Consider the following 1,138,947-nt stretch of genomic DNA (forward strand, 5'->3'; position numbering starts at 1 on the left):
TAATGGATGCACAGACCACTATTTCTAACAAAAATAAACATGAGTAATTATCAAAGTCTATTTTTCCATATAAATTGTAATTTAGAGTAGGTATACATAGATATCTACTTGTGATGCCATATTTGTGTTTTGAAAAGATTTCAACGATGTTGTGTGCAATTTTTGCAACATTTTGTTGAACTTTATTGAAATTTCATCAGTTTTACTGTAATTTTTAGTAAATTTTATGGTGGTTTTACAATTTTTATCATCTATCATTTCATTTTTTTACAAAATTTCATTCCTTGTTGACCTACAAACTTATGGATATTTTGGCGTTTTTAAGAAATTTGTTGGAATTTTGGGTATCTTTGAGGATTGTAGAATATCATTGGGGAATTTTTAAAACAAATGTGAATTTTTCAATTTTGACAATTTTAAATTTTTAGGATATTTTTTGAAAAATTTTAATTTTTGGCAATTTTTTAAAGAAATTTTAGTTTTTGGCAAGTTTGATATAGTGTGATTTAGAAGACCTATGGAAGATAGATGTAGATGATAATAGCTATGATGGGGTGAAGATTAGAATGATTCCTTAGGTGGGGAATAATTGTTGAATACCTGGATAGCTCAGAAGGGTTGTATGTATTATTTCAACTGATCCACTATACACATTAGTTTATGAGATACCATACATTACATTACATAATAAATAAAAACTTGAATTTACTTATTAATTTATTGTGTACATATTGGAGCTGAAAACAGTACTCTCTAACAGCGGGTAACTACTGTACCCGTACTGTAAATTCTTGCTACTCCCCAGTAGCTGGTATCCAGTTGAAAAAGTATCACACCAGTTCACATTGTAACTGGTAGCATGTTGTATGCATAGCGGGTGTACTGGCACGACGACGTCATCATTGCCAACAATCGCTGTCAGATGTCAATCACACATACAAACGACAGGTATCAAAGCGTAACTCCTCCCACTTACACATTATCAAATTTTGGGGTGCGTATGCAGACTAAGTGCAAAAACAATCAGGTTGTGCTCGCTATACGAATCAACTTGATACATCCACTAGCGGGCTTAGCCAGTATTTCAATCAGATACCGATAAGTGGGTAGTGTAACCATTTTCAGCTCTGGTACATATATTAAAACATCATTAACATACAGTGTTATAGGCTGCATATTTTTCAATGTAGGTACTTAGCATGCAAATGAATGAACTTAGTCAAATAAATCATCTATCCATTCTGTGATGGATAGATCAGCAAAATTGAGGTACTTAATAAACAAGTATTGATGCTTTATCCTCCTAATCATCAGGTAGGTAGGATGGGTAAATTAAATACCTACAAATAACTCTACACACGATGATATTATGTCTTTTCCTAGTATTTACATTCATAGATTTTGACACCTTGGTACAAGTATGTATAAGGAAAACTTATGCTTAATTAATTATTAAATGAGTCTAGAAAAGTAGCAAAAAATAAAAATTGCAATCTTGGGCACGGGGTTGTTTTTTTAAAAAATTGAAAAATTCAAACTTCCATTTTTTTTATTATCTTGAAAATTACAATGGCCAATATACCTAGCCTCTATTGATTAGGATATTAGTTTAGAAAATAAAATAAAATAAATGAAAATAACATTACAGCTACACCCCATTGAGTGCAACTGATTAAAGGAGCAGTAATAGATATTAAATAATATTAATTATCTAAATCCAAAACATGTTTTCGTTTGAGCCTCCTTCAGGAAGTACTATTATCTAGCAGCTGGATTGCGTTGATATTGACGTGTTTTTCTAGTCTTCTTTGGTAGCTGGAGCTGAATTTCTTGACAATAGACCCGTTCGCGTACGAGTGTTGTGTGAATATAGTGGGTGTCTGAGCATTGTTTTTCTTATGCAAAAGTTGTCCTGGTGAACCCGGTGAACCGTCACAACAAAAGAAAAAAACCCTTCGACTACAAAATATTAGTTGAATTCACGCTGTACCCGTACGCTTATTAAAACTGAATATCTCACCATGAACCGGTCTATTTCATTAAACTTCATTAAAGCAGAAAGTACTTGAAATATGTGCTTGTTGTAATCCCCAGACAATGACGAATCTAAAAACAGCTTATTTAGATCTCAACTGCCATTTCCATAAAAATTGTCGCGCGCAACTTTGATTGGAAAAGTTATAAAAAAATTGAAAAAAAAGTTTTTTGCTCGTCAGTTGGCAACACTTGGTGCTATCATCACCAAAAAGCGTTGAGTATGGTCATTTTTATTCTTCTTTCAAGCAAATGTGGTATCAATGTTGTAACTTTCACTGGTTCTGAGAAATCGTTACTGCACAATCTTAGGAAGCGCGCAAACTTAGGCACATTTACCCTAAGCACCACCATAAGCGGTGGAGGCATGCTGCACTATGTCAAGTTTGCAAAGAATTTTAACTTTTGGCAAAATTCTCAATTTTTGGCAACATTTTTAAATTTTGGCTGCCATTTAAAAATAAATGAAAGAAAAAATTTTTGTTGAAAAATTTATGAAAATGAGCATTTTTGCAAAATTTGAAAACATTGGTTAATATTTAACAATTTCTAAATTTTACAGATTTTCAAAATTGAAATTTTTTAGGGGAAAGGGGGAGGGGGTTCTTTCCATCACTCTTATTTTTCAGTTAGTCTCAAAATCCTGCTTCTCCAAGTATAATTGACAAACTCACTGAAATTTGCCAATAATGAAATGAAATGAAATGAATTTATTATTATTACTTTCTGATATAGTACATCAACACAAGTACTGACGAGCCATCTATGCCCAGAGGCGAGGAGCCGGATTATTATTACTATACGCATATTCCAATTGAAATAACAATCAAATTTAAAAATAAATGAATAAAAAAATAAAAGGTAAAGTGGGGTAATTCCGATGTCAAAATTCAAAATTTTAGAAATTTCTCATTTTTTGGGTTCCCTGTACATTTTTGGGCAAAAATGATAAAACAACTTTATTCCTATGTTCTTCAGCTACACTTTGACTATATTGAAGAGTGATTTGTGCGGAGGCTTCATACTGTATGTAATCGAAAAAACATGTTGGAAGGTCGAGTTATTGGAATTGGGGTAATTCCGATAACGAGTTTTATAAGGAAATTAATTCTCCTGGGGTAATTTCAAGCCAGTTATGTTGAAATATACTATTTATTGTATACTGAGGTTTTTATTTCCTATAAATTGAATCATTAGAACACAAATTACAAAATTTTTACAGATATGCATTTTTGAGGCATAATTTTTGAAAACTAAACAAACTAGAGAAAAAATCCCCCTTTTGATGTTTTTCTTCGATAATTTTGACCCCCCCTCCAAAAAAAATACTACATCAAAAACATTGTAGGGCAATTTTGGTAGGGCTATCGGAATTACCCCATGGCATGAAAAATGATTGACATGTTTAACAATTCAATACTACCAAAAAAAATAATTTAAAAGCAAAATCAAAAGAGGTACTGACACTTCAACACATATCCATCAAATTTCAGCTTCTAAACAGAATTTTTCAACAAGTTTTGATCGATAAAAACGAGTTTCACAAATGCACTATTTTTTGCGGAGAAGGTTTTGAGCATTCAGATTTTGAACACCGCACAGACTTGACAAAATGGAGCAGATGGACCATCTGATCATTAATGGGTGTAGGTTAGCACTAAAACTACCTACTTTCTTCATCAGTTGTGCCTAAATGTGTTTTGCAACAAAGCTAGGGCTTGCTATCGGAATTACCCCACTTTACCTAATAGATAAATAAATAAATACATGAAAAAATGGCATAAGTAATAAAAAAAAGCAAACAAAAAAAAAACAAAAAAGACAATCGTACATAAGAATTTCCCCATCCCCTCCAACTAGAAAACCGCTTAACATGAAATATGTATAAGAAGAGAAAGTTTTGAACAATGAACACACAAGTGATTATTCGAGATATTTTGCAGCAAAAAAAAAAAACAACAACAACAAAAAAAACATAACAAGTACACAGTAAATGAGAAAATGTGAGCACATAACACCTAGACACGCACCATGACACCTACCAGGCACCGACCTTCCAGTGAAGTTGATCAGGGGGGGGGGGCAAATAATAATACATAATAATAAAAAAATGAAATGAAACGATTGACCAATTGAGAAACTTTCAAAATTAAAGTCATCATGACCCCCTCTCCACTCTCCTCAGCATTCGGCATAGCTTCAGAAACATTTGGTTGCAGTTTGTGAATCATTCGATGAAATTCCCTACTGAGGTTTGAATAGATTTCAGCCCTTCTCCATCTTTCACTATTTTGTGTCAAATTAATATTTAAAGGACCTTGAAAATAGGAAAAATTGACTCACGTCTTTCAATCTACCTATCGATACCTTCCTAATGTATCACACTTTGAAGTGAAAATTGCTATTCCTTCGAATACCCCCGCCCTAAATAGAAAAAAAAAAAGAATCATTAAAACCGAACTTATTTTCACATCAGTTTTGCTCCATACAACGATGAAGAATGTCAAAAATATATGAAAACATCGATCAACGTCGTGAGAGTTCAATCAGATAGCTAAAGAAGAAAAAAAATCTATAAATATTTAGGCACATTGTGCCCACGGATACGTGGCTCAGTTCCATTAAATGGCATCTTGGGGTAAAGTTATAAAAAACTCGTATAACTCGAGATTATTTAATACGCCCTGCGACGATGAGAAGAGCCGCGAGCCCTGCACGCATCGATGATAAAAATTAGCCAACAATGACGACGACGACGAAGAAGAAGAAGAAGAAGAAAGTTCAAAAAAGCTCACACCTACTGATAAATTTACCGGTATAAAAATAACACTCGACTGTCTCGTTTTTATAGTTGAAAGTTTTTTTTTTTTTATGCCTGTGACAGGTTTCGTTGGTGGAATTACAAAAGGAAAAAAGCGAAAAAATGATAATGCTGAGCCGTAAAAAATTCATTAAAAGATGAGAAATGTTAGGTGCTTTGCAGATTAGTATACTAGAGTTATTACGTTTGAAATGAGAAAACGAATAAAGAAATTCGTCCCGTCTCACATTTTAAACGTTAAAAACAAAAAAAAAGTATATATCAAACGACATTAATTATTTAAAAAGTCAAAACCGGGTACCGGGTACCGGGTTTTCTTACCGTGAGAATGATACTCGTTGTAGTCGTATTAGGTATTCTGAATTCGGCGCTCACTTCGGGCAACACTGGCTGTGTATTTGTCGACCTTTAAAGCTGAAAATGCGGATTGGATTTATACATAGGTACTTCAGTGCGAGTAATACAGTCTGGGAGTCGGTGCTCCTTTTCAGTCGTTCAGTATTTTCCTATTTTCACGCAAGTTGAAAATTTTCGAGTTTTAAATTACGAGTATGTTTTGGGTATTAAGGAGAAGTATATTTTCGGACAAGGCGGCCGCATTTTTCAATGCGTTGAATAATAACAATAATAATAATTATAGTAATAATAATAGCAATGGCAATTCAACATCTGCCGGTAAGATTTTTTTTTCTATCAATTTAAAGGTTATTAATCGTAGATTATTCTCTTGAGTTTACGTAGATTGATCACGATGCGTATGATTAATCGTGAAAAGATTATACCTAAAAAATTCTCGTTTGAGAATTACGATCGTAGTTTTTATATAATGATTTATCATCAGTGATTTAAGCATTTTTTCGAGGTTAATTGGGAAATAAGGAAGTTGATACCTTGATTTTGAATTATGCCGGTTTTATTTTAGGTGGAAAATTAAATCCAAGGTATTTTTAATTAATAATTGAATGAATTCGTTTTTGAATTTTTTTTGTTTTTTTTTCTTTAATTATTAATTTGACATGTTCCTAAATTTTGAGTTTGATTTGCTTAGATGAAAATTATCAGAAATGTCATCGTTGAATTTTTCCTTTCGAAGGAAAATTCAATTTCATTTTTATTCTCATTTTTCATCAACTTAAATTTTTAAATATTTATTCAACGTTAGAGTAATTTATGGTCCTTGCAGTGGACTCACTTTGAAAGATTGGGAGAAAATTTCAGATAGCCAAGAATTTAGTTTCAAAATTCTTTAGTTTTATTTGAGAGATTAAGGTTTCAAATTTTTTGAAAATTTTCACATTGAAAAATTATGAAATTAAAAAAAAAAACTGCTTTTAGGTACTGATTCAATATTCCTGAAGAAGTTTTCATGCTTAATGAAGTATAAAAGTGTGAATTTAAATTTTTAGCGAAAATTATGCTTTTTAGAAAACCTATTTTTGCACATAGAGCCTTTTACTGCTATTTTTCTACTTCAATGAACATGAAAATAATGAAAACGTTGCATGTACAAATAATTATTATTAAAATGAAAATATTTTACATCATTGTGAAAAAATTTGAAAGCACAACTGCGAATGAGGTTAAATTATAATTGCTGGGAAACGCTCATCTTAATGGGGAATTTCTCAAAAATTATGTGTTTTCCATAATCATTTTCATAAAAACTAAAGGTACCTAACACGAAAGACTTGTAGGTACATATTTTTACCCAAGTTTGAAAAAAAGAGCGAAGTTGAAAAATGAGCTTGGATCATTATGTTGATTATAATTCAAACTTTTAATCCTAGTTTCGAGCTGGAAAATTCATGTAATCGAGTTCCAAGGTCCTCTTTTTATTAGTAATTTGGAAAAAATGCTTTTAGGGTCCGACAATTTTCAAAAAAATATACAAAATGCCAAAAAACTAAATTTTGCAACTGAAATTCTCATAATTTTCTATTCATGTCATGTCCAATCTACACAGAACCATATTTTGAGGACCACTACTTCCAAAATCAGTAGAAAGGAATTAATTTTTGGGGAAGAAATGGGCGAGTTTTTGTACAAACTTATTCACTAATTTACCAGCTTGAATTGTGAACAAATATATTTTTTTGCTCAGTGTCGAAAATAAGCATCAAAAAGTGATTGCAACAAAATTTGAGTTGCCTAATTGCAATTGTCAAAATTCTTAATTTTGTTTTGCTGTTTTTTTTTGTTTTTTTTTTGTTTTTTTTTTAAATTTGAGCAACAAAAATATCGTGTAAGTCCATAATTTTACTGCGTTTATCAAAATCAAACGAAAATTATGTTTAAAAAAATTCAATGTCCCAATTTGTTCCCTTACTTTTTTTTTTTTTTTTGAAAACTTGGACTTCTCACAAGAAAAAATGTTTACATCGAGATATGCAAAGATAAAATTTTGCCAAAGTTTCTGATTTTAAAAATTTAGGTTCAAAGAAAATTTGACTAATAAATCTAAAATTTGAATGTTTTTGAATTTTCAATGAGCAAAATTGCAAAAATGTTTAGGTAAAAAGGCCAATTTTTACAAATTATGAGATAAAATTTAGTGAACCACATCTTGATAAAAGTAGGTGTTAAGAAAAACATTTTATTTAAAAAAATTCTGAATTTTTATTAAAAGTTGATTTTTGAAAATTTGGAGGAAAAATTCAGGCGACTTTTCTGACATTATATCAGACTTTTAAAAACTTGGAAGAAAATAAGGGAGATGACGTCAGACATTTAATATTAACGCTGACTTTTGGAAACTTGAAAGAAATGAAAGTCTTTTAAAATTTGGAGAAAAAAATACTGTTGATTTTCTGATGACAACACCGCAGATGGAGAAAGAAATCAATGAATTGCCAAAATTGTACCTATTGAATTTCCAATAAAGTTTTTTTGATATTTTTAAAGAATTTTTTCCCAATTTGGAATCCTGAAAACTTATTTAATTTAAGCTAAAAAAAACATATCCATGATTTGAAACTTTCCTTGGAGAGGAGACTTTATTACCATTTTTTTTTGTGTTGAATTCAAATATGTTGATAAATAAATCACTGCCCAAAAAAAAGTTGGCCTTACTTACAAAATGGCGGCCATTTTGATTGACAGGTCAGCCGAAATCGCATATTTTGCGTTTCAACATATAGGACTTGCACGAAATTTTTCAAACCTTACAAAGGTAGATCGAAAGATCATGCAAAAATTTATCACCTGTCAAAATTTCAAGTGCTAAAGTGCGTTTTTCGATTTTTGGTGAATTTTTGAAAACCGAATTTAGGCCAAAAATGAGGGGAAAAATCAAAATTTTACCAAATTGACCAAGAAAGCTGAAATTTGGGATATATCCTATTTTTGACAAGCCAAGTCGATTGGAAACTGTTCCAAACCGTTTTGAGCAGTTCTGGAGCCTCCAGCAGATTTTTGAAACTCGAAATTCCCACAAAATCTTATCAAATTGGAGTTGTAAAGCTAAACTTTATTCGAAAAACTAATTTCATTACACTACGAAGTACTACAGGTGAATTTAAAGTCATTTTGGATCCTCCAGTGACTTTTTGAAAACTCCTAAAGCCTCCAGCAGATTTTTGAAACTTTAAATTTTCACAAAATTTCATCAAATGGAGAAGAAAAGCTGAAATTTACTCTACACTCCAATTTTAACACCCTCTGAAAACGACTTCTGGTGGATTTCAAGTCATTTTAGAGCCTCCAACGACTTTTTTGAAAATTACTGGAGCCTCCAGTAGATTTTTGAAACTTGAAATTTCCCCAAAATTTCATCAAATTAAGATGGAGAGTCGAAATTCACTCTGCAAACTAATTTCAATACGCTACGAAGTTGACTGCTGGTGAATTTCAAGTCGTTTTGGCACCTCCAGCAACTTTTTGAAAGGTTGTATGACGTTTTTTTGGAAAATTGAAATTTCCTAAAAGTAGTTGGAAGCTTCAAAACCCTTTGAAACCACCGTGTAGTCTGCGAAGTAAATTTCAGCTTGCCAACTCCATTTGATAAATTAATGTTGGGGAAATTTCAAGTTTCAAAAATCTACTGGAGGCTCCAGTAATTTTCAAAAAAGTCGCTGGAGGCCCTAAAATGACTTGAACCCACCTGAAGTCGTCTTCAGAGGGTGTTAAAATTGGAGTGTAGAGTAAATTTCAGCTTTCCGTCTCCATTTGATGAAATTTTGTGAAAATTTAAAGTTTCAAAAATCTGCTAGAGGCTTCAGGAATTTTCAAAAAGTCGCTGGAGGATCCAAAACGACTTGAAATTTACCTGCAGTACTTCGTAGCGTATTGAAATTAGTTTTTCGAATAAATTTTACCTTTACAACTCCAATTTGATGAAATTTTGTGGGAATTTCGAGTTTCAAAAATCTGCTGGAGGCTCCAGAACTGCTCAAAAAGGGTTGAAACCGTTTCCGATTGATTTGACATATCGAAAATAGGGTATATCCCAAATTTCAGCTTTCTTGGTCAATTTGGTAAAATTTTGATTTTTCCCCTCATTTTTGGCCTAAATTCGGTTTTCAAAAATTCACCAAAAATCGAAAAACGCACTTTAGCACTTGAAATTTTGACAGGTGATAAATTTTTGCATGATCTTTCGATCTACCTTTGTAAGGTTTGAAAAATTTCGTGCAAGTCCTATATGTTGAAACGCAAAATATGCGATTTCGGCTGACCTGTCAATCAAAATGGCCGCCATTCTGTAAGTAAGGTCATTTTTTTAGGCAAGTTTGCTTTAAAATATTCCTTAGGATGTCCCCTTCAAGAAAAAAGTTGTCCCGGTGGATCGGCGAGGGGGGGGGGGGTGCAATTACTCCTATTGTCACATGCCGGACTAATATCAAAAATAGAAATTAGAAAGTCTCAAAGATGATTTGTCACTATAAAAGCTCAACTTTTCATTAACAATAGATGCCAAAGTTGAGAGCAATTCTCTGAAAATTTGAAAAAATTACAATTCAAGCACTTTTTTAAACTCTTTTTAACGATCTAATTCTCAAAATAATATCTCAGCATCTCGTGAATGTAGCGAAAGTAGTGAAATAGTGAAAATTTGGAAAATATAATTTTTCAATTTTAAATACGTTTGGACCACTTTCCTTTTTAGTAAGAACTTGACTTGTGAATTTTCAAAATCTTTCGCCCTCGCTTTGCTCGCAGGCATCATTTTGTTTTACCAATTTTTTATTCGAAAAATGAGATAGGTATTGTTTTTGTTTCAATGACGAAAAATTGGGGGAGGGGAAAGTGTGTGTTTTTTTGCGTTTCAAAGGTCATAGGATCACGATTAGTACATTATGGTTTAATATTATTTGTGACTTATTTTTTTGTAAATGAGGAACCAATCTCTGTGAGCAAATCGTTTGTAAACAAATTGTAGGTAATGATTTTTACAGAAATGTAGACTTTTGAAAATTTTTGAGTCATTGGTCGTCGAATAATTGAGCAAAAATTCGGTTTTCTCACACTAATTTTGTTGGTTTTTTTTTTCTTTTAGATTACTGCAGGTACTACTACTTATTTGCTTTGAAAATAAGTCTTTTAACTTGACTTTCAGAAATATCAAAAATTGCCAAAATACTTGATTTTTTTCACGAAAATAACGTTGTTTTACTTCTCAAATCCCACATTTTCCAAAGCTTCTGCCTCGTTTCGCCGCGGTCAATTTTCTTTCCTATTCCAGAATTTAAAAAACATTGTTCCAATTCAAAAAATGTCCGAGATCAAAAAAATGAACTTTTCTCAGCAAAAATAATCTCGAATAATTTTTTGAATCATGAATATTCCAGAGGTTGTGCTCTCGCTTCCCTCAAGCCAATGGTTTTCTTTTCAAAAACGATTCGAAAATTATTGTTTGAATTTTGAAAATATCAAAGACTAGCAAAATGGACTTCTCGCATAAAAATAGTGCTATTCAAGTTTTTCATTGGTTGATGAATTTTCAAAAACTTTCTCCTTCGTTTCACTTGAGCCAATTTCTTTATCTTGTTCTAATCTAAAATCTACGCAAAAAATTACTGCTCAAATTTGAAACGTGCCAAGACCAAAAAAATCAACTTCTGGTATCAAAACTGATATTGCATGCGTTATTAATTTCTTGAATTTGTTTAAATTTTGGAAAGCTGTTGCTCTCGTCTCGTTCAATGTTCGTGATTGTTCTGAAATATTGAAGAATGTCACATCGAAGTTCGAAAGTAACGTTCTCTGAATGAAGCAAAACATTTGTATTGGGGGGGGGGGGGGGGGTTTACAAAATATTTTGAAATGTTTTTTAAATGCTCACAAAAAAGTTTTTACATCCAGAAAAAATTGGGAAGAAACAGGATGAGTTGAAGTGGAAGGTTTCGGTTTATTTTCAAATGAGAAAGCTGAGAGATTTTCACGATTTCTGTCACCCCCCCCTCCCTTTCGAAAAGTTCGTTTCTATTTTTTTTCTTTTTATATCGCACCTCGGGAGTTATAAGGTCACATCTCAAAAAAGTGAAATTTTACAGGAGAGTGATTTTCTTTTTTTTTAAAACTTGATTCATTATTTTCATCAACTTATAATCAATTGTGAGGAATGAATAGCATGTCATTTTGCAGATTGGGTATCCTACCTTCATTTAGCATAAGAATATTTTGAAAAATAAAATCTTAAAGAGGAAATATTTCAATGTTTGGAAAACATTTTGAGTTATAACCTTTCATAAAAAGTGATCTGGAGGCGAAAAAAAGCGTCCAAAAAAATTTTAATGATAACAAAATTGTAGAGAATTAAATTTCCAATCGACATAATGTCGTTAGTTTTTTTCTAGAGTGCTTAGTTTTTGAGTTTTTCCCAAAAAACTAAAATTTTAATATATGTGCAAATTAATTTTTCTGAAAAATGTTCTATTTTAAAAATTTTTTGTTTTGGAACAAACCTACAAAAAATACACTCCTTTTGATTATTTTACATCTTAAAAACGTTCAACACTATCGAAACTGGTTTCTGACACTTTGTATGTGCAAATTTTACTCAAAGAAAGAGGAGTTTTTTGAGATGTGACCTTATAACTCCAAACAACTTGCAATGTTGTAGAAATTTTGAGTTAGGCCCTTTGCATTTTTTACATGATCTAAGCAGCATACCCGACTCAACGGGTTATTTTTGGTTGCAGGGGGTCATGCAAACCCCAAAAATGCAAAAACATCAAAATCGATTTTTTTTGAGATGTGACCTTATAACTCCCGAGGTGCGATATGTACCTAACTTATTCCTTTTCTCCTCATTCACTATTTTAATTGGACAGAAAAAATTCAATTCCTATAAAAATATCCGAAATCGTTTCATTAACCGGTTTCTAAAATTTCGAATACTTTCACTTATACCCTCTTATGAAACGAATGAATGGTAAAACTCGAGCAGTCGAGCTAGAAAAAAAAAACATTTATCAAAAAATATATATATTGTATAAGCCGACAACGCGACGAGAGAAGCAGGTATAATAAATACCTATATAATTCTTATAAATAGTATAGCTCGAAAAGGTATTGGAAAGTGGCCTATATTTCTTGGCTACTTTTTGAAATTCCATACAAAATGCCTCCATTATCGGATAGGCTTTTGAAAAGGTGTAACCTCATCGCGATGGAGAAAAAAACTAACCGATGTATAGGTATAAAAATTCCATCGCGAAATAGATTTTTCACTGTATGGTTGATGGTGTTATTAATGTGTATAAAGGGGTTGGAGCGCTCGAGCCTGTATATGCTTTATACTCGTATATGTGAGGATAAAAATTCCTGGTGGAAATTGAAATTCTCATAGGTGCGATTCACGCAGTACAGATTATTAAAGCTAAATTATGTAATTTCTCGTATCAGCTCGTCGTGAAAAAAAAAAAAAAATCCGACGCTTTCTTATATCCTCAATATCCTAGGGCTGCTTATAAAATGACATTTCTTTTGCAAAATTGAATCCTTATCGACTCGCTATCAAATTACGACGACGTCAATCGACGCGGCAAAAATAAAGAAAACGAAGGGGAAAAAAACTCGACAGATGAGCATTGGCTGCTGTGCTTGTATGCTGTATATATAAACGACTAGTCGACTAATGTTTGATTAAATTCGAAATTGTTTTTGCCATATACATTGTGTCGTATACTCATAATGGTGGAAAACAATGCCGAGGCTATATTTTTCGTCGCCGATGTCATAATAGAGGTTTAGAATAGAACGAATATTTTCATTTTCGATTCGAAGATGTCATTCATTTTTGAAAAGTCTTTTGATAAAATTGTTCCAAATGCGGGTAATCCTCCGGTGTTATATTTCCTTTATAGTATACCGACCAAATACTGTATATATATTTTCACCCACTTAGCAAATGTCATTTTTAGATGTCAGCTGGGTTTTTTTTTCTTTCATTTTTTCGAACGAGAAAATATTAATTTTAGAATGGTCCGTTTTATGGTACCATGAAAAAAACACAATCGATTCTTACTCTTAGGCGTTGCTCGGCTCGCAACAATCATTTTTAGAAAATGACAGTGGTATAATATGGAGAAAGAGAAGAAAAAAAGCAAATGGAATATAGCGAAAAGAAAAGACCGAATTTTCTACCTCGCTAATTTTTTTTTCACGATGGTAATTACTCGAAAGTTAAATTAAACGCAAAAGTAGCCGAATTTTAATGCCTCGAGAGATTCGACTTATTTGTCCGAAGTAAATTACTTATGTATTTTCATTTTGAAAATAAATAAAAAAAGGGGGAAATATTTTTTGCACGACGAAAAAGGGCTTCATCACGACAAGCATTTTTTCATTCATAAAATGTGAATGAACGACAAACAATGATGAGGTTTCACGCCAGATGAAGCCCGACAAAAAAGTATTTTTGAACGACTACAATTTAAAAACGAAATAAGCAGTATTCACGACAAAATAATTTCATACACGACAGAACATTATCAGTTCGATTATGGTTAAATTAACGACTTTACAGTTATAATTTTGTACAAATTTTGACAAATAATCAACAGAGGGTTTCTTTCAACAAAATTTGAGTGAAATTGTAACTCAGTAGAAGAGAACCAAACTGGCGTAAGCGAAGCGAGGACAAAAGCTTGGGAAACAATGAGAATTTTGAGGATAGATCGGTGATTTTGTCGGCAAATGAACGATAATTTAATACATGATTGTAAAAAATTTGAATTTTTGAAAACTGAAACTGAAATATTGTTGGAATTTTTATATTTTCCAAACTTTCTGGAATTTCTCACAATTTCTCAAGTTTTTCCTACTTTTGCGGAACCGGAGGGGTGCTCATTGTCACCCCTTAGCCCCCTTTCGCTTCGTCCCTGAGGTCAAAAGAGGAAGAGGGGTCGCTCATCAAAACTCACAAAACATTACTTCTAAAAACAGCAATTTTTTACATACCTACTTCGTTTTTTAGGTATCATTTTAATATTTTTTAAACGTTTATTTATGTCGGTAAAATATATCTTTTTGACAGAAAAACTTTGTCGTGCATGGCCTTATATGGCAGTTTCGAAATTATCCCCTTAGGTCGAAAGAGGAGAGGGGTCGCCCAACGAAGTCAACGAAAGCTTTACTTTTATAAACACTAAACAGAAATTTTTCTAATAGATACTTCGTTTCTTTGTATATTTTTCAATGTAATTTTTATATTTTTCAAAAACTAATTTCTGTCGGTGAAATGCCTGTTTTTGATAGAAAAATTGTGTCGTGCATTGCCTTATATAGCAGTTGAAAGTAATAAAATGTCGTGAATTTTTTAATTCGTCGTTTGATACATTATTTTGTCGTTGAAGTACCTTTTATGTCGGGGTAAGCTCTTTATTGTCGGGAATTTCCAATTTAGTCGTGGTAATGATTTTTCTGGCGTGAAAGTGCCTATGCTTGTCGTGCTGACGCCCTTTTTTGTCGTGGTATTAAATCACACCCTAAAAAAAGCCACGTTATATACGATGAGACTTTTAAATTATGCAACTAATTCCCATTCCTGCGTAGCTTAGTTGTATATATATAAGCTCCTCGTAGATTTTCACTTTTGCCTTTTTGCGAATATAATTTTTATGATTTCGTTGTTGGTTGTTGAGAAAAAAATTTAATTTATCAAGTGGAAAAGTTGAACGTTTGTCACAGACAAAAGTCGCAGTATTTGTTACGACGACGACGACGACGACGACGACGACGAAAGCTCCTTGTTATAAAATTTTAACGCAGTCGAATACCGTTAATTAACGTCATCGGACTGGATATTTTTTTGGCCAATGAGCGTGTCTTCGGAGAGAAGGTTTTCTTTTTTAGCCGAATTTCTTTTTTTTTTTTTGGGTGATGTTGGAAAGAAAACTAGACTAGCGTAATTTTTCATTCAATTTAGATGAATTGGAATTTATTGTTTTTTGCAATTTTTTTTAGTAACTAGAATTTGAAGCGAAAGAAGGCTTTTGATGGCGAAAAATGTGCGAAGATAAGGTGGAAAAAATAATTATTTTTTTTTCGTTGAAAATTTAACCTGTGTTGGAAAATTTTGTCAAAAGAAAAATTGTAGAAAGCTGTATCAAACTGGACTTGAAGATGCAATTTGATATATTTGCTTACCTATTTTTTTTTTTTTTTAAGTAAATGTTGTAAGATCAGATGTGTACATACTTCGAGAATTTTTTATGGGGGGGGGGCTCACATTTTGAAGTCACACCAAGATCTGGTGTGAAAATTACATTCCATTAAATTCCAGTTGGCTTAGGTAGATATAATAGTGTCTAAATCTAAAATTTCAGTCTAGTTCAATTGTAGAAGAGGGAGTTCTGCGCCAGGAGCTGATGAGAAAATTTCAGTTAGGGTCAATTGTGGAGGATGAGGGAGTTCTGTAGCCAAGGCCACCTTGAAAATTTTTGTTTCTGTTCATCAAACTAAAGTTTAGCTTAATGATGGAGGTAGGAAGTTCTGCGCCAGGAGCTGTTGTGAAAATTTCAGTTCATTAAATTTCATCGTCCAATTCAATTATGGAAGAGAGAGTTCTGCGTCAGGAGCCACGTTGAAAATTTTAACCCAGTAAATCAAAGTTGAGCTTGATGATGGAAGTGGACAGTTCTGCAGCTTTAAAATTTCAATCAAAATTTTGAACAATATCTTCACAGCTGCTCCTGGTGCAGAATTCCTTTGGCCACAATTTAACTGAATTTAAATTCGGTGAACTGAGATGTTCAAAGTGGCTCCTGGCGCAGAACTCTTCACATCCATCATTGAGCTGAACTTGAGATTCAATGATCTGAAATTTTCAAAAGTGCTCCTGGCGCAGAACTCTCCACTTCCATCATTGATTCAAACTTCGATTTGATGGACTGGAATATTCGCAGCAGCTCCTGGCTATGAATCCCTTCCTCTAGCATTGAACTGATAAACTATAATTAATCAATTTAAAAAAATTTCTCTCATTTGAAGCTTTTTTTGCCAAATTATTTTCAATTTTGGTAAGTATGAAAAAAAAATGCTAAAATCAATGAAAAATATCAAAAAATGAAAAAATTGCAGTAAAAGTAGGTAGGACATTATTTTGGCAAAAATCGCATAAAACATTGTTGATACCTCTTTCAAACACGAAAAAAATCATAATTTCATAAAGCTCAAGTAAACGCGTTAAGTGCTGAAAATTGTTAAACATTGGTGATATTTTTGTAAAAATTTACGAAATTTTCATTGAAAAAGATATGAAAACCATGTTAAAATTATATCAAAACGCCAAAAACAGCAATAAAATCATTGAAAATTGATAAAAATCGAAAACTTGGCAGCAAAATCAGGTAAAATTTTGGAAAAATTGTACGAAACAAACTTTAAATATCTCAAAAACAATTGAATAAAAAATCAGAATCTCAGAAATTCAAGAGAAAATGATGACATTTCAGTGTAATTTGACAAAAATATTGTTAAAGTTTTGTAAAAATTCGGAGAAAAGCTTTATCGCTGAAAAGAGAAAATGCATCAACCCATCAAAATTTTGGCGTAGGGCGAAAATTGCTGGAAAAGTGTACCAAATATTCGTGAAACTTTGGTGAAATTTGGGTTTTTTCGAATTTTTATTCATCGAGCCATCCAAAAAAGGTCGACTTTGAATCTCTACACTTACCCACTCCAAATTTGGTCAAAAAGGTTCTGTATTTTTCCAAAATTTATACACGAAGTGATCAATTTTTCTAAAATTGTGAGAAGTTACATTCTTTAACAAAATTTTAAAAAACATAATTTTCAGTGAAAATTGCCAAAAGAACTTTCACTTTTTGTCAAAATTGGTAAAAAGGCACCGTTCTTTTTTGCCAAAAGTTATTTAAAAGATCATATATTTTTTGTCAAAATTGCCAAAAAGCCTAATTTTTTACCAAAATTATTATCAGAAAGTTCGAAATTTTCCTTAAAAAACCAAGGAGTTCCTGTTTTCTGAATCATACAAAAAGGATTGATTTTTGGCTTGCAGCTGTGTGAAAATTTTTTGAATTGTCAAAAAAATCCCGTCTTTTCTCAATATTAGGTATATCCAACAAAGATCCTGTTTTTTTTTTTTTTTTTTTTTTTTTTTTTAAATAAAAATTTTAAAAACCTCTTTTTTTGTCTAAGTATATTATGCATGTACATAGATGTAAAAAACCACCTTATGTGCTCTGATTGTACATTAAGCTAACGGTGTTTTTTTATAACTATCTAAACGGATACATAAATTTGAAAAACCACCTTATCTGCTCTGATTGTACATTTAGCTAACGTTGTTTTTCAAAACAGCCAAAATAAACATATAAATTTGTAAAACCGCCTTATGTACTCAATTTTTACATTCAGCTAACGTTGTTTTTTAAAACCATGCAAACAGATACATAAATTTGAAAAACCACCTTATCTGCTCTGATTGCACATTCAGCTAACGTTGATTTTAAAACAATCCAAACCAATACATTAACTTTAAAAACCACTTTATGTGCTCTGATTGTACATTTAGCTAACATTGTTTTTCAGAACAGCTAAAATAAACATATAAATTTAAAAAACCACCTTATGTACTTGATTTTTACATTTAGCTAACGTTGTTTTTTAAAACCATGCAAACGGATACATAAATTTGAAAAACCACCTTATCTGCTCTGATTGAACATTAAGCTAACGTTGTTTTTCAAAACAGCCAAAATAAATATATAAATTTGTAAAACCGCCTTATGTGCTCTGATTGTACATTAAGCTAACGGTGTTTTTTTAAAACTATCTAAACGGATACATAAATTTGAAAAACCACCTTATCTGCTCTGATTGTACATTTAGCTAACGTTGTTTTTCAAAACAGCCAAAATAAATATATAAATTTGTAAAACCGCCTTATGTACTTGATTTTTACATTCAGCTAACGTTGTTTTTTTAAAACCATGCAAACGGATACATAAATTTGAAAAACCACCTTATCTGCTCTGATTGCACATTCAGCTAACGTTGATTTTAAAACAATCCAAACCAATACACTAACTTTAAAAACAACTTTATGTGCTCTGATTGTACATTTAGCTAACGTTGTTTTTTAGAACAGCCAAAATAAACATATAAATTTGAAAAACCACCTTATGTACCTGATTTATACATTCAGCTAATGAAAAACCACCTTATCTGCTCTGATTGAACATTCAGCTAACGTTGTGTTTCCAAACAATCCAAATCAATACATCAACTTGAAAAACTACCTTATGTGCTCTGATTGTACATTTAGCTACCTAACGTTGTATTTTAGAACAGCCAAAATGTACACATAAATTTGAAACACCGCCCTATGTACTCTGATTGTATATTTAGCCAACGTTGTTTTCAAAACAATCCAAATGGATACATAGATTTGAAAAACCACATCATCTGCTCTGATTGTACATTTAGCTAACGTCGTTTTTTAAAACAATCCAAATGGATGCATAAATCTGAAAAACCACCTTATCTGCTTTAATTGTACATTTAGCTAACGTTGTTTTTAGAGAAATATTTCCATCTAGAAAATTTCCTTTAAAAAAAAATTAAACCACAAATAAACACGCATAAATAAATGAAAAACCACCGTATGAGGTATGATTCTTGATCTACTTAACATTGTTTTTCAGAACTATCAAAATGAATACATAAATTCTAAAAACCGCTTTATGTGCTCTGCTTATACATTCAGCTAACGTTGTTTTTTAGAACAGTCAAAATGAATAAGTACATTTTGAAAAACCACTTTATCTGCTCCGATTGTACATTCAGCTAAAGTGGTTTTTCAAAAAAATATCCAAACGGGTACATAAACTTGAAAAACCACCTTATGTGATCTGATTGTACATTTACCTTACATTGTTTTTCAGAACAGCCAAAATGAACACATGAATTTGAAAAACCACCTTATGTACTCTGTAGATACATTAAGCTAACGTTGTTTTTTAAAACCACCCAAACCGATAAATAAATTTGAAAAACCACCTTATGTGCTCTGCTTATACATTTAGCTAACGTTGTTTTTTCAAAACAATCAAAATGAATACATAAATTTAAAAAACCAGCTTATGTGCTATGCTTGTACATTTAGCTAACGCTGTTTTTCAAAACAATTCAAATAATTGATACATAGGTACCTAGAAAAGTTTCCATGTTTTATCAAAATTGCCAAAAAGGTCATGATGTTTGCCAAAATTGCTGAAAAAGGGACAATCTTTCTACGAAAATTGTCACGAAATCAAATTTTTACAAGGAAAGTCAATGTAGTGTCATTCTTCTATTTTCAGCCAAAATTGTCAAAATATCATAATTTTTGCAAAAAAAAATTTAAAATCATATCTTTTGCCAACATTTTTGAAAAGTTCAAAAGTTCTACGTTTTATCAAAATTGCAAAATGAAAGAGGTCTCGTTTTTTTGTCATGGGTATTTATTAGGAGTTCCACTTCTTGCTCAAATTGTCAAAAAGTTCATTTTTACCAATTATTTGTTCAAAAATTCTCAAAACTACAATTTCTTTCAAAATTGATCAAAAATGGGAATTTTCATTAAAAATTGCCAAACGAGTACTGTTTTTTGCCAAAATGGCCGAAAATGGCGAAAAAGTCGGTTTTTTTCAAAATTGTCAAAAGTCCTTTTTTTTTTTTTTTAGCAAAAATCTAAAAAGTAGGTAGGTAAATAAGTAGCTACACGAGTTGGTCTTGTTTTTTCCCTAAAAATTCTTAATTAAAAGTGTGATTTTTTCCTAAAATTATCGTTGGTTCTAACTTTCTAGGCTGTCATGAAATGCCTGTTTTCTGTCTTTACCAACAAATTTGCCAAGATTGCCAAGAAATCTCACTTTTTAGTCGAAATTATTTTTTTAATTAATCAAGCTTTGTACCAGCATAATCATTACTCTTGTTCTCATTCTGGCAGATTTTTTCTTCCCTCCTCATTTTTTTCTAGATTTTTTAAAAGAAATAATTATTAATTTGATCCCAAAAAGTTCTGACTTGAATTTCAAACCTTGTTCTCCTCAAACTGACATATTTGAAAAAGTTTCTTATGAGAAGGCCTGCTTTTGTCCTGTTGTAGTTTATTGTTGTACGTGTTTTTCAGATGCCTGTTGATAAGATCTGACTACTCCTTCCCTTTCTATGCTATTTTATGTGTGGTGGATATTTTTGAAAGATCTGGAAATTTGGCAAAACTAGTTCGGGAGATCAGCAAAATCAAGTATTTTTGAAAAGTCTGATCTGTCATTGAACCCCCTCCCCTCTCCCAACTACCTCAACCACATCAAAGTCTCATCACAAAATACATTAGGTATAATTTTTTACAAATTGATTTTCTTGAACTTCGGAAATCTAGTACAAAATATCACTTAGATATATTGCTGCTTGTTACGATGTTTATTTTTTGCTTAATGAGGCGCTATTCTGAAATTGTTGATGGTATTTAGTCAAGTTGCAAATTAGAATCGAGAATCGCGTGTTCGAGCATCGATGCTGGTATTATACATACCTATATAAGGTAGAGCAGGGCGTATGTCTGTGGTAAAACGAGAAAGAGAGAGAGGAAAAATCGAATTAATACCTGTCATGCTTTTTTCATAAGCTTTAGACGTTGAAGGATTTATTCGAAAACGTGACGAATTTTTTTTTTCGCCCGACATGACATATATTTTATGTATGTACGCGATGGGAAATTGTGTAAATTTATTTCGCTTCAAAGGCTGCTGCTTATGGTTGTTGGTTGGGCCTTTAGCCGACGATCCAGCTCACTCGGGGCGATTCGCATTGTGACCTTTAAAAAAATTCCATAATAGATAGTCTTTATGCATAGAATATGAAATGCTTTCTTTCTTATAGTACATCGCGTCGTGCTTATACTTACTCGTTATAGTCGACAGAAAGAAACAGCGAGTCACTTACGGCGTAAGAAGTCATCTATCATACGTTAAAGATAGGTTTTTAGGTGGTTCCATTAAACAAGTAATCTGTTCTTTTCATTCTACCGAATATGACGAGATGTCCAAAAACCAGCAACGAACACGTTACGGTTCGGGTTTTTGGCGTTTTTTTTAGATCGATAATTGCAATATTCTGCGACCAGTGGTTGGAAATGCTTTCAGGTAGCCTTTTATGGTTTTTATAAAAATCGATATCTACAATTCATCATCTTTGTTGAGCCACAGCTATCCAAGCTTTTTCCCAGGTCAGCTGAAGAATAGCTGCTACAACAACGTGAAACCGCACACAGTATAAGTCATTTAGAGCGTACAAAAAAAGGAAATCACTTTTTTCACCATTTCCCGTTCCATTTTTATCGCGCTAGCTTTCATTTACACAAAACAAAAAAAAGAAGGTAGCGATAAAAATAGAATGGTTTGAAATGGCCTGGGACGAATGAAAGAACTGTGCGTGTGTAAAGTTCGGGATTTTTCCATTTTCTTTTTTGGAAGAATTATTTTTTTTTTACGTAGTCACGTGTCGAGGCGCTGAATTTCAATTGTAATGCGCTCTGTCATTTCGGCCGATTGTGTTTTGTTCGCGGGTAGTTTATTGTTTGAATTTATTTTTAAAAGTTTTAATGAGAAATTTATACCGATTGGTTGCGAAAGTGTATCTAATTTGGAGTAGAATGTGGAACGAGTTGGGAGGATTTGGAGTTTTGTGATTTGTAATTTGAATTTGGGTGTGTGAGAGGGCTGGATGTTGAGGATTTTGGAGGAATAAGATCGTCAAATTTCAACTTGTGATTTAAACTCGTAATTTATTAGGTCTTATTTTAAAATGTGAAATCATAATTGCATTATCTGTTTTAAAAAATATAATGCTACATTTTTATTTGTTATGCATTTTCTAAAATACCTTTCAAACGCTGAATAACGCTCGAATAAAAATTTACGAAGAGATTAGGAACTGTTTTTGTAACATAACTCATTAATTACTCTATTTTCTTCGCAAGGAAACATCTACTACCTACAAATCACCATGAATAGGCAACCCATTTCACATTACTCAACAGAAATCACAGCTTAACGACTATGAAGGAGCTTAAGCATTGATAATTGAATTTTTAATCAATGTTTAGCTAACGTATATGTACATAAATCTAAAGATAGCTGTTGATGTTTCAATCTTGCTAAGTACGTACTTATTTCAGCGAAGTGGTTTCAAAACTTTTTTAATGACTGTACTCAATAGGTATGAACTTTCTCTGTTCGATTCTAGAATCTATACCAAATAATGTGGCAGCTAAAAAAATGTCCCTTAAATTTTTTTCCACGTCTTATTTTTGGAAAAAGGGAGGTTCGAAATTGAAAAAAAAAGCAACAAAATTACTTGCAAATTCGAAGTCATTTTTCGAGATTTCTATAAAACATCCCAAGAAAAGGTAAAATTGGCACTAAAATCACCAAAATTCGCTGGAAAATTTACCGGAAAAAATGCCGAAATCGTGCGAAAGTTGCTCAAAAACTTTATTATTAGCAGCAAAATATGATTAAGATCTGATAAATTGCACTAGATATGGTGAAAAATCGAGGAAAAAAGCTTCAAATGACGGAGACACTTCTCAAAGTTGAAAAAAATTGATTATTTACTGTTCACCAGTTGAATTATGGAGGGATGGGTTCTGCGCCAGGAGCTGATGGGAAAACTTCAGCTCATTAAAGTTCAGTCAAGTTCAATTATAGAAGAGGGAGCTCTGCGCCAGGAGCCGCAGTGAAAATTTCTACATATCAAATTTTAGTTTTTGGCAATTGTAGAAGAAGAGGTCTGCACTAGGGACCATTTTGGAAATGATAGTCATTTACCTAAATCAATGAGTTCTGCTGAATGAATGAAGTAGGAAGTTCTGCGCCAGGAGCAGCGTTAAAATTCCAACACTTTATACAGTAAAAATCGCTTAATGTTATAACGTTTGTCCCAGCCCATTTTAATAACATTAAGCGACTTATAACACAAACCGATTGAACAAATAAGTGATTTTTTTTCAAAAATTTTTATATGGCCAATTTTTCACTAAATATGTAGTCATTGAACTGAAATTTTGCAAAAATTGCAAGAAAAAGTGTTGAAAATAGGTTGAAACTTCAAAAAGTTATGAAAAAAGTATCAAAAAATGATGTCAATCAGAAAAAAATCTGAAATTTCAAAAAAACTGGGCAAAAACTGGGTGAAAAAGTGTTAAAAACATTTTAAAATTACATAAAAATGCGAAAAACGCTCAAAAATCACTTAAAAATTATAACATTATCCGATGCTCTAATTACAATAACCGATGGAATTTCAATGTAATGAGATATAAAAGATCGGGACCGGACGATTTTAATAACATGAAGCGATTTATAACATTAACCGTTATAATAATAAGCGATTTTTACTGTAAGTACTAAAGTGCAGTTTGATGATGGAGGAGAGAGTTCTGCGCAACAGAAAGACAAAGCGACGATGAAAATACGACAAAAAGACAAAAAGATGACAAAAAGATAGAAAAAAGATTAAACCACAACAAAAAGATGAGAAGATGACAAAAAGATCAAAACGTGACAAAAAGATAACAAAAAGATGAAAAGACGACAAAAAGAAGAAAAGACAACAAAATGATGAAAAGATGACAGAAAGACAAAAAGACAACAAAAAAATGACAAAAGGACAACAAAAAGTCAAAATGACAAAAAGATGGCAAAAAGATGAAAAGATGAACAGATGGCAAAAATATGAAAAAAATACAAAAAGATGGCAGAAAGATAGAAAGATGAAAACACGACAAAAAGACAAAAAGACAACCAAAAGATGAACAGATGACAAAAAGACTAAAAGACGAAAAGCTGGCAGAAAGATAAAAAGATGACAAAATGACGAAGAGACGACAAAAAGATAAAAAGATGAAAAAAAGATCAAACCGCAACAAAAAGATGACAAGATGACAAAAAGAAGAAAAGACAACAAAATGATAAAAAGATGACAAAAAGACAAAAAGACAACAAAAAAATGCAAAAGGACAACAAAAAGTCAAAACGACAAAAAGATGACAAAACGATGGCAAAAAGATGAAAAGATGAACAGATGGCAAAAAGATGAAAAAAATACAAAAAGATGGCAGAAAGATGAAAAGATGACAAAAAGACGAAAATATGACCAAAAGATGAACAGATGACAAAAAGACTAAAAGACGAAAAGATGGCAGAAAGATAAAAAGATGACAAAAAGACAAAGAAACGACAAAAAGATAAAAAGATGAAAAAAAGATCAAACCGCAACAAAAAGATGACAAGATGACAAAAAGATCAAAATGTGACAAAATGATAACAAAAAGATGAATAGATGACAAAAATAAGAAAAGACAACAAAAGGATGAAAGACGACTAAAAGACAAAAAGATGACAAAAAGACAAAAACCCCACAAAAAAAAACGACAAAAAGATGACAAGAAAATGAAAAGACAATAAAAAGGAAAAGATGACAAAAAGATGAAAAAACAACAAAAAGACAAGAAAATGACAAAAAAGATGAAAAAAATACAAAAAGATGGCAGAAAGATGAAAAAAAGACGACAAAAAGATGGACAGATGACAAAAAGACAAAAAGACGACAGAAAGATGACAGAATGATGAAAAGATGATGAAAACACGAAAAGATGGTGAAAAGTTGAAAAGATGACAAAAAGATGAACAGATTAAAAAAAGATGAGAAGATGACAAAAAGACAACAAAAAGACAAAAAGTCGACAAAAAGAAGAAAAGACTACAAAAAGATGAAAAGACAACAAAAAGACGACAACAAGACTGAAAAGACGACAAAAAGACAAAAAGAAGAAAAGACGACAGAAAGATGAAAGGATGACAAAAACACAAAAAGACGGGGAAAAGTTGAAAAGATCACAAAAAGATGAACAGATTAAAAAAAATGAGATGACAAAAAGACAACAAAAAGACAAAAAGTCGACAAAAAGAAGAAAAGACTACAAAAAGACAAAAAGGTGACAAAAAGACAAAAAGACGGCAAAAAGATAAAAATATGACAAAAAATATGAAAAAACAAAAAAACGAAAAGACAAGCATTCACTTCCATTCAGCATTCAGTTCAGTATTCAGTCCAGTATTCTGTCCAGTTCAGTATTCATTTCAGGTTCCAATAAAAGATGTTTGGGACCAGGAGCTGTTTTGAAAATTCCACCACATTATATTAATGTTCAGCTTGATGATGGAGGTCGGAGTTCTGCGCCAGGAGCCACAACACAATGAACATTTCAATTCATCACATTTTGCTTCTGGTAAACTGTCGAGGTAGGGTACTTTCAGTAAGAGAACATTCCATTGAAATTCTTTTCAATCATGATGGATGGAGGAATTCTGCACCATGAGCTGCAGGGAAATTATGTCACTTCATGCAACTTGTGAGATAGGTAGGCGCATTACCATGGAGGCTTCTGCACCAAGGGCAGCTGGGAAAATTCCAGTTCATGGAATGCACCTTCAGTTTAATATGGTGATAGCTACTGTTGCAGCAGCAGAAGCTGTGTGTTGAGCCTTTCAGTTCACAAAAATGCATATTATCGGGTTCATAATAGCAGTGGGGGCTTATGCGCCAGGAGTCGTGATGAGAATTTTAGCATTCAAACTGTAAGTTCTTCAAACGATGGAAGAAGGGGTTCAGCGTTAGGAGCTGCTGTTAGAATTTCAGTCCATTGAATTAGAACGTTGACACATTTCTTCACTGCTGCTCCTGGCGCAGAACTTCCTTCCTCAAAAATGACCTGAACTGAAATCCAATAACCTGAATTTTTCAAATTGGCTCCTGGCGCAGAACTCTGTGCTTTCATCATTGAGCTAAACTTGAGATTCAATTAACTCACATTTTCAAAGTGGCTCCTGGCGCAGAACTTCCCACTTCCATCATCAAGCTGAACTTTGATATAGTGGGCTATAAAATTTTCAGCGCAGCTCCTGGCGCAGAACTTCCCTCTTCCATCATCAAGCCAAACTTTAATTTAATGAACAGAAACAGCCCTCCAGAATTCAACTGCTTTGAAATGTAGTGAACTGAAATTTTCACTGCAGCTCTTGGCGCAGAATTCCTTCCCCCAACATTGAACTGATAAACTATAAATTGACCAAGTTTGAAAAATGTTTTCTGTCATTTGAATCTTTTATTGTCAAATTGTTCTCAATTACTGAAGAAATTTATCAACTTCAGTTCATTTTTCTCTGTTTATGTCAACTTTCAAGCAATTTTTGAACAATTTTGCCACTTTTTTCGTTCAATTTCACGGTAACCTTCGGCGATTTTACGAATAACAAAATTTTGTAACAATTGTTTTGAAACGTTGTATAAATTTCTTTTAAACATAAATTAAAACATCATTCATTAAATGATCAAAAGCTGCATTTTGTTAGTATAATTTCCATAAAATAAATTAATTAGTCCAGCCAATTCTGACCACATGAAGCTACATGGTGTGTGTTCTAAAGATGTTTAACAACATTATTGAGCTATGTAAATATTTTCACCATTATAAGAGGAAGAAATGAGGAACGTTACAAAATGATTGAAATTCTGGTGCGCTAAATCATTGTTTTATATTATATTGTTCTGGTATCACGTTGATTGATACACTCTGGCTTATTGAACGTTGTAAAAGGGTATGTGGTATCGGTTTAATGAAATAGTTTTCGTCGTATAAGAATGTTCGATACTGGGTATTATAGCTTTGCAAGTTTTCCAACATGATGGTTTGTATAGTATAGATACGTAGAAGCGGCGTGCAGCGTATCATAATATCGTGATAGTTGAACGAGATTACCTCCTCTATAACAGTCTCATCAGCGCAATGTACCAGTATAAAAGGTCTAACCTAGGTCAACATGCTTTGAATCGTTCAATCAGTCCGGCGATTCTACAATAAGAGCAGATACGTTATATTAGCAGGTTTAGGTATAGGTACGTCGAGCATCTGAAGAGGATCGCCATTGCCAACTCCACAATGAAACGGAAAAAGCTTTAATTAAATTCGTTATAGCGGAGATTTTCACGTTGATAATGGAATTAATTAAAGCGAAGAATTTTTTTTCTCGGTTATTTACGTTTTTCATTTCTGAGAAACAGCCACCACCCTCACATCCCGAGCCCTCGAAGCTTAGAAAGTTTTTCAATTTGTTAATGGCGAAAGCGAACATTGCCTGGGTTACCTAGGTAGTAGGTACTTGTTCATAGATGATGCAATATGACTCGTCGACCATCCGGTATCGTATTTCGCTACTCTTTAATTCGAGGTAATGCAATATACGAGTGGAATTCTTGGAGCAGTTATACGAGTATATGCACCCGAGTTTAATTAAAATTATTCAAACCTGTACGGCGAGTGCACGATTTATCAGCTGTTGAATGTTCGCAACGAGAGCTAAAAAATCACATTTCGTTATTCGAACGAAGTTGTAGAACATTTCGAGTGAAGACAAAAAACGACGAGATTTTGCTAATGCTTGAAAGCTATAATAGCAAGAAAGGGGATAGATCCTGTTGAAACCCTCGTTGTAAGGATTTGTTCGCAGCTGAAGTATCAAAATGGCGAGATGATGTTTTTTTCGCAGCTCTGTTTTACTGCTTCAACGCTTTTAAAGATGTCAACAGGGTGGATCGAAAGTTTCTTTATTTTATTTTTGAAGGTCAGAAGCGTGACGAAGTAATGTATTAGGTGGAGGGGAGGGGGTTAGACGGAAACCCAAAAATCAACTTTGATGAGATCATAAATTTTGGTTACGAGGGTTTCAAAATGTGCTCTTTCAATCTAGCTTGGTTTTGTTCAATAATCATAGAGTGTGAGTTCAAAAAGTTCCCTTGTAATCTCGAGTTCATCACTTGGATTCGATATAATATTTGCATCGATCAATCGGCCGGATTGAGATTTTTTCTCATCAATTATAGTCCGGCATATGACAATAGGAGTAATTGCACCCCCCCCCGCCGATCCTCCAGGACAACTTTATTTCTTAGAGGGGACATCGCAAGGAACATTTTAAAGCAAACTTGCCCAAAAAAAGTTGACCTTACTTACAAAATGGCGGCCATTTTGATTGACAGGTCAGCAGAAATCGCAGATTTTGCGTTTTAACATAGGACTTGCACAAACTTTTTCAAACTTTACAAAGGTAGATCGAGAGATCATGCAAAAATTTATCACCTGTCAAAATTTCAAGTGCTAAAGTGCGTTTTTTGATTTTTGGTGAATTTTCGAAAATCCAATTCAGGCCAAAAATGAGGGAAAAAATCAAAATTTTACCAAATTGACCAAGAAAGCTGAAATTTGGGATATACTCTATTTTCGACGTGCCAAATCGATTGAAAACGGTTTCAACCCGTTTTGAGCAGTTCTGGAGCCTCCAGGAGATTCTTGAAATTCGAAATTCCCACAAAATTCCATCAAATTGGAGTCGTAAAGCTGAAATTTATTCTAAAAACTAATTTCAATACGCTACGAAGTACTGCAGGTGAATTTCAAGTCGTTTTGGAGCCTCCAGCGACTTTTTGAAAAATCCTGAAGCCTCCAGCAGATGTTTGAAACTTTAAATTTTCACAAAATTTCATCAAAAGGTGATGGAGAGTCGAAATTCATTCTGCAAACTAATTTTAACACCCTCTGATAACAATTTCAGGTGGATTCAAGTCATTTTAGGGGCTCCAGCGACTATTTTGAGAATTACTGGAGCCTCTAAAATGACTTGAACCCACCTGAAATCGTTATCAGGGGGTGTTAAAATTACGACTCCAATTTGATTGAATTTTGTGGGAATTTCGAGTTTCAAAAATCTGCTGGAGGCTCCAGAACTGCTCAAAACGGGTTGAAACCGTTTCCAATTGATTTGGCATGTCGAAAATAGGGTATATCCCAAATTTCAGCTTTCTCGGTCAATTTGGTAAAATTTTGATTTTTTCCCTCATGTTTGGCCTAAATTCAAAATTCACCAAAAATCGAAAAACGCACTTTAGCACTTGAAATTTTGACAGATGATAAATTTTTGCATGATCTTTCGATCTACCTTTGTAAAGTTTGAAAAATTTCGTGCAAGTCCTATGTTGAAACGCAAAATCTGCGATTTCATCAGCTGACCGACCTGTCAATCAAAATGGCCGCCATTTTGTAAGTAAGGCCAACTTTTTTTGGGCAAGTTTGCTTTAAAATGTTCCTTGCGATGTCCCCTCTAAGAAAAAAGTTGTCCCGGAGGATCGGCGGGGGGGGTCAATTACTTCTATTGTCATATGCCGGACTATTATTGCTGCCATTCCGTGTGGTGAAATTTAAATTTTATGATAAATTTTATCTACGAGCATTTTTTTCACTCGACAAATTTTTAATGAGATTTTCGAATCTTCTTGTTACTTTCGTATTGATTATCATCTTTTCTGGCCTACATTATGCTAACGGGTTGATTTTTTTTCAGACTCGTCTTCTCTTATCTTCTGCTATATTTTTCTTTCAATACGTCCAATTTTTCATTTCGCATTTCGATTGGTATCTTGTTCCACAGACCTTGATACTTTGTAAGGTTTACTTCCTGCTTTTGAATTTTTCTCACATGTTATCCCTTATCACATCCACACCTCGGAAATAATTTCACGTCTTATCGTCTTATTTTTAATACAAAAAATCCAGTCACTGTCTCGAATACACGTCGGTTATAAATAACCTGTCTACGTTGGCGTATCTGTCTGAAAAATATATGCATACATTTTTACTCCTAGAAAAAAAATACCTAACAAGGAAAACTATTTTCAAACCCGCCAGCATAAAAAAAAAAAAAGACGAAACGAAACACTTACGTATATACGTAAATACGAGCTCGCGACCAGAGGAAATGTTATTAAACCCATTTGTAAGTAAAGCTGGCAGCGAGATTGAGAGAGAAAAAAAAACAGGAAAGAAGGTAAAAAAAAAATTTCGGATGTAAACGACAAGCCAGCAAACATTCAACCGTGACCGATTCGTTTATAGATCAATTATTCGTAACTTGGCCAGAATACGAAAAGTTTTCGAGTACCTTTACGCGTTTTTATTCCATATGAAAAAAGCTCCACGGCGAACGGAATTTTCGATGGCATTTTGCAGCAACTTATAGTCTTTCTTTTAGACACTTTAGTGGCTATAATTTTTAACCATGCCGGATTTTTTGTCCATGGGCGGTGTGGTGGTTTTGGATGCACGTTGAGGTTTGTTCGTAGAGAAGAGCAAAGGGCTGGCAGGATGGCTACAAAGGTCGAAGCTTTATTTCTTATAGGAATGTTTCACAGCGTTGTGGAAAAATTTACGATCCTATTATCATAAATTACCAGTAATTTAGAACGTAATATTGGGCGATATGCCTTATGGATGGAAATTTTTACGCTATTAACGAATGAAGAAATACCTTTCTATGTTTTTTTTATTGGTATCCTTTTCTTCATTCGCGTGCGCTGGTTTTTTTGAGAAACGATTTGAAAAACAAGTATTAATACCCACCCCAAGAGATTTGAGGTCATGTTTACGTTTGAACAATTTTATTGGAAACATAATATTATTAATAATCTATGAAAATTTCAAGAAAATTTTGTTCAGATTTTGAAATATTTTATAAATTTTTGACGATGAAGATTTATGTACATATAGGTCGCTTAACTTGTCAAAACTTCAGAAATTTTTGCGCCAATTTCGATGATTTTTAAGCCTAATTTATCTTGGATATTTTAAAAGAATTTCTTTCAATTTTGTTGATATTTTATCATTATTTTTTCACAATTTTTTTACTTCTTATTGATACTTGAATATTTTTGCAAAACTTTACCCAAGTTTTGAGACATTGCAACAAAGTCTATTCCAACTATTTTCACGATGTTTCAACAAATGAGGCAGTTTTTGCAAAATTTGAACACAATTTCTAAAAGTGAATCCTCAATAGAGGCGTGTGTCGAACGAGGGGGAGGGAGTTCTCGTATCTCATCGACCCCCCTCCCCCTCTAACAAAAAATGTAGGTGAAATTTTGAGAATGTTTGAGGTGAAATTGGGCGAGTTGGCAAAAATTGGCAAATTTGGGAAGGTTGGGAAGAAATTTTGCGAGCAGGGAATAAAATCGAGGAATTTCCAAAAACCATGTGTTTTTACTTCTTGAATTATAAATTTTCAGGTTTTTATAATCACTGTTCACTGATTGAATTACAGAAGAATGGCTTCTGCGCCTGGTTCAATGTTCAGGTATTTGAAATGTCAAAAAATTGAACTATTTCAAAACTTTTTGATGAATGAGCGAGATATTTTGGAAATTTTTTGCACGGAGAAAAATTTATGTAGTATAAAGTGCTATAGTTGTAGCAAATCACCTTCATTTGTGGCATCATATGTAGTTAAAAGAACTATACTTGTAGTTCCTGAAGTAGGGGAGATTGTTGTACCCCGGACCTGTTGTACCAGGGACCAAAAAAAAGTGACTTTTTCAAAAAATTCTGGAGGGGAGGGGAATGAGTTTTGAACAAATGTGAATATCTCGTTTTTTTTTGTAAAAGACCATTCTTTGATGCACCCTATTCACATTTTCAAAAATAATTAATGGGTGGAGTCCATTCCCAAAAAACGAAATATCGGTCCCTGGTACAACAATCTCCCCTACTATACTTGATAGTACTTTCAAATCATTTATAATTATTTACTATAATTATATCATTTTTTACTACAAGTATAGTACTTTCAATCGCTACACTTATAGTAAGTTTAACTATACTGTCACAAATGAAGGTAAATTGCTACAATCTGTGGTGCTTTGTACTACTTATTTTTCTCAGTGTGCTAAAACGTAAGAATTTTTGCAGTTTTTGGCCAAATAATAGGAAACGTTGACAATTTCAATATTAGAAAGAGCTTTTTGGCAACTTATGGCAAAAAGTGAGACTTTTGAGGAATTTTTTGTACAAAAAAAAAAAAAAAAAAAAACTATCAACGGAGAATTTTTGACAATTTGGAAATCTTTGTTCCAAAAATACGAAAAATCTAAATTTTAACAAATTTTAATAGAAAACTGAAATTTGGTATGAAGTCTTTTGTCGAGAACTCGAATCGATTGGAATCGATATCGAACTGTTTGAGCAGTTCTGGAGCATTCTGCAGGTTTAAATCAATTTTGAAAATTCGATTAATCGATTTTGACAATTCGTAGTTTATTTTGGAGGCTTAAATTGATTCGTCATTTCAAAAATAATCGATCTCATGGAATCGAAAATCGAAATAAGTCGATTTTTGGTCATGACCAATTTTTGAACATGTTGTTCATCTTGGAGGCTAAAATTGATTCATCATTTCGAAAATGATCGATTATATGGAATCGAAAATCGAAATAAATCGATTTTCCAAGTTCGATTAATCGATTTTCGGTCATGGCCAATTTTTGAACAGGTAGTATATTTTGGAGGCTTAAATTGATTCGTCATTTCTAAAATGATTGATCATATGAAATCGAAAATCGAAATAAATCTATTTTCGATGTTCGATTAATCGATTTTCGGTCATGGCTAATTTCTGAACAGATTGTTCATTTTGGAGGCTAAAATTGATTCTTTATTTCGAATATGATCGATTATATGGAATCGAAAATCGAAACGAATCGATTTTCGATGTTCGATTAAGATTAATCAATCTTCGGTCATGACGTCATGGCCAGTTTTTGAACAGGTTGTGTTCATTTTGGAGGCTGAAATTGATTCTTCATTTCGAAAATGATCGATCATATGGAATCGAAAATCGAAATAAATCGATTTTCGATATTCGATTAATCGATCTTCGGTCATGACCAATTTTTGAACTATAGTTGTTCATTTTGGAGGCTAAAATTGATACTTCATTTCGAAGATGATCGATCGTATATGGAATCGAAAATCGAAATAAATCGATTTTCGATATTCGATTAATCGATCTTCGGTCATGACCAATTTTTGAACTATAGTTGTTCATTTTGGAGGCTAAAATTGATACTTCATTTCGAAGATGATCGATCGTATATGGAATCGAAAATCGAAATAAATCGATTTTCGATGTTCGATTTCCGATTTAATGCTTAGGTATGATCGATTACAGTTACATTCGAAATTATAATTTTGTTTAATTGTTGATGTTTCGTTCTATCTTTGTTTTTGTGTGGAAAAAACTTCAACTCAAGTGAGTGTCCTCCATACCAAATTTAAAAAAAAATATTTGTCCCTCCCCAGTCCCCACACTTTGAAAAATGGTGGTTCTGAAGCTTCACCTCCCTATTATTCCGAGCAAAACATCCGAAATGTCCATTTCTTCAAACGTTAACGAGATGTACTTACTAACGAAAATCCTAGTCATTTTTTTCCCTCCCATAAAAGTAACTTTTTTCAGTTTCTAGAGCATTTTTTCGTGTTTGGACTCTAAACTAAATCACTTTCTAGCAGATAGATATGTAACCACACCATTCCGTCAAATTAGTCGATAAAAAGCTCCGTTAAAAGCGTATAAACCACGCCAATTAACACGTCGAACGGATTGCAGATTTCAAACTAATGGTAATCGTAATTTTGCGCCACGAAAGCCAAAATTACGTTAAACCGCAATACAGCCCAACTATACTCGCTCGTATACGAACAACACGCTTGAAACATATACCTACCTATCTATCCACTTGTAAAGTTGAACGAACGAGGAAATCACACATACCGATGTACGATATTTCGGAATCAAATAATCTACTTGGCTCGTTAAAGCGAGAACATCGACAAAACGAAATTTAATTTCAACTTAAAGTCGTTTCTTCTTTCCTCGTTGCTTTTTTTTTTCAACACGTCTCGCTCGTAACGGTAATTTTGAGTCGACGTTTATAAATAAAAGATAACTTTTTTTTCTCGCCCCGACACCTTTTCTCGTGAAAAACCGCATGTCACCGGTAACATCTGAGCGTTGCCAACGAAACACGACAGTCTCATTTGTCGGCTGAAATAATTCGCGCCACGCTTCTTCCCAGGCTGAGAAAACTTCGCCATGTTGCAGTTTCACACGTACCTATATAGGTACGAGTAGGTAAAGGTATATCGAGCGACGTTTTAATAACATTTCGTCAAACGAAAGATTTTTTTGCTCGCTCAAACAATACGATAGACGAATGAAAAAAATCGCTATTGTAGCACGAACGATACATACAACTTCGATAAGTGCACCCCCCATCGTGTCGGTGACCTGTCAAATATGTTGTGCTTTCATTTTCACGCTCTTTAACCCATAGCTAGGTGTACCTCTATACCTACAGAGGAAGTGACGTTGTTGTATGTATAGCGGAAAATCCATAATTGAAACGCGAAAATACACACAGATAGATACCGCGTCTACCTACCTTACCTTGGTATTACTGCTCATTCTTAATATCGCTATGTTTGAGAAGCGAAGAAAAAATCCTCTCGTAAGCGTTTTTTTTCTTCTTCTTCTTTTTCGCTTACTCTTCATTCTCGCTGTTGGCTCCGGTTTAAAACTTTTTTCTCACAATCGCGCGTATAAAATCCTCATCTATTTGTACGTTTATCCTAAAGTAACACCAACACTATATTCTCGAGTACTCGTTACTCTCGCAGCACCAACTAGAGCTTTCCAAGCTGGCCTCGTTCGAGCTCTAATGCGGTATTTTATTTTATTTTTTTCTTCCGCCTGATACCATACCGTGGCTTCTTATAAAACCTGCGAGAAAGAAAACCTTGATGGAGAAAAAATTTCCTCAAAGTAGGAACGCAGCTGAATTTTGTTGTTGGTTTTATTATTGTGAATGGGGTGAAAATATGCTCGCCTAAGCTGGTGGTTAGGGATTGCCTTCGCCGCAATCTAAAAACACCTAACGAAACTCGCACGCCTACGAAAATTCACGCACAGTAGATAAAATAACCACTCGATGACTCGAATATGAAATTACCTCGATTTTAAACACGCGACGTGAGAAGATGGTACGATGGAAGGGATTGGGGTCGGTTCGAAAATAACCCGAATATGCGCCAAAATCTCGTTTAATTTGAATTTAGGCAAACGTTAACATCGTCGCCAAAATCATCCTATCGAAATAATACCCGTCGTTTTAAATTTTCGCAATTTCCAAGCTTTAGTTTCCATTCGACTCGTTTTGATCGGGAATGGGATCAAAGTCAATTATACCGCAATATTCCTATGTGACTTGAAATTTTTTTTTTGCAAAAACGCGTATATTTTAGCCTCAAAAATAAACAACCTGTTCAAACATTGGTCATGCCCAAACATCGATTAATCGAACATTGAAAATCGATTTATTTCGATTTTCGATTCCATATGATCGATCATTGTCGAAAAGACAAATCAATTTAAGCCTCCCTCTTCCCCTCCAAAATAAATTTCCTGTTCGAAAATTGATCATGACCGAAAATCGATTAATCGAACATCGAAAATCGATTTATTTCGATTTTCGATTCCATATGATCGATCATTGTCGAAAAAACTAATCAATTTAAGCCTCCAAAATAAACTACCTGTTCGGAAATTGATTATGACCAAAAATCGATTAATCGAACATCGAAAATCGATTTATTTCGATTTTCGATTCCATAATATGATCGATAATTTTTGAAATGATGAATCAATTTTAGCCTCAAATATGAACAACCTGTTCAAAAATTGGTCATGACCGAAAAAATCGATTTCGATTTTCGATTCGATATGATCAATCATTGTCTAAAAGACGAATCAGTTGAAGCCTCCAAAATAAACTACCTGTTTCGAAAATTGATCATGACCAATAGTCGATTAATCGAACATCGAAAATCGATTTATTTCGATTTTCGATTCCATATGATCGATCATTGTCGAAAAAACTAATGAATTTAAGCCTCCAAAATAAACTACCTGTTCGAAAATTGATTATGACCAAAAATCGATTAATCGAACATTTCGATTTTCGATTCCATAATACGATCGATAATTCTTGAAATGATGAATAAATTTTAGCCTCCAATATGAACAACCTGTTCAAAAATTGGTCATGACCAAAAAAATCGATTTCGATTTTCGATTCGATATGATCGATCATTGTGGAAAAGACGAATCAATTTAAGCCTCCAAAATAAACTACCTGTTTCAAAAATTGATCATAACCGAAAATCGATTAATTTTGATTTTCGATTCCATAATATGATCGATAATTTTTGAAATGAAGAATCAATTAAATTCGTCATGACCAAAAAATCGATCAATCGAACATTGAAAATCGATTTATTTCGACTTTCGATTACATATGATCGATTATTTTCGAAATGATAAATCAAATTTTAGCCTCCGAAATAAACTATCTGCGTTCAAAAATTGGTCATGGCCGAAAATCGATTAATCGAATTCTGAAAATCGAATAATCCGAATTTTCAAAATTGATTTAAACCTTTAGGAGGCTCCAAAACTGCTCAAACAGGTCGAAATCGATTCCGGCTGATTCGTGAGGTATCGAAAAAAGGCTCCATACCAAATTTCAGTTTTCTGAGTAAGGAACAAAGATTTTCAAAAATTCACCAAAAATTGAAAAACGTCTGTTACGTATAAAATTCATTGAAAAAATACCGTTTTCGACTTGGGCAATAATTAGATCAATTAGCTTATGTAAGGGAATTTTTTTTTTGAAATTGCTGACGCAACAAAAAAAACTGGAGCTCGCATCGCGTGATTTAACGGTACATCAAAAATATGGAAGGGAAATTTTTGGCGAATTATTAAATTGCTATTATCCAGTCAAATAGTCGAGAAAGAAAAGACCAACGTTAGAAATTCACACCTCTGATTTGTTAAAAATCCGTCCATATCTCGTTTTCGAAGTATTATTATAGCTATGGTATATTCGAAGTGATTTTTTTTTGAAAAGTAGAAACAGATAATTTTTATTATGTTGCACCTGTGGTAAATTTTAATGAATCGATTTGAAAGTTTGTTGTGTTAAATGAGTTTTATTTAAAAGCTGTAAAGATATTTATCTGTAAATGGTGTCGGAAATATTGCGTTGTATTGGCTGTATTTTATTGGAAGAAAATCAATTTAAATTTTATTGTGTCATTTTGAATTGATTCGAGAATTTTTGATTGGGTTTTAAATAATCGGATTGAAGGAAGCAGTGACCTATTCTTCGAGGTTTGGATATTCAATTACAGTTCTAAGATTGAAGATTGGTTTTGATTAGAAGTTCCAAGGGGTCCAGACCCCCCTTACATGTCCTAAAATTTTCACGCGGAATGTATTTTTCAATCTTTTTGATTCAACTTTATCCGGTTCAAAAAGGTCTCTGCCAGTTCGCATGCCTCACATGTGACTAGAAAATTAGGAAAACTCTTTTTTGGGAGGAAAGGAGGGGGAGGGCACAAAAAAAGCTTTGTTAGCTAGAAATGTTTTTAGTTTCAAAAAAATACTTTAGTTTACCTTCATATTGTTTCGTTTGTAATAGTGAGATAAAGAAGATAAAGAAAGACGGACTATAATAATTTGTATAGGAGACAATGGCCTATGGTGATGATATTTAAAATTACTCCCAGGGAAAGGAGATTTTCCCTGGTTGTTGCTAGCTCGTGAGAATGAGTGTCTATCGTCTCTAAATGCACTATTCATCATTAAAAAGAGAGGTTTAAATAAAGAACACCTCTAGAATAATATGTACATTCTGTTCATTCTGATTTTTACATATTATACAAATTTATACTCAAAGAGTTATATTAATTAGTAGCTATTTAACGTACAAGGTACAACTAGGCAATTCATTATACACTAGTGTTAGAGAAATAGCTAAATTATGTCACTAAAGAGGCGTAAGGCCTGGTGTGTAAGAATATTTATATACTTACCCTATTGAAGGAGCGATAAATCATTCCTTGCGTCTGTGTAAGCTGATTAGGCTTACTGCACATGATTTTATGACGATCACGTCATAAAACCCAGAAAAGAATGGGCGGCAGTTATCTTATGATAATTACGGCAAAACACTGTACACTTTCACACCCCTACTGAACGGCTCACGAATACTAGGCCTTATTGGTGTGTACATATCCTACTCTGCACTTTTACCTGATATCGCTGTGTTACGTCCGGAATCGTTACACGCGAGTCGAAAATACCTTGTCCCACAACGACATAACGGGGGACAAGTTAATATCAATTATATTAACCCTCAAGGGGGTTACAACGGGGGAAGAATGTACGGCACAACCTAAATTAAATGGATTGAATGTCACTTGACTAGATCCTATCATCACGAATAATAAGAACTTGTCTATTAAGATGGAGATTTGACAACCGGCGACACCACACTGGACCTCTGGTCCTGTGCATAACGACGACGCGAGAAGGCTCTTAAGAAGATGTTACCACTTGGGAAGACTTGAACGAACTCATCTTTCTTTCTCATCCGATGATCCGTCACGGTGCTCGCTCGGATCATCGTGGGAGTTAACACGTAGACCTTGACCATAAAGAGGTGGATCTTATTTCTCCTCTTTCGAAAAGAATACATTAGAACCGGTATGGAGAAGCTTCTAGCAATTTCCCCCTACGCGGTTGGGCCATACCTGTACCTTACACGTTATTTTTTTTCTTATGAAAAAAATTCGATGAAAATTCTTTTATGGTCCTGAAATTGAAAATCAAGTAATTCCAGGTACCCCCTCAAATTTGATTTTTTTTTTGTAATGAATAAAAATTGTCTACTAAAAAGTCTCAATTTAGGTACTTTTATAATTTTTAAATGGCCCTCATTTTCCCGCGTTTGTCCTCCAAGCAATGTAGATCCTACTGTACAATGCACAGCGTCTTTCAATTCTTCTGTACGAGCTAGTCCTCCAAAGTTTGAAAAAGAATTCAAAAAATTCTATAAATGTGGAGAGGGGGAATCTTTGCAGGAAACCTTACATCACTCATTTATTTAATTCAATTCTTCAATTTTTTCCCATCGTACGTAGGTCAGGGCCTTGGACAGGGAGGAGACTTACAATTATTGGTAAGCGTGGGGGGGGGGTTATTTTAATAAGTACCCAACTAATTTTTATTTTTTTTTTTTAACTTCCAGAGGCATGACGAAGTGATTTCTCGTGAGGGGGGCGGGAGGTGAAATTTTTTAAAACTTTTTTCGTCAGATTTTCCGACATTTTTACCCCAGACCCTCCCTCCTCCCCTTCCAGTATTCTTTGTGTGGTTCAAACAAGTTTTGGAAAGGAGAGTTGGAACAATAAAAAATGTTGAATAATTTCAAATCTTCAAAAACCATGCTTTTATACTTGATAAAAAATTTGAATTTGTTCTACGAGTATTACAAAATCAAAAATTCGCAATTTTTATATTTTATTTTTCGTTTTTTGTTTTTTTTTTTTAGATTTTTGGTCTTTGAAAATCAAATTCAAAAAGAGAACAGAACACTTTCGATTTTGCTCGAGCCAAGGGAGTTTGAAAATTACAGAAAATTGACTATTTATGAGGCACAAAAAAATCATTTTCAGCATAAGAAGTTTCTACCCCAAAATTTTGTTCTGAAAAAAAGAAAGAAAGGTGGTAGGATGGGAGGGAGGAGGGAGTGTTACATGTAACCATCACTGACCACTTTTTTCCTCAATTTTTGTGATCAAATATAAATTCCCCAGTCATTGAATTGATCAAAACGTCATTAATCTATCAATTCCACTAAATTAGGAACTTCTCCCTCTTCTCCTCCAATGAAATTCAAATCACGAGATTTTCAGTGATTCACGATTAAAATACACAAACACATTTTTCAGCTTCGGTAATCCATTTCTCTCACCTCTTCGAACCTTGAACGAAAAATTGATCCCAATTCGCGAAGAGATCGGGGGAACCCTTTCTGACACGTGTTTTCTTAACTTACATTAATATAAATTTTTAGTCGAGTAGGTTCTCGAAATGGAATTTACTTTCGATCAAAATTCTATAACATCTCTCGCATTAAAATTCATATCCCCTGGAAACCGCAAGCTATAGTGATAGGCTACAATAGTGGTGTATCCTACTCGAAGCGAAGTTTACAGAAAATGGTTATTACATCAGAAACTCGCCACCTGTCCTATTGTAAATTTAGCAAACTGTATTGCTGTTATTCGTCTATCTACCTATAGCACGAGATTGCCATGTAGATAGGTACAGGAGAAGTAGTATCCCTTTTATTATTGATGACGTGGCATGCGAAACCATAATACAGGTAAATAATATTCCGATGGTTTCGCCTTCGTCGTAATAACCATTAGCCAATAATCTCGCAGGTACTTTGAAATTACAACCGAGATTGATGATTCGGATTAGTAGGGTTGTAGGACGACGACGACTATACGACTAAACGACGAGCAGACGATACAACAAGGTAACAGTTAGGTACCTCTCTACCTACAGCGGAGGCGGTATATCGATTCGTAGGATAAAATACCGTGCAATATGTACCATTAATTCCACTAGATTTGATTTTATTATGTATAAGCGTAGTATTATAAAATGATTCGTGCGTGATGCAAGCATGTGTATGTAATATACGCGACGAGACGAGATTTGTGTACGTAAAGGTTCCCCAGGCCCTGCTTCATGATATCGCAATCGCGTTCCAAAATAATATATAAAATATACTCTATCTACGTATAGACGAGTACATTTTTCAGACATCTACCACTACCCCCCCGGCCCCTCAACGGTTTCATTTGTACGTTTTTAAAATACGAATTGATTTTTTATTCCGTAAACGAGCAAATTGTATTCGCGAGCGAGTATGAAAAATTTTAGCAAACAGAGAAAGAGCACTTTTATAGTAAATATATAAGTTGGAATAAGCGATCACAATATCTTAAATTTTTATTCATTCGCCAAAGTAACTAAATGGCTCGAAGAAGAGAAAACGTGCAAGGTGGGAATTTCCACCAGCATCGGCATCGGCATTGGCAGCGTGAAACTTGCTGATAGATTTTATTCACTTCATTAAGAAAACTCAAACTCGGACGTGAAACTTTTTCCCTCCAGAATAAATTGAACAGATATTGAAATACTCGTATATTTCGTATATATATAAGTTAATATAAATGTTGCGTGCTCTGAAAAGATTTAATACCTCCCGAAGGAAATCGCGAGTTTTCCGCTCGTACATTTTTTCCATTTTACATTACCTACCTACCTAAGCGAACGTAGGTAATTTTTAATGAATACGCATTTCGAATTTTACGTATCGTAATATCGGAAAATTCAACGTAAAAAAAAATGATGTATTATTTTTCTTTTGTTTGTGTAAGTACGGATCTGTTTGTGTTTTTCTTTTTTGTGTGTGTGTGAGGGGGGTGGGAGCAGGAGGAGAAAAGAATTAATGAAAACGACCTACCATTTTGCTCTTTCGATTTTCATCGTGAACGCGAATTATCTGAAATCATCGTATATACGAGGGTAGAAGGCAGAGAGGGGAGAGAGAGAAAGAGAGAGAGGAAAATAATACGCTTTTGTTTCAATGAAATAATACATAAAACCAACGGTACATTTAGTCGAGCGTTAATTGACGACAAAAATGCTCGATTAATCACATTCGTCGTCGCTTTGTGGCAAACCAGCCGAGTGCTTTTTCACACTAGAATGAAATTAGTAAAAGAATACCAAACGACGCGTTTATTAAACGAATTTGATCGACGATTTACGTTCGAAATTTTATATCATTTGTCGGATTAAATTATATAATGATAGGTGCTTTAGACAAATTAAAACGTTGAAAAATTGTACACGAAGAATTACGTATTACCAGGGTAGGTTTAGCATCGAGTTTATTTTCGGGTAAAATTCGTGATTGTAAATTAACGGGTGAACATTTTTTTTAAAATTAATAAATTTCGTACTTAAAATTGAACCAAAATTTAATGGATCAGATTAAAAGTTTGATCATAATCGTCAAAAATGTCAAAATTTTAACAAGAATAGTATTTACTAATTTTAGATCGGTACTTGAATATTATCGAGATGACTAATGGATTTGTTATTTTTTTGTTTGTTTCAGGTGAGTAATTGATTGAATTTGTATCCTAAAAATTGACCATGAAAACGAGTAAGTCAGGTAAAATTTTCTTACTTAATTCGAGAGGAAATTTGTACCTAGGTATACTTTGAGCTATGAATAGGGCACCCTCCGAATATACAGTCAATTTTTAGCCTCCTAGATCAACTTGCAGGGGTGGAGTTTTGACACAAAATGTTTCAGGGTCAAAAAACACGAATCGACCAGATTTCTTCTTTTCAACTTGCTCTGAAACGTCATGATTTTGGAATATCTTGTACAACTTTTCATTTTCTTTCAATTTATTTCTTAGTTGGACTGTTTTTATTATTATCATCCCTGTAAAAGTGTGTTCGAAAAGTACTTTGAAGAGTCGTTTGAAAATGCGTCAGGAAATAGCCATTACAAACCACACGACTATTTATTAATTATCAAACATTCTCAGGTAAAATAAAACGTTATCAGAATAATAGGTATGCAAATTATCTAAATTGATATCTCAAGTCAATCAAGCAATCAACTGAGGTTGTCAGGCCCGGAGTTCTGGCTTGGCAGGAACTTGGACGGATGAATAGCGACCTGTAATAAAAATAATCGTTTTTGAGTACACACCTGTACTACTCATAGATCATGCAAGGCTCGTAAATAACTTGTAGATAACTTGTAAATATCTCAATCTCAATCATATCTAAAAGACCTCCGTCTCAGGCTGTGCAGTCTCAGCCACAGCCAACTGTGGGGATGCTTCGAATCCTAGTACCAATTCTACTGGCGGTTCGCCCATCAGTGTCAGTATAATGGAATGATCTTCAATGGCCAACTAGCACGCCGTTCAGCGACGCCCCAGGCACCAACACAGATTTATCTGAGAGGTCACATTATTGCCTGTATGGCTCGTCACACATACTGCACAGTGGTACCTCTATGAGTCCCCTGCAGGGTCCTGACTCACTGACAAGACGTACAATGCGTATATCACAAGGCAACCACTGTACTAATCACAATCACTGTCTCAATTAGAATCATATCTAGTTACATTGCATGCACAATGCACCATGGTATCATTCAAATAACTAAAGCAAAACATATTCTAACAAGTATTCATGTATCTTTGTACTCAGTAAGATAACTTTCGTCACTTACATAACATTTCAGTGTCGTATTTGTAATTGTCAATACAGCAACAGAGCAGGTATCTCTTGGCAACCAGGGAAAAATAGCAGCAACAAGCACAAACACTTTACTTCAACAAAGTCTTATAATGACTGAGATCTCTGTGCTCAGCCCAACTCTTTGCTGGTATATTTGTACTCAAATAAGTGGGAGAACTCTTGCCTCCGTCACCCATGGTTGCTAAGATAACCCCTCATAATAAACGCAACTCAATGCAGCTGCCAATAGTGCATCATGAAAACCTATATGCGTATCTGTGTATTGTAAAAATATATAGAAAACACACAGCCACTAATTGCTGTACAAGCTGACACCCCAGGAGGTATCAGAAACGCCAAACTCACCAAGACGACAAAAATGACTTCTTACATCCCTCCCCATTCCTTCTAGAAATTTGGAAAATTTTGAACATTGGGCTAACGTAATCCTCTCCTCCCTCCCCTCTCAAGAAATGGGCCCAAAAGGTTAGCTGGGATGAGAAAGAATTATCGCAAAAAAATTTTGGCTTTCTGTTCAATTGTTTTGGGAGTAAAGAGCTAAAATGTGATTTTTGTAAGTAAGTACATAAATAGATACCAACTTTCACCTCTTATATTTTCTTCAATGACTAACCTGTGGATTAGAGGGGAGAGCTTTCATTCATAACTATGTATCTACTTCTGAAAAAAATATTTGTCAATGTCTCAAAAGTTGTCGGGTTTCATGAAAGAAAAAAAATGTCTTCTACCGTGTTGGAAAAATAAGTTGTGTTGGGAAGCTCCCCCACCCCTCCCAACCATTTAAGTTCTCAAAATATTAAAAAATCTCAAAAATTGAATTTTTTACGGTTTTTTACCTTTTAATCCTTAAGTTTGGTCCATTTTCATTAGAAAAATTGTTAAATATTTTACACTCCTTTACATGATGAAAAAGTGAAACTTGTCCCCTTCCTCACAAAATGTAAAAATAGATACGTATTATTTTCATGAAAAAATTGTAATCCTTGGAATTAGTCGACTTCCATCAGAAAAGTACTATTTTAATGTTTTTGATTTGCCCCCTCCCCCTCCCCCTCACTACGATGAAAACGTGGCATTTGGTCCCTCCTAAAATTTTAAAAAATAATTTGATTTTTCAAGTTTTGTTGTACGAGTCTGAATGAATTGAACTAGCCAATATTATGGCTTAGAAGACCTATAGAGATAAAAAGAGGACTTTTTAAGCAGCCAAGACAGAAGTTGATGCTTTTTGGATTTACAACATTCGAAAATTAGCGTGTCCCCAAAAAAGAAGTGAAAAAACAGGCCTGTTTTACAAAGAAGTATTCTGGTCAGAGATGAAAAATTTTCAAATAATTTTGTACCTACAGACATCAATTTTACATTTTTTTTTGTTGTTATTTTTCAAGCTTGGGGCTTCATGCAACGAGACCAACATCATTTTAGAGGATCAAGGGAGGGGTTTTCTTGAAATTGTGCTTATTGATTCTCCTTTTTAAAATTTTTCCAAATTGGGGAGTGGTCCATACAAGAGAGTCAGCAATGTCAGCATTCTTTGGAGGTCCAACGAAGGTTTTTTCTTGAAAAGAGCGTTAAGTACATAGAACAATTTTGGCGTGAAAATGAAATATTTTCAAAAAAGTTTCCCTATTATTGATTTATTTTCATTTTTTGTGATTTTTTTCAACTTTGAAGGACTCCTTAATCAGGGGCCAATATGGTTTGAAGGGCTGAAGAATATTTTTTTTCTGTTTTTTTGTCATTTTTTGATGATGTTGCATCGCTTAAAAACTTCCAATAATTTTTGTGACCTGTTTTAGAAAAAATCATAATGCATTCTTTGGGGGAAAAACGAGTAATTGTACGGGGTAAAATACGTTTTCAAAATCGAAGAGCCAAAATCCAATTTTGACTATGGGGAGTGGAAGTTCTTTAAAAAATAAAAAAAATTACCTATTAAGTATGACTTTTTGCCCAATTTGCAAATTGAAGGGGCTACAAATGGTTTTCAATTTCCAAAAATTGCGAAGAAAAAAATGAATGCAGAAATGAATACTTACTACGTCAAAAAATGAACGAATTTTGTGATAATACTTTTTTTTTTATTCTAAAATTTAAAAAGTTTTTCAAACTCGAAAATTGTAAATTCAATGACATTTTTAGCAAATCGAAAATTATTGTTGACGAGCTACAAAAACTTCTTAAATTTTACAAATGGAGGAGGAAGGTGGGGAGATTTTTTTGCATGTTCGTCTACAAGCTCTACACATTGGTGAAATATTTCAAAAATGCAAAAATATTCATTTTTTAGGTGCCTGCTTTGGTTTAAAACGTCGGAAAATTGTTTTCAATATGTTTCACTCTTAAAAGTGTTGCACGAAAAATGGTATTTCTCGCCAATTCGATGACAAATTGCGGGAGAGGGAAATTTTTTTCAAATGTTCGTCCACACATTGGTAAAATATCTTAAAAATGCAAAAATTTTCATTTTTTAGGTTTTCGATGGTATTTTTACAATAAGTGCCAAACTTGTAATTTTTTTTCTCAAAAATGAAAAAAATGCCAGTCCAATTTTTTGATATGTCATTCTACATAAAAAGGACTAAAACTGAGAATTTTTTCAGAATTTTTACTCGCCAAGATCGTGGTTATATTTAAATTATAAGTTTTTAAATCGATTTTTTTAGGTTTTTGAAAGTGGCAACACCGATTTTGACATCATTCGTCGATTACCCTCTCAAAGTACGACAATCTGAGAAAAAAAGTTCAAAATTCTATACCACGTACAACCGGAGCAATTTGCGATTGAAATTTTCCATTTTCGGCCATTTTGAAAAACTTTAAAGCCCCACAGCTCCGTCAAAAAAATCGAAAAAATATCCGGTTTGCGTTATTCGCGATCGTTTGATGACCCTACCCACGATCTGATTTTGAAAAAAATCGAAGACCCCATAAAAGCCATATTTTTACCCCTCACTCCTAAAATAATCACGGTACTGTAGGTTATTTTTGTAATAAATTTTAGTCGATTTTTCCAGCACAGTTCTCAGTTCTGTTTGAAAAATCATCAAAAGCCGACAACCATCCTTAACCTAGTACAGACCCTTTACAATAATTTTCAAGTTTTTAATCCAAGTAAAACGTATACAAAAACTTCACCACTCAAAGTGCACATTTTATTCAATTCGACATCGACAAACAATTAATTATCTAACAATAAAATCTCCGATTCGACGTGCCATTTTGAAAAGCAAAAAAATAGAACTAAAAGAAACGAAAACGTCGAGAGAACCACATCCAAGCTCAAACCAAGTATACCTACGTCAAACTTTCACAAACAAAACTCGTCAAAGGAGAAACGTACCACACGTACAAAAGCACAGAGCAGATATTGCGTTAAAATACTCCAAAGAGCTGGCAAACAACTTTCGAGTGCAATAAAGACAATGTTGGAATAAAATACTCGCTTGCAAATTCTCGTACAACTTTATATAGTATAAGTAATCGTTAACATCGCTCAGATTCCTTTTATAGTAATTTTTTTTCCTCGTCTGCCAACTTACAAGTATATAGACTGGTAAATTGGTCAATTCAATAGTAGTAAATCCATTTTTCTCACGTACAATAATACCGATGAAGCTGTTTTACCACGTTTTTTGAAAATTTTATTCTCTATAAACAATTTGGAGTAAATTTTGCATCCGAGATGGGAAACTTTTACACGTCTAATTTGCCTTAGTGGTATTTCAAAGTCAAAAGTTTTAAATTATAGTTGAAAAATTATTCAAAATCCATCCAAATAGTTAAATTTACTTGTCTCGAAATGGAAAAATTGACATTTTTGTCGTCTCGAGTTTTTTTTGCTTCTTCTTTAAAATACGAGTAAGTATTTACCCGAACGGAGGTATTTTTCTTTTGAAAAAAATTCTCTAGCTTTAGCGGTGTATTAAAAATGGGGTGTTTTTGTTGCTCTTTTTACCCTCATATCCTTTCGAGATTAATGTAGTTGCGTTAAACGAGCATAATTACTTTCTCGTCGCAGCGTAGAATTTACCGCAGTGGAACGTGGTACGAAAGGTGGGGCAGAGAGGGGGGTTCGAATAAAAAGAGCAGCGAGCACGTAGGTGATGAATATTTTGAAATTCACAAAGGCACGTTCGGCCAGCGGTCATTTTCAAAGTAAATGTTTCTACGAGCTCTTTTATTATACGTATGATAAAGTATATATACGAGGACACGATTTCCTTTTTTCTCTTTCTTCCACCTCCTTTTTTTTCAAAACAATTTCTGCTGTTTTTTAAACGAGCAGAGACGCGTACAGGTATAATGCTTTATAGAGAGTATATAATTCGACCGGACGATGTGCAGAAAAGAGGCAATTGTATTCATTTTGGAAATCAATTGCGACCTTTTGTGGGGGGTTTTAATCCTAGACGGTTTATATTTTCGTTTTGCTCGATTGTACGTGTAATATAGGTATAGGCATGATGCTGAATAAAGAGAAGATGGAAAATTCATTGACGTAACGTGCCTCTCTCTCTAATCAACGTTTCGTGTTCGAAGAATACGAGCAGCGAAATCCGTATCCACCATTCCACGTGTCTTACATAGGTAATCCTGCATCCAATAAGCGAGATTACTCGGGTCGCACGATGTCTACCTCTATCTAAATAAGCAGCTTCGCTGTACAGTGTACGTCAGCTTGTTTACCCGACAATCTTAACATTATTCGCTTTAAATAGACTCGCAGATTTCAACTCGAGCCTAAGCGAGCTTCCTGCTCAGTATTTTAAAAATCATTTTTTTTCTTTTCTCGACGTAAGCTGGTGGCGTTGAAGAAGAAAAAAAACAGTGTATAGGGCACCCCTTTGTGGATGTATAAACAGTGGTAATGATCTCGAGAAATGACTTCCATAATTAATCATCGTTATACGCGAACATTTCCATTTTTTATATACAACCGTATACTTAGCTCTCTAAGTCGTTACTTTTGGCAGAAATTTTTTTCCTTCCGCTGACTCTGCTTTCTCTGCACAGTGCACACATTTTGCAGGAGGCAAACAAACGCCTAAACATTAAGTCTAAAAGTACATAGCTAGGTGCCTCTATGGTACATTAATGTTGTTGTGAAGTACGACGAACGAGCTGGCAGCATATACAGAGAAATTTACTGAAACGTGTTGAAAAAAATAGTTGATTGATTTTCCGCCTTATACCTACCCAACCGACGTCTTCAAAAACGAATCGAGTTTTCGTATTGTTCGCCAGTCTGCTGTTTTCCTTTTTGCTCTGCTATACACACAAAGGTTTATCTAACGGCAGATGCTTTCGTATAAATAGATTATATCTTATAGACGTTAACTGGCGAGCTCGGCGCTCGACGCTCATCGGCGTGGCGGTGCAAATGCGTTAAAATTCACGCACCGATGATATTTACGGCGTTTTGAATAGGCAACTTTATTATCATAGCCGTTGGTATAAGAAACCCTGCTGTATTTTGCCTACACGCCAATTTAGTATACGAACGAGTATAGTATACGGTACTGCCTTTCAAATCGAAACAGGGATCGGATCGATTTTGATTGCATGAGGTTTTAGTACATATATACGAGTAATATTATATTGTGGATGAGAGAAAGTTGTAAAATTGCATTAGTAATGAATGCTCGCCAAGTGGATATGGAATTTTAGCATATTAGTTTTATATTTTACAAGAAATATATCGCCAATATTGTACGCGCGGAACATTATTTTCCATTTATTCGTATGCGGGATATGGGATTGGTTTCGTTTTCTCGAGATTGCTTCTGTATAATGTAGAACGATTTCAAACTTTATAGGGGTCTCGTCTCCAATTTCGCCTTCGAGTTGTTTTATCGCAACGGTTTGTTTTTGATTTGGTTTACCTTATTTGGGGGTTCTGCGCAGATTTTTTTTTCATTAGTATTTTTCACTTTCAGATGTGGTCATCTTCGAAGTCTAATTGTGTACGAAATGGCTGAAACTAAATGGGAAATTTGTTTGAGGTGTTTTAGAGGCGATTAAAATTGGTTTCAAAAATTGTGGAATTTAGAAGTTGAGCTTTTTGTCTGATAGTGAAACTTGAATAAATTCTGTAAGAAATCTATAAGATCAGAGACAGGCTAAACAGAAGTATGAGAGAGGGGTTTCTCAATCTCCCATCCCCCACAGAAAAATGTTTGCAAAAAGTTGATGGTTCCCAGGGAGAAGATTGAGTGTGTTGGAAAAAATTGGGAAATTTGAGAAAAAATTGTGCAAGCAGGAAAAATCAAAGAATTACTAAAAACCGTGAGTTTTTACTCCTTTAATTACAAATTTTCAGGTTTTTAATTACTGTTCATTGGGTGAATTATGGAGGAATGGGTTCTGCGCCAGGAGCTGCTGTGAGACGTTCAGCTCATTGAATTTGAGCTCAGTACAATTATGGAGGAGAGAGTTCTGCGCCAGGGGCCTCTTAGAAAATTTCAGGCTATCAAATCATACTTAAGCTTGATAAGGGAAGTGGGAAGTTCTGCGCCAGGAGCTGCTGTGAAAATTTCATTTCCTTACTTTTCAGTTAAGTTCGATTGTGGAGAAAGTGGTTCTGCGCCAGAAACCACTTCTATTGCACTAACATGGAGTGACTTTCTCAAAATTCTCAGACATAGACACATCCATTTTGAAAAAAAAAAAAAAATTAAAAATTGTGAAAAAGTGGCGAAAAAATCGATTTTTACCAATTGGAGGTAGGTAATACCTCTTTATTTGTTGGATTCACTTTTTCGATGGTCCTGAAATCTTTCGTCTGTTTAAAAATAGAAAGGCTAGGAAGATACTGAAGGATCAAAAAAAAAAAAAAAAAATTAAACTGTCAATGAACTGTATACAACATTTACCTCAATCACCATTCCACTTTGTTCATTTTGAATTTGAAAGAACAAAGTAACGTTGAAATTTCTTTTTCAAAGCTATACATTTTAAGACAAGCTATTTGTACGAGCCAACCGGAAGAGTCGAGTTGGTATTTGAGCATTTTTGATGGGAATTTAATTTAACGCCGAGCGATTTTCAGTCCATTATTCGTCACACTAAACACGCCGTCGCATCGTCGGAGCAATTCATTACAATCAACGGAGCGAAAAATCCACCTTATTGGTATTCGTTTGTCTGGGCGGTGCTCGTCCTCGTACCTGCAGCTGTGTAAGCTTCGAATTTAAAACCCACAGCCCCCCGACTCGACTCCGACTGCATGCTGACAACGTGGTGTAATTTTAATGTACCTTTAGCGTGGAAATTGTTGCAATAGGACGAGGTAGCAATGCGGGTAATTAAATTTACTTGTAAGTTATCTAATGCTTTAGAATCGTCTGCGGAAAAACTCGACGCGACGACGGAGTGGAAAATTCGTGTAAAAAGCGCAAAGGTAGACTAATGGATGCGACGCGACCGAAGACTAAAACGTATTCAGCAGAATTAAAAGCCACCGTCCGGGTTCGAGTCCGGGTTCGAGCCCCGCGATCATTACCAGTAATTTGATTTGTTTCGGTTTAACCAGCGTTTTTGTCTTCGCGTAAAATGGCTTGTCATCGAGAATTTTCTTTAGGGCCTGTACAGGATGAAAGGAGAAGAATTACTTAAACGATTCGTTCATTTTAAAGAGTTTTTAAATTTGGGAAACTGTTCGACGCTGTGACATTTTTTTTTCTTTAATGAGAAACTTTTTTCTTCGACTGCGCCTGGAGGGCGTTCCTGCGTAATCTGTTTAAGGCTCATTTTCATATTTCAGCCGGATTTTATTTTCATTAAGCTCGACTTTCTTAAATTATTCGACCAGTTGCCATGACTCCTGATGATTGGACTGTGTATTTTAAGCTACCATCGTCGTAATTAGGTAGGGTATTAACATTTTCTTTTTGAAATTACTTTTCGTTTCTTTTATAAACCGAACCCATTTTTTGGATGAGTTGCTTGCTCGAAGATATCGAATGTTGGATTTTATCATCGAGTCGGGGAATTTTTTAATACTTATATAAGCTAGTCTGAACGCAGCGAGGGCGAAAGCTGTGAATGTCGGAAGAAGGCACTCTGCGCCAGGAGCTGCAGTGCAAATTTCAGCCCATAACATTTCGGTTTAGATAAATTATGGAATAGGCAGCTCTGCGCCAGGAGCCACTCAAAAATTTTTAGCTGATCAAATTCAAGTTCAGCTCAATGATGGAAGTGGAGAGTTGTGCGCCAGGAGTCATTTTGACAATTTCAGTTCATTGAATCTCAAGTTTAGCTCAATGATGGAAGTAGAGAGTTCTGCGCCAGGAGCTGCTTCAAAATTTCCAGCAGATAAAATCGGAGTTCAGCTCAATGATGGAAGCCAAGAGTTGTGCGCCAGGAGTCATTTTGACAATTTCAGTTGATTGAATCTCAAGTTTAACTCAATGATGGATGTAGAGAGTTCTGCGCCAGGAGCTGCTTCAAAATTTTCAGCAGATCAAATCGGAGCTCAGCTGAATGATGGGAGACAAGAGTTCTGCGCCAGGAGTCATTAAAAAAATTTCAGTTCATTGAATCTCAAGTTCAGCTCAATGATGGAAATTGAGAGTTCTGCGCCAGGAGTCACCTTGAAAATGTCACTGAATCTCAAGTTCAGTTCAATGATGGAAGCCAAGAGTTCTGCGCCAAGAGCCGATTTAAATTTCCGGCTGATCAAATCCAAGTTCAGCCCAATGATGGAAGTTGCGAGTTCTGCGCCAGGAGCCGCGTCCAAATTTCCAGCTGGTCAAATCAGAGTTCAGCTCAATGATGAATGTTGAGAGTTCTTGCGCCAGGAGCCACTTTGAAAATTTCAATTTACTGAATTTCAGCTCTGTTTAGTTGTGGCAGTGCTTATTATCAACATCATCATTTCCATCAATGATCTGAACTTTAATTTATCTAATGAACTGAAATTCTCACATCAGCCCCTGGCGCAGAACCCCCTCTTACAGGGTTTGAAAGAAACTTACATTAAGACATGAATTTTTATGGACTGAAACGCTCAACACAGCTGCTGTCAATGGCACCTTGGCTTTCATATTATTAAACTGAAGTTGAATTTCATGAACTGAAATTTTCTCTACGGCTCCTGGCGCAGAATTCCTCTTTCCATTATTATTAAAATAAATGAATTTCAAGTTGATGTTCCTACTGGAAGGAATTATCCCACCTTCACAATTGGCCAGAACTGAAATTTAACTGACTTAAATTTTCACCACACCGTGGCTCCTCGCGCAGAACTCTCACCTCCATCATCAAGCTGACCTTAATATAATGTAGTATTTTCCAAGGAGCTCCTGGCGCAGAACTCCCTTCTTCAAAATCGAACTTGACTCAATATTAAGCGATTGAAAACTACAAAAAGACAAAAACACAAAAAGATGAAACGAGAAAACAACGAAAAGACAAAACAACAAAAAGACAAAATGACAAAAAGACAAACAGACTGAATGACTAGACGAAATGACAAAAAGATGAAATGACAAAGTGACAAAACAACAAAAAGATGAAAAGACGGAGATGACAAAAAGACAAAAAGATGAAAAGACAAAACGACAAAAACACAAAAAGATGAAACGAGAAAACAACGAAATGATGAAAAGACAAAAAGATGAAATGATGAAAAGACAAAAAGGTGAAATGACAAAAAAACCAGACAACAAAAAGACAAACAGACTAAATGACTAGATGTAATAACAAAAAGATAAAATGACAAAATGATAAAATAACAAAATGACAAAAAGACAAAAAGATGAGACGACAAAAAGACGAAATGACAAAGTGTCAAATCAACAAAAAGATCAAAGATGAAAAGACGAGACAACAAAAACAAAAAGACAATAAGATGAAACGACAAAAAGATGAAAAGTCAAAATGATGAAAAGACAAACAGACTAAAAGACTAGACAAAACGACAAAAAAAAACACAAAAAAATGAAACGAGAAAACGACGAAACAATGAAAAGACAAAAAGATGAAATGACAAAAAGACAAACAGACTAAATGACTAGACAAAATGACAAAATGATGAAATAACAAAAAGATGAAATGACAAAACGACGAAAAGACAAAAAGATGAAAAGATGAACAGACTAAAACACTAGACGAAATGACAAAACGACAAAAACACAAAAAGACGAAACGAGAAAACAAGGAAAGACAAAATGACAAAAAGACAAAAGGATGAAACGACAAAATGACAGAAAGACGAGACAACAAAAAGATGAAAAAAGACAGAAAGACCAAAGACTGAAAGACTGGATTAAAGAATGAATACTACTTGTATGTAATAAAAACATGAAATAAAATGAAAATAAAATTTTGCAATTGTTCTATGTATTGCAAGGTTAAGGTTAGTACTGAAATTCAAAATCAAAAATTCTTTTTTTTTTAGCCTTTCGGCCTTTGAAAATCAAATTCAAAAAGAGAACCGATCATTTTCAATTTTGCCCGAGCGAAACAAAGATGAAAAGTACAGAAAATTTGCAATTTGTGAGGTTCAAATTTTTTTGACCACCCAGTGAAAATAGCTTTGAAAACGCCCTGCATCGAGTGTACTCAACAGACATCCTATACCTACGTATTCTTATAGTCTATGGAGGATATACAACTATGTGGTTTCGAGTAAACAATAAACACGAGCTTGTGTCGAAAGCAAAGCATCGTATATCGCCAAATCGAGCCTAGTCTAGACTAAACATTGTTCAAATGTTTGTTTTGTCATCGTTATAGAAATCTGCTGCCTGGCTATACACCAATACGATGTTATTTTAACTAATTATCCATTCTGCGATGTAAGATTTTTTTTATCGCTAGGTTAGTACCACTGTGTGGTGTGTACTTTTCGAAGTATTATTGTCGTTGTTCGTTGCTGTGTTTCGTAGACTACGATAATCTTGCTCCGCATAGTGATATCGTTTACTTGCGTTTTAAAGACCCTATTTAGTACCTAGTTGTTGATTTTTTATTTGCACGAAATACTATTTAATTGCTTTCGAGAAGTTTTTAATTGCTTGACAGTTGAAAACTTTATCCAATTGGGAGACATTTTTCGTAATGAGATTTTATAAGTTTTTTTCCCTTTGGAAAATCGTTCGGGTGAACCTTTTTTTTTTGTTTTTTTTTTTTTTTGAAAAAGATATTCTCAATTGATTTCTGAAACAGCTTGATCGGAAATCATCATTTCAGCTGGCTAAATTTATTTTTGGATTTTTGATAAATAATCTTGGGCATTTCGACTCTTCTCATTACTCTTACCTTCGTATTGATTTTCATTTTACGTTACACTCTGTTTCAAATGCTTTTGTGAAACGTTTCATTTTTTTTTCGAATCCTAAAAAAAATTCCATTATACGATTTGAATCAAATTTTGTGAAAAAGTTAAGCTTTTAAGAAAAAAATTCACTTACAGCAGTTGCGATGATTTTGAAGTTGGGCGGTTCGGTTATACAGACGTGTCTATTGTTCGTCGTGAAAAGTTACATGACAGAATGTAAATTTAAAGTTTTATTTCGTTGGTTTTTTTTTCGAACCCGTTATCTCCTTCAATTTCAAAACAGGCAGCATGCCGATAAAAAGAACTCGTGAAGGAGTGCAAAATAGACGACAGCGTGAGTAGGGTAAAATAAAGGTGAAGAATTTGACCTCAAAGAAACGAAAAAATGAAGCGGAATTTGAATCGATTGTTTTTCACTTTTTTTTTAATCTAAAAAATGGAAAAAAATTACGCGTTTGCGATTTTAGAAATTTTTCTTATATTAGGTATTTCGTGCGACTGTTACTGGTATTTGGGAAGCAGCCTCGGGAAAACCTTGAAGTTTCACGACACCTTGAATTTAGCGTCGAACGTTTATTTTGATGTTACAGGTTAGGTATACGAGTAGGTATAAAAACCTTGAAATATTTTCAACTGCGAGAAATTCCAAATTTCGAGTCATTTCACTTCGCTAACTCAATTTTTTCGTAATTTTCTTTGATGGTTCGAGTTTTCTTTCGTTGAGTTGGGTGAATCTATCTGCGAATAAATTTTTTTTTAACGGAGATAATCCTACTGAATTTTGGTGACGGCCTTGAATTTTACCCTCAACTTGAGGCAAGTTTTGAAACACCAGCCTATAATGTGGAAAATAAAGCTCGTCAAAAGTCGTTAAAGTCGTTTCGTTTCGTTTCCTTTGGTATCCAACAAATTCTCTAAATGTGTTTTTCATTTCAACTCCAACAAGTGAAATTTTTGAATTCACTTTCTCTGTTTTGAACGAAACCAAACTAATTTAAAAGAGCATGTCGTAAAGCCAAAGTAATCGAAATTTCATGTTCTGAAGTTCATTTCTGGATTTTTTCAGGATTTTTGAAAATTCGAAAAATTATAAATACTCGTAGCTGATTTAAAGATGGTTTTAAATATTTTTCATAACATTTTTTTTGAGCAAAGTGAACCAATATGAATAATTCAAACAATTCAACTCTCACTTGAACAGTTACCTACCAGTTTTAGGTCATTTTGAAGGTTGCTGCAATTTTTCAAATTTTCTTCAGAAACTTCAAATTATTCATCAAGGGTCTAAAATTAACTGAAGTTCCAACAACTTTGGTCGGTACTTATTGGGCACACTCTCGACCATTTCAGGTGGTTACCGCAACATTCCAGGAATGTGATTTCAAAAATGAATTTTTGGCCAATTTGTAAGTTTAAAAAAAGGGAGGAAAAATCAAATTCTCAAAAAAAGGTACGTAAGTCTCCATACGAACACCCAACTCGCCATTTTTGGCTCTTCCAGCGCGATTTGAAATTTCTCGATAAAATTAAAATTTCCTGGAGGCTCTTAGAAAAGGCCAATTTGTGATTGTTTTCGAATTGAGTGATCGTGTAAACACACCAAACGACATTTTGTCGAAAAAATCCGCTTGATTATGAACAAATTTTGAAAATTCGTTTTTTTTCACTTTTTTTGATTTTACAAAAGTTGGTCAAAAATTTATTTTTGAACTCACTGCCGAGAAGGTGATCATAAGCACCGATCAGAGTTCTTAGTTTCAGACCTCATTTTCACCCTTTTTAGATCAATTTGAAATTTTTGCTGGAGATTGAAAAATTACTGAAGGCTCCAGAATGGCGAAACAACTACTAGTTTGTTGATGTGCGAAAGTTGAATTGAAGGAATTTTGTTATTCAATTTGGAGGGGTTGCTTTTTATAAAGTTTTGGTTGCAAAATTTTCTATTCGTTTAGAAATTTTTATAAAGTATAATTTTTTCTTAGAATGCTCTGCCTCCTTGTAAAATTGCTAAACGATCTCATTTCTTGCTAAAATTGTCGCTTTTTTGTAAACAAAATTCCCAAAAATCTTTTTTCCCCTAGAAAATTTCCGAAAGTCTGTAAGGGGACAATATGCCTTCACTGGCTAGGCAGGGATATTCATCGTATCTCTCTTAGCGGGATTATAAATCTTTCATCTAAAGGAAGTACTGGAGAATCCAATCAATAGTTCGATTCTACAGTACTTTACTTAGATGAAAGTATACATTCGATGCACTTAGGTAAGGTGTTAAGTACGTGGGAACCACCCAAGAGGTGTTTTCACATCGTTCCATTAAGGGCAGATGTGAAAAGCTCACAAGTTCGTAAAGCTCAATTCCTTCTCGACTCGAGGCTAGAAGCCAAGTTGAGATGGAATTGATCTTCACTTGTCGATTCGCGCTTCGTCTGGTAGGTCTGACCGCGGAAAAGTAATAAGGCCACTCACTCCTACGTAAGAGTTGTGCTTGAGTCCCAGGTCCTCTGCCTTAACGTTCGTGTTTAAGGGAGAGTATTCGCGTTTAAACTTAAGTCTTCTAAATTCGCTACCCAACGCGGGCAATTTGATAGTTACACGTAGGTGGGTAAAAGCGATCCTACTTACGCCACTATTCGGTGGAATATATATTGGTTATACGCGTAGAGTTTTTTATATATTTTAGACTTAAGTATCGTGTTGTAATTTATTACTTAAATTATAATACACTGTTCGTGTTTATCGTGTGTTCTTATTTCGCGTGCAGTTCGAATTAATACAAGGTAAACTCGACTAAATCTGTTTAAATTTATACATATTGGTGTTGTAAGAGCTGAGCTAGCAGCGGGTAAGTACTATTTTAAAAGGTGATATATTACATCTCTTAGGGAGTTAGATTCATCCTGACCTATTAGGGAAATATTCTTATCCTCCCATCGTACGCAACGCCTCTACGTATCTATTTAACATTGGCGCCCAAACGTTCCTTTCTGTGAAAAGATTTACGACATTGACTGCTTGTTTAAAGTGACAGTTTACTCAAAACGTCATAGTAAACCTTTCCTGAAGGGTAGCACGTACTTTGCGAGACGTAATTCTATGCTAAAGGCTCGTAGGCCACACATTTAGCAAAGAATCGTAACTTTATTATTTAAAATAAAGGTACTTCGAAATTTTCAATAAAATTCGAAAATCCAAAAGTCTGATAATTTAAGAGTTTGAAGATTTGTTGGACTCGAAGAAATTTCGAAAACCCAATTAATTTCTGTGTATTTGAACTGAAAAGTACAAATATTCACGAAAATAATTATTCCAATACTCAGTGTATTTTTTATAAAGTGCTTTATTAACGTTTTTTGCTACTCGTTTTTTCTACCTACTCAAGGCTCTACTTAAAGTGAGTAACTTCAGATCAACATTTAGTTGAACTGAAAGGTAGAAAAGTTCCTCGAGAATCGAAAAGTGCGGACGACCTAGCAGAATCGATAATATTCACATAGAAAATACTCACGAGCATCCAGTTTTTCTTCTCAAAATAGCTCATTGTGAAGAAAAATTGTGACTAAATTAATCTAGTCATAAAAATCTATTGTGTAATTGAACTAACTGGGTACAATTATTCAATAAATTTATCCTCTCCTCTCTATCTAGTGGAAATTTTTTCGGAAAAATCTACCAGATAGCTTCCTATCAAAATTATTTCTTTCCTGTGCTTTTTACCTACGTCAAAATAGGTAACCTCCACCCTTTTTGCCAAAACGTAGTTTTATACACTGTTATTTTTGTTTTAATTTGTTATTTGATTCGTAATCTATTTGATTACTTAATCTCAATTCAAAATTTCTAAAAGGGATTTGCAAATTTTCAAAATTTCTAAAAGGGATTTGCAAATTTTCAAAATTTCTAAAAGGGATTTACAATTTTGAGTGTGCTGTATCGTGGACATTTTTTCTATGTTTCATTAAAATTAAAATTCGAAAAATAGGTTATTGTTAAAATATAGTTACGTATTCACATTAACCGCCACGCGCCCCTACCGCCACCCAGAATCGTGTAGTTTTTGTCAAACTACCTGCGACGTTGTACACAACAAACCACCCTCTCGAACAAGGGTGAAACGAACGTGTTTCTTAAGTGCTTGTTGACAGTCGCGAAGTACCCTGCAGAGTTGATAGACTAATTGATTCTTGAAAAACCTTAAAGGTCAATAAATCACTACAAAGATAGCACACGAAGTCTGCTCATTAATTTTTATATTTATTTAAATACAGACACGAGTCTGGAAACCTTTTTCTCACCCTTACGTGTAGTTATATGAATCAGGACGGTCCTGCTTTTAATACGAGAAGAAAAAAGGGAGAAAAGAAGGCGAGCAGCATTCTGGAATCTAAAAGTTTAACACCTACGAAGATTTTAATCTCGAATAAAATCGAAAAAAGTACAGAAAGTACTCCAGAACAAGGAAAAATGTCGGACATTGAAGATTATATGCCACACATTTCTCACGAGTCATTTTTTGAAAGCCAGGTTAGTGACAATCAAAATGCAAGTACTTGTCGAATGGCTACTCAAGAAGTATTCAACAAAGAAAATGATCCACTAAACTTAAGTTTTGAAAAGATAGTAGAAGAAGAACCTGAAAGGCTTCAACGACCTTTTCAACCTGGCGAGTACAAGGAAACATTAGACGATAAGACATACGAATGTTTTTATAAAACTTGGGAATGGCAGGACGACATGCAGAAGGAAATAAAATTGAATTATGAACTTCAAGATAAACGCATTCTAAGAAATGCAAGATTGGCAGGAGAGGCTAAAGGCCAAGCTGAAGCAGCTATAAAAAAAGCTGAGGCAGCCACAACCAAGACAAATAAAGTCATTCAAGACGTCAGTTTATGGTACGACGATATCGACCATAAATTGAAAAAGAGTGAGAAAATCGCCAAAGAAATTTCAGCGGATTTATGTTCTACGAAAACTAAAATCAGGGATTCTTTGAGAGTCAGAGATGAGGGATGCCAGAGGATGTTGGAAGAAATTAAAACAATCCAACAAAGAATGACAGCACCTACACCTGTTCGCGGCGATTTGCAATTTATACCTCAAAAGTATAAAATGATCGACCCAAATTGTGTCAAAAATTCGGGAATTTATTTCTCCGACGAAATGAGACACTTTCCTCACGAATTCTTAAAGGAATTTGAGGATTTCTTTGAAGGAGTGGGATGCTCTGAAGCTCAGAAAATTATGGCCTTCAGGGCTGTTATTTTGACAAAAAATAAAACACAGTTTAAAGAAACCATAAAAAATATGAGCACCTATCAGGAAGTCAGAGATCAATTTTTATCATTCTATTGGAATATTGAAGCGCAAAATGACGCTATGATAGAATGTAGGTACAATAATGTACACGTCGATGACATAAAAAGCATGGCGGTACATATGATAAGATGGGCGAGAACTTTGAGCTATCGCACATATCATTATGATTCTGAGGTCATTCGTGTTCTAACGAATAAAGCCCCATTAGAATACAGATCAATGATTACTCAACCAGGTCAAACTATCGATCAATTTATTGAAAAACTTAGAGTTTTATCAAAAATTGACGTAGATCCCAAAAATGAGGTACCCTACGTAATAGGAAAAAGGCCTCAGGTAACGGTTCAACAGCAGAAGCTGCCATGGACCCCAGCAGCTCAAAGTGCTCAAAACCCAACAAATACAAATAAAATTCGTGTACCTGTATATGCGAAAACTCCAGAAAAACCTTCAACTTCTACGAGCGAAGAAAGCTCAAAAACAGCTGAAATTAAAACTGAATCTGGAGTCCAAAAAGGGCCTAATGGTGAAATTATAAAGAAAAAATTTAAACCTAAGAGTCCTTCGACAGGTCAAGCTATACCAGTACACCACTTAGAATACGATCCAGAAACTGATCAATATTACGAGTTGAGTGACACTGAGGAAGAAATTCCACCCATGAATGTCCAAGCATTGGGAATTTTAACAGAAATTTTAAGCAACCCTAATGCTGACCCCTTAGACATGCAAATGCTTACAGGGGCACTTGTGAATTTGGCTAAAACAAATTCGCAGGCGGGAAACGGGAGCCATTAGAGGACAGCGGGGCATCTTCTAATGACTTTTGGGCCCCCAGTAATATGTTTGAAGATTACATATGGGCTGGAGATGGCATAGCGCATTTTTTAAAAAGGGGCCAAGTACAATTTCAAGAGCAAATACCTGGCTACTTAAGAGATCAATTGTGCTATGAGGATTTATTCGATAGATTAAAAAATGTGAATTTTCCGAAAAACAAGAGATTCATATTATCTTCAGGTCAAGTAGAAATTAACTACTCAAGAAAACCTTATAACGTACTTGAACAATTATTACGAAAAATAATTGCAATGCTTATAAATGAAAAAGAAGCAGAGTGCGTAATTTTACTCTTTCCTATAGTAAAGCCTAGAGCCATAGCAGAACAGGAAGTCACTATGGCTAGATATATCGCTTTTCGAGAAATTTACTCGAGAGTATGTAATGATACTAGGGTCTTTATTTGGAAAAAACCAGCTTACAGATACCTAGAAATGGAGACTTATCTCAACTCTCACGGTATAGAACGCTCAAGACCAAAAATGAGCGAATCAGGATTTGTGATGCCAAATGTGGATAAATTCCACTATGTAAAATCACTAAAGCGCTATTTTCCATTAATAGCGACGTATCACGAGTTATTTGTGCTTATGTCTGAAGAAATTTATAAATTTGAAGAAATTAGAGCACAACTTACAGCTGCAGACGGACGCAGGAGCATAACTGGACCCCTAAAGGACATTTATGATCCGGAAACAGCTCCATATATAGACCCAGGTCATAAAGAAACTGAGTTAGATCAAGAGGATGAACTTTCTGAAGAAATGAAAAAATTAAATCACGAGGAGAAAAATTCCTCAATGACTTTTCTTCAACCTGTAAGCGTATTAAAACGCAAACTTGAGAAAAAACCAGTTAATGTTGTAAAAAAGCAACGAGTTTCCTGGGCAAAGCAACTTAACCTGGTAAAATGTTTCGAAAAGGATGAACCTCTAAGAGCACTAGATGCGGTCGATAACGCATTAATTGACCCAGAGCAAATTTGCAGACATGTGGGGCCACAATTAGTGACCCAAACTGTGAACGACCCTACTTGCGTCATTCCAATACACATAGGCAAAAAGACCTTTGCTCTACAATTGGACTCAGGGGCCCTACCTAATGCAATTTCGAAAAAATTATTGACAACTTTGTTAAGGGAGTCACCTGAATCCATCAGATTTATTCCCCTCCGACGTACAGTCCAACTAAGGTTGGCTGACAATACAGTCATAAGGTCAATGAGCCATTTAGCTGTAATTCAACTTGAATTCGGCACTGAGCTCATTGGAGTGCCGTTTTATGTACTGGAATCGTCAGGAAGTACATTCATTATGGGGAGAATATCATTAGAATACATAAAAATTCTGATTGATATTCCAGAAAGAGTAGCCACCTGTAAGATGGACCCCAATAATGAGTACATAATTCCTTTTATGAATGCTGACGAAGCTCATGAAGCTTTTACCATATTCTCACTGACCCAAACCAGCAGGCAGGGTCATAGAATGGTTATAGATATGGCCAAGCACACAAAATTGGCTGATATCCATAAAGAAATCAAATTAGAAGAAGAAAAAGCTCGAAAACTTTTTCTTGAAAATTTGAATAAAGACCTATGTGATGCTGTGAAAAATAAATTAATCACACCAGAACAGGCTAAATTGGCAGAAGAAAAATTATGCCAATATAAAGACATCTTCAGCTTGAATCCGGGATGCTATAAGGGGGAAGAAGTGGACTTTAAGTTCAAATCTGGAAATGAACATTTAAAACCCTGGAGAGGTGAAAAGTTCAGACCAAGTAAAAAACTTTTACCTGGCATCAGAAAAGCTGTAGAAAAAATGCTTGCGCTCGATATAATTCGACCTTCTCACTCAACCTATATCAACACGCTCGCACCTGTTGTTAAAAAAAACGGGGATATTCGGCTCTGCTTGGATGCAGATGAATTAAATAAACACTTAGAAAATGTACTAACAGAGCCGGATACAATTGAAAGTATGATTTTTGATAATCCTGGGGATATCTTATTTTGTACTCTCGATTTTACTGCTGGATTTTTACAAAGATTATTGAATAAAAAATCCAGGCAATTTACTGCTTTTCAATTAGAGGGGCAAGTTTACGAGTTCACAAGACTACCTTATGGTACAAAAGTATCAAGTGGACTTTTCATACTTATGATCAATGCAATAATTGCAAATAAAAAGGGTCGTACCAAGTACGTAGACGATTTGAAAATTTCAGGAGAAACTTTTGAAGAGTGCTTGAACAACCTAATTGAAGTTTTTGAACTCATTCGTGAGAGTGGCTTAAAGCTCAACCCAACGAAAACTCAATTTTTCAGGAATCGAGCTGATCATCTCGGCTTTGTGCTCAGTGACAAATGCATTGAGAAACAAAGTGAAAAACTGAAAAAATTGGAAGAGTTTGAAAAGAAAAATACCAAAAGGGGTAAATTTTCTTTAAAAAAGAAAAATGACATTTTAGCCCTAGTTGGTCTGACGGGATTATATAGGAATTTTATTCCTGAATATTCCCAAATTGTGAAGCCCATTTATGAGCTCACAAAAGGTGAATCTCAAAATGTAGAGTGGGGAGAAGAGCAGCAAAAAGCTTTCGAAAAGCTCAAGGAATTATATAACAAGGATTTCAAATTGCAGCAACCCCCCCGAGAAGGAGACTTATATTTAGATACCCAAATATCGCACGATGCGATGAATGGAGTATTATTTTTCAGACGTGATGAAGAAAAACAAATCATCATGTTTGTCTCAAACGCTTTCAAAGAGCATCAGAAAGAATTCACATTATTTGATAAAGAAATAATGTGTCTCGTAAAAAGCATTTTAAAATTGCAAATGTGGCTACATGGAAGAACTGTTCATGTGAGGTCTAACTTATTGCCAATAGTCAATAGATTTAGAGAAATTTCGCAAACTCACAGAAAAGCAGCTCACTGGATTACAGTGCTCAACAGTTTCGACTTAGTATACGACATGATCCACTCAAATAAGTCACTTTACAAAATTAAAGCGCCTGAGCTGGAAATTAAAGCCTTAGAGCTTGACTGTTATGAAGCTGATATCGAAAGTTCGGACACTGACTTGGGAAATTCAGAAACTGATATTGAAAATGTTGGTTCTGATCTAGAACCCATTTCAGTAAATTTTATGCAAGAACATATTTCAGAATTGCATAGAAAATTAGAACAAATTGGTAAAATTCAAAGCTTTGATGTTACGTGTCAAAAAATTATGAGAATTTTAGAAGAAAAAGTTCCCATAAATAATAAGAAACAGCGCGACATTCAAAAATTGAAAATGATGAAATTTGAAATTCAAAATTCCAAAAACAATGAAAAAGTTCTACACAGAATTTTGGAGAATGGACTGAAAGTTCCATGCCTCCCGGACGAACTTTTTTATGACACCATAGATTATTTACACGATTCTTATGGTCATGTAGGGGCTGCGAAATTGGATATGATTTTTCGCAGAATTTACTACCATCAATGCTCATTGGCATACATCAAGGAAATTTGCAATACATGTATCGTATGTAAAGTCAATAAAAGCTATACGAATAGCAAAACAATAGAATATGCTCAAATTGAGGCATACGCTATTGGCGATGTACTCTCAGCGGACATTTATGGACCCCTACCTGCTTTAAAAAATCAACCAAAATACCTCTTGGTTGTGAAAGATATTTTTTCAAATAAAACCTGGTTGCGCACCCTATTTCAAATTAAAAAGAAAGAAGTGTGTCAACAAATGGCTACAATCATAGAGTACATAAGTAATAAAAATATTGAGATCAAAAAGGTCATAACAGATAATGGGTCACAATTTATCTCAGACTCATGGTATAATCTATTAGAAAACCATGGCATAAAAGTGGCGCACACAAATGTGTATAACCCACAATCATCGTCTGTGGAAAGGACAATGAGGTCAATTGGAGATAAAATTAGGGTCAAATTAAATAAAAATCACGATCCCTATAAAACTCATCTGGGATGGCACCTACTCATCACTGAGGTTGAATTGGAGTTGAATAACACTCCAACCTCCTTCGGCTTTAAACCTAATGAGGCATGGGGAATTAAAGATAAAATTTGTGAAACCCTACCTCAACAATCAATGAAATTTGATTTTAAATTTGAATTGACAAAAATTAGAAAAAAGATGTCTGAGAAAGAAATTCCCTCGACGACATTTTTAAAATGCATGGAAAATAAATTGGATCCAGAAAAGGACTTAATTTATGACACTGATGGATACGTCAGGGTGACAGCTGACGGGGCTTGTTCTAAAAATGGCGATATAAATGCCATAGCTGGAATTGGAATCTGTTTCGCTCCAGACTCCAAAATGAACATTTCTGAAAGAATTGTCAATAAGCATTATGCCACTTCTAACAACTTGGCAGAATTAACGGCGATCCATGTGGCACTTAGAGTGCTAAAAGAGAATAATATCAAAAAAGTAAAACTTCTGAGTGACAGCAATTATGCTGTGAAAGCTCTAAATTATAGCATATCAACATGGCAAACGAACAACTGGAAAAATGCTAAAAATAAACCAGTTCACCATGAAATGCTATTTAAGAAAATTCTAGAATTAAAAATGGAATTTGAAAGCGTAGAATTTATTCATGTTTACGCCAGAAAACATGAATACACGAATATAATTGCTGATAACCTTGCGAAAAAGGCTGTCTACACAGTCGAGCAAAAACAGCAATGTATAAGTGAAATGTCTGAAAGACAAGTAATTGAAAACTTCATAAGAGAGAAAAGGCGATTAAAAAGAATTGAAGAAGAATATGCTTTCAATAAATCGCACTTAGACCCCATCCTATTAAAACCAGGAGATTGGGTCCTTATGACAAATCATAAACAATCGAATGCGGAACGAAAAACTGCTTCAAAATTGTATGAAAAAAGGACAGGTCCTTTCGTAATAATTCAGAGAAATGGGCACAATTGTTACTTATTACAGCCTAAGGATGGAAGTACAATTAATAGGGTGGCCAACATACGCCAACTCACCCCATTCATTTCCAAAGAAAATTTGGAAAAACTGAAAAACGACACCTGTCTAAAATCAAAATTAGACTCTCGAACTTTAGAACAGAAAATTAAAGATTTTTTGACTGAATATGAGAAGGAACTTCAAAACGAAATTGATGAAGAATTTGATGAGTTTTCAACCCCAAATTTCGAGCCAATTTCAAAAAGCGATCTTAAAAACGCTTCAAATAATGTTTTGAAGGAGCTCAGTGCCAATGCGCGTGCACAACGTGCAGCGGAAAGGGAGGCTAAGAAAGCTGAAGGTAATCTGAAAACTTCAACTCCTGAAAACACTGAAAAAGCTCCAAAATTGGATCTCCCTGAACAGCCAGAAATTGCTGGGGCAGTCCAAGAAACCCCAACCCTAAAAAGAGGGAGGGGGAGACCCAGGAAAATAGACTTTGGTAAAGTCGAAAAAACTCCTGAAATAATTGAAAATAAAAAAGGTACTATTGATACCAATAAAATTCTAGAAGAAATTATTCAACTAGAACCCACTCAGGACGACAAAATTTTGGAAAAATTGGGCCCAACAGACCCAAAGAAAGTCCAAAATTTTGAAAATTCTAAAGACTTAAGTACAGGGGCACTACTTGAGGATTCCTCACTCATAAAAAGACCTAGAGGAAGACCCAAAAAGTGTACTCCCCGTGAGCCCACTGGTGAACCCACTAGTGAGCCCAATATCACTGTAAACTTGGCTGATTCGGAACCAAAAGATGAAAATGAAAATCTCTTTGGAGAATTACCAAGTCTCGAAACTGATGAGGAATTGAGCGACTCAACCTCAGAAAAATCAGTAATTAATCAAGCTATCACGAAATCTGATTTCAAAAAGTCAAATAATGACAAAGCCACTGCACCTCCAAAGCGTTCAAAACGCATATTGGAAAGAAAAATGCGCCTAGGGGAGGACCCCAAAGCCATTAAAAGGCCAAGATTGGAGTTAAAAAAACTGGACTATGGCTCGGACTGCGATGAAGATCCTTACTCACTATTCTTTGAGGCAGTTATGGAAGCCTACAACGAAGAATATCAAAGCCTAAATTCTATGACAGTTTTGGAAAATCAGGATACTGACCAAAATGCCATAGAAGTTGTAGCAAATCCATTTAGGACAACGGATGACGAAGATTCAGAAAGTTCAAATGACTCTGAATTTTATGAAAGAATAAATGAAACCATAGAATTGGTCAGAAACGCGACTGAAGAAAATTCACCTGATAGGAGCTCTGAAAGTTCAGTGGTCACTGTCATAGAAAATGATCAAAGCACAATCATTTTCTTTGAGACAGAGACAACTCAGGAGGATGCTAGAATAAGCTTTCAACCAACTAAAAGGTTGATACCAATTTTTGCTTCGGCAATATTCATTGTAATTTTATTTAGCGTATTCCATGCATTTTTAAATAAAAAATCTTATGATGAATAAAAATATATACTTGTCTACTTATTTCAACTTTTTCAGCACAATTCTCACTCTCTTTTCGAAAAAGACAGGAATGTAGAAAAAACGAAAAAGGGGAAAGAAGAGACAGGTATGAAAAGGAAAAATTCTAATTTGTTAAAAACAATAAAAACGCATTCGCTCCATAAAAATTATTAAAATTCTGAAACCTTTTCTCCGGTACTATTTTGGGAACTTTAGAAATAAAATTTACAAAAATTAGTGAAGGAAATGAGGAGCAGAAAATAAAAAAAAGGGGGGCGAATGAAAAATCAAAATTCAATTAGGATTTCGACTATTTCCAGGAAATGAAAAAACCATATAAAAATGGCCCATTTCCGATTCTTCGCAAATTACAACAAAAAATGATAAAATTACCCTTTTGTTGTGTTTTCGTTTTTTACTCCCTATAGAATTTTGGACAAAATTCACCAATAGGAACATCTCAAAAAACTCTAAAGTTTTCACTTTTTTGACCAAAAAGGCAAAAAGAGAAAATCAAAACTTGTTCTCAAAAATGAAGATAAAATTTTTTTTTTTGGGGAAGAATATTTTGACAAAACTTTTCTGATCAACTTTGAAATCATTTTTCAGAAAGAAAAATTTCAGAGTAACTTCTTAAGAATACTGAGGCTAAAAACTAAAAAATTTCAAATTCATAAGAATGGAACCTCAAAATTGAAAATTTTGAAAAAGTCTCTGGATTTTCAAATTTAGAAGAGTCAAAAAACTGAAATTTTATTCAGCTTCTCGAAACAAAATTTGAAAAACCCAACAGAATGCTGGTTATTGACGTAAAAATACCCATAGATACATTCTAAAAGAAAATAAGGTTTTCTGAAAAAATTCAAAAAATGGAAAAACTTTCAGAAAAAGCTAATCGAAATCAGCTTCCCAAAATATTTTTCCAATTCTTCAAATTGGTCCTAATTTATAAAAACAAGACATTTGCCTCAATCTTCAGACGAAAAACTGAAGAATTTGCCAAAAATTTGGCACAAGCATTCAGAGTTGTCCACCTAATTGAAAACTCAGACCTCTGAGACAAAAAGAGCTCACCTAAACATTGGCTCTAAGTTGTCAAAACAAAAATCCTGCCTCACTCTTGAACCAAAGATCAGAAAGCAAAGAAGAATATGCTAAAAAATACATCACCTTTGCCCACTTTTTTTTTGGAAATAAACAGAAACCGCTCTGAAGGGGGGACACCATATTTGCCCTCAATTTGCCCCAAAATCTGCCCTACAAAGAAACAATTTGCCTACGTTTGTTCCTTGGACAACTTCAGAAAAAATAGAAACTTCTAAAATTATTAAATAGAATTTTGAAAAGTCAAAACACTCTACATCACGTCTGCTCCATAAAAGACAAAATCTTCAATTTTTGAAAAAATTGCCAAATTTTGACAATGTAAAGAACTTTGAAAAAATTAAAATCAGAGTTAGTAAAGAATAATTGTCAAAAAAAAAAAAAAAAAATTGAATTGAAAATTCAGACTGGGTCAAAGGAAGTTTTTTCTCTCGTGAAAAGAAATTTAAAGGAAATTCATATTTTTTTTGAAAAAGAAAAATATGGAATACATTGGAATTGCTCGAAAAGTTCAAAAATTTTTCCAAACAATCCAACCAGCAGAGGGAAACTCAAAATTAAAACCTCTGTATAAGGAATGAAGAAAACTGCATCTAAAAAGCTGAAAAACTCATTCAAAAAATCACTTTTCTCACTTTTGGAAATTTTTCTCGAAAGGTCCAGAGAGTGGCTTTTTCAAGCAAAAAGGCCACCCTCTCGACACTTCGACGAAAAAACCAAAAACTCAAAACCTGAAAAGAGTTAAAGAATTTTTTTTTTTACAAATATTTATTGCATGTAAAAAAACACAGTAAATATGAATAGGGATGGAAAAAATTTCGTACCTCAAACCCCCAACCCTCCAGATCAAAAATGGATGAAATTAAAGCAATTGGTGAAAAATTGAAAATTTCAAAAATTTGAAGAATTTGGAAAATTTGACAAAAATAGGTATAGGCCAAAATTACGAAACCTAGGGAAAAATGGAAAATATCCAATCCCCACATACCCCCTACCCATAAAAAGTCAAAAAGTTGAAATTTGAAAATTTGAAATTTTTCAAAAAATAAAAATCTCCAAAAAAGGGCTAAAATGGACGGATATGGGTTAAAAATTAAAAACGATCGATCATGAAGTCGAAGAAATAAATCCTCTTCAAATTTCCTTCCCTCCCTCCAACCAAAAATGCACTTTAAAAGGGTCAAAAATCACTTTTTGCTTTCAAGCAAACCAAAAAATTGAATTTTCATGGGAAAAGAAATGTTTTGAAAATCTCCCCTGAAAATAATACCAATAGTCAATTATATTGGCATTGAAAAAAGACACCTGCCTAAGAGCAAAATAAGAGGAAGAAATAAAAGTAGATTTAAAATTATCAATTTATCTACTAGCCATCGGACGACAATGTTATCTGCAACGTCGCCGAGGCCGATAATTTCCTCGAATTTTGCAAGTTCTAAAAGCAGATATCGGAGATAAGGAAAAAGTTTAGCCAAAACCGGATGGGTTGAAACCTAATCACAATAAAATAAAATCATAATACCCCCGACTGACGCAATATTGAGTGATTTCTTGACAAACGATTGATGAATATAGTTAGAAAAGGTATTCTGTGCGTTTAACAAGCGAAATAAAGTATTTTGGAAGCGTAAAAAGTGCAATTCCTAACCAGCTAAAGTGTAATTTGAAGTGATTGGTGCCAGGAAGATTCTATTATTTCTACGTTACCGAAAAATCGTTCGATTGATAATTACTGTAAGTATTATTATCACTCATACATACCTATACCTGTTATGTACTATTTATTTTGCATTATATGTACCTATACGTGTATGTGGTAGTATAGATAGGGTAGTAGGATGAAAGAATCACAAGCCAGCCGGAAGTATTCGATCATCCTACTAAACCAAAATTGAGATTTACCATTCTCGGCATGAGGTAATTTTTCTGTTCATTAATACGAGCAGAAAAATTTACACCCATTCAGAACCCTCAAAAAATGTTTCAAAAACGGAATTGAGAAACACCCCAAAAATGGGAAATCATGGTTGGTTTACCCCCAACCATATCAAAACATTTCCCAAGTACTCTGCTAGAGTACAAAATTATGAAACGATTTCGATAAAATGACACAAAATCTAGTAGATTCGATCATTCAAAACAAACTGATTCAGAAAAGTCGTAAACTTTAGTATTTACGACACAAAAGTAATGTGGTCCCTGAAAAACTTCGAACAAATTCAAATCAGAACCAAATTTCAATCTTCATTTTTTGAAAATAATTAAAATTAGTAAAAAATCATCTAAAAGGCGATTGGCCAAAAACTAAATTTGAAAATTTAGGAAAATAACCTAAAAATCAGTTAAATCTGAATAAGTAGGTACTACCTACCAAACCAAAACTATCTTTCTAAGTAGAAAATTTTCTTAAAATAATTTTGCCTCGAAATTTTAGTATTAAATTACTCAAAAATAATCCTATTTTGAACCTAGGGTTAAAACAAAAACCCAAATAGGTACCTACCCAAATTTTGTCAAAATTTTGCAAAGAAATTCTCTCTATTTGACCCGAATACACAAAAATACCTAGTAGGTAAAATTTTGAAATGGAAAATGCAAAAATTTACAAACAAGTAGGTACCTACCTAAAACATGCATTTGGCTAATTTACCCAAATCTTGCATATTTTCGGATGAAATAAAAACTTAGAATTTCGTTAAAAATAATGGAAATCTATTCACACAATGAAATATTTTAAAAATCCAAAATAAAAATCATTTTCACCAAATAGGTACCTATCAAAATGAAGTCTGAAATATCTTGTCTCAAGATCATTACCTAAAACTAAAAAACATCGCGATTGTGATAAATTTTTACCAAAAAATTCAAATTTGGACAAAAATTCGATTAGGTAGGTATACCTATTCACATCACCAAAAATTCTTCTGTACTTTTCATCGATCTAAATGATAAAATTTCGTGAAATACTATTCAACAATATGAATTTTGGAAACAAAAATGATCCTAATTGGATAAAAATGTGGAAAAAACCAATAAGTAGGTACCTACTCATCATAGTAATTTGAATTTTGGCATTTTTAGAATCAAAAACTACTCTAAAACAGAATTTAAAATGAAACATTATCAAATTCTAATCAAATTCGAAAAATTAAAATGAATTTTTTTTCAAAATCAAAGAAATAGGTATACATACCTACCTATTTCTTAACTCAAAAACATAAATATTCGTAAAATGAATAAAATGGGACCACAAAGCTTTAAGTCAATAAAATTACAAGTCATAATGAACTGACTGACCTAATAATCTTTATTCCCCCCCACCCCTTCTTTGTTTTTTGTTCCCATAGATGTCGGAGGAAAATAAGAAGCCGGATTTGTGGAAGATACTTTTCCGGTATCCGCCATCGAAAGAAAAACCATCTGTAGTATCTGCGAAACTTCCAACGCGCTCGGTGAAAACTTTATTTGGCATATACTTAGGCTATGACATAATATGCCGCGCATTAAAGATATTCGAGGGTAGGCCAAAAGAGGAAAAGAAGGAATAAACGATTTTTTGTATGTATTCGATAATAATGTATATTTTGCATTTGTATTCATATTCACCATTTGTTTTCGGTGATATCGCACGATAACATGTACAATTGCATTTCCTAAGATAGCATTAAAAAATACGTTAAAAATGTAAAATGTGTCGCCTAACTTTATTTTTAACTTAAAAGGTTATTCACAAGTTCACACACAAACACTCAGCGTACAAAATAAAGCCTATAGGCTAAATGAATTCAGACAACGACCATATGGACAACGAATTTTGGTCCATACTTTAGTAAGGTATAAATCTGTCGAAGTAAAACACTGTCAAAGAATAAATCCTTCGACACCTCGAATATTCACACTTTGAAAATCGATAGGTACCAGACTTTCCAATACGAGAGTCTGGACCTTATAAAAATTAGCTCTTTGGGAAGGGAACTCAGGGAGTAAAAAACATATTCGGGATAAAAACTTGAAAATCGAAACTAAATTCAGTTGGTATTTTGGTTCGAAGGTGATAACTTCTAAAAAATTTTTTTCAATAGAAAGTATCGTGCAGTGTTAGTGATTTCAAAAAATCAAATATTATTGCTCCCAAAAGAATTTAATTCAGTTTGCATCGATAAATTTTTTTTTAATGATTAATTAATCGCGAAAATCAATTAAAAATTCACAACGCGGTAATTAAAATAAAATTTATTCGTACACCACCCACGGTGTGAATTGAACGTAACCGGTTCGGTAACAGAGTGAATACAGCTAAAACGCGAGTGATAAACACTATCAAAATTTTGTTATCATTATTCAAAAGTGAAGTTTTCATGTTCGAAAAATTACATTCTAATTCTGAAGAAAGTGACCAAAACAAATATAAATTATATTTGCATCGCTTAAATTTAGTTCTGAATAAAATAGATTATTCAAAAGAGTGGATGTTCGGATTACTTGAGGATTACAACAACACCGAAGTAAGTACAAGTGCATTTAGTTCACTAATTTTACCGGTTCGATCAAAAAATTGCCACTAGTTGCAAGGATCAAAATTGGATAATAATTTCAAACACGTTTAGAAAATCTCGAACATTAAGAATGAAAAGTGTTAAAAACACCACGAATTTTGGGGACAAAACACCAGAAATGGTACTAAATTTAAAATTCATACCCAAAACTGTTTCGGAAAAGTGCATGAAAAACACACAAAATTCTCCCATTAAAAGTACACAAATTTCTCTAAATGAAAATGAAATTCAACGTTTTGTAAAGATTCGCGAAAAGAAAGAATTACCTACAAATCGTTCAAGTGTTCCAAAATCCGAACAATAAATTCGCACCATTTCCATCGAAATTCTCAGTTTCAAAAGTCTACCAATTTTGAATACCGAAATCTTTTCATAACTATTACGATGAATTCCAACTAGTGCATTTTGGAGTAAATCACAAGCAGATATTTGTGAACAAAGTTGTGGATTCTAGCTAATAATCTTGAAACGCTCAAAAACCAAGAAAGTTGATCTTTTTTCAGAAAAAACTAGAAATTCGAACACTAAGTTCGTGGCAAACTTTTGGTATCGTATTAAAATAACCGAAAACCCTATTTTTTGGAATTTACCACTCAAATTTGAATACTAAAAAATTCCGATTATTGGTACCAAATTGGCTTATTTATTTTTTCTTCGAACCCCATTATCAAAAGTTGATTTTTTTATAAAAACTGTAGAAAATTGATTGATGATTCGAAAACAGTGTTATCAGAAAAAGCCATAAAAATGCAAATTTTGTGTCGTTCCGAATTCACCCCCATTTCACTGACAATTAAATAGAGTGAAAATTCTAAAAAATCGAATCAAATCTTGATCAGGTTAAAATTTTCCTTTAGAAAAAGTTGATTTACTCAAAAATCACACAGTTTGCCTCAAACGTTTATAAATTTTCAAAATTGTACCCCGACTAAGGTATTAATTTAAAAATCCATCACTCAAGTTTGGGCTAATATCTAGAATTTTTAATTCACAAAACAAACTAAAAGTTTGAAAAATTCTACTCGAGTTTACAACCCAAAAAACGCTATAAAAAACTCAAAGTAAAAATCTTTTTGGAACTTTCTTCGTAAATTAAAAATGATAAAATTGAAAACTTCAGCCCAGATCCAAAGCCTAGTATCAAAATTTTGAATACCCATAAAATTAATCATAAAAATAGAAAAGCTAATAATCAACTGAAAAATAACTCGATTCAGGATAAGCGGAAAAAATTGAATTCTTTTTAGTAATCAGCAAATTTGTCCCACAAGACCCAGTAAGCGGTATTTGAATCGAATAAACTATAAGTTTTACACAACTTTTAGTTGAAAAATGAATTCATTTTTGAAAAAGATGAAAAAATAATTATTTTTTCAATAAATAACCAATCATAGAAATTTTTGAAAATTTTATTTTTTCAGACGGAAATGAAGATATTATTGTGTGACGAGTGCACGGAACCGTTAGCTGATCCGGGGGAACACGCGCCGAAGGACGAAAATGGAGTAAAGGAAGCAGACCCCCCCTACGTTACGGTGTGCAAACACGCGTATCACTGGGGGTGCATCCACTACCTCCTAAAAACGACCACAACCCCATCGCGAATAATATGCCGTCATCCAATGTGCAATCGAAGCCTCACGAATTTCGACTTCGTCCAATTGGATTGTCCTACTAGGACACAGGTGGTAAACCAACCCCCCAACAACGAGCACATCAGGCAGATGAGATCGACGATAGGTCAGCTCCAAAAAGAGGTCGAGGTCTTGAAAGAATTGATTAAAAATCTACAAACCAAAAACGAAAAACAAGCTACGGAATTGAAAGAAAAAATCGATGCGAATGCCGTGCTTTCAAGCTCGCTGACCGATTTAGAGCGCCGATTCAATCTTCTAATGGAGCAGAAATTAAATCAGTACATTCAAACTGGACCATCGACCCCCTCCTCTTCGATCACATCAGGATCATACTCGAAAATTCCAGCTTTAATGGAATTAGGTACTTCGTACGTGGGACCGCCAGAGTATGATCTCACCAACGAACCCCAGCGTCAAATTCGATTCGACGCACCGGGTGTTGAACCTATGGATACGATGAGTTCGCAAATTTCGATTCCTCAAAAAATTGAGTACTCAACACCGTTGAATCAACTTTACCCCTCGCAGGAGTACTACAGAGACCGAAGTTCCTCCCTCCCTTCAGCGAACCGAGGAAGACGAGGAATCAACGAGCGAAGGGCATTCAGAATGCCGCGGGGTACGACGAAGCGAGGCCCGTCACCGAGAGCGCAATCTCCGCGCGAAAATGAGCCCGAAGAACCCGAGGAAAAGAAAAACCCATCGGCCGAACAGCCCCGGTACCATAAAAAATACCTGTCACGTTTTGGAAGATCATCGAACGAACTCGAGCCCTATTATCCAATGAACGCGTACCCGTTTTATTTCACCGCCGCGGGCAGACAAGACAAAGCTAAAAACATTCACATGGTACTTTTTATGAACCAAGCGATGATGATCGGGGACGGACATATTCATGCGATGGTACATTGCATGGTTGATGAAGAAAAATATGGCCAATATCTCGATAATACCATCTATCGGCGAGACCTCTTAGCGTCTGATCTCTTTCGATTACTCGATTCAATGATAATATTACCAAAAAAATTATTTATCTCGATCGGTAATTTTGATGTGGTCTGCAATACATCTTACGATGACTTCACCGATGAAATGACGAAGATCGCGGATCTCCTTAAAGAGAAAAAAGTGACGGAGCTGATTTTAGCACCATTAGTGCACACGCCCCAACACAATAACATCGCTTTTGACCACATCAAATTGGCACTGGAAACAGACTGGGGATTGTTAGCAGGTGCGAAGACGACGCGAGTAGACGAATTTTTCGAGCAACTGGATAAAATCCCACCGCCCAGAGATGAATTTGGTCCATATCACAACATCAAACGTTACGAAGAAATTTTGGACAAATTGGCCGAAAAATTCATCCCCCTTCCACTTTCTCTGCAAGAAAAAATCAAGAAAGGGAAAGTACTTCAGCCACCGAGTAAAGATCGACGACGCATTGAAATGCTCCGAAAGGGCCTAATTTCAAAAGACACCGAATCGAAGCCGACCATGTCAGTCCAACCAACCATCAAACAGGAAAAAATGGAAACTGACGATAAACCCTACACTCCGGATCAGTTGGCCGAATTAAAACGGATCGAAATAAGAAAGAAATTAATCGAACAGAAAACAGCTGAAAATGCCCAACTAGGCAAATCCGATGAGCACCCTGTAGGAGCTTCGACCAGCTCAGAATTGGCACCTGAAGTTGCGCAAAATACGTCACCGCAAATGCCAACTTTGACCCCTCGTACCGACTTGAATCCGGCTACGCTGAATATGTCATCGACCTCCGCTCAGGCTATTAACCTGCCAGAAGTGACGCTTACCGCTATTAACGGTCAACAGGTGATACCACCCCTCACCTTCGGGATGAACTGGCAAACGTTATTTGACCAACACGCGCATAGTTGGACCCAGGAAATGGAACACCAAACCAGCGCGACGACAAACGAGTCTGAACAGGCTCCAAAAACACCGAACGTGTCGCTCACTGAAGAGCCCATCGTCATCTCTAGTGACGAGGAGAAAAAAGAGGGCTAATGGCTCATATTTCAACGCTCTATCGACTCAAGGTAAATTGCACAGAGTTTTTTGAATTTTTTATATCGCGTAAAAAATACCCAAACATTTGAAATACTTTTTCAAAAAACTCGAAATCCGGAATAATACCATCCAAAAATTACCTAGATACTAATACGACTAAAAAACAAAAATCAAAATTAAAACTCGAACGAAAGTACCAAAGTCATCAGAAAAAACCCTAAAAATGTCGATATGAGTAAAAAATGACCCTCTCAAAAAATGTAAAAATCAATCACGTTATTTTTCCTTCAATTTTGTTATTTTTTAATTTCAAATCAGCTTCGAAAGCTTTTATTTATTTATTTATTTTTTTTTTCTGAGCTAAATTTCTCTGAAATAGAAAGGAAAAAGTCAAAACTTATAATTTTTCGTTTTTTAGATTTTCTGAAGTTTTGAATAATTTTATTTATTGTATAAAAAGTGATTGATTACAAAAAATTACCCCCTAAAATTTTTTTTTTAGAAAAATCAGGCTGATTTTTTAATGGAAAATGGTTTGAATTAAATTAAATAAAAACTCGAAATATTCGCGAATTTTCTACCTCTTGACTCAGTTTAAAAAGCACAATTTTGGCTTTAAAAGTGCTTAGGTGTCTTCAAAAAATAAAAAAAAAAAAATCGTCGTAAAAAAGACCACCCAGCTGGAAGATAACATCCACCTTCCCACAACCGGTACCGTTACGCTCACGACCTTCACCAGTAACCTAGTAACCGCCAAAACCACCTAAAAAACTGTGTCAACCTAAATTCCATTTTCCATTCATCGATCCGACCATTAAAACGACCCGTAGAGCAGAAAAAATGAACATCCAAAAATGTAAATAAAGTTAAGATGTAATTTATTGAATATTTATTGATAATTTTTTTTTTTCATTACAAAAAACTCTACGCATTAATTTACCTACACATATGTATAATTAGGTTATAAAATAGCACAAAATATTTTTTTTTTAAATTTTTTTTTACAAACATACAAAATTTGTACTCTAAAACTACGATACAATAATACATGTATGTAAAATTTTACAAACTTAAAATAAATTCAATTTATTTTTTGAATGTACAATTATTATTTTTTTTTTATTTTAACAAACTTACATTAACGTAAAATACGTTTACAGAATCAAAAAATTCATATTCAAAAAATTTTTTCCAAAAATTTACAAAAATTTCAACTTTTTCATAAATTTTTCTTTAATTTTTTTTATTTTTTAACAAAGATATAACATTCAGGGCACAGAAGGCCATGTTGACTCAGACCGTAGACGGATAACATTCCTTTCAAAAAATTTTTTAGCCATGGTTGTCTTCCTATGGAACAAAAATGGCATAAGTTTACTTAAATTTTATTTTTTTAAATTCTATTTTTAATTAATTTTTACAAAAAAATACAACCTGGAAAAGAAGTCCATGAGCTAAGAAAGGATCTGTGCACTATTAGTTAAGGAAATCTTCTTTGTCTTCTCCTGGAACAAAAAGAGTTAGGATTAGAATTTTCTAATTTTAAAGGTAAAATTAAAATTATCATTTTAACTATCATTTTTTCATATTTTTTTTTTATAGTAACTAATTTTAAACTACGTAATCGTAAATATTCTATAAAATTAAGCCAAATTTTTAGATTTAATCACCTCATTGTAAATATGAAAAATACCCCAACAGACTGGTTCAACTTTGGCTTCATCTTATTTTAAGTTTCACCCATCTTTCTCTGAACTGGTCCTAAACAAAAACAACATTTTTTATTTAATTATTTCATAATTTTAAATTTTTTTTAGAAATAAAAATTGTACAGATATTTTAAATCGATCATGTGTTTAAATTAGACTGATTTAATCCTAAGAAACAAAAATGCTCTTAAATTATACATTATTTAATAAAAATGTAAATATGTTTTTGTACTTATCTTTAGTTTTTGATAAACAAAATAATTCTCTTGTCATCGTTGTTGACCAAAATACACCTGTAAAAAAGAAAAAAAAAACTTGAAATTAATTATGAGAAATAAGACTGATTAGAAAATAATTTATCTTTAATTAACTATAAAACAACGTGAAACAAAATAAAGAAAGAAGAACAACGTTGCTTAAAATTAAGTTTGTTTAATTACTTTCCTATTTATTTTTTATAATTTTTTTTTTAATTTAACTTTTCTCAATTTTTTTAATTTTTTCAAATTATCTTTTTTTTATTTTTTTTTGTTTTTCATCGAATAGTGGTGGTAAGTAGTTTCGCTTTCAACCGAACTCCGTGTACAATAGAAAGGGATTACAATTTTTTCAAAAAACTTAGCCCTCTATCATAAAAATAAAATTCCAAAATTTCAATTTTTTTTGAAAAAATGAAAATTTTTTCCAATAGAAAAACAATTCATTTTTCCTCAACCTTTTTTTTTTTTTTTCATTTTTCAAACTTCCCTAAAAAACAATTCTTTTTTGGATTTTGAAGAAATGACAATTTTTCTAATAGAAAAATAACTCACTTTCTTCAAAGTTTTTCCAAATTTTTTAATTTTCTTTTCTTTTTTTTTCTTATCAATGATCAGTTTTGAACATTTCAAATGCTCAAATATTACATCAAACTTTGATAAAATTTTTTCCTTTAGAATTTTTTGAACTTTTTCTTTTTTCAAATTTTTTTTATTTTTTTTTAACTTTAAAAAACTCTACCCAAATCATTCAATGAATGATTTTCCAATAGAAAATCATCCATTTTTTCAAAATTTTTAGTAAAAACAATAGCTATACTCAAGCCAACCTTACCAGCAATTTTTCTTCAAAAATTCTTGGTCAGACTATCCAAAGACAACAAAGCCAAACAACCACGAACTTCTTGAGCTTTTTTCATCTTCTCCTGAAATCATAAAATTGAGGAAGGGTACCTTTTAGATTAACCCTCCCCCTCAAAAATTAAATCGTACTTAAATACTTACCATTTCGGCCATGACCCTGCTGCGGAGTGACCAGATCAAAGGTAGCTTCTGGATTGATTTATTGATATCTTGACTTCGGTCAAATATTGATGGTCAATTGTAGTTACTCTTTATCAGTAAGAGTCAACTCACCAGCACACTCAAAATCCACCTCACTTTTGGAATTATAATAAAAACCAAAGAGTTTCAAAATTTATTTTGGGATTACTATTCCCCGCATCACTCAAGCAAAGTACGGGGGGCAATAGGGTCACATCCAGTGAAGCACAATGTCACCTTTTTTCAAAAATTTCCGTGCTTTCCTCTACATTTCCTCAGGGGATACTTTAGAAGTAAACCCACGTTAGGGGCAAATGTAAGGGGACAATATGCCTTCACTGGCTAGGCAGGGATATTCATCGTATCTCTCTTAGCGGGATTATAAATCTTTCATCTAAAGGAAGTACTGGAGAATCCAATCAATAGTTCGATTCTACAGTACTTTACTTAGATGAAAGTATACATTCGATGCACTTAGGTAAGGTGTTAAGTACGTGGGAACCACCCAAGAGGTGTTTTCACATCGTTCCATTAAGGGCAGATGTGAAAAGCTCACAAGTTCGTAAAGCTCAATTCCTTCTCGACTCGAGGCTAGAAGCCAAGTTGAGATGGAATTGATCTTCACTTGTCGATTCGCGCTTCGTCTGGTAGGTCTGACCGCGGAAAAGTAATAAGGCCACTCACTCCTACGTAAGAGTTGTGCTTGAGTCCCAGGTCCTCTGCCTTAACGTTCGTGTTTAAGGGAGAGTATTCGCGTTTAAACTTAAGTCTTCTAAATTCGCTACCCAACGCGGGCAATTTGATAGTTACACGTAGGTGGGTAAAAGCGATCCTACTTACGCCACTATTCGGTGGAATATATATTGGTTATACGCGTAGAGTTTTTTATATATTTTAGACTTAAGTATCGTGTTGTAATTTATTACTTAAATTATAATACACTGTTCGTGTTTATCGTGTGTTCTTATTTCGCGTGCGGTTCGAATTAATACAAGGTAAACTCGAATAAATCTGTTTAAATTTATACATATTGGTGTTGTAAGAGCTGAGCTAGCAGCGGGTAAGTACTGTTTTAAAAGGTGATATATTACATCTCTTAGGGAGTTAGATTCATCCTGACCTATTAGGGAAATATTCTTATCCTCCCATCGTACGCAACGCCTCTACGTATCTATTTAACAAGTCTCGCTTTTTTTCCAATAAATTCTGAACATTCTCGTTTTTCAACCGTAAGATTGTGAAAAAACGGTATTTTTTTGCCAGTAATGAAATTGCCAAAAAGTCCTATTTGTCAGTTTAACTTTTCGACAATGTGTCAAAAATTTTCGCTTCTTCTAAAATTGGCAAAAATTTGACTTTCTGGTCAAGTTGCTAAAAATTGATTTTCTTTGAAGTCTTTTTCTCAAAAATGGTCCAAGTGTGTATTTTTTCCGAAACATTGTCGAAAATCCAAATTTTTAATAATTGAAAACATTTGCTGCTTTACTTAAAAATGCTAAAAAAATGTCAATTTTTTTTTAAACCTAAAAACTGCAAAAAAGTCTTTCTTTTTGAAAATACGTAATTTCAACGAAAAAATTCCGCAAAATTGCAGTCTAATTCTTGATTTGTCAGAAAAATTGCTACCTAATGATTTTCACCTTTTACTCAAAAATTGCCAAAATCCAAGAATCTCATTTTTTTCCGAAGAATGCTTCAAAAAAGTATCATTTTCTTGCCTGTAATTCTGAAGAAATTCTACTTTTGGCTGAAATTATGTTTCTTTTTGTCAAAAATTCTCCTTTACATGCTAATGGTTTTTTTCAAAAAATTCCAAAACGTTCCACTTTTTTCCTTAAATTGCCAGAAAGAAACTTCATTTTTTAAAAATTGTCAACGTTTTCCTTTATTTGGGCAAAAACTGTAAAGAATTCTCACTTTGACGCAAATAATTTCCAAAAAAAAGGTTTCCCTTTTTCATAAAAACTTATAAAACAGTTCAATTTTTTGAAATATTAAAAACCAGAATATACTTACTCGAATTTATTATTTTTTTTCTGGTTATTGATTTTTTCTATGCACAGTAAAATGTTTTACCCCCCCCCCCCCTCTGGTAACTTTTGTTGGTTACTGTTTGGTTACTTTTTCGAGAGCCTGTAATGAAAGAAAAATCTGTTTTTTACTTCTCAAAACGCATGTTTTCTCTTCTTTTTCTAAATTGAAATTTCTAAAAAAATATCATTCTACACTTCTGAAGTTTTAAAGTGAAAAAATAAACTTCTCGCATAAAAATTATCGTTTATTTATGCCTCTCGAAATACAAATTTTAAACAGCTTTCGTACTCACTTGGTCCTATTTTTTTGTTCAAATTTTAAAATTTTAAAAGCCAAAAAAAAATTTCTTGCATGAAACAACATCGTTTTTAATTCTCTCCAAATACAATTTTTCAAAAGTTTTCGCCCTCCCCTTGATTCGTTTCTTGTTTTAAAATTTGAAAAATCCACATTTGGGCTCCCAAAAATCCAAAACAGAAAATGAAATTTTCTCAATGCACATGAATATGGTATCAATCGGTAAAATTGATATTTTCCCCCTATATTAATTGACAGATTTTCAGTCGAACCCACTCCCCCTTCCCCTCTCAAAAATCTCAATATAGTTCTGTTATACTAAGAAGAAGAGATGTTGAGATAGGTACAATCTCAAGCATTACAATTATGCGAATGACGTACTCGCTCTGGTTGATGAGACCTAAACTTTTTGCAAGAAATAAAACCAGATTTAGGATTCAATATCAAGGAGGTTTTGAATTGCTTGTTCAAAGCAGATGCACTGATCACATTCGAATTTCCATTTGGAACATGCATAACATTAGACAATTATTGAAGTACGCTTTTGATTTTTCCTTGACTACCTAGTATAGGCAATGTACCTGTTCCTACTGCTAAAAGACCTGTATTATTTTCTAATGTGGTACGATTTTGTGGCAAATCGAATATTTTATAATTAATTAACGAATTACTACATTTCACGATGTGATGCGTTGCACCACTGTCTAAAATAAAATCTACGTTGTTTTTGAACATATTGACATTAATTTTACCTTTATTCGGACAATCTTTCTTTTCGTGCCCATCCATACTGATAACAACCATAGCACATTCGACCAGAATTTTTACAATCTTTTGCGTTATTGAAATATTCACCGCATTTTCGGCACCTTATATTCTGCTTTTCTTCTTTAGACATCTTAGATAATTGCTCACGTTGATGTTTCGAGTATTTTTCGGCGATCGACACCGCAGTAGCAGTTTTACCAGAATCAGTTTTTGAAAATTTAGACAGACCAGAACCTGCATCATTTCCTTCGAATTTTCGTTCTAAATTATTCGAATTATTTGATTTCTTAACATTTACGGCAATTTCGGAAAACTGCTTTTTAATTACATTTAGGTCTACTTGCAGAAGCGATGACATTGTAGAAAAAAACGGCGATTTTGGATCATCTCGACCCTTAATCTTATGTAAAAATAGAGTTTCCACATATTCGTCTGGAAAATTCACTCCCAGTTGATCGTAATCTTCCACCATTTTTTCAAAATCGCTAATGAAGTGTTCTACGTCAAAACCAGCTTTGTACTTCAATCTTACGGAGCGATCATGTAGCATTACATAATCTTGGGTTCTGCTCCCGCCAAACCACTCAATTAAAGACATCATTGTCTTGTACGCAGTTAAGATTGTAGAGATACGTTGGGAAATTGATTTACTTACTGATGCTCTGAGATATTGAAAAGCTTGCGCATCTAGCACAACTCATTTTGCGGGAGAAATGTTGATCGCTATCCGACAGTCACTTTCAAATTTCAATGAACGGAGTCAAATTTAATAGGTACTCGAAGATCGAGCTCGACCATACTTTTCAGGCATTAAAATTTCGGTGACCAGACAGCTTTTCGTGCTCCGCGATATTTCTAATTTGGAATGGCGGTGTCACATACAGTTTATCCATCACGAGTAATCTCAAATTTTTGTCATCTACGGCGCTGTTTTTTGAACCTGCTGCTGCTTGGTCACCTGCATTTTTTTCGGATTTCCCATATTTTTAGGAAACGATACTTCGAAAACAAAATTCAAACAAAATAGAACAAGAAAAAAATTCAAAATTATAATGGTTGATGTTATACTAAGACGAAGAGATGTTGAGATAGGTACTATCTCAACCATTACAATTATGCGAATGACGTCGCTCTGGTTGATGAGACCTATTGTTTATGGTTATTCCTGATAACCATGTATTTGTGAGTTGACGGCGCGAAGTAATGAAGAGTAGGAATCTACGTCAACAAGTTCGTCCCTAGAAATGGGATCAAATTATATTTGCCCCAGGCCCGCATTGGCTCTCGACGACCCCAGATCAAATCGTTCACTTACCAAAAAAAAAAACACGAATTAGTGGACCAGCTGGCTCGTCACACGTGTCACGAACTCATCGCCCAGGGTGAAATTTGACCTGAAAATTTGCAACAAAGCTCCAGCAAGCCATTATACGATAAAAATTAAGCCGCGTAAAGTTTATTTACAACGAACCGTTGATTATTACTTTTCGCAGGTCGAATACCTTGTTTAAGCTAGTAAAATCGAGCGTGTACTTTTTTTTCCCACCGAGTTAACCGCGCAAAACGAAAATTAGGCGTTAAAAAATGGCGCTTTTGGCGCGCCAAAGACCCTTCGTAATAAAGTATAAGTTAATTATTCGCCTTAAACGAGGGTAACTCTGTAATGACATTAGGATTACACGATGAACTACGAAACCTCGCGTGGCTCGGAGCGAAAAAAATCATTACAAAAAATACATAATTTTCAACACGTTTTGATTTTTACACCAATTTATACCAACGCGTTGTTTGGTAACATTTTTTATACTATGAGGGCAAAAGCTCGGTAACTAATTCGTTTGTATTTTTTTCACACCCCAGGTCTCGTGTTCTTTTCCAGGGCTTACCTCTTTATCTCTCTTTATGTCATCTGTGTTGGAAAAACGGATGCGAAAGGTACGAAGAAAAAAGGAAATCTAATCAAAAATACTGTCAATTATTTCGATACGTTTACGCCAACTATCGTGATTTTTCCCCCTCTGAAATTCCTTATCTCGTAACTGAATTTCTATTCGACTACGACGTTTCCAAGTTTACGAAAATTGCCTGCGGTACAGCGACAGGAAGAAACGTGATAGGGGTAGATCGTTTTTGATTTCAGAGCACACTTTGTTACATATTTGAAGTGGTAAAATTTTAAACGACGAGACGATCGAGTTTATAAATTAAAAACACGTGCATTTTTATGTGTCTGTCAGGTGTAAAAGGATAATGTGTATCGATGTACTAAAATATGGATAAAGTGTGACGAGTGAAACGAGAATATACGAGTAGGTACCAAGAACGCTGTACATCTATAGTCGTATCATACCGCAGCTTTATAAGCTTGCGAAGATTAAACTCAACTGGGTCTGGTTGTTCGGTGTTATAAAATTAATTAAATTTACTTTTATGGTATTTCGATGATGACTTTGAAGTATTTATAGCTTTTAATTTTGGTCGCTGTATAGCGGGGCCGTTGATACGTCTGAAAAACCGTTCACTTGTAAGAATATATCTACTACGTGGTATATGAGACGCTATAAAGGAATAAGGGTACCTAAAGGGGAGTCGGTATCGAGAGAAAATGAAAATAAAGACGACCTTGTTTTTCTTTTCAAATTATCTAGAGTATTGTTTCAGTGTTTAGAAAAGTGAATTATGTAGTTTGTACATCTGCTTGAATATATTTCTAAGCAACTTTTAAGTAGTTTAATTATACGAATATTGTATGAATCTGAAATTGCCTCTTATGTCCGATGTACGAATGAAAACATCCTACGTTTTTCTTCAAGCGAGAGAACTTTCTTTAAAAATCTATTTGAGGACGTAATAATGATATTATTTATTCGAGTTTTTAACGAATTCACTTCACACTTGACGTCTAATTAATTAAGTAAGTAATTCAAAATTTAAAAATGAATATACAGAGAAATTTTTCGTCACCTCCTAATGAGCTATTTTTTCGTCAAAAATTCTATTCGATTCTGCCTATGAGTGTGAAAGTGTCTCTGTAAGATTAGAAAAAGTTAAGCAAATTGTTAGGGAATTTTGAAATTTTGCCAATGAAATTAACTTTATGATTGATCACTCAATAGTAGGTACCTAATTCGAACAAATTCTTCGGTCATTCCATGTCAACTCAACCAACGTTTTTGAGTCATGTCTTTCGATTTCGCTCAAATTTTGTTTACAATATATACCCACCTAGAAAGTAAAAACCCCGCAATTAGTTTGGTCCCAGCCCCCTCAGGGGGCGGGTGGGGGGGGCTTCCATTATTTTCACATTGTCTTGAGGTACTCAAATTCAGCAGCCCATTCCTCCAAAACTATGATACTTTGATCAAAACTGATTTCACAGTTCAAAAGGGCATTGCATTTAAAACTTTTTAAGCATTTTGAAATTTTCAAAAGTTGAAAGTTAAACTTTCAAATTGAAAGTTAAAATTTCAAAATGGCGCTGCGAGTGGGAGCTACCTTTTAAAATTTTGAAAAAATTTCCATAGATGTACCTTTTGATGCTTTTTCGAAATATTTCAGTTTCGAGCTGGGATCTCTTGATGCAAGGCGAGCACCCCCACCCCTAATTTTGAGTGAAACTTTCGAAAGAAAATCAGAAGCATGTGATACATCAAATTGTATGTTTTTGGTGACGCTGAACACGAATATGACGTCAGATTTTTGATTGGACCCGTCCACGGCCCCCTACACCTCCCCAAAGGGGTTAACCCTTCAAAAAAATGGTAACATTCGCGTGACACATGAAATAGTATGTTTTCGATATTGCTGAACAAGAATATAGCCATGGTTATTTAAATCGAGCTTAACCATGGCCTCCAGAACCTACCCCAATAGGTAAAAGTCCAAAAAAATTGTTGGGGGCCGTGGATGAGGTCCAATCAAAAATCTGACGTCATATTCGTGTTCAGCGTTACCAAAAACATACTACTCCATGTGTCGCACGAACAAAACACTTTTTTGAACTTTTACCCCCTTTGGAGAGATGCTGGGGGCCGTGGATGGGGTCCTATCGAAAATCTGACGTCATATTCGCGTTCAGCGTTACCAAAAACATACAATTCGATGTATCACATGCCCCTGAAGTTCTTTCGAAAGTTTCGCCCAAAATTAGGGGTGGGGGTGCTCGCCTTGCATCAAGAGATCCCAGCTCGAAACTGAAATATTTCGAAAAAGCATCAAAAGGTACATCTATGGAAATTTTTTCAAAATTTTAAATGTTAGCTCCCACTCACAGCGTCATTTTGAAATTTTAACTTTCAATTTGAAAGTTCAACTTTCAACCTTTGAAAATTTCAAAATGCTTAAAAAGTTCTAAATGCAATGCCCTTTGGAACTGTGAAATCAGTTTTGATCAAAGTATCATAGTTTTGGAGGAATGGGCTGCTGAAGTTGAGTACCGGGTCATTCCATGTCAACTCAACCAAAAAAAGGCGATTTTGAAAGTCATGCCTTTCGATTGCGCTCAAATTTTTTTTACAATATCTACCCACCCAGTAAGTAAGAAAGCCGCAATCAGTTTGGTCCCAGCCCCCTCAGGGGGCGGGTGGGGGGGCTTCCATTATTTGCACATTGTCTCGAGGTACTCAACTTCAGCAGCCCATTTCTCCAAAACTATGATACTTTGATCAAAACTGATTTCACAGTTCGAAAGGGCATTGAATTTTAAACTTTTTAAGCATTTTGAAATTTTCAAAAGTTGAAAGTTGAACTTTCAATTTGAAAGTTCAAATTTCAAAATGGCACTGTAAGTAGTTGGGACTCGTAGACGGAGGGGGAGCACCCCCACCCCCAATTTCGGGTGAAACTTTCGAAAGAAAATCTGGGGCATGTGATGCATCGAATTGTATGTTTTCGGCAACGCTGAACACGAATATGACGTTAGATTTTTGATAGGACCCCATCCACGGCCCCCAGCACCTCCCCAAAGGGGGTAAAAGTTCAAAAAGTGTTTTGTTCGTGCGACACATAGAATAATATGTTTTTGGTGACGCTGAACACGAATATGACGTCAGATTTTTGATTGGACCTCATCCACGGCCCCCAACAATTTTTTTGGAATTTTACCTATTGGGGAGGTTCTGGGGGCCATGGGTGAGGTCGATTTAAAAAACTATGGCTATATTCGTGTTCAGCGATATCGAAAACATACTATTTCATGTGTCACACGAATGTTACTATTTTTTTTTGGGTTACCCCCTTTGGGAAGGTGCAGGGGGCCGTGGATGAGGTCCAATCAAAAATCTGACGTTATATTCGTGTTCAGCGTCACCGAAAACATATTATTCCATGTGTCGCACGAACAAAACACTTTTTTGAACTTTTACCCCCTTTTGGGAGGTACTGGGGGTCGTGAATGGGGTCCTATCAAAAATCTAACGTCATATTCGTGTTCAGCGTTGCCGAAAACATACAATTCGATATATCACATGCCCCAGATTTTCTTTCGAAAGTTTCACCCAAAATTGGGGTTGGGGGTGCTCCCCCTCCGTCCACGAGTCCCAACTCGAAACCGAAATATTTCAAAAAAGTATCAAAATGTACATCTATGGAAATTTTTTCAAAATTTTAAATGGTAGCTCCCACTTACAGTGCCATTTTGAAATTTGAACTCTCAAATTGAAAGTTCAACTTTCAACTTTTGAAAATTTCAAAATGCTTAAAAAGTTTAAAATTTAATGCCCTTTCGAACTGTGAAATCAGTTTTGATCAAAGTATCATAGTTTTGGAGAAATGGGCTGCTGAAGTTGAGTACCTAGAGACAATGTGAAAATAATGGAAGCCCTTCCACCCGCCCCCTGAGGGGGCTGGGACCAAACTGATTGCGGCTTTCTTACTTACTGGGTGGGTAGATATTGTAAAAAAAATTTGAGCAAAATCAAAGGACATGACCCAAAAACGTTGGTTGAGTTGACATGGAATGACCCTACCTCGAGACACTGTGAAAATAATGGAAACCCCCCCCCACCCACCCCTTGAGGGGGCTGGGACCAACATAATTACGGGGTTATTACTTACTCGGTTGGAATATATTGTAAAAAAAAATTGAGTGAAATCGAAAGACATTACTTCCAAAATCGTCTTTTCTTGGTTGAGTTGACATGGAATGACCCGTGATTTTTTGTAAAAAAAAACTTTGCTTTTCTACGCTCAAAAAGTGGCCTGAACAGTCCATCTGAACGATACCTTTTCAAACTTTGAGTTCAGATTTTAATCTCATAAGTATCCTTTTTCTTTAAAACACTGCAAAAAGATTCATTCCAAAGTTCAGCCAATCTTGCAAGAGGACTTTTGGGTAGTTCTTGGAAAAATGTGGAAATCTTTACCAATTTTGCTCAAAAGCAAGAATTCAAAAATTTTAGCAAAACGTAGCATTTTTTTGGAATTTTGTTTTTTTTTGCAACTTTACGCTGAAAAAATGAGGCTTTTTGGTCATTTTTGGAAATTCCTGCCAAAAAAGCTAGACTAAAATGCTAAAAAACAAAGATTCTTGTCAATTTTTGGCAAAAAGCAATATAATTTTAGCGAAAAGTAGGACTTTTTTTTGGCAATTATAGGCTGAAAATGTTACTTTTTTGCAAATTTTGTCGAAAACGTGAGCCTTTTTTCCAACTACATGGTGAGTTTAAAATTGGATTTTTGGCAGTTTTATTTCTTTTGCTGAAAATGCGAATCTTTTGGGTAACTAGATGTTACCATTGTATTAATATTATTTGGATTTTCCCAGCCAAGCTATTTTTAGTCAACTTGTCAAGGCCTGTGGCAAATATTGATTCGTTATCAACCCCAGACAGGAATGCAGACACCCTTATCTTAATACCTTCGTAATTTTGCGTGGTAAAAACCCATTTGATATCAACAGCTATCGCCCAATCTCTTTGACTTCCAACCTCTGCAAACTATTTGAAAGAATTATAAACAGGCGCCTCTTATGGATCCTTGAATCAACCAAAAAACTATCCCCATCTCAATGTTGTTTCCGCTCCTCTAGATCAACTTTTCATCAATTAGCCTTCATTAACTCTGAAATCAACAAATCTAGAAAGAATAAAACCCATTTCCTATCAGTTTTCTATGACATTAGTCATGCCTTCGATACTATTTGGAAGTTTAAAATTATTAAAACATTACACTCATGGAACATCCAAGGTAACCTATTGCACTTTATAGCCAACTTTTTAAAAGATAGACACTTCAGAGTTAAAATTTCAAGTGAAATCTCTGATGAATATTCTCTTGTCAATGGAGTTCCTCAGGGTGCTGTTTTGAGCCCAACTCTGTTCATTGTAGAAATTAATGACCTCACTGAAGCTATTCCCTCTCCAATCAAAAAAGCTTTATTTGCTGATGACCTCAACATTTCTTTATCTTGTAATGACATAGAACTTGGTGAATCTCTACTACAACAAGCCACAGACCAGCTGCTATCATGGTCACAACAAAATGGTTTGAAATTTTCTCAGTCTAAATCTGCTGCCCTGCATATTTGCAAACGAAATAAATGTGCCCATGAAATAAACATACACTTCAATAATACTCCAATTCCAACCCTTCCCTCTGTTAAATACTTGGGTATCATCTTTGACAATAACCTCTCCTGGTCCTCTCATATAGAAGAAATTAGATCCAAATGCTTCAAAAAAATGAATCTGCTCAAGAAACTTTCACACACTTCTTATGGTTCTGATCGTCATACCTTACTCAAACTATTCCGCACACTCATCAGACCAATTTTAGATTATGGATGTTCTGTCTATACTTATGCCCCTGATAGTCGCCTACGCAGGCTAAACACTATTCAAAATACAGCTGTCCGAATTTCCACTGGAGCCTTTAGAACTACCCCCACTGTAAGCCTTCTTAATGATGCTTCTGAATGCCCACTTGACATACGTAGACAATATATTTCCACATCAACATACTTGGGTATAAAATCAAACCCTGACTTCAACTTAAAGTTGGAATATATAATTCCTATACATTCGCTATCTGTAAAATTCCAATCTTTTCTCCAACAAATTGAAGAAAATATCATTAAAATACACCACTTGTTAGTGAACCCTATCCCACCTTGGCAATCTTTTAACCCTATTATTGACCTATCCTTGACAGAATTTAACAAAAATCACACCAACTCCATCATACTTAAAAGACATTTTCTTCTCCTTCTTGACAAGTACGAAGAATTCAGTCATATATATACTGATGGTTCAAAAACTCAACAATTCACTGGATGTGCAATCATTCATGGCGATGTATCTATCCCCATTGCTCTCCCCTCCCTTTGCACTATCCTTACTGCTGAACTATATGCAATTAAATCTGCAATTTCATATTCCCTTGATATAATGTCATAATTTTTACTGACTCTTTATCTGCTCTTTTATCAATAAAAAACTATAGGTCAAAATATTCACACCCTATATCACTTGAGATCATTGAAATCCTTCAACTCTTCCAAAATAACACACCCATACTATGTTGGGTACCTTCACACTCCCAGATTCAAGGAAATGAGCTAGCAGACAAAACAGCCAAACAGGCACACCTCCACCTCCCCCTTGCCAACATACCAATCCCTCTATCTGATTTGAAACTCCATTCCAAAAGACTAATGCACGAAGTATTTCAATCTTCATGGTCTCAAGTCCCAAGTTCAAATAAACTCAAAAGCATTAAAAACACCACATCTTTATGGAAAACTTCTGAGCAACATCAACGTAAATCTGAGGTTCTTCTCACGCGACTCAGGACTGGCCACTCCCTTCTCACTCACCAATTCATATTCCTGAAACAGCCTCCTCCGTTATGCCCAGAATGCAACAACATCCCCCTAAACATTGCTCATTTACTAATAGACTGCCCTTCCTACCAGAATGAACGCTCCAGACACCTAAGTTCTAATCAGCTACAGGTCCTCCTCTCTGACAACCCTTCTCGCACAGACGAAGTAATTAAATTTCTAATCTCAACAAAATTAGATAAAAAAATTTAAAATTGTATGTACATACTTATCTTTATTTCCTGTATAACCTAATTTTAAGCTTTTCACTCGTAAATATACGAGCCTCTAGCCGATAAGTTGCTGTATATGGCTCATTAAATGAAATAAATAAAATAAATAAAATTTATTAAAGAAATTGAAACTTCTTGGATTTTTTTTTCAAAGAAAAATCTTTTATTTATTTTTTGCAAAAATGCGAGAATTTTTTTGCAATTTTTGGCGAATAGCAAGACTGACAATTTCACAAAGAACTGAGAAGCAGGACTTTTTTGGGAATCATCAACAATAATAAAACACTTTTTTGGCTATTTCTGGCAAAAAAGCGAGATCTTTGAAAAAAAAGTGAGACATTTATATAGGTACTCAGGTTGCTATATTTTTTCACAATTGCTGACAAAAAAAAACAAAACATTTTCACAACTTTTGGATGAAAAAAAAATACTTTCCATTAATAATAAAGGATGAGATTTTTGGGCAATCTAAAGATAAAAGTGAAACTTTTTGAAATTATTTGCAAAATAAAAGCAAAATTTGAAAATTTTAGAAAAAAAGGACTTTTTTAGAATTATTGACAAGAAAGTAATACTTCTGGGAAGCATCTGGAAAAAATGTGAGATTTTTGGATTTGGATAATTTTTGAGTAAAAAGTGAAAGTTATTAGCAATTTTGATAATAGAAGCAAGAATTTTCCTTTTTCACTGTAAGTTTACATTTTCTAGAGAAATAGGTAAGTATTGCGAGAATTTGAAAAATGCAAAGATCAGAAAAATGATTTTCTATCGTCAAAAATGATGTTCTTCAAGAAGAATTGTCAGAGAGTGTAAACGAAACTCATGGTACTCTTTCCTCACGTCAATAAATAGCAACACTCCAGCAAGAGCTTTCTGGCATAAGATCCGAAAAATATCAGGAAAAGGAAATCGCCTCCAAATAAATGCCATGAAAACCAGCTGTGGAAAAATTGAGCATTAATCGGCAGAAATTGTTGAAATTCTAGCAAAAAGTTTTTCTGAGAACACTTCCACAAGTAAGCTCCCTCTGCAGTTCACCTCTCAACAGTGCATAGGCAATTATAACTTTGACACTGGCGTGTCACATGAAACCTACAATGCTCCTTTTACAATGCAAGAACTCAAAAGAGCAATAAAACACACAAAAAATTCAGCTCCAGGTCCTGACTTAGTACACATTCAAATGTTGAAAAACATGGACTATGAAAATCTGACACAAGTGCTGAAGTTATACAACAACATCTGGAAAACTCACTGCATTCCCAACTCTTGGAAGGAGGCCATTGTTGTACCTATCCCAAAGCCTGGAAAAACTCCTCAAGAGCCAAACAACTATCGTCCAATAGCTCTTACCAGTGTGCTGTGTAAAACAATGGAAAAAATGGTCACCCAACGTTTAATGAATTATTTAGAAGCCAATAACAAGGTAGACCCCAACCAAAGTGGTTTTTGTAAAAATCATTCAACCATTGATCAGCTCATCAAACTTCAGCAAGAAATACTTGATGGATTCACTCAAAAGCAGTACATAGTCTGTGTTTTCTTTGATTTTGAGAAGACATTCGATCGCATATCAAAAAAACCAATAATGAAAGCTTTACAGGCTTTGAATTTGAATGGAAATTTACCATTATTTGCAGAGGACTTTCTACAGAATAGAACTTTCAAAGTCAGGTTGAATGGTTATCTGTCTACTAGCCATGTTCAAGAAATAGGTACTCCACAAGGTGCTGTCATAAGCCCTCCTCTGTTCCTGGCAACATTATTTGATATACAAGCTCAAATCAAAAAACCAGTATGCTACTCCCTCTTTGCTGATGACCTAGCCATGTATATTCAGAGCTCATCTCTAGCCTACATCGAAAAAATTCTTCAAAAAACCATAAATGAGCTTGAAAAGTGGGCCAGTAGTAAAGGTTTGCAATTTTCTCCAGATAAAACAAAGCTGATAAATTTCCATCGGAAGCAGAACTCTCCTCCTCCCATCAACATCACATTATATGGTCAACAAATTCAAAATGTAACTACTCACAAGTTTCTTGGGCTGCACTTCGATCAACAGTTGACCTGGAAAATCCACCTTCAGCATACAAAGAAAAAAAGCACAATCTCATTGAATTTACTTAAAAAAATCAGTGGCACAAAGTGGGGAGCTGATCGAAAATCCATGCTACGTATTTATTCAAGTCATGTGCAATCCATCTTCGATTATGGAGCAATAATATACAGCACTGCTTCAAAGACTGATCTGAATAAACTGAACTCAGTGCAAAATCAAGCACTTCGACTCTGCTCTGGAGCTTTTTGTACCAGTCCAATAACTAAACTTTTTGAAGAGACTGGAATACTTCCATTATCACAAAAGAGAGATCAGCTTATGTTAAAGTGGTACCTGAAAGTGAAAAATTCTCCCAAACACCCAAATTTTTACAAAATGTTTCACTCTCCACTGGAAGAAAAGTACACTACTTATCGCCCCATTGGCTGTCGTTGCAGAGATCTTCTTGCTAGTTTATACATAGATCATGGTGACACAAATGCCATAAAATATCAAGTGCAGAAAATGAAGCTATGTTCTAACGTAAAAACTACAACATACAGAAAAAGTAGGAGAGAAGAAGTAGTACTAACTAGATTACGAATTGGACATTCTGCCTACACCCACTCTCCACTTTTCAAAGATAAGAAACTAGAACAATGTGACCCTTGTGGAGTGCCAATCACCATCATGCACTTGATAAATTGCTGTTCCAAATATGAGGAAGACAGAGAGCAGATTTTAAGGGGGCTTACTTATGAAGACATTCATACAGATGATGAAGATATTTGTCAAAAAATTTTCACCTTCTTAAGACATATTGAAATTTATGACCTTATTTAATGAAACTTTATTTATTCATTTATTTATTTATCTATTTATTATTTTCAATGTTATTGGTTTGTGAATTGTTCTTCTTTTTACTTTTGTTATCTTTTTCATTTATTATTTGTTTATTCGCCTACTTATTTAATTGGTATCTGATTGTCTATTGGTGGTTTATACATTTTGCTCTTTTGAGCCACTATATTATTATTATATGTAAAAAAATTTTGTGAACAAACTGTGGACGCTAAAAGGCCTAGATTCTAAGGCGTCCTTAAATAAAGATTTATTCATTCAATGATGTTCTTCGGTTTTTTGTGTTACAAAAAGCAAAAAATCTAATTTTTTTAGTTGAATCCGAAAACTAAAATCCAATTAGCGTCCAATTTTTGATCTCCCAAATTGATTATTAGTCAATTTTAGCAATTCTGGAGCCTTCTGAAATTTTTTGGAAAAAACTCTTAATTCAATTTTTTCTTAAACTGAATAAAATTGTGCAGGATTTGTAATTTTTTAAAATTCACTGCGGACCCGAAAATAGCTATTTTGATCCAACTTTGTCCAATTCAAAAATCGTTTCTTCAGTCAAGAAATCTTCCGCGAGAAAATTCACCACTGATAACGTTTATAATTATAACGCCCCCCTCCTCTCATTCCTTCACATCCTTCCACTTTTTTGTGTTGATGTATATGAAAGGTTGAAAGATTTCGAAAATTGGAATAATTGACCTCTCTGTAATAAGGAGGTGTGAAGAGAAGTACACTGGAGTTGACGACGATCAAATGCAACTGTGTCTGCCTGTTTGCAGCGCCATAAAATTAATTAAATTTAGTTTTACGGTATTTCCGCGATGACTTTGAAGTATTTATTGCTTTAATTTTGGCGACTTTTTGCGAGGCCATTGATACGTCTGAAATGTTTCACTAGTAAAATGTATATAATGCGTAAAAGTATAGCGAAAGAAAGAAACTACCGAGGAAACTTATGGAAAAAGTAAAAATAAACAGTGGCCTTGTTTCGTTCTTCCAACTCACCTTACGTACCTATTGTTTCAATATATTGTAGAGAGTATAGAAAAAGGAAGCAAATTATACAGGGTGCACAAAAGTGATGAGGAAGAAGAGGAGGAGAAGGAGGAGGAATTGTAAACTAGGTTGAGTAAAAACGTCAACGTTATATTCATGTTTGCTCGGCTCGGGCTCACACACACAATATAGAGAGAGTAGGTAAAAGAATGAGCCGGAGAAGATCGTAGAGCAGAAAATTTATCTTTTAACGTTCTCGCTTTTCGCATCTCTCTTACTTCTCTAATCTTGGCGTTTACGATTAAAATATATATGGATGCGGATGCGGTGGAGTGATATTAGAGAGAGTACATTGAAGAATATGCTAATTTTAAAGGGCTAAAATTAGGTACAAAGCTGAGTTTTTGACGACTACGTCTAATGATAACAGCTCGAGCTGCTTTTTCCTATTTGTGTTTTGCTTTAAAATTTTGAATATTCATGCGACAGCTTCATCGTTAATTCTTGGCCTTCTTTATTCTCGTAGACTGGCTCACAGTGCTCATCGCCACATCGCCGCCCCCACCCATTATACGGTGTACACGATGCTGTATTGTATTTATGCAGATTCCATATATTCGCGTATTCTTTTATCTAAAGTTATGGCGCCTTTGCATCATCGTCCGACCATCACGTCACTCGAAGCGTTACTCTTAATAGCCTAGCATGACGTTAAATTAATTGGGCTGTTTTTAGTAGAGAGGTATACCTATTCGTATAGGTATACGAGTAGGTAGTGTCGAAGATGGTCTCGAGCAGGTTTTCATTTCATATTTTAGCGGTAGCACGATCTCGCCGTTCGTCGTATACCTACGCGATACTGCAGGCTTAATTAAAAAATAATGTTCAGTCGTAAAAGTATAATACATTATAACAGCTCAAGTACAAGAACACGAACACAGTGTTATAAGGCTCTTTTAGTTTTACACAAAGTGCAGAACGTAGCATACCATACCTACCTGCCTTTCGGATGGACTGTTTTTAATGTTGGCTTCAATACCCATTTTACCTCCCTTCGGTGTAACTTTTCGGTTTAATAGTGATTTTTGTTTCGTTCGGACTCAGGTGTAAAAATGATAATAAAGCAAAAGTGCGATACCGTGGAACGATTTATTCACCATTTTCCTTTCTTTTATCGAGATAATGTTCGAAAATATTTTGTTCAACTTTCTAATTTTCGAGTGGTTCCTAAAAATGCAGCTAATGTTAAATTAGAATCGCCCGAAAAAAAAAATGTCTTCGAGAGACCTTTGGAAATTGGAATCGAAAATTCACTAGTGATATTAGCTGCTGTTTAAGCATAAATTGGAAAAAAACCAAAATCAAATTTTTTTTCGTGACATAAAATCATACAATACTTCCTCCATCTCGTAAATTTGACCTTCTGAATTGATTGGTACCATTTTTAGGCTGAAAAATCAAAATTTTAACATAAATGTGTTAAAAAGTTGGAATTTATAGTACCTACATACTTCATTTTTGACCGATTCATTCCCCCTTGATTTGAGCAGTTTCGGGTACACAGTGAATTTTTAAACACTACATATCCTACACAATCTCATTCAGGTTTTTTAAAAGTAGATTTCAGAATTTTTTTCAAAAATTCAGTGGAGACTCCAGAACTGCTAAAAATCACTTTCTAATAGATTTGAGAGATCAAAAATACCCAAGACACAAGGTACTGACCTGATCTTAGAATTCTGACTGAATTTGAAAACATTTCGATTTTTTCGACTTTTCAGACCAAATTTCTGATCGTACCTATTAATGAATTTCTAATATAGACCGGGCAAATAGCAGTTTTAAAAAGGAAAAAATTGGCACATCAATTTTTTCTTCGGGAATGTGTTCAGAAGGACCCCCTGAACTACCAAAAAAAACCCGACCCTCCTACCCCTGGAGCTAATTTTTTTAGGGGGCTAAAACCGGTTGCGATTCACGTTTTTTGCGTTTTACTCCGTAAATACATATTAGGTTTACGATAAAAACTACCATGACAAAAAATGTTCCCCTTCAAATTCTCGATAATTTGATACTACTCTGGATACCCATCCCTCAAGGGGGGTGCCTAAAAAAAGGGGTGGAAAGAGTAGGTGTTTCAAAAAAATGTAAGTCCAGTAAATTAATCAAAATTACCACTTAATATTATTCGTTTTCGCTCAATTTTTTTTTACAAAGTCTACACACCCAACTACTAATCAAACCACCATTGATTGGTCTTCAACCCTCCCCGGGGGTTGGTGGGGGGGGGGGGGGTGCTTGATTTTTCAAGTAACACACAACTGAATCATGTATTCGAAAAACGAATCTGGACGTGCGATATATCGAAGAGTATGTTTTCGAGGTCGCTGAATACGAATATGAACTTATTTTCTGGGTCTAACCCCTCAAAGCCCCTCTGTGTCCCCAAAAGGGGGGGGTCAAAATTTTGAAAAATCGCGAAAAGTCGAGTGATATATCGAATGGTATGTTTTCGAGGTCGCTGAGTACGAATATGAACTTATTTTTTTGGGCCAGCTCCTGGAGGCCCCTCTCTGCTCCAAAAAGAGGGTCAACATTTTGAAAAATCGCGATATAAGTCGAGTGATATATCGAATTTGTAGCCTACTCACTTGTTCTATTTTTAAATCATGAAACAAAAGTTTTAAGACTTCCTTCTGAAAAAAATTGAAGTATTTTTGGGAGAAAATGGCTTGTCTTTTCATATTATAACTAAAATTTTATGCTTTTTTAATTTATTATTTCTTCTTTGTCGTCTTCTTCTTCTTCTTCTTTTTTTTGCTGAAAACATGAATGTCTAAAAATTTTCTACCAAGTGATGATAAATTTCAGGGGGAGGGGGGAGACATCAAAGCATCTGAAAATTTTGATTTGAAAAAAAAATCGAAATGCTTTTTGAAGTAGTGAAAAAATAATATTGAACCCCTCCCCCTTCCATTCAAATAAAATTCGAGAAATTTTCTTGCTTTGCCTTTTTTTACTATTTTTTAATCATAAAACAAAAATTTGGGGCCTCCCCTTTCTGAAAAATATTGAGGTAGTTTTGAAAAAATGGCTCGTATTTTCATATTTTGAATTAAGATTTTTTCAATTTCCCACTTATTCTTCCCTTATTTTGAAAATTTCAATTTCTAAAAATTTTTACTCTAGTAATGATAAAATTAGGGAGGGAAAATCTAAACATTTTAAAATTTTGAATTGAAAAAAAAACAAAATGTTCTTTAAAGTAGGTAGTGAAAAAAATCGATTGTAATAATATTGAACATCTCCCCTTCCTTCAAAATAAAATATGGGAAATTGTCCTGCTTTTATTACCCTATTTTTTAACATCACTAATTGGTGGGAGTGGGAAGTGTAAAGAGTAAAATGAGTGATATATTGAAAATGAGTCCATGGTCTTGTTTTCAACGATCTTGAAAATATAATATTCGACAAAATATTACACGATTTCTGGCAACTTTTCAAAATTTTATCCTATTTAGGGGAGCGTAAGAGGGTTTTGAGGAATCGTTAGCAGAAAAACAGTTCATATTCGTACTCAACGACTTTAAAAACATACAATTCGATATGTCACTCAACTTTTCAAAAATTTTCAAAATTTTGGAATTTTGTGGGTCAGTCAGGAGCTTTGTGGGGTTGGGGGGCAAAAAATAATACCATATTCGTACTCAGCGACTTTGAAAACATATCAATCGATATATCACTCGACTTATCGCGATTTTTCAAAATTTTGACTCTCTTTTTGGGGCACAGGGGAGTTTCCGGGGGTTGGCCAAAAAAAAATAAGTTCATATTTGCACTCAGCGACCTCGATAACATACCATTCGATATATCACTCGACTTTTCGCGATTTTTCAAAATTTTGACACTCCTTTTGAGCCACATGGGAGGCTTCGAGGGGTTGGCCCAAAAAAATAAGTTCATATTCGTACTCAGCGACCTCGAAAACATACCATTCGATATATCACTCGACTTTTCGCGATTTTTCAAAATTTTGACCCCCCCTTTTGGGGACACAGAGGGGCTTTGAGGGGTTAGACCCAGAAAATAAGTTCATATTCGTATTCAGCGACCTCGAAAACATACTCTTCGATATATCGCACGTCCAGATTCGTTTTTCGAATACATGATTCAGTTGTGTGTTACTTGAAAAATCAAGCACCCCCCCCCCCCCACCAACCCCCGGGGAGGGTTGAAGACCAATCAATGGTGGTTTGATTAGTAGTTGGGTGTGTAGACTTTGTAAAAAAAATTGAGCGAAAACGAATAATATTAAGTGGTAATTTTGATTAATTTACTGGACTTACAATTTTTTGAAACACCTACTCTTTCCACCCCTTTTTTTAGGCACCCCCCCTTGAGGGATGGGTATCCAGAGTAGTATCAAATTATCGAGAATTTGAAGGGGAACATTTTTTGTCATGGTAGTTTTTATCGTAAACCTAATATGTATTTACGGAGTAAAACGCAAAAAACGTGAATCGCAACCGGTTTTAGCCCCCTAAAAAAATTAGCTCCAGGGGTAGGAGGGTCGGGTTTTTTTAGTAGTTCATGGGGTCCTTCTAAACACATTCCCGAAGAAAAAATTGATGTGCTAATTTTTTCCTTTTCGCCTTCGCTTTTTTACCTTATTTTCCCGCTCTATACTCAAAAAATGAACTCCAGTCTCCGAAATTTTATCTGGTAGAGTATTTTTGTACTCTCTTTTGATATAGCTTTGTCTGATCCGAGAATTTGTTGCTAACTCGAATACCTTCCTTGACAGAGCATGATTTTGAGCTCACGAGACGCCCATTTGAGGCGACTGTTGTGCAAAAAATTTCTGAAAACAGCGAAAACTCACAAAAGTTGACTATTTTTTGACTAAATAATATTGAGAAGTTGATCTGGTGGCAGCAGCTCATCCTATAGACTCGTTTAAAGGACTAGGCCCCTCAATAAGAAGGGAAATAGGTAGGTACCTATTACCTATCTCACAGAACACATAAATTTGCAAAATATTCTACCAGCAAATATTTCAAGTGCTGGAATATATTTTTCAATTTTTGGTGAATTTTTCAGGACTTGATGTTGAGTCTTCAAACTAAGAATCAGAATCAGGAATCTTGAAATCAAGATTTTAGAATTTTCAAAAGCCTTGCTTTTTGTCAAAAATTGTTAAAAATTTTCGTTTTTTTTAAATTGCCAAAAATTATTGTTCTTTTCCAACAAGTTTCAAACAGTCTCACTTTTTTGCCAAAAATTTTCAAAAAGCCCTTCCTTTCGTTAAAATTGTCAAAGTACGTATCACTTTTTGCCAAAAATTGCTGAAACATTTCGCTTTTTCATCAAAAAAATTAAAGTTGAAAACTGAAACTTTTCAATTCATAACCTTTTTGGGAGTTTATTGTGATTTTTTTCTGCATATTTCTCACACTCAGGTACCTTTAATCTGCTTTCCCCTCTCCCATAAAAACATTTCAGAAATGTTATTTTTCGTGTTTGGTAGAGCAAAACGCTACCTGGCTTCTCTATCGAATGCCTAAAAATTCTTCAATTTTTTTTTAAAGAGGTTCAAATGGACAAACGAAGGTAAATAAATTTTGTCTTTGAGAAAGGAAGAGGGAGGAGTGGGTTATCACACAAGTAAATGCGATTTTTATCCCTCATATCTAGAAATTTGGATGACTTTTCTTAGATTTAAATTCTGATAGAGAATTTTACTCGCTCCCCTTGTAAATTTACATTTCATCTGATAGAAAAAAATAGAGGCTTCATTTCAAAGTTTAATTAGACGATTGCTTGCAAATTGGAGAGTCAAATCAGACTTTACGACCGTCGTTAAAACCACTAATACTTCGAGTTCGAATTTTTTCCTCTCGATATTAGGGTAATTTGAATTTTTCCAATTAATTACTACACCAATCGAATCATTATGAGGAGCTGAAAAACGAATGCATTTACGTAAATTCGCTATTTATGCGAAATTTCGCTCGCCATTAATATTAAATCGCACGTATTATAACGTCGTAGTCACATTGAGAAAACGAAGAAAGATGCGGATTAATTAAAACCGTCGTCGCATAGGTTATAACGCTTCGTGATCGAATTAAATAAGATTAAGAGACTTCGCAGTCTGTAAAGTTTGAGCGAGCGGTATTAAACAAATATCTGAATGTTGAATTCAACGTGTTAATAATTCTTTGTAAGCTTTTATGCTCGTAGTTTTGTAAATTTTTGCATCGTATGGGATGTGACGAAAGGGGTTACGAAAAAGTGGCAAAAATAAGCTATATATAAGGTAGTTATTTAACCATTCAAAAATACCCGAGTTGGAAACGAACTGAATTAAGAACACACCTACCTTCGCCAACTTTCAATTCTCGAGTAAACTTTTTAATTACCTTTAATCTTTTTTTCCCCGGATCCATATCACGTATATTTACCAGGCGAGTCTAAATTACACGTTTGAAAAGCGTTCGCTCGCTGGAAACGTAAACGCCTTAAAAATCAAATTATTTGCAACTTTTCACCAACAGAACAGAATCCTCTCTCAACACTCGTAATTTACGGCGAACTAATTATGCAATTCTTGGAAGACGATGCGATGCTCTGTGCGCGAAACAGCGAAACTGTTCGCCATCGTCGCCGGTCTCTCGAACGATTAATCATCGGTATTGTTTCAAAATGAAATGTTAATAGTTTAACGTGGAATTTCGCTGACGAGGTTGGGGTGGTGGTGAAAATTTTCATAAGACGATGAATCATTAAAAACGTGCAGCACGAGGGCGACGTCGACGTTGATTAAAATCTTCGATATAGCCAAATGTGTAAATAATGCCAGATTCCTTTAGTAATCAATTAATTACAAGTTGAGACGGTTAAGATTTCGATTTTCTATATCCAGCGCCGTCGCCGCCGCCGCCTCCTCCTCGCCTCGTGCCTGAAAATCTCATCCCAGTAATAGGATTATCGCGGGTTATTAATTTCGCGTACTTTTTTTTTTGCACCATCTATTTTAAATATTGCCGATGCTCCAGTGCTTCGTCGAGCTTCGATGAAAATCGCTATTCGTGAAATGTATAATCCGCCCACGTTCGATATTTCCAAATGTATTTTTCCAAAAGAGTTTTTCTTGTTTTTTTACTCAGCCTTTTTTACGTTTTCGTTTTAATATATTCGATCGTACATTAATAGAATAATATTCGTTCGAGGTGTGAAGTTTTTGAAAAAAATTGCCATCATTTAAACAATCTTGCGGGGTAGTTTGCATTTTAAAATTATTAATAAGGTGTACCCTATTTTGCAAAGCTGGAATTTTTCCACCCCCCCCCCAGTTACTACCTCGGGTGAAAAATAATTCCCTATACTTTTATTGTTCCTTTTTTTGTAAAAAAAAAAGTGATGCCAACAGCCTTCCAGGTCTCAAGCTCAAAAAAATCGAAAAAATGAAAAAAGTTCAATTTGTGAAAACTTTTTGTTTCTGCTTCAGAACGCTTATAAATTATCCCCATTTCAAGAAAAAAGTTTCCCTGACCCTCCCAACCAAATTAGCTCCCTTGTAAGGAGCCTCTACAAAGTTGAAAAAATCACAAAAAATGAGAATAAATCGAAATCAGCGAAAATCTTTTGAAAATATCCCATTTCCGCATACATACCTAACCCCTTTTACAAAAAATACCATCAATGGGCCCCTCAAAGATGCTGGATCTCTTGTATGGAGCACCCCCCCCCCTATTTCAGAAAATTAAAAAAAAACAAATGATTGAAGTCTCTAAAAAAATTTTGAAAATTTTTCATTCATGGGCAAAATCTTTCTGAATAAGAACTTTTTCAAGAAAAACGTTCCCCCGGTCTCCCAAATAATGATGGTTCTCTATAAGACCCCCTCTCAAGTCGAAAAAAAATCAAGAAAAAAAAGAGAAATTTATAACCTGCAAAAATTTGAAAATGTTTCATTTCTGAGCAATGAGCAGAGTACTTTTAGATAACTACTTTTTCAAGAAAAATACCCTCTGGTCCTTCGAATAATGTTTGGTCTTCTTCTATAAAACCCCCGAAATCGAAAAATATCGAAAAAAATAAAAAATCGATTTCTGTAGGCACAAATTATTTGAAAATTTCTCATCTTTGAGCAGAATTAATACTTCTAATAGTCCGGCATATGACAATAGGAGTAATTGCAGCCCCCCCGTCGATCCTCCGGGACAAATTTTTTCTTAAAGGGGACATCCTAAGGAACATTTTAAAGGAAACTTGCCAAAAAAAAAGTTGGCCTTACTTACAAAATGGCGGCCATTTTGATTGACAGGTCAGCCGAAATCGCAGATTTTGCGTTTTAATATAGGACTTGAACGAATTTTTTCAAACTTTACAAAGGTAGATCGAAAGATCATACAAAAATTTATCACCTGTCAAAATTTCAAGTGCTAAAGTGCGTTTTTCGATTTTTGGTGAATTTTTGAAAATCGAATTTAGGCCAAATATGAGGGAAAAAATCAAAATTTTACCAAATTGACCAAGAAAGCTGAAATTTGGGATATACCCTATTTTCGACATGCCAAATCGATTGGAAACAGTTTCAACTCGTTTTGAGCAGTTCTGGAGCCTCCAGCAGATTTTTGAAACTCGAAATTCCCACAAAATCCCATCGAATTGGAGTTGTAGAGCTAAAATTTATTCTAAAAACTAATTTCAATACGCTACGAAGTACTGCAGGTGAATTTCAAGTCGTTTTGGATCCTCCAGTGACTTTTTGAAAATTTCTGAAGCCCTAGCAGATTTTTGAAACTTTAAATTTTCACAAAATTTCATCAAATGGAGATGGAAATCTGAAATTTACTCTACACTTCAATTTTAACACCCGCTGAAAACGACTTCTGGTGGATTTCAAGTCATTTTAGAGCATCCAACGACTTTTTTGAAAATTACTAGAGCCTCCCGTAGATTTTTGAAATTTGAAATTTCCCAAAAATATCATCAAACTAAGATAGAGAGTCGAAATTTATTCTGAAAACTAATTTCAATACGCTACGAAGTTCACTGCTGGTGAATTTCAAGTCGTTTTGGAGCCTCCAGCAACTTTTTGAAAGGTTGTACAGACGTTTTTTTGGAAAATTAAAATTTCCTAAAAGTAGCTGGAAGCTTCAAAACCATTTGAAACCACCATGATGTCTGCGAAGTAAATTTCAGCTTGCCAACTTCATTTGATAAATTAATGTTGGGGAAATTTCAAGTTTCAAAAATCTACTGGAGGCTCCAGTAATTTTCAAAAAAGTCGCTGGTGGCTCTAAAATGACTTGAACCCACCTGAAGTCACCTTCAGAGGGTGTTAAAATTGAAGTATAGAGTAAATTTCAGCTTTCCATCTCGCATTTTGATGAAATTTTGTAAAAATTCAAAGTTTCAAAAATCTGCTGGAGGCTCTAGTAATTTTCAAAATAGTCGCTGGAGTCTCTAAAATGACTTGAACCCAGCTGAAATCGTTATCAGAGGGTGTTAAAATTAGTTTGCAGAATGAATTTCGACTCTCCATCTCAGTTTGATGAAATTATGTGAAAATTTAAAGTTTCAAACATCTGCTGGAGGCTCCAGTAATTTTCAAAAAAGTCGCTGGTGGCTCTAAAATGACTTGAACCCACCTGAAGTCGTCTTCAGAGGTAAATTTCAGCTTTCCATCTCCATTTGATGAAATTTTGTAAAAATTTAAAGTTCCAAAAATCTGCTGGAGGCTTCAGAAATTTTCAAAAAGCCACTGAAGGCTCCAAAACGACTTGAAATTCACCTGCAGTACTTCGTAGCGTATTGAAATTAGTTTTTAGAATAAATTTTAGCTTTACAACTCCAATTTGATGGAATTTTGTGGGAATTTCGAGTTTCAAAAATCTGCTGGAGGCTCCAGAACTGCTCAAAACGAGTTGAAACCGTTTCCAATCGATTTGGCATGTCGAAAATAGGGTATATCCCAAACTTCAGCTTTCTTAGTCAATTTGGTAAAATTTTGATTTTTTCCCTCATATTTGGCCTAAATTCGATTTTCAAAAATTCACCAAAAATCGAAAAACGCACTTTAGCACTTGAAATTTTGACAGGTGATAAATTTTTGTATGATCTTTCGATCTACCTTTGTAAAGTTTGAAAAAATTCGTTCAAGTCTTATATTAAAACGCAAAATCTGCGATTTCGGCTGACCTGTCAATCAAAATGGCCGCCATTTTGTAAGTAAGGCCAACTTTTTTTTTGGCAAGTTTCCTTTAATATGTTCCTTAGGATGTCCCCTTTAAGAAAAAAGTTGTCCCGGAGGATCGGCGGGGGGGGGTGCAATTACTCCTATTGTCATATGCCGGACTATAAGTAATCTAAAATCGAGCTGGAGGTTTTGAAATAGCTTGAAATCGTGGAATTTAGATTCAAGGGGTTGATTTTAGACAAAATACAAACTATTCGTGAACATTTTTTTAAAAAAGCGTGATTTCTGGATAAGTAATTTTTGGAAAAAAGATAAAAATCAATTTTGAATTTGCCAAACATAAAGAATTTTTTGACAAAAATTTGCATATAGTAACTGTAGTTGACTTTAGTCAACCATATAGTATTTTTCCGTACGGGCAGATATCCCCACTCACTACTATGGCTATTGAAATCTCCAACAATGATAGCTGCCTTCGCTTCACTCCAGTTTGCAAGTTTTTGGAATGGGAAGATGTTTGCAGGAGGGTTATACACTGATGTTACTGTGCAGTGCTGCAATTTGATCGTGATAATTTCCACAGTGACTTCTCCGCTTGTCTCACATGGAGTGTACTTCAATTTCCTTCCGGGTGTGGATGGAGCTTCCATGTTTGTTGTGAGGGATTGCTGCCATGGACTTCATACCTTCTATCCACAGCAGTTTCTTCCCAGATGGGATGTGAGTCTCCTGGATGCAGATAACATCACATTTGGTCTCCTAACATATCTCAGCCAGGATCGTTGCCTTTGATTGGGTGAAACCCTCGATGTTGATGGTCACCACTGTCAGGGGTGGCCCTGAAAAGGTTTTTACCGACTTTGCCGGAAACGGAAAAGTAAGGTATTGTATTTGTCATGATGGTTGAGGAATTGGGTGGGGGGTGGGTTTTCTTGAGGTTTTGGAGTGTGCTGATCACGATAAGACATATGGCGCAAAACGAGATAAGTTCATATATATATATTTATATATATAGATAAATATTCTAGGGGGTAAACTCGTAACTTTTTTATAGATTAACCAGCAAACTCATAACGTTTTGACAAACTCGTAACCTTTTTAGGACGTGACTTTTCGATGAGGTGCCATATGAATCTACAAGGTGTGGGGAGTCTACTGGCAAAGTTTGAGCAGGGACGTGAGATTGCCGTTTATACACTTTCTCTTTTGACTCAATTTTCAAATGAGTGCATAGCCTAAGTATTATGTACAAGGACATGAGGAAAAGGTGTTTATTGCCAAGAATCATTTTTTACGTTCTTTTTGGTGATTTTGGTGGTTGAAGATGTCCTCTTTCACATGGCGTGGTCAAAAATCGTCTAAAATAAATTTTTGACTGCTCAATTTTAATTTAGAGTTGATTATACAGGTCCGAATTTTCGTGTTTTTCAGTCTAAACAGTGATTTTATGGGAAAAGTATGCATCCTAGGAAAAAAATGCAATGAAGGAAATTGTAGAGCATAAAATTTCCTTTCTGCTCAGAGCTGGTTATTTTTCTGTGGGATGCTTTGTTAAAAAGCTATTTGCGAAAAACAGAGACGTATGGGACTTTTAAAAAAAAGCTTTTCTGAAAAATTGATGTTTCGGCAATGAGATACCTCTCCACAGGTCACCCAAAAATCAAGTTAACGAATATAACGCGGCCTAACATCGAGTACTATCAGGCCTATGGGGTGACGCGTCGAGCGCATGCACAGCAACGAAGTTATAGGTGGGACGTGAGTTTGTATTTTATACAAAACGTTATGAGTTTACCTGTATGCGGCTATATAAATATATAAGTTTATATATCAATTTATGTATAAATTTGTGTCACGCTGAACTCAAAAGCTCCGAACTTTAAGTGGAAACTGATGATGGCAAAATATTGCTTTGATACTGAACTAGAGAAATTTTTAATTTGGTCGAAATCGATTCAGCCGTTTACGAGATATGAACGTTTAAGTGTGTTTCAACGTTATGGATAAGCAGAAATTTGTGTAAACCCTTATATCTCACAAACGGCTCACCCCCAACAAACAGATGGGGTGGTTAGGGTGTGTAGGTTGCAGATTGGTACGCCGAAGGTCGGGTGTTCGAATCCCGCGCGAGTCAAGAGGAGAAAATTTTTTGTTGATTTTTTTGTTAATTTTTTTGTTAATTTTATCCGTCCAAAATTTTTTTGCCATAAAAAATCAAAATTTTTCAAAAATTTCTAGTGTAATCTTTGTTTTAACAAAAAACATTAAGTTTTTGGTAAATAGCCAGTAAATTTTGATAATTTTTTTTTTTTTTTGTTAATAGTAATTTTTAGTAAATAAAATGATTAGTTATTTTTGGTGAATTACTCGTAATTAAAGTTGGTCGAAAATTTTGGTAAATTGCTTGGGTAATTTTTGGTAAATTGGTAAAAACCTTTGACAGTAAATTACTGGGGTAATTAAAATTCGGTAAAAAATTGGTAAATTAGTGAGGAAATGTCTCGTAAATCACTGAGGTGAATGTTGGTAAATTGCTGGGGTAATTTTTGGTAAAATGGAAAATTGGTAAATTAGTGGGTAATGTCTGGTAAATTACTGAGGTAAATGTTAGTAAATTGCTGGGGTAATTTTTGGTAAATTCGTAAATTTTGGTAAAGTCGTAAATTTTGGTAAATTAATAAATTTGGGTAAATTCGTAAATTTTGGTAAATTCGTAAATTTTGGTAAATCGGTAAATTTGGGTAAATCGGTAAATTTGGGTAAATCGGCAAATTTGGGTAAATAGGTAAATTTAGGTAAATTTTGGTAAATAGGTAAATTTTGGTAAATTGGTAAATTTTAGTAAATTGGTAAATTTTGGTAAATTGGTAAATTTTAGTAAATTGGTAAATTTTGGTAAATTGGTAAATTTTGGTAAAATGGTAAATTTTGGTAAATTGATAAATTTTGATAAATTCGTAAATTTTATTGAATTGGTAAATTTTGGTAAATTGGTAAATTTTGGTAAATTGGTAAATTTTGGTAAATTGGTAAATTTTGGTAAATTGGTAAATTTTGGTAAATTGGTGAATTTTGGTAAATTGGTAAATGTTGGTAAATTGGTAAATGTTGGTAAATTGGTAAATTTCAGTAAATAGCTAAATTTCAATTCTGGATAAAAATTAAGCCATTAAAAACCTCTAAATTTTGGTAAATCGGTAAATTTAGGTAAATTGGTAAATTTTGGTAAATAGGTAAATTTTGGTAAATAGGTAAATTTTGGTAAATCGGTAAATTTTGGTAAATCGGTAAATTTTGGTAAATTGGTAAATTTTGGTAAATTGGTAAATTGGTAAATTTTGGTAAATAGGTAAATTTCGGTAAATACGTAATTTTTGGTAAATAGGTAAATTTTGGTAAATACGTAATTTTCGGTAAATTGGTAAATTGGTAAATTTTGGTAAATTGGTAAATTTTGGTAAATAGCTAAATTTCGGTAAATTGGTAAATTTCGGTAATAATTTTGTTTTTTGTCAACAATTTTCCTGATATATTATTCCACTTGTAATATGACGGTTACGTCTTCATGAGTACGCTAATTATTATTTGAAAATCAATTTCATAAAAGTGTAATATGATGGCTACTTATGATTGACTATTTTATTTTGTCGATGTTTTCGACTTTTCGTATTCATTAAATCGGTAAATTTGGGTACTTCCGCGCATTTTGAAAAATTGGTAAAGTTTTAAGTAATGTCTGGTAAATTACTGAGATAAATGTTGGTAAATTACTGGTGTATATTTAGAGCAAAGTCGGTTGATCTTGCGAACTGCGCAAGATGTTTTTTTTTCAATGTCCAGGTTGTGGCAGGATCAGTACACGCAAGTCTAAATTCTCTATGAAATCTTCTTAGTTCATCCATAATCTCTTTATCCTATGTGCGCTCCAGGGGCACCAATGTGGAGGTTCCTGCCTAGCCCCCTCCCCAAAAAAAAAACTTCTGACTTTCAACACTCCAAATTTCCCTTTCGAGTCTCGATTTACTTACTGTCTTTAATCCAAAACTCGTGGTTTTCCAGACTCAATTTAAAGATCCCCGATTCCAAGATCTCGATTTGCAGGTTGCCTGCAGGTTTATGAATTATGACTCTCAACTTTCCGAGGGCAAAAGCTTTTGAAAATTCGCATCTTCTCTCGAGAAAAAAAACAAATAGCTTCCAAGCACTGTAGATATAGTCAGAAAAAATGACGATCTAGCCCGAGCGAAAGTTCTTTTTAAAAAAATCTCAATTTTGTGGACCACGTGGTCTAATTAGGAGCACATTAAAATGGACATTTTTTCACAAAAATACATAAATTATGGATACCTACCTAACTACACTGAAATATTGAAATATACGTTTACTCGACACACATAAAATTTACACATAATTTTTATCACATTTTAATCAAAAAAGGAATACACCGGATACGTATATTATCGCCGTATAAATTTAATTACAACTTGGTACGAAAAATGAAAAAAATTTTAAACCAGCAATTCAATTCGAAAAATAAGATAAGAAAATACACCCTGCAACTTTCTCTATATTCCAAAAAAAAGGAGGTATTTTCGTCGTTAACGACACGAAAAATAAAAAATATATCGCCAGCAACCCTTCGTTGTTAAAAAATTTCATTGATTCGAGCGCATGCGACTGTAATAAAGATAATTTTACGATGTATCTTTGGCGGTAAACGTTACTCGACCATAGGAGGGGGTGAAGGGAAAGTTGACGATAACGCCACAGTATTAAAAACAATGAATTATATTACAAGCGCCAAGAATAAGGCATAAAAAAAAAGAACGCGGCGTTCTTTTTTTTTTCATCAATCATCCAAAATATTTAAATTTTTTTCATTATTGCTGCGCTCGCGAAAACAAGGCGAATCTGAGAAATTTATTTTCGTAATCGATATATACCTACACTTAGTTCACCTACTACTAGTACTCGTAGATTCATTAGAAAGGCGCGTATTGCTGAAATTTGCATTTTTATTCAAATTATTCGGCGCGACAAGAAAAATATTTTCAATTTCGTATATAACTGCGTGTTCGGCATCGTCATTCGTCGTCGTCGAATAAAAAGTACTTATATATTCGATTCCGAGTGTATTGTCGCAGCTTGATAAAATTGAATTCTTCAACGTAGTAGCTATTCGTACAAATGTAGAAATGTAGGTACTCGTGTATGTATATTAACATTTGCAAATGCCCATCATGTTTCAATGAGTCTCGCAATAAGTGACGATTGAAACAAAAAAAGAAGATGATATAAAAACGAAATAACATTCGAAGATATGTTTCGATTAAAATCAAAACCGAGAAAAAAATCTTGCCCGAACTCGCGACGTTCTCGTATATATTTGTAGAATCGTAGGTGGAGTTTTTTCTGTGTTTTGGATTTTCGAAGAGTATAAGCATGTGTCGAAATAACACATCTAGCGTGGTTTTTCTATTTGAAAGGATTTGAAAACGGGTATAAAACTGCGTGAGGTTGACGGTTTCACGAATAAATTTTCAACAAATTGTGTATACAGTACGAATACACGTGTACAGTATGTTCAGCAAATTTTCATGCTACAGTTAATAACTAGAACAACACGAGATATCTAAAAATACTCGCGCATACGAGCGAAATTATTCCAAGATGGTGCTCGTTCACGAACCGTGAATATTTCATTTTTTTCAAAATTATTAATCGCTGGATAAATTTTGAATTTAAACTGACAAAATTTGTTTTTGAAATATGTACCTAAATTTATCGAACGGGTCTCAAAGAGTTTATTCATGTGGGCGTCGAATTGAATTTATATTCCACTCACTATAATAACAGCTACAGTGTTATTTCAAAAACTGAAGAGGCTTAAATTCCGCTGGAGGCTCCAGAGCAGTACGAAACCATCATCAATCGACTCGAGAGGTTGAAAATGGAGTACATAATTATACAAAATAAATTTCATTCATGCCAATTTGAAAAAATTATCAGGGGTCGTACTCGGTTTATTTTTAAGTACATATCTAACCAAAGTACTAAAGTTAATGTGTATTTTTTCCCAAGTTTTGAACTTTTTTGTAGACATGGATTTGTTTTTTGTGCGAGGATGATGGAGGGATGGGGGGGGGGGTCAATCTGAAATTTGCATGACGCTGACATTTTAAAATTCTAATCCGGAGTCTTGAAATTCAAGTCTTGAAAATTGATTTGCCTGCGAATCAGGAGGCTTAAATCTGGGAGTATAGAAACCAGGATTTTTGAAATCTAGAGTCTTGAAGGAGTCTGGAAAATCAAAAAAGTTGAAAATAAAAAGCTTTGAAGTTGGATTCTTGGAGTAAGAGTCTTAAAAATTGAGTGTTGAAAGCAAAACTGCAAAATTGGTATCGTCTTACTGAAGTAAAGAGTCTTGAAATCAAGTCTGGAAGTTTTGCTATTCTTCAAATCTGGAGTCTTGAAAATAGTTGGAATCTTGAAACTGCGAGTCTTGAAACTTGGGATCTTGAAAATCGGAGTCTTGACTTGGAAATATGGAGTCTGGAAAATGAGAATTTGGAACTCGAACTGGAAAATTGGGATACTTGAAACAAAGAAGTCTTGAAAATTAAAAGGAGCTGTGGCGTAGAAATTCAGTTTTGAAACTAAGAATAAGAATCAGGAGTCTTGAAATGAAGAGTATAATAGGGAGTTCTGAATTCGATTAGCAAATCAATAATTTTGAATCTGGAATCCGGAAATGGGGAGTCTTGAAAATCAGGAGTCCTGACATTGAGAGTCTTGGAATTGGAAGTTTTGAATTCAAGAGTCTTTTTTTTTTTTTTTTTTTTGGAGGGGTGTTTATAATTACAAGATTATTACACCCGTAAGGAGGGGGGGGGGTTAGATTTGGTTTGTGAGGTTGATGTTTTTTATTAGGGAGATGAATTTTTGAATTTATGAGGGTTCGTCAGGGATAGTAGGTGGGTTTTCTTTTATCTGTAGTGTAAGTCTGTTTTGTTTTAGTTGGGGACAGTTGAAAAGTATGTGTTGGGTGGATGTGGGTTCGTTTCTGCAAAATTGGCATGAGGGTTTTGGTTCTTTTTGGTATAAGTGATTATGAGTAATTTTTGTGTGGCCTATTCTTAGTCTAGTAATCAGGATTTCTTTTTTCTGTTCAGGTGGCCTAGATTTTTCCAGGGGAGGGTAGTTTTTTTATGTTGGAAGAGTTTGTTTGAAGTTTGTTGTGACCAAAAGTTCTGCCAGTTAGTAAATGTGTTGTGAGAGTCTTGAAAACCAAGAGTTTTGAGGATCAGGAGCCTCAGAAGTCGAGTCTTGAATTCGAGTCTCGAAATTGAGGCTTGAAAATGTGGAGTTCTGAAGAGTCTTCGAATTGAGGCTCTTGAAATCGAGAGGTTTGGAAATCAGGTGTCTTGACATTGAGAGTCTTGGAATTGGAAGTTTTGAACTCAAGAGTCTTGAAAATCAGGAGTTTTGGGGATCAGGAGCCTCAAAAGTTGAGTCTTGAACTCGATTCTCGAAATTGAGGCTTCAAAATGTGGAGTTCTGAAGAGTCTTCGAATTGCGGTTTTTGAAATCGGGAGTCTTGGAAATCAGGAGTCTTGACATAGATGGTCTTGGAATTATAGTTTTGAATTCAAGAGTCTTGAAAAGTGGACGTCTTGAAAATCAGGAGTCTTGGTGATCAGGAGCCTCAAGAGTTGAGTCTTGAATTCGAGTCTCAAAATTATTGAGGCTTGAAAATGTGGAATTTTGTAGTCTTCGAATTGACCCTCTTGAAATCAAGAGTCTTGAAAATCAGGAGTCTTGACATATGTATGTAGATGATCTTGGAATCATAGTTTTGAATTCAAGAGTCTCAAAGAATGGGCGGCTTGAAAATCAGGAGTTTTGGGGATCAGGAGCCTCAAGAGTTGAGGCTTGAAAATATGGAATTTTGAAGAGTCTTCGAATTGAGGCTCTTGAAATCGAGAGTCTATGAAATCAGGTGTCATGACATTGAGAGTCTTGGAATTAGAAGTTTCGAATTCAAGGGTCTTGAAAAATGGGCGTCTTGAAAATCAGGAGTTTTGGGAATTGAGAGCCTCAAAAGTTGAGTCTTGAATTTGAGTCTCGAAATTTAGGCTTGAAAATGTGGAGTTCTGAAGAGTCTTCGAATTGCGGTTTTTGAAATCGGGAGTCTTGGAAATCAGGAGTCTTGACATAGATGGTCTTGGAATTATAGTTTTGAATTCAAGAGTCTTGAAAAGTGGACGTCTTGAAAATCAGGAGTCTTGGTGATCAGGAGCCTTGAAAGTAGAGTCTTGATTTCGGGTCTTGAAATTGAGGTTTGAAAATGTGGAATTTTGAAGAGTCTTCGGATTGAGACTCTTGAAATCGAGAGTCTTGAAAATCAGGAGTCTTGACATATACATGTAGATGGTCTTGGAATTATAGTTTTGAATTCAAGTCGAGTCTTAAGAATGGGCGTCTTGAAAATCAGGAGTTTTGGGGATCAGGAGCCTCAAAAGTTGAGTCTTGAATTCGAGTCTCGAAATTATTGAGGCTTGAAAATGTGGAATTTTGTAGTCTTCGAATTGACCCTCTTGAAATCAAGAGTCTTCGAAATAATCAGAAGTCCTGATTTGACAATCTTGGAATTGGAAATTTTGAATTCAACGAGTCTTGAAAATCAAGAGTGTATTTTGATTATGGATGATCAGACCATTCTCTTTCCAAAAATTGTAACATCGTTACCTCAAAAGGTTCCTTTATTAGAAAATTTCCATATAAAATATTTTACCAGCAAACATTTTCAAATTAATTTTTTGATTTTTGGTGAATTTTTAAAAATACAATTTTGGTCCATTTCTTATGAAAAAAAAAAACATTTTTTTCAAATTGGCATAAAACGTCGAAATTTGGTTTATACCCCATTTTTTAACTTCCAAGTCGATTGATGATGTTTCCGAACCGTTCTGGAGCCTCCAGCAGATTTTCAGATTCTCCAATTGCATCTTGATGACATTTTCTATCGATTTAGTCACATATTATATCTTTTCGTATCATTTCAAATCCAAAATTTTCAACATTTTTCAACATTTTTTCAAAACTAATGGATAATTGCTGAAGAAGAAAATTCGCTGGAGGCTCCAGAACATTTCAAAACCGTCATTATTTGACTCGGATGGTCGAGAATATTGAGTACAAATCAAATTTCAGCCATTCGTGTCAATTTTATCAAATCTTGATTTTTTTTCTCGAGAAATAGTTCAAATTTTACTTTCCAAAAATTCATCAAAAATTAAAAATTGAATTTTAACACCTGAAACTTTTGCTGGCGGTGTATTTTAGGGTCTTTTCTCGATTCCCTTCTGTTTGATTTGATTCTAAACCCCTCTTAAAATACTTTAAAGTCGACAAATTAATTTTCAAGTGTGTAATTCAAGTTACTACATCGCGAGGCAAATTATTCGACACCTTCAACAAAACACCCATCACAGATATCAAAATAACTAATGATTTTTTTTTTCAATTTCTGTTCACAGGTAATAGCAAAATAAATAACATGAAAAATATCGGATACAATAAATTATCTTCGTACGACGACTACATATTAGACGAGCAAAATGGTAATATTGAAACTAGCGATGAGAAAAGTATCATAGGCAAATTCAACGCAGTTGTTGACTTGAACAATACGTCCGATTTCGAAGAAGAATTAACCGACGACTCAGATTACGGTGAGTTGAAAATCGCAGCTCGTAGACTATTTTGCACATTGCACGAGTGTTTTCGTTCCGGCCTGCGAATTTTTAGCTTATGCCATACCACCTGTTTCCAAATAGCCATAAAAAGTGTTCCTTGAAGCGTGATTTGTGCGAAAGAATGGCGCGTAGCTGGCTACCAGAGAGTATGATTTATTTGGGGAAAATATTGTAGAAAAATGTAATATGTACGATTGTTGAAAAAAAAAAAAAAAGGAAGACGATGAAAAATGGATTTTTACATTCTATATTTGAATTCGCCTTTGCTTTATTATTAGTTTCTAGTCCGAAGAACTGGCCATATTGTATTTTTTTTTCGCACATCTTATTACAAATATATTAAAAAGTTCAAACGAAGATTCCGATAAAATCGGTCCCATCGCTACGAGTATTTTTGCTACTCATTTTCAACTCGTGAAGGGTGAAAAAAAATACTTGTACTAAAAAGGAACGATAAATCAGCAGGGTTTTTTGTTTTAATGGCACATCGGCTATGGTACTACGTACGTATAACAAGAGGAGAGAATTTCATTATTTTTTGACCGCAAAGGTTTCATATTTGATGGATTCTTCGCTAATATAAATTTGTTTTCCGCATACCTAAGCTAATATTATAGTAAAACGCGACGTGTTCTATGTGGTCTGGTAAATGGGCGATCATTTATTTTAACCGGCTTTTGAATTTATCGAAGCATTTTCGTGAAATATTTCCTTTTGCTTACGCAGCCATTAAAGCTAAATGTAATTTACGATTCATATTTCCAAATTCATGTCGCGTATAGTGAAAATGTAATAAACAATAATTGTTTTTTTAGGTGTTACTTAGCTTTTTTCGACGTCGTTGAAATATACCTATTGAAACGTGTGTAGAGTGGAAGAGAGCGTTATAGGTATGATTAATAAACGCGTTTAAGTGTTTTTGCACATGATTAAATGGTGCAGAGGTGGAAATAAATCACCCGAAGGCTGAAATGTTAGGCCCTTGTTGAAGTGAATTATCGATAAATAAAATCTTCGAGTTACTTTTAGTCTTAAGACTATATTTTTAGAGAGGAAAATAGTGGGTGGGTTTGATGTGCTGTGCTTTGAAACAATATCGAGCAATTATTGAAAATAGAGACCAGAATTATTTCTTTTATAGCTTCTCTGGGAGACGAGCGTGAGTGTATTTTTATTGGTTGAAACTCGTCGATTTCTTTTTAATTTGGGCCCATTGCCAGAAATTAAAGCCGGATCTTTCATTAGCTTAATTTTTTTGCCAAAGTCGTTTTTAAAAATTTATTAACCTACGGATTTGTGTAGAAGATTTGTTGCTTTTATTTAGCACGATTTTTAAATTCTCTTTGTCGTATAATTCGCTTCTGGAAATAAACATGAGTGAATGTGATTCTGTCTGAATATGGTCATTTTTGTGGGTTTGACTCCTCAATACCCCTTTACCCCTCCCCCTTACCTCTTCCCCCCATTATGAATTTTTTTTTGAAAAATCACGAAAATCTAGTGTGATAATATGTCGATTGTCGATTTCTACTAATTCGGTGTTGCTGTGCTCGAATGTCTATTTTTTTTGTTTATTCGATTCTTCAGTACTTCTTCAGTCATCGTCTGTGCCTCATTTTGAATAAAAGTTTCAAAAAATGATAAAAAATTGCATACGTAATATGATGTGTCGATTCTCATGCACTAATTCGAGGTCGATGAATTCGAGAATTTGGTTACTTTTTGGATTTCACTCTTCAGTGTTCCTTCAGCTGCCCTTCCCTTCAATTTTGAAGAAAATTTGGAGAAATCGTAAAAATAATATTTGCCCTCAGTGAAAAAAAGTGGTGTCAGATTGCCCAAAATTTTCAAAAAAATTAAAAAATATAAATTTTTGATTATTTTCATTCTATGTGCTCCATCCAAGTATACGTATTCCCCATTTGAACCAAAAAGTCCCCCAAAAATTGTTTATCTTCTCTCGTGTCTAGGGGATTCAAATTTGCTAATTCGTTATAATATTATACCATTGTAAAATATTGATGCTTTCGTCTTTTGATGATTATTCAATATTTATGCTAAAATTTGAATAAAAGACAAAAAAAAATTCCAACATTTATTATTCTTTGAGAGTATCAAATAGCGATGTTTCAATAAATACTCGTAACTGGTAAATGAAGCAAGCAAAATGAAAGAAAATAAATTACGAATTAATTCACTTTATGTGAAAGATTTGTATAGAATTTGATCTGTTTACAATCGAATCTAATCATTTAAGAACGATTGTTTAAATAAATTGATTGATTTCTTGGTGAATCCTTCGCAAACGGAGAAATTGATCTGTTTACAATTGAATCGAATCATTTACAAACCACCAAAATTAATTGATTTCTTGGTGAACCATTCGCGGACGTTTTGATTAATTTTTAGTGAATCATTCACGAACGAATTTTTTTGATTGTTGCTGAATCCTTCGCGAACGAATTGAATAATTTTTGGTGAATCATTCGCGAACGAATTGATTCGTGTACACCAGGTACCTAAGTGACTCATTCGAACGAATTGAATAATTTTTTGTGAATCATCTGCGAACGAATTGATTTGTGTAAATGACTCGTTCGTGAATGAATCGACTCATTTATTCAATTTTTGGTGAATCATTCACGAACGAATTGAATAATTTATTCGCGAACAAATTGATTTGTATGAGTGACTCGTTCGCGAACGAATCGATTCATTTAATTATTTTTTGGTGAATCATTCGCGTACAAATCGAATAATTTATGGTGAATCATTCGCGAACAAATTGAATAATTTATGGGGAATCATCCGAGAACGAATTGATTTGTGTAAATGACTCGTTCGTTAATAAATCGAATCATTTATTCCATTATTGGTGAATCATTCACGAACGAATTGATTCGTATGCATGAGTGACTCGTTCTCGAATGAATCGATTCACTTATTCAATTTTTGTGAATCACTCACGAACGAATTGAATAATTTATTCGCAGACGAATTGATTTGTATGAGTTACTCGTTCGCGAACGAAACGATTCATTTAATTATTTTTTGGTTGATCATTCGAGAACAAACTAAATAATTTTTGGTGAATCATCCGTGAACGAATTGATTCCTTTAAATTACTCGTTCGTGAATGAATCGTTTCATATTCATTTATTTAATTTTAGGTGAATCATTGACGAACAAATTAAAGAATTTTTGGTGAATCATCCGAGAACGAATTGATTCATGTAAATGACTCGTTCGTGAATAAATCGATTCACTTATTTAATTTTTGTGAATCATTCACGAACGAATAGATTCGTATGAGTAACTCGTTCGCGAATGAATCGATTCACTTATTTATTTTTTAGTGAATCATTCACGAACGAATTGAATAATTTATTCGCAGACGAATTGATTTGTATGAGTGACTCGTTCGCGAACGAATCAATTCATTTGATTATTTTTTGGTGAGTCATTCGCGAACAAATTGAATAATTTTTGGTGAATCATCCGCGAACGAATTGATTCGTGTAAATGAGTCGTTCGTAAATAAATCGAATCATTTATATAATTTTTGGTGAATCATTCACGAACGAATTGATTCGTATGAGTGACTCGTTCTCGAATGAATCGATTCACTTATTTATTTTTTGGTGAATCATTCACGAACGAATTGAATAATTTATTCGCAGACGAATTGATTTGTATGAGTGACTCGTTTACGAATGAATCGATTCACTTATTTATTTTTTGGCGAATCGTGCAAGAACGAATTGATTCGTATGAGTGACTCGTTCGCAAACGAATCGATTCATTTGATAATTTTTCGGCGAGTCATTCGCGAACGAATTGAATAATTTTTGGTGAATCATCCGCGAACGAATTGATTCGTGTAAATGACTCGTTCGTGAATGAATCGCTTCATGTATTTATTTTTGGTGAACCATTCACGAACGAATTGATTCGTATGAGTGACTCGTTCGCGAATCAATCGATTCACTTATTTATTTTTCGGTCAATCATTCATGAACGAATTGAACAATTTATTCGCGAACGAATTAATTCGTGTAAATCACTCATTCGCGAATGAATCGATTCATTTATTCAATTTTTGGTGAATCATTCACAAACGAATTGATTTGTAAGGGTTACTCGTTCGCGAATGAATCGATTTATTCAATTATTTTTTGGTGAGTCATTCGCGATCAAATGGATCAATTTATTCGCCAACGAATAGATTTGAATGAGTGACTCGTTCGCGAATGAATTGATTCATTGATTTAATTTTTGGTGAATCATCCACGAACGAATTGATTCGTGTAAATGACTCGTTCGGGAATGAACCGATTCATTCATTCAATTTTTGGTTAATCATTCGCGAACGAATTGAATCATTTATTCGCGAACGAATTGAATCATTTATCAGTGAACGAATTGATTCGTATGAGTAACTCGTTCGCGAACGAATCGATTCAGTTAATTATTTTTTGGCGAGTCATTCGCGAACTAATTGAATAATTTTTGGTGAATCATTCACAAACGAATTGAATTATTTATTTGCGAACGAATTGATTCGTATGAGTGACTCGTTCGTGAATGAATAGATTCATTTTTTGTTTAATTATGGTGAATCATTCATGAACGAATTGAATCATTTATTCGCAAACAAATTGACTCGTATGTGTGACTCGTTCGCGAACGAATCGATTCATTTATTTAATTTTTGATGAATCATTCACGAACGAATTGAACAATTTACTTGAGAATGAGAACTAATTGATTCGTATGAGTGACTCGTTCTCGAACGAATCGATTCATTTATTTAATTTTTGATGAATCGTTCACGAATGAATTGATTTGTAAGAGTGACTCGTTCGCGAATGAATCGATTCTTTAAATTTAATCATTTTTTGGTGAGTCATTCGAGAACTAATTGAATAATTTTTGGTAAATCATCCGCGAACGTATTGATTTGTGTCAATGACTCGTTCGCGAATGAATCGTTTAATGTATTTAATTTTTGGTGAATCATTCGCGAACGAATTGATTAGTGTAAATGACTCGTTCGCGAATGAATCGATCCATTTAATTATTATTTTTTAGTGAGTCATTCGCGAACAAATTGAATAATTTTTGATGAATTATTCGCGAACGAATTGAACAATTTCTTCGCGAACGAATTGATTCGTGTAAATGGCTCGTTCGCGAATGAATCGATTCATTTACCTAATTTCTGGTGAATCATTCACGAACGAATTGAATTATTTATTCACGACTGTATTGATCTGTATGAGTGACTCGTTCGCGAACGAATCGATTCATTCAATCATTTTTTGGGAGCCATTCGCGAACAAATTGAATAATTTTTGGCGAATCATTCGCGAACGAATTGATCCGTATGAGACTCGTTCGCGAATGAATCGATTCATTTAATAATTAATTTTTGGTGAATCATTCAGTATTGATTCGAATAATTTATTCGCGAACAATTTGATTCGTATGAGTGACTCGTTCGCGAACGAATCGATTCATGAATTAGGGATTAATCAATTTGTTGGCGAGTGATTCGCAAAAAATAAATCTATTCGTGCGTGAATGGCTCTTTCAAGAAATTAATCAATTCGTTGACGAATTATTTCCTTAAATGAATCGATACTCTAGCGAACAATTCACTGAAAAATGAGTCGATTTATACGTAAAACGTGAAAAATTCGTTTGGAAACGGATCCGGTTGAAGCTTTGTAGGATTTATTAATTTTTTTCATCAAATGGAACCACTTTGAGAGGAAGGGTGGGAGGAGAAAAAAATCAAAAAAAAAATTAACACCAAGTACCTATACAATATATAATAATAAGAACCACTCCAACTCTACTTATTGATCTTATTTGAAAAAGAAGAGCTTTTGCTTATACCTGCGCTTGTATGTAGTTTGCACATATTCGGCTTAAATTCTACCTTTTGGTCTTAATTTAATGACGAATTTCACGTTGCATTATTTTCAGACGAATCTCTCACATGTAACGTTTGCGATAGATCATTTTACAATCGTAAAATGCTCGAGCAACACCAACAGAAGAAGCGTCACTTCGGGTATGTATACCTATTTTCTCATAGACCTACTCATTCAGGGTAAAATGTCCTTTTTGACATCGGGTTGTAATTTATCACACACAGGTGCTCCGCCTGCGACACGTTATTCCCATCGATAATGCAACTAGAACATCACAAAGAAGAATTCGATCACTGGTCCGATACGGAGACCAGTGCTTTGACTTGCCATCATCACCATCATCATTACTATCATCATCGTCATCACCACTCGAATCATCATTGTCACGAGGACGACGATGACGAAGATGATTACGATGACGAGGACTCGTACATAGAATCGGGCGAGGAAATGGAACGATTGCTGTAAATTACCATGTGGATGACGATATTACGATTTACATAGATTAGGTTTTAAATACTCTTCCCTCCCTCTTCTCTCTTTACCTACCTACGTTCTACGTTATATTTGTGTACTGAAATACTGAATTTTTTCTCACAATCGGATTGTAATTCGGTTTTTGTAAGTTTCGATTTCGAATCGTGTATATTTTTTTCGACGAGGATGCAAGAAGAAAAATATGGTATATTAGATGATACATATCACGAATAAATTTTGGAGTACTTCGTCTCGGAGTATTTATACAAAATAAGTTGTTGGAAAAGATATCAAGAAAAATATTACGTTATCTTAATTTCGACGTAGATAAAACTTACCCTTTATCTGTTTGATTTTGAAATTTACGAGGCAAAACTCGTTTAAAACTTTCGGTACTGGAAACAAGGTGGCGGAAGGCGAATTTCGCAGCCACGAAATCGGTACGCAATTTAATATAAGTGCCATTCTCGCGTCTCGTGTCGTCGTCGCATTGCCGCAATTAAAGCACCTCGCTCGGATGCGGCAAACGATTCTAATTTGTTTATCACCTTCTTTAACTATGTGTTTGTTGGAATCGAGGTTTAAATTTTGGATTAAAATTGTACCTACTTTCTGCCGAACTGAATGCTCTCACATCTTCGCAGGTACTTCTCTATGGCAAAATGGCAAAACGCCTTCTAAGTATTTTAAACCGCAATATGGTAAAAGGCACAGACTTCCTAACGAATTCCAACAACGACGCGAGGGCGAGGCGTATAGCTCGAATGCCATCAGTTTATATAAATGATAAATTGTGGCCGAAATTGTTCCAAATATTCATAACATTTACCTCGGCCGCGTTCGTATATACTTATTCTTGCTCAGTAAACAATCAAGCGTACTACGGTCGTGTCGAGCCCGAGACCAAATTTTAAATTAATAGCAAATCCGACTGGCTGAGAGAAAGAGAAGTTTCTCAAAATGATGCGATTAATTTGCTCAACTTTGCCGTTTACGTTTCGTCCTGCTCGCTGAAACAATATTCGGGTAATTTGCGGACGAGTACGAGAGAAAGAGAATCGGTTCGGGTCTCCATTGTTTCCGAATATTATACCTATAATCCTGCGTATATAGGCAAAGTTTTTCCTCCGTTTGTAGATATTTTATTGAAAGAAATGCCATCCAGGTATTCAATTTGCTATAGTTTCCTATACATTTATATACGCCGTACTTGTAACTATTGATCTGTGTAAAAGGTTCCGTGCCATTATACTTTGGAATAATTGTCGATTTTGTCGAAAAGTTTTCACCAAATTACAAATTGATACTTGGGAAATTTAGAATTGACCTGCGTGTTTATACAGGGTGTCCTCATGATCACAGAACGTGTTTTTTTTTTTCATGAAATCGGAAAGAGTGTTACGATAAATCAGAGGAAACGAAAAAACAATAAAAAATATTTATTTAAAGTCGTCAAAAAAATAAGCACGACTAAAAAATCAAAAGGACTTCAAGACCTTTTACATAAAATAACATCAATGATAGACGTACGTAAAGCGAATGACCGCGTCAAAACAATATTTACAATCGAAAGACGATTGAAAAAAATATAAAATTTAGGAACCGTTGGTGGCCAAATATTTCTAATAAAACGTAACGAACGAAAATAAAATTTCCCGAATAATAAACGAAATAAATTTACGAATATCTCAACACTCCCTGTTACGATAAATCAGAGGAAACGAAAAAACAATAAAAAATATTTATTTAAAGTCGTCAAAAAAATAAGCACGACTAAAAAATCAAAAGGACTTCAAGACCTTTTACATAAAATAACATCAATGATAGACGTACGTAAAGCGAATGACCGCGTCAAAACAATATTTACAATCGAAAGACGATTGAAAAAAATATAAAATTTAGGAACCGTTGGTGGCCAAATATTTCTAATAAAACGTAACGAACGAAAATAAAATTTCCCGAATAATAAACGAAATAAATTTACGAATATCTCAACACTCCCTGTTACGATAAATCAGAGGAAACGAAAAAACAATAAAAAATATTTATTTAAAGTCGTCAAAAAAATAAGCACGACTAAAAAATCAAAAGGACTTCAAGACCTTTTACATAAAATAACATCAATGATAGACGTACGTAAAGCGAATGACCGCGTCAAAACAATATTTACAATCGAAAGACGATTGAAAAAAATATAAAATTTAGGAACCGTTGGTGGCCAAATATTTCTAATAAAACGTAACGAACGAAAATAAAATTTCCCGAATAATAAACGAAATAAATTTACGAATATCTCAACAAAGAGAATGCTTTAAAAATTCATAATCAGAATTTCATGTTGGCTAAATTTATTTTTCGAATTTTGATGCATTTTTGAAAATTTAAAAATGCTGGAAAACCATCATTATTGAACTCAACCCCCCTCTCCCCTTGAAAAGGGTGGGGCGGTTTTTATTCAATGCTCCAAAATTTCAACAAAATGTCAAATATTGAGTGACACATTGTTTTATAGGGTATTGAGACAGAAATCACAATTTTTACACGTTGAAACTGAAAGCTAAAATCATACACTTGAGTGTCCTATTTTTGATCTTAAAAGTCATTTTTAGCAATTCTGAAGCCTCCAGAAAATGTTTGAAAAAAAAAACTCCAAAATCAATCAAGTTACAAACTAGATAGAGCGCAGCTGTAACAGTGTGCATGATCTATGTTATTAGGGAAGCACAACATAATTTCCAAAAAAAAACAATACAACTTTGGAAAAAGCACAACGCGATTTCGAAAAAAAACAACGCGATTTTGATTTTGAAAGAACAACAAGACATCAAAAAAAGCACGACGTGATTTTGAAAAAAGAGGACACAACACAATTTTGAAAAAGCACAACACAATTTTGAAAAAAAAGTACAACGCCATTTTGAAAAAAAGCACAACGCAGTTTCAAAAAAAATCACAACACGATTTAGAAAAAACGAGATTTGGATTTCAAAACCACAACGTGATAATGCGATTTAAAAAAAAACACTCAGGGTGCAATTTTGAAAAAAAAACAACATGATTTTGAAAATAAAGCACAACAGGATTCTGAAAAAAAGCAGTAGGTACGCTATTTTGAAAAAAAAGCACAACGTAATTTGGAAAAAAACAACGCATTGGATAAAAAACAACGTGAAATCGAAAAAAAGCACAACGCGATTTTTAAAAAAACACAACAGGATTTTGAATTGAAAGCACAACACAATTTCAAAAAAATAAGCACAACATAATTTTGAAAAAAAGCAACGCGATTTTGAATAAAAAACAACGCAAAATCGAAAAAAAGCACAACGCAATTCTGAAAAAAAAATCACAGCACAATTTTGGAAAAAAGCACAACACAATTTTGAAAAAGAAGCACAGCTAAATTTTGAAAAAAACGCGATTTGGATTTCGAAAACACAGCGCAATTCTGAAAAAATAAGCACAACACGATTTTGAAAAAAAAAGCACAGCGCAAATTGTGATTTGGATTTTGAAAGCACAACGCTATTTTGAAAAAAATTAGCACAACGTGATGTTGAAAAAAATCACAACGTGATTTTGAAAAAAAATCATAGCACAATTTTGAAAAAAAGCACGCGCGATTTTGAAAAAACGTGATTTGGATTTCAAAAGCACAACGAGATTTTGAAAAAAAGCACAACAGGATTTTGAAAAAAAAGCACAATGGGATTTTGAAAAAACGTGATTCGGATTTCAAAAGCACAACGGGATTTTGAAAAAAAAGCACAACGAGATTTTGAAAAAAAAGCACAATGGGATTTTGAAAAAAAGCACAACAAGATTTTGAATGAAAAGCACAATGCGATATCAAAAAAAAAGGAAAACGCAATTTCAAAAAAAAGCACAACGCGATTTTGAAAAAAGGCACAACACAATTTCAAAAAAAACAACACGATTTAGAAAAAAGCACAACACGATTTTGAAAAAAAAAAAGCACAGCCAAAAATGCAGAAAAAAAGTAGCCCATACCATAAATTGATAAAAAAAAAATTAGAATAATGGAGCAAAATAATTTTTCGAAAATTGTTTGAAAATTTATCAGAATAAAATTCACTAAAAATTGATGAAATAAAATTAAAATATGAGAGAAATTTTGCAAAAATGTTCAAAATGCTTACTTATGAAAAAAAATTGTGATTGGTTGCAAAAAATGGTTCCAATATCGAAATGAAATGAAACTCTGAAAAAATCACATCAAGTAGATATACCTACCAAATAAATACCGAAGAATTACGTATCGTTGAAATTACTTGAAAGTTACCAAAGATTGATGAAATTTCGGCGATGATAGTGCCATTAACTCCAAAATTGTGAAAAATCCTGACAGGATAAAATTTAATTTTTTCGTGATCAGATCGAAAAATTCTATAAAAATCACCCACCGGTACGTAATTTTGAAAAAAAAGTCGTCCAAAGTTGGAAATTTTACCATCCAAAAGTCATCAAGAGGTCCACCTTTTTAATTTTTTCAATTGAGCAGACAGCTTGGCTCAGTTGAATCCTCTAAAACTGATTTTGGATTTTGATTTCAATGACCTATAAGCTGAGCAGAATCTCAGATTATCTTTTGAAACCTGACCATTTTTTTGCAAAATAGGTCGAGTTTTGGGGGAGGGGAAGGGAGAGCGAATTGAGGCCCCACATCGGGGGGATATTGGAAGAGCCAACTCAAAAATTAAGTCGATATTCGTATTCAGCTTTTTCAAAAACGTTTGATTATAAAACTGGATTTTTTCAAAATTTTCAAATTATAGCTTCAAAATTCAGCGAGCTTTTGAAAATTGAGATTTCAAAAAAATGTCCACTTTTGAACTTTTGCATTTTTTGGAAAATATTTTCGAAACTACTCCTAATTTCTTTAAAACACAGCCAACACATTTTCTCTCAGTCACAGCAATTGTGAGTACTTGGACTTCAAAACAGGCAAATTTGATGAGGAACTTCAAGTGCTCAAAAATAAAATTCCGCCACAGCTGGCATAAGAGGGATGGGAGGAGGGGGGGGGGGGGTTAGTTATGACAATTTTCCTTTTTCCCCAATGCGAACCATACAAAATTTTTTGAACAAAATCAGAGCACTTACACCCAAAACACAACGAATTTTACATGGAATTGCCCTTTTGGATAACCAACATTCATATTATCTTTTGTGATTTTTTGGACACCAGGTATATAGAACTGAAATTTCAAAATTGAAAAGTGAAATAATAACCTAACTATGGATATTTTTAATAGAATTAATTTGAACGAATACTTACATATTTGACTCGTACATATCGCAAAAAATTGACCATTATCATCACAATAAAACATAATTATACCGTTCAAAAAAAACAGTTTTTAATTTTTATTTTATTTTAAATTATTTTCTTATTTTTGAATAAGTTAATTACACATTGTTAAATTCTGTCGTATTGTTGATTTTTTTGTATATTTTTTTCTTTTTTCTTTTTTTTTTGTAATAATTTTCATTATTCTCGATTGTAAGTATACGATTTTCCATCGTTCGATGTATCGAAAATTTTTTTTTTAATATTTACGTAAGTACACAAATATTATTACGAAATTCTTTAATTAAAAATTGAGAACAATTCTTCCCAAATGACTTCCACTCAACTGTTTAATTTTTTTTATAGATAATATAGTATACCTAAAAGAATTGCTTGATCGTGTATTCGTGTATCAATAATCAATATTTTTACGTATTTTTCTGTGTATAAGAAATAAGATTCCATCTCGTACTTTTGATTTCAGTTACCTTTCGTACATATGTGAGTATTACTTAAGTATGTACCTTACCTATTGTTGTATGTTTGTCTGCATACTTTTTAGTTACCCTATCTCCCTTTTCCCTCTCCTGTTCCTCTTTTCCAATTTGTAAGTTACTAATTTATTACGATTGATACCTACCTAGAGATACCTACATACCTACGTACGCTAATTTTACACATATCGGAATCGTGTTACTTACCTATACTGGTATTACTGGAACATATAAATTTATTTTTTAATATGGAAATGATGATACTCATTATTGATAGCATTTAACATCATCCTTTATTACTTGGTAGAGAATAGATTTATTTACTATGTTTTAAATTTAACAATCGCAAGCGACCCTTGGGCTGCTTCAACTTTTACGAATATATTTGATGTTCTCATTGAATTATTTTATTTATTGGCGTGTGCTCTTGTGCTTGATGATGTGAAGTCTGAAATTTCAGTTGAAGATTTGATGAGATACTGCTCGATTCTTGAATTTTGAAATTTTTCATCGTTTGAAGATAACATTTAACTTTACAAAGTTATACTGAAAGGAGTAAAAATAAAACTAATAGTTACTGAAGAAAAGCTTGGAAATATTTCCCCCCTTGTTCCACAACATTGTTCATAGAAGCATTTTTGTGGCGTTGGTAACGTGTCAAAGTAATTTAGTAGTCACTTCTTCAATCTTCAGAGACGATTCTGTAACAAAAAGGTAAGTAGATACACTTACTTTTAAATGAACTTACTTGAGTAATTTTGTGCAACAGTTGACTAAAAATGTGTTGAAATAATCTTCTCTCTTCAGACGAATTTACCATCCTGCAGAACACATTACGTCTTGCGAGTCTTTTAAATTTCAAATTTTTTAGTGAAGAAATTCAGATAAGTAACTAATTAATAAATTAGTATGTATAGGTAGGTACCTACCGTACCTGTTGATAAAATTGAAAATGTTAACTTTTCATTTCTTTAATTGGTGTTTACTGCACAATGAGAAATAGTCAAATATTTTCTTGGAACTGGTATCAATACTTAATATTATGATTTTTTTCTCATCGACGGATCATTAGCGACGAATATACAATTTTGATTACTTTATTATTTTTCGGTATGGTGATTAGTAGGTTAAGTACCTACATATGTTTACAGCAGCGAAGAACTACAAGAGTTTAATTAATAGGCAGATCATTAGTACAATAATGGTGAATATTATTTTTTCTTCGAATTTAGGGAAATATTTAAAAATTCGCTTCAATTCCTTAGAAACCTATTTTTAATTATATGTACCTACACATGCTCGGGAAGTGTTTTAACCATATTTAAGAAAACCTTAATTTCAAGTTGAAAGTCACTCAGAAAACTTTTAGCTCCGAACCTACCTCTGGAGGAGAGATATATTGGGTTCTCAAAGAAGGAACATTTTCGAAAAAATCTAGGATTTTTTGTTCTAGTTCTAAGCCAATCTGTTTTGGAAAAAATGACTTAGTTCTAAAAGAAGGTATTTGAGATTCTGGGTTGACCTAGGTCATTGACATCGAAATCTAAGACCACTTTTCGGAATCTTTTTTTTACAAATTTTAAAAATTTAATTTTTTTATGCATTTTGGAGGGGAAGGAGGGGGAAAATGTTGATTATAGGTATGCACTTTGATTTATAAAATTGACCAAAAATCTAACAATAAGTTTTAATGCCTGAAATAGCTAATGATATAAATTGCTTTTTCAATTTATGTTCATCCATCCAATTTGAAAACAAAATTTCTGCCAGTTGGAATACCTACCTTTCTTGCTGGGGAATAAAAAATATTATTTTTTCATCTCAGTGCATAAACTTTTCCACCTGGATAATGAGTGATTGGGTTTCACATATAAACAACACAATTATCTATGTTGATAAATGCAATCAAACGAGCTGCTCACCTTTTGAAAATAAATGTTTCAATTATCGATGAATTAGAGCACTATGTATGCGTTATGTATGAATCTGAACGTTATCTAAATTTTAATTGGTTGCGGTTTTGATTTGTAAACATTTCCAATAAAAAATATCAACCTACGGTTATAATTTAATTACCTAGGTAGTAGGTACCTATTAATCGTTCAATAACTACACAAGACACGTATCAGGTAGCTAATCTACGTAGGGTGCTTATGTTTTTTTTAAACTGTATTTCAAAGAAGTTTCGCTTCACCGAAAAAAAAAAAAAACATATACGAGTACTTACCTATTTTATTCTTGCTTGGTGTGTACTTCGCAAGAATATTATTATTTTGCCTTAGAAAAAGAATCGAAGCTAATTACGTACATAAGATTAAACATATATATTTTTAATACCATAAAAAAATTGGAAAAAAAACTTAGGTAATTAAAATAAAAAATAATCCAATTTGAAAGAATCTTTGAATAATATTCTGTAAGCTTCATCTGGATTGCTCAATCACTGTTCAGAGTATCCCAAACCCTTCAGTGTTTGGCTGCATTTTGTTTCTGCTCGGTGTTTTATTTGAATTTGTGTCAACTTGATATTCTCAAATTGTGTGTTTAAAATATCAATTTCAGTTGCATCTCTTTTCATATCGCGATCAAATGGGAATCCCAATGGTCTGCGGTCGTCTTCAGTCTATTACAAATATGAAGGGCAACATGATATTTCCATTGAAATAATTATACGTATAAAAAATATACTTAGCTCAGTGAGCCTTTAAGAAATGAGAACAGGTATGTAGATTAAACGACGACTTAGGGTAATCACATCTTTATCGTCATAAAAAAAACCATCTCAAACAGAAACTCACCTCATCTTTGTCATTTCTTGTGATAATTACAAACAAATCACATGGAAAACCTTCTGCTGTACCTTTACCGACGAGTAGGTGCTGAGGCCAGCCACATGTTCCATTGACCACCGAAGACTCTCCTGATTTACGTGTGATAAAGGTGGTTTGGCTGGCAGTAACTATTGAAAAAGAATCGCTCATTTAATTAAAATACTGATTCGCGAATCGATTGAAACTAATTCTGATCTTTGAGATAAAACTTGATAGAGACAGTTACTCACAATTGACTACGAACTTATCCATTTCCACAAATGTTCGTCGTTTTTCCTTGTATGCAATTTTGTACTTTGAATGTGGAGCTAGGAAAATTCTCACCGTGCCTAAGACATTTTCAGTGAAGTTATTTTCAACCTGAAAATTGAATTGAAAATGGTTTAGACTGAGGTCTTCGTAGAGCGTGTTTTCTGAGTAGAAAAGTTTTTAAATTTTCTATCAAAATAATGATATCTATGGGGTTTTGAAAACATGCAATTACCGACCTGAATCTTGTATTCGAATTCTTTATATTGTAAGTGAGTATGAACGGCGTAAACTTTTTTAAACTGAGAGAGTGACAGTTTTTGTGTGATATTAATCGCATCTTTCTCCCAAAAAGTTTCAAGAATTTGAGGTAGTATTTCTACTTTTGAAATATTAATACCTTCGAATCGTATCTATAAAAATATTCAAGTTTATAATGGGAGTTATTCGTTCTCAAATCTTATTGAAAATGCAGTCAAGTCTTACATCGTCGTCAGTGTATTGTTTCAGATTATTTTTCTTTCGATAAAATGAGTCATCCATGTGTTTGCACAGACGATAAAACGTTGGATTTCTTAGAGCTGTTTCTGCTTGCAAAATATTGTTCAATAATCCCTGTAAAGGAGGAAAACAAGTAGGTATTACATAAGTGCCACTTCGATCAATTCCAACTTTTCAACTTACTTATTATAACTTTTTTTTTGTTACTGAATAAGCAATTTTTACCTTTGACTTTTGATCTGTATTACCCAAATTAGAGATAAATGACTCCTCATATCTTCTACTTAGGTCTTCAAACAAATTTTCATCGCTTCCTGGTTTGAATTCCTGTTTTAAAACTCGCAATTTAAGTAAAAAGTTCATTTGATAGAGTCGTATAATTTCTACATGTTTAGGAATTAGGAAGTAGTAGTTATATATTATCTGATCAGGCTTGCTTACGCATATTTGATCAGTTTCCAACATTTTCTGGATCTTGATCTGACCCAGCTGTGGCAGCCTTTATGATAGCGGGTGTAGCGAGCAGCTAAAACCCAAAAGAAATTGGCTATACCCAGAAAAATATCACCTTCCAATTTTACGCAATAGTATGGAATAAAATTGATCTAATGCGACTGAAATTTTGATGAAAAGTTGACTCGCCATTGACACGAAGCCGCAAAAAAACAAAACCAAAATTCAATTCAGTTCAATTCAATCGGTATTGGTTTCGGTTTTCAAAAAATTACGACATTGGTGTCAGTACCTGTCAGTTTTGACTTTCAAAGATATTGGTTTCACTCAGGTCCCAATTGATTTTTCTATGCATCAATACAAAAAAAATTAGCTCATATGCCCATTTTCCCTTCCTCCTTTTTCGAAAATCCATCCTACTTAATTTCAAAATCCGTCCATATCGTCAACTATTAAATTGGTGGTTGCGAAAAAAGGTTCTCATGAAAATTGTTCCTTGAAACTTGCTGTACAACATACAACGTGAATTGTGATCATAAATTTTTGTTTGGAGGAACGTTGGAGCTTAAAAGCTCAAAAAAGACATTCCGAAAATCATCGAAATTAAGTAAGTAGTTTATTTATTCATTTTTTTAGAGATGCCTTGTTAAGTAGAATAACAAAAATATTTGGAATTAAATTTCCTTTCAAAAGGCCCGTATCACAAACAAATTCCTCACCTCCCCCTCGGTTCCATATAGGACCCACCTCCACACTTAGTCGTCTTCGTAGTCGCGCTCCTTTACAGGAGATAGCGTGTATGTCCATCTATATTATAGCCAGTATCTAGCGTATCTGATCGTTTCTTTCAGGGTCTTGCAGGGAGAGTTGGCTGGTGAGTTTGTTGTTAACAGCTCTGATCGTTTCCACCCTCTCATCGATCTTCCTTGGATTTTCCCCTGTACCGCTAGCATGAAAATACCGTTTTCTCGTATTTTATGAGCTATAATATACTTTAGCTTTCTAGTTTTGATATCTTCAACTACGACTTTCCGCTCCTCTCCTATTCTTGCTAATACTTCCTTGTTGGTAATGAAGTCCTTTAGTCCTTCCATGAGATCCATAGTAGGCTTCGATAGCACCACATCTCAAAAGCGGATACTTTATTCTCGCATGCTGCACTCATGATCCATGTTTCGCAGGAATACTTCAGAATGGTCCATACGTAGCATCGCATAATTCTCTTCCTCAGATCTATACTCATCGTTCGAGTTCCCAGCACATTGGCAAGGTTATTGAAAGCGGTTTTTGCCATCCCAATCCGTGATTTAATTTCTTTATGATCTCTGCCATAAACTTGAATTATCACAATTGGTTTTGGCTTGACCTCCAATCTCACGAGTAGTATCCTCTCTGATTTTGGAATTATGGCACTGATTTTATCGCTGATTCTGGTATGTACAGTAAAAGCTCGTTATAACGCTTTCGGATATAACGCTGATTTCGTTATAACGCTGATTCCTTCCGGTCCCTTGACATCCCCATTTAAACCAATGTAAAATTAATCGCGATATAACGCTCATGAGCGATTATAAATCGCGTTTTAACGCTCTAAAATTTAGGAAAAATCACATTTTTTTCATAATTTTAGCAACAAAAACCCATTTTTTTGCAAAAGAAAGCTTACTCATGTGTTAAAAAATCATCACTTTCTGAACTTTTTGGCCGCAACAACAGCTTTTTTTTGCAATTTCTGTAGTTTTGATTTTTGAAAATTCAAAAAAAAACTTTTATGGCAAAATTTTGCCAAAAAATCATTTATATTATTATAGCAGACCTCAAAATCAAAGTAAAATTTCAGATTTTTTCATTTCCACCTGGAACAGTTGTTCAAATTCAAAATAAAGTTCTCGTTTCCACTTCCTTTATAACGCTTTTTTTGCTTTAAAACGAGAATTCGCGGTATAACGCTAAATAACGAGCTTTTACTGTATTAATATACCCACACCTTGTTCGTGTGTGTCTTTCCCAGCGTAGATCATTTCATATTCTTTATCTACCCGGTTTCTACCATTCCCAGTCCATCGGGTCTCACTTATTCCTAACACGTCAATTTGCAACCTCCTGGCTTCTTTAATTACACTTTAGCAAGTTGTCCGATTTTATACAAAGTTCGTACATTCCAGGTTGCGATGTTGATGTTGTTCTACCTTGTTTTGACTCCGCGTATTCTTAGCACCCTATCCGGCTGCCTTGGCGGATGAGGATCAGCCTGACAGAGACTTAGGGCCATTGCGAAATTGATGTCTATATAATTCTAGGGAAATATAATGGTGTTGGTTTCCCATTGCCTTCCACCATGATTTTCTGTTGGGGTTTACTCCCTTAGCCGAATTTGCCAGTTTTTAGCACTTGGAGCAGCAAAAAAAAAAAAAAACAATCTTATTGGACGATTCTTTACTGTGCAGTCAAAAATGAATTTTTATTAGGGCTAATTTTGAAAATTATGCATAAGTGAAGAATGTTTCATGTTTGGATGCTTCTTACACGAAGGATAAAAGCTGTTCAGTCCTCCACAAGCCAGAAAATTAAAATTGAAAAAATTAAGCTTAAAAGCTTAGTTTTTGGAATACATATTTTCAAAATGAACGACACTGCTGTTTTTTTCCTAAAATTTGATTTCAGTCATTGAAATTGAGGCTGCAACCCCTGGTGCAGCGCTAGTGTGTTTGCATTGTTTTAGAATTGAAATAGGGGTATAGTTCCAAAAGTTGCCACCTCAATTAAATGCAAATTCAGGTGCCGCGCTAGTGTCGTTTAGTTGAAATAGGGGTATTAGTTCCAAATGTTGCAACCTCAATTGAAAAAATGTCATCTTCGAATTGAATGAAAACAAATAACTTTTGTCAAGGTTATTTTCAATTGTCCCTGAAATCAAATATTGGAAACTTGGGAAGAAGGGCGTGGCTCCTATGGAATCAGGGGGGAGGTGTGGAAATTGGTTGTGGTATGGATTTTTCGAAAGGAAATTCAATTCCGAACACTTTTTGTTATTTACTTTTTAATGTAGGTACCTATCTCTGTAAATTTCGACAGAAAACCAAAAAAACTGATTTTGAGAATGCTTTTTTTGAGCTATTAAGCTCAACGGTTTCTCCTAATGAAAATTGATGCTGGCCACGTTTGTAGAGGAGATTTCAAGAAACAACAATTTCCGTTCGAACATTTTTCTTGTACGACCAATAGGTGAAAAGATGAACAGATTTTCAAGTTGGCGGAGAAGGTCATATATACTCGGAAAACGGAGAAGGGGAAAAATGGGCATCTGGGATGAATTTCTTTTTACTCGAAAACAATCGCAATTTGACTTTCTCTGAACCACCAGTGTCCATCCAGAAATGTCAAATTACTCTGGAGGGGCTAAAACCTAAGTGCCTTTATTTTTAAAAAAAATTGGGTGTGGAAGGAATGAGTGCTCTGAATAGCTTTGTCGATGCTCTATTCTTTAACATAATTTTCACAGATTTTGACTGCATAGTTTGGGCTACGATTTCACCTGCCCTGAAAAATGTTTTTTTTTTGGTGGGGGGGAGGAGGGGTGCAGCTCTGACATCCGGACCAGATGCTCAACCTAGATCCAACTGTGCTCTATCCTTTCAAGGGGGTTGTCCCTCCTGTTTTGAAACTAGAAAGACCGGTAAAATCTATCTTCATAGGTAATTCGAAGAACTTGAAATGATTTGTACAATAATTATAAGAACCTACCAAATCTGTTATATTGAACTGAGACGGTTGAACTGCAGGTAATCCATTGCACAGCATTTCAAAATTGTATCTAAGCGTAAAACATAATCAAGATAATACTTACGTAAGTAATCGAAAATAAGATTTTCAACATTGCTTCAATACAAATGTACCAATAATGTAAGTATAAATTGTGAAAAAAGTTATATGGGGAAGCTCACCTAGCTAACAACTGTTGATGCTCGTAATAAAACGATTCCCCTCGACTTCGATTCATTTGGAAGAGTTCCTTCTGGAGGAATGGATTAACTTCATACCAATGACGATAGTGCCAATTCAGTTTTATATCTTTTGCGAAGTAGACATTCGGATCTCGATTGGTTGAGGTCTTAGCATCATTTATGGACACAAATATCTGCGAATAGGTGAAGGTAATGGCTAAGATTAAAATGAGGTTTGATCCAAGTTGTACCTACTAATAATAAGCTACGCGAGTAGGTAATCTTCCTCACCGCTTTTGGTTCTCCTGTTTTGCCCTTAAGAATTTTATAATTTCTGTTTTTAATATCGGCATTGATTTTATTCATATCGAAATACTTTTCTGGATAAATATTCAGGTGAGAAAGTAGTATTTTTACAGCAACTTTATCCACGTCTTTGCGATTAATTATACCAGTTACCATTGCGTAGCAGAGTAATTCGAGATTAACTTTGTCTTGCGCGTATTCGAAAAACTGTTGAATTCTCGACGGGTTACCACCTGTAAGTTTTCAAAAATGTTCAATACGTGCCTATTTAATCTGCTGCTTTAGCTGATATGAATATGAAATAAGAATTTTGAGGCAAGTTAACATACTGAAGACTTGTATAATCACAGGCTCGGCGTATTTTCGATGGGCTTGATTTAAGATTTCGAAACATGCTTCTTTGCCGAGTTGCGATGCTGGTTTAACGGCGTCTATGTAATCTTGTGGTACCTTCTCGTTTATTTCTTGGACCGAATCAGTTATATCGTTCGATTTAATACTTCTTGCATTGGTGTATGTTTCCGTTGTTACATCGATGGTTAGCTTATTTGGAGTATGGAAAACCTTAATAACGTCGAGGAGAAGTCCCCACAAATCCATTCTATAACAAAACGATACGTACTTAATTAATTACGGTAATGGTGTTGTCTTCAAACGCTCAACCAATATTTAAAACTAACGTAAGGAAAACAATCAAAGGGACCAAAATTTTCTCACCAAAAGTTCATAAGTTGTAGTGTATCATAAACTATGCTTCTTGGATTTTTTTTTTCATTTTTCAAATTGGTACCAACTACGAATGACAAGAATTTTGAAAATTAAACTCTTGAAAAAAGCTTAACTTGAATTTTTAAAATTCTTCGAAATTTTTTTGAAATTGGGTCCTACTCTCAATTACATAGATACGAGTAAGTGCGTTTAAAATGCTGGAAATAGTTTTCCTCCAAGTTTTAGCAGTTTCGAGCAATTAGACTCGAAGCATGGGTAGGCTATGAAAAGAAATTTCAACTGCTGAAGAACGCGAACTCCATCTAATCTGTCCTAAGATAGGTGGGGGGGGGGGGAGGTTGATGAAAAAATGATAGCGATTATCTATTTTTCCTTATAAATAAAGATGAACCAAAAACTGGGCTGATTTGACCTATAATACTCCTTTAAGTATAGCAAGTTTATCGCCAACAACAGCCAAATAAACACAAATACTGTTAATTTGAAACATTAAAGCATTCTGAATACGGAAGGGAAAATTTCGTGACAAAAATAATGAGAACCTGAAGAATTAAATTTCCGGGCCAAAAATTCGAAAAATTTTGCTTAAATTGAGAATTAGTTAAGTATGAGAAGGATATTACGAAAATTTTCTTAAATAGTTCCGTTTGACAATACGTATGTAGGTATCTGTCAATTGATTAAAAAAAATTAAGTTTCCTACAAATGTTCTAAAAAGAATAAGCAAAGCAGCAGTTGGCAGGTTTACACATATAAGCGAGTACCTACTTACTTACTTAATAATATTTAAATAATTAGTAATTCAATCAGTAGATCAACTTTCAAAATCAAAATACCAAGTGAACACCGTACAGCAACTCGCACGATACAATTAATGCGCCGCTGTTTTTACATTTAACTACCTCTCGTATCGAGACTGTTAATCTGAAAAAAATAGTCACTTTAATAAATTTCGTATGCATGATGCTATCTGAACAACGCAACATTATCAGAAAAAAAAATTATACATTTTCTAGTAATTATTATACAATGTGGTTTTTACATTTTGTTAATTTTATTCCATGTAGATAACTTAGTATATCTATCTATCTCTGTGCTTTTTAAACGGAACCACTTTTTTGGTATTTTTCAAGCATAAATTCCGTATTTGATACCTAACTCCTCTACGTAGGTAGGCCAGGTACTTTTCTAAACTACATATGTGGGTACTCGCGAATATCCCAGTGTTACCAACATGGATCTCCTTAATATTTCAAGTAGACACATAAAGCATGGTATTATATCATCACAGAATTTGAGAAGTATAAATAAATTTCAAGGGTCAACGGTTGCCTGCCAGCTTTATTTTCGGTAGCAAAATTATGTCGTATAAACTTGTGTTAAAATAAAAAAAGTCAGCAGATTTTGGCCAAATTCGGCATAGACCTTTATTTTGAGTTAAAAGTTACTCAGGAAAAAATATTAGCTCTGGAGGAGTCTCTGGAAGGGAAATATGGGCTCTCAAAGGGGAGAATTTTCGAGAAAATCGTGGTATTTTTGCTGCTGTCGCTATTCAACCTGTTTTTGGAAAAATGAAAGATTTGAGATTCTGTGTCGATCTTTGCTATTATTGTCAAAATCTAAGACCACTTTTAGAGTTCTACTGAGCGTTTGAACCGTTTTTTTTTTTTTCAAAAAACAGAAATATAATGATGATATCGTCCTATTTTTTGAGAAAACGGAAAAACTATGCATGGACCCCCAAAATACACCACTTCATTTTTTAATGAATTTTTAAAAATTCGAATTTGAGCTAAACTTATTAGAAAAAATGAAAATTGTAGCAAATTGACCGAGAAAGCTGAAATTTGGTTTATACCCTATTTTCGATCTCCCAAGTCGATTGGTGACGGTTTCGAACTGTTCTGGAGCCTCCAGGGGATTTTCGTTTTCTCCAGGTTTTTAAAAAACGCTGCAAATATAGGATTAAAATAAAATCTAGTGCCTGTTAACTTAAATTTAATACCCTCTATTTGCAACCCTTTCGTTCGATTTAGATACGCATTAGGTAATATAATCATTTTGTATCGGTTCAAATTCTAAATTTTATTCAGTGATTATTTTTGAAGAAAAAAATGCAAAATGGTCTTGTGCAAACGTGTGAACAAAAGAGAAACTGTACGATTTGTACCTCATTTTTGACCTCCAGGGTCAACTAGTGATAGTTTCGATCGAACTGTTCGGGAGCCTCCAGCAGATCTTCAGACTCTCCAATTTTCAAAAAAATCTCTCTAAAAAGGGTGAGATTGAAATTCAGCACCTATCATCTTGAAGTTATTATTTTATTGATTCATTCGAGCGATGTAGGATCATATTTTCAAAATCTTTTTGAGCTCCTTCAAATTCAAAATTTATTTTTGAAAAAATGGAAAAATCAACATCCTCTGGAGGGCCCAGAAAGGTTCAAAATCGTCACTAATGGATTCGGCCGCGGCAGGTCGAAAATAGGCTATAAACCAAATATCACTCATCGATAAGAATCGCATGCCAATTCCTTTTACCTCGCGAAAATAGACGGGAAAAACAATAACGTCAGGAAGGAAAAAATTAAAATTATAAAAAGGTGTGTACGAGTATTTATTCACTATAAATGGACAGAGGAGAGAAAAAATTATTGTAAAATAATGCACGGATGACACTTTGAGTACATCCTGTCTAATAATGCGAGTTTATTAGTCACGAAAATCGTAATTCGATATGGTTATAATTATTTATTTTATAAAAATTAGTTTTTTTTACTCGTGTCCTTGTATGTACTTAGACTTAAGACTTAACTAGGTAATTAAAAATACACACTGTGTATTATTTTTGACTTACGAAAAGATATGTAATTATGAAGTATTTGAACACTAAAATATAATCAAAGTAGTCAAAATACTTGAGTAAATTTCACCAATCGCAACCAGTTGTACACAAATCGATCACAATCACTCGACACTCGACTGAATTCGCACGAAAAAATTCGCTACTAGGTGATAACGAATTGTCATGTTCAACGGCGCCAAGCCGGTTTCCAGTTCTAGTCGTCGAAGTGCAGGGTAATAAAACGTAGTTAATAGACTTCCTCTCCCATCCTCCCTTTCCCCACATACGGTTGAGTAGAGGCAATTTCAATAAAATTTGCACATTTTTTCCATGCCGTTAGACGATATCTGGTTACCTGTAGGTAAATATGTAGGTATGCGTGAAGATTTTTCGGATTTTTTTTTCGTGTTCACGAGGGGACTTCATCCCCGCACCCCCACTCATCAAGCCTCGCCCAATTCCCTTCTTTCCCATGCAGGAAAACACCTAACTTGAGTTACCTTTTGTGACTCTGAAGATAAGGTATCCTCTTCTAAAGGCTGCCATGCCAGGGGGTGTCAAAGTTTTCAGTGAACATGAAATCATTTCAGCAGTGGATTACTCGATAACCGCGATACCTATCAAAATGGAACTTTTTCCGATAGTAAGAGGTTTTGAAAGGCATTTTGCTGATATCATAAGAATCAGTGTTGGCACTTTTTTCGTACGAAAAATTAGCTCGAAAAGTTTCAAAACGTAGTTTTCATATCGTTGCGACTCTCAAAAATTCTAAAAAAAAATATATTATGGACAACTTTTGATGCTGAACTGTGAACAACATAATTATTAAGAAATTAAGATGGCGTTATTTCGTGAAATCGATTTTAAAAAATTGAAAATTTACAAAAAATGCGATTTTTTGATTTAAAACATGAAAAAAAATTTTGACGGGTGAAGTTGACCCATTTGGCACCTATTTTTACATAGGTATCCGTTAAAAAAGTTGAAAACCCATTTTACTCAATGAAATAACTCATCACAAAAAATCAAAATTTGAAAAAATTCAATTTTCAATTCCAAACATTAAAAAAAGTTGAAATTTATTCAGTTGTCTTATTTTGACCTCTTTCTGACGTATTTCATGAGAAAGTTGATCAAAATCACACTCATAGCAAAAAAATTATTATTAGTTTTTTTTTAATTTTTTCGAGTTTTGATTTTCCTATCGACAAAAGTGAACGATTTTTTGGTCGAATTGGAATTGAATTGAAATCTTTTTCTAGCAATCTAATGGATATTTTGGAACGATTCGATCATTGCGAATCAATTTTCCAGAAAAGTGATTTGATTCAGTTCTGTAAGTAGATAAGTACAAATAAATTTGTATTAATCCCATGCACTTTAAAATACGAGTACCTAAGTTTATTGTGAGAGAAAAATCATACAAAAATTCATCTAAAAAAATAAAACCGTAGGTACAATTAGGTATTGTGAATAAATTAGTTTAGAATAAGTACGAGTACAAGTAAAATAATCTTGATAATTTTTCTCTCATTTTCTGCAACCTGATAGGCAAAAATGAAAATAAAATTAAGGAATGTTATTTCCACAAAGAAATTGAGAAAGGTGGACAGTCAGTTTTTTTAGTTTAGCCTATTATACATATGTACGTAGTTGATGAATGTACGTACCAGATTATTCGTTTTCATCTGGAACGCTCTGACTTTGATCGTCTTCAACTTTGGTTGAGGTATTGGGTTCTTCGTTTGGCAAAGTTTCCTGTAGAATTCGAAGGTTTAATTTTTCTCTTTAGTTTTCAGTATTGATGTACTAGGTAAGTATCGCATGAAGGAATATAAATTTTTTCCTGTATTTTTTCTCAAAGAAGTAGATACGTTTTTTGTGAAAGCTGTGTACCTGTGACGGTGACTGGTCTAGAGGAACGAACTCCTCTTTAATTACAGCTGCCCTTTCTTCCTCCTTAGGTCCATCGAAATCATCACTAATATTTTCTGCAGCCTTGAACACGGTATTTTTAAAGTCATTCAAAAAATCTTCAACAATCCCCATTGTGTGAGATGTGTTTTCAAAATTCCGTTTTCTGCCGGAAAAGGAAATTTAGAACAATACCTAATTAGTAGGGCAACCCAAAATATGCTCTCATTCAAGGTAAAATATTCAATATATACCTATTCGATTTTTTGAGGTGAAATATTCGACAAAAATATTTGATTAACCCTAAAATATTCGAAAATATTCGAAATCAAATTTGGTATCGTTTCACTCGCCTTCACAAGCACATTACAAAAATGGCTACATCATTGGGTTTTGTTTCCTAAATCACATGCACTATTCGCAATTTCGCAAAATGGAACAAAATTGTTGAATTAAAATTCTATTTTGATCGTCAAAAAAAGAAAAAAAATCGAAGCTTAATTTAAAATTCAATCTTCATCATCATTTCATCAATCATCAATATCATCATCATTAAAAAGAGCCATTTTTTTCGTCTTCAACATTCTGTGAAAATGACGTTTCCTGTGTTGTGATTCTCAAAATGCAAAAATTTCCAAAATATTCAAAAATATTCGATAAATTGCGAAATATGTGTTAATTTTAGACAAAAATATTCAAATAGGTAGCAATCAAATATGTGAAAATATTCATTTTAAGGCAAAATATTCGAAAATATTCGAAATGAAGTAAGTCTTAAATGAAAGGCAATTTTCTGAAACGTAAAATGATTTTGTTACATTTGTAATCGGAGTGCAACAAAAAAACATTCAAAAAAATATATTGGGTTGCCCTACTAATTAGGTATTCTAATGAAGTATTCGGGGCTGAGTTTACCAAAAAAATCAATCGATTCGTGAGAATCACGATGAAGAATCCTGTACAAAAGTTTTTAAATAGGTATGTCGGAACATTGATTTACTTTTCAATTTTTAAAAAAAAGGCATAATTTCGTGACATTTTTCAAAATTTTGTTCAAAATGAACGTTTTTAGTACTTGAATGAAAAAATTGATCGAAAAAAGTTCAATACTTTGCAAAATTTGTGAACATTTTCATTAAAATTATTGATTATATCGATGAAAGCAATTACAATTGTGTAGGTAATTGGTACTCGAAAAATTTCAAATTAAGAGCAAAATGAAACATTATCCAGCATTTAATAAAAATTGATTCGAGTCGAGTATTTGAAAGCAAAAGCAATAGAAGCTGTGATAAATAAGTATAGGTATAAGTTACTCACTTAATGAAATGGGGAGGAGGGTATAATGAACAAATGATAGTGATGATTCATTTTTTTCCTACAAAAATTTTACGAGCAAAATTACGAATGTGGGTTTTAAGGAAATAAAGAAATGATAAGTACTCGTAGGTACGAGCAGTTTGAAACATCAAAGCATTCTGGAGGCTGAACGAAAATTTCGTGACAAAAATGATAAGAACTAAAATAGTGGAAAATTAAATTTCTTGTTGTCTACAGGCCATAATTTTTTCCAGCATGGAAAAAATTGGTAAGGCTAACGTGAGACATTATAGAGTACGTCTTACTGCGGAGAAAATTCGAAACATTTTGAATAAATTAGAAATGAGTTCTGAGAACATTATGAAAATTTTCCTGAACACCTACCTACCTATGCATAGTTCCGTTTGATAGTATCTGGCATATGATAGTGTATATACTTTTTTTAAAAAAAGGTTAAAAAATTAAACTTAAATGACATCTTTATAGGCCTACCATAAAAATAATGGTTATTTGGTTGTCTTTCTTTCAAATGCCCCAACCTATCTTAAAAAAAGTAGAAAACATGAGGACAAGGATTCCATTCGATAGATTATTGTTATTGTTAGTAAATTTTTTGGCCACTTCTTACCGATTGCAACCGAGTTCATCTTCGTTCTTTGGACAGTCTGTTTTTCCATTGCATCTTTGGTGTCCGCGTATACGGGTACCATCGTTACATATATACCCTAACACGAGTACAAATTGTATAGAATCTACCATAAGTTATTTAAATAGGTACCTAGCTGACCTTAGTGAAAAATCTTTTCCATAACACAAAAGAAGATGCAGAATAACCAAACGTATGTACCTACATTATTTGTATTTTCAGTTCTTACGGAGTCCGTCGGAATCTCACGACTGCAACCCGTGAACAGACTACAATACAGTGAACGCGGCACGCTACCGTTAGGCGGCGTTTACACGGCGAAGTGGTTGGTACCTACGCGATGGATTTTAAAGACTATTTTAATGTACTTACGCATCTGTTCCAAGTGTAATTGGAGCATTAATATAGCGATCATTCGCGCGGATATTTATTCACATTATTTACACATCATTTTCAATAACATTTAAAGGGTTATTTAGAAAATATGGCTAATTTTGAATATTATTCTAGGAAGAGTAGGTGTCTATTTTGAACTGTTATAAGTGTATAACACATACATTAAACTTTAACACGCCACATCTTTTGACCTAGATCGACGACCCTATGTTTTTATGGCATTATTTTGTACAGAATTTTATCAGCTTTCCGATAATATAAAAAATTTTTAAATCCTCAAAACTCTTGATGGAGAAAATTGCGAATTTACGAGCTGAAACAGGTAGCTTACTTCAGGTCATTTTTTTGTCAACATAAGACTTTGACTCGCTCTAACTTTTGATCAAGATCGACAACCCATACATATTATGGCATCATTTTGTGCAGATTTTCATCAGCTTTCCAGTGGTATGAAATTTTTTGAAATCCTCATAATTTTTCGTCGAGTAAAGTGCATTTTTCCGAGACGAAAATGGCGATTTTGGGCTTTTTTGAACTTTGACGCTTCAGAACTTTTAAAATAGATCGGCGACCGCAACATTTCATGGCGTCATTTTGTCCAGAATTTTATCAGCTTTCCAATGATGTATAATTTTTGTAAATCCTCATAGGTTTTCATCGAGTAAATTGCATTTTTGCGAGATGAAAAAGTATAAAAATAGGCAAAATAGCATTTATTTTGAAAGAAAAATTGATAAAATTGATTTTTGAAAGTACTGCCCAGTAGAAATTTTTGAGCCCTACAACATGATGCCAAAATCAGAAAAATTCATTCGATAGTTCGAACGTGAATGCGATTTTGCCATTCCAGCGCTTTAAATTAACCCAAAAATTACAACTTTGATAGTGGTAGCTTGAATTGGTCACTTTTTTGTCAACCATAGACTTTGATTCGCCGTAGCTTTTAAACAAGATCGACGACCACATGTTTTTATGGCATCATTTTGTGCAGATTTTCATCAGCTTTCCAGTGGTATACAATTTTTTGAAATCCTCATAAGTTTTCATCGAGTAAAGTGCATTTTTCCGAGACGAAAATGGCGATTTTGAGCTATTTTGAACTTTGACCCCTCAGAACTTTTAAACCACATCGGGGACCTAAACATTTTATGGTGTCATATTGTGCAGGATTTTATGGGCTTTCTAATGATATGACATTTTTTGAAATCCTCATAGTTTTTCATCGAGTAAATTGCATTTTTGCGAGATGAAAAAGTATAAAAATGGGCAAAATAACATTTATTTTGGAAAAAAATGAATAAAATCAATTTTTGAAAGTACTGCCAAGTAGAAATTTTTGTGCCCAACAAAATAATATCAAAATCAGAAAAATTCATTCGATAGTTCGAACGTGAATGCAATTTTGCCATTCCAGCGCTTTAAATTATCCCAAAAATTGCATCATGAAAAATGGTAGCTCAAATTGGTCACTTTTTTGTCAACCATAGACTTTGATTCGCCATAACTTTTGACCTAGATCAACGACCCTATGTTTTTATGGCGTCATTTTGTGCAGATTTTCATCAGCTTTCCAGTGGTATACAATTTTTTGAAATCCTCATAAGTTTTCATCGAGTAAAGTGCATTTTTCCGAGACGAAAATGGCGATTTTAAGCTATTTTGAACTTTGACCCCTCAGAACTTTTAAACCACATCGGGGACCTAAACATTTTATGGTGTCATATTGTGCAGGATTTTATGGGCTTTCCAATGATATAAAATTTTTTGAAATCCTCATAGTTTTTCATCGAGTAAATTGCATTTTGGCGACATGAAAAAGTATAAAAATATGCAAAATAGCATTTATTTTGAGAAAAAAATGAAAAAAATCAATTTTTAAAAGTACTGCCCAGTAGAAATTTTTGAGCTCTACAAAATGATACCAAAAACAGACAAATTCAGTTGATAGTTCGAATGTGAATGCGATTTTTCTATTCCAGCGCTTTGATTTTTCCCAAAAATTACAACATAAAATTGGTAGCTTGAATTAGTCACTTTTTTGTCAACCATAGACTTTGATTCGCCGTAACTTTTGAAGCAGATTGACAACCCCATGATTTTATGACATCATTTTGTGCAGAATCTTATCAGCTTTCCAATGATATAAAATTTTTGCAAATCCTCGGAATTTTTCATCAAGAAATTTGCAATTTTTCAAGAAGAAAACTGTGATTATGGACCATTTTGAACTAATAGCCCATAATCACAGTTTTCTTCTCGAAAAATTTCAAGGATTTGCAAAAATTTGAATGTATTTTATTTAAAATTTCCAACAGAACAATAATAAGAATACATATAAGAAAATCTAGCTGTAAAAAAGCGAAAAATAACAAGACTTGTCAAAAGGAGAAATACGTAGCGCTTTGTTTGACCCCCCCCCCCTGCTGAGTGTCATTTCCAGTATAGATTCGCTCGCATTCTGCATTCAGTGCACAATGGATGAATGCACTATCATTAAACTTCTCAAACGAATTGATAATTTTTCATTGCGCAGTTCACATTTGAATAAAACAATTGGTATTTATTTCCAGTTCCTTTATTTTTTATTCCAAGAACTGAACTACATACATACACATACAACTACGAGTATCTATTATTTTGGACTCTTGATTAATGTATATTTTCATCGACTAGAAACGCATTTACCCAACAACACATAATTGTGTACTTTTATTCAAATATCAGGAAATGAATTATCCTTGCAAAAAATTCATGTTTCTCAATTTTCGTCAAACCTTGGTATCATTGTGTATTTCAACTAGATAGTCGAGGTACTTTCAAAATGAATTTCACCCAATTTTATTCAACTAACAAGAGAACCTCTTGAGGTGTCCGCCTCCGTTTTGAACGGAACCGTGATTTTTGGAAATAGCATGTTCTAAAACCCCCAAATCCAAATTTTCAACTGCCCAAGTTCATTTTTCGATTTTTGGCGAATTTTTGAAAAAATCCAAAATTGACTATTTTGGTGATTTAGGCTTTTTTTAAAAAAAGTACGTACTTGATCAGTAAAAATAAGTCCTAAAACTGATATTAACCCCCCAAATCCAAATTTTGTCATTTCCAGCCATTTTGGAGGCTCCAGCGCGATTTTTCAATTTCTCCAGAATTTTGAATTTGCTCCAGAAGGCGTGAATATGAAGTTGGGCAGCTAAAAATCGAGTTGTGTGATATACTCGATCTGTTTAACGAATTTATCCACATTTGAGTCGATTCTGGAGCGGACACCTCAAGAGTGGTTTTTTGACCAGTTTTTTTTCAAAATGAATACCTATTCAAAAATCAAAAATTTCCCATTTGCGTGAAAATTTTCGAAATTTGCGCAAATCGCAGTATTTCGTCATGAACTAACCCCACGAGAGCGAATTTCGCCATTTCCAGCCTTTCTTGTGCCTCCTTTTAATTTTGGATTATTTTTATTATGAAAAAAGCTGGTCCAAAACCACTTTTGAGGTGTCCCTTCCAAAATCGACTCAAATGTGGATAAACTTGATAAACAGATCGAGTATAACACACAACTCCATTTTTAGCTGCCCAACTTCATATTCACACCTTCTGGAGCAAATTGAAGATTCTGGAGAAATTGAAAAATAGCGCTGGAGGCTCCAGAATGGCTGGAAATGGCGAAATTTGGATTTGAGGTGTTAATATCAGTTTTAGGACTTATTTTGAACATTTTTACTGATCAAGTACGTACTTTAAAAAAAAAAGCCTAAATCACCAATATAGTCAATTTTGAATTTTAAAAAATTTGCCAAAAATCGAAAAATGAACTTGGGCAGCTGAAAATTTGGGTTTGGGGGTTTTAGAACATGCTCTTTCCAAACATCGCGGTCCCGTTCAAATTGGAGGCGTACACCTCAAGAGGTTCCCTTGTAAGTACTAATCAACTCTTCTATTGTATGCACATACTTCTGTTTATGGAGAAAAATGCGTACCTACACAAAATTTTTCCTCAATGAACTTTTAGCTTGTAAATTGCAATCTTCACCCAGAAGAATTTTGAGGATTTCGAAAAATTTGAAAAATTTGAAAAATTGAAGCCCTGGAATGGAAAAATTATATTTATAAACAAGCTACCCGACAAATTTTTCAGTTTTTGGTATCATTTTGTAGAGCTCAAAAATTTCTACTGGGCAGTACTTTTAAAAATTGATTTTTTTCATTTTTTTCTCAAAATAAATGCTATTTTGCATATTTTTATACTTTTTCATGTCGCCAAAATGCAATTTACTCGATGAAAAACTATGAGGATTTCAAAAAATTACATATCATTAGAAAGCTGATAAAATTCAGGACAAAATGACGCCATGAAATGTTGGGGTCGTCGATCTATTTTAAAAGTTCTGAGGGGTCAAAGTTCAAAAAATCCCAAAATCATAGTTTTTATCTCAAAAAATTGCTATTTACTAGATGAAAAATTGTGAGGATTTCAAAAAATTTTATACAACTGGAAAGCTAATAAAAATCTGCACAAAATGATGCCATAAAATGTATGGGTCGTCGATCTTGATCAAAAGTTATGGCGAATCGAAGTCTATGGCTGACAAAAAAGTGACCAAATCAAGCTATTTTTTCCCCAAAATAAATGCTATTTTACCTCTTTTCATGCTTTTTCATCTCACGAAAACGCAATTTACTCGATGAAAAACAATGAGGATTTCAAAAAATATTACATCATTGGAAAGCCCATAAAAATCTGCACAAAATGACACTATAAAATGTTTGGGTTGTCGATCTTGCTTAAAAGTTCTGAGGGGTCAAAGTTCAAAATAGCCCAAAAACACTGATATTATTTCGAAAAATTGCTATTTACTCGATGAAAAATTGTGAGGATTTCAAAAAATTTTACAGCACTGGAAAGCTGATGAAAATCTGCACAAAATGATGCCATAATATGTATGGGTTGTCGATCTCGATCAAAAGTTAGAGCGAGTCGAAGTCTGTGGTTGACAAAAAAGTGACCAATTCAAGCTACCAATACCATGATGCAATTTTTGGAAAGATTTAAAGCGCTGGAATGGCAAAATCGCATTCACGTTCGAACTATCGAATGAATTTTTTAGATTTTGGTATCATTGTGTGGGGCACAAAAATTTCTACTTGGCAGTACTTTCAAAAATTGATTTTATTCATTTTTTTCCAAAATAAATGTTATTTTGCCCATTTTTATACTTTTTCATCTCGCAAAAATGCAATTTACTCGATGAAAAACTATGAGGATTTCAAAAAATGTCATATCATTAGAAAGCCCATAAAATCCTGCACAATATGACACCATAAAATGTTTAGGTCCCCGATGTGGTTTAAAAGTTCTGAGGGGGCAAAGTTCAAAATAGCCCAAAATTGCCATTTTCGTCTCGGAAAAATGCACTTTACTCGACGAAAAATTTCGAGGATTTGCAAAAATTTTATACCACTGGAAAGCTGATAAGATTCTGCACAAAATGATGCTATAAAAAGTTTGGGTTGTCGATCTTGTTTAAAAGTTACGGCGAGTCGAAGTTTAATGTTGACAGAAAAGTGACCAATCAAGCTACCACTGTCAAGTTGTAATTTTTGGGATAATTTCAAGCGCTGGAATGGCAAAATCGCATTCACGTTCGAACTATCGAATGAATTTTTCTGATTTTGGTATTATTTTGTTGGGCTCAAAAATTTCTACTTGGCAGTACTTTCAAAAATTGATTTTATTCATTTTTTTCCAAAATAAATGCTATTTTGCCCATTTTTATACTTTTTCATCTCGCAAAAATGCAATTTACTCGATGAAAAACTATGAGGATTTCAAAAAATTTATATCATTGGAAAGCCCATAAAATCCTGCACAATATGACACCATAAAATGTTGGGCTTATCGATCTTGTTCAAAAGTTCTGAGGTGTCAAAGTTCAAAATAGTCCAAAATCGCCTTTTTCAACTCGAAAAATTGCTTTTTACTCGATGAAAAATTTCGAGGATTTCAAAAAATTTGATATCATTGGAAAGAGGATAAATTTCTGCACAAAATGACGCCATAAAAACATAGGGTCGTCGATCTAGGTCAAAAGTTATGGCGAATCAAAGTCTATGGTTGACAAAAAAGTGACCAATTCAAGCTACCACTATCAAAGTTGTAATTTTTGGGTCAATTTAAAGCGCTGGAATGGCAAAATCGCATTCACGTTCGAACTATCGAATGAATTTTTCTGATTTTGGCATCATGTTGTAGGGCACAAAAATTTCTACTGGGCAGTACTTTCAAAAATCAATTTTATCAATTTTTCTTTCAAAATAAATGCTATTTTGCCTATTTTTATACTTTTTCATCTCGCAAAAATGCAATTTACTCGATGAAAACCTATGAGGATTTACAAAAATTATACATCATTGGAAAGCTGATAAAATTCTGCACGAAATGATGCCATAAAAACATGGGGTCGTCGATCTTGTTTAAAAGCTACGGCGAATCAAAGTCTATGGTTGACAAAACAGTGACCCAAATCAAGCTACCTTTATCAGCTCGTTAAATCGTAAATTTCGCCATGAAGAATTTTGCGGACTTCCAAAAAATGTATACCATTGGAAAGAGGATAAAAATCTCTACAAAATGGTACCATAAAATGATGGGGTCCCCGATCTGGATAAAAAGATGTGGCGCGTTATATTTTAATGTATGAGTTATAAACTTATAACAGTTCAAAATAGACACTCACTCTTCCTAGAATAATAATCAAAATTAGCCATATTTTATTTTCTAAATAACCCTTTAAATGTTATTGAAAATGATTGGTAAATAATGTGAATAAATATCCGCGGGAATGATCGCTATATTAATGCTCCATTGCTTAATACACTTGGAACAGATGCGTAAGTACATTAAAATAGTCTTTAAAATCAAAATCTATCGCGTAGGTACCAACCACTTCGCCGTGTAAACGCCGCCTAACGGTAGCGTGCCGCGGTCACTGTTTTGTAGTCTTTTTAGAGGTTGCAGTCGTGAGATTCCGACGGACTCAGTTCTTACGTCATGTGAAAAAAAAAAATCATTTCAAGTATGCACCTAACGCATAATTATCTTTACGTTTCATCATACCTGGATCAATAAAAACGACAAAATTTCCGTCAATGGTCACAACTGTGTCAAAATGCATACAAAAAATCTGAAATCAACAAAAAACATTTTGAAATGATGAGTTTGATTCGCTTGACCATTCCGTGTCAATACAACCTAAAAATGCGGATTTTGAACGCATGTCTTTCGATTTTGTTCCATTTTTTAAATACATAGTTACCTACAATAATCCATCCACCCAACAAATAAAAATAAAAAAAAAATACCGTTAATTTGACTTCAGTTCACTTTGGTGGGAAGAGGGTGAAGAGGGTTATTCCTGTGACTGAGATTTCCCGAAGTAGGTAAATACTCATTTTTGGAGGTTTTTAACTCCGCCGCTACCAAACTAATTTCACAATCCGAAAGGGCATACAAATCTGATTCAATAACGTTTTAATAGTTTTCAGAAGTTAAAAGTTGACTTTCAAAACGACGTTATACCTATGTAAGTGCGAATTAAAATTCAGCATTATAGGTACGATAAAATTACCATAAGTGTAATTTTTAAAAAAATGAGGAGGTGGTAAGTATATCAAATGGCATGTTTTTGCAGACGCTGAACATGAATATGACCTTAGTTTTTAAATTGATCATCTACAGCCCCCTCCCTCTAATGTGGCTCTCGCGGTGACTAAACCGATAGATGCCGAAACTTCAGTCAAATTGACATGGAATGACTCAAAATCAAAAATAGCGAATGAGAGCCATAAACTTTCCTACCACTCGTAAATTTAGCTATTTTTTTCCAAGCTGGCGTGTATTTTTAAAATTAAAATCTATTTGGTCAACTTACCGAAAGAGCAATCATCATGAGGGCCACTGTACCGCTTCTCAATAAACAACCGCCACAAAAATACTTCAAGTTGAGCATTTTTAATTATACAGACACCGCACTAGTGCTAATGCAAATAAGCTCTACCGATTTACTGGAGTCTAATTTGCAACGTAGGTACTGATACGTCTGACACAAGTACAAATTATCAAGTTGATATAAAATGAGTTTCAATCCGTTATTATCTCGACTAGATACGAGTTTCATCGCATTTTATTTGAATTTCCAAAAAAATTTTAGAACATGGAGCTCCATTAATTTAAAGTACGAAAATTGAAATTATCAACTTTTATCGGACTACGTAATTTCCGCAACACAGCATGCGGCTAAATGAACCCACAGAATAATTTCATACTTCAGTAATATGAGCATGAGCAATCTGAAAAAAGTTCCATTTTTCCATTTTTTTTTTGTTTCGGTCACAAACCAATTTCTATCTTGACAACATTCAAATAACTATCAAATAACTGCTAAAAGTGCAAAAATCTCAAGATTGTTTTTTTTTTTAGTATAGGTTAATCTTATTACAAATGAAAAAAATTCCACCTAACGGTGATACCTATGTAATATTCGATTTCGAAAAAGTAAAAGGCATGTAAGTACGTTTTGAAAGATAAAATAAAATAAAGCGAACTTATCACATTTTGAAAATAAACGCTTCAATTATCATTAAATTAGAGCACAATGTCAGCGTTATGCATAAATTTGCACGTTATCTAACTTTTAGGAAATCATTTTGCGTTTTTGGTTTGATAACTGTTTCCAATTAGATATATGTAAATACCTACGAACTGTTTCAATTTTAATTACCTATTAATGGTTCAACAACTACCCAAGACACCTATTAGTTAATCTACGTACCCACCTAAAGTGTTTATGTTTCTTTTCAAAGCAATTACAATTACCTACATAAATATTTGAAGATGCTCGCCCTTGAACCTTTGAAAAACCCAAATACCTATTTTATTCCAACTTGGAGTGTACAGTGTACTTCGTAGGAACATTATTTTTTCATAGATAAAGAATCGAAGCTAATTTCGTACGATGAATTAAAGATGGGCGTATTTGTAACAATATAAAAAAATTGAATAAAATTTAGGAATGTCTACCATTTTCAACGAAGATTGCGAAAAAGTATCATTTTTTTGGCCAATAGGTAATTACCACAAATTCGTGCTTTTCCCCAGAAAACAGTCAGTCTTGCTTTTTGCTTAAAATTGTCAAAATTCTTGGTTTCTCGCAGAAAATTCTAAAAAGTATTTTTTCCAGAAATTGTCCAAAAGTCTCCCCTATTGCTGAAAATTCCAACTTTTTCGCAGTTGAAAAGTCTCGATTTTTCACGTAAAATTGCCATAGGTAGGTACCTAAATTGCAAAATAAAAATCTCACTTTTTCGAGAAAAAAAAATTGCGAAAAGATGTGCTTAATTTCTTATTTTCAAAACTACCAAAATTATCAAATTTTTGCTTTAAAATTCTTCTTCTTAAAAATTATCTGTAAGCCCTGCTTAGATAATTGCCAGAAATTGCCAATTTATCTTTTTTTACCAATACCCAATTCTCAAAAAGTTCGTCTTTTTGCTAAAATTATCAAAATCCCGCTGTTTTGAGCAGTTCTGGAGCCTCCAGTCGATTTTTGAGAGTTGCAATTTCCATAACATTTTTTACCCAATCAAGTTTGAAAGCTATAAATTTACTATTCGCCTTGATTTCAATAGGTACATAATACCGAGTAAACTGAAGATGATTTCAAGACGTTCTGAAGCCTCCAAATGTACCTATTTTGGAAACTTCAGATTTTTACAGTGCCATAAAAACGCAATAAACCCGGCTGGAGATTGTTTGAGACCTTATTGACCAATTAAATATTTGCTCGCCAAAATTGGTTGTTGCAGATCAGAACGAAATTTGTGAACTGGGTCGTTGGAACTGAAACGATGAAATTTAGTGCGTAGGTACCTATATTTTCGATCCTTCAAATTTATTAGGAACAGTTTTGAGCTGTTCTGGAGCCTCTAACAGATTTTCTTAGGTTGAGATTTCCACAAAATTTTACCCAATTATGTTAGAGAGTTGAGACTTATTTCATATTCTAATTTCAATATAATGCGATAAGATTACGTAAATATAAATTCTCGAAACTTAGGTAGGTACCTATTACATCATCGATTAGATCAGATAATACGAGTACTCGGTTACTTTATCAAACACCTATAGGTAATTGATGTGTGTATTACCTACCTGGAATAATAGTGTGTATACATAGAATTTGGTTAGAAAAATGCATTCATCGTCTCCTGGAAAAGGAGAAAAAGGTCATGAAATTTTCAAACACCTATTGGTAATTGCTGTATTACATGGAATAATAGAATGTGTACAGAGAATTTGGTTAGCAAAATGCGTTATTCATCGTTATCTAGGTAAGGAGAAAAAGTCGTAAAATTTTCAAACACCTACAATCGCTGTATTACATGGAATAATACATCGTATGTATATTTTGTACATACTCGTAGAATTTGGTTAGTAAAATTATTCATTCATCGTCTTCTAGAAAAGAAGAAAAAGTTATCAAATTTTCAAACACCTAATAATTGCTGTATTACATAGAATAATAGTACTCGTACGTACACATAGAATTTGGTTAGAAAAATGGATTCATCGTCTTCTAGAAAATGAGAAAAGATTATGAAATTTTCAAACACCTAACTTACTCGTATTGGAATTACCGCACGTGAATCTGGAAATCATTAACGATTCGTAAGAATTTTGTCATTTACGAAGTAAAATTCGGATCGTGAATCAAAAAAGAGTCGGTACCATCCAAGTACATACCTAATTACCTACCTATATAAGCATTGAGCATCGTCATATGTGAACATACGAGTATCGTGCATTGCAGAGTTATTCTACGCTTCAAAGCACCGATTTTCTACATCAAGTAAGTACCATCTTTTGCTACTTTTATTTTCAAATGAATCGTAATTGAGTTTAATTTACATAACCATAACTTATGCTTGATAATATTACATTTTGGTTTCATTCTGAATTTTATAAATCGTTCCTACCTATAGGGTTTCCTTTAAAACGAGCTTATTTTTTAAATATTTTGCCAGCAAAGCTGAGATTTTTTAGTCAAAGTATTTTCATTGATTTTTTTTCTTGGATGAAGATTGGAGGGGGCTTCTCAAAAGTAGTGTACCACCGAAGACACAAGGCCAATACTTATTTCTTAGAATTTTATTTAAAAAAACATACTTAAATTCTCGCCATTAAAAATGAATTCATCGTTACCTGGCTACAATATCTAATGCTTGTTCACAGAATGTCTGCCAACGTTCCAGATCAATTATTTGACGTAGTCTGCTTGTTACAAAAAGCAGCTCGACAAAATGTCCAAGTAAGTTTTCACTCTGCAATAATATGGCGAAATAGAAGAAAAGAAAAGAGATGGGTAAGTACCCTTTTATCTGCAATTTGAATTAAAAAATATCCTTCTCGTTTGGCAAACAGAAGCCAAAATTTGAACATCTGCAAGAACCGGAACCAGTCAAAGCACCACTAACCGGTCCAGTTAAATTGGCAAGAAAACGTTTAGAAATATCATGCGCAAGTTCCCACCCATTTGCACCAAAAAAAGAACCGGAAAACCCGCTCAGAGACCAGTACTTTGAGGCGGTGAAGTTTGCATCGAAGTTACGGAAAAGGGCACGTCTGGAAACATTCAACCCTCTTCATCAGAAATGCGCCTCATATTTGATCAACGTCTTCTACCGTATGTTGAGGAAATTCCTGACTGAAACTCGCATAGAGGACAGACAACCTAATAAATGCGTCTATTTGCAGGAATTCCGTTGCACAAATTAAAAGAAGCTGTCGAATACGCTCAAACGCAGGTGAATATTTCATTGTTGAATTATGCTCTTTCGGTAGCACTTCTCCATCGTGATGATGCCGTCAAAGCCAATATCCAACTGCCGTCTCATCTAACTACAGAGCCTGGAATGTACTTCGATATGCGAAGAGTTAAACATAATATGCCCAATCCAAAAGCAAACGGAATTATGTCTAGCGAAGTTCCGAAGGTAATTTTGCTGTTTTTTTTTTCATCTTTGTCGCCTGCAATTTGGCGGTTATCCACTTTTTTCAAAATTTATATACTTAGTAACTGTGTGAACTCGTTTAAGGATGGATACTGGTAAATGGTAAAAATTAAACTGTACCTCCGTTTTCAACTAAAAGGTTTGCGTTATTAATAAAAATATTAACCCTTTCGAGGTTCTTGTACTTCGAGTGAATCCGAATTGAAGATCTGGTGATTTCATCATGAGGCATCACTCCAAGGTTACAAAACAGAAAAAAAATTAAAAAAATTGTTCACGTCGCAAAAGAAGATGATAATATATTCGAAACTCTCATTGCTTCTAAGTACTTAATAATTGTTTTTTAGTGTTTTCATATCTTCCAAATTAGGTACAAAATTTCAGAACAATTTCTAAGCTTGCATTGCCTTTAAATTAAGAAATTTCTAGTTGATTTTCATAGTTTGCTTTGTTTTAAAACTTACAAAACTTTAAATCAATTTCCCGAATTCCGCATTGCTACGATTTCATATACTTAAATTTTCAGAATTCACATCGTATCTAAATTAACAAAATTTTAAATAACTATTCAGAATTTTGCATTGCTGCTGAGTTATGAAATTTTCAATCAATTTTTAGAATTCACATTACCTCTATACCTAATTACCAAACTTTGAATGATTTTTCAGAATTCTTATCGTATTCATAATAATTACAAAATTTCAAATCAATTTTCAAGTTCTAAGTATTTCATATCAGTTTTCAAGTTAGCATTACTTTAATCAATTTTTGGAATTCTCAGTGTCTCTTCTACTACTTATTTAGCATGATATGATAATAGAGAAGGTAAAAATATGGACCCCCTCTAGCTTTTTGGCTTTAAAGGGTAGAAAAAAATCATCAATTTTTTTTTCGAATATACCATTCGAAAGGCCAAAGACTCTACTATATTGTGTAAAAAAAAAATTGTTGAAAACTCACGGAGAAATTTGAAATTTAGAAAAATGACATAAAGTGGTAGAAATATGGACTCGGGTACAAATATGGACCCCTCAAAAAATGAATAAAAATTTCAGAAAATTGTACAAAAATTTATTTAAAGATGTTTTTGATGCTTTGGATTTGTCTTCTTTTCTCAGTATTCTAAAAACAATTGAATGAAAATTAGATGAAAAAAAAATTTAGGGGTCCATATTTATACCCATGCAAAAAATTGGCTATGTTGATGAAAAATGAAAAGATCATGGTCTCATTTTTAACACTTCGGACTTGTCTTCTTTGTTAATGATACTTTTCTCGACATTCTAAAAAATATTAAATCAAAATTAGGTAAAAAAATTTAAGCGTCCATATTTATACCCATGCAAAAAATCAGCTCAGTTTATGAAAAATGGAAAAAATTATGAAAATCAGTTGAAGTAAAGACAAATATGAAAATATGAAAAATTTGTAAAATTTTCCATTGGGAAGAAAATAATGCGCAAAAAAAAACAATTGCTGATGAGACACACTAAAGTATGCATGAATCCGAAATAAGTACTTGGATCATTGATACTACACTACTATAGTATAATTTTTAGTACTCAGCATGACCGTACCGCTAGTAGTTGTACACTAAACCATGGGGTGTCCACATTTGTACCTGGGTCCATAATTGTACCTTCTTCTCTAAAAATTGTATAAATTGTGTAAAAATTACTGATTTTAAAGTAAGTTATTTTTATATCATAAAAAGTACAAATTACTCATGTCAAGGTAATTTTTTACTTTACTTACAGTTATTGGTAGTTCATAACTCCTTTAAAAAAAATTAGAATGAGGTGGTTAGAGGGTTCAAAATTCGTGTTTTTTGCATCATCATCATGTACTCACACCAAAGCGTTTGCCTATCCAGTATTTCCTATAAAAATCTGTCACCTACCTACCTTACCAGGATTCGAACCTGGGTCCCTACAATTCCTATTCCTCCTACAAACACTAGCCACTCGGCTATCAGTACACTTTTGAGGGTTATGGCATTAAAAGAATATAATATTTGTTTAGTAAACACCCCGCCAAACCATTCCCACGTGAAATACTCTAGTGATGGGATATTATCGATATTTTGGGATATCGATACAATTTGACAAACGCTTTCTCAGTAAAATGAGTTGGCGGCACACGCCGCAACAAAGACGAGTTCCTTTCAGAATATCAGTGTCAGCTCGTTCATTCGTAGTTTTCCTCCGTTCGTTTTCGTTTATAATTCGTCGTTTTCGTTTTATTTTTGGGGGGGGGGGGCGGGGTGGGGTCACGAGCGTGACCCTGGATCGTCAAAATATCAAAGGTCTCATATTGATATACATTAGGGTGGGTCGAAAAAAAACGTCGGTCTCGGAATTTTCTGAAATTCACATATGTGGTTCCTTTTGAGTTGAAACCACCCCAAAAAAATTTTTTAGCCCCCCGGCACCATGGGGCTGAGCCACGTGGCCTCAAAGTGGGGCCATTTTAGCTAAAAATTCACGTTTTTCTGGTTTAAAGCTCCAAAATCGATTTTTAAAATTTACAGCTAGCACTCAATTTGTAGAGTTGGAGATGATGAATCTCCCTGTGGAGTTTGTTTTTTTGTTCGGTGGTCCCTTACATCTCCAACAAGTCATTGAAAGTACAAAAATAGCTGATTTTAAGGTGTCACAAAAATGTTTCCGCGAATTTATGCCCCAATGGTGTTTCATAGGAGAACATATCGATGTAGTAAGTTGTATAGGTACCTATGTAGTCAAGGGGTTAAATTCGGAATCATCAATATGCCCTCAGATTGCTGATAGGGTACATGATTCAAGTTTTATACAAGATTTTAGGATTTCATCAATTTGAAAATTTCATCAGATTCCTTCTACCTAATAACTTTTTTTTTATGTTTTCAAACAGTTTTTCTCTAGGATGCTTCGTTTCACCTCCAGATCGATTTTTATGCAAATTTTTCGAAGTTCATTTAAGAAAATTTTAGTTTTTTGTATAAAAAAATCAAAAACTATGCATCCTAAAACAAACTAATGACATTCTAACGATTCAAAATTTAATTCTCTACAATTTTGGTCAGGTGTAATTTTTTGTAGGGTATGCTTCGTTCACCTCCTGAAGCGATAAACTGATGCATTCGCAATTTTCCGGGATGCAAGCTGACTTTCATAAAACTTACACTTCTAAGCAAAATGCTTGTGCTTTGTCAATGAAGTGATCCATTGTGTCTGGAATTGTATCAAAACAAATTTGCCAGACCTACACTATCAATTGCGCGCACAGTAGTAAAGCTCTTTAATACAAGTATGGAAATAGATTATACTCTTAAGAAAGTCATAGGATTTTACGTAAGTTTTACGTACTGTGCAGTGCGCGAGCAAGCATCAAATCAGCTGTTCATGTACAACGTTGCACCCCATTGGTTGCTCCACCCACCTCCACCGCGTGACGACACCAACCTGCCATGCGCAGTACGTAACACATACATAAAATGCTATGACTTTCTTGAGAGCATAATCTATTTCCATACTTGTATTAAAGAGCTTTACACAGTAGATACTGTAGCAGTGTTACCACTGATACAGTAGCAAAAAGAAATATGGGCACTATAGTCTGGTCACCCTGTATTAAAAAAATTATGTAATATTATTGTTCTTGAAAAATAATATATGCTTTTTTAGAATTATTATGAAATTACTATACTTTGTTTCCTGAGATTGAGAAATCTTGAATTGAAGATAGGTATTTGAAAGAAAAATTATGTAAAAACGAAAAAAAAAAACAAAACTGAAACTGAAACCAAAATTTTTGTAAATAAGATCAAAACCGAAACCGAAAACCGAAATTTTGAATTTCAAAACCAAAACTAAACCGAAAACTGAAAAATCTCAAGGAAAAATTGGAGTGAAACTGTAATTGTAATTAAAATAATTAAGGTTAGCATCCCTGGCCAAAAGGTTGGCGAAACCGTATGGATTGTCAATAGGGATATGTACATACATATATCGGAAGTTTTTAACATTCATATAAAGACCATAAAACAGCTGATTTTTCATGAAAAGATGACGCAATCTCAACATTCCACCATCCTATTGATATGGCCCATGGCTACCATTAATAGCTGTAATAATCAATATTTTACTCTATTGGAGTCTGGAAATGGCCAAAAAGAGCAAAAAACACCTTTCAGAATTCATTTACAGATCTTTTGCATAATTTTCAAACATTTTTTTGATAATTGATATCAGATTTTTCATATTGATACATATCGCCTATTGGTACACTCACAGTAATACCTACACTCACATATCGATATATATATATCGATAATATCCCGCCACTAAAATACACAGCCAACGGACCAGGGGTGTAACAGGGTACAATGAGACAGCTGATTTGAAATGTGGAGATGGATTTGAACAACTGCTTCAATTAAAAATGAAAACATCTGAAATTTCACTTTGATTTTGAGGTCTGCTATGTAATATAATTACGTAAGTTTTACAAAACTGTTTTCTTGGGCCAACATTTTCAGAAAGCCTTGCTTTTTTGTTCTAAATTTTCCAAAAAGTAATCAGTTGCTTACCAAAATTATGAAAAATTTTACTTTTCAGTTTTCTTCTCAAGATTAAGGCAAAAAATCTAGAATTCTACTCTTTTGTAAAAACTGTAGATATCTGCATTTTTTGTGAGAATTGTAATCAAGCTTCTGTTGAAGTTTAATATCCAAAAATCTTGCCTTTTTTTGGCCAAAATCAAAAAAATTGCCAAAAAAGGTTTTTTTAAATGCAATACCGCAAAAATTGCAAAAAAAAAACTGTTGTTGTGGCCACAATTTTCAGAAACTCTTGGTTTTTTGTGGAAAATTGGATTTTTGTTGTCAAAATCATTTTAAAATATGATTTTTCGTGAATATTAGAGCGTTACAACAAGATTTATAATTGCTGATGAGCGTTATAATATTATTGTGATCAATTTTACATTGGTTTAAATGGGGTTGTCTATGTCTAGGGATCAGAGATGAAATCAGCATTATAACTGAAAGCGTTATAGTAAACGAGCTTTTACTGTAGGTACTCGAAAGTTTTTGGAATTCAGTTCCATTTCACATGTTTGTACTTCAATTGTAGGTATTTAGTTGTTATTTTGAATTTGTTTTCAAATAGGTACAGATTTTCTATATTTTAGTTTTTCTAATTTACTGGAGGAACCTTATGTCCTAATAAAAATCTGATGACAATAATCTGATAGAGAATAAAATTCTCTACGATTTTGTTTCAATGCAATTTTCCTAGGGTGCTCTGTTTTTGAGCTAAGTACATGTCTGCTAAGTTGCACCTGTTCAGATTTGCCCCAAATTGGGGTAAGTCCGAACAATTTGTATTCATTTCTACTGAGCAAAAGCTACTGAGACAATTGCGCTCGAATTTTCACCATAGGTTAAGAACCCTTATGGGAACATACAGAAAAAATTAATTGAGCCATATTGGTTCATTTGCAAGAGAGTATCCGTTGGTCAAATTGGCTACATATAAACCTTTGCTGAGGCCTTCTGTAGAGGCGGTGGGGTGGTGTTGGTGCACTTGCTAAGGGCTTCTCACTAGCTTTTCATAAGAAAGGGCAGACAATATTTACAACTTAGCAATACCCCTATTTTTTACAGACGTTTGTAGACATGACTGACGATTTCACCGCCACCAATCTTGATCCCGAAAACAAAGTAGCCTACTTCAGAGAAGACGTGGGATTAAATTTGCATCATCGTCACTGGCATGAAGTTTATCCTTATGAAGGAGAAGAATTCATTGTGAAAAAAGATCGCCGAGGGGAATTGTTCTATTACATGCACCAACAGATTCTAGCCAGGTAGATGATGTTTATTTTCATCTCAACATTATACACCATGAATTGAGAATTTTCATAGATTATTCATCTCACTCATATTCTTTATAGATATAACTTTGAAAGATTCAGCAACGGTTTACCTCGAGTCAAACCGTTTGAAAACTTCAGGGATCTCATAAAAGAAGGTTATTTCCCCAAATCCAGCGAATTCAGTTCCAGACCAGCAAATTCTAAGTGGGATGTATGTCAGACTTGAGAGCTATGTTATCTCTCCTTTTAGATAACACGACAACTCACCTATTTTTTTCTGTCGTTTCCCGTTGTAGGATCTTCATAGAGAATTCTTCTACACCAAGGTTTCTAGCATGGAGCGTTGGAGGGACAGACTATTCGATGCCATTGACAGAGGATACGCATACACCATAGATCCAGTAAGTACCTATACTTTTTCATCCAGCATTCTCTCCCATTTCAATAAAATTATCGGAGAATTCTTTTTTCAGCATACCAAAAAGGAGATTCTAAAGAAAATAGACGAAGAAACTGGAATCGATGAATTAGCAAACACTATTGAAGCTGTAGAAATTTCAAGTTGGAATCCTCGATACTATGGTAATTTGCACAACAGAGGGCATTTATTCTTTTCATATGTGCACGATCCGGATCACAGATTCCAGGTTAACATCTTGAATATACCTAAATATTTGTAGTTTTCCAAGAGCCATCATGCTCAGACTGCTACTGTATGCATAAGCAATGGCCATATTCTTGTTAGTGAACTTTTCATTTTACAGGAAGCGAGCGGTGTTATGTCTACTTCTGAGACTGCTATGAGGGATCCTATATTTTATCGTTGGCACGCATACATGGATGACATTTTTCAACATTATAAAAGAACACTTCCACCTTACACTATTGAACAGGTTGGCAGAAATTTATGTTGAAGTACATTCGGTATAATTTTTAAGTGTTGTATGTTTTGAAAGTTTGATCATATGCAGAATAATGTCACAAACATCCTGCTTGTAGGTACCTTACATTACAACAAACAATTTGAATTGAATTGAATAGAGAATAATTGAGGGAATCAAAGTTGTGAACAAATTGTCTGTTTTCATTGATCCAGAAAACTAAAATTTTATGAGGAAATTTGGAAATCTCTGGTTGGGATCTTGAATTCAGACGAATATCTGGAAACCCTCAAACATGATTGAGACTTCGGCAATTTTAGCAAAAAACAACACATGGAAAATTTTTTTAATAAAAATTACTATTTCAGTATAGTAACCGCATCCCATTCAAAAATACTAGTGATTTTTACTCAGCCAAAAAATATATTTTACCTAGAATTACTTAGGTAAAATTTTATTACCCGGTTGGCAAAACAGCATTTTTTAGACAGTGCATCTGAATAGGGATATGACCACATATCAGTCAGAATGTATTTTCTGACTGCCAAAACGGCAATATCTGACTGTGGTTCTGAGTGTGGATCTGACTAGTCAGATCCACACTCAGATCTCCACTCAGTCTTCTGACGAGTCAGCGCCATCTTGGAATATCAAAAAAATACTTGTTTCTGATTGGTTGATTGTAGTCAGACTGTAAATCTGACTGTCAAAACGGCAATTTCTGACTGCAGAAATGAGTAGTCAGATATCATCAGAAATGTGCCAATCGGGTACTCTCATAGTCGTCGTCGTGATTCCTTATCCTTTACAGGACATTGGAAATCGTATTTTTGTGGTACCCTATCAGGGTGAGACGTATGCCTATTGCCACTGCGATTATTCTAGGGAATCGACGTTGTTTCGAGCTTCCACTAGTAGTTTCCCATTGCTTTCTAGTGACATCTACACAAGCACCTTGGAGCTAGCCGGGTAGTTTAGAGACCCTGAGCTCCTCAGTGTTGACCTCTATAGACGCTCGAACCAGTTTCAGCTTTTTGATTCTGCCAACAGATGGCGTGCATTATCTGTTAGCTCGGCTAAACTGGTAGTCCCACGGTACTTGGCGTGTAATGTTGATAATTGCACGAAAGATTTTTTAATTACACGCACAAGCTTGCCTCTGTAGCTGCCCTCATAGAAAATCACTACTAGCGTCATTACTAAAAAAAAACACTAGTAACTTTTTCGGCAAGTAGCGTCACTACTACTGACAAACGTTACTAATGACTAGTAACGTTTGTCAATAGTAGTGACGCGCGCATATTTGCGCATTTTGCACTGAAAATCATGTCAAAAACATGTTAAAAGTAGCTATTTACTCGTAGACTGTCCTAGGACAACGGATTCTCCCCAAAAAAATGTTGAAAATCATAAAAAATTTTCTCACCGTAGGTGGGATTCGAACCTACAACCCCTTGCATCCTAATCATCTACCTTACCTACTAGGCCACTGTGGCAGTTGGAAGAAGTGGTGCTTAAAGCATTTATATGCGCTTTTCAGCACTCTGGAAGTCTGGACTTTGAAAAATTTCAAGTATGATGATTTTACAAAATTAAAACTGCGGATATATAGATGAGTTTTTGGTATGGTAATGCTTCTAGATATAAATTAAATGGATATTGAGTCATATCTACCTATAAAAACAAATAAGCTTTCCTTATTTGTAATTTTTTTGAAATTTATCCAAATTAAAAATGATGCAAAAAATTGATTTTCATGACTTAGGCATTTTAATTTTTTAGGAAGTTGTGATATTTTTAAAAATATAAATAGGACCCGAGCAAGCCAGGACAAAAGCTATTGACAATTGACAATTCTTCATTTTTTTCAGGACATAATTTTTGTATTTTCAAAAACAATCAATTTTGGCAAAAAAAATAGAAAATGTTAAATGATTATTTCCAGATGTTCTGCAAAAAATGACGTTTTTAGATTGAGGATTTCTGGTAATTTGACTGAAATGCATCTGAGGAACCTTTTTTTAAAAAAAAGATCAAGTAAAAAAACGTGATGTGAGAAAATGTCAATTTTCCTACTCTCTAATTTTGGTTAGAAAAAGGAAAAGGAAAATGATCTGGCCTGAGCAGAAAGTTTTGAAAATTCATAATTTAAAAAAACATGGTTTGTGTGGGCTTGGTCATTAGTAGCGTTGAACCATTCACTAGTAACGTCGAGTCAGTCGCTAGTAGCGCCAAACTGATCACTAGTAACGTCAAGGCAGTCGCTAGTAACGCCAAGCTTATCACTAGTAACGTTGAGTTGGTCGCTAGTAGTGTTCAGTTGGTCGCTAGTAGCGTTGAGTCGATCGCTAGTAGTGACGAGCTGGTCGCTAGTAGTGACGAGCTGGTCGCTAGTAGTGACGAGCTGGTCGCTAGTAGTGACGAGCTGGTCGCTAGTAGTGTCAAGTTGGTCACTAGTAGCGTCAGTACACACGCTAGTAACGTTTTCGAAAACGCTAGTAACTTTTTCGGAAACACTAGTAGTTTTTTGAAGTCACTAGTAGTGATTTTCTATGAGGGTGGGTTTGAACCGGGTACCTCGTGAACGGAGGTTCGCGGCTCTACCTACTACGCCACCGAGGGACTCACTCTCATAGTAAAATTTACTAATCTCGTATTAAAAATCACAATATTTTTGAATGGGATCCAGTTACTGTGTGAAATAGTAAAAATTATCCATAATTTTTTTTCTATGCACTTATACCTACCCTAATTGCCTTTTGATAACGCGATATGGTTTTTAGAGTAATTAAATTCCAAAATCAATTGTATAAGTGTTCTAATGGGATTTGGTGGCGTAGGTAATTGGGTAATTTGTTTGTTATGATTACCTCACCTCTCACCATATAATGGGCTAATCCATCACCAACCCATATATAGTCACTTAAGATGTCCTTAATTGGGGCTTTCTTAGCACTAGGAGTGGCCCCTGGGCTGCCTAGTGGTTGTTGTTTCCCAGACATGAGTCTTCATCGTCGCTCGTACTTACCTGTATAATTATTATGCAAAAATTATACCTACCTCTGGCTAATTTTTGTCAGAATAAAGTGAGACTGTTACTCAACTTTTTACTAATAAAGCAATTTTTCTTGCTATTTTTTTTTCAAATGAGAATTTTTGGAAATTACTGGCTAAACGTGAAATCTTGACAATTTTGATTAAAAAAAAAAAAAAAAACAGAGCTCTTTTTGGACAATTTTTGACAAAAAAGATCAATTGAAAAATTATTGGGAATAAAGTGAAACTTTTAAGAAATTTTTAGAAAAAATTGATTTTCTTTCAAAAAAATTTGACTTTTCTTAATAACTTTTCAGGTGAGAAGTGACTTGGAAATTTTCGAATTTTTGCAAAAGAGCACCCAGAACTCAAGCACCGATCAATGATACAAGTGTTGAGGCTCATTTCAGACCCTTCAAAAAAAAATCAAAACCCCATAACATTGGGATTTTGATTTTTTTTTTGTGGACATTTGATCAAATCTTAGAGAACCCTCATAAATTTTCATTTCTTGCATAATATGTACATATAATTCATATCACACATGACTTATATATCCACATATGTAGATACTTGATCTTCCACTGTGGCAATTAAGAGAACATTAATATTCCTAGCCTATAAGAACAAAATCTAAGTAATATTTTATAAGCCATTTTTTCATCGTCTTCAACTTATCGTAGTGGATTTCGTTTTGACTACAAATGAAATGAAATGCATGTTGAGGTACTGTAAATGAACGTAAGTACAGGTAACAATTAACATGGTAAAATGTTTACAGAGACAATTTAAAGGAATCGAAATCAAAGACGTAAAAATTCAATCTCAAGATCCCAAGCCAGACCATAATGATGAAGGCAATGTCCTCAGAACATACTGGGAAAAAGATGCAGTTGATATTACTCATGGTTTGCTCAACCAAGATGCGAATAAAACAAACGAACATGTTTACGCAGGTTTCACCCATTTACAACATAGAGAATTCGAATACAAAATCGAAGTAAGTGTTGCCTCCTTTTTTAAAAAATACATATGTATATCACATTCCCTCAGACAAGGATCATTCACCTACCACGACTCGGTTGTTTTATTTTATTTCCAGGTTGAAAACACCCTCCACCATGATGTAATTGGAACTGTGAGAATTTTCTTGGCTCCGCATGTAGATGAAACTGGATCTCCAAATACTTTCAATGGTCAACGAAGAATGTTCATTGAAATGGACAAGTTTACAGCCAAACGTAAGTATTTAGATCTTCAAAAATCAGGTCAACACTTTTTGCTGGAGAAATTTAAAAATTCTGAGGAAATTTAAAAAATAAAATCCCATCAAAGATCCCAGAATTACTCAAAATGAACAAATGCAAATTTCACATGTTTCCCATGAACAGGAGTTGATTTTCAATTGTTTGAATTTCTGAAAAAAGTAACATATTCCTACCTATCTACTAACTTTTTTCCCCCATAGTGCCTGCCAAAGAAATTACCAATGTGAAGCGTAAATCCGTCGAATCGTCGGTGACAATTCCATTTGAAAAGACTTTTATGACTTTATCTGATGTCCAACAACTGGTGAAAAATAATGATAAGCTTAACCAAGAATGGAGTACAGCACAGAACGGGTACTGTGGCTGTGGTTGGCCGCATTATTTGTTGATTGGAAAGGGAGTTCCTGGAAAAGGACTGGAGTGTGATTTGTTCGTAATGATAACGAATTACGAAGACGATCGAGTGAGTGTATAACATTTTGGAATTCTTATCTTATGAATAAAATTAAATTTAGAAAAAAATTCATGAAGTAGGTACAGAATTTGATTTAGTAGGTAATATTTTTTAAAAAAATTCTCGATCGAGTAAATGCTGGGTTTTTGATTTCGTGCCATAATAAAATGTACAATTTTTTGAACCCTAACGCAGGTTGATGAAAGCCCACTACATCAGAAATGTTGCGACAAGTCATCCCTCAGCTATTGTGGAGTACGTAACAAGAAGTACCCAGACAAGAAACCCATGGGATTCCCATTCGATCGTGCTATCCCCAATTTACACGCCACCATAAACGATTTCATGACTGAAAAACAAGAAGATTTTGAAAGACAGAAAACTGAAGATCCTGAAATGGAAATGCCTCGTCGATTATCTAACATGATAGTTGTTCCAGTTCGAGTTAAACATGAAGAGGGCAAACCTAAATGTGGCAAGACCTTGAGGAATGCCGGATTTAACGAAGAAACTTACGTGTAAACTGTTTTTTAAAACTGCTGTAGGAATGAGGATTCCTTAGCTGCGATCATTGTATATGTACCTACCTATTAATCTGTTACTTAATTTATTAGTTTGAATTACCTATACCTACCTACTGTAAAAAATTCGTTTCAATTTATGTACTTTAATTAAATATTTGCAACCATCTATCGTTAATTCACTACCTATATTTTAAGACGTTCTGAAGCCTTCGAAAGTACCTACTTACGTATTTTGGAAATTTCAGATTTTGACGTAGTGTCATATAAGAACCGTCCAAATACTTAATTGACTTCAAAACGTATAAACGCGACTGTAGCTTCTTATATTGATACAATTACTTATTAATCATTTCACACACCCATTTTCAAAAATCCTTTATGAACAGCATGTTGTTCAAAATCATTACTAAATGGCCGAAGAAGTAGGTATAGTTTAGTTTCATTCCGAACTGGCAGAAATTGATTTTACGTATACCCAGTTCGAACCCTTCAAATCCATTAGGAACGGGTTTGAACTGTTTAGAGATTTTTTGGAGCCTTCAGCTGGAATACTTATTCAATTTCGAAAAAGTGAAAGGCATGTCTGTTTTGAAAGATATCATCAAACGAATTGCGTTTTTGACTCGTGAATATTTCCAATTAAAAATACTTATCAACTGTTTCAATTTTAATTAGGCTACCTATTAATGGTTCAATAATTACTCAAGACACGTAGAATTAGTTAATCTACGTAGGTGTTTATTTTTTAAAAACTGCATTTCAAAGAAGTTTCGCTACGTTTGAAAGCAATTACATAAATACGTTAAAGATGCACGCCCTTGAACCTTTGAAAAAGAGCAAATACCTACCTACATTTTATTCTCACTTAGTGTGTAGGTACTTCGCAGAAATATTATTTTATTTTTTATTAGAAAAAGAATCAAACCTAATTTCGTACGATATGGATTAAAAATATATTCGTAATGATATAAGAAATTGAAAAAAACTTAGGTAATGAAAATGCACTTAGGTATTTACCTACCAATAAAAATAAAAAATAATCTAATACGAAAGAATCTTAGGAAAATAGTCTGTAAGCTTCATCTAAATTGCTCAATCACTGTTGACATGGATATCCCAAACCCTTTAGTGATTCGCTGCATTTTGTTTGTGCTAGGTGTTTTATTTTAATTTGGGTCAACGACATATTTGGCAATCGAGTGTCTAAAATATCGTTTTTAGTTGCACCATCTTCTTTCAAGATATCGCGATCGAATGGGAATCCCAGTGGTCTGCGGTCGTTGTCAGTCTATTACAAATATGAAGAGCAACATGATATTTCAATTGAATTAATTATACGTATAAAAAATATAGCTCAGTGAGCATTCAAGCAATGGGTAGGTATGTAGATTAAACGACGTAGGGTAATCACATCGTTATCGTCATCAAAACCCCATATCAAACAGAAACTCACCTCATCTTTTTCATTTTTTGTGATAATTACAAACAAATCACATGGAAAACCTTGTTCTGTACCTTTACCGACGAGTAAGTGCCGAGGCCAACCACATGTTCCATTGATCACCGTAGACTCTCCTGATTTACGTGTGATAACGGTGGTTTGGCTGCCAGTAACTAATGAAAAAGAATCACCCATTTAATTAAAATACTGATTCGCGAATCGATTGAAACTAATTCTGATCTTTAAGATAAAACTTGATAGAGACAGATACTCACAATTGAATACGAACTTATCCATTTCCACGAATGTTCGTCGTTTTTCCTCGTATGGAATTTTCTCCTCTGAATGTGGAGCTAGGAAAATTCTCACCGTGCCTGAGACATTCTCATTGTCAGTAAAGTTATTTTCAACCTGAAAATTGAATGAAAAATTGTTCAGATCAAAGTTTTTGTACAACGTGTTTACTGGATAGAAAAATTTTCAAATTTTTGATCAAAATAATGATATGGGATTTTGAAAATATGTAGGTATGCAATTACCTACCTCAATCTTGTATTCGAATTCTTCATGTTGTAAGTGGGTGTGAACGGCGTAAATTTTTTCAAATACAGAGGGTGCCATTTTTTGTGTGATATTAATCGCATCTTTTTCCCAAAAAGTTTCAAGAATTTGAGGTAGTATTTCTACTTTTGAAATATTAATACCTTCGAATCGTATCTGCAAAAATATTCGAGTTTATAATGGGAGTTATTTTTTCTCATATCGTATTGAAAATGCAGTCAAGTCTTACATCGTCGGTGTATTGGTTCAAATTTTTTTTCTTTTGATAAAACGAGTCATCCATATGTTTGCATCGACGATAAAACATTGGATCTCGTAGAGCTGTTTCTGCTTGCAAAATATTGTCCAATAATCCCTGTAAAGGAAGAAAACAAGTAGGTAATGTGCCACTTCGGTAAATCTCAACTTATTATAACTGTTTTTTTTTTTTTTTTTTTTTTTTTATAAGTAAGCAATTTTTACCTTCGACTTTTGATCTGTATTATCCAAATTAGAGATAAATGACATCTCATAACTTTTACTTAGGTCTGCGAACGAAGTTTCATTGCTTCCTTGTTCAAGTTTCTGTTTTAAAATTCACAATTTAAGTAACAAGTTCATTTGATGGAGTCGTATAACGACCATCATATAAACAGGTAAAACTATTTCTACGTGTTTAGGAAGTACCTAGTGGTTATTATATCTGATCAGGCTTGCTTTTACGCATATTTGATCAGTTGCCAACGTTTTCCAGATCTTGATCTGACCCAGCTGTGACAGCCTTTATAATAGCGGATGTAGCGAGCTGATATACCCAAAAAAATTGACGATGCCCAGAAAAATATCACCTTCCAATTTTACACAATTATATGGATTCAAATTGAACTAATGTGACTGAAATTTTGATGAAAAATCGACTCGCAATTGACACGAAGCCGCAAAAAAAATACCAAAACCAAATTTCAATTCAGTTCAATTCAATCGGCATTGGTTTGGTTTGGTGCATGTTTGATGATCACGCCCCGCCCCCCCCCCCACCGATTGACTTCAAACACATGGCATTCGTTTGTGCTACGTTTGTGCTGCTCCCCTTCCTGTGGTATCGAGGGGTTATTTGCGGAAAACCAAAAAAACTAATTTTGATGATTTTGAGAATGCTTTTTTTGAGCTTTTAAGCTCAAAGGTTTCTCCCAATTAAAATTGATATTGACCGAGTTATACAGAAGATTTCAAGAAACAATTTTGGTTTGAACATTTTTTTGTACCACCAAATAGGTGAAGAGATGAACGGATTTTCAAGTAGGGGGAGGGGGTTAGATGCTTGGAAAATAGAGAGCGAGAAAAATGGGCATCTGGGCTAAACTTTTTTGTACTCGAAAACAACCGCAATTTGACTTTCTTTGAACCACCAGTGCCCAGCCAGAAATTTCAAATTTCTCTGGAGGGGCAAAAACTTAGATGCCTTTATTTTTTAAAAAAATTGGGTATGGGAGGAATGAGTGCTCTGAACGGCTTTATCGATGCTTGAATGGCCACTAGGTAAGCAAGTGCTCCTAGAGTGCTTCAAGGGCCTTACAGTGACTCTGAGAGTTTGCATCCTCCCACCAAACATGAAAACGTGACTACCTGAACAAGATGTCAAAAACCAATATTGTCAACTGTAAATCAAATTATGCCCGAAGCCAAATTCAAAACATGAAATACTCAGGACATAATTTACCAGGATCTTAAGATAATCCTAAAATATACTACCTATAATATTTATCTATAATTTTAAATATGAAACTTATAAGACAAAAAACAATCTTTTCTTGTGGGTAGTTGATGAGAAGCCCTAAGCAAGTGCACCAACTGCCCACAAAAGTCCAAATAAACCTAGTGGTAATAACTATAGGGGACCTAACTTGTTAGGATTACCCCTAGGTGAAATCACTCCCCCTTCAAATTTCACCCTGAAACGGATTGGGGGCTCAGTCATGATTAGAACAGGTACGCGTGGAAACGAAACCTGGGAAGTGACAAACTGGGCCTTAGTCAACTGCCTAGGGGTTTGGGCCGCGGTGAACAATCGTCTCACCTCCCCCTCTCCCCTTTTCCTTTCCTGCTTAGACTTGGGGTGAAGCTGTAATTATATTTAGATACATATGTGTTTATTCTAGTAACCCTTAGTCTAAGATTGTTTTTTTCTTTAATAATTGTTTTTTTCTTTAATAATAAAATACCCCCACCGCATGGTGAGGATTGGGGGGAAAAACATCATTTTCCTTGAATTTTGACTGCATAGTTAGGGCTACCATTTTACTTGTCCTAACAACATTTTTTTGAGGGGGGGTTGCAGCACTGACATCCGGACCAAGTGCTCAACCTAGATCCAACAGTGCTCTATCCTTTCAAGAGGGTTGCCCCTCCTGTTTTGAAACTAGAAAGACCGATAAAATCTATCTTCATAGGTAATTCGATAAATAACAATTTACATAAGAACTTGAAATGATTTTTGTACGTATAAAAACTTACCAATTCGGTTATATTAAACTGAGATGATTCAACTGCAGATAATCCATTGCATAGTCTTTCGAAATTGTACCTGAACGTGATACATGAACAAGTTATAAGTAATTGAAAATAAGATTTTCAACATTGCTACAATACCATGTACCTATACCTACCTAAGTAAAAATCGTGAAAGAAGTAGGTAGGTAAGTAATAAAGGAAGAGCTCACCTTGCTAACAATTGTTGATGCTCGTAATAGAACAATTCTCCTCGACTTAGATTCATTGGGAAAAGTGGCTGCTCGAGTTCGAGGAATGGGTTAACTTCATACCAATGACGATAGTGCCAATTCAGTCCAATATCTTTTGCGAAGTAGACATCCGGATCTTGATTGGTTGAAGTTTCATTATCATTTATGTGCACAAATATCTGCGAATAGGCGAAGGTAATGGCTGAGATTAAAATGAGCTTTGATCTAAGTACCTATAGGTACTAATAAATATTTTGTAATAAGCTATACGCAAGTAGGTAATCTTCCTTACCGCGTTTGGTTTTCCTGTACCGTTCTTTAGAATTTCACCATTGCTATTTTCGACATCTTTTTTAATTTTATCCATATCGAAATACTTTTCTGGGTAGATTTCCAGGTGGGAAAGCAATATTTTTACAGCAACTTTCGCCTCGTCATCGCGATGACTTATGCCGCGTTATCATTGCGTAGTAGAGTAATTCGAGATTGACTTTTTCACGTGCGTAGTCAAAAAACTCCTGCGTTTTCGACGGGTTACCGTCTGTAAGTTTTAAAAAATTGTTAATAGGTAAGTACCTATTTAATCTACTTCTTTAGATATGAAATAAAGATTTTGAGACTTGCTATCTTACAGAAGAATTCTACAATCAAAGGTTGGGCGTATTTTCGATGGACTTGATTTAAGATTTCAAAACATTCTTTCTTGGTGAGGTTTAATGTCGGTGTAACGGCGTTTACGAAATCTTGCGGAATCGTCTTGTTTTTTGGGGGGGTTCCATCAGTTGTATCGTTCGATCTAGTTTCCGTTCTAGCATCAGATGGTTGCTCATTAGGAGTACTTGTTCCATTGGTGACCGTTCTCACCGTTCTATCGATGGTTGACTTATTTGGATTCTGGAAAATCTCAATAACGTATTGGAAAACTTCGTCGAAACCCATTCTATAGCAAAAAGATAGGTAATTAATTACGGTAATGGTGTTATCTTCAAAAGCTCAACCAATTTTTAAAACTAACGTAAGGAAAACAATCAAGGACACAGAGTTTCTCACAAATAGTTCATAAGTTGTAAATATCATAAACATGTATGCTTCTTGGATTTTCCCCCCATTTTTTAAAAATTAGTACTAACTTTGAAATTTCGTAAGAATTTTAAAAATGAGCTCTCAAATAAGCTCAACTTGACTTGAAAAATTCTTGAAAATTTTTTCGAAACTGGGTACCTACTCTCAATATTACACAATTACATAGATAGGTGCTTTTATTGAAATGCTAGAATCAGTTTTCCTCCGAGTTTTAGCAGTTTCGAGCAATCAGGTTCGAAGCTTGGGCAGGCTATGAAAAGAAATTTCAAATCAACAAATGTTAGGTAGTTTGAAGCATCGAAGCATTCTGAAAACTGAAGGAAAAATTTCGCAACAAAAATAATGAGAACCAAAATTGTGGAGAATTAGGTAAATTTCCAGGCCAAAAATTTGAAAAATTTTACTTTAATTGATAATGACTTATGAGAAGTGTTGTGTTACGTTACAGTTGTTAAGTACGTTATTACGTTATTGATTTTTTATTTAAATCTAAAATTTGAGTTTAATTCGTTCGGGTTTATTTTTATTTATTCAAGTTCATTGTCTTTGTTAGAACTCCTTAGCGGAACGTATTAAAATCGTATCTACCTATGATCATTGATCGTACCACTTCAGGTTCATTGAACCTGCTTCATCATTTTTGTTTTATTTACGAAAATAAATTCGTTTGTTAATTCGATGTTGCTATTGGAGTTTTGTTGAGTATTTTGCGTCGATATTGGAATAAGAAGAACGTTACGAAAATTTTCTTAAATATTTTCGTTTGGCAATAGGTAGGTAATTGTTTAAAAAAAAAAAAAATTTAATGCCTATACTATACGATTTAAAAAGAATAAGCAAAGCAGCAGTCGATAGGGCTACACATATAAACGAGTACTTACTTGATAATACGTATGTAAATAATTATAGCAAATTAATCAATAGATCGACTTTCAAAATCAGAATACCAAGTGAACACCGTTCAGCAGCTCGCACGATACAGTTAATGCGCCACAATTTTCACGTTTTCCTCTCGTATAAAAACTGCTACCTAATCTAAAAAATTAGTCACTTTAATAGATTTCGTATGCGGATGCTATCTGAACAACGTAACATTATCAGAAAAAAAAATATCAATAAAATATACATTTTCTCGTAATTATTTACAATACGGTTTTTACATTAGGTACCTATTGTTAATTCCATGTAGATACTTATTATTCGTATCTACCTATCTCTGTGCTTTTTAAACGGAACTAGTTTTTTGGTATTTTTCAAGCTTTAATTCATGTATTTTGATAACTCCTTGAATCATCAGAAAAATCGTACATAATTTCCTCAAAATCATACAATGTGGTTTTCACATTGTATGATTCGTACCGTGTATCAGGCCAATTTGATAATATGTTTTAGTGTGAAAAATTATTCGATCATTTTTATCTCGAAATTAAAGCTCGGAAGTGTGGAAAAAATATTGAAATGACAAAGCTGGGTTTTCTGAATTTCCCATTGTTGTATTCATCTTCCAGTAACTAACGTGAATTTGGGATTTACTGTCAAAGGACGTTTCATCGAAAAGTTTTTAAAAAGTTGATAAGTAGCAGATCAAAAATCAAAATTTGAAATGAGTATTTAAAAAATTATTATTTTGTAGAATTTATTTGAGAAATGAAAAAATTTTAAGGGTCAATACTTCATTAGTTGCATCCCACCTGCCAGATTTATTTTCTATAACAAAATTATGTCGTAAATAAGTAATTGTATAAACTTGTGTTAAAATCAAAAAAGTCGGCGGATTTTGGCCAAATTTAGCAAAGACCTTGATTTTGAGTTGAAACTTACTCAGGAAAAAATATTAGCTCTGGAAGGGTCTCTCAAAGGGAGGAATTTTCGAAAAAAATCGTGGTATTTTTGCTCCTGTCACCATCCAACCTGTTTTGGGAAAAATGAAAGATTTGAAAACAGAAATCTTATGATGATATCGTCAAATTTCTATTTTTTGAGAAAAATGGAAAAACTACGCATTCTGGAGAAAAATAAATCGTTTCTAGGTTGTTGGAAATTTAATTCTCTACAATTTTGGTGCATGTATTTTTCACGTAGAACGCTTTGTTTCGCCTCCAGATTGATTTGAAAATCGAAATAACGAAAAATGAAAAAATGAGCACGTTTTATCGCAACGCGAACGAATAAATCACTGTAAAAACCATTTTTTACGAAGTGAATGTTCACACAAAGCAATGCAAGAACCGTTTTTCAAGACCATGTTTAACTCAGATTTGCCGAAGAACAGAAGAACGTGATTAAACGCAAGCGCTCCTGAAAAACCGCGTATGAACTGGACTGATAACTTTAATCGCACCTCTCCCCCCCTCCCCATATCAGATAATTGGTTTGGATTCTTCAAGTTGGCAATACCTAATGGCTAAAAAAATTGCACCACTGCGTTTAAAATATTTCTGCAGTTTCAAGGTTAATAGCTTTCAATATTGTAGCCACATAATGCGAATATTTAAGAAGAATAAATTTTCAAACGCTCAGTAGGACTCTAAAAGTGGTCTTGGATTTTGACGAAAATAGCACAGATCGACGCGGAAGAATCTCAAATACGTACTTACATTTGGGTTGGAGACATTTTTCCCAAAACAGGTTGGGTAATGGGTAGGTATAGCGACAGCTAGGAGCGAAAAAAACACCGATTTCTACGAAAATGTCCCCTCTTTGAGAGCCCATTCATCATCTCCAAGGACAAGATTTTTTTACCAAGTATTTTTCAACTCAAAATGAAGGTCTTTGGTGAATTCAATCGAAATTCGTCGACTTTTTTTTTCGTTATGCGCCCTAACAAGGGAATGTACCTATTCCAACCGGTACAAAAAATTTTGAACTGAACGAATTAAATGGAATCCAAAGGAGAGGACCCCAAAATACACCACCAGGCAAAGTTTTATGCGCTGGAGTTCATTTTTTGATTTTTGATGAATTTTTAAAAATTCGGATTTGAGTCAAAAATACTTATTAGAAAAAATAAAAATTTTAGCGAATTGACCGAGACAGTTGAAATTTGGTTTATACCCTATTTTTGACCTCCCAAGTCGATTGGTGACGGTTTCGAACGGTTCTGGAGCCTCCAGGGGATTTTCGTTTTCTCCAATTTTCGAAAAATCTCTGTAAATAGGGTGAAAATTAAATTCAGCACCTATTAATCATGGTGTTACTATTTCATTGTTTCATTCAAGAAAGTTAGGCTCATATTTTCAAAATCGTACTGAGTTCCTTCAAATTCAAAATTCTCTTGATTTATTATTTTTGAAAAAATGAAAAAAAAATCAAAATCCCATGGAGGCTCCAGAATTGTTCGAAATTGTCACCAATCGACTCGGCCGCCGCAGGTCGAAAACAGGATATACCTAAACCAAATTTCAGCTTTGTAGGTTAATTTGCTAAAATTTTGATTTTTTGTAATTTTGGCCATAATTCAAATTTTTAAAAATTCACCAAAAATTGGAAAATGCATTTCAACCCCTGTAAATTTTGACTGGTGGTGTTGGAGCGATTTTTAAAAGTTTAACTACATTGGATTGTTCATGCACATAAAAAGTAGGAAAGCAATTTTCTTCTTTTCTTTAAAATCTCGCCAAGATTTTTCTGTTTGATTTGTAATAAGTAGGTAGAAAATAATCTAATTCTAATATGCATTTTAAGAATCTCAAAAGTCTCCTCTGGTTGAGTCGAATGATTAGAAAAAAATAAGCGAATGAAACTTCACACCAAACACAAGTATAGGTACATACTTACTTACCTCGTACTTCAGTAAATTATGATATGCTAAACTTATACCAAACGAAACGTTTTATTCATAAGCACCTATGCACTTGTTAACTGTAAAATGTAACAGAAGAACATGTGTATCGGTATTTAAAACCCATGCAGTGCATAGATGAATTAATAAATGTCAATCACTCATTGATAAGAATCACATGTCAATTGCCATTATTTGTATTGCAAATTCGAATCGTAAAAATATACGGAAAAAACAATAAATAACGTCATGAAAGAAAAAATAAAATTATGCTAAAAAGGTGTGTATTTATTTACGATATGGACAGAGGAGAGGAAAAATTAATGTAAAATGCACCGATGATAATTGGAGTGCATCCTGTCTATGTTTTATCAAGATAATGATGCGAGTTCATAAGTCACGAAAATCGAATATAATTTTCGATATGGATTCGATGATCCAATTATACAAAATAAATGTTTATACGATATTATCAAAATTGTTTTTTCCACTCCTGTATCCATGTAGATAGATAATTAAATACACACTACGTAATTATTGACGACTTACGAAAAGATAGATAATGAAGTATTTGAACACTCAAATAATCAAAGTAGTCACAATACTCGAGTAAATTTCACCAATCGCAACCAGTTGTTCACAAATCGATCACAATCACTCGACACTCGACTAAATTCGCTCGAAAAAATTCGCTACTAGGTGATAACGAGTTGTCACGTTGAACGGCGCCGAGCCGGTTTCCGGTTGTAGTCGTCGAAGTGCAGGGTCATAAAAATGTAGTTGATAGAATTCCTCTCCCACCCCCCTCACCCCTCACCCCGCCCATAAGGTTGAGTAGACAGAAGCTATTTCAATGTAGTTTGCAAATTTTTTCCACACCGTTGGACTATATCTGGTTACCTGTATGTTTGCATGTCTCGTTAATTGTTCGTAATTGAAAATCGTCGTGACTTGGGTCTGAAACGTCGTAGAAATTATACCTATGTACATGGCATTTATCACCTGAAATACCTACCTCGTTATCGTGATTAGATTTTGAAGAGAAGAGAAGAGATGAAGATTTTTCGAATGTTTTTTATTCATGTTCGCGGGGGGACTTCGTCCTTCTCCTTCTGCATCCCACCCACCCATTGAGCTTCGCCCAATTCCCTTCTTTCCCGTGCAGGAAAATACCTAAACTATAAGTTATTTTTTTTACTATAAAAATAAGGAAAATAGTGTAGGAAAGTTGAAACTTGCACAAGGCACTTCAGCGACACTTTCCCAATGTACCTACTGTAAAAATTTATACTGCCCAGGTCAATTTCGAGAAGCTACAGGTTGTCCTAAAAATCGAAAAACATGCTTAAAAACGAAAAAATTTACTTTTTTGACCCCAGAAAGAAGTCTAATAGGGGTCAGAAAGTTGAAAACAGCAAAAAGCACTTTAGGAACATCCTGCCATCGTACTGGAAAAAATGCGAACCCTTTCTAAAAGTAAAAAAAAAAAAAAAACGTAATTAACCCCAAAATCCACTTTTTTTGATCCCAAAGAGGGGTCAAATGGGGTCAGAAAGTTGAAACCTGCAAAAGTCACTCAAATGGTGCCCTACCATTAGTCCCATTGTATGCTGAAAAGGTGAGCCCCCTAGGTCGATTTTAGGGGTGGGAGGGGGTCAAAAATATAAGAGAAATGAAAGTTTTTCCATCTTAAATGAGGTGGGGATGACCTAGGAAGCTGAAATTTGGACATGTTGATCATATTGAGGGTATTACTCAATGGTACGATTTTGAACTGTTTTTATCTATATAGCGCCATATTACGCCCTTTCAAAAATATTACCTTTTTGTAATTTTCAACTATGGCCCTCCTCACTTTTAGGGGTCAATTTGAGCTCTCAAAAAACCCCCATTCCCCAAGTTTGACTTAATTTTATATACTTATTAGAACAGGTTCCAAGTTATAATATGTAAAAATCCCAATCCTTGGTGATCCTCTTGGTGATAACGTTGGTCATAATTATGGTGATGGTTCAATATGGCGATGAATTTAGTGATAATTTCGCTGATGGTTTATCTTGGTGATCATTTTGGTGATAATTCTGGTGATAATCTTGGTGATTATTCTGGTGATACTTATGGTGATCACCTCAGTGATAATTTTGAGGATAATTTTGGTGATCATCTCGGTGATTATTCTGGTGATACTTTTGGTGATCACCTCAGTGATAATTTTGAGGATAATTTTGGTGATCATCTTGGAGATAATTTGGGGGATATTTTCAGTGATAATTTGGATGATATTGGTGGTGATTATTTTTGGTGATGATTCTGGTGATACTGTTGGTGATCACATTGGTGATAGTTATGGTGATGGTTCAATCTTGGTGATAATATTGGTGATCATCTAGGTGATAATTTTGGTGATGCTCTCTGGTGATGATTTTGGGAACATTTTTTATGAAAACTCTGGTTATGATACTGGTGGTGATCATCTTCATGATGATTGTGGTGATATTCTGGGTGATCATGTTGGTGATAATGATGGTGATGGATCAATCTTGGTGATAATATTAGTGATCACCTTGGTGCTAATTTTGGTGATCATCTGCTGATGATGAATTTCATGATTATTTCCTTAATGGTTCATTCTTGGTGATAATACTATTGGTGATGTTTTTGGTGACATTTCTGGTGATAATATTGGTGGAGAACTGGAGATCATCCTGGTAATGATCCTGGTGATCCTCTCAGTGATGATTTTGAAGATAATTTTAGTGATCATCTTGATGTTGATTTTGATGATAATTTTGGGGATATTTTTAGTGATGATTCTGGTGATGATATTAGTGGTGATCATCTTGGTGATGCTTCTGGTGATACTCTTGGTCAGTGATGATTTTAGTGATCATTTTGGTGATCATCTGGTGACGAATTTCGTGATAATTTTGCTGATGGTTTAATCTTGGTGATCCTATTGGTGATGATTTTAATGATGATTTTGGTGACATTTATGGTGATAATATTGGTGGCGATCATCTTTGGTAATGATCTGGTGATCCTCTCAACGATGATTTTGAAGATAATTTTAGTGATCATCTTGATGTTGATTTTGATGATGATTTTGGGGATATTTTTAGTGATAATTCTGGTGATACTCTTGGTCAGTGATGATTTTAGTGATGATTTTGGTGATCATCTGGTGATGAATTTCGTGATAATTTTGCTGATGGTTTAATCTTGGTGATCCTATTGGTGATGATTTTAGTGATGATTTTGGTGACATTTATGGGGAGAATATTGGTGGTGATCATCTTGGTGATGAGTCTGGCGATCCTCTTGGTGATCACCTCAGTGATAATTTTGAGGATAATTCTGGTGATTATCTTGGTGATGATTCAATCTTGGTGATGATTCAATCTTGGTGATAATTTTGGTGATGCTTTGGGTGATCATCTGGTGATGAATTTCGTGATAGTTTCGCCGATGGTTTAATCTTGGTGATCAACTTGGTCACCTCAGTCATAATTTTGAGGATAATTTTGGTGATCATCTTGGTTATAATTTTAGTGATCCTCTCTGGTGATAATTTTGGAGATATTTTCAGTGATAATTCTGGTTGTAATATTGGTGATGATCATCTTGGTGATAATTCTGTGGTATGAGCTCAAAACGTCGAAAAATATCAAAATTTTTGACCTCGCGCCCGTTTTTTTCAAAATGAGGCCCACCGCAATAGCCATCATTTTTTTTTACAAAAATTTGGCCAAAATTGGGGCACCTGACCCTCATCCCCTCCCCCTCCCCCTCCCCCTCATTCCCAAAAAAGGGTCACACGGGATCAAAATCATTCTTAGGAACTTGCATTTCTCACTCATATGTATAATTCAAGAAGTCAATATGCACATAGAATTTTTTCATTTTTGGTCTCAATTTGTGGGGCCCATCTCTCCCGCCCCGCCCCCCACCCAACGCTTCCTGGTCTGAAATGCATTGTAATGAAGCATGTACACAATTACACATTTTGGATATGTATTTTGGGATTTTAAAGTAGAAACGAGGTGTTTCGAATACAATGCTGAAAAAAAAGTTTTCATCATTCTCATTGAAAGAAAATGTGGCTTTGGGGTACGGGTCAAAATAAACTTTTTGATCTGAAATTTTCAAGGTTGTATTTTTTGGGGATTATGAATCAATCTAGCTATTGGGATGAGTAAGAAATGCGAGCTTGAAGAATTCCTTAATAAAAACGAAAAATATACCATCTTAAGTTTTTTTTTTAGAACCGAAAATAAGGTATACATATAATGCGAAAACTTGTTTCGTCGCCAACTTAATGTAAATATAAAGCAAAAATCATTCCATGAAACGAGTTGAATTTCATCTTCAAAAACGATTCGTTCATTTAAACATATCACAAATGAGCCTACATAGCCTACGTTTATACTAAACAATTCTCCATTAGAGAATGGAATTGCCTCAGGTTGTAGGTAGGTAAGCTAATAGCGCAATGGTTGTTTTTTGAAACAGCTTCGTACCGCGTCCCAAAATGCAATACACTTAATGGCTTATGGTTATGGTTAACACCATTTATGACCATTCTAGATGAGCAAATTTTATTACTCTGTTATATAGAGACTTACCTACTCTTAGTCTAGGAGATATTATACCTACTCGTATGTACATATGAAAATTCATACCATCGCTCGAGTATTTTCTGCTGCATATAAAAGCACAGACAACACAACGTAAGTATAGATATTGAATGAATGAAAAGTATTCGCCGGTCTGATGAAATTTTAAAACATTTCGTCTGCAAAAGTTGAAAATAATATTTCAAAATGCATTAAAACTTTTAAGGCAAAGAACACGTGAAATGTTGGTATAAAGTTTTACTCAACCACTAATATCTTTCGAGTAATGAAATAACGAAAAATATGGTATTTAGAATTACTTTTCAATGAGAGATGATTAAAAAATACCTACTATCCGAAGAAAAACGCCAAGACATCTAAAACTTATCCTACGCAGCGAGTTATGCCAACGTATTAATTTTTGAACTAGACGAGGAACTATAAGTAAGTAGTTCAATTTATTATAAAAACGAATCACATCGAAGTCGTGCTGAAAGTTTGCTCTGCCCTACTGTACATTTTTCTCTTTCCCAACAAAACATACCGAAAAACGAGCCTATACCAACTACAGCATACAAAGTAAACAAGTGCAAAAATAAAGAGAACCCGGAGCAGCAAAAGGTAGATAGGCATTCGCAGATTTTTTCGATGTGAATTTTCATCGAAATACACACCTTGGAAGTTTATATACCTACCTACCTACCTACCTACCTACCTTCGATCTAAATTATACAGTAAATATAAAAATAAGTATTTGAAAAATTTATTTTCGGCAATTCCGTCAAACTCAAAGCTAATTTAACGCAGTTCATTCAAGATAAACACTTAATACCACCTTTTGCTTGAAAACGAAAATAACCCGCAGCTTAGCCGTTTTCAACGAGATGTTTTCCATTTACAATTCAACGCCGCCGCGTGCTGAAGGTGTTTATTTTGTGTTGCTTTAAAATGAATATTATTTTAAACTTTTAGCCAGCCTAACTGCAAAGGTGATGGAAATAGTAGGTATATTTTTTTAATTAATTATACACCTTATTGGAACATTTTTTTTTGTTTTTTTTTGTTATAGGAACGGCAGATTTCTGATGTTCAGTAACTGCTACAATCGAATGTAAATTTATAGCGAATTTGGGATACCTAATTCTATTCGAAAAGTTTTCCACCAACTCGTGGATTTCGATTCATGTCGCACACGCCTTGATTAACAAAAGTCAGCTTTCTAGCTTTACCTATGCATGTAATGTAATTGAAGCCGAATCGATTGAAATTTGATTTAAGTTGGAATGTGATTTGTAAAAAAATCCAATATTTTTGCATGTTGATTTTAGGACCCCTGATTTGAAATTTGAGGTCCCTAAAATCAAAATCGGACAAATTCACAGATATGTACATCGAGATTTGCATTTTTTTTTTTTTTAAATCAGCTTGATGGTTTTAATAGGCGTTGAATGAATAATTTCTTATAACTTTTAAGAGAGTCCAAAAATTTGTTTATTGGGGCATAAGTGGGCCCGTAGGTGACCAAATAGGTTTAAATACTTATACGAGTAGATTCTATGTTGAATCGAATTTTCTAAAAAAAAAAAATCCAAAAGTTTTTGAGCCGACCTTGATTTATTTTCCCAGATTTGATGCCCCTGAAATCACATGTCTTTCGCATTGTTTTTCCTGCATTATTTATACATTAGTTGAGAACAACTTTCGTCTAGAAAAATGATATGAAAATTCGCAGAAGTTTGTAGGGGTCCTAAAATTTGGTTTTTGGGGGCCAAGTCTCAGTCTCTTATGAATCAAATGGAATCAAATTAGTTTCAATTTTTTATTTCAATTTAAAACAGGTAAATTTAGAAGAAAAAAATTTTGCATGCTAATTTTAGGACCCCAACTACCGAATTTGATGCTCCTGGAATAAAAATTAATCCTTCGCTACATTTTTCCGGTAAAGTACTCGTTGAAAAATTTCCAGCCAAAAAAAACAGCTCTCTAGGAAATTCGAAGAACTTTGGAGGGGGTCTAAAAATTTTGTTTTTGAGGCATATCTTGGCCTCTTATAGACCAAATCGAACCAGATTGGTTAACATTTTCAATTTCAGTTTATAATACCTACAATTTAAAAAACAAAAAATAGTTTTCCAAAATTTTTTCAAGTACCTATGTTGATTTTAGGACCCCTGGTCTCAAATTTGAGGTCCTTTTCGTAGAACTTTTTCTTTTTTTAAAAGTAATTTGTAGGTATTAATCGCATGAACTTTAAAACAAGTTTATTGTGGGTGAAAAATCATACAAAAATGCAGCTAAAAATAAATAAAAACCGTACAATTATTATGCACGAATGAGTTTACAATAAGTAGGTAGATATAGGTTAAGCAAAAATAATCTTGATAATTTTTTCTCATTTTCTGCAACCTGATTGGTAAAAATATAAATTAAATTTAAAGAATATTATTAATTCCACAAAGAAACTGAGAAAGGTGGAGAGTAAGTTTTGTTAGCTCGTATTTAACGAATGCATCCACCTGATTATTCGTTGTCATCTTGAATGCTCTGACTTGAATCGTCTTCAGCTTCGGTTGAGTCGATGGGTTCTTCGGTTGACGAAGTTTCCTGTAGAATTTTGAGGTTTTAATTTTTCTTTTTGGTTTTTATAGTATAGAAGTAAGTATCGCAAAAGGGAATGTATAGGCTACATGTTTCCTTGTGTTTTTTTCTGAAAAAAGTAAGTTTTTTATAAAAGCTACATACCTCTGACGGTGACTGTCCTTCGCTTTCTGTCTCATTTTGTCCTTCTAAATAATCAGCCACATCTTCTGCAGCTTCAGATACGACATCTGCAACCTTAGACACGACATCTGCAACCTTGGTCACAGTATGTTTAACGTCGCTCACGATATCGAGAATTTTTTCACTAATCTCCTCCATTTTGTGAGATATGTTTTCAAAATTAAAATAAGTGCACCGTTTTCTGTCAGAAAACAAAAATTAAAACAATAAATTATTAGGTATTTCAACGAAGTATTCAGGGCTGCGCTCGCCAAAAATATCAAACAATTCATAAATTACGGTGCGGAATCCTCTGAAAAATTCGAGAAAATGTCAAAACAGTAATTGATTTTTCATTATTTTAAAACGAAGACAAAATTTTGTTCAAAATGAGCGTTTTTAGTACTTGAATGAGAAAATTGATCAATAAAAGTTTAATACTTTGCAACATGTGTGAACATTTTCATAAAAATTATTGATCAGCGATGAAAGCAATTAAAATTGTGTAGGTAATTGAAACTCAAAAAATTCAGAGCGAAAAGAAACATAATTCGGCATAAATTTAATAAAAATTATATCGTGTTGAGTATTCGAAAGCAAAAGCAATACAAGCTGTGATAAATAAATAGGTAAGGTACTCACTTAATGCAGGCAATTATTCACGAAAAAGATGGAACAATTTCTAAATTGATGATTGTGTAGGTACGTCAAGGGTGCTGTTGATGGACTATCGTATCTACTGAATCACGTTCGACAGTTCTGATGTGAGTTATTCGAAAAATTCGTTCATATTTTCAATCATAGGTGCTAAATGGATACCCAGGGTCATGGAAACAATCCCTGCCGTCTCTCACCATGATTTGGTCGGTATAGTTTTAAAAAAAAAGGTGGGTAAAATTTAGGTAGGTACCACTGGCAATGTGTAGAGGAAGGATGAACCTTTCGACACGATTTTTTATCGCAGTGGTGGAGGTAAAATTAGCAAAAGAAACTTTGAACCGTCCTAAAACTTCGGACTGATAAAAGGAGACGTAAAAAATTTGTCCACCAAATGTGTATTTTGATGAGTAGGTACTTTCTTCCAACGTATGAGTTAGATAAAAAAATTCTCTATACAACATGTCAGCTTTTTTTAAAACTCTTGAAATACCCTTTTTCTGAAAGAGCATGTCCAAAAACCCTCAAATTTGTGTGTTGATTTTTTTTTTCAGCAATTTTTGAATTTTTTCATTTTGGACTCACAAAACGTTTTGTAAGAATAGGTTTTCCACTGACATCTCGTCGACCATTTAGTCCGGCATATGACAATAGGAGTACTTGCAAGCCCCCCCCCCCGCCGATCATCCGGGCCAACTTTTTTCTTAAAGGGGACATCTTAAGCAAACATAGGACTTGCACGAACTTTTTCAAACTTTACAAAAGTAAATCGAAAGATCACGCAAAACTTTATCACCTGTCAAAATTTCAAGTGTTTAAATTCGTTTTTTGATTTTTGGTGAATTTTTGAAAATCCAATTTAGGCCAAAAATGAGGGAAAAAATCAAAATTTTACCAAATTGACCGAGAAAGCTGAAATTTGGGATATACCCTATTTTCGACATGCCAAATCGATTGGAAACGGTTTCAACCCGTTTTGAGCAGTTCTGGAGCCTCCAGCAGATTTTTGAAACTCGAAATTCCCTTAAAATTCCATCAAATTGGAGTTGTAAAACTGAAATTCATTCCGCGAACTAATTTCAATACGCTATGAAGTACTGCAGGTGAATTTCAAGTCTTTTTGGATCCTCCAGCGAGTTTTTAAAAATTCCTGAAGCCTCCAGCAGATTTTTGAAACTTTAAATTTTCACAAAATTTCATCAAAAAATGGAGATGGAATGCTAAAACTTACTCTACACTCCAATTTTAACACCCTCCGAAGACGACTTCAGGTGGGTTCAAGTCATTTTAGAGCCTCCAACGACTTTTTTGAAAATTACTGGAGCCTCCAGTAGATTTTTGAAACCTGAAATTTCCCCAAAATTTCATCAAACTAAGATGGAGAGTCGAAATTCATTCTGCAAACTAATTTCAATACGCTACGAAGTTGACTGCAGGGGGATTTCAAGTCGTTTTGGCGCCTCCAGCAACTTTTTAAAAGCTTGTATTATGACTTTTTTTTGGAAATTTGAAATTTCCTAAAAGTTGTTGGACGCTTCAAAACCATTTGAAACCACCATGTAGTGTGCGAAGTAAATTTCAGCTTTCCAACTCCGCTTGATAAATTAATGTTGCGGGAATTTCAAATTTCAAAAATCTACTGGAGATTCCAGTAATTTTTAAAAAAGTCGCTGGAGGCTCTAAAATGACTTGAACCCACCTGAAGTCGTCTTCGGAGGGTGTTAAAATTGGAGTGTAGAGTAAATTTCAGCTTTCCATCTCCATTTGATGAAATTTTGTGAAAATTTAAAATTTCAAAAATCTGCTGGAGGCTTCAGGAATTTTCAAAAAGTCGCTGGAGGCTCCAAAACGACTTGAAATTCACCTGCAGTACTTCATAGCGTATTGAAATTAGTTCGCGGAATGAATTTCAGCTTTTCAACTCCAATTTGATGGAATTTTGTGGGAATTTCGAGTTTCAAAAATCTGCTGGAGGCTCCAGAACTGCTCAAAACGGGTTGAAACAATTTCCAATCGATTTGGCATGTCGAAAATAGGGTATATCCCAAATTTCAGCTTTCTCGGTCAATTTGGTAAAATTTTGATTTTTTCCCTCATTTTTGGCCTAAATTGGATTTTCAAAAATTCACAAAAAATCGAAAAACGAATTTAAGCACTTGAAATTTTGACAGGTGATAAATTTTTGCGTGATCTTTCGATTTACTTTTGTAAAGTTTGAAAAAGTTCGTGCAAGTCCTATGTTAAAACGCAAAATCTGCGATTTCGGCTGACCTGTCAATCAAAATGGCCGCCATTTTGTAAGTAAGGCAAACTTTTTTTTGCCAAGTTTGCTTTAAAATGTTGCTTAATATGTCCCCTTTAAGAAAAAAGTTGGCCCGGAGGATCGGCGGGGGGGGGCTTGCAATTACTCCTATTGTCATAATATATGCCGGAATATATAATTATTTCTTCGGTAAAGTAAGCCGTTGAAAGCGTTCGAGCAAAAAAACAGCTCTCTAGCTCTAATAGATGTCGAACGGAAATTCGTGGAACTTTGGCGGGGGGTCTGAAAATTTGGTTTTTGGGGTATATCTTGGCTTAGGTAAGTATTTTTACAGACCAAATGGGGCCAAATCAATTTTTAAATTTTAAATTTCAATTTATTATGCAATTTAGAAAAAGAAAAACTTTCCTAAAATTTTTCTGCTGATATTAGGACCTCCGCTCCTAAATTTGAGACCCTTTCGTATTCGTAACACTTTTTCATCTCCGCCTTGATTACTCAGAAGATTAGATAATTATAGGTTTTCATAAAGTACTCTCCTCCCTCCCCCCGCAAAGGAGACCTCTGCTGAAAGATACCGTATCCACATACTAAAGTTTGTTGTGATTTGTGTTAAAGTTTTTTCAATATTTTCGAGGAGGAGGTCCAGAAATTCCAAGAATTTGGTTTTTGGGGCATATCTTGGTTCAAAATTTGGAGTTTGACGTTAAAATGCAGTTCATTTTTAAAAAATAACAATTTTTTCAACAAATTTTTATATCGATTTTAGGACCTCGTTTCCTGTTGGAGTCCTCAAAATCAGAATCCTCCCTGCTGTATTTTTTTATTTTATTTTTATTTTTTATTTTTTGTAAAGCACCAGTTGAGAAATGTTTCCGAAAAAAAATGAACGATTTTTTGATCGAAATGGAATTAAATTGAAATCGATTTCCACACAATCTTTCTAATGGATGTTTTGGAACGAGTTGGTCATTGCGAATCAATTTTCCAGAAAATTGATTTGATTCAGTTCAGTAGATAAGTAAATTGGTATTAATCCTATGCACTTTAAAATACGAGTAAGTTTATTATGGGTGAAAAATCATACAAAAATGCAGCTAAAAATAAATAAAAATCGTACAATTATTATGAATAAATCAGTTTAGAATAAGTAAGTATGAGTACAAGTATAAAATAATCTTGATAATTTTTCTCCCATTTTCTGCAACCTGATAGGTAAAAATGAAAATGAAATTAAGGAATGTTATTTCCACAAAGAAACTGAGAAAGATGGGAAGTCAGTTTTGTTGGTTAGGCCTATTAGTTAATTATTGTACGTAGCCCTACCTGATTATTCGCTTTCATCTTGATCGCTCTGATTTGAATCGTTTTCATGCAGCTTCGGTTGAGTCGGTGGGTTCTTCGTTTGGCGAAGTTTCCTGTAGAATTCGAAGGTTATACTTAATTTGTCTCTTTGGTTTTCGTAGTATAGATGTAGGTCAGTAACTAAGTATGGCAAAAAGGAATGTAAATTGTTTCCTCGTTTATTTTTTCTCAGAGAAGTAGATAAGTTTTTTTGTGAAAGCTGCGTACCTGTGATGGTGACTGTCCTAAAGTAACGAACTCTTTACATGTAGCTGCTCTTTCTTTCTCATTAGGTCCATCAAAAACATGAACAACTTTTTCTGCAGCTTCAGACACAGCATCTGCAGCCTTGGACACGGTATTTGCAACGTCACACCAAACGTTTTTTAAATCGTCTTCAATCCCCATTTTGTGAGATGTTTTTTCAAAATTAAAATTGGTAAATGTACCGTTTTCTATCGGAAATGAAAAATTAGAACAATAAATTAGTAGGTATGTATAGGTATTCTAATGAAGTATTCGGGGCTGTGTTTACCAAAAATATCAATTGATTCGTGAGAATCACGGTGAGGAATCCTGTACCTAGTTTTTAAAAACGTCGGAACATTGATTGATTTTTCAATTAAAAAAAAAAAAAAACAATACCAAAGTTCGTGAAATTTTTCAAAATTTTGTTCAAAATGAACGTTTTTAGTACTTGAATGAGAAAATTGTTCGAAAAAGGTTCAATACCTAAGTACTTTTCAACATTTGTGAGAATTTTCATAAAAATTATTGATTATATCGATGAAAGCAATTACAATCGTGTAGGTAATTGATACTCGAAAAAATTCAAATTAAGAGCAAAAAAAACATTATTCAGCATTTTAATAAAAATTGTTTCGTGTTAAGTATTCGAAAGCAAAAGAAAGAGAAGCTGTGATAAATAAGTATAGGTAAGGTACTCACTTAATGCAGGCAACAAATCACGAAAAAGATGGAATAATATTTCTAAATCGATGAATAAGTACGTCAGTACGTCAAAACTCTCTAGTTTACACTGACTTGACTTATCTTTTCACAAGAAAAATTGATCAGCGTTCCGTTTACAGAATAATGTACGTATATCTACTGAATCACGTTCGATAGTTCTGATGTGAGTTACTTATTCGAAGAATGCATTCATCTTTTTCATTCATGAGTGCTAAATGGGTACCCAGGGTCACAGAAACAATCCCTACCGTCTCCCACCAGGATTTGGTCTGTATAGCTAAAAAAAAAACCGCGGGTAAAATTTAGGTAGGTAGTATACTGGGCATGCGTAGAGCAAGGATGGACCTATCGACACGATTTTTTCAGAATTTTTTATCGCAGTGGTGGGGATAAAATTGAAAAAAAAAAAAACTTTGAACCACCGTAACTTCGGACTGACAAAAAAAGAGGAATATTCTTCAAATATAGAGTATGTTTGCACACAAAATTTGTTGAAAAAAAAAGTATTTCAAGAGATTTTTTGAAAAAAATGAGCCTGTTGTAGACAATTTTTCAAATTGTTCTTTTGTCAATTTTACCCTCACTACTGCGATAAAAAATTCTGAAAAAATTGTGTCGAAAGCTGCACCCTTCCTAACTTCCTATACACATTTCAGGTGGAACCTAGCTTAATTTCATCTCCAATACTCATGAATGCAGATTTTTCTTCGCATAGCTTTACCAGACAAGGAGAGTGAGGTAGGGGGCCTATTTTTGGCTCGAATTTTTTTTTAGAGTCATCCAACAATAATCTATTGTAATTTCTCAAATCTAAGAACAATGACATTTTTACCTATTTTACCAGGGAATATCCTTTTGGATTTAGGTTAAAATGCAATTTTTTTTAAAAATTTCCAACATTTTTCATTTGGGCTTGAAAAAATATCTCATGGAATTCTGGACTTGCATAATATTCTCAAACTGCAGGCGATTAAACTTCGAGATGATTTCTTCAATTTTAAATCAATTTCTTTTTTCTCAATTTTGGGTCAATTTTCTGTCAAATGAATGATTTTTTCGTTGAATTTGAATTGAATTTAAATCGATTTCTACACAACCTAATGGATATTTTGGAACGAGTAACCTGTCAATTTCGAATTAATTTCCACACATCTTTACCCCTTCCACCCCCCTCCCCCAAAAAACGGAATATTTTTCGACGATTTTATCGATTTTGAGCTCTTTTTTAAAATAGAATGTTGCTTTGATTCAGTTTAGAAATTAGTATACTTATTTTTCGCATAATCTATAAAAAATTGTTTATTGTGTAGGTAAAAAATTACAAAAAAATGAAGGTTTGAAAAAATGGTATGTACAATGTAGGTATTCTGATTGAATAAGTTTAATCTGGTATCAAGCATCCATGTCCAAGTAGAAATGTTCTCGATCATTTTCTCCATTTTATGCAACCTGATACGTGAAAATAAAAATAAAATTAAGCACCTAATGGTATTTTCCATTGAGAATTATTTGTCAGTGAACGTATTTGTTTCTATTCAATATATGTACCCACCTGATTATTTTTTGTCATCTTGAACGCTCTTCCCTGTGTCGTTTTGATCTTCGACTGGAGTATTAGGATCTGTGGATGACTGTTCTTGGGAAGTTAACACTCTAGTTGTAACTTTCACTTCTCTGTTATTTGGTGTTTTAAATGCATCGATAATTTTTGAGAAGAAATCGTCGAACCACATTTTGTGAGATGTTTATTCTAATTTAGAATGAATGTTCCGCTTTCTCTGTCGAAAAAGTAAAATTAGAACAATTAGTATCTATTTTAATGCAATATTCAGAGATGTGTAAATCTCTGAAAATATCAATCGATTCGTGAATCACGGTGTGGAATCGACTACAAAGATTAAGAAAACGTCAAAAAACTTGATTGATTTTTCAATTGAAAAAAAAAATAGTCGAATTTCGTAAACTTTTTTTTAAAATTTTGTTCACAAGGAGTGTTTTTAGTAGTTACGTAATTTAGAAAATTATTCAAAAATTTTTCATCAGGTATAATAATTATTGAAAAGTGTGATTATTATTCAGAAAATTCAAAGTGAGAGCAAAATGTAACATTATCCAGCATAAATTCATAAAAATTGTTTCGATGTTGATTATTTAAAAGCAAAGAAGCTGTGATAAATACGTAGGTATAGATAGGTTTAGGTACTCACGTGATGTAGGCAATTTATAATTTCTGAATTGATGATTAGTACGTACGTCAAAATTCTCTTGTTTATACTGACTTATAGATACAATATATTTAGAAAATTGAATCAGGCTACTGTTGATAATTATAAGTATACTAATTCACGTACCAATCTTAACGTGAGTTATTCGAAAAATGCATACGCGTATAAGTGTTTAACGTGATACCCAGTGTCAAGGAAACAATCCCCGCCGTGCCCCACCAGGACGAATTATACCACAAGGTATCTAAACCTATACCTAACTAATTTGTATTTTATATTCCTGGTTTGTAAACTCGTTTTCGTCTTTGGTATGCCGCCATCTCTATTCGTGCCATCGTGCCCACTGCATGCCCATGTTTTATAAGTAGTATTTTCATAAAAATGTGTATAAAACGACGAATAAAATAGACACACGAAAAAAATGAAGGAATAAAATTTTCATTGTTTACAATGAACAATAACGAGTTGAGTGTCGTCAATTTAATGTACCCCTCTCTGAAGAAATCGAAAAAATGTTTGAATAATTAATTTTTCAGTTGAAAAAAAAATCAATTGTGCAATTACTTACTTACATAAAAAGTTAGATTCAAAATGTCGACCTCATACGTAATAAGATTGAATTTTCAGTAGTCGAAGTTGATGACAACGCCTTCTGGAGCGATTTGAAATTACTATAGAGAAAAGCTAACCTTTGCTGGAGGCTCCAAATCGGCTGGAAAATGGCTGGCAATGGTTTCCGATTTTTATCTCCATGTTTGCTCTTTTTGTAGTCTGTTTCCATTATTTTCAAAATTTGCCAAAAATAGAAAAAAAAATCAACTTCCGGAAGCTAAAAAAATTCGATTCTGAGGTGTTGGTGACATGCTCTAGATTTGACGAGTTGTGAAGATTCCCTTGTAAGAGTATTTGAATATCATGTTTAACATGCAATGATTCCTTAAATTCGAAATGAAATTTATTTTAAGATGTCCTCTATAATACCTAGGTACTTTAAAAAATTAGTAGATGAGTATAAAATTAATTTATTATGAAAGGAAAGTTACAAGAAAGTGGATAGAATTATGTTTTCGTTAAAAATAAAAATACTTAGCATATACTTGTACATATTTGGAGCAAAGTGATGAGGTATTGATGTTCACTAAAATTTATTTCATTATCATGATCTTCGTCTTCTCCGACCAATTACCTACTGAAAGAATACAAATTAAATTAAAATTGACGAATGGTTTTGTTATTATTGATATAGGTACTAAGATATTTTGTGTATGATTAATGTAGGTACCTAAGTACATACATACCTATGTACCTATTAATTATTTACCTCATTATTTATTTTGATTTTTCTGAAACGTTCTGAGACTGCTATTTTCTTGAAGGTTGGCTCGAACCATCCGATTGATCATTTGATGGAGTCATCTGGAGTAGGTATTCAAAACTTGCGTTATAATTTGGTTTTGTTTTCAAGGTATTCCAAATAAAGTAAGTTAGTATTCCTCCAATATGTCAGCTAATACTTTTTATGTACATTTACAATCATCCAGAAGAAACGGTAGATTGATTCCTTGGAGTATTTTTTCCCAAAAGATGAAAATTTTTACTAAAGCTACCTACTTACCGGTGGTGGACGTTGTACTGGACCAACTGTCGTTGCAGTGATTTCTTGTATTTTTCGATCCGATGGCCCCTTGAAGAAAATGATGACATCGTCGACAATCTGAGATGCTAGAACATCCGTAAAATCGAGTCATTTGTTGGTAAACCTATTATGAAACTCATTTTTGCAAATAGAGCTCGATGAGAGAATGACGAATGGCACAGACCACAGTTTCAAAGTGCATTTTGTAATTTTGTACAAGAGTTAGGATTGTGTTCAAAGTTTTGAGGTAAGTAGAAAAACCGTGATGTTCGAGCGGGGTCAATTTAAATTAATACAAAATACTACAAATCGGCAACGAAAAATTTGTTGAACGAAATTGATCCCTTATAGTGGAGTGGCAAACAGCTGAAATACAGGAGAAAACGGCATTTGATGAAAGAAGCGTGAATTTTGGTATGATGAATTTTAGGGCCAAAATGAAGTTTTTAAGATCGGGAGCAATTCGGGATCCCCCTCCTTCGAGGGTAGTGGACCCTACAATTTTGAAATAATTCCTGTCGATCGAGTTATGGTCAGAAATCAATTATTATGGTGCCCGCTGTTAAGTATTGATTAGCACTTTCTATTTTCACCATTGAAGCTACCGTCCCCCTCTCCCCCTGGCGTGGGGCTCAGCCCTCTAAATTGTGGATCTGGAAGACGTTGAGACTCGGAAATGTAATTTTGTGAAAATATCCTTCGAAAAGTGTACAAATAATTTTGATTGTTCATTTTTTGGTTTCCTTCCCTCTCTGCCCCCTGTGGCACCTCAAAACTTGAAAAACGCGCAAAATTGCTGCTTTGATGCCAAAACATGGTGGAAATGGTGAGCTAAATGCCAATTCTTCTAGGAACTGATGAGAAACATATTAATTTGAAAGCAGTAAATAATGAAAAAAATCATGAATTCCCCCCCCTTTACGCTTCCCCATCAACCCCTAATTGCAAAAAATACTCTACTGGTAAAAATTCCACCAGAATTGAAATATTGTAGAGAGAAGATAGGTGGGAACTCAGTCCTCCAGGGGAGGATTCAGTTCCCTGATGTACCTGTCCGGGGTATGCTCGGCTAATTAATACCCTACACCTTCCCTCATACAGATTGTGTGTACCTATGTCACTATTCGTCTGACCAATAAACCAAAAGATGATAAATCACTTTTAACACTTTATTGAGCTTCTCTTAATGAACATACATTTACACACGACTAATAGGTAATAACTAGAGCTATAAATACACACGCGTCCGTGCATCATTACTCAAAAGGCTTGTTGTCCTAACGTCCGTCCAGAGGAGCGATTACTCTAAGCGACCTGAGACAACTGTGAAGCGGACTGGGCAGGCTGTTTTGGTCGTCCGCATCTCACGGAACTAATCCACTAGATAGCACTGCACCAGCAGTGTTACGGACGACTGAGGGCATAAATTCCCTGCTATAACGAGTACTTTGGGTCCTCATCTACCCTCTACAATATTAAGCCGGTTACCCCAGTTGGGTGAAAATCTGCTCTTACACAACATAAAAACGTGGGCAGGAGATTTAACACTTTATGCCAATGCTTTTTCTGCCCATTAATCGGCGCGTATTTTATTTACGTGTAAAAATCTGCCATTGATCAATATTCTGGAAAAATTTTTTGGCACCAGCGGGGATCGAACTCAAGTCCCCGGATCTGTGAGCAGAATTCTTGCTACCTACGCCACCAGAGCACTTGGTAGATGTGACTAAAGATTTATATACTAAGCTGAAACACACACGCAAAATACCACATTTACGTGCGTTTTTCAGCAAATATGCGAATAATAATACACTACGAAATATTTGCATAGCGTATTTTTGTGGCTGGTTTTTCCAACGTGCAAAAATACGCCACATAATTAGAAGCGTAGCGGCCTTACGCGATAAAAATGCGCTACAAAATATTCTTGTGGTGTGTTAATCAGCAGGAATTTTTTTCTGCTGTGCAGAAAATGTGACAACCTAAAAAGTCGCTTCAAATTACGCCCGTGAATTGAAGCGCGATTTTGAAAACTGTAAAATCTGCTGCATGGCAGCAGTTTAAAGTCGCGTTGAAGTATAAAACGCCAATTAAACTGCTCTTTACCACGTATTTATTGGCAGAAGGGCAGATTTTCACCCAACTGGGACTGTTCAATATTGATTGATGTGTTTCTCTAAAAGTGTCGGAGCTTCATCGCATACCTCCCACCCATTCAAGGGGGCAGACCCCTAAAATGTGGAGACAACGAAAACTCCACCTATGGAACTGAAATTCAGTAAATGTATACTTCTCTGGGCATGGGAATATATTTAATCATCCATTTCATCGATTACATTCCTCACCCCGCCCCCTCCTCTCTCCCTTTATATACCATTTTACAAAATTTCATCAAAAAGTAGCCCCTCCTGCTTTGTACCGCGCTCCATAGGAAGGTAACCGAAGTCGTCTTACACTCAATGGATAGAGAATTTCATCAGCTTGGCCCTAAAATTCATCATACCAAAATTCACGCTTCTTTCATCAAATGCCGTTTTCTCCTGTATTTCAGCTGTTTGCCACTCCACTAGATTAGACATTAATCAAATTATTAGTTCAATCGCCAATCGGTTGTGAATGATTCGATTCGATCGAAAATACATCTAATCAGATTACTTCGTTTCTAACCACTTTGGATTTTATTTTAAAAAATGGCTTTCTTCCAGATTTTTGCCCCCAGCACAGAGCAATTAGAATTTTCAACGTCGTTGCTGAGATGGAAAAAAATTGAAAAAAACTTCGGGTCGTTGCCCTTCGTGTAGTATCTCTACTTTTGTGCCAAGTTTCAAGTCAAATGGTTGAACATATCCTATATGTAAGATAAGTAACCTATAAAGCTCCTGAAAATTAAATTTGGGGAAAATCCCCCCTCCCCAACTGCTTAGTGTGAGCATATATCATTGAGTAGTGATGATAAATGGCATAAAAATCAAAATGCAAGTTGAAGGTCAAATTACGAAGCGTAAGTATCAAGTTGGAGTTTGTGAAAATAAAATTTCAGGCACTAAAATTGTTATTCCTGAGGTTTTTCAATTGAAATTTCGAGTTTAGTTGAAATTATTTTCAAGTTTTCTCATGTCAATATCTAGCACACTTTTAATTCAAAAATTTCAAGCTACTTACTTTTATTGCCCATGTTTGAAGATACGTGTTGTAGGAATCTTACGTACAATTAGCAAATTTCAAGTTCGAAGAGCTGAAAACAAAAAATTCATTCGCTTTTATCAACAGTTATACTTATCTCACAATAAATTGTGTAGCAAATTATGTAATATTGATGTGGAATATGGAAGGACTATGCTAGTAAAAAAATTATCATCATGTTGATAAGAAGTGGGCGCCAAAATTTACTCGGGTGGGTAGGTTGATTACCTATTTGCATTCATTAAGGAATTCTAGCGGTGGAAATTCCCTCAGCATCGTTATAAGTTATTATTAATGAATTGAACAAAAATTCAAAATGAGAGCAAAATATTGTTTAAAAAAAAAAAAAAAAAAAAATACCAAAAGCTAAAATATACTCACTTAGGCCTAAGTATCATGCAGGGAATTGATTACCTACTTCAAAAAATTCGGATTAGAACTTTTTAAAGTGCATGCATTCGATTCACGTCCGGTTTTTCTGAATTATTCGAGAACTGTAATGATTTTTTTTTAATCGAAGCAGAGACATGCTTTTTTTCAACATATCACACTCTCTCCATGTACTATGCTGTCAGGGTCATCTTAACGATCCCCACTACCCTCCTCACTAAAACGATTAGCGCCACGACCGACGCATACTTTGTGTATCTACTCTCTGCATATAAACTTGTCGTTTTAGTTTTTTGGTGTGCTGCCATCGTTTTACGCGGTTATTTTGTAAATATTAAGATGATAAAATTAAATAATTTACCGAATGAGTGAAAATATTAAGGAATAAAATTTTTATTGGTTGTTTTGAGGGCTTAAAATAGACAAAATTCATTCACATTGCCAATATGGTACCTACCTGACTTGGATAACAAGTTGTATATGTAGTGTGAGTATTGAGTGATTGATGATTTGATTATGCTTGCGAAGTTGTGCAAAATTAATCATCATGTTGTTAAGACTCGAGCGTCAAAATTTACTTGTGAGTTGGTAGACTTGGTAATCAATTATTTGCATTAATTTGTGAATTATGTTTTCAAATGGATGCTATTTTTTGTGTATTGTCCATGATTGAGAATTGTTAGTGAAAGTTATGAAATACAAAGTATTAGACTATTCGATGTAGGTAATGTAAGTTTTCTGCGACCAAATAGAGAGGGGTCAAATCAATCAAGTGCTTTATTCGTTCCAGGGTAGCTCTCCAAGTTTTTCAATTTGATGGGTAGTTTTTTTGAAATAATTTTTACCCCCTATAGGTAATTTGGATTGAAGTTACTTCATTCAAGAGCATAAATCAGAATGTCTACCGGCACGAAAAAGGCACGAAAGCACGAAAATAGCAGAAAAATTTCTTCACAAAGCACTAAAATTTCTAAAAAAAAAAAAAAAAAATTGGCGTTATATTATCAAAACTGTCTTTGTTTCCAATTTTTATTCAGAAAACTACATCCTTTAAATATGAAAAATTTAAGTTTTGAAAACCGATTCTCATACTAAAAATAATATTTTTCGACCAGTGTACCGTATATAAGCTGAAACATGAAGCGTCAAAAACTTGGAGAACGAATCTTAAAACAATATTTGCTGTTGTGTTAAGTAAAAATCATGCAAATTTTAGTAAAATAAAAGTAGCTCAAGCAAAGGGGTACTCACCTAATGTAGAAAATTGGTGTTTTGAAACGTAGTATAACTTCTGTAATGCACTATGAATGAGTAAACCAATACTACTATACTTAGTGTGCTTATATACTTAGTTTTTTTTATGAATGACAAAATTCCAATGAATTATTTTATGGACTCACGTGTGCATAGATAGTTACTGCAATTTCGAATTATTCGAAAGTTGTGTTCATTTTCCGGTTTTCGAAGAAGACGACGACGACGAAAGACTTTTTCCAACGAAATTCTAGGTACTTATAGGTACTCGGTAGTTTTGATAATGATAAAGTACCTGAACACTCGTATTATCTGATCGACAATTTGATAAGTTTTGAGAAATGAAAAATATTTGTATCGGTACATTAAGTAGATAGGTAGATGGATCGCGAAAAAAAATGTTGAAGGATATTTACGAAAGCCAGGGGAAACATTCACTTTTTGAGTTGAAAGTCACTAAGAAAAAATATCAGCTCCGGAGATGCCTCTGGAGATGTGATATGCATCCTTAAAGAGAGGGAATTTTCGAAAAATTGTGGTTTTTTGCAAAGCTCCCACTCAGTTCAACTTCCTCAACCTACTACATGCAATTTTATTGAATTTTTTCCAAAAATTGTCATATTATAGGGGAGGGGGGAGAGAGAGAGAGGTCTGAGGATCTCAACGAGAACTTCAGCAAATGCTCTCATTTTGAGCTGAAAGTCATCCGGAACAGATTTCATCTCCAGAAGTACCCTTGGAGGAGAGATGTGGGGTCTCAATTGAAAATTTACAATTCCCAAAATATGTTTAGAAGCTTCATGACTGCTTGCAACCATCTTCAATCGATTCGACATAAATTTATAAACATTTTTAACAGATCGAGGATAAACCCCAACTCAATTTTTTACAGGCCAAGCCAAATTGATTTCTACGTTTTTTGGAGATACGAGTATTTTAAAACTCTGGAGAAATAGAAAATCACACTGGAGTATCTAGAATGGCCAGAAATGGTGAAATTTAGTTGAGGGGATTTGATATTAGTGTCAGGACTAATTTCCATCGTGTTGACTGAGCAAGTAGATATTGTAGGATGGATTCCCCCTCCCCTCCCCAAAAAAAAAAAAATAATAAAAAGTCGGCGGACTTGTGGCAAAGTCAGCAAAAACCTATTTTTAGTTGAAAGTTACTCTGAAATGAGTATCGTGCCATTGAAAAACTGAGAATTCGCACTTCACCTAAAATATGTGTTGGAAAGAATAATTGAGTTGATTGAAAAATTCTTAACTGGGGCGATCGATTTGCCTTTTTTCTACAGTTCATCTCAACATTCATGTTCCAAATTTTGTCGCTGCAGTGTTACCAGGAGCTGAGAAATGAAATCTGTGACCTCACATTTGAATCATCCGCATATTTTTCATTTCTTTAGATAAGTATCGTAATTGTAAGTTACAACTTCTTGGAATAAAATTGATAGGTATCGTTTATAGATGCGTGTAATATATTTATTTAAATAAGCTAAATATAGAATAAATGCATCTCAAAAGAGAATTGATAGGTATATAGAAATAAAATTAGGTTATTTATGTAAGAGAAGAAATTAAAATACTCGAGTAAAATAAGCTTGAGTAAAATACAATAAATAGAAGTGCAAAAAAATGAAAGATTAAGATGTGCTTTTATGCCATTTTCAGTGGTTTTAATGCGTTCTTTACATGTTTATGCAGATGATTTTAGGTTGTGGTTGCTGGTGTGGCCCTTGTTGATGATATTGTTTTTGCTGTTGTGGCAGAGGGTACCATGATGGCGGACATGCTGGCACCTGTGGGGGACATGCTGACCACTGTGGCGGACATGGAGGTAGTGATTGTTGAGGTGGACACGGTGGCGGTACTGGAAGTGGACAAGGTGAACATTGTTTGGGTGAGTATTGTTGAGTTGACCATTGTTGAGATGGCCATTGTTGAGATGACCATTGTTGTGAGGGGTATTGAGCTGGAGGAAGTGGTTGAGGACATGCTGGCTCCTGTGGCGGACATGCCGGTCCCTGTGGTGGGCTAGTGGGCCACTGTGGCGGACATGCTGGCCCTTGTGGGGGACATGCTGGCCCTTGTGGGGGACATGCTGGCCCCTGTGGGGGACATGCCGGCCACTGTGGTGGACATTGTGGTTGTGATGATTGTGGTGGACAAGGTGGGCATTGTTGAGATGACCATTGTTGTGAAGGATATTGAGGCGGAGGACATGGATGAGTGGGCGGTTCAGGGCATGGATGAGTGGGTGGTTCAGGACACGGATGAGTAGGTGGCTTTTTTGGCTGGCATGACGGTGGTGGTGGTTGTTTCGGCTCTGGCACATGCTCCTCGGGTACGCATGATGGAGCTGGTTGCTGTTCAGGTGCTGGTTCATGCTTAGTTTCCTTTATCGGTGATTGCTTCACTGAGTGTACATGATCATCCTGCGGATGTAGTGTTGGTGGTTGTTTTGGAGCTGGTTTTTGCTCAGCTTCCTTGTGGGGTGATTGTTGTTTCGGCTCTGGTTTGTACATTATTTATGAGATGAAGCTTCAAATTCAAATCGAAGTTATGTTTTCTGTTCAAAAAATAAATAAATTCATAAGACAATTAGCGTTATTTCAATAAAACATCTATCCTATGAAGCTGCAAGACAAAAAATAGCCGAAAAATACGCGCAAAATAAATGTATACAAATATTTGAAAAATCCGAAAAGAGTCCCGAGCCCGATCAATGGCACTTGGAGAACTTTTTAAAAAAAAATCTACCCCCTAATGTCTCTAGAACGTAGGGAAGATACCCGGGCCAAAAAATTTTGAAATTAAAATGTCCCAAATTTTGAGTTGAAATGGGCTCTTTTTCAATTATTCTCAAATGTAGGTATCAAAAAATATCGAAAACGAAAAAAGAAATAAAGGTGGTTAATATCTCATTCTAAAGAGCATTAAATTCTGAATATTTCCCTCATTTACATCACCCCTCTAGGGTTTTCAGTTTTTGAGCTATTTTTAATCCAAATTTTGAATTTCGGTTACAAAATTTTTATTATAATAAATTATGTATAGGTATGTAAATGTATGCCTATTTTGAAAACAAATTGCCAAGAATACTTCAATAATTATTACTTATAAGTACTCGTATGTAGCATTTCTATAATTTTGAAAAATTTTCAAGTCTTTTGAATAGTATAACTTAAGGTTAGGTAACTTGAATGAGGTAATACTGATACAAGAAGGTTAGAATTTCATTTTTGAAAATCAAAGAACTTGTAAATAACCTTTTTAGGTTAGGAAATGAAATAAATGGTATAAAAAATTAAAAATGATTTCACATCCCATCAACGATGTGCAGGACCGTCGAGAGTTGATGCGAGCCTGCCCCATCTCGTTAGGTTTTTGAGAAGGGGTGGAGTCGCAACTGAAAATTTGTCCATTTTGGCAAACGATATAATATTTACCTATATGATTAGAATACTACTTATGTTTTTTCATCAGAAGATTTTATTTCTTGGATTTTGAAATTTTAGAATCTGAATGTTGCTCTTTTAGTCCATGAAGTTGAATTTTTTTTTAAAAAAAAGAACACACCCAGAAGAAGAGCTAATAAAGTTTTCAAAAATTCTTAGACCTATTTCGAGAGGCATAAAACGATGCCTTTCCTGCGAGGACTAGGATTTCATTTTTTGGCTTTGAAACATTAAAATTTGAATGATTTTTTTTCAAGTAACAATTTTGAAAAAGAAAAGAGAGCAGGTCCGGGTCAAAAAAAATTAAAATGAAACCAGAATACAATAATTATCAAGCATAAGGTTATTTGCAATAAAACTTTATTGCGATATAAGTACTTATTTAAAAGTAAAACTAGCAAAGGCTAAGGTACTCACTTAAAGTAGAATACTGGATGCTTTGAAGCGTAGGTATAGAACAACTTCTGCAATGCACAATGAATGAACCATTAACACCGCTAAGGGTTTTTAAACTCGTATATTTGTTGGTATCAGCTCACTTTTGATTCACGGCTCTTATTTTTCTTTATAAAAGTAAGTGACGAAATTCCAACTAATCGTTAACTGATAATTCATAGATTCACGTGAATGAAAACGACGAAGGCATTTTCCAGCCAAATTTCTGTGTACCTACATACAAGATACCTACTTAGTTGATGTGTTATATAATTAGAAGTGTTTGATAAAGTTAAAAGTACCTGACTATGCACTCGTATTATCTGTAAATGAATCGATAAGTTTTGGGAATTGAAATATGTGTACGTATCTGCAGGTATTGATACTACCAATCTAATCGTCCTACGTTGAAATTTGAATGCAAAGTAACTTTTATCTCTTTAATTTAATCGAGTGAAATTTCGGGGAAATTCCAACTCTCGAGAATCAGCCGAATTCTTCAGAACAGCTCGAAACAGTTCGAAATAACAGTTCTTATAATGGATTCGAAGGCTCGAAAATGGGTACGAACCACATTCCGTATTTCTAGATCGATGACATGGTTACTCGTAGTTGACCATTGCGAACCATTTTTCCAAAATAAATTTCTTCCATTTTGGAAATTAAGTACCTACACTTCTTCTGTGATTTAAGGTGGTAATTAATTTTGAATGATATGCTGTTCATGAGGGATTTTGGAAAATGGGTGTGAGATTTGATCAATTAGGTCACTTACGTGGTGAAGTCAATTTGGACGATTCTTATCACTTATGACACTTTGTCAAAATCTGATGTTTCCAAAATACATACTTTCGGAGGCTCCAGAACGTCTTGAAATCATCTCTGATCGGCTCAGCGTATTGGAATCAGTGCATAAAATAAAGTTTTAGCTTTCAAACTTGATCATGTGGAATTTTGTGGATATTTCAAATTTCAAAAATTGATTGGGGGCTCCAGAAATCCTCTATGTGTGTAGCTTTTCTAAAACTAATCTATCCGGATTTTACCATTTTCGACCATTCCGAAGCTTAAATAGAGATTTTTGATTTCTCCCGAATTTTAAAATTCCTTCAGAAAGAGTAGAAAAATGAATTAGGGATTCTGAAATACTCGAGTTGTGGCTTATTCTCTGGATCTATTTGAAGAGTACCTTCGCATTTTGGTGGATTTCCAAATCGAGCACGTATTTTGACCTGTATTTTTGTGAAGAAAAAAATCCAAAAATGCAAAATTTCCTGTTCTGGAGGAAATGCTTAAAATTTACACGAATGAATATTGAATAAATATTGTCCAAAAACACCCCCTCCCTTCGACTTAAATCCGAATTTAATAATTTTGACCTATTCTGAAATCTTCAGCGCGATTTTCGATTTCTTCAGAGTTTTAAAATCTCTCCAGAAGACGAAGAAATAAATTTGGGTGCGTAGGGTATTCTGGGGTAATAGGTGAAATGCCCCTGCCATCGGATTTTTGATATTTTAATGAAACATTGTTAGTCGGGGAGCCCAATTTTAAACCGTACAAAGGTAGATCGAAAGATCAGGCAAAAATTTATCACCCGTCAAAATATTCGAGTGCTAAAGTGCCTTTTTCGTTTTTTGGTGAATTTCTGAAAATCAAATTTAGGCCAAAAATGAGGGAAAACATCAAAATTTCACCAAATTGACCGAGAAAACTGAAATTTGGCTGATACCCTATTTTCGACATGCCAAATCGATTGAAAGCTGTTTCAAACCGTTTTGAGCAGTTCTGGAGCCTCCAGCAGATTTTTGAAACTCGAAATTCCCACAAAATTCCATCAAATTGGAGTTGTAAAGCTAAAATTTACTCTACACTCCAATTTTAACACCCTCTGAAGACGACTTCAGGTGGGTTCAAGTCATTTTAGAGCCTCCAGCGACTTTTTTGAAAATTACTGGAGCCTCCAGTACATTTTTGAAACTTGAAGTTTCCCCAACAATAATTTATCAAATGGAGTTGGCAAGCCAAAATTTACTTCGCAGACTACATAGTGGTTTCAAATGGTTTTGAAGCTTCCAGCTACTATTTGGGAATTTTAATTTTCCAAAAAACGCCATACGACCTTTCAAAAAGTCGCTGGAAGCTCCAAAACGACTTGAAATCCACCAGTAGTCAACTTCGTAGCGTATTGAAATTAGTTTGCAGAATGAATTTCGACTCTCCACCTCAGTTTGATGAAATTTTGGGGAAATTTCAAGTTTCAAAAATCTACTGGAGGCTCCACAAATTTTCAAAAAGTCGCTGGAGGCTCCAAAACGACTTTAAATTCACCTGCAGTACTTCGTAGCGTATTGAAATTAGTTTTTAGAATACATTTTAGCTTTACAACTCCAATTTGATGGAGAATTTTGTGAGAATTTCGAGTTTCAAAAATCTGCTGGAGGCTCCAGAACTGCTCAAAACGGGTTGAAACAGCTTTCAATCGATTTGGCATGTCGAAAATAGGGTATCAGCCAAATTTCAGTTTTCTTGGTCAATTTGGTAATAATTATTTTGATTTTTTCCCTCATTTTTGGCCTAAATTCGATTTTCAAAAATTCACCAAAAATCGAAAAACGCACTTTAGCACTTGAAATTTTGACAGGTGATAAATTTTTGCATGATCTTTCGATCTACTTTTGTACGGTTTAAAAAAATCCGTGCAAGTCTTACATTGGAACGCAAAATCTGCGATTTCGGCTGACCCGTCAATCAAAATGGGCGTCATTTTGTCCGTAGGACCACTTTTTTTGAGGACAAGGACTAAATATGTTCCTTAGGACTTCCCCTTTGAGAAAAAAGTGTCCCACAGGATCGACGGGGAGGGAGGGAGGGTGCAATATATCCTTATGCGGGCTCTCCGACTATGTTGGGTAATTTTTTTAAAACTGTTGCAGCTAAAAAAATCCACCCCCCGTCTCTCTCCTTTGCTCACACTGGCAAAAAAACACTTTTTTCGGGGGGAAGGAGCAATATTTTTTCAACGAGTTTTGAATAAACAATTTTGAATTCACCCAAAACATACGGAGGAGACACGAGTTTAAATAGGTACGTGAATTTTTTCAACATTTTTTGCCTCTCTCCTCCCCCGCAGCTTGGGAGTGAAGATATTGACAAAAGAAAATTTGAAACCACCATATTTGAGAACTCAATTCTGGTACCTACACAAAATTTTTTCAATTCAAAAATGTATCCGCATGATTACCTTGGTACTATTATTGGTATTTTTTTTTTAATTTTCTCAAGGTGGGTCATCTTCAAAAACACAATAAACACTCAAAAATGAGTTTTTTGTGTCACAGCACCATAAAAAATAAAAAAACGATAATGCCTGTGATGTAATTCTGAAATTTTGAATGCGGGTCTCAAAGGAAAATAGAAAACCAAAGGGAAGGCGTGCCTAGATTCTCGAGAGTTGAAATTTCCACGAAATTTCACCAGGTCAAATTAAAGAGATAAAACTTACTTTGTATTCTATTTTCACCGTAATACATACCATACGATTAGATTATTATCAATACCTATACTTAGATACGTATACGCATATTTTAATTCCCAAAACTTATCGATTCATCTACAGATAATACGAGTGCATAGTCAGGTACTTTTAACTTTATCAAACACCTCTAATTACATCACACATCGACTAAGTAGGTACTTACCTTGTAGGTACATAGAATTTGGCTGGAAAAATGCCTTCATCGTCATCATTCACGTGAATCTATGAATTATCAGGTAACGATTAGTTGGAATTTTGTCATTTACTTTTATAAAGAAAAATACGAGCCGTGATTCAAAGGTGGGCTGATACCACCAAGTATACGAGTATAAAAACCCTTAGCGGTTTTAATGGTTCATTCATTGTGCATTGCAGAAGTTGTTCAATACGCTACAAAGCATCCAGTTTTCTACTTCAAGTGAGTACTTTCGCCTTTGCTACTTTCATTTTCAAATAAGTATCCATATCGCAATGTTTCATTGCAACTTACCTTATGCTTGATAATTATTGTATTTTCGTTTCATTTTAAATTTTCTTACCCGTAAATTACTTAACAGTGTAAAATCACATTTGATTAATCTTTAAATTTCAAGGTTTACTAGTACCTACTTCAGACACTTTTGAAAAAATTTACAATCGTACCAATGTATTGATAATTTCATATTTTTGGGAGACCATTTCTTTAGCTTACTGAACGACTTTTTTCAAAATTGAAATTTTTTAATAATAATATCACAATTCCTCAAGCTTCAGAAGCCAAAAAATAAACTCACATGAAAATTATCGTTTTTATACCTCTCGACATGAAATACAAATTCTGGAGAGCTTTTGCTCTCGCTTCGTTTGGGCCTGCTCTCTTTTATTTTTCAAAAATGAAACTAAGCTTAGAAAAAAAATAATTTATAATTATTACAAAGTTTCAAAGACATAATTATTCACATGAAGATCATTGTTTTTATGCATCTCGAAATACGAATTTTTGAAAATCTTACCCTCTTATCACTCGTACCTGCTCTCTTTTCTTTTTCAAAATTGTCACTTGAAAAAAAAAATCATTCAAATTTCAATGTTTCAAAGCCAAAAAATTAACTCCCAGCCCTCGCATGAAAAGCATCATTTTTATGCCTCTCGAAATAGGTTTAAGAATTTTTGAAAGCTTTATTACCTCTCCTTCTGGGTGTGTTCTTTTTTTTTTCAAAGTTCAACTTCATGGACTAAAAGAGCAACATTCAGATTCTAAAATGTCAAAATCCAAGAAATAAAATCTTCTGATGAAAAAACTTAGGTAGTACCCTAATCATATAAATATTATATCGTTTGCCAAAATCGACAAATTTTCAGTTGCGACCCCACCCATTCTCAAAAACCTAACGAGATGGGGCAGGCTCGCATCTGTCAGCTCTCGACGGTTCTGCACATCGTTGATGGGATGTGAACTCATTTTTTATTTTTTATACCTACCATTTATTTCTGTTCCTAACCTAAAAAGGTTATTTACAAGTTCTTTGATTTGATCGGGCTCGAGACTCTTTTCCGATTTTTCAAAAATTTTTAAATTTATTTTGCGCGTATTTTTCGGGTACTTTTTGTCTTGTAGTTTTATAAGGTAGATGCTTTATGAAATAGCGCTAATTGTTTTATGAATTTATTTATTTTTTGAACAGAAAACATAAATTCAATTTGAATTTGAAGCTTCAACTCATAAATAATGTACAAACCAGAGCCGAAACAACAATCGCCCCACAAGGAAGCTGAGCAAAAACCAGCTCCAAAACCGCATGATGATCATGTACTGAAGACACAACAATCACCCCCGAAAGAATATGAGCATAAACCAACACCTAAACCAGAACCAGAACCACCAAAACAGCCATGTCAGCCAGATGAACCAGAGCCAGCCTGTCCCCCACAACAGCCTGCTTGTCCTCCACTGAAGCCAGCATGTCCACCACAGGAACCTGCATGTCCTCCACAGAAGCCAGCATGTCCCCAACCGTGGCCAGCATGTCCTCCACAGAAGCCAGCATGTGCCCCACAGGAGCCAGTATGTCCCCCTCAGTGGCCTGCATGTCCACCACAGGAGCCAGCATGTCCTCAACCACTTCCTCCGCACCAATATCCCTCACAACAATGGCCATCTCAACAATGGACACCTCAACAATATGCACCATGTCCCCCACAAGGGCCAGCATGTCCGCCACAGTGGCCAGCATGTCCACCACAGGAGCCAGCATGTCCTCAACCACTTCCTCCGCCCCAATATCCCTCACAACATTGGCCATCTCAGAAATGGTCATCTCAACAATGGGCACCCCAACAATGTTCACCGTGTCCTCCACAACAATCACTACCACCATGTCCCCCACAGGTGTCGGCATGTCCGCCATCATGGTACCCTCCACCACAACAGCAACAACATGGGCCATATCAACAACACGGATCACACCAGCAACCACAAGCTAAAACCATCTTCATAAATATGTGAAGAACGCATTTCATTTTTTTGAACTTCTAGGTATTTTTGTATTTTATCTGAGCTTTTTTTAGTCGAATATTTTAAACACATTAGTTCATTTCTTCTCTTACATAAATAACCTACTTTTATTTCTATATACCTTACTTATCAATTCTCTTTTGAGATGCATTTATTCTATATTAAGCTTATTTAAATAAAATATTACACGCATCCATAAACGATATCAATTTTATTCCAAAGTAGTTGTAACTTGAATCACAATTACGATATCTAAAGAAAATAAAAATATCCCAGGATAATCCAAAAGTAAGGTCCTAGATTTCATTTCTCAGCTCCTAATTTGCATCATTTTTACTAAATAAGTAAGTAGGTACATGTGGCAGGGTATTTTTTTCTTCTTTTTTTTTAAACATAAATTTCCAAAAGTTTCCAATTTTAAATTTGTAGTGAGAGAAAAATACACAGCATTCTCCCACTTAATTGGGAGAAAAATATTTTTATCCGTCACCCATACTTACTGGGAGAAATTTACACACGAAAAGTTCAGTCACCTTTAATGGGAGAAAATTTACCTATCACCTAACTGGGAGAAAAATTCTCAGTCTCTTTATTGGAAGAATATTTTTCTACCCCCTAAGCGACAGATTTGCGATCATTTTAGTGACCAATTATGACATCAGTGACCAAGCCGCGGCATTTTTAACATCCTACTTAGTGGTGGTGGCGCTGGTCCAATGATAATCAATTATTTCTCAAATATAGCCGATTATGCTCGAATATATCATCGTTTTTTAGGAGTTTTTAACGAATACCGACGAGCATAGTCGGGTATGTTGTAATCTTAGCGCAGGCTGCGCGAGATAGAGCCGCTAGAAGCGTACACCGCGTGCGCCACTTACTCCACTCGTTTCTCGCCTGATTTTCGTTGTAGGTAAGTTATAAAAGCTCTGATCTGAGACAAATAGGCAGGACTGCAGACATCGACACCGCCAAGTATAGTTCCAACTTTACTTCCATCTCCCTGTGATGGGCAGGAGCCCTCCCAGCAGAAGATACCAATAAATCCATCTCAAGTCTTAATGTTTCCAACTGTAGTTCCTACTATTTCCAGCTTTAGCTTCCTACGCTTTGTGTTATCTTGAACTTAGATGTTCGTGAAGAAAAAAATCCAAAAATCCAAAATTTCCTTTTCTGGGGGAAATGCTTAAAATTTACACAAATGTATAAATCTTGTCCAAAAACACCCGCTCCCCACAACTTGAATCCGAATTTCATAATTTTGACCAATTCTGAAATCTTCAGCATGATTTTCGATTTCTTCAGAGTTTTAAAATCTCTCCAGAAGACGTAGAAATAAATTTTGGTGCAAAGGGTACTCTGGGGTAAAATAGGTGAAATGCCCCTGCCATCGGTTTTTTGAAATTTTAATGAATCATTGTTAGCCGGGGAGCCCATTTTTAAACCGTACAAAGGTAGATCGAAAGATCAGGGAAAAATTTATCACCCGCCAAAATTTCAAGTGCTAAAGTGCGTTTTTCGTTTTTCAGTGAATTTCTGAAAATCAAATTTGTAGTGGGAGAAAATTACAGCTTTCTCTCCCACTTTAGTGGGAGAAGATGATTTTCTTCTGTCACTTAAACTGGGAGAAGCCTAATTTTATATTTTTCCATCACATACTTTTGTCGTATTTCTGTCTGCCTACGTGGGAGAAAATAATTCTATCTCCGTATAGAATAAATTTTCTCTGGTCTTTTAGGCGAATGAATATTTTTCTGTCCCCTTAACGACAAATATTCGACTATTTTAATGACCATTGATGACGTCGGTGACCAAATGAGACATTTTTCCCAACCTATTTAGTGGTGGTGGCGCCTACGACCAATCACAATCGCGAGATTATCGAATATCGACGATTATACACGATCCTAACTTCGTATTTCTGGTGGTGGCGCCAAGTTGACCTCCACTTCCGATATATTAACCAATAACAACTAAGTTTTTTACGATTTTCGCCGAATATACGCGAATATGACGTAATATGAGCGCCGGTCGCCTACATTAGCGCCGCTAGATGCGATATATGCGTGCGCCACTTACCCCATCCAGCTACTGCACGATTTTCGACTACCGAAGGTTATAAATACTCCAATCCGAGAAGAAAGACTTCAGTAATCGAATAAATTCCCTTGTTGTTATTCGTTACTCCTAACCAACATACAAGCGCCATAGCTTGGGTTAGTCTTCAATGAGTCGTTCTTCAAGAACTTATAGCAATCTACGTTATCAGTTGTTAGTTGGTAAGTACTACAACTTCCGATGTCGTCATCATTATCTACTTGGATTGATCTGCAGCTCAATCCAAGGGATAAATTAGATCCAGTACAGTTCGTGTTCAAGTTAAGTAGGCAATTCGATCATACGAAACCTACGATACTAAATGGATCAGACATCCACGACTCGGGCATTTTTGTCGCCATAGACGATTTTTGTCCTTAACACTGTTTCCATTGAGGATAAGTTATCGATTCTCGTCTTTCTCGGATCGGTTTCTGACAATTTAGTACAGAGTTAGGCACTTTAGGGCTTTTCTTTTCTTTTTTTTCCAAAATTTCCTTTATTCTGATAAGTTATTTTGATAAGTTTATTCTGATAAGTTTTATTCTGATAAGTTCTCCCTTTCCCAATAAAAATCCCTTTATTCTGATAAGTTATTCTGATAAGTACACAAATCAAAAAGGACAATTTTGTATCAAAATGTCCACAATTTTCTCTTGGCATAATTATAATATATATGTTATTTCACGAGTTCTTTTCTTATTTATCGACGATTGTCGAATCGTCGAATTATTATTCTCGGTAAATCATTCCATCTATGACAAAAGTACGTATTATTTCCACGAATAAAGTAAGTATTTCTACGGTATGAGTAAATATGGCATTTTGGCGTTTGAGACTACGCAGATTCGTACAATATACGAAGTATTTTATCGTGTCCCCACGACAAATATAAATAAATTTAAATATTCCGGTGGGAATTAGGAATAATTCCTCGTCCGCGATTCATAGGACCCTAAGATTATTGCACTGAGCTATCATCCGAATTGCAAGAGATATTCATTATATGCACACGACCACATCCATTAAAACCAGGAGAGTGCATAATAGGATATCCAGTACACTGAAGTGTATATGAGGTTATTAGTTACAATTAAGTTGTGTATCGTCAGCTCTCATATCCTCAAAGAAATCAGAAATTTTCCTACTGGAAAATTTCTGGGAAATTCCAAAAATCAAAAACCTCAAAACGAAAAAATTTTCTGAACTTCTTGTTTTATGGTAGTTTTTGATTGGGTTCCAGTTTTTTCTCCCACCACAAATTTAGGCCAAAAATGAGGGGAAAAATCAAAATATTACCAAATTGACCAAGAAAACTGAAATTTGGGATATACCCTATTTTCGACATGCCCAATTGATTGAAAACTGTTTCAAACCGTTTTGAGCAGTTCTGGAGCCTCCAGCAGATTTTTTAAACTCGAAATTTTCACAAAATTCCATCAAATTGGAGTTGTAAAGCTAAAATTTACTCTACACTCCAATTTTAACACCCTCTGAAGACGACTTCAGGTGGGTTCAAGTCATTTTAGAGCCTCCAGCGACTTTTTTGAAAATTATGGAGCCTCCAGTAGATTTTTGAAACTTGAAGTTTCCCCAAAATTAATTTATCAAATGCAGACTACATAGTGGTTTCAAATGGTTTTGAAGCTTCCAGGTACTTTTTTGGAAATTTTAATTTTCCAAGAAAAGCCATACGACCTTTCAAAAAGTCGCTGGAAGCTCCAAAACGACTTGAAATCCACCAGTAGTCAACTTCGTAGCGTATTGAAATTAGTGTGCAGAATGAATTTCGACTCTCCACCTCAGTTTGATGAAATTTTGGGGAAATTTCGGAGGCTCCAGTAATTTTCAAAAATGTCGCTGGAGGCCCTAAAATGACTCGAACCCACCTGAAGTCGTCTACAGAGGGTGTTAAAATTGGAGTGTAGAGTAAATTTCAGCTTTGCATCTCCATTTGATGAAATTTTGTGTGAAAATTTAACGTTTCAAAAATCTGCTGGAGGCTCCAGTAATTTTTAAAAAGTCGCTGGATGAGGCTCCAAAACGACTTTAAATTTACCTGCAGTACTTCGTAGCGTATTGAAATTAGTTTTTAGAATACATTTTAGCTGTACAACTCCAATTTGATGGAGAATTTTGTGAGAACTTCGAGTTTCATAAATCTGCTGGAGGCTCCAGAACTGCTCAAAACGGGTTGAAACAGCTTTCAATCGATTTGGCATGTCGAAAATAGGGTATCAGCCAAATTTCAGTTTTCTTGGTCAATTTGGTAATAATTATTTTGATTTTTTCCCTCATTTTTGGCCTAAATTCGATTTTCAAAAATTCACCAAAAATCGAAAAACGCACTTCAGTACTTGAAATTTGGACAGGTGATAAATTTTTGCATGATCTTTCGATCTACTTTTGTACGGTTTGAAAAAATCCGTCCAAGTCTTACATTGGAACGCAAAATCTGCGATTTCGGCTGACCCGTCAATCAAAATGGGCGTAATTTTGTCCGTAGGGCCACTTTTTTTGAGGACAAGGACTAAATATGTTCCTTAGGACTCTCCCTTTGAGAAAAAAGTGTCTCAGAGGATCAACCAAGAGGGAGGGAGGGTGCAATATATCCTTATGCGGGCTCTCCGACTATGTTGGGTAATTTTTTAAAAAATGTTGGAGTCAAAAAATCCCCTCGCCTCACTCTTTTGCCCACACTGGCAGAATAACACTTTTTTCGGCGGAGGAAGCAATAATTTTTCAACGAGTTTTGAATAAAAAAATTTGAATTCACCCAAAACATACGAAGGAGACACGAGTCTAACAATGTATCTCAGAACTCGATTCTGGTACCTACACAAAATTTTTTCCTTTCAAAAATGTATCTGCATGATTACCAAGGTACTATTATTGGTAAGTATTTTTTTTTTAATTCTCAAAGTGGGTCATCTTCAAAAACACAATAAACACTCAAAAATGAGTTTTTTGTGTCACAGCACCATAAAAAAAACGATAATGCAAGTGATATAATTCTGAAATTTTTTGCATGCGGGTCTCAAAGGAAAATAGAAAACCAAACTATTTCTTGAAATCCTAATTGTGGGGGGGGTGCCTATGGTTCGAAAAAATGGGTTTTCAAGATTCTTCACCGGGTCAAATTAAAGAGATAAAACGTACCTACTTTCTTTTCTATTTTCACCGTAATACATACCATACGATTAGATTATTATCAATACCTATACTTAGATACGTACGCATATTTTAATTCCCAAAACTTATCGATTCATTTATAGATAATACGAGTGCATACTCAGGTACATTCAACTTTATCAAACACTTCTAATTACATTACACATCGACTACCTATAAGTAGGTATCTTGTACACAGAAATTTGGCTGGAAAAATGCCTTCATCGTCTTCATTCACGTGAATCTATGAATTATCAGCTAACGATTAGTTGGAATTTTGTCATTTACTTTTATAAAGAAAAATACGAGCCATGATTCAAAAGTGAGCTGATACAACCAAGTATACGAGTATAAAAACCCTTAGCGGTTTTAATGGTTCATTCATTGTGCATTGCAGAAGTTGTTCAATACGCTACAAAGCATCCAGTTTTCTACTTCAAGTGAGTACTTTCGCCTTTGCTACTTTCATTTTCAAATAAGTATCCATATCGCAATGTTTCATTGCAACTTACCTTATGCTTGATAATTATTGTATTTTCGTTTTATTTTAAATTTTTTTACCCGTACCTAAATTACTTAACAGTGTAAAATCACAATTTGATTAACCTTTAAATTTCAAGGTTTACTACTTCCGACAGTTTTTGAAAAACTTACAATCATACCAATGTATTGATAATTTCATAATTTTGGAGACCATTTCTTTAGCTTACAAAACGACTTTTTTCAAAATTGAAATTTCTGATAAAAATATGTAGGTACTTATTACAATTTCTCAATCTTTCAAAAGCCAAAAATTAAACTCCTCACATGAAAATTATCGTTTATATACCTCTCTACACGAAATACAAATTTTTAGGAGCTTTTGCCCTCACTTCGTTTGGGCATGCTCTCTTTTCTTTTTCAAAGATGAAACTGAAAAAAAATCAAATTACAAAGTTTCAAAGCCAAAAAAATAAACTCTTCACATAAAGATCATTGTTTTTATGCATCTCGAATACAAATTTTTGAAAAATTTTCCGTCTTATCACTCGGGTCTGCTCTATTTTCTTTTTCAAAATGACACTTAAACAAAATCATTAAAATTTCAATGTTTCAAAGCCAAAAAATAAAATCATACCCCTCGCATGCCTCTCGAAATAGGTCTATGGATTTTTGAAAGCGTTTACCTCTTCTCCCGGGTCTGTTCTTTTTTTTCTTCAAAATTCAATACACAATTTATCATAATCAAAATTTTGTAACCGAAATTCAAAATTTGGATTAAAAATAACTCAAAAACTGGAAACCCTAGAGGGGTGATGCAAATGAGGGAAATATTCAGAATATAATGCTCTTTAGAATGAGATATTAACCACCTTTATTGCTTTTTTCGTTTTCGATATTTTTTGATACATTTGAGAATAATCAGAAAAGAGCCCATTTCAGCTCAAAATTTGGGACATTTAATTTCAAAATTTTTTGGCCCGCGTATCTTCCCTACTTTCTAGAGACATTATAAGGTGTAGATTTAAAAAAAAAAGGTTCTCCAAGTACCATTGATCGGGCTCGGGACGCTTTTTGGATTTTTCAAAGATTTGTAAACTTATTTTGCGCGTATTTTTCGGGTGTTTTTTATATTGTAGCTTTATAAGGTAGATCTTTTATTGAAATAGTGCTAATTGTTTTATGAATTTATTTATTTTTTGAACAGAAAAAAAAATTCAATTCGAATTTGAAGCTTCAACTCATAAATAATGTACAAACCAGAGCCGAAACAACAATCGCCCCACAAGGAAGCTGAGCAAAAACCAGCTCCAAAACCGCATGATGATCATGTACTGAAGACACGACAATCACCCCCGAAAGAATATGAGCATAAACCAACACCTAAACCAGAACCACCAAAACAGCCATGTCAGCCAGATGAACCAGAGCCAGCCTGTCCCCCACAAGAGCCAGCTTGTCCTCCACTGAAGCCAGCATGTCCCCAACCGTGGCCAGCATGTCCTCCACAGAAGCCAGCATGTGCCCCACAGGAGCCAGCATGTCCTCCACAGAAGCCAGCATGTCCCCCTCAGTGGCCTGCATGTCCACCACAGGAGCCAGCAAGTTCTCAACCACTTCCTCCGCACCAATATCCTTCACAACAATGGCCATCTCAACAATGGACACCCCAACAATATGCACCATGTCCCCCACAAGGGCCAGCATGTCCGCCACAGTGGCCAGCATGTCCACCACAGGAGCCAGCATGTCCTCAACCACTTCCTCCGCTCCAATATCCCTCTCAACATTGGCCATCTCAAAAATATTCATCTCAACAATGGGCACCCCAACAATGTTCACCGTGTCCTCCACAACAATCACTACCACCATGTCCACCACAGTGGGCAGCATGTACCCCACAGGTGCCAGCATGTCCGCCATCATGGTACTCTCCACCACAACAGCAACAACATGGGTCTTATCAACATCACGGATCACACCAGCAACCACAAGCTAAAACCATCTATATAAATATGTGAAGAACGCATTTCATTTCTTTGAACTTCTAGGTTTTTATTGTATTTCATCTAAGCTTTTTTTAGTCGAATATTTTAAAACACATTAGTTCATTTCTTCTCTTACATAAATAACCTAGGTACTTTTATTTCTATATACCTTACTTATCAATTCTCTTTAGAGATGCATTTATTCTATATTAAGCTTATTTAAATAAATATATTACACGCATCCATAAACGATATCAATTTTATTCCAAAGTAGTTGTAACTTGAATCACAATTACGATATCTAAAGAAAATAAAAATATCCCAGGATAATCCAAAAGTAAGGTCCTAGATTTCATTTCTCAGCTCCTAATTTGCATCATTTTTACTAAATAAGTAAGTAGGTACATGTGGTAGGGTATTTTTTTCTTCTTTTTTTTCAACATAAATTTCCAAAAGTTTCCAATTTTAAATTTGTAGTGAGAGAAAAATACACAGCATTCTCCCACTTAATTGTGAGAAAAATATTTTTATCCGTCACCCATACTTACTGGGAGAAATTTACACACGAAAAGTTCAGTCACCTTTAATGGGAGAAAATTTACCTGTCACCTAACTGGGAGAAAAATTCTCAGTCTCTTTATTGGAAGAATATTTTTCTACCCCCTAAGCGACAGATTTGCGATCATTTTAGTGACCAATTATGACATCAGTGACCAAGCCGCGGCATTTTCAACATCCTACTTAGTGGTGGTGGCGCTTGTCCAATGATAATCAATTATGTATTTCTCAAATATAGCCGATTACGCTCGAATATATCATCGTTTTTTTGGAGTTTTTAACGAATATCGACGAGTATAGTCGGGTATGTCGTAATCTTGGCACCGGCTGCGCGAGATAGCGCCGCTAGAAGCGTACACCGCGTGCGCCACTTACTCCACTCGTTTCTCGCCCGATTTTCGTTGTAGGTAAGTTATAAAAGCTCTGATCTGAGACAAATAGGCAGGACTGCAGACATCGACACCGCCAAGTATAGTTCCAACTTTACTTCCACCTCCCTGTGATGGGCAGGAGCCCTCCCAGCAGAAGATACCAATACATCCATCTCAAGTCTCAATGTTTCCAACTGTAGTTCCTACTATTTCCAGCTTTAGCTTCCTACTCTTTGTGTTATGTTGAACTTAGATGAATTTTGGCATCTGCAGCCTCAGACTTTGCCATTCTCTAGATCTATTTGAAGAGTACCTTCGCATTTTGGTGGATTTCCAAATTGAGTGCGTATTTTGACCTGCATTTTCGTGAAGAAAAAAATCCAAAAATCCAAAATTTCCTGTTCTGGGGGAAATGCTTAAAATTTACACGAATGTATGAATCTTGTCCAAAAACACCCCCTCCTCTCGACTTGAATCCGAATTTCATAATTTTGACCTATTCTGAAATCTTCAGTGCGATTTTTGATTTCTTCAGAGTTCTAAAATCTCTCCAGAAGACGTAGAAATAAATTTTGGTGCAAAGGGTATTCTGGGGTAAAATACGTGAAATGCCCCTGCCATCGGTTTTTTGAAATTTTAATGAATCATTGTTAGTCGGGGAGCCCATTTTTAAACCGTACAAAGGTAGATCGAAAGATCAGGCAAAAATTTATCACCCGTCAAAATTTCAAGTGCTAAAGTGCTTTTTTCGTTTTTTGGTGAATTTCTGAAAATCAAATTTAGGCCAAAAATGAGGGGAAAAATCAAAATATTACCAAATTGACCTAGAAAACTGAAATTTGGCTTATACCCTATTTTCAACATGCCAAATCGATTGAAAGCTGTTTCAAACCGTTTTGAGCAGTTCTGGAGCCTCCAGCAGATTTTTGAAATTCGAAATTCCCACAAAATTCCATCAAATTGGAGTTGTAAAGCTGAAATTTATTCTAAAAACTAATTTCAATACGCTACAACGTACTGCAGGTAAATTTAAAGTCGTTTTGGAGCCTCCAGCGACATTTTGAAAATTCCTGAAGCCTCCAGCAGATTTTTGAAACTCAAAATTCCCACAAAATTCCATCAAATTGGAGTTGTAAAGCTAAAATTTACTCTACACTCCAATTTTAACACCCTCTGAAGACGACTTCAGGTGGGTTCAAGTCATTTTAGAACCCCCAGCATACTTTTTGAAAATTACTGGAACCTCCAGCAGATTTTTGGAACTTTGAATTTTCACAAAATTTCACCAAATGGAGATGGAAAGCTAAAATTTACTATACACTCCAATTTTAACACCCTCTGAAGACGACTTCAGGTGAGTTCAAGTCATTTTAGAGCCTCCAGCGACTTTTTTGGAAATTACTGGAGCCTCCAGTACATTTTTGAAACTTGAAGTTTCCCCAACATTAATTTATCAAATGGAGTTGGCAAGCAAAAATTTACTTCGCAGACTACATAGTGGTTTCAAATGCATTTGAAGCTTCCAGCTACTTTTTGGAAATTTTAATTTTCCAAAAAACGCCATACGACCTTTCAAAGAGTCGCTGGAAGCTCCAAAACGACTTGAAATCCACCAGTAGTCAACTTCGTAGCGTATTGAAATTAGTTTGCAGAATGAATTTCGACTCTCCACCTCAGTTTGATGAAATTTTGGGGAAATTTCGAAGGCTCCAGTAATTTTCAAAAAAGACGCTGGAGGCCCTAAAATGACTTGAACCCACCTGAAGTCGTCTTCAGAGGGTGTTAAAATTGGAGTGTAGAGTAAATTTCAGCTTTCCATCTCCATTTGAAGAGTGATATTCCAAAACTCGCTTTGTCCATTTTTATCGAAGTTGGGTTTTCAGCAGTACCTGGTAGATGAAGTATTAACTCACATTCCTACATCATCAACCTACCAAAATGAGGTGTTTAACTCACCTAAATAGCAAATTCACTAAAAAATTTTAAAAAAATAATGTTCCAAAACGCGCTTTGTCCATTTTTATTGAAATTTTTTTCAGCAGTATTTAGTGGATGAAGTGTATACCTACACTCCTACACCATAAATCCACCCAAATAAACTGCTAAACTCGCCTAAAAAGCCAATTTACCCGTTTAAACGAAAACTGTTTTTCCTCTTTCCTGAAAAGTTGTGAAAATGGACAAAGCGAGTTTTGGAATATCACTCTTCATTTGATGAAATTTTGTATGAAATCTTAAAGTTTCAAAAATCTGCTGGAGGCTTCAGTAATTTTCAATAAAAGTCGCTGGAGGCCCTAGAATTACTTGAACACACCTGAAGTGGTCTTCAGAGGGTGTTAAAATTGGAGTGTAGAGTAAATTTCAGCTTTTCATCTCCATTTGATGAAATTTTGGGGAAATTTCAAGTTTCAAAAATCTACTGGAGGCTCCAGTAATTTTCAAAAAGTCGCTGGAGGCTCCAAAACGACTTTAAATTTACCTGCAGTACTTCGTAGCGTATTGAAATTAGTTTTCAGAATAAATTTTAGCTTTACAACTCCAATTTGATGAAGAATTTTGTGAAAATTTCGAGTTTCAAAAATCTGCTGGAGGCTCCAGAACTGCTCAAAACCGGTTGAAACAGCTTTTAATCGATTTGGCATGTCGAAAATAGGTTATTAGACAAATTTCAGTTTTCTTGGTCAATTTGGTAATATTTTGATTTTTTCCCTCATATTTAGTCTGAATTCGATTTTCAAAAATTCACCAAAAATCGAAAAACGCACTTTAGCACTTGAAATTTTGACTGGTGATAAATTTTTGCCTGGTCTTTCGATCTACTTTTGTACGGCTCAAAAAAATTCGTGCAAGTCTTACATTGGAACGCAAAATCTGCGATTTCGGCTGAACCGTCAATCAAAATGGGCGCCATTTTGGTAAGTAGGGCCACTTTTTTTTTAGGACAATAAGGGCTGGTACCTACACAAATTTTTTTCCTTTCAAAAATGTATCTGCATGATTACCTAGGTACTATTATTGGTATTTTTTTTTTAAATTTTCTCAAGGTGGGTCATCTTTAAAAACACAATAAACACTCAAAAATGAGTTTTTTGTGTCACAGCACCATAAAAAAAACGATAATGCCAGTGATATAATTCTGAAATTTTTTTCATGCGGGTCTCAAAGGAAAATAGAAAACCAAACCATTTCTTGAAATCCCAATTGTGGGGAGGGGGTGCCTATGGTTCAAAAAAATGGGGTTTCAAGATTCTCGAGAGTTGAAATTTCCACGAAATTTCACCGGGTCAAATTAAAGAGATAAAACGTACCTAACTTTCTTTTCTATTTTCACCGTAATACATACCATACGATTAGATTATTATCAATACCTGTACTTAGATACGTACGCATATTTTAATTCCCAAAACTTATCGATTCATCTATACAGATAATCGAGTGCATAGTCAGGTACTTTTAACTTTATCAAACACCCCTAATTACATCACACATCGACTAAGTAGGTACTTATCTTGTAGGTACATAGAATTTGGCTGGAAAAATGCCTCCATCGTCATCATTCACGTGAATCTATGAATTATCAGGTAACGATTAGTTGGAATTTTGTCATTTACTTTTATAAAGAAAAATACGAGCCGTGATTCAAAGGTGGGCTGATACCACCGAGTATACGAGTATAAAAACCCTTAGCGGTTTTAATGGTTCATTCATTGTGCATTGCAGAAGTTGTTCAATACGCTTCAAAGCATCCAGTTTTCTACTTCAAGTGAGTACCTTCGCCTTTGCTACTTTTATTTTCAAATAAGTATATCGCAATGTTTCATTGCAACTTACCTTATGCTTGATAATTATTGTATTTTCGTTTCATTTTAAATTTTCTTACCCGTAAATTACTTAACAGTGTAAAATCACATTTGATTAATCTTTAAATTTCAAGGTTTACTAGTACTTCAGACACTTTTGAAAAAATTTACAATCGTACCAATGTATTGATAATTTCATAGTTTTGGGAGACCATTTCTTTAGCTTACTGAACGACTTTTTTCAAAATTGAAATTTTTAATAATAATATCACAATTCCTCAAGCTTCAGAAGCCAAAAAATAAACTCACATAAAAATTATCGTTTTTATACCTCTCGACATGAAATACAAATTCTGGAGAGCTTTTGCTCTCGCTTCGTTTGGGCCTGCTCTCTTTTCTTTTTCAAAAATGAAACTAAGCTTAGAAAAAAAATAATTTATATTACAAAGTTTCAAAGCCATAAACTCTTCACATGAAGATCATTGTTTTTATGCATCTCGAAATACGAATTTTTGAAAATCTTACCCTCTTATCACTCGTACCTGCTTTGTTTTCTTTTTCAAAATTGTCACTTGAAAAAAAAATTATTCAAATTTCAATGTTTCAAAACCAAAAAATTAACTCCCAGCCCTCGCATGAAAAGCATCATTTTTATGCCTCTCGAAATAGGTTTAAGAATTTTTGAAAGCTTTATTACCTCTTCTTCTGGGTTCAACTTCATGGACTATAAGAGCATCATCCAGATTCTAAAATTTCAAAATCCAAGAAATAAAATCTTCTGATGAAAAAACTTAGGTAGTACCCTAATCATATAAATATACAAATTTTCAGTTGCGACCCCACCCATTCTCAAAAACCTAACGAGATGGGACAGGCTCGCATCAGCTCTCGACGGTCCTGCACATCGTTGATGGGATGTGAAATCATTTTTTATTTTTTGTACCATTTATTTTTGTTCCTAACCTAAAAAGGTTATTTACAAGTTCTTTGATTTGATCGGGCTCGAGACTCTTTTCCGATTTTTCAAAAATTTTTAAATTTATTTTGCGCGTATTTTTCGGGTACTTTTTGTCTTGTAGTTTTATAAGGTAGATGCTTTATGAAATAGCGCTAATTGTTTTATGAATTTATTTATTTTTTGAACAGAAAACATAAATTCAATTTGAATTTGAAGCTTCAACTCATAAATAATGTACAAACCAGAGCCGAAACAACAATCGCCCCACAAGGAAGCTGAGCAAAAACCAGCTCCAAAACCGCATGATGATCATGTACTGAAGACACAACAATCACCCCCGAAAGAATATGAGCATAAACCAACACCTAAACCAGAACCACCAAAACAGCCATGTCAGCCAGATGAACCAGAGCCAGCCTGTCCCCCACAACAGCCTGCTTGTCCTCCACTGAAGCCAGCATGTCCACCACAGGAACCTGCATGTCCTCCACAGAAGCCAGCATGTCCCCAACCGTGGCCAGCATGTCCTCCACAGAAGCCAGCATGTGCCCCACAGGAGCCAGCATGTCCTCCACAGAAGCCAGCATGTCCCCCACAGGAGCCAGTATGTCCCCCACAGTGGCCAGCATGTCCTCAACCACTTCCTCCGCACCAATATCCTTCACAACAATGGCCATCTCAACAATGGACACCCCAACAATATGCACCATGTCCCCCACAAGGGCCAGCATGTCCGCCACAGTGGCCAGCATGTCCACCACAGGAGCCAGCATGTCCTCAACCACTTCCTCCGCTCCAATATCCCTCTCAACATTGGCCATCTCAAAAATATTCATCTCAACAATGGGCACCCCAACAATGTTCACCGTGTCCTCCACAACAATCACTACCACCATGTCCACCACAGTGGGCAGCATGTACCCCACAGGTGCCAGCATGTCCGCCATCATGGTACTCTCCACCACAACAGCAACAACATGGGTCTTATCAACATCACGGATCACACCAGCAACCACAAGCTAAAACCATCTATATAAATATGTGAAGAACGCATTTCATTTCTTTGAACTTCTAGGTTTTTATTGTATTTCATCTAAGCTTTTTTTAGTCGAATATTTTAAAACACATTAGTTCATTTCTTCTCTTACATAAATAACCTACTTTTATTTCTGTATACCTTACCTATCAATTCTCTTTTGAGATGCATTTATTCTATATTAAGCTTATTTAAATAAATATATTACGCGCATCTATAAACGATATCAATTTTATTCCAAGAAGTTGTAACTTGAATCACAATTACGATATCTAAAGAAATGAGAAATATCCCAGGATGATCCAAAAGCAAGGTACTAGATTTCATTTCTCAGCTCCTAATTCGCATCATTTTTGGGTCATTCCATGTCAACTCAACCAACGTTTTAAGTCATGTCTTTCGATTCCGCTCAAATTTTTTTTACAATATATATGTACTCACCCAGTATGTAAGAACCCCGTAATTAGTTTGGTCCCATCCCCCTCAGGGGTCGGGTTGGGGGGGGCTTCCATTATTTTCACATTGTCTCGAGGTACTCAACTTCAGCAGCCCATTTCTCCAAAACTATGATACTTTGATCAAAACTGATTTCACAGTTCGAAAAGGCACTGCATTTAGACCTTTTAAACATTTTGAAATTTTCAAAAGTTGAAAGTTGAACTTTCAAATTGGAGGTTCAAATTTCAAAATGGCGCTGTAAGTGGGAGCTACCATTTAAAATTTTGAAAAAATTCCCATAGATCTACCTTTTTATGCTTTTTTGAAGTATTCAAGTTTCGAGATGGGATCTCTCGATGGAGGGGGAGCACCCCCACCCCCAATTTTGGGCGAAACTTTCGAAAGAAAATCTGGGGCGTGTGATATATCGAATTCTATGTTTTTGGTGACGTTAAACGCGAATATGACGTCAGATTTTTGATAGGACCCCATCCACAGCCCCCAGCACCTCCCCAAAGGGGGTAAAAATTCAAAAAAGCGTTTTGATCGTGTGACACATGGAATAGCATGTTTTTGGTGACGCTGAACACGAATATGACGTCAGATTTGTGACTGGACCCCATCCACGGCCCCAGCACCTCCCCAAAGGTGGTGACCCCCCCCCAAAATGGTTACATTCGTGTGACACATGAAACAGCATGTTTTCGATATCACTAAACACGAATATTGCCTTAGTTTTTCGAATCGACTTCACCCATGGCCCCTAGAACCCCCCCCCCCCCATAGGTGAAAGTCCAATAAAATTATAAAATTGTTGGGGGCCGTGAATGGGATCCAATCACAAATTTGACGTCATATTCGTGTTCAGCGTCACCAAAAACATACTATTCCATGTGTCACACAAACAAAACGCTTTTTTGAACTTTTAACCCCTTTGAGGAGGTGCTGGGGGCCGTCGATGGGGTTCTATCAAAAATCTGACGTCATATTCGTGTTCAGCGTCACCAAAAACATACTATTCCATGTGTCACACGAACAAAACGCTTTTTTGAACTTTTAACCCCTTTGGGGAGGTTCTGGGGGCCGTGGATGGGGTCCTATCAAAAATCTGACGTCATATTCGTGTTCAGCGTCACCAAAAACATAGAATTCGATATGTCACATGCCCCAGATTTTCTTTCGAAAGTTTTGCCCAAAATTGGGGGTGGGGGTGCTCCTCTTCCATTGAGAGATCCCATCTCTAAACTTAAATACTTCAAAAAAGCATCAAAAGGTAGATCTATGGAAATTTTTTCAAAATTTTAAATGGTAGCTCTCACTTACAGCGCCATTTCGAAATTTGAACCTTCAATTTGAAAGTTCAGTTTTCAACTTTTGAAAATTTCAAAATGCTTAAAAAGTTCTAAATGCAATGCCCTTTTGAACTGTGAAATCAGTTTTGATCAAAGTATCATAGTTTTGGAGGAATGGGCTGCTGAAGTTGAGTACCTCGAGACAATGTGAAAATAATGGAAGCCCCCCACCCGCCCCCTTAGGGGACTGGGACCAAACTAATTACGGGGTTCTTACTTACTGGGTGGGTGTATATTGTAAAAAAAAATTGAGCGAATTCGAAAGACATGACTCAAAAACGTTGGTTGAGTTGACATGGAACGACCCTTTTACTAAATAAGTAAGTACATGTGGTAGGGTATTTTTTTTAAACATAAATTTCCAAAAATTTTCAATTTTGAATTTTCAAAAATTTACTAAAAATCGAAAAATCCATTTGGGCAGCTAAAATTTTGGTTATTGGCGTTTCCTGCCATGTTCTTCCCAAAAAATTTTGGGGACTATTTGAAGAGGACTTCTCAAGTAGTTTCTTCGTGAAATGTTGATGATGTGATTACTGAATACTGATTATTATAATCATCGAAAACGAATAAGAATTTCTTAGTCAGGTACACTGCATTCATCTGAACACGTTTGTCAGAAAATTTAGATAGAAATCATTCTTGTCAGAGCGGAATCATTCATAAGAAATCACTTCGTTTGCAGTAATTAGGTAGTTACATAATCTTATTAGATAACCTTTCAGCGTAAAATTACGAGATAATGAGTTTTCTCTAATATGTTGGCGATCGGGTATGAATGATTAAGTCGTTGGTGGTCATTTCTTCTCTGCATCTTCATGGAAAGTCGTCTTCAATAGTACCAATTTTTTTTTCAAAAAAGTGGAAAATGAGGCTACTCCCAAACGTCCGAACTGGGTGCTTTAACTTGTCCCAAGGATGCATGTACCCTTCCAGGAGTACCTCCTTTTCGGTTTCGCTTCTGAATCTCCAAAAAAGTCAATTTTGAATTTTCAAAAATTTACCAAAAATGGAAAAATTAATTTATGCTGCCAGCTCATTTGCTATTCAAACTGATCACAAACTAAAATTTTTTATTCGAGCAAAGGGCAAAATGAAACTGACATCTCGTATATGTAGTACAAAGGTGGAAAAAAAAATCACCATCAGCATCATCATTATCGCCAGCTCTTTTACTTGGCATATTACACTCTATGAAGCATAAACGCGGTAGTGTTATAATTACTGTTCTACGTATATGACTCCTACATAGACCTTTTTAATTACCTAGTTACGTTGAATATTTCATTAAAACGAGAAATACCTACAAGTTTAATATTGTTCGCTCGAGTTGGTGTGTTTGTGTTTTAAAAATGAATTTCAATTAAATTGTTTGAAGTGGTTCAACGTAGTGTAGTGTTGAATGTATGACGTTGGCGCTAGCTCTAGCGAGATTTCTAATTGAATATGCACATAGCTAAAGCAAAGCCGACGAGTAGGTAGGTAGGTACTTATTTACTGCATGGTCTTGTTCTCGTCGTAAATATCGTACATGTCAACGAGCTTTTCGGCTTTTACGTAGTAGGTACATATTTTTCAACAATGAAATCATATCGCGGCAAAGGCAAAAGTCGACATTTACCCGGTGCAAATTCACGCTTTAATCAACACTCTGAAATGGTAATTTTTTCTTTACACGTCGCGATGGTGGATCTAATTCGAGGATTTGAATATTACAAAACACCTTTGGAGGGGTGATTGAGGTTTTTTCTCACTTTTTTTTAAGGCCAATAATGGGGGGGGGGGGGAGAAATATAAATTTTACCAAATTGGCCCAGCTATTTTCGACTTGCCAAGTCGATTGGAAGCGGCTTCAAACAGTTTTGAGCAGTTCTGGAGACTCCAGCAAATTTTTGAAACTTAAAAATGCGGTTGGAAAACCGAAATTCATTCTGCAAACTAATTTCAATACGCTAAGAAGTTGACTTCAGGAAGATTTCAAGTCGTTTTGAAGCCTCCAGTGACTTTTTGAAAATTCTTGAAGCCTCCAGTAGATTTTTGAAACTTCGAGTCTTTTCGGAGCCTCCAGTGACTTTTTGGAAATAACTGGAGCCTCCAGCAGATTTTTCAAAGCTTGAAATTTCCTTAACGTTTTACCAAACTGAGCTGGAAATCCAAATTCATTTCGCCCCCCCCCCCCATTTCAACACGCTATCAAGTTGACTCCAGGTGGATTTAAGTCATTTTGGAGCCTCCAGCGACTTTTTGAAAATTCCTGGAGTCTCCAGTAGATTTTTGAAACCTCAGATTTTCACAGAATTTTATGAAATGGAGATGGAAAGCCAAAATTTACTCTGCAAACCAGTTTCAGTACGATATGAATTATGAAGTCGACTGCAGGTGGTTTCAAGTCGTTTTAAATTGCTTCCAGCTACTTTTTTAAAATTCCCGTCTTCCAAAAAAAAAAAAAAAAAACGCCATAAAACCTGTTCAAATAATCTTAAGCCCAAAGTTCACGGTATCGCCTCCACTTGAGGTAGAAAGATCAAATTCAGTTTACATCCTATTTTTGAAATTATTTCTTAATACATTTCAGGCAGTTTCAACCCATTTTGGAGCTTCCAGCGGCTTTTTATAAGCATCAGTTTTCAAAAAAATGTCACGAAGTCTGTCATGTGCAGAGTGAATTTTGGCTTTTCGCTTATCTACTCTATTTTATGACATTTTTTTGGATATTTCAAGTTTCAAAAACTCACTGGAGGCTCCAGCAATTTCCAAAAAGCCGCTGGAAGCTCCAAAACGACTTGAAATCTACCAAAAGTCGACTTCATAGCATATTGAAATTAGTTTACAGAATGAATTTCAGCTTTACAACTGCATATTTGATGAAATTTGTGGAAATTTAAAGTATCAAAAATTTCCTGGAGGCTCCAAAACGACTTGAAATCCTCCTGCAGTCGACTTTCCAGCGTATTGAAATTATTTTTCAGAATAAATTTCGGATTTCATCCAGCTGTATTTGGTGACATTTTATGAAAATTTTAAATTTGAAAAATCTACTGGAGGCTCCAGAACTGCTCAAAACGGATTAAAACCACTTCCAATCAATTTAGCAGGTATAAAATAGGGTATATTTCAAATTTAAGCTTTCCATGTAAATTTGGGAAAATTTTGATTTTTCTTCACATTTTTAGCTAAAATTTGATTTTCAAAAATTCACCAAAAATCAAAAATTGCACTTTAGCGCTTCAAAATTTTGTTAAGTTTGCTGTAAAATGTTCCTTTGTATGTCCTCTTTAAGAAAATAAGTTGTCCCAGTGGTTTGCCGGGGGGGGGGGGGTGTGTGAGATTATTCCTATTTTTATATGCCGGACTCATAGTCTTTAGCTTTTTTGTGAATATTGGTCAACTTGAACCTTGAACAATACTTAGTGAATAAATTTCGAAAGTTCATAAATACGTATTTAATTATTGGTAAATAATGTTCGCAGAATACGAATCTTGAAAAAAATTGAAACGAATGTGTCACTGTAAAAATAAATCAAACTTATAACGTAGGTATGTAGATATTCATTTATGCAATGACAAATGAAGGAAGGTGTGCTCCTTATGCTGCAGATTTCAGAAACTTTTTTCAGCTTTCTTCGGTACATCCGGATTCCTTCAAGGTCTTGCCCAATTTGGGGTAGCCACCTTCATGCCTAATTCGAACTGGAACGACAATCTGGTTAGATAATCGAGGAGGCAGTTTCTTCGAAGGAGATTCGGAGGATTTGCGCTTGATTGTGGTAGTTACGCTGGCATGCACTGTGAAAAAAGTAAAGGGTTCAATATGTAGGTATACATAATTTCAAATACACTCTGTTAAATTTTGATGATTTTTTTTTTCGATTTTTCAGAGCATTTATGTACCCATAGTTCAACGATTAGAAAATCCTTTTCGAGCCCTTATTTGTACAGAATTTATTTGTTTTATCAATCCTTTGTCATGCTAATTTTAATTTTGATTTGAAGGATGGTTAAAAAGTGCACTTTTTTCATTCATAAGCCCAAGAAACAGTTTTAAAAATACCACGATAGAGGTATTTGATTTTGAAAGACTGAATAGATACTTACGTTGGGCAGTGAACTTGTCCAGTTCGATAAACATTCTTCGTTGACCGTTGAAATTCATTTGCATTCCACTTTCGTCTGCATGTGGAGCCAAGAAAATTCTCACCGTACCAGTCACATCTTTGCGGAGGGTATTTTTAACCTGGAAATTCGTATCATTATAGTACGATTAACGATCGAGTAAAGGTGAATTATGATGATTTTTCTAAAACTGGAAAATCAAAAAATTAGCTAGAAGCTCGAAATAGGCTCAAAAATACCACCAATCGATTCGGGATATCAAAAATAAAGCATTTTCCAAATTTCATTTTTCTTTCTCATTTTCATCAAAGGATGTTTTTCAAAGAAAATGTTCAAAAATTAGCCACAAATAAAAGAAAGAATGAGGTTTAACTCCTGTTTGGTTATGTTGCGAATTGAGGGGCTGAGTGTCAAACAAAGAATTCTCCCGAAAAATGAAAAATGAGTTAGGTATCGCATTGGATAGTTGACATAGTCAGCTATCCAACGAACCTACCTAAATTTTTCCAAACTAATATTTAGACATAGTTTTTGGCGTCCAAAGTAGGGGGTTGGAGTCAGATGTAGAATTCTCCGCATGGATTATTCTGGTTTGACGCCAACTTCATCATAAAAATGGGTTTCTATTACAATAACGGTACAAAATAGAGGTTCTCTGTACTGCAACGTGCTGTGTATACAATTTACAATAAAAATAACAACATTTTTTTGATAATTTTCGTCAATTTTTTTTACTTTTTGCGTACTGTTTTTTTGAAATAAAACACGAATTTGGTTCAATTTTTCAAAATTTTCATATCGTTGTAACGTGTTTCAATGTCTAAACAACATTTCTTGCAATTCTGTCAATTTTTTATTTCATTTAGGGGTCATTTTGAACGATTTTTTGCAAAGTTGGTGTCAGATGTAGAATTCTCCAAAATTAAAATGGCGATCTTGACTTCTGAGATGAAAAAAAAAAAAAAAAAAATATGCCAACTTTTTCGTGACCAGTAGTGCTATCTATATGCCCAGGTACTGACTTAATCCAGAATACTGCATCGGCGTGGGAAGTTTTTGCCATTTATCTCGAAAAAATGAAATATGGAGAATTCTTTGTTTGACACTCAGCCCCTCAATTGTTGATTCATTTACAGTATTACGAGGTGTACCTTTTTTTAAAATGCTGATTTTTTCATTTTTTCTGAAATTTACAAATTGGTTGGGAATTTACTTTTGACCTAATACTCCTGGAATTTCGAGTTGACCCCCTAACACGATTGAGAAGGTGCCCACTAAAGAATTTTTAATATTTAAAAATCGCTGGATGCTCAAGAATGGTCAAAACTAATCGTAGTAGTCTCTGATGCATGAAAGTTGAATTGAAGAACTCGTTCACATTGATTCATGAACTCGGCTCAAAAAATTTACATTTTACGAAAAAGTTTGAAAAGCACTCTTAAAACAGCTTTTTCAAATTTTCGAACATATTCTAAAAATCCAAAAATGATACGTATTTGGCACCTTAAGTTTTGGTTAGGAGGGGTTTAGTTGACTCCAGGTAGATTTAAGTCATTTTGGAGCCTCCAGCGACTTTTTGAAAATTCCTGGAGAGTAAATTTTTGAAACCTCAGATTTTCACAGAATTTTATGAAATGTAGATGGAAATCCGAAATTTACTCGCTGCAAACCAGTTTCAATACGATATGAATTAGGAAGTCGACTGCAGGTGGTTTCAAGTCGTTTTAAAGCTTCCAGCTACTTTTTGAAAATTCGGCCGTTTTCCAAAAAAAAAAAAAAAAAAAAAACAAAAAACGCCATAAAACCTGTTCAAAAAAATCTTCAGCCCAAAGTTCACAGTTTCGCCTCCATTTGAGGTAGAAAGATCAAATTCAGTTTACATCCCATTTTTGAAATTATTTCTTAATATATTTCAGGCAGTTTCAACCCATTTTGGAGCCTCCAGCAGCTTCTCTGAAACATCAGTTTTCAAAAAAATGCCACGTAGTCTGTCTGTCCAGAGTGAATTTCGGCTTTTCGCTTGTCTACTCTATTTTATGACATTTTGTGGAAATTTCAAGTTTCAAAAACTTACTGGAGGCTCCAGCAATTTCCAAAAAGCCGCTGGAAGCTCCAAAACGACTTGAAATCTACAAGAAGTCGACTTCATAGCATATTGTAATTAGTTTACAGAATGAATTTCAGCTTTGAAGTAGCATTTGATGAAATTTGTGGAAATTTCAAATTTCAAAAATTTGCTGGAGGCTCCAAGAATTTTCATAAATTGGCTGGAGGCTCCAAAACGACTTGAAATCCTCCTGCAGTCAACTTTCTAGCGTATTGAAATTAGTTTTCAGAGTAAATTTCGGCTTTCCAGGTGTATTTGATGACATTTTATGAAAATTTTAAGTTTAAAAAATCTACTGGAGGCTCCAGAACTGCTTAAAACGGGTTAAAACCACTTCCAATCGATTTAGCAGGTATAAAATAGGGTATATTTCAAATTTCAGCTTTCTATGTCAATTTGGGAAAATTTTGATTTTTCTTCGCATTTTTAGCTAAAATTTGATTTTCAAAAATTCATCAAAAAATGCACTTTAGCGCTTGAAATTGTTGTTACTTTTTAGACCAGTTTGCTTTAAAATGTTCCTTTGTATGTCCTCTTTAAGAAAATAAGTTGTCCCAGTGGTTTGCCGGGGGTGGGGGGGGTGTGAGATTATTCCTATTTTTATATGCCGGACTCATAGTCTTTTGCTTTTTGGTGAATATTGGTCAAATTGAACGTTGAAAAATACTTAAATGAATAAATTTCGAAAGTTTACAAATACGTATTTAATTATTGGTAAATAATGTTCGCAGAATATGAATCTTTAAAAAAAAAATTGAAACGAATTCGTTACTTTAAAAATAAATCAAACTTATAACGTAGGTATGTATGTAGATATTCATTTATGTAATGACAAATGAAGGAAGGTGTGCTCCTTATGCGGCAGATTTCAGAAACTTTTTGCAAGACTCTTCGGTATATCCGGATTCCCTCAAGGTCTTGCCCAATTTCGGGTAGCCACCTTCATGCCTGACTCGAACTGGAACGACAATCTGGTTAGATAATCGAGCAGGCGGTTTCTTCGAAGGATCGCTCTTGTTCTGTTTTTCAAAATCTTCTTGTTTTTCGGTCATGAAATCGTTTATGGTGGCGTTTACATTGGCGATATCTCGGTCGAATGGGAATCCCATGGGTTTCTTGTCTGGGTACTTCTTGTTACGTACTCCGCAATAGCTGAGGGATGACTTGTCGCAGCATTTCTGGTGTAGTGGACTTTCTTCGACCTGCGTTCGGATTCAAAAAAATAGACGTGTGAGATAAAGTCAAGAAAAATAAATGTTTGATGATGTTAGGTTGGGCGAGGAGGGGGAGATTGGATCTGATCAGGTCAGGAAATTGACCGTAAACCTTTTTTTTGGAAAATAGGTATGTCAAAGAACTGAAAAAATTGTAATAAGTTTTTGGTCAATTTCCTGATCTAATTTGATGCAATATTTTTCGCCTAAAAAGCTCTAGAAAATTATCAATTTTTTTGACTCAATATTGATAAAATTCTATAACCATTCGTGATTTTTTTACAGTTCAATTTTTTAAAAATTCTAATACAAACGTTTCAAAATGTTATGAAGTGATGAACTTTTAGTTTATTCGAATGTACTTATTATAAACTCACCTTATCGTCTTCGTAATCTGTTATCATTACGAACAAATCGCACAAGAGTCCGTCTCCAGTGGTTCCTTTACCAATCAACAAATGATGCGGCCAACCGCAGCCACAATACCCATTCACAGCTGTATTCAATTGTTGATTTAGTTTCGCATCATTGGCCAGGTTTTGGACGTCAGTTAAGGTCATGAAAGACTTTTCAAATGGAATTGTCACTGAAGATTCGGTGGATTTACGCTTGATTGTGGTAGTTACGCTGGCATCCACTGTGAAAAAAGAAAAGGGTTCAATATGTAGTACATAATTTCAAATACATTCTCCAGTTTGTTAAATTTTGTTGATTTTTTTTCGATTTTTCAGCGTAAGTAGTTCAACGATTAGAAAATCCTTTTCGAGCCCTTTTTATACAAATTTTTTTGTTTCATTAATCCTTTGTCATACTAAATTTCATTTTGATTGTTCTGGTTGTTTTCCAGCTGAGCTGAACAATGGTCAAAAAGTGCCTCTTTCTCATTCATAAACCCAAAAAAAAAGTTTTAAAAATATCACGATACAGGTATTTGATTTTCAAAGACTGAATACTTACGTTGGGCAGTAAACTTGTCCAGTTCGATGAACATTCTTCGTTGGCCGTTGAAATTCATTTGCATTCCACTTTCATCAACATGTGGAGCCAAGAAAATTCTCACCGTACCAGTCACATCTTTGCTGAGGGTATTTTTAACCTGGAAACTCGTATTGTTATAGTACCGATCGAGTAGAGGTGGATTTTTTTCTTCAAAATATTACATACTTTGATTTCGTATTCGAATTCTTTATGTTGCAAATGAGTGAAAACTGCATAAACATGTTCCTGTGTTTGATTCACGTCTTGATTGAGTATACCTTGAGTAACGTCAACTGCGTCTTTTTCCCAGTATGTTTTGAGAACGTTGCTCACATGGAAATGATGGTCTTCTTCATCATCGGTCTGATTTGCTGGCTTGGGTTCTTGGGGTAAAATTTGCACGCTCTTGATATTGATACCTTTGAATCGTCTCTGTAAATATTTCATAATTTTATTCATTTTTCGTACGTTTATTTAAGCTTATAATATGTACTATAGCTGGAATGTTGAGCAAATAACTGCGTTATAAGTTTCAAAGGTAGCTGGAAGCTTCAAAACGACTTAAAACCACCTGCAGTCTGTAGTAGAATTGAAATTATTTTTCAGAATAAATTCAGAATTTCCAACTGCATTTTTGATAAAATTTTGTGGAAATTTCAAGTTTCAAAAATTTACTGGAGACTCCAGGTATGTACTTTCAAAAAGTAGCTGGAGGCTCAAAAATGACTTGTATCCACCTGCAGTCAGTTAGATAACTTGTTTAAATTGGACTGCAGTGTAAATTTTGGATTTCCAGCTCTGTTTGGTAAAATTTTATGGAAATTTCGAGCATTGGAAAATCTGCTGGAGGCTCCAGTAATTTCCAAAAAGTAGCTGGAGGCTCCAAAACGACTTGAAATCTGCCCGAAGTCGACTTCATAGCGTATTGAAATTAGTTTACAGAATGAATTTTGGCTTTGCAACTGCATTTGATGAAATTTCGTGGGAATTTCCAAGTTTCAAAAATTTGCTGGAGACTCCAAGAATTTCAAAAAGTGGCTGGAGGCTCCAAAACGACTTGAAATCCTCCTGCAGTCGAGTTTCTAGCGTATTGAAATCAGTTTTCAGAATAAATTTCGGCTTTCCAGCTATAATTTGGTGAAATTTTTGGAAAATTTCAAGTTTCAAATATCTGCTGGAGGCTCCAGAACAACTGAAAACACTTTAAACCCATTTCCAATCGATTTTACATATCAAAAATATGATATAAATGTCGAATTTCAGCTTGCTAGGTCAGCTTGGTATAGTTTTGGTTTTTTCTCATTTTTTTTTTTTTTGCTTAAATTTGATTTTTTTAAATTTACCAAAAATCGAAAAATGCACTTTAGCCTCTTTTTATGGTGATTTATCCAAGACTGGAAAATCAAAAAATTACCTAGAGGCTCCAAATAGGCTCAAAAATACCACCAGTCGATTCGAGAGATCAAAAACAAAGCATTCACCTAACTTCATTTTTCTTTCTCATTATTCTCATCAAAGATGTTTTTCGTAGAAAATGTTCAAAAATTAGCCAAAAATAAAAGAAAGAATGGAGTTTAACTCCTGACTGGTTATTTGGTGAAGTGTTGATTCCTTTATAGTCCGGCATATGACAATAGGAGAAATTGCACCCCCCCCCCCCCCCCCGCCGATCCACCGGGACAACTGTTTTCTTAAAGGGGACATCCTAAGGAACATTTTAAAGCCAACTTGCCCAAAAAAAAGTTGGCCTTACTTACAAAATGGCGGCCATTTTGATTTTCGACATACCAAATCGATTGGAAACGGTTTCAACCCGTTTTGAGCAGTTCTGGAGCCTCCAGCAGATTTTTGAAACTCAAAATTCCCAAATTGGAGTTGTTGTAAAGCTGAAATTTATTCTAAAAACTAAATTCAATACGCTACGAAGTACTGCAGGTAAATTTCAAGTCGTTTTGGAGCCTCCAGTGGCTTTTTGAAAATTTCTGAAGCCTCCAACAGATTTTTGCAACTTTAAATTTTTACAAAATTTCATCAAATGGAGATGGAAAGCTGAAATTTACCTCTGAAGACGACTTCAGGTGGGTTCAAGTCATTTTAGAGCCTCCAGCGACTTTTTTGAAAATTACTGGAGCCTCCAGTAGATTTTTGAAACTTGAAATTTCCCCAAATTTTCATCAAACTGAGATGGAGAGTCGAAATTCATTCTGAAACCAATTTCAATACGCTAAGAAGTTGACTACTGATGGATTTCAAGTCGTTTTGGAGCGTCCAGCAACTTTTTGAAAGGTTGTATGATGTTTTTTGGAAAATTGAAATTTCCCAAAAACAGCTGGAAGCTTTAAAACCATTTGAAACCACCATGTAGTCTGCGAAGTAAATTTCAGCTCGCCAACTCCATTTGATAAATTAATGTTGGGGGAATTTCAAGTTTCAAAAATCTACTGGAGGCTCCAGGAATTTTTGAAAAAGTCGCTGGAGGCTCCAAAACGATTTGAAATTCACCTGCAGTACTTCGTAGCGTATTGAAATTAGTTTTTAGAATAAATTTCAGCTTTACAACTCCAATTTGATGAAATTTTGTGAAAATTTAAAGTTTCAAAACTCTACTGGAGGCTCTAGTAATTTTCAAGAAGTTGCTGGAGGCTCCAAAACGACTTGAAATTCACCTGCAGTACTTCGTAGCGTATTGAAATTAGTTTTTAGAATAAATTTCAGCTTTACAACTCCAATTTGATGGAATTTTGTGGGAATTTCGAGTTTCAAAAATCTGTTGGAGGCTCCAGCAGAACTGCTCAAAACGGGTTGAAACCGTTTCCAATCGATTTCGCATGTCGAAAATAGGGTATTAGCCAAATTTCAGCTTTCTCGGTCAATTTGGTAAAATTTTGATTTTTCCCTCATTTTTGGCCTAAATTGGATTTTCAAAAATTCACCAAAAATCGAAAAACGCACTTTGGCACTTGAAATTTTGACAGGTGATGAATTTTTGCATGATCTTTCGATCTACCTTTGTAAAGTTTGAAAAATTTCGTGCAAGTCCTATGTTGAAACGCGAAATCTGCGATTTCGGCTGACATGTCAATCAAAATGGCCGCCATTTTGTAAGTAAAGCCAACTTTTTTTTGGGCAAGTTTGCTTTATAATGTTCCTTAAGATGTCTTCTTTAAGAAAAAGGTTGTCCTGGAGGATCGGCGGGGAGGGGAAAGCAATTACTCCTATTGTCATATGCCGGACTATAACAGAATTTCGAAGAATGTATGTAGATTTTTTTCATTTTTTCTGAAATTTACAAATTGGTTGGAAATTTTCTTTTGGCCTCACACTCCTGGAATTTCGAGTTGATCTCCGAACACGATCGAGATGATGCCCACTAAAGTTATTTTTGGCCCTTGTATGTAGAACGATTTGAAATTTCTGAAGAAAATTTAGAAATCGCTGGAGGCTCCAGAATGGTCCAAAACTAAGTAGTTTTAAATTTTCACACAATCTCTAAAAATCCAAAAATGATATTTGGCACCTGAAATTTTGGTTAAGGGGGTTTTTGGACCTGCTCTTTCGATTTAGCTTGGTTTCGTTCAATTCGGAAAATGATGAGTTTAGAATCCTAAAACTGAAAATATATTTGTGCTAACCTGTTCCACGGTGTAAGATGGGAGTGTTCTCTTATAATGTTGGAAGAGATCATCGATGAATACGTGCCAACGATAAAATATAGGATCCCTGAGAGCAGTCTCCGAATGCGACATAACACTGCCATTTTCCTGTAACAAATGAAAAGTTCATTAACGAGAGTAGGTACATATGTATAATTATGGCCAATATGCTCGTTACAATCTGAACATAAAATTTCGTAATTTTTCACGGTTTTGTTTACCTGGAATCTGTGATCCGGATCGTGTACGTAAGAAAAGAATAAATGCCCTTTGTTATGCATATCCCCGTAATATTTATAATTCCAGCTTAAATGTTCTACAGCTTCGACAGAGTTTCCTAATTCATCGATTCCAGTTTCTTCGTCTATTTTCTTTTTATATTCCTCATTGGTTTCCTGAAGCAAAATAATAAGGAAAACTGATTCTCGAGTAGATAACTTTATTAAAACACGAGGAAGAATGGATGAAAAAGTTCACCTTATCTATTGCGTATGCGTATCCTCGGTCAATAGCATCGAAAATTCTGTCCCTCCAACGCTCCATGGTGGAAAGCTTGATGTAAAAGAATTCTCTGTGAAGATCCTGTGGTGAAAAATGACGGAGAAAAATAAGTCATCGTTTATTTTTTAAAAACAGACAGATGAGAAATAAGTCGTCTGACATGTGCACTTACTTGCAACATGGCGTTCATTGGTCTGGCACAAAATTGGCTCGATTTGGAAAGTTGGTCCATTTTAGGGAAATAGGCTTCTGTAATCGGTTCTCTAAAATCTGAATACGGTAAAGCTTTAGGCAAACCGTTGCTCAATCTTTCGAAATTGTATCTAAAATGAATACGAGAGAGATAGAGTTAATTAAGTAATTGATGAAAATGTCTGATGCATTGTTGGCTACATGTAATAAGTAATGTTGAGACAAAAACATCCAGTAGGTACCTGGCTACAATTTGTTGATGCATGTAATAAAACAATTCTCCTCGTCGATCTTTTTTCACAATGACTTCTTCAGCATTGAAAGGATAAACTTCGTGCCAGTGACGATGATGCAAATTTACTCCGATGTCTTCTCTGAAGTAGGCGATTTTGTGTTCGGGATCGAGATTAGTGGCGGTGAAATTGTCGTTTATGTTTACAAATCTCTGTAAAAATTAGATATTGCTGATTTAATGAAATGAATCAAAGCAAAGCAATCAGACTACAAGCTTGATTACAGAATAAATCGAACTTGCTCGGGCGATCATTTTTTTTTTTTGAAATGTGTAAAATTAGTGCAATTTTCTAAAATTCCTTCGCCTCGATCTTTTTGTTTTTTCTTAAAGGGGACATCCTAAGGAACATTTTAAAGCAAACTTGCCCAAAAAAAGTTGGCATTACTTACAAAATGGCGGCCATTTTGATTAACAGGTCAGCTGAAATCGCAGATTTTGCGTTTTAAAATAGGACTTGCACAAACTTTTTCAAACTTTACAAAGGTAGATCGAAAGATCATGCAAAAATTTATCATCTGTCAAAATTTCAAGTGCTAAAGTGCGTTTTTCGATTTTTGGTGAATTTTTGAAAATCGAATTCAGACTAAATATGAGGGAAAAAATCAAAATATTACCAAATTGACCAAGAAAACTGAAATTTGTCTAATAACCTATTTTCGACATGCCAAATCGATTAAAAGCTGTTTCAACCGGTTTTGCGCAGTTCTGGAGCCTCCAGCAGATTTTTGAAACTCGAAATTTTCACAAAATTCTTCATCAAATTGGAGTTGTAAAGCTAAAATTTATTCTGAAAACTAATTTCAATACGCTACGAAGTACTGCAGGTAAATTTAAAGTCGTTTTGGAGCCTCCAGCGACTTTTTGAAAATTACTGGAGCCTCCAGTAGATTTTTGAAACTTGAAATTTCCCCAAAATTTCATCAAATGGAGATGAAAAGCTGAAATTTACTATACACTCCAATTTTAACACCCTCTGAAGACGACTTCAGGTGGGTTCAAGTCATTTAAGAGCCTCCAGCGACTTCTTTGAATATTACTAGAGGCTCCAGTAGATTTTTGAAACTTGAATTTTCCCCAACATTAATTTATCAAATGGAGTTGGCAAGCTGAAATTTACTTCGCAGACTGCATGGTGGTTTCAAATGAGGAGGTGGATAGCAAAACGCAATAACTCCATTTTTGGTTTTTTTGGGAAATTAGGAAAAATTGTCTGGAGGGGAAGGGTGGGGGGTCGAGTTCCGAAATTGGTGTCAAATGAAAGGGGAAGGTGCCACAAATAAAATTTCCACTCAATTTCAAAATTTCGGTCACCTGGGTAAGCACAGTGAGGAAAAGAAAAAAAAGTTATTGCGTTTTGAACGCAAAATTTTTTTTTTGGTGTTTTTCAGCAAAAAAACGTATTTTTTATTTGAAAAAATTGATGTTTAATCGAGAATTTTCGATAAAAAACAATTAAAAAACTGGAATGTGAAATTCAAACAATTCCTGTGTGTGATATGGCATTCAGAGAGTGGCAACGAAAGCACCATTTTTTAAAGTAACTCCTACCCAACGATTTTCAGTACCCACCCGATGAAAAAAAAACAGTGTTACCACATCTGCGCAACTGAAATGTATAAAAAGTAGTGGAGTTATTTCGTTTTGCAAACAAAATCTCATTTTTCAATGCATTTAGCTCTAAAATCAGACTTGTTTTCCTCGATTGCGCTATGATATTCAACTGATGGACAAAATCTGACACCGGGAATGGATTCCCCGTTGAATTTTACATAAGGATAGATATCAAACTCAATTTTCGTAATTTTGGAGTTATTGCGTTTTGCTATCCACCTCCTCAAATGTTTTTGAAGCTTCCAGCTACTTTTTGGAAATTTTAATTTTCCAAAAAACGCCATACGACCTATCAAAAAGTCGCTGGAAGCTCCAAAACGACTTGAAATCCACCAGTAGTCAACTTCGTAGCGTATTGAAATTAGTTTGCTGAATGAATTTCGACTCTCCACCTCAGTTTGATGAAATTTTGGGAAAATTTCGAGTTTCAAAAATCTACTGGAGGCTCCAGTAATTTTCAAAAAGTCGCTGGAGGCTCCAAAACGACTTGAAATTTACCTGCAGTACTTCGTAGCGTATTGAAATTAGTTTTTAAAATGAATGTTAGCTCATACAACTCCAATTTGATGGAATTTTGTGGGAATTTCGGGTTTCAAAAATCTGCTGGAGGCTCCAGAACTGCTCAAAACGGGTTGAAACCGTTTCAAATCGATTTGTCATGTCGAAAATAGGGTATATCCCAAATTTCAACTTTCTTGGTCAATTTGATGAAATTTTGTGAAAATTTAAAGTTTCAAAAATCTTCTGGAGGCTCCAGTAATTTTCAAAAAAGCCGCTGGAGGTTCTTAAATGACTTGAATCCACCTGAAGTCGTCTTCAGAGGGTGTTAAAAATGGAGTGTAGAGTAAATTTCAGCTTTCCATCTCCCTTTGTTGAAATTTTGTGAAAATTTAAAGTTTCAAAAATCTGCTGGAGGCTCCAGTAATGTTCCAAAAAGTCGCTGGAGGCCCTAAAATGACTTGAACCCACCTGAAGTCGTCTTCAGAGGGTGTTAAAATTGGAGTGTACAGTAAATTTTAGCTTTACAACTCCAATTTGATGGAATTTTGTGGGAATTTCGAGTTTCAAAAATCTGCTGGAGGCTTCAGGAATTTTCAAAAAGTCGCTGGAGGCTCCAAAACGACTTGAAATTTATTTCCAATCGAGTTGGCATGTCGAAAATAGGGTATATTCCAAATTTCAGCTTTCTTCGTCAATTTGGTAAAATTTTGATTTTTCCCCTCATTTTTGGCCTAAATTCGATTTTAAAAAATTCACCAAAAATCGAAAAACGCACTTTAGCACTTGAAATTTTAACAGGTGATAAATTTTTGCGTAATCTTTCGATCTACTTTTGTAAAGTTTGAAAAATTTCATGCAAGTCCTATGTTGAAACGCAAAATCTGCGATTTCGGGCACCTGTCAATCAAAATGGCGGCCATTTTGTAAGTAAGGCCAACTTTTTTTTGGGCAAGTTTGCTTTAAAATGTTCCTTAGGATGTCCCCTTTAAGAAAAAAGTTGTCCTGGAAGATCGGGGGGGGGGGGTGCAATTACTCCTATTGTCATATGCCGGACTATAAGTATAATTTGTTCCCATTTCTAAGGATGAAACAGTATAGAGGTTTTTTGAGAGAAAGACAGGGGTGGGGGGGGGGGCTTGACTGGAAATGTTCAGGCTGATATAGGGAAAAAATACCAATTTTGCCAAATGATCATATTTACCTATATGAGTTGTGAAAATTTTCAATTTCTGTTTTGGATTTTTTGGGGCCCTATTCAGACCTTCAACATTTCTGCGGAAGGCGTGAAAATCAATTTGAGCTGCTAAAAATGAAGTTGTGGTTTATTGTCGACCTGTTTAAAGTCGAGTTTATCCACATTCGAGCTGATTTCCAGGTGAACACCTCGAGTGGTATTTTTTTACCAACATGAGGAAAAAATTCAAAAAATTAAAATTTTACTGTTCAAAGAAAAATTTTACGGATTTTAGGGCACGTTGATTCGATCCATCAATGTTTTATTGAAATTAGAAGATGTCAGTTCGAGTGTTTTATTTTTAAGCAAGAACCGGTATACATTTTTTAATTTTTTGTGATGGTGAAAAATTCTGAAAAATTTATTAGTGGTGTGAAAACTTTCTGAAAAAAGTAATGATTTTTTAATGCTCTCAAAGTAGATTTTAAATTCGTTTATGAGATAAGAAAAAATTGAAGAAATGCACATTCATTGCCAAAGGTCAATATCCGGGTCAAAGACCAAATCACCATGTATACTAAGTGCATATCTCGTACTAGAGCAGACTGCTTGGTTTTTAAACGGTTAAAATCATACATTGCCCTTGAAAAGTCACCCTATCAATCAATTAATCAATCAGGAACTCTAAACTGACTGATTGCCTAAATTATATTAAAAAAAAAAAAAAAACATCTCTCTATGCACGTTACCTACCATATCTGCCCAAATATATTTTCAAATCACTAGAGTTCATCTGAGTTCAAAATACATGTACATAATGGTAAACATATCGCTCACTTAATTAGTAACTCGAAATGTGTTTTTGAATCTCAGTATCTTAATTAGTTGTTTGGAATTACAATTTATTAATCAACTTCAAATCGTAAGAAACTCGATATATGTAGATGAAAAACATGATCAAAATTACCTTTGCCATTTGTCCTGCAGGTTTCACATCGGAAAGTTTCGGATTGTTCATATCCTGTTTAATTTTTCCTATATCGAAGTACATTCCAGGCTCCGTATTTAGATGAGACGGCAATTGGAGATTTTGTCCAACGGCATCATCACGATGGAGAAGTGCTACCGATAGAGCATAATTCAGTAGTGAAATATTCACCTGCGTTTGAGCGTATTTGAAAGCTTCTTCTAAATTTTCTGATGGAATTCCTGTAAATAGAGGTGTAATGTGTATGAGATAAGTCGGCGATTTTCTCGAGTTTCAGTTGAGAATTTTCTTATATGTAACATACGGTAGAAGATGTTGATCAAATACGAGGCACATTTCTGATGAAAAGTGTTGAATGTTTCCAAACGTGTCTCCTTTGGTAACTGCGATGCGAGCCTTACCGCTTCAAAGTACTGCTCTTTGAGCGGTTGTACTTTTTTGGCCGAAAATGGGTCGGAAACCGCGTATGATTTTGCTATACTTCTTGTTGCCAAGTCAACTCCTCCCTTTAGTGGTGGTTCGTCCAGATTTTTAAATTTTGGCTCCTGTTTTCGGGGTACCAAACGAGAAGATATTTTAGAATTTTAGTTGATATGTAGAAGGGTAAAAAAAAATGTACTTAGAGTCATTGTCTGCGTATTATTTAATGAATTTTTTGCCTCTTTTCTTCGAATGGAAACTTACTTCGATATGTTGAGGAGGTGGAGCTTGTAACAAGCTGACTACATTCAATAATTCTGCCTGAACTGTGGCAGCCATTCTGTAAACAAGAATTAGATGTAACAGTTGTTTTCCTTATAAAATTCTAACTAAGAGATATGGTGTAAGTTCGTGGAATTTATTCGAGATAAAGTAATTTTACATCGAATTCGACAAAAAAATGCAATTATTACGTAGCATTTGTATCTTAAATTGCACTATTTTTAGGAAGCCCTAATCAACTCTTTGAGACCCGAGAACAATCAGACGGACGAAAATTGAAAATTATTTAAAATTTTCTGATTTATTTTTCATGTTGGTATTAGAAAATTTTTGTATCCCTGCATCGAATATTTATTTTGGAAATCGGGGTCGAAAAAATGCCCATTTGAGCATTTTCTCAAATTCCAAAATGAAATTTTGGGTAAACCTCAATTTTTTTTAAAACCATTCCTGCCCTTTTAAGCAATGAAAATTTTCAATTTTGATCTGTCAGATTCTTCTCGGGTCTCAAAGGGTTAAAATAGTATATCGATTAACAGGAAAAGCGGAGGTAAATATAGCCTGCGTTTCAATTTTAATTTTTTTTTCGAATCAGGGACAATCTTTCTCTTCTGAAAATGTCAGGATAATGTTAAGAAATTATGCAATTTTCTCTGTAAAATTGCAAAATTTTGTGGAAATTTCAACTTTGAAAAATTTATTGAAGGCTCTAGAATTGTTTAAAATGGCTCGAAACTGTTTCCATATCAATTATAGGAGTAGAAAATAAAATTAATCCATAATTTTAATTTTCCAACATAATTTGGTCAAATTTGGATTTTTTTTCAAGAGTAAAAAAAAAGTAGAAAAACTCAAAATTTTTGGGGGCTGATTTAGAGGAATATTATAAAGAATAATCGAATTGAAATTTTCAAAAAATTCTCACCGATTTTTGGTTTATCTAAATTTTTTTTTTCAACATTGGAAGATACGTTGGAGAGGTTCTTGTAGAGGGTCCAACGATGCTTTGGGGATCAAAAAAACTTCCATCTTGAAAGGAAGGCTATTCAAAAGAATTCTGTTACAAAGACGGGGACGTTTTCGTTGTCATTTTTTGGATTTTTTTCAACTTCATTGATAGTAATGGAATTTGAGGGCCACTTTTTTAAATTTTGAGAAAAGTCAAGGAATGAAATAATTATTTGCTCATTAATCAAACAAAATAAGCAATAAAGTATTGAAAAAAAAATCGAATGACTTTTGGGGGCTGGGGCATAAAGAAACAAGATTTCAAAATAGAGAAAAAGGCCTCTCCCTAAAAGGTATGTAAATTTTAGTGTAACAGGTTGATTCATTTTGCTCGGTTTCAGTGACGAATTTTCTAATGAAGTTGAGCTTTTCAGTTCTTGCTCGAAATATCTTGAAAATGAAGCTCACTTGAAAAAAAAAAAACTAATCAAATGTATTGGCAAGAAAGTTTAAATTTATGAGTTCGGAAGCCTTATTAATTTTGACGAAAAATATTGACAAAAATTTCAAATTTTTCGTAACTGAAAATCGATTTTTTTGGAAAAGCATAAGAGTTTTATTTTTAAAAGAATAAAATGGGAGAATCAAAATCGTAGATCGTAACTTTCCACCTTTTCTTTACACTTGAATAAGTCAACTTGGCTAATTTTTGGAATTCTTCATCTAATTAGGAAGATAATCTAGGGCTTGGTTAAAATCGAATAAAATGAACGGTATTTGAAAAATGTTTACCGTATAGTTACAGTTAGCTATGTGAAAAAATCCGCGAGAAATAACTAATTCACTATCACAAGCAGAAAAATATGCTGGAAAAGTTAGCTAAAATAGGTACTTACTCGATATATGGTAGGTAAAAGGAAAACCAGGACGCGGATAAACTTTCAAAATGCAAATACAAATACTTCGGTGTGCATTTACAGTATGCGGTGTACTTTCGAGATAGTTTATCTTTATATAATATGGTAAATTCAAATCTGTATTGATAAGATTTCGTTTATGGGAGTGAAGGGTCGAAAAGAGTAGATTAAGATTACCTATCGGCTAGTTATTTGAAGTGTAGACAAACGACTGTGTGAGATTTTTATTTATATTTTCTTAATTAGAGACTGATTTGAATTTGTTTTCGGTTTTGTGCAGCGAAAAAAGGTTGATTTGGTTCGTTGGTAATCATTTCCGTTGGTTATCTTTCGATAAAGCCGTTTTTTTTCTCTCGATACTTTGTTATTTTTAAGAAGTAGGTAAACAGAGAGGTTACCGGTACCGGCAGAGTTATAGTTCGGTATACGTGACATATTTATGAAGCAATTGCACCTCCCCCCCACCCTCGGGCCATCCGTTTGGAGAAATTTTTTTAAAGAGATATTCTATAAGAAACATTTTACAGTACATATTGCCAAAGAAAAGAGTTAGCTTCACTAACAAAGTGGCAAATAAGTACTTTAATTGGCAAGTCACCTGAAATCGTGTATTATTTTTCTTTCTATAAGTTATGGGACTCATATAAAAATTTTTGAACCGAACAAAGCCAGATCAAAAAAAAAAAATCGCGTAAAAATCTTTTACGAACGATTCGTGATTGAATAAATTGATTGATTTCTTGGTGAATCATTCGCAAACAGATCAATTCATTCACGTAGCTAGTCTTCTGAGGCGTACCTACGTACACGTGTTTTTTTTATTAATGAATTGATGCAGTTTTCAAGTGAATGATTAATGAACGAATTGATTGTTTTCTAAGCGAATCATTCGCGAACGGAATAATTATTTTAGTGAATTATTCACGCACGAATTGATTAATTGTTGATCAATCATTCGCGAAAGAAATTATTCATTTGATCAATTTTTGGTGAATCGTTCACGAACGAATTAAATAATTTTTAGTGAATCATTCGCGAACGAACTGATTCATGTAGGTGACTCGTTCGTGAACGAATAGATTCATTCAATTAATTTTTGGTGAATCATTCGCGAACGAATTTACCCATTTGATTCATTTTCGGTGAATCGTTCACGAACGAATTAAATAATTTTTAGTGAATCTTTCGCGAATACTTTGATTCATATATGTGACTTGTTCGTGAACAAACCGATTCATTCGATCAATTTTTGGCGAATCATTCGAAAACGAATGTACTTATCCATTGATCAATTTTTGGTGAATCATTCACGAACGAAATAAATAATTTTTAGTGAATTATTCTCGAACGAATTGTTTTATATAGGTGACTTGTTCGTGAACGAATCGATTCATTTAATTATTTTGGTGAATCGTTCATGAACGAATTTATCCATTTGATTAATTTTTAGTGAATCGTTCACAAACAAATCAAATAATTTTTAGTGAATCATTCGCGAACGAATTGATTCATGTAGGTGAGAAGGTGACTTGGTCGTGAACGAATTGAATATTTTTGAGTGAATCATTCGCGAACGAATTGATTCATATAGGTGGCTTGTTCGTGAACGAATCGGTTAATCCAATTAATTTTTGGCGAATGATTCGCGAACGAATTTATCCATTTGATTCATTTTTGGTGAATCGTTCACGAACGAATTAAATAATTTTTAGTGAATCATTCGCGAACAAACTGATTCATGTAGGTGACTCGTTCGTGAACGAATCGATTCATTCAATTACTTTTGTGAATCGTTCACGAACGAATTTATCCATTTGATTCATTTTCGGTGAATCGTTCACGAACGAATTAAATAATTTTTAGTGAATCATTCGCGAAGGCATTGATTCATATAACCTATAGGTGACTTGATCGTGAACAAACCGATTCATTCGATTAATTTTTGGCGAATCATTCGAGAACGAATTTATCCATTTGATCAATTTTTGGTGAATCATTCACGAACGAAATAAATAATTTTTAGTGAATCATTCGCGAACGTATTGATTTATATAGGTGACTTGTTCGTGAACAAATCGATTCATTCAATTACTTTGGTGAATCGTTCACGAACGAATTTATCCATTTGATTAATTTTTAGTGAATCATTCACAAGCAAGTCGAATAATTTTTAGTGAATCATTCGCGAACGAATTGATTCATGTAGGTGAGAAGGTGGCTTGTTCGTGAACGAATCGATTCATTCAATCAATTTTTGCGAACGAATTGAATATTTTTTTGGTGAATCATTCGCGAACGAATTGATTCATATAGGTGGATTGTTCGTGAACGAATCGGTTAATCCAATTAATTTTTGGCGAATCATTCGAGAACGAATTTATCCATTTGATCAATTTTTGGTGAATCGTTCACGAACGAATTAAATAATGTTTAGTGAATCATTCGCGAACGAATTGATTCATGTAGGTGAGAAAGTGACTTGTTCGTGAACGAATCTCGATTCATTCAATCAATTTTTGCGAACGAATTGAATATTTTTTGGTGAATCATTCGCGAACGAATTGATTCATATAGGTGGCCTGTTCGTGAACGAATCGATTAACCCGATTAATTTTTGGCGAATCATTCGCGAGTGAATTTATCCATTTGATCAATTTTTATGAATCGTTCACGAACGAATCAAATAATTTTTAGGAATCATTCGCGAACGAATTGATTCATGTAGGTGAGAAGGTGACTTGTTCGTGAACGAATCGATTCATTCAATCAATTTTTGCGAACGAATTGAGTATTTTTTGGTGAATCATTCGCGAACGAATTGATTCATATAGGTGGCTTGTTCGTGAACGAATCGGTTAATCCAATTAATTTTTGGTGAATCATTCGAGAACGAATTTATCCATTTGATCAATTTTTGGTGAATCGTTCACGAACGAATTAAATAATGTTTAGTGAATCATTCGCGAACGAATTGATTCATGTAGGTGAGAAAGTGACTTGTTCGTGAACGAATCGATTCATTCAATCAATTTTTGTGTACGAATTCAATATTTTTCGGTGAATCATTCACGAACGAATTGATTCATATAGGTAGCTTGTTCGTAAACGAATCGATTAATTCGATTAATTTTTGGCGAATCATTCACGAACGAATTTATCCATTTGAATAATTTTTGGTAAATCGTTAACGAACGAATTGAATGATTTTAAGTGAATCATTCGCGAACGAATTGATTTATATGTAGGTGTAGGTATAGGTGACTTGTTTGTGAACGAAACGGTTCATTCAAATATTTTTTGGCAAATCATTCGCTAACGAATTGAATATTTTTTGGTAAACCATTTGCGAACGAATTTGTCTATTTGATTAATTTTCGGTGAATCGTTCACGAACGAATTAAATAATTTTTAGTGAATCATTCGCGAACGAATTGATTTATATACGTGACTTACTCGTGAACGAAGCGATTCATTCAATTATTTTTTGGTGAATCATTCGCGAACGAATTGATTCATTAATTAATGGATTAATCAATTGGTTGGCGAATGATTAGCTAAAAAGTAAAAATATCTCGCAGTTTTCATCTCATTCGTGATTGATAATGGTCGCTACGACGACCGAAACGCGTCTCATTTTAATGTATCTGTAATTTTAATTTTTCGTGAATAATAAAAGTGTTCGTGTTGTAAAAGGTGACTTTAATTGATTGAAAATTGAATATAGTCCTAGAAAAATATTCCAATTTAGCCTCCATCAATTTTTAAATTTTCTTTAGAAACTTCAAATCACTCCGGATAGATTCCAACAGTGCCAGTTCAAAAGTGAATTTTTTATCAATTTGTAAATTCTGGAAAAAGTGAAAGAAATCAAGTTTTCAAAGAATGTACCTACTTAAGTATATTTAACTAGTGGTTTTTTCGTCAAGGTATCGTCTGGTGAGTCTACACAATAATCCGACTCGAAAAATAACGATAATTTTATCTTTTTGGAGCCTCCAACGAGTTTTCACATTTTCACAGAAATTCCAAATCTCTCTCAAAGGGCTAAAGATGAACTTTAGCACCAAAAATTTTCGAAAATTAAATTCGCAAATCATCTTTTCAACTTCATTGAGTGAAACTTTGTGGAAATTTTAATTCAAACAAATCCCATTTGAAGGTCAGCCTTGTCTAAAAATTTGAAAAATGCTCCTTAGTTCCAGAAATTTTGGATGGTGATAAAGGTATTTTTGCATTTTCTTTCGGTTTAGCTTTGTCTGGTTTGAAAAAAATTTCTATCGGTTGGGTTTCTTCATTATAGTCAGCAAATAAATTGGATATCTTGATCGCGTTCTAGATTTTTCATGATTTATGGAAAGCTTGATGCTCGAATGTTTGAATAAAGGTAGTATAAATGAACGACGACAGTATAGAAAAATTTAATTATGGGTAGCACTTCAGTAAAATATAATTATGTAGCATATGAAAAATATAAATCAAAAAAATGAACTTTACACAGCATGTGAAATGGTAACCTAACTCAAACTTATAATCTTACTTAAATTTTTGCAGGTTGCTCAATAAAAAACAGATTACGCTGCAACTTTAAGAAACTTTTTGCAGGTTTCTTCTGTATATCCGGCTTCCTTCATGGTCTTGCCTAATTTAGGGTAGCCACCTTCATGTCTAACTCGAAGTGGAACCACAATCATATTCGATAATCGAGGAGGTAGTTTCTTTGAAGCATCATTCTTGTTCTGTTTTTCAAAATCTTCTTGTTTTTCGGTCATGAAATCGTTTATGGTGGCGTATACGTTGCTGATATCTCGGTCGAATGGGAATCCCATAGGTTTCCTGTCGGGGTATTTCTTGTTACGTACTCCGCAATAGCTGAGCGATGATTTATCGCAACATTTCTGGTGGAGTGGACTCTCATCAACCTGAGTTCGAATAAAAAGTGTCATCAAAAACAAATAATTTAAAAAAAAATTTATCTACAATAAATGACTATTAGGTACCTAATAATTTTTATCTATCGAAGAAATCAACATCTTTCATTGTGCTAAAATTTCTACAAATAAATATCAGGTTCCAGAATTTTGATGAATTTTTCAAAAATTGAATTTATAAATATTTGATTTGATTGATTCAAGTTAAAGATTACATCAATTTTTCATTTTTTTTTTTTTTGCAGGGGACAAAGTATTAAAATAATTGTGTGATCTTGCTTTTAAAACTTTACAAACTCACCCTATCATCATCATAATTCGTGATCATTACGAATAAATCGCACAGCATTCCTTTTCCAGTTGTTCCTTTGCCAACTAACAAATGGTGGGGCCAGCCACAGCCGCAGTACCCATTCGCAGCCTTATTCAATGCTTCGTTCTTTTCTTTATCGGTGACCAATTCTCTCACATCGTTTAGAGTCATGAATGACTTTTCGAATGGAATTGTCACCGAAGAGTCGACGGATTTACGCTTGATTGTTGTTGTCACATTTGAATCCACTGTAAAAAAAAATGTCAATTTTGAAGATGTCTCGTTTTGATTTCCCAAGTTTGGGATGCATGTACATTTCAACGTTCAATAGTTTTCAAACATCAGTCTACTTGTTTTCGAAAAAAAAAAAATGCAGGAAGTCGATCTGGGTAGATACTCACGTTGGGCAGTAAATTTGTCCAGTTCGATGAACATTCTTCTCTGACCGTTGAAAGTCATTGGTAGTCCGCTTTCATCAACATGAGGAGCCATGAAAATTCTCACAGTACCAGTCACATCGTTTGGGAGGGTATTCGTGACCTGGAAATTTGTATTGTGATGAAATTTTTTGTGAAAGAAGAAAAACATGCATTGTAATAATTTATTTTAAAAGTACTCAACACTTACTTTAATTTCGTATTCGAATTCCTTATGTTGCAAATGAGTGAAAACTGCGTAAACCTTTTCATTTGTTTTTTTCGTATCACCGTAAAGTATACCTTGAGAAACATCAACTGCGTCTTTTTCCCAGTATGTTTTGAGGACATTGCTCACATGAGGCGAACCATCGTCTTCGTCTCCGTTCTCATTCTGTGGCTTGGGTTCTTGGGGTAAAATTTGCACACTTTCGATTTTGATACCTTGGAAGTGTCTCTGTAAAAGTATCAACGTATTCAACGCGTTGTTTTCTCTCTATACATTTTTTTGACGATTTTTTAAAAAACGATTGATAGTGAAAAAAAATGTTGATAGGCAAGAGAGTTGAAATTTTATCATTTTTAGCAAAAAACATGAAAAATTAATTTTGAGTTGATGGTTGTCGTGCATGAATGATTCCAAAAATGGCAAGACTTTATTATTTCGATAGAAAATAAAATATGTGAGAGGAAATTGATGAATTTGATCCAGATACGATGATGATCAAATATTAAAGTTTTTTCTACATGGAATTTATCACATCGAGTAGGAAATAATCTAAAAAAAAAATAAATAAATAAAGTATTTACTTTGATTGATTTTCGATGAATTTTTAAAATTTTTCAGCCTCTAGGCCCCTACAAGGGAACCTCTTGAGGTGTCTGCCTCCGATTTGAACGAGGCCGCGATTTTTGGAAAGAGCATGTTCTAAAACCCCCAAAACCAAATTTTCAGCGACCCAAGTTCATTTTTCGATTTTTGGCGAATTTTTGAAAATCCAAAATTGACTATTTTGGTGATCTATGTTTTTTTTTAAAGTACGTACTTGATCAGTAAAAATGTTCAAAATAAGTCCTAAAACTGATATTAACCCCTCAAATCCAAATTTCGCTATTTCCAGTCATTCTGGAGCCTCCAGCGCTATTTTTCAATTTCTCCAGAATTTTTAATTTGCTCCAGAAGGCGCCAATATGAAGTTGAGCAGCTGAAAATCGAATCGTGTGTTACACTCGACCTGTTTAACGAGTTTATCTACATTTGAGTCGATTTTGGGAGGGACACCTCAAGAGTGGTTTTTTGACCAGCTTTTTCGTAGGCTAATAAGAAATCCAAAAAAATCAAAATTTTACCATTTGCGAGGAAATTTTTGAAATTTGCGCGAATCGCTGTATTTCGAACACAACAAACCCCCTAAGGCCGAATTCCGCCATTTCCAGCCATTCTGGAGCCTCCAGTGCGATTTTTCAATTTCTCCAGAATTTTCAATTTGCTCCAGAAGGCGTGAATATGAAGTTGGGCCTCTAAAAATCGAGTTGTGTGTTATACTCGACCTGTTTAACAAATTTATCCACATTTCAGCCGATTCTGGAGCGAATACCTCAAGAGTGGTTTTTTGACCAGCTTTTTTCATAATAAGAAATCCAAACAAATCAAAAATTTCCCGTTTGCGAGAAAATTTTCGAAATTTGCGCGAATTGCAGTATTTTGTCATGAACTAACCCTAATACGAGGGCGAATTTTGCCATTTCCAGCTATTCTGGAGGCTCCAGTGCGATTTTTCAATTTCTCCAGAATTTTCAATTTGCTCCATGAAGCTGTGAATATGAAGTTGGGCAGCTAAAAATCGAGTTGTGTGTTATACTCAAACTGTTTAACGAATTTATTCACATTTGAGCCGATTCTGGAGGTGACACCTCAAGAATGGGTTTTTGACCAGCTTTTTTCATGATAAAAATATCCAAAAATTAAAGAAAGGCCCGAGAAAGGCTGGAAATAGCGAAATTCGCTCTCGTGTGGTTAATTAATGACAAAATACAGCAATTCGCGCAAATTTCAAAAATTGTCTCTCAAACGAGGAATTTTTGGTTTTTGGATATTTTTATTTTGAAAAAAAGCTGGTCAAAAAACCACTCTTGAGGTGTCCGCTCCAGAATCGGCTCAAATGTGGATAAATTCGTTAAACAGGTCGAGCATAACGTACAACTCGATTTTTAGCTGCCCAACTTCATATTCACGCCTTCTGGAGCAAATTCAAAATTCTGGAGAAATTGAAAAATCGCTCTGGAGCCTCCAGAATAGCTGGAAATGGCGAAATTCGCCCTCGTGGGGTTAGTTCATGACAAAATACTGCGATTCGCGCACATTTCAAAAATTTCCTCGCAAACGGTAAAATTTTGATTTTTTTGGATTTCTTAGTAATGTACCTATGAAAAAAGCTGGTCAAAAAACCACTCTTGAGGTGTCCCTCCCAAAATCGACTCAAATGTGGATAAACTCATTAAACAGATCGAGTATAACACACGACTCGATTTTTAGCTGCCCAACTTCATATTCACGCCTTCTGGAGCAAATTAGAAATTCTGGAGAAATTTAAAAATAGCGCTGGAGGCTCCAGAATGGCTGGAAATGGCGAAATTTGGATGGGGGGGGGGGTAATATCAATTTTAGGACTTATTTTGAACATTGTTACTGATCAAGTACGTACTTTTTTAAAAAAAAAAAAAAAAGCATAAATCACCAAAATACTTGTAGTCAATTTTGGATTTTCAAAAAATCGAAAAATGAACTTGGGCAGCAGAAAATTTGGATTTGGTGGTTTTAGAACATGCTCTTTCCAAAAATCGCGGCCCCATTCAAATCGGAGGCGGACACCTCATGAGGTTCCCTTGTAAGATGAAGCAAAAATCAAAATTTCAACAAAAAAATACATACATAATATAAACAAATGGTTTGTTCAATTTTAAAGTTGTTTTTTTTTGTGAGTTTTGATCTATGCTTTTTCATTCATCACAAAAAAGTTGAGCTTTCTCATTGAAAGTTCAATTTTAAGATTTTCTAATTGTGAAAGGTTTGCTTCGAGTGTTAACCAGTCTTGAAAAATGAAACGTTCGAGTTTCACAACTTTCAATGCTCCATAAACGTATTAAAATGACTCTCTATAACTCTAAGTCTACTTCAGATTGAATTTCTTCCAACCTGTTCCACGGTGTAAGATGGAAGTGTTCTTTTATAGCGTTGAAAAATATCGTCGATGAATGTATGCCAACGATAAAATATAGGATCCCTCAGAGCAGTCTCCGAATGAGACATAACACTACCAGGTTCCTGTAAAAGAAAGGTTTATTATTAATGGAGTAGGTAATGGAAGTGTCTCTAATACCTATAGCCGCAGTCAAATAGCAGAAAAAAATAGGTGAACACAAACATTATTGCAATCAAAGGTTTTTTTGGTGAATATTGTCTAGGATGGTATGCTGAACAACATACTAAAAGTCCACGCCCCTACCCCACGAGCTAAACCCCCCCCCCCCCACAGTGGATAAAAGCCCCCCAAAATCAGTTTTTCGTCAAGAACTCCTGAAATATTGAATTTTGAGTAAAATGAGCTCAGTGATCATTTCATCTCCTCTCCAATACCTATCAAATGAGCTATCAACCAACTCCCTAGCCTCAAGGGGGTGGTGCTACGACCCCTCAAATTGGCGTGATTTTAATAATTTTACATTTTATGACTTGGGACTTGTAACCTGTTTTAATTGATAAAATGAAGTCAAACTTGGGGAATGGGATTCTTTTGGGAGCTAGAGTTGACCTCTGGAGTGGGGAGGGTCTAAGTTGAAAATTACAGAAAGGTCATTTTTTGGAGGGGCATAACATAACCCCTAATGGATGAAAAGGGTCCAAAATCATGCCATCGGACAGTACCCCATTTGTGATCAACATATCCAAATTTCAGCTTCCTAGGTCATCCCCACCCCATTTAAAGCGGAATTGAGGTGAAAATCTTCCTATTTTGCCCATATTTTCGGTTTTTTCCATCTTATAAGGAGTGGGGATGACCTAGGAAGCTGAAATTTGGATATGTTGATCACATATGGGGTACTGTCCGATGGCATGATTTTGGACCCTTTTCATCCATTTGGGGTTATGTTATGCCCCTCCAAAAAATGACCTTTCTGTAATTTTCAACTTAGACCCTCCCCACTCCAGAGGTCAACTCTAGCTCCCAAAAGAATCCCATTCCCCAAGTTTGACTTCATTTTATCAATTAAAACAGGTTACAAGTCCCAAGTCATAAAATGTAAAATTATTAAAATCACGCCAATTTGAGGGGTCGTAGCGCCACCCCCTTGAGGCTAGGGAGTTGGTTGATAGCTCATTTGATAGGTATTGGAGAGGAGATGAAATGATCACTGAGCTCATTTTACTCAAAATTCAATATCCCAGAAGTTCTTGACGAAAAACTGTTTTTGGGGGGCTTTGATCCACTGTGAGTGGGGTGGGGGGTAACTCGTGGGTTAGGTGCGGGGACGTTTAGTATGTTGTTCAGCATACCACCCTACACAATATTCACCAAAAAAACCTTTGATAGCAATAATGTTTGGGTCAAATTGCATTTGGATTGGGCTAATGGCTCTTGCAAGTTGATTTAAATATTTCTATTTTAAATTCTAACCTGGAATCTGTAATCCGGATCGTGTATATATGAAATGAACATATGCCCTTTGTTGTGCAGATCGCCGTAGTATCTATAATTCCAGCTTAAAATTTCTACAGCTTCGACAGAGTAAACTAATTCATTGATTCCAGTTTCTTCGTCTATTTTCTTTTTAAACTCCTCTTTGCTTTCCTAAAGCGAGGGAATGAGAAAAATACCCATATAATTATTCAAATTGTAGGTAAGTAGGTATTGAAATGAAAGAGAAATAAGAATTACCTTATCCATTACGTATGCGTATCCTCGATCAATAGTGTCGTAGATCCTGTCTCTCCAACGTTCCAAGCTGGAAACCTGAACGTAGAGGGTTTCTCTGTGAAGATCCTGTGTTAAAAAAAAAAATCATAATTGATCGGTTAAGGAAATTGACGAAATTGACGAAATTGACGATAAAGTTTTCTTTCGTGCTACATACGTTCAACGAGCAGTTTGCTGGTCTGGAAGAAAATACGTTCGATGTAGACATTTGATCCAATTTGGGGAAATAAGCTTCTATGACAGGTTCTCTAAAATCTGCATAAGGTGCAGCTCGAGGTAAACCGTTACTGAATCTTTCAAAATTATATCTACGAAAAAGCACGACAATTATTGAATAATGAGTTACTCGTATTTGGTGAACATTTCAATTTTTTTGTGATTTTATGGTCAGTAGAAAGATAAGATTGAAAACAGAATTAGGTACCTGGCTACAATTTGTTCGTGCATGTAGTAGAATAGTTCTCCTCTACGATCTTTTTTGATGATGTCTTCGTGACCCTTGAAGGGATAAACTTCGTGCCAGTGACGATGATGCAAATTTATTCCGATGTCTTCTCTGAAGTAAGCAACTTTGTGTTCGGGATCTAGATTGGTGCCGGTGAAATTGGCGTTTATGTTTACAAATCTCTGAATGAATAAAACAAACGTTCGGTTTTTATAGCGATGTGCGATGAAATATTCGATAAAAGGGGTCAGGGGTCATTGTGTGCCAATTCAGCTAAGTTTTGGGTACAGGTCTTTGAGCTTTGCTCAATTTTTTCGTAGGGTTATTACGTAAAACCTCAAATACTGTTTTTTAGAACTGGGCCAATTTTCCAAATCCGGCTAGGCAAGGGCTAGAGCGAAAAAATTCGATTTTTTTCTAAAAAACAAAAGTCTCCTCTTTGAAGATCCATATCCCCTCTAGGGGCACATTCTGGAGCTGAAATTTTTTTGAGCAACTTTCAACTCGGAATAAATTTTTCCACTGAATTTGATCAAAATCCTCCAACATTTTTTTTTTCGTGATCCACTATAATGATTAGGTATATTTTTGCCTTTGCATAGAAAAACTTTTTATCGTGCTTGGATTTTATCTAATTTCAAAGTCTGATGGAAAATTACATGCGGTGAATAGATCTTGAAAAATGGCACGAATATTTATGTAATCAGGAACTAGGTAAACCGATTGAATATAGCCAAATTATCAAAACATATTTCTGTTCGAGTTGCAATTAGCAGACTTTCGAATTTTGCAAATTATGTTATCAGTAAAGGTCATTGCAAACAGTTTGCTTAATTGGCTGCTTGCAGATATTTGAAACGATGTATGTACTATTTTAGTTTATACTTAGTCGATAGAGATTAAAATGTTGAACGAATCTATAAGTTGGAAATTTTGAAATAAATCAATAAATTTACCTTCGGAACTTCGCCTTCTTTTACATCGTTGAGTTTTGGATCGTTTATATCCTCGGTAACTTTACCCATATCGAAATACATTCCAGGCTCTGAACTTAGATGAGACGGAACTTGGAAATTTTCTCCGACTGCATCATTACGATGAAGAAGCGCTACCGTCACAGCATAATTTACCAACGACGGATTCGCTTTCGATTGAGCGTATTTAATAGCTTTTTTCAATTCTGATAATGGGATGCCTGCGAGAATGAACCAGTGCATTGGAATAAATCAGTTCACTGTTCAATGGGCTTGAAATAAAAATGTTTCCAACTTACTGTAGAAGAAGTCGATCAAATACGAGGCACATTTCTGATGAAAATCGTTGAATAGCTCCAAACGTGCCTGCTTCGGTATCTGAGATGCATAATTTACCGCTTCTCTGAACTGATCCTGAACGGACTTGGGTTTTTCCGGTTCCTCGTATGAGTCGTCGGATCTAAGAACATACGATTTTGCTAAACTTCTTTTGGCTAATTCAACTACACCGGATGGTGGTGCTTCGCTGGGTGGCGGTGGACTTTCGAATGTTGGCTCCTGTTTAAGAAATATATGAAGAGGTTTTTAAATTTATGTTAGTTGAGGAAAAATGGTCGGTAGGTAAGTATTTGGAGTTCAGAATATTCAAAATACTTATTCTGTTATCAAATTATAATCTATCCTTTTATGAAAACTTACTTCGATATCCTCTTCAATTTGAGCTTGTAACAAGCTAACTACGTCCAATAATTCATTTTGAACTTCCGTTGCCATTCTGTAAAATATCAAAAATTGGATACGTTTATTTTTGATCCTGCAATGCGTTCAAGTGCTGTACGACATTTCACAAGATGAAAAATGATAAAATGTGTACTGTGTAGAGGGATACGTGAGGATAAATAAAAACTAAGATAGGCACGTAGGCACGTAGTTTAGAGTACCTACACCTAATATAAGTATAAGCTAGCTAATTTGTACAGCATATGTAATAACAAAGATTACACGACCATGTATTGGCAATCGTTTATTCATCGATACTGTACAAATTGGCTAGCTTATATATTATTATGTGTAGGTACTCTAAACTACGTGCCTACGTGCCTATCTTAGTTTTTATTTATCCTCACGTATCCCTCTACAAATGCAAATTACATAGAATTCATTAGCAATTAGCCTTTTTTTGTCGAATTTGAGTAAAAATACAAATTTTCACCTCGTGTCTTTGATTGCACCATTTTTAAGTAGCCCTACTTGAGATACTACAAAATTAAGATAGGTAGGAGCAAGTAATTGGTCTCTTTTTCGTAATGGTAATCGGCACACACCTCGAATCTAATACAATAAGAATTAGAATATTGCAAAAAAAAAATATTTTGTAAAATTTCATCTGCCAATCAAATCTTTAAATCCATTGTTTTTTTTCAAAAATTGCAGGTGAAAAAATACCTAACCACTTTTTTGAAAAACAGTGATTCAATGGTTGCGGAGACAACAGAAGATTGAAAAGGCCAGCGATGAGGCAGGTCTGAAGGTCAGCAAAGAAAAACAAAAATAATGATAATCGATGGGGAGCATAAAAACAAACCTGAAATTTTGGAAATCGATGGCGTAGAGGTAGTGCAGGACTTTGCCTATCATAGTTCATTAATAACGAATCAGGGAGGCTCAACTGGAGTGATCATGAGAAGACTGGCCATATAGCAAAGGCGGAGGTGGGAAAGCTCAATGGGATCTGGAAAAGCCGGGACATCACAAAGGTCACAAAACTCAGAATTATAAGAACGCTAGTTTTCTCCATCTTCCTACAAGCATCAGAATGCTGGACAATACGCAAGCTGAGCTGAGGGACCAAAACGATCCCAAAACTGGAACCGATTAAATCCCGATTCAAATTCAATCCCAAAACCGAAGGCGAAATTGTTATTTTTCTTGATACCAAATCCAAAAAAAAAAACCGGAACTGATATAATTTTGAACCCGAAACAATCTCAGAACCAAAACAAAATTGTTTCAGTTTTGGGATTTCAATTTTTGCTTTTTTCCCGCAATTTTATTTTGATAATACAGTGGAACCTCGATAACTCGAAAACCTCTATTAGCCGAACCAACCTCCATTCGCCTTGAAATCTCTGTAACACTCAATGTTAACTTTACTCGGATAAGTCGAAATTGACTACACAAACCAGTCGTAACTCGAAGCTAAAATTTTGCCAAAAATAGTGAGAAAGCCTCTATAAGTTGTACGTTGTCGAGCGTTTACCTCTATAACTCAAATATTTTTCAATTCATACGTTTATCTTTTATGCACTACATATCTCAGTTGTAACTCCATAAGCTAAACTTTTACTGAAAATAGTGAGAAAGCCTCTATAACTTGTATGTTGTCTGGCGTTTACCTCTATAACTCGAATATTTCAACTCATACTTCTATCTTTTATGCACTTACATCTCTCTCAATTCATTCATTTTGTAAGACCTCTATAACTCGAATGCTCTGAAAATCTTACCTGCATAACTCGAAACTGATTATCTCAAAAACCTCTATAAGCCGAATGAATGACCATTCCCCTTGGATTTCGAGTTATCGAGGTTCCACTGTAGTACATTATGTGACAGGAGCGGAAAGTATGGGATTAATAAGTGCGAAGTTTAAGGAGCGAGGCGCAGCCGAATGACTTAAATCTCACAAGTTGATCGCGTTACTGTCCAATCCTGTCCCATATAATACTTGTAGCGGAAGAAATGATCACTTTTTCCACTATAGCCAGTAGAAAGTGAACGTTTTCACGTAATTATTTAAGGTATTTGTGACGTCAGACATGAAAAATAACTTTGCCCATTCAACCCTTCCATGATACCACGACATATTTGCTGCCGCCAATGAAATACACGCGACTCGTGCTGTGATGTCCCTACTTTTATGCCAAATATCCGTCATCCCTGCCGCTTTTACGTTGAACTTTCATCTATAAAAGCTACTGCACAAGCATTTTTTCTTCAGTTGTTAGTTCCAACAACTTATGCTAGCTGTTCCAGTTGTTGTATGCATTCCTCCAGTCCTCCTTACAATCTCAACTTACCCAGCTGCTTGGTGAAAGACCCAAGTAGTCTAGGCTATAAGTTTGAATTTATGCTGCGGATACGCTTTCAAGGATTCTTGGAGCCTATTCCATCCTTTGCAGACCAATATACCGAGTCACACTTTACGTGTTCTTATATCTCTACCGTTCTGTATTGTGGGATATAAATTATGAAGGATCATAAATTGAGGAACCATGGAATGTAACTAACACTAGGGCGTTGGGGTTAAAAGCTCGTCAGTAAACACAGCAATCCAGAGAACGTGTTCAATTATAATAAAAATAACTCGACGAATTAAGCAAAATCATATGCATTTAAAACATTAAACTAATTATGTACACCATTGGATTTTTCATGTCAAAACCTCCCATTTTTTAAACCCTTGGCGGGTCCATTAGTCAATTTGGGCTTAAAATTGGTTGAAATGGAAATCCTGAAGGCTGAAACCGAAACCATTTCAACTCGGAACCAACACAATTTTTCAATCAGAAAATGAATCCCGGCCGAAACCAAAATGAAAATGTAGAAGAACAAATCCCAAAACAAATCCAACCCCGAAATGAAAAAAGTTCAATCCCGAAACCGAAATCCAATCCCAAAATCATTTTGGTCCCATAGCTCTGTACTCAAAGCAGATCAAGACAAAACCGATGCAATTGAAATGTACTGCTTCAGACGCATGCTAAGGATGTCATGGATCCAGAAAAGAACAAACACGTCAATACTTGAACAATTGAGAGTAAAATGAGAGACTTAGTACAGTCACCAAGACACAGATATTACGGTATTTCGGACATATGGTGAGACAGGACAACCTGGAAAAACTGACAGTCCAAGGCCACATAGAAGGCAAGAGGCGGAGGTGAAGGTCACCCACCAGATACACAGACTTGATCAAGAAATCTGCCAAAATGTTGCTGGGAGAATGCACAAGAAAGGCCGAAGACAGAGATACTTAGCTGGAGGGAACTGGTTGCCAGAATTTCATAGTTGCAATGTCCGGACATGGGCAAGCGAGAAAGAAGAAAAGAAGAGATGAGATTCGTAAAGTGCTGAATTTTACGGTATAAACCCTGCAATTTTTACTACAAATGATTCACCCTTTCTCTCTTTCAAATTGAACCCCTCCCCTCACCCCCCGCATTCAAATGTTTTGTGATTTAGATGCCCCAAAATTTTGAAAATCAAAGAAAACTCCCAAAATGGGTCGTGTAAGCTCAAAATTATTCTTTGAGTTTCTTTTTTTCATATTTTTTTTTTGGTTTTCAAGTCGATGAAGTGAGTTTGATACTAAGATGTACATAAATTGCAGAAATATTAATTTTCAAGGTTTTCTGGACATTTGATTCCCCCCCCCCCCGATCTTGATTCCTTAGTCTGTCATATGGTTCTGATATCACAAAAGTGGTAGAGTGCTTCCTTCAAAGTTTTTTGTTTATAAAATTACCTTTTGAGGGCAGTAGAGTTCGAACCTTGTAAAGAATCACTCTTGACCCCCCCCCCTTCTCCCATCTGAGCTTCATGTATTTCATTTTTTCGCCCATTTGAATTTTCTTTTTGCAAAACGAACGTGAAAAATTTTTTATTATGAAATTTTTTAATTTCAAGGTCATGAATTTGTTTATGGACCACCCCCCCACCCCACAAATCAGAAAAAAGACTTGAATCCTGAAATGAGCACTTGAATAATTTCCTCAAATGGAATAGGAAAATTATTATTTATTTTGAATCAAAGATGGAAGAGATTTTCTCAGAGTGTTACCTGAATCAGATTAACGTTCTGAATTCAAAATCAAAATACAAAAACGTTTCATTAAAAATACTGAAAGTTTAAAGTTGAATTTTTTGCTTGTGTGGGAAGTTGTTTGGGGGGGGTGGTCCTCATTTGTACTAGTGATTTGTTTGCTCTACTCTGTCTTTGAATTGTTGGTTTCTATGGAAAAAAATTCATGAAAAGGCAGCCGCTGTCCCTCTTCATTAAAAATTAAGTTATATGTATAGGGAGCCTTTGAAATTGAAAATTCTCTTTTCCACTATTAAAAACCCCTTATATTTTGGAAAAATGAGGTTCTTTGCCTCGCCATGATTTTTTAATTAATTAGCAACAGCGAAACCGTTTTCCAGGTCAAAACTCGAGTGGTGGCGTTGCCAAAGGAGAGGTGAAGGGGGCCATTTCCTCCCCCTGCTAGCGAAACTTTGAAATAAAACATGCAAAAATGAACGTTTTTTTTTTGTTGTTGTTGTTGTTTGGACCCATTCATTCTCGCTTTGCTCGAGCACAGTAATTTTGCCTTCATTTTCATAAAATCACCACACATCATCACCTCCAATAATTCTGAAAAAATTTCCTCGATGGGTTTAAAATTAGAACGAGCTACTGTACTGTACCTACCTATGTAAAATTCAACGATTTTAAAGAAAGTTTCGAAAGTTTTGTTCACAACAATAATGAAATTCTGAATGCACAAAAAATACAACTTTTAAAATGAGCTTTTGTTGGAAAAACTGAAGAAATCATTCGCCACTTTGGCTTAAAGGGATCAAGGTTTCAAAAGAGTACAATCGATAAAGTGTTTTTTTTTTAAAAAAAAACTTCATAATAGGTACTTCTAAGCAAACCCCCCTTTCCTTTTTTCAAGAGAAACCCTTCCCTTACCTGCTGAAAAATGCTAATCCTTCTGCAAGGAGCTTTCAAAATTTAAAAAATATCAATAGAATACCATAAAATTAAAATTTTTCTCAAAATATTGAGAGCTGAGAGGAGAGGGATTTTGAAAAAGGGATTGTTATGGGGAATTTTGGGGCAAAAATGATAAATTTTCTCAAATTTCCGGGATTTTATTTTTGAATTTTCGAAGCTCTATTCAATTAAAGATCAACATAGGTAATTTTTAAAAAAGCTGGGAGACTAAAATAGTTTTTTTTTTTTTGTTTTTTTTTTGAGGACTGAAAATGGAATAAGTAAGAGTAGGTATCTTGTAAATATTTACGTAGAAAAAATTATCGTCGATTTTTGGCTTTTGGTAAAACCGGGCCTTGAAAAGGTTCTATTTCTATTCAGGTCTTTAAAAATGTGTCATTTTCTAGGCAAAAAAACTTTTTCCAATCTTACATTTTGAAAATGATGTAAAAATGTTCAGTCTAATTTAAAAAATTTGTGAATTTTTGAATTGAGTAGGTATAAATAACTTACCTATCTATGTGAATTCCATTCATGAAATTCAGACTTTCAGCAATATAAAAACTAGGTAAGAAATATCCACAGCTGTACTCTCGTTTTCTCTTTTTTCCTCTGAGACGAAAATCCGCAATTATACAACTCCCTCACTCTTCTCAGATAAATAATATAAAAAACTCGTCGAGAGGGGAAAAAAAAACACACCCAGTGAAATCCAGAAACCCGAATCTAAGTAAACCACACAGAATGACCCAATTACCCGAAATAAAAATTTCTGAATTTTTTGCAACCGCAATGAATAAAAAAAATACTCGATGTAGAAAAAAGTTAATTTAAATACCCCTCGAGTTACATCTTTTTACCGCTGTATAAAGTTATTATTTTAAATTTAACGAGTTTCGGAAGCATGTAAAATTAATTCGTTTGTTGTACGAGTAAATTGTAATTTGAGAAAAAAGGGGACCATCGCTGCGGGCAAGGTGATTATTTTTTGAGAAATGTTATACGAGTTACACTTAAGATTATGTACGATTCTACTCATACATCGAAAATAGCGCGAATTTACGTGTAAATTTTTCACATTCGAAGAGAGAGAAAGAGAAAAAACCCTCCTACCTGTACATATATCTTACAATAATGGCGGAAATATGCCATTCAAAATGACAATATCAATTTCTCATCGAGGAAATGCGTTTGCAAACGATATGCGAAAAAGTTTTACAGTATACGTGAAAAAATCCGCGAGAAATTATTTACAAGTATAGAGAAAAATGTGCTGGCAAAGCTAGCTGAAGTAGGTACTTACTCGATGTATGGTAGGTAATGGAAAACCAGGACGCGGATAAACTTTCAAAATGCAAATACGTATACACTTCGGTGTGCATTTACCGTATGTATGCGGTGTACTCTCGAGATACTCGTAGTTTATCTTTATATATGGTAAATTTAAATATGAATTGATAAGATTTCGTATATGGGGGTGAAGGGTCGATATAGGGTAGATTAAAATTATCGGTAAGTTTGATGTGTTGACAAACGATGGTGTGAATTTTTATTCATTTTTTTTCTTAATTACCTAGAGACTGATTTGAATAAGTTTTCTGCGAGGAAAAAATTCGATTCAGGTCGTTGGTAATCATTTCCGGCGGATCTTTTTTGATATGACCGATTTTTTGCTAATTTGATATTTTTATCGTAATAAATGCCAAGGTTACCGCAGTATCGACAGAATTGAGCTTACGAGAAATACATTTGCATATCTACCTACGAGATAAAATAAGAATTTGAACTCGTATATATACCTTTTTTCGTGATATGGTAAATAAACAAATGAAAGTTCGTGTTTTTATTCCTGTTGTCAAATCAAATAGTCGTTCTCGTTACTATAATACAAAATAAAGCATCTTCGTGGCACGTTGTTAACCTATCCGAGAAATAGAAACGAAAGTAATTACCTTTTTTATCTGAAAAGCTGTGTTTCTTCGAGATCGTAGTATTTTATTGAAAAAAAAAGGAAGAGAAAGCAAAGGCTTACTTTGTTCTTTAATTACTATCGGAATTGTACGTATAAATATTTTCAAAGACGAATCGAAATTGTTTCCTAAACTGGAAACTCATTTCCTATTAAATGTCCCTATCTCTGTACATACCTACTTTCAAGCTCCAAAAAAAAACCTCGGTGTAATTTTTCTCTCCCTTTTATTCGAGTTTTAAATTAAAGACCTCGAATGAAAGTTTTCAAAAGAAGCCAATTTATATACTTAGGTAGCTAAATTTTTACAAATGTTTTTAAAAATTCGTCTTTTTGAATTGTTCGTTTAAAGGTACATAGGTAGGTAGGTGTATTGGTTTGATGTTTTTCTCGAATCAACGTGAACGGAAACTGATTCAATTTTTTTATAAATGAAATCTCGAAACTAAAGGATTTCTTTTTTAAAACGTTCTTTTTTGCGTGGAAATATTTAATTTTCGTTCTTCGCGGTGGAGTTATTACAATTTAGAATTTCATTTTTGTGTATGCGGAGCACTGAAAACGTATACTTACTGTGACAGTTGGCAATATTGAACTGTCGAGTTGATCTGTTTTTAGCAGCGAGTTGTATTTTCTTTTGTCAATACTTACCCGATGGCTTTATAGTAGACGATATACTTTGACATGTAAATTCGTTATTCGAAAGTTCCATTTTTTTGGTAGAACTTTTCTGTTTTTTTTTCAACTTTCAACTCGAAAATCAGTTATTGTTTTTGGTTATTTTATGATTTATTATTTAAGTAGGTACCTAAATCTATCTCGGATTTGGAGAATAATCCATTGGATTGACAATGGATATGGTTATTGAAAATTCCCTAAAAATGAATCGAATATAATCAAAATTGAATGATAATTTGTAGAAAATACAGACAGCATTAATAAATATGAAGAGTGATATTCCAAAACTCGCTTTGTCCATTTTCATAACTTTTCAGGAGAGAGGAAAAACAGTTTCTCTTTGAACGGGTAAATTGGCTTTTTAGGCGAGTTTAGCACTTTATTTGGGTGGATTTATGATGTAGGAGTGTAGGTATACATTTCATCCACTAAATACTGCTGAAAAAAATGTCAATAAAAATGGACAAAGCGCGTTTTGGAACATTATTTTTTTTTAATTTTTAGTGAATTTGTTATGGAAAGGATTGCCCTACACGCTCGGCTAGTGATTCATATCAGTCTTTCTTAGGAAAAAGCCGCGAAATACGTACACTAGCTACGTGTACCTTTACAGTACACTTTTTATTCCCTTATACTGGAAGGCAGAGTACTGCACGGTTAAGTTAAAATAGCCGGATAACCGCCGGAGCTATCGGCTAATTTAACTACAGGTTACAAACTGCAGTTACTTTTGTCGGCGCGCGCAACCAGCGGTAAGTTAGGTTAATAACCATACGTTAACCGCATTCGGTTCTCTGGTGTCTCAACAATACATTTTGGTGACTCATCAAACAGATAAGACAGAATCGAACATTACATTTCCGATAAGAGCGCGGTATAATCGCAGGTAGTTTAGTCATTTTAACTACAAAATTATCCGCATAGGCTAACGCTAATATAACTGCTTTTGGATGAGTTATATTTGGTAGCTTACCGCACACGACACGCGACTAACGCAGATAACTTTTAACTATACCGTGCAGGACTCTGCTGGAAGGTATGGTAATGTGTTAACTGCTATATTAGATCTATGATCGTCTATATACACACACACACATAGACGATCATCATAATTATGTATTTTGTAGGGGAAACATGAACTAGATATTCGTGTAGCTGTAGTCGTGTAGCTGTAGCTCTGTAGCTGTAGCTCTGTAGCTGTAGCTCTGTAGCTGTAGCTCTGTAGCTGTAGCTCTGTAGGTAGCCGTAGCTCCGTAGCTGTAGCTAGCTCCGTAGCTGTAGCTAGCTCCGTAGCTGTAGCTAGCTCCGTAGCTGTAGCTAGCTCCGTAGCTGTAGCTAGCTCCGTAGCTGTAGCTAGCTCCGTAGCTGTAGCTAGCTCCGTAGCTGTAGCTAGCTCCGTAGCTGTAGCTAGCTCCGTAGCTGTAGCTAGCTCCGTAGCTGTAGCTTGCTCCGTAGCTGTAGCTAGCTCCGTAGCTGTAGCTAGCTCCGTAGCTGTAGCTAGCTCCGTAGCTGTAGCTAGCTCCGTAGCTGTAGCTAGCTCCGTAGCTGTAGCTAGCTCCGCAGCTGTAGCTAGCTCCGCAGCTGTAGCTAGCTCCGCAGCTGTAGCTAGCTCCGCAGCTGTAGCTAGCTCCGTAGCTGTGGCTAGCTCCGTAGCTGAAGCTCCGTAGCTGTAGCTCTGTAGCTGTAGCTCCGTAGCTGTAGCTGCAGCACCGTAGCCGTAGCTCTGTAGCTGTAGCTCTGTAGCAGTAGCCCTGTAGCTGTCGCTGTAGCTCCGTAGCTGTAGCTCCGTAGCTGTAGCTGCAGGACCGTAGTCGTAGCTCTGTAGCTGTAGCTGTAGCTCCGAGCTCCGTAGCTGTAGCTAGCTCCGTAGCTGTAGCTAGCTCCGTAGCTGTAGCTCCGTAGTCGTAGCTCTGTAGCTGTAGCTGTAGCTCTGTAGCTGTGGCTCTGTAGCTGTAGCTCTGTAGCTGTAGCTCTGTAGCTGTAGCTGTACCTCTGTAGCTGTAGCTGTAGCTCTGTAGCTGTAGCTCTGTAGCTGTAGCGCTGTAGCTGTAGCTCTGTAGCTGTAGCTGTAGCTCCGTAGCTGTAGCTAGCTCCGTAGCTGTAGCTGACTCCGTAGCCGTGGCTAGCTCCGTAGCTGTACCTGTAGCTCCGTAGCTGTAGCTCTGTAGCTGTAGCTGTACCTCTGTAGCTGTAGCTGTAGCTCTGTAGCTGTAGCTGTGGCTAGCTCCGTAGCTGTAGCTGTAGCTCTGTAGCTGTAGCTCTGTAGCTGTAGCTGTAGCTCTGTAGCTGTAGCTAGCTCCGTAGCCTTAGCTAGCTCCGTAGCCGTGGCTAGCTCCGTAGCCGTGGCTAGCTCCGTAGCCGTGGCTAGCTCCGTAGCCGTGGCCAGCTCCGTAGCCGTGGCTAGCTCCGTAGCTGTACCTGTAGCTCCGTAGCTGTAGCTCTGTACCTGTAGCTCCGTAGCTGTAGCTCCGTAGCTGTAGCTCCGTAGCTGTAGCTGCAGGACCGTAGTCGTAGCTCTGTAGCTGTAGCTGTAGCTGTAGCTCCGAGCTCCGTAGCTGTAGCTAGCTCTGTAGCTGTAGCGCTGTAGCTGTAGCTGTGGCTCTGTAGCTGTAGCTCCGTAGCTGTAGCTAGCTCCGTAGCTGTAGCTAGCTCCGTAGCTGTAGCTAGCTCCGTAGCTGTAGCTAGCTCCGTAGCTGTAGCTAGCTCCGTAGCTGTAGCTAGCTCCGTAGCTGTAGCTAGCTCCGTAGCTGTAGCGAGCTCCGTAGCTGTAGCTAGCTCCGTAGCTGTGGCTAGCTCCGTAGCTGTAGCTCCGTAGCTGTGACTAGCTCCGTAGCTGTAGCTCTGTAGCTGTAGCTCCGTGCTCCGTGCTCCGTAGCTGTAGCTGCAGCACCGTAGTCGTAGCTCTGTAGCTGTAGCTCTGTAGCTGTAGCTCCGAGCTCCGTAGCTGTAGCTAGCTCCGTAGCTGTAGCTAGCTCCGTGGCCTCAGCTAGCTCTGTAGCCGTGGCTAGCTCCGTAGCCGTGGCTAGCTCCGTAGCTGTACCTGTAGCTCCGTAGCTGTAGCTCTGTAGCTGTAGCTCTGTAGCTGTAGCAGTGTAGCTGTAGCTGCAGCACCGTAGTCGCAGCTCTGTAGCTGTAGCTCTGTAGCTGTAGCTCCGTAGCTGTAGCTAGCTCCGTAGCTGTAGCTAGCTCCGTAGCTGTAGCTAGCTCCGTAGCTGTGGCTAGCTCCGTAGCTGTAGCTGTCGCTCTGTAGCTGTAGCTCTGTAGCTGTAGCTCTGTAGCTGTACCTGTAGCTCCGTAGCTGTAGCTCTGTACCTGTAGCTCCGTAGCTGTAGCTCCGTAGCTGTAGCTAGCTCCGTAGCTGTAGCGAGCTCCGTAGCTGTAGCTAGCTCCGTAGCTGTAGCGAGCTCCGTAGCTGTAGCTAGCTCCGTAGCTGTAGCGAGCTCCGTAGCTGTAGCTAGCTCCGTAGCTGCAGCTAGCTCCGTAGCTGTAGCTAGCTCCGTAGCTGTGGCTAGCTCCGTAGCTGTAGCTCCGTAGCTGTGACTAGCTCCGTAGCTGTGACTAGCTCCGTAGCTGTAGCTCTGTAGCTGTAGCTCCGTGCTCCGTGCTCCGTAGCTGTAGCTGCAGCACCGTAGTCGTAGCTCTGTAGCTGTAGCTCCGAGCTCCGTAGCTGTAGCTAGCTCCGTAGCTGTAGCTAGCTCCGGAGCTGTAGCTAGCTCCGTGGCCTCAGCTAGCTCCGTGGCCTCAGCTAGCTCCGTAGCCGTGGCTAGCTCCGTAGCCGTGGCTAGCTCCGTAGCCGTGGCCAGCTCCGTAGCCGTGGCTAGCTCCGTAGCTGTACCTGTAGCTCCGTAGCTGTAGCTCTGTACCTGTAGCTCCGTAGCTGTAGCTCCGTAGCTGTAGCTCCGTAGCTGTAGCTGCAGGACCGTAGTCGTAGCTCTGTAGCTGTAGCTGTAGCTGTAGCTCCGAGCTCCGTAGCTGTAGCTAGCTCCGTAGCTGTGGCTAGCTCCGTAGCTGTAGCTGTCGCTCTGTAGCTGTAGCTCTGTAGCTGTAGCTCTGTAGCTGTAGCTCTGTAGCTGTAGCTGTGGCTAGCTCCGTAGCTGTAGCTGTAGCTCTGTAGCTGTAGCTGTAGCTCTGTAGCTGTAGCTAGCTCCGTAGCCTTAGCTAGCTCCGCAGCTGTAGCTAGCTCCGTAGCTGTAGCTAGCTCCGTAGCTGTGGCTAGCTCCGTAGCTGTAGCTGTAGCTCTGTAGCTGTAGCTCTGTAGCTGTAGCTCCGTTGCTGTAGCTGCAGGACCGTAGTCGTAGCTCTGTAGCTGTAGCTGTAGCTCCGAGCTCCGTAGCTGTAGCTAGCTCCGTAGCTGTAGCTAGCTCCGTAGCTGTAGCTAGCTCCGTAGCTGTAGCTCCGTAGTCGTAGCTCTGTAGCTGTAGCTGTAGCTCTGTAGCTGTGGCTCTGTAGCTGTAGCTCTGTAGCTGTAGCTCTGTAGCTGTAGCTGTACCTCTGTAGCTGTAGCTGTAGCTGTAGCTCTGTAGCTGTAGCTCTGTAGCTGTAGCGCTGTAGCTGTAGCTCTGTAGCTGTAGCTGTAGCTCCGTAGCTGTAGCTAGCTCCGTAGCTGTAGCTGACTCCGTAGCCGTGGCTAGCTCCGTAGCTGTACCTGTAGCTCCGTAGCTGTAGCTCTGTAGCTGTAGCTGTACCTCTGTAGCTGTAGCTCTAGCTCTGTAGCTGTAGCTGTGGCTAGCTCCGTAGCTGTAGCTGTAGCTCTGTAGCTGTAGCTCTGTAGCTGTAGCTGTAGCTCTGTAGCTGTAGCTAGCTCCGTAGCCTTAGCTAGCTCCGTAGCCGTGGCTAGCTCCGTAGCCGTGGCCAGCTCCGTAGCCGTGGCTAGCTCCGTAGCTGTACCTGTAGCTCCGTAGCTGTAGCTCTGTACCTGTAGCTCCGTAGCTGTAGCTCCGTAGCTGTAGCTCCGTAGCTGTAGCTGCAGGACCGTAGTCGTAGCTCTGTAGCTGTAGCTGTAGCTGTAGCTCCGAGCTCCGTAGCTGTAGCTAGCTCTGTAGCTGTAGCTCTGTAGCTGTAGCTGTGGCTCTGTAGCTGTAGCTCCGTAGCTGTAGCTAGCTCCGTAGCTGTAGCTAGCTCCGTAGCTGTAGCTAGCTCCGTAGCTGTAGCTAGCTCCGTAGCTGTAGCTAGCTCCGTAGCTGTAGCTAGCTCCGTAGCTGTAGCTAGCTCCGTAGCTGTAGCTAGCTCCGTAGCTGTAGCTAGCTCCGTAGCTGTAGCGAGCTCCGTAGCTGTAGCTAGCTCCGTAGCTGTGACTAGCTCCGTAGCTGTAGCTCTGTAGCTGTAGCTCCGTGCTCCGTGCTCCGTAGCTGTAGCTGTAGCTCTGTAGCTGTAGCTGTAGCTCTGTAGCTGTAGCTGTAGCTCTGTAGCTGTAGCGTTGTAGCTGTAGCTGTAGCTCCGTAGCTGTAGCTGTAGCTCCGTAGCTGTAGCTAGCTCCGTAGCTATAGCTAGCACCGTAGTTGTAGCTAGCTCCATAGCTGTAGCTTCGTAGCTGTAGCTCCGTAGCTGTAGCTGCAGCACCGTAGTCGTAGCTCTGTAGCTGTAGCTCTGGTAGCTCTGTAGCTGTAGCTCTCCTGTAGCTGTAGCGCTGTAGCTGTAGCTCTGTAGCTGTAGTTCTGTAGCTGTAGCTCTGCAGCTATAGCTGTAGCTCTGTAGCTGCAGCTCTGTAGCTGTAGCTCTGTAGCTGGTGCTCTGTAGCTGTAGCTGTAGCTCTGTAGCTGTAGCTCCGTAGCTGTAGCTCAGCTGTAGCTCTGTAGCTCTGTAGCTGTTGCTCTGTAGCTGTAGCTCCGTAGCTGTAGCTCTGTAGCCGTAGCTGCAGGAATTTTTTGAATAGGTTGCTGATGCATCGTTGGCTGTCTACTCTACTCCTTGGTATTGATCAGTGAAAATACGAAAAACTGTGTACATTTTGTTACATCAATAACAATCTACCAAGCGTTTGGCTATATTCCGAGTGTATGAGTTGCTGTTGTGTAATTTTTCGCGATATTTGCATGCCCTGGTATCCTACACAAGTATTCTGCATCGACTTATTCATAAATGACATGCTAGTACCTACTTCAGTTTCAAAAATTTGATCTTGATCCGTGATCCGGATCACCATTGATACCATCTTTTATTTTTTTCCCTCCCTTTTCACCCTTTTATTTGTTTTAAAATTTTTCATGTACCTAATTTAAAAAAGAGAAAAATCTAAAAAGATTTTATGGTTATTTTAATTAAATTAATGATTGAAAGATCGAAATGAGAAGTTTGATTTGCCAAAAGTAGCGAAATCAAAATGTGGAATGTGAAAAATGATTTGTTTTTGTTTCAAAGTGGAAAAAAATATTTTTTTTAATTTTCACATTCAATGACCCTAATGGTAATAAAAATTGTAAATGATCCGAAAATGATCCGATTTTGCGGATCACGGATCACTTTTTCAAATTTATGATTTATTTAATCCAGATTTGCACTGAGCACTAAAAGCATCGGTTTCTCATTTAATTATCTGCGAAGTCAGAATTTTATGTAAGTTTATGCAAAATGCATAGCCATTGGCTTATTCTTAATCACAATCATTAAAGAGTTCTTTATAATATAATTTTGAATACATTTCCTGTGAATTCTAAGCAGGTAGGTACCTAGTACCTACCTATGTGTTTATTATTTTAATTTTCACTGAATAAAGTTTGACTAGGTAATTGTTAGAAGCAAAATAATGGTGAATTCAGGTTGAATATTTTTTATTAAGTATTTGCTTGATTATTGATAATGATTCCAATAATAGGTACCTATTTAACATACTGGTAACTCAAACTTACATCTAGGTAGATATGTCTATGCGTGTATTTCGATCAAAATTAAACTTATTATATAGGTATTCAGAAGTAGGTCCATATTACCTAGATACATTGTTTGGCTAATTCTTCCTTATAATTAATCTTCGCCAAAGACTTGCCAAGTTTGGGTTCATCTTCTGTATGTACTACTTTAACTTGCACAACCTTCATGTTGGATAATGGAGGAGCTAATGGCTTATTCTTTTTTTCGTTATCTTCTTGTTTTTCGGTGATGAAATCGTTTATGGTGGCGTTTACATTGGGTATATCTCGATCGAATGGGAATCCCATAGGTTTCCTGTCCGGGTACTTCTTGTTACGAATACCACAATAGCTGAGTGATGATTTATCGCAACAAACCTCATCCAGTGGACTGTCACTGACCTGTATTTGAACGATGAAAGCTGATTAATATATCGAATTGGCATGCTTTTGATGAATTTTTTATTAATTCGAATGTTTAAACTCACCTTATCGTCTTCGTAATCTGTTATCATTACGAACAAATCGCACAAAAGTCCTCCAACAGTTCCTTTTCCGACTAACAAGTGATGAGGCCAGCCGCAGCCACAGTACCCGTTCGCAGATTCGGTCAATTTCTTGTCCGGTAATTGAGATTGAACAAATTTTTTCGCTGCTGATAAAGTCATGAAAGATCTTTCGAATGGGATTGTCACCGATGAATGGGTAGATTTACGTTTGATTATACTGGTTACGTTGGATTTCACTGAGTGAAAAACAGAATCAAATAGATTAATTGCTGGCATGGGTAATTAATGGTTTGATTCTCAAACGAAAAAAAAAAGAAAGGTAGCTGATCTGAATTATTCTTACATTCGACAGTAAACTTATCCATTTCAACGAACATTCTTCTTTGACCATTGAAAGTCATCTGAAGTCCACTTTCGTCTTGATGTGGAGCTAAGAAGATTCTCACTGTACCAGTCACATTGTGAGAACGAGTATTTGTAACCTAGAAATTAGCATCATAATTAAAAACTTCTGAATCAAGACGGAATCAATTTTAACATCAGATATTTTAAACTTTTAATTTCGAAAAACCAGCCAACGAGTCTCCGATTTTTTTCAAAGATCATCTCGAACTCTTCATTCCTAAAATAGGTACTACTTATGATCTTTAGAACTTACTTTAATTTCGTATTGGAAATTTTCATGTTGTAAATGAGTAAAAACTGCGTAAATTTGCTCCTTTGTTTTACTCGCGTCTTGGTTTAGCAAACCATGAGTGATATCAACTGCGTCCTTTTCCCAAAATGTCTTGAGGACATTGTTTACATTATTGTTCTCATTGTTTGGAAGTTTGGATTCTGCTGGTAAGATTTTGGTTTGTTCGATAGCGACACATTGGACTTGTTTCTGTGGATATAGTATTATAGGTATTATTATGGTTTTTTTTTTGGGGGGGGGGGGGTTATTTTAAGCAATTTTCGTTGAGGTTAAATTACTCACATTACTGCTGTCATTATTTGGTTGGAGGTCAGGTGAGATTTTTACGCTTTCGACGGTGATTCCTGTGAATTGTCTCTGTAAAAATTTTTTCATTTTTTATAATATTTATACGTACTTGAACATAAGTACAAGACTATATGGAAATGTTGACCAAAACGAAGTTCTCATTTTACATTTTGGCAAAAAACACAATTTTTTGACAATTTTGACAAAAATTTTTTTTGAGATTTTGGTAAAAAAATAATAAAATAGATCTTTCATCGTTTTTATTTTCAAAAAATAAAATTTTTCGCAGTTTTTCCAAAAAATGTAATTTTTTTAAAAAATAATTTTGAACAAAAAACTAATTTTTTTCAATTTTGACAAAAAAAAATAAATTGTAGTTGATATTAATTTTTAATGATCTAAAAATCATAAAATTTAGCCTCTAAAACATTTAAAAAAGAAAAAAAAAACGTTACTATGGTAGTATGTTATGTTTTTTCTAACCTCATCCACAGTATAAGGTAGAAGTGTTCTCTTATACTGTTGAAAGATATCGTCGATGAATACATGCCAGCGATAAAATATAGGATCCCTGAGAGCAGTCTCCGAATGCGACATAACACTGCCATTTTCCTGTAGAAGAAAAGTTCATTAAGCTGCAAATACAACTAAGTAACAACTTGATGAGATACCTGGCTACATGTACTCGTACGACTACGAGGTTAATCAACTTATTTACACCAAGTAGACATTTAGACAACTCGGTTTTACAACAAGATTGCTCTCATCGTTTAATGATAGTGAATTTTCACGAGAGTGTCACCGATGCACGTGCACATAGATACAACTCGGCTCTGGCTAAATTAATTAATTCTATCGACTATCTTACTCTTATGTACATCTTAGTTCTCACGACTTGGTTAAATTTTAATGTTTATACAAGTATTTACCCTGAATCTGTTATCCGGATCATGCACGTATGAAAAGAATAAATGCCCTTTGTTGTGCATATCGCCGTAATATTTGTAATTCCAGCTGAGTTTTTCTACAGCTTCGACAGTCAGGGGCGTAGCAAGCGGGGGGGGTTGGGGGGTACGGTACCCCCCCGGCAGGTTTGAAAAATTAAAAAGTTGGCATTTTTGAGTTTGCGAGGATGAAAATTCAAAAATGATAACTTTTCAATTAATCATTAGTTGAAAAGTTGGCATTTTTGACTCAGAGTTCGATATTACAATTAAGTTAATTTACCAACTGTTGAGACATTCTTGATTTGCCAACTGAGAACTTCAGAACTCACAATTGTCAACTTTATTTTCTACTTATTATCTAGTTGAAAAGTTGACAATTTGCAATTGTTAAAATTAAATTAAATTTGCCAACTACGAGTACATACAATCAATTTCAAATGTAATGTACCTATTTTGTAGGTACATTTTTGATTTGCCAACTGAGTACTTGAGAATTGGAAACTCAAAATTGCCAACTTTTCAAGGAAATTATTCATTTTGTTCGAAAATCGACAATTCTCATTTATTTTGTTTACTTAAAAATAAAACCAACAGAATCAACCTCCTTAAATTTAAATTTGATTCGGCTATTCTTATTCTAAATTTGCCAACTGATGCGATCATGATACAACACCTGAGGATTCAGTTGGCAAATTGACCAATAATGTTGCACCTACTTAGTTGACAAATTTATACTTGACTCATTTTTTCATTTGCTTAAGTATTTATTTTTCCAAATAATACAATTATTGTGATAGCTTTTTATGTGTTTTTCTTTTTCACAGTAAGTTTGCATTTTCTAGAAAAATATTGCAAGAATTTGAAAAATGCAAAGATCAGAAAAATGCTTTTCTATCGTCAAAAATGACGTTCTTCAGTTTTTTGTGTTACAAATTGTTAAAAGCTTTTGCCCTCGCTTCGCTCGGGCCATTTGCTTTCACTTTCTCAATTCTAAATTTCTACAAATATTAGGTAGGTAGGTAAGTCTCAAATTTGAAAAATATAAAGATTGGAAGATATCAGTTTTGACTTTGAAAAATGACGTTTTTCAGACTCTCAAGTTATGAAATTTTGCAAGCTTTTGCCCTCGCTTTGCTTGGGTCAATTCCATTTCGTTTTTTGTTTCAGCTCTTAAAATGAAATTACTTCCCAATTATACCTACATAAAAGTTTGAATAAAATTGCGTTAGGTAATTTTCGATTTTTTTGAATTTCTAGTAATGTTAAATGAAAACATTGGGTCAAATGCAAAAATTGGGAGTATTACCTCAAATCACAATTTCTAGCTCAAGCGAAAAAAGTACAAGCAAAGCTGTTTTATTCGAGCAAATTTTTAATCGATTTTGCAGTTGGCATTTTTAACATTTCAAAGTTGGCATTTTTTAGAATTTACCCCCCTTGTAAAATCACTTTGCTACGCCCCTGTCGACAGTGTTTCCTAATTCATTGATTCCAGTTACTGCGTCTATTTTTTTCAAGATCTCTTGATGGGTATTCTGAAATACCATACGAAGTAAAAGAAGATTTTTAAATTAATATATAGTCCGACATGTAGCAATGGAAATGATTGCACCACCCCCCTCCGATTCTCTAGGACATTTTTTTCTTCTTATAAGGGACGTCCTAAGGAACATTTTAAAGCAAATTATCCAAAAAAAAATTGGCCCTTTAACCAAAATAGCGGCCATTTTTGAGCCGAAATCGAACATTTTGCTTTCCAACATAGGATTCGTTCGAACTTTTTTGGAACTGGATGAATCCAGATTGACAGAGCATGCAAAAATTCATCATCAGCCAAAATTTCAAGGGCCATAAAGTTTGTTTTTCGATTTTTGGTGAATTTTTGAAAATCAAAATTAACCTAAGCCAAAAATGAGAAAAAAATCAAAACTTTACCAAATTGAAGTAGAAAGCTGAAATTTGGAATATACCCTATTTTCTACCTGCCAAATCGATTGGAAACCGTTTCAAATCGTTTTGAGCAGTTCTGGAGCCTCCAATGAATTTAGTAAACTTGAAATTTTCACAGAAATCCGAAATTCACGCTGCACTGCAACTTAAACACGCTATTAAGGTGCCTGCAGGCCGATTTCAAGTCGTTTTGGAGCCTCCAGTGACTATTTGAAAACTACTGGAGCCTCCAGCGGATTTTTTAAAATTGAAATTTCCTCAAAATTTTATCAAATGGAGTTGAAAAGCCGAAATTCATTCTGAAAACTGATTCCAATACGCTATTAAGTCGACTACAGGTGGGTTCAAGTCATTTTGGAGCCTCCAGCAACTTCATGAAAATACCCAGAGCCTGCAGTAAATTTTTGAAGCTCGAAATTTCTTCAAAATATCATCAATGGAGTTAGAAAGCCGAAATTCAAAGTATCAAAAATTTACTGGAGGCTCCAGTAATTTTTAAAAAATCTCTGGAGGCACCAAAATGACCTGAACCCACCACCAGTTGACTTAATAGTGTGTTGAGGTTGCAGTAGAGCGCGATTTCGGATTTCCAACTTCATTTGATAAGATTTTATAAAAGTTTTAAGTTTCAAAAATCTGCTGGAGGCTCCAGTAATTTCCAAACGATTGCTGGAAGCTCCAAAATGACTTGAACCTACCTGTAGTCGACTTCACAGCGTATTGAAATTAATATTTTGCAGAATGAATTTTGGATTTTCAACTGCAGTAAAAGGAAATTTCAATTTTCAAAAATCTGCTGGAGGCTCCAGTAATTTACCAAAAGATTGCTGGAAGCTCCAAAATGACTTGAACCTACCTGTGGTCGACTTCATAGCGTATTGGAATTAGTTTGTAGAATAAGATTTTATAAAATTTTTAAGTTTCAAAAATCTGCTGGAGCCTCCAGTAATTACCAAAAAGATTGCTGGAAGCTCCAAAATGACTTGAACCTACCTGTGGTCGACTTCATAGCGTATTGGAATTAGTTTGTAGAATGAATTTCGGATTTTCAACTGCGGTAAAAACAAATTTCAAGTTTCAAAAATCTGCTGGAGCCTCCAAAATGACCTGAACCCACCAGCAGTTGATTTAATAGTGTGTTGAGGTTGCAGTGGAGCGTAAATTTCGGGTTTCCAACTTCATTTGATAAGATTTTATAAAAGTTTTAAGTTTCAAAAATCTGCTGGAGGCTCCAGTAATTTCCAAACGATTGCTGGAAGCTCCAAAATGACTTGAACCTACCTGTAGTCGACTTCACAGCGTATTGAAATTAATATTTTGCAGAATGAATTTTGGATTTTCAACTGCAGTAAAAGGAAATTTCAATTTTCAAAAATCTGCTGGAGGCTCCAGTAATTTACCAAAAGATTGCTGGAAGCTCCAAAATGACTTGAACCTACCTGTGGTCGACTTCATAGCGTATTGGAATTAGTTTGTAGAATAAGATTTTATAAAATTTTTAAGTTTCAAAAATCTGCTGGAGCCTCCAGTAATTACCAAAAAGATTGCTGGAAGCTCCAAAATGACTTGAACCTACCTGTGGTCGACTTCATAGCGTATTGGAATTAGTTTGTAGAATGAATTTCGGATTTTCAACTGCGGTAAAAACAAATTTCAAGTTTCAAAAATCTGCTGGAGCCTCCAAAATGACCTGAACCCACCAGCAGTTGATTTAATAGTGTGTTGAGGTTGCAGTGGAGCGTAAATTTCGGGTTTCCAACTTCATTTGATAAGATTTTATAAAAGTTTTAAGTTTCAAAAATCTGCTGGAGGCTCCAGTAATTTCCACACGTTTGCTGGAAGCTCCAAAATGACTTGAACCCGCCTGTAGTCGACTTCATAGCGTATTGAAATTAGTTTGCGGAATGAATTTCGGATTTTCAACTGCAGTAAAAAGAAATTTCAAGTTTCAAAATCTGCTGGAGCCTCCAAAATGACCTGAACCCACCAGAAATTGACTTAATAGTGTATCGAGGTTGCAGTGGAGCGTGAATTTCAGATTTTCAACTTCCTTTGATTAGATTTTGTAAAAATTTTAAATTTCAAAAATTTGCTGGAGGCTCCAGAACTGTTCAATGCTGGTTGAAACCGCTCCCAATCGATTTAACAGGTCAAAAATAGAGAACATCTCAAATTTTCCCCTTTCAAGTAAATTTGGCAAAGTTTTGATTTTTTTTTCTCATTTGTGGCAAAAATTCATCAAAAATCGAAAAATGCAAACGCATTTTAGCACTTGAAATTTAAGTTGGTGATAAATTTTTGCATCGTCTTTAGATCTAGATTGGTTCAGTTCAAAAAACTTCGTGTTAGTGCTATGTTGGAAAGAAATACTTTTTTTTGTCAAGTTTTCTTTAAAATGATTCCTTAGGACATCCTCTATTAGGAAAAAAGTTATTCCAGGTGATCGGAGGGGGGGGGGTGCAATTATTCCAATCTTCATATTATGCCGGACAGCCGGACTACAATATGTTAATGGTTAATTTCAAAAATGTTACCGGATCTATGGTGTAAGCATATCCTCGGTCAATAGCATCGTAAATCCTGTCCCTCCAGCGTTCCATTGTCGAAAGCTTGATGTAAAAATTATCTCTGTGAAGGTCCTGACGAGAAAAATGAAACATTTTTAAAATGATTTTGATACTCAACAAAGATGGCAAGAGACCGAAGGGTTTTGAGTGGCGATAGGTAAAGTTGATTTAAAATTCGGAGATGTCCGAATTTTTAGGAAAGCAGGTATGTAGTATCTACCAGGTACCTCCTTACTTTTAAAATGGTATTCGCTGGCCTGGAACAAAACTGGTTCGATTTCGATAATTGGTCCATTTTGGGAAAATAGGCTTCTTCGACTGGATCCCTGAAGTCCGAGTATGCTTCAGCTCGACTTAAACCGCTACTGAATCTTTCAAAGTTATATCTGAAAAAAGCACCGAGCTTCAGCTAAGATTACTTATGGTAAGATAAGAGATTTTTCAACCACTCTTGTGATTTATAGAGGGGGAAATTTGACGATTACCTGGCTACAATTTGCTGATGCATGTAATAGAATAATTCTCCTCGTCGATCTTTATTAACAATCGATATATCAGCATCATAAGGATAAACTTCGTGCCAGTGTCGATGATGCAGATTGATCCCAATATCTTCTCTGAAATAAGCAACTCTGTGCTCGGGATCTAAATTGGTGCCGGTGAAATTCGGATTGATCTCTACGAAACACTGCGAAATTGAAATTTATTAAAGGTATGTACCAATTATTGGCTATTTGGTAAAATTAAATTCAAATCACGTATAAAAAAATTACCCTCTTCAATTCGCCAGACTTTTCTTCCGTTCGTTTCGATTTACCTAAATCTTCCTTAATCTTCGCCATGTCCAAATACATGCCAGGCTCTGTAGTTAGATGAGATGGAAGTTGTAAATTGAATTTGATCGAATCCTTTCGATGAAGAAGTGCTACCGATAGAGCGTAATTCATTAGAGAAATATTCACCCTCGTTTGAGCGTATTCGACGGCTTGTTTAAAATGATTCAACGGAACATCTGAAAACAAGTACCTATAGTGTGAGATCAATCAGTTGTGTTGTGAGTTTCTGAGGTAGGATTTTCTCAACATACTGTAGAAGACATTGATCAAGTGTGAGGCGCATTTCTGATGAAAACTGTTGAATACTTCTAAACGCGACTCTTTCGGTAGCAGAGATGCTAAACTGATCGCTTCCTCGAATTGAGTTTTTATAGGAGGAGCCTCGTCTTCTGTTTTGAATGAGTCTGCAACTACGTACGATTTGGCTATACTTTTTTTGGTTGTCGTTCGAAGTGTGCCAGGTGGCTGCGTTTCGCTGATTGGTTCCGGTTGCTGTTGAGTTACAAATGTCGGTTCCTATTTAGCAGAGAAGATTTGAATTACATATGTAGTAGTTTTAATGGAAGAAAAACGTATTTAAACTTTTCGAAATGTTCTCGAAACTCATTGTAACTTATTTTTTTCTACTTTGTTATATTATAGGTATTATGAGTGACCTATGTGAAAACTTACTGCGACATTTTCTGGAGCTGGAGTTTGCAGTAAGCTAACTATGTCCAGTAATTCTGTTTGATCTTGGGAAATTGTAGTCATCCTGTGAACAAAAATGTGTTTAAAATTTTAAACTATGGCCAAATTTTGCAAAAATTGTATAAAACATGGTTGAAAACCTGTTAAAATGACAGTCAAAGCTGAAACTTATAATGAAGTAACGTTGTTAAAAAGTGTTGAAATAGCACAAAAACATTTTAAAAATTATTCTAAATTACCCGGAAGTGATTAAATTTCAGAAAAAGTGCGAAAATTGCATAAAACATTTCTAAAACATGTTAAAAATTACATCAAAAACATCTAAAATGTCTCAAAAGTTGAGAAAAATAAATAAAAGTTTTTAAAACTTTGATAAAATTTAGTGAAAGGATTGACTTATATGACTTATTGTTTTTTGGTTTGAGGAGGGAGGGGGGTGCTGAGTCCAAAAATCAACTTGGTTTTTCAATCTAAGTCTCCCAGCACCTGCTCAAGGTACCCCAATTTGGTTTAGAAGATGAAAAAAATGAAAATTGAGTGTGATATATCGTTCGTTAAGTTTTTTAAGGTGTTGAGTTCGAATATACGAGTATGCTTAATTTTTTTTCTGAAGCTTCAAACTCCTGCTATTGATACGCCAATCTGATCTGAAGACGAAAAAAACGTGATAATGTCTTTATCACGTATCATGTGGTCGTCTGCTGCATCTGTACATATGCTCGACTAAAAATCAACCAGTTTCAGATCAGTCCAGAGCCTCCAGCATTGAATTTCCTCTTTTCTCCAGGAATTGAAAATTTCTTTGAAAACGTTATCTACTATGAACTTTAGCACAAAATTACGATGAATCGGTGCTCCTGAAGAGGAGATGAAGTCCTCAACAAAGAGGTATTTTTGAAAAAATTACGATTTTTGTCACCCCAGTTCCTCTTCTGCCTATTTTAGGACAAAATTGTGCAGTTTTAAAAGAAATTATTTGAGATTCCGCGTCAACCTATCTTTCTGGGGTTCTTCTACTGCGCGATTGAAAATTTATAAATGGCTTATTTTTGGGTGAATTCGTGTTTTGGGAATATTTTCTTCTCGATACGGGCATTGATTATGTCAGAATGCCAAAAAAATATCAGTTTTGAAACTGAGGGAATATTTTGGAATGCATCTACAGTGGTGCCAATTTTTCCCTTTTTTGTAAAATTCTCAAGTTGAAACTCGAAAAAAATTGGTAAGTTTTTGACTTACTCGAGAACCTTTCGAGGAATCCACTTTCGATAGCATTCCCTTTAATCAAAATTTTAGCAGCACAAATCAATTATTCAATTTTTGACAAATTTTTTGAAAATTCAGATCTCAGAATTTAATTTTGGAATTTTATGATTTTTTTTTAAAAAAAGTACCTTTGCTCGATTCGTTGCATATAACTTAGAAATATTCTGAATTTGTAAACACAAAAAAAAACTCATGACCGACTTTTCTTCAAATAAAAATCTTTTACGAACGAATTGATTCACTTTTTTTGAAATATTTGTACCACAATTGATCAGTGATTTGATTACAATCGAATTGAATCATTTACGAACGATTGGCGATTGAAAAAATTGATTGATTTCTTGGCGAATCATTCGCAAACAGATCAACTAATTTACGATTGATTCGGTTTCTGTGAAACTATTGTATGGGAATCGATCTGAACAAACTGATTGATTTCTAGGTGAATCATTCGCGAACGAGTTGATCAATAGTTACTGAATCATTCATGAACGAATTGATTCGTATAAGTGACTCGTACGCGAACGAATTGATTCGTATAAACGACATGTTCGCGAACGAATCGATTCATTTGCTCAATTTTTGATGAATCATTAGCGAACGAATTGATTCGTATAGGTGACTCGTTCGAGAACGAATCGATTCATTTGCTCAATTTTTGACGAATCATTCGCGAACGAATTGAATCATTTTTTGTGAATCATTCGCGAACGAATCGATTCATTTGCTCAATTTTTGATGAATCATTCGCGAACGAATTGATTCGTATAGGTGACTCGTTCGAGAACGAATCGATTCATTTGCTCAATTTTTGACGAATCATTCGCGAACGAATTGAATCATTTTTTGTGAATTATTCGCGAACGAATTGAATCATTTTTTGTGAATCATTCGCAAACGAATCGATTCATTTGCTCAATTTTTGACGAATCATTCGCGAACGAATCGATTCATTTGCTCAATTTTTGACGAATCATTCGCGAACGAATCGATTCATTTTCTCAATTTTCAATGAATCATTCGCGAACGAATTGAATCATTTTTGTGAATCATTTGCGAACGAATTGATTCATAAGTGACTCGCTCGCGAACGAATCGATTCATTTGCTCAATTTTTGACGAATCATTCGCGAACGAATTGAACCATTTTTCGTGAATCATTCGCGAACTAATCGATTCATTTGCTCAATTTTTGATGAATCATTCGAACGAATTGATTCGTACAAGTGACTCGTTTGCGAACGAATTGAATCATTTTTTATGAATCATTCGCAAACGAATTGAATCATTTTTGTGAATCATTCGCGAACGAATCGATTCATTTGCTCAATTTTTGATGAATCATTCGAACGAATTGATTCAATGATTCGCACAAGTGACTCGTTCGCGAACAAATCGATTCATTTGCTCAATTTTTGATGAATCATTCGAACGAATCGATTCAATGATTCGTACAAGTGACTCGTTCGCGAACAAATCGATTCATTTGCTCAATTTTTGATGAATCATTCGCGAACGAATCGATTCATTTGCTCCATTTTTGATGAATCATTCGCGAACGAATCGATTCATTTGCTCAATTTTTGATGAATCATTCGAACGAATTGATTCGTACAAGTGACTCGTTCGCGAACAAATCGATTCATTTGCTCAATTTTTGATGAATCATTCGCGAAAGAATTGATTCGTATAAGTGACTCGTTCGCGAACGAATCGATTCATTTGTCACATTGTACCTACCTAATGCTCCAAGGAAGCAACTTTAAACACATTTACTATTTGTCTAAATCAAAAAAATTTTCCTACAAACTAAAAAGTTCTGACTTTTCAGATTTTTTTTTCCAAAAATTATTCTTGTCAAAAAAAAATGTATGTGCGCCTGGAAATTGGTTCAAAAGTGGATAGATAAATCCTTTAAACAGGTCGAGGAAACGCTACAACTCGATTTTCAGCTGTCTGAATTGATTTTCTCGACTTGTGCAACAATTTTAAAACTTCGGAGAGTTTGAAAACTGAACTGGGAGCTCAAATGTCAAAAATAACTAAAAATGGAGAGGTTTCGTTCATGAAAGTTGATTATAAGTAGTTTCAGGACTGATTTCTACCCATTTTTACTGACTCAACTTTTTTCATTTCCCTTTTTGAACATCACTTCTCATTCTGTCAGTTTTTTCTCCTCAAAAAAATATTATTTTAAAAACCAAAATACAATTCAACTCAGAAAAAAGTTTTCATAAAAAAAAAAAAGGAAAAGCCGACGGTCAATTCCATTCAAAGGTATACAAGCCGCAAAATTCCAACACGACGCTATAAGCTATTTAAATCACCATAAATAATACGGACGAAAAAAAAAATAGAAAGGGACCATTAGGGCCTTTTTTCCACACAAGGTCACGTACAAAAGACGACGATAAATATACGTTTGCGAAATAAAGGTACGAGGATATAATTTTAACACCCTTTAAATCGCATAAAAGATTTCAAATAATGAGCTCTTCACTTCACACAAACCGAATGATAAAAAACCATTAGTATACAATATACATATAGGAGTAGAGTTTGAATTAAAATTACGTACAGTCACTCGTCGTCGCCTAGTCGTAGGTACAGTACCTAACTTAGCAATATTCAAAGCGACGATAATTATGGCAAATTCACTGACGGAGAACTTTACATTAGTATTAAATGGCGCGGCGTGTTTTCAGATTACCCTAATGAAATTCTTGCACGATAAACGAAAGCTGCCTTGCATACATAGATATCCAACACGTAGCCTATACTGTATTATGTAGGATATGTATTATGTAGTTAGATACTCGTAGTATAAGGTAGGTAAAGGTAAAGGTACGTATAGTACGTTACACGAATATAATATAATACAATGAGCTACAACAACAACCTGGCTGTCTTTATGGTTTCAAAGCTTTTTTTCCAAGAATATAGCAATTTATGAGTATTTTCCTTTATACACGTTAGTTTTATTGATGTAGGTAACTCTTTGAAAAACTCCCCCCCCCCTTTTGTACACATAAATACAGTACGAAATATTTTTCTCAGCGTACCAACGTGGGTAGGACGACGACTCGACGAGTATAAAAAAACAATCTTTATTCGCGTATTTTTAGACCAACTAAAAACAATAATGTCTTTGTATGTTGGTTCGGCATTGTATGCAACAATTTATCGGTTAATAATTTCTGCTAGCGTGTGGGTAGACTGCGAGTATTTTTATATTGAAAAAAAAACTCGATTAATTCAAATTAATATAGGAATGGAATCATTTTGAAAAAATGAGCGATTGTAGGTGGATGAGGGAGATTTAAAATTTGAAGGGTTGGAATTTCACGGTGAAGGCATCTTATGTACTTCTCGAATATCATTAAAAGATAAGAATCAGTTCTGAAACTTGACAAATATTTTGAAATTCAGTGGCCCAGTAGTTTTTTTATAGCCAATTTGAAAAAAAAACGAGAAAAATACTTAGCTACAGAGGACCTTGTGAGGTGTCAGTCACAAATTTTAATGGGACCACAGTTTTTTGTAAGATCATAGTCTGAAACACGCATTACCAAAATTTCAGCGGTCTAAATTGATTATTCGATTTTTGGTGAATTTTTGAAAATTCAAAATTGACCATTTTTGACTATTTTATGCTTTTTTAGAAAAAAATTTACACTCGCTCAATAAAAATGATACGAGTAGAAATTAGTCATAAAATTAATATCAACTCCCTCGAACGGAATTTCACCACTTCTGGCTATTTTGGAGCCTCCGGCGTGAGCTTTGATTTCTCCTCAATTTCAAAACTTCTCTGGAATGCGTGGAAATGAATTTGGGAAGCAAAATCTGAGTTAATCTTCGACCTGTTTGAAGGATTTATACACATTTGAGCATGTTTCCAGGCTGCCACCTTTCAGCATTTTTGTTTCCCCAAAAAACCAACATGAGGGTCCGCCCAGATATCGGCTCAAATGTGGATGAATCCGTTGAACAAAAGCGAAAATTTGTGTTTTGAGAAAATAAAAAAAATCAGGTTCATCTTTCATCACTAGCCCTTCTTTTGCAGGGCTCTCCTGAAAGCGTGAGCTCGGGGCATACTGCGCCCTTTGCCCCTCCCCTCAATCGATGGTCCTGCAAAAACCTTCATCAATAAAATATTGAGAGTTTGAAAATTTGAACTATTTTAATTTGGATAGGAAGCGGAGTGAGAGGAGGGGTAGAATGGTCTTCATTTACACTAGTGAAATTTTTTTGTAATTTTTTGCTTCTACTCCCTCTCATTACAGTTTTTAGTGTCTCTTGATTATAAATTGAATTGTGCCAAAAGAGCTAGCGAGATGAATGAATCGGCGTTGAGTAGGAGAAAATAAGAGCTTTCAAAAGCGACCTTGAAAATTTCAGGCCCATGCACAGGGTGTCCATAAATGATAAACCCGGTTTGGTCGAAAAATTCAAATTGGTTTTTATTGGCGCAATGTGTTCTACACCCTGAGAAGATAAAAACGTGGTATGATTTTTTTGAAACCGGTTTATTAATTTGCAACCAGCTGACAAAAAATACTCAACAATTGTAGATAGAGAAAAAAGCTTGAAACAAAAGTTGTAGAGCGTGGAAAATTACACAATTCTGTCTAATCACATTTTGAAACCGGTTCATTGGTTCAGATTCAGCAACCAGTTATCAGACATTACCTAAAAATTGGAGGTTGAGAAAAAAGCTTGAAACAAACGTTGTAGAGCGTGAAAAATCACACAATTCTGTTCAACCACATTTTGAAACCGGTTCATTGGTTAGCATTTAGCCACCAGTTTTTGACAATCACCTAAAAATTGGAGATAAAGAAAAAACCTTGAAACCAAAGTTGTAAAGCATAAAAAGTTGAACCATTTTTGCTGATCAGATTTTGAAACCGGTTCATTAATTTTCAACCAGTCATCAAAAATTACCTAGAAATATGAGATCTAGAAAAAAGCTGTGTACAAAAGTTGTAGAGCGTAAAAAATTACACAATTCTGTTCAATCGCATTTTGAAACCGGTTCATTGGTTCGAATTTAGCAACCGGTTTTAGACAATCATCTAAAAATTGGTGATAGAGAAAAAAACCTGAAGCAAAAGTTGTAGAGTATGAAGAATTGAACCACTTTCACTGATCAAATTTTGAAACTGGTTCATCAATTTGCAACCAGTTATCAGACATTACCTAAAAATTGGAGGTTGAGAAAAAAGCTTGAAACAAACGTCGTAGACCGTGAAAAATCACACAATTCTGTTCAACCACATTTTGAAACCGGTTCATTGGTTAGCATTTAGCCACCAGTTTTTAACAATCACCTAAAAATTGAAGATAAAGAAAAAAACTTGAAACCAAAGTTGTAAAGCATAAAAATGTGAACCATTTGTGACAGTAGGGGATGCGCCCACAGCTTCCACCTAAAGGGAAGATGTGTTCCTGCGGAGTGGCTGCACTGCTTAAGTAGTGCACTCTGTCGGTTTAGTTCGAGTATAGCCACTCCGCCATTAGAGACGTTACAAACGTTAAGTATTTTTTCACTGGTGTTCCGGTACGGATGCATTTCAGAGCTTCCACTTGCAATCGACATTGCAAGTGTCTTTTTATAATGATTAGTGTGTCTTTTTTGTATTTAATCGATTCGGTTTTATATCAGAGATGTGTACAAATAAAGCATAACACTTCATTTGCGGTCTATGATCATTTATGCGGTGTTTCGTCACCTTTGCTGTTCGATGTACTTTCGTAAGGTCATCAGTAGAGTTTGGGTTCCCTGGGCTTAATTATATGTCGAATAGACCTGGGCTTTCCCTCTGTAAACCAAGGATAGTCCCAGCTATCACATATTTGGCGCCCTAAACGTGGTAAACTGTACCCAGGGCTTTTCAAGTGCACTTTTTGTGTCACAAATTAGGGCAAAGTCACGAGGTATCGCGACCTCTAGCCTAACCTCTAGCCTAACCGCTATTACTGCTCTCGAGAGAGGCAAACTGTACCTAGTACAGGCGGAATCGTGTATTCCAACCTGAGTTTTTACTCATCAGAGTTCTTACCAACCCCAGAATTCCGGTCAAATTTGGTCAACCAGGCGACTACGGCGAAAATTGGTCAACCAGGTGACCACATCGTGTCAATCAGTCAACCAGGCGACTGCAACGTTCGTTAAAAAGGTACGTGAGAGTTTATTTCTCGAAAGAATCGCGAAAAAGTGCCGAAAAATCGCGTTATTAGAGCTTTCGTTCCAAGTTCGACAAGCTTTGGTTTGGAAAATCCGAGCACAGTTGAACAAGCTCGTACCAAAGTTCAAGGTCAAGCGTTGAAAGCTCGTTGCAAGCTTGTACCGTGCTACGTACCTAACAGAGACAATACAAAGCTTCGACATGCCGATGCGGTTACCGGAATATTTATCAGAGGAATTTTTGGATCACTTACCTGATCGAATGCGACGATTATTTGAGATGACGGCCGATCGAAATTCTCCGAATCCTGGAATTGACAATGCACGTAGATCCAGCTTTCCATTGGTCAGTCAGGATGCACGTGTTACCGAATTGAGACCTGAAACAAACAACAGAGATTACGATAGCGATGGTTTTCAAAATACTCACAATCAGCAGTTACGACGTTCGAGTAGAAATGCTGCAAAAAATGCTGATATTCAACGCCGGAATCAATTGGGAATTCAAGCCACGCCGAAAATCAAGCCTAAAATGAAGGATCGAAAATTATTGCGCAGATTGCACGAGAATATTTTAGATCAGAGAAGAGAATGGCGCAGTGCTGAAATAAAAATTGATTCGATCGAGTATCAAGAAGCACTCGAAGAAGGCGATTTATTTTTCCTGAATAATGATCAAGATGAGATCGACGCAAGCGGTGCTGATGAGGCGAAAGCTGGAAACGGTGCACAACCGTCAGGTGAAGAAATCCCTGAGGCGTCGATTTTACACCATGAACCTGACTATGAACTTGAAGGTGAACTTTCCCGGTCGGATAAGTACATGAAAAATATAGCAGAGTCCAAAATGGCTCAAATTTGCAATTTTGATCCGGTAAATTTCGATAAAAAAATTGAAATAAAAATTGAAAAAAGGCCAGAAGAATTGTTTCCGAAAACTTTTAACAGAGGAGGAATTAATTTTCCATAAATGGGCCTATTCATCTGCTGATAATCACGATAGCAACGATAAAGTTATTGCTCAACGAGTCATTGATTCTGAAAAAGCCATCTCAAAAACCAGAGAGGATGTAGGTAACCTATATCTTGAGCTGCGTGCTCAAATGGCGATTATGAAATCAGAGTTGAAAAGAGAAAAAGATAAAAAAATCGAAAATTTCAAATCAGAGATGAAAGCAATTTTTAAAGCTTACAAAGAAACCACCGATAGAGTACTCACATCTCACGTCCTCATTATGAATAAAATGAAGGAAAGAAATATGTACCAAGGTGGCCTATTATATCAGATGCAATTACAACATGTTGAGTTTATTGAGAATATGGAAGAAGAACGTGCTGCTTATTTTGAATGGAAAGAACACGTGGATGGATTTATTGAAAATCTCCATGAACCGGATGAACCACCCTACCAGCCCCCTGTTGTGCCACCGGTTGTGCACAACGTGAATAGTAATATCGTTGGTAACACTGCCAGTCGCAGCAGTGTGAATACCAGTAAAGGTGCGGATCTCTTCCGAGGTAGGAGAGACTCCAGTGATCGATCCAGATCCCCCGCCCCCTCCAGGGGCAACTCGAATTTGAACAATAATAACTTCGATAACAACAGACATCGCACTCCGAGTAACGGTAACCGAAATAGATCATCTTCAAGAGATTCTAGATCCCGTAGATCGCGCTTGCGAAGTAACACACCGCGACGCGACAGCCGAGGCAGCAGCGATCGACGCGAAAGCAGAGACAGCCGCGATAGGCGAGACGGTAACGGTAGCAGCAATCACAGTGATCGTCGTGATCGACGCGACAGCTACAATAGTCGCGATCGCGATAACAGAGATGATCGAAATAATCGTAGTAGCGGTGATCGAAGAAGTAGCGATTACAACAACAACAGTAATCGCAATTACAATGCCAACAACAACAATGGCAACAGAGATGATCGAAACAGTCGACGTAACGATGATCGAGAACCTGAAATTGATCCAAGATGGCTTCAGGCTGAGCGTGAGCAGCAAAACCACCCCCCAGAGCGTAGGCTGAATTATCGAATCCAGTTTGGCGGTACCAATACTAACATTAGGCCTGATAGATTGCGCGAATTTGGTGTTAGTTATTCAGAAGAAAATAAGTACCAAGTTTACAACTTCATTCACCGTTTCGAGAGACGTATGCAGCCATATCAGGTATCTCAAAGTCAATATTGCGATGCTCTGATGGTGCTTATCGATGATAAGCTGATACATATGGCACCCTGGAAAGATCTTCAGGAAAACAGCACTGATTATTATCAACTCAGAAAGGATTTCATTGATTGCGCTTGGAGTCCGCAAAGACAAAATGAGGCGAGAAATCACTTCAGGAATATGTCAGTGTGCAAAACGTCATCTACCACTCAGTGCTCTGAGTTGATGATTTGGTTGAAAGTGCTGAAAACCACCAACTCGCCATTCGAAGATATAATAATGATGATTTATTATAAATTAACATCCAGTCTCAGACCTCGCTTTACTGAGATTGAACTTCAAGATATCAATATTTTCGAAAAAAGGCTGAACGCAATGACTCGAGTGGAGGAGTTTGCTCAGAGACCAGCTGAACCTGAAAGACCTACTCAGGCTCGAAATACTCAACAGAGATCTGAAAACCGTCGATCCAGTTTCGGTGGCAACGATAGGCGCTCCAATTCGTTCAATTCTCGCAACAACAACAGTGAGAACAAAAATGAGCGCACAACTGACCAGCAGAAAAAATCGTACGACAAGTATAGAATTCAGCCCAAATCAGAGACGATGAAAAATGGTCAGAAAGAGAAAAAAGATGAGCATAGGTATAAAAAGCCTAACAAAGAAAACGCTCATCAAGTGAATTCAGTCGCTGGAAAAGAAGAAACCCAATCAGAGACTGAAGTTTCAGACGAACAGACCCCCCCTACATCACCAGAGGGGTCCATTGATTCAACAGGTATGCCGTCGGGAAAGGAGTAGCTGACGCGTGCAATTTAGCACAAGTGGAGAATTTCCATGAGCTACCGCAAGATGAATTTGAATTAATTGGAGACTCACTCGCTGTATTTTTAGCGAATGTAATACCACGACGAAGGCCTGAAATTTCTCAGCCCTACCTTAAAGAACAACTCAACATCTGTGACCTGTTAAAAGCTGCCAAAGCTGCCAACTTTACGAAGAAAAAAGCTATTGTATCGTTGGCTCAATACGAGCTGAACTACTCTGACATGAGTTCACAAGCTATGAAGAATTATGCGTCGCAAATATTAGAGATGTTAAAAAAGAAAGGCTTCACGAAGATTATTTTATTGTTTCCACTGGTTAAGCCAAAAGTTGCTGCAAGTAATCCAGTTTCGCTGGACAGATACTTTGCATACAGAAGAGCGCTGGAGTCACTTGAAGATGATATTGTGTCGTTTTGGTGGACACCTGCTGCTGTATTTTTGGACTTAAAAAGAGACCAGCAAAATCAAGCTATGCGTCAGTTCAGAGTGGATGAACATTACAACATGATACCAGTGATGCACAAATTCCATTTAAGCAAGAAAAATGGTAGATATTATCCAAGATTTGCACGCAAAACAGAGTTGATTCAGGAAATGGATAAAATGTACAACTATGATTGGCATAAGAAGACACCTCCTGAAATCATCACTGATCAAGATGGCGCTGAAACTCAGGAGAGTAGAGAAGTTGTAACAGAAGAAGATGGATTGCAATACGAAATTATCAGAAAAAAGACCTTGATAGAGAAGAAAAAAGCAGAGAATCCTAAAAATATTGAAAAAGAAGTCGCTGATGCTGTTAAAAAAATAGAGAAGCTCAAAAAATTCATCAAACCTCAGACACTCCACAAGCTACTCAACAAGATAGGAATCCCCTCCCCTCCCGGTGAGGAACGAAACTTATCAGAGACGCTAGAAACACCTGTAGGCCCTGCTGGGGCATCAGAGACGAGTAAAATTAATGTTAATCACGTCAATGGGGCAGCACATATCCCCGAAAACGTACAGAGTGCACAACCGACTCTCCAAAGTTCGTTGAACTCGCTCAGAACACCTGTTACGCCGAAACCACCGCTGCGCAGAGAAGAAATTGAAGCTCGAGTCAGAGAGCAGATTCTCAGAGAAAAAGATAAATTCGATACATGTGTAGTGCCACTAACTGTAAATGGCACCGCCTATCCGGCTCAACTCGACACAGGTGCCACTCCAAATGTAGTATCAGAGGAAACAGCCAACATTCTACTCAGAGATCACTATGACAATGTTGAGTACATCATGCTGAAAAGACCTATAGTGTGCAACTTGGCAGATGATTCAAAAGTAGAGTCATATCGTTATGTCATTGTGATAAAGCTCAAATTTAGTGATTGTGAGCTCAAAATCCCATTTTATATCTTGAAGGGATGTAATCAGATATTCATTATTGGCACAAAAACAATGAAAGTGCTTGGAATAAAACCTGATGTGGAAAACCAACAAGCTACCTGCTGCCCTCCAGGAGAGGAGAAAATAGAGACGTTGAAATTTATGTCAGAGCAGGAGTACAGAGAAAAAATTACACTCAGGCGAATCAGAGTAAAGAAAAAGAATGTTGAGCAAATTGATCGTATCTCAAAAAAAGCCAACACTGCGGAGAAGTACCAGGCAGATGAGCCTGAGGATGTAGACGATGGTCCAGAAATATTTTTGGAAACACTGCGAGCAGATTTGGAGCAAGCTGTTAATGAAGAAACCATTATGAAGAAACAGGCAAAAAAAGCTTTTGACATACTTAAAGAGTTTGCCTGTATATTCAGCAAGTACCCAGGAAAATGGGTAGGACCACCTATGAAGCTGAGATTTAAAGATCCTAAAAACATCAAGAGATTTCATGGTCCTAAGTACACTCCTTCGAATAAGCAGATGCCACTTGTGAGAGAAGCTCTCAGAGTGATGGTTGCAAAAAAGATTGTCGAACCTTCCAGTTCACCATACATCAATGCATTGGTTGTCAATATTAAGAAAAATGGCGACGTGAGATTATGCCTCAATCCAATGGAATTAAATCCAATACTCGAAAATGATTACAATGAGGCTGGATTGCTTGATAGAATTATAACGACAGATGGACGTGCCAAGATTTACTGCTGCCTGGATTTTGTGGCAGGATTTTGGCAGATGGTGTTACATGAAGCATGTAGAAAGTATTGTGCTTTCATTGTTGACGGAGAAGTCCACCAATTTATCAGAGTGCCATATGGATTGAAGGTGTCATCTGCATTGTTTGTGAAAATGATGAACACAATTATGCCAGCAAAAAAAGGCAGAACTAAGTACGTTGACGATGTGCTACTTAAAGCTGCAACTTTCGAAGAGATGATGGAACTACTTGTTGACACACTCAAGATTATCAGAGACAATGGACTTAGGCTTAATCCAAGGAAGTCAAAGTTTTTCAAGAGTAAAATAAACCATCTGGGATTCCAGCTCCAGCCTGGCAGAATATTGAAGCAGAATAAAAAACTCGAAAAGCTTGATCAATTCAAAGCCAAGCACACCAACAAGAAAGGTGAATTCAAACTCAAAAATGAAAAAGATGTTATGGCATTTTTGGGAATTGTTGGATTTTATAAGCGCTTCATAGCTGATTACCAGCAGTTAGCAGTGCCACTTTATGAAGTCACACGGAAAGAAAACTTCAAGTGGGGAGAAGAGCAGCAGAATGCATTAGAGAAGTTGGAAACTGAGTACCGGAAGAAGTTTGAGCTGGCATCTCCGATCGAGGGGCAAGATTTTCATCTTGAGACCAGTTTTACACATGATGCCATGAATGCGGTAGTTTACCAGAAAGGAGAAGATGGCACTGATCATGTGATCCTGTTTGTGAGCAATACATTCAAAGACCATCAGAAGAAGTACACCATAATAGAGAAAGAAATGTACTCGTTGGCGAATGCATTAAAAAAACTCGAAATGTGGCTACATGGTTACAAAGTGCACATCAGAAAAGACATTATGTCAATTGTGCACAGATTTAATACTTTAGCTCAAATACACCGCAAAGCAGCAGCATGGATTACTCATTTTAATTGCCATGATTTGGTTTATGATTTGCCAAAAAGAGTTGGTAAATGGTGGGAAATGCAGGCACCTGAGCTGACCTTATATGAAACGAACTGGACCAGAATGGTGCCACTTGGCGTTATTTACAAAGACCTAGTAAAAGAACAGTTGGTAGACTGTCTGAAGAGGCTGGACTTGTACCAAAACAGAGATGAAAATTGGTCCAAGGTCATACGAAGACTTCAAGCTGAAGAACTGGACATGACTTCAAAGCAGAGAAAAGCGAAGAGACAGCTTGAGAAAAAATATGTCATTTTGGAAGAAGAAGAAGGTGTCAGAGTACTTCATCGAATCAGAGAAGATGGCTCAAAAGTGCCATGTATGCCAGATGAGCTGTATAAAGATACCATAATGTACCTACATGAGGAATACGGCCATGTAGGAGCTGCCAAAATTGATGCAATTTTTCGACGCATGTACTATTTGCCGAATGTACCAAAATCTGCCAAATTGGCCACAAGCGAATGCCTCGATTGCAAACATAATAAGAACTTTGGGCAGAAGAAGAAGTTAGAGTATGCTCAAATTGAAGCTTATGGCATAGCAGATGTACTATCAGCTGACTTAATTGGACAAATTGCTAACAAGGCCAGTGATCCAAAATACATGTTAGTTGTGAAATGTGTATTCACTGCCAAAGTTTGGCTGAAAACCCTGATTGTGGCTACAAAAGAAGAGGTTTCAAAAGCTATGAAAGAAATCCTCGAAGAAATCAAGAAACTGGGGCACAAAGTGCGTAAAGTCATTACTGATAATGGTACTCAATTCGTGAGCGATGCTTGGAATGACCTACTCAAATCCTACGGTGTGAAAGTTGGTCACACTACCAAATATAATCCACAATCAAGCTTAGTGGAAAGAACAATGAGAATAATTGGCGATAGACTGAGAGTCAAGATAAATCAGTCAGCAGAGAACTTCGACTACACTCACCATGGCTGGCACAAATATGCCAAGCAAGTTGAAAATGAGATCAACAATACGCCAACGGAGTTTGGAGTGAAGCCAAATGAAGCTTGGGGAATCAGAGATGATTTAGCTCAGGATTTGCCAGTGCCAAGTATTGGCATAAATGCCAAATTCGAGTTAAGAAAATTACGAGAAGAGCAACGTGCCAACAATGTTCCATCAATAACATCAGAAGAGGCTCTAAAAATGAAAATGGACCCCAAAAAGCTCATTGTTGATAAGAAAGGATTTGTATGGGTAGCAGTAGACGGTGCTTGTTCTCAAAATGGCACTGACGAAGCTATCGCGGGTATCGGAATCAGTTGGACACCCAGTGGAGATTTCAACATTTCCGAACGAATCGTGCACCCTGATTATAAAAATTCCAACAATTTGGCTGAGATTATTGCGTTGATCAGAGCAATGGAAATCGCCTTAAAAAATGAAGTAGAGAAGCTCAAAGTATTTTCCGATTCCAACTACCTAGTCACTGCAGTAAACCACAATTCGAAGAGGTGGATTGAAAATAACTGGAAAAATTCGAACAAAAAACCAGTTCATCATAAAGCAGTTTTTCAGCAGGTCATTGAACTGTCCAAAAAATTCAAGGAGTTCGAATTAAGACATGTCAGAGCGAGAAAATATGACCATAATAATTTCGTAGCAGACAAGCTGGCCAGAAAGGCAGTCTATACTCAAGAAGTCATTGATGAAAATATAGACAATATGACTGACCAGCAGGCTTTGGTGAATTTTATTCGTGAGAAAAGAATGCAACAAAGAATCAACAACGAAGTTGCATTCAACAAGTTACATGGGCCCCCCACTATTTTTGAAAATGGTGAATTGGTCATGTTAACATCGCACCGCTTGTCATCATATGAAAAAGGCTTGTCCAAAAAGCTATTTCAAAAACGTTATGGCCCTTATACGGTAGAACAGCACGTTGGTAGCAATTGTTACATGGTCAAAAATGTGGCTGACCCTACGGACGAGCAAATTGTCAACACTCGCCAGATGACGTCATATCTTAACAAAAACCAGCTGGAGGAGTTGAAAAATGATTTGAAACAGAAATCCAAATTCGATAACAGAGACTTGGTGGAAAAAATCAGAGATTATTCAAAGCAGAAAACCATCGAGCAAACAGAGAAGTTGGAAGAGGAAAGCGACGATGGAGAGGAGGTCGATGACCCCAAGGATCCAGAATATTTGCCCAGAGGTTCGCGAAAACAACCTGAAAAAACCCTGGAAAAAATTCGCCAAACTTGCCAATCAGAGATGCCTAAAAAAGAGATATCCAGACACGATGCAGCATTCCGAGAAATAAAGAAGAGATTACGCAGAAAGCTCCCCCCCTCCAAAGAACGAAAGCTCGAAGATTGCCTCGAACAAACATTTCCTGATAAGAAAATGTACAGGGAGAGGAGAGAGGCGGCGCGGGAGAGGTACGAAACGCGTTCCAAAGCTAAGCAGGTACCTACCAATCTCGAAAGCTCAAACTTGCATACTCGAAATGCACCAGATGACCTTGGAAATCAGAGAAATAGAAAGCGCAAAAAGACATTGAATTTCGTACACCTCGAAATGTTAGAATGGAACGAACGTGCATATTTTGTGCAAGCTTTCAAGTTCTACGATATGAACAAACAGAGACAAGTCAAAAGCTGTGTTGCAGATAAAGAATAGATGCGTATCTGCTTTGAAAGCTCGTGAGTGAAAAATATATTCTTATCTTAGTTGTAAGTTATTTTTAAATTCGCTACAATAGAAAGCTTCGAGTGCGGAAATACCCGCCTTTGTTATAGAATAAGTTGTATTTTTATGTTATCTAGAATTAGGCAAAATTTTTCATGCTTTTACACAGAGGCGTAATATTATCTTAGTGAGATATTTTCGGCATACTTTGGAGGGAGTGGAAACCGGTTTTCTCCCACCTTCAGTCAACCAAAAGCTCAGCTTCGTCGAGCTTTCAAAGTATTCCATGCCACAGTTCGACTATGTGGCCCGTTCGTGTCCGGTTAAACTTTTGGCTTTTGTTTGCTGAGTATGTTCGCATAGTTGCAAGACGAATAACGTTGAGTAGGTTACTCGGTGAAGAACATTCTTACTCGTTTATTGATTCGCGGGTGAACTTTCGCGACCTCAATTGGAGTCTGACTCCAAATAGAGAAGTTGAAACCAGTAGTGCACAATCTTGGCACACAGATACTAATCCAGACTTTGATTTTCCATCCGATTATTGGAACGACGCTGCAAGTGAGTTCAGTAGTATTTGCGAGGCTAGACGCGATTTTTATTTAACCTCTAGTGAACAGTCTGAGTGTCAATACTCTGATGACGATTGGGAATCAGAGTGGTCGCAAATATCAGAGACGCACTACCAAAAGCAGTACACCCAAGAAACAGAGAAGTGCGAAGAAGAGGCAGAGCCTTTCAACGATTCCATTTTTTGGTACTGAAATTCGCGGATGGCTGAAGTACTCAGATTAAAATTTGAGTTTGTTCAGAGAAGTTACAAACCTAGTTTGGGAATTACTCCGCGCATTCGCCTTCTCGATATTGCTCGTTTTCGTCGGTTCCAGAATTTCATCTCAGAATAAAGAATGGAGATAAATCATACATTCGGCAAATATGGTATTGGATGCAAATCCGTAATGTGTCCAACCTGTCATCTTGAACCAGAGGAAGAAAGGAGTACGACTTATTATTTACTGCACGTGTGTGACCATATTGCAAAGCTTGAGTTCAAGAATCTCACCTCAATCCCTACCTTGTTGGATGTCCATGCTCCGACCAAATATGAAAGAGAGGAGGGAGAGATTTCTGAGATAGACGAATCAGAGATGGAAGAAAAAGTGACGCCGGAAATTGGACTAAAAATAGAGGCGGTAAGGTCACTCTCTGATGACGTCAAGAAAGAAGAACCAGCTATGGACAAGTCAAATCCAGCGCCGTGGCTCAGATTCATAAATTTCAGCCGATCAGTGATGACTATGAAGACTGAAAAAGTCTCACTGGAAGAAGAGAGGTTCGAAATATTCGCCGATGAACCTAGTAGAGAAGATGAAAAGAAGACGATTGAGAAATACGAAAAACGAGTAAGAGAGGTTATAAAAATAAAAAGTGAAGTTACTACCTCGAAAACCAGAAAGAAAATATACGTGGATTTAACTTGGTCATCAAGTGATGAAAAATCTACCATCGTTCAATATCAGAGAAGGTCAAAGAGAAAAACAGCAGCGAAGGCTCGCCAGAAAATAAAGCGACAGTTGTCAAAGGATGGTAAGGAGGACGCAATTCGCGAGGAGACAGAATCTATGTTCGGCGGAATGTTTGACTCAAGAAAAAACCCTCAGGCCAGGAAAATAAAAATCAATAAAAAATTCGAAGACGAAGATTTTGTGCCTTGAACGTGTGCGGAAAGGTTGTTATTTTTTTTTATTATTATTATTGGATCTGATTGTTATTTATTTACTATTTTTTTTGTTTTTTGCCTCTGTGTAAATTTTTTTAATTTTTGGTTAAAATACAGCTTAAGAAGCGACTGTGTTTAATTTATGACTAATCTATTTTCGACTAGGTAGTTGACTTAATTTTAGTTTAGTTGTAAATTTTATTTTTTGATCAGAGAAGTTGAAAGTCGTATGAGCGAGCTTGAGGATTTTTGAATGAGAGAATTTTGGTAAAAAATTGCCAAAAACAGAGTAATTCAAAAATATGTTCGAGCAATGGTCAAGGAAGGTGCGAGAAATTTTCCAGTCGCAGAAAAAACAGAGAAAATGCGGCGAAAAGTTCGTGGAAAAACTCAGTTCCGGCCAGCTGTCTGGGAAAATAGCATCATCCCAGCTGTCAGTGCGAATAGCGACGTAAACATTCCCAGCTGTGGGTGAGGATAGCGGCGTGTGGCTAGCTGTCTGTGACAGTAACGCGGCACCGATTACAGACTACACGAGAGCAGAGTTCGCGAAACCGGTTTTTTAAGCAGAAAAACATTCGCGATTCGAAAGCTGATAGACAAACGGAGTACTTACTGTAGCAGAGATGACTTAAAGCGGTTTCCGGCTCCAGTATCGTCGAGATTTCATCTTGATGAAAATATCAGCTTGCTGATAACAGAGAAAATAAGAAGTTAGTTCGTGTACGTAAAAAGAAGCAAAGTTAACACAAATTTAATGTACCTGTTGTCGGTGGCTAATACTGGAGCTTTTCTTGGAACTATCAATCATCTCTGTTAATGGTTTTCAACATCTCTGGTACTTTTGGGATTCGAGATTTTCCTGCCAATGGTGCTGAACGAAGAATGCGGTGAACGCCTGCGGACATACTGGAAAAGAAAGAAAAAATCAGCACCACAGTATTCATAGATATAGCTGGTAATTACTGCGGAGAAATCGCAACAATTGTCAATTTCGCAGTAAAAGGAAAAAGAAAACTCACTGGCTTACCTGAGGAAATAGATGGCTTCTCAGAGGATGGTCAGACGTTCCAGCATAGTGAAGAAAAATAAGAAAAAAACTCACTAGTTCTCCCGGGCGAAGCAACCGTCACCAATTATGATGAGGTTTTGCTGCTACGTAGAAAAAACAAAGGCAACTCGCCAGTTTCCATTTGGAGATGCTATCTTCTTCAGTCCAGCAGCTAGGGTATGAAAAAGAGACGGATTAACAAGGTTCAATACGCAAAATTGATGAAAAATTAGAGAAAACTTACGTACCGATACTGAAGCTGCTCCGGGAGTAAACATCATCTCCATCCGTTTACAGTGGGCCCGTTTCTACGCTGATTCGAACCGGAAGACTTCTAACAGAGAAAACAGACAATTCTTCATTAATTTTAACATCTAGAAGACGATTCGGAACGCGTAATTAATTAAAAGTTACCTGTTAATTACTCCAGATGAAGAATTCAGCTCCTCTCGTGTTGGTAAACACTTGTTATCGTCACCGGCGGAATATTTTAAGAGTTGCGCATTTTTTGGCTTTGTATCGAACTGGATAGTAGCAGCTCGACGCGTATCATTACGGTAATTCTCGCGTAATTACGGATTTCGACTTGTTCTTGAAATTTTGTACTTTCTCTGCTATTTATGTGAATATTTATGTGTTTGTGAATTTTTGTGACACTTAGCGACTAAGATGTGAATGTAAATAATTTATTTTGAGAAAATGTTCGCATCTAAGGTAATTTTAAGTCGCTGGTGCCGTGAAAAATTAGCAGAGACGTTTTAAAAATCAGCAGTTGGAGGCTGAAATTGGATTCCGATGGACCCAGCCAGTTTAACATCTGGAAGCTGCGGGTTCACATGAAGCGGGGCAGATGGGCCCTCCCGTCCGTTGTCCGTTGGCCAGTTTTTGGCTTCAATGTTCCAGCATCTCCGATGTCCACGCTGTTCAATGGAAGCGGGGCATATGTGACGGTAGGGGATGCGCCCACAGCTTCCACCTAAAGGGAAGATGTGTTCCTGCGGAGTGGCTGCACTGCTTAAGTAGTGCACTCTGTCGGTTTAGTTCGAGTATAGCCACTCCGCCATTAGAGACGTTACAAACGTTAAGTATTTTTTCACTGGTGTTCCAGTACGGATGCATTTCAGAGCTTCCACTTGCAATCGACATTGCAAGTGTCTTTTTATAATGATTAGTGTGTCTTTTTTGTATTTAATCGATTCGGTTTTATATCAGAGATGTGTACAAATAAAGCATAACACTTCATTTGCGGCCTATGATCATTTATGCGGTGTTTCGTCACCTTTGCTGTTCGATGTACTTTCGTAAGGTCATCAGTAGAGTTTGGGTTCCCTGGGCTTAATTATATGTCGAATAGACCTGGGCTTTCCCTCTGTAAACCAAGGATAGTCCCAGCTATCACACATTTTCGGTGATCAGATTTTGAAACTGGTTCATTAATTTGCAACCAGTTATCAAAAATTAATTGAAAATTGGATATTGAGAAAAAATATTAAAACAAAAGTTGCTGGGCATGAAAAATTACACGATTCTGTTCAATCACTTTTTGAAACCGGTTCATTGGTTCGCATTCAGTAACCAGTTTTTGACTATTGCCTAAAAATTGGAGATAGAGAAAAAAAACTTGAAACAAAAGTTGTGGAGTGTTAAAAATTGAACTATGTTTGCTGATTGGATTTTGAAACCGGTTCATTAATTCGCAACCAGTTATAAAAAATTACCTAAAAATTGGAGATCGAAAAGGAAGCTTGATACAAATGTTGTAGAGTGTGAAAAAAAACAATTCTGTCTAATCACATTTTGAAACTGGTTCATTTGTTCGCATTTAGCAACCAGTTTTTGACAATTGCCTAAAAATTGGAGATGGAGAAAAAAGTTTGAAACAAAAGTTGTAGAGTGTGAAAAATTGAACCATTTTTTCTGATTGGTTTCTGAAAATTGCTAATTAATTTTCTACCCGGTATCTTTTCGATGGCACTTGCTGCAAATTAATGAACTGGTTTCAAAATCTGATTTGCAAAAATAGTTCGGTTTTTCCCACTCTACAACTGATGTCTCAAACTTTTTTCTTTATAATGTTCAAACTTTCATCTCTATCTTCAATTTTTCGGTGATTGTCAAAAACATGGTTACTAAATGCGAATCGATGAACCGGTTTCAAAATGTGATTTCACAGAATTGCGTTATTTTTCACACTTTACAACTTTTGTCTCAAGCTTTTTTCACAATCTACAATGTTTGGGTAATTTTTGATAACTGGATGCGAATTAATGAACCGGTTTCAAAATCCAATCAGCAAAAATGGTTCAATTTTTCACACTCCACAACTTTTGTTTCAAGGTTTTTTTTCTATCTCCAATTTTTTTAGGTTATTGTCAAAAACTGGTTGCTAAATGCGAAATAATGAACCGGTTTCAAAATGTGATTGACCAGAATTGTGTAATTTTTTACGCTCTACAACTTTTGTCTCACGCTTTTTTCTCAATATCCAATTTTTAGGTAACTTTTGATAACTGGTTGCAAATTAATGAACCGGTTTCAAAATCTGATCAGCGAAAATAGTTCAACTTTTCACACTCCACAACTTTTGTTTCAAGTTGTTGTCTCTACATCTAATTTTCAGGCGATTGTCGAAAACTGGTTGCTAAATTTGAACCAGTGAACCGGTTTCAAAATGTTATTAGACAGAATTGTGTAATTTTTCACGCTCTACAACTTTTGTTTAAAGCTTTTTTCTCTATCTACAATGATTGGGTAATTTTGATAACTGGTTGCGAATTAATGAACCGGTTTCAAAAAATTCATACCATGTTTCTGTCTTCTCAGTGTGTAGAATACATTGCGCCAATAAAAACCAGTTTGAATATTTTGACCAAACCGGTTTTTAAATTTGTGGACACCCTGTGGATGGGCCTGAAATTTTCAAAGTCGCTTTTGAAAGCCCTTATTTGTCCCTACTCGCAACGCCGCTCCATTCATCTCGCCAGCTCTTTCCACTTAGAAATAAAAGCCACCGGGCACTACTTTTGTGTCATACTGTATATCACACAATTTTTTCAATTTTTGTGGAGATTTTCGGGAACCAATGGAAGGGAAAGGGGAGTGGTTGAATCGAAAAAATACTTGGATATTCGTATTCAGTGCTTTCGAAAGCACACAAAACGACATGTCACACGATATTTTACTCTTTTTTTTTCATTTCGTCCAAGATTTTGGGACTTTTGTACACCCTCCCCCCCTCCCTTCAACCGGTTTCGCAAAATCTCATCAGGAAATTTGGTCAAAGAAGTCGTTAGGTGAGAACATCTGGCTCATTTCTATGCACTCTGATTGTCAGTACCTCCCCTCCTGACTGACTCAATTTTTTTCAAAATGAGGTCTTGCTGCGATTTTGATTTTTTTTTTTCTGAAAAGTCAAGGTTATACTGATGCCTTTGTTACATATTTTTTTTATTCTAAATATGGCTCGTCCATGGTCTATTGAATGTATCTGTCTAATTACGCTATTAATTTTAACGATTCAATTTTTAATCACATTTTTTAATAGCCCTGTCGCTTTTTCTACCAATTTTTATATAAATTTCATCAACTCTCCTTATGTATATTACTCGTGATAAACCCAATTCCGAAAATTAACCTCATTAATGAAAGCTATTTAAACAACAATGTTGATAAGATTGTATCAAAAGTTGTGATAATAAGTTACAAATAACTGAAATTGGTAATAAATGCAGATACCTATCTGTTTGTTGTATGCATATAAAAATAGATCTCTCTATCCACCAATATATTGTGAAAAATAATAAAATGGTACAAATAAACGCGGCTTTTGTACACGATTAATCAATTGCATAATAACAAAACCATCGTTTGTTTTGTTCAACAAATCGTACTCGTACCTATACGAAATAACACTGATAAGTAGGATTCCAGTTAAAACCCATGTGTAATTATTTCTCGAGGTTAATTAAAAGAGAAAAAAATTAGCAAATTTTTCACGTTACATAATTTTGATAACAATTAAACTCGTAATTTGTACGTCTACGTCAACGTGTGTTACGAGAGTATAATAGCCTTTGAAAATAAAAATCAACTACACGATAGCTTGATAAGAGACATGATGGGATGAGATCAGATACGACTACGAGTATGAGCTGAGCACGTTGTTACGCTACATAGGCAGAGGCACAAGTTGAGCTTTTCTGGTTTTTTCTTCGTCGTCGTGTTGATACTTATTAATTCGAGTCGTCTGTGTGATTTGTATCGTGTATATTGGGCATCTTTGTGAAATCGTTGAATATTTTATTGTGGCAATAATAAGTGAAGATAATAATACTCGTTGTTATAAGTAGCCCAAGTCGTCGATGTGTTGTGTCTCGTTACCTATACCGACATAAATAGCTTGTAATATTATAGAATGATAATTTAACGAATAATAATTGTGTCGCGAGTGAAGTTTTTTATCAAAAATATTATTCGATGGATCCGTATAACGACGATGGTGAAGTTCTAACGTGGAAAAATGTCAGTGCTTGGACGAAGCGAACTATTAAAATGAAGACTGAAATTCAACTTTTGGATAATGGTAAAGAAAATATTGGTTTTTAATATCCTTATTTCTGTGTAATATGGTACTTGATGTGCCAATATCTGGCTTGTGTTTTGGACGGAATCTTTGATAATTTGGCATAAGTGTATTTGAAAATGAAAACATTATGGGCTAAATTATTACTGGTATTCGTGGAATTTTTGAGTAAAGTACCATAACCTGTGGTCATCTGCATTAAACTCTCGTTTCGTTCTGCTATGATTATGTTCAATGGCGGTGATATTTGAAGGAAATTATTGTTATCGTTTATTTTAACCGTTACATAACTATAATTTCTAGATGAGCTATTTTTATGCTCTCGATGTATGCTAAAAAAAAAAAAGTAAAATGAAATGAATGAGAACGTGTTTATCCTTTGGTAGCTACCTATTTTAATTCGATTGCACGTGTTTTTTTCATACCTATTTACTCGTATGTTTGTAGAAAAGGTAGAAAAGGTAGATAAGTGTAGGTATGATATATAAGAAACGTTTTGAGCATCAAAAAAACAACATATTATGCAACCTTGAAATAGGTTAAAATGTATAAAGGTCGTTGATCGATAATATTGCAATTTTTATTGACCTTTTATTTACCCTAAAAAAAAATATTCCATCGTTATGTCATAGCACGTTTTTATCTTTGCAAAATTGTTACATTTTAGTATTCGTTAGATTTGAATTAGATGTGTTTTTTGAAGGGCCAATTTATCTACACAACGAGTTCCTAAACCTATATTAAAATACGCAACAGGGTGTTCGTAAAGTATTAACCCATCTATGTAAAGCGAGCAGTTTTTTCAACGCATTAGATCGATAAGATGTTCAAAAAATCAGAACCAACGAGTGTTTTTTCTGTCTAGGAAATCTTTTGAAGTAGCACTGTTCGATTCGAACGAAACCAAGCTAGATTGAAACAGCATGTCCCAAACCTTCGTAACCAAAATTTCACGTCCTCGAGTTATTTTTTGGTAAAATTTCGAAAATGTAAATAAATTCAGAAAAAGTTATTTTAAGGGTACTTTTTAAACTTTTTATTGAATCATAAATTTTTTTCGAGCAAAGTAAACCAATGTAAGTGATTCTTTCAATTTAACTCCCACACATGAAGAACTATACTTAGTTTTTGGGTCATTTGGGAGCCTCCAGCAATTTTTCAATTTTCCCTAGAAACTTCAAATCACCCCGAACAGGCTAAAAATCAACTTTGGAATCAATCATTTAATGGTTGGTGTTTATTGGGCACCCTTTCAACCATTTTCTGTAGTTATTGTGAAAAATTGACAAAAAAATTGAAGCCCAACTCGAAAACAATTGAAATTTTACCTTTTTGGAGCCTAGGGAAGGAAGACCTTAAATACAACGCGTGGCTCGTCATTTTTCAATTTGGGGGGGGGGGGGGGGGGTGAGTCCGATTGAAAAAACGAGCAAATTTTCAAAATTGTCGTTTTTAGATTTATTTTTATCAATTTGGATCAAAATTTTAGAGGTTTTAAGGCCTCACAGGGAGGGTTGAGATTGTAAGTTTTAAAAATTAGTTTCAAAAAATAAATTTTTACGTAACGGTATGATTTTTTCAAATTATCATAATGTGACTTTTAAATTTTACGATTGTTATGAGTTATGACAATTTCAACTTTCAACCTAAAGGCCCAATTTTGAGATTCTTTAGGTAATTTTTATTTTACCTACCGATATTGAAATTTTGTAATTTTTTCTGAAAATTCCGCTACCTAAGTGAAAGTTTGGATGAGAGCTTTTCAAAATTTGACCGTTCTGGTGCGTGAAAATTATGAAGAATCCCCCTCCCCCCCCCCTCATTATCCATTTATTGGAGAGTCGAGACGAAAATCACGGTGATTATTTGGATGGCTCTTATTTTAAAAATGTATTTTTTCGTCCACACTCTGAAGTTGTTAGATTTTATGAGAAAATAATTTCCTGTTTTTTTTATGTTCTTTCTAGTCTCCAAGAAACAATATTTTCGAAGCTTCCTCCTCCCTTTAAAAAAAATTTTAAAAAATGAAAGAAATCGAATTTACTCTAAAAACGTCTATTTCAGCGTCGAAATTTTTCTAAATGATTCCCTTGTCGAGAAAAAACTGTCTCTTGGTACCCCAAGCTATTTTGGTTTCCTTGTATAAAGTGCCCAAAAAAATAAATGAAACATTAAAAAAAATCAAATGAATCAAAAATTGGCAACTTTCCTGGGAAAAAACATTTTCACTTCTGCGATAGAATCTTTATTTCCTACGTGCCCTTATAGCTATTTTGATCCCTGTTTATAAAGCCCTCGAAAATTGTAAAAAAAAAATTAAAAAATAAAATAAATCAAATTTGATATCTAAATTTTTAAAGAAAATTTTCATTTCTGCGTCAAGATTTCTCTGCATAACCCCATTTTTATGAGAAAAAAATGCACCTGTGCTCCTTGTTGTTTTGGTCTCTATTTTTAAAATGTCCCCAAAAATTAAAAAAATCAAATGAATCAGAGTTGATAAAATTTTTTGAAAATTTTCCATTTCTGTGTCAAGATTATATTTTTACGAAAGAAAAAAACCTTCCCTGGTCTCAGAACCTATTTTGGTTCCTTTATGTATGGAGCACGCACCACTCCCTCGTCTCTCTATCCCCCCCCCCAAACAAAATATTTATTTCAGAATATATCTTTAAAAAACCCTCTTTTCAACAAAAAAAAAAAAAAAAACTTTCCTCCGTCCCCAAAACTATTTTACTGTTCATCTTTTGTGGAGATCCCAAAAGTAGGAGAAAAAAAAGAAATCGAAGTTAGTAATGTTGTTGAGAATTTCCCATTTCTGGGGCAGGATTATTCAAATTAGCCTACTCACATTTTTAAGAAAAAACCTCCTCTGGTTCTCCAAGCTATTTTGCTCCTTTTTTGTAGAGCCCCTAAATATTTTTGTAAATTGTTTCCAAAAAAAAGGGAAAAAATTGAAGTCTGTACAAAATGTCTTCAAAAATTTCCCATACCTGTGTAAGAATCTTTCTAAATTATAACCTCGTTCTCAAGAAAATACCCAAATTTCTCTTGGCATTTCAATGTAATATTAGTCTTCGCCCCTTGAATGAAACCCCTCATAAAATTGGCAAAAATCACATTAAAAAAATTAAATCGAAGCCTCTGGAAACTTGAGAATTTTTTATTTCTGTGTCAAAATTCTTCTAAACGACCCTTTTTTCAAGAAAAAAAATCTTCCTCAGCCACCCAAATAATATTTATTCTCTCGTGTGCAGCCTCCATTCTCCTCTCCCCCCCCTTCTCACATTTGAAAAACCGTTCCAAATGTCCTTCTTTTTTTCTCGAAAAAACTTTTCTTCGTATGTATCTTGAATAATATCCGTTCTGCTACACCCCCACCCATTCCCCCTCATTGGAAAAATTGTCATTTTTGTTCGCAATTTTTCCAAATAAGCGGTTGGTTTCTTTGCATGGAGCCCCCAATGCTGTATTTTTAAAAAATTACCTGCAATTTGAAATTTAAAAATTTTTTAGAAAGTTTGCATTTCTGGTCAGAAATTTTTTTTAAGGGACCTCTTTTTTATAGAAAAAAGAAAAACTCTCTCGATTCTATTCCTCCAAGTAATTTAAAAAGGTGGAAGGGGTTTGACTAAAAGCAAAAAATAAGTTCGTAGACTTCAATTTCTTTATTTTTTGTTGAACTTTGAAAACACGTTAATGAGTGGCATTTTTTCTTGCATAGGGAGTGATAGGAAGGGGCGAAATTTGTTCGGTTCTAAGATTCGTTTTTGGTACCCAAAAGATCCCCTGCGAATATGTTCAAAATCCGAGCAAAAGACAGAGTCATCTATCATTTGTGGACGGGGGGGGGGGGTTACCCCTTTGAATATCAATTTTGAACATCTTTCGCTTTGAAAATCAACCTTATCTGACTTACATTTTAGGATTAGTAAAAATTGAACGAACATATGATACGAGTAGAAGTACATATATGGTATACTTACATTACTTGCTTATTTTCCACCACAACGATTTCTCAGGGGATCACCTTGATCTTAGCACAAAAGAAAAATTATCCGCCAAACTTGCTCGTACACTTCGAACTGAAATATCGCACGAAAAATGATCTCGTAGAAGTCACCCAGCTCCATACATAAATAATGGGCTGGAATCCTACGCGCGAATCGATGTGTAAATAATTTGTGGTTTACGACCACAAATTGTCATATACTTGACCTCCGCAATTGAAAGTTGTCGATAATGGTCATTGGTCACTGTCTTTTCATTTAACCGGTAACCAGCTATACCGCGATAATGCTTATCTATACTTATTGTGTTATTTATCTGTGTTTATTGTTTATCGAAGGGTTATGTTATGTAATTCGCACTCGCGATTTTTTATTTTCATCATGTGGAAAATTACCTAACTCGAACACTTGTTTTATAGAAGTTTAACTGCAGATAGCCTGTTTTCAAACAAATCACGACAATTATAGTTTTGCATATCTACCTAGAGACATAAAACACACTCTTCTCCTATAAACTTTTGATTTGGTCGTGTACTCTGCTTCTGAACCATAGACTAAGTACTTCTTTCAGTAATACAAATTGTGGCTGCCGCCTGAAAAAAATTGAAATCATTTTGGTACTAACAAGGGAACTACCTGAACCGGCAGAAACAAAAATGAACGAAACAAAGCTAGATCAAAAGGGGACCACCTCATGACCCCGAACCCAAAATTTCGAGTGCTGAAGTTGATTTCTCGATTTTTGGTGAATTTTTGAAAATTGAAAAATCCGAAAAAATATCAATTAATAGCAAAAATAGAAAATACATGTATTGATGAAAAATGGAACTTTCTCGGGAAGTGGTTTAGATGGCGTGGCGGCCCTAACTCTTTTACGACTATCGAAATTCGTAAGACCTCAGTTCCAGTAATTCTGGGGCCTCCAACGATTTTTTATCATTTCTCCAGAAACTTGAAATTGCCTTAGAACGGCTAAAAATCAACTTGAGCACAAAAAATTTTATTTGGAGCCTATGTGGGCTGCCTTTAACCATTTTTTGTGGTTGTCGCGAAAATAGGCGTCTGCCGTCTGCCGGTTCAGATGTGTATTTTTGCCCATTGACTTGTGCAATGAAAAAACGGCAACATTTGAAATAATGTTTAATATTCCATGTTTAAAGTTGATTTTTAGCCGTTCTACAGCAATTCCAAGTTTCTGGAGAAACGTAAAAAATCGCTGGAGGCTCCAGAATTGTCGAAATGGGGGTTTTACTTAGATCGGAACGTCAAAAATAGGTCGGATGAGCTCGATTTCGGATAGGTAGCATCGCAAAAGATGGTTTCGACCCCCGACCTTTTTATCCAAAGGTGAGCATACCGCAATAGCCATCATTTTTTACAAAAAATTGGCTGAGAACAGGATACCTGAAACTTCGCGAATTTTTATCCTACAAAAATTATTCTTACAGAGTATGACACAAAAGTAGTGTCCAGTGGCTTTTATTTCCAAGTGGAAAGAGTTGGCGAGATGAATGAAGCGGCGTTGAGTAGGGGAAAATAAGGGCTTTCAAAAGCGACCTTGGCAATTTCCGGCCCACGCACAGAGTGTTCACAAATTGAAAAACCGGTTTGGTTAAAAAATTCAAACGGGTTTTTACTGGCGCAATGTATTCTACACACTAGGGCGACAATAACGTGATATGAATTTTTTGAAACCGGTTCATTAATTTGCAACCAGTTAACAAAAAATACCCAAAAATTGTAGATGGAGAAAAAAGCTTGAAACAAAAGTTGTAGAGCGTGAAAAATTACACAATTCTATTCAATCACATTTTGCAACCAGTTCATTGGTTCGCATTCAGCAACCAGTTTTTGACAATCGCCTAAAAATTGAAGATAGAGAAAATAGCGTGAAACAAAAATTGTAGAGCGTGGAAAATTGAACAATTTTTGCAGATTGGAATTTGAAAATGGCTAATCAACTTGTAACCAGGTAACTTTTGATGGCTTTGCTGCGATTTAATGAACCGGTTTCGAAATCTGATCAGCAAAAACGGTTAAATTTTTCGCACTCTACAACTTTTCTTTCAAGCTTTTTTCTCTATATTCAATTTTTAGATGATTGTCAAAAACTGGTTGCTAAATGCGAATCAATGAACCGGTTTCAAAATGTGATTGAACACAATTGTGATCTGTCACGAGAAAATCAGCTTAGTATCCAAAAAATCGATATATTTTTTATGGTAGATATCGGTAGTACTTAGGGTGCTGAATCCGACTGTGGGGGTTGAAACGTTCGAGAACGATTCTCTTGACCCTAAATCTGAGGTCAAAAAAATTGAGCAACTACAGTAAAAGTTAAAAAAAAAATTTGATTTTCTTGAAATGTATGTTCTGGGGAGTCGAAATGCAAATTTTTGCAACAATCGGTCCACATTTGGAGGATTTGTGCCATATTTTGAAATTTGAGTAGATAAGGCTTGAATTCATACTCGGGTAGTTTTTGCAACAATATTGGCAAAAAAACCAAAAAAATCGAAAAAATTGATTTTGGGAAATTTCGATTATAGAACTTGGCAACCTTGAATGAGATGATTCTGAAAAAAAAATATCGGGTTATGTTGGCACTCATGGGTGCCAAAAGTGGTACAAGTTTCACGGACCTACAAATTTTAGATCGCCTGATACATAGACTCAAAACTTTAAAATGCCCTTCCTGTAAAATTTACGTTTTGGATATTAGGTTAGTTTTCTCGCGACAGATCACAATTGTGTAATTTTCCATGCCCCACAACTTTTGTTTCAAACTTTTGAAACTGGTTGCTAAATGCAAACCAATGAACCGGTTTCAAAATCTGATTAGCGAAAACAGTTCAATTTTTCACACTCTACAACCTATGATTCAAACTTTCTTCTTCATCTCCAACTTTTAGGTGATTGTCAAAAACTGGTTGCTAAATCCGAACCAATGAACCGGTTTCAAAATGTGATTAGATAGAATTGTGTAATTTTTCACGCTCCACAACTTTTGTTTCAAGCTTTTTTCTCCATCTACAATTTTGGGTATTTTTTTTGTCAGCTGGTTCCAAATTAATGAACCGGTTTCAAAAAATTTGTATCACGTTTTGTTACTTCTTCGATGATTCAGTAATTGATTTCGAACAACATGCTGTTCATGAAGGATTTTTGGAGATGGGTGTGAGATTTATCAATACTTGTAGGTATCATTATAAAAAGCTACAGTCGCGTTTATACGTTTATGAAGTCAATTATTTGGATGGTTCTCTTATGACTTATGACACTTCGTCAAAATCTGAAATTTCCAAAATAGGTATGTACTTTCGAAGGTTTCAGAACGTCTTGGAACAATATAGGTAGTGAATTAACGACGGATAGTTGCAAATATTTAATTAAATTACATGAATTGAAACGAATTTTCTACTGTAGGTAAAACTGTTTACACGTAAATTTCTTCGTTGAATCCGGCATCCTTCAAGGTCTTGCCACATGTAGGGGGGCCATCTTCGTGTTTAACTCGAACTGGAACAACTATCATGTTAGATAATCGAGGAGGCATTTCCATTCCAGGATCTTCCTTTTTCTGTCTTTCAAAATCTTCTTGTTTGTCAGTCATGAAATCGTTTATGGTGGCGTGTAAATTGGGGATAGTACGATCGAATGGGAATCCCATGGGTTTCTTGTCTGGGTACTTCTTGTTACGTACTCCGCAATAGCTGAGGGATGACTTGTCGCAACATTCCTGATGTAGTGGGCTTTCATCAACCTGCATTGGGGTTAAAAAAATTGTACATTTATTATGGGATAAAATCAAGAATTCAGCATCTGCTCGATCGAGAAAATTATCAATTTTTTAAAAAATATTACCTACTCGATCAAATTCATGTACCTACTTCGTGATTTTTTTTTTCATCTACTTTACACATAAAGTAAGAATTCCAAAATGTTACACACTCACTCGATCGTCTTCGTAATTCGTTATCATTACGAACAAATCACACTCGAGTCCTTTGCCAGGAACTCCTTTTCCAATCAACATATGATGCGGCCAACCGCAGCCACAGTACCCGTTCTGCGCTTTAATCCAGTCTTTGTCAAGTTTATTCTCATCATTTTTCACCAGTTGTTGGACATCAGATAAAGTCATGAAAGTCTTTTCGAATGGAATTGTCACCGACGATTCGACGGATTTACGCTTGATATTGGTAATTTCTTCGGCAGGCACTATGGATGGGGGGAAAAAAGTTAGTAAATACTAAATAGGTAGGTATGTGTCACTTCTTTCAGAAATTCAAACAGTTGAAAATTAATTTCTGTTCAATTTGAAATTTGCACAAATGACTTCGTGTCACGTCTGAAACGCTTCCTCCAAAATCTGAATTTGGGCATTTTGAGTAATTCTGAGATCATGTGGTGGGATTTTTAATTTCCTCGGAATTTTTAAATTTCACCAGCAAAAAGTGTTAACCTGATTTTTGAAGATCAGAAAACTTACGATTGGCTGTAAACTTGTCCATTTCAATGAACATTCTTCGTTGACCATTAAAAGTATCTTGAGATCCACTTTCATCTGCATGCGGAGCCAAGAAAATTCTCACAGTTCCAATCACATCGTGGTGGAGGGTGTTTTTAACCTTGAAATATGTATTACTTATAAGTAAATAAAACAACCGCGAGTCCTAGTATCGTAGGTGAATTTTTTAATATGCATAGCACAACATTGGTCGTTATCTGAAGAAAACAATTTTTCATTCTGGTGTTACTGTGATTTTCCTTAGATACGCTTTTCACAGTGATTTAGAATGACGTTTGTAAATATCTATTCATTTTGAGATTTTTTTGTGGTAACATAAAACTTCATTTTTGGCCACAAGTTTTGGTCAATTTTTTTGACCATTTTTCGATTACATTTTTCTGCAGTGATTTACCTACTGAGAATATTATGTTTAATTCAGTGTTGAATTTTCTTGTAGTGGTGTTGAATGAGTTTTTTCATGTCAACATGTTTCAGTGGTGATTTCAAATTCAATGTTTTAGTTTTGATTTCTATTGAATCATTTTTAGGAATTCCATTTTTTTTTTTTTAAATATCCTCATCATGTGTACCAAACCAACTGTTGTGATATATTTTTTTTAAAAGTAAGTAACACTTACTTCGATTTTGTATTCAAAATCTCTATGTTGTAAATGGGTAAAAACTGCGTAGACACGTTCATTTGTTTCATTCACATCTTGTTTGAGCAAACCTTGAGTAATATCAACCGCATCTTTTTCCCAGTATGTTCTGAGGACATTGCTCATATTACAATGATCCACTTCATCGTCATCATCATTGTCTGGCATGGGCTCTTGGTATCGAATTTTTACGTCGTTGATTTCGATACCTTTAAATTGTCTCTGTAAACATTTCACCAGGTTACTTATACGTTTATTTACAGTACCTCAACATGCATTTTTTTATTCAACAGAAAATCAACTATGATAAGGTGAAGGCGATGAAAAAATCGGCTTATAAAATATTAGATTTTGTCATTATAGGCTAGGAATATTAATGTTCTCTTAATTGCCAGAGTGGAAGATCAAAACAGTATAGATGTGGATAAGTAAGTCATACGTCATATAAATTTGTGCATATTAGGCAAGAAATAAAAAGTTATGAGGGTTCTTCGAAATTTGATCCAATGCCCACAAAAAAAATCAAAATCCCATAACAATGGGATTATAAATGCTACAATTTGAATATATTTGTAATTCTGGCCCTTTTCTACTCGTAGATGATAGGTATTTCCGAACCTAAGAAATTCGAAAATCTGATGCAGCCTTTCAAATAGGCTCAAAAATACTACTAAGCAATTTTAGAGGTCAAAAATGATTGGAGTAAGTAGGTACATTATTCGAAAATTGGCTAAAATCAAAAAACTAAATTCAATACCAAATTTCAACCATTCAACATCTTTCCTCCTTTTCCCCTCTCTGCAAAGCTCGTACCAAGATCCCAATTCATATACTTACTGGAAACAAAACTAAGACAGATCAAAAGAGTATATCCCATATTTCCCATAATCAAAAATTTTTGCTGTTCAAGTTCATTTTTGGATTTTTGCTGGCGAATTCTTGAGAACTTACAAAATCCAAAAAAGCTGTCTTGAAGGTGGTTTTTAACCTTTTTCCGCATCAAGTGCAAATTTTTCGATCAAAGTTTGTATACCAATGCGAATAATTTTATCAATTCAATTCTCGCCCACCCTGCTCCCAATTTTGAGCCATTCTGGAAGCTCAGCGATTCTTTTAATTTTTTTCAGAAATTTCAAATTGCTTTTGAAGGGTCTGAAATGAGCCTCAACACGTCTTGCATCTTTGATCGGTGCTTAGTTTCTGGTTCTGGGGTCTTTTTTTTTTTTTGTGGGTGTTTGTAACTTAGACACTTGATTATTACACCCGTCGTGTGAGATTTCATGTCGAGTTGGAAAGGTCAAGTTTTGTAATAGGTCTAACAATTTTTTACAAGTAATTTAGGAAGGGTCGTCTTGTACGAATATGGATCTTTCATCTATTTGTAGGGATTGTCATGGAGGGACAGTGAAATATGTAGTAAGTGTTGAACAGATAGAAGTTCTAACAGGCAGAACTGGCATGTGGGTTTTGAGGCCTTTTCATAGAGGTGATTGTGGGTGATTTTTGTGTGGCCAATTCTCAATCTGGTTATGATGATTTCTTCAAGTCTATTTGGTTGAGATAGGGTTTTCCAAGGCTGAGTAGTTTTTTTGTGGTGAAAGAGCTACTCTTTTGCCAAAATTCTAAACTTTCCGAGTCACAGGGGTCTGAAATGAGCATTGTAAAGATTGCACGTTTAGCCAGAAATTTCCAAATACTCTCACTCCTGAATTCAATATCCCAAACGGACATTTCCCCAAACACTAAATTCCCCGGTAGGAACCTTCTAAATTTTTTCGTAAAATTTTAGTTTTCTGGATCAATGAAAACGGACAAAAATTTCTTCACAACTTCGATTGCCTCAATTCTCTATTCGATTCAAATTGTTTGTTGTAATGTAAGGGACCTACTACAAGGTATATACCTAATAAATTAGATGAACTCATGTTTGTGACGTTATTCTGCATATCGCCAACCTTCAAAGCATACAACGCTTAAAATTACTCCGAATGCACTTCTTGAAACATAAATTTCTGCCAACCTGTTCAATGGTGTAAGGTGGAAGAGTTCTTTTATAGCGTTGAAAAATGTCATCTACGAATGCGTGCCAACGATAAAATAGAGGATCCCTCATAGCAGCCTCAGAAGCAGACATAACACCGCTCTCTTCCTGTAAATGAAAAGTTCACTAACAAGAATATGACCATTGGTTATGCATACAGTCGCAGTCTGAGCATGATGCCTCTTGCAAAACTACAAACATTTAGGTCTATTTTAGATGTTAACCTGGAATCTGTGATCCGGATCGTGCACATATGAAAATAATAAATGCCCTGTGTTGTGAAAATTACCGTAGTATCGATAATTCCAACTTAAACTTTCTGCAGCTTCAATAGTGTTTGCTAATTCATTGATTCCAGTTTCTTCGTCTATTTTCTTTATGATCTCCTTCTTGGTATGCTGGAAAAAGAATTCTCCGATAAGTTTATTGAATGGGAGGGAATACTGGATGAAAAAGTTAGGTACCTACTGGATCTATGGCATATGCGTATCCTCGATCAATAGCATCGAAAATCCTGTCCCTCCAACGATCCATGGTGGAAATTTTGATATAAAAATCTCCTCTGTGAAGATTCTGTAATGGAAAATGACAGAAATAAGTATAAGCCATGTGTTATCTAAAAAGAGAGATAGCATAATAGCTCTTGAGTCTGACATACATGCCACTTGCAATTTGCTGGTCTGGAACTAAATAAGGTGGATCTAGCCGTTTGGTTCAATTTGGGGAAATAAGCTTCCTTTATGGGTTCCCTGAAATTTTCAAACGGTTCAACTCGAGGTAAACCGTTGCTGAATCTATCAAAATTGTATCTATAAAGAATACGAGTGAGATAAATAATCTACGAAAATTCTCAATTCGTGGTGTATGATGTTAAGATGAAAATAAACATCATCCACCTGGCTACAGCCTGTTGGTGCATGTAATAGAACAATTCCCCTCGGCGATTTTTTTTCGCAATGAAATCGCCTGCCTCAAAAGGATAAACTTCATGCCAGTGACGATGATGCAAACTTAGTCCAATGTCTTCTCTGAAGTAGGCTACTTTGTTTTCGGGATCAAGATTGGTGGCGGTGAAATTGTTAGTCATGTCTACATATCTCTGTAAAAAATCAAATAATGGAAATGCTCGATATTGCTAAGTTGTAATTAAACTGTAAAATGAAGTAAAATAAATCACATCCCTCCCAAAAAAAAACTCTTCCAACAAAATCCTTTCAATGTTTTTAATAGATTTCTAAAATCAAAATTTATATAACAAAATCATTAAAGTAGCCAAAGACATAAGGTGCACCGGGGTAAGTCCGAATTGGTTTTTCATAATTTCAACTTTGACTGGCTGTTACTCTCCTACAAATGAACTAAAATTGCTCGAATTTATTATGTAGGTTCTCATAAGGATTATTCACTTATGGTAAAAATTTGATAGCGATTGACACAGTAGCTTTCGCTCAGTGGAATAAAATATAAAGTGTTCAGACTTACCCCAATTTGACGTAAGTCTGAACAGGCTCTACTTTGCGGACGTAAATTTCATGTGAACAAAACTGTAGAGAATTCAATTCTCTTTGAGATCACTATCATAAGATTTTCACTAGGACGTATGGTGTATGCGAAAAACTAAAAGATACAAAATCTGTATTTGAAAACAAATTCAAAACAACAACAAAGTACAATTATTAAACCAAAAACATGTGAAATTCAACTGAATTCCAAAAATTTTCATGTCATGGTGAAGAAGGGGCAGTACCCTCAAACCCAATTCAAAAATCGTTTCGGATCCACAGCTCTGGTCTAGTTACTATATACCTACTAGATAAATTTTGAAAAAAGAAGGGCCTGTTTTAGATTCTAGGATGTTTTGGTTGAAAAAATTAGTCATAATTACCTTTGGAACTTCGCTAGCCATAACTTGGTTTGCTTTTGGATTGGACATGTTATCTCTAACTTTTTCCATATCGGAGTACATTCCAGGCTCTGTAGTTAGATGAGACGGCAGTTGGATATTGGCTTCGACCGCATCATCACGATGGAGAAGTGCTACCGAAAGAGCATAATTCAACAATGAAATATTCACCTGCGTTTGAGCGTATTCGACAGCTTCTTTTAATTTGTGTAACGGAATTCCTGCAAATAGACGCATAAATAATGAGATTATAGTCTGCCCTCTATGTGAGTTTCAGTCAGGAATTTTTTCAACATACGGTAGAAGATGTTGATCAAATATGAGGCGCATTTCTGGTGAAAAGGATTGAATGTTTCCATACGTGCCCTTTTCCGTAACTTCGATGCGAACTTTACCGCCTCAAAGTACTGGTCTCTGAGCGGGTTTTCCGATTCTTTTGTGGCCGCAAATGGGTTGGAAATCGCGTATGATTTTTCTAAACGTCTTTTTTTATTTGGCCTGGTCAGTGGTGCTTCCACTGGTTCCGGTTCTTGCAAATTTTCAAATTGTGGCTTCTGTTTGCGCCAAACGAGAAGGATATTTTGTAATTCAAATTGCAGATAAAAGGGCAATCAAATGTATTTTGAATTCTAGACTATTTCTTTTATTACTGCAGAGTGAAAACTTACTTGGACATTTTGTCGAGCTACAGTTTGTAACAAGCAGACTACATCTAATAATTGATCTGGAACGTTGGCAGACATTCTGTGAACATGAATTAGATCTTAGCCAAGGTATCGATGAATTCATTTTTGATGGCGGACATTTATGGTTTTCTTACACAGGGAGTGTTAAGAAGGGGAAACATTTTTTCCTAAGATTCTTTTGTGGTATCCAAAAGATACCCTGCGAATATTTTCAAAATCCGAGCATAGGACAGATTCATCTCTCACGGTGGGGGGAGGGGTTACCCCTTAAATATCAATTTTGAACGTTTTTCGCTTTGAAAATATTAGTAAAAATTGAACGAACATAATATGATACAAGTAGAAGTACATGTTTTGGTACACACTACTTACCTACTTATTTTCCACCACAACGATTTCTCAGGGGATCACCTTGATCTTAGCACAAAAGAAAAATTATACGCCAGACTTGCTCGTATACTTACTTCAAACTGAAATATCGCACGAAAAATGATCTCGTGGAAGTCATCCGGTTCCATATAAATAATGGGCTGGAATCCTACGCGTGAATCGATGTGAAAAAAAATTGTGGTTTACGACCACAAAATGTCATTAGTATGCACTTGACCTTCGCAATTGAAAGTTTTTGATAATTGTCATTGATCACTGCATTTTCAGTTAACTGGTAACCGGCTATACCGCGATAATTCTTATCAATTTATCGTTTATCGAAGGGTTATGTTGAGTAATTCACATTCGCGAATTGTAATTTTCATGGTGTGAAATTACCTAACTCGAACACGTGTTTTAGCCTGTAGAAGTTTAAAATGGTGAAAAAACGTTGACTGCAGATGGAAATGCGAAATCGTCATCGGAATTTGGTCTTGAAAAAGACCATAAGTCTTATTCGGATTTGGCTTTTTTAATTTCAATGGGAATATTCTACTTGTACCTATTTTTATATTAACCCGCGCTAAATTGTATCCCAGCCTATTTTGTCTCTTTGTTTGAACCCCCCCCCCCCCCCATTCCAAATACATAATAATTTTAAGTTGGTAATGTTTTGAAAAATTTTCAGTTTCATCTCAGAATATTTTGAAATAATCCTCTTATCAAGAAAAAATCTCGCCTGGTTTCCCAAAATATTTTACTGTCCTTTTATAAAGCTCCCAAAATAGTAAAAAAAATTTTAAAATATACTCGTATATTAAAAAAATCTAAATTTGGTATGTAGTTTTTTTGTTGTACATTTCCCATTTCTGAGGTATAGTTTTTTTTTAATAGCCTAATACCATTTTCAAAAATGCCATACTTGACCTTCGCAAGTCGATAATGGTCATTGGTCACTGCCTTTCCAGTTAACCGGCAACCGGCTATACCCCGATAATGCTCATCTACTAATACTTATTATGTTATTTATCTGTGTTTATTGTTTATCGTAGGGTCATGTTATGTAATTCGCATTCGCGAATTGTTATTTTCATCATGTGGAAAATTACCTAACTCGAACACGTGTTTTATAAAATAAGTTTAAAAGGTTGAAAAAACTTTGGCTGTATAGATGGAAATGCGAAGTCGTCATCGAGATTTAGTCTTAAGAAAGACCATAAGTCTTATTGGGACGTGACTTTTTTTTACTCTAATGGGAATTTTCTACTTGTAGCAGATTTGTAGCTATACGAGAAAGGCATTAAGTATTGGCATAATACGTTCGCTTAATCCTTTAGCGGAAATCTTGCTGCTATCCTTATACTCTAACTCTAACTTTTGTATGTACTTACTGGTAGATAACTTGTATTTTATATACGCTGACAATTGAAAATTTTCTTTTTCTAATTTCAGTATGCGGAATTGCCAAGTCTGGTTCGTTGTTGGCCGTTATTAGTCCGAGGTAAATTACTATTGTACGCGGATTTTAATGCTGTTAGCTTATTGACGAAGTCGGTATTAATTTGTTCGTGTTCTTTGTTATAGCGGTGCTGGAAAAACTACGTTGTTGGCCATTTTGAATGGAAGATATAAAGGTATCTATACTTTTTTTTGGATTATTTTACTTCGATTTATTTAGGTTTTGTTGAGACTTAAATGTGTGGTGGGGGGGGGGGGTGTTGGAGGCGTAAGGAATTGTGAACGTATCGCGATGTTCACATTAGCGTGAAAATTGAGCAGAATTCTGTAAAAATGGTTCAAAATAGAGTTCGAATTTCCGGCGAGTAGTTCGAATACTTGAACAATGTGAAAATAGACAGAATTAAATAAAAATAGAAGCAAAATTTCATTTTGAATCGCTGTTTTTTACACACTTTTTATATGGAAAGTCCTCGATTGATGAGAGATGGAAAATAGCACAAACGTTACAAGAAGCCAAATCAAAAAAGAATTCAAAAACACATCACCAGCCAAAATTTCAGACGTTAAGGTTTATTTTCATTTTTAGAAATCGTATAAGACCAAAAATAATGGAAAAAATCAAAATTTCACCAAAATTATTTAGAAATCTAAAATTTGGTATTCTTTATGTTTGAGGCCTCGAATCGATTGGAATCGGTTTAAAACCGTTTTGAACAGTTTTGAAGCTCCAGCTGATTTTTCCAAGCTGAAATTTCCACAACGTTTTACTCAATAAAGCTTGAAAACCAAAATAAGATGGGGTTTCATTATTAATTGAAACATTTTCGAGAAATTTTGTATGCTCTTTTGATGCAGGTTTTTTCGGCTGAAAAATGAAGCCAGACAGACGGGTCATTGACCTTTAGAATCCAGAAAGGCAGATAGACGACCTTGAAAAACTCGTCAGACGGGTCAATGCCCTTGAAAGGTCAAATAGGTGGACAGGTAGATAGACAGATAAGTTTGAAAAATCAGACAGAAGGATTAATGATCTTCAGAGGCCATATAGACAAAAAAACAGATGACCTTGAAAACCAGACAGAGAGGTCGACGACCTTTAACAGAAGACGCAGCGGGTAGACGACCGTGAAAAGCTAGAAAGGCGGGTCAATGATCTTAAGTGATGGGTCATTCCATGACAACTCATCCAACGTTTTTGAGTCATGTCTTTCGATTTCACTCAAATTTTTTTTACAATATATACCCACCCAGTAAGTAAGAATCCTGCAATTATTTTGGTCCTAGCTCTCTCAGGGGGCGGGTGGGGGGGTTTCCATTATTTTCACATTGTCTCGAGCTACTCAATTTCAGCAGCCCATTCCTTCAAAACTATGATACTTTGATCAAAACTGATTTCACAGTTCGAAAGAGCATTGCATTTAAAACTTTTCAAGTGTTTTGAAATTTTCAAAAGTTGAAAGTTGAGCTTTCAAATTGAAAGTGCAAATTTCAAAATGGCGCTGTAAGTGTGAGCTACCATTTAAAATTTTGAAAAAATTTCCATAGATGTAGCTTTCGATGCTTTTTTGAAATATTCAAGTTTCGAGATGGGATCTCCCAATGGTGAGGGAGCATCCTCACCCCCAATTTTGGGCAAAACTTTCGAAAAAGAATCTGGGGCATGTGATATATCGAACTCTATATTGTTGATGACGCTGAACACGAATATGACGTCAGATTTTTATTAGGACCCCATCCACAGCCCCCAGCACCTCCCCAAAGGGTGTAATAAAAGTTCAAAAAAGTGTTTTGTACGTGTGACACATAGAGTAGTATGTTTTTGGTGACGCCGAACACGAATATGACGTCAAATTTTTGATTGGACCCGTCCACGGCCCCCAGCACCTCCCCAAAGGGGGGTAACTCCCAAAAACATGGTTACATTCGTGTGACACATGAAATAGTATGTTTTCGATATCGCTGAACACGAATATTGCCATAGTTTTTTAAATCGACCTCACCCATGGCCCCCAGAACCTCCCCCAATAGGTAAAAGTCCAAAAAAATTGTTGGGGGCCGTGAATGGGGTCCAATCAAAAATCTGACGTCATATTCGTGTTCAGCGTCACCAAAAACATACTATTCCATGTGTCAAATGAACAAAACACTTTTATGAACTTTTACCCCCTTTGGGGAGGTGCTGGGGCCCGTGGATGGGGTCCTATCAAAAATCTGATGTCATATTCGTTTTCAACGTCACCTAAAACATAGAATTTGATATATCACATGCCCCAGATTTTCTTTCGAAAGTTTAACCCAAAATTGGGGGTGGGGTGCTGCCCCTTTCCATTGTGAGATCTCATCTCGAAACTTGAATATTTCAAAAGAGCATCAAAAGGTACATCTATGGACATTTTTTCAAAATTTCAAATGGTAGCTCATACTTACAGCGCCATTTTGAAATTTGTACTTTCAATTTGAAAGTTCAACTTTCAACTTTTGAAAATTTCAAAATGCTTAAAAAGTTTTAAATGCAGTGCTGTTTCGAACTATGAAATCAGTTTTGATCAAAGTATCATAGTTTTGGAGGAATGGGCTTCTGAAGTTGAGTATAGGTACCTCGAGACGATGTGAAAATAATGGAAGTCCCGCCACTAGCCCTCTGAGGGGGCTGGGACCAAACTAATTGCGGGGCTCTTACTTACTCGATGGGTATATATTGTAAACAAAATTCGAGTGAAATCGAAAGACATGACTTTCAAAATCGCATTTTTTTAGTTGAGTTGACATGGGAATGACCATGACCAATGAGCCAGACAAAAATACATATGGCCTTGGGAAGCCAGACAAACGGGTCAATGGCCTTAAGATACCAGACGGAAACAGACGAACTTGAGAAATCAGACGGACAGGTCAATGACCTTGAAAAACCAGACAGTCAGATGATCTTGGACTTCAGACAGACGGGTCATATGACCTCATGTGCCGAGACAGGAACACAAACGCCCTTGCAAAGCCAGACAGATGGGTCAATGACCTTAAGGGATCAGACAGAAACATAGACGACCGTGAGAAGTCAGACAGACAGGTCATTGACCTTTAAAAGCCATCCTGGTCTGGATGAAGATTTGGTCCAGAAGATCAGAGGGTGTTAAAAACCTCTAAAAAGATGCAAAAAGACAAAAACAAATAAAAATTGATGAAAATGACCAAAAAAAATAATGAAATTTCTGTAAAAGTGAGAGAAAATTGCAAAAAAAAAGTTCTAAAAATATTATTGCAATCGATGTTGCTAAAAAATGGTGCAATTTCAATAAAATAGTGCAAAAATTGCATGAAAAAAAATTTATAAAAACACATCGAATGATGTAAAAACTTGAAAAAATCTCTAAAATCTAAAAAAGTTCCTTACCAAAAAACTATAAAATTTCAATAAAAATTGACAAAATGGTTTTTTTTTGAATTTTTACATAACCAATGAAAATCTACGAGAACATCTAAAATCTTGAAATTGCTATTGGTCAATTATTCGAGTTCAATATTCTTTTCAGTATTCTCAATACCTTCGCTTTTGAATCCAATAAGAAAAGATCAACGTACTCGTACACATTTGAAATCGCAACGTGGGAATTAATATAAAAGATGGAAACTGTATTTGATTTGTGTCGCTGTAAAAACCCCTTTTCAACCCCGTTGTGTCGGATTTGCCCCTCGCGGTCGTAAACGAAACCTGAAACTTTCTATTCGAACTTGTCACGTAAATAATTTTGAAATCCATCTATTAGTTAAACATAGCTATCGCGAGCGTTGTTTGGGACAACACTGGTTAAAAGTTTTAACCGCCTGATAGTACTAAAATACCTCGAGTATTATTGAATTCCATGTCAACGCGAGACGCGCTGCAAAACACTCGAAAACTCTCGCGGCATTAATTAACATCTTACAAGTTTCAACTTTGTGATTTCTCTTGTAAACGCGCTGATTTTCAAGTTAGCAGATACTAGAATGCGAATAAGGATGGGTGGATGAAAACAAACGAATTGCTATTTTCAATTATTTGAACTAAGTATACTCGTTTAGCTAATTTTGTACCATTTTGAAATTCTTCGCAGGAATATTAAAGGCTGAAATACGCTTGAATGGTCGGCTCGTTGATCCGAATTTGATGGCTGTGAATACCGGTTACGTGTGCCAGAAACATTGTGTTTTTGAAGAGATGCTGGTCGCTGAGCATTTAGAATTCATGGTGAGCGAAGCTGTTTAATATAATTTTAGGTTTTTTTAAATATTTTTTGATCTCTCGTACTTTGAGAATTGATCAATTTCAGCTTAAAAAATGTTTGGCTTGAGTGCGAATTTTGACTATATCCTTTTCCTTAAATCCTTATTGAAATATTGTGAAAAATCCTGCTTGAAGTTCTGCATTTTAGGCAACATTTGTAAAGCGTTCCGTTTTTTTCATTTTTGCTGTCAAATTTTGAAATTATCCATTTTGTATTTTTATCATTATGACTTTTTTTCATTTTTCTATTTATTTGGTTTTCTTTGAGATTGAAAACATTTCGACGTAAAAATTTTTAGCTCGAACTAATTTTGACCCCTCCCCTCCTCTATCCCCCCCTTACCCTTCCATTACACATTGAATCATGTTTTTAAACATTTATTCCACGAAAAATTATATTTTCTCAATTTTTAATCAAGCTACAAATATAAAATTTTCTATTCATTTTACTCTTTTGTCAGAGTTTTTATTTTTTTTACAGAGTTTTCTTTAAATATGAAAAAATGTTGCCTTGAATAAATTTTGATTCGCTCTCTCATTCGCATCCCCCAATTTCGGAATTTTTTTTTCAAATCTCGCTCTTTTCATGTTTTAAAACATTATTATCTTCTTTTTTTGGTTGGGGGGGAGGGGTATATGTAATTACATGATTGATTTTTTAATTTTAATTTTTTTCTAGTTGTCTTTGAGAAATGGAATGATTTTGATTGACTTGAAAAATTCTTAGTTTTTGAGTATTTTGAGTACGCATCTTTCCCTTTGGTGAAATTATTGAAAAGATTTCCTGTCAAAAGTTCTGTTTTTTGGCCAAGATCGCCAGAATTTTCTGTTTTTTTTTTTCAATTTTGTTGTGTCATATTTTGAAATTTTTTCCAGTATTTTGGTTCCTTTTCCAAAAAAAAAAAAAATGCTGTGCATTTCATAAAATTTTAACTCCCTCCCCCTCTCAAATTTTTTTGATTTTTTTCTTTTTTTTGTCAATATAAAAATTATAAAAAAATTATCTTGAGTACATTTTTGTTTTGACCCGACTAATCTCGCCCCCTATCCCTCCCTCCCTCCCTCCCTCCCTCCCTCCCTACCTCCCTCCCTTCCTTCCTTCCTTCCTTCCTTCCTTCCTTCCTTCCTTTCTGGATAAGAATTGAGACGTTTGAGATTTTTTTGATGAAAGTTCTGATTTTGTCCTATTATTGTACATACTGCCTTTTCTTATTGTCCTATTAGATCATCAGAAAAATGTTCACTATAATTTTTTCAAAATTTAAAATGATCTGATCTCTAATGTAAAAACTTTCAACATGAAAGTTCAATACCTATTTCAATCTTTTAAAATTTTAATCAATCAATTTGAATTTTCTGCTTATTTAATATTCTCTTCAAAATTCTGTAGGTACATTTTTTTTGACTTTATTCTAGTTTTTTTTTTAATGGAAAAATGATAAAAAAAATATTTTGAGTAAATTTTCACCTAATCTTCCCCTCCCCCTCCCCCCCCCATTAGAAATTGAGCAATTTGAAAACATTTTACGTATTATTAAAGTTTTATTTTAGTCCTTTTTCTAATCATACAAATAACTAGTTTCGAAATAAGATTCATCAAAATTACATCGCATAGAAATGCTTGAAAATTACGAGACTCATCCTCCCCTCCCTCCCTTGTAAGTTCGTACGAGACTATCGAAGGAGATTCGTTAAGAAAAATTGAGCAAAAAGTGGAGGACTAGACTTTTTTTGGTCTGAATTGATATTAGAATACCTAATATATTTTCACGAGTGCATGGAAAAGGCAAAAACCCTCTAAAAGTTTAAATATTCGATAAGATTTTGATATTTTTAAAGAAATAAATTTGGATGATATTAAAAATTTAATTTCTTTAATCTCCTTTTTTCCAAAAGCAGAGGGACTGGGTTCTCCCCCCCCCCTCCCTATAAAAATTTAACAAAGGGTCATTCCATATATCAATTCAACCAACGTTTTTGAGTCATGTCTTTCGATTTTGATCAATTTTTTTTTACAATATCTACCCACCCAGTAAGTAAGAAACCTGCAATCAGTTTGGTCCCAGCCCCCTCAGGGGGGCGGGTGGTTGGGGCTTCCAGTATTTTCACATTGTCTAGAGGTATACTCAACTTCAGCAGCGCATTCCTCCAAAACTATGATAACTACTTTGATCAAAACTGATTTCACAGTTCAAAAGGGTATCGAATTTTTACCTTTTTAAGCATTTTGAAATTTTCAAAATTTGAAAGTTGGACTTCCAAATTGAAAGTTTAAATTTCAAAATGGCGCTGTAAGTGGGAGCTACGATTTAAGATTCTGAAAAAATTTCCATAGATGCACCTTTTAATGCTTTTTCGAAATATTCAAGTTTCGAGATGGGATCTCTTAATGGAAGGGGAGCACCCCCACTCCCAATTTTGGGCAAACTTTCAAAAAAAAATCTGGGGCATGTGATATATCGAAATGTATGTTTTTGGTAACGCTAAACACGAATATGACGTTAGATTTTTGATTGGGCCCCATCCACGGCCCCCAGCACCTCCCCAAAGGGGGTAAAAGCTCTAAAAAGTGTCTTGTTCGTGTGACACATGGAATAGTATGTTTTTGGTGACGCTGAACACGAATATGACGTCAGATTTTTGATTGGACCCATCAACGGCCCCCAGCACCTCCCCAAGAGGGGTAACCTAAAAAAAATGATTTCAATCGTGTGACACATGAAATAGTATGTTTTCGATATCGCTGAACACGAATATAGCCTTAGATTTTTAAATTGACCTCACCCATTGCTCCAAAAACCTCCCCCAATTGGTCAAAATCCAAAAAATTTCTTGAGAGGCCGTGGATGGGGTCCAATCAAAAATCTGACGTCATATTCGTATTCAGCGTCACCAAAAACATGCTATTTGATGTGTCGCACGAAAAACCCCCTATTTTGAACTTTTACCCCATTTGGGGAGGTGCTGGGGGCTGTGGGTGGGGCCCAACCGAAAATCTAACATCATATTCGTGTTCAGCGTTACCAAAAACATACAATTCGATATATCACATGCCCCAGATTTATTATGAAAGTTTTGCCCAAAATTGGGGGTGGGGGTGCTCCCCTTCCATTAAGAGATCCAATCTCGAAACTTAAATATTTCGAAAAAGCATTAAAAGGTGCATCTATGGAGATTTTTTCAGAATCTTAAATGATAGCTCCCACTTACAGCGCCATTTTGAAATTCGAACTTTCAATTTGAAAGTCCAACTTTCAACTTTTGAAAATTTCAAAATGCTTAAGAAGGTCAAGATTCGATACCCTTTTGAACTGTGAAATCAGTTTTGATCAAAGTATCATAGTTTTGGAGGAATGCGTTGCGTGAAAATAATGGAACCCCCCCCCACCCCCCGAGGTGGCTGGGACCAAACTGATTGCAGGTTTCTTACTTACTAGGTGGGTAGATATTGTAAAAAAAAATTGAGCGAAATCGAAAGACATGACTTTCAAAATCGCACTTTTTTGGTCGAATTGACATATTTTTGTGGTCAGAATTCAGAATAATTCCCTTTTAAAGAAAACCTTATTCTCATCTCTTCTCAAAAAAATATTGATCCTTTTGTGCAGAATCCCCCCCTCTTTGAGCAAACTGAAAAAATAAAATTAGCCAACAAAAGTTGACCTTTTTCGTCGTAATAATTTTTCGTTGTTTCTTTTTCAACAAATGGCTCCTATTTATTTTTTTTTCAACTTTAGGGAGTTTTTGGCATGCCTGTTAAAAGGGTGGTGGGAGGAGGACTGAAATTTTCAAGAAGCTCGGTATAAAATACTCGAATAAGTGGGTGGTTGTGAAAAAATTTACCAAAAAAATGCTTTCAAGAGTTAATAAAAGCCACTCTATACCGATTACCTCGTTAAAATCTGATTAAAAGTGAAAATGAACTTTAGATTTGAAATCAGCGTACTCGAAAACCTAGAAATCGATATACATGATGATATATTATCACTTTTTAGGGGGTTCCACTCCTCTCCCCCTTCCCCCCTCCCAAGTGATTCAAGTATGTTGTAATTTGGGTTTAGAAATTTGAAATGGATTCCTTATTTTGAAGGGAAAATGTCCTCGGTTCTGGGTACGACTTATTTGAGAGAATACTGTAACATGAGATATGGGGGTGGGGGGTGGAGGGGGTACCAGTGAAAAAAATGATAAAAAACCATCATGCATATCGATTTCAAGTGTTTCGGGTACGCTGATTCCGAAACTGGCGTTATTTTTGCAAATTAAAGATTTCTTAGCTTGAAACCCCCACTATCTCATGATTTTTGCGAATTTCATTCATTAAGATGTTCGCTTTTATGTTTTCAGGCTCGATTAAAAATGGATAAAAACACATCGCGCGAAGAACGAGACCAAACGATGTTGAAAATCGTCGAGAACCTGAGCCTTTCGCACAGACTAGGTGTAAGAATATCGTCACTATCGGGCGGCCAGCGTAAAAGATTAGCTTTAGCAGTTCAAGTAATTGAAATCACTTAAGTAAATCGCAATTTTACCCCGTTTAAATAAGACTGGAACTCGATAAGGGTACCTCTGTATGCAAAAGGTACCAGTACCTAATCACTTGACTGGTATTTTTTTTTATCGTTGTTCGATACAGCTGCTGACCAAGCCGAAGATATTATTTTGCGACGAACCTACGACGGGATTGGATAGTTATAGCGCTACGAATGTCGTTAAATTGTTACGCTTTATGGCCGATCAAGGTAAAATGATTATTTGCTCGATTCATCAACCGACGTCGGATATTTTCGAAATGTTTGATTCGGTATCGCTGCTGGCTTCGGGTGGAAGTTTAGCGTATCATGGACGTGTATCCGATATATCCGATTATTTCTCGAGGTAGGTAATACTAAGTTATATGCAGTATGTAGTACATACTATAGATGCTTATAAACGTGCTCTATACCGTCGTCGATTTGTTGGGCGAATGGGAAAAAATGACGAGGACGGGTATATATTGGACGATTTCCCAAAGGTATTATTTTACGCGAAATTGAAAACGAGCGAGACTGCATATCGATATGAGAGAGGAATCTCCTTCCGTACGTACATATAAGTGCTACCCTTGCATACTTATTCCCATTTATGTATATTCGCCTCGTCCATTTTTCTCTTAGGTATTATGTGTAGGTAAAGGTATTGCATAAATGTAATGTATTTATATATTATAGCTTTCTTAATTGTTTCTGTTTAGCTTGGAATTGAAGTGCCCGAGTACGTTCGATTTGAGCGAATATATCGTTAGCCAAGTCACAATACGTCCAAAAAGTATTAAAGGTAGCGAATTCGATCGAGCAAAGGTTACCGGAATAGTTGAATATTTTCATAATTCAGAAGAACGCGATGTATTGGAAAACCTATTCTCACAGGCGAAGGCTAAATCCAAATTGATTAATGTAGGGTAACTTTTTACACCTACCTACTTTGTGTATTGAGACCTGATCTGTGACATTGTCAGAGGGATACTTACGATGACCTTTTTTTTTTTTCATTTTGCAGGATTTTCCTACGAAAAGAAGTAACATGTGAGTAATATTGGTGTAATTATACTATAAATTAAATAGGTACCTACTCGATTCGAGTGATTAGTCTGTCTACGGTTGTCGATGATGGTTTTTCTACATGTCAGGTATTAATTTACTGTTTCAGATCGAGAATTTCTTTTTTTGTCGAGTTTCCTTGGTTGCTATGGCGAACAGCTTTATTAATTCGCAGAGGATATAAAACCTGGACGTTGAGATTTCTTCTCTATTTAGTACGTATCGTTTAGTAGATGTCGTTATTCTGTCGTTTTTAATTGAATCGTCGTCGTAGATTTAATTTATAAGTAATGATGAGGATAATTGCACTTTTAAAATGGGTTGATTTTTTTTTTTTTACTCGGAGTGAAGTGTAAATTGATGAAATTTTAATGCACGAGTGGGTAATTTTCTCGAAATGGGGAATTGTTTGTGGTTATGTGATGGAAAGGAAGGAGTAGGAGGATTATCTTTAGGAAATATTGAAACGAATTTAATTTGATTTATTCTGTATCGAGCCTTTGAGGTCAAAAGTGATAATTTTATCAGCATTTAGACCCATAAAGGTGCAATATTGAAGTTAGCATCTGTGGATTCGAAAAAGGTACCACAAGTCGCTTTCTGTATCTCTGTGTTTTCAATGATTTGATATCATCTAGGTTTGATATTCATTATTTTTAAAAAATTCATAAACACAATGCTGAAAATTTATTGGGTTCCTTCATTTTTGTTAAACATAGAGGTCAGTAAATTGAATAAGCTTATTATGGAAAAATTGACATTATTAGGTATAGGTATTTTTTTTAAAAATAGAGGTTTGTAAAAATTTACTTATAAGCCTATGAAAAAATTGATATGCTGATTTTTTCCTAATACGTACCTATTTAGCGGGGCGCCAAACGTATTCATTGATTTTCAGTGTCACCATCGTAGCCCTTTGGATCAGGTTGAGGTGCCCAGACCGTGCCAAAAATACCGTCAGGGTCTATAGTAGCGACAGCAACATTGTCTGAAAAACATAAATAATTATGTAGTAGGTGTATAATACTTAGATACCTGCATGTTAATGATGTTTAACATTAACAATATGAGGTGACTAAAGTCAGAAGAATTGGCCGAATTACGAGTAGGTAGTTTTGATGTGTAATTTGGAATAGGTAAAAAATTATAAAATTTTCGAAAATTTACTTTGCCCCCCTTTTTAGGTTTAGAAAATTTTCGAAATAGGTCGAAGACATCAAAAGACACTTCTCCATCACAAACTTGATATTCATTCAAGAATTGATTTTTTTAGCTCGATTACATCAAGCTTTGGCTACGTTCAAAAATGCTAAAAAATGGATAAGGTAATTTTGAGAGAACGAAAATATGACCAAACAAAGGCTGAGATGGGTCAGATGGGTGCATGAGTAATTGAGTATCAAAAGGTACTTCTACGATGTTCAAAGTATACCACAATAAAATTTCAGCTTGATTGGTGTCTTATTCAAAGCTGCAGCTTTCCAAAAAAAAAGCAGCTTAACTGTATACTCAAAAAATATTGAAAAATCCATTCATTAAGAAAAGCTACAGCTTTGAAAGAAATTTATTTCACGTTGAATTTTTATTCGAATGCAATTGTTTTTTTATTGAAAAAATTTTTAATCTCGATTTTGAAAATTTTGAATGATTTAAAAAAATAATTTACAAAAATTCAATAAAAGGTCATTCCACGTCAATTGGACCAAGAAGTAGTAAGGGTGGGGTTCGACGATTTTTTTAAAATTTTTCCTGTGGTAAGACCTTCCGAAGGTATTACCAATGGCGCAAATTGCAGCCCTCTAGCCCATTTTTAAAGGCAGCCAGGGGGTGTCAAAGTTTTCAGTGAACCTAAAATATCATCCATTTCAGCAGTGGATTACTTGATAACCGCGATACCTACCAAAATGGAACATTTTCCCATAGTTAGAGGGTTTGAAAGGCTTTTTGGTGATATCATAAAAATCAGTGTTGCCACTTTTTTTCGTACAAAAAATTAGCTCAAAAAGTTTCAAAACGTAGTTTTCACATCATTCCGACTCTCAAAAATTCTGAAAAAAATATATTATGGACAACTTTTTATGCTGAACAACATATTAAGAAATTGGGATGGTAACATGTTGCAAAACTGATTTAAAAAAATTGAAAGTTTGCGGAAAAAAATGTGATTTTTGATTTAAAACATGAAAAAAAGTTTTGATAGGTGAAGTTGACCCATTTGACCCCTATTTTTACATATTTGAGGAGCTTGGAATCAAAACTCACTTTTGCCATCGGACAAAGTTTTGAGAAAATCGACAATAACTGATTTCGCGTAGTGCGTTGATGAAAAAAACGCCGCAAAGTGTGTCAAACTCTTGAGTAAGACTACTAAATAGGATTCCATGAGAAAATTTTTTTTTTCGAGTTGCCATATCGTTGCAATATGGCTATCAAGTTTGGCAAAAGTGAGTTTTGATTCCAAGGTGGGGTAATTTTACTTTCTTTTGCGAATATATCGAAAAATAAGCCTCCTAGAAAAAAACTAACGACATTATGTCGATTGGAAATTTAATTCTCTATAATTCTCCTCGATTTGATTTTTCCGTAGAATGCTTCGTTCAGTCTCCAGACAGCTTTAAAAGTTTTGAGCGCTGAATTTTTCCAAAAATTATACTTTCTTTTGCAAATATATCGAAAACTAAGCACTCTAGAAAAAAACTAACGACATTATGTCGATTGGAAATTTAATTTTCTACAATTTTCTTCGACTTCATTTTTCTGTAGAGTATTTTGTTCCGCCTCCAGAGAGCTTTAAAAGTTTTGAGAGCTCAATACATCCAATTTTTTACCTCCTCAGTTGCATTACTTCCAAATTCAAAACTACCATTTTCGGTATTTTCACTATCAGAAAATGCTTCCGAAGTTGCAACTGAATTATTTTGGCTTTGTAGACTTCCATGCGACCTTCAAAATCAGTTTTTTTTTATAGCTTGGAGTCAAAACTCACTTTTGCCAGTGGCAAAAGTGAGTTTTGACTCCAAGGGCACTTTTTAACACGAAATTGTGAAGAACTGGGGCCGAATTCGGAAAAATGGATTCTGTAGAGTGATAGAGAAACTGAAGAAGTATCAGAATCCGCAAAAAAACGCATATCGATTTTTGGTGGCAAAAGTGAGTTTTGATTCCAAGCTCCTCATTTGTTGAAAAAGTTGAAAACCCCCTTTCACTTGATGAAATGAACTCCTCACAAAAAAAATCAAAATTCAAAAAAAATCAATTTTCAATTTCAAACATCAAAAAAAGTTTAAATTTATTCAGTTGTCTTATTTTGACCTCTTTCTGACGAATTTCATGAAAAAGTTGATAAAAATTACACTCACAACAAAAAAATTAAAATTCGTTTCTTTTTTGGATCTTTTCAAATTTTGATTTTTTTGTGAGGAGTTCATTTCATCGAGTGAAAGGGTTTTTTCAACTTTTTCAACAGATACGTAACAATAGGGGTCAAATGGGTCAACTTCACCTATCAAAACTTTTTTTCATGTTTTAAATCAAAAAATTGCATGTTTTCGCAAACTTTCAATTTTTTTAAATCAGTTTTGCAACATGTTACCATCCCAATTTCTTAATATGTTGTTCAGCATGAAAAGTTGTCTATAATTTATTTTTTTCAGAATTTTTGAGAGTCGGAACGATGTGAAAACTACGTTTTGAAACTTTTTGAGCTAATTTTTTGTACGAAAAAAAGTGGCAACACTGATTTTTATGATATCACCAAAAAGCCTTTTAAAACCTCTAACTATGGGAAAATGTTCCATTTTGGTAGGTATCGCGGTTATCGAGTAATCCACCGCTGAAATGGATGATATTTTAGGTTCACTGAAAACTTTGACACCCCCTGGCTGCCTTTAAAAATGGGCTAGAGGTCTGCGATTTGCGTCATTGGTCATCCCTTCGGAAAGTCTTTCCACAGGAAAAATTTCAAAAAAATCCCCGAACCCACCTACCACTTCTCGGTCCAATTGACGTGGAATGACCCTAAAGAATATTGTACTTTTATATTTCATCATTTTTTTGATTTAAATTCCTTTTGAATGCTATACTTACCTAATTTTTTTTTTCAAGAAATCATTTTTCAACAAATTTAAGTAAATTGAAATTTTAGTTTTTTTTTATTTTTTATTTTTAAGAATTGTAATATTCTCAAGAACTACAAAATTTTACTAACCAAAATTTCTTTCAATTTTTGGCGAATTTTTGAGAATCAAATGCGGGCTAAAAAATGAGATGAAATCGAAATGTTACTAAACTATGTCAGGACTATTTTGACCAACAAAACTAGAAAATTTTCAAAATTGTGGATTTTTGTAATTTTAGGAAAAAATTAAGACTTTTTTGAAATCTTGACAAAAATTGAGACTTTTTAAAAAAAATTCTGTTAAAAATCAGAACTTTTGAAAAATTGAGACATTTTCGAATTATAGGTACTTACTGGAAAAAATTAGGACTTTTTCCAAATGTTGGCTAAAAAATCGTGACCTTTTTCAAATTTCTGATAAAAATTGTGACTTATTCATTAAAATTCTTTAAAAAAAAGTTTTTGAATCTCTCGCTTAAAAATCATATTTTCTTCAAAGTGTCAGACATTGAAACTTTTTTGAATTTTTGCAAAAAGATCCGAATTTCTTTCAAATTTTGGTAAAAATTAGCTTAGATTGCCCTATTTTTTTAAACTTCTGGAAAAAATCGGTTGATTTCAGAATTGAGCATTTTTGAATTTCTGTTTTAAAAATGAGGACTTTGATCCAATTCTGGCTCAAAAAATCGGGACTCTTTCAAATCTCTGACCAAAATCATGATGATATCAAAAATACCTCTTTCTTCATCACAAATTTGATGCTCTCCCTTGTTTCCTACTTATAAAATACCATTCCAATAATTGGTACTCAATGAGATTTTAATTTTAAAATGATGACGAATAATGCACTTCACCATTTGAAAATTTTCTTTACAGAATCATAACTCCAGCCTACTTTTTTTCGGAACTTCGATTCGTGCGATGAGGAGAGGTGTTTTGTAATTTTTCTCATCAGTTCATTTGGGCGTTGGATTTGAATAATTATGCGCTGGGAGATTTATTCGAGAATAGTTTCCTCAAAAACCGAGCTTCTTTTTCGGAGAATTTTTTTGGGATTGGGGGATAAGGTACGTCTTTTTTAAGCATAGTAAATTTGGTAATTTGAAAATTATAAAAGTTTCGCCAAGTACTTACATTTAACAGCATAAAGTTGTAATACTGAAATTAACAAATGAGCACAATTAAGAAATTTATTTTTCAGATCATGTTATCAATAATTATCAAAAACATTATTTTTATAAAAACGGTTACCCCTACTCACCTATAACCAATAACATAAAAAAATACGTTTTGATGGTCTGCATTTTTATAAAGAATTGTCAATTCGATTTTATCAAAATTATTACGATTTGAATAGGTAATGCCGCTTCTGATACGTTTTATCAACGCGTTAATCAATGCAACTAAACTAAACGTTGAACTGAATAGATACTGATTCCTTTTCTCGTTTTCTGATTCTTAATACCAACTTTCATTTGTGCGTCATAATCGTTTCAGAAAAACACATAGCTTGAAAAACAATGTCATAGTTTGCAGACATCTGGCAAGAATGAATTCGGCTTTAAGCGGGAACCTTGAAAAATATTTTTTTAGGGATCGCATAATCAACGGGAAAATACAAGTCCCATACGACATTTTGTAGTGCTTTTGTAAGCCACGCATCGAAAATCGTGCATCTGTACAAAATATGCACAATAAATCCAATACGCGAAGCGTGAAATCGAAGATTACAAAAACCCAACATTCGTAGCGTACCTACTTTATGCGTCAATACCTCCTGTATATTGTTGTGTTGATACACATCGCATCAACATGGTGTAGGAACAATTGTATCATGTGATACCTTCGTGAAAAAAATTCCTCGCGATTTTCATCGCTAAACACTTTTTATTGTAGACCATTACGAAAAGTTCACTTGAAATCATTATACGAACAAAATTCATTAGAATTGAACTCTAACAAGGGGCCCCCTGGACTCAGTTTTGACAATACGGTGCCTCAATTAGGCCACATCAGGGTGGCTCTTGTTTTCGAAGTTGGAATTTTCTTCCCTTCAAACCCCTAAAGTTGTGACCTCTGGCGAGAAAATAATTTCTTTTTTTTTTATTTTTTCAATTTTCGAAGAACTCGAGCTTCGGTGGGCCCTCAATTTTTAAAAATTAAAAAAAATATACAAATTCACTGTAAAATTTTAAAATTTTAAAATCTCAAATTCTATTATCTCTAAAAAGTGTCTTTTGAGTAAAATCAACTCCTACGACGATTTTAGCCGCCTTTTTTGAAAACCAAGCTTACCCCCCCCCCCCAATAGAATAACTGCAATTTTATTCATCATTCAGAGTCGTACCAAACGCTTCCTTATTGGAAGAGGAGGAGGAGGAGGAGGAGGGATCAGAGGACGAGCAATGCGATAAAAAAATCATTTTTTATACGTTTAAAAATTCTCACTCCTACTTTTAGAAATTCTTAAGTATTCTTCTTTTCGAAGTTTTGGAAGTTTTAACGATGTTTTCTTTTAGAAATTTCAATTTTCAAAAAGAAAGAATAAGCTGGCTCGATGGATGCGAGGGAGGGCTAAAAATTTCGAAAATTCATACTTTGGAGAAGTGAAAAAAACAATGTTCAACACGATGTTTTTTAAGCGAGACGTTTTTTGGAGGGCTTTGAAATTTCAGAATTAGAATAACTTCTTACTTTGAAATTTTCTAAGGCAATTGACTTTAAAAATTTTTGTTTCGAGAAAAAAAAAATGTTTTTTCATGAGAGGGTGAGGGCTGAAGTTTTCGGTAAATCGACTGAGCATGTTGAAATTAGGGTGCAAAGTAAATTTTAGCATTTGCTGGAGGCTCCAGAATCTGTTCAAAACGGTTCAAAACTACTTCCCGTCGATTCCAAGGGTGAAAATTAAAACTGAATCTTTTGCGAACGAGTTGAATTTTTTAGTGAATAATTCTTATTGAATTATTCGCGAACAAATTGAATAATTCTTGGCGAATCATTCTCGAACGAATTGAATAATTCTAAGCGAATCAATCGCGAACGAATTGAATAATTCTTAGTGAATCATTCGCGAACGAATTGATTTTTATAAGTGACTCGTTCGCGAACGAATCAATTATTTCACTCATTTTTTAGTGAAACATTCACAAATGAATTGAATGATTCTGAGTGAATCATTCGCGAACGAATTGATTTGTATAAGTGACTCGTTCGCGAATGAATCGATTCATTTACTCAATTTTTGGTGAAGCATTCGTGGACGAATTGAATAATTCTTGATGAATCATTCGCAAACAAATTGAATAATTTTTGGTGAATCATTCGCGAACGAATTGATTTTTGTAAGTGGCTCGTTCGCGAACAAATCGATTCATTTATTCAATTCTTGATGAATCATTCGCGAACGAATTGAATAATTATTCTTCGTGAATCATTCGCGAACGAATTGAATTGTATAAGTGACTCGTTCGCGAACGGATCAAATAATTCACCCATTTTTTAGTGAATCATTCACCAATGAATTGAATAATTCTAAGTGAATTGAGAAAGGTAGGATAATAGATATTCACACGAGTGGAATACACTACCAATCAAATTAGTAATACGACGAAAGATCGCGAATTGAACGAATGAAACACATTAAACGAATGTAAAAACTCTTTTAATCGGAAATAATTAGCATGTTTTAGCCGAAATTACCACATTTGCCGAATATCACTACGTTTAACTGAGCCATGTAGGCTACACCACGGTGCTTGAAGGAATGAATAGTGTTACAATGCATTATACACTACGTGCATAATACATAGGCCGAGGGGAAAAGGGGAGTTAAACCAGCAGTGTGGCCATATCCCTGCCCATTACATATGCCCCTCTGTCCTTATCCCCAGAACTCCGAAGAGAACTGGAGACAAGTACAGAAAAGACACATGACCGGACAAACACATGGACACACTGCCCTAACCACCTGCCCCTCTGTTCTTGAGCTTTAGTTCTAAGGCTCTTTCATTTTCGGAGATACAATTTATGTACGATTACCTAGTTTTCGGAAATTTTATCAATTTTTGCCCCACTTCGTTTGATTTTTCACCATCTGCGGAAACTCTGAATAATAAGACAACTCACCCAGTAAGCTAGTGTTTGAACAATTTGAAAATTGAACAATCACCAACCACCGAATAATATCTCATCAGAAGTTAACCACAAACCGAGAAAAACAACATGACATCAAAATTTTTCAAGCCCTACAAAATCTCCCAAGGTTGAAATTTTGGTCTTTTGAGGAAATTTTATAAACAGTCAAAAAGTCACGAGACTATCGCTCTTCCGTTTAGGGCACTTTAAACCTAGATTCATTGGCAAATGTACTAATTTTTTGGCGTAAAGTTTTTAACATTTACAAATTCACATAATTATAAGATGATAACAATACAAATTATGCATAATATAGAAAAATTGACAATAATCAAAAAATTCACATAGAAAAAGAAAAAATATAAATAGGAACATCATACAAATAGAACATTAGGCTACATAATTGTTCCCTATGTCCCTTATTACATAGGGTTGTAGATAAACATTTCACAATAAACGTGATAAATAAATAATAATTTTACAAAATTTACAAGTCAAATCCGAATTTTTTGTTTTTTACAATGTTTGTCGAAATTCTGTCACCGTTGACTTAACCATTTACTAACGTCGTAAACCATTTATCGTCGTAAACCTGAAGGAATGAATAGTGTTACAATGCATTATACACTACGTGCATAATACATAGGCCGAGGGGAAAAGGGGAGTTAAACCAGCAGTGTGGCCATATCCCTGCCCATTACAGAATAATTCGCGAACGAATTGATTTGTATATAGGTGACTCGTTTGTGAATGAATCGATTCATTTACTCAATTTTTTTTTAATCATTCACGAACGAATTGAATAATTCTTGGTCAATCATTCGCGAACAAATTGAATAATTCTTGGTGAATCATTCGCGAACGAATTGATTTTTCATTTTTATAAGTGACTCGTTCGCAAACAAGTCGATTAATTTACTCAATTTTTGATGAATAATTCGCGAACAAATCAATTCATTTACTCAATTTTTGTTGAATCATTCGCGAACGAAGAGAATAATTATATTGGTGAATCATTTGCGAAAGAATTGATTTCTTATAAGTGATTCGGTCGCGAACGAATAGATTCATTTACTCAATTTTTGGTGAATCATTCACGAACAAATTGAATAATTCATGTTGAATCATTCGCGAACGAATTGAATAATTCTTAGTGAATCATTCGCGAACGAATTGAATAATTCTTAGTGAATCATTCGCGAACGAATTGAATAATTCTTAGTGAATCATTCGCGAATTAATTGAATAATTCTTAGTGAATCATTCGCGAACGAATTGATTTTTACAAGTGACTCGTTCACGAACGAATCGATTCATTTACTCAATTCTTGATGAATCATTCGCGAACGAATTGATTTGTAGATTGACTCATTCGCGATCGAATCAATTAATTCACTCATTTTTTAGTGAATCATTCACAAATGAATTGAATAATTCTTAGTGAATCATTCGCGAACGAATTGATTTGTATAAGTGACTCGATCGCGAGCGGGTTGATTCATTTAATCAATTTTTGGTGAATCATTCGCGAACGAATTGAATCGTATAAGTGACTCGTTCGCGAACGAATCGATTAATTCGCTCATTTTTTAGTGAATCATTCATAAATGAATTGAATAATTCTGAGTGAATCATTCGCGAACGAATTGATTTTTTATAAGTGACTCGTTCGCGAACGAATCGATTCATTTACTCAATTTTTGGTGAATCCTTCACGAACAAATTGAATAATTCTTGTTGAATCATTCGCGAACAAATTTAATAATTCTTAGTGAATCATTCGCGAACGAATGGATTTTTACAAGTGACTCGTTCACGAACGAATCGATTCATTTACTCAAATTTTAGTGAATCATTCGCGAACGAATTTATTCGTATAATTGACTCATTCGCGATCGAATCAATTAATTCTCTCATTTTTTAGTGAATCATTCACAAATGAATTGAATAATTCTTGGTGAATCATTCGTGAACGAATTGGTTCGTATAAGTGACTCCTTCGCGAACGAAATAATTCATAAATTATTAGAGAATTGATCAATTCGTTTGACGAATGGGTCTTTCAAAAAATTGATCTCCTTCACTCTGCCACCTCTCGCGCCAATGATAGAGAAAATAATAAGTATTTACCTACGTAGATCATTTTAAATTAAAATTCATTTCGAACGCTTTTTACGATGGCAAATTTTAGTCCACCTGTAAAATATATTTCCAAAACAGCTAAAATTTCTGAAGCGTCACTATTTCAAGCTATAAAATGGTTAAAATATCACGAACATTAAATTCGAATCTCTGGCAAGATTTTTTCCTTACGAGAGAGAAACATTGTAGGTAATTAAATTATGGGTAAAAATAGAGTTAATTATGCAAAAACAACATTTGGGCAATCTACCTCTCTATACCTGTATCGAATTCATTAGGTAGGTAGTGTTTTTGGTTATCGCGATTTTAAAATTTTCGCTGATAAGATATCTACAACGTGCCCTTGATACGAGCTCGTAATACTCGTTGTATTTATTTATGCAATTATGTAAATAGGAAGAATATTTTCACAGTAGGCGGTGGTTTGTTAGATATTTTTTGATTTTCAGTGGGTTCTAAAATATTTTTAAATTTCTTCGTTTACTCGAGTATACTTAATTATTGAGATGAAAGTTGTAATAATTCCAATAATAACGCTTTGATGTAGGACTCACGTTACATATAGATTTCTTTTTAAAACCCAGCGAATAATTAATGCAAAAATGCAGCTCGACCTTCGGAGCTGGATGTTGAATTGAAATATTAGAGATGCAATTTTTATCTTATCTCTGTTATTTACACTTTTCACTTTCTTCCTGTCTGCTGATATTTTCATTTTTACTTTTTCAATTCGAGTAAACCATTCGTGAAATGAGAAAATTATACATATTTAAAAACAATTTCCAGCCATTTCTGACAAACTACCTACCTACATTTCATCAAAATAACGAAAATCAGATCTCTTCGCCTCTTTAAAGGTGGAAAAAAAATCCCGCCAAACAATTTAATTTTCAAAACTACTAAACTTCGTAGGTTGGCAACCGATTTTCTCCACAAAACGTACTACGTCATCAGAAAGATGAAATTTTTCACTCTTTCATCTTCACCGAAGAGGCAAAAAAAATTACCAATTTGCGGCTCGCGCGATGCGCAATTTTATGCAAAAATGTAAATTTTTTTCAAACCGTTTGCGAAATAATATCGTTAAATTCTCCATAAATTACTTTTTAATTCGCGCTTCGAATCATTTCAACGTTGGAACTAACCCTGCTCACTGCTCTGAAATCCCATCTCCCACGCTCTTTCATGTATACCGAAAATATATAATAACTTCGCTGTATAGGTAGAGGTACCTACACTACCATGTTGCCAGTTGTACTGGCTCCGTACATTGGTACCTACTATACAAAGTGTTGGCATAATTCAACAAATTAAAGTAATTCAACGATGAAATTATATAGTATATATACGAGAATAAAACCAACGACAACGAGACCTTTGTTTCGTGACCTGAAATTTTCCAACAAGTTCAAGTTTAATAATAGGTACCTACCAACGACAGAACTATACGAGTATACAGAAGCATTCGAATAAAAGCAAAAATTTAAACTGCGATGTGAAATATTTCTCTGGCGGTGTGGTTTTGCGCGATGAAACAATACCATCAAAAATAATATACATAGGTTCACGTCTTCTTGGTCTTAGGTTAGATATTTACTTATAATACCTGTATACCTACCTACATTGAGCGAGCATAATGAAAGCATTAAAAAGTTCTTAGTTTATGCAGGGTGGGTGATTAATTATTCGTACTTTAATGTATTTTTCTGCCAGTTAAATATGAATTTATCATTTCGCTCGTTTTACATTTGTCAGCGTCATTGCGATGCGGTAATTTTTCATCACTATGGTAATGTGCCATATTACGTACGAACCACCAACACGTCTCGAGCGATGAAAAAAAATACCGAGCTTTTATTTTATGTTTTTCTTTTTGAATTAGGTATGCTTGTAAAATCAAACATGTGAGGTTAACTTGTGTTTTTTTTTGTTTTTTTTTTGTAGATGGTTATGGGTTGTATAAGTTTCCCTTATGGTGTCGTGCAAATAGATCAGACCGGAGTGCAAAATATTCAAGGATTATTGAATTGTCTTATGATGGAGATTTTGTATTGTTCTCTGTACGGTATTATATTCACGTTTCCCGAAGAAATGCCTGTATTTATTCAAGAATGCGCGGATCGCTCGTATTCGCCTTTAAGCTATTATACGTCTAAAATGATTATTTTGGTACGTATGGCATATTTTATTCACCTTTATGGAAATCCAAGTTAAATGCTCGAGTATAACTAGATTGAAGAATGATAAGATTTTCAGCATAAATGCCAACTGGAATAATTGCGCCCCCCCCCCCGCCGATCAACTGAGAGAGCTTTTCTCTTAAAGGGAACATTCTCTAAGGAACATTTTAAAACAAACTTGCTAACAAAAGTTGACATTACTAACAAAATGGCGGCCATTTTGATTGACAGGTCAGTCGAATTTGCAGATTTTGCTTTCCAACATGGGACTCGCACGAAATTTTCGAACTGGACTAAGCTAGATCGAAAGAGCATGCAAAAATTCATCACCAGCCAAAATTTCAAGTGCTCAAGTGCATTTTTCGATTTTTGGTCAATTTTTGAAAATCAAATTTCAGTTAAAAATGAGGGGAAAAATCAAAATTTTACTAAATTGACCTAGATAACTGAAATTTGGGATATAACCTATTTTCGACCTGCCAAATCGATTGGAAACGGTTTCAAGCCGTTTTGAGCAGTTCTGGAGCCTCCAGTAGATTTTTGAAACTTGAAATTTTCTCAAAATTTCTTCAAATAAAGTTGAAAATCCAAAATTCACGCTGCAATTCAACTTGGAACATGCTATTAAGTCGACTACTGGTCAATTTAAGTCATTTTGGAGCCTCCAGTAGATTTTTGGAACTTGAAATTTCCACAAAATTTCATGAAATGCAGTTGGGAAGCCGAAATTTAATCCGTAAACTAATTTCAATACGCTATGAAGTCGACTGCAGGTAGATTTCAAGTCGTTTTAGAGGCTCCAGCGACTTTCTGGAAATAACTGGAGCCTCCAGTAGATTTTTCAATGGTCGAATTTTCGATAAAATTTTATCAAACAAAGCTGGGAAGTCAAAATTTTCTTTCCACTCTAACTTAAATACGCTATTAAGTCGACTGCTGGTGAGTTTGAGTCTTTTTGGAGCCTCCAGCAGATTTTTGGAACTTGAAATTTCCACAAAATTTCATGAAATGCAATTGGGAATCCGGAATTTATTTCGTAAACTAATTTCAATACGCTATGAAGTCGACTGCAAGTAGATTTCAAGTCGTTTTAGAGCCTCCAGTGACTTTCTGGAAATAACTGGAGCCTCCAGTAGATTTTTCAATGGTCGAATTTTCGATAAAATATCATCAAAGCTGGAAAGCCAAAATTTTCTTTCCACTCTAACTTGAATACGCTATTAAGTCGACTGCTGGTGAGTTTGAGTGTTTTTGGAGCCTCCAGCAGATTTTTGGAACTTGAAATTTCCACAAAATTTCATGAAATGCACTTGGGAAGCCGAAATTTATTCCGTGAACTAATTTAAATACGCTCTGAAGTCGACTGCAGGTATATTTCAAGTCGTTTTAGAGCCTCCAGCGACTTTCTGGAAATAACTGGAACCTCCAGTAGATTTTTCAATGGTCGAAATTTCCATAAGCTTTTATCAAACAAAGCTGGAAAGCCAAAATTTTCTTTCCACTCTAACTTAAATACGCTATTAAGTCGACTGCTGGTGCGTTTGAGTCTTTTTGGAGCCTCCAGTAGATTTTTGGAACTTGAAGTTACCACAAAATTTCATGAAATGCAGTTGGGATGCTGAAATTTATTCCGTAAACTAATTTCAATGCGCTATGAAGTCGACTGCAGGTAGATTTCAAGTCGTTTTAGAGCCTCCAGCGACTTATGGAAATAACTGGAGCCTCCAGTAGACTTTTCAATGGTCGAATTTTTGATAAAATTCCATCAAACAAAGCTGGAAAGCAAAAATTTTCTTTCCACTCTAACTTGAATACGCTATTAAGTCGACTGCTGGTGAGTTTGAGTCTTTTTGGAGCCTCCAGTAGATTTTTGGAGCTTGAAATTTCCACAAAATTTTATCAAATGCAGTTGGGAAGCCGAAATGTATTTCATAAACTAATTTCAATACGCTATGAAGTCAACTGCAGGTAGATTTCCAGGCGTTTTGGAGCCTCCAGTGACTTCCTGGAAATTACTGGAGCCTCCAGTGGAATTTTTAATGGTCGAAATTTCCATAAAATTTTACCAAACAAAGCTGGAAAGCCGAAATTGACTGTGTACTCCAACTTGAACACGCTGTTATGTCGAATTCTGGTGAGTTTAAGGTTTTGTTGGAGCCTCGAGTGACTTTTTGAGAATTCCTGAAGCCTTCAGTAGATTTTTGAAATATGATCAAATGGAGTTATAAAGCCGAAATCTACTCTGCAAACTAAGTTCAATACGCTATGAAGTCGACTGCAGGTGGATTTCAAGTAGTCATTTTGAAGCTTCCAGCTACTTTTTGGACCTTCATAGCTGATAAGGAACCTATTATTTTTTTTACAAAATCGTATTTCAGTCTGAAATATATATATTTTTGTCCATCGATTTCATACTTCTTTGAAAATTTGAAAAACTACCCTTCCGCCTGTTTTTGGGGTAGAAAGATGAAATTCAGTTTACACCCTGTTGTTGACATCAATTCTGAAGTCGGTTACAGGTAGTTGTAAATCTTGGCTTTGAAACTGCATTTTGATGAAATTTTGTGGAAATTTCAAGTTTCAAAAATTTCCTAAAAGTCTCTGGAGGCTCCAAAATGACTTGAAATCTACCTGCAGTCGACTTGATAGTGTTGTTTAGTTGGAGTGCCGCGTAAATTTCGAATTTCCAACCTTCTGTGATGAAACTTTAAGTTTCAAAAATCTTCTGGAGGCTCCAAAACTGCTCAAAACTGTTTGAAACCGTTTCCAATCGATTTGACAGGTCGAAAATAGGGTATATCTCAATTTTCAGCTATCTGGATCCATTTGATAAAGTTTTGATTTTTTTCTCATTAGGTACGTAGTTGGCTAAAATTTGACTTTCAAAAATTCACAAAAAATCGAAAAATGTACTTTGGAACTTGAAATTTTGGCTGGTGACGAATTTTGGCGTGTTCTTGTAGTTTTGGAAATTTCGGTAATTTTTTGGAAATTACTGGAGCTTCCAGTAAATTTTTCAAACGTGAAATTTCTGCAAAATTTCATTATACGGAGTTGGAAAGCCGAAATTCAATCTGCACCAGTACATGCTAAAGTTAATTCGAACAGATTTTATGGACTTTTTTGAAAAACATAAGCTTCCTAAAAGCTGCTGGAGGCTCCAAAACGGATTTAAACTGCCCGTAACTCATCTCGGAATTGGTGTCAAAAATATATGTATATCTATATGTAGAGTGTAAACTGAATTTCATCGTGAAATTTTGTGGAATTTTCAAGTTTCAAAAATTTACTGGAGGCTCTATGAATTTTTAAAAAGTCGCTGGAGGCTCCAAAATGACTTGAAACCACTTGCAGTCCATTTCACAGCGTATTAAAATTAGTTTTCAGAATGAATTTCGGCTTTCTAACTCCATTTGATGAAATTTTGTGGGAAATTCAAATTTCAAAAATCTGCCAGAGGCTCTGAGAATTTTCAAAAAGTTACTGGAGGCTCCAAAATCACTTGAACCCATCTGTAGTCGACTTGATAACGTATTGAAATCGAAGTGTAGAGTAAAATTTGGAATTTCAACTGTATTTGGTGAAATTTCTCGGAAATTTCGAGCATTGAAAAATCTGCTGGAGGCTCCAGTTATTTCCAAAAAGTCGCTGGAGGCTCCATAATGACTTCAACTCACCATCAGACGACTTCATAGGGTGTTTAAGTTGATGTGGAGCATCAATTTCGGATTTCCAGCTTTCATTTGATGACATTTTATGGAAATTTCAACTTTCAAAAATCTGCTGGAGGCTCCAGAACTGCTTAAAACGGTTTGAAACCGATTCTAATCAATTTGACAGGTCGTAAATAAGTTATAAATATCGGATTTCAGCTTTCTAAGTCAATTTGGTAAAATTTTGATTTTTCACAATTTTTGGCTTGCATTTTATTTTAAAAAATTCACCAAAAATCGAAAAATTCACTTTAGCTTTTGAAATTTTGGCTTGTGATAAATTTTGCTGCTCTTTCGATGTAGCTGTGTCCAGTTCAAAAAATGTCGAGCGAGTCCCAAGTTGGAAAGAAAAATCTGCAATTTCGGCTGACCTGTCAATCAAAATGGCCGCCATTTTATTAGTAAGGCCAACTTTTTTTTGGGCAAGTTTGCTTTAAAATGTTCCTTAGAATGTCCTCTTGAAGAAAAAAGTTGTCCCTAAGGATTGGGGTAGGGTTGCATTATTCCTATTGTCATATGCTGGAGTAATACGTAGATAAACTTACACTTGGATGGTTGTGTTGAATGGGCTAATGTTTGCATTTGAATCTATAATATCTGTTTACCTATACTTGTACTTATTTCGTTGTTTTTTTTTTTTTTATCTTTTTGACAGTCAATTAAGTCAGCTATTGAAGCTTTCATCTATACCAACTTTGTGTTTGGCGTTACCGGCTTGAATAAAAGCTTAACAGATTATCTGCTGTGTGCGAGACCAGTTATTTTGATATCATTGGTGTCATCTGCTTATGGTAATAACTGGTGATACTCAACATTACGCTTATGTAGTTCTAAAGTTCGTTGGATTTTATGATTTTAAAAAAAATCGACAAATCGACAATTTTTTTTTTTGGTCTTTAGTCCAAAAAAATTTGTACTGAAAGCCCCCACCTCCTCTGGTTGAAAAAAAAAATTTAAAAATGAAAAATCCAATTTCAAAAATTTACTGTTTTTGCATCACAATTCTTTGAAATGGTCTTCTTTTTCTGCCAGTTTTCAAGAGGAACCCCTCAAAAACAGTGTTGATCCTCTGCACAAAGGCCCATTTTTGATCAGATTTTTTTGAGAAGGGGGGCTCAACTTTTTCTTTTTTATCTTATGAGAGGAAGAGAAATCAGAACTATACTGAAAAATAAGTCTTTTTTGATAAAAATGGATTAAATCTGAAGATTTGCTATGTTTTTTATAATTTTTTTGAGAAAACACCAAGTTGCAATTTTTCATAGGTAATTCGAGGGTGAAGAGAAGTCGAATGTACTAAACAATGCAATTCTGATGAAATTAAACCAAATCCAAGAATGGGGAATTTTGCCTTTTTTTTATGAAAATGAATCGTGAAATTAGTTCGAACTCGTAAACATAATTGAAACATGGTATCATTTTTCATTTCAAAGTTTTGGCTTACCTACAGATATTTCGAAAAATATTTGGCTTTTTTCATATGATTGAGTATCTATCATTTAAAATATCAATATTTTTTATTTCCTTCCCCCCTCTCCTCGCAACATTACAAAATTATATTTTTAAGAGTAAAATAATATCGTCAACAATCGTCAATCAGCCATCATTTGGAGAGGAAAAAAAATTAAATTAATTTTCACTTTAATAATTTTAGATTTATTTTTAATTAAACATAAAGTATAATTATTTTCAAAATTTGAAATTTCTCTAATAATTATTAGAGAAAAATGATCAAAACGCAAATTAATGCATTGAAAATAAATGCAACGAATCTCCTCAATCGCAAGGAATAGACTACTTTTTGATGATAAATGTTGATAAAGTTGCCAATTTGCAGGCGCAAGAATAATCAAAAACACGGCGTTTTTTCAACGAAAATATTATCATTTGAAAATGTTTGTCGAATATATACGTTATTGAATGATTTTTTTCTGTATTCCTATTTCCTAATCGTGGTTTTGATGTTAGATTTTTCTAATTACATACTTACTCTTTCCTTTCGCGCTAATTCTTATTTATGCTCGTTTTTAGTCAATTTTAGCATCAACTCATTACTCGTGCAATTTGTTTACAGGTTTTTTATTATCTACTGCTTTCGAATCGATTACTACGTCGTCATTGTTTTCTGTACCATTTGAACTAGTCAACGGAGTCTTCGCTGGGCTTTTAATTAGATTAAAGTAAGCATTTTTATTACCTACCTATTTATAACTCAATAAAAATTAAATAGGCTCATATTAGAATATTAGATTAGTGTAACTTACAAGTATTTGCCATGTTCATCGAAGTTGATCGAATTGCATTTTAATTGATGAAATATTTTATAATTTTTCTGAACTAATAATGATTTTTTAATTGAATACAGATCATTACCATGGTACATTGGATGGTTGAAATACATTTCGTTCACGTATTACGCTTACGAAGCTTTATCAATCGAGCAATGGAACCGATACAGTTTCATTGGTGAGTTATTTTTATGAACTTGTAATTTTTTTCAAGTTGAAAAAATGGATTCCATCTCATTATTTTATTCATTTCTTGTTTCAGAATGTGATAAAGAAGATGCGACGTTATGTTACGATAATGGAGATCAGGTGCTAGCTTCCTTTGGATTTGACAAAGAGAATATTTATTTAGATTATTGCGGTTTGATTGTATTCATTTTAATATTCCACGTGTTAGGTTTTATTTTTTTACTTAGAAGAATCAAAATATCAGCCGCTTATTAATTTTTTCAATTTTTTAATTTATTTTTCTCTTCGTGATTTTAAATGTGTTTGAATTTTATATAGTTTGATGTGAAAATTGTATTTTTTTTTGTTTTATTTAATTAAGTTTAATTTATCAAAAAAGCGAAATGCGATTGTTCGATGTGCTTAAATAAATTCGTGTTTTATTTTCAATATTTTATTTTCAATTAATTGAATTCGTGAGAGATTGTCAGACTATACGTTGCCTTGATTCTAAACTTCGAGGATTTTTGAATTTTATCAAAATTTTGAATATGGGGAAAGAAGTGAAAAATCAACGATAAAAATTGAAAATTATGACAAGTAGTTGAAAATGACAACTAAAAACGAGCATGTATTGCATCGCTCTACTCCCAAGCGCAGTTTCCGAAACCGGATTCTCGATTCTCATCTCGCTCGTAGCAGATCAGTCTGTAGCAATGACGTCAGCGCTGAATGATCCTCCTTTGAGAGGATTCAATGCCAAAAATCCACTATCCAGGATATTTTATTTTTTTGCTATTTCAAAATTAATATAGAATTTTTATCTCTCTTTTTCCATACGCTCAGTGATTCAGAATTCGCTCATCAATTAAAAACGCCGGCAATTTACCTGCCTTGGAAGGCTAGAAAGTAAATGTTTCTTTTTATTTATGCGTTATACCTGTGCCTTGTAGGTATCTGGTGACTTTACTTGAGTCTGATCTGCCATAGTCGAGTTCGGGAACAATTCATTTTGTTATTTTCTCCAGAAATCAGAGATATTATAATAACCAAAATGAAAAAAATTCCCCCTGCACATCCTTCACTCGCCTGCTATCTCTCGTTTTCATCCTTCTTTTGTCCGTATGCTTGCTTGATGCTTGACCATACTCTCTGCCTCTTGCCACTTGCCAGGCTTGTAATGCTTCTAGCATTTTAGTTAGGTAGTATTAGTTTCCGTATATATTAGTGATGAACATTTCTAATGTAGGTATAGGTAGGTTACATAACTACATATTCGTGCAATAAAAATGATTAAACTCGATAGCTCGTTTTTTATGCTAATCATTCTCCCTTTTCAGGGTACTGGACTCGAAAATATCGGCTACGAAGGAGGGAAGGGAATCAGCCAAAAATGTACATATTCAAAAAAATGTTGCAAACTTGTAAAATTTGACACCCCCCCCCCCCCCCAAAAGAGGGAACTTATTAGTTATTAAGTACTTAATGAAAAAGATGTAATTTTTGATGTAAAGAAATTTTCTGAAAAAAAATTCAATAAATAAGCAATTTTTGTTGGAAAATAGAAATAAAAGTATGCTCGAGAGCAAAAAGAGAGAAAATTTTGGAAAAAAATTGTTACAGGTGATACGTATTACTCTGAAAATTTTCCAGCCAACTCAAATTCTGGAATAAGGGTTACATATTAATGATTGATGATGTCTTTGAAGAATGATAACCTAAAATGTGACATTGTGAGTGTGTTTTTTTGTTTTACAGAAATTTGAGAAGACGTAGGTATCATTACTACTCTGCTACAGAAATGAGCCATTCAAGTGCCTCCATTGTATTACCTACCAAAAGAAAAACTCCAATTCCGGATTGCCATTGTACCACTAACGACCAATGGGGGAAAACATCACAACTGTGGACAATCAAACGTTTCAAAGAATATCAGTGTAGAGTAAACGCAACATTCAACTCGTCAAAATTCATCAGCCTTACCCATCCCGATTATAAGTGGTACTTGAATATTGTGACTGAGGACCCGAATCTTGCAGTTGGAAATTATATCGGATTATTTTTGAATCTTGACAGAGACAATGCCTGCGAGGTACTGGTCAACATGTCAATATGTTTATTAGATGGCGAAGGAAATGAAGCATTTAGTCGTCAAACCCAAGTGCTTTTCACAACAGACAATAATCAGCATGGACATCCGTATTTTGTTTCAAAGAAGGAATTATTCGATCCAGATCCGAACAACGAATTACTCGTTGATGACACGTTGACAGTTTTCTGTGAATTGGAGTTTGCTCCAACCGGTGTCTGCAGAAACGAGACCCGGCTGCGGCATGGAATGGAAGTGACAATTTCTCACAATCTACTAAAAGGATTAGAACGTTTGTTGCATGATCAAACTTTCGTAGATGTGACATTTGTAGTGGATGGAAAGAATTTCGGTGCTCTCAAAGGTATCTTAGCAGCACGTAGCCCCGTTTTTGAGGCCATGTTCAAACACGATATGCAAGAAAATAGATCGAACCAAGTTAACATCTCCGACATCCGTTCCGAAGTATTTGAAGAATTTTTACACTTCATGTATACTGACAAAACTCCAAATCGCGAAATAGTGACAGAGTTATTCGTAGTTGCTGACAAATATCAAGTTGAAGGCCTACGAATACTCTGCGAAGAAATTATATTGAAAGAATTATCGGTAGAGAACGCGATCGATTTGTTATTTTTTGCTGATCTTCATAGGGCAGAACGATTGGTAACGCAAGTTGCATTTTATATCAAAACAAACCCTGCCGATATTATGTCAACCCAATCGTGGAAAAAAGCAATTTTGAAACGTCCTCATTTATTTGATCTCGTGAATGGAGTATGTGAAGTCAAACGCCCTATTGTATCATCAGAGCTTCAAGTTCCATCGTTAAGTGACACGCTCATCCAACGAAAAGGTAAAAATTGAATCACTCTGCAATAGATTACGTTACTTTTTAGTTTTTGTAATGTAAGTACATACATAAGTGTTCTTATTTTGTAACATTTCGCATTACAATTTGCTCGACTCGTATTGTTCAACCCATTCAATTAGGTAAATTCGCAACAAAAAAACATGTTTGGAACCAAAATTATGAAGCGTAAGTACCCTGATGAAAATCTATCTATCAATGAACGATACAGCTAAAAAAGATGAAATAAAACGATTTATTTCTGTCCTAGAACAGGCGAAAATAGATGACCTCCTTTCAACAATACATAAACGACGAGATCACACTTCCATTAAATTCTCCATTTCGGACAACACTTCGTTGGCAATCGAACCTGAAATAAAATAAAATATATAAACAAACGAACTTTAAAATCGAAAACATTTACGTTGAATATGAAACTTACTATTCTCAGGTACCGAATGTTGACTGCCAATCACACTGTCTGTGATTTTACAATTGGCTTGGATGGTAACATGATCACATACGATGCAATTACTCAAAGTACAGCTATAAAATACAAATGATCTCGTATTAGATATAACGCTAATCATCGAAACGATCCCTCAACATGAAGGTAGGTAATTGAAAAATTACTTGTCTTTGATGACGACATTATTCATAATAATACAGTCTGAAATCTTGACGTGATTTCCAATGATGGAATTTTGACCGATGCTCGACGATTTGACGAAGGTTCGAGAACCTAATTCAATTGATGGGTCGATAAAGCACGTATCTTTCTCAACTCCAGTCAGATTAGATTCCGGTTTAGGGAATATTTTCAGCGAGTCTTTTTCGATTATACTTTTCCAATGTTTGGTTACCTAAAAAAAGAGGAAGGAAAATATAAAAATATGTACACGAATAATGAACCATCGAATCTATTTCGTTTTAGATTAGTACTTTACCATTTGATTAGATTTGCAATAATCGCGTAGAGTGTTATTTCGTATCACCAAATTCTCATCGACGATGTAAGCGTAAGATCTAATATAATCGTTCATATAAACAGGGTATAAATCACCGTTATGATCGTTGTAACTCGACATTGATCTAGCCACGGTATCAAAGTCTCTACTTTTCGCCAACGAAAATATATCTATGGTAAATTAAATAGTAATTAGTACAAGAATGAAACAATTTACGATCAATATTACAACCCATTAGTACCTATATCTGCTTGTTCAGCAGAGAATTCCTGGATAGCAGTCGATTCCGAAGGCTCTTTGTTAACGTTTTGTAATTTATTGGCCTTGGATAGTTCTTTTTTCAATGTATTTGGGAGTAGTTCGCCTTTAATCGTGGATAAATTCCTGAAACGAGAAAAGAATATCGTCATAATACATATTATTAAGACCAAATTCACAATTATGATAAGATTAAAACGTACTTTTCCTGAGTTAAATATTTCACAACCCATTTCTTGACGACGAAGAAATGAGCATCGATGAGATTAGTGTGGATACGAATATCACCGTGTTTGAAAAGTAGTTTTTTCTTCAACGAAAGGACTTCTTCGTAATCAGAAGCTGAGGCTAGGAATACGAGTCGATTGGTGACCGGATCGATACCGATTAAATCCTTTTCTGGAATTTATTTTTATAACAGATTATTAGAATTCAACAAGTAGGTGACGAGTAGACAAAAAATGAATGTACCAGTTTTATTTTTCGATTTCGGACCCGGTGTGGTGAACTGAACGTCGTTGGATGGATGAAAATATAGAGCTGTCAGTGCGGCGTCATTTTTACGATGAAAATCCAGTACTTTTTTCACGTCGAATGTTGTTAGAAGATCACAAGAGACAACTATAAAATCAGACTGATATTTTTCCACGATTAGATAAATGATGCAAGAAATTCCATCCTGGAGTAGGATACGAAATAGATCTATATTTTCATTCCGAAGATGGTAAACTTACAGTGATATCGCGTGATATATAACGTAACGAGTCAGCAGTACCCCAGTCATCGCTGGAAGATATTTGTCGATAATTTATAGCGATAGAAAGATCGGTTTCTTCCAAGGCAGACTTGACTTCGCTTTCGGCTGTGTCTAGGACCACTAAAAACACCTCTGAAAACACAGTTTTTTTTTTTCAGTACGTAGAGAAATTTCGATGTGTTAGATGATTAGATGAGTAAAATGAGTGTTACCTCTAAAACCTGATTTTTCGAGTAATTTTAAAGGGTAATATACCATCGGTTTGTTTCCTATGGGTAATAAGCATTTCGGTTTTCTGCTGGTTAGCTCGGTGATTCTTGATCCTTTACCGGCAGCTAAGACAACTACTTGGAATTCGGACTTCATTTTTGCATATCGTTGATTGATTTGGACTATACTATCGTAGATTTTTGTTTAAAATTTATAAAAATTTCATTAAAAATACTTATCAAATAATTTTTTTGTTCTTCAAAAATTTTTTATCAAAAACTTTGGTATGTTTTCACAGACCAATTCTGTCAGAACGTCAGCTTCGAAAACCTGGGAATATTTTGGACAAAAATCGTTTTCCTTTTTTTTTTCAATTTTACGAAATGAAAAATGTTTTTTATTGCTTTTGTTTGTTGAATTACAGTATTAAATTTACAATAAAATTAATTAAAAGTAAAATTAACTCGAATTGGTTTGAAAAAACAATTTTGAACTTTTTTCTTCAAACTGCTGCCATTTTTGTTTTCGCCATCGCAGAGAAAAAAAATGGCGAAGCATCTGGCATTGTGATAAAAAGCGTAGGCGTTGTGTTGTTTGATTTTTCTCTTTCATGATGAGGTATAAACAAATATCAAGATGGCGGAAAATTTATATCTAATGAAGTTCGAAGTATGTAGTAAAAATTGCACTAATTATAAAGCTTAGTTCGACTCTGATAGTGGGCTATGTTATGTGAATCTCGACGAGCCATCTATAATTCAAAATTTCCATCCGAAGATAATGTAAAATATATCTCCCGAGCTGATGTTAAAACAGTAAGCAAACACTCTTTGACAGATAAAATAAGCTTGATATAATTCCGAACGCTGAGCTTAACTTCGGATCATTGCGACGAATAACTCATTTCAAAGTCCTATCCAATTTTCTCAACTTTCCTCGAAGGTAGAAGTTGAAATAGTTACATAATCGTTATCTTATATCCGAATATTTGTGTTATTGGGTTCGCCATTGTGATACGAATACCCAAAAATGAATATTTCGATACTCAATAAATCGTATCATTTTGCTAAAAATGCATATGCGTTGGATCGATATGTTAAAATGGTATTTTCCGAAGATATCTCTCAGCTTATTAGATTTAGTCTGTGTTTAGATTCGATATTGAGTGCATTTTTGCATTATCTTATCTATACATTATGGTGTTAATTAAGCAGAAGCGTTCCGAATTAATTTCAAGCTACATAATAAACTCGAATAGATTATATGCGTTTATTACTGTATTTTTTTCGTTTTCACAGACCCGAAAATGACACCTCGACGTTGAACAACGTTCAGTTAACTTACGAGCAGCTGAGTGATCCAACGGCCCCCAAAGTATCGAACAGCACGCCTAGTAATAAACTAGTTGCTGAGCAAGGTTTACCTTCGCTCAGCAATCTGAACGAGAAAAGCGAATTGCTGAATTTGAATTGCTCGCCGTTCTACTATAACATGAATAGCTTCAAAAACATGTTTCTAATCACCGAAGATACGCGTCATTTCCTCGCACCGCATCTGGGTTTGACGAATCCGGATAGCGAGTATTTTCAAAGGAAGCATACCCAGACGACTAGTACGTTGACTATGAACACGACCAGTATAAATAACAGCACTCCGGCGAACGTGAACAACGCTGAAAGTAACAATTCCATTAGCACCGCGACCGCTCAGCTGATACAGAATAATACCGCTCCTAATATAAGTCCGGCCAATAATAAGGTTAATATATCTCATACGCCTAAAGCTAGACCTCACACGTGTGAAGAATGTGGTAAAGCTTTCATGCTGAAACATCACCTTTTAACTCACATGCGAGTTCATACCGGAGAACGGCCTCATATTTGCCCCGAATGTGGGAAAACTTTCGCCTTGAAACATTGCCTGAGTACTCATTTATTATTGCATACTGCCGAGCGACCGTACAAATGTATGGAATGTAGTAAAACATTTACATTGAAACATCATCTGGTTAGTATTCGTTAATATTGTCGTAATATCTCCAATCTAGACTAGCGACGATTTCTAATAATTTTGACTGTTTTTTTCACGCAGGTGAGTCATGAACGTGTCCATACAAGAGATAGGCCTTTCGAATGCCCAGAATGCGGTAGAAGGTTCCCTCAAAAACGACACCTAACCACACATTTGAAATTTCATTCTGGCGAAAGACCATATTCGTGTCAAGTAAGCGCTCTTCGTCCTCTAATCTCTTCTTGACTCTACTTATTTGCAATATTCCTCGGGGTTAATGGTGGCTCAATTTGCGTAGATATGCGGAGAGAACTTCTCCAGAGAAGAGCACCTAGTGATGCATTCCCGTTTCCACGGTGGTCAAAGGCCTTACCAGTGTTCAGATTGTCCGGCCGGATTTCTACGTAAATTCGAACTGGTTAACCACGAAAGACAGCATGGTCGTAATCCCGAATCGTGTTCCACTTGCGGTAAAGAATTCTTACAGAAGCGTACTCTCCTCATGCACGCTAGAACTTGCGGTCTACGTAACGTTGTCAAAACTTCCACATCTCCAACTCAGCAATTTGATAACAACGCGACGCATTTGAATAAAACTTGTCGGTGAGTTATCGCGATGTGAGAATTACCTTTTAATTGGGGTCATTTCGAATCCGTGTGCTAATTTTGACCTTGAATCGTACGAAATTTTGATCGGATTTTGTTCGTTTAGGGATTCGATTAGTAGGCTTGAAATTTAAACGTTGATCTGAGGCTAGTTTCGGCGTTAGGGCTGTCTTCACAACGATTTATGGAAAATTTTCGAGAGTAAACTAGCGACGATTTTGCTTAATTGTAAAAAATTCAGTAAAAAATAGAACTATTAAATACACGAACCTCGAAATCAAAATACCGATAGTTGAATTTAGATTTGAATGATGAATGAACTTTTAGTGCAGGATTTTTAGGTTTGAACCGAAAAAAAATTTATGAGAATGGGAAATTTTGTGTATAGGCGAAGTAGTTTATTCTCGAACTTTTTTGAAATTCAAGCATATCTTGTACTCCGGGGGAAGGGGGGGGGTTTAAAGTCCTTGCTTTGGTTTTTTCAACCCTAATTTTTTCAAATTACCTAGACATTGAGAAAATATTCGAACCAAAGTTACTAAGAAGAAAGTTTTTTTTGTTATTAGATACCAATTTTTTTACCATTCTGGAGCCTCCAGCAATTTTTAAATTTTCTCTAAAAATTCCAAATCGCTCTAGAAGGGTGAAAAATGAACTTACGAGTCCAGACATTTGATCAATGTATTTATTGAGTACCCTCTTGACAGTTTTCGTTGGAAATTTGATTTTTTTTTTTACTTTTTCTGAGATTTACAAATTAGTCTAAAATTCAGTTTCTAAAGTGATAATCCTGGAATTTCGCAGTAAACACCGAAAATTATCGAAAAAGTATCCATTTAATGCTAATATTCATTTTTGACCCTTCCGAGATATTTCACTTTGGAAATTCAAAAATCGCTGGAGGCTCCAGTTTCGTTTCTTGTTAAGAAAAAAAATACTGAAAAATGTCGTTTTTTTGCAGAATTTCTCCTAAAATTAAGCCAAAGTATCGCTTTTTGTCAAAAATTGCCCAAGAGTCTCACCTTGTCACTTTAAAATTGGAGGAATGTCTTACTTTTTCGACAAAAATTGCAAAAATGTATCATTTTCTTGCTATAAATTTACCAAAAAGGTCCTGCTTTCTACTTTTTTTTTCTGTTTTTTTTTTTTTTTTTTTTTTTTTTTGAAAAAGTTTTGATTTTTGCCAAAAATTGAGAAAATCTCTCTCTCTCTAACCAGATTTTACTTTTTTACCCAAAACTCTTGCGTTTTTTTAGCAACAAAAATTGGTTTTTTGTTTTTTGCTACAAAATTTTTTCTATAGAAATTATCTAAAATTTTTGTTTTTTGCCAAAAAAAATTAAATAAAAAAATTCAACTTTTTTACATAAATTTCAAAAAAAAATATCATTTTCTTGCTTTAAGTCCTGCCTTTTTTTTCTGATTTTTTTTTTTTTTTTTTTTTTTTTTCATTCATTGACAAAGTTTTGATATTTTTGCCAAAAAATTGAGAAAATCTCTCTTTCTAACCAAATTTTACGTTTTTACCAAAAACTCTTGCGTTTCTTAGCAAAAAAAAAATTAAAACAAAAACAACAAAAATTGGTGTTTTTTTTTTGCTACAAAAAAATTGCTTATTTCCATTGAAATTACCTAAAATTTTTGTTTTTTGCCAAAAAAAATAAATAAAATAATTGAACAGATGTTTTACAAAAATTGCAAAAAAAAAAAAGTCATTGATTTTCTTGCTTTAAGTCCTACCTTTTTTCTGTTTTTTTTTTTTTTTTTTTTTTCATTCATTGACAAACTTTTGATATTTTTGCCAAAAATTGAGAAAATCTCTCTTTCCAACGAGATTTTACTTTTTTACCCAAAACAAAACACTTTTGTTGTTTTAGCAAAAAATAAATCAGAACAAAAACAACAAAAATTGGTCTTTTGTTTTTTGCTACAAAAAAATTGCTTTTTAGCGAAATTGCTGACATTTTTCATTGAAATTATCTAAAATTTCTGTTTTTTGCCAAAAAAAAGAAATAAAAAAAAATTGAACTTTTTTACAATTGCAAAAAAAAAGGTACCTACCATTTTCTTGCTTTTTTTTTCCATTGGCAAAGTTCTGATATTTTTACCAAAAATTGAGAAAAACTCTCTTTCTAACCAAATTTTACTTTTTTACCCAAAACTCTTGCGCTTTTTTACCAAAATCATTCATTTATTCAAAAAAAATGGTCTTTTTTTGCAACAAAAAATTGCTTTTTAGCGAAATAGCTAAAAAATTTTATAAAAATTATCTAAAATTTTTGTTTTTTACCAAAAAAAAATAAATAAAAAAAATGAACATTTTTACAACAATTGCAAAAAAATACCTACCATTTTCTTGATTTTTTTTCTGTTTGTTTTTTTTTTCTATTGACAAAGTTTTGATATTTTTACCAAAAATTGAGAAAATCTCTCTTTCTTACCAGATTTTACTTTTTTACCCAAAACTCTTGCGTTTTTTTTTTAGCAAAATCATTCATTTATTCAAAAAAAAAATGGTCTTTTGTTTTTTGCAACAAAAAATTGCTTTTTAGCGAAATTGCTAAAAAATTTCATAGAAATTTTCTAAAAGGTTTGTTTTTTGCCAAAAAAAATTAAATAAAAAAAATTGAACTTTTTTTCAAAAATTGCAAAAAAAAAGTATCTTTTTCTCGCTTTGAATTTACCAAAAAAGTCATAATTTCTGCTTGTAACTTTCAAAGTTTTTTTTTTTGCCAAAAATTGAGATCATCTAGAGACTTTCTAAGAATATTTCACTTCTTTCCTCAAAAATTACTCGAAACTTGAATTTTTTTGGCAAAAAAATTGAACAAAATTCTTTTATTTTTTGCAAAAAATTTCCAAAAAATCACTTCCTTTTCAGAAAAATTGCTAAAAAAAAACATTTTCTTAACTTTCGTTTTTTGGCAGAAAAATAAGTAAATAAATGAAAATATGTTGAACAAAATGCAAAAAAGCATCATTTTCGCCTTTTTACCAACAAATTGTCCAAGAGTCTGGTTTTTTTTTCAGCAATTGCCAAAAAGCAATTCCTTTTGCTAAAATTGTCCAAGTCCAGCTTTTTGCCAAAAATTGTCAGATTCTCGCTGCTTTTTTGCTAAATGACTGAAAAAGTGTTATTTTTTTGCTAAAAAATTTCCAAACATCTTGAATTTTTTCAAAAAATGCCCCAAAAGTGTTGCTTCTTTGTCAGAAATTTTACAAAAGTATAACTTTTTTCCCACTAATAAAAAAACTTTCTGAAAGGTCCTACTTTTGCTAAAATTGTCAAGAATCGTGGCTTTTTCAAAAATAATGAAAAATGTATGTTTTTTAGCGAAATAGATTAAATTTTTTTTACAGAAAATTTCAAAAAATTTCATTTTTTTTAAAACGGTGTCTGGAAAAATTATTTTTTGCCAATAATTTACCAAAAAAGACGTACGTTTTACTGAAATCGTTCAAGTCTTGCTTTTTATCAAATATTAGCAAAATCTATCTCTCAAAAATTTCACTTTTTCCCAAAAAAAAGTACCCTTTTTTCCAAAAATTGCATAAAAGTCTGTTTTTTTTGTGTCAAAAATTGCCAAATAACCCTTCTTTTTAGTAAATTCGTCAAAAGCTGGATTGTTTCTCAGAATTGTGTGGTTCTCAATTTTTCAAAAATGGCAAGAATTTTTTTTTTTTTTTTACCGAAATGGCTAAAAAATTTACTCAATTCTTTTTCAAAAAATTCCAAGAAGTCACATATTTTTCCAAAAATTATCCAAAAGTCTCGCTTTTTTCCTAAAATTGTCAAAAATCCTCTCTTTTTTAAAAATGATGGAAATTTTTGCTTTTTAGCAAATTAATTTGAAATTTTCGTGTTTTTTTTTCTGCAAAAAATTTCAAAAAAATCTCTTTTCTACAAATTGTTCAAAGCTTTTTTTGCCAGAAATTACGAAAATTCCCACTTTGTTGCCACAAATTAACCCTCATGATGAAATATAGACGGTTAGATTGGATTCGATTGACCCTGCACATTCTGCCAAACAGACATATTCTAATATTTTGTGAGTTTTCAGGCAATGCGGCGAATCATTCACAACACCGGAATGTCTAGCGTTACACCACCGGATCCACATCGGCGATCATAGTTTCCTCACTGATATCTGTAGTCTGGCAGCTACTTTAAAGCAAGCGGTACCTATCGGCGCTTTGAATCCGCCGGTTCCGGTATCGAAGAAAATCCACGAATGTAGCGATTGCGGGCGTAGTTTCACCCAGAAGCACGGTCTGTACCAGCATCGAGCTCGACATCCAAACGCTTCTTGTAAATTGAAACCGTACGCTTGCGAAAAATGTGGCAAATCGTTTTCGCAAAAGAACCATCTGTCTTTGCACGAACGCCAGCACATGAATCCTCCACCGAGCCAGTTACGTCGCCAACAAATGCAAGTTCGACAGCAGCAACAACAACAAGCAGCTCAACAGCAACAACAACAACAGCAACAGCAGCAACAACAACAACAGCAGCAACAGCAACAAGCTCCCCAGCAGCAGCTCCAAGCGCCCCCTCAGCCACCCCAGCCGCCAACCAATCAACCGGCTATAAATCATATAGGCACGATTACAGGTACGTCTTGTCGAAGGAGTAATTTAGAATTATCAGTTTATTAGCCACAGATACGTTACTGTAAATACGTTTGATTTTAGTATACGACGTTTCAGATTTGAAACCGGATCCGAGTTCGATTCTGAATCAGCAGCCTCCCCCGCAGACCGTTACGGCCAGCGAGACCCAACCGGAGCTATTGAGGCATTTGCATTTGGGTAGTCAAGAAATACAGCAGTCGACTCGTATCATGCAGCATATGCAACAACAGACCCAGCCCACCACTCAGATCGTTAACAATATGCATAAAATAGATCGATTCTAGTATGAAACTAGCTAAATTTTGTATTGGAATTAACCGCGAATCGTGCCAGCAGATAGATCGAATCGCTTCGAGTTCGAGCGAAGATCCTGCGAACCACGTAAAACAAAAAAATATAATTGAGAAATGCATGTTCGGAAGTGCATACCGCTTCTTCCTAAATAAATTATTTATATAAGTATTCAAACGTGCCAACTTGCCAAGTGATAATGTGTGAGTGTAAACTTACTACCTCTCGTGAGAGCGTTACGTATTTAATTATTGTATGTATAATTATTTAAACGAATGAAAATGAAAATGGAAAAAAAAAAGGAGTAACAACACAACTTAATAGTGAATTTCAAGTGTATTTACGGTTCGTTATGATTAAGGTTATTTATTTTTTTTCTCTTTTTTTCGTGTAAATAGGTCTACAATATTTTTGTATACCGAGTAGTTCTGTCGAAGGTTTAAAAACAAAACAAAAAAACAAAAAATTTGAATCACAAATCGCGCGCTTGCTGATGTCATTTTTGTGTACATTTTATACGTTTTTTGGACGATTTATTTTTACATTTATTTTTCTTGTTAGTGTACAGTTTTATATGAAAGAATTTAATTTAAAATAATTACGTACATATTTTAGTGCAATGTTTCTAAGCGAATCCTGTATTTTGAATACATTTTTTTTTCTTTGTTTTTTATTCGGTGGTTGAAGAATTATTGTTGATAATGATAATATTGTTGCGATGAAACGGATGAATGAATTTTTAAATGATAAGAAGGCTTGGGAAACGTTCTACGAGGAGTATTTGGAGCACGGCCTATTACTCATTTGAAGCATGGGTTTTATTTATCGCTATTTATGTGTTATCGAACAAATGCGCAAGTATTTCTTTTGTAGAATGGTTACCTGAATGTGTGAAAAGATAACGAAGCGATAGGATAATCAAAGAATGGGTTATCTTGTTATCTGTTCGTAGTGCTCGTAGGAATGAAAGCTTCAGACTTTTCAGAGGTGAACGATCTATTGTTATCTGGTGTTGATCGGTTATCATGTTCACAGCTTAGCTTACTGAAATTCTATTGATTGTGATGAACTGATGATTCACCTCCTCTGTACAATTCGAATAAGTTCCTCGATCTACTACGTCATCGTTGAGTTGACCAAATTCCTTCGGAAATAGTCCTTTGGACGTGATCTTTCTGTCTTTCACATTAAATGCTTTAGGAGTTTAGGTTACAGCTTTTTAGTCTTCCTTCATCACTACTTAACGTTAAAATAATCATTAAGTATTATAAATCGAGAAAAAATTCACTTCATCGAAAAGTATCTTTGTTTTGTTAGGTAGGTTCGTTCAGACTCTAGAAGAAATTGAATGTTTATCTACGTACGTTCATCGAACATCGCCTGTTTAAAAATGCGCTTTATTTATCGTCGAACTGAGGATTAAATGGAAAAGAAATTAAGGAAAATATAATATATTTAGAAATAACAACCACCTTATCACTTATCAAAATGGCAAAACAACTTGAAAGTTGGCAATTAAAGTAAGTAAAGCACTCGAGATAACGTGAAAGTTGAAACGAATCCAGTTTTGGTTTTTCCTTCGGCAACGTGATAATGAACTTCGAAAGTAATAAATTCAATTTATTGCTCGTCGTTTTGTAAATTAATCATAAAGTAAATATTTTTATCTCGAAGATGTGTCTGAATATTTTCAATTGACTAGATATTTGAGTATCTGCTTCATCGTGGTTTTGGTTTCCCTATTCCGCATTCAGTTAGGGATATGAACTCATCTGAAAAACGAAAAATAAATATTAAGAGTGATGGATTGAAATTTGAAACAGTCGTAATAGTGCAGTTTCATATTGTAAATTCTATTATAATCGCATTTAGATAGGTAAACTTAGGTGTTCAACATGTTCATAAGTCAATTTCAATTCTAAAAACACCAACAATCAAAAACACTGTAGGTAAATAAACAAATTTCAGGTACCTAGGTAAAGTTTGTCAAAATTTGTAAAAGAAAAAGTTTCAACGTTATTTGTTAAAATAACATTTAAAAAAAAATTAAAAAAAAATAAAGTTACTGAAAATTAACAAAACATGACAGAATTTCAGTGAAAATTAGCAAAAACTGCAAAAAAAATCTTTGAAATCTCTTCAAATTCAAACTAAAAGCATTAAAAGCACTGTGAAGTGTAAATAACCAAAAAGTGATGAAATTTCAGTTAACTTTTTTTTAGATTTTGGTAATTTAATTTAATTCAGTGATTTTAATGCATTTTTGACAATTTTTACATAATTTCAATCACTGTTTGCTGACTTTTTTCCTGATTCCATGATCCCAATGCTCTTTTTTTCGAGTCATTGTTTTTTCGACATTTTGATGTATTTTTAACGCTTTTTCATGCAGTTGGATGATTTCAAATGAAATTTTAGTCATTGTTTGTATGTAATTTTCAGTGATTTAATAATTTTTTCGAACGTTTTTCTTTAATATTTAGTATTTCGAAAAAGTTTTTACACTTATTCGTGCTTTTTGGCAAATAGAAAAATTTTATCACTTTTCAGTAATTTTTAATACGTTTTTTTACAATTTTTACATTCTTTTCAACACGTTTTCAAAATTTTTTCGTGTATTTTTGGCAAATTATAAACTGAAAATTATCACTTTTTCATCATTTTTAGCGTTTTATCACTTTTTGGTGTTTTATTTTTAATCATTTTATGTTATTTTAACTTGTGTTTACCATTTTTTATTTTTTATTTTTTTTGGATATTTAGATTAAAGCTTTGAAACTTTTTGGAAATTTTCAGTGTTTTTATCGCATTTTTAAGTGTTTTTACTGCGGGTCATTCCATGTCAACTCAACCAACGTTTTTGAGTCATGTCTTTCGATTTCACTCAGATTTTTTTTACAATATATACCCACCCAGTAAGTAAGAATCCTGCAATTATTTTGGTCCTAGCTCCCTCAGGGGGCGGGTGGGGGGCTTTCCATTATTTTCACATTGTCTCGAGGTACTCAACTTCAGCAGCCCATTCCTCCAAAACTCTGATACTTTGATCAAAACTGATTTCACAGTTAGAAAGGGCATCGCATTTAGAACTTTTTAAGCATTTTGAAATTTTCAAAAATTGAAAGTTCAAATTTCAAAATGGCGCTTTAAGTGGGAGCTATACCATTTAAAATTTTGAAAAAATTTCCATAGATGTGCCTTTTGATGCTTTTTTGAAATATTCAAGTTTCGAGATGGGATCTCTCAATGGAGAGGGAGCACCCCCACCCCAATTTTGGGTGAAACTTTTGAAAGAAAATCTGGGGCATGTGATATATCGAATTCTATGTTTTTGGTGACGCTGAACAAGAATATGACGTCAGATTTTTGATAGGACCCTATCCACGGCCCCCAGCACCTCCCCAAAGGGGGTAAAAGTGCAAAAAAGTGTTTTGTTTGTATGACACATGGAATAGTATGTTTTTGGTGACGCTGAACACGAATATGACGTCAGATTTTTGATTGGACTTGTCCACGGCCCCCAGCACCTTCCCAAAGGGGGGAGACGCCCAAAAAATGGTTACATTCATGTGACACATGAAGTAGTATGTTTTCGATATCGCTGAACACGAATATTTCCTTAGTTTTTCAAATCGACTTCACCCATGGCCCCCAGAACCTCCCCCAATAGAGGTAAAAGTCCAAAAAAAATCGTTGGGGGCCGTGGATGGGGTCCAATCACAAATCTGACGTCATATTCGTGTTCAGCGTCACCAAAAACATACTATTCCATGTGTCACACGAACAAAACACTTTTTCGAACTTTTACCCCCTTTGGGGAGGTGCTGAGGGCCGTGGATAGGGTCCTATCTAAAATCTGACGTCATATTCTTGTTCAGCGTCACCAAAAACATAGAATTCGATGTATCACATGCCCCAGATTTTCTTTCAAAAGATTCACTCAAAATTGGGGGTGGGGGTGCTCCCCCTCCATTGAAAGACCCCATCTCGAAACTGGAATATTTCGAAAAAGCATCTGAAGGTACATCTATGGCAATTTTTTCAAAATTTTAAACAGTAGCTCTCACTTACAGCGCTATTTTGAAATTTGAACTTTCAATTTAAAAGTTCAACTTTCAACTTTTGAAAATTTCAAAATGCTTAAAAAATTCTAAATGCAATGTCCTTTCTAACTGTGAAATCAGTTTTGATCAAAGTATCAGAGTTTTAGAGGAATGGACTGCTGAAGTTGAGTACCTCGAGACAATGTGAAAATAATGGAAGCCCCCCCACCCGCCCCCTGAGGAGGCTGGGACCGAACTAATTGCGGGATTCTTACTTACTGGGTTGGCATATATTGTAAAAAAAAAAATTGAGCGAAATCGAAAGACACGACTTTCAAAATCGCCTTTTTTTGATTGAGTTGACATGGAATGACCCTTCAATAGATTTTCAAAATTTTGAATGCATTCTTTCCAACTTTTACCGAACTTTCATCACTTTTTGGCAATCTTCAATGTTTTAATGTTTTTTTTCCAAATGTTTTCATTTAGATCAATCGGTGTGAGATATGACTTTTGAAAACTTGGGGAAAAAACTGTTTCCTTTCTCTCATTATAAATCAGACTTTTAGAAACTTGAAAAAATCTAGATTGATTCCCTTGAATTTATGTCAGACTTGGGGAAACGAATCGATGAATTACTAAAAATCATGCCTTTTAAACTTTCAAGAATGACTTTCTAATAAGTATAGGTACTTTGTTAGTTTTTTTTTTTTTTTTTTTTTTTTGAAATTTGGAATTTGGAATTTTAAACATCGAGTCAACTTGAGCAAAAAACTTTCCTAGGATAGGAAACTTTGTACCTATTCATTTTTCTAATGCATTTTGGACAACTCTATTCAAAAATACATATCAGCGCATCAAATTCATCAAATACCTTTTTTCATTTTAAGTTATTCGATTTTTGAAAAAAACAACACATGATGATTTTTGCATTTGTAGGTTTTTGTTTTTCTGAAGATTCGGGTATTTCTTAAAATTCGATTTAGCGTTCTAATATTTTTTCTCTGCTGTTCGACTTTTCGTGCCAGAACTTCAAAATCATTACTACAAGTACATATGATTTTTTTTCTACATGAGGAAAGCAATCTTCACGTGCCAAAGTACTTGTAATTTTATATGTGTAAATTGGTAGGTAATAAGTACACTGCACTCAGCTCAAGTAAGTACCTACAGTAAAGTTTATTGTACTTGTATAGTGTACCTATTTGTATCATCACTATCTTCAAGTTTACTTTGAATGTAATAAATTTATAACACCGAAACAAGATGTTTATAATACTCAAGTATGAATGGGATAATGTCGAAATCATGTTTTACACCGTTTAAAAGTTTCCTTTACGTTATAACGTGCATACCTACGTAAGAATATCTCGAGCCTCGATGCTGATGTTATGATACTAAAAGTGAGCTCAGCATTGGCCATAATTCAGTGGTTATATACTGTAGCATAAGAAAATATAGGTACTTCTCAAGTTCTCGTGCATTTTATGATTTATATATAAGATGAACATTATCATTTTTTTCATAATACTTTTTGAAGCTAGGTAAGTTATACTAATTCTTACAACGTTGGTTACTCGATTCAACTACGCAGCATCTCTCAGCATCGCAATGGAATATTATTTTTACAAATCTAAACATTCGAAAAGATCTGTTCGTGATAGTTAATCATTATAGTTTCATCCTTTACGAAACCTATTCATCTTTAATTCTTCTACATATATCAATCAAATCCAATTTGGAAATGAAAACTAGATCCTCAGTAGTAGAAGCTACAAAGATGTTTTTAGAAATATTCTGCGCATTTGGTAGTTTCGATGTCGCACTTGCTTTTACATTAGAAATTAGGTACTCATCACGAACGTCGACGTAGAGATGCTAAAAATTATAGGGTGGTACTTGGGGCAAAGAAAAATTCCAACTGCGTCATACCTACTGAGACTAGAGAGACTAGAAGAGTATGCATAATCGATACAAATGAAATGCGCATTTTATTAATATTATAATATTCCAAGTGCTCTGGAGAATGTATCTACGTAAAATGCACTAAAATTATATTTCAATTTACACCCTCTCCTAGGTCTCATATTAGGTAATTTCAACCTACAGTTACCTGCGCATTAAAGTACCAAAATTTTTTCAAAAAAGTAAAACAATGAGCAAAGTAAATAGGTAAACAAACAAAGTCACGCTTTCGTTTCCTATTTGATGTATTTTATTGAAAGAGGAAACCTCTCTCGGATAAAAAGCAAAAGCTGCGAGATCTTTACATAATCACAACAACAAAGAAGAATGAGATAAAAGCAACGTACGATATGAGAAATAAATATTATTTTTTAAAAAAAAGAAAAAAACTCAGGAGTAAAACGGTGAACGTTGACCTAATTATTATATCGACCAGTGCAGCGCTCTCGTGGCCATTTTACGTAACTCGATCAAAACAACTACGATGACTTTCTCAGAACAGCTGTGCGAAGTCTGATTGTTACGTAGAATACTGTTTTGTCTGTTTTAGTTTTGCGTGTTTCTGTTTTGTTCTGTACTGTTATTTTGTTATATACGATCGTGTGTATCTGGTGCATTATTTTTTTTAAAATCGCGAATTGAATCGATCTACGAGTTGAAGAATATTATTCAAATATCGGTAAGTGTTAAAAGAAAGCATTTGTTAGTACAGTCTTATCAGTTCGGTTTCAGTAAGTCGTAGTTTCTTTGTTCAGTTCACACAACTATTGCGATGCAAGTATATCTTCAGGTGAAAACGTGCTATATGAATGAGAATTCGATAGCTGGGAAATTCCGTACTATCTTTTATATCTTGCAGTAGTAAATTCGGTGGCTTTATCCCTATCTGTGTGATAATGAACTTGATTACGATGTTATTATGGTGCCAAAATACCATTCATTCGCAGAGTTATCATTATATTCGTATAAGGAAAAATATAACGCTTGATTTAGATAAAGTATTCGGATGTGCGCATATGCTGAGGTTTTTTTTGTTTACAAAAATCTTCTACGACACGATATGGTGTAACTGTTACGCTATTTTGATCATAGAGCTTTTCAGCTTTGAGCTTTCCAATAATCGAACACCGAACCGAATTTGAACTTTGAAGATACCAAGAGTATTCCTCTCATTCCTCTTGCCATCGTTTTGTTTTCATGCTATAAATCCTCTCGAATTGTACGTCATGAGTAATAAGTATGTTGATGTTTTGGAATAAGTAATGTAGAATGAAAAAAAAAAAGGTGTAAAGTGTAATATACTGCGACGCACGTGAACTTAGTTCCACTTGCCAAAATATTAAAATTTATGTAATTTTTCAATGAGCCAAAATATCTTACACTAATACGTGTTATTCCGATGAATAGTTTTCTTCGACGACGACGATGTTGGATTCAGTGGTTCTCTTTCTGTTTTCTGGTTGTTTGTAGGTAGTTGGTTTGGTCTTTATTCGTACGAGTATATATATCGAGTATTTATACAATAATACATAATTATTATTATTATTAAATTATTATTGCGAAATGGCGAAAAGCAGTATAATATTAATGCGTCGAGTTTCAATAAAACTTAATAGTTGTATATAGCTTAGCTATTTTTATTATAGTATACGATCAGGTACATACAACGAGTAGATATATGTACGTTATTGTACGTAAAAGTATCATTTTGGCAGCATTTAGAGCGCAAATTTATTAGCGAAATCGAACCCGTAAAAGTATAAAGAGCTTTTACGATTCAATTGCCACGATTCCTGCAAGTTATGGTATTTTTTTCCCCATGGCTTGTATGTAATATAATGGAATGGCAGAGGGTTTAATTATGTAAGTGATGGAGGAAAACTTGTTACATCGTGTTTGAACGTGTCTCCCTGTTTGGATGGATATTGGGTTTAGCAGCACATGGAGCTTTAATGATGGAAGGGAATGGATTTGGGACTTGGGTCCCTTTTTTTTATGAGGTTATATAAAAGAAGAAAAGTGTACTAAAGTGGGTGGATTTTGTGGGTATTATGCAAAGAGGAAGGAAAAGAGCAAAGTTGATGGGGGCATGATGTACTTACTCAATGGATCTGGAATCAATGTGTAATTCGTTGGTGGTTTGTTGAAAAATATGAGTTGGTTGAGCTAGCATTGAAGTTGGTATGAAGTTTTTTTTGAAAAATGATTCTGTCGAAAGAAGTATACTTGAGTATGCTGCGATGGATTGAGAAGTGTGTAAATTTGACTATACAAATTGTTACAAAGGCTACTAGTCCGGCATATGACAATAGGAGTAATTGCACCCCCCCCCCGCCGATCCTCCGGGACAACTTTTTTCTTGAAGGGGACATCCCAAGGAACATTTTAAAGCAAACTTGCCAAAAAAAAAGTTGGCCTTACTTACAAAATGGCGGCCATTTTGATTGACAGGTCAGCCAAAATCGCAGATTTTGCGTTCCAACATAGGACTTGCACGAACTTTTTCAAACTTTACAAAGGTAGATCGAAAGATCATGCAAACATTTATCACCTATCAAAATTTCAAGTGCTAAAGTGCGTTTTTCGATTTTTGGTGAATTTTTGAAAATCGAATTTAGACCAAAAATGAGGGAAAAAATCAAAATTTTACCAAATTGACTTAGAAAGCTAAAATTTGGAATATACCCTATTTTCGACATGCCAAATCGATTGGAAACGGTTTCAACCCGTTTTGAGCAGTTCTGGAGCCTCCAGCAGATTTTTGAAACTCGAAATTCCCACAAAATTCCATCAAATTGGAGTTGTAAAGCTGAAATTTATTCTAAAAACTAATTTCAATACGCTACGAAGTACTGCAGGTGAATTTCAGTTCGTTTTGGATCCTCCAGCGACTTTTTGAAAATTCCTGAAGCCTTTAGCAAATTTTTGAAACTTTAAATTTTCACAAAATTTCATCAAATGGAGATGGAAAGCTGAAATTTACTCTACACTCCAATTTTAACACACTCTGAAAACGACTTCTGGTGGATTTCAAGTCATTTTAGAGCCTCCAACAACTTTTTGGAAAATTACTGGAGGCCTCCAGTAGATCTTTGAAACTTTAAATTTTCACAAAATTTCATGAAATGGAGATGGTAAGCTGAAATTTACTCTACACTCCAATTTTAACACCCTCTGAAGACGACTACAGGTGGGTTCAAGTCATTTTAGGGCCTCCAGCGACTTTTTTGAAAATTACTGGAGCCTCCAGTAGATTTTTTAAGCTTGAAATTTCCCGCAACATTAATTTATCAAATGGAGTTGGCAAGCTGAAATTTACTTCGCAGACTACATGGTGGTTTCAAATGGTTTTGAAACTTCCAGCTACTTTTAGGAAATTTAAATTTTCCAAATAAAGTCATACAACCTTTCAAAAAGTTGCTGGAGGCTCCAAAACGACTTGAAATTCACCAGCAGTCAACTACCGTAGCGTATTGAAATTAGTTTGCAGAATGAATTTCGACTTTCCATCTTGGGTTGATAAAATTTTGGGGAAATTTCAAGTTTCAAAAATCTACTGGAGGCCTCCAGTAATTTTCCAAAAAGTTGTTGGAGGCTCTAAAATGACTTGAAATCCACCAGAAGTCGTTTTCAGAGTGTGTTAAAATTGGAGTGTAGAGTAAATTTCAGCTTTCCATCTCCATTTGATGAAATTTTGTGAAAATTTAAAGTTTCAAAAATTTGCTAAAGGCTTCAGGAATTTTCAAAAAGTCGCTGGAGGATCCAAAACGAACTGAAATTCACCTGCAGTACTTCGTAGCGTATTGAAATTAGTTTTTAGAATAAATTTCAGCTTTACAACTCCAATTTGATGGAATTTTGTGGGAATTTCGAGTTTCAAAAATCTGCTGGAGGCTCCAGAACTGCTCAAAACGGGTTGAAACCGTTTCCAATCGATTTGGCATGTCGAAAATAGGGTATATTCCAAATTTTAGCTTTCTAAGTCAATTTGGTAAAATTTTGATTTTTTCCCTCATTTTTGGTCTAAATTCGATTTTCAAAAATTCACCAAAAATCGAAAAACGCACTTTAGCACTTGAAATTTTGACAGGTGATAAATGTTTGCATGATCTTTCGATCTACCTTTGTAAAGTTTGAAAAAGTTCGTGCAAGTCCTATGTTGGAACGCAAAATCTGCGATTTTGGCTGACCTGTCAATCAAAATGGCCGCCATTTTGTAAGTAAGGCCAACTTTTTTTTTGGCAAGTTTGCTTTAAAATGTTCCTTAGGATGTCCCCTTTAAGAAAAAAGTTGTCCCGGAGGATCGGCGGGGGGGGTGCAATTACTCCTATTGTCATATGCCGGACTGTACTGTTTGACACGAAAATTCGATCAAATCAAATATTGGTTTTGACATTGACGGATCTGAGGGAAAAGGCCCACACAGCAAAACACCTCTAAGGGGCTAATTTCCAGTGGTGTGGTCAGGATTTTCTCAAGGAAGGGGCAATGCCATGAGCCCTCTCGTCCACTCTTGGCAGCCTCACTGCCTGTTTCGGTAAATTATGAATTATTATAATTTATACGATTATGAAAAAAAAACAGGTCTTTTCGAGACTTCAAAAACAGACTTTGTTGCCATTTTTGACACACAAAAAAAGTACTTGGGTAAGATTGATTGGTATTTTAATGAAAATCTGATCTCTTTTCAGACAATTTTGACTAAAAAGCAGATTTTTTGCCATTAAAAAGCAAGACTTTCTGGAAATTTTGACCAAAAAAAATGTTTTTTTTTGCAAGTTTATCAAATAAAACAAGACTTGGCAATTTTGACAGAATAAAAATCGTTTTTTTTTTTTGTCAGTTTTGACCAAAAATGTACACTTTTTCCAGTTTCTACAACAAAAAAAAAACAGATTTTTCACAAATTTTGACCAAAAAGGTAAACTTTATCGGCTCATATTTGATAAAAACTTGATTTTTCATTGCAATTTTACAAGTAAGGAAGGTATTTTGGGACAGAAAAGTCCCTTCGTAGAAATTTTTACCAAAAAAAGTTTGGAGGGGTCTTGCAATTTTAGCAACAAAATAAAGGCTATGAGATTTTGCAATTTTGATGAACACGTCGTGCATTTTTCAAAATTTCAACAAAATATAGTTTCTTTTACAAATTTTGCAAAAAAAAAAAGATTTTCTGCAATTTTGTGAAAAAGTAAAATTTTTCTTTTTTTTGCCATATAGGTGAGCTAGATTTCCTAGAAATTACCATAAAAACAAGTCTTTTTCTGGCAACTCTATTTTAGCAGAAAAAGTAAGCATTTTTTTAGTAGGAAAATTTTATGTTTTTTTTTGCCATTTTGACGTAAAAAGCAGATCTTTTGACAAGAAAAATTGAGTTCCGCCTTTCTGGAAATTTTGACCAAAGAGAAAGTGTTTTTCGCGATTGTGGCAAAAAATCATTCTTATTGGGGTTTTTATGCCTCGTATTTTGACACAAAAAAATGTTTAGGAAATTTTTATTCAAGAAATACTCATTTCTTTCAAGTTTCAATGTTTGAAAAAATGATCTTACAATTTTCCATAAAACTAGGATTCTTCACGATATTATGTTGACAAAAAAGGTTGGATTTTTTGAAACTTTGAAACCAAAAGCAGATTTTGCGTCTACAAAAAAATTATTTTCAGCAATTTTGGTAGCTTTTTTGGCAATTTCTACATTTTTTACACTTAATACAAAAACGTAGGTTTTATTTGCAATTTTGACAAAAAAATTTTTTTTGATAATCTTATAGTCGGGGAGCCCGCATAAGGATCTATTGCACCCCCACACCCCCCCCCCCCCCCCGGTTGATCCTCCGGGACAACTTTTTTCATAAAGGGAGAGTCCTAAGGAACATTTTTAGCCCTTGTCCTATAAAAAAAAGTGGCCCTACTTACAAAATGGCGGCAATTTTGATTGACTGGTCAGCCTAAATCGCAGATTTTGCGTTCCAACCGGGGACTTGCACGAAATTTTTTAAACTGTACAAAGGTAGATCAAAAGATCAGGCAAAAATTTATCATCTGTCAAAATTTCAAGTGTTAAAGTGCGTTTTTCGATTTTTGGTGAATTTTTGAAAATCAAATTTAGGCCAAAAATGAGGGAAAAAATCAAAATTTTACAAAATTGACCAAGAAAGTTGAAATTTGGGATATAACCTATTTTAGGAGTGCCAAACCGATTGGAAACTGTTTCGAACCGTTTTGAGCAGTTCTGGAGCCTGCAGCAGATTTTTGAAACTCGAAATTTTCACAAAATTTCAACAAACGGAGGTGGACTGGTGGAAAGCCGAAATTTACTCTGCACTCCAATTTTAACAACCTCTTAAGTCGACTTCAGATGGGTATAAGTCATTTTGGACCCTCCAGCGACTGATTGAAAATTACTGGAGCCTCCAGTACTTAGATTTTTGAGACTTGACATTTCCCAAAATTTCATCAAATGGAGATGAAAAGCCGAAATTCATTCTGCAAACTAATTTCAATACGACATGAAGTCGACTGCGTGGTGGTTTCAAATGGTTTTCAAGCTTCCTGCTACTTTTTGAATTTAAATTTTCCAAAAAAACGCCATACAACCTTTCAAAAAGTCGCTGGAGGCTCCAAAATGACGAAATCCACCAGCAGTCGATTTCGTAGCGTATTGACATTAGTTTACAAAACGAATTTCGGCTTTCTATCTCCATTTGATGAAATTTTGGGAAATTTCAAGTTTCAAAAATCTACTGGAGGACCCAGTAATTTTCAAAAATTAGCCGGAGGCTCCAAAACGACTTAAAATACACCTGCAGTCGACTTCGTAGTGTATTGATATTAGTTTGCAGAGTAAATTTCGGCATTCCAATTCCATTTCATAAAATGTTATTGGAATTTCAAGTTTCAAAAATCTGCTGCAGACTCCAGTGATTTTCAAAAAGTCGCTGGAGGCTCCAAAATGACTTAAACCCAGTTGAAGTCGTCTTGAGAGGGTGTTAAAATTGGAGTGCAGAGTAAATTTTGTCTTTCCATCTCCGTTTGATGAAATTTAGGGGAAATTTCAAGTTTCAAAAACCTACTGGAGGCTCCAGTAATTTTCAAAAAGTCGCTGGAGGCTCCAAAACGACTTGAAATCCACCTGCAGTCGACTTCGTAGCGTTTTTAAATTAGTTTGCGGAATGAATTTTGGCTTTCCATCTCCGTTCAAGTTTCGAAAATCTGCTGGAAGCTCCAGTAATTTCCAAAAGATTGTTGGAACCTCCAAAAGGACTTGAACCTACCTGTAGTCGACTTCATAGCGCATTGAAATTAGTTTGCGGAGTGAATTTCGGATTTTCAACTGCTGTAAAATGAAATTTCAAGTTTCAAAAATCTGCTGGAAGCTCCAAAATGACCTGAACCCAGCAGCAGTTGACTTGGTAGTGTGTTGAGGTTGCAGCAGAGCGTGATTTCGGCTTTCCATCTCCCTTTGATGAAATTTTGTGGGAACTTCGAGTTTCAAAAATCTGCTGGAAGCTCCAGAACTGCTCAAAACGGGTTGAAACCGTTTCCAATCGATTTGGCATGTCGAAAATAGGGTATATCCCAAATCTCAGCTTTTTTAGTCAATTTGGTAAAATTTTGATTTTTTTCCCTCATTTTTGGCCTAAATTTGATTTTCAAAAATTCACCAAAAATCGAAAAAGTCACTTCAGCACTTGAAATTTTGAGAGATGATAAATTTTTGCCTGATCTTTCGATCTACCTTTGTACGGTTTAAAAAATTTCGTGCAAGTCCCCCGTTGGAACCTAAAATCTGCGATTTCGGCTGACCTGTCAATCAAAATGGCCGCCATTTTGTAAGTAGGGTCACTTTTTTCTTAGGACAAGTTCTAGATATGTTCCTAAGGACTCCCCCTTTAAGAAAAAAGTTGTCCCGAAGGATCGACGGGGGGGGGGGTGGTGCAATAGATCCTTATGCGGGCCTTCCGACTATTTATAAAAAAAAAAAAAACTGATTTCCTGTTTTTAATTTTGACAAAAATGAATTTTTGCTAAAAATGGAACCAGATTTTCCGAAAATTTTGACCAAACCAAAAAGAAGGGTCTTCTCCAGTTTTTTATATTTTTTTGTTAATTTTCAGTGACTTTATCGTCTTTTTAAGTGTTTTTACATCATTTTGACAGGCTTTTGACCCTTTTTCATTGATTTTTAGGGAGTATTCGCATCATTTTAACGTGTTTTCAATGTTTTTTCATTCTGTTTTGCCAATTTATAACTATATTTCATCACTTTTGGTAGTTTTTCACTTTCAGGCCATTTTTAGTGGTTTTAATGCTTCTTTGAGCGTTTTAAAATCATTTCAATGAATATCGAACATTTTTTCGTACATTTTGCGAATATTTTATTGAACTTTTACGAATTTTGAGTAATTTTCAGCAACTGTGATCCATTTTTGACAGTTTTTTTCAACCCTGTTAAAAGCCTTTAGCTAGCTAGTTTTTAAATTTCTGCAGAAATTGCAAATCGCTGTAACTGGAAATGTAAAAAGGGCTCAAAACTGACTTCTTGTTGAAGGGTGGAGAATGAGCATCGGGCAATCTTTTTGTAGATATACTTCAAAGGGATCTAGTATCTAGTTTTCTTTGTTTCTACTTTAATATAAGTACTTACTCATACTTCTTTGTCTACATGAGTGTATCATGTCTACGTACATTGTTAGAAATAACCTCTATACACGAATAAAATTGATAACAATGATCTTTATTTTTCACGTTGGTATATTTTTAGTGCCTACGTACCTACGTAAGTACTTGTGTATATTTAATAATAAAAGATCAGAGTTTGCAAACGTGTACGCGTGTAGCGTGCATTATTAATATGATTTTTCGTACATTTGATGTAAAATTTAAACGAGGGTTTTCGAGTAACGGTTATCACTATACGTAAACGGCATCAGTTTGTTGTCGGTTAATTGGGGTCAATAATTCGTAAAGTAGATGAGCACCTTTCTGGTCAGTGTGTCAGAGTGTAATGGTACGATATACGAGTACATAATACACAAATATACAGAGTACGTATATCTCTACGTATATAAATGTATAGCCGTTGTACACGAGTTCCATTAGCGTGTACCAGTCCATTATACTTGTACATAATATATTTTAGAGCTACGCAGATAAATATTAAGCGGCTGCAAATTGATACTTTGAGAGGCGCAGTCGTGCTCGGTGATTTTTTTCTGCTTTCCAGGTCGATATCCCGCAACGTGATGCGAGAAATCGAACCACTAACCGAGGTAATTAGTTGATGGGAAATCTCTCCAGTCTCCTTCCATCTCCGTACTTTGTCTCCTCTTGGCTCTCTTGTTCCCTTATCTTCTGTTGTTCCGTCCTATACCTATACCTCTACATATCTGGCGTAATTCTCGACGCTCTGGTCGCTGATGAGAGTGATGAAATTGTTTGGAAAATATTTCATAACATAAGTCCGACTGTTTACTCGTCGTCAGCGCGGCGTCGGCGTCGGCCGCACAGCTCGAGAATGGTTGTTTGGAAAATAATAAAATCAATTGCGTAATAATTCAACGACCACGAGCATCGTTTTTTCAATATCTTTGAAGAGCCTTATTGAAAAATTTTATTAAAAGCCCAACTAGGTATACGAGGTACGAAGTGCGAGTATGAATGAACGTAGGCTCGTCCGTAATAATACACACAATAATGACGTAAATACCGAAAAGAATTGGTTATAAGCCGCACTTTCGCGAGAGAAAAACACGCCAAAGTGGAAAAAAATCGACGTTACTTTGACGTCATTAATGTACCTATGATTTGCACGATTCCGATTCGTTAATTCGATTTTCCCAAGTATGGAAAATTAGTTGAAAATATTAGGTATCTGTCTATATAGTTCGTATTCCTTCGTGTGCAATGTCGATTCGTATATATCTGAGTAATAATTCGTTCTCAATTGGGAGTAAAATGTATTAAAATTGATTCGTGTCGAAGCGGTTAGTTTCGTGAACGAATGAAAGAGATGATAATTTACCAGCTACATTTTTGTTGCAACGAAGCATTTCAGGTTGGTGAGGTATTCTTTTGAAGAAATTTACACTTTATAAAATTAATGAGTTCAATGAACCGTGTATAAATCATCGTTCGCGAGTGGTACATTGCCAAGTGGGCAATCGCACACCGTGTTTTCAGATGATTAATTTTGGTTTAAATACATTTCGAACGATTCGTTCTCGAGCTGCGATTCAGAACGACCCGATTTATTTTAAAAACTGATGAATTACATAAATGATAGTAATGTAAATTATCTGTCTCCTAGTTCTTTTCTTTTTTCATCAATAATGATTGATGAACTATTCCTTTGTCCCAGGCATGAAATTTGGTCACTTTTTTTAAAGATTTGTTGTGTTAAAAACTAAAAGAAAAAGTGCAAAATTTTAGGAATAATGACGACTGATTGGATAGAGCTGATACTTTCTAAACTGTACAAAAGTAGATCGAAAGATCAGGCAAAAATTTATCATCTGTCAGAATTTCAAGTGCTAAAGTGCCTTTTTCGATTTTTGGTGAATTTTTGAAAATCATATTTAGGCCAAAAATGAGGGAAAAAATCAAAATTTTACCGAATAGACCGAGAAAGCTTAAATTTGGGATATACCCTATTTTCGACACGCCAAATCGATTGGAAACTGTTTCAAACCGTTTTGAACAGTTCTGGAGCATCCAGCAGATTTTTGAAACTCGAAATTTCCCAAAATTTCATCAAATTGGAGATGAAAAGCCGAAATTCATTCGGCGAACTAATTTCAATACGTTACGAAGTCGACTGCTGGTGGATTTCAAGTCGTTTTGGAGCCTGCAGTGACTTTTTGAAAATTGCTGGAATCACCAGGTTTTTGAAACTTGAAATTCCCACAATATTTTATCAAATGGAGTTAGCAAGCTGAAATTTACTTCGCAAACTAATTTCAATACGATATGAAGTCGACTGCATGGTGGTTTCAAATGGTTTTGAAGCTTCCAGCTACTTTTTGGAATTTTCTGGAGCCTCCAGCAGATTTTTGAAACTTGAAATTTTTATAAAATCTTATCAAATGAAGTTGGAAATTCGAAATCACGCTCTACTGCAATCTCGATGCAGTATTAAGTCAACTGCTGGTGGGTTCTGGTCATTTTGAAGCCTCCAGCAGATTTTTGAAACTTGAAATTTCCTTTTACTGCAGTTGAAAATCCAATATTCATTCTGAAAACTAATTTCAATACGCCATGAAGTCGACGACTACAGGTAGGTTCAAGTCATGTTGGAGTTTCCAGCGATGTGTTGTAAATTACTGGAGCCTCCAGCAGATTTTTGAAACTTGAAATTTCCACAAAATTTCATCAAACGCGGTTGGAAATTCGAAATTTACGCTTCACTCCAACATAAACACTCTATGAAGTAGACTGCGGGTAGATTTCAAGTCGTTTTGGGGCCTCCAACGATTTTTTGCAAATTACTGGAGGCTCCAGTAAATTTTCGATACTTTGAATTTCGGCTTTCTAACTCCATTTGATGAAATTTTGGAAAATTTCGAGTTTCAAAAATCTGCTGGAGGCTCCAGTAATTATCAAAAAGTCACTGGAGGCTCCAAAACGACTCGAAATCCACCTGCAGTCGACTTCGTGGCGTATCGGAATTAATTTACAGAATGAATTTCGGCTTTCCATCTCCATTTGATGAAATTTTCCATTCGAGTCTCAAAAATCCGCTGGAGGCTCCAGTAATTTTAAAAAGTCGCTGTAGGCTGTATTGAATTTAGTTTGCAGAATGAATTTCGGCTTCCCAACTCCATTTGATGAAATTTTATGGGAATTTCGAGTTTCAAAAATCTACCGGCTCCAGTGATTTTCAAAAAGTCGCTGGAGGCTCCAAAACGACTTCAAATCTACCCGGAGTCGACTTCGTAGCGTATTAAAATTGGTTTGCAGAATGAATTTCGGCTTTCCATCACCGTTTGATGAAATTTCATGTTTCGAAAATCTGCTGGAGGCTCCAGTAATTTTCAAAAAGTCACTGGAGGCTCCAAAACGACTCGAAATCCACCTGCAGTCGACTTCGTGGCGTATCGAAATTAGTTTACAGAATGAATTTCGGCTTTCCATCTCCATTTGATGAAATTTTGGAAAATTTCGAGTCTCAAAAATCCGCTGGAGGCTCCAGTAATTTTAAAAAAGTTGCTGTAGGCTGTATTGAATTTAGTTTGCGGAATGAATTTCGGCTTTCCAACTCCATTTGATGAAATTTTATGGGAATTTCGAGTTACAAAAATTTTCTGGAGGCTCCAGAACTGCTCAAAACAGGTTGAAACAGTTTCCAATCGATTTGGCGTGTCGAAAATAGGGTAGGTATATTCTAAATTTCAGCTTTTTTGGTCAATTTGGTAAAATTTTGATTTTTTCCTCATTTTTGGCCTGAATATGATTTTCAAAAATCCACCAAAAATCGAAAGAGTCACTTTAGCACTTGAAATTTTGACAGATGATGAATTTTTGTCTGATCTTTCGATCTACCTTCGTACGGCTTAAAAAATTTCGTCCCATATTATGTTGGAACGCAAAATCTGCGATTTCGGCTGATCTGTCAATCAAAATGGCCGCCATTTTGTAAATAGGGCCACTTTTTTTGAGGACTTTGGCTAGAAATGTTCCTTAGGACTCCCCCGTTGAGAAAAAAGTTGTCACGGAGGATTAAGGGGGGGGGGAAGTTGCAATAGATCATTATGCGGGCTCCCCGACTATTAGTACGATTCAAAAGTTCGCGAACGATCTTATAATAACGAAAGTTACTGTGAAAATGCATAATTTAACGTAGAAAAAAATCATGATTCAACTCAGTCTCGAAGTTGGTTTTTATTTCGCAATTGTGATTCAGTCGTTCGCAAACGATTTCATGAAACTGAAAGTCTAGTCACTGAAAAAAAGTACTTTCCTGATGACTCGATTCAGTCCCCAGATCAGTTTCTATTTCTCTTGTGGATTCCTTCAAGTCGGTCGTGAACGATTTGCTCATAATATGATTCAGTCGTTCGTGAACGACTTGATTAAAACGAAAGGGGTCGAAGATAATTTGTATTAAGAATTGCAATAGACTAATACAAATCGTTCGTGACTCGATTCAATTTCCAAGTATGTTTTCTGTTCACAGTGTGATTGAGTCGTTCGCGAACGATTTCACCGAAAATTCAAGTTACTGGAAAGCATTTTTCTGATGACTCAACTTCCTGGATTGATTTACCGTTCTGATTGCTCGATTTGGTCTCTGAATTAGTTTTACTCTGCATTTTTTTGTTTTTTGTCTTTTCAAGTCAATTGGGAATGATTTGCTCAGTCATAATGTGATTCAATCGTTCGTGAATGGTCTAATGAAGATCGAAGTTGTTGAAGCAGATTCGAACGGTGTGTTCTGAAAGGCAAAAACGAATTACTCATTACCTATTCAATTCAATCTCTAAATTGTTTTTTTAATTATGTGAATCAGTCGTTCGCGAACGGTTTCATCAAAATGAAAATCAAGTAGCTGGAAATTGGAAAAATTCACTTTTCTTATGTCTCGATTCAGATTCCGAATGAATTTTCATTTTATTTTGTAATTTTTCTCGAGTCGGTCGCGAATGATTTGCTCATTGTATGATTCAGTCGTTCATTGAACGATTTCATAAAGTGGGAATGGTCGTGAAAATTTCTCTTGTGCTGGCGGAAATGAATCGTTTATTATTTGATTCACTTCAATTGTTCAATTATGAACTCAAGTTTGTTGTTTTCGTTCACTTTCTGATTCATTTGCTAGCGAACGATTTCATAAAATTTAAGTCGATTCACTTGAAGAATTTATTTTTGTGAGCGCTTGATTCGGATTTTGGATTTCAAATGAGTTCGTTTTGGTTTTTTGATTCCTTCAAGACGGTCGCGAACGATTTGCTCGTAGTACAATTCGGTCATTCATTTATTAAGGTCGATATTATTGAGGAGATTTGTCTTGTGACGGTGAAAAAGAGTCTTTTCTAGTTCTTGAAACTTGATTTGGATTTTTATCAGGGAAAATCGATTTTTTGATGGATTGATTCAGTTCCAAGTTTCGTCATTGTTTTTCTCAAGTCGGTCTTGAACGATTTGTATGCACTAAGATTCAATCATTCGTGAACGATTCAATAAAAATGAAAATTGTTGAGCAATTCATCTCGCGATGGCAAAATAACATCGTTTCAAATTTGATTCAGTCTCCCAATTTTGTTTTTCAGGTCGGTTGTGAACGATTATCTCAAAATATCATTCACTTGTTCTCGAATTTGAAAAAATATACCTGCTTTGGGTGCAATGTTTTTCACCTTGAAACATTTCACAGCATCGTGTCTCAATTTGAATACTTCTCATACGAAAATCGAGTCCCAAAAAAACCGAAAAATCTGCTCGTTTATCGAATTATTACTTCCTTACCACCTGCGTCTTGTGCAATACACGTGCTCCCGCTTCTGCAACGCCTACGCGATTATATTCTTACGAAGCTGCTATCTAAATACCGACGTTATCCACAAAAGAAATTCAATTTCAGCAAATCCCAAATCCCCATCCGTGAACATAGAGAGCAAATAAACGACGATTCGAGATTCGGTCTTGGGTCCTTTGAAAAAGAAAATGATTTTATCAAAGACGTGAATAGAAATAGTACACGAAAAAAATTTGTATTCGTAGCGTAAAAAAAGGATATAGAGAGGAACACGTGGTAAAATCTTTGTTGTTATATAAATATCGGCCACGGCTCGCGACACGGCGTGTTTCGCAGCTGTTCTCGATGCGGTTGTTGTGTACGACATGTATATTCGAGTACGTAGTGTAATATGTATGTATAAATGTGGTACAAAAACACCAACTCAAACCAAGACACAGCTGCAAAATATACTATGTAGACCTTAATGTACCATAGTCGAAGACTGTGGTATCCTCGTCATGATGACGAACAGTAGAACAGGTGTGTGTAGTTGTAAACACGACGACGAACGCGTGTTTCGATGGTAAAACCATGGCACAGATGATTTTACTTCTGCCTATGTCGTCATTGGTTTAGTTCTTTCTTTCTCCTTTGTGCCAGACAAAAGCTAGTGCCTCAGCTCAGTTGATGAAAGAGAAAGAGACCTTGAGGAAAGGCAGGGGAGAACCTCCTGCAAAGTACCAGTGTGATTGGATAAAAGAATGCATTTGTTTGAAAGACTGAAAGCAGAGATCTGAATTCGTAATCCACACTTTATAATGAAGGGTAACTTGCACAAAATCTGTATATTCCTCCATAATTTGCAAATTTTTCAAAGACGAGCTAAAAAATTGTAGAGGTTGAGAATATGAATTTTCTGCAATCAGACTCTATGCTCAAATCTACCCCCTCCCCATCTTCTTCCATAATGATTTCAGTATTGAAACTCGAGCTCTCATTGCCAAATCCTGAAAGCCACAGATGATCGATGGGATGAGGATGAAATGGGAGAGGAAAAGAATTTGAAACAAATAGAAAACTGCTCGAAACAAACTAACATATTTTTGAGCCACATCCAAGTTCCAAGTCCTTTACATCGAATGTTAACGCAGTTCCACTTTTTGTTTGTTTTTTTCAAGCTAAATTTTTAATAACTTGAACGAGCAAAGAGATGTCTGTAAACACTAATTTTGATTTGAAAAGTACGTCTCTGAAAGATATTCGTATTCTGAAATATTAATTGAGTACTTTTACTTATTCCTGTTACATCTCTCTCTCTTTGCCCGCCTCGCGTGCCTGGTTCAATTAATATACGCTCGAGAATCGCGAGCCGAGACCTCTCTTCGTCTCTTTATTTAGTAAGAATAACGTCAATGGTCGAGTCATTAACGATCCTATTAATTACCGTACGTATTTGTTTATCTGTTGCAGGAAAGAGCGATTCCAATGCGAAGTTAAAAGTATACTGTATACTTTGTACATGTTTCGGACAAAGTAAGTGACCACAGTGATATAATCCTCCATTACAATACGCATAGATAATTATAATAATATTTCAAATCAACGCACGAGGATAAGGAAGCAACCTAGACATGAAAATGATAAAATCTAGTCGAAGTCGTCATTATTCTCACGATACAAAGCGTCTAATCGTCAAATTGATGTCATTTTTGGATTCGGCGTATTTCAAAACCTTGAAATCGACACCAATGACGGATTTTTATCATTTTTGGCGTATCTCCCCCTCTCCCCTCCTCACCCATTTCATTTCCAAGGGGATGAAATTCAAAGTGAAAAGTCACGTGTTTGGAATTTCAAAAATTTTACTAGCCAATTTGAAGGTATTCGTTTGATCTTCGTGTTGAAATCATCGTACAATTTTTTCCGGGGGGAGGGTGGAAATGGGGGGGGGGTAAATCTTGAAACATGATGATATTTGGCCATGTGCATCGATTCCATGGTCATCTCCTAAGTTGATTTCACATCTGATGTTAATTATTGATCAATTGGTTTTTGATTTGGGAAGGGGCGAAGACCGGAAGGGAATGGTTATGAATGATGGTCCCGGGGGGAGGGGAGGGGGGTAAAATATAAAAATGCGATAATATATCGTCAATTCGTCATGTATGTCAATTCCATGGTCATTGTCTGCGTTGACGCGCTGACTTCAAATCTGAAATCCGATGTCAATCTTTTATCATATATTTTTGTGGAGGGGTGAGGGCTAGGGTGGTCAGTGGAGGGGTAAATTTTGAAAAATGATAACATATCGTCATGTATATCGATTTCATGGTCATCGTCGGCGCTAATTTCAAATCTTGCGTTATTTTTTGGTTTTGTGGTTATGGTTTAGTAGAGGGGGGAAGAATTGTGGTGAGCAGTGGAGGGGGTAAATCTCGAAAAATGATAACATATCATCTTGTATATTGATTTCATGGTTATCGCCAGCGCTGATTTCAAATTTGGTGGTTTTTTTTGGTTTTGTGGTTGTCGTTTGGTGGAGGGGGAGGGATGTGGGGAGCAGTGGAGGGGGTAAATCTCGAAAAATGATAACATATCGTCATGTATATCGATTTCATGGTTATCGCCGGCGCTGATTTCAGATCTGGCGTTATTTTTTGGTTTTATGGTTGTGGTTTGGTGGAGGGTGGGATGTGGGGAGCAGTGGAGAGGGTAAATCTCGAAAAATGATAATATATCGTCATGTATATCGATTTTATGGTTATCGCCAGCGCTGATTTCAAATCTGGCGTTATTTTTTGGTTTTGTGGTTGTGGTTTGGTGGAAGGGGGATGTGGGGAACAGTGAAGGGGGTAAATCTCGAAAAATGATACTATATCTTCATGTATATCGATTTCATGGTTATCTCCAGCGCTAATTTCAAATCTGGTATCATTTTTCAATTTTGAGTTGAATACTGGAAGTTAGCCACTTACAAACTTTACCCAAACTTGTTTTCATCTACATAATTCAAAACAGCAATTCATTTTTCACCTCTCCGTACGTATTTTAGGAACAGGTACATAATTTCACGAAGCAAAAAAATTCTTCATCTCGCATTTATATACAAACAAAATCGCACGTTGGAAATCGTTTCGCGAATTTTTTAAGCTCCAGTGCATTTTGAAATTTCAAAATGGAAACAATAAGCTCGCATGAGTGAAGTTTATTGCTTCTCGTCATCGCCATCGCCCATACCGCGGGTTAAATCCGAAACGTAAACTTGGAACGTAGTTTCATCGCAGACACTCGTGAACATTAAAATTTTACGCACAAATGTCTTCGAAAATGGCCGTAGTAAATTTTCCAACCGATAGGATTTCGAAACGATGCCCGAAACGGCGAGACGAAAAAAATTACGGTATAAATTTCCCATCTTTATGACACGATGGTTGTTGGTTTGGTACATACGTAGAAGGTTGGTATGAAAAAAAATACCAGACTAATGCTGCTATAGGCTGCGATCACAAAGACTTTAGTGTAAATTGCATCCTATACATTTATTCGAAGACGAGACAAACGCATTCTACGCATAATCCAGACACCACGAAAGTGTGTGTTTCGAGACTCGACATTGGCGAAAAGAAAAAATTACATAAATTCCGACAAATCGTCGCGTATTTCGAGTGAATCATAAAATAAGCCCAATAATTTTCAGTTTTAAAATTCTCGAATCGTGGCCGCAAAAATCTATTACGTTTAAATTGCCGATAAATAACGTCGTTATCTCGAATACGATATTATTCCCTTTTTTTTTTCTTTTATTATTTATTTTTTCGTTGGAAGGGAATAATATCGCGATTGCGTTATGTATTTGTGTATTTGTAATTTGTACCTATTCGACGTGTATAGAAGGGGAAAGACAGGGAGGAAGTGAAAGAGAAAAGAATCGAAGAGAATTTTTTCAATGGCACGTTATAACTGCGTCAATATAAGCGCCGCGATAATAAAGATGATTTAAATTACACGCGATAGCGGCTGAGACCGCGACTCGAGTATTTTTTTCCCTTTCCATCTCGTTTTTTTTTTTTTTACGAACCTGCATGCGTCTACTTTTTTTTCTCATCGGTGGTACCTCAGATTTTCAAATACTGTAGGTGGTTTTGGCTGCCACGATAGTCCCAAGTATTGAAAAATTTTCCCTGCAGGTGCCTACAATTTAAAATAAGTAAACACCCTGTGTTTACTCTTCACACACTCACACATATGTAAATATACATCGATAGAGAGTCATGCAATGTACGGTTTAATAATCACGTTTCTATAGTGGTTTCCGTGTTTGTTAAAAATATCAGCCATTTTTTTTCACACCGTATGTATAAGCATAAGCATTATCACTAAATAAATAGGTACACTTGAAAATACATCGTACATGAATGCAGATACGATAAAAACTTCGCGATACAACGAAAATACATACGACTTGTACGCATTTAGATAGCTAATACGAATAACGAAACATTTTGAAAAACAAACGTTTTACCAATTTTCGTCGAGCTGAAAGTGAACACGAGAATCTGAGAATATTCTTTGAGAAACCAACACCTGTTTCATGTTGTTAGTTATTAGATTTCGTGGTGATGTGGGAAGAGGGGAAGGGGGAAAGAATTTTTCCAAGTTGAAATAATCAGAAATTGTTCATCTTTTTGAAAATTGAAAGAGGCTAAGTTTGTAAAAATTCCTAAAAATTAAAGTTTCTGTCAATTTGAGATGAAAAAATGACGTGTAATCGGTCAAGTGGGTCACCAACAAGCACCAATATCGAGCACTTGTGCTAAAGTTAATTTAGATAAGTTTTATGGTGGTTTTTTTGGAAAAATGGAATTTCCGAAAAGTAGCTGGAGGCTCCAAACGTCTTGGAACTGCCTCCAAGTGGACTCAGAATGTTGAAATTGGAGGCAGAGTGAATTTCGGGTTTCCAATTTCATTTGGTAAAATTTTGATGAAAATTTCAAGTTTCAAAAATCTGCTGAAGGCTCCAGAACTGCTCAAAACGATTCAAAACCTTTTCTGATTGACTTCATTCAGCTTTTTAGGACAATTTGGTGGAATTATGATTTTTTTTTCAAATTTTTGACCCAAAATTCATCAAAAACCAAAAAATATTTTTCCATGCTCCTTTCATTTATAGCTTTGTCCGGTTCTATTTTTTTGGAAGTTGGATTTTGTCTTTTTTAGAAGCAGAATTTCCAGCGTTTTAGTTACTCGATTTCATATTTTGATTTTTTGGGGCATTTTTTTGAAAAAAAAAATTGTTTAAATAGCTCAAAAAATCCTTTATTCTCATTTTTGTTGCAAGGAGTCCCCAAAAACGCGTTGGAGGTTAGAATATGACCTAGAAATGATATTCCAAGAGTTGTCAAAATTTTGGGTAATTTTTTGCAGAGAAATGTTGGCTGGAAAAAAAACACTTTTTCTCAATTACGACAAAAGTGACCTTCAAAATTCAATAGTTGTTAAAATATGACCTAGAAAAATAATTTCTAGAATTGTTGCCACCCAATCGCATCATTTCTAGATTTTTGAAAAAAATTTTGAAATAAAAAATTGCCTCAAAACATGAATTTTTTCTCAACAATGTCGAATGAGGCCCTCAAAATGTATTAGTATAGGGTAGCTGCCCAATCGCAAATTTCTAGATTTTGAAAACATTTTTCGGAAAAATCCTGACTCGAAAAAAAGTTTCGCTTTTCTCACTCGTGTCGATGGCCTACTTACTTCCCTAACTCCACACGTTAACTTTCAACATTTCAAACCAATTTCATCGTAATAGACGAGTCACTCGTTTGCGATCACTGACTGATTCCGTTCACTAATCAATTCGATTCGGTTGAAAATACAATAAAGAACCCGTTCGCGGTGTAGAAAATTCGAATTAATTTAGCGATCGATCGTTGTTCTTTAGATCCGGATCGAGAAAAGTTAAAACTCATCCTTATCAGTTATATAATACGTAGTACTCGTATTCTACAATAACGATGTTCAACAAGTCTCAATCATGCAGAAGTAAACGATCTCGTCTAATTTTTTCGGTTCAATGTACTGAGAAATGATCATCGTTATGTTGAAACAATGTACTTATAAATCTATAGATACTCTGAAGACTTGAACGGGTTTTTGGTGGTTGTGGGGGGGGGGGGTAGAGTTGACGTGATACGAGACTTTACTTTGAAGGTACAATTTCAAGACGACACCTTAATGCAAAAAAAAAAACAAAAAATCAAAAATGCCAAAAGAAAACACCTTTTTTGAAACAACTGAAAAAAATTAAAGACCTACGAAAAAAGCTGAAATTTGAATTTTGAATTTTTGAAAACAACCGGCGCTCTATTTTAGTTTTCTGTGACCAAAAAAATAATAATAATGAATTCATTTGTGATGAAGGGCAAGCATTTGATGAATTCAGTTTTTAAAATGTCGATGCAGTCGATTTTCCAAAGCTGTAATTGGTTTTTTGAATGGTCACTTTTTGCGATGCCTGATTGCATAAAGTGACCTGACGACCTATCAAAATTACTTAAAATTTCACGAGAAATTCAAATATTTCAACCAAGATGTTTTCGGACGTTTTTGAAGAATTTGTACTCAAAATTTAGTCATGATTTTCGAAATTTTTGCAAAAAGTGTCATGTGACCTATCAAAATGGGTTAAAATTTCGTTAAAAAATCGAGAATAAGCATCACCGTCTTTTTCAGCAGTTTTGAAGAATTTGGGGCCCTCTTGGATATATTTTTCAGGGTTTTTTGAAAAAAAAGGTCTCACTTTTTTCCAAAAATTGTCCCAAAGTACAATTCTGTGTCGTAAATTGCAAAAAAAAAGTCCCGTTTCTTGCAGAAATTGTCTTCTCTCGCTTTTTGCCAAAAATTGACAAAAATTCTCAATTTTTAGTAAATTTGAAAAAAGTTGTCGGGTTTTTGCTTCAAATTTCAAAAAGTCTTACTTTTTTCCAAAAATTGTTCAAAAGTTACTTTGTTCCATGAATTGCAACAGGTCCTGTTTTTTTTTCAAAAATTGTCAAAATTTCGCTTTTTGCCAAAAATTGACAAAAATTCTTAATGTTCAGCAAAATTGTAAAAAATTGTCAGATTTTTGTTATAAAGGCCCTAGGCAGATAAGTATGGTTGAGCGGCCCCCGGGACCTTCAGAGATGAAACTTATGTGGTGTATAGGTACCCCCAAGATGAGTATTTTCCCCAAGTTTTGGACCTCAACTCTGAGTGGTTCTTGAGTAATTCATCAAAAATCGTTTTAAATTTTTTTCTCAGGATTGACTCGGCCGATTTTTTTCAAACTTGAACCAAAGTGTACGTATGCATAAGGGCTTTTCCCAAAAAAATCAACAGCCCCCTCCCCCCACTTTTCCCCTCCAAAATTTAGATTCAATTTTTTGAGGTCCCCCTTACCCCCCAAGGCCTTTTGGCACACTTTTCGAAAAATATTTTTTAGATGCAGTATTGATCCTAGAACAACATATAACTTACCCAAAATTGTACCTCGGGTGCGCCATAGTCAAATTCGACCAAAACCAACACCCCCTCACCAGTAATAAGGTTAATATGGTACCTACGCCATTGCTATTGAAGTAATTTCTGGAGTATTGTTTATAATGTTGTAATTTTTAAATGTAAATGATGTTTTTGAGAGTCGTTATTCACAAATTCCCATTTAGGGGCAGCGAAGCACCCCCTCCCCCAAATTTGGGCGAAACTTTCAGAAAGAAACCTGGGGCATGTGACATATCGAATTATATGTATGTTTTTGGTAACGCTGAACACGAATATGACGTCAGATTTGTGATTGGACCCCACCCACGGCCCCCAACACCTCCCCAAATGAGGTGAAAATTCAAAAAAAGGGGTTCGTTCGTGCGACACATGAAATAGTACGTTTTTGGCGACGCTGAAACCGAATATGACGTCAGATTTTTGATTGGACCCCAAATCAAATCTTGCTTTTTGCTGGAAAATTAGCAAAATTGCAAAAAATTGTCACATTTTCGCCACAAATTTCAAAAATTGTCCAAAAATTACGATTTTGTGTCATGAATCGCAAAAAAGACTTGTTTTTTGTAGAAATTACCATCTCTCGCTTTTTGTCACAAATTTCAGAAAGTTCAACTTTTTTACAAAAGCTGTCCAAAAGTTACACTTTTGTGTGATGAATTGCAAAAAGTCCGTATTTTTTGCAAAAATTGTCAAAGTCTCACTTTTTGCTGAAAAATTGACAAAAATTTTCAATGTTTTACAAAATTCCAAAAAATTGTCTGATTTTTTCTATAAATTTCAAAAATTCTCATTTTTTAAAAAAATTGTCCAAAGGTTACGATTTTGTGTCATGAATTGCAAAGCAGTCCTGTTTTTTGCTAAAATTGTCCGCACTCTCGCTTTTTATCAAAAATTGACAAAAAATTCTCAGTTCTTACAAGGGAACCTCTTGAGGTGTCCGCCTCCGATTTTAACGGGACCGCGATTTTTGGAAAGAGCATGTTCTAAAACCCTCAAAACCAAATTTTCAGCTGCAGTTCATTTTTCGATTTTTGGCGAATTTTTGAAAATCCAAAATTCACTATTTTGATGATTTATGTTTTTTTTAAAAAAGTACGTACTTGATCAGTAAAAATTTTCAAAATAAGTTCTAAAACTGATATTACCCCCCCCCCCCATCCAAATTTCGCCATTTCCAGCCATTCTGGAGCCTCCAGCGCGATTTTTCAATTTCTTCAGAATTTTTAATTTTCTCCAGAAGACATGAATATGAAGTTGGGTAACTGAAAATCGAGTGGTGTGTCATACTCGACCTGTTTAACGAATTTATCCACATTTGAGCCGATTCTGAAGAGGACACCTCAAAAGTGGTTTTTTGACCAGCTTTTTTTCAAAAAAAAAAAATATCCTAAGTACAAAAACCGATTTTTTGACATTCGCGCGAATCGCAGTATTTTGTCATGAACTAACCCCACGAGGGCGAATGTCGCCATTTCCAGCAATTCTGGAGCCTCCAGCGCGATTTTTCAATTTTTCCAGGGGCTCCAGAAAGGCTATAAAAATGGGGAAATTCACCCTCGTGGGCTTGATTAATGACGAAATACAGCGATTCGCGCATTTTTCAATAATTTTCTCGCAAACGAGAAATTTTTGATTTTTGGATATTTTTATTTTGAAAAAAAAAATTGGTCATAAAATCACTCTTGAGGTATCCCCTCCAGAATCGGTTCAAATGTGAATAAATTCGTTAAACAGGTCGAGTATAACACACAACTCGATTTTTATCTGCCCAACATCATATTCCGCCTTCTGGAACAAATTAAAAATTCTGAAGAAATTGAAAAATCACGCTGGAGGCTCCAGAATGGCTGAAAATGGCGAGATTCGTCCTTGTGGGGTTAGTTCATGACGAAATACAGCGATTTGCGCAAATTTCAAAAATTTTCTCGCAAACGGGAAATTTTTGATTTTTGGATATTTTTATTTTGAAAAAAAGCTGGTCAAAAAACCACTCTTGAGGTGTCCCCTCCAGAATCGGCTCAAATGTGAATAAATTCGTTAAACAGGTCGAGTATAACACACAACTCGATTTTTATCTGCCCAACATCATATTCACGCCTTCTGGAGCAAATTAAAAATTCTGGAAAAATTGAAAAATCGTGCTGGAGGCTCCAGAATGGCTGGCAATGGCGAAATTTGGATTTGGGGGGTTAATATCAATTTTAGGACTTATTTTGAACATTTTTACTGATCAAGTACGTACTTTTTAAAAAAAAAGCATAAATCATCAAAATATAGTCTTTTGGATTTTCAAAAATTCGCCAAAAATCGAAAAATGAACTTGGGCAGCTGAAAATTTGGATTTGGGGGTTTTAGAACATGCTCTTTCCAAAAATCGCGGACCCGTTCAAATCGGAGGCGGACAGCTCAAGAGGTTCCCTTGTTGGCAGAATTGAAAAAAATTGTCGGTTTTTGTTACAAAATTCAAAAAGTTTCACTTTTTTCCAAAAGCTGTCCAAAAGTTATTATTTTATGCCTTAAATTGCAAAAAAGTCCCTCTTTTAGTTTTTGCTAAAATCGTCTTGAGTCTCGCTTTTTTATCAAAACGTTTCAAAATACGAGTTGTTCAACTTTTAAAAATTGAATAAAATCAAAATAATTCATTTTTTGGGGATTTTTTATTCAAGTCGAAATGTTTTGAGTTCTGCTCTGCACATTTTGTCACCTTTTTGATTACGAAGTTACTTTTTTTGGAAAAAATTGAACAGGAGGCCTAAAATGGGTTATAAATGTTACTCATTTTGATAGATCGCATGGAAAATCACGATCCGATAATTGAATCAACCCTTTTTTTTTGTGTAGTTTTGAAGAATTAAGAGCCCAAAATTACATTACATAACTACTCAAAAAAAGTGTTGATAAAAATGTTTGATGTGAAATGAATAGAGGAAGTAATTTTCTAAAAAGATATAAAAGTAGAATTATCTCGTCTGTTTTTCGGTTCATTGCTCTGTTGAAATCAATTCACCTCGTAATGAGATACTGAAACACTATAGCTCGAGATTTCATTAAAATGCTAAGGAATTTGTAAGAGTGTGGGGGGAGGGGAGACGACTTTGCTTCTTTTCTTCGTACTTGATTGATGAATGCGAAGTTTGTCGTACGATTCGCGAAGGATTATATCATGTGGGTATACTAGATGGTAGCAGAGCGTGGTTCAAATGAAGTGAAAATTTACAAATGCTGGTATTGCGGGTTGGGGGGGGATCTTCGAAAAATAAAATAAAAATACATAACGTGTAGCAGAAAGCTTGACGACGATGAAGACGAGACTCTTCGAAGCGAAATTTCACACAAAGAACAATCACTGTTGAATCGGGTTTGTTTTCAATAAATAAATGTAAGTATATTCGATGCTACATACATAAGTCGAAGTATTATGTACTGTATAATCTATAGCAGGTTGGGTATTTGTACTGTATTTGAAAGAGAGGCGGTGTGGTTGGTCTTATCTAGCGTATATATGAATGTTATTGATGTATCGTATTTGTTTGTGGCGCTGTTTAAGAACTAAGGAAGGTATACGTATAATATACAGTACTTTATTACGTCGTCTCTCGTAGTCGTTTGTTTATGGCAATCTTTTTGTGTTGAGATCATTCCATTAATTCGACGTTTTTAGCTTCTCGATTACCACACATTCACACGTATAAACTATAAAGTATACACAAAGAGTGTGACCGAGTTCATTAACGCGCGCCAGTGCCAGTGCCAGTGCCAGTTGGTTCTCAAATAAGGTATTTTTTTAAGCCAGTTTATCGCGAATGCGTTGTTTTTTTCTTTTTGTGTTTCGCGAATACGTAAAATAATTGATTCGTATATGAACTGGCGCTCGACTCGGGCAAATTGCATGCGCTGCGTTGTTTTATTTTTCAATTAAGCGCGTATAGAAACAATATAGTTAATTTATGCTAGTATACGTGAAACAATGCGAGAAAATGTGTTTTCATTACAGATGTATTACAATGTCGACGATTACTCTATAGTTGACGCTGCCATTGGTGAATCGAATTCGAACGCAGCCGAAAACCGCCGTAAGGATTTTCTCTGCGTTAGTTGAAATCGCTCGCGTGTTAATCGAGCCTCCGCTCTTGCATTTTTTTTTCGCCCTCTTCTTCGCCGCCGCCGCGCCGCTGCTGCTGCTGACTGTGCCCAGGTAATTTTTCACTCTTTCGTTTTCTTATACTACATATACCTTAGTCAGCGTTAATTGATAACGTGTAGGTACCTTAGCCTATACGACGACGTTGATTTGCATTTTTATTACTCAATTACCTCGTCGTCGTCGTCGTCGTCGGGTCGCCGGACGTCGTTTTCACACGTAATCAACGTACATCTAGATTTTGTGCTCCGATTAACTTGAAACCTTTGACGTAAGCTGTAAGCTGAACGGGTCCAGCTGCGAGCTACCAGCATAGTCGATGATTTTTACGCTGCTGGTAGCTGCTGTGACCACTCTGTTTCTGTCTCTCTCTCTCTCTCCGGCTCGCGACTGTCTGTCCTCTTAATTAAAGCGTCAGTGGTGTGTGATTCGAACGTGTATTCAAATTTTTACGTGTGGGTGTCGGTCGTCGAATGGTCGATATTTCGATACCTACGATAAAAGCTCAACTGTGAACGAAGTTGTTGATGAAGGTTGGGGATGGTAGAATTGTGTTTTCGATGGGGAAAAAAAAGAAACGAAGTGTTGTGCAATTTTTGATACAGGGCTTAACGTGTCCTCTCCTCCCCCTCCACTGATTCCCCTGTCCTCGAGTCTTTTTTCCCTCGAAATCATTCTACGAGTAATTACCTATTGCAGCAGGGATGCGGTGAATTGAATGGCAGGAAATCTGAGGAGATTCCGTATGAAAACCAGTTTCTTACTCGTTCGGTGTTTCTTTCTTTCATGACAAAAAAAATGTACGTACTCGAATCGATTGCCCCCTCTTATAGAATTTTTTCAAGCTATCAACAACACCAGACATCCTGTGTGAAATTGGCACATCTGCTGCACACCCGCCAATTTACGATGGGCTACTGTAGTTGAAAGAATTTTAAAGATGATGTCAGAGCCGGTGGCAAGGAAACTAGGTGATTAAAAAATTTAATTTTTTTAAACATCGAGTACCTGCTCGTTAAAGAGAAAGCTGAATGAATGAGGAGTCAATTTTTTGATCCGAGAGAGAAGAAAATGAGTTTAAGGTTTCGACTATCTGAGCCAAAAAGAAGTAAAATATGAAGATGAGCATGATATGTTTTTTTTTTCAATTTTCCACAATCGGCAGCAGGCGGTGGGGGTATTTTATTAATAAAGAAAAAACAATCTTAGACTAAGGGTTAATAGAATAAAAAGTCCGGCATATGACAATAGGAGTAATTGCACCCCCCCTCCGCCGATCCTCCGGGACAACTTTTTTCTTAAAGGGGACATCCTAAGGAACATTTTAAAGCAAACTTTCCCAAAAAAAAGTTGGCGTTACTGACAAAATGGCAGCCATTTTGATTGACAGGTCAGCCAAAATCGCAGATTTTGCATTTCAACATAGGACTTGCACAACATTTTTCAACCGTTACAAGGGTAGATCGAAAGATCATGCAAGAATTTATCACCTGTCAAAATTTCAAGTGCCAAAGTGCGTTTTTCGATTTTTGGTGAATTTTTGAAAATCCATTTTAGGCCAAAAATGAGGGAAAAAATCAAAATTTTACCAAATTGACCAAGAAAGCTGAAATTTGGGATATACCTTATTTTCGACACGCCAAATCGATTGGAAACTGTTTCAACCTGTTTTGAGCAGTTCTGGAGCCTCCAGCAGATTTTTGAAACTCGAAATTCCCACAAAAATCCATAAAATTGGAGTTTAAAGCTGAAATTTTTTCTAAAAACTAATTTCAATACGCTACGAAGCACCGCAGGTGAATTTCAAGTTATTTTAGAGCCTCCAGCAGACTTTTGAAAATTTAAATTTTCACAAAGTTTCATCAAATGGAGATGGAAAGCTGAAATTTACTCCACATTCCAATTTTAACACCCTCTGAAGACGACTTCAGGTGGGTTCAAGTTATTTTAGAGCCTCAGCGACTTTTTTGAGAATTACTGGAGCCTCCAGTAGATTTTTGAAACTTGAAATTCCCGCAACATGAATTTATTAAATGGAGTTGGCAAGCTGAAATTTACTTCGCAGTCTACATGGTGGCTTCAAAATGGTTTTGAAGCTTCCATATACTTTTAGGAAATTTCAATTTTCCAAAAAAATGCCATACAACCTTTCAAAAAGTCGCTGGAGGCTCCAAACCGACTTGAAATCCACCAGCAGTCAACTTCGCAGCGTATTGAAATTAGTTTGCAGAATGAATTTCGACTCTCTATCTCAGTTTGATGAAATTTTGGGGAAATTTCAAGTTTCAAAAATCTACTGGAGGCTCCAGTAGTTTTCAAAAAAGTCACTGGAGGCTTTAAAATGACTTGAACCCACCTGAAGTCGTCTTCAGGGGTGTTAAACTTGGAATGTAGAGTGAATTTCAGCTTTACATCTCCATTTGATGAAATTTTGTGAAAATTTAATGTTTCAAAAATCTGCTGGAGGCTTCAGGAATTTTCAAAAAGTCGTTGGAGGCTCCAAAACGACTTGAAATTTACCTGCGGTACTTCGTAGCGTATTGAAATTAGTTTTTAGAATAAAGTTCAGCTTCATAACTCCAATTTTATGGAATTTTGTGGGAATTTCGAGTTTAAAAAATCTGCTGGAGGCTCCCGAACTGCTCAAAACGGGTTGAAACCGTTTCCAATCGATTTGGCATGTCGAAAATAGGGTACATATATCCCAAATTTCAGCTTTCTTGGTCAATTTGGTAAAATTTTGATTTTTTCCCTCATTTTTGGCCTAAAATGGATTTTCAAAAATTCACCAAAAATCGAAAAACGCACTTTGGCACTTGAAATTTTGACTGGTGATAAATTTTTGCATGATCTTTCGATCTACCTTTGTAAGGGTTGAAAAATGTTGTGCAAGTCCTATGTTGAAATGCAAAATCTGCGAATTTGGCTGACCTTCAATCAAAATGGCCGCCATTTTGTAAGTAAAACCAACTTTTTTTCGGGCAAGTTTGCTTTAAAATGTTCCTTAGGATGTCCCCTTTAAGAAAAAAGTTGTCCCGGAGGATCGGCGGGAGGGTGCAATTACTCCTATTGTCATATGCCGGACTAAAACATATGTGTCATTCCACAGGTAATGGACCCATTTGGTTGATATTGAGTTATAGGGGGGGGGGGGTGAAGTAGATCTCCGGAGCAATCATATGAGCTGGATAAAAGCCCAAAAAGTGCAAAAAAACTCAAAAAATCCATAATTAAAAATTTGAAAAGCTCAACTTTTGAGAAAATCACCTTCAAAGTTTTTTTTTCTGAAAAAAGCTGAAATTTCATGTAATCCCAAAACCTTTATACCTAAAATTAAAGATTATTGTTTCTGATGTCAAATATTACTACCCACCTGCAGTAGAGATTTTTTTTACTCAATCTTTTCATGTTTATGAGCATTTTAAGCCTGAATAACAATGATTAATAAATTAAAATTTTGCATAAAAATTCATTACTCTGTTGAAAAGAAAAAAAAATTATTCACATTTTCTATCGAAATTCAACTTGTAAAAGTGGAAATCTTAAAAAAAAAATTTTTAATTTCTTCCTGAGGTGTGATTTGAACCCCATATCTTCTGGTCAGCAATCCATTACCAATGCCACACTGCTAGGGACTGCAGCTAGCTAAAACGTGTTTTTGAATGGTATAAGATACGTACATGTTGCCACGGGTGACAAGGTGCAGTATAATTCAGAGGGTATTTTTTTGGAAGTCTTTGGAAATGAATTTACCGTGAAAAAACAAAATCTACCAAATGGACCCTTCTTAGAAAAACTTTAGTTCCATTTTTCTCCGCTTGGGGCGCACCTGTGGTCTTTATACTTTAACACGCAATAGTCAGATTCAGTCAGATATGTTCTTCATCAAAATCCATCAAAACCTCGATTATCAATTCTCTCGACTTTTTCACTAAAAACACGATTATCTCGATAAATAGAATCGACCAAATGGCCCATTACCTACGGAATGACACATATGTCTCTAAATACATATAATTATAGCTTCACCCCAAGTCTAAGCAGGGAGGGGGAGGTGAGACGGATTGTCCAAGCAACCCAAACCCCTAGGTGGTTGCCTAAGGACTAAGGTCCAGTTGTCACATCCCAGGTTTTGTTTATACGCATACCTGTTCCAATCACGACTGAGCCCCCAACCCTTCTCAGGGTGAAGTTTGAAGGGGGAGTGATTTTGCCTAGGGGTGATCCCAACAAGTTAGGTCCCCTAGTTGTTGCCACCAGGTTTATTTGGACTTTTGTGGGGCAGTTGGTGCACTTGCTTAGGGCTTCTCACCAACTGCCCACAAGAAAAGATTGTTTTCTATATTAGAAGTTTAGTATTTATAGGTAAGTACAGCGATAAATATTATAGTAAATTTTAGGATTATCTCAAGGCCCAGGTAAATTCAGTCCTGAGTATTTTGTTGGGCATAATAATAATATGTACTAACTAGTAGTAGGAAGAAAGAAAAAAGGTTTTTATTTACAGTTGACAATATTGGTTTTTGACATCTTGTTCAGGTAGTTACACTAACATGTTCGGTAGGGGGGGGGGGGGTGCAAACTCTCAGAGTCACTGTAAGGCCCTTGAAGCAATCCAGGAGCACTCGTTTAACTAATTTCCCATCAAGTTGGACCAAACCACTCCCTAATCTCAGTACTGCAATTTTAGTTATGTTCAGCTGTACGCATCTGGCTGCCAGAGCTTTCATTGTTTGTACAAAAGTCTTCTATCATCGGCTTGTCCTTGCCTCTTTCTTTGGTTACTGTATATAGAACGTAGTTCTCTTTGCTGTATATCTCCACCACATCTCCCACTTCGGCACCCCTTGACTTTAATGTGTCAACATTGCCGGAGGCTCGTCTGAATAAGAGTGCAATGCCACCTACAAGTAGGTACACTTTTACAGATTTAAAAAAAAAAAAATTGAAACCTTGTAAAAATGTTTTTAAAAATCATTGAAATCGAAGATAATTTACAATCTAAATTGAAGAATTCGACTTAAATTTGTTTTTAAGCAAACATGATGAGATATTCATCAAATTTTTAAATTAATCGTTAGGTAATTTTTAAAAATTCATCGCTAATAACTTCAAAGTTTTGTTTTTTTGCTTGTTAAAAAAATTCAAATAAAATTTCACATTTTTTACAAAAATTTGGCTAAGAACTTGCATGCAAATTTTGACCCCCCCCCCCCCCCCCATTGAAAAATAACATAAGTGCTCGAAAAATGACCTGCTAAAAGTCCTACCAAAGTCCTTCTTTTTCATTTTGAAATTTTGTTAGACACCCTGTAGTAATGCTTAGGTATATGAGAAACGTGACATAACACATGAGAATTTTGAGCAAAATCGGAGCACTTGAATCTAAAACCAGGCCGAGTTGACATGGACTAGCCCTTTATTAAAAATGAATAGAAAAAAGTGCTCGCGAAAGGCTCAACCTTTAGTCGTTTAAATTTCAAAAGCTCGCAGAGAAAATCTCTTCGTGTTTCTCGATACTCGTCGTTCCTTTGTGCGCAGCTATATCAGTAAAACTTCAAAGGAAACGAGCGTATCATCTTGAACTATTGAACCTGCATACCTATATCAAAGATGAGTAAAATTTTCTTCCAGCTTATTTACTACAAATTTTCTCACCGCGTCGGAACCGAAGCTGCTAACAAATGGTTTTGGAATTAAGTATACTTTGTACTCATCGTAGTACAGAGACACTTTGTTTGTTAGATGTTCACGCCTTTATGTACCTTATACTTAAACTCGTATAAATGTATACGCAATGTATCCATTTCAAGGCTAGGTATACTCTTCCACATTGCACTCGCCATCCTGAACCATCAGCATCGCAGGCAGAACATCGGGCATTTAAAGAGAGAGCAGGCTTTCAACACGTCAAATTACGAGGCTACTTTTAAGAAGCTCGAACACGAGATGCGTAAAATACCTACCCTAAGTAACAAACAAAAGAAACTCCTTAATCAGGCTTTCTCGTCCTTAACATACGTACTGCGTAGTTTTAAATCTTGCGTACAGTTACGTGTGGCGAAGAATTAACGATGAAAACATTCTGAAAATAAGAAAGGAAAAAAAAGGTACCTATTACAATAGGTTTTGAAAAGGCGTTGAATATTCATAACGTAAAGCTCCGGCGGCGCGGCATCATCCTCCCAAATGAATAATGCACCGTGAATTTACAAACTTGGGAGTTGGGATTCACGTTATATTGTACAGTGTTGTTTTCGATAAAAGGAAATGATTCAATAGAGCAAAAAGCCCGAGCCCCGGTGCTCTGGCGAAATTATGACGAACGCTTTGCTATGAATTTTTAAACGTCTTTCATCCTGAGCGCGCGAAATACTAGACGGAGACAGGAACACAGGGACAGAAATAGGTGGAATTTTGCAGCACGAACCGATATACCCAAGTCGAATACTTACTAGAAGAGCCGAAGAAGAGGAAAAAAAACACCATCGTGTAATACAACATTTTACCTCGTCAAATTTATGGATTTTTTTGTTACATTTGGCGTGTAGCTATTTGTTAGAAAAATGATACTTTTATACACCTTCGATAACGCCGCGTGTTGTTCGCTGCAGTTCGTCCTTAAGGTGGACGATTCGTGCTCTCCATCTCGAGTATCGCCGTTTCGGACCCTCGACTGAGGAATATTCTATTCAAAAATCCATCTAACGGAAGGACGTGGACATCGAGAGACGAAAATCGCGATAAAAATGTATCCCTAAACGATGTCATTATATTCGTACCCGCTCTTCGTCGACCGCAAACACTTTTATCTTTTTACGTGTATCTAACATAGGTAACGAAAATGTTATCGTATATAGAATACCTACCTCTACATTTTACACTTGTATGTACTAAAATGTTCAAAACTGAGCCTTGAACTAATCACGAAAGGCGAACCTAAACTACTCAAAATTACGTTTCTATTTCCTGTTTAAATAACACAACCATTACTCAAGTTACCTACTTAGCCTTGCCGAATGAACCGTATCGACCTGCACAACTCTAATGATTACCTCTCTTCAAAGAGTACGATGCTCCGAGAGAAGCTCATTCGCGATAATTAAACTGCACGATAACGAATTGGATTCGAGCGGAAACTCGACTAACTCATTTTGAAAAAGTTATCTGCGCGTTAAAATGTGTGTCATGATGGTGTTTTTTTTTCTTTTTTGGCGCAATTAGTCGAGTGTCGTCAAATATTGTTCCAATATGGCGAGAATAGGTACCTACTTCAACGTTCGAGTGTATTCGAAGTTTTAAACTTATTACTGCCCTTATATCCATCGTTAAGGTTTTTTTTTGTTTTTGGATCGTGATTCGTGACGCTAAAATTTGCCAAAATATCGCAACAGCTTAGCTATCTCTATTAGAATGTTGCGTGGCATTGTGTGATTTTATCATTGTCAATATTTGTCGCCCCATTAGCGATTAAAAATCTCACCACGGACATAATTCATATACCAAGAGTGTATGCTTAAATATATGCGTGGGATTTGCACATTGATTACGTTTATAAATTGATGGGTATGAATACGTAATCGGAAAAATATCGATCCATGTGGTGATAAATATCGGTTTGCGGTAAAGAAATTGTACAATTTACAAAAAACGCCATATTTCTTTCGAAAACGTGTTTTCATAAAAAAAACATACACACACAAACCAAACAAATAAACGATAAGTACTCAAAAACACAAAAACAAATGTTCAGACCGGGAGTATTTGTGTGATATGTCGAAATGTACCGAATATGTATAATTCAACTAAAAGTGAGTAATTTTCTATCAATTTACTCGATTTTAGTTGTTATAAAGTAATTATAGAGGTATAATTTACGTCGAAACTCCGTTTTTTGCCTACTCTGCTGCATAAATGGGAATAGAAAAAATTTTTGCACGTAGATGCACGGGAAATTCCAGTGGCTAGTAATACTTGAGATAGTGTATTTCAAGATGTCAATTGCCATTTTTGCCCCCGGATGCCCCGGCGACCACAACAGTCAATTATAGTGAAGAATCATGGTGAATTTTGTTTAAATGTTACAAATTTTTTCTTCCAGGGTCTTTGACGGCTCCCCAATAGAAAATTCTTCATTCCCAACCCTTCACCCCTTCTACACCCTCGAAAACGTACATTTTGACATATCACACGTCATTATGGTCAAATTTTGAATTTTTCACCGTTTTTACCCCCTTCATCCCCCACCATTCACCCCTATGAAAAAAATATTGTCAAATTCGTGATCTACACCCCCAAAAACATACAATTCGATATATCACACATCATTATGGTCAAATTTTGAATTTTTCACCCCCTTCATCCCCCAGCATTCACCCCTACGAAAAAAATATTTTCAAATTTGTGATCTACAACCTCGAAAACATACATTTCGACATATCACACATCAATACAGTAAGATTTTGAATTTTTACCCATTTTCACCCCCTCAGCCCCCACCATTGACCGCTACGAAAAAAATATTGCCAGATTCGTGATCTACACCCTCAGAAACATACAATTCGACATATCACACATTATTATTGTTAAATTTTGAATTTTTCGCCCCCCTCACCCCCCACTCTTACAAAAAAAATATTGTCAAATTTGTATTCTGCGGCCCCAAAAACATAAGGGAGGATATCATGGTACCATTGTTTTAGAGTTCATTGTAAGTTTTTGAATTATGGCCGTTTTGAGGGTGCTCACAACCCATTGTGATCATGGAATTTTGGGAATTTACAGCATTTTTTACTCAAAAGTTAGGGAATTTTGTGAAAGGTGACTTCAAACAGATTTTTTCATTTCTCATAATGAAAAAATTAACCTTCGCTTTGCTCGGGCAATTTTTTCGCTGGTTGGTTTTGTCATAAAATGCCAAATTTCCAGAGTCTTGTTTTTTGCAAAAATTGTTGAAGTCTTACATTTTATCCACTTATGAGTTATGAGTATCATTAATAAATCTCGCTCTTTAGCGCTATAAAATGTTTCACTTTTTTGATAAAAATGGTCAAGAAGCCCTGCCTTTTACTGAAATTATTGTGGAAGTCTCGTTTTCTGTCAAAAATAGCAAAGTCTCGCTTTTATAGCGTAAATTGTCAAGAATTATTTCTTCTTTTTTTTGGCAAAAAAGATGCTAAGAATTGTGCTGTTTTTTGCATCCAAAAACTCCCACTCTTTTCCAATAATAGTTCTAATGTGTCGTTTTTTCACCAGAAACTGCTAAAAAAAATTCTTTTGCTGAAATTTTCAAAAGTCTTGTACTCATTGCCAGAATTCGCAAAAATTGAGTCTAAAATTACCAAAAAAAAAATTGATTTTTTTGATTTTTTCAATCAAAAAGTTGCCAAATATTTTGTAGTTCAACTTTTTCGGCAGAAATTGGAAAAAGGAATTGCCAAAATGTCCTGCTTTTTGCTGAAATTGAACAAGTTTCTATCGAGTTTCATTTTTAGATTTTAATTAAAATCAAAAGGTTTTTTTTTGATAATTTTTTTTTGCATTAAAAATGTAACTATTGCCTATGTTTTGTCACTTTTGGTTACTTTTTTGAGCGTTTTAGGTTACTGAAGTCACTTTTTTTGGGATGAAATGTATGAGCCCTGGAATTTCAAAAAACTATTAATTAAAGAGTAATGTTGACATTAAAAAATATTTCTTTATGAAGGAGTACCTCAAGGCAGCAAAACTGGTCCGATATTATATGTAATTTAAACAGCCGATTTTCTTGTGATCCAGAGATCATCAACGCCACATTTGCCAATGACACAGCTCAGCTGGTAATACACAAAAATCATAAATCAGCAGTCCACAAACTACAGATAATGTCAATCAAAGTTGAAAAATGGGCAAAACGATGGAAGATTGAAATCAACGACTACAAATCAATAGTGGTTACATTCTCAAATCGCAAATATGGGTATCAACCAATCATCTTCAATGGCAGGATCATCCAACAGACAGATAAAGTCAAATACCTGGGTATGATCTTGGACTCAAAGCTATGCTGGAGTGAGCATGTAAAAAATAAAAGAAAGGAACTGGACCTACACATTAGAGACATGTATTGGTTAATCAGAAGAAATTCTAAATTGAGCTTTGAAAATGAAAAGCTCGTCTACTCATCAGTGTTACATCCAGTATGTACATTTGGCATGCAGCTCTGGGGATGCGCAAAACAGTCTAACCAGGATATAATCCAGAGACTCCTAAATAAAGTACTGCGCCTAATGGCGAATGCCCCATGGTACGTTAGAAATGAAACATTGCACACAGATTGGAATTTACCATTTATGTGGATGAAGTTATCAGTCACATGGCAAAAGCTCACATCCAGAGACTCCATCGGCATCCAAATGTCGAAGCCATCCAGCTCTTGGATACCACCACCAAAACAAGATGGTTAAATAGAGATAAACCTACCGACCTAGTCGCGTAATTAAAGATCAGAAGATGTTTGAGGGTTCAAATAAAAATTTTGAAAAGTTGTTGAAAAATGATGTTCTTCCATTGTGTCTATGCTTGAATGCGAATTATTAATACAATGTTTGTTCTTTTAACAGAACGCCTCCCTATTTAAAAATTATGATACCATCGATTGAGCTCAGCACGTTGCAATCTTGATTTTTGCAACCAACCCCCCCCCCCCCCCCCCAAAAAAAGGGCCACACTATTGAGCAATCATGCTTGAAAAAAAAGGGCTCAACGATATTTAGAGCTCATGATGTTCGAAAAAATTTGACCCACCCCCCTCCCCCACCTGATCGCGTGTGTAATTCATTTTTCAAGAATCTCGGAAATTGGAAAAATTGGTCTGGAAAACCTGAAAAAGTCAGGGAAAATCTAAATCATTTCCAGAAATGAGTGGACACCTTGTATTATGTACATATTAGAAAAAATGTTCTTTAGTTTCGAAAAAATTCAAAAAAAAAATCAACTTTTTTTCTGTTTTGGCGAAAGCATCTCTTTTTCAAAGGCATGTCGAACGGGAAGGATGGTGTCTCGCCCCCTTCCCCTTTACCTCCCCCCCCCCAATTGATAGAAAAGATAATTGTGATTTTTCGATAGCTTTTGCCCTCACCTTGTTCAGGGCCCAATCATATTTTTAAATATATTTAAGTATAATTTCCTAAAAACTGAAAATCCTGAAGCCTTGCATCATCAAATTCAAGAATGATGGTTTACTACGAGGATTCACGATAACGTTGCGCATTTGATTGATTCAGACTACAAGATCTACGATAATTATTGCTAACAGTATTATCTAATTTTATCGTTAAGTCACTTACAAGAGCCGTTAACGTGGTTACTTGTTCAGATAACAAATCTAGATGCACTTGCATTGATGACACGTCCTGTGAAAATGTAAATTTTTCAGAACTTTTTCCCTCGACAAAGCTAAATTGTAGGAACAAAATTTTTGGGCTAAACTGCATTTTTCGACCTTCGTTCGTGAATTTTTGAAAATCACATTTTCAGGCACAATAAAACAAATCCAATTTTACCAAATTAACTTAGAAAGCTGAAATTTAATATAATTATATTCTATTCAAGACCCGCCGAATTGATTTGAACCAATATCCAGCCATTTTGAGCACTTCTGAAGCCTCCAGCACATTTTTGGAACTCAAAATTTCCACTAAATTTGACAAAACGAAGATAGAACGATGAAATTCACACTTTACCCCAAATGTAACGTGCTTATAGTCGACTGGTAAAGGAGGGTTTGAACCGTCGTTTTGAAGACTTCAGCAGCATTTTGAAAATCATAAGTCCCCCCCCCCCAAAAAAAAAGTTATAGAATCGGCCGTGGTTTCAAGCCGTTTTGGAGTCTCCAATGACTTTCTCATCAGCGATGTGACACTTTGCACAAGAAGTTGTGCACTCGGAGTCGTAATACGTCTGATTTTAAAATAAAACAAAATGCATTTTGGAGAATGCTGGAGGGGGAAGGGGGTCGTGCTTGGTAATTTCATCGTGGCATCATCGTCAAAAAATATTATAATGTCCATTATTGACACGTGTTTAACTTTTGTTCCAAAAGAAATGTATTGGAGGAGGTATAGTACTTATTATCAACTTTTCCAAAGACGATTTTTTATTTATACGAGTTAGGGGTATTTTTATTTGAAGACAGTTTTTTGAAAACTCTAAACGATTACGCCTTCAATCATTTTAATATTGATGCTATACTTACTACTTAGCTATACTTTCTATACTATAATTACTCGAGTAACTTTCTATACTCATAACCGAAGTATAAAGCGGATCATGCCTGGCATTTGGTTCGGTTCCCACGTTGTATGGTATCAATGATAGTATTAGTTGTTGGCAATATATATAAGGGAGAAAAAAGCAAGTTTTTCTTTATTTTCCATATCGAAGAAAAGTACACTACGATCTGTTGTAAGTATTTAGTATAGAAAAACTATGATAGAACGAGTATAGAGTAGAGGGGATGGTGCTGGGAATTTCAACGCTTATCTTACCTTTCTTATTACGTCACAGTATCGATTACGAGTAATGAAAAAAATTACACGGATTTTTCTCTCGCAGCTCGATTTTATCGAGTTGGAAATTGTAAAAATACATCGCAACATCTCCGTTCGTGTACCTTTTTTTTTTTTTGCTCGTATTATTTTTTCGTACACCTCGCTCGTCGTGTCGTAAAAATGACTCGAATAAATTTATATCGTCGAACTAATTTGAGCAAAGAGTCGCGAAACCGTGTAATATAGGTACGAATACTCGTCGAGTCACCCTGTCTTAGTGAACTGGAAATATTCTAATTTTCCGCATTTCTCGCGAGTAAAACCAGGGTGAAGGGTTATTTCGCATATGGAAACAAAGAACCTGAACGGTTACGGTTTTGTGACCTTAAATGTGATTTAAATTCTATCAAGCGATGACTGTACTCGTGTGGCTTTTGTAGAACGAAGAAGAAAAAAAATCTCGGAAGGTGTTACACTGTTGCGAACACGAAGACGGATTTGACTCGTGCTTTAATTTTTGAAAAACACAGAAAGAAAATCTTTGAACGAGTTTTTCCGTAGTGGGTATTATTTGAATTTCTTTTAACGAGCCAGCAAAAGTCGAGACACGTGCAATACTATTACGATGTTTCGATAAGGCATATTTGTTTTTCATTTAGATTATCTTGACGAGTCGCTATCATGACGAGAAAAATGAAATAGATATTTACCGCGAATGAATATTGAAAAAAAAATCCTTCACCCGAAACCTTTAATGCGTCTTACACGTGCACTTCGATAATAAAATTTCAACCATGCTGCCTTATTTTTCTAATCCAATCAGTTTTTTTTTACCCCTATAACACGAATAACTCGAAGGGAAAATTTTTCAAGAGATTTTCTCAGTGTACTGCAGATGAACAGAAAGAGTGAAAATTGAAAAATGTGAAATGTCTTACGATGTCCAGAATAATTAGTTTGAAAAATCAAACATGGAATGTAACGAACTAGGGTAATACGTTGTTTTAAAAATGGTTACCGAAACGTTCATTCCGTACTATAGATAGCTGATATGAAATGTACATGGATGTGAAAATCCATCACACATGAGAGAGATATGTATTTCCAAAAAAAATATCAGCAGATTAGACCAACTGAGGAATACTTTATTGCCAAAGAGTATTATGGTCGGGTTTAGAGGGCAGATTCAGCGTCGGTTGGGATTTTGAAATTAACCGACAGAAAACTCTGGCCTGTGGGGTTCAAAACACCACTGACAGAAATTTTCAAATTTCTAGTTTACTCCTAACCCCTCTAAAAGGGGCAAAGTTGACATTTCTATTGAAAATTTTCAACTTGTGTTGAATAACGAATTTATAAGCAAACAAATTTTATATTTTTAAATTATTATCCGGAATAGATTTTACAATCAACAACAACGATCAACTCTCATTCCATTCCTTAAAACTAATTCCTAAACAGCAACTTGTATGCAGTTAATAATTTCTGAAAAATGTCTGCGTATAACAATCGGCCACTCTCATATTAAGATTCCACTCGAGAACAAGAAGTAACATTCAACTTTCAATTTTGTGATCTGGTCTTCTTTCATGGATTATGGCAGTTTGACTCGATGTAACCATGTAATGAAAACAATGTTTGCAAACAATTTTAGGATCTTTGCAGTCTTTGGCAACATGCCTAGGACACCTACAATTATAGCAGTCACGTTGAGGCTTCTTCTCTTGCTTATCACTGGAACAATGACACAGATCACAATTGGGTACCACTCAATTCTCAATCGCATCAATCACTCAGATCGCAATTGCCACACAGGTCTCCATTACATTCATCACTCAGATCTTGTTTACCACGCAGATCATCACCACACAGATCATGTTGGTCACTCAGATCATTTTTATCAGTAAACGAACAATTTAAACTATTCAAGAAATTCACATAAAAACCTTGAGGAGAAAGGTATGGGATGGGCCAAGCTCTAGTGCCGGCAGCCAGGCTTGTTGGACCAGACCAAAAAACCAGACCGATGACCACGACCATACCCAAAAATTCACACAAGACCAAGTGGACCGGATCAGACCTTAGACCTTTAAAAAAAATTCATGTAAATATTAACTGAACAGATGACCCTTTTCAGGAAAAATAACAGGAACAGACCGAGACTGAAGATTTTAAAAGCGGACCAATGACCACGGTTTGGACCTCAGTTATGTCCTACCAAGTTTCATTATCTAATTTCTTACAATTCAACTTATTTTCCAGCTGGGTGGCAAAATCTTTGGTGTCTGGGAACATGGCTATCAATTCCAATTGACTTTTTAGTTTTTAGATATGGACTTCTAGCAGTACATAAGTCAATGGTCTTGAACAGGGCTGTATATAATTTATGTTGGTAAATTACAGCGGTATTTTACCAAAAGTTTATTACCGTATTTTACCATAATTTACCAAAAAGCCAAATTGAACACTTTTTTTCCATCTTTCTTCCATAAATTTCCAAATTTCCATGGAAATTTATGATTTGAAAGTTACCAAAAATTTTCCCCATAAATTTCCAAAAAATTTCCATGGAAAATTTCCTATAATCTTTAATAACCCCTACACAGTATAGTCAGTAAGTTCCCGCAGTGAACCTATTACTCGGGAATGAATAACGCTATCTATCAGGGAAAAGTTGTATTAAATAGCTTGAAGTCTCCTCTATCCAAGGAAAAAAAAATTTTCAAAATTGGAGCATATTTAATAACATTTCTGATGATTTTACTAAGTGAAGTTTTTATTCCATGTCATCGTAATTTTTCATGTAAACAAGTTCCACAAAGTTTGAATGGCGCTCTGCTTTTGATTTTTGTGTCCGGCTTCGCAAAACTCATACAGAAACCATCAAGCTGGTTAGAAAAGCGAATGGAGATGAAAATTTGTCAGAGAGGACCGTGTATGGCTAGTACAATGAATTTCAAAAAAAAAATTGAAAAGTGAAGGTTGTGAAATCAAAAACAAAGACAATGCTCATTTCTTTTTTCAATTATAAAGGCATTATTCATGGTAAATTTGTTCCTGCGAATATGGCAGTGAATGGGGAATTCTATAATTACGATGTAAACTGTTTAATTCGTCGCATAGAACCGTAATTACTGGAATCGGGCAATTGGTTCTTACTGCGCGATAATGCGCCCTCTCTTGCACACCTTCGCGTATGTCAATATTTGGCTAAAAGGGAGGTCAACTTCATCAATCATCCGCTTTATTCGCCAAATCTGGCTCGGGGCAACTTTTTTTTATTCCCCAAGTTGAAATTAACTATGAAAGGCACCAGATTTTCCTCAATTTTGGATACCCAAGTTGGGATGACGATGCGTCAACTCGACAGCATCTCACATTTGTCGTTCCAGAGGGTAATTCAAAGTTTATTGGAACGATCTAGCGAGTGTATTTTGAAGAACGTGTATTATGTTGAATAATAAAAAAAAAATTTTGAGGATACCTCAATTAGTTCTCGAGTAATGGGTTCACTGCGGGAACTTACTGGCTATACTGTGTAAAACAGATGAAAATTTACTTCAGAGGCAGGTCAGAAGTACAGAACTTAGAAGTCAAACAACAAAATATAACTCTTCATACCCAAACTGGTAAAATACCATAAATACCGTAAAATACCGTATTTTACCGCCGTATTTTACCAACGAATAAATTACGGTAATTTAACAGCCCTGGTCTTGAACATAGTTCATCAGTTAGTCAAGGTTTGGCTTCTGGGCATGCCAATGCCAGAATCTGAAAAATGATGTCATACCGGGTGACAACGTTATACCTCCTGCACCACCATGTAACCATACCTGAGTGGTATAACGTCATAGCAGAGCTGGCGCATGCGCAGATTGCAACCCTCAACTTACTATGTTCAAGACAATAGCCGTATGTTAAGCTTATGGGCCGCTAGCAGTCCATATCTCAGGCCTGGACCCACCCACCAAGTTACCGAGAAAATGTCTGTGGGCTGCGACTTATGTGAGCTGATGAGGTAAAAACTGGACTGCTTAAAAAATTTCTGAATGAATTTCTATGCTCAGTGTCCTGCACTTTAAAAAATGGGAGAAAAAAATTTGGCCAATTAATTGAAGAACCCAAGAACAGGGCCGCTAAAATGGGATATCTCGGTGGGCCGCTAAATTTTCTGTGTTCTTGGGTCCGGCCCTGCATATCTAAAAAGTCGATGATCAATTCACGTTTCCATTCTTTCCATGATGAATCATAAGTATGATAGAAGAGTAGCGTACCAGTCCTTAGCATAACCAGTGTGATGACTGATTCTCCGATTAATTAAAAAAATTAAAAGTTCGAAAAAGTTCACTTTAAAAGTTTATTGTTGGAAATAAATTCACAACAGTATAAAAGATATTTGCGAACAAGTAGGTACAACTTGAAATCACAAACTTTGATAAAGTAACACTAGATACTAGTAATACATAAGTCAGCAAAGCAAGAGCTGAAGTTGAACTCGGAGAGAACTCCAAGTGAACTAATAATTTGGTGTGCTGAGAGCTGAGTATTTATTGGGAAAAGGTTGCATTGTGAATTATGGAATTTTACATTTGGAAGCCGCTGCACTTTTTAGGAAGTGGATTCCAAAGGAGACTGGTCGCTTGTTTTTAGGTATAGGAAGGTATAGGATGGATTTAAGAAGCCACTAACGTTTTTATAGAAATCAACGGATGTATACTTTTAACAAGCAGCTGATGGGATTTCTGTTCAGGTGACGGACAAAGCGCCTTCTACTTCGTTTTCCCGTGGTTTATGCCCCTTCTGAATTGTTAAATAACGATTTTATGAGCAAATGAATTTTATATTTTTAAATGAATAGATTTTACGATCAACAATACTGGTCGACTCTTATTCCATTTCTTAAAACTAATACCTACCTAAACATGCTAAGGTGCACTGGGGGAAGTCAGAATTTGGGGTAAGTTAGAAAACTTGCTCTAGCTCCTAGAGGTTTATATCTGGCGAAGTGCTACTACAGGTGACTTGAGGGTACTACCCCTACTTCATCATGGTGTAAAAATTTTCGCGATCCAGTTTCATTTTAGATGTCTTTGGTTCAATTGTATTTTGTTGCTTTGAATTTGTTTTCAAATACAGACTTTCTATCTCTTAGTTTTTCGCATATAGCGAACAAACCGTGCGTCCTAGTGAAAATCTGATGAAAGTAATCTCAAAGAGAATTAAATTCTCTGCAATTTTGTTACTATGCAATTTTTCTAGGACGCTCTGTTTGTGAGCTACGCCTCTGCAAAGTTTATCCTGTTCTGACTTCCCCCAATGTGGGGTAAATCAGAACAGTTTATATTTTATTCCACTGAGCGAAAGCTACTTTGTCAATGACGCTAAAATTTTCACCATAGGTTAAGAACCCTTATGGGAACCTACATAATAAATTTGATCCATATTGGTTCATTAGAAGGGGAGTAACAGCTGGTCAAAGTTGAAATTGCGAAAAAACATTCTGACTTGCCCCAGTGCACCTTATTACTTGTATGCAGTCAATAATTTCTGAAAAATGTCTGTGTAACACTTGGACAGTTTTCAAGCTTTTTTTTTTCATTTGTAGGGGTGCTAGACACTATTAAGGGCTATTTATGAAAATGTTTACCTTTAAAAATAATCAATGTTGGGTCGAATTTTTTTCCCTCCCAGCAGGCAGCAAAATACTTGAACTAAATGAAGCAAGATCGAAAGAGCATGCAAAAATATTCCACCACCCAAAGTTTCAGGCATTCGAGTGCTTTTTCGATTCTTGATGAATTTTTGAAAATAAAATTTGGATCAAAAAATGAGAAAAAAATCAAAATTTTACTAACCTGTAGTAGGAAGCTGAAATTTGGAATTTTTTAATAACCTAAGCATCTGTGCAAAATTGAACTCAAATGAGACATTTTTCTCAAATTTTGGTCGTTTTCTGATGATCCGTCAATTTTTGATATTTTTCAGTGATTTTCACAATCTATTTTACAATTTTTATGATACTTTCTGTGTGAATAATTCATTTCTGGCTCTTTATTAAACGTCGAGAATCGAGATGGTCAGAATTTTTACTTCGACCTTCGATCATTATTATTTTATATGTACTTATATCTGTTGATTGATCAATAATTTTATAACTAACTAATCCTCCTTAATTTTTCTTTGTTTCAGGTGAGTACTTCCCTTCCGAAAATGATAGAGTGTAATATGAACTCGCGTATGAGAATAAGTAAGTAATTTTATACTCCTTATGAGGAAAGTTCCGTGAGTCACTTCTACACCTGTAACCTTTTATTTTCAATAGCAAATCAAAAAAAAAATTAATTACGGAATTTGAAAATCAGCTGAAATAATTTGTCCATCAGGTTTGAATCGAGGTGATCTGATTTTCCAAATACGAATTTGGAAATGCAGTAGATCAAATTTTTGAGTTCACGAACGATTTCGATTTTTAATGAGTTTTTGAAAAATCAAACTTGGGGTCAAAAATGGAAAAAATCAAAATTTTACCAAATAGACCAAGAGAGCTGAAAGGTGTGGCATGCCTTGTGTTCGACCCTGCAAATCGATTGGAAACTATTTCGAACCATTTTGAGTGGTAGTTTTTGGAGCACCCTAGCAGAGTTTTGAAAATTGAATTCCACAACTATTTACCCAATTTAGTTGTTGAAATGAAATTTACTTCATACCCCATTTTTAATGTGCTGAGTTCATTTGAGGTAGTTTCTGGCTGTTCTGGAGCCTTCGATTGAAAAATTTTGCTAAATGCTCCAAATTGGTTGAAAATTGTCGACTGAGGTTTCTGAGATCAGTATTGGATGAAAAGAAAAACATTTTTCTGTTAGATGAGAAGTTTCGATTAGTGAAGCACATTTTGCCAGTAGTTCAACTTTTTTCTTCCAAAATGTCAACTCGAGTCGGATTCTGGACGGATTATTAATTGTTAAAATGATAAAATGAGATCGCAGAGTACACGATGTAGTTCAGAGTCGAGTCAGCGACTGGTTTTATGCTGGTTAAATGAGAACAGCGATACAGTGGTCTGGCCTGTCGCTGTTTCTTTCTTTCTTTTCTGGTCCACATAGGTATATTTACCTTTTTATTCATCTCTGGTACAAAGAAGAAGCCTCGTGGAGAGCGTAGAATCTCGTCTGCGTACATCTAGTGACGACTAACGCTTTGTCCATCTCCATATGTTATCCAGGCATCTCTCTCTCACTCTCTCTCTCTCGCTCGCACTCTCTGCCTATATCTACGCATCGCTCTCGTACTCGTACAATGGTTTACCATTTACCACTACACGGTCGTCGACAGAGGTCTATGAACGGTTCATTGTTCTTTCCTCTTTCGTATTAGTTCATTAGTAATTTACATGGGACGTGCGGAAGACGACGAACGTGTCTGAAATTTATGCGCCGCAGTCGCAGTCGCACTGAGCACATGTAGCGGGCTGTTGGCGGCTGTTTTTCTCGCGGTGTAGGTGAAGGTGAAACGATAAAAGTGCGTGGAAGTCGAGCACTTGTTGAGCGTGTAAGTTTTTTGGATCGCTGAGCACTTTTCAGTTTTCTCGCCGCAGCAACCGCCGACCGAATGAAAATGCTGCAGCGATGACATGAGGCTGCTGTTGTGTGCTGTTCGGTCTACAGTACGTGTTTTTCTGTCGCTTCGAGTGATTTGTGTGGTAGCGAGTGTAGGAAGTTCAAGGTCGATTCGTCGATGCTAATTTGGGCGTTTTTTTTGGGCGTTTTGGCGGTTTGGTTTGGGTTCGACGAGTCGAAGACGAAGCGAGGACTTGTTTAAATATTTTATTAGGCGTTGTGTCGAATTTCTTCGTAAAAGCGAAGAAGGAGAAGTTTTTCGTGAAATTGAAAATATCTCACTTGGTTGTTTCGAGAAAGGTGGTATCGTTTAGTCGAAGACTTGGTAAAATCCAGTGATCAAATTCTTCTTCGGGGAAGAAAGGGCACGTGCATTCGTGATAAAATTATTCATACGAAATTATTCAAAATTACGAGAAAATTGATCGCATTGAAATGGATACAAAATTTAGATATTATTTAAAATTTCCAATTAGATACCTAATATCTATGATTAAATTCGTTTGAAATATCAGAATAACTTCACAGTGGGCTGAAAACTTATGAAATTGAGTCAAAGTATTCTAAATAATGTGAAAATGATTGATGATTAAAGTCCTGCAAAATTCGTTCAAAATTATTTTCAGATTTTCAAATATTGTCTGAAAGGTTCCAAATTCTACAAAAAATTGTTGAAATTGAGTGAAAATTGCGTCAATGAAATGCTCGAAAATTTTTCAAAAATTGGCGGGAAAATGGTTTGAATGTCTATTCAAGTGGCTTAAATTTACCAATAAAATTGTTTTTGCTGCTTTGACCGCAACAGATTTGCTCATTCACATTAAATCAAATTTTCACTTCGAGGTGTGATTAATTTAGGATATAATTTTAGTAATTTTTTGGGGGGTTTCTGTATTTTTTTCTGACATTTCTCAAATTTTCCTCACGTTTTAATAAGTCTCGATACATTTTTAGACATTTCTTGTCAATTTTTTTTAATGTATTGCCAATTTTTCTTTCATTTAAGCAATTTTTATAATGTAGTTCTTGTAAGTTTTACTATATTTTATTAATTTTTTCCGTTTTTTATGTATTTTTTTGATATTTCAGTAAGTTTTGATATTTTTCAGTGTTTTTTTTTACAATTTTTTTTATTTTTTCGTTTTTTTGGAAATTTTTTCTTGATTTTGAACAATTTTTATGATAGTTTTCACAATTTCTTTTATCATTAAGAAAATCATCATCGATTTTTGTCATTTTTTTAAAGTTTTTTTTTACAATTTAAAGAATTTTTCGGTAGTTTCAGCAATTTTATTAATTTTTCTCCATTATTTTGTATATTTTTCGCTCATTTAAGTTGCTTTTGATATATTTTCAGTAATTTTTGTGGTTTTTGATCGTTTTTTTTTCATTGTGTGGCAAATTTTTCTTGCATTTTGAACTATTTTTATGAAAGTTTGTGGTAATTTTGACAGTTTATCGAGTTTTTTCTGCAATTTAATTGTATTTTTTACATTTTTTCAAGTGTTTCACGAGTTTAAGAAAATCAAACGAATTAAATTTAATCTGATTTGTTCAAAAACTCTTCATTTCAGCGTCAAAATGCATCTTAATTATTCTCTTTTCAATTACCCGCGCCCCCTTCTAGATCGCCGGTCTCACCAGTTGAAAAAATAATAAAAATAAAAATCGAAATTGAAAAAAAAATTTCATTTTCTGATTAGAATAAATAAATCAAGAAAACTCCTCCCACTCCCTCACTCCCAAACAATTCGGTCCCTTCGTATAGAGGCCCAAAATTTAAAAAAAAACAACAAAAAAAATTTTGGGGTCCAAGGAAATTTTTTTTGGAAAATAAAGTGACTTGTAAAAATTTTAAAATGTCAAATTTTCAAACTTTACTCACATTTTATGTTTCTCTCGATTTTTTCCTATTTTAAGGGCTCTTTACATTTGAGGCGACCAAAACAGCTTGAACGAAGGAGGTTTAGATTTTTTCAAATTGTGGGGGGGGGGGGACTCCTAGAACAATGTTTTTGAACTGAAAAGAGAAGTATTCCAACCAGGACAACATTTTTGAAGATTAGTAAGAAGAATTAGAAGAGGACCTCGAAATTCAACACCAGCAAAAGTTTCAGGTGCTGAAATTGATTTTTCGATTTTTGACAAATTTTAAAAACTTTACATTTTTCTGAAAAAAATCAAAATTTGAATTTAATTGACATAAAAGGCAGAAATTTGGTTTATACTTCATGTTTCGACCTCACAAGTCGATTGGTGATGATTTCGAACCGTTCTCTGAAGTCACCTGCGGATTTTTGTATTCTCCAGTTCTCGAAAAGAAAGGTTTTAAAGTGGAGTAAAAATGAAATTCAGCACAATCATATAAAAATAAACTTTGATTTACCATCTTCGAGACCTTTTAATTGATCAATTTCGGCACATGTTTTTAAATTCTTTTTGCAGCAGTTCAAATCAAAAATTTTCTCCAGCGATTATTTTTGACGAGAAAAAAGAAAAATTCATCGTAATCCGTTCGAAGCTCCAGAACAGTCCGAAACCATTTTCAATCGATTTGGGAGGTCAAAAATATTAGATATAAACCAAATTTCAGTTTTTTATGGCAATTTAATCAAATTTTCATTTTTTTCATATACTTGAGAATTGTGCCAAATTTAAATTTTTTTAAATTTACCAAAAACCAAAAAATAAATTTCAGTGCCTGAAATTTTTGATTGTGGTGTATTTCGGGGTCATCTTTCGAATCACGTTTGTCCAGTTCAAAAATTCTTCCCTGGTGAGGCGAAGATCAAAAAAATTGAAAATTATTCCCTCATAAAATCCGAGGACTTGAGCTAAAAAAAATTCAACTTCGAAATAGTCCGGCATATGACAGTAGGAGTAATTGTACCCCCCCCCCCCCACCCGCCGATCCTCCGGGACAACATTTTTCTTAAAGGGGACATCCTAAGGAACATTTTAATGCAAAGTTGCCAAAAAAAAAAGTTGGCCTTACTTACAAAATGGCGGCCATTGTGATTGACAGGTCAGCCGAAATAGCAGATTTTGCGTTTCAACATAGGACTTGCACGAAATTTTTCAAACTTTACAAAGGTAGATCGAAAGATCATGCAAAAATTTATCACCTGTCCAAATTTCAAGTGCTAAAGTGCGTTTTTCGATTTTTGGCGAATTTTTGAAAATCGAATTTAGGCCAAAAATGAGGAAAAAAAATCAAAATGTTACCAAATTGACCAAGAAAGCTGAAATTTGGGATATATCCTATTTTCGACATGCCAAATCGATTGGAAACGGTTTCAACCCGTTTTGAGCAGTTCTGGAGCCTCCAGCAGATTTTTGAAACTCGAAATTCCCACAAAATTCCATCAAATTGGAGTTGTAAAGCTAAAATTCATTCTAAAAACTAGTTTCAATACGCATACGAAGTACTGCAGATGAATTTCATCAAGTCGTTTTGGAGCCTCCAGCAACTTTTTGAAAATTCCTGAAGTCTCCAGCAGATTTTTGAAACTTTAAATTTTCACAAAATTTCATCAAATAGAGATGGAAAGCTGACATTTACTCTACACTCCAATTTTAACACCCTCTGAAAACGACTTCTGGTGGATTTCAAGTCATTTTAGAGCCTTCAACGACTTTTTTAAAATTACTGGAGCCTCCAGTAGATTTTTGAAACTTTAAATTTCCCCAAAATGTTATCAAACCAAGATGGAGAGTCGAAATTCATTCTGCACACTAATTTCAATACGCTACGAAGTTGACTGCTGGTGAATTTCAAGACTTTTTAGAGCCTCCAGCAACTTTTTGAAAGGTTGTATGACGTTTTTTTGGAAAATTGAAATTTCCTAAAAGTAGCTGGAAGCTTCAAAACCATTTGAAATCACCATGTAGTCTGCGAAGTAAATTTCAGCTTGCAAACTCCATTTGATAAATTAATGTTGGAGAAATTTCAAGTTTCAAAAATCTACTGGAGGCTCCAGTAATTTTCAAAAAAGTCGCTGGAGGCCCTAAAATGACTTGAACCCACCTGAAATCGTCTTCAGAGGGTGTTAAAATTGAAGTGTGGAGTAAATTTCAGCTTTCCATCTCCATTTGATGAAATTTTGTGAAAATTTAAAGTTCCAAAAATCTGCTAAAGGCTCCAGTAATTTTCAAAAAAAGTCGCTGGTGGCCCTAAAATTACTTGAACCCACCTAAAGTCGTCTTCTGAGGGTGTTAAAATTGGAGTGTAGAGTAAATTTCAGCTTTCCATCTCTATTTGATGAAATTTTGTGAAAATTTAAAAGATTCAAAAATCTGATGGAGGTTTCAGGAATTTTCAAAAAGTCGCTGGAGCCTCCAAAACGACTTGAAATTCACCTGCAGTACTTCGTAGCGTATTGAAATTAGTTTTTAGAATAAATTTTAGCTTTACAACTCCAATTTGATGGAATTTTGTGGGAATTTCGAGTTTCAAAAATCTGCTGGAGGCTCCAGAACTGCTCAAAACTGGTTGAAACCGTTTCCAGTCGATTTGGCATGTCGAAAATAGGGTATATCCCAAATTTCAGCTTTCTTGGTCATTTTGGTAAATTGATTTTTTCCCTCATTTTTGGCCTAAATTCGATTTTCAAAAATTCGCCAAAAATCGAAAAACGCACTTTAGCACTTGAAATTTGGACAGGTGATAAATTTTTGCATGATCTTTCAATCTACCTTTGTAAAGTTTGAAAAAGTTTTTGCAAGTCCTATGTTAAAACGCAAAATCTGCGATTTCGGCTGACTTATCAATCAAAATGGCCGCCATTCTGTAAGTAAGGCCAACTTTTTTTTTGGCAACTTTGCATTAAAATGTTCCTTAGGATGTCCCCTTTAAGAAAAATGTTGTTCTGAAGGATCGGCGGGGGGGGTGCAATTACGCCTATTGTCATATGCCGGACTAAAATACGAGCCTGGGCCACCTCAATAAATATTCAGATCTGAAAAAATTGGAAAAATTAGTCAAGAAAACTGAAAAAATACGAGGAAATTGATTTATGTCTGAAAAAAATGGGCACCCCTGTAATTTCCCAGTCCCACTTGTCTAAATCGAACACGAACGCAAACATTACAGAATCATTAAAGGAAAATTCCGCACGTAAATTTTAATTCATTCGTCGATCTAAACTCATCATCGAAACCTGAGGAAAAAGTAGTAAAACCACAATGTGAGGAAAACCTGATAAACGAGGATATTCCCCTACAATAAAACTGCAGTGTAAACACAAATCAATCCAAACAGGCCAGCCATGCGGTCTTCGAAGCATGTACACTAGTACTTGGTAGTGGGTAATAGCCTACTCGGTATGGTACGAGGAAAAAACCATTAGTCAACTAATAATGGTAAAAATATCCAGGGAATCTGTATAGGTAATAGGTACGTCTACGTACGAAGTAGATATGGCTATGACTAGATTTGCACTGTATACGTGAATCATTAAATAACGATGACAAGTTACAAGTTCATTGGAAACAATGAATGACCTTCTGATTCGTAATTTTCGCGTCCAACTCGAACTCGAAAACCGAGAAGTGAACAAATTTCACGCCAATTTCACCCTCAATTTAATCCTCTCTCGCAAGAAGTAACAAAATCGAAACATTATCGCAATTTGAGTCCATAGAGAGATATGAAAAGAACTCGTATAATACACACGAACTCGAACATTAAAGCTGATATATTTTTCGATTAAATTTCGTTATATATGTTGCTTTGTGTGTGTATGTGTGTGTTGTCGAGCTTCGTATTATTATTTTTTTTTCGAGCTGAAACGCAATACTTGTATTATAGGTAGTCGGTAAACTGGTATAATTATAATTAGGTACTAAGAAGCGTGTAAGATGAGTTAATTAATCGTCTTTTCCCATACGTTATCATCTGGTATACAAGCTTAATGAGACCAAAACAAAGGTATATAACTGCTTCTCGAATATATAGTTATCGCAGACAGAGACATTTTCACGGATCATTTGACGCGTTTTAATCGACCGGTCTGTATATCTATACTCGTAAAAGTACGAGAGGGAGATTCAATATGGTCGACAGTTTGGATATATTTCATTTTTGCATGACTTTGGTTCAGTTGTGGATAAAATTAGCCGCGTTAATTTGCAAATCTACGTTAAGTGTTTGCGAATATATTATAAGTTGCGCGAATCCGAAATGCATCTTCGCTAGGTACATTAGAGCGTTGAAATATTGCGGAGAATGCTCCGCATCGGTAGTTCGTGTCAATTGTAAACTCGCTGTGGCCAATTTTGACGTGGTTTGTTCGCCCGATAGTTCGATTCGTAAGTTTTGCGATCGTTTGGCACCAATTTTCAGAATTTTCAGGTTCGCTTATGCCAAGTTGTACGAAACTTTGTACTAATTGTTTCGGTAAGTTTGCTTTTCGATGCGGTGGGTGACATTGATGTGTATAGAAAGGGTATGGGTGGTAGAGGAGATTGTAGTGTGGATAAATAAGTTTGTTTGAAGTACGTACTTTTTTTTTTTTTTTGGTTTATTGAATCGAGTGATTATGATTTTATCGAGATTTGAATTTGATGAACGAAGTTGAAAATATTATTCGTGTATTTGTATTTCTAAGCACGTGTTTATTCGTCTTTATTATTCATATACTGTGTTTTTAGAGTAGGTAATGCATATATTAGGGAGATACCTATTGCGAGAGAGATAATTCCATAAATTCGAGTCTTTTAGTGTGCTAACGAAGACATTGGCTCAACAGAAGCTTCGTTTAATTATTGCTACTTAAGCAAATTTTCATGGCAGTGAACTCTCGTTTGACATACTAGGTCAAAGTAACATCATCAACGAAAATTCAGTAGGTGTAACGGTTCATAATGCTTATTCATTCAGTTCGAACGAAATTTCTATGTAAGTTTTCATCCTTTTTGTAATATTTTTCTCAGATATCATTCAAAATTCTGGGTCTGATTTATACGAAAGTTGGATGATTGAGAATGATGTGTTCTTGAACTCTCGTAATTAAAATTTCAGACACCCAAATTAATTTTTCATCGCTCGAGAAAAGCTTGAAAATTCATTTCTGTCTCGAAAAGGAAACTACGGTTAGCGGAAATGTTTTTCATTCTGTTATAATATTGAAAATATTACAGTTTTACTCTAAACTGAGACAAAAAAAGCAAAAATTGGTATAAATTTTACAAAAACTTTATAATATACTGTTTAAGTTCTGTGAAATATTGCACAAATGGCCCTAAATCAACAACAAAGAATTTTGTTAATGAAAATAAAGAATTAAAATTGAAAAATGCCACATCAGTGTTTTAAAGGTCACATTCTCTGAATTACACTACAAAAGTTGGAAAAGGTTTTGGGTGGGGGGGGGGAGCAAAAATTCTTTGAAAATGTTTTCTAAGATGATTGGTGTTGAAAAATTTTTTTCTTAAAGGGGACATCCTAAGGAACATTTTAAAGCCAACTTGACAAAAAAAGTTGCCCTTACTAACAAAATAGCAGTCATTTTGATTGACAGGTCAGCCGAAATCGCAAATTTTGCTTTCCAACATAGGACTCGCACAAAATTTTTCGAACAGGACAAAGCTAGATCGAAAGATCATGCAAAAATTCATCACCAGCTAAAATTTCAAGCGCTGTAGTGTATTTATCGATTTTTGGAGAATTTTTGAAAATCAAATTTAGGCCAAAAAAGAAGGAAAAAATCAAAACATCACCAAATTGACCTAGAAAGTTGAAATTTGGAATATACTCCATTTTCGACGAGCCAAAACAATTGAGGAGCGATATTCCAAAACGCCCCTTCGTGCATTTTTTTCGAATCGCGTTTTTAAAAATAAAAAGTGTTCCAAAACGCACTTTGTCCATTTTCATTGAATTTTTTTTAGCGGTATCTGGTGAATGAAGTGTATTTAAATAGCCAATTTACCAGACTAAATTTTTTTTTTTTTTGATGGACATAGGGCGTTTTGGAATATCGCTCCTCAATTAGAAACGGTTTCAAACTACTTCGGACAGTTCTAGAGCCTCCAGCAGAGTTTTGAAATTTGAAATTTTCACAAAATTTCGTCAAATAGAGTTATAAAGCCGAAATTCACTCTGAAAACCAAGTTTAATACGCTATGAAGTCGACTGTAGGTGAATTTCAAATCGTTTTGGACCCTACAGCAAATTTTTGAAAATTGAAATTTCCTCAAAATTTCCAAAATGAAGTTATAAAGCCGAAATTCAGCTTGGAAACTGCTAGAGCCTCAAGCAAATTTTCCAAACTTGAAGAAATTTTCTCAAAATTCATCGAATGAAGCTGGAAATCCGAAATTTACGCTGCACTCTAACTGAAACATGTTATCAAGTCGACTAAGTCATTTTGGAGCCTCCAGTGACTTTTTAAAAATTTTTTGGATCCTATGAAATGTCCACAAAATTCTATCTAATGGAGTTATAAAGCTGAAATAAGTAATTTTCCTAAAAAAAAATCAGTAATTTACATACCTAAAATTACCCATCAATTTACAAACATTACCTACAATAAGCCAAAAAATAACCTTTCATTCATCTTTAAATATCATATTAAACATACTTTTTTCTTAAAGGGGACATCCTAAGGAACATTTTACAGCAAACTTGCCCAAAAAAAAGTTGGCTTTACTTACAAAATGGCGTCAATTTTGATTGACAGGTCAGCCGAAATCGCAGATTTTGCGTTTCAACATAGGACCTGCACGAAATTTTTCAAACCTTACAAAAGGTAGATCGAAAGATCATGCAAAAATTTATCGCCTGTCAAAATTTTAAGTGCTGAAGAGCGTTTTTCGAATTTTGGCGAATTTTTGAAAATCCAATTCAGGCCAAAAATGAGGGAAAAAATCAAAATTTTACCAAATTGACCGAGAAAGCTGAAATTTGGGATATACCCTATTTTCGACATGCCAAATCGATTGGAAACGATTTCAACCCGTTTTGAGAAGTTCTGGAGCCTCCAGCCGATTTTTGAAACTCGAAATTCCCACAAAATTCCATCAAATTGGAGTTGTAAAGCTGAAATTTATTCTAAAAACTAATTTCAATACACTACGAAGTACTGCAGGTGAATTTCCAGTCATTTTGGAGCCTCCAGCGACTTTTTGAAAATTCCTGAAGCCTCCAACAGATTTTTGAAACTTTACATTTTTACAAAATTTCATTCAAAGTGGATGGAAAGCTGAAATTTACTCTACACACCAATTTTAACAACCTCTGAAAACGACTTCTGGTGGATTTCAAGTCGTTCTAGAGCCTCTAACGACTTTTTTGAAAATTACTGGAGTCTCCAGTAGATTTTTGAAAGTTGAAATTTCCCCAAAATTTCATCAAACTAAGATGGAAAGTCGAAATTCATTCTGCAAACTAATTTCAATACGGTACGAAGTTGACAGCTGGTGGATTTCAAGTCGTTTTGGAGCCTCCAGCGACTTTTTGAAAGGTTATATGGCGTTTTTTTGGAAAATTGAAATTTCCTAACAGTAGCTGGAAGCTTCAAAACCATTTGAAACCACCATGTAGTCTGCGAAGTAAATTTCAGCTTGCCAACTCAATTTGCTAAATTAATGTTGCGAGAATTTCAAGTTTCAAAAATCTACTGGAGGCTCCAGTAATTTTCAAAAAAGTTGCTGGAGGCTCTAAAATGACTTGAACCCACCTGAAATCGTCTTCAGAGGGTGTTAAAATTGGAGTGTAGAGTAAATTTCAGCTTTCCATACCCATTTGATGAAATTTTGTGAAAATTTAAAGTTTCAAAAATCTGCTGGAGGCTGCAGGAGTTTTCAAAAAGTCGCTGGAGGCTCCAAAACGACTTGAAATTCACCCGCAGTACTTCGTAGCGTATTGAAATTAGTTTTTAGAATAAATTTCAGCTTTACAACTCCAATTTGATGGAACTTTGTGTTTCAAAAATCTGCTGGAGGCTCCAGAACTGCTCAAAACGGGTTGAAACCGTTTCCAATCGATTTGACATGTCGAAAATAGGGTATATCCCAAATTTCAGCTTTCTTGGTCAATTTGGTAAAATTTTGATTTTTTCCCTCATTTTTGGCCTAAATTGGATTTTCAAAAATTCACCAAAAATCGAAAAACGCACTTAAGCACTTTACGTTTTGTCAGGTGATAAATTTTTGCATTGTAAGGTTTGAAAAATTTCGTGCAAGTCCTATGTTGAAACGCAAAATCTGCGATTTCGGCTGACCTGTCAATCAAAATGGCCGCCATTTTGTAAGTATGGCCAACTTTTTTTTGGGCAAGTTTGCTGTAAAATGTAAAATGTTCCTCAGGATGTACCCTTTAAGAAAAAAGTTGTCCCGGAGGATCGGCGGTGGGGGGGGGGTGCAATTACTCCTATTATCATATGCCGGACTAAAAAGTTGACAGAAATTTCACTAAAATCACCAGTGATTTACCAAAAAATTGTTTACCCACTCCAAGGATTTTCCTCAAACAAAGAATGGGTCTTCACGTGTATCTATTTCAATTTTTTGAATGGCAGTTTTCATCGTTTACATTTTTCGTGGATAGCCGCAGTTTCGAGCTTCATTACTGATTTTCTATTTTCTTCGATTCTCTTCAGAAACCTACAAAATTGATTTTTCCAGCGTTCAACTAGTCTTGAGACCTGACACGATGCTTCAAAATTCATCAGCTCCGTACAGTAAATCTTTAAATTCGTGGGTCTTTCTCCCCTCGCCTCACATTATTCCATCCACTTCTGAAATACGAGTATTTTCAAACTTCTATCAGACTGCCATGCCACGTGCAGCCGAAACTTTAGCTCATTTGCCAAAAAAGGGTTGTCAAAAAGTTGCCTTCGAAACAATATCTTTTCGCAACAAAGTCTCATTGAAAATTAACCGGACGTTAAAAGAACACACAACGAAATTCAAAAGGAATTTTCAAACAAAACCCTCGTCGGATTGAGAATAGAAAAACGTGCTGATAAAAATGGAAACATCGAACGAAACGACCACAATAATTATTTCTCCAGTGATAGTTCTCGTATACTTTGAAAACTTATCATTCGAACATGCAAAGAAGACAAAGAGTTGAAGAATAAGATGTAACAAAACAATAGAAAATCATCTTCTACCCTCCTGTATACGTGTCACCGTGTACAAAGTACAGCCATTATAATATCTCGTCTGCTTCCACCCTGATACCCTTTACACCCTGTCGACGTAATACTGAACAGACATTTCCGTGAATTCGATGGTACATTACAAATACTTTGGGAACTTGGAAAAGGGAAATAGCTGCGAAGAATATAAGAGAGAAAGCTACGTACGTATACTAAGGGCAGGGGTAATAATAAACGCGAAATACATATACAACGTTTCGTACTCTAACCAATGATTAGGTTCCTTTTGGGAGCCCCAGTCAGCGAACAACGTGCCCTGAGGGGTTTTCAAGTGTTGACGATGAGAGATGCTGGATGCTCGGTTCGCATCTCAGTTTACCTACCTCAGCCACGCTGAACCGGCAATGAAAAAACCCGATCCGATTCCCGGGTGAATAACATCGCATTCGCATCGCATCGGTTTAGTGTACCGTATACGGCGAAGCTCGTTCGTCTGCGAAGCGAAGAATATGGCAACAGAAGGTGGATGGCGAATGGCGAGGTGAGCCAGCCAGGTAGAATGAACGCAAGGTGTGTAACGGTGCGCGGTGACAAAGTCCGCCGCGGCGGTGGTGGTGATGGTGAACTTTTTGCAGACATTTGCGAGCAGAGCGTCAAAATGAAAGAAGGCAAAGCGAAGCGTGGCGAAGCAAAGCACCTGTAAAATACTCGTAAGTTGACATTTTCGCGACTGTTCTGTTTGTGTACGAGTACGAGAGTACGACAAGGGCGAGGACGAGTACACTGCCAGTGGTCGGGTGCACATTGGTGTAATTTGCGAAAATGGTAGCAGAGCTTGGTTTGCACATTGCGCTTCGCTTCGCCCTCGCTCAACCCTGCTGTCCTGCCTGCAGTGGTAGTAGCAATTCTTATGGTGGCGAACTGGCGATACGGTCAGTAACCTCGTCATTGGAGAGAAACGTTCGCTAAATCCGGCTCTTTAATTCGTACTAACGTTATTATTGCAAGTCGTCGTCGCTAGCATGTGTCGTAGTCGTGTGTTGCCTTGTTCAAACTGCGTGTACGAGTAAAATAACACGTATATCTCGATATGCACATTTCTATATTATTGTGTACCTTGACATATACTCGTAAAAAATCGAAATGAACGCGTGTAGGTGGTAAATGTGATGCACAAACACACAAACACGTGTACTGTATGATGTACCTACTGGTACGATGATGGCTTGGCTCTCTTGACGAGTTGTTTAGTGAGTTGGTGAGAGGCATAGACCCCTGATATGATTGCTAACGGGCTGACCAAGCTGTAAACAAAATTGTAACAGAAATGAGTCTTTGTGTGGCTTTTAGGAAACGAGGTAGAAAAACATTCACGCATTTAGCCTGAGAAGACCGACTTTTCTTGAAATAATGAATCTTTTACGAACGAATTGATTCACTTTTTTTTCAAACATTTATGCACAGCACTTGATGTGTTTACAATCCAATCGAATCATTTACGAACGATTGGCGATTAAATAAATTGATTGATTCTTGGTGAACCATTCACGAGCGGATCACTTACTCGTAATTTACGATTGATTCGGTTTTTGTGAAATTATTGTATAGGAATTGATCTGTTTTCAAGCAAAGTGAATCAAATCGAATCATTCGCAAACGAGTTGATCAATAGTTACTGAATCATTCGCGAACGAATCGGTTCTTGTAGGTGACTCGTTCGCGAACGAATCGATTCATTTACTCAATTTTTGGTGAATGATTCACAAACAAATTGAACTATTTTTACTTTTTTAGTGAATCATTCGCGAAAGTGAACCGTTCGCGAACGAATCGATTCATTTACTCAATTTTTGATGAATCATTCGCGAACGAATTGATTTGAATAACCCTCGAGAACTGACATCACTGAGGAAACCTCCGGGTGCTGACTTCACTGAGGAAACCTCCGGGTCCATGTCAGCACCCGGAGGTTTCCTCAGTGATGTCAGTACATTAATTTTACGTGCTGACATCACTGAGGAAACCTCCGGGTCAAACCCGGAGGTTTCCTCAGCGATGTCAGCATAAAAATAAGTCATCGCTTAAGGGATATGTGGCTCGTTCGCGACCGAATTGTTTCATTTTCTCAATTTTTGGTGAATCATTCACGAACAAATTGAATTATTTTTAGTGAATCATTCGCGAACGAATCGATTCATTAACTCAATTTTTGATGAATCATTCGCGAACGAATTGATTTGAATAAGTGGCTCGTTCGCGAACGAATTGTTTCATTTTCTCAATTTTTGGTGAATCATTCACAAGCAAATTGAACTATTTTTAGTGAATCATTCGCGAACGAATGGATTCGTAATAGTGACTCATTTGCAAACGAATCGATTCTTATAAGTGACTCGTTCGCGAACGAATCGATTCATTTACTCAATTTTTGATTAATCATTCACGAACGAATTGAATTATTTTTGGAGAATCATTCGCGAACGAGTTGATTTGTATAAGTGACTCGTTCGCGAATGAATCGATTCATTCACTCAATTTTTGGTGAATGATTCATAAGCAAATTGAACTATTTTCAGTGAATCATTCGCGAACGAATCGATTCTTATAAGTGACTCGTTCGCGAACGAATCGATTCATTTTCTCAATTTTTGATTAATCATTCGCGAACGAATTGAATTATTTTTAGTGAATCATTCGCGAATGAGTTGATTCGTATAAGTTACTCGTTCGCGAACGAATCGATTCATTTACTCAATTTTTGATGAATCGTTCGCGAACGAATCGATTCGTATTAGTGACTCGTTCGCGAACGAATTGTTTCATTCTCTCAATTTTTGGTGAATCATTCACGAACGAATTGAATTATTTTTGGTGAATCATTCGCGAACGAGTTGATTTGTATAAGTGACCCGTTCGCGAACGAATCGATTCATTTACTCAATTTTTGATGAATCATTCGCGAACGAATTGATTTGAATAAGTGGCTCGTTCGTGAACGAATCGATTCATTTACTCAATTTCTGATGAATCATTCGCGAACGAATCGATTCGTATAAATGACTCGTTCGCGAACGAATCGATTCATTTACTCAATTTTTGATGAATCATTCGCGAACGAATTGAATTATTTTTAGTGAATCATTCGCGAATGAGTTGATTCGTATAAGTGACTCGTTCGCGAACGAATCGATTCATTTACTCAATTTTTGTCGAATCATTCACGAACGAATTGATTCGTAAATTTGATTGATTCGTTGACGAATGGATCTTTCAAAAAATTGATCAATTCGTTCATGAATGATTCACCAAAAATTGAGGGCCGTATTCTTTGTAGGAATCGTGCATGCCTATAGTGAGCAGGAACCTTTGAACCGATTTTGATCACATTTAAAATATCACCCTTTGACTACTAGCAGGACATTTCGTCATCATCATCGTGTTTCAAAAGTTCAAAGCTTCCAAGTTTATCGAGCGACAAAATTTTTTTCGACATTTTTCACTGTAAAAAATGATTACTTTGATGAACGACTGAACCATTTTTTATGAAACTTAAAATCTCACAAGTCCATCAACATTCCTATAATGTCGGACTTTCACCATGATGCGAAAGTTCGCAGCTTTCGAGCATAATCGCCAACAGAGTTGAGCTTTTGGAAATTTCCATGGGGTAATTTTGCACAAAACGACACTTCGACAATAATTTTAATAAAATGCAAGACTTTCTTAGTCGTTTTTAGCAAAAAAACGAAACATTTCAGCAGATTTGCTAAACAGCGAGATTTTTTAATGATACTAAATTACTCATAACAACTCATAAGTTGACAAAATACAAGACTTCAACAATTTTTGCAAAAAGCAAGACTTTTTGAGAATTTGACAATTTTTTACAAAAGCGACCTGCGAAAAAATTGCCCGAGCAAAGCGAAGGTAAATTTTTTCTTTATGAGAAATGGAAAAATCTGTTTGAAGTACCCCTTCACAAAATTTCCTGACTTTCGAGTAGAAAATATGGAAAATTCCCAAATTCTCTGACTTTCCAGGTTTTCCAGGCTTGTGGACGCCCATATTATGCATTTGTGATCTTGCATTATTGGTTGAAATTATCTCTTCGCTGATGCCATGTATGTTATGCATTATCCCACCCATCCCCACCCCACCCCCTTGACTTTCAGCTTCAATTTGTCACATCTTTGTTTCATCTGCATCCCAATCATCTCTGCCATTATTTCCGTAATATCGATGCTCAAAATATACTCGTTATACGTAATATACGCAATATCTAAACAAAAACGCAATTTCCTCGCGCGTGTTTTTTTCAATTTCTTATTTTCTTTCTCTGTATTCAGGTGTGTTTATAGTGTTTGTGTTTACTGGCAACTCGTCGAACCGTAGTACACATACAAGTGTCTAGCGCGTCAACACGATTGCCCAGATAGAGAAAGAGAAAGAGAGAGACGCGAGATGAAGGAAGATGCAGCCATTATCTTATGGCGCCTGATTCTTGCTTCGCGCTGTTGTTACAGCTCGTCTCTTCCTATTCCTATTCCACCGCCGCCTTCTATATACGTACTCTTGGAGTATTGCTGGCCATTGCACCTTGTTGCTTTTGCTCGTTTCTCTCTGGGGTATCGTTGTACGAGTACTATACTCTCTCGTATACTCGTATACCGCATGCACACATTTTTCTATAGTGTCTGCTTCGCTGTGCTCTGCTCTGCTCTCGCCTCTCTCTTCATTCTTTGCGAACAAAGCGTCTGTAATATCTGTAACGAGGTTTTCACTTTTCTCCCTCTTGCTCTCGGTAACACGCTGGCTAGTACAGAACAGATGGAGTTTTCATCGCCATTTTCCGTTTCAGTTAATTCGCGCATATTTTGCTGACCTGTGTGGTCGTGTGTCTGCACAATGGGTTTCTTTTCTTTGTTCAGTTTTCATGGTGCTCTTTTTTCCCGCAGTTGCTGCACCAGTTTGTTGTTCTTTTGAGATGGGGGGGGGAGGGGGGGATTGTCGATCCCATGATAGAGTTTTTTTGGGGGGGGGATAGACGTTCTTTGAGCCATCAGATGTCATTATTAGCAAAAAATTACTCGAGATACAATTTTTGAGAGTAATAAGTGGAGTGGAATTCTAGAATAAGTTTTACTAAAAGAATCGAAAACGAAGTTGATAAGATAAGTGGGTCAAATTCCAATTTTATGAAGACTTAAAAAAAAGGCTCAAGATGTCAAAAAAAATCTTCTTTCTCACTAGCAGCTTAATTCAGTTTTTGCAAGAAGACAAATTCGAGAAATTTTTTTCCAAAATTGGTTTAAAAACCTTCTGCTTCTAAATGGTCAAAATTTAATAATTTTCACCATGAAAAAACGTCGTAATTTCACAAATGTGTGCCAATTTCTAGTGAAAGTTGTGTCATAATTTCAAAATTTCACCAAAATTCCAGAATTTGGTCAATATTTTAAAAATCTTCGAATAATTTTATTCACTCTCGACTTGTGCAAAAATTCAAAAACTCCGCAATTTCACCCCAAGAATAGTGTCATAATTCCAAAATTTCTGAAATTTCATACCAAAGTTGCGCCATAATTCCGAAAATAATGAAAATTTAGTCCCTGAATTGTACCACAGTCCACAACCTCAATATTCTGTAGTTTTGCCTCAAAGTTGAACTCTACAATTATTTTTATCATACAAAGGTGTCATAATTCCAGGAATGTGCGAAATTCGTGCCAAAATTGTACCATAACCTATAAAAAATTTCGCAGTTTTTACACCAGAATTATTCCAAAACTACAACATTTGTGCAATTTCGCCCCAAAACTCTGCAAAATGTTGCCCCAAATTGTGTAGTAATCTCAAAATTATGTCAAATTGAATTTTTTCATCTTGCTCTAAGATTATGTAAAATTTCTGAAATTTCCAGCACAAAATGGCGCCGGAAATCCCTCAAAAAATGTCCAAATTTACGACAAAAGTTTTTCTAAATCCTATAAAATTTTATGCACAGATTCACAACGTTTTGGAAATGTGCCTCAAAATGATTTTAAAATTTTTGCAATTTTTTAGTTTTAGCCATAAAATAAGGTCACAGTTCCAGAAATTCTCAAATTTTGTGCCTAAATTATGTTAATTATTGCTCCAAGATTATGTCAAATTTCTGCAATTTTCAGTACAAGATGCACAAATTTGGAGCCAAAATTATGTTGATGATGAAACATTGCAAATTATGATATGACCTAGAATCATGCCAGATTCACAACATTTTGAAATTGTGCCTCAAAATAATGTCAAATTGCATGTTTTAGGTTTAGCAAAAAAATGATTTCACAATCCTAAAAGTCCCCAAATTTCGTGCCAAAATTGCGTTAATCCCTAGAATTATGTCAGATTCACAACATTGCAAAAGTGTGCCTCAAAATGATGTCAAATTTCTGCAACTTTTTAGTTTTTATCTCAAAATAACTTGACTATCCCAAAAATGCCCACATTTTTTGCCTAAATTGTGTTAAATTTCAAAATTTTGCCCAAAATCATCCACAATTATGCGAGATTTGCGCCATCCTGCCATTTTGCTCCAATAAAGAGTATGTCAAATTTCTGTTATTTCCAGTTCAAAAATGGTGTCACAATCCTGAAAATGCGAAAAACTATGTTAATCCTAAAATGTTGCAAATTTTGATGAAGAATCATGCAAGATCTAATAGGTACATTTCTTGGATACTTAACGGTCAGCAAATCTATGAAAAACTTAATCAAAATGTAAAAAGATTTGGACTTTGAAGGTCAATTTGGAGGGACCTGGCTGAAGGTTTTCTTAAATGTCCAAAAACAAATTTGACCCTGGAAAGGGGTCAAATAGGGTTGGAAGGTTGAAACCTGCAAAAGGCACTTCGGGTACATCCTCCCATTGTACTGTGAAAATTTGAACCCTCTAGGTCAATTTGGAGGGGCTGTAGGCTTTCCCAAATGTTGGTCAAAAGTCGAAAAACACGTAAAATAGCCCAAAAATCCACTTTTTGACGCTGGCGAGGAGTCAAATGGAGTTAGAAGGTTGAAACCTGCAAAAGGCAATTCGGGTACATCCTCCCGTTGTACTGTGAAAATTTGAACCCTCCGGGTCAATTTGGAGGGTCTGTAGGCTTTCCTAAACGTCGGTCGAAAGTTGAAAAACACGTTGATTAGCCCAAAATTTCACTTTTTTGACCCTGATGGGGAGTCAAATGGGGTTGGAAGGTTGAAACATACAAAAGGCACTTCGGGTACAACGGTACATCCTCCCATTGTACTGTGCAAATTTGGACCCTCTAGGTCAATTTAGAGGGGCTGTAGGCCTTCCTAAACATCGAAAAACACTTAAAATAGCGTGAAACTCCACTTTTTTGACCCTGGAGAGAGGTCAAATAGGATTGGAAGGTTAAAACCTGCAATAGGTACTCATGGGGCACACTCCCATTGTATGCTGAAAATTTGGACCCCCTAGATCAATTTTAGGGGTGAGGGGGTCAAAAATGGGGGTAAAATAAGGTTGTTCCCACCTTAAATGGGGTGGGGATGACCTAGGAAACTGAAATTTGAATATGTTGATCACAATGGGGGTATTGACCAATGGTATGATTTTGGACCTTTTCCGTCCATTTGGGGCCATATTATGCCCCTCAAAAGAAATGACCTTTCTGTAATTTTCAACTTTGACCCTCCCCACTGCAGGGGTCAACTCTAGCTCCCAAAAGAACCCCATTCCCCAAGTTTGACCTTATTTTATTAGAACAGGTTCCAGCCTCCAGGTCATAATCTAGTTTGAGCTCAAAACGTCGAGAACTATCAAAATTTTTGACCCCCCCCCCCCCTGACCTTTTTATCCAAAGTCGAGCCTACCGCAATAGGCATCATTTTTTACAAAAATTTGGCTAATAACGAAGTAAAAACGTTGGTCAAAAAAGACAGAGTAGTCTTAATAATCCTAACGATAGCATTCTGTGTTATCCGGCCCGGAGGACCATATTGAAAATTGAATGAAATAAGCTTTCTCGAGATTACTGAACATGTAACCGCGGCAGGTTTTGATCAAATTTACTAGGATGAAAGAGTTTTCACATCTCTTTGATGAGGAAAAAAAAGACAAAAAGAAAAGAACACGTTTGCTGGATCAGCTGTTCTTTATAGAAAGAACAAAGCAACGATACAGTCTATTTTGATGGCATTACTTAATTTAACGAATTAAGCGCCGATGCCGATGCCAATGGCGGTGGCTTTGGCGGAACCATCGTGTACAGGTTAAGTACTCGTATACGTATGGGATTTGCTTTGATGTACATAGTACAAGAGAAGTGCGTGGCTGGACTGGCAAAATGTGGTATCTATAATGGATTTATTCTCGAGACAGCGACAGTGAAAAAAAATGAAAGGAAATAGCCTACCACGATGAGGAGGTATCTTTCAGTGTACATCCGTTCGTACACCATAGCTACGATATAGGAGAAAAATTGCCTTAAAATGGTTAACCTGTTGATTTTTTATCGCCTTGTGTGCGGCTTATAAGTGCACGTACTCGACGTATCCGTTCTGTTCGCAACGACGACGACAAAAATGAGATTTTACAATGTTTGACGATACCGCAGCGCTGACGCTGGTGCGAGAAAAATCGAGGGAAATGCTTTAAAGTGTTAATTAAAATGGTTTGTTTTTTTAATCGGAAAATGAATTGTACGAGTGGAGCTAGATTGCTGATGGAGGGAGGTGGTGGTACTGGTAGTGGTGTATTAATAAACGACAACGTGCTGGCGATGACGAAGGAAGGTTCGAATCGAATTTATAATTAGCGTTGCCGGGTGGCTGCTGTGGAGAGTGGAGCTGGGTTACTGTATGGAGACATGGAGAGGAATAAGCGACAAAGCGAGCGCAGGAGGAGGATGAGGAATCTCAGCGGAGGGTATTAAGAACAGTCGAGACGTAAGGTACGACTGTGTAATGATCGATACGTCGTTGCTGCTACGACTACGTCGACGTAATTAAAAATGCGACTGCGACCGACGACGACCAAACGTGGTCTTAGAATACGAGTATAGTATTAAATAATTACTCGTGGAAATTTTATAATATCGTATTCGTAATCGATACCGTATGTTTTTGTTTGATTTCAGCGACGACGTTACCCTGATCTGCGTGAAGAAAGGGCCCTCGGACGCCCAAATTTCATTCGCCCCGTCCCCCTTGGCCCCACAAACCGCCGAATGCATTACACTGTACACGGTGACGTGATAACCTGCGATGAGCCATGGTGAAAACGTTCCAGGCGTATTTGCCCAAATGTCATCGTATGTACTCGTGTATCCATTGCAGAGCACATCTCGCTAATCACGACGAGCTTATTTCAAAGGTAAGCTGTGAGCTTTGATACGATGAGTTACTACGTAGTACAAAGTTATCGTACGTGTGCTTAGTGCTGATATACTACTGTATATTTTGTAAGGTACACATACTCGTATATGTAGAGTTATGTATTATTATTATTTGTAGATACCTAACCTAACGTTCTGCAGCCTTGGAATTGGCTGCGTGGTAAACCTCCCGAGGGTCGTTTGCCTCGCGTCGCGCTGCGCCACGCCGCCGCGTGTATCTCGACTCTCGAGTACGTCGAACTTTTCATTTATCTGGGTTTTTCGCCCTCTGCGATATGGCCAATTAGACAAGCTCGCGATTTTTTACGCGAAGCGTGAAAAATTCGCGAAATAAAATGATACGTACGTACGTAGTAAGAGTATGTTGCAAATTAAGTATCGAATTGCATTATTATTTTGTAGATGCACAGGTCGATGTTACCTTGCTTATGGCAGTGTTAGGTTTGTGGTTGAAGGAGGTTCATTTTGTAAAAAAATATGTCTAATTGCCAACGTACATATTTTCCATTATAGTCCGGCATAAATGACAATAGGAGTAATTGCACCCCCCCCCCCGCAGATCCTCCGAGACAATTTTTTTCATAAAGGGAACATCCTAAGGAACATTTTGAAGCAAACTTGCCCAAAAAAAGTTGGCTTTACTTACAAAATACACTGAAAGAAAAAATTTGGTTTTTATATGAACAATTCACAAAAGTACAAGGAATGATTCCATTTTTTAGTAACCATTCCACTTTTTAGTAACCTTTCCATCATTTTGGTAATGATTAACATGCTATTTAGTAATGAATACTAAATACAAGGAAATTATGCCTATTCCATTGTGAAATTCGAATGGTTACAAAAAAAATGACTAATCATTACTAGTGTTTGAGAACCATTACCAAACCATAAAGCAATCTGTACAATTATTGCATGATCAGGTTCTTTTTTAAGGGTTTTCTTCAAGTTTGTCTTTCTTCAGTTTGAAGTTTGAACTGTTATATGTTTGAGTTGTGTATAAGCTTAATTAGTGACAGTGAGTTGATGAAGTTTTAAAATTTTGTATGTCTAAGTTTTGAAGATGGAAGTTTTCACCAAGGATTTAGCTGATAATGCGAATTTCAAAGCTCTATCTTTTTTTTTTGTAAGGATTGTGTGTGCCTTTAATTTTTAAGTGAAACTGTTGTCCATTTATTACACTTTTTTGGGACTAAAATTTGAAGATTGTTTTTGACTCAAAAACCCCTGAAAATTTGACTGCTATGTACCCCAAATTGCTAGTCTTTTCCTCTTAATACTTGTGTGGATATATGTGCTTAGGTATGCAATTAAGTACATATCTTTTTTTTTAGTGTGAAGCACTTTCAGTTTTAGAAACCCATGAAAAGCAGCATGTTTTTCTTTTTGCTGGAAATGTTTCACAAATGACCAATTTCTTTTTAAACAAAATATTTCACTGTGATCAAACACATCTCAAAAAATTTGAAAAATTATTGGCTACAGATACATATGTTTGGGTGGATAAATTCCTCGAAATTGATCAAAAAAAATTACCTCCCTGAAAGAGGATAGATAGCCATGTATGCTTAATTTAATACCAATTCCTAAACCTGCATCAGTGGTGTACTCCTGTAAATGAAGTTGACAAACATCCCTTACATCAGTATAGGTACCAGATATGCGGGGTAGGAGGAGATCAGCAAGAATCAAACTAAACATCCCAGAGAAAGTAGAGAAGAAAACAGGTTCCATCACTCTCCAGTTGGAGTGTAAGGGGGAGATAATGACTTTTCTGTGCAACTACAACATACTACCTAGGCGCCTACCCTTAGGAATGGTTAACAGACATCTTTGGAATGGTTACGTTACATGTGAAATAGTTACTTTTTTGAATAGTAATCATTACTTTTTTATGGGGTAATGTTTCTAAAACATTGATTCAACCATTCAATCCTATTTTGGTAACCATTCCAAAAATCTAGTCATGTCACAACTTTACTAAAATGTTTTGTAATGATTCCTATTTTTTTTAAAAACCATTCCAAATTTTTTCTTTCAGTGTAGCGGCCATTTTGATTGACAGGTCAGCCGAAATCGCGGATTTTGCGAAATTTTTCAAACCTTCCTAAGGTAGATCGAAAAATCATGTAAAAATTTATCACCTGCCAAAATTTCAAGTACTAAAGTGCGTTTTTCGATTTTTGGTGAATTTTTGAAAATCCAATTTAGGCCAAAAATGAGGGAAAAAATCAAAATTTTACCAAATTGACCGAGAAAGCTGAAATTTGGGATATACCCTATTTTCGACATGCCAAATCGATTGGAAACGATTTCAACCCGTTTTGAGCAGTTCTGGAGCCTCCAGCAGATTTTTGAAACTCGAAATTTTCACAAAATTCCATCAAATTGGAGTTGTAAAGCTGAAATTTATTCTAAAAACTAATTTCAATACGTTACGAAGTACTGCAGGTGAATTTCAAGTCGTTTTGGAGCCTCCAGCGACTTTTTGAAAATTCCTGAAACCTCCAGCAGATTTTTGAAACTTTAAATATTTTCACAAAATTTCATCAAATGGAGATGGAAAGCTGAAATTTACTCTACACTTCAATTTTAACACCCTCTGAGGAGTACTTAAGGTGGGTTGAAGTCATTTTAGAGCCTCCATCGACTTTTTGAAAATTACTGGAGCCTCCAGTAGATTTTTGAAACTTGAAATTTCCCCAAAATTTCATCAAACGGAGATGGAGAGTCGAAATTCATTCTGCAAACTAATTTCAATACGCTACGAAGTTGACTGCTGTTGGATTTCAAGTTGTTTTGGAGCCTCCAGCGACTTTTTGAAAGGTTGTATGGCGTTTTTTTGGAAAATTGAAATTTCCTAAAAGTAGCCGGAAACTTCAAAACAATTTGAAACCACCATGTAGTCTGCGAAGTAAATTTCAGCTTGCCAACTACATTTGATAAATTAATGTTGCGGGAATTTCAAGTTTCAAAAATCTACTGGAGGCTCCACTAATTTTCAAAAAAGTCGCTGAAGGCTCCAAAACGACTTGAAATCCACCAGCAGTCAACTTCATAGCGTATTAAAATTAGTTTGCAGAATGAATTTCGACTCACCATCTCAGTTTGATGGAATTTTGGATAATTTCGAGTTTCAAAAATTTGTTGGAGGCTCCAGAACTACTCAAAACGGGTTGAAACCGTCTCCAATCGATTTGGCTTGTCGAAAATAGGGTATATCCCAAATTTCAGCTTTCTTGGTCTATTCGGTAGAATTTTGATTTTTCCCCTCATTTTTGGCCTAAATTGGATTTTCAAAAATTCACCAAAAATCGAAAAACGCACTTTAGTACTTGAAATTTTGACAGGTGATAAATTTTTGCATGATCTTTCAATCTACCTTAGTAAGGTTTGAAAAAGTTCGTGCAAGTCCTATGTTGAAACGCAAAATCTGCGATCTCGGCTGACCTGTCAATTAAAATGGCCGCCATTTTGTAAGTAAGGCCAACTTTTTTTTGGACAAGTTTGCTTTAAAATGTTCCTTAGGATGTTCCCTTTAAGAATAAAGTTGCCCCGGTGATCGGCCGATGGGGGGGGGGGGTGCAATTACTCCTATTGTCATATGTCGGACTATTACTGATTGCTCTTGGGGGGAAAAATCTCCAATTTTGAGACTATTTTTTGAGCTCTATCCTTTACATACGAGTGCAGTCTAACACTCCTGTTCCTGTTTTCCATATTCGTGTACTGCTTATTTCTTGTGTGGTGTGCTTTTTTTTCAAATCATTTATAAAATGCTAATTTTCGCTCCAATTGGGAAAGTAGTCCAGGTTTTTTAAAAAAATATTTCCAAAAAATCCCATTTTTTGTCAAAATTGTCAAGAATTTCCAATTTTGTAAATTTTGTCAAAAAGTTCTCATTTTTTACAAAGTTGCTAAGATAAGTAGGTACCTTTTCTAGATTTTCAATTAAATCTTTCAAAAAAAATCAATTTTGGCCTTGGCTGTCTAAAATTTTTTTTTGTTTTTTATTTTTAAAAATTGTCGAATAAAAATGTTCTTGTGAGTGAAAATGCATGAAAATCTTGTTTTTTTTTTTTGCGTAAATTTCCAAAAAAAATACCCTTTTTTTGTCGAAATTGTCAAATAATAGGTCCTGTTGTTTTGCCTAAAATGCTCCGAAAAATCCTGTTTTCCCCTGAATTGAAAAATGCCGAAAAAGGTCTCGATTCTGAAAAATTTCCAATTGCTAAAAAATAAGAAATTTTGGATTTTCTGCCGAAACGTTCAAAAAACCTCGATTTTTACCTTGGCTGACTGAAAAATGATTTTTTTGCTCACCCCCCCCCCCCCTCCCCTCCTCCAATAAAAGTAATAATGTTTCGTGAAAAATGTCGAAACAAATGTATACACTGTTTTTTGTCAAAAAGTCCAGAAAATGTCTCTACTTCTAAAAATAGTCAAAATAATACATAAAAAAATCTATAATTTGTGTCAAAATTATCCTCATTTTTGTATAAAAAGTTGTTTTTTCCATAATTTCCCAATAGAAGTTCTATTTTCCGAAAATTTCTAAAAAGTTCCTCTTTTTGTGAAAATTGTCAAAAAGTTTCATTAAAATTGAAAATTTTTCATTTCTGATCTAAACTTTTTAGCATATTCTCTTCACAAAAAGCATCGCCTGGTTTTCTCAATAATGTTGAGTTTCTTTTTAAGAGTCTCACAAAGTCGAAAAAATCAAATAAAAAATTCAAGTTTTTGGAAAATTTTCTATTTCTGGTCAAAACGTTTCTAAACACTTCCCTTCTTCGAGAAAAAAATCTCCCTCGGTCCTTCAAACAATAGTATTGTTTCTCACACACGGGCCCCCAAAATGGAGAAAAACCAAAAGAATTAATGAATTTATTTCAATTAAATTTTTTTTGATTTTTCTCGAGCTACCTAATATGAAATGCTATTGTCTGGGAGACCGAGAGAGATTTCTCCTTGAAGAGAGGGGTTGGGAATGGGGATATTTAGAAAAGTTTTGACCAGAAACAGAAAATTTTTCAAAGACCTAAATTTTTTATATGAAGTAATAATAAATTGAAGTCAGCAACATTATTTTTCTAGTTTTCGATTTCTGCGTTAGAATTTCTCTAAATAACCCAGATGCAATTATTTTTGGAAATTTGGAGGGTCTTTCGCGATCTTGTTTTTTTTTGGGGGGGGGAGCAGTAAAAACTACTAAACCGTGTTTTCCTCGTGAATTAAACGAACCACATCAAATTTTTTTCAATTCTTGTAAAATTGGGGGAAAAATTGAAAATGAAATGACAAATTGATTGCTATTGAATTTAACACGCTGAATTGGAAAATATTGACTCATTTTTCGATCTGAAACCCCTTCAGTGGCGCGCCAAGGGGGTGAAGGGGGCCATCAACCCCCACGAACAAAAATTTAATATTTTTTCGGAAAATTTTCACTCTTGTTTCTCTCGAGCACAGAGTGTCTAACAAAATCTGAAAACTGAAAAAAGGGACCGAGGAAGGATATTTTCAAAATTGAAAATGTACTGATAACCCCCTCCCCCATTAATTTTCACAAAAGTACCAAAAAAAAAGCTTCAAAAATTTACTTATAAATTTTAAAATGAACAAAAAAATATCCAAGAAATTATATCGAATAATCGAAATAGGTAATCGATTGGTTTTCATTAAAAAAATATTTAATTATTTTGACGTTATAAAAAATGAAAAATTCTAAAAAATTGAGTTTTCATTTTTCGCTCAAAGTTGATTAAATGACACAATTATTTGAAAATTTGGAGAAAAGCACGACCCATAAGATAGGCAAAAAGACAAACTTTTCCTGACCTTCTGGATCGCAAGAACTGTTAGACACCTTGCAGCTGTAATTTTATCTACATTTTCATAAAATAATCACACCTCACGAAAGGTTTTTAGAAAATTACCTCTAAATGTAGATTTTTCGTGCTCAAAAAATCTGACCCCCCACCCCCTTTCAAAAATCCTGGCTACGTCACTAAATCCCAGTTTTGAAAAATGATGTGTAACCAAAGTCGTGGAGTTGAGATAGGTACGTAATGATATTTTTTTTGAATTTGATCTCTCAAAATCTTCATCGTAGCTTCCTCATTTTGAAAAAAAAATCAACAGGAAGGGCGGGGCGTATGTTGAGGGATCACCCCCCCCCCTCCAATACACATATGCACACTCAGCGACCTCGAATTATCATCAATCGATCTATCGTATCGTAGGTATTCGAACTACCCCATAAGAATCGACGAGATCAAATACGCGTATAAAAATCTCCCATTAATTCTACTATTGCGCGTAAAATAACATAAAATATAGCGAAACTTGGCGAAAACATCGTAAAAAATTACTCAATTTGCTATTTAGGAGATGTTTGTCGAGCATTCTCGATATTGGTGCGAAAACTTGTTCAAAAATGGGTAAAATTGATAGAAATTGATTTTAAAACTATACTTAAAATTTGTGAAAACTCGTAAAAATCAATGAAAAGTTATTGAAATTGCATAAAAACGTTGAAACAATAAAAATACGTACAAACATGTACAAAAAATTCAATATCTATTATTTTTTGAAATATGAAATTCTCGAATTCTTTCGAACTAATCAATTACTGGTTTTCACCCCCCCTCCCCCCTCCTCCTTAAAAATACTTTTTCTCGCGTTTTTTCAAATAGGAAACGCTGCAATTTCTATGATGATACGAGTGTTTGAGCAGAATTTCTAGGAATTTTTTTATTCCTAAAATTTGAATTCTTGACTGACACGACAATAGTAGCGAAAAAAGAACCGCGAGGCAAAATTTCAACCTCACAGTGCGAAAAACTGTTGGAATTTTCAATTTTATGACTATTTTGCGAGGCGTCCTATGGCACCACTTTGTACGAACTTCAACTTGCAGTACTAGGTACCTATACCTACATTTATGTACATTTTCATGGCTTAATTCGTAATATATTCGAGTTAGTTATTTAAGTTGGTATATTGCATGGGATTCTCTTTCGTAATTTTCAACTATTGTCGTCTTCGCGTCGGTATTCACGCGTTGTAATTATATTACATGCGACGATGTTTATACGAGTAAAGCTGGCGAAAATACTCGTATACGAGTATATTCGTATTCGTATAGGTATTATAGGTATTGCGATGTAAAGGAAGGGAAAAAAGACGACCTTGATCCGACTCGTGCGAGTTTATACATCGATTACATAACACTTGTGTAGTGTAGAGGTGTATTATGTACGCGTCTAGAACATTTGATTAGAATTAATTACGCGTTAAAAAATCCATTTCCTGGTTTCCCGGGGGGGTAATGAAGTTTTTATTTTTGGCTTGATTAGCGCCGCCGCGCTGTCACGCTGGCCATAGACAAAACAGTGCAGGAGGTAGGAATACCCAGTGATAAGATAATATGTACTTGCGATAGCTTCTGAACTTCGGTATGTGGTGGTGAGAAATTCGAAATGGATGAATTTGGGGAATGGTTAGAAAGGCGAAGGACCGAAAAATTATAAAACATTTCATCGAGAAAATGGTCCGCGAATAATGACGCAGGAGTGGGAAATTTTCAACAAAAAGAAATCGAATTATTCATTCCATTCTTTTTTGATTTTTTTTTATTTCTTACTGATTGTTGGAGTTCTATATGTATAAGGGGACAAAATTGCTTGGGAGATCAGAGGCAGTTTCTCTGGGAAAACGGATTATCCAGAAGAATTCTGACGTCAAAATGGGAAATTTCTGGCTACATTTCGATTGAATTTACTTATCCATTTGTTTAATTTTTGTTTTCAACTCGGTGAGAGGGCTGACTCGATTTTTTTTGAACTCAAAAATTAAAGTATCCCAACCGACGATAAAAGGGGATCGTTAGAGGACTCTAAAATACCCCCACGTGCCCAAATTTCAGGCGCCGAATTTCATTTTTAGATTTTTAAAAATTCGAATTTGGGCCAAGAAAATGGAAAAAACCAACATTTTATGAAATTGATGTGGAAAGCTGAAATTTGATTTTTACCCGGTTTTCGATGATCTTAGTTAATTGATGATGGTCTACAAACGGTTCTGGAGCCTCCAGCAGATTTTCAGATTCTCCAAAAAAAAACCTGGAGTCCTCAAAACGGTTTGAAATTATCACCAATAAACTCGGAAGACCACAAATGAGGCACCAACCAATTTTCAGCTTTCTACTCGTAGCTTATAGTCCGGCATAGGACAATAGGAGTAATTGACCCCCCCCCCCCGCCGATTCACCGCGACAACTTTTTTCTTTAAGGGAACATCCTAAGGAACATTTTAAAGCAAACTTGCCAAAACAAAATTGGGCTTACTTACAAAATGGCGACCATTTTGATTGACAGGTTAGCCAAAATCGCAGATTTTGCGTTTTAACATAGGACTTGCACGAACTTTTTCAAACTTTACAAAGGTAGATCGAAAGATCATGCAAAATTTATCACCTGTCAAAATTTCAAGTGCTAAAGTGCGTTCTTCGATTTTTGGTGAATTTTTGAAAATCGAATTTAGGCCAAAAATGAAGGAAAAAATCAAAATTTTACCGAATTGATCAAGAAAGCTGAAATTTGGTATATTCCCTATTTTAGACATGCCAAATCAATTGGAAACGGTTCCAACCCGTTTTGAGCAGTTCTGGAGCCTCCAGCAGATTTTTGAAACTCGAAATTCCCACAAAATTTCTACAAATTGGAGTTGTGAAGCTAAAATTTATTCTAAAAACTAATTTCAATACGCTACGAAGTACTGCAAGTGAATTTCAAGTCGTTTTGGAGCCTCCAGCGACTTTTTGAAAATTCCTGAAACCTCCAGCAGATTTTTGAAACTTTAAATTTTTACAAAATTTCATCAAAATGGAGATGGAAAGCTGAAATTTACTCTACACTCCAATTTTAACACCCACTGAAGACGACTTCAGGTAGGTTCAAGTAATTTTAGGGCCTCCAGTGACTATCTTTGAAAATTACTGGAGCCTCCAGCAGATTTTTGAAACTTTAAATTTTCACAAAATTTCATCAAATGGAGATGGATAGCTGAAATTTACTCTACCCTCCAATTTTAACACCCACTGAAGACGACTTCAGGTAGGTTCAAGTCATTTCAGGGCCTCCAGCGACTTTTTTGAAAATTACTGGAGCCTCCAGTAGATTTTTGAAACTTGAAATTTCCCCAACATCAATTTATCAAATGGAGTTGGCAAGCTGAAATTTACTTCGCCGACTACATGGTGGTTTCAAATGGTGTTGAAGCTTTCAGCTACTTTTAGGAAATTTCAATTTTTCAAAAAAACGTCATACAACCTTTCAAAAAGTCGCTGGAGGCCCCAAAACGACTTGAAATTTACCAGCAGTCAACTTCGTAGCGTATTGAAATTAGTTTGCAGAATGAATTTCGACTCTCCATCTTGGTTTGATAAAATTTTGGGGAAAATTCAAGTTTCAAAAATCTACTGGAGGCTCCAGTAATTTTCAAAAAAGTCGTTGGAGGCTTTAAAATGACTTGAAATCCACCAGAAGTCGTTTTCAGAGGGTGTTAAAGTTGGAGTGTAGAGTAAATTTCAGCTTTCCATCTCCATTTGATGAAATTTTATGAAAATTTAAAGTTTCAAAAATCTGCTGGAGGCTTCAGGAATTTTCAAAAAGTCGCTGGAGGATCCAAAACGACTTGAAATTCACCTGCAGTACTTCGTATCGTATTGAAATTAGTTTTTAGAATAAATTTCAGCTTTACAACTCCAATTTGATGGAAATTTCGAGTTTCAAAAATCTGTTGGAGGCTCCAGAACTGCTCAAAACGGGTTGGAACCGTTTCCAATCGATTTGCCCTGTCGAAAATAGGGCATATCCCAAATTTCAGCTTTCTTGGTCAATTTGGTAAAATTTTGATTTTTTTCCCTCATTTTTGGCCTAAATTGGATTTTCAAAAAAATTCACCAAAAATCGAAAAACGCACTTTAGTACTTGAAATTTTGCCAGGTGATAAATTTTGCATGATCTTTCGATCTACCTTTGTAAAGTTTGAAAAAGTTCGTGCAAGTCCTATGTTAAAACGCAAAATCTGCGATTTCGGCTGACCTGTCAATCAAAATGGCCGCCATTTTGTAAGTAAGGCCAACTTTTTTTTGGGCAAGTTTGCTTAAAAATGTTTCTTAGGATGTTCCCTTTAAGAAAAAAAGTTGTTACGGAGGATCGGCGTGGGGGATGCAATTACTCCTATTCTCATATGCCGGACTATGAGTTTGGTAAAATTTTAATTTTTTCCTACTTCTGGCTCAAATAATTTTCAGAAATTCTCCAAAAATCTTAAAATGAACTATACAGTTTTTCAAATTTTTGTTTGTGGTGTATTTTGAGGTGCTCTTTGGATTCCTCTTTGTTCGGTTCAAAAATTCATAAAATCAATCTGTCAGTAAGTAGGCAAGTCTATCGATTCGATGAGAATTGTTAACAAAATTTGCAGATATCACGAATTTTGTAATAATCATAAAGCAGAAAAGAAACGTTGCTTGATTATAAAATCGTAAAATACGATAAAATTACTCATCTTATTACTGCGGTGGTGTTGAATCCATTAAATTTCAAAAGAATATAAAATCGTGAAAAAATTTATCGTTAGTAAAGATTGAAGTGTAGAATTTCTTAAATTCATTATACGCTCGTGAATCGTATAAATAAAATTAATTGTCTGATTGAAAAAATCCTTTTTACTCGAAGCAGAAAAAAATTGTTAATTGACGTGAAAGAAATGCACTCGAGATGAATTTTAATTTTTTACTCAGAAGGTCGAGGTCGTGAAAATTACCAAAAAAAATTTTGCATTTAAATTTCTATAAAGTCGCAAAATTTGTAGGAAAAAAATTGCCCAAAAAATATGCAAAACAGTTATAATTCTAATGGCGACTAATAGAAGTTGATGAAAAACCGGATGAGAGCTAGTTAGTCGATGCAATAAAATGTACTGCTGCCTGCTCTATTTTTCGAATTCACATTCTATAAGAAAAAAAATTTCAAAAAGGCGTACTCTCGAAATAAGATTACAAAAGACTGTATAATGTACCTTTAATTAATTCTATTTTTCGTTTTTTTTTTATTTTTCAGTCGTTTCAAGGCAGCCAAGGAAGAGCGTATCTGTTCAATTCTGTGTAAGTATAAAAAAATATTCTGGTTTACTCTGGTTTATACGATTCTATTCAAATTTTACTCGAATTTTATCCTTTTTTTTCTTTCTCAATCGCAGCGTTAACGTAGGTTGTGGTCCGGCTGAAGAAAGAGTCCTGCTGACTGGTCTTCACGCTGTGGCAGACATATACTGCGAATGTTGCAAAACTACCCTCGGATGGAAATACGTAGGTTTTTTTCGATATTTTATTCTTTTAATATACCTATAGTATTTCATTATCGATAACGTTAAAAAATGCGAATATGGAGGCTTATAGGGAGGCCGTTTTTGTGACGATGAAGATCGAGCCTCGTCGATATGATTTAACGATCATTTTGACGCCTACGAAAGTTGCCATATTCGCAATTAAATTGGTGTACTGTGTGAGATGACCTCGACGAAATGAAAACGTGCACGAGATAATCGCCCTAGTGTATTATTTTCTTTAGACGAATTTCTTGCTCATGTACGAGTAAATGAGCACATAATGCTGTACGGTTTATTTTGCGTTCGAAATCAGCGTTTTTATGAGATGAATGGGGGGAGGGGGGAAGGTTAATGTAGATCATCAATTAAGATCGAATTTCTATTCGTTAGGTTAATGTGAAGTGCGATATTTCTCGACCCATATACGTACATTTATGTAGAAGAATTTAAGCTGATTTTTAATTCGTTTTAATGGATTTTTTGAAAGTTATTTCTGAATTTGAAAATAATTGTCTCTACGAAGTGATCTGATATTCCGATTAGTTTTGGGACAGGCTAACTTTTTATGTACTTTCCATTGGACCCATCGAATGAGAATTTTGATGGAAAATTCGGCCCTCAACTCGTTCAATGTGCTGCTATTAGTGCTCGTTTTCCCAATTGTAATACTATGTGCTTTGGCTTCCTGTAAAAGAGACCACTATATAAGCAGGAAAATAAACCTCCATTGTTTAAGCTCAGCGTACCTCTACCTACTCGTACGTTGATTATTATTATTTTTTTGAAATCTTACCATTATATTTATCACCACCTTGAACTCGGTGATAATTTTTCAACGTCCTTGAATGGTTTTGATTTTGACGTGCACAATGTACCTACCAGTCGACGCGACGTATGCATGTTTTCTTGACCCAGGCCAGGGTTTCTCATTATAATGGTAAATATTGGTCTAGATTCGAGGATTTTCGGCGTATTAAATCGACTTGCGGCCATTTCCGGCGCCTAAATACCGAAGTGCATTAATTAATACGCATCGTGGAAATTCAAGGTGTACAGATGTTTATTCGCGAATTGAATTGATTGACGAGTATTAGTATTGATGACGCTCAAATTGGGCTTTTCAATCTAAAGTTCGAATTTCAAAATGGCAGTGTAAATTAAATGCGAACTTTAATGTTTAAAATTACGTAAAAATTACCATCTTATTGTCTCAACTTTTGGTGTTGATTTGAAGTAAGGTATAGCTTTTTCAAAATTGAAATTATCAAGCGAGGAGGGGGGGATTTTTTCCTTAGAAATTTGAAGAGAAAAAATGTCCAAGTCGTGTGACGTATCAAATATCATGTTTTTAGAGATGGTGAACTCGAATGTGGTCTTGGTTTTTCGATCCGACCCCTCCCATGCCCCTTAGATGCCTTTTATCGGGGTCAAAATATAGAAATATTGGAAAAAATTTGATTTGTCTATCACACGACACGGATATTTTTTTCAAATTGTATCTAAATTTGGTAAAGAGGGAGCCTGTCCTCTGTCGAGAGTCTGTATTTTGAAAATTAAATTGTACGATTTTAAAATTGAGAAATTTTCCACCTCGAGTAGATTTTAATTCAACCTCTGCTTAGTCCTTGAAACACTCAAAAAAAATTCCTGCTGAAAGTTTTGTGCAGTTTTTTTTTTTTACAAAAATTGCCAAATAGTCATTTTTTAATCAAATGTTACTTGATATTTTAAATTCAGATTTTTCGTTCTTTGATGTCAATGTCAGGATGTTGAGTTACAACTTTTTTCGAGTTCTATTTCAAAATTTAAAAATTTTTATCGCATTTATTTTTGTTTTTAACTCTTAAGGTTATATTTACCAAGTTTTGAATCAAGAAATTTAATGTTTGTAAACTTGAATCCATAAATTTTGATTGGACTCTTTTCTCTCTCCCTTTTATCATGAAAAAACTTGAAAATAAGTTCCGCCATTGTTGCCAAAATTGCCAATTTTTTTCAATTTTTCATTCAAACAAATTCTTTTAATTTTTTTTTTAAGAAAAAAAGTTGGATTTGAACTTTTCCTTTTCCCTACCGCCTCCCAATTTTTTTTTCATTTTTTTCCATTTTTTGGATAAAATTTTGGAATTATTATTTTTTTATCCCCTTATTTCTTCAGAATCCCCCCCCCCCATTTTCTCGCATGCTTTGCCTCGCATTAATTTTTTTCGACCCCCCCCCCCCCTCCCTTCTTTCCATCTTTCACCTTTGAAACAATTTTTCCCAGAAGTTCCACTTTTTTCTCAAAGTTGCCAAGAAGTTGATTTTTCAAAAAAAAAAAAAAAAATCATTTTAAAAATATTTTTTAGTTGAATTTTGTAAATTTCCATTCATTTGCTTCTTTTTGTAGAAATAAATTTTTCATTTTTCTGTAGTTCTCTTTGGAAATTTTTCAAAAAAAAAACTTCTCATTTTACTAAATGAAATTCTGAACATTTGAAAAAAAACTTCACCGACAGTTCTGTTTTTTTTCCAAAATTTCCAAAAAGTGAGCTTTCTTCAAAATTAAAAACGGTAGTTTTTCATGTTTTTCAATCAAATTTTGAAACTTTTCATTGATATGGATCTTTTTGCAGAATGTTATTTTTCAATTTTTTTTCTTGTTCTTTTTGAATGTTTTTGACCTGAAAAATTTCCTATTTGAATGAATTCCAATTCTTCATCCTTCCCCCTTCTCCTCGCTCCTCCAGAAATTAAAACACTTTTCAAAAATTTCCATCAAAAGTTCCGGTTTTTTGTGATAATTGTGAATAAGTCTTGTTTTTTTTTTTGCCAAAATTGCAAAAAAAGTTAGATTTAATAAATTTTAATGTTTGTAAACTTGAATCCATAAATTTTGATTAGACAATTTTTTTAAAAAAAAGAATTCGACTCGACTTTCCCCTCCCCGATCTTTTTTTATTTTTCTCATTCTTTGAATGAAATTTTGAAATTATTTTTTCATTCCCTCACTCCCTTAGCACTTTTTTTTCATTTTTTTCTCGCAAGTTTTGGCTTGCATTAATTTTAATTCGATTCCCCTTCCCCTCATTTTTTCTCTTTTGAAACATTTGAAACAATTTTTCTCCTGAAAGTTTTACTTTTTTTCAAAGGAAGTGGATTTTTCATTTTTCGTAGTTCTCTTTAGGAATTTTTAAGGGAAAAAAAACTTTTGATTTGATCAAGTTCTGAACATTTGAAACAATTTTCCATCAGCAGTTCTATTTTTTGTCAAATCACCAAAAATCGAAGCTTTTTTCAAATTGGATAAAAAAATTTTTTTCATGTTTTTCAATCAAATTTTGAAACTTTCCATTCAACTATTATTGGTTCTTTTTGCGGAATTTTACTTTTTACTATTTTGTTTTCGTTATTTTAGAATGTTTTTGACTTGGAAAATGTTTGATTTACGAATAAATTCCAATTCTGCCTCCCCCTCCTCCTTCTTCCACAAATTAAAACTTTATTTAAAAATTCAGAAGTTCGAACTTTTAAAAATAATTTTATTTGGATGAAGAAAAATTTTCTCCTGATGAATTCTGACTCGACCCCTCCCGCCTCTTCATCCTCCCATCTTGAATGAATTTCAATGCCCCCTCCCCTCCCCTTCATCTAACTCGACTATCCAAAATTGGTAGGTAGTGATCGACTTGTCACATCTTATTTCAATAAACTCGACTTTTTTCAATTTTTTCAGTCGCTTTCAGAAGCTTTGTTGGATTAGACTTGAAAAATTTGTGGAATATTTTACTCATTGTCCTCGACAACTAATCAAATGAACGACACGTTCACGTTGTGTTCAATTTTTTTAGCATTTTCGTCGTTTTTAAGAGTGTTGATGAGAGAGAGGGGTGGATGGACGAATGGAAAAAATTAATCGATACTTAAGTGCATTCGGACTGGTAACAATCGATGTGAATTTCTGAATTTTGATCAAAAATGCGAGGGGAAGGGGGGGGGGGAATGAAAAACAAGTCAACGAAAATCTAATAATTACAATCAGAATTACGAAGCAGCCCTTTTCTCGCTAATTTAATTCGTTTTACGAAGTATTTCGAAATGATTTCCTTCACCTCGTAATTCGTCCTTAACTAGCGAAAAATTTCCAAGTTTATTCCGCAAACGTATAAATAGCTGCTTTTTTAATACCATAAAACTTTTTATAAAAAGATTTTCTTTGCAAAATACTCGTACCTTCGTTTCTGAGGTTATTCTGTCGTCCAACAACTTGGTTAAAGTTTACAACTCTATATCTACTATACATCTCAGTCTTAATTTACTGGACAAAATTTCACGGTAGGAAAAAAAATTTCTCATTTAATACTCGCCGGCGACGGAAATTTTTCCCCAGTGGAATTTCAAATTCGCGTAAACTTGGAAAAAAAATTTCCATCGGTGGCAATTTGTTATGTTTGCGTCGCCGCCTGAAGTTCTGCCGCCAACAAAAGTTTGCCCTTTTTGGTTTTTCTGTCGTTTTATTTTGATGGGATGGGCAGGGGTAGGGGCAGACAGCAGGCACGTCTCATCGTTAAAAATATCTTCGATAAACCGAGTCTCCTCTGGTATGGTACTGCTGCACAGCACCGCAATCATGCACATTTGCCAACCAGTAATAATGTTAGCCATAAAAAAATAATTCCTGTTCAACCAATGACCGAGTGTGAGTGTATTTTGCTGGAGCAACGACGCCGCACAGCCTTGATCCAATTATCATAAAACCGACGCCATGCGCCGCAGTCGACATTTTTTTTCTTTCGTTCTTTTTTTCTTTTTTTTTTTTTTTAAATACGGAAGCTCGTAAAATGCATGGTGCCTTGCTCGTAGTACTCGCGGGCAGGGTTGCAAATGTGACATATCACGTACATATAAGGGTTATTTTTACACGCAACCGAAAGATTGGGAAAAAATATGAAGTTTATGCGAATAAAAAAAAAACAAAGAGAACAAAAGTTAGAGGGGAGAGCCTTTTATGTACCATCTCGTATCGGTCGATGGGTCGCTATTTATCTAGTCGTAAACCAACGTACGTATATATTATCTAATCAAAATAAAGAGTACTACGAGCTAATTTTTGTCGCCATAATAATTACGACATTGTGACCGTACGGAAAACAATCACGGCGTAAATATGGTGTATAGATAAAAGAGATAATTTCGACGTAATTTTACTTACACCCCCCCCCCCCCCATCCCCTTGCATACTCTCATCATCATCAAATACGCACTGGTTGAGCTTCGATCTTCGTATCATTTTTTTTTTTTTTTTTTTTTTTTTAATGAATTTATTTGTGTCAAGTGCTGATAAGATGATAATCGAGTAATGAGTTAGACTTTGAACTTTCTTGTGCGTGTGTGATGAGTTATCTGATATTTTTTCTCGGTACTGTGTCCACAATTTGAATCATCCATTATTATACGATGACAGGTTGTGTCCACAAAGTGGACTAAAAGTGTTCGTATTTGTGTGAGTTGAAAAAAAATGGGTATTGTGTTTGCCTATTTGCGATATTAGAGGGAAAACTACTGACCTACGAGGAAACATTTTCAAGTTGGATTCTCCGATTTGAATGAAACCGAGCTATACTTAGATTGAAAGAGCATGTCCTAAAACTCCACTAATCAAATTTTTCCAAAAAAAAACTTTCAGTGGCCCTTTAAACTATATTGATTCCCTAGAAGAAAAAAAAACTCAAAGTTGAAAAAAAAATCCAAAAAAATGAAAATAAATCAAAATTAGGGGAAATGTTTTTGAAAATATCCATTTCCGCATTAGAATAATTTGTGCTACGTAATCCCCTTTTCAAACAAAAACCTCCTTTGAACTCCCAAATTATGTTGGCTCTCTCGTGTGGAGCTCCCAAATTTGGATAAAATAAAAAAAGATTTTTAAATTGATATTTCTAGAAATTTTTTGAAAATTCAATGGGCAAAATCTTTCTAAATAAGCACATTTTCAAGAAAAATCCTTCCTTGGCCCACAAATGCTGTTGGCTCCCTTGTATAAAGGCTCAAAAGTTGAGAAATATCAAAAAATATGTAAAATAATTGATGTCCTTAGGTAAAAATTATTCTACAATTTTTTATCTTCGAGCAGCAAGTCGATAATTTTGGTACCCCCCACAGTGGGCTGTGAGCACTGAGCACCCTCAAAACGCCTGTAATTCAAAAACTTACAATGAACCCTAAAGCAATACTACAATGATATGCTCCCTTATGTTTTTGGGGTCGCAGAATACGAATTTGAGAATATTTTTTTGTAGGGAATGGGGTGAGGGGGGTGAAAAATTCGAAATTTGACAATATTAATGTGTGATATGTCGAAATGTATGTTTTTTAGGGTGTAGATCACGAATATGACAATATTTTTTTCGTAGGGGTGAATGGTGGGGGGGGGGGTTGAAAGGGGTAAAACGGTGAAAAATTCAAAATTTGACTATAATGATGTGTGATATGTCGAAATGTATGTTTTCGAGGTTGTTGATCACGAATTTGACAATATTTCGTAGGGGTGAATAGTGGTGAATAGTGGGGGATGAAGGGGGTGAAGAATTCAAAATTTGACAATAATAATGTGTGATATGTCTAAATGTATGTTTTTGAGGGTGTAGATCACGAATCTGACAATATTTTTTTCGTAGGAATGAATAGTGGGGGGTGAAGGGGGTAAAAACGGTGAAAAATTCAAAATTTGACTATAACGATGTGTGATATGTCGAAATGTATGTTTTCGAAGGTGTAGAAGAGCTGAAGGGTGGGGAATGAAGAATTTTCTGTTGGGAAGCCGTTAAAGCCCTAGTAAGAGAAAATTTATAACATTTTAACGAAATTCACTAAGATTTTTCACTATAATTGACTGTGGAGGTCGCCGGGGCTCTTTGGGGCAAAAATGGCAATTAACATCTTGAAATACACTATCTTAAGTATTACCAGCCACTGAAATTTTTCGTGCATCTACGTGCAAAAATCTGTTCTGTTCCAATTTATGCAACAGAGTAGGCAAAAAACGAGATTTTAACATGAATTATACCTCTATAATTACTTTTTAAAAACTAAAATTCAGTAAAAAGGTGAAAAGTAATTAGGTACTTTCAGTTGAATTATTCATATGTACTTGGTACATTTCGACGTATCACACATCATTATAGTCAAATTTTGGATTTTTCACCGTTTTCACCCCCTTCGCCCCCCACCATTCACTCCTACGAAAAAAATATTGTCAGATTCGTGATCTACACCCTCAAAAACATACATTTCGACATATCACACATCAATATTGTCAAATTTTGACTTTTCACCCCCCCTTACCACCTCACCCCCCACCCCTACCAAAAAAATATTGTCAAATTCGTATTCTGCGACCCCAAAAACATAAGGGAGCATACCATTGCACTATTGTTTTAAGGTTCATTTTAAGTTTTTGAATTACAGGCGTTTTGAGGGTGCTCACAGCCCACTGTGCCCCCCCCCAACTAAAAAGAATCAATATTCATTATTTTTGTTCTAAAAGTCTTGCTTTTTGCCAAACTAGCTCATAAAGTTCTATTTTTAGCCAAATTTTTGTAAAAAATGATGGCTATTGAGGTAGGACCAACTTTGGATAAAAAAGTCGGGGGTCAAAAATTTTGATAGTTCTCGACGTTTTGAGCTCAAATTTGACGATTCCCGGTGGTGTGACAGATTTTATGCATAAGATATGGTAGGTTTATAAGTTTTAGCACAATGGTGATTTTTACATTTTATGACCTGGAACCTGTTCTAATTGATCAAATAAAGTCAAACTTGAGGAATGGGGTTCATTTGGGAGCTAGAGTGAACCCCTGCAGTGGGGAGGGTCAAAGTTGAAAATTACAGAAAAGTCATTTTTTGGAGGGGCATAATATGGCCCTAAATGGACAAAAGGGGTCCAAAATCATACCATTGGTCGGTACCTCCATTGTGATCAACATATTTAAATTTCAGCTTCCTAGGTCATCCCCACCCCATTCAAGGTGGGAAAACCCACATTTTACCCCTATTTTTGACCCCCTCACCCCTAAAACGGATCTAGGGGGTCCAAATTTTCAGCATACAGTAGGAGGGTGTCCCGTGAGTACTTATTGCAGGTTTCAACCTTCCACCCTTATTTGACCTCTCTCCAGGGTCAAAAAAGTGGATTTTTTGGTCCATTTTACATGTTTTTTGACATTTACGAAAGCCTACAGCCCCTCCAAATTGACCTAGAGGGTTCAAATTTTCACAGTACAATGGGAGGATGTACCCGAAGTGCCTTCTGCATGTTTCAAGCTTCCAAGCCCATTTGACTCCTCATCAGGGTCTAAAAAGTGAAATTTTGGGCTATTTTACGTGTTTTTCGACTTTCGACCGACGTTTAAGAAAGCCTACAGCCTCTCCAAATTGACCTAGAGGGTTCAAATTTTCACAGTACAATGGGAGGATGTACCCGAAGTGCCTTCTGCATGTTTCAAGCTTCCAAGCCCATTTGACTCCTCATCAGGGTCTAAAAAGTGAAATTTTGGGCTATTTTACGTGTTTTTCGACTTTCGACCGACGTTTAAGAAAGCCTACAGCCTCTCCAAATTGACCTAGAGGGTTCAAATTTTCACAGTACAATGGGAGGATGTACCTGAAGTGCCTTTTGCAGGTTTTAACCTTCCAACCCCATATGACTCCTCATCAGGGTCAAAAAAGTGAAATTTTGGGCTATTTTATGTGTTTTTTGACTTTTAATCGACAATTAGGAAAGCCTACAGCTCCTCCAAATTGACCTAGAGGGTTCAAAGTTTCACAGTACAATGGAAGGATGTACTTGAAGTACCTATTGCAGGTTTCAACCTTCCAACTCTATTTGACCCCATTCCAGGGTCAAAGGGTGCGAGTAGTTCAAGAACTCTCAATGTTTATGGCACAAAAAAATTTGCTCGTCAAAAACACAAAGTTACAATGGGGGGGGGGCGAGATGTCAAAAAGCGTCAATTTTTGGCAAAATAGTCAAAAGTGTCCATTGTTGGTAAACTTTTCAAAAAGGTCAATTTTTGCCAAAATTGAACTTTTCAAAAAGGTCAATTTTTGCCAAAATTATCAAACAGTCTTGTTCTTTCTAAGATTTCCCAAAAAAACCCACTGCTTTTGTCAAAATTGTCAGAAAATTCCTGTTTTTTGTAAAAATTTTGTGAGAGGGGGTCAATTTTTGATCGAGTTGACTAAAATTTGGAACGTATTTTCATAAAAATTCTCAGGAAGTAATTTTTCTGTGAAATAATCAAAATTGTAATTGATTATAAATTTTTGCTTCTTGGTCATCTAATGAAAATGATCCAAATCCAAAAATGAAAATTAAAAAAAAAATATTAAAAAATGTTCAATTTGAAAAAAATTGTTTGAGGAAGGGGACAAGTTTCACTTTTTTATTATGCAAGAGGAATGAAAATGGACCGTTAAGAATTAGAAGGTAAAAAAGCGTAGAAGTGGGTGCGCGGGAGAGGTGGTGGGAGGGAAGAAGAAGGCTTCCTGGCAAGACTAGAAAAATTGATATCTGTACATTTTTTTGAAAATTTTTCATTTCTATAGGCAGAGTACTTTTAAATAACCACATTTTAAAGAAAAGCCCTCCCTTCGTCCTCCAAATGATTTTGTAATCTCTCTCGATTCATTTGATCATTCCTGAAACTGCCACATGTTACCCCCAAATAGAATGCAATGAATTCTAATACATAAATAGGTACTTGTACTTGCAAACTGTTGTTACAAATCTCTGACTAATCTTTGACTTTATCTTAACTACAGGAACAAGCATTTGACGCGAGCCAGAAATACAAAGAAGGCAAATACATCATTGAATTGGCACACATGATCAAGGAAAATGGTTGGGATAGTCCTCCAAAGTAACTGGTAATCTTTGCCCACGTGATTGGAATTTGCCAAGTGCTCGCCTCTGCTGTCCTCATCCATCTTCTGTGACTTCTCCAATGGTTAATGCACCCTCGAGAGTAGCACGATGATCGTTAATTTGTGACCAGTCCCTCTGGATAACTGACACGAGCGTGGTATCTCCTCGCATCATGACCATTGCTGACATCGAAACCACCACTTTCATTACTTTGGGCGTAATGTGGATGGCGTTTAAACCGAGTTCAATATTTTTCCATCGTTATGTAAGCTGATAGTGAGCCTGGGCCCTCGTCCATTTTCTTTTTTTTTTTTCGCATTCCAATGCACCCTTTGTTTTTCTTTGTCAAATGATCCTAAAGGATCTGCCATGCCAACGTCTGTTGTTGGAGCAGACTACATCGAATGATTTGATCTTGCGTCCATTGTGAGACGAAAAAGTACAACAATTAGGCGATGCAGATATTCAAGATGGACTCGTGTCTTTCGGGCTAGCTCTCCATTCCTGCTATTGCTGTCGCCTCTGTCACCACCGCAGCATCTTCATCATTGGCATCATCATCCTTTACACTAGTACACCGAATGATACACGCTTGCGTTGATCCGAATCTAAGAGTAACAGTTGACCACGTGCTCATCGATGCTGCTGCTGCGGTTCCAATCAAATATATGTTGAGCATGCGGCTGAGCTGCGTTGCTTTGGCCGCAGAAATGCTCAGATCAATATGTGATCATCGTAACGGTACGCACCGTCATCACACAACACTGCCTTCATTTGCAAAATATATACAACATAAGTTCTAAGTCAACGCCATCCTTTGCCGAACCTTCCCCTACCGGAGGTTCGACATTATTGTACTTCTAAAGGGTGAACCGCCACTAAGCCAGAAGTATGTAGATTTTTGACCTTATGTATCTTCTATTACGATAGGCAATTTCCCACCAGATCTCTCCGTTTCACTAATAATTTTTCATGTAGTATCTTTTACCCTACCCTACCTACCACGCTTGGAACTTTCAGCTTGTTTGTTTTATTTTGTTTTTTTTTTCTTCTTCTTCTTCTTCTTCGATGTAATTTGTATTTTGTATTGCGATAAGACGTTGCAAAAATGTCAAAAATAAACTACGGGAAAAATTAGTTATTAGAGCATATAGAGGTAGACTTATATATTTGAATATCATTCGATGGAAATTTTTTCACGTTTATATTAATTCCCTCCTGGACCCATCTCCCCCACCTATGCGTTCCCCAGTCCCTCTTCCTTACCCTTTTTTTTTGAGCTATTTGATACTTCATGTGTTTGTCATCGCGTTGTAGTCAAATCAATGTAGGCAGATGAATCTTTGAAAAATCATTTTTTGGGGGTTGAAGCTTTCTGTTGTTTGAATATTTTATCTATGAGATGAATCATCTCTTGCAGTGTTACTATGATTTTGAAAATGTGCTCTCCCTGATATAGAAACTGGAGTGTTGAGACATTTCTATTCAAAAAAGTTGAATCAGTAATGATTTCTTACTAATTATAAAGGTTCACTGATTGGATTAGTGAATAACTAATCAGTAAATTACTATGGCCTAATTTAACAATTTAATTCAGACTACACCCCTATACCTAAAGAGTAAAGACACAAGAAGTCCAGCTTATTGGAATCGAGTTGTGACGAGATACATTTGATTCTATAAACTGGAGTGTTTTTAAATACTTTTTCAGTTTTTTAGTTGCATTTAGTCCATGTTGTAAGCAAGTTTGCTTATAACACTATTTGGCTTATAGTGTGGAATTTTCTCAGTTCTTTGAATCTAGATATTGGGAGATTTTACTGTAGTGATTCTGTTAATGATCTTGACTAATTGCAGGGATGCTGATGATATTTTCCCTCAAGATAACTGAGTACCTACTTAATTGATTGAAAAAATGAACTATCAGAATTTATCATTATCGGAATAAAAATAACTTGTGATCTTTTTTGCAAGAATTGCTGAGGTAAATGCAATAAAACAGACACTGCGCATGTCAAAACTGTGGGAGGAGCTTAATCCGAAAACACAACAACCTCCCTCCATCAAATTCCATCTATAACAATCGAGGAATGCAAAAGCCGTGAACTCAAGATATTTGATGTCCCACCAAATGAGCAGGAAGTCTTTATCGATAATAATGGCTATGCCAGAGTTAAGGCCGACGGCGCCTGTTCCAAAAATGGCTCACTCGAAGCCATCACTGGAATAGGAATTTGTTTTAAACTGGGTTCACCTGCTAACATATCAGATAGGATAGTAAGCATTGAATTCCATAATGGACAATAGTGATCCTTGCGGAAAAGATCTCAAGTTGTTAGTGTTGCAATATCTTGATAATTGTGATAATTTGAAACAATCAACTAACAATCGAAAATACAGTGCAAGGTGCCCGCATAGCACAAGCGATATTAAAGTTGATGGAAAAGACGAAATCTCTAATCCATCACTTGTTGACCCTCAAAATCGACTGTCGTCTCCCTTCATTTTTTGTCTCGACAAGGTCTCGACATTGGTGTCATGTTTTTGAGTCTGAAAAAAGCAAATTTTGATTGAAAAATGTGCGAAATGTGCCCAAAACTCTTTTTTTGATTCAAGTAAAATTATTCTCAAAAATATTTCACCCTAAAAAAATTATTTGAAAGAAAAAAGTTGCCCTGGGTAGGGATCCAACCTAGGTTGCCATTCACTTCTGTCACATTCTCTAACCACTAGACCATTGCTGCTGTTGAGTGGAGAGGCCTTAAAAGAATATTCAGTCCATCATATTCTGGACTTGGAAAATTTTTCTTATTGTATTGTCGACTCAGACATCGACAAATGAGTTGGCAACACTTCAAAATTTCTGAAAATATTTTATAGATCTTGTAATCAACATTAACTTCCTCATCAATATTAACCAGATGGTTGATGTTGATCACAAAATCTACAGAAGTATCTACTTGATGACGACATTTTGTAGATACCTTTGTAGACCGTATAATCGATATAAAAATTCAGGTTGTCTTGCCAATGCCAAAGTTGATGACAATTAGATCAACAAAAGTAACTACACAAGATTAAAATTTTGTAGATGCTTTTGTCGATCTTATAGTCGATATTGACTTTGGATTGACAAAACAACCCAAATTTCAATATTGATCATGGGTCTACAGAGGTATCCACAATATATCAAAATCTTGCACATGACTGTAGATACAAATGTAGACAGCAATGACAACTATCAGCATTTTCATCATACTTTTTGAAAATAGAGTACATTTTTAATCAATTATCTTAAATGTAGTTAAATTAACCCCTTTGTGGATAATGTTCCGACTTTTTTTAATCAACAATCATTTAAAATCATGTCAATGTTTTTGTCGAGGCCACTGACAATCTTGTCAGTGCTAGCGGGTGCTTACTATTATCACAGTTAATGTTTTCAATCGCTTAATGTTATTAAAATCATTTGGTCCCAATCTTTTATATCTAATTACGTAGAAATTCCATCAGTTAATTCAATCTGACTCTAACCCTGTTGACAAGAAATATGGGTTTTAGTCTCACTTTTCAGCTATTACGCCCACGATTTTTCAAATCAGCTCCCTTTTTTCAAATCCTCTGTTACTCTATTCTACCTGAAACTGGTTTTGTTGAAGTAGACCATGTTTTATTACTGCATCTGCACCGTGTTTATTCCATCTCACACTCCAGGGGGTCTTTCATAAAAGCAATTAAGCACTGTCCCTATTGACAAGAAGTGACCGAGTAACACCACACTTTTTGTCAATAGGGGTGTTTATGTGGTTATGCCGGGCATAAATGCACCAACAAATGCGGTCTCACTTCTACGCGTGTAACCACGTTTTTCTTGTCAATAGGGGAGCATCAGATAATGTTATCATTTTTAACTGATTTTAATGGGGTTTCTCGTGTTTTTATATAATTTTAAAATGTTTTAACACTTTTTCACAATGTTTTTGCGTAACTTTTCTGATTGACATCATTTTAAATACTTTATTCCAATTTTTTAACCAATTTCAAAACTTTATTTCATGGTTTTTATGTCATTTTAACATGTTTTCAACACGTTTTCTTCCAATTTTTGTTGAATTTTGCTAAAATTTGTGATTTTTTCCAACGTTTGTAGATTAGTCAAAATTGAACGCCGCAATTCTTATAAGTGGGACTCACTATCCAATAACAAAAAATTAAGAAAGTACAGAATACCTGTATCCTTACTCAACATTTTTGGAATACCATATCCAATAACTGTAGGTACCTGATTCTCTGAGAAGAAAATCTATACCCCATGCCCATACTTGGACTCAAAATCATCCAGGTTCAAAGCCCTGATATTACCAATTCAGTAGACCATTTTCACCGATTGGATCAATAATAATAATGATTACTGATTTAGTTGGGAAATATCACTAATTGAATGGGTAATAATCACAAATTTAATTGGTAATTTTCACTGATTGGATCAGTAATGATTGTTCATCAATTCAGTAATTCTCAATGATATGATCAGTGATATAAATAATTCAGTTAATAATCTTTACTGATCAGATCAGTAATGATCAAATATTCAGGCAATTATCAATTCCGTCGATGGAATTAGTAATATTGTGATGAAAATCACTCAAAGTAATCTAACATCTCTAACTCAAAATTTTTTTTTTTTGACTCTTGGCCAATTTTTTTCTATTCTTCAAAATTTCTGCTTGCTCTCTCGATGGAGGTAGATGACTCCGTGTCTGCACTCTTCAAAGCTCATTTTTTAAATTCATCTTCAAAATGATGGTAACACTGCAAATTATGTTCTCACTCCCATAATCAAATTTTTAGTTAACTTAAGCCTTCTGGATGTATTTTTTTTTGAATATATTTTCAGATTTTGACTTTAAGGTGTAAAAATAGTTCAGAACTATATTTCATTCCGTTTTAAATTTCTTACAACTTTGAAACAACTGTTTTTTTCTAACAGCTTTTAAATTTTTGATAAGTATGAGGTGATGAGGGATTTTTTGAAAGACTGTGATTGATTTGACCTGAGAAATTCTTAAAGATGATGCGAATTTGTATTGAACTCATTTTACTCTATAATCAACCCCAAAATGCCAATGCTCGAGTAACAGGGCAGAAGTAAGAAAAATCTTCCACATTTACAATCATCTCCCAAAAAATTTTCAGCTTCTGATTTTTATACTTATACATTTTGATACAAATTTGCCTACAACGAAAGCCAAAAAAAAAAAGAAAAAAAAGTGTAATTGTGTGTACTTAAAGTAGTAATATTTTTTTATACTGCTTATTATTATCATTTATTATTATTACGTTCGTAATGATTTTTTAAAAATATTTTTTCTATTTTCCTTTTTTTTATTTATTAAATTAATTAACTGTTATTTATGTAAAACGTCGTGTACCTTTTCATTTGTAAATATTTAATACCTACCTACCTAAGTACCTACCGAAGTAGTGTCGACGAAAGGTTTGAGAAACCGTCTGTAATGTTTTTCTTTCAATGCAAAGTAAAAAAAAAAAAATTACCTATATAATAATATTCTATTATAATACAAAATCGAAAACAAACAAAAAAAAAAGGAAACGGTAATGAATAAGTTTAACTTAAATTTAAGTATTCGTCGCTATAAGTGGTTATATGTGTGCTGTGATAAGTGTAGTTAAGTACCTATTTTGTAAAATAGTTTAATGCTTGGAGAACTTATAAGTGATCTTTGTTTCTTTTTCCTTTTTTTTTTTCTAGATTCGTTTGTATTTTACGTACCTAAATAAATTTTTTTCTCTTTTTCTAATTTTAACAACGTAAGTGGGGTTTTCAAGCATCGCATCGCGTCGCGCTTTTTCATTTCAAGTTTTACCGACTTTTGTGTTTTTTTTTTGTTTTGTTTTTACCTCACCACGTCGAAAATTTAATATACCTAGTTAGCTACGAGATTTTTTACTTTTTAGAATAGGTGCCTGCTACCATTTTTTTTCTTCTTTTACCCCCCTCAGCCGGTTATATTTTTTTTCTTATTTTTAGTTCCTATTATTTTTTTTTCCAGTATGATAGAACTGTGGTCTGTTTGTTGTTTGTGCTGGTAATTGAGTCGAGATGAAAGTTTGGGTTGTTGCGAGGAGATCGTTTGGGAGGTTTTTCACTTTGTCGTTTTGCCCGTTGTCTTTCATTTTACCTAACTAATTTTTCCTTCTCAAACCTTCTCCTCTTGTGTTTTTTTTTCGTCACTTTTCAACGAGTCTGTTGCAGATTTTCTGGTGTATTGAAATTTGAAGTGTTTGGGATTTTAATTCAAATAATTCACATTTTGATACCTAAGTACTAATAATGACAAATTTTTAAAATTTTGAGTGTTGTCCCTTCCCTGACAAATTAAAAATGAAACCCACATTTTGACCCAGTACCACGAATTTAGATTTTGATTAGCTTTGCTCCTCCTTCCCCTTCTCCTCTTTGAGGGGTTTGGCTTCAAATGATTTCAAAAATGAATTCAGCAACTTTAAAAATTCATATTCAATTGTTTTAAAATTTAAATGTAAGATTTCAATTTTGATTGGATTATGATGAAAGTAAACGAATGTAAGAAGGATAAAGATTGGTGCCCCAAAAAATCGAAATTCGTCATTTTGATTATTTTTGCACGTTTTGAACTATGGTTACTTGGAATATGACATTTTTCAGAAGAATAAAGGTGGGGAGGAGGGTTAAAAATTACTCAAAATTTGGAAAATCGGTGCTTCTGTAAATTTTACTAATTTATTCATCGTGTTGTCTTCTTCGGTCCTGAAAAAAAATGTAATAACAATAAACAGCCTTCAGAAAATAATATCGATTTTGTAGGGCCCAATGAGAGGGGCAGGGGCCTTCATGCGCCTTAAAATATTCTGAAATACTGAAAATTTGTCAAAGTATAAAATTTATGTTGATGACTTTGAATGAATCACGTTTGGATTGTGAAATTTTTGACACGATGGAAGATAGGGGGGGGGGGCTTGAATACTTTTGAAAATTTCGAAAATTTGTGCTTCGGTACTGTGGCCTCAAAAACCAAAAATGTATAGAAAGTGCCCATCAAAAAAGTTCTTTGACTTTACAGGGTCCCATGTGGCAACAGGAGGGGTTCTATGTGCCCCAAAATACTTGAAAACTGTGAACTTTTTTCATGAATTTTAATCATACTTGAAGTGTGAAGGTCTTGACAAAATAGATGGGGGAAGGGGGGGGGTTGAACGCCTCAGAAAATTAAATATTGAAGTCTCAGTAATTTTCACATTCATCATATCGACGTTTTGGCCCTAAAACCAATTTTGACTCTAAAAAGGCACCATTAAAGAGACATATGCCCCCAAATCAACTAAAACTGTACAAATCTGCCGAGTTATAGAGCTTTTTTGATGAGGGGAGGGGGGAGGGGGGTTGAATGCCTCAGAAAATTGAATATTGAAGTCTCAGTAATTTTCATATGCATGTTTTGTCATCGTATCGACTTTTTGGCCCTAAAACCAATTTTGACTCTAAAAAGGGCACCCACAAAAGAGACACATGCCCCCAAATCAACTAAAACTGTACAAATCTACCGAGTTATAGAGCTTTTTTGATGAATTTTAATCACTTTTTCAGCATGAACGTCTTGAAATAATGGGAGGGTGAAAGGGAAGGGGTGAATTGTCCGCAAAATTTTGAAAATCAGTGCCTCGGTGATTTTTACACATTTTGTCATTGCGTTCACTTCTCTCAAAAAGTAATTTTGACTTTGTGAGGTCCGATGAGAAAAATAAAGAGGCTCATATGCCCCACAATTTTCCAAAATATCGAAAACCGACTATTAGAAAAAAAGATTTCACTTTATAGAGTTTCCTGAAATTAGTGGAGGGGAGGGGGAGGGGGGTAAATGTGCATCAAAATTTGGAATTTGGTGGAAATTTCTCTATGTGAGGATTTCAACGAAGCGTTGACTTTTTCTACCCTAAAATTTGATATCACGAATGAGCGAATCTCTCAGACCAATTTTTTCCTCAAACATTAGGGGGAGGGGGGAGTGTTGTGGCCAAAAATTCTGAAAACTGCGATCATTTGCCCAACTAAGAAATCGTTTTGATTTAAGAATTGAAAAAGTATTCGAATTAGATGAATTTTTGGTGGTTTCCGAAAATTGTGGAACCCCCCCCCCCCTTCTGTAGTTCTCTTAGGGTAAAACTTATTCTGTGAGGTTAATTTTTCCAAGATTTCTCTAGTTTTTGAGATTTGAAAATGAATAAAAAAGTACTGCTTTTTCAAATTTTTGGCATTTTACCCTTCTCTTCCCCTCTCCTCTTCCTTGACACTCAAACTTCAAGTTTTCTGTCCGAAAATGAATCTGTTTTTCAAGTTTTTGGATTTTTCGGGGTTCACAACTCCCTCTCTTAGTTCATCTTTTATCCTGAAATTTTCGAGTCTCGTTCCCTCCTCACCTCACTTTACCATTTGCATTAAAAAATGCGTTTCATCTTACGGTTCGAATAAAAATTAGGTTACATTTTTTGATTGGCAGACTCGTTGTGGGTGTTTTTTTTGTCATGTCACGTCATTGATAAAAACCACAAGTCAATGTCTTTCCATAAAGCAGTTTCAAATTGCATTCTCCAGCGGCGAAGTCGTCCTTCGAACTGATTCGTGTGTATGCAATTCTTCCATGTACTCGAATGTAGACCTATCCTCAAACGAAAGAGAAATAGCGGTACCTAGAATTGTGAATAGTGATGGACGGATGTTGAAAAATTATTGTATATACTCGTATTTTTGACGAGCACCGAACATCGTTTTGACTCGAGCGTTGGCGGGAGGTCAGTTCAGTCAGTTGTTAATGAAATTAAAATAGCATTTATTCGTCGTCGTGTACTCGTGTATGTACTTGGGATTTGGGCTTAGGAGGGGGCTACGTCATCATCGATGGCGTTAACTATAGTGTAACAAAATCCCGTTATTTCTGGTACCGAGACTTAGGAGAAGAGATGGTTGAGTTGATTTGTGAGGAGTCGGCTGGTCTGCGACGACGACGAGGGAGTCTTACCTAGTATTCCAGCGAGTTGAAGGAAGAAGAGGAGAGAAGCTCGTATCATTGAATACGATTCGTAAAGCTGAGCTGGGTCTTCAAGGACGAAATTGTACACGAATGGCGGACTAGTTGCTGTAGTAAAATTTACGGTTAGGTTATGATTCTCCTAACTGAGAGAGAATTTCAATGTACATAAAAGGTGAAGGACCTCGTCTTTTTTAATTACCAGTACATTTTGCCAAAGTTGTAACGTATGAAAGAGAACCACGGTTTTATGACCTGTTGATGAACGAGCTGTTTATTATTATTTTTTTTTGTTAAATTTCCGTTCGAGTTGAAAATTTATTTCGTATATAAATTCGTATTATAGCAATATATAGGATACTTACCAATCACGTGTACTTATTGGTTGAAATGAAAAAAAATCGCAGCTTCCAGCTTTCCGCTGACTGGTGTACCTTAATTCTAGTCTATTTATAATTTTTTTTGCGTTTTTTTTTCTATTTGTTTATTTTCTCGATCCCTTTTTTTTTTAATCATCTATTATACTGTTCAATGTGTACCTGTGTACCTGGTCAATATTTATACAACGATATGTAGGCGCCTTTTACTCGTACCTATATTTGATGTGCAACACGAATCTAATAATTTTCTGATCTCGTAAAAATGTCCTATACTTATTACTATACGTACTCGTATTTCATAATGGTCTCTTTCCGCCTCTCTCTCTCTCTCTGTTTCTCTGTGTGTGTTTCTCTTGTCTCTCTCTGGGGAGAGACTTTCATAGTGTTCGAAAAACAACAACAACAACAACGACGACGACAATGATTCGTAAAAGCATTCGAGCAATAATTCAGATAAGAAGAAATTAATTTTCGAACCGTTATCTCGGATGTTGTAATCCATAACACACCGTTCATTTCATATACGCGTACAATAGTAATTTACTGTATAGATTTTAATGTTTATGTACGAGTAGTTCGAAAATAGTACTATACCTACCTATATTACTATATGTATGTACGATGATAAAATTCGTGTTTTTTCTTTTTATTATTGTTGACGTGTGTACTCTGTATATTATTCGTATGTATATGACGTTTGACAATACAACACCCACTGAAATGTAATTTGTTTTGTTTTTTTGTTGTTTTTTTTCTTTTTGTATTTTGTTGTGATCGGAGATTTATTTATTTAAGGTAAAGTGCCCAAATTCCACCCAGTGCCTAATTCCAACCACTTTCAATTTCTCGTCCGTTGATAACGCTACCTAGCGGGTGTTTGTGAAATTATGTTGCTAAAGTTATTAAATGATGACGTACAAAACACCAGCACCTGAAAGCCAAATGGAAAAAAATCATCGCCGAAAAACCACATCTCAAAATTGTTGGTTGCAAGGAAGCTCGGAGAAAAATACGGATGGAATTTTTTTAACGAAGTTTTTCGTCAAGTTTGATGAATATATCTTGAAAGTAGATAGTTTTCAACATATGTGCGGTATTCATTTGTAGGAACCACTCACGGAAGGCCCATTAATTTCACAATTTTCAAATCTCTGTGGGGGTCCTAATTCCAACCACCAGCAAGTACAACATGATAATTCATTTTCAAAAATTTTTAATACCTAGTAAATTAGTGGTAGGTAGGAGAAAAGAGCTGCCGTCATCATTGTTGAGTGAAATTAAGGCCTTTGAGGGGAAAAATATCGTCAGATACACCTCTTTTTACATAATGAATTTTTGAGTCTTTAAATTCAGGTATGATGGAGAATCTTGAAATTTTGTTTTTTACTGCCCTCAAATTTGCAAATCTCGGCATGTGACACTTTAATAATAAATGAAGATTTAATTACTTTTGTATTTTAATCAATAAACTTTGTATTTTTTGCAATTTACGCTACTTTTTTTCATAGTAAAAGTAGGTGGTTGGAATTAGGGACCCAAAAATGAAAATTTGCGATTTGACACTTTTCACTAAAGTTCATTTTTTTTTTTCCTGGGGATGGTTTTTCCACTAGGTGACAATGCCAAATGAATTTTGAATAGTTACTTTATCAAATGGTTACGCAACTTTTAAAAAAAATTCAAATTGAGATATCCGAAAATGCATTTAAAAAAAAGTGGTTGGAATTAGGGCACTTTACCCTCGAAGTGCTATTAGCCTAGTTTTTTGAGCAGTCACGATTCAAGTTCGAATAGAGTCCTTTGGGAATGGGAATTTCAATTCTATGATACACCTATTTGAAAATAGGTAGGTACTTATTGGATGGATTCATTTAGAGGAATTTCGAAGTAAAAGGTTTGGTAATGAATTATTTGGCGGACTGGGTTGGTTGTTGGGCCCTAGCGGATGCACCGACGCGACTGGCACCCTCAAAATGTTACCCCCTGCCCCTTAGAATCTTTTCTTACTGTTTTTTCACCGGTTCAGACACTTGAATGCAAGTTGCACAATGCACATGCATTTTTTTTTCAATTTTTTTTTATTCACTTTTGCGAAAATAAGTCGATCTGATATGAAAAAAACTGGAGTTTTTGTGGTGGGAGGGGGGGGGGAGTTGACTGAAAATTTTGTCGACTGACGTGAGAAAAAAAATACCAATTTACCGAATAAAATGACGAGTTTTTAAGATCTAATGATGATGATTTGCCAATTGAAATAAAATACTCACATTAAGACGTATGAGTTCATTAAGAAATTTGTTATTTTCATTTTTGAATTTATAGAAGTTTCAAACTGGATTTTTTTTCTAGTTTGAAGATAAGAATTAGTCCCAGCTAAGCAAGTACAAAAGTTTTCAAAAATTCTGGTTTCGAGAGGTAAAAACAATCTTTTAAAAAATTTGTTTATTTCTTTTAGAATTTGAATGATGAGTTTTTAAAAATTTTAATTTTGAAAGTGAAAATTAAACAGTCCCGAGTGAAACGAGATTATCCCCCACCCCCCCCCAAAAAACATGATTTTGTAACTGAAAAAGCTCGAAAAATTAACCAAAAAGTGATTGAAGAGTAATTGGAAAATACTTAATTTGAAAAGTAGCCAAAAAAGAGTGCAAAATGCGAGTAAAATATTTTAATACAGAAAAAAAATCACCAAGAAAAAAAAACAAAAAAAGTATTAAGTACTTTTGAAAGTGATTTTTTGACCAGCTTTTTTTCAAAATAAAAATATTCAAAAATAAAAAATTTCTCGTTTGCGAGAAAATTTTTGAAATTTGTGCAAATCGCAGTATTTTATCATGAACTAACCCCGCGAGGGCAAATTTCGCCATTTCTAGCCTTTCTTGGGCCTCCCTTTAATTTTTGGATATTTTTATTTTTGAAAAAAAGCTGGTCAAAAACCCACTCTTGAAGTGTTCGCTCCAGAATGGGGTCAAATGTGAATAAATTCGTTAAACAGGTCGAGTATAACACACAACTCGATTTTTAGCTGCCCAACTTCATATTCACGCCTTCTGGAGCAAATTAGAAATTCTGGAGAAATTTAAAAATAGCGCTGGAGGCTCCAGAATGGCTGGAAATGGCGGAACTCGACCTCAGGGGGTTTGTTGTGTTCGAAATACAGTGATTCGCGCAAATTTCGAAAATTTCCTCGCAAATGGTAAAATTTTGATTTTTTTGGATTTCATGAGAAAAGCTGGTCAAAAACCCACTCTTGAGGTGTTCGCTCCAGAATCGACTGAAATGTGGATAAATTCGTCAAACAGGCCGAGTATAACACCCAACTCGATTTTTAGCTGCCTAACTTCATATTCACGCCTTCTGGAGCAAATTCAAAATTCTGGAGAAATTGAAAAATCGCACTGGAGGCTCCAGAATGGCTGGAAATGGCGAAATTTGGATTTGGGGAGTTAATATCAGTTTTAGGACTTATTTTGGTCATTTTTACTGATCAAGTACCTACTTTTAAAAAAAAACATAAATCACCAAAATAGTTAATTTTGGATTTTCAAAAATTTGTCAAAAATCGAAAAATGAACTTGGGCAGCTGAAAATTTGGATTTGGGGGGTTTAGAACATGCTCTTTCCAAAAATCGCGGTCCCGTTCAAATCGAAGGCGGACACCTCAAGAGGTTCCCTTGTAAATAAAAATTCAAAATTTTCCAAAAAAGACTATTTTAGGAATTTTGTCAAAAAGCGAGGATTTTTTTTACAATTTTTGACTTGGAGCAGGATTTTGACATTTTTAGCAAAAAGAACTGAGTGAGAATTTTTGAAAAAAAGCGATACAAGTACTTTGGCAACGTGAATAAGCTGGGCTTTTAGGTAATTTTGAAGAAAAAAAAATTAAAGCAAGAATTTGATAATTTTTTAAAAAATTGTCAACTTTTGAAAATAAGAAATTGAGTAGGTGGATGTTTTTAAAAAGTGAAATTTTTTACATTGCAACTTACGGCAATTTTGCGTTAAAAATCGAGACCTTTTCAACTGCAGATAAGCTGAAATTTTCAGCAATAGGGAAGACTTTACGACAATTTTTGGGAAAAAATGGAACTTTTTAGAATTCTTCGCAAAAAATCTTTGACAATTTCAAGCAAAAAGCAAGATTGATTATTTTTGAGAAAAAGCACGAATTTTTGGCAATTATTGGCCAAAAAGTGGTACTTTTTCGCAATATTCGTTGAAAATGGGAGATATTTTTTGGTCATTGAAATTTTTTTAGGCAAAAAAGCGATATTTCTAGGTTATAATTTTCGGGAAGATGAATGGATAAGTCTTCTTGAATTTTTTTGCGAAAAAGTGACAATTTTTGAAAAAAAAAACGAGGCTATTTTGGAAAATGTTGACGAAAGATGAGATTTTTAGCTATTTTTGGCTGGAAAGAAGACTTTGACGATTTTGCTTCTCAGCCAGTTGACTTTCGCAAATTATTTACTTACTTGCTGATATTAATTTATTAGCATTTTTTTTCTCTTCAAAATGTACGAACTTAGTTGCTTACAAATTGTCCGAGCACGAGCCCTGAGCGAGAGCAAAAGTTTACAAAAATTTACGTTTAGAGAGAGTAAAAATACTATAAGTATTTTTGGTTCCAACATGGGACCCCTAGCGATCGCCAATCTACATAATAAACCAGTCCACCACTGTATATAGATGCCAATGTTTGTGAACAAATGGATTGGTTTGATATTGCTTCAATTTTTTTTTTTTTTTTTTTTTGAATTTTACCTAGGTAATTGAATGAATTGTACAATACCACATGAGCAAATTGTAATTCAAAATGTTACAAAGTAAGAACACTTACATATCTATATATCACAACAAGTAACCAGCCTATTACAGAATGATTGGAACTAGGTACTTAGAGGTACGAGTATACCTAGGTAGATTTCTAGGTATCTACCAATTTCATCTTTTTGTTGGAAGGAGATGTCGCTTGAAGCTCTGATGACACAACAGGGCGTTCGACATCACATACTTCATGCACAAGATCAAATAAATGAGGACGTGTCAAAATGGCATTTTTCCACGACTGGGTTGATGTGAGATTGGCAGGGCTTGTTTTGATATAAAATGCAACTCGCGTTAGCAATCGTTCCGCCCCATGAAGATCAGCAAAAAATAACAAATCGATCGCGTTCCTTGGCGATAATTCCTTCGATATAATTTCTTGGCAGACTACCCGGAGACCTTCGACTTGATATTTGTCAGCAACTACGAATAACTCTGTCACTGTTTCGCGATTTGGAGTTTTGTCAGCATACATGTACAGTAAAAATTCTTCAAATACTTCAGGACGGATGTCTGATATGTTAACTTCGTTCGATTTATTTTCTTGCATATTGTGTTTGAACATGGCCTCAAAAACGGGGCTACGCGATGCTAAAATACCTTTGAGAGCACCAGGCCCGTAGCCAGGATATTTTTCAGTCAGGGCAGATGGAATTGTAACCAGGGCATGAAAATTTACCAAAACTTATGAGTTGTGGGGGGGGGTCGCAAATTTTGTATTTGGTCAATAATTCAAGCAGTCATAGCTCTTGGAAATCAGTATTTCTAGAGGCATAAAAACAATGGTATTCGAATGATGATTTTTTTTTTTTAAAGTTAAAAATGAAAAGCTAATGGGCCTGAGCAAAGCGAAGGCAAAAGCTCTCGAAAATCACTATTTCGAGAGGTATAAAACAACGTATTTTTGAGTGATGAGTTAGTTATAAAAAAAATTATTATTTATTTATTTATTTTATTTTATTATTTTGCTTAAAAATTTCAAAATTTAAATGATGATTTTTTTGGAAAATTTGAAATCGAAAAAAGAAAAGCAAACGGACCCGAGCGAAGCGAGGGCAAATCCCGAAAATTAGTATTATGAAGGGTATGAAAACAATGTTTTCTTGTATGATATATGAAGAAGTTTAATTATTTTTGTTTCAAAATTTTTAAAAATCTGAATGATTATTTTTTTTTAAATTCTAAACTTGAAAAAGAAAAGCAAACAACCCTAAACGAAGCGAGGCTCAAAAGCAATCAAAAATTCAATCATGTTTTGAGAAATAAAAATAAAAAGTTAATTTATGGAGAGAGAAGTTTATTTTTCTGATTCAAACTTTGAACATTTCTTGAATTTGAACAATACGTAAGTTTTGTACGCGAGAAAATAAGATGCAAATAGCATGAGCGAAGCGAAGGCAAAAGCTATCAAAAATGTGTAATTCAAAATCTAAAAAAGTCGACAAATGAGCCCGTATCATGTCTACAAAATTTGTTCAAAATTCCAGAAAAAGGGGAAAAAATGAAAATTTGAAAAAAAGTAGGACTTTTGGATAAAATTGTTGAAAAATAGGACTTTAGTACCTAGGACTAAAAGGACATTTGAGAAAAAGTTGGACTGTTAGGCAACTTGAATATGCAATCATTTTGAATGCAAAATTGCAAAAAATGGAAAAATGATTTCAAAATTTGTTTGAAAGAGGAGAAATTTGCGAATTCGTCCAGCCAGGGCAAAGCGTTTTGCCAGCCAGGGCGCCGCCCTGGCTGCCCTTATGCTGGCTACGGGCTTGGAGAGCACCGAATTTCTTGCCATCCACCACAAATGTTACATCGACAAAAGTTTGATCACGCAACAAACGTTCTAATCCTGTTGATAGATTATCAGGTACTGTCACTTTCACTTCAGGCCCCTGCCGTGAGTGATTATCGTTGGCAACCATTTCAGTATATTTAAATTCACAGAAAACTGTTACTGTGTCTTCAACAAGGAGGAGTCTCTTCTTCGGAAATGGATAAATAATACCACCTTTTCAACAAAATACGGAAATCCATGTTGATTATTGCTTAATGTGAATTGCGCTTGGGTTCGTTGAATAAGTACTTCATGTCCTGCAGCATCTCGTATACACATTCTCATGTTGACGAATATATCATAGTCATAGATATTGTCTCTGTCAAGGTTCAAAAATAATCCGATAGAATCTACACCTTCATGATCTTGGATGTCAATAGTTAAGTATCATTTATATTCGGGATTTTTTGAGTTAACGAATTCTGACGATCTGAGCGGTTTGTTAACTTTACAGTGATATTCTTTAAAGCCTTTGATCGTCCACAATTGAGGCCACTAGAATCAAATCTCTACTTCTCCATTTTCGAACTTTTTGAGAAAAACGCAAAAAACCTCCCTATCATTTATCGTAACATAAAATACCGAGGTAATATGTCTAATATTTTTGTACCAACAAGAGGATAGTGACCCACATGTTTGTTTTACCCTACGCGTTGCCGTAAGAGTTCCTGGGCAGTTTGAAGTTAGGAGAAGTTAAGTTTTGTCTCCAACCGTACACTTTTTACATCATTTTAGGGCACTTAATCAAAAATTTTCCTAGTAATATGGTGCTAAAAGTTGAAGAAAGCTTGGAAAGTTTGAGAAATTAAAATAATATTGCATTTTTGACCATTCATTTGGAAATTGAAATTATTTTCCTTTTTTTTCAAAGTAAAAAAAAATAATTTTTGTTAATAAAAATGAAAGGTGTTTTTTGGGGGGAAGGGTCCTCACTTGATGAATTTATTCAATTTCAAGCCTAATTTCAAGGCATAACACTAGTGTTTCATTCGAAATCCGCCAGGTTCGTTTGAAAACTCGACTTCTCCATTAAAAAAGTAGAGTTTTGATTCTAACCCCTAACTTTACACGCTGTTTTACCATACTTCCTTGACCGAAATTCAAATGTTGACATTTTCATCAGATGCGGGACATGTTGTAGTATACCAAACCATGCTTAACTCATTTTCGAAAAAAAGTGGAGAAGTAGGCATTTGATTCTATAGGCCTCAATTGTGACGTTTTTCGCCATTCGCCGTTAGTGATACAATGCCAATCCGGAATTGAAGTTTTTTCCCCCTCATGTGTAGGTAATATAACGGAGGCGCTTGACTGGCTCATCTCTGTAGCGGAGTAGGTGTGAAGGTGTGATGATACGTATGTACTTCTGGAATATCTGTAGAACAAAACAAATCAAAAAACTGAATATTTAGTGTGATTCTGACTCACATTATTTTTTCATTGGTCGACGCATGTTTTCGATCAAGTTTTCATGTTTTTGATCAAGTTTTCATGTTTTTGATCAAGTTTTCATCAAAAAACACCAAAAAATAAAATAAAATTGATTTCTGATAAGAAATCTTGAATTCCCATCGGTCGACGCACGTTTTCAACGAATAAAGTTAGTTGGTTTTATCAATGAACCGGTCGACGTCACTCTCAACTCTAAAGCCAACGAGATTCTCAGGTTGATGAGGTAAAGGGTACCCCCCGATAAGATAGGCAAAATGCCCTTAACCTCAGATTTCGATGAAACTCACAGGGTATGTTTAGTACCCCCAAAAAATAATTTTGGGCCCATAGCCCGCTCCCCACCCCACCCTCCTCAGCCAGGGGGGCCAAAAAACGCGTTTTTCAGGGGAAAAATTCTGTATCAGCGCGTAATTAAGATAAATTGATTCTGTAAACGAATATAGTTAGAAGATACATGGGCGTACCTCCCTGAATTTTTTCAGAATTTTTCATCACACGGGGAGAGAAGGGGGGACAAAAGAAAACTTTAAATCGACATTACTCCGGAACGAAAAAACATACCAAAACGATTTTTTCGTCAAATATGTATCTTTAGGTCTACTTTCTATAGAAGTCATCACCCGGCCATTTGGAGTGGTGGGTCAAGCTCAAAAGCTCAAAAAACTCTCAAAAAACCACGTTTTTTGCGTTTTTCTCCAAAAATATGGACAAATGGCGGAAATCTAAGAGAACCAAGTTGTTCAGCGTGAAATTTTACCTCAGAATTGTGTAATTGAAAATTCATTTACACCGCATGATCGTAAAACTACATGCGCAGAAGTATTTGTGCTTACATCAAGATAGCTGAAAGGGTATTCCTGGGTAAAATAGGTGAAATGTCCCTGTCCTCGGATTTCTGAAATTTTGATGAAACATAGTTGGGTACCATTTAAAAAAATGTCGGAGGCAAAAATCCCCCCCCCCCCATCTCCCCTTGCTCATAATAGCGAAAAAAGGGCCTTTTTCGGGGAGAAAAAATCCATGCTTCAACGAGTTTTGACAAAAAAATCTGTATTCACTCAAATTATATGGAGGAGACAGTATAATAAAAGTACCTACATAGGTATTTGAGATTCTGCGCCAATCCATGCTATTGCCATCAAAATCCAAGGCCACTTTTGGGGTTCTACTGAGAAAATTGAAAAGTAAATCTTTTTTTTTTTTGGAGAGGGGGTATTAGTAGTTGGTGTTTTGAAAATATTTTCTTCGCAAAAGTTTCGCTATAATGACGAAAAAATATTGAAAGATAATATATTTCTGAAACTGAGGAAATATTTTGGAACGCAGTGATGACAATATTTTAGGTTTCAAAAAATTGATAAAGATTGGCAAAAATTCCTAAATTTTTGTTGATTTTTCAAAATTGACAAAAACAATTTAAAATAATGGCATAGAATGGACGCAGAATCTAAGATATATTCATTTAGGACTGGGTCGATCGTCATTTTTCTCAAAACAAATTGGGTACAGGGGCTACAGTGAAAAAACCGTGTTTTTTCGAAAATACTCCCACTTAAGGGCACATGTTTTCCCTTTAGGGGCACTTCTGGAGCCAGAATTTTTCTGTACAACTTTCAACTCAAAATGACAGTTTTTGCTAAAATTGGTAAAAATCCAGTTTTTTTTCTTTTTTTGGTGATTTACCCAATCTACTACATAGTACGTAGGTAGGTAATACCTATGTTTTCAATGTACTTGGTAACTCACATAAAAATTTAATCATCGACACCAAAAAGAAACCTTTCTGATAGTTTTGAATTAGATACCATGTACTTGAAAAGTAGGCTACTTGTAATTCAAGAAAACCTTGATTAAGAAGTTGCATGGCGTAAATAGCGCTATAATGAAGCATTTTTCACAAAAACTCTAATTTTTGGGCAACCCCTCTCCCCAATGTGGTCGTTGGGAGGGTCCAACTGCAAATCAAACTTCATATTCATGTTCAGCGAGTTCGGTTCATATGATGATGATACCCATATTGTCTGTCTACTTTCGCCCTAAAATTTGGAGAGGGGGTGCCTATGGCCAAAAAATTGGAGTTTAAGGGTATACTCTGCGGAGAGCATTCTAATTTGACAACCGGTCGAAATATGAAACCGATTTGTTCGTTATTTTCATCATTCGTTCGTAAGACTGCATGTAATCGATTGAACGAATTTAGTCGTGCTTATGTCCCGCGACCCGCTCCCATCTAAACTTCAGACGGGGATTTCTCCGTGAATTTTCAAAATTCTTCCAATTTTTTTCACCAATACTGATTCATCTATGAAATCGAGGGTATGTAGCCATATTTTCTAATTTTGCTTTTACAACAGGGATGTGAGCGTCTAAAGTACCTCCATCCAATTCCCTATTATAGCCATCAAATGTCCTGAATCAAAAGTATCTCGACATACCCTCGCTTTTGAAAGCAAACCCTAGAAAAATCCGTTCTATAGTTTTGGCACAATCCCCGCCCAAAGTTGACCATTTTTCATCAAAAAATTACATAGAATAGCCTTAAAGAAGTTAGTTGGTTTTCTTATTGTTTTTGGAGGCCAGCATCCAAAATTATGGATCGCTTTTTTTGGTGGTGCTGTGACAAAAAAACACAATTTTGAGTGTTTTTTGAGTTTTTGAAGATGGCCTACCTGGAGGGAAAATTTGAAAAAAAAGTACCAATTATAGTGCTCATGCAGATACATTTTTGAAAAAAAAATTGCATGTACTTAAATTAGGTTCGGAGATACGGCGGTTTCAAATTTTCTTTTGTCAATATATCTCCCCTGGGGGGCCCACAATTTTTGAAGAAAATTCAAGTTGCTAGAATCATATCTCCTTCAAGTATTTTGAGTGAATACAGATTTTTTTGTCAAGACTCGTTGAAGCATGGATTTTTTCTCCCCGAAAAAGGCCCTTTTTTCGCTATTATGAGCAAGGGGAGATGGGGGGGGGGGGATTTTTGCCTCCGACATTTTTTTAAATGGTACCCAACTATGTTTCATCAAAATTTCAGAAATCCGAGGACAGGGACATTTCACCTATTTTACCCAGGAATACCCTTTCAGCTATCTTGATGTAAGCACAAATACTTCTGCGCATGTAGTTTTACGATCATGCGGTGTAAATGAATTTTCAATTACACAATTCTGAGGTAAAATTTCACGCTGAACAACTTGGTTCTCTTAGATTTCCGCCATTTGTCCATATTTTTGGAGAAAAACGCAAAAAACGTGGTTTTTTGAGAGTTTTTTGAGCTTTTGAGCTTGACCCACCACTCCAAATGGCCGGGTGATGACTTCTATAGAAAGTAGACCTAAAGATACATATTTGACGAAAAAATCGTTATGTCGATTTAAAGTTTTCTTTTGTCCCCCCTTCTCTCCCCGTGTGATGAAAAATTCTGAAAAAATTCAGGGAGGTACGCCCATGTATCTTCTAACTATATTCGTTTACAGAATCAATTTATCTTAATTACGCGCTGATACAGAATTTTTCCCCTGAAAAACGCGTTTTTGGCCCCCCTGGCTGAGGGGGGTGGGGTGGGGAGCGGGCTATGGGCCCAAAATTATTTTTTGGGGGTACTAAACATACCCTGTGAGTTTCATCGAAATCTGAGGTTAAGGGCATTTTGCCTATCTTATCGGGGGGTACCCTTTCTAACTTCGACACACCTTCTTCTCATGAAGATGACCGAAAAAAAAATTAGCAGAACCGATGCCCTGTGCCAGGTACACTGTTACTACGGATTATCGTAGAACAAGAGTACATTCAGGACACTTTTTTCTCAGGCTAAATAAGGGTAAATACTGGGCAATATGTATGCTATAGAGTGAAGGATTCGTCGTCTCATAAGAGACCGTGTTATAATCGTGACATATACATTACTAGTCGAGTGACGAATTCGTCGCTCCATAAGACTAATGTGTATGATAGAGAAAAAAAAATTATTATTGAAAACGCTGCATAATCGCTAACTGGCTTACGCGTGATACATAGTAGGTACTGGAGTGACGAATTCGTCGCTCCATAAGACCAATGTGTATGAGAGAGAACATCAGTACAGTACATGTACCTAACCAGTCTACATGCAATACATAGTAATTATCATTTACAGGTACTAGAGTGACGGACGAATTTTTTTCTTCGTGCTTACCCTTCAAGGTTGCAACAGAAAAATAATGACTAACTTTTTGGGTCTTCAGCGTTCCCTTTTCAGGACGTTAAATTTTAATAAATATATGTACTTCGTCATTATATCACGCAATTTTATTTTCATAGAAAAAAATTTGGTACTGCAGATACAGTTTCATATTGTTGTACTCGTATTATTCTGCAGATCAAGATTGAGGAATATCAAGTTCCTCTTCACTTTCTTTCAGTCCCTGCTTTGCCGTGAGAACATTCACAAATATCGAAAGACATTCATTCCAACTCTCCCGAACGAAAATGTTGTACTTCTTCAAATCGGTGCCATCAGCTATTAGGTCGTGAATCTTATTTCTTTTTACTTTTGCCCATACCAGGGCATTGCAGAACACATTTCTTCGTTTTGATGGATCGGCTATTTTCTTCAACTGCTGGTTATTAGGAGAATCGATTTCTTCGTTTAAGTCTTGAATATCAGGGTCGGTACTATTCAAATCGCTAATAATATGCTCGCATATTTTTACCAGCTTTACTCTCACTCTCCTTTGCTGATCCCCAATTTGTTTGATCATTTTATCCTCCGCAGCGGTTATATTAACCTTCCAGTCGTGTATTTCGAAAAAAGTATCGATTTCGTTGCCTATGGTAACTGGATACTTGAATTTATTCAGTTCCTTTTGGACTGTTTTCTGTAATAATATAATAAGCAAACAAATTATACCCAAAGAAAAAAATAGGCTCAATTACGTTATAGTGGAGGGAAATTAGCATCATATTTCAAAAATAAAAACATTTTTGGCCACCCAAGCTTTTATGATGAAAAATTGTCAAGGGTGGTGCCCTGAATAATCCCTGAGAATTACCACCCCACAGACCTCTTGCTAAGGAATTTTAACTAGTCGTCACGAATTTCGAATGAGAAATGATTCTACCCTATTATATTTTCCTCTTACCCTTCAATCACATCTAAATTAGCTATATCACGTAATAGAAACGCCTAAAAATGGCCTACAATTCTCTTCGAAGACAAAATGCATGATCTTCACTTTCGAATGAAAAAATTTGAAGGAATTTTAACTCGTCGTCACGAATAGAATCAAATTTTTCCCTTTTCTTTTCAAACTGCGGTTTGACAAAATGAGAGAGAAATTATGGCTTACTTTAGCATCTTCAGCACCTTTAGCCCTTTCACGCTGCTGGCGAGCCTCTGCTTCCGCTTTTTCACGTTCGTAAATCAAGTCTCGTGCGATCAGGCGCTCATTCGATGTTGGATCGGTAATATTCAGCTTGACAAAATATTCTTCAACTCTCTGAAAGACATCAAACTGACTGAGCTTCACAGTGTTTCAAATTTTATGCTTTATTAGTAGGTATCCATTAATACTTACAGTATTTAGATCGACAGCCAGAGGGAAAGCATCATTTGGAAAGCACAGGCAGGATGCAAAAATAGTTAAACCTAAATAAATCATGGTGTCAACGAGTAAAAGTTGAGAGAAGTTATTTAAACGCAATAGTGATGATAGCTTAGGACGTATGCTCGATATGGAATTCGCTACAAGTAATACCGCTACTTAGGAAAGCATCTCATTTGAAGACGTAATCTATCAGATAATGTAGTATCAGATAAATTTCATCACTATTTTTCTTTTCTCATGATAGTGAAGCCTTTTCTAACGAAGTCATGTTAATTAACCCTTAAAGACCCAGGCTAATCCTGAGATGTTGTGTAAAAATGCTTTCAATTTCCTGAATTAGATCATCACAAGCATCACTTTAACCCACAGTTCACCCCCCCCTCCCCAGCCCCTTAAAGCCGTCTCGTAAAAGAGGTACCGATTTATTCAATTATTCTCAAAAACCGAGGAAGCAAGAACCCGAATGAGGTCAACCACGGAACTGAATGATAAATTATCATCAGATGCACTGAATAAGTGAAAGCATAATCCCAAAGAACACCTCGCCCCTTCTTGGGGGGTAAATTTTGAAAAAAGTTGGGATAAAATACAGGGACCCATGCTCCATTTTTGGATATGGTAGAGCTTTCACAAAATGAAATCATGAAAGGTGTGTGAAGGGTGGACCAGAGTGATTTTTTAAAAATTTGATACTCTTGTCAGTCTTGTCTCAATAAAAACCCGAAAAAAAGAGCATGAGTACACAGAGTACGGCAAATAGCGGGTTTAACCCTTAAAGACCCAGGCTAATCCTGAGATGTTGTGTGAAAATGCTTTCAATTTCCTGAATTAGATCATCACAAGCATCACTTTAACCCACAGTTTGCCCCCCAGCCCCTTAAAGCCGTCTCGTAAAAGCCGTACCGATTTATTTAATTTTCCTTGAAAACCGAGAAAGCAAAAACCCCAATGAGGTCAATCATGGAACTGAATGATATAGTATCATTAGGTGTACTGAATGAGTGAAAGCATATCCCCAAAGAACACCCCACCCCTTTTTGGGGGGCAAATTTTCAAAAAAGTTGGGATAAAAAAATTGGACCCATGCTCCATTTTTGGATAAACATATTGATGGTAGACCCTTCACAAAATGAAATCATGAAAGGTGTGAAAATGGTGGACCAGAGCGATTTTTTGAAAATTTGATTCACTTGTCTCGATAAAAACCCGAAAAAACAGAGCATGAATACGCAAAGTACATAATATGGGAAATATTATCAAGTAGGCTTGAAATGACAGAAACAAGAATTGAAAGGAACACAGATGCTTTTAACAGCACATAAGTTCAGATAATCTACAATCCACCCATCAAATCTGTTTATCACTCCGTGGATATTCTTTCTCGATATTTGTCACCAAATAGTTACATCCTACAAAGGTTAGCAGTACGATTGTTTTTCTGCAGAAATATCGAAATAGGTTTATCAACCACTTTGAAAAGCTTTACACAGTCAAATTGCAGCACTCCCTGGCATTTCATAATGTTCAAGCATTCATGAAGAAGTCACTATCCCTTCTCGATCATAGATAATGTAGTTCTACATCATGAAAATTGCACGAGCAGAAGTCGAGGTTTACAATCATGAGATTGTGTCTAGCTTATGACTACAGGATTCAGGGGATTTGAGATTCAGTAAAACGCTTTCAACTGTTGTTCAACCACAACTCTGAACTTTTGAATGTTTTGAGAAATTCCTGCTGAAGTTGATATTCTTTCTCGATATTTGTCAACAAATAGTTACATCCCGCAAAAGGTTAGTGGTACAATTGTTTTTCTGCAGAAGTATCGAAATAGGCTTATCTACCACTTTGAAAACCTTTACACTGTCAAATTGCAGCTGTCTCTGGCATTTCATAATGTTGAAGCATTCATGAAGAAGTCACTATCCCTCCCCGATCATTGATAGTGAAGTTGTACATCTTGAAAATTGCTTGAGCAGAATTCGTTGTTTCCAATCATAATATTTCATGATGTTGAACTACACCGAAGCCGTTTCATTGCCGCTAGACACAATCTCATGATTGTAAACCTCGACTTCTGCTCGTGCAATTTTCATGATGTAGAACTACATTATCTATGATCGAGAAGGGATAGTGACTTCTTCATGAATGCTTGAACATTATGAAATGCCAGGGAGTGCTGCAATTTGACTGTGTAAAGCTTTTCAAAGTGGTTGATAAACCTATTTCGATATTTCTGCAGAAAAACAATCGTACTGCTAACCTTTGTAGGATGTAACTATTTGGTGACAAATATCGAGAAAGAATATCCACGGAGTGATAAACAGATTTGATGGGTGGATTGTAGATTATCTGAACTTATGTGCTGTTAAAAGCATCTGTGTTCCTTTCAATTCTTGTTTCTGTCATTTCAAGCCTACTTGATAATATTTCCCATATTATGTACTTTGCGTATTCATGCTCTGTTTTTTCGGGTTTTTATCGAGACAAGTGAATCAAATTTTCAAAAAATCGCTCTGGTCCACCATTTTCACACCTTTCATGATTTCATTTTGTGAAGGGTCTACCATCAATATGTTTATCCAAAAATGGAGCATGGGTCCAATTTTTTTATCCCAACTTTTTTGAAAATTTGCCCCCCAAAAAGGGGTGGGGTGTTCTTTGGGGATATGCTTTCACTCATTCAGTACACCTAATGATACTATATCATTCAGTTCCATGATTGACCTCATTGGGGTTTTTGCTTTCTCGGTTTTCAAGGAAAATTAAATAAATCGGTACGGCTTTTACGAGACGGCTTTAAGGGGCTGGGGGGCAAACTGTGGGTTAAAGTGATGCTTGTGATGATCTAATTCAGGAAATTGAAAGCATTTTCACACAACATCTCAGGATTAGCCTGGGTCTTTAAGGGTTAAAAAGGAAAAAATTGGCACATAAATTTTTTTTTTCGGAAATGTGTTCAGATGAATCGCCTGAACTACCAAAAAAAATCCGCACCTTCTACCTCAGGAGCTAACTTTTTTAGGGGGCTAAAACCGGTTCCGATTCACGGTTTTTGCGATTTACTCCGAAAATATTAGGTTTACGATAAAAAGTACCATGACAAAAAATGTTCCCCTTCGAATTCTCGACAATTTGATACTACGCTGGATACCCATCCCTCAAAAGGAGTGTCTGAAAAAAGGGGTGAAAAGAGTAGGTGTTTCAAAAAGGTCAGTTCAATAAATTGATCAAAGTTGCCTCTTTATATCATTCGTTTTCGCTCAAATTTTTTTTACTTTTGGGACAGAGAACCAATGTGCTTTGGATTCTAAAAATTTGTGTTCAGCAATCTTGAAAACATACTATTCGATATACTCGTATTACACAATTTTCAGTGACTTTTCAAAATTTTATCCTATTTAGAAGGGCGTAAATGGGTTTTGAAGAACTGTGAGCAGAAAATGAGTTCATATTCGTATTCAGAGTCCTCGAAAACATACCATTCGATATATCACTTTACTTTTCATGATTTTTAGAAATTTGGCCCTTTTTTGGGGGCACATAGAGACATTATGGGGTAGGACCCAAAAAGTAAGTTCTTATTCGTACTCAGCGACCTCGAAAACATACCATTCGATATATCACTCGACTTTTCACGATTTTTCAAAATTTCAACCCCCTTTTTGGGCCATAGAGGGGCTTTGAGGAACTGGATCCAAAATACAAGTTGGTATTCGTATTCAGCCACCTCGAAAACATACTATTCGATATATCGCATGTCCAAATTAGCAAAAGAAGCACTTTTTCTCCCTAAATAACGAAAAAGTAATTTTGTAACTGAAAAAGCTCGACAAATTAACCAAAAAGTGATTGAAAAATGATTGGAAAGTATTTGAAAAAAAAGGGACAAAATGCGAGCGAAATATTATAATACAGAAAAGAATCACAAAAAAAAAACGGAATAAGTACATAAATTACGGATTGAAATGTTATTTAATTTTGAAGAGTTGAACTATTTCGAAACTTTTTGACAATTTTATGTCAGCAAAGTAAAAATTTGGACAATATCTGACGAAGAAGGCAATTTTTGGAAAAATAAAGCGGGACTGAAAATCGTAACAAAAGAAATGGTTTTCTGACAATTTCTGGTAAAAAAAGTTAGACCCTTTGGACAATTTATTGAAAAACAGGTAAAAACTCAAAATTTTATGAAAAACTGCTATTTTTAGTGTACAAAAGCGAGGTTTTTCTTTACAATTTTTGGCTAACAGCAGGATTTTGACAATTTTAGCCGGGAGAACTTTGTGAAAATTATCGGCAAAAAGAGATACTTTGGCAACGTGAGCTGGGCTTTTATGAGAATTCCAATGAAAGCAATAAAAAAACGGAATTTTTAGGTAATTTTCGAGAAGGTGAATGTTTTTTAATTTTTTTTTGCAAATAACTGAAAATTTTTGGCAAGAAACGACGCTATTTGGAAATGTTGAAGAAAAGTGAGATTTTTAGCCATTTTTGGCTGAAAAGCAGACTTTGGCATTCGCAAATTATTCGCTTACTGATATTATTAGAGGAGAAGGTACAATTATGGACTCAGGTACAAATATGAACCCCCCCCCCCCCATGGTTTAGTGTACAACTACTAGCGCTAAGGTCATGCTGAGTACTAAAAATTATATGTGACGCAACGGGACAAAATCGACCTTCGGACCTAAAAAATTATTTTTCACTTTTTGACGGATTTTTGGTACTCGGACATTCAAAAATCATTTAAAACCACCCAGAAGTCCCTATGATTTGCATAGCTCCAAATACATGGTAATCCAGTCAAAAGTGTGCTCATTTTTTTGATTTTTTTGATTTTTTTTTGATTTTTTCATTATTTCAACTTTTAAATCGATCTGGAGGCGAAACAAAGCGTTCTACGAGAAAAATACATCGATCAAAGTTGTAGAGAATTAAATTTCCAAAAACCTATAAGAGGTTTATTTTTCTCCTAAATGCATAGTTTTTCTGTTTTTCTCAAAAAACAAAAACCTCATGATGATTACCATAAAATTTCTGTTTTTTGAGAAAAACAGAAAAACTATGCATTTAGGAGAAAAATAAACCTCTTACAGGTTTTTGGAAATTTAATTCTCTACAACTTTGCTCGATGTATTTTTCTCGTAGAACGCTTTGTTTCGCCTCCAGATCGATTTCAAAATTGAAATGATGAAAAAATAAAATGAAAAATTGAAAAAATGAGCGCAATCACGACTGAGCCCCCTGTATCAATGTAAATAACCATTTTACCCAGTGATATTCACACAAAACAGGCAAGAAACGTTATCCAAGACTATGTTTAGCTCAGTTTAGCCGGAGAACCTGATTAGAACGCAAGCACTTCCGCTAAACGAGCAGAACTGGACTGAAAACTTTAACCCCCCATAACTCAAAAACTTGTTTTCGGCTCGAAGGTCGATTTTGTCGCGTTGCGTCACATATGTAGTAGTGTAGTATCGATGATCCAAGTACTTATTTCGGATCCATGCATACTTCGGTGTCTCTCATCAGCAATTGTTTTTTTTTGCGCATTATTTTCTTCCCAATGGAAAATTTTACAATTTTTTCATTCGGTAATTCATCAGCTTCAAATAAAGTTTGGAAAAAAAATTATTAACGAAGTAAGTAGCTTACAATGAGTACTTTCAAAATATACTTTCATATTTGTCTTTACTTCAACTGATTTTCATAATTTTTTTCATTTTTCATAAACTGAGCCGATTTTTTGCATGGGTTATGGACCCCCAAATTTTTTTTACCTAATTTTGATTCAATATTTTTTAGAATGTCGAGAAAAGTGTTATTAACAAAGAAGACAAGCCCAAAATGTCGAAAATGGAACCATGATTTTTTCATTTTCCATCAACTTGGCCAATTTTTTGCATGGGTATAAATATGGACCCCTAAATTTTTTTTCCATCTAATTTTGATTCAATGGTTTTTAGAATACCGAGAAAAGAAGACAAGCCCAAAGTATCAAAAAACATCTTCAAATAAATTTTTGTACAATTTTCTGAAATTTTTATTCATTTTTTGAGGGGGGGGGGGGGTCCATATTTGTACCACCACTTTATGTCACTTTTCTAAATTTCAAATTTCTCCGTGAGTTTTCAACAAAAAAAAATTTTTTACACAATATATGTACTAGAGTCTTTGGCCTTTTGAATGGTATTTTCGAAAAAAAATTTCGATAATTTTTTCTACCCTTTAAAGCCAAAAAGCTAGAAGGGGTCCATATTTGTACCTTCACCTATTTTTCTTCTCTTCAAAATGTACGCAAAAATTGAATTTTTGAAATGTCTTTTGAAAGTATACCTTTAGTAACTTAGTTACTTAAAAATTGACCGAGTACGAGCCCTGAGCGAGGTCAAAAGCTTCTTTCGAGAAGTAAAGTTTTTCAGGTGAAAAGTATGTTTTTGGGCTGAACATTTTTTTTAAAATTTGAATGATATAGCCTACTTAATTATTTTTTTAAAATTTGATTTGAAAAAAAAGCACAAAAGCACAAAAAGAGCGAGGGCAAAAGCTTTCAAAAATTCGTATTTTGAGAGATAAAAAAAAATGTTTTTTTATGATAATTTTTTGACTCCGTAATTCTAAAATTTGAATATATTGGGTAGGTAATTTAAAAAATTCAAAATTTGAAAGAAAAGAAATTTAAACGGGCCGGAGCGAAGCAAGGGCAAAAGTTTGCAAAAAATTACGTATATAGAGTGAGTGAAAACATTTTATTTTTGGTTACAACATGGGACCTGTAGGTGTTTCGGGGCCCCTGGCGATCGCCAATCTACATAATGAACCAGTTCGCCACTGTATAGATGTGAATGTTTGTAAACAAATGAATTGGTTTGATATTGCTTCAAAAATGTTTTTTTTTTTAAATTTTACCTAATTAAATGAACTGAACAGTACGAGTTGAGCAAATTGTATTTCAAAATGTTATAAAGTAAGAACACACTTATCTAGATTACAAAAAGTAACCAAGCTTATTACAGAATGATTCTACATAGGTAGAGGTACCAGTATACCTAGGTAAGGTAGATTGGTAGGTTTTTAGGTATCTACCAATTTCATCTTTTTGTTAGAAGGAGATGTCACTTGAAGCTCTGATGACACAACAGGGCGTTCCACATCACATACTCCATGTACAAGATCAAACAAATGAGGACGTGTCAAAATGGCATTTTTCCACGACTGGGTTGATGTAAGATTGGCAGGGTTTGTTTTGATAAAAAATGCAACCTTCGTTAGCAATCGTTCAGCCCCATGAAGATCAGCAAAAAATAACAAATCGAACGCGTTCTCTACCGATAATTCCTTCAATATAATTTCTTGGCAGAGTACCCGGAGACCTTCGACTTGATATTTGTCAGCAACTACGAATAACTCTGTCACTATTTCGCGATTTGGAGTTTTGTCAGTATACATGAAGAGTAAAAATTCTTCAAATACTTCAGGACGGATGTCTGAGATGTTAACTTGGTTTGATTTATTTTCTTGCATATTGTGTTTGAACATGGCCTCAAAAACAGGACTACGAGCTGCTAAAATACCTTTGAGAGCACCGAATTTCTTGCCATCCACTACAAATGTTACATCGACAAAAGTTTGATCACGCAACAAACGTTCTAATCCTGTTGATAGATTATCAGGAACTGTCACTTTCACTTCAGGCCCCTGCCGTGAGTGATTATCTTTGGCACCCGTTTCAGTATACTCAAATTCACAGAAAACTGTTACTGTGTCTTCAACAAGGAGGAGTTTGTGCTTCGGAAATGGATGGAATAATACCACCTTCGAAACAAAATACGGAAATCCATGTTGATTATTGCTTAATGTGAATTGCGCTTGGGTTTGTTGAACAAATACTTCATATCCTGCAGCATTTCGTATACACATTCTCATGTTGACGAATATATCATGGTCATAGGTATTGTCTCTGTCAAGATTCAAAAATAATCCGATAGAATCTGCAACCTCAAAATTTGAGTTGTCAGTCACAATAGTCAAGTACCATTTATATTCGGGATTTTTAGGGTTAACGAATTCTGACGATCTGAGCGGTTTGTTAACTTTACAGTGATATTCTTTAAAGCCTTTGATTGTCCACAATTGTGACGTTTTTCGCCATTCGCCGTTAGTGATACAATGCCAATCCGGAATTGAAGTTTTTTTCCCCTCATGTGTAGGTAATATAACGGAGGCGCTTGACTGGCTCATTTATGTAGCAGAGTAGGTGTAATGAAAATGATACTTCTCGAATTTCTGTAAAACAAAACAACAAAAAGCCACATATAACTGTTGGGGGATGGCTGAAAGGGAATTTCACTTGTAAAAAAGAACCATATAGGCGATCTGCAGTCTGCATAAAAATAATGAATGATGAAATGAATTATGTACTTAGCTAGTAAGTACATACATGAATAATTCATTTCATCATTTATTAGTTTTTCAAATTGACCTCACCCATGTCCATTGTCCCCCAGACCCTCCCCTCATGGGTAATGGTACAAAAAAATTGTTTCATTTTGTGTTGGGGGCCGTGGATGGGGTCCACGATCCAAAATCTGTCGTCATATTCGTGTTCAGCGTCACCAAAAACATACTATTTCATGTGTCGCAAGAACAAAACACTTTTTTTTTCGAATTTTTACCCCATTTTGGGAGGTGCTGATGCTGGGGGCCATGGATGGGGTGCAATCAAAATTCTAACGCCTTATTCGTGTTTAGCGTCACCAAAAACATACAATTCGATACATCACATGCCCCAGATTCTTTTGGAAAGTTCTGCCCAAAGGGGGCGGGGTGGAAGTGCTCCCTCTCCATTGAAAGATCCAATCTTAAAGATTGAATATTTTAAAAAAAGCATCAAAAAGTAAATCTGTGGAAATTTTTCCGGAATTTTAAATGGTAGCTCCAACATACCGCGTCATTTTGAATTTTGAACTTTCCATTTGAAAGTTTAACTTTTGAAAATTTCAAACTGCTGCAAATGTTCAAAACGCAATGCCCTTCCGAACCGTGAAATCAGTTTTGATCAGTGCATATCATACAAATAGCATCGGAGGTAACGCTCTGCTGAAGTTGAGTTTTCGTGATTTTTCGAAAATTTTCCCCCCTCCGTTTGGGGCACAGCGGGACACTGAAGAGTTGGGTCCAAAAAATAAGTTCATGTTCGTACTCAGCGACCTCAAAAATATACCATTCGAAATATCACCCGACTTTTTTCACGATTTTTTAAAATTTTTACCCTATTTTTGGAGCACAGAGGGGCTTTGAGGGGTCGGATCCAGAAAATAAGTTCATATTTGTATTCTGCGACCTTGAAAACATACCATTCGATGTATCACATGCCCCAGATTTGTTTTTGAAAGTTTTGCCCAAAATTTTGGGTGGGGGGAGGGGGAGCGGGTACTTGCCTTCCATTTGTACGAAATTTTTTGAACTGGACCAAGGTTTGTAGATTAAAAAAACATGCAAAAATTCATAACAAGTCAGAATTTCAACCGCTAAAGTGTATTTTTCGATTTTTGGCGAATTTTTGAAATTCAAATTTAGGTCAAAAATGAGGGGAAAATATCAAAATCTTACCAAATTGACCTAGAAAACTGAAATTTGGAATATGCCCCATTTTCGACCAGCCAAATCGATTGGAAACGGTTTCAAACCGTTTTGAGCAGTTCTGGAGCCTGCAGCAGATTTTTGAAACTTGAAATTTCCACAAAATTTTATCAATTGTAATAATGAATTTGGAAATCCGAAATTCACGCTGCACTCCAACTTAAACACGTTATTAAGTCGACTGCTTGTGTATTCAAGTTATTTCGGAGCCTCCAGCGACTTTTCGGAAATTACTGCAGCTTCGGCAGATTTTATAATGCTCGAAATTTTCAAAAAAAATTTCTAAACACAGCTAGAAATCCAAAATTTACTCTGCGTTGCAATTTCAACACGCTATCGAGTCGTCTGCAGGTATAGTTCAGTGGCAAAATGTATATTTTGGGCGATAAACGGCAAATTATGATAAAGCTTTGAAATTTGGTATGACGAACAAGGACACCAAAAGAAAATTTTTAAGCCCGGGAGGCAATCGCCAAGTCCCATAGGAGGGGAATTGGGGTGTGATTTGGGGGGAGGGTTCAACCCCTCATTTTTCCAAATGGGGCTAACGGGGCGATATTGGTGTTAATTCCATATGGTTGAACCCCGTTGAGTTCGAAAATACCATTACTTTCAAAATCTGAGGAAGAGGCATGCCACAAATTTGAGATTTTCTGAGTGAAGTTTTTGCATTTTTCTCAAAAATACCCCAAAATTACAGTTTTTCAACCCTAGACGACACGCTGACCTTCCATCGACATTTTTATGGTCATTTTCGGATTCTACAGGTCAATTACAATGCGAATCGACCATCAATACTTCCGCATACCTCTACCATAGGTATACAGAGGGGTCTAAAGGGTTAAAAATTGACATTTTTTCGGCATTTTCTCGCAAAAATCGGGGTTTTTGAACTGTGCACCCAATACAATTAGCGGGAGAAGGTTCTAATGTCGATTTTCGAATACTACAAAGCAAAATGCCATCGAATAAGACTCGGAGGCACTTTTTACATACCTCCTGGGAGGTAGTAGAGGGGGTCAAATTTGACCCTTATCTTGCTTATGTTGAATCAATTTTAGAAATGTAATCAACGTAAGTGTACATTTTCTTACTACCGAGGTAATGATGTAAGTACCAATGTTTTTTGTACCGTCGAACCTAAATTTGCAATCATTTTTTCAATTCCAAGGGGAGGGGGGTGAGACCATAATAGGGGAGTAGGCCTATTTTTCACAAAAAATCGACATGTATATCGAAATGTAGGTTTTCAAGGATGCTGATTTCAGAAATTCTATCGATTTTTCATTTGGGTTTAAGCCAAGGGGAGGATACTGCATTGGAGAAAAGAAAGCTTGTGCTACTTCTACAGTATCATCCCCTTAGCTTCAACCAAAATGAAAAACTGATATCATTTCTGAAATCAGCGTCCTTGAAAACCTACATTTTGATATACATGTCGATTTCTTGTGAAAAATAATGGTCGATTCGCATTGTAATTGACCTGTAGAATCCGAAAATGACCATAAAAATGTCGATGGAAGGTCAGCGTGTCGTCTAGGGTTGAAAAACTGTAATTTTGGGGTATTTTTGAGAAAAATGCAAAAACTTCACTCAGAAAATCTCAAATTTGTGGCATGCCTCTTTCTCAGATTTTGAAAGTAATGGTATTTTCGAACTCAACGGGGTTCAATCATATGGAATTGACACCAATATCGCCCCGTTAGCCCCATTTGGAAAAATGAGGGGTTGAACCCTCCCCCCAAATCACCCCAATTCCCCTCCTATGGGACTTGGCGATTGCCTCCCGTGCTTAAAAATTTTCTTTAGGTGTCCTTGTTCGTCATACCAAATTTCAAAGCTTTATCATAATTTGCCGCTTACTTACAGTTTGCCACTGAACCAGTAGAACTCAAGCCGTTTTGGAGTCTTCGGCAACTGTTTGGAAACTACTGGAGCCCACAATCCCTGTAGCTTTATTTTTAACAAACTTATGTTTAATACCCACATAAAGGGATCAATGAACTTTGGCCAATTATTGGTTACTATTTTGCGATCTCATCCTCTAAAACGTAAATTTAAAAGCATTTATTAGTTACATTGGAAACCAAATGAATGGCCGGAGGACCTGAATATAAGAGAGCGACGTTGATTGGCCATGGAGGGGGGGGGGTGATGACGACATATTAATCATCAAGCAAACAATAATCAAAAAACAAATTACGAGATTAGGCACTCACCAATATTGCAACGAAGGATATCAAATTCTTGAAGGAGCACCAGACAAAAGACTTGCGACTCGCCAGTAGGAATTTAACTAGAATGAATGAAAACCAGTAAAAAGAAAGGCAAGATCACGGTTGAGAATGTGCTAGTGAAACGAATGGGACAAGTGCAGGGAGGGTAGGGGAAGGTATAGAACGGAGCCTAAGGGATGAAGATTGAAGGGTGAAAGGTAGGTTTACTGTTGTGAAGTGAAAAGGCAGATTCGCGAGAGTGAAATAAAAAGATATTGGGCATAAACATCCACGTTAAAACGGACTATCTGTGCGAATACGAGTTGAAGTCCAGTCCTACTGGTTTTGCAAGCTCTTGCGTTTCAATCTAATCGCATTCTCCAGCTAAACTGAGATAAACATGGTCTTGAAAAACGATTCTTGCTTGCTTTGTGTGAACTGTGATACTGTGAACGTATTACATACCTGCGTAAAATAGTTATTTACGTTCCTTTGCGTTGCAGTGAAACAAAACCTTATCATTATCACGAATGTGCATATTTTTGCATTTTTTCATTATTTCAATTTTCAGATTAATCTGGATGTAAAACAAAAAGTCGTAGCAGTCTGCCGCTACGTAAGAGCCAAATTTTTGTGCTAGAAACATTGAGGGCTCTTGAACTACTCGCACCCTCGCTTCGCTCCTGTGCTTCGCTTGCATTTGGGGGGACGTTGTCCCCTCTACACCCCTATTGGGCTTCGCCCAAATCACTCCTTCCACAATTTCTTTCTTGTGTTAGCGGGGGGACTTTGTCCCCCCTGCACCCCCCTTGGGCTTCGCCTAATTACCTCCTGCTGCTGTCTTTTTTTCGTATTCTGCGCTTCGCTTGAACTACTCGCACCCTCGCTTCGCTCCTGTGCTTCGCCTGCATTTGGGGGGACGTTGTCCCTGCACCCCCATGGGCTTCGCCCAAATCACTCCTTCCGCGCTTTCTTTCTAGTGTTAGCGGGGGGACTTTGTCCCCCCTGCACCCCCCTTGGGCTTCGCCCAATTACCTCCTGCTGCTGTCTTTTTTTCGTGTTCTGCGCTTCACTTGAAGACGCCTTGAACTACTCGCACCCTCGCTTCGCTCCTGTGCTTCGCCTGCGTTTGGGGGGACGTTGTCCCCCCTACACCCCCTATGGGCTTCGCCCAAATCACTCCTTCCGCAATTTCTTTCTTATGTTAGCGGGGGGACTCTGTCCCCCCTGCACCCCCCTTGGGCTTCGCCCAACTCTGTCCTTCCGCTGTTTCTTTCCTATATTCGCGGGGGGACTCCGTCCCCCCTGCACCCCCCTCGGGCTTCGCCCAACTCTCTCTTCTTCCTATCTTCCTCCTTCAAAAAATGTGGTAACAAACCTGTCTTGACCCTGAAACAGGTCAAATGGGGGTGGAAGGTTGAAACTGGCAAAAGGCACTTCGGGTACATCCTCCAAATGTACTGTGAAAATTTGAGCCATCTAGGTCAATTTGGAGGGGCTATAGGCTTTCCTAAATGTCAAAAAAACACATTTGACCCTAGAAAGAGGTCAAATGGGGTTGGAAGGTTGAAACCTGCAAAAGGCACTTCCGATACATCCTCCCAATGTACTGTGAAAATTTGGACCCTCTGGGTCAATTTGGAGGGGCTGTAGGCTTGGCTAAAGGTCAACATTTTCAAAAAACACGTAAAATCGATGAAAAAATCCACTTTTTTGACCCTGGAGAGGAGTCAAATGGGGTTGGAAGGTTCAAACCTGCAAAAGGCACTTCGGGTACACCCTCCCAATGTACTGTGAAAATTTGGACCCTCTAGGTCAATTTGGAGGGGCTGTAGGTCTGGCTAAACGTCAAAAAACATGCAAAAATCCACTTTTTTGACCCTGGAGAGGGGTCAAATGGGGTTGGAAGGTTGAAACCTGCAAAAGGCACTTCCGATACATCCTCCCAATGTACTGTGAAACTTTGGACCCTCTAGGTCAATTTGGAGGGGCTGTAGGCTTGGCTAAAGGTCAAAATTTTCAAAAAACACGTAAAATCGATGAAAAAATCCACTTTTTTGACCCTGGAGAGAAGTCAAATGGGGTTGGAAGGTTCAAACCTGCAAAAGGCACTTCGGGTACACCCTCCCAATGTACTGTGAAAATTTGGACCCTCTAGGTCAATTTGGAGGGGCTGTAGGTCTGGCTAAACGTCAAAAAACACGCAAAAATCCACTTTTTTGACCCTGGAGAGGGGTCAAATGGGGTTGGAAGGTTGAATCCTGCAAAAAGCATTCAAGGGGCACCCTCTTATTGTATGCTGAGAATTTGGACCCCCTAGCTCAATTTTAGGGGTGAGGGGGTCAAAAATAGGGGTAAAATGTGGTTTTTCCCAACTAAAATGGAGTGGGGATGACCTAGGAAGCTGAAATTTGGATATGTTGATTACAATGGAGGTAGTGACCTATGGTATGATTTTGGACCCTTTTCGTTCATTTGGGGCCTTTTTATGCCCCTCCAAAAAAATGACCTTTCTGTAATTTTCAACTTTGACCCTTGAAACTTCGGGGGTCAATTCTAGGTCTTGAATGAACCCCATTTCCCAAGTTTGACCTTATTTGATCAATTAGAACAGGTTCCAGGTCATAAAATGTAAAAATTCAAGTTTCGGTGAAACTTATATCTATATAAATATATATCTATATATATATATAAAAACTGACACACCGGGAATCGTCTAGTTTGAGCTCAAAACGTCGAGAACTATCAAAATTTTTGACCCCCGACCTTTTTATCCAAAGTTGGGCCTACCGCAATAGCCATCATTTTTTACAAAAATTTGGCTAAAAACAAACTGAAAAATTTACTGTTCGCGAACGAGTGAACGAACCAAGCTGAAATTTGGTTCGCACTCTATTTTCGACCTCGCCAGTCGATTTTTTACGGTTTTGAGTAGTTCTGGGGCCTCTTACAGATTTTTGAATTCTTCAGTTTTCGAAAGAAAAAAAAATCGATAAAAACCGGAAAACCTGAAGATCTGCTAGATGCTCCTGAATAGCTCGAAACCACGACTGATCTACTCTAGAAGTAGAGGTCGAGAATAGAATGTAAACCAAGTTTCAATCTTTGACGTCGATTTGATCAAATTTTAATTTTTTTTCATACGGAATTGGCCAAATTTTAAATTTTAAAAATTCGATAAAATTTAAGAAATGAATTTCAGCGCCAGAAATTTATGTCAGTGGTGTTTTTTAGGATACTCTTTTAATTTTCTGGTTGTTCAATTTTGACATTTTCTTGCTAGACGGGATACCGCCTTCGTGAGGAGTTGAATCAAAAAAAAGAACGACCTCATTGTGAAGTTGAAGGGGCACTTAGAATTGGTTTTCACAAACCGAGTGAATATATTCGAATTTAACAGGGAACCTCTTGGACACTTTTTGCTTTTTTTTCACTACAGCATAGAGCTCGAATGGGTTATTTTTCACTTCTGTATCAAATTTCTGACAAATTTGATAACAGTGACGGAGAGGAAACTTTTTCAAAACCCACTTTTTTCGAAAAAAAAAACTGTAAATACCCTTTCAAATTTCGAGGAGTTGATTTTGCGTCGAAAATAGCTTTATTTTTGTGTTCTACGTCAAATTTCCAATCTAGTGATATATCAACTGTCCTTCTACCACCAAGGGGGTGGGACTAGGACCATTCAAAAAAGGGGGCTTTCCTGAAAACGTACATAAAGGCTATTAGTCCGGCATATGACAATAGGAGTAATTGCACCCCCCCCCCCGATCCACCGGGACAACTTTTTTCTTAAAGGGGACATCCTAAGGAACATTTTAAAGAAAACTTTCCAAAAAAAAGTTGGCCTTACTTACAAAATGGCGGCCATTTTGAATGACAGGTCAGCCGAAATCGCAGATTTTGCGTTTTAACATAGGACTTGCACGAACTTTTTCAAACTTTACAAAGGTACATAGATCGAAAGATCATGCAAAAATTTATCACCTGTCAAAATTTCAAGTGCTAGAGTGCGTTTTTCGATTTTTGGTGAATTTTTAAAAATCGAATTTAGGCCAAAAATGAGGGGAAAAAATCAAAATTTTAACAAATTGACCAAGAAAGCTGAAATTTGGGATATACCCTATTTTCGACATGCCAAATCGATTGGAAACGGTTTCAACCCGTTTTGAGCAGTTCTGGAGCCTCCAGCAGATTTTTGAAACTCGAAATTCCCACAAAATTCCATCAAATTTGAGTTGTAAAGCTAAAATTTATTCTAAAAACTAATTTCAATACGCTACGAAGTACTACAGGTGAATTTCAAGTCGATTTGGAGCCTCCAGCGACTTTTTGAAAATTCCGGATGCCTCCAGCAGTTTTTTGAAACTTTAAATTTTCACAAAATTTCATCAAATGGAGATGGAAAGTTGAAATTTACTCTATACTCCAATTTCAACACCCTCTGAAGACGACTTCAGGTGGGTTCAAGTCATTTTAGGGCCTCCAGTGACTTTTTTGAAAATTACTAGAGCCTCCAGTAGATTTTCGAAACTTGAAATTTCCCCAACATTAATTTATCAAATGGAGTTGGCAAGCTGGAATTTACTTCGCAGACTACATGGTGGTTTCAAATGGTTTTGAAGCTTCCAGCTACTTTTAGGAAATTTCAATTTTCCAAAAAAACGTCATACAACCTTTCAAAAAGTTGCTGGAGGCTCCAAAACGACTTGAAATTCGCCAGCAGTCAACTTCGTAGCGTATTGAATATAGTTTGCAGAATTCATTTCAACTCTCCATCTTGGAAGTATACGCTATCTCCTGTAAAGGAGCGCGACTACGACGACCACGACATGAAAAGGACTAAAACTGAGAATTTTTACAGAATTTTTACTCGTCGAGATCATGATTATATTTAAATTATAAGTTTTTAATTCGATTTTTTAAGGTTTTTGAAAGTGGCAACACTGATTTTGACATCATTGCTCGATTACCCTCTCAATGTACTTACTACAATTTGAAATAAAAAGTTCAGAATTCATAACAACCGGAACAATTTGCAACTGAAATTTTCCATTTTGGGCAATTTTGGAGAACTTTGAAGCCCCACAGCTCGGCCAAAAAAAAATCGAAAAAATGTCCGGTTTGCGTCATTCGTAATCGTTTGATGACCTCTACACGTGATCTGATTTTGAAAAAAAATCGAAGATCTCTCGTGCAAAAATCCGTCAATTTGGCATGGAATAACCTAATGTTTGTAAAAATTGTTTGCGAATAAAAAAAAAACAAAAAAAAACTCCCAATTTTTTAATATTATTATTCCACACCTACATCAATGACTATAACTAAGAATTTACTTAATTGAATGAATTAAACAACACAAGGTATAAGTTACAAAAAGTACCCTAGCCTATTACAGAACGATTCAAGTAGGTACGAGTACCTAGGTAGGTTTCTAGGTGTCTATCAATTTCATTTTTTTGTTGGACGGACATAGTGTTGAACATCTGAGGTCAATTGAACCTCTGATGATCCAATAGGACACTTAATATCACATACTCCATTCACAATCTCAAATAGATTAGGACGTGTCAAAATCGCATTTTTCCATGACTGGGTTGCCATAAGGTTGATAGGACTTATTTTGATATAAAATGCAACTTGCTTTAGCAATCGTTTTGCCCTATGAAGATCAGCAAATAATAACAAATCGATCGCATTTCCTGGCGATAATTCCTTCAATATAATTTCTTCACAGAGCACCTGTAGACCTTCAACTTGATATTTGTCAGCAACTACGAATAACTCTGTCACCAGTTTGCAATTTGGAGTTTTGTCAGTATACATGTACTGTAAAAATGCGTCGAATACTTCAGAACGGATGTCCGAGATGTTAACTTCGTTAGATCTATTTTCTTGCATATCGTGTATGAACATGGCCTCAAAAACGGGGCTACGCGATGCTAAAATACTTTTGTGAGCACCGAAATTCTTGCCATCTACTACAAATGTTACATCTACAAAAGTTTGATTATGCAACATACGTTCTAATCCTTTTAGTGCATTGTCAGAAATTGTCACGTTCACTTCAGGCCTCCGCCGTAAATAATCATCGTTGCCTTCCATTTTAGCAAACTTCAATTCACAGAAAACTGTTAGTTTGTCTTCAATGAGAAATTTGTTGTTCGGATCAGGATCGAATAATGCCTTCTTTGAAACAAAATTCGGATATCCGTGTCGATCATTGCCCACTGTGAATTTCGCTCGGGTTTGTTGACGACCAAGTGCTTCATTTCCTTCTACATCTCGTAAACACATCGTCATGTTGACGAATACTTCATTGTTATTGTCATTCACCCCCCTGTCAAGATTCAAAAATAATCCGAAATACTCTTCAGCTTCAACAATGGTCAAGTACCATTCATATTCGGGATCTGTATTGCTGAAGAAGCTTGATGACTTGAGCAATTTGTTAACTTCACAGTGATATTCTTTAAAATCTTTGATTGTCCACAAGAATGAGGTTTTTCGCCATATGCCGGAAGTGATACAAAACCAATCGGGAATTGAAGTTTTTGATTTGGTAGGTAATACAACGGAGGGGTTTGACTGGCTCATCTTTGTAGCAGAATAGGTGTGATGATTCTTGTCGAATTTCTGTAAAACAAAACAAAACAAACAAAAAAAACATTGTATTTTAGATTTTCATTGTTTAAATTTTTCGATTTTTTGTGAATTTTTGAAAATCGAATTTAAGCCAAAGGTGAGGCGAAAATATCAAAATTTTACCAAATTGACCTAGAAAGCTGAAATTTCACATTATTTGTTCAGATTGGTCTCTAAAACAATCCATCAAAAGTAGCACCACGCAACTTGGCGGCTACCCCCGCAAGAGGTCATTAACCTTTGCCGATTCAGGTTTTTCGGCTGTATCGCCGAAATGAAGGGTCCGAGAGGAAAAATGTTTGAACAAAAATTGTTCTACGCGAAATTTCCTATCAGCATGGCCAGTTCAGCTTTTCTCAAAAAATGGCGATTTCACTCTTATTAAGAAGGGGGGGGGGGGTTAAGTTGTCAATTTTATGAAAATTGTTTTAAAAAATGAAAATCGACAATTTAAAACATGAACTCGATTCACACTAGACTCGAAAATATTTTGACCAAAGTTGCACACCGCAACTTGTCTGCAACCCCCGCAAGAGGTCATTAACCTTTGTCAATCTACGTTATTCGGCTATATCGCCGAAATGAAGGGTGGTCGGAGGGAAAATAGATTGAACTAAAATTATTCTACGTCAAGAAAATCAAATTTAGGCCAAAAATGAGAAAAAAAATCAAAATTTTACCAAATTGAGATATGAAGCTGAAATTTGGATATAAGTACTCTATTTTCGACCTGCCAAATCGATTGGAAACCGATTTCAACCCGTTTTGAGCAGTTCTGGAGCCTCCAGCACATTTTTGAAACTTGCAATTTCTACACAATTTCATCAAGTGTAGTTGAAAAGCCGAAAGTTGATTCGGATAGATTTTGTGGTATTTTTTGAAAAACAGAAGTTTCTAAAAATCTGCTGGAGGTTCCAAAACGGATGAAACTGCCTGCGATTCACCTCAGAGTAAAATTTTATGGAAATTTTGAGCATTGAAAAATCTGCTAGAGGCTCTGGTAATTTCCAAAAAGTCGCTGGAGGCTCCAAAACGACTTGAAATCTACGAGTAATTAGTTTACAGAATGAATTTTAGCTTTCCAACTGCTTTTGATGAAATTTTTGTGCGAATTTCAAGTTTCAAAAATCTGCTGGAGGCTCCAGAACTGCTTAAAATGGTTTGAAATAGTTTCTAATCGATTTGACTGGTCTAAAATAGGATATATTCCAAATTTCATCCTTCTAAATCAATTTGGTAAACTTTTGATTTTTTTTCTCATGTTTGGACTGAATTTGATTTTCAGAAATTCACCAAAAATAGAAAAATACACTTTGGCACTTAAAATGTCGACTGCTGATGAATTTTTGCATGCTCTTTCGATCTAGCTTTGTCTTTTTTTTAAAATTTCGTTCGAGATTTATGTTGGAAAGCAAAATCTGCGATTTCGGCGGACTTATTAATTAAAATAGCCGCCATTTTGTTAGTAAAGTCACATCACAGTTTCTGAAATGAATTCTGAGAAGTAGAGTGAGGGTGAAGGTTGTGATACAGATGACATGGAGTCCATTTTTTCGCTCATATCAATTATATAATATGTACAATACACATCTATACTTTGAATTGAAAATTCGCGAACCCCCCCCCCCTCACCCTGAAGACTGAAATTGCAATTTCGCGAACAACTGCATTGAATTGGAATGTCACAAAATCTCTCCCGAATCAACTTTCAGCTTTCCAACTCCATTTGACGAAATTTTGTACCTAGAAATTGCAAACTATGGCACTTGCACTTCCTGATAACGATGGTCGTGTCGTTACATATGTAGTATGGGGCGAAAAATCGCTACTGCAAACTTGCCAAAAATTCCGGCTTTTGCCAGAATTATCAAAAAAAGTCTAATTTTTGCCAAAACTATAAAAAAATCCTAAAAGCACTTTTCTTAGTCATAATTATCGAAAAATACATTTTGATTTTTTTCTGACGTTATCAAAAAAGTCGTAATATTTTTTGTAAAAATGAACAAATAAAACCCTGTTGTAGGCCAAAATTTTATAAATTCCTATTTTTTGCCAGAGTTATCAAAAAATCTCAACTTTTTGTAAAAAGTGCCAAAACAGCACCTGTTTTTTTGGCAAAATGTTGAAAAAATCTTATCGCCAAAATAATTGTCCACTGAAAGAAATGATTTTCAAAACGCATTATTCAGTCCCAAAATTGATGCAATGGTTACTGCACAGTACAGTAATTTTCAAGTTACCTAATTTTGATGTAATGATTACATAGTTTAAATCAGAGAATGCATCATACAATGGAATGAGTACATCGCCAGGATGGATTTATTGCATCACTTTTAAAAATTCATTTTGATGTTCTCATTAAATTTCTTTGGGGACTCAGTCCTGCAGACATGGTATTCAAAACATAATTGGGTGGGTAATAATTACATCGTATAGTAAGCAATGATTACATTCCTTAAACATGACTGAGAACCATGTAGTGATTTACTGAATACAGTAAACGATGTACTGAGTACATCGCCATACTGCAATGAAATCATTTTTTTCAAACAGTGAAAAACCTATAAATACTTCGAGGGCCTGAATAAAATATTCTACTCGTGGCCATGTCGTTAAGTGTAGGTAGTTAGGAACGAGAGGTCGCAGGTTCGAATCCCAGTCAGGTAGGAAAATTTTCTTAGGGAAAATAGGTCTACAAAAATTCGTTGCAGTGAGAATTGTTTGGATGTGCGGAGAAACGTGAAATTGATATCACCTATCCCCACTTTTTAAATATTGTTGAATAAAAACGATGGAATGGTTACTGCACTTCTGTGTAATAGTTACTTCTCTAAATATGTACTGATTAATGCGTTTCATTCCTATACCAAAATTACCCCGTTTTAATGCACTGAATGCATCGTTTCAATGTAACTATTACTGTTTATTTCTTTCAGTGTCGAAAAAGTCTCATCTTCACCAAAATTGTACGGAAGTTTCTTTTTTAAGAAAATGTATAAAAAATCTAAACTTCTGTCAAAATTAATTTTTTTTGTATGTTAGTTATCAAAAAACCAGATTTTTGCTGAAATAAATAAAATTATTTAGTTGTAAAAAAAACTTCTGCTTTTAGGAAACATTTTCAAAACTCCTGCTTTTTGTCAAAGTTGTTTTCAAGTTCTACTTTTTTGACAAAATATTGTAGGCAAAGGACTTTTATTGACAAATTATTCAAAAAATTCTGATTTATGCCGAAATGGTCAGTAAAAATTTTGTTATCAGCAGAAATAGTCTGCATGTACAGCTTTTGAAAAAATTGTCAAAAAGAAAAAGTCCTAACGTTTGTCTGAATTTGTCTAAAAAGTGCTGCTTTTTCCATTTTTAAAATCAATCTTCGTAATTTTATATTTTTTCTCCTCGATTTTCTTTTGTATTCATTTGTTCTAGTTCTCTTAATGATACCTATTTATCACATCTATAGGTAAAATACACTATGTAGTATGTAATACCTACTTTTTTCAAATTATTTAGTATGGGTAAAGGATCTTCAAAAATGCTAAAAAATTGTTTTTTCTCTCTCTCATTGTCAAGCCAAATTCGGATTAAGGTAGTCAATTTTTTGTGGTTTGTAATTTCCATTGAGAAATAAAAATTGTATAATTCATCACTCGATTATTTTTGGAATCACTTTTTTTTCATTCACTTTCACGAGACGTGAACTTGATTTTTCTATAATCCTGTAAATTACCTCTTGATTTTGGGACAATAATCTGATTTTGAACCAATCCATGATCTAAAACGAATTTTCGATGACTTGTATGATACCTCTTGGATTGGAAAAAGGTTTTGTTAATATTTTTGAAAATTGAAATTGAAATTGAAATTTGTATTTTCTGAAATTACTGATTTTGAGTTAGATTTCTGAACAATTTTTGGATAATTTGCTCATTCTTGGTAACTATTTGTAAGTTTGGCTTGCGATATTTTCATTTTGAAGGATTTTGTTTCACCAGGCATTGTGGAAATGTGCTTAAATTGAAAAGAATGTGAGAATTGTAACCGAATTGCTTCGACCTCAATAATTTTAAATTTTAAATTTTTTTGGTAAGTTATTCTTTTATTCATAGAGCTCATGATTACAATCCTTGCTAACTACGGTTGTCCGGAATAGCTTCGACCATATGAAAAAACCCACAATGAAGGATAATCCTATTAGCCCACAGTCGATAGTAGGGAAGTATTTTGCCGACATCGAATACCAAAATGTGGCTAGTAGGATTGTAGATAGGGCCCTGGAACAGCTCCTCGACAACGCGGAGTTAGGTCATCCCTATACCCTATTATTCTACCAACATCTTTACCCACCCCCAATGCAGTACCTAGTACTTAGGGCCTGTAAGGAATGATTTTATAGACCAGCTGGGCCAGTGGCGGTGGCTGCCCTACTCCCATATAGAGAGTACCTGGCCGCTGCCCCAAGTTCACCCAAACACGTTAAAATACTACTAGACGAGAAAGAGAAGGAATTGAATGAGAAGCTCCAGAGGGGAAGCTGGGGGGGGGAGTTGGTAACAACTTGCAGCGGTGTCTTCACTCTGGAGGAGATAGAAGAAGATTTACTCCACTGTTTCCCCGAATATGCACTGGCACACTGTGTCAGTGCAGACTTCGAGATGTCTCAGGGTGTCGCTAAGCAGATTACTTGTAAATTTGGAGAAAGAGATGCCTTGAGGAAAAGGGGGGCAACGGTGTGGGATATAGAATATATCAATAAACAGGGCAAACTAAATGGCAAAAAAACAGAACTTCATCCTATATATGGTAACCAAAGACCGGTACCAGGATAAACCCTCCAAGAAAAATTTCCTTATAACACTAAAAAATCTAGTTGTCAAATGTAATGAGTTAGAGATCAAAAAGCTGGCTATACCCAGGTTGGGCTGCGGATGAGACCAACTGGGCGATCATCGAATTCTTCAAGAATACCTCAATAACAGTCTGAGTCTGTAGCCAATTGAGAAGATAGTGTAGCCAGTGCCAGATAGAGACCTGAATCCCGATTTTGACTATAGTTTAAGTTGTAAATAAATTTTTTCATTATCCTTAGTTTGTAAAAGGTGGTCGGTGCCGAAGAATTATAAATATACACCTTCCACCTCATATATAAATGTGTAAAAAATTCTGAAAAAAATCATGTTGCAAGGTCCACTGTTCCCCTACACATTCCACGTGGTATCAGAATTTTCTCCTCACTACTCATGGATACAGAATTTTTCTTGCAAAAAACGCGTTTTTTGGCTATACTGACCAAGGGGGCGGGTTGGGGGGGGGCGGAAATTCCGCTCGAAAATTTTTATTGGAGGTATCCAACAACAATCCATCACGATTTTCCAAATCTGGGAACAGGGCCATTTCACCTATCTTACCTGGGAATACCCTTTTCTGTTTTGTTTCAAATTTACTTACTTAATTGAATGAATTGAACAATACAAGTTGAGCAAATTGTAATTCGAAATGTTACAAAAAGTACCCTAGCCTATTACAGAATGATTCAACTCGGTACGAGTACCTAGATAGGTTTCGAGGTGTCTATCAATTTCATCTTTCCGTTGGACGGACATAAGGTTGAATATCAGATGTCACTTGAACATCACTGATGATTCAATAGGGCGCTTGATATCACATACTCCATGCACAATCTCAAATAAATGAGGACGTGTAAAAAGCGCATTTTTCCACGATTGGGTTGCCATAACATTGATAGGACTTGTTTTTATATAAAATGCAACTTTCGTTAGCAATCCTTCCGCTTTATGAAGATCTGCAAATAATAACAAATCGATCGCGTTCACTGCCGATAATTCCGTCAATATAATTTCTTCACAGACTACCCGTAGACTTTCGACTTGATATTTGTCAGCAACTACGAATAAGTCTGTCACCAGTTTGGAATTTGGAGTTTTGTCAGTATACATGAAGAGTAAAAATTCTTCAAATACTTCAGAACGGATGTCCGAGATGTTAACTTGGTTCAATCTATTTTCTTGCATATCGTGTTTGAACATGGCCTCAAAAACGGGGCTACGCGATGCTAAAATATTTTTGTGAGCGCCAAAGTTCTTGCCATCCACCACAAAAGTTACATCTACGAAAATTTGATTATGCAACAAACGTTCTAATCCTTTTAGTGCATTGTCAGACACTGTCACTTTCACTTCAGGCGCCCGCAGTGTAAAATAATTGTTGTTTTTCATGTTAGCAAACTTCAATTGACAGGAAACTGTTAATTTGTCTTGAAATAGTAATTTATTGTTCGTATCTGGATCGAATAATGCCTTCTTTGAAACAAAATTCGGAAATCCGTGTCGATCATTGTCTACAGTGAATTCCGCTTGGGTTTGACGAACAAGTGCTTCATTTCCTTCAGCATCTCGTATACACATTGTCATGTTGACGAATATTTCAACGTTATGGATAATCTCCTTCCTGTGAAGATTCAAAAATAATCCAAAATAATCTTCAGCTTCAACCATAGTCAAGTACCACTTATATTCGGGATCGCTGAAGAATTTTGACGACCTGAGCGATTTGGTAAGTTTCCAGTGATATTCTCGAAAACCTTTAATTGTCCAAAATTGTGACGTCGTTCGCCATGCTTCCGTAGTGATACAAAACCAATCGGGAATTGATGTTTTTGTTTTGGTAGGTAACACAATGGAGGCGTCTGACTGGCTCATCTCTGTTGCAGAGTAGGTGTAGGTGATGATACTTCTCGAATTTCTGTTAAACAAAACCAAAAAAAAAGGCATATTTCAGATTGAATTCTTTAAATTTTTTGATTTTTGGTGGATTTTTGAAAATTAAATTTAAGTCCAAAATGATGGGAAAAGATCAAAATTTTACTAAATTGACCCAGAATGTTGAAATTTGGCATTTAATACCTAATGATAATTTTTTCATCATCATTATATTTGTTTAATTGTTTCAGTACACTAATGTACATACAGAAACACTAAAAATAGCATTAAAATTAGTAAAAATTACAGTGGTTGCCAATCTACGAAATTCTGTTCCATTTTGTATTATTTTTGAACAATTTTTCGTGATGTCCAATGAAGCAGAGGGGTTTCAATAATTTCTCATGCCAATGGCGAATCGATCCTCATTTTCTTGCAAAAATTCAAATCCAACTTTTCATTCGATCCTGTTGAAGAATTTTTTAAAAATTCATTCGTTGAATTACGAGTACGTTGGTCCTCAATTCCTCATAGGTGCTTTCAAAGATCAATGGATGATACAGATTTCCTTGAAAATTTTTGGCCCCTCCTCCTCCTCTTCTCGAACTCGAAGGATTTAAATAAGTACCTATAATTTTATTTATAATCGATGAGATGAGTAAAATTTTGTATCGTGAGTATGTTGAAAAAAATCAATAAGTAGTATGGCAAGCGATTGTTATGAGCAAAAAAAAATATTTTTGTTTTTTCGCTATCTTTATCGACTTTAAGCTGATGAAATAATGAGAAAACCTCACTCAGCGAATAAGTTGGTTTTTTTTTCAGCTGTTGCGTGGTTACAGTTTGCGAACGAAGATGGGAAAAAAAGGCGAAATTGAAAGACGTGAGATGAAAACTTTAAACGGCAGGAAATGACCCATAATTTAATATTGCCAAAGTGGTCGTTAAAATACAGAAAAAAAATTACTCTTCGATATATTTTTAAAGTTTTCATGAAGCGGTTAAAATTATAAATCCTCCTCTGCGTTTCCGTTTATCATCACCCACATTAATTCCAATTTAGAGTAGGTAGGTACCCAATATTTCAAGAGAGGGCCAACGTGCGTCATAACACCATTAATTTTCAAACCGTAAGACTTTTCGAATTTTTTTATTTTTACAAGGGAGCCTTTTGAACTGGCACTCTTCGATTTGAACGAAAAAGCCAAGCTAGATCGAAAGAGAATGTCTTAAAACAAGTTCTGTAGTTCATTTTTTGATTTTTGGCGAATTTTTTAAAAATTTAAAAAATTCAAGAAAGTTTTTCAAGAGCGATCAAAATTTTTCAAAAATGAAATAGGTAGGTATCATTTTTTTCAGTACTACCTAAAGTGAACCAATGCGAATAATTCCAACTTTCACTTATCAACATCAACAACTACTAGTTTTAGGCACTTTTGGAGGCCTCCATTGATTTTTCAGTTTTTTCCATAGAGCTAGAATCACCCTGAAGGGCCTGAAAAAGCTAAAAATGAACATTAGAGCCGATTAACATTTATCGGTGCTCATTGGGCGTCCTCTCGACTGCTTCAAATGTTTACCGCGAAATTCCTGCACTAATTGCTGTTCAAAAGAAAATTTTCGATCAAAAATTTGTAAATTCCAAAAAAAATAGTGAAAGAAATCAAGTCTCGCAATTTGACCAATTTTGGAGCTTCCAGCGAGTTTTCGAATGTTTTCAGTGATTTTAAATCGTATGAAAAGAGACTAAAAAGAAACTTCTAAAATTTGTCATGTTTGAAAAATTTTTTCCTAAAAAAAAAACAAGCAAAAAACAAAAAGAAAACTCTCGATTTTCTTATATAATATTTATTATTATTCCGTACATCAAGGGCTATTAACAGATACCTAATTGAAAAAACAGATTTTTTGCATACAGCAATTGGAACGGGACCATCCGCATTTGAAATTCTCAAACTCCTTTGATTTTTTTTTTCGTTTCGAATTTACCTAATTGAATGAACTGAACAATACGAGTTGAGCTAATTGTAATTCAAAATGTTACAAAATAAGAACACTTATAGGTAGATATGTGCATTACAAAAAGTAACCTAGCCTATTGAAGAATGATTCATTCGCCTTTTCCGTTTTCGTTGATAATTTCTTCACAGAGTACCCGTAGACCTTCAACTTGATATTTGTCAGCAAGTACGAGTAGCTCAGTCACCATTTTATAATTTGGACTTTTGTCAGTATACATGAAGAGTAAAAATTCTTCAAATACTTCAGGACGGATGTCTGAGATGCTAACTTCGTTCGATCTATTTTCTTGTATATCGTGTTTGAACATTGCCTGAAAAACTGGGCTACGGGCTGCTAAAATAGCTTTGTGAGCACCGAAATTCTTGCCATCCACCACAAAAGTTACATCTACGAAAGTTTGATCACGCAACAAACGTTCTAATCCTTTTGGTAGATCGTCTGAAAGCGCCACTTTCACTCCATCCTGCAGTTGTGGTACATTCGTGTACTTATTCATTGGAACAAACTCGAGTTCACAGAAAACTGTTAATGTGTCATCAATGAGTAATTTGTTGTTCGGATCTGGAAAGTAATTTTTATATCATTAAAGGTGAAAATTACTCATGTCAAGGTAATTTTTACTAATGATGTTATCATATGTACATAGTTTCATAACTCAATTTTTAAAAACTAAAATGATGGGGTAAGAGAGGGTTCAATCTTATTTTTTTGCACCATCATCATGTACCCACTCCGAAGCATATACCTAGCTAATATTTCCAACGAAAAATCCATCACCTACCTACCTCAGGAAGATTTGAACCTAGGTCCCTACAATATTCCTATTCCTACCTAAATGCCCAAACCACTCGGCCATGAGTTCACATGGAGGGTTAGGGCATTAAAAGAATACATGTATTGTTTGGTAAACACTCCACCAAACCACTCCCACTTGAAATACACAGCTGTCAGACTGGGGGTATAGCAAGGTACATGAAACACAGCTGGCGGTGTTGGATTAGGACAGGGGTATAGCAGGGTACAATGAGCGGCAGATGTTATACAAGTCCCCTTTACCCTTTTTTAGGATTTAATGCATTAAAATAATGAACTAAAATTGCAATTACTCAGCAATTACCTATCCAAATTGATGTGTTAAGGAGGTTATCACTTTTAGTGCTTTGCATAATGACGAAATAAAGATCACTTTTACTATAAAAACACTATATTTATTACGAGAACTGCGACGGCCGTTTCGGTACGACACGTACCATCTTCAAGGCATGAGAACAGACTGATAAATTATTACATAATATTCGTTGAGAGCTTAAAAGTTACGCGTAGTGCTTAGGATTTAGGGAGGGGGGTAGGTACATTCGTTTGTGTAGGTGGAAAGCTGTGCAGTAGGTTACGTTGGATGCTGGTTGGAGCTTTTACTACTTCGTTGAGAACATTGTAATTGTTTTTGATATGTTTGAATACTTCAAAATCCTCAAGCGCATCCAGCCGTTTACCTTTATTTTCCACATGGAGGATTTTGAAGTTAAAGTTGGAGGAGTGGTTTTCGGAGAGTAGGTGGTCAGCAAATGTAACTCCTTTGATTTTGTTTTTAATTTACCTAATTCAATACACTGGACAATACGGGTTGAGCAAATTATAATTCGAAATGTTATAAAATAAGAACACTTATGTAGGTACCTACATTACAAAAAGTAGGCTAACCTAACCTATTACAGAATGATTCAAGTATAGTAGGTTTTTAATCTTTCAATTTTCACCTTTTCCGTTTTCGTTGGATGGATGTGTCACTTGAGGATGGAACTTGAAGCTCTGATGATACAATAGGACGCGGGACTTCACATACTCCATTCACAAGATCAAAAAAATGAGGACGTGTCAAAATGGCATTTTTCCACGATTGGGTTGACATAATATGGGTAGGTTTTATTTTTATATAAAATGCAACTTGCTTTAGCAATCCTTCTGCTTTATGAAGATCAGCAAAAAATAACAAATCGATCGCGTTCTCTACCGATAATTCCTTCAATATAATTTCTTGGCAGAGTACCCTTAGACCTTCGACTTGATATTTGTCAGCAACTAAGAATAACTCTGTCACCAGTTTGCAATTTGGAGTTTTGTCAGTGTACATGAACTGTAAAAATTCTTCGAATACTTCGGAACGGATGTCTGAGATGTTAACTTGGTTCGATCTATTTTCTTGCATATCGTGTTTGAACATGGCCTCAAAAACGGGGCTACATGCTGCTAAGATACTTTTGTGAGCACCGAAATTCTTGCCATCCACCACAAAAGTTACATCTACCAAAGTTTGATCATGCAACAAACGTTGTAATCTTTTTGGTAGATTGTCAGAAATTGTCACTTTCACTCTTTGCCGCTGTCGTGTGACATTCGCGATCACACCCGCTGGAGCAAACTTTAACTCACATGAAACTGTTAATGTGTCTTCAATGAGTAATTTGTTCTTCATATGTGGACTGAACAAATCCTTCTTTGAAACAAAACACGGATATCCGTGTTCTTTATTGTCTGCTGTGAACATCACTTGGGTTTGACGACCAAGAGCTTCATTCCCTTCAGCATCTAGTAAACACACAGTGATGTTGGCTAATATCTTACTCGTATTGTCATCATCATTGGCAAGATTCAAAAATAATCCAATACAATCTTCAGCATCAGCTTTAGTATTCTGGTTGTCAGTCACAATAGTCAAGTACCATCTATATTCGGGATCTGTAATGCTAACAAAGTTTGACGACTGCAGTAATCCGTTTACTTTACAGTGATATTCTTCAAAGCCTTTGATTGTCCACAATTGGGATGTTGTTCTCCATTGGCCAGCAGTGATACAATGAAAATCCGGAATTGGAGTTTTTGTTGTGGTAGGTAATACAACGAAGGTGCTTGAATGGCTCATTTCTGTAACAGAGTAGATAGGTGCAATAATGTACTCGCATCTCAAATTTCATGTAAAACGAAAAAAAAACACCATGCCACATTTCTTTAGACTTTCATTCTTTAACCACATTATGCATCTCAAGAGGGAGGAATTTCAGTACCCAGGACTCACTATGGGCTGAGGGCTACCAATGAGACCACTTTCCATACAAATTCCTGGAGGGGGAGGGGACACTTCCTGGGTTCCCTAGTTCGGAGTGTGTTCGGAACTCGGCGGTCGGAGCGTTGAAAATGCACTCACACCGAGTGGAGTACGTCACTAATGATAAGAATTTTTGCTAGCGCGTTCGTCATATTTTTCGAACGGCTTACGTGAGCTCAACTTCTGACGATGTGAATGTGTTCATCAGAAACTCTGTCTGTCTGACCACAATATCATGACTGTGCCTACAACATGAAAGAATTATACTAAATAAATGCACTAGGTATCGGTATCGCACTCTGCATCGAAGTGATATGATGAAAAAAATTAATTAGGTACCTACCTAATTACTTTCCTGGAAAATAGGTCGTAGCTTCGATTTCGATGGGTTGATTCACATACACACCATATAAAATGGTAATTTTGACTAAAAATACGAGTGTACTAGGTACGTTAAATCGTCTAATACGTTGAAAAATACAATATGAATGAAAACAACGATGATAACAAAAAACACAACTAACACAAGAGACGCGACTCACGCCACCTAATCTAAAAATAATTTCAACAAAGCGCCTTCTATCCATTCGAATAGTTATTAACTCGTTTCTCTTCATACAGGTGCGCTACAGCAGCCAAACATATTTTTCCCTTTTTTGGGGCGAATTTACATAGTAGGAATTCCAATGACTCAAAAGTCAAATGAATATCATTCTGACGTACTGTGTGCCCCCGGTCCCTCAAAGATATTTCGTAAAAGAATTTCAAGCACAAAAGTGTATTATTTTTTCGATTTTTGGTGAATTTTCGAAAATAAAATTTAGGCCAAAGATTAGGGAAGAAGTCAAAATTTTACCAAAACGACCTAGAAAGCTGAAATTTGGCATATACCCTATTTTCTATCAGTCAAATCGATAGGAAACGATTTCATACCGTTTTGAGCAGTTCTGGAGCCTCCAACAGATTTAACTTGAAATATCCACAAAATTTCACGAATTAATGAAGTCGAATACTGGTGAGTTTAGGTTTTTTTTTAGAGTCACTAGCGAGTTTTGGAAATTACTGGAGTCTCCAGCAGAAATGGATTGAAAATGCCTGCCGGTGCAATAAACCTCGGAATTAATGTTGAAAATGGGGGTGGAAGGGTAATTTTTCACGATTTCAAACAATTGTGAAATCGATGGACAAAAATAAGTTTCAGACTGGAATACATAGATTTTGAAAAAAATAACGGGTTCCTTATCGGCCACGAAGGTGCAAAAAATAGCTAGAAGTTTCAAAACAACTTGAAACCACCTGTAATCGACTTCGTAGTGCATTGAAATTAGTTGGCGGAGTAAATTTTGGCTTTCAACCACATTTTTGATGAAATTTTCACAAAATTTCAAGTTTCAAAAATCAACTGGAGGCTCCAAGAATTTTCATTTTGGAAATTTCAAGTTTCAAAAATCTGCTGGAGGCTCCAGGACTGCTCAAAACGGGTTGAAACCGTTTCTAATCGATTTGGCTGATTGAAAATAGGGTAGGTACCTTACCTATATGGCAAATTTCTGCTTCATAGAGCATGACCAAGAAAGCTGAAATTTGGAATATACCCTATACTATTTTCGACACGTCAAATCGATTGGAAACTGTTTCAAACCGTTTTGAGCAGTCTTGGAGCCTCCAGAAGGTTTTTGAAACTCGAAATTCCCACACAATTTTATCAAATGGAGTTGGAAAGCCGAAATTTACTCTGAAAACTAATTTCAATACGCTACGAAGTCAACTGCAGGTGGATTTTAAGTCGTTTTGGAGCTTCCAGCGACTTTTTAAAAATAACTGGAGCCTCCAGTAGATTTGTGAAACTTGAAATTTCCCAAAATTTTTACGAAATGGAGATAGAAAGCCTAAAATTCATTCTGCAAACTAATTTCAATACACTACGAAGTCAACTGCAGGTGGATTTTAAGTCGTTTTGGAGACTCCAGCGACTTTTTGAAAATTACTGGAGCCTCCGGTAAATTTTTGAAACTTTAAATTTCTTCAAAATGTCATCAAACGGAGATGGAAAGCCGAAATTTACTCTTCACTCCAATTTCAACACCTTGTGAAGACGACTTCTGGTGGGTTCAAGTCATTTTGGAGCCTCCAGTGCCTTTTAAAAAATTACTGGAGTCTCCGCCAGATTTTTGAAACTTGAAATTACCACAACATTTTATCAAATGGACTTAGCAAGCTGAAATTTACTTCACAGACGTCGACTACATGACGATTTCAAATGGTTTTGAAGCTTCCAGCTATACTTTTTAGAAATTTCAGTTTTCCAAAAACCGCCAAAAACGACTTGAAATTCACCAACTGTCGACTTCGTAGCGTATTGAAATTAGTTTGCAGAGTAAATTTCGGCTTTCCAACTCCATTTGGTGAAATTTTGTGGGAATTTCGAGGTTCAAAAATCTTCTGGAGACTCCAGAACAGCTCAAAACGGTTTGAAACCGTTTCCAATCGATTTGGCTGATTGAAAATATAGGATTTATGCCAAATTTCAGCTTTATAGATCAATTTGGTAAAATTTTGATTTTTTACCTCATTTTTGGCTCAAATTTGATTTTCAAAAATTCACCAAAAATCGAAAAATACACTTGAAAGTTTGGCTGGTCATGAATTTTTGCAAGCTCTTTCAATCTAGCTTTGTTCAGTTCAAAACATTTCGTGCGAATGAAAACTTTACGATTTCGAGTAACCTACCAATCAAAATGGCCGCCATTTTGTTAGTAGGACCAAATTTTGGTATGTTAGCATTGTTATATAATAGCATTTAGTTAGCATTAATGGTGGCACTTTACAGCTGTTATCATTCGGGATCCGGGGAAGAGCGGGCAAATAGGAACATCGTAAATTTAGTAACATACATATTGTGAAAAAATTGTGCTCTATGGGGAAAATTGTTTTTAAAAATTTTTCATACACTAAAATACAAAAATAATTTATTTAAAGTGATTTCCAGCTTGTTTTCTCAAATTCATTTGACGAACGACGGATGAGGAATTTCGAGACTCGAGTTGTTCGTACCCCACCCCAAAATAATATAATGCCAATTTCTTGCGTCGATGGCAGTCAAACTGTAAATTTTCTATAAAAATTATTGAAAGTATAGTCCAATTTTAGAAAGGCGCTTTTCTTTTTCCATTTCTAAGATTATGATAAAATCGTGATTACGAGCTTCCTATTCGCCATTTTCTATATGCCCCAAAATTACCTCTCTAGGCTCTCTACGTAAAAGTTGATTATGACGGTCATAAATTGATTTAAAGTAAAAACCAAAAGTTGATTACCTACGTAACGTACAACTACGTACCTACTATGATATGATCAGCATTAAATTTCACATCCAAAAAAACACCACGTCATGCGAATTGTGAGTTGATAATTAACTTAATTAGATTCACAGTCACGTCCACCATCGAAATCTCAGAATGAACTGCACTAGTGCACTGGATGATGATTCACAAAAAAATGAATTTCTATTTTTTATCACATTTTCACTGATTTACAATTTTTACTGGATGGAAGTCAAAGTTACCTACCAACTTTGAGTAGGCTCGGGCGAAAAAACGAAAAATTACAGAATTTACCGTGTAATTACTTATCAAAGATGTTAACTGTAACCATACCATAATTAACCACCAATACCGCCATTGATTGGTCTAGGTCTTCAATTCAGTCAATTCTTCATTTCTTCAACCCTCCACGTGGGCCAGTGGAGGGTGCTTGATTTTTCAAGATGTACCAGTATTCAGGTAGATAATAATACACAACTGAATCATGTATTTTGTTTTGAAAAAAGAATCTGGACATGCGATGTATCGAATAGTATGTTTTCGAGGTGGCTGAATACTAATATGAACTTATTTTCTGGGTCCCACCCCCCCAAAGCCCTTCTGTGCCCTAAAAAGAGGGCAAAAATTGTGTAAAGTCGAGTGATATGTCGAATGGTATAGCAGGTTTTGCGTTTCAACATAGGACTTGCACGAAATTTTTCAAACCTTACAAAGGTAGATCGAAAGATCATGCAAAAATTCATCACCTGCCGAAATTTCAAGTGCTTAAGTGCGTTTTTTGATTTTTGGTGAATTTTTGAAAATCCAATTATTTAAACCAAAATAAAATGAGGAAAAAAATCAAAATTTTACCAAATTGACCAAGAAAGCTGAAATTTGGGATATACCCAATTTTCGACATGCCAAATCGATTGAAAACAGTTTCAACCCGTTTTGAGCAGTTCTGGAACCTTCAGCAGATTTTTGAAACTCGAAATTCCCACAAAACTGCATCAAATTGGAGTTGTAAAGCTGAAATTAAACTAATTTCAATACGCTACGAAGTACTGCAGGTGAATTTCAAGTCGTTTTGGAGCTTCCAGCGACTTTTTGAAAATTCCTGAAGCCTCCAACAGATTTTTGAAACTTGAAATTCCCGCAACATTAATTTATCAAATGGAGTTTGCAAGCAGAAATTTACTTCGTAGACTACATGGTGGTTTCAAATGGTTTTGAAGCTTCCAGCTACTTTTAGGAAATTTCAATTTTCCAAAAAAATGCCATACATCCTTTCAAAAAGTCGCTGGAGGCTCCAAAACGACTTGAAATCCACCAGCAGTCAACTTCGTAGCGTATTGAAATTAGTTTGCAGAATGAATTTCGACCCTCCATCTCAGTTTGATGGAATTTTGTGGGAATTTCGAGTTTCAAAAATCTACTGGAGGCTCCAGTAATTTTCAAAAAAGTCGCTGGAGGCTCTAAAATGACTTGAACCTACCTGAAGTCGTCTTCAGGGGTTGTTAAAATTGGAATGTAGAGTAAATTTCAGCTTTCCATCTCCATTTGATGAAATTTTGTGAAAATTGAAAGTTTCAAAAATCTGTTGGAGGCTTCAAAAATTTTCAAAAAGTCGCTGGAGGCTCCACAACGACTTGAAATTCACCTGTAGTACTTCGTAGCGTATTGAAATTAGTTTTATTTTTTTTCATTTTTTATGTTACTTATTTTAGCTAAAAATTCCCATGTTTGAAAATTTTTTTTCTCGAAAAAAAATACCAAAAAAAACCTTGCAATTTTCTTACACCTACTTATTATTATTCCATTACATCAAGGGCTATAGGTAACTGATAAATATTTTTTCAAAATTTCAACTCGCCGGCTTCATTTGTCTTCTCCTACCTGATTGAATGAACTGGACAATACGTGTTGAGCAAATTGTAATTCAAAATGTTACAAAGTAAGAACACTCATACTCTTAGACTTACCTAAATTATAACAAACATACTCTCTGATGATATAATACGACACTCGATATCGCATACTCCATGTACAATATCAAACAAATGAGGATGTGTCAAAATGGCATTTTTCCACGACTGGGTTGACATAAGATCGACAGGGTTTGTTTTAATATAAAATGCAACTTTCGTTAGCAATCTTTCTACCCTGTGAAGATCAGCAAATAATAACAAATCGATCGCGTTCCCTATCGATAATAATTCCTTCAATATAATTTCTTCGCAGAGTACTTTTAGACTTTCGACTTGATATTTGTCAGCAAGTACGAGTAGCTCAGTCACCATTTCGCGATTTGGACTATTGTCAGTATACATGTGCAGTAAAAATTCTTCAAATACTTCGGAACGGATATCCGAGACGTTAACTTGGTTCAATCTGTTTTCTTGCATATCATGTTTGAACATGGCCTCAAAAACGGGGCTGCGAGCTGCTAAAATACTTTTGTGAGCACCGAAATTCTTGCCATCCACTACAAATGTTACATCTACCAAAGTTTGATTTTGCAACAAACGTTCCAATCCTTTAGGTAGATTGTCAGAAGTTGTATGTTTCACTCCATGCCCCCTTGTGACGAAAAATGATCGTTGTTACCCATTTGAGTAAACTCAAATTCACAGGAAACTGTTAATGTGTCTCCGATGAGTAATTTGTTGTTCGGATCTGGATCAAATAATGTCTTCTTTGAAACAAAATAAGGATATCCTTGTTGAACGTCTTCAAGTCCGTGTTCAGAATCGTATTTTTCGAATATTACTTGGGTTTGACGACCAAGTGCTTCATTTCCTTCGGCATCTCGTAAACACATTTTCATGTCGACCAATATCTCAAAGTTATTTAACTCAGTGTAGGTAACCTCCTCTCTTTCAAGATTCAAAAATAATCCGATGTAACCTTCATCTTCAGGATTCCGGCTGTCAGTCTCAATAGTCAAGTACCATTTATAATGGGGACTTAAAGTGCTATTAAATTTTGACGACTTGAGCAATCTGTCAACTTTACAGTGATTTTCTTTGAAACTTTTGATAGTCCACAATTGTGATGTTTTTTGCCAATGGTCGTTAGTTATACAATGCCATTCCGGAATTGACGTTTTTGTTTTGGTCGGTAATAAAATGGAGGTGCTTGACTGGATCATCTCTGTAGCGGAGTAGGTGTAATGATACTTGTTGAATTTCTGTAAAACAAAACTAAGCAACAAAAAGCCATAAGTATTTTAGATTTTCATTCTTCAACGAGCTATACTTCGTAATTATTGGGGGAAGGCCTAATGGCTGAAGGAAGAGGGAGGAATATTCACTACTCAGGACTCACTAATGCGGAACCTCAAGAAGTGTACCCCGCGTGTTAACAGATAAAAAGTCTGCAAAAATTTGAAAAATTGGCAAGAAGTCGGGGGAAAATGGAGAAAATTGAAAAAAATCGAAAGAATTGACAAAAAATTTAAAAAGTCAACAAAACATTGAATCAGAAAACCACTATTGTATAATTTTACGGGAAAAAAATGAATAAAAGAGATTAAAATCGGCAAATTTTGAATACATGTACCTACCTATTTATATCTTCCATGGAAGTACATACATACGAAGAAATATAACGTGAGGTTCTTTCGTACTGAAAGGTCCTACTGGGTCATTCCACGTCAATTGGACCGAGAAGTGGTAGGCGGGTTCTGCGATTTTTTTGAAATTTTTCCTGTGGAAAGACCTTCCGAAGGGATGACCAATGGCGCAAATCGCAGCCCTCCAGCACATTCTTAAAGGCAGCCGGGGGGGTGTCAAGAGTTTTCAGTAAACCTAAAATATCATCCATTTCAGCGGTGGATAACTCGATAACCGCGATACGTACCAAAATGGAACTTTTTCCCATAGTTAGGGTGTTTGAAAGGCTTTTTTGTGATATCATAAAAATCAGTGTTACCACTTTTTTTCATACAAAAAATTAGCTCGAAAAGTTTCAAAACGTAGTTTTCATATCGTTCCGACTCTCAAAAATTCTGAAAAAAAAATATTATGGACAACTTTACATGCTGAACAACATATTAAAAAATTGGGATGGTACCATGTTGCGAAGTTGATTTAAAAAAATTTAAAGTTTGCGAAAAAATGCGATTTTTTGATTTAAAACATAAAAAAAAGTTTTGATTGGTGTAATTGACCCATTTCACCCCTATGTATTTACATAATCCGTTGAAAAAGTTGAAAAACCCCTTTCACTCGATGAAATGAACTCCTCACAAAAAAATCAAAATTCGAAAAGATTCAAAAAATGAACGAATTTTAATTTTTTTGTTGTGAGTGTAATTTTTATCAACTTTTTCATGAATTACGTCAAAGGCCACTTTTTGGCCCCAGGCCAGTTATCGACTCGACCACTCTTAAAACGTTCCCAAATACGAATCGGTGGTTGGTTTACCCAAAATGACCATTTCTTGGGCTCCAGGGGTTCCCAAAGTTGTGATTACAAAAAGAATTTTAGGAACCACTGAGTATCATTTTCAAAAACTTTTTTAGGATAAAATATCTGTTTGAACTCGATAAACGTTATGCGAGATGATTTTCCTATTTTCGACCCTCGGGGACAGAAATGGGGGGGGGTTGATTTTTGGAAAATTTTGGAACCACCATTTTGAACCTACCCCTTTGAGCCCCCCCAAGAAGCTTTTTACAGTTAATTAGTATCCGAAAGACCATCCTATCAAATTTTGAGCTCAATAAAATTTTCCTCTGGTACTCAAAAATCCAGTTTTTCATTTTTTCGCAATTTCAAAATTTTGGGAACCCCTGGAAAACTAGAAACCTACGATTTGCGCCAAACGTAACGTTTTCAGGTATATATTCAATTACCTTGATGAAAAAGTTTAATTAAGCTCCCTCAATACTCGTAGTTTTGAACCCCTTTTTTAGAGCCCCCCACTTTGGGCACCCCTAAAAAGGCGATTATGCATATTTTTTCAAATAAAGTGAAGAATTTACATTTGAACCACACTGACAAGTGCTCGATGATTTTTCATTTGATTTGTCCTGTAACTTTCACAATTAAGCTTTTTTGGGTCAAATTCTGATATTTTACTCTTAAAGAAAAGGCCAAAAATCACGTTTTCACGATTTTAACGAGGCAAAATCTCAGAAATTTTGAAATTGCAAAAAAATGGAAAACTTGATTTTTGAGTACCAGCGGAAAATTTTATTGAGCTCAAAATTTGGTAGGATGAAGGTCTTTCGGATACTAATAAACTGTAAAAAGCTTTTTAGGGGGGCTCAAAGGGGTAGGTTCAAAATGGTGGTTCCAAAATTTTCCAAAAATCACCCCCCCCCCCATTTCTGCCCCCGAGGGTCGAAAATAGCAAAATCACCTCGCATAACGTTTATCGAGTTCAAACAGATATTTTATCCTAAAAAAGTTTTTGAGAATAATACTCAGTAGTTCCTAAAATTCTTTTTGTAATCACAACTTTGGGAACCTCTGGAGCCCAAAAAATGGTCATTTTGGGTTAACCAACCACCGATTCATATTTCGGACATTTATTACAAAATTTTTAGAGTGATTGAGTAAGAAAACTAGGTGGGGCCAAAAAATTGCCTTATCGGGACTCCTCCTTTAAACTTTTTTTGAAATTGAAGAGTGATATTCCAAAACTCGCTTTGTCCATTTTCACAACTTTTCAGGAGAGAGGAAAAACAGTTTTCCTTTAAACGGGTAAATTGGCTTTTTAGGCGAGTTTAGCACTTTATTTGGGTGGATTTATGAGGTAGGAGTGTAGGTATACATTTCATCCACTAAATACAGTCGGCCCCGCTTATTATGGTCGCATTTGTCCGAGGCAAATTGATTTTATTAAGCGGGTGATTTTATAAAGCGAACTTTTGAAAAAACACAATTTTCACGTAAAAAAATTTACTACAACTTCACAATTTACATGCATACTAAAAAAATGTATTAAAATTACGATAGGTACTCCAAAATTCGCGAATTCGGTACATAACATATCTATTTTTCAAATTTTCAAATGTTTAGACCTTTTTCCCTTTATCATCACTTGAGAGAAAGTTGTTAGAAATCAAAATTCAAAAATAAGAGAATAAAAGTGAAAAATTCCAAAATTTTTGATTTAAAGTATGAAAAAACAAGCCATTTTCCCAAAAATACCTCAATATTTTCACAAAATGATTCTGCTAAGCGGGGAGTTTGATTACATTAAACGAGCGATTTTCTGTGTAATTAGGTACAAAAAATCGGGACCAAGCCATTTGATTGCATTAAACGGGTGATTTTATTAAGCGGATCCATAATAAGCGGGGCCGACTGTACTGCTGAAAAAAATTTCAATAAAAATGGACAAAGCGCGTTTTGGAACATTATTTTTTTTTAAATTTTTAGTGAATTGGCTATTTAGGTGAGTTTAACACCTCATTTTGGTAAGTTGATGATGTTGGAATGTGAGTTAATACTTCATCTACCAGGTACCATTGAAAACCCAACTTTGATAAAAATGGACAAAGTGAGTTTTGGAATATCACTCTTCAATTGAAAATAGAATTTTTTCGAATTTTGATTTTTTTGTGGGGAGTTCATTTCATCGAGGGTAAGGGTTTTTTCAACTTTTTCAACAGATACGTAAAAATAGGGGTCAAATGGGTGAACTTCACCTATCAAAACTTTTTTTCATGTTTTAAATTGAAAAATCGCATTTTTTTCGCAAACTTTAAATTTTTTAAAATCAACTTCGCAACATGGTACCATCCCAATTTTTTAATATGTTGTTCAGCATAAAAAGTTGTCCATAATATATTTTTTTCAGAATTTTTGATAGTCGAAACGATATGAAAACTACGTTTTGAAACTTTTCGGGCTAATTTTTTAGTACGAAAAAAAGTGGCAACACTGATTTTTATGATATCACCAAAAAGCTTTTCGGAACCCTTAACCATGGGAAAAAGTTCCATTTCGGTAGGTATCGCGGTTATCGAGTAATCCACTGCTGAAATGGATGATATTTTAGGTTCACTGGAAACTTTGACACCCCCTGGCTGCCTTTAAAAATGGGCCAGAGGGCTGCGATTTTCACCATTGGTCATCCCTTCGGAAGGTCTTTCCACAGAAAAAATTTTCAAAAAAATCGCCGACACCGCCCCCCCTCTTACCACTTCTTGGTCCAATTGACGTGGAATGACCCTACTAATTGTCTCTTACGGTGGTAGAAGTCTACAAATTATAATCCCAATTTCATGGGGAGCTCGTACCTATTTAAAAAATTGAACTTTTTATCATGTGAAAACAATGAGTGGGCTTCACATTACAGATTCTTTGAGCTTTTTTTTTTATATATGTACCTACTTATCAACTTTTTGTGAAAACAAAATTTATTGAATCTCATTTTTATGAAAAATTACCTATATTTTTCGTAGGTAGAACGACCTTGAAACACAATTTCCAAAATAATTTTTTTCTTCAAAATAAAAATTAATCCCCACCATTAATCTCTTTATTTTTAACCAACAATTTTTTTGATTTGAAAATTATATCACTCGCGCTTTTGTAATCGTCACAACTTGCGCAGAAAATCATATTTTTTAAATTTTTCTCAAAATTTTGGATTCAGACTTTTTCATGATTTTTATATTAGTATTACCAAGAGAAACTTTTCGTATTCCTACATCGAAAATTTATTTCGGTAGTTGGGATGGAAATTGAAATTTTGAGTAAACCTTAATTTTAAAAAAAAATCTACGTATCGAAGTTAATAAGGTAGTAGGTACGTATTATGTCTTCCTGTACATATAATAAAAATTTTTCTCTCACCTCAAAGGGAAAGGGTTGTGTAAAAAATAGGGTTTAAACTGAATTTCATTTTTCTAGCTCAAACAGAGGCGGAAGGGTAATTTTTCACATTTTTCAAAGAATTATAAAATCGATGTACAAAAATATGTTTCATGTTTCACTGGAATACGCCCAATAATTTCCAAAAAGTTTCTGGAGGCTCCAAAATGACTTAAACTCACCAGCAGTAAACTTAATAGCGTGTTTAAGTTGAGTGCAGTGTAACTTTTGGACTTACCAGCTTCATTTGATGAAATTTTGTCCAAATCAAGTTTCAAAAATGTGCTGGTTCTGGAGGATCGGAGTGAAGAGGGGGGAGGGTGCAATTACTCCATATATGACATAGGTACGCCGAACTATTTATAAATCATAAAATTCATAAACTACCTAATTTAAAAAAATTACTTACCGATTCACTATGACCAAAAATCACGAACTGTAGAAGTGCATTTCTTCTTTCTGTTTACAATCACCATCACCATCTCATACCTACTGATGCAGTACAACGAATGCGGAGCTCTCGATCCTGTCTTCTTGTCTCATTCTGGCAGTCTGGCTCCTTTCTAAACAATGACCATCTTTCCAGGAATTTCATTCTGTGTACCTAGGTAGGTACTTGTATGTATACTCCCTTACCTGTCGCGTCTGCCCTTTCTCTTTCCTGTGCACTGTTCCACCCTGGTTTCCACTTCCTGTCTCTACACTCTGGCTTTTGTTAGTTTCAAAAACCTTCTCGGTTTCTCCATTTGCAAGTGCATTGTCCTTCGAACCACTTTTTTGAATTTAAAAAATTATGTCAAAAATAATGTAACGATTGTTAATTCCATTTCTGAATAGGTACTCATCCTCGTATTTATTGCTCCAACCAAATTTGAACAAACGATCACTTGGGAGTTTTTTTTTTTTTGTGTAACTAAAGGTTGACGAAAATTAGTATTTCCTTATTAATATCTTCAAGCAACCTATGCTCTTATGGTTTTTTAGTGTGCGTAGCACACTATTGGTTTCGTTCCGAAAGTTGAAAAATTCTTTGGCTCGAATGTTCTCTTAGAGGAATGGGCCGATTTTTTTGAATCTTTCGTAGGTAGGTGAGGCATAACTTGAGGGAGGGAATGTCGTAATTATAATTGCAATTACTCAATTAGCTTCTTGAGTAATTGCAATTAATTACGAAAATTTGTACCAAAAAAAGAATAAAAAAGGGAAAAGGGCCATATCAAAAGGGAAGCCGACAAAAGCGAAGCCGACTTTAAATTTTCAAAATTGAACAATGAGAAAGGTATCAAAAGCGGCGCCGACAGTCAGTTAAATTTCTAAATTTATGTAACTCCACAGGGGTGATTTTTCGGAAATTAAACAATGGGAAATGTTCTTACAACCCCATGCGGTGTTACATAAATTTGGAAATTTAACTGACTGTCGGCGCCGCTTTTGATACCTTTCTCATTGTTCAATTTTGAAAATTTAAAGTCGGCTTCGCTTTTGTCGGCTTCCTTTTTGATATGGCCTTTCCCTATGTGTTCGCTTATCTGCCGGTTTTCATTGAATTGAGGGAACACAACGGGTGGTAAAAATTTAATTTTGAAGAGCATGTTGCGGCTCCACGTGGAGCTAAACTTTAAATTTTCAAAATTGAACAATGAGAAAGGTATCAAAAGGGAAGCCGACATTGGTTTTAAAATGTAACACTGCAGGGGTCCTAAAATATTCTTATCTACAGTGTTATCTTTCCCATTGTTCAATTTTAGACTAGATGCCGAAAGCAGGTGGTTACCCTTTCGGAATGAAAACCCACCAGTCATTTGTGAAACACCTGCAGGTGTTTCATTTACACACGTAGATGCTGAAAGCAGGTGGTTACCCTTTCAGAATCAAAACCTCCAGTCATTTGTGATTTTGCTGTGCTCCCAAGAGGTTCTCTCAATCTCTCAGTACTGCAGTGCTTATGCTTTCCTGATATATCGCGTTGTGCTCCGGAGCTTTCAGAATAGCATAGCATAGTGTATTCGGAATCGCGTTGTGCTTTTTTTTTCAAAATCGTGTTGTTCTTTTTTTTTGAAATTGCGTTGTGCTTTTTTTTCAAAATCGAGTTTTTTTTTTAAAATCACGTTGTGCTTTTTTTTCAAAGTTCGCGTTGCGCTTCTTTTTTAAAATCGCGTTGTGCTTTTTTTTCAAAATCGAGTTGTTTTTTTTTAAAAATCACATTGTGCTTTTTTTCAAAGTTCATGTTGCGCTTCTTTTTTAAAATCGCGTTGTGCTTTTTTTTAAAAATTGTGTTGTGCTTTTTTTTTGAAATCTAGTGCTTTTCAATTCCTAAAATTTGCATAGTGTTTTTTTTCAAAGTTCGCGTTGTGCTTCTTTTTCTGAAATTGCGTAGTGCTTTTTTTCGAAAACGCGTTGTGCTTTTTTTCTAAAATTCGCGTTGTTTTTTTATTTTGAAGTTCGCGTTGTTTTTTTATTTTGAAGTTCGCGTTGTTTTTTTATTTTAAAGTTCACGTTGTGCTTTTTTTTCAAAATCGCGTTGTGATTTTTTTTTTCGAAATTGTGTGGTGCTTTTTTTCGAAATTGCGTTGTGATTCTTTTTGAAGTTCACATTGTGCTTTTTTTTCAAAATCGCGTTGTGCTTTTTTTTTAAATCTCGTTTTTTTTCAAAATCGCGTTATGCTTTTTTTCCAAAATGGTGTGGTGCTTTTTTTCAAAATTTTGTTGTGCCTTGATTTTTGAAGTTCACGTTGTGCTTTTTTTTCAAAGTTCGCGTTCCGCTTTTTTTTAAAAATCACGTTGTGCTTTTTTTTCAAAATTCGCGTTGTGCTTTTTTTTTTAAAATCGCGTTGTGCTTTTTTTTTAAATCTCGTTGTGCTTTTTTTTTCAAAATCGCGTTATGCTTTTTTTCCAAAATGGTGTGGTGTTTTTTTTTCAAAATTTTGTTGTCTTTTTTTTGAAGTTCGAGTTGTGCTTTTTTTTTCAAAGTTTGCGTTGGGCTTTTTTTTAAAAATCACATTGTGCTTTTTTTAAAAAAAAAATCACGTTGTGCTTTTTTTCTAAAATTTGCGTTGTGCTTTTTTTCCTAAAATTTGCATTGTGTTCTTTTTTTTTGAAGTTCGCGTTGTGCTTTTTTTTCAAAATCGCGTTGTGCTTTGTTTTTAAAAAATCTCGTTGTGCTTTTTTTCCAAAATGGTGTGGTGCTTTTTTTCAAAATTTTGTTGTGCCTTTTTTTTCAAAGTTCGCGTTGCGCTTTTTTTTTAAATCACGTGCTTTTTTTCCAAAATTTGCGTTGTGTTTTTTTTTTTTAAAATCGCGTTGTGCTTTTTTTCTAAAATTCGCGTTGTGCTTTTTTTTTTAAATCTCATTGTGCTTTTTTTTCAAAATCGCGTTATGCTTTTTTTCCAAAATCGCGTTATGCTTTTTTTCCGAAATGGTGTGGTGCTTTTTTTCCAAAATCGCGTTATGCTTTTTTTCCAAAATGGTGTGGTGCTTTTTTTCAAAATTTTGTTGTGCCTTTTTTTTCAAAGTTTGCGTTGCGCTTTTTTTTTTAAAATCACGTGCTTTTTTTCCAAAATTTGCGTGTTTTTTTTTTTTTTAAATCGTGTTGTGCTTTTTTTCTAAAATTCGCGTTGTGCTTTTTTCCTAAAATTCGCGTTGTGTTCTTTTTTTTTGAAGTTCTCGTTGTGCTTTTTTTTAAAAATTGGGTTGTGCTTCTTTTTCTGAAATTGCGTGGTGCTTTTTTTTGAAATCGCATTGTGCTTTTTTTCCAAAATTTGCTTTGTGCTTTTTTTCAAAGTTCGCGTTGTGCTTTTTAAAATGAAAATCGCGTTGTTTTTTTTTGAAATCGCATTGTGTTTTTTCCCAACGTTCGAGTTGTTTTTTTTTCAACGTTCACATTGTGCTTTTCTTCTGAAATTGTATTGTACTTTTTTTTCCAAAATTGTGTGGTGTTTTTTTTTTTCAAAATCGTGTTCAAAATCTCGTTGTGCTTTTTTTTTGAAGTTCGCGTTGTGCTTTTTTTCAACGTTTGCATTGTGCTTTTTTTTCTGAAATAGCGTTGTGCTTTTTTTCGAAATCGCGGTGTTTTTTTTCCAAAATCCGCATTGTGCTTTTTTTTCAAAGTTGGCCTTGTGCTTTTTTCAGAATTCACGTTGTGCTTTTTTTCCAAAATCATGTTGTGCTTTTTTTTCAAAATCGCATTGTGCTTTTTTTTGAAATCACGTTGATATTTTTTTCAAAGTTCGCTTTTTTTTCAAAATCGCGTTGTGCTTTTTTCCGAAATTGTGTTGTGCTTTTTTTCCAAAATTGCGTGGTGCTTTTTTTTCAAAATCGCGTTCAAAATCGCGTTGTGCTTTTTTTTTTGAAGTTCGCGTTCTGTTTTTTTTTCAACATTTGCGTTGTGCTTTTTTTTCCAAAGCGCATTGTGCTTTTTTTCAAAGTTGGCCTTGTGCTTTTTTGAGAATTCGCGTTGATCATTTTTCAAAGTTCGCACTGTGCTTTTTTTCAAAATTGCGTTGTGCTTTTTTTTCAAAATTGTGTTGTGCTTTTTTTTCGAAATCACGTTGTGCTTTTTTTAAACTAAAATTCGCGTTGTGCCTTTTTTCAAAATCGCGTTGTGCTTTTTTTAAAATCATCATTGCGTTCTGCTTTCAAAATCCCAATTGCTTTTTTCCAAAGTTGCTTTGTGCTTTTTTTCTCGAAATCACGTTGTGCGTTTTTTTTAAAATCATGATTGCGTTCTGCTTTCAAAATCCCAATCGCTTTTTTTCAAAGTTGCATTGTGCTTTTTTTGAAAATCGTGATGTGCTTTTTTTTCATAATCGTATTGTGATTTTTTTTAAAATCATGATTGCGTTCTGCTTTCAAAATTCCAATCGTTTTTTTTAAAAAGTTGCGTTATGCTTTTTTTTCAAAATCATATTTTGATTTTTTTCGGAATCTTGTTCTATTTTTGAAATTTGCGTTGTGATTTTTTTCTAAATCGCATTGTGCTTTTTTCGAAGTTGCGCCTTTTTTTGAAATTTTGTTATGCTTCTTTTCCAAAATTGCGTTGCGCTTTCCAAACTAAAGAAGCTACGCACACTGTTACAGCTGCGCTAAGCGCAGCTGTCTAGTTTTTTTTTAAATTCAAATCGATTTTGAATTTTTAATTACAATTATTTATCGAAGCGATCAAAATACAGCCAGCCAATTGGAAAAATTCTCAATTCATCCTAAAACGAATACTTTAGTCCAATTGAGCCGTTGAATTCAATTGGGGCAATATTTTTCACATTGGAGGACAATACGGTCAAAAAACATGTATTTTGATGTATCACAAAGCCATATTTGCTGAATTCATTAATACTCCCCTCACGCCCCACCCCCCCCCCCCCCCAAAAAATGAAAATTTTGAAAAATTTTGGTGCCTAAAAATCATCTTAGTCATAGAGCATTCCGTTGAACTGCTTGAAAATAATTTTTAACCCGATTTTGTAGCTTTTTATGAGAATGTAGCCCAAAAACATGAAATATGTAAAATTTGCTCCCCTTTTGAACCAGTCTGGCGGGGCTTTGGCGGCACTTATGGGTCGGCAGACCGATATATTCGGATTCAGCGCGAAAAATGCTATAATTAGGCACCAATTTTAGCCATCAGTACTTTCGAGCTTTCACTGAGCTTTAAAGCAGCAGCTGCGGATCGGCAGACCAAGATACTAACTTTTAAGACCATCCCCAGCTTTCAGTTATTTCGGCCCAGTCGTAGTGGTATAGTTCTTGGACTACTAGATACTTAGCTCTTGACAAGCATGAAAAATGATTTATTTTTTTTTTAAGTTTGGAAGAAATTCTCCACTTTTTAATCGACTCCAATAATGAGAAAATCTCATTCAGCGAATAATTCATGCGTGATTTTAAATCGCTTGAGAAATGGCTAAAAATGAACTACAGTGTACCCCCACTAGGTACCCAATATGCACCTAACAAAGTTGATGGTTGTGAGGTTCGTTCTGTCGAAATATGACAAAAATGTTTTTAAAAAAGTGTAAATTTTTTTTTTGATTTTTTATTGTATTTTAGCTGAAAATTGACCAGTTTGAAAATTTTTTTCTCAAAGAAAAAACACTTGCGATTTTCTTATAGGTAGGTATAGGTAGATATGTACCTACTTATTATTATTCCATACCTACATCATAGACCACAATCCATACACGAAAAAGTGCTCTAGAAGTTGATTTTGTATTTTTTTTTCGGGAACCAAAAAAACGCGCTGCCAAAATGAAGGTACTATGTGCCCCAATCAGAAAAGTGCAATTTTGAAATTTTTCCCTTGCACAAATGGGGGGGGGACGGGGGTGGACCCTCAAAAAGGTGATTTTGGGGACATGGTCGGAACCACAAAAACTCGACGGGGTTGTGTTGGGGGACTTCTCCCGATACCAAATATGTGATTTTTTTTCCGTGACACCGTGCACAACTGCATAATATTATGGCACTTTGAATGCGATTTTTGTGCATTTTTGGCCAATTTCGACGATAAAACGGCTCTTATGACCAGAGTATGGCCTGGAACCAACGGATTCTTGGACGTGTGTTAAACGGCGATATTTGAAGCCCAACTACGCAAAAACGGTGAAAAAGTACTTGCACAGCGCGATTTTATGCGCACTAATGGGTTTGTCAGCTACCCCCCACCATCAGAATTCAACAATGCATTATCTATCCGATAATATCGTTGCGACCTATCAAAATGGTATAAAATTTCGCGCTGAACTCTAAAATCGCAGACATTTTTCATTTCCACCCCCGAATGACGGCGTTTTGCCCCCCAAACTGAATCCAACTATGATATTGAACACATTTTGGACATTTCGCGTTGATGGTGAGGATTTATGTGTACGCAATCAGAATGAATCTCATATTCGCTATTTGGGAATATTTTTGCTTCAAAATTTTTCATTCAATATCCACCCCCTCCCCTCCCCTCCCATTTCAGGACTATGTTAGAACACAGATTTTAAAACATATACATGACCCATCGAAATGGTATAAAATTTTGCGCTGAGCTCGAAAATTGCAATCATTTTTCATTCGCACCCCCTCGGTGGAGTTTTGCCTCCTCCCACCATAAAGCTAACTTTGAAATTGAACACTTTGCATACTACGCGTCAATATAATATGAGGATTTATGTGTACGTAATTCAAATGATTCTCACATTCGTTATCTGGGCATGTTTCTGTTTTTTTTTTCATCTTTCATTTTTGTTCCAATTTTCTTATTTTTTCGTATTTTTCTCTCGTTGTTCTTAATTTTCTGTTTTTTCTCATTTCATTTCGTTTTTTCCGTTTGAATATTTGGAATTTTTTATTTATGTTCCATTTTTTTGTTTGTATTTTTAAAATCATTTTTCTACTTTTGTTTTTACTCATTTCACATCATTTTTTTTTCATTTTCATTTTTTGTATCTTTCAGGGTTGTTCCATTTTTTGATTTGTATTTATTTTTTATTTTTCTATTATTTCTGATTTTATATCATTCCTTTTCATTTATACTTTTTTCATCTTTCATTTTTGTTCCAATTTTCTTATTTGTTTGTGTTTTTTTCTCGTTCTTAGTTTTCTGTTTTTTTTTTTCATTTCATTTCGTTTTGTTCGCTTATTTTTTTGGAAATTTTCATTTATGTTCCGTTTTTTTGTTTGTATTTTTTTATTCGTTTTTCTTATTTCGTGTTTACTCATTTTACATCATTTTTTTTTTTTTCATTTACATTTTTTGTATCTTTCTCTGTTGTTCCATCTTTTGCTTTGTTCCAATTTCCTTATTTATTTGTATTTTTTCTCGTTGTTTTTATTTTTCTTTTCTTTTCTCATTTGTGATCTGTCACGAGAAAACCAACCTAGTGTCCAAAACGTAAATTTTACAGGAAGGGCATTTGAAGTTTTGAGTCTATGTATCTGTATCAGGCGATCTAAAATTTGTAGATCCATGAAACTTGCACCACTTTTGGCTCCCATGAGTGACAACATAACCTGATATTTTCTTTTTCAGAATCATCACATTCAAGATTGCCAAGTCCACTAATCAAAATTTCTCAAAATCAATTTTTTCGATTTTTTTTGAATTTTTCTCCAAAAATGTTGCAAAAACTACCCGAGTATGAATTATTAATGAAGAATAAATTATTATTATTAAATTTATCACGTTTCTTAAAAAATTTGTTCCAGGTGAGAAAAGTCCATTTTTCCAGCTCAAGCCTTACTCAAATTTCAAAACATGGCACAAATCCTCCAAATGTGGGCCGATTGTTGCAAAAATTTGCATTTCGACTCCCCAGAACATACCTTTCCAAGAAAATCAAAAATTTTTTTTTTCAAATTTTTACTGTAGTTGCTCTATTTTTTTGACCTCAGATTTAGGGTCAAGAGAATCGTTCGCGAACGTTTCTACCCTCACAGTCGGATTAAACACCCTAAGTACTACTAATATCCACCATAAAAAAGATATCGATTTTTTGGGCACTAAGCTGGTTTTCTCGTGACAGATCACATTTCATCTTGTAAGTGTTCAATTTCAAAGTTAGCTTTATGGTGGGAGGGGGGAAAACTCCACCAAGGGGGTGCGAATGAAAAATGATTGCAATTTTCGAGCTCAGCGCAAACTTTTATACCATTTCGATGGGTCATGTCTATGTTTTAAAATCTGTGTTCTAACATAGTCCTGAAATGGGAGGGGAGGGGAGGGGGTGGAGATTGAATGAAAAATTTTGAAGCAAAAATATTCCCAAATAACGAATATGAGATTCATTCTGATTGCGTACACATAAATCCTCACCATCAACGCGAAATGTCCAAAAAGTGTTCAATATCATAGTTGGATTCAGTTTGGGGGGCAAAACGCCGTCATTCGGGGGTGGAAATGAAAAATGTCTGCGATTTTAGAGTTCAGCGCGAAATTTTATACCATTTTGATTGGTCGCAACGATATTATCGGATAGTAATGCATTGTTGAATTCTGGTGGTGGGGGGTAGCTGACAAACCCATTAGTGCGCATAAAATCGCGTTGTGCAAGTATTTTTTCACCGTTTTTGCGTAGTTGGGCTTCAAATATCCCCGTTTAACACACGTCCAAGAATCCGTTGGTTCCAGGCCATACTCTGGTCATAAGAGCCGTTTTATCGTCGAAATTGGCCAAAAATGCACAAAAATCGCATTCAAAGTGCCATAATATTATGCAGTTGTGCAGGGTGTCACGGAAAAAAAACACATATTTGGTATCGGGAGAAGTCCCCCAACACAACCCCGTCGAGTTTTTGTGGTTCCGACCATGTCCCCAAAATCACCTTTTTGAGGGTCCACCCCCCCCCCCCCCCCCTCATTTGTGCTAGGGAAAAATTTCAAAATTGCACTTTTCTGATTGGGGCACATAGTACCTGGGTCATTCCACGTCAATTGAACCAAGAAGTGGTAGGTGGGTTCGGCGATTTTTTTGAAATTTTTCCTGTTGAAAGACCTTCCGAAGGGATGACCAATGGCGCAAATCGCAGCCCTCTAGCCCATTTTTAACGGCAGCCAGGGGGTGTCAAAGTTTTCAGTGAACCTGAAATATCATCCATTTCAGCAGTGGATTGCTCGATAACCGCGATACCTACCAAAATGGAACTTTTTCATATAGTTAGAGGTTTTGAAAGGCTTTTTGGTGATATTATAAAAATCAGTGTTGCCACTTTTTTTCATACAAAAAATGTGCTCAAAAAGTTTCAAAACGTAGGTTTCATATCCTTCCGACTCTCAAAAATTCTGAAAAAAATATATTATGGACAACTATTCATGCTGAACAACATATTAAAAAATTGGGATGGTAACTTGTAACAAAATCGATTAAAAAAAATTTAAACTTTGCGAAAAAATGCGATTTTTTGATTTAAAACACGAAAAAAAGTTTTGATTGGTAAAGTTGACCTATTTGACCCCTATTTTTACCTATCTGTTGAAAAAGTTGAAAAAACCCCTTCACTCGGTGAAATGAACACATCACAAAAAAATCAAAATTCAAAAAAAAGCAAATTTTATTTTTTTTGCTGTGAGTGAGATTTTCATCAACTATTTCATGAAATACGTCAGAAAGTGGTCAAAATAAGACAACTGAATAAATTTAAACTTTTTTTGATGTTTGAAATCGAAAATTGAATTTTTTCGAATTTTGATTTTTTTGTGATGACTTTATTTTATTGAGTGAAAGGGGTTTTTCAACTTTTTCAACAGATACGTAAAAATAGGGGTCAAATAGGTCAACTTTACCGATCAAAACTTTGTTTCATATTTTAAATCAAAAAATCGCATTTTTTCGAAAAGTTTAAATTTTTTTAAATCGACTTTGTTACAAGTTACCATCCCAATTTTTTAATATGTTGTTCAGTATGAACAGTTGTCCACAATATATTTTTTTCAGAATTTTTGAGAGTCGGAACGATATGAAACCTACGTTTTGAAACTTTTTGAGCTAATTTTTTGTACGAAAAAAAGTGGCAACACTGATTTTTATGATATCACCAAAAAGCCTTTCAAAACCTCTAACTATGGGAAAAAGTTCCATTTTGGTAGCTATCGCGGTTATCGAGTAATCCACTGCTGAAATGGATGATATTTTAGGTTCATTGAAAACTTTGACACCCCCTGGCTGCCGTTAAAAATGGGCTAGAGGGCTGCGATTTGGGTCATTGGTCATCCCTTCGGAAGGTCTTTCCACAGGAAAAATTTCAAAAAAATCGCCGAACCCACCTACCACTTTTTGGTCCAATTGACGTGGAATGACCCACCTTCACTTTGGCAGCGCGTTTTTTTGGTTCCCGAAAAAAAAAATACAAAATCAACTTCTAGAGCACTTTTTTGTGTATGGATTGTGGTCTATCAAGGGCCATAACTGATAATTATTTTTTTTTAATTTCAACTCGCCGGCTTTATTTTTTTTTCTTTTAAGTAAATTAGAACGATTTTTATAGGATTTTCCTTAGATAGTACAGTAAATTTAAAAAAGAGATTTTTTGCCTACAGCAGTTGGAACTGAAATTTTCAAACTCTTACTTACCTGATTTCTTTTGGTTTCAAATTTATCTAATTGAATGAACTGAACAATACTACATTGTTGAGCTAATTGTAATTCGATATGTTACAAAATAAGAACACTTATAAGTAATTTATGTAAGTATGTACATTATAAAAGTAACCTAGCCTATTGTAGAATGAAATGATTCAACTAGGGACGAGTACCTAGAGATTCTATCAATTTTCATCTTTTCCGTTTTCGTTGGATGGACGTGTTACTTAAGGATGGAACTTGAAGCTTTGATGATATAAAAGGGGTCTGAACATCACATATTCCATTTACTAGATCAAATAGATGAGGATGTGTCAAAATTGCATTTTTCCACGACTGGGTTGCCGTAAGATTGGCAGGGTTTGTTTTTATATAAAATGCAACCTTCGATAGCAATCGTTCAGCCCCATGGAGATCAGCAAAAAATAACAAATCGAACGCGTTCTCTACCGTTAATTCCTTCGATATAATTTCTTCACAGAGTACCCTTAGACCTTCGACTTGATATTTGTCAGCAACTACGAGTAACTCTGTCACCAGTTTGTAATTTGGAGTTTTGTCAGTATACATGAAGAGTAAAAATTCTTCAAATACTTCAGGACGAATGTCCGAGATGTTCACTTCGTTCGATTTATTTTCTTGCATATTGTGTTTGAACATGGCCTCAAAAACGGGGCAACGCGATGCTAAAATATTTTTGTGAGCACCGAAATTCTTGCCATCCACTACAAATGTCACATCTACAAAAGTTTGATCACGCAACAAACGTTCTAATCCTTTTAGTACATTGTCAGGAACTGTCACTTTCACTTCAGGCCCCTGACTTGGAAAATAATCGTTGACACCCATTTCAGTATACTCGAATTCACAGAAAACTGTTAATGTATCTTCAATGAGTAATTTGTTGTTCGGATCTGGATCGAATAATGCCTTCTTTGTAACAAAATACGGATATCCATGTTGTTTATTGGTTAATGTGAATTCCGCTTGGGTTTGGCGACCAAGTACTTCATTTCCTTCAACATCTCGTAAACACATTGTCATGTTAACGAAAATGTCTTTGAGATGGAAGGCCTCGACACTGTGTCTGTCTAGATTCAAAAATAATCCGATGTAATCTTCATCCTCAAGATTCTGGTTGTTAGTCATAATAGTCAAGCGCCACTTATATTGGGGATCTCCAGGGTTGACGAATTCTGACGATCTGAGCGATTTGTTAACTTTACAGTGAAATTCTCTAAAACCTTTGATTGTCCACAATTGTGACGTTTTTTGCCATTCGCCGTAAGTGATACAATGCCAATCCGGAATTGATGTTTTTGTTTTGGTAGGTAATGTAATGGAGTCGCTTGACTTGTTCATTTCTGTAGCGGAGTAGTTGTAATGATAGTTCTCGAATTTCTGTAAAACAAAACCAAGCAACAAAAAGCCATATTGATTATAACGCTAATAAAAGCATAACTGTTGGGGGATGGCTGAAAGGGAATTTCACATGCAAAAAAGAACGATAAATGCACTCTGCATCAAAATGGTAATTATGATGAAATGAATTGCGTACCTACATGTCTAATTACTTTCCTGAAAAAATTCAAACGAATATCATTGTAACGTACTGTGTGCCCCTGTCTCTTGAAGCCATTTTGTATAATGTAGGTAAATTTTTTTATTTTTTGTGAAATACGACGAAGCAAAGCACCCAATTGGTGCAAATTTGAGGGAACGTGATATGATTGCATTCCACTAACAAGAAAAAAATTGGCCCTACTAACAAAAGAATGAGCATTTTGATCGTCAGGTCAGCCGAAATCGCTGATTTTGCTTTTCAACATGGGAATCGTAATAAGTATCTATGTAATTTTTGAATTTGAACTACCTAGCCAAAATTTCAAGCGCTAAAATGTACTTATTTTTCGATTTTTGGCGAGTATTTGACAATCAATTTTAAGCCAAAAATGAGGAAAAAATATCAAAATTGTACCAAAATGAAATTTTGTGGGGGTTTCAAGTTTCAAAAATCCGCTGGAGGCTCCATAATGACTTAAACGCACCAGAAGTCAACTTAATAGCGTGTTTACAGTTAAGCGCAGTGCAAATTTTGCATTTCCAGCTTTCGTTTGAAGAAATTTTGTGTAAGTCAATTTTCAAAAATCTGCTGCTTTTGAAGGATCGGAGTGGGGTGGGGGGGGGTGACATTACTCCACATATGACATACGCCGAACTACAATAAATTATAAAATGCATAAATCACCTAGTTTAAAAAAATTATGTACTTACTGATTCACTATGACCAAAAATCACGAACTACAGAGGTGCATTTCTTCCTTCTGTTTAAAATATATCACCACTTCACACTGATGCTCTACAACGAATGGAGAGCTCGCGATCCTTTCTTCTTGTCTCATTCTGACTCCTTTCTAAACAATATCCCTCTTTACCTGTCGTGTCTGTCCTTTTTCTTTCCTGTCCATTGTTCCACCCTGGTGTCGCCTTCCTGACTCTACACTCTGGCTTTCGTTTGTATCTAAACCTTCTCCGTTTCTCCACGTGCGAGAGCAGATTGTCCTTCAAACCACTTTTTTGTAAAGATGAAAGTGTTGAAACGATATAAGAACATTCAAAAAAGCATGAAGTAATATTAGTTTAAATCATCATGATACATTTTTTTATAAAATTCGCCATAAATCATGCAGGAAGAAGTGTTGACGAGGTACCTACCCACTAAAAACAAAAATTATGTAAAAATTCCAAAAAAGCATCAAAATCACTGAAATATGATAAAAAGCAATAAAAGTACGACAAAAATTACAAAAATGCACGAATGATCGTATTTTAACAATTTTTCGAGATGCTCGACGAACTGAAGCAGAAGGTTTCATTAATTTCTCAAGTCAATGGAGAATCGATCCCCTATTTTCTAGCGAAAATTCAAATCCAACTTTTCATTCGATGCTTTTGAAGAAAGTTTTGAAAATTCATTCGTTGAATTAGTTCGGTTCTTAGGTGCTTTCAAGATCAACGGATGATACACATTTTTTTGAAAATTTTTGACCCAATTAACAGGCAAGTTTTTTCGCTGTCTTGAACTCTCTGATCTTTCAAAGGAACATTTTTTGTGAACCGAATACATACGTGAATTGTTATGTTTACCTTTCAATTTTGTTCTAATGAATTTTTTAATCATTGCTGGGAACAATAAGTAATTTGTTGAAGAATTCCATTTCTGAATACTCGTCCTTATATTTTATTGCTCCAGGTATTTTCTCATTATACGAGTATTTTCAAACAACTGATGCTCTTTATCTTTTTTTTTCAAATTCAACTCGATTTTGAATTTTGTTATCAACTGTTTATCGAAGCGATCAAAATACAGCAACCGAATGGTAAAATTCTCAATTCATTCTAAAACAAATAGGCTACTAGATAGGTAGCTCTTGAAGACGTGAGATGAAAACTTTAAACGGCAGGAAATGACCCATATAATTAATATTGCCAAAGTGGTGGTTAAAATACAGAAAAAAAATAAGTTGAAAAAACCCTTTCACTCGATGATATGAACTCCTCGCAAAAAAATCAAAATTCGAAAAGATTAAAAAAATGAACGATTTTTCATTTTTTTGTTGCGAGTGTGATTTTCATCAACTTTTTCATGAAATTGAAATACGTCAGAAAGAGGTCAAAATAAGACAACTGAATAAATTTAAACTTTTTTTCATGTTTGAAATTGAAAATTGAATTTTTTCGAATTTTGATTTTTTTTTCTGAGGAGTTCATATTATCGAGTGAAAGGGGTTTTTCAACTTTTTCAACAGATACGTAAAAATAGGGTTCAAATGGTTCAACTTCACCTATCAAAACTTTTTTTCATAATTTTAATAAAAAAAATCGCATTTTTTCGCAAACTTTAAATTTTTTATACCAACTTTGCAATATGGTACCATCCCAATTTTTTAATATGTTGTTCAACATGAAAAGTTATCCATAATATATTTTTTTCAGAATTTTTGAGAGTCGGAACGATATGAAAACTACGTTTCGAAACTTTTTGAGCTAATTTTTTGTACGAAAAAAAGTGGCAACACTGATTTTTATGATATCACCAAAAAACCTTCTAAACACCCTAACTATGAGGAAAAGTTCCATTTTGGTAGGTATCGCGGTTATTGAGTAATCCACTGCTGAAATGGATGATATTTTAGGATCACTGAAAACTTTGACACCCTCTGGGCTGCCTTTAAAAATGGTCCAGAGGGCTGCGATTTGCGCCATTGGTCATCCCTTCGAAAGGTCTTTCCACAGGAAAAATTTCAAAAAAATCGCCGAACCCCCTACCACTTCTTGGTCCAATTGACGTGGAATGACCCTTATACCTAATACACATTTTGAAAGGAGGCACTAATTTTCGATCCGTCAGACTTTTCGAATTTTTTTACTAGGGAGCCTTCTGAACTGGCGCTCTTCGATTTGAACGAAAAAGCCAAGCTAGTTAGACAGAGAATGTCCTAAAACCCCTGTTAGCAAAATTTCAAGTTCTGAAGTTCATTTTTTGATTTTTGGCGTATTTTTTAAAAATTAAAAAAATTCAAGAAAGTTTTTTAAGGGCGATTAAAATTTAAAAAAAATGAAATATCATTTTTTTAGTAACAAAAGTGAACCAACGCGAATAATTCCTACTTCCTCTTATCAACAACTACTAGTTTAGGGCACTTCCAGAGCCCCATCGATTTTTCAATTTTCTCCATAAAGCTCAAATAACAATGATAAGGCCCAAAATGGACATTAAAAACAGCTATTACTTTGATCGGTGCTCATTGGGCGTCCTCTCGAATGTTTTAAATGTTTACCACGAAATTCCACGAGTTGCAGTTCAAAAGTGAATTTTCGATCAAAAATTTGTAAATTTCAACAAAAAAAAGCGAAAGAAATCAAGTCTCGCAATTTGATCAATTTTGGAGCTTCCAGCGAGTTTTCGAATGTTTTCAGTGATTTTAAATCGTAAGAAAAGTGACTAAAAATGAACTTCTAAAATTTGTCATGTTTGAAAAATTTTTTCCTCAAAAAAAAAAAAAAAAAACAAAAAGAACCTCGTGATTTTTTTTAAAATGTAGATATTATTATTCCGTACATCAAGAGATTTTTTTTGCATGCAGCAATTGGAACGGGGCCATCAGTATTTGAAATTTTCAAACTCCTTTGATTTTTTTTTGGTTTCGAATTTACCTAATTGAATGAACTGAACAATACGAGTTGAGCTAATTGTAATTCGAAATGTTACAAAATAAGAACACTCATAGGAGTAGGTAGATAAAATGTACATTACAAAAAGTAACCTAGCCTATTGAAGAATGATTCAACTAGGGAACTAGGTACGAGTACCTAAAGGTAGGTTTCTGTCAGTTTTCACCTTTTCCGTTTTCGTTTGATGGACATGTCACTTAAGGATGGAACTTGAAGCTTTGATGATACAGCAGGGCGTTTGACTTCACATATTCCATTTACTAGATCAAAGAGATGAGGATGTGTCAAAATTGCATTTTTCCACGACTGGGTTGACGTAAGATTGGCAGGGTTTGTTTTTATATAAAATGCAACTCGCGTTAGCAATCCTTTCGCCTTATGAAGGTCAGCAAAAAATAACAAATTGATGGCGTTCTCTACCGTTAATTCCTTCCATATCATTTCTTCGCAGAGTACCCGTAAACCTTCGACTTGATATTTGTCAGCAACTACGAATAACTCTGTCACCAGTTTGCAATTTGGAGTTTTGTCAGTATACATGAACTGTAAAAATTCTTCAAATACTTCGGAACGGATGTCCGAGATGTTAACTTTGTTCGATCTATTTTCTTGCATATCGTGTTTGAACATGGCCTCAAAAACGGGACTACACGCTGCTAAGATACTTTTGTGAGCACCGAAATTCTTGCCATCCACCACAAAAGTTACATCTACCAAAGTTTGATCATGCAACAAACGTTGTAATCTTTTTGGTAGATTGTCAGCAATTGTATCTTTCACTCCATCCTGCAGATGTGGCACATTCGTGTACTCATCCATTGGAGCAAACTCGAGTTCGCAGAAAACTGTTAATGTATCGTCAATGAGTAATTTGTTGTTCGGATCTGGATCGAATAATTCCTTTTTTGAAATAAAATACGGATATCCATTTGGATAATTGCCTGGTGTGAATATCACTTCGGTTTGACGACCAAAAGCTACATTTCCTTTGTCGTCTAGTAAACAAATCGACACGTTGGCCAATATCTCATTGATATCTTCGTCAGTCTCAAGATCCAAAAATATCCCGATATAATCGACTTCAAGATTCAGGTTGTTAGTCGCAACGGTCAAGTACCACCTGAAACCCGGATATGTACTTCCAATGAATCTTGTCGAGGTCATTCGTTTGTTAACTTTACAGTGATACTCTTTAAAACGTTTGATTGTCCACAATTGTGACGTTTTTTCCCATTGGTCGTCAGTGATACAACGCCAATGGGGAATTGAAGTTTTTGTTTTGGTAGGTAATATAACGGAGGCGCTGGACTGGCTCATCTCTGTAGCAGTGTTGGTGTAATTGTACTTGTCGAATTTCTGTAAAACAAAACAAAACGCTTTCAGATTTTCATGCTTTAAAGACATTATTTAGCTACCCTAACACGATTTATGTGCATACACGAATGATGATAGCACTAATAGTCCGGCATATGACAATAGGAGTAATTGCACCCCCCCGCACCGATCCTCCGGGACAACTTTTTTCTTAAAGGGCACATCCTAAGGAACATTTTAAAGCAAACTTTCCAAAAAAAAAAATTGGCCTTACTTACAAAATGGCCGCCATTTTGTAAGTAAGGCCAACTTTTTTTTGGGCAAGTGTGCTTTAAAATGTTCCTTAGGATGTCCCCTTTAAGAAAAAAGTTGTCCCGGAGGATCGGCGGTGGGGGGCTGCAATTACTCCTATTGTCATATGCCGGACTAATATGTACGACTGTACGTGGGTCATTCCATGCCAAATCGGCAGATTTTTGCACGAGGGCCACGGAGAGTCTTCGATTCTTTTCAAAATCAGATCATGTTTAGAGGTAATCAAACGGCGAGGAATGACGCAAACCGGTCATTTCTCCGATTTTTTTGGCGGAGCTGTGGGGCTTGATTCTAGGTGTCTGGTGAATTTTTAATTTCTTAAAAATTTTGAACTTTTGTGTACGATTTTTTTTTATATCTCAGCTCTCTGTGAAACTTTTCATTTTATAGAATCTCCTTTTTACAAAAAATTATATTTTCCTATCTAGGGGTGAAAAGTACTACTTTTCTAACCTCGCGAGAATCGCTCGGGTGTAAAAATAAGTACTTTCCACCCTCGTTCAGGAAAAATTACTTCACTAAACTCGGAGAAAAAGTGATTTTTTCGGCCCTCGTTGTGTAATATACTATTTCCATAGAACACTTTGATCTCAATTTACAAAAATTACAAAATACATATGTGCATACGTATATTTTTTTTAAAATAAAAATGTCCCCACTATCAATCTCTTTATTTTTGACCAAAAATTTTTTTGATTCGAAAATTATGTCACCCCACATTTGTAATTGTCACAACTTACGCAAAAAATCATTTTTTATTTATTCTCAAAATTTTGAATTTTGGCTTCAACAATAGTTGACATAATATGCTATTCAAAATTTTTGGATTTTTATGTTGGTATTACCTAAAGAACTTTTTAGGATAATTCTCGTATCCCTACATTGAAAATTTATTTCAGAAATCGGAACAGAAAAAATGCCCATTTTTAGGATTTTCTGAAATTCCAAAATTTGAGTAAACCTCAATTTTTTCAAAAAACCATCTTAACGAAGACCTACTCCTTCTCATATATGTACATAACCTTATGTAATAATATTTTTCAATTTTTATCCGTCAGATTCTTCTCGGGTCTCAAAGGGAAAGGGTTCATGTCAAAAATAAGGTTTCAACTGAATTTCATCTATCTATGTATTTCAAACAGAGGCGAAAGGGTATGATGAGATCGATGGACACTGGACAAAAATAATGTTTCAAACTGGAATACACCGATTTTGAAAAAAATATCGGGTACCTTATAGGGCATGAAGGTCCAAAAAGTACGTAGCTGGAAGCTTCGAAACGACTTGAAACCAACTACACATAACCCTATTTGATGAAATTTAGTGAAAATCTCGAGTATCAAAAATCTGCTGAAGGCTCCAGTAATAGATATACAAAAAGTTTCCGAGGGGTCCAAAACGACTTGAAATCTACCTGCAGTCAACTTCATAGCGTATTGAAGATAGTTTACACAGCAAATTTTGGCTCTTCACCTACATTTGATGAAATTTTGTGGAGATTTCAAGTTTCAAAAATCTATTGAAGGCTTCAAGAATTTTCAAAAAGTCGGTGGAGGCTCCAAAATAAACTCACCATGCAGCAGTCAACTCAATAGCGTGTTTAAATTGAGTGCAGTGTAAATCTTCAGCATCATTTGATGAAATAATTTTGTGTAAATAAAGTTTCAAAAATCTGATGCTTTGGTGGAGTGGAATGAGGAGGGGGGGGGGGTTCAATTACTCCACAGATGCCATATGCCGGACGATATTAGTAATTTTATAAAATGCATAAATTACCTTGTTAAAAAAAATTACTTACCGATTCACTATGATCAAAAATCACGAACCACAGAGGTGCATTTCTTCCTTCTGTTTACAGTCACTATCACACACTGATGCTCTACATCGAATGAGGAGCTCGCGATCCTGTCTTCATCACTTCATGTTTTATTCTGGCAGTCTGGCTCCTTTCTAAACAATATCCATCTTTCCAAGAATTTCTTTTTGTGTACCTATATAGGTAGGTATAGGTACTTGCATACTCACTTACCTGTCGCGTCTGCCCTTTCTCTTTCCTGTCCATTGTTCCACTCCTGACTCTACACCCTCGCTTTTGTTAGTTTCTAAACCTTCTCAGTTTCTCCATTTGCGAGTACAGATTGTCTTTCAAACCACTTTTTTTGAATTAAAAAAATTCTTCAAAAATAGAAATGAAAGTATTAAAATGGTGTAAGAATTAAATCCAGAAAGGTACTGAAAACTGAAATGATGTAAAAATTACAAAAAAAACATAAAAATCACTGAAAATTGGTAAAAAGCAATAAAAGTTGAACAAAAATTGCCAACAATGCCCGAATGATCATTATTAGAACAATTTTTGCGTGATGCTCGATGAAGCAGACGAGGGTTTCGTTAATTTCTCAAGTCAATGAAGAATCGATAGCCATTTTTTTCGAAAATTCAAATCCAACATTTCGTTCGATCCTTTTGCAGAAATTTTTGAAAATTCATTCGTTGAAGTAGTTCGGTCCTTATAGTCCGGCATATGACAATAGGAGTAATTGCACCACCCCCCCCCCTCGCCGATCCTCCGGGACAATTTTTTTCTTAAAGGGGACATCCTAAGGAACATTTTTAAGCAAACTTGCCCGAAAAAAAGTTGGCCTTACAAAATGGCGGCCATTTTGATTGGCAAGTTAGCCGAAATCGCAGATTTTGTGTTTCAACATAGGACTTGCACGAAATTTTTCAAACCTTACAAAGGTAGATCGAAAGATCATGCAAAAATTCATCACCTGTCAAAACTTCAAGTGCTAAAGTGCGTTTTTCGATTTTTGGCGAATTTTTAAAAATCCAATTCAGGCCAAAAATGAGGAAAAAAATCAAAATTTTACCAAATTGACCAAGAAAGCTGACATTTGGGATATACCCCATTCTCGACATGCCAAATCGATTGGAAACGGTTTCAACCCGTTTTGAGCAGTTCTGGAGCCTCCAGCAGATTTTTGAAACTCGAAATTCCCACAAAATTCCATTAAATTGGAGTTGTAAAGCTGAAATTAATTCTAAAAACTAATTTCAATACGCTAAAAAGTACTGCAGATGAATTTCAAGTCGTTTTGGAGCCTCCAGCGACTTTCTGAAAATTCCTGTAGCCTCCAGCAGATGTATGAAACATTAAATTTTCACAAAATTTCATCAAATGGAGATGGAAAGCTGAAATGTACTCTACACTCCAATTTTAACACCCTGTGAAGACTACTTCAGGTAGGTTCAAGTCATTTTAAAGCCTCCAGCGACTTTTTTGAAAATTACTGGAGCCCCCAGTAGATTTTTGAAACTTGAAAATTTCAATACTCTACGAAGTTGGCTGTTGGTGGATTTTAAGTCGTTTTGGAGCCTCCAGTGACTTTTTGAAAGGTTGTATGGCGTTTTTTTGGAAAATTGAAATTTCTTAAAAGTAGCTGGAAGCTTCAAAACTATTTGAAACCACCATGTAGTCTGCGAAGTAAATTACAGCTTGCCAACTCCAGTTGATAAATTAATGTTGCGGGAATTTCAAGTTTCAAAAATCTACTGAAGGCTCCAGAAATCGCTGGATGCTCTAAAATGACTTGAAACTACCTGATGCCGTTTTCAGAGGGTGTTAAACTTGGAGTGTAGAGTACATTTCAGCTTTCCATCTCCATTTCATGAAATTTTGTAAAAATTTAAAGTTTCAAAAATCTGCCGGAGGCTTCAGGAATTTTCAAAAAGTCGCTGGAGGCTCTAAAATGACTTGAACCCATCTGAAGTCGTCTTCAGAGGGTGTTAAAATTGGAGTGTAGGGTAAATTTCAGCTTTCCATCTCCATTTTATGAAATTTTGTGAATATTTAAAGTTTCAAAAATCTGCTGGAGGCTTCAGGAATATTCAAAAAGTCTGTGGAGGCTCCAAAACGACTTGAAATTCACCTGCAGTACTTCGTAACGTATTGAAATTAGTTTGCAGAATAAATTTCAGCTTTACAACTCCAATTTGAAGGAATTTTGTGGGAATTCCGAGTTTCAAAAATCTGCTGGAGGCTCCAGAACTGCTCAAAACGGGTTGAAACCGTTTCTAATCGATTTGGCATGTCGAGAATAGGGTATATAGGGTATATCCCAAATTTCAGCTTTCTTGGTCAATTTGGTAAAATTTTGATTTTTTTTCCTCATTTTTGGCCTGAATTGGATTTTTAAAAATTCGCCAAAAATCGAAAAACGCACTTTAGCACTTGAAGTTTTGACAGGTGATGAATTTTTGCATGATCTTTCGATTTACCTTTGTAAGGTTTGAGAAATTTCGGGCAAGTCCTATGTTGAAACGCAAAATCTGCGATTTCGGCTCTCCTGTCAATCAAAATGGCCGCCATTTTGTAACTAAGGCCAACTTTTTTTTGGCAAGTTTGCTTAAAAATGTTCTTTAGGATGTCCCCTTTAATAAAAAAGCTGTCCCGGAGGATCCTCGGGGGGGGGGGTGCAATTACTCCAATTGTCATATGCCGGACTAATATGTAGTTAGGGTGTTGCCACTTTTTTTCGTACAAAAAATTAGCTCGAGAAGTTTAAAACATAGTTTTTATATTGTTCCGACTCTCGAAAATTCAGAAAAAAATGTATTATCGACAAGTTTTTATGCTGAACAACATATTATTAAAAAATTGGGATGGCACTATGTCGCAAAGTCGATTTAAAAAAATTTTAAGTTTGCGGAAAAAAAAACGATGTCTTGACTTAAAACATGGAAAAAAGTTTTGATTAGTGTAGTTGCAGACCCATTTGACCCCTATTTTTACATACATATAAAGCTTTGAAAAAGTTGAAAACCCCTTTCACTCGATTATAAATTAACTCATCACCAGAAAATCAAAATTTGTTAAGATTCAAAAAATGAACGAATTTTAATTTTTTTTGCTACGAGTGTAATTTTTATCAACTTTTTCATGAAATACGCCAGAAAGAGGTCAAAATAAGACAACTGAATAAATTTAGACTTTTTGTGATGTTTGGAATTGAAAATTGAATTTTTTCGAATTTTGATTTTTTTTTGTGATGACTTCATTTAATCGAGTGAAAGGGGGTTTTCAACATTTTCACGAACCTTTTCAATGGATTATGTAAAAATATGGGTCACTTTCCAGAGGAAAAAATTCAGAAAAATCGTCGATCTCCCTTACCACTTCTTGGTCGCATTGACGTGGAGTGACCTCTAATTCTAATTGAATGAAGTTAACAATACAATTTGAGCTAATTGTAATTCGAAATATTACAAAATAAGAACACATTCGTAAATATGTAGGTACAATACAAAATAAAAAAAAGTAACCAGGTTTCTATCAATTTTCACCTTTTCCATTTTCGTTGGATGAAAGTGTCACTTAAGGATGGAACTTGAAGCTTTGATGATACACGAGGGCGTTTGACTTGACATACTCCATTTACTAGATCAAATAGATGAGGATGCGTCAAAATTGCATTTTTCCACTCCTGGGTTGACGTAAGTTTGGCAGGGTTTGTTTTGATATAAAATGCTACTTGCTTTAGCAATCCTTCCGCCTTATGAAGATCAGCAAAAAATAACAAATCGATCGCGTTCTCTACCGATAATTCCTTCGATATAATTTCTTCGCAGAGTATCCTTAGACCTTCGACTTGATATTTGTCAGCAACTACGAGTAACTCTGTCACCAGTTTGTAATTTGGAGTTTTGTCAGTATACATGAAGAGTAAAAATTCTTCAAATACTTCAGCACGGATGTCCGAGATGTCAACTTGGTTCGATCTATTTTCTTGCATATCGTGTTTGAACATTGCCTCAAAAACGGGGCTACGTGCTGCTAAAATACCTTTGAGAGCGCCGAATTTCTTGCCATCCACTACAAATGTTACATCTACGAAAGTTTGATCACGCAACAAACGTTCTAATCCTTTTGGTAGATTTTCAGAAATTTTCACTTTCACTTCAGGCCCCCGCTGCGAGTGACAATCGTTGACTTCCATTTCAGTATACTCAAATTCGCAGTAAACTGTTAATGTGTCCTCAATAAGTAACTTGTTGTTTGGATCAGGATCGAATAACGCTTTCTTTGAAACAAAATGCGGATATCCATGATGAGGTGGGTCTTCGTTGTCTGTTCTGAGTTGGACTTGAGTGTACCGACGAAGGGCTTCATTTCCTTCAGCATCTAGTAAACACATTTTTATGTTGACGAATAAGGCATCGGGGTGGTTTATTTCGTCTCTGTCTAGATGTAAAAAAAATCCGATGTAATCTTCAGCCTCGAGATTTTGGTTGTCAGTCTCAATCTTGATGGTTAAGCACCATCTATAGGGATCGGTATCGTTGAAGAATATTGCTGACTTGAGGAATTTGTTAACTTTACAATGATATTCTTTAAAACCTTCGATTGTCCACAATTGTGACATTTTTCGCCATGAGCCGGTAGTGGTACAATGCCAGTCCGTAACCGAAGTTCTTGTTTTGGTAGGCAATACAGTGGAGCTGGAGGCGCTTGACTGGCTCATCTTTGTAGTAGAGTACGTGTAATGATACTTCTTGAATTGCTGTAAAACAAAACAAAACACAAGCCATATTTCAGATTTTCATTCTTCAAAGGCATTATACACCCTAACGTAATACAAAAATTATGATAACGCTAAGGTGAATTTTTGAAAATCAAATATAATGTCAAATAAACCACCTTCAATACGCTATGAAGTCAACTGTAGGTAGGTATAAGTCCAAGAGCTATACCACTGTGATTGGGCCGAAATAACTGAAAGCTGGGGATGGTCTCAAAAGTTAGTATACATACCCCTATTTTGAAAACACTAGGTCTGCCGATCCGCAGCTGCTGCTTTAAAGCTCAGTGAAAGCTCGAAAGTTCAAAATTTTTCTAAACTTTCAGCTGAGAAAGCTGATGGCTGAAATTGGTGCCTAATTATAGCATTTTTCGCGCTGAATCCGAATATATCGGTCTGCCGACCCATAAGTGCCGCCAAAGCCCCGCCAGGCTGGGTCAAAAGGGGAGCAAATTTGACAAATTTCATGTTTTTGGGCTAAATTCTCATAAAAAGCTACAAAATCGGGTTAAAAATTATTTTCAAGCAGTTTAACGGAATGCTCTATGGCTAAGATGATTTTTAGGCACCGAAATTTTTAAAAATTTTCATTTTTTGGGGGGTGGGGCGTCAGGGGGGTATTTATGAATTCATCAAATATGGCTTTGTGATACATCAAAATATATGTTTCTTGGGCTATAGAATTCATTTATGGCTATATTTTTCACATTGGAGGACAATTTGAAAATTATCAGAGCTTTGAGCAGATTTTTCAGGGCTCGAAATTTCCATAAAAGTTCACTTTACGGAGCTGGAAATCCAAAATTTACTCTGCACTTCGATTTAAGCACTTTGGAATTTGAGGAAATGCTCAAAATGGGTATAGGCGTTTTTTCTATCCCGATTTTTAAAATAAATTTTCGATGAAGCGATGCGAAAATTTTCCGAAAAGTTTCTCTAAGTAATGCCAACATGAAAACCTGAAAATTTTGAATTATTTGTACCTACTACATCTACATACATCCCGTCAAACAATTTTCAAGCTAAAATCAAAAATTTTGAGAAAAATTAAAAAATGATTTTCTGCGCAAGTCGTGACAATAAATGTGAGAGTGACATAATTTTCAAATCAAAAAAGTTTTGGGTCAAAAATGAAGAGGTGTCGATCCAAGATAAATAATGAAAAATATCATTTTTTGTAAAACTTTTCAAGGTCATCGAAAATTTAACTTTTTCAACTACATAGGTATTCAATACTATGAAAATTTTGAAAATCCTATGATCAACTTTGGAAAAATTTTCACATCAAAAAAAGTTCCAACTTTTGTGCGGAAGCTTTTTGTGAGAAATTTTCAAAATTTATAGAACCCTATTTTGGGAATGCAAATCTTTCAAGTACACCAAGCTAGGTCAAAAATCAAAATTTTTACTTACTAATTTGAGAATTTTTTAGTTCATTTTCACAAAAATTCCAGAATGATTCTATGTGAGGTCATTCCATGCCAACTCAACCAAAAAAAGGCGATCTTGAGTCATGTCTTTCGATTTCGCTCAATTTTTTTTACAATATATACCGGTATACCCACCCAGTAAGTAAGAGCCCCGCAATTAGTTTGGTCCCAGCCACCTCAGGAGGCGGGTGGGGGGGGGGCTTTCATTATTTTCACATTGTCACGAGGTACTCAGCTTCAGCAGCCCATTCCTCCAAAACTATGATACTTTGATCAAAACTGATTTCACAGTTCGAAAGGGCATTGCATTTAAAACTTTTTAAGCACTTTGAAATTTTCAAAAGTTGAAAGTTGAACTTTCAAATTGAAAGTTTAAATTTCAAAATAGCGCTGTGAGTGGGAGCTACCATTTAAAATTTTGAAAAAATTTCCATAGATGTACCTTTTGATGCTTTTTCGAAATATTCAAGTTTCGAGATGGGATCTCTCAATGGAGGGGGAGCACCCCCACCCCCAATTTTGGGCGAAACTTTCAAAATGAAATCTGGGGCATGTGATATATCGAATTCTATGGTTTTGAAGACGCTGGACACGAATATGACGTCAGATTTTCGATAGGACCCCATCCACGGCCCCCAGCACCTTCCCAAAGGGGGTAAAAGTTCAAAAAAGTGTTTTACCATGATGAAGGCGCTGTGTGCCGAAACGTAGTGTAATTGTTTTCGAATTCGTGAAAATATATGTGTTTTAATCAAGTAACCTATAATCCACTTACTTTTTTTCTCATTTTTTTATACACTGCAAACATTGAAATATGTACTTAGGTACTTGATTTTTTTTTAAACTTATTCGTGATATATAAATTATAAAATGCATAAATTACCTAGTTTAAAAAAATTACTTACCGATTCACTATGACCAAAAATCACAAACTAAAGAGGTGCATGGTGCATTTCTGCTTTCTGTTTACAATCACCCATCTCACGCCGATGCTCTACAACGAATGCGCAGCTCGCAAGTCTCAATCCTGTCTTCTTGTCTCATTCTGGCAGTCTGGCTCCTTTCTAAACAATATCCATCGTTCCAGGAATTTCATTTTGTGAACCTAGGTACTTGCATACCTACTCACTTGGGTACCCGTCGCGTCTATCCTTTCTTCTTTTCTGTCTATTGATCCACTCTTGAAACAGTTGAGACTCGGCACCCTGGCTTCTGTTAGTTTCTAAACCTCCTCGTTCTCGGTTTCTCCATATGCAAGAGCAGGATGTCCTTCAAACCACTTTTTTGAATTAAAAAAATTCGTCAGCATCAAAATCACTGAAAATTGGTAAAAAGTAAAAAAAGTTGAACAAAAATTACCAAAAATGCACGAATGATCGTATTTGAACAATTTTTCTTGATGCTCGACTCGATGAAGCAGAGGGTTTCGTTAATTTCTCAAGTCAATGGAGAATCAATCCCCAATTTCTTGCGAAAATTCAAATCCAACTTTTCATTCGATCCTTCTGCAGAAATTTTGTGAAAATTCACTCGTTGAATTAGTTCGGTCCTTAGGTGCTTTCAAAGATCAACGTATGATATAGATTTTCTTGAAAATGTTCGACCCTCTCCCCCTCCCCTTTGCCAGAATTAAAATACGTATAATTTACCAGCGATTAGGCAGTGAATTTTGTGATTTTTCAGCGGGGCGGAAAGCTCGTGAGTATTTTGAAAAAAATTAATGGTAATGGCAAGTATGTAGTTGTTATGAGCAGAAGAACATTTTTTATCAAAAAAAAAGAGAGACAGACAGAGACAGAAATTGAAAAAAAACACTCACGTATTTAGCGTGATGAGAAGACCGACTTGACTTTAAATAAAAATCATTCGAATTGATTCACTTTTTTTGAAACATATTTTGTAAAGTAAAGTAATTGATCTGTTTATAATTGAATCGAATCATTTACGAACGATTGGCGATTAAATAAATTGATTGATTTCTTGGTGAATCATTCGCAAACGGATCAATTAATTTACGATTCATTCGGTTTTTGTGAAACTATTGTATAGAAATTGATCTACTCGTATTTTCGAGCGAAGTGAATCAAATCAAATCATTCACAACCGATTGGCGATTGAACAAACTGATTGATTTTTAGGTGATCATTCGCGAACGAATCGATTCGTATAAGCGACTCGTTCGCGAACGAATTGATTCGTATAAGCGACTCATTCGCGAACGAATTGATTCGAATAAGCGACTCGTTCGCAAACGAATTGATTCGTATAAGCGACTCGTTCGCGAACGAATTGATTCGTATAAGCGACTCGTTCGCGAACGAATCAATTCATTTACTCAATTTTTGATGAATCATTCGCGAACGACTCGATTCGTATAAGTGACTCGTTTGCGAACGAATCGATTCATTTACTCAATTTTTAATAAATCATTCGCGAACGAATTGATTCGTAAAAGTGACTCGTTCGCGAACGAATCGATTCATTTACTCAATTTTTGATGAATCATTCGCGAAGGAATTGAATGATTTTTAGTGAATCATTCGCGAACGAATTGATTCGTATAAGTGACTCGTTCGCGAACGAATCGATTCATTTACTCAATTTTTGATGAATCATTCGCGAACGAATTGAATGATTTTTAGTGAATCATTCGCCAACGAATTGATTCGTATAAGTGACTCGTTCGCAAACGAATCGATTCTTTTACTCAATTTTTAATAAATCATTCGCGAACGAATTGATTTGTACATATAAGTGACTTGTTCGCGAACGAATCGATTCATTTACTCAATTTTTAATAAATCATTCGCGAACGAATTGATTCGTATAAGTGACTCGTTCGCGAACGAATCGATTCATTTACTCAATTTTTGATGAATCATTCGCGAAGGAATTGAATGATTTTTAGTGAATCATTCGCGAACGAATTGATTCGTATAAGTGACTCGTTCGCGAACGAATCGATTCATTTACTCAATTTTCAGTTTTTTAGTGAATCATTCACGAACGAATTGAATGATTTTTAGTGAATCATTCGCGAACGAATTGATTCGTATAAGTGACTTGTTCGCGAACGAATCGATTCATTTACTCAATTTTCAGTTTTTTAGTGAATCATTCACGAACGAATTGAATCATTTTTTGTGAATCACTCGCGAACGAATTGGTTTATAAATTAAAGAATCGATCGATTCGTTGGCAAATGGTTCTTTCAAAAAATTGATCAATTCGTTCATGAATGATTCCCCTAAAATGGGAGTTAGTCTTATCGACCTACAAAGAACTTATACTTACGACGCTCAATTTTTGGTGAATCGTTCATGAACGAATTGATCAATTTTTTGAGAGAACCATTGACCAGCAACGAATCGATCAATTCTTTAATTTATGAACCAATTCGTTCGCGAATGATTCACCAAAAATTGAATAAATGATCAATCGATTCGTTCGCGAACGAGTCGCTTATACAAATCAATTTGTTCGCGAATGATTCATCAAAAATTGAGTAATTCAATTCGTTCGCTAATGATTCACCAAATCTCAAAAAAAAAACTCTTTCGATTTTCTTATAGGATATATGTATCTATTTATTATTATTCCATGCTTACATTCAAAGGTTATAACTGATAATTATTTTTTTTAATTTTCAACTCGCCCTCACCGGCTTCATATATATTTTTTTTTTTTCTAAATTAGAACGATTTTTATAGGGGTCTCCTTTGATAGTACAGTACTTTGAAAGAAGCGATTTTTTGCCTACAGCAGTTGGAACCGAAGCCATTAACATTTGAAATTTTCAAACTCCTTCGATTTTTTTGGTTTCGAATTTATCTAATTGAATGAACAGAACAATACGAGTTGAACAAATTGTAATTAGAAATGTTACAAAATAAAAACACCTATGTACATTATAAAAAGTAACCTAGCCTATTGCAGAATGATTCAACTAGGTACGAGTACCTAGAGGTAGGTTTCTATCAATTTTCATCTTTTCCATTTTCGTTGAATGGACGTGTCACTTAAGGATGGAACTTGAAGCTTTGATGGTACACGAGGGCGTTTGACTTGACATACTCCATGCACAAGATCAAATAGATGAGGATGTGTCAAAATTGCATTTTTCCACTCCTGGGTTGACGTAAGATTGGCAGGGTTTGTTTTGATATAAAATGCAACCTTCGTTAGCAATCGTTCCGCTCCATGAAGATCAGCAAAAAATAACAAATCGAACGCGTTCTCTATCGATAACTCCTTTAATATAATTTCCTCGCAGAGTACCCTTAGACCTTCGACTTGATATTTGTCAGCAACTACGAATAACTCAGTCACCATTTTGTAATTCGGAGTTTTGTCAGTATACATGAAGAGTAAAAATTCTTCAAATACTTCGGGACGGATGTCCGAGATGTCAACTTGGTTCGATCTATTTTCTTGCATATCGTGTTTGAACATAGCCTCAAAAACGGGGCTACGCGATGCTAAAATACCTTTGAGAGCACCGAATTTCTTGCCATCTACTACAAAAGTTACATCAACAAAAGTTTGATCATGCAACAAACGTTCTAATCCTTTTGGTAAATTGTCAGACATCTTTACTTTCACTTCAGGCCCCCGCTGCGAGTGAAAATCGTCGACTTCCATTTCAGTATACTCAATTTCACAGAAAACGGTTAATGTATCTTCAATGAGTAATTTGTTGTTTAGATCTGGATCGAATAATGCTTTCTTTGAAACAAAATTCGTATATTATCCGTATACATCATTGCCTACAGTGAATCGCACTTGGGTTTGACGACCAAGTGCCTCATTTCCTTCAGCATCTAGTAAACACATTTTCATGTTGACGTATATGTCATAGTCATAGGAAGGGTCTCTGTCTCCTAGTATCAAAAATAATCCAATGTAATCTTCTGCAGCCTCGAGATTCTGGTAGTCAGTCACAATAGTTAAGAGCCATTTGTATACGTCGTCATCTAAATCGTTGAAGAATTTTGACGAATGGATCGATTTGTTAACTTTACAATGATTTTCTTTGAAACCTTTGATTGTCCACAATTGCGATGTTTTTCGCCATGGTGCAATAGTGGTACAATGCCAATCCGGAATTGAAGTTTTTGTTTTGGTAGGTAATACAATGGAGGCGCTTGACTGGCTCATCTCTGTAGCAGAGTAACTAGGTGTAATGATAAGTAGTTCTAAAATTTCTGTAAAACAAAACAAAAAAAGGCATATTTCAGATTTTCCGTTTTTTTTTTTAAAACACATTAAGTACCTATACATCGCAGCATAATACAATAATAAAGATAACGCTGATTGGATGGCTGAAAGGGAATTTCACTTACAAAAAAGAACCATAAATAGGTACATATACCTACGCTTTGCATTAAAATGATATTACGATGAAATTAATTCAGCGGTGGATTCACTCTCTCTAAACATGAATGTTTGAAAACAGCTTTGCTTTTCTTTAATTTCATTACTGAAATTTTTAATTACTCAATATTCAAATTCTAAAATTGTGCAGTCAAAAAATAGGTAGACTCGCTCACCATGAAAAAATATTTTTTTTTCATCTCTTAAAATAGGTACGAATTTTTTACAGCTTTTGCCTTCGGTCCTTCTGGGCTTCTGTTTTTTTTTTTTTTTAAATAAGTTTTTAAGAAAATATATCTATTATTCAAATTTTACTATAAGAAATGTTAAGCAAAAAAACGCACTTTTCATTAAAAAAAAAAAAAAAAAAAAAAAAAAAAAACATTACTTCTAGAAACAAAGCTTTTGCCCTCGCTCAGTGCTCGTAATCGTTCACTTTTCAAGCCACTAAGTTGTGGGGGGTACCTATTGAAGTTACTAAAAGTAACTTTTGATTACTTTTTCTGCTATTTTGATTAAGTCGTAGGCTTACTAAAGTTTTTTTTTTTTTTTCAATTCCAAAAGTTAAATTTTTGCATGCATGTTGAAAAGAGAAAAAAATGCCAATACAAATGGGTATCAGTATAACTAGTAAAGTGAACAATTTGGGAAAGTATTGACCTAGGTACGTATGTAGGTAAACTCTTTTGTATTGTTTTTTAAATGGCTACAATGCAAAATAGTTAAAGTCTACCTTTCTGCTAAAAATAACCTAAAAATGTCACCTTTTGTCAAAATTTCCAAAAAGGTAGCCTCGTTTTTTGAGAAAAATTGTCACTTTCAGCTAAAAAAATGATGACCAAAAAATGTCTTCCATTTTTAACAAGGATTACGAAAGGTAAGTAGGTACAATTTTTGAGATCAATAATTGCCAAAAATTCGTGCTTTTTCTCAAAAATAGCCAGTCTTGCTTTTTGCAAAAAAACTGTCAAAATTCTCGTTTTTTTAAACATTTTTTTCCAAAAATTGTCCAAAAGCCTTCCCTTGAGAAATTATAACTTTTTTTGCAGTTGAAAAGTCTTGAATTTTTTACTTGAAATTGCCAAAAGTTGCATTGTGAAAAATCTCACTTTTCGAAAAAAAATACGAAAAAATGCAATTCACCTCTTACAAGGGAACCTCTTGAGGTGTCCGCCTCCGATTTGAACAAGACCGCGATTTTTGGAAAGAGCATGTTCTAAAACCCCCAAATCCAAATTTTCAGCTGCTCAAGTTCATTTTTCGATTTTTGGCGAATTTTTGAAAATCCAAAATTGGCTATTTTGGTGATTTATGTTTTTTTTAAAAAAAGTACGTACTTGATCAGTAAAAATGTTCAAAATAAGTCCTAAAACTGATATTAACCCCCCAAATCCAAATTTCGCCATTTCCAGCCATTCTGGAGGGTCCAGCGCGATTTTTCAATTTCTCCAGAAGGCGAGAATATGAAGTTGGGTAGCTAAAAATCGAGTTCTCGACCTGTTTAACGAATTTATCCACATTTGAGCCGATTCTGCAGCGGACACCTCAAGAGTGGGTTTTTGACCAGCTTTTTTTCAAAATAAAAATATTCAAAAGTCAAAAATTTCCCGTTTGCGAGAAAATTTTTGAAATTTGCGCGAATCTCATTGTCAGTATTTTGTCATGAACAAACCCCCTGAGGCCGAATTTCGCCATTTCCAGCCATTCTGGAGGCTCCAGCGCGATTTTTCAATTTCTCCAGAATTTTAAAATTTGCTCCAGAAGGCGTGAATATGAAGTTGGACAGCTAAAAATTGAGCTCTGTGTTATACTCGAACTGTTTAACGAATTGATTCACATTCGAGCCGATTCTGGAGCGGACACCTCAAGAGTGGGTTTTTGACCAGTTTTTCTCATAAGTAATAAGAAATCAAAAAAAAAATCAAAATTTTACCGTTTGTGAGGAAATTTTTGAAATTTGCGCGAATAGCTGTATTTCGTCATTAATTAACCACACGAGAGCGAATTTCGCCATTTCCAGCCTATCTTGGGCTTCCCTTTAATTTTTGGATATTTTTATTATGAAAAAAGCTGGTCAAACCCCCCCCCCCCCCCTTGAGGTGTCCGCTCCAGAATCGGTTCAAATGTGGATAAATTCGTTAAACAGGTCGAGTATAACACACAACTCGATTTTTAGCTGCCCAACTTCATTTCATATTCACGCCTTCTGGAGCAAATTGAAGATTCTGGAGAAATTGAAAAATCGCGCTGGAGCCTCCAGAATGGCTGGAAATGGCGAAATTCGGTCTCAGGGGGTTTGTTTATCACAAAATACAGATATTCGCGCAAATTTCAAAAATTTCCTCAAAACGGTAAAATTTTTATTTTTTTTGATTTCTTATTACTTACTTATGAGAAAAGCTCGTCAAAAACCCACTCTTGAGGTGTCCGCTCCAGAATCGGCTCAAATGTGGATAAACTCGTTAAACAGATCGAGTATAACACCGAACTCGATTTTTAGCTGCCCAAATTCATATTCACGCCTTCTGGAGCGAATTCAAAATTCTGGAGAAATTGAAAAATCGCACTGGAGGCTCCAGAATGGCTGGAAATGGCGGAACTCGGCCTCAGGGGGTTTGTTGTGTTCAAAATACAGCGATTCGCGCAAATTTCAAAAATTTTCTCGCAAACAAGAAATTTTTGATTTTTGAATATTTTTATTTTGAAAAAAAACTGGTCAAAAAACCACTCTTGAGTTGTCCACTCCAGAATCGGCTCAAATGTCGATAAATTCGTTAAACAGATCGAGTATAACACAGAACTCGATTTTTAGCTGCCCAAATTCATATTCACGCCTTCTGGAGCGAATTCAAAATTCTGGAGAAATTGAAAAATCGCACTGGAGGCTCCAGAATGGCTGGAAATGGCGGAACTCGGCCTCAGGGGGTTTGTTGTGTTCAAAATACAGCGATTCGCGCAAATTTCAAAAATTTTCTCGCAAACAAGAAATTTTTGATTTTTGAATATTTTTATTTTGAAAAAAAACTGGTCAAAAAACCACTCTTGAGTTGTCCACTCCAGAATCGGCTCAAATGTCGATAAATTCGTTAAACAGATCGAGTATAACACAGAACTCGATTTTTAGCTGCCCAAATTCATATTCACGCCTTCTGGAGCGAATTCAAAATTCTGGAGAAATTGAAAAATCGCACTGGAGGCTCCTGAATGGCTGGAAATGGCGGAACTCGGCCTCAGGGGGTTTGTTGTGTTCAAAATACAGCGATTCGCGCAAATTTCAAAAAAATTTTCGCAAACGGGAAATTTTTGATTTTTGAATATTTTTATTTTGAAAAAAAGCTGGTCAAAAAACCACTCTTGAGGCGTCCGCTCCAGAATCGGCTCAAATGTCGATAAATTCGTTAAACAGGTCGAATATAACACACAACTCGATTTTTAGCTGCCCAACTTCATATTCACGCCTTGTGGAGCAAATTCAAAATTCTGGAGAAATTGAAAAATCGCGCTGGAGCCTCCAGAACGGCTGGAAATGGCGAAATTTGGATTTGAGGGGTTAATATCAGTTTTAGGACTTATTTTGAACATTTTTACTGATCAAGTACGTACTTTTCAAAAAAAAGCATAAATCACCAAAATAGCCAATTTTGGATTTTCAAAAATTCGCCAAAAATCGAAAAATGAACTTGGGCAGCTGAAAATTTGCATATGGAGGTTTTAGAACATGCTCTTTCCAAAAATCACGGTCCCGTTCAAATCGGAGGCGCACACCTCAAGAAGTTCCCTTGTTAGGATTCTCAAAAATTGCGGATTTTGACTAAAATTACCAATTGATTTTTGCTTTGAATTTTTTTCAAAATTATCTAAAAGCCCGGTTTAGGTATTCGTCAGAAACTGTTAAAGTATTTCTTTTTGCCAATAATTCTCACAAAGTTCTTTTTAATCAAATCGTGTAAATCGTGCTTTTTGCCAAAAACTGTGAAAAAATCCTCGCTTTTCAACTAGATTTCAAAAATAGTCGTTTTTTCAGAAGATTTCGAATCTTTAATTTTAACTGTCCAAATGCCTCGCTTTCATTGTCACAAACTATCAGAAAACCATTCCTTTATGTTAAAAAATTGTCAGTCTCGTTTTTATTTCTTTGACGAATTGCCTTTTTCGTCAGAATTGCTAAAACGCCAAAATTCTTACTTTGCTGCCAAAATATTGTCAAAAAGTTTCGAAGTACGATAGTTCAACTTTTCAAATATTAAATAAATTTCAATCCGTGATACTTGTTCTGTTTTTTTTTTTTTTTTTTTTTTTGTAATTTTTTTCTGTATTAAAATGTTTAGCTCGCATTTTGTCACTTTTTTGGCTACTGATCGATTACTTTTTCGAGCTTTTTCGGTTACAAAATTACTTTGTTGGGAGAAAAATTGAGTACGAACTGAGGGTGCAATTACTCCATATAACTATGTATGAAATGCATAAATTATGTAGGTCTAGGTACCTAGTTTAAAAAAATTACTTACCGATTCACTATGAACAAAAATCACGAACTGCAGAGGTGCATTTCGTCTTTCTGTTTACAATCACTATCTCACACTAATGCTCTACCTACAACGAATGCGCAGCTCGTGATCCTGTCTTCCTGTTTCATTCTGGCTCCTTCCTAAACAATAACCATCTTTCCAGGAATTTCATCCTTTTATGTAATTTGCATATACTGTCGCGTCTACCCACTCTCTTTCCTGCCCATTGTCCCATCCTGGTTTCGCCTTTCTGGCTCCACACACTGGCCTTTGTTAGTTTCTAACCCTTCTCGGTTTCTCAATGTACAAGTGCAGATTGAGATTGTCGTTTAATAACTACCTACTTTTTTGAATTAAAAAAATTCGCTATAAAATCCAAAATTGAACTTGAGGATCTGAATTTTTTAGTTAAAGGTGTGTTAAGGATATGCTCTTCTTTCGATCTAGCTCGGTTTTGTTCATTCAAATCAGATAGAGCCAGTTCAAAAAATTCTCTGGTTAGCAAAAAAATTCTTGCTTTAATAAATCACACAGTTTATTAAAAACTGATTCGAGTATAGGTAATTTCAAACCCCATATGTTCGTTACAATTCAACGCAGGATGTAAAAATACATCGCCGATTCCAATTATCACGTCATGAAAAGAGATAACACAAAGCAATAATGTATTACAAACTGACGTAAAACTTCAGTCGTTCATCCCCGTAATAATTGATATTCAAAACGCTGTAAAGCTGCGATAAACTAGGTCATTTCCGCGAGTGAAATATAGAAATTAAAATCGAAACGAATCCTCACACTTGTGTCGTGCATCTGCAATAATAGCTTTAAAATTACACAGAGCTAGACAGAGAGCAAGCTACGGTATATTCAACTTGGCTTTGTATTTTTGTACTCGCAGAAATACGTAAATAGTTCATTTTAGCTTGTAAATGTGGTAAAATTACCATTACAAATTTTACAAAACAAACACCATTATAGTAAAGCGTAACGACGAGGAAAAAAAATATGAACTCTGCATATGCTAGTTGACTGTTTTATTGAGAAAAAAAACATATGTATAACAAACGATCATTTTGACGCTTATTTTTTCTTCGAATAATTGTAACGTTCAACGTACATCTATAAACGATACTCGAATAAGAAACAAGAAAACAGAAACTCGAGTGTACAAAACGAAAGAAAAAAAATTGAGAAAAAATATACCTATAAGAACTATAATAATTATAGCGAACCTATAAACCTATATTACAAACGTATCCGAAGAAACGATTAACAATAAAGAGCGATTTAAGCATTTCAAATGCGCGACCATAGTTGTATAAAATAATAAAGAAGTAAACGCCTAACGACTACATGAAGGCGTAAAATTATACACTTGAAAAATCACAGAATCAACAAACAGAACATAATAAAAAGTAAACGGACTCGAAAAACAGGGAAAGGATTGCTGGATTTGTGCAACGCTGAATTGGTTGAACGGTGGTGACGAGCAATACCTTGGGTGTTTGAAAAAGATCACAGTGTTACAGCAGTCCTCTATACGGATACCCACCGGCTTTCGCTTTAAATATAGATAATAAAGCGCTGAACAGGAACGCGGCTATTATCACAGATATAACGGTGGTAGCTTTTTTACCGCTACTGTGCTCAGCACTGTAGCTAGACTCGATCAACGTTATAACACAAGTGGCGAAACAACCGTTGAGTAAAAATATGAAATACGTTTCGGCGATAAATTGTCCCTGGGATGATCCGTGAATGTAACTGACACCTTGATGCGATTTATGGTAGAATGGCGGACCTCTAATATGATTCCACATCTGGCCCGAGGTCATCGTCAGGCAAAATATGATCGTTATTATGGCCCATAAGGTTCGATTTTGTAAAAACTCGAAGTTCTCTTGTTTAAAGTACATAACTAGCGATCCGATGAAGAACATAGTCAGCAGAGCGAACGTACTGATGTAGTTAGGAGGTCTGAATACTTTGAAGTCGAGATCTGTCTTATCTGTAATCCATCTAGCGATCGCTTCGGCCGAGAAACCGACTCTTTGCATGTCGAGTTGTTGCAAATCGGTTATCCTGCTGATCTTTCGTTTGGGTGGGAAGTACACGATGACTGGAGCGGTGTTGATTTGTAAGCTCTGAAATACTTCGGATCCGTCGTCGAAATCCATCACTCCGAAGAATAGTTTATCAGATAGGCCGTGAGTGAGTTGGAAAGATTTAGCGGCGATTTGGAATTCTTCGTTGACGACGCTGCAAATGGAACATTGACGATGAGGTTCCATAGCGGTGAACATAACGACGAACGAGTAATTCCTGGCGGACCATTTGACGTAGTCCTTGAATTTAAAGTTATTCAGCTTGACTATGGTTTTCTTGGCAGCCATTTCTTTGAGCGCGGTGATCTTTTCGGCCAGACCGACATTTCGTTCGCTTTTAAAATGATAAGTGTATTGTAATTGTACGAGGAGTACGGTTACCGTAAGTAATAGAGCTGGTATTGATCTCATAGCTGGATGACGACTTGAAATACTTGGGCAAACAATTACTACATAATTAACTGGTACAATATGGAAATTAATTAAATTTTTCGTTAGAAATGTACTCAAAATTCTAGATTTCGGTATTCCTTACGTGTTCGGTGAGGTTTCGTAGCCACAACAAAACAATCATTATCAGGAAATGGGGGCGATTCTGGGATGTTGTGAAAATTTTTCCAACTAGCGCTGTCTGGTGGTTGGAAAATAAACGACGAAAAAATCACTAGAGCCAGGAAATCTGAAAATCTACCTATTTTCGTCTGTGAAATCAGCTGTATTGGTTTTGTTTTGAATTAACTTTTTTTCTGTGCAATACCTTCTGATAAAAATTGCAATATTGCAAATATTCATTGCAATTTTCTATTCTATCTATTTCTGCTGTAAATTTTACTTTGAAACGACTTGTTAATTTGCATTTTATTATTAAAAATGTCGTATTCAACGTTCAATTAGTAATTTCGATAGTTGTTCAATACGCAGGTTAACAAGATGCTACGATAGATGTCAGAAATATGCGAGTTTTCGTACGCTGATTTCGCATACTACGAAAATTATCACTCTTCGAAATGGATAGATTAGATAGAAACAATAGAACCAGCGTTGAATCTTTAGGTCGTTTCGAATACGATACTAAAGAACGCTTAGGATTTGGTGCATTTGCGATTGTATTCAAAGGATGGCTCAAAGAGGTACGTAGAGACAACTCTTCGTCGTTGAAAGTGTTACGTATCGTTGGATTAATCTTGTCTGGTTTACAGAAAGCTTCGATCGAAGTCGCTGTCAAAGTTATCGCCAAGAAAAATATTACAAAAACTCAAAATTTATTGGAAAAGGAAATCAAAATATTGAGTGTAAGTTGAACGATTTGTACGTTGATCTTCGATGGCATCTGTGTCGGTGATAATAATTCGTGTTATTATTTCTAGGAATTGACTAAACTGCAGCATGAAAACGTCGTTGCTTTGTTAGAATGTGTGGTGAGTGTCTCTAATATGGTTACGTAATTATGTAATTATTGGTAAATATTATTCTAACGATGTGAATGTTTCTTTTTTTCCCTCAGGATCAACCTACGAATGTGTTTCTTGTTATGGAGGTATGTTGTATAGCTTTTATTCAAATATTCATTCCTGATGAGCACTTTTTAATGAATTGGGTCTTTTTTTCACTCAGTATTGCAATGGAGGCGACTTGCAAGATTATCTGAATGGTAATATCGTATTTATTTCTGTATAGATTTATCAATGTATTATAGAAATAACTGGAGCAAATTGGTTCATAATCTATTATTTACCTCTGGAACGTGCTCATGTTGTAATTTATCGTTTCAGTGCAAAAATCACTCAGTGAAAATACCATTAGATTGTTCACTAGACAGCTAGGTATGTAAAATCGGCCATTTCTCGTGTTTTAATGCCACTCCGTTGATAACACGATTTTTAATTCGATAGCTGGTGCGATGCGAGCCATGAACGCTAAAGGAATAGTGCATAGAGATTTAAAACCTCAGAATATCTTGTTAAAATTCGATCCAAAGTTTACCGCACGTGATAGAAAAGGTTCGAGGATGTATCCGAGACCGGAAAAGATCATGTTGAAAATATGTAAAGACGATGTTCTAATTTCAATTACGTAATATTCGAGGAATGTGTAACTATATGTGGATATTTGAAGTTTATAGCTGATTTCGGATTCGCTCGATTCTTAACGGACGGAGTAATGGCTGCTACTATGTGCGGATCTCCTATGTACATGGTAAAATAAGCTGTTTTATCATTGGGCTAGTTTTTAGTTCAATTTTGACCAAGTTTATGTTGAATTTAAGGCACCGGAAGTGATAATGTCGCAAAAATATGATGCCAAAGCTGACTTGTGGAGTTTGGGAACAATAATATATCAATGTTTGCTGAGTTACGCTCCGTTCTGTGCAACTACTCCTGCCGGTTTGAAGAATATTTACGAGAAGAGAGAAAATCTTGTACCTAGGTACTCGTTGTTCAGTATTGGGTATTTATTATGTTTTATTCAGCGTTCTAATGTTGTTTTTGTATATTGTTGACAGCTTCCCGGATAGCATATCACCTGATTTGAGAGATCTCTTGACTCGTCTTCTAAAACGTAACTCATCTGAGAGAATATCTTTCGAAGATTTCTTCAATCATCCGTTTTTGAAAAAGACATCGTCTCCGATGCGTCCCAAACCGCTTCCCAGTCCTCCTCGTGAATTAAGTAAGATTTAGAATCAGACAATTTGAAACACGAGACTTGATTTCTTCACGAAAGTAATTAGTCCGGCATATGACAATAGGAGTAATTGCATCCCCCCCCGCCCGCCGATCCTCCGGGACATCTTTTTTCTTAAAGGAGACATCCTAAGGAACATTTTAAAGCAAACTTGCCCAAAAAACAGTTGGTCTTACTTACAAAATGGCTGCCATTTTGATTGACAGTTTCGCCGAAATCGCAAATTTTGCGTTTCAACATAGGACTTGCACGAAATTATTCAAACTTTACACAGGTAGATCGAAAGATCATGCAAAAATTTATCACCAGTCAAAATTACAGTGATAAAGTGCGTTTTTCGAGTTTTGGTGAATTTTTGAAAATCGAATTTAGGCCAAAAATGAGTGAAAAAATCAAAATTTTACCAAATTGACCAAGAAAGCTGAAATTTGGGATATACCCTATTCTCCACATGCCAAATCGATTGGAAACGGTCTCAACCCGTTTTAAGCAGTTCTGGGTCCTCCAGCACATTTTTGAAACTCGAAATGTCCACAAAATTCCATCAAATTGGAGTTGTTAAGCTGAAATTTATTCTAAAAATTAATTTCAATATGATACAAAGTACTGCATGTGAATTTAAAAGTCGTTTTGGAGCCTCCAGCTACTTTTTGAAAATTCCTGAAGCCTCCAGCAGATTTTTGAAATTTTAAATTTTCACAAAATTTCATTAAATGGAGATGGAAAGCTGAAATTTACTCTACACTCCAATTTTAACACCCTCTGAAGACGACTTCAGGTGGGTTCAAGTCATTTTAGAGCCTCCAGCGACATTTTTGAAAATTACTGGAGCCTCCAGCAGATTTAATTTTTACAAAATTTCATCAAATGGAGATGGATAGTCGAAATTCATTGTGCAAACTAATTTTATCACCCTCTGAAGACGACTTCAGGTGGGTTCAAGTCATTTTAGAGCCTCCAGCGACATTTTTGAAAATTACTGGAGCCTCCAGTAGATTTTTGAAACTTAAAATTTCATCAAACTGAGATGGAGAATCGAAACTCATTCTGTAAACTAATTTTAACACCCTCTGAAGACGACTTCAGGTGGGTTCAAGTCATTTTAGAGCCTCCAGCGACTTTTTTGAAAATCACTAGAGCCTCCAGCAGATTTAATTTTTACAAAATTTCATCAAATGTAGATGGAGACTCGAAATTCATTGTGCAAACTAATTTTAACACCCTCTGAAGACGACTTCTGGTGTGTTCAAGTCATTTTAGAGCCTCCAGCGACTTTTTTGAAAATTACTGGAGCTTCTAGTAGATTTTTGAAACTTGAAATTTCTCCAAAATTTCATCAAACTGAGATGGAGAGTCGAAATTCATTCTGCAAACTAATTTCAATACGCTACGAAGTTGACTGCTGCTGGATTTCAAGTCGTTTTGGAGCCTCCAGGGACTTTTCGAAAGGTTGTATGGCGTTTTTTTGGAAAATTGAAATTTCCTGAAAGTAGCTGGAAGCTTCAAAACCATCCGAAACCACAATGTAGCCTGCGAAGTAAATGTCAGCTTTCCAACTCCGTTTGATAAATTAATTTTGGGGAAATTTCAAATTTAAAAAAACTGCTGGAGGCTCCAGTAATTTTCAAAAAAGTCGCTGGAGCCTCTAAAATGACCTGAACACACCTGAAGTCGTCTTCAGAGGGTGTAAAAATTAGTTTGCACAATGAATTTCGACTCTCCATCTCCATTTGATGAGATTTTGTAAACGTTTAAAGTTTCAAAAATCTGCTGGAGGCTCCAGTAATTTTCAAAAATGTCGCTGGAGGCTCGAAAAGCTTTACAACTCCGATTTGATGGAATTTTGTGGACATTTCGAGTTTCAAAAATCTGCTGGAGGCTCCAGAACTGCTCAAAACGGGTTGAAACCGTTTCCAATCGATTTGGCATGTCGAGAATAGGGTATATCTCAAATTTCAGCTTTCTCGGTCAATTTGGTAAAATTTTGATTTTTTCCTCATTTTTGGCCTAAATTCGATTTTCAAAAATTCACCAAAACTCGAAAAACGCACTTTAGCACTTGAAATTTTGACTGGTGATGAATTTTTGCATGATCTTTCGATCTACCTTTGTAAAGTTTGAAAAATTTCGTGCAAGTCCTATGTTGAAACGCAAAATCTGCGATTTCGGCTGACCTGTCAATCAAAATGACAGCCATTTTGTAAGTAAGGCCAACTTTTTTTTGGGCAAGTTTTCTTTAAAATGTTCCTCAGGATGTCCCCTTTAAGAAAAAATATGTCCCAGAGGATCGGTGGGGGGGGGGGGGGGGGGGGGTTCAATTACTCCTATTGTCATATGCCGGACTAAAGATCTCGATTTATCTGATTCCAGCAGACAAAAATTACATCGAAGTTCAAGATGAAAAGAAACCTAGCGCTTTACCCGAGCCAACCAAATGTAACCAGTTGGAGATTTTCAGTAATAAATTCAGTGAGATATTTGACATGTGTTGAAATTACCTATAGGTATCGATTGGTTTACTGAAATGTTTGTTTTTCTAGGTTATAATACTGTTATTAGTTCAGAAACATCTGATGATTTTGTCCTGGTATCTGCCAATTTACCAACTGATGAACAGTGTTGTGAAATGAATTCTAGTCCTCCTAGGCCTTCGACTCTACCGATACAAATACCAAAAAATAGCTCATCGCCGAAGAAAGTACGAATTAAATTCAATTCTAATGCTGTGATATTGGTAACTTTGAACTGGACGTGTAAATTATTATGACTCCGACGAGGTTGACCTTTTTACGATGATTAGAGATTCCAGACAGAATTATTTGAGTGTTTGAAATTTGAAAAAAAATATTCCTGAATGCTTTATGGTTTAGAAACGTTTCAAATTAATTCACTTCTTTATCCAGTTCAAAGTTATCAGCCCCGTGGAACATTTTTGAACATACTGTGAATATTTTTGGATGCATTTTTTTCTAAATTTTCGTTCTGTTTGCAGATCGTTGATCGAGAACCGTCTCCTGTCACCGTTGAAAGATTGAATAGCGTTACAACTAATGTCAACTCGATATCTCCTCCTACTGTACGTAAATTACTTCGATAATTTGATCGTGTTGAATTTACAAACATCTAAATCACTTCAATGTTCGTATCTCTAGGTGCAATTTGTTCTGGGCACTCCACCACTGAATCGAAGACCTCCGGATTCTCCAACGGGTGTATGTACGTGTAGTGGAGGTTCCAATAACACTAATAGAAACTGGGCAATTACTCCTACCGGATCGCCTTTAAGACGTTCGGTTGTCAGCTCACCACTTTTGAGTAGTCCGTTTGTTTTAATGAATTCCAACAGTTTCGCTCCGAAGACAGCGTTCAATGCGAAAGCTATCACGTTACCTGGTAAACACGCACGTTGCTCGAGTTGTTTTTCATCTTATATTCGTCTTCGGGTCTAAATTATCGTTGATTTTGCAGAGATTAAAAACATTGGCACCAGTATGGGTTTGATATACCCAGAATTGAACGAAGGAAGATTATTCCAGAAAGAACATACGGAAATCTTGACGAAATTGAATTTCGTTATGGTGTTGATCGAATGCATTTTAGAATGCGCTAATCCGTCTCGTGAAAGAAGCGAAAGATTAGTGTTACTCGTCAGAGCGCTTCAATTGCTCAGTTGTGGGCTGACGCTGGCTACGAGTGAGTTGAAATCTGGACGTTTACAGCCTTCGAAAAATGTTAAAAAAGGTAAATTCAACACAAAATTATCCGGGTGGAGGTTTCGAAGCAGTCGTATTGATTTGATTTTATTTTTCAGTCGTTAAACAGTTGAATGAGAAATTCCACAAGTGTTTAGAAGACTGTAAGAAATTAAATACTCCCAGCGTATTGGAAAAAGTTAGCGCCACTGCTGAGAAAATTTTATACAATTACGCCATCGAAATGGTAATTTCGTTGACACAGCTTTATATATTATTAATTTAAAAGCACGTGACAATAACGTAACGTATATCGTTATTTATTTCAGTGCCAGAAGGCTGCTCTCAACGAATTACAAAACAATTTAGCAGAATGTTTAAGAAGATATCAAGTAGCACAAATTATACTCCACAGTTTAGCTCAACAAATCAATCATAAACAAGATAAAGCGATGTTAAGCAAATGTGAGTGTTTTTATAATCCGTATTTTGTACTTTTTGATTCGTTGTTATTCTTACTGGAAAATTTTCGTTCAACAGATCAAGCTGCGGTAGAAAAAAGGCTTTCGCTGTTGCAAGACAAACAGCAATTTATTTTCGAAAACAATTGCTATATTTTAGAAGACGAGAAGAATTCTAACAACGCGTTGTAGAATTTTGGTATTTGTTATAATTCGATGCGAAGAAAAGCTTTCATTATTTTGCATTGATTTATGAATTATTTTCAAACTGTACCAAGTTTACTTGACGTAGAATTTTTTCTCATTTAATTTATAAAGTAACGACAGCGTTAACATTATGTTATCGTGTATGTTCTTTGTGTACGTGTGAGTGTATTTGATATACCTATTTTATATACATTATGCCAACGCATAGAGAACCTTTTTTTTTCATCATTTTATGCTTCGACTTCTTTTTTTATACTACATATTTTTGTGTTGTTTTACTGGTATTCATATTGATGGATAATCAGTAGTCGTTTTCACTTTTATTAACGATATATTTCACATGATTATGAATTTATGACTGATGAGAAAGATAGAACCATTAACGAGGGTGTCTACCTCTTTTTACTTTTTTTACCTTTTTTGTCTCTCTAACTTACTCGTAAAATGAACTTAAAGAGATTGTTTAATCAATAAAATTATTATCATGTGTTAAGTTTTAATAATTTTATTCATTTGTGTAAAGAGTAATTTAATATGTGGTAGGCTATTAATAATTATTAGTCTAGTTGAGTTCGAAAACCGTCGCGTTTGTAATCGTAATGATAATTTATATACCGCATTTTCGTGGAACTGAAGACGATCTGCGAACTGAGATCATGTAAGTTTCTAGTGATTTTTTCAGACTTTTATTCTCTGTAATTAATTCTTGTTTATGTTTTTTTAATAATTCGTGATCCATCTTCACATTATTGAAACGTTTCCAGAACGAACGATACTTTGAATACGATAATGGATCCTGTAAATTGAATTCGATCAGTTCGGTTTCTTATACTTTATTCCTTGCTAAGCTACGAAGCTTTCTCTTAGTTTAAACCCTTGAGATCTTTTCATTATTAATTGATTATACTCTAAATTTACTCAAAATTCAATCTCAGCAAAATCAGCATTTTGATTTTGTATCAAAAATTCTAAAAAGTAATTGAAATGGAAAAATATCACTCACATTTGAATCATCTTCCATTTCCATTTCTTGCATTTCCAAACAAAATGGCGGACTTGATTCGATCCTTAGTTCATTGTTCGCTTGAAATGTTCGACTGACATCCTTCATTTGAAGTAATGCGACTTGTTTTTTGAATTTATCTTTTAAATTCTACAATATTTTATTATTTTAATGTTCGAAGAAGATTAAATGATCGATGACAGTGTTCCATTAACGTACTTTAATACATCTGTTGCTAATTTCGGTCAACATCTTGAGCTTTTCGGTATCTCGAGCTAAAATCTGTTCGTTTTGTTCGCGTAATTTCCGATGCTGTTTTCTAATCGATTGCTTTTTTGATTTCAAGTGTTTGGCGTGATTTTCGTTGGTCTCAAGAAGTGTTTTATGCTTGGAAATCGAGTCTTTGATCGTATCGGTGAGTGTTGATATTTGTTCGAAATTGATGACGATTTTGGCGGTATCAGCGTCGTCTTTGTTGGCTAAAATATTATAATGTGCTTTTTTCGTATCGGTCGAATCGCTGTGAGATTGTAGGATCTCATTTAGTTGTGTTTTCGTTTTACGGATTTCATCGGTGTACTTTTCTTCCATTTTGACCATCGTGTAAAGTAGCTGTAATCAGAAGTGTGTAGCGTTTGAGAAGACAGAAGAGGAGTAAATTGGATTGGAATTTGGAAGTATCATTCTGGGTAAGTTTACTGTTTGTAATATTAGAGATATTTAACTAGGTGTTTGAAGTATTCCGGTGCTCATGACTGAAAGCACGATCGACCTAAGCACTAACTTACTTTGGTCTGAAGCTCGTTCTTATTTGATCTAAACTTTGTCTTCAAATCTAGAGTTCGTGTATCAGATTTTTGTCTAGAATCATCGTACATAGTTTGCAGTTTACCCATCTGTGTTTGGAATTCTTGTTTGAGCTTGGTTCGTTGAGTTAGATCAGTGTGGACGATTTCTTTTACTTGATTCGTGTACCAGGACTTCAGATCGGATAATCTGCTTCGGTGAAGATCTACGAGAGAATAGGTTTTACAGATTGATCACAAGATGAAGAAAGTATACCTATAATAATGATGAAATTATTGTACCTAATAATTTGAGAATTATTTCCATCTGTGTTTGATATTGTAACGAATATTGGAATTCTGCATCTTGGAAATCGTTCAAAAGGTTTTCGATGACTTTGTTTTTGCATTCTAGGCTGATCTCAAAACGTTGTTTCATTGTCTAAAGTAATTGAAATGTTGGTATTTGAGAAACTGAGACAGATAGAAATGGTTATTTGTACGATTGGGTAAATATATCCTATCAACTTTACTTCCATGTCCTCTTTGAGTTCTTTGCATTTGATCTGTCTCAAGATGTGTCTCCATTGTTGATTAATTTTAGCTGAATTTAAACGAGCGAATGCTTCTTCGTGGATCATTTTTGTCTGTCAAGTTCAAAATGTAACCAAGTTAGTATTAGAAAATATCAATTGTTCAAGTTGAAGGATCATTTTACAATGAATTACTGAATAATGATTGATTAGTATTGCTCATGATCATGAATTCATGATGTAGATAGGTATAAGATTGTGTACCTTGAGAAACGTTGCTACCAATTCTTGTTTCCTTCTTTGAGCTTCCTCTTCCATGGCAGCTTTATGCTGTAAATATCGTAATTTTTCCTCTTCGGTCATTCTTGCTAATTTATTGCCACGATTTTTCTTTTTTGGTGCCATTTTTACTCAATTTATCGGTCAAGTGATTGATTATAATATTGTAATATGTAGAAGGAACTTTAATTTTAGTGCTGAGCTAAGCTGCAGATCTGAATTTGATTGTTTTTGTTGCCAAGGAGACAATAATATTCCTACCTATAGTATCTAGATAAGTACATCTAATTTGACGCTTGTAGAGAACTTCTTGAAAGAAGAATCATCGTCCCTCGTCTTAATCCTGGTGTGGAGTATTTTCGAGAAAGTTGTTGTAGCTATGAATCGAAAAAAAAAAAAAAAAAATGATACCTACCTACCTATGAAATGAAATGCTCGGAGGACTTCTGCGTAGAATAATGAAATTCCAAAATAAAATAAACTTACGAAGGAGTGTTTGCAATTTTTGGCCTTCTTTCAATAGGTAATATGGATGATTTTTGTGAGATTTTTTTCAACTTCAGTCAAACTTATTTTTAATTCATTTTATGTCATTTTAACAAGTTAGGATCGTGTCATGTTCCAAACAATTTTTGTCAAATTTCACCAATTTTATGGTAATTTCATCAATAATGATTTTTGATCCAGTTTTGTACCTTTTTTTTTTTTTTTTTTTTGGAAAAATTAATTTCATTTTGATAGGTTTTGATTAAGTTTTCATCATTTTTTTCAAATTTCTCTGCTTTTTCTTAACGATTCTTGTGATAATTTATGTTATTTTTATGTGTTCAATTTTGGAGAATTTTCTACGAGTTGAATGTTTTTTTTTTTTTTCAAATTATGAAAAATTTGATCGTAGTTTGTAGAGGCTATTTTTAAGCTAATTTTTAAATTACAAACGTAATTTTAACAAATTTTGATCATATTTTGAACAAATTTTTACGCAGTTTTAGTGCATTTTTGCGAAATTTCATTTCAGTTTGATAATATTATGAGATAAATTTTCAGCAACTTTTTTGTATTTTTCAGACATTTTTTGCGGTATTTAGCTCGAATTTTTTAAAATCACATCAACCTGTAGGTATGGTTCATTTTCAACTTTTTCACTGCATTTCAAGCAATTTTGGAAACAAATTTTGGCAATTTTTATGAAAATTTTGAGAAATTTCAATTAATTTGTTGATTTGGACATTTTCAAACATTTAAGCAGGTATGATACAGATTTTCTAGAAAAATTTTCAAACGTTCGTTATTCCCTCCCCCATCCCTCTAAAAAAGAAAAAAAAACCTTCAAAGAAGTGTAATTTGTAAACGATTGTGTAGGTTTTCTTTCGATTTTTCTCATCAAAACTTGTAATTTGATTCGTTTTGTTTTTTTGGAAAATAAAACTTTCCAAACCGGTACTTGCCCTTTAAATTTTTTCGAGTAAGCATCATTGTATCGAATCGAAATGAAAATTAGCATTTGATTTTTAAAAAAAAGGAAATTGGCATATTTGATCAAAGTATGTAGTTGAAAAATTGCTCGAAAATTGGTAAAAATGTCATCAAAATAATTGTAAATTTAGAAAAAGTACTTGGATATTTATTTCATCGAAAAATTTGAGGAATATTTCCAAAAAAAAAAATGCTGGATTAACGAAAAATTGAAAATTGATCGAAGTTTGAAATGAATTTACCTTCATGAAATATTGCGAAAAATCTGAAAAAAATCAGAATTCAACTTTCCTCAAAATTTCCCTGTAAAATCTGTTGAAATTATGTAAAAACTTTGAAAAATTATTGACAGTTGATGAAAAATTCCAAAATTTGAGCCAAATATCGCAAAAATTGTTGAAAATAATTGTGAAAAATTGATCAAATTTTATCGAAATGAACTGAAATTTAACAAAAATTACCTGGAATATTCAAGTAGGTAAACAATGAAATCGCATTAAAATTAATTATCATTTTGATTAAATAATTGGGAAAATTGATGAAATTTTTAAAAAATTGTTTGCAAATTTGATAATTAAAATTCTAAAAATATCTTAAACACTTGAAAATTGAATTTAAAGTAATGGTAACATCGCAAATTTTGATCAAAATGTCACTAAAAAAAAAAAAAAAAAAAGAGGATATAAATTTATTATAATGGTTCAAAATTTGACAAGTTCTAATTTTATTTTTATCAATTTTTACTCTTTTATAATGATTTTTATGTCGGTTTTACTTTCTTTTTTTTATGATGACCAAAGTGTCATAATCATGATGTTTTGAAAAATTTAATTCCATTTCAATGAATTTCTTAATTTTTAAAAATTCTACGATTTTATCAATGTTTCGCTTGAGCAAGACTTTGTAAGTATTAAACGTTGATCATTTTTTTTGAAAAAAATTTTCATATCATTTCAGTATAAATACTCAAGTGATTCTTGGAATTTTTTGTTCAATTTTTATGTTTTTTCATCAATTTATAAATGTTTATCAACTGATGCGTCAGTTTTAGTAACGTTTGAGATACTTTGAACAATTTTAATCATGAGTATTCAATTCTTGAGAATTCTTGATAAGTTTTTTCATCAAAATTTTGAGAAAGATAGTAGCTACTTTTTACTCGTTCTCAAATGTATAATATTAAAATACCAAGTTTTAATGATAATATTATTGCACAGTTCAGGTGCATTTTTGTAATATTTTGTTTTATTTTGTTCATTTGAGATCAATTTTTTACAACGTTTTCGTATTTTTCAGACATTTTTTTTTAGGTATTAGCTCAAATTTTGTGACTGTTCATTTTCAACTTTTTCGTGGCATTTCGAGCGATTTTGACAAACTTATGTTTAATTTTTTTTTAATCAATCAATGGTACGATAATTTTATTTCATTAATTTTCAATCGTATTTTATTTGTCCCTTTTGATGAAATTTCATAAAATTCATTCTTTAAAATTAAATTATGCATTTTCAAACATCAACGAGGAAGACGATGAAGCATCTCTAGAAAAAATTAATCAAAAAAAATTGTAGAAAATTACGAAAAATTGATCAATTTCTTTCTGAATGAAAAAAAAAAGTTGGCTCTCACAATATTGGGCCTCTAGAGGATCCCTAAGGTTGGAAAGAAGCCCCCCCCCCCCTCCAGAAAAATGGAACCCAAAATATCAAAGTTGATAGAATAGAATTTTTTCAAATCCTCATTTCTGTGTCAGAATCTTTTTTTTCAGTCTCCAAAACAATATTGACTCTTTTATATGGAGCTTCCCAAAATTGAAAAAAGAAATGAAAAATTGAAGTCCAAAAAATTAAGATATTTCAGTTCTGTTCGAATCTTTCTAAATAGCCTTTTTCCAAAATAATAAATAAATAAATTGGCTCTCACGCAATGTTGGCCCATAGTAGAAGTTGAAAAAAATCCCCCCCCCCCCCCTCCATCAAAAAAATGGGACACAAATCTAAGTCGGTGGATTTTTTTGAAAAATTCCCATTTATGCCATTTTTGTGTCAAAATTCTTCTTTTTCGAATTGTTGGATATTTTTAATTTCCGGTTGAATCCTTCTGAAATCTGAATACCATTTTTTCATTTGTTATTTCTCTACCTAAACTATGTTACTTTTAGAGGTCTCAAAGTTAAAAAAAATTTGAATTTCTATCTTTGCGTCAGAACTCAAATCCACCCTATTCGAGATGAAATTGATTCTGATCCTCCAATCAAAATTAAAATTTGAATGTTTCGATTTTTGTGATCTGTCTTCACCAACGAACGTTTTCCAAGAATAAGGAGATAGAAATAGGATAAGTTGGCTGACTCATTTTTACATAATCCTAGACACAATTTTTCAATAAAATCCTTCCAACATTAAAATTAATGATGAAAAAAACGAGAAAAAAATATCTAATAATGAAAATATTCGTTTATTACATAAAATTTGACGAAGACATGGAAAAAATAAAATAAAATTCGTAATCGAGGAAAACAGGGCTCGTAAAGTCTGGATGAGACTTCTTTATCCGTGGAGTAGCACACGTAGTATTTACAATTACAGTACGATATTTGGTAGCTCAACTAAAATTACTAATTCGAAATACATACCTTAATATAATTAAATCGTAAATAATTTTATAACACAGCCGAAGGAAATTTTTAAGGCCTGGAATGGGAAAGGAAAGGAGAGGATATGGCCTAACACACAAACTTAATTTATTTTTACACAGCGACGAACGACTATTGAATAAATTATTAAAATAATGATGAATTATACTCGCGTCTGTACATACGTTCGATTAAAATTCACAGCTAGATTTTCAACTTAGGGTATAGGAAAATTAAGGGGGAAAAATAGGCGGAAGAGGGAAGATGTGGTGTGGAATGTCGAAGATTTAAAATTTAAGTAGTTAAGTATTAATAAACGAGTACCTCTACTTATGATACTTTTCTAAAGCTGCGATAAATAAGTTTCATGTGAGATTCCTAATTTACAACACTGAGAACGAGTGGATAGAAATATAATACTGGATACATTATGGTAACGAAAATTTGGTATAGGAAACTTTCGCAATTAAGTACAACATAGACGTATAGGAAAGAATAAATAAATAAAAAAGAAGAAAAATACAAAACGAATCGTCGATTCGGAAGAAATTGTATAAATAAAATGTAAAATTTGAGCCCGAAGCGTGATACTTGCACCTTTGCACTTATCTCTACAAAGATTGCAAGTATTTAAACTCGTCTCAACTGGGCGCCGCCGGTTGATACATTTGGATATGTGTGGCAGGAGTATGTTGATATTGCAATAACATAATTTGAGGCTGGAGGGCAGATTGTTGTTGAGCTTGAGACGAGCTTGGTTCAGATTGTTGCATGTCGCCGGAATGAGATTGTTGAACCATTTGTTGTTGTTGATTGCCTCCGCTTTGGACATCGACTACGACACCGCTCGTATCGTCGTCTTCGTGATCCGGGTGATCGGCTTCGTATTTACCTCGTCTGAATCTACCGTATAACGAAGAATATGGCAAATTATAATGAATGGAGGCTTGATTAATACTCATTTGGCCCAATCTGAAAGAATGAAAATGTATGAAAGAGGGTTGCAATTGACATTTGAAGATTTTTTTCTGAAGCGAAACTGAAGAATGCTAGTAATGATAAATATTCACCTGATGGCGTCTAGAGCTTCGGACATGGCATCTTGAGACCAAGGTGTAGGATTACTACGAGATAGCTCTATCTTCTCTCTTTTACAACGTCCATAAAGCGTTCCGGTAGGAATACCGTATTCTGTGGCTGCCTTTTGAACGGTCGTTTGTCCGGTTCTGATAGCTTCCAATGCCCTTTCCAAGTCATCTTGAGTCCAAGCTGTCGGAGCTGCGTTGAACGGTGCAGCTAAACGGATCCCTTCTCGCCTGGCTATTTTATACAACGTGCTGCTTGGAATACCTGTTGAAATGATTCATCAATTTAAATTCAGTAGATCATAAGAGTAAGACTGAGTTTTGGTTCTATTGGAAGATTCTTCGCTTACCGTAGGCTTTACTGGCTTTATTCGCGCTCAGAGATCCGGTTCGTAAGGCGTCTAAGGCTACGTTAAGGACGTCTTCGTTCCACGACTTGGATGGACCGTCTTTTTTAGGAGTATCTATTCCGAGTCTATGAGCTCGCTGCCATAAAGTAGTCGATGGAATGCCGAAAGTTATAGAAGCTTTGGTTAAACTCATGTTATGGTTTCGTAAGGCGTCCAATGCTGCGTCCATGTCGTCTTGAGTCCAGTCTTTCTTTGACATGGTCATGTTGTTTTTACCATTGTCGCTGCCAACTTCTGTGAACAAGATATTTGGTATGAGGTGGTGGTCTGTGATCTTACAAAATTCGAGGAAGCACTTTTGTCCCCCGCCCCCCTCCACCTACCTCCAAAACTAACGACATACCTAACGAGGAGACCATTTTAGCACTCTCCAATTGAAAAAAAAACAATCCAAATCGAAATAACATGCCCTAAAACATCCGAAACCATAATTTTGCGTCTTAAGAGTTCATTTTTAGTCTGTCTAGAGCAATTCAAAATTTCTGAAGAAAATTGAAAACTTGCCGGAGGCTTCAAAAAAGTCAAATTTGAAATTGTTTTCAAGTCATGTAGAAAGCATCCGCTCTTTATGTGAGCACTTTCTTTGAAAATTTGATTTTTTTCTCAAAAATTATTCACAATGGTTCACTTTGCTTGAAAAAATTTATATTTCTTCAAAAACTTTGAAATTACTCTCAAAAAAGTTTTTTTTTTAGTTTTTTAATCGGGGAGCCCGCATAAGGATCAATTGCACCCCCTGCTGATCCTCCGGAACAACATCTTTCTTGAAGGGGGAGTCCTAAGGAATATTTCAAGCCAGTGTCATCAAAAAAAGTAGCCCTATTTACAAAATGGTGGTCATTTTGATTGACAAGTCAGCCGAAATCGCAGTTTTTGCGTTCCAACATAGGACTTGGTCGAAATTTTTCAAAACGTACACTGGTAGATCGAAAGATCAGGCAAAAATTCATAACCTGTCAAAATTTCAAGTGCCAGAGTGCCTTTTTCGATTTTTGGTGAATTTTTGAAAATCAAATTTAGGCCAAAAATGAGGTAAAAAATCAAAATTTTACCAAATTGACCAAGAAAGCTGAAATTTGGGATATACCCTATTTTCGACATGCCAAATCGATTGGAAACGGTTTCAAACCGTTTTGAGCAGTCCTGGAGCCTCCAGAAGATTTTTGAACCTCGAAATTCCCACAAAATTTCATCAAATGGAGTTGGAAAGCCGAAATTTACACTTCAAACTAATTTCAATACGCTACGAAGTCGACTGCAGGTGGATTTTAAGTCGTTTTGGAGCCTCCAGCGACTTTTTGAAAATAACTAGAGCCTCCAGTAGATTTGTGAAACTTGAAATTTTGGAAATTTCTACAAAATGGAGATGGAAAGCCGAAAATTTATTCTGCAAACTAATTTCAATACGCTACGAAGTCGACTGCTGGTGAATTTCAAGTCGTTTTGGAGCCTCCAGAAAATTTTTAAAAATTACTGGAGCCTCCAGTAAATTTTTGAAAATTTAAATTTCCTAAAAATGTTATCAAACGGAGATGGAAAGCCGAAATTTACTCTTCACTCCAATTTCAACACCCTGTGAAGACGACTTCTGGTGGGTTCAAGTCATTTTGGAGCCTCCAGCGACTTTTTAAAAATTACTGGAGTCTCCACCAGATTTTTGAAACTTGAAATTATGTACCACAACATTTCATCAAATGGAGTTAGCAAGCTGAAATTTACTTCACAAACGTCGACCACATGGCGATTTCAAATGGTTTTGAAGCTTCCAGCTCCTTTTTGGAAATTTCAGTTTTCCAAAAAACGCCAAAAACGACTTGAAATTCACAACAAGTCGACTTCGTAGCGTATTGAAATTAGTTTGCAGAATGAATTTCGGTTTTCATCTCCATTTTGTAAAAATTTTGGGAAATTTCAAGTTTCACAAATCTACTGAAGGCTCCAGTTATTTTCAAAAAGTCGCTGGAAGCTCCAAAATGACTTAAACTCACCTGAAGTCTTCTTCAGAGGGTGTTAAAATTGGAGTGCAGAGTAAAATTTGGCTTCCCATCTCCGTTTGATGAAATTTTGTGGGAATTTCGAGTTTCAAAAATCTGCTGGAGGCTCCAGAATTGCTCAAAACGATTTGAAACAGTTTCCAATCGATTTGGCATGTCGAAATTGCGGTGTATCCCAATTTTCAGCTTTCTAGATCAATTTGGTGAAATTTTGTTTTTTTTTCTCATTTTAGACCTAAATTTGATTTTTGAAAATTCTCCAAAAATCGAAAAAGGCACTTTAGCACTTGAAATTTTGACAGGTGATGAATTTTTGTCTGATCTTCCGATCTACCTTTGAACGGTTTAAAAAGTTTCGTGGAAGTCCTATGTTGGAACGCAAAATCTGCGATTTCGGCTGACCTGTCAATCAGAATGACCGCCATTTTGTAAATAGAACCACTTTTTTTATGAGAACATAAGAGCTAGAAATGTTCCTCAAAACTCCCCTTTCAAGGAAAAAGTGGTCCCGGAGGATCGGCAGCGGGGTGAAATTGATCTTTATGCGCCCCCGACTATTTTAAATTCGTGAACAATCCAAAAATGAGCTTCAGAATTTGAAATTTTGGTTACAAGGGTTCTAAAAAATGCTCTTTCGATCGAGCTGGATTTCGTTCAAATCAAAGAGTGTCAATTCAAAAAGTTCCATTAAAAGATTTTGTGTTTTTCCTGTTCTGAAATCGAACGGTTAAAATGACGAATTTGAGCTCGCTGTAGGCTTCCAAATACTCGAGGTCTTTTTCCAGTAATTTTACACTATTTAAAAAAAAAAAAATAGTGGGTCTGATCAGGCATGAACGAATGTAATCCGATCCATACTTCGATCTGAACAGATTTAATTAGATCCAAAATATCTCATTCACTCCTTCAGTCCTTATAGCACCTACTTCAGCCAAATTATTTCCATGCCCTGGTCAAAATGTCGATTACCCTGACTAAAAAACTTTTATGGCTAAGGCTCTGCAAGGAAGACGACGACATCAAAATGATAGCTTAATCTTGATTATTACCAGAAGAAGGCGCAGATGAAGTGGAAGGTATCAGTCCCAGCAGCTCTGGTGTGATCATCATCGTTTGCATTGTATGTTCATCGTCATTTAAGCTCTGAAAAAATACGATCGAATTTAGCTCAAATTTCATTCCAATGCTCATAAGTAAGCATTTGTAGCCATGATTTTAAACCATTAACTACTTACATGCTCAGACATGTGATTTTCAATCGTATCCATACTATCTGAGGTTTGATCCATGGTCCTTAACGTTTCAAATTTCACTTTCATGTCGTCAGTTTGCATTCCAGAGGTATCAACTGCGAAAAAAAATGGAGCATTATTGACTTAAAATAGAAAATATCTCGTGTAAGAATCGAATTATTGAAATTTTACCAGCGATATCTCGATGAGTCGGACTATGCTGTTGCATTTCCATCGAATGGCAATGCACCGGAGTAGCCGTAGGACCGGGAGGCTGTCCTTCTGATATCATTTCTACGTCGTGATGTTTATTATCGTCAGGATTCTGTATCTGAGGCTGTGTAGGTCCTAGATGATGACCATTCTGGTCCAGTAGTAAAGGCTGCGAAGATGAAAACTAATCAGTGAATTGAAATTAGATAGATTAGAGATAGATTGCAATGTGTAAAGAGTTTACTTGTTGAGGTTGTAAAGTAGTCAACGTAGTACAAGAGGTCATCATCGGCGATGGACTAGTCAGGATGATTTTCTCAGTTTGTTGGCATCGTTGTTGAGAATTATTTTGCTGAACGTAATGCAAAGATGAAGGAACTGATGTAGACATTTGCTGTTGATGTCGGTTATCTAGTATAACAACGTTAGTCGTCGACTTATCTTTATCGTCTTCCTCGGTCGAGGTTGCTACAGTGATGCAGTTAGCTGCCGGTTGCAGATTGTGATACTGTATAAAGAGCATACAATCGATTAGGGATTTAATTTTTGGATTTTAGAAGTAAAAAATGCACGAGAATGTTTACTTGCTGAGTATTATTGGTCGTATCTAGAATATCGTTCGGGTTTATGGTACTGGCTTGGATTAGTTGAACTGATCCTTGATCAACGTGCGTACCGGAATTAGGTTTGGTATCTTTGATGAAATATTTTCTCGAACTGTTCACATCTTGAGGTAAATGTTTACGTTTGATGTTAGCTGCGAATTTATGTACGGTTGGTTTTAATTTATTGAGTATTTTATGTTTCTGAGGTGATGATTTGTCTGGCTGGAGCATCATCATGTGAGCACCTAGGACGCTAACGTCGGTAACCGAGTCGCCGCAACCGGTATCGTCTATATCGTCTTCTTCGCCTTCGGGTACTTCGCATAAACCTTTGATTTTCAAATGATCGGCGGTTTTTAACAAACTCTGCGAAGAGAACAAAGTAGGTAGATATTAGATAGAGTTCAGAGTTGCAGAAATGACATCAATTATTAGTTTGCGTACGATGAGATGATACTAACTTGAAGTTCGGCTTCTGATACGTTGATTTCGCCTCGGTAAACGAAATCTATGATGAATTTCAAATCATTGAAGCCGACTTCTTGGGGCAATATGATGGTCGGATGTTTGCACGGATTATCTGTGAGTAGTTTTTGAAAATACGAAGAGCATGCCGATAAAACCACCTGCACAGAGAAGCGAGATTAGTCAAGATTATCGAACAAGTAGGTATACAAGATCAATGTTCAACGTAACATGTACAGTTTGGTATCTTACCTTGTGAGCTTTTAGCGAATTTTCATTACAAGTCAGGGTGACATCTACGAAAGCTCCGGTACGTAGTAATTGATAAAAAACCGACGTCATGTTCGACTGATAATTATTCCATCGCAAACAGTAATGCTGTCCGATGTTGGCCATTTCAACGCGACACCAGCGTCCGACTGAGTTTCGTTTCTGTTTGAACATCATGGTCAAATTTTAGTATCAGAAATACATTATACAAATAAAAAACGAGAACGAGTAAAATACTACATGTAAACTAACAAGTACACCATGTGCTATGTGGAGAATGAACTTTGATGGAGACGATTTTAATCTCTTCTTTCTACCATCTTTCACCGGTTATACTTTCTTGTGTACGTCTAGATGTACGTTACACGTACGGTAATACTATTCTCTATGTATCCTATAGTACTTTCTACCACGTTTATTCATTTCGCTCTCATTCGAATAGGTTTTCAATTTGAAATACTTTCTCTTCGGTTTGCACTGCATTCTCATTAGATCGAATCGAACGCTAAACGATCATATGGAATAATACGATGACAAACGTACGTAGAGTTAGAATGAAAGATCAACGTACGAGCTATCACCGGTAATGACTAATGTACGAAGAGATTCTAATCGTTTATTTGGAAGAAACGTAAATGAATTGGGATTTTTAGTATTGTATAGCATCGTTATTAGCTAATCGTTCGGTTCGGAGAATAAATTGGTTTGGGGAATCAGAGAAATGGGTGTTGGAATTCTAAAAACCGAACCGATGTAGTCGAACGAAGAAACTCAATTTTAGAAGTGTTCGAGTAATTATTTATTATGGATGCTGATGAATTAATTCAAATCGGATTGAAAGGAGCTATGAAAATATTATGCATCGATTTATTTATTTAATTACCTATCTATAGTTGAAATTGAAATCTCAAGTCTCAATTCATCGAATTTTTAATCACTCATTTGAATACTAAAATAATGTTGAAGCTCGAAGCTCACCAGGAACATCTTTTCTAACGAACGATCTCAATTAGAACCCTCAAATGTGGAAATAATTGAAAGTAATTAATTTATTTAGTTGTTTTAAGAATATTATTCGTTGAAAAGTAATTTTTATCAGTACACTGGAGTAATGAATGATCAGAATGATGAATTGAGGAGTAAAAAGTGAAGTACTGATGCTGAGTCTGGTTATTTGTTTCAGATAGCAGATCGAAAACCGAAGAAAATACGAGTCATCTTCGATTAGTGAGTAATTAATAATTCTTTCTTGTATTATTTTGTATTTCACGAACATCCAGAGAACAGAATTTTATTAGGATTAGAAACGAACGTTCGAAAATTTGCAATTTATTTCATCGATGATTCGTTAATTTCATTTTATTTGCATAGTGAGTGTCATTTATTGATTGATTTACAAAGTTGATGTTATTCAGTTGAATTTAACGAAGAAAGCTCAGCTTCATCGGTTAGTGTTTCTGAGTAGACGATTGATCGAAGAAATGCTGGGGAATTCGATCATCGGTTAGGAATAAATTCGAATTATGAATGAAAGACGAAGAAAAAAATTGTGATTTCTACCGGTGAGTATTTCTCAATAAACGATATTGATTGATGAATCTAGAAGAACAATCGATGAAGATGAAAAATGAGGTTCGATGAAGAAAGCTTGATTAATATTGAACAAGTAATTCTATTGAATAGTAGGTTCCTAAACTGATCAATTTAGTTGATCTGTATTACAGATCGAACCGGTGAATAGTTTGATTGAAAGTATTATTTGGCTTTATTTAACGTAGAAATTTCAGCTTCAATAAACGATTGATCGAAAAATGACTGTAGAATTAAAGACCTGAAGTCCTGAATTCAATCATCGGTAAGGAATCCGTTCGAATTATGAAGAAAAAATGAAGAAATCGTTGTAATCCATACCGGCTAGTATTCCTCGATGAACCAACGATTGATTGATGCATGTTGAGGAACAATCGACGAAGAGTAAGTTTCGATGAAACGTAGAAGTGAAATAATTATTTATGGATTCGTTTGTCATCATTTTGCTCGACTAGGTAATGAAATCAATGTATTATTAAGCGAGTAATTCTATCAATTAGCAAATTACTAATTCGCTCAACCCAATCTGAATTTTTATCGAACCATTGAGCATTTAGATCGAAGATTTAACGAAAAAAGTTCAGCTTCACCGGTTAGTATTCCTCGGCGAACAATTCGAAGAAATACTGAGCAACACAGGACCTAATAAATTCGATCGTTGGAGGACTCAGTTCGAATTACGAATGAAAAATTGAGAAACCGTGATTTATACCGATGAGTATCTCTGATTAACGATTGACTGATGAATATAAAGGAACAATCGATGAAGAATAAGTTCCGATGATTATCATTCTGCTCAAGTAATTAAATTAATGTACTATCCAACGAATAATTTCATAAAATAGTAGGTAACTGAGCTAATCGTTCACATTATTTTGAATTAGGTACTTCTCGAAACGGTGAACTGAATAGTTCGATCGAAACCAGAACCAATTCCACCAATTCCAGAGTTTAATTTCAAAATGTTCAACAACAGATCGAAGCATCACGAATTCGATTCAATGATCATATTTGGGATTATTTTGAGACTAATCAAGCTCTACGTTTCGAGAGCATCGATCGGAAAACTCATTTCTAAATTCAATCGATTTATATTTTCATCTATTCAACTGAGTAAGTAAATTCCTTGTTGAAATTTAACTGCTGGAGAATTTCCAGTACCTAAATGCTCTAAAAAAAATGAAGCATTGAAAAGAATTTCAGGGGTAAAAAATATTTTCAACTTTTATGGAGAATGGATTGACTAATGATACTTTTAGATAGGTAATCGAAATGTCAAACGTGATTTTCAGAAATTCTACACGAACATCGTATTTCAACGCCTTGAAACGCAGTATCAGTCAACCAACAAAGACCCTGAGAAAAAAGAAGACCCATTTAGAATTTCAAAAGCATCGCCAACGAAGAGATAATTCAAAAGACAATCCAAAGAGATAAGATGACAATGCACGATAACAACAATAGAATTCTAGGATAGAATAGATTACAAAATAGAATACTGAATAGGAGGAACAGAAACTTGGCGACGACGACAACTGAGACTGAACTGGCATACAGTACAAAAAACGACGAAAGTAAAGAAGAAATTGTGAAAACAAAAAAGTTATAAAATGATGAAAAGAATAGAGAGATGTTGGGGAAAAAAAGAGGAAAAAAACGGACGATTCGCCATTCTCGCCAACGAAGAACGATGCTTTCATCGGGTAATTTTCTTTCGGCATCGGTAAAAGAAAAATACTTGATAAGAAGAAGGTTCTAGGGTATAGCCAAGAGTGAAGCCAGCGCCAGAGCCAGAAGCAGTGGAGTAGAGTTTTGTACCCGGTCTCATGTATACCCGTTGGTTGGTAGTGTACTATACACAAAGATGGATAAAAAAGGAATTCGTAATAAAATGGAAGTAAAATAAAAAGACCTCTTTAACAGTACTTACGTTTGTTCAAACAGTCCTACAGAGTTAAGAAACGAAAGAGAAACCGGGAAACAACAATTTATCGGCACTCGTAGTAGAAAACACCAAAACGGAGAAAGATAAGCAACATTATGTTGTACACTTCTTCATCATCTCGCATCTCTTTTCAGACTTTTCGTCGTTCTTTTTCTTATTCCGGTCTTACGCCCCTTCTACGCGCATGGCGTCGTTAGGCGTCTTTTAGACAGCTGATTGAACCGTCGTCGTCGTTTGAATCGAGCATTCGAGCCGCTACTGAAAGATGGCGAAAATTACGTTATTTCCTACGCCGGCGATCGGATAAATGGATAAATTGAAGGGAAAATGAGCGAATATCAACGCCGGAATTTGTCGCAAATGAAAGAATACGTAGTTTTGGAAAAATGTACGGTATTTTCTTCCAGCTAGAGTTTCTCGTTGGCATTTTGTAGCACAGTTTAGACGGGCTTATTTTGAGTTTTGTTTTGTGATCGCGTCGTCGTCAGCCGCCGGTATGGATGGTTGCTGCGGTGGTCACGGCGGCGGCGGTCGGCGGTTGCCGTCGAGCTCCGCCCAAAAACAAATGTTCCGGTGACGGTACGATTCCAAGTTGAGCTCTACCATGCTCAACTCTAGTGTCAAGCACTGCTGTCGTTGAGCTCGTGCACAAGCACTCCTGTTCTTTTCAATTTCAAATCAAGCAAAAGCAGCCCAGCAGCGAGCCCGCGACCCATTGAATGGCAGCGGCGGCGGTCCAACGTTGCCAAATTTCGTAGATGTTAAACGACGTCGTCGACGGTTGCGGCTGTCAGACCGATGCGCCGTACTTTCTGTCGTAATATTTGTTGGATTTGGATATTTTTTACTCGAATCATCGTACTACGACGTCGACTGCTTGCCACGATTAGTTTTTTATGTACGTACATTTATCATGTGTACGTAAAAAAATAACCGAAATGTGTTATTTCAAGAATATTCGAAATTATTTTCGTATTCGTTCGACGATTTATGTAGCGAGAATGATGAATTTATCGTAGATATTTCAATACATTTGGTATACAGTTAGTCATCATTCGAGCTTCGTCGAGCTAAAAATGGCGAAAGAGAATCAGTTTTTTTCAAATTTGAATGACGCTTGTGTTTGCTGTATAGAAATACTCGTTACGAAGCTTGAATAGTCTGCAGTTTGAATCGATTCTGACTCGTTTTTCTAATGAACACAAGGCGAGGATGGGTCCAAAAAACATTTTATTGAACGAAAAATTGTTCTTTATGTTATGATGAAAAAGAGGTGAAGATTTTCTCATAATACATAGAACAGAGTCGATGAAATGAGATAAGAATTTACATAATATTATGCGTATGTAGTTTTGAAGTCTTCCTCCAAATTTTGTGAAATGAAGCTGGAGCGTGGAATTACTTTTACTGAGAAGCGTGATAGAAGCATCATCAACAGGGATTGTACTCGTTTGGTTACTGTTTTGAAATGTTGGTTACTAAAAGTTACTTTTTCCAAGTTTTTTCTCAAATTTCCATTTTTTTCAAAATTTTATCCAAAATTCTTCGGAAAAAAAATGTTTTTATTTAAATGGCATCATTGCTTTTTCAGCGTTACGAATTTTATTTTTTCAGTTTTGATGATTTTTCTTTTGAAATGTACTTAAGGATTTTCCAATTTCGACAGGTATTATTATTTTGAATTTATCGATGGTTTTTAGTGGGTTTTCTCCTGTTTTGATTGATTTCTATATCTAGAATTTTGATGGTGATTTTTTTCCAAAATAATTTTTCCATGATTTTGCTCTGAATTTTGATGAATTTTTGCCGAATTTTCATCACCTCGAATTCTCGTGATTTTTTCATAAAAAATTTCCCTCGAGTTTGTGACTTTGTGTTTGATTTTATTGCTCAAATATAGTCGAAATTTCTCCTTATTTCGGTTCGATGGCTTTTTTTGAATTTTGTGAATTTTTTTCTTCGTCGATTTGGCGAGTTTTCTTTTGAATTTTTATAGATTTTTCCCTATTCTGACGGGTATGATTTTTTTGAATTTTCGCGAGTTATCTTTTTTCAAGTTTTTCGACGATTTTCTCGGAATTTCCATTTTTTTTCTCTTTTCAAATTTTGGTGAAGTTTCTGCAGTTTTGACAGATTTTTTAACTTTGAATTTTCACGATTCTATAGTTTTGTTCTAGATTGTGGTCATTTTTTTGCTTAAATTTTGACTGAATTTTTTTTATTTTAACAGTTTTTTTTTTTTTTAGTTTCGTGCTTTAAGAAAACGAGTGATTCTTTTGCTCACATTTTTGTGGAATTGTGATTTTTCTTCTTGCAAAAATCATGATTCCGTTTCAATTTTGATATTTTTTTTGCTTCTTCAAGATTTGATGACCGTGATGGATTTTTCTGCATCTTGATATGTTTCATTCGTTGATCCCTCTCTCTCTTTTCCTCTTCCCTTCCAGTTATGAGAAAAAGTCCTCCGGATTTCCTCTCTCTTTGAACAATTTTTTGCTTTTCAAGTTCGAATTATTTTTTATTTTTTTTTTGTTGAATCCTCTCGAGTTTTGCTAGACATTTTTTTAAAAATGATTTTTCTCAAAATTTTTTTGATTAATTTCCGAATTTATACCTAATTTTGATCCTCGTGATTTCTGCTGAATTGAATTTTCGAGAGTTTTCCGTTTTCATCATTTCCATAATTTTGTTTTAAATTTTATTGATTCGTTTTTCTGCCTGAATTTTTGTTCTTAATTTGGGCGAAACCTTTTTTCTTGAATTTTCAAGATTTATTTTTATCAATTTTTTCTGCTTGAATTTTTGTGAAATTCTTCTGTTTACAGATTTTTTTTTCGAGTTTTTTTGAGTTTTTATGGACTTTGAGACTTGATGGTTTCATTTGGAATTTTTTTGAGGATTTCTCGATTTTTTTTTCAAGTTTTATTCTTTTGAATTCTTATTGATTTTATTTTCCAACTTTTCGACGAATTTCCCCGAATTTTCGTGGTTTGTTTGTGTCTAAATTTTTGTGAAGTTTTCGAAATTTTATGTTGAATTTCGTGAGTTTTTTTTTCAATTCTTGCGATATTTTTTCTTAAATTGTAATGCTTTTTACCTAACTAACTCCATTTGATAGAATGTTGTGGTTATTTCAAGTTTCAAAAATCTGGCGGAGACTCCAGTAATTTTTAAAAACTCGCTGGAGGATCCAAAATGACTTTAACCCACCAGAAGCCGTCTTCACAGGGTGTTGAAATTGGAGTGTAGAGTAAATGTTGGCTTTCCATCTCCGTTTGATGACGTTTTGAGGAAATTTAAAGTTTCAAAAATCTGCCGGAGGCTCCAGTAATTTTCAAAAAGTCGCTAGAGGCTCCAAAACGACTTAAAATCGACCTGCAGTCGACTTCGTAGCGTATTGAAATTAGTTTGCAGAATGAATTTCGGCTTTCCAACTCCATGTGACGAAATTTTGTGGGAATTTCAAGTTTCAAAAATCTTCTGGACGCTCCAGAACTGCTCAAAACGGTTTGAAACCGTTTCCAATCGATTTGGCATGTTGAAAATAGGGTATATCCCAAATTTCAGCTTTCTTGGTCAATTTGGTAAAATTTTGATTTTTTTACCTCATTTCTGGCCTAAATTTGATTTTTAAAAATTCACCAAAAATCGAAAAAGGCACTTTAGCACTTGAAATTTTGACAGGAGATGAATTTTAGCCTGATGATTCGATCTACCTTTGTACGGTTTATAAAATTTCGTGCAAGTCCTTTGTTGCAACGCAAAAACTTCGATTTCGGCTGACCTGTCAAATTTATTTCACCAACTAATTTCAATACGATATAAAGTCGTCTACATTGTGATTTCAAATGGTTTTGAAGCTTCCAGCAACTTTTTGGAAATTTCAATTTTCCAAAAAACGCCATACAACCTTTTAAAAAGTCGCTGGAGGCTCCAAAACGACTAAAAATCCACCAGCAGTCGATTTCGTAGCGTATTGAAATTAGTTTGCAGAATGAATTTCAGCTTTCCATCTCCATTTTGTAGAAATTTTGGAAAATTTCAAGTTTCAAAAATCTACTGGAGGCTCCAGTAATTTTCAAAAAGTCGAGGGAGGCTCCAAAATGACTTTAACCCATCAGAAGTCGTGATCACAGGGTGTTGAAATTGGAGTGTAGAGTAAATTTCGGCTTTCCATCTCCGTTTGATGACGTTTTGAGAAAATTTCAAGTTTAAAAAATCTGCTGGAGGCTCCAGTAATTTTCAAAAAGTCGCTGGAGGCTCCAAAACGACTTAAAATCGACCTGCAGTCGACTTCGTAGCGTATTGAAATTAGTTTGCAGAGTAAATTTCGGCTTTCCAAGTTCATTTGATGAAATTTTATGGGAATTTCGAGTTTCAAAAATCTTCTGGAGGCTCCAGAACTGTTCAAACCGGTTTGAAACCGTTTCCAATCGATTTGGCATGTCGAAAATAGGGTACATCCCAAATTTCAGCTTTCTTGGTCAATTTGGTAAAGTTTTGATTTTTTACCTCATTTTTGGCCTAAATTTGATTTTCAAAAATTCACCAAAAATCGAAAAAGTCACTTTAGCACTTGAAATTTTGACAGGTGATGAATTTTCGCCTGATCTTTCGATCTACCTTTATACGGTTTGAAAAATTTCGTGCTAGTCCTTTGTTGGAACCCAAAATCTCCGATTCCGGCTGACCTGTCAATCAAAATGGCCACCATTTTGTAAGTAGGGCCACTTTTTTTCTAAGGACAAGGGCTATAAATGTTCCTTAGGACTCCCCCTTTAAGAAAAAAGTCGTCTCGGAGGATCGACGAGGGGGTGCAATAGATCCTTATGCGGGCTCCTCGACTATTAGGATATTTATTCGAAGTTGGCACTAACAACCAAAAAATTCGCTCCACGTGCGTTCCAAAATATATCTTCGAATTTTTTGAACACCTTGTCCAAGGAACGAAGTTCCTAGAAGGAGAAACATCTGTACGTTGGGAACTCGTTTTACTAATGATAGCTCCCATCAACATCGTCGTCGTCGTCTTGACTGAAATATTGAAAAACCATCTGTGTTCCAGACAGTGAGAAGAAGAAAATGGTGCACATTGCACAGCAAGAAGATAACGATAAGATATTCATACTTTGGTATTTGAATGATGACAATAATACCTTTCTGCTTTGCTGTGAAACGAAGAAACCTATTTGAGCATGACAGAAACCTTCAATCACGAAGAATTCTCGGAACCATCGAGCATCGTTGGTGTTTTCAAATTCCAGCAGGAATTCCAGAGAGTGATGGGATAGCTCGGTTCAGTGAAGTCGTTAGTGTTGCTATCCCTCTGCCTCTGCCAATTTCGCTACCCTCCATACATCTACATGAGCTAGAAGAAGTTAGATAAGAAGAACTCTTGCAGACTTGAAAAATGAATTTGAGTACTCAAGCGTACGTTGTGCGCAATATTTCTCACGTATTTAGAGATTCATTTATTAGTCGTCACTTGCCAGTTTAACTAACGACGCCAGTTGTGTTCTCAAAACAACACACCATACCACAAGTTACATACAATTACTCACAGCGAATTTTATTTATGGTAAGCTAGGCTATGACGCCGGCTGCTGCTATCAGAGCTCAGAGGCACTCGGCTGGCGGGCAGGCGGATGGTAGCGGTGGCAACGCCGCTGTCAACATGTGATTTCCAAGTGTATTTACGAGTACACGATTTGAGGAATCGAGGCCTGCTCCATATTATTGTAGCTGAATTCGCGAGACCTCTTGGAATGGAATTCTCGTCATTTTACGCGTCTAGAACGCCTGTACATAATCATTATGGTGCTACAATATGAAGTTGGTTCGTTGGTTGTTATTTATGGGCACGATTAGCCAACATAATATGTACGTGTAAGTTAGGTAGGTAGGTGGGTAGGTAGGTGCCTATCTGCTCGACATCGTTGGCGGCCTGGCGGGGTTCACGCTGCGGCCCGCGAACTGCGGCTGGCGGCCGACGCCGACGGTTCGTCGCCGTCGTTGACGGTCGACCGTCGACGACGTCGATGGGGAATAATCGAAACTACACGGAGAGAAACACGCGTAAAGGATATAATGGTACGCTCGAACGTGACAAAAGTACCCAACGAATTATGCGCGCGCACAAAAAATACGCTGGCGTGCGGAGCGTCGTTTTGTAGCCGGGAACGCGAGCCGCGTCGATGGCGATTTTCTTCTCATCAGTCTGTATACGTTTAATGGCGAACGCGCGTGATTTTTAGTTTATTTTTTCACGCTCTCTGTGCTCTGTGCTGCCCTATCGTCGTCGTTCGTAATCGTAAAAGTGAAAAAATACGCTTTTTCGGTTTTCAGCAGCCGCGAAAGCCAACAGAAATCATGACTTCGTACGATGAGAAACTGATTACGGTCGTTTCGCAGCATCCAGTATTGTATAATCACATGAGAAGCGATTACAAGAGTACTGAAATTAAAGCCGAAGCGTGGGAAGCCGTCAGACAATGTTTGGATACGAATGAACGTAAGTGTCGCTGATGATGTTGTTGCTGTTATTGCTCTTCTCATCATCTCATCATCCTGTGTTTTTGTACTGTGGTGTGGCGGTGGAGTGGAGAGGTGATGACTGTTCGACACACTGTTGTTTTCAGTTTCACTTCACCAGCAAAATACGAGTACCTACACGCTTTATACGTCTTCTTAACCACGTAATTATACATACGTGTCTGTACTCTGTAGAGTTTACGTCTTGTATGTATGTAGTTGTACCTCACGTTGATTTTGTTGCTAGTGAGTTGTGTTATGCAATACTTCAATGGTATAGATAGGGAATAGCCCAGTCGAAATGCAATTTGACCCAAACATTATTGCGATCAAAGGTTTTTTAGGGTGGTATGCTGAACAAGAAAAACATACTAAAAGTCCCCGCTCCTACCCCACGAGCTGACCCCCCCCCACAGTGGATCAAAGCCCCCCAAAATCAGTTTTTCGTCAAGAACTCCTGAAATATTGAATTTTGAGTAAAATGAGCTCAGTGATCATTTCATCTCCTCTCCAATACCTATCAAATGAGCTATCGACCAACTCCCTAGCCTCAAGGGGGGTGGCGCTACGACCCCTCAAAGTGACGTGATTTTAATAATTTTACCTACATTTTATGACTTGGGACTTGTAACCTGTTCTAATTGATAAAATGAAGTCAAACTTGGGGAATGGGATTATTTTGGGAGCTAGAGTTGACCCCTGGAGTGGGGAGGGTCAAAGTTGAAAATTACAGAAAGGTCATTTTTTTGGAGGGGCATAACATGACCCCAAATGGATGAAAAAGGTCCAAAATCATACCATCGGGCAGTACCCCATCTGTGAACAACATATCCAAATTTCGGCTTCCTAGGTCATCCCCACTCCTCTTAAGATGGAAAAAACCGAAAATAGGGGCAAAATAAGGGGATTTTCACCTTAATTCCGCTTTAAATGGGGTGGGGATGACCTAGGAAGCTGAAATTCGGATATGTTGATCACAGATGGGGTACTGTCCGATGGTATGATTTTGGACCCTTTTCATCCATTTGGGGTCATGTTATGCCCCTCCAAAAAAATGACCTTTTTGTAATTTTCAACTTTGACCCTCTCCACTCCAAGGGTCAACTATAGCTCCCAAAATAATCCCATTCCTCAAGTTTGACTTCATTTTATCAATTAGAACAGGTTACAAGTCCCAAGTCATAAAATGTAGGTAAAATTATTAAAATCACGTCACTTTGAGGGGTCGTAGCGCCACTCCCCTTGAGGCTAGGGAGTTGGTCGATAGCTCATTTGATACTTATTCGAGAGGAGATGAAATGATCACTGAGCTCATTTTACTCAAAATTCAATATTTCAGGAGTTCTTGACGAAAAACTGACTTTGGGAGGCTTTGATCCACTATGGGGGGGGGGGGGGTTTAGCTCGTGGGGTAGGAGCGGGGACTTTTTAGTATGTTGTTCAGCATACCACCCTAGACAATATTCACCAAAAAAACTTTTGATCGCAATAATGTTTGGGTTCACCTATTTTTTTTCTGCTATTTGACTGGGCTAGAATAGGGATCCATCTTTTCAATTTTGAAGCCCTATTCGCCCCTGGTTCGGTCCTTCGGGTCTATTTTGTGTACCTGGTAGTCCGACTGTATTGATTCCCATTCCAAAAACGAGTTGGAACAAAATTATAAATAATACTGTATAATATTCGAATCAATTTCAAGCTAAAAGAGCACCGCTCCCTTCCCTTCCCTTCCCTTCCCTTCCCTTCCCTTCCCTCTCTCCGTTTTGGTCTTCGGATGAGTGAAGAATGTTGCGCTCTTCATACCCTATTTTGTGGTTTGTCTTGTACACATTTTCCTACCTCTTTCTCTTTCCATCTTTGATTTCTTCAAATTGAATACCTACGATCAGCTGTTGGTCGTTGCTATTAGTCCGGCATATGACAATATGAGTAATTACACCCCCCCCCCATCCTCCGGGACAACTTTTTTCTTAAAGGGGACATCCTAAGAAACATTTTAAAGCAAACTTGCCCAAAAAAAAGTTGGCCTTACTTACAAAATGGCGGCCATTTTGATTGACAGTTCAGCCGAAATCGCAGATTTTGCGTTTCAACATAGGACTTGCACGAAATTTTTCTAACCTTACAAAGGTAGATCGAAGGATCATGTAAAAATTTATCACCTGTCTAATTTTCAAGTGCTTAAGTGCGTTTTTCGATTTTTGGTGAATTTTTGAAAATCCAATTTAGGCTAAAAATGAGGGAAAAGATCAAAATTTTACTAAATTGACCAAAAAAGCTGAAATTTGGGATATACCTTATTTTCGACATGCCAAATCGATTGGAAACGGTTTCAACCCGTTTTGAGTAGTTCTTGGAGCCTACAGCAGATTTTTGAAACTCGAAATTCCCACAAAATTCCATCTAATTGGAGTTGTAAAGCTGAAATTTATTCTAAAAACTAATTTCAATACGCTACGAAGTACTGCAGGGAAATTTCAAGTAGTTTTGGAGCCTCTAGCGACTTTTTGAAAATTCCTAAAGCCTCCAGTAGATTTTTGAAACTTTGAATTTTCACAACAAATTTCATCAAATGGAGATGGAAAGCTGAAGTTTACTCTACACTCCAATTTTAACACCCTCTGAAGACGACTTCAGGTGGGTTCCAGTCATTCTAGAGCCTCCAGCGACATTTTTGAAAATTACTGGTGCCTCCAATAGATTTTTGAAACTTGAAATTCCCGCAACATTAATTTATCAAATGGAGTTGGCAAGCTGAAATTTACTTCGCAGACTACATGGTGGTTTCAAATGGTTTTGAAGCTTTCAGCTACTTTTAAGAAATTTCAATTTTCCAAAAAAAACGCCATACAACCTTCAAAAAGTCGCCGAATGCTTCAAAACGACTTGAAATCCACCAGAAGTCAACTTCGTAGAGTATTGAAATAGTTTGCAGAATGAATTTTCGACTCTCCATCTCATTTTGATGAAATTTTGGGGAAATTTCAAGTTTCAAAAATCTACTGGAGGCTCCAGTAATTTTCAAAAAAGTTGCTGGAGGCTCTAAAATTACTTGAATCCACTTGAAGTCGTCTTCAGAGGGTATTGAAATTGGAGTGTAGAGTAAATTTCAGCTTTCCATCTCCATTTGATGAAATTTTGTGAAATTCTATATAGTTTCAAAATCTGCTGGAGGCTTCAGGAATGTTCAAAAAGTCGCCGGAGGCTCCAAAACGACTTGAAATTCCCCATTTCGAAATGAACAAATTTCACTTTCGAGGCCTCCAAAAACCCAAAAAAGAAGATAAAAATTTTCATAAGTCGTACCTATTAATATTTTATCAATGGGCAATATTTATATTTTTCTCCACATCAGTTGACGAATTTTCAGGTGACACCCCCCCCCCTCCCCACAATCAACCACAAGATAGCTTCTGCTTCAGAAATGAGACCCAACACGATATTTGCCACAGACCTGCATCGGCTCTCTCGACACCTCTGCAAAGCCTTGCTTTCTGCCAAAAGTAGCAAAAAATCTTACCTTTTGTCGAAGTTGTCAAATAAAGTCTTAATTTTTGCTATAACTGCTAAAAAATTTCGTTTTTTTGCGGAAAATTCCAAAAATTGTCAAAAAAATGTTCCTAAAAATTCCCAAAAGTATCGCTTTTGCGAGAAATTAATGTTAATTGACATTAAAAAATACTTTGTATATATAAATTTTCTTCCAATTTCAATTTTATTGAAAATTTTCGTGTGACAAATTTGGCTTCAACTGTGGGAATAGGGGGGGGGGGGGGGTTCGAGTGGAAAGATTGCTGAAAAAAGTAGTGATTTTTTCATGTTTTAGCTTTGGCGAAAAATTGTCAAAAAATTAAGTCCAGCTTTTTCGTTTGATATTGCCATAAATAACCGTTTCTGCTGTTGCTAAAATTATGGGAGTCTTACTTTTTATCAAAAATTCTGTGTTTTTCAAAAATGTCAACAATTTTTGCTTCCAAGGAAATTGATTAAAAATAGTCGTCTTTTTGCTGAAAATTGCTGGAAATTCCAAAAGTCTCACTGTTTTCTAGAAAAAATTCTTCAGAAGTCTGGTTTTTTCGATGGGAACTGCGAAATATATTTTTTTGTTTTTTGGCACTTGACTAAAAATTTGGATTCTTGTCAAAAAAATCATAAAATTGTCGGTTTTTCAACAATTTCAAACATTTTCGCTGTCTAGAAAAATCGCTAAGAATTTGTCATTTTTGCAGAAAATTCAAAAATATCCCATTTTTTACCTATTCAAAATTGTCTGTTTTTTGACGAAAATTGCAAAAAAGTACATATGTACTACTTTCCTTCTTCGTCCAAATTTGTCATAAATTCTTGCTTCTCGTCAAAAATGCCTTGCTTTTTGCAAAAAATTAACAAAAACGTGTGTTCTAGCAAAATTGATGCAAAATTTCGCTTTTTCATTGTCCAAAAAAATCCAAAAAGTTACCCTTTTTCAAAACAATATTGTCGAAAATTTCAACTTTTTTGCAGGAAATTATCAAAAAGCCTATCCTTTTGCTTAAATTGTCACAATCTTGCATTTTTATCACAATTTTTCAAAAATTACCGCTTTTTCAAAAATGACAATTTTTTTTAAAATGGTAAAGTAATTTTTTGTAGAAAATTCCAAAAAGTCGTATTTTTACAAGAATTGTTCAAGTCTCACTTTTATTGTCGTAGTTTTGCTCTTGCCTCGGAAAAAATACTACTTTTTTCCAATAAGTAATTCCCCCAAAGGTCCCGTTTTTTGTCAAAAATAGTTTTTTTTTGTCAGAAATTGCAAAAATGCTCACTTTATTGCCAAAATTTTTTGGGCACGATCTCTCACGAAGAAGGTATTCCAACTATCAGAGTCCAATCAATTTCTAGAATTCGCAAAGGGTTTTGTTGCAAAGGGGAAAATCTACGTCGGTTGAAAAAACAGGTATATTTCTAGGTCAGAACAACTGTCGAGATTGGTTCGACTTCACCTCACCCTACGAGGCGACGCCGTTTCAACGGTCGAGTAGATTTTCTAAACAACCAGTTTATTGCACCATAGCAAGTATGGCTAGTTTTACCGTTCAAAGGGTTCCTAATTCTTTTTTTTTTATTCATGTTTGTGATGGCAAAAAGGTTTCTATAGGGATCTCTTTCGAACGACAAGATTTCAAAATGAAATTGCTTCATTGCACGATGGGGAGAAATACAAAATAGTCTAATTACCTACTCATGCAATATTGAAGAATCAAGGTAGATCAAGATCATCAACCCTACCCTTTGCCCCTTTAGGTTTAAAAATTAATTCAATCGTGGATTATTTCAACAACAAAAATTCAGTATCGTCGTTTTGAGTGAGAATGAGGAGAGGGAAATTTTCATTTCGTTTTTTTCGGTTCTTATCCATAAAGTTCATGTCATTTGGCAATTTTGAAGCTCTCTTCGTTCCCCTCACACATCTCTATTCTCTAGATTCGCTGTTGCCATTTCAATTTTGTTGGTCATTTAGAGGATGTGCGAACGAAGTAATATGAAACATTAGGTCTTCTACGAGTAAGTTACTATAAACTATAATGACGCTCCTGGCTGATTACCAGTCGAGGTAAATTACACACCAACATAGGTACCTAGTATTTCCATTCCACTTCCACTGTAAGGTACCAGTCCCATATCATTCTGAAAAATAAATTACCAACAGAATGAACCATCCTCTAGCGTTAATTTTAGCACAACAGCACAACGTTGATTACTTTTTAACCGCTTTGATGCGTTCACATAAGTATTTTGTCACTTCGTACATGTTTTTTCATTTTTTTTTTCTATCTATAACCGATCATTTTTTTCCACCTACAGCTGTGGAAAAAATCAGGCAACGCTGGAAATCGATCCGAGACTCGTACGTCAAGTTTTTAAACAAACTGGAGAAAGCCGGCAATGGTTTGAGAATCAAACCGTACAAATTCGAAAAACACTTGAAGTTTTTGGATCCTTTCATCTGCCAGCCTAAAGATGGCAGTCAGATGTTATTCGATAGCGACGATACCCAAATCGAGTCACCGGATCAAGTCCTGTCGGTATCGCATATTAAAATGGAAGAAGAAACCACGACCGGTGAGTGTGTATTCGATACGAACTGAGCAATTTCTTATTTGCGAGGCTCATTAGTCGTTGTGTTGGTAACATGTCGATTTTTGTCCATCTCCCCCCCCCCTCACCAATCATTCAATGGTTTCAATCAGCGAAATTTTGACCTTAAACCAAAAATTAACATCGGATTTGATATCAATGTGATAAAAAACAGGCAATGTGTTATCGTTTTTCAATTTTCATTATCCAACGCCCCCCTCGCCCATCATCATAATATCCCCTGAAAAAAAAATTGAAAAGTGAAAACTGAAATTTTATTTTTGTTTTTCTAGTCCTGTTTTTTTAAATATTTTTTTCAAACATATACAAAATTTTTTGGATTTTTAGAACTAAGTACCCGTAGTAAGTACCTATTAGTAATTATTGGAATTTTATCGATTTTTCACCCGAAAAAGGCACTAACGAGTACAAAGAACACAAAAGGAGCAACATTTCAGTCTTATTTTAAAGCATTTTCATCCAACGTTGTTGACTCGAAGTGATTTTACTAAGCTTTGATTTGGGGTTTTGGGTCTGAATTTTAAAAATGGTTGAAATCCGATGAATTTTTGTGGCGATTTTGATGATCATCTTTGTAGAATTTGATTTTTAATTTAATGCAAAATTTTTTTCGAGATTTCAATTCAATTTTTTTGCAAAAAAAATGAAGTTTTAATGGTAATCTCAACCAACTCAAAACCTAAATTTTCACAAATGTTGGCTCAAAACCTGACCCTGATCCTGAACTCGATGGGGTTAGCAGCCTCATTAAATCTTTTTTAGGTTTAAAAAATTAATTTTTCTTTTTCGAATTTTCAGAATGCCTTAATGATTTTTTTTTTTTTGGAAATTTCAATTTTCAAAAAAAAAGTATAAACAGGCTTGATCGATGCGAGGGCTAAAACATGAAAATTTGTATTTTGAGAAGTGAAAAAACAATGTTTTTTGAGCGAGAAGTTTTTTTGGACGAGTTTTGAAATTTTAGAATTTGAATCACTTTTTTCCGAAAGTGTCTGGGGCAAAAGCTTCCAAAAATTCGTGTTTCGAGAAAAAAATGTTTTTTTATAAGAGGAGTTTATTGATTTAAAATTTGAATATTTTTTCAAAATTCTGTTTTTTTCGGTCGAGTTTCGGTTTTGGGTTCTTGAAAAATTATTTTACAATTTTAATGCCTTTTCTGAATGCTTCCAGTTCAAAGTTTTCATTCGGCAAGAAAAAAAAAATAATGAAAAACACTAAAATTTTGATGAAATTAAAATGTCAGGCACTAAAATCTTCGAAACACTGAAAAATTGTAACAAAATTGCAAAACTTGATCAACAATTTTGGAAAATCAATATAAATAATTCATGGGAAAAAAACCTCTCAAATCAATTTTAAAAATTGAAAAAATTGAAATGTCAACGGAGTATACTTAACCCTTTCGGCTATGAGACGAACTGAAGGATAAAACTTGAATTGCTCTAAACTGAGTAAGGTCACTTGCTGCCCAGAACTCAAAATTTGCTGGAAATCACACATTCAGAAAGTATTCATGTCACAAATGGCAATAAACCTTAAATTGACTATTTTTTCATTTATGACACCGAATAGCATTATAAATCAAAATCAAGCCTTCTGAGGCATCTGATATTTCAATATGAAAATATTGATAACAAGCATTTTTAAAAATTGAAAAAAAGATGAGCTAAAATAAAATAAGTTTGCTTAAAAAAATAAATTTTTGAAGAAAAACCAGGCTTGCGACTTCAGATGGTTATTCAAACTGCAAATGTTTGAAGGCGATTGCTTATGGGAGGATTAAAATTGATGGAAAAATCTTTGTGTTATAGAGAGCATTTTTTGAAATTTTGAAAACCCATGTCACAATTCAACGCTAATTTTCAATGAAATTCTGATATCATTTTCATTTTCTGACACATACATCTCTCTTGAGGTGATTTGCTTGGGTGAGTAAGTCACCTCAGAAGATGACTAGGTGAACTTTTGCAAGCATTTGAATTTTATGATGGATACTGTGTCATAAAGACTGCGCTCAATGAATTCAATATCTGTAAGATAACTTCTAAAAAGTAATTCCAGTAATTTCACAACATGATATACGTATTTTATTTTCATCATCTCATTATGAACAAACAGATTGAGGGCTGTATTATGACACAGTATCTATCATAAAATTCAAATGCTCGCAAAACTTCACCTTGTTATCTTCTGAGGTGACTTACTCACCCAAGCAAATCACCTCAAGAGAGACGTATGTGTCACAAAATGAAAATGATATATATTTTTCAGAATTTCATTGAAAATTAGCGTTGAATTGTGACATGGGTTTTCAAAATTTCGAAAAATGCTCTCTATAACACGAAGATTTTCCCATCAATTTTAATCCTCCCACAAGCAATTGCCTTCGAACATTTGCAGTTTGAGTAACTATCTGAAGTAGCATGCCTTGTTTTCATTCAATAATTTCTTTTTTTTACACAAACTTATTTTATTTTAGCATGTCTTTTTTTCTAGTTTCAAAAATGCTTGTTATCAATATTTTCATATTGAAATATCAGATGCCTCAGAAGGCTTGATTTTGATTTATAATGGTATTCGGTGTCATAAATGGAAAAATAGTCAATTTAAGGTTTATTGCCATTTGTGACACGAATACTTTCTGAATGTGTGATTTCCAGCAAATTTTGAGTTCTGGGCAGCAAGTGACCTTACTCAGTTTAAAGCACTTCAAGTTTTATCCGTCAGTTCGTCTCATAGCCGAAAGGGTTAATGGTACTAAAAAATTGAATTCTTCAAAAAAATGTATTCTGCAATAAAAAAAATTGAAATTTTGGAAAATCAATGAAAATAATTAAACAAAAAATGAGCGTGTAATAATTGAAAAAAAAATTGTCAATTTAAAAAGAATTAAAACAAATGACCATGCACAAAAAATAGTACCTAATTGAAAACTAAATCCGAATTGAATTCCATTTACTAAAAAAAGATGATTGGAAAATTAAAGTGATAATTTTTTTTAGAAGAAATGGATTAAAAAATTTAAAATTAATCTGAGGTTGGCAAAATTTATCAAAAAATTGGCATCACTGCGTTCCGAAATATTTCCTCGGTTTCAAGAATAATATCTTTCAATATTTTGACACGATTAATGCGAAATATTTGTTATGAAAAAAAATGTTAATTTTTTTCAAAAAACACAAATTTATCCTAAAATAAGCGATTTGTAAATTTTTAAACGCTCTGTAGAACCTTAAAAGCGGTTTTGGATTTTGAAGGCAAAATAACGTAGATCGTCGCAGAATCTTAAATATTTTCATTTTTGAGACTCAAGACTCAAAACAGGTTGTGTAGCAACAGGAGCGAAAAAACCACGATTCTTCCAAAAATGCCCCCTCTTTGGATAGTCAAATCTTCCCTCCTGGGTCATTTCCGTAGCCGAAATTTTTTATGAGTAACTTTCAACTGAAAATCAAAGTCTCTGCTGAATTTAGTCAAAATCCACCGCCTGTTTTTTTTTTTTTTTTTTTTTTTTTGGAAATCTACCTTAATCGACTTCAAGTTGCTTGAGGAAAGTTGAACAAGATCAAACAACGACCAGAAAAGTGCCCTGTGAAATCCAAATGGGATATCACTCAATCTAAAGGGGGAGGGTGATCCCATGAAGAGGAGAAGGAACGTTGAAAAATGATAAAAAATCGTCGTACGTATCGATTTCAGGCTTTTTCGGTGCGCTGAGTTGGAAAATTGCGTTCTTTTGACGATTACAAACATCAGAAATGAGAAAATGGGCTTTTTTGTAGTACAATTTTTAATCAAATATGTTCAAAGTGACGAAAATATTATCACTTTTGACCTCCATGTTTTACCAAAGTTCGAGTGATGAGCGAATACTATTCTCCTTTCTTTGAAAAAAAAAGGAAAAAAAAAACATCTCACCTGTGTCGCTATTTTCAAATCACGAATAATACTTAATTTACGATATTGGGTACTAATTTATGTATCATTTTTGAAAAATTCTATTCGCAGGCAATTCGCGTAAAAGGAAATGTAAAGAAAACAGCTCGTACTACGCCTTGGATAACGGTTACGCTTCTATGAACCAAGACTACCGAATGTACCCGCAAATGGACGACCTAGACTTATTCTTTCTGAGTATTTCGCAAACGATGAAGAAGCTCAAACCATTAACGGTGGCTAAATTGAAAAAACAGATATCCAATTTAGCGACGGATGCCGAAATTCGCGAGCTAGAAGAAGTAGATCAGTACGCCATGTTGGGTGATCAGTACAATTAGAAAAAACTTTCATTTGTGATAAATCCTATTTACCCATACCTTTACTTTACCTACCTACTCTTCACTATTCTCGAATTGTTTGTTTACTATGTAAGGGTTTTTTTTCTTTTCTATTGTCAAAATTCGACTGATTTTTATTTTTTATTAAGGAACTTATTTTAATAAGCCTCTATGTCCCACCTCAATGTTTGTAAGGAAGTAATTTGATGATTCGATGTGTTTTATATTTTAGGTAATTATTAATATGTATTGGCGTGTGATTGTTTATGTTACTCGTACTATGTTTACATTGTTCACGTTACCATCGTCGTTATAAGCTTTTGAGAGAATAATCGTTTGTCGACAATCAACGTTAATAATTCGGTGGTATTTTTATTTTATTTCCGGTTACGATTGCCATCGATTCGTATGGTTTTTATATATAAAAAACAGCTACCTGTATCTAACATGCTGAAATAATTTTTCTGTTATTCGAGTTAATTCAATTAGAAGTATGTAATCGAAGCTCAACTGCTCAGAGATGTCGATTTAGTGATTTGTAAAGTCGTGAGATTACTTTCGAGTTTTATTATGTCATTTCTCTACGACGACGATAAGTTAAGTTTACATATATTATTTCTCAACGTTGTGTGTTTTTTTTGAGTTCGTTTCTATTTTTTAAAATTTAATGATCTCTGTAATTAAATAAATTTTCGTTTACGTAAATTTTGTGTTGAATTTACTTTTCAACGAAGTGCTGAGTTGTTTTTTTGGTCCATTTTGAGTTTGGATCATTTTGGTTTTATTTTTAACTAGTTTTCCCAAACTATGGGTGGTAGGGGTGGGGTATCCAAAACCTGATTATTAATGGACAACACGATGGAGATATGATGAAAATAGCTGAAATCATCTCAAATATCGAAATAATCATGTTCCAGCAAAGAAGTCTCGTCGCAATATACGCAATAGATGTGATAGATTACGTGATGTGATATCATCAGTCATCACGATAAGATAAAAACGGACCATTTTCATAGAACCATCCTCATCAGCGAAATGCGAAACGACGAATAATATAAAGAACCCACTTTATCTGCGTAACTAATAAATGATTGGTCCAGGGTTGCCAAATGTAGAATTTCTTGGGATTTAATTTAAACGTTTCTGAAGGTACATCGACATCCTTCTTCCAAAAAAAGTGTTTAATTTCAGGTATTGGGAAAATTTCAATCCGACCCCTCCCTCTCGTCCAATTATAAAGGTTCAGATTCATTATTTTGTTTTGTGATTTTTTTTTTCTAGCTGCACAAAATCGAACCATATTCAGCAGAATAAAAGTTGTTTAGAAAGAAAAACTCGAACACTTCGAGTTCAGTACCGGTTTCCAAAGGAAACCCCCCCCCCCCTACTCTTCAAACCCCTCATTTTTCCCATTAAATTTCACAAATACGTAGGTAATTATATAGGAATCAAATTCTAGATCTAGTTCAATTTCAGGCGTTTTGATCAAAAATTCAAAATTGTGCGAAGGTGAAAATAATCATAATGAATTCGGCGTGAGAAAAAAAAGTTCAGAAATTCAAACAAAAAAAAAAAACGTTATTTTTAGATCAAACATAAAAAGAGCAAGAAAACATTCAAAGATATTCTATTGGGCCAGAGGTCCTCTTGCTTTTGGAAAAAATTTGAGTCAAAATTGATCGCTCATTACTGATGAGGTGCCCTTTCAGAAATTTTAAATCACAGTCAAAAGGTCAGAAATGGATTTCAGCACCTATGACGGCTATGACGTCGTTTATTGGACATCCAGTAGATCGTTTTAGTTGCTAAATTTCATTTTTGGTCCTTCGAGAGGACATTTTGAAGTTTTTGAAGAAATTTGAAAACTCGCGTGGAAGGTACATAAAGGAATTATTGAGTTGCGATTGTTTTCGAATTGGGTGATTCTATAGATAGACCTGATAATGTCTTGGTGAAAAACCGTACCTTTTTTGAAAATTCGATTTTTTGTTACTTTTTCAGATTTCTCTGAAATTTACAAATTGACCAAAAAATTTACTTTTGACCTAGAACTCGTATGAATTTTGCAAGAACTCCCTGAAACGACGTAATGAGTGGTCATAGAGTTCATTTTTGACCTTTCCGAAGTGATTTTGAAGTTTCTAGAGGAAAATGAAAAATTACTGGCGATTCTGAAATGGTCCAGAGCTATGGTGGTAGTTTTTAAGGACATGCCCTGAAACTTGGTTTTACTTCAAATCGGATAGTACGAGTTCAAAAGGTCCCTTCGTAAGAAAAATTGTGGAAATATTGAGTTCAAAATCATTCGCTGATTTTGGTTTAAAACCAAAATTTTGATTTCAAAATGAAAAATCATTTTGGAACTTTCGAGAATTACCTATTAGATTTGAATAAAATTTGGTAGCAAACATATCTACATTTTCTGGAAAATTTTAACAACGTGTGAAATTTTGATTTTTTTGAATTTTGAGGAAAAAAAATTAGTTTAGATGAAATGGAAATTTTAGTAAGGAGAAAAAAGCGATAAACTGTTTGAAATTTGTTGAAATTTCATGAAATTGTTCGATAGTTTACTGAAGATGAATGAAACGTTGTAAAAATTGAACAAAATCCCGCAAAAAATGATAAAAAACATGTGAAAATTTGCTGAAAATTTTGAAAAATTGATAACATATTATTGAAATGGAATGAAATTGCGAAAAAAATTCATAAAATATTATAAATCATCTCGAAAATAATTTTAAAACTTGTTAAAATCCCATAGAAATTATGGAAAATGACTAAATTTTTAATAAAATATTTCAAAAATGCTCAAATTTTAAACAAATTGTTCGAAAGTTGACTGAAAATTAATGAAACATTGCAAAAATTTAGCAAAATATCACTAAAATGATACATCAGGTAAAAAAAAATTTCTGAAAATTTCGAAAAATTGACTGAAATGGAAAATTGTGAAAAAATTACATAAATTATTATGAATCTTTTCGAAAATCATTTTATAATATGGAAAATGACTAAAATCAGAATTAAATATCTCAAAAATGCCCAAATTTTAAACAAATTGCGAAGAATTGTTGAAAAATTAATTAAATATCTCCAAAAATTATTTGATAAATTCGGTAATAATATCTCAGAAACACTTTGAAATTTTCGTAAAAATTGTTTAAAGTTACCTACAAGAATAATTGATAAAATATTTCGACCAGTTCAGAATTCGTGAAAATTTGCTGAAATGACGTAAAGTCAGGAAGCCCGTATAAGGATCTATTGCACCCCCCCCCCCGTCGCGTCGAAAGGGGGATCCTAAGGAACATTTCTAGCCCTTGTACTCAAAAAAAAAGAGATGGCCCTACTTAAAAAATGGCGGCCATTTTGATTGCCAGGTCAGCCGAAATCGCAGATTTTGCGTTCCAACAGAGGACTTGCATGAAATTTTTTAAACCGTACAAAGGTAGATCGAAAGATCAGGCAACAATTTATTACCTGCCAAAATTTCAAGTGCTAAAGTGCCTTTTTCGATTTTTGGTGAATTTTTGAAAATCAAATTTAGGTCAAAAATGGGGGAAAAAATCAAAATTTTACCAAATTGACCAAGAAAGCTGAAATTTGGGATATACCCTATTATCGACATGCAAAATCGATTGGAAACTGTTTCAAACCGTTTTGAGCAGTTCTGGAGCCTCCAGTAAATTTTTGAAACTCGAAATTCCCACAAAATTCCATCAAATTGAAGTTGTAAAGCTATGAAATTTATTCTAAAAACTAATTTCAATATGCTACGAAGTACTGCAGGTGAATTTCAAGTCGTTTTGGAGCCTCCAGCGACTTTTTGAAAATTTCTGAAGCCTCCAGCAGATTTTTGAAACTCGAAATTCCCACAAAATTTCATCAAACGGAGATGGAAAGCCGAATTTCACTCTGTACTCCAAATTTCAACACCTTTTGAAGACGAATTCAGGTGGATTTGAGTTATTTTGGAGCCTCCAGTGACTTTTTGAAAATTACTGGAGAATCCAGTAGATTTTTGAAACTTGAAATTTACCAAAATATCATCCGAAATGCATTCTGCAAACTAATTTTATACGCTACGAAGTCGAATTCAGGTGGATTTCAAGTCGTTTTGGAGCCTCCAGCGACCTTTTGAAAATTTCTGGAGCCTCCAGTAGATTTTTGAAACTTTAAATTTATCCAAAATTTCATCAAACGGAGATGGAAAGCCGAAATTTACTCTACACTCCAATTTTAACACCCTCTGAAGACGACTTCAAGTGAGTTTAAGTCAGTTTGGAGCCTCCAGCGACTTTTTAAAAATTACTGCAGTCTCCACCAGATGTTTGAAATGTGAAATTCCCACATCATCTTATGAAACTGAGTTTGAAAGTCGAAATTTACTCTGCAAACTAATTTCAATACGCTACGAAGTATTGAAATTAGTTTTCAGAATGCATTTCGGATGAAATTTTGGGAAATTTCAAGTTTCAAAAATCTACTGGATTCTCCAGTAATTTTCAAAAAGTCACTGGAGGCTCCAAAATAACTTAAACCCGCCTGAAGTCGTCTTCAGAAGGTGTTGAAATTTGGAGTATAGAGTGAAATTCGGCTTTCCATCTCCATTTGATGAAATTTTGTGGCAATTTCGAGTTTCAAAAATCTACTGGATGCTCCAGAACTGCTCAAAACGGGTTGAAACAGTTTCCAGTCGATTTGGCATGTCGGAAATAAGGTATATCCCAAATTTCAGCTTTCTTGGTCAATTTGGTAAAATTTTGATTTTTCCCCCATTTTTGACCTAAATTTGATTTTCAAAAATTCACCAAAAATCGAAAAAGGCACTTTAGCACTTGAAATTTTGACAGGTGATAAACTGTTGCCTGATCTTTCGATTTACCTTTGTACGGTTTAAAAATGGAACGCAAAATCTGCGATTTTTGCTGACCTGTCAATCAAAATGGTCGCCATTTTGTAAGTAGGGCCCACTTTCTTATTTAGTACAAGGGCTAGAAATGTTCCTTAGGATTCCTCCTGTAAGAAAAAAGTTGTAGTGGAGGATCAACGCGACGGGGGGGGGGGGTGCAATAGATCTTTATACGGGCTCCCCGACTAATAAAAATAACTAAAAATGATCAGAAAATTGATGAAATATCTCTGAATTTGAGAAAAATTTTCATGATATCTGTACACAGATTACGTATAAAGAATTACTCATCGAATTGATGAAATATCATCATTCATCATAGTCATTAGTGGCATAAAATTTGGGGAAAAAAAGTCTCAACGATAAAAAATTGAAAATGTATTGAAGTTTTGATGAGTGGAGGTGAGAGTGATATCTTCTGTAGGGGTGGGGGGGGGGCGGGGTGTACTGCAGAGTCAAAAAGCTGATTTTCCACATCGTCTAGGGAGCAAAGAGAGGATATTTTTTTTTAATATGTAGATTTTATTGCATTTGATTTGAAATGATCTGAATCTGATCAGATCGTTGACATTCCATCCGAACTGTTGGTTTTTTATCAGCTTCTGGTGTTTGTCTGTGGATCTTTGGGTAAAAACAGCCATCACAAGAGCAGTACTGTCCACAAATCACGACTTCCTGTTACACAAATGAGGAACAATAATAACAGCAAGTTCAACGATCGTTTTATGAACTCATATATAGGTATAGTCAATGCGTAGAGCTTGTAGAATTATTACACATTTACGAGTACCTGCAATTGCAATATTATTAATGTTATCATAGATTCTTATTATGTATTGAAATTCGATATTAATCATCGCATAAACGTGCAGCCTGTTCAAACAAAATAATAATCATTCGATAAATGAAATAATAAAGCTATCGTTTCGTTTGTAGGTAGGTACAGGTAATACTTCAATTTCTACGCATTCGTGAGTAACTTATTTGAATTATTTCTGCAGTATGTCGAAGCACGAATTATTGGTAAACAAATTAGCAGGCGTGTAACGTCAAACCTAAGCAGAAACCTGTACCTGTATTCAATTCATGGTAGTAGTACAAAAGCTCTCAAATAAACCGCGTAATTTTCAACTTCATAACAGCTAAGCTACTCATAATGTCCATTAGCATTATTATGGTACCCATCACCACCCCTCCTCGCCCTTCTCGTCCAACGTATCTAGCATTTACCTCATAAATTCACGTCAAGCAAACGTCAGTCACAATCGTAAGCTAATAATGTTCTTTCCCAGTACCTATATAATCGTTATAATGCCATGTACGAGTATATAAGTAAGTACTAAGTACATTTGGCAACCTCGCTCTTGTGCTCCTGCTGTGGTCTAGTGTACGCAGAGCTTGTGGGATTGATTTGATGGCTCGCCGGCTCGGTTGGTTTCCCTTCAAATGCCCTCTTTAATTCCCCCCTCGACCCATCCTTGCCTGTCCATAGTGCTTGGGTTCTCTTGATTGTTTTTTTTGTACGCATACAGCGCACGCCCGCATCCGCAGCGTCGTTTGGAGATGCCGGCAATTTGCCGGTTGGATTTCAAGAAGTGTTGCCAGCTGGTAAAGTTCGAAAAGGGAATCAAATTCTATAGAATGTAGAATGAGTTTACGAAATTGATTGGAAGTTTCATTATTAAATATTAGATGGAAAATTGAATAAAAATGGAGCATTATTTTTTGGGAAGGGAAGAGGAGAAGATTGCATTTCTGGAGTGAGTTGGTAATTCAGAAAGTTGAGGATAAATGGTCAAGTATTTGGATTGAAGTTTTACGAGAAGTTTGAGAGGATGTCTAAATGGATGATTTTCGGTTTTCGAATATCTCTGGTCATTTAATTTAGCTTGGGATTCTGCTATCTCTATCTCAGATGGAATAATGATCATTATTATTCGTTCAATTATCAATTTGTAAACGAATTCATCAGTGTACCTATCAGCTGATGAATACACTAGTGCAGTAGTGATGCAAGAAATCCATCACAAAATAAATGTACCTATTGCTTGGTGCTTTTTGAGCTTCTAAAATCACCACAGAAACCGTAGTAAACTCACAATAAACCATAAGCAATTAGCATCTGAAATTATAAAACTGGAATAATCCTTTTTCTTCATTTCTTAACATACTTTTCATTTTCAGGTGCTGGAAACTAGAACGAAGCAACTGAAATTCGAGAATAAAAGAACAGCGAATACTGCATAATTGAATCAAAATCAACGAATGAATGGTACGTATCATCATGAGTAATATATTTCAATAGAAATTGAATCACGTGTATTTATGCAATTGCAAGCATTCTCTCTCTCGTTGCTTCGTAGTAGTTCGTATAGCTCGTAGTAATGATAAATTTCATCGTAACTAAACGATTAGATCATCACCCACCATCCCACCTATCGATCAAATCGATCAAATAAAACAGAAAATGTATGCTAAAATAATTGTAAACAGCGTGTTTATCGGCATTAAATCATCACCGGCATCTTTGTAAAATCATATCCGATAATTCATTCGATAAAAAAATAATAATCGTCAGTGTAAAATAAAAAATACGATACGACGACGAATTCATCGTATACGGGCATACCCGCCCAAAATCATTAAACTAATAAATTTAGCACCTCGCGCCTTGGTAACACTGCTTTTTAGCCGAACACTCTAACGAAGTGGCGTAGAGGAAGAGTACACTTCTACATACGCCACGCGTTTTACGTACACTTACACACTACCACAAATACACGCCTTTGACTATAGAATAAGGCCACTTGTGCATTAACGGCTCCCAACGTCGGGAATCGTACCGTCTCAGCGCCGAAATAACGGAGGGATGAAGCTGCGCAGTTGGGTATAGTTGTGGTATCGCGCAGAATGTTCCGCTTTTTCGTTTACACCACATCCTTGACGTTTGAACGACGCCTTCTGAAGGGTATGCCTGGCTACGTTTGAAGTCGTTCGCTTATTACTAGAATGCGAGTCTGACGTAGCGGTTGTGAGGTTGTGTCGAAACTCAAATGCGTTGACTTACTAAGTTTTTTATATGTTACACTTCAATTATAAAAATTCGAATTTATTATTATTAAACCAGTGTATTGTTCGCGAATTTCGAGAAGTTATGCGTTAAAAAATTACCTGTTATGTGCGTTTACGATATTTTCGGTTAAGATAAGCCAATTTAAAGGTATGTACGAAATAGTTAGTAATTTTTTTCTATTTATTGCTAATTTTGACCAAGGACGTTGGTCGCCATGTTTGTATTGCGGTTCTTTTAGCTGAAGCTAAGGTTCGGTTTTGTTAGATTATTTCGCGATCGTATTGTTTTATTTTGCAGTATTTTTTGTGGATGGTGATCGTAATCGTTTTCGGTTGAAATTATTAAAATTTTAATTCAACGTGTTGTATTTTTCGAAATCATGGTAGTCGTGTATTCGTTCGGTAAGGCGTGCCATCATTGTGTATTTTAAGAAAGCATTTCGCGTACGTGATTTAAAACTTTGGGGCGGGATATTATGTTGAATTTTTGATCGATTTCGTGTAAAAATTTCTGCAAATTTCATTTTGGTGAATTTTAATATGATGAAATGTGCGTCGTAATGTTCGTATGGTGAGGCGTGACATCATCGTGTGCCTGCAAGAAAGTTTCGTAATTGATGTCGTATTTGATATATTCTTGTTTGGGTGAAATAATAGAAGAATTTTCATTCGTTTTCGTAATGATATTTTTGTCTTACGTTAACGTTACTTTCGAAATTATTCTTCTTTTTTGGAGTATGGTCATATTTCGTGGTGAGGTGATCAACTCAGTTGGCTAAATTTATTATTTCGTCTTGATGAGTTTCGTGATGAGGTGACTTGATTTGTAATCGATCATGCGGCTAAATTCATTTTTTAGGTGATTAATTTCGTGGTGAGGTGATCAACTTGGTTGGCTATAAATAGATTATTTCGTTTTCATGAATTTCGTGATGAGGTGACTTTTGTAATCGATTATGCGACTAAATTCATTTTTTCGTTGATTAATTTCGTGATTAGGTGCCTATTCGGGTATTGTTTCGATTATTACATGTGGTGTGGTGACTATTGTAGTACTTGTTTAAATAGATTTTTTCACGTTGAAAAATTTCGTGATGAGGTGACGATTTTAGTTTGCGTTTTTGTCTAATTTCAATTTTTCGCGTTCGTGAATTTTGTGGTGAGGTGAACCATCGGTCATATCGAGTATTTCGTTGAGAAAATTATCGTCGTTGTTCATTTTGTGCGAATGTTCGTTGTATTTAGCAATATAAATTGATCGTTGTTTCGTTAGTTCGATGGTCGATTGTTGTGCTGCTCGTAACGTGGTTTCGCTTTCACGAAGGGTTTTTTGTCGTACTCGAACGACGTTCTTTTGATAGTTGATCGTTTTCGTAGTGTTATTTTACTTTTTATGATTACTTTTACTTGTTAAATTTCATCGATGATTAATATTTTATGTGTTTTATAGGTCTGTGATAACAAGATGTCTGATAACCAGCAATTTTGTCTTCGGTGGAATAACCACCAAAGTACTTTGGTGCAAGTGATCGATAGTTTACTATCCAGCGGCGTATTGGTCGATTGTACACTGGCGGCCGAGGGACAGTATTTACACGCGCACAAAGTCGTATTATGTGCTTGTAGTCCGTACCTAGAGGTGAGATTTGTTACGTGTTTTTTTCATTCGTTTATATTTATCTATTATGATGTTTTTATCCGTATATCCGATATGTATCGTGTTATTATTTCGGTTTTCTAACTCTGGATGTTTTTTATTTCTCTCTAGACGTTATTAAGTCAACATTACGAAAAGCATCCGATAGTCATATTAAAGGATGTTAAGTTTCAAGAGCTCAAGTCGATGATGGATTACATGTACAAAGGCGAAGTGAACATCTCGCAAGATCAATTAGGGCAATTTCTAAAGGCTGCTGAATCGCTACAAATTAAAGGTTTGACGGACGGCGGCGGCGGCGAAAATGATGCCAAAGATGTCGGTACCTCAGCACACAATAAAAGGCACGATCCGCCACCTATTAGAAAATCCGTACCACCCAACCAATCTAGATCATCCGTTGTATTACCTTCTCACAGCGCTGGTACGTGAATTTATCTCGTTTACCTACGTTTATCTTGTGTATTTTATCGTATCGTATATTGTGTTGTACTAATCTATTTCTCGATGTATGTTTATTTTGTACACAGGTCTAACGATCGAACCAAGTAAACGAACAATACCGTCTCATTTATCCGAATCACAACCAGATAGTCCGATTCGATCGCGAGAAGGTAGTTCGTCACCCACACCTCGTAAACGAAGAAGACCCAGAAGGCCTTCTCAAGGCGATGACGACGGTCATCAAGATAACTGTGATCTTCCAATGCAGCAGCAGTCTATTCTAAATACCGTTCCTATCATTCCACAATTACCTGCTGGTTCCTCATCTACCATAACTAAAGCTCCACCGCCGGACGACGAACCCGATCAACCTGCCGAATCAGACGTTAGATTAGCCGAGTCGGGCTTGCTAAAAGAAAAAATAGAGCCTCAATCCGAACTTTTAATTGAACCTAAGACTGAATATATGGAAGAAACTAATAACGACGATAGCGTTGAAGATTTAACCTTAGACGACGACGACGAATACGATAATATGGACGGCGCTGGTCCTTCGCACGGCGGCGACAATTCTAACCAAAGTAAGCCGAAATTCTCGTATCTCTTTTATCTTGTTGTATTGATGTATTTTTTTTAAATCGTTGCTCGAGTATTTGAGAGTCGTGTCATTCGATTTTTGAGAGAGAGTTCGAGTAGATCGACGAAATCTTGAGGAAATATCTTCGTTTATGAGATCATATTATGGATTCGAGTATGGACATATTTCGTGGTGAGGTGATCGACTCAGTTGGCTAAATTTATTATTTCGTCTTGATGAGTTTCGTGGTGAGGTGATCAACTCTGTTGGCTAAATTTATCATTTCGTTTTGATGAGTTTCGTGATGAGGTGACTTGATATGTAATCGATCATGCGGCTAAATTCATTTTTTCGTTGATCAATTTCGCGATGAGGTGCCTATTTGGTTTTTGTTTCGATTATTACATGTGGTGTGGTGACTAATGTAGTACTTGTATAGATAGATTTTTTCACGTAGAATGATTTTGTGATGAGGTGACGAAATTCTTGATCTTGTTTCTAAATTCGTTCATCTGAGATAATTATTTTTGATGCTGTTTGAAGTTGCTTTTTTGAATGATTCGTTGGTTTGATGTGTAAGGAAGTGAACCGTTTAAATTTTCTTTTGATTCGGTTGTGGGAGAGGAGGGGATTTGAAGCTTTGTGAAGATAGCACTAGAGTTACTTCGATACGTAATTATTCCTCATTTTATGTACTCACGTGACTAGATAATTAATTGATTTTTGTGTTACGCAGGTTACGGTCAATGGCAAATGGGTGAAAGAACACATGACGATGTTTTCATGGCGGCCCAAGAAGCTGTCGGCGGCGGACCTAGAGACTCACAAGGTAAAGCTCCAGCAGCCATACGTCAAACTAAGAACGTTGACGAGTCAACGCTCTTATCGCACAATCTGAAATACGTATCGAGTGGTTTCGTTCATCTGTGATCGTATCGTGTAAGATTTGACTTGGTTTTTTCGAATCGTATTTTTGAATTTATTCGCGTTTGAAATTGATTAGTCATCGTACGGTCGATCGTCGATGATGTTGGAAAATTGCTAAATTTTTGCCTCGAATTTTTCACGTTCGATTTGAAAATTTATGTTCGCCGTATTGCGATCGATTAATTTTGAAAGTTACCTTGTGATGGTAGACGATTGATTCTAAATTTCTTCCATTTGGTAATATAGTGATGATTGGTTGACTTTGTTTTTGCCGTCGTGATTGATGAACGAGTGCGCTCGATACGTGTTTATCTCTATGTATTATTTCTGCCGTACTCATAGGTAAGGATTACACGGTATTCAAAGGCTAGAAATTGGATTTTCGAGAAATACACGATCAGTAGTAGTGTTGATGATGATCGATTGAATGAACCTTCTGCCCGATGGTACCGTTTGGTCCCAGCCTTGGTACATTATCGTTTAAGCTATCATGTTGGAATTGGTGATAGTTCTTGTCATTTAGAAAATTTCTCTTCTTCAATGGTGTATGGGTTATACTATGTGCTGTGTCTTGTGTTATAATTCGATTACCTCTCTACATTTTTTTTTTATGTGTACGTTTCACTCGCGAGCTTTCGAGCCAGCTTGTGAAACAAGGTCATGGTTTTTTTTTTTACTATTTAAATTGAAATGTGTTCGCGAGAATTATCTCGATACACGAATCTTAGGACCTGAAAATGGTATCTGTTCGTATCCGCGAGTAATTTTTATACGAATGCTGAAAATTGCTCGGAATACGACGACGAATGTTACGTTTTGTGGTACTGATTGTCGGTGTATCGGTGATTCTCACAATGGTTATGGATGATTTTCATTTTTTTTTTTTTTTTTTTTTTTTTTTTTGAATAACATGTGCAATTCTATCGTATTTTTCTCGTCGCTGGAATGCGAGTGTTGGTGACACGATCGCTGTGTACGAGAAAAATTCGAATACGCTTGACTTGTGAACCTCTCTCTCTCTAAATTGAAGTAAGGTGCTTGACGAAAACAAAATTGTACGCAATGCTACGGTTTCGATGCTGATGTAGCATTTTTTTTGTTCATTTTTCCTGTGTTTATCCTGTTTTTATTTTGAATTAACTCGTCTTTGTTTTTGTTTACTTACTTTTTTATTTTGTTTTGATTTTTTTCTCATTTGTGTTTTTTCCTTTTCCTCCTTTAACTTGTATTTTTTTTTATTGTCTACGCCGAATTTCGCTGTTAACTGTGTTACTCCTTGTATATTTTTATTATTTTTTTTTTTGAACGTTGGAATTTCGATTGCGAGTGTGTGAGAGTCGATTTTTTATTTTCTTTTTTTTTTTGAACGTTGAAATTTCGATTGCGAGTGTGTATGAGTTGATTGATGAATGATTGAGGAAAGGTGAGTGGTTTTTTGAGTGATCAATGATTGAAGTATTGTTCGATGTGCTGAAGTGATGCGAATAGGCGAGTGAAGAGTACGTCACCGGTTTTGATTTTCGTTTCCTCGATTTCTATTCTATTTCTCCTTGTTTTTTTTGTTTTTTTTTTTTCATAATATTTTTCCTCATTGTGTCGATTTTCTTCTCCTGTTCTGTGTGACGTACTGGAACGTGTGAAGGAGATACGAAAGTGTGTGTGAGGAGAAACGAAGATGATGATTTGATATATAAATTGTGATGCTGTTTTGTAATTTAATTGCGACGGTTTATTCGCGAAGAAAAGAAGACACACATCTGCGTTATGGTCGATCAATCAATTAATACAATTGTAAGTATCCGAATTACGTTGCTAATTTAATTAGTGATATTATCGATTGCGATCGAACGAAACTGCTGACGAGTGAAATTGCGAAACGCTGCGCTTGCGCAGGTTTACCAATTTCATTCGTCGTGCAGTATCGTTGAATCACGATCACTTAGGTTTATTTTTTAGATTATTGGTTTTTTTTTCATCGATCATTTTTAGTGAAAGTTCCCCTTTAGTGGTATTGATTTTTTTTTCAATTTTTTTTTTATCGATTGTCGAGTAAGGCTATGACGGAGTGATCTCGATGGCCTCTCGATGATGGACACAGTTTACGTTAGTTGTATATGGCCCATCCTCTCTATATCTTGGTTAGGGATTGTGACAACAACCAATTTGATAAGCTGCCTCGATTTTTACGATGTTGGGTATATGTGTTTTGGGGGTTGAAGGGGTTGTGGTTGATGATGACTGATGAGGTGTGCGAGATGATAATTTTACTACTCTTTGTCGAAGTTGAATGTGTGTGTGAGGTGTGTGATGAATATGGAAAGTGTTTTTCCGAAGCGAGTGTGAGATGAAGTTGAATCATTTTTTTTTTTTTCGAAGCGAGTGTGTAAAAATAATGATGTGTGAGAATCTGCTCAGTTGAGCATACGCTGGTCAAAAGCAAGAAAAATGTGTTCGACGAAAGGTAAGTGGATTTTTTTCTCGCTGATTGAATGGTTTAATTTTGAAATTTTGGTAACTCTTGTTTGAAAATTGGGTGTTTTTTTTCTGTTGAAATTTTGAAATTTTGAAATTTTTTCGAGATGATTTTTTTATGTGATTTAATGATTTAAAATTTTGGTAACCTTTTGTTTAAAAATTGGGTGTTTTTTTTTCCGTTGGAATTTTGAATTTTTTCTAGATGATTTTTTATCTGATTTAAAGAGATTTGAAAATTTGGTAACTTGTTTAAAAATTGGGTAATTTTTTCGAGATGAATTTTGTATCTGATTCAATCATTTGAAATTTTGGTAACTTTTGTTTACAATTGAGTGTTTTTTTTTGTTGAAATTTTGAAATTTTTTCGAGATGATTTTTTTATCTGATTTAGATTTTTTATCGTATTTTTAATGATCTTTGATTTAGAATTAGTAATTTTCGTCCTGATTGAAATATTTTTTTTCGTCAGATTTGACGACATTTTTTTCAAAATTTTTGTCTTCGAATTATTAAAATTTGATTTCTGTTGAAATTTTTTCGTTATGATTTTTTTATGATCTTTATTTTGAAATGTTTTTTTCAAAATTGCAATTATCGTTTCAATTGAAATTGGTTGGTTTTTTTTCGTTGATTTTTTTTGATTATCTTTGATTAAGAATTTTCATTTCAAAATTGCTATTTTCGTTTTATTTTGAATTAATGATTTTTTATCGGATTTTTGATGATCTTTGATTTAGAATTGGTTATTTTCGTTCTGATTGAAATATTTTTTTCTTCAGATTTGATGATATTTTTTTTCAAAATTTTTGTCTTCGAATTATTGAAATTTGGCATTTTTTGAGTTTTTGTATGTCTGTCAGATTTGTGTGGGAATTTTTTTATTGAATTTTTCGTCTGTTCTGGATTTGAGTTAATTTTTTTTTCGAAATTGCGAATGAAATTAGATTTTTTCGTCAGATTTGATGACATTTTTTTTCAAAATTTTTGTCTTCAAATTGAAATTTGGTGGTATTTTATCGTCTGATTTGGTGATGTTTTGTTCGACTCATTTGAAATTTGGCAGGTTTTTTTGTTTTGTTAGAGTTGATTGGGAATTTTTTCAAAATGTCTTTTAGGTTTGATACTTTTTTTTGAAATTGCAAAAATTGTTATTTTCGAATCGAAACTTGAGTCTCGAGTAGGAATTTTTTTTTCAAAATTGATAACATTTTCGGAGAAATTTGATTGTTGAAATTTGTTCGACTCATTCGAATTTTGACATTTTTTTTTTACGTAGGTTTATTTTGTAATTATATTTTTGTGTTATGTGTACGATATTATTATGTTGCTGATGATCAATGAACTGATACGAAATCGTAAATTGCGATTTGTAGGGTTGAAAATATAAATAGCCTGGTGTTGCATTTATTCATCTCACTGTCCATAAGATACCATTGGCCAGACTAGATATCGAGTCTTTTAGTTTATTGTCCAATTGTAGATCTCTTGATGGTAGATGAATTTACTCTCAGAATGGATCATTCGAATTCGGAAACTGAAAATTTTGTAGATGGGTGAAAGTCTTATTATTTGAATTACGTGGCTTTAAATTGTGAGGGAAAGTTCTTCGAATGTGTAGTCGATAGGTCTTTGGAATTTTGGTTAAAGAGTTGAAAATTGGTCTCGATTCCGCTGAAATTGGAAAGGTCTTTGTGAACTCTCAGATGTCTTCCATTTTGATTGTCGTTCAAATTCACTTCTGATTGAAGTCGTGCCTTTTTGTTGGTATTTTTGGGAGAGAAATTTCATCTTACTCGAAATCTGTGAGAAAAGGGAATTGTGATCAGTCTTGTGATAGAAATTGGCTTAAAATTTTGTAAGTTGAAAATTATTTTGAATGAAAATTTTGTTTGGTTTTTTGAAGAGTTGAAAAGTGGAATATTGAAGTCTTTGTGGAAGGTAATTCTGTTTGATATTTTTCGAGAGATTAGAAGTAACTTGAAAAGAAAAATTGATCTTTACTAGAAATCGTTGCGAGAGAGGAATTTTGATAGGTCTTGAGATGAAAACTTTGGCTAAAAATTTGAAAATTATTTTGAATAGTGGAAATTAGAAAGGTCGTTCGAAAACTTACAAGTTACTCTCATTTTGGCTGTCGTTCAAATTCGTCGGCTAAGTGCGGAAAGGTGCCTCGTGAAATTCGTTACTTGATACCTGTGTAAAACTGCCTTTCCACACTGAGCGCCATCTATCAGTCCAAGTTCAAATCTAAAGGCATCTTAGGTGATGGGAAGGGTGCCTTGAGGTAACATAACTTTTGGTTTGAACATTTGGACTGATAGATGGTGCTCAGAGTGGAAAGACCGTTTTACACAGGTGTCAAGTAACGAATTTCACGAGGCACCTTTCCGCACTAAGCCGACGAATTCAAGTCTTCGAAACTGGAAATTTTGTTTAGTGATTTCATGAGTTGAAAAGTGAAACATTGTCTCAATTTTGAGGTCTTCGTGAGAGGAAATTTTGTTTGATAATTTTTCGAGGGATTAGAAGTAGTTTTCAGGAAGGAGGAAAAGTTCGATCTTTACTAGAAATCGTTACCAGAGGGGAATTTTGATAGGTCTTTGGATGGAAACTTCGGCTAGAAAGTTGAAAATCATTTTCGAAAGTAGAAACTAGAAGTGTTTTTAGAAACTTGCCAGGTAACTCCCTTTCTTCGAGAAAGGTTTTTTGCTTGGTCTTTTTCGAGAATTTAAAAGTGAAAACTTTAGAAATCTGTTGAAGGAAATTGCATTTTGTTTGTTTGTAAAGGAAAAATTTGAAATTTTGATAAGTCTTCGAAAGTGAAACTAGCTAAAAATTTTGAAAGAAAGGTGAAATATTGAAATTGATTGTAGGAGTCGCAATAACTGTCTTACCTTTTGGCTGTCGAACTTACAGAAGATTTTATTTCGTAGGAAAACTTGGAAAAAGTTTGATGCAAGAGTCTTCTTGAAACTTGTTTCGTTCGTAATATTTTTGGCTTGAAATTTTCGAAATGAGAATTTCTGTCGTGTTTTTAGATACACAAGTTCAAAGAGATTGTTTATTGAGAAAATTCTGTTCATTAGAAATTCAGTATCTATATAAACAGTAAAATTTTGATCGTTCGAATTGAGGAATATTCGTTTTAGGTGATTGCTATTGCAGGAAAATTGATAAGGGAGAAAGTTGAATTGTACGTTTTATTCGAATGAGCCTTCTTGTTACTGTATTTTCATCTGCAGACTAGATTTAGATTATGGCTGGACAAAATAAATATTGAGAATTTTTTAGTTCAGGATGTCAAATTTTTAGTCTCATTTATTCTGTTATTTTCTAGAAGATTACGGTCAATATTGAAACTGTTCCAAGTTCAGGCTAAATTGTATAGTTATAGTTGACTAATTAGTGATTTCCAAAATTCGCATTTTCTTTGGAAGGTGACAATATACGGTGTAAAATTATTATCAGGAGTGAACTTTTTTCCATTGAAATTAGTCTGACTTAGCATTCTTTTTCAAATTGACTTGTTCGTAGAAAATAATGCTGATTAGATTAGTTTATTCTGGCACTTTGGTATTTCCAGAAATTCGAGGGTTATCGGTCATTATATTTATTTGTGGTCTTTTGTGGAGGGTTTGAATTCGTTACTAGCTATTATCTTAGTAATGATAAGCTGATCTAGTCTGGCCTGGCAAATAGGTTTCATTATATTATGCAAGCAGAAACTGTGCTCAGCGATGGAATTGGTTGTATTCTATCGTATCATCGAATAGGCATTTTTTTAAATACTTTATGATGAAATCAAAATCCGGCACCTGCTCTTTGATGGTATTACTAATCCGCATGGAGTATTCTGCTTCATGATTCAAAATTTTAAAAAGTTCTTTTAAAGATTCTAAACCCAAAAAGCTCGATATTACATGGAATATGACCAATATCATACTGCTACGTTTGATTGCTCAAGACTGTGTTCTAATATCCGAATTCTTGGCGTGGGTAAATGGGTATTATTTTTATCAATTATGATATTGATACTATCTGGAAATTTTGTGGATTGAATGCAGCTAGCAATTGAGCAGCGCTGAGTACGTAGTTATGATATCTGCATCTATCGTGATCTATTAGTTAGATCTGGAAAGTGAATCTTGAGCGTCTCGAGATCTTGTCACGTATAGCTGCAGGTGATTCTGCCCGAAATGGGTGATAAAGAGAGTTGTTGAACTGCTTCTTGTGCAATTGAGGATAGAACGTTCTGGAATTCGAAATTGTTAGATGTTAGGTCTGAAAACATCCGTTCGTATTAAACGATCTGTCGTGATTAGAAAAGTACCTAGATTCTTTTTAGCGTAAAATCAAGTTCAGGGGTTGGGAAATCTCGAAATTGTGGGATTGTTTTTATTTATCTGCTAGAATTTCTTTTTCTGTTCTTTAATTTTATTCATGTGAGGGAAGCAAATGATCAATTTTAGGAGTCAAAATTATTACTACTCGTAGATGTAGGCAAAATAGAAGGTCTCCAATTTGCAAAGGAAAGTTCAACACACTCTCACTATAGTTTTACTATTTGAAATAGGTAAGTGAATTTTTAAGTACCTACTTTTTCTATTGGGAAATGAACGTGTTCGAATAAACTAATCATTTTCGAACGTCAATAATATTTCCACTTAATCGATTGGTACGAATTTACCACTAATTCAGCATCGATGATCACGTCAAGATCATTTCGTACAGTCTAAAAAGCTCTCCAAAGTTCGCAAGATTGATTCGAAAGTTTAAGTATTAGGAGCATCGAACCTCCTAATACTCTATATTCTCCTGATAAAATTGGTCTCATTTAGCATCTCTTATACTCAAAAATGATCAAAATTTGAAAATTTGTACTTTTTCAAAATCAAGCTTTTTGGCTAAATGATCATCATTTAGGATGTACGAATAGTCAATTAATACTAATTAAACATCGCTGATCACGTCAAGCTCGTTTATTTCAGTCGATCGAGCTTTTATCCACCTGAAGGTTCAACTTTTACGAAAAAAAGCTTCATTTCGGAGTGAGCTTTGAGCTTTTTGGCAGAACCAACACCGGAAATGGATTCACCGAGCGTGAAAACCCCCTATTCGGACTTTACGTACAGTGTAAAAAGCTCTCCAAAGCTCGTATAATTGATTCGAAAGTTCAAATATTGGGAGTAAAGAACCCTCTAACATCCCATATTCTCCTAATGAAATTGGTCTCATTTACCATCAAATATACTCAAAAATGATCAATTTGTACTTTTTCAAAATTGAGCTTTTTGACCAAATAAAAGCCAAATTGGGTGTAGGAATAGTCGATTATCACTAATTAAACATCACTGATCACGTCAAACTCCTTTATTTTCGTCGAGAGAGTTTTTTTCTACTTGAAAGCTCAACTTTTTCGAAAAAAAGCTTCATTTTAGAGGAAACTTTGAGCTTTTTGCTAGAACCAACACCGGAAACGAATTCGCCGTACCCAAAAACACCCCTATTCGTGCAGTTCGTACAGCCTAAAAAGCTCTCTAAAGCTCGCAAAAATGATTCAAAAGTTCAAGTATTAGGAGCATCAAACCTCCTAATATCCCATATTCTCCTAATAAAATTGGTCTCATTTCGCATCAAATATACTCAAAAATGATCAAAATTTAAAAATTTGGATTTTTTGAAAGTTGAGCTTTTTTGGCCAAATGAACGTCAATTAGGGTGTACGAATAGTCGATTATTACTAATTAAACATCGCTGATCACGTCAAGCTCGTTAGTTTCACTCGATCGAGCTTTTTTCCATCTGAAAGTTCAATTTTTTTGAAAAATAGCTTCATTTTTGAGGTAACTTTGAGCTTTTTGCAAGAACCAACACTGGAAACGAATTCTCCGTGGGGGAAAACCCCCTATTCAAACCTTACGTACAGTCTGAAAAGCTCTCTAAAGCTCGCAAAATTGATTCAAAAGTTCAAAATTATAGGTACAGCGCTGCAAGCGGTGAAAATGAGAAGTTCTTTTGTAATCCTGATTTTGAGATCCAGAAAGGTGTATTTTTAACGTATTTTTGACGAGTACAAAAGAAGTTCCATTTTCTGTCGTCTGAAGCGCTGCATCATTTTTTTCAAAATTTGTTTTCATCAAAATTTGAGCTTTTTGGCCAAATGAACGTCAATTAGGGTGTACAAATAGTCGATTATCACTAATTCGGCATCGCTGATCACGTCAAGCTCGTTTATTTTAATCGATCGAGCTTTTTTCTACCTGAAAGTTCAACTTTTTCAGAAAAAAGCTTCATTTTCGAAGGAACTTTGAGCTTTTTGGTAGTACCTATACCTGAAACGAATTCTCTACCTGCAAATATCCCCCTATTCGTAGTGTTCGTACAGTCTGAAAAGTTCTCTAAAGCTTACAAAATTGATTCGAAAGTTCAAGTATTAGGAGTATCGAACCTCCTAATATCCTATATTCTCCTAATGAAATTGGTCTCATTTATCATCTTTTATAACTCGAAAATGATCAAAATTTGACAATTTCTACTTTTTCAAAATCGAGCTTTTGGGCCAAATGAACGTCAATTAGGGTGTACGAATAGTCGATTATTTATAATTCGGCATCGCTGATCACGTCAAACTCGTTAATTCCACTCGATCGAGCTTTTTTCCATCTGAAAGTTCAATTTATCTCATATTCTCCTAATGAAATTGGTCTCATTTAGCATCAGATGTATGTACTCAAAAATGACTGAAATTTCCAAATATCAAATTTTTCAAAATTGAGCTTTATAGCCGAATAAAAACCAAATCGCATCGCTGATCACGTCAATTGCATTTATTTCGATCAATCGAGCTTTTTTCCACCTGAAAGTTCAATTTTTTTGAAAAAAAGCTTCATTTTTGATAGAACTTTGAGCTTTTTGTAAGAACCAACACCGGAAACGAATTCGCCATACCCAAAAACCCCCCTATTCGTGTAGTTTGTACAGCCTAAAAAGCTCTCTAAAGCTCGCAAAAATGATTCAAAAGTTCAAGTATTAGGAGTATCGAACCTCCTAATGCTCTATGTTCTCCTGATAAAATTGGTCTCATTTAGCATCTCTTATATTCAAAAATGATCAAAATTTAAAAATTTGGATTTTTTGAAAGTTGAGCTTTTTTGGCCAAATGAACGTCAATTAGGGTGTACGAATAGTCGATTATTATTAATTAAACATCGCTGATCACGTCAAGCTCGTTAGTTTCACTCGACCGAGCTTTTTTCCATCTGAAAGTTCAATTTTTTTGAAAAAAAGCTTCATTTTTGAGGTAACTTTGAGCTTTTTGGAAGAACCAACACCGGAAACGAATTCTCCGTGGGTGAAAACCCCCTATTCGAACTTTACGTACAGTCTGAAAAGCTCTCTAAAGCTCGCAAAATTGATTCCAAAGTTCAAAATTATAGGTGCAGCGCTGCAGACGGTGAAAATGAGAAGTTCTTTTGTAATCCTGATTTTGGGATATAGAAATGTGTATTTATAACGTATTTTTGACGATTACAAAAGAAGTTCCATTTTCTGCCGCCTGAAGCGCTGCATCATTTTTTTCAAAATTTGTTTTCATCAAAATTTGAGCTTTTTGGCAGAATGAAAGCCAAATAGGGTGTACGAATAGTCGATTATCACTAATTCAGCATCGCTGATCACGTTAAGCTCGTTTATTTTTGTCGATCGAGCTTTTTTCTACCTGAAAGTTCAACTTTTATGAAAAAAAGCTTCATTTTCGCAGGAACTTTGAGCTTTTTGGCAGTACCTACACCGGAAACGGATTTTCCATCTGCAATAACCTCCCTATTCGTAGTGTTCGTACAGTCTAAAAAGTTCTCTAAAGATCGCAAAATTGATTCGAAAGTTTAAGTATTAGGAGAATCGAACCTCCTAATATCCTATATTCTCCTAATGAAATTGGTCTCATTTATCATCTTTTATAACTCGAAAATGATCAAAATTTGACAATTTCTACTTTTTCAAAATCGAGCTTTTGGGCCAAATGAACGTCAATTAGGGTGTACGAATAGTCGATTATCACTAATTCGGCATCGCTGATCACGTCAAGCTCGTTTATTTTAATCGATCGAGCTTTTTTCTACCTGAAAGCTCAACTTTTTTGAAAAAAAGCTTCATTTTGAAAGAAACTTTGAGCTTTTTGCAAGAACCAACACCGGAAACGAATTCGCCGTACCCAAAAACCCCCCTATTCGTGCAGTTCGTACAGCCTAAAAAGCTCTCTAAAGCTCGCAAAATTGATTCAAAAGTTCAAGTATTAGGAGTATCGACCTCCTTATATCCCATATTCTCCTAATAAAATTGGTCTCATTAGCATCTCTTATACTCAAAAATGATCGAAATTTAGAAATTTTGATTTTTTGAAAATTGAGCTTTTTGGCCAAATGAACGTCATTAGGGTGTACGAATAGTCGATTACTTATAATTCGGCATCGCTGATCACGTCAAACTCGTTAGTTTTACTCGATCGAGCTTTTTTCCATCTGAAAGTTCAATTTTATTGAAAAAAAGCTGCATTTTGGAGGAAACTTTGAGCTTTTTGCAAGAACCAACACTGGAAACGAATTCTCCGTGGGGGAAAACCCCCTATTCAAACCTTACGTACAGTCTGAAAAGCTCTCTAAAGCTCGCAAAATTGATTCAAAAGTTCAAAATTATAGGTGCAGCGCTGCAAGCGGTGAAAATGAGAAGTTCTTTTGTAATCCTGATTTTGAGATCTAGAAAGGTGTATTTTTAATGTATTTTTGACGAGTACAAAAGAAGTTCCATTTTCTGTCGTCTGAAGCGCTGCATCATTTTTTTCAAAATTTGTTTTCATCAAAATTTGAGCTTTTTGGCCAAATGAACGTCAATTAGGGTGTACAAATAGTCGATTATCACTAATTCGGCATCGCTGATCACGTCAAGCTCGTTTATTTTAATCGATCGAGCTTTTTTCTACCTGAAAGTTCAACTTTTTCGAAAAAAGCTTCATTTTCGAAGGAACTTTGAGCTTTTTGGTAGTACCTATACCTGAAACGAATTCTCTACCTGCAAATATCCCCCTATTCGTAGTGTTCGTACAGTCTGAAAAGTTCTCTAAAGCTCGCAAAATTGATTCGAAAGTTCAAGTATTAGGAGTATCGAACCTCCTAATATCCCATATTCTCCTAATGAAATCGGTCTCATTTAGCATCAAATATATTCACAAATGACAAAAATTAGCAAATATGAATTTTTTCAAAATTGAGCTTTTTGGCCGAATGAAAGCCAAATAGGGTGTACGAATAGTCGATTATCACTAATTCAGCATCGCTGATCACGTCAAGCTCGTTAGTTTTGATTAATCGAGCTTTTTTCTACCTGAAAGTTCAACTTTTATGAAAAAAAAAACTTAATTTCAGAAGAAACTTTGAGCTTTTTGGCAGAACCAACTCTGGAAATGCATTCTCTGCGTTTCAAAACCCCCAAAACGAAAGTTGGTAGATCTTAAAAAGCTATCTAAAGCTCACAAAATTCTTTTGCTTTAACCCATATGGTGATAATGATAAAGGTACTTACCTATTACTTACCGTTTGCAATTTTTTTTGAAAGCTGAAAAAATATTTCTACGATGAAATGATCACTCTTATGAGTTGTGACGCTGAATTGCAGTTACGTTATCGACATCTCAAATTGTACTCATTTTTTGCTAATAGGTAATTAGTGTGGTTTATTAGTTGATCATAAATTTGAGTTCAATTTTCAATATCGATGTCGGTGCTTTATTTTCATAATTCAAAATAATATTGGACAGTCAATTTTGAAATCGATGTTCATTATTTTCATCTTTAATAGAATTTCGTGGCTAAAAAAACTCGATAAATTTATCAATTTTCGATCAAACTTCAAAACACGAATTCTGTTTACAAAAATCTGATATGATAGGTATACCTACAAATGAAATAAGTTAATCGTAATTTTAAAAAATAAAAAAAAATAAACAATTTTATGAAAATTTATTGCTCTAAATTCAGCATTTAAAAAACTTTCAACATTTTAACACAACAGTTTAAGCAAAATAGTATAAATAATTCAATAAATAAAATAAAAGTTCAACTCATCGTTTCCCTCAAGTAATCTCTTCTCCGCTCTTCCGACCACCCGAACCATATTTCAGGAACAATTTTAATCAATTTAAAACCGAGTTTACTTAAAATCCTCTCTTTCGCGATATCTTTACCGTAAATTACAACATTTCCATCTTCCACAATATCGGAATGAAGACCAATAGACATCACTACGTACCAATCGACACATTCATCTCGTAATTTTCTATAATCGACTCGAATAGAATTCAAAATCTCATCTCCTAACTTCACAGCAGCACGTTTTTCACGATCTAAACAAAACAGCAAATCAGGTCTGGGCAAAAAAGGCAACACGTAGCAAGTATGAACGTATTCGGATTCGGAATCGCAATCGCCGCCGGTGAAAATACTCTTGAGAATTCTACGAGCATCCAGTATGGTTTTATTATGAGACGTAGGTTGGTAGTGAAATTCATCATGGGCGATCGATTTGCCAGGGATGACTGTATCGCCTTCGGTTTGCAAATAATGATGGATATGAGACGACGACCGACAATACAGATTCTCTTCCAAACTCTCGTCCAATTTATTACCTTCGTAATGGGGGAATTCCGCTTTAACGCAGCCGTCTAAAATCATGATCTCTCTGAGAACATTATGATAGTTGAGCTTTTTACCGAATGTCTCGTGCAGGAATTCTTTACTAAGAACACGATCTACGTACTGGAAAGGGTAAATTTCGATCAAACACAAATTACCGAGAATTTTCGATAAACGTTTAGGATGCTCGATTACGTTGCTTCGAAGAGGCTCCACTTCGAAGTTATCGATCACTTGTTGATAAATGTTAGGAGAATTGTAGTTGAAAAACACCAATGTTTGCACGATGGTTTCTAGCTCGACGATATTAATATTCGGTAGTCGGTTCGATAAATACGCAGCCAGCTGATCCAGTACCAAAGGGTTGTCGATTTTATGACGACAGCAAAAGCTAGCAGCGCTTCCGGCCAACGAGGCGTTTGAGCTGGGTAATCTAACGAGTAAGTGATCGACTAGCCGAGTGAAATCTATACCGTCGATGGACTGATGACTGAAAAATTTCAGGAACGTGCTCAGTACGTGAGAATCGAGTTGGTCGATTCCTTCCATTAATTTATCGTATATATTGGCCAATAACTCTCGGCTGACTATTTTACCCCTATGTAAATTCATAATATGCAGCACAGCCGAGATCTCCGGTAGTGTAAGATGATGCAATTTTTTAATCAACGTGAATTCCAACGAGTATAATTTCAGATTATATTTCGTCCAAAATTTATGTTTTTCTATCACTGAAATGTATTTCATCATCGTTGGACTAGGAGACTTCATGGCTTTCATGAATTTCATTTTCAACGCCCAAAATAACAGATTAGGGCACAGATAGAATCCTCTAGGATGGAACATATCGATTACTTCGATCGTTTTATCCAGATCCCAAGTTCTTTTACCACGGTGGATACATTCTTCGTCGATAGCTTTTACTAAAGGTGACCGAGCCCGGCGTTTAAGTTCTCCAGGAGCGAAGGTGGTCAGATAATAGTCTCGAAGCTGCGATATCACCTCGAGTAGTTGGTTGTCGGTTAGATTAGGTATTTCGGCGATATCGATACATGGCTCGGATTTCATATTCGTGTCGGTCTCTTGAGATGAAACCGTAGAGTGGCTGGTGTTTGCTAGAGCGTTAGTGCAATAGAAATGGAATATGTTTGGTGTTGTAGAATAGATGCCGGTTTGGTAGCACGATGGATGCGTTATTTTGGGTAGTAAGGGGAGACGTAAACGAATCCAGCTTCTGTTGTACATGGTTCGATAAGCTAGGGAAAGCTTTAGAGATCGCATTATCGCCGAAAATTAGTTTAAATAATTGGTAAATCTTATTCGAAATGTGTGAGAAAAAATATATCGTTCAACATTTCACATTCACATGCACAAAATTATTATCAGGAGGATTTTGATAAGAGAATTCGGTGTTTGTTTACATACAAAATAAAAGAATCAAAGTTCCCATACACTCGTTCGTTGATTTGGTTCATCGTCGTGACCAAATGGCTAAACCAAAATTTTTCATTTTGGAATTTTTTTTGGAATTTTTTTACCCCCTGTTTTTAGTGTTTTTGTTTTTATTTTTATTTTTTAGTTTTTCACATCCAAAATGAACACTTGCAAAATTTAAACATTTAAAATTTATATTTTACTTAATATCGAACATTATGCAATGATGTGTATCAATTTTGAATTTATCAAATAGCAGATTGATTAAGTAATAATAAATTATTATTGTTATTCATGTAAATGGCCATGGGGTAAACCCAGTGGTAGTAGTGTAAAGTGTAATACTCTTAGTGATTAGCTGATTACCTACTGATTTCAAATTTCAAATTTCAATGTTTTTTTTTTCAAAGCGTTCCACAACTTTTTTTGAAATGTGTTTTTTTTTTGCAAATTTCAACAACATTTTATTTGGTACTCTTTTTTGGTCATTTTTAGGGACTTGTATAGTGTATACTTGTTTGAATGTGTTCACGTCTAATTTCAACTTGTTAGTGTTTTTAATTTTAACATTTAACATTTATTTTTGATACTTTTTCGGAAGATTTCAGTGAATTTTCATTACCTTTTTTTTTTTTTTTGGCAATCTTTCAAGATTTGAACACTTCTTTGTTGAATGTTTGTGCTGCCACTGCTGCCTTCACTTCAACGGATCACAATTTTCTGTCAAATTCTCCAAATTTTTGAAATTTGGTCAAATTTGCCAACTTTTTTGATATTTTGCCAATTTTTTTCAGAATGTTGTCTTTTGTTAAATATTCAGTCAAATCTGTCAAATTGAAAATTCTGTCAAATTTGTAAAAAATTTTTAATTCTGTCAAATTTGCCAACTTTTTTGATATTTTGACAATTTTTTCGGTATTTTGTCTTTTGTTAAATGTTTAAAAATTCAGTCAAATCTGTCAAATTGAAAATTCTGTCAAATTTGTAAAAAATTTTTAACTCTGCCAAATTTGCAAACTATTTTGATATTTTGACAATTTTTTCTGAATTTTGTCTTTTGTTAAATTTTTAAAAGTTCTGTCCATTTTGCCGAGTTAAAATTCTGTCAAATTTGCCAAATTTTCAACATTTTGTCAAATGTGTCAAATTTTTGAAGTTTTGTAAATTTTGCCAACTTTTTTGATATTTTGATAGGTAATTTTATCTGAATTTTTGTGTTTGTTAAATTTTTAAAAATTATGCCCATTTTGTCAAGTTGAAAATTCTGTCAAATTTTTACAATTTTGGGTTCAATTCTTGAAAATTCTGTCCATTTTGTCAAGTTGAAATTCTGTCAAATTTGTCAAATTTTTACAATTTTATGTTCAATTTTGAAAATTTTTGTCAAATTTGTCCAGTTGAAATTCTGTCAAAGTCAAGTTTTTAAAATTTTGTCAAATTTGCCAAATTTTTGAAATTTTGTAAAATTTGACAACTTTTTTGATATTTTGACAATTTTTTTTTGAATTGTGTGTTTGTTAAATGTTTAAAAATTCAGTCCATTTTTGTCAAGTTGAAATTTTGTGAAATTTGTGAAATTTTTTAAATTCTGTCAAATGCCAAATTTGTCAAATTTTTACAATTTTGTGTTCAATTTTTAAAACTTCTGTCACATTTGTCCAATTAAAATTCTGTCAAAGTGAAATTTTTTAAAATTTTGTCAATTAGCCAAATTTTTAAAATTCTGTAAGTAAAATTTGCAAACTTTTATGATAATTTCACAATTTTTTTGACTTTTGTTACTAAAAATTAAGTCCATTTTGTCCAGTTAAATTTCTGTCAAATTTGTCAAATTTTCAAAATTTTGTCAAATTTGCCAAATTTTCAAAATTTTGTCAAATTTGCCAAATTTTTGAAATTCTGTAAGTAAAATTTGCATTGATAATTTCACAATTTTTTTGAATTTTGACTTTTGTTAAATTTTCAAAAATTCAGCCCATCAAATGTCAAATTTTTTAAATTCTGTCAAATTTGTCAAATTTTTACAATTTTGTGTTCAATTTTTAAAACTTTTGTCAAATCAAAAAAAAAAAAATTTGTCCAGTTAAAATTCTGTCAAAGTCAAATTTTTTAAAATTTTGTCAATCAGCCAAATTTTTGAAATTCTGTAAGTAAAATTTGCCAACTTTTTTGATAATTTCACGATTTTTTTGAATTTTGACTTTTGTTAAATTTTCAAAAATTTTGTCCATTTTGTCTAGTTAAAATTCTGTCAAATTTGTCAATTTTTTTAGATTTTGTCAAATTTTTTAAATTCTGTCAAATTTGTCAAATTTTTAAAATTCTGTCAAATTTGTGTTCAATTTTTAAAAATTTTATCAAATTTATCCAGTTGAAATGCTGTCAGTCAAATGTTCAAAATTTTGTCGAATTTGCCAAATTTTCAAAATTTTGTAAAATTAGCCAACTTTTTTGATAATTTCACAATTTTTTCAGAATTTTGTCTATGTTAAATTTTAAAAAATTCTGTCCATTTTGTCAAGTTAAAATTCTGTCAAATTTGTCAAATTTTTACAATTTTGTGTTCAATTTTTAAAAATTTTGTCAAATTTGTCCAGTTGAAATTCCGTCAAAGTCAAATTTTTAAAATTTTGTCAATTTGCCAAATTTTTGAAATTCTGTAAAATTTGCTTACTTTTTTGATATTTTTACAATTTTTTTGAATTTTGTCTTTTGTTAAATTTTTAAAAATTCTGTCAAATTTGTCCAGTGGAAATTCTGTCGAATTTGTAACATTTTTCAAATAAGTATGTACTGTCAAAGTAAAATTTTTAAAATTTTTAAAATTTTGTCAATTAGCTAAATTTTTGAAATTCTGTAAAATTTGCCTACTTTTTTGATATTTTTACAATTTTTTTGAATTTTGCCTTTTGTTAAATTTTTAAAAATTCTGTCAGATTTGTCAAATTTTTGAAATTTTGTCAAAGCCAAATTTTTGGAATTCTGTCAAATTTGCCAAATTTTTCAAAATTTTGACAATTTTCTCTGAATTTTGTTTTTTAATAAATTTTTAAAAATTAAATCAAATATTTTTACAATTTTCTCAATATTTATACAAATGTTACTGAAGTTTGTCAATTTTGTCAAATTTAACTAAATATTCCCAATTTCCCACAGTGCTTTCTACTCAAAATTGATCATTTTTCAGCCTAAACTGGACCATTTTGCGTAGAATGAAACATCGTCGGGACAATCTGACACCGGAAATGAATTCACCGTTCCGAAAAACCCTCATGACTGAAAATTTCTCTTGATTCGATCCATATTTTGATGTGTCATATTTTAGGACAAAATGTCTCTTAAAAAAAAGTAGGTAGTCTATTGGAATTTGGGTCAAATCGAGTGGAATCTTCAGTTGTGGGGGTTTGATGTGATTGTTTAAAAGCTGTTTGAAATGGGGTCAGAATTGTACTAAATTTTGCCAAAACTAGTTACATTTCAAAAATTCAATCAAATTTTTCAAATTTGTCAAGTTTGCTAGCAAATTTTACCAAAATTTTGTCCAACTGTTGTCAAATTACTCAAATTTGTCAAATATTTTACTATAAACTTATTTTTCACTGATCAAAATTGTATTGAGTTTTGTTAAAAATAGTTACATTTTCAAAATTCTTCCTTCAAATTATTTATCAAATATGTATATTTTGCTAAACTTTTGCATTGATCAAAATTTTACTGAATTTTGTCAAATTCCACTAAGATTTATCAAATTTTACTAGAAATATTGTCAATTTATTAAATTTTACTAAATTTTATTCTGTCGAGTGTTTCAAATTTTACAAAATTTAGCCAACGTTTTTATATAAATTTGTCACAATTTTCTTTTATTAAATTTTATAAAATTTTCCCGAATTTTGTCAAATTTTTCAAAAGTTATTCGAATGTTTCCAAATTTTGTCAAATTTTACTTAAATCTGTTAGTTGTTGAATTTTAGAGAACATTGTCATATTTTGTCTGAATTTTGTCAAAACTTGTTAATAAGTACTTGAATCATAATTTTCAATTTTCAAGGGAAAAAACGATCGAGATTTGTCTGGGCACTTCCAGGATCCTGGATTCAATTTGAGCACATATCATGAGTACTGACCAGGTCTGATCAGATCAGATCTTGTTAGATCAATCAAAGTTTTGATCAGATTAGACCTCATTGGATCCGTGCCAGGACCTGATTAATCACTCTGGTCAGACTTGACTTGATCTAATCAGACAGGCATCTATTTTATTTTACTTTATTTTTTTTTTTTTTTAGATGTGATCAGACTTGATTAGATTCAATTATTTTAAACATATAATTCTGGACATCTGGACTTGAGTGAGGTAATTCTCACTTATTTCAGTCATTTTATTTTTCATATTTCCAACATTTTGCTCAACTTCGGAAAATTTTTCTCTGTTTAGGTTGTTTTATAATTCATTTTAACAATTTTTTTTTTAAATTTTATTGAAATTTTCACTTTAAGACTCAAGTCGATATTATTTTATTTTCAATACAATTTCGGCAATATTTTTCATCATTTATCGCCTTGGTCAGGTACCTATTTATTTGAATTATTTTTTCATTTTTTAATAGCTTTTACTTCCGTTCTGAAAAGTAGATGGACTTGGTAGAAGTTTCAACATTCAACCTAATTTCAATCGTATTTTATGAAATTAATTTGATATTATTGTCAGCTTTATTTCAACTTGAAAGTTAAAACATCACTTTTGAGTTTTTGCTTTCTGGTAAAGTGGTGACTAATTTTGGAATTTAATTTGGGCAACAAAATCGTTTAATGTAATTTTTGGAGAAGAAATTTGATTGAAACCCCTACATTTTTTCTGTCTAGTTTCAAGTTTTAATTCAGGGTTGTACATGTTTAAAACAAAAATGTTTTAAACATGTTTAAAACACGTTTAAAACAAGTGAAAAAAAACAGAACGATGTTTTAAACAAAAAAAGTCGTTTTAAACTGTGTTTTTTTTTTGTTTTAAACTTGTTTTTTTTCAACTCCAATTTCCTAAAAAAAACACGTTTTTTTTAGTTCTTTGTTGAAAAAAAGTGAAATAAAACAATTAACAAACTGTATTTTTAGAGACAAATTTTGTGTTTTTATTCCAATTTTTCAATATTTCTTGAGCTTTATAGCGTTTTTATGACGTCACATCTCAAAAATTGATGTCTGGTGAACTCAAAACAAATGAATTTGTGTCGTTTTAAACACATAGTTTTAAACACGAGAAAAAAACTGTTTTAAAACAAAAAAAACGTTTTAAACAAAAAAAAACGTTTTTTTTGTTTTTTTCAAAAAAAACACGTTTTTGTACAACCCTGTTTTAATTAAAAGTTTTGAACTTTTGAATTCTGGTACAACTTTTCCAAAGCTGTTTTGAAAGTTTTGATTTCAGATTTCTGAGATTTCATTTCCTTCGAAATTCGTCTCTGTGTCGAGCTCGAAGCTCGAATTAAATCAGTGATTCATTTCACGAACGACTTAATTTGTTTTGAATTTCTCTTATCACCCTTATCACTCACATGAGATATTCAAAACCGCAAATATTTCATCAATTTCATCATTTTAAATATTTTTCGAATTTAATCCCGAATAAAATAAGTTTCCAACGATGAAACATTTAACACGACTGTATTATTATCGTAATTTCGCTTCGTTCACTTCGTTCACTTCGATCAATTCCATTCATCGCTACGCTAATCCACGTAAAGTGAACATTCTTCGCGATAATCTGCACCATAAACCCTCACCAGCTACTCTATGCACTCAAGTACAAAAACCAGACACAAATCACCCAGAATTAAATCACGAATCGAAGCACTTACCCATTCCACAATTACTCGACAGTTTAAACTCACGTTTGACCGAAGTACTCGATAAACCAGTCGACGAAACCGTAACCGATCCCGAAATACAGTCCACATTAATCGAATGCATCCTTCATCTTGGAAAATTCACCAACGATCAACTTCTCCAATTCATCGACACGTTGATTACGATTAAATCCAAAGATGGTATCGCTTTTCGTAAACATTCGATTGCAAAACATGTCGTAAAACACGTAGACGACGAATGCTTGAAACGCTCTTCCGAAATGGATTTGGATACAGTCTTACCCATCATGGAGAAGTTCAGCAGTTTGATCAGCAACGGTCATCGGAGGAGCAGGTTCTTGATAAGTTTGGTAGCTCGATATCATGATAATCTTCACAAAGCACCGACCGATTCACTCTTTCGTTTCGTTAGCATTATAAATAAACACGAACTCTGGTACATAGCTTCGCCCAATCCGTACGAATTCGAATACTACCTCGAACATAACTTCGATCAACTGAACGCCAATCAAATAACCATATTGATCAACCTATTGATACAAAGGAATCAACCCATCGTCAGCTTGGAATTAAAGAAAACCATCTTTTCGTACTTCGTGGATAACTTGGAAAAGGATAGATTACGTGACGATCACGTGTTCCATTTCCTCGATTTGTTCTGCTCGAAAGAATCGTTCTTCATTAACATGATGGAGTCTTCAACTAACCATTTCCTGCGTATGATCGATTTCTTCGAGGAAAAATTCGACCGGTTTTCATTCAAGAAACTAGCAATGGTAGCATTCCTCAGCACCAAGTTCTTAGTACACAGACCCGAGTATTTGGATGCGCTTTACCGAAGGTTACTCATCGAACGTGATTCAGTCCAGCATCAGAAACTAGCCATAGATCACACAGTGTACACTTTCTTCTTCTTCAATCATCGTTTCAACGACGAACAAGCGTATTCCAACGTGCTAGAAATAATTACCTCGGATCCTCTGAAATCGTCTTATAAAAATACCAAAAGATATATTCGACTGATTAGCTGGTTTTGCAGTATGGGTTTCTACCGCGACGATCTCATCGATGAAATACTCGACGAATCGTACTTGAAAAAGACCTACAAGAGACTGAATAGATTCAGTATGTATCCGTACCCGTTACTTATAGATTCCAGTATCGATATAGAATATCCGCAATATAAAGGAAACAGATTGAGCTCGAAGGTTAGAGAAGAATTGCACAAGTGTTACAATTGGGATTTGATGAACTACCCTTTACTTATGGATTGTCAATCGGATCCGTATCAGTTAACCGACGATATCAACCAATCTAAATATAAAGATGCCCCAGATATACTCTATTGCGATATCCTGAAGCAGATTGGTTCGATATTGAATACGTTATACGATGAAGAAATCACCTACGTGGGTTACGTACTACCTCATATGCCTAGACCGAACTTATTGTTTTGTTTGGACGAGAATAATGTTCCTCAGAAGTTGGATTACCTCGAAGCAACGACGTCTTCGTTTGTAGACTGGAATGGGTTAGAGTTCAATCGTAAATGGTACGCTGTAACTGTATTGGTGAGAAATACATCGATGAAAAATAGCGAAGCTGTGCCTTTGGGAATAGAGGTGACTAAAATAAGACAGTTGCGAAAGATCAACTTCGATGTTATCAGTGTTGTGCAAGACGAATGGATCAATATGAGCGATGAGGAGAGGAGTACTTTTTGTAGTAATTTAATTCAACGAGACTGTTGTTGAAATATATTATATGTTTTTTTTTTCTAATGCGATTTTTTATTTCGAAAAACGAGACATCCTGATGAGTATTTGGTTGCGAAAGTGATTCGAGGTCGAGAATTCACTTTATTCTATTTGAAAACAAAAATTTTTGCTATCTCTGAACCTATTTACAATCTCCATTAGGAAATTTTTCGAATCCATACAGAACACAGAAGTTCGTGAATACTTTCATCAATCAGGAAAATTTTGAAACTATCCCTCTTTCGTCTCCAATTTCCAAGTCTCGGATCTTTGATAGGTAATTTCAAAAAATGTTATAAATGAATAAGATTCATCAAAGCTACACAAAGAATGCAAAAACTTGAATAAAATAACATCGAACAAAAACTAAATAACTCCGGGAAAAAAATTTAAAATCTGGAAAAACGCGAATAAAAATGACAAAAACATGATTTTTTTTCAATTTTTCAATTTAGAAAAAATCTGTTAACTTTTCAACGTTTTACCAACATTTTTAGCATCTTTTTACATAACTTTGTTTTTCAGTTTTTTTTTTTTTTAAATTCAGTGTTTTCCAATTTTTCTCAAGTTCTGCAATTTTTTAAAATGTTTGAATTTCAAAAATATCTTTTTTATCATGTACGGATAGTTTATTTTCAAAATCACCTATCTTTCCACTATTTTGTGTTATAGTCTACATACGTCTTTTAGTGTAGAAAAAAATCGTTTAACTTCTGGTCATTCCATCACAATATTTGTATCCTTTATTATTTTGCTAAAACAAACCTTTTTTCATAATTTTTTCATTTTTTACAAATTTTTTCGAATGTTTTTTTTTTTGATTTTTTTCATGTCTCGTTGTTTTGTATTTCAGAAAACGTATTTGAAATTTTTGTATATTATTCAAAACTTTACACTATTATACCAAGTTTTTTTGAGTTTATACAATTTTTTCGGTATATATTTTTTTCGAATTTTTCAAAATTGTGACAAAAAAATTACATTTTTTCTATTATTTTTAATATTTTTGAAATTTTTGAAATTTTTTTCAAAGTTTGTTCATAGTTTTTTCACAATGTTATCAATTTTTACGTTTTTTATGCAAATTTTAACGAAATTTACAGTGCTATAAAATAACTCTCATTTTCTACAATAATTTTTTCAAAATTTAAAATTCAGTTTGATTTCTGAGATATTTTTGTCATCCTTTTTTCGTTTTCATCAAGATTCAAGCTTCATAAATTATCGCAAACAACTTACCAGTAACTTACTGAATAAGTTAATAATATTTCACAAAAGAAAAAACACATCAACAAACATTAGTAAAAAATTTACAAAAAAACAATAATTTATCAAAAACAAAAAAAAAAATCATTCTCTAAAAATACCAGAAATTTTAACAAAAATCAAATCACTAGTAAATTTACCAAAAGCTGCCAGAAGTTATCAGAAATTTTCATCAAGAATTACAAGTAAGTTTGTCAAAATATAATGTTGATATTGACAAAAATCACCAGAAATTATTGCATCAAAAATTACTAAATCTTCTACCAAAAGTTTACCAAAAATTGGTAGAAATTTTATAAAAAATTACCAGAAATTTCATTAAGAATTACCAGAGTTTTACCAAAAATTACCATAAATTTTATCGAGAATTACGAGTAAGTTTGTCAAGTAATTTAACCAGAAATGTTAAATGTTGACAAAAATCATCAGAAATTGTATCAAAAAATTACTAAATTTTCTACCAAAAGTTTACCAAAAATTACCAGAAATTTCATCAAAGATTACGAGTAGGTAGCAATTTTACCAAAAATTACCAGCAACTTTATCAAGAATTACCAGAATATTTATCAAGTATTACCAAAAATTTTACCAAAAATTACCAGAAATTTCATTAAAAAATACCAATAATTTTACCAAAAATCACCAGTAATTTCATTAAGAATTACCCAAAATTTTACCAAAAAATTCCAGAAATTTCATCAAGAATTACCAGAAATTTTACCAGAAATTTCATCAAGAATTTCGAGTGTTTGTCAAATAATAAATTTAACCAGAAATGTTGACAAAAATCATCAGAAATTGCATCAAAAATTACTAAATTTTCTACCAAAACTCAAAAGTTTACCAAAAATTACCAGAAATATTACCAAAAATTATCAGAAATTTTACCAAAATTACCAGAAATTTCATTAGGAATTACCAGAGTTTTACCAAAAATTCCCAGCAATTATACCAAAAATTACCAGAATATTTATCAAGAATTACCAAAAAATTACCCAAAAATTACCAGAAATTTCATCAAGAATTACCAGAAATTTTACCAAAAATTACCAGAAATTTCATCAAGAATTACCAGAGTTATACCAAAAATTCCGAGCAATTTTACCAAAAATTACCAGAATATTTATCAAGAATTACCAAAAAATTTACCAAAAATTACCAGAAATTTCATCAAAAAATACCATAAATTTTACCAAAAATTGCCAGAAATTTCATTAAAAAATACCAATAATTTTACCAAAAAAAAAAACAGTAATTTTACTAAAAATGACCAGAAATTTCATCAAGAATTACCAGAAATTTTACCAAAAATTACCAGAAGTTTCATCAAGAATTACCAGAGTTTTACCAAAAATTCCGAGCAATTTTACCAAAAATTACCAGAATATTTATCAAGAATTACCAAAAATTTTACCAAAAATTGCCACCATAAAAAATTACCAGAAATTTCATTAAGAATTACCCAAAATTTCACTGAAAAATACCAGAAATTTCATCAAGAATTACCAGAAATTTTACCAAAAATTATCAGAAATTTCATTAAGAATTACCAGAGTTTTACCAAAATTCCCAGCAATTTTACCAAAAATTCCCAGTAATTTTATCAAGAATTACGAGTAAGTTTGTCAAATAATTTAACCAGAAATGATGACAAAAATCATCAGAAATTGTATCAAAAATTACAATATTACAAATTCTTCTACCAAAAGTTTACCATAAATTACCAGAAATTTCATCAAGAATTACGAGTAAGTAGAAATTTTACCAAAAATTACCAGAAATCTATTTCATTAGAAGTTTCCAGAGTTTTACCAAAAATTACCAGCAATTTTACCAAAAATTACCATCAATTTTACCAAAAATTACCATCAATTTTACCAAAAATTACCAGCAATTTTACCAAAAATTACCAGCAATTTTACCAAAAATTACCAGCAATTTTATCAAGAATTACGAGTGAGTTTGTCAAATAATTTAACCAGAAATGTTGACAAAAAACATCAGAAATTGCATCAAAAGTTACAAATTCTTCTACCAAAAGTTTACCATAAATTACCAGAAATTTCATCGAGAAATACCATAAATTGCCAGAAATTTCATTAAAAAATACCAATAATTTTACCAAAAATCACCAATAATTTCACCAAAAATCACCAGTAATTTTGCCAAAAATTACCCATAATTTTACCAAAAATTACCAGTAATTTTACCAAAAATCACCAGTAATTTTACCAAAAAAAATTACCAGTAATTTCATTGGGAATTACCCAAAATTTTACCAAAAAATACCAGAAATTTCATCAAGAATTACCAGAAAATTTACCAAAAATTACCAGAAATTTCATTAAGAATTACCAGAGTTTTACCAAAAATTCCCAAAAATTTTATAAAGAATTACGAGTAAGTTTGTCAAATAATTTAACCAGAAATATATTGACAAAAATTATCAGAAATTGCATCAAAAATTACAAATTCCTCTACCAAAAGTTTACCAAAAATTACCAGAAATTTCATCAAGAATTACGAGTAAGTAGAAACTTTACCAACAATTACCAGCAATTCTATCAAGAATTACCAAAATTTTTACCAAAAATTACCAGTAATTTTACTAAAAAATGACCAGTAATTTTACTAAAAATTACCAGAAATTTCATTAAGAATTACCCAAAATTTTACCAAAAAATACCAGAAATTTCATCAAGAATTACCAGAAATTTTACCAAAAATTGCCAGAAATTTCATCAATAAACACCATTAATTTTACCAAATAATCCCAGAAATTTCATCAAGAATAGGTACCGATATGTATGTTTACCATATAATTTTACCAAAGATCAGCAGTAAATAAGTACCAAAAATTTCCAAAAGTTACCAGTCATTTTATTGAAAAAATTTTCAGAAATTTCAGCAAAAATGATCAGTTATTTCACCAAAAGTTAACAGTAATTTTACCAAAAACACCACACCAGTAATTTTACCAAAAATTACTATAAATTTCAACAAAAATTATTCAACAAAAAATACTAGTTTCTTCATAATTTACTTATCAAAACTTTTACCAAAAAAAAAAAAAAAAAACAGAAATTTGCCAAAAGATTACCCCAAGAGTTTTACTAAAAATTACCAAAATTTCCACCAACAATTACTAATTAGGTTTGCTAAGTAATAATTATCAAAAATTTCAACACAAATTACCAGGAGTTTTATCGATAAATTATCAAAAAAAACTACCTAGTAATTTTAAGGGTGGGGGGGGGGGGGTGATAGGTAATTTTACCAAATTATTTGCCATAAAAATAGATAGTTACACCGCACTAAAAATGTATTAAAAATCATTAATTTGCCAAAAAATTATGTCAATTTTTCAAAAATTTAATACGAATGTAATTATTGTATTAACTAAAAATATTTTTCAAGGGACGACGGTAGGCTTTGCAGATAATCTAAACGATTTTTACGTGAGGGGAGGGGTGGAGACTCCGTAGAAGAGATTAGAATGTGGGTTACAGGTGTATATGGGTTGCTCTTTTGATTATGAACAACTTCAAACTTTTAGGTTCATCAATTTTGTGTATTTTTTATAAAAATCAAAAAAAATTAAATCTAATGGCTCGAAATTAAAGACAAAGGAGAGCTCGTTTCGAAATTAACCTATAATTACTTGAAATTTTCCTCAGGTTTTAAATTTCAATATTGATACAACTTTAAATTGAAAATTTTTTCAATAGAGGCCATTCACGAAGAGACAACAGTTGTGACAGCGAGTTGGACTCACGTTCAGAGAGATTAAAGGCTTCAAAAAAACACAGCCCAGTCTAATATTTCCCTAAACACGTCCCAGATTAAAAATCACTGATTTAAAAAAGTAAAAAAATAGTTAAGGTACCTAATGTAAACCTTTATTGCGTAAGACATACCACCTTATCCACGTAGTAATTCGGTAGTACCAAATGAATAAAAATAACGAGAACGTAAAAAATAAAAAAAAAATTTAAGTACACCACAGTCACGGTATAAGTAAGTATAAAATAGGAAAAAAGTCACAGAGATTGCGCGTTGTTCTTATTGGCGAACAGATCACCGAAAATATTAGGAGTATTTTTGCGAATATGTTTGCGAGTAATATGCGAGAAGAGATTACCTTTCTGATAACATTTGTATTCGCAATAAGGACAGTAGAACGGATCGCCGAGCCTAGGCATCTGTTTACCACATTCGAGTTCCCGATGTAAAAACAAATGCACCTTGTGCTTGTACGATTTTCCACATTTCGGACACAGTAAATTTTTAGGACCGTATAACTTGCACGAAAACGAACCGCTACGAAATACATTAGTCATCGTTGTTGTCGAGTCTACAACAAAAAAATTGCCACTAATTGGTAAGTATGGTATATAAGAGTGAACATCGAACAACTGCCACTGTCAGCAGCTTCATCTTCCTTCAACGAAAAAAAAAAAAACCATCACCGTAGTACACGCAGCTCACAGTAAAGAGTTAGATAGAGATAAGCACGAAAATACCTACCAAAGTGGTGAAAAGTCTCCAACATGCGATAGGAAATAATCAATTAACGAGGTATATGTATATATTTTTGAACAAATAACTTTATTTGTTTATTACAAAAAGAAAAAAAAATTGGAATTCCGTCATAATTATAATTACGTATAAAAAAAATCTATAAAAATAATCCTTAAAGTCGAGATTGCAAATAAAAAAATAGGATTGTCAACTATTACCGTTGCAACTTTCCCACGCGAGGCGATTTCATCTCGCGTAAGCCAATAAATCGTATACAGTACCTTAAAAATCTTGGAAAGTTTTCGTGTGTGCATACTATTAACATAATATACAAATTTATAATATTTAAAAAATATTCAGACACAAAAATTATTTAAAAAACATACATTTATGTATAGGTACTAAAAACAATATTGTAGTATCGCGGAATCGTTATTTTCTTACAAGATGGTACGAGATTCTTTTTTTTTTTTTTTTCTATTTTTATTTATAAAAGGTACAGAAATTCATACGTGTCTTATTATTTTCCGTACAGATAAACTAGAGTACTCGCGAAAACAGCGAAGATGAAAAAAGGATCGAGATAATAAGTCATAACAACTATACCGAAAATGAAACACACCGAAAAAATCTGTACTAATGTTACGGTTACATAAACTATAAAATATAAAATACTTCGTAACAAATCGAACATCGTTCAGCTTCTTTTTAGAAAAAAAAAAAAAAAAAAATGTCAACAACGAATTTCCATCATCTTTTATACAACATTTACAAACATTAAAAGGAATACCGCGTACTTTAACACCAATCAGCACGAATGCAAAAAAAAATCATAATCATTCTTGAAAAAATATTACATAATAATCTGATTAAGTAATGATTATGTTTCTCGTTATTTAAAAATGTCGAATACAAAAAAATTATTTTACAAATTCCTTAAATCACTAAAATACGCCTTATAAACGTATCGAAAACTAGATTCATTCGCAATTTTTTTTTTTTTTAGTTTTTTCCTTTTGTTTGCGATATTAGAGTATTTCTTTAACGATTTTTATTTCAGTTTTTTAATTGTTTTTTTTTATTATTATTAGGAAATACTGGTAAGTATTGAATTTTTATACGATGCTGGAGTAAAAATAAATACCTTTGTTCGATAGAACTTTTGTCTCGATTATGGTCTGGTTGATTGGTAGGTTGGGTATATACATCTTCGAGTGATTATTTTGTCCTTTTGAAAATATGGAAATGAGTTATCGCAAATAAAATATAGAAGAATATAAAATATAAATATAAATTACACGAGATAAAAATTGAAAAATTGAACTCAAAAATAAATCAGATCATTTCTCCATTATTTACAAAATATTTAGACACCAACTAACCATTTAATTTTTTTCGAAATTTGAAAAAAAAAACAACAAAAACGCACAAAATGGGTCAAATTATTTTTTTTTCATTTTTTAAATCAGTTGATATTTTGTTTTATTTTAATGTTGCGGCAAGAAAGAGACAGAGAATGAAATGAAAATAATGAAAAAGAAAATTCGAATAATTGACCAATGAAACAAATAAAATGAAACGCTCACTATTTTGCGAATTTTTTACTGAATTAGAATTAACTTATGAAAATCAATGACTGGCAACACTGTAGTAACAAATCTGAAAAATTTTTCAAATTTTGGAAATTTCCAAATACACTCCAAAAGTTGTTATAAAATTGATCAAAAAGCACAAACGATTCGAAAACAGAAAACGAACACTGTTGATTCATTCGCGAACGACTTCTTTCACACTGATCAATCTGAGATTTATGGGCAGATTCGTTCGAAAGTTTGAAACGATATATTTAATGATGAATAACTCTAGTTGGAAAAATTGATTCGTTTGAGAAACATTCAAGATTCAAAAAGTCGTTCGTGGTTGAACGAGAAATTCAATGAAATGATTCAATTATGTTGGAATTTTTCAGACCGAATTTAAAATTATTACGAAGTCGTTCGCGAACGATTTTGAAGATAAATTTGAATCAGTCGTTCGATTAGTTGTGCTGTAAGATCATGCACGAATAGCTGATCATTCGCGAACGATTTGGTAAAAATTGAAGTTGGTCGTTCGCGAACGATTCATTCAACCTGTTCAAATCATATTCAGTGATAATAGTTGATAAAGACTGGTGAGACTAACATTTCCGAATTTTGAACGTTAGTGAACGATTTGAGCATCATTTGAATCAGTCGTTCGCGAACGATTCGATTCGATTCGGACATTTGAATTACATGTTTTCGAACGAGTCCTCCCACAAATGATCAATTTTTTTTCGGAATTGAAATGATTGAATTACTCGACTAAATCAAAAATACGACCAAGTCGTTCGCGAACGATTCTATCAATTTATGAGTCAGTCGTTCGCGAACGAAAAAAGATTCATTCGACTGCTGATGATTGGATGGTTCCTCGAACGATTAACCAAAAATGATGAACTGAGTTGTTCGCGAACGATTTGATCAGCATTTGAATCAGTCGTTCGCGAACGATTCGATTCGGACATTTGAATTACGAATTACATGTTTTCGAACGAGTCCTCCCACAAATGATAAATTTTACTCGACTAAATCAAAAATACGACCAAGTCGTTCGCGAACGATTCGATCAATTTATGAGTCGGTTGTTCGCGAACGAAAAAATATTTATTCGATTGATGATTGGATGGTTCCTCGAACGTTTAACCAAAAATGATGAACTGAGTTGTTCGCGAACGATTTGATCAGCATTTGAATCAGTCGTTCGCGAACGATTCGATTCCGGCATTTGAATCGAATGTTTTCGAACGAGTCCTCCCACAAATGATCAATTTTTTTCGGAATTGAAATGATTGAATTACTCGACTGAATCAAAAATACGACCAAGTCGTTCGCGAACGATTCGATCAATTTATGAGTCGGTCGTTCGCGAACGAAAAAAGATTCATACAACTGATGATGATTGGATAGTTCTCGAACGATTAACCAAAAATGATGAACTGAGTTGTTCGCGAACGATTTGATCAGCATTTGAATCAGTCGTTCGCGAACGATTCGATTCGGACATTTGAATTACGAATTACATGTTTTCGAACGAGTCCTCCCACAAATGATAAATTTTACTCGACTAAATCAAAAATACGACCAAGTCGTTCGCGAACGATTCGATCAATTTATGAGTCGGTTGTTCGCGAACGAAAAAATATTTATTCGATTGATGATTGGATGGTTCCTCGAACGTTTAACCAAAAATGATGAACTGAGTTGTTCGCGAACGATTTGATCAGCATTTGAATCAGTCGTTCGCGAACGATTCGATTCCGGCATTTGAATCGAATGTTTTCGAACGAGTCCTCCCACAAATGATCAATTTTTTTCGGAATTGAAATGATTGAATTACTCGACTGAATCAAAAATACGACCAAGTCGTTCGCGAACGATTCGATCAATTTATGAGTCGGTCGTTCGCGAACGAAAAAAGATTCATACAACTGATGATGATTGGATAGTTCTCGAACGATTAACCAAAAATGATGAACTGAGTTGTTCGCGAACGATTTGATCAGCATTTGAATCAGTCGTTCGCGAACGATTTTTACCAATGTTTAATCAATTTTTTTTTCGATCTCTCAAATTATTTCTTTAGAAAATTAATACAACAAAGTGATTTGTAAATGATTCACTCTTAACTGATGATTGAATCGTTCCTTGAAATGAATTGAATAGTCCACCTAAACTAATGACTTGAGTCGTTCTCGTTCGCGAATGATTCGATCAGTATTCGAATCCGGGGTTCTCGAACGATTTATTCCATTATCATGACGTGATTCGAGCGTTGAAGATTTTTGATTTTTTGATATAAAATGATCAAGTTGTTCGCGAATGATTCGTTCAACATATCTCATGAAATTTCTTTCAAAGTTTCAATTTACTAAAATAAATAATGGTCATAATCTTAATATAATTTTTAAAAACCTATCGAATCAATCGCGAACCATTTGAATCAGACGTTCTTGCAGAATTATCAAAATATATTATTACAAAGTCGTTCGTGAACGATTTGATCAAATTTTGTGGTAATAGTTCGCGAACGATTCGGGTGATTTAGATCGTATCTCGGAATCGTTTATCTGAATTTGAAGACTCGAGTCAAGTCGTTCGCGAATGATTCGATTTGAATTTTGCATCAGTCGTTTTCGAACAATTTACTGATCAAGTGATCGGAGTACGTGTTTCAGGTTTTTGATTATTTAAAAATTGGTCAGAAATATGACGAAGTCGTTCGCGAACGATTTAATCAAACTAGACCAGTCGTTCGCGAACGATTTGATCAACATTGGAATCAGACGTTCTCGAACGATTTCTTTAATAAATAATTTTTTTCGATCTCTCGAATCATTTGATCAGAAATATGACGAAGTCGTTCGCGAACGATTTAATCAAACTTTAGACTAGTCGTTCGCGAGTGATTTGGGCAGCATTTTAATCAAGACGTTCTCGAACGATTTCTTCAATAAATAATTTTTTTTCAATCTTTCGAATCTTCTTATCATAAATATGACAAAGTCGTTCGCGAACGATTCAATCAAACTTTAGACCAGTCGTTCGTGAACGATTTGGGCAGCATTTTAATCAAGACGTTCTCGAACGATTTCTTCAATAAATAATTTTTTTAACCTCTCGAATCTCATTATCATAAATATGACGAAGTCGTTCGCGAACGATTCAATCAAACTTCAGACCAGTCGTTCGCGAACGATTTGATCATTATTTGAACCAGACATTCTCAAACGATTTATCCTTTGAATGATTATTTTTTTCGATCTCTCAAATTAATTGATCAAAAATACGACGAAGTCGTTCGCGAACGATTCGATCAAACTTGAATACACAATTTTCTTTCCTTCGATTGAAAATAATGACCGATTCGTTCGCGAACGATATTCTGAAACTAATTTTGAAAGAATCATAAAACCTAACCAAATCGTTCACGAACGATTTCCTACAAGTTTGAACAAATCGTTCGCAAAAAATTACGATCCAGTCGTACTCGAGTGATTTATTGGAATAGAAATTCGTTCGCAGGGTTGTTTCCAAATTACTGAATCATTCGTGAGTGAATTATTTATGAAAGAGTTGCTCAAAATGACTAGATCAATCACGAATGATTCTACAAAACTATTTTCACATTCTCAGAATGTTAAATCAAAATCACGAACCAATGATTCCATCAAAACCCATCACATCGAGTAATTAAACACACGAAAAATTCCAATTCCAATCTCAAAACGAAATCAGTGTTACCATTCGATAGAAAAATCATCTCAACGAAAACCAATAATTATTCTAAATCCAAAACCGAAAAATTTACCAAAACTTCGACCAACCAGACCAAAATCAATCCACACCACACAAGTGCAAATTCGTTCATCTAATTCAAATCTCATTTTACCAACACACAAAACGTCATCTTGCAAAGACCAGGAAAAAAAAGCACGAAAAATTAAAGGAAAAAAAAATACGCGAAAAGAAATTAAAATAACAAATTCGTGAACACTATGAAAGTTTTCAAAGTTAGAATCATTTATCTATCCGTCTCTACTGACGCAGCTTCGACTGGGAAATTGAAACCAAAATTAAAATCGAGAAAAATCTCTCATTTAATCAACGAGTATTGTTGCCGCGTTTAAAAAATTAACTACCTACACGATACGACTGAAAGTACTACATAAACGAAAAAAAATAAAACATAAAATTAAAAAAAAAGAAAAAGAAAAAAACACCCTGAAAATTAGAAGAAAAAAAAAGTAAATATGTATAAGGAGAGATGTGAAGTGTATGAACACATAGCGTTTGCATTACAAAGTCTTACAAAAAAATATTTTCCCGGAGAAATGAAAATAAAAAAAATCAAAAAACTAGATACTTAAAACATAAATGTATATTGTATATTATACGAGTAAGTATAATTATCCTTGTGTTTTTTGCATATTTTGTTCGGAAAACATAAAAAAATAAATGCGAGGTCGATTCGTCATCGTAATTTCTTTACGTCATGGAACCTGATTCATATTATGTATTAATAATCGCCTTAAATTCTAAAAAAAAAAACTCCATTTAAAAAAAAAAAGGAAAGAAAACCTAAACCTTACGAAAAAATCTGTTCTGCGCGGGGATGCTTATAGTAATACTGAAGTTTTGAACACATCAATCGATAAAATACGTAAAATGAAAAAGAATAAATAAATAAAATAAAAACCCTACCAAAATACTGTAAAATCAGTAAAGTAAAGTAAAGTAAAGTAAAAAAAAAGGAAACGAAATAAATAAAATAAAAATTAGGCCACCCTGCACAATGATACGGTTATTCTGTTAAAAAAAATTCATCGTCCAGTCGAGTACATATAGAGTCTTTAATTAAATTCAGCCTATCGCTGGAAGACATTGAAACTTCAGAGGGGAGATATTGCGTTAAAAAAAAAATTCATCAGTCGACTGTAAAATAAAAAACAAAAATACAGCAGGAACTTCGGGTGGAAAAAAATAATACCATAGGAAACGTCGTCGTCGTCGTCGAGTCTGCTAGAGAGAACAAAATTACTCGGTTGAGGAAGATGAGTGATAAAGAGAGAGAGAGATACAGAGATGAAAGTAACACCATTCTTATAAGATATGACAAAAACATAAAAATAAAATTAAAAAAGAGAAAAAAGAAAAAAAAAAGTCAAACATGGCAGATATCGACAGTCTTGTACAATAAATTCCTAATAATTGTGGACATGATTATGGAGAGTAAAAGCATATGAATATATGAGACCTGATTGCGAAACTTGTAAAGGTTTTCTGCGAATATGTCAATGATCGAGCTTAAAAATAAATTAAAAAATAAATCCTAAAATTAACAAAAAAAATAAATAAATTCCTGAGTTTACGTCGAATAATAAATTTACAAAACGAGAAAGAAAAGCGTTTAAAAATATAAATTACACTAGAAAGGGAGGAAGAGGGAGGGGGGAAGAGGGGCAAAAAATAAAAAATTCCACGTAACCGTAGAAAAAAAAAGAAGAAAAAAAAGTCGACAAATTCCTCGAATGTATTTCCTCGAACGAAAATTTTGATAGAAAAATTCTCGTATTTATGACGAAGACCATCAAGGCACGCGTCATAAACTGAGAAAAAAACATATAACTTTTTTTATCTATCGTCGTAAATTAAATCAACGTAATTAAACGATTCGATCGTTAACGATCTATGTGAATTTTCTTTCTCTCTCTCTCTCTCGTGTTTTTTTTTTTTTTGCTATTTCATTCGCGTACCTGACTAAAAAAAAATACCTAGATTTTTGAACAATCCGAGGAAATACATTATTTTTTCTTTTTTTTTCTTACGTTACTCTTAATTCTAGGCAAAAATACTCAAATAATACATGAAATTTTGTTCGGGAGGCGTATTTTTGAAAAATGTTCCATCTTAAATTGTAGGTAATATTGAGAGTCGTTCGAATGTTTTAGTTTTTTTTTTTTTTTTTTAATTTTTTCCATCTATGAACACATAATATTTTAAACCCTATAAAACTGGGGGTTAATGAAGATTCTATATTGATCGAGGAGCATCGAGAAGCAAGGAGAAAAAAATTATCGTTAAAAATAAATAATTAAAATAAGCGAAAAAAAAACACTCCTATAGGAACAATTACACACGTCATTTCACATGCCAAAATACACAATAGTACATATATAAGTAAAATGATATACATTTTTATAGAAATATAAATACAATATTATTCGACAGCTTAAAAATTATACTAAGGACACTTGTAAAAAATTGTATTTTTCTTTTCGTAAATTATTATTAATAATAATATAGCCTCTGAATAGAGATGTAAAAAAAAGGGGCCTGTCGCCGACGTCTCGCCAAAAAAAAAATAATAAAAATAAATAAAAAAGGCGTTTTTTGAAAGTCGTAATTCGTATTTAAGGTGCCTTATTACGTGTTGTAGGTATTATCCGAGTACGTGAGTCGAGAAGACTAAATGATTTATTTACCTGCACTTTTCCCATACATTGTAGATCTTTTACTACATACTACTAATTGTAAGAATTTTTCAAACTCAATGAACAAGTTGAACAGACTAGAATCCGAAAAGAGTTGAATGAGATCAACGCGCGTGTAAACGAACGGCAGCATAAATTTGCCATTTGGCTCGAGATGGACGAGTATCCAACCATCCACCGAGCGAGCCATTGCCAAAACACGATCTACATAATAGAACATACGTGGTATCTCGAACAAAATAAAAGAAAACACCTTACTATGGGTCCAGACATGCAGCAGTAGGTATTCCAAAAAAAAAAGAAAGAGAAAAAATAAACAAAAAAGTAGAATCCCTGAAGCGAAATTGTCTCGAGATCATTAAGAAATTATTCAAGCAGGCCTACACACGACGCTAACGAGCCAACGTGTAGTTCCCTTTCCTAGAAAAATGGTAAATTTAATTGTATCTACGTAATATGTATTAAGCCTTTGCAGTGTTCAAAATTCAAATTCGAACGATTCGATAAACGACTCGAATGGCATGTGGGAGAGGGGGGGGGGGGGAGATGGGGCTATCAAAATATCAGCCGATATTTTAGAAAATCCTCTCAGAATTTAAATCTTGCTGGAAAGTCAGCACCCTACTCTTGTTATATGTAAAATAAAAAAATCCAGTTTATTCAAAAATTTCACATTTCTACGTCAGAATTCTACATTTTTAGAACCACCCCCCCCCAATCACCAAAGCTAGTTTTGTCTACTTGCCTAAAGCCCTCTGAAGAAATCAAAAATGCAGAAAAATTCGTGGAAATGGAATAAATTAAAATCAGTAAGTTTATCTGGAAAATTTCCCATTTCTGGGACACGTAAGTAACCCATTTTCAAGAAAAACCCCATCATCGAGTTTCCCAAACAGTGTTGGTACCGTTGCATGGACCTCCTCTCACCTCACCCCCCCCCCCCATGAAGGAAATGAAAAGCTGAGTCTGTATTTTTTGTTGAAAAATTTCTCATTTCTGGTCATAAATCTTTTAAATAATAATTAGAGCTCCTCAAAGTTGAGAAAAAAATCAAAAAAATGAAATATATAAATCAAAGTCGATAATATTTTTCAATTGAAAAGTTCCCATTTCTATGTCAGAATTACTCTCGTAAATAACCCACTATTCAAAAACTAACCTTCCTCAATCCCTAAAACAATGTTTGTCTTCTTATATGGACCATTGGACCCCCCCCCCTCCAAGGAGGGGAAAATAAAAAATAGAACATGCGAACTTTTTAAAAAATTGCCATTGTTTTAAACATCCCTCTATTCAAGAAAAAAATTTCACCAGTCCACCAAGTTTTTTTGGCCCTCTTGCCTGAAACTCCCCAAAATTGAAAAAAAAATTCCAAGAAAATGGAATGAATCAAAGTCAATAATTTTTTTTGAAAATTTCTCATCTCTAGATCAGAAAAATTGTTCTAAATAACCCAAATTGAGCCTGAAAATAAAACATTCGAAAAATTTTTATTTTTGATTAGAATTTTTCTAAAAAACGCCCTTTTTTGGAGAAAAATCTCCCTAAATCTCCCACACAAAATTGGCTCCTTTATATGGGCCATCAAAGTTATAAAAACTTAAAAGTATCATCAAATGGATAAAAAAACATTTTCTTCAAAACAAAAAAAAACCTAAGTAGAGTGATAAGTAAATTTTTTTTTCAACTTCGAGGGGGGGAGGAGGAAGGGGGGCTTTTGTCACAACTTTTTCGAACTATGAGATTTCCAGACCAAGCCCTTTATTTTTACAGATTCATTGTGGAGGGGGAGTCAAATTTTTTAAAATATCGTCAGTTCAGGAAGAGGGGAGGGGGTGTCAGGATGTCTTTTATTGCAGAATTTGTATAAAACTGAAATTCACGAACAGGAGGAAGAGGAGGAGGAGGGGATCAGAAGGTCTCTAATTGCGAAAGCTCAAATTTTATTCCTCCATTTTCAAAGATAATTGAAAAAAAAATAGGTATAATTATAAAAGAATGAAAATTGAGTCTGAAAAGTTTGAAAATTTTTCATTTTTTATTAGAATTTTTCTAAAAAAACGACCTTTTTTGAAGAAAAGCTCCCTAAATCTCCCACACAAAATTGGTCTCTTTGTATGGAGCTGTCAAGTTGAAAAAAATTAAAAGCATTATCAGATAGGCAAAAAAGTGGTTAAAAAAAAAACTAAACTAGGGAGATGAGTAAATAGTTTTTTTCTTCATTTTTTTAACTTTGGGGGAGGGGAGGTTGAAGAGGAAGGGAGGCTCTTGTCACAACGTTTTCGAATTTTGAGATTTCCAGACCAAGCCCCTTATTTTTTCCAAAAAAAAGAAAATTCTAGCACCTAATTTTGCTAAAAAATTAGATTTTTGGTAATTTTAGACAAAAAAGTAAGCTTTGATAATTTTTCAAAAATCAGGTTTCTTGAGAATATTGGCAAAAGGCGACTTTTTGTCAATTTCTGGAAAAAAAGTAACTTTTTGTCAATTTCTGGCAAAAAAAAGTAACTTTTGGTCAATTCCTGCATAAAAGTGACTTTCAGGGGGAGTCAAATTTTTTAAAATGTCATCAGTTCAGGAAGAGGGGAGGGGGGGTGTCAGGATGTCTTTTATTGCGAAATTTCAAATTTCAGCGCCTCAAATACCAAAATGATGTATTTTCAAAAATATTCTTATCAAAAAATCAAGTCAATTTTAACCCTACTCTGAGTGCTGGGATCATTTAGAGTCAAAGTGCGGACCAAGGAGGCGGGGGGGGGGGTAAATGCCCCCCAAAAAATTAAAAAACAGACTATGTAATGTATTTCGATAATTTTTAGAAATTTTGACGTTTCAACGAACTTCTTTGACCCTCAAAACCCAAAGCAATACATTTACAAAAATCGAACCACGTAGAATAATAATTTTGATCTCTCGAGGTTTACATATTTTCGAAAATTTTTCAAAACATTAAGTATTATTTAACAAAAACAAAAAATCCGTTCGATTCAAAAATTTTTTGCTAAAAGAAGTTAGAAATATGTAAATAGTTTAAAAAATGCAAGGACATTTGGAGTCCATGGTAAGTTAACAGGGAGGAGGGAGAGGAGGGAGAAGAATGAGAGGTTCGAAGTGTCCCAACTTTCTCAAATGCCTACATTATTTTGCTGCCACGTTGTTTTTTCAAAATGATTGCGCAGTGCTTCCAAAAACTGTTTTCAAAAAATTTAGAATCATTCAAACCCCTCCTCCTCCTACTCTCTTTCACAGCTCATTCAAAGTCTCACGTGTCCCAAATCAGAGTATTTATTTCAATTCATGGACTAATTTTTTTTCCAACGTGGCTTCCGAAAATTTGTGATACACAACACTCCCCCCCCCCTCTTCCTTTCCCTCTCAGGAAATTTCATGGCAAAAAAATCATACTAATTTTAAACTTTTCAAGTGCATTCGGGAAAGTTTTCATAATTTTCAAAAATTTGTATATATAAGGTTATCACAAAATCACCTTCTCACTTCGCCCTTCCGATTCAGAAATTTTCAAACCTAACAAAATCAACGTTTTAGAATGATAATTTTGGATCATTCGGGCGAATATTCATAATTTTCAAAAATTTGAGGCACTCACCCTCTTCCCTTTCTCCTGCACTCCTGCTGAAAAATTATTTTAGAGTTGAAAAATCAAAACCATCACAAAATGTTCAAAAATGAAGAATGATACCGATGGTCAAAATTTTGGGGCACCCAACAACTCCCCCCTCCCACTATCAATTACGTAGCAAATTAATTTACAGGGTGTCCATTATTTTTGGCAACTCATTTTCCCTGACTTTTCCAGGCTTTCCAGGCCATTTTCTCCGACGATTTTTTCTCTATACTTACCCCATACATACTTTAATTTAAAAAGAAGTTGCCGAGGAGGGGGGGGGGTGATTTTTTTTCAAACCGGATACTTCTTCGAATATAAAAAACATCTGAACTTTAACCTTTTCAATTAAAAAAAAAAAAATCAACATGCAAGAAACTCTTAAAAAACTTTGAGATATAATTTAGTGCATTTTTTAAAAATTTCAGAGATTTTTGTAAAAATTACAAAATTTCCTGACTTTTTCAGAGTTACAAAATTCCCGGAATTTCCACTGATGAATCGGTGGAAATTTATCAATATTCCATCAAACAAATGGACAACATCGAGTCATCCACGAATCAGTGAAAATTCACTGTCAAATCAGCGAAAAAAATCATACAAATAATCAGTTACAATCACTGAGTGAATAAGTAATCAATCAATCAATCAATCAATCAATTTTTCCTTTTAAAATTTTTTGAACTCATTTTTGAACAATTTACTTCAGACTTTTTTCATCTTTATCGTCAGTTGGAGAGAGGAGGGAAAAGAGTAGGGGGCTATCAAAATCTTATTTTACGAATAATCTGAGCAGTGTTCCCTAAAATGAATAGAGACAGAAGATGACTCGAAATTTTGCCAACGACTATAAACATGAACTTTTCCACAGTTACTTCATCAAAATCGTACAGAAAATTTGACCACAAAAAAATGTAAAAATAATCTAAAGACCAAAATTAGTAAAAAAAAATCAATCCAAAATTGACTAATAAATAAATAAATAAGAATAAATCGATAATATTCTATCTTTCTGCTTCCAATAATCCTTCCAAAATTTACTCCTAATACCTAATTATTTAAATTTAATTTTAAAATGACTGAGAATCGATCGATTAAAATGATAAGCAGTAATTTGCTTCAAAAAAACCTAATATTTCAATAACACTTGAATTATTCTACTTATTTCGTGCGCCTTTTAGAACCATTCAATTGCAATTTCGACAAACTACAAAAAAAAAACAACTCAAGATAAGCATTAAAAACTACTAGGAACTTTGAGGAGAAAAAAAAAGTCAAAAATATGCCATTCTAAAATACCTACGATGACAATTTGCATTTATAAAACCATACAAAATAGACGATCGTAGCAGTCAAGGTCGAACAAAGCCATTAAAAAAAACCCACCGCAAAGCTATAGAAAAAAAAAAAAAATCTCCTACGAATACATATTTCGACGTCTCGGCATTAAAATCCAAAAAAGCTTATACGTCGTCATTTTTTTACCATTTTAGTCTCGATCGCACGTACTCGAAAGGCGAAAAAAAAATAGGCAGGTAATTGAAAGAGAAAAAAAAACAAAGAGACGGAGAAGGAACACGGAGTAATAAAAAATAAGTTAAAATAGGTAAATAAAAAAAAAAAGAAAATAAATAAATAAAATAAGGAAAAAAAAATTCCGGGGCTTAAAAATCTAAACACTGAGTCATGATGAGATTACGGAGGAGGAAGTAGTAATAGTAATACACAATATAGTAAAGTAAAAAGAGGAGGAAGAGGATGAGACGACGAGTACTACTCGGGCATGGGCACATACGATTAGCTTTCGTTGACCGGCGACGATCTAAATCAGGACATGGTATGGCCAACGAAATGCCTAGGATCGCTGTGTTTCTTCTTAATGTGCACCTGCAGATTACCCTTTTGGTGGGTTTTGAGCGGGCAAAAAGGACACTGGAAGGCGGGCTCTTTGCCGCACTCCAGACGCTTATGTAGGCTTAAACTAGTCTTACTTCGATATCGTTTACCGCAGTCTAGGCATCCGAAGATCGGCTCTTTTTCCCTATTATGTTTGCGAGCGCTTCCTCCGGTGCACAGCGAGTTGTTGTTACTGTTCTGCGAGTTATTCAGCGAATCGTTGGGGCCGCCGTGGTCTCCGCTGACGACCGACGTATCGCTGCTCGAGTCGTACATGTCGCACGACGACGAGACCCAATTCTGCGACGGCGACATTCGCAGGCAGGTCAGTTTGTTTAGATAGTGCTGCGAGATGGCCATCACGTTCGAGGCGGCGTTCGACGTCGAATTTTGCAGATTAAAGTTGTTGGTCGTGCTCAGCAACGCGAACGTGGTCAGGTTTTGAAAATTCAACGGCTTCAGGTTTGGTATATCCGAACGTACTCTAATTACCGGCGCTGTTTGAACTGTTTCAACATACCAGACAGACAAACACATACGAACCGTATTATTAGTCTCATCGATATAGGTAGGTATAGGTAATATTATTATTATGCAAAGATACACATTCAAAGAAAGCCAAATATATACGTCTCCGCCAGCCAAAGCGGAAACGTCCTTCACAGATATATGATACGTAAAATAGCCTATAGAGTAAAACTAACACTAGTTAGGTATATACGAGTAAAAGCGCATCGTAAGAAGTACTCGAATCGAATCAAGTTCAACAAACACCCTTAATAAACCTAAGATAATCATCAGCGTGCCAGTGTCGTGTCACAACATTACGTACAGCGTCTACATATCAAGCTATCCTGGATCGCTGCGCAGGATCTGCTTGTCTCAATATACGCCATGATTATCGGGATGGATGGTACAATCGACGAACGAATCGAGTCGGCTTTCAACCAACCCAAAAAAATTGTAAAATACACAGATCTCGCTCAAATTTCACACGAATAGTCTTCTGATCAAAATTCAGTCCTAGTTCAGAATGCAAACTCTGGCTGATACCCTTCAGAAAGCAGTAAAAACCACTGAAATTCAGCAGGAATTGTTGCTCAGAGATGAATCAAACTTCAAAGAAAGAAATTCATTAGAACTTTCGAGGAACCGGCTCTCTGAGGGGTAAGAGGGAGAGGAAGAGAGAGGGAAATGAATGAAATCCATGTTCATGGATGAAACTGGTACATTATTAGTCGAATAGCGCACTAAGAAAAAAATTTCGAGGCTCCAGCCCCCTCCAGGGGAAGGGGGAGGGAACGAAAAAAAATCAATTTCCATCTTTGACTGTATAATATATATATGGACTGACTACTGAGATTTCCAGCGTAAAAAATTATCCGAATTGAAACCCGACTTTTTGGAAGCAGAATCCAGGTAACCTTCTGCGCATGCGTCAAAAGTAATGTTTATTCATAGTGTCCTGATGAGTCTGAGGTTGGTAGATAGAAAGAGAGAGAACCAGTAGAGAACTAGAGATTGATAAAAACTAGTAATTGCTACAAGGTCGATGATCATGCGTAACACAGCCAACACAGGTAAAGTGGCGCATGCGCAGAAGATTTCCTGGATTCTGCTTCCAAAAAGCCTGTCTCAAAAACGTCAATTCAAAATATCAGTCCATTTATACACGGTCAATGGTTTTCAGGGATAAAATCGGTCTATTAGTCGAATAGTACAGGAAGAAATTGGAGGCACCAGCCCCCTCTAGGGGGAGGAGGGGATAGGAGCTTATTTATCTCCATTGTTGACCATATAATATATGTACATGGACTGACTACTGAGATTTCCAGCGTGAAAAATTAGCCGAATTGAAACCAGACTTTTAGGAAGCAGAATCCAGGAAACCTTCTGCGCATGCGCCAAAAGTTCGATGTTTACTTGTAGTGTCCTCATGTCCTGATGGGTCTGAGGTTGGTAGATAGAAAGAGAGAGAAACAGTAGAGAACTAGAAATCGATAAAAACTAGTAATTGCTACAAGGTCGACAATCATGCATAACACACCCAACACAGGTAAAGTGGCACATGCGCAGAAGATTTCCAGGATTCTGCTTCCAAAAAATCTGTCTCAAAAACGCCAATTCAAAATATCAGTCCATCCATTTATACACGGTCAACGATTTCCATGGATAAAACATGGTCTATTAGTCAAATAGGACAGGAAAAAATTTGGAGGCACCAGCCCCCCATTGAGGGGGAGGAGGAGGGGATGGGAGCTTATTCATCAGTTACTATTACCATCCAATTTCTACCAAGAAATTAACAGATTTTTGTTCGGGTATTCAGTTACTGGTACGGGTTTGAAGCCACAATTTTCACTGATCATCCACTGATGTTTAAAAAAAGGGGGTTCCAATCATCGGATTACCCTCAGGAGGTGGGAAGGGGAGGGGCAGTGAAAGAAAGATCTGAATTGAGAAAAACTCACTCCTCCAAATCCCCGAAACCCAAACTAACCCCAAATTAGAAAATTTTGTCGACAAACCCGATGAAATCACAAACTACAAAAACAGTGACATCAGTGAAACTTTACAACCAAATCAGACAAAATTCACTGAATAAATTGTGTCAGTGATTCAATATAATATGTTAATGTGTTTGATTAAATTATACCGTACTCACTCATCAACCAAATCAGCCAAAACTAACTCCTGATTGGATTTGTTACTACGACATCGACACAACTAACTCAGATCAGAAAATTACTACAATTGAATCAGTGATATTGATTTCAATTTTGGATCAGAAAAAAAGCCATTAGGTTAAAATTCTTGGAAATTTCATCAGTGATTTTAACAAGTATCCTGATTCCTGAGTGAGAAAACGAATTTCAATTATGAATTCTTTTGATAGAAAATCAAAGTAATATGATGAAAAAAAATCACTGATTCAATCAGGAGCTGTTCACAATTTTACCTAAAATGATACATAGATATATGAGCGAGAGGCCCCAACAATGATTTGAAATTTACATCAGAAAAAAAATCACTGAAGAGAAAAGTGATTTTTATTTATTGTATCAGTGATATTATCACATTTCCTGAGTAAAAAGGAACTGCTATCACAGAAACCATTTGTAGAAAATCGAGGGATTGTGGTAGAAATTGCTGATTAAATCAGTAGGTGATTGAAACTTCAATGATAGAAATAGATGAAAGAGACACAATGAAGCCGGGCTGGTAACCCAAAACAAACCCAAAACCAAAACCGCTTGAAACCAGATTCAAATTACACCCCAAAATGAACCAAAACCCGACCTGTTACAGTTTGACAAAACCCAAAACTGAAATAAAACTCGACTTCAATATTGCTCTAAGCCAGAAACTTGATCCAAAACTGATTCAAATCATTTCAGTTTTGGGTTTTTGGGAAAAGAGTTGAAATTGAAAACAAGTTACATAAAACAATTGAAAAAAAAAATGGGTAACGACCAGTTAAAGCATCAAAGTCACTAAAAAATCACAAAAAATGACAAAATTTTCCTGGCCCAAAAAATCCATTTAAAAAAGAGAGGTGAGGATCTTATTAGAAAGATGTCAAGAATTTAGAAAAAGCATTAAAATCGCTGAAAATATTATACCAATTTTTACTAAACTAGAACTGAAACCCGTTTCAACCCAAAACCAAAATAATGTTTCAAGAACCCAAAACTGAAACCCAACCTAAAAAATAACAGAATTCAATGTGAACCCAAAATTGATTTTCAGCCTGTTACAAATCCACACCCAAATTATTTTGAGTTAACAGCCCTGCAATGAAGATTCAACCCGAAATCAGAAAAAAAATCACCAAGCTGAAAAGTGAGTTTTGCTTATTACATCAGTGATTTTATCATGTTTCCTGAATGAAAATGAATTGCAATCACAGATTCAGTTGGTTGGAAATCTACAGAATGTGTGATAAAAATCACTGATTCAATCAGGGAATGTTTGCAATTTTAATGATGGAAAAAGGTGTAAAAAAACCCTAATGATAATTCCAATTTTGGATCAGCCAAAAATCACTGAGTTGAAAAATGATCCTAATTTATTGCATCAGTGATTTTATCACATTTCCTGAGTAAAAAACGAATTGCAATCACTAATTCACTTGGTAGAAAATGTAGAAAAGTAGAGAATGTTCTTTCCAAGCTTGTACTTATACCTTCTTCAATTTCAAAAAAAAAAATTAAATTAAAAAAAATAAAAAATTGTCGGTTTGAAAGAAAAAAAAATTGTAAGAACCCATTTTTATCCTTCTTTGTTTAAAAATTTAAATTGACATCTTCCCCAGTTTTGAAGATACTAAAATTGTGCCAAGGACCTTTTTTTGTAACAAATGCAGGTTTTAATAAAAATGTTCTTTGCATATTATTGGTATCATCAAAAGTTCAAAACAGAAAAAATGCAGATTTATAAACAAAAAAACAAAAAAAAACGAAAAACACATTTTTATTCATCTTTGATTTCATCTAAATTTTTTTCCAGTTTTGAAGACACCAAAAATATGCAGAGAACCATTTTTTTAAAATGAAAAATTGAATTTTCAACTAAGAAGGTCTTTTGAATGTTTTAGAATCTGAAATAATTATACAAACTTGAAAAGAAAAAAGAGAAGGAAATATACTTTTGCCTCACTATTTTTTTTTTCAGAATTTCAGAACCAGCTTTCACAAGGTTGAAGATGGAAAAAAAGCAATATTATGATCACTTTCAAAACAATGTTAAAATCCGAGAGTGATCTCAAAAATCACAAAAATAACCCCCTTCCCCTCTGTGTTACCCCTCAATTTTTCCTTCACACAATGAAAATTGGCTACCACCTTAAAACTACACTAGTTATTATTTCCTCCTTCCAAGACCTTGGCAAAAATTTCAATCCGAAGACCATCGCTTGAAATCCGAACAAAATCCACTCGATCTCTCAACTTATCCGGTAAAAAGCCTGATTCGTTCGTCTACCGCACCAAAAATATTGAACGATGTAGTGAAAAAAAAAGGTAAGTAAACGCTGTAAATAGTACAACAAAATGATTAAAAACACACTTTACCCCCGTGCTTCCCAATTTCACGACGGCGCCTCTAAAAAAGAATACATAGAATAATCTTTATAAATTAAAAGATGAAAAAAGACAGAACGAAAGAAAAGACGAAGAAGTATAGGTAGTAATATTATAGAAATAGTACGAAAAAGAAGAAACCTTGAACTACACTTACGCTATAAATATATAAATACGCTTATTATTATTAAATAGGTACATAAGACCAAACTGGTTTTACAAACCAATTTTATACTACACATACATACACGTACGTAAGTATACGTAAACCGTATGTAGTATGTATTTCAATAACGCCGCCGCGCCGCCGACATCTTCGCGCGCATTTAGCTCTTCGCTGGCGATGGCGATCAACTTCCAACACACGCCTGCTGACGCTAATTTCGGCGGCAGAGCTTTTAATCATGATGACGTCAGCGTATCTTGATTCTATCAACTTCTCAGCCGCCGAAATCAGGTGCATATTTGCTCAATAAAAACCACCCAACGTGCGTAAAATATATTTCGATCAATTTGTACAATAAAATTTGAGCAAAAGACTGCGTGATGATCTGACCTTCGTTATTGTTTCTGGCTTCATCTGCATCATCATTAATTGTTGCATCTTCTATTCTGGGCTCAGTACGGACAGCTTTGGTATCTGAAACAGAAACCGATACAAAGTCATTAATAAGTCAACGATGAATGGGGAGGGGCCCCCTACCTTCACCCTTCTTTCAATTGATAAGCTGCCTCTTGAGTTTAGAGAGGACTGTGACAACGAATAGTATAGTACTTTGTAATATCACCTTACATTATTATTTCCCGCCCTTTTTTTTGAACTTATTTAATTCAATGACAACTTTCATCAGTCTCACATCATTTTTCTCAATATTTCTTATAGAACACTTCCTATTTTTGAAATCTAATATGGTAGAAATATCTGCTGTTCCTTCTTATTCTAACCACTCATGTAGCTCTCTCCCCCCCCCCCCAAAAAAAAAGAATAACAAAATATGAGAGCAAAACACATTTTGTAAAAGAAAAACTCAGGAGAAAATAATTGGATCTGATGAGGCATGGTCGGATCAATTTGAATTCTGGAAATACTGTCTCTGATCTGATCTGATCAAATCAGATTTAATCGAACAGACCTGATCAGATATAATCAATTGGGTCTGATCAGATAAGCACATATCAAATCAGATCTGCTCAGATACACTAAATTTCCTGATGAGATCACTCATGGAGAAAATATACATCATTAAATCAGGAAATTGATCAAATCTGAGCAAACCTATTCAAACCAGCTTAATCAGATCAGACGAGACTTGGACATTCCCAGAATACAATTTTGTACCACAAAATCACATCAGATCAGATTGGATCAAAATTTTGATCTCATCAGAGCTGACCGGATTGAATCATGTTCCACTGGGCTGATCAAATTTTTCCTTCCTGGAAATGGGCACTGAAATGAGAATAATACTGTTGAAGATGGATCTACACAGTGGAAAATGATTGCATCTGATGTCCCCTGATGAAATCCAAACTTTGTTCTGATCAGATTTCATCAGATCTGGTGAGATCAAATTGGATTCACGAGTTGACCATATCTGATCACATCAAATAAAACAGATCACTGCTCAGGAATATACAATTTTCTGATCAAATCAAATAATTTTTCTTCTCAGATGATCAGATCAGGAAATTGACTGCATTTGAGAAGAACTGATTTAAAATGTGCTTAGCTGAGTAGATTAAATCATGTCTACCTGAGGAAAAGTGATCAGATAAGATCAGCATATTCCCTGAATCCAGTTGAATTTGACCAGATGTAATCAGATCTGATCAAACTAGTTCCTGATCAAACCAGTTCAATCAGATCGAAATTTTGATTGGATTTGATCTGCTCAGATGGGACTAGATCAAACAAAGAAACCTAAGGAGATCTGATTAGGCTAGTTTGACCAAATGAAATGAGATCCAAACATACGCTGGACATGATTTGATCTTTTCAGAGAGAAACCCCCTGATCTGATTCTGATCTGATCAGAAAACTGTCTGTTTCTGGGCAGATCAGATCTGAGCATTTGTTGAGATGTGATCAGATCACAGTTTTGATTAGATTAGATCTGATCAGATCCAACAAAGGAAACCTGATGGTATCTGATCAGGCTGCAGGCTGGTTTCAATTAAAATAAATCAGATCTGACATCTGAACATTTTCTGGGTCTGATATTGATCAGATCAGCGTTTTGATTGGATTAAATCTGTTCAGATCTATTTAGATCAGATGGAGGAAACCTGATTGAATCTGATCCGACCCATTGAATCAGATCAAATCAGATCTGAGCATTTGTTGAGATGTGATCAGATCGAAGTTTTGATTGGATTAGATCTGATCAGATCCAACAAAGATAATCTGATGAGACCTGATCAGACGGGTTTTTATCAAATCTGATCAGATCCGACATCCGAACCTTTGGTGCACCTGATTTGACGTGAATTGATGTAATCAGAGCCTGATCAGATCAACGTTTTGATTGGAATAGATCTGTTTAGCTCTGATGAGATCTGATGAAGAAAACCTGATTGGATGATCAGATGGGTTCAATCCAATCAGATCTGAACATTCATTGGATCCAAATCGTTTTCACCAAATGTAATCCTGAAGAAAAATGATTGGATCTGATCTGATCTGATCAGATCCAATCAAGCCTCCCGCCATGAATCAGATCAGGACCAAACAGACCTAATTCGATTCACTGAATAATGAATCAGATCTTCCCTCCCCCCTATTGGACCAAATCAGGCCTGAACAGCTCTAATCCGATCAAAATTTTGGTCTGATCCAGTCCGATCAGATCCGAACACTTTCCCTTGGAATCAGAACAGATCAGATCAAAGTTTTGATTGGATTACATTTGCTCTGGTCTGATTAAATACAACGAGGGAAACTTGATTGGATCTGATCAGACTGGTGTCATCAGATCAGATCCAAACACGAGATGAATCCAATTGATTCGATCTCCGAGTGGATCAGATCAGATAAAACAATCAACCATCATCAGATCTGAATTTTGATGGGATCAGATCTGTTCAGACCTGATCAAATTCAATCTTTTACCCCAAAAATCACATCTCGAACTTCAGGAATGCACAGAAACCAGAAGTCATCACATAAAATGGAATAAGATGCAAAGATGTCACATTTCGAGCACCATCGCAATTATTCCCGAACGAAAAATAATGGAATATTTTAGGAAAAGAAGAGGGAGGTGTGATAGAACAAAACGATCGTTATCATTTCGGCATCCATTGGTCAGAAGAAATGAGTAAATCTTCATCTTACGGTTCCAACGCTGAGAAGGGCAAGGGGGTGGAAGCAGATGAAAATTCAAAAAGTTCGCAATTATTTCGCAGAAAGCATCAACCCTCCCTCTTCATCAGCGTTGAAACCAAAGCCACGATTCCGTCATCACTCCAGAGCGGTGCCCAAAATCGACAACAATATCCTCCACCTCGATCTTCGTTACTTCCTGCCCAGGTACTCGAACTGCAACATCTTCCACTTCGCTATTCCATCTTCTTCACTCTTCCGCTTCTGGTTTCCGATCCGTACGTTCAAAATCACTCTCGCTTTCGCAGCTGAAATGAAACATCTCCTTCGACGAAAGAAAAACCTGTAAAACAACCATTATTAATTCACGTTTACCTAATACTCGACAGAGATAAAAACTACACACGTGCGTCATTTTATCTACTGAAAAGAAAACAAAATTCTACTCAAAAATGATACAAAACAATATCGCAAAGGCTGTAGTAAATAATCAACGTGATAGCGAAAAAAAAAAAATACTGTCAAAACCAAACTAATCGCTCTCTAAAAAAGCTCATTCACGCGTAGCCGAGCATCACAGCAGTCCCAGCATACCTACTACTAATAAACGATGAATAATAAACCTGAAGAAATATCACGTTTATTACCAGGTGAGTTACACATGTTTTTTTTTTCAAATGTTTTTTTAAAACTACTACAAATTATACATATTACAATCGAAATACGATATATTTTTTTTTATTAATACTATTAATTGCACGTAATACTATATTCGAATAATTCCTTTTTTCTTTTTCTTTTTTTTTCCTTTCCTGTATAAATATTAAAATAATTTACAAAAGAGGGAGCGCGGAGAAGAGAGAGAAAAAAAACAGCTGGGCAGAAAAAAAATCATATAGAAGTAAAATAATATAGTAAGAAAGAAAGAAGGAAAAACTTAGCACGAATTTAAACTCGTTCGAAAAAGAGAATAAAATACGAATAACAACAAAGTAAAACAAAACAATGGTAGTTAACAGAGTAATAAGACATATATAAATAATGAATAACAATGATATAACATGAAAAACAAAATTATGCATAATGAATTTTTAATTCTTATTATTTCTAGTATGTCGTAGTACGAAAATTCTAATTATTTTATTTACTTTTTTTTTTTTGTAAAAATATAGAAATTAAACAAATTTTTTATTTTTTAAATATCGTTTCCCTAATAATATATCGTATTATATAATAATGATGACATATTAAGAAAAAAAAAAAGAAGACGAAAAAGAATAATAATAAAAATAATAAATAAATAATAACATGTATTTATATACGTTTTAACTTATAATGTATAATATTCAACGTGTACTTTTTTTTCAAAATGTTGGTAACTGACGAAAAAAAATTATATATAGAAATTAAAAAACCTGAACACAAAAAAAATATCCATCACGGGGTTCGTCTTAAAACTTTTCTTGGTATTGTTAAACTTTTTTTTCTCATTTTAACGCTTTAAAAGCTCTCGCGAAGAGAAGTATTCATAATTAATATATTATTAGTATTACAAAAAAATAATATAAGAAACCGGAATATCGAAAGTATTTTTTAAATAGCAAAAAAAATTAAAAAAAAAAAAAAAAACAAAAACCTAATCATCCTATCCATAAATACTACAAAACGTAGAGCTTTACACAAAAATATAATCCTCAATACACGCTACATCTTTGGTCATAATCTCAGTGCAAAATATTATAAAATGTAAATTAACCCATAACTACTATAGGCATTATAAATAATATAATTTATCTACACTACAAATAAATTAACTCTTTTGTTTTTCAACACACTAATATTGTACGTCCAAAATACTGGCATAATCGTCGTCGTGAGCTTTTTATTTCCCCCATATCGACAAAAATATTAATTTATCATCAACGAAAAGAACAAAAAAAGAAAAAAAAACAATAAAATAAACTATACAACATTATTTAAAAAACCTACATAATAAAGTGAATCATTCATCATTCGTACAACTTTTCATCTAGATACTTTCGCCCCTCATACGATATGAATTCGACAAGTTGTCGTCGTCGTCCTCTTTCTTAACCCAAACAATCTGTTCCTCTACATACTATAGAGTCAAATGAAAGAAAAATTCGACGAGTGATTCGACATTATGATGATACCACACACACACACACCTGTAAAATGATGGAATCGAAATGCAACGAGGTAATTTCTTTACCGTTTTTTGTTTTCGCGATTCGAACTCGAAGATGAGAGAACCTGATTGTGAATCTGATTTACACATTGGTCCTCTTCTTCTTCTGGTCGGCGACACGAGAATGAGACAGGCAACATCAAACACACAAACGGTTACCAGAGGAGGGAGGGATAACGGTAAACGTTACGATTCCAGTACACCGAAAAAAAACCAGTCGAAAATTTTTTTTGTAAAGGCTCGCTCGATTTAATTGGAGTATCGAAGAAGCGAAGTACAACATATAAGTGAAAAAAAAAAACACTACGCATCGGTCTGCGGTGATTTCCATCAAAAGTACAACGACGTGATTACGATGTTGCCTAATTTAAAAGGGGCCAGTATTACCTCATCAGGTTTTAGGATAAATATAATCGAACGAAAAAGAGTATTTAATTAATTTTTTTACTAATCGAGCCACAACTTCGAGACTGGAGTATTGAAATCTACGCCCTCGCGAACCTTCTGGGCGAAATTTTTTATCGCCTTTGGATTTAAATAAGGCAACATCGCAACGCACAATCATATTTGTACACAGCACAGCCCAAGTTTCAATTCTTCACGCACCGTTGATGGTTGATGGTTGATGGATGATGCGCAGATGGAAATGATGGAATTCCAAAGACATCGAAGCGTCGTTTTTTTTTTTTTTTTTTATAGGTTTAAAGGTATCAGACGGAAGCAGAAGGTGTACATCTCTCTCTCTTACTGAGAAATGCAATTTTTTATCAAGACGTACATAAGTATTGAAGATGAATCAACAAATCAATGCAAGGAGTTCTTTGTTTTAACAAGTTTTTGAGGAGAAAAAAATTCAAAGTGTGTTTTTTTTTGGCAAAATTTTGCTTTCAAGAAGCGAAAAAATGTACAAAACGCAGAATTCATTAAAAAAAATATATTGTGATGAGGGGAGATGAAGAAGAACCGGAGGGCTCCAAGAAATTCAAGTCCTTTGGATTGATAAATATTTGAAAGCCAATTCGAAGGAGCTGGCTCAAGTACTTCGTCTCCTACCCCCCCCCCCCCCATCAGAAATTTCATAATTCTAAATTTTCTATCTTTTTTTAAATATACTAAGATACCGATATAGGGGAGAAAATGAATAAATTCCTCATCTCAACTCATTAAAATTGAAAAAAAAAAAAAGATTCTTAGGAATAAATTTTTCTATCATCACAAGCTACAATTTTTTGCAGGTTTTTTCAAGTACTGTCACAGAATAGTTCCCCCCCCCCCAAAAAAAATATCTAAAGTGGATTTTGAGAGCCTCTTATCCCCCCCCCCCCCCCTCCTCCAAAAAAAACCTGAAAAAAGCCAGAATGAAAAATACTGACGTATTCGATATCTATTTTTTTTAAACAGGAAAACAGAACTTTTGATCACAAAAATTTCAATATTTTTTAAACTTATCACAAAAAATTTTATTTTTCATCACAAGAAAAATAGTTTTTTTTCCTGGAAAAGATTTAGATTTTTGTTTGCAAGAATTTTGATTCCTATTAAAAAAGTTGTTTTTTGAAAATCACAAAAATTATACAAAATTTAATTTTCATTTTCAAAAAAAAAAAAAAAAAACAAAAAAATCTAAACTTTTAAAGCAACAAAATAAGCTCGATTTAGAATCAATTTGTTATCAAAAATCACCACAAGAGTTGAATTAATTTTCATCATAAAATTTTTCAGTCTTTTAGCACAACAAATAACAGAAAATTTTTCAAGTTTCATCACCAAAATTTCTGGTCTTTATTAAGAAAAAAAATCAGTTTCCCAACAGGACTCACTCAAATTTCAATTTTTTATTAGATACAAAATGGTTTTGATTTTAAATTTTTTTTATATCACAACAAAATTCAATCGTTTTGTCAGAATATTTTTCAAATTCTATTGGAAAAATTTCAATTTTCAAATTTTTACTAGTTTATCACAATTTTATCAGAAGCTCATGTTCAAATTTGCAGTTAGAAAAAAATTTGTGTTTTTCCCACAAAAGCTTTAGTTTTTAATCGTGAAAATTTGGTTTCTTTTTCTCATCAAAAAAAAAATACACAAAATTTACATTATTAGTTGCAGAAAACATAAATTTCATTTTAAAAAACAAATTCACTCTTGTCTGGAAATGACTTTTTCATCACCAAAAATTATCGTTTTCAAGATTTTAAATTTTAATTTCTGATCACAAAATGTTTCAATTTTTTCAGTCACAAAAATTACAATTCATCATCAATAATATGAAATTACAAAGTTTCATCACCAGAAAGCCAATAATCCTCATAAAAGAAACAATTTTTCCATGCTTTATAATCGCAAATTTTTTAAATTTTCTCATTACTTATCGAACTTTTTAGGATTTTTAATCAAAATATTTTTTAGATATTCATCACAAAAATCAAGTTTTTTTCTATGTATCATAATAAAAGGCAAGTCGAGTAAAAATTTTTTCATTCTAGTTTCCATCACAACAAATCAAACAATAGTTTTTCATCGCTTCTGATTACAACATTTTTCGATTTTTGGCACAAAATTTTCTAGGTTTTCAGCGCTTTAATTCTTGAATTTTCATTACAAAATTTTTTTCATCTGGAATTGTGCATTTTATGGTTTTTATCACAAAAACGTATCCATTTCTTAAATTACAAAAAAAAAAATCAATTTTTTCATCTTTTTCTATCACAAAATTTTTCGATTTTGAAACACAAAACTTCTAAAATTCTTGGGTTTTCATCTTAAATTTTTTTTTCAAGTTTTTATCACAAAACGTCTCAGGTTTACATCAAATTACAAACATCCAAAAAAAAATCCAATTTCGTGACACAAAAAATTCCAAGTTCAAGTCACAAAAAATTTCAATTCCAAGTCACAAAATTTTAATTTTATATCACAAAAAATGTAAATTTCATGACAAAAAATTTTAATCTTGCGTCACAAAAAAATTGAATTATTTCATCATACAAAAATTTTAATTCCAAGTCGTCACAAAATTTCAGTTTTCTGTCACGAAAAATTTCAATTTTATAAAACAAAAAATTTCAATTCCAAGTCACAAAATTTCAGTTTTATGTCACAAAAAATTTAAATTTTAATTCATTTCACAAACAATTTCAATTTCATCACACAAAAAAATTTAATTTTACGTCACATCCAAGTCACAAAATCTCAATTTCATTAAACTTCAATTCCAAGTCACAAAATTTCAGTTTTTCGTCACAAAAAATTTCAATTTCATAAAACAAAAAAAAATGTCAACTTCACATTACAAAAAATTTCAATTCCAAGTCACAAAATTTCAATTTCATTTCATTTTACCAAAAATTTCAATTTCATCACACAAAAAATTTCAATTTTATGTCCCAAAAAAATTCAATTATTTCATGACACAAAACATTTCAATTCCTAGACACAAAATTTCAGTTTTATGTCACAAACGATTTCAATTTCCATTCATTTCACAAACAATTTCAATTTCATCACACAAAAAAAATTCAATTTTACGTCACATCCAAGTCACAAAATTTCAGTATTTTGTCACGAAAAATTTCGATTTTATAAAGCAAAAAATTTCAGTATTATGTCACAAAAAATTTGAATCACATGCCTCAATTCTTTGTTATGAAAAATTTCAATTTTATGTCACAAAAACATTCGATCGTTTCATGCCACAAAAATTTCAATTCCAAGTCACAAAATTTCAGTTTTTCGTCACAAAAAATTTCAATTTCATAAAACAGAAGAAAAAGTGTCAACTTTACATTAAATTTCAATTCCAAGTCACAAAATTTCAGTTATATGTCACAAAAAATTTCAATTTCTTTTCATTTCACCAAAAATTTCAATTTCATCACACAAAAAAATTTCAATTTTACGTCACAAAAAAATTCAATTATTTCATGACACAAAAATTTCAATTCCAAGTCACAAAATTTCAGTTTTTTGTCACGAAAAATTTCAATCTCATGACACAAAAAATGCCAATTTTACATTACAAAAAATTTCAATTTCTTTTCATTTCACCAAAAATTTCAATTTCATCACACAAAAAATTTCAATTTTACATCACAAAAAATTCAATTATTTCATGACACAAAAATTTCAATTCAGTCACAAAATTTCAGTTTTTTGTCACGAAAAATTTCAATCTCATGACAAAAAATGTCAATTTTATAAATTACAAAAAATTTTGAATCGTGGTCTTAACTTTACGTCACAAAAAATTTAAATTCCAAGTCACAAAATTTCAGATTTTGTCACGAAAAATTTCAGTTTCATGACACAAAAATTTCGGCTTTTACATTACAAAAAATTTACAGTTTTGAAGAAAATCAAAAATTGTTGCCATCCAAAGTCAATCAAAATTATACAATATAAATTTTTTCCCCTATAAAGAGGTAACTAATTTTTTCTCTTAATATACTTTTCCACCATCAGGAACCAAAACAAAAAAAAAATTTCGACCCCCCCCCCTCCTCCCAATATCAGCACCATGACGTAAACACTCACGTTTAGCTCATCTACTCGTATCTACATAATAATACATATAATAATCACATCAATTTCTAGAAGAGTGAAATCGACTAAACGAATCACGCGGTTGAATAACCTAATAAGACGTAAACCACGTGTGCTCATTTTTGGTCAATTAAATCCATACAACAACGTATCGTCAGAATTTCCACGCGAACGTCATCAACACACCCCATACTCGTTTTTTTCTCATCAATAAGTATCTCGATACGATCCAAATGCGAAAAAGAAAAAAATTCCACTCACAAACAGCCCACTATACGAGTAGTATATCTTCCATTTATACATATGGCAACCTGGCGTAATAAAAAAAAAAAAATACTAAAATATCTCCATCTTTTTTAAAACTCGAACAATTTAAACTCGTTTGCCAAAAAAAAAAAAACCTACAACGAACAAATGTTAATTCACCCTTCAGCAAAGAAGAAAAAAAAAAGGTCTCTGGTTCCCTCTTTTTTTTTTTACCACGTTACATTTCGCTAACAACAACAACAAGTCCATCTCCTCTTCTTCTCAGTAGTAGTATCCGAATCACTCGTCGTCGTCCTCGTCTGTATAGTAATTTCAACTCGATCATTCACCTATTCTAAATTCATCGTAATAAGATCCCTTCCAAAAAGTATGAAAAACCAAACCGATACATTTTTCTCTCTCAAAAAAAAAACAGAAACAGAAACAGAAACAAAATTGACGTAAAAATTTAAACCAAAAAGAAAAGAAGAAAAAAAAACAAAAAAACGACTCCTAAAAAATAATTTTTGGAAGACTAGCGCTAATTGCTCTATGTATATTAAACGGTAGGCTATGCTAGATAATAAAGTATATAACTTGGTATTAAGAATGGACGGAATTATACAATCGAATGCACTATACCGCGAATAAACGGGTTAGGATTTTTTAAGGCCTCCTGCAGTATCTACGTACTTAGGTACTTATAAATCAATGTCTCGCAAAGTTGTTCTCGCAACGCCGAGGAGGAGACCTTTCCGGCACTTAGGTATTTAATTACAACAATTGTTATTGTATGTATAAGTGTGTATACCATTCACCCTAACCCCTCTTATATAAAAAATTATGCTACAAAAAAAAACAACAACAAAAACGTCCGTTCGAATCTATCGCACCAAAAATTGCTCCTTTTTTTTACCCACCATCAAAGTGTGTTCTATATAGGTACTCGTAATTTCGCGAAATCAAAATCATCTCGTACGAACGTGCGCTTATACGTATAAAAAAAAAATGAATAAAAATACATTATCACATAAATCTTATACCATAAACTTTTGAAAAAGAAGAAGAGAAAAAAAATATGACGAAAATTTCTACACACTCTTCCTTCATCATCGTTCTACGTTACTCGTACATCTTTTTTTTTTCCTCCTTCGTTTTTATTATCTATGTACATGGACCTTATACACGAATAAGATACGAAAAAAAAAAAACAGAAAAGTAAAACCCTACTAAATAAATTATTTGTACATTAGCCAATTGAATAAAAATGGTCGATATTCGTTCTTCGAATAATTAAATTCATACGTAAAAAAAAAAAAGAAATACTCCTTTGATAAAAATACTGAATTTTTTTTCAATGCTTTGCGCGCGATATGGAATGAGTATTGTTCAAATGAGTACTTGTGTATATAAAGGATGCAGTATGTGTATGTGAAACAGAACAATATAATATTATTATATGATTCGATTTTATGAAGCACGAAAAATCGTATTATAAATATGGCGATAATTATGTGTATTATTGTCTCGAGTAAAATTTCATTCTATCAAAATTATTTATCACAGTAAAATCATTCGATGGAAGACTTTTTTTTTTCTTCAATATTTTAGAAACACTGCAAAAACTGGAAGACTTTTCTTCTTTCGAAAGCACCACGAAAATAATTAAATACAATAATTACGAGAGTAAAAATCGAGTTAAGTGCGAAACAATTTACAAATTTGAATACCCCGATATCCCATTTGGACTTAAAAACTACAAAAAAAAAATTAATCATTTTAAACGTAAAAACTATATCAAAGAAAAAAAACACACACAAAACAAAACATCTAAATATTGTCGTCGTCGTCGTCGAAACAGAAAAAAAAAACTTGAAAATATTACTATAACGTAGGTATTTGGTTGATATGATATGTACTATAATAAAATTATCGTTATTATTTTATTTTACCTTGAAGGCAACTCGTATAATTCGGATTTATTTGAGAAAAAAAAAATTGCACCTTGGGTCGAGAAATATAAGTAAAAATATTGCACGTCTTTTTTTTTATTTCACTTCCTTTCCTTGTATTTTTTTTTTAGTTTTTTTTCTTTTTTTTTTAAACTACTATTTTCATCCTAAATCTACGTCGTTATCATCATGCTTTAAATATAAATACTTTACGAGATCCATTTTTTTTTCTTTCGTTTGTAAGGTATGTAAAGATATTATATTATATAAATTATTAATATTATATATTTCGCTTAAATACTGCCTCAATATCTACTACTACGATGGGTTGGTTGGTTGGTTGGTGCTAACTGGTGGGGTTGAAAAGGGGGACTATACCTACACAGAGCCTAATCGAGGGGGGATTTTTTTTCTTCTTCAATTTTTCATCAATGACGAGTCCATGTTTTACAATAATATGGTGGATTATTTCGCGAAATTTTCATACTTGTATGCAGTACACCAGTAGTGTAGCTCCTTGGAGAAATAGATTAGATGGGTTAGATTGAAGGCAGGGTGGGGGAGAGGGGGGATGGTCTGGTTTACACGTCGATATTTTCGCAGCTCGCTGGAAAATTTGAATTCATGACGCAGACCGGAGAAAAAAATGTTTTGGCGGAAAAATGAGCGATTAAGAGACTCAAATTTGAGAAAAATTTAAGAAAAATTGAGAAAATTTCAAAAATTATTATAACCTACCTCTGTTTTATTGAAAAAAAAATCGATTTTTCGGCGATAAAAAAAAACATTTTTGTGATAAGAAAAAAAAAATTGTATGAAAACCAAAAATCTATGTGATGAAAATTCAAAACTTCAGTGATGAATGAAATTTTGTGGAAAAACCTGAAATTTTGGCGGAAAATTGCGATAAAAATGACAAAATTTTGGTGATGAAACATTTCGGAAAAAAAAATCGATTTTTCGGCGATAAAAAAAAACATTTTTGTGATAAGAAAAAAAAAATTGTATGAAAACCAAAAATCTATGTGATGAAAATTCAAAACTTCAGTGATGAATGAAATTTTGTGGAAAAACCTGAAATTTTGGCGGAAAATTGCGATAAAAATGACAAAATTTTGGTGATGAAACATTTCGGATAAAAATCTGAAATTTTCGCGATAAAAAACTTACAATTGTTGCGAAGAAAACTCTATTTTTTTATCGATGAAAAAAATTGACATTTTTGTGATGAAGAAAAAAAATTCGTAAAAAAAAAATCTTTGTGATAAAAATACGAAACTTTTGTGATAAAAAAAAAATTGGAATAAACATCTGAAATTTTTGCGATAAAAACTAACATTTTTGTGATAAAGAAGAAAAATGGTATAAAAAACCAAAATTTTTGTGATAAAAATCTGAAAATTTTGTGATGAAAATCTGAAAATTTTGTGATAAATAAAATTTTTGTGGTAAAAATTCTGTGATAAAAAATATTTGGGATAAAAATCTGAAATTTTTGCGATAAAAACTCGATTTATCAACAATGAAAATTGACATTTTTGTAATAAAGAAAAAAATCACATAAAAACCAACGTCTTTGTGATAAAAATCAAAAACTTTTGTGATGAATAACATTTTTGTGATAAGAATCTGAAATTTTCGCGATAAAAACTAATATTTTTGTGATTAGGAAAAAAAATTTGTATATATAAAAACCCAAAATCTTTGTGATAAAAATCAAAAAATTTTGTGATAAATAAAATTTTTGTGGTAAAAATTCTGTGATAAAAAATATTTGGGATAAAAATCTGAAATTTTTGCGATAAAAACTCGATTTATCAACAATGAAAATTGGCATTTTTGTGATAAGAAAAAAGTTTGGGATAAAAAACCAAAATCTATATGATAAAAATCTAAAAATTTTGTGATAAATAGATTTTTTGTGGTAAAAATTCTGTGATAAAAAATATTTGGAATAAAAATTTGAAATTTTTGCGATAAAAACTCGATTTATCAACAATGAAAATTGGCATTTTTGTGATAAAGAAAGAAATCGCATAAAAACCAAAATCTTTGTGATAAAAATAAAAAACGTTTGTGATGAATAACACTTTTGTGATAAGAAAAAAAAATTGGGATAAAAATCTGAAATGTTTGTGATAAAAACTAACATTTTTGTGATAAAGAAGAAAAATTGTATACTTAAAAAACCAAAATCTTTATGATGAAAATTTGAAAATTTTGTGATAAATTAAATTTTTGTGGTGAAAATTCTGTGATAAAAAATATTTGGGATAAAAATCTTAAATTTTTGCAATAAAAACTCGATTTATCGATAATGAAAATTGACGGTTTTGTAATAAAGAAAAAAAATCGCATAAAAAACCAAAATCTTTGTGATAAACATCAAAAACTTTTGTAATGAATAACATTTTTGTGATAAGAAAAAATATTTTCGTGATAAGGAGAAAAATTTGTATAAAACCCAAAATCTTTGTGATAAATAAAATTTTTGTGGTAAAAATTCTGTGATAGAAAAAATTTGGAATAAAAATCTGAAATTTTTGCGATAAAAACTCGATTTATCAACAATGAAAATTGGCATTTTTGTGATACAGAAAAAAATCGCGTAAAAACCAAAATCTTTGTGATAAAAATCAAAATCTTTTGTGATAAGAAAAAAAATTGGGATAAAAATCTGAAATGTTTGCGATAAAAACTAACATTTTTGTGATAATGAAGAAAAATTGTATAAAAAACCAAAATATTTGTGATAAAAATCCGAAAATTTTGTGATAAATAAAATTTTTGTGGTGGAAATTCTGTGATAAAAAATATTTGGGATAAAAATCTGAAATTATTGCGATAAAAACTCGATTTATCAACAATGAAAATTGAGATTTTTGTGATAAAGAAATAAATCACATAAAAACCAAGGTCTTTGTGATAAAAATCAAAAACTTTTGTGATGAATAACATTTTTGTGATAAGAAAAAATATTTGGGATAAAAACAAAAAAAAACAAAATTTTTGTGATAAAAATTCAAAACTTTTGTAATAGGTAAATAAAATTTTTGTGATAAAAAGAATTATTTGGGATAAAAATCTGAAATTTATGCGATAAAAAAACTTGTTATTATAAAAACCTAAAATTTTTGTGATAAAAACTTGTTTTTTTTGGACGATAAAAAAATGGTAGTGATGAGAAAAATTTGGAGTAAAAAGATGAAATCTTTGCGTTAAAAACCAAAAATTTTCAAGATAAAAACTCGATTTTTGGTGAATAAAAAAACCTTTGATATGAAAATCTAAAATCTTATACTTAGATAAAAAAAAACAAAAAACTTTCGATTTTTCAACCACAAAATTCTCAATTTTTGATCACACAAAACTAGATTTTTATCACAAAAATTTTTTCGGTTCTATGATTGAAATTAAAAAAAGCATTTTGGAATAAAAAATCAAAATTTTTGTGATGAGCTTTCTCATTTCGGCGACAAAAGTTCGATTTTTTGACAGAAAATGTCAAATTTTTGCGACATAATTTTTTTTTCAAATAATGAACTAAAACGTTTGCTGGAATGAAATTATTTTTGAAGAAAAAGTGAAGTTTTTGTGACACAAATTTAGCATTTTTGAGATAAACATTCAAAATTGTGATAAAAAAACCTGGAATTTTTGCAAAACTTCTTACACTAGAGAATTAGAGATAGACATTTTTTGCGCAGAAATAATTTTAAAATGTTGGTATGAAAAAAAAACCTGAAAAATTTCCATGATGAAAAATTAAAATTTTACGATAAGAAACTATCATTTTAGAGAAAAATATTTTCGAAATGAGAAAATTGCTAGTCATTTTTGTGTGATGTAAAAATTTCAATATTGTTTGTGATAAAATCTAAAATTTTTGTTGACATTTTCTTGACGTATGAATTGAAGTTTTTGAGATAAAAAAATTAAAACTGTACGGTTGAAAAATTGAAATTTCATGATGAAAAATCGACATATTTTGAGATAAATGAGCAGAATTTTTGCGATAAAAATACAAATTTTTGGGGTGTAATGATGAACAAAATTTTGTGATGAAAGTTGCAAAATTTTTGTGACAAAAGATGAAGTTCTTCAGAGAGAAAACTGAAATATGTGACTGAAAATTTTATGATGAAAAATACTGAAGTTTTAGCAATAGGAAAGCTGACAATTGAGTTTTTTTTTTCAAAATTCAATAACTCCCTCTGACCGAAAACAAAATGGAGAAGATTCCATCACAATCATAGCAAAAAATTAGGCCATCGATGGTGAAATTGAAGACAAAATAACGAGAAAAAGACTCACTTCTGTTATCTCAAATGAAATATAATCAGAATATACTACTTGTAGGTGCCTCCTTTTCTCGAAAAATTTCGATTAATCTTTCAACAGAACATTCATCGATTCATCTTTTTAATCGCGAAATGTTCGAGTTCTTGAAAATAAAAAAATCAAACTCATCGATGCACATACAAAATATATCACCAAAAAAAAAACCTCGCCAACTTCGAAACCTTCATCTCATCACGATGAATTACTTAAAACGACTACTCTAAAAATGAAATTTCAACATTTGGGGTGAATCGGAGATTTGGACCATATGAACACATATTGCACAATACCTACAGACAGTTTTTCTAGGGACTGTGAGAAAAAAAATTCTCCAAGGAGCCACACATGGCATTCTTGCTATTGTCGTATACCATTTTCAACGTTTTGTCGACCAGATTCGTAAAACATTCTGCGTACCGAGGACTCATTCATAATCAATCATAGATTCTCGTACAAAAATGACGAGTATAAGACAGACCTATTTGAGTAATCTGGTTTATGGGCTAAAATGCTAATCTGTTTGGAATACGATCAGCGAGACGGTCAGCGAATTGCATTGTCGATCGATCCGCCAGTTTGGATATTGAATTATGTAAAGAAGGACGTATAGTTGTCGCCAAGTGCATGGGTTGAACATGTGCCAAAAAAATTCACTACAAACAATCGAGCAGACTTGTTAATTGTCTGCGGTAACTTTCCGATGTACTCGTATTTTACCAAACAAACAGATAGAATATTATTTCAAATGTCTCGGTTTTCAAAAAAAAAAAATTCAAATAAATTCACACAGGGTTGAAACATTTAGCACTTTTCTTCATTATCGAGGCAATAAACTACTCGAGAATTGAAATTTTTTTCTTCAAACTTTTGTTCTGTCAAAATGTACATACTACGTACGAGTATGTAATCAAACATACACAAGTACATTTTCATACTCCCACAAAAATAAATGTATTACCAAAAAAAAAAAAAACACACAGTACTTGTCCCTTATCTTATCAACGAAGCTATCAAAATCCGCTCTTTTCAACGTATTCCAAACAGATCGGTTTACTCAACGAGAGACCTTACAAAATATAATGGAATGTTTATGAGAGAGAGAGATAGAGAGAGAAAGAGAGAGAGAAAGAAAGAAACAGAAAGAAAAACACTCATAGCTCTTGGAGCAGAAAAAAAATTTCGTCGTTTCTAAGGAAGAAGAACAAGGCACCAGATAACGTAGTAAAATTTACCGGATTTCCGTTTTCCTTGATTAATTCTCGGTCGAATTATAACAAATATAAAATACATAGAAAAAGATAGAACAAAATATAAAAAAAAAATAGCGTGAAATTGTCTCGTATAACGGAGCTCTGGTATCGTAATTTTATAGTCGTCGTCGTCGAAGCCATTAAAAAATCTACAATATGCTGGAATACTCCATTAATCACCGTTTATAGTACATACGAGTACATATATTACTATGCAGAAATTTATGTGTCGAAAAAGGGGGTTAAAAAAATTATCAAAATACACTTGGGGGAGGGGGGAAGACGGCCAATGTGAGCAAACGAGGAGCTGGAAGTGGAAATTTACGCACTATTGCGTAAGCGGCCATTTCCCTTAAACTTTCACATGGGATATTATTGGTATCCATTTCGAAAACATCAGCGACAAAGTTGGCACTTAATCAGGTCGTCCGTCGTCTAGATTCATACGCGGTAGGCATTTTACGTGATCGGAGTTCAACTCAGCTATGGAATTTTTTTACTCGCGATCATTTACTACGATGGAATAAAATTCTCCTATTGGATGCGTGTTTATGGCTGGAACTGGGCCTGGGTCTAGAAACTTCCACTTGGAAGTGCGTAGAATTTGCTTTTGATTAATGAATTCACGAATTCAGTGCCATAGACCTTTCGCAATGGAATGATTTCGTAATTCGATCGTGTCAATAGGCCGAAAACAAACCAGCGGAATGATCAATGAGAAAAAAATTCTGAAACTGATACGTATAGAAAAAGATATTCAGCATGATGCACTAATGATGGAAGTCGAGGAGGAAAAGAAGGATCGTGCAGGAATTCCTCAGGATAAACGTTCAGTAAATTTTCAACATCCTGGGTCAATTTTTTTTATCCAAGAATATTAAATACACAGATGGGAGTCTTGAAACCTCTTGGAAAGCCCAGAACATGAATTAAATTGTGGAAAATGGCCTCATACGATGAAATTCAGGTGTTTCGAAGCCCCTTAGAAGGTCTCTAAATCATGAATTAAAATTTTGGTAATCACCTTAATATGCCCCTCTTGGGATGAAATTAATCAAAAATACAATGGAAATGCTCAAATCTGTGGCCCAAGGTGGTCTGAAACCACTTCCTTGAAGAAAGATTATTAAAACACGTTTACAAGTGGGGAGGGGGGAGGGGGTGAATTTTTTCTCTGTTGAGAACCTCATCAATCAATCCCTCTCCAATCAAATTAACCCATTTACCCCCTCCCCAAATGAGTTACACGTCATTTACAGTGCAATTAAATAATTTTTGAAAAATGATAACAGACATGGTACAACTTGACCCCCCCCCCCCCCCCAGAAAACGCAAAATTTGACCAAATTTCCTGTTTTTACGAAGATAAGTGGGAAAAAATTCACAACCATTGGGGAATTTTTGAAAATTGTAGCCTCCCTTCCCGCTCAACTTGAATATATGTAGATCGTGCCAAAAGCCCTCAATGTTGAAAAAAAATCGAACAAAAACATTGAAAATTTTCAATTCATGCAGAACTCCATGTGGAAAAAATCGAAAAAATTTAATAAAAGACAAAGAAAATGTTTCAAGTTTGTGGTTCGTCATTTTTCAAAATCCACCCCTCCCCCCTCCAAATGAAGAAAATATTTTCCAGATTTTCAAGCGAGGGGCTTCGTGGAAAAGGGGCCTTGGTCAATTTTTTTCTTCAAGCAAACATTTTCCACTTCGTTTTTTTTCAATGGAAGAACACTTTAATATCACTGAATGTGGTGGAATTGATTTTAAAAATATTTATAATTTGTAAAAATCAAAAAAAAAAAAAAAACAAAAAACATCGACTTTAAGGCCCCTTTTCCATGGAACCACTCAAGTGATGCTGATCCTCCTATTTTTAGGTAATAAAGACCAACAATAATTTTTCAAAAAAATAAAAATAAAATAAAATTACAGAAATTAAAAAAAAAATTTCAACTTTCAAGTCAGAATCACCCCAAAAAATTTATTTTAATCTCCCTATGTCCCTTATACAACATTGGTTCTCTTGTGTAAAGCTATTATGAGTCGAAAAAAACAGCAAATGGCATAACAAAAAAAAATGTTTTAAAATTTGATATTTTCAAGGCCCCCCCCCCCCCTTCTCCTCTAAGTCTATCAAACAATGTTGTTTCCCTAAACTTGAAAAAAAAATTCAAATTGTCATTTGCTTGTAATTTTTTTTCCTTTCAATCGTGTGCGTCAAACCAGAAAGTCACAAGAAATCAGGTGAAGGGGAGGGGAGGAGGAGGAGGGAAAATCTTGGGAAATCTTTAAACCTTTTAGAAAAATTTTGAAGCTAAAAATAATTAAAAGTACATAGTCAATAACAAAATTTTCACAAATTTTCCCACTCTTCTTCAATTTGTGTGGTGAAGGGGGGAGGGGGTGGGTGGTGTGTTTGCTAGTACCCCTCGAGATGTACAGAAAATAAGAAAAAATACCTATGCAATTATTTACTCAGTTTTAAACCCGGGGCATAAAAAAGCATACTTTCACACTAAGTAATGATAAATTATTCAAATTTACCCCCCCCCCCCCGCCCCCAATACAACAACACAGTACTAAAAATGTAATTTTGGTTGAAAATTTTCGATTTGTTGAAAGAAAAATAATATACCATGAGGGACATGATATTTTTGCCTCCTCCTTTCTCTTCCTCTTCAACTTTTGGATTATTGAAACTGTTTTTTTTCTTTTCCCAACCTCAAATTGGCATAGAAAGATTGTTAAATTGACAATTTTGGCGGGAAATAGTTGAAAATCGATGTTCATACAAATTAATTTTAGAAGCAATTTTTATATGCAACAAAAATTTTACTTCATATTTTTTTCAGAAATTGGAGTTTTTGAAAAAAAAAATTGAAAACAATCCGCATTCACCCCGCCCCCTCACACCCTCCTTTTTTATTCACAACTTTCTGATTTTTGCCTTCCCCCTGACATGACAAAAATTTACATTATCATCTCCTACATCGTTACATCTTTCGTCTATTTCTGTGGAGGGGCAGGGCAAAAGGAAGTATTCTGCTTCAATCTTGATCTTTTTTTTAAAAATACTAAAAAAATTACATTATCATTTTTTTTCAGGTCAACTTTTTGCGGGGGGGGGGGTGAGGTCGCAGTAGTGGTGGGGGCAGGAGATAGGAAAAATTCTGATGCTTCGAGCAAGTCCAATTTTTTTTGAAAAAAAAATAAAAAAAAAATTAAAAAAAGATTAAGTACTAAGAAAATTATAATTTTATCATTTTTTTTTCAAGTCAACTTTTTGCTGGGGGGGGGTGAGGTCACAGTAGAGGAGGGGCAGGAGAAAGGGGAAATTCTGATGCTTCAAGCAAGTCTAATTTTTTTTGAAAAAAAAAATTTAAATTACTAAAAAAAAATATTATTTTTTTCAAGTCAACTTTTTGCTGGGGGGTGAGCAGTGGGGGAGGGGAGCAGGAGAAAGGTGAAATTCTGATGCTTCGACCAAGTCCAATTTTTTTTAAACAAAAATTCAAAATGACTAAAAACATTATCATTTTATCATTTTTTTTCAAGTCAATTTTTTGCAGGAGGGGGTGAGCAGTAGAGGAGGGGAGCAGGAGAAAGGGAAAATTCTGATGCTTCGACCAAGTCCAATTTTTTTTGAAGAAAAAAAAAATTTTAAATTACTAAAACAATTATTATTTTTTTCAAGTCAACTTTTTGCTGGAGGGGGGGGGGGTGAGCAGTAGGGGAGGGGGCAGGAGAATGGGGAAATTCTGATGCTTCGACCAAGTCCAATTTTTTTCTGTAAATAAAAAAATCATAATTTTACTCATTTATTTTCGAGTGAGATTTTTTCGAGGGGAAAGGAGAGGAGCATGAAGGATGAGAGACGGGGAGGTCGTTGTAAGGGAACAGGGCAAAGGAGGCGATCTTCTACGAGGAGAGTTTTTTTTGAAGAAAAAAAAAAGATGAATAATTATAATCAGGTCTGTTTTTTTAAAGCAAATTTTAGAGGTGGAGGTGTAAGGAAGGGATACCAAAAGCATTCATTCTGAGCCATTTTCGATTCTAGATTTTGCTGACGCATAGCATAGCTAAAGGTTTACTGATAGATTATATTTTTTTTTGTAGAATTCATCTAAATTCCCGGTTTTCTTATCACAAGTCCCCCCTTTTCTTCTCCTTCGCTCACCAAATTGCCTGATTTTTTTCTCAAACGTGCTTTTTACGATAAATTATTTCTCATGTTGCGTCAAAACCTTGAAATTGTGAAAAAAGGCGTGAGATTTGATAGCGTTAAAATGAACAAGACACGAGGGACGGAGGGAGGGGAGGACTGGCCACTGATATAAGAGCAATATTTCCGCGCGATGATTCATTTATTTCAACACAAAATAATGGTAATTCACGATAATCTTTTAAATGATATAATCATTATTCTGGCTTTCTGGCATCATATTCACTATACGATTTGTAGTACCTTTGAACTTGAAAAAGCCCCCCTCCCCTCACCATTCTGTTCAATTCCTCAAAAGTTACGATAATAGTTTAGGAAGAAAAGCAACTAGTGAAAAAATTTAAAATGAAATTAATTATCTCGGCATAGCTCCTACAACAAGATTGAGCAATGACTTAGAACGAAAATTTCCTCGAATAGTATAAAAAATCATAACATATAAAATTATTTCCTCATTTGCTCACACTGACAACATCGTAAAATTAGGGGAGTGATTAAGATTCCAATTCTATAACGTTAATAATAATTTCTCAATTTAGAAAGAAAAAATGAATTGACGAAATCATTCGAAACTTTCAACGACAACCACGTAGTCGAGTCTTTGGTCTAAATTCACTTCTAAATCGTCACACGAAAAAAAAAAATCAATCAAAAATCTACAAGTCTGACTCTTACACAAACATTGTAAAAAAACCAGACGTTAAAATACGCAAATAAAATATTATTTTAGATCATTCTACGATCTTTTGTAACACCTAAAAAAAAAAAAAGCTCTATAAAAACCGAGCACCTGTGTTTATAGTCACCAACAGTAACACACATATTTAGCAGCAGATATGAAATTACATACGTTAGTGTACTCGATGTGACTTGTGAGCTAGAAAATTAACGCCATTAAGAATAGAGAAGGCGGAAAAAAAAATCTTTGGTTGGAAAATACACTACTATAAATCCCCTTAGAAACGACGAAATTCAATACACTCGTTTGATTTTTTAAATTTAACGTAGTCAAACTACGAAACCAGTCGAGGTTTTTTTTTCGGAAAAAAAAATAGTAATTAAATAGCAACGAAAAGAAAAAATGAATCTTAAAATAGACGGTTTAGTACCATTAACGATAAATCCGAGACACAGTTTGTTTAAACAGAGGTTACCGTATAGTATAAAAATGCTCGATAATTTTTTTTTTTCTCTCTTTACAGATAACAACGTCAGCGTAAAACAACAATTTAAAGCCGAAAAAAAATATGTCACGGGTTTAAAATCATACTCGTAGTACCACAGCTCTCTCAAGAAGAAGAAGAAGACGAAGAAAAAAAGAAAAACGAGAAAAAAAATCAATAAATTAAAATCACGAAAGAGATTAAATCCCAATCGATCGTCGAAAATGAAACGATTATTAGTGACGTAAGTCTACACATACACACACACTGGGTAACGATTTAGTGGAAAAAATTTTCTTCTTTCGCCTTACAAAAGAACGTGGTTTTTTTTTTTTTGAAAAAATATATGAAAAATCCCTCGTTCGATAGGTAGGTGGTTCTGGGAGACATTAAATATGTAAAAATGTTTTTTTGTACTTAGCACATTACACGATACGCCTTCGAAAGGTTGTAGATACAGAGCGAAATTCAACTCTGAGAGCCAACGAGTCTCAAGTCGGAGGTTGATTATTATTATTGGGGTGTTTTTTCTTAATATGTATAACCATGTTGCCCTTTTGATGACATTTCTGAGGGCAATACGGGCAATGAAACATAGGTTCCTTACCGCATTCCAGTCGTCTGTGCATGGCTAAACCTCTACTGTATTTGTACCTTTTACCGCAACGGTCGCATTCCCAGCGTGATTCTTGCTTGGAACGATCTCGATGCTTGCGAACTGATGTCGGATCCAATGGATGCGGATACAGGCCAGGAATATGCTCGAATCTGCGTTCTTCTTCGTTCCAATTCATGGCTGCTTGTCGATATAGAATGTATTCGGCCAGCAGCGTCCGTCTTTGATAGTCAGCCCACGATGCATCCGATACTATAACACGAGGTCGTATTATTTCTACGAAAATTAACAACATCAAACAGAACAGAGATAGAGGTACGCAGAGATCCGAAGAGTAAGATCATCTTCGTCTCTAACCATAGCCCAATAATTGGTGCGCTAAGCCGAGCTAAGTGTGATTAAAAAAGCCAATTTACAACTTATCATTAAAGTAAATTAAGCCAAAAGCGTACACAAAAGCTAAATTTATACGCAGCCGAACGTAATAAACGTGTAAAGAGGAGTAAAGAGGGAGCAAAATAAAACGCAAATATACTAAAAATAATGGAGAAAATAAAAAACAAAAAAATTATTCGTATCACCGCGTATATTTAATGCTGCTAAACTACATAGATTCGGGAGCATATATATCTTATATATATAAAATACTAAATGTCTCGTCAGAGAGTGGCATTGGCAGCTTTTGCAACCATTTTCCAATCTGCGGCAGCGACATATTCCGACGGATCACGTTCCCCATAATGCAACGAGTAATTATAGTAGAAGCTACTTCAAAACTACACTGTACTTTTTCATCAAGCTAAGCTCTTCACGATCTTGTCTGACAGCGTTTACGATACGGTTTTCTAAATCAAATGATACAGTATCCTACGCATTGCACAGAGTAAAATTATAGTATGTAAACAAAGCTTTCGTGCTTCTTCCACAAGAAACTAAAATGCAAATAATAATCAACAGGCTATAGAATTGGGAGCTGAAAAGCAATAGTAATTAAATCATCTCTTTACAGTAGCGAAATTTTACGAACAGAGTGAAAAACTTACTCATATACGAGCAAACTGGTCACATTTTTCTCACCTTATTCGGATACAAACATCGTAGAGCTCTGAGGGAGTAGACGCTGTGCTATCACGAACTGATAAAAAAAAGGTACCATTAGCTGTCACATTGCTGCACCGTAACGTCATAGTTTTTCGTAGAAATTCGTATTCCATCATACAGCCAGACTCGATTGAGATTTCATTCGATCGATGATGATAAAGCTACCTATATACCTTGTGGAAAAACAAAACTATCTAATTATGAATTAACGTACTGCTCATTCAACAATTTCGATGCACTTGGAGTATATTATACATTATAACATATACATATATATAGCAGTAATAATGCACCCATAATTTTTTCATCAATTTGTTTACAAACCATCGTCATAATACATTACTCGATCTAATAGGTGTTTTTTTTTCGGCGCTGAAAAAATGCCGATCCTTCGTCATCGTCACGATGAGCAGTGTGTGTGTTCTTGACTCGAGCGAAAATTTACAAACACCAAATCGTCGTTGGAAAAAAAAACACCCACATAATGAAATATTTTCGAACACGCGAGTCGCGATGATTATCACCACACGAAAAATGTTATTGGAAGTAAATTTGTGTAGTATTATTTTATACTCGACGAAATGTAATCACGACTTTAACGATATTTTCGATAAATACGGAAACGACTGCTGCTGCGAACGATAATTTTTTTTTTATTTTACAAAGCAATCGAGAATTTGAAACAGTAAACAAATAACAAGTCAAAATTGAAAAGAAATTGCATCACAGAAACAAAACATAAACACTGATTTTTCACATGCCTTTGGTACTATTTACGTTATACATACTCTATTATCAAATACATAGGACTTTACAAATTATATTACTCGAAGGCGAAAATTTTACACACGAAATTTATGTGAAAACGTTATTATTTCTTGGGTCGCACACACAAAGGTTTCAACAACATGTAACGCTTTAATTATGTTGAAAAAAATGAAAAAAAAAATGGGAAGGGGAAAACGAAAACAAAAGTCTTGTCCACAAATTTCCAGACCAATCGAAAATGATCAAAATTTTACAAAATTATAGGCCTATTGCAAGGTTACAGATTACGGGAAATAATTTTTACCAATGGGAGAAAATGTCGAAAAAATTAATAGGCGAAATTCAATCTCGTTTTTTATAACGGGCGAAGAAATTTATGGAATGGAATTTATGTAAAATGTACATCGTGGTATTGCTGATGTAATTAAATTATTAATGTCGCGATATCGATTACGAACGAATTTTAATCTGGAAAAATTATAAATTATCAAGTAGGAGAAAATTTTTCGCCGTCATAAAAATTTGCAAAGGTCGGTGAAACAACGAGGTTGGAATGAAACACACCAGTGAGTGCCTTCGTGTTTTTGCGATGCGTTGTTTATGTGTGGCAAAAACACGTGTGTTTTTTTTATCTGGATGTTAAATTGAGTACTGTGTGGATTTTTTGGCTATTTGGTGGAGCACGAGTTTCTGTCATTGTTTTTGAAGTTTTGAATTTTGATTTTCGATGAATTTGATTGAAGTTTGATTTGAACTTGGGACTTGGGAGTGTTCTCTTCTCTCCTCTCCGTCTCTGCACTTTTGCAGTCTGCCTCTGTACCGATTTCTCACTCCTTACCTCTCAAAATGTTGGTCAAGTTGACACAGGACACTCTTGTATTCAACTTAGGCAGTGACATAGCCAGATAAATGTCTCGAGCTCAAGAGCCAAGAGGCGTTCAAGTTTTTTTTTCTACCCTTAGATTGTAAAGAAACACAACAGAATTTTTTTCTAGAAAAAATAAAAAAGAACAACAACAACAATATAGCCCATACGCCCATAGGTACCAATCTAAAAAATTAGGTAAACGAAGAAAATAGGTAATCAAAATCTAAGCATCTAGTTCGAACTTTGAAGCTTATAAAACTTCTCTGAAATATCTTCCGAGTCTTTGACTTGATGTCTTTAGACACATAATTTAGTAGGTAGGTATATGTGCATTTAAATAGAACAGGTTCTAGGTACTTTTTGTTTGAGGTATTAAGTCCAGGCCAGATGCCAGATCTCTTCACAAATTTTTTGATCGATTGAAACTCCGTTTTATTCGATTATCATCGTAACATCGTATACTGTCAATTTTCAAAGTTTAATTCTGAAAAAGTAAACTTTCGAAAAATAGGTACCTAGTTACAGCTTTGTAGTTTTGCAAACATTATTTAACACGCGTCTCAAAATAGGGTTTATAGAATTTTTTTTGGAGTCATTATACAAAGCTTTTTCCAAAACTGAAGACCCCAGAGATGCTCAAAATCATGCCCAATCAATTTAAAAAGTATAGTTAAAAAGAATAAAATTCATGGCGCTTAAAAATAAAATATAGAGCATTGGGAGAGCGCTTTTATCTTCACAACCCTGAATAATCACCAAAAATTGTTTTTTGATGCTCGAAAATTTTTCAAAAATTTTTTTCCAAAAATGATGGGAGAATGCGATTGGGTAGCTGTCTGAAACTCGACTTTGAACTAGGTGGATAAGACGATTCCCAAAATTGTAACTGCTTGATCGCATTTGTGGTCGGGGAGCCCACACAAGGAACTATTGCACCCCCCTCCCACCACGACGATTCTCTAGGACAAATTTTTATTCTAAGTGGGAGTCCTAAGGAACATTTATAGCCCTGGTCCTCGAAAAAAAAGTGGCCCTACATACAAAATGGCGGCCATTTTGATTGACAGGTCAGCCGAAGTCGCAGATTTTGCGTTCCAAAATAGGACTCGCACAAAATTTTTTAAACTGTACAAAGGTAGATCGAAAGATCAGGCAAAAATTCATCACCTGTCAAAATTTCAAGTGCTAAAGTGCCTTTTTCGATTTTTGGCGAATTTTTGAAAATCAAATTTAGGCCAAAAATGATGGAAAAAATCAAAATTTTACCAAATTGACCAAGAAAGCTGAAATTTGGGATATACCCTATTCTCGACATGCCAAATCGATTGGAAACTGTTTCAAACCGTTTTGAGCAGTTCTGGATCCTCCAGCAGAGTTTTGAAACTCGAAATCCCCACAAAATTTCATCAAATGGAGTTGGAAAGCCGAAATTCATTTTGCAAAATAGTTTCAATACGCTACTAAGTCGACTGCTGGTGGGTTTCAAGTCGTTTTGAAGCCTCCGGCGACCTTTTTTAAACTTACTGGAGCCTCCAGTAGATTTTTGAAACTCAAAATTTCCCAAAATTTCATCAAATGAAGATGGAAAGTCGAAATTCATCCTGCAAACTAATTTCAATAAGCTACAAAGTCGACTGCTGATGAGTTTAAAATGGTTTTAGAGCTTCCAGCGACTTTTTGAAAGGTTTTATGGCGTTTTTTGGAAAATTGAAATTTCCAAAAAGTAGCTGAAAGCCTCAAAATCATTTGAAACTACCATGTAGTCGACTTCATATCGTATTGAAATTAGTTTGCGAAGTAAATTTCAGCTCGCCACCTCCATTTCATAAAATGTTGTGGCAATTTCAAGTTTCAAAAATCTGATGGAGACTCCAGTAATTTTTAAAAAGTTGCTGGAGGCTCCAAAACGACTTGAAATCCACCTGCAGTCGACTTTGTAGCGTATTGAAATTAGTTTGCAGAATGAATTTCGACTTTCCAATTTTCCAACTCCATTTGATAAAATTTTGTTGGACTTTCGAGTTTCAAAAATCTGCTGGAGGCTCCAGAACAACTCAAAACGAGTTGAAACAGTTTCCAATCGATTTGGCATGTCGAAAATAGGGCATATCCCAAATTTCAGCTTTTTTGGTCAAAATGGTAACATTTTAATTTTTTCCCTCATTTTTGGCCTAAATTTGATTTTCAAAAATTCACCAAAAATCGAAAAAGGCACTTTAGCACTTGAAATTTTGACAGGTGGTGAATTTTTGCCTGATCTTTCGATCTACCTTTGTACAGTTTAAAAAATGTTGTGCGAGTCCTATGTTGGAACGCATAATCTGCGATTTCGGCTGACCTGTCAATCAAAATGGTCCCCATATTGTATGTAGGGCCACCTTTTTGTTAGGACAAGGGCTAGAAATGTTCCTTAAGACTCCCACTTTAAGAAAAAATGTGTCCCGGATGATCGATCGGGGGGGGGGGGGTGCAATAGATCCTTATGCGGGCTCCTCGACTATTACTCATCATTTTTGGAATTTTGTTTGAAAATTTTAACCCCAAAATACTTTTTGGTTTTCACGGATGCAGAGGCTCAAAATTGCGCTTCAACTCCAAAAAATGAGACTTGCGACTAAAAAAGGGCGATTTTCAAAATTTTAGCTGCCTCATGCAGCTGCCTGGTCGCATTTTTCTACAATTATGAGGCATATGTATGACTTTTTGACGCTTGATTGAAATGCCCTAGGGATTACTATATTTTACTGTGGCGGAAATTGATCAAAAATAAAAAGTTTGAGACCTTCGGGTCCTTGTGGGACCTGTAGTTTTGCAATTGGGTCTTTAAGTGTAGGTACCTAAATACTGTGGTGGACTATAACATAGGGGAACTTTCAATTCTCATTTTGAAAAAAAATTTCGTCAAATCGGTAACTGCACACTAATTTTGAGTTTCCCTTTTCCCTTGTAGGTAAAGTGTTTGGCGATGCTTTCATGCAATGAATTAAATTTTGCAAAAATATTCATCGAAGATCTTGTTTATGTGCTTCTCCATCGAGCAATCATCAATTGAAATCAAGAATTTCCATCAAGATTACGTCTTATGATTAATAATATGTAAGTAATTGAAGTTTAAACTTCAAAGTTTCAAACTTCTGAACTTCTAAAATGGATTTTGTATTCGTAGTTTTTTTCTCCGCAAATATTCGTAAGAGCCTCATGAAATAGGTGAAATAAAAATGTGTTTGGCGGGAGTTCATCATAACAATTCTCTATCCTTTTCTAATTTCCATGTGGATTTGTTGCTTTACCTTACTCTCGGTGTTGTTACTGAATTTCGTACGTTTATTAATTTTTATTAATTATTTTATTCTATATTAATTAGTTTGTATTGTAATTAATAAGTTGATCCTGTTGGTAAAATAATTCAGTGTAAAAAGTAAGCTCAAACAGAGTCTAAATAGATAGTTTTTCATACTGATATTTTGTGTGTGTTATGATTAGAAAATCGAAACATGATAAAACATCTTGAAATCTGATTTGACGAGTATTTGAATTTGAACTGTTTCAAGTTGACATCTTTGAATCGTTTTATATTGGCGATAAAGATATCCATGTAACTGCATTAGAGTGAAGGGAAATTACGTTAGAGACGTCTATCAAGTTTTCAGAAGAATCTTGAAAGTCGAAATGCAGCAGGAGTTAGGGTTGAATTCATGGATTACTTTCAGTGATCACTTCAAAATCAAAATCCCGAACTCCATGTATACAGTAATCATCTTCCAGCTCACTGTGTTTTCAGTGTTTTCGCACAATTCTTGTTTTCAGAATTGTAATGATGATGGCTCGAATCGAATTTGAAATTTTGGAGGTTTTGTGATTGCATTGAGTTTGAGCACGAAGAGGGTCGTGGTTTGAGTAATATTGAAATCCAAACACGCCAAACACGGTAAATTTGATCATGGTTTTATTTGCGTGAATGAAAAAGTTGTAACCATGCCCTGCGTAATGGTTTTCAGTTGTTTTTTCTGATGGTGTAATGTAAACGATTGTTGAAGTGAACTGACAACACTGAGGTAATATATATGGGTGAATTGTTTTATTTTTCTTGAAATTGCCTTTACCTTACCTGATTAAAGTTAGTTCATGAAATTGAAATCGTTGACAGTTATTTTAGGATCAGGAGTGCATTCAAACTTCATTCTAGTTTCATTACTGAAATTTGGAAGCTTTCCAGACCTCATTTTCGTTTCCTTATCCGATAACTTTGATGTTATGAATAATTATTCGAAGGTCCCAAGTTCTCACCTCATTCATTCGATGTTTTTGTTTACATTTTCAACTTCATTAGAGCCTAGAGGAATTTTTCATTTCATATAATTCAACATTTTTCTTCATTCCATCGAATAAATTCAAGAAAAATTAAAAGTAGTGCACCAATTTCGTTCTAATTTTCAAATTCAAAGTCCACCTTCAGGAAAATAAATTAATTTATTTTTTAAAAAAAATCGACTCGTGACGTCACCGACGTCCTCCATGTTGTGGCATTGTTTAGCGACATGCAAACCGCGGAGGCCATTTTGCATCCAAGTAGGCTTGTAGTTCAAACTTCAAAATCAAACTTTTGGAAGTTTTTTCTATCAAATTTGATATTTTGTTATGCTAATCGTCGAAAAATTTTCAGTTTTATTTAAATTAATCCAATACACGACGTTATTTAACTTAAAAAAAGTAATAATTTCCTCATGAAAACGTGTTTACAGATGTGCTAAACTTTAAGCGGCAATTCCTAACCGTATGTATGCAGCAGCTGAGATAATTCGCTGAAATTGACTACATAATCGAAGAAAAATCCATCGAAACGAGTGAAATTTCCGCCGAATTGGACGATATTACGCGGTAATTAGTGTAATCACGAGAATCGGTCACTGACATTTGATAGATTTATGTGGTTGCTGGAGCAGCGTTTGATATAACACTCGGTTTTCTCTACACCGAACGAATAGTTACAACTCTATTGCCGACGTACGGTTAGAATTTTATTCCAATATCATGAGTAATATGAACGTAGATTATGTCACATTGCACTATCGTTCTGTTCTAAATGATTTCTCAAATCAGTTCGTCAATGAAGAATTCTCCGATTGTATATTGAACGCCGAAGGCAGAAGTCTGAAAGTTCATAAGGCAATGCTGTGTGCTCAGAGTTCGTTCCTAGAAGTGAGTATTATTTTTACTTCGTATCTAGTACTATCGTACCACTTTCAATAACCCAACTAATCGTTAACCGATGCATTGATTCGCAGAAAATGATACTCGAACATCAGAACATCGGCGACTTATGTTTCATTATCGAAGGAGTATCGTTCGACGACTTGAAATCAGTAGTGCAGTTCATGTATAACGGATCGGCGAAACTGTACAAACAGAACTTCGGATCGTTTCTAGTAGTCGCAGAATTACTCGGCGTCAAGTGGCTCGATCGTGTGCAAATTCTAAGCGAAACCGAACCGTCGTCCCAAGCAACAACAACCAACGTTTCGCAACCGAACCAAACTATTAAACCAGTAGTAAATATCGAAACACAACCGATCTCCGTCTTCAGAGATATTACCAATTCTCTAGATACCAAAGCGATCAAACGTAAGAAGCATATGAAGAACAAAAAGCACTGCAAACGATCCAAGTGTGCTAAAGAAGATCATCGAAGCGATCGTAGAAAACATAAGCTCAATCATACCCTCAGACGAGCCGAAAACAGGGATACCGGGTCCGGTAAACAGACTCATTTGGCTGATATGGACGAAAATACATTTTGTACCGCGTTAGGATTGAAGAAAACCCAATTACAGTCGCGTGATAACTCGAAACCGGACAGTGCTACGAAGACTGACGCTAAAATTTTCGTCGCTAAAAGTAAAAGTGTTCCTCCTTTGATTAAAATTAATCGTGAAATTAAATCCAACGTCGTCGAGAGTTTCGATACCCGAGATGCTAATATGTTCGTGTCCGAAATTAATACCGTTTATATCGAGGATAAAAATTTATCGTTTTTGAATATCGGTGCTAATGAATTGTGTATTCGCGAAAATAATATCGAAATCGAGTGCGATGTGTTAGACGCGTCTTCCTCTCAGTTCGTCATCGATAAACAGCCTGTTGCCAATATCGTCGAGTTGAGAGAAGGTGAGTTTCATTCAGATTTATTACCTAATTTATCTATCGGTAAGATTTTTCCAGTGTACAATGCACCGAAAAAGCGAGCTTTTGGTGCACATGTCGTAGAAAATGACTTAAATTTGGAACTATCGATGTGAAAAATCGCACCACTAGTCCAGTTGCTTCTCTCATCATCGATTCATTTCATAAAATTTCCAGTCGTTGTGCTATTTCTGATTTTTCGACATTTTTGGTGCACTATTCTGAAGCTCTGTATGAGGAATATACCGAATTGAACTTTATTTTATGATAATAGAGATTAATTTTTTTTCTTTTTCAACAATTCAACTAACGAATTTTTGTTTTTTTATGTTACAGAAAATATAATACAGGCTGAATTTGTTGATATTAATCCAGGTAGGCCCTGATGGGTTCTTTAATGCTATTTGGGTTCGAACCAGTAACGATGTAATGAGCTGTTTTCCAAATTACACGTACAATCAACCAAAATAATGGCAATGAGTATCTATAGTATAATAATTTATAAACATCTTCATGTTGAAATCGTTTTCGAAAGTGTTTCGATTAGCAATTTATTTACTTATTTCGTATTAATATTTTGATTTATCGTTTGTTCAGAGTCTGAAAAGCTTTCTCGACGAAGGATTTTAGACGTTCGTGGCCTTTATTTGTCCAGAAAAACGAGTTTTCATGAAATTTTATGTATGAAAAATTCATGTTGATGGTTATTTGAAGTTGAAAAAGTTGAAATAGATTTCGAAAGTGTTTCGATTCGCTGTTTTGAAAATTTTTGAAAATTAAATTTACTTTTGGTGTCGAAAAGCTCACTTTTTTGAAAGTATCTTTTCTTTTTACTTTAATTTTCTAATTCAGTTTATTAATTTAAATGAATGATGATAAAAAGCCATTACGTCGTTATCTGGTTCATAATTTAAGTATTGCTAGAAGGTATTTTATGCACTTTTTCTTGAAAGAAGACGTATGCAGCCTGACAACGAAATACCCAGCACAGGTCATCGGAGGTTTGTGGTAACTTTAGCGTATGTTTTCGAAATATTTTATTTTTATTTATCATCAGCCCAACTTTTTCGACTTTTTTTGAATTTTTGTGACTGTATAGAGGTTGGTTGTTTGGTGTTGTGGATTATTTTTGTTCTTAAAATTGAAATTTGAGAAAAAATTACTTTTTTTAAAAAAAATAATTTTTTTGAAACTGTTCAATGTTTTTTTTTACTTACTTGGAAAAAATTATTAAGGATTTGACTTGATTATTTGGAGTTTTTTTTTTTTTTTTTTTTTTTGGTATCAAAATTTAATATTTATTTTATTGGTTCTTTATAATTCGAAAATCAATTTATTTTTATGTTTCGATCTTGAAAATGAGTTAAGAAAATTAATTTGGAGCTAAAAGTTCAGATAATTATATGTACACATTTTGTGCTAAATTTATTGCTAAAAATTAATTTCTTGCAATTGCTTTGTTTTTAGATCGAAGTTATTCTCATTCGAAAAAAAATCACGTGCTGAATATAATTATTTAATTTCACGTCGAAAAATTGGGCTGATTACTCGTAAAATAGTTTAATTAAATTTATCGCTCTAGAAAGCCAGTCGAATCGAGCTTTCTATTCAGTATTATGAACATCGAAAAACACCTGCCATATTGTATGATTCATCCTGGCCAAATTCGTTATCTGTTACCTTACCGAATTATGTTCATTTGATACAGATAAATGGGATAATGTTATCGGTAACGAACGCTTCTTCGTATCTGGCTTTTCAACTCCTATTTATCTTTCGAAAATGAGTCAACGTCGTTGATGGTTTTGCAAATTTCAATTGTTGGTTGACTTTTTCGATGATTCGATGCTTCTTTGTTGGTATCTTTGTCGTGATTCAACCATTTTGTAATTTTCATTCGTGTATTTTATTGTCCAAATTCTTCAACGTTGGAAGTTTTCGAAGTCACCGGTCACGCTATCTATCGTCTTTTGTATTTTTATTCGTACTGAAGATGTTGATAATTTTTTTCTTGGAATTCCATCGAGTGTCCTTATAGAATTAATATTCGTGTATATTTTTTCGATGAAATATGCCAATTATTATATTTCGATTCGATTTTTGAATAAAATCATCAGAGGTGGTCCCTTTTATATGGGAATTTACGTAGATTTCTTATTGTTTATGCTTTCTACGAGGTATTTTTCGGTTCGTTTATTTCGAATTCGATGTCTAAATTTTTCATAGACTTTTTCACATGCCCTCTTCGAACGATTCTGATGATTTTAGTGTTTCTGTGAGATTATCTCGAGTACTTATTACTTAATTATGCCAATTTGTTGTATTATTCGTATGTATCAAATCCATACGAGAATTTCTTCAACAAGTTATTCTCGATATTTTCCAAATATCACGAGACGATGAAAATGATACCCAAATATTCATTATTTTTTTTTCAAAATTTCCCAAAATAACCTCTGCTAAAATGTCTTCTTCTGAACCATTCCAATGATTTTAGACTTCAATTATGAGATTTTCTCGAGTACGTACTTCATTATCCCTGCAATTCGTTCTGTATTATTCGTATCAGAATTTTTTTCACAAGTTTGTGTTAATTTTTTTAATCAAATATCTCAATAAGTTGACCCCTATATTACCAGGAGCTCTTCATTTCCCTAAATCCTGTCGCTCATTTTACAATTCTGAATCCTCCATTTCAGTAATGATTGTTTTTTGAACGATGCCAAATTCAGATGATGTGATGTAAAATTATTTCAAGCATTAAGAAGATGAACGTCTCACATCACGTCGTTGTTTTAGAATATCGTAGCGTTATTCTATATTTAGATTTAGATACGACTACAATATTATTATGATGCATGTGTGTAGATGAAAGAGAATGAATACCGTGAGAATGTAGTTTTTCAAATCAAATACTTACGCAGCAGGTGGGATTTTTTATGGAAATAGAATATTTTGATTGCATATCTTGATATATCTAGCTTTTTTACAGTTTTCTTTTCTTTTAAAAATAATGAGGTTTTTATTGAGAAAATAAATGTGAGTCTTGTTTGAAAAAATAATATAGTAGAATGACAACTGGTTGAAGTTATTTTACGAGATTTTGAGGCTAAATTGAACCAATTTTGGGGAAAGTTTTTTTTTTTTGGAAGCTCCAGTAATGGCACGTTTATTAAAATTTATTGGAGAGTTGAGTGCAAAGAAGGTTTGTGAAATTGAGAAAATGGGATGAAAAAAAAAGGGTATTCATTCTCTTCATTTATTAATTAATGATTGATTTTTTTACGCTACGAGAAGTCTACTAAAAGGAGTAATCAACAAAAAATCTCAAATTTTACCGGCTTTTCGAAGAAAAGTCAGGTATTTTAATTTGGTTTGGTTTTGGGGCAGACAGAAATGGTAGGAGTGTTGGACACGCTGGAAATTCGTCTAAGGATTTTTTTTCTTGCATTTGAAAGAAAACAGACAAATGAAATACTTTTTTGATAAAAATAGTAGCTAATAATCTGGCCTGAAAATTTTTTGGAATTTGCTTACAAAAATTAAAAAATCTGTTCTGAAAAAACTGTGCATTAAAAAAAAAAAAAACAAGAAATGTTTAAAATGTGATATTTTTTGTTGCCAAAATTGTTAAATATTTTAATTTTTTCGTTATAATGACCGAAAATCTATGTGTTTTTTCGGTATTCAATCAAACTTGAAAATTTTTCGTAATTCACTAATTCTATTTTTTTTCTTCAAAATTTTGATTTTTTTCTTCAATTTTTTTGTGTGAAAACAAATTTACAATTTTTCATTTCTTGTCTTTTGTGAGGAAGAACGAAAAAACGAAAATTTTCAAATAATTAACCAGAAAAAAGTTTAAAATCGTAAAAAAAAATTCATTCGTGTTCTCGTACTTACCTCAAAATTTGAATATTTGGGTGAATTTCCGGATAAAAGTTTTGTCTTTTTAATGTTTTTCAATTTTATTTTTTCCAATCAAACTTTAAAATCTAATTTTTTGTTCAGGAATTTTGGTTTTTAAAATTTTTTTTTTTTTGAATTCTCAAATCGAAAAAATTTGGTTTTTAATAAGTTTTTGGACACTCTATTTACCTAAAACATTTGAAAAAGTGTTATGTCGAAAATCCAGCCTGATCCTTCCTTAAATTTCCTAAAAAAAAGTTCTGTGTTTTGCTAAAATTTCAAAAAAAAAGTTCAGCTTTCTTCATTTTGAAAAAAAAATTTAAAAATTTTCATTTTATGTCTTTTTTTTCATTATTTTTTATTTTCATTTTTCATTTCGATCTTATTTGAAACCCAAAAAAGCCTTCGCCCGAAAAAATGAGGGCTCGAATAAATTTTGACCCAGCCCTTTCTCACCCATCCCCCCTCCACAAAAGAAAATCAAACATTTTGGGAAAATCCTGTTTTCAGATCTTTTTTGTCATGATTTTATTTTGTTCTCTTGTTTGTTAGACTCTTGATGTGGGGGGGGGGAGAATTTCTAATAAATATATATTTTTTTTTTAAAGATCAAATTTGTGAATTTTTAATTTCAACGTGATGTAATAATACTTCACGAAAATTACTAATAAAACATGTATTTTCTTTAATGTTTCGAAGAAAAATGTGTCGATTTTAAGCTTTGATATTGATGCAAAATATATTAAAAAAAAAAAAAAAAAAAAAATGTATTCAAAAATTGCGAAAAATTCAACTCTTTTATCAAATTAATTCTACGAATCGAGGAAAGCTTGCGAACATGACTGTCGAAGTCATTAATTAATTCGAAATTCCTGTGAATTATTTAAATCGAAAATTTCGATAAAAAATTGCATTCGCTCGAGTTGGTGCTTTTGAACAATTTTAGAAAAAACATATACAGGGTTTCCTATTCTTTTTAAAAATCAACGATGCGTTATTGCGATTCCGTCCTTCTGGAAAAGTCGAGAAATTGGCAATTTTTATTTTAAAATCAGAGAATTGCAAATAAAATTATTTTTAAATTCTATTACCTATGCCCATTTTTTATAAAAACACTTGGAAATTTTTGTTATTTTTTGTTTTGGCGAAAAACTGCATAATTCGAAGGTCTAGAATTTGTTCCAAAATATTTGAAAAACATGTTCTAATTTTTTTTTTTTTTTTTTTTGAAATCACTATAATGAAAAATTTCAAAATTTTTTGGGTAAAATAAAAAAAAATTCTTTTAAAATAATTTTTGAAACACAAAATCGCATTTTTTCAAAAAAAGTTGTTGGGTTACCCTTTTCCCCCTTATTTTAGAAAAATTGTTTGATTTTAATTTGTTTTTGTTTTTTTTTTAAATTGGTGTTATTTTTTTCGAATTTAAAATTTTTTACTTGGATATCATCAATTCCCCCCCCCTCCCCCGATAGTAGTTTCATGAAATTTTGAACATTTGAAAATTTTTTCGTAGACTTCTCGTAGTATGTATTTCCACAGAATATTGTGCATCGAAGAATGGATGTTTGGAATTCCCAGGTAATACAAGAAAAAGTGCATAAAAGTGCGGAAGCTTTCGAGTGTTTCAACTTTTTTAGAAAGTGGCAAGTTTACTTTGAAAAAAAAATTCGAGGTCATTTCTAAAAAAAAAAAAAAATGCCTTTAATTTCAGTTTTTATTTTAGTAACAAATTTTATATTTTCCAGGATCTATTCCTGGATTTTTTTAAAAATTGACTTTCATTAGATACAATAAGAATTTGAATACTGGTTTTTTTTTGTTGTTTCAAAAAATTCGTCAAATTTTTAAAAATGTATTCGTAGTAAAGAAATGGGTTAGAATTTTTTATAAAAATATTTTCAAATCGATTTTATCAGATTAATTTTTGGATTTTTTACAATTTTTTTAGAAATTGATTACTTAGAACATTTAAAACATTATCAATTTGTAGTTTCTAAATTTGATTTCGTTTTTTAAATTCATTTTTCTCAAAAAAATTCCACTCGAAACGTCTTGTAATGCGCCTTCTAGCAATTGCATGCGTACGAATTTATATAGCTTCTAATCACAATGATGTGCCTCGATAAGACCAAAATCGAGGCACAATCGATACGTCGTTCGTATTGTGAATGGATGGTATTTATTATTTATATAGATTGACGAAGTTGACGATTTCCAATTACGTGTTACGAAAAATTTCTCTAAAAACAAACCGTTCGTTCGTTCGTATAATTGAACAAGAGACCATTTAATGGCATTTGCGTCCCTTGCGACGACGTCCACCAACTACGCCACAGTTACCGAATACGAGAATATTCTACGTATAGTGATTTTTCTACAAAAATTGTGTTACCATTTTTTAATTGTTAAAATTTTTTTATCATCGTTGATTATTTTTATTATTATTACGTTGATGTTTATATTACTTAAACAGTAAATTAATTTGGTATTGAATTAAAAATACCACTGTAAAAAACCCTAATTATCCAGAATGTACGATGTAAAAAAAAGCAACGTTTTTCGTACCTCATACGATATATCTACAAAATAAATTCTTGGTGAGTATTTTGAGCAATGTTCATTAGATTAGTTTAGATTATTTAGGTTATTTTTTTTCTATTTTTTTAAGGTGTAGTTTTAAGATAGGGTTCGGACGTTGTAGGATTTTTTCGTCTATCGATCAGGTCCTCGCGTTCGAAAGTGCACGGAATGTGCACACATTTTTTTTCTATTTTTTTGTGTAGTAAGCAGGCTCGGAATCTTGCACGGTGTTTTTTTTGTGTTTTGATGAAAATTTGTTGTTTTGGATAAATTACTACTTAGCTAACTTTTTTCTGGATAAATTTAAACGATTTCGTTTCTGTTTTCTCGATCGATCAAGATTCCGAGACTGGGTGGCGGTGGGCAAAAGTGGTTCCAAGTGGAACCATGAGAAATAATTTGAACGATTTGATGAATGTCGAATCGTTCGAATTATTTCACGAGTCGTACCGGTTGGATTATCTGACTGAGTATCGACTTTTACTACATACTACAAAACATAGATATTCTAGGATATATTATTATTTTTTCAATAACCCCATTTAAAAATTTTTTTTTTGGTTGATTTGTTGCAGAATATAGGTTGGAAAATGATAGAATGGAACGAGTTATTGGAATTGGTGATTTGTTCGATTTTTTTTTCTTTACTTCTTTTAATAAATGAAATTTCAATTTTTTTTCAATTTAATTTGTTTGTGTGGAGAGAGCGAAGGAAGCAGATCTAGGCAGTCGTGATATTGAATTTTGAATCTTGATGTGTGATTTTAATCGCAAAAACTGAAGCATGAGAGAATCTGAAATGGTTGGAATTAAGAGGTTTTTTTTTTTTTAATGTATGCGAGAAGTTCTGTTATGTTTTGTTTCTTGTTGCATGAAAATATTTGAAACGCTTTGAGAGAACTGGATGAGACAGATATAAAAATGTTGACGTGAAAATGTTGATGGCAAAATTAAAAAAAAAAAAAAAAAGCAACGGAGAATTACTGAAACGATTAAATCATTGTAATTCGATCGGGGTTTCGAAATCATGTCTTTCGATTTCGATCAATTTTTTTTCAACATCTACTCACACATTGTCCGCAGCCCTTTCAGGTGGGAAGTGGGGGTGGGTGCTTTGTTTATTCGCAAAATATCTCGTAATGTTCGACTAGAATAGAGTGATACTCCGGAGTTATGAAATTTAGATCAAAATTGACTTCACCATTCCAAAGTTTGTTGAAATCTGGTTTTGAAACATGTACACAATTTTTCAAAAGCTGAAAGTTGATCTATCAAATATGTAATTGGTAACTCAGGTTTCAAAATGACGCTCTATCGATGCGACTTCTGGTTTTAATTCAAAAATGTATCACCAAAATTACCGCAATTTACCAGTATTACTGTAATTTACCAAAATTTTCTGGTAATTACCTGAATTACCATAATTTACCAAAATTACCTTGTAATTACCATAATTACCTTAATTTACCCAAATTACCTAGAAATTACCAAAATTACGTCAATTTACCAAAAATCACCTTGATTTACCAAAATTAATTACCTTTGATTTACCCAAATTACCATAATTTACAAAAATTACCCGGGAATCACTAGAATTACTGAAATTACCTCAATTTACCAAAGTTACTTTGTAATTTCCAGAATCACCAAAATTACCTTAATTTACCAGAAATTACCTGCAATTTAAGCGTGTATAGTATTTACTTGTAATTTATCAAAAATTGGTCGAAATTCATTCAGAAGCACTCGTATTTTACTGAAAATTAGGAAATTACCCTTAATTTACTAGAAATTATCTGAAATTTACCAGTAATTTCTTGTAATTTACACTAAATTACTCGTGTTTTACTAGAAATTACCTGAAATTTACCAGTAATTACTCGTAATTTACCCAAAATTACTCGTATTTTACTGATAATTACCTTTGGAATTTACCAGTAATTACCCGTAATTTACCCAAACTTACTCGTATTTTACTGAAAATTACCTTTAATTTACTGAAAATTACCGTAAATTTACCAGTATTGTATTGAAAATTATACAAAATTTACCTGGAATTACCTGTAAATTACCAGTAATGACCAATAATTTTAATTACACTGCATATTACTTCAATTTACTCAAAGTTAATTACCTTTAGAATTTACCAGTAATTACCCGTAATTTACCCAAAATTACTCGTATTTTACTAAAAATTACCGTTAATTTACTAAAAATGACCGTAAATTTACCAGTAATTACTCGTATGTTACTGAAAATTACCCAAAATTTACCGGTAATTACTGGTAATTTTCAATAAAATACCGGTAATTCACCAAGAATTACCTGTAAATTACCAGTAATTACCAATAATGTTAATCACACTAGATATTACTTCAATTTACTCAAAATTATCAGGTATTTACTGAATTCATCTTGCAAGTTACTGAAAATATTCACGAAAATTCTTAAGGACCTTTTAAAGCTTCAAAACGATAATAATGTCTGAAAAATTTTGGGCGGTCTCGTGTCTCGAATGATTTTATTATATTCAAGTTTTGACCACCCCTCCTCTGAAGAGGTCGAGGGGAGGGTAGAAGAGATCGTATCAAATAAAGTCATGTTCGTGTTTAGGGTCGTTGAAAAATTTTGATGGATGTTTCGAAATCAAATTTCAGTTTCGAGCTAAATGTCGTAGAAGTCGAAGGAAATATACGAGATAAATTAAAATGACCATCCTTCCCCCCCCCTCCTTTGAAGGGATCTATTAAAGGCTGGGTAAATGTTGAAAAAAAAATGGAACAAAATCGAAAAACATGACACCAAAAATTGAAGTCTTGTTCGTCGTCGAGTTTATAGTAAGAAATTGCCCAAAATGAATTTCTGCAATTTTTTCGCGCGAAAAACTACGAGTCCATCGAGGTCTTTCTGAAGTCGGTACCCTTCGTATGTGGAGCATGACAAATTTTTAACGCCGGAAAAATCCCATTCCTTGGAAGCTGATCCAGCACACGTTCTTTTTCTAAGGCACCTTTTTACATGTACGCCCCAAAAAAGGTCGTATCTATCCATCGAAATGAGAATATAACCTCGCGCATTAATAATTCTCGTTTTCGCGAATTTTCCCCCCTCCCTGCCCCTCTCCCTCCACCTCTCACCCTACCTATCGGTTTATTTTGGTCTAAATATTCTGAATTGAAAATTCGTCATTTAAACTTCGCCAATCTGTTGAAAAAAAAACAGTGATGGGGCGATGCAAAATTCGTTATCGGATTTAATTTTCAGTTTCTCTGGCAAAATACTGCAGCTTTCGGTTCAGAAATCTGGTATACCTAGTAATTGAACTTCGGACTTAATTTCGCTCATTTTGGTCGAGCAAAAATATTTATCGAAATAACGATTTAAAAAAAACTCGAAGAAATCAGTGGGAAAAGCTCCTTTCCTTATTGAGTGTGTGGAGCAAATTTGTGCCTCGAGACCTCGAAAAATACCGGTGATCGGCTCTCGGATCGGATTCGAATCGCCCCATCACTGATTCGAGGAATTCGTTTGGAAAAAAAGTAGCAATGGAGTGGTTTTTGGCAAAGAAGGGGTTTTAATGCGATCACTTTGTTCTGTTTGCTCGCTCTTTTTTGGCGATTGTTACAGATGGCGAAGAAGGTGAAGAAGAAGACTCGTCTTCGTATTCGGACTGTACAACCCGCACGAGCGTGACCAGCGGCGATACCACCGGCGACTTGTACACCCCCGGGGCTGATATCAGCAACTCGAGCACCAGCGCACCATCGTCATCGGTTGGCGGTGTGCGAAAATCGTCTCGACCGTGTCGCAGCAGAAAAGTCGACACGATGTTGGAGGATAGATCTGGCACGACAGCAGCGGCGACCACCACCACCAACACCACCCCTGCGATGGTGACCAAGAAGAGCAGCATGACCATTGATAAAACGTACCTGGATGGATCGATTCTGTTCTGGTGCGACGTTTGCCAAAGAACCTATCATACGAAGACCGGACTGAATCAGCATAAACGATACGAATGCTGCAAGGAGCCAGCTTTCGCCTGTCCTAGATGCGAAAAACGATTCAAACGTAAAAGTTCGCTGGTACGTCACGCCATCACGTTGCATGATGAGGCCATCTTTCCAACACGTACCAAATTGCTTAGCAAATTAACCGGACAAGGTGATCGAAGTATACTTACCATCGCCGGTAAGCGTACTTCGGCGTAGTCGCGTAGAAGGTCCAAGTCCCCGAAGCCGAAACCCCCCACCCCCCTTTCAAGAAATAACGTCGATTTGACCAAATGGATGTTTTGGACTTTCTATGCCTTCGTGTTTCTTAAAAAATTATCAAATTTGGAAGGGTTATGGCGAAATATGTACGCATTTGGAATCGAAATTTAATGTTGTTTAAGGGCTTTTTATTACGATTTTTTTTTTGTTTTTTGAGAAAAAAATTCACGAGCGAGAAAAAAATAGGGCACGTTGCTTTTTCTGTACCATGACTGTGAAATGCTCGAAATGTGGTTAAAAATTTTGTAAAATTGTTACCTTCTACGCTATCTACTCTAAAAGAATAGCAAACTTACACATTTATGTATATTCAAATTGTATGCTTTAGGTGAGATTACTATTATTTGGCATGTGATACATCGTTATTTATATTTTGGCTTATTGATTAATTTTGCTTCGTTTTTTTTTTTAAACATACTTACGCTTGAAAATTTTTTTTTTATCGGTACGTAATATTTTAATTTAATTTTTCTCGCTGCGAATAATTCTTTTTGACATATTGTGATGTATGTGTTAACTTTTTTGTGTGCTATTTTCTGTGGTGTTCAGCCTGCAATTTGTATCTCTCACGATGTGATATTATTTTTGATACTACTAATTTTGTATGTACTTTTTTTTTATTGCATGTAAATTTTATTAACCTATCGGCCAAAAATGAAGGTTAACGTTACCATTTTTTTTTTGTTTTTTGTTACTACCATTCGAGTTTCGTTACGTAGGCTACGAAGTAAAACACAAAATTTGTGATATTCTTAATGTCAATATTTTTTTGCTCGGTGTGTTCTAAATTTAAGGAATTATTGTTTTTTTTTTCGTCTCGGAATGGATAGCTCGTATGCATGGCCATTAAATGATATTAAATTTGGTGAATTGTGATGATAACGGTGTTATTTTGTGGTGTTGTGTTTCTGGGGTATGGCTGTGGAATAGCATGAGGTATGAGGTATCTCAGATGTTGAAGATGACTGTCTGCTGGTCCGAAGGTTTCGTAAGAGGCAATGAAAGTCTCTTGGAAAACTCGTAATTTCTGGTTCTAATGGTTGCTGAAAAATTTGAAATTCGGAAATCAGAATCTTCGAGCAAGGAATTGGGTACTTGATGGTACATTTTTTTTTACGAATTTCATTTTTCTCAATCACCAAGTTGATTCTCAGGGTTCTCAGGGTGTAAATACAGCAGTTCTGCTAATAAAATCTCATTTTTCAAATTTCATTTTAAAACGCATCAAAAAAAGTTTGAAAATTTGGAAAACGAAAAAACGTAAAATTAAAATGGCGTTTGAAATATGGCCACATCACCCCACCCCCCCTCCAAAAAAATCTCGGGATATTCGAATACATTTTGTGAAAGCGAAAAATCTACTTGTGTAATTTTAATCTTTCCATCCTCCCCCCCCCAAGCCAAAAAAAGAAATCTCAAGTGTAAAATGTACTGTAAATGAAAAATGAAAAACTTGGAATGTTCAAAGACTTTGGAAAAGCAAAAAATAGACATGTTGAATTTTGACCACTCCCCCCCCCCAATTTTTTTGGAATATTCAAAGACTTTAGAAGAACAAAAAATGGACACGTTTAATTTTGACCCCTCACCCCCAATCATTTTTTTGTAATGTTCAAAGACTTCGGGAAAGTGAAAAGTAGTCATGTTAAATTTTTACCTTCCCCTATATGCCCCAAAAAGTGATTTTTTTACAAATTATATTCTGTAAAAAAAAATGAATGGTAAGGAAATTTTCAACACCTTTTCCGCGAAATTTTGTTGACTCCCCCCCCCCCTCATCTTCCATAAAAAAAAGTCGTCAAGTGTGTTGAAATGTTCTGCCATGTCTGTTTTTCAATTTTGAATTTTTTTTTGGACACATTGGTTGCATTTTGCCTCGAAATTATGTAGGTATTTTTATTCTAAATTTTGAAGATTCGTGTGAGATTGACATCAGGGAATAATTCTCTTCCATTCCCTCCCCAGTCCCCACCCATACCTACAGATGATGTGTGTCTCAGAGTTTTTTGAAAACAGCGAAACGTACCCTGGTAAAATAATTCTTCAACACTGAAAAATTGATGATTATTGACTGTTCACAAATTGAAGTTGTTGTTTGTCGTATAAGAAAAAGGTCTCAAAGTGAACGGTGAAGGGAGATGCTGATGAGAGCCTGAAAATACGTATTTCCTCGTTTTTGAACATTTTGTTATATGTAGTGTTGGATATTTTTACGTCTAAAACTTGATGGAAGGTTGTTTGCTTTGATTTTGGTCATGAAAGATTTGAGATGAGCTGAGAAAGTTGGGGTGAGGTTAACTCTGCCCAAATTTTTTCTACAATTTTTTGAGGGTAGTTTGGAAATAAAGTACTGATCTTTGTCCTATTAACTCCAGATTATCCATTTCAAAGTTTTATTCAAAGTAATTGTCGAATCGGACAAATTTAAGCTGATTTTCAAAAATTCTGGCTTAAAAATACCCTCAAATTGGCCTTCGTGAGATGAACATAATTTTCTGATTTAAAGTTTTTTATGTACTCAATTTTGGGTATTCGGTTCACCCCCCTCTTCCTCACCCCTCCTCCCCAAATTTGTGTCAAGATACTGATTGTTTGAAAGGAAAGGATTGGGCCTTTGGGGAACAATGACGTTCAAATTTTGTAAAATAGGAGCCACTTTTTTGACTCCACCCCTCACCCTCTTCCTCTCCCCCCCCCAAATTTGTGTCAAGATACTGATTTTTTGAAAGGAAAGGATTGGGCCTTTGGGGAACAAAGAAGTTCAAATTTTGTAAAATAAGAACCACTTTTTTGACTCCACCCCTCCCCCTCTTCCTCCCCCCCCAAATTTGTGTCAAGATACTGATTTTTTTAAGGAAAGGATTGGGCTTTTGGGGAACAATGAAGTTCAAATTTTGTAAAATAAGAGCCACTTTTTTGACTCCCCCCTCCCCCCAAATTTGTGTCAAGATACTGATTTTTTGAGAGGAAAGGATTGGGCTTTTGGGAAACAATGAAGTTCAAATTTGGTAAAATAAGAGTCACTTTTTTGACTCTACCCCTCCCCCTCTTCCTCCCCCCCCAAATTTGTGTCAAGGTACTGATTTTTTGTAAGGAAAGGATTGGGCCTTTGGGAAACAATGAAGTTCAAATTTTGTAAAATAAGAGCCACTTTTTTTGACTCTACCCCTCCCCCTCTTCCTCCCCCCCCAATTTGTGTCAAGATACTGATTTTTTGAAAGGAAAGGATTGGGCTTTTGGGGAACAATGAAGTTCAAATTTTGTAAAATAAGAGCCACTTTTTTGACTCCACCCCTCCCCCTCTTCCTCCCCCCCCAAATTTGTGTCAAGGTACTGATTTTTTGAAAGGAAAGGATTGGGCTTTTGGGGAACAATGAAGTTCAAATTTTGTAAAATAAGAGCCACTTTTTTGACTCCACCCCTCCCCCTCCCTTCCCCTCCCCTTTCCATCAACTTTTTTGTGTGTAGCTGAAGCTGAAAAGAGGCAGTAAATTGTGAAAATTGTTCCGGAAAATGGGGGGGGGGAGTCTTTCTCTGGAAGAGTGAGAGCCCAGATTCAGTGGTTTGCCAAATTCCACTATGAAAATAAAAATATGAAAGTTGTGGAATATTTTTAGCTCGTTTTTTTTTTGGTCAGCAATTTTATGATGAATGTGAGATGGTGCAATAGAACCAAGACCACTTTGGAGATTTTTCTGTGTTTAAATCTGAGGAGTTTTAGTGATTTGTGATTTGAGTTGGTGGTGAGATCAGTTTAGTGTTCTGCATTCTCATTTATGATGGTTTCATTTCACGATCAATTGAATAATTATAAGATTCATTTTCCATTTAACGCATGCTTTCTAATCAAAAAATGTTTGCAATGCCACCTCATACTCTTTGGAATATTTATCTGAAGAAACAGGCTTTTGGCGTGCAGATTCAGCAAATTTTATACATTAAGCTTATGTGCTTTTCTGGTACTATTTGGAAATATTCGCTAAAGAGCACTTACTTGGCTTCAATGCAAATTTTTGTTTGTTTGTTAATTTTTTTTTTACAGACTTATGCACCCCATGTTGTTTTATCATTTTTTCCAAATTCTATTCGAGATGTTTTTGCTGAAAATTAAGTTCCCAGCCAATCAGGAATTTTTTTCATTTTGTGAACTCACAATCTGATTGGCTGAAAGGTACATTCTGCAGTAAAATTAGAAAATTGGGTCGAGTGCTGTCATATGACCTTGCAAAAGTTGACTGATGATGAAGCTCCCTGGCAATCAGATGTTTTTCCACTTTATAAACACACAATCTGATTAGCTGCAAGTTACTCTCTCACAGATAAAAGTATAAAAGTTGTGAAAATTGAATGCTCTAGTCAGAAACATTATAGGTACATTTTTGTTCTTGAACAGCAACTGCATTTGTTATGTGTACTTGAAAACGAGGTCAACTTCTGCGCATCGTTTCACTGCTTCGCTCCTTGCTTATGCTTGTTGCAGAATTTTTTAAAGTAGGTTGGTACCTAGCTACCTACCTATGTGCGAAACACAATGCGCGCGCATTTCAGTCATCAATAAGTACGTACACTTTTGAAGTGTACATTTTCATCGCGTCAGTACTTCGATTGTTTATTTTGCAATGTACATATTGCTGTAGTTGGTGTGCAATGTACATTGATGAATAATTTGAGCTGTTTCGTGTTCAGGTAGGCGCCGCGAAGGTACAAAAAAAAAAAAATACAATTATGGTTTTCTAATTGTGTATTTTATGTGAGTATATGGTACAATTTGAAAGTTACTTTTATCTTTTTACCAATGTTTATCGTTCTGTTGCACTTTATTCGATGTATTTTCACTTCTGATGTGTCAATTTGCGTTGTGTAGGGTGTAATTTTTTTGCTTGCAGGTGATTTTTTTTAGGATTGTGGTGCAGTTCGAGGTTGTGTGTTTGAGGAATTTTGTTTCAGGTTGTAGATTTGGAGGATGTGATCGAGATCAATGGTTATCTTGGCGGAATATCAGAAATTACTGGCTGTTTGCTGAAATTGTGTTATCATGGCGGTGTTGCAGAAATTATTGGTTGCTTGCTGAAGTTATCAACAGCTGAGAACTGATTTGCTGCGGTGATTCCACTATTAGTTTTTAAGTTTGTATCGTTATTTATTCGAATAAAACACTTACCTCGATTCGTTTCGCATTTTTTCTCACCATTTCCATGAATTTATTTCAAATAAGTAAGTACTAGCATCTTTTTGTTTTTGAAAACTTGTTTGCATGACGCGTGTCCAAACGTGTAGTTTCTCATTTTTTATTAGCTTCGTAGCTTATTCCATTGCTTTTTGATCATTCTTTAAAATTGATTCTACCAATAATTGTATAGTCATTCTGTGAATTGTTTCTTATTACAGAATGTATTCGGGTGAAAACTGAACCAAATGATGTGGAGATGTGTTCTCCATTGGCGTTACAGTTGAACAACTCTGATTGGTCTATCTCACCTTCAAGCGGTTCTTTGTCAGATGATAACGTTCTGAGTCCAGTCAGTGAAAACGAGGTTGAAAGTATCACCGAAGATATCGAAGACAGTAACATTCCGAGTCCAGTCAGTGTGAATGGGGTTGAAAATACTGTCGAAGATGTCGAAGGCAGTTCTGCAATTGCCGACTACAACGAATCGAGTACTATTGCTGCCGACGATACTTCTTCATATAATGGAATGATTGTCGATATCGCTAGCAACGGTGCCGATTCTCAAGTACCTGAAACCAACGAACAGTTCGAGGAAGAACTTTTGGCAGATTCCGCCACCAACATCGGCCAAATCCATCCCAACGTCGAAAATGGCCCGCAAGTTTGCCAAATGATTGTTGAAAACAATCATTCGGAAATCTTCAATGGTCCAACCGACATGATCCATTCGGAGGATGACTTATCCGATATCGAGCTGTGTTTAGAATCACCTGTTGCCTCGCCCCATCCATCGAATCACGTTACCGATACCCACCAAACGGATCAGCACAACGTTCCGAAGCAAGTCGAGGTCATCTCACTCGAACAGAAAGAAGCTGAAATCGATTGCGGAGTAGAACCGTTGTCAGATCGGCTCACCTCCGAGTCTAGCCCAAGTCCCGTCAGCATTTCACCTCCTCCTCCGCACATCGTTACTCCTGCCGAAATGGTCGACCAGTTTATAGCCTCGGCACCGTGGAAGAATCCTCCTCCCACCAAACAGACCTCGGCCAAGTCCAAGACACCGGCCGACGTCGTTAAACACGGATCAGTCATCATTCGAGCTCGTGGAAAGATCTTGCGCAAATCGTCGCGTAAGAAAAATCTCACCAACAAGAAACTAACAGCGAGACGTCGAGATAGCTTCCAAGAATATCTCGAACAAGCCTTCGACTTGAAACCGTTCATGATTCGGCTAGACAGACACCGAAACGAATCCGAAATCAACGAGTCGGAAAAACTACATTTCTTGTCCAATTTCCACCTGAAGAAGAAAAGCGTTTTTCCGCTCTACTCGGAGCACCAGAAACGAGCCGAATTCAACTCTCCTCGTCGTAAACCTCCGTTGAAAGCTAAACGATCTCAGAATAAGAAAGGTGCCGCGAAACCGAAAGCGGTTGCGAGAAAAAGAACTACACCGAAGCCTGATCTCAGTCGATACTCCAGATGCATCCAAGGAGTAATCATCGAAAGATGGGATGAAAACGCTTATAGGAGACCTATCGAAATCCACGATGAACACAGTTACAATTTCAGAGAGAATGAAAACGAACGCAGGTTGTCAACTGATTTCTCCCTGGCAGTGTAACTCTGCCATCCTACGTACTTGGATTACAGTGTGTCATAAATTCGATATTTTTTTATGCACAATGTTGCTCGATTGTCTCCCATACGTAGTGTTAAAATAGTAACCTGTAATGTTTAGCTTTAAATTTCTAATACTTTATGCATTATCTTGTTGTTTTCTCCTTCGTCAGTATTCTACATTTATATATGTAGTATGAAACGAGTACCTTTCATTACCTCGTAAATTTTTATGTAGTGTTTAGAAAAAATGTAAATGTGATATTGGAAAATGGTGGTACTTTCACATAACCGTTTTGCCATACATTTTATATACCTATATCTCTATTAAATTTTATAGGGATATGCTTATTGTGATAATTGAAAAGGTTTCATCTACATTCATAGTCGTATCAGTATATTGTTGCTTTTGATGACAAGTCGCTTGTTTGTTTGTATAAATTTACATGGTGCGGTATGTGTGCCTTGTTCCCCTCCCCCATCCCCCCTTTCCATTGAATATATATATATGGGTGGCTAGGTCTCAGTATCTATCGCAAATGGATCCAATTTTTTAACATTATATTGTAAGTTTTCCAATTTTTTTCCCTTTTTGTTATGTAAAATTTTGTTGCTAACTTTTTAACGTTGCATTTTTTTTTACATACGGTACTGATTTAAATAAAATTCTTGGGGGGGAGGGGGCTTTATTTTCTATAGTTTTATGAAAATTGGTTTTTCAAAAATCCACGATGAATGTTTTCATCTTGTTTCCTATGAAAAAGTCTGCCTAAAAATAATTTTATTCCCCCTTTTTTTGTCAGCAATGTACAACTATTTTCATGAAAAATGTTTGTTTTTAAGCTCATATCAATTGTTTATTTTTGAAAATTTAGAAAAAAAAGTTCGGTTTAGAAATTGATGCAAGAATTTGCAAATTTCAAAGTTAGATTGAAATTAAGTAGGTAACTTGATGTGATCAAGTTGTTATATCATGTCTTTGGTTGTGTTGAAAGTTATGAGAATAATCGACTTTCAAATAAAAATAGAGTTTTTAAGAAATTTTCTTTTAAAATATTTAATACCAGATGAGCTCTCTATCATTACATATTTTTATTTCTTAAGATAATTAATTCGAATTGAGAGTGTTTGTTCAATTCGCATTTTGATGTTTATTCTTCTTTCTTTGGTACTTTGAATTTATTTTCAAAGTCCATAAATTGTTACGTTCATTTGTGAAGTATAATAAAGAATGTTATACTTTCTAGTTTTATTTCAAATCCTACCTAGTTACCGGTGTTTGAACATCATTTAGGTGGGATGTGTGGGTAGCTTTAATTATCTAAATCATTTTTAGTGGAGGCAAATTAGCATCATATTTCGAAAATAAAAACATTTTTGGCTACCCAAGATTTTATGATGAAAAATTGTCAAGGGTGGTCCCCTGAATAATCCCTGAGAACTACCACCCCACAGACCCCTAGCTAATTTTTTTATGGGGGGTTGAACCCCCCCAAAATGGGTTTTTTGCACTTTTATCCTCATGGGTTGATTTTACGTCGAATATAGCTTTATTTTTGAATTCTACGTTAAATTTCCGATCTATTGATATATCAACTGTCTTTCTCCCCCCAAGGGGGGTGGAACTACAACCATTCAAAAAAGGGGGGTTTCCTAAAAATACATAAAGGATATAGGCGCCTGAGGAGGGTGAAATGGTCCCCGAAAGCGTTCGAGTTGATATCAGCATGGAAGGTGGGTCCCATCGAGAAACTACCGCGTGAAAAATTTCAGATCCACACCACCTCCCCTTTTTGGGGAACCCCCCTTTTCTGAAATTTCAATAGCACTTTTCTCAGCCCCATATTACCCGATTTTGAAAATTTTTCAATATGTTATGTATATCCTTAGTAGGTATCCCCTCAGAAATTTTCAACCCCCTCCCCTCGTATTTACTCTACAAAATCGTGTAAAAATGTGTTTAAGGGAGGGTTGAGGGTAAAATGGGAATTTTGAGGAAATCACCAAGTATTAATAAGTGGGGTGTCGTTTTCTTATGATTCGATACAGCTGAGTACGAATATGACGTCAGATTTTTTGCTGCACTCATCTACCCCTCTCCAGAGCAGTTAGCCCCCTCAATTTTCACTATTGATAAAAACCATAAAACAAGCTGAAAAACGGTATTTTGAGGGGTAAATACGAGGGGAGGGGGTTGAAAATTTCTGAGGGGATACCTACTAAGGATATACATAACATATTGAAAAATTTTCAAAATCGGGTAATATGGGGCTGAGAAAAGTGCTATTGAAATTTCAGAAAAGAAAGGTTCCCCAAAAAGGGGAGGTGGTGTGGATCTGAAATTTTTCACGCGGTAGTTTCTCGATGGTACCCACCTTCTATACTAGTATCAACCCGAACGCTCTTGGGGGCCATTTCACCCCTCTTACGCGCCGATAGCCTTTTTGTGTTTTTTAGAAACCCCCTCCAATTTCAATGGTTCTAGCCCCACCCCCCTTGGGGTTAGAAGGACAGTTGATATATCACTAGATCGGAAATTTGACGTAGAATTCAAAAATAAAGCTATATTCGACGTAAAATCAACCCATGAGGATAAAAGTGCAAAAAACCCATTTTGGGGGGTTCAACCCCCCATAAAAAAATTAGCTAGGGGTCTGTGGGGTGGTAGTTCTCAGGGATTATTCAGGGGACCACCCTTGACAATTTTTCATCATAAAATCTTGGGTAGCCAAAAATGTTTTTATTTTTTCTTATTTGCCTCCACTATTTGGAACAATTCATTAAAAAAATATAAAATTCCAAATTTTTTTGAAATTTCATCGCTTTTTGGTGTTTTTTGAAGTTGAATTTCGTACTTTTTCAGTTTTTTTAAATTACATTTAGTCTTTTATGTTTTGAACACTTTTTTCTTCTATAAAATTTTACAAAAATTTCACCATCTTTTGCCAATTTTCACCAATTTTAAATCTTTATTTTGTGTTTTCATTATGATTTTGTTTTATCACCAATTTTAAATCTTTATTTTGTGTTTTCATATGATTTTGTTTTAACATCTTTAAAACATTTCCATCCAATTTTTGTTGAATTTTGCTGAAGTTTTGTGCTAAGATTAGTAAACTATGTGTAACCAGAAGAAATGCTCTATTTCCCCACTTTCTTTTATAATAAGTGATAAAATTTGCACATAAGAAGATACAAATGGTCTTTCTCAGCGCATTGCATTCCATTAACTGAATTATTCCACTATTGGCAATTTACTGAAATTCAAATTTGCCACCACTAAAATTTTTTTTCCACAAAATTGAAGGAATTCCAAATCACTATAACTGGGAAAAAATTTAAATTCCAAATTAACACAAAAACATTATTCTCAAAATCATCACAAACAATGCCACAAAAAGTGTATAATGGATGAGAGCAAGAAGGGTGATCTCGATGTAAATGAAATTGGAGTCAGAATATGCCCAACATATGACCCCCACTTGCAAATTACCAATCACACAATAGGTTAGGTAGGTATAAGCAACTCTGGAGCAGGTGGAAAGAAACCACCTCTTGCGGTTATAGGACTCCATGATGATGATGATGATGATGATGATAACACTTTATATGCAATGAATGGGCAATATAAATTTGCAACATAATGAGTGGTAATGATAATGATTTTTTTTAAAATCAAAAATTAGTACTGCCCCTTTCCTCAGCACCAATCCGTCAAGGTATTTTACTCTATAGTAATACAGTGAACACGGCTTAATGTTGATCACGTTTGTTCCAGCCCAATTGGAAAAAAAGTGAATTTTTTGGACAATAATTTTCAAGGTGCTTATTTGGACATAGTTTACAAACACATCATACCTCTGAAAAGTGCATCAACAGTCATTGAATTAAAATTTTGTAAAAATTGCCAGAAAAAGTGTTGAAAATAGGTTAAATTAAAATGTCAAAAAATTATAAAAAAGTATTAAAAATGATGTCAATCAGAAAAAACTTCTGAAATTTTGGAAAAATTAGACAAGAACAGTGAAAAAGTGTTGAAAACATCTTAAAATTACATAAGAACACAAAAAGTCCCATTAAAATCAGTTGAAAATGATAACATTATCCAATGCTCTGATCACAATAACTTATAGAATTTTATGTATGCAATTAGATATAAAAGATTGGGAGCGAACAATTTTAATAACATTAACAGTGATAATAATAAGCAGCTTTCACTGTATACTTACTTTCCTAGGCATTTCAATATACTTGAAAAATGACGCAAAAAAGTACAAAAACCCGTTAAAAGTGTAAGTATGATCTTCACGTAATTTGTACAAAATTTTGAAAGGAGTTTCAAAATGAAAAAAAAATCAAACCAAGAAACCTCGTGGTTGAAATATTTTTGCACATCTATTTTTCTGTAACAAAGAAAACTGAATAGGTACAGTAAAAGCTCGTTATAACACTTTCAGTTACAACGCTGATTTCCTCCAGTACCTAGACAACCCCATTTAAACCAATGTAAAATTAATCGCAATATAATGCTCATCAGTGATTATAATTTTTTGCAACAAAAAAGCGTACTTTCATGTAAAAAATTCTCATTTTCTGAAAAATTGTGGCCGCAACAACAGTTTTTTTTTGCAATTTTTGCAGGTTTGATTATAAAAAAAGTAAAAAACAACCTTTGAGTATGAATATAATGATGATATGGAGGGATAAAAATGCAGCTTCAGAGGTTCGCCTCTAGAGCATTCTGAATGTGGTCAATCGCATACCCAAACATGAGAATTCAGGTGACAAGGAGTGAAGAGTTTTCACTTCCTTCACTCCTCATTACCCAAATCCTCTTGTTTGGGTATGCAAATGACCATGTTCAGAGCGCTCTAGAGGTGAAACCGTACATATGCGAAAAACCTGGGTTTTTATCCCTCCATATCATCATTATATTTTTACTCAAAGAAAACAACTTTTATGGCAAAATTTTGCTAAAAAATCTATTTTTCAACTTTCAACAGTTTCAGTTCATACAAACAAGTAAAATTATTTTTGATTTTGGCCAAAAAAAAGTGAGATTTTTTGATAAACTTATCAAACTTTAATAGTAGCTTGATTACAATTCTTACAAAAAAGGCAGGTAAGTACCTAAAGTTTTTACAAAAGAGTAGAGTTCTAGATTTTTCATCATAATCTTGAGATGAGGTTCACGTTTCCACTTCTTTTATTACGCTCTTTTTGCTTTAAAATGAGAATTCGCAGTATTATGCTCATCAGCGTTAAAATGAGACTTTTGCTTATAACGTGTTTCGGCTTATAACAGTTTTTTTCCCCGGTCCCTTGAGGAGCGTTATAACGAGCTTTTACTGTATTGTCATACGAAAAAGATCTGAAAAAACACAAAATTTGGTTTTTTGGATTTGATAGACACCCTGTTCATGAATTCTTCGCATTTTGTAAATTTTACTCATCTTGAATGTTGGATCTTTTCAAGTACCTGTAAGGAATTAGCAACCGTGAAAGTAAGTTGAAAATAAAATTGGCAACATGGCAATTGATGTGATTCTGGCTCATGCGCAATGTTCTCATTTGCCATTATTTGGTAGGAAATATTAGTTGGTAATGAATTTATAAGCATATTCTAGGGGTAGGTCGGTTAAAGTCAAAAATATTTTCAGAATTGTTCTCACTGTCACTAGTTTCTGGTTTGATAAGAGAACCAGTTTCCATAGTCTTTCCTTTACTGATGGAATTACAAAAGAGCCATTTTATATCATCTTTGTCCTGTGATTCTGATAAGAAAACCGGTTTCCATTAAGTATCTTTTTCTTTATTATACTGATTTGATGGTATTTCAAAAGGGCCATTTCATTTCATTATCTTTATCCTGTGATTTTGATAAGAAAACCAGTTTCCATTGTCTTTTCTTCTGTGGGAATGTTGATTTGAGTTTATTTCCAAAGGGCTGTTCTATCTCATTGTCAATTCTTCCAGGGTTTGCCCTGTGATTATGATAAGAAAACCAGTGTCCTCTGTCTTTCTTTAGTATGCTGATTTGAGGTATCTTCTTATCAGTGTTTCCCAGCTCAACAAATTTCCTGACTCATGTGATTCTTTGATCTCTCTTCTAACATCTGCCGTGTTGCCAACTTGTCAGTTCAATTGAATTTTATTTTTGGAAAGAACATCTATGTATGTTCATTGAAACACACAGTAAAATTCTGCAGATATTCGCTAATCTTATGAATATTTCAGTTCTTTTCAGTATTGGAGTCAACTTCCTGATTGACATCAAATTGTGCACTCTTCCCATTTGACATCCCACCAACTTAGCTCATGGGTTATGCAATGAATTGACAATCAGCTTCAGCTTCTTGATCAACGTTGATATGTATTCTCAATTTTCCCTATTTTTGGATTATAAATTTGTAGTTTGCAGTATACATGCTGATAACACTAAACTTTTCTATAGGTTACTGCAGATTCTTCGCTGTCCAGTTGGGCCATTCTTTTGAATTGAGGAAATGTTTTGTTAGAAGTTGATATGTAAATATTGGAATGTATCCACTATCCAGTTGATCTATATTCGAGGAGAATTGGAGTGTATGTGGTAGTTCCTTGGCAGATCATGTTGAGGTAGGTCACAAAAAGCTGATGATCATTGTAGAAGAGAAAAAAATACTGATAATCGAATACTGATCCATGAGCGAGTGATCATTTGTGATTAATTCTGATCAGTCTGTGACAATAACGAAGCTAGTTTTTTGTTTCAGATTCGGCTATTTCGAGCAATAATCCGACAGAAAAATGGTGGAAATGTGTTATATCATCTAATTAAACACTATTTACACCGCATACCTCTAGACCTTCACCTTTACGTTAAATCAAGACCACTTAGCGTATATGTAATTGTGCTTTAAGTCGCTGCTACTAACACTTCGCTTAATGCATGGAGGTTTTGTTACGGATCGCTTTTCTATTCCCTTGGGTAAGTTTTTAACAACTAAAAGGCACAATTCATCGAATCTCGTGTCTTATTAATGTACGATATAGCGCCAAAAAAATGTTTACTTTGTAACTATCTCGACACTCTGTGGCTCTTTAACACTTGGGATCTATGTTCTAACCATGGAATTATACGATATCTGACTCACTTTTATTTCGGAGATGGGCGGTTTTTAATTTTTTCGGTGGATGACTATGAAAGATGACAGTCGCCTGATGAAACTTTATTCTATACTTTCAGCTGGATTAATAGCCGGAGCTTCGGGTGTAGCTCCTTTATATTCGGTAGTAAGAGCGGCGGCTGCAGCAGCTGACTCGCTCACCCAAGAACGTCTCCAGTACTGGACTAGATTCGATCCGTATTCGTTTTCAGCCGTCGCACCAGCCAATCCAGCGGTCGCCGATGGTCGTTTTTTCTGCCCCAAGTGTCCGCGAAGTTATCGTAACAAGAATCACTTGTATAGGCATATTCGTTACGAGTGTGATCGAAAGAAACAATACAGATGTGGTATTTGCTTGAAGGATTTCTATAGAAGAGATAATCTCAAAACTCATATCAATTATAAGCACGCCGCTTTCCTCAGGAGTCTTAAAGCTGAGTCTAAAGCTTAACTTGGTCCGACCATAATATTCCTAAAAATATGTATGTTTTTAAGTTTATTTTTGTTAAACCCTAAAAATTTTGAATCGAAGAGTGCAATACTCGCCAACTTTCATGTACTTCGAAAATTTTTTATTGTGTAATATTTTTATTTATACCTATTCCGAACGATAAATTATTTTTTAAGTTAATCATTATACTGTATGTGGATTTCATACATTCCAAATTTTTTTTTACATATGGCCTATGGTAAGTTTAGGCTTGACTGAATCAAGCACACAACACGTGGTGTGCATTTACTCGAATTTTTATTCTGTGTTACGTAATTTGCAACTTTTGAAAAATGTTGATTTTTTTATTCTCATTTAACGAAGGCGATCGCCAATCAATTCCATTTTGTTACTAATTTTATTTTATTTTAATTTTTTTTTCTTTATCTTATTGTTGCAAATTATATTTTGTACATTGGTTACCTACCTTAGATATTCTCTCGATTTAAAAAATGTTGTGCAATATTAACATTTGTGCTTCCAATGTGCAATTTGATTGTTGTTAGAGGTCGTTTATTAAACGACGCGTTAATATTTTTTGTAAGTAATTCTCGGGTTTTGGCAGGTTTTTTGTTTAATTTAATTTTTTTTCTTTTTTTTTTCATTTACTATGTTAATCATCACTTTATACGTTAGACGTTATAATGTTATGTAATTTTGATATAATTCGAGTTTATTTTTCCTACAAACCAAATTGTCTGAAAATGAAAATTATTTCTTTGTGAGTTAAAATCAATCGATTGTCAATTATAGACTGTGATCCGTACATTCCTTGTTACTACCTTTGCTCATTATTTTTTCGTTTTTTTTTTTTGGCAGCTGTTTTTTTAAAAATTTACTTCAAAGAAGGTGCTTTTTGAATCCAATTCAATAATAGGTCTCAATTGTTTTTTTTTTTAAGAATTTTGTATCATTTTTTTTTCTATTTTATGGTTTAAAATATTCTTTTTTATTATATTTTTCGTTGGTAGGTTTTATTTTTATAGTATTATTTTTAACGGGAGTATTGTGAAGGTACTTAATATTTTATTATTAAATGTGTATTCAGGTTTATCGTTGTTAATTTTTTGGTTTCATTTGGAAGTCGAATTGTTTCAAGGTTGAAATGTTATGAAATTTTTTGAGATTGCCAGCACGGATCGTTTCATAGGTTTTCGAGGATACTGAATAAAAAATAGCTGATATTTGTATTCAGCATACCCGAAAACGTAGCAAACCATAGGTATGTCACACGATTTTTTCAAGTTTTATGGATTTTTGGTCTCCGATTGGGGGGGGGGGGCGTTGGAGGGACCGAATCAAAAAAATGAGTGCATTTTCGTATTCAGAGTACTCAAAAACATAAGAAACCATTTATGTCACACGATTTTTTCAGTTTTTAGGGATTTTGAGGGCCCAATGAGAGTGTTGCAGGGATCAAATCATAAAAATGAGTTGATATTCGTATTCAGCACCCTCGAAAACCTTGGAGACGATATGCCACACGATATTTGACAATTTTTTATATATTGACCAAAATTTTGGGGCTCTAGCTCTGCCCCCTCTTCCAAAATTGTTTTGGCGAATTCAAAGTTTTGAATTTTGTGGCAATTTTTTTCGTAAGTACTTCCAAAATCCAGGAAGTATACGTTTATGTAATATTCACAGCTATAGACTTGATGTGATATGATTCGCAAAACGGCGTTGGGGGCAGGGGCAGGAGCCCCAAAATTTTGGTCAGCGGGTAAAAAAATGTCAAATATCGTGTGGCATATCGTTTCCTACGTTTTCAAGGACGCTGAATCTGAATGTCAACTCAGTTTTTTGATTTGACCCCTCCAGCGCCCTTATTGGCTCCCTAATTTTCTGAAAATTGAAAAAATCGTGTGACATGTGGTTTATTAGGTTTTTGGGGGTGCTGAATGCAAATATCGACTAATTTTTTTGATTTGGTCCCTTCAGCGCTCTCATTGACCCCCCCCACCCAATTCCTTAAAACTGAGAAAATCGTATGACATGTGGTTCATTAGGTTTTTGAGGGTGCTGGATTCCAATATCGACTCATTTTTTTGATTAGACCCCTCCAACACTCCCCACTCTCATTCTTCTCTATTTCCTGCAAAAATCGTGTGATAGTACCAATTTATTTTTGACTGGAAGTTTAGTCATTTGGTTATAAAATTGTAGAGAATAACCAGTCGAACCAGTTTTGGTTTCTGAAAATTCGCAATCTGGGTGAACATTTTTCTGGATGGACTTCCAAAATTGGTTTTTTGTTCCAGACTCACAATTTGTGTTCACAAGTATGTTTTTGTTGTTTGAAATTTAACTAATCCGGTTTCAACCAGAATGTTCATCTCGAATTTTGGCGTAGCTTTTGAAAAAATATGATGGAAATTCTGAGTCCTTCTCCCGAATTATTATCACTCAGGTCCCAGATGAGTTCAAAATTTGGAAATATGTTGAGAAAAATCTAAACTTTTGGAATTTTTTTTGCAAATGTTTCCATCTTTATTGTTTACAGATTATTTTAGGCAACGAAAAACCCACCAATGAAGATTGAAAAGTATTTGTTGTATGTAATCATGATTTTGCGCGTAGGGTTTGCAATGAATGTGAAAGCTTTCATCAATGTTGCCAACGCATATCCGTAGATATTCATTAAGATTCACTCGCACCATTATTAACTCGCCGCTATAATTATTCATTTTCAGAATCAGAATCAGAATCTACAAAACTGGAACTCATGGATGTGGTTTCGTTGAAAGAGTTCGTCGAAAACTCTAGTTTCGCTATCGAGAACGTGCCAACGATCGAACCTTGCGACTTGCAAGACGAAGTCACCAGATATTTCCTATGCCCAAATTGCCCTCGATCTTATAAACATAAGCGAACTTTACAAGCTCATTTAAGACTCGAATGTGGCGTAGCTCCGCAATTCAGATGCTCCATATGTTCGAAAAATTTCGCCAGAAAACGATCTCTACGGATACATTTGAATAGTATACATAATATTGCAGTGGATACCTAAATGCTAAATATACGTAGTGGCAATACTGTGATTTATTTTATTATTACTTACACGAGTCTGTAATTTCGAGATGATATTTTTTAGCTCCTTTTTTTTCAAAATGCATATACTTGTCTTATATTGCAGAGTAAAATTATTATTGCCTTCATTATGTAGGTATAAATTTATTTATTGTATTTTATTTGTTTCTTCTTTTTTTTCGAAGACAATAAATTCTATCTGTTCGTGTTGCATGTTTCAGTGTTTTTGTGGTGTTACTAACTACGAATGTATCTCATGTTCGTATGTGTTACACTGATTCTGATTTTTTCTAGATTCGAACGGAAGTACGAGTGCGTCCCTAGCCGAAGATGATACGAGCTCTAGAGTGAGGTGTGATCGGTGTCTTAGAACTTATTTCAGAAAGGCTTCTTTACAAAGACATTTACGTTATGAGTGTGGAGTCGAGCCACAATTTGCATGTCCTTGTTGCCCTCATAAGAGTAAACTGAAAGAGAATTTGAAAAGGCATATTACTGTGGTGCATAGAGACGAGTTTATTATGTGAGATTTTTGTTGTTGTTTTGTTATGGATTTTTCATTTACGAGTGTCCTAGTCTGTGTTGAAAAATAGTCATGTTATTATTGAAATTTTGTAAGATTTTTCTATAGGTACCTATTTATTTATTCTGTTCGTTTTGTTTTTGAATCGTTAATAAAATATACTTTTTGAGTCTGTATTGAGTGATGTATTTTGAGATTAGATTCCCTAAAGGGTGGCGGGGGGGGGGGGGCAGATAAGTTGACTCGAAATAGCCTAATTTCCTATTTTCATGAATGCTGGATGGAATTTACTTACTGCTTATTTGAGGCTTAATTGAATGAGCAATTCTCACAATTTCAGCAATAGGGGCACTGGAGAGGCTAATAAAGGCGCTGGAGGGGTCAAATCAATAAAATGAGTTGAAATTCGTATTCGGCGTCCTTGAAAACCTAGGAAACGATATGTCGCACGATATTTGAAATTTTTTTACATGCTGGCCAAAATTTTGGGGCCTTATCCCCCCACCCATTTTTTAAAAAAATTTGAACTTTTGAAATTTTCGGCAATTTTTTTGATAGTACTTCCAGAATCCAGGAAGCATACTACATTTATGTTAGTTTTACAACTATGGACTTTGTGTAATGCGATTGGCAAACGCGGGGGGGGGGGGGGGTTGGAGCTCCGAAATTTTGGTCAGCTGGTTAAAAAATTTCAAATATCGTGTGACATATCGTTTCCTAGGTTTTCGGGGACGCTGAATACGAATATAGACTCATTTCATTGATTTGACCCTTCTAACGCCCTTATTAGCCTCTCCAGTGCCCCTATTGGCCCCCAAATTTCCTAAAAATTTCAAATATCGTGTGACATATCGTTTCCTAGGTTTTCGAGAACTCTGAATACGAATTTCAACTCATTTTTTTGATTTGACCTCTACCGCGCCCCCACTGAGCCCTCCAGTGCCCCCATTGGCCCCCAAATTTCTTAAAAATTTCAAATATCGTGTGACATATCGTTTCCTAGGTTTTCGAGAACGCTGAATACGAATTTCAACTTATTTTTTTTGATTTGACCTCTACTGCGCCCTCATTGAGCCCTCCAGTGCCCCTATTGGCCCCCAATTTCCCGAAAATTGAAAAAATCGTGTGACATGTGGTTTATTAGGTTTTTGGGGGTGCTGAATACAAATATCAACTCATTTTTTCGATTCGACTTCTCCAGCGCTCTTATTGACCTCTGCAGTGCCCCTATTGGCCCCCAAATTTCCTAAAAATTGAAAAAATCGTGTGACATATCGTTTCGTAGGTTTTTGAGGACGCTGAGTACGAATATGCACTTATTTTTTTTGTTTGAGCTTTTGCCTTTTGTATGTAAATCAGACTGTCGCAGACAGTGAATTTCTATAAATGTGAAATCGCGTAATTTATTCGAGGTTTCTTTCGAATGACCCATTTTGCTTCAAATTTCAGGTTCCAATTACAACAACTCTAAACATACTTGTGACAGTTGCCAAAAACAGTACGTACATCGACGCGATCTTCTTCGTCATCAAAAATACGAGTGTGGAAAAGAACCCATGTTTTCGTGTCCTTATTGCTCCCATAAGAGTAAACTGAAAAGCAATTTGAGATGTCACGTTGTTGTCAAACATAACGTGATCATGTGATCCATATCTGTGTTTGATTTATTGTAATGTACTTACTGTTGAAAAATTACCTGTTAAAGTTTTTGATTTTTTTTTTTTTCGATTTTTCCAATTCACTTTGTTGATTTTGTTTATTGAAATCGTTGATTAAATAATTATTTTGAGATTAATGCTGAGGAATTGTAAGACTTTATCTGAGTTTTGTGTGGTCTTTTGTGTCCTGATTCCCTATAATGAACGTTACTTGATCTAAATCGCACGCTTTCTTATTTCAAAAATGAAAATTACCGAGTATGTGAGTCTTTTATTGAAAGAACAATTTTGTTTCCAATTTCAGGTTCAAATGAGAGCTCTAAATATGGTTGTGATGTTTGCCATAAACAGTACGTACATCGACAAAATCTTTATCGTCATAAAAAGTACGAATGTGGAAAAGAACCCTCGTTTTCTTGCCCTTATTGCAACCATAGAAGTAAATTGAGAGAACATTGGAAAAGACACCTTATTAATAAACATAAAGTGATCGTATGATATTCCCATTATCGTGTTCATTTTATATTTTGTAAAATATGGCTCGATCATGTGACTTGTGGCTTGGATTTAGATTAATTTTTCTTTTATTGTGATGTTTGTTAATTTCTTGAAATTTTTTCATTCGCGAATTGTTAATTACATGATTATTTTGAGATCAGCGTAAAATATTGTTTGACTGTCTTATTTGTTGAGTGGTAGATTTCACAGAATTCAGTGGTATAAAATAATCAATTTTGATCAAAATTTTAGGTTCAAATTGCAGACCTAAACATTCTTGCGACGGTTGTCAAAAACAGTACGTTCATCGATACACTCTTCTTCGTCATAAGAAATACGAATGCGGAAAGGAACCCAAGTTTTCTTGCCCTCATTGCCCTCATAAGAGCAAATTGAAGGAGAATCTCAAATGGCATGTTATTTCCCAACACGGTGGCGTTATCAGATGACTTGGTGTTAGTTTTTTTATTTATTGTAATATCTATTGTGAATACTTTGAAAGATATCTGTCGAGTTTTGCTTTCTTAAAAAAATTATTCAATTCGTGTTGTTGCCTTTGTGTTGGAATTACTATTAATCTAATGGCCAATTTTGATAAGACGTTAAAAAATTGGGCGATTCGAGACTCGCAGATTTCATATGGCGAAGTCGTTCTTGATCTGAATCGCATCATTTCTCAAATGGAATTTCCTGTGTGATTTGAGGATATCTACTGAAGGGCGAATTTTGGTTACAATTTCAGGTTCAAACAACTCCAAACATACGTGTGATGGTTGCCAAAAACAATACGTGCATCGAAGCCATCTTAGTCGTCATCAAAAGTACGAATGTGGAATGGAACCCAAGTTTTCTTGTCCTTATTGCCCCCATAAAAGCAAGCAGAAGGAGAATTTAAGAAGGCATGTTCTTATGAAACACAACGTGATCGTGTGACATTGTTGTATTCATTTTTGAATTTTGTATGTTGGAAAATATTCCGTTACCTAAGTTTGTTTTTATTTCGTTTTTGTTTTTATATTATTTTTCATTTTGGTACCATAACGTTTATTAAATATCTATTTTGAAAACATCGTTACTATTCCTGTTTTTTTTTTAAAAAAATCAATTTAATTTCATATTCCTCATATGGAAATTACTCCTTGATCGAAATTTTTCATCTGTTTGACCAAGTTTGATTACATTTTCAGGTTCGATTGACAGCCCGAAACATACCTGCCATGGTTGTAAAAAACAGTACAGACATCGAAGCCATCTTCTTCGCCATACCAAATACGAATGTGGGAAAGAACGTCAATTCTCCTGCCCACATTGTCCACATAAATGTAAACTGAAAGAACATCTTAAACGACATTTGATTCTGAAGCATGGTCGAGTTATGTAATAAGAGAATGCATTGGCTTTTTTTTTAATGATTTTTTTCTGTACCTAATAAAATACATACGTATGATGCAGATTTTCCCTCACTTTAAATTGTACTATTTTGCAGTAGTTATTGATTTTTAAGTTTAGTTATTGGTATTTTTCCATTGGGAACTTTTAAAATCTGTTTACTAATTTTTTGATTTCTTTTTTTTTTTCTTTTATGTTCTTATAGTATTCTTTATAGCACCTCGGAGAGTATCTTGCGATAAATGCGGACGTACGTATTCGAAGCAAGCCAACTTGTATAGGCATAAGAAATACGAATGCGAAGTCGATCGTACTTTTATTTGTCCTCAGTGTCCTTATAGGGCTAAAAGAAAGGAGCATTTGAAAAGACACATGATATTTATACATAGCGTAATACTTAAATCTACCGGTGATTCGCAAGAGTTGATTATGCATAATTTGAGTAACTTGTGATTACTTTTGAATTATCGAAGTCTACGAGTAGATTTTTACACTAGCGGATATCTTGTTCAGTATTTTAAAAATTCGTATCGTTGTATTTTTTAACGCCGTCTTGTTATTCTATTTTACACGTTTACTTATTCGTCGTGTTTAATATTAAATTATTGTGAAATCATTTCACACGGTGAATGGGTAGTTTATTGGAAATTAGATGAAAATTGAGGAGAAAGGGAAGGGAGCAGGGTCAGAATTGGACGTTGGAAAACAAAGACTGTTGTTTGATGAAATTTCAACTTAAAGACTGCATTTTTCAATGAAAATGTTGAACTTGTACATCAAACTACTCGTGTTATCGTTTATTCGCTTATTTACAATATCTATTCACCTGGGTTTTGATTGATACGTTCATGTGACATGACAAATACGTCTTATTCTATTTTCTATTATCAACTTTGGCTCTGGAAGCCCTGTAATCAATAAAATTGTTTTTTTATTTGTTTCTCTGTTCTAAATCATTTGTATCTCGAAGTAAACAAACGCGCATGCGCGATAAAGAAAACTCTGGCTTGACGATGCGCGCGCATATCTACATGCTGCAACTGCGCATGCGCATTCATCAGTCATTTCTAGATTTTTGCGCTCAAATTTGATGCAATTGTGAAGTTTTATGCAATTTTTGCATGTTTCTGATGTTTTAATCTATTTTTTGCCTATGTTTTAGTGTCTTGTTAAACATTAAGTATGATAGGTCGTAAAAAGGAGAAAAAAATGTCGAAGAATTTTGACTAAATTTGGCGGAGACTCGCATTTTGGGTTGAAAGTCACTCAGAAAATGTTTTAGGTCTAGAGGTGGCCCTGGAGAGGAGATATAGGTTCTCAAAAAGGGGATATTTTCAAGAAAAAAATTGTAGTTTTTTTGGCTACAGCCCCTAGCGAGCATGCTTTGAAAAAACTGGCTACGTTCAAAGTACTCTCAGTTGATTTAAATAATCTTGCGACCAAATTTTCCAAAAATCTCAAACTCGACTTTCATTTGCTCGATACTGAGTTGATAATTTTATATTCAAAGGCAACTCGCTTGGCTCTGGAAGAGGGGCCGATTTCTACCAATAAGAAAATGTCCTGGTGTTATAACTTGACCGACTGGCTCAGACATCTGTGAATACATTAGAAGGTAAATGTTGAAAATAAATACATTCAATCTGTGTAAGTTTAGGTCAATTTGTGTTCTGAAATTTTTTTTTGGAAATGTTTCGCAAGTATTTATGCTAAAATATCAAAATAAAATAATATACCATTTCTTAAACCACAAAAATATTTTAGAGCACAATGGTGTCAATTTCTAGGTAATTATTGCCAGTTGAAAAAAGTATGAGTTTTTTGCTTGTAAGTTACATATTTCTCAATTTTTTTGAAATTAGCAATGGTGACCAAAAAATTGGCAATTGGCATCACTGCATTCCAAAATATTTTCCTAGCTAAAGAAGTGATATGCAGTAAAAGCCGCTTATTATTATCAAGGTTAAGGCTATTCTCTACCCCCTGTTGTTATCAGTAGCAATTTTTGATAAAAACTATGATCTTTGGTCGGGGGTTGTGCAAAAACTATTGGACGGATTTTCATGGGGTTTGGTTTATTTTACTCAGAAAACATTCAAAAGCGAGGGTATGTCGAGATATTTTTGATTTATGTCATTTTGTGGCTGTCATTGGGAATTGAATGGAGATACTACTGATGCTCAGATCTCTGTTGGAAAAGCTAAATTAGAAAATATGGCTACATACCCTTGCTTTCAATGATAAAAGTATTAGCATTGGTGAAAAAAATTGAAAGAACTTTGAAAATTCATGGAGAAATGTCTGCCCAAAGTTCTGATGGGAGCGGGGTGCAGGACATAAGTACTACTAAATTTGTTCACTCGATTACACACAATCTTATGAACAAATGATGAAAATAACGAACCAATTGGCTTCATATTTTGAACATTTTCACAGAGGTAGAGAATACCCTTGGACCCAGTAGCACAATGCAGGTTTAAATTTTGGTTTAGTTGAAATTAGTTTAAATCTTGAACCAGGTTCAACTTCTGTAGCGTTGCACAATATTGGTTCAGGTTTAGATTAACTAATCCTTTGATCATCATGTCATTCATCCAAATTTTGTCGCAATTATTGTTGGTTATGTCCGTAATATCACTGATATCAATGTTTTGGAGTGATTTTTGATAACATATTTTTAATGATTAGAAATATCTTACTATTGGAAACAAAGGTCTAATTTTTGAATTAATTAAAAAAAATAAATATTCTTGAATGAATAGTTGACTAGATTTAATTTTTTTGCTGCAGAAAAATTAATTTGTTTGAGGTGAAATGTCCAATTTTGAACAACAGTCATCAAATTTTTCAGTATGGTGGCGATGTGATTCAAGATTTTACATTCAACAATATTATTCTTGTTTTTTGTCATTCAATGTAAGTAATTATACTGCGTCTTTGTCGAAAGTTGGTATTATTTGAAGTTATTGGTTACCATTTGCAAAATAATCAGTAATCACACAACTTATCAGCCACTTACTGTTATCAAAGCAGGCTGGGACAAACGTTATAACATTAAGCAGCTTTCACTGTACTTTGATGGTTTGGTGCAATCCAAAAAAAAAAAAATTAATTTACAAATTTTCAACCGCTCAGTAGAACCTTAAAAGCGGTCTTGAGTTTTGAAGGAAATGGTCCAGGTGGGCGCAGAACCTGCTATAACAGAGTGGGTAGAGATCGTAGCGAAAAAAGCACAATTTTTCAACCCCCCCCCCCCGCTTTTGAGGAGTCACTTCTCTTTAGAGACACCTTTGGAGCTCTGGACCTGATATTTTTTGCTCATAACTTTCAACTAAAAATGAAAGTCTCCTTTAAGTTCAGTCGAAATCCTCTCAATTTTTTTCGCTATCTATCCTGACGAACATATTATTTAAATTTGGATAGAAACGTTTTCAAAAGTATCCCCTTTTCTTTTTGACTTCTCATAAGAAGAAAATGTTTTTTGTAGATCATTCCATGTCAAGTCGCTGAGTTTTTGAATAGTTTTTGACTAATTTTCATTAATTTGAGCATCCCCTTACTCCCCTGCTAGTGCACTTCGAAATCTGAGGTTTGCCGGCCCACTTTTCATCTCTCATTAAGACCTATCTGCATCATTTTTTTTTTTTTTTTTGAAAAATCGCCGATTCCAAGTGCTAAAAGCTCCATGATCTGACATTAAATGTTTCAAAATTGATGATTTCATGTACTGGTTGTCTAAAAAGTTCGCCAAAAGTTTTTTATAGATTTCGTTTTCCTCGATAACAAAAAAAAAAAATTCTCAAGATAAGCCATAGGTCTACCCCTACGATATGTTTTTATCGCAAGATTTTTTTTGACGAATGAATTTTTTCTACTTTTAGGTGCAGACTTGAACAAGCAGTCTACTAAATCGAACGAAAAATTTGGTTGTCCGAAGTGTAATCGAAGCTACGCGTACTATGATAATTTGAGAAGGCATTTGAGATTCGAATGCGGATTGGAGCCGAAATTCTCATGCCAGTTTTGTTCGTATCGGGCCAAACAAAAAGGAAGTCTTAAAGGGCATCTGATCAATAAACACCGATGGTGCCTTTGAATCGGCTTCGAAATGAAATGTTTATATTGCTCATGTTCACATTTTAACCGGTTATGTTTTTAAGATGAATAAAATTTCAATGGTTTTTTTCACTTTTTCCATCATTTTTTAGAATATAAGTAATACGAACTATCTGCTTTGATATTAAATAGTATTTATTTTTAAATCACTCTCATCCATACGGTTACTTTGAATTTTTATTTCTATTTTTGTTTTCTTTTATTTTGTAGAAATCAGTGTATCGGAAACGGAAACCCACGTGTTGTATTTGGATGAAAGCGTAGCTCTAGGTTGGAACATCCACTTTGTACCTCTTCTTATTCTACGTTCGTTACCTGCTAATAATTTGTAACTAACTCGATACTATATCTTGGTTGAAAAGGTGAAGCAGAATTCGAAGAACCAGAAGTCGATTTCCCAGCAATCGTTCGTTCTAAAACCAAAACCGTTCATAGTTTGCCAAAAATCGACATGGGGGTGTTTATACCTGGTTCTGGTTCGGGTTCAATTGATCTACCACCCAGTAATCCGAGTAATTTCACTTTCGAGCACGTAGACACAAGTAGGTGAATTTTTTTCGTCAGCTTAATGAAATTTTTGCTCAACTTGGGTGTGTTTCATGGTTTCATTTTGCGTTTTTTTTCTTTTTTTCAGTCGTAGCTCGATCAATTGGCTTAGATGGGAATAAAGATTATCCTAGGTGTTCCATCTGTGGAGATAAATCGATCGGAAAGCAATATGGAGCTTATACTTGTGATGGATGTAAAAGCTTTTTCAGAAGATCTGTGCGCAGTAAAAGCGTATACACTTGCATGTAAGTGGAATTTTGAGCTTTAAAGATTTATTGTCAATGATCAAAGGTTTTTGTTGCTGATTTTTTAAAATTTATTTTTGAACTTGGAAGGGAATCGAATGGTGATATGCAAGTAGTTTATAGAAGGACTTTTTTTGGGTGGGGGGGGGGTCCAAATTGAAGTCAGACACTTTCTAGGGACGATAGAACTAATAAAACAGGTTCATGCTATATGTACAATACTCGTATTTGAAATTTTCCAACATTGGATTGGTTTCTTAGAAGGGAATAATTTACCCATTGAAACTGTTCATGTTTCATTATTGTAATTTTTTTTTCTTAAATTATCATTTTTCTTTCAACAAAGATACCCTGTTGATATAAAATTGTCTAATTTGTTTCAGGTTCGGAGGCAGTTGCGTTATAACCACACTAAATCGAAACCATTGTCGATATTGTCGCATGATGAAGTGTCTAGAAGTTGGCATGCGTGTAGAAGGTAGGTTCACGTCTGTAAGTATCAAATACCTTCAGCAATATTTATGGGTTTACTAATGAAATTGTCTTTTGTTTTGCAACAGCTGTTCAAGAAGGCATGAAGAAATCTACTTCAAATTAACGTTTTCCAACTCACCTTTTTTATTTTCATAACTTTACCTACCGTTTCGATTGTTACGTTTTTTTTTCTTTTGACTCGCTGGTTGGATTTTTATTTTTTCATCGGTAGTTTTATTTATCGATTACCTATAGTTTTTAAAGTTGTATTATATGTACCTACTTTGAATTAGGTTTTAGATGTTAATAATTTATGCTGATTTTTTCATTCATTCAGCAGGCCTCGAAATTTTTCATTTTTTTACGTCTTGTATTTTGTAGGAAGAGTTACCCTTGTATACTGTATTTTTGTGATGAATGTTTATGGTAATCTTTCGTTTCGGTATTCTGTATTCATTTTATTTCTGTGAAGTTTTTTCGTCGCCATTGTTGATTATTATAATTTGTAGTTTTATTGTTAATTGGTATCTATCGATTATCTACGTTTTATACAAATGGAATGTCATTTTTTTTTGTATTTTTGAGTTTTCGTGTTCTGTTTTGATCTTATACAGCTACTCTGTTTAATGAGTTCGAATTAATTTAAACCATTGTGAAGTACATTGATAAATAGTTTTTTTTTTTTTGAAATCCCCCCTCCCTCTTCCAAAAAATGATTTAGATGTACGGATAAATTTCCTTTCGGGCTGGCCAAAATTTTCTCTGTTTTGTTTTACTGATTTAGTATCAAGGTGTTATTAAAAGTATTCTAATTTGAAGGTATTGGTTTTTTTTTTCATTTGTGTTTCTGTATCAAAAAATCGACTCGGAAAAAGAATAAGGTCAGTGGCGAGTGGATTTCGAAATGAAACGAAAATATAAATCGGAGTTTACGAGTTTGAGATACTCGTATATATTTCGTCAACATTTTGCTACTTTCAAGTGCTTGTGTATTGGATTGGTGTATGGCCAAATTATGCATGGCTTATTTATTTGCGAATTTTCAATGCCCGCATTTCATAAATTCGTTAATTTTTATGAAAAAATGATTTTCTGAAAATTCTGGCGCCCTCCTCCCCCTCCCTCCCCCTTGGGAAAATTTATTGGTACCGAAAGATTTCAAAGTTATAAAAATGTTGAGCCCAAAATATGTAGGTTATGATTTTTGGCATTTTCAAAAAAAAAAGTATCATGCAATCAATGAAATTGAGTAAAAATTTACTGAGAAAACCAGAAATTTCCATAAGAATTTTTTTGAGCATTTTTAATAAATTTTAGCTGAAATCTGATTGAAAAATTGTCATAATTGTCCCGAAAATAAAATTTAATTTTAAGCTCCAGATTTTCCGATTTTTTGTCGAAATTTTAATCAATTTTGATCGATGAAATGATGCTTTTTCCGAAAATAACAAAAATTTTTATCCAATTTTGGGCTTTTTCAAAAAAGGTTTCCGTTGCAATATTGGATTTTCTCGTGAATTTTAACCCCGTTTTGGTACGTTGTCGTGCCACTTTTCACAATTCCAAAAATCGTAACTCAATTTTAAAATGAAAATTTTTCAGAAATATTTTTTTTTCAATTCTGTGCAAATATTTCAATTTCTTGCGAAATTTTAACCTAATTTGATAGGTCGCATGACACCTTTTCAAAATCTCAAAAATCATGACCTCATTTCAAACTCAAAAATTCTTTGAAATTGCTAAAAAAAAAAATTTATCGAAAGATTTTGAATTTCTGACCAAATTTTAATTAATTTTCATAGGTCGTATGATATTTTTTCAAAAATTCCAAAATTCGTTACTCAGTTTTGGGCAAAAAATCCTTCAAAATTGCTCAAAAACGTTTTCCGTCGCAATATTTGAGTTTTTCACAAAATTTCAATACACTTTGAATGGTCACATGATACCTTTTTCAGAATTATAAAAATCGTGATTGTTCTGATAAGTTCTGATTAGATGTGGTCCGATAAAATTAGATTTAGATTGTTCGGATATGATCAAACCGGTCCGGTCTGCTCAGATCTGTATGCTTAGGTCTAATCCGATCAAATCATTTATTAGAAGATCTTATTGAATTTGGGCAAATCAAGATGTACTTACTCAGCAAATTTCCCCCTCCAATCTGATCGAATCTGATTAGAATCCAGTTCATTTCTAGACTACAGCTTTGTGATGTTCTGTATAGAGGAAGGGGGAGAGGAAAGGCTCTTCAAAGGTTGAGTCGCTCAGAGAAAATTCTGACTCAGAAAGTAAATATTTTTGAAAAGTGGTCACGAACTTCATTTTGGTTGGGGGGGGGGGGGTGAGTGGAGGTAGTTATCATTTCTGTATAGAGAGTGATTGAGCAAAGTTCTTCTGCAAAAAGTCAATTTATTCAGAGGACATTTTGACCCGAAAAGTTAACATTTAATACAATTATGCTCTTCAACTTTTTTTTGGGGGGGGGTCAACATTGTTTGGGGGGGGGCTCGAATGGAGATTTCTTTTTGAAAAGAGGTTATTCAGAAGTATGCAGTGGTGGAAATTGAAAGTTTAGATCTAAATTTTTTATCATATTTTTTTGAATTTTTTTAGCCTTTGGGGCTTGAACTTCGATTATTTTTGAACTTGAGGAAAAGCCCATAAAATGGCTATTTTTCTTCTCATGAAATTCGATAATTTGAAGGGATGTGAGTATCTATAAAAAACGAAACTTCAGTATAAAATCCACCACAATCATCTGCACATTAGTTATTTTCAAGGTATGGTATTTCTCTAATTTGGTTTCTTCGGAGTCTGCGCACTTCTTTCGCAAGCTTCATCACATTGAACCCTCACAAATCACTGGAAATCGCGATTGGCTTCATTCTGTGGGTTCCCTTGCATAACCGGTGAAAGGCTCGAATCCAAAAAACTGAGCCCATGTCAGGTTTCCTTGTCCAGCTTGAAATCACTCGATGCTTTCGTATAGATATTCAAATTGCCTACATTTTGAAATACAGTTGCAGGTGGTGTTGGTAAATACACTTGTGAAAAATGCGGAAAAGAATACGCTCATAGGTCGGGTCTTTGGAAGCATCGTCGATACATTTGCGGAACCTCGCCTCAGCAAGAGTGTCACATTTGTCGTCGTGTCTTCAGTTTACCGGATAATTTGCAAAAACACATTAAATACGTTCACATGTAGGTACCTGGTACTTCGGTGGTCGCGAAGAGACTCAATGAAGTGTTATTTTAACTCGAAATTTAATTTAATGAAATCATTGTGTTTTTTATGCTATCTTAGTCAACTTAATGTACTTGGGGAAAAAATCTCTATTCTCTGTCAATTTTATGTGTTTTTTTTTCTGTTCGCAGGATTCAAATGTGACGTATGCCAGAAAATCTACGGGTATAAGCGTAATCTACTTAGACATCAGAAATACGAATGTGAAAAGGAAGCGCAGTTTCATTGCCCTTATTGTAACCTGAATACCAAAAGACCCGAGAATTTTAAGAAACATTTAATGTTAGTTCATCATTTGACTTATATTTAAATTAAATACGAATTGTGTGTGAGTAATGAGTATGTACTGTTTTTTTCATTGAGATATTTGTGTTGATTGTTGTTTTGTTTCCATTTTTATTTTTTTTTACAATATTTTGTTAGGTAATTTTATACAAAAAATATATTCTCATTTTATACGCGTTTGTGTTGTCTTCTTTCTAGAAAGCCTCTAAAAATACTCTAAGGCGTAGTGTAGAGATTTTCCATTCAAATTATCTTAATTCAAATTCAAACGTACTAAAGCGATATTTAAATGGTTTAGGTGAAAGCCAACGATCGAAATACGAGTGCTCAGAGTGTGGCAAACGTTACCTTCATTACAGCAGTTTATCAAAACACAGAAGATACGAATGCGGCAACAAAACAGGTCAATTTAGCTGCTCTTATTGTACGTTGAAGTTTAAAAGACCTTGGAATTTCAGAAGACATTTACTTTGCGTGCATAATCACGCCGAATAATACTTTAATTTAGGCCGAGTGCAGGTTCAACTTATTGATCATGTTGCTCCTTGTGTTATTCTTAAGGTAAATTTGTAGTTATTTTTAAATTTTATGTAAATTTCGTTTTTCTCGTGTACTATACCTGTATTAATTTTTAGAAAAGTAGAGTTTTCGAACTGGCGGGAGGGAAAAGAGGACCATATCATGAAAAGTTGATCTGTGTGAAGGGGGAATTTTTCAATCAATAGTACTCACAAGGGAACCTCTTGAGGTGTCTGCCTCCGATTTGAACGGGACCGCGATTTTTGGAAAGAGCATGTTCTAAAACCCTCAAATCCACATTTTCAGCTGCCCAAGTTCATTTTTCGATTTTTGGCGAATTTTTGAAAATCCAAAATTGATTATTTTGGTGATTTATGATTTTTTAAAAAAGTACGTACTTGATCAATAAAAATGTTCAAAATAAGTCCTAAAAAAACTGATATTAACCCCCCAAATCCAAATTTCGCCATTTACAGCCATTCTGGAGCCTCCAGCGCGATTTTTAAATTTCTCCAGAAATTTTCAATTTGCTCCAGAAGGCGTGAATATGAAGTTGGGCAGCTAAAAATCGAGTTGTGTGTTATACTCGACCTGTTTAACGAATTTATCCACATTTGAGCCGATTCTGGAGCGGACACCTCAAGAGTGGTTTTTTGACCAGCTTTTTTTCAAAATAAAAATATTCAAAAATCAAAAATTTCCCGTTTGCGAGAAAATTTTTGAAATTTGCGCGAATCGCAGTATTTCGTCATGAACAAACCCCCTGAGGCCGAATTTCGCCATTTCCAGCCATTCTGGAGGCTCCAGCGCGATTTTTCAATTTCTCCAGAATCTTCAATTTGCTCCAGAAGGCGTGAATATGAAGTTGGGCAGCTAAAAATCGAGTTGTGTGTTATGCTAGAACTGTTTAACGAATTTATTCACATTCGAGCCGATTCTGGAGCGGACACCTCAAGAGTGGATTTTTGACCAGCTTTTCTCATAATAAGAAATCAAAAAAAAAAATCAAAATTTTACCGTTTGTGAGGAAATTTTAGAAATTTGCGCGAATCGCAGTATTTTGTCATGAACAAACCCCCTGAGGTCGAGTTCCGCCATTTCCAGCCATTCTGGAGCCTCCAGTGCTACTTTTCAATTTTTCCAGAATTTTCAATTTGCTCCAGAAGGCGTGAATATGAAGTTGGGCATCTAAAAATCGAGTTGTGTGTTATACTCGATCTGTTTAACGAGTTTATCAACATTGGAGTCGATTCTGGAGGGGACACCTCAAGAGTGGTTTTTTGACCACCTTTTTCTCAAAATAAAAATATCTGAAAATCAAAAATTTCTCTTTTGTGAGAAAATTTTTGAAATTTGCGCGAATCGCTGTATTTTGTCATTAATTAACCACACGAGAGCGAATTTCGCCATTTCCAGCTTTTCTTGGGCCTCCCTTTAATTTTTGGATATTTTTATTATGAAAAAAGCTGGTCAAAAACCCACTCTTGAGGTGTCCGCTCCTGAATCGGCTCAAATGTGAATAAATTCGTTAAACAGGTTGAGTACATATAACATACAATTCGATTTTTAGCTGTCCAACTTCATATTCACGCCTTCTGAAGCAAATTTAAAAATTGCACTGGAGGCTCCAGAATGGCTGGAAATGGCGGAACTCGGCCTCAGGGGGTTTGTTGTGTTCAAAATACAGCGATTCGCACAAATTTCAAAAAAAAAATTCGCAAGCGGGAAATTTTTGATATTTGAATATTTTTATTTTGAAAAAAAGCTGGTCAAAAAATCACTCTTGAGGTGTCCCGCTCCAGAATCGGCTCAAATGTGGATAAATTCGTTGAAGAGGTCGAGTATAACACACAACTCGATTTTTTGCTGCCAAACTTCATGTTCACGCCTTCTGGAGCAAATTGAAAATTTCTGGAGAAATTTAAAAATCGCGCTGGAGGCTCCAGAATGGCTGGAAATGGCGAAATTTGGATGGGGGGCGGGGTTAATATTAGTTTTAGGACTTATTTTGAACATTTTTATTGATCAAGTACGTACTTTTTTAAAAAAAAAGCATAAATCACCAAAATAATCAATTTTGGATTTTCAAAAATTCGCCAAAAATCGAAAAATGAACTTGGGCAGCTGAAAATGTGGATTTGAAGGTTTTAGAACATGCTCTTTCCAAAAATCGCGGTCCTGTTCAAATCGGAGGCGGACACCTCAAGAGGTTCCCTTGTCAGTAAAATTGAAATTGAGAGAAACCAACTTTTTTTGGTTTTAACCTAGAGAGATGGAGAGAGGGGCTGAAAGTTGAATTTTCAAAATATGTACATATCAGAACAAAATTCCAATATTTGATGAAGTTTTATGGGAAATATTTTAGCTTTATCAACCTATCAGAGAAAAAAAATTGGATGTAGTCGAGTCTAAATAATTCTAAGCAGATCAAAATGCTGTTCTGATTAGGTTTGGTCAGATCAGATTGGAGCCAGAGACTTTGGTCGGATCTGATCCGATCCAACAAGTCTGCTCAAATTAAATCTAATCAAAGTTTTTCTTTCATCAGATTTTATCTGATCAGATCTGATTGGATTTGGTGAAATCAGAATGAATCCAAGAAATGTCTCAATCTGATCTGATCTGACCAAACAAGTCTGCTCAGATCAAAACGGACCTGACCTGATCAGGTCTACATGTGATCAAATCAGATGCATGGAATGTGCGGATGTGAGCTGATCTGATCAAAAGAATCTGCTCTTATCTGAACACATCTAATCCGTTCAAAACCTCTGAGTGTGAACTATTGATCAGTTCAATAAGAATCAGGATTGTCCTAAATTATTTGAAAACTCTTGAATTACAATATCCTCAACTGTGTTTTTGATCTTTGTTATACTTATTTTCTATCCATATTATTTTTAAAAACGATAATTCATTTATTTCATTTTACCTACATATTTTTTTGAAACCAAATTTGGGTTCATTAGCTAAACTGTTTTAGGCTGTGAAAAAATATAAACCGAATAAAACATTATATCATACGAATTGTATCGTTTACTTTTCACATCTCTGGGTTTTCAGTCTTCGACTTTTGCACGTACATAATCAGCTTTTTCACGAGCTCTATTATGCTGGTAAGTGGAACTCATCCTGTATACCCGCTTCATCATCAGTCTTTATTTTTGTTGCAGGATTCTCGAATAGCGTTCAAAATACTCAGTCTCACACGTGCCTTCAATGTGGCAAAGTGTACGCATACAGACCCGGATTACTGCAGCATCTGAGGTACGAATGTGGCAAAGAACCTCAATTCCAATGTCCATTTTGTCCTCGCAGAAGCAAAAGGAAATCCAACCTGAGGGTTCATATCGTGAATAAACATCCAGAATGTGTACAGCCGATCTAGATGAACGGTACCTATATTGCTCGAGTGATTGGTTTTTATTTTTTTTAAATCATTTTTAACAGTGCTGCTGGCCTCGTATTAATCCGACAATGGTGTGGTTGCACGCGAAATATTCGAAATACACAATGTACCGCATTTCCCACGCTCTTGGCCTAATTTTCGTGTTTTTGTTCTGTTTATGGAAGGTTTCTTGAAGAATCGAACAAATCAAGAGGGTCTGTTTCATTGTCCGAAGTGTTTTAAAGCGTATAATCGTCGAGATTCCATGACCAGGCATAAAAATTACGAATGCGGAATGGTCTTACCCAAATTCAAATGCACAGTTTGTCATAAATGTTTTAAAAGAAGCGATCATTGCAAGTCGCATCTGAAAATGGTTCATTTTGTAGAAATCGCCGATATCGATAGTATTCGGACTAAGTTTTGATTCGACTTTTATTGTGATACTTGCGTTTATTTTTTTTTCTCTAGTAGAAGTTGTCTATGACGAAATTCATTTATTATGATTATTGATTATTTTGTTTTTTTTACATGTATTTTCATTGAATTTGTTGATGTTTCAAATTATATTATTTTTTTGATTGTGTCTGAGGTGTAATTTTTCGACTTGCACTGTTTGATTATTCTTTTCTCATTGTCTAAGTGTGAATTGCGAGTGTCTCAAAGTACCCAGAGTAAAATGATTTGATCAATTTGGGTCTAGGGGAATGTCCAGATTTGATCAGATCTGATCAAAGCTTTATCAAACTGGTCTATTAGTCAATCTGATTGGATTTTTATCAGATCTGATCACTTTCCCCTATAGATAAATATGATTTATAAACTCAGATATATTTTGTCCTGATCTGATCAGATGAAGTCCAGTTTTTAATAGATCTGATCAGCAAACGTTGATCTGACTAGTCACACCAAAGTAGATTCAGGTAATGCCCAAATTTGATCAGATCTAATCAAACATGCTTTAATGGGAAATTGGTAAAAAGGCAGGGAAAGGAAATTTTCCCCAAGACATTCTGAGGTCAAGTAATTATCCATATTATCTTTGTAGACTGGTTCCTGTTTGTTTTTAAAATCCCCTATATTTTTTTCAAAGTTCAAATCACCGAAAAGTAAGTGCCGATCATTACTCTCTCATCAAGTAATAATTTATGGTACTCGTGGTCCATTGAATCCTTATTAACATTGGAATTTTTTACAGATCTATTGGCAGATGGCACGAAATGGTTGAAAGAATACGTTTTACCTTCAACATCTGACAAATGCAAGCAAAGAGCTCGATTTCTCGAACATTCCAGAGAATATAAACCTTACAAATGTTTAACTTGCGGTAAAAATTATACCCGGAAGTATGGTCTGCATCGACATGTGACTTATGAATGTCTCGACTCCATACCTCTCTTTCAATGTCCCATTTGTCCTAAAAAATTCAAAAGGAAAGATGTCCTCGATAGGCATCTGGTCTTGATGCATTATGCCAGCTCTAAGTGATTTAGGTATTGTGAAAATACATAATATTTTTATATCGTTGAGAATTTGTTTTAAATTTTAAATTTTTTTAATACACGATTCAAATTTTGTAATCTGTATTGATTCTTTTATTATGTAATATTGAAAATGTATGTAGTTAAGAGGTGAATTTTTGTGCAGTGTGAAGGGGTAACTAAACTTTGGAATCCAGAGTAACCCGACTAATCAAAGTGTTAAAATTTTAACTTCGAGATGAGCAACACTGATAGTAACAATACTTATGACCCATGTTCTGATATTTTCAGAAGAACCATGGTCAGCGTATTCAGATACCATGTGGACAATTCAGCCTTCGCCGAATGATGCCGGTGGTCGTTTCTTTTGTAAAACGTGCCCTCGAAGTTACAAATACAAACAGGATTTAAAACGACATGAAACGTTGGAATGTGGCAAGGAGCCTCAGTTTAGCTGTCCTCATTGCCCCAAGAAATGCAAAAGGAAAACACATCTGAGGAATCATGTGCTCAATAAACATAGCAGTATTTATGTAGAATCTGACGGAGCGTTGGAGGATTTTAATCTTAATTTGTAATTTTTTCGATTCTCAGAGTTTAAATGTTGGGGGAAAATATTGGGTCAGATCAGGTCAGGTGAAACTGAACCCAAAAAATATTGGAATATGACCTCATCTGATCGGTCTGATTTTATCATCATCTGATCAGACAGTCTGATTTCATCATCTGATCAGAATCTGATGAGGATTGAGTGTGCTTAGGTGAAACTGAACCCAACAAATATTGGAATTTGACCTCATCTAATATTGGAATCTGGCCTCATCTGATCAGTCTGATTTTATTATTATCTGATCAAACAGTCTGACTTTATTATCATCTGATCAGACAGTCTGATTTTAATACTATCATCTGGTCAAACAGTCTGATTTCATCACCTGATCAGAATCTTATGAGGTTTGAGTGTAGTTAGGTGAGGTTGAGAAGTTGATCTGTTTGAGCAGATTTGATTGGATTCGATAAAACTTGTTCAGGTGATCAGATCATGGCCTGAACCTTATCAGATCTGATCAGACGTCTTTAGACCTCTGTTAAGATTTGTTTACATTGTCTGATCAGATGATGAAATCAGACTGTCTGATCAGATGATGAAATCAGACTGTCTGATCAGATGATGAAATCAGACTGTCTGATCAGATAATGAAATCAGACTGTCTGATCAGATGATGAAATCAGACTGTCTGATCAGATGATGAAATCAGACTGTCTGATCAGATGATGAAATCAGACTGTCTGATCAGATAATTAAATCGGACTGTTTCATCAGATGATGATAAAAACCAGACTGATCAGATGAGGTCATATTCCAATATTTTTTAGGTTCAGTTTCACCTAACCACATTCAAACCTCATCAGATCTGATCAGATGATAAAATCAGACAAATCAGAGAAGGTCATATTCCAATATTTTTTGGGCTCAGTTTCATTTGACTGTACTCATAACTTCATCAAATCAAATCAGACTTCTTTAGACCAGTTTGATAAGATCTGATCATATCTGTCTAGATGGTTTGATCAGATAATGAGATCAGATCCTGACGATGTAATGGATCCAGAGTTTCATTTGACCAAACTCAGCCCTTATCAAATCTGATCAGACTTTTTTCGAGATGTTGATCAAAATCCTGACTTATTTGATCATATCAGGTCAGATCAGATACTGATGTCCCCTGCATCCAACTTGATTAGACTGAACCTGATCAGGCCCAATCATTTTCCCCTGAGAATGCACCTTTTGTTTGATTATTTTGAATTCTGTAATCAGAAATTTCGCGTTCTGAGGACTGGATTTGTTTTATTGTGTCTTTCATCATAATTAAGATTATGACTACCTTCTTTTAGTTCTTAGCTGTGACTGATGATGTTTTTTCAACTTTTTTTTCTAGTTACAAAATTTTTGTTGAGTAACAATGCCAATTTGTACCATATTCGAGTTGTTCTTTCTGTTTTTCTTCCATAAACTTTTTGATGGTTTTTTACTTTTATTTTGTTTTTTTTTTTCAATTTTTCAACAATTTTGCCAAAAAACGTTGCATGCAGCGATACTTTTAGAGTAGTGTTTTCCGAATCTTTGGAAACTCACGAATTTCTTGAAAAATCAATCTATTTCAAAGGATCATGTTGAAATTAATATCAAATTCGATGTTTCAATATTAATACGGATAATTTTCGATCAGTTTTCGCTTCATTTCTTCTTATGACATTGGGTGTTGGTACTGGTAGCTGCCTTTTAACATTTTACCTACCTATCTTTCCATTTAATGACAATTCTCATCTTCCATTCGTATCTGTTTAGTATTTGAACTTAGTTTGGATGATTTTCGGTGATGATTTTTCAATTTCAAAGCATGCCAGTCCCGAAGAAAGTTGAATAGTTAACTTGATCTGTGATTAAACCGTTTATTTCAGATAATAAAAGAGCCATCACGAACGCGATCATGAAGGAAATAATCGAATCGGATGGTAACTATTTGTGCCCAAACTGCGGTAAATCGTATCAAAGAAAATACACAGCCATTAGGCATTATAAGTTCGAATGCGGTTCGTCTCCGCAGTTTCAGTGTTACATGTGTTTTATGAAATTCAAACGTTCCGATACGCTCAAGTCTCATATGTATTTTAAGCATAAAGTCATTTCCACTTAGTGTAATAATCGTACAAGTCTATTATTTTTATATTATTATAATAATAATAATAATAATAACGGCTGTGAAGCTATTTTGTAGGGAGTTCGATTACGTATTATGGCCCGTGAATAAAATGTATCTTGTTTCGAAAATCGATTGTGTTTATTTTGGGGGTTCCTTATAAATGTATTTGTTGTACCTATGTAGGAATTTTGTAGAATGCGAGAAATTGGAATAAATTCGATCAGAAAAAATATGTACGAGTATCATTTTAACGAAATTTTATTTCTATTTTTCTAGAGCTCGATTTGAGCGCAATCGGAGCTTTGGCCGAAGAACTGAAACCTGGACTAAGTGAAGAAGAACTCAAACAGTTATCGGCGAAACGAGCCTTCGAGTGCCCCAATTGCCATAGATATTATCTATATAAAGGCACCCTCATGCGACATTTGAAATTCGAATGCGGTTGGGAGCCCAGATTCCAATGTCCTTACTGCGATCATCGATGTAAAAGGAAGGAGAATCTCAAATGCCATATTTTTCTCAAGCATCAAAATCTAAGCGCTGCACCAGCCGAGTTGAAAAAAATGCCATAAAACGTGTAGTATCTTCAAGACTGAAATATGTAATCACCGGTGGAAAATACACTCGAAAGTGTTCGTCTTCCCAAAGATGTTGTTTTCCAAAGTCATTATATTTTTTTCCCCCGAGTGTTCGAGTATAAACGATGAAAATTGTTTTGATAATTTTTATGTTATTGATTGTTAAAGTTTTATATTTTGTTTGAGGTTTGTATTGATTGATTGATGCTTCATGATGGAGGGTTGCATCTCTGAATTTTAACGGATACAGTTTGTAATTTTTAGTGTATAATTTATAATTGATCATTCCGTGTTATTTCACCAAAGATTTTTATTTTGACCTTAAGTGTCTTTGGAATACTCAGGTTTTGTGAACATGCCAAGAGGATGGGGAGTATTTATGGAAACTTGAAGTCCTTGGGCAAAATAATCAGATTTGATCAGGTCTGATTCGATTAGATTGGAGTCTAGGATTGTGCAGATCTGATCTGATCTGACCCGATCAAACCAGTTTGAAATGAGGTTCTAATTAAACCGGTTTGATCAGTTGGTTTTCTCTGAAAAAATCAGTTCTTGGATCTGATCAGGTCTGCGCAGGTGAAATTGGATCCAAGGAATTTCCATATCTGATCCAACCAGATCAGATCAATCAGGTCTATCAACTGATTAGTCGTTTTTCTCTTGATCAGGTCTGGTCAGATCAAATCGGATCCACAGAATGTCTGGATCGGATCTGATCAAATCTAATCAAACAGACCTCAGCAGGTTTTATCAAATTTGATTTACTCAGACGTGAGCAATTTCCTAATCTGATCTGATCTGATCTGATACAATCTGATCTGATCTGATCTGATCTGATCTGATACAATCTGATCTGATCTGATCTGATACAATCTGATCTGATCTGATCTGATACAATCTGATCTGATCTGATCTGATCTGATACAATCTGATCTGATCTGATCTGACGGGATCTGACTTGATACAATCTGATCTGATTATCACATAAGATCTGGATCCAATTGTTTCCCCCTGGGATCTGAAGTATGGAAACAATCGCCCTTCTAAATTAAATTGATATGGAATGATCCATTTGTTAAAGTTACTTAATTTGTTCGCTATTCGTATCTATCTAGTCGGTGATTTTTTTTCTTTTTTTCTATTTTTATACCTATTAGAATACTTATGTTCAGATTTTGAAATAAAAATCGAGCATTCCAAACTAATTGATTTATTTTCTCAAAAATTCTATCTGCAATCTACCAGATAAACTTACTAACAACTTTCTCAATCAAAAAATTCCAAAATTAATATTTTTCTGTGTTTTCTATATTTTTCAAGGTATCCGAAGCTACCAAATATTGCTGAAAAACGTTATCAAATTACCCGCAAAACGGAATAACATCGCCACCACCAATCCATCTCAAAAAGCATTTGTATGTCATTGTGGCAGAGGATACAAATACAAAGGCAACTTGAAGCAGCACCAGAGATTCGAATGCGGCGTTGCTCCACAATTCGAATGCAGCATCTGTGCCAGACCTTTTACTCATAAAAGTACCTTGAAAACTCACATGGGTATTGTACATGGTCGAGTTATGTAGCGTAAGGGTTCGAAATTTGAGTACGTGCCGCCTCAAATTTTAAAGTACGATTTTCAGGCATGATCTACTGTATTTTATAGAAGTGATCTATTATTGTACTATTTTATTATTAAAAAAGGTTGATCAAGTTTTTTGTTTTTTAATAGCTGTTCTTGTAGTTTTTTTTTTGGTTTTGTTTTTTATTTAATGTAGTTGAAATTATGTAAGTAGCCCTTTGAATGGTGCAAATATCTATTACGCTGTAAATTTTCACATGTTTTTTAGAAAATTGTTTTAGTTTATTAAGCATGCACCTACTTATTTTTATTTTGCAACACCTGTTGCATTTTTTCTTACAATTTAGTTCCTTTTTTCGATCAAATTATTGTTGTACTAGTCCTAATGCTTTGTATTTTATGCGAGTATTATTCGAGCATTATTGGAAATATATTTATTATCACTAAAATTAAAAATGTCATCTTGTAATGTTACTTTTTATGGCGCATGCGCGGATCCAAGCAGCGTGTCGAGTGCGCATGCGCAGATCCAAGCGACGTGTCGAGTGCGCATGTACGGATCCATGTAGCATGTCGAGTGCGCATCCGATCTGCGCACGTTTTAGCTCAGTCGCGTTTGAGAGAAGGTGCTGTAACGTTGTCTGTTGCGCGTTCTTTTCACACTGTGTCCGTTCCCCCCCTCCCCCTTAAATATGTGTTTATGGGAAATTGGTTAATGTCTGTATTGTTTTATGCATTTTGTTTCCTAATCGGTTCGTTTTTATTTTACCTGCAGAACAATTGTTGAAAAATGTTTGCGATGAAGTGGTTAGTCATGTGCAAAATGAAAGATTATTTTACTGCCCAAACTGCGCCAGAAGCTATAAGTACAAGAATAATTTAAACGTGCATTTGAAATTAGAATGTGGCAAATCACCTCAGTATAAATGTGATATCTGTGGCAAAAGTTATACTCGACGTGGTACTCTTAAGACTCATATGGGTTTGGCTCATGGTATCCTGATGCCTAAGTAATTGTGACGTTTTCATCTTTGTTTCCTTCCATGTGCAATAGTATGGCAAGCTTTATATTGTTAGTTTTGTGTAATGTAAAATGTTCCATTGTTATTTTTATACATACCTATTCCGTTTAATTTCTATGTTTTGTTCAATAAACGCATCGTTGCATTCGTGGATTTATTACCGAATATAATAATTAATTAAAGCATGTTTCGATGAGAAAGGGTTCGAAATTTTGATTATACTTTTAACCAGTAGGTAATTGCGTTTAATTTTCAATATCCTCCGGACCTCTTATACCAAGATTCGATTTTTTTTGCACTCTGTATAGGAGGACTGATGAGCACAGATTTTCAGTTAATCACCACGAGTTCACCTTACATCACCAAAGTTCCTCCCGCTTCGAGGTCCAGAATACAAACCGAAGCTATGAAAAGATTCCAATGCACCATTTGCCATAATTTGTTTTCCCAAAAAACACATCTGAAACGTCACTACATACTGAAGCATCGCACCATCCCCGAAGGAAACATTATTTTAGAAATGTCTAAATAGGTAAGGGTTTATAAATATGGCGAACCTGTATAGGTAAGGTTTACGGGTACCTCTACCTATTATTCCTCAACTAACCAAGTATTTATTATTTTTTTTCCCGCAGATCCCGAGTTTCCATACGAGTGCCCGAATGGATGCGGACGCAAGTATAAATATAAAGGAAGCTTGACTGCTCATTTGAAAATCGAATGTGGTAAAGATCCGGCCATTCAGTGTCATCTATGTGATCGTATGTTCAAAAGGTTTAATAGTTTCAAGAGACACATGATTATTCTACACGGAGTTGTACCGTCTCCTGCGATGGAAAACCTATCGTCGTGAAATTCATTTTGTCACTTATTTTGCGTTTTTTTTTCCTATTTGTTTAGGTACTTAATTGTTGTTTAATTATGTGGTATTTCATAACGATCAGTAAACAATTTTTGTAGCATCGAGTACTTAAATTTTTCTAATTTGAATTTATGGTGTTTAAATTACGTACTTTTAATGCAATAAAAAGTTTTGTGTTTGTATTTTGTAAAATGATATTTTTTTTTTTTGGATGATTGTTTTTGTGTTTTGTGTTTCCCTGCTTGGAATATCTACTTTCTGTTTTGTTCAATGGCATTTTGGCCATGGACGGGAGGGGGAAGAGACAAAAATCCATCTTTTCATTTCAACCTTTCTTGAGGGGGGAGGGGGGTTCTCGCGCCTTTTTTTTTTGGTACATATTTCCAAATTCAGTTTTTTGGGTGTATTTGCCTATCTCATGACATGAAATTATTTCAAAAGAACTTGTTGTGGTATCCAAGTTCAATTTCAGTCAGAGTTGATTTTCTTGAAAGAGCTATTAAGTCATTGATTTTCGATGAATCAAAAATCCTTGTTTGAAAATCAATTCCATTAATTTTTTAAACAAAATAAATGCATATTATGAATTCATTTCTGATGTTTCAAATTGCTGCTTTCATCGTTGAAAAAAAATATCAGAAATACTATTGTTTCGTAGTTGGGTTAACAATCCCTGAAACTGAAGGGGAAAATTTGGAGAATTCCTGAAAATCAAATTTGAGTAAAAAATGAAAATAAAAATCTTCAAAATTGACCTAGAAAGCTGAAATTTTGTATGAACCTTCGTCCCCTGAATCAATTGGACGCGATTTTGAGTCATTTTGAGAAAATCTGGAGCCTCCAGTAAATTTTTGAAAGTTGAAATTTCTACAAAATTTCACTCTGTAAAGTTGATTAGTGAAAAGTTTCACTTTATGCTTCAACTTCATCATGCTGAGTCGAGTAGGAGTCATTTTAAGCCATCTTGGAGTCTCCAGCTATATTTTGGAAATTCCAGTTTTCGAAAAAAACACCCTGAAATCCATCCAATTCTAATTTGTGACCTGGAAACGCGATAGGAGCTTTTGAGTCACCTACTTGATCGAGTAGGTACATTTTTTGGAAAATTAGCGAGTACTCGTATTTGGTCAAATTTTTCATCAACACTCCCTGAACATGTTTATGTGTTCTAAAGTTCATTTTGACAGATCTTATGACATTTTTTGATGAATGGAAATTTTCAAAAAATTGCTGGAGGCTCCAAAATGACCCAAAATCTTTTCCAGTTGACTCGACGTGTGCTTAAAGTGGGCCACTAACGAGCACCAATCTCATTTATAAGCGCTGAAATTAAATTGAGCCGTTTTTATGACACTTTTTGAAAATTTAGAATTTTCAGAATATGACTGGAGACTCCAGAATGGCTTGAAACCATCTATAATCGACTCAGTATGACAAAATCAGAGCATGAAGTAAGATTTCAACTTTCTAGGGTAAAATTTTATGGAAATTTCGACTTTCAAAAATCTACTGGAGGCTTTAGAACTACTCAAAACGATTCGAAACAGTTTTCAATCAATTCTTAAGGTCGAAAATAGGGTTGATACCGAATTTCAGCTGTTTAGGTCAATTGAACAAAATTTTGATTTCAAAAATTCACAAAAAATTGAAAAATGCATTTCAGCTCCTAAAATTTTGGTTGATGTTGTTTTTCTGCATATTCTTTTAATTTAGCTTGACCCAGTTCAAAAATATTTCTGACTGTTGAAATACCTCTCTGAGGTGGTTTTTTTCTGTGTTTGAGGGATATAATAATAATGACAAAGTAATCCAATTTCAGAAAAAAAAAAATGATTTTAATTTTTTTTTCTTTGGCTCAAAAAGGGTATACTTCCTGGTAAAATGGGTGAAATGCCCCTGTCCTCGGATTTTTGAAATTTTGATGAAAAATTACTGAGTATCCTTGAAAAAAAAAATGTTCAAGTCACAAATTTCCTCTCCCCACCCCACCCCACCCAACAGTGGCGAAAAAACACCCTTTTTGGGAAAAAACACTACTTCAACGATTTTTATATCAAAAAATTTGAATTTAATCAAAATATTATAGAGGAGACAATGAGTCTAGCCACGTAAATTTTCTCAAAAAAATGTTGACCCCTCCCCCCGGGCAGAATTGACAAAAAATTTAAAATCGCCATCCTCATCTCCAAACCTAATTCAACCACACGAATATTTTTTCTTTCAAAAATATAAATCGATTATTTGCAATTTCTATCTCGTACTTAATATGATCGAACATGATCGAAATGAAAAACAATTTCAGCTTGTTCATGATTCAATTTTTGAATCAAACATCGATCGTGATCGAAAATCGATTAATCGAATTCCAAAAATCGACTTTACATTTACTTAATCTCATACATACAATCGAACATGCTTGAAATAAAAAACAAGTTGAGCTTGTTAAACAATAAGTTTCTGAATCAAACATTGATTTTAATCGAAAGTTGAATAATCGAATTCTAAAAATCGACTTTACTTGATCTCATACAATCGAACATGTTCAAAATGAAAAAAACAAGCTTGATTAAAAATCAATTTCTGAATCAAACATCGATCTTGATCGAAAATCGATTAATCGAATTCCAAAAATCGACTTTATTCGATCTCATACGATCGAACATGTTCGAAGTGAAAAACAAGTTAAGCTTGTCGAAAAATCAATTTTCGGATCAAACATCAATCGTGATCGAAAATCGATTGATCTAATTCCAAAAATCGATTCATCAGCGATTTTCGATCTCGCAATATGATCAAACATCTTCGAGAGGAAAAATCAATTTAAACCTTAAAAATGAACTCCTCGATCAGAGATCGAGCGTGGTTGAAAATCGATTGATCGAACACCAAAAATCGATACATTTTATCGATCAGGTGTCACAGCACCATCAAAAAAAGTGATACTGCCTGCGATATACTTTTGAAGTATTTTGCACGCGGGCCTCTGAAAACATTGGAACTTCAAACAATTTCTCAAAAACCCAATTTTGGGGCCATGGGCACCCCTCCCCCAATTTTGGGCCGAAAGAAGATTGACAATATGGGTATCGTTATCATATGAATCGAGCCCACTAAACACGAATATGAAGTTAGATTTGCAGTAGGACCCTCCTAAGAGCACATGGGGGGGGGGGCAAAACTGAATTTTCCGTGAAAAATCAATTTTTTCAAACTGGCGTTTTCAAAAAGCTGGTTTTTTGCCATCGTAGATAAGAAGGTGAGGTGGGGTGGGAGGGGAATTTTCAGCTCCAACATTTTTTTCAAATGTAATACCCACTACCCAACAATATTTCATCAAAATTTCAAAAATCCGAGGACATTGAATAATCGTCAAAAACCGAAACATAGGTACGGGTACGTTAAATTTTGGCTAAAGATGTGCTTTTCTGTTTTCACCCTCAGAAATGATTCGAATCGACAGTGTTGCCAATTCAGATACCTAATCTTCGCATTCGCCAATGATTTCAGAATTCGTGTGTCCGGCGAATTCATCGACTCAACTACAACGAACCACGATGCAAAAGCTAACTCTTTGAGGCGGATACCCATCTTGAGCATGTATTCTTTCTCTGTACACTTCCTTATACACTGTACAGATCACAAAGCTAGTAAAATTAATCATCTCCGTTTCGGATACTCGTACACTTGCAGCATGATGAGCAAGTGCAAAGTGCAATTCATTTTACACGAACTCGCTTCTATAAAGGTGATGCAGATCCGGCAGATATGTACATAACATGCTATTTATGCGGATATGGTGCTACGAATAACCTACTGCCTGCGCACTGCTGTGTATTTTAACCAAACAATGTTGACCTTAAATTTTCATATTTTGGTGTGTTTTTTTTTCTTTCTCTCCAATCTAGATGCGACTGCAGCTCCTCCGAGAGTACGAAGTTTCACCTGCGACGCGTGCGGAAAATGTTATAAATACAAAAGGGGCTTAACAGCTCATAAACGTTTCTATTGCGGAAAAGAGCCCCAGTTTCAGTGTGACCTTTGCTCGAAACGTTTTGTCGAACGAAAGTCATTACATAACCATTTAGTCTGCATACACAAACTACTCATTAAACGATCACAGGCTGAAATGTTCCAAAGACCTTTGAAAGCTTACCAACATTCTATTCTAAATTAAGCTAGTAAATCATTCGAATGCCACACGATCATGGCATTATTACATGCTATTTTACTATTTTAATTTATTTATTATTCGCTGGTCCGATGATGTTTGTGTAACTGTGTATAATGCGTAACATTGGTATTTGAGTAGCTTTGTGTACGATATGTACGATGTACCTTCGTGTTTAGTAGAGATTTTTTTTTTTCACTTAATCCATTCCTTCGTCTGTCTGTGCTGTAGCGTTTTTCTCATATATTTTGGCGTGATTATTTGTATTGTAGATGATAAATTAACGCAAGAAGATAATGCTCAAAAATTCACTTGTACCAAGTGCGGAAAAGCGTATAAATATCGAGGCGGTCTTTCGCAACATTTACGATTTCATTGCGGCAAAGAACCACAATTCGAGTGCCAGTTTTGTGGTCGCAAGTTCGTTCAACCTGGAAGTCTTAGAACTCATCTTGGTCTCATACACCAAGCAATCATGTCTAAAAGATAAACTAAAAGACTCATTTTTTTATACCTTGCTGTTGTAGACGTAAATTTTTCTAGAAAATAGTTTTTTTTTTTTTTAAATTTGATTCGATGAAATCTACTCGTACGTATTTTTTTGCTGTAGTAGTCAATGTGTAATTTGTGATGTTTTCTTTTAGCGACGAAATTAATTAAGATTTGTCTGTCCGTTATCCTTGCGCGATTTTTAATTCGATATGGTATTGTTTTTAATATGTTTTTAGATATATCGACGAAAGAGTCGAACGATTCGATTTCGGATAACGTCTCTTTTCAATTGTTTTACTGTCCGAATAATTGTGGCCGAAAGTATAAATATAAGACTGGTTTAAGCGCTCATTTGAAATTCGAATGCGGTAAAGAGCCTCAATTTGGGTGTAAATTTTGTATGAAAAAGTTCACTCTCAAAGGTAACCTTAAGACTCATTTGGCACTGGTTCATAGATACGTTATGCAGTAATAATGTTCGATTTTTCATGTATTATGTTTTAGTATTGTTTTTGACTTTTTTTTCTATTTTTTTTTTATTTTTGATTTTTCACTGTTTTGAAAATCGACTATTATTCGTGTAACATTTTTTTTTATTATTTTATTTAATAAAATTTTTTGATGTTTTTTTCGTATATTTACGTGTTTGTTGTTGTGTTTTTAGAATTTCTAATTTATGAGTGTTCACTGTGGATGAGATTTCGGATTGTTGAATGGTAGACGAAGGGAAGGCTGAAGGGGAATTTTTGTGAGTAGTGGACAATTCGAAGTGTATTCAATCATCTCCGTGTGTTTTGAGGAGGACGGAAGGGGGGGGGGGCTTTTCCAACCCCACAACTCCGATCGCGAATCAATGGATTTTTTTTAGTAATCAAAAATCTCATGAAAAAAAATCAACATTGCCAAATTGTTGCAGAAAATTACTTACTTACTCAAAATCCCCTGCACTTTCTCAAGTTGACCCTCCGAATCGATTGAGACTTTTTGAAGAAAAAAATAGCGAGTTTAATAATTTTGTGCAATTTTTTTTGAGCATGATGGAAAACGAATTTTGAAAAAATCAATCGCTCATTGAATATCAAAAAATCCACAGTAGCGTTTTTTGAAAAGAAAAATACGATTTTTGTCGAAAATGGAACGAAACGATGATAATTTTTAAATGTATGATCGATAAAATGTATCGATTTTTGGTGTCTGATCTATCGATTTTCAACCACGCTCGATTTCTGATCGAGAAGTAGTTCATTTTTGAGGTTTTAATTGATTTTTTATCTCGAAGATGCTTGATCACATTGCGAGATCAAAAATCGCAAATGAATCGATTTTTGGAATTCGATCAATCGATTTTCGACCACGATCGATGTTTGATCAGAAAATTGATTTTTGAACTAGCTAAACTTGTTTCTCACTTTTTCATTTCGAACATGTTCGATTGTATGAGATCACATGAAGTCGATTTTTGGAATTCGATTAATCGATTTTTGATCAAGATCGATGTTTGGTTCAGAAATTGATTTTTCAACAAGCTTAACGTGTTTTTCATTTCGAACATGTTCGATTGTATGAGATCTCGTGAAGTCGATTTTTGGAATTCGATTAATCGATTTTCGATCAAGATCGATGTTTTTGGTTCAGAAATTGATTTTTCAACAAGCTTAACTTGTTTTTCATTTCGAACATGTTCGATTGTATGAGACCACATGAAATCGATTTTTGGAATTCGATTAATCGATTTTCGATCAAGATCGATGTTTTTGGTTCAGAAATTGATTTTTCAACTAGCTTAACTTGTTTTTCATTTCGAACATGTTCGATTGTATGAGACCACATGAAATCGATTTTTGGAATTCGATTAATCGATTTTTGATCAAGATCGATGTTTGGTTCAGAAATTGATTTTTCAACAAGCTTGACTTGTTTTTCATTTCGAACATGTTCGATTGTATGAGATCAAGTAAAGTCGATTTTTGGAATTCGATTAATCGATTTTCGATCAAGATCGATGTTTTTGGTTCAGCAATTGATTTTTGCACAAGCTGAAATTGTTTTTCATTTCGATCATGTTCGATCATATTATGAGATTGAAAATCGCAAATAATCGATTTTTGATTCGATTAATCGATTTTCAATCTTCAAGTCATTCTTTTCGAAATTTGGATCCATTTTTTTCATTTTCGGGAATGATTAATCAATAATCACATGTGATCGAAAATCGCAAAAAACATCGATTTTAGGAGTTTGATTAATCGATTCTCAGTCGTTATTGATTTTTGATCGGGTAGTCTACTCCAGAAGTCATCTGCTGAAGTTCATCACAAAGCAACGTCTTCTGGAGTGATTTGTATGTAGTTGCATAAGGAAAGCTAACTTTTCACGGAGAGTGCTAAAGTTGACCACTTAGGAGTGGATTACAACGCCTTTCGAAGCAAATTGAAGGTTCTTGAGTGGATTTGACTTGCTGGAGGTTTCGAAAATGGTCGCAAACGATTTGGTGGCTTGACTTTACTACACAAACCGATTTTCAGATTTAATTTGAACTTTGATTTTGAGGCGTAAATGTCATTCTCTCTCAGTGAGCCAAATTTCAGCACAACCTGAATTCATCGATGGGTTGTGAATGTTTCCTGTACCTAAATATTCGTTTTTCACTCGTTTCAAAATATAATGAAGGCACTTCGCTCCCCTGGGGCCCCATAAGTTTTTGAAAGTGAAAATATCCAGGCGGTCAAGATCCTATTTTGAAAAAATTTTTATATCTCTCGTTATGATGAATTTGGCCTTGCTTTTGATTACATACTTGTCACAGAATATCAAAAATTTAAGCCCTTTAATTATTCTCCCAAATTAATTCATCCCCAATTTATAGGCTATTAAGTACATAATTAATATTCCAATTAATAACTGATAATTTTTCCCTATGTTGAAGGTTTGTGTAATCAAAGATACTCGACGAATGCGACGACAAACAGCTGGAGTAGCACGTTGGAAGAATTACTGTTCCATTGTCCGAATGGCTGTGGACGTAAATATAAGTATAAGAATAACCTGAGCGTTCATTTGAAATTGGAATGCGGCAAAGAACCTAAATTCAACTGCATGTACTGTAATAAGAAATTTTTTCATAAGGGTAACATGAAATCACATATTGTAAGAATGCATCTCTCTGCGAAATAATACATTCGTTCTTTGTTCCTGTTTGAATAATTCTGTTACCTACCTATACCTTTTAGAAATTTATTTTTGAATAATGCTCTCCGAAAACCAGATTCAATGTACCTTACAACGTTCGGCCCTTATTCCTTTTGAGGTTAGACTGTACGAAAAACAGCTGCTCGTCAAGTACGAGTACCCTCTTGACTAACCCTATTTTTCAAATCTCATTTCTCATAACTCGTTTCCCCCTGCTTGTGTCCAGGTTATCGATTTTACGTACCAACTCTGACGTGAAACTAATGTAACCAGCCGAGACTTTGGAATTAATACAGTTTTACTTTTCAGCTCGTCAGCCGATTCCATTTTGCGAAAGACCTTTTGTGTGTAAATGCGGCAGAAGGTATTCGTCTAAAGGCATTCTGAATCGTCATTTGAAATTCGAATGCGGTGTCGAACCCAGGTTCCGATGTGCCATGTGCAGCAGAAGGTTCAAACGTTCGGCCCATTTGTCTGCTCATATGATTTGTGTTCACAAAAAGCTCTAGTTTTGTTGGGAAATGCGTATCTAGCATTTTTAGTACAAGTCGAACTGTGTTTTTATTTTTAACGTTTAGGATATTATTATTATTTATTCGTTGAATTCGTTGAATATTTTTCTACAGTATCTTTTAAGATTGTGGTTTTCGTTTTATTTTTCAGAATGTGTTTTTTAATAGTTTGAGGTTTAGAGCTGAATGGCACGCGTATGCGCAGTTTTCATGTTTGAAACTGAGGTTTTGAGGTTTTGTTCCTAGGGTTTCACGAGTGAGTGGAGGAAAAATTTCAAATTGATGTGATAATTTTGTATGCGAAGAAAGTGCTATTTGAAGTTTTTGAGCATGCGCAATGCTCAAAAAATGATTTGCGCATGTGCAATGCTCAAAAAATGATCTGTACATGCGCAATGATCAAAAAATGATGTGCGCACGCGCAATGATTAAAAATATGATCTGCGCATGCGCAATGCTCATAAAATGATCTGCGCATGCAAACTACTAAAAAATAATCTGCGCATGCGCAATGCTAAAAAAAATGATCTGCGCATGCGCAGCTGCCAGCCTTTATTTTAATTTGCGAGTAGGTCGCCTAAAATGTATCGATATCTCTTGTGATGATGATTTTTATTCGGATAATTATTTTTATATTCGACTATAAGTTGGTTATTTATTTTGAGAATGATACTTGCTGCTGAAAAAATTAATTCGAAATTCGTTATTAAACAATTGAAACACGCTCGAGGGTATTTTTCCTCGTTTTTTTGTTTTGTTTTTGTTTTTTTAAGTCGTAACCGAGAGATACTTGTTCTGACTATATCGATCGATTCGTATTCTAACCAATTTGTATTTTTTTATCTTCCAGATCCGAGGAAAAAGAACTGCCCTTTGACGTTTCTAGACGTCAGCGAATTCACTTTCACCGATGACGAAGGCGTATTGAAATTCTTCTGCCCGAAAGAGAACTGCCAGAGGACTTATAAAAACAAACACCATCTTATACGACATTTACGATTCGAATGTGGCAAAGAACCGCAATTCCAATGCAGCGTTTGCATGAAGAAAATGAGATATCGAACTTCGCTGAAGAATCATATGATCTTTGTTCACGAAATGAGGTTACCAGACGAAAAAACGTCTCTGATCGGTTGATCATTTATTTTATCATATTTCCTTCGAACCGAGTATCAAAATAATGTCTACCTATGCTAGAATTTTGTATATTTTTTCTAGTCCCGAATGTTTCCTACGTTTTAAAAATATCTATCAATTTTTTGAGATTATTTATTTTCCTCGTGAATTTTAACGATACTTATTTAATTTATTCTCGTGTAAGCGTCTTGTGACTGGTGTTATTTATTAATTTAATATGTATTATAACGACAGGTTCGTTTGTTATTGGGTATAGTTTTAGTTCAAGTTTTAACTATGTAATTTCGAATCTCTCGAACGGATATATTGTATCATATTTTAATGGCGATATTTTATCATGTATTACCTACGTTGATTTTTTTCTTGAATTCTTGAGCTTCGACATTGTGATCGAATATACTTGTTTGCGGTTTAAAATCAAAATACAGTACCAATATAAATTGTCGACGAGTAGTTTCAATTCGATATATCTTGGTGTCGTATCAGTGCTTTTAATATTACTCTCGCTATACATGATATTGTATTGAATATTCGCTTTTATTCCTTGGCAGAATTTTTAAACATACAGCGAATTTTTTTCCAGATCCGTTGTCTCTGTCGGATTTCATCGCTTCCTCGTCGTCGAACCAGAAAGAATCCAGAAACGCATTTTCAATGGTCAAACACGAATGTCAAAATTGCGGCAGATCCTATAAATACAAATCCGGATTAGCTCAACACTTGAAATTTCAATGTGGCAAAGAGAAACAATTCCAGTGTCACGTATGCAATAAACAATTCAGCTTTAGATTTTTATTAAAGTCTCATCTGGGTATTGTTCATAAAGTTATATTATCGAAATGATTTCTGTAAACGAATTTTATACATGTACCTACAAGAGTATTAAAGCATTTGATATTTTCTTAATTGTACGTGGTTCTTTTTTTTGTTGATTTGTTTCTTTGGTCAGCTTCAACTCTATAGTGTTTTGTTCTTCCTTCTCGACGTGTATTCGCGCGCAGAGAATTGGGACTATTATTAATCGAAAATTTTATTTTCTCGTTTGTATATAGATGATGACGATAACAACGATGAAGAAGAAGTCGACGTGAAACCCATATTGCCCATGTATCCGAATTTCGTCAACTGCGAAGACATCAAACCATTCGATGTGAATAACGATGGCAATATTGTCGATGTGTCGACCATCTGTCTGGGCGAAAACGGATCCTTCGATTGTCCCAATAAATGCGGAAGATCGTATAAACGTATCGATACGCTGGTGCAGCATTTGAAATATTTATGCGAAAAACGTAAAAGATTCGCGTGTACGTATTGTGATAGAGAATTCAGCCAAAAGAATTGCCTCAAGAGTCACATATTCATGGCCCATGGGTTACGCAGAATGAAAAGGAAGAAAAATGTTAACGTAGTACCGACTCAAAAAAGTTAATTTAGCAATAGATACCTATCTAAAAATAATGCATTTCTGTGTTCATTTATCCTATGGCCCGTGGATGGTGAATTGTTTGCGCATGAATGGTTTTTTTTTGTGAAGAAGGGGTTTTTGAATGTTTTTTTTCTATGTATTAGGTACCGATTTATTTTAGTTGTGTTTTTTTTTTTATTTGGAAGTAATCTTTGATTGTTACGTTTAACTTTGTAAAGTGTACCTACTAATTTTTTGTGAACTATAGTTTTCAATTACCGAATACTGTTTCATTTTCATTATGATTAAATGGTTTCGTTGTTGTTTTTTATTCATTCCGGTTTTTTTTTTTTTTTTTTTTACGGAAATTCTTGGATATTGGTTGTACGAGAATGTAACTTGCATGACAAGGGTCTGTCTATCTGCCAAATATGCGACTACAATTTTTGTAAACTTAGGACTTGAGTGCTCTCAGAAAGTGTGGAAAGGGCTGAAAATGCGATAGTCCTTTTTCTTTGCATCTTGAATTTTTCTAGCACTACCAAAAGGGTACCCCAAACGCAGAAAAATTCTCGAAACGAACTTGAAAATTGAAAGATCATCCAAAAATATGCCACCAAGTTGAATTATCAATTTTAAAATTCATTTTTAGATTTTTGGGTTCGGTGGTGGTTTCAAGCCGTGCTGGAGCCTGCAACAATTTTTTGGATTTTCCCATTTTAGAAAAATTTCTCTAAAAATACCAAAATGAGAAATGCTTGCTCATGAACTGAGATATATCGTCTTTTGTAGCCATTTTGATCAGTTTGGGTAATAATGTTCATTTTTATCCGAGTAACTCAAAATTTTCTCTGGAAAATTAGTTTTGAAAAAATCCCAAATTTCAGGGAGGGTGGCAATTTTGAAAAAAAAATTCATGAAAAAAGCCGAAATCGAATTTTCAGGTCTGTTTGATCTTTTTGATCGAATCAGGCTCAAATTTTCAAATTCTATTTCCATCATCATATTTCAATGTTCACCACGATCTTTTGAAAAATTAATAAAATTTGAAGTTTCCTGAAAAATGTAGAATGACACAAAACCACCCCCCCCCCCCGGTCGATTGGGCTGGTCAGAAATTACATCTATGCAGGATATGAACTAAGTGTCAGCTTTGCTGTCTTAATTTAAAAAGATGTTCCGGGAGAATGGATCTTTGAGTTTCGAAAAATTCATCCAAAATTGACAAATGAATCTTGATAGCTGAAACTACATACGATTGTTTAAGAAAATTACTCTCTATTTTTTCTGATTTTTTTTTCCAAAGTCTTTAAAAATAGTGCTAAAATTCCCTTATGTTGAAAAAAGGTTTGAAAAAATATTTTAAAAAAATCAATTTTGCTTAATGCGGAATAACTTTTTTAAATAGTCTCTTTTTTTTAAGAAATATCCTCTTCTATCCTCTTCCTAGCCATGTTGATCCCCTTGTACAGAGCTCCCTCCTCCCCCTCCCCCTTCCCTCTCCCCTCAAAAAATAATTGTCACAAAATAAAGAAGAGGAGCAGTTGAAAATTTTTCAAAAATTCTCAATTTCTGCGTCAAAATTCTTCCAAATGACCTCATTCTGAAGAGACCACCTCCCCCTAGTTATTATTCTTTCTACGTTTTTGTACATGCCCCAAAAATCAAAAAAGTAAAATAATAGTAAAAAATTCTATGAACTTTTTCAAAAAAAAATTTCGTTTCTACGCCAAAATTTCTATTCATAACTTCCTTTGCAAGAAAAGAAGTCCCTCACTTCCCCAAAATAATTTTTAAAAATTTGTTTGTTTCGGTTTCAAAAAGTTTTTTCATCTCTGAGAGCTCTAAAAAGGAAGGCCATTAGCACTGCTGAAGAGAGACTTAGCAAAGTTTCTCCTTGAAAAGTGATTATTTTGATTGATGGAAAACTTTTATTGTTGGATTAAAAATTAAAAATTACTTGAGGGGTGTTTTTTTTTTTTTTTGATGTGAGTGTTTAAAAATATTCTAGCGCAGAAATTCAAAATTAAAAAAAATGTCCACCGATTTCCTGTCAATTTGCTTACTTATCCACTTTTATATTTTATATTTCACATTTTAGAAGGCTTTGTACGGAGGCGAAGGATGAAGATTATTTGCAGAGGACTGAGGGTGGATTTTTCTGGAAAAAGGAATTATTTAGAAAAATTCTGACGCGTAAAGCGAGATTTTTCAATATTTTTTAATTTTTTCATTTTTGTTTCAATTGGAGGGGTGGGCTTTCCATTACCACTTAATTTTCAGGAAATTGAAAAAAAAAAGAAATGAAATCAGCAACTTTGAAAGAATGGCATCTGCAAACAGAAATAACACACCACCATTATCTGTGCATGGGCAATTGAAATAAACATCGTACTGTCTGTGCTTGCACTGTTGAAATACACAACTGTTATCTGCGCATGCGCAAAAAAACGCATTCAAGTTATCTGCGCATGCGCAGTAAACGCATTCTAGTAATCTGCGCATGCGCAGGAAACGCATTCAAAATATCTGCGCATGCACAGTAAACGCATTCAAGTTATCTGCGCATGCGCAGTAAACACATTCAAGTTATCTGCGCATGCGCAGCTGCCAGCCTTTATTTAATTTGCGAGTTGATCGCCTAAAATGTATTGAACGTGGATGCACAAATGAAGTTGGCTTTTAAAATCACCTCTGAGTACCCCTCCCCCCTTCCAAAAAAATGTTTCCAAAACTGGTCTTTTGAAAAATATTTTTACTCTGAATAATTTTTAGGCTAATTTTTGACTCTTTTACTCGTTGAGGGTAGAGTGGGTGAAAAATGTCACTTTTTTATTTTTTTTAATTGCTTGCTATAAAACAAGAGGAGAATTATTTTTGAACAAAATTTGATGGAAATTGAAAAAATGTCGATCCTTCTCTCTCCCAATATAGATTATGAGCTAAATTGCACCTTAACAAGAAACTTATAGTTGGGGAATTCAATTTTGGCTCCATTGACCCTTCGTCTTACTCTCCCCGTCTGCTAATAAACCGTAGATCGTTTCAAAAAGTCGGCGCTGTACAGCTGCATTGAATTGAAGTATGTAGCCCCCTCCCCCTCATGTACTCCTTTTTCAATGGAGGTCAGCAAGTTTTTTATGCTTTGCAAGTTTTTGGAAGATGTCATTGCATTATGGTGTTCTGCGAGCTTGATTTCGTCTTACTTTGGATTTTTTTTCCTGGACTGCTCGTTTTTCTATCGAACCGAATAACTTGAATTTGTGGGGATTCAAATTAAAGGGATAATCTACCTTGTAAAATCCTTTTTCTCATTGTGTTGTGTTCGTTCTGCTCTTAGCTTGTTTCTCATTTTAATTTTTTTCCTCCTATTTTGTGCTGTAATTTTCAGTTATAATAGAACTCCCGATCCTCCCAATCCTCTCCTGATCTCTTTTCCTTATTGGATGATGAATGGATTTTGCTCACTTTCCTCGCATCTTATAGTACCTTATTTTTACATTGGTTTGACTTTTTATTGATAATAAATGGGCGTTGAAATTATCCAACGATTGAACATCTTCATCTACCTACAATTATTAAAGTGTATAAAAAATTTTAATATTTCAGAAGACGTGCGTTTCATGTTGACTTTGTTCGAAGGCAAAACACCAAAAATGAATTCGAACTTCGTTCTAAATAAAAGCGGTTTTTACGAATGTCCGAATCGTTGCGGTAGGTCGTACAAGCATACGGCGACCTTGTACCAGCATTTAAAGTACGATTGCGGTAAAGAGAAGCAGTTCAAATGCGCCGAATGTACTCGTTCATTTTCACGTAAAAATCATCTCAGAGTTCATGTATTCAATATTCATAGAAAATTGCTGGAATAATTTTCGAATTTTTCGTCAAATAAAATTTATTATTTGTTGTTTTAAACCTTTTTTTTGCCCCTCCTTCTGTTGATCATAGAGTATGAAAATTTGCGAGCAATACTGGTCATAAGGTTCTCTTATGCTGTATTTATGCTTGAATGTTTAACTCGATCATTTTTTTCTGTTTTTGAATCGTAATGCGCATTAATTCCTATATCTCTGTACCTAATACGATGTTTTCGGTTTGATATATTCGATTATCATCACTATATAAACGAGGTAATAACATTATTTTCGTTCAAATTCCAGTGCCATTCGAACTGGGCGGATTCGTGTACGTGTCAACTGCGGAAATGAGGTCGAAAAAATCCACCTTTATAATCACCGAGTCGGGCTACGGGTGTCCACAATGCGGCAACAACTACAAGCATAAGACCAGTCTGTATAAACACTTGAAATACGAATGCCAAAAAGAGAAACAGTTCCAGTGCTGGTATTGCCAGAAGAGATTCGCTAGAAAAGGACATCTACAGAGTCACTGCAAATACGTTCACGATATCAACATATCTAGATTGGCGGTCGATATCATCAAGACTACTACGGATAATGCTGGATTTTCCACTACGATGTGATGATCGTACATCACGTCTTTTCTCCGACTGTAGCATAAATCCGGAAAATTTTTTCTCGTTTTTAGAGTAAAAAATAATGGTATTGTTAAAATAAGCGTACTGTAAAGTATTCTTTCGAATGGAGAGACTCGAGTCGTGGATATGTTTTTTGCTTTGGAACTTGATCGGAGGGTTTTTTTGAGTTTTTAAAAGTCGACAATTTTTTTAATGACTTAGTAATATTGGAATTGTTAGATTTTTCTGGTTTCAAAAATCAGCATCTTGAAAATCAACGAACGTCTCGCGGATCGAGGTGTTGAAAATTTTGGACAGTCACACCTTCCTTCCCACCTACCCCCCCCCCAAAAAAAAACCATATCCACGTCAGTCGTAAAATATACTATAGATACGATATTATGTCGATGTATGTTTTTTGTTTGTATAATAATTAAGTATGTATGTAGTGTTTTAAGATTCGTTTTTTCTGCAAATCCTTAGCGTATTTTGTTTTCAGTTACCTCATAATTTTATCGATTCGATGTTTGTTTTTTTTTTTTTTTGGTTTATTATTTTAATGCGTACCTGTGTACGTCGATTATACGAGTTATAAAATTGTAATTTTGTCGTGTTTCTGTTGTCGTTCTACAGGGGAATTTTTCGAAATAGCTAGGGGGCCATTCCATGTCAATTCGACCAAAAAAGTGCGATTTTGAAAGTCATGTCATTCGATTTCGCTCAATTTTTTTTTACAATATCTACCCATCCAGTAAGTAAGAAACCCGCAATCAGTTTGGTCCCAGCCCCCTCAGGGGGTGGTGGGGGGCTTCCATTATTTTCACATTGTCTCGAGGTACTCGACTTCAGCAGCGCATTCCTCCAGAACTATGATACTTTGATCAAAACTGATTTCACAGTTCAAAAGGGTATTAAATTTTGAACTTTTTAAGCATTTTGAAATTTTCGAAATTCGAAAGTTGAACTTTCAAATTGAAAGTTCAAATTTCAAAATGGCGATGTAAGTGGGAGCTACCATTTAAAATTCTGAAAAAATTTCCATAGATGCACATTTTGATGCTTTTTCGAAATATTCAAGTTTCGAGATGGGATCTCTTAATGGAAGGGGAGCACCCCCACCCCCAATTTTGGGCAAAATTTTCAAAAAAAATCTGGGGCATGTGATATATCGAATTGTATGTTTTTGGTAACGCTGAACACGAATATGACGTTAGATTTTTGATTGGGCCCCATCCACAGCCCCATAAACGGCCCCCAGCACTTCCCCAAATGAGGTAAAAGTTCAAAACAGGGTTTTTTTCGTGCGACACATCAAATAGTATGTTTTTGGTGACGCTGAACACGAATATGACGTCAGATTTTTGGTTGGACCCCATCCACGGCCTCCAACATTTTTTTTGGACTTTTACCAGCCTATTGGGGGAGGTTCTCGGAGCCATGGGTGAGGTCCATTTAAAAAATTAAGGCTATATTCGTGTTCAGCGATATCGAAAACGTACTATTTCATGTGTCACACGATTGAAACCATTTTTTTTTGGTTACCCCCTCTTGGTTAGGTGCTGGGGGCCGTGGATGGGTCCAATAAAAAATCTGACGTCATATTCGTATTCACCGTCACCATAAACATACTATTTGATATGTCGCACGAAAAAAACCTTATTTTGAATTTTTGCCCCATTTGGGGAGGTGCTGGGAGCCGTGGATGGGGCGCAATCAAAAATCTAACGTCATATTCGTGTTCAGCGTTACCAAAAACATACAATTCGATATATCACATGCCCCAGATTGTTTTTTGAAAGTTTTGCCCAAAATTGGGGGCGGGGGTGCTCCCCTTCCATTAAGAGATCCCATCTCGGAACTTGAATATTTCGAAAAAGTTCTGGAGCCTCCAGCAGATTTTTTAAACTCGAAATTCCCGCAATTTCATCAAATGGAGTTGGAAAGCCGAAATTTACTCTGCAACTAATGTCTTTTGGAGCCTCCAGCGACTTTTTGAAAATTACTGGAGCCTCCAGTACATTTTTGAAACTTGAAATTTCTCCAAAATTTCATCAAACGGAGCCGGAAAGACGAAATTTACCCTGCACTCCAATTTTAACACCCTCTGAAGACGACTTCAGGTGGGTTCAACTCATTTTGAAGCCTCCAGCGACTTTTTGAAAATTACTGGAGTCTCCACCAGTTTTTTGAAAACTTGAAATTCCCACAATATATTATTAAATGGAGTTAGCAAGCTGAAATTTAATTAGCAAAGTAATTTCAATACGATATGAAGTCGACTGCATGATGGTTTCAAATGGTTTTGAAGCTTCTAGGTACTTTTTGATAATTTCAATTTTCCAAAAAACACCATACAACCTTTCAAAAAGTCGTTGGAGGCTCCAAAACGACTTGAAATCCACCAGCAGTCGACTTCGTAGCGTATTGAAATTAGTTTACAGAATGAATTTTGGCTTTCCATCTCCATTTGATAAAATTTTGGGAAATTTCAAGTTTCAAAAATCTACTGGAAGCTCCAGTAATTTTCAAAAATCTGCTGGAGGCTCCAGAACTGCTTAAAACGGTTTGAAACAGGTCGATTTGACTGGTTTTGTGAATTTTTTTAGTATCAGTAGGATGTTTTTAAAAATGACTGATTTTTAAATTTGTACTTTTCCTTCATCAAGCTTATGAGTCCTTGGAAGAAATTTTATTTGTACCCACAAAAAGTTTTCTTTTTTTCGATGTTCCAGGATTTTTGTTTTTGATTTTTTTCCATAGGTATTTCTAATAATTTGAAAATTTGCACCTTCTTGATTTCTCAAAGAAAAACAAAAGTGTGCTCGAATTCTGGCAAAGGGAAGTCAGGATCATTGAAACGGAAGCAAACTGATTTTCAAAATTTTGTCTTCACGTCACTGGCAATGACTAATGAGAGGTGGGGGAGCCTTAATTTTTATAAAAATTGAAAAAAAAAATTGTAATGGAAGTAGCATGATGTATTAACAGGATGAAAATGAAATTCAGCACCCATCAACACAGAATGATTCAATCGTTCGCGAATGGTTCGCTTGTGTTTTTTATTCAAGAATGATCATTGATCCTCTCATTTGAAAACTGTTCCCAGTCAGACCACTCAAGTATTTCGTTCGCGAATGATTCATTTTCCAAAATGATTCAGTCGTTCGCGAACGATTAATTTATCGACATGATTCAGTCGTTCGCGAACGATTCATTTATCAAATGATTTGGTCGTTCGCGAACGATTCATTCATCAAAATGATTCAGTTGTTCGCGAACGATTCATTTATCAAATGATTTGGTCGTTCGCGAACGATTCATTCATCAAAATGATTCAGTCGTTCGCGAACGATTCATTTATCAAAATGATTCAGTCGTTCACGAACGATTCATTTATCGAAATGATTCAGTCGTTCACGAACGATTCATTTATCGAAATGATTCAGTCGTTCGCGAACGATTCATTTTTCAAAATGATTCAGTCGTTCGCGAACGATTCATTTATCGAAATGATTCAGTTGTTCGCGAACAATCAATTTTTCAACATGATTTAGTCGTTCGCGAACGATCTAGTGTCTCAAATAACTATGTAACTATGGTCAATATTTCAAAAAAAAAAAAAAAGTCAAGTATTCATTCAGAATGCTGCGTTCGAGTATTCTTTCATTTTTCGATACAATCCTTCGATGATTTTATTTCAGCTACCCCAATATTTTCAGAAGTGGGCACTTTAGGCATCGAGGAGCAATATAAATAACAAATTTCGATTAATTGGAGGGAGGAGGGCTTCAGTGTGGCGATAAAAAAATTCATGAACCGTTCAAAAAAAAAACACAAAAATCAACTCATGTGTGAATTAAAAGAGGAAGGAGGTGAGGAGAGGTCACAAAATCAGAAACCGTTTCTAATGAAGCTCAAAAATCCGTTTTTCTGCAGCTGAAGGGAAGGGTGGTAGACTAGTATTTTTTTAAACCACCCCCCCCCCCCCATATATTCTAGAGATGTCTTGTGATATATTTATGGCAAAGTTCAACCTCCTAGGTCAATTTGAGAAGGATCCAGCGATGGCACACAATCAAAAACCTTTCGAAGGGCATGCCACAGGATTTTCGTAGGTCGAAAAACCTCGAGAAACCGGGTTTCTCCCCCTCCAGATTGCTCTTGAAGGCGGATTTTCAAATATTTTTTACAATTTTTGATTTCCATTTCGATTGACTTCTATTTTGAGATTTTTGAATATGCTCACCCCCTCCGTCTCAGTTGAAATTCAAGACATGAGCAATGAGCATTCAGCAAGTTTGGAGTCAAGGTCATCGCCCATTCAAAGCCCTCAAACCAAACTTAATTATGTTACAAATTCGACAGCAGTTTTTTTTTCAATTGGATGATGAGGAAGAAGGGCCTTTTTTCTCAATTTTCTGTGTAATTTGAAGTACATATTTTAAATGGTTTTGTATTATTTGAACGATTATACGAAATCTTCCTCAAATTTTTACTCGTTTTAGTTGATTTTTTTGTAAGGCAAGTTTAGTATTGGAGTTTCCAAATTGGAAGTAGGCATTTATTTGATCGTTTTACAAAGAGTAGATATCATATTGTTTGAAAATTCCTCATCTATACGAACAATTAATTCATGCTCGCCTTAATATATTAAGAGATTTATGTGTAAAATCAGGGCCACCTATCAGGTTTTTGACATTTTTCTGAAGCAGGCATGTGACTGTACGTTTCGTGTATTCAATAGTACAATCATATAGGTTCTTAGGTACTTTTACGATAACTGTTCAGATCCCTCCTAACGATTATATTATTATGCTTGTTGCGCAGCTTATACCACAGATGAAGAAATCCAGTTCGAATCGTTCAAAACGCACTCCGTATTCATCAAATCGAATTACTATTCTAAGATTAACTTTGGAGAAATGCCGATGGCTTGTCCGAACAAATGTGGCCGAATTTACCATCTTAAGAACTCGTTGTACAAACATTTGAAATTCGATTGCGGAGTTGAAAAGCAATTCGAATGCTCCGTTTGTCATAAAGCTTTTTCCAGGAAAACCAGCATGAGGAATCATTTATTGGTTAAACACCAAATTGTTCAACAATGATGAATTTTTGTTACTCTTTTGAATCGTGCATGTACGATTATTATCTTAAGTAATCTTATGTATGTAATTGCGATGCGACGAATTTTAATGCAGGTTTTTGCTTTTATTTTCATTTATTTATTTATGTTTCTTTCAATGTGGATTATTCTAGTTTAGTTGTTGAGTTGTCTCAATACGAACCAAAGTAATTATATTATTTTTGCAATTTGTTCGATTTTTTCCCCCTCGTATGGTATCAGGTGTATTAGAGTTTGAGCTAGTTTATCTTGTTTTGTGGATTTTTGTGTATCGATGATCTAGATACGAATAATTTTTCTTCAGCGACTTCTGTGTGAAGTTTTACTCTAGGTGGATATTTTTGGTGTTTATTTTTTTTAGGTGATTTTACAACGAATTTCGGATCGGATGAAAAAAAACAAATCAGGTCGAAAACCTACGGATTGATTGAGTGTACCGATGACGGATACGTTTGCCCGAAATGTCGCCGAAAAGTTTACAAACACGTCAATACGTTGTACGTGCATTTAAAACACGAATGTGGTAAAGGCAACATTTTCGAATGCACGTTTTGTGATAAGAGTTTCTCTTCGAATCCCAAACTCAAGATGCATTTGGGTCTGGTACATCGACAAATAGTTTAGTCGTTTCGTTTTCCTATATAAAATACTATAATCTACTTAATTTGTTATTTTTTTTTTTTACCACGAGGAAGTATATTTTATTGTTTTTTTTTTGAAAAATAAATTTTCAATTTTTTAATTTTCTTGTTCACTGCTTGTTACAATTTTTAAAAAAAATTTCGCTTAATTTATGGTGTTAGTGGATTTCTCTGATAACTTGGAGTTGATCTATCAAAAGTATAGGATTTGTATGATTGAGAATGCTGATTGAATTGCTTTTACATTCTTGAATGCATTTTTACATATTATTATAACGTGTAGAATCTAGAATATTTTTATTCTAACGGAATGGTTCGTATAGCTGAAGTGAATTGCCTCGGATTTTGTGTACTCGAACTAATCAGCATTTTTGTTTCCATCATTTCAGATACGGATCTCAACATTAGCAACGTTTTCAACTTACCATTCAATTATCAAAATATAGAAGTGGTTGATGGTCGATACGCTTGTCCAAAATGTGGCAGGTTCTACAAACACAAAGAATCAGTGTATTCGCATGTCAAATACGAATGTGGAATCGAAAAACAATTCGAATGTTACATTTGCCATAAACACTTTTCTAGAAAGAATTACTTAAAATCGCATTTAGGTATCGTTCATCAGACTATAATGATGCCTTGAAATTTATGATCAATTTTTTTTTCTTTTTTTTTTGATAAAATTTTTTTTTGTGATTTGGTCGCGAATTTTTAGCGATTTTTTTTTCTAAATTGGCCTTTGAAGAGGTGTACTAAACTTAATAGGTATCTATTTTTATGGCATTTATAGTGATTATCATTTTATATTCCATATCGATTAATTAATTATTTATTTTCCATTTGTGATCAATTTGTGTCGTCAGTAAATTATTTTTGTTTCCTAGTATCAATTTTTTTTTGAATTTTTTGAATGAATTTTTTTTTGTATTTTACTCGAGTTATGGGGTGTTATTCTTTTTGAGGAATTTTTTTATTGAAAGAGGTTATCATATGAATCGAACCCGCTCACGAATATGAAGTTAGATTTGCAGTTGGACCCTTCTAGAGGACACATTGAGGGGGGGGGGTTGCCAATTTTTGAAAAAAATTTCGTGTAGTTGAATTAGGTTTGGAGGTGTGGTGATTTCAAATTTTCTTTTCCAATTATTGGACTCCTTAGTTTTGGTTCATTCTTTACCTATTCTGCTAATATCTCACCCCTGGGGGGGGCAAAACATTTTGAAAAAATTCAAGTGGCTGGACTCATATCCCCTCTACATATTTTGGGCGAATTCAACATTTTTTTCCCTCCCGAAAATGGCGTTTTTTGCCATTGTGAGACAGGGGAGTAGGGTGAAGGGAATTTTTTGCCTCCTAATATTTTTTTCAATGGAACCCAATAATGTTTTACTAAAATTTCAAAAATTCGAGGGCAGGGGCAATTCATTAGCTATTTCACCCAGGAATTCAAGTATGATGAAAAAATCCCCTTTCTGGAGAATAAATCTCTCTCAAAGTTGGCAGCCCTGTATCAATTCGTCCGTTGGTAATTTAATCCATTCGGAACAAAATCTGAAAAAATAATTACAGTTTACAGATGGACGATATCGAAGTACAAATCAGACGGTCGTTACGTGTGTCCAAATTGTGGGAAAACGTACGGTCATCGACCCACCCTGGGCAGACATCTCAAATACGAGTGCGGATTACTGCCTCAGTTCAGATGTTACATTTGCAACAAAACGTTCACCAGGAAACCTAATCTTAGATCTCATTTGGGTATCGTGCATCGTGTTTTAGCCGATCCTGATTCGTGATTACTCGTACAACCACAACGACAACGATCGATTGTAATTCGAATTACTTGTTGTGTATAGTCATCATTACAGTAATTGCTATACTCGTAGTTGTGATTTTGATTTCTAATCATTTTGAATTATTTCGACGATGGTCTAAATTTATTTATACGCTATTTTTATATTCGTTTGTTTGTTATTTGTTGATTAATGAATAATTAATATAATATATCTCGATTGAGGTTTTATTCTACGAGTAGTTTGCTGATGTTGTTGAATGTTTACTAGACTGGTGAGGAAGCACAGGGAACAGGTTTGTAGATAAATAGTTGAATCAGCAGGATTTCCTTATTAACCTATATCGTTTTGTGGATTTCAGTCTCATATGTCCGAAAAGTCGGTTACATCGATTGCAAAAATCCTATCAACGATGCTGCCATGAACGATGATCTGTCCAAAGATATTCCTGACAGACTGCCATGCCCGAATGCTTGCGGAAGACATTATACTTGCAAAGGATCGGTGAACAGGCATCTGAAATACGAATGTGGTAAAATGAAGCAGTTCATTTGTGAAATCTGTAACAAAATGTTCGCTCACAGATCCGATCTAAAGAAGCATATGGGATTGCTTCATGAAACAATTATGATTTGAACGAGTTGTGTTTTGGTTTTTGAACATTTTTGTACTGTTTACACCAAGGTTATCTGCTTTAGTCAGATGATGGATTCCATTTTCGAAACTATTGTTTTTTGATTTTTTTACTCAGCGTTATTGATTCCTTTTTTTTTAAATTTTGACGTTGGTTTTGTTTTATTTTTTCATTTTTGTGAACTGTTCAACGTAAACGGTTCATTTTAATTTGATTTTGTTTGAATATATTGTAATGATTTTTTTCTGTGTTGAATTTGAAAATTAAAATGAGTTGATTTTTTAGTTTTGTTTCATTTTGTTTATTCCTAGATATTTTTTTTGAATGGTATTTTATTATGCGGCTGCTAGAATTGGATTTTTTGTGAGGATAATAATGAAATAATGATGCATACTTACCTAAGAGTTCATTTTCAAAACAAACTGATGAAAGTTGAACCTCCTGAGCCTGACCCCTGCTGAAGTGAGATTTTTCATGATCACTGATCAGTGACCCTGAAACGTTGTATCGATAATCAGTAAGATGAGTTTTGATTTTGGGTAAAATCCTGCTCCATGTTTTGAGGTCAAAACATGAAAATATTGATGAAGTCGTACGAAGTATTGAATCAGCGTTGCAGTCACAAAGCTATGACTTTTGCTATGATTGCCAAAGTCTCAATTTCTGCCAAAAAAATAAAAAACAGAAAATTTTGTTGTTCTTGATGAAATTGTCAAAATCTTGCTTCTTGCAAAAAAATGTGAAACATTACCGGTTTTTCAAAGTTGACAACAAAATTACTTAAATTTTTAGCAAAATACCTACTTAACTGAAAATTGTAGTTTTTTTTTATCAAAGAAATACAAAAAAATTTACTTTTTTCAAAATTTGTGAAACATTTTTGCTTTTTTAAAGTTGCTAAAAATTGTTTCTTTTTGGCTAAAAATAATGCAGTTTTCTTGGGGAAAAAAGTCACAATTTTTTTGTCAAATTTACCAAAAATCATGCTTTTTGCAAAAATTGTCACTGCTTTTAATTACTTACTGGGGAAAAAAGACAAAAATTCTGGCTTTTTAGCAAAATGACTAAAAATTGGTGTTTTTTTTGCAAAGGATTACAAAAAAAATCCCTCTATTTGACCAAAAGCTTGCTTTTCGTCAAAATTGTGAAAAATTTCACTTTTTCTTCAAAAGTCCAAAAATACCACTTTTTCAAAAACTGCCCAAAAGATTTGCCTTTCTAGCAAAATTTTTAAAAAGCCACTCATTTGCAAAAATAAAATTGATAAGTTTTGCTTTTTGCCAAAAATTGACCAAATTCTTGCTTTTCAGCAAACTTACTGAGAACTTTTCATTTTTTCTCTTAAAATTCTAGAAAGTCTCTTGTTTTCAAAAATAGTCTAAAGTCATCACTTTTTTGCCAAAATCCTTCCTTTGCTGAAATTGTCAAAGCTTGCTTTCTGCAAAAAATTGAAAACATTTCTAACTTTTCTTTAAAAACCAAAACATTTTTTAAAAATTTGAATCGTTCTACTTTTTTTGGTCATTCAGCTCTGCATTAAAATATTTTTCTCATGATGAAACACAAACTGCACCTCGAAATAATCTTGATATCCAGATGGCTTTCTTCAATGCTTCATTAGCAGCGAGTAATTCGGCTTTGCAACTCGAGTCAGCTACCAACTGCTGTCATTTACTTATCCAGGATATCACCGCGTCAGCATATTTAATCAGAACACAGGTTGTTGATCAAGATGTACGAGTAGTAGGACAGCTGGTGAAATCTGAATTGCTATAACATTTTAGCTGCTTGACAGTTGGAGCTCAATGGTAATCCAACTTAAATTGAAATTGATTGTACCTTGCAAGTAACAAATCACGCGTTTCAAACAGCCAATGTCTTCGGGTGTTGGTTTTTCCAGGGATCTTGATAATACACCAACTGCTGATCAGTAGGGAAAATCAGACATTTTATCGATGTCTGATTTTGTAGATCATTTGACCATTGATGTATCTACTGACTTATCAAATCAAATCAACTTTATTTTTTGCAATAGACACTAGACAGCATTGCTGCATTTCGTCATCCTAGTTGCAAAAGCTCGTACCTGCAACTCTGAGATCACACCTGGTGTGAACCGTTCTTTTTGCACTGTAGCGCTCCCTATTGGACTTTAATTCTCAACTAAAAGATATAGGTAACAGAGGGAGACCACCCACTCTTACCCACCTTTTAGTTGAGCATTAAAGTCCAATAGGGAGCGCTACAGTGCAAAAAGAACAGTTTATACCATCGACTTTTATTAACCTAGACCGCTAATCATATGCGAAAAAAAACAATTGGTTATGTCTCCAACTCTGTGTAATAAACAAACGCAACTGTGCATGTGTCAACAACTGATGATGTGAGTGTGTGTGTATATTGCTGTTAGTAGTTGAGTTGAGTTTACAGTAAGGGTAAACCAGGGTAAACACAACTCAACTACTAACAGCAATATACACACACACTCACATCATCAGTTGTTGACGCATGCGCAGTTGAGTTTGTTTATTACACAGAGTTGGCGACATAACCAATTGTTTTTTTTTCACGTATGATTAGTAGTCTAGGTTAATAAAAGTCGATGGTTTACACAAGGTGTGATCTCAGAATTGGAGATACGAGCTTTTACAACTAGGACGACGATTTACAAAGTCGACTTATTTACTAACAAAGATATATAAAAAAATGAATAATAAAATGAAATGAATGCGCCATGTACAGCATTACAGAGGTATAGGATTAGCACAGATATTTAAATAAATGCCTTCAATAAAACTAATAGAATCTAAAAAAAAAAAACAACATAATTGCAATAAATCAGAAAAAAATATAAAAATTCTTAGAATTATTTACAACATCATAAAATTATCGATTACACAAAAAATTAAAAAGAAACAATGATGCTGTATAAATGATCAGCCATTCCGATTCGCTTTGTTATTTTCTCGGTATAAAGTGATTGATCCAAGGATATATCTCTGTTTGATGATCTAGGTATTCGTATACCAAGGAACTGGTCTGCTGTCTTTGAAACGATCTTAAATTCAGACTGCAACATGTTGATAAATTCATTAATAAGTTGGTTTATCATCGCGATCCAACTGTCAAGCAGCTAGAATGTTATAGCGATTCAGATTTCACCGGCTTTCCTACTTCATCTCGGCTTTTGCATACTTTGTTCGATCTCAATTTTTTTGTATGCTTTGAAAATTTATGGAAAATTTTCTGAATGATCAACTCCTGAAATGAAATGTTTTAGGTGATTGAAATGCCCCGCCCCCTCCTTCAGAAATCGGTTGAAGAAAGTTTCGCACTCATTTTTGATTTTTTTTTGTTTTTTTGATTATTCGACAATTCAGGTGTAAAATCCTTGTCCAGTGTGTGAAAATAGTTTGAAAATTTTTCATCTTTTATCTGACCAGGCTTTGAATTTTCAGGAGGTAAAGTTCGCTCAAAAATACTTCAAATTCAATCGTTTTATTTTGATTTGCCCAGTTTGTGCTCTGATTCGATATTTTCTTGACAATAAATTAATTATTATAATATTTTGATTTGCTTTTGATTCGTAATCTGTTGCAGTTTTCTAAGAATAACATCTTGTACGTTTACGTTTTAATTGCTGCTGTGTTTGAAATTCAGTATTACCTAATTTAAATCTACAGCCTTATTCGCTAAAATTCGTGTCTTTGAATTTTTTTTTCACATCACCTCCATCACAACTTATTTGTGTATTCTTATTCCTATATTGTATTTATTATCAAGAATTTTCTTACATAGAATTCTTTCTAATGATACTTTTTGCAATCGATCTTTCTCTAAAGGATATGGTACTACGATTGAAATGGGATTCGAATGTTTTAATAAATGTGGACGAGTGTACAGATACAAGAGCAACGTGTACAGACACTGCAAATACGAATGTGGAAATAAAACTAGACAATTCAGATGCGAAGTATGTAGCAGTCTGTTCATACAAAAGGTGCACTTGAAAACTCACATGGCCATGATCCATAGTCGAAGATTGGCTTGAAATTGATACATATTTTTTAATACACGTACTCGTATTCTTATAGTCATTATTGTTTCTTACTTTGTTACCATTTGTGATCGAATAACTGAATAATTATACCTTTCTTATATTTTTCGTTGTGGAGTTTCTTTCAATTACCTATGTACCTTCGTATCACTTTAGAAAGGAAAATTGAGTATTAAAATATGTAGCATGGAAAATTCTTCCTTCGAATGAGTTTTATCGATTGCCAAATTAAAGGATCCGATTGTTTAGCAGACAGGTTCACCATTTACGAATATCTTTAATCGTTTGCCAGCTCACTGACTCTTATTCTAACCATTTTTTTTCGATTTGTTACAGATTTGATTACGTCGATCGTCAAATCCCAGCAGTATACATTCAGTCACGTATTCGGAGAATTCTACTGCCCCAATAACTGCGGAAGAAAATACAAATATAAGTACAGTCTGCATAATCATCTCAAGTACGAATGCGGAGTAGAGAAAAAGTTCAAATGCTCCGAATGTGGCAGAGCTTTCACACAGAAAGGCAATCTGAAAACTCATTTGATAACCGTTCATAAGAAAATATTTTTCGAAATTAGCTAATAATTCTTAAGGTTTTGAAAACGAATAAAAAAAAATGCTACTTATGTAAAATATAAATTATTACCTATTATTTGTTTTCTAAGTAACTAACCTCATCATCACGATGTTCTCACACATATGCAAAGCATGTATCATATCCAGCCTATGCTTCAATTATACCTACGTTCTCGTGTGTGTGTGTATTTGTAAAAAAACTTCCACCTTTTTCTCATCCTTTTAAATCTATTTCCTATACGTATATTAATTAATTTTCTTATTACATTTGTATTTAGAATTTTTTAAATCTCACAACCAGCATCCGAAGGAAATTCCATGCGACGATGAGCCAGCCAGCGTCCCTTGTCCGAATAATTGCGGAAGACGGTATAAACACAAGGCGAATATAAGTCGACATTTAAAATACGAATGCGGTGTTGAGAAAAAATTCACATGTCCAGAATGTGGCAAGAAATTCTCGCAAAAAGGAAATCTCAAAACTCATTATATAACTATACATAGGAAACTACTCGGTGAGAGTAATCGCCCTTTGGTGTTTAGTTGACACTTTACTTATTCATTTTTTCTGTTGTATTAGACTTTATACTTACTCTTATTTATGTAGTTCCTGTTTGTGTTGATGATTTTTGTTGTTTTTTTTTTTAAATCCAAGATTTCGATCAAAATGTTGAATTTTTTTTTGTTGAAAAAGATAATTACTCGGTAAAATATATTATTATTTGTTTATTAATTCGCACGCTGATTGGATTGTGGAGCTAGCATTGAGTATATGATGAGGCAGTATTTTATTGAATGTTGTTTTCTTCTGTGATGGCTTTTTTGCACTACTGTATAAATTTATTTATTTTATACTCGTATTTTGTTTCGTTGTCGTTCATTTTCACCCGAACCGAGGCTAAAAACAGGTTGTTTTTTTTTTCTTTTCTACAGGGTACGTGTTGCTATCGAATAATACCCTGCAGAAGGTTTACTTTTGCCCGAATAATTGTGGTAGGAAGTATAAACATAAACATAATCGTAGCAAGCATTTAAGATACGAATGCGGAGTGAAAAAACAATTCGTATGCGAGGTTTGTGGAAAAGCATTCGCCAGACCGGATCAAAGGAAATCTCACGTTATTATCGTACATAAAATTATTATTTAACCATTTTTTTTTTTCATTTTTTATTATTATACTTAACTGATGTTTAATTTACCTACTTATGAATATATATCATTTTTTTACTCGGATTATTAATGTTTTTTCTTCATCGACGTTGTAACGTTCGAATAAATTATCAGTGATTTGTTTAGTGTTGTTGTTTTATTCAAGTTGGTAGAATTTTGAATTTTTTTTCCATGTATCGGAGGTGATTGTTTTCTTTGAAAATTTGATATTTTGCCCCGAAATATAGTAGTTTATTTTTTAGAGGATCTGAGTTGTTGGGAAGGGGGGGGGGTGAGGGACTTGAAATCAGATGCATTTCAAATAATCGTGCTGTTTTCTTCCAAACTCTATTGAAACACAAACAATCAAACATATCGAAATCCAATTGGAAGGTGAATTTCAGAATTTGAAAAATGGCTGTTCTTTCCCCAACCCACTAAAATTTTCTTCAATATTCTTTTTTTTTCTAATCATCTCTCTCACACTGCTTCAGCTTTGAGGGCAGATTATGAAGAGGGAAGAGAAAAGCATAGGGAACAATTTGCTCTTCATCCTAATTAGGTCCTTGGAAGGTGAAAAATTGTTTGGGTCACTTGAGATGCCTGATTTTGATTTCAACGAGAGTTGAATTTTTGAAAATATCAAATCCCAAAACCCTGTTCTCCAAAATTTCACCCCCCCCCCCTCAAATTGATTTTTTTATGTTTATGTTTGATGAATTTTTTTAAGTTATTGGTCGCCATTTTTTTGAAAACTTTGATCGAAAAATCGAATTTCGAGAAATTTAGTAGGAAAATAATCTCTCGGTGAGTAGAATTATTGCTCTAAAATGTGCCCTTATTGCGATCATTTTCATTGATTTTTTTGGATTAAGTTTTCTACGGAAGAATTACTTATAATTTGAGGAAGCGAGGGGGAGGGGGGAAGAGGGTGAAAAAATTGCCAAATTGTGTTGGTAAATCATCGTTACGAGTGCAAAAATGGAGTTTATTCGACTCTCTGAGTTTAAATCTGGTGATTGAAAAGGATAGGGCATCATTGAGGCGATAAAATGTTGGCAGAAAAATTCCTAATTTGAAAAAAAAGAAAAGAAAAGAATCCGATTTATTCAAAAATTTCCCATTGGTCTCCTCAGCCGTTTTGGTTTCACTGTATGGACTCCCCTTCCCCCCCCCCCCCCGAATTTGAAAAAACAGAATAAATCAAAGATGTGAAAAATGTTAGACAATTTCTCTTTTCTGTGTCGGAATTTTTCTGAATAAGTTCGTTTTCGTGAACGAATTCTCCTCAATACCCCCCCCCCCCCCAACAATGTTGGTTCTTTTTTGTAGAGCTCCAAAATTCATTTCTGTTCAAACTTCTTCCGAATAAGCCCCTTTTTAAAGAAAAAATATCCGTTGGTGGGAGCCTGTTGAATTGTGTCTCCCATTTCGCAAGGTCATTGCTCGAGGCACCATAGGGGGGGGGGGTTCTTGGAAAGGGGCTCATTCAGAAGGGTTTTAACCAGGAACTGCAACTTTTCAAAGCATTTGTGCAGACTTAGATTTTTTCAAAGTGTTGATAACTTTGAAATTTTGCTACTCACAATGAGGCCAATATTGTTAGAGGGGCTCGAGACCAGTAATGAATGTATTAAATTTGCAGACTTACATTTTTCCTTTTCCTGTTTATTTTTTTTTTTAAGGGGGAATTGGGGTGAAGTCCATACAAGTGGACGAGTATTATCTGGAGAACTGAGCAAGGGGTTTCCTTGAAAGGGAGAGGAGGGATTATTCGGCGTTTATAATGAGAAATTTTCAAATAATTGAGGGGGGGGGGTCGATGAAATTTTTTCTTTAGATGAGGAATTATTTTTAAAATTTTGATCAGAAATAAAAAATTTGCGGAATTTTTTATTTCATTTTTTTTAGAGTGGGGGAGGGTGGAGTGAGGTCCATACAAGAGGATCAGCATTGTTTGTGCACGGTTTTTCCTTAAAAGGGGGAGGGAGGATTATTCTGTGTTGAAAATAAGAAATTTTCAATAAATGGGGGGGGGGGGGGGGTCGAGGAAATTTTTTCTTTAGATGAGGAATTATTTTTAAAATGTTGATCAGAAATAAAATATTTCCCATTTTATTTTTTTAGAGTAGGGGGTGGAGTGAGGTCCATACAAGAGGATCAGCATTGTTTGGGCACGGTTTTTGTTTTAAAGGGAAAAAATGTATTTATTCAAGTTTTTTATATGTTTTTCAAACTGTGAAGAGAGGGGGAGGGGGGTTGGTCTACAGAATTTTCAATTATTTGGACAAATTTTGATGAGAAATGAAAATTTTTAGACTTCAATTTTCGCTTTTTTAATTTTTTTTCATCAAGTTTGAATGGTCCAATAAAAAAAAAAAACCAACATTTTTGGAGGACCTGAAATAAATTTTCTCTCAGAAGGGAAAAAATTATTGTAATTTTGCTACAAAAATGAGAAATTTTTCAAAAAATTTCAACTCACCTTGATTTATTCTGATTTTTTGATTTTTTTAGGCTTTGTGAGCTTCATACAAGAAAACCAAAATATCTTTGGGACACCAGGGAAGGTTTTTTCTTGAAAATTGGATTACATTAGAAACTATTTTTGGGTGAATTGTACAACTTTATTTTATTCACGGGAGGGGGGGGGGGGTCCTGGCACGACTTTTTTGGAATTCAAGTTGAGAGGTTCTTTGATAATCATTTTCAAAACAATATTTTCATTTTTTGGTCATCAAAATCAATTTCGGGGCATCTGACAAGTAGTGAAAGTGGTGAAAAAGTAGTGATTTTAAAAATGGGTGTTGAAACTATGTATGATCAGGTTCAAGATTGACCTGAAATTGTAAGAATCATACTATTACAAGGTCTCATACCCCTGAAGGAAATTTTATAGAAAAGTTATGTCGATTTCCACCTATAGGTACTTTCGTAATGGCCAATAAAGAATAATCAGAAATTCTTCTTTTTTAATTTTTTTTTTTTTTGGTGTGAGATTTGAATTATGAACAGAACTGTAATCTGACTGGAAGCTGCTGATTGGTGATGGATGAAGTTAGTGATATCAATTTATACTCTTCGAAGACCAAATTTATAGAAATTTTACTGAAAAATTATCTCATTGTTGCTGCAAATAAGTATTTCATGTTCAATAAAAAATATTGATTTTTGATTTGAAAAAAAATTAAAAATCAGTTTTAAGCCATGATAGGGGGGAGGGGAGAGCACATGAGGAGGTGTTTGGAAATCAGTTTTTCTCCGAAATTTAATTTTTGTTAAGATCAGTCAGGTTTTTTAACAGTGCTTTTAATCCTGTCCCCCTCCAACATCGATGTTCATGAGAAATATCCTACTGTGATTGCTGTTTTTTAGAAGATGGTCTCTGAAGAAACTCACGTTGTGAAGGTATTTTTTAATCGTTTTTGAATTATTATGCCCTCTTAACAAAGCGTTTATACGTTTGATTTCATAAAAATTATCTGGCCACGTAAACCTTCGAAGGTTGAAAATTTCTAGTACCTGATTCAGTTGAGAGTTCTTATTTCGACACTCGAATCTATCGTACTCGATTTTACTAACATCCTCGTACCAATTTCTTTTTTGCAGACTGGGAGTGGTCTTTGGATATGGCATCTAGTCGTAAACTCGTAGCTTATTCATCATCGAACAACCTTTATTGTCCGAATAACTGCGGTCGAAAGTACAAACATAAGCATCATTTGAACAGGCATTTGAAATACGAATGCGGAGTTTGCAAGCAGTTCAGATGCGACGAGTGTGGCAGGTCTTTCGCTCACAAGTGCAATTTGAAGAATCATTCGATCATCGTTCATAAAAAATTAATTACTTAAATTGTAGTACGAATTTGTTTTTTTATTTATTTATTTTTCGTTAATTGTTTTGTTTTTTTTTCCTCCTACTTAACTAATAAATTGTTATTGTTGCGTTGCACTCGATTCATTCAATTAAGTGGGCAATTTTTAATTAGTTAGGGAAGAAATTTGTGTACACTGAGAAAGATGGATGATCGCCTATATTTACCTACCTATATCTAATATTGATTGGTATTTATTGACAGTGCCGTTCGGAGGTCATTTTATATTTTGGGAAGCGTTCGAAGGCGGACGAGAACCTGTGATCGCGAATGGACCCAAAATATACGATCTGAATAGCGCTCTTTATTGTCCGAATAATTGCGGTAGAAAGTATAAGCATAAACGTCACTTGAATCGACATCTAAAGTACGAATGCGGCGTTTCTAAACAGTTCAAATGCGAAGAATGCGACAAAAAATTCTCCCATAAGTATAACTTGAAAAATCACGCTATTATTGTTCATAAAAAATTAATTTAAAAAAAACTCGAAGCGCGCATGCGCGTATACTACGTATATACGATGTTTTATAATTTGTAGTTAAAATAATGTATGTATTTTATTTACGTATTTCTATGTTTCTGTATTTATTTATGTTGCAACGTTGTAGTCAAACTTGGTTTACCATGATTTAATCAAAATTATCGTAGTCGTAAAATTGTGACCAGTTTTAATAATTTTTAGGTAATTTTATTCTAGTTTTTAAATTATTATCGCGTAATTTTTTTTCCTCCTCGTGTTGCGTACAAAACGTGAAAATTTTTCATATCCGAGTGAAACAATGAACGGAAAGTTTTCCAATTTTTAGCTTGATACTTTATTTATTTTTTTATTTATCGTCGTATCGTGTTGTTTTTTTTTCTCTCCTATTAGAGACTAAGTCTGCGTTACTTAATTTTAGTCAAATTCTTGTCAATATTTCGTAAATTTATTTTTAATGTACTCGTTCCAATAAAATACTGCTTTTTGATTTTTTTTCCTCGCGGGTTTGATTGACTTGATTACGAATCGATGGGGGGGGGGGGGGGGGTTCGAATTTGGAACACTCTACAAGGTTTTAAGTTTTTTATTCGGGAAGCTAAAAATTAGATTTTTTTCACGTTAATTTGAAAATGTTCAACCTAGAACCTGATTCTGGTGAGAAAAAAACTCACTCAAGATGTCCTGCTGGAATTATGGCGAAACGATGGATTTTCAGAACCTGATTTCAAAATTTATGGAGAAAATTGTGGTCCTGCTGAAAGCTCTAGATTTGATTTTGGGAGCAGATTTTTATTGATTTTACTGGAAAAGTTATTCAATGACATTCTTTTTCTTCACAAACATCAATGGACTTTACAGAAAATGACCCCCATTTTCGCAGTAATTGACTTTTATTTACCCGAAGCTGTCTTTTTTAAAAACAAAGCACTGACCTTTTTCACTGAAATTGGGTGTTTTTATTTTTGGAGTGAATGACCCGTTGACCCCCCCTTTTTTTTAAATCAGAAATTAGCATTTTGTTGACAAAAATAAAAATTGACATTGCTTTCCAAAAAGTTGACTTTTTTCTTACAGAAAATATTGTCTCTTATTGTTTTCACTAAAACTTGCGTTTTTAAAGAGACATATTTTTACCAAAAAAAAAGTCAACCTTTTCTCGAAAACTGACTTTTTTTCTACAAAAAGTTGACTTTTTCTAAAAATGACATTTTTTTCCCCACAAAAACCGATCATTTCCCAAAACATCTGATTTTAATACTTGATAAGAAATTTTTTTGAATCATTTCACAAAATTTTACAGTTTTTAAAAAATGTGGGCCTTATTGTTTCACAAATTATTGATTGATTTGCAAAAAATTGACTTTTTGATCAAAGATTTGACTTTTGCTTTTGTTAAAAAAATCAGTTTTGTTCCTATACTGAAAATGGGACATTTTTCCTTTGAAAATTAAACATTTGACAATTAGTTGACTTTTTCAACAAAAATCAATCTTTGAAGTTCAATCAAAAAAGAAACTGTTTACATCCAAATTGATCATTTTACAAAAGTTGAGCAGCTGTACAAAAAATTAGGATTTTTCATGCTTAAAATGTCTGCGAATCCAACATTTTTTCAAAGATTACCCACTTATTTTATTGTAAAAAATCTAAAAAAAGGCCAATGTTTTGTCAAAATTGCAAAAATTCATTACCTACTTATTTTTTTTGAAAAATTTACCGTTTTGACTTTTTTTTTTTTTTACAAAAAATGGCCCGTTTTCTTGTAAAAAAATGACTCTTTTTTACAAAAAAATTCCGTTTTCTACAAAAAAATGACTTTATTACAAAAAATGACTTTTTTTTTTTACAAAAATTGACTATTTTTTCAAAAAATGACTAGGTATCTTTACAAAAATGGCTTTTTTTTTTTACAAAATATGACCTTTTTTTCAAAAAATGACTGTTTTTACAAAATTTCCATCTTTTTTCTACACAAAGATAACTTTCAAACATCTTTTTTTTTACAAAAATGATTTTTTTTTTCACAAAAAAATGTATTACAAAAATTGACTATTTTTTTTAAAAAAAACTCTTTACAAAAATGGGCTTGTTTTACAAAAAATGACTCTTTTTACAGAAATGGTCTTTTTTTAATACAAAATATGACCTTTTTTTTACAAAAAAATGACTGTTTTTGCAGAATTTCCATATTTTTCCTGCACAAAGATGACTTTCAAACAACTTTTTTTTTTTTACAAAAAATGAATGTTTTTTTTTAAATACAAAATATGACATTTTTTCAAAAAATGACTGTTTCTACAAAATTTCCATCTTTTTTCTACACAAAGATGACTTTCAAACGTCTTTTTTTTTACAAGAAATGACCTTTTTTCTTACAAAAAAATGACTTTTTATTACGAAAAATGTTTTTTTTTTTTTTTACAAAAAATGTTTTTTTTTTTTACAAAAAATGTTTTTTTTTTACAAAAAATGTTTTTTTTTACAAAAAAAAAAACTCTTTTCAAAAATGGCCTTTTTTTAATACAAAATATGACCTTTGTTTTACAAAAAAATGACTGTTTTTGCAAAATTTCCATCTTTTTCCTACACAAAGATTACTTTCAAACGACTTTTTTTTTACAAAAAATAAATGTTTTTTTTTTACAAAAAATAAATGCTTTTTTTTACAAAAAATTAACTTTTTTCTTAGAAAAAAATGACTTTTTGTTATAAAAAGAGCTTTTTTTTTACAAAAAATGACTTTAAAATGAATGTTTTTTTTTAGAAAAATGATTTTCTCTTACAAAAAAATGACGTTTCATTACAAAAAAATGACTTTTTATTACAAAAAAATGACTTTTTATTACAAAAAAATGACTTTTTTTTAAACAAAAATTGACTATTTTTTCAAAAAATGACTTTCTACAAAATTGACCTTTGTTCACGAAAATGGCCTTTTTTTTTTACAAAATTTTCATCTTTTTTCTGTGAAAAATTACTTTTTTTTTTTACAAAAAATGAATGTTTTTTTTTAAAAAAATGACTTTTTTTCTTACAAAAAAATGACTCTTTTTACAAAAATGTCCTTTTTTAAATACAAAATATGACTTTTTTTCAAAAAAATGACTGTTTTTACAAAATTTCCATCTTTTTTCTACACAAAGATGACTTTCAAACGTCTTTTTTTTTTTCAAGAAATGACCTTTTTTCTTACAAAAAAATGACTTTATTACAAAAAAAATGACTTTTTATTACAAAAATGGTTTTTTTTTTACAAAAATGACTCTTTTTTCAAAAATGGCCTTTTTTAATACAAAATATGACCTTTGTTTTTAAAAAAAATGACTGTTTTTGCAAAATTTCCATCTTTTTCGTACACAAAGATGACTTCCAAACGACTTTTTTTTTTACAAAAAATGAATGTTTTTTTTTTACAAAAAATTACCCTTTTTCTTGAAAAAAAACGACTTTTTGTTACAAAAAATGACTTTGTTACAAAAAATGACTATTTTTTACCAAAAGGGTTTTTTTTTTACAAAAAATGACTTTAAAATGAATGTTTTTTTTAGAAAAATGATTTAATCTTACAAAAAAATGATTTATTCTTACAAAAAAATGACTTTTTATTACAAAAAAAACGACTTTTTTTAAACAAAAATTGACTATTTTTTCAAAAAATGACTTTTTTTACAAAATTGGCCTTTGTTCACGGAAATGGCCCTTTTTTTTACAAAATTTTCATCTTTTTTCTGTGAAAAATAACTTTTTTTTTTTTTACAAAAAATGACTTTCAAATATCTTTTTTTCAAAAAATTACCCTTTACAATAGTGTTTTTTTTTATAAACTATGACCTTTTTTCACTACTGTTTATACAAAATTTTCATCTTTTTTCTTCAAAAAATAACTTTTGAATAATGTTTTTTTTTTTTTTTTTTACAAAAAAACGACTTTTTTCACAAAAATTAACCTTTTTCTTACAAAAAATGACTTTTTTTTTTACAGAGAAGGTTTTTATTAATTGAAAAATAGAATTTGGCATGTTTTCAAATTCTAAGATTTACAATTCGAAAGTAGTTACACTTTCTTTAATTTTGGCACTTTTTTCTCAAACTGTAAGTAGTCTTTTTTTTTTTTTTGGTGCCTTTTACCTTACTAAATAACCTTGGAAATCAAACGAATGGGCTACTCTGGTGGTATTGTGTACTTTGCAATCTAATGCAGATAATTAGAGCTAATACTAAATTGATCGTTTTACAGCCTGGATCAACCACGATGCGAATCGAAAAAGAATACGTAAATTTCAAGTTGAAATGTTGTACGAACACGACGGCATGGTCAAAGTATACTCTTGTCCTAATGATTGCGGACGCAAATATAGACATTCCAGTAGCCTTAGTAACCATCTCAGATTCGAGTGCAGCGGTGAAAAACAGTTCAGATGTACTCTATGCGATCGAATGTTCTCCAGAAAGCAGACTTTAAGGTTGCATCTTGTCAATAAGCATAAAAAAGTTTGGTAAATTGTTCTTAGGTAATAGGTACCATATTCGTCGATATACGTATTCTCTGAATAATTTTTGTTCAAATTTGGGTTTTCGTTGTTGCAAATTTCTCATTTATTTCGCTTCATTATTTTTTAGAAGATGAAGGCTCGTGTTTAGAATATTTATATGGTTTTTTATTTTGTTAAATTTTCTACCTATTTTACTCGAATATGTTGTGAATGAATAAATTTTCGAAGGAATTTTAGATAGATGTTGATTTCTCAAGCCTATGTGTTTGGGATGAAAATTCATTTTTTTGTAAGTCTTATGAGTTTCCAAGTTCAGAACTTTTTTGTGTTGATCACACACCTGACCATCCTTGCATATCTATGTGTTGGATCATTTCCACTATTATATGAAGTTTTCTAACTCGAGATGGATATTGATTTTCAGAAGCGTGGTTGGCTTCGCTGATGCCAAAAAAGAGATCCAGATACGACTACAGTGTTGTGGATAGCGATGGAGTTCCATCAGCGGTGAAATTATACTTTTGTCCGAATAACTGTGGCAGGAAGTATAAACACGAGACTAGTCTTAGTAAACATTTGAGATTCGAATGCGGCGTCGAGAAACAATTCAAATGCCTCGAATGCGGTAAACAATTCACTCAAAAGCCTCATTTAAGATCTCATTTGATTAATATCCATAGAAGATTATCGTAATGTGCAATATAGTAGGTTGGTATACCTATCTAGTCATCGTTATTGTTATACTGGTGTTGATCGCATTCCTGTAATAAATATTTTTTATTTCGTGTTGTTAATTGCGTTTAAATTACTTCTACGATTTCTTGTGTACTATAAAGCAATCTCGCATTCTAATCCTTAATACTTATCGCATGCGATTGTATTTATTTAGCTCGTTGATACGACGAGTCTCAGATCTCTGCCTTTGCATTTTCGTCTATTTTATTTTATTTATTTATTTGTACGTTTCAGTGAAATTTCGCCCAAAGGTATCCGTGTGTAAGAAATCGTCGGTGATTTTGTATCATTGCCCGAACGATTGTGGTAGAAAATACAAACACGAGTGTAGTCTGAATAAGCATTTGAAATACGAATGCGGAGGTGATAGAAAATTCCAGTGTCCTTATTGTGGCAAAATGTTTACCCAAAAAGGTAACGTCAAATCGCACATCATCGGCGTACATAGAAGATTATTGTGATATTTTGTTTTTTATTTTACGTAGATAACTACTTTGATGTATTTATTTTGTTATTTTTGATGACGACGATGAAGTTGATTTTGTATTTTTATTAATCAATAAAAATGATTTTTTTGTTATGTTTCGAATTTCATTTTCGTGAGTTGTGTGGTTGAGGTTTTGGGTGTTTTGGAGTTTGTTGTGAGTAGATTTAGCAATGAATGTTTTATGTTGTAGTTCCTTTGTGATTAAGCCTTTTGAGACTCGACGAGAATCTGAGAGATGAAAATTGAAAAATTTCTTTGTTTGGGTGCGTTGAGCAGATTTTTCAAAAAAAATTGAGGGAAACTCGAAATTGGTTTTGAAATTTGAGAAAATGCCCAAAAAGGACATTTTTTCCATCCCAATTTTCAAAATCAAAAATTTTTCAAGCCAAAATCAAAAATTAAGAGAAGAAAATACAAAATAATTTTCTGTACAAGTTTTGACAATTAAAAAATGTGGAAATAGCATAATTTTCAAATCAAAAAAATTTTTGGTCAAAAATGAAGAAATTGACGGTGAGATTTGTATTTGAAAAATGAAAATTGTTTTGGAAATTGAGTTTCAAGGTCGTTCCATAAAAAATCTCGTTTTTTGTGAAAATGAAATTCCATTAATTTTGAAAAATTTTCACTGAAAGCTGAGATCTGAAGCACTTTTAAATTTTGAAAATTTTTTACAAAATGCTCGTACACAAAAGTTCAAACTTTTCAAGATGTGAAAATTTACCAGGTAGAATCAAATTTCTTTCCAGAATTTTGGTGGAATTGGACTAAAAAATTCTCAAACCGGTATAAATTTTGGCCAAATTTTGTGCGATAGATTTAAAAGCTTCTGCACAAAAGTTCAAACATTTTATAGTGTGAAAATTTCCTCAAAGTTGGCATTGAAAATTTCAGAACCATGCTCAGGGTGTCAACAAATTAAAAAACTGGTTTGGTCAAAAAATTCAAACTGCTTTTTATTGGCGCAATGCAATCTGCACACCAAGGTGACAAAAAGTGGTATGAATTTTTTGAAACCGGTTCATCAATTTGCAACCAGTTATCAAAAAATACCCAAAAATTTTAGATAAGGTAGAGGAAAAAGCTTGGAACAAAAGTTGTAGAGCATGAAAAATTACCCAATTCTGTCCAATCACATTTTGAAACCGGTTCATTGGTTCACATTTTGCAACCAGTTTTTTGCGATCACCTAAAAATTTGAGATAGAGAAAAAAAGCTTGAAACAAAAGTTGTAGAACGTGAAAAATTACACAATCCTGTCTAATCTTATTTTGAAACTGGTTCATCTGTTCAACAATTTGAAACTGGTTCATTGATTCGCATTTAGCAACCAATTTTTGGCAATCACTTAAGAATTGGAGATTGAGAAAAAAGCTTGAAACAAAAGTTGTAGAGCGTGAAAAATTACACAATTGTCTAATCTTATTTTGAAACTGGTTCATCGGTTCAACATTTTGAAACCGGTTCATTGATTCACATTTTGCAACCAGTTTTTGGCAATCACTTAAGAATTGGAGATTGAGAAAATATGTAGCTTGAAACAAAAGTTGTAGAGCGTGAAAAATTACACAATTATCTAATCTTATTTTGAAACCGGTTCTACGGTTCAACATTTTGAAACCGGTTCATTGATTAGCATTTAGCAACCAGTTTTTTTGGCAATCACTAAGAATTGACGATTGATAAAATAGCTTGAAACAAAAGTTGTGGAGCGTGAAAAATTACACAATTGTCTAATCTTATTTTGAAACCGGTTCATTGGTTCAACATTTTGAAACTGGTTCATTGATTCGCATTTAGCAATCAGTTTTTGGCAATCACTTGAGAATTGGAGATTGAGAAAATAGCTTGAAACAAAAGTTGTGTAGATCGTGAAAAATTACTCAATTGTCTAATCTTATTTTGAAACCGGTTCATTGGTTCACGTTCAGCAACCAGTTTTTGGCAATCACCTAAAAATTGGAGATAGAGAAAAAAAGCTTGAAACAAGTTGTAGAGCGTGAAAAATTACACAATCCTGCCCAACCATATTTTGAAACCGGTTCATTGGTTCGAATTTAGCAACCAGTTTTTGACAATCGCCTAAATATTCAAGATAGAGAAAAAAGCTTGAAACAAATGTTGTGAAGGTTAAAAACTTGAATTTTCGATTCCCTTGAAGAGTTTTTCAAGAAATGATATTTTTCATAATGGACCTTGGAACGACCTTGAAACTAAATTTCCAAAATAATTTTTATTTAAAAATATCCCCATCGTCAATCTTTATATTTTTGACCTACAATTTTTTTAATTTGAAATTAATTTTCATATTTCTCAAAATTTTGGAATTTGGCTTCAAAAGTTTTTGATGTAATAAATTATTCAAAATTTTCTGATTTTGGTATGAAAATTTATTTTGGAAATCGGTATAAAAAAATGCTCATTTTGAGCATTTCTTCAATTTCCAAAATTGAATTTTGAGTAAACCTCAATTTAAAAAAAAATCTGCTCAACGAAGTTATTTATGTACTTACTCCTTCCCCTATAATGAAATTTTTCAATTTTCATTCGTCAGATTCTTCTCGGGTCTCAAAGGGTTAAATTTTTAAAATTGTTTCACTTTAATTTAGAAAAGTTTTAATTTTGTAGACTCACATTTTGATTGCCCGAATGATTGTGGCCGAAGATATAAACATAAGTGCCATCTTCAACGACATTTGAAATACGAATGCGGGGGCATGAAGACATTTATTTGCCAAGTATGCGGAAAAAGTTTTACTCAAAATGGAACGTTGAAAATACACAACATGATGGCGCATAGCAAATTTTTGTGATCTTTGCTTTACATTAAATTTTTCCCTGTTTTGTTGCATGTGCTGATTCGTTCAATTATATCATTTTTATATCGATTCAAAAAATTGTGTCGTTTTTCGTTCTCGATTTTCATACGTTTTTGCCTCTAATACTTGATGCTTTGTTTTTTTTTTTAGTTTTTGTTTTATTTTAAATAGGAATTTTAATTTTTGTTAATCTGGAAATGGCACAAACAAATTAATGCAAAAAGAAATGTATTTTTTTTTTTTTTTTGAAACCTATCGATTCTTCTGACCGATTAAATTATTAATGTTTTTCCAGCCGAAGAGCGTCATTACTGCCCGAACTCCTGTGGTCGTAGTTATAAACGTAAGGGAGATTTACGAAGGCATTTGAAATACGAATGCGGTGTGGAGAAACAATTCGTGTGCCCCGAATGTGAAAAACATTTTGTTCATAAACCTTCGTTAATGGTTCATTTGTTAAATATTCATAAACGATTGCATGTATGATGGATTCGATCAAGTTGTCATTCTGTGATATTACCTATTGAATTTATTGTTATCGAATTCGTGATCCGATTTTTTGTTTTGCAGAAATAAATACATTTTTCCGATACTAAAATACTCGATTTCCCTTTGTTTTACCTACGTACAATTTTTTAAGTGTTTTAACCCTGAAGATCTCATTTTAGTGAAAACTTTGCTTCTGTAAAATGGCTGAAAACTGGAAAAATTGGATGAAATTACTTTCGAGATGCTTCAAAACTCTTCAAATCGATTAGAAACCGTTTCCAATCGATTGGAGATGTCGAATACGAGCTGCATACTTTTCAGATTTCTAAATTGATTTGGTCAAATTTTGGCTTTTTTTTTGCAATATTTGAGATGCCTTTATAGTAAGAAGGAAAGTGGAATTTTGATGACACCATTAATTTTTTTGAGCATGCTTTTCCCTCTCCTTTTTAAAAAAATGTAGTTTTATGTGTGAAATGGCGTCTAAAAGCTGGCGAAATTAGCTCTACAATTATTTTACGTAACTGTACTTACCGTTGATTTATCTTTTTTCTAGCTTATCATTACTGCCCAAATTCGTGTGGTCGTAAATATAAACGTAAAGGTCATCTGAAAAGACATTTAATATACGAGTGCGGAGTGGAAAAGCAATTCAAATGTCCCGAATGTAGCAAACCATTTGTTCATAAGACTTCTTTAATGAATCATCTGTTGAATATTCATAAAATATTATACTAATATTATGTAATGTATCTGTGATATTGTACTCGTAATTGTTTTACTATATAGTCTGTCACTAGTCCATTTATAATTTACAGATGGAAAATAAATCATTTTAGTCGAGTTTTTAATACATCATCTTGTATGTATTGTTGATATGTACTTCAGATGACGTCACTAGTCGTCCTAAAGTTTGGTCACACGACTCCAGTTGATCGAGTTTTTCCTTCTGTGTCTCTGTCTTTGTGTTTTTGATCGCATGCCGCATGCCCTTTTTCTTTGTTTCTTTCCAAATAAGATGAATTTGTCTGATTGTTCCTTTTTTTTGGACCCATTTACTGTGTAATTTGTTGCTGATTCTTGGTTCTTGGTGCTTTTTGTTCTTCTAGATGATTATTATTATTGCCCTAGATTGTGTGGTCGAAGGTATAAATCCAAAGGAAGCATGAAGAGACATTTGAAGTTCGAATGCGGAGGCGAGCCTCAATTCAAGTGCCCATTATGCGACAGATCATTCGCTCATAAAGCTCCGATGGTGAACCATGCTTTGAAAGTTCATAAAATACCTGTGATTGAGAATGATGGATCGAAATAGTGTGATGTTTGGAATTTATTATTTTTAAGAATGTTATTCTAATATTACTCTTACAAACGTTACTCATATTATTACTCCTACAAAATGTTATTCTATTATTAAGAATGTTGGTTTACTTACTTTTGCATTCCTATGCTTATAATACATATTATTTTTCCAAAAAAAAACAACTTAATATGCAGTCAAAAAGGGTTGATGTTTTGATTTTAAGAATATTATTTTAATGTATTCCTGTTTGCTTTTTCTTATAAGTCACGGTGAATGTCAAGTCAAAAACTACGTGATAGATGTTTCTTTTTTAGCACGTTTTATTTTATTTTTATGTTGTTGTAGGTATTCTTGTTTTATTATTTTTTTATTTTTATAAACTATCCACCTTTGGGGTATCAATTCTGATTAATAACACTTAAAAATTGACTGGAAGCTATTTGCTCGAGATTTTGTTTTGATTAAATATATAATTTTGTTCTTTGAAATGAAATAATTCATTCATCTAAAATCTTTTTACAGGAATCAGGATACTTGCAAATAATTTTATTTATAGTAATAGTATCTTTGAGCACAATATTAATGTATCATGTTTAAGACGCATGCGTTTCTGATACTGCGTCAAAATGATTGCGCAATGGGTTTGGCGCATGCTCTCTTGAAAAAGTGTTGCAATGATTGCGCAGTGAACTCTGTGCATGTGAGATGATTGAGTAGTGGGGTTGGTGCATGCGCTCTTGACAACCCATCACAAAATGGATGAACTGTGAGTTCTGCGCATGCGCTCTTGACAAAGTGTTGGGATGACTATGCAGCGAGTTGGGGGCATGTGAGAAGATTGTGTAGTGGTGTGTGTGCTGTTGACAACCCATCACAAAATGAATGTGCTGTGAAATGCGCAGTTGCCTAAGGTTTCAATGATTATTATTATCAATTTCTTGTTCGGTTTTATTTTCCACTTTGTAAAATTTAGAATGTTTGGATGTCTCTATAAATTGATGATTTGGGCATTGAGGCTATCTTGAAGTATGTGTGGGCCTGTGGGGGCTGAAATCATACAATTGCAAATGTTTATCGAACCCGTGCTTGAAAAACTGTATCGACTTGTTTGTTCTACTTCTTGAGTTGTTTGAAGCTTTGATTTTTTTAACGAGTTTTATACTTTACTAGCTTGATTTCTTTTCTAACCACGGTGTAATTTCTGTTCCAGTTGTCAGTATGGAGAGTTTGCTGAGTTTTGATATGCCATCTTCTAAGTCGAGCAAGCATTTTGTGATGTGTCCTAATAGCTGCGGACGAAAATACACCAATAAGTACTTGCTGAATAGGCATTTAAGATACGAGTGCGGTGGAAGTAAACATTTCTCATGCGAAGATTGTGGCAAATCTTTCACACATAATTTCAATTTGAAAAGTCACGCAGTTGTGGTGCATAAAAAAATTCCTAGCTAAGTGTTGGAAATTTCAGTATAATCTTAGTCCTCGTTGTTTTTATTTCATGTTTTTTTTTTTGTCCTACATGTAATAAAATGTTGTTCTCTCCTACAAGTTGTTTTTAATATTCATTTCTCTGCTTAGCTTTCTATCGCTTTACTCTTTTTATTTCTGAATAGATGTGTTCAATGTGTTTGAATCATCATCTAGGTACACTTATTTGAATTAGTATTCTGGTTCCATTAACTCAGCTGTGTACTACTTATTTTTAGCTGTGCCAAAGGACGGTGAAAGTGTAGGCCTACATACATGTATCCGATGCTGTAAATCCTATAAGCAAAGATACGTGTTAAACCGACACTTGAAATACGAATGTGGAGTTCAGAAACAATTCCATTGTACTTATTGTGGAAAATCATTTGCGCAGAGATACAACTGGAAATCTCATGTTTTGCACATACATAAAATGCTACTTGCATAGTACATATATAAGTTTTAAAATTGTAGATTGTGACTAGGTTCCTCTTATCCTTACTATTGATATGCGTTAAAACCTCATCTCTAATATTAGTCGAATTCATTGTGATATTCTAGAAAACGCGATGTCGATGAAACTGAAAATCTGGAACAATGTTTCGATCAACGATTCTGTCTACTTAGATCAGTATTATTATTGTCCGAATAATTGCGGTCGTAAATATAAAAGGAAGTGTCATTTGAAGAGGCATTTGAGGTACGAATGCGGTGTTGGCAGACAATTCCATTGTGTTTTGTGTAAGAAAATGTTCACTAGGAAAAGCACACTCAAGACTCATATGGCCATGGTTCATGGCATGCTATTGACTGATTAGTGATTAGTTTGTGGAAACATGGTCTCTCTTTGTATGTAGAGATCTACTCTGTGTAAATGTTCAAATTGTGATATTTTTATGGTGTAAGCATCATTATTTTGTATTGACTGGTCAAACAGTAATAAAATTGTAATATCATTTGCATGTTTATTTGGTCTGTTATGAGTTTCAGATGATGAGGAAATTTAATGATAGTTTTTGGGAAATGGGAGACGGTAAATGAGGATCTACCAGAAAGTATGATTTTATTGTACGCTTTGAATAATTTACTGTGTACTTGTTTTTGTATTAAAATTATAACATGTTTGGTATGCTTTTATTAAAAATTATTTTTCAAACTTGATGTAATTGGAGCAGAGATGTAAAAATATCGGTATTTTATTTTTCTGTATAATACATATGTCCGTTTTACACAACTGTCCAATGCTGTAATATGCAGGTTGGTATTTTATTCTGATATAAAAATTTGATACTTTTTTTTGTATTCATTTTGCTTTCACCTGAACCAAACAACATATCAAATTTGGAAGAAATACTGTTAAATTCCATATTTTGTATTATACCGTGTTTTCTTTGCATAATACGGTATTATAATGTGTGTGTAGTATGGACATATTATACAGGATTGAAGTACCTTGCATCTCTATAATGAGAGAAAAAAAACTATGGAAATTACATACTCATGCATAAGTTTAATCAGCTGTTCAACGCTTTCTATATGTGAAAAAAATACTTTGGTTTCGCTTTCATGGGATTCTTACTTGGGAGTGTTTTATAATCAACATTCGACTGCTCTGCGAATTTATAACCATCTTATTAATATTTGTTTTTGTTTTGTTTTATAGTACTTCCTCTAGAACACACTGCAAGTTGTACCCATTGTGGCAAATCTCTGTGTTTGGCTGAAATTCTGCAAGACTGCTTTAGTACTTTTTATGGAGAGTTGGCCAAAATTGGTAAGATTAGCGTGGAAAACACGAGTTTCAGTAAGAATATCTTACAACTGCAAAGATTTCTTATCATACTATTCACATGTTGCAGATGCCAAGGTGGATGCGATTGCTTCAGCCTGCATGACTGATCCTTGTTTTGGGAATTCTGCGAACAGTGGTTTCAACAGATTCCTCAAGATGAATTTACCAGTCCAAACTGAAGATAAATTACAGGAGTTGAATAAAAATTTGGAGTCTGTGACAAACCGATGTCAATTTGTAAGTATAAATACTCCTGCCTTGTTTGAGAATTTATATTCATATTGCTGCACCAGAGATGTAACGTAATTTACTACTGTGTAATAAGGCTTCATTTTACGGGTTTAACACCACACTATGCATAACATAAAATACGGTATGATATGAAATAACATGGTATTTTACTGGATTTCATGGAGTTTTTTTTAGTTGGAAGGGAGGAAGGGATTATGAGAATTAAGTATCAAATTTTCAATTCAGAGTAAATTACCAATCTGTATTTCACAGTATTACACAGTATAATACAATATAGTTCACACATGTACAATTGTACATACATATCATATAGAAAAATAAAATGCCCATATTTTTACATCTTTGTCCTGCATTGATTGGAATATTGAAAAACTAATGAATGTGATTGTGGTTTTTCTGTTTGCAGAAATCAGTCATTGAAAGATTGGGTGGCCGTGATATTACCTCTAGTGTTAGTTACATTATGAAAGCTGTCATTGGAAATAATCTTGTTACCAGGATCAGTATGACTGGCAGGAGTAACTCATCCGCTGGAGATTTGCTCAAATTCGCTGATACAAACGTAGCATCTACAATATTGGGTAACAAGTCGAAATTGAAAGAAAACTAATAAATTGGTCGTAGAATATTGATTTTTAAAGAGACTTGTTTCAATTGCAGAAGTTGTCAAGAAATTGTACGATATCAACGAAGATGTCATCAAGAAACAAATGGGATCTTGGATCCGTACCAGAAAGGATAACATCAAGAGGAATCGTATCGCTAGTGCTGCTGCCAACGCTGCTTTGGCTGCTTCTAATAAGAATTCCAATATGCCATAAGTTCCTGTGATGCAATTTTTGTAATTTTCAAACACCGAAATTGGTCCTTCAATTCATATCGAGTCTTCGGTTTTATTTTCCGAATTTTCAGAATTTTTAAGTTTCATTTTTGAAAATTATTATCAGTACTTGAGTTGAATAACATTATAAAAAATTCATCTAGTTCTCATATGACTTGTGCAGAAGCAAACCCGTGACTATCGTTTCTTATGCGAATCATCCATATCACCATAATGTTTCATCATGTTTTGAGGTGCATGCACCATTGACAACATATCAAAATAAAAGCAAAACTGTACAGCGCATGCGCATGCGTTCGTCACAACGCGTTGTAAATTGATGCGTAGTGAGTGTTGCGCTGGTGCGTGCGCACCTGACAACGTGTTGAAATAGATGCGCAGTAGACTTGACGCATGCGCAGTAGACATGACGCATGCACTTTTTGAAATTCGTAATTTAGAACAGATGCGCGTGCAGCATTCAGATTGACCTGAATGTATGAACTAAAACTAATGATTTATTTTGCTATTTTTTGGAAAGGTAAAATTTTTTTTAAAACGTGTAATTTTTTTCAAAATTTTAGGTCTATCTAAAAAAGGAAACGTTATATTGCAAGGTAGCGTCTGATCATTTTGTTGTGATTGATGGGTGATCCCCCTCCCCCCTCCCTCAAAAAATCCTTATTATATTTTTTGCATAAATTTTGGAATCTCTCACAAGTAAAATACTGAAAATGCTGGGGTTTCAAGGACAAACTTTCTTGTGGATTCATCCAATAAATTGAAAACAGTTTTCAATTCACTATGGTTTGCATCTGTGTGATGTTCATGTATTTTTTTTTTTCATTATTTTTATTCGCTGATTGATTTTTTTTTAGTTGATAACGATTGGTTTGCATATTATTAATTTTTCCATTATTGAAACCATATCCTTTTGATTTAGGTTAAATATTAAAGAAGTTGTTAATTTTTTTTATTCCAAGTTCAATTGAGTTTTTTTTTTTTCTAAATTGATAACGATTATTTTGCATATTATTAATTTTTCCATTATTAAAACCATATCCTTTTGATTTAGGTTAAATATTAAAGAAGTTGTTAATTTTTTTTTATTCCAAGTTTTGGTTTTAAGTTTGTTTTGATTTTATTGTGCTGTCAAAACAGGAGTATCCTATAGCACGAAAAATGCGAGTTGTGATATACCTATAATATATTTTTTCTACATGAACTCGAATTTATTACGCTTCGTGGAAAAGATGATATAAAATAAGCGCACAAATTCGAGAACGGAATGAACTCGAGGTTAAATTCTAGTAAATTATTTTTCAGGTGATTGGGATCGTTTGTTTATCTGTCCGAATGCATGTGGAAGAAAGTATAAGCACGAATCTCTTGTGACCAGGCATTTACGTTACGAATGCGGAATATCGAAACAATTCGCTTGTAAAGTTTGCGATCGCCATTTTCATCGAAAGGATGCGTTAAAAAGACATGCCATAGTCGTTCACGAAATTTTACTATAAATAAATATTATGTAAAAATAAAATTCGGGTATCTTGGAAATTTGCGTTTACTTTACCTTCGCTCGCCTTATTATGTATTGTATTTTAGCTCTCGAATAATATTATAATGTATGCCTTTTTCCCCCTTCTTCTTCGAGATATCAATTATTATTGTACTCTTGTGTAACGATAGCTATCGATTTTTTGCAGCATTTTATAATCATTTATCATTTCTGAATTTATCTGGACTATCGGCGTCAAGACGAGTCAGATCGTCGAGAAGTGATGGGCCTATGATACCGTGTCCTAACAATTGTGGTAAACAGTATAAACACAAGTTCAACCTGAATAGGCATATCAGATACGAATGCGGAGTAGCCAAGCAATTCCGTTGCAGCGAATGTCACAAGATGTTTTCGCAGAAAAGTAGCCTTAAATCGCATCTCGGTATTATACACGGAAAACTTCTAACTTGATGCGATTTCGATCGATTATTTTTTTATAGCATAACTTTCTAATGTGATGTGCAGTATTTTTAATCTCGTTTCAAAATTATTTATATTGTGTTTTTTCCCCTAAATTTTTTATGCCAGTGTGTAAAGTTAAGACAATTTTTGTAGTAAATAAATCAACTTTTAATCTGTTTTTTAAATATTTTATTTGGATCATTTTTTTTTATGGGCTTGGTGTAGTTAGTTGGCAATTTCGGAAAGAGTGGGTAACGATTTTAATATTTTAATAATATTTTGATTACCTACTTAGGTTGTACCAATGGTTTATTTACTTGCGAGAATGGTTGTGGACGTGTTTATAAACGTAAAAATACTTGGATCAGACATATGAGGTACGAATGCGCCGGAGTACAAGATATTCTGAGACTTTTCAGTTGTCCCATTTGCCAGAAACGTTTCAGTCATAAATTTTTGGTCAGGAAACATTTGGTTACTGTGCACGAAAGAACTGATTTATAAATTAAGTAGAAATTGTTGTCTTTTTTTATTTTTTTGTTTGTGGTATTACCTACTGAGCTAATTTTGTTTACGTTTTGAATGAATTTTTTTTACCACTTTTTTCTTGGAATAAATTTTTTGCATTATATATTTTCAATTTTTCATCGGTTATTATGAAGTTATTGAACTGGATGGTTTTCTTGAAGAATTGGGGGGGGGGGTGAAAATTCTTGCAGTTGAAGTCAATGTATAAAAAGGTTGCTCGAAGGAGGGACAAAGGTCTTAGGTTTTTTTTTCTTTTTTCTCATTTTGGCTCAAATCGTGAATTGCTGGGTTCTTGAGGGAGAAGTGGCTAAGAGGACAGAATTTGGTGAATTTTGGAAAATCAAATTTGAGCTGAAAATAGCTAAAAACCAAAAATCCACTCAATTAGCCTACAGTATGGCACAGAAGTAGCGCCCGGATGGCTTTTATTTCTAAAGGAGGGGCTATACTGAATTTAACCGTAAACTTAAACTTAACCCTAGAAGTTACACAAAGGCAAATTTTAGGTTAACGTACGTTAAATTCAGTATAAACCAAGCTAAAGTATAAGTTAAGGGAATAAGTATCCCCTTAAATTCAGTATAGCCCATCCTTAGGGGAAAGAGCTAGAGAGATGAATGAAGCGGCGTTTAGTAGGGAAAAATATCAAAAACGACCTTGAAAATTTCCGGCCCATCCACAGGGTGCCCACAAATTGAAAAACCGGTTTGTTCAAAAAATTAAAACTGGTTTTTATTGGCGCAATGTATTCTACACACTGAGGCGACAAAAACGTGATATGAATTTTTTGAAACCGGTTCATTAATTTGCAACCAGTTAACAAAAAATACCCAAAAATTGTGGATAGAGAAAAAAGCTCGGAACAAAATTTGTAGAGCGTGAAAAATTACACAATTTTGTGTAATCACGTTTTGAAACCGGTTCAATGGTTCGCATTTAGCAACCAGTTTTTGGCAATGACCCAAAAATTGAAGATGGAGAAAAAAGCTAGAAACAGAAGTTGCAATTTTTGCTGATTGGATTTTGAAACCGGTTCATAATTTGCAACCAGTTATCAAAAATCATCTAAAAGTATGAGATCGAGAAAAAAGCTTGAAACAAAAGTTGTTGGACATGAAAAATTACACAATTCTGTTCAATCACATCTTGAAACCGGTTCATTGGTTCGCATTTGGCAACCAGTTTTTGACAATCGCCTAAAAATTGAAGATAGAGAAAAAAGCTTGAAACAAAAGTTGCAGAGTGTGAAAAATTGAACCATTTTTGCTAATCAGACTTTGAAAATGACTTATCAAGTTGCAAACAGGTAACATTTAATGGCTTGGTGCAATTTAATGAACCGGTTTCAAAATCTGACCAGCAAAAATGGCTAAATTTTTCACAATCTACAACTTGTGTTTCAAACTTTCTTGTCTATTCCCACTTTGTAGGTGATTGTCAAAAACTGGTTGCTAAATGCAAACCAATGAACCGGTTTCAAAATGTGATTGAACAGAATTGAGTAATTTTTCATGCCCCACAACTTTTGGTTCAAACTTTTTTCACTATCTACAATTTTTGAGTAATTTTTGATAACTGGCTGTGAATTAACGAACCGGTTTCAAAATCCAATCAGCGAAAATGGTTCAATTTTTCACGCTCTACAACTTTTGTTTCAATCTTTTTTTCTCTATCTCCAACTTTTAGGGGATTGTCAAAAACTGGTTGCTAAATGCAAACCAATGAACCGGTTTTATTGATAACTGGTGGCGAATTAGTGAACCGGTTTCAATACTCAATCAGCGAAAATGGTTCAGTTTTTCACGCTCCACAACTTTTGTTTCAAGCTTTTTTCTCTATCTCTAATTTTTAGGTGATTGTCAAAAACTGGTTGCTAAATGCAAACCAATGAACCGGTTTCATTGATAACTGGCTGCAAATTAATGAACCGGTTTCCAAATCCAATCAGCAAAAATGGTTCAGTTTTTCACGCTCTACAACTTTTGTTTCAAGCTTTTTTTCTTTATCTCCAATTTTTAGGTGATTGTCAAAAACTGGTTGCTAAATGCAAACCAATGAACCGGTTTCATTGATAACTGGCTGCAAATTAATGAACCGGTTTCAAAATCCAATCAGCAAAAATGGTTCAGTTTTTCACGCTCTACAACTTTTGTTTCAAGCCTTTTTTCTTTATCTCCAATTTTTAGGTGATTGTCAAAAACTGGTTGCTAAATGCAAACCAATGAACCGGTTTTATTGATAACTGGTGGCGAATTAGTGAACCGGTTTCAATACTCAATCAGCGAAAATGGTTCAGTTTTTCACGCTCCACAACTTTTGTTTCAAGCTTTTTTCTCTATCTCCAATTTTTAGGCGATTGTCAAAAACTGGTTGCTAAATGCGAACAAATGAACCGGTTTCAAAATGTGATTCGACAGAATTGTGTAATTTTTAACGCTCTACAACTTTTGTTTCAAACTTTTTTCTCCATCCACAGTTTTTGGATATTGTTTGTTAACTGGTTGCAAATTAATGAACCGGTTTCAAAAAATTCATATCACGTTTCTGTCGCCTTAGTGTGTAGAATACATTGCGCCAATAAAAACCAGCATGAATTTTTGACCAAACCGGTTTTTCAATTTGTGGACACCCTGTGCATGGGCCGGAAATTTTCAAGATCCCTTTGAAAGCTTCTATTTTTCCCTACTCAACGCCGCTTCATTTATCTCTCTAGCTCTTTCGCCTTAGAAACAAAAGCCACCGGGCACTACTTTTGTGTCATACTGTAGGTATTCTTAAGGACCCACTGAGTTGATTGAAAACCGTTTCGAACCGTTTTGAGAAGTTCTGGAGCCCCCAGAAAATTTCTGATGATTGAAATTTTCACAAAAACACTTTTTTTAGGAAATCTGAAACTTTTAAACAATTTTTAAATGCTTCAAAACGATCTGAAACTATTTCCAGTCGACTTGGCATGTCGAAAACGGAGCATAAACTGAATTCCAGTTTTTTTCCATCAAAGATTTGAAATTCTGGAGTTTCCAAAAATGGCTGGAGGTTCCAAAACAGCTCAAAATCACGTCAAATCGATTCGACGTGTCGAAATTACGGTATAAAATAAATTCTAAAGTTGATTGGGGAAAAATTTTGAAAAAATTTCAACTCAAGAAATTCTGCTGAAGGCTCCAAATCAGCCTAAAACCGTTTCGAATCGATTTGGGGTGTTGAAAATCGGATCCAAACTAAATTTCAGCTTTCTAGGTTAATTTGGCGAAATATTTGATAACTTTTTACCATCACCCCCCCCCCCCCGATTAAAAAATTGATCAAAAATCGAAAAATGCACTTCAGCATATGAAATTTTGGCTGATTGAAATCACGAAAATTCGCCCTATTCCAGCCAGAATCCTCGATTCGTGTTCAAAAAAAATAGTTTTCTATTTTGAATCATGAGAGACTTGAAAAAATTGAGGTGGGGGGGGTCAAAATTCAACGTGGTAACAACATGTTCGAAAATTGATGATGGTTTATCGAGTACTCATTTTTGAAATTTTTGGACATTCTGATCACCTCCCCCCCCCCCCCTCCTCCTTCCAACTCTTTATCGGTTCCAAATAATCGTACTCTGAAGATTCCTTTTCGCTCAAATTTCAAAATGGCTCCAGTAATTCCCTTGATGTGACTTTTAGTGTTGTTTCAGAGCAAACTGTTTTCAAATTGGAGTCTCCCTCCAATGTGGAATCATTTCTTTCTCCAGATTACGTCATGCATGTAATGTCAAAATGTGCTTGCGTAAATGTTGATGAATCATTTGTGTACTAACTTGAAAAAAAAAATCATTTTAGAGATTTCGAACTTCATGTTTACTTTTTGTGGAACTTCTATAATGTTTTGGAATTTAATTAGATTCGTGTCAAATTACAATGTTGTTAATTTATACGGGTACAGCTACGTTATTACATTACGATTTTATATATCAAAATAATCTAATCAATTTTCACTTGCAGAAATGTCATCATTATACTATGGCGACGACGAAACAAACTCTAATCATAGACACCGTCATCAACCAGTAAACACATCGGTCGTCGTTAGCAAATCTCAAGATAACACGTTCCCTTGTCCCGATTGTAGTAGTGTTTTTAAGCACAAAAGTAGCTTGGTCACACATTTGAAAGCCGAATGCGGCAAAAGAAAACTATTCACTTGTAACGTATGCTTTAAAGAATTTAGCTATAAATCAAATTTAAGATCACATATGGGTATCATACATAAAATGTTACTCGAAAAGTGAGATTTTTCTACTCTTAATACTTACCTACTTATAGTCCTATATCTACCTACATTTTTTGTTGAATTATTATATACGCTATTACACGTTCACAAATATTATCTCTGCGTTTTACGTTTTTCTTTTTTCTATTCTTCTCTATTTATTTTTCTCTTACTCGTAAATCGTCGAGTTAATTTTCGGTACCGTTTTTCAACCATTTATAAAACGATCGTTTTCGGTTACAGATGATGGAGACATGATAACCGAGTACGAAGAAGTGGAGTACATCTACGGAAATCCTCAACCGCCTAATAAAAAGGTATCCAAGTCGAGAGAAAAAGGCATATTTCCGTGTCCCGAATGCGGCACTATTTTTCAATACAAACGTAGTTTGTGGACTCATTTGAAAGCCGATTGTGGCAAGAAGAAGTCTTTCTCGTGCGACGTGTGTGGCAGAGAGTTCACTTATAAACAGAACCTGAAAACTCATATGGGTATCAAGCATAATATTTTGTTGAAAAGTAAAAAAAAATAAAAAGTGAGATTTTTTCACGTTTGACTTCGTTTAATGTCTGACTTTGGCATTATGCTTCGTAAATCACGTTTTTTTTTTGTTTTTATTTTAAGAATGATGTTGATATAGTGGTTTTATTATTTATTTATGTACTTGTAGATTAATTTATTGTTGATTATAACGTTATCTATTGTTTTTTGTTTATCTACTTAGATGATTTTTTTTGTGTTTGTTTGAGGTTTGTGGGGAGTCCTTCGGAGTATTTTTCAGTTTAAATAAATCGTTGAATTTTTCAAACAGTTTTCCCAAATTGATTTATATGAAATTTTTTCAAGATGAGAGTTTACTCGTCTCGAGTGTCTTTGATTTTTTTTTCATCTGAAGTTTCTTTTAATAATATTATTTTTCGGCTTATGGGTTGGATTCGAGAAATTGATGAATTGTGTGGGGATCAGATTCGGTGATAGCTTTTTTCTAAACAGTCATTTTCAGTTTTAGAATCAGTGAAGTGGAATTTTCAAAAATATAATTTTCTAAAATAAGTTCGATTTTTTGTATTTTGATAAAATATTGCATGGAATATTTCGAACTTTGAAAATCTATACATATTTCCAGTTACTCGTATCTACCTACTTCTCAATAAACGAAACTTCAATAATTACAGATGACTCGGACTACTGCGAGGAATTATGTTTCGATGACAGACAATCCTTGAATATAGATGAACTTTTTACGAGGAAGAAAAGTAAAATTAGCTGTTCATTTTCGTCCCCTCATTGCAGCAAGAATTATAAATACAAACGTAATTTATGGACGCATTTGAATGACAAATGCGGCGGAAAGAAATAATTTAAATGTGACTATGTCTCTAGAATTTTACTTTTTTAAACGAGATTTAATTAAACATTCGCACAGTATTTATTTTTAATAGCAGAGTTGATAATTAAGTACCTACCTGTATCGTCCTAATTTTAAATAATAATATTGGTTCGAGGTAACCTGAATAGGAGCTAGATTTAAAGAGATCTCTTCCCATCATCATTCCTTCTCTCTCCCTCCCCCTTTATACATCCCAAACCAAGTTTAGCTGCTGCTGTAGTTGATTTTTCGATGCTGTACACATAAATTTTTGAAAATTTTCAGTTTTCAACATAAAATTACTTACAGTGTTGAAAAATGGGTTTTCGAAAGCTGAACTTTATTTCAGAAAGTTTTGGGAAATTCGATGAATATCGAATCAACATGGCCTAGTTTTAGATTCGGGTCTTTCTGGGCCTTGAACCCCCCCCCCTCCCTGGACAGAAGAGGCGTTTCATTTCAGCAGTTGTTTTTCGTTGTATTGATCAATAATTTTGAAGTTTGATTGCTCGAGACTGCTACAACTTGGAGAAAATCAGCTCGCAGCGTTTTAAAGGTACCTAATTGAGAGTGGTTTCAAAAATATGAACCCAAAAGTTCAAAGCTGGACTTTTTTGAACGCTGAATTTTCAAAAACTTACCGATATTAGAGCTACAATATTTGAAAATTCGAGAAAAAACAGACGTGCACATTTTTGTGGTCTTGTAATTATGAACTTTTCGCGATGGCATTCGTAAAACAGGCCGGGGGGGGGGGGGGTACTCAGCCCCAAAATTTTTGGTTAAAATGTAAAAAAAAAAAAAAAAAAAAGGTAAAAATATTGTGTGACCTATCGTTTCGTATGTTTTCAAAAGTGCTGAGTACGAATATCAACTTATTTTTTCGATTTGATTTTTCCAACGCTTTCATTCACCTTTCAATCTCCTGAAAATTGAAAAAAATCGTATGCCATGAATAGTTTGTTGGGTTTTTGGGAGCGCCAAATACAATATCTACCTATTTTTCAATTCACCTCTTCAAACGGCCCATTGGTTCTCAAAATTTTCTGAAAATTGAGGTAATCTTGCGGATTGCGCATTATTTATGATTTAAGCGATGCTGACCATGTTAAACAAAACGAACTGGCAGTTTTTGAGGAGGGGGGGGGGAATTCAACGAAATTGAGTTTCTCTATTTTATTACTCATTATGGATTCAAATTTTTTCGAACCTTGTGAGATGTAGAAAGAACAAATGTGTATTTCCTACATCCTAATGGATCCATAATGTTTTAAATTTTGTGAAAAAAGAAACCTACAACTTATGTTTTTGTTGAGTAGAATGACCAAAGATCGTATTTTCGATAATTGTGATTTTTCTTTTCAGTGATTTGATTACCATCTGCAACTCGAGAAATTTGTAAATTTTATCACTTAGCCCATCCCTCCTCTTTGAATCTCATTGTAGGGTGCAAGTAAAACAATGAAGTCAAAAACAAATTTAGAAGGCAAAAATGTGTAGATTTTGACACCCTTCTCGAAAAAATCAAAAATGTTCCACTCATTCCCCCCTTGAGGGATCATTTTGGGGATAGGGTAAAAAATTACGTCAAAAATGAATTTGGAAGGAAAAAATAGGTAGATTTCAACACCCACCCACTCGAAAAAAATGCAGTTTGCCATTTAGCAACCCCCCCCCCCCCCGCCTGGAGAGCGCATTTCGGAGCTTGTGCAAAAATTAACGTCAAAAATAAATTTCGGATGCAAAAATATGTAGATTTCGACACCCCCCTCGAAAAATTCCAAAATTTTCCCCCTAGCACATCTCTTTGAGGGCCCATTTTGGGGTTAGGGTAAAAAATAACGTCAAAAATGAATTTCGGATGCAAAAATATGTAGATTTCGACACCCCACTCGAAAAATTCCAAAATTTTCCCCCTAGCACATCCCTTTGAGGGCCCATTTTGGGATTAGGGTAAAAAATAACGTCAAAAATAAATTTCGGATGTAAAAATATGTAGATTTCGACACCCCACTCGAAAAATTCCAAAATTTGCCTCTTAGCACCCTCTGAGGGCCCATTTCGGGGCTATGGTGAAAAGATCGTCAAAAATGAATTTTGGATGCAAAAATATGTAGATTTCGACCCCCCACTCGCAAAATTACAAAAGTTGCCCCATAGCAGCCCCCCTTGAGGGCCCATTTTTTGGGCCTGTGGTAAAAAATAACGCCACAAATGAATTTAGCGCCTCAAATTACCCCTAAATAAGCATTTACACGTCTATAATATCGATGCTTTGATTTTTGGTGCCCTTGAATTTCAACCTGAACCAGTGTGCATCACAAGATTTTTTTCAATATTTTTCGTGATGCTGAAGGAGCGGGAGGGGGAGGAAGAAGGGGCAGTGGGAGCGTTGGAAAGGTCAAATTGAAAAAAATGAATTGTTATTCGTATACGGTGCTCTCGTAATCATACGAATCGAAATGTCTCACAATATTCGATATTTTTTGATATTCTCACCAACATTTTGGGGCAACATACCCCCCCCCCCCCCACCATTTGATTTTCCGAATCCCAATGCGAAAATTTCGTAGATTCAAATATCATAAAAATGAATGTCTCTTGAATTTTTAAAATAAATTTTAAATTGCTGCTCCAGAATTGTTGCAGGATTTTGAAAAGTTGAGCTTCCAAAAAAAGCTCGACTTTGGACTTTTTGAATTGTTGGCGAAGATTATCTCAATCGAACGTCGAAATTAGCCATTGGAAAACTGAAAAAAAACACCACTCTACGTTTCCTGTGGGTTGGAGGAGGGGGGGGGGGAGAGGATTATAGTGCCAGTGATAACGATTTTCATTTCTTTCCTATTGTGAGGCACGAAAGTTTTGAGCAAAGTTCGGGGGACCCCAAACCAAAAACTGACCTGATTGGGTATTTAATGGATTTTGGGTTTAAAAAGGCATAAAATTCCAGGGTTGTTGTTCGACACTTTGTTTGAAAATAAAATTTAAATCGATTTGTCGTCGATTTTGGGTTCCGAATCGTGAGGAGGGGGGGGGGTTGGGTACGAAAGAGTTTCTCTAGTTTAATCAAAATTCGAGCAAAATGTTGCATTTTCTTCAGTGTTCTGATTACGAATTTTCTGCTGTTTTTCTCGATTTGCTCATTTCATGCACCACTCGTTGAAACGTTTCTCTGCCAAACACGATGGGAGAAAATCTTAAATTTTGATTTTGAGAAGCCATCGTGAAACGTTGGTGGAATTGGATCAAGAATCTGAGTACAGATTCATAATCAACGCCTTTGAAAATCTAACAAACCATAATGTGTTTCACAATTTTTCAATTTTTGATGAGATTTCAGGAGGGTCGGGAGGGTGAAGGGGGGGAGCGATATTGAAAAATTAGGTATGACGTCTCTTTCAATATTTCTGCGCAGACGTTTTTCTCAAAATTGAGAATCGTGCCAAAAACATAAATCAATTAAAATAAAACCAGAGAAGATTTCCCCTTAACCCTTCCTCAAGGTGATTTAGATTCAGGTGAAAATAATGGTGATTTTTTGGAAGCGGAATCATGTCGAATTATTTTGAAAACTGGTTGAATTCACGTAGGTGAAATTATGTAATTCGTAGAATATTTTAGGACATCGAATTGCATGAAAATACTGTATCGTTGTTGAAAAACTAAATCTGGTGGTCAGATCAGGATGATGTTTGTTACGTGTTTTCAAATTTATATTTTTCCTACTCGCCGAATCGATTACCTACGTTTCCATTTATCTCAATTATTCTCGAGTAATCGATGATTCATTTTTAATTACAGAAAATAATATGATGATCTACGGTGATCCACAAGCTCGAATAGCCGACTCGGTTTGCCAGTTGCAAGACGTGTTCTCGTATTCCAGTTGGCGCGATGCCTTTAAATCGAAGCCCATCTCGACAGCTTATTCGAAAGCGAAAAATGAGAAGAAAAAGCTATTCACTTGCGACGTGTGTTTTAGAGAGTTCTGTAGTAAACAGAATCTGAAAACTCATATGGGTCTAATACATAAAAAAATACTTAAAAATTGAGCTTCCTAATGGCATTTGTATTTTGTAAATATTTTTTATACTACTCGTAAATGAATGAATTATATAACTAAAGTACTTACAAAATATTATTATTTTAATGGTGATGCATTCAGCACGTGTAATTTCTTCTATCGCCTAACAAATCAGTCTACCTAGTTACCTATGCAATAAGTCAGCATCGAGTAAAATTGAACTAATCGAATGGTTTATTTTGAATTTACAGGTATATTATGTGGTCGTGATAGACAATCGCATTCGCAATTAATAAAGACATCAGGCACGTCAAATTGGCAACAAGAATTATTCCCATGTCCAAATTGTCGTAGCGTTTTTAAATATAAACGTAATTTATCGACGCATTTGAAAACCGATTGTAATACTATTAAGGCGTTCAGATGCCACTTGTGTTTCAAGGAATTTACTTATAAATCTCACTACAAAACTCATATGGGTCTTACGCACAAAGTTTTGTTCAAAAAGTGACGTGTTTCATTAATAATTCTTTTTGCATGTGTCCATTCTATTAATATTACGTAGATAAATTTTGTAAATTATTTTCCGCATTTTACATCTACTAAAAATAATATTTTGTAAAGTTTTTTGTTTTTGTTACCTACTATACGTATATTGTTAATAATAAAAATTTTTTTCTTGATTTTTCTATTGCAGAAATGTGTTACCGTGTCAATGAAACGAATTTTAATTATAGACAACCCCATCAGTGGCTAAAATCGAGCACCTCGAATGCTAGTAAATCACAAGATGCAATGTTTCCTTGCCCACATTGTGGACGTCTTTTTAAATACAAACGTAACTTGTATACTCATTCGAAAACCGATTGCGGTCGAGCGAAATCTTTCAAATGTGAAATTTGTTTCAAAGGATTCAATTATAAAAAAAGTCTGAAAGCTCATTTGCTTCTTGTTCATCAAATGTTTTATAAAGAATGAGATATCTGTTCAACTTACCTACTACATCGTTTTGTTAAATCTTTCGTTTTGTTCTTCATTTTTTTTTTAAATCACTGGTGATTTGTTTTATTGCTCTTTTCTAACCTTATTTTTAAATTATACATATTTATTTCTCCATATTGTTACTTTTATTTCAATGTCTGAGGGTTTTTTTTACTCACATTTCCTTGGAATTATTTGTGTACCTACATATATGAGTAAGTGTGTTGTGGGTGTAAATTCGTTCAATGACCAAATATGTATTTTCAATTACAGAATACCTGCAATACAATCGTGACGCAAGAGATGTTTCTTTTAGACAACAGCAAAGAGCAAAAGCAAGTGTAGCGTGGCCCGATAAGTTCCCCTGTCCTAGTTGTAACAGTGTTTTTAAATATAAAGGCAACTTGAAAACTCATTTAAAAACAGAATGTGGCAAGAAAAGGTCATTCACTTGTGAACTATGTTTTAAAACATTTTCCTATAAGCATAATTTAGAAAGGCACGTGGTTCTAATGCATAAAATATTATTGCATAAGTGATTACTTTTTTTTTTTTGGTTGGCATTTTACATCCTTATATCTCACATAATATTAATAACTTTTTAATAATATATTTCTTTGTAATTGTTGACTCGTATCGTGGATTTATTTCAAAGCACGTTTAATAATTGGGGATTCTGTTTTTTGTCATTGTGATGTACACTACCTATCTGCTGGAAATTTGTCTAGTTCAATCATCAAATTACGAATTCTTTTTTTTGTTTGTTTTTAATTACAGACGTTCTACATCCCGATGATGATGATGAGACTAGTTACAGACAACCACACTGGGTACCCAATGATGATTTCGAAACTTTGCCTAATGTGTTCCCTTGTCCCGACTGTAAAAGCGTGTTCAAGCATAGACGTAGCTTGGCGACTCATTTGAAAGCTATTTGTGGCAAAGGAAGGTTCTACCAGTGTCATAAATGTGATAGGACGTTTAGCTATAAAAGCAGTTATGAGAGGCATATGGGCTGTGTGCATAAAATAGTTTTAAGAAAGTGATGAATTTCATGTTTCCAATATATTTTATCGATTGTTGTTTGCGTTTTTGATTTTTATTTATTCCTAGTTCGAATATCACGGAGGGAAATGGTAGGGTGTGATTTGATCAGGAAATTGGTGTATCTGAACAGATATGACGAAAGAATATTATTTTGAATCCACAATCGATGATTTGAAGGAAACTCAAGGGGCATAATTGTTCATGTTCGTTCCTTTGTTCAAAAAAAAAAACATATTTCATGAAAAAGCTTCAAAATTATTTTAAATCTTGAAAATTTCCCCAAAAAAAATGCCCAAAGCTCAAAAACGAACTTCGGTATCTGAAATTTTGGTTACAAGGATGTTACTAGACATGCTCTTTCTATTTAGCTTGATTTCATTAAAATAGAAGAGTGCGAGCTGAAAAGGTTCTTTTGCGAGATCTGTTCAGACTTCTTTTACCTGAACAGATGAAACCATCAGTGGAACCTGATTGGATCTGATCAGGCTGATTTAGACCTGTGTTGATGGGATCTGATCAGGTTTGTGTTTGTACTCACTCTCAGTGATCTGATCATACCTACTATTAGGGCGAATTCCCCCCCCCCCAGTGATTGGATTTTGACCAAATTCAGCATATATTTTCATTACGAGTTGAAAATAATTCAGAAAAAATTTCAACTCTGGAGAAGCCCCTGGAGGAGAGAACTGGGTCTTTAAAGATGGCATTTTTTAAAAAAATGGTGTTTTTTTGCTCCTGTTGCTACACAACCTGTTTTGGCAAAAATAACCCGGTCCAAAATGAAAGTACATATTGTTTGAGATTCTGCGCCGATTTATGCTATTGTCATCAAAATAAAATTCAAAGCTTCTTTCATAACTCTACAAAGTGTTTGAAAATTGGCAAATCACTTGTTTTTGAATAAATTTGTGTTTTGAAAATTTTTTCCTCACAGATACCTGTTTGGCATTAATTATGTCAAAATTTTGAAAGATATAATTTCTGATACTAGGGAAATATTTTTAAGCAGAGTGGTGCCAATTTTTTTAGTCAATATTGCAAATTTCAAAAAATCAAATCAAATACATACAAGCAGCGTATAGAAGAAACTGAAGTTCCATACTTTTTTCCTCAATGATGAAATAAGATAGAACAAAAACTAGTATATTTTCAGAAACTACCTTCCTTCAGCTATTTTTTGACTTAATTAGTTGAGCGATTAATAAGGGTTGAAGTTGCCCAAAAGTGATCACTTTTTGTAAAACTGCCACCAATCGAAGACTATTCACTTCAGAATATGGTAAATAGCTTAAAATGTAGGTTGAACCTTCTACTATCTCATATCCAAATTTTGGCGCAAACGGATAATTTTTAATATGTTTTTGGAATTTTTTCCCGCAACAACTCCTAATTTTTTTTCAAATTTTGGTATCCTACTCACAACCACCCTGAAAAGTGAGGTATCCTAATTCCGACCACATTTAAAAGTGCAGCAATAAATAAAATACTATTTCACATGAAAATACAGTAAATGGCTTAAAAGATAGATTGAACCTTACCCCAAATCATATTAAAATTTTGGGGTTATAGAATAATTCTTTATGGCTCCCAACCACACTGAATTTACATGATCTGATGGGTAGTCGGGATTAGGAGACCCATATTGTTTTACACTTCTGTAGAAATTTTCTATACATACCTGCGATTGATTACAAAAATGGCAATACCATCAAAATCTCACTTTAATCACAATCACAAATCATCTTCAACACCACAAAATTAGTTATAACAAGTTGAAAATTTTTGGTCATAAAAAATGGTGAAAAACAATTTTTTGATCATGGAATTTCTTCAAATTCAATTTATTTTGCGAGTTTTGGCTTTACATTTGTCGGGTTGGTCTTAGATTAATTGTCTGTGGTAGAGGGAACACGTTTATATCACTTTTCAATAGGTAGCGCTAATAACAGATGAGATATACATGGTGGTTGGGATTAGGCACTGGGTGGAATAGGGGTGTTTTACCCTTACATTTTGTCACATCTTGGTGCGGGTTTTAAGATACAGTAAAATCTCATCATAACGCTTTTGGTTATAACACTGATTTCTTCTGGTCCCTAGACAACCTCATCTAAACTAATTTAAAATTAATTGGGATATAACACTCATGATGATTATAAATCCTGTTTTAACGCTCTAAAATTCAGGAAAAATCACATTTTAAAAATAATTTTGACAACAAAAAAAAAATCAAGACTTTCTGAAAATTTTGGTTGCAACAGCAGTTTTTTTTTGTTGCAATTTTTGCAGTTTTGATTTTTTAAAAAGTACAGAAAAAACTTTTTTTGCAAAACTTTGCCAAAAAATTTGGTTTTTAACTTCCAACAGTTTCAGTTCATACAAAGCATTAAAATTAGTTTCATTTTTGGCCAAAAAAAGGTAAGATTTTTTGGTATCAAACTTTAATAGAAGCTTGATTACAATTCTTACAAAAAAAGGCAGTTATCCACAGTTTTCACAATAGAGTAGAGTTCTAGATTTTTCACCATAATCTTGAGAAGAAAACTGAAAAGTAAAATTTTTCATAATTTTGGTAAGCAACTGATCACTTTTTGGAAAATTTGGAACAAAAAAGCAAAGCTTTCTGAAAATTTTAGTTGGTAACATTGTATGTACAGTGGAAATCGCTTATAATGAGATCGGTTAGTACGAGATTTCAGATACAACAAGCAAAATGCTTGGTCCTGAGCACAACACCATTTAAACATGTACAATATGGTACCTGTTAGAACGAGTTCATTTATAACGAAAAATCCGGATAGTACGAGCTGAAATTCTTGAAATTTGGTTCATTTTATTGTTTTTCTTCCGCTTATAACGAGTGTTCATACAGAAAACATTTCATCAGTTTCCAATACAAGGGTGATATGTCCATCTTTCCCCCCCCCCCCAGGTTTTAAACGTTTTGGGTACGGTTATAGTAGGTCTTTAAATAGGTACTCATCAAAAAAAAAGTGGGTTGACAAACAACATTTTTCAATTTTTTATGAGTACCTACTTAAAGACCTACTATACCCTTACCCAAAACGTTGAAAACCTGGGGGCAAAAATAGATGGACGTATCACCCTTGTACTGGAAACCGACGATTTATTAAATCCCAAATTTCAGCTTCATAGGTTAATTTGGTAAAATTTTGAAATTCAGACAGATTTTGTGGCATTTTTTGAACAACAGAACTTTCTAAAAAGCTGTTGGAGGCTCCAGAACTACTCGAAACGATTTGAAACCATTTCCAATCGATTTAACAAGTCAAAAATAGTAGTAAAATTGATAAGTTTTTTTGCTACATGTGTTACAAGTATCATTTATAACGAGAAGCTCTTTATATCTGGTTATTACAAGATACTCCTTATAAATTCAAAACCTTTTACTATGAGAGACTGGATACAACGAGCAAAGAGTCCAGTTCTTTGAATCTAGTTGTAAGTGATTTCCACTGTATCTACCTACTACAAAAACCAAAGAAAACTGTTTTGTAAAACTGACATAATTATATTATTACGGCAGACCTCGAAATCAAAGTAAAATTTCAGATTTTTCTATTCTCAACTGAAACAGTTGTTCAAATTCAAAATAAAGTTCACATTTCCACTTCTCTTATTACACTCTTTTTGCATTAAAATGAGAATTTGCAGTATTATGCTTATCAGCGTTAAAATGAGACTTTTGCTTATAACGCGTTTTGGCTTATACAATCTTTTTTTCTGGTCCTTTGAAAAGCGTTATAACGAGCTTCTACTGTACCTTCTCCTAAAAATTACCATTTACCTTGAAACCCGCAAGACTCATAATTTTTAATATTGCTATTTATTTTCTGTGATGTGGTGAATAACTGTGAATAACATGTCTAATCATCAATAAATCACCTTCCAAATCAGATTTAGTGATTCTGAGGTTCTGACTGACCATTTTAGCACTAGTGCATCTGCCAGCCCAAGCAGGCGACCTGAATGCCTTTTTGTCATTCAACTTCATGGCCCTTTCAGGCTTTCACCAACCATAGACTGCCACTTACACACTTGTCGAACACTTGTAATCTTACATCCATACTTCTGGGTCAACTGTGAATGAATTTCAGTTGGGGTATTACCGTTGTTGGGGGTAATCCAACTTTCACCACTGAGGGTGCCACTCCCCGCTCTATCTGCTTCCGAGGGCACCACTAACTTGGTGATACTACGTCAGACCCAACAGATGTTTGGGGACCCTTATACCCACTATACTAATGAAGAGGCATGGCACTGTTCAGTATAACGTTTATTAGGTATAATGGTAAATGGTCACACGGTCATACTTGTGATACGATACAATACAGATAGTATTATTCTGCTGAGCGTTGCTTATAACGGTAGAGGCTAGCGGAGCTACTATGTCAAGGTATGATAAACAACTGCACAGAGGCAGGAGCTTTCGGCAGGGTCTACCTCTGGATGGAATGATCCACCAGAGGGCGCTAATCTAGTTAGCTTACCCTCAGGCTGGGCATAATTACCACACTAGGTAGGTAACCAGGAGTCCCTAGTCCCCACTACACTGTCAAACTTCCAAAGTTTAGTGATACCACAAGGCTCATCTTTGGACGAAGGTTTAAACAAGGTACTCATGGTTAAATGCTCGCTACATGAGTTGCTGAAATGCTAGAAATGTGGTACTGGTCTTAAATGAAGCACAAAAGATGTCTCTTTAGACCCCACTAATCTTGTTCATTTTGGTTGAAACCAAGCATCGTCGTAAAATAGGGGACTTAACTTCCTAAGCATGCCTTGTACTTTCATTTGATCAACTGAGGCAAAAAACCACAATTTTATTAAAAATTCCTTTCCTTGAGGACCTGTTTCTCCCCTCCAGGACCACTTCCAAGGATAAAAAATTTTCTGAATTACTTTCAACTCATAATGAATGTCTCTTCTCTATTTAATCAAAATATGTTGAACTTTTCATGGGGGAGTGACTACAGTAGGTACTATACCCATGCTTATGCTTACCTGAGTAGATAAAATCATTTTAACTTTGTGGAAAATGATCAGTTTCTTTGGGGTAGATTTGATTTCAGCTGTTCAGAGTAGGATCCAGTCAGGTACATAGTTTTGAATTAATCTGATCAGATATAATCAGTTTCCACTGAGTGGATATAATTTCATCTGTTCGGATAAGCGCAGGGGGGATCAAATCTAATTGAATGCGCCTGAATCAGTCTGATCTGACTGATGTAATTAATTTCCATCAAGTACATTTATTTTCTGATTACACCAGTCTGCGCTTATCTGATCTGATAAAATCAAATCTAATAATTCTACTCAGTGGAGACTGATCAAATCTGGTCACACTGGTTTGGACTGGTTTGACTGAGCCTGATAAGAGGCCTGTCTGCGCTTATCTGAACTGATAAGAGTTGTATCTACTCAGTGGAAATTGATTAGATCCCATCAGACTGGTTTTGACGGGTAGGGGTAGACTGATAAAATCTTGTCAGACTGGTTCAAACTGGTTTGACTTGGTCTGATGAAGAAACCTGCCTGCGCTTATCTGAACTGATAAGAGTTGTATCTACTCAGTGAAAATTGATCAGATCCCATCAGCCTGGTTTTGATGGGTTTGATCAAATCTGATTAGATCAGATCAAATCCAGACAATCTCTGAATTTAATTTACCTACCAATTATTTTCACCTTTGTGATCAGTTGAACTTCTTATATATACATATGTACATTACATCTATGTATTACTGTCTCAGTGTGATTATTGAATGTTTGTGTAAAGGTTTCATTCTCTTATCATTGTGATGCACATATCTGAACTGATACCAGTACAAACAGCTCAGAGATAAGATAACAAATATTTTTTATAATTACAGACACCCTACAATGTGATGATCCTAATTACAGACAATCAAATTGGCCACACGAAGAAGATTTCGAGACTTCGCCAGATGTATTCCCTTGTCCCAACTGTAGTAGCGTGTTTAAACACAAAGCCAGCTTATCAAAGCATTTAAAAGCCGATTGTGGCAAAGGAAGGTCGTTCAAGTGTGACAAATGCTATAGGGCGTTTAGCTATAAATGTAGTTACGAAAGGCATATGGCCTGTGTTCATAAAATAGTTCTAAGAAAGTGATCCAATAATGTTGCATTTTACATAATTTTTCCAATATATTTTTGTTAATTTTCTACGTTGGTTCTTGATTTTTTTCTTATTAATTCTCCATCGATCTGATGAACTGCTTTACTTATTCCTACGTTTAGTACGATCGCATGATTATTGAGTGATTATGTAATGTATGTATTTTCAATTACAGAGATCGCCATTCGTGGTTACAAATATGATGAAATGAATTTCAATTTAGCGGATCCATTATTATTATCACCATCACCATCATCATCATCATCATCGCTGATGAGAAGTACCACAAACGTATCGCAAGATGAGCTTTCATGTCACAAATGTGGTAATTTGTTCAAATACAAACATAGTCTGAGGAATCACATGAAAACCGATTGTGGTAAGAGGAAACCATTCAGATGCGATCAGTGTTTCAAGCAGTTCAGTTACAAGAGCAGTTGCGAAAGGCATTTGAGTCTCGTGCATAAAATTTTCTTCCGATAGTAAAATTCAAATTTATCGCACAGTTGCTTATTGTTTTATCATTATTTTATGGGTGTACCTAATTTTTGTTACTTAATTTATCCAATATACATATTTTTGTCTATTTTCTACGTTGGTTCTTGATTTTTATGTAGATCTGATAAACTGCTTTACGTATTTCTATAGTTAAGGCAATCGCATGATTATCGAGTGATTATGTTGTGTAATGTAATGTATTTTCAATTACAGAGATCGCCAATTGTGATTGGGAATATGACGAAATGAATTTCAATTTATCGGATCCATTATCATCGCCACCATCATTATCATCATCATCGTCGCTGATGAGAAATATTACGAGTACAAACGTTTCGCAAGGTGGGCTTTCATGTTACAAATGTGGTAATTCGTTCAAATACAAACAAAATTTGGTAGCTCATGTTAAAACCGATTGTGGTAAGAAGAAACCATTCAAATGCCATCAGTGTTTCAAGCTATTCAGTTACAAAAGCAGTTGGGAAAGGCATTTGAATCTCGTGCATAAATTTCTCTTCCGAAAGTAAAATTCAATTTATTTTTTTTTCTCTTATCATTATTTTATGCGTGTAATTTTGGTTTATTAAACGGATGATTTTCACTGATGGGTTTGTTTTGTTTAAATTGTTGGAAAAATTACATGGCGATTCAAATTTTTAACCTGCATGCAAATCTTTATTAATCAAGAGACATTTTATAATATCTTTCTTTACAGCGTTTCAGCCTTGTTTGGAAAACACCATCTCGAATATCGGAGCATCATACGAGGTTGAGAAAAAGCCATTTACAATACAAAGATCTCAGAAAGGATTTAAGTGTCCTAATTGTAGCAGTGAGTTGAAATCCAAACGCAGCTTGTGTAGGCATATAAAGGCCCAATGTGGTAAAAAAAAGCCATTCGAATGCAAGTTGTGTAATAAAGCGTTTAGTTATAAGAGCAGTTTTGATAGGCATATGACTTGTATGCATATGAGTAAGTAGATTGCAGAGAAGTGAGAATTTTCAAATTTGTTTATCAAAGATAATTGTTATTGTTGTTTTTATTACGAAAACCCTTGGTTTATTATTTCATTGAAGTGAATTTCAAATATATTAATTTTTTTCTATGTTGATTTTTTTTTATGCCTGAAGATCGTTTTATGCCATTTGGACTGTTTTGAAATTGATGAACAGGTTTGATGTGATATGCGTTCACCTGATGAAAAGTATTCTGATGTGCTCAGAGAAAAGTGATCAGATCTGATTAGATCCTCTGTGGACTTGTTTGAGCAGATCTGATCAGTTTACACCTGTTTGTTCAGACCTGATCAAATCTGATTTGGATGCTTCCACTTACCAGCATCAGATTTGATCTGATCATTCCTGATCTGATTCAATCATTTCACTCCTTTTCTATATTTCTGGAACGTTTGTTGAAAAACGACCGTGGAACGATTACTGATGATGGGTTTCTTATAAAAATTGTATAACGTGACTCCACATGGGTCATTCTTTATTGGACTTTTGTAGTTTTTGTACCTTTCATGTTCAATGTACACCTAACTGCACATTATCTCACAATCTCCTGATTCAAATTACAAATCAATGACTCGAACGATATTTGAATTTTTCAGACATTGCAGTCCGTCGTCGCGAGACGAATTCTAACCTTGGACAACCTCGATGGCTACCAACGAGCGTTGATAAATCACAAGAAGAGTTCCCGTGTCCCAATTGTAATAGCGTGTTTAAATACAAAGGCAACTTGAAGACTCATTTAAAAGCCAAATGCGGCTCGATAAAAGCATTCAAGTGCCATATTTGCTCCAGACAATTCAGCTATAAACAAAATTTAAAAACACACGTCGGTCTTGTCCATAAAATATTGATTCCAAAATGATTTTCTGTGTGTATTACGAGTAGAATTAGATAAATCGTGATCGAAATACCCAAATTATTGTGATTTTTTTTCTTTCAAAATATGGTCGTAGAAGTAGATTTTTTTTTTTATTAATGTTGATGATTTTTTCGCTTGTGTTGTTGTTTTGTCGAAATTTACCTATTGTACATACCTACTTACGAGTTATTTTATTTTTAAAATAAATATGGAGTTTTGCAAGTTGTATTTCATGTGTTGACTTTTTTCATTTTTTTCTAATTACAGACTTCGTATACATTCAGAGTGTAATCGATCCTCAAGACGGACAAAGTACAAATGTATGGGTGAATACGAGTACTGCCGAGTTACCAGGGTTATTATCGTGTCCTCATTGTGGGAGTGTGTTCAAGTACAAATGCAACTTGACGACTCATTTGAAAGCCAGATGTGGCCAGAGAAAACCGTTTCAATGTGATGTCTGTTTCAAATCGTTTGGTCGTAAACATACTTTAAGAAGGCATATCAGTTGTGTGCATAAAATAGTACCGAAAAAATAAAGAGTTTTAATCTGATGTGTTGTGTTTTGTGTGTTGTTTTGAAGGAAGTAGGTACATGCAAATTACTCAGTTGAGGTATGGGTGGTAATGGGTAATTGTGTTCTGAAATTTGAGAGTTTTTTTCCCATTCATTTTGTAGAAGTTGAAGAAAAAAAAACAAATCCATGTAATGTTGCTGTGTGAAATTTTTTATCCATTTTTATCAATTTTTCTGGCATCTTAGGATGAAATGATGGGATATGATTGAGTCTGATCTGGTCTAAACAAATATGATCAGATCAAATTGAAGCCAACAAAATAAGATCTGATCTGACCAAGCGGTTACAAATATGAATCATATCATCCAATCAAACAGGTCCAAACAGATCTGATAAAATGAAATTCCAGCCAGTGAATGTTAGGATCTGATATGATTTGATCTGATCAGATCTGATTACTGTTGAATTTATACAATCAGACTAAATTGGTTTCGGTGGAATCAAAATTAATTAAACTGGTCTAAATGCGTAGAAATCGCCCAATCAAACTGATCTTTTCAGATGAAGTCAGATCCAGCAAATGTCAGGATCTGATCTGATCTAAGCAAATTAAATTCGGCAAATATCAGGATCTGCTCTGGTCTTATCTGATCAATCTGGTTTAAACCAGCGCAGCATACTTTAATCAATGTAAACATATTCAGTCAGATCGAATTGGCTTAAGAAAAATTTGATCTGATCAAACTGGTCCGAATTGGTATCATCTAATCCAACCTGTTGAAAATTATACAGTAGGACCAAATCAGAATTGATTGAACCAATCTGAATAGAAATCATCTAATCAAACAGATCTTATTAGATGGAGTTAAATCCAGCAATAAATGTCAGGATCTTATCTGATCAAACAGGTTCAAACGGATCTGATAAGATGAAACTGGATCTAGAGAATGTCAAGATCGGATCGGATCTGATAAAACCGGTCCAATCAGAAGGATCTGATTTAATCTGATCTGATTAATGAGGTTCAAACGGATTTGATCATAGGAATCGGATCCTGCGAATGCCAAGATTCGATCTGATCAAACCGGTCTGAGCAGATTTGATCGGGAGTTGGTGAGTTGATTCCCAAAATGAAAAAACTGTCCGAATTGATTCCCACCTTTTCTTTTCACATGTCCGAATTGATTCCCACCTTTTCTTTTCACATGTACGAGTTGATTCCCACCTTTTCTTTTGACATGTACGAATTGATTCCCACATTGCTGGGATGGGAGGAATAGAAATCGGAATTCAGTTTAGAATGGAAACTTTCACAGGAATTGGTCGTCCGATTGATGGTTGCAGCATACTGAGCCCAAAGTGCTGGCAGGAATTGAGATGATGCTGAGATGTAGTTGTCGTAAACATACCTATGTCTCAAATTCAGACATCTTATCATCGTTCGTTTTCTGTTTATGAATCTCAGTTATATTTTTGAAATATTCAGCCACATCTTCAGGTGGGAGGAATGAGCGAATACTGAATGAGAGAATGCTGAATGAAAGGGCAGTGAATGAGAAAACTGAATAAAAGTATTGCTGCGCCATTCGGAGATAAGAGTTATCTAGTTTGAAATTGATTCATACATTGTCGATGGATACGTATTTGTTCATGTAATAAAGTGCAATTGCATAGCAGATAAATAGGTAAATACCTATATGCTTACTTCAGCACAAACTCTGACATGAAATGTAATCAATTCATTCATACGCAATAAAAAAGTACATGGGAATTAATTCGTACACTCGAAAATAAAATGTGGGAATCAACTCGTACATGTGAAAAGAAAAGGTGGGAATCAATTCGTACATGTCAAAAGAAAAGATGGGAATCAATTCGGACACCTTCATTTCAAAAAAAATCAAACGGGAATCAACTCACCTACAGCCGATTTGATCAGATCAAGTTTGGATAAAGCAACAAATGTCAGGGTCCAACCTGATCTTATCTGCTTATCTGATCAAGCGAGTTCAAATATATCTGATCAGATTAATTTGGATCCAGGGAATATCAGATCTTATCTGATCTCTTCAAATCTGATTAAACTGGTTCGAACAGATCTGATCAGATCAAGTTGTGTGAAGCACCAAGGTCAGGATATGATTTAATCTGATCTGATCAAAGAAATTAGATCCAACGAATGCCAAGATCTGATCAGATCTTATTATATCTGATCAAACCAGTCTGAGCAGATGTGATCAGATCAAGTTGGATAAAGCAACACGTGTCAGGATCCATCCTGATCTGATCTGCTTATCTGATCAAGCGAGTTCAAATGTATCTGATCTGATGAATTCGGATCCAGGTAATATCAGGATCTGATCTGATCTCTTCATATCTGATCAAACTGGTTCAAACAGGTCTGATCAGATGAATTTGGATTCAGGTAATATCAGGATCTTATCTGATCTCTTTATATCTGATCAAACTGATTGCAACAGATCTAATCAGATCAAGTTGTGTAAAGCACCAAGGTCGGGATCTGATTTAATCTGATCTGATCAAAGAAGTTCGAACGAATCTGATCAAAGAAATTAGATCCAGCAAGTGCCAAGATCCGATCTGATCTTATTATATCTGATCAAACCAGTCTGAGCAAATGATATCAGATCAGATCAAGTTGGATAAAGCAACCAATGTCAGGATCCATCCTGATCTGATCTGCTTATGTGATCAAGCGAGTTCAAATGTATCTGATCTGATGAATTCGGATCCAAGTAATATCAGGATCTGATCTGATCTCTTCATATCTGATCAAACTGGTTCAAACAGGTCTGATCAGATGAATTTGGATTCAGGGAATATCAGGATCTACTCTAATCTCTTCATATCTGATCAAACTGGTTCCAACAGATCTGATCAGATCAATTTGTATAAAGCACCAAGGTCGGGATCTGATTTAATCTGATCTGATCAAAGAAGTTAGAACAAATCTGATCAAAGAAATTAGATCCAGCTAGTGCCAAGATCCGATCTGATCTTATTATATCTGATCAAACCAGTCTGAGCAGATGGGATCAGATGAGATCAAGTTGGATAAAGCAACAAATAACAGGATCCATCCTGATCTGATCTGCTTATCTGATCAAGCGAGTTCAAATGTATTTGATCTGATGAATTCGGATCCAGGTAATATCAGAATCTGATCTGATCTCTTCATATCTGATCAAACTGGTTCAAACAGGTCTGATCAGACGAATTTGGATCGAGGGAATATCAGGATCTTATCTGATCAAACTGGTTCCAACATATCTGATCAGATCAAGTTGTGTGAAGCACCAAAGTCAGGATCTGATTTAATTTGATCTGATCAAAGAAGTTTGAACGGATTTGATCAAAGAAATTGGATCCAGCGAATGCCAAGATGTGATCTGATCTTATTATATCTGATCAAAGTTCTGAGCAGATGTGATCAAATCAAGTTGGATAAAGCAACAAATGTCAAGATCCATCATGATCTGATCTGCTTATCTGATCAAGCGAGTACAGATGTATCTGATATGATGAATTCGGATCAAGGTTATATCAGGATGTGATCTGATCTCTTCATATCTGATCAAACTGGTTCAAACAGGTCTGATCAGATGAAATCACATGAAACAACAAGGTCAGAATTGATTTAGTCTGATCTGATCAAAGAGGTAGGAACGGTCTGATCAAAGAAAGTGGATTCTGATCTGATTAAGCGAGCTCAAATGTATCTAATCAGATGAATTTGAATCGAGGGAATGCCAGGATCTGATCTGATTTAATCTAATCTGATTTGATCAGGTAAGTTAGATTCAGCGAATGTCAGGACCTGGTTTGGTCTGATCTGATCAAAGAAGTCTGAATAAGTACCTTATCAGTCGATTAAACCAGTTCATGGAGATATGATTAACTTAGATCAAATTAATCTACCAAAATTTAGTGCCTGATCTGATTTGATTTGATCAGATGGATCGGAGTAAAAATCAAATCAATTAATAGTACCAACAAATTTAATCGAATCTAATTAAACAGACTTGATCAAATGCTCTTAATCAGATCTGTTCAGTTCAGATCATTTTCCCCTGTTTATTTATGATTTGATGAATTTCCTGATCTGATCAGATCCATTGTTATTTTTCTGGATCGTTTTTGTGATTTCAAAAATTTTGACACATTTGAATTATTTTTACCATTTTTAAAGAATATTATTACTTACTTAAGAAAATTTTACCATGTTTCAAAAAAATTTTCGGCATATTTTTTGTGGTCTTGAATAAATATGATACTAATTGATTGTTTTTTTTTTACACCTCACCAAATTTTGAATGGGCTACAACAATTCTAATGCATGAGAAACAAACTCGACTCGCTTCTACAATTTTTCATAATGTTTTAAAAACGTTTTAATGAAGATTTTTTGCAATTTTTCGTGATTTTGTGATACCTACTTTACTTACTCTTATGCTTTTCAAAAATTTTGATGCTTTTTACCAATTTTTCTGCAACATGAATAATTTTTGTGATATTTTAAAAATTTTCTAATAATATTTTGACAATTTTTACGCACTTTTGTCATTTTTTCAATTCCACAAAATGGATTTTAAACTAATATTTTTTGTAGTTATGATATTTGATAAGGAATGATTGTGTAATTTGAAAAATATAATTTATTCGTTCGTTTTCTTGCTGCTAAAAAGAAAAGCTTGTTTTGCAACCTAGAATAATAATGCTGGCAGGTTTTCAAGGTACCTAAATTTTATGTTGAATGCGGAATGTTAACTTACCTATTCGATACTTATTTACTTATTTTTACGCGAATTTTTTGTTATCTTCTTATACCTACGTTTTTTTTTCTTTTAAATTAACCAAAATGTGTATTTTCAAATTACAGAATTTCAACTTCATCGTGCCGATGAAATGACCTATTACTACAGCGAACGAGAACACTCGTGGGTGGCAAGCTGCGATCAATCTCAAGAAAAGTTCCCATGTCCCAATTGCTCCAGCTTATTTAAATATAAACGTAATCTAATCGCTCATTGTAAAACCGAATGCGGCAAGAAGAGATCATTTAAATGTGATATTTGTTTCAAGTCGTTTACTTATAAGCATAATTTAGAAAGACATATGGGTATTTTACACAAAATGATATTGCAAAAGTGAGATTTACCGAACTGGCTGCTAATTATTATCTTATAAGTATACCTATGTATTATTTTTTAAAACAGTATATATTGATGTCACATGATGTGCGAGTAAACGTTTTCTGCAGTTATATGATGGATTTTTGATTTGTGTTTTTATTTTTCGTTGCATACACATAATTTATTATGTTTGTGTACCTCTACCTCTAGACTTACTTAGAAAAATTTGCTCCGCTCGTTGTGTAAGTTCAATGACAACGTGTTGTTTTTAATTCCAGACATAATGTGGTATCGAGATGAAAAAAATTATAACTCGAAGTCAGAATGGCCGACAGATCGTTTCGAAAAAACACAAGATACGTTCCAATGTCCTAATTGCGATCGTGTTATTAAATACAGACGTAACCTATTAGCTCATTTGAAAACCGAATGCGGAACGAAAAAATTATTTAGATGCGATGTATGTTTGAAAAAGTTCACTTATAAACATCATTTAAGAACGCATATGGCTCTAATACATAAAATAATACTCTCCAAGTAATCTTTAAAGTGTTGTATTTTTATCATTATGTAAATGAATTCATTCCTCGTTGTGATTTTTGATTTTTGTAAATCTATTCAGTATTATTATACATTTTTCTTCCCGGTCGTTTCTCATTGTTTCTATATTCTTAATCTAAATGCACGTTGCATACTCGTGTACCTACCTATACCTATCAGAACATTGTCCAATAAAAGTTGAACTTTTATTACAGGAATCGCTTACCATTTTAATAAAATACCCGTTGATCATAGACTGCCTCATCAATGGATGCAATCGAAATACAGCAATGAAAAAACATCGGAGATATTCTCGTGTCCGAAATGTACCAGCGTTTTTAAATACAAACATAATTTGGTAGCTCACGTTAAAACCGAATGTGGCAAGAAAAGGTCATTCAAATGCGACGTTTGCTTCAAAGAGTTCAGTTATAAGCAAAGTCTGAAAACTCATATGGGTCTCATACATAAAATATTACTACACGAGTGAGTTAGAATATATTATTTAGTATTCTGTGTTCATTTTTAATGGTTCGGATTTATTTGATACTTGCTTAAGTACCTCATTCGTGTATTTTTATTATCGTATAATTGACCAAGTTTTGTGTTCAATTTCAGCTCTGGCATGTCAACGAGACTATGAAACTTTCAATCACAACGGATCTCATCACCAAACCTTGCCAGTGTTCGGTTTTCCAAACTCGATAGATCAACACAAATACTCGTGTCCGAATTGTAAAACTGTTTTTAAACATAAAGGCAGCTTGACATCTCATTTGAAAACCGAATGTGGCCAAAAGAGGGCATTCAAATGTCAGATTTGTTTCAAAACGTTTAATTATAAGAGAAATTTACAAACTCATATGGGTCTAGTGCATAAAATCGTATGCCTCCAGTGAGAATATTACTTATTGTCTTAGGTTAAATCGCGTACTCGTTTTGAATTAAATGTTTTTTTGATACCTTGGTAATATTGCTTTTGTGACTCTTTAGTAGTTTTGTTGTTGCAAATATTTTCATGTTCGCATATTTTCGATATTTTTCTGGGGTTTTTTGTGATGTTTGTTACATCGACAAGTGGCTAAGATTTTTGATTTTTGATCATAATACGAGTATTATTATCATTAATGATTGAACAAACTCCATTTGCTTCGTTACAGATTTTATTTGCGAAGATGAAACGAATTTTTATGCCGGATTATCGCAAAGTTCGAGTTCGACAGTACCAGGCCCTTCGCTGTCACCCCCCGGATCATTTACGTGTCCTAATTGTCAGAATGTTTTTAAATACAAAGGCAACTTGAACGCTCACATGAGAACCAAATGTGGAAAGAAGAAATCATTCGTGTGCGATGTCTGCTTGAAAGGATTCACTTATAAACATCACTTGAAAACACATATGGGTCTTGTTCATAAAATACTACTCAAATCTTGAGATTCGTGTGTTTCGAAGTGATGCAATTTGTTGACCTGGAATCGCCTGGAATTGTTTCGATGTTGCGGAATTTTGACAACTTATTGAAGATAATTTTTTACTAATTAAATATTATTGTATCTGAAAAGCTTTTTTTTTTTTTTTTGTTTGTAAAAAGAACATTATTGGATTTGATGAGCTTTGGTTAAATTGGATTGAATTTATAGAGAATGTCTAGATTTGATGTGATCTGATCAAGCAGGTCAAAAAAGTATGGTTAATTTATCTAAATTGAACATCTCTCAACCGGCGACCGATTTTGTGTCAAATGAGTCAGGTTTTTGGTTTGAATGCCCAGACATGGCTTAAATTTTTTGTAGGTTTTCAATGAGAAACATGAAAAATCGCCAGCATTAGTCCCTCAAACTGTAGGCGAGGGAGGGGGGACAAATAAAATTTCTTGCATCTCACTTTTGATTTCAAAACTTTGTGAATCATATTTAGGCCTGACCAGAGTCAACTATGTACATTTGTAAAGGGTACACTCAAAGTACTAGTAATCATCTCGTTTCTTTGGAAAATTTAAAAACAACCTTATGTTCATATTCGACGCTCTCAAAAACCTGATAAACGCTGTGAGAATACGATTTCCAATTTTCTGAGGATTTTTGAAGGTTTAGGAGGGTATTGAAGGTGCCAAATCAAAAAAATAAGTTGAAATTCGTGTTCAGCAATCCCAAAAATCTAAAAAAGCGCGTGTCACATGATTTTTCAAATTTTTGGTAAATGAGGGGGGAGCAATGGGGTGCGTTGAAAAGGTCAAATTAAAAAATTAAATACTTACCCCCAAAAAAAAACAAGTCGAGATTCGTGTTTAGCGCCTCCAAAAACCTAATAAACCCAATGTCATCCGATTTTTTTCAATTTTCAAAAAATTTTAGGACCAGGGAGGGGGTCGGAGGGGTAGAATCGAACAAATGAGTTGATATTCCTATTCAGCGTTTTCTAAAACGCCTGAAAAGATAATGTCACTGGATATTTGACCTTTTTTTTTTGGCATTTTGACCAAAATTTCGATTCTCTATAACCCTCTCCCCCCTCCCCGTCAAAATGGATTTTGCAAATACCATCACAAAAAGTTGGTATAGTCAAAAATTTCAATTTTAAAAATTATGATTTTTGTTTTTTTCAAGTTTTTAAAATTATAACACCAAAATGTGACGAGCTTTTAACGATTGAACTTTCGAAAAAAGTTCAACTCAAGTTCAAGTTTGAACTTTCAAAAAAGTTCAATTTAAGTTCAACTTTGAACTTCCCAAAAAAGTTCAACTTTGAACTTTCCAAAAAAGTTCAACTTCAAACTTGCAAAGAAGTTCAACTTCAAACTTGCAAAAAAGTTCAACTTGGAACTTTCCAAAAAAGTTCAACTTGGAACTTTCCAAAAAAGTTCAACTTTGAACTTTCCAAAAAAGTTCAACTTTGAACTTTCCAAAAAAGTTCAACTTTGAACTTTCCAAAAAAGTTCAACTTTGAACTTCCTAAAAAGTTCAACTTAGAACTTTTCAAAAAAGTTCAACTTCAAACTTGCAAAAAAAGTTCAACTTTGAACTTCCAAAGAAAGTTCAACAGTGAACTTCCAAAAAAAAGTTCAACTCCTAACTTCTGAATTTTTTGGTGAATATTTTTGACATTATTTTCAAATATCATTTGAATTCTGCGAACAATTTTTATCAAAGTAGTAGCAACAGAATTGAGCAATTTGACTCCTCCAATTTTGAGAATTATGATGAGAAATTTTCATATAGATTAAAATAAACAACGTCCCCCCTCCCCCCTCTTTTCTCCCCCTCCCGATAAAAATGTTTCTGATTTACCAATAATTATAAACAGGGTTTTTGTCATTGGGGGGGGGGGGGGGGTGAGCTCGCTAATTCTTGAAAGTTGTAAGATCTTGATTTCTTTGTGCCCATGCCCCCTCCTCATCCCAAACATCCGAAAAGATTTGATTTCCGCCTTATCTATTTTAAAAGGTCCTCTTTTTGTTCCAAAATTGCCAAACAAAGGTTCTTGCCAAGTCAAAAAGTGAAAATTTTGGGGGGGGGAAAGTCTCATAAAAAGCGTAAATTTTTGGAAAAATTGTTGAAAAGTGTCCATTTCTGGTAAAATTGTCAAAATTATTAAAGTGTCCATTTTTGGTAAAATTGTCAAAAAAGGCCAATTTTTGCCAAAATTGTCAAACAGTCGCTGTTCTTGCCAAGATTGCCTCAAACACTTCTTTTTGCCCCAATTTCTCTGAAAATTAGCTACCTTTTTTTTGTCATAATTGTCAGAGAGTCAGTTTTTGACGGGTTTACGTAAAGTTGTAATGTTTTTTCGTCAAAATCCTCTGGAAGTATTTAAAATAAATTTGCGAATCAATTTGTGCTTTTTTGGCCAAAACGTCCATGAAGCATTTGCCTCTGCTTACGTATAAAGTTGATTTTTTGTTTCAAAGTATCCAAAATTGCTTAAAAAGCTCCCTTTTTCTTCAAATTTCATTTTTTGGCCCAAAGTATTTGATTTTTTCAGTTTGTAGCAATTTTTCGATATTTTTGGAGTTTTTGGGGGTGGAGAGGAGGGGTATTGGGTGCTCTCACGCCCCCCCTCTCCAACAAAAAAAAAACATGATCACAAAGAACTTTTAAACCCCAAAACTTGGCTGATTTCAGCTGAAATGTGGTCTGCTCAGGTCTAGAATCAGATTTGTTCATTTTACTCTGGATCAGGGCACTCACATTGGATCTGATCAGGAGTATTTTAGGCACTTATCTGAACAAATTGAGTGATATTGGATTAGATCAGATCAGATCAGATCTGCACATTTCCTGGATCCAATTTGATAGCGCACATCAAAATCAAATTTGTTCCAATGTTTTCAGGTTTCTTGTCAGTGTTTGTTCATTATTCATTTTTTTTTTTTTTTTTTTTTTTAGACGTCCTTTGCATCTTTGTTTTTGTTTATTTACCTGTAGTGTATTTAATTATGAATATTCCAAAGAGTGTGTTCAATTTTTGAGCGTTCTATTTTACATAGGTACCCACCTAGTATAATTTTATTTTCTATTTTCATGCGAATTTTTTTTTTCGATTATTATTTAAGGATTGATCAATGATGGTACTTAATTATGGGTGGTATTTTTTTTTATTTTTTTAAATTTTTTTTAGGAATTTTCCATTTTGATTCTTCAGTTTTATTCAACTTATATATTCAGTGTATCAATATAATATTCTCGTACTTTGAAATTTGGATATTATTAATTTGAACTCTAGATTATTATTTCTTATGTACATATTTGTGTGTACCTAGGTCTACTTCTTTTTATCTCGTCAAATTAACATTTTTCCACGTACATTTACCTACTCAAATCATACATTTTCATGTTATTGCGTCGCTTTTGAGTTTTTGAGCTTAATCCAGCCTTTTGAATATTTTTCATTACAGAAAATCTATACTTCGATAATCGAATGCTTACGAGCCATACAGAACCGCAGTGGCAACCGAGTTCAGCTCCAATAATAATTAAAAACAGTCTAGGAAAATCCTCCGATACGCTATACCCGTGTAATAAATGTAGCAGCGTTTTTAAATACAAACATAACTTGGCATTGCATACTAAAACCGAATGCTGTAAAAAAAAACTGTTCAAATGTGACGTATGTTTGAAGGAATTCACTTACAAGCATAATTTAAAAACGCATATGGGTATTGTGCATAAAATTTTCATTAAATAAAGCATGTTTCGTTTTGTTTTGCGTTCCAAAATGTACGTAATATCTTATTAAAATTTTGTTTCGTGTATTCAACGCTTTTATTCATCATTTCGGTGTTTCTTCCATTTGTATATTGACAAATTTTATGAATGTTTAGCTCGTCGAATCTGCTGTAACTAACGAGAAAAAAATGTTTGAATTACAGAACTTGCGCATCGATGCGATGAAAACGAATCGAATAGTAATTTTGGATTATTGCAATGGGTTTCAGCACTTCCGTCCAAGTCTGTGGATGGGTATCGATGCCCGAATACTGACTGTAGTAGTGTGTTTAAGCACAAAAGCAGCATGGTAACTCATCTGAAATCTGGATGTGGTAAAAAGAGATCATTCTCGTGCGAATTTTGTCCGAAACGATTTTCTTATAAGCATAATTTGGACAGGCATTTACTTCTTGTGCATAAATTGCTGCATCAAAAGTGATATTTTGTATCGTTTTTTTCCCTTATTGTTTTATGCATTGCATAGGTATAGTTTTGTTTGCCAAAAAATACATTATTTTGTGTTGAAAAACTCGCTACTGAATTATTTTACGCGTTTGAGTATCAACTGGGTGTTTATGTTTGTCGATTAGGTGATAATTGTTCGAATATTTAGTACCTAATCTTGTGTTAATATTTTATAATTACAGAAACCATGTACGGTCGCAATAACCAAGCTAATCCTACTGGAAGACGTAGGTCTGCAGGACCTGCTGCACCATCTTCAGATCTCATCCCATGCCCTAATTGCAGTAGTGTTTTTAAGCACAAAAGTAGCCTGGTGACTCATTTGAAAACCAAATGTGGCACAGAAAAACAATTCATTTGTGATCTTTGTTTCAAAGAATTTACTTATAAACATCACCTGCAAACTCATATGGGTCTTGTTCATAAAATATTACTCAAGCGGTGATTACGTGATGTGTCTTGATCATACATTTTTCAAGATTTTTACCAACTAGTAGTTAGATTAATTTTGTAGTTTTAATTTCTGGATGTTTACGTTTTGCATTTTCTTCTTTTCTTATACTTACATCTTTTTTGAAAAACAAAAACCTTATGCGCATGTTTTTCCAATACCTACCTACCCCAAGGTGCAAGTTGTTGGATCAGAATTTCACTCAGATTTAGTATTAATGGTCTTGCAATGGAACACAGTTTTTTTTTTACTACGTATATGCTTAAAAAGATTATTTGAAGTATCTTAATTATGCATTTAGTGGAATTGATTTGGCCTGTGTCTAAAATACATTCAGTAATGGCAATTGTGTATTTCTAATTGCAGAAATATTGCAGCGTTGTTACGAAATGAGTTCTCATTTCAGTCTACCGCAATGGATAACCACAGATATCGAGAAATCAAAAGATGAATTTCAGTGTCCTAAATGCAGCAATATTTTTAAATATAAGTATAACTTGTTCGCTCACTTGAAAACAGATTGCGGAAATATCAAACCTTTCAAATGCGATGTATGTTTCAAGGACTTCAGCTATAAACAAAATCTTAAAAAGCATATGGGTATTGTGCATAAAATATTGCTTCAGAAGTAACACTTTGTATCAGATACTTGGTATTTTTTTTTTGTAAAATCAATTGAGGAGCTCATTGCAAAAGTAGCCCTTGTCACATGAACCTATGCAATCTCCAAAGCTCTCCCTTGAGCGTACCCAGTATCATGAATGTAAACTCTATAAAGCAATTCCTCTCAGGGCTACTCAGGGTAGACTAACTTGACGGTCATTTCATCATTACAACATGATCTCCGCAGTTGGCAATAGGTGCAATCGAGTAAAACGTGTCTAACAGTTCATGTGACAAGGGCTACTTTTGCAATGAGCTCCTCAATTAAGTATTCATATTTTGTGATGTTTTAAAAATGATGATGTAGACGGTATTGTTTATGTTACTTTATTTTTTACATAAAATATAGTGGACCTAATTTGTTTGTGGTTGTTTTTATTATTAGTTTTGAGTGGAATGATCTTGAATTAGCTTAGCTTTTCAAAGAACCTCACAAAAATAGGCAATACTGTAACCTTTTGTTGCTGAAAAGGTGCGAGGAGAGATGGAAAAGTAGAAATCCCCTCAAGGTGCATCTAGAACGCCCTCCGGATGTACCTAAATGCCAAATTTATGGAGTCCCCAGTGATGATACAAAATCAAAACCCAGTATTGAAGACACAGAAATCCACTTTTTTTGTTTCTGGGAAGAAGTGAGGAGTGCTTGAAGAGTTGAAACTACCAAAAAACGCATCTAGGACATCCTCTGGATGTACATACCAAATTCTAGATCTCCAGCTAAATTGGGGAGGTATCGGTGATGTCATGAAATTGAACCCGCAGAAAAAAAGAGCAAAAATTCACTTTTTGTAGTTGTAAAGGGGTGAGTAGAGATTGCAGAGATGAAACCCTTCAAAAGCACATGTAGGGCACCCTCCTGATGTACATTTCAAATTTCAGACTTCTCAGTCCACTTGGAGAAGCTCTAGTAGGGACACTGAATTTTGAAAGCGCTGAAAAAGATCTAAAATCCTGCTTTTCTATCTATTTTGTTGTAATAAATGGGTGAGAGGAAGTTGAAGAGTTGAAACCTTCAAAAGGCACAATTAGGGCATGCTCTAGACATGTATGCCAAATTTCAGCCTCCTAGGTCAATTTGGGTAGGCTTCAGTGATGGCATAAAATCAAAAACCGATATAAAAAAAAGACGGAAAAAACATTGAAAAAATAATCAAAATGGTTTGAAAAAAAAATATGATATATTACAGGAAGTTATCCATTTTTCTACACAATCCCTGCCACATTCCAAGCACTTATTGTATATGCAGATGCTTTCTCAAAGTAGTAATGCACGGTGCTCCTGAGTTGATCTTTTCACAGTTGGAGGCATCACTCCATAGTTTTTGTACTGTAGCTTCCCTTAGAATTACACCACCACTTGAAAATTTTTTATAATGGTTAGTAGTGTCAAAACACCCTCAGAAATTTTGCATTGTTAGTTTCCAAAAAAAGGAAACTCACTTACTGGAACGGGTGAGTCTGAGTAGTGATTGATGAGTCAGGCACTTTCCAGATGTGCATGTCAAATTTCAGGTTTCCAAGTCAATTTGGAGGGAGGGGGTGGGGGGGGGGTAGGTGAGACGATTTTTCAAGAACAAAAAACATGTAAAACCCTGTTTTCTCCCTTTCAAATAACTGAACCCACACAACAATTGTCAACGTCGACATTTACATTGACTATGTTTTTTTCCAACATAATGATGGAAAAGTGATCAATTAATTATTTAGTAGGAATCTTTTGTCTGTACAAAAGCCAGGTAAATGAAAAGTTTCAAAATTTTCTCATTATTTCTGATACCTTGACATGCCATCTTGACATGTAGATGTATAATTCGATGCTCAAAATTGACATCTACAACTATGTTGACCAATTTTTCAGAATTGAAATTTCTGTTCTAGTGTTTAAAAGTTTTGTAAATATTCAAAAATATGATCTTGTTCAACGAGGAAAACAAATTTTTTAGGGCATTGATGAAATTATTCACTTTTCCACAGTTTGGAGTGTTGTAGATGATATGATGTTGATATTGTGGATGTATTTGTTGATGTCAAATTTCACATCAACATTAACATCGACATGTCGACATGAAAATGGATTAGTTTAGTACTCTTAGATGAAGTATTGCACCATCTTTGATATAAGGAATTTCTGTTCAGCCTTTTGATTATACAGACTTTTTGTCTGTACTTCTTTGGAAGTCGACTTTGCATCAATGCTGTTTTCAGCATGAGCAATAGCCACATCAGAGGAAGTCATTTTTGGAAAAAATTTTACAATTTTTAAACTCAAATTTCATATTTTTACAAAGCAGGAGGTCGACAAGAATTTTGATGTGAATGTTGATCCATCCACATCCGTCACTTTTGGATGCCCCATGTCTATGTGAATTTCGACACTGTGTCGAGCCAATTGTCAACACTAATGCAGATCAACATCAGTTTGTTGACAGTTACATTGACAATTATCTCGACAGAGGGTTGAAATTCACATCGACATGTGGCATCCAAAAGTTATGGATGTGGATGTGGATGTGGATGGGTCGACATTCACACCAAAATTAGCATGGTCATTGTTGTATGGGAAGGATGCAGATTTTAGGAAGTGTTATGCAACTTGAATTCCTATTGGTTGATCCCCATTTTGACCTTGACTTTTTTACCCCATCACCCCTCCTAAAAATTTGGACATTCTGTAGATTTTGATTGGATGTCATATGTCATCCCCACTCAAACTCTTTCAATCCTATGCCAAACTATAAGCCCAAATACTAAATTTGAGTGAATTTTGTCGTGCCTCCCCTGAGCTGAGATAACCTTAGTTTGGTAAAAAAAAAATAGAAATACCAGGCAGAGCTGTGGGTCCAAAGCGATTTTGGGATTGAGTTTCGGTTTTGGGATCAAAATTTATTCATTTCAGGATTGGATTTGTTTTGGGATTCATTTTTTTCATTTCAGTTTCAGGATTTGTTTCAGGGATTGAAAAAATTGTTTCAGTTCCGGGATGAATCGGTTCCAGCTTTGGGATTTTCATTTTAACCAATAATTGACTAATGAACCCTGCAAGGGGTCCAAAAAATGGGGGGGTGGCATGGAGAATCCAATGGTGTGATTAATTTAATGATTTAAATACATATTTTGCTTATTTGCTGAGTAATTTCTATTATTATCCAAAATGAATGATGATATGATAATGATGTAAAATAATGACAGTTTATCAATATCAAATCAGGATGGAAAAAGTCAAAAATTGAAATCTCAAAACCAAAATGGTTTCGTTTCAGTTTCAGGATTGTTTCGGGTTCAAAATTTTATTGGTTTTAGTATTTTTTTTTTTGGTTTTGCGATTGAAAAAAATAACAATTATGGTTCTGGGATTGGATTTGAATTGGAATTTAATCGGTCTTGGGATTGTTTTGGACCCACAGCTGTGATACCAGGTATGCAATATGCATAAAATCAATGAACATGGACTTCTTTGATCCCAAAATGGATTTTCTGACTGGTTGTAGGTATTCCTAGTCCCTTTATAGATTGAATCCGTTGACGCATGCTCAGTCCAGTCAAGGCCACTCTGTTGGAGGATGTGTAATTCAAATTGAAAGTTCTGCGCTTGTTTCATTGCGTTGATTTCCATGACAATGTTGAATAACGCATGCGCAGTGGAATCAAGCGTCATTAGGGTGGGACCAATACATGCGCAGTAGGGTCAAGTGTTATTATGAGTTAAATCAACATGTTGGCGCATGCGCAGTTCACATTAAACGTTCTGCGCTTGTTTCATCGCGTTGATTTTTTTTACAAACGTGTTGAGTAACGCATGCGTAGTGGAATCAAACGTCATTATGGGTGTGGCCAATACATGCGCAGTGGAGTCTGGTGTTATTATAAGTAAAATCAACGAGTTAACGCATGCGCAGTTCAAATGAAATGTTCTGCGCTTGTTTTATTGCGCAGATGTTGAGCAACGCGTGAGCTTGCGAGTTCAGTTTGCGCCTGCGCAATCCAAATCAAGTATTTTGCAATCGTTTACTACGTTGAATTTTCAATTGAAAGCTAAATAACTCGAACATAATATTCTACATGTACATATTTATAACTTTATTCATATGCTTGTCAGGTTTTTAAAATGTCTTACTTTCATTCTCCGTCGCATCTAATTTTGTAATTGTTTCGATTTATTTATCTCGGTTCTCGAAACTTTTATTAACAAAATTTGCTATAATATTTGTGTAGGAACGTTCATCAGCCATAATGGATCTGAGAAATTCCGAGGAAGAGGCCCTTTCGAATGTCCCAACTGTGGTCGAAAATACAAACATAAAAGCACTCTGACTGCGCATTTGAGAAACGAATGTGGCGGTAAGAAAAGTTTCACTTGTCCTCATTGTCAGAAGCAATTTGCCCAAAAAAGCAATTTCAAAACACATTTGGGTATCGTTCACCATACACTTGTTTAAAGTTGTTGTTTTATGATTCGCTAGACTCTTGTGTGTAATTTTTTTTCATTGTATGAAGATTTCGATTGTTTTGTTTTCTATTTTTGTTATATTCACCAATGAGAATAATAAATTTTTTTCACGAATTAATTATTGTTTAGTTTGTCGAATTTACCCAAGGGAATCGCGATAGTATATTTTTTTCTACTTTAAAGAAGAAGAAAAGTTCAAAATGTTCACCAGATGAAGGGGAAATGCCCAGAAAAGCGTCATGTCCCCTAAAAGCAAAATTAATTATTTTCGAAATCGCCATCTCTTTCGATACCTGTTGATAATTTTTCTTCAATTTTTAATCAATGTTACAGCTTCATCTTCCGCTTTATCGTGTCCGAACTGTCGTCGAAGTTATAAATATAAGTCAACGTTGATGAGACACTTGAGACTAGAATGTGGCAACAAGAAATTTTTCCGATGTCAAGAATGCGACAAATCATTCGCCCAAAAGACTCATTTAATATCGCATATGGGTTTCATTCATCGCAAGATTTTAAAATAAATACTGATTTTTTTTTTCTTTTCTCGCTTCAATAACCAGGGAATTATTCGAATTAAGTTTAGGTGCGCTTGTTTTTTTTTTCTCTTCGTTTGAATTCAATTTTTGTAAATCGCCACGATTATTCTGTTCTAGTTCGTATCATCAGTTATAAAGAGGCGGGCTTTATTAGACACGCGTGCCGTAATTGTGGACGAAAGTACAAACACAAACAACACTTGACCTTTCACTTGAAATACGAATGTGGAGTTAGTAAAAAATTCAAGTGTAATTTGTGCGGTAAAGAATTTGCTCAGAAAAGTAATTTTAAAACGCATTGCGTTATTGTTCATAAGTTGATATTTAAATGAGTATTACCATTGGTTATTGCGATATTTTGTTGCTGTTAATTATTTTTTTTTTGTTTTTTTGAAAGTAATAAATTTTATTTCTATTTGAATTATTTTTCTCGCGTCGTCGTCGTTTTAATAGGTATTTTAATCCTTACAATTTGTACTGTTTTTATACCTACATTTTGCTCAACTCGAGTGAATTTGTTTGAAATTGAAGTATTGACAGTGTGTTTTACTTTTTGTTGTAGTATTATTGCCTGCTGCAGAATTCAACCGAATTAGCAACTTGATGGTGGGAGATTTCGTTTGCCCTAATTTATGTGGCCGTAGTTATAAGCATAAGTGCAATATGATGAAGCACTGGAAAAACGAATGTGGCCAAGGCAAAAGATTCCAGTGCACTATTTGTTTCAAGTATTTCACCCAAAAAGGACATTTTAAAACTCATATGGGTTTGGTGCATCGTGTATTGCCAGCTTGATGACTTCGTAAGACGAAGCACAACGTTCCTCTTTGATTTTAACGTGTACTAGACTACATAACTGCCGACTAATTTATTAAATCGGTGTTATTTTTACGAATAAAGGTGTATTTGTTTTGTTTCTTTTTAAGCAGCTGTAACTATGTAATTATTATTTATTCATTTGTAAATAAACACGTAATTTTTATTTACGATATACGTATTTTTTTTTGTTTGGGTGATGGTAGGAGGAGTCTGATAGGTTTTGGTCATTTTTCAACTATCGAAAAGGAGAATGAATTTAATCAAAATATTGTGTTGTATTTTTCAGATATCATACCCATCTTTAACAGGCCCGAAATTTCTATCGAGCGTAACGTTTCATCTACGAGTACGTGTACTTACGACAGAACTGAAAATTACTCGTATTTCGAGCCGAATATCTCATCTACTGCACTTTTCAGGCGAATGTATCGTTGCACCAATAATTGCGGCAGAAATTACAAGTATAAGTTCAATATGACCAAACATAGCCGATATCATTGTTTCCAATGCCCCGAATGTTTTAGATTTTTTACTAGAAGAGAAGTTTTCAAAACGCACATGATGTTCGTGCATAAGAAAGATAATATCGTATATACTTCGTGAAATTAGTATTACCAAATTCTCGATTATCGTGCTGATTTTAATTTATTATTGTAATCATTTTTTACTAGTAGGATCAAAGTAGCTATTGTTCCTTTTTGAAAGATTTGAGTCGAAATTACAAAATGGAATAAAATATTTAATTAAACAATTTTCAAAAAGCAATCGTTGACATTGTTTTAATTTCGAAAGATGAGGGGCATTGAGGGGCTGAAAAAACCTTGAGATTGTATTTTTAGTATAAGTGGACATTTGAACTATTTTCTGTATCTTTTAAAAATGTGAATGCTCGTACTTGGTCAGATTTTGAATGAATTTGAAATTCGCACCCAGCATGTCACACCACTAGATTGGAGTGCTTATGATGGGGGTTGGGAGGGTCAAATTACAAAAATGAGTCAATTTTTATACTCAGCGCCCTTTAAAACCAAACAAATTATGTATCACACGACAATATCTGTTTTTTCATCATCAGGTCGACCTGTGGTGGGAAGGGGAGGGGGGTTGAGAGGGTCAAATCGAAAAATTGAGTCGATTTTCGAACTCATTCTCCATAAAAACCCAACAAACGATGTGTCGCACGAAGAGATTTTTTTTTCATTTTCAGCCGAAATTTGAGTGCCGGGGGTGTGGGGGGGTTAGGGAGGGTCAAATTACAAAAATGAGTAAATTTTTGGACTCAGCGCCCTTTAAAACCAAACAAACGATATGTTACTCGACGATATCATTTTTTTCATCATGAGACCAGTCTGTGGTGGGGGTCGGGAGGGTCAGATTGAAAAATTGAGTCGATTTTAGAACTCAGCCCCTTTGAAAACCCAGCAAACGATGTGTCACTCGAAAGAAATTTTTTTCAAAAAAAAGAAAATCAGTCCAAATTTTAGTGCCTTTGGGCGGGGGAAGGGGTTCGGAGGGTTAAATTAGAAAAATTAGTCAATTTTTGGACTCAGCGCCCTTAAAAACCAAACAAACGATACGTCACTCGACAATATCAGTTTTTTCATCATCCAGTCGATGGGGGGGGGGGGGGGGGGTTGGGAGCGTCAAATTGAAAAATTGAGTCGATTTTCGAACTCAGCTCCCTTGAAAACTCAACAAACGATGTGTCACTTGAGGAGAAATTTTTTTCAAAAAAAAAAATACAGTCCAAATTTGAGTGCTTTTGGGTGTGAGGGTGGAGGGGGGAGGGGGGAGGTTTGGAGGGTCGAATTGGAAGAACGAGTCGATTTTTGGACTCAGTGCCCTTTAAAACCAAACAAACGATACGTCACTGGACAATATCAGTTTTTTCATCATCATGCCAGTCTGGGGGGGGGGGGGTGTTGAAAAATCTAGTTGATTTTTGAACTCACAATCAGTTCCCTTAAAATCCAACAAACGATACGTCACACGTCCAAAATATTTTTTTTCCATATTCACTCCAAATTTGAGTCCCTTTGTTGGGGGCTAAGAGGGTCAAATCTAAAAACAAAGACAGTTTTGGACTCAGCGCTCTCCTTAGAAATGGTACATAACAAGAAGATACCAATTTTTTTTGTCATTATCAGAAGAAATTCTGGTGCCTACATGTGGGGGGGGGGAGGGTAATCAAACAATAGTGACTAAATCTTGCCTTTTTTCAAAACTGCCAGAAAGCGTAGTTTCTTGCCAAAAAATTTTGAAAATTGTTGCTCAAGTATTTGCGAAAAATTTCTGATGTCTCACTTTGTTTCCAAAAATAGTCCAAAAATTTCGCTTCGTTTTCAAAATCCTTCCTATTTTGCTAAAATTGTCGAACTAAAAAGTTGCAAAATTCTCGCTTTTTTGACAAAAATTAACTTCACTTTTTTGCCAGTAATTTTCAAAAATTCTGATTTTCTGCAAAAAATTAACAAAAAGTCTCGTTTTTTATCGAAATATATGTATCAACTAATATAATGAAATGTGCTTTTCTACCTAAAACGCCCAAAATTTCAAAAAACTTACTGTTTTGCCAAAAATTGTCAAAAAAGTCATTTTTTGCCAAAAATTGTCAAAAACGTTATTTTGTGCCAAAAATTGTCAAAAAGGTCATTTTGTGCCAAAAATTGTCAAAAAGGTCCTTTTGTGCCAAAAATTGTCATAGAAGTCATTTTTTTTGCCAAAAATTGTCATAAAAGTCTTTTTTTGCCAAAAATTGTCATAAAAGTCACTTTTTTTGCCAAAAATTGTCATAAAAGTCTTTTTTTGCCAAATATTGTCAAAAAGGTCATTTTGTGCCAAAAATTGTCATAAAAGTCATTTTTTTGCCAAAAATTGTCAGAAAGGTCATTTTGTGCCAAAAATTGTCATAAAAGTCATTTTTTTGCCAAAAATTGTCAGAAAGGTCATTTTGTGCCAAAAATGGTCAAAAAAGTCATTTTTTGGCAAAAATGGTCAAAAAAGTCATTTTTTGGCAAAAATTGTCATAAAAGTCATTTTTGGCCAAAAATTGTCATAAGTCATTTTTTGCCAAAAATGGCCAAAAAAGCCATTTTGTGCCAAAGTTGTCAAAAAACCATTTTTCGCTAAAAATTTTCAAAAAAGTCATTTTTTGCCAAAAATTGTCCTAAAAGTAATTTTTTGCCAAAAATTGTCAAAAAAAGCCACTTTGTGCCAAAAATTGTCAAAAAACCATTTTTTGCCAAAAATTACCGAAAAATGTCTCTTCTTTGCGAAAAATTCCATAACGTCAATTTTTTTCCAACAATTGCTCAAAGGTCTCACTTTCTTGACAAAAATTTCCCAAAGAACTCCTACCTTTGTTGACAAAATCTCGTTTTTTTTTTTGCCAGAAATTGCCAAAAACTCTCACTTTCATCTGAACAATTGCAAAAAAGTCATTTTTATGACTAGAAAATTGCGAAATAGTCTCACGTTTTTTGGAAAAAAGTATAACTTTTTGTCTGTTATTGCCGAAGTTTTTTTTTTACATTTTTTAATGAAATGTTCTTTTTTTTTGGTGATTTTTTTTCTGCATTGAGATGTTTCGCTCATGTCTGGTGACTTTTTCAGTTGCTTAAGTTACTTTTTTTTTGGAAAAAAAATTGACGAAAATGTTGTTTTTTTCCAAAAGCCACACCTCCTTTTTGTGAGCTCGAGCTTTCAAGAAAAATTTTGTGATCGCGAAAAACTTTCCTATTTTGATGTTCTACAACTTTTGTTTGGATATTTTTTTTTCAAATCGACGTGATTTGAAAAAGTCTTGGCTAAAAAAAACACAACACAATCTGAATCCTTTTTGTTTTTTAGGAGTTCTAAAAGTAGATATTATCTATGTATTATTTGCTTGAAAATTGAACCAATTTGTAAAGCTCTGAAGTGGCTTTGGAAATCTTTCTGGTATATTTTTTTTTGCATTTTTTAGTGAGTAATTTTATATTTTCAACGCCTGAACGCAGGTTAGTGCCTTTGTTGATTTTTATATGCTACATTTCCTTGTATGTATTTTGCACTAACGATTTCTATTTTTGTTGTATTCTTGCAGGTGATGGGGTAACATTTAGAATGGAAAATTTTGCCACTGGTATGAGATTCGTTTGCCCAAATAATTGTGGAAAAACTTACTCGAGTGAGGCGAGTGTCAAGTACCATTATCGTTACGAATGTGGCAAAGCGAAAGAATTCGAGTGCTCGAAATGTGGTAAACGTTTTCTGAGGAAAACAACATTGAAAACACATTTTATCTATGTTCACAAAATAGTACCACCTTGAAGATTTTTCTATACTTGATATTTTGTTATTAATCTTTTTTTTTTCAAATATTTTCTTCATTTTCAAGTGTCGAGTTTCAAATAAACGTTTTATTAATGAATTGTTCGCATATAAAAGTGTCTTTTTTTTTTTATTTGAACAACACGAACTCTGCTAGGAATTTTTTTTTTGGGATTTTTCAAACTATTAATACCTGGTCCCGAATCCATTATTGATTTTTTCAGTATGAATTTCGAAGTTGCTAAACCTTGTGAATAAAATTATACTCCCTTCGAAATATCTTTGCATTTTTTTTTTCAAAAAATTTATTTACCAACATGATACGTACCTAGTTGAAAATTTATCAAAAAAAACTCATATAAACGAGACGATTTTTTTCAGCAGGTTGGAAAAATTCGAGCTTATTTGAGTTTTTTGATCCAAACACAAGATTCAAGTGCCCAAATAATTGCGGAAGAACGTACTCGAGCGAAGGCAGCTACAGATATCACTACAGATACGAATGTGGAAAAGAGAAAAAGTACCAGTGTAGCTCCTGCGGAAAATTATTCCTTAGGAAAGCTAATCTGAAAGCTCACCAAATCAATATACATGGAATGGTTTAATACGAGTACAATAATATACTTTTTTCCATTCCATTTGTGATATTTTTCTTTTTGCCTTCCAAGATTGCTTTATTGTTAATGATTTGTTTTTTTCATCTCGCCGTATGATTTTTATTATTAAAACGATAACATTTTTTACGAAATGGGTTGATTTATTTTTTTAACTCGTACAAATAGACCTACCTACTATTGGTGTTATTGGAAAATTATGTATTTTGTTTATTTCCCACGAGCAGTTTATTAAATGAACGTTTTTCTTTAGAAATAATGAAACTGATCTGTCCGTCCAATTGTGGAAGAGTTTATTCCAGTAAAGGAAGTTTGAAGTTTCATTTGAAATACGAATGTGGCCGACCTAAAGAATTTCGATGTGAAATTTGTAGCAGAGCTTTTACCAGGAAGACCACCCTCAAGTCTCATCTTGGCATCGTTCATAAAGTTATCTTGACCTAATTCAAGTTGTAATATTGATAAGTTGCTTTTTCAAGGCTGTGGCTTATTTTTTAAATTTTCAAAAATTTTTCAAAAATCTAAAAATGAACTTCAGCGTTTGAAATTTTGGTTTTGGTGGTTGTAGGACGTGCTCTTTCGATCTACCTTCGTTTCATGTGAATCTAAATTATTTTTTTGATAAGTAACCACTGAAAAATTCATACTAATCTACTTATGTTTGTGTATTTAGATTTTATGATCGATTATCAAAATTTGTATTCTTAAGAGACATTTTTATTGTGTTTTACCTTCACTTACACGAATTATTATTTTGTATACTTTAATATTATGATTTTATCTTTGTTCAATTTTTTTCCAACCGATGTAAAAAATTAAAACAATGTTTTCGAGTATGACGTTCCACTGTTTTTAATATGTATTTTCCATCGAATTATTGCTGCTGTAGAAGCACTTGGCAAGTTTTACATTATACTGAAAGGCTGCTGAATTACTTCCCCATTTTCACGCTATTCTGGGTTCTGGGTAAGTGTTGGAATTTCACAATCGACTTATTTTAACAAAAAAACGTGTTAATTTTTCAGATGCCATGTCTATTTTCAAAAAACTCGCCGTTATTCCAAACAATATGCCAGCTCGATTGGAAATCTACCCTTGTCCCAACAACTGCGGCAGAAAATACAAATATAAATTCAACATGACCAAGCACTGGAAATACGAATGTGGCCGGAAACAATTCCAGTGTAACGAATGTCTTCGATTTTTCTCTCAAAAAGGTGTCTTGAAATCGCACATGGTTTTAGTGCATCGAAAACTTCTCCAATAATGTATCATAATTTTTATAATATTTTTTTCTATTTTCTTCGATAAAATAAAAGTGTTTTAAATATATATTTTCCCCATTTTGTACGATGATTTTTTTCTGGATCGCATGTAACCTTCTTGTAGTATAGGATTATATTTGAATGCAGTAGTTACCTACATATGAGAGTAGTTTGCCTGAAATTTGAGTGTTTTTTCCCCCAGCATTTACATTACGTATAACGTTGAATTGTTTCAGAAAACTATATCATTAATTCGGTTAAAGCGATGGCAGCAGCGGTCGAGTACAAAGATGAGAAAAACGATTCATTGAGTCGTAAGCTTTTATCATCGGATGAGTTTTATTATCCTAGCGCCTTTAGTTTACCTGTATTCGATGTCGTTAGTCAGGATTCATCTAATCTTAATGGAGATAGTAAAAGAAGATACCCGTGTGTATTATGTCATCAGACATTCACTAGAAAAGATAATCTTAAAAGGCACGTGGTCAAGTTGCATAAAAATTCGTCGACGTGTTGATCTTGATCTACTCACTATGCCGAGTTGGAGAGAGATTTTCCACAGGTGTGTGTTCCAATTATTCATATGGTGTTCTTATAACGTTTAATCCGGAGTTATTATTATCCTTTTAATTTATTTTTTTGAATTTTATTCGAGTTCATCAAGAAAATTTTTTTCTTGGTAGTCATAGTCCGATTTATTATTTATCGAGTGTACATTTTATTTTTATAAACATTGTTCCTAATTTTCTTCTATTTATTATTAGCTCATTTTTCGTGATTTTTAAATGAACTGGTTTCAGATAATTTTTTTTATTTTATAAAAGTCCCGAGGGATCAATTTTTTGTGAAAAAGTTATTTGCTGTGATCTCATTAGGATTTTTTTTTTAAAATTACGATTTATAATAAGATTTATGGGTTTTTGTAAGGTCATCCCATTTTATGTACACGGAGCTGCGCTCTTTTACGAGTCAATTTTTTTACATCAATGTTTTTTTATGCGATGGAATAATGTTTCCTTATTTTATGTTCCTTTTAGAATATTGGTCTACCTTTAAAAAAAAAGAGAATGAATTTTAGAATACGTCGAGTGGAGGGGAGGGGGACGATTTTTTTCGTCGAGGAATTTGTACTTATTTAGTCGAGAACAGAAGTCATTTTAATTTTAGTCTCATTTCATCTATAAGTCTGTTAAGTTTAGTTACATTTTAAATTATTAGACAGTGTCTTAAATATATTATTTGTATTTTTTATGTTTTTTTTTTGTTCTTATGTTTTTACTAGAGTGATGACTGATGAGTGATGAGGTTTCTGATTAAGATTTCATGAATAAGTTAGGCGTTGAACTATAATCTTGAAAATTATTTTTGTCTGATGAATAATTCCCCACCCCCCTCATCCCACAAACCATCTTATCCCTCGATATGGAGCTTCTCAATGTTAAAAAAATATGTACATATCACGAAAAATGGACTCAGTTAATCAAAGTCGGTAGAAACTTTTCGAGCCTTCAAAATGGGGGGGGGGGATTTTGAAAAATGCAAAATTCAAGTCCGAAATTTCTTTTTTGAAAGTTTCCATTCTTGTGGTGAAAATCCATCTGAATAACTTCCCTTTTTGATGGGAAATTTTTTAAAAATTTTCTCAAATTTCAATTTCAGGTTTTTGAAAATTTTTTCCATCTGTGAGGGGATTTCTTGCAAGAGAGCCAAAATTGTTGAGGGAAGGGTTGATGGAGAGTTTTTTTTTGGAAAAAGAATTATTTGGAAAAATTTTAGCCAAAAATTTATTTATTTGAAAAATTTTACGATATTTTTGGAGGGAGGGAAGGGGCCCATCACCTTGGGGTTGGAGTCAAACTCTGGAAATACTGTTCTGGGTCATGGGATGTATCGAATGGTACGTTTTTGAGAGTCCTGAACACCAATATGATTTCGATTTTATCATCTGATTACCCTGAGTTTTCATTGTTGGACCTCGAATGAATGTATGAAGGACACCGCGAGGGGCGAATCGAAAAACTAAGTGCATACTTGTTTTCAGGCCCTTCTGAAAAGTACCATTTGATGTATCGTAGACTTTTGTCATGATTTTCAGATTTTGACTTCGTTAAAGAAAATTGACGAGACGGAGGGGGGGGGATCAGGTGAAAACAATGAGGTCATTTTTGAGTTCAGCGTCTTCAAAATCCTACTGTTGGAAATGTGACGTGATTTCGACTTTTTTTTTTTTTTAGAAAGTGTCCACTCTCGTCAAATTGGAGGAGGAAATGCCCCCCCCCACACTTTGAAATCACGATGTCATTTTGAAATTTTAGCTTTCAAATGGAAAGTTCAACGTTGAGTTTTATGAAAACTTTGATGGAAAATCCTGGATCAGCTTTTTTTCTTTAAAGTTCTCGTAATTCAAATTTCAGGTGCTTAAGTTCACTTCTGGCATTTTGGCAAATTTTTAAAAACTTGAAAAATTCAAAAAAACTTTGAAAATTTGAATTTGTTTTTTCATGGAATTTACAAACTGGTTGAAAATTCACTTCTGAACTCGCTGAAATTTCGCGACCAGTTATGGGTGCTAAATATTTTTTTTTGGTACTTCCGAAGCAGTTTTGAGAAAATTGAAAATCTCTGCTGGAGGCTCCAGAATGAACTAATACCTACTAGCAGCTCAGTCAAAATGCAATTTGACCCAAACATAGTTGCGATCAAAGGTTTTTTTGGTGAATATTGTGTAGGGTGGTGTGCTGAACAACATACTAAAAGTCCCTGCCCCTACCCCACGAGTTAACCCCCCCCCCACAGTGGATCAAAGCCCCCCAAAATCAGTTTTTTGTTAACAACTTCTGAAATATCAACTTTTGAGTAAAATGAGCTTAGTGATAATTTCATCTCCTCTCCAATACTTATCAAATGAGCTGTCAACCAACTCCCTAGCCTCAAGGGGGTGGTGCTACGACGCGACCCCTTCAAGTGATGTAATTTTAATATTTTTACATTTTATGACTTGGGACTTGGAACCTGTTCTAATTGATTAAATTGAGTAAAACTTGAGGAATGGGATCCTTTCAAGAGCTAGAGTTGACCTCTGGAGTGGGGAGGCCTGAAGTTGATAATTACCACAAGGTCATTTTTTTGGAGGGGCATAATATGACCCCAAATGGATGAAAAGGGTCAAAAATCATACCATTGGTCAGTACCCCCATTGTGATCAACATATCCAAATTTCAATTTCCTAGAACATCCCTAATCCTTTAAGGGTGGAAAAAACCAAAAATAGGGGCAAAATAAGGGGGTTTCGAACTTAAATTGTCTTCAAATGGGGCGGGGATGACCTAGGAAGCTGAAATTTGGATATGTTGATCACAATGGGGGTACTGACCAATGGTATGATTTTTGACCCTTTTCACCCATTTGGGGTCATATTATGCCCCTCCAAAAAAATAACCTTTTGGTAATTTTCAACTTCGACCCTCCCCACTCCACAGGTCAACTCTGGCTCTTAAAAGGATCCTATTCCCAAAGTTTGACTCAATTTAATCTATTAGAACAGGTTCCAAGTCCCAAGTCATAAAATGTAAAAATATTGGAGAGGAGATGAAATTATCACTAAGCTCATTTTACTCAAAAGTTGATATTTCAGAAGTTTTTGATAAAAAACTGATTTTGGGGGGCTTTGATCCACTGTGGGGGGGGGGTAGCTCGTGGGGTAGGGGCGGGGACTTTTAGTATGTTGCTCAGCACACCACTCTACACAATATTCACCAAATTAACCTTTGATCGCAATAATATTTGGGTTCACCTATTTTTTGCTGCTATTTGACTGGGCTATAGTACTCGTATTTGTGGATGTGTGAAAGCTGAATTGGAGGAACAATAATTCATATGGGTTCACTTTGCTAAAAAAAACTAGTGGTTCTCAAAAAAGTTTAAAAATTTGCCTCAAAACAGTTTTATTGAAAAAAAAATTGTCAATAATTGGGTAAAATGGGCTTGGAAATCACAGGGGGTGAGTTTAAAAATAGAGTGTTCTTGTTTGATGAGTGATCCTGAATATGTTCGTTGGTAAGCAATGCATACATAAATCTATAAATATTCTGATGGTGCTTGCTTCTTCATTCGCTGTGAACCAAATATGCTATGCCATGCCTATGCATAAATAATTATAAATGTACATATCACCTCATGGATATAAAGTAATTGGATCTGATCGAATCTGGTTAAATCAATTGGTCTCAGGGAATGTGCACTTGTGCAGATCTGTTCAAATATAATCTGAGCAGATCTGTTGAAAAAGATTTGCTCATGTCAGATCAGATCTAATCATGTTTTGATAATTGACCCGGATTTGATAAATGGATCTGTATTTTTTTTTTTTTTTTAAATGTTTATATTGAATCAATTTGATCACTCATCGGGGCTCTCTGGTGGCTGGTTTTGATGCCAAAATTGATTTAAACCAAGTGAACAAGGTGTCATCGCTTCTTGAATATACAACTTCGCAGTACATTAATTTGTATAGCTATGGTATTTGCTTTAAATCCAACAAAAAAAAATTATAATTCAAGATAATGTTTACATACCTACTTGATTAAATTAACTTGATGATTTTCACTAGGATCCAACGGGTATACGGTCGATCGATATTACGGAAATGTTAAATATTACTCGTGTTTAAATTGCGGAAAAGCGTATAAAATCAAAGGAAACTTATCTCGTCATTTGAAATTCGAATGTGGCGATGTGAAAAAATTCACCTGTCAAATATGTCGTCGACAATTCAAAAGACCTGATCATTTGAGAGAGCATATGGCCGGTGTTCATTCCAAACTTTTAGACTGGAAGAAAATATGATCTATGCACCTACCTACAGTTTTTGCGTGTTACATTGGCTTTAATTTTATTTACCTACCTATTTTTTCTCAATAATTGTGTATTATGTTATACTAATTGTATAAATTTTAAAGTTTTTTTTTTGTGAAATATTTTAAAATTTATTTAAATTTTTTGGTGCTAGTATTTATTTTTATAGAAATTATTTTACTCTAAAAGTGTAATATCGAAGCTGTAGACCAAAAAAATTCTCATATTATTACTACATTATACTCAAATTTTTTTATTGCCATGGTTTTTGATTGATATGTTGATCAGTTCTTTTGCAGCTTGAAGAATTGCATAATATCTGTTGTATTGTAGCATATGCACGATTACATACAATACTAACACAATCTCCTGTGTAGATATCCTAAGTTCTTTGCCTATAGGTAGTAGGTATCTTTCTGTATAGTATCCACCTGTTGATAAATTAATTTGATAATTTGTGTCTATTAACGTGCTACAAATTTATTTTTATTATTTTCCATAGGATTAGGTTACAATGGTAACCAAATTGATAGAGAAGGAAAGTTTATTTGCCCGAATAAGTATTGTGGAAGAAAATACAAGTACAAAGGTAACTTGCAGAAGCACCTGAAGTACGAGTGCGGAACTACAGGACACTTCAGATGTAAAATCTGCCATAAAACGTATACTCAAAAAGCAACGCTTAAAACTCATATGGGTCTTGTGCATAAACTCATTGATCCGGATGCTTTAACATTTATACCATGACTTTAAACTTACCATAATTATGTTTAAGAATGTAGGTGTATATTGTACCTAGTGATTATTGAATGTATTATGCTTTTTCCTCGACATTTTTTGATTATTGTGTTTGTATTATTTGTACAATATTGTACATGTTTATTTGTTTATTTGTTTATTTATTTATTTATTTATTTATTTATTTATTTATTTATTTAGGTATTCATTTTTTATTTTGTGAAACCAAAATATAAATAAACATGTACTCTTTTGTGTTTCTACACTCTTTTAATTTATGTACTAACATCTTACTCATTTTTTGTAAATTACCTATGTACAGATAATTTTTACTCAAAATTGATTATCGATTTGAAATTTTAACGCTGTGTATATTTTTGTATTATTTTCTTAGGATTATTTTTCAACATTACCGAAATAGATCCGGATAGAAGTTTTGTATGCCCAAGTGACAACTGTGGAAGAAAGTACAAGAACAAAGGTAGTTTACAAAGGCATTTGAAATATGAGTGTGGAAGTGAAAAGCACTTCAAATGTAAAATCTGCTTTAAAAGTTTCTCTCAAAAGGTAACACTGAAAGGTCATCTGGCTGTTGTGCATAGAGTTAATCCTGATGCTATTGCATTTTTACCATGACTGTTGGTTTAATTTCAAACTACAAATGTGGTAGTTTTTTTTTGTTGAAAAAATGTGATAATTTGTTTAGTTTTGTTAGTTTGTTCTTATTTTTGTTAAGTATTGTAGATGTAGTTTTATTACCTTATTTTATATTCAGGTATTTGGGCTATTGCATTTTTCACACATTTGGTTCAATTTTGATGTATGAATGAAGTAATTTTTTCCACAAATGTCATCACTCCTCATTTCTTTCATTTGTTGTAAGATATTTTAGATATGTACAAGGGTTGTATAGAAACTAAGGTTCCCTATTTTTTCCCCTCAATGATGATACAAGATAAAGTAAAAACCTAATAATATATTTTCAGATGCTACATTCTTTCAGCCATTCATAATTACTCGAGTAATTAATACATTTTGCCAGTCAACTGTGGATGAATTTAAATTGGGGTTTTACCGTCAAATTTCAAAAATTGGGGGATACTGCAAAGTACCTATGTATGTAATGTACTTCATTAGATGCAACTAAAATGGTACACTGAAGATTGAACGCTCAAAAACACACTCTTGATATTAGTCTCGAATGAAAGCCAAAGGATGCATCTTCACCGCCTTCAAAGTGCATCAATTTTTGTTGAAACTGAGCAGGGTGATAAAATAGGTAACCTTACTTTTTATATGCCTCTTGTGTTTTCAATTTTGTTGTATGTTTCCTAAATTGTTATTCTGTTGTAGTGTTGTTTAAATGAGAGGAAATAAATATTTTTTTGATATGTTTTATTTATGAGCATGTTACAGAATTTTTTTCTTCATGCGAGAAATGAAATACTTACTTATTTCACCTTCCTTCCAGAAATCATCTACCAAAATTCAATTGCACATACTTAGTACTTGAGTAGTTGTACATAAAATTTTATTATGATAGGTTGCCTATCTTTTGAATTGAAGGAGCCATCTTTAAAATTGTAGGATTTGAATTGTTCAAATGATGCTCATAACCCGTACTACTTGAATAGATGAACAAAAATTTGACAGTTTCGAATGTTTAATTTGTCCAGGTTTCAAATTTTCAATTTATGTGTGCACCTTAAATTTTGAAGATAGGCAATTTGTCATATGGACATTTTTTGTTTGTCCATTCAAGTACTATGGATTATGATGAGCATCATTTGAACGATACAAACATTTTGTTTTTAATTCTTCCAAAATGACCTAGTAAATTTTGAGTTTTGTGAAGCACATGGCTCTTTCAATTCATAAGATGGGCAACCAGTCTGAATAATGGTTTTTTGGTTGTCTCCTCAAGTACTATCTACAGTTGAATTTTGGCAGACAATTTCCAGAATATCTTGTGATAGTAACACAATTATATGTACAGAATTGTATTCAAAATGAATCATAGAGTTGAGTTGATTACACCGTGTTACAAATTTATGTTATTTTGCATACAGGTTTTCTAGATGAAGAAGCTCACTTCAGGTGTCCTAATAATTGTGGAAAAAAGTACAAGAACAAAGGTAACTTACAAAGGCATTTAAGATATGAGTGTGGAAGTACAGGACGTTTCAAATGTAAAGTCTGCTTTAGACTTTACACTCGAAAGGATACACTGAAAGTTCATTTGGCAGTTGTGCACAAAGTGATGGAATGATCCAGATGCTGTAACCGCTTTTGCCTTGATTCCGGCTTCATTATTGAAATAGGTAGCTACACTATCTTGAATTTTGCAAATAGTGATAATTTTCAAAAATGCATGTTGAATATGTAGCTATCTAAGATTATTATTTGTCATAAGTTGTTTTCTGTGGAACTATGTTATTAAAAAAAAAATCAATTTGTATGAATGTTCTTGTGTTTACTAACTGCATCCTTTTTGTGTATGTGTACCTGTAAAAGTTGGTGTGCCTGCGTTGTCAATGTCTGATTTCTAACTCTGGAGAATTAATGATTTAAAGTACTGTGCACTTTTGATTGTTTTTTATTAGGAAAGCTTCCCAGTGATTGTAAGGTGACAAATGCGGACGAGTTATTCGTTTGCCCAAATAAATGCGAAAGAAAGTACAAATATAAACGTAGTTTATGGAAGCATTTGAAGTTTGAGTGTGGAATTGACAGAGGCCAATTCAAATGCAGTGTTTGTCACAAAATTTATAGACAGAAAGCGTCTCTTAAAGTGCATATGGGTGTTGTGCACAAAGTGACAAGGTGGTAGAGCGTCATTTATGATTATTTGAACTGATGTGATCTGTGATTATACTTTTTTCCATTGTTTTAATTAGGTATCCATCAACTCTCATTTACTAGTGGTTTGCCTTTGAGATTTTGTTATTGTTGTTTTATTTTTTATTTCAATTCTTATGGAATAAGTGTAGAAGTAAGGTTGTCATTTTTGTGTTTTATTCTATTGTTTTGTGAAGATGCGGCTAGATCTTCTTTTGTTTTTTTTATGTACAAATTGTACATATATGTAGTAAGATTGTTATTTTGGCCTTTCATTCCATTGTTTGTAAAAATGCTCATTGATCTTGTTTTTTTTTTTTAAATTTTGTACCCGTGGAAAAAATAAATTTGAGGAGAACTAACTATCATATCACTGTTTTATTGTGACACTTCATATTCATTGCCTGTTGTTTTCTCTTGCCCCCACTTCTAGCATGCAACATCCACATTTGTGTTCTGTTCCATTGAGCTTATTATATGTTCTCTCTTGTTCCTGAACATTGTTGTTGTTGAGTGTGATAGCGTTCATCTAAAGTGGATAACAAAGGAACAAAATGAATCAGTGAAACCCCAACGGTGGTCTTTGATTTTGATGAATATGGGCCAAAAATATCTTTTGGAACTGGAAGACTTTTCTCAAACCAGGTTAGGTAGGGGCAAAAAATAAGAAAATCACAATTTTTTTGAAAATGTACCCTCTTTGAGGATTCACACCTTACTTCAATGGGCACCTTCAGTGCTAACATTTTTCTGAGTGACTTTCAACTCAAAACTAAAGTTTCCACAGAATTTGGTTAAAATCCTCTGTTTTTTTTTAATGATCCACTGCAAATGGCGCTGTACTTAATTATACTTGCCTATGTATAGTTCAACTGAAGTATTCACTCACCTGATCTTTTTTATTGAGTAATTTGTGTTCTTTTTTTCAGGTGTTATTCCCAATAGTGATGTACCCTGCAGAAAAAATGGTTTCATATGCCCAAATAATTGTGGAAAAAAGTATAAGAATCGAAGCACCATGTACAGACACTTGAAATACGAATGTGGAGCCAAAATTCTCTTCAAGTGTAATATTTGTGATAAAAACTTTACTCGAAAAGACTCGCTCAAGTATCATTTGGGTCTTAGACATGATACTGTGTGACCCTAGTTCAACATTCTTGCATTCATAATGATTGATGTTACATTAATTACCGTTGTTGGTTTGTATTTTTTGTTGTTTTTTTAGTTGAAGAAATAAATTTGGGGAATTTTGTTTGTGATGTTCATATATTATCTTCGCTTACTGTTCTCATTATTATTATGATGGTGTGGATGGGGATTTTACACCTCCTCTTGACCATATACTCAAACAGTATTAATTTTGTTTTAGTGTTCGACGAAAAAATCAAAGACTTATTTTATGAAAAACTGAAAAGTTATTTGAAAAAGACTGAAAATTCAATCAGGAAACCCTGGTACCAAGAAAGGATAACAAAGTCCATCCAAGAAATTCTCAATGCTCGACGCCTTGATCACAAAAGAAGCAGTCTGCAGTACCACCTAATGAATAAATTCGACCTACTGGAAGATGGAGATAACATCAGACTAATTGAACATAGGACAACACCAGATGATCCTATTATCTTTGTCACCCCTGTCGAGCATTATTACGACATTTTGCTGGAAACTCATTTGAGTACTGGGCATGGAGGCAGGGATAAGATGCTGAATGCTATTAAGAATAAGTTCAAGATACCTCGTTGGGCTGTTGAAATATTTATTTCATTGTGCGATATTTGCTCTTCCAAAAGAACCAAACAAAGGTTATGGTTCTGATGTGTGATATTTTTTTTGAGTTATTGAAGAATTTTTGTGATACTTGTAGCCAGGTACAGTTTACAGTTCTGAATTGGTGATTCAAAAACCGCAGGATATTGAAAAAAATATTGATTTCATTGTGTGATGTTTGCTCTTTGAAAGGAACTGTGCAAAGATCACGGTTCTGATGTGATATTTATTCTAAGTGTGTGGCTAATATAACTGTATGATGGAAATGAAATTTGTTATTTTTTAGCATCACATTATATTGTTTGTTGAAATGTTTGTCTGCCATTGTTTGATTGTGACGCTTTATTTTCTATCCTATTGTTCTCATTGTAGGGATTACAATAGGTGTCTAGAGTTCCTGTCTACCCCACTTCCAGCATGCAACATCCACATTTGCGTTTAGTTCCTTCGCGTCCCCATATTCTCTTGTTCCTAAAGGTGGTGTGAGTATCAATTGTCCATATTGGTGCGTTGTTTCCTCTCTACCCCCGCTTCCAGCGTGCAACATCCACATTTGCGTTCAGTTCCGTTGCGCTTTGATTCTATCCTGTTCTTAAACGGGAATTTATTGTGTCCCACAGCTTTTATCTGAATAACAACAGGACATTTTCATTGTTAACACTTTATGGATGCCATTGTTGTAGGTGCTTTTATATTATGTAATATTTTCAATTACTTTTCGCAGGTTTTAGGGTACCTTATGGCGTTGATAAATCAGCCTACGAATACGAATATCCGTGCCCAAATAAATGCGGAAAAAAATACAAACATAAATCGAGCGTGTATAAACACGTTAAGTACGAATGTGGAGGAAAATCTAATTTTAAATGTCACGTTTGCGGTAAATGTTTCTCGCAGAAAGTGTCTCTGAAAACACATTTGGGACTTATGCACGAAATACTGACTTGAAATCTTATTATTATAATATTGTTGTGATGCTGCACCATTTGGTGGATTATTGAAATAATTTTTGTGTACTTTTTTAATTGTCTGAATAAAGTTTTTTTTTTCATCATGTTCAGTGTTTTGTGATACCTAACCATTGAGTCAAGTTGTTGATTGTGTAGTTGTAAATATAATTTCAAACCACAAACTCAAATAAGTTTTAATTCTGTTCCAGTAGTCTCCGATGAAAAAATCAAAGCATCATTTTACGAAAAAGTGAAAACCTATTTAAAAGAGACTGATAGTTCGATTAGAAAGCCATGGTATCAAGAAAGGATAACGAAGTCGATCGAAGAAATTCTCAAAGCTCGAAGCGCAGATAACAAACTGAGCAGTTTTCAGAAACATTTGACGAGTAAATTCGATGTGCTGGTAGATGGCGACACTGTTAGATTAATCGAACGTAGAATAAACGCAGATGATCCGATTGTCTTGGTCACTCCTGTTGAACATTATTACGACGTTTTGCTGGAAATTCACAAGAGTACTGGACACGGAGGCCGGGATAAGATGCTGAATGCTGTTAAGAATAAGTTCAAGATGCCTCGATGGGCTATTGAAATATTTCTTCCACTGTGCGATATTTGTTCTTCGAAAAGATTCAATAAAAGATTATGGTTCTGATTACCTATACAGTTATCGTATTGTTTTGTTATTACTTATAGTATGAAGTATTTTTATTATTTTTTTCCATTACCTATTTGTTTTTACTTTTAGAGAAGTTTCAGTTTAGAATTTTTTATGATTTGTCGATTTAGATTTTGGTTTTGTTTTTGTATTACGTGATATGTCTACATAGATACAATCTGTGGGTAACTCAATTTTGGCCATTTCCATCACTGAAATGATTTTAATCCGCTAGTTCAAGTAGATAAGATAATGAATATGGAAATAATTATCTAAGTATGTATTGTACCTACTTAAACCTAGTCTAGCGAATGTGTTTACCCAGTTTCTAAATTTAATAATAAAATGTTTCCGCATCTTGTTGTTTGAATATTTTCTTCCCAATGTTTTTTTTTCTGAATTGTTCGCTTTGTTTCAATTTTGTATGAATGAAAAACAATCAGAAAAGTTGCATCACAGAAAAGATCATAGAGACTGATTTCATTTCTGTGAGATTTTTTGAATTTTCATCTTTTCAGGGGATTGTATTTTTTTTTTTTTTTTTTTTTTGGTAAAAATCACTTATGTTTGCCAACTTTAGCCAAAATGACTACCTAATTTTAAACTTTTTTGTTTAAATTGCCACAAAGTTTAGTAAAAATTATCAATTTTCGTTGTTTTTGTCATTACCAAATGTTACCAATATTTTTTAGTTTTTTTTGTAGACCTTATTAATTTTTTGCTTTATTTTTTTTGGAACAATTTCGTAAAAATGACCCATTTTCATCTTTTTTTTTCAAAACTTTTTTTTTATGTGAAAGTGCCTTAGTACATTAATTTTTTTTTTGAAATATCATTTCATTTTTTTTCACAAATTTTAATTTTTTTTCTCTTCTTTCATTTTTGTAAAAATTTGCAATAATTTTACAATTTACAGTTTTTGCCATTTTTAAAGAAAAAATCCCTTTCTTCATCATTTTTTTGGTTAAAAATTAGTTGTTTTGTGAATTGTGATCATTTTCTGTTCAAATTTCTGTTTTCTCCAATCATTTTTTTTTTGTTTACAATTTCAAGTGGATTTTTTTTTTTTACAAAAATTCTCTTCTCAAAACTTTTTTGCAAAAATTTGTTGTTTTGTCGCCATTTACTTTTTTTTGTTTGACATTAAATTTTTTTTAAAATATCGTTTCATTTTTTCACAAATTTTAATTTTTTTCTTTTTTACTTTTGTAAAAATTTGCAATAATTTTACCATTTACAGTTTTCGCCATTTTTTTCATCATTTTTTTGGTAAAAATTAGTTGTTTTGTGAATTTTGACCATTTTCTGTACAAATTTCTGTTTTTTCCCATCATTTTTTTGTTTACCTACTATTTCGATTGGCATTCATGTTTTTTTTTGCAAAAATTCTCTTCTCAAAACTTTTTTGCAAAAATTTGTTGTTTTGTCGCCATTTACTTTTTTTTGTTTGAAATTCTATTTTTTTTCAACATTCCCTTTTCAAATTATTTTGTTATTTTGTGACCATTTTCTGTAGAAATTTCTGATTTTTCCATCATTTTTCGTAAAATCTTGAAATTTTACAATTTTGCTTGAAATTTAATAATTTTTTTCACAAAAATTCTCCATTTTTTCACAAAAATTCTCCATTTTTTCACTCATTTTTTTATAAAAATTTGATATTTTGTCGCCATTTTTGTGTGAAAGAAATTTTCCCAACATTTGCTACAAAATTTTTCAATTTCAAATTTTTTATACGAGAATTGTTGAAATTGTTTATTTTTGTGTGCCATTTTTTGGAAGAAACATTTCCTGAAAATGTATCAATTTTTTTTTGTGTCTTATTATTAATTTTTTCTTTCTTATATCCTCATCAATTTTTTTTTGGTAAAAATTTTGAATTATGCTCAAATCACAAGTTTTTCATTTTTAGATATTATTTTTTGTTGAAATTTTGCAATTTTTTTCACCATCTAATGTAAAGTTTTGCAATGTAAAAATACGATTTTTTCCATTTTTTGCAAAAAAAAAGTTCATGATAATTATCATTTTTTTTAAAAAATAAAAATTAGTCATCGTGAATTTCTTTACAAAAATTCCATTTTTTCATAATTTTTTGTCAAAATTTTCAGTGAAATTATTACAATTTTGACAACTTTTTTTTTTAAATGTGTATTTTTACCATTTTTTTTTGATTCTTGCAAACCTTTCAAGTTTTTATGCAAATCACCATTTTTTTTTTTTTTTCGGTAAAAATTTGCCATTTTCACTGGAATTTGACATATTTATTGACTGAGAGAACTTTGCAAATTACTCCCTCGCACGATTAATTTCATAAATTTATTCAAAATTCGAAATGGTTGGTGAATGAGAGACCATTCCAGATCCCTGAAAGCATGTTAAATTATGCCAAATTATTTTCACCTGGTTGCTAAATGAGCTGCTTTATTCTTAGGACATAGAAGACCTTTCACTTTGACTCGAGATGGCGACGATTGGATATTCATATGCCCGAATAACTGCGGAAGAAAATACAAACACAAATGTAACCTGTACAAGCACTTGAAACACGAGTGTGGCAAAGATAGACAGTTCGAGTGTCCGGTTTGCTTGAGACGATATACTCAGAAGGCTTCCCTCAAGACTCATATGGGCCTTGTTCATAAAATAATCGCACCTTTGAATGCATGACGTGTTTTGTTTTTTTGTGTTGTTTTTTCATTTACTTATATATCTACGGTATTGTAATATTTATTTTTTTGTGTTTTCAATAAAAATGTTTTCACGTATCGAGCATTAATTTTGGGCCAACTATCAATACCTACACCGATTCGTTCTAATTAGCTTAGTAACATTTTTGCGAAATTCACCTTCTCTAAAAGAACTATACCTTTACATTTTTATGTGATTTTACAGTTCTAGAAGTTCGCCGAGTACGAAGTGGAAAAAAATATTTCTCGAATGGATCTTATTACTGCTGCGCAGCTTGTAACAAAATGTACAAACACAGATCTAGTCTTTCGAAGCATTTGAAATACATTTGCGATGGATCGAAGCAATTCCAATGCGAAATATGCTACAGGGAGTTTGCCAGAAAAGACGTACTCAAAAGGCATTTGCTCAAAATGCATAATTTATCTCTCTAATTATTTAAATTATTTGTTTATGTTTACGAAAAACTGGTTTTTTCTGTTTTATTGATACCGATTTAAATTACTCGTTTTTTTTGTGTTTTAAAATAAATTTACTCGTTTTTTGTTCGAAGTTTTTTCTTGTGTTTTATGTTCACAAAAACTTATTTGGTGTTTGATTTTATTTTACTGTTTGGATTTTTCTTAACTTCGATGTTTTTTTTGTTTTTTGTTTGCAGATATTTGTCAAGTGACCATAAAAACAGAACCAGGTGCCCATCTTGTGATTGAAAATTCAGACGAGGCTGAGAATACCAAGAAGGTGGGTTTTTGTTGCAAGTATTGCAGAAAGGAGTTTTTTGACGAACGAGTGTATCGAAATCACGTGCAACAACATCTTGTTTCATATTAATATAATTACTGTGGCAACTTGAGCTACAATTTCGATTGAATTAGTTGTATTTTTTTGTCTGGAACTCGAAATTGAGCTGCAATTTTGATTGAATTAATTGTATTTTTTTTGGCTGGAACTCGAATTGATTCATTTATATTAAGTATGTATTGTGTGTTGATGTGTATTACTTTTTTAAATGCGAAATGTCTTCTCTTTATTTAGGTATATCATAGTAAATATTTGTTTTCCATGTACAATTTGTATGTTTTGCAAGTAAAATTTAGTTGAGAATTTACACGTTTTTGGATTTTTTTTCTTTTTTAAATCGCGATTAAAGATGAAAAATGTCAGTTCTATAATTATGTGGGGTATTTTCATGAAAACAGGTCAGTAGATGAATTATTTACCAAATTCGTACGAAAATTTGAACCAATCGTTCGTTATTCGATCCGTTCGTTTATTTTCGTACTAATTGCGAATTTTTATATTTCAGAAATAGACCATATTTCGAAACTCGGCGACGTTATTCAATCATTGGACCGGAGAGTTCCACTGGTGAATAATGTATTCGTTTGCCCGAACGGATGCGGAAGACATTATAAATACAAAGGAAACCTTACACAGCATTTGAAACTGGAATGCGGCAAAGAGAAGCAATTCAAGTGCCCTTATTGTGGAAGATGGTTTTACCACAAGTCTCATATCAAAAAACACATCATCGTGGTTCATCATATGATCTGGAATCCGAATATGACTTCGTGAAGTGCTGGTATTATTCTCATCGTTACCTTAGATCTGAGATCAAAGAGAGAGAGAGAGAGAGATGTGTGTAGAATACCTGCTGTATTTGTGTAGGTATGCAGAAAAGAAAGAGAACAAAATATTTGTGTATGATGGTGTGTCTATCCTTATAGGAGGAGTTATTTCGATCAATTTGCATTATTATAGTGGATGCTGGATAGTCATTTTTTGAAGAAAAAACTGGGTTTTGTGATAGTTTAAATGAATGAAATTCCCACTGCTTAGTTTGTATACTTTTTAAAAGTTTTTTTTTGAAATAGTTTGGTTTTGTTATGTTACTTTCAAGTATTTTTATTTTTTTTCTTTGTTTTTGTTTTTGAAAAAGATGTTTTTGTGTAAATTTCGGAGTTATATTGTTGGGGAAAAAATTGATTTTTTTGACCATTTTTACATTGGATATAATTAGGTTTTGTAAACTAAGGCAATATGTAATCTAATATTGTTAAAACTCTTGAATTAAATACTTATGTATGATTTTATCAATTGGTTTTTATTGAGATGCGTTTTTTTTTTAGGATCACCCGGAGTTGATTTTCTTGAATTGACTTTCATTGGAGAATTTCTATTCGGACTAAATTTCGTGGAAGGTGATTTGTTTGTACCTATAGTTGGTGAAATTAGAAAAGAGGATGGGCTGTAACACACGAATTACGAAATTTTCAATTTATTTCGTCCTAAGCCAAGTTTTTTTAGCTCTTGTTGTTGATTTCTTGAAGTTTTACAAATTTTTGAAATTCAGATTTTATAATTAACTGTTAATTTACCAGAAGTTAAACAGAAATTACCACTCATTTTCCAAAAATTATCTATAATTGATCAAAAATCAAATTACCTGGAATTTACTAGTAATAACCTGTAAATGTGCAGAGCAAATTGTCAAAAAGTTTCCCAAAATTGTCTGTAATCAAGCAAAAATTTAATCATCTGTAATATACCGGTAATTACCAGTAATTTACACAAAGTTACCCATAATATCCAAAAAAAAAAGATTACTCGTAATTTACCAAAAATTACCTCTAATTTACTTTTTACCAATACATAATTACCTGTTATCAACTGAAAATTACTTGTAATTTACCAGAAATCACCTGTAATTTACCCAAAATTATTTGTAACCAACCTAAAATAAAATATTGGAAATTTACGTGTATTACCCCTTTACTTACAAAAAGGTACTGGTAATTTACCAAAAAAAATCACACGTGATTTACCAAACAGTTACCCATAATTTATCAAAAAGTTACCCGTGATTTACTAAAAAGTTTCCCATAATTAACCAAAAATTACCCTATTTACCAAAAATTACCCGTATTTACTGGTAATTACCCATAATTTACCAAACATTACCGGTAATTCAACAAATATTACTCTTCCATTCAACAAACACAAATTACTAGTAATTTACCAAATATTACTCTTCCATTCAACAAACACAAATTACTAGTAATTTACTAAAAAATTACCCATAATTTACCAAAAAGGTATCTGTAATTCACAAAAAAGTACCCATAATTAACCCAAAAGAAATCTTTTTACCAAAAATTACCTGTATTTACTGGTAATTACCCACAATTTACCGAAAAAAACCGGTAATTTACAAAAAAGTTACCAGTAATTTACCAAAAAGTTTCCCGTAATTTGCCAAAAATTACCCATAATTTACCAAACATTTCCGGTAATTTACCAAATATTATGCTTCCATTCAACAAACAAAAATTACTAGATATTTACCAAAAAATTACCCATAATTCACCCAAGATCACTTTTTTTTGCCAAAAATTACCTGTATTTACTGGTAATTACCCATGATTTACCGAAAATTACCGGTAATTTACTAAAAAGTTACCCATAATTTACTAAAAAGTTTCCAGTAATTTACCAAAAATTACCCATAATTTACTCAAAATTACCCTATTTACCAAAAATTACCCTATTTACCAAAAATTACCCTATTTACCAAAAATTACCCTTATTTACTGGTAATTACCCACAATTTACCGAAAATTACCGGTAATTTACCAAATGTTACTCTTACCCTTTGTTTACACAAATATACTTACCAGTAATTTATCAAAAAATTACCCGTAATTTACCAAAAAGGTATCTGTAATTCACAAAAAAAAGTACCCATAATTCACCCAAAATTACTCTTTTTACCAAAAATTACCTGTAATTACTGGTAATTACCCATAATTTACCGGAAAAACGGTAATTTACTAAATATTACTCTTACCCTTGACTTACAGAAATATACCAGCTAATTTACCAAAAAATTATCCGTGACATACCAAAAAAATAACCGGTAAATTACTAAAAAGTACCCGTAATTTACCAAAAAATTACCCGTAGTTTACCAAAAATTACCCATAATTTACCCAAAATTACCCTGTTTACTTAAAATTACCCTTATTTACTGGTAATTACCCACAATTACCGAAAATTACCGGTAATTTAGCAAATGTTACTCTTACCCTCAGCTTACACAAATATACCAGTAATTTACCAGAAATTGATCCGTATTTTACCAGAAAATTACCCGTAATTTACCAGAAAATTACCCGTAATTTACCAGAAAATTACCCGTAATTTACCAGAAAATTACCCGTAATTTACCAGAAAATTACCCGTAATTTACCAGAAAATTACCCGTAATTTACCAGAAAATTACCCGTAATTTACCAGAAAATTACCCGTAATTTACCAGAAAATTACCCGTAATTTACCAAAAAATTACCCGTAATTTACCAGAAAATTACCCGTAATTTACCAGAAAATTACCCGTAATTTACCAAGAAATTACCTGAAATTTACCAAAAAATTACCCTTTTTACCAAAAATAACTCGTATTTACCGGAAATTACCCGTAATTTACTGAACATACTTATTTACTCGAAGTTGTGATTCATAAAAAATTCACGGGGTGTAAGTGGTAATCCACTAATAATTACCAAAATTGAGTAAATATACATTTTCTACAGGTAGATTATCTTGTCAATCGGTGGCTGGTTTAAAAATTTTGTGATGCATTGGAAAATGGAGTTCGAAAATTTTATTCTCAAACGGTTTGCTTCTTCGTGAATTTTCCCCTAAAATGTTTATGAAAATTGTAGATTCTTTCAATGGTTAGACTAAGTATTTGGGGGGGGGGGCGGTTGGCAGCCTCTAGCGATTTTGGGCTTTTATGCATCATAAGTGTTGTGTATCTCATATCTGGATTGCAAAAGGTACACGAGTTCAATTTTCCAGAAATGCTTACGGTTTTCATTTATGCTTGTTTTTGCCATTTTAGATGAAACAGAAGCAAAAAGCATTTTAGGAAAAAATTCACAAGTAGAAAACTTTTAAAGAGAATGAAATTTCCTGTCTCTTTTCTTTCACTACTTAGCAAATTTTAAATTTCAAAAGTCCAAAGTCGAGCTTTTATTTTGGAAGCGTAGTTTTCAAAAGCTTACCATATATTTTCGAGCTGCAATTTGAAAATTTGAAGAAAAAGCAAGAAGCATTTTTATAACATTTACAACTACGAATTTCTCGTTACAGAGTTCGAAAGGTCATTGAAGGAAGGGGGGGGGGGTCAAGGAATCCTAAACTTTTGGTCAAAATGGGAAACAATTATCAAACATTGTGTGACACATTGTTTCAGTAGGTTCGAGTGTGAAATTTGGTTTGATTGTACCCTTCCAACGTCCCTCAATGGTCCCTAGAATTTCTTATATGTAGAATGTAAAGATGATGTCCAAGTAGCGTAGAATGATTTTGACTTTTAAAAATCTGGCTTGAAATTTTTGGTATTTGTGTAGCGTTGCTGTTTGAAATACCTACGTATAAATAACCTAGTATGATTTGCATATAAAAAAAATGTGAAAATGACGCGAAAACTTGATGTGGAATTTTATAGGTCACTTCATGATCGAGCCGACATTCTCGTACCCTTTGGAAAAAATTTACACCTGTACGAATTGCGGCAGAGGTTACGTTTCGATGAGTAATTTAAACAGGCATCTTAGATTCCAATGCGGAGTTCATAGGAAGTTCAAATGTCCACTTTGCGCTAAGAAATTCGTCCTTAAACAGCACCTTAAATCGCACTTGATCAGTATACATAACTCTTTGATAGACGATGTGCAGTAAAATACCTAATAATACATGTACCTACGGTTTAACTATTATACATAGTACCATAATAATTAAATATTTTACTCGAGTAATACTGTTTGTCGCTGTAGAGGTACTCGTATGTACTTAATCACGAATGTGTACGTACAAAATAGATATTATTATTTCGCCATTTATCTCATGCGTCTATTCAACTATACATGAGTAGCCTTTTTTATGTTCTTTGTGCAGGTCAAAGTTCACCGAATCCGACTCCGAGGTGCAAAAAAAATTACGACTTCGAAGTTGATTGGGATGGGTATTACATTTGTCCAAATAAATGCGGACGCAAGTATAAAATAAAAGGAAGCCTTACCAAACATTACACTTTGGAGTGCGGAGTCCAACCTCAGTTTCGTTGCGGAATTTGTTCCAAATCGTTTAAGCAAAAAGTTACGTTGAAAGCACATCTCGTATCTATTCATGGAAAAGTACCAAATTAAACGATGCGATTTTTCCTTTTTTTTAATCGACCTGTTAACGAACAGTGTACATTTTTTTACGTTTATTTTTTGTTCGAATTTCCAAATTATTGATGATTTTTTTTTTTTTTTTGAAAATGTATCTAGACTAGTCATGTTTTTTAATGTAATGTTTTACTGTTTTTTTTTCGGTGTATTGTGTAAGTTGGATTTTGTTTGTTTATTTTTATTATTTTCAAATTCATTCCAATACCGATGTATTTTTTATGGCAATATCGAAGCGTTTATGTGTTTTTCTTTGTTATATTATTAAATTTATTTCAATTTTTTTGGGGTTTGTTTATTTTTTTTTTTGAGAATATGTCGAAGGTAACAATAAGGTGTCAATTTCGATATTCAGTTGAGGTCTGTTCAGTGTTCTGTCCAGTTCAGCATTCATTTCATGTTCAGATGAAAGATGATTGAGGGTTCAAATAAAAATGTTGAAAAGTTTTTGAAAAATGATGTTTCTCCATCATGTCTATCCTCGCAAATTTTGAAAAAGTCACTCCATGTAAGTACAATTTATTGTGCTTGGATGAATGAAAGAATGAATGAGAGAAAAGAATGAATGGAAGAAAGAAAGGGAAAAGGAAAGAAGGAAAGAAGGAATGAAAAGACAAAAAGATGAGGAGACAATAAGACAAAACGTTGAAAAGACAAAGAGACAAAAAGACCATACAATGAGAAGACAAATAGACGAGTAGACAAATTGACAAATGAAAGACAGAATCACAAACAGATAAAATGATAAAACTGACAAAATGACAAACTGATGATAAAACTGACAAAATGACAAACTGATGATAAGACAAAATGACAAACTGACAAAATGGCAAACTGACAAATGACAAACTGATAAAATGATAAAACTGACAAAATGACAAACTGATGATAAGACAGAAATGACAGAATGACAAACTGACAAAATGGCAAACTGAAAAAAGGGCAAATTGACAAAATGACAAACTGACAATCTGATGATAAGACAAACTGACAAACTGATGATAAGACAAAATGACAAAACTGATGAAATGATAAAACTTACAAAATGACAAACTGACAGAATGACAAACTGATAAAATGATAAAACTGACAAAATGACAAACTGATGATAAGACTGAATGACAAACTGACAAAATGACAAACTGACGATAAGACAAAATGACAAACTGACAGAATGACAAACTGACAAAATGACAAACTGATGATAAGACTGAATGACAAACTGACAAAATGGCAAACTGACAAAATGACAAACTGATAAAATGAAAAAACTGACAAAATGACAAACTGACGATAAGATAAAGTAACAAACTGATGGTAAGACAAAATGACAAACTGATAAAATGATAAAACTGACAAATTGACAAACTGACAATAAGACAATATGACAAACTGACGATAAGACAAAATCACAAACTGACAATAAGACAAAATGACAAACTGATGATAAGACAAACTGACAAACTGACGATAAGACAAAATGACAAACTGATAAAATGATAAAACTGACAAAATGACAAACTGATGATAAGACTGAATGACAAACTGACAAAATGGCAAACTGACAAAATGACAAACTGACGATAAGACAAAATGACAAACTGACGATAAGACAAAGTGACAAACTGATGGTAAGACAAAAGGACAAACTGATAAAATGATAAAACTGACAAATTGACAAACTGACAATAAGACAAAATGACAAACTGACGATAAGACAAAATCACAAACTGACAAAATGACAAACTGACAAACTGACAATAAGACAAAATGACAAACTGATGATAAGACAAAATGACAAACTGACGAAGTGACGATATGACAAAATAACAAACTACAAAATGACAACCTGACAAACTGACGATAAGACAAAATGACAAACTGATAAAATGAAAAAACTGACAAAATGACTAACTGACGATAAGACAGAATGACAAACTGATGATAAGACAAATTGACAAACTGATAAAATGAAAAAACTGACAAAATGACAAACAGACAAAATGACAAACTGACAAACTGACGATAAGACAAAGTGACAAACTGATGATAAGACAAAATGACAAATTGATAAAATGATAAAACTGACAAAATGACATATTGGCAAACTGACTAAAATACAAAATGACAAACTGACAAAATGACAAAATAACAAAATGTCAAAAAGATGGAAAGAGAGAAAGTGATCTTGTTAAATCATCAAAATTTCAAAACCCAAGTACAGTAGCATTTTGCCTATTTTACCCTGGAATATATTTTTACCTTTTCAAATTCATTGGGTGACATTTGGTGGAAATGTTAGATTTCAAAAATCTGTGGGGGTGGGGGAGGGTCCAGAATTAGTCAAAATGGTTAGAAACCGTTCCCAACCGATTTTGTAGGTCAAAATTAGGTTTCATGCCAAATCTCAGTTTTCTCGATCAATTTTGTAAAATTTTAACTTTTTTTTTCATTTTCAAACCAAATTTTATTTTTAAAAATTCACCAAAAATCGAAAAATGCACTTCAACATCTGAAATTATGATTGATGATGTACTTTTGCACGTTCTTTCGATTTAGCTTCACACAGTTCTTAAATTTGGTGGTACCTAGTTGGGATACCTTCCTTGTGAATGTACATAATTTCTCTTATGTCTTGTTTATTCTGATACACTTCTTTCGCAAAATCTATGTTTCATTTTTCAACCTCACCATATTGGTACGAGTAGGTATTAATTTTTGTTCTCGTGATTTAGGGAATTTTGGCCGTATTCAGAATGGCGACGAAACTGGTACTGGTCCAACTACGTATTACGCTTGTCCCAATAAATGTGGTCGTAAATATAAACATGTTGGAAATATGAAAAGACACGCCAGACTGGAATGTGGTGTTGAACCTAAATTTCAGTGCGATGTTTGCGGAAAGAAATTTAGACAAAAAGTACACGAGCAGTCGCACATGTTGACTCATTTGAGGCATCTGTGACCTTATTTTTTTCTCCAGAAGTTTGTATATTATTTTTTGTTGAGTTTATTGATTTTTTTTTGTTTTGTTAAGCGTATTACGTATTTTTGTACTCGAATAATATTTTTGTTCGAATGTCATTATAATATAATTTTTTTCAAGTTGTATTTTAATTTCGTTCTAAGGATTATTATTATTTTTTTTTTTTAAAGTTCAATAATTTGTACTCAGAGATGATCGAGAGCTCTTTACTTACCTAGTACCTACCTACATAATCTCTTTTCTATGATTTCTTTCAAATCTACCTCAATTAACTAGTTTCTTATATTGTGATGGAAATTGCTTGATTTACCTTGATCTCAATTTTACCAACTACCTTTCTTTTTCACTCTATACAAATATTAGTATAATTACCTATAAATTCCAAGTATTTTATGATTTATTTTACAACATTAACGAATTTTTCATCATTTAGGAAGAATGGGTAGCTGGAATTATACCTCAAATGTTTCAACTGCTCATCACGCCTGTCCCAATAACTGCGGTCGCCAGTATAAATACGCTAAAAATTTAAGGCAGCATTTGAAATTCGAATGTGGCGTCGAGCCTCAATTTTCATGCTCCGTTTGCGGTCGAAAATTCAGGCAAAGAGTTCACGTCAAATCGCATATGTTGGTTCATTTAAGACAGCAGTTTCTCAAGCAGTGAAAACTTTAATTTGGTATTTGGTGTCTTTCGTATAAGTATTATTATTTTTATCGTGTTTTTTTGTAATATTTTTGTTAATAGGTGTTAATTTTTTTATTACTGTTACTTATTCCAATTAAGATGGTGGAGTTGTGAAAATAAAACGATTTTGTGAAAATAATTCGGAGTTGATTCATTTCATGTGTCTTGATATTCTGTTTTTGTCCAATCCTTTCCCTCTCTCTCCCTCCCTCCCCCCTCCCTTCAAAAAAATCTGATTTTTTTTTAAAGTTTAAATTTTTTGACGAACACGAAAGAGGTAAGTATCCGAACAGATGAAAATTTTGGGTTCAAACTCTACTAAATCGAAAGAACTTGAAAAAATACGTAATCAGACAGAATTTCATTCATTTCAAGATATGGAATTTCGTTTCAAGCTAGTCAAGCTCCCGTTGCATGGAAATCACCCCCTCTGACCCCTCCATTCCCAATTCACCATTCCATTAAATATTCAAGCTTCGCATTGGTATCTTTTTGGAAAAATTTTCAAATGAAAATCATCTACATTGTAGACCTGTACTTACATTATAATCGTTTTCATTTCACTGTTTTCTCTTTCGAGCGTTTTGTGGTTTGTGCAGCTATTTTACATAAAATGTTTCGCTTCTAATTCCACAATTCATCGTAATAATAGTTTCCCCTCACCCCCTCAAAGATCTCATTCTAACCAAAAACGTATTTTTAGATTTCAGCAAGATTCAGTGGTCGGAAAAGGACCTGGTGTGTTTGTCGACTCAAATCTCCTGCACTGATTACAACGAATACAGCGATAACGGAATGAATGGCGAAGGATTCGACGGGTATGGTATATCTTGCCCTAAAGGATGTGGTAAAACGTACAAGTACAAGAGTAGCGTTCGAAATCACCTGAGGGAATGTGGAGTAGAGCCTCAGTTCGTTTGTCGTGTATGTAAGCGCAGGTTCACGCAGAAGGGTAATTTGAAGGCTCATTTGATTAAAATTCATTCTCACGTGGAACTTATTTAATGTAATAATTATGGTATGATAGGAATACTAACTAACTATGTACACGATACTGCGTATTACGAATCCAGTTACCTAAGTTTTATTCTCCAAATTTTTCGCCTGAAAAATACTTTTGTCAGTATGTAAGGTTTTTATGGAAGCCAACGTTTATATTGTATAAGTTGAATTATTATTATTATTGTGTTTTGGAAATACGTTTCATAATGGAATTTTCGTTTTTGTACAATGTAACGATGTATTATTATGTATTAAAATGTTAAAAGGTGAGATTTGTTTTCATTTTATGGTAGTTTGTTTGATTCTGATCTGTTTGGAGGAAAAGAGATGTCTTGTACTCGTAGATTGATTCATTTTAGCTGAATTGATCAGAATTGCAGGTGTGAAGTGTAAATTAAAATCATAGAGAATGATTCAATCAGGAATGAGATGTAGTTTTTCTATCCCCTTGAAGGATTTTATCAAACATGAATGAATCGTTCGCGAACGATGAAGTCAGTTTGCGAATGATTCATTTCAGTAATCGATCAGGAAGGATTCATTTATTTGAACGATCAGTCGCGAACGATTCATCGTTTGTGCATTGTTTCGTGAAAACGCCCATGTTCGAACTAGTCGTTCGCGAACGATTCGTCCTATTTGTGAATCGTTGGCGAACGATTAATTATTTTTGTGTTACGATATTTTAAAATGTTGAAAAATTGTTCTAGATTCGATTTTCAGTAAACGACTGATATTTAATCGAGTCGTTCGCGAAATATTCAGTTGATGAATCGTGTGAGAAGTGAGAACGATTCGCTTGTTCGATCGATCAATCGCGAACGATTCTTTTATGTTTGAATTTTTCATTTTTGGTCAGATTGGCCCTGTTCGAACGAATCGTTCGCGAACGATTCATTTTCATCTTTGGTGAAATCGTTCACGAACGACTGAATCATTTCAACACTGATCAGTCACGATTGTTGATATTTTTGAGAAATCGATTCATTTGAATTGCAAGACCGTTCACGAATGATTCACTCGGTCAATAGGTCGAGAACGACTCTTTTTTTTATCGTCAGTGAACGATTCGTCTTTGGTGAGTGAGATCGTTCAAACAAAAATCATTCACTCGATGTCGTGGATCGATCACGAATGATTCCTTCGGTTTCATATTTGGTTAGATTTCAAACCCACGATTCATTTTTCGCCAAGTTAGGTACTCCCAAACAGTCCCTGCTTTACGAATGCAAATCGTTCGCGAATGATTCATTCAGTCATTGACGAATCGTTCGGTTGTTCGCGAATGACTTGCGTTTATTCGAATCGTTCGCGAATGATTCGTTCGGTTAATGATTCGTGAACGAGTCTCTCGCTTGTTCTGATAATTTGGTTGAGGTAAATTCAAAATTTCACCGATCAATATCTTCATTTTATAAATTGAAAAAAAATCGAATTTCAGAGTTCACACATTTAGTAGATCGGTCGCGAACGATTCTTTTGTCTTGAGTGAAATTTCTGATGATTGATTTGTTTTTAGGTACCGTTTTGCCATGTTGTTGGCAGACGAGTCATGTTTGAACAAATCGTTCGCGAATGATTCATTTCAACTTTGATGAGTCGTTCGCGAACGACTGAATCGTTTCACCATACTTATCATTTCACGATTTTGATAAAAGAACGATTTTAGTTGTTTGTGTATAGTTGGTGTTGAATGAATCGTTCGCGAGTGATCAACTGAGTGAATCATTCGCGAACGGTTTCTCAACTTGGATTTGATCGAGGAAGGTTCAAAATTTTACCGTTCAATATCAACTTTTCATTTTACAATTTTGAAAAAAAAAATCATCAGTGAACGATTCATTCTCTGTGAAGTCGTCGTGATTTTTTCTCACGTGATCTTTGCCCATGTCTATTGTCTACTTATAAATTTTTTGTGTTTCTTGTGTGCATGCTCTTTGTGAATTGTCCCATTTTTTTGTTCATGTGTTACTGGATGTAGATTGTGATGAGAATAATTTATTTATTGTGAAATCGATACTTTTGACTTGTTTTAGAGGAACTTAGAAAGTTTGTGTGTCCGAATGCCTGCGGTCGAAAGTACAAGTATATACAAGGAGTGAATGCACATGTGAGATTCGAGTGTGGGCAAGAAAAGCAATTCAAATGCATCGTATGCTCGAAAGCTTATCATCACAAAAGTGAATTGACACGCCATTTTCGAACTGCTCGTAAACACAAATCACTGTACGAAAGTTGAAATGAAGCGGAATTGTAGTTTTTGAAAAACGTTTATGTATGTACTTGAGAATATTGAGTGTTTTTTTTTTTTTTTTTTTGTTGCATTTTGCATGCGCCTTATACCATTTATTATATTTATTTATTTCTTGTTTATACTTCGTATGATGATTTTTCTGATTTAGGTATCTTTTTCTTGTTGAATCATTTTTGTATTCGTCTCATTTTGAAAAGAATCGATTGAATTTTTTCGCATGTTATAATTTGTTATACCTACCATCTTTTTTGGTTTTGTTTTTTGATAATAAATCAACGTTTTTTTTCTGCATCGTTATCCCTCGTGTTATTTTTTAAATCGAAATTATTGGGTTATTTGGTAGATCAGTCGAGAACGATTCATTTATATGGAAGGAAACTTCGAGAACGATTCGGTAACAACTATTTACTGTTTGTAAAATCTGATTGAACGAAATTCGTCACTCATTCGGTCGAACGGTCGCGAACGATTCTCCTATCTCTGTTAGGATGTCAGATGATCTATTCATTATTAGGCAAGCTGTTATCTTCGGTTTTTTAGAAAGCTCAGGTTAAAGCAAATCGTTCACGAACAATTCATTTCATTTTTGATGAATCGTTCGCGAACGACTCTTCCTTCCATGTTTGTCAGAAGTTCAGAATTCAGATTATTGATTCATCTTCACTGTTGGTCATGTTGTTCCTAGACGGATCATGTCTGATCAAATCGTTCGCGAACGATTCATTTCGTTCTTTTGTGAATCGTTCGCGAACGATTGAATCATTTTAATCTCGCATACCTCTCTGCAATTTTGAAGAGAAAAACGATCAATTTTGGCTACTTGTGAATAACCGATATTCAGTCGTATCGTTCGCGAATGATTCATTTCGTTCTTTTGTGAATCGTTCGCGAACGGTTGAATCATTTCAACCTCGAATACTGCTCTGCAATTTTGAATAAAAAAAGCGATCAATTCCAACCATTTGTGAACGTATCGTTCATGAACGATTCATTTCGTTCTTTTGTGAATCGTTCGCGAACGATTGAATCATTTTAACCTCGAATACTGCTCTGCAATTATTTTGAAGAGAAAAACGATCAATTTTAGCAATTTGTGAATGACCTACATTCAATCGTATCGTTCACGAATGATTCATTTCGTTCTTTTGTAAATCGTTCGCAAACGATTGAATCGTTTAAATTCGCATACTGTTCTGCAATTTTGAAGATGATAAAACGATCAATTCCAGCCATTTGTAAACGTATCGTTCGCGAACGATTCATCTCTTCTTTTGTGAATTTTTCGCGAATTAATCTACACTTCGAAGTTCGAATACAACACTGTTTTTGTATTTTTAGTTTAATTAGTTACCTAGTTGAAAAACAAACGAAAACTGCTCTGATTTCGTGAATTATCTCATATTCATAAACATTTTTTCCCCTATTTTTTCAGCAAGATTAGGCGGATACGAAAAAGCTGCGAGTAAAAGCACCCAACAAGCTTCCGAAATCTTTTATTTCTATTGCCCTCTTCGGTGTGGTAGGAAATATAAGTACAAGTGGAACCTCAATCAACACTTGAGGTACGAATGTGGCCAAGAGAAACAATTCAAATGCACCATGTGTAGTAAAACATTCGCTCACAAGAGTACCTTAAAATCTCATCTCGTTTCCGTTCATAAATCTTTAGTAAATATATAAACAATATAAACCGTGTCTCTGATTCATTTAAACAATTTTCTTAATATGTATTTATATCTCATATTCGTAATTTTTTATTACTTTTTTTTACTCATGAAATGTTTCGATGTTATTTTTTTTTTTCACGTGATTTTCGTCCTCTAATAAATTTTTTGTGTGTTTTGTGTGCATGCTCTTTGTGAATTGTCCTATTTTTTTGTTTCATGTATGAGTGTTTCATGTGTTACTGAATGTAGTATTGTGTTGAGAAAAATGTACCTATTTATCGTGAAATCGTTACTTTTGACTTGTTTTAGAGGAACTTAGAAAGTTTGAGTGTCCGAATCCTGGGTGCGATCGAAAGTATAAGTATAAACAAGGACTGTATTCGCATTTGAAGTTCGAGTGTGGACAGGAAAAGCAATTCACATGCATCGTATGCGCGAAAGCTTATCATCATAAAAGTGCCCTGACGGCTCATATTCGCTCTAAACACAAACCTCTGTACGAATGTTGAAGCGGAATTGTAGTTTTTGAAAAATGTTTACTTGAGGATAATGAGGTTTTTTTTTTGCATTTTGTACGAGCCTTCCCATTTATTATAATATTATTTATTTCTTGTTTATACGATGATTTTTCTTATAAGGTATCTTTTTCTTGTTGAATTATTTTTACATTAGATAATCTCCTTTTGAAAAGATTTAATCGAATTTTTCGCATGTTTTTGAAAAGATTTAATCGAATTTTTCGCATGTTACGATATTATTGTTGCTCTATCTTTTTTGTTTTGTTTTTTGATAATAAATCAAGTTTTTCCGCATCGTTACCTCCTGTGTATTTTTTAAATCGAAATTATTGGATTTTTTTTTACAAGACGTCAATTTTTTTCTATTCTTCAACTTAATGAGTGTATAGATTTTTTTCAACACGATTAGCTCTTGTTTTTTTTTTCTTTTTTTAGGAATAATTTCAGATGTATTCGTTTGCCCGAATACTTGCGGTCGATCGTATAAATATAGAGCGGGACTTTACCAGCATCTGAAATACGAATGTGGTCGCGCAAAACAGTTCCAATGTTTCAAATGTTTCAAAGATTTCGCTCGCAGAAGCTCCTTGAAGATTCATTTATCCAACGTGCACAGTTTGGTTTAGAATTAAACGCTTACAGATTGGGAACGACTTGTACCATTCGTGATAAAATTTAATAATTGAACGACATTCATCACTTCGTGTGCCAACAACTTCGTTTTTTTATTTCAATTTTTTTTTATTTCGATCATCATTGAACGACTTTTCTTTGGAAGATTTGTTCTAGAATGATTGGATCATTCAGTCGAGTAGTCGCGAACGATTCTCGTATCTGTAATGGGATATCAGATGATCTATTCATCATTATATAGTCAAGCAGTTATTTTTTGATTTTTGAGAAAATCCATGTTAGAGCAAATCGCGAATGATTCATCGATTCTTCTTCCATCTTTGGCAGAATTTTAGAATTAGGATTACACATTGATTCATTTTCATTGTTCGTCATGTGGTTTCCAGACGAGTCATGACTGAACAAATCGTTCGCGAATGATTCATTCATACTTTTGTGATTCCTTCGCGAACGATTGAATCATGCAACTTTGCATACTGTTCTGCAATTGAAAAAAAAAACGATCAATTTCTGTTACTTATTGTGAACGACTGACATTTAAATCGTATCGTTCGCGAACGATTCATTTCGTTCTTTTGTGAATCGTTCGCGAACGATTGAATCATTTAACCTTACATACTGTTCTGCAATTTAAAAAAAAACACTACCAGTCTCTGTTATTTGTGAACGACGACATTTAATCGGATCGTTCGCGAACGATTCATTTCGTTCTTTTATGAATCGTTCGCGAACGGTTGAATCATTTAACCTTACATACTGTTCTGCAATTTAAAAAAAAACACGACCAGTCTCTGTTATTTGTGAACGACGACATTTAATCGGATCGTTCGCGAACGATTCATTTCGTTCTTTTATGAATCGTTCGCGAACGATTGAATCATTCAACCTTACATACTGTTCTGCAATTTAAAAATAAACGACCAATTTCTGTTATTTGTGAACGACGACATTTAATCGGATCGTTCGCGAACGATTCATTTCGTTCTTTTGTGAATCGTTCGCGAACGATTGAATCATTTAACCTCGCATTCTTTTCTGCAATTTTGAAAAAAAAAAACAATGAATTTCAGTCATTTGTGAACAACTGACGTAAAATCGTTTCGTTCGCGAACGATTCATATCTCCTTTTATGAATCGTTCGCGAACGATTGAATCATTCAACCTTACATACTGTTCTGCAATTTTAAAAAAAAACCACCAAATTCTGTTATTTGTGAACGAAGCCATTTAAATCGGATCGTTCGCGAACGATTCATTTCGTTCTTTTGTGAATCGTTTGCGAACGATTGAATCATTTAACCTCGCATTCTTTTCTGCAATTTTGAACAATTTTGAGAAAAAAACAATGAATTTCAGTCATTTGTGAACTATTGACGTAAAATCGTATCGTTCGCGAACGATTCATCTCCTTTTATGAATCGTTCGCGAAGGATTGAATCATTTAACCTTACATACTGTTCTGCAATTTAAAAAAAAAACCACCAAATTCTGTTATTTGTGAACGATGACACTTAATCGGATCGTTCGCGAACGATTCATTTTATTCTTTTGTGAATCGTTCGCGAACGATTGAATCATTTAGCCTTGCATTCTTTTCTGCAATTTGAAAAAAAAAACAATCAATTTCAATTATTTGTGATTAACTGACGTAAAACCGTACCGTTCGCGAACGATTCATTTCGTTCTTTTGTGAATCGTTCGCGAACGATTGAATCATTCTACCTTGCAAACTGCTTTGTAATTTTGAAAAAAAAAATTCAGTTATTTGTAACGACTGACGTATAGTCGTTTCGTTCGCGAACGAGTCACAAAAAATGGATGAATCGTTCGCGAACGATTGAATCAGTTTACATTGCGAACAGCTTCGTAATTTTGATAAAGAAAAAATATCAATTTCAGTGATTACTGAACAACTGACATGTAATCATATCGTTCGCGAACGATTCACAAAAAGTGGATGAATCGTTCGCGAACGATTGAATCAGTTAACATTACAAACTGCTTTGTAATTTGGAAAAAAAATCCAGTCATTTGTGAATGTGATCAACTGACGTATAATCGTATCGTTCGCGAACGATTTACAAAAAATGGATGAATCGTTCGCGAACGATTGAATCGGCCATCATTCCAAACTGCTTCGTAATTTCGAAAAAAATTTCAGTTATGTGTGTACGTGATCGACTGACGTATAATCGTATCGTTCGTGAACGATTCACAAAAAAATGGATGAATCGTTCGCGAACGATTGAATCGGTTAACATTACAAACTGCTTCGTAATTTCGAAAAAAAAAATATAAATTTCAGTTATTTGTGATCAACTGACGTGTAATTATATCATTCGCGAACGATTCATCCATTTTTTGTGAATCGTTCGCGAACGATTGATTCAATCTCTGGTACTGCTTTGAAATTTTGAAGAAATAATTTTCTAAATTCTTTTTATGTACTTTTTCGTAATTTTTTATCTTTTGTTACTCGTGAAATGTTTCCACGATATTTTTTCCCACGTGATCTCCGTACACTAATAAATTTTTTGTGTGCATGCTCTTTTGTGAATCGTCTTATTTGTTTAGATATGTGTGAGTGTTCCATGTGTTACTGGATGTACTAGGATTGTGTTGAGAATAATTCCATACTTTTGACTTGTTTTAGAGGAACTTAAAAGGTTTGTGTGCCCGAACGCCTGCGGTCGAAAGTACAAGTATATACAAGGCGTGAATGCACATGTGAGATTCGAGTGTGGAAAGGAAAGGCAATTCAAATGCATCGTGTGCTCGAAAGTTTATTGGCAAAAAAGTGCCTTGACACGTCATATTCGTACTAAACACAAACCTCTGTACGAATGTTGAAGCGGAATTGCAGTGTTCGAAAAACGTTCGCTAGAGAATATGAGAGTTTTTTTTTGTTGCATTTTGCACGAGCCTTACCATTTATTATGTTTATTTATTTCTTGTTTACACTTCGTATGATGATTTTTCTGATTTAGGTATCTTTTTCTTGTTGATTTATTTTTGTATTCATCTCCTTTTCAAAAAAGAATTAATTATTGAATTTTTTGCATGTTACAATTTGTTACGCCATCTTTTTTGTTCTGTTATTTTGATAATAAAGCAACGTATTTTCCGCATCGTTACTCTCTGTGTATTTTTTAAACCAAAATTTTTGAATTTTTTTGGATTTTTTTGGATTTTTTTTTTTTTTTTTTTTAACAAGATACGTATTAATTTTTTTCCGATCTGAAACTTGATGGGTGTGTAGATTTTTTTCAACACGATTAGCTCTTGTTTTTTTTTTCTTTTTTAGGAAAAATTTCGGATGTATTCGTTTGCCCGAATATGTGCGGTCGTTCGTATAAGCAAAAAGCGGGACTTTACCGGCATCTGAAATACGAATGTGGATGCGAAAAACAGTTCCAATGTTCCGAATGTTTCAAAGCTTTCGCTCGTAAAAGCTCCTTACAGACTCATTTAATCAACAAGCATCATTCATTTTTGAATTAAACCCTACCCAAAATTTTTTGTACTCGAAGAATAAATTCAATCTGTCTTTTTACGTCTATGATTTTATTCTTGTATTTCGATCTATTTTCCATGCAGTTTTCACTTCACACACTTTACGAAATTTATTGACTCGTTTTGTATTTTTTTTTATTTTTCTAGACATACTTACAGAATCGTTCGTGTGTTCGAATGGCTGCGGACGTCAGTACAAGTACAAATGTGGCCTGCAACAGCATTTGAATTACGAATGTGGTCGCGAAAGGCAGTTCAAATGTCCCGAATGTCCGAAAGCTTTTCATCGCAAATGCAACTGGAAAGTTCATCTATGTGCTGTGCATAAAATAATTTATAATTAAAGTATACCTTTCACTATTTGCACGTGCGACGATTAATTCCAAAATTTGTTTTTTTGTTTGTTTCGTTGCATGTTTTGTATGTTTCCTATATGTGTGTGTGTGATTTTGATTTTCATGTGTTTCCTCATCGACACGGTATCTAAGAAATTAATTCGAATTTTTTGTATTTTATTTTCTTATTTTCTGTAGAGAGAGTTACAGGTGTAAAGTTTGTGTGTTCGAATGGTTGCGGACGTGAATACAAGTACAAATCGGGACTTGAACAGCATTTAAAGTACGAATGTGGTCGCGAAAGACATTTCAAATGCACCGAATGTCCTAAAGCTTTCTACCGAAAAGGGCACTTGAAAATTCATTTGGGTACCGTGCATAAAATAGTTTGAAGACTGCTTACTATACTTAAGTGTATTCGACATCTTTCAGAAATTATTGTTCTTATTTTTCATTGTCAGGCGTCTTATTTTTTATATTCTGTGCTTTTTCTTACGCTTATGATTTTGTATATTTTTTTCCCCAAGTTTTTTTTTTTTTTTTACATTCGATAAAGTATGATTGATGTTATTATTATTTTTTTTAAGTTACAGGATCATTATTCGCATGTCCGAATGCTTGTGGTCGTCGGTATAAGTATAAAAAAGGACTTCAGCAGCATTTGAATTACGAATGCGGACGTGAGAAACAGTTCAAATGCACTTTATGTCCCAGAGCTTTTCATCATAAAAGTGGTTTGAAAACACATCTCGGTGTTGTGCATAAAATAATTACGAATTAATTTTTTATTTTCTTTTTTTCAATTTTTTATTTAGTTTTTATTAAGATGCATTATTACTAAAAAGAAATACAATATGTTTGTTTTGCTGATGGTATTTTACGACTTTTTTTGCTTATTCGTTTATTTTATTTTTTTCAAGCTTTAAGTTACCTGTATTAAGTTTTGCCTGAAGTTAATTTTTAATCGCTCATTTTTTCCCCCAATCAATACTTGAAAATGGACTGCTCTATATTTTTTATTCTGCAGTTTTTGATGTTGTACGTACCTAACTCATTTTGTAATATTTTTTTCACGTTTTTTGTTTTAGAATATTTTTACTGCCCTAAACGATGCGGTCGCAAGTACAAGTATCAACAAGGACTCAAAGCGCATTTAAAATACGAGTGTGGACTAGAAAAGCAATTCAAATGCGTCAAATGTGGTAAAGCCTTTGTGCATAAGAGTAATCTTAGAGCGCATATGGTGAACATTCATTCGACCATTTGCCCGGATGAAATTATACCTCGGCGTCGTCGTCGTCATCATCATCATCATCATCGTCAGAATCCTTTATAACCTGAAAATGCTGGATATTTGCGGATGATATCGTTTTTTTTTGTTTTTTTTTTTTGAAATGGCATCAGCATCAGTTTCATGTACCATGATGAAGAATGAGAGAGAGTTTGGTTCATTTTATCGATTCTATAAAGTTTTCTAGAATAAATTTTTTGAAAAAATAATACCTTGTTATTGAATTAAGTTGAATCACTCTTCGTCTAGTTCGATGTATTTTTGTAGCATCAAAGTAACAACTGTTGATAGTGGACTCGAAAATGCTCCCAGATAATCAAAAACGCTCCTTCCCTCTAGTAAAATGAACCACTCAATAAAAACAGAACCTCAAATGTCCCGAAGAAGTCAAAATGTGGTCGAAAACGCTCCATGAAATCAAAAACACCCTTTAAAATTCCAATCAACGTAATGAATATTATCCTATATGTAGAAATGATATTGAAATCAGGTCAAAAACGCTCATTGGAAATCAAAAATGGAGTTTGACAAAATGTACCATGGAATTCAAAACCGAGTCATAGAAATTGAAGTGCTGTCAAAAATACATAGTGAAAGTCGAATGAAGTCAAAAATGTTTCATAGAAATCAAAAGTGAGTCAAAAAAGGTCTATGTGTGTCAAAAAAAAGTTGGATGTGCACAATGGAAATTAAAACGTGGTCAAAAATATCCTTTGGAAACTTGTAATGCAGTCAAAAGCGCTTCTCATGGACATCAAATTTGTGTAAAAAATATCCTATTGGGGGGGGGGGGGGGTCAACATGAACTCGAGAATGTCTGGTAGAAGTCCAAATATTGTCAAAATGTCAAAAGCGTTCCATGGATATCAAAACGGGGTCTAAATGGCCCGTGGATTTATGAAAGGAGTCAAAAATGCTCTGTGGAATTTATATTGATGTCCGGTAAAAATTCAAAAGGAATCAAAAATTCCTCATACGTAATAAAATGGAGTCAGAAACCTGCTATGGAAATCTCAAAATACAGTCGAAAATATCGAGTGGAAACCAAAATGCAATCAAAAGATCAAAAGCGCTTCGTGGACATGAAAATGGGGTAAAAATTGTGAAATGCTCTGTGGCATTTAGAATGGAGGAGGTGGCAGTGGGTTAGAAACGTTCAGTGAAAATCAAAATGAAATCAAAAATTCACCATACATAATTAAAATGGAATCTAAAATACGTGTTGGGAATGAAAATGTCAAAAGCGTTTCATGGGCCTAAAAATGAAGTCAAAAATGGTTCATAGTTTTATGGAAGGAGCCAAAAATTCGCTGTGGAAATTATAATGTGATCAAAAACAGTCTGTGAAAATGGAAATGGAATCAAAAATTCCTCATACGTATTAAAATGGAGTGAAAAACGTGCTGTGAAAATCTCATAATACATAAAGTCAAACACATCTAGTGGAAATCAAAATGCTGTCAAAAGGTCAAATGCGTGACCCATGGACATTGAAATGGGGTCAAAAATGTCTCATAGATTTATAAAGGGAGTCAAAAATGCTGTGTAGAAGTTGAAATGGAGTCAAAAACGTTCAGTGAAAAATTGAAATTGAATCAAAAATTCCTTGTGCACAATTGAAATGAAATCAAAAATATCCGGTGAAAATCAAAATGTTGTTCAAATGTCAAAAGCGTCCCATTGACATGAAAATGAGGTCAAAAATGGCTCATAGATTCACAGAGGGAGTCAATGGACCCAAAACTCAGTAAAAATTCAAATAAAATCAAAAATTCCCTATACGTATTAAAATGGAGTCAAAAATGCTCCATAGGTATTATATGGAAGTCACAGATGCTCTGTAGAAATCAAAATGGTATCAAAAATGCCCCGTCGGAAATTGAAATGCGGTCAGAAAAGTCCTGTGGGGACCCGAGTGGATTTAATGTTCCATGAAAATCTAATCAAACTTGAGATCGTTCCAATGAAATCAATGTGGAGTCATCAATGCTCCACGATGAAATCAAAATGTCAAAAACTTTCCATGAAAACATGATTTTAGTCAGAAGTAACACAAAAAAGTCCCTATCGATATTATTATGATTTAAAAAAAAACTAAAACTTGTGGAAGTCAAAATTGAGGTAAAAGTCCTCAAAACAGAGTCGAAAATGTTTCTTAGAGATTGCAATGAACCTAGTCAAAAAAATCTGGTGAAAATCAGAATGTTGTCAAACGTCAAAAAGATAGGTACCATGGACATCAAACTGGGGTAAATAATGTCCCCCATGAAAATCAAAATGGAGTCAAAAATGTCTCATAGATATTTGAAGGGATTCATAAATGCTCTATGGAAATTGAAATGGAGTCAAAAACGCCCCATGAAAGTCAAAATGGAGGAAAAATGTTCCTAATGCATCAAAAGAGTGTCAAAATCGCTCTACTTGTGTTGAAATGGAGTCAAAAATGCTACATAAAAATCAAAATAGACCAGAAAATATCGCACATACATTTAAAAAAAGTCAAAAACGTTCTACGTGTATTGAAATGGGAGTCAGAAGTGTCCCATAGATATTGTTAGGGAGTCAAAAATTCCTTTTTGTAGATCGTTGAGTGTCAAAAGCGCCCTATAAAAATCAAAATGGAGTCAAAAATGCTCCACAAATATTTGAAAGGAGTCATAAAAGACTGTATGGAATTCAAATTGAAATCAAAAATGTCTCATAGATATTTTTAGAAAGTCAAGGATTCTTTATGGAAATCAAAAGGTGTCACAAACGTCCCATAAAAATCAAAATGGAGTCAAACATGTCCCATAGATATTTTTAGGGAGTCAAAAATTCTTTATGGAAATCGAAAGGTGTCATAAACGTCTCATAAAAATCAAACTGGAGTCAAAAAATGCATTGAATCCAAAATAAGGTCAAAAATGTCTCATTGAAATCAATAATGGAGTCAGAAATGCCCCATAGATATTTTTAGGGTGTCAAAAATTCCTTATGTAGATCGAAATGTGTCAAAAATGCTCCACAAATATTTGAAAGGAGTCATAAAAGACTTTTTGTAATGGAATTCAAATTGAGGTCAAAAATGTCACATTGAAATCAGAAATGCCCCATAGATATTTTTAGGGTGTCAAAAATTCCTTATGTAGATCGAAATGTGTCAAAAATGCTCCACAAATATTTGAAAGGAGTCATAAAAGACTTTTTGTAATGGAATTCAAATTGAGGTCAAAAATGTCACATTGAAATCAGAAATGCCCCATAGATATTTTTAGGGTGTCAAAAATTCCTTATGTAGATCGAAATGTGTCAAAAATGCTCCACAAATATTTGAAAGGAGTCATAAAAGACTTTTTGTAATGGAATTCAAATTGAGGTCAAAAATTTCACATTGAAATCAAAAATGTCCCATAGATATTTTTAGGAAGTCAAGAATTCTGCATGGAAATCGAAAGGTGTCACAAACGTCCCGTAAAAATCAAAATGGAATCAAAAATGTTCCACAAATATTTGAAAGGAGTCATAAAGACTGTATGGAATTCAAAGTGAGGTCAAAAATGTCACATTGAAATCAAAAATGGAATCAAAAATGTCCCATAGATATTTTTAGGGAGTCAAAAATTCTTTATGAAAATCAAAAGGTGTCAAAAACGGTCCCATAAAAATCAAACTGGAGTCAAAAAATGCATGGAATCCAAAATAAGGTCAAAAATGTCTCATTGAAATCAAAAATGGAGTCGGAAATGCCCCATAGATATTTTTAGGGAGTCAAAAATTCCTTTTGTAGATCGAAATATGTCAAATACGCTCCATAAAAATCAAAATGATGTCAAAAATGTCCCACAAATATTTGAAAGGAGTCATAAAATACTGTATGGAATTCAAATTGAGGTGAAAAATTTCACATTGAAATCAAAAATGTCCCATAGATATTATTAGGAAGTCAAGAATTCTTTATGGAAATCGAAAGGTGTCACAATCGTCCCATAAAAATCACAATGGAGTCAAAAATGTTCCACAAATATTTGAAAGGAGTCATAAAAGACTGTATGGAATTCAAAGTGAGGTCAAAAATGTCACATTGAAAACAAACTGGAGTCAAAAAAATGCATGGAATCCAAAATAAGGTCAAAAATGTCACATTGAAATCAAAAATGGAATCAAAAATGTCCCATAGATATTTTTAGGGAGTCAAAAATTCTTTATGAAAATCAAAAGGTGTCAAAAACGGTCCCATAAAAATCAAACTGGAGTCAAAAAATGCATGGAATCCAAAATAAGGTCAAAAATGTCTCATTGAAATCAAAAATGGAGTCGGAAATGCCCCATAGATATTTTTAGGGAGTCAAAAATTCCTTTTGTAGATCGAAATATGTCAAATACGCTCCATAAAAATCAAAATGATGTCAAAAATGTCCCACAAATATTTGAAAGGAGTCATAAAATACTGTATGGAATTCAAATTGAGGTGAAAAATTTCACATTGAAATCAAAAATGTCCCATAGATATTATTAGGAAGTCAAGAATTCTTTATGGAAATCGAAAGGTGTCACAATCGTCCCATAAAAATCACAATGGAGTCAAAAATGTTCCACAAATATTTGAAAGGAGTCATAAAAGACTGTATGGAATTCAAAGTGAGGTCAAAAATGTCACATTGAAAACAAACTGGAGTCAAAAAAATGCATGGAATCCAAAATAAGGTCAAAAATGTCTCATTGAAATCAAAAATGGAGTCAGAAATGTCCCATAGATATTTTTTAGGGAGTCAAAAATTCCTTTTGTGGATCGAAATGTGTCAAAAACGCTCCATAAAAATCAAAATGATGTCAAAAATGCCCCACAAATATTAGAAAGAAGTAAAAAAAATTCGTAGAATCGAAAATAAGGCCAAAAATGTCCCATTGAAATCAAAAATGGAGTCCGAAATGCACTATAGATATCAAAACGGTATCGAAAACGCTGCATGGCGTTAAAATCAAATTGTCCCATGACATACTCGTATGATACTAAAATTTGACTTGCAAATGTATGTATGTAGGAGGTGCTTTGGAGGTGTGGTGTGTGTGTTTTTTTTACATATTTCCACTTTTCAACCCCTCTGACCCCTTTACCCCTTTCCAGCCGCAAGTAAAGAAGTCTCTCACTTTTGTTTCTTCATGTTTCTCGATTTGGTATCATTATGCTGGAGCATTCTCTAAATTATTTATGGGAAACTGAAGTGTTGGGTATGTACATCTGGAGGGTATTCCATTATATGTTTCTGAGCCGAGGTTCAGGCATTTCAGCTTCTTCCCCCCTCCCCCTCCCCCTCCCTTACCCCCTCTTCAGCGACTCAGTTTTAGAATTTTTGCCAGATTTTGCAGGTATGTAACTTCCAAGTCCAAGTTTGGAACTTGGCATTTTTTTAAATAAGTGTACACGAAATATTTGTTTTGTTTTTTTTTTCATTTTTCCTCATTTATTTATTTATTTTTTTTGATAAAGCGTATAGCATGTTAAGATGTTTTTGTTCAATTTAACAATAAAATTTGAGTGTTTATGCTTATATGTTGTATGTTTCATGTGGTTGTTGAAATGTTGATGTCCCTTTTGTGTTCTACACTCGACATATTGGCTTTTCACAACCATAGGTCAATTTTGCTCTTTGTTTTTTTAGAACAGCTTTGTAAAATATTCGAGTGTCCGAGATCGTGTGGTCGTCAGTATAAGAATAAAGCAGCACTTGAAAATCATATGAAGAAGTTGAAGTGTCCCGAAGGAAACAAAAGACTATTCATATGTTCCGAATGTAATAGAGGCTTCTCATCAAAGATCAACCTGCAGCGCCATCTGAAAAATCCATTCATTTGTCTCGAATGTGATAGACGTTTCTCATCGAAGAATAACCTGAAGCGCCATCTTATCTTGACTCATAAAATAATAGTGTAAAAGTGGCAGTATTCTGAGTGGTAATTCTCGAATCCCATTCCGCTTTATTTTTTTGTATAGTGTCCCTTTTTTTTTATAAGTTCAATTGATTGATTAAACATGTCGTTGAAATCTTTGTGTACAATTTTTACAAATTTTCTGGTGTTTTTCTGTTTTCAGCGTTCGTATTTACTGCGATGTTTGGTTGCCCGAGTGCGTTTTGCCATCGCCAGTATAAACATAAGCGACATCTTCTCAGACATTTGAAATACGAATGCGGTAAAGAAAAACAGCTCAAGTGTCCAGTATGTCCTAAAGCATTTTTTCGTCGAGATCAATTAAAAACGCATCTCGGTCTCGTGCATAAAATAATCATGAAATGATTTTTTGTACAGTGTTGTATTTTATTTTTGTAAGGCGTCTGTCATTTATTTATTTATTTTTTTAGATCAAGTTTTCTTATTGAATTGTTGAAAGGTTGTTTTTGTTTCTTGCGAAATATATTAATTGTTTTTCTGCTATGTTTATCGATGAAATTTCCGTGTATTTTATTTTCGTCAGATGTCGAGGCATTTCTCTATAATTTCTCGGTGGATTTGGGAAGAACTGAGGGGGGGGGATTTTTTTTTCAATTGGGATATTCGTATTGTTAGATTATTAGTTGAAGAATAATTTCCACATCTCATTGTTTATTGATTTTTGTTTTCAAATTATAGATCCACGTTTTGTTCACGCGTTTGTGTGCCCAAATACTTGTGGTCGTCGGTATAAGAATAGGAAACATTTGCTGAGACATTTGAAATACGAATGTGGAGTGGAAAAACAGTTCAGGTGTTTTCATTGTTCTAGAGCTTTTTTTCATAACAGCCATTTGAAAACTCATATCATTCTAGTGCATAAAATAATGTTGTAACGTGTTTTATTTAATTTGTTTTTGTTTCATTTTTATTATTATTTTTTTTTGTTCTGAAGAGTGTACTTAATTGCATAATGCGTACAATATATTTTTTATTTGTTGTATTATGATTTTTTACTTTACTGAAAATAGCTATCGCCACTTACTGATTAATTTTCGTGATTAGATTAAAATTTTTTGGGAATTATTTTATAATTTTTTTTCACTATGATTCATTGCACCTTTAATAGCGTTCCTTGGATCAATTTTTTTTTGTTGCATTTTTTGTAGACCCTTTTCTAAATGATTGTCAATTCATCGTGTTTTAAAACAAATGTGTTCAGAGCTGTATTGATGTGTTTTTCTGTTTCCAGTACAATTCAATGTAGTTTTTGTTTGTCCGAATGGTTGCGGTCGTCAGTATAAAAGTAAAGGCCCACTTCAGAGACATTTGAAATACGAATGTGGCCAAGAAAAGCAGTTCGAATGTTCCGCGTGTTCTAAGAAATTCAGCCGTAGAGATCAAATGAAGTCTCATCTCATTCTTAGACATCAAATTATATTATGACTTTTAATTTTATTGTTATAATTTTTACTCGTTTGTGATTTTTTCAATTCTCGAAGTGTGTTGTTTTGTTGAAATATACGAGTTTAATTTTCTTGTTTCATGGAACTTCGTTCATTTTAATCGAGGAGAGGGAGGAAAAGAGAGGGGAGGAGTGAAAAATATCTCGTCGAAGGTTCGTGAAAATGTTTATAAAATTCAATTTGAAATTTCGAAGTTTGGACATTAATTGGCTAGAAAGGTGGAAAATTTTGAATTTTGGCTCCAAATAAAGCTATCGAAATTTCAGGCTCTAAAATTCATGGTTTGAGCTTTTGAGAATTTTCAAAAATCAAAGGACCATAATTGAAAAAAATTTCTGATTTGAAGGGAAAAAATTTAGAAAAATCAAAATTTTGTATAATCGAACTAGAAAGCTGAAATTTGGTGCTTAACCTATTTTTGAATCACACTCCCTCGGTCGAATTGATTGAATTCAATTTTGAGCTATTTTGAGCAGGTCTGGAGGCTTCAATTTTTTATTTTTGAAAATTAGATCCCAACTGACGTATTTAGTAAGTTCAAATTGAGTACGTGCTACTTTTTCAACCTTTAAGGCTGATTTCAAGCGGTTTTGAATCGTTCTGGAGCCTCCAGCGGTATTTTAGAAATTTTAGTTTTTCAAAAAAATCTTTCCACATGAATTTAGCCTTTATTAAATGAGTTAGGTGCGGGGTAGTGACGTACTCGATGAATAATACATCATTTATTCAGAATCTGTGAAGCATTCTGATGAGTTTTCGGATATCTGGAATTTCAAAAATGTCGCTGGAGGCTACAGAAGGACTCCAAATTCCGTCCAATTGATGATCTGCGATGTTTTCAGTGTGATTTTAATGAAATTATCAAAAAATCAGCTGAAAATTTTTGTTAGCCTTATTTTTGACGCACCCTACACAAAATTTTTCAGAGAGAAAATTCCAGCAGGATCCTGAGGTGTAATATTAGATTAGAGTCAAAGACGCAATTTTGAGCGAGTCGAAATGTTGAAAGAAATGAAATTTGAACTGGTCATCAACTCACTCGGTGGGAAATTGTGATTGGTTTAGCTTAGACCACCTCCTCGCCCCTCCTCGCCCATTTTTATTGCGAACTAACGATTTTGACAAATTAAAAATTCAGAAAAAATCAAAAAACCTGTTTTCAGTGGCTAAAAACGTCCTTCCTCTCTTCCCTTCCCCCTACTCCTATTTTTTGTCGAAAAATGCCCAATCTTTTTGTGAAATAACAATTTTAACAAATTCAAAAATTCAGGAGAAATCAGAAAAAAAAACTTTTTTGGGTAGCTTAAAATTTCCTGCTCTCCCCCTCCCCATTTTTTTGAAAAAATTCCCAATCTAATTGTAAAAAAACGATTTTGACAAATTAAAAAATTCAGCAGAAATGAGAAAAAAACTATTTTTGGTGGTTAAAAATTTTCACCCCCTCTTCCCCTCGCCTCTAATTTTTTGTCGAAAAATGCCCAATCTTTTTGTGAAATAACAATTTTAACAAATTCAAAAATTCAGGAGAAATCAGAAAAAAAACCTTTTTTGGGTAGCTTAAAATTTCCTGCTCTCCCCCTCCCCATTTTTTTGAAAAAATTCCCAATCTAATTGTAAAAAAACGATTTTGACAAATTAAAAAATTCAGCAGAAATGAGAAAAAAACTATTTTTGGTGGTTAAAAATTTTCACCCCCTCTTCCCCTCGCCTCTAATTTTTTGTCGAAAAATGCCCAATCTTATTGTGAAATAACGATTTTGACAAATTCGAAAATTCAGCAGAAATCAAAAAAAGAACTATTTTCGGTGGCTAAGAATTTCCTTCCCCTCCCCCTCCTACTATTTTTTTCGAAAAATTCCAATCTTATTGTGAAATAACGATTTTGGCAAATTCAAAAATTTAGCAGAAATTAGAAAAAAAAACTATTTTTGTTAGCTAAAAATTTCCTTCTCCTCCCCCCTCCCATTAAAAAAAAAATCCCACTCTTATTGTGAAAAAACGATTTTGACAAATTGAAAAATTCAGCAGAAATGAGAAAAAAACTATTTTTGGTAGTTGAAAATTTTCACCCCCTCTTCCCCTCCCCTCTAATTTTTTGTTGAAAAATGCCCAATCTTATTGTGAAATGCGTAACGTTTTTAACAAATTCAAAAATTCGGCAGAAATTAGAAAAAAAAACTATTTTTGGTAGCTAAAAATTTCCTTTTCCTCCCCCCCCACCCATTTTTTAAAAAAAATTCCCACTCTTATTGTGAAAAAACGATTTTGACAAATTGAAAAATTCAGCAGAAATGATAAAAAAACTATTTTTGGTGGTTAAAAATTTTCACCCCCTCTTCCCCTCCCCTCTAATTTTTTTGTCGAAATGTGAAATAACGATTTTGACAAGTTCAAAAATTCAGCAGAAAAGCAGAAAAAAAACTATTTTCGGTGACTAGAAATTGCTTTCCCCTCCCCCTCCTCTATTTTTTCGAAAAATGCCAATCTTATTGTAGATAACGATTTTAACAAATTCAAAAATTCAGCAAAAATCATAAAAAAAAAAACTATTTTTGGTGGCTAAAAATTTTTATTACTAAGTTTAGAACACGTCATTTGCAAAATGCAGCTTTCGTTGCTGAAAATATTCTATTATGAGACTTGAAACGTGAAGTTTTTAAGGTACTTATTGTTGTTATTTTTGATACTTTGATCAGTCAAAAGTATCCACTTCGTGATTCGAGGGAAAGATGGTAGAGAGGGAGGGTGGAGGAAGCTTGAAAGCATCAGAATTCCAGATCTGCATCTTGGGACGGTTTTATTCATTTTTAGAGCTACGATTACGATACAATTTGGCACTATGTATTTTTTATAAGTCACACCGGTTATGATTTTTTGATTTTTTTTTTTTTACAGAATATCATATTTTATTTTAGTTTTTAATTATTATTTATTAACGATGCCTATTTTGCACTTTTGTTTCTTTTCAGCTCGATATTCCGAAACGTTTATCTGTCCGAATGACTGCGGTCGTCAGTATAAGTACAAATCAGGGCTTTGGAGGCATTTGAAGTTCGAATGTGGAGGTGAAAAACAGTTTAAATGTGTCGAGTGTTTTAAAACATTTTCTCAAAGGTGTCACTTGAGAGGACATCTGGTTTCGGTTCACGGAATTATTCAATAAAATGAACCAGAATGTTTTCCTATCCTCTCGTTCATATTAGGTATTTTTTGCACGTTCAATCAAACGTCTTCTATCGTTATATGTGTTGTGTGTTTTTTTTTTTTCAGCAGTATCCGGCACTGAGACGACGTTTGTTTGTCCTAATGCTTGCGGATGTCAGTATACTTATAAAAGATCTCTTCAAAGGCATTTGAAGTACGAATGTGGGCAAAGTAAACAACAATTCAAATGTCTGCATTGTGATAGACTGTTCTCTCGTAACGATAATTTGAGAGCTCATTATGTTGTGGCTCATAATACATTATTAGATTGATCAATGATGCTTTTAAATTTTTTTTTTTTTACCAATATTATAGTACCTAATTATACGGTTAGGTTTTTATCGCTATTTCTGTATTTCTGAATATTGTTTTTTTTTTTAAAACTTAATGATGTACTTGCCTACTTATTTAGGTAATAATAAAATATCATCGATTTGAATTTTTCTTAATTGAGATAACAATTCGAAAATGTCAACTTCTCCCTCCTGAATCAATTGTCAACCATTTTTGAACCGATCCACAGCCTTTAGCTAGAGTTGAATTTTTCCCAGCTGGTTCACATTGCCTCAGGATGCATTGTAGCCAACATCAGCAGCTGAAACTTTAATCTTATCGCGAGTTCTGAATCGATTAGGGCAATTGAATCTCGAATCCGAGATGAGGATAGAAAAGTATTTTTTCGCTATTTGAAGATTTAAAATTTTTTGAAAATTTCAAACTCGACTATTTTTACCAAAAATTCCTCGAAATTTCCCCCAGCTCCTAATTCGTGAATTTATATTGTGATTTTTCATTCATTTGCACAGACTTTCTCATCATCACTCAAATGTGTTCATTTGCATGTTTCATGTTCCACTAAGTGTATTTTTTTGCACATTTTTTCTCTATTTTTTTCCTCTCATGTGTACTTTTCTTCTTTATTTTCTTTTTTTGTTTTGTTTAGGGGTATTAGTTGAAATGTTTATTTGTACGAATGCTTGCGGTCGTCGATATACAACTAAGGGTTCTCTTCAAAGGCATTTGAAGTACGAATGTGGTCGAGAGAAATTATACCAATGTTCTAAATGTTCTAGAGCATTCCATCGTCCAGATTGCTTGAGATCTCATTACATTTCTGTTCATGATATGGTGGAGTTTTCTTAAATTATCGATATTTTCAATAATCTAGTCCGTCGTTTTTAATTTGTCGATTCCCGAGTATGTTTTACCTATGTTTTTATTCAAACTTGTTTTTAAAACTTTTCTGCGAATGTACTTAGAACTTAAAAAATGGTCATTGAGTTGCAATTTTCTTTAATTTTCCAGCATCTTCGGGTGTTGTGAACTTTTTGGGTACCTATTATTTTAAGTGGTTTTGTTTTTTTGTCTGTTTTAAAATTTTTTTGTTTTTTTTTTATTGTGGAAAAGACTGTTGTTTTTTTAGTACTGTACGAAGTAGTGTATTTTTGCATGTTTTAGACCTTACTTAGGATTAATTGATTTAAAATTTTTTGGTACCATTTTTTACGACATTGCTCGCGTATTTTTCTTCTTATTTTTTAGAGCAATTTGTCGAAATGTTCGTGTGTCCGAATGCCTGCGGTCGTCAATATAATGCTAAGGGAAATCTTCACCGACATTTGAAGTACGAATGTGGGCAACAAAGATTGTTCAAATGCGACCAGTGTGCTAAAACATTCTATCGTAAATATCACTTGCAAGTTCATTACGTTAGTGTGCACAAATTACCGTACACGTTGGAATAAGTTTGGGTTTCTCCTGTTTTTACATTCTGGAATATTTTATGTTTTGAACTTATGTATTCTTTCTTTTTTTCGAGGTATTTTATGTTCGCTAACGTTCTTTAGAAGTAATAAAATATTTTGAATTTGCATTTTTGTTCGTGTTGAATTTTCCAGTTTTTCAGGATTTTTAGGAAATATCCTCTTTCATTCGACGTTTTCTAAATTCAGCAAATAATAATTTCGTCATCTCATTGTCTTGGAGTGTTATTTTTGTATTATTATCTATTTTGTAGCCTTCTTGTTTTAGCTTCATCATTGGTGTGATTTTCTTTTTGTAGAAAAAATCGACGATAGAAGGTTTATATGCCCGAATTCTTGCGGTCGTCGGTACAAGTACGAAAGAGGAATGAAAAATCACTTGAAGTACGAATGTGGTAGAGCGAAACAATTCATATGTCGTCAATGTGGCAAAGCATTTGCTCACAAATGTATTTTACAGTCACACCTTATCGCTATTCATCGAGCCCTTCCATGAGAATTTTTGAAAAAATGAAACAGGTAAGTAGATTTGAAATATTTCTATGTTCTCTTGTGCATTTAAATTGGTAATTTAATAAATTAACTTACTGGTAGTTTTTTAAAAGTATATTTTCTACAGCATGTTTGGGTATTTTTTTTCTGATTTTAGATCGATTAAACGGTACGTTCGTTTGTCCAAATGGCTGCGGTCGTCACTATAAACATAATAGACATCTCAAGAGGCATTTAACCTTCGAATGTGGACAGGAAAAGCAGTTTGAATGCTTCGAATGTGATAGAGCATTTTGCCATAAAAGCACCTTGAGACGTCACGTTTATCTAATCCATAAAAAAGTTTTAGATTGATCAATTTTTTTTTTCTTTTTGATGAACTTGTGATATTGTTGTGTTTTTTGCGATTTTATTTAACCATTTTTTTTAAGCCGAAGTTTTTTACTCAAAATACACGTGTTGTTTTGTTGAGAGGTTTTTAGTATGTAGTTTTATCTGTTCATTTCTCCATTTTGGTGTTTGGTTAGCATTGGAGGGGAGGATTGGATCTGATCAGCTCAGGAAGATCTAATTCGATCGAAACTCTGAGTAGATTAGACCTGGTCAGATCGAATTCGTTGTTGGGAATGAGCAGATTTGATCTGATCTGATCACGTAGGTCTAATCAAACTCAATAAGATCCACAAAACTCTGCATATCTGGCCAAATATTTGATTTCATCACATAAAATCCGTGATCTGATCAGATCTGGTCAGATCAAATTAGATCTTGGGAATGTTCAAATCTGATCTGATCACATAAGTCTGATCTAATCAAGTTTCCATTTTAAGGTGCAATAAAATCCACAAAATTCTACACATATTTGGCTGAATATTTGATTTGATCAGATGAAATCCACGATCTGATCAGATCTGGCCAGATCAAATTAGATCATGGGAATGACCAGATCTGATCTGATCTGATGAAATGAAATTGAATTCGATGAAAACCTTCTTTTGATCAAATCAGAATACATTCTGCATATCTGGCCAAATATTTGATTTGATCAGATAAAATCCATGATCTGATCAGATCTGGTCAGATCAAATTAGATCTTGTGAATATTCAGATCTGATCTGATCACATAGGTCTGATCAAATCAAGTTTCCGTTTTTTAGATGCAATAAGATCCACAAAATTCTACACATCTGGATAAATATGCAAATTGATCAGATAAAATCCATGATCTGATCAGATCTAGCAAGATCAAATTAGATCTTGGGAATGACCAGATCTGATTTGATTTGATCAAATCAGAGTACATTCTGGATATCTGGCCAAGTACTCGTATTTGATTTGATCAGATAAAATCCATGATCTGATCAGATGTGGCCAGATCAAATTAGGTCTTGGTAATGACCAGATCTGATCTGATCAAAAATGAATTCGATGAAAACCTTCTTTTAATCAAATCAGAGTAGGTACATTCTGCATATCTGGCCAAATATTCGATTTGATCAGAAAAAAATCCATGATCTGATCAGATCCGTCCGGATCAAATTAGATCTTGGAAATGACCAGATCTGATATGATTTGATCAAATCAGAGTACATTCTGCATATCTGGCCAAATATTTGATTTGATCAGATAAAATCCATGATCTGATCAGATGTGGCCAGATCAAATTAGGTCTTGGTAATGACCAGATCTGATCTGATCAAAAATGAATTCGATGAAAACCTTCTTTTAATCAAATCAGAGTAGGTACATTCTGCATATCTGGCCAAATATTCGATTTGATCAGAAAAAAATCCATGATCTGATCAGATCCGTCCGGATCAAATTAGATCTTGGAAATGACCAGATCTGATATGATTTGATCAAATCAGAGTACATTCTGCATATCTGGCCAAATATTTGATTTGATCAGATAAAATCCATGATCTGATCAGAGCTGGCCAGATCAAATTAGATCTTGGGAATATTCAGATGTGATCTGATCAAATAAGTCTTATCAAATCAAGTTTCCTTTTTTTTTTTAGATGCAATAAGATCCACAAAATTCTACATATCTGCCCAAATATGCGAATTGATCAGATAAAATCCATGATCTGATCAGATCTAATTAGATCTTGAGAATGTTCAGATCTGATCTGATCACATAGGTCTGATGAAGTGAAGTTTCCGTTTTTTAGATGCAATAAGATCCACAAAATTCTACATATCTTGCCAAATATGCGAATTGATCAGATAAAATCCATGATCTGATCAGATCTGTCCAGATAAAATTAGGTCTTGGTAATGACCAGATCTGATCTGATCAAATGAAATTGAATTCGATGAAAACCTTCTTCTGATCAAATTAGAGTACATTCTGTATATCTGGCCAAATATTCGATTTGATCAGAAAAAAATCCATGATCGGATCAGATCTGGCCAGATGAAATTAGATCTTGGGAATGTTCAGATCTGATCTGATCACATAAGTCTGATTCGATGGAAACCTTCTTTTGATCAAATCAGAATACATTCTGCATAACTGGCCAAATATTTGATTTGATCAGATAAAATCCATGATCTGATCAGAGCTGGCCAGATCAAATTTGATCTTGGGAATATTCAGATCTGATCTGATCACATAGGTCTGATAAAATCAAGTTTCCGTTTTTTAGATGCAATAAGATTCACAAAATTCTACATATTTGGCTAAATATTTGATTTGATCAGATAAAATCCACGATCTGATCAGATCTGGCCACATCAAATTAGTTCTTGGTAATGACCTGATCTGATCTGATCTGATCAAATGAAGTTGAATTCAATGAAAACCTTTTGATCAAATCAGATTACATTCTGCATATCTGGCCAAATATGCGAATTGATCAGATAAAATCCGTGATCTGATCAGTTCTGGCCAGATAAAATTAGGTCTTGGTAATGATCAGACATGATCTGATCAAATAAATTGAACTCCATGAAAACCTTCTTTGATCTAATCTGAGGACATATACATATCTGGTCAAATCAAATTATAGGAAAAGGTCCGGATTGGATCTGATCTGATCATTCAAGTCTGATCAGATCTAATCCGATCTAAACTCTGATCGGATCAAATTTAATGGTGGGAATATCCAAATCTGATCTGATGTGATTAAACAGACCTGATTATAATATGCGGTAATGATCGAATCAGATCTCGTTAAACCAAATTAGATCGTAAGAATGACCGGATCTGATCTGATCTCATCAAATTTATTTTATCAAGTCTAGTTTGGACCTGATCATCAGATCTGAATAGATCATCCGATGAAAATTTTACTCTGATCAAGTCTGACGTATAAAATTCAATATATTTAGTTAATGTCCTGATCTGATCTGATAAACTTGGTATGATCAGATAAGATAAGGTGAAATGAAATTAAATTTTGGGAATGATCCGATCTGATACGATTTTATCTGATCTAACCAAACGGATTTAAATGGATGAAAACCTCATTTTGATCAAATCTGATTATATCTGGTCAAATTTTTCGGATGGGATCTGATCTGATCATATAAAATTCATTGTTGGGAATTTCTGACCGTATCTGGTTTGATTTGATTTGATTCCATCAGACCGGGTCAGATTAATTAATATTGTGTAGATTTTGGAAATAACCGGATCTGATCTTATCCTGGCTTCTCTAATCGGATCTGATTAAATCTGAGTAGATCTAATCCAATGAAAACTTTGTTTTGATCAAATCTGATTGTGAAATTCAACTCAAAACTCTGATCCGATTAGATCTGATCATATAAAAATGTGGTTTTGGGAACATTCGGATCTGATCAGACGTGATCTGATCAAACCATTGTTCTGATCAGGTCTGATTGTTTTTGTTCAAATCATATTTCATTCGCAAATGTCTTGATTTGATTCAATCTGACTAGATCTAACTCTGCTCTGAGATATTACGACAACAATCGTGCGATTTTTCAATTCAACATGTGAATTTTTTTCGCTTTCGATGTACATAATTTTCACCACTTGGTGTACTAACTTCCGATTCTACGCACATATCCCAGGGGAAAATGATGAAATCTGATCAGATCAGAAAATATGCCTGCATGTGATCTGATGATCTCATTCTCATTCGAATCAGAATTGATAAAATCATATTCACCCTTATCAGATCCGCAAATTCCTCGAATCAAAAATCATCCGATCAGATTTAATAATTTTCTCTTGGGATTCCACGTCTCTTATAATTGATTACTTTTTTTTAACGGAGATTGAAAAAATACCACAATTTTACCTGGCCATCGATGTATTTATCTTTTTTTAGAAAATTATATCCGAGGGTTTGTATGTCCAAATGCTTGTGGTCGTTAGTACAAGTATAAATCAGGACTTACTCGGCATTTAACATACGAATGTGGACGTGAAGAGCAATTCAAATGTGCCGAATGTGATAAGAGCTTTTTTCAAAGGTGTAACTTGAAGTCTCATATCATTAGAGTTCATCAATCTTTACAGTTTTAAAATTGTTACATTAGGTAACTGTTATATTTGTAAGTTAATAGGTATTTGTTGTACATGTTCTTCTCCCTTCGCCGCGTATTTCTTCGAATATTAATCAATTTCTGATTGTTTTTTTGTTTTGGTTTCTATTTGCAGAACAATTGTACGGAATGTTTATTTGTCCGAATTTTTGCGGTCGTCGATATAAATATAAAAGAGGGCTTCAGAAACATCTCAAGTATGAGTGTGGACAAGAAAAACAGTTCAAATGTTACGAGTGTTTTAAGGCTTTTTCTCAGAGAAGTACTCTGAAAACTCATATTGGTCTTATACATAAGAAAATTTTCATTTAATTTACCCAGTTTTTTTTTTTACTCGATCAAATGTTGCGCGTGTATTTTTTTCTCGTAATTTTTAGTTCGTTTTTCGTTTTAGTAAAATCAAAATAAATGTGTTTTTTTTACGACGAGTTTTATTTTTCAGTCGTTCGTTTTTTTTTGTTGGGTCTTTTGGCTTTGTAGTTGTTTGTCTCTCTATGTTTTATCGGGTCTTTTTCTCCATCTCTCCCTCTACCCCTTATCGTTACTTTATGTGATATGGTATCAGACTGATTTTTGTATATTTTTTAGAACAATTTACTGCAATGTTTGTGTGTCCGAATGCTTGTGGTCGTCAGTACAAGTATAGAAAAGGGTTAAACCAGCATTTGAGGTACGAGTGTGGTCAAGAAAAACAATTCAAATGTAGAGAATGTGGTAAACACTTTACCCATAAGTTTCACTTGAAGGCGCATCTCATCGCTGTTCACGAATCTTTAATGCCGTGACTTTTTTCACAGGTAACATTGATCAGTTTTGTATGTATATTTAGCCATCAAAATAGTATTAAATAGGACAATACGCGTCAACTTCACAATACCCCCCCCCCCCCCTCAACCCACCTGAAGCGCAGATGATACTCAAGAGCTTATTGTGGAACTTAGAAAGCTGGAATGCAAAAAATAACGCGAGATTCGAAATCAGCTCCTTTGAAAACCTAACAATTGATAGGTCGCACGAATTTTTCAATTCTTTGAAATTTTAGGGCCCATTGTGGGGCTTAGAAGGCTCTTAACGAAAAAATAACCTGAAATTCGAAATCTACGGTCTCGAAAACCTAACAAACGATATGTCACATGATTTTTTGGATTTTTTCAAAATTTGGCTGGAATGGGGGGGGGGTAATGTTTTAGATTGAAATTTGGAAGGAAATAGCGTGATTACTGAAAACTGTCAAATGCTAGGAAAAAAATTATTTTTTTTTCAACGGTGCGAATCGGTTTTCGTTTCACCACAAAATTTCAAATTGGGCATTTTTCGCACCCCCCCCCCTCTCCCATAATTTTGGTCAAATTTTGAAAAAATTTCAAAAATCATGTGACATATCGTTTATTATGTTTTCGATGCCGCTGATTTCGAATTTCAGCTCGATTTTTCGATTGGGGCCCCCTGAGATCCGCAAGTGGATCCCAAATTTCAAAAAAATTGAAAAACTCGTGTGACCTATCGATTGTTAGGTTTTCAAGGGTGCTGAATTCGAATTTCGATGTAGTTTTTCGATAGGAGACCACTGGACCCCACTATGAACTCCACAATCTGAAAAAAAAATCGAAGAATCTCTGTGACACATCAGTTGTCAGGTTTTTCGGTGTGCTGATTTTAAATTTTGGAATATTAAGGCTACCGAAATGCATTTTTGTGTGCGTGTGTGTGTGTGTTTTGCTTGATTGTTCGTTCGCGCGTTTGTTTTTTAAAATATTGTATTCGTATACCTACCTTTATTTGGACATTTATTAACATAGATGAATTGGTGTGTTTTCAGTGCATTCGGATGGAATGTTTGTGTGCCCAAATGCCTGCGGTCGTCAGTACAAACAGAAATTCGTTCTTCAGAGACATTTGAACTACGAGTGTGGCAAAGAAAAGCAATTCAAATGTCCCGAATGCCCAAAAGCCTTCAGTCATCGGAGTACTTTGAAAACTCATACTGGTCTCGTGCATAAACTGATTTTACAATGATTATCGTGTTTTTTTATTCTCGTTGAAATCTTTCAATATTACTTACCTAATTATTACCTACTTATTTTAAGTTTCATGTTTTCTCGAGTTTTTATTTTTTTAAATGTTTTTTGACTGAATTTGAATAAAGTATGTGTTTTTTTTTAAAAATCGAGTTTTCGAATTTTAATTCACTTTTTGATATACTTTCGGTTGTTTGGGTTCTCTTCGATCATCTGATAAATAGTTTCGTTTCAGCTTTCCGATCCATCATCGTATTTGTAAATATTTCACCATCATTGGTGTGTGATTTTTGTTTTTCTAGAAAGATTTAAAAACACTTCGTCTTCGTACGTTTGTCCAAATGCTTGCGGTCGTCGTTATAAATACAAACAAGGAGTTTATACGCATTTGAAGTTCGAATGTGGACGCGAGAAACAATTCAGATGTTTCCAATGCGGTAAATCCTTCGCCCGCAAGTGTAGTCTCAAGGCTCATCTTATTACCGTTCATCGATCTTTAGCAATTGTGAATTTTCTATAGGTAACAAATAAGATTTCATTTCGTATCGCATGACAAGTCTCAATAATGTTCATTGTTTGCCTGTTTTCTGCTCGTTCAATGTTTTTTTTGTATCTCACAAAGCTTAGCTTCATTTTCCACGCCATTATTTTGTATAAGTTATTCTTTTTTTCTGTTTATAGAACGATTTATGCTTCTTGTGTCGCCGAGGCCATTTCAGGCTCATTCCAAGAACGAGTGTAAACGAAAACAGCAATTTAAGTGCTCGAAATGCCCTAAGACTTTTTTCCATCAGAATTATCTATCAGTACACGCAGGTCTCGCGCATAAAATTATTTTAAAATGATATTTTCTCGTTTGTTGATCGTGTTTTTGTTTTGACCACAACGTTTGCTGAAATGTTCGGTTCACATATTTTTCCAGTTTTTTAAAAAAAATATTTATTCATTTTTGTACGTCAAGTTTTAGACCCTTTGAAATATCTTGATGAAAGAAAGGGAGTGTTTGAAAAAAGATGATCGAGAAATTCTGCCACTTTGGTTACTAATTATTTTTTTTAAAGAAATTGATCAATTCTGATGTTATTTCTTTTTCCTTGAATTTGCAACACTTCTCACTCTGGCAAAATTGATTTATTCGTGTACTCGAAGGAGAATAATACTTTAATTTATTTCAAGTGACTAAGTTCTTACCTAAGAGAGCTGTTTAACTTATGACATTTTTTGTTAAGATTTATACCTTATTTAAGTTTCGAAGCTTTTGTAGTTTTGGCATTTTTTTTTTCTGTATTGGTAAAAATAATTTATTATTTGTTTTTGTTAATGTTGATTCGTAGAATATGCTTGTTTTGCTTTTTCTTCTTTTTTTTTTCTTTCAAATATTGTAAGGCTGTATTAATTTTAAGATCATTGATGTATTTTTGTTTTTTTTTTTGGTTTTTATTTGTTTTTCTAGAACATTTCAGCGAAATGTTTGCATGCCCGAATGGCTGTGGTCGTCAGTATAAAAATAAACGAAGTATTTACACGCATTTAAAATACGAATGTGGACGCGAAAAACAATTCAAATGTACCCTATGCGATAAAAACTTTCATAGGCGGTTTCAGTTGAAGTCTCATCTACTTTCTGTTCATAAAGTGTTAATGTAGGGCTATCGTTTTTGATTTTTTTTTGGGTAAACTCGTGATAGATTTGTAAATAGACTTACCCTGCTCTGTTTTTTTTCGTTTTTTTTTATTATAATTTTTTTGGTGTATTTTTTTGATCGATTTCCTCTTTTTTTGGCAATAAAATATGTATTATTGTGTTAGTTTGATCGAAATATTGTACTAGTCTCGAGAATACGTACTTATTATGATTTTTATTTATAATTGTTTTATTATTCAGTTTTTTTTTGAAGTTTATTATTTCTTAATCCATTTTTGTTGTTCCGATTGATTTAATAAATTTTTTATTCATTTTTATACTTCTTTTTTGAATTTTTTTCAAGTATAATTATTTCGCAAAATCAGGCAGATTGATGAATTTCCAGACTTCGTCGAATTTTAATTCTCTCTTTCGTAATTGAGCTGAAGGGAAGGAAGGAAGGAAGGAAGGAGGGGGGAATGGGGGGGGGGGGGTTAAAGAGCCTTTTTTTGCAAATCTCGAAGTACCTAATCAATTTTAGGAAGGTATAACTCCGTTCATATTACACTTTGCTCAGAACTGTGATTGAGAAATATCGTTTCAAGTTTTCAAAAATTGAAAGTCGAGCTTTCAAATTGAAAGCTGAGAGTTGAAAATGACGCTGTAAGTACGAGCTAAGATTTTAAATTCCGTACAAAGTACCACGGATGTAATTTATTTCTGAGCTGATTTGAAACATTCAACTCTACCAATGTAGACTCTCAATAAGAAGAGGCACCCCCCCCCCATTTAGGGGACAAATTTGTAAAAAAATATCGAACTCGTGTGACACATCGAATGGTATGTTTTCAAAGGTGCTGAACTCGAATATGAGCTTATTTTTCTGATTCGACCCTTTCCACGCCTCTCAGCCCACTCTTACCTATATTGGGGGGGGGGGGGGGGTTAAAGTACGCGGCGTGAGAGGTACCAGATTGAAAAAATAAGGCCAATAACGTGTTCAAAATCCGTGAAAACATGCTATTTCACTACCGCATGCGACTTTACCAACATTTTTAGATTTGGACCTCATTTTGGAAAAATGGGGGAGGGGGTAGTTCGAATAACTCGAGAAATAAACAAAGCCATAATCGTGTTCAGCACATTAAAAAATTTTCTATTTCGATTTTCAAAGTCTTCAATTATTCAGAAGGAGATGTTCTTTGATGAGTGATGAGGCTCTTTTGAAGGTTCGCTGGTTTGCCCCCCCCCCCCTCCTCTCACTGGTTCCTTACAGTTGTAGGATTTTATAAGAAAATAATTCAATATTTTTTGATTTTCATGTAGGTCAAAAAAAAGTGATGCCAGCCCTATCCCACCTCACAAAAAGTTATGCCAATCACCCCCCCCCCTTGCAGGTGAAAAAATCAAAATCATTCAATTTATTTGAGAAATGCTTCATTTACGCGCCAAAATTTCTCTAAATAGACCCGTTTTTATAAAAAAAATTCTGTCCCACTTCCTCAAATGATTCGCGGTTCTCATCGTGAAATCACCCCCACCCCCCCCCCCCACACAATTGAGAATTCGATAAATGAAAATGAAATACTTCAGTACATAATTGTTTAAAATTTAGGTATTCGAAAAATTCTCCATTTATGCGCCAAAATTACTCTAAATAGTCCCCTTTTCAACAAAAAAAATCTCTCACTTCCTCAAGTAATTCGAGCCCTCTTTGTGAATCCCTCCTCTCCCCCCCCCCTTTCATAAAAAATCTATCGAATGAAATACTTACTTCAATATAAATAAAATTTTTTTTGAAAATTTCCAGTTTCTGATTCAGAATTGTTTTAATTAGACCCTCTGTTTAGGAAAAAATTTTCCTCGACCCCGCAAAGGCTCGTAAGTTGAAAAAAAAACAAAAAAATGAAGAAAAAATTGAAGTAATTGTGGTCAAAATTCTTTGAAAACTTTTCATTTCTTATCAAAACCTTTCTAATTAGGTAACCTCCTTTTCAAGTAAACCCCTCTCTGAGCCTTTGAACAATGTTGGGTTTTACACTTGAAGACCCACAAAGTGAGAAAAAATCCAAAATTTTGGAGGAAGGGGAGTTTTCTCTTGAAAAGTGGTTAAGGGAAAAAATCAAAATTTTACCAAACTGACCAAGAAAGCTGAACTTTGGGATATACCTTATTATCGACATGCCAAATCGATTGGAAACGGTTTCAACCCGTTTTGAGCAGTTCTGGAGCCTCCAGCAGATTTTTGAAACTCGAAATGTCCACAAAATTCCATCAAATTGGAGTTGTAAAGCTGAAATTTATTCTAAAAACTAATTTCAATATGCTACGAAGTATTGCGGGTGAATTTAAAAGTCGTTTTGGAGCCTCCAGCGACTTTTTGAAAATTCCTGAAGCCTCCAGCAGATTTTTGAAACTTTGAATTTCCCCAAAATTTCATCAAACTGAGATGGAGAGTCGAATCTCATTCTGCAAACTAATTTCAATACACTACGAAGTTGACTGCTGGTGGATTTCAAGTCGTTTTGGAGCCTCCAGCAGATTTTTGAAACTCGAAATTCCCACAAAATTCCATCAAATTGGAATTGTACATATAAAAGCTGAAATTTATTCTAAAAACTAATTTCAATACGCTACGAAATACTGTAGGTAAATTTCAAGTCGTTTTGGAGCCCCCAGCGACTTTTTGAAAATTCCTGAAGCCTCCAGCAGATTTTTGAAACTTTGAATTTTCTCAAAATTTCATCAAACGGAGATGGAAAGCTGAAATTTACTCTACACTTCAATTTTAATACCCTCTGAAGACGACTTCAGGTGAGTTCAAGTCATTTTAGAGCCTCCAGCGACTTTATTGAGAATTACTGGAGCCTCCAGTAGATTTTTGAAACTTGAAATTCCCGCAACATTAATTTATCAAATGGAGTTGGCAAACTGAAATTTACTTCGCAGACTACATGGTGGTTTCAAATGGTTTTGAAGCTTCCAGCTACTTTTAGGAAATTTCAATTTTCCAAAAAAACGCCATATAACCTTTCAAAAAGTTGCTGGAGGTTCCAAAATGACTTGAAATCCACTAGCAGTCAACTTCGTAGCGTATTGAAATTAGTTTGCAGAATGAATTTCGACTCTCCATCCCAGTTTGATGAAATTTTTGGGGAATTTCAAGTTTCAAAAACCTACCGGAGGCTCCAGTAATTTTCCAAAAAGTCGCTGGAGGCTCTAAAATGACTTGAACCCACCTGAAGTCGTTTTCGGAGGGTGTTAAAATTGGAGTGTAGAGTAAATTTCAGCTTTCCATCTCCATTTGATGAAATTTTGTGAAAATTTAAAGTTTCAAAAACCTGCTGGAAGCATTAGGAATTTTCAAAAAGTCGCTGGAGGCTCCAAAACGACTTTTAAATTCACCCGCAATACTTTGTAGCGTATTGAAATTAGTTTTTAGAATAAATTTCAGCTTTACAACTCCAATTTGATGGAATTTTGTGGACATTTCGAGTTTCAAAAATCTGCTGGAGGCTCCAGAACTACTCAAAACGGGTTAAAACCGTTTCCAATCGATTTGGCATGTCGATAATAGGGTATATATATACCAAATTTCAGCTTTCTTAGTCAATTTGGTAAAATTTTGATTTTTTCCCTCATTTTTGGCCTAAATTGGATTTTCAAAAATTCACCAAAAACCGAAAAACGCACTTCAGCACTTGAAATTTTGACAAGTGATAAAATTTTGCATGATCTTTCGATCTACCTTTGTAAGGTTTGAGAAATTTCGTGCAAGTCCTATGTAGAAACGCAAAATCTGCGATTTCGGCTGACCTGTCAATCAAAATGGCCGCCATCTTGTAAGTAAGGCCAACTTTTTTTTGGGCAAGTTTGCTTTAAAATGTTCCTTAGGATGTTCCCTTTAAGAAAAAAAAGTAGTCCCGGGTGATCGCTGGGGGGGGGGCTGCAATTACTCCTATTCGGACTAAAAAGAAGAATTCTGATCAGAAATTATCGAGTATATTCGAAACATTATTACACACTCGAATATTGTATTTGTTTTCAATTTTTTTTGGTGAGGTTTCTTTCGAAGGAACTAAAATTGCTTGAGGGCCAAGGGAGCGACCCCCTTTTCCTCACATCTCCGCTTGAATGGGGCTAGAGGCGAACTAACAATGGTTTTCTTGGTTGTTGTTTTTCGATTCTGAAAAAAGGGTCAGTTTTTGACGATGCATTTTTGGGTTCGATTTCATTTTGATTGGCTTTTGCAGCGTTTTTGCGTCGTATATTAACTCAGCTGTGTGTCTGTATGTTTTTAGGACAGTATTATGAAATGTTCATTTGTCCGAATGCCTGCGGTCGCGAGTATAAATATAAACGAGGACTTCAAACTCATTTGAGGTTCGAGTGTGGACGCGAAAAACTATTCAAATGTACCGAATGCCCAAAAGCGTTTTCTCGAAAGAGTACATTGAGAACTCACGTCGGTCTTGTGCATAAAAAAGTGTTGACCTAATTCTCCAATATAGCTACTCGTATTAAAAAAATAATAATAATTCACTCGATGACTTTTAAAATAATTTTATTTTTTATCTGATTTCGTTTCTACGTTGAATGTGATTTTTTTAGAATAAAGTCGAAGTACCTATATTTGAAATATTTTCCATCACTGTGTCGAGTTCAGTTTATTTATTTATTTTTTCTGATCTTATTTCTAAATCCTGTCCATGTTTTTATAGAATCGGGTGACTGAACTATTCATTTATACTTTTGTCGTATTCGTTTTTTTCTTTTTATAGGACAAAAAGCTGAAACGTTCGAATGTCCGAATGGTTGCGGTCGTCGATATAAATATAAACAAGGAGTTTACACGCATTTAAGGTTCGAATGCGGACGCCAGAAACAGTTCAAATGTTCCCAATGTTATAGAAGTTTTGCTCATAAATGTAGCTTAAAATCTCACCTCCTTTCTATTCATCGGTCATTTTTATCGTAATAGGTAACCGCGATATCTCAATCGAATAATGTCAAAAAGCATGAGTATATTTTTTTGATATTCCATATTCTTGCACGTTCAATTCATAGTTCCTGCACGTTTGGGTGATTTTTTTTTATTTCATAAGTTTTGTTTTCGTTTGTCTGATTTTAGATCTGAGGTTTGCTTGTCCGAATGGCTGCGGAAGGGAGTATAAGTATAAGCGAGGACTTTGGAGTCATTTGAAGTTCGAATGTGGGCAAGAGAAACAGTTCAAATGTTCAGTGTGTTTTAAAGTCTATAGCCATAGGAGTTCATTGAAAAGTCATATTGGTCTCGTGCATAAAATAATATTAAAATAAATGTTTTCAAGTTTTCACTTTTTTTTTATCATTTTATTTTATTTTTGTTTTGATTTTGTTTCAAGTTTTTTTTTTTTTTGAATGTTTTTATAATTCAAATAAAGGCTTCTCATTTTTGTCTTCTTGGTGATTTTGAAGTCTTATTTTTTTCACGACTACATCTCAAATTTTAGAGTCAAAACTCGGAGTTGAAATTATTCCAAAACACAACCCCATGTGGTTTAAATATCAGCTCAAGCAGCATCTTGAGATTGGATTTTTTTCGTTCGAAATCGTGAACATTATTTCGCCATTATTTATTATTCAATTCAATTTTTTTTGTTTAGAAGAAGAGTCGATCGAAACGTCATCATCGTTCACATGTCCGAATTCTTGTGGTCGAAGATACAAGTACAAAAGAAACATGCGAGCTCATTTAAAGTACGAATGTGGACGCGAAAAACAATTCAAATGCTCGCAATGCCCTAAAAGCTTTGCCCAAAAGAGTAACCTGCAATCGCATCAAATTTCTGTGCATCGTTTTCTACCTTGGTAACGAATCATTATGTACATTTTTATGGTGTTGGCCACTCACTCGATTATACCTTCGAAAATTTTCTTGTTTAGCCTCATCATGGCTGTGCTTTGTTGCGTTTCATTTTTTTTTAATTTTTTAAATTTTTTTTTCAGTTATTCTCGTGGCTTAAAATACTTACCTTTTTTCCTTCTGTTTTTTTATATTTTTATAGATCCGTTAGCTGTCACTACGTTTGGGTGCCCAAATATGTGCGGTCGTCAGTATTTGCATGCTAGCAGTTTAACAAAGCATTTGAAGTACTATTGTGGGCAGGAGAGACAGTTTAAATGTTCTTTATGTTATAAGGATTTTCATCAGAAGGCTCATTTGAAAAAACATGTTCTCGCGGTGCACAAACAGACGTGATAAGTAATCCTATTGAGTTTTTTTTCCATTGATCATTAAAAATAATTATTCGTTACGTACTTATGTTTTTCCATTTTTGTTTATTCGATTTTGTATTTTTTTTACGTGTGTTGTTTTGAAATGAAATAAATTTTTTGTTTATTGAATTGAAATTATTCTTTTTCTTTTTTCTTTTTGTTTGTATTTGTTTTTTGTTTTCAAATTGGTCTGTTGACTTGAAGGCAATATAATGCATTGGATAATTTTTTTCATGCTTTGCATTATCAGATCTGCCTCCCTATTTTTATATTCATTTTTATTCTTTTTTTGTTTTTGGTAAATTTTTACAATCGATTTGTTTGTGTCTTTTTTCTAGAGCAATTAAAAAATTTATTCATTTGCCCAAATAATTGCGGTCGTCAGTATAAATATAAACAGGGGCTGCGAGCGCATCTGAGGTACGAATGTGGACGTGAAAAGCAATTCAAATGTTCGCAATGCCCCAGAAGCTTTGCCCAAAAGAGTAATCTGCAATCGCATAAAATTTACGTGCATCATTTTATACCTTGATAACGAATCATTTCGTTTATGGGTCCTTACGTTCGATTTCGATTTTTTTGGTCTCGTGGAATGTTGAGATGGTTTTTGTTTGTTGTTTCGTATACACTTATCATTCGTTATGTTTTCCGTTTTTGTATACTTTTCTGCGTAGGTAGGTATTTCGTTTTATAAATAAATAAAATTGTGTTTATTGAGCTTCTTTTTCTCTTGTTTTTTTTTTCATTTTTTAAAAAAATTGGTACATTGATTTTTTGTTTTTGGTGTATAGAAAGCTTAATTCAAAATTCGTCTCCTTAAAAAATCTGATTTTTTTCTCTGGTTTTGTCCTTTTATAGTCTGGAATAATGACAATGGAATGATTGCCCCCCTCGTTGATCCTCTAGCATAACTTTGTTTGAACTGGACAAAGCTAGATCGAAAGAGCACGTAAGCCAAAATTTCAAACGCTAAAATGTATTTTTCGATTTTTGGTGAATTTTTAAAAATCAAATTTAGGCCAAAAATGAGAAAAAAATCTAAGTTTTTCCAAGTTGACCTAGAAAACTGAAATATGGAACATGCCCTATTTTTGTTCTGCCAAATCAATTGGAAACGGTTTCAAAACGTGTTGCGTAGTTCTGGAATCTCCAGCTGATTTTTGAAACTTGAAATATCCTCAAAACTTCATCAAATCAAGCTGGAAAACTTGAACACGTTATTCAATTCGACCAACGTATTTGAGTCATGTACTTACTTCAATTTAGCTCAATTTTTTTTTACAGTGTCTACTCACTCAATAAGTAAGAAACTCGCAATGAGGGATCGGGTGGGGGGGGCTTCAATTATCTTCACATTGTCTGGAGGTACTCGACTTCAGCAGCGCATTACTCCAAAGCTTTGATACTTTGATCAAAACTGATTTCACAGTTCGAAAGGACATTGCATTTTGAATTTTTCAAGTATTTTGAAATTTTCCCAAGTTGAAAGTTGAACTTTCAATCTGGCATTTTGCAGCCAATAGCTTGTGGTCAGAGTTACAGTCAGCACCATGATATGTATGACAGTTCTTCACTATGTTCTTGAAGCTTTCTTTTCAAGTACGTAGTCTATCTGGTTTCTGACTCAACCTCCAGGACTGACCCACGTGTACAATATTCTTTCATGCTGTTTGAACCAGGTATTGCATATTACTAGACCATGTCTTTCTGGAAACTCTACCCGCATAGTACTGACAAGATCGTCAGTGGCCTTGACAAAAGTATCGACATGTTTTTACATGATTGTTGATTGAAAAAAGTCTGAACATTATCCACAATGGGGTTAATCTAACTATGTTTAAGATGATTGATTAAAAATTGATATGATGAAAATTCTGATGGTCGTCATTGCTGTCTACATTTGTATCTACAGTCATGTGCAAGATTTTGATATATTGTAGATACCTTTGTAGACCGATGATCGATATCAGAATTCAGGTTGTCTTGTTGATCCGAAGTTGATGTCGACTATAAGATTGACAAAAGCATCTACAAAATTTTGATCCTGTATAGCTGTTACTTTTGTCAATCTAGTAATTGTCATTGACTTTGGCACCAGCAAGACGACCTGAATTTTGATATCGATTATAGGGTCTACAAAAGTATCTACAAAATATCGTCATCGAGTAGATACTTATGTAGATTTAGTAATTGACATCAACCATCTGGTTAATATTGATGAGGAAGTTGATGTCGATTACAAGATCAATAAAATATTTTTAGAAATTTTGAAGTGTTACTGACTCATTTGTCAATGTCTGAGTCGACAATACAATAAGAAAAATTTTCTAAGTCCAGAATAAGATGGACTGAATATTCTTTTAAGGCCTCTCCAGTTCTCCACTCAACAGTGACAATGGTCTAGTGGTTAGAGAACATGACAGAAGTGAATAGCAACCTAGGTTCAATCCCTACCCAGGGCAACTTTTTTTCTTTCAACAAATTTTTTTAGGGTGAAATACTTTTGAGAATAATTTTACTTGAATCAAAAAAAGAGTTTTGGGCACATTTCGCACATTTTTCAATCAAAATTTGCTTCTTTTAGACTCAAAAAAATGACACCAATGTCGAGACTTCATCGAGACAAAAAATGAAGGGAGATGACAGTCAATTTTGATATTAACTTCTCACTTGTCATTTATCGACATTGGTGTCAACAAATGTCGTGTCAACAAGTGGCGGATTAGAGATCTCATTTTTTTCATCGACTTTGGCATCAATATTGTGCTACGAGGGTACGAGCATTTAGCCTCTTTTGTTTTGCTCTCAAAGTGTGTACCTCCCTGCAATGGCTGCAACTTGGCTGCCATGATCATTCCCAACTTTGGCATTGAAGTCTCCCATCAGAAACACAACATAATTGTTTTTCAAGCAGCTCATCACTTCTTCTAGGTCATTGAAGAAGTTGTTGATTTCCTCTGTACTGCTTCCAGCTGTTGGCTCATAAACTTGAATTATCATGATTGGTTTTGGCTTGACCTCCTATCTCACAAATATTATCCTCTATGATTTTGGAATTATAGCACTGATTTTATCGCTGATTCTGGTATGTATTATTATACCCACACCTTGTTTGTGAGTGTCTTTCCCAGCTTAACTCATTTCATAATGTCCATCTGCCCGGTTTCTACCATTTCCAGTCCATCAGATCTCGCTTCCCCACAACAATTGTCGACATCGACATTTACATCAACTACATTTTTTTCCAACATAATGATGGAAAAGACGTGATCAATTAATTATTTAGTACAAATCTTCTGTCTGTACAAAAGCCAGGTAAATGAAAATTTTTGAAATTTTCTCATTATTTCTGATACCTTGATGTGGCATCTCAACATGTGGATGTAAAATTTGATGCTCGAAATTTACATCTACAACTATGTCGACCAATTTTTCAGAATTAAAATTTCAGTTTCAGTGTTTAAAAGTTTGATAAACATTCAAAAATATGATCTTGTTCAATGAGCAAAACAAATTTTTTAGGGCATTGATGAAATTATTTACTTTTCCATAGTTTGGAGTTGTAGATGATAATATGATGTTGATATTGTGGATGTATTTGTTGATGTCGAATTTCACATCTACATTAACATCGACATGTCGACAATGAAAATGGATTAGTTTAGTACTCTTAGATAAAGTTTTGCACCATCTTTGATATAAGGAATTTCTGTTCAACTTTTTGATTATACAGACTTTTTGTCTGTACTTCTTCGGAAGTCAACTTTGCATTGATGCTGTTTTCAGCACAAGCAATAGCCACATCAGAGGAAATCATTTTTGAAAAAAAAATTAAAAATTTTTAAACTCAAATTTTATAATTTTATGAAGCAGGAGGTCGACATAAATGTTGATGTGAATGTTGATCCATCCACATCCGTCACTTTTGGATGCCACATGTTGATGTGAATTTCGACCCAGTGGCAAACCAATTGTCAACATGAATGCAGATCAACATCAGTTGACAATTACATGGACAATTAGCTCGACACAGGGTTGAAATTCACATCGACATGTGGCATCCAAAAGTGACAGATGTGGATGGGTCGACATTCACATTGAAATTAGCATGGTCATTGTTGTATGGGTTATTCCTAATGTGTCAATTTGTAATCTCCTGGCTTCTGTAATAACATTAGTGAGTTTTCCAATTTTATACAAAGTTCTCACATTCCAGCTTGAGACGTTGATATTGTTCCACTTTGTTTTGACTCCGCATATTCTTTGCACCCTATCCAGCTGCCTTGGCAGATGAGGATCAGCCTGATGGTGGAGACTTAGGGCCATTGCTAAATTGATGTCCATATAATTCTTGGGAGATGAAATGGTGGTGGTTTCCCATTGCCTTCCACCATGATTTTCTGTTTGGGGTTTACTGCCTTAGCCAAATTTGCCAGTTTTTAGGCAATGGTATTCACCTTCTCACTCTGAAGCTCTTGCACTTCCCTAGGGCTGGAACAAGTGAGTTTTTAGTGTTCTGCAGCTCTTATGCATTCTTGTTTGTAATCCGTATTTATGTACAGGTTTGGCCTTTGGCTTGCCACTCCTCCCCATCACTCCACCAACTGGAGAATTCTGCTTTGGCTATGTTTATTGATTCCGAGTCCATCTAACAGCAATATGTTACCACCCTGCACGATGTGGACGCACAGAATACCCCTGGTGTTGTCTTCACCTTCTCATCTGTCCTTGGGGACTGGCTCCTCTTCATGATCCGAGTTACTACCTAGAGACTACCTCTAGCGACAACAACCTGTGCCCTTGCAGGGTCCCAATGGGGTAAAAGATTAAAAGCGTGTTTTGTTTGTGCAACCCATGAAGTGTGTAGTATGTTTTTGCTAACACTGAACTCGAATATGATGTTAGATTTTTGGGGTTGGATACAACTAGCTGGTCCATGGCCCTATCAACTATCCTACATACCACATTTTTGTATTTGATATCAGCAAAGTACTTCCCAGAATGGACTGGGGGCTGATCGGATTGTCCTTAAGAGTTGGCTTTTTTGTATGATCAAAGAATGACCTCACCACTAGAAGTTTCAAGTTGTCATCTTCCAACGTGTGGCTGTTCTCATACAGTCCCGGTGGTATAACCCTTGTTCCAGACACTTGCCCCCCCTGGGGGGAGCACTCTTCAGCTTCCGATGTAGCTTTGGAGTAATGCACTGTCAAAGTACCTCGAGGCAATGTGAAAATAATTGAAGCCCCCCCACCCCACCTGCCTCCACTGGGGGCTGGAACCAAACTGATTGCGGGTTTCTTACTTATTGGGTTGGTAGACATTGAGCGAAATCAAAAGACATGACTTTTAAAATCGCATTTTTTTGGTGGAGTTGACATGGAATGACACCTTAGTTAGAAAATTGTCTTGTTTGTCCTTATGTTTGTGTGTTTTGTTGTGTGTATGTAGTATTGTGTTTCATTTTTTTTCGATTTTTTTGTTCGGTAATTCTCAGGTTTTACAATATGCTTCATATCATGTTCCTTCTGTTTTTGATATTTTTATAGAGCAATTGGGCGTCACCACGATCGGGTGCCCAAATATGTGCGGTCGTCGGTATAAAAATGCTAGCAGCGTATACAGGCATTTGAAGTACTATTGTGGGCAAGAGAAACAGTTTAAATGTTCTGAATGTGATAAGGATTTTTTTCAGAAGGATAATATGAAAAAACATATTATCATGAAGCATTTAAAGTTACCTCGTTGAGTTTTTTTTTCGTAGGTAGGTCATTAAAAAAAAAGGTATTCGTTCGACCTATACCTACTTCACTTATGTTTTCCATTTTTGTTTATTCGGTTTAGTATGTATTTTTTTACATGCGTTGTTTTGAATAGAAATACCTACATATAAGAAGAGTTTCATGTTTTTGTTTTTGTTTTTTTTGGATATGTATTGTATCTCATTTTTAAATTTTTTTTTTCAGTTTTTTTATTCTATAATTCTCGGGTTTTATAATATGCTTCATTATCATTCTCCTTGTGTTTTTTATATTTTTATAGAGCAATTGAGTTTCACTACGTTCGGGTGCCCAAATATGTGCGGTCGTCGGTATAAAAATAAACGAAGTATTCACACGCATTTGAAGTACGAGTGTGGACGAGAGAAACAGTTTAAATGTTGCGAATGTGATAAGGATTTTCATCAGAAGGGTCAATTGAAAAGACATATTCTCGCGAAGCATAAAAATTTATCCTATCTAGTTTTTTTTTCATAGGTCGTTTAAAAAAATTATTCGTTACTTAATTATATTTTTCGCATTTTAGTTTTGTATTCGATTTTGTATTTTTTTTTTACCTGTCTTAGTTTGAAGAGAAATAAATTTTTAAAAAAAATTGATTGGTACATATTTTGTAGTTGGTTAATTTTTTTCATGCTTTGCATTATGAAATCTGTCTCCCTTATTTTTAATTTTATTCTTTTTTTTGTTTTTGGTAAATTAGATGTGTTGATACCAGAGGAAATAATTCACACTACGTTCGGGTGCCCAAATATGTGCGGTCGTCTGTATATGCATGCTACCAGTTTAACGAAGCACATGAAGTACGAGTGTGGGAAACCGAAACAGTTTAAATGTTCCGAATGTGGAAGGGAGTTCCATCAGAAGGGTCACTTGAAAAGACATATTCGCGCGAAGCATAAACATATATCCGTTTGAGTTTTTTTTTTTCACAGGTGATTCGAAAAATTATTCGTTACTTATTTATGTTTTTCGAAATTCTTGTTTATTCGATTTTGTATTATTTTTACGTGTCTTACTGTTTGAAGAGAAATAAATTTTTATTTATTGATTGATTCATATTTTGTAGTTAGTTAATTTTTTCATGCTTATAGTCCGGCATATGACAATAGGAGTAATTGCGCGCACACCCCCCCTCCGCCGATCCTCCGGGCTCCGGGACAACTTTTTTCTTAAAGGGGACATCCTAAGGAACATTTTGAAGCAAAAATGCCCAAAAAAAATTGGCTTTACTTACAAAATGGCGGCCATTTTGATTGACAGGTCAGCCGAAATCGCAGATTTTGCGTTTCAACATAGTACTTACACGAAATTTTTCAAACTTCACAAAGGTAGATCGAAAGATCATACAAAAATTCATCACCTGTCAAAATTTCAAGTGCTAAAGTGCGTTTTTCGATTTTTGGTGAATTTTTGAAAATCCAATTTAGGCCAAAATGAGGGAAAAAAATCAAAATTTTACCAAATTGACCAAGAAAGCTGAAATTTGGGATATACCCTATTCTCGACATGCCAAATGGATTGGAAACGGTTTCAACCCCGTTTTGAACCGTTCTGGAGCCTCCAGCAGATTTTTGAAACTCGAAATGTCCACAAAATGCCATCAAATTGGAGTTGTAAAGCTGAAATTTATTCTACAAACTAATTTCAATACGCTACGAAGTACTTCAGGTGAATTTAAAAGTCGTTTTGGAGCCTACAGCGACTTTTTTGAAAATTCCTGAAGCCTCCAGGAGATTTTTGAAACTTTAAATTTTCACAAAATTTCATTAAATGTAGATGGAAAGCTGAAATTTACTCTACACTCCAATTTTAATACCCTCTGAAGACGACTTCAGGTGGGTTCAAGTCATTTTAGAGCCTCCAGCGTCATTTTTGAAAATTACTGGAGCCTCCAGTAGATTTTTGAAGCTTGAAATTTCCCCAAAATTTCATCAAACTGAGATGGAGAGTCGAATCTCATTCTGCAAACTAATTTCAATACACTACGAAGTTGACTGCTGGTGGATTTGAAGTCGTTTTGGAGCCTCCAGCGACTTTTCGAAAGGTTTTATGGCGTTTTATTGGAAAATTGAAATTTCCTAAAAGTAGCTGGAAGCTTCAAAAACATTTGAAACCACCATGTAGCCTGCGAAGTAAATTTCAGCTTGCCAACTCCATTTGATAAATTAATGTTGGGGAAATTTCAAGTTTCAAAAATCTACTGGAGGCTCCAGTAATTTTCAAAAAAGTCGCTGGAGGCTCTAAAATGACTTGAACCCACCTGAAGTCGTCTTCAGATGGTGTTAAAATTAGTTTGCACAATGAATTCGACTCTCCATCTCCATTTAATGAAATTGTGTGAAAATTTAAAATTTCAAAAATCTGCTGGAGGCTCCAGTAATTTTTAAATAAGTCGCTGGTGGCTCTAAAATGACTTGAACCCATCTGAAGTCGTCTTCAGAGGGTGTTAAAATTGGTTTGCAGAATGAGTTTCGACTCTCCATCTCAGTTTGATGAAATTTTGGGGGAACTGGAGGCTCCAGTAATTTTCAAAAATGTCGCTGGAGACTCTAAAATGACTTGAACCCACCTGAAGTCGTCTTCAGAGGGTGTTAAAATTAGTTTGCAGGATGAGTTTCGACTCTCCATCTCAGTTTGATGAAATTTTAGGGGAACTGGAGGCTCCAGTAATTTTCAAAAATGTCGCTGGAGGCTCTAAAATGACTTGAGCCCACCTGAAGTCGTCTTCAGAGGGTGTTAAAATTGGAGTGTAGAGTAAATTTCAGCTTTCCATCTACATTTAATGAAATTTTGTGAAAATTTAAAGTTTCAAAAATCTGCTGGAGGCTTTAGGAATTTTCAAAAAAGTCGCTGGAGGCTCCAAAAGGACTTTTAAATTCACCTGCAGTACTTCGTAGCGTATTGAAATTAGTTTTTAGAATAAATTTCAGCTTTACAACTCCAATTTGATGGAATTTTGTGGATATTTCGAGTTTCAAATATCTGCTGGAGGCTCCAGAATTGCTCAAAACGGGGTTGAAACCGTTTCCAATCGATTTGGCTTGTCGAGAATAGGGTATATCCCAAATTTCAGCTTTCTTGGTCCATTTGGTGAAATTTTGATTTTTTCCCTCATTTTTGGCCTAAATCCGATTTTCAAAAATTAACCAAAAATCAAAAAACGCACTTTAGCACTTGAAATTTTGACAGGTGATAAATTTTTGCATGAACTTTCGATCTACCTTTGTAAAGTTTGAAAAATTTCGTGCAAGCCCTATGTTGAAACGGAAAATCTGCGATTTCGGCTGACCTGTCAATCAAAATGGCCGCCATTTTGTAAGTAAGACCAACTTTTTTTGGGGCAAGTTTGCTCTAACATGTTTCTTAGGATGTCCCCTTCAAGAAAAAAGTTGTCCCGGAGGATCGGTGGAAGGGAGGGGGGGGTGCAATCAAATCTGTCTCCTTTATTTTTATATCTATTTTTATTCTTTTTTTCGTTTTTGGTGAATTTTTACAATCGATGTGTTTATTTTTTTTCTAGAACGATTAAAAAATTTATTCACGTGTCCAAATAATTGCGGTCGTCAGTATAAATATAAACAAGGACTGCATGCTCATCTGAGGTACGAATGTGGACATGAGAAGCAATTCAAATGCACGAATTGTGGCAAAGCCTTTACCCATAGAAGTCATTTGAAGTCTCATGTCATCAATATTCATTAAGTTATAGTGCCCTAATAAAGTTGTGTTCAAATGAATATTTTCAAATAAAAACAAAAAATAAAATAAAATAAAATTGCAGCATTCAGTTCAGTATTCTCTCCTGTTCATCATTCGTTTTCAAGTTCCAATGAAAGGTTTTGTATTTATTTTTTTCACGTGCATGCGTTGTTTTGAAACGAAATACATCCCTTGGAAAACTTCTTGTTTGGCTTCAGCTTTATGTTTATGTTTTTTTTTGGTAGATATATTGTGTTGTACTTGTAACTCTCGTGTCTTATAGGTAATAAGCTTTATACCATTTTCTTTGTGTTTTCGATATTTTTGTAGAGCAATTAGTTTTGACTTCGTTCGAGTGCCCAAATATGTGCGGTCGTCAGTATAAACGTGCTACCAGCCTAGCGAATCATTTGAAGTACGAGTGTAGACGAGAGAAACAGTTTAAATGTGATGAATGTGATATGGATTTTTTTCAGAAGGGTAATTTTAGAAGACATATTATCATGAAGCATAAAAAGTTATCCCTTTGAGTTTTTTTTTTTTTTCATAGGTCATTAAACAAATTATTCCTTATCCCTACTTATGTTTTTACTTTTTTGTTTATTCGATTTTGTATTTTTGAGAAGAAATATATTTTTTTAAATTGATATTTTGTAGTTGGTTATTTTTTTTGTGCTTGGCATTATCACACCTGAGGTCTCCCTGGTTTTATATTTATTTTTGTTTTTATGTTTTTGGTAAATTTTTACAATCGATGTGTTTGTGGTTTTTTTTTTCTAGAACGGTTAAAACATTTATTCACGTGTCCGAATAATTGCGGTCGTCAGTATAAATATAAACACGGACTGCAAGCGCATCTGAGATACGAATGTGGACGTGAAAAGCAATTCAAATGCACGAGTTGTGGCAAAGCCTTCACTCACAGAAGTCATTTGAAGTCTCATGTCATCAATATTCATAAAGTCGTGTTGAAATGAATATTTTCAAATAGGTAGCGTTGTTGGAATATTTGTTTACTTTACGTAATTGTTTCTCAATTTTGATTCTTTTTTAAAAGTGCAATCTTCATAATTTAATGACTGATTTATTTTTTCCCCCAAATGCAATTTTTATTTTCATTTGTAATTAACGAAATACGTGTTTCATTTTTTTCAGGGCAACTACCTGAACCGTTTGTTTGTCCGAAAGCTTGTGGTCGCCGGTACAAGTATAAATCAGGACTTCAGACGCATTTGAAAACAGACTGTGGAAATGTGAAACAGTTCGAGTGTCCCCAGTGTCATAAAACGTTTGTTCATCGAAGTTCCATGTCAAGGCATTGTCTCGAAATTCATAGAAAATTTTTACACGAGTATCAATAATGATTTTTTTCCTAAAAGCAGGTGTAATTTATTTGTGATTTTTTTCTCGATTTTTGAGAATACAAGTTTTTCAGTTTGTAATATTTTTCGAAGCGAAATATACCAATTTATTTTTTGTCGAGGTTTTTCTATTTTCAATTTTTTTGAAATTTTTCTATTCTTTTAGGAGAAAATGGCACACTCTGGTGTGAACCAAACGAAGCTTGATCAAAGGAACATGTTCTGAAACATTCGTAACCAAAATTTCAGATCCCAAAGTTCAAGTTTGAATTTTTGAAGGATTTTTGAAAGTCAATGTTTGAAAAAAAAAATGTTTTATGGTGATTTTTTACCTTTTTCATGAAATTAAAATTTTTTTAAGCAAAATGAACCAATATAAATAATTTGTTTGATAATTATTCAACTCTCACACATCAGTTTTGAGCTATTTCGAAGCTTCCAGCAATTTTTCAAATTTTCGTCGGAAATTTAAAATCGTTTTGAAGAGGTCAAAAAAATCTCTTTTGAGTTTTTGAAGAAATTTTGAAAATTCTCGAAAATTAAACTGTCTGAAGAGTAATTTTGAAACTAAGAAATCCGCAATCAGTTTGGTCCCAGTCCCCTCAGGGGGCAGGTGGGGGGCTTCCATTATTCTCACATTGTCTCGAGGTACTCAACTTCAGCAGCGCATTCCTCCAAAACTGTGATACTTTGATCAAAACTGATTTCACAGTTCGAAAGGGTATTGAATTTTGAACTTTTTAAGCATTTTGAAATTTTCAAAATCTGAAAGTTGAACTTTTAAATTGAAAGTTCAAATTTTAAAATGGCGCTGTAAGTGGGAGCTACCATTTAAAATTCTGAAAAAATTTCCATAGATGTACTTTCTGATGCTTTTTTGAAATATTTAAGTTTCGAGATGGGATCTCTTAATGAAGGGGGAGCACCCCACCCCCACCCCCAATTTTGAGCAAAACATTCAAAAAAAAAATCTGGGGCATGTGATATATCGAATTGTATGTTTTTAGCAACGCTAAACACGAATATGACGTTAGATTTTTGATTGGACCCCATGCACGGCCCCCAGCTCCTCCCCAAATAGGGTAAAAGTTCAAAATAGAGTTTTTTCGTGCGACACATCAAGTAGTATGTTTTTTGTGACGCTGAATACGAATATGACGTCAGATTTTCGATTGAACACATCCATGGCCCCCAGCACCTCCCCAAGGGGGGGGGTAACCTAAAAGAAATGGCTTCAATATCGCTGAACACGAATATAGCCTTGGTTTTTCAAATTGACCTCACAAATGGCTCCCAAAATCTCCCTCAATTGGTAAAAGTTCAAAAAATTGGTTGGAGCTCGTGGATGGGGTCCAATCGAAAATCTGACGTCATATTTGTGTTCAGCGTCACCAAAAACATACTATTTGATGTGTCGCACGAAAAAAAAAACGATTTTGAACTTTTACCTCATCTGGGGAGGTGCTGGGGGCCGTGCATAAGGTCCAATCAAAAATCTAACGTCATATTCGTGTTTAGCGTTGCTAAAAACATACAATTCGATATATCACATGCCCCAGATTTCTTTTGAATGTTTTGCTCAAAATTGGGGGTGGGGTGCTCCCCCTCTATTCAGAGCTTCCATCTCGAAACTTGGAATTTTTCGGTGAGCAAGGGTTTCCAATGAGCATCGATTAAAGTTATTGGCTTCGAAGTTCATTTTTGGCCCTTCTAGAGCAATTTGAAATTTCTAGAGAACATTGATAAATTGCTAGAGGTTCCAGAATTTCCCAAAACTAGTTGAACTAAAGGAATTTTTCTCATGGATTCATTTTGCTGTTATGTTTCATGATAAAGTTAAAAAATCGTCCTTGAAACAGATTTTTTGGATTTTTTAAATTTCCAAAAATTCGCCCAATAAAATCTAAAAATAGACTTCAAGTTTTGAAATTCTGTTAGGACATGATCTTTGGATCTGGCTTGGTCTGATTCAAATTGGAGAGGCGAGAGGACCAGTTCAAAACATTTCCTTTTCAGTTGTATTTTTTTTGTTTTTTTTTTTTCATTTTAATCGAGTGTCCAAAGTTTTATATCTAAATAGCACCAAATACGTTTCAGGCATCCGTTTTTACGAGTAAAATCACTATTGGCATTGTTTTTCTTATTTTTAGATAAACCAATTAACATATTCGTATGCCCGAATAATTGTGGTCGTCAGTATAAGCATAAAAGAAGCCTTCGTAAACACTTGAAGTACGAATGTGGATGCGAAAGCCAATTCAGATGTAATCTATGTGCCAAAACATTCGTCCACAAGAGTAGTCTAAAGTCTCATCTCATCGGTATTCATCGACAATTGCCTCAGCAGTAGTGAACTATCCTCGTGTATTTCAGCTTGATCGATGATCGTATGTACGAGAGTAAACCTATAAGTAGGAAATTGTACCTTATTAAGCAAAGGTATAGTTGTTAAGAAAGCATGTTGGTCATTGTGAATGTTCTTTTGTTACAATCATGTTGTTCGACTAACGAGTATTTTTGTCTAACGAATTTTTTCCCTCACGTTTTTTTAGGTCAATTTGTAGTTTTTGTTTGTCCAAATGCTGATTCCTGTGGTCGTCATTATAAGTATAAATGGGCTCTGGAAAGACACCTCAAGTACGAATGCGGAGACAAAAAGCGGCTCAAATGTATCGAATGTCATAAATATTTTCGTCACAGAAGTTCGTTGAAAACTCATATTGGTCTCGTGCATAAAAAAATAATTATTTAATGTTTTAAAAAAATCGAACTTACTTACCGTTTTATTTTTGTAATAGTTTTAATAGTTTTTTAACTGTTTTGAATTTATTAAGTTTTTTTTAAAAAAATGTTTTACGGTAAATAAAGTTTTTTTATTTGAATTTTTCAATAATTTAATCAAGTTTTTTTCTCGGTGATGGATTTTTTCCTGGATGTTCGGTCATCCAAAATTTGCAAGGTGTATTATGTTGGATTGCTGGTGCCATAAATTGAAGGGGAGAGTCAGGGGATATTTTTTATCAATTTTTCAAGGTTGTATAATTCCTCGAATGTAATCTGATTATGATGTTCCAGAATTTTACGAGCATAAAAAAGTGATTTTAAATTTCAGCCTTTGGAGAAAAATTGGAAAAACTACGATTGATGATGATTTTCAACTTGTTCTGGTAACTTTGATTTCAGACATGAGCCAAATATGAACGTAAATTTTTTGTGGGAAGTTGAAATTTCTACAAAGGTTTTAATTGAAAAAGACCAATTTTGCTCTCATTTCGAAGCTCTATAATGAAAATTTCAATCAATCTTACTTCATTGAATTTTAAAATAAATTGAAAAAGACCACTAATATTTCAGAAGCAGTTACGAAACCTTACAGAAAATCAATATCCTAGCCCCTTCAATTTCCAAAGCCAGCAAACTAATTGTTTACTTTAGTGCTAATCGGGTTGCTGTAACAGCAGGCGAATTATTTGATATTTTTCGGATGACATATTCAGTACAAATTCATGTAATCATAATCAAATATGAGTATTTGTACACAGGACTCAGCACTCATCGAAATAGCAGGTTTGATTACCCTTTGAAAAACAATTCACAATTTATAAATAATTTGATTGAACTTTTGTCTGTTTGCTTTTGTGGGATGATTTTGTTTTCAATCTGAAAAATTCATAATTTGTTGTTTTTTTTTTGGCTTTTCAGATTTATTGATTGACCTATTTGATTGCCCGAATAAGTGCGGCAGGAAATATAAATTTAAGATAGGACTTAAGAGTCATTTAAAGTACGAATGTGGAAGAACTAAGGAAACACAAGGAGGTATGTATGTATTCAGTGTAGGAAGACCATTTCTTGTGAGACCACCTTTGAAATGTGCCAAAGAACTTTTTTGTGGAGAATTAAATTTCGTTTGAAAAAGATTTCCTACACATTTAAGGTATACTTATTCAAAATTGGAAGAGCTGAACTAATTTGAAAAAAAAACAAATGGAAGAAAAATCACATCCTTTTTCTTTTCTTTTTCAAATCAGTTCAGTTCCTTCATCAGTTTTAAAGATGGATTAAATAATGTAAAAGATCTCTTTTTGTGGGAAATCGAATTCTGTGCCAAAAAAAATGCCTTCTGCACATTCAATCATTCTTCAGAACTGAAAGAGCTGCCCTGATACATTATTTTTTTTAAAATATTGTCAGCGTGAAAATTCATAGTTTTCTGTTTTGCAGATCCCTTGCTCGATATGTTTGATTGTCCAAATAATTGTGGTAGAAAGTATAAGTATAAGGCAGGCCTCGAGAGTCATTTAAAATACGAATGTGGACAAGAAGAATCTGGACTTGAAGAAGAATCCGATCAAGAAGAACATTCTAGAGGTATGTGATGTCGTCGTCGTTGTCATGGTCGCAGCTCCTCTACAGGAGATAGCGTATATCTGATTCTACATATCTGTTTATGTCAATCGGTTTCTAGTATATTTGATAGTTTCTTTTGGGGTTTTGCAGGGAGAGTTACATGGTGAGTTTGTTGTCAGTAGCTCTGATAGTCTTCTCCCTCTTGTCATTTTTCCTTGAATTTTCTGATGTACCACTACACCACTAGCATGAAAATACATACCATTTTTGTGTATTTTGAGTGCAATATACTTCATTTTCCCACCCCCCCTGTAGTACATACTTTCACTTTCCTTTCTTCCACTATTCTTGTATTCTTGCTATTAGTTCTGTGTTGGTGATGGAAGTCCTTCCATGAGATCTTCAGTAGCCTTCTGTAGCGCCACATCTCAAAAGCAGATATTTTATTGCCACATTCCCCACTCATGGTCCATGTTTTATAGGAGTACTTCAGAATGGTCTATATGTAGCATCGCATATTCCTCTGATTTAGATTCATTGTTCAATTTCCAAGCACACTGATGAGATTACTTATTAAACGTGCTTTTTGCCATTCCAATCCTTGATTTGATCTCTACCATCATTATTTATCAGCGCTCCGAGGTGTCTGAATTGATTTACACTTTTAATTTCTCGTGTTCTGATGTTGATTTTCACCACTTTACAGCTAGCTCTAAGGAGCTTGTGTAGATGCCACTAGAAAGCAAGTGGGAAACTACTAGTGGAAGCTCAAAAATAAATTTCATGAGAACCTAATCAACGTGATGGAGGCAAAACCAGCATAAAGGATGTTAGTCCAAATACAACATTGGCATCGAAATTTACTTCGACCTCCAGCTAGGCAAAATTGTTAAATTTTAGTTTCAAAATTGAAATTTTTTCCAAAAATCATTTTCTTTTACACATTTATGTGGCCATTGCTCATGCTGACAGTGAAAGCAGCATCGACACGGAGGCCCCCTCTGAGAAGTTCAGACAGAAAGTCCATATTCAGTATAGTTGAACATTGAACTCTTTATACTGAAAGGTGCAATAGGTTATCTAAGAGTACTAAACTAATAAATTATTTTTCATGTCGACGACATATTGTCGATGTTAATGTTGATGTGAAATTTGACATCAACAAATACATGCACATTATCAACTTAATTTTTCAAATTTGAGAAATCTTTGAAAATTTGGTCGATGTTAGGGTCGATGTATTTGTGGACAATCGACTTTCACATTGACATAACATCGACAACTCCAAACTATGGAAAAGTGAATAATTTTATCAAGGCCATTAAAAAAATTTTCTCCCTTCAAACAAAGATCATCTTTTCAAACGTTAACTGAGCTTTTAAACACTAAAACAGAAATTTTAATACTGAAAAATTGGTCGACATAGTTGTAGATGTGAATTTCGAGCATCGGATTTTACATCAACACGTCGACATTGCATGTCGAGGTATCAGAAATAATGAGAAAATTTCGAAAATTTTCATTAACCTGGCTTTTTTACGGACAGAAGATTCCTATTAAATAACTTATTGTTCACTTTTCCATTATTATGTTGGAAAAAAGCGTAGTCGATGTAAATGTCAACGTCGACAATTTATTGTTGTTGTACGGGCAATGCCCTAAAAAATTTGGTTTCCTGATTGAATAAGATCATATTTTTGAATGTTTACTAAACTTTTAAACACTAAAACAGAAATCTTAATACTGAAAAATTGGTCGACATAGTTGTAGATGTAAATTTTGAGCGTCAAATTTTACATCTACATGTTGAGATGGCATGTCAAGGTATCAGAAATAATGAGAAAATTTCGAAAATTTTCATGTACCTGGCTTTTGTACGGATAGAAGATTCCTACTAAATAATTAATTGATCACTTTTCCATCATTATGTTGAAAAAAAACGTAGTCGATGTAAATGTCGACGTTGACAATTGTTGTGCAGGCAATACAGATTCCTTATTATTTGCAGGTCTGTGTCATCAACGTTGTACTTCTTCAGGATCTCTAACATCCTCTCATGGTTAACACGATTAAATGCCTTTTCATAATTGATAAAACATGCAATTATTTCCCTGTTAGCATCATTGACTTATTATATATGGACCGCTAGTGGCCCACAAGCCAAACTTATAGCCATTTTCTTAAACATGTTAAGTCAAGGGTTACAATCTGCGCATGCGCCAGCTCTGTTATGACGTCAATCCTGTGCATATGCGCAGAAGCCAAACCTTGACCAACCGATGAACTATATCTAAAAAGTAAATGGTTAGCATTCAGTGATCTCTGGATAATCACTTTCAGTAGGGCTATTGCATCTCTGGTCCTTTTCTATGCTACAAAGCCATATCGAGTTTCACCGAGGTTCTCATCAGTCTTCTTTTCTATTCTGGCATTTATGATGGTAACAGTAACAACTTGAATGCATGGCTCATTAATGCGATGGTTCTATATTCAGAGCATTTTTGCGATTTATTCTTTTTTTGGTATTGGTACAAAGTTGACTGCTTTGAAGTCCTTTGGTAGCGCACCTTCATCATATATTTCATTTATTATCTTCAAAAGCTCTTTAGAGCATTTTAATAAAGATTCATTTAGTGAGTTTGAAAGAGAGAAACTATTCAAATATTATGTCTGATGAGATTTTAAAATTTTTTTATTATTTGAGTACTTACTATTTTTCTTTTGAATCCAAAAATCCATTTCTTTGTTTTGTTTTGCAGATTCCTTGAATGTTGGTATGCTCAAGTGTCCTAATAAGTGTGGTAAACGGTATAAATATAAATCAACACTTGTCAATCATGTGAAGTACGAATGTAGACTATCCGAAGGTATGTATCCAATATCCAACTATCCATATTGTAGTAAAAACTTGGAAATATTCAAATAAATAGATAGCAAAAAGGCGGCCATTTTTTAGTTTTCGGTTGCATTCCTCCCTCCTAAATTTATGATCGAGGGTGCTTGCATTTTTGAATTTTTGGAATCCCAATAATGTATTTTCTTTTTCAATCAATTTGATTTGAACCATCGTTGTAATTTTTTATTGTTTGGTTCATTTTTTTCAGAACGACTAGAACAATTGAAGGAGCAATTGAACGAAAGGTTCATCTGTCCAAATGATTGTGGTTGTCACTATAAACATAAATATGATCTCAACAGGCACTTGAACTACGAGTGTGGTCATGCTAAAGGATTCAAGTGTTCATTGTGTCCTGCGGCGTTTTTTCGTAAAAGTCATTTGAAAAGACATACTTGGGATGTACATAAAATAGTCTTATGCGCGTAAATTTATTTTAATCTAGTATTTAAACGGATTACCTACAGTATTCTTGTAAGATCGCTGCGATTTTATGTTTTTTCATCTCAGATTCAACATTTTTAATCTTTTACTTGTTTTTCTTCTTGCATCTGTGATGATGTTTAGTCATAAGTATCATAAATAATTATCAATAATTGTGTAAATATTTTTTTTTGAACTGGTGATCTTGTCCTCTCTTCACCGCCTCTCCCTCCACTCGAATTAAATCGATTCTTCATCCATCTGTCTAAATTTTTGCTTAGTTAACATTTCTTTCAGAATGTTTTTAGTCCAATTTTTAATTCGCTTGTTTGGTGTGTTTGTTTCTCTCTCTTTTTTTTAGACCAGTTCAAAACGTTCAGCTGTCCGAATTTTTGCGGTCGCCAGTATAAATATAAAGCAGGTTTAACCGCTCATTTGAAATACGAATGTGGCAAAGAAAAACAATTCAAGTGCTCCGAATGCGATAAAGCATTTTCTCACAGGAGTACTTTGAAAACTCATATTGGTATCGTGCATAAAATGTTTCTAGAATGAGTTTTTTTTTCATGGTTTTCCAGAAATAGATATACTCGATTGTTATGTTTTAATCAGTTTTTGTTTAGAGGATTTTATTTTTTATTTTATTCATTTTTATCAAATTTTTACCAATTATTTGGATCATTATTTTTTAAATTAATTTTTGTTGTGATATTATTAGGTACCTACCTACCTACCTACCTAATTGTAATTAGGAAAAAATTGTATACCTAACCAATTACAATATTTTTACTGATCAAATGAGTTTCGAGCTTATTTTCGCGATAAAAACTTGTTTTTCTGCTTATTTTAAAGTATCGCAAAATTTTCCGTATGTTTTTTGGTAATCTTCATTAATCCACATTATCGTGTTTCTTTTTCCAGAACAATTATCGAATTTGTTTATTTGCACGAATGGTTGTGGTCGTCAGTATAGGTCTAAATCAGCCCTTAGAATCCATCTGAAGTTCGAGTGTGGATGTGAAAAGCAATTCAAATGTACACATTGTGGCAAAACATTCGCTCAAAAGGTTTCCTTGAGGTCTCATATGCTTTCGAAACATCGTTTGATATTGTGATCTTTTTTTTGTTGTTTTTTTTTTTTTGGTGACGTCGTTGAGTTTATTTTTACACATTACCATATTATATACTAACAATCCAAAATAAACATATATTTTTTAAAAATAGCTTTACTTTTTACTTAATTTTTTATTTTTGATCGTCTGGTTTGTAGCAGTTTGGAATTTTATCTCATTTTATTCAGTTTTTTGGCCTGATTTTCCTGGAATAAAAAAAGTGATAGATAAGGCTGATACAGTTTATAATGATTTAGTGGAGGAGAGGGGTGAGGAGGGGGTGGCTCACGAAATTCTATTAGGGTCTCAGAAGTCTATTATTTTCATCAATTTTATGCGTGTTTAATGTACGATAATTTTTTCAACCGAACTGTAAGATCATCTTGGTCGAAGGTACATATTTAAACACAATTTGATCAAAATTGGTATTTGGTCTTGGTTTTGCTTTGGATTGAAGGTGTTTGAGTAGGGATAATCTTGACTCAAAATTCGCGAATGTCCAGATCTTAGAAATAAGGGTTGAAAAGGATGTGAAAAAGGTCAAAATCGTCAAACTAGAAGTCAATCGATAGAAACCCAATCGTCGAATAACAGTATCCAAAAATCAACTCCCTGGAACAATTTGGAGGAAAAAGCATTAGTTTTTTTTGTGTTTTTTTGATCTTGAAAAATCTCGTGTGACATCCCCCCTCCCCCCTTCAACATCACCCTAGGAGGCTGAAATTGGGCTTGTGCATCTGGAAAGACTTCTAGATATGTATCTTTTGTGGGTTTCGAATTTTCAACCCCTCCCCATCCCTCCTTTCAAACTACAAGAAATAATTGGATTTTCGGGGCTTTTTGAAAACGATTTTTGGTTTTGAGGGATCATTAAAGCCTTCTAAACTTGATCTATGAGGCTGAAATTCGACCTGCGCGTCTGAAGGATGCTCTAGATGGGATTTTTGAGGGGTTTTGACTGTTCAGTGTTCAACCCTTCAGGGCTCTTGGTTATTAAAATTACTTTTTTTTGGAATTTTTGAAAATATTTCAATTTTTCCAAATCTTGGCTCAACTTGTGAAAATGTTGATGGTGACAACAGCAACTGAATTAATTTATGTACGAAAGTTTTGATTTTTTTATCCTTTCCCAAACGAAGTCCTGCCTTTGGCTGAAAATTATTGAAGTTTTGCCTTCTTGAAAGCTTGTTTTTTTGTGAAAATAGCCAAAAAAGTGTCGTTTTTTTCAAGAATTGCAAAAAAGTTGATTTAAAAAAAAAATTTACTATTCTCGTGTTTTACCAAATTGCTGAAAAAAGTTGTTTTTTTGACCTGAAAATGCCAATAATTGTCAAAAAGTTTCATCTTTTTTGCTAAAAATTTCTAAAAAGTTTCATTTTGTTCCAAAAATTATTTCAATGTTTCGCTTTTTTGGCAAAAATTCTCAAAAAAGCTCCTTTTTTTTGTGAAATTGTCAAAATACGAGCGTTTTATTGCCACAATACGTCAACAATTTTTACTTATGTGTTGAAAATTTCCAAAAAAGTCTTGCTTTATTGCCAAGAAGTTGCGAAATGGTCTCATTTTTTTTTGTCAAAAGTCTGGAAAATGTATGTATCTTTTTTTTTGCCAGTAATATTGCCCAAAAAGTCTTGCTTTCTGCTGAAAATGTGAAAGTCTCAGTCGAGTTTCATTATTATTGTAGATTTTAATTAAAATGTTTATTATTTCATTTTCTATCTTTTGTTTTTTTTTTTTTTTTTTACAGAAATTTCTGTTTTTTTTGTGATTTTTTTTCTACATTGAAATTATTTTGCTCGTGTCTTGTAACTTTTTTGTTTTTCGTTTTTTCAGGTTCATTATTTTTTTTTTTTTTTTTTGTTGAAAAAATAAGCACGAGCCACTCTTACGATACTTAGAGTAAATTGTCGAGTCTTTTTTTGAGGAGTTTTGATTTTGTGTTATCCCTGGAGCTTCCCCAAATAGCTAGGTAAGGAATGACTTGAGACGTTTGTGAGAGAATCAGGCTGTCCATCTCCCCTCCCTCCCTCTTGAACATATTCGTATTTTTATGATTGCATGAATAAATATTGATTTGGTAGGTATTATTCTCTAGTACGTTTAGTTTTATTTTTTTCGAGTAGTTGATAATTGAAGAGCACAGGGAAAGAACGATGTAAGTGGTATTTTGCAAATTTTACAGGAGAGCATTTTAAAGATTGAAATGTTTCTCAGTTTGAAAATAATTATTATTTGGCGTGAGTTTTGTTTCAGATATATTTTTAAAGTCTATTAGAACAATTCTGAGCATGAAAATATCATTCACGAGTCATCAGAATACAATGAGAGCATTTTTAAACTAACACGCAAGCAACGTTTTGCTCCGAAAACCACTTACTTACATCGTTCTTTCCCTGTACGCGGCCCACTTACGTCGTTCTTTCCCTGTAAACAGCCAGGTTATGTCGTTCTTTCCCTGTATTTGTTTTTTGTGCAATTTTCAAGTCGTTATTCTGAGTGAAATAGAACAAATGTGCATTTTTCATAAACATTGGGTGAAAGTGCTTAGCTCAATAAATAAAATACCACCGAGAAAAAAAAATGAAAAATTTATGTTATAATTTTTTTTCACCTCAAACTTTCGATTTTTCATCTCTTACAATTTTTTGTTTTTTGAGCAAAATAGTGCCGATAAAAATACTTTCAAGATAAACTACGTACACTACATGAAAGAGTATTCCTCAATAAACAAAATTTCACTAAAAAAAAAAAAATTGAAAAAAATCAAGTTACATCGTTCTTTCCCTGTGCTCCTCAATTATACTGGGTGGGTTTAGACCATTTGACGCGAATATTTATTCTTGGTAATTCAGTCACTCAAAATACATAAGTGTGTATTGGGTTAGCGAATTTCTGAGCTCTGAAAGAGCAGGATAGATCTGATCACGACATGTCCCAGAATTTTGAAAACATCATTATTTTAATTTTAGTCGAAAATCGATGGAGCTGTAATTGATGGGAATTTTCAAAAGTACTAAAGTATGTACCTTAAATTTTGTTCGTTGACAAAATACAGAAAATAATTGCTATTTTTAGAGATTTTTATTTTGAGAAGAAAGTCATTAAAAAAAATGTAGCTCCGGAAGAGACTCCTGGAAAGGAGATATGGGTCAATTTTTTGGCCATTTTTGCCAACTTGAAAAAAAATTGAAAAATTTAACAAGTATTCCTTCAGTATCAGAAATTACATTTTTCCCTCTTTTTGGACCCATATCTCACCCTCCCCCCTCCTTCCAAAGGAATCCTCCGGAGCTGAAATTGCCTCTTAGTGACTTTTAACTCAAAATGAAGGTCTCCACTGATGATGACACACTCAGTATGTATAAATGCATGTACCTATGTACTTATCTAGTAGTGGGTTTAAAAATGTAACGGGGACTTAGACATTTATCTGAATAACGTTGTACACGACGATGGTTCTTTTTTAAATCTAAAAATTCGTATTTTTTCATTTTTCAGATCCCTTGCTCGAATTGTTGGATTGTCCTAATAAATGTGGCAGACAGTATAAATTCAAAGCAGGACTCCAGAGTCATTTAAAATACGAATGTGGACGCAAGGAAGCGTTCGTAGGTGTGTATCATTTGTACTCGAGTAAAATCTTTGCTCACCAGAACGCCTTATAAATATTCATCAATTTTTGCGAATTATTTCACTCACTTTTATTGTGGATTTTTTACTGGTTCTTTTTTTATTTCAGAACTATTGTCGCGAAGGAATGAAAGATATTATTGTCCGAATGAGTGCGGATCTCACTACAAATATAAGTATGATCTTACCAGACATTTGAACTACGAATGTGGTCATGAGCCGAAATTCACGTGCTCTTTGTGTCCTCTGGCCTTTCATCGTAAAGATAAATTAAAAAGACATATTTGGACTGTGCATAAAATAGTTTTATGTTCGTGAATTAACCAAAAAATGTCTCTAATGATATTTATATTGTACATTATTGCGAAATTTTCATTTTTTTTCAACATTTTTTGTGATGGAATATTTAGGTACGTGATTTTTTTCTCCCTGGTTTGTGATGATGTTTAGTTTGTTTAGATTTAAGTAAATTATTATTCGAGAATATAATATATTTTTTCAAATTTATTTTGTGAATATTTTTTTTCAATTTCACTTTGTCTTAAATTAATGACCTCTTTTTTTTTTTACATATGTATTTTCAATTTATTAATTTGAAGTTTTTTTTTTACATATTTGTTTAAAATAATTTTTGTTCTTTTGATGTGTTTTTCTGTATGAAATGATCAAGCATGAATTTTTAAATTGTTGGTATTGGGTTTGGGCATCCACGTGTTTCAGTGTTCCTCATTCATTATTAATGTGTAGCCCTGCATATTATTTTTAAACCCCCTACTTAATATTAATTTTTACGGTTTCATTTTCATTTTGTTTTTAGAATTTTTTGCTAAAGAATTTGTCTGCCCGAATGCTTGTGGCCGTCAATATAAAAACAGAGAAGGTCTTCAGAAGCATTTAAGACACGAGTGTGGCCAAGAAAAGCAATTCAAGTGTTCCGAATGTCCGAAAAGCTTCTATTATAGAAATACTTGGAAAACTCACATGGGCATCGTACATAAAATTATTTTGAAATGACTGCTATTTTTTTTCTAACCTATTAAGTTGTTGATTTGTTTTTTTTAAAGAGGATTTTTTATTTTATATTTTTTAAAGAAGCATAATAAAGTTTTTGTTTTTTCTATCTTGACTTTTTTTTTTTTTTATTTACCAGTACCTATGTTGGTGTAGTGGAATGATGATTTTTTTTCCTTGTTGAACTTTTTTTTTCTCGATGAATACGTACCTATTGATTTTTGTTGCCAGTATTCGTTTCCATGTTTTTATTGATTTGATTTTTCCCTTTTTTTAGAACCCTCGTTAGAGACCTTCGTCTGTCCAAATGCTTGTGGACGTCGTTATAAGTATAAAACTGGACTTTACAAACATCTAAAATACGAATGTGGACGAGAGAAACAATTCAAATGCATGCAGTGTGGTAAAACTTTTGCCCACAAGTGTACTTTAAAGTCTCATCTTATCATTGTTCATCATGTATTGCAAACGTAAATTAATTTTAGGTAACATATCTATTAGATCAACTACATACATACCTAATTACTATCTAATAATCAACAATTCAACATGAAATTATAATTTTTCAGCTTTCGTGTCTGTAGCTTTGCTTGTTCATTTATTTTTTTAGCTACATACTTAACTTACTAATTGTATTCATTTGTACATTTTTGGCTTTTTTTTTTTAGACCAATTCGCTACTAAAATATTCGTTTGTCCGAATGGTTGCGGTCGTCATTATAAATATAAAGAAAATGTACAAAGACATTTGAACTACGAATGTGGAAAAGAAAAACAATTCAAATGTACCGAATGCTATAAAGCCTTTCGCCATAGAAATCAAATGAAAACTCATCAAATTATGGTTCACAAAATGATTATATAAAATTCGTCTTCGTCTTCGTCTTCGTCGCGCTTAAAATAATCCTAATAATATTAGATGTTCGAGTTTTTTCGTTTTTTTAATTTTTTATGTAACTCATTTCATGTTGTTTGCGATGTGAAAATTTTTTGTAATGAAATAAACGTTTTTCAGTTCCTGATTTTTTTTTTTTTAAAGAATTTTTTATGTTTAAAATGGATTTTTCTCATAAAAATTTAATGTTTCTGTGCCGGAGCAGGGAAATTTTCATAATTTTTTTGCAGGAAAGTAAAATTTATCTGGAGAGATGAAAATTTGATTTTCGCTTCTATGCTTGAAAATATGTTAACTTTTGTCGCAAAAATTCAGAAAAATGACGAAAAATGTCTGCTTCATTAATAAATAATCTTTTTTGGTAAAAAAAGTCCACAAAAACTAGGTCTAGTTGTCAGGAAAAAATTTCAAAAAATCCTTCTATTTGTCAAAAAATGCCACAAAATAAGTACCCTAGGTACTCATTTTTTCTCCAAAAATTTTAAAATATTGTTTTTTGGTCGAAAATGTCAGAAAGTTCTTACTCTTTTATTGAAAACTTCAAAATATAGACTTGAGCTTGCTTTTTCTGAAAAAAAAAAAATCCAAAAAAGTTTTGTTTTTTGCACAAAATTTCAAAAAATCATACTCTTGGCAAAAATTTGAAAAATGCTGCTTTTTGTCAAAATATAAAAATATTCCTTGTCTTTTGCTAAAAATGCCAAAATAAAACCATGTTTTTTTGGTTGTAATTCCAAAAAAGGTCTTATGGTTTTTGCCAATTATGCCAGAAAATTCTACTTTCTGCCCAATAATTGTTTTTTTTTTTTTTTTTTAAAGGTATGAAACAATGAATTTTTATCAAAAATGTTTTGTTGACATAAAAGTCCAAAAATCTTGCTGTCTACCAAAAGTGCAACAAAGAACTTATTTTGCTTCTACTAAAAATTCCACTTCTTGTCGAAACATGTCAAAAAATTGAAAAAAGAGAGAAAATTCTCCTTCCTGCAAAAACTGACAAAAATCCTAATTCTTTACCAAGAATTGTTTTTTTTGTTTTTTTTTTTTTTTAAATTGAAAAGTTCCAAAAAGTCTTTGCTATTTTGCTAAAATTGTCCAAAAATCCTGGCTTCTGCTAAAAATTTCAATAATTTGTACTTTTTGTCTGAAAAATGCCAAAACACTTTGCTAAAAATGCCAAAAATCCTACTTTTTGTCAAAAATGCTAAAGATATTGCTTTGTTTGTCCAGAATGAACACAAAATTCAGCTTTTTTCTGTGAAATGCCAAAAAATCTTTTTATTTTTTCTATCAAAAATTCGAAAAAAAAGTATCAAAAAATCCTGCTTTTTGTAAAAAATCACAAGAAATCTTACTTCTTGTGCAAAAATTCTGTTTTTGCCAGAAAATGCCAAAAAAAAACTCCCATTTTGCTAAAACTGTCAAACAATCTTGGCCTTTGCTGAAAATGTCTCAAATTTTCCTTTTGTCAAAAAATGCCAAGTCGAGATTCTCGTTCTATTTTTTTTTTTTTTTTGAAGTGCCAAAAATCCTGCTGTTTGCCAAAAATCTAAAAAAAAAAATGACAGAAAATATCTTACACTTCAAAAGGACAAAAACTCATTTTTTTGACAGATGCTGCATGCTGCCTTTTTCTAAAAAATATCAAAAAATTTCCGTTCCTTTTGGTAAAAATGTGTGAAATTCAGTTTCTTTGCAAAACTCCCAAAAATGTCAAAAAATGTTCTATTTTTATGTCAAAAATTTTGTTTTTTTTTTTGAAAATCTTGATTTTTCCTTTTTTTTTTTGGTGGTCAAAAATGGCACAAAATTCTGCTTTTTGCTCAAAATAAGTACTCATTTTTTTGCCAAAAATCTCAAATGATGCTGCCTTTTTCACAAAAAACACCAAAAAATTACCGTTCTTTCGCTAAAAATGTCTAAAATCCTGCTCATTTGAAAAATTTCCAAAAATTCTGCTTTTTGCAGAAAATGTCAAAAAATTCTACTTTTCAGCCACAAAATGGCAAAAACTTTATTGATGAAAATGAAAATACTATTTCCTTTTTTTGTGATCAAAAATGGCACAAAATCCTGCTTTTTTCAAAAAAAAAAAAAAAAACACCAAAACATCAAACACCCCTGCTTTTTTTGAAAAAATTTCTAAAAATTTTGAGTCTTTTGCCAAAAATGCCTAAAACTTCTGCTTTTTTGTCAGAAATGCCAAAAAATTGGCTGAATCTTTCGGAAATTGCAAATTCGAGTGCTCATGCTCTTCCCGCCCTCCCTCCTCCTCCCCCTCCCTTCCTTCTTTCGTTCTTGAAAATTTGCTTTATTCTGAGGAATGATGAATTTTTGCCATCATTTTTAAATTCGTCCGTTGCTGTTTTTTAAAATTCGAAATCTAATTTTGCAAATGGTACTAATTATTATTCTTGCTTGATTCCATTTTTTATGGGTTTAAATTCTCGAATAATTATGTATTTAAAAATGCTTCTTAATCCATTTCACTGGTCACTGCTGAATTAATGAAATTATTTATGTATTTAAGGAAGCTCGACTCTTTTCTGACTCTGTTCTCTTCTCATTGCTTTTCACATTCTTATTCGAAGACATATTTACCGATTACGATCTCTTGATTTCTTTTTTCAGAAAAAATCACTAAAATGTTTGTTTGCCCCAATGCTTGCGGATGTCGGTATACTTATAATAGTGGTCTTAAGAATCATTTGAGATATGAGTGTGGGCAAGAAAGGCAATTCAAGTGTGACCACTGTGATAAAGCTTTTTTCCGTCGAGCTCATTTGAAACGTCATGTTATTTGTATCCACAAAGTACTTTTAGTATAAAATCCTTCGGGCGTTTTTGTTTTTAATATTAGGTAAATACTCTTAATGTTTTCTCAGATTTTCGTGTTTGTAAAATAAATGCCATTTTTGTTTATTTCTTTTTTCACGTTGAACCTTTTATTAATTTTTGTTTTGGGTTGCTTATCTAGTTTGTTGTTTTTCGTTTTTTTGTTTGAATTGGTTTTCATTTTTTATTTTTTCAGAGAAATGCACTAAAATGTTTGTTTGTCCTAATGCTTGCGGAGGTCGATATAGTTATAAAGGAAGTCTTCAGAGTCATTTGAAGTATGAGTGTGGGAAAGGAAAACAATTCACGTGCACCCGTTGTGGTAAAGCATTTCGTCGCCGAGATAATTTGAAACGTCATATTGTCGTTGTCCACAGAATATTAATGTGATAAACTCGATATACATTTGTAGAGAATTCATTTTTTTCACATTAAAGTTCGTAAGTTTCTCAAGTTTGTAAAATAAATTATTTTCGTTCACTTTTTTCATAACTAACTTCACTTACCTAATTGAAAAATGCTTCTCAATTCATATCTTGGTTTGGTTACCTTTTTTTTTGTTTTGTTTCTGAATTGGTTTTATCTGTCATTTTATTTTTATTTTTTCAGAGATGTACACCAAAATGTTTATTTGCCCTAATGCTTGCGGAGGTCAGTATACTTATGAAGGATGTCTTCAGAGACACTTGAAGTACGAGTGTGGCAAAGAACGACAATTCAAATGTATCCACTGCGATAGGCCCTTCTTTCGCCGAGATCATTTGAAACGTCATATTATCGTTGTTCACGGAATAATCATGTGATACTTAAGCCTATTGATACATTTGTAGAGAATTTTTTTTATTCGTTTGAATATTTTTGTTTTGTAAAGTATTATTTTTTTATTTTAACCTCTGCATAAGTACATTATTTTTTAAAAAAAATGTTTTTCAATTCATATTTTGTGTTTATTTTTTTTCTCGTTCTTTTTTGAGAATTAGTTTTCATATTTTCTTTCGGGGGTACTCCTATACTCATCTATCGTGTAATTTTATTTTTTTCAGAAAAATGCACTAAAATGTTTGTTTGTCCTAATGCTTGCGGAGGTCGCTATAGTTATAAAGGAGGTCTTCAAAGACATTTGAAGTTAGAGTGTGGGCAAGAAAGACAGTACAAATGCACCCAATGTTGGAAAGCCTTTTCTCGTCGAAATGAGTTAAAACGTCATATTATTGTCGTGCATAAAATTATGATATGATGCGTTGAAACTCTTTACTATTTTATTGTTTTACTTTTATACTCGTTTGAACTTTGAAAAAAAAATCTGTAAAATGTTTGTTTGTGTAATTATTTTTCAAACGTTCGGTTTTATGAAACGTTTTACCAATTCTCCTACACTTTTTATGTTATTTTTAAAGGTTCATTTCATTACTTACTTTGTTCAATGTTTTTTCCCTGTTTATAATCTGTTTCATATATCTTATGAGTATTTTTTTAAATGCTTCCTTAACGCGCATTTTCGGGCCATTCTTTTCTGTTCTCGTTTTTTCACGTTTTTTCTTTTTTTTTTGTATATTTTATTATTTTTTGGAATTTTTTTTTTTCAGAAAAATGCACTAAAATGTTTGTTTGCCCTAATGCTTGCGGTGGTCGGTATACTTATAAAGGAGGTCTGCAGAGACATTTGAAGTTAGAGTGTGGGCAAGAAAGACAATTCAAATGTCCCCATTGTCCTAAAGCTTTTTGTCGTCGAAATCAGATGAAATCTCATATTGGTCTCGTGCACGGAATTATAATCATGGGATAAAAACGCCTACCTACATTTTTTTTTTTTTATAAATTGTTTCAATGATTTTTGTTTGTTTTTTATTCACTTTTTAGAAATTAATTGAAATTATGTCAATTTTCTCAATTTTCTCAAGTTTGTATAATTTCTTATTCCAGTGATGTAATAAAAATATTTCTTTATTCGTTTATTACATTTTTTGTTATTTTGAATTTTTTTCTCGTGATTTTGTAAGTAATTTTTTGTGTTTTGTGCGCCTATTTTGGGGGGAGGGAGGGGGTTCAAGCTGTCTATTTTCAGTACTACGAGCATTATGTTTGAAGATTTGTTTCGTTCACTTTTTTTCAATCTGTTCGTAGGTTATTTACTTTTGAATTTTTTGTTGGCAGCCCTGATGAGACGATTACACTGATTTTGTGCAGAAAAATACCCTAATTTTGGTCAATTTTTGTCCGACAAAAACAAAAATGAAACGTTAAAATTCTGAACAAAATATGATAATTTCGAACGTGATTGATCATAATTATGAAATCGCAAAAAAAAAAGGAAATTAATCGATTTCAAGAGATTCGACTTTCCATCGTGATGAATAATTCTAGATCGAGAAGACAATTTATGAGGCTCAGAGCTTCATATTGGTTTTGTATGGAATCAAAATCTAAAAATAATCGATTTTTTGAGTTTTGAGTTCGATTGATCGATTTTCAAGTATGATCGATTTTTGACTATGAGTCAATTTTTAATTTTAAGGCTAAAATTAATTTTTCATTTTGAATATGATTGTTGTATGGAATCGAAATCGAAATTAAGTCGATTTTTGAGGTTCGATTATCGATTTTTCATCATGATCGATTTTTAATTGGGAATTCAATTTTTGAGACTATTATTGATTTTTTATTTTGAACATGATCGTATAATTGGGATCGAAAGTCGCAATTTAGTCGATTCTTGAGGTTCGATTAATCGATTTTCAATGATGATCGATTTTTAATCAGAATTTTTTTTGAGGTCAATGTCAAATTTTTCATTTTGAGGAAATTGACGTATAAATTGACTTTTGAGGTTCGATTAATCGACTTTTGGAATCGATTGATCGACTTTTGGAATTGATTGATCGACTTTTGAGGTTCGATTATTTGATTTTCAATTGCGTTGTATAAGTGAGATCGAAAGTCACAATTGAGTCGATTCTTGAGTTTCGATTGATCGACTTTTAAAATCGATTAATCGACTTCTCTGGTTCGATTAATTGATTTTCGATTGTGCTGTATTTTTGATTAGGAATTCGATTTTTGTTGCTATTCTAGTATCTATTCGACGCTGAAACTAATTTTCCATTTTAATCGTGATCGATCATATGGAATCAATAAATCGATTTTTTGAGTTTGATTATTCGGAAACCTAGTTTTGGGTCAATGGTCGAACATTTATTTTCCATTTTGAACATGATCGATTATGTTCATATTCGATTTTCGATCATGACTGACTTCAATTTTCAACAATGATCGATTTTCTTTTTTGAAAGTCTGATTTTGGAGCTGAAATTGGTTTTTCAATTGGAACACGATCGTTTCACGTGGAATCAAAAGTCGTAATCAAGTCAATTTTTCAAGGTTTGATTATTCGATTTTCGATCATGATCGATTTTCAGGCAAGTATTTATTTTTCATTTCGAAAGAGATCATTTATGTGGAATCGAAAACCGTGATCGAGTCGATTTTTGAAGTTCGATTAAGTATTCAATTTTCGATCAAGATCGATTTTTGATGGGAAACTCGATTTTTGAGACTGAAACTTGATTTTTCATTTCGAACATGATTGATCATATTATTATGGAATTGAAAATCGAAAATGTATCGATTTTTGGGGTTCGAGTATTCGATTTTCCCTTCGCAAAGTTCATTTTTGAGTTAAAGGTCAAACATTCATTTTTCATTTTGAACATGATTGATTATATCCATATTATGGAATCGAAATCGCAAATAAATCGATTTTTGGAGTTTAATCATTCGATATTCGATCATGATCGATTTTTGACCAGGAATTCAATTTTTGAGTTGAGTAATCATTTTTTATTTTGAACGAGATCATCGATAAAAAGTCGCAATTGAGTCGATTTTCGAAGTTCGATTAATCAATTTTCGATCGTGATCGATTTTTGATGAGGAAGTCGATTTTTGAGGCTGAAACTAATTTTTCATTTCGAACATGATCGATCATAATATGGAATTGAAAATCGAGAATGTATCGATTTTTGGAGTTCGAGTATTCGATTTTCGATCGTGATCGATTTTCCTTTCGCGAAGTTCATTTTTGGGTCAATAGTCAAGCATTTATTTTTCATTTTGAACAAAATTAATCATATTTTTATGGAATCGAAAATCGCAAAAATCGATTTTTGGGGTTAAATCATTCGATTTTTGATTATGATCGATTTTTTTTTCATTTCGAATATGCCTGATCATATAGAATTGAAAATTGAAAATTTATCGATTTTTGGAGTTCGAGAATTCGATTTTTGATCATGATCGATTCACCCTTCGGAAGTTTATTTTTGGGTCGAAAGTCAAACATTCATTTTGAACATGATGAATCGTGTTCATGTGGAATCGAAAATCACAAAAATCGATTTTTCGTGTTGAATCATTCGATTTTCGATCATAATCGATTTTTCCTATTTCGAAAATTAATTCTTCATTTTCGAACACGATTGTTCATTTGAATCGAAAATATTGAGTAAATTGATTTTCGATATATTGGATCACACTTGATTAGATCTGATCAGAATTGATCATATCCGATCAATTCCTTCTGTAATTTTTTTCTCATAATTGCAAATTGGTAAGTTTCGTAATCGTATTTCCTGTGCTGTATTTTCTCAAGGTCATGTTGTACACCTTTTTTCACATTCACAGTGTACCTAATTTTGTTCTTGTATTTTTCCTGTTTAATAGGCAAACTTCTCAAAATATTTGCATGCCCGAATGGTTGCAATCGTCGTTACAAGTATGAAACAGCTCTTCAAAGACATGTGAGATACGAGTGTGGGCAAGAAAGGCAATTTCAATGCAGCGAATGCCACAGAGCTTTTTTTCATAAACATCAGTTGAAATCACATCGAATTATTGTTCATAAAATAATTTTGTAATCATTTTCAACAAATTTTTTTTTTTTTTGAAATAAGTACTTAATTTTCAAGTTTAATAATTTTTTATTTTTTTAAAAATTTTTAGTGAGATATTTTGTTACAAAATATAATGTTCTTGTTTAGGTTACCTCTATACCCTTTATTCTTATTTGTAATAGTTTGATTGGTTTTAAGGAGTAATTTTTTGAAATTTGGAAGAGCATTTTTTTCGTAGATTGAGGTTTGTGTTTTTGATTATATTTTTTTCCTTTTTGAGAATTTTTTTGTGTGTTTTTGGTAATCTTATTGCTCTGAAAATTTTCCACGCGTCGAGTCAACATTGATTCGTTTTTCTTTTATTGTTTTAGAAAAATTTAAATTAGCGGAATCGTTCGTCTGCCCGAATTCCTGCGGACGTCAGTATTAATATAAAACCGGACTATATAAACATCTGAGGTTCGAATGTGGACGCGAGAAACAATTCAAATGTACCAAGTGTGGTAAAGCTTTCACCCACAAGAGTCACTTACAGTCTCATTCCATATCCATTCATAGATCTTTGCACTAATAAATTTTTTTAGGTACTTTTGTTGTTTTTTTTTTGTTTTTTTTTTTACCAATTATTACTCTTTAAGAATGTATTTTTTTTATTTTATTAAAAATTTCGTCGCTTCGGCATGCTGCGGAGATGTTGATTTTATGTTCGTGCTTATGTTTGATGGATAATTTTTATTTTTGTTTTTCTATATCGAGGTTTTACTTATAATACGAGTATTAGAGTGGTTTGAGAATTAGTTTTTATTGATCTATTTTTTATTTTGTTTTTAGATATCAAAGTTACCGGAAAATTTATTTGTTTGAATGCCTGTGGTCGTCAGTATAAGTACAAGAGAGATCTCAAGAGACACATGAAGTACGAATGTGGACTAGAGAAACATTTCAAGTGTCCTAATTGCCCTAAAGCGTTTCGTCGAGGAAACCAATTAAAAACTCATATTGGTAGCGTGCATAAATTAATTCTACCATGATTTTGCTGTCTTTTATCAAAGTTTTAAAATTTATGTTGTATTAGATGATTAAAAATGAATTATGATTTTTTGTCGTCTTTTGTTTGTCTTTTTTTTTTTTGTTGAAAAAATCGATTTGAGAATTTTTTGAATGTCGACAGTTTTTTTTTCTTTTTCAATCTGAGATCAGTTTTTTATTTCGCTTGTTGTGATAGGTAGTGTGCATGTGGGTCAATTTACTGTATTTTGTTTGTTTGAGATTTTTGTCTTTTGTCCAAGTATTGATCTAAATATGTATTATCGCCTCGTTTTTTTTTTCTAGAAAATATATTGGGCTCATTTGTGTGTCCAAATCGTTGCGGTGGTCGGTATACATATAGGCAAGGATTACATCAACATTTGAAATACGAATGTGGTCGTGAAAAACAATTCCAATGCTCCGAATGCCCTAAACGTTTCAAGTTGAAGCATAATTTAAGAGCTCATTGCGTTACCGTTCATAAAATTATTTTGAGATGATTATTTTTTTACATAGGTTCCTTTTTTTCAAACGCTTAATTTACTTAATGGTATTTTTTTCCTCAGTCTATTTTGTACTTTTTATAAAGAAAATATAATTTTTCCCCCTTCTGATTTTTTTCCCCTGTTTTTTTTTTTTTTAGCGGATATGACTATAGTTTTATGTCTGAATTTGTGAATGTCTTTGTGGGTCAATTTTGCACTTTTATTGTGTTTCGTTTATGTAGGGGATTTTTTGGTGTATTGCTCAAGTACTTGTTGATGCGAATATGTGGGTATTACTGCCAGCTTTTTTTTTCTTTTTTTTTTAGAAAACACATTGGACTCGTTTGTGTGTCCAAATGCGTGTGGTCGTCGGTATAAATATAAGCAAGGATTGAGTCAGCATTTGAAATTCGAATGTGGTCGTGAGAAACAATTCCAATGCTCCGAATGCCTTAAATGTTTCAGGCGCAAGCATCATTTGAATGCTCATTCTATCGCTATCCATAAAATGATTTTGCAGTGATTATTTTGTTGCCATTTTTAAAACTTTTTAAATTTAATTTATAGGTATTTTTTTACAGTTTTTGTATTTTTATAATAAAATATATATTTTTTCCCTTCGAGTTATTTTGTCTCGTCATTCTAGATTTTCAAGTCTGCGAATATGTTTATATTTCACAAATTTGTGTGTGTGTTGAGTAAGGGTGTACCTTATTTTGTGTGAAATTGGAATTTTCCACCTTCCACTCGCTGAAGTTGTTACCCCGGATGAGAAAATAATTACATATTTTTTAATTTTCCCCTATCTGTAAAAAAAAAGTGGTGTTGGTAACCCCCCCTCCCACAGTTTAACAAAAATGACCAAAAAATTCAATTTATGAAAAATTTTTGCTTCTGCTGCGTTAGAATTCTTCTAAATAATCCCATTTTAAAGAAAACTGTCTACGGTCCTTCAAACCATATTAGTCCCCTACTGAGGAGCCCCACAAAGTTGAAAAAAATCACAAAAAATGAGAATAAGTAAATCAGAATCAGGGGAATTTTTTTGAAAATATCTATTTCCACATTAGAATTGTTCTACATTGGCCACTTTTCAAAAAAAAAAGCTTTGGCAGACCCCCAATTGATGTTGGCTCTGTTATGTGGTGCTCCCCTCCCCCCGCCAAGTTTGGAACACATTAAAAGAAAAATAGAAAATTCAAAATTGACGTCTGTAGGAATTTTTTGAAAAATTTTCAATGGGCAGAATATTTCTAAATTAGCATATTCTCAAAAAAATCCCTCCTTTGGTCCTCCAAATGATGTTGGTCATCTTGTATAGAGGCTCCAAAGTTGCCTCCTCCCCCCCCCCCATCATGAACAATGAAAAATGATTGAAAGTTCCATATATTTTATTTCTGTTAATTTCTAATGAAAATCTATCGAATTTAAGGATTAGAAGACAAAAAAAAAATGTAAAAATTTCAATTTTTTGGATTTCTTATTTTGTATTTTGATCAAAAGATCAAAAGACCAAAAGACAAAACGACAAAAAGACTAAAAGATGAAAAGATAAAAAGACAAAAAGACGAAATGATGAAACAAAGAAACAACAAAAAGACACAAAAACTAAAAGATGAAAAGACAAAAAGACAAAAAGACAGAAAGACGAAAAGGCAAAAAGATGAGAATACTAAAAGATGAAAAGATGAAAAGACAAAAAGACGAAAAGATCAAAAAATGAAAAGATGAAAAGACAAGAAGCTGAAAAGATGAAAAGACAAAAAGACGAAAGGCGACAAGATGAAAAGGGGAAAAGTTGAAAAGACGAAAAGAGAAAAAGACGATAAGACGAAAAGAAAATTAGATGAAAAGACAAAAAAACAAAACGATGAAACGACAAACCGACGCTAAAAGACTAAAAGAGAAAAACAAAAAGACGAAATGATGAAACGATGAAACGACGAAAGACTAAAAGATGAAAAGACTAGAAGACGAAAAGACTAAAAGATGAAACAATGAAGCGACAAAAAGACACAAAGACTAAAAGATGAAAAGACTAAAAGACTAAAAGATGAAAAAACTAAAAGATGAAAAGATAAAAAGACAAAAAGACAGAAAGACAAAAAGGCAAAAAGATGAGAATACTAAAAAATGAAAAGATGAAAAGAGCCGAAAAGAGGGAAAGACGAAAAGACAAAAAGATGAAAAGACGAAAAGACGAAAAGAGGAGAAGTTGAAAAGATGAAAAGAGAAAAAGACAATATAAAGAAAAGACGATTAGATGAAAAGACGAAAAGACAAAACGATGAAACGACAAACCGACGCTAAAAGACTAAAAGAGAAAAACAAAAAGACGAAATGATGAAACGATGAAACGACGAAAGACTAAAAGATGAAAAGACAAAAAGACAGAAAGACGAAAAGGCAAAAAGATGAGAATACTAAAAGATGAAAAGATGAAAAGATGAAAAGACAAAAAGACGAAAAAAATGAAAAGATAAAAAGACAAGAAGCTGAAAAGATGAAAAGACAAAAGGCGACAAGACGAAAAGGTGAAAAGAGGAAAAGTTGAAAAGACGAAAAGAGAAAAAGACGATAAGACGAAAAGACAATTAGATGAAAAGATGAAAAAACGAAAAGACAAAACGATGAAAAGACACAAAGACTAAAAGACAAAAAGGTGAAAAGACAAGAAGCCGAAAAGACGGAAAGATGAAAAGACAAAAAGATGAAAAGACGAAAAGACAAAAAGAGGAAAAGACAAAAAGACGAAAAGAGGAAAAGTTGAAAAGATGAAAAGAGAAAAAGACAATAAGACGAAAAGACAATTAGATGAAAAAACAAAAAGACAAAACGATGAAACGACAAACCAACGCTAAAAGACTAAAAGAGAAAAACAAAAAGACGAAATGATGAAACGACGAAAGACTAAAAGATGAAAAGACTAGAAGACTAAAAGATGAAAAGATGAAAAGATGAAAAGACGAAGAGATGAAAAGATGAAACGACAAAACGACATCTAAAAGACTAAAAGATGAAGAGACTAGAAGACGAAAAGACTAAAAGATGAAAAGACGAAAAGATGAAAAGACAGAAAGATGAAAAGATGAAAAGACGAAGAGATGAAAAGATGAAAAGATGAAAAGATGAAAAAGACAAAAAGACGAAAAGGTGAAAAAGGTGAAAAAGGTGAAAAAGGTGAAAAAGATGAAAAAGATGAAAAAGATGAAAAAGATGAAAAAGATGAAAAAGGTGAAAAAGATGAAAAAGATGAAAAAGATGAAAAAGATGAAAAAGATGAAAAAGATGAAAAAGATGAAAAAGATGAAAAAGATGAAAAAGATGAAAAGATGGAAAGACTAGATGAAACTGAAAGAATGAATTAAGGTGCACCGGGGGAAGTTGGAATTCGGGGTAAGTTAGAAAACTTGCTCTAGCGCCTAGAGGTTTATATCTGGCGAAGTGCCACTAAAGGTGACTTGAGGGTACTACCCCTACTTCATCACGGCATAAAAATTTTCGCGATTCAGTTTCATTTTAGATGTCTTTGGTTCAATTGTATTTTGTTGTTGTTTTGAACTTATTTTGAATTTGGTCTAAAATACAGACTTTCTATTTCTTAGTTTTTCGCATATAGCGGACGAACTGTGCGTCCTAGTGAAAATCTGATGAGAGTGATCTCAAAGAGAATTAAATTCTCTACAATTCTGTTTCTAAGCAATTTTTCTAGGATGCTCGGTTTCTGATCTACGCCTCTGCAAATTTTAGCCTGTTCTGACTTCCCCCAATTGGGGTAAGTCAGGACAGTTTATATTTTATTCCACTGAGCGAGAGCTACTGTGTCAATCGCGCTCAAATTTTTACCATAGGTTAAGAACCCTTATGGGAACCTACATAATAAATTTGATCCATATTGGTTCATTAGAAGGGGAGTAACAGCTGGTCAAAGTTGAAATTGCGAAAAATCATTCTGACTTGCCCCGGTGCACCTTAATAAAAACATAAAATAAAATCAAATAAAATTTCTGTAAGTATTCAGTTCTGAGTTCAGTAATCACTTCAGTTCAGCATTCAGTTCAGAATTCTCTCCAGTTCAGCATTCAATTCAGGTTCCAATGAAAGATGTTTGAGGGTTCGAATTAAAATTAAATTTTTTTTTTTGAAAATTGATATTCTATGTACCATTGTGTCTATGCTTGTGAATTTTGAAAAAGTCACTCCATGTAAATGCAATTTTTTATGCTTGGTAGAATTCTGTACTCCAATGCAAGAAGGATGGAAGTCCTATGACCTGGCATAAGGAAAGGAGGTTAGTGTGTTCAGTGCAGTTTTGAGAAACAGGGATTTTAAACTGTTCAGTTCAAAATTTGAAATTCCTGTTTCTCAAAACTGCACTGAACACACTAACCTCCTTTCCTTATGCCAGGTCATAGGACTTCCATCCTTTTTGCATTGGAGTACAGAATTGAAGAATGAATGAAAGAAAAGAATGAATGGAGGAAAGACGAAAGAATGAGTTCAGGTTCAGTATGGATGAATGGATTGAAGAGGTATATCTAATATTGAGATTTTTTGAATATTTTGTAAACTTGATTGGTTGGGGGGGGGGGGGTAAATTGGCACCGCTTATTATTCATCAAGGAGACAGAAAATTTCATGACATCATTTTCTTATCTGAGGTAACAACTTTAGGAGATGGGAGCGAAAAAAATTGAAAAAATTTTAATTGTAAAGGTACCTACGTCCTAGTGTGTTGTAACTCGATATTAATTTACACTTCTCTCGTCTTATTAACACCTTTGTGGGTAAATTTTGCATCTGTATTGCGTTTTGTTTTGTTAATTTAGGCGATTTTGGCGCATTGCCCAAAAATATTGATCCGAATATTATTGCCATTTTTTTTTTCCTTCTAGAAAACCCATTCGACTCGTTTGTGTGTCCAAATGCTTGTGGTCGTCAGTATAAATATAAGCAAGGATTAACTCAACACTTGAGATACGAATGTGGACGCGAAAAACAATTCAAATGCTTCGAATGCTCTAAATCTTTTACTCGTCGAAATTATTTGAGAACTCATATCGGAGTCGTACATAAAAAGATACTGCAATGATTTTACCTACTTTTTTAAAATCGTTTTTCATACCGTAAAATTTATGTTTTTTTTCAGTTTTGTTTTATTTGTAAGAAAAAATGCATTATCTACCTACGTATATTATAATTTTTTAAAGTCGAATATGTACTTCTTTTCTGCTTGTTTATTGTATCATTTTTTTTTCTCTCTCTCGAGGGTTGAATCGCTTTGAAATCATGTTACGCTTATTTGAAATTTTTGTTTTTTGTGTGATTCCATGTTTTACTTCTCTTCTTTTTAGAACAACTAAATGGATGGTTTTGTCCAAATGCTTGCGGCTGTCGTTATAAATATAAAACCGGATTGTATCAACATTTAAGGTACAAATGTGGACGCGAAAAGCAGTTCAAATGCACTTCATGTCCTAAAGCTTTTCATTATAACGGCGATTTGAAAAAGCATCTCATTGTTGTGCACGGAATGGTTTTTCAGTGATATTTTTTGAAAAATGTAATTCGTTTTATACAATTTTTTACACACATATTTTTAGCAGGATATTAAATTGTATTGTTTTGCGGAAGTTTTTATTTTTTATTATTTTTATATAGAATTTGTTGATGTGGGCATTTTTTTTTTTTTAGTTTTTGCTTTGCCAAATAGTTGATTTTGATAAATAAAGAAAAAAAATCAGAAATTCTACCAAGTGACGTAGAAAGCTGAAATTTGCCTTTTTCACTGTTTTCTGCCACAGTTAATTGGTAGTGGTTTTGAACAATTCTGGAGCCTCCAGCGATTGCCTTAATTCAAGATCAAAAATTTTGTTCCTTTTACATTTTGAAGCTTGAATACATATGTGCCAAAATACTTGAAAAATGCCTCTTCAGTGCTCCTTTCAAAACTCTGAAACGTGGAATAATCACATCCAAACCATTTCATCGAGTTATGCAGCCTTATAAAAAAAATCATGGACAACCTCGCCCCTTCAATTTCCAAAACCAGCAACCTAATTTACACTTGTCGTACTGTTTCGTTTAAAATGTTCTTTTTTTAATCCAAAAATTGACATTTTTTTCGTTTTTCAGATCCTTTAAGTGGTATGTTCATTTGTCCAAATGATTGTGGTAGGCAGTATAAATATAAGAATGGACTTTCCAGACATATAAGATACGAATGTGGACGACAGAAACATTTCAAGTGTCCTAATTGTTATAAGGCTTTTACTCGCAGGAGTTATTTGAAAACTCATATCGGTGTTGTTCATAAAATGATTTCATTGTGATTTTTTTATGCATTAAGTACCTACTTATCGTTTTCTAAACGTCGAAGTTTGCATTACTATTTTGTTTTAAATTTTAAATTTGTAACAAAATATATTTTTTTTCATCGAGTGAATTTTTTCTACTTACTTACCTATTTCGTGAATTATTCTTTTTCTAGAATTATATAAATCAATTTGAGAATTTTTCAATGTGCATATAGTCTGTGTATGTGTGTTTGTTTTTGTTTTTTTTAATAACTTGGGTTTAATTTTTATCAATACTTTAGCATGATGTCTTGTCAATTTTAAATTTTTTTTGTGTTCTGTTGATTTGAAATCTTTACGTGTTGCTCAAATAAATGTACTTATTTATTTATCCAAGTTTTACTTCTATATCCTTTTTTTTTTTTTTTTTTTTGTAGCGAAACTAAATGGACAGTTTATGTGTCCAAATGGTTGTGGTCATCGTTATAAATATGAGAGAGGATTAAATCAGCATTTAAAGTACAAATGTGGACGTGATAAGCAGTTCAAATGCACCTCATGCTCTAGAGCTTTTAATTATAATTTTGAATTGAGAAAACATTACGTTCTTGTGCACAAAACGATTGTGATGTGATTTTTTTTTTTTTAAATATAGTCTACTTTTCAGATGTTCGTTTTTGTATTAATTTCAGTAGAATAAATACTTAGTTTCAGTATTTTGTGGAATCATTTTTTTTTAATTTACAATTTTTATTAGATTTCTACGTCTCGGTTATTTCGATTCTTCAAGGTTGCATAATTCCTTAAAACGCAGATAATTTTTTCTTTTTTTTCATCGGAAATTCCGTATTTTTTTCGTTTTTCAGATCGCTTGATTGGTACGTTTGTTTGTTCGAATGGTTGTGGTAGACGGTACAAATATAAGAGAGGACTTGCGAGGCATTTAAAGTACGAATGTGGACGAGAGAAACAATTCATATGTATCCATTGTAGTAAAACCTTCGCCCAAGCTATCCATTTAAAGACTCATGTGCTAACTATCCATCGATTTTTACCTTAGAAATATTCTAATAATTAGTGGTAAGATTAATTTTTGTGTAGTTTTTTTTTTAGCAGTTATTTGGTTCGAATGGCTTCCTTACCTCGTGAGTGTTTTGGGACAGGTATTGAATACTTTGCCTGCGAGAATCGAATACAAACTCTTTTTTATGCTGCTTTTCTGTAATGTTGGAAGAATTATGCAACCTTGAAAAAATCATTATAGAAAAAATTACCCAACTCTGCTCTTTTAGCCCAGTCAAAATGCAATTTGACCCAAACATTACTGCAAACAAAAGGTTTTTTTGGTGAATATTGTCTAGGGTGGTATGCTGAACAACGTACAAAAAGTCCCCGCCCCTACTCCACGAGCTAACCCACCCACAGTGGATCAAAGCCCCCACAAATCAGTTTTTCACCAAGAACTCCTGAAATATTGAATTTTGAGTAAAATGAGCTCAGTGATCATTTCACCTCCTCTCCAATACCTATCAAGTGAGCTATCGACCAACTCCCTAGCCCCAAGGGGGGTGGCGCTACGACCCCTCAAAGTGATGTGATTTTAATAATTTTACATTTTATGACTTGGGACTTGTAACCTGTTCTAATTGATAAAATGATGTCAAACTTGGGGAATGGGATTCTTTTGGAAGCTAGAGTTGAATTCTGGAGTGGGGAGGGTCAAAGTTGAAAATTACAGAATGGTAATTTTTTTGGAGGGGCATAACATGACCCCAAATTGATGAAAAGGGTCCAAAATCATACCATCGGACAGTACCTCATCTGTGAACAACATATCCAAATTTCAGCTTCCTAGGTCATCCCCACCCCATTTAAAGCGGAATTAAGGTGAAAATCTCCTTATTTTGCCCCTATTTTCGGTTTTTTCCATCTTGATAGGGGTGGGGATGACCTGGGAAGCTGAAATTTGGATATGTTGATCACAGATGGGGTACTGTCCGATGGTATGATTTTGGACCCTTTTCATCCGTTTGGGGCCATGTTATGCCCCTCCAAAAAAATGACCTTTCTGTAATTTGCAACTTTGACCTTCCCCACTCCAGAGGTCAACTGTAGCTCCCAAAAGAATCCCATTCCCCAAGTTTGACTTCACTTTATCAATTAGAACAGGTTACACGTCCCAAGTCATAAAATGTAAAATTATTAAAATCACATCACTTTGAGGGGTCGTAGCGCCACCCCCCTTCGGACTAGGGAGTTGGTCGATAGCTCATTTGATAGGTATTGGAGAGGAGATGAAATTATCATTGAGCTCAATAATTTACTCAAAATTTAATTTTCAGGAGTTTTGGACGAAAAACTGATTTTGGGGGGCTTTGATCCACTGGGGGGGGGGGTTAGCTCGTGGGGTAGGGGCGGGGACTCTTAGTACGTTGTTCAGCATACCACCATAGACAATATTCATTAAAAAAAACCGTTGTTTGCAATAATGTTTGGGTTTACCTATTTTTTTCTGCTATTTGACTGGGCAGTAAAACCCAATTTGCATTCATGAAGTTCTAGTTTCTGTATTATCTGTGCCTGTCCCAGAGCACCATCAGTATTTTCAGCATGCAGGTTTTTCTCTTATTTTATAAACTTTAAATAATTCGTGTTTATTTTTTTGTTTTGAAGCATGCATCATTTTAATTTTACCCAATTTTGTTGTTTTTAGAGCATTTTACTACTAAAGAATTTGTTTGCCCGAATTACTGCGGACATCACTACAAGCGTAAAGGAGATCTTCAAAGGCACTGGAAGTACGAGTGTGGGCAACCGAAGCTCTTCAAGTGTCCTCAATGTCCTAAATCCTATGGCCGCAAAAGTACTTTGAAGACTCATATTAATGTTAATCATAGTATAGTGTAGTGCTCGGGTGATTATGTAATTTTTTTAATCTTTTTTTGTGATGTTATGGTGTTTTAATACGTGCTTATTTTCAAATTTTAGAGTACGATTGTTGAAATATAAAATTGTTTTGTCGAAATTCTCAATTTTTGTTTACTTATTTGATGTTGGTATTTTTTTTGAATTATTTTTATTGAAGAATTATTTTTTGGCTTTGTGTTTATACAGCCTCTTTTTTTCAGCAACATTTTCAGGTAATACTAAACATCATAGTGTTGAGTTATTTTGAAAACTGATTTGGAAAAGGTCAAATTGGTGATTGTTCTTTTACAAACAAAATTTAATCATCACTAATTTTTTCTGTTTTTTTTTTCTTTTTCCAGGTAAATCGAAAGGTATATTCATCTGTCCGAATACCTCTTGTGGTCGTCAATACAAATACAGACAAGGACTTTGGGCACATTTGAAATTCGAATGTGGGCAACAGAAACAATTCCAATGTGCTTATTGCACCAAAGCCTTTCATCATAAAACCAAACTAAGAAGACATATTGTAACTGTTCATAAAATACTCGTGTGATCTCATTTTCTATTCTCTTTTTTAAGTATTTGTTTTTGTTTTATTAATAATGTAATATTTCATAGCGAAATATACGTATTCATTTTATGGGTTTTTTGTTTTTTTTAAATTTCGAATTTGAATTCGTTTGGTGAGTTGCTTGCCTGCTGATGTGTCTTGTATCGATGTTATGAATGCATGTAGTCCCCCTCCCCTCATTTAATTCCGTCTCTGTGTTTACGTATTGTAATGCCATTGTAATACATATTTTCATGTTTTAAATATTTCACGTAGGTGTGTTTATATGTTCGAATGGGGATTGCGGTCGACGGTTTACTTATAAAGGCGGACTTACGCAACATTTAAAGTACGAATGTGGACGCGAAAAACAATTTAGATGCACTATATGTTTCAAAGCCTTTTATTTTAAACATAAATTGAGAAGACATATGATTTGTGTGCATCATGTTATCTTGTGATTAAATTTTTTGCTTACGTTTTTGTATTAATGGCGTATTTTTTTGAGTTTTGTTTTTTTACATTTTTTGCATGTTTTTGAGTTGTTTTTTTGAAAATTGGATGACTTTTTGTGTTTTTTTTGCCTAGTTTATTGATATTCCATTTCTCACCAAATTCTCTTCTTTTGATGTGTGTGTGTATCGTAGTTCCGTCCATTTCAGGAAACTGGGGAGGTGATGAGTGGTTAATAGAAAGGTTGGAAGGACTGAATCGAAAAAATGAGTCGATATTCGTATTCAGCGCCCTCAAAAACCTAGTAATTCATATGTCGCACGATTTTTTCAATTTTCAGAAAATTTGGGGGGTGTCTATGAGAGGGAGGGCGTTGTGGAGGTTGAATCGTAAAAATAAGTTGATATTCGTTTTCAGCGGATCCTTAAACATTTGAAACGCTATGTCACACGATATTCGACATGTTTGAACGTTTTGACCAAAATGGGGAGGGGGGTGTACAGAGCCCCAAAATTTTGATCAAGGTCAACACGTAATGAAATGTCAAATATCGTGTGACATATCGTTTCAAATGTTTATGAAAGCGCTGAGAACGAATATCGACTCAGTTTTTCGATTTGATTCCACCTACGCTCCCCTCACCCCCACTTTTCCTCCAATTTTTCCGAAAATTGAAAAAATCGTGTGACATATGGTTTGTAAGGTTTTGGAGGGTGCTGAGTTCGAATATCAACTCATTTTTTCGATTCGACCCCAATTACGCCCCCACCGCTGCCTTTCCACTAATTGAGAATACATATCATTTATGTGCATCATGTTTTTTTTCTCACGTTTTTCAACTGATGTAGCATTACTTTTTCTTTATTCGTATTTTTAGAAATTTTTTTGCGTGTTCAAGTTGTCTTTTGGAAGATGCTTGATTTTTTATGGTTTTGTGTTATTTTGTCTAGTTTTTTGATGTTTTGTTTTTTTTACCCGATTCTTTTGTTTTGATATGTGTGAGTATTTTTTGTTGGCATGTCTCGTCTTCTCCTATATGAATGTCGGTGAAACAATTTTCGATTGTTTGCGTCGTTGATGATTTTTTTCATGTGTATTTTTCTCTTTTTGTTTAGAAGAACACGTAGGTCGGTTTGTATGTCCTAATTGTAGTCGAAGTTATAAGCACAACAGAAGCCTTCAATCGCATTTAAAGTGTGAATGTGGACATGAGAAACAATTCAAATGCGCGATATGTTTCGTAGCCTTTCATTACAACCATCAATTAAGAAGACATACTCTCGGTGTGCATGGATAAAATCTTGTAATTGAATTTTCTGCTCCTGTATTTCTACCAGAAATGTTTTTTTTTTCGTTTTTTGAATTATTTAATTTTTTTTACATGTTGTGGTTGTCTTTTGTGATAGTTTGATTCATAGATAACCTAGTTGTACTTGTGCCGATTTATATTTGATATTCCGTCAACATTTCGTTTTTACCTATGATAGGATAGGGTGTTGAATTCATTCTCTCACGCGATTTTATTGTTAAAATTTTTTTTTAGTGTTTCATCCTCTAATGTAAATTATTCGATATCTGTGATGTTAAATGTTCATCTTCTCTTTAGGCTATTATTTTCTTATGTGTGATTCGTGTTTTTATCTTTTATTGTCAAAGATGTAGGTCCGTTTGTTTGTCCAAAATGTGGTCGAAACTGTAAAGTGTAGAAGCAGTCTTATTCGATCACATTCAACGTACGAATGTGGACGAGAAAAACAATTTCAATGTACTTTGTGTTTTAAAGCCTTTCATTATAACCACTCGTTGAGAAGACATTTTAGTCGTTGTTCATAAATTACACTTGTAATTGATTTTTTTTACCATTTTTTAAAAATTTGTTTTGTATTTGATCAAATTTTAAAGCTATGTACTGCTTGCTTTTTGAGATGCCATTTTGATTGTACTTGGACGTAATTTTTATATTTTCATTTTTTTTTTGTTTGAAGCTTGTTCAATTTTTGTCAGTTGTAATTTTCTAGTGAGCTGTTTGATATTTAGTTGATATTTTTATATGTACCTATGATACGAACAATTACTTCTTTTGCTATTTGCGCTTTTTGTTTTTGTTTTTTTTTTGTTCTTTGAATGCTCAAGTGTCTTGAAGACCGGTTTTTGTTCGGTTTAGGTTCTTTAATTTTGCTCAAATTTCGGCTGAAAGTGAGGTTAGAGAGATATAATGTGAAAAATTAGTCAATATTTATTTAGAGCTCCGAAAAACATAATGAACAATGCCTCTCACAGTTTCGTCCATTTTCAAGAAACTGGGGGGGGGGGGGTGAGGGGTCAATAGGAAGGTTGGAGGGGCGGAATCAAAAATATAAGTCGAAATTCGTATTCAGAGCCCTCGAAAACCTAGTAAACCACATGTCACACGATTTTTTTCAATTTTCAAAATTTTGGAGGGGGTGTCATTGAGAGGGAGGGCGTTGGGGAGGTCGAATCGGAAAAATAAGTGGATATTCGTACTCAGCGGATCAGAAAACATTTAAAACGATATGTCACACGATATTTGACGTTTTTGAACGTTTTTACCAAAATGGGGACGGGGGTGTGCAGAGCCCCAAAATTTTGATTTTGGTCAATGTGTAAAAAAATGTCAAATATCTTGTGACATATCGTTTCAAATGTTTAAGAAAGCGCTGAGAACGAATATCAACTCAGTTTTTCGATTCGACCCCACCTACGCCCCCCTCACCCCCACCTTTCATCCAATTTTTCCGAAAATTGAAAAAATCGTGTGACATATGGTTTATAAGGTTTTAAAGGGTGCTGAGTTCGCATATCAATGTATTTTTTCGATTCGACCTCATTTACGCCCCTTCTACCCCCACCTTTCCCATAATTTTTTTGAAAATTGAAAAAATCGTGTGACATATGGTTTATGAGGTATTGGAGAGTGCTGAATACGAATATAAACTCAATTTTTTGTCTCGACCTCTTTTACCACCCTCATTGGGCCCCAAATATCTCGAAAATTGTGAGAATATCGACTTATTATTTTGTTCTGGCAACTCCATCAACGAACCAATTGACTCACAAAGCTTTTTGAAAATTGAAAGAAATGTGATATGAAATTATCCAGCTGGGTAAATCCGCGAAAGAGCAAAAACTACCCCTTCTTCCTCCTCGTGCCTTTCTTATTACATACCTACGTAAGTGTTGCAACATATTTTTTTTATTGGCTGAAGTGTTCCTTTTTCTGCTAACTGAGTTGTATCAATAATGACGCTACATCATCTGCGTATTTTTCTTCTTGTTGTAGAACAAATTATGGGATCGTTTACTTGTCCAAATGGTTGCGGTGGTCAGTACAAGTATAAAGGCGGGCTTCAAGCTCATTTGAATTACAAATGTGGACGCGAGAAACAATTCAGATGTACTATATGTTTCAAAGCTTTTCATTTCAACTACGAATTGAGAAGACATATCATTTATGTGCATCATGTAGACTTGTAATTAAACTTTTTCTCAAATTTTTCTACTAATGGCGTATTTTTTTTCATTATTTGAGTTTTTAGACATTTTTTTTTGCATGTTTTCAAGTTGTCTTTTGCAAAAGTTGCTTGATTTTTTATATTTTTGTGTTTTTTTGTCTCTTTTTTTGATGTTTTATTTTTTGTTTACCCTATTCTCTTGTCATGATATGTGTGTGTATTTTTTGTTGAAATGTCTCGTCTTCTCGTATGAATGTCGGTGAAACAGAATTATTTTTGATTGCTTGCGATGTCGATGTTTTCTTTCATGCGTATTTTTCTCTTTTTGTAGAACATCACTTGGGTCGGTTTGTTTGTCCCAAATGTGGTCGAAGTTATAAGCACAAAGCAAGCGTTCAATCGCATTTAAAGTTTGAATGTGGACATGAAAAACAATTCAAATGCACTGTATGTTTCAAAGCCTTTCATTATAACCATTCATTGAGAAAACATATTGTCAGTGTGCATAAGGAAACCTTGTAATTGAATTTTCTGCTCGTGTTTTTCTACCGAAAATGGCTTTTTTTCATTTTTTGAATTATTAAAAAAAAAATTTGCATATTGTTCTGGTTGGCTTTTGTGATAGTTTGTCGAATTTTTGTCATTTTTTTCTTCAGTTTTTCGATGTATTTTGTTATCAATAGTAGAATGTTGAATTTACTCGTTTCTCACGATGTGTTTTTTTTTTATTTTTTTATTTTTTTTTTTTTTTGTTCGAATGTCTCATCTCCTTGTATAAAATGCTCGTAAAATGAATTTTTGATTGTCTGCAAATGCGATGTCAATCTATTTTTTCCTGCATATTATTTTCTTATGTAGCCTATGATGCATATTTTCTCGTTTTATAGATCAATGCGTCAATCGATTTTTTTGTCCGAAAAATTGTGGTCGAAGTTATAAGAGAAAGAAACACTTGTCAAGGCACTTGAGAGTTGAATGTGGGAAAGAAAAGCAATTTCCATGTCCTATGTGCCCTAAAACCTATTATTATAAAGAGCAGAGGGAAACTCATGTACTTTCTAATCATTATAATACTACATTGTTCAAGTAGCGATTTTTTTTCTCATTTAAACGTTTTCCGCTTGTTTTTGTTGTATGTACGTTGCATTTTCATCTTCATTCGAGTTTTTTACGTTGAAATGTAGTTTGTCAAATTTTTGTCATCTTGGTTCTCATTTATTTTATATTCTGTCAATATTTTGTTTTTACCTGTGATAGGACAGGGAGTTCGATTCATTCTCATCTCATTAACGTAATTTTATTTAACAATTTTTTTTGGAGTTTCTCATCCTGAAATGTAAATTTTTCGATATCTTTTTCTTATGTATGATTCGTGTTTTTATCTTTTTGTCGAATATGTAGGTCCGTTTGTTTGCCCAAAATGTGGTCGAAACTATAAGTGTAGAAGCAGTCTTCGATCGCATTAGACGTACGAATGTGGACGAGAAAAACAATTCCAATGTACTTTGTGTTGTAAAGCCTTTCATTATAATCATTCGTTGAGAAGACATTTAGCCGTTGTTCATAAATTACGCTTGTGATTTGATTATTTTACCATTTTTTAAAAATTTGTTTTTTATTTGATTAGGTTTTTAAACTATGTGCTGCTTGTTTTATGAGATGCCATTTTAATATTGTACTCGAACGTAATTTTTATTTCATTTTTTTCTTCGTTTGAAGCTTGTTCAATTTTTGTCAGTTGTTATTTTCTAGTGAGCTGTTTTGATATTTAGTTGATATTTTTATGTATGTACCAATGATATGAACAATTGCTTTTTTTACTATTTGCGCTTTTTATTTAATTTTTGTTATTTGAATACTTAAGTGTCTTGAAGACCGGTTTTTGTTCGGTTTAGGTACTTTAAATTGGCTCAATTTTTTTTCATTGGTAAAGTTTGAGGGTCGAAAGTGAGATTAGAGGGGTATAATGTGAAAAAGTAATTGATATTTTTCATTTAAAGCTCCCAAAAACATAATAAACCATGCCTCATACGATTTAATTAATTTTCAGGAAACTTGCGGAGGGGATTGGGGATCAATTGGAAGGTTGGAAGGGCTGAATCAAAAAAATAAGTTGATATTCGTATTCAGCGCCCTCAAAAACCTAGTAAACCATATGTCACACGATTTTTTCAATTTTCAGAAAATTGGGAGGGGGTGTCAATGAGTGGGAGGGCGTTGGGGTGGTCGAATCGGAAAAATAAGTCGATATTCGTATTCAGCGGATCAGAAAACATTTAAAACGATATGTCACACGATATTTGACATTTTTGAACGTTTTAACCAAAATGGGGTGGGGGGGAGGTGCAGAGCCCCTAAATTTTGATTTTGGTAAATATGTAAAAAAATGTCAAATATCGTGTGACATATCGTTTTAAATGTTCTAGAAAGCGCTCAGTACGAATATAGACTCAGTTTTTTTATTCGATCCCACCTACGCCCCTTCACCCCGCCCCCTTTCCACCAATTTTTTCAAAAATTGAAAAAATCGTGTGACATATGGTTTTTAAGGTTTTAGAGAGTGCTGAATACGAATATCAACTTATTTTTGCGATTCGACCTTTCTAACAACCCTCATTGGTCCTCCAAATTTTGTGAAAATTGAAAAAAATCGTGTGACATATGGTTTATTAGGTTTTTGAGTGCGCTGAATTCGAATATCGACTTATTTTTCTGTTTTGGAAACTTCAACGAAACAATTGGTTCTCAAAGCTTTCTGAAAATTGAAAGAATAATAATTATAAGGTGAGTAACCTTTAGAAAAATATCGAGGAAAATTGCAGAATATAAATCTCAAAATCAGGATGATCTGACATGGAATGATCCAGTGGTATTACTTACGTAAATATTTACAATCAAATTTTTTTCATTGGCTGCACTATTCTTTCTCTTCTAAGACTCGTTTAAAAAACTTTCGCATTAATAATGATGTTACATTATCTGCTTATTTTTCTTCTTGTTATAGATAGATCTATCGGATTGTTTGTTTGTCCGAATGGTTGCGGTGGTCAGTACAAGTATAAAGGCGGGCTTCAAGAACATTTGATGTACAGTTGCGGACGAGAAAAGCAATTCGTATGTACTGATTGTTCTAAGGCATTTCATCGCAAACAAAATTTGAAAGCTCACATAGTTGGTGTGCATAAAAAAGTCCCAAAGTTGTGATGATTCTTCAGTTCGTGATCTTATTTTCGATTGATCTTTTTGTTTTTATTTTTATATGTATTACCTTTGTACACCTTATTGTATTTTTCTGTGTGGCTGTTTAATTACCTATTCTTGTTTGTTTTGTAAAAAGATGGGTTCTATAAATAGTTTCTAGTGAGCTAACTTTAATAAACCCTTTTTTTATTGGAAATTTTTCAAGTTTTTCAATTAAGTGATCTTTTTTGTATTTACAATTTACATACTTACGTGACTTTTTTTTTAGTTTTTCAAGTTTCTTAAAAATGGATTTTGGTCAATTATACAAAGGTTTTTTGCCTGTAGAGTATTTTTTTCTGAATGTTGCACATTTTTAACGTTTTTAAATATATTTCTATGATGTAACATCATCTTGGTATTTTTCTTCTTGTTCTAGAAAATCGTATCAATTTATTTGTATGTCCGAATAACTGCGGTCGTTCTTATAAGTATAAAGGTGGAGTTCAAGAACACGTAAGATACGAATGTGGACGCGAGAAGCAATTCAAATGTACCGAATGTCCCAAAGCGTTTCATCGCAAAAGAGATTTAAGAGCTCATATTATTGCTGTGCATAAAATAATTCCAGATTGGTGATGAATCAACTCGTGTTTTTATTTCAATTTTATTTTTATTGTAATTTTTTTTCACAATTTTTTAAATATTGTTCTTGTACGATGTTTTGTGATATGATAACTGATGAGATGTGAATAGTTTTCATTGAACGAAAATAAATTTTTCGTAGCGTTTCATCGTAACAATAAATTGAGTTTTTCTGCTCAATTGTTTCTCCGTTTACGTGACTTCTTCTTTTTTAATGCTCGAGTTTGTTGTAAAGATTTTGGAATCCAGTTGTCCAAGACTACTGCAACTTAGAGAAATTCTATTTCCAAAAATTTTGTTTTGCTTTTTTTGCATTTGGAGGTCATTGAGAGCGTTGGGAGGCACCGAATTGAAAAAATATGTTGATATTCGTATTCAGCGCCCTCAAAAACCTAGTAAACCACATGTCACACGATTTTTTCAATTTTCAGAAAATTGGAAGGAGATGTCGATGAGAGAGAGCGTTGGGGAGGTCGAATCGAAAAAATAAATCGATATTCGTATTCAGCGCCCTCAAAAACCTAGTAAACCACATGTCACACGATTTTTTCAATTTTCAGAAAATTGGGAGGGGGTGTCGATGAGAGGGAGAGCGTTGGGGAGGTCGAATCAAAAAAATGAGCTGATATTCGTATTCAGCGGATCCATAAACATTTAAAACGATATGTCACACGATATTTGACATTTTTTCGACGTTTTGATCATTGTGGGGGGGAGGGGGGGTACAGAGCCTCAAAATTGTAAAAAATGTCATATATCGTGTGACATATCGTTTCGATTGTTTTGAAAGCGCTGAGTACGAATATGAACTCCGTTTTTTGATTTGACTCCACTACCCCCCCCCCCTTCTCCAAATTTTCCAAAAATTGAAAAAAATGGTGTGGCATATGGTTTATAAGGTTTTAGAGGGTGCTGAATACGAATATCAACTTAATTTTTTGATTCGACCCCTTCAACGATCCTTATTGCAACCCCCCTCCCTCATTTTTCAAAAATTGAAATAATATTTGTATTTTTTTTGGGGGGGGGGGGTGTTTATAATTGCACGATTTGAGCACTTTTAAATGGGTGAGTTTTATAACAAAGTTTTCCATTGCCTGCTGTTTCCTTTTTCTCACACATTATTTTAAAATTGTTGCGTCCTATATGCCTACCTACAATCAAAAATGCAACATAATCAGTCTCATTTATGTACTTCTATTTTATAAAACAAAATAACTCATTAATTTTTATTTATGTATTTTTTTTGTCAGGTATAGAGCAGCTTGTAGATATATTTTTTTGCCCTAATGGTTGCGGTCGTCATTACAAACATAAAGGTTCACTTAAGCAACACTTGAACTACGAATGTGGACGCGAAAAACAGTTCAAATGTACCGAATGTTCCAGACCTTTTCATCGCAAAAGAGATTTACGAACTCACTTTCTCGCTGTGCATAAATTGATTCCCGAATTCTGACGATGATTCGTGTACCTACCTATTTTAATTCTCGAATTACGAGTACCTACTTTTTTTATTAGATGTAATTTTGTTTGATTTTTGGCACGTTTTTGAATGTTTTTAAATTGGGTGAACTTGAAATTGATTACATTTTTGTAAAATTAAAAGAGGCAATTGTGTATTTTAATATGTTGTAGACCAACTTATCAATTTGTTTGTTTGTCCGAATGCTTGCGGTCGTAGTTACAAGATTAAAAGTTCACTCGGGCGACATTTAAACTACGAATGTGGACGCGAAAAGCAATTCAAATGTACCGAATGTTCCAGACCGTTTCATCGAAAACCTGATTTAAGAAATCACGTCATCGCTGTGCATAAATTAGTGCCTCGGTTTTGATACTTACCTTAATTTAGCATGGGTTGTTTATTTTAAAGCTATACCTTACCTACCTACTTATTATTATGCCTGTTATACGATATTTTGTTTGATTTTTAATACTTTTTTTTTTTTTTTGGAATTAATCATTCTTGAATGTTTTGTAATGATGATGTAATAATAAATATTCTTTAACGGGTCGAATAAAATTAGATTTTATTTTCGTAAAATAATTAAAACATCAAATTCTGTATTTTTTTGTTTGTTGTAGAACAACCTATCAATTCGTTTGTTTGTCCGAATGCCTGCGGTCGTAGTTACAAGCGTAAAGGTTCGCTTCAGCAGCATTTGAATTACGAATGTGGACAAGAGAAGCAATTCAAATGTACTCTATGTTCCAGACCATTTTGGCGCAAAGCCGATTTAAGAAATCATTTCATCGCTGTGCATAAATTGGTGCCCGAGTTCTGATCGATGATTCGGCTAGAGCTGTTTATTTTCAAGCTGCACTTTTTATATTTTTATTCGTATTTTGTTTTCAGTAGAATTATTGTTCGTTGTCAGCTGTGTGTGTTTTTTTTCAATACATTATAATAAATGGTTTTGTGTTTTAGTGTTTCATCTTGTTGCACATCGTAGAATAGCTAATCAGTTTTTTTGGGTATTTTTCTTGTTGTAGAACAAATCAGTCTGTTTGTTTGTCCGAAGGCTTGCGGTCGTCAGTATAAGTATAAACACGGGTTACAGGAACATCTGAGGTACGAATGTGGAATCGAAAAGCAATTCAAATGTACCGAATGCCCCAAAGCGTTTCATCGTAAAAGAAATTTGAAATCACATCTTGGTCTCGTGCATCAAAAAATTACCATATTGTTGTGATGGTACCTATAATTTTTACTATTCGTTTCTTTTTTTTTATTAGTTTCAATCTTTACCTTCTTTTATTTTATGTGTGTTTGATTTTTTTTTTTCCAATTTAGTCGTTTTATTTTGATATATTTTTCTAAAAATTTGTTGTACGGAGAAGAGTCAACAAAACTAATCTAGAAAGTTGAAAAATCATCTCGAATTGATTTTTGTAAAAATAAAAAAAACACGATTTGAAAACGATCCTGAGTTTTGTTTTTTTTTTCTGTGATTTTTTTTTTGTTACCTATGTATTTCCATAATTGACTTCTTTGAAAAATGAACACGTTTTATGATTTTATTTGTGTTTTCAATTTCTTTAAACTTTCTTCGTTGGATTTTTCAAGGTTTACTTGCACTTTTTGTCAATATTTTTGTATCACTTTTGCATATCTCTGAGGAGATGAATAATTTATTACTTTTCTATCAAAGAAAATGGATTTTTTTTACAATTTTGGCAAAAAACGACATTTTTGGGAAGTTTGACAAAAAAAAAACTGGTCTCTTTGGCAATTCAGATAAAAAAAGCATTTTTGGCATTTTGACAAAAAATATTATTTTTTTCAGTTTTGACAAAAAATATTGTTTATTTTTTTTCAATTTTTACAAAAAAGTAGGATTTCTTGCAGTTTTTGCAAAAAAAGTAGGTCTGGGCAAAGATTTTTTTAAAATGTTGTTAAAGAACTAATTTTTAGAAAAAACTTTTTTGCAATAAAAAAAGCAAGACTTTCTGGAAATTTGGACCAAAAAACAAGGCTTTTTCATAATTTTGATGAAAAAGAACCAACAGACTTTTCTTTGGTAGGTAGTTTCGATCAAAATTGGCAAAAAAGTAACTTTTTTGGGAAGTTTGACAAAAAAAAACTGATTCTTTGGCAATTCTAATAAAAACAGCATTTTTTGGCACTTTGACAAAAAATATTATTTTTTCAGTTTTGACCCAGTTTTTGCATAAAAAAGTAGGTCTGGGCAAAGATTTTTATTTTTTAATGTAAAACTTTACAAAAATTTGAACCAAAAAAATTTTTCCAAAATTTTGATGAAAAAAATTTTTCCAAAATTTTGATGAAAAAAATTTTTCCAAAATTTTGATAAAAAACAAAAATATTTTGAATTTTTTTTCAAATCCAAATTTTAAAAAAAATGCAAAATAGTTTTTTTTAAGTACAACAAATTTATTGGCAATTCTTATGAAAAAAGTTAAGACTTTTTTACTATTTTGACCAAAGTCAAGATATTGTGGCAAATTTCAAATGAAGTGGAATTTTTTTAAAATTTTGACAAAAAACATGACTTTTTTGGGAAGTTTGACAAAAAAAACTGGTTTCGGGGGCAATTCTGATGAAAACACCATTTCTTGGCATTTTGACAAAAAATATCATTTTTTCAGCTTTTACAAGTAGGATTTTTTGATGTTTTTGCAAAAAAACAAAAAAACAGGTCTGGGCAATGATTTTTTTTTAAAAATGTTGATAAAAAACTGATTTGAAAAAAAAATTGCAATTAAAAAAGCAAGAATTTCTGGAAATTTGGACTAAAGAGCAAGGCTTTTTGTCAATTTTGATGCAAAAGAACCAGTCAAATTGATAATTCTGACCACAAACTGACTTTTCTTTGGTAGTTTTGATCAAAAAACGAAAAAAGTGGAATTTTTCTACAATTTTGGCAAAAACTTGACTTTTTTAAGGAAATTTGACCAAAAAAATTGGTTTCTGGGACAATTCTGATAAAAACAGCAGTTCTTGGCATTTTGACAAAAAATATTATTTTTTCACTTTTTACAAAAAAATAGGGTTTTTTGCAGTTTTTGCAAAAAAAGTAGGTCTGGGCAAAGATTTTTTTTAAATGTTGATAAAAACCTGATTTTAAAAAAAAACTTTTTTGCAATAAAAAAAGCAAGACTTTCTGGAAATTTTGGCCAAAAAACAGGGCTTTTTGCCAATTTTGATGAAAAAGATCCAGTCAAATTGATAATTCTGACCACAATTGAACAGACTTTTCTTTGGTAGTTTTGATCAAAGAAAGTGGAATTTTTTTTTACAATTTTGGCAAAAAAACATGACTTTTTTTAAAGGAAATTTGACCAAAAAAACTGGTTTCTGGGGCAATTCTGATAAAAACAGCATTTCTTGGCATTTTGACAAAAAATATTATTTTTTTCAGTTTTTACAAAAAAGTAGGATTTTTGCAGTTTTTGAAAAAAAAGGTCTGGGCAAAGATTTTTTAATGCAAGACTTTTCAAAAATTTGAACCAAATACAAGTTTTACCAAATTTTTGATAGAAAATTAAAATATTTGCCATTTTTTTTCAAATTCAAATTTTACAAAAAATGCTAAATAGTTTTTTAATAATTCTGACCACAACTATTTTGGCAAAAATCATGAGATATTGTGACAAGTTTTACCAAAAAAAAAAAAGACGTATCTTTTGCCTGTATCTAAAACAGAAGGCGTTAGAGCATTTTGAAAATTTGAATCGATCAAATAGCAAATACAAGCTCGTTCAATTTTGAATGATTCATCTGTAATACTTTAGGGGTTGAAATATATCACGATTCAAGTTGAAGAATCAGCATAAAATAACTCTTAATTCTTCCCCAAATTATTGCTTCGAAGACTGGAATGGTTTGATTGAGGGGGTGGGTGGGGGAGGGTTCATCAATCTCAATCTGGAATTTGCTCAATAGAGGTTAAAAATTGACTAAGGGCTAAAAGTATCTGTGTGGCCATTAATGGGTAGTTTGAAGTTACCTTGCCTTTTTTTCAGATTTTTGCACAGTGAATTTTATTGGTTTTCTTCTCCCTGCCATCCCAATCCCCTCTTTTCTCCCTCTCTCCCTCCTCCTTCTCCTCTGCTCTATAATCCTGAATTCAATTTTTTGAATACTTGAGGGTTGTTTCTTTGTTTCTTTGAACAGAGGCAGGATCTTTGTGCTGTATTTTTTGCCAATTTTCAATTTTCTGGTTCATTCTGAGAAGATTCTTATTTTGAAGGCTGCTGTGGTCGTATTCGTTGAACTAATTCAGTTCTGAGATAATGTTTCAGATGTTACGATGTACCTATGATGGACCCTGCAGGATGATTCCTTCAAAACCGATGCTGTTGAAGTCGAAGAATATAGTTCAAATGTCATCTCTCATGAAGCAGGAAAGGATCTTGAAGAATAACAATCGATTTTTTCTGCTGATCAACATAATTTTTTTTTCACTGTGTATCATCGATGTTTCATATCTTTCGACTCATTGATGATAATTTTTACAACTGTTGTATTATAATAAAACAATTTTACGAAATATTAGATCTTTTGTGTTGTTTTTTCCTCTTTATAGAAAATGTAGCTTGTTGATATTAGATTATTTTAGTAGCAAAGAACGAATGGCGTATTGAAATTGCTTGAAAATAGATACAGATTGCTTTGATTTTGCACCCATCGCCTCCGAACCTTGAAATAACACTCTTTTTTAATTTTCAGATATATGCTCCCAACAACACGATTTCGGTAAACTGTGGATAAAGTTGCCACCCCAGCTGCATCGCATTTCCCACGACGACGGCCAGCTACTGGACGGTGCCCATAAAGGATACTACTGTCCGAACGGTTGCGGCCGAAAATACAAGTACAAAGGTAACCTGTCGCAGCACTTGAAGAACGAATGCGGAAAAGAGAAACAATTCGAATGCGAAGTTTGCAACAAAAGGTTCACGCACAAGAGTACGGTCAAAAAGCACGCCTACCTGTTGCACAACAAAATAATCGAATGTAGCGATATTAAACGAGTTCCTAATGTGAACGTGTGAATCCTGTGATAAGCAGCTTTTTTTCGTGCCTTGAGAATTTGTTTTCGTTGGAACCAGTGATTGGTACCAGTTTGTTTTATTATAATTTAAGCGAATATTGTACGTGTACGTCTTCTGTAGTAATTACCCTAACTTATTATAATATGTTAATTTGTTTGTTGTGTAGTGTTCGAAGGTGTGATGAAAAAGTAAGGCCTTACGCAATTTGAGTACCTTTTTCAATCTTACCTTCGTGTATTAGGACCAATAAGCGTGTATTTTTAATTCGTTTTTTCTAGTCTGATTTTTTCAGATTATACTCGTAATTTGGCTACGTGTGCCAGTATTTCTACATTTCGATTAAAATTTGAAATTTTCAGTATTTTTTTTACCTATTAATGTACGTAGTGTCCTGGAGGTTGTTTAATCTCTTATTTTTCTTTTTTTTTGTCTTATTAAGTTTATGGTTAATGATAATTACATACGTGTGTATTTGTATGGCTGGCATTTTTTCCCCCGAAGCATTAACATTGTTTTTTAAAGTGCCATGTTGCCAACGAACGTTAAGTACTCGTACTCTCGTAGATTCGGATATAATAATTCCTAAGTTCCTCGATATCTTTGTCTGTACTATTTTTTAAGCTTATGGTATAAGTAGTTACTCATTCGATGTTAATATGTTTAACTGTGCCATTAAATTTAGGTAAATTGTTAATCAACCGTATCAACAAAGAAAGAACTCATGTTTTTTTTGAATTTTCTCTGAAACGATCACTTAATATTTTTTTTATTTTGTTTTCTATGTCTTGATTTTTTTTTTCTGTATTTTATAGATTGAATTATCTATTACGATGATTTCTTTTATAATAGATTTGTTCATGTTCGAGTTATATATGTTTTCCTCAGTATTTCTTATAGTGCGATTCAGTTACAGATTTGAATTAGGAAAGGAGTCGCAGGAGTTGTGATTGTTTAAGCGAATAATTAAATTATACAGGAGGAATTTTATCGATTGAGGAATTTTATTATATACTTAGTCGATGAAATACTCGACTGCGTTGTAATAAGGAATGTGTTTGTAGTGTAAAGACCCTTTCACTGTTATCTATCTGTAGCTGAGCATGTTATTTTATAGTAATATAAATTTTAGAGTTTGTTGTTTCGTAGCGTTTGGACTGATTATTGTGGTGGTTGTTTGAGTATCAAAATAAATTTACTTACTTATCGTTAGATGAAATAAGATTGTATATCTTAAATCATTCCCTAGGTTAATGTGACGTTACCTGTGTTAGTATTGTTTTGTAATAAAACTTATATGTCAGGAGTTGGCTCAATTTTTATACGAAATGAGCCTTAAAAAAATGGTGTTTCGGAGTGAGGATGATTTATGTAATAGTACGTTTTTGTCTTTGAATTTGAAAATCAATTTTGAAGCACTCCTTGGATGTGTTTTTGGAAATTAGCAATAAATTTTGAAACCTTTTTTTAAAATCTGTTTTTGATTCAAAAATATTGGATACATTTTTGATATTTTTTTTGACCCTGAAATTCGTTCAAATTGACTGAAAAAGTGGTCTTCACCCACCCCACCCCCCAGAAGAATTTTTTGAGGGTTGAAATCGGGTCCATCAAAATTCAACTCCTTTAAAATGTTTTAAGAACCATTGAAATTGGGTCCAAATTATAGTGCAGAAAGAAATCAGTGAAAATTTTTCAACAAGTGAAATTAGTGGTTTGAGAAAAAGCTATGAAATGATCTTTGAAAAAATTCAAAAAAGTTCGTTGGCATTACATTAGATTTCAGTGATGTTTTAGTCAATTTTACTGATTCTGATAGAATCACATTTCGCTGATTGTTTTTTCAGTGTGGAGAGTGAAATCAGTGACCAAGAGTGGCAGTAAATCCAATAACGATCACAATAAAATATAATGAGCAAAGTTCGCTGAGTTTTCAGTGAACTTTACTAAAAAAATAAACACAGAAAACTGAATGTGAAAAATGAAATCAGTAAGACTGCAATTCGCCAAATCTTCAGTAAATCAAGTTCACTGAGTGTCAATCAGATTTACTGGCGGTTTTTTTTTTCATTTTCAGTGATTTTTCGCTGAATTTTCCTGATTTTTTTTTGGTCGATATCACTGAGTTTTCTCTGATTGAATTTTTCTGATGTTTCAATGAACCCATGCATCAGTTGGTTTCACTGAATTCTGAGTCTAGTTCACTTGAACATCTGTGAACTGTGCTAACATTTTTCAGTGATCCTTTGGACTTTTTCTGTGACTCTGATTATTCATTTGACCTATAGCTCAGGAAAAAATCAGTGAAATCGATCAAAAAATCAGAAGAGTTTGTCGAAAATCACTGAAATTGGTCGACTGGAACATTGGTAAAATTTTCTTGAACATTGATGCAATCCACCAAATTCCCAATTATGTTCACTGAGCGTCAGTCAAAATCACTGATGTATTATTTCACTTTCAAAATTTTTTATTTTTTTGTCGTTTTTGAAACATTTTTTTTTGATAATTTTTTTCTGATTGATTTTACCGATTTTTTTCTGTTTTAATTTCTATAATGTTTAATAAAGCCATCAGTTAGTTTCACTGAACCCTGAGTTGAGTTCACTTGAACACCAGTGAACTGGGGGGGGGGGGGCGTATTTTGTATTTTGTAATATCTTTTTGGAAATGAATAAATATTGATTGATTGAATTTCGCTGACATTTTTCAGTGATTCTTTTGTAATTCTTCTGTGACTCTGATTATCAATTCGACTAGCAACTCAGGAAAAAATCAGTGAAATCAACCAAAAATCACTGAAACTGACTGAAACCTCAGTAAAATTTACTTTTTATAATGTTTAATAAAGTCATCAGTTAGTTTCACTGAACCCTGAGTTGAGTTCACTTGAACACTAGTGAATTTCGCTGATAGTTTTCAGTGATTCTTTTGTAATTCTTTTGTGACTCTGATCATCAATTTGACTATAGCAACTCAGGAAAAAATCAGTAAAATCAACCAAAAATCACTGAAACTGGCTGAAACCTCAGTAAAATTTACAACACTAAGAAAACATCACTGGATCATCGTTTGAATACCTACACTAAATCTTCAGTTAAGTTCACTGAGTGTCAGTCTGATTAACTGGTAATTTTTTTCAATTTCACTGATTTTTTCTTGGTTGATTTCTCTGATTTTTTCGATCAAATTTTTCTGATGGTTTTGTGAAGCTATCAGTTAGTTTCCCTGAATCCCGAGTCAAGTTCACTGAGTGTCAGTCAGATTTTACTGATGATTTATTTCAATTTCAGTGATCGGTAATTTTATTTCAATTTCACTAATTTCAGTGATTTTTCAAAATAATTTTTTTGATTTTTCTTTGATCAAATTTTGTTGTTTCAGTGAAGCTATCAGTTGGTTTCACTGAATCCTGAGTCCGAGTTCACTGAGTGTCAGTCAGATTCACTGATGATTTATTTCAATTTCAGTGATTGGTAATTTTATTTCAATTTCACTAATTTCAGTGATTTTCTTCCACTTTTTTTGGTTGATTTTTCTGATTTTTCTGTTTTGGTGAAGCTATCAGTTAGTTTCACTGAATCCTGAGTCCAAGTTCACAGAGTGTCAGTCAGATTCACTGATAATTTATTTCAATTTCACCAATTTCAGTGATTTTTTTTTCATTTTTTTGATTGATTTCTCTGATTTTTCTGTTTTAGTGAAGCTATCAGTTAGTTTCACTGAATCCTGATTCCAAGTTCATCGAGTCAGATTCACTGATAATTTATTTCGATTTCAGTGATTTTTCAGTCAATGTTTTTGATTTTTTTGATCAATTTTACTGATTTTTCTGTGATCAAACTTTTCTGATGTTTTGAAACTCAGTAAATTTTGCTGAAACATCAGAAATCCTCGCTGAAACATGATTGAAATTCACTGAATATTCAGTAAAGTTCACTGAAACTAAATCAGCTTCGCTGTCATTTTTTAGTCATTACACTACTTTTCCTGTGTCCATTATTGCAAATTTCTCCCACAACTCAAAAGAAATTCAACAAAACTACACCCTCCCTTTTTTTGAAAAAAATTGGAAAAGTTGACTGAAAATTACTGAGATAGGATGAAACTCACTGAAGTTTATTAGTTTCTGTATTTAGTGAAACATCAACAAAATCCACTCAATCTTACGAGTAAATTAGGTTCACTGAGATTAAGTCAGATTCGCTGACTTTTCTTCCGCTTTCAATAATTTTCAGTCAACATTTTTGATTTTTTGATCGATTTCACGGATTCATTTTTGTAAAATTTCAGTGATTTATACATAAATTTGTGTTTTAGTAAACTTTATTGAAGATTCTGTGAATTTCACGGATGTTTTAGAGTTGAAGTCCATTTAACTGATTTTTTTCTTTGATTTCAGTGACCTTTCAGCCGACTTCCTGATTTTTTTAAATGTTCTTCTCGGTTGTAAGTGAGGTCATTAAATTAGTCTAACAAAAAAATCACTAATGATGGCTGAAAAATATCAGAAGAGCTTTTCATTGATGTTTCAGTAAAGTTTACTGAGTTTCAATCAATTTAATCAGCAGATTTCGTTGACGTTTCAGTCACCTTGACTTTTAGTTAGATTTTTGTGGATTTTTCTGCTGTTTTAATCAGTTTTTCTGATTCTTCGGTTAATGTGGTCGATTTCACAATCATCCAAAAAAAAATAAAACATCATCAAATTTCATCGCCAAACAGAAAAAAAATGTTGATTTTACAAATTTGGGGTTTCTCTGATTCGAAGTTTTCAAAGAACCTGTCCAATTTTTGTCCTTAGCTTTAAAATTTCTGATTAACCATCAACAGTATTTTTCTGCATTTTTATTCCAGATTACATCAAGAAGAATCTTTTCACGTGTCGAAATGAGAATTGTAATCGGAAATACAAATCTAGAAGCGGACTTTGGCAGCATTTGAGATACGAATGCGGTGTGGATCCTCAATTCCATTGTACAACTTGTGATAAAAAATTTGTTTACAAGTTTGCTTTGAAGAAACATTTGTTAATACAGCATAAACAATTTTATTCCGAGTAAAAAGTTTCGAATTTTCAAGTTTTTGTCGCATATGTAAAATAAATTTTTGCTTACGTTTTCTGTCGAAAATAATTTTATTAGGTAATTCTGTTTTCGATGTATTTTTTTGTGAACTTTTACCATAATATATTCCTATCTTTATTAACATGAAAAAAAAGCATTAGATAATAAATACGAGTACATACATATTAATCATTTAATTGCCTGCCTACCTGTTGTCACACTATTTATTTTATAGGCCTAATGCATTTCTTTTCTGGTGGAGTGTTCTTTTATATCTTCTGGACATACTTGAGGTCGAACTGTACCCACGCTTGATGTTTCTGCCGTTCATTATGTTTAACCAGTTTTATGTTTCAGGTGCGATGAAAATGTACCAATGCAAGAATTGCGATCGTTCTTATAAACATTACAGCAGCTTGTCCAAGCATTTTCGTCTCGAGTGTGGAAAGCCTGCGCAATTCCATTGTGTAATTTGTAATAAATATTATCATCAGAAGGTCAACCTCAAAAGACACTTGTTGTTGATTCATAAGCTTATATGACGGGGTGTCTAACCAGCCACCGACAATGCTGTGGAAAATTATCAGACTGTGAAAAAAAATATCAATATTCGTTATTTTCTTTGAGAAAGTTTCTAATGCCTTTTGAGGGGTCAGAAATTTTATAATTCGTAAGTTCTGAAGTCGTGAATTTATTCGATAGAAAGATATATTACTCAAAAGGTTGTGGAAAAATCACAGATGTTTTGCAAAATTTGCAAGAAATGTGAGACTTTGAGTTTAATCAGCAAACAACTTGTGAGAGTGCAATCATCAAGTTACCTACCTACTTATCTACTCAAAAACAACTTTGTGTGTTGTTGAATATCCGTTGTTGTATTTTCAGTTCTGTGCTGAGGTGTGAAATATGTATAAACTTTATCGTTAGGCACCCTGAATGGAAAATTTGAACATTACGTTTATTTATAATTTATTATTTATTTATTTATCTTCTTATTTATTTATTTATTTATTTATTCATTAATTTTTTATTAATGACTCCTGTGAAATAAAACTACTTGTTTACTTTCCTGAGTTTTCAATTGGATGAGATGAGATATTCTGTAGACTTGTTTGTATTTCGAAATTTGATATATGTATTTGAGATATTTCTGATTTTTCGTTCAAATGTTTAACCAATCTACCTGTGCATGTAGGTAGACTTAGTAACGACCAACTTTTTGACAAAAGCCTAATTGAAACCTATCTCTCGACTTTCTTTCAGTGATCCCTTTACTAAATCAGCGTGGAAACATGGTTCTGATCGTAAATGGTCACAAGTTCATCTACAATACCTCTTTGGCTGACGGATACAGACGATGGAGATGTGCCGCACCAAGGTGCAAATGCTTTTTAAGAACCAACGAAGATTACAGCCATGTGGACATCCAAAACCAACATACTCACAAAGCTTGCACCGAGAAACAACTTGAAAAACTGAGATTCGTCAGCTATTCCAGGAAACACTTCAGCATCTTGGGTTTGAGTGAAAGTTCCAGAGATATTTTGAAAACTTATTTGGCAACTGACGATTAGCCGGATTCGGCTGGATCGTTGTAGATGTCTGTAATGATCAATGATGAAGCTAATTTTGGAAAAAATTTATTTACGAGCTAGATGTACGTAACGTGCTGTTGAAGGTGAAGAATGAGAATGATTGAGTGTTGTATTCGTTTATTTGCCTACTCGGGTGTAATTTTTAGTTTATCTTATTTTTCATATTCCAATAAATCTTTTCAATTTAATTTTATCTGAATTTTTTTTTACAACGTATTGAAGTTTTCAAGTCGTTTTGGGTGGAAAGAGGAGGAGGAGAGATGGAATCATACATAATTTTCCAAAAGGAGAAGCAATTCGATTCAATTCGGTCTTGAAAGGTATAATTTGATCGAAACTCCGATGTCATTAGATGTGGTCAGGTCACTTTGGATCTACAAAATATCTGGATCTTATCTGATCAAACAACTGTGATCAAATACAATAAAATCTGAACAGATTGAAAATCTGATCTGATGAAGTTTGAACAAGAAAATATTCGGCTCGGATTAGATCTGGTGAGACCTGATCTGATTTAATCAAACCAGTCCGATCAGATTTAATCAGATCTGATTACATGGTGAATTGAGTTAGATATTGGTAGGTGGGAATGTACGGATCTGATCCGATCAGATCTGGTCAATCAAGATTGATCTGATCTGATCAATCAAGTCTAATCTGATCTGATCAATCAAGTCGGATCTGATCAATCAAGTCTGATCTGATCTGATCAATCCAGCCTGATCTGATGTGGATCAGATCAATCAAGTCCGATCTGATCTGATCTGATCAATCAAGTCTGATGTGATATGATCAATCAATCAATCAATCAATGAAGTCTGATCTGATCTGATCAATAAAGTCTGATCTGATATGACCGATCAAGTCTGATCTGATTTGATCAATCAAGTCTGATCTGATCTGATCTGATCAATCAATCAAGTCTGATCTGATCTGATCAATCAATCAAGTCTGATCTGATCTGAACAATCAATCAAGTCTGATCTGATCTGAACAATCAATCAAGTCTGATCTGATCTGATCAATCAATCAAGTCTGAGCTGATCTGATCAATCAATCAAGTCTGATCTGATCTGATCAATCAATCAAGTCTGAGCTGATCAATCAAGTCTGATGTGGTCTGATCAATCAAGTTTGATCTGGTTGATCTGATCTAATCAGATCTGAACTGATCAAAACATGAATGTGATAAGAATTTTTCTGATGAAGTATGCGATCAAGGAAATATACCCATCTGATCTGGTCGGATCAAATTTGATCACGTCGGATCAAATTTGATCACGTCTGATCAGCTCTAATCAGATCCGAGTACATATGGTTAATCCAGTTGAAAGCTGGGAGTTGGAAATGTGCGGATCTGAGCTCATTTGATCAAGTAGGTCCGTTCTGATCTGATCACAATATGAACAGACCAAAACTCTGATCTGATAAATCAAATTGGAGGCGTGGAATTTTCTGATTCAATCTGAGCTGATCTGATCGAATATGAATAGATTGAAATTTGAAACTCTGATCTGATTGAATCAAGTTTGAGGCATGGAATATCCTGATTAAATCTGAGCTAATCAAACAAGTCTGATCAGATCTAAGCAGATCTGAACAGGTCAAAACTCTGATCTGATGAGATCTGGTTGGATAAAATTTAAACTGGGAAATGTCAGAATGGGATCTGATCTGATTAAACAAGTCTGATCAAATCTAATCAGATTCAGGAACAGATCTAATCTGATGAAACTTTGATCTGGTCAAGTCTGATTACATCCGGATCTGATTCGATCTAATCTATAATTCAAATATTTTCTACTGGATTATTTTGAAAAACCCAGACTAATCATTGTTTTATTTTCGAGGAATACCAATTCCATCATGATAGAATACGATAGTATTTTGAGAGTAGATTATTTCGCTGAAAAGTATGTATTTTTTGAATTCAAAATTTCCAAAAATTAATCCAGAAAATTGACTAGATAGTAGATACTTTTGTAGAGTACTAATTTGGAAATGTTTCTATGTTCACAGCTCATTTTTTTCTAACTAATGGTCTTACGTATACTTCGTTTTCAAACTTGAATTTCGGATTCAGCTGCCCCAATTGCCCCAAAAACTATAAACAGAAGAGTAAATTGGCCAGACACCTGAAATACGAATGCGGAGTCGAGAAACAATTCCAATGTCATGTTTGCCAACGTAAATTCTCGAGGAAAGAACACCTTAAGGGGCACGCAGCTCGTATTCATCAAAGCATTCTCGATATTTAATTAAATAGCTCCTGGTGTGTTTTTAAATTAATATGATTTTTTTTACAATTTTTCTGTATTCATTAAAGTTTTTTCTTGTTACATCTTTGAGTTTGACTTTTTGAATCTGTTTGTGTTATTTTCTGCGAGTAGAATAAATTGTCATTAAGTAAGTTGAAATCTTCAGGGGTTAGTTGGTCTGACTTATGGGTAAATAATAATAATGAAAAAAAAAAAAAAAAAGAAGAAGAAGAAGGAAACTTTTTGCCCTCACCAATAATTCCACCAACACGTCGTCATAGTACCTTCTGTCATTTACATTTATCTTTATACATTTCACTGATTTTTTATTATTTTTTGTGTACTTAGGTATGGACGGCGATATACTGATATTCCCCGAAAACGGATTCTGGAATACCATGGATCAGTCTTTCTTTTGCCCCAATGGCTGTGGTCACAAGTATAAGTACAGAAAAGGTCTACAACGTCATATGCAGTACGAATGCGGCGTTGAAAAACAATTCGTATGCATCATTTGTGGCAAAGCTTTCTCCAGAAGAGATCATTTAAAGACGCATTTGATTTACGTGCATGAGAAAACTAGCGGCTTGAAATTACGAAAAAGAAGAGAAGATGTCACGTTTCTTGATTTTTATCATAAATTCAATTAGAAGTGATGTGATGTTCCAGGATGGAGGGGAGGGTGATTGAATCTGATCGGGATATGCTCAGATAAAATTGGATCTGATCAGAACTGATCAGATCCCATCTTTCTGACTCAGTCAGGGTTTCTTCAGGATCTATTCAGATCTGGTCAGATGGAGTTGGGTGCAGGGAATATCTGGATCTGATCTGGCCTGATCAGAACTGGCAGATCCTATCTTTCTGACTCACTCAGGGTCTCTCACATTTTTCTTTCTGTCAATGCGGTTTATTGTGTGCTTGTTAAGTTTTAAAAAGTTGGAGCAGGTATTCAATAAATATGAATTGAAGTCTGTGTGTGAGTAATTGATATTTTATTTAATGAATCGAGCATTGAGTCGTGAAAAATAATTCCATTATTGGAAAATATAATCTAGTCAAGTTTGTGTATAAATCATATGTTTAGTGATTTTACATTGTATTAGTCATAAAAGACTGAAACTGTTATTCACCTAATTATTGTTGTTAAACTATGGTATCTAAATTGTGAAGTAGTTTTCCAAATTTCTAACTTCTTGAAAAAGTTTACAAGTATTTGATCTGTATAAATAAATGTGTACCTAAATTGTTTGGATTGCCTTGTTCGTCTTATTTCTTGTGATTTTTGTAGTTTAATGTTTGTTTGAGAGTTCAATGTCTTTGTATAAAGTAATTGGATTTGATTTAATCAGATGTGATGGATCTGGAGAATTCCTAAATTTCATCTGATCTGAGCTCATCCAACTGATGTAAACAGGTTTAACCTGATTTGGTCAGATTGAATTCAGACAATGTCAGATCCGATCCGATCTGATCTAATACAATCAGGTCAAGCAGAATTCAGAAATTGCATGGATCTGATCTGATATAATGTTATCTGATCAAACTGGGGTAAATGAGATTGACAAACTGGGGTAAATTAGGTTGACCTGATCAGGTCAAGTTGAATTCAGAGAACGTCCGGATCAGTCCTGAACAAATCAGATCTGATCAAGCAGGCCAAAGCAAGTCTGATGGGATCAGATCAAATTGAATACAGTGATCTGATCTGATCTCTGATCAACTAGGTGTAAACTGGTTTAACCTGATCAGATCAAATTGAATTCAGAGAATTCACGGATGTGATCTGATCTGATTTCTGACCCAGTGTAGGTGTAATCAGGTCTGACCTTATCAGATGAAGTTGACCTGATCTGATCAATTTGAATTCAGAGAACGTCCAGATCGGTCCTGAACAAATCAGATTTGATCAAACAGGCTAAAGACAGTCTGATGTGATGAGAATACAGTGATCTGATCTGATCTCTGATCAACTAGATGTAAACCGGTTTAAGCTGATCAGATCAAATTGAATTCAGAGAATTCACGGATGTGATCTGATCTGATCTCTGACTTAGTAGGTGTAATCAGGTCTGACCTTATCAGATGAAGTTGAATACAGAGAATGTCCAAATCTGATCTGATGTTCTGATTTGATTCAATATGTGTAAATATGTCTGTCCTGATCGGATTAGATCAGATCCGATCAGATGCGAACACTCTCTGTATTCAACTTGATCTGATCAGATCACACCTGTTGACACCTATTGGATCAGATCAGATCAGATCATATTCAGGCATTCTCTATCCAAAAAAAGTCCTGTTCTGATCTGATCTTACCAAACAAATTTATGTATGTCTGTTCTGGTCAGATCTTTGATATTCAGAAGATGTTTGAATCAAATCTATTACTTTTCTCTGGTTGTTCAGTGTTGAAATCACCTCATATCAGATCAGATTTGTTCTGATATGGTCAATTTCCTGATCTAAATAGGTGCCATATTTCCCCCTGTCTTGTAATTCTCTATAAGTCGTATAGGTACCCCAAACTCGATCTTCGAATACTTACATGAACTGCATAATATATGTTCAATCAACAATAACGTTGATTTTTTCTTTTCAGGTTTGTTCATATGCCCCAACGAATACTGTGGTCGAGCATACAAATTCAAGAAAGGCTTGATGAGACATTTCGCCAACGAATGTGGTAAACAAAGTACCTAATTACATTTAACTTTTTTTTCTGGAAATGATATTTTTAAAAGCACGTTGCTATATTTTACTCGGATTGGTTTATTAATGGCATGAACGATAGAGTGCTACTTGATTTCTAGTCTAGCAGGTTTATTTAAAGCTTAGCTTATGCTTAATTTTTGTTCACAGCTGTGAAAAAGTTCTTCTGCCCTAATTTCGGTTGTGATCGAAGTTACAAGTATAAAAGTGGACTGAGAAGACACGTGACTTACGAATGTGGCAAAGAGAAGCAATTCGAATGCGATATATGTTTCAAAACTTTTAGTCAAAGTGAACACGTTAAAAGACATTGTATCAATGTGCATGGAGTTGTTCACTGATAACGAGCCTGTACTGGATTATATTTTTTTGAAACCCCTTTTATTGCAATTTTAAATGTTTTAAATCATAAATTTTTATTTATTGTATGATGTACTATTTTAATGATGTATGTTTAAATTTAAATTCGTGTCTCAATTTGTTTTTTGTTTTTCAATTTCATGTGGCCAAGTGCCAAATAAAACTTCATGATGTCTCAAACATAGATGTCCATTTACTCGAATATCGTCGATTAGTATTGATTGATGTTTTAGCTCGAAATCTCTAGCTAACTCGAGATTCAAATATGATGAGACCAGTGTTCATCGTAAATTTAATTATTATTGTTCGCAGGAATGAAAAAATTCATCTGTCCTAATCCCGGCTGCGGTCGAAGTTACAAGTACAAAATATCTTTGAATAGGCATCTATCTTACGAATGTGGAAGAAAGAAACAATTTGAATGTAACATTTGTTTGAAATGTTTCGCTCAAAAAGAGAACTTTCGAAGGCATTGTGTTACTTTGCATGGAATATTTTTATGATTTGTTACCTACGATATTTTTTTTTGTGTCTGGTTTACTTAATTTAGTTACTTATTTTAAATTTTCAATGCCAAAATGTTTGTATGTGATGTAATAAATTAACGAGTGTTGTTAAAAAAATAGCCTTTTGATTTTATTCCCGCCAGTGTTGTAGAAATTGAGGAGAGTTCAAGATTTTCTCTAGTTGAAAATTTTAAAAAACATAGTATATTTTTGGCCAATTTAATGAAAAAAAAAAACGATGATTTTATTCAAGGCCATAGAAGTGCGTACATATGTAATAATCTGCTCTCTAAAATTGAATCATCAGAATTTGTGGATTTTTGAAACTGAACTGATGAAATTAATGTGAATTGAGTGATTTACGAATCAGTGACAATTAACTGACCACTTCGCATAAAATTGGTTTGTTTATCGTTAATTAGTTATTTTCATTTTTAATTACGAAATGAGGGACCCAGGGAGACATCAGGTATGGTCAGATCTGATTGAATTCACTAAATGTCCAGATCTGATCTGATCTGATGAAATAACCCAAGGGAAATTGACTGGATATGATTAGGACTGACCAGATCTGATCATATCAAGACATTCCATGAATCCAATTTTATATGGCCTGATACATGGTTTTTTGTCACTTCCTTTTTGGGGGCACACTAATTCTCGAAAGTTGTAAGTCCACTGTTTTTTGTGTACTCCCCCCCCCCCCCAATCATCCAAAAATAATTGATTTTCGACTTATCGGATTAAAAAGTCCTGGTTTTGTTCCAAAATCGCCGAAGTAAAGTCATGTTTTTTTGGCAAACTTGAGTACTTATAAGATTTCGTTTCTCGTTTTTTTTTTGGCCGCCCAAGTCAAAAAATGTCAAGTTTTGGAAAAGTTGTTAAAAAGTGTCAAATTTTGGAAAAGTTGTCAAAAAGTGTCAATTTTTGGAAAAATAGTCAAGAAGTGTCAATTTTTGGTGTAGTTGTCAAAAAGTGTCATTTTTGATAAAATTATCAAAGAATGGCTAATTTTGGTCAAAATTGTTAAACCTTCCTTTTCTTGCTAAAATTTCCCAAAAAATCTGGTTGTGATGTTTTTTCATCAAAATTTTCAGGAAATAGTTTTTGCCAAAGTTGTGAGGTGCTTTTTTTTCTAAAACGTCCAAAAAGCACTGATTTTTACTTTGCTCTCCCAATAAAGTCCTTTTTTTGTTTGGAAGTCTTGCTTTTTGCAATATTGCTTGAAAGCTTTTTTTTGTGTTTAATTTTACTTTTTTCTCCAAAATTTTTTCTTTTTTTTTCAATTTTTATGACAATTTTTCGATAAGGTATTTTTGACAGTTTTTTTTTGGATGAGGAGGAGGAGGAGGTAATTTCGCAGCATCACGTGCTCCCGCATGGCCCCACAAAAAATCCCTGATCTGAAATAATCAGACCTAGTTACTTGTAAATCAAAGTTTTGATCAGATAAGATCTATTCAGGCTTCATCAGACTGATTAGGTGAGATCTATAAGTTGAGCTGATCACACCTGAATAGATCTGGCCAAGCCTGAATAGATCTAATTAAGCTCACATCAGATTAGACCTGCAGACCTGATCAGATCTGATCATTTCCCCATGACAAGTTCAAGCATATCTCATCAGATACATATAATCAAACATGTCCAATGGCCATATTTTCAATCTCATGAAACAGGTCTGATTAGATCACATCAAATTAGATCTTGATCCGATCAAATCTCTGATCTGATCCAATCAAATCTCTGATCAGATCCGATAAAATCTCTGATCTGATCTGATCTGATTTGATCCGATCCGATCAAATCTATGATATGATCCGATCACATCTATGATCTGATCTGATCACATCTATGATATGATCCGATCAAATCTATGATCTGATCCGATCATATCTCTGATCTGATCTGATCTGATCCAATCAAATTTCTTATCTGATCCGATCTGCTTAGATTGAATTGGATTGAGGAAATGACCAGATTTGACCTGATGAATCAGGTCTGATTAGATCACATTAGATTCAATCCTACCAAATTGCTGATCTGATCTGATCCTGTCAAATCAGATCTAATCCGATCCATTCCCTGATCTGATGAGACGTTATCATATCAAATTCGATGAAAGGAATGGCCAAATTTAACCTACTGAAACAGATCGGATCAGATCAGATCAGATCAGATCTAATGATTACATTTGATCAGATCAAATTTGATTGAAGTAATGGTCAGATCTGATGAAATCAAATCTGACCTGTTGAAATAGATCTGATCAAATCACATTTGATTTAATCCGATAAAATCTGTTTTCCTGGGCTGATTAACTTGGTCAGATCAAATTTGATCAAGGAAATGATCGGATCTGATCTGATCAGATCAGATTAAATCTCATCAAATCACATCTGTTCTCATCCAAACTACAGTCCGAGATTGGATTTGGTAAAAACAAATTAGATCCATGGAATGCCCGTATCTTTTGATCATTTCCTGCTGGGTAGATTGGTAAATATTATTTTACCAACTCAGATCAGGGCATTTAAAATCAGATCTGCTCTGATGTCAATTTTCTGATCAGATCCTTCAGATACCAACTCAGATCAAGGCATTTAAAATCAGATCTACTCTGATGTCAATTTTTTGATCAGATCCTATCTTTTACCTACCAAATCAGATGCCAATAATCTCTCAATAAATCAATGAAAATATAGTGTAAGATAAAGTGGGGTAATTCCAATAGCAAGCCCTGGCTTTGTTGCAAAACACATTTTGGCACAACTGATGAAGAAAGTAGGTAGTTTTAGTGCTAACCTACACCCATTAATGATCAGATGGTCCATCTGCTCCGTTTTGTCAAGTCTGTGCAGTGTTAAAAATCTGAATGCCCAAAACCTTTGCCGCAAAAAAACAAAGCTTTTTTGAAACGCGTTTGTATCGATCAATACTTCTAGAAAAATTCTGTTTAGAAGCTGAAATTTGATGGATACGTGTTGAAGTGTCAGTACCTCTTTCGATTTTGCTTTTATGATTATTTTTTTTGGTGGTACATATTGAAATTGTTGAACATGTCGATCATTTTTCATGCCATGGGGTAATTCCGATAGCCCTAGCAAAATGTCCCTGTAATGTTTTTTTCTCTGTTTTGATGTAGTATTTTGGAGGGGGAGGGGGGGGGGTCAAAATTATCAAAGAAAAACTTCAAAAGGGGGCTTTTTTCTCTAGTTAGTTTAGTTTGCGAAAATTATGCCTCAAAAATGCATGTTTGTAAAAATTTTGTAATTTTTGTTCTAATATGATTCAATTTACATGAAATAAAAACCTAAGTATACAATAAATGATATATTTCAACATAACTGGCTCGGAATGACCCCAGGAGAATCAATTTCCTTAGGTAATTCTAATAACTCGACCTTCTAAAATGTTTTTTCAATTATAAGTATGTATGAAGGCTCCGCACAAATCACTCTTTAATATAGTGAAAGTGTAGCTGAAGGACATAGGAATAAAGTTGTTTTATCATTTTTTCCCCAAAATGTACAGAAAACCCCAAAAATGAGAAATTTCTAAAATTTTGAATTTTGCCATCGGAATTACCCCACTTTACCTTACCTACAGACAGGGTGCACAAAAATATTGTGAACCCCAAAGGAAGCTTTTCATTAAAAATATAGATTGGCAACGTTAAATAGATGCATAAGATTGGTGGAATGTTATCATCTCAGTCCAACAACCAACCATGTGCTATTATTATTATTATTATTATTATTATTCACTGCGAGAGTAGCTGGCTTTATTATATACTTACTGTGGTTTTATGAGTTTCATACTCAACTATTTGAAGGTATATTTCTGCGAGTGCTTGGAATTGTCTTTAATAGGCAATTGGCTGCTTCTGCTTTTCATTTTTTTTGTTTTTCATCTTGATCAGATCCAATTTTATTTGATCAAATTGAACGATATGAGATTGTTTTCGCCTGGGTCTAGTATTTATAATTTTTTATTCAGGATATGTTTGGTTATTCTGTCAACAGCTGGTATAAAGGATACCTATAAATTTAATCTCTGTGTGATCTTATGATCTATTTCCATAATTACCTATTTCAGTTTTTCATTCGAATAATTCTTGTTCGCAGATGCAAACAAATTCATTTGTCCTAACAAAGGTTGTTGTCGAAGTTACAAATACAAAATGAACCTGAAAAGGCATTTATCTTACGAATGTGGCAAAGCGAAACAGTTCAAGTGCGATGTATGCTCAAAACACTTTGCTCATAACGACCATCTCAAAAGGCACACGGTCATGAAACACGGGATGATATTCCTTTAAATCAAAACTCAACTCATTGTTAATAATTCAAAGAAACTCGACATTCCTAAAAAAAATCCAAAGACTACGATATTTTATCAAAACTATTTTATATTGTTTGAATAATAATAATAATAATAATAATAAAAAAATGTATTTGTTTTAAAAGAATGGTAACTCTTTTCTATTCTTTGCATGGTTTAGTCTGTTAGATGCGCGATATGCGCATGAGCATGTATTAGCGCATGCGCATTGCGCACTATTCATGTTCTAGCGCATGCGCACTGCGCACTAGTTGTATTTTAGCGCATGCGTAGTTACAACTTGATTAGAGTTGCGCGCGTCTCGTCTTTTCTCGAGCGTTCATGAAGTGTATGCGCATGCGCAGTGAGCTTTTATTTGTGGGTAAGTGAATTTTTGTGTTTTTTAGTTGCCCTCTCTGACCGTCTCATTATTATTGCTCAATTTTCCCACTCCTATTTTTACTAACATAGTTTTTTTTCTTTTTGCAGGATTTTTGACCGAAGATGGCATGTTAGAGGCATCCTACAGTGGTACATTCTACTCTTGCCCTAATAATTGTGGCAAGAGGTACAAACACAGGGCCAGTTTGAGCAATCATTACAGATTCGAGTGCGGATTAGCTCCTCAATTCGTTTGCAAATACTGCGACAAGAAGTGCGCCAGAAAGTACACTTTGAAGAGTCATATGCTGAGTGTGCATAAACAATTTTCCTCGTTGTGAATTCGTTTTTTTAATGTATTAATTTCATAATTTCGTAATTTTTTTTCTTTATAGTCATGGAACGTTAAAACACGTTGAAATTTTTCTACTTTGAAATAATAAAACTTTTTTTTCTTTCTCAAATCGTCGTTGTTATTTTTATTTATGCTTGATTCGAATGTGTATTTATGTATTTGTATTTTAGTACTACTAATACCTTCTTCTTCATTTTTCATACGCTTTTTTAATCCTATCTATCTAATGTTGTAGTGAGAAATAGTCTGAGAATTATTCACCTTTTGACGTTGTTTTTGGCGTAACTAACGAAACAATTTAATATTTTTAGGCGAAGATGGCGATACTGACATGACCACTTCGTTTGCCGATCTGCTGGAAGCGAATCAAGAGAACGGATTTCTATGCCCGAATCGCTGCGGTCGTCGATATAAGTATTTGAAAAACGTATATTGGCATTATCAACACGAGTGCGGAAAGGATAGAGCGTTGCTGTGCGACATTTGCAAAAAGACATTCACTCGAGTGGCTTCGCTCAACTTGCATCGTACTTTTGTACATAAAATAGTTAAACGAACACAGCTTTGAATTAATTTCTAATTATTTTACTTAATAAAAAAAAAATACGTATACGGATAGATCCTAGATATCGATCTACACTCTTACTCTGGATATCGATGTACAGTAGACTCCCGATTATCCGCCATTCGATTATCCGCCCTTCGGCTTATCCGACCCAATTTCAACCGCCCTTCCCTCCGGGTTATCCGACCTACTGAGGGCGGATGCATAAATATTTGCATATTTTGGCTTTTTTTAGCACATATTTCAGCATATTTTGCTCTTTTTACTCGTTTCAATGCATATTTTTCTCATTTCTGCTCATTTTTTCAAATTTTTTCTAAAAAATCATGTTTTTTTCGTTTTTTAGCTGGAATTTTTTTTTAAATTTCACCAGAACGAAACGAATTTCCCTGAAAACGTTATTTCGGATTATCCGCCATTTTCGTTATCCGCCAGACCTTCAGCCCCAATTAGGGCGGATAATCGGGAGTCTACTGTAATTTTTATAAACTAATATATATTTTTTTTCGGCCTTCACACTCTTTACCATTGTTTTTTTTTTCGTTTATTCGCTCGCTTGAATGGTGATGAAGTTGCTATGTAAATATATAAGCTACACTATACCTACTTATAATATTTTAGAAATACAATGTTTAATTTTTACTACACATATTAACCAATTCAACTACGTTGACTATCGAGTAAATAACTCTGAACTACTAATAATTTCACGTGTATATTTTGTCATTGCAGCGTTTTATTCTGATCATAATGTTCCTCTTGTAAATGCATATTCGAATTGGTCGAAAAAACGTACGAAAATGCGGCCAACATCGCCCGGAGGTACTAGTTACCTTTGTCCAAATCATTGTGGTCGTAAATACAAATATTATCGCGGTATGTGCACCCATTATAAGTACGAGTGTACTGTTACAAAGCAGTTCGGATGTCAATTTTGTACGAAATCGTTTTCAAGAAAAAGCACCCTCAAATCGCATTTGGTGGTTGTGCATAAAATGTTAATTTAAATCTACATACATACGACGTACGAGTATTTTTATTGTTTTTTTTTTTTTTTTTTTTTTTTTCGTTTTACTTTGTGATCATACTGTGATAGTAATCTGTAGTTCGACTCGTTTTTAAATACATATTGATTTCGATAATTTTATTACGTCTAAGAGAACATGATATTGTTGTATAGATAACTTCGTACACGTTCGATATTATGGTTTAATACTTTTTTTTTTTTTTTTTTTCTAATTTCAAGTTACATACTTTTGAATTTTTTTTTCTTAAGCGAGCACTTGAGCTGTAGAAGTTTTATTGCCGAGAGTATTTTTTTATGTTATAAGTTTGACAATAGATCAAAATTTGGATACCTAAGGTTTTTTTTTAATAAAGAAACTTAATTTTTACCTTCGAAATACTTAGAATATGTGCCATTATTCACTTATGTGGATATCTGATTTATTTTAATTACAAGAGTAAATCTATAAAAAATATTTTTCAATATTTTTCTTACTTACCAATTTTTTTTTATTTTAATTTTTTTTGGGTATTTGTAAATTGATTTATACGTCATTTGAATATTTTTAATTTTAAATTTTGAGTATTCAAAAGTTATTAAAATTACAAAACCAAATTTGATTTTGATTCCGATGTTTTTTTTTTTTTTTTTTTTTAATTGAAAATTATCTGTAAAATTTTTTTTTTTACCGACTCATTTGCTTATAACTGTGCCTTACGAAGCCGTTCTCAATTCATGTGATTCCTAATCTTGATCATTCTAATCTACGCTTTATTCAGTTGTTGTACGTATGCTTTTTTGGATTATGTTTGGGAAGGGGATGTTAATTTGTTTATTTACTAAAAATTATTTTTGATTACATTTTTTTTTTGTGCAAAACTCTGATTTAAATCACAAAAATTGAACATTTAAAATAATACTAATGAAATTACTTTCGTTGAATTTGTATTGGGGTAATTGAAGAGAATTTTGTACTCAACTTTGATTAATGATTAGGTATGTACTTGAGTGGAACGAATTAGAGTATTTAATAATTTTAGAATAATTAATAGTTAATTTATTCGAATAAATAATTTATTTTATATTATTAACTTTACCTGTAGAATTCAGATAGGTAAGAAAATTGTACCGTCGTTTGTTTGCAAAATTCATTTGCAGATGAGTAATTTTTTGTTCTTAATTTATTTAGGTAATCCTACCAACAAATTATTTATCTGGATTTTTTTTTCTTTTAATTTATTTCTTTATTTTTATTTAATTTTTTTTGTCTGAAAATTTGTTTTTTTTTCGACGGTCTTCCTGTCTTTATATGTTATTTTTTCGAACTCATTTAACAACTGTGTAGATCTTTTTAATACGTACTTTACGATTTGTAACCGGAGTAATTCTAAAAAAAAATTATTCAAAGAATAAAATTTTTGAAATGCTTGTTTCTTTTTTTTTTTTTTTTATTTGCTTATTGTGAAGTATTTTGGGGTTGGGAGTATTTGATGCTTGTCGTTCATTCGGTTTGAAATTTAAGGTGTAATAAAGTTGAAGTTTTTTTCTTTTTTCTTCAAGTATGAGAGAATTTTTTATAAAAGCCGAGACTTATGAGAAGTATGTTTTTTGAGAACGGAATTTTTTGAGTTTGCATTTCTTCGAATTGAACGAAACCAAGCTAGATTAAAAGAGCGTATTCTGAAACCCCTGTAATAAAAATTTCGAGTACTGAAGTTGATTTTTGGATTTTTGACAAATTTTTGAAAATTTAAAAAATTTAAAAAACTTTTTTTAAGGAAGATTTTTAAACTGTTTCATGAATTATAAAATGTTTCAAATAACGTGAATCAATATGAATGATTCCTTCAATTCAACTGTCACACATCCACAAGTATAAGTTTTGGAGCATTCTGGAGCCTCCAGTGATTTTTTCATTTTCTCCAGAAATTTCAAACCGTGATTTTAATAATTTTACATTTCATGACTTGGGACTTGTAACCTGTTCTAATTGATAAAATGAAGTCTAACTTGGGGGATGGGATTCTTTTGGGAGCTAGAGTTGACCTCTGGAGTGGGGAGGGTCTAAGTTGAAAATTACAGAAAGGTCATTTTTTTTGGAGGGGCATAACATGACCCCAAATGGATGAAAAGGGTCCAAAATCATACCATCGGACAGTACCCAATCTGTGAACAACATATCCAAATTTCAGCTTCCTAGGTCATCCCCACCCCATTTAAAGCGGAATTAAGGTGAAAATCCCCTTATTTTGCCCCTATTTTCGGTTTTTTCCATCTTAAAAGGAGTGGGGATGACCTGGGAAGCTGAAGTATGATATGTTGATCACAGATGGGGTACTGTCCGATGGTATGATTTTGGACCCTTTTCATCCATTTGGGGTCATGTTATGCCCCTCCAAAAAAATGACCTTTCTGTAATTTTCAACTTTGACCCTCCCCACTCCAGAGGTCAACTCTAGCTCCCAAAAGAATCCCATTTCCCAGGTTTGACTTCATTTTATCAATTAGAACAGGTTACACGTCCCAAGTCAAAAAATGTAAAATTATTAAAATCACATCACTTTGAGGGGTCGTAGCGCCACCCCCCTTGAGGCTAGGAAGTTTGTCGATAGCTCATTTGATAGGTATTGGAGAGGAGATGAAATGATTACTTAGCTCATTATACTCAAAATTCAATATTTCAGGAGTTCTTGACGAAAAACTGATTTTGGGGGGCTTTGATCCACTGTGGGGGGGGGGGTAGCTCGTGGGGTAATGGCGGGGACTTTTAGTATGTTGTTCATGTTGTTCAGCATACCACCCTAGACAATATTCACCAAAAAAACCTTTGATCGCAATAATGTTTGGGTTCACCTATTTTATTCTGCTATTTGACTGGGCTAATGTGAATTTTTGTCCAAAATTGTAAATTCCAGAAAAAGTGAAAAAAATCAAGTTTTCGAAGAAGCTGCATAAAAAGCTGGGTTTTTCGATAAGATATCGTCTGGCGTGTCTATATACGATCACCTTGCTCGAAAATGATCTCAATTTGATGTTTTTGGAGCCTCCAGCGAGTTTTCAAATTTATTCAGAAGTATTTTAAATCGCTGTGGAAATGACAAATACGAATTTTGGCACTTATAACTTTGGTTGGTGCTTATTGGGTACTCTTTCGACCTTTTTCGTTATCTACGTTCTTTGAAAATTCGTTTTGGAGTTAACTAATTGGTCAACAATTTACGTCTTTTGCACTCACTTTCCTAGAATTTTGTGGTTACCTCCTAAAATAATCCAGAGGATGCCCTTTAAGCATCCACCGAAGTTATAGATGCTAAAAGTTCATTTTTAGACATTCTAGAGCAATTTGAAATTTCTGGAGAAAATTTTAAAAATTGCTGGAGGCTCCAGAATGGCCCAAAAAAATTTTGATGTGTGGGAGTTGAACTGATGGAATTATTCAAATTGGTTCAGTTTTCTCAGAAAAATTTTTTATTGCAGGAAAAATCTTGATTTATGTCAAAATCTCCAGAAAGCCTCGTTTCATGTTGAAAATTTCTAAAAATTGTGCGTTATCCAAAAAAATTCAAATATTCTCATTTTTTTCTCCTAAAATTTACCTAAAGTTTCACTCTTTTGCCAAAAAGTTGAAAAAAGTCTCTTTTCTCCTGAAAGTAGCAAAAAATCTCCCTTTCTTAAAAATTGCTAAAAGTTGTCGTTTTTAAAAAAAAAAAAATTCCAAAAAATCTCAATCCGAAAGTCATCTTACTTTTTCAAAAAAAATCGTTTTTTTGCCAGTGATTTCCAAAAATGCCTGTTTTTTTGTTGAAATTGTCAAAATGTTGCTGTTTGCCTAAAATTGGCAAAAATTGTCACTTCTTGGCAAAATTACGATTTTATTTTTTTTGAAAAAAATTACGTAGGGTACGACCCATGGAAATTCTATTTATGCTTATTAGGTCCCTAATCACTGAAAATCAGGGAGAGATGTCGAACGTTGCCTTGTAAAAAATAATACAGCAATTCAAACTGTGTACTCGAGTGCAAATTGGATTGCAAACTTCAATACACTGAAGGGGTGAAATTTTTGGCTCTTTCATGGTGATTTTTGTAAATCTGATTTGTGTTATATTGCAGAATTCTGAAAAGGGCATAAATAGTTTCTTTTCAATTTCAGACCATCTTTAAAATTGCAACAGGTATGATTGATTGAAATTTTCAAAGCACTTAAGCGCCTTCAATTCTAAATGCTGTATTGATGGTCTTTGAACATTACCTTTTTTGTAGAGCGTTCATCAGAGTTCTACAAATTAAATTATAGGTATTCATTTTCTGCCTAACCTAAAAATTGAAGGCTTCAGAGAATTTCAAACGTTCAAAATTACTTTAAATTTGGCATTTTTCAATTTCCTGTCCTAAAGCTTTTTATCAATATGTACCTAGTACCTTATCTGACATTTTCGTGGCCATATCCATTAGTTTTTCTTTCCTCTATTCGTAGTAATTGTGTTGTTTATGTGTCTTTTCTCAGTATTCGATTTTGTGGATGTAACATCATTTATTTTTTATATTGTTCTTCTTTTTGTAGACCAGGTTATTGGTTTATTTGTTTGTCCGAATGATTGCGGTTGTCAGTACAAGTATAAATGGGGACTTCAAGAACATTTAAAATACAAATGTGGTCAAGAAAAGCGATTTAAATGTACCGAATGTTCCAAAGCGTTTCATCACAATAGATCTTTAAGAGCTCATATTATTAATGTGCATAAAAAAATCCCGAAAATGTGATGATTTCAGCCTTAGGCTGTGTCGTGTTTTCAAACATGTTCCTTTTATTGTTTTTTTTTTCAATGTTAGATTTTTGTTAGGTACCTAAAATAGGTATTTTTTGAATTTGTTTAGAAAAATCATTAGGTAGGTATTTTGTGATGATTTTACTCGTGCTTTCAGGTTTTTTTTCAATTCTTTTTTTATTGTATTTTCCAACGTTTATGTCATTTTTGTTTCGTATTTACCTATTACTTTTGTATTTTTGTATTTTTTTTTTTTTTTTTGAATAGATAATTATGTTTCTGAGTGGATTTTTGTTTTTGGATTTTAAAGGTTAACCTTGCCTATTAAAAATACTACTCACCATGGCATAGTACGAGTACTATCCTAAAATATGTACATATGTACCTCAAAAGCTTCTCATCATACGAGTAACAATTGAAGATTTCCCGCATGATTGACATTTTTTTGTTGTTGTTCTTTTTACAGAGCAGCATTCCAAAGTGTTTGTTTGCCCGAATGGTTGCGGTCGTCAGTACAAATATAAAGGTGGGCTTACAGAACATTTGAATTACGAATGCGGACGTGAAAAGGAATTCAAATGTACCCAATGTTCCAAAGCGTTTCATCAAAAGAGATATTTAGAAAGACACCTTGGTCTTAAGCATTCAATAATTGTGAAGTTGTGATAATTGTACGTTTACTTCGAGTTTTTAAATCTCATAATTCTTTCATTGGAATTTTTAACGTTAGATTTTTAATATTTTTTTCCCATTCAAGTATTTAGAAAAACCATTACCTATGTTTGTAATGATTTTAATCTTATTTTCATTTATTTTTCATTTTATTATTTTTTTTTGTTGGTATTACCTACCGTAACCTTAAGGCTATTCTCTACCCCAGTGAAAACGTTCGAAATATGAAGCCGATTTGTTCGTTATTTTCATCGTTCATTCATAAGATTGCATGTAATCGAGTGAACGAATTTAGTCGTACTTATGTCCCGCGACCCGCTCCCATCTAAACTTCAGACGGGGATTTCTCCGTGAATTTTCAAAATTCTTTCAATTTTTTTTTCACCAATGCTAATAATTTATCATTGAAAGCGAGGGTATGTAGTCATATTTTCCAATTTAGCTTTTCCAACGGAGATCTGAGCATCAATAATACCTCCATTCAATTCCCAATGACGGCCACAAAATGACATAAATCAAAAATATCTCGACATACCCTCGCTTTTGAATGTTTTCTGAGTAAAATAAACCAAACCCCACGAAAATTCGTCCAGTAGTTTTCGCACAATCCCCGGCCAAAGTTCGTAGTTTTCATCAAAAATCGCTACTGATAACAGGGGTAGAGAATAGCCTTAAGCTTTTTTCATTGGATTTCTTGTTGTGTAGGTAATGTAATTTTGTTTAGGTGTTGTTGTTTTACGTTTGTATTTTTTTTTTCTGAAAAAATACCTACATAGTTTTGATCTTTGCTTTATTTTGATAAATTTTTTTTTTGTTTTTTAGAATATTTTACATATCTTTTCTAGAGGCTTTTAGATTTGGTTTATCAGATTGAGATGTTATGTGGTAGGGTCATAAATTTTTGAATTTCGGAAGACAGGCTAATTTTGCAAATTTTTTTTCAAATTCTTAAAAAAATTGACTAAGTATAGGCAGTTAGTGCCTTCAATTTCAAACCCTCTCAGAATAATTATGAGTATCGAGAATGGATTGCGAAAAAAAAAAATATTTTGACCAAAGTCAATGGAGACCTTCATTTTGAGAAGTTTGAAAGTCCCTTAGAAACAATTTTGGCTCTGGAGGTGCTCCTGAAGGGCTGCCAAAATCCAAGACCATTTTTTGGTAAGCGTTTGAAAATTTTCAAATCGCTTATTTTTGGGTGAATTCGTATTTTGAAAATCTTTTTTTCTCCTATTTCACATTAATTTTTCCAAAATATCAATTGATATCGTTTTTGAAACTCAGGAAAATGAATATACATATGTATTTTGGAACGCAGTGGTGCCAATTTCAAAAAATTTGAAAAAATGTCTTAAGATTCGAGTTATTTTTCTCGTTTTTTTTTTTTTTTTTTTTTTTTTTTTTTTTGAAAAAGCATCGAACGATCAAAACGTGGAAGAAATCATGATTTCACCCCTTCAGCTTCTAGAGTTGGCAACCCTATTTACACTCGTCTAATTTGTTTTGCTGTATTCCAGGGGTTCTCCAACCTCTTGCTGGGATTTTGAAATTACCTCTTAGAAGTTGGTTCTTTTGGTCCAAAACCCCCATGACCTTATTTTCAGATCGCTGCATCATCTCTTAACCTCCCCAAAAGAGGTGAAATTGCATCTTCTGTTGAAAATTTTCATCTTTCGTAGTTTTAAATCAAAATAAAAAATTCTCAAAGTCTTGTTTTTCGCCAAAAACCTTTCAAAAGGTCTGTTATTTTACCAAAAATTGCCATTAAGTCTCCTTTTTGGTCTAAGAATTCCTAAAAATTGTCGCTTTTTTGAAAATAATATTACGAAAAGTTTCACTTAATGCAACACTTGCTCAAAAATCCTCACTTTTTGCTAAAATTGCTGAATTGTCTCGCTTTTTTGGTAAAAATTTCTGACGAACTCTGATTTTTTTCCAAAAATATTGAAAATACTTGTCTATTGGAAGGTTCGTTTTTCGCTAATTTCTAAAAATTGCTGCTTAAACCTTTTGCATGGTTAAAAGTTTACTTAAATATTCAGGTTTGAATGAGTACTTTTTCTGCAAAAAAATGTGAAAACTTGAAAAGAGTCTCACTCTTCGTCACAGTTGCCTAAAAGTTTTGTTTCTGATCAAAAAAGGTCTAAAAACAGTTGTTTTTTTTTTTACAAAAATTTGCGATAAGTTTCTCTTTTTATATAAAAATTGCTCGAAGGTCTCGTTTTTTTTCAAGAATTTCCAAAAAGTCCTCCTTTTGTTGAAATTGCCAAATTCTGGTTTTCTGCCAAAAATCGCGAAAAATCTCGTTTTTTGTCAAAATTTACCCCCCCCCTCTCCCCCTCCAAAAAAACTCGCTGCCACGGCAATTTCTAAAAATTTCCGCTTTCTTGGCAAATAATTCCAAAAAGTCTCATTTTTTTTCAAAAAGAAAAAACTTGCTGAAAGTCTATTTAATAAACCTTTCAAAGTCTTGATTTTTTCGAAAAATTGACAAAAAATTTCGCTTTTGCCTTTCGTAAAAAATGCCAAAAATTCCCGTTTTCCACCTAAAATTCCATAAAATTGTCACTGTTTGCAAAAAATTCCAATAAAGTTTCACTTTTATTCCAGAAATCGCTAAAAAGTTTCTATTTTTGTCGAAAATTGCCAAAGATTTTCACTTTTTTGCTGAAATTTTTTTAAGAAGTACAAAAAGTGGGGGAAACCTTTGCCTTTTGCTAAAATTACAAGTGGCCTGTTCTTTTCACCAAAAATAGCGAAAATGCTCGCTTTTATTGTAATCAAAAAGTTTAAGTTTTTGTCAATTTCTAAAAATTGTTGATTTTTTGCCAAAAAAAAACCAAAAAGTCACATTTTTTTCTAAAAAAAATGATCAAAAAAAAATGCATTCTCGTTCTTTTTTCATTTCCAAAAAATCGTGCTCTTTTACTAAAATGGTCATTATTAAAGTAACCAAAAAGTTTTGTTTTTGACAATTTTTAAAAATTGTTGCTTTTTGCCAGAAAAAAAAACAAAAAGTCTCACTTTTTTCTTTAAAAAATGATCAAAAATGCGTTCTCGTTCTTTTTTCAATTTCAAAATATCCTGCTCTTTTACTAAATTGGCTATTATTAAAATAATCAAAAAGCTCAGTTTTTTGTCAATTTCTAAAAATTATTGCTTTCTTGAAAAAAAAAAAAAAAAAAAACTAGAAAATCTCACTTGTTCCAAAAAAATGATCAAAAGTGCGTTCTCGTTTTTTTTCAATGCTCTTTTACTAAATTGGCTATTATTAAAATAATCAAAAAGCTTATTTTTTTGTCAATTTCTAAAAAATGTTGCTTTCTTGTAAAAAAAAAAAAAACTAAAAAATCTCACTTTTTCCAAAAAAATGCGTTCTCGTTTTTTTTCAACTTCCAAAAAAATCTGTTCTTTTACTAAAATGGCCCAAGTCTAGTTTTGTGCAAAAAATTGACGAATGGTCTCGATTTTCGCCAAAACTTGCCAAGTTCTCACTTTATTAAATGACAAAAATGGTCTCGTTTTTTTGAAAAAATTGTGAAAATGGATCACTTCTTTGCGAATATTTAATTGCTAAAAAGTCCTGGTTTTGATGAAATTGTCAAAGTCACGATCGAATTTCATTATTAGATTTTAATCGAATGCTTTTTTTCGTAATTTTTATTTTGCAATAACGTTACTTACGTACCTAGTTGAAATGTTTTGGGTTTTTCAATGTCTTGCTCGCGTTTTGCATTTTTTTGGTTCACTTTTTGGCCACTTTTTCTCCCTTTTTTGATCAGTAAAGTTGATTTTTTGGAGAAAAATTGAGCACGAGACCTGAAAGTGTTATTGAAAAAATATTTTCTGTCAAGAAGGTTAGTTGAAAAATTTTCATTTGAAATATTGTAATTTTTTTTTTTTTTTTTGAAGGTTACAAGTGATGTGGTGATGAAAATTTAGTCATGGGGCTTTTAGAACTCGAGGACCAACTTCCGAAAAGTTAATTTCAAAATCTGAATAGGTTGGCAGGGGCGATTCACCCTTCTCATCCCACTATGCTCTTTCTAGTCTTGTACTCGTATTCCATGCAATGTAGGTAGGTACCTATATTTTGTTCGGTATCTTCACTTTTCCAAGTACAGTATACACATTTGCATCTGGTTCTTTCTACGAAATGAATGCTCGGTACGAAATTTACGTAGGTCTAGGTACGTGTATGTCACGTACCTGTAATTATGGATCTCGCAAAATGAGAAACAGTACAGAGCTACGTAACATAGATAACAGCTGCGGCAACATACATTCAGTATGTTTATAAAGTTCCGATGTGCCGAACGTTTTGTGTAGATAGATTTGGCTGAACCTATTACACGTTTAATTGCAATTCAATGGAAATGAATCATCTAATGAATTTTTGCTGCTAAACGTTAAAATCGTCGATATTTTCGGCTCCTTTGTTCCTATTCTGTCGTTTAGTATCGATCCTCGTTCATGTTATGTTTTTACATACGAGGTGATAAACATTCCGATATGTGTGCCTTCCATAAAAGGAGTAGATCTCAGTATTTTTTTGTGGCCTTATTATGGCTAGTAGGACTGCTCACTTTTTTACAATGGAGGTGTCTGATCTCGCATAACCATCGCAGCTTCTCTAGTCGTCTGGGATTCGTAGATAGTGAGTAAAAAATGGTGTATTTTATGTATACTTATAGTCAACTATGTAGTATGGTTTCAGTTTATATATTGTAGTACTCGTACGTTTGAATTTTCGATGTATGTAGCCAACATCAAGGGTTGGGAACCGGGTAATATCGAACCAACTGCGTATTTCATCCATCCGACCAAACAAACGGCCATTTTGACGGGTAAATTCACATGTCGAAAGAATCCTGTGGCCAAAGCGACCATCGTAGTGCATTCGGAAGCGCAAAATCACGAACAAAGATTAGCTATTCGTAATACTTGGGCTATGGACACGTTAACCAATCACAATATTAGCGTAGTTTTCTTCCTGGGATTATCTGAAGAAGAACATGTGAACGTGAGTGGTGATCTTTTTACCTGATTCAAACTCTTCAACTGCGAAAGGGTTTACTTTGAATGTACCTACGTTTTTTAAAAAAATTTTTTACTCATGTTTCAGGATCGAGTTCGTACCGAGAATCAAGAATTCAACGATGTCATCGTCGAGAACTTCTTGGATACTCCTCAAAATGCTACTCTCAAATCGGTCATGATGTTGAAATGGGTCACCGAAACTTGCGACGTGATGAACTGGATCATGAAAGTTAACGACGATGTATTTGTGAATGTTCCCAATTTCGCTAAATTACTCAACGATACGTCTTTTCCAAAACGTGGAGCTTTGTATGGAGCATTAAGATCTAAGGAACCGGTTCAACGAGATACTTATCACGAAAGGTGACTTGGAAGTAGAAATGATTTATTTTTATTTAATCCTTTGAGACCCAAGAAGAATCTGACGGATGAAAATTGAAAAATTTCATATGGGAAGGAGTATACCTACCTATAACTTCGTTGAGAAGATTTTTTTTCAATGAGGTATACTCAAAATTTCATTTTGGAATTTGAGGAAATACTTTGAATGGGCATTTTTTCAATCTCGATTTCAAAAATAAATTTTTGATGTAGAATATAAAAATTTTCCAGAAAAAAAGTTGCATTTTCAATGTCCTTGAAAAATTTACCAAAAAAATCGTATTTTTCTCATTTGACTTTGGGATGACCTTGAAACTCAATTTACAGAATAATTAATTTTTTTTCAAATAAAAACCCCCACCACGGCACCGTCAATTTCTTTATTTTTCACCAAACATTTTTTTGATTTGAAAATTATGTCACTTTCACATTTGTCAATTGTCGCAGCTTACGCAGGAAATCATTTTTTAGCTTTTCTCAAAATTTCGGATTTTGGCTGAAAAATGTTTGTCGTAGTGAGTCATTTTTGTTAAGAGAACATACCTTACATTTGAATCGTCGACACTGCTGAGGATTACATTTTCATCAAAAACACCTTGCACAGAGCCGTTGTTTACGAATGAAGGTATTTCGTTGCTCAGGTGGTAGATCCAAAAACTTATTCTACTTTTGAGTATAATGATCTGTTGACATTTTACAATATTGACAATATGGCTTTGTTGGTTGTGGTAGTGTTGTGCCATCCGTAACTGTTGCAACAAAGCATCTTCCAAACTGGCCACAGCATTTGGTGATGATTGATGGTTAGATGTCGAAGCTAGTTCAGATGCATCAGCTTGTTGATTCATGGAATTTAGAAATTCACCGAATGTATGAAACTTTTTCGAATTGGAGCTTTCTTTTTCCCAGTCTTTTCGTAGTTGATACAGAATTTTTTCAATGAAGATTGAAATTAAAATTTGACTAACAGGATCAAAGTTGGGTTCATTCTGGTTTTCTTCGATGATCGATGAAAGCGCAGAGTGGTGTTGTTGATAATTCACAATTAAAGTTTTCAACGTAACTTTTTTGTGATCCATTGGCGAGTGTACATTGAGAGATTTTAAATATGTTGACAACTGCTTTTTTCAGATCATTGTAATGCGATAAGATGATGTTCCACGCCTTCTCATAATTTAATTTGGAGATGGTTAAATTTTTAATTAAACCAAGAGCTTCTTCTTTTAATAGAGTTGACAAATAACTGTGTTTTCTTTCATGCAGAATCTTAGTATTATTGTGGATGTTCTTCAAGTAAACATTTTGAAAATTTAGCCAATCTGTATCTTTGCCATTGAATTCTGGTATACATATTGAGCTTTTTGGTAATTTTAAATCTTTAAGATGGTCGTGTTTTTTCTGAATTTGCAAATTTCTTATATTTTGATATTCTGCATTGAAGTTTGATTGAATATCTTCAACGTTATTGTCTGCTCCAGAGCGTGCTAATAAATTTCTGGCGCCCTCATCAAATTTGATTTTTAAATCTTGTAGGTATGTCGCACAGTTCCGCATCAATGATTTCTGGGATTGGTATAACTGAACCAATGTCAAGCTTTTGAAGATCGCTGAGCAAGATGTTCAATACGTTTCTATTATTTATATTTGTCGAAGTCTAAGTCAAGGAACTACTTGTACCATCATCGTCGGTTAAAATGTCATTGTCGAGAAAAACATCGTCATTGTCGTCATTGTTGTTGGGAGAATTGCTGTGTATTTCAGCAGATTCAGACATTACTACTGATTTAATCCGGTTCGTAGAGGACCATGAAAATATTGATAACTTTGTGGACTGTATGATAAGCTTTATTCTATAAGAATACAAGTAACTTTTCATTTTTGAGATATTTCACCAATATGTAGACAGACATGTGAAAAAATCTCCCCCTCCTTCGCAGGTCCGAAAGGATTAAATTTACAATCACTTGTACCTATTTCACTTTCAATTAATTTTTTTTTTTTTTGGTGTATGATTTCTGTAGGTTCATGCCAAAATACATGTACCCTTATCAAGTATATCCAGATTATCTCGGTGGAGCTGGGTACCTGATGTCTGTCGATGTTGCAAAAGGACTCTACGAAAAAGCTCTGAAAACTTCTTATATTCATTTAGAAGATGTTTTTGTGACAGGTGAAATTACCTACTCATTTCTCAAAAAAAAAGAGTTAATTTACTTACTCATCGGAGTTTTACTTTTCTTGCTTCTGATTTCATTTTGTTTCTGTATGATTGTTATTTGTTATGTTAGCTAATTTGAGAAGTTTTCATTTTTTTGTTTGCAGGGCTTTGTGCTGAGTCCGCCAATATCAAGAGATCGTACGATTTTCGATTTTATTATCTTGAAGGTTCCAGTCCGAATCATAAATTTGACTGCACCGTACTCTACCAGAAAAGTTTGATCGTTCACAGTCGTCATTTGAGTCCGCTTCTCATGTTCGAGAATTTTGACCAATATAAAAAATGTTTTACTTGAGAGTGATGGTTTTATTGAAACTCAATTTTTCGCAAATTGGTGTCTTTTTGTGTAAATTTTTTTGCTCGTCAGTTTTTAGGTGTTCATTTTAGGAGCCAGGAGGAGGGAAGGGGACGATTTTTGTGTGGGAAGGGATCACTCGCAAGATTCGTTCTGAAGCTCCGAAAGTCAATTTTTATCATTTTTACGCATGTTTGATATTTTTGTTTTCATTTTTCCATTTTTTGTTTTTTTTTTATTTTTTTTTACTGAATTATGAGAACATCCAGCTCAACCGGAAATATTTCAACAAAATTCATTTAAATTTAGTATTTTTAGACTTGTGGGTGGGAATGACCCCACTCCAAAATTTACCTGTGTCCAAATTTGATGAGAAAAGGGAAAGAGGAGGGAAGGAGGGAGGGAGGGAGGGGAAAGGGGAATGAAAAAAGTAAAAAAAGTTTACATAGAAATCAGTCGATAGGATCAATTGAAAAGTTGTTTAACTGTGTATCCAAAAATCAGCGTTCTAAAGCAATTTGGAAGGGAAAAGTTTTTTTTGAAAATGTTTTTTGGTCACGAAAAAGCTTGTGCCTCGCTCTCGTCTCTTTTAATTTGACCCGAGAAGCCGAAATTTGTCATTGAAATTCAGAAAGGGGGTTTGATGTGACTTTTGGGGGTTTTGATTTCTGAACCCCCCCCCCCCCCCTTCGTGTATTTTTTTTTTAGAATTTTTGAATCGCTGTATCCTTTCAAAATTGACTTAGGAAATTGAAATTTGACTTACGTACATTCAGAAAGTATCCCAGATATGTTTTTTATAATTGACCTTTCTCCCCCCCCTCACACCATTCGTATAACAAAAAATTGATTTTCGCGCCCTTTTTTCAGGGTTTTGAAGCCTCTCCAATTGGACCAAGGAATCTGAAATTTAAAATATACGTTCAGAAAGTATCCTGAAGGTATCTTTCGAGGCTTTCAACTTGTCTACCTTTTCCAGGTGCAGAAAAAAGGGATTTTCGCGTCTTTTTTTGAAGGGGTTTTGATTTTTTGGTCATTGCTTGAGCCTTCTGAAATTCTCTTTTTGGAGGTTTCACTTTTTTTTGGGTTAGGGTTCGATTTCTTGAGTCAAAGTTCAATATGAATATTTTCATTTTGCAGCTTTTATATAACTTTATTGTTTTTTGAAAAAATGCAACGTGTTAGATATTTTTATACTCGATTTAATTTTTTTTCTGAAAGAGAAGTCTAATCGGTGTTGTTTGGACTTAGTTTTCTACAAATATTTTCATTTATTGTATTTTTGATGGTCCGAACCCTCCTCCTCCTTCCCCCTCGTCTCCCAATTCATTCTAATTTTTTTGGATATGAAAAATACTAACTGCAAATTGGGTACTTTTTTATTTTAATATTTTTTTTGATTAATACTTTGTTCCTTCCCCTTCCAAAATTGATAAAGATCAAAGAAAATGGAATAAATCGAGGCCAGTATAAAAGTTTTTCGATAAATTGCAATTTTTTTCCAAGTCGTAATCCTTTTAAATTGTAATTCTCTTTTCAAGAAAAAAATCCATCTCGACCTCCTCCCCCTCCATCATTATCAACTCCTTTGCACGTAGTTCCCAAAATTGGAAAACATTAAAAAAATGAAAAATACTTATTGGAAATACGAGTATTGTTGGAGGAGGCCAAGGGAGGTTTTTTCCTTTGAAATGGGGCCATTTGGGAGGATTTAGAAAAGAAATGAAAAAATTGTCGAGAAATTTTTATGAACTGTCGATTAACCCAATTTTTGAGTTTTTCAGTTTTGTGGGGGGGGGGGGGGCTCATCCATGCAAAGGGGCAAAATTGCTTGGGAACTGTAAAAATTTTTTTCTCGAAAAAATCGAAGACTATCTATCTAGAAGAATTCTGTCGTTTGAATAAATTGGACTTTGAAATTTTTGATGATTTTTTTCGAGGGGGGAGAGGGTTTTTGGCTTGTGCAACATTTTTTTAGACTTGTGGAAAAAATGAAAAAAATAAGGAATAAATTTTTCATAAAATCCAACAACGACTCCATTTGTGGGATCCATCAAGTATTTTTGCTGAAAAACTAGAAGGTTCAGAGATCCCAGAAATTTTTGAAGTTTCCGGAAAGGTTACTCTGTATCAACTTGACTCAGAAATTTCATTTTGGGCCTCGTATCTTTTGGTTTTGCTCAAATATCAATTTAGTGCTAATTGGTGCCATTTTCAAAATCAATCCTCTCAAAAAAGAATGAGTTTCTCCCCCCCCCCCCCCTCACACCCCATATTTGGGTCAAAATTTTTAAAAAAAGAATTGTAGCATTTGATGTATTGATTTCCATGTTTTCAACCTCTTAGATCTCTGGCTCCCCCTCTCCCCGTTTCTATGTAAATTTCAATTAGACTTAATGATCCCAGTATAAGGGTCTATTGAGACATAATAGGTACATGATACGATTTCGAAGACCCTAAACTGAAATGATGGTGTTGATTTTTTTATTGTACTCGTATCTTCTCAGTTTCTCCTCCCCTTCTGTGGATTGAAATTAGGGAGACATCCATTTGAACATGATTATTATGAATTAGCAGATATTTTCTTGAAGACATGTAAGATAAAAACGACCTCACACAGATCTCCATAGGGCCCCCAGTACCCCAATTTTTCAAAATTTTTGTATTAAATTTTCATATTAATGTTAATGTTTTAATTTTGTTATTGACTCGTGTTATCAAATAAATACGTTTATTTTGTTGTTGTTTTTCTCACACATTATTCGTCCAATCGAACAATTTCAATTTCAATTTTGCACATCAACGCTTGTTGAATAACAAAAAATGGTGCTGGGTACTCGAAAAAAGCCAGCCAATAGCTAGACACGTGTTGGAAAATCACAATTTTCAAATCCTAACCACCGAATATTGTTTATATATTTGTAGATTACGTTGAACATCCTCCTCGAGTGATGAATCGTGCAAAACGTCCGAATCGGACCCGCAATGGTTCTCGAACAAAGAATACGTCTTCTAGAAACCGAGCACAAGGCAGAAATTCCAACTCGAACAAGACATTCTCATGTCCGAATAATTGTGGACGAACTTATCATTGTCTATCTAGCTTTAGAAGTCATGTAAGATACGAATGCGGTAAAGAGCCCTCTTTCACTTGCCAATATTGTCAAAAGAAATTTTACCAACCTGGTAATCATAAAAGACATATTTTGTTGTCTTGTAAAGAAAAACCGGAAGAGTTTTCGAATCGTGTAACCGATTATTGATTTTCTCTCCTATGTAGTTATAAGTATTATTTATTTGTAAAATAAAATTTATATATTTTTTTTCAATTATTGGTATTCTCGTTGGAATTTATTACCTAAGTTTTGAGTGTGGCATGAAAACGTCTATAATTTTAACTCGGGGGCTTGTACAATTTCGAGCTGTATGATTTTTCGAGGGATTTTTGTTGTAATGTGTACGATTTTTCGAATTTTTTGTTCGCAGACTACAACAACTGGTCTTTGGAATCGTCTCATCATCATCGAGACGACGACGAGAAAAACACGAGTCTATTCCACTGTCCGAATAATTGCGGTCGCGTTTACAAATACAAATCTGGGATGTTATCGCATCTGAAAATGCAATGCGGCCAAGAACCACAATTCAGTTGCCGGTTCTGCCATAAAAGATTCTTTTACCGAAGCAATCTTAAAAAACACGAGATTATTTCGTGCAAACAAAATAAACGCAAGGAAATGCCCGATTTTTGAATCGAAATGACCGATTTTTTTATCCATTTCAGATTGGCTTTGTGAGAAGAAAAATACTCGTACGTCCGAATCGGCATTCGTCTGCCCTAAGCAGTGTGGTAGGAAATACGCTCATAAACGAAGTTTAGATTTTCATATTAAATACGAGTGCGGTATCGAGCCTCAGTTTGAATGCGATGTGTGTTATAAAAAGTTCACTAAACGTAGTTCGTTGAAGAATCATTATTTTTATATTCATCGTGTTGTAATTTGAGTTTATGTTTGTTTTTTTTTGCTCTGTTTTTTTATTTTGAATAAATATATTTACGAGTTTTCGTGGTATTTTGTGGTTTGTTTTAACATCATATGGGTAGACTTGTTCTTGGAATGTTGTTTGGGGTTACCTATCAAGTCCCGACTCTGAAAACTTAGAAATTTCAGAAAATTTCGTAATTTTCAATGGGACTATAAAAATTGTTTCAGATTTTTATTGTTCTCAATTATTAAATTTAATCATAATGGCTAAAAAATGAAGTTTTTTGGTTCCAAATTTTGAAAATTCTTACGAGGTGAACATTGGGAATAATTTTATCCTCTCAAAAAATCATTTGGAAAGGAGATAAGGTGACTAAAAAATTTTTAAAACAGTGAATATTTTTTTGATTGAAGAATTTTGATAGCTGAAGAATTCAAATGGATATTTTACTTATGTTTGCGGTATATGAAGTTTATATTTGAGCTGTGAGAGGGGCTGAGAATGTGAGGAATATGCCCCAAAACTTTGGGAAAATGTATCGCGAAATTTTTGGCAACCTATAGAAATGGCTCAAAAACTGGTGAGAAATTCAAATATTTTTACAAAGATGATTTTTGAGGGTTTTTGGTAGAATTTTGAGCTCAAAATTGGGTCATGATTTTTGAGATTTGCAAAAAAAAAAAAGGGTCTTGCAACCTATGAAAATGGGTTGAGATTTCGTGAAAACTTCAAATACAGCAAGAAAAATGTTTCTTGAAGATTTTTGAAGAATTTTGAGCCCATAATTGGGTCATGATTTTTGGAATTTTTGATAGTGTCACTTGCGACCTATGAAAATGGGTTAAAAGTTCTCGAGAACTTCAAATGCAGCAACGAAAATATTTCTTGAGGATTTTTGAAGAATATTGAGCTCAAATTTTGGGTCATGATTTTTTGAATTTTTGAAAAAGTGTCTTGCGACCTATAAAAATGGGTTGAAATTTCGCAAAAAATTCAAATTCAAAACCGAAAATATTTCTTGAGGATTTCTGAAGAATTTTGGGCTCAAAATTGCGTCATGATTTTTTGAATTTTTGAAAAAGTGACTTGCGACATATAAAAATGGGTTAAAATTTCGTGAAAACTTCAAATTCAAAAACGAAAATATTTTTTGAGGATTTTTGAAGAATTTTGAGCCCAAAAATTTGGGTCATGATTTTTAGGATTTTCGAAAAAGTGACTTGTGACCTATGAAAATGGGTTAAAATTTCGCAAAAACTTCAAATTCAAAACCGAAAATATTTCTTGAGGATTTCTGAAGAATTTTGGGCTCAAAATTGGGTCATGATTTTTTGAATTTTTGAAAAAGTGTCTTGCGACCTATAATAATGGGTTAAAATTTCCTGAAAACTTCAAATTCAAAAACGAAAATATTTTTTGAGGATTTTTGAAGAATTTTGAGCCCAAAATTGGGTCATGATTTTTAAGATTTTCGAAAAAGTGACTTGCGACCTATGAAAATGGGTTAAAATTTCGCGAAAAATTCAAAATACAGCAACAAAAATATTTCTTGAGGATTTTTGAAGAATTTTGAGCCCAAAATTTGGTCCTGATTTTTGGAATTTTTGAAAAAGTATCTGGTGACCTATGAAAATGGGTTAAAATTTCGTGAAAACTTCAAATACAGCAACAAAAATAATTTTTGAGGATTTTTGAAGAATTTTGAGCCCAAAATTGAGTGACGAAAGTTGGGATTTTTGGAAAAGTATGTAGTGACCTATAAAAAAGGGTTAAAATGTCGTGAAAACTTCAATTACAAAAACGAAAATATTTCTTGAGGATTTTTGAAGAATTTTGAGCTCAAAATTGGGTCATGATTTTTGGAACTTTTGGAAAAGTATCTAGTGACCTATGAAAATGGGTTAAAATTTCATAAAACTTCAAATTCAAAAACGAAAATATTTTTTGAGGATTTTTGAAGAATTGTGAGCCCAAAATTGAGTGATGATTGTTGGGATTTTTGAAAAGTAACTTGGGACTTATGAAAATGGGTTAAAATTTTGTGAAAACTTCAAATACAAAAACAACATTTTTATGGGTTTTGAAGGATTTTGAGCCCAAAATCGGGTCATGATTTTTGGAATTTTTGGAAAAGTGTCTTGCGACCTATAAAAATGGGCTGAAATTTCTCGAGGAGTTCAAATACAGCAATGAAAATATTTCTCGATGATTTTTGAAGAATTTTCAGCCCAAAATTAGGTCATGATTTTTAAGATTTTTGAAAAAGTGTCATGGGACCAATCAAAATGGGCTGAAATTTTGTCAAAACTCGTGTATATCTACAAAAATGTTTTCTGAGCAATTTTGGAGAATTTCGAGCCTAAAATTGATTTGTTTGGGGGTTTCCACACTTTTTGAAAAAGTATCGTACGATCTATTTTTATAAAAGTGGTTAAAAATTCGTGAGCAATTTGAAGAAATAAAGGCTAAAATTTTTCAAACGAAATTTTCAGATTTAGAGTTCAAAATTGGCTTATGATTTTTGACATCTCTGAAAAATTCCATTTGATAATTTTGAAAAAGTGTCACGAAAATATTCTTTATAATTTTGAAAAATTTTGAGGCTAAAATCGGTGCAGGATTTTTTGTAATTTTTGAAAAAATATCACATTGCGGCCTATCAAAAGTTTAAAACGAGTATAAAATTCGCGAAAAATTCAAACATGGCAAAGAAAATTTTTTTTGAGTCATGTCTTAGAATTTCAAGCTTAGAATTAAACTCTAATATTTTTGAACAATTTTTACCAGTTGGATCTTGATTCTCGCGATGTTGAAAAAAATGTCACGTAACCTATCAAATTGGGTTAGAATTTTACAAGAAATTGAAGAATTTCAATAGAAAACATTTTTTGAGCATTTTTGAAAATTTTTCAGCCCAAGTTGGACAATTTTTTCAAAAATTCCGAAAATCTTGAACTAGTTTTGGGCTCGAAATTCCTCAAAATTGTTCAAAAAACATGTTCAATGAAATACATATTGAAATTTTCCACAAAATTTCAAGCCATTAAGATTAGCCTACTTGGTACTTAGTACATTGCACTTTTTCAAAAAATACCAAAAATCATAGCTCAATTTTAGGCTCAAAATTTTTCAAAAATTCTCAAAATATGCTTTTATAGAACTTGTTTAATTTCTGCCAAAAATTCAACTCATTTTGATAGGTTGCCACTTGAATGACACTTTTTCAAGAATTCTTCAAAAAATGATCCAATTTTTTGGCTCAAAGTTCTTCAGAATTGGTCAAAAAAACATTTTTGACGAAATATTCGGATTTCTTGAAAAATAACCCATTTTGATGAGTTCGACACTTTTTTAAAATCCGGGCAAAAATTTGCATGTTTTTAGAAAAATTCGTCGCTCTGAAAAATTCTCTTTATTGTAAAATGTAAAATTTATTGCACAAAAAACACGTTTTTTTTTTTCATCGTGAAAATTCAACAGTTCATTAACCCGATAATATTTATTTGTCCTCAGGTTCAAATCAACAAGTACGAGTATTCGATTCGAATTTTGGTAATCGTAAACTCGTAACCAAAAGTAGAACTGCCGATGCTCGAATTCTACCTACTCCGTTTCATTGTCCAAATAACTGTGGCCGATCTTACGCTCACAAAGCAAGCTTGAGCTTTCATCTACGTTGCGAATGTGGCGTAGAACCTCAATTCGAATGCGATATTTGTAATAGGAAATTCACAAAACACAGCACATTAAAGTCTCATCGTGGATTAGTGCATAAAATTTTAACTTAATGTTTACTTTTCTTGAAAATTTTTTCATCGCGTCGATGTAGTAGATTTTTTTTGTAGTTGTAGCAGCGTGTACTCGCATGAAAAATTATCACTATGTTGTAGTATGAAATACAATGTATGTGTATTGGGTACCTGTATCTGTATTATGATGTGATATGTATTTATAGGTTTCGGTAGAAGGAGAAGTCTTACTAGTTTTCAAACGAACGCGTTCTCGTGTCCTAATAATTGTGGTAAAACGTACAAGCATAAAGGAAGTGTTACATTTCACGTCAAATACGAGTGTGGTAAAGAGCCTCAGTTCGTTTGCATGATTTGCGAACGAAAGTTCACTCAACCTGGATCGTTAAAAAGTCACTTGGGAGTTGTTCATAAAGTTATATCTAAATGATTACAAGCTAAAGAGTGCTATCGATGTATTTTTTTTTTTTTTGGTTGTTTTTTTCTCCTGTTTAATTATACTTGACTCCTACTTATTGTGTTTTTAAATACGTACTTAAACATTTTTTTATTTGCAATGTGGCAGAAAATTTTTGTTTTTTTGATTTTGTCCAAATATTATACTAATAATTATTCATTTTGTTCATTTTTTTATGAAAATAAATTTTTTTGTTCTTTTTATTTATTTTTTATTTTCTATAAAAATATTAAAAATTGTGTCATGAGATATGAGATAGGGGGAGGGGACGGCGATGTGAAAAGGTTCAAAGAGGCATTAAATTATTCAACATTTCGATCAAAATTTTGGGGCTCCGAAACTGCCCCATGGGTTTGATTTGCGAATCCCAAAACAACGTAACTAAATAAGTTCATAGTTGTAAATTTCGAAAAAAAGTGCAATTTTTTTCAAATTTTTAGATTATACCTATCTCTGAAATTTGGCAAGCTTTTGAAAATTGGGCTTCCAAAAAAAAGTTAGATTTTGATCTTCTGAAATTGCTCTAGATTTCCTTCAAAACATGGCAACTAGGTTTTCTCCAAGTTTCATCAGTTCCAAGCGATTCAACTCCAAAGGTGGGCATCTCAACGAACAATTTCAATTATTGAAAAAAACAAACTACATCCAACCCCCTCCTCCCACCGATTCCCTGGGACAGCTTTTTTCTTGAAGGGGACATCTTAAGGAACATTTTAAAGCAAACTTGCCAAAAAAAAAAAAGGTTCGCCTTACTACAAAATGGCAGTCGTTTTTTGATTTTTGGTGAATTTTTGAAAAAAAAATTTGGGGAGGAAAATGAGGAGAAAAATCAAAATTTTACCAAATTGGCCCAGAAAGCTGAAATTTGGGGTGTATTGATTTCTACGTGAAATCATTCGTGAACGGAATATTCAATTTCTGATTAATCATTCATGAACGAATTGATCAATTGTTGGTGAATCATTCGCGAACGAATTGAATAATTTTCGGTGAACCATTCGCGAACGAATTTATTCGTATGAGTGACTCGTTTGCGAACAAATCGATTCATTTGCTTAATTCTTGGTGTATCATTCACGAACGAATTGAATAAGTTTTTTTTTTTAATGCATCATTCGCGAACGAATTGAGTAATTTTTGGCGAATCTTTCGCGAACGAATCGATTCATTTACTCAATTTTTGGCAAATCATACCATCATACACGGACGAAATGAATAATTTTTGGTGAATCATTCGCGAACGAATTGATTCGTATAAGTGACTCGTTCGCGAACGAATCACTTCATTTACTGAATTTTTGGTAAATCATTCACGAACGAAATGAATAATTTTTAGTGAATCATTCGCGAACGAATCGATTCGTATAAGTGAATCGTTCGCGAACGAATCGATTCGTCCAAGTGACTCGTTCGCGAACGAATCGATTCATTTACTCAATTTTTGGCAAATCATTCACGAACGGAATGAATAATTTTTGGTGAATCATTCGCGAACGAATCGATTCGTATAAGTGCCTCGTTCGGGAACGAATCGATTCATTTACTTGATTTTTGGTAAATCATTCACGAACAAAATGCATGATTTTTGGTGAATCATTCGCGAACTAATTGAATAATTTATGGTGACTTGTTCGTGAACGAATCGGTTCATTTACTGAATTTTTTATGAATCACTCGCGAACGAATCGATTCATTTACATTATTTTTGGTGAATCATTCGCAAACGAAATGAATAATTTTTGGTGAATCATTCGCAATGAATTTATTGCTATAACTGACTCGTTCGCGAACGAATCGATTCATTTACTTAATTTTCAGTGAATCATTCGCAAACGAATTGATTCATAAGTTAGGGAATTTATCAATTCGTTCGCGAATGGTTCTTTCAAAAAATTAATAAATTCGTTCATGAATGATTTCCTTAAATGAATTAATTCTCCCACGAACAATTCTCTGAGAAAATGAGAAATGAATCAATGTATACGTTTCATCACCATCGTGAATTTCAAGCGCTAAAGTGTATTTTTCAATTTTTTGTGAATTTAAAAAAAATTAAATTTAGGGCAAAAATGAGAAAAAAAATCAGAATTCCACCAAATTGACGTAGAAAGCTGAAATTTTGTGTATACCCTATTTTCGACCATCCAAATTGATTGGAAATGGTTTCAAAACTTTCTGAGTAGCTCATGGAGCCTCCAGCAGATTTTTGGAACTTGAAATTTTCACAAAATTTTATCAAAATGAAGCTGGAAATTCGAAATTTACGCTCCATTCTAACTTTAACACGCTGCCAAGTCGACTGATGATGGGTTTCAATCATTTTGGAGCCTCCAGCGACTGTATGAAAATTCTTGGAGCCTCCAGTAGATTTTTGAAATGTAAAATTTCCACAAAATTTCATCAAATGAAGCTACATATGAAGGCGAAATTCATTCTGTAAACTAATTCATGGTTGATTCAAGTCGTTTTGGAGCCTCCAGCGACTTTTTGGAAATTATTGGAGCCTCCAGTAAATTTTTCAAGCTTGTAATTTCCACAAAATGTCATCAAAGTAAGCAGTATGAATTTTTGATTTCCAGTACTTTGTTTGGTAATATTTTATGGAAATTTGTAGCGCTGAAAAATCTGCTGGAGGCTCCAGTAATTTGCAAGAAGTCGCTGGAGGCTCCAAAATTACTTGAAATTCACCTGCAGTCGACTTTCATAGCGTATTAAAATTAGTTTACAGAATGAATTTTGACTTTCCAGCTGCTTTTGATGAAATTTTGTGAAAATTTAAATTTTCAAAAATTTGCTGGAGGCTCCAAAACTGTTCAAAACGGTCTGAAATCGCTTCCAATTAATTTGGCAGGTTGAAAATAGGCCATATCCTTAATTTCAGCTTTCTAGCTTTATTTGGTAACATTTTTGTTTTTTCTCCTCATTTTTGGCTCAAGTTTGATTTTCAAAAATTCACCAGAAATCAAAAAATACACTTAGCAGTTGAAATTTTGGCAGCTTTATTTGACAAGCTAGCTTTAAAATGATCCTTGTGATGTCCCCCTCAAGAAAAAAGTTGTCCTGGAGGATCGATGGGAGGAGGGGGGGATGCAAAAACTCCTATTTTTTCGTTATTTGTCGTGTTTTGAAGCCGTAACAATATTTCGTCGTGCTATTCACTGTTCATTTCATTTTTTTTTTTTTTTTTAGAGCAATTGAATGAAACGTCTTTGTTTACATGTCCGAATTCTTGTGGTCGATCGTATAATATTATAAAAGAAACCTGCAAGCTCATTTAAGATACAAGTGTGGACGTGAAAAACAATTCGAATGTTCTGAATGCGGTAGACGCTTTTCCTAAAAGAGTATCCTGCAGTCTCATCAAATTGCTGTGCATCATTTACTACCTACCTCAGTAAAGAATCATTTTATCCCTACCGATAACTCTGAGAACATTTTCTGGTTTGGGCTCATGTTTGTGTTTTGTTGTGGATATGTGTTGTGTTTCATTTTTTTTTTAATTTTTCAATTTTTTCCTATATAATTCTCGTGTCTTATAATACCTATGCTTTATACCATTTTCCTTCTGTTTTTTTTTTTAATATTTTTATAGGACAATTAGTTTTCACTACGATCGGGTGCCCAAATATGTGCGGTCGTCGGTATAAACGTAGCACCAGCCTATACAGGCATTTGAAGTACGAGTGTGGAAAAGAAAAACAGTTCAAATGTTCTGAATGTGATAAGGATTTTTATCATAAGGGCAATATGAAAAAACATATTTTCGCGAAGCATTTAAAGTTACCCCATTGAGTTTTTTTTTTCATAGGCAATTAAAAATAATTATTCGTTATCTAATTATGTTTTCTATTTTTGTTTATTCGTCTCGTAGATATTCTTCAAATGTGTTGTCTTGAAAAGAAATACCCTACCTTAAAAAATTTTCTCATTTATGTTTTGTTGTAGATATACTTATGTTGTGTTCCATTTTTTTTTTTTTTTTTTTGGATTTTTAATCTCTTTTCTATAATTCTCGTTTCTTATAGTAATATGCTTTATTTTCCTTCTGTTTTTTATATTTTTATAGAGCAATTAATTTTCACCACGATCGGGTGTCCAAATATGTGTGGTCGGCGGTATAAACATGCCACCAGCCTAAACAGGCATTTGAAGTACGAGTGTGGAAAAGATAAACAGTTCAAATGTTCTGAATGTGATAAGGAATATTTTCAGAAGGAACATTTGATAGTACATCTTGGCATGAAGCATAAAAAGTTATACCAATGAGTTTTTTTCATATTAGGCCATTACAAATAATTATTCGTTACCTACTTTTATATTTTATATTTTTGTTTATTCGGTCTTGTATTTTTTTACGTATGTTGTTTTGAAATGAAATACCTCAGGTTTATGTTTTGTTGCACGTAAATAAGTGTAGTGTTCTATTTTTTTTTTTTTTTTTTTCTAATAATTCTCGTGCCTTATAATATAATGTTGTATACTATTTTCCTTTTTTTTTTTTTTTTTTTTTTTTTTTCATAGAGCGACAATTTTTCACTTCGTTTGAGTGCCCAAATATGTGCGGTTGTCGGTATAAACATGCTGTTTTCAAAAGAAGTAAATTTTTTGTTGTTGATTGGTACATTTGTAGTTGGTTAATTTTTTTCATGCTTTGCATTACTTATAGTCCGGCATATAACAATAGGAGTGATTGCACCCCCCCCCCCGCCGATCCTCCGGGACAACTTTTGTCTTAAAGAGAACATCCTAAGGAACATTTTAAAGCAAACTTGACAAAAAAAAAAGTTGGCCTTTCTTACAAAATGGCGGCCATTTTGATTGACAGGTCAGCCAAAATCGCAGATTTCGCGTTTTAACATAGGACTTGCACGAACTTTTTCAAACTTTACAAAGGTAGATCGAAAGATCATGCAAAAATTTATCACCTGTCAAAATTTCAAGTGCTAAAGTGGGTTTTTCGATTTTTTGGTGAATTTTTGAAAATCGAATTTAGGACAAAAATGAGGGAAAAAAATCAAAATTTTACCAAATTGACCAAGAAAGCTGAAATTTGGAATATACCCTATTTTCGACATGCCAAATCGATTGGAAACGGTTTCAACCCGTTTTGAGCAGTTCTGGAGCCTCCAGCAGATTTTTGAATTTCGAAATTCCCACAAAATTCCATCAAATTGGAGTTGTAAAGCTAAAATTTATTCTAAAAACTAATTTCAATACGCTACGAAGTACTGCAGGTGAATTTCAAGTAATTTTAGGGCCTCCAGCGACTTTCTTTGAAAATTACTGTTGGCTCCAGCAGATTTTTGAATCTTTAAATTTTCACAAAATTTCATCAAATGGAGATGGAAAGCTGAAATTTACTCTACACTCCAATTTTAACACCCTCTGAAGACGACTTCAGGTGAGTTCTAGTCATTTTAGGGCCTCCAGCGACTTTTTTTGAAAATTGCTAGAGGCTCCAGCAGATTTTTGAATCTTTAAATTTTCACAAAATTTCATCAAATGGAGATGAAAAGATGAAATTTACTCTACACTCCAATTTTAACACCCTCTGAAGACGACTTTAGGTGGGTTCAAGTCATTTAGGGCCTCCAGAGACTTTTTTGAAAATTACTGGAGCCTCCAGTAGATTTCTGAAACTTGAAATTTCCCCAACATTAATTTATCAAATGGAGTTGGCCTGCTGAAATTTACTTCGCAGACTACATGGTGGTTTCAAAATTATGGTTTTGAAGCTTCCAGCTACTTTTATAGGAAATTTTAATTTTCCAAAAAACGTCATACAACATTTCAAAAAGTTGCTGGAGGCTCCAAAACGACTTGAAATTCACCAGTAGTCAACTTCGTAGCGTATTGAAATTAGTTTGCAGAATGAATTTTGGCTCTCCATCTTAGTTTGATAAAATTTTGGGAAAATTTCAAGTTTCAAAAATCTGCTGGAGGCTTCAGGAATTTTAAAAAAGTCGCTGGAGGATCCAAAACGACTTGAAATTCACCTGCAGTACTTCGTAGCGTATTGAAATTAGTTTTTAGAATAAATTTTAGCTTTACAACTCCAATTTGTTGGAAATTTGTGGGAATTTCGAGATTCAAAAATCTGCTGGAGGCTCCAAAACTGCTCAAAACGGGTTGAAACCGTTTCCAATCGATTTGGCATGTCGAAAATAGGGTATATCCCAAATTTCAGCTTTCTTGGCCAATTTGGTAAAATTTTGATTTTTTCCCTCATTTTTGTCCTAAATTCGATTTTTAAAAATTCACCAAAAATCGAAAAATCCACTTTAGCACTTGAAATTTTGACAGGTGATGAATTTTTGCATGATCTTTCGATCTACCTTTGTAAAGTTTGAAAAAGTTCGTGCAATTCCTATGTTAAAACGCGAAATCTGCGATTTTGGCTGACCTGTCAATCAAAATGGCCGCCATTTTGTAAGAAAGGCCAACTTTTTTTTTTGGCAAGTTTGCTTTAAAATGTTCCTTAGGATGTCCCCTTTAAGAAAAAAGTTGTCCCGAAGAGCAATTTTGAAATCGGTTTTCAGGGTAAATTTTGGCTTTATAGTTTCATTTGATGACTTTTTTTTTTTTTTTTTTTTTTTTTTGGAAATTTCATGTTTCAGAAATCTACTGGAGGCTCGAAGAATTTTCAAAAAGTCGCTGGAGGCTTCAAAACGACTTGAAATCCACCTGCAATCGACTTCATGGCGTATTGAAGTTGGTTTACGGAATGAATTTCGACTTTCCAGCTGCTTTTGATGAAATTTTGATGGGAATTTAAATTTTCAAAAATTTTCTGGAGGCTCCAAAACTGCTCAAAACGGTTTGAAACCGTTTCCAATCAATTTAGCAGGTTGAAAATAGGTCATATTTCTAATTTTGGCTTTCTAGGTCAATTTGGTAAAATTTTTATTTTTTCTCCTCATTTTTGGCTCAAATTTGATTTTCAAAAATACACCAAAAATCAAAAAATACACTTTAGCAGTTGAAATTTTGGCAGTTTTTTTTTGACAAGTTGGCTTTAAAATGTTCCTTAGGATGTCCTCTTCAAGAAGAAAGTTGTCCCGGAGAATCGATGAGTGTGTGGGGGGGGGTGTTGCAACTATTCTTTTTTTTTCGTTCTTTGTCGTGTTTTGAAACCGTGACAATATTTCGCAGTGATTATTCACAGCCGCCCATTTCAATTTTTGTTTTTTTTAAAAGCAATTGAATGAAACATAAACATCATCGTTTACATGTCCGAATTCTTGTGGTCGATTGTACAAAGTATAAAAGAAACTTGCAAGCTCATTTAAGGTACATATGTACAAACTAATGTGGACGCGAAAAACAATTTGAATGTTCTGAATGCGGTGGACGCTTTCCTCAGTAAAGAATCATTTTATCCATATCGATAACTCTGAGAAAATTTTATTGTTTGGGCTCATGTTTGTGTTTTGTTGTGAATATGTGTTGTGTTCCATTTTTTTTAATTTTTCAATTTTTTTCTATAATTCTCGTGTCTTATAATACCTATACTTTATACCATTTCCCTTCTGTTTTTTATATTTTTATAGGACAATTAGTTTTCACTACGATCGGGTGCCCAAATATGTGCGGTCGTCGTTATAAACTTACCAACAGCTTAAAGAGGCATTTGAAGTACGAGTGTGGACTAAAGAGAGTTTTCACTACGATCGGGTGCCCAAATATGTGCGGTCGTCGTTATAAACTTACCAACAGCTTAAGGAGGCATTTGAAGTACGAGTGTGGACTAGAGAAGCAATTTAAATGTGCTGAATGTAATAAGGATTTTTTTCATAAGGGTGAAATGAAAAAACATATTCTCAGGAAGCATTTAAAGTTAACCCATTGAGTTTTTTTTTCATAGGTCATTAAAAATAATTATTCGTCATCTACTCATGTTTTCTATTTTTGTTTATTCGTCTTGTAGGTATTTTTCACTTGTGTTGTTTTGAAAAGAAATGCCTTGACAAATTTTCTTGTTTATGTTTTGTTGTGGATGCACATTGTATGTTGTCTCATTTTTTTTTCCGATTTTTTTTCTTAATAATTCTCGTGCCTTATAATTAAATAATTTATGTTGTATACTATATTCCTTATATTTTTTATTTTTTCATAGAGCGATTATTTTTCCCTTCGTTCGAGTGCCCAAATATGTGCGGTCATCGGTATAAACATGCTTGCAGCTTATACAAGCATTTGAAGCACGAGTGTAGACGAGAAAAACAGTTTAAATGTTCTGAATGTGATAAGGATTTTTTTCAGAAGAGTAATTTGAAAACACATATTCTCAAGATGCATAAAAAGTTATACCATTGAGTTCTTTTCATAGGTCATTAAAAAAAATTATTCGTTACCTACTTACGTTTTTCCATTTTTGTTTACTTATTCGGTTTTGTATTTTTTTAGTACGTGTGTTGTTTTGAGAAGAAATAAATTTTTTGTTGTTGATTGGTAGACTTGTGTGTAGTTGGCTCATTTTTTTCATACTTTGCATTATGAAATCTGTCTCTCTATTATTTTGTATTCATTTTTATTCTTTTTTTGCTAGGTAAATTTTTACAATTGAGTGTTTATCTTTTTTCTAAAACAATTTTGAAATTGGTTTTCGGGGTAATTTTTGGCTTTATAACTTCATTTGATGAAACTTTTTCAGAAATTTCATGTTTCAAAAATGTACCGAACGTTCCAAGAATTTTCAAAAAGTTGCTGGAGGCTCCAAAATGACTTAGAACCACCAACAGGTGATTTGATAGCGTGTTTAAGTCGGATTGCAACATGAATTTTGAATTTCCAACTTCATTTAATGAAACTTTGTGGAAAGTTCAAGTTTCAAAAATTGGAAATTCTCAATGTGGTAGTTGCTTTTCCCAAAAAAGTATCCCGCAATCTTATCAAATTGCTGTGCATCATTTACTACATGAGTAAAGAATGATGTTATCCATATCGATAACTCTGAGAAAATTTTCTTGTTTGGGCTCATGTTTGTGTTTTGTTGTGGATATGCGTTGTGTTCCATTTTTTCAATTTTTCAATTTTTTTTTTCTATAATTCTCGTATTCTATAATATGCTTCATACTATTTGCTTTCTGCTTTTTACATTTTTATAGAGCAATTAGTTTTCACTACGTTCGGGTGCCCAAATATGTGCGGTCGTCGGTACCAACATGCTAGCAGCTTAATGAGGCATTTGAAGTACGAGTGTGGACAAGAGAAACAGTTTAAATGTTCTGAATGTGATAAGTGTTGTTATCAGAAGAGTAATTTGAAAACACATATTTTCCAGGTGCATAAACAATTATACCATTGAGTTTTTTTTTTTCATAAGTCATTAAAAAAAATTATTCGTTACCTACTTACGTTTTTCCATTTTTGTTTAAGTATTCGGTTTTGTGTTTTTTTACGCGTGTTGTTTTGAAAAGAAATAAATTTTTTGTTGTTGATTGGTACATTATTGTAGTTGGTTGATTTTTTTCATGCTTTGCATTATCAAATCTGTCTGTCTATTTTTGTACTCATTTTCATTCTTTTTCGCTGGGTGAATTTTTACAATTGAGTGTTGTATCTTTTTTCTAGGACAATTTTGAAATTGGTTTCCGGGTAAATTTTGGATTTATATCTTCATATTTTGATGAATTTTTTTATGGAAATTTCCCTTTTTTAAAAATGTACTGAAGGTTCCAAGAAATGTTAAAAAGTCGTCGGAGGCTCAAAAACGACTTGGACTCCCCAGCAGTCGACTTAATAGCGTGTTTAAGTTGGATTGAAACGTAAATTTCGAATTTCCAACTTCATTTGATGAAACTTTGAGTAAATTTCGAGTTTCATAAATCTACTGGAGGCTCCAGAATGGCTCAACAACACAATTTGAAACCATTTCCAATCGATTTGACAGGTCGAAAATAGGACATATCCCAAATTTCAGCTTTCTAGGTCTATTTGGTAAAATTTTGATTTTATTTCTCATTTTTGGCCTGAATTTGATTTTTAAAAATTCAGAAAAAATCCTAAAATACACTTCCGCGCTTGAAATTTTGGCTAGTAATAAAACGTATACATTGATTCATTTCTCAGTGAATTCTTCGTGAGAGAATTAATTCATTTTGGGAAATCATTCATGAACGAATTGATTAATTTTTTGAAAGACCCATTTCGCGAATGAATGATTTATTTTAAGCAATTCTTTCGCCAACGAATTGATCAATTCTCTAAATTATGAATCAATTCGTTCGTAAATGATTCACTGAAAATTGCATATTTTATTCGTTCGCGAACGATTCACCAAAAAATCTTCATTTCGTTCGTGAATGATTCATCAAAAATCGAGTTAATGAATCGATTCGTTCGCGAGTGATTCATCAAAAATTATTTATTTCGTTCGTGAATGATTCATCAAAAATTCAGTAAATGAATCGATTCGTTTGTGAACGAGTCACCAAAAATTATCCAATTCGTTCGCGAATGATTCACCAAAAATTGAATATTTCATTCGTTCGTTAATGATTCACCAAAATGAATGAATCGATTCGTTTGCGAACGAGGTACTTATACGAATCGATTCATTCGCGAGCGATTCACCAGAAACTTTTCATTTCGTTCGTGAATGATTCACCAAAAATTGAGTAAATGAATCGAATCGTTTGCGAATGATTCACAAAATAGGATTCATTTCGTTCGTGAATGATTTGCCAAAAATTGAGTAAATGAATCGATTCGTTCACGAACGAGTCACTTATACGAATCAATTCGTTCGCAAATGATTCACTAAAAATTATTCCGTTCGGTAATGATTCACCAAAATGAATGAATCGATTCGTTTGCGAACGAGGTACTTATACGAATCGATTCATTCGCGAACGATTCACCAGAAACTCTTCATTTCGTTCGTGAATGATTCACCAAAAATCAAGTTAATGAATCGATTCGTTCGCGAACGATTCACCAAAAATCAAGTTAATGAATCGATTTGTTCGCGAACGAGTCTTTTATACGAATCGATTCGTTCGCGAACGAGTCACCAAAAATGATTGATTTCGTTCGCGAATGATTCATAAAAAATTCAGTAAATTAATCGATTCGTTCGCGAACGAGGTACTTATACGAATCGATTCATTCGCGAACGATTCACCAGAAACTCTTCATTTCGTTCGTGAATGATTCACTAAAAATCAAGTTAATGAATCGATTCGTTCGCGAACGAGTCACCAAAAATGATTGATTTCGTTCGCGAATGATTCATAAAAAATTCAGTAAATTAATCGATTCGTTCGCGAACGAGTCACCAATACGAATCAATTCGTTCGCGAGTGATTCACCAAAAATTATTGATTTCGTTCGTGAATGATTCATCAAAAATTCAGTAAATGAATCGATTCGTTTGCGAACGAGTCACCAAAAATTATTCAATTCGTTCGCGAATGATTCACTAAAAATTGAATGTTTTATTCATTCGTTAATGATTCTCCAAAATGAATGAATCGATTCGTTCGCGAACGAGGTACTTATACGAATTAATTCATTCGCGAACGATTCACCAAAAACTCTTCATTTCGTTCGTGAATGATTCACCAAAAATCAAGTTAATGAATCGATTCGTTCGCGAACGAGTCACTTATACGAATCAATTCGTTCGCGAACGATTCACCAAAAATCAAGTTAATGAATCGATTCGTTCGCGAACGAGTCACTTATACGAATCAATTCGTTCGCGAGTGATTCACCAAAAATTATAGATTTAAGATTTCCTTCGTGAATGATGCATCAAAAATTCAGTAAATGAATCGATTCGTTCGCGAACGAGTCACCAAAAATTATTCAATTCGTTCGTGAATGATTCACCAAAAATTCCGCAAATGAATCGATTCGGTCGCGAACGAGTCACCAAAAATTATTCAATTCGTTCGCGAATGATTCATGAAAAACTTATTTAATTCGTTCGCGAATGATATCAATTCGTTCGTAAATGATTCACCGAAAATTAAGTGTATGAATCGATTTGTTCGTGAACGAGTCGCCTATACGAATCGATTCGTTCGCGATTGATTCACCTGCTATTAATCGATTCGTTCGTGAATGATCCCCTAAAAATTGAATATTTCGTTTGCGAATGATTCACCTAGAAATCAATCAATTTTCACCGATCATTTGTAAATGATTCGATTCGATTGTAAACAGATCAATTGCTATACAAATGTTTCTAAAAAAGTGAATGAATTCGTAAAAGATTTTTATTTGAAAAAAAGTCGTCATTATGTCAAGATAACTCATCATTTTACATCTTATAATAATAATATTCTTGGACCAAGGATTTACGCAATATATGTATAAAATGGCTTCTCCACTTGAATTTTCAATGCTTCAAATTCATCATAAATTTTATTTGCCATTTTCTAGGATTCGGACATTCCTCGAACCATACGGACACATTTTCGAACAGCAATACGAGACGTAGATCTACAAGCAATAAAGGTGGATCCAGTGAAATGTCTTTCCCTTGTCCTAACAACTGTGGTAAAGTTTACCAGAAAAAGGGCAGTGCTATGCTCCATGTCAAGTACGAATGTGGTAAAGATCCTCAGTTCGAATGTCGATACTGCCAGAAGAAATTCAAAAGGCCTGATTCGTTGAGGACCCATATGGGTATTGTTCATAAAGTGGTTCTTTGAACAAATATATTTCGCAGTTTGAATTTAAATAGCATTTCATGTACTTACTGTTTTATAATGTTATTTGTTTTTTTTTTTTTTTTTTTTTCAATGCATTTTTTTAAGGGTAAGAATGATACATTTTAAGGGGTTGTATCATGTTGATCAATTTTTTTAATATTTTTTTTTTAAGAACATTCCTATTCCTATACTTTCTGTACTTAATAGTAATAATCGATTTAGTTATTTAAGTTTTAATGTGCATAGCACATTCTACTTATGCATTTTTCAAATTGTTATTGCAGAAGCCAAGTATCAAGAGTTTTGTGATTTTTTTCCTTGTGTGCAATAAATACACGTTATACTGTTTCTATTCTCGAATTATTCCAAAATTTATATCTTTATACGTAATCAACTTTGAAAAAAAAATTCAAATCACAGATCACATTATCGCAGAATTAAATTACATGATTTACATGATTTGTTTGACTTAGGAGGATTTCGAAATGCCATAACAATTGATCAATTCATCAATACGTCTTCGGAAATGGATACTCCCTCATCGTCTTTTCATTCTTCCAACTCGACGACGACGTCTCCTGGCAAACGTACACATTCGAGGACTTCATACGAAGAACAACCGTACCACTGCTTGAATAACTGTGGTCGAACTTATAAATATAGACAGAGTATGATGTTGCATTTCAAATTCGAATGTGGCAAAGAGCCTCAGTTCAAGTGCACATTCTGTAGTAAAAAATTCGCTCATAAAGGTTCATTGAAAAATCACATGGGATTGGTTCACAAAGTGATTGCTAAATAATTCTTAATTCTTTTGTTAATTTGATTGCCATATTTTATAAAATTAAGTATAATAAATTCATTTCTCGAGGTTGTTTTTTTTTCTCATTTTATTGACTCGAAGCTTTCGAAGTAGAAATTGGTTTATTCTCAGATGAAAAAAATTCCACGTAATTAGGATAGTTTTTTTTTGTTTTGAAAAAAATTATTATGATAGTTAATCTGCTGATTATGTTTTCAAACATACTAATCGTAATGATTTGTTTTTCTTTTATGCTCTCGCAGGCAACTACACGAACTCGATGAACTTAATCGATGGAAATGGCATTCAACTGGATTCTAATTTACCGTTTTTGTTGAGTGGTAGCTCCTCTTCTGTGTTCGCTTGCCCAAATAATTGTGGCAAAGTGTACAAGTACAAAGGGAACATGATGCTGCACTTTAAACAAGAATGTGGTAAAGAACCAGCTTACGTTTGTAAATTTTGCCAGAAGAAATTCACCAAAAAAGGAAACCTCAAAACGCATCTGGGATTGATCCATAATAGCTTGGATTTGTGACGTATTTTTTAAGGGATTTTTATTCGAAAACGGTGAATTAATTTTAACATTATTTTATTATGTTTATGTACCTCTATGAGTATTGCATTTTTGATGTGGAATTTTTTTAGCTTCAATATGATACATAATTATGTAGTTCTGAGGTATTATTTTTGTATTACTTTATGGACTATGGTGTTGTGAAGAATATTTCAATAAAGATGCTTTACCTATAGTGTCTAAAATTTGTTTTATTTAATTTTTTAATTTGTATGTCGGATCTTTTTTTTTTTTTTTTTTTTTTTTTTGTAAAAACTGCTTCATTCCTTTACCTTACCAGAGAAGTTGAGGTCATTAGACAACTCTGGGTCAAATTAAAGGCATCGAGTAGGAATGTTATGATCTTGATTTCAAATTTAATTTTATCCTCGGTGTTTGAAAATGTAAAAATTTGTGTCCTTCAAGTCTATAATCAAGCCCCCCCCCTCCATCTTCTTGTTAACAGAAACTTTTTGGTAAACATGGATTCATCGAGGTCAAATTATCCAGTTGTAGGAGCCCAAACTGGTTCTGAGCTCTTGATATTCTTTTGGAAAAATTAACTTTTCTTTAGCATTCTATCCCCGATTGATCAAAATTTTCATGTAAATTGAGCTTTTGATTTGAATTTTCAAAAAAAAAAAAAATCCAAAAATCCAAAAATTGAATTTACATCTTAAAATTTAGACTGGTGGTGTATTTTTAGATGCTTTTTCAATTTTCTTTCTCCAAGTCTGCAATTTGGCGAGTTTGTCATTTCTAAATTGAGTTTTGAAAATCTAGAGTCTTGAAATTGGAAATCTGAAAACCGAGATTCTTGAAAATTGAAGTCTCGAAATCGAAAGCCTTTAAGAATCGAGTGTTTTGATAGTTCAGAGTCTCTAAAATTGGAGGCTTGAATGTCTGGAGCCTCTGAAATCAAAGTCTTGGATCATGTCTTTCGATTTCGCTCACTTTTTTTTTACAATTTCTACCCACTCAGTAGATAAGAAACCCGCAATCACTTTGGTCCCAGCCCCCTCAGGGGGCGGGTGGAGGGCTTCCATTATGTTCACATTGTCTCGAGGTACCTACTCAACTTCAGCAGCCCATTCCTCCAAAACTATGATACTTTGATCAAAACTGATTTCACAGTTCGAAAGGGTATTGAATTTTGAACTTTTTAAGAATTTTGAAATTTTCAAAATTTGAAAGTTGATCTTTCAAATCGAAAGTTCAAACTTCAAAATGGCGCTGTAAGTGGGAGCTGCCAATTAAAATTCTGAAAAAATTTCCATAGATGTACCTTTTGATGCCTTTTCGAAATATTCAAGTTTTGAGATGGGATCTCTCGATGGAGGGGGAGCACCCCCACCCCCAATTTTGGGCAAAACTTTCGAAAAAAATCTGTGGAATGTGGTATATCGAATTGTATGTTTTTGGTAACGCTGAACACGAATATGACGTTAGATTTTTGATTGGACCCCATCCACGGCCCCCAGCACCTCCCCAAGAGGGGTAACTTTAAAAAAATGGTTTCAATCGTGTGACACATGAAATGGTATGTTTTCGATATCACTGAACACGAATATAGCCGTAGTTTTTCAAATTGACCTCACCCATGGCTCCCAGAACATCCCCAATTGGTAAAAGTTCAAAAAATTGGTTAAAGACCATAGATGGGGTCCAACCAAAAATATGACGTCATGTTCGTGTTCAGCGTCACCAAAAACATACTATTTGATGTGTCGCACGAAAAAAACCCTATTTTGAACTTTTACCTCATTTGAGGAGATGCTGGGGGCTGTGGATGGGGTCCAATCTAAAATCTAACGCATATTCGTGTTCAGCGTTACCAAAAACATACAATTCGATATATCACATGCACCAAATTTTTTTCGGAAGTTTTTCTCCAAATTGGGGGTGGGGGTGCTCCCCCTCCATCAAGAGATTCCATCTCGAAACTTGAATATTTCGAAAAAGCATCAAAAGGTACACCCATGGAAATTTCTTCAGAATTTTAATTGGTAGCTCCCACTTACAGCGCCATTTTGAAATTTGAACTTTTCAATTTGAAAGTTCAACTTTCAAATTTTGAAAATTTCAACGGGTTTTTTATCTACTAGGTGGGTAGATATTGTAAAAAAAAATTGAGCGAAATTGAAAGACATGACTTTAAAAATCGCATTTCTTTGGTCGAATTGACATGGAATGACCCTTTTGTAAATTAGAAGTCGTGAAATCCAAGTGCCCTAAAAATTGGGAGTCTCTTGAATCGGAGTCTTGAAATTAACAGTTTTGAAATCAAAGACTCTTGAAAATTGAAAGTCTTGAAAATCATGGTATTTGAAATTGAAAGTATTGAAAGCTGTAATTTTGGAATCAGGAGTCTTGAAAATCTGTAGGTTCTTGAAATCTGAAAATTGAGATTCTTTGAAAATTGGAGTTTTGATATCGATATCCTTGAGAACCGGGTGTCTTGAAAATTAGAAGTCCCTTGAATGTCAAGTCTTGAAAGCGAAGACTCTTGAAAATTGAGTCTTTAAAATCATTACCTTTCTTTGAAATTGAAAGTATCAAAAGCTGGAATTTTTGGATCAGAATTCTTGAAATTGAGTCTTGAAAATATAGGGTCCTGAAATCAGAAATCTGGATATCGAGATTCTTGAAGATTGGCGTCTTGATATTGAAAGTTTTTAGAACCGAGTGTCTCGAAAGTTGAGAGTCTCTAAAATTATTGGCCTGAAGGTCTCGAGCCTCTGAAATCGGAGTCTTGAAAATTAGAAGTTTTGAAAGCGAGAGTCTTGAGAACCAAGTGCTCTAAAAAATTGGGAGTCTCTTGAATTAAAATCTTGAAAAAAAAATGAAAGTCTTGAAATCAACATATGTAATTGAAATCAAAGGTTCTTGAAAACTGAGTCTTGAAAACCAAGTGCCTTAAAAATTGGAAGTCTCTTGAATGAGTCTTGAAAAAAAAAATTGCGAGTCTTAAAATCAACAGTATTGATAAATAAAATACTCTTGAAAATTGAGAGTCTTGATTTGAAATCGAGTCTTTAAAATCATGATTGCATAATATAGAAATTAAGACTGTTGAAAGCTGGAACCTTGGAATCAGAAGTCTTAAAATTGAATCTTGAAAATTGAAGGTCTTAAAATCAGAAATTAAAAATCGAGTCTTTAGAATCGAGAGATTTTCAAGTTAGAGTTTCAAAACCGAGAGCCTTTGAGGACCATACCTGGTTTCTTGAAAGTCCAGAGTATCTAAAATCGGAGTCTTGGAAACGAGAGTCATGAAAATCGGAAGTTTAGAAGTCTGGAAATCGATAGTCTTGTAATCGAGAGTCTTGAAGTCTCGGAATGGAGATTTTTAAAATTAGTATCAAGATGAAAAAGTGAAAATAATTTTTTTTTGTTTTTTTGAGTTACATTACTTTTGAAGAAGCTCAACATTGAATGAGCTCAAATGATTTGGAATCCCTATACTTATTGAAAAATGCAAAATAGCCCTATGGAGCAATTTGAAATTTATAAAATGCTCTGAGCTTGGTAAATAATGATCAGAACCCAACTTGTAGTATGTATTTTAAATACTGTGCAAAATAGACTCATATTTTGTACTCCTCTCCTCACCTGCTCTACTATAATGGGCAAAAGTCAAAATAAACTGAAAAATTGTTTTTTTTTTAAATATTTTTGCTAAATTCTACCAAAGTACTTCAATAAGGTTTTTTTGTTTCAAAATATTTTTTTTCTCAAATTAAAAAAAAAATCCAGGGAGCTTGAAACTTGACGAATGAGGCGAGGAGGTGTGATTATTTTATAATAATTTTTTGCAAATTTCGACTGGTCGAACAGATGTTTTCTGTGTGTTAAAATTAGTATTTAGGGCTAGGACTTCTCATTCCCTTCCCCCCTCCTCGCATCTTCAGGTAATTTCTTTTTGGCAACATTTTTTCGACATAAGTATCTACTTATTAAATTCAAAAATCGACTATGGATGATTAGTGGAACACTGGGGAGGGGGGTATAGTGAAAAAAAAAATGACGAAGCCGAGCTGAACTTGAATGTTGTGATCTGCCTCCCCCCCCCCCCATCATCCTGCTACTTTGTAAATAAATTGATTAATATTTTAACTAATTTTGTACCCTACCAGTTTGCTTATTTTTTTTTTGTTTTTTCTGTGTGTGTTTTTAAATAATGCAATCTTTAATTTACCTTCATATTTAGGGAAATTCTGATGAATAGTTTTTAATCTCGCTGTAATTGTCGTATAGATACAGACGATGATGTTGATGTAGCAGATGACAATGAAGATCGAATCGAAGGAAGGTGTTTATTTTGCGCATCGAGGAAAAACCGAAAAACCAAGACTAAATGTCACATGTGTCGTAACTTTATTTGCAGAACGGACCATACGGTACCATATTGTACGAAATGTGCTTTTAAAACTGTTAATTCAAAGAAGCTGAAGAAGGTTAAATAATGAGATTTGAAAATTATTGCTTTTACGATGATTATATTATGAGACGGATATTTCATGTTATTCTTTTAATGTCAATATATAATTTTTTTTGCATCGAATATAATTTTTTTTTATTTTTGAAAATGGTTCTAGGTATTTACATAATTGCTTGATTTTGATTGTGGATTTGTAATTTTTCAATTTCATGTGTACCTGCATCCCTTCGTTTTAAGTTTGAATTTATGTTGAAAAATCGATAACCATTCGATTCCTTGATCGAATACCTATATACGTACTTATTATATTTTACAGAAGAAGCTCAAATCGAGTGGGAAAAAAGATTACAAATGAAACCATTCGCATGCCCTAATAAATGTGGCAGAAGATACAAACAGAAACGAAACATGGTGTACCATTATCGTCACGAATGTGGTCAAGGTCGTAAATTCCAATGCAAGTTCTGCTTGAAGCATTTTAATAGAAATTTTTCCCTGCATTCTCACATAATCGCTGTGCATAAAGTTACAGATTTTTAATTTCTCGTGTAAGTAAGTGTGATCTAAAGTACCTAACCGTGTGGTAAGCTGATAATATACCTATTAGTATGTCTTGTTTATGTGTGATGGATGAACTCGCATCTTCATTTTGATGCTTAGCTTTTTTTTCTCAAAGTACATGCAAAAATGTTCTATAGCTTATGATTTTTTTTTGTCCTATTTTCATCAGGTTTCTATGGTGAAATCCAAGCCCCATCGATGGGTTACCAACAAATGCAAAAAAAATTAGAATGCGTCGCTTGCGGAAAACGTTTTATATTGATGAAAGATATGCTGACTCATTGTAAATTCAGTTGTGATAAAAGAGCCACGTTCGAATGTAAATTCTGTAAGAAGAGATTCATACATAAAGTATCTCTACGAAGACACACTTTGACCGTTCATAAATCCGAGGATTACGTTTAATTTAAATTTTTTTAGTATCCACATATTGTTGGTTCTTTTGTGATTTTTTACTGTGAGATTGTTTTTTCCTATATTTTCAGTTTATTTATTGATAATTTATTAAGTAAAAAATACCCTGATTTTAATCCTATCAGTTTTGAATTGTTTTCTAGAAATTAAATTATGTTGACTTTCTCAGTATTTTATTTTATTTTTTGAGAATTTGTGTTGGATTATTTGTATCTTTAAATGTAGTATTCATTAGTATTTTTTTTTTTTTTCAAATTTTCATGTTGTAAAAGTTTGTTCACTTCATGTTACGATTTAATGTTATTGTTCGCAGGTTTGAAAACATTCATGTGTCCTAATTTCGGTTGTGGTCGAAGTTACAAGTACAAAATGAATTTAAAACGACATTTATCTTACGAATGCGGCCGTAAAAAGCAATTCGAATGTGAAGTGTGTTCGAAATGTTTTGCTCAAAAAGAGAATTTTAGAAGGCATTGTGCTACTTTGCATGGAGTATTTCTGTGATGATTTCGTCTAGTGCCTTACATATTTTCGTTGTGTACTAAACGTAGTTGTTTTTGCATAAATTTATCTACTGTGAGAATATTGTACCAAATTTTTGTTATCGGATTTAAAATATACTAAATACTTAGTAAAATAAGTCTTATGAGGTAGATTTATCTCGGTTATTTATATATATGAAAAAATTATTTTCATCCTTTCCTAAAGTTATTGCATTTTTATGATTCCCTACCCCTATTTTTTAATTTCGCCTCCCACCCCACCTAAAAAAACGACATCTGAAGCTCTTTATTCAATTGAAAAAGTCGAAAAATAAATGCAATAGAAAAATTTTAATGAAAAATGATCAATTTCTGCGTCTATATTCTCCCAAATATCATCTAAACCCTCCCCCAAACATGTACACTGTACAGTGCCCCCAAAAACTTGAAAAACAAGAGTCTCGAAATCAGGATTATTGAAAATTGACGAGTTTTGAAGGTGTATTGAGAATTGATCACTTGGAACTTGGTTACCTTGAAAACTTGGAGCATTGAAAATTGCGAATCTTGAAATGGAAGCTCTTTAAACTTCTGAAACCGAAAATTTTGAAATCGGGAGTCTTGAAATTGACCCTAGAGTTGGAGTCCTGAAGTTTGAGTTTTTGAAAATTGTGAGACAGTTAGTATGGAAATCAAGAGACCTGAAAATCACAAGTCTTGAAATTGACTCTTAAAATTAAGACTCTTGTGTGTGGGATTTTTGAAATTTTGGAATCAAGAGTTCTTAATTCGAGTTATGAAAATGAGAGTAGAAAAACCAGGAGTCTTGAAATCTGGAATCTGAAAATTGGGAGTATTGAAAAACAGGAGTTTTTGAAATCAGGAATCCTGACATCGAGAGTCTTGGAATCAAACGTTTTGAATTCCAGAGTCTTGAAAACTGGTAGTCTTGAGAATGAAGAGTTTTGAAAATAATTAGTCTTGAAATTGAGACTAGAGTTGGAGTCTTGAAGTTTAAGCTCTTGAAAATTGTCAGTTTTGAAATACAGGGTAAATTATGGAAATCGAGGAGCCTGAAAATCAGAAGTTTTGAAATTGAGACTCTTGAAAATTGTGATTTTTGAAATTTATAATCTTGAAATTTTGGAATCAGGAGTTCTGAGTTCGAGTCTTGAAAATGAGACTAGAAAAACTAGGAGTTTTGAAATCTAGAGTCTTGAAATCGGTAATCTGGAATTAGAAGGTCTTGAAAAAACAAAGTTTTAGAAATCAGGAGTTCTAACATTGAGAGTCGTGGAATCAGAAGTTGAATTCAAGAGTCCTGAAAACAGCTGGTAATCTTGAAAATGAAGAGTTTTGGGAATCAGGAGCCTCGAAAATTGAATCTTGCATTATTTGAGTCTTGGAATTGAGACTTGAAAATTGTGAGTTTTGAAATCGAGAGTCTTTCAAATTGAGGCTCTTGAAAGTTGAAATCGAGAGTTTTGTAAATCAGGAGTCCTGGCTTTGAGAGTCCTGAAATCAAGAATTTTGCAATCAGGAGTCCTTAAAAAAAGATAGTCTTGAAATCAACAGTTTGGGAATTCAGTCTTGAAAATCAGCAGTTTTGGGAATCAGAAGTCTTGAAAGTCTTGAAATGGACTCTTGAAAGTTAAGAGTCTTGATTCATGAAAGAGATGGAAGGGGGGGGGGTCGTCTAAAATTCAAAATTTTGAAATTAGGAGTCTTGAAAATTTATTCTTGAATTAGACATATAAAATTGAGACAGTTTGAGAATCGGGAATTTAGGAATTTTGAGTCTTGAAAATCAGAAACAGTGGAGGGTGTTAAACTGACTTATTTTACATTTTGAGTAACCACTGTGAATATCTTACATCTAGTTTAGTGTAGAGTAAGTAATTTTCCAGAACTGGTTCTAGATATCTGTTGTATTTCACATGTTCTTAAAAATTAAAAATACCATTGATTTATATGCTATTATGCAGTTTTTTGTAGAGCAAGTAATTTTCCAGAACTTATTCTAGATATCTGTTGTATTGTATGTATATCAAGTGTTCTTAAAAATTAAAAATAAGGTGCAGGGGGAAGTCAGAACGGGTTTTTCACTATTTCAACTTTGATCAGCTGTTACTCTCTAACTAATGAACCAATATTGCTCAAATTTATCATGTAGGTTCCCATAAGGGTTCTTTACCTATGGTAAAAATTTCAGCGATATTTTACTCAAACGATGCTTAATTTTTACAATGATATCATAGAAAGCATCGAGTAAATGCTCACGGTTAGGCACGGGTCTGAAAATTTAGATCTTGGAATCAGGAGTCTTAAAATTCAGTGTTGTAAATTAAGAGTCTCGAATAAAGGACATGAAATCAGGTCTTGAAAATCGGGAATCTGGAAATTTGCAGTCTTGGAAAAACAGAAGTTTTGGAAATAATCAAAAGTCGCGACATTGAATGTTTTGAAATCAAGAGTGTCTTAATCCTGAGTCTCGAAATTCAGGTTCATGAAATTTAGAAGTCTTGAAATTATTGAGAGTCTCGAAAATTGATAAGCTTTGTGAATCTGGAGACTAAAAGTTGAGAATATTGAAACCAGGACTATTAAAATTTAGAGTCCTAAAGGAGTATGGAAAATTAAAACCGTTGCGGTAATAGAGAACTTTAAATTTGAATTCTTGGAGTCAGAGTCTGAAAAAAACTGAGTGTTGAAATCAAGGCTGTAAAATTGGGAGTCTTCAAAGTAAAGAGTCTTGAAAACCTCGAGTCTTGAAATCGAATGTGGAAGATTGGGATTCTTGAAATCTGGAGTCTTGAAAATAATTATTGGCATCTTGGAACTGCAAATCTTGAAAATTGGACTCGACTTGGAAATATGGAGTTGGGAAAACAAGAGTCAGGAAATCGAACCTGGAAAATTGGGATCAATTTCTTTTCTCTGTGTCAGGTCAACTGTCTAAATTTCCTTGTCCCAATATTTGAGGAACATCATCCCCTTGTTGTCAATTGTCTGGTCCAGTTTTCCCGTGTCAAAGTCACCATATAATCAACACTTGAAAAGGTGTCTGTCATACTGTCATTTTGTACGTTGCCACATTCACATGGATCATCATCAGCCAAGTGCCATCTGTATAGGTTGGATTTTTAGTGTGTTGTTCCATTTGTCAGTCTATTCAGCGTTTTCCAGAGGTTGTATTTCAGTTGGCTGCTGTGAGGCAATGATTAGCTCATGGTATTGCTTCTTGATACTGTATTCCAGATTTAACAGCGCTCAAATTCGGCAGGAGCACTTAATTCATTTACTGTTCTCAGGAAACTGTGTCTGGATTTTAGTCTGCTCTCTGGTAATTTGTTGTAGCCATACATGGGGTGCAGAGGGTTGTGTGTTGCGTTAGTTTTTTCTGCTCTGGCAGCCACCTCACTATGTGCCTCTGATGGTGCAGTGCTGTGAGTGGAGTCTGTCTGAGACACTCTGTCACCAACCCGCACAACAATTGTTGACATCTACATTTACATTGACCATGTTTTTGTTTTCAACATAATGATGGAAAAGTGATCAATTAATCATTTAGTAGGAATCTTCTGTCCTTACAAAAGTCAGGTAAATGAAAATTTTTGAAATGTTCTCATTATTTCTGATACCTTGATATGCCATCTTGACATGTAGATGTAAAATTCAATGCTCAAAATTTGCATCGACAACTATGTCCACCAATTTTTCAGAATTAAAATTTTTGTTTTAGTGTTTAAAAGTTCGGTAAACATTCAAAAATATGATCTTGTTCAATGAGAACAAATTTTTTTTGGGGCATTGATGAAATTATTCACTTTTCCGCAGTTGGAGTTGTAGATGATAAGATGTTGATGCTGTGGATGTATTTGTTGATGTCGAATTTCACATCAACATTAACATCAACATGTCGACATGAAAATGGATTAGTTTAGTACTCTTAGATAAAGTTTAGTATTGCACCATCTTTGATATAAGGAATTTCTGTTTAACTTTTTGATTAAGTATACAGACTTTTAGTCTGTACTTCTTCAGAAGTGGACTTTGCATCGATGCTGTTTTCAGCATGAGCAATAACCACATCAGAGGAAATAATTTTTGGAAAAAAATTACAAATTTTTAAACTCAAATTTTATATCTTTACAAAGCAGGAGGTTGACATAAATTTTTATGTGAATGTCGACCCATCCACATCCATTACTTTTGGACGCCCCATGTCGATATGAATTTCGACCCTGTGTCGAGCCAATTGTCAACACGAATGCAGATCAACATCAGTCGACAATTACATCAACAATTAGCTCGACACAGGGTCTAAATTCACATCAACATGTGGCATCCAAAAGTGACGGATGTGGATGGGTCGACATTCACATCAAAATTAGCATGGTCATTGTTGTACGGGAATCAATAGGCTTAGTTTAGGGGTACATCTACCTTTTTTAGCATGCACTGATCGTCCCCATAATGGGCAGTGGGCATGCATATTCTGCGACTGAATAAAACTGTGCTAGCACTGATGTATGCAGGACCTGTGGTTTAGCTCCCCATCTGCTGCCTACCAGCTTTCAGATCAGATTTGTTCTAGCAGCCACTTTCATTTCAGTCTTTTCACAGTGTGGCCTGTAGGTGAGTGATCCATCCACGGTCACTCCTGGATATTTAGGGTGGTCAGTGTGGTTCAGCGCAGTGTTTCCCCATTGTATTTTGAGCGGTCTCTTGGCCTCACAGTTTCACAGGTGGAAGAAACAAGTTTCTGTCTCAACTGGGTTTGGCCTCAAGTGGTTGGCTCTGTAGTAGTGTAGTATGCCTCAAGTTCTTTTATTGCCTGATCTTTTGCCTTCTCCAAGTGCTAGTAATTCTTTCCATCTAAAGTCACATAGAACCTCCGGTCTTTAAGCAGTGCCATAATGATTTCTGTTAAGTATTGGTATCTTGAAACTGTAATTCTTGAAAATTGGATTCAACTTGGAAATATGGAGTCTAGAAAACAAGAATCAAGTAATCAAACATGTAAAATTGGGATTCTTGAAAAACACGAGTTTTGGAAATAGACAGTCTTGAAGCTGAAAATCTTGAAAATTGGACTCTTGACTTGGAAATGAAGAATCTTGAAAACCCGTTAGTCTTTGAAGTGGAGTCTTGAAATTTAGAGTGTTAGTTTTAAAATCAGGAGTCTTGAAGGGGGCTAAAAAATTAAGGAACTTGAAAATCCGGATCCTTGAAAACTTGAAATATTGAAATCGAGAGTCTTGAAAACCTGTTGTTTTTAGAGAGTATGGAAAAACAGATTCTTGAAAATTGTGGACAGACTTCTGGTGAAGTCAGTACCTATATTTTAGGGTTATTAGAAATTTCTGCTTTTTTCATTTTCTGAATCAATTCTATACATTTTTTATTCAGTCTCTTCATTATTTTGTAGTTTCAGATTTTTTCTTTTTTAAATTTTTTTTTGAATTTTCTGCTTTAATCCACCCCCCCTCCCCTCTTGAAACATTTGAACAAGCTTCCTCATCCTGCTTTTGCCCAAATTTTTTGCCCAAATTGAAAGTTTGATAAACGTTTTCACCAATGATACTGCATTAAAATATGCTGTTGAGCTCTCGACTTTATAGAAATCGAAGATAGACTATATTATGGACAACATTCTTCAAAAATACATCTTTTTCGCACACAAACGTTTTATTTTTCTTAACGCATGCCATCAATAAGAAAGCACTAGCTTATTTTCCAGGTCTATAGCCAATTCTAAATGCCAACTATCTAATTACGCATGTTTCTCTTACCACAATGATACGATAAAGAGGATCTAACTATTGCTGTTGCAGGATTATCAGGATTTCAAATGACGAGTACACAAAGCCTGAGGAAATCGGGCGATAAAGCGTTCGTCTGTCCGAACATTTGTGGAAAAAGTTACAAGTACAAGCAAAGTATGATGTTGCATTTCCGCTACGAATGTGGCCAAGAACCCAGATTCATGTGTAAATATTGCCCGAAACGTTTCGCCAGAAATTCTACTTTACAATCGCATGTTGTTACTGTGCATAAACTTCTTGATTTTTGAATTTTGTTGTTGACTCATTTCGCGAATTATCTCATCATCGAATTACAATTTGCTGAGGTCTGAGGTAACGCTTTAATAGGTATACCTTTAACACAAACTTACTATGTATCTTGAATGTTAAAATACTTACTTACCCATGGAAGATGTTTCTTCTAAAATCTGAATTACTTACTAATATTTCGAATTTGATATTTTTCAGGCTATCCTCCCAAAGGTTGGGTTTTCTCCAATGATATTTCCGGCTTGAAAATGTTCGAGTGTTTGAATAATTGCGGAAAGCGGTACAAGTATAAGCAAAGCATGTTGTTGCATTTTAGAAACGAATGTGGTAAATCTCCGGCGTACCAGTGTAAACATTGTAGTAGAAAATTCACTCAGAAAGTTCATCTCAAAAGTCACGTTTTAACCATTCATAAAACTCTGGATTTTATCTAAAATTACACAAAGTATACCTACCTACCTACCTCTGGACGGTGTTTAGATGTTTATTTTTCATTTGAAACATATTTTATTTATTTTGAAAATACATTTTGTAAGTTAATATGCCAAAGTTTCATTTATTTCCATCACATCATATGTACCTACTTGCAAGTATTATGTACTTTATGGTTGTTGGGTTTTACATTACGTAGATCGATACACTGAACTCTTTGAATATAATCTGTTCTTCAAAATCACTTCGTGTATTATCTTCTAATTCGCATTATGTGTATATTATTTTGATACAGTGAGCTCATACACCGAAAAAGGTGGACTATTCGCCTGTCTTAACAATTGTGGCAGAATTTACAAGTACAAAAGAAGTATGATGTTACATTACAAGAAAGAATGCGGCAGAGAACCTCAGTATAGGTGTTCGATCTGCTTGAAGAAATTTGCCCACCAATGGGTTCTCAGACAACACGTAGCTCTTAGACATAATTTACTAAGCTCATCTGCGACTGCAAATACCGCGTCGAATTTTACATCGAACTAATCCACTTGTTATGATTTTTCTCGTCAGCTTCAAATTATACAATTACGAAATGCCCGTTTGAATGTCCAAATAAATGTGGCAAGATATTCCAATTAAGAGCAGACCATATGCAGCATTTTGGGTTCGAGTGTGGATTCGATCCGGCATTTAAATGCAATCAATGTGGTGAAAGATTTCATAGGTGGTTGGAACGTAGTAATCATGTATTGATTAAGCATCCTAAATTAGCTGAGATCTTTAAGAAGTGATTTTTGTTCAGTATTTTTAAGTTTAAAAATTGTGATGTTTGTTTAATCGTTTTATTTCTTTACTCGACGATATGATTTATTAATAAATTTTAAAACACGTTGTGTATTTTTGATTTTGATTGATTTGTTTGTTGGTACCTACAGTTAATAAATTTGAAAAAAGGTTGAAAATTGAAAGTAATGAGAATTTTAAAGTGTTGTTCTATTCTAAAAGAGGGATGAAAAAGTTTTGTTTAATTTTAGACTGTTTTTAAAATTGTAGGAGTTGTGATTGATTGGATCGCGATGATCAAATGTTGATGGATGTTGACCAAAGTCGACGAAGACCTTAATTTTGAGATGAAAATCACCTGAAATGATTTTCAAGTCCGAAAATGTCTCTGGAGGGGGGGGGGTAAGGGTTCTCAATGAGAAAAATGGGAACCTCTGCGTTTCAAAATATTTCCTCAAATTCAGGAATGATACCTTCTGATGTTTTGACTCAATTATAGCGAAATACATACCTATTTGAGAAAAAAAATTTCAAAATACAAAATTTGATAAAAAAAAATAAAACGATTTGCAAATTTTCATCTTTTGGAACTGAGCCATTTTCCCAAAACAGTTTGAGTAGGAACTGGAACGAAAAAAATCTTGATTTTTAAAAAAAAATCTTGATTTTCAAAAAAAAATCTTGATTTAAAAAAAAAAATCACACACTTTGAGGATCTACGTACTTATCTCCCTTCCTGAGCACCTTCGAGCCTAAAAATTTTCCTGTGTAATTTTCAACTCAGAATGAAAATTTGCAGTGAATTTGATTCAAATTCTTCTACGTTATATATTTTCCAACGATTCACCCTGAACATGATTAATATTTCTTATAGGGCACTCAAGAGATCAACAAGTCATATTATATTCACCTCTGGCATTAAATCTAAATTTAAGACGCTAAAGCTTTAAAAAAAATTAGATGCAATTCAAGTTTTAATTATTAATTTTCTAAAAATTTCACTGATTTCAGTTTTGAGTGTGGGTAAAATGAATGCAAACCAAATTGACTTACTTTGAGTGCTCGATAAAAAAAATTAGGAATTTGTCATTTAGGGGGCTTCAAAAATTAGGAATATTGAAATCAGAAATCTATGGAAAATTTTTGAAACTAGGATCGCTTGAAAACCAAGAGTCTTGAATTAGAATGTTGAAATCAAGAAAATTATAACTCGGAGTTCTGAGTTAGTCTAGAAAATTGGAGTTCATCAAATTGAGCGTCAGGAAATCGAAGGATTTTTAAATCGGGAGTCTGGAAATTAAGAGCCTTTAAAATCAGAAGTTTTGAAATCGAATTTCTTGAAAAGTCTTGAAAATTGAGAAGCTTGCTAATCAGGAGGCTTGAAATCATAAGAAATGGAGAGTTCTGAATCAAGAGTTTTGACTTTGACTTGGAAAAATGGAGCTTTGAAAATCTGGAGCCTGAGAAACGTTTAATTACCTAATCCAAAAAAAAAATCATTTTTGTGTCATACATTTTCTGAATTTTTCTTCAAGTTTTTTTTTCAAAAAAAGTTTCTCCGGGCTTCCAAACCATTTTAGTCCTCCTGGAAGTCCCCCTGCACCCTCTTCCACCCCTCATGTTGAAAATTCAAAAAAAAAAAAATGAAATGAATGAAAGACGGTCAAATTTTTGAAAATTTTTCATTTCTAGATCAAACATTCTCCTAAAAAAGTGACCATTTTTTCAAGAAACCCCCTTCCTTGGTTTCGAAGCAATATTGGTCAGTTTTTGGAGCCCCCAAAGTTGAAAAAATCCACCAAAAAAATCTAAAATTATTTATGAAAAAATTGTTTGCAATTTTTTATTAAATAGGGTTGTTGACGGGATTTTGAAAATTTTTGAATTTTTTTTTTACCAATTTCGATTATTTATCCACTAATTTTCTCACTATCCAATTTTGGGAAATAATTTGATTCAAAGGTTAAAATTAATAAAATTTAAAAACAATTTTTCAAGTGCAAACAATGACTTTGGAGAGCTACAAAATTATCAATCTTGTAGCTAAAATGGAAAATAAAAACTCAAACTAGGTGTTTAGAACCTCGACATGAGAAATTCTTACCCAGAAATGTAATATTGCAAAACAATTTTAACCTTCTGTGATTTATTCTATTTTTCGTGACTTTTTTCCATCTGAGAAAGGAAGGGCTCCGTATAAAAGGACCAAAATAATCATGTTGAGAGCACAAGCAGGAGGGTTTTTCTTGGAAATGTGATTATTTGGAAGAAGCTGGGCAAAGACATGAAAAATCTTTGGATAAATTGGATTTTTTCCATTTTTTATAAAAAATTTCCGAACTTTGAAGAGGGGATGAGGCTCACAGAGCAACTTTTACTCTCTTCCCTCATTTTCAAATTGAAGGAGCCTTATTATTGACAATCAAAAAAATGAAAAAATCCAATTCATTCGAAAATTTTTCATTTCTGTGACGAAATTCCTTGACCCCCCCCCCTTGAAATGTCAATATTCTTTTGCAGAAACCTCTAAATTGGCAGAAATCAAGATTAAAAAATTGAAAATTTAAATCTGCGAATTTTTTGAAAAGTGTTCACTTGTTTTTGTATTTTGAGAGAGAGAATCTGCTGAAAAATTCCAATCTGTCCTATAGCCCAGTCAAATAGCAGAAAAAAGTAGGTGAACCCAAACATTATTGCAAACAACGATTTTTTTGGTGAATATTGTCTAGGGTGGTATGCTGAACAACATACTAAAAGTCCCCGCCCCTACCGCACGAGCTTCCCCCCCACAGTAGATCAAAGCCCCCCAAAATCAGTTTTTCGTGCAAAACTCCTGAAATATTGAATTTTGAGTAAAATGAGCTCAGTGATCATTTCATCTCCTCTCCAATACCTATCAAATGAGCGATCGACCAACTCCCTAGCCTCAAGGGGGGGTGGTGCTACGACTTCTCAAAGTGACGTGATTTTAATAATTTTACATTTTATGACTTGGGACTTGTAACCTGTTCTAATTGAAAAAATGAAGTCAAACTTGGGGAATGGGATTCTTCTGGGAGCTAGAGTTGACCTCAGGAGTGGGGAGGGTCAAAGTTGAAAATTACAAAAAGGTAATTTTTTTGGAGTGGCATAGCATGACCCCAAACGGATGAAAAGGGTTCAAAATCATACCATCAGACAGTATTCCTATTGTGATCAACATATCCAAATTTCAGCTTCCTAGGTCATCCCCACCCCTTTTAAGATGGAAAAAACCGAAAATATGGGCAAAATAAGGGGATTTTTACCTTGATTCCGATTTAAATGGAGTGGGGATGACTCAGGAAGCCGAAATTTGGATATGTTGATCACAGTGGGGGTGCTGTCCGATGGTATGACTTACGACCCTTTTCATCCATTTAGGGTCATGATATGCCCCTCCAAAAAAATGACCTTTCTGTAATTTTCAACTTTGACCCTCCAGACTCCAGAGGTCAACTCTAGCTCCCAAAAGAATCCCATTCCTCAAGTTTAACTTCATTTTATCAATTAAAACAGGTTACAAATCCCAAGTCATAAAATGTAAAATTATTAAAATCACGTCAATTTGAGGGGTCGTAGCACCACCCCCTTGAGGCTAGGGAGTTGGTCGATAGCTCATTTGATAGGTATTGGAGAGGAGATGAAATGATCACTGAGCTCATTTTACTCACAATTCAATATTTCAGGAGTTTTGGACGAAAAACTGATTTTGGGGAGGGGCTTTGATCCACTGTGGGTGGGTTAGCTCGTGGGGTAGGGGCGGGGACTTTGAGTATGTTGTTCAGCATACCACCCTAGACGATATTCAGCTAAAAAATTTTTGATCGCAATAATGTTTGGGTCAAATTGCATTTTGACTGGGCTACTATATACTTACAATCTCACTCATAAAATTCATATTTCTTGCTTGTGCATTGTGCTTGCCTTGAGCATTTCATTCAACAGCATCTTTTAGCCCATTAATTTTATACCTAACATTACCTCATTTGCATTAATCCCAAACTGACCATTTTATAGCCTTTTCTCTACATTAGTATTTTTTCTCTTTTAGAATCTTTCGTTGATCCTGCTCGTCCATTCAGTTGTCCAAACAACTGCGGCAAAAGGTACAAACAAAAAATTGGAGCTATGCAACACTATCGTTACGAATGCGGAGTCGAACCGAAATTTCAATGCAAATATTGCGGTCAACGATTCCCACGATGGTATACTTGTAAAACCCATATGCTGATGAGACATCGCGAAATTGCTAAAGATTGAAATATTTTACTTAATGTGATCAATTTTTTTATTCACACGTAAATAAGCACATATATTTACCCATTTTGTTACGGATAGGTTTTTTTTGGACCGAAAATTTTCCCAAGTTTGTTATTATTATCTATTATTTTTTTTTTTTTTTTGAAACAAAAACCTCCTTTGAACACATTTTGAAAAACGAGAGGTTGTATTTCATGTGATTGTACTGAAAATTAATTTTTATTTGTTTTTAAATTACTTGTAAGTTTGTTACATAGATTAAGTATTAATATCTCATTGATGCGAAGTTTTATTTTTTCTTTCTTTTTTTTTGACTTCAATACATTTTATACTCGAGAGGTTTTGTTTATGGTTATGTAAACTCAGCTTTGAGAGTGCAGGTTTTTTCCTTTATATACCAACTTTTAGTTCTGCTTGACTTTGAAGGAAAGCGATTTTTAGTTCATTCCAAATTTCAAAATTCACTCACGAGTAAAGTATGCAATTGGCAGGGACAACAGCATGAAATTATGGTGGTGCTTTTGAGCTTTTGAGTGGATCGTGCTTTAATCTGGAAATCGGTCTTTTATTTTGAATTTTGAAGATTTTCCAAAATTAAAAAATTATTAAGGTAATGAAAATTTACCACCTGTTGGAATTTTTTTTGGTACCAACTCCACAATTTTCTGCCAGTTGGATCTACATGTACCTCTTTTTGAAAGCATGCAATCGTTTTTTGTATCTGTTTTACAAAGCATTGGAGTATTTTGTGCATTGTCGATCGCGAATGTTGATTTTTAACGTACTTACTGAACATTTGATTTTTTTGTAGCAGATTTTGCTGACCTACTGCGACCATTCAGCTGCCCGAACAAGTGTGGGAGATGGTATAAGCAGAAAGGCAGTGCTGCCCAGCATGCTAAATACGAGTGTGGTAAAGAGCCCAAGTTCCTTTGTAATCGTTGCGATAGACGTTTCCATCGGAGATGTAACTGGAAGAGTCACGTGCTTCATGTGCATGGTGAACTAATGCCAACCGAAACTACCATATAGATCGAAAAATCTACTACCTATAAGTTCAAAGTTGTACCCAAAATTCCATATTGTTATTTTTTTATGTTTATTACATTTTCTATTCTGGAAGAATTGTTTTTATTTTTATTTTTAATTGCTTCAGTAGGTAATTTTACACTTATTCACTCGTCATTATCTGAATTCCATTTCACAAGCTGCAAATAAACCCAAGCACATAGTTTAACCCACTCATCGATTCGCCCATTATATCCATACTCATTATATTTGGGTATTTATTTTCATTTTTGAGCATGATTTTGATATTTGTTCGATGTAAACTCTAGGACACGCATCTCGTCCATTCAGTTGCCCGAATAATTGCGGCAAGAGGTATAAACAAAAAACCGGCGCCATGCAACATTTTCGCTACGAATGTGGTGTCGAGCCTCGATTTCATTGCACTCATTGTGGTAAAAGCTTCTATCAACCTTGCAACTGGAAAAGTCACATGTTGATCAGACATCGTGAAATAGTCTCTACCAGAGATTTAATCGCCAAAGGCTATAATAGTTTTTCTGCCAAGTTTTAATTTTTTTTTTCATTTTTTAGATTTATATTTTATATTTTTGTAGAGTATACTTCGTATTTTTTCAATCCAGTGCTTATAATCATCTCGTTTGACTGTTCATTGCATTTAAATAAACTTCATGATGCTTGCCGTGCATGAATCTTGTTATCATTTTTGTCATTGTGTGAACTGCGCATGCGATTTATTCTTTCGGTGTGAGTGCGCATGAGTTGAACGTTGCCAATGTATTGCGCATGCGCTGGTTTCTGTATAAGGTAAAGATGAACAGATGAACGTTTGTTGAAATTTGTTCGGGAAAACAATTTGTATAGAGGTTTTCTTCGAAAGTATGTGATGAAGTAATGATTGATGTTTTTTGAGGTTGGATTTTTATAATTTTACAAAACCATTCATCTGCACGAGCATGTGCTGGAAAACATAACAAGAGAATCTACTTAATACAATGCAACTTTTTCATTACAAAGCTCCGCTTTTAATCCATCGATCATGCATTCTTGTGGAATATACATTTTTATGTATTTGGTGTGCTTTGTAGACCCGTCATGTACCGGAGGAGCTTTGGAATGTCCATACAAGTGTGGAAAATGGTGTAAAAATCGATCAGGAATAAGTAATCATATTAAAAGTTGCGGAATCGAACTGAAATTCATTTGCAATGAATGCAACTTACGTTATACTACACGTAGGAGCTTGAAACGTCACTTGCACAAAAAGCATACTGCTTCCGTTCCCCGCAGCTCTTATGCAGATTTTCTACGTAGCTTATAAGTGCACCATTGTCAGCACTTTGAATACCTATGTTTAGTAAAATAATATTATTGTTTACTTCTTTATAAGCTTTTCAAAATATACTGTGATACTGTTTGAAATTTTTTTGATGTACCTACTTAATTCTTCAAAATAATAGGTAGGTATCAATTTTCCATTTTCGAGCAATATAATCATGTATTTTACCTCAACTTTTTCCATAATTATTATTATTATTATACTAAAATAATATGTATTTTGTGGCATGACCATTCAATTTAATTACTGCATAAAACATTTTTGGCATATTTGAGATGACTTTTTTTAAATAATCAGGAGACAAAGCTTCACATTCTTCTTTTAATTGTTTTTCAACTCTGAAATAATTTATCCCAAACATTCTCGATTGGGTTCAAATCTGATGATTGGGTGGGGGGGAGGGGGTTGAGAATTTTAGGAACCTTGTAGAGCAGCCATTCTTGAACTAGTTGCAATTTATGCTTTAGATCGTTATCTTAATAGAATTTAAACGTTCGATTTATTCCATATTTCTGTGCAGTGGAGAGGAGATGACCTTGAAGTATCAATATATATATCGCCGAATGTTACTTACTTACTTACTTACTGGGTGATAGAAATTATTAGAGAAACTATGATAGCTAGAAAGCTCAAACTTGGGGTGTGGAAAGGTGTGGATAACAGGTTGTCAGGAAAAATCTAAAAACTTTGAAAAGTTAATTAGGAAAGCTTCTAGAGCGAGTTGAAAGTTGAGAACTTATACAGCCGAATCCAGTAAAACGACGTTTTGGAACGTTTAGGGATGTTCAACATGTCATCATGCACTAAAACCGGTTTGGTTGGCGAGTATTCTGTGGCTCTTTCGCGAATACCTGACTGTGGTATCTCACAACAATACAAAAAATCGCCTCTTCCTCTTCACCCTACATTTGATTTAAAGCATTTCATGATACAATGTATATTTTTTTTGCCGTTTCCAAACACTCTACAACACCAGACACATGCATCAATGATATGAATAAGACAATAATTAACAGCCAAGCCTTATTGTACACAATTTCCACGAAAACCAGATCACATAGGCTTACATACATTACATACCTACATACATGTATACATTATGCACCAGTAACTCTGAATTTGCATTTCGAAGGAAGGAAGGGAGGGAGGGGGTGAGTTGGGAAACACAGAAAGGATAGATAGAGATATTAGATACATCAGATTTTAGAATATTTCGTCTGCATTTTAAGAACTTGAAAAAACAATGTTTGAAATCTTATTCATATTGAAATAGATTTTTACTTATCACTCAAGAAAAAAATCATTAAAGGGTGCCCCTGTTGTGATAAGTGAATAATTCGGTGATGAGATATCGTGGGAAATTGTAAAATAGGAAAAAACATGAGAAATTGATTCTCAAAATGAGAAAAAAATGCATGAAATTTTGATATTTCGACCAAAAAAGTGAGAAAGTGAAGAGATTTTGAGATTTGAGTGGCTTTACTCTTAAAAAAATTATAATAATATCGGACCATTTTTTATACCAAAGTTTTAAAATTAGCAGTTGTGATTTTTATTTTTTCCTCACTTTTTTCTTTTTTTGTTTTTTTATTAGTAGGTACTTTTTTCGTAATTTTAATTTCAAAAAAATGGGAAAACCAAGGGAAATAATATCATGAATTTTTGTCGGAAAAAGTGGGGAATTTCCCGCTTCTAAAATCGAAGATAAGGGGGAAAATACAATTTTGATATCCCATCACTGAGTGAATAGGTTTTTTAAAGCCCAAATTTTGAAAATATTCATATGTTCAAGAATATGTTATCAAATTAATAAATCGCAGAGTATCTTTTGGGGAACCAAAAAAAAAAAAAAAAAAAATAGAATTTTAAACTTCTGTGGTGTATAGAAATAGGGAAGGTGAATTCGTAGATTTTTTACAAATTTCATGGACTGTATGCCAGGCAAAAAGCCGAAAAGAAAATAATTTTAATCTGCTATTACTTTAAACCTAAAAGTGGTGCAAACCAAAGTACATAGGTATTTTTTTTCAAATTTTTTGAAGTGGTGGACCTCGGTCAAAAATCCAAAAAACTTATTTCTTGAGGGTTCTTTCATTTGTTTTCGAGCTTCTTAGTTACATTTTTTATGACTGTATGAAAACAAGAGTAAGAGGCTTGAGCAACGTGAAGATCAGGCGAGCAGCCCGAGCGAAGCGAGGGCGCGAGCTGTTGAGTGAAAGGAAGAGGTAAAGCCTGAGCGAAGCGAGGGCCATGCGAGCAGCCCGAGCGAAGCGAGGGCGCGAGCCGGGGGTTGGAGCCGCGAAGCGGCTCAGGGGGCGTAGCCCCCTAGTACAAAGATATTGCTAGATGTTCATATTTCCTTTGATGAAGACTAATTCCCCCACACCAAATGTTGTAATATAACCCAATACCATTACACGTGCAGTATGCTTTACAGTTGGTTGTAAGTTTATCGGGTTCAGCGCTTCAGTTGGTCTGATCCATGTACATTGTATTTACTTTTATCACAAAATATAACATTGTTCTAGTAATTTTCAGGTTGGTTAACTTACTCGTTCACAAAATTTACTCATATTTTTGGGTTCTTACCATTTATAAATGGCCTTCTTCGGGCTATTCTACTATTGTATTCATAATTATGTAAGGTTCTTTTCTTTGAACCATCTATGGCAAAATTTGTTTTAAAATCACTTGATCATCTGCCATTGACAACTTTGAAGCACTTAATTGTGGATTTTTTAAAATTTTTTACGTGATTACTTGCTCATCACATATGTATGCCTAGTACTTTCAGTATTTGTGGGATGGAAGCTACTCTGATTTGTTTTTTTTTTGTATGTACATATTTCAGTTTGCCTATTTGTGGGATAGAAGCCACTCTGTTTTAGTTTTGGGTATCTTCTAACAATATCACCAACTATACTCTGTACTATTTGCAAGTTATTAGCTATTTCTTTGTATAGTTTACCTCTTTTTTTTTTTTTTTGAAACTGAGAAATTACATGTTTTTGGATTTCTATTGAGGTGTTTTTGCCTTGTCAGCCCATTTTGATTTAAAATGATGAAAACTTGCTTAAAACCATTCAAAACTTTCATTCAACAATACACAGTAGTCAGTAGTAATAGAAAAAAGTCGTTACAAGTTCAAATTTTCTCACATTTCCCCCAAAAAGCCCAAAAAGGGGTTGTTTACATACAAACCAAATATTTTTGCAACTGACATTTCTGTTGTGTTTTACAAATATTTATTTATCTCCAGGTTAAAAACACAAACAGCCGAAAGTGAGTAGTGATTCTAAGAGGAAGAATCGAGCTTTCAGAATCCTTAATTACGTACTTTTGATTGATCTTTGAAATTATATGAGCATGAAACAAAAAACAATGGAGCTAAACATAAACCAAATATTTGTGGCACTAACTGCATCTCTTTCACACATTTCATCAATGTTGGGCCTTCGTCATACCTCCACAAATTAATCACAAAGTCAGAAAACATGGCCAAAATTGTAGTAAATTGCAGTTAAATTTGTATTTGAAAAAATTTCCAAAAAAGCTTTTGTCCAGCTGAAAAATTTGGTTTGGCATTTTAAATCGGGTTTTCAGCTGCAAAAAATATGGAATTTTGTGGTAAGGAATGTGTCTAACTAAGTACACCATCCACCAAATGATACCAAAAAAAGGATTTTAAAAAAAATGGACTTCAGCTGTTTTGGAAATTTGTCCCACATTTACATTATATGGACCATCAGACAATAAAATAAGATAAACAAATGAATGAATCAAGTACAAATAGCACAACAAGTAAAAAAAGAAAATCACGAAATAACATTTAAAAAAAAAAGTTTCATTAAAAAAAGGTCATAGATTCCAATTCATTTTAAAAAGGTGAAAAATGTTTGCCAAATATCTTCATTATCTTCTCATATTTGCAACATTGAAAAGTGTAAAAAGAGTGTAAGCTGTATGCCTAATTTGTAATCTGGTACTCTTACTTTTTGTAAGTATATGATGTGATTTTTGTATGTATTAAAACAGAGCTCCATTTGCTGCACTTGATGTTTTATGCCATTTATATCATTATAATTGAAGTGTAGGTACTTGGATTAACCAGCAGATCTCTACAACAACAGGTATTGGGGCAATACGTAGATAGTATATCTTCTAGTGGAGATAAGAACTAAAATTTTAAAATGCTCTATAAAGTAACTGACTGTATTGAATCATTCACCATTCTACTGATATGGCTAATGGATGCTATTATCAGCTGTATTAATCAATATTTTACACAGAAAGGGCATGGCAGGGCATGAAGCAAAAAAACCTCTCACAAAATTGATTTTCAGAATTTTTTTGTACCTATTGTAAAAAAAAGTTTCAATAATAAACATCTATGTGCTCACATTTCGATATTTATCATATCAATAACACTGCATCATTTTAGTTCCAATTAGGTATCATGCATCTACGACGTATGATGTCACAATAAATTACATGCTTCACAGATGAAATCCTGATATTTAAGGGGAAAAAACAGTATTCCAATTTCTACCAAGGAAGTTCATTTTTTGTTGTTTTTTTCCAAACCAGTCGAGTTTTAAGGAACGTTTTTGAAAAATTTCTTTCAGACATTGAAATAAGCTAGTATAATATTATGTAAAACTTTATTGAAGCTTGCAGCTTCACTAGTTTCTGAGAATAGTTTGAAAAACTAAACTTTCTAATGTAAATTTTGCTTTTATCACCAAAAAAAAATATAAACACCTTCCAGAAGCTGTGGGACCTAAACAATCCAGAAACCAGAATCTATTAAATCCCGATTCAAATTCAATCCCAATACCAAAATTGTTATTTTTATTGATCCAAATACCGAAAAAATCCCAGCACCGATTTAATTTAGAACCCAAAACAATCCCAGAACTGAAACAAAATCGTTTTGGTTTCAGGATTTCAATTTTTGCCTGTTTCTCATGATTTTATTTTGATAAATTGTCATTTTACATCATTTATCATCATTCGTTCAGATTATAATAAAAATTACTTGACAAATTGAGGAAGATAATGGATATAAAATGTTAAACTACAAGGGTCATTCAATAAGTAAGTTTCCCTATGTTGGGAAACATTGAAAAAATTATCAAAATGGCATTCCGCAGGTAATTGGCAACTGTCAGTCCCGCCTAGATGGCGCTGTATCGCGTTGTGTATGATAACGAAAAGGGGATAAAATTACAATACTACATTACTTATATGGAGAATTCGTGGTTTTTAATTAGCAATATTTAGAAAAAGAAATGCGGTTAAGAGTTGATTTTTTTTTTAAAATGAAGATGTGAACTTCGCGCTTTTCAGGAATGTACTTTTTTCTTACTCAGAGCTTTTTATGTTAACAAAAACCATGTAGAATGAAAGCCGTTTTCAGCTGTTATCATACATACAATTCCATTTTACGTGAATAAAACGTCGGAGAAAATTATCCAACTTCATTTTTATCGAGACACATTATGATAACACAATCAAAATTTCAATTTTTCTTTGTCAAAAATTGAAAATTGTGTGTGTGATAACAGCTGAAAAAGACGAAAAGGGCCTTCATTCTGCATGGTTTTTTGTTGATATGAAAAACTCTGATCAGGAAAAAATTTACATTCCTAAAAAGTGTGAAGTTCACTCTTCATTTAAAAAAAAAAAGTAAATTTCTATCACATTTCTATATTTTTTAATTCATTTCTGAAAAACGTGAATTCTCCCATAAGAGCAATGTAATTTGAAAATGTTATCCCCTTTTCGTTAGTTAGGAGAGTAGCCACTAGATGGCGACTACTTTGCTGACAGTTGCCAATGGGCCCATTTGGTCGATATTGAATTATGGGTGGGGGGGGGGGGTGAAGTAGACCTCCAGAGCAATCATATGAGCTGGATAAAAGCCCAAAAAGTGCAAAAAAAACTCCAAAAAAATCCATAATTAAAAATTTGAAAAACTCAACTTTTGAGAAAATCGTCTTCAAAGTTTTTTTTTCTGAAAAAAGTTAAAATTTCATGTAATCCCAAAACCTTTATACCTAAAATTGAAGATTAAGTATTGCTTCTGATGTCAAATGTTACTACCCACCAGCAATAGCAATTTTTTTTACTCAATCTTTTCATGTTTATGAGTATTTTAAGCCTGAAAAACAATGATTAATAAATTAAAATTTTGCATAAAAATTCATTACTCTGATCAAAAGTAAAAAAAATTATTAAATTACATTTTCTGTCAAAATTCAACTTGTAAAAATAAAAATCGTGAATTTTTTTTAAATCTCTTCCCGAGGTGCCATTCGAACCCACACCTCCTGCTCCGCAATACATTACTACTGCTACAGGGCTAGCGCTGCATAGCTAGGTAAATTGTATTTTTGAATGGTATACATGTTGCCATTAGTGACTAGGTGTTGTATAATTCAGAGGCTATTTTTTTGAAAGTCTTCGGAAATGAATTTACCGCAAAAAAAAACAAAATCGACCAAATGGGCCCGTCTTGGGAAAACTCTAGTTCCGTTTTTCTCCGCTTGGGGCGCACCTGCGGCCTTGATACTTCAACACAGGATAGTCGGATATGTTCTACATCAAAATCCATAAAAACCTCGATTATCGATTCTCTTGACTTTTTTACTAAAAACACGATTATTTCGATAAATATGTAGAAACGACCAAATGGGTCCATTACCTGTGGAATGACACATTATAAAATGTTGAACTAATTTACACCATCAGATTCCCCATGTCAAAACAGTCCATTTTTTGGACCCCTTGCAGGGTCATTGGTTAATTTGGGCTAAAGGATGGGCTATACTGAATTTAAGGGGATACTTATTCCCTTAACTTATACTTTAGCTTGGTTTATACTGAATTTAACGTCCGTTAACCTAAAATTTGCCTTTGTTTAACTTCTAGGGTTAAGTTTAAGTTTACGGTTAAATTCAGTATAGCCCCTCCTTTAAAATTGGTGCAAATGGAAATCCCAAAACCAGAACCTTCATCCCAGAGGCTGGAACCAAAACAATTTTTTCAATCCCAAAACGAATCTTGGAACCAAAATGAAAATTTAGAAGAACAAATCCCAAAACAAATCCAATCCCAAAATGAATAAATTTCAGTCCCTAATCCAAAATCCAATCCCAAAATCGTTTCGGCCCCACTCCCTCAGTTCTGGCATCTTCAAAGGATTTTGTGACGTCAGCACTCAATAACCATACATCATTCACTGCGCATGCGCTGTCTCTGATCCGATTTACGGAGCATGCGCGGTCTGCTGCGCACCTTCGATAATTTTTTCATTTGTTGCGCATGCGTATTGTTCCTAAATTCAATTGACTTGTTTTTGTAACGTTTTCTATTTTGTTTCATTTATGGTAATTCTATCTGGCAATGAAGGAAGCTTGTTTCGAGTATAAGGTATACATTTCATAGTACATATTTTGTGTGTTTTGTAGATAACTCCTATGCCGGAAATCGTTTCTCGTGTCCTAACAAGTGTGGAAAATGGTATAAATGTAAATCGGGAGTTTGGAAGCATCTGAAATACGAATGCGGAGTCGAACCAAAATTCTCTTGTGATAAATGCCAAAGACGTTTTGCACGACCTAATAGCTGGAAACGTCACATGTACAATATGCATAATATTGTTTTTGTTAACAATAACGGTTCATTTTCTTACGAGTAATAAGTACCTACTTTGGGTCGTTTATAAATATATTGGCGACTATTTTGCGGATTTTTAATTAAGATGACATGTTTGTTGTTTGTTCTAGTTTTTCAATTTTTTTTCAAAATATATCGAGTTACTTTTTGGGCTTCTTTTGATTTTTTGTGTTTTTTTTTTTATTCAACATTTTTGTGTAATTCTTTAACAGATACCTCTTCTTTTTGTGTTGTTTCCTATCTCGTTGCATTTGTAATTCGTCCTCGCGATGAACGATGCTTTTTCATGCATTTTGTGTGTTTTTTGTAGACGATTCATGTCCCGGGCGAGATTACGTATGTCCAAACAATTGTGGAAAATCGTATAAAAGTAGATCGGGAGTTTGGAAACACCTCAACTACGATTGCGGAATCGAACCGAAATTCTCGTGCGAAAAATGCGATAAACGTTTTGCACAACCTAGTAGCTGGAAACGTCATATGTGCAATGTGCATAATATTTTTTAAGACAACGGTTCATCTTCTTACTTATGCAGATTACCTGCGTCGTTTATGAATTGGCGTCCAAGTATTTCGAGTATTTTTAGTACATATAAAAATGTTCATTTTTGTTGCCCTTTTTTCATGTTTTTTTCAAAATATACCGTGTTACTTTTTTGAAATTGTATTGATTTGTTGTTACTTACATTTACATTGTATTTTTTCCCCAATTTTCTGGCAATTAACATTAATTTTTTTTTGGTAGGAACATGGATTACATTTCACGAATTTTTTGGTATGTTTTGTAGATGAGTCATGTGGAGGACAACGTTTCGTATGTCCGAACAAGTGTGGAAAATGGTATAAAGGTAGATCAGCGATGTGGAGGCATCAGAAATACGAATGCGGAGTCGAACCACAATTCTGTTGCGATAAATGCGATAAACGTTTTTCACAACCTAGTAACTGGAAACGTCACATGTGCAATGTGCATAATACCTTTATTTCCGATAATTCATCTTACGCAGATTACTTACGTCGTTTATAAGTGGACGACTATAAATATTTAAAATACTCCTTAAATAAAATAACATACTCGTATTTGTTTATTTAATTTTATAATTTTTTCAAAAAATACACCTTGTTACTGTTTGCGATTCTTTTGATTTTCTGTCAAATTTATTACGAGTACATTGTAACGGTGGTTTGATTTTTCAAAATTATATCTATTATTAATTTTGCATTTTATATTTCTGCGCAGACTTGTTCCTACAACCTGGTCATTTGTTCTTCAATGGGATGGAAACATTCATATGTCCGAATAACTGCGGTCGCAAGTACAGATACATGAAATGCTTGAAGAGACACTTGAGATACGAATGCGGTACAAAACCTCAATTCAAATGCGAAATATGTGGCAGAAAATTCAACCATAATGTTACGTTGAGAACACATCTAGGATTGGTTCACAAGATGACCGTTGATAAAAGATGATAATAAACGATTTGAATTTCTAAATCGGAAACTATACTTTCATTTTTGTACCTTTGACTTTTGTGATTCTGTTTCGGGTTAAATGTGGGTAGTTATTTGTGTTTTGTCGAGTTGGTTTTTTTGTTTTTAACTAACTAAGTAGAATTTATTGTATTTTTTTTTTTTTTTTTTTTTTTTTTTTTTTTTATCTAGATTATTTCAATTGTTCGGACCAACTTGCTCAGAAACGATCTGTGACCGGTTTCATGTGCCCTAATAACTGCGGACATAAGTACGAGTATAAAAGAAACCTACAAAGACATTTGAGATACGAATGCGGAATCGAACGTAAATTTAATTGTACTTTTTGTGGCAGAAAATTCGCCCAAAAAATTTCGCTGAAAAAACACGTATTCTTAATTCATAAACTTCATCCTGATGTTTGAAATTTTGTTGTGTAATGTTGTAAGTTTTTTGTTTTGATTTGATGGAATAATAGATATATTTTTGCGAATAATTTTGTTATTTGGTGATGGATTACTTAAGGGATGAAGACTAATGGTTTTTTTTGCGGTTGGAGCGGTCTGTTGGATGAGGTGATGAGGAGGGGAGGGGGTTAGAGGGGCATATGGGCAATAGGGCGGATCTGGAGAAGATAGAATGTCGGAGGATTTTGACCAAATTCAGCGAAGACCTTCATTTCGAGTTGAAAGTTACTTTAAATAAATTTTAGCTCTGGAGGTGCCCCTTATTGAGGGGAATATGGACCCTCAAGGAAGAGGCATTTTTTTTCGGTCCAGCTCATGCCCAACCTGTTTTCGGGAAAACCGGTTCGCACAATACAGTTGAGCTGAATTTCAAAAGTCGCAACCCCCCCTTCTTCCGTTCCATTTTGAGTCAAAATGCTATTGTAGAATTATTTTTACATGACCTGGCGATCTATGGAATGAAATTTTTCAGGAATTTTGAATATTTCGACGCAATTGGTTTTTATAAGCATTTTTGCAGAATCTTGTACTCAAAATTTGTGGCCATGATTTTGGAGATTTTTGAAAAAGGTGTCATGCAACGTTTCAAATTGAGTAAAACTTTGGCAAAAATCAAAAAATGGTATCGAATTTTTTTTTGAGTATTTTCCATCATTTTGGAGCCCTGATTTAGATCATTATTTTTAGGATATTTGAAAACTGTGTCATGCAAAACGTATCAAAGCGAGTTGAAATTTTGCAAAAAAAATTCAAACATCTACGAAAATGTTTTTGAGCCTTTTTAAGGATTTCTAGCCCAAAATTGGGTCATGATCTTCAACATTTTTGAAAATGTTAACACGCTACCCACGAAAACAAGTTAAAATTTAGGCAGAAAATTGAAAAAATTCAATCCAAAATTTTTAAATTAGATACTTACATTTTAAGAATTTTGAGTCCAAAAATTGTATTAATTCCCACGCAGTTTCAAAAATTCATCCAAATTGTTGGCTAAAGTTTTTCAAAAATATTAAAAAATGCTTTCGATATGAATTTCTGATTTTTAAAAAAAATTCCAATTGGAACCACTTCTTCAAAAATTCTTTAAATAATAGCTAAATTTTAAGCTGATTTTTTTTCAAAATTGTTCAAAACACTTTTTTTTATTGTTATATTTGAGCTTTTCATGAATGTTTTTTTGAAACTTCCCAGAAACCTTTTCTATCAAAATTGCCAAGAAAGTCTTGTTTTTCAGCCAAAATTGCAGAAAATATCTTTTCTAGTCAATAAACCTGCTTTTTGTCAAAATTTCAAAAAAAAAATCAGTTTTTCATTAAAATTAAGTACTAAAATATTGTTGCAAAAAATGCAAAAAACCCAACTTTTTTGAGTAACTTGTAAAAAAAGGCCCATTTGGTCAAAATCTCCCTAAAATATCTGTTTTTTAAAAATCAAAATTGCCTTGTTTTCAAATTTTCAAAAAAATTACTAAAAAATATTTCTATTTTTGCCAATGTTTTTTGCAAAAATTTATACGTAACTAATGTATTTTTTTGTAAAAATTGTAAAAAAAACATTTTTGTCAAAATTGCCAAAATTTGGTTTTTTTTTGCTCAAATTGCAGAAAAACGCATTTTTTTTATAATAGAAAATTGTAGTTCTGTTGAAATTGGCGAACAATCATTTTTTAGTAAATCAAAATTTTCAAAAAAATTTCTTTTTTTGCCAAAAATGCGAAAAATTCGGTTACTTTGGAAAAATTGAAAAAAAATACACCTCTTCAGTCAAAAATTGCCAACAAAGCATGTTTTTTTTAAATTTATAAAAATCACCATTTTTTGCAATTTTGAAATTTTGGGAACCCCTGGAAAAGTAGAAACCTTCGATTTGCGTCAAACGTAACGTTTTGAGGTATATAATTATCTTGATGAAAAAGTTTAATTAAGCTCCCTGTATGTTCGTAATTTTGAACCCTTTTTTTAGAGCCCCCTACTTTGGGCACCCCTAAAAAAGGTGTTTAAGCACATTATTTCAAATAAATTGAAGAATTTACATTTGAACCACACTGGCTAGTGCTCGATGATTTTTCATTTGATTTTTCGTGTAACTTTCAAAATTAAGCTTTTTTGGGCCAAATATCTAGTTTTGCAGGGGTTCTCAAAATTTTCGAAATTGCGAAAAAATGGAAAACTGGATTTTTGAGTACCAGCGTAAAATTTTATTGAGCTCAAAATTTGGTAGGATGAAGGTCTTTCAGATACTAATGAACTGTAAAAAGATTTTTAGGGGGGCTCAAAGGGGTAGGTTCAAAATGGTGGTTCCAAAATTTTCCAAAAATCAAAACTCCCAATTTTTGACCCCGAGAGTCGAAAATAGGAAAATCACCTCGCATAACGTTTATCGAGTTCAAACAGCTGATATTTTACCCTAAACAAGTTTTTGAAAATAATACTCAGTGGTTCCCAAAATTCTTTTTGTAAATTTAACTTTGGGAACCCCTGGAGCCCAAAAAATGGTCATTTTGGGTGATTTGTATTTCGGACATTTATTGCAACAATTTTTAGGGTGATTGAGTGGAAAATTAGGTGGGGCCAAAAAATGAAAAAATGGCCTTATCGGGACTCCTCCTTTGAGGTCACATTCACGTCGAAATATTCGAACTTGTCACAAAACTTCAACCTTAATTTAAATCGTCACACGTCACTTTTTCAAGAATTAAGAATGCCCAATTTTTGGCTAAAAGTTGTTCAAAAATGTTCCATACGAACATTTTCGTCACAATGTTCAAATTTTTTGCAAAATTTTAAGCCATTCTGATATTTGCATTGCACTTTTTCGCAAAAATCTCAAAATCAAGACTCAATTCTGGGCTTGAAATTCTTTAAAAATATAAGAATAGAATTTCTTGACTTTCTGTCAAAAATTGAATTACCTATTTTTGAGTCACAAAATTCGAGTCAAATTCAATTTCTGGACCACAACAGCAGTATTCATCCATGAAGGTCATCGTCCCAAATGTTCACCCCCTCCCCTTTCTCCCATTTTTGAGTGCTCGTGAAATTTTTTCCTCATTTTTCTCATTACATTTTGAAAGAAATTGTAGAAGCGCAGCTGACTGCGCACAATACTGCGCATGATCAGTGAATTGAATTCAAAACTGCGCATGCGCAGAAATTAAATAGCAACGTGCGTACTTTTTTTACATTTCTGCGTGAAGATATTTTTTAAAAAACTAATGAGAGTAGACATCATTAATGTGACTAATTGAATTTCTGATACAAAAATAAATCAGACTACTATAATGGCAAAAAAAAATGTTACTAACGCTTTAGGTTTTGTTTGGTTAATCCCCTCCTGGGCCACTGTCAATAACTCGTGATCAATTCAGCTAATCTGATTCTGGAATTTATCGAATTTTACAGAATTATCGAAGTACTACCCGTACCAGGATCCGTCTTCGACTGAATATTCCAACAATACGAAGCCATTTTCATGTCCGAAAAATTGCGGCCGAAAGTACAAATATAAAGCTGGCGTTTACCAACATTTGAAATTCGAATGTGGCAAAGAACGCCAATTCCAGTGCGAAATTTGCCTTAAAAAGTTCGTTTTTCGAAATAATCTCAAGACACATTGTATCAATAAACATGGAAGTACATATTGCTCTATGTACGTGGTAATGTACATAGTATGTAAATCAGTTCGTCGAGGTTTTTTTCAAACGAGTTCTCGAGTTCTCGTTCTTTTTTTTGTACACTGATTGTTTTATTAAATAGCGAAATGTTGCACTCGTAGTATTCCTTGGATGTGGTTTTTTTTGCTATATCTTATACGTTTGCTTGTGTCTCTGTTTACAGGGTACTTCAGTGATGAATTAGCCAATTTACTGTGCCCAAATAATTGCGGTCGTAAATATAAATACAAGGGGAGTTTGATACGTCATTTGAGACTGGAATGCGGAGTCGAGCCTCAATTTCAATGCGACGACTGTGGCAAAAAATTCGTCCAACGGGTTCATCTCAAGTCTCATTGTTTCAGAAGACGTCATAATGCTTTACAACTTTGAATTAGAAATCATTAATATTATAATGTATTATGTATTATTATAAATGTTTGTATTCTGGATTTTTTATTCTCTTGCTTTGGAGTCGAAATTTCGAGCATAATCTCCTCCTCTCATTTTTTCGGTTGCAAGCTATTATAGGTATTGTATTATTTTTTACAAGTCTCCTCTTCGTGATTATTCCTTTTATGATTTATATTCTTGTACATAATTCATAATTCTCATTTAAGTGTTTAATTTGATTGATGTTGCGTAATTAATAAGTAATAATTAGTGCATCTGTGATATCCTACGTTAATCCTCGTGAAATTGAATGATCTTCTGAATAGTTATTAAAAGTATCTACAAGCTAATTTTTTTTATTAATAAATTTTCACTGTATGGAATGTACCTAAATCCAACTTCCTATAGGAAAATCAATTTATTCTGTTACCATTGGAGTTGATTGATTCCAGTTTCTTGCATGTAGGACGTAGGTAAATTTAAACTGAAGAAGGTATCCAAACCATACACCAAAAATTCCTCAACTCAAAAACACAATATAGGTACTCTAATAAAATTTTGTCTAATAATAAAAAAAATATATTTATATTTTACAGGCCATAAAAATTCCAATCCTATTCTATGCGGCGAAAATGTCAACGGATTTTTCATCTGTCCTAATAACTGCGGTAAAAAATATAAGTACAGGCAAGGACTCCAAAGGCATTACCAGTTCGAGTGTGGAAAAGAGCCTCAGTTCCAATGTGAACTATGTTATAAAAAATTCAGTCAAAGTACTACTTTAAAAGCGCATTATGGTATTGTACATAAACTAATTGTATCTAAACTTAAACTATAACTCCATTCGGTGTACCTATTCATTTATTGATTCATATACTCATTTTTTCAAATAAATAATTTCGTGCTTGTGTCATTTATATTTTTGTAGCATTTTATTTTCAGTTCCTTCAAGAATTGTGATATTTTCAAAGAGAACTGAGATGGGTCATGCTCCAGTTTAGGGTTGGGATTCAGGTGCTCAGGTCAAAAAACGATGGAAATCTCACCCGATCATCTTTGACAATAATTCTTTAAAAATTCTAAATTGAAAAAATAATATTTTTTGAGGAAAAAAAACCTAAAATTTTTGTCAATGTTCGTTAAACAGAAACAACAATAGAAAACATGGTACAGGATCATTCAAAAAAGACTGTACAGCTTCAAACGCGCGTTATAAAACAACAGTGCATTTTAGCGCCGATCTCTTGGCAGCACTGAATTCCTTGAAGAATTTCATTTTTAAAACACTCCCCACAAAGTCAGTTTGGTATAAACGTTCGGCTGTCAGAACGATTTTTGTAAACAAGTACATTTTTAAACAAAAGCTCATTTTTACCATGTCACAACTTTTGTAAATCGAAAGCTTGGGTACTGAGCAAGAAAGTTTTATGAAAAAGTTCAACAGTCTGCGTGGAAAGAAGCGTTTTCTCACAAATTTCAAATCATGCAAGTTGTGCACGAGTTTTTTTCAGTTTAACTTTACCGCACTGAACTGATTAAGTTGAGCACGTCACCAAAATTCATTTTTTGTTGAATTTTTTGGAGAGAGTGTTTATTTTGGGTCTCTCTGGCTTCTTTCCACGCGGACGGTTGAACTTTTTTGTGAAACTTTCTTGCTCAGTACCCAAGCTTTTGATTTTCAAAAGTTGTGACGTGGTAAAAATGTACTTACTTGTTTACAAAAATCGTTCTGACAGCCGAACGTGTATACCAAACTGACTTTGTGGGGAGTGTTTTGAAAATGAAATTCTTCAAGGAATTCAGTGCTGCCAAGAGATCAGCGCTAAAATGCAATATTGTTTTATAACGCGCGTTTGAAGCTGTACAGTCTTTTTTGAATGATCCTGTATTTTGAACACGGTCTATGCAATTAATCGACTTTTAGTATTCGATCAATCGATTTGTGAGATTTGATTTCTCGATTTTCGATCATGATCGATTTTCAATCCAGAAGTCTTAATTTCAAAGTCAAAATTGATTTTCCATCTCTAACATGATTGATCATGTAAGATCAAAAATTGAAAATAAATCAATGTTTTAATTACCAACAATTTTTATCATTACCGAGTCTTGTTAGATATTTGACCCAGTTCTCTTCAATTGGGATTAGCACTGATTATCTTAATGGGCAATCTCTTGAGATAAAGTAATACCTGTGGTGATTTGGGAACATTTGGGAAAGTTTATCTCTAGCAGCGAATCTTTTTCCCGAAAAACATATACCTAATTTACTGTTCGAATTTTTTACAGGATTTGTTTATCATTCTCATCAACCATCGCAAGTCTCATATTCTGAACAGTACGATCAGCAATTTTATTACTGTCCGAATAATTGTGGTAAACGGTACAAGTATAGAAGTGGGTTACATATGCATACAAAGTACGAATGTGGAGTCGAACCTCAATTTACTTGCGAAGTTTGCTCTAGAAAGTTCACTCATCGAGCTCATTTGAGAAGTCATCGACTGAAGAAACATCAATTAATTTAATACAAGTTTCATTTTCAACATTTTCTATTTATTTACCTACCTTCCTACTTTCCTACTTATTGAGAGAAAAAAATTGCAATGTTTTTTATGTGAAATTTTTGTAACCTTGTAAGTTGTGCACTCATTTTGGGTGTTGGAAGATATTAATTTATTTGTTTCATGTTTTTTGACGTTTATAAAAATCATATTGTTTTGAATTTGCGACTTGTTTTTTATCGCATGCGAATTTAAATATTGGCAATCAATTGCCAAGTAGTTGATAGTTTATTTCCAGAAGGGATGGAGTAAAATTGAAGGACCTGTGATATTTTCCATGACTCTTTCACCTATTTTTATAATATCAAAATGCATCTTTCACCTATTTTTATAATATCAAAATGCATATCTTAAATAGGGTAATGATGATTTGAGAGGCAAGATGGACCTAGTCCAAATGCGAGGTGTTCTACTGACACCACTCTCCAGAGCTGAACCCTGATTTTTTTTTAGATGTTGCCCATGTCACTGAAATCTTTGTTATTTGATCTGAAGAGGCCCAATTTTCATTTGCAGGGCTTCTGCGACAACTGTCATTAGACCAAATCGTGATGCCAGTACAGTATTACTACTGTCCTAACAATTGTGGCAGGAAGTACAAGAATAAGCGCAGCGTTAACGTTCATATTAAGTATGAATGTGGTCTCGAGCCTCAATTCCAATGTGATATTTGCTATAAGAAATTTCATCAGCGTTGTAATCTGAAAACTCATCGAGTCTTATTGCACAAGTCTACGATGCCGTTCTAAGCTACATAAAATATTACCTCCAATGTGCATCGTGTTGAGCATAATTCGTCATTAGTTTTTAAGTAAGAATGAGTTTGTTTAGTATTTGAAATAAATTGTTTTTCAATGCATCAGTATTTCTATTGTGTTTTCTTCATGTGTATTTTCTTCTGCGAATAATGAGAATTGAGAAGAGGGTGGATGGTGATATCTTTTACTAATGGTATTTAATTTCCAGGTAATGGAATTCAATTGGCTGATAATTTCAACGCTGATGGAAGTGGTTCGTTGGGATACCATTTATGCCCCAATAACTGTGGCAGGAAGTATAAAAATAAACGCAGTATTTATGTCCACTTGAAGTACGAATGTGGTGTTGAGCCTCAGTTCAAATGCAACATTTGCGATCGTAAATTCAGCCAGCCGGTTACATTGAGGAATCATCGTGTCATGGTGCACAAAGTCATTTAAATCGAATTGTTAGTATTACATATGAATCATCAAATTTTTTACCGCCATATTACTCATGATCTGATATTTTACCGACTTTTCTTAAGAAAAGTGGAGTACTGTATTTGTTGCGATGGTGGAAGTTGGGTCGGGGAGTGACTTTTCTTTACGTTTTGAGGGTCTGGGATCACGATACGACTATTCCCGAAAATTCAGGTTTCCTTATATAAGGTTTATATATATATATATATATAAGTTTTTTTTTGGTTTTTTCGATATAACTCAAAAGCTGTAAACTTTTGGATCGTGGTGATAATTTTAGTTTGTAGGGACGGTGAAGGTCTAGTTATTTGCAAAGTTTCATCAAAATTGGTTCAGCCGTTTTCTAGATATTGAATTTTGAAAAATTTTGAAAAAAAAGTTTAAAGTTCAATAACCTCGAAAACTTTGAACTTTTGGAACATGATGGTTATGTCAAAAAATCGGGCTCGTAACCTAGTTGTATGATATTAAATTTGATCAAAATCGGTTCAGCCGTTCCTGAGAAATTTCATTTTTAATGAATTTTGTGCAAAGTCACCCTGCAAATTTTGTCGCTCGATGAACTCTGAAGCTGGGAACTTTTGAAACATGATGATGATGACAAAATGTTAGGCAAGGATCAAAGGGGTGAAATTTTAAATTTCATCAAAATCGGTTAAGCCGTTCTTGAGAAATTAATTTTTGAATTTAATGATTTTTTTCATATGCCATTTTACCACATGAAATCAGGCGACGCGGTAGCGTTGCCACCCCGCCCTCCCACGGTTTCAAGCGCGTAATGAAACGCGTTCAACCGTAGGCGGCACAACGCCAGACGGAGTTATATTCTGTAACTATTTCGTAATGCAATTTCCCCGAGTTTCAAACGCAATTTTCTCAAAAACTATGCGTTTATTCAAAAAACGCATAGATAATTTTATTCTTATTTTTCAAATACCTTTCAGAATATATAAGAATAATTTTTGTACGATAAAAATTCGCGAAGTTTCAATTAGCCATTTTTTTGTCATTTTGGCGAAATTGTTCTTCAACACTTACTCAAAGTTTGAAGGATTGGCCGAACCAATTTTGATGAAATTTGGAATATAGCTTTGATTTGTCAACCATTACTGACTAAGGTAAAAAAATTGTAAATTTTTTCAAAATTGACCCTGCACCCCCCCTTTTTGGGCCCCAAAAATTCTCAAAATTAACCCAAAATATCAAAAGGCACTTCTCCACCACAAACTTGATGTTCATGCAAAAATTGAGCTTTGTAGCCCAATTACATCAAGCTTGAGTGGAGTCTAAAGATGCTGAAAAATTACAAATTTTGAAAAAACGAGCAGTATATTTATCCAAAGTACAATCAAACCAAAGCTGGGATAGATGTACGTACATCAAAAGGCACATCTACGATGTTCAAAGTACATTTGAACAAAATTTCAGCGTGATTTGTGCCCTATTCGAGGCTGTAGCTTTGTCTAAAGAAACAGTTAATTTGTAATACTAATTTTCGCCATTATTGATTCTTTAGACAAAGCTACAGCTTCGAATACGGCACGAATTACGTTGAAATTTTGTTCAAATATACTTTGAACATCGTAGAAGTGCCTTTTAATATTTTCAAATTAATGTGAGCTTTAATTTATGTGCAATAATTATTATTATTGCACATACACGTTCAATATCAAAATGTCCGTTAAATTTAAAGCACAACACGTGTTGGCGGCGTTGTATGCAGTTGAAATGCGCTATAATGTTGAGCAGCCTAGCGGCTGAATGATTTAAGCTTCCGTTCGCCACGCAGTAGACTCCGGTTCGAACCCCATCAGAATCAAAAATTTTTTTTTAATTTTTAATTTTGTAAGCTGATTTTTTCAATATGATTTTTATTTAACATGTTCAATTTTTAAAAATACATTGTAAAAAAACGTTTTTCACTTCCTAAAGTACAAATTTTCTTTTGCCCTTGTTTTTTTTAAAAAAGTAAACATGGAAAAAATTTCATTATGCAAATTTATTTAAAACAAACAAGATACATGTTTTTTCAGGTGAAAAAACATGTTTTTTTTTACTTCTTGAAATGAGGTTTTGCTTTACTTTGTTCAGGTTTGTTTGGTTCTCATTTTCAAAATTTAAATTTTTAAAAAGTTGACATTTAAATTCCAAAATTTTGAAGCCAAAAAATGGAACCTGAAAAACACATTGTTTTTCACCTCTTGAATTTTTGAAAGTTTTTTCACTCGCATCACTCAGTTATTTTTTCTATCCTTTTCCTAAACTAAAAAATTCCATTTTGAAACTTCAAAAAATTCAAAAAGGAAAATAATAATTTTTTAATAGGTATTTTTATCAATTATTTGTAAACTTGTTTAACTTGTCATTTCATCTCTCATTTCATTTTAGAAATTTATATTCGCTATTTGTCATTTTATTTGACAAAATTGAAAGTCTTTGTTTACTGATCGGCGAATTTTTGGTCAACCCCTTCCCCCATCACCCTTGAAAACCCACTGTTTTTATTCCAGTCAGTTTAATGACAAATGTCCAGTAATCTGTCCACTCTCTGCATGCTCCTGCCACCAATGATATTTTCATTTATTAGATTGAACACTTCATCACAATAATATAGAAAAAAAAGTACTGATATCCTCCAAAAAAACTCTTCAAAAAAGAATTACACCCCGCCCTCTCCACGATTCCTAATGAACCTACTCCATGAACAAAAATTAAAAATTTCAGTAAGAAAATGTTATGATATCATGGTGGAATCCGCCCCTAAGAAAAACAACCTACCACTTCACCATTTATTGTATAAGACAATCTATGAAACAGCTAATGAGCCAAAAATTTGGGCGGACAGATCCCTCAAATAAGTTTAGTAATCTAACTTGACTCTGGAGTGTGGAAGATTTGTCAGCCCCCAAATTTTTGGCTCATTAGCTGTTTCATAGATTGTCTTATACAATAAATGGTGAAGTGGTAGGTTGTTTTTCTTAGGGGCGGATTCCACCATGATATCATAACATTTTCTTACTGAAATTTTTAATTTTTGTTCATGGAGTAGGTTCATTAGGAATCGTGGAGAGGGCGGGGTGTAATTCTTTTTTGAAGAGTTTTTTTGGAGGATTTATCGATTTTCGTAATTATTTCAAAATTTGAATATTCGCGGATGAATTTTTGAAATTTGAGTTCGACAAAAATTCGAGGATATTTTTGGTGATATGATGGACGTTTAAACGATACATTTATCGATCAATTTCACGAAAATGAAAATTTATCGATTTTCTGATTTTTGTAATTATTTCGAAATTCGAATATTCGCGGATGAATTTTTGAAATTCGAGTTCGACAAAAATTCGAGGATATTTTTAATGATACGATGGACGTTTAAACGATACGTTTATCGATCAATTTCACGAAAATGAAAATTAAAATTTATCGATTTTCTAATTTCAAATAGTCAACGTGTATACCTTTTAAAAATACATTTTGGAAAAGTACATCGGTAGCCCTGTGGCGAAGGAAACGGCTTCCTAAACGAGAGGTACAAGGTTCAAATCCTACCCCTAGCACAAATTTTTGAAAAAATTTTTAAACGATTTTTGACAGAAAATGTTGGAATTTATCGATTTTCTTATTTCGAATGTACGCGGATCAATTTTATACTCAATAATTACTCGAATTATTCACGAATAATTAACCAAAAATTAATTAACTGTATTTTTGACAGAAAATGTTGAAATTTATCGATTTTCTTATTTCAAATGATTTTTAATTATTTGCAAGATGATTTTTGACAGAAAATATTGGAATTTATCGATTTTCTTATTATGCAGATCAATTTTGGACTCGATAATTACTCGAAAAAATTTGCGAAAAATTAACCAAAAATTACTTAATAATGAATCGAGTCGTTTGCGAATGATTCACGAAAAATAATTACCTACTTAAATGAAAAGTTCAATCTGTTCGCGAATGAGTCGCTTATACGAATCGATTCGCTCGCGAATGATTCATTAATACGAATCAATTCGTTCGCGAATGATTCATCAAAAATTGAGTAAATGAATCGATTCGTTCGCGAACGAGTCACTTACACAAATTGATTCGTTCGCGAACGAGTCACTTACACGAATCGATTCGTTCGCGAACGAGTCACTTACACGAATCGATTCGTTCGCGAACGAGTCACTTACACGAATCGATTCGTTCGCGAACGAGTCACTTGTACAAATCGATTCGTTCGCGAACGAGTCACTTATACGAATCAATTTGTTCACGAATAATTTAGTAACTATTGATTGACTCGTTCGCGAATGATTCACCTACAAATCAATCGAATGATTCACCAAGAAATCAATCAATTTATTTACTAAATTGCCAATTGTTCGTAAATGATTTGATTCGATTGTAAACAGATCAATTGCTGTAAAAATGTTTCAAAAAAAGTGAATCAATTCGTTCCTAAAAAAATTTTAATCAAAGAAAAGTCGGTCTTCTCACGCTAAATGCGTGAGTGTTTTTTTATAAATAAAATTTTCTTTGAGATGTATTTCAATTGCGTTTTTGGATCTCTATTTAACCTCTGCATTATCATTTCGCTTTTAAAACTAATCATTGTGGCAATGGGATCCTTTTCTGCTTGACTTTATTCTGTATATCTGCTTTTTATCTGTATATGTATTGCTCATTAATTTCTTTTGTAATTGTTAAAAGTTTTCCTGATTAGAATCTACCCTCTTGTTTATAGGTACTGCTTTCATTGAAGCACTGGCCAACCACAATGTCAATCAGTATCATTATTGTCCCAATAACTGTGGAAGGAAATACAAATATGCCAGGGGTCTAAGTGAACACATGAAGTACGAGTGTGGCAAAGAACGCCAGTTTCAGTGTAACATTTGCTGTAAGAAATTTCGCCATCGATCGCACCTGAAAACCCATTCAATCGCTGTCCACGAGATGATTTAAAAGCCCATCAGCCATCATGGAAGAATTTTTCTCCTCTTTTTTTTTCATCATGTGTTGTGGTTATTTTAGCTCTTTAAGATTGTCATTTAAGAGGTACTCATTTTTTCCTAATTTTCATTGTTATTAGAAGCACAAATTATCTCTCCCTTTTAATTTTTTTTCATGTAATAGTTTAGGTGGTCTTATTTATTTACACTTATCAGCTGGATTTTCCCATTGTTGTCGAGAGGTATTGACCTGAGTATTGCATTGAGGCTCTACATTTTGCTTTATTGAATAATAAGATTGATTAGCAACTAAGCAAGTTGAAAAAAATAATAGTAATGTAGTAAATTCAAACCGTGAAATCATGAAAATTTAATAATTGTTATAAGTAATTGACTGCCATACCTTGTCTTTTAGAAGCTCGTTGATAAGGTATAATATGAATTTATTACTTCAATGATCTTCAAGGTGTGTATGAGGCAGAGGGAAAATGGCAATAATTGAAGTACCTACCTGAAATATACCATGACATGGCCTTGTGCAATGATCTCCCTTGCATGGGCATATTCATCACATTTTCTAGCTTTCTATTAATTGTCATTGTTAAGCACAAGTACCATTGTGTAATGGGTATACATTTAATGATAGTGCCTTTGAGAATGACACTTGTAACAGAAACTATTCTTTAAAAAAATGAAAAAAATAAAATTCCAACTCGCTACTAGAAAATTTATTCTAGAGCCACAAAAGAGGGGTATTTTGTGTGAAAAAATTTCAAATTGTATTGCCACAGAAAAGTCTATTTTAAAATCAACATAAAGAGTGCATTAAAATTTGAAATTTTACCAAAGGTAAGTGAAACCCCCTATTTAAAATCCAAAATTATGGGAGAATTTATTTAAAATTCCTAAAAATCAAAAAATATATAGATGAATTACTTACTAACTTAACACTATTGACATAGGTAATAAGCATAATTTTTTTTTTAGAGAAAAGTTGCACCACTTGTAACAGTAAAACACAAATGCATATCTGCAGTACGCTTATAGTCTGTCTTTATCAAAATTGTACCTGAGGGATTTCCTTGCAGGGCCCTAAAGATTTCAGTTTGTTGTTGTAAAATTGTAGTAATCAAATCCTAGTCACCTCCTTACCTCAACCTTCTCCTGTTCCTTGACCTCAAGATCTAGAATACTCATCTATAAGATAGCAAATACCACTCAATAAGTTAGTGTACTTATATTTTTACTCAGGTAGTACAATAAAAAGTCAAGTTAGGCTCCACAGACCCCTTAGATCAACTAGTTACATGTTCAGTTCTTCAATTAATGGTGAAGGTATTGGTAATGCTACATTTTTATGTTTGAAACTCAGGATAACTTTCATCATACAGCTTTCTTTCAAGGTATAAGTTTTCTACATTGTACAAATGTTACCATGATGACATGTATGTAGTACAAGTTTGCATTATCATGAACTCAAAGCAATGTAATCGTCTAATGTAGAAATATCTGTCAGTATCTTCAAAGGAATGCATACATATTGGTCTTGTTCTTATTGGTTTACTGTAGCTGATGGTGACTTTACCTTGTTCTACCCTGTAGAATAAAAAATATTATAAATATGCATTTTAAAAAAAAAGAAAGAACTTTTTAAAAAGATCTCAAAGTTTTATTAAGCAATTATAAAATTAATTATTTTTATCATTAAATAATCTAAGACTTTTCAATCAATCACTCCTAATTTTTGAAAATGACCGAAACTTCTGATTCTCTTAAAGTTCTTGCAATATTGTTTTTTTTTATAATTATATTCTTTTCAATTGTACACTTTTGATTCATGCATCCAGGCATGAGTCATGGAACACTCATGTACTCAGATGAACACACAAAAGGCAGATCTCATATCGCACCTCGGGAGTAATAAGGTCACATCTCAAAAAAGTGAAATTTTACAGGAGAGTGATTTTCTTTTTTTAAAAAACTTGATTCATTATTTTTATCAACTTATAATTAATTGTGAGGAATGAATAGCACCTCATTTTAAAGATCTGGTATCCTACCTTAATTTAGCATAAGAACACTTTGAAAAATAAAATCTTAAAGAGAAAATATTTCAATGTTTGGAAAACATTTTGAGTTATAACCTTTCATTAAAGTTGATGTGGAGACGAAAGGAAGCGTCCAAAAAAAATTTCATGATAACAAAGTTGTAGAGAATTAAATTTCCAATCGACATAATGTCGTTAGTTTTTTTCTAAAGTGCTTAGTTTTTGAGTTTTTCTCAAAAAACTAAAATTTCATGATATGTGCAAATTCATTTTTCTGAAAAGTGATCAATTTAAAAAAAAATTTCCATTTGGTACAAACCAATAAAAAATGCACTCCTTGTGACTATTTCTAACTGACAAACGTTCAAAACAATCAAAACTATTTGTTAACACTTTGTATGTACAAAATTTGCTCAAAAAAGGTGGAGTTTTTTGAGATGTACCCTTATAACTCCAAACAACTTGCAATGTTGTTGAGATTTTGAGTTAGGCCATTGGCGTTTTTTAAAAGATCTAGATAATGCACCCAACTCAAAGTGTAATTTTTGGTTGAGGGGGGTCATACAAACCCCAAAAATGCAAAAACATCAAAATCAATTTTTTTTGAGATGTGACCTTATTACTCCCGAGGTGCGATATGATAATTCAATTTAAAAATTCAAATAATAATTTTCACACCTCAAAACAACAATCAAACAGAACTGTCACTAAAAACATGGAATACTCATAATTTTCAGCTATTGAACTGATTGAAATTCCTCAACATAATTCAGTAAATGCAGTTTCAAAAATTTTCATCAAGAAATGAAATTTCTTCATAAAATTAGCAAATTACACTCACAAACTATACTAGTGTACACACCAAGCACTGAGCATAATTAATGGATCAGTATAAAGTTCTATCAATCAACAAAAGTTTAAATAGTCTCCAAAAAGAATCACACAATAGGTTGCAAATACATAATATGTACATAACAGTCATAGTACTTGCAGTAAACCTAGTAGGTAATACATTACTCATAGGCATTTTGAAAAATAAACCACACCTTGTGCCTCTCATATCAACTCACTACTTTGCAGCTACTAGATTTCTTTGTCATTGAGAAATCCTACATAAGAAAATTTACCATGAGATCATAATACACAAATCCCACATGCAACTAAGAAATCACACCACACTAGTGATGAGAAGTATCCATGAAATTTGGTATCAATAGTATCAAAATATATTTGGGAAAAGTATTAAATAGTATCAAATCCATTAAAGGAAAAAAACCCTCAACATTTATTTCAATTTTTTATGAATCTTTTGAGACATTTATCTGATAGGATAAGAATTAACACATTGATAACTATAAAATCTAAGTATTAAGGTAAAAAAATCAATGTTTTTACTCATAAACAAGCGGAATTTTTATTCAAAAATGGAACAAATTTTCATTTGATCAACACATCATCCATAACAATAAAATCTGATCCAAGTACTATTATGTTATTAAAATCAATGTTTTTACTTGAAATCAAACCAAGTTTTTATTCAAAAGCAAATAATTTCTTATTTGAAAACAAACAATTTTTTACTCGAAATCAAACGAGTTCTTATTCCAAAATAAATAAGTTTTTATTCAAAATTTTAAACACAAACAATTTCTTATTAGTAAACAAGATAATTTTTTATTCAAAAACAAACAAGTTTTTATTAATGGAGATCAGCTCTTCAGCATGTTGTAGAGTTGATCTAGTTCGTCTTTTAGAAATTATATTGGTATCTACTCCAGAGAAAATCCATTCACTCGGAACTGAGCTTGCAGGAGTTGAATGAACTTTGAGAGCAGCTTCTTTCAGCTCAGGTAAACAATAATATTCCAACCAGTACTGTAGCTGATTTCTTGTAAATCTTCATCAAGATACCCATTCATTCAACAGGATGATCATTTCAGCACAAATACTGATAGTTGAACTTTTTTGCTTCTGTTTTTTTGGCTGCATGTTCAATACAAGTCAAAGTACACCTACTCCTAATCACAGCAAGAAGTTGAAAAAAAGTTAAAAAAGTAGTAAAGTTTGAAAAAAATGTAATTTAAAAAAAAATTGTAATTTAAATGCTTAGTTAGCAACTTGCAAAGTATGTAACTTATTAGTTTCTACATATAACTCAAGTTAAAGTTTGGTCCATTTTCAGAGAAATGTTAGTGTGCTACAAATCTAATTTTTTTCTATAGAGGGAGATCAACAAAAAAGAAAACATATACTTACCTACCTGTTTATACCATGGAAGTTTTTCCAAAAAATGAATACAATTTTATAAAATAGTTGCTAAATTAAGTACATCAAAAATTTATAAATCTGATTATATCTCAATTAAGTAGGTAAACCATAAATTTATACTTGATCTCACAATATCACAATGTATTAAAAAAATACATTATGACTTTCACTTGAATCTTTCCCTAAAGAAAAGGAAAAAGAAATACTTACTTTAAAATGACAATGGAGTTCTTGTCTGGACATTTGACCAGTACTGCTCCTGAAGGAAATAGGATGTCTACTTATACTTAGACTAAAAAAAGTACATTATAACTTGCTAAAAATTTTCCCTAAAAGAAAAGGAAAAAGAAATACTTACTCAAAAATGACAGTGGAGTTCTTGTCTGGACATTTGACCAGTACTGCTCCTGAAGGAAATTTGTGCGTGTTTTATACAGAAGAGGCTTCTCCAAAGAGCTGTATCACAATAATATGCAAATGATGCTCTAGAAACAGCCTTCTTAAATCAATTATCCTTTGAACATAGAACATTATACGTATGGAGAATGAGTTGTTTATATCCTGCACAATCTACTGCGAACTCTAATCTTCTTGATCTGAATCGAAATCCATTCAGCCCATCAATCATTGACTCTTTCATTAAAGACGGGTCATTCTTTGGTTTGGTAAATGTAGTAGATAAATGTTTCGGTGCAAGATCAGGTACCTTATTATCGACCGGCTCCTCTTTCTTCTTTTGAGGTTGACGTGTTGGTGCATCACGCTCAATTGGTTTCTTACTCGGTCTGAATTTTGGTTGTTTATTTTCAAAAATAGGTTCCTCTTGTTGGTAACTATTCCTTTGTTCGAAATTGGAATTCCATCCACCATGAAAACCATGATTTGATCCGCGGCCTCTGCTTCTATTATTAAATCTTCCTCTAAAATTCATTTTAAATAGCAATCTGCTTTAATTTGAAGCTGAATTATCCCAAAGTTTCACGTAGTAAAAAAATAGGTATTTTTAATTTAAAATCATAACGATTTAATATAATAATGATTCAATATAATAATTATAAATATTAGTATAATTCTTGATATAAAAATTAATTACACCTTCTCCAGCACTAGAATGCGATCTTTTACGCTCAATTGATGTCACATACTTGTTACGCAGGTTGTAGCACCATTGGCCCAGAGTAAATTGAGCTCAGGCTAACAAATCCTTGTAATTTTGCAAAAATAATTTGTCCATTTGAACCTTGATGGAATTTAACTCATGATGGTTGAATTCGACACTTTCTGTTGAAACTGAGCCCACTGATCCCTCTAGCACCTGCATGGGAATTTCTAAACTTTTTGGTGGCTTGGTAATTATTGCATCATCAGGTAGAGAATCGGCTATGAACTCACTCAGAGTAAGAAAAGACTCATTTTCACTTCTTGAACTTGTTAAATCCATTTTCGCCTCTGAGATAATTGAGCTATTTTCCAAAGGTCCTGAACTCACAGGCTGATCATCTCGATCAGCAAGGATTGAATTTTCATCAGAATTTGACTCATTTTTCCACAAATGTCACTATGCACACACAAACTAAATTGAATTTTACAGAAATGAGGTTTTTAATTCGTGAAAACTGCATGATTTTATTAATCCAACTTTTTATAGGGCTCAGAGGACCAAAAAACGTTAATTTTAATCGAATTGCGATGATTTTGTGAAAATAATGAACACAATTTCAGAAATTCTTCAGTATGTAAATTTTTGTACTTTAAACATCAATTATACCACTTACATAGCGGATGATACAGAACTGAATTCTGTTTTTCTCCTTGAAAAGGATCAGAGTTATGATTTCTATTTTACATATTTTATTGTCTTCTTAAAGACACTGCCCATGTGTGATCATCGGCTACATATTTTGTCACTGCGTCCAACGGCCATACATGGTTAGGGTAGTATCTCTAAATACTTTGGAAACAAAATTAACACATTTTGTGTCTGAGGCTCACCATCATCTACAAATTTGTTCCATGCTATTTCTCTCTTTATCTCTCTTTCCTGGCCTTTTTTCTACAGATGTCTTAAAACTAAACAGGTAACAATCATATTTTTAAAAAATTTCATCATTTTTCATGATGGTAACTCAAGTTGATGAATGAATTGAATTATTTTGAAAAAGAACAGGAAAAGGAAGTACTTACTCTCAAATGATAGTGGAGTCATTATCTAATTGGTGCATTGTTTTGTCATAATCGCCCTGTTTTGCTTGGACCATGTACCAGGTGTGTAGAACCAATGGTTCTAGTGGACAATAACTATCGCATTTCAACATACTTATTTCTTTTTCTTCATTATGCAATTCCCACTCATTAAAATATTGTAAGTGGTGTTTGCGCTAATTAAAACATATTGGTAAGTGGGAAAAATACCAAATACAAATTAAAACAAGATAAGGAAGGGCCCAATTCCACTGCTTGAATACATTGAGAGCTTCTGTGATACTCTTGCTATTCTCATACTAAATTATTAAAATGCCGCTTAAAATATCCAACATTTGTTTTAACAACAAGACTAAATAAAGGCAATGCATATCAGCTTGTTTTATACATGGCATCCAACAATACTACAGGTCTGTACCTTTTCAATAAATGTTGATGCTCTTCTAATTGGGCACATAACATAACAGTCTGTAATATGCTTTCATTATGCCAACGATAATAATAGTTACTAGGAAAAGTAGTATCCCGGGCTTTGATCTTTTTTAGTAAGCTACTTGATCTACCTTGCTGGCTCATGTTTGGTAAGTGTACCTAAGAATGTGATTGTACAAAATTTTTCTGTTGGGGTAAAATGACTGAGATGATGAAGGAATGCTATTGGAAACGTTATTTGCCAAATAACGTTTCAGCAACTTTTATATAGTTTGAATCTGAGTAATTCCTTCATTGACTTATTAATTAACTTTTTCTTTTAGTTCATTACTTAGCTGTTGGTTGAGGAAAGCCTTCAGTTTACAAACATTGCATGCATTTTCACAAATTTTATACTCTGGATAACACAGTGTTTCTGTAATTTTCATTTGAGCCAGACAGCTTATCTTCTGACTAGGCTGTAATCGAAACATTTTCTTTTTGTCAGTAATGGCCATTCTGTGAAAAAACAATTGTTCGCAAATGTTAGATGCCTAATGTATTCAATTCAAATTCTACAATAATATCAAAACACTATTGAAATAATGAAAATTTACCTCAACATGAGTTTTAGTGATTTTCTTGGGCCAACAGCTCAGGTTTTTCTTATCACATTATTGATTACAAATGGCACATTGTCTTACCAGAGCAATCAACTTCTTGTTGAAAAATTATCATTGAGAATTTAATACAAATACAATTTTACACTGTTTGATTTAAGTACGTAATATGTGTGGGATACCACATAATCAATGCTGTGTTCTTTCAATACAGAATCCAATTTTATGAAATTATTTTCTCCATCTATTTCTAAGGAGTAGAAGTCCTTATGTGATTGAAATTTTGAGAAAACAAGTTCATGTTTTTCTTCAAATTCCTGAATCGACAGCATGTGGGTAAAGATGATTAGATGGATGAGAATAAAGGTCAATGTCGACACAAATTGTAAGCATGATTTTGGAATTTTTCTCCACTTCATGTTAAAATAATTTGTAAAACAGTGGTCACATCTTACATCTAGTTGATACACACAGCAACGAATTGTTCTTCAAAATCAAAATCATTCATGAAATCATTACATTAATATTTAATAAGAAATAAAATATAATTTTCCAAGTTATTTGAATCATTTGCGAACGTGTATTGAAGTGTGGGGCTAGTAGCAACTCCCACTTAAGTTGATGAATGAATTGAATTATTTTGAAAAAAAAAGGAAAAGGAAGTACTTACTCTCAAATGACAGTGGAGTCATTATCTAAGTGTATAATCAACTTGGCAGTCGCTTTGTTTTGCTTGGACTATGTACCAGGTGTGTAGAACCAATGGTTCTAGAGGACAATAACTATCGCATTTCAACAAACATATTTTTTTTTCTTCATTATGCAATTACCACTCATTGAAACATAGAGACAAAAAAAATATGTGCTTTTAAAAATGCAGTTTAATCAAACGCATAATGCATAGGTAATGTAGATGTAAGGCAGCAACTTAACACCTCCCCCCTTAAAAAAACTTTTTATGCAGTAAAAATTTAATTAAAAATTTGTAATAAAAATGAATAAAAATTGTGAGTAAAAATTTAAAAATTTGTAAGTAAAAATCAAAATGAAATAAGTAGATAAGTTAAAATTTGACTAGAATTGAAAATTTTCAAGTTGATAAAAAGAACTTGTAAGTAAAAATTGACTAGAATGTGACAAAGACAAATATACTAGAGATAAGATTAAAAAATATAAGTGACAAGTAAGTTTGGACTAGAAAAATTATTGTCTTAATGACTAGATTTTAAGTTATAACTTTGATGTTTGACTAGAAAGGACAAATATAGATTAATTATAATTTTACAAAAATTAGAATTAAATAATTTACTCGAGTTGCTCCATACAATATGGACTGCCAGGACATGCAGGGTTGTCGCATGGATCATAGTCATTTAAATTGGGTAGTGATCTGCAATTGTCATTTATTGTTTGGTGCACTGTTGCCATTGGCACTGGGGTATTAAGTTGAGGTGACTCTGGTGCTGATCGAATAATGATATCATTTAAGAAGTCATTGATGTCTATGGGACCTTCTGGGTTTGATACCGTCAGTTCGGCAATGTCGTCAAACAGATCAGGAACATTCACTGGACTTCCTCGACTCCCTTGTAATGAAGTATCTGTTGATGAGTACGATACATAGTCAGTGAGGATGACAATGACAACGACATCGAATGAATTGGCGTTCTAGTTGACGTACTCGCATGCACAACATCGTCGTACCTGGGTGGTGGTATTGACTGTGTGGTGGTTGGTACGTATAACACTTGTACTGGGTGAGCTCTTTGCAGGAAGCTCACCTGCTGCTCCATTGCTGCTAGAGTTCTGACTTGTTCTGCTTTGAGGTTTTCTACTGAAACCTTTAACTCCTCAACCAAATTTTTCATGGATAATACATCATTGATAAGGCTTTCGATTAAATCAGTCATTTAAAAATAATTAACATATGACCTAATTTTAATTAAATAATAAATAAGACTACTCAGAGAAACCTTTCAGAAGAAATTTTATATAGAATTTTTATTGTTATTCGTCATTGACCTTTAAAGGTCTTTGGTAGGATCAAAGGTTATATTCATTTTTTAATTGACTGGTTTTTCTTTTGAACCTGGCCTTAATTTTGTTATGTTCTCAAAATAAATTGATTCGGATAAGTTAAGCTCTTTATTAAAATAATTATTATTATAAATTACCTTGGATAAATTATAACAATCCAATAATTACACTACCGAAACAACACCAATTTAAAGTTATAGTTATAATTACAAAAAATTGAATTGACGAAATTATGTAAATTATTAAAATAAATATAAGAAAATGAATCCGCACAATACACGAATATTAATACTGAAGGATTTTATAAAGATTAATGAAAATTAAATGATTTTGTAAGAAAGAGAGATTTAAAGATATTTAATGAAATGATGTTAAAACTTTGAAGAAAGAGAGATGTTAAGTTCACCAGTTTACTATACAAAATTACAAAAGAGAATAAGCTCGGAGAGCTTTTCTTAAGACAACTGTATGTACAAGAGTTATATGAGAACTGATCTCTTGTCATCGGACAAACCTCTCTGGTTATCTTGAGTGAAGTCTCCCTTCACTCTTCAATTATAGACGGCAACAATACTTTCCTCTTTCCCCGGATCAATAATAATTTAGTAAAAAATTACATCCGAAGGGTAAAGAGAGAAGTAAAAATACAGGGGTGAAAGGAGAGAAAAAATGGACAGAAGAGGTAGGAAAAGGTTAAATCAAAAGTATTGTACCATTTTATAGCCTATAAAATGTACCCGATTTAACTTACTTAGAGAGAAAAATGTAAACGTATGTGAAAACAGAAAAAACGGTGGTTATTAAGGAGATTGACAAGAGAGATATAGATATGCTTGCCATATCTATATTTATATGACAAAAGGGGATGATAGGTTGGTACGTTTGTATCAATCAATAGTAATGCACTAAAATGCATACGCAACTTAATGGTACGTAGTTGCTATTACATAGTATTGACAACTTAACACCTCCCCCCTAGGGAAAAAAAATTTATGCAAATAAAAATTTTTGAAAAAGTAAATAAAATTTTCAAAATTGAAAAAAAATTTATGCAAAAATTTGGTAAAATTTTCTAAAAAGTTCTGTAAAATTTCCTAAAAAAAAATTTCGAGAAGAAAGAAAGTTAAAGATTATGATTATATAGTATAATATAAATACCTAATAATATTAGATAAAATTTTGTCTAATACTAATTATTGTCCTCAGCATAATAAAATAGTAAAAATGTATGCATTAAATTATAAAATAATTAGATAATAATTAAGAGACTAGAATTGATTTAGGAAACTAGAAATGGAAAGTTAAATGACTAGATTATAGGAATATTCAATTATTTTGAAATTAAAAAGTACATAGTATTTTTACATTAACAATCATTATTTGAGTTCCTCCATGCAATCTTCACCTCCTGGGCATTGGGGATTGTCACATAATCGATCAGGGATCGAATCCCAGCTTCCTCCTGCTTGATAACGAATTACTGATGGGCTCGGCTGGGGCGTGTTTAACGTGCTTTCCGGAATCATTAAACCTAGCTCGTCTAGAACATCTTGTATGTTAGTTGGGCTGCCTGGGTGCCCCTGCATGGACACCGTCAAAAACTCTGAAGAAACGGAGCTTGCCGGTGACGTTGCTCTATGATGCACCGTCACAGTAGGTGTGGGACTTCCTGTCATAATATTGGTATTGTTATTGCGAACTACATCCTCATAACTGGGTGGCGCCAGAGGTAATCCCGGTGTTTGCATGTTTAATACCGCCACGGGTTGTGCGGCTTTAAGGAACTGTATTTGACTTGCATGTTTTTTCCATCGCGTCAACAGATTGGATAACATGGTTTAGAATTTCTTTTAATTCAGACTGAGACATCTAAAATAATAATTTTACAAACTATAATTATAATTTATTATTACTATTGCTAAATTGCTACAAATGTTAATACTACTCAGAGAAATAAAAATCTTTATTCGTCATTTAATTTAGACATTCTTTGATAAGATCTCAAATTATATTCAGTTTTTGGTTTTCTTTTCAACCTAGCTCTAGTTTCGAGTGGAATCTCGAGTTCAATATCCTCTCTAGTAGGTGTATATTCTTCGTCTTTTTGAGTGCAATTTGTAATTGCTTTTGCTATGAAGCAATTTGTAAAACATTGAGTACAGTTAGAATTTTTAGGAGTATGGGCTTCAATTGGAACTCTTTGATAGGTAAGGGCATTTTTTGCTTTTTGTTTCCTTAATTTAATACATTGGATCAAGAGTTTTAAAATGAATATTGTTATAATGAAAGAACAGAAGTACCATACATAAGTAATCAAACTAGTGTTATGAAATCCATGTTCATGATTCCATTTTAGAGTTTTAGTTAAAACTTTGTCATATTGTTTCAATCTATGCGTTAGTATTTTCAGTTCTTGTGTATGAAGATCAGTTAAGTTAATTGAATCGAGGTCTTTAAAAGAAGTATTATTTTGGAAATGATAGACAAAATCCTCTCTATTGAGATTTAAATTTGGAATGATATCATTTTCGAATACTGAGTACTGTTCGTCTTCAGCTACCAATGTAGCTTGGGACAAATATCCTCTACAATCTGGTTTCAAAGTGACAATGCCACTAATGGGCAATGGTTCATTTTGAATAACTGATGACTTTGTACACTCTACCGATAAAGTAGAAGGTTTACTGAGTAAAAATAACCAATTGTTTCCTTTTAATTTATACCATACTTCCGCATTTGCTGTGAAAGTTGAAATTTTACATGATTCGTGTAATTTTTGATAAGGTTGTGTTAGTAACAGAACTTCACAAATGGGTGCTGATACCGTCTGGTATAAAACTTGATTTTCACAAATGAATTCATTACCATTCAGAGAAATATAGGAATCTAGGTTGTTTAATTTTGAGTATTTCGTTCTTACTCGGTTAATTAATAGAAATTTAAAATTGGGTTCAATGTAATGGAAAAGTTCGTTTGAGAACGTTGAAGGAAGTGGTAATGGTAAGAGATTGTACAAAGAAAATTTATGATTTTGTACTAATGGAATATGAAAAGCAAAAATTAGTTTTCGATTTATGAAAATTGCTTCCACTTGAATAATGGTATTGTACCAATGCATAGAATCGTAACTTTGAGGAATTGGGAATTCCAATTCTGCAGGTAATCTCACAGTTTTTAGTTCTTTTAATAGTTGTTTAGGTGTGATCACCATAGGATGTAAAATATTTCGTTTAGCCAAAAGAATAGCAGAAATAGTATCATCAAAAAGAATTTCTAATTCAGTACTAAGTTCCATCAAAAGATTCAAATTTTCTGTAATGTAATGTACATTTACCTATACTTAGGAGCATCAAGCACTGTCTTTACACCTGGTGGGAAAATCCAGCTACCAATTAGTAGACAAGTAGTTTCAAAGAACATAGGCTTAGTTTACAGCTAAGTATGTGATAAATTAAGTTTGACCTCTGAATTTTCAAAATAATTATGTACTTACTTAATTAATATGATCACCTTCATAAATGGTCCTTTTCAAGTTGTCAAAGACTGCCTGAGTAGAAATTTTTGTATTTTAAATTTTTTTTTGAGTGTTATGTGTATCTATAGGTACTTGATGTTTAATATTTGTATGTGTACCTATTCTTTTTTTCTATCACATAATTGCTTATTATAATTCATTTGTTTCATTTTACATTCCACTTTACATTCAAATCTGTTTGATACTTTCATTTTTTGTCATTTTTTATTTTTTCTAGAAGACCTACCTACTGTTTTATTTGTTTTGATTCATAGATATATGATTATCGATGGTCTTTCATTTTGTGAAAGTTTGTGTTATGTTTTGATTGATTTTGAGTAATAAATGTTTATTAAAAAAATCTTATTCATTCATTCATTTTTTTTTTTTTTTGACAATGTATTTCTCTACACTTAGTGATTTGGAAAATAAGAGACGTGAGGAAAATTCATCTAAGGCGCCAATTCACTTTCTAAAAAGAAAAAAACAAACATAAAGTGAATTGTGTGAGATGTGAGAAATATTAGCAATTTTTCATTAAACAACATTGGCAGCTAATAGTGCTTAAAATGAAAAAAATGCTCTTGTACCAAGTGCTAAATATTTCACATCGCCTCTTTTTAGCATTTGGTTGAAACACTTCGACCTTTGTATTAATTCACTCATGTTCTATATTTTCAGCAATCACAAACAATTCCAGATCAAGGTTCCAAGATACTGGACTCAACCCAGATTACCATTACTGTCCGAACAACTGTGGCAGAAAATACAAATATAAGAGCGGATTATCACTACATTTGAAATACGAATGTGGCAAAGAACGTCAATTCCAGTGTGATCTATGTCGAAAGAAATTTGTGCACAGGGCTCATCTACAAAGTCACCTCGTAATCGTGCATAAACTTATATTGTAATAAATATTATTCCATTTTCTCTTTTTTTTTTCTTTTCCAAATTGCAGATGTGTGGCTTGATGATCATTTTGTAGTGGATTGTATTTTGATAATTTTCTAACCGTTGGTGTTTTTTTTTGCAGGTAGTTGCGATTTCGTTTTTGCTGAATGGGTTCCAGAGTGTGAGAACGACAGAGTTCTCAATGTTGAGAGCACGAATTGCAATGATGAAAAAGCTTCCAAGCCCAAGTTGTGGTGTCCCAATCATTGTGGTAAAAGGTATAAACACCAGAGTATGTTGCAAGCGCATTTAAGATTCGAATGTGGTATCGAGCCTCAGTTCAGCTGTGATATATGTGGTCGGAAATTTTCTCGAAAGAGTCATTTAGTTAATCATTCCAGATTCTGTCCAATACATTAGTTTGAATTTTTTAATTTACACCTATGATTTATTTTAATGAAACAAAAAGTTTTATTTACCTTTCTCAGTTGAAATGTATTTTTATTTATTGAATAAAATGTGTGGTCTCTTTGCTGTGTCTATCTCTTTCTCATCTACATCGTGTTATTAGTATTGCTTCTCTTTTATGGTAATGTGTCAGATTAACTCGAGTAGTAATTATTCTTCAATGTTCCCAATGACAAAAATTGATCCGAATTAATTATTAATCAAATTTCTGTTTTATTTTGCGATTTTGATTTGCTTGTAGGTTTTACTGGTACATTTTTTGATCAAAAAAGCCAAACGGAGTATCACTATTGTCCTAAAATGTGTGGCAGAAAGTATAAAAATAAGAGAAGCATTTATTTGCATATTAAATACGAATGTGGCGTCGAACCTCAATTCAAATGTGATCTGTGTAATCGAAGATTTAGCCAGCCTTCTCATCTGAGAAGCCATCGGCTCAGCATTCATAAAATTGTTTAATCAATGATAATATAATAATTAACAGAAGTATTATAATTTCATATTATTATCTTGTGTGTTCCTCAATCAATTTTGCTGAATTTCGGAGATTTTTTTTGGTTTCTAATGTTTTATTTCGTTGTTTTTAAAATATAAATTAGTATTTTTTTTAGTATAATTATATTTTATTTTTTTTAAAGTTTATTCTTTTGTTATAATTCTGATTGAAAATTATTTTGTTAACCAATAAATTTTTTCGAGTTGCACTGTCAAATTTTTAAAAAAAAATCCTCATAAGTCATCATTATGTGTTCAGTGTTCAATGTTCATGTAACAAAGGAAATTTTGGGTTCATATTCATACCTTACCTTCTTCTAGGTACATACTCTTAGATTTATTTGTGTTTTTTTTCTCACGTGAGAATTTCTTTGTCAATTTTTTAGGTTTTGATTACGATGTGTTCGATCTGAAAAGCATGTCAAGTGGGCCTCATTTTTGCCCCAAGAATTGTGGCCGCAAGTATAAACACAGACGAAGCTTGAAACTTCATTTAAGATACGAATGTGGTATCGCTCCTCAATTCGAATGCGAAGTCTGCCAGAGAAAATTTAGCCATCGAGCTAACATGAAAATACATTGCTTGACTATCCATAAGATAATTTGTTAACGGGATAAAGGATTTTTAAAAAATAGTTGTTATTGTTTGTTGTTTTTTTTCTTTGTAGGTAGACGTAAAAATGGTGGTACGTTGAAATTGGTTGGTAGAAATAAAAGACCAGCGGAGTATTCCTGTCCTAATAATTGTGGAATTAAGTTATCGACCAAACCAAGTGTTTATAAGCATTTGGAGAGCGAGTGTAGTATCAGATTTGTCAATGAGTTTAAGTGTGTTATTTGTTTTGAGAAATTTTCACATAAGAGCACTCTGCGTAAACATTGTATTGTTGAGCACAAAATAGTTTTTAAATGATTCGTGTGAGAAATTAATGTTGTTTTTTTTTTTGTTTATTACTTACTTGAATTGGAAATTTTGTTTGAAGAATTAAATCGTATTTTCATTAATTTGATCCGTGTTTTAGTTTCTGTTACATTATTTCGAGTCATATTATATAAATTACATATGTTTGCCTTGTTGAGTTTTTCATAGAGTCTTACTTGCTTATTTGATTCTTTTAGGTGGTAAATATCTCAGATCGAGTCTCGAATATTTCTATTGCCCTAATCAGTGTGGTAGAAAATACAAACACAAGTGCAGTTTGAAAGTTCATCTGAAATATGAATGTGGAATGTTGCCTCAGTTCATTTGTGAAGTCTGCCATAAGAAATTCTATCGTCCTTCGCATTTGCAGAGTCATCGTGGATTAATACATAGAATTATTGGTTAATTAATGTAGATAATTATAGACTTCAAGTAGGTTTATTTTCTAATAAAATTGATTTTTTTGTCTAATAATTTTTCTTAGTTTTTGATTTCGAACTTGGATTAGAATTTTTAAAAATCTGTATTTCATTATTGTAGGATCAGGGCAAGCTGACAAAATACATCTCCAGTGGTACCAATTTTAAGTGTTGAAATTCATTTTTAGATTTTTTGGCTAATTTTTGAGAATTTAAATTTGACTCATTTTCCATGAAAAAATCAAAATGTGGTCAAATTGAAATAAACAGCTGAAATTTGGTTTAGATATATCGGTACCTTATTTTCGACCTCCCAAGCCGATTGATGAAGGTTTTTGAGCTATTCTGGAACTTCCAGTTGATTTTTGGTTTTTCCAGTTATCAACAAAAATGCTCTAAATTGAGTGAATAAGAAATTCAGCCCTCATAAACTCAAAATTTATTTTTTTCTGTGACCTTTTTGGCCCATGTTGTTACGTATTTTCAAAATCCGCTTGAATTGGTTCAAATCCAAAATTTTTTCCAGTGATACTTTTTTTTGTAAAATGTGGAAGTGGCATTTTCTGCAAAATGAACAAAACGTCTTCCTCCTCTTCCTCCCTATTCCATCAAATTAGAAAACTCAGGGCTCTGATTTTGATTCTGAATTTCATTGAACTCTAATGCCAAAATTAAGCCCCAAGAAAGCTTGGCCTCCAAATCTGGACAAATTTAACATGGATATCAGATTGTAGGTTTTCAAGGGCACATAACATGATTCTGATTTTGAAATCTCTTTGACTCCAAAATCAAAATTGATTGCATTCTCTGGAATTTTTTGCCTTGACTCTCCAACAGCAATGCCTCTGGAAACGTGGGCTATAGTCTGATATAATGTTGCATTTTTCGATATTTTGTGCCTCAAACCTTCTTCTGGGGCTCCTGGAACTCAGTTTTTATTTTGTAGTAAATCTGATTTTGAAATCAGTGCTTTAAAAAATTACTAATCGGATAGCCAAGTTGCTTTTTCCAGAATTTTGAGTCTCAAACTGTTGGTTTGTGGTCAAATGTTTTTCAGAATCAGAATATTATTGTCAATTAAGTTCTAATATGTAATTATTTTTCATCATGAGGCCTGCCTAATCTACACTGTAAGCAGTTTCATTGGCCATTTTTTAAATACCCGGCTCGAAGGACCATGCGTGTTTTGCATTTTTTGAGAATTTGGACCACAAGCCTTTCCCTTCCTCAGGAGTGCAAGGATTCAATTTTTATTTTGGGGTTAAATTGATTTTAGAATTAGTGCCTTTGAAAATCATTTATTTGATGTCAAATTGTTTTTATCAGAATTTTAGGTCTCAAATTTTTGTTTTCGGGTCAAATGTTTTTCAGAATCAGAATGATTATTATTGATAAATTTCTCCTATTTAATTATTTTTCTTCATAAGGCCTGCCCAATCTACACTGTAAGCAGTTTCATTGGCCAATTTTTTAATACCCGGCTCGAAGGACCATGTGCGTTTGCATTTTCCGATAATTTGGACCACAAGCCTTTCTCTGAGGTGTAGGTAGGGATTCAATTTTTATTTTGGGGTTAAATTGATTTTAGAATCAGTGCCTTCAAAAATCATTAATTTGATAACCATTTTGCATTTCTCAAAATTCTGGTCCTCAAATTTGGTTTTGAGGTCAAGCTTTTTTTTGGAATTGGAATATTAGTGAAATTCTCCTACATATTTACTCATATGCCTTCATAATCTGCACCATGAGCAGCTTCGTTGGTTATTTTTCTATACCTACCCGGCTCGGAGGACCATGAGCGTTCGCATTTTTTGAGAATTTAGGCACCCAGATTTTCTTCTCTGGGGCTGTAGAACTTGATTTTTATTTTGGGTTCAAATTGGTATCAGAATCAGCATATTTTGAAAATCAATAATTTAATAGGTAAGTACCTACATATGTTGCATTTGTCAAATTTTTGGGCCTCAATTTTCGGTTTTGGGAGTCAAATGGTTTTTGGAATAGAAATACCTACCTATTGGTCAAATTCTTCATTTTATATTGTTTCAAATTGATATGACCTACATAATCTACACCATGAGCAGTTTTGTTGAACATGTTCTTAATGCCCGGCTTGAAGGACCAGGATTTTAAAAAAAATGTAAATAATGGTGCTTGAAGGACCATGACTTAAAAAAATGCAAAGAAAGGCCTATAGTGGAAGAAAACCAAATGAATACTTTAGCGATCCTATAGGTATAAATTCTATACCTAAACTATTTTTCTTTTTTCTTACAATAATTTTGCCCGGATAGCTCAGTCGGTAGAGCATTAGGCTTTTATCCTAAGGGTCCAGGGTTCAAGTCCCTGTTTGGGCGCCAATTTTGTAGAGGAAGAAAACAAACACACAAAATGTTTTTGAGTTTTTATTCAAGTTTTTAATTTTTATAAACATGAAATACTTGGTTTATACGCGGTTTATTTATACTTAACCGAACTTTACATGGCTTATACTTAGTTGAGAATAGTTCTAAGGGAACAAGTCCCAGTTTTAGGTAAAGTTAGGTTTAACCTTTACTCTTTCAGACTAACCAAAGATCTCAAGTAGGCACAGAAGTAGCCACAATGAGAATCAATGAGGTTGAGACTTACACAAAGGTGGAAATCAACACCAGTGCTTAAGTAGGTCTCCCTAATCAGGCTAACCAAAGATCTCAAATAGGTACCAAAGCAGCCAGAATGAGAATCAATGAAGTGTGGTCTACACATAGGTGAAATTCTACACCTATGCTAAGGTAGGCCTCCCTAACTCCTCTAGCTAAAGAAGATAAGTCTCTTCAATAGCTAGAAGAGATCTGCCTTTACTAGTGCGTTGGCTGAGTTTATATACAATGAAAAAGGTGGGTGCACTAGCCTCTCAGTTGATGCGGAATCTATATCAGCTGATTGAAAATCTATATCAGCTGATGAAGAATTTATATCAGCTGATTGAGTTCAACTGTATAATGCCAATAAAATGTATGGTTAAATAAGACTTATCAAATATATTGAAATTAATTTAGGTAGACTTCCCATTGGATCGCTAAGTAGATAAAATACTTGACAGTTTGTTTATTTTGATAAATCAGATGATTGTTATGATGACTAGTTTCATTAGATGTCCTATAAGATTGCAAAAGTATCTATTTGGTTTTCTTCCACTACAAGTACATCTTTTTAATACCCGGCTCGAAGGACCATGATTTTAAAAAAATGCAAAAAAATACCATCAAAGTACATCTTCTCAACCCGGCTCGAAGGACCATGATTCCAAAAAAGTGCAAAGAAAGGTGCTCGAAGGACCATGACTTGAAAAAATGCAAAGAAAGGCCTCTAAAGTACATCTTCTTAATACCCGGCTCGAAGGACCATGATTCCAAAAAAGTCCAAAGAAAGGTGCTGCAAGGACCATGACTTGAAAAAAATTCAAAACAAGACCTCTAATGTACGTCTTTTTATTATCCGGCTCGAAGGACCATGATTCCAAAAAAGTGCAAAGAAAGGTGCTCGAATGACCTTGACTTGAAAAAATGCAAAGAAAGACCTCTGAAGTACATTCTTGAGAACACAATTCGAGTTGCTTCTTGCCCCCCCCACCCTTTAACCATTCAATTTTGGTTAAATTTCAAAAAATATATAATGTATATCATGTGACATATCGTTTGCTACGTTTTCGATGGCGTTAATTTCAAATTTCAGCTTACTTTTTTGATAAGTGCCCCTCCCCCCAATTTCGAAATAAGCTCCCCAATTTTAAAAAAAATTGAAAAAATTAGTTTGACCTGTTGGCAGGGTTTTAACAGGTGCTGGTTTCGAATTTCTGGTTACTTTTTTTTGTACGAACCTTCCAGACTCTATAATACGAGTACTCCCCTTCCTTTCGAGTAAATAGATCGTTTTGTCGGATTTTGGGATCAATTTTCGAGAAACTTGTGAGGTGTTTGCGCTTCATCATTGGACTTTTTTGCAAAATGCATAATATCTTACTGTGAATCGAGGTAAGTATTATTTTTTGGAGATCCTGTGACTTTGATGTGCCTACTAATAAAATCCTAATTTCTGATCCCAAATACGAGTGTAAATTATGAATTGGTTAACGTCTTGTCATTGACATTTTTTTGTTGAAATTAGATGAAATGACAGATCAGGTGGAATATTTCTCCTGTCCCAATCAGTGCGGTCGAAAATACAGATACAAACGTGGTCTATCGCAGCACTTGAGGTACGAATGCGGCGTCGAACCTAAATTCAAATGTGATATCTGTGATAGGAAATTTCTACATCGAGCCCATTTACGAAGTCATCGAGGTTTAATTCATAAAGTTATATCGTAATTTGCCCCTTCCAACTTGGTGTTTCATTAATAATAATTGTACAAATTTTGTCGGTAATAAATTTTTAGAACGGTTTTATTAAAAATTCAATGTTCCTATATTTTTTTTTTTTTCAATAATATTTAACATAGGGTAAATGTGCCTAAGTTTGCGCGCTTCCTAAGATTGCGCAGTAGCGATTTCTCAGAACCAGTGAGAGCTACAACATTTGATACCACCTTTACTTGAAAGAAGAATCAAAATGACCATATTTGATGATTTTTGGTGATGGTAGCACCAAGTGTTTCCAACTGACAAGCGAAAAACTTTTTTTTCAAATTTTTTTATAACTTTTCCAATAAAATCGGCACGCGACAATTTTTATGGAAATGGCAGTAGCAATTTAAATAAGCTATTTTTAGATTCGTCATTGTCTGGGGATTATAACAAGCACGTATTTCAAGTGTTTTCTGCTTTAATTAGGTTTCAATTTTTCAATTTTTAAAAAAAACACCCCTGTGCCTAAGATTGCGATTTTTATTTTTTGCTACTTTTCTAAGACTAATAATGATACTTTTCAAAATTATCATTAAGAATCCAATTTATTTGAATGAAATGACACCTTATACACGTATATCGAGTTTACTCCTTGTCAAAAGCTAGGGAGAAAGGGGGGTAATGCTGGATATACGAGATATAAGCCCATTTCCAGTGTGGTTCACTCAGAAGTTTCAAATGCACGTTCGTGTGAGACATTTTGTTTGCTTTCATCATTAATTAAACAATATTGACGAATTTCTATGTTTTTCACTGGTGCACAATCTTGAGAAGGTGAATGCGCAATCTTAGGAAGGCATATGCCTAAGTTTGCGCATTTGACTTTTTTTGGTTTTTGGTCAAAATATCAAAAACTAAATCGATTAAAAATTTTATTTCTGGGGCAAATCATAGCCAAATGTTTGAGGAACCTTCTGTACAAATTTCAATATTCTAGCTGCTTTTCATAAAAAGTAGTGGCTGTTTGAAAATTAGGTGCGCAAACTTAGGCACATTTACCCTATGGGTGCTAAGAATAAGTTATATTATGAGAGGGTTTTGTAATGATTTCTGTATCTGCTTGTTGGAATTGTTGGCATGCTTGTGTCTTTACCCGCATCCTTAATTGACTCGCTATTTCGAATATTATTTTTTGAATCAGGTCCATATTCGATGTCAGCCGGAATTTTCATTTGTCCCAATCTTTGCGGACGAAAGTATAGCTATAAAGGTGGTCTTTCCAGACATTTAAAATACGAATGCGGAGTCGAACCGAAGTTCAAATGCGAGATTTGTACTAAAAAATTCATCCACCGAGCACATTTACGATCACATCGTGGACTGGTTCATAAGCTGATATAAAGTTTGTATAAATGTTTAAATCTGACATTGGGCATGTAACACAAATTATTAAAATATAAGTTGCATGATTTCTATGCCTATGAAAAAAATTACTAACCTTCGTTTATTTTTTTCGCCATATGCGATGTTAGATGGGTTGTTTTATCTACATTTATTTGTGATTTGTTTTTGTGAATAGGTTTCTGTGAAGAGATAGATCCCCTGGCGTCGGTGTTTTTCTGTCCGAAGAAGTGTGGTCGAAAATATTACTCTAAAGGTGCTATAAATAGACATCTGAAGTACGAATGCGGAGTGGAACCGAAATTCACTTGTAATATGTGTTCCAAGAAATTCAATCATAAGTCTCAGTTAAGGTCTCATTCTGCGTTGATTCATAAAATTACGATGTAACTTGTATTTTTTTTTGGATAATTTATTGTTTTCTTGAAAGATTGATTGATTCTTTTTTGAATAAAACTTTTGTGATGAATTCGTTCTTGAAATTTATTATTTATTTTTTGTAGCATGTACTCATATATATTGACCCCAGCTCTTCATAATTTTACCTATTCAGTCTTGTAGCAATATTTATTTTCGTAATTAGGTATTTTTAATCAACTTTTGTAATTTTTTTGTGATTTTATTCTATCTTGAAAATCAGGTTGCTGTTTGTACTCGCAGTCAGATCGAATTTTTTACTGTCCTAATCAATGCGGTCGTAAATATAAATATAAAGGAGGCCTGAACCAGCATTTGAAGTACGAATGCGGAAAAGAGCAACAGTTCGCTTGTCATATCTGCCAACGAAAATTCGTCCATAGGTTTAATCTTAAAAAACACGCAATTATTGTTCATAAACTGTTGCTTTAATGTTTGTCTTTTGTGTAACGTAGATTTTGTGTTGATTTATGAAGCGAATTACATGAATTATTTTTGGTATAGGCTGATTTTTTTTTTCATGGTAATGGGATAAACAAAATCGTAAAAAATTTTAATCTGTTTTGGTCGAGTAATTTTTATTTTATAATGTGACGTGTAATTTACGTATGTTTTAGCTATTTCAACGAGTACGAATGTGTTGTCGAATGAAGAGATCTTCTTGTGTCCGAATGGTAATTGTGGCAGAAAGTATAAATGGAAAAGTGCTCTTAGAAGACATTTGAAATTGGAATGTGGTATCGAACGACAATTCGAATGTAAAATATGTTTACGAAGGTTTTCCCAACGTGTATCGTTGAGATCGCATTGTGGAGCTAAACATGGATTAATTATTCCTTAATTATTTATTTAGTTTTTATTAATAATTGTTCGCTCAGCGATTGTGAAGTAAGGTCAATGTGATATTATGTTATTTTTTTTTTATCAAATGGTAGTGTTCCTTCTTATATATATATTTTTTTATATTATTATCAGATTATACTTAGCCATGACACGTTTGTGACAGTTTTTGGATTATTCAATATTTCATTCAATGAAGCAAAATTATCTACCTAGACCTACTTCGTATTTATCCGCTGCATGTTAAATTCAAAAAAATGTTGTAAATTAAGAATATTATCAGTTATCACATTTTTCAGTACATATTTACTTACTTACCTACATACTTACTCAATTTGAGAAAAATAAAATTCATTGTAGGTACCTACCTGTTGATTTGTGTATTATTCCAGAAATCCGTTCTATGTAGTATTAGTCAAATAGATCACCAACAAGCACTAAAAATATGCAATTGCAGAACTAAAGAGCCCCAAATGTTCTTTAGAAACGTCCGGTACTTTGACGGCTCCCCAATAGAAAATTCTTCATCCCCCACCCTTCACCCTTCTACACCCTCGAAAACGTACATTTTGACATATCACACATCATTATGGTCGGATTCTGAATTTTTCACCGTTTTCACCCCCTTCATCCCCCACAATTCACCCCTACGAAAAAAATATTGTCAAATTCGTGATCTACACCCTCAGAAACATACATTTCGACATATCACACATCATTATGGTCAAATTTCGAATTTTTCACCCCTTCATCCCCCACCATTCACCCCTACGAAAAAAATATTGTCAAATTCGTGACCTACACCCTCAAAAATATCCATTTTGACATATCACACATCATTTTCCCTGTTGACAAAAGAGCGCTAAAAAAGTTTGGCGAAAACGATGGCGACATTTTGACACTGTTTTTGAGCGCGTAGGAGGGCGCATCCAATTTTCGCCAAGGGAGCGCGCATCAAAATTTTCGCTCTGCACGCCCTTATTTTTGATGCGCTCTCTTGTTTTTGATACGCGCTCCCTTGGCAAAAATTGAATGCGCCCTCCTACGTGCTCAAAAACAGTGTCAAAATGTCGCCATCGTTTTCGCCCTGCTGTTTGTAAAGGAGTTTTTCATCTACTTTGTTGCTGATTCGCCAACATTTCACTGACATAATTATACGTAAAGCACCCATAAATTACATCTTATTCATTCATTTTTGTTCAATAAAACCACCTCTCACTCACTGCAATCTCTCACACTCAACACACTAACCTCATTCCATACCTCAGCCCACTTCACACTCACTTTTTTCGTCTTAGCCAAAGATATCCAAAATCCTAACCTGCCAAAAAAAAATAAAAACCCAATTCGGCTTGAGGAGCCTCACATAGGGGAGCAGCCATACCACCAGCCCTAGAAAGAGGTGCCGGGGCAAAACATTTACTAAAATGGAAATAATTCTAATTTATCACACTATCGTTGATCAAAAAATCACTTTAGGCACGACACCAAACATTAAATTTACACTTTTTTTATTTAAGAAAAAAAATCAAGCCCATACTGCACTGAAAGGAAAAAAGGTACCATAAAACTGAGACTTGACACATTTTAAAAAATTGATTTCTAGTACACAGCACATACACACAACACACGTTTATAATTTCAACGGACAACTACTAAGTCTGGTTATAGAGTTAATCAGTTTAGAAATGCGAAGTTATCAATAGATAATCAGCAATGTTAAGAAACAACCGGATATTGACGTCACCACACATTTCTAATTTTGTCGAATATTTTTCACGAATACACTGATAACTGCACGATGTTATTGAATAAAATCACCAACTTGCATAAAATAGAATACCTACACTTCACACTAGTCATAAACACGATCGAACATTAGCACATTCATAAAAATTTCATCCAAAAAGCAAAAATATTTGGAACTGTCCCTATACACAAACGAGCAACACATGTAAGCATAAGCATGGTACTGTACATCAATCACTGATTTAAACGTAACGGAAAAAATTCCATAAAATCTGGGTGCAAATAGAAAAATTCGCCCACTTCATGGCGATTATGGGCGAAAATTTTGAAAAGTCGCCCTGCACATTGATGTAGGTGACTGCGAAATGCCCAACAATTTATTATAGCGCCAAGTGTAAGGCGAATTTTCATAATTTTTGCCCATATGTTGCACAATAATTTATTAAAGCGCCAAATGCAGAGCGAATTTTCACAATTTGTGCTCATGTGTTGAGCGAGATGTCGTTCAAGCGCCATGAAGAGGGCGAACTATCTTGACTTGCGTCCATGTGTTGGGCGAAAGTTCATTTTAACGCCATAATGAAGGCGAATTCGCAACATTTCGCCCAGATTTCCATGTAAATGGACTTAGGAGAGCGACCATTTTGTCAATTGGGTTATAGTCAAACTTTGAATTTTTAACCATTTCCACCCCCCTCAGCCCCCACCATTGACTCTTACGAAAAAAATATTGTCAAATTCGTTATCTACACCCTCAAAAACATGCATTTCGACATATCACACATCATTTTAGTCGAATTTTGAATTTATCACCCCTTCAGCCCCCACCATTGACCCTTACAAAAAAAATATTGTCAAATTCGTTATTTACACCCTCAAAAACATACATTTCGACATACCACACATCATTTTGGTCAAATTTTGAATTTTGCACCCCTTCACCCCCACCCAACAAAAAAATATTGTCAAATTCGTATTCTGCGACCCCAAAAACTTAAGGGAGGATATCATTGTACCATTGTTTTAGGGTTCATTGTAAGTTTTTGAATTACACGCGTTTTGAGGGTGCTCACAGCCCACTGTGCGCAGCCCTGAAAAACCTGTTTAGCCTCTCAAGGTCGTCTATCTGGGTACAAATGAAGTTACTTTGCCCATCAGACCTCCTAAAGTTATTTTATTGGCTGACCTCTCAAGATCATCAACCTGTCTCTTTGTCCTCTCAAGCTCGTTTATCTGCCTGGCTGCCCTCTTAAGGTCATTGACCCGGATGACTGGCTTCTTAAGGTCATTGACCCAGATGACTGACTGTTCAAGGTCATTGACCCAGATGGCCGCCCGTTTCAGGTCATTGACCCAGATGGCTGCCATCTTAAGGTCATTGACCCGAATGTCTGCCATATCAGGGTCATTGCCCTCTGAAGGTCGTTGCCCATTGTACCTGCCATCTGAAGGTCAGTGACCCATGTATTCGATCTCATAAGGTCGTTGACCCGGATGGCTGTCCTCTTTAAGGTCATTGATCAATGTGTCTGACCTCCTCAGGTCATTGGTCTGTATGTCTGAAATTACAAGCTCACTGACCAGTCTGTCTAGAGCCTCGAGGTCGTCTATCTGACCTCCAAAGGTCATTGACCTATCTGTTGATCTCTCAAGGTCGTCTGTCCGCATTTTATGCCTCTTTGGCTTCCCAGGTGGTCTATCTGCCTTCTGGCCTCTTCAAGTCATCGGCTCGTCTGTACAGCTGGCCTCTCGAGGTCACTGCCCTGTGTGAGCTTTCCAAAATAGTCACTCGGCTTGTCCAGTCTCTTAAGGTTATTGACCCATCAGTGTAGTTTCCCAAGGTCATCTACCTGTCTGACCTCTTGAGGCCATTGATCAACCTGTCAGGCTCCCCAAGGTTGTCTTTCTTCCTGCCTGTCACATCTCTTGAGGTCATTGACTCGTTTGTGTAGCTTCTCAAAGTATAGTTTGCGAATCTGTGTGGCTTCCTAAAATCGTCTTTCTGGTCTCTTAAGGTTAGTGACACATCTGTCTGGCCTCTGAAGGCTATACTGACTTACCTTTCTATAGCCTCTCATGGTCATTTGTTCGCCTGTTAGGCCTCTCCGGGTTGTCTGTGTGCCTGTCTGGCTTCTCAAGGTCTTTTGTCTGCCTGTCTGGCTATACTTTAAGTCATTGACTGGTCTAGTCGTCGATTTGCCTTTCGAACCAGCTGGAGAAACTCATGGAAACTGTTGAGAAAAATCAATAGATCCTACGATCAAGTCAGAATTGCGTCGTGCTGGAATGGAAAGACTACTTCTGTATCCCCAGGCCAGTCCCCCCCCCCCCTCACAAGCATGCATACCTACCTGTTTTTCAAGTTTATCTTTTATGTGATTGTGATGTCAAATGTGAAACTTCTAACTGCAACTATTGCGAATTAATTTCATCAGTCTGCTATTTTACTATTGCATATAACATTCGATCAACTTTATGTACCTCTCTACCTATTACCTATGCTAATTTTGAATTAATTTTCACGATTTTTACGATTTTGTAGCTTCAGTCAAGACGAGTTCCGATTCTAATGACCAAACAACTGACGAGCAGCTTTCGGAGGAGTCTCCCAAACACGGAATTTTATTAATGAATCCGAAGATAAGAGGACGTTGTGTAATCTGTTATAGCAGAGAATCTGCTCGAAAAGGCAGGCAATTTGCGTTAAAACTTCCATTTTATCGTTACAGATGTCCCGCGTGTCCTTATAAATTTGTATGTTTATCTTGTTTTAATAATTTACACGTTTTTGTGCCGAAAAACTGAATTTTTTGTTTGAAATTTCGATAAGTAAAATAAACGGTTGAAAATGTGAATTTTATTTATGATTATATGTACTTTTTCAGAATTCGTTTTTCCGGTCAGCATCGTACTCATAATGAGCTAATTATCGAAGTGTTTGTCAAAAAAAACCGCAACTCCCTCCCCCCCCCACTCCTAGAGGAGAATTTAGTGCAAAAAGAGTGTCGATTTTGGAATCAAACAAATTTCAAAATCAGAATGAGCGTTTTTGAGAATCTGTAATTTGACAATCACATTGTATTTTTCGATATTTTGAGCCCCAACCCTAACTTTGGGAGAGGTCAATTTTGAGTTTTGAAGTCGAACCGGTTTCAGAATCTAAATCAGTGCCCTCAAAAATCTATAGTGCGATACCCATAACTTTTTTTCAAGTACCAGATGAGAATGAAATAGTTTTCTGATTTGAAGGCAAAATGGAACATTTTTTTCGAAGGATAAAATGAGCATTTTTCGATGCAGGTAGCCCATTTTTGGAGCTCGAGTCAGAGGCTGAAGTTAATCAATAAAAGTGAACTGGTTTTTGAATTTCGAGCTGTGTTTTAATCCATCCAATTAAAAAGACCATCAGCTTCGGGATCATGAATTATTTTTTTCGATAATTTAAACATCATTTTTTCCCCTTCATTTTTGGAAATAGGCATCTACAGAATTGAATTCTGGAATCTCTAAAAGATCTCATGATTCTAAATCCTCATGCACATTGTAAATAGATAAACTAAACATTAACCTAATTTATTCTGTAAAAAATCACCCCCTCTCCCTCCCCTTGTAATATACACATCGCCTAAACCCCAAACCAGGTGGAAGTTCACTCGGGTGTAGGCAACAAATATCAGCAATTTAACCAGTACCTAACGCTTCACAACACGAAATATTCATCTCTTTCGATATAGACTTAAAATAATTTCTTGTTTTATGTCATTAATGTTTACAGAATGGAGGCATTTCATCGACGTAGGCAAAAAATACGTCTACGTTAAAGAAGGCGACTACTATATTTGTACGAATCGATGTGGAAAAAAATACAAATACAAGCAAGGGTTTCGAAAACACCTTTTGCTCGGTTGTCGAGCTAATTATTCGTTTTTTTGCACGTTCTGCGGAAGGAAATTTGGCCAGAAACGCGAGCTTCAAATGCATTTTAAAACTGCTCATCGAATAATGAAAATAATGTGATAGACGAGAGTGATTTTGTATTTTGATTGCAACGTGTCTTGTTTTAGAAAATATGGTGATTTGGGTTTTTGTAGCTTTAAATTTTTTTTAGGTTTTTGTGTGGGTATATTTTAATGACGATGAGGTGAGATTTTTGAGTCGATTTTATAAAGATTCGTGTCCATTTGATGGTGTGGTATTTGCTTAGTTTGATTTTCGATGTTTTTTAATTTTATTTGTTTATTTACTCATTTTTTTTTTTTTGAGAGAGACTTTGTAATACTCATTGAATGAGAGATCTGTAATAATTTACGTTGAGTTTAAACTTGTGCTTTATTATCATTATCATTATCACTTATAATATTATTATTTATTACCCATTTATTTTTTTAGAATTGTTGGAAAAAAATTAAATAAACGAATAAAATTCTTTTATTTATTTATTCGACTGATTTTTTTAAATACCTATTGGAAGTAAATACTTATCTGTTTGTAATTAGGTATATGGATCAAACATGTGCTAAAATATTCGTTTGAATTTTTGTATAGAAGTTGAAAATTTTACCTTCGATCAATTTTATAATTGCTACAGGTGGCTGGAACACGTTACCTTCTTCGAAATCTACCGAAAAGCTGGTATTCGCGATGCAAGACGATTACTACCTTTGTCCTTCAAATTGTGGAAAAAAGTACAAACACAAAGAAAGCGTTCGAAATCACGTCAAGTACAATTGCGGTAAACCTCCGCAATTCTCCTGCGTTCATTGTGGAAGATGGTTTACAAATAAATACTCGTTGAAAAATCACGTTGGAGTGATTCATAAAACCATCATGCCTTAGAATGTCTCACTTCCTATTATGGTATCTAGATAGAGTTTTGTTTGTACTAAAAAAGTTGTTAGCTTTTGTGTAGTTGAACTGGCGTAATAATTCCCTAAATCGATTGTTTTATACTCGTATCTATTGAGCAGCTTTAAGTATTTGGTATTCCGAGTCTAGTGATTATTTACGTAGGTATTCTCGTCGTTATGTTTACAGGGCATTGCGATAGTGATTGGAATCTACCTGGTATGGAATCGAAAGCAGAATATTACGAATGTCCTAATAAATGTGGCCACTCTTATAAATACAAAACAAACGTCTATCGTCATTTTAAATACGAGTGTGGTAAAGAGCCCCAATTTGCTTGCGAATATTGTGGAAAAAAGTACACTCAACGGAGCACTGTAACTTTTCATATCATCAATGCTCATAAACAGTTTAATCCTTATTTCGGTAAATGATTTAATCATGTGGAATGATACGTTATATCTACCTATATATTTTAGTTACCAAATTCATTCATTTATGTAGAAAGAAAGTCAAAAATATGTAGTTTTTTTGGTTTTAATAATAACGAGGGAATAATTATTGTTAACTTATTTTGGACTTGTGCATTTTTATTTTTCGAAAATTCTATGTCATTTGTTTGTATCCATGCTGTGAGTATTTTTTTATAATTTTGCAAAATATCTGATCAACTTTTTTTTTATATACATATAGAAGATATTTTTATTGAATGTTTAAATTACTTTCGGTTTTATTTTTCATTAGTGTACTTCTACTTCCTTATTTCTTTTAAGTACCTACTTGTTCCATGCGTTGTGAAAATAAAATGAGAAAAAAGAGTCTGCTCATCGTTTGTAGAAATTTTTATTCGTGTTTTGATATTTTTTAAATGCTGTAATTTGTGATTACTTTTTTTTGAGAAGGGAAGGAGAGGCAACTATTGGTTTTTTTCAACTGGAATGAAAAAAATGACCAGTTTTGGAGCCAAATATGATTCAGATGTTACAGTTCGCGAACGAGTGAACAAAAAAAGCTGAAATTTGGTTTGCATCTTATTTTTTGACCTCCCCAGTCGACTTGTTGTGGTGTTGAGTTGTTCTGGAGCCCGAGACCGATTTTTAAATTCTCCTGTTTTCAAAAAAAAAAAAATGATAAATGGGTTCAAACTGAAATTCAGTAATCTTGGATTTAATACTCGGGAGGTTAAAAATATCCATTTGAGTATTTTTCTATTAAACGTTCTATTCATTTTTTTTTCAAAAATAACCAGAGGAGAAAATTTTGAATTTGGACTGGCACAAGCTAATTTTGAAAATATGCGCTCCAGTCAGTCAAAAGGGTCACAAGTACGGTAAATTCGAGTTTATAAGGGTTGAATTTCATTTTGATCCTATTTATGGCATTTTTTTGAAAACTGGAAACCCTGAAGATCTGCTAGATGCTGCTGAATAACTCAAAACCACGACTAATTTACTCTGAATGTCGAGCATAGGATGTAAATCAAGTTTCAATTTTTTTCATATGAAATTGACCAAATTTTGAATTTTAAAAATTCGCTAAAAATTGAGAAATGCATTTCAACGCCTGAAATTTGTGTTGATAGTCAGGGGGACTCACATAAGGATCAATTGCACCCCCTGCCATCCTCCGGTACAACTTCTTTCTTAAAGGGAGAGTCCTAAGGAACATTTCTAGATCTTGTCCTCAAAAAACAGTGGCCCTACTTACTAAATGGCGGCCATTTTGATTGGAAGGTCAGCTGAAATCGCAGACTTTGCGTTCCAACATAGGACTAGCATAAAAATTTTTAAACCGTACAAAGGTAGATCGAAAGAGCAGGCAAAAATTCATCACCTGCCAAAATTTCAAATGCTAAAGTGCCTTTTTCGATTTTTGGTGAATTTTCAAAAATCAAATTTTGGCCAAAATGTGATAAAAAAATCAAAATATTACAAAATTGACATAGTAAGCTGAAATATGGGATATACGCTATTTTCGACCTGCCAAATCGATTGGAAACTGTTTCAAACCGTTTTGAGCAGTTCTGGAGCCTCCAGCAGATTTTTGAAGCTCGAAATTCCCACAAAATTTCATCAAAAATGGAGTTGGAAAGCCGAAATTAATTCTACAAACTAATTTCAATACGCTATGAAGTTGACTGCAGGTAAATTTCAAGTCGTTTTAGAGCCCCCAGCAATTTTTTTAAAATTACGGGATCCTCCAGTGGATTTTTGAAATTTGATTTGCCCAAAATTTCATCAAATGGAGATGGAAAGCTGAAATAAACTATGCACTCCAATTTTAACACCCTCTGAAGACGACTTCAGGTGAGTTCAAGTCATTTTGGAGCCTCCAGCGACTTTTTGAAAATTACGGGATCCTCCAGTGGATTTTTGAAACTTGAAATTTGCCCAAAATTTCGTCAAATGGAGATGGAAAGCTGAAATCAACTATGCACTCCAATTTTAACACCCTCTGAAGACGACTTCAGGTGAGTTCAAGTCATTTTGGAGCCTCCAGCGACTTTTTGAAAATTACTGGAGCATCCAGTAGATTTTTTTAACTTGAAATTTTCTCGGTGTATTTTAGGATCCTCTTTTAATTTTCCGTTGTTCAATATTGACATTTTTGCTCTAGCTGGGATATCACCTTTGTAAGAAGTCGAGTCAAAAAAATGAACTTTTCAAAACCGAGTGAATATTCGAACTCAGCAGGAAACCTCTTGGACCCTTTTGGCTACTTTTTTTCACCAAAGCATAGAGCTCGAATGGGTCATTTTTCGCTTCTTTATCGGATTCCTAACAAATTTGATAACAACGAGGGAGAGGACACTTTTTTTGGGACTCCCATTTTTTGAAATAATGCTGCAAACACCCTATCAAAGGCCATATCAAAAGTGGCTTTTAAAGCACAATTACAGTGAATGATTCTCAAAGCATCTGCCCAATCACACAATTTGAGATTTTAGGGTATTATTTTGGGGAAAAAATAGGACTCAAAATCACACCTTTTCTCGATCAAATCGAAAGTAGCTTTCAAAAAGATTTGTAAGTTGAAAATATCACCCAGAAAAAAAATTTCTCTTGTGGTAACATCCTAATCGCACGTATTGGGATTTCGATGTAGGTATTTTTTGAATAAATTTCAGCCTCAAAAACACCATTATCCGCACTTTTTTCAAAATTTCATCTCTAAATGCAGTTTTAATTCAAATGTGGCCAAAAATGTGTGTTTTTCGAATAATCATATTGACATTTGAATCGTTTTGCCAATCTGTGCAATTTTTCGAACATTAAAAAAATTTAAATCGTGTTTGAGAAAAAAATACTGTAGTAAGTTACTAATGAAATTCTGCTCCTTCAGATTCGAATTCAGTCTATTCGCCGTCCCCCTCCCCCTATCAATTTGAGCTTACTTCTCAATCACGAATTTTCGTCAAATCAGATCTGTTTTTATTTTTCTCAAAAAATTAATTACTTAAAATTTTGAAGATTGAGATTTTTGTGACTTTACTTTTTTTATTATTTGATTATTGTTTATTATACACCATTGCACGTGCTGAGTCAATTGGAGGAGTTTTCAAGCTATTCTAGAGCCATCCAACTGAGCCTCTAAATGTGATTGTTATTCACATTTTGCTACAAGTAAGTAATAATTAATATAATTATGATCCTTTTAGTTAAATAATCATGACTGAGAAGTTTTCTTGTCCGAACAAATCTGTTAACGAAGTCTAGTCTTAGAGAAAATACTTGGAAAATTCAAACTTATCAAGTACGACGTCATTAAAATTTGATAATCTCAAATTTCAATTTTGCGCAGGAAACGCTCAACATTTCAAGATAAAATGAAATTATTCTCTTTAATAAAACGATGGTTAGATAGGTATCTAGTCACATATGTACTTGAAAAACTAAATTATTTTTAAAAATAATTAATTAATAATCACACCAATACGACAAATATTTCAAAAAAAAATTATTAGGAACCTACATGCCCTCTTCAAAGAAGTGCTATATTTAGGTACTATTCGGATCAAACACTGTACCAAAGAACATGATCGTGTTAATATTACGATTATAAATGAAAAAGAAGAAAGGTCTATTCACATGGAATGTCTGGACGATCTTCCGTTTTACTGGTACGTGTATAATGATCGAAACGGCGCTAGCTTCGGTGCCATCTTCGTTAATTTCAATATCAGTGCCGTGACCAATGTCACTAATTTTTGTATTACTCTGCTCGATCATATTACTCAAATCAGGTGACTCCCAAATTTCTTCTTCGAGTCCGAGTTCAATAAGATCGTTTTTAATGGATTTAGACCATTTGAAAGCCGTTCGAGGCAATTTTAAATCTATCTTGTAGTCATTTTGGCTTTGACCGGCTTCACCAATTATTTTGTGGATCTTAGCGGAGGTCAACTTGCGTAAAACTTTTTGTAGGGATTGATTTTCATTAGGCAGCCCTATAAACATGGAAAATGCATCATCGATATATCTTAACTGGACAACTTGTACGCCTAGTGACGGTACGCGGACGTATCCTGTATTGGATAGTAAAGCGCGCATCATTTGTGCTGTAACATTGCCTTTGTCTGTTCGGAACGTTTCCCTGTAATGGGGGAAAATTGTACTTGGAATATTAGCGAATGAATAAACAGTAGGTATTTAAAGAGGTTAAAATGAATTCGATCCTTACGCTTTAGTCTTATCACGATTGAATTTCTGTTGCCAGGCTGATTTAAAATACAAGCAACTAGCCAAGACTACTGAGGTGTCTTTTGGTAGAGGTTGTTCGAGTAATCGAGGTATCTTGTTTTCAGTCTTATTACTGATGTACCTGCGGATTAAAAAAATTCAATTTTAGGGAGTGCATTTGCATTTCTTACTTTTACTTAAGGGTCATTCCACGTCAATTGAAACAAGAAGTGGTAGGGGGTTCGGCGATTTTTTTGAAATTTTTCCTGGGGAAAGACGTTCCGAAGGGGCAGCCCTCTAGCCCATTTTTGAAGGCAGGGTCATTCCATGTCAACTCAACCAAAAAAAGGCGATTTTGAAAGTCATGTCTTTCGATTTCGCTCAAATTTTTTTTACAATATCTACCAACCCGGTAAGTAAGAACGCCGCAATCTGTTTGGTCCCAGCCCCCTCAGGGGGCGGGTGGGGGGGGGCTTCCATTATTTTCATATTGTCTCGAGGTACTCAACTTCAGCAGCCCATTACTTCATAACTATGATACTTTGATCAAAACTGATTTCACAGTTCGAAAGGGCATTGAATTTTGAACTTTTCAGGTTTTTTAAAATTTTCAAAAGTTGAAAGTTGAACTTTCAATTTGAAAGTTTAAATTTCAAAATGGCGCTGTAAGTGGGAGCTACCATTTAAAATTTTGAAAAAATTTCCATAGATGTACATTTTGATGCTTCTTCGAAATATTTAGGTTTCGAGATGGAACTCTTGACGGAGGGGGAGCACCCCCACCCCCAATTTCGGGTGAAACTTTCAAAAGAAAATCTGGGGCATGTGATATATTGAATTGTATGTTTTTGGTGACGCTGAACACGAATATGACGTCAGATTTTTGATTGGATCCCATCCACGGCCCCCAGTACATCCTCAAAAGGGGTGACCCCCCCAAATGGTTACAGTCGTGTGACACATGAAATAGTATGTTTTCGATATCGCATGAACACGAATATAGCCATAGTTTTTCAAATCTACTTCACCCATGGCCACCAGAACCTTCTCCAAACCAAAAAAATTGTTGGGGGCCGTGGATGGGGTCCAATCAAAAATCTGACGTCATATTCGTGTTCAGCGTCACCAAACACGTACAATTCAATATATCACATGCCCCAGATTTTCTTTTGAAAGTTTCACCCGAAATTGGGGGTGGGGGTGCTCCCCCTCCGTCAAGAGTTCCATCTCGAAACCTAAATATTTCGAAAAAGCATCAAAATGTACATCTATGGAAATTTTTTCAAAATTTTAAATGGTAGTTCCCACTTACAGCGCCATTTTGAAATTTAAACTTTCAAATTGAAAGTTCAACTTTCAAATTTTGAAAATTTCAAAATGATTAAAAAGTTCAAAATTCAATACTTTTCGAACTGTGAAATCAGTTTCGATCAAAGTATCATAGTTTTGGAGGAATGGGCTGCTGAAGTCGAGTACCTCGAGACAATGTGAACATAACGGAAGTTCCCCCACCCGCCCCCTGAGGGGGCTGGGACCAAAGTGATTGCGGGTTTCTTATCTACTGAGTGGGTAGAAATTGTAAAAAAAATTTGAGCGAAATCGAAGGACATGACCCAAAAACGTTGGTTGAGTTGGCATGGAATGACCTGGCAGCCAGGGGGTGTCAAAGTTTTCAGTGATCCTAAAATATCATCCATTTCAGCAGTGGATTACTCCATAACTGCGATACCTACCAAAATGGAACTTTTTCTCATAGTTAGAGGTTTTGAAAGGCTTTTTGTAAAGCTCTTTAATACAAGTATGGAAATAGATTACGCTCTTAAGAAAGTCATGGCATTCTACGTAAGTTTAACGTACTGCGCACGCATCAAATCCGCTGTTCACGTACAACGTTGCACCCCATTGGTTGCTCCATCGCGTGACGACACCAACCTGTCATGCGCAGTACGTAACGCATACGTAAAATGCTATGGCTTTCTTAAGAGCGTAACCTACTCGTATTTCCATACTTGTATTAAAGAGCTTTAGCTTTTTGGTGATATCATAAAAATCAGTGTTGCCACTTTTTTTTGTACAAAAAATTAGCTCAAAAAGTTTCAAAACGTACTTTTCATATCGTTCCGACTCTCAAAAATTCTGTTAAAAATATATTATGAACAACTTTTCATGCTGAACAACATATTGAAAAATTGGGATGGTAACATGTTGCAAAGTCGATTTAAAAAAATTTTAAGTTTGCGAAAAAATGCTATTTTTTTATTTAAAACTTGAAAAAAAAGTTTTGATAGGTGAAGTTGACCCATTTGACTCCTATTTTTACGTATCTGTCGAAAAAGTTCAAAAACCCCTTTAACTTGATGAAATAAACTCCTCACAAAAAAATCAAAATTCGAAAAAATTTAATTTTCAATTTCAACTATCAAAAGAAGTTTAAATTTACTCAGTTGTCTTTTTTTGACCTCTTTCGGGCGTATTTCATGAAAAAGATGATAAAAATTTCACTCACAACAAAAAAATAAAAGTTTGTTCATTTTTTGAATCTTTTCGAATTTTGATTTTTTTGTGGGGAAGTCGTTTCATCGAGTGAAAGGGGTTTTCAACTTTTTCAACAGATACGTAAAAATAGGGGTCAAATAGGTCAACTTTACCAATCAGAACTTTTTTTCATGTTTTAAATCAAAAAATAGCATTTTTTCGCAAACTTAAAAGTTTTTTAAATCGGCTTTGCAACAGGTTACCATCCCAATTTTTTAATATGTTGTTCAGCATGAAAAGTTGTCCATAATATATTATTTTTCAGAATTTTTGAGAGTCGCAACGATATGAAAATTACGTTTCGCCTGTGGAAAGACCTTCCGAAGGGATGACCAATGGCGCAAATTGCAGCCCTCTAGCCCATTTTTAACGGCAGCCAGGGGGTGTCAAAGTTTTCAGTGAACCTAAAATATCATCCATTTCAGCAGTGAATTACTCGACAACCGCGATACCTACCAAGATGGAACTTTTCCCCATAGTTAGAGGTTTTGAAAGGCTAAAGGTGATATCATAAAAATCAGTGTTGCCACTTTTTTTTGTACAAAAAATTAGCTCGGAAAGTTTCAAAAAGTAGTTTTCATATCGATCCCACTCTCAAAAAATATGTACCGGTAGGGGATGCGCCCGCAGCTTCCACCTAGAGGGAAGTTGTGTTCCTGTCGGAGTGGCAGCACTGCTTACGAGTAGTGCACTCTATCGAAGTAGTTCGAGATGCGCCACTCCGAGCTTCGAGCTTTGAAAGTTCGTTAGGTATATTTTCACTGGTGCTAGCGTAAGGTAGCAAGTTCAGAGCTTCCGCTTGTAGTCGATACTACAAGTGTATTTTATTTAATAATGTGTAGTGTATTTTATTATAAATCTTCGCGTGTGTTATACCAGAGAAGTGAATAAAATATTACGAACATTTAGCGGTCTTATGATCATTTATGAGGTGTCTCAACATCACTGCAATTTGATATCTTTCGCAAGGATATCGGGCAAGTTTAGGTTCCCTGGGCTTATTATATGCACGCTGGTCTTGACGACGTCTCCCTCAAAGTAAAGACGTCCTAAACCACCACATATTTGGCCCCAAATTGGAAATTCGACTTGTTGGAAGCCATGGATGGATGCCGAAGAACCTAGCTATTCAACATCTTGGAAGCTGCGGGTTCATAGAAGCGGGGCAGAGGGGCCCTACCGTCCGTTGTCCGATTGGCCAAGTTTTGGCTTCAATGATCCAGCATCTCCGATGTCCACGCTGTTCAATGGAAGCGGGGCATATGTACCGGTAGGGGATGCGCCCGCAGCTTCCACCTAGAGGGAAGTTGTGGTCCTGTCGGAGTGGCAGCACTGCTTACGAGTAGTGCACTCTATCGAACTAGTTCGAGATGCGCCACTCCGAGCTTCGAGCTTTGAAAGCTCGTTAGGTATATTTTCACTGGTGCTAGCGTAAGGTAGCAAGTTCAGAGCTTCCGCTTGTAGTCGATACTACAAGTGTATTTTATTCAATAATGTGTAGTGTGTTTTATTATAATTCTTCGCGTGTGTTATACCAGAGAAGTGAATAAAACATTACGAACATTTAGCGGTCTTATGATCATTTATGAGGTGTCTCAACATCACTGCAATTTGATATCTTTCGCAAGGATATCGGGCAAGTTTAGGTTCCCTGGGCTTACTATATGCACGCTGGTCTTGCGGAGGTCTCCCTCAAAGTAAAGACGTCCCAAACCACCACAAAATATTACTATGGACAACTGTTCATGTTGAACAACATATTAAAAAATTGGGATGGTAACTTGTCGCAAAGTTGATTTAAAAAAAAATGTAAGTTTGCGAAAAAATGCTATTTTTTTATTTAAAACTTGAAAAAAAGTTTTGATTGGTAAAATTGACCCATTTGACCCCTATTTTTACGTAGGTATCTGTTGAAAAAATTGAAAAACCCCCTTCACTCGGTGAAATTAACTCATCACAAAAAAATCAAAATTCGAAAAAATTCAGAAAATAAACAAATTTTAATTTTTTCGATGTGAGTGTGATTTTTATCAACTTTGTCATGAAATACGTCAGAAAGAGGTCAAAATAGAACAGCTGTATAAATTTAAACTTTTTTTGATGTTTGGAATTGAAAATTGAATTTTTTCTTATTTTAATTTTTTTGTGATGAGTTCATTTTATTGAGTGAAAGGGGTTTTTAAACGTTTTCAACAGATACGAAAAAATAGGGGTCAAATGGGTCAACTTTACCAACCAAAACTTTTTTTCATGTTTTAAATCAAAAAATCACATTTTTTCGCAAACTTCAAATTTTTTTAAATCGACTTTGCAACATGTTACCATCCCAGTTTTTTAATATGTTGTTCAGCATGAAAAGTTACTCATAATATATTTTTTTCAGAATTTTTGAGAGTCGGAATGATATGAAAACTACGTTTCGAAACTTTTTGAGCTAATTTTTTGTACGAAAAAAGGTGGCAACACTGATTTTTATGATATCGCCAAAAAGCCTTTCAAAACCTCTAACTATGAGAAAAAGTTCCATTTTGGTAGGTATCGCGGTTATCGAGTAATCCAATGCTGAAATGGATGATATTTTAGGATTACTGAAAACATTGACACCCCTGGCTGCCTTCAAAAATGGGCTGGAGGGCTGCAATTTGCGCCATTGGTCATCCCTTCGGAAGGTCTTTCCACAGGAAAAATTTCGAAAAAATCGCCGAACCCCCCTACCACTTCTTGGTCCAATTGACGTGGAATGACCCATAATGAAAAACTACCAAGCAATAATTTTCAGTTTAATTTTTTAAATAAAGTAGTTGAGTTTAGGTGTACTGTACTCGTACTTTTCAATGTGACGTTTTTGTTTCAAGAAACCAAAACTGATTAAGGACTCGCGCATTATCTACATACGTTGTACATAATTTAATTGTGATAATGCACAGGTGTAGATATCTACTTACTTATTAATCGTATCTTTCGCTTCTTCTCCCTTCCTGGCGAAATCAACATTGAAAATATCACTCTTTTGATATAGTTGGACATCTTCGACGTACTTTTTCTTCAGCTTGCTGCGGTATTCATTTTGAACGAAGATTCCATTGGCCAGCTTCAAATCAGATGCTTTTACAGTTGACCATACGGGTACTGGTATCCTTGACCCATCGCGAAATGTACCACCAGTTATGTAAGTCTTATTCGGATTTATTTGCAAAACTGATGAGAAGTTTTGCAATACTTCTTGTAAACTTTCTGGCCTGTGAAATGCACAATAATTATATATTACGAGTAAAAAATTTATTGCTGTAAAATGGAATCAAACAAAGGTATACATTTTTTGAAAAAACTACAAGGGTAGGTGGGTAACTAGCAGCTACCAATACTTACGAAAAAGTGATGGGGATGTTCAAAACATTAGAAATTGCATCGCGTGTAGTTCCATCGCTACCGAGATGAACTAGAGCCAGCGCTGTGTAAAGGTTGTACGGAGAAAACAGAATATTTTTGTTTTCACCATTATTTTCCAATAGAATGGAATTCAATTTAATTCCGAAATTCAGTAGTCCATTTTGAACAGTCTGTGGAATAAAAAAATCTTTACTTTATTTATTATATTTTATTGTTTTCATTTTTTTCATTTTATTTTATGTTTATTTTTCCATTTTATTTATTTTTTATTTTTTACCTATTTATCAAGAAAGACGAATCCATTTAATTGATTTGAATTTCAACTATGTATTCTAAATTGTTTTTAAAAATTATTGTTCATCATTTTGATGCATACCTACGAGTAGGTAGGTATAATTGTTTAGAGAGCTAAGTACTGAGTACAGCTCATTGAAAGTATTTTTTTTTCTTATAAAAATGTCCTCTTTTGCGTTACCTACCAGTTTACATTTTTTTTTCTTTTCTGAAATTCGAAATATGTACGAGTACCTCCCTGGCTCAACAATATCTTCGGAAGAAAAATTGAGAAATCAAAAACTGCTACTTTCTTTTCTTATGTCAGAATTGGGCATTTGGGCACCAATAAAATGCCCGGGATTAGCTCAATTATTTTCAAAATTTTCAGAAATTTCAATGTCGAGTGATGAGAGAAGATAGTGTCAGAGAAATATCTCAGGCGACGATAATCTTGATAAAATAAAAGGACGACCTTGAAAAAATATCCTCAAACAAACGGATATTTTAAAAATATATATATATTTCAAAATAATATGAGGATGTTCAAAAAAAGTATACAAGCGTAGGTATATTTTTCAGAGAGGAAAAAAACATGATAAGTGTACCTAAGTGGGTATACCTATTTCAAGAACTAACATAATCCGATTTCAACGAATTGGGGTATTATGCATCTTGCAAGTTTTTACAAAATTTTATACTCAAGAACGTGCAGGTATGAATATTTAATAATTATTTTACCAACCTCTTGATTCGTATTTGGAATTATTTTCTTCGATAGAGATAAACTAATTAAAACTTCCAAAAACAATACTCGTATAATACACCGAACACTTTTCATATTGAATGCAAGGTACTAAAACGATGTCAAAAATGAACGTCTGGTAGGTACTTGACTACTTATTAAATGCACAAGAATTTTTCAAATGATTGTGAGCTTCTTCATGAATGGAAATTTTGAATCTACGCTATTGAGATTTATCTTTCAATACCTTACCCATTAAAAGACTTAATTGTTTCTTGTAAGTACTGTGAATGGGCATGCATTGTTTGAAATATAGAAATTAGATAATTGCCTTCTCGTAGGTATACAGTGTTTCGTGTAGATACTTAATCAGTATCTTAAGTTAACATGTTCCTGGAATTCAGATTTAAATACCCCAAAAATTACACCGAAGCTCTACTGGTAAATACGATTGGTAGGTATGGACGAGAAATTTAACGGTAATAAACAATCATTTGCAAATAAAGTGATCCATTATTAGAAACGAGATTAGATATTGTCTGAAAATGAACTTTAGGACAAGATTCTCGAGGGCGTAGGACGTTTGCGAACCAACTTATACAGTTACGCGTATCAATGCTTCTTTTGTGGCATTTGATTAAGGCATTTTTTTTTTTTTTTTGAAAACTGGAAAACCTGAAGATCTGCTATAGTACAGGAATTTTAGATGATATGGGAAGATTTATTCGGACTAAATCCTACAAAAGGTTTTTTTGCGGGATACTGTAGTGGAAGGGGTCCTATTTAACATACTAAAAGTCCCACCCCGTACCCCGCGTGCGTCGCGTGCTAGAGCGTGAAAAGTGTCCTGCCGCGGCGTTTTTTGCGATTTTCTCGCGAGGGTTTGATTTTACGTCGAAAATGGCTTTATTTTTGTGTTCTACGTCAAATTTCCGATCTATTGATATATCAACTGCCCTTCTACCCCCAAGGGGGGTGGGACCAGAACCATTCAAATGAGAGGGGTTTTCTAAAAAAAAACAAAAAAGCTATCGGCGCATATGGGGGATGAAATGGTCCCGGAGAGTGTTCGAGTTGATACCAGCATGGAAGCTGGGTACCATCGAGAAACTTCCGCGTGAAAAATTTCAGATCCACGCCCCCTCCCCTTTTTGGGGAGCCCCCCTTTTCTGTAATTTCAATAACACTTTTCTCAGCCCCATTTCGACCGATTTTGAAAATTTTTCAGTATGTTATGTATATCTTTAGTAAGTATCCCCACAAAAATTTTCAACCCCCTCCCCTCATATTTACCCCTCAAAATGGCGTTTTTTTATATTTTTTATGCCTATTAACAATCAATATTGCGAGGTAAAATTTTGGAAACACGTTTTTTGGATGTATTTTCGGCCCCCAAACATCATATACTGTTTTAGAAATTTTTGCTTTGGTGCGCCGGGGTGAAAAATTAGATGAATGTGTTTTAGGGGGGTAGGGGGTGAAATGGGAATTTTGAAAAAAATAACTATTAACGAGTAGGGTATCGTTTCCATATGATTCGATACCGCTGAGAACGAATATGACTTCAGATTTTCTGCTACGCTCACCTAGCCCCCTCCAGAGCCCCCCAGCCCCCCTCAATTTTCACTATTTTGGAAATAAAGTTATTTTGATGAAATTTGTGTCGTTTTCATATGATTCGATACCACCGAGCTCGAATATGACTTCGAATTTTCTGCTACACTCTCCTAACCCACTCCAGAGTCCCTCAGCCCCCTCAATTTTCACTGTTTTGGAAATAAAGTTATTTTGGTGTCGTTTTCATATGATTCGATGTTTCTGAGCACGAATATGGCTTCACATTTTCTGCTGCACTCACCTAGCTCTCTCCACAGCCCTCAGCCCGACCTCAATTTTCACTATCTTTAAAATAGTTACATCAGAGTGAAGTTTTTCAAGGTCACACTCACTAGAAGGATGTTACAATTAAATGAAACCTGTAGAATAAGTGTATATAATAATGAAATCAAAAAAATTCCAAGTTACATTAATCTCAATATTTAAAATTTTCATCCAGACATGGAAATGACGAAATAAAAACGCAAATATGCATCATGTTGAGTGCAGCTATGTAGGGTAAAGTCACCAGTAGTTGACATGATCCAGTAGTTGACACCTACGTCACAAAAATCGCCATTTTGGTGTCCCAGTGTGATTATTGAAAACACTGATTGCACTAAAAATTAATTCATACCTCACTTATTATTGGCCGTGAGTTAAGTGATGATTATCAATCATACTTTTTGCGTTTTATCAACTTTTATTTTCACCATGAAAATTTTGCAAAGTGTTTTACAATTATTTTTCTATCAAACAATTTTGAACATTTTGAGATGGTTATTATACCATTTGAAAGCTAATGAGATACACTTTCTTTCTAACTACTTTTGATTGATTCATAATCACATTTTCATGCTCGATAAGCCGGGTGTCAATTACTGGTTTTTTTTGGACACTTTTTGAAATGATCGTAAAAATCTCAAAAATGCAATTACGAATGTGAAACACAAATCAAAATGTAAGGAAAACTGTGTTCTTTTAGATGTACTTACAAAAGTTTTCAAAAAAATATCAACTTGAGCTGTAGATTGTTTTTTATCAAAAAGTATCAAAAATCTGTTCAACTACTGGCGACTTTACCCTACCATGGAATAAGAAAATGAATGTGCACCGCGATAGAAACTGCCATATAAAAATTACGATTTTTGGGAGTTTAAATTGCGTTTTTTTCAAAAACATGATAAGAACCATTCTTATAGGAAATTATATGAGAACATTTTTTGAATAACAACTTTGTCGAAAAACGCGATATTTCGCGAGATAATCAAAATATGAAAATGACTTTATTTCCAAAATAATGAAAATTGAGGGGGCTGAGGGGCTCTGGAGTGGGCTAGGAGAGTGTAGCAGAAAATTCGAAGTCATATTCGTGCTCGGTGGTATCGAATCATATGAAAACGACACCAATTTCATCAAAATAACTTTATTTCCAAAATAGTGAAAATTGAGGGGAACTGAGGGGCTCTGGAGGGGGCTAGGTGAGTGTAGCAGAAAATCTGAAGTCATATTCGTTCTCAGCGGTATCGAATCATATGAAAACGACACCCTACTCGTTAATAGTTATTTTTTTCAAAATTCCCATTTCACCCCCTACCCCCCTAAAACACATTCATCCAATTTTTCACCACGGCGCACCAAAGCAAAAATTTCTAAAACAGTATATGATGTTTGGGGGCCGAAAATACATCCAAAAAACGTGTTTCCAAAATTTTACCTCGCAATATTGATTGTTAATAGGCATAAAAAATATAAAAAAACGCCATTTTGAGGGGTAAATATGAGGGGAGGGGGTTGAAAATTTTTGTGGGGATACTTACTAAAGATATACATAACATACTGAAAAATTTTCAAAATCGGTCGAAATGGGGCTGAGAAAAGTGTTATTGAAATTTCAGAAAAGGGGGGCTCCCCAAAAAGGGGAGGGGGCGTGGATCTGAAGTTTTCCACGCGGAAGTTTCTCGATGGTACCCACCTTCCATGCTGGTATCAACTCGAACACTCTCCGGGACCATTTCATCCCCCATATGCGCCGATAGCTTTTTTGTTTTTTTTAGAAAACCCCTCTCATTTGAATGGTTCTGGCCCCACCCCCCTTGGGGGTAGAAGGGCAGTTCATATATCAATAGATCGGAAATTTGACGTAGAACACAAAAATAAAGCCATTTTCGACGTAAAATCAAACCCTCGCGAGAAAAGACGCTTCTGAATAGGTAACTCCAAACCACGATTGATCTACTCTGGAGGTCGAGCATAAAATGTGAACTGAGTTTGAACCGTTGACGTCGATTCGATCAAATTTTAATTTTTCTCATGTAGGAAGTTGTCAAAATTGAAAATGTTTAAAATTCGTTAAAAATTGAGAAATGAATTTCAGCACCTGAAATTTGTGTTGATTGTGTATTTTAGGGTCCTCTATTAATTTTCCGTTGTTCAATTTTTACCTTTCTGCGCTAGCTGGAATATCACCTTCGTGAGGAGTTGAATGAAAAAAAAAAAAAAAAAACAAACGATCTCATTGCGAAGTTGAAGGGGCACTGACAATTGGTTTTCAGAAACCGAGTGAATATTCGAACTCACCAGGCAACCTCTTGGACCATTTTTTGCTATTTTTTTCACCAAAACATAGAGCTCGAATGGGTCATTTTTCACTTATTTATCAAATTTCTAACAATTTTGATGAAAGCGAGGGAGGGTACTCTTTTTCAGGACGCCCAATTTTCGAAAAAATGCTGCAAATACCCTTTCAAAAGCCATGTCAAAAGTGGTCTTTAAAACACAAGGGGCAGTAAGTTGAATAATCACCCAGAAAAAAATGTCCCCATAGTAGTAACATCCCAATCGCATGTTTTAGTATTTTGATGTATTTTTTGAAAAAATTTCAGCTTCAAAAACACCATTACCCGCACTTCTTTCAAAATCGGGTCTCTAAAATGCGATTTTAATTATTCAAATGTGGCCAAAAGTGTGTGTTTTTAGAATAATCATAAATGGACATTCGAATTTTTTTTTGCCAATCTGTATGCAATTTTTTGAACATTTAAAAAAAACACTCACGCATTTAGCATGAGAAGACCAACTTTTATTCAAATGAAAATAGTTTACGAACGAGTTGATTCACTTTTTTGAAACATATTTTTCACAGCAATTGATCTGTTTATAATCGAATCGAATCATTTACCAACGATTGGCGGTTAAATAAAGTAATTGATTTCTTGGTGAATCATTCGCAAACGGATCAATTAATTTACGAATGATTCGGTTTTTGTGAAACTATTGTATAGAAATTGATCTATTTTCAAGCGAAGTGAATCAAATCGAATCGAATCATTTACAGCCGATTAGCGATTGAATAAACTGATTGATTTCTAGGTGAATCATTCGCAAACAAGTTGATCAATAGTTACTGAATTATTCGCGAACGAATCGATTCATTTCCTCAATTTTCGATGAATCATTCGCGAACGAATTGAATGATTTTTAGTGAATCATTCGCAAACGAATTGATTCGTACAAGTGACTCGTTCGTGAACGAATCGATTTATTCACTCAATTTTTGGTGAATCATTCATGAACGAATTGAATAATTTTTAGTGAATCATTAGCGAAGGAATCGATTCGTATAAGTGACTCGTTCGCGAACGAATCGGTTCATTTACTCAATTTTTGGTGAATCATGCACGAACGAATTGAATCTTATTTTGTGAATCATTCGCGAACGAATCGATTCATTTACACAATTTTTGGTGAATCATTCACGACTGAATTGAGTCATTTTTTTGTGAATCATTCGCGAATGAATTGATTAGTATAAGTGACTCATTCGCGAACAAATCAATTCGTATAAGTGACTCGTTCGCAAATGAATAGATTCATTCACTTAATTTTTCGTGGATCATTCACGAACGAATAAAATCTTCAATTTTTAGTGAATCATTTACAAACGAATTAATTAATTGTTATGGAATCATTCGCGAACGAATTGAATAATTTTTGGTGACCTGACTCGTTCGCGAACGAATCAATTCTTTTGCTGCATTTTTGGTGAATCATCCGCGAACGAATCGATTAATTTGCTGAAGTTTTGGTGAATCATTTACGAACGAAATGATTCGTATAAGTGTCTCGTTCGCGAACGAATCGACTCATTCACTTAATTTTTAGAGAATCATTCACGAACGAATAAAATATTCAATTTTTAGTGAATCATATATGATGAACGAATTGAATAAGTTTTTTGAATGAATCATTCGCGATCGAATTAAATATTTTTTTGTGACTCGTTCGCGAACGAATCGATTTATTTACTCAATTTTCGATGAATCATTCGCGAACGAATTGATTTGTATAAAAGGCTCGTTCGCGAACGAATCGATTCATTTACTCAATTTTTGGTGAATCATTCATGAACGAATTGAATAATTTTTAGTGAATCATTAGCGAAGGAATCGATTCGTATCAGTGAATCATTAGCAAAGGAATCGATTCGTGTAAGTGACTCGTTCGCGAACGAATCGATTCATTTACCCAATTTTTGTTGAATCATTCACGAACGAATTGAATCAGTTTTTGTGAATTATTCGCGAACGAATTAATTCATAAATTAAAGAATTGATCAATTCGTTGGTGAGTGGTTCTTTTAAAAAATTGATCATTCCGTTCGTGAATGATTCGCCAAAATTGGAGTGTCGTATTAGTTCTTTGTAGGAATTGTGCGAGCCTAGCGAAATTTCAAGTTACATTGAAATTGGTTCAGCTGTCTTCTATGTAGGTATAGGTAATGAGTTTTGAAAAATATCGAAAAAAAAATTGTGTCGCTCGATAAACTTGGAATTCGAGAATATCTTCCGCGCTAAACGCACATTTTCAGCTTTTGAACGCCATTTTTGAGGCACTTTTGGCCATTTCTTTCAAAAGTGCTCATGTATCGCATCCAGATGTACGACGTATTATTTTTTCAGAATTTTTTATGTGGGTTTAAGATCTTCAAGAATGCGAAAAACTGCCTTAAACTTTTCTTCGCGATATATCGTAAAAGACGCCCTACTACACCATCAACCCAAATGTGGACCACATTTGTCAATACATTGTGCGGAATTAGGAAGAACCAGAGAACGTACGCTTCTCTTTCCGGGCCTCCTTATGGAGAGGAACATAGTGAACGTGCGTTGATTCCGTGTGCTGAATTTGTACGCCCTTTTTTCGTTCATTTTTTCTCACATGCCGAATTTGTATAATTGTATTACCTATGTCATTATATTAAGGAATGATTTAAGTACAGTTGTGTCGAGTTTATATGCAAAAAAAAGATAACGTGCCGAATTTGTATTTTCCCAGACTTAGGTATAGGTACCTACAAACGTTATTAAAATGGCCACTGTCAAGGCCAAACTATACTCTGGATCCAATCCAGATAGTGTGACACTTTGGTATAAATTGACGGATTTTCGTGTTTTCCACAACCACCGTATCGAAAACTTCCACAAGGTATCACTCCTATAATATTCCACATGCCGACTCGTTCTGGCATCGAGATTTGCAGCGGTCCTCCGCCGTCACCCTATATGAAAACAAATTTGAAAAATTATGCCAACACCCTTTCTAACCATATTTTGAGCATAAATAGTTACGATTCAATTACGTAATATGGTTTCGTGTCATTGTCTATGTCTCCAGCACAAATCATGGTTTTTGGATCGAACGTAGGCGCTTTGTAGAATGTTCTTTTGGGTGGAAATGAAGTACTGCAATCTTCGGGATCTACAATGGCTATAGTTGCTTTCAGTAACGTACTGTCATACAATACGTCTATAAAATGAAAATCCAATGTTACAAAACTGCCAAGATGAGACGAGTAATGCTTATACCTGCTGCGAGATAATATTTTTTACCTGTGTCGTTTTCTCCCCAGCCGGTAATGATTGCTTTAGTATTGATGGGTAAATCAGTGGTTGAAGTATACAGGCAAGCAGGTCTTACACGAGGACTGAATGTGACGGTAGTATTCAACTCAAAAAGTACAATATCGTTGTAGCGTGTTGGAGTATTGTAATTTGGGTGCTCATGAATTTTGATTATTCTATAGTACTCGTTGTACTTGGCGCTTTCTATGGTTTTAGAAGAAGCAAATGGTGACCAGGTTGCAGGTTTGTCCAACTCTCCGAGTAAAACCCATTGTGGTGGACCGTCAGTAAACCTGAAAAGAAGCGAGAAGACAATTTTTGAATTATTCGTTTCGCACATTCTTTTTTGGCCAAAGATTTGAGTTACTGATTTGAGAATTTTAATTCATTACCATGATTCGCGAACACAATACGCAGCACTCATGACGAAATTCTCGCTGATTAAACTGCCAGCGCAATTCCACTTCACGGGGCCGCGGTTTAATTCTTTTTCGTATCCTATGAGAGCCTGTGTTTACAAAACCAAACGCTTCGTGTCAATATCGTGGTTTTGTATACCATTTTTGATGACATGTGGAGCCAATATTGGAAAAAACTAAATGTATTTTTATTTAAATTATGTGTGTAATGAATTTACTTACCATGTGAGGATATTCCCTGACTTGAGTTCGGGTCCCTCCGATAATTCTGGCAGTCATTGATGGTTCATCTGCTTTCCCTTTTTGCTCATATCGATATTTGCTATACTCTTGGCATTCTTAAATTACGAGAAAACATTCCATCATAGGTTACAAAAATTAGATCTGTATAGTTATAAGATTTAGTAACATTTATACTGTACTCGTATTTAAAGTGAACTCTTTTTATACTTATGTACTGACTTTGCAAAGCTACCGCTGCGGAATTCCTGTTCTTGACGTTATTTGTCGAATTGCAGCATATCCTCTGGTTTTCATCCTCTTTCTGGGCCTCCTTATGGAGAGGAACATAGTGAACGAGCGTTGATTCTGAAGTTACTAATTCGGATTTCTTGGTCTTTACGATATTTGTCGAATTGCAGCATATCCTCTGGTTTTCATTAATTTCATCATGGAAACCACATAGTTCAGCTTGTTTACTGGTAATAAGAGATCTTGAATTTGTACATTCGGAGAGCAGTACGCAATGTTGTTCGGATTGGGTACAGTAGTGCATCTTGATGCCTGAAATCAAGAGTAATTTATTTTTTGGTTTCAAATTTTATTTTTCTGTTTTCAATTTTATGTTTCTTATTCAATTTTCGATGCCAATCGAATACAAAACTCAACCAATAAAAACAGAACAATATGGAATATAATTAATGGTACCAAGAGCAAACCCTTGATTGGAGATCTAATGTATAGGGTAACCAATGAAAAATTAGCCAACGACTTTAAAAAGTACTTTACCCACCTTCCCCAAAACAACTCTAAAAACCTGAACTCTCCTTGTACCCCCCTCTCATACCTACCTGGAAAGGTCCAAGACACCATATTCCTCCACCCCACAACCCATGGAAAAGGAATTCTATAAAATTCTATGAAAAAACATTGAAAAATTTTCTATAGAATTTCATGTCCAGAATGTACCTATAAAATTTTATCAAATCACATTTAATTTGATGTACTTGGATAAAATTCTATCAAACTTGTATTCTTTTGTTTTAAAAAATGATATTTAATTAGTAAAAATGGTCTAATTAACGTTAAAATGTAATTTGCGCCTAAAATGTGAAATAGTGTAGTAAATTTCATCAAAAAAGTGAAAAAAAATTTCAAAAAATTTGACTGCCTTTGATTGGGTTTGAACCTTCGACCTTTCACACCTCAATCAGATATCTTGACCACTATACCACCCTGTTCCATGAGAGAAGAGGTATTAAGAAAATTTATATTCTCTTTCTCAGGGTCTGGACTTGGAAAATTTTAGGAATTGTTTGATCGATTTTTATAAAATTAGGTAGAATTTGATTAAATTTGATCAAACTTGATCAAGATGACCTGTACAACAATGACCATGCTAATTTTGATGTGAATGTCGACCCATCCACATCCGTCACTTTTGGATGCCACATGCCGATGTGAATTTCGACTCTGTGTCAAGCCAATTGTTGATGTAATTGTCGACCAATGTTGATAAGCATTTAGAGGCCTATAGAATCAAATGCCTACTTCTCCACTTTTTTTCGAAAATGAGTTAAGCATGGTTTGGTATACTACAACATGTCCCGCATCTGATGAAAATGTCAACATTTGAATTTTGGTCAAGGAAGTATGGTAAAACAGCGTGTAAAGTTAGGGGTTAGAATCAAAACTCTACTTTTTTAATGGAGAAGTCGAGTTTTCAAACGAACCTGGCGGATTTCGAATGAAACACTAGTGTTATGCCTTGAAATTAGGCTTGAAATTGAATAAATTCATCAAGTGAGGACCCTTCCCCCAAAAAACACCTTTCATTTTTATTAACAAAAATTATTTTTTTTTACTTTGAAAAAAAAGGAAAATAATTTCAATTTCCAAATGAATGGTCAAAAATGCAATATTATTTTAATTTCTCAAACTTTCCAAGCTTTCTTCAACTTTTAGCACCATATTACTAGAAAAAATGTTGATTAAGTGCCCTAAAACGATGTAAAAAGTGTACGGTTGGAGACAAAACTTAACTTCTCCTAACTTCAAACTGCCCAGGAACTCTTACGGCAACGCGTAGGGTAAAACAAACATGTGGGTCACTATCGTGTTGTTGGTACAAAAATATTAGACATATTACCTGGGTATTTTATGTTACGATAAATGCTAGGGAGGTTTTTTGCGTTTTTCTCAAAAAGTTCGAAAATGGAGAAGTAGAGATTTGATTCTAGTGGCCTCATTTATGTCGATAATTGGCTGGACACAGGGTTGAAATTTACATTGACATGTGGAGTCCAAATGTGACAGATGTGGATGGATCGACATTGGCGTCAAAATCTACGTCGACCTCCAGCTATGCAAAATTGTTAAATTTTAGTTTCAAAATTTAAATTTTTTTCCAAAAATCATTTTCTCTTACACACTTAGGTGGCTATTGCTCATGTTGAAAACAAAAGCAGCATCGACGCGGAGTCCACCTCTGAGAAGTACAGACAAAAAGTCCATATTCAGTGTGTTGAACATTCAACTCTTTATACTGAAAGATGCAATAGGTTATCTAAGAGTACTATACTAATACATTTTAATGTCAACAACATGTCGATGTTAATGTTGATGTGAAATTCGACATCGACAAATACATCCACAATATCAACTTAATTTTTCAAATTTGAGAAATCTTTGAAAATTTGGTCGATGTTAGTGTCAATGTATTTGTGGATGATCAACTTTCACATCGACATAACGACATAACACCGACAACTCCAAACTATGGAAAAGTGAATAATTTTATCAAGGTCATTAAACAAATTTTCTCCTTTCAAACGAAGATCATCTTTTTAAATGTTTACTGAGCTTTTAAACACTGAAACAGAAATTTTACCTAATTCTGAAAAATTGGTTGACATAGTTGTGGATGTAAATTTCGAGCATTAAATTTTACATTAACATTTCGACATCGCATGTCGAGGTATCAGAAATAATGAGAAAATTTTGAAAATTCTCATTAACCTGGCTTCTTTACAGACAGAAGATTCCTATTAGATAACTTATTGGCCACTTTTCCATCATCATGTTGGGAAAAACGTAGTCGATGTAAATGTGGACGTCGACAATTGTTGTATGGGGAATATCTTGTCATACAGAAATTTTTTTCAGTAAAGCAGACGTTCATAACTTTTATCCAGTTTTATGCCATTCTATGAAATTGGATAAAATAAAAGTATAACAAATTAACTAAGTGATGCATACTTTGATCAATTTTGATATAGCTTTATAAAAGTTGATCAAACAATATCATGTTTTATATAACTTTCAAGAATATGTTATATCCAACTCTATAAAAATTTATATTACTTCATTAACTTTTACAAATTTTTATAAAATCACATCAAACTTTTTGTATTGTGCTACATCAAACTTCATCAAACTTTATCAATTTTTACCAATTTTTATAAAATTTAATAAAACTTCATGTGTATATTTCATCAAATTTCATCAAACTTCAAAAAACTTTATCAATATTTATGAATTTTTATGAAATTATAGAAAACTTTACATCCACAGTTAAAATCCACTGGATCCAATCAGATATAATTTTATAAACTTTGATGGAATTCTACAAAACTTGATCAAATTTTTCATCCAATTTGATCAAATAAGATCAAACATGATAAATTTTTATTGAATTTTATCGAATCATTTTCCCAGGGGAACACCTATTGAGGTGTGTAAAACCATAGAAAATTTGAACAATTCAAAAGCAAAAGATATATACAACATAGATGTAAAGCTGGTAAGGTAAAGTGGGGTAGTTCCGATATGGGGTAATTTCAATAGCAAGCCCTACCTTTGTTGCAAAACACATTTTGGCACAACTGATGAAGAAAGTAGGTAGTTTTAGTGCTAACCTACACCCATCAATGAGCAGATGGTCCATCTGCTCCATTTTGTCAAGTCTGTGCAGTGTTAAAAATCTGAATGCCCAAAACCTTTGCCGCAAAAAACAGTGCATTTTTGAAACTCGTTTTTATCTATCAAAACTTGTTGAAAAATTCTGTTTAGAAGCTGAAATTTGATGGATACATGTGTATTGAATTGTTAAACATGTCGATCATTGTTCATGCCGTGGGGTAATTCTGATAGCCCTAGCAAAATTGCCCTGCAATGTTTTTTTCTCTGTTTTGATGTAATATTTTGTGGGGGGGGGGGGTCAAAATTACCAAAGAAAACCATCAAAAGAGGGCTTTTTTCTCTAGTTAGTTCAGTTTTTGAAAGTTATGCCTCAAAAATGCATATTTGTAAAAATTTTGTAATTTTTGTTCTAATGATTCAATTTAGGTACTTACATGAAATAAAAACCCAAGTATACAATAAATGATATATTTCAACATAACTGGCTTGGAATTACCCGAGGAGAATTAGTTTCCTTATAAAACTCGTTATCAGAATTACCTACCCCAAAAATAGGCTAATTCCGATAACTCGACCTTCTAAAATGTTTTTTCAATTATATGTATGAAGCCTCCGGACAAATCACTCTTCAATATAGTCAAAATGTAGCTGAAGGACATAGGAATAAAGTTCATTTTTGCCCCAAGATGTACACTGTACAGGAAACCCAAAAAATGGCAAATTTCTAAAATTTTGACTGTTTGGCACAAGGGGTCTTCCCAGATTGCTTGAAATATAGCATAACAACCCCCGTATACACAAACAAAGGTCAAAAAGATGACATATTAAATTTTTATCCAATATCCATAATTCCAGTATTTGCCAAAATCTTTGAAAAAATCATTTATACACAGATTTCATCTTATGTCAACTCCAAAAATATTCTAAACCCAAATCAATTTGGATTCAGGTCAAAACTTAGTGCTTCTGATGCTATTTACGAACTAGTCAACACAATTTCAGACATGCTGCAAAAAAAATGAAAAACCAATAGGCATATTTTGTGACCTGTCCAAAGCTTTTGACAGAATAAGACATAACATCCTTGTGGCTAAATTGGAACATTATGGTATTCGGGGAATCGCCAAAAACCTTATAAAATCCTACCTAGCCAACAGGGCACAAAGGATATAAACTAGTTTCTAAAGAAGGAATCGCTATATCTGACCTAGAAAACATTACCATGGGAGTACCACAAGGTTCCAACCTAGGGCCGTACTTTTTTCTCATCTATGTAAATGATTTCCCCCACTGCACCAAAAATAAAACTATACAATTCGCAGATGACACCGCAGCAATAACAAAGGGTATCAGTTGGACCCTGACATTTGAGGAAGCGGAGAAACTCCTCCAAGAAATGCAAACTTGGTTCATGGTGAACAGCATGGAATTGAATCTAAACAAAACTATGATTATGCCATTTTCTACAACCAACACCCAACCCTCAACTTTCACATCTTCAGATATCAGCTGTCTTAGCCCCATCCAAACTTGCAAAAATACCTTGGCACTATAGTTTCTAATAACCTAAGGTGGACAGCACAAACTGACAAACTTTTTATCACAGTGGTGGGGGTAAAATTGACAAAAGAAAACTTTGAACCGCCTCAGCTCCGGGCTGAATGGTTTATCCTAAAAACTGTTTTCGCCAAAATGTGTCTTTTTACAAGTACTTTCTTCCTACCAATCCATAAAATTAGAATGTTGTCTGCAAAAGGCTCAAATTTGCAAAAACACTTTCAAAATTAGACTTTTTTTGCGTTGTATACAACAAAAAAAGTCAAGCGTCAAATTTTACACAATTCTGGCAAAAAACATAACACGGACTTCTTCGGCTGATTTTGGCAAAACTGGGAATAATCAATATTATGGCCACTGTTTTTTGGTCATTTCGACAAAAAATATTACGACTTTTTTAATAACGTCAAAAAAAAAGGTATTTTTCGACCATTTGGCAAAAAACAAGACTGTTTTGCCAATTTTAACAAGTTGGGATTTTTTAATAATATTTTTTTTTTAAAAAAAACTTTTGCACAATTTTGGCAAAAATGAGACTTTTTTGACGATTTTTTTGGATATAAGATTTTTTAAAACATTTTTGCAAAAAACATGTGCTTTTTTGGCTACTTTTACAAGAAGTTGGAGTTTTTAATAATTTTGGCGAAATAGGAATTTTTGAAATTTTGGCAAACAACAATTAAAATACTGGAAACTAAAAGAGCGCTTTGTAAGGAGTTCAAGATGAAAGACTTGGGCATTCCAAAGAACAGGTAAAACGTGTGAAATGAACAACGCTGGAACAAACCTAGTAAAATTACATGTGACATTCAAAGAGAAAATAACTCTAATACAGAGAAAGTAAATAGGTAGCTATGATACCTATAGATAGGCATGCACTTACTAATCGAATAAGCATCTTGGGTCAATGTAAACACGCCGTAGAAAATAATCCAAAACCTCGACATATTTTGCATTTTTAATGATCAAAATTAAAAATTAAATAAATTTTCAAGTTCATAAAACCACCACAACAGGAACATAACACGTGAAGCAAAATAACTGTGTAGCTCGCGTCTTTATACGAATATATAGCTGTTCTTTCACATCAGGTTTTTGAAATCTCATTTCTGCAAACTCTCCATGAACCTGTTTCTAACTGTATATACTACCCTCGTTCTAGTTGTTCTCGCTGATTTCTTGGTATCCTTTCTCGGACTCTAGCAACAGATACTAAAAGGCACTTCTACCAGGTAAAATCAACATTTATAAACTTCTGGATGTCCGAAAAATCAAAATAGATGTTTGGGTATTTTTCGATTAAACGTTCGCATATGCGAATTTTTCATTTTTTCAATTAATAACCACAGAAGAAAATTTTGAATTTGGACCGGCACAAACTAATTTTGAAAATATGTGCTGGAGTCAGTAAAAAGGGTCACAAGTGCGGTAAATTCGAGATTATAAGGGTTGAATTTCATTTTGATCCTATTTATGGTATTTTTTTGAAAACTGGAAACGCTGAAGATCTGCTAGATGCTCCTGAATAACCTCAAAACCACGATTGATTTAGGTACTCTGAATGTCATAGGACGTAAATCATGTTTCAACTTTTGACGTTGATTTGATCAGATTTTAATTTGTTTTCCATAGGAAATTGGCCTTTTAAATTTTAAAATTTTGCTAGAAACTTAGAAATGAATTTCAGCACCTGAAATTTGTGTTGATGGTATCTTTGTGGAGGTGAATCAAAAAAATGAACGACCTCATTGCGAAGTTGAAAGGGCACTGAGTTTGGTTTTCAAAAACGGAGTGAATATTCGAACAAACCTGGGAACCTGTTGGACCTTTCGGTTTTTGTAAATCTATTGTATAGAAGTTGATCTCTTTTCAAGCGAAGTGATTCAAATCGAATCGAATCATTCACAACCGATTAGCGATTGAATAAACAGATTGATTTCTAGATGAATCATTCGCGAACGCATTGAATCGTATAAGCGACTCGTTCACGAACGAATCAATTCATTCACTTAATTTTTGGTGAATCATTCACAAACGAATAAAATATTAAATTTTCAGTGAATCATTCACAAACGAATTAAGTTAATTAATTGTTAGGGAATCATTCGCGAACGAATTGAATAATTTTTGGTGGCCTGACTCGTTCGCGAACGAATCGATTCATTTGTTGAATGAATTTTTGGTGAATCATTTACGAACGAAATGATTCGTATAAGTGTCTCGTTCGCGAACGAATCGAATAAGTTTTTTGAATGAATCATTCGCGAACGAATTGAATAATTTTTTGACTCGTTCGCGAACGAATCGATTCATTCGTTCAATTTTTAGTGAATCATTCACGAACGAAATGATTCGTATAAGTGTCTCGTTCTCGAACGAATCGACTCATTCACTTAATTTTTGTTGAATCATTCACCAACGAATAAAATATTCAATTTTTAGTGAATCATATATGATGAACGAATTGAATAAGTTTTTTGAATGAATCATTCGCGAACGAATTGAATAATTTTTTATGACTCGTTCGCGAACGAATCGATTCATTTGCTGAATTTTTGGTGAATCATTTACGAACGAAATGATTCGTTTAAGTGTCTCGTTCGCGAACGAATCGATTCATTTGCTCAATTTTTGGTGAATCATTCGTGAACGAATTGATTCGTATTGGTGACTCGTTCGCAAACAAATCGCTTCATTTACTCAATTTTTGATGAATCATTCGCGAACGAATTGATTCGTAATCGTATTAGTGATTCATTTGCGAACGAATCGATTTATTTACTCAATTTTTGTGAATCATTCACGAACGAATTGAATCATTTTTTGCGAATAATTCGCGAACAAATTGATTCGTATAAGTGACTCATTCGCAAACGAATTGATTCATAAATTAAACATTAAAGAATTGATCAGTTCGTTGGCGAATGGTTCTGTCAAAAAATTGATCAATTCGTTCGTGAATGATTCACCAAAAATTGAGGGTCGTATTGTAGTTCTTTGTAGGAATCGTGCAGGCCATTTTTCACTTCTTTATCAAATTTCTAACAATTTTGATAACAGCGAGGGAGAGGGCACTTTTTCAGGACAACATTTTTCAAAAAAATGCTGCAAATACCTTTTCAAAAGTTATGTCAAAAGTGGCCTTAAAACACAATTACAGTGAAGTATCTCCAAAGTTACTGCCCAATCACACGATTTGAGATTTTAGGGTATCATGTATTTTGTGGGAAAATTAGGCTCAAAATCACATCTGTTCTCGACCACATCGTGATCGAGATTAGCTCTCAAAAAAAGATTTGTGGGTTGAATAATCACACAGAAAAAATATTTCCTTTGTGGTAACATCCCAATCGCATGTTTTGGGATTTCGATGTGTTTTTCGAAAAAATTTGATCCTCAAAAACATCGTTATTTGCACTTCTTTCAAAATTGGGTCTCTAAATGCGATTTTAATCCAAATGTGGCCAAAAATGTGTGTTTCTAGAATAACCATTTACGTTTTGTTTGCCAATCTGTGCAATTCTTCGAACATTTAAAAAAATTAAATCCCTGTAAGATCTTTTCATTATTTTCATTCGAGCACGAGAAATATTTTTTTGGAATCTTTCAAAGGGAAATATGTAAGTGTTTGAGAAAAAAATAGGTACTGTAGTAAAATCAATGTTACCAATGAAATTCGGCTCCTTCCGATTCGAATTCAGTCTATGCGTCGCGTCGTCCCCCCTCCATCTCTAATGAATTTCAGCGTACTTCTCAAACATGAATTTTCGTCAAATCAACCCTGTTTTTCATTTTTCTCAAAAAATTAATTAGGATCTTGGAATTTTGAAGATTGAGATTTTTGTGACTTTATATTTATTTTTTTGATTTCATTAGATAAGTATATATTGTTTATTATACACCTTGCACGTACTGAGTCAATTGGAGGAGTTTTCAAGCCATTCTGGGACCCTTCAACTGAGCCATGTAAATGTGATTGTAATTTACATTTTGCAACAAGTAAGTAATGAATGATCCATTTCGTCAAATAATCATGACCGAGAAGTTTTCTTGTCGGAACAAATCTGTCAACGAAGTCTAGCCTTAGAGAAAATACTTGGAAAATTCAAACGTACCTAGTCGTAGTTAAAATTTGATAATCTCAAGTTTCAATTTTGCGCAAGAAAAGCTCAACTTTTCACGATAAAATGAAAAGTTATAAGCTGGCATTAAGAAATTTCAATACAATTATTCTCTTTATTGGAACGATGGTTGAATAGGTACCTACTACCTAGTTAGAGTTACATACTTAAAAAACCAAATTATTCTTAAAAATAATTAATTAATAATATCAAACCAATACGACAAATGTTTCAAAAAAAAAATAATAATTAGGAACGTACATGTCCTCTTCAAAGAAGTGCTATTTAGCACTATTCGGATCAAACACGGTACCAAAGAATATGATCGTGTGAATATTATGATTATAAATGAAAAAAAAGAAAGGTCTATTCACATGGAATGTCTGTGTTATCTTTCCACTTAAAGGTCCGAATATCAGCATCGAAGCGGCACTAGCTTCGGTGCCTTCTTCGTTAATTGTAATATCAGTGCCGTGACCAATATCACTAATTGTCATATTACTCTGGTCCATCATATTACTCAAATCAGGCGACTCCCAAATTTCTTCTGCGAGTCCGAGTTCAATAAGATAGTTTTTAACAGATTGAGACCATTTGAAAGCCGTTTTTGGCAATTTTAAATCTATCTCGTAACCAATGTGTCGGGCGGCTTCATCAATTATTGTGCGGATCTGATCGGAGGTCAACTTGCGTAAAACTTTTTGTAGGGATTGATTTTCATCAGGTAGCCCTATAAACATGGAAAATGCATCATCGATATATCTTAACTGGACAACTCGTACGCCTAGTGATGGTACTTCGGCGTATCCTGTCTCAATTAGTAAAGCGTGCATCATTTGCACTGTAACATTGCCTTTGTCTGTTCGGAACGTTTCCCTGTAAAGGGGGGAAAATATACTTAGAATATTAGCGAATGAATAAACAGTAGGTATTTAAAGAGGTTAAGATGAATTCGATCCTTACGCTTTAGTCTGATCACGATTGAATTTCGTTCGCCAGGCTGATTTAAAATACAAGCTACTAGTCAAGACCACTAAGGTGTCTTTTGCTAGAGGATGTTCGAGTAGTCGAGGTATCCTGTTTTCAGTCTTATTACTGATGTACCTGCGGATTAGAAAAAAATCTATTTTAGGGAGTGCATTTGCATTTCATCGTTTATTATGTAAATAAAAAACTATCTAGCAATTTTTAGTTCAATTTTTTAAATAAAATGGGCACCTACGAATAGGTACCTATTATGTCCTAGAGATCTGAAATTGTAAACCTCAAAGTTCAATTGCCTTAAATCTTGCATTTTTTTTTTCAATGTGACGTTTTTGTTTCAAGAAACCAAAACTGATTTAACAGTCTACACTGTAATTTATGTAATTATTAGGGCTAGGATTTTTAAGCGCTATCAAACATGTTTTAAGCGCTATAAAAAAGCAATAAAAATGTAAGAAAAAAGCAAAAACAAGCGCTATCAAATCCTACCATGTTACGTATCAAAATGAAGGTTTTTTCAAACTGAGCAAGACACCTCCTTTAAATATATGTACAACTTGAACCAAAATGAACTAAAAGATGAAAAGGAGAAAAAAAAGGAAAAAAACTGAAACTAAAAATTTGATAAAAAATAAAATAAAATAAAAATAGAAAAATGAAAACTGAATCTGTTATTTTTCAGTTTTTCTTCCCTTGTTTTTTTGAACTCATCTTTTTTTAACAACTATTTTTTTTTTTCAAAAATGTGCAAAAAGTTGATAAATTTTTGTATTTTTGTAACTTATTTCTTCATTTTACCAATTTTTTACCAAAAAAAAGCGCTAACGACGAAAAAAAGCCCCAAAAAAGCGAAATTTCCGCCTTTTTTGCCCAAAATAAGCATTTTAAAGCATTTACACCCAAAAAAAGCAAAAAAAAGCACTATCAATTTTCACCATTCGCCTCAGAATGGAATGAAACGCAAAGAAAATATATTTATGCCGTATAGGGTGTTGCTACAAAAAAAAAGCATTATCATAAAAATCCTAGCCCTAGTAATTATGTTGTGTTGTCAATTTTGTATCTGGTAATTTTAGCGTTTATTTGTAGCTGAAACGATCTTTTTGTGTGGCATTTTGTGGTAACACTGACGTTCACATGTTGTGCATTCGCCATAGTTGTAAGTTTTATTCCTCTCAATGCATCTTTGTTGTAATGGACTTTTTATAATTATATTTTGAAACAGTTCATACGTTATTTCTTCATTTAATTAAAACAAATACTACAGGTTATGGGCCATTGGGCCTAGTGACTTTCTAGTGACCTGCTAGTTCGTTTATTCATTGTTTATCAAGCTTTCGTTGTGTTTTAATTCAAATTCGAGCTGAAGTTATGAGTACTCAAGTTCAAGTTCCTGTACAGCACGTTCTCAATGGGAAAGATTTTTTGTAATGGGAATTCCGAGTCAAGTCATGATTAAGAAATCTAGGATGTATTTCTGCGATCCAAGAAGAACATTCCTCAAAACTTACTGATGGTGTGAAGAATAAGGCGATGGATGCGATTGTTAATATGCTGGACAATCAAATTTTGGGTATGGTTATGTCAGCATCATGTCTGTACGAAGTAATGGAGAAATTATGTGCTAGAGATACACTCCTAAAAAAATTGGCATTTCTGTTGGTTTATGTATATCAATATCTACTTTTGCAACGTTATGGCACCATTTAGTTGAATGTCGTTGTGGCACCAGGTAGCAAGTGAAAAAAACTTAGTCATTTATACGAGCGTTTATCCGGCAACTGTTTATTCATTAATAAAAACCAACTGGTGCCTCTATATTATATGAGTATAGAGTGATGATTAAGGGTATAAGCAACAGCGCCATCTAATCGAAACATTTTACAACAAATTTTTACAAATGAATACATCGAAAACCAATGAGACCTGAAATGGGTGCCACAACGTCTGTTGACTATATAATTTTACCAGTATATTAAAAGGGACTTTTAAATGTCGTTGTGGCACCAGTACAAAAATTTGCCTAATAACCCCTGGCAGTGCCCTGATGACATTCTATACGATTTTAAATAAAATACGTTGTGACACCATTTGGTGGTGCCACAACGTAAATTTTGGTGCCCGAATGTGTGTAAAGCATATAAAATGGTGCCACAAGTACATCAATTATGAGCTCGGCCATCTAAGGTTCATGAAGGCTGGTTTGAAACGATGGAAGATTATGTTAACAAAGTATCCACCCTAGTGCATCAACTGAGGATGCAAGATGGTAATATTACCAATTGAAGACGTCATAGCAAAAAGGACATATGTGTGAAAGTTGTATTGTGAGAAAAAACTGTTTGAAAGTTCAAGTGCTTGTGAAGTTGAAAAATGTGCATATTTGAACATGGTGACGATTTTATCTTATTTTCCCACTATCTAACTATATGAAATGCTATGCACCATCAGTCTTGAATTATGTCCTTTTTGAAGCGAAAAATTGGCCATTTTTTTTTCTGATTTAAAAATGTTTTTGAGCAAATTTTTGGATTTAAACCAGTTAAATAATGGTTGACAACACAAAATTGACCATGAGTAACACATTATCTCTTACAAAGTAAATTTTTAATCGACTTCGCAGTTTTAAAATGGCAATATCTCACTGGTTTTTCGACATTGTGAAGTGGGGGTGGTCTTATATGTATGATAGAGGAAGGTCTAAAGAATAACAATATGGATTCGTCTCAAAAAGGACATATGTGTCATATATACCCCTTTTTGTTATGACGTCTTCAATTCCGAACATATTCACTACCTGCAAAATAAACTGGTGAAGTTTTTGTTGAAGATATCAAATGTATAATACTTGAAGAAAAGAAGCCAATTGTGCAGAAAGCTGAGACAATAGCATCAGTTGAAATGAAGTTAGCTGAATCTAGTTCTGGTCAGATCAGAGCAGCGATTATGGTAGCAGCTACAGTTCCACCTGCAAAAGGTCCTACATGTTACAGGTGTTAGGGGAGTGGTCATTTGGCAAAGTACCTATTATACTATGTATGGAGAAGATCGGCCTAAATGCGGTAAATGTGGCAATTATGGCCATGAAGAGGCTAAAATGTAAGAGTACTGAAAAAGATAAAGGGAAACCATCCCTTCTAAGTGTATACAAGGCCTGCTGAATCATTCTTATCATTGTTTTACTTCATTATGATGTTATTTTTAAGATGTTTTTGTCTCGTACCTGTGATTTTTATCATTAATTGTACCTATATATTCGAAGTTGAGTGCATTTTTGCATATTTTTATCATAATTTCGACCTTTTGTGTTCTTTTTTATCGAGCTTTCATGCGTTTTTAATTTGTAATCGAGCTGACATGCGTATCTATTTTTATATCGACCATTCGTTGTAGTTTTTAAGCTGTATTTTGCGTAGTTATTATCGTTTGTTGTGCAGAACAAAATTGTAGGGGTGTTGTAATGGCGTTTTTGTAATTATATTTTGAAATAGTTTGTGAGTTATTTCTTCATTTAATTAAAACAAATACTACAAATTATGATAATGCACTGGTGTACATATCTGTATGTACTTACTTATTAATTGTATCTTTCGCTGCTTCTCCCTTGTTGGTGAAATCAACATTGAAAATATCACTCTGCTGGTATAATTGGACATCTTCGACATAGTTTTTCTTCAGCTTGCCACGGTATTCGTTTTGAACGAAAATTCCATTAGCCAGTTTTAAATCAGATGCTTTTACAGTTGGTCTTATGGCTACTGGTGACCCATTGTGAAGTGTAACACCACTTAAGTAAGTCTTATTCGGATTTATTTGCAAAACTGATGAGAAGTTTTGCAATATTTCTTGTAAACTTTTTGGCCTGTGAAATGCATCATAAATACATATGAGTGAAATAAATGTATTGCTGTAATGGACACAATTAAAAAAAGGCATAGATTTTTTGAAAACACTGCAAGCGTGGGTAAGTAGGTATGTAAAATATAATATGTACTAGTACTTACGAAAAAGTGACGGGGATGTTCAAAACATTGGAAATTGTATCACGTGTAATTCCATTGCTACCCAGATGAACTAGAGCTAGTTGTGTATAAAGGTTGTATGGAGAAAACAGAATATTTTTGTTTTCACCATTATTTTCCAATAAAATGGAATTCAGTTTGATTCCGAAACTCAGTAGTCCATCTTGAACAGTCTGTGGAATAAAAAAGTTCTTACAATTTGTGAATCGAGTTGGCAAACGAATTATTTCACTATTTGCTCAAGTATAAGTATGTACCTACGTTTTTTTTTTTCATTTTTCATTTTATTTTATTATTTTTATTTATTTTATTGTATTTCATTTTATTTTTATTTTTCTATTTTATTTTTTTAATTATATTTTATTTTTTTTATTTTTTCATTTCATTTTCATTTTTCTGTTTTGTCTTATTTTTTATGTCATTTTATTTTTTTTTACATCAAAAAAGCAGAAACCAATTAATTGATTGGAATAACCAAGTGTGTGCATAAGTAACTATTCTAAATTGTTTTTTAAATTATTGGTTATCATTTTGATTCGTTGGTATAATTTTTATAGAGCTAAGTCTGTGTATACAGCTCATCGAAAGTATTTTTTTTTCTTATAATTATAAAAATGTTTTCTTTAGCATTTTTTTTTCTGAAAGTCGAAATAAGTACCTCCCTTGTTCAACAATTCCCAAAAAGAACGAGGAACCAAAAACAGCTACTTTTTTTTCTTGTGTCAGAATTGGGAATTTGGACACCGATAAAATAACCGGAATCGATTCATTTACTCAATTTCTGATGAATCATTCGCGAACGAATTAATTCATAAATTAAAGAATTGATCAATTTGTTGGCTTCATTAAATTTTGAAAAAATATGCTCTCATCAATTCTCTGAGAAACGAAAATACATTGTGTGGAATTACGAAGAACCTGAGAACATACACGTTCCTCTGTCTGGGCCTCCTTATGGAAAGGAACATTGTGAACGAGCGTTGATTCTGAAGTTACTACTAATTCGGATTTCTTGGTCTTGACGATATTTGTCGAATAATTGCAGCATATCCTCTGGTTTTCATTAATTTCATCATGGAAACCACATAGTTCAGCTTGTTTACTGGTAATAAGAGATGTTGAATTGGGACATTCGGAGGGCAGTACGCAATGCTGTTCGGATTGGGTACAGTAGTGCATCTTGATGCCTGAAATCAAGAGTAATTTATTTTTTGGTTTCAATTTTTATTTATCAGTTTTCAATTTTACATTTCTTATTCAATTTTCGAGTTCTTTGTTTAATCTTTGAACACTCGCAACGTTTTTATTCAGAGTACTTATTCGATTTGAGGGTCATTCCATGTCAACTCAACCAAAAAAAGGCGATTTTGAAAGTCATGTCTTTCGATTTCTCTCTTATTTTTTTTTACAATATACATATACCCATCCAGTAAGAATAAGAACCCCGCAATTAGTTTGGTCCTAGCCCCCTCAGTGGGTGGTTGGGGGGGGCTTCCATTATTTTCACATTGTCCCGAGGTACTCAACTTCAGCAGCCCATTCCTCCAAAACTATGATACTTTGATCAAAACTGATTTCACAGTTCGAAAGGGCATTGTATTTAGAACTTTTTAAGCATTTCAAAATTATCAAAATTTGAAAGTTTCAAAATAGCGCTGTAAGTCGGAGCTACCATTTAAAATTTTGAAAAAATTTCCATATACCTTTTGATGCTTTTTGGAAATATTCAAGTTTCGAGATGGGATCTCTCAATTGAGGGGGAGCACCCGCACCCTCGCATTTTGAGCTAAACTTTCGAAAGAGAATCTGGGGCATGTGATATATCGAATTCTATGTTTTTGGTGATGCTGAACACGAATATGACGTCAGATTTTTGATTGGACCTCATCCACGGCCCCCAACAATTTTTTTGGACTTTTACCTATTGGGGAGGTTCTGGGAGCCATGGGTGAGGTCGACGTAAAAAACTATGGGTATATTCGTGTTCAGCGATATCGAAAACATACTATTTCATGAGTCACACGAAAAAAACCCATTCTTTTTAGGTCACCCCTCCTTGGGGAGGTGCTGGGGACTGTGGACGTGTCCAATCAAAAATCTGACACGTCATATTCGTGTTCAGCGTCACCAAAAACATACTATTTCATGTGTCACACGATTGATACCATTTTTTTTTAGGTCACCCCCTTGGGGAGGTGCTGGGGGCCATGGGTGGGGTCCTATCAAAAATCTGACGCCATATTCGTGTTCAGCGTCACCAAAAACATAGATTTTGATATATCACATGCCCCAGATTTTCTTTCGAAAGTTTAGCCCAAAATTTGGGGGGTGAGGGTGCTCCCCCTCCATTGAAAGATCCCATCTCGAAACTTGAATATTTCGAAAAATTATCAAGAGGTATATCTATGGAATTTTTTTCAAAATTTTAAACGGTAGCTCCGACTTACAGCGCTATTTTGAAATTTGAACTTTCAATTTGAACTTTCAATTTGAAAGTTCAACTTTCAAATTTTGAAAATTTCAAAATGCTTTAAAAGTTCTAAATACAATGCCCTTTCGAACTGTGAAATCAGTTTTGATCAAAGTATCATAGTTTTGGAGGAATGGGCTGCTGAAGTTGAGTACCTCGAGACAATGTGAAAATCATGGAAGCCCTCCACCCGCCCCCTGAGGGTGCTGGGACCAAACTAATTGCGGGGTTCTCATTTACTGGGTGGGTATATATTGTAAAGAAAATTTGAGCGAAATCGAAAGACGCGACTTTCAAAGTCTCCTTTGTTTGGTTGAGTTAACATGGAATGATCCTAGAGTGACTTGAACTCATCCGAAGTCATCTTCAGAGGGTGTTAAAATTGGAGTGTGGACTAAATTTCGGCTTTTCATCTCTATTTGGCGAAATTTAGTGGAAATTTCAAGTTTCAAAAATCTGCTGGAGGCTCCAGAACTGCTCAAAACGGTTTGAAACAGTTTCCAATTGATTTGGCATGTCAAAAATAGGGTTTACTCGTATCTCAAATTTTATCGTTCTTGCTCAATTTGGTAAACTTTTGATTTTTTCCCTCATTTTTGGCCAAAATTTTATTCTCAAAAATTCGCCAAAAATCGAAAGAGACACCTTAGCACTTGACATTTTGACAGGTGACAAATTAAAATTACAAATTTCTTCTGAAAATTTCTTCGGCTATTCGTATTCGAAATTTTTGTCACCTATCAAACTTCTCTTATTTGGAGGTTTTGACAAACATCGTGAAAATCCTTTCAAAAACTAATGGTGCTGGTATTTATTCAATAACTCGGGAGCTACAGGTTTCTGCATTTGCACAGTTTCTGGTTCTGGTTTCTGTATACTTCGGTACATGTAAAACGTGTGAAATGAACATTGAACAGTTTAATGTTTTTACAGTAGGTATGTACACGCGAACAACATCCCTACTGGTAATTTCTTCCAAGTTTTACCGAAGGAATCAGTAAAATTTGGTAACGCGTGAACAAACCTAGTAAAATTACATTTGACATTCAAAGTGAAAATAATTCTAATAAGTACAGAGAAAGTAAATAGGTAGCTATACGACTACGATACCTATAGATACTAGATAGGCATACACTTACTAATCGAATAAGCATCTTGGGTCAATGTCAACACGCCGCAGAAAATAATCCAAAACCTCGACATATTTTGGATTTCTAATGATCAAAATTAAAAATCAAATAAATTTTCAAGTTCATTATACCACCACAACTGGAACATAACACTTGAAGCAAAATACCTGCGAAGCTCGCGTCCTTATATGAATCTATAGCTCTTCTTTCACATCACATTTTTAAAATCTCATTCCTGCGAACCCATGAACCTGTTTCTAACTGTAATACTACCCTCGTTCTAGTGGTTCTCGCTAATTTCTTGGAATCCTTTATCGGACTCTAGCAACAGGTACTTAAAGGCACTTCTATGTACCAGGTAAAATTAAAATAATATAAACTTCTGGATGTCCAAAATATCAAAATAGATGTTTGAGTATTTTTCGATGAAACGTTCGCAATGGCAAATTTTTCATTTTTTCACAAATAACCACTGAAGAAAATTTTGGAATTGGATCAGCACAAACTAATTTTGAAAATATGTGCTGGAGTCAGTAAAAAGGGTCACAAGTGCGGTAAATTCGAGATTATAAGGGTTGAATTTCATTTTGATCCTATTTATGGTATTTTTTTGAAAACTGGAAACGCTGAAGATCTGCTAGATGCTCCTGAATAATCTCAAAACCATGATTGATTTAGGTACTCTGAATGTCATAGGACGTAAATCATGTTTCAACTTTTGACGTTGATTTGATCAGATTTTAATTTTTTTCCATAGGAAATTGGCCTTTTAAATTTTAAAATTTTGCTAGAAATTTAGAAATGAATTTCAGCACCTGAAATTTGTGTTGATGGTGTCTTTGTGGAGGTGAATCAAAAAAATGAACGACCTCATTGCAAAGTTGAAAGGGCACTGAGTTTGGTTTTCAAAAACGGAGTGAATATTCGAACAAACCAGGGAACCTGTTGGACCTTTCGGTTTTTGTAAAACTATTGTATAAAAATTGATCTCTTTTCAAGCGAAGTGATTCAAATCGAATCGAATCATTCACAACCGATTAGCGATTGAATAAACAGATTGATTTCTAGGTGAATCATTCGCGAACGCATTGATTCGTATACGAATAAAATATTCAATTTTTACTTTTTAGTGAATCATTCACAAACGAATTAATTAATTGTTAAGGAATCATTCGCGAACGAATTGAATAATTTTTTATGACTCGTTCGCGAACGAATCGATTCATTTGCTAAATTTTTGGTGAATCATTCGTGAACGAATTGATTCGTATTGGTGACTCGTTCGCAAACAAATTGATTGGTAATCGTATTAGTGACTCATTTGCGAACGAATCGATTTATTTACTCAATTTTTGGTGAATCATTCACGAACGAATTGAAACATTTTTTGTGAATAATTCGCGATCGAATTGATTAGTATAAGTGATGACCCATTCGCAAACGAATTGATTCATAAATTAAAGAATTGATCAGTTCGTTGGCGAATGGTTCTTTCAAAAAACAGATCAATTCGTTCGTGAATGATTCACCAAAAATTTGAGGGTCGTACTACAGTTCTTTGTAGGAAACGTAAAGGCCATTTTTCACTTCTTTATCAAATTTCTAACAATTTTGATAACAGCGAGGGAGAGGACACTTTTTCGCGACAACATTTTGAGAAAAAATGCTGCAAATGCCCTTTCAAAAGTCATGTCAAAAAATGGGCTTATATAAAAACACAATTACAATGAAGTATTCCCAATGTTACTGCCCAATCACACAATTTGAGATTTTAGGGTATCATGTAACTTATTTTGTGGGAAAAATTAGGCTCAAAATCACATCTGTTCTCGACCACATCGAGAGTAGCCCTCAAAAAGATTTGTGGGTTGAATAATCACACATAAAAATATTTCCCTAGTGGTAACATTCCAATCGCATGTTTCGATGTATTTTTTGAAAAAATTTCAGCCTCAAAAACATCGTTATCCGCACTTCTTTCAAAATTGGGTCTCTAAATGTGATTTTAATCCAAAATGTGGCCAAAAATGTGTGTTTCTAGTATAACCATATTGACGTTTGAATTACCGTTTGCCAATCTGTGCAATTCTTCGAACATTTAAAAAAATTTAAATCCCCTTAAGATCTTTTAATTATTTCATTCGAGCACCAGAAATACTTTTTTTGGAATCTTTCAAAGGGAAGAAAGCGTTTGAGAAAAAAAAATAGGTAATGTAGTAATCAAGTTACCAATGAAATTCGGCTCCTTCAGATTCGAATTCAGTCTATGCGCTGTCCCCACCCCCTCTCTAATCAATTTCAACTGTTTTTCTTTTTTCTCAAAAAGTAATTACTTGAAATTTTAAAGATTGAGATTTTTATGACTGTAATTTTTTTTTTTGATTTCATTATTGTTTATTATTATAAACCCTTGTACGTGCTGAGTCAATTGGAGGAGTTTTCAAGCTATTCTGGAGCTCTTCAACTGAGCCTCTGGGTAAATGTGATTGTAATTTACATTTTGCAACAAGTAAGTAATAAATGATCCATTTTGTCAAAATAATCATGACCGAGAAGTTTTCTTGTCGCAGCAAATCTGTCAACGAATTCTCTAGTCTTGGAGAAAATACTTGGAAAATTCTCAAACTTAGTCCTATATACCTAATTGAAATTTGATAATCTCAAATTTCAATTTTGCGCGAGAAAAGCTCAACTTTTCACGATAAAATGAAAAGTTATGAGCTGACATTAAGAAATTTCAATAAAATTATTCTCTTTATTAAAACGATGGTTAGATAGGTATACCTAGTCACATATTTAAAAAACCAAATTATTTTTAAAAATAATTAATTAATAATCACACCAATAAGTACGACAAATAGGTACTTCAAAAAAAAATTATTAGGAACCTACATACCCTCTTCAAAGATGTGCTATTTAGTACTATTCGGATCAAACACAGTACCGAAGAACAAGATCGTCTTGATATTATGATTATAAATGAAAAAGAAAAACGGTCTATTCACATGAACTGTCTTTACGATCTTTCCACATATTGCTACGGTCATTATTTTCGAAACGGCATCGGCACTAGCTTCGGTGCCCTCTTCGTTAATTTTAATATCAGTACCGTGATCAACGTCACTAATTGTTATATTACGCTGGTCCATCATATTACTCAAATCAGGCGACTCCCAAATTTCTTCTGCGAGTCCGAGTTCAATAAGATAGTTTTTAACAGATTGAGACCATTTGAACGCTGTTTTTGGCAATTTTAAATCCATCTTGAAACCAACGTGTCGGGCGGCTTCATCAATTATTGTGCGGATCTGATCGGAGGTCAAATTACGTAAAACATTTTTTAGGGATTGATTTTCATCAGGCAGCCCTATAAACATGGAAAATGCATCATCGATATATCTTAAGTGGACAACTTGTATTCCTAATGATGGTACGTAGGTGTATCCTGGCTCGAGTAGTAAAGTCTGCATCATTTGTACTGTAACGTTGCCTTTGCCTGTTCGGAAAGTTTCCCTGTAATAGGCAAAAATATACTTAGAATATTTTCGAATGAATAAACAGTAGGTATTTCAAGAGGTTAAAATGAATTCGATCCTTACGCTTTAGTTTGATCACGTTTGAATTTCTGTAGCCAGGCTGATTTAAAATACAAGCAACTAGCCAAGACTACTGAGGTGTCTTTTGGTAGAGGTTGTCCGAGTAATCGAGGTATCTTGTTTTCAGTCTTATTACTGATGTACCTGCGGATTAAAAAAATTCAATTTTAGGGAGTGCATTTGCATTTCATCTTTTACTAAATGAAAAACTACCTAGCAATAATTTTTAGTTCAATTTTATAAATAAAGTAGTTAGGTATAGGTACTCGTATCTACTTTTGTCCTAGAGATCTGAAATTGTAAACCTCGAAGTTCAATGGTCTTAAATCTTGCAATTTTTTTTTTCAATGTGACGTTTTCGTTTCAAGAAACCAAAACTGACTAAGGACTCGCGTATCATCTACGTTGTAATTTAATTATGATAATGCACAGTTGTAGATATCTACTTACTGATTAATCGTATCTTTCGCTTCTTCTCCCTTGCTGGCGAAATCAACATTGAAAATATCACTCTTTTGATATAATTGGACATCTTGGACGTATTTTTTCTTCAGCTTGCTGCGGTATTCATCTTGAACGAAAATTCCATTGGCCAGTTTCAAATCAGATGCTTTTACAGTTGACCATACGGGTAGTGGTAGTACTATTGTCTCATTGGAAAATTCAGATACATGCATTACAGGCCCATTGTCATAGGTGGCACCACTTATAAAAGACGTATTCGGATTTATTTGCAAAACTGATGAGAAGTTTTGCAATACTTCTTGTAAACTTTGTGGCCTGTGAAATGCACAATAAATATATTACGAGTAAAATAAATTTATTGCTGTAATGGAATCAAAGAAAGGCATATATTTTTTGAAGAAACTACAAGGGTAGATATATGTAGGTATATAGATAGAGGTGTCAATACTTACGAAAAAGTGATGGGGATGTTCAAAACATTAGAAATTGCATCACGTGTAGTTCCATTGCTACCGAGATGAAGTAGAGCTAGTGCTGTGTAAAGGTTGTACGGAGAAAACAGGATATTTTTGTTTTCAGGATTATTTTCCAATAGAATGGAATTCAGTTTAATTCCGAAATTCAGTAGTCCATTTTGAACAGTCTGTGAAATAAAAAAAATTCTTACAGTATGTGAATCGATTTGGCAAACAAATTATTTCACTATATATTTGCTTAAGTGTATGTACCTACGTTTTTTTTATTCTATTTTTTAATTAGCTTTCAGTTTCTTTATTTTAATTTTAATTTTTTCACTTCTTTTTTTTATTTTTTCCATTTTTATTTTTATTTTCCCACTTTTTTTATTTTCATTTTTCTATTTTTAATATTTTTTTATTTAATTTAATTTTTATTTTTCTGTTTTAGTCCGGCATGTGACAATAGGAATAATTGCACCCCGCCCCCCGGTCGATCCTCCGGGACAACTTTTTTCTTAAAGGGGACATCCTAAGGAACATTTTAATGAAAACTTGCCCAAAAAAAAGTTGGTCTTACTTACAAAATGGCGGCCATTTCGATTGACAGGTCAGCCGAAATCGCAGATTTTGCGTTTCAACATAGGACTTGCACGAAATTGTTCAAACCTTACAAAGGTAGATCGAAAGATCATGCAAAAATTTAACACCTGTCAAAATTTCAAGTGCTAAAGTGCGTTTTTCGATTTTTGGTGAATTTTTTAAAATCAAATTTAGGCCAAAAATGAGAGAAAAAATCAAAATTTTACCAAATTGACCAAGAAAGCTGAAATTTGGGATATACCCTATTTTCGACATGCCAAATCGATTGGAAGCGGTTTCAGCCCGTTTTGAGCAGTTCTGGAGTCTCCAGCAGATTTTTGAAACTCGAAATTCTACAAAATTCCATTAAAATGGAGTTGTAAAGCTGAAATTTATTCTAAAAACTAATTTCAACACGATACGAAGTACTGCGGATGAATTTCAAGTCGTTTTGGAGCCTCCAGCGACTTTTTGAAAATTCCTAAAGCCTCCAGCAGATGTTTGAAACTTTAAATCTTCACAAAATTTCATCAAATGGACATGGAAAGCTGAAATTTACTCTACACTCCAATTTTAACACCCTGTGAAAACGACTTCAGGTGGGTTCAAGTCATTTTAGAGTCTCCAGCGACTTTTTTGAAAATTACTGGAGCCTCCAGTGGATTTTTGAAACTTGAAATTTCCCCAAAATTTCATCAAACTGAGATGGAGAGTCGAAATTCATTCTGCAAACTAATTTCAATACGCTACGAAGTTGACTGCTGGTGTATTTCAAGACGTTTTGGAGCCTCCAGCGACTTTTTGAAGGGTTGTATGGCGTTGTTTGTGGAATATTGAAATTTCCTAAAAGTAGCTGGAAGCTTCAAAAGCATTTGAAACCACCATGTAGTCTGTGAAGTAAATTTCAGCTTGCCAACTCCATTTGATAAATTAATCTTGAGGAAATTCCAAGTTACAAAAATCTTCTGGAGGCTCCAGTAATTTTCAAAAAAGTCGCTGGAGACTCTAAAATGACTTGAATCCACCTGAAGTCGTCTTCAGAGGGTGCTAAAATTGGAGTGTGGAGTAAATTTTAGCTTTCCATCTCAGTTCGATAAAATTTGGTCAAAATTTAAAGTTTCAAACATCTGCTGGAGGCTCCAGTAATTTTCAAAAAGTCGCTGGAGGCTCCAAAACGACTTGAAATTCATCTGCAGTATTTCGTAGCGTATTGAAATTAGTTTTTAAAATAAATTTCAGCTTTACAACTCCAATTTGATGGAATTTCGTGGGAACTTCGAGTTTCAAAAATCTGCTGGAGGCCCCAGAACTGGTCAAAACGAGTTGAAACCGTTTCCAATCGATTTGGCATGTCGAAAATGGGGTATATCCCAAATTTCAGCTTTCTTGGTCAATTTGGTAAAATTTTGATTTTTCCCCTCATTTTTGGCCCAAATTTGATTTTCAAAAATTCACCAAAAATCGAAAAACGCACTTTAGCACTTGAAATTTTGAGAGGTGATAAATTTTGGCATGATGTTTTGATCTACCCTTGTAAAGTTTGAAAAATTTCGTGCAAGTCCCTGTTGAAACGCAAAATCTGCGATTTCGGCTGACCTGTCAATCAAAATGGCCGCCATTTTGTAAGTAAGGCCAACTTTTTTTCGGGCAAGTTTGCTTTAAAATGTCCCTTAGGATGTCCCCTTTAAGAATAAAGTTGTCACGGAGGATCGGCGGGGGGGGGGGTGCATTTACTCCTATTGTCATATGCCGGACTATTTCATTTTTATTTTTCTATTTTATTTTATTTTATTTTTATTTATTTTTTATTCATCAAAAAAGAAGAATCCATTTAGGCAAGTGATTCGAATTTTAACTACTCGTATGTATTCTAATTTTTTTTTTAAATTATTGTTTATCATTTTGTTTCACAGATATAATTTTTTAGTGAGCACGGTACTGTGTACAGCTCATCGAAAGTATTTATTTTTTTCTTATAAAAATATTCTCTTTACGCAGCATTACTTACCAGTTTACATTTTTTTTTCTGAAAGTCGAAATTAATACCTACTTTGTTCAACAATTTGTTTGAAAAAAAAATGAGGAACCAAAAACACCTACGGTACCTACTTTTTTTACTTGTGTCAGAATTGGGAATTTGGGTACCGATAAAATAAACGGAATCAGCTCAATTTTTTTTAAGATTTTCAGAAATTTCATAATGTATTCCAAAATATGAGGATGCTCTAAAAAATATACATACAGGAGTATATTTTTTCAGAGAGGGAAAAAACATGATAGGTGTACCATGAGTATCTATTTTATGAACTAGCGTAATCCGATTTTAAAGAATTACCTATGTGCATCTTGACAATTTTTAGACAATTGTACATAGGCCTATATAAGTGCATGCAGATATGAATACCTACTTATTTAATTATTTTTACCAACCTTTTGATCTGTATCTGGAATATTCTGCGATTGAGATAAACTCGTAAAAACTATAAAAAACAATATAATAACACTTTTCATATTGAATTCAAATGATGTCAAAAATGAACGTCAGGTAGGTAAGGTACTCGACTGCTTACTTATTAAATGCACAAGAACATTTATGAATGTGAGCTTCTCAATGAATGGGAACTTTGAATCTATTCGCTTGTTATGTATCTTTAAGTAAAGTAACATGTAAGTAAATAACTTAATTCTCAGGGGCGGAGCAAGTCAATTTCACCAGGGGGAGGGGGAAATATCTTTAAAATGCCAACTACGAGTCTTCAAACCAATCAGAAAATGCCCAGTTTTCTCACTTTTGTGGCTGGAACGAAACAAAACGAAACAAAACTACTTTTAACGGAACATAACAGAACTAGAGAACAAAACGAAATTAATTTTTATGTAGTTTTCATGCTTCAGCCAAATTTTCTGAATTCCAGAATGAAATTCGACCAAAATCGAAGAAAATGTCGACGTCATTTCACCCTATTTATATCCAATTTTGTTGAGATGTAAAAACATTTTCTTGTAAACTCTTATTGTTATTGAAACAAAAAAAAAATGAAATTTCGGATTTTAAGGTCTCATGCAACAATTGAGATGAATAATCGAAAATTTCTCATCTGAGAGAATTTTACAGCAAATTTCATCTTCCGGGAGAACTTTTTTCCTAAAGGGGGAGTCCTAAGGAACATTTCTAGCCCTTGTGCTCGAAAAAAGTGGCCCTACTTACAAAATGGCGGCCATTTTGTGAGCAGGGCCACTTTTTTTTTTTGAATAGGAACGTCCCCTTTAAGAAAAAAGTTGTCCCAGAGGATCGACAGAGGGGTGCAATAGATCCTTAAGCTGGCTCCCCTACGATTAAAAATAAGACATCACTTCTGAAAAATCGTCATTCGAGTTCTAAAATTTTGAAACCGACAAAATAAAACTCTTCCCATGAAAAACTGTAAGTAGATACATACTCGTATGTGTTTTGACTTATTAAAATACGAATTTTTGAAAGCTTTTTCTCTCGCTTCCCTCGAGCTAATTTGTTTCTCCTCTTTTACAAAATGAAAAATTCCAAGTTCGAAGCTTCTAAAAATTGAATGTGCGACACGAAAATTGTTGTAAGTCATAATAGGTTAGAAGAAGACCTACCTGTACCTACTTTATAATATCAACTGGCAGAATTGTTTTCTCAACTTTCGTTATATTCCGCAAATTGGTATTTTTTTCACATCAGTCGGCAAATTTTCGCTTGCACGTCCCCCTTCTCCCCTTCTTGTAAAACCGTTGGTTTCGTCCATGATAGCAACATTCTTCTTTCATTTTTTTTCTCAAGAAATCAACGTTTTGAGTCATGTCCTTCGATTTCGCTCAATTTTTTTTTACAGTGTGTACCCACTCAACAAGTGAGGAGCCCACAATCAGTTATGTCTCAACCCACACAGAGGGGGGTGAGGGGCTTCCATTATTTTCACATTGTGTCGAGGTGCTAACTTCAGCAACGCATTCCTCCAAAGTTATGATTCTTTGATCAAAACTGATTTCACAGTTTGAAAGGGCATTGCATTCTGAACTCTTTAAGCATTTTGAAATTTTAAAATGGTGGTGTGAGTGGGAGCTACCATTTAAAGTTCTAAACTAGACAGCTAAGCAAAGCTTAGCTGCAAAGTGTGCGTAGCTAGCTGCCTTCTCTACAGCTATAACCGTTAATACATCTAGGTAGTGCATAAGTGAATCAACCATGTCACAGTGATGAGAATTTTTGAAACTCTCACTGCTTCAAAATAATAATTGTTTTTCAGTGTTTACATATTTTCCAAATTACAATAGGTATTTCAGAATAATTTATAAGCTTGTATTGCTTCTAAATTAAGAAATTTCTAGTTGTTTTTCATAGTTTGCATTGTTTTAAAATTTACAAAATTTCAAATCAATTTCCCGAATTCCCCATCGCTACAATTTCATAAAGTTTTCAATAAATTTTCAGAATTTTACATTGCTGCTGAGTTAGGAAATTTACAATCAATTTTTAGAGTTCACATTGCCTCCAAATAGTCAAATTTTGAATAATTTTTCAGAATTCTTATTGTCTTTAAATTAAAAAATTTCAAATTCAATTTTCAAGTTCATATTGTCCACAAATTGTAAAAACGTTTACTCAATTTTTGGAATTCACATTGCCTCCAATTTTTCAGAATTCTCATCATCTTCATAAATATTACAATACTTATTTCATATAATTTTCAAGTTCACATTATCTGCAACTTACAGAACTTTTAATCAATTTTTGGAATTCTCAGCATCTCTAAATACAAATTTTCATATTATTTTTTTAGACTTTCCATTGTCTTCAAATTTATAAATTTTCAAACCAATTTTCATAACTTGCCTTTATTCTAAATTAAGTATTAAATCTTATAAAATATGTTAAGAATTCGCATTGCCTCTAAATTACACGAAAAAAATATGGGTAATTTTTACAAAAAATTTTAACTAAATACTGGTATTTAGCACAATTAAGTACCAGATCCCATTCAATAATGTTTACTGTAATCATATACTAAAAATTATCATTTCAATGAATTTTGCTATAGGTACCAATAGTAAAAATCATTTTGTTTTAATAATTTTTTCTAAATCATGATAATAAAAATTACATGTTTCAATTGTACAAAAATTAGTTTAATTTCTCATTTTGAAGTAATTTTTAAATTATAAGTAAAAAGTTATAAATTATTCATGTCAAGGTAATTCTTACTTTATACTTATGGCTATAGGTAGACAAAAAATTAATGAAATGAATTTTTAGTTAGCAAATGATATCATAATTCATAACTCAGTTTCAGCATTATTTTTGCCCCATTACCATGTACTACATAGTAACTCCAAAGCATTTACCTATCCAATTTTCCTACGAAAAATCCGTCACCTACCTACTTACCTCACGGGGATTCGAACCTGGGTCCCTAAATTTCCTATTCCTACCTACATGCCCTAACCACTCAGCCACAACTTTGCTACGAGGGTTAGGGCATTAAAATAATATATTTGTTTGGTAAACGCCCCACCAAACCACGCCCACTTGGAATTTACAGCTAACAGACCGGGGGTGTAACAGGGTACAATGAAACACAGCTGGTGATGGAATAGACTGGGGGTATAGCAGGGTACAATGAGCGGCAGGTGTTCTACAAGTCCCCTTTTCCCTTTTTTAGGATTTAATGCATTAAAATAATAAACTAAAATTGCAATTACTCAGCAATTACCCATCCGAATTGAATGAAAATTAATCTATTCCCTCCGCCTTAATGATTCTCAAATGGTGTCCAATAGGTACAAAAAATGGTTGGATAGCTTAAGAGAACATTCATGTATAATGAAATTTCAATTTCTCAAAGAGAAACCAATAGTGTGCTACGCACACTAAAAAATGTCCATAGATGTACCTTTTGATGCTTTTTCAAAATATCCAAGTTTCGAGATGGGATCTCTTAATGGAAGGGGAGCACGCTCAGTCGCTCACCCCCCAATTTTGGACAAAACTTTTGAAAAAAATCTGGGGAATGTGATATATCGAATTGTATGTTTTTGGTGATGCTGAACACGAACATGACGTCAGATTTTTGATTGGACCCCTTCCACGGCCCCCAACAATTTTTACAGACTTTTACCAGTTGGGGGAGGTTTTGGGAGCCATGGGTGAGGTGTAGTATAGATGGCTATAATTTTGGAAGTCTTGGTCTAATTGAACAAAGTGGATGCTAGATCGCGTTACTTGAAACTAGATTCGGTGTGTTGTTGGAACTTTTGAATCTAGCTTCAAGTAAGTAACTTATGATTTTCCGTGTATGAATATAGACGTGCGTTTATGCGTTTATTTTTCCTATTTTTTATTAATTATGTAATGTGTTTTTGATGTGATATTTTTCATTGATTATAATGATTTGAACTGAAATATTCTCCGAGACTTATTTCGCGATTTAATTGATTTATCTACCTGAGCTGAACTCATCAATATGGCTGAGTAGAAGCCTAGCAACGGAGTTGCCGGTAATGGCAATTCTGCCATGATGTGGTGAGTAGGTTTTAGGTGAAATGTCCCTTTACAATATGCCTTGATTATAAGGCTTTTAGACTTAGTGATGTACATTTGAAATAGCCGAATTTGGCTTAAATTTATTTTATTATTGAAATGGTTCGATTATGAATCTCGATATAGGACTTCGGTCCTCTGTGTTAATTTTCTAAATTGAAATATCTCGATTCATGAGATTATCTTTCTTTCTGACATTCACTAATGTGAAGTAATCGAATCAAATGTGTTTTATTTTGATATATCTTTGAACTCTAAAATCTTATCGAGATGTCTTCTCGATACCTTCTTGGCTTTTCTAAATTTATTTCGTGTAGAAGATACTTTTGTTTTATTATGGTAATGGAAACTGATTTAATGAAGGTAATGTGATATGGTTAGGTTTTATTTTCACTTCCTACATTGTTCCTACTTCCCAATGCTCGTATTATTCCATTTCCTATCTATCTTCTTCCGATACCTATTTATTATCCTACCTATTAACTCGAACCGTTAATTCCTTGTGAAAAATTCCTTAAAATAATTCTTTATTCTATATCACAGAGGTCAGTTTGAAAAACTAAGACTACATTCGTGTTCAGCGATATCGAAAACATACAGTTCCAGGTGTCGCACGAACAAAACCCTATTTTGAGCTTTTACCCAATTTGGGGAGGTGCGAGGGGCCGTGGATGGGTCCAATCAAAAATCTGACGTCATATTCGTGTTCAGCGTCACCGAAAACATACAATTCGATATATCACCTGCCCCAGATTTTTTTTCTCGAAAATATGGTCCAAAATTGGGGGTGGGGGTGTTTCCACTCCATTAGGAGATCCCATCTCGAAACTTGGATATTTTGAAAAAGCATCTCAAGGTACATCTATGGAAATTTTTTCAGAATTTTAAATGGTAGCTCCCGCTTACAGCGCCATTTTGAATTTTGAACTTTCAATTTGAAAGTTCCCCTCCCTGATCAATTTGAGCTTTACTTCTTAAACATAGATTTTCGCCAATTCAAATCTGTTTTTCATTTTTCTCCAAAGGTTAATATTATACTTGAAATTTTGAAGATTGAGGTTTTTATGACTTTATTTATTGATTGGTTTGAATTCATTATTGTTTTATTATTCACCATTGCACGTGCTGAATCAATTGGGAGGAGTTTTCAAGCTATTCTAGAGCCCATTCAACTGAGCCTCTGGGTAAATGTGATTGTAATTTACATTTTGCATCAATCCATTTTTTCAAATAATCATGACCGAGAAGTTTTCTTGTCGGAGCAAATCTGTCAACAAAGTCTCTAGTCTTGGAGAAAATACTTGGAAAATTCTCAAACTTAGTCCAATACCTAATTAAAATTTGATAATCTCAAATTTCAATTTTTCGCAAGAAAAGCTAAATTTTTCACGATAAAATGAAAAGTTATAAGCTGGCATTAAGAAATTTCAATACAATTATTCTCTTTACTAGATAACCCGTTTTCGCGCATACTGCGCTCCTCTTCTAGACGTGAATTGTTCATTTTGAAAATTTTGAAAGTATCTTTTTTTGCCTATAATTCCCAAAAAGTCTTGCTTTTTGCTAACATTGTTATTGTTGCTTTTTGCCGGAAATTGTGAAAGTTTATGGCTGTTTTAATAATTGACAGAAAAAAAAATTGTTTCAAAGCAAAAATTCCAATAATTCTTACTTTTTCATCAAAAATAACCCAGAGCGTAAATTGTTCTCTAAAATATCCTGAAAAGCATCACTCTGTCATTGCTTTATCATTCATTAAAATAATGTCCTACTTTTCTACAAAAATTGAAAAAAAGTATCAGCTTTCTAATAACAATTGCCTGAAAAGTCATGGTTTCATTTAAAGTTGGCAAAAATTTCAAGTTTTAGGCAAAATTGCGAATTAGGCTACCTACTTGTCACTTTTTTAGCAGAAGTTGCTGAAAAATTCCAAAAATACTTGTTTTTTTTCCTGCAGTTGAAATGAAACTAACACATCGGATTGGATCTAATACCACATAACTGAAAATTTCAAAGTTTCACTTAACTTTGACCTGGAACTTTTTTAAGCTTTCTTCAAAACTGCGAATGTGTCAAAATGTATTTTATGGCAA

At 34.2% G+C, this 1,138,947-nt stretch overlaps 56 protein-coding genes, 18 long non-coding RNA genes and 1 other non-coding gene across 104 annotated transcripts; 44 read left to right on the forward strand and 31 right to left on the reverse strand.

The window, feature by feature from the left end:
• Positions 1-5,288: 5,288 nt before the first annotated feature.
• On the forward strand, positions 5,289-128,423 carry LOC135834269 (putative uncharacterized protein DDB_G0287457). Its single transcript, XM_065348111.1, has 4 exons — positions 5,289-5,530; positions 115,582-115,776; positions 121,792-121,879; positions 121,964-128,423. The coding sequence occupies exons 1-4, from the start codon at positions 5,407-5,409 to the stop codon at positions 122,205-122,207; spliced, it is 651 nt and encodes a 216-aa protein (XP_065204183.1). The 5' UTR covers positions 5,289-5,406; the 3' UTR covers positions 122,208-128,423.
• Positions 128,424-130,330: 1,907 nt separating this feature from the next.
• On the reverse strand, positions 130,331-141,018 carry LOC135834271 (phenoloxidase subunit 1-like). 4 transcript variants are annotated; one of them, XM_065348116.1, is made up of 12 exons: positions 139,891-141,018; positions 137,871-137,958; positions 136,635-136,906; positions 136,291-136,538; positions 136,000-136,193; positions 135,800-135,869; positions 131,828-131,929; positions 131,588-131,716; positions 131,341-131,514; positions 131,083-131,212; positions 130,820-130,980; positions 130,331-130,644 (listed from the first exon to the last, which is right to left on the reverse strand). In XM_065348116.1, exons 3-12 carry the CDS (start codon positions 136,903-136,905, stop codon positions 130,462-130,464), a joined length of 1,662 nt encoding a protein of 553 aa, XP_065204188.1. In that variant the 5' UTR covers position 136,906; positions 137,871-137,958; positions 139,891-141,018; the 3' UTR covers positions 130,331-130,461. The 4 variants fall into 4 exon arrangements, with proteins under 4 accessions (XP_065204188.1, XP_065204187.1, XP_065204185.1 ...); XM_065348115.1 differs by having other exon boundaries at positions 137,807-137,958; XM_065348113.1 differs by having other exon boundaries at positions 137,811-137,958; positions 139,891-141,017.
• A 236-nt stretch (positions 141,019-141,254) lies between these two features.
• LOC135834272 (phenoloxidase subunit 1-like) lies at positions 141,255-178,563 on the reverse strand. 4 transcript variants are annotated; one of them, XM_065348117.1, is made up of 16 exons: positions 178,378-178,563; positions 174,929-175,082; positions 173,597-173,904; positions 173,257-173,505; positions 172,944-173,143; positions 172,738-172,807; positions 170,707-170,808; positions 170,474-170,599; positions 170,227-170,400; positions 169,959-170,094; positions 169,696-169,856; positions 151,269-151,335; positions 143,741-143,837; positions 141,775-141,958; positions 141,549-141,636; positions 141,255-141,422 (listed from the first exon to the last, which is right to left on the reverse strand). In XM_065348117.1, the coding sequence occupies exons 4-15, from the start codon at positions 173,329-173,331 to the stop codon at positions 141,553-141,555; spliced, it is 1,476 nt and encodes a 491-aa protein (XP_065204189.1). In that variant the 5' UTR covers positions 173,332-173,505; positions 173,597-173,904; positions 174,929-175,082; positions 178,378-178,563; the 3' UTR covers positions 141,255-141,422; positions 141,549-141,552. The 4 variants fall into 4 exon arrangements, with proteins under 4 accessions (XP_065204189.1, XP_065204191.1, XP_065204192.1 ...); XM_065348119.1 differs by lacking the exon at positions 141,775-141,958; XM_065348120.1 differs by lacking the exon at positions 141,255-141,422 and having other exon boundaries at positions 141,547-141,636; positions 141,775-141,876.
• On the forward strand, positions 155,000-168,408 carry LOC135834270 (phenoloxidase 1-like). The gene is made up of 13 exons (XM_065348112.1): positions 155,000-155,058; positions 155,442-155,517; positions 155,631-155,892; positions 155,964-156,202; positions 161,868-162,070; positions 162,158-162,290; positions 162,376-162,480; positions 162,553-162,726; positions 162,844-162,972; positions 166,778-166,996; positions 167,099-167,237; positions 167,465-167,727; positions 167,914-168,408. Exons 2-13 carry the CDS (start codon positions 155,443-155,445, stop codon positions 168,238-168,240), a joined length of 2,268 nt encoding a protein of 755 aa, XP_065204184.1. The 5' UTR covers positions 155,000-155,058; position 155,442; the 3' UTR covers positions 168,241-168,408.
• Positions 178,564-189,167: 10,604 nt separating the features above from the next.
• Positions 189,168-190,674, reverse strand: LOC135834274 (uncharacterized). Its single transcript, XR_010556629.1, has 4 exons — positions 190,414-190,674; positions 189,694-189,920; positions 189,448-189,539; positions 189,168-189,329 (listed from the first exon to the last, which is right to left on the reverse strand). It is a non-coding gene; the product is annotated as an uncharacterized LOC135834274 (long non-coding RNA).
• A 1,044-nt stretch (positions 190,675-191,718) lies between these two features.
• LOC135838211 (uncharacterized) lies at positions 191,719-192,842 on the reverse strand. Its single transcript, XR_010557335.1, has 3 exons — positions 192,645-192,842; positions 191,990-192,215; positions 191,719-191,886 (listed from the first exon to the last, which is right to left on the reverse strand). It is a non-coding gene; the product is annotated as an uncharacterized LOC135838211 (long non-coding RNA).
• An 822-nt stretch (positions 192,843-193,664) lies between these two features.
• Positions 193,665-199,411, reverse strand: LOC135834275 (uncharacterized). Of its 4 annotated transcripts, none has more exons than XR_010556632.1 (6): positions 199,272-199,411; positions 199,123-199,172; positions 197,461-197,533; positions 194,278-194,384; positions 193,984-194,078; positions 193,665-193,851 (listed from the first exon to the last, which is right to left on the reverse strand). It is a non-coding gene; the product is annotated as an uncharacterized LOC135834275 (long non-coding RNA). The 4 variants fall into 4 exon arrangements; XR_010556633.1 differs by having other exon boundaries at positions 199,123-199,162; positions 199,272-199,404; XR_010556631.1 differs by having other exon boundaries at positions 199,123-199,401.
• A 1,293-nt stretch (positions 199,412-200,704) lies between these two features.
• Positions 200,705-203,080, reverse strand: LOC135838212 (uncharacterized). The gene is made up of 2 exons (XM_065353842.1): positions 203,003-203,080; positions 200,705-201,696 (listed from the first exon to the last, which is right to left on the reverse strand). Exon 2 carries the CDS (start codon positions 201,650-201,652, stop codon positions 200,816-200,818), a length of 837 nt encoding a protein of 278 aa, XP_065209914.1. The 5' UTR covers positions 201,653-201,696; positions 203,003-203,080; the 3' UTR covers positions 200,705-200,815.
• Positions 203,081-206,863: 3,783 nt separating this feature from the next.
• On the forward strand, positions 206,864-209,257 carry LOC135834276 (uncharacterized). The gene is made up of 2 exons (XR_010556634.1): positions 206,864-206,976; positions 208,223-209,257. It is a non-coding gene; the product is annotated as an uncharacterized LOC135834276 (long non-coding RNA).
• Positions 209,258-214,584: 5,327 nt separating this feature from the next.
• On the forward strand, positions 214,585-217,040 carry LOC135834278 (uncharacterized). Its single transcript, XR_010556636.1, has 2 exons — positions 214,585-214,760; positions 216,008-217,040. It is a non-coding gene; the product is annotated as an uncharacterized LOC135834278 (long non-coding RNA).
• Positions 217,041-221,362: 4,322 nt separating this feature from the next.
• LOC135834277 (uncharacterized) lies at positions 221,363-223,732 on the forward strand. Its single transcript, XR_010556635.1, has 2 exons — positions 221,363-221,480; positions 222,664-223,732. It is a non-coding gene; the product is annotated as an uncharacterized LOC135834277 (long non-coding RNA).
• Positions 223,733-232,210: 8,478 nt separating this feature from the next.
• LOC135834282 (phenoloxidase 2-like) lies at positions 232,211-245,333 on the reverse strand. The gene is made up of 13 exons (XM_065348126.1): positions 245,175-245,333; positions 243,313-243,388; positions 242,933-243,173; positions 242,608-242,849; positions 238,302-238,504; positions 238,040-238,190; positions 237,844-237,948; positions 237,588-237,761; positions 237,346-237,474; positions 233,900-234,145; positions 233,693-233,831; positions 233,113-233,372; positions 232,211-232,723 (listed from the first exon to the last, which is right to left on the reverse strand). Exons 2-13 carry the CDS (start codon positions 243,385-243,387, stop codon positions 232,376-232,378), a joined length of 2,313 nt encoding a protein of 770 aa, XP_065204198.1. The 5' UTR covers position 243,388; positions 245,175-245,333; the 3' UTR covers positions 232,211-232,375.
• A 4,264-nt stretch (positions 245,334-249,597) lies between these two features.
• LOC135834280 (phenoloxidase 2-like) lies at positions 249,598-264,462 on the reverse strand. 2 transcript variants are annotated; one of them, XM_065348124.1, is made up of 13 exons: positions 264,312-264,462; positions 257,947-258,022; positions 257,547-257,805; positions 257,230-257,468; positions 256,253-256,455; positions 255,986-256,136; positions 255,790-255,894; positions 255,529-255,702; positions 254,049-254,177; positions 251,064-251,309; positions 250,838-250,976; positions 250,425-250,684; positions 249,598-250,114 (listed from the first exon to the last, which is right to left on the reverse strand). In XM_065348124.1, exons 2-13 carry the CDS (start codon positions 258,019-258,021, stop codon positions 249,767-249,769), a joined length of 2,328 nt encoding a protein of 775 aa, XP_065204196.1. In that variant the 5' UTR covers position 258,022; positions 264,312-264,462; the 3' UTR covers positions 249,598-249,766. The 2 variants fall into 2 exon arrangements, with proteins under 2 accessions (XP_065204196.1, XP_065204197.1); XM_065348125.1 differs by lacking the exon at positions 264,312-264,462 and adding an exon at positions 258,461-258,566.
• A 3,499-nt stretch (positions 264,463-267,961) lies between these two features.
• LOC135838240 (uncharacterized) lies at positions 267,962-271,169 on the reverse strand. The gene is made up of 5 exons (XM_065353861.1): positions 270,919-271,169; positions 270,386-270,652; positions 269,283-269,600; positions 268,478-268,757; positions 267,962-268,183 (listed from the first exon to the last, which is right to left on the reverse strand). Exons 1-5 carry the CDS (start codon positions 271,167-271,169, stop codon positions 267,962-267,964), a joined length of 1,338 nt encoding a protein of 445 aa, XP_065209933.1.
• Positions 271,170-272,405: 1,236 nt separating this feature from the next.
• LOC135834279 (phenoloxidase 3-like) lies at positions 272,406-308,816 on the reverse strand. Its single transcript, XM_065348123.1, has 15 exons — positions 308,535-308,816; positions 280,967-281,048; positions 280,546-280,810; positions 280,232-280,470; positions 279,944-280,146; positions 279,694-279,844; positions 279,426-279,530; positions 276,406-276,476; positions 274,924-275,026; positions 274,478-274,606; positions 273,989-274,063; positions 273,668-273,895; positions 273,353-273,491; positions 272,989-273,245; positions 272,406-272,902 (listed from the first exon to the last, which is right to left on the reverse strand). Coding segments are annotated over exons 1-15 (2,370 nt in total). The 5' UTR covers positions 308,537-308,816; the 3' UTR covers positions 272,406-272,581.
• On the forward strand, positions 304,059-349,225 carry LOC135834284 (protein scarlet-like). Its single transcript, XM_065348128.1, has 14 exons — positions 304,059-304,548; positions 320,182-320,230; positions 320,314-320,363; positions 324,282-324,415; positions 328,799-328,951; positions 329,091-329,332; positions 329,688-329,889; positions 329,993-330,018; positions 330,143-330,248; positions 342,371-342,595; positions 346,975-347,110; positions 348,394-348,499; positions 348,685-348,785; positions 348,870-349,225. The coding sequence occupies exons 1-14, from the start codon at positions 304,443-304,445 to the stop codon at positions 349,049-349,051; spliced, it is 1,818 nt and encodes a 605-aa protein (XP_065204200.1). The 5' UTR covers positions 304,059-304,442; the 3' UTR covers positions 349,052-349,225.
• LOC135834283 (phenoloxidase 1-like) lies at positions 311,929-318,842 on the reverse strand. Its single transcript, XM_065348127.1, has 13 exons — positions 318,733-318,842; positions 318,343-318,418; positions 317,973-318,228; positions 317,657-317,895; positions 316,668-316,870; positions 316,430-316,580; positions 316,240-316,344; positions 315,996-316,169; positions 315,751-315,879; positions 313,710-313,952; positions 313,051-313,189; positions 312,514-312,779; positions 311,929-312,321 (listed from the first exon to the last, which is right to left on the reverse strand). The coding sequence occupies exons 2-13, from the start codon at positions 318,415-318,417 to the stop codon at positions 311,995-311,997; spliced, it is 2,307 nt and encodes a 768-aa protein (XP_065204199.1). The 5' UTR covers position 318,418; positions 318,733-318,842; the 3' UTR covers positions 311,929-311,994.
• Positions 330,706-335,570, reverse strand: LOC135834285 (uncharacterized). Its single transcript, XR_010556637.1, has 3 exons — positions 335,412-335,570; positions 335,285-335,308; positions 330,706-331,021 (listed from the first exon to the last, which is right to left on the reverse strand). It is a non-coding gene; the product is annotated as an uncharacterized LOC135834285 (long non-coding RNA).
• Positions 349,226-349,536: 311 nt separating the features above from the next.
• On the forward strand, positions 349,537-351,830 carry LOC135834288 (speckle-type POZ protein-like). The gene is made up of 2 exons (XM_065348133.1): positions 349,537-349,684; positions 350,534-351,830. The coding sequence occupies exon 2, from the start codon at positions 350,577-350,579 to the stop codon at positions 351,729-351,731; it is 1,155 nt and encodes a 384-aa protein (XP_065204205.1). The 5' UTR covers positions 349,537-349,684; positions 350,534-350,576; the 3' UTR covers positions 351,732-351,830.
• A 121-nt stretch (positions 351,831-351,951) lies between these two features.
• On the reverse strand, positions 351,952-354,180 carry eIF2Bgamma (eukaryotic translation initiation factor 2B subunit gamma). Its single transcript, XM_065348132.1, has 9 exons — positions 353,913-354,180; positions 353,678-353,832; positions 353,415-353,577; positions 353,147-353,342; positions 352,927-353,069; positions 352,665-352,855; positions 352,351-352,580; positions 352,160-352,263; positions 351,952-352,087 (listed from the first exon to the last, which is right to left on the reverse strand). The coding sequence occupies exons 1-9, from the start codon at positions 354,064-354,066 to the stop codon at positions 352,035-352,037; spliced, it is 1,389 nt and encodes a 462-aa protein (XP_065204204.1). The 5' UTR covers positions 354,067-354,180; the 3' UTR covers positions 351,952-352,034.
• A 330-nt stretch (positions 354,181-354,510) lies between these two features.
• On the forward strand, positions 354,511-362,122 carry LOC135834286 (zinc finger protein 157-like). Of its 2 annotated transcripts, none has more exons than XM_065348130.1 (6): positions 354,511-354,725; positions 355,209-355,917; positions 356,002-356,133; positions 356,219-356,523; positions 360,588-361,138; positions 361,219-362,122. In XM_065348130.1, the coding sequence occupies exons 1-6, from the start codon at positions 354,715-354,717 to the stop codon at positions 361,440-361,442; spliced, it is 1,932 nt and encodes a 643-aa protein (XP_065204202.1). In that variant the 5' UTR covers positions 354,511-354,714; the 3' UTR covers positions 361,443-362,122. The 2 variants fall into 2 exon arrangements, with proteins under 2 accessions (XP_065204202.1, XP_065204203.1); XM_065348131.1 differs by having other exon boundaries at positions 361,234-362,122.
• A 5,848-nt stretch (positions 362,123-367,970) lies between these two features.
• Positions 367,971-465,740, forward strand: Ypel (Yippee-like). Of its 3 annotated transcripts, XM_065348134.1 has the most exons (7): positions 367,971-368,136; positions 383,383-383,445; positions 393,452-393,652; positions 433,990-434,225; positions 445,377-445,420; positions 445,516-445,624; positions 455,446-465,740. In XM_065348134.1, exons 4-7 carry the CDS (start codon positions 434,124-434,126, stop codon positions 455,545-455,547), a joined length of 357 nt encoding a protein of 118 aa, XP_065204206.1. In that variant the 5' UTR covers positions 367,971-368,136; positions 383,383-383,445; positions 393,452-393,652; positions 433,990-434,123; the 3' UTR covers positions 455,548-465,740. The 3 variants fall into 3 exon arrangements, with proteins under 3 accessions (XP_065204206.1, XP_065204207.1, XP_065204208.1); XM_065348135.1 differs by lacking the exon at positions 393,452-393,652; XM_065348136.1 differs by lacking the exons at positions 367,971-368,136; positions 383,383-383,445; positions 393,452-393,652 and adding an exon at positions 419,900-420,144.
• An 11,653-nt stretch (positions 465,741-477,393) lies between these two features.
• On the reverse strand, positions 477,394-478,870 carry LOC135834291 (uncharacterized). Its single transcript, XM_065348137.1, has 3 exons — positions 478,680-478,870; positions 478,452-478,601; positions 477,394-477,980 (listed from the first exon to the last, which is right to left on the reverse strand). Exons 1-3 carry the CDS (start codon positions 478,761-478,763, stop codon positions 477,483-477,485), a joined length of 732 nt encoding a protein of 243 aa, XP_065204209.1. The 5' UTR covers positions 478,764-478,870; the 3' UTR covers positions 477,394-477,482.
• Positions 478,871-485,642: 6,772 nt separating this feature from the next.
• Positions 485,643-491,569, reverse strand: LOC135834293 (uncharacterized). Its single transcript, XR_010556639.1, has 2 exons — positions 490,574-491,569; positions 485,643-486,998 (listed from the first exon to the last, which is right to left on the reverse strand). It is a non-coding gene; the product is annotated as an uncharacterized LOC135834293 (long non-coding RNA).
• A 4,272-nt stretch (positions 491,570-495,841) lies between these two features.
• LOC135834295 (speckle-type POZ protein-like) lies at positions 495,842-512,553 on the reverse strand. 2 transcript variants are annotated; one of them, XM_065348143.1, is made up of 2 exons: positions 512,401-512,552; positions 495,842-497,206 (listed from the first exon to the last, which is right to left on the reverse strand). In XM_065348143.1, the coding sequence occupies exon 2, from the start codon at positions 497,165-497,167 to the stop codon at positions 496,022-496,024; it is 1,146 nt and encodes a 381-aa protein (XP_065204215.1). In that variant the 5' UTR covers positions 497,168-497,206; positions 512,401-512,552; the 3' UTR covers positions 495,842-496,021. The 2 variants fall into 2 exon arrangements, with proteins under 2 accessions (XP_065204215.1, XP_065204216.1); XM_065348144.1 differs by lacking the exon at positions 495,842-497,206 and adding an exon at positions 502,684-503,974 and having other exon boundaries at positions 512,401-512,553.
• Positions 505,764-512,520, reverse strand: LOC135834294 (speckle-type POZ protein-like). Of its 4 annotated transcripts, none has more exons than XM_065348141.1 (4): positions 509,400-510,730; positions 509,027-509,301; positions 507,711-508,875; positions 505,764-506,514 (listed from the first exon to the last, which is right to left on the reverse strand). In XM_065348141.1, exons 3-4 carry the CDS (start codon positions 508,871-508,873, stop codon positions 506,490-506,492), a joined length of 1,188 nt encoding a protein of 395 aa, XP_065204213.1. In that variant the 5' UTR covers positions 508,874-508,875; positions 509,027-509,301; positions 509,400-510,730; the 3' UTR covers positions 505,764-506,489. The 4 variants fall into 4 exon arrangements, with proteins under 4 accessions (XP_065204213.1, XP_065204212.1, XP_065204214.1 ...); XM_065348140.1 differs by having other exon boundaries at positions 509,016-509,301; XM_065348142.1 differs by having other exon boundaries at positions 509,016-509,322.
• Positions 512,554-514,280: 1,727 nt separating the features above from the next.
• On the reverse strand, positions 514,281-520,752 carry LOC135834296 (uncharacterized). Its single transcript, XR_010556640.1, has 2 exons — positions 520,604-520,752; positions 514,281-515,564 (listed from the first exon to the last, which is right to left on the reverse strand). It is a non-coding gene; the product is annotated as an uncharacterized LOC135834296 (long non-coding RNA).
• A 10,549-nt stretch (positions 520,753-531,301) lies between these two features.
• LOC135838213 (speckle-type POZ protein-like) lies at positions 531,302-534,086 on the reverse strand. Its single transcript, XM_065353843.1, has 2 exons — positions 533,529-534,086; positions 531,302-532,655 (listed from the first exon to the last, which is right to left on the reverse strand). Exon 2 carries the CDS (start codon positions 532,614-532,616, stop codon positions 531,447-531,449), a length of 1,170 nt encoding a protein of 389 aa, XP_065209915.1. The 5' UTR covers positions 532,617-532,655; positions 533,529-534,086; the 3' UTR covers positions 531,302-531,446.
• Positions 534,087-536,492: 2,406 nt separating this feature from the next.
• Positions 536,493-540,054, reverse strand: LOC135834297 (speckle-type POZ protein-like). The gene is made up of 2 exons (XM_065348145.1): positions 539,917-540,054; positions 536,493-537,845 (listed from the first exon to the last, which is right to left on the reverse strand). The coding sequence occupies exon 2, from the start codon at positions 537,804-537,806 to the stop codon at positions 536,652-536,654; it is 1,155 nt and encodes a 384-aa protein (XP_065204217.1). The 5' UTR covers positions 537,807-537,845; positions 539,917-540,054; the 3' UTR covers positions 536,493-536,651.
• Positions 540,055-543,355: 3,301 nt separating this feature from the next.
• On the reverse strand, positions 543,356-547,186 carry LOC135838214 (speckle-type POZ protein-like). Its single transcript, XM_065353844.1, has 2 exons — positions 547,035-547,186; positions 543,356-544,681 (listed from the first exon to the last, which is right to left on the reverse strand). Exon 2 carries the CDS (start codon positions 544,640-544,642, stop codon positions 543,461-543,463), a length of 1,182 nt encoding a protein of 393 aa, XP_065209916.1. The 5' UTR covers positions 544,643-544,681; positions 547,035-547,186; the 3' UTR covers positions 543,356-543,460.
• A 2,927-nt stretch (positions 547,187-550,113) lies between these two features.
• LOC135838243 (speckle-type POZ protein-like) lies at positions 550,114-550,719 on the reverse strand. The gene has a single exon (XM_065353862.1). It carries the CDS (start codon positions 550,717-550,719, stop codon positions 550,114-550,116), a length of 606 nt encoding a protein of 201 aa, XP_065209934.1.
• Positions 550,720-557,032: 6,313 nt separating this feature from the next.
• Positions 557,033-558,692, reverse strand: LOC135837508 (tumor suppressor candidate 3-like). Its single transcript, XM_065352815.1, has one exon. It carries the CDS (start codon positions 558,527-558,529, stop codon positions 557,537-557,539), a length of 993 nt encoding a protein of 330 aa, XP_065208887.1. The 5' UTR covers positions 558,530-558,692; the 3' UTR covers positions 557,033-557,536.
• A 202-nt stretch (positions 558,693-558,894) lies between these two features.
• On the forward strand, positions 558,895-565,656 carry LOC135837502 (serine/threonine-protein kinase unc-51-like). Of its 4 annotated transcripts, none has more exons than XM_065352807.1 (18): positions 558,895-559,248; positions 559,318-559,410; positions 559,486-559,536; positions 559,623-559,655; positions 559,733-559,769; positions 559,891-559,941; positions 560,011-560,163; positions 560,241-560,314; positions 560,385-560,545; positions 560,622-560,788; positions 563,174-563,272; positions 563,344-563,501; positions 563,796-563,879; positions 563,956-564,196; positions 564,272-564,544; positions 564,615-564,742; positions 564,825-564,960; positions 565,036-565,656. In XM_065352807.1, the coding sequence occupies exons 1-18, from the start codon at positions 559,126-559,128 to the stop codon at positions 565,146-565,148; spliced, it is 2,175 nt and encodes a 724-aa protein (XP_065208879.1). In that variant the 5' UTR covers positions 558,895-559,125; the 3' UTR covers positions 565,149-565,656. The 4 variants fall into 4 exon arrangements, with proteins under 4 accessions (XP_065208879.1, XP_065208881.1, XP_065208880.1 ...); XM_065352809.1 differs by having other exon boundaries at positions 563,174-563,260; XM_065352808.1 differs by having other exon boundaries at positions 563,177-563,272.
• A 30-nt stretch (positions 565,657-565,686) lies between these two features.
• LOC135837507 (dynein regulatory complex subunit 2-like) lies at positions 565,687-569,565 on the reverse strand. Of its 3 annotated transcripts, XR_010557198.1 has the most exons (6): positions 567,749-569,565; positions 567,485-567,598; positions 567,255-567,393; positions 566,955-567,178; positions 566,167-566,778; positions 565,687-565,959 (listed from the first exon to the last, which is right to left on the reverse strand). XR_010557198.1 is itself a non-coding variant. In XM_065352814.1 (5 exons), exons 1-5 carry the CDS (start codon positions 567,887-567,889, stop codon positions 566,377-566,379), a joined length of 1,020 nt encoding a protein of 339 aa, XP_065208886.1. In that variant the 5' UTR covers positions 567,890-569,565; the 3' UTR covers positions 566,136-566,376. The 3 variants fall into 3 exon arrangements, 1 of the variants encoding a protein (XP_065208886.1); XR_010557199.1 differs by lacking the exon at positions 567,749-569,565 and having other exon boundaries at positions 567,485-567,734; XM_065352814.1 differs by lacking the exon at positions 565,687-565,959 and having other exon boundaries at positions 566,136-566,778.
• A 2,110-nt stretch (positions 569,566-571,675) lies between these two features.
• LOC135837501 (uncharacterized) lies at positions 571,676-582,138 on the reverse strand. 4 transcript variants are annotated; one of them, XM_065352805.1, is made up of 11 exons: positions 581,669-582,138; positions 578,131-578,310; positions 577,875-578,039; positions 577,393-577,779; positions 577,053-577,316; positions 576,788-576,992; positions 576,599-576,711; positions 576,413-576,506; positions 573,310-573,600; positions 572,945-573,224; positions 571,676-572,846 (listed from the first exon to the last, which is right to left on the reverse strand). In XM_065352805.1, exons 2-11 carry the CDS (start codon positions 578,272-578,274, stop codon positions 572,516-572,518), a joined length of 2,274 nt encoding a protein of 757 aa, XP_065208877.1. In that variant the 5' UTR covers positions 578,275-578,310; positions 581,669-582,138; the 3' UTR covers positions 571,676-572,515. The 4 variants fall into 4 exon arrangements, with proteins under 4 accessions (XP_065208877.1, XP_065208874.1, XP_065208878.1 ...); XM_065352802.1 differs by having other exon boundaries at positions 573,310-573,603; positions 581,669-582,134; XM_065352806.1 differs by having other exon boundaries at positions 573,310-573,603; positions 576,788-576,977; positions 581,669-582,131.
• A 5,272-nt stretch (positions 582,139-587,410) lies between these two features.
• LOC135834298 (transcription factor Adf-1-like) lies at positions 587,411-599,334 on the forward strand. The gene is made up of 3 exons (XM_065348146.1): positions 587,411-588,194; positions 594,059-594,316; positions 598,361-599,334. The coding sequence occupies exons 1-3, from the start codon at positions 588,053-588,055 to the stop codon at positions 598,627-598,629; spliced, it is 669 nt and encodes a 222-aa protein (XP_065204218.1). The 5' UTR covers positions 587,411-588,052; the 3' UTR covers positions 598,630-599,334.
• A 7,174-nt stretch (positions 599,335-606,508) lies between these two features.
• LOC135837499 (longitudinals lacking protein, isoforms H/M/V-like) lies at positions 606,509-792,629 on the forward strand. 3 transcript variants are annotated; one of them, XM_065352801.1, is made up of 10 exons: positions 606,525-606,764; positions 608,067-608,255; positions 608,385-608,697; positions 608,804-609,298; positions 610,031-610,123; positions 726,301-726,360; positions 726,453-726,632; positions 726,725-726,884; positions 727,268-727,362; positions 727,445-728,176. In XM_065352801.1, the coding sequence occupies exons 2-10, from the start codon at positions 608,082-608,084 to the stop codon at positions 727,480-727,482; spliced, it is 1,608 nt and encodes a 535-aa protein (XP_065208873.1). In that variant the 5' UTR covers positions 606,525-606,764; positions 608,067-608,081; the 3' UTR covers positions 727,483-728,176. The 3 variants fall into 3 exon arrangements, with proteins under 3 accessions (XP_065208871.1, XP_065208873.1, XP_065208872.1); XM_065352800.1 differs by lacking the exons at positions 726,301-726,360; positions 726,453-726,632; positions 726,725-726,884; positions 727,268-727,362; positions 727,445-728,176 and adding exons at positions 790,204-790,314; positions 790,400-790,569; positions 790,991-791,165; positions 791,245-792,629; XM_065352799.1 differs by lacking the exons at positions 726,301-726,360; positions 726,453-726,632; positions 726,725-726,884; positions 727,268-727,362; positions 727,445-728,176 and adding an exon at positions 705,834-707,830 and having other exon boundaries at positions 606,509-606,764.
• LOC135837504 (uncharacterized) lies at positions 622,693-626,231 on the reverse strand. The gene has a single exon (XM_065352812.1). The coding sequence runs from the start codon at positions 624,660-624,662 to the stop codon at positions 622,806-622,808; it is 1,857 nt and encodes a 618-aa protein (XP_065208884.1). The 5' UTR covers positions 624,663-626,231; the 3' UTR covers positions 622,693-622,805.
• LOC135837503 (uncharacterized) lies at positions 630,376-632,460 on the forward strand. Its single transcript, XM_065352811.1, has one exon. The coding sequence runs from the start codon at positions 630,457-630,459 to the stop codon at positions 632,431-632,433; it is 1,977 nt and encodes a 658-aa protein (XP_065208883.1). The 5' UTR covers positions 630,376-630,456; the 3' UTR covers positions 632,434-632,460.
• LOC135837511 (uncharacterized) lies at positions 681,331-683,600 on the reverse strand. Its single transcript, XR_010557201.1, has 2 exons — positions 681,806-683,600; positions 681,331-681,735 (listed from the first exon to the last, which is right to left on the reverse strand). It is a non-coding gene; the product is annotated as an uncharacterized LOC135837511 (long non-coding RNA).
• Positions 688,090-696,077, forward strand: LOC135837505 (uncharacterized). The gene is made up of 4 exons (XM_065352813.1): positions 688,090-688,698; positions 688,785-689,664; positions 690,016-690,054; positions 695,786-696,077. Exons 1-4 carry the CDS (start codon positions 688,531-688,533, stop codon positions 695,788-695,790), a joined length of 1,092 nt encoding a protein of 363 aa, XP_065208885.1. The 5' UTR covers positions 688,090-688,530; the 3' UTR covers positions 695,791-696,077.
• LOC135837509 (early growth response protein 4-like) lies at positions 710,257-715,927 on the forward strand. 2 transcript variants are annotated; one of them, XM_065352817.1, is made up of 4 exons: positions 710,257-713,611; positions 713,693-713,856; positions 713,994-714,208; positions 714,467-715,927. In XM_065352817.1, the coding sequence occupies exons 3-4, from the start codon at positions 714,166-714,168 to the stop codon at positions 714,835-714,837; spliced, it is 414 nt and encodes a 137-aa protein (XP_065208889.1). In that variant the 5' UTR covers positions 710,257-713,611; positions 713,693-713,856; positions 713,994-714,165; the 3' UTR covers positions 714,838-715,927. The 2 variants fall into 2 exon arrangements, with proteins under 2 accessions (XP_065208889.1, XP_065208890.1); XM_065352818.1 differs by having other exon boundaries at positions 710,257-713,856.
• Positions 792,630-792,692: 63 nt separating the features above from the next.
• Positions 792,693-793,874, forward strand: LOC135838244 (zinc finger protein 559-like). Its single transcript, XM_065353863.1, has 3 exons — positions 792,693-792,714; positions 793,114-793,350; positions 793,666-793,874. The coding sequence occupies exons 1-3, from the start codon at positions 792,693-792,695 to the stop codon at positions 793,872-793,874; spliced, it is 468 nt and encodes a 155-aa protein (XP_065209935.1).
• Positions 793,875-797,886: 4,012 nt separating this feature from the next.
• On the forward strand, positions 797,887-814,649 carry LOC135838245 (zinc finger protein 425-like). The gene is made up of 10 exons (XM_065353864.1): positions 797,887-798,139; positions 798,396-798,671; positions 803,327-803,518; positions 803,801-803,950; positions 805,308-805,499; positions 811,471-811,623; positions 811,912-812,115; positions 812,448-812,654; positions 812,950-813,066; positions 814,378-814,649. The coding sequence occupies exons 1-10, from the start codon at positions 797,887-797,889 to the stop codon at positions 814,647-814,649; spliced, it is 2,016 nt and encodes a 671-aa protein (XP_065209936.1).
• Positions 814,650-817,677: 3,028 nt separating this feature from the next.
• LOC135838246 (zinc finger protein 337-like) lies at positions 817,678-821,755 on the forward strand. Its single transcript, XM_065353866.1, has 5 exons — positions 817,678-817,795; positions 819,528-819,795; positions 820,180-820,317; positions 820,576-820,760; positions 821,481-821,755. Exons 1-5 carry the CDS (start codon positions 817,678-817,680, stop codon positions 821,753-821,755), a joined length of 984 nt encoding a protein of 327 aa, XP_065209938.1.
• A 4,425-nt stretch (positions 821,756-826,180) lies between these two features.
• On the forward strand, positions 826,181-839,619 carry LOC135838247 (zinc finger protein 37-like). The gene is made up of 8 exons (XM_065353867.1): positions 826,181-826,220; positions 826,811-827,044; positions 831,320-831,445; positions 831,888-832,061; positions 832,211-832,375; positions 836,997-837,152; positions 838,863-839,021; positions 839,366-839,619. The coding sequence occupies exons 1-8, from the start codon at positions 826,181-826,183 to the stop codon at positions 839,617-839,619; spliced, it is 1,308 nt and encodes a 435-aa protein (XP_065209939.1).
• Positions 839,620-859,124: 19,505 nt separating this feature from the next.
• Positions 859,125-862,805, forward strand: LOC135838249 (zinc finger protein 782-like). Its single transcript, XM_065353869.1, has 3 exons — positions 859,125-859,314; positions 859,566-859,804; positions 862,596-862,805. Exons 1-3 carry the CDS (start codon positions 859,125-859,127, stop codon positions 862,803-862,805), a joined length of 639 nt encoding a protein of 212 aa, XP_065209941.1.
• A 1,503-nt stretch (positions 862,806-864,308) lies between these two features.
• On the forward strand, positions 864,309-869,580 carry LOC135838252 (zinc finger protein 69-like). The gene is made up of 3 exons (XM_065353871.1): positions 864,309-864,441; positions 868,202-868,396; positions 869,390-869,580. The coding sequence occupies exons 1-3, from the start codon at positions 864,309-864,311 to the stop codon at positions 869,578-869,580; spliced, it is 519 nt and encodes a 172-aa protein (XP_065209943.1).
• A 3,254-nt stretch (positions 869,581-872,834) lies between these two features.
• LOC135838255 (gastrula zinc finger protein XlCGF7.1-like) lies at positions 872,835-874,771 on the forward strand. The gene is made up of 5 exons (XM_065353873.1): positions 872,835-872,838; positions 872,892-873,032; positions 873,248-873,415; positions 874,023-874,169; positions 874,524-874,771. Exons 1-5 carry the CDS (start codon positions 872,835-872,837, stop codon positions 874,769-874,771), a joined length of 708 nt encoding a protein of 235 aa, XP_065209945.1.
• A 5,120-nt stretch (positions 874,772-879,891) lies between these two features.
• LOC135838257 (gastrula zinc finger protein XlCGF46.1-like) lies at positions 879,892-885,578 on the forward strand. The gene is made up of 4 exons (XM_065353876.1): positions 879,892-879,937; positions 880,369-880,500; positions 881,889-882,029; positions 885,373-885,578. Exons 1-4 carry the CDS (start codon positions 879,892-879,894, stop codon positions 885,576-885,578), a joined length of 525 nt encoding a protein of 174 aa, XP_065209948.1.
• A 1,284-nt stretch (positions 885,579-886,862) lies between these two features.
• On the forward strand, positions 886,863-901,511 carry LOC135833601 (gastrula zinc finger protein XlCGF8.2DB-like). Its single transcript, XM_065347377.1, has 7 exons — positions 886,863-886,989; positions 887,369-887,518; positions 893,902-894,048; positions 894,403-894,537; positions 900,026-900,172; positions 900,506-900,587; positions 901,370-901,511. The coding sequence occupies exons 1-7, from the start codon at positions 886,863-886,865 to the stop codon at positions 901,509-901,511; spliced, it is 930 nt and encodes a 309-aa protein (XP_065203449.1).
• A 6,958-nt stretch (positions 901,512-908,469) lies between these two features.
• Positions 908,470-912,111, forward strand: LOC135837510 (uncharacterized). The gene is made up of 3 exons (XR_010557200.1): positions 908,470-908,697; positions 911,286-911,367; positions 911,795-912,111. It is a non-coding gene; the product is annotated as an uncharacterized LOC135837510 (long non-coding RNA).
• Positions 912,112-916,349: 4,238 nt separating this feature from the next.
• Positions 916,350-920,621, forward strand: LOC135833602 (zinc finger protein 578-like). The gene is made up of 5 exons (XM_065347378.1): positions 916,350-916,392; positions 916,528-916,644; positions 917,050-917,196; positions 919,935-920,042; positions 920,280-920,621. Exons 1-5 carry the CDS (start codon positions 916,350-916,352, stop codon positions 920,498-920,500), a joined length of 636 nt encoding a protein of 211 aa, XP_065203450.1. The 3' UTR covers positions 920,501-920,621.
• A 5,903-nt stretch (positions 920,622-926,524) lies between these two features.
• Positions 926,525-927,269, forward strand: LOC135837512 (uncharacterized). Its single transcript, XR_010557202.1, has 2 exons — positions 926,525-926,732; positions 926,916-927,269. It is a non-coding gene; the product is annotated as an uncharacterized LOC135837512 (long non-coding RNA).
• Positions 927,270-934,726: 7,457 nt separating this feature from the next.
• LOC135833605 (zinc finger protein 425-like) lies at positions 934,727-946,142 on the forward strand. The gene is made up of 4 exons (XM_065347379.1): positions 934,727-934,748; positions 935,698-935,868; positions 945,390-945,539; positions 945,946-946,142. Exons 1-4 carry the CDS (start codon positions 934,727-934,729, stop codon positions 946,140-946,142), a joined length of 540 nt encoding a protein of 179 aa, XP_065203451.1.
• Positions 946,143-949,901: 3,759 nt separating this feature from the next.
• On the forward strand, positions 949,902-953,884 carry LOC135833606 (gastrula zinc finger protein XlCGF7.1-like). Its single transcript, XM_065347380.1, has 3 exons — positions 949,902-950,007; positions 953,070-953,240; positions 953,685-953,884. The coding sequence occupies exons 1-3, from the start codon at positions 949,902-949,904 to the stop codon at positions 953,882-953,884; spliced, it is 477 nt and encodes a 158-aa protein (XP_065203452.1).
• Positions 953,885-959,650: 5,766 nt separating this feature from the next.
• Positions 959,651-960,412, forward strand: LOC135833607 (zinc finger protein 37-like). Its single transcript, XM_065347382.1, has 2 exons — positions 959,651-959,669; positions 960,087-960,412. The coding sequence occupies exons 1-2, from the start codon at positions 959,651-959,653 to the stop codon at positions 960,410-960,412; spliced, it is 345 nt and encodes a 114-aa protein (XP_065203454.1).
• Positions 960,413-971,925: 11,513 nt separating this feature from the next.
• Positions 971,926-972,580, forward strand: LOC135837526 (uncharacterized). The gene is made up of 2 exons (XR_010557206.1): positions 971,926-972,014; positions 972,191-972,580. It is a non-coding gene; the product is annotated as an uncharacterized LOC135837526 (long non-coding RNA).
• Positions 972,581-977,586: 5,006 nt separating this feature from the next.
• LOC135833609 (zinc finger protein 761-like) lies at positions 977,587-984,971 on the forward strand. Its single transcript, XM_065347384.1, has 5 exons — positions 977,587-977,611; positions 977,719-977,922; positions 978,277-978,492; positions 979,263-979,406; positions 984,772-984,971. The coding sequence occupies exons 1-5, from the start codon at positions 977,587-977,589 to the stop codon at positions 984,969-984,971; spliced, it is 789 nt and encodes a 262-aa protein (XP_065203456.1).
• A 3,441-nt stretch (positions 984,972-988,412) lies between these two features.
• On the forward strand, positions 988,413-993,296 carry LOC135837522 (beta-1,3-galactosyltransferase 1-like). The gene is made up of 5 exons (XM_065352832.1): positions 988,413-989,634; positions 989,741-990,000; positions 990,103-990,380; positions 992,420-992,568; positions 992,721-993,296. Exons 1-5 carry the CDS (start codon positions 989,451-989,453, stop codon positions 992,909-992,911), a joined length of 1,062 nt encoding a protein of 353 aa, XP_065208904.1. The 5' UTR covers positions 988,413-989,450; the 3' UTR covers positions 992,912-993,296.
• A 2,438-nt stretch (positions 993,297-995,734) lies between these two features.
• LOC135833611 (zinc finger protein OZF-like) lies at positions 995,735-1,001,077 on the forward strand. The gene is made up of 6 exons (XM_065347385.1): positions 995,735-995,744; positions 995,837-996,097; positions 996,398-996,595; positions 996,696-996,815; positions 1,000,412-1,000,615; positions 1,000,854-1,001,077. The coding sequence occupies exons 1-6, from the start codon at positions 995,735-995,737 to the stop codon at positions 1,001,075-1,001,077; spliced, it is 1,017 nt and encodes a 338-aa protein (XP_065203457.1).
• A 9,138-nt stretch (positions 1,001,078-1,010,215) lies between these two features.
• On the forward strand, positions 1,010,216-1,014,118 carry LOC135837528 (uncharacterized). Its single transcript, XR_010557208.1, has 2 exons — positions 1,010,216-1,010,387; positions 1,013,495-1,014,118. It is a non-coding gene; the product is annotated as an uncharacterized LOC135837528 (long non-coding RNA).
• Positions 1,014,119-1,014,292: 174 nt separating this feature from the next.
• LOC135833613 (gastrula zinc finger protein xFG20-1-like) lies at positions 1,014,293-1,015,106 on the forward strand. Its single transcript, XM_065347386.1, has 2 exons — positions 1,014,293-1,014,518; positions 1,014,832-1,015,106. The coding sequence occupies exons 1-2, from the start codon at positions 1,014,293-1,014,295 to the stop codon at positions 1,015,104-1,015,106; spliced, it is 501 nt and encodes a 166-aa protein (XP_065203458.1).
• A 4,779-nt stretch (positions 1,015,107-1,019,885) lies between these two features.
• LOC135837524 (uncharacterized) lies at positions 1,019,886-1,020,711 on the forward strand. Its single transcript, XR_010557204.1, has 2 exons — positions 1,019,886-1,020,113; positions 1,020,296-1,020,711. It is a non-coding gene; the product is annotated as an uncharacterized LOC135837524 (long non-coding RNA).
• Positions 1,020,712-1,026,007: 5,296 nt separating this feature from the next.
• LOC135833614 (RB-associated KRAB zinc finger protein-like) lies at positions 1,026,008-1,028,074 on the forward strand. Its single transcript, XM_065347387.1, has 4 exons — positions 1,026,008-1,026,032; positions 1,026,860-1,027,015; positions 1,027,298-1,027,447; positions 1,027,827-1,028,074. Exons 1-4 carry the CDS (start codon positions 1,026,008-1,026,010, stop codon positions 1,028,072-1,028,074), a joined length of 579 nt encoding a protein of 192 aa, XP_065203459.1.
• A 15,809-nt stretch (positions 1,028,075-1,043,883) lies between these two features.
• LOC135837523 (uncharacterized) lies at positions 1,043,884-1,048,978 on the forward strand. Its single transcript, XR_010557203.1, has 4 exons — positions 1,043,884-1,044,200; positions 1,044,309-1,044,560; positions 1,047,985-1,048,231; positions 1,048,420-1,048,978. It is a non-coding gene; the product is annotated as an uncharacterized LOC135837523 (long non-coding RNA).
• A 27-nt stretch (positions 1,048,979-1,049,005) lies between these two features.
• Positions 1,049,006-1,058,622, forward strand: LOC135833616 (zinc finger protein 845-like). The gene is made up of 5 exons (XM_065347388.1): positions 1,049,006-1,049,012; positions 1,049,225-1,049,425; positions 1,050,918-1,051,025; positions 1,052,159-1,052,389; positions 1,057,148-1,058,622. Exons 1-5 carry the CDS (start codon positions 1,049,006-1,049,008, stop codon positions 1,057,366-1,057,368), a joined length of 768 nt encoding a protein of 255 aa, XP_065203460.1. The 3' UTR covers positions 1,057,369-1,058,622.
• A 12,517-nt stretch (positions 1,058,623-1,071,139) lies between these two features.
• On the forward strand, positions 1,071,140-1,071,881 carry LOC135837527 (uncharacterized). The gene is made up of 2 exons (XR_010557207.1): positions 1,071,140-1,071,365; positions 1,071,492-1,071,881. It is a non-coding gene; the product is annotated as an uncharacterized LOC135837527 (long non-coding RNA).
• Positions 1,071,882-1,072,117: 236 nt separating this feature from the next.
• On the forward strand, positions 1,072,118-1,078,005 carry LOC135833619 (zinc finger protein 225-like). Its single transcript, XM_065347390.1, has 4 exons — positions 1,072,118-1,072,208; positions 1,072,699-1,072,917; positions 1,072,981-1,073,112; positions 1,077,803-1,078,005. The coding sequence occupies exons 1-4, from the start codon at positions 1,072,118-1,072,120 to the stop codon at positions 1,078,003-1,078,005; spliced, it is 645 nt and encodes a 214-aa protein (XP_065203462.1).
• TRNAK-UUU (transfer RNA lysine (anticodon UUU)) lies at positions 1,075,938-1,076,010 on the forward strand. Its single transcript has one exon. It is a non-coding gene; the product is annotated as a tRNA-Lys (tRNA).
• A 1,181-nt stretch (positions 1,078,006-1,079,186) lies between the features above and the next one.
• LOC135837525 (uncharacterized) lies at positions 1,079,187-1,079,851 on the forward strand. The gene is made up of 2 exons (XR_010557205.1): positions 1,079,187-1,079,383; positions 1,079,561-1,079,851. It is a non-coding gene; the product is annotated as an uncharacterized LOC135837525 (long non-coding RNA).
• Positions 1,079,852-1,088,060: 8,209 nt separating this feature from the next.
• LOC135834300 (serpin B3-like) lies at positions 1,088,061-1,099,078 on the reverse strand. The gene is made up of 5 exons (XM_065348147.1): positions 1,098,856-1,099,078; positions 1,097,817-1,098,007; positions 1,097,393-1,097,686; positions 1,091,914-1,092,054; positions 1,088,061-1,091,826 (listed from the first exon to the last, which is right to left on the reverse strand). Exons 1-5 carry the CDS (start codon positions 1,098,949-1,098,951, stop codon positions 1,091,232-1,091,234), a joined length of 1,317 nt encoding a protein of 438 aa, XP_065204219.1. The 5' UTR covers positions 1,098,952-1,099,078; the 3' UTR covers positions 1,088,061-1,091,231.
• Positions 1,099,079-1,105,761: 6,683 nt separating this feature from the next.
• LOC135834301 (serine protease persephone-like) lies at positions 1,105,762-1,113,589 on the reverse strand. The gene is made up of 7 exons (XM_065348148.1): positions 1,113,354-1,113,589; positions 1,107,236-1,107,556; positions 1,106,996-1,107,111; positions 1,106,747-1,106,862; positions 1,106,343-1,106,647; positions 1,106,093-1,106,259; positions 1,105,762-1,106,011 (listed from the first exon to the last, which is right to left on the reverse strand). The coding sequence occupies exons 1-7, from the start codon at positions 1,113,424-1,113,426 to the stop codon at positions 1,105,832-1,105,834; spliced, it is 1,278 nt and encodes a 425-aa protein (XP_065204220.1). The 5' UTR covers positions 1,113,427-1,113,589; the 3' UTR covers positions 1,105,762-1,105,831.
• Positions 1,113,590-1,116,692: 3,103 nt separating this feature from the next.
• LOC135834302 (leukocyte elastase inhibitor-like) lies at positions 1,116,693-1,125,446 on the reverse strand. Of its 2 annotated transcripts, XM_065348149.1 has the most exons (7): positions 1,125,365-1,125,446; positions 1,125,207-1,125,281; positions 1,122,516-1,122,784; positions 1,121,580-1,121,770; positions 1,121,150-1,121,437; positions 1,117,555-1,117,695; positions 1,116,693-1,117,467 (listed from the first exon to the last, which is right to left on the reverse strand). In XM_065348149.1, exons 2-7 carry the CDS (start codon positions 1,125,268-1,125,270, stop codon positions 1,116,873-1,116,875), a joined length of 1,548 nt encoding a protein of 515 aa, XP_065204221.1. In that variant the 5' UTR covers positions 1,125,271-1,125,281; positions 1,125,365-1,125,446; the 3' UTR covers positions 1,116,693-1,116,872. The 2 variants fall into 2 exon arrangements, with proteins under 2 accessions (XP_065204221.1, XP_065204222.1); XM_065348150.1 differs by having other exon boundaries at positions 1,122,528-1,122,784; positions 1,125,207-1,125,407.
• Positions 1,125,447-1,127,937: 2,491 nt separating this feature from the next.
• LOC135834303 (leukocyte elastase inhibitor-like) lies at positions 1,127,938-1,132,979 on the reverse strand. The gene is made up of 6 exons (XM_065348151.1): positions 1,132,866-1,132,979; positions 1,132,726-1,132,775; positions 1,129,711-1,129,901; positions 1,129,244-1,129,573; positions 1,128,797-1,128,937; positions 1,127,938-1,128,710 (listed from the first exon to the last, which is right to left on the reverse strand). The coding sequence occupies exons 1-6, from the start codon at positions 1,132,960-1,132,962 to the stop codon at positions 1,128,110-1,128,112; spliced, it is 1,410 nt and encodes a 469-aa protein (XP_065204223.1). The 5' UTR covers positions 1,132,963-1,132,979; the 3' UTR covers positions 1,127,938-1,128,109.
• Between the last annotated feature and the right edge of the window lie 5,968 nt (positions 1,132,980-1,138,947).

This window comes from Planococcus citri, chromosome 2 (assembly GCF_950023065.1).
Source record: "Planococcus citri chromosome 2, ihPlaCitr1.1, whole genome shotgun sequence".
Classification (NCBI taxonomy): domain Eukaryota; kingdom Metazoa; phylum Arthropoda; class Insecta; order Hemiptera; family Pseudococcidae; genus Planococcus; species Planococcus citri.

Bases quoted from the DNA above. Each gene is read 5' to 3' on its own strand.
- LOC135834269 (XM_065348111.1), top strand. From the start codon at position 5,407: ATGTTTTGGGTATTAAGGAGAAGTATATTTTCGGACAAGGCGGCCGCA. The intron at 5,531-115,581 runs GTAAGATTTTTT...TTCTGTTCACAG, and splicing joins TGGCAATTCAACATCTGCCG to GTAATAGCAAAATAAATAAC. The intron at 121,880-121,963 runs GTATGTATACCT...TATCACACACAG, and splicing joins CAGAAGAAGCGTCACTTCGG to GTGCTCCGCCTGCGACACGT.
- LOC135834271 (XM_065348116.1), bottom strand. From the start codon at position 136,905: ATGGATTTGTGGGGACTTCTCCTCGACGTTATTAAGGTTTTCCATACT. The intron at 135,870-135,999 runs GTGAGCTTCCCC...TTTTACGCTTAG, and splicing joins CATCAACAGTTGTTAGCTAG to ATACAATTTTGAAATGCTGT. The intron at 131,213-131,340 runs GTCGGTAATTGC...TTCAATTTTCAG, and splicing joins AATTCGAATACAAGATTCAG to GTTGAAAATAACTTCACTGA.
- LOC135834270 (XM_065348112.1), top strand. From the start codon at position 155,443: ATGTCTGCCAACGTTCCAGATCAATTATTTGACGTAGTCTGCTTGTTA. The intron at 156,203-161,867 runs GTAATTTTGCTG...TATTTTTTACAG, and splicing joins TGTCTAGCGAAGTTCCGAAG to ACGTTTGTAGACATGACTGA. The intron at 162,481-162,552 runs GTAAGTACCTAT...TTCTTTTTTCAG, and splicing joins ACGCATACACCATAGATCCA to CATACCAAAAAGGAGATTCT.
- LOC135834272 (XM_065348117.1), bottom strand. From the start codon at position 173,331: ATGGATAAAATTAAAAAAGATGTCGAAAATAGCAATGGTGAAATTCTA. The intron at 170,600-170,706 runs GTAAAAATTGCT...CTTCCTTTACAG, and splicing joins ATACAGATCAAAAGTCGAAG to GGATTATTGGACAATATTTT. The intron at 169,857-169,958 runs GTGAGTATCTGT...CTTTTTCATTAG, and splicing joins GGATAAGTTCGTATTCAATT to TTACTGGCAGCCAAACCACC.
- LOC135838212 (XM_065353842.1), bottom strand. From the start codon at position 201,652: ATGTACAAACCAGAGCCGAAACAACAATCACCCCACAAGGAAGCTGAG.
- LOC135834282 (XM_065348126.1), bottom strand. From the start codon at position 243,387: ATGGCTGCCACAGTTCAGGCAGAATTATTGAATGTAGTCAGCTTGTTA. The intron at 238,505-242,607 runs GTAATTTTGATC...TAATTTTTACAG, and splicing joins CTGCAGGACAAATGGCAAAG to AGATTTGTAAACATAAACGA. The intron at 237,949-238,039 runs GTAAGTGCACAT...TTTTCACCACAG, and splicing joins CAATGAACGCCATGTTGCAA to GATCTTCACAGAGAATTCTT.
- LOC135834280 (XM_065348124.1), bottom strand. From the start codon at position 258,021: ATGGCAACGGAAGTTCAAAATGAATTATTGGACGTAGTTAGCTTGTTA. The intron at 256,456-257,229 runs GTAAATTTATTG...TTATTCATTCAG, and splicing joins AAGAAGGCGAAGTTCCGAAG to AGATTTGTAAACATAAACGC. The intron at 255,895-255,985 runs GTATGTAGCACG...TTTTTAACACAG, and splicing joins CAGCAAACTGCTCGTTGAAC to GATCTTCACAGAGAAACCCT.
- LOC135838240 (XM_065353861.1), bottom strand. From the start codon at position 271,169: ATGGAGCTAGCTACAACTACGGTGCTAGCTATAGCTACGGAGCTAGCT. The intron at 270,653-270,918 runs GCTCGCTACAGC...CTACAGCTACAG, and splicing joins GAGCTAGCTACAGCTACGGA to CTACAGCTACAGAGCTACGA. The intron at 268,758-269,282 runs GTGCTGCAGCTA...ACGGTGCTGCAG, and splicing joins GCTACAGAGCTACGACTACG to CTACAGCTACACTGCTACAG.
- LOC135834284 (XM_065348128.1), top strand. From the start codon at position 304,443: ATGGATCCGTATAACGACGATGGTGAAGTTCTAACGTGGAAAAATGTC. The intron at 342,596-346,974 runs GTACGTATGGCA...TCTTTTTGACAG, and splicing joins CGTCTAAAATGATTATTTTG to TCAATTAAGTCAGCTATTGA. The intron at 348,500-348,684 runs GTAAGCATTTTT...AATTGAATACAG, and splicing joins GGGCTTTTAATTAGATTAAA to ATCATTACCATGGTACATTG.
- LOC135834279 (XM_065348123.1), bottom strand. The intron at 280,811-280,966 runs GTAAGTTTTCAC...TCTGCTAAATAG, and splicing joins CAGCTCCAGAAAATGTCGCA to GAACCGACATTTGTAACTCA. The intron at 272,903-272,988 runs GTGAGTTTAAAC...GTTCAAATACAG, and splicing joins CAGATTACGAAGACGATAAG to GTCAGTGACAGTCCACTGGA.
- LOC135834283 (XM_065348127.1), bottom strand. From the start codon at position 318,417: ATGTCTGCCAACGTTCCAGATCAATTATTAGATGTAGTCTGCTTGTTA. The intron at 316,581-316,667 runs GTGGATGATGTT...TATTCTTTATAG, and splicing joins CACCAACAGGCTGTAGCCAG to ATACAATTTTGATAGATTCA. The intron at 315,880-315,995 runs GTTAACATCTAA...TTTCATTTACAG, and splicing joins ATCCGGATCACAGATTCCAG to GAAGAGAGCGGTGTTATGTC.
- LOC135834288 (XM_065348133.1), top strand. From the start codon at position 350,577: ATGAGCCATTCAAGTGCCTCCATTGTATTACCTACCAAAAGAAAAACT.
- eIF2Bgamma (XM_065348132.1), bottom strand. From the start codon at position 354,066: ATGAAGTCCGAATTCCAAGTAGTTGTCTTAGCTGCCGGTAAAGGATCA. The intron at 353,578-353,677 runs GTAAGTTTACCA...GAAAAATATCAG, and splicing joins ATATATCACGCGATATCACT to TCTGATTTTATAGTTGTCTC. The intron at 352,088-352,159 runs GTAAGTTTCATA...ATTTTATTTCAG, and splicing joins ACATTCGGTACCTGAGAATA to GTTCGATTGCCAACGAAGTG.
- LOC135834286 (XM_065348130.1), top strand. The intron at 356,524-360,587 runs GTGAGTTATCGC...GTGAGTTTTCAG, and splicing joins CATTTGAATAAAACTTGTCG to GCAATGCGGCGAATCATTCA. The intron at 361,139-361,218 runs GTACGTCTTGTC...GTTTGATTTTAG, and splicing joins TCATATAGGCACGATTACAG to TATACGACGTTTCAGATTTG.
- Ypel (XM_065348134.1), top strand. From the start codon at position 434,124: ATGGTGAAAACGTTCCAGGCGTATTTGCCCAAATGTCATCGTATGTAC. The intron at 445,421-445,515 runs GTAAGTATAAAA...TCTCAATCGCAG, and splicing joins GCGTATCTGTTCAATTCTGT to CGTTAACGTAGGTTGTGGTC. The intron at 445,625-455,445 runs GTAGGTTTTTTT...TCTTAACTACAG, and splicing joins CTACCCTCGGATGGAAATAC to GAACAAGCATTTGACGCGAG.
- LOC135834291 (XM_065348137.1), bottom strand. From the start codon at position 478,763: ATGATTTATTTAGGTTTAACTATTTTTGCATCCTGCCTGTGCTTTCCA. The intron at 478,602-478,679 runs GTAAGTATTAAT...GATGTCTTTCAG, and splicing joins TGGCTGTCGATCTAAATACT to AGAGTTGAAGAATATTTTGT. The intron at 477,981-478,451 runs GTAAGCCATAAT...ATATTATTACAG, and splicing joins AAGGTGCTGAAGATGCTAAA to AAAACAGTCCAAAAGGAACT.
- LOC135834295 (XM_065348143.1), bottom strand. From the start codon at position 497,167: ATGAGCCAGTCAAACCCCTCCGTTGTATTACCTACCAAATCAAAAACT.
- LOC135834294 (XM_065348138.1), bottom strand. From the start codon at position 508,873: ATGAGCCATTCAAGCACCTTCGTTGTATTACCTACCACAACAAAAACT. The intron at 506,515-507,710 runs GTGAAAATTGAA...ATTACTTTCCAG, and splicing joins ATCCAACGAAAACGGAAAAG to ATCCGAACAACAAATTACTC.
- LOC135838213 (XM_065353843.1), bottom strand. From the start codon at position 532,616: ATGAACAAGTCAAGCGACTCCATTACATTACCTACCAAAACAAAAACA.
- LOC135834297 (XM_065348145.1), bottom strand. From the start codon at position 537,806: ATGAGCCAGTCCAGCGCCTCCGTTATATTACCTACCAAAACAAAAACT.
- LOC135838214 (XM_065353844.1), bottom strand. From the start codon at position 544,642: ATGAGCCAGTCAAGCGCCTCCAGCTCCACTGTATTGCCTACCAAAACA.
- LOC135838243 (XM_065353862.1), bottom strand. From the start codon at position 550,719: ATGTCTGACAATTTACCAAAAGGATTAGAACGTTTGTTGCATGATCAA.
- LOC135837508 (XM_065352815.1), bottom strand. From the start codon at position 558,529: ATGAGATCAATACCAGCTCTATTACTTACGGTAACCGTACTCCTCGTA.
- LOC135837502 (XM_065352807.1), top strand. From the start codon at position 559,126: ATGGATAGATTAGATAGAAACAATAGAACCAGCGTTGAATCTTTAGGT. The intron at 563,273-563,343 runs GTGAGATATTTG...TTGTTTTTCTAG, and splicing joins GATTTTCAGTAATAAATTCA to GTTATAATACTGTTATTAGT. The intron at 564,961-565,035 runs GTGAGTGTTTTT...TTCGTTCAACAG, and splicing joins TAAAGCGATGTTAAGCAAAT to ATCAAGCTGCGGTAGAAAAA.
- LOC135837507 (XM_065352814.1), bottom strand. From the start codon at position 567,889: ATGGCACCAAAAAAGAAAAATCGTGGCAATAAATTAGCAAGAATGACC. The intron at 567,599-567,748 runs GTACACAATCTT...TGAACTTGACAG, and splicing joins TGGTAGCAACGTTTCTCAAG to ACAAAAATGATCCACGAAGA. The intron at 566,779-566,954 runs GTAAGTTAGTGC...TTCTGATTACAG, and splicing joins AGAACGAGCTTCAGACCAAA to CTACTTTACACGATGGTCAA.
- LOC135837501 (XM_065352802.1), bottom strand. From the start codon at position 578,274: ATGGCCAACATCGGACAGCATTACTGTTTGCGATGGAATAATTATCAG. The intron at 576,507-576,598 runs GTAAGTAGTTAA...GTATTTTTTCAG, and splicing joins AAAATCACATGTCTGAGCAT to AGCTTAAATGACGATGAACA. The intron at 573,604-576,412 runs GTAATAATCAAG...TCTTGTTCACAG, and splicing joins TTCATCTGCGCCTTCTTCTG to AAGTTGGCAGCGACAATGGT.
- LOC135834298 (XM_065348146.1), top strand. From the start codon at position 588,053: ATGACTTCGTACGATGAGAAACTGATTACGGTCGTTTCGCAGCATCCA. The intron at 588,195-594,058 runs GTAAGTGTCGCT...TTCCACCTACAG, and splicing joins ATGTTTGGATACGAATGAAC to CTGTGGAAAAAATCAGGCAA. The intron at 594,317-598,360 runs GTGAGTGTGTAT...TTCTATTCGCAG, and splicing joins GGAAGAAGAAACCACGACCG to GCAATTCGCGTAAAAGGAAA.
- LOC135837499 (XM_065352799.1), top strand. From the start codon at position 608,082: ATGTCTGATAACCAGCAATTTTGTCTTCGGTGGAATAACCACCAAAGT. The intron at 608,698-608,803 runs GTACGTGAATTT...TTTTGTACACAG, and splicing joins ATTACCTTCTCACAGCGCTG to GTCTAACGATCGAACCAAGT. The intron at 610,124-705,833 runs GTAAAGCTCCAG...TTCTTATTACAG, and splicing joins CGGACCTAGAGACTCACAAG to AATGTATTCGGGTGAAAACT.
- LOC135837504 (XM_065352812.1), bottom strand. From the start codon at position 624,662: ATGCGATCTCTAAAGCTTTCCCTAGCTTATCGAACCATGTACAACAGA.
- LOC135837503 (XM_065352811.1), top strand. From the start codon at position 630,457: ATGAAACATTTAACACGACTGTATTATTATCGTAATTTCGCTTCGTTC.
- LOC135837505 (XM_065352813.1), top strand. From the start codon at position 688,531: ATGAGTAATATGAACGTAGATTATGTCACATTGCACTATCGTTCTGTT. The intron at 688,699-688,784 runs GTGAGTATTATT...ATTGATTCGCAG, and splicing joins CTCAGAGTTCGTTCCTAGAA to AAAATGATACTCGAACATCA. The intron at 689,665-690,015 runs GTGAGTTTCATT...TTTATGTTACAG, and splicing joins TATCGTCGAGTTGAGAGAAG to AAAATATAATACAGGCTGAA.
- LOC135837509 (XM_065352818.1), top strand. From the start codon at position 714,166: ATGCATGGAGGTTTTGTTACGGATCGCTTTTCTATTCCCTTGG. The intron at 714,209-714,466 runs GTAAGTTTTTAA...CTATACTTTCAG, and splicing joins TCGCTTTTCTATTCCCTTGG to CTGGATTAATAGCCGGAGCT.
- LOC135838244 (XM_065353863.1), top strand. From the start codon at position 792,693: ATGAACTCGAGGTTAAATTCTA. The intron at 792,715-793,113 runs GTAAATTATTTT...GATTTTTTGCAG, and splicing joins GAACTCGAGGTTAAATTCTA to CATTTTATAATCATTTATCA. The intron at 793,351-793,665 runs GTATTATACACG...TTACCTACTTAG, and splicing joins TAGCCTTAAATCGCATCTCG to GTTGTACCAATGGTTTATTT.
- LOC135838245 (XM_065353864.1), top strand. From the start codon at position 797,887: ATGTCATCATTATACTATGGCGACGACGAAACAAACTCTAATCATAGA. The intron at 798,672-803,326 runs GTAAAAAAAAAT...TTTTAATTACAG, and splicing joins GCATAATATTTTGTTGAAAA to AAAATAATATGATGATCTAC. The intron at 803,951-805,307 runs GTAATACTATTA...TTTTAATTACAG, and splicing joins GACGCATTTGAAAACCGATT to ACGTTCTACATCCCGATGAT.
- LOC135838246 (XM_065353866.1), top strand. From the start codon at position 817,678: ATGGGATCAGATGAGATCAAGTTGGATAAAGCAACAAATAACAGGATC. The intron at 817,796-819,527 runs GTAATATCAGAA...TTCAAATTACAG, and splicing joins TCTGATGAATTCGGATCCAG to AATTTCAACTTCATCGTGCC. The intron at 820,318-820,575 runs GTAATCTTTAAA...CGTTGATCATAG, and splicing joins CATAAAATAATACTCTCCAA to ACTGCCTCATCAATGGATGC.
- LOC135838247 (XM_065353867.1), top strand. From the start codon at position 826,181: ATGTACGGTCGCAATAACCAAGCTAATCCTACTGGAAGAC. The intron at 826,221-826,810 runs GTAGGTCTGCAG...TTCTAATTGCAG, and splicing joins AGCTAATCCTACTGGAAGAC to AAATATTGCAGCGTTGTTAC. The intron at 837,153-838,862 runs GTAAACGTTTTC...TTAATTTTTCAG, and splicing joins ATTCGAGTGCTCGAAATGTG to ATGCCATGTCTATTTTCAAA.
- LOC135838249 (XM_065353869.1), top strand. From the start codon at position 859,125: ATGATCGAGCCGACATTCTCGTACCCTTTGGAAAAAATTTACACCTGT. The intron at 859,315-859,565 runs GTATACATAACT...TTCTTTGTGCAG, and splicing joins CCTTAAATCGCACTTGATCA to GTCAAAGTTCACCGAATCCG. The intron at 859,805-862,595 runs GTACCAAATTAA...GGCCGTATTCAG, and splicing joins TCGTATCTATTCATGGAAAA to AATGGCGACGAAACTGGTAC.
- LOC135838252 (XM_065353871.1), top strand. From the start codon at position 864,309: ATGAATGGCGAAGGATTCGACGGGTATGGTATATCTTGCCCTAAAGGA. The intron at 864,442-868,201 runs GTAAGCGCAGGT...CTATTTTTTCAG, and splicing joins TCAGTTCGTTTGTCGTGTAT to CAAGATTAGGCGGATACGAA. The intron at 868,397-869,389 runs GTACCTTAAAAT...TTCTTTTTTTAG, and splicing joins TAAAACATTCGCTCACAAGA to GAATAATTTCAGATGTATTC.
- LOC135838255 (XM_065353873.1), top strand. The intron at 873,033-873,247 runs GTAAAAGCTCCT...TTATTTTTCTAG, and splicing joins ATGTTTCAAAGCTTTCGCTC to ACATACTTACAGAATCGTTC. The intron at 873,416-874,022 runs GTGCTGTGCATA...ATTTTTTTTAAG, and splicing joins CAACTGGAAAGTTCATCTAT to TTACAGGATCATTATTCGCA.
- LOC135838257 (XM_065353876.1), top strand. From the start codon at position 879,892: ATGCTGGAGCATTCTCTAAATTATTTATGGGAAACTGAAGTGTTGG. The intron at 879,938-880,368 runs GTATGTACATCT...TTGTTTTTTTAG, and splicing joins ATGGGAAACTGAAGTGTTGG to AACAGCTTTGTAAAATATTC. The intron at 882,030-885,372 runs GTAGAGATCAAA...TTTTTTTTTCAG, and splicing joins GTGTTCTAAGAAATTCAGCC to CAGTATCCGGCACTGAGACG.
- LOC135833601 (XM_065347377.1), top strand. From the start codon at position 886,863: ATGTTCGTGTGTCCGAATGCCTGCGGTCGTCAATATAATGCTAAGGGA. The intron at 887,519-893,901 runs GTATTTTACAGT...GTGTGTTTTCAG, and splicing joins CAAAGCATTTGCTCACAAAT to TGCATTCGGATGGAATGTTT. The intron at 900,173-900,505 runs GTACATTGAGAA...TTCTTTTTATAG, and splicing joins AAAAGCGTTTTCTCGAAAGA to GACAAAAAGCTGAAACGTTC.
- LOC135833602 (XM_065347378.1), top strand. From the start codon at position 916,350: ATGAGTATTTGTACACAGGACTCAGCACTCATCGAAATAGCAG. The intron at 917,197-919,934 runs GTATGTGATGTC...TTTGTTTTGCAG, and splicing joins TCAAGAAGAACATTCTAGAG to ATTCCTTGAATGTTGGTATG. The intron at 920,043-920,279 runs GTATGTATCCAA...CATTTTTTTCAG, and splicing joins CGAATGTAGACTATCCGAAG to AACGACTAGAACAATTGAAG.
- LOC135833605 (XM_065347379.1), top strand. From the start codon at position 934,727: ATGGTTGCAATCGTCGTTACAA. The intron at 934,749-935,697 runs GTATGAAACAGC...TTTTGTTTTTAG, and splicing joins GGTTGCAATCGTCGTTACAA to ATATCAAAGTTACCGGAAAA. The intron at 945,540-945,945 runs GTACTTTGAAGA...TTCTTTTTCCAG, and splicing joins TAAATCCTATGGCCGCAAAA to GTAAATCGAAAGGTATATTC.
- LOC135833606 (XM_065347380.1), top strand. From the start codon at position 949,902: ATGGGATCGTTTACTTGTCCAAATGGTTGCGGTGGTCAGTACAAGTAT. The intron at 950,008-953,069 runs GTACTATATGTT...TTCTTGTTATAG, and splicing joins ACGCGAGAAACAATTCAGAT to ATAGATCTATCGGATTGTTT. The intron at 953,241-953,684 runs GTGTGCATAAAA...TTCTTGTTCTAG, and splicing joins TTTGAAAGCTCACATAGTTG to AAAATCGTATCAATTTATTT.
- LOC135833609 (XM_065347384.1), top strand. From the start codon at position 977,587: ATGCGCAGTGAGCTTTTATTTGTGG. The intron at 977,612-977,718 runs GTAAGTGAATTT...TTCTTTTTGCAG, and splicing joins CAGTGAGCTTTTATTTGTGG to GATTTTTGACCGAAGATGGC. The intron at 977,923-978,276 runs GTGTGCATAAAC...TAATATTTTTAG, and splicing joins TTTGAAGAGTCATATGCTGA to GCGAAGATGGCGATACTGAC.
- LOC135837522 (XM_065352832.1), top strand. From the start codon at position 989,451: ATGTTATGTTTTTACATACGAGGTGATAAACATTCCGATATGTGTGCC. The intron at 989,635-989,740 runs GTGAGTAAAAAA...CGATGTATGTAG, and splicing joins TCGTCTGGGATTCGTAGATA to CCAACATCAAGGGTTGGGAA. The intron at 992,569-992,720 runs GTGAAATTACCT...TTTTGTTTGCAG, and splicing joins AGAAGATGTTTTTGTGACAG to GGCTTTGTGCTGAGTCCGCC.
- LOC135833611 (XM_065347385.1), top strand. The intron at 996,098-996,397 runs GTAATCATAAAA...TTTTGTTCGCAG, and splicing joins AAAGAAATTTTACCAACCTG to ACTACAACAACTGGTCTTTG. The intron at 1,000,616-1,000,853 runs GTAATAGGAAAT...ATGTATTTATAG, and splicing joins TCAATTCGAATGCGATATTT to GTTTCGGTAGAAGGAGAAGT.
- LOC135833613 (XM_065347386.1), top strand. From the start codon at position 1,014,293: ATGGATACTCCCTCATCGTCTTTTCATTCTTCCAACTCGACGACGACG. The intron at 1,014,519-1,014,831 runs GTTCATTGAAAA...ATGCTCTCGCAG, and splicing joins TAAAAAATTCGCTCATAAAG to GCAACTACACGAACTCGATG.
- LOC135833614 (XM_065347387.1), top strand. From the start codon at position 1,026,008: ATGGAGTCTAGAAAACAAGAATCAA. The intron at 1,026,033-1,026,859 runs GTAATCAAACAT...TTGCTGTTGCAG, and splicing joins GTCTAGAAAACAAGAATCAA to GATTATCAGGATTTCAAATG. The intron at 1,027,016-1,027,297 runs GTAAATATTGCC...GATATTTTTCAG, and splicing joins CCAAGAACCCAGATTCATGT to GCTATCCTCCCAAAGGTTGG.
- LOC135833616 (XM_065347388.1), top strand. The intron at 1,049,426-1,050,917 runs GTATTGTACATA...AATTTTTTACAG, and splicing joins TACTTTAAAAGCGCATTATG to GATTTGTTTATCATTCTCAT. The intron at 1,051,026-1,052,158 runs GTGGGTTACATA...TTTAATTTCCAG, and splicing joins TAAACGGTACAAGTATAGAA to GTAATGGAATTCAATTGGCT.
- LOC135833619 (XM_065347390.1), top strand. From the start codon at position 1,072,118: ATGTGTGGCAGAAAGTATAAAAATAAGAGAAGCATTTATTTGCATATT. The intron at 1,072,209-1,072,698 runs GTAATCGAAGAT...TCAATTTTTTAG, and splicing joins TCAATTCAAATGTGATCTGT to GTTTTGATTACGATGTGTTC. The intron at 1,073,113-1,077,802 runs GTAGTATCAGAT...TGTTGAAATTAG, and splicing joins TAAGCATTTGGAGAGCGAGT to ATGAAATGACAGATCAGGTG.
- LOC135834300 (XM_065348147.1), bottom strand. From the start codon at position 1,098,951: ATGAAAAGTGTTCGGTGTATTATACGAGTATTGTTTTTGGAAGTTTTA. The intron at 1,097,687-1,097,816 runs GTAAGTATTGGT...TGCATTTCACAG, and splicing joins AACATCCCCATCACTTTTTC to GCCAGAAAGTTTACAAGAAG. The intron at 1,091,827-1,091,913 runs GTAAGGATCGAA...CCCCCATTACAG, and splicing joins AATCGTGATAAGACTAAAGC to GGAAACGTTCCGAACAGACA.
- LOC135834301 (XM_065348148.1), bottom strand. From the start codon at position 1,113,426: ATGCAAAATATGTCGAGGTTTTGGATTATTTTCTACGGCGTGTTTACA. The intron at 1,107,557-1,113,353 runs GTAAGTGCATGC...TCTTGATTTCAG, and splicing joins CCAAGATGCTTATTCGATTA to GCATCAAGATGCACTACTGT. The intron at 1,106,260-1,106,342 runs GTAAAAAATATT...TTCATTTTATAG, and splicing joins CTGGGGAGAAAACGACACAG to ACGTATTGTATGACAGTACG.
- LOC135834302 (XM_065348149.1), bottom strand. From the start codon at position 1,125,270: ATGTCGAGGTTTTGGATTATTTTCTGCGGCGTGTTGACATTGACCCAA. The intron at 1,122,785-1,125,206 runs GTAAGTGTATGC...TCTTGATTTCAG, and splicing joins CCAAGATGCTTATTCGATTA to GCATCAAGATGCACTACTGT. The intron at 1,121,438-1,121,579 runs GTAAGTACTAGT...TGCATTTCACAG, and splicing joins AACATCCCCGTCACTTTTTC to GCCAAAAAGTTTACAAGAAA.
- LOC135834303 (XM_065348151.1), bottom strand. From the start codon at position 1,132,962: ATGTTACTTTACTTAAAGATACATAACAAGCGAATAGATTCAAAGTTC. The intron at 1,132,776-1,132,865 runs GTAAGCAGTCGA...TGTTTTTTATAG, and splicing joins TGTTCTTGTGCATTTAATAA to TTTTTACGAGTTTATCTCAA. The intron at 1,128,711-1,128,796 runs GTAAGGATCGAA...TGCCTATTACAG, and splicing joins AAACGTGATCAAACTAAAGC to GGAAACTTTCCGAACAGGCA.